Raw genomic sequence first — 1,126,872 nt, 5'->3', positions numbered from 1 at the left:
CTCTTGCTTGTGATATTACTCTGCCTTCTGAGCATTATTCCAATATTATGCCATCAACACAGTAAGCATCATCAGAGGTGGAGGATAAGGAGTAACAAATGTAGTTACTGTATTTCAAAAAGTCTGACCTAGAGCTACACAAGGTCAGTGAATGAGACTACCCTGTGATATCCTAAAACAGTTTTAAAGGAAATGCCCTGAACATTTCCAAGGTCACAGTCCTGTGGCAGACTTCCATGGAGTTCTCTGTGGGTACAGGTATTTGCACATGTATATATGCCCATGTGTATATTCCCAGTGTTACCTGAATGGAAACCTATACGTTATTAAATCATAGTCTTGAAAAATCCCAACCGCTTCAGTTATATTTATCTCTGGGATTTTTTTGTATAATTTGTTATGTTTTTCTTTTCTGTACACTTGTATTTTTTCTTTCAATTTTAAAAAATTCTGTAAAAAGCTGTATATTTACCATGATTTATTGGAAAAAAAGAAGGGCAGCGGTCATAGAATCATAGAATATCAGGGTTGGGAGGGACCTCAGGAGGTCATCTAGTCCAACCCCTGGCTCAAAGCAGGACCAATCCCCGATTTTTTCCCCAGATCTTGGGATTTTAAGAAATCTAGTTGCCATAGTGAAAAGTGAAAAACTCAGCAATATGTTTTTTTTAAAGGAACATTTTTTTCTACCCCCAAATAACCTTTTTTATATGCAAGACCTAGTTCCCCATTCATATGCCACTACCTGTTAGGCAAGTCTTCTTTCACATCTACCTGGAAGACATCTTTCGGTTAAGGAGATGCAGATGGCTTCAGAGCCTCACTATGTCATACTATAGTCATCTCAGAGTATCACTCCAGAATGGTATGAGGCACTCCACACAAACTCTACCAGCTGAACAAAATGGGTCTGATTCTCTGTTGCCTTGTACATTGTGTACTCATTTACACCTCTGCAACACGAGTGCAAGTCAGAACAGCAGCATTTCACAGCATTTCACTTTGTATAGTTGTAATTGAGTCCACAAGGTGAAAGTCAGTAGAGCGTGGGGCACAGTGCTTTTGCAGCACACCTAGGAAGTAAGAGGTCTGGGCGGAGAACAAGATGCATTACTGTAGTATTATCACAAGGCCACTGGGGTGGTTCCATTTTCTCTTATCTATGAACAGTACACTGCAGTTTCACAATCTCTTTAACAGAGTTCAAATTCTGCTAACAACTTCGAAACTGTTACTCACACTGTGTTACATATAAAATATTCATTACAAAACCAAACAAGAGACATAATTTTTCCACATCTATTACACACTTTAGCTCAGCTCTGTTTATCTGTCCTGTGCCACAAAAGCTTTAGTATCAGAAGCTCCTGAATCCTTCAGCTCAAGTCTTCCGTTACTGGTAGATTCATGCCTTCAGCATCCAGTGAACTCAACCAGTTAACTTACACTTTACCATTTCATATATTAGACAAGATAATCACATAGACAAAAGACAAGACAATCTTCTCCAGATGAGACAATAGATTCTATGATAGTCTTGCTGAAAAAGCTAGGATCTCGATGGTCAGCCCCAGGAGAAGCAAGAATGGGAAACAAGCTGACTCTGTTAGTAGCAACTCTTCTTGAAAGATGGGCACGTGTAGAACATAAGAACGGTCATACTGGGTCAGACCAAAGGTCCATCTAGCCCAGTATCCTGTCTTACAAAAGTTGCCAATGCCAGATGCCCCAGAGGGAATGAACAGAACAGGTAATCATCAAATGATCCATCCCCTGTCACCCATTCCCAGCTTCTGGCAAACGGAGGCTAGGAACACCATCCCTGCCCATCCTGGCTAATAACCATTGATGAACCTCCATGAACTTATCTAGTTTTTTTTTTTTTTTTAACCCTGTTATAGTCTTGGCCTTCACAACATCCTCTGGCAAAGAGTTCCACAGACTGACTGTGTGTTGTGTGAAAAAATACTTTCTTTTGGTTGTTTTAAACCTGCTGCCTATTAATTTCATATGGTGACCCCTAGTTCTTGTGTTATGAGAAGTAGTAAATAACACTTCCTTATATACTTTGTCCACACCAGTCATGATTTTATAGACCTCTATCATATCCCGCCCTGCCCCAGTTGTTTCTTTTCCAAGCTGAAAAGTCTCAGTCTTATTAATCTTTCCGCATGTGGAAGCCGTTCCATACCCCTAATCATTTTTGTTGCCCTTTTCTGAACCTTTTCCAATTCCAATATAGCTTTTTTGCAATGCGGTGACTACATCTGCACGCAGTATTCAAGATGTGGGCGTACCATGGATTGATATAGTGGCAATATGTAACACCAACAGACTACCATTTCTCAGCTATTACTTCAATATGGAATGGAGGCCCTACAGTATGCTAAAAAAATAGGAGGGTGAGGGCCTAAAAATTAGGGCTTAAAGTAGGGCCTAAAAATAGGAGGGCCTAGGGCTATAGCCTTATTGGCTTATGGGTTAATGCGGCCCTGGGCGTACCATGGATTTATATAGAGAATTATGGATTTATATGTAGAGAATGGGATAGGCCCATTGTCACAATATTAATGTTTTCGTTGCACAAACAGAACACAATTGACACTCCCATTCAAAGGGCAGGTCTGATAATCACACTGACACTCATAAGGCAAACCTAATTCAAACATGACTCCAGATGAAAGGCAGGTTGAATTCAGTGCTTAAAGACACTGCTAGACCGAGCCAAGGAAAACAATGCTGTTACAAATGTCAGATGACCAACTCAAGCAATGTTAACTCCAGACTTGGTGAAAAACCACCTAATTCTAATTTAACTGCAGAAAAGAAAGCTCAGCAATTCAAGTTTGACAAAATATATAATGTAGTCAGAACATAAAGAGCACTTCTCATCCATGGACATCAAAACAGTTTACAGACTGGGTAAACATGTGAGGCAGAATTAATTGTTTGTTTATCTGTGTATTTACATGGCCATCAGCATCATAGTATTTGATCATCTCACAGACATTAGTGAATTTATGTTTGCAGCACTCCAGTAGGGTAAGGAAATAATATCCCCACTATACAGATAGGGAACCAAGGTAGATTATATGAGTCTCCCAAGGTTGCACAGGAAATCTGTGGCTGAGTCAGAATTGAACCCAGGTCTTTTCAGTTTAACTACTCTTATTTGTAGATGGTCCGGATTTTGTTATGGGATTGAATAGGCTGGATCGACTTTCTGTATTTAAATTTGTGTATGTAACATTTAAAGTGACTTAGAGGTGCTGAGGACTATTGGATAAGCACATTTTTGGAATCTGAAATAAACAGATGGGGAAACCGAGGCTTAGAGAAGTTAAGTGGCCAAGATGAAGAGTGGTTGGTTCTATAGGCCAACACCTCGCTTCCGAGGCTCCCTCCAGCCCAAACATGTTTTCCCTGTATCTGGATAATCCTGTCATTAGCCTGTCTCCTTTTTTCTATTTACTGCAGAATTGAGAGTTGTAGGATGGGGCTAGTATAATTCTGGAATCTAGGTATTTTAGCCCCTTCCTGTTCTAAAATATGCAAGCTGCACTATAGCATCTTAGTAGTGGAGACATGTACAGACAAAAAGATGAAAAAATTAGTCTCATTTTGTTAGTAAAAAAAGCAAATCATGCAGTAAATGAGATCTGGTTCCCATGGCTGTATCCATGAATGTGCAATAGATTTTGATGTGGGAAATGCACTTTCTTTGAACTCTATCCCCCTTCTACTCTAGGTCTTTTTTTGTTTGTTTCTTTAATTCACATTGTTTTTAATGCATTAAAGGGACAACAGGGTAGCCTTCCTGTAGATAGTGTAATAGCTATACATTTCCATGGACAGTAACCTAGTGGGTAACTTGTTTTTCAGTTTCTGAGCTCTAATCCTGGTTGGTTTGTATTCTTCATATTTTTCATACCTTTTTAACCCTTTGAATGCCAGCATTTTCATAGAATGTATGGATATAAATGCCTCCATACACTGTAATTCAAAACATTATAAACCCAGTTTTAAAAAGAGCAGTTCAACCATCTAAAGATATTAAGTAAGAGAATTAGAGTTAATTTGGTACCCCCTCCGAAAGTTGATTTACCCACAGGAAGAATAGCATAGGAGCTGTGAATTTATGAAGAATAGCACAGAATGCTATGATGTAAAATCATCTGAGCTATGCTTGGTATCTTTTATTTATATCTCAGCTTGTAATATGGGGAATTGTGTCTTGTGTAATTTGACCATTTCACTGACTCTTTCCTCCTTCACCTCACTAAGTTAAAAGAATTTGACCATCCTTTAAAACAAAGACAAGGAGAAATATATGTGCATAACATATTTGTAGTTTATAAACTATAATAAATAATATTGCAGCTCAAATGCTAGCAAAACCTTCCAAACTGTGAGCTCTTTGGGCTTTCAGCGTCCATATTCTGTTTACAAGATTAGGCCTGATTTTAGATCCCACTGAAGTCAATGGAAAGACTTCCATTGATTTTTGTTAGCTTTTGAGTCAGATCCATTGCTGACACATACACAGTGATGGTTAAGGATATGTAAGTATGCCAGTTCTAAACCACGGTGCATGTTGTCTTCACACAAAGATTATTTTTATTTTAAAAATTGGAAGTGAAACTATAGCTCACCTTACCTGATCGCTCTCGTTACAGTGTGTCTGGTAACACCCATTGTTTCAGGTTCTCTGTGTATATAAAATCTCCCCACTGTATTTTCCACTGCGTGCATCCGATGAAGTGAGCTATAGCTCACGAAAGCTTATGCTCAAATAAATTTGTTAGTCTCTAAGGTGCCACAAGTCCTCCTTTTCTTTTTATAATCTCTTATGAGTATGAAGAGAGTGGAAAATACATATTTCCCTATTATAAAAGTATTCTTGCAATATTTTCTTTCAATCACTTTAATGTTTAAGCTACTGGAGACAGAGAGTTGAGTGTTGTTGACTGCTATGGTGAAAATTGGTTTTCATTTGACAGAATTGTGAGCCTTAGAAAAAGTCACTTCATGCAGGCACACTGCAGTGAGTGATTTGTTACTTCATTTTTAAAGCAAAGGTCTCTGCCTCCTTCAATACATGTTTTGTACGGTAAAAGCTGCACAGCTCTTATCATCCACCAAGCGGGCTTTCTCCTGCACCTCACTCCTTTGTGCAGGAGAGGGATGTGGTGATCAGTTATGTTTACATTGCTGTGCATACCCTGTTTGGGCATTCAGATAACCAGTTCTATTTTATGCAAAACATTATTGTACAAACAAGCAAAAAGAGCCATAATCATACAGTACTAAGATAACAGAAGCCTGGAAAAAACAGCTTGAGGTCTAAGTGAAACAAAAATGCCCCTGACGTAACAATGTCATCTAAGTGGTAGAAGGATATTCTAACCACATAATTTAGATGTTTCTCAGAAGAGAGGGTAGGATATACAATAGCCTCATGGTTCCATATTGCTGAGGCAGAGATGTGATAGAACCCAGACATGGCAAATGTAGCCAAAAAGGTTAGGACAAAGAAACAATATTTCTGAATTAAACATTTGTAAACAGCAACATTCTCCAGTACCAGTGACACTGTCACCAGCACCAGTATTATCTAACTTGCATCTTTAAGGAACAAAACACCAAGATCATGGATTCCTACCTTCTGTGTGATGGTCACTGCTCATGGGTTTAGTGCTGAATGCTAAGAGTATTGTGGGTACCAAACTTGACATTTCTTCTTCTATTGCACCTGTGGCTGGCATGTATCACACACTCATTGTCCTTTTTAACAGGAAACTTCTATCCATTGCCTCCCTTGATTTCTTCCATAAATACCAGTTTGGGACATGTTATCTATTAGCCTCCTCCATCCCTTTAGGACTAACCACCACACCTGGGCCCCCTTGTCATGTCATAGGAGTGTGCTGTAGTTTACATGCTGGATCTTGGGCCTTTGAGATGGGGGACCACAAATTTATTGGATCCAGCCATGCTGGCTCTTCAGCAAGATTGGGATGACTACCACTACATGGCCACTTACACAGAACTTTTCCATTATCTTCCCCAGCCCCTCCCATCTTTCTTTCTTATTTTGGCACTTTGCTTTCTGTCTTCCTCCCCTGACAGTTTAGCACCCTGATCCATAACCTCAACAACTTCAAGTTCCATGTTCACAGCTAGTCAAACCATTAGCCTCCAATCTCCTCATTCTTACCTCCCCAATGTGGAGGCATTGTAGCATTAGACAAAGACTCAGGAGATGTAGTTAGTACTTTCAGCTTGGCCAGTGGCCTGCTGTATGACCTTGGGCAAGTCATTTCACCTCTCTGTGCTTCAGTTTCCCCATCTGTAAAATGGTGGTAATGATGCTTATCTCCTATATAAATGCTGTATAAGAGCCAAGGATTATTTATATTTCACCTTCACCCCTAGGTTGTAAACTCTTTGGGTCAAAGACCATCTTTCTGTTGTGTGTTTACAATGCATAGCACAATGGAGAGGGGGCCTCTAAGTACTGTGACATCATGAATTATAACAAACACCCTGCATCAACTCATCCAGTCTACCATGTCTTTACAAAACATTGCACCTTCTCCTGGACTTGGCATGAATTAATCACATATCCTACTAACAGTAATCTTTCTGCTACAACCTAATCTAGTCTTTGATATTCAGAAATGTTTAATTTCCCCAGGGGAAAGTGTCATCTACCCCTGCTCTGAAAAAGGTTAGAAGACACAGTGGTGAAGACTCCAAAGCCTGGCCTAAAATAACATTGCCACCATTGCTAGCACTAGTGGAGTTGCACCAGTTCTAGGCTGATGATGAGAGAATTTTTGTATCTGAAGTTATTTATATTGGCTATATACCTGTATCACCTGGGGTAGCAGCAACAAGGTACTTTACATCCAGTCTAGCCAGCACATTGTGAATGGACTTTTCAAATTTGATTGCCCATTAAGGACACTTGTGGGCCATAGAAGAAACTCATTCTTCCCAGTTAAGTATTCTTATGGATGCCTTAGTAGGGATATGGCCAATGGTTGCCCCTGTGAATCAGCAAGCCATGTAGGGCATGTGACATGCTCACGTGACCCTAGACTCCATCTTGTGCCAGTAATTTTCCACAAACCGTGCTGTAAGCTTTCCTTGGGACAATAAAATTCCAAGCACATAGCAGAGGATATAAAAGACCCCTGAAACATCTCCATGTTGTCTCTTTCCTGCTCTGATTCTCTGGACTGTGGATTTACAACTAAAAGTAGCATATTGACTATGGCAGAGGTGCTCAAACTGTGAGTCAGGACCCCAAAGTCCTCGGGGCCAAAGCCCAAGCCCCACCACACGGGACTGAAGCTGAAGCCCAAGCCCAACCGCTCAGGGCTGAAGCCAAAGCCCAAGGGCTTCAGCCCTGGGTGGTGGGGCTCAGGTTACAGGCCCCCGTCTGGGGCCGAAGCCCTTGGGCTTCAGCTTTGCCCCCTCTCTTCCCCCCAGGATGGTGGGGCTCAGGCTTTGGCCCAGCCACCCAGAGCAGCTGGACTCAGGCTTCAGTCCCCCATCCTGGGGTTGTGTAATAATTTTTGTTGTCAGAAGGGGGTCATGGTACACCCCCTGATATGGTACAATTAAGTTTGAGAAACCCTGGACTATAGACTGAGGCACTTCCAGTATTTTGGAAGTTACCAGGGACTTTGCAAGCCAGCTACAAACCTGATACAAGAACATTGCCATTATTGTGCATAGATGATCTATTAACCATTTTAACTCTTTAATTTTCTTTATTTCCTCTTTTCTTTATTAATAAAATCTTTAGATTTTAGTTTCTAAAGGATTGGCAGCAGCGTGATTATTGGGGGAGATCTGAGTTATATATTGACCTGGCTATGTGCCTGATCTCTTGAGATCAGAAGAACTCTTTGTTTGATGAAATTGGTTTTCAATAACCACTCATCATAAAGTCTAGTGCCTAAGGAGACTGCATGTTTGACTTCTTGTTAACCAGTGTGGTGAGACAGACGTTTGCTTTTGTTATTGTCTTGGTATAATCTAATGATAAAATAACCACCAGTCTGGGGTGAGTCTGCCCTATTTCTCAGCAATTTGTCCTGAATCTGGTATTCTCAGCTGTGACCCACTGAGGCACAACGACAAATATATCTTTCCTTTTTATATAATCCTTTCCCATTTGTTGGATTCAAATTAATCTCCTGTTTCTTTAATCTGAGTGAAGTCCAAACTATTAGGATTTTTCAAACAGAAAATCATTTATCAAAATGATCTAATTACAGCAAAACCAACATGCATGCAGTATATCACATGACTAAAATGATAGCACAGCCCCCAAATGTGAAACTTAAGACAAATTAAAATAAAGAATAGAATCATAGAATATCAGGGTTGGAAGGGACCTCAGGAGGTCATCTAGTCCAACCCCCTGCTCAAAGCAGGACCAATCCCCAATTAAATCATCCCAGCCAGCGCTTTGTCAAGCCTGACCTTAAAAACTTCAAAGGAAGGAGTTGTTTCCTTTTTAAAAATGCATGCATGTGTTTAATGCCCTGGAAACTTAAGTTTACTATTTAGCCACAAAACATGTACAGTACTCAGGGATAGTGGTTGATTCTACACTCCATTGTGCCTCAGCCTAAGGATGAGACAGTGTGTCCTCTGAAATAAGGCATTGGGATGACGAAGATTGAGCATTCCAAAACAAAGCCAGAATCTTAAAGCATTGGTATAAACAAATTGATTTTTCATGGTAACCATCAAAACAGAACTAGATGATTTTCAAAGTGAAAAGACTAAAAGGATTGCTAATCAAAGATGACAACTTACAATGGTTTTCAGTCCTCATTAGGAGAACTTCTTTACTAGACAACTCAAATTTAATTAAAAGATACAGGGTTGGGTACTGCTCTTTTTTACACCAGAGTCCACTGAAGTCAGTGTTACTCTAGTGTCAATCTTATATAAGCGAGAGCAAACTCCAGTCTGTTATTCAGAGGGATTGCATTTAAAAAACAGTTGAAAGAGTTGTTCCAAGTAAAATTCTTTCTAAAAAGTTTTGTTTTTATGAAGATTCTTATAGTCTTCTTTTGTGTTATTGCATGAGTCTGATTCTTTGCAGCTCATCTGTTCTTAATAATTTCAACAGAAACTAAGTATGATGTCATTAGCATACGACTGGGATTAAGTGAAGAGTGAGCAGACGGTGTCCTTCATCAAAAAACCTAGGAGGAGAGAAATATAGAAAAATATGATATGGAAGTAGACCTGTTTCTAAACACAGCTGAATGTTTTTGCAAGATTTCTATGAGGTATAACCAATTCTTTGAGATGTTTCTTTCATAAAAAAAGGACTCTTGCATGCATAACGGTACTCTAAAACTAAACTGTTTCATTCTCATTATAGCGGTAAAAATGTCTGAGAAATTCTGATCGTTCTTTACTACTTAGGGACATATTATTCTTGACATGTACTATAATTTACAAATGTGTCTGTAGTAGTTAACATTAGGAAGAAAACGTTTCTCTAACTGCCACATAAATATCTTCTGATGAAAGTATAGAAATAAGTACTGCAATAAGACACCTGTTGCTTTTACATTTATTTATAGGCATTTCTACAATGGTTATCACAATATCATGCGACTATTATTATCATCTTCCTGGATCATTTGCAACAAAGAAAATGGTGATTGCACAGTGGAGCGGTACGCAAATAACCAGTGATTTAGAGAATATTCAAAAGAAAGGTTAACATACCAAATAATTATTCTTTTTTTAGTAGCATGTTCTTATTTGTTTTACCATAGAAAATAAAAAGGTTGGAATCATATAATCAAGGCACATCATATAACTAAAACATCCACAACAACATGCTTTTTAGCTGTCTTCACTAACCAATATTTTTGTAGATTTTTTTTAAAGCCATTCATGGTAGTGAGCGAGTTCTGCACAGACCCACATTTCTTTGGTTTCCATCCTAAATCTCTGCTGATTCAGCTATGAAACTTGTAATATTCCGTAGTAATGGTATATAAAAATTTGCTGTGCCAGCAAGATTTTTACTGCTTTTGGTTTATGTGCTTGAAGATTTCAGTTCTCTTTGGTATTCCAGGGCTATATTTACTCTATGAAACTATTCCTTCACAGACTCACACACACAAAGAAATGGAGTCCAAATTAAATTATTTCTAACCTTACAAAGCTCTGAGCTACTGTAACACTAACACATAATGAATGCCATCCAATCCTTCATCATCCATGTACTCACTAACATCTTCTTCTATATGCCTCACTGAAGTACATCTTTACATTCTCCTTGTCACTTTCCCTCAGTGACCTGTTGCTCTTCACTGTTACCTTTCCACCACTGCCACTGTTAACCTGGGACAGGGTATTTCTGCAGGGAGCTAAGGATTTAACCACAAACCCCCACACTACAGATCCGTCCCCCTCCTGTATCCGTCACTGGATGGTGAGTGACACTACTAAAAATACTAAGGAGGCAGGTATAGAGCATAAACAGAACAAGAATTTATTAAACAGGACCCCCAACAAGCATAATAAACAAGATATAACAATACAAAGCACTCGGGTGTCAACCCCACAGACTGGCTTGAAGCCAAGAACCCCAAATTAACACAGGTAGGTACAGAAATAAATCAAAGAGATCAATACATCACCATATCTGATGTTTTTATAGAACAAGGACCACACACAGGTTCAGGAGCACGACAGGACCACAGGGAACGCCAGGTACACAGGATCACACAGGAACTACGCAAGGGATCAGGAATGACAACACCACAGGATCAGGAACCACAGGTAAGCAGATCTTCTCTTCTTCTCTTGACTCGTAGTCTTGGCTAGGACACAATAGGCACTGGGCTGCCACTGGGGTGGACAGCGCTGTGTGCTGTGCATACAGTCCTTATGCAGAGTCTTATCTCTGGGCAGTTGACATAGATCACATCACACTGTTCCTGCTTGAGATTTCCCACTTCGGACAAAAAGAGGCACCAACTGGCGAACAAGAAGAGGTAACAATATGGAAGGTAAACTACAACTCAGGCAAACCAAAATGGTGGATTGGAAAATTGACCCTATACCACTTCCTGTTGGACTGCTAACGTCTGCAATTATGCCACTTACCCTGAGAGCAGGTAAATAACACCGTGTATGTCTGCATTGTAATTAGAGGTGTGACTGAAGCACCCGCAGACACGCCTGAGCTAGCTTTAAGCTTTAAGCTAGCTGGCTCAAAAAACAGCAGTGAAGCCATGGCAGCATAGGCTGCGCAAGGCTGTCTGGGACCGTGGGTATATACTCAAGTGGCTAGCCCATGTTTCCAGCCCGACTGCCCTGAATGGCGGTTTCATTGTTCCAAGTGAATGCTCCTGTTCTAGGAGGTCATGATTATGTGGGGTCAAGTGGTCTCTTGGGTAACTTGGGCCAGTCCCATGGAGGACTCTGAAGAGGGACAATCAATACCTTGAATTTGAGTTGGTATTAAATGGAGACCCTATGGAGATGTGCTCTCAGAGACTTGTGTTCCTCATGGGATGGACTGCTCTATAGTGAACAAATTGCAGCTATTTTTTTTTAAGCTCTGTGTCTTAGCACTTAACCATAGAGAATTACCTAAATGAAAAATGGAGGTCAAGAATGGTTGGACCACTGTGGCCAAATCTATCTGGGTGTCCAAAAACAGTGGTGAGTCCCGGTGAACACAGTTGTGGAGGAACCGAAAGATCGGCCCCAGTGCAGATTCGTGGCTCCCTTCTTCAAATATTAATGAGTGTATCACTTACACATCAAACGTGCATGAGAGTGGGGGTGGGGCTCACAGCTAAGATTCCAGATGCTCCAGCCAGATGTGAACAAGTGGAGAACACTCCCCCCAGCCAATGGGGGGAGGGATGCCAAGCTAAGCCATTCCCTCCAAAACACACAGCTCCCCCCATGACCCACAGGGGGCAGAGAGTATGGGGGACAGAGCTAAAGTGGGGAGATTGGGGGTCCTGGGGATGTAGTGAGGAAGGAGTTGGACATTCGGGGGGGGGGAACTGGGAAAGGAATTGGGGGCCAGAGGGGTGTGGGAGTGCAGTGGAGGGTCTGGGGGAAGGATATGGGGAAGAGGGGTCCAGGAGAGGGACAACAAGCCAATAGTTCCCCCCAAAATATGCATCCACCCACATGGCCAATGGGAGGGCAGAGGGTACAGAGATGGGGGGATTTGGGGACCTGGGGTAAAGTGGGGGTTTTGGGGAGGGAGTTGGGGGCAGAAGGGGCTGGGGCTGAAGTGGGGGAAGATCTGAGGGGCTTGGGTTCAGCATGGATGGTATGCCAGAGGGAGAGAGTTGCCCAGTTGTAGGGAGGTACATCAGGGGCCCATTCTGGGGGGAGTGGGTGGGGTACTGAGGTCAGCACTAGGGTTATGGAAGATGAGATGTTATGCACAGCTACAGGGTGTGGGGTGTTATAGGGCGGGTGCTTACTGTGACACCAACTGTGCTCTCCTGGCTCTTGTCTTGTGGGACTGGCTGGGTTTTTCAGCTCCGGGGTTACAGCGCCACTCAGGTTTGGCCTGGCCCAAATTTGTGTGAATGGCCTTGGAACCCGGTGCATGGGACTGCAGTGCCACACACTCAAGTTGGGCCTGGCTGGCCGCCCCGCTCAACATAATGGAGGAGCAGCTGAGCCAAACCTGAATGGCACTGTGACCTCGTGCACCAGGTCATGACACCCGGAGTGGGGAGCGGAGCCAAGCAGTGTCGCAAGCCTTTGATGCATTCCAATGACCCAATTTTGGGTCACAACCCTGAGGCTGCAAAACCGTGGTCTAAATTGCATGGGCTCCGTGCACCTGCACTGGCTGTTCTTTTGCCTGTGGCTGATCTGTTGTCTGTGGACTATCTTAATTTGAGGGCAGACTCCCTCAATGGAAGTGAATTCATAGAAGTGGCAAGTTCTTTAAATTGCTGCCCTCTCCCCTCCAGCTTACTTCACTCTTTCCAGAATACTTTTTCAGCCAGTAGCCCTTCATCTCATTTAGACATGTGGGTAATTGGAGATGGTGCTGTTTGCATCTGATGTGAAAGTGGTGTAGAGCAGGCGCATCTGGCTATTGCTGGCATTTTAGCTCATGCTGTTTCACACTCTGTCTAAGTGGATTCACATAGCTGAATGGCAGAATAGAGGGGAAGATAAAGCCTTGTGGGACTCCACCGAGGAGAACTCTGAAGGTGGCAGAGCAAGTGTTCATCACAACTCTGGATGTGGACTTAGAGGAATGACTGATGACATCTCAGCACAATCCCATTAACTCCCCCACATCTGAGGAAAACAGCAGGATTACATGGTTGCCAGTATCAAATCCATTGGAGAGGTGAATATGAACCTATGACCTTTGTCCATGGCCAAGAAGATCCATCAATGCCACCAGCACTAATTCTGTTCTATGCCCTGGCATAAAGCCTGATTGGAAGGCATCCAGGATATTGGCAGTGGCCAAAAGTTTTCAGAAGTATGAGCCAAAATTAAGGCTCCTAAGTGCATATTTAAGCATATTTTGGCCCTTAAGATATAGTAAAATTTTCTAACCTACAAATGCAATAGCTATGTATGTAGTCCAGAATTACTCAGCACGAAGGATCCAACTAACCTGTTTTCAAGTCACTGTCAAGTTCTTCAAAGTGCTTTCCTGTTTTTCCCTTGATCATTTCAGTCTTTCCAGGATTTTGGTTTCAGTCAACTGCTCTTCATCCAGTAGCTTGGAACTTGTGCTCCTAAGTCACTCTAGGTGCTTTTGAAAATTTTAACTAAAGGCACCTAACTATGGATTTAGGAGCTTAATTTTAGGTACCTATTTTTGAAAAATGTGACTATTTTTGGGTGGTATTGGAGGTGACCCTCAGCAAGGTTCCCAGTTAGCTAGATCACCCTTAAAAAGTGAAACTTGATTATCAGTCATGCACACTATTACCCACCAGCAACCACTTTTTGACTCTCCTCTGGCATTGTCAGAGTTTTCTTTTCACTAGATTAATACCACTTTACTCAATTCACTGGGAATTCCCTATTGGAAGATATCTTGCCAAATGTAGTATTATTTCAAGACAGTTTTACATGAGAACCAGTTATTCAGGTTCTTGATGCTAAGTCATTTTGGAATATGTAAGATGGCTATAGGATTTGTAGTTTGGAAAATTATATTATGTCTTAAAGATCAAATTCAGCAGTGTCAGAAAATGTTTTCTATTTTGTTTAGGTTCTTATACCACACCAATTGTTCTGGTATCTGAATGCCTTCCAATTATGCAATTAGCAATGTCACATGTGGTTCTTGCTTCTTTTCTTGCCCCAAGGGCAAAATTCCATGGGGTTTCTTTTGTTTATTTGTTTTTTTAAATGGCAGTTTAACTTACCAGTGGGGTATAAATTCAAAATGTTTCCCGTGTTTTATAAAAAGGTCATTGAAATGAGGAAGATTGCATCTAGCTCTAACGCTGTTTCAAATATATGAAAAAAAAACAAACCCCAACCTAAATCCAAAACCATATTTTTATGTTACAAAACAGCTTGTGGAAATTATACTTACTACAGTACATTCATAGCACTTAAAGTCATGAACAATCCCAAACATGTAACACCAGTGCAAAGCAGTCTCCCAAGCAGTGGAAGGTAGATACCAGGTGGAAAAGCTGGGGGTTGTTTACATGGCCCAGCAGTGCATGCTACAGGGGTGTGAATTCTAAAGCACACCAACATGCTGTGCACTAACAGGCCCAGGTAGACCCTGCTGGCATGCAGTAATAGTTCCCTCGTGTGCATTAACATGTATTACAGTTCCCTGTTAATGTGCACCAGGGCACTTTTAGTTAGTGCACAGCTCATTGTTGTGCATTAGAATTCACACCCCTGCAGTATGCATTGCTGTACAGTGTAGAAAAGCCCTTGATTATGCTACAGTGATTAAGTTTTTCTCAGGACACCAGGACAAGTGTGACAAAATCAACTGGGGAAAGAGTTAATTGGGCACAGCTTTGCATGTTCACATACCCAGTTTGTGTAATTGAGTGTTGTTGTGCGTGCACACTTTTTCACACCAGGCCATTACGGCCAGATTTTTAGCATTTGACCCCATTTATACAAGTGGAAAAGTAGGAAATGGAGAACAAAGCATGAGAGTCAGAGCACTGGTAATTAGCCATTTTTAAACAGTGTGCCTTGATTATCCATTGTCTTGACTACTGCAGCAGCAACCTTCTGATCTGTGGCCTACACCTCACAACTCTCTTCCCTCAGTCTAACAGAAGCTTCCTCTTACTGCTCTGAGCGCCTCATCTTCCTCCTGAAATCCTTTCACTGTTTTCTTTTGAAGGCCCAGTTCAAATGTCACATTTTCATTTTCAGGGCTCTACACAACCATACCCCTATTTACATCTCTGCTCCCATTTTCTCCTATACTCTCTGTTCAGGCAGGTATACGCCTACAACCCTGCACCAATGCTACCTATGCTGACAGGAGAAAGTCTCCCGCCAGAGTAAGTACTCCACCTCCTTGAGCGGCAGTAGCTATGTTGATAGGAGAAGCCCTCTGGACATAGCACCGTCTAGACCAAGGGTTAGGCTGTATAACTAGGTGGCTCAGGAATGTGGATTTTTCCATACCCTTGAGCAACATAGTTATACCAACATAAATTCTTAGTGTATTCCAAGCCTCCACCTTGAGATCTCTCACTCTTGGCTTCTCCCTTAGGAATGTGTCTCTAAATCTGAAACAGCCTCCCAATTCTTATGCTCAGCATCCTTCATTTGTGCCTTCACATTCCTCTTTAGAATCTACTTCCACAAAGCTTTCCAGCTTTGATCACCTCTCTATTTCTACATGCCCAGTTCATTGTGAATTATTACTTATCCAAATTATATTGGCTCTTATATTGATCCAGTTTAGACTATACACTATTCAGGGCACAGACATTGGGCCAGATCCCTTTACAATGGCTGAGAATCTGGCTCGTTGTTTTTTGCATAGTGGGAAAAAACCATACAGATATATGTTGATGTATAAACAGTCCTAACATGCAAATGCATGACATGCAATTACATGGCTAATGAACTGGGATTGTTTAGTCTGCGGAAGAGAAGAATGAGGGGGGATTTGATAACTGCTTTCAACTACCTGAAAGGGGGTTCCAAAGAGGATGGATCTAGACTGTTCTCAGTGGTAGCAGATGACAGAACGAGGAGTAATGGTCTCAAGTTGCAGTGGGGGAGGTTTAGGTTGGATATTAGGAAAAACCTTTTCACTAGGAGGGTGGTGAAGCACTGGAATGCGTTACCTAGGGAGGTGGTGGAATCTCCTTCCTTTGGTTAAGGTAATATCCATTTGGATACATAAGAATCATTTTCACAATGTTTTTGAATATGCACAATGAACAAATGCCACTTTTAGAAAGGTAGCTGTGACTAGAATAAATGTTGCACATGGCATTTTACGTAGAGATAAGGGATCGGCTGTTTTAAAAGTAATGTTTTAAAACTTTATGCGCAATTATTTTTTAAAGTTATAAAATGTAACTCAAAGATTGCTTCAATACCAGCAAATTACTGCTTTTGATGGAAATGCTCATCTTTTTTTAATTTTACATTTGTGTGTATTTACATAACTCAGTCCTGACATGCCCTCTGCTGGTTGTAGACAGAAGGCAACCAATTAAATAAAAGTCTTTATGTCTGGTCATGTGGATATGCTTGTATGAGCTATATAAACCAGCATGTTTTTTGCAGTTCAGTGCCCACAAATTTATTCAAGGCCATTAAAATTGTATCTGTGTCCAATACAGAATAGTTTAAAAGTGGAAGATGTAACTGGCACTAGTTAGATCAGTAAAGGAACTGCTTCAAAACAACAAATGGTCTTGTGTATCCATTATAACTGATCAGATACTAATTTTTAACTGACATCACCCCCTTTCACTGTCTTTTATAGATAGAGATAGATGTTATTTTGGCTAGTGGTATAGGAAGGAAAAAGTAACAAACCCCACTGAATTATGTTTTTAAAATCATTGAGTGTGGGTGAGGAAAGAATGGAAGTCACATAAAGTTCTCTAAGCTGCAGACCAAGGCAAAAGTGCCTTGAAATATATGACACAACACATCTTGTGGCAAAAGCCCAATGCATGTTAGAGCCAAGCAGTAGCTAGTAGAAAGAGTGAGGAACGTCTTGATTCTCCCACCCCCTCTCACAGACCAATTAAGTATCTTCCCTCAATCTGCTTAGAGTAATTATCTCAGGTAAAAGATAGATGGCTGAAAAGGTTGGCCCTATATCCAGACCTGGATTCAAAATTCTCCTGTTTGCGGTGCTCAGAACTAGTGATTTGCTGCCATATAAAGCAGAATAACTATATTGACATGTACTGCTCTTTTATAGGGATATATCTGTGGTAAATTGATTGGTCCAGAACCTCAGCTGTGCTGGAGAGCAATGTCTGGGGTGTGCATGCAAAGGTTGTTTCAAGAAGGGTAAAGATGGCTCTTTTTTTCTCCCCACTTCCTCATTAATGTCCTTTATTCTCCACAAAAACACTTCTTTGACCTCAGGTTCCCAGATATTTTTGACAAGCTGTGTCTGTATTTGTGTGCATTGCCAATTGCTGTCTGCAGCTCCACCCTTTATTTTGGGCATCATCTGTCACTGGGTTGGGGTGAAGAACTATGAGTTCTTATTCAGACACATACTTGACAGAAATATGGTATTCAAATTGTGACATGGTAGGATTATATCACAGCACAGCAAGATGTAACGCAGCACAGTGAGTAACTAGTACTAGCCTGGGATGGGAGAGGGCATGTGAAAGTGCATGGTGGCTGTGAGCATGATATGAGTATACTGTGTATATATGCTGGTGGCTCCTCTCTAATCTACTGACATGACTCTCAAACCATGGAGCAACAGCCTCACAGCAGGTCAGAAGAGCAGCTTCCATGAGGAAACAGGGAGCAAGCAGCAGATCTGCTGCTCCCCTCTGCGGATGACACCCTATGCCATTTTTACCCACTTGGAATCCTTTCCTTAAGCACAACTGGAGGAGAGCACTAGGGACAGTGTTATTTTAAACTTCCCCAAAAGATCCTTCAGTATTCATTAAGGAAAGTGCCCTACCAACACCTGAGAGCAAGGTTACCTGAATAATTTCACCAGAAATCCAACAGCATGAATCTGCTGATTTGGATTACTTGTGATTAGAAGACACTATAATTATCCTTTAAATGACTGTTGAACGAGATGTCTCCTAAAACATATTATCCTTCAAGCCGATTTCAGATCTATATCTGAATTAAATGAAAGCAGACAAAAATGCAGTCTCACTCTACGTGCATCAAGCTTGAATTTTAATAGCCAGTGCTACTTTTCAAACAAGTTAAATGGATACTGAATATATACTGAGAGATTGTTTAAAGTATTAAAAGCTAGAAATTAACTTAATTGTCCAGAAGATGTCACTGTTGCAGAGAGAAACAGGGCTGCAGGTGTATTTATCTGTCAATACAAGTAAATTATAGATTGTAGTCTGGAGGTTTCAGGGGTTTGGTCTATGCATAGACCAACTATAGAATTATGTCCATATTTTTAAACTTAGCTAAAGGTGACTTACCACTTCTTTGAAGTGATAGTACAGGCTTGCCAGTGCCACAGGTTTTAAAATGCTAACAACATTCAGAGTTTATATCATAATAGCTTCAAGAGCCAGATCCACAAAGAGGACTTGGCCTCGCTATTGCAATACCTATCTTTTAGGCGGTCTGCTACCTAGTCAAATCCACAGCCCTGAGTTAGGAGCCCTGGCTCCCTTTACAAGGCATGGGAAGAGTTAGGTGCCTAAGAATGAGATTCACAAAAGCCAGCAAGATGAGCGTGGAGCTGTCTAAGCTACCCAGTAGGAAATGCCAAGGACAGGGGTGGGCTTTAGTCCCTGGCCCTCAGAGGGAGTTCAGGCTTGTCTACCCTGCGAGTCCCCGTGTGAGAAGCCAGGATGTGACTCTGGAGCATACCAGTTTGCTGCACAGTAAATCACCACACAGACGTTTATTACTAGCTAACTTAATCAAATGTAGCAGAGCTTTCAATACTTGACCAGCTCCATCAATATATTCACTGTTATTTTAGGGAAATGGACTTCAGTGTTCATGCTGAAAAAGCCTTTGACACAAAAAATGCCCCCTCATTTCTTCTCTCAACTTCTTAGGACTTTCAGAGGTTACTTCCTATCCAACCCAAATCATCATCATTAGACCTAGTCTTCAGGCTCGATGTTGACATAGAAGACATTATAATCTAGACACTGTCTTGGACAGACCATCACCTCCTCTGGGTAGTGATCAGAACTCTCACCTCATCCAGATAATATGAGGAAGGATATAGGGTGATGGTTCAGGCTGAAAGGCTCATGGAGCCAAAATGTGCTCCAGAACAATAATAGCCCATTCAAAGAATGAGGAGTGGTGGGTTTGCCTAGTCCTTAGCATCACTCTCTAATCATGAGTATTAACACAATGGTCCCTGTAATGGAGTTCTGCTCACCTCACACAACCATTCCCTGGCTGTTTGTGTGCGTGTGCCTGCACTCTTCTTAGCTTGTGCTGCTTGCAGTGCCCGCTGTTGGTCGTTCTGGTCTTCTTGTACGAGGAGACTTTGGCAAACCAGTAAAGTGCCTGAAACCACTATGGCTTATTGCTAAAAACAGCCAAGTCAGCAGGCTGTAAATTAGCCAAGTCAGCAGGCTTAGCTTAACCAAGGCAGGAGGGGGTGCCGCAGAAAGGGCAGCTTGACCCCGCATCCTTCCTGATAAGAACTGTGTTGAAGTTGCTGATACACGCATCTTAGAAGAGCAGGATGTGCCCCAGGAATGTCTATTGGGGCCTCAAGGCTGCAAACTCTGGAAAAACCCACACCTGGTTAATCGATAATCAGAAGGAACCTCTCGTGTGAGCATTGAAACTGCTTACTTAACAAGTTTGCTTTAAGGGACATGTCATTCTATTACTAATGTATAAGTAAGGGGAAAAAGTTTGAGGTAGTGGGACTCTTCAGGACTGGACTCTCTCTCTCTGGATGCATCTTGTGTTTCCCAGCGGCAGACGGGCTGCCGCTGTGCCACTCGAGAGCCACACTCAGCTTTGGTAATTGTCAAGGGATGGGGGTGTTTTACTAACCACTTGCGGACGTGTGTCTAAGTGCTTGAGACTAAGTAAAGTTTAGCTTTAAGTGAAAGCATTCTTGTGTTGTCCTGTTTGTGCCAGCCATCTATCAGTCCAACGGCCGTGTCTCCCCTGATTTATTTCCTGACACCACCTCGCACAGAGTAAAAGTTACCAAGAGCTTTGGGTTGAAAGAACCCCGGGTAACATTCTCCGGTGGGTGTTCTGTGACTCAGCCTTCCAGTCGAGTCACACACAATCTGTGGGTGTACAAACAAACAGACCCCTTCCAGGGAATCCAACAGGGCCTTTCACAGTGCCCTCAACAATGTCCTTTGTCTGCAGCCCAGTCCCTGGGCTCAGTCCTCAATTAATCCAGTAGGGCCCATCACTAGACCCTCAGTTACTAATGTTCTACAGCCCCATCCTGGGATAGCTTTCAGTTGTCTCTCGACTCTGCCATGGGCCCATGCCCCGAGGGCTTCCTCCTTGGAGACTGTTCACCTTTGGCAGCCTGTCTCTGACCTCAGCTCTCCAGCTGAGTCACTTTTCTCATTGGTCCTCTTCTGGTGGTGTATCAGAGCCTACAAATGCTGACCCTCTTCGGGGTCTTCAGCCCCTTTCTCTGGGCCTGTTTAATTCCCCTCTCTGCAGTTAGGCCACTCTGCCTGTGGCTGGCAGGGAGGCCCAGGCCCAGGTCCACCCACTACTCCAGGCCCCAATTCAGGGACCCTGTGAATAGCAGCCACCAACTGCTTCTCTTTAAGTCTGCTGCTACCGTTCCCTGGGCCACTTCCCATATGGTCACTTCAGCTTTGCCCTTACCTCAGGGTTCTTCCAGCTTCCCTTCCAGAAGCCAGCCAGGAGTTCCTTCTTGCTGCCCTGGTCCCTGCCAGCAACTGCTCTTCCCTGGTATTGCAGCTCCTTTGGCCAGCCAGCCAGGAGCACCGTTTTTGCTCCTCTAGATCCAGGCAGCAACTGAACTTACTCAGGCCCTACAGCTCCTTTTAGCTGGGTCTGCAACAATCTGACTGGCTGCTCACTGCAGCCTTTCCCTGATTGGCTGCTTGCCCCTCAGCCTCTCTGTGCAGTCTGGAGTACTCACTTCTACTGCTCTTTCTGGGGTGGGGTATAGGAGGAGGCTTTGGGGCCTGGTATACCACCCCCCCAGTCCCTAAAAGACATTTTTCTTCTCATTGACCATACAGATACCTTTCTTCTCAGATGCCTTGCACCAGATGGAGGGATGGATTGAAATGTAAATGATAGTGGAGTCTGTGGTCTGGACACAATAATGAGACAATATAATTAAATAAGCATTTTATGTACCATTATGCCTTAGCTGCTGCTTTTTTTGGCCTGCAGACAGTGGAGAACTGAATGGAGAAAATTTCAAAGTGCGCTTCCTGTCTTGTATCTGTGCAACGCATAGTTGGCTGTGTGAGTACAAGTGGCTCTTGAGCAATCCTGAAAATGATGTTATGTGTGCTTATCTCCAAGGCCATATCTACAAACCAGCCATTTTGAACATGCCTGCCTTTAGCATGCACATGCTCTCTATGCCTCCCCTTACATAAATCCCATCAGCAGTTATCTGTGGGTGCATCCTCTGGACATATGAACATGCTTTATTGAAAATTTAGCCCCGGCTATGTTAAAGATAGCACATTCAGTATCTAGTGATTGTCAGTACAAGGAAAGAATGTTCATGTCAAATCACTGAACTAGGGTTTTTGGCGGCACACAATCCCAATAAGCATCAAAGATCCCACTGTGAAAATGTATCTAAAACCTTTTGATTCTGTTGCACTTTAGCCAACATGAGGTTGTTAAAGAAGGCTCTACATGTGTATTACACAGAGTCAGACACTAGACTTTTTCCCATTTGTTATCAAAATGCTGGCCTGCTGCCCATAATAAAGAATTCAGATTTACTGAACCAAGTAATGATGAGTTGTCCTTCTAGGAGAGGGTATAACATTGATTAGAGGGTTGTAAAAAGATTGCCATTGACTATAACTCCTCACGATGTGACTGTTTTGGCAACTGAGCAAAAACAACATTGTCTGCTTGTCATTGATCAAATTACTTCCTCATAATCTTATCCAGTGCAATCAGTATTTGGCAGAAGTATCTTGTGCTGTTGCTTTGTACTTCCTCAATGTATTAATCAAAATCTGAGCTCCTTTCTAGTATATCTGAGTAAGCAAAGCCTCCTTGAGAAACTCTGTCAGGAAAATGGGGTAATTTTATGTTAAAGATTTGGACCTGATCATCTACTTCAAGCCTCTGCAAATATGAGGATTGAACTGATGTTCGTCTTGTGCAAGTGAGAATCCTCCACAAGCAGAACCTTAACTTTTCCTCCCCGTAGAAGCCATCCAATGGGTTTTCCCATGGAGGAGGCAATCTTTTATTTACAGTCGATGCACTTAAATAGTTTATCCTGGTTTTAGAGGTTTCAGAGCTATTCCCTGTTCTTGGTGGGGAACAGGGTTATAAATGAAACAAACATTTCAAGTGCACTGACATTTTATCCATTTAAATAATATATACGTAATTAGTCTTGGAAGGGTTAGATTTTTATCAGTACATGTTGGTAATCATTAATTTCACTGTACACACGCAAACTGACAAAAATATTTCCCTCCATAATAATCAAAATTTATAGATAGACAAAGTAAGAAAAATTCCTCTTGAGAACTTATTAGAATTTGATTTAAGGATATTTACTTTGTATATTTTGACATGTGATGCTGACAGTTTGTGTTTTAATTGTTATAAATCTTTAACTGTTTGAATCTCAGCATCTACTGTTGTTAAATAATTACTGTCTGGACCCTGTATTGTCTGATCCCCTCCCCTAATTTTTTGCTACTGTGAAAATTTAAATTAATAAAAAATGCTTAAAAATAAACATTGATGTTATCTGCTACAATTATAAAAAATAAAAATTGAATTCTGCCAAGCGTATTATATATATATATTCCTCTACATCTGACATTTATCCCTGACTTGTGAACCCTACACCATTTCTTCTAAAAAGAATATATACGATGTGGATATTTTCTCAGGGAAACCCTAATTAAATAGGTCAAACACTCTAAGAAAAATATTTCAGTTAAAATTTCCTTTAGTGAATGACAGTGGCCACCATTAATATCTTTTCAGTTGTGTGATGTATCTAAATATTGTTACCTAGAATTCTCTAGGTATTTCCCATACTAAGTATTGGGGAAGTTAGCTAATATTCCAAATACTATTGTAATTTTGTCTACTGCAACAGCACAATTGATATATGTTAAAGGTGAGCGCTATGAAATAGACATACACCACTGACAGGGTAGTCTAGTCTAGTCTACCTGGGGTGGAGATACTTGTTTTCAAAATTTTTCACAAATGTTTTAGAAATAACTGTTACTTGCAAGTACAAAATTGCCTACTCTTCTACAAGTTTTGATACAGATCTTTAAAAAGATAAATGTTATCAAATCCAACAAGTTAAAGTAATAATATCAATGTCTTATTAAGCTATAATATGTTACCGCATATTGCTTTATTTCCATCATTGTGGAGATTAATTCCCCCTGACCAGCTGAACTCTGGGTGGCTGCTAAGCCTCTCTATGATTCTGAACAGCAAAACTCAGCTCCTCAAATCTTCTTTGCATGCTTTACATTGTCCTCAGGATTAAACCTTTGAGCCAGATCCTTAGCTAGCTTAAATTGGCATTGTGACAGATATGACAGTTTCCTGCAATATCCTTGAAAAATCTTGAATTAAGTTTAAGTAGCTTTACAATCCATTGTATTTAAAATGCCATGTTTGTGTTATTGTGGAATTGTATGTAACTTCTTTAGGGAGAAAATGTGACGAGTGTAAACTTTTTGAAGTGTTATGAGCTTCAAAGGTCTATCTGAAACAATATGCCAGACAAGAATGAACTTTTGGAACAAACAAAGCTAAGTGGGTTTCCTAGGAAATCTCTAGGGGCAGGTGAATGCAAATGTATCACCTCCAGTTATGCAAAAACTCAGTCTTTTGAACCTGGGGACCACTGTTTGCTGATTATCAGTTCCCAGAGTCTGAGGATCAAAGGCCCAAGCTGCATAAAGAAGAGAATGACTGTTTCATCATTGTTCTTGTGTTGAGCTTCGGCTCTAATGAACTTGTAACCACAGAGAAAGCCCCTTTATGGGGTTTGAATGATTGATCACTTATCAGAATCCTTTTTGGAGTGTGGGATGATCACTGGTAAACTTATTAGCATGCATGTAGGTTCTTTCATTGTTTTAATATGTTTTCTTTGTAATGCTTTCACTTTAAGAATAAATGTGCTTGCTTAGAAAGTGCTAGGTGATGACTTACAATGTTAGGCAATTACACTGTTTATAGCCCCTGAAGAGAAAGTAAAACACAGACACTGGCTTGTTTCAGCTGTGTGGCTTGCTGGAAATAATACTTTTTAGGCAGGGAACTCTGCAGCCTGGAAAAACCCTGGTCAGGAGGGAGACCCATGTGGGCCTCTGCCCAAGACAGGTGACTGCTGAGGAGCCGGGAGACTAGAGTGGGTGCACTTGCTGGGCCATGGAAGGGGAATACAGGTGCATTTGCACAGGTGCGCTGTGACAAGCAGAGCTCAACTGAAGTCAATGGAGGTATTCTAATTTACACTAGATGATGATCCGCCCCTTAATTCTTTGTGCCTGAGTTTACCAATTTGTAATACGGGAAAAATCATACTTACCTCCATCCTTGGTGCATTGTGAGATTTAATTAATTACTGTTAACAAACTCCTTTCAGATCCCCAAATGAAGGCTGCTACCAAACTGCAAAATAAGTTTAATTATTTATTGCATAATTATAAATGTGAAAATTCTTAAGGTAGTTCTTTGAAATGATGGTACTTAAAGAAATGGATGTTACTCCAGCACTGAAACTGCTCATCGTCTATAAAATTCCTTTCTGAAGTTTGGCAAGTTTTCAGCTGACATAGCTGTATTTTATAAACAAAATGCCGTTCCATTAAAGCTCCAGCTTCCAAGTCTTAGGCCCACCTCTGTGCTTACTAAAGTGTAATGTTGAGGGTTTGTTTACTTCAGTATGTTCTCTCACTTGCATTCTTAGCTCCCTTAACTCTACTGACAATATATCTGTCTTCTTTTTAAAAAAAGTTTCCCTGCAGTTTAATTTCTTTTCAGTTCCGCTTTCTTGCTCTTATTTTGCTATGTCATCTAGTTGGTTTAACTTCTGGTTTAATCAGGACACAGCCTCCTAAATTAGGACTGTCCTTATTAAAAAAAAGTGAAACTACAATAATTGCATATTTCAAGGGGAAAATTATCTCTAATAATCCAAGGAAGCTGTCTTTCAATTGCGGTTTGATTTGACAAAAGTTTGATGCATGATCATAATACAGTACTGTGAATCTGATTAGATAGGCTATATTGAGCTCTCATTAGATTTATATAATGAGAACAAAAAGACAATCCATATGTCCTTTATTTTTTAATTTATTGAGAACTTATTTATCTTGATTTTAGAATATTACAGGATGCATTCTCAGAATTTTCAACCTCCCCCTGGGGTTGGGAGGATTATTTTATTTAGTGATTTTGAAGCTTATAATTGTGGTATATATGCTAAGAATGACCTACTTCAATAGAACCTCCCAACGATCTTTGCTTTGCATGATTTATCATTATTTTAACTTTGATGCTGCTCTTAGCAAATTATGTCGAAAGTATATATATATTGGCCCAAATCAGGAGCACTGCCCTGATCCAGTATCTGCAGATATGAGGATTGAACTGTTGTTCATTTTGTATGAATGGGAATCCTCCATAAGGGGAGCCTCAACTTTTCCTCCCCTCTAGAAGCCACCCAGTGGGTTTTCCCATGGGTGGAGGCAATCTGACCCCTCTGATATTTACAGTAGATGCACTTAAATTGTTTATTCCAGTTTTAGAGTTTTCCAAGCTATTTCCTATTCTTAGTGGGGAACACTGCTACAAATTAACAAATGAATTAAAAAAACTTTTTAAGTTTGTCTGTCCGTTTCAGCAATTTTATGGTTTACATCAATATAGTAACAATGGGAATTTTGCCAGACCAGGCACCATACACCCCTGAAGTTGAACCTTGGATCTCAGCTTTATAGCCTGGACCATAAGGGCTAAACTTACCTGTACCTTTGACACCTGATTTCAGGGCACAAAGCTGAGGGCACTGTTGGGATGCTCCTTTCTACACCATTGCTTCCCTGCAGAATGAGCATCTTCCAGAAATTCATCCTAATTTGTCTCAGAGAGGTATTTTGCCAAAACTAGGTTTTGATTTTAAGTACGTTAGGGCTAGGAAGCCCCAGCCTGAACTTCAAAGCAATTCAAATTTGAATTTTCACATATCTCTTGATCACCCTGATTTCCTTCCAAAAATTGATGAAATTCTTGACATTAATGATTCTGGTAGTTAAGGCTGCAATATATTGTAAAATGTGCCAATTTTCTTCTACTCTTGTCCTTGAGGACCACGATTGATTTGCCATGCTGATTCAAGGAGTGCTGCATGGAACATGTTTATGTATTGTGAATTTTCAGCACCATCTCTGCCTGCAATAAACGGGACAGTGCTATCACTTCTTGGATTTGGAAATATTCTCTATCCTGCAGCGAATATGCACAAAGTCTCATTTCTAATGCTCCTGCTTTTCAACTGGCAAAGATTGCAATCAAAATGGAGACCAAAAGAAGGATATTGCTGTTGCCATCTTTTTTCTTGACATGTACAGTATTTATTAAAGCAAAGTTCAGGTCTCTAAGCTGAAATATTAGGGGAAGTTGATCAAAGCATTTTAATTAAAAAAGTACCACCCAAGGCTTGTGCTGTCATGCCATTTTTGTTTTTACAATATACATATAGCATTCCTCTGCTTTCATTGCAACTGAAGAAGTGAAGGATATCAGTTCTTTCTCTTTCCAGGGGAAATCTATAAGGACTGCCCATATAACGAATAATCTGCCACTACTGTCTCTACATCTTGGTCACTCATCATGCCAGAAGATGTGGCATGATTAACTCAGTGATTGTGTAACTCATAAAAGGTTGGTTTTGAATTTTCTCACGGGCATGATTATTGGCTGAAGGACTACGATATTCCTGAAATAACTTTGCTTGTTGAAAAGTCTGTGGAAAGTTCCTTTTCCTCTTTAGAGCAGATTTAAGCCTATTTGTAACATTAAGCATCCATTCTTCAAATCTGTTGTTACTTTTGTGAACTCACATTTTTCTTGAAGATGAAATAATGATCTCATGTATCACACTTCTGCATGGGAGTCATGAATTTTAAATAGCAACTTTGCTACAAAAGACTGTAATGTTGCTGCCTGTTGCTGCATCAGTTTTTCTATGGTTACATTCCTTCCATGGAAGTACCAAATCAACTGGCAGGTCTGTCTTGTCTCCAGTCTCTTTGGAAGAACATAGCAAGACCCAGGCTACCGTTGTTAGCCTTTTGATCTGCTATTATCGGTTGTCAGTGAGTGAGGGCTTTGAGGAGATTCTCTGTCATAGTCAACATGAACATGGACTTATCTCCTGAAGTCCTGTTCTTCTGAAAGAACGGGCAATTATTTTCAGCTTTCACATGTAGTACATCCATAGCTAGACGTACAGGGCACTAAAAATATTATTATTACTGAAGTAGCTTTCGTGTATGGAAGTTCTGAGATGAATTTGTTAATTTTTTAAATCAGCTTCTACTCCATTATCAGTAATTACTATGCGTTCTTCAAAGCTAATTTCTTTTTGTGAAATAGGCTCTTTATTTCACCATGGAAAAAAAGTTATGTACCTCGCCTCGGTTTTCAACAGCAAATTTACTAGGAAAGACTCTTTGTTATTGCAGCAGAAGCAGTCCTTCAGGCATGGATACATGCATTCCAGTGGAGGTATGAAATCAATATACAGTTCATTCTTTAGTGCCCAGCCTCTAATGCAAGGTCTGGAGATGTCTGTTCTTTGAATCTGCATCTTATACCATGTGTTGTATGATTTGTTCTGATACACACTCTTTTTCCCTGTCTTTTTCTTACTCTGGAAGAATCTTTCAAATTTGTCTTTTGAAGTTGAATTATCTGTTTTGATTGGCAGTGAATTTGTAGATATTCTCTGACACAGAGTCAACTGGTGCTTGTTCTCATTTCTGTAAGTCCTACTTTTCTTCAGAGACATTTATATTATCAAAACTTTTCTTGGTATATGTAATCTTTTTTTTTTTTTTGGAAAGTTGGTTCATGACTCCACCTGAATTATATCTTTAGGAATCTGCTCTTCATACTGTTTGCCTTGTTCTCTGATCATACCGCTGAAAGTTGAATCAAGTTGTTGGGTATTCGTGTAAATTGTACAGAATGTGTATGAATTTCAGATGTATTCTCATTCCCATTGTATTACTATTACTCTTGTAGTCTCTTTCTGTGGAGACACTCCCGAAGTCATTTTTTGTACTGGAGGGTGTATGCCTGCTTAATGCCATCAGGGTATTCCCCTATGTGTGCTGCTTCTTTAGGGATGGGGCCCCTTGTGTCTTTCTGTTGAAACTTCACATTTTCAGGAAGTTGATATTTTCTAGCTCAACTATTACAGCTCTTTTTGTTTGTGCTGTTTAATTTCTCATGGGTTGTTCTTCGCAGTGCTGTCACCATGTTGGTTACTTTTTTCATTCTCTGTGCCCCATATTGTTTACTTTATCACTGTACCACAGTGAAACTTCTGCCTTCCTGGTTGCTCTGGAGATGCTTTCTTATTCACTGCAGTTCCAGCTGTACGGCTGCATGTTGCTTCTTGATTTCCCCTTGCTGGCATTCCTGTTTTGCTGCCTTTTTGTTGTCTCTCTTCTCCCTCGGGGAGGGAATGAGGTACTCCTTGCTCCCTCAACTTCTCTCCATTCTTTCATCCTTATTTCCTTCATAGTTCCACTGTTAAGGGGAGGAGAGATTTGAGCCCCTTCCCTGCATCTCCACAGCTTCCTGCCTCACTCTCTGGAGCAGGGCAGTGAAGATTTTGTTCCCTCTCTCTCCAGCTTCAACCTGCATTGGCTAATGGCAGAAGTGTGATCATCCCCTCACATGTGCTATAGCTACTTTCTCACTCTGCTGCCTCTGGGAAAGAGAGTGATAATTCCCCCTAGCATTCTGTCTGCTCTCTTCCCAGCTCCCTGAAGCAGGGCAGTGATAATCCCCCCTTTTGTCTAGTCCCCCCCTTACTCTGTGGAGGAAGGGAGTTGTGTTCCCCTGCCTTCCCTAGTTCTTTCCAGTCCCCCTCACCACTTCCTCACAGTTTGGTGGTGAGCCGGCTCCCATCACACACCCTATGCTGCCTGGGGAAGGTAGGTAACCTTACATCTTCCGGCTGCCCCAATGCCCATATCCTTTGTCTGGAGGAAGAAAATAAAGATTCCCCCTGCTTCTCCTGGCCCTCTTCCCTATTTCAAAGGGAAAGGGTAGAGATCCTCTCCATGAACTCTTTCTCCCCACATTGTGGTTCCTCCTAGCTCCTCTCCCACTTCCATACTGTGTGAGGGAAGAGAGTGATACTTTCTCACCCCGTATCTCTCCCAATTTACAGAGGAAGGGGTAAAGTTCTCCACAATGAACCACAGACAAATTCTGTCTCCCACTCAGCTCCTCTCCCTTGGCAGAGCGCAGTGAAGATCACCCATGTGGTCTAGCTGCCCTGCTCTGTCCATAAACATTGAGGGAGTGAATGACACACACACACCTCCCAACACAATATTTCCAGATCACTCTTTCCCCTGTACTTATCTTCCCTCTTTCTAGCTTCCCTCCACACAACTTCCCACATTGGTGTTATGGAGTAAAGATCGCCAGTGTCTCAGAGCTGGGGAGTGAAGTTTCTTGCTCCTCTTCTTGGATCTAGTCCCCTCCACTGTGGTATGAGGAAGGAGAGGATCTTAGTGGCACTTTCTCTGAAGAACCAGCAGCAAGTAAAGCACTGTGGGAGTGTGACTCTGTACAGTTGAACTGGGATTAGAGAGATAATAGATTGTTAATGAGGATTGGGGAAAAGCAAATAAACTGACCATGTACCCTATTTTTTTACAAGGGAGATGACATCCCCCCCTCTTTCCTGGATCCCAGAGCCTTGAGATGTTAGATTTCCTGCGCCTCCTTCTCTCCTGTCTGTACTTCCACTGCTGTCAGATTTTTTTCCCCTTTCTTTCTTTTCTTCGGTTCCTATTGGTTGTGAACTCTCATGTGTTGTTTGATTGGCTGAATCCCTATCTCAAGCAGTGAATGAGCTGCTCCCTGTCTGGGGTAGCGACTCAGCCATTTCTGACTTCTTGGAAGTGGGTGACAACTCCCTCATTGGGAAGAACATAAAAAAAGAAGTGAACTGCACAAAACATAAACCAACCTTGTACAACACATCCTGAACCCCACTACGTGAGGGGACTGAGCTCAATGGTCTGTATATAACCCTTCTACCTTCACAGTTTTCATCACTTTCCCTCCTCGCCCCCCCTCCACTCCTCAGATCACTGTTTAATCATCGTTCTTTAGAACTCAGCCCCTTCATCCCCTTAAACATTTTTGCTCCCTGCCCTGAATTCCCTGTAATTTAACAATATTGACCCAATACTGAGGTGCCCAGGCCTGTCTGCAATACGTGAGGGACAGTGTTACAGAGCATCCCTGGTTTGTGACACTTAGTGGTCTAAAATCCCATTTACTTTATAGGTCACAATATTGTATTGCCAACCCATATCCAGATGATTCTCTTCTCTTACCCCTCGCTCTTTTTCAGCATTTCTGCTCTCCAGCTCTCTCCCTCCCAGGGACTATCTGTGTTTCAGGTTAGTTTCCCCAGATGTATTACCTTGCATTTTTTTTAAGGTTGAATCTCATTTTCTGCTCATATTTCCAACATCTCCAAGTTCTTTTGTATTATCTTTTCTTCCTCACTGGTGTTCATACCTCCCATTTTCCTATTTTCTGTGAATTTAACATACTATTCACCTCAATTTTCTCAGTTATTTATCAAGACGTTACAAAAAATCAGGCTTAGCACCAGTCCCGATGGCCCCACACTGGAATTTACCCCCAAGTCAATACATTGCCATATATCACTGCCCATTGTTTACGGTCCTTAGTCCTTGTCAGTGCTCATGTCCAAGCCTATTTGAATTAATTTTTCCAAATAAGATTTGGCGAGACACTGAGAACTTAAAGTAAAGAAATACTTTGAAGAAAAGTTTTACCATTATTCTCTTTACCTGTATATAGTTCACTTTCTAGCCATTCAAAAAGGACTTTTGAGGTTGCAGTGTAAATGGTAAGTTTTGCCAAAACTGGATCAGCAGACCATTGGGTCCATGTAATCAAGTATCCTCCATCTGGCAGTGATCAGTATTTGATACTTCAGAAGAAGATAATCCTTCCCACATACTGCAGCTTAAGAAATGCAAATTGCTGTACCGGATGAGAAAACAATCCTTACTGATCACTGAAAGTGATCAGTTTATGCCCTGAGATTTAACTCATAGCCTTCCCATCTGCAAATGGAGTTAGTTCAGGTGGTTACCCTGTTGGTAGTTCCTATGGACATGTGAACACAGGTCAATTGGGACCATTATCTCTTTACCTACTGGTCAGTTTCTAGACATCCTCCAAAGGGACCAGGCAGGAACAAACACTAAAAACTTTTGGCTTTTTGTATATATCCCTACCAATGAATGAGACATTGAACATTTGGATGTAACGCAGACAGCAGCAGCAGTCATGGACATTGGTGCTGTCTCTGAATAGTATTATTGGAGACACACAACACTGGGAGCAGTCCACTCATTTGGCCTACATCTCCCATCCAACCCAAGCCTCCATACATTGACATTAGTATAATATTTTGGAGGAAGCGCTGTGCTGAAATCCTTCCTGATATTTGTATGGGATGAGGCTGCAATATTCCCAAATTAGCCAATTGATGTTGGAATGCTCTTCAGAGGACTCAGTCCCTGAGAACTAGGCAGCAAGGCAGTTCATCAAAGGCTTGAGGTGAGGAGATAACGATGGCTGCTCTTCATTCACAGCCATCCAGCCTCCCCACCCACTCGATTAACTGCACAGCAAGGTAACTATGAGGGTTGATGGAAGCCATACACCGTGACTCATGCCATTCTTGCCAGTGTATTCATGGTGTCTGAAAGGTAGCTGTGCTATTTAAAATATAAACCAATATTTCTGAGCATGAAAAGCCACCTGACCTTAAACCAGTAACTCGAATCCTAAACTGTTCTCATTTTGATGCTAGGACAGGACAATCTGTTGAAGTAACCATCCTTTTTTCGGAAGGGTGGGAAGATATTGTGGTGTTGGCTGCACGACATTGATACGTCTCTGGCCCCAACACTTTGCCAGGAGACCTATAAAGTGACAATGTAAACGATCTATCTAGGAGCGCCGTCCCATTTTCTTTTTTTGGTTATGCAGCATTAGAGAGCAAAAGCACGGTACCAAGGCAAATACATTTTAATACTACTGAGATGGAGCACTCAGATTTTGTAAATGGTTGCAGTATTCTGCGCCCTATAGAATTGTTTAGATTTGTTGGCCTGTGGGGTACAAACATCCTGTTTCATTCCTAATTACCCCAGTTCTTCACTAGTCTGTGACTTGGCCCAACATTTCTCCTTATATGTGTGTTTTTATTTCTTAGTTTGATCTGACTTAGAGAACCTCCAGCCTGATTCTAATTAACACACCTCTATGCAATTGTTTTATGATGAAAACCTGTGCCTGATATTTGGAATCTGGATCCTAGTTTGATCAGCTAAGGATCTGAACAGTAGAGTTGACACAGCCAGGAGTGGAATTTGATTGCAGTTGTGGAAAAGATATGGAGCATTTTGGGCTTCACACCATACCACACGACACCAGGCTACAAGAGGATCATCAAGACGTTTTGGGGAATAACCGAGAGATCATGGTGTGCAAAGGGTCTTCACATTTCTACTCCATATCTCTGTATGTGTTCTTGGAGTTGGCTTGCCTCAGGGGTTACAATATCCCTCTTAATTCCTAAGTACTCTAGTTCTTCACCAGCCTGTGACTGGGCCCATCATTTCTCCTTATGTGTGTGTGTTTTATTTCTTAGTTCGAGCTGACTTGGGGCTGGAAACCTCCTGACTCATTCCTAATTAATCCAGTTTAAGCAATTATTTGATTAGGAAACTCAGTTTCTGAAATTTGGAATCTGAACTTTGGTTTGATCAAATAAGAATCCTAGCAAACACTCTCAAGAATGGAAGCTGTCAAGAAGGTGGCTCATGAGGAAGTGTTTGTTGCATGCAATACTGATAGCCACGTATCATGCAGAGAACAGAGAACATGACAGATTTAGGAATAGTGGCAAAATCATGGTGTATACAGTGCCAATAATCTGCACTGTATCTGTGTGTATTTTGTTTGACTCCATGGTAGGAATATCCTGATTAATTTCCATTCCCCTCAGTTCTACTCTGTCTGTGATTCAGCAACAAGATAACACCCTGCAGATTTGTTTTTATTATTTAATTTTTCCAGATGTGTGACCAGAATAATCCTACAACATTCTGAATTAACTGAATATTGTGGAATTATTTTCAGAGTAAACATGGATCCTGATGTTTGCATTTCAAGCTCATGTTGGATCAAGTAAAGATCCAAACACTAGTCTAAAAAGGAAGTTAAAACTATTGAATTTGGAAAAAGAAGTCTGAACCCTAGTTTGATTAGTTACACTTTGTATGATTAGCACATAGGTAAAACTTTCAAAAATGGACCCTATGAGGCAGGATGGTACAAGATGTTTTTCTGACTTCCTCTTTATGCAGTTTTGACACCAGACTATGAGTGCATCCCATTATTGTCTCTGTGTCTAATTGTTTTAAATGCAAGCTGAATGAACATCATACCTCATTTCTATTTAGCTCAATATTATGTAATAATTTGACAAGGAGAGGTAGTGCCTGAATTTTGAAATCTGATCCTTGGTTAGATCAGTTAAGGAAGCCATCGATTGTGTGAGTAGAGAAAGGACAAAATCAGGAATTGAATCTATCAGGATGGGAGAGACAGGCGGGGAGTTGTCTGCATACCACTCATATCCCTCCAGCCTTGCATCCTGACATACTTTGGGAATAAAGGATCTTTTATTTTGTATCTTTATGCTGCATGGTTTTTTTTATTAGATATTGTAAGAGGATGTCCTCACCTCCAGGGCTCCCTCTTGTGCCTAAACATGGTGCTGCAGGGGACTTCACCTTTAATACCACCTTCTGTGGCCACTTCCTTAGTCACAATGCCTAGTTGCAGCCAGTGCTTACTCCATCACTGGGTTTTCTGTGGCTCAGCCCTCTGGCCCAGTCATGGAACAATTTGGTTCCCTTCTGGGGTAACAAAAGTTCCAACTTAAAGTACTAATCAAATGCCCAGCCTAATAGTTTTTTGCCCCTTTCAGGGTCCACTGGAGTCCTCTGCTCCTTGGCATTTTCTCCTAGCCCCTACAGAGCTTTCCTACTCTAGCTGCTTCCCCAGGAGGATTCCCCTGCTGCTTCCTTTCACCGGGGGTTCCAGCAGTTTGCCTGTGAGGATCTCCCTGCTCCTGCTATGCCCTATCTCAGGGCTCCCCTCAACATGAGCCTACTGTGTTCCCTGTGGGTGTCTTTCTCCAGTTGCAGGTACTACCACAGGGCTCCCCACATCCATACCAATCTCCTTCTTGGGTGACTCAGCCTCAGGCTCTTCCCAGAGGGAAAGTCCTTGTTCTTCTATCCAGGGTTTTCTTTCTTCTCCTGCATTCCCAGCTCTATTTAAGTAGTGCTCTCCTCGCTTCACCACCACAGCTGGGGATCAGTCTTTCTAATTATGCTCCGTTATATCCAGCTGGGGTCACTAATTAGCCCTCATGTTGCCAGCTAACCAGTGAGACTGCGAGATAGCTTCTAAGTCATGGTCGAGGCTGAGCCCATTGTGGCTCAATGGGCCAGCCAGCCTGTGACAGTTATTGTTAAGTTGTACTCAGAGTTGGAAACATCCTGTTTTATTGCAAATTACCCCCTATGATTTACTAAGTAGTAGAGAAAACTTAATGCCTTGACATTTGGAATATATACCCTGGTCTAAATATTTATGAAATCCTAGAATTTTCTCTGAATAGAGGTAATATTTTAAAGCTTGATTTTATCAGAAGGGGTGGCATAAAAGTGGTCCTGCTTTCCTACTTAATCGCAAAAAGAAAAGGAGTACTTGTGGCACCTTAGAGGCTAACAATGAGCGGTAGCTCACGAAAGCTTATTCTCAAATAAATTTGTTAGTCTCTAAGGTGCCACAAGTACTCATTTTCTTTTTGCTGATACAGACTAACACAGCTGCTACTCTGAAACCTCCTTAACCAGTTTCTGTGCCAGACTATGAATTGGTCCAATTAGTATTTCAGTATGGGTTTATTTGTTTAAAATTTGAGCTGATTCAGTGATGGGAATATCCTCCCACTTTTCAAATTATCCAGTTTTTTTCAGTAATTTAGGAGGGGAGATAGCAACTGAAGTCTGAAATCTGATCCCTGGTTTGATCAGCTAAGGAACCTGTTAATTGTGTGAGTAAGCTCAAGGATAGACTCTGTCAGGAGGTGAGAGACAGGAAGCAGTGTTACCTGCACACCACTCATATACCTCCGGGCTCATACCTCATCATGAGATCTATACCCTAACAGTCTGGGACTAAAGGATCGATTACTTTGTATAAACAGGGCCTATTTTATACTCTCTGTATGTTTTATATATTAGTTATTTCAACACTGAGTGGATTCGGAGCTGGAAACATCTTTTGTTATTGTAAATTGCCCCTCTATTATTTACCAGTTGGAAGAGAAAATGTAATGCCAAGCATTTAGAATCTAAACTTTTAGATTATTCAATTATGGATCCTAGCATTACTTGCAGCATGGACATAACATTTTAAAGCAGGAGTCTATCAGAAGGGGTGGGATAAAAGGTGGTACTCCTTCCTGTTTAGTCACTTTCTTCAAAAGACTATAGACAGGCCCCATTATCTTCTCGGTATGGGTTTATTGGTTTTAAATTTGAAATTAGTTGGGGATAAATATATCCTATTCCTACCACTTTCTAAATTATCCAGGTTGACTCAGTAATTTTAGAAGGAGAAAGAACACTTGAATTTTGAAATTGGATCCCTGGTTTGATCAGCTACGGAAGCTTGTCAGTTGCGTGGGCAGGGAAGGGACAAGCTTAGGGATGAAATCTACAAGGGGGGGTGAGACAGGAGTCAGTGATCTCTGCACGCCACTCAAATACCTCCAGCCTCGTATCCCACCACAAGGTAGTTTGATAATAAAGGATCAATGATTTGGTATAAATGGTTCATATCTTTTTTACTTTGTGTATGTTGTTATCTTACTTATTTTTAAGTTAAGTGGACTCGGAGCTGGAAACATCCTATCTTATTGAAAAAGATCCTTCTCTTTGGTACTCGTTAGAGGAGAAAGCTCAATGCTCGAAAATTAGAATCTAAATCCTGTTTAAATCAGTTATGGATCCTAGCGTTATTCTCAGTATAGAGGTAAAATTTTAAAGCTGGTAACTTTCAGAATGGTTGTGTAAGATATGGAACTGTCTTCCTGCTTACCCATTTTCTACCCCAGACCTGAACGAGCTCCATTATCGTCTCTTTAAGGGGTTTATTTGTTTTCAGTTTGAGCTGAGTGGGGATGAGAATATCTTGCCTCTTTCAAAGTTTTGTTATCTTATTTATTTATTTTAGGAGAAGACGTAGCTTTTCAAATTTGAAATCTGATCCCTGGTTTTATGCATCATTTGTCATAACAGTTTTCTCAGCACAGAGGTAACAGATTCTAACTCTTAGGAGGGATGTTTTTTTCTTTCTATTTACCCATTGTCTTCAAAAACTGAGGTGTCTCCCCATTTTCTTTCATTCATATTTTTTCTTTGTTTCAGGATATTCAGGGATGGCAAATCATCTCTTGTTCCTAATTGCGTGAATGTTATGCAATAAATTTTAGTGGACACTTTTCCTGAAATGTGGAACCTGATAGCTACATTGATCAGCTATTGATCCTAGCAGTATGCTCTGCCTGGACATTACCTTTTCAAGACATTTTTTCTTTTCCTATTTACCCTCTATCTTCCAGAGACTATGACTGGGTCCCAACTATTGTTTTTCTTTGTATTTCTTCTTAGTTTCAGGACATTCAGAGATGGGAACATCCTGTCTCATTCCTAAGTAGCTGAATGATTATGCAGTAATTTTATTAGCAAACTCAGGACTTGTCTGCGGCTGTGCGAATAGCAGTGCACACCAAACTGCTGTGCTATAACTCCCCTGTGTTATGCTGCGGGTGTAGGATGACCAGATAGAAAGTGCAAAAAACTAGGACAGGGGATGAGGGGTAATAGGTGCCTATATAAGAAAAAGCCCAGAATATCGGGACTGTCCCTATAAAATCAGGACATCTGGTCACTCTATGTGGGTGTGAACTAAAAGTGCTGTCCTCTTCAAACAGGATTACATTAATGTGAAGTAGGAACTTTTTAGTTTGGACCTGCAGCATACACACTGGGGAGTTACACAGCAGCACTGAAGTGTATACTGGTATTTACACTCCAATTATCTGAGCTGTGAGGCATGGTAGACATGGCTTCAGTTGATGGAATTTCAAATCTGAATCTGGTGTGATCAGCTGTGGCTCTATCAGCAGTCTGCATTCCTGTATACCCAGTTTCTTTACTAAACTATGAATGGACCCCATTATCCTCTCTGCATGTGTGTAGTTGTGCAAAATTTGAGCTGAGTCAGGGAGGAGAATATTCTGCCTTATTCCAAATTACCCATGATTATTCAGTAATTTTAGCAGGAGAGATCACTCATTATTTTTGAAAACTGATCTGGGTTGTTCAACAAAGGAACCTGGCAATAGACTGAGTAGGGAGGTGACACCTGCAGGGATAGAAGCTGCCAGGAGGGGTCCTAGTGTAGGTAGTGTTGGCGGAAAGCCACCGATGCACCTTTTGCCACAAACCCAACTAGGGAATCTACACACCATGACAGTTTTTGGGATAACAAAATAATCATAATCCATAATTGGGCGCCAACAAGCTTATCTCTAAGCTTTTGTTCCTGTTTTTGTTTTTCAGGGAAGCTGACTTGGGTGTTGGAATGTCCTGATTCACTCCTGTTTTCCCCAATATTTTATCTCTCTGTAACTAGGTGCCAGCATTCTCCTGAGTGATTTTTTTGGTGTGTTTTTGTGTGTGCCTATTCAGTAGTTGGAATACTCCGTTTCATTTGTAGTTACCGCAATTGTTATTGGAAAAAGGAAATCTTCTAAAATTTGGACTCTGGGCCCTTGTTTTATGCTTGCAGTAGGCTCATCAGGGAGGTGACATTCTGAGCATGGAGGTAGTATTGGTTCCAGGACACTCATATATCTCCAGCCCTGCACCTAGGCATCTATAATAGCCCAGGAGAGAGTTCAGGGGAGATTTGGATTTCCCTCAGTGGTGCCACGTTTTTTGCTCAGAATACTCCAGTTTTTGAGCATTTGCTGTTCAGGAGGCCACAGTGTTTCAAATTGGGTCCTGAGTCCTAATTAAATCAAATATGCAAATCCCACTATCAGCACTGGAAAATTACATATACCAGGCACAACACTTAGTTACAACACTGGAAAATACTCCTCAAACCAGCAAGGAGGGAACATCAAAAATATTTGAATTTCAGGGATAGTGTACAAAAGCAGTGAAATCATTGAAATTCAGGCAGTCTAACTGCCCCAAAGATATCTAGGCCCCTAACCCCGCCAGCCTCCCACAATGTACTTCCTCACCAGCAGCCCTGTGGACCAATCCACTTTCAGTTCTTCCTGCTGCTGTTTATAGATGGGAGCCTAGTGGCTTGCTTAAGGATCAGAGAGTGAGTCTTTCTTTCTCTGTAGAATTTAGGAGAAAGGCATTAGGCCAGCTCTCACTCATCAAAGGGCATCTTCTCTTCTCTCTCAGTCTTGCTGGGAATGCTCCCTTTTATCTCTGCCCCAAGGGAAATTAGGGTCTTCTTCCCTCCCTCCCTCTGGCCCTGTCATAAATATAAAGGGAAGGGTAACCACCTTTCTGTATAGAGTGCTATAAAATCCCTCCTGGCCAGAGGCAAAGTCCTTTTTCCTGTAAAGGGTTAAGAAGCTCAGGTAACCTGGCTGGCACCTGACCCAAAATGACCAATGAGGGGACAAGATACTTTCAAATCTGGAGGGGGGGAAAGGCTTTTGTCTGTCTGTGTGATACCTTTGCCGGGAACAGATCAAGGATGCAAGCCCTCCAACTTCTGTAAAGTTGGAAAGTAATCTAGCTAGAAAATGCATTAGGTTTTCTTTGTTTTGGCTTGTGAAATTTGCTGCGGTGGAGGAAATGTGTATTCCTGTTTTTATGTCTTTTTGTAACTTAAGGTTTTGCCTAGAGGGATTCTCTATGTTTTGAATCTGACTGCCTCTAAGATTATCTTCCATTCTGATCTTACAGAGTTGTTTTCTTTTCTTTTTTTGTTCTCCTAATAAAGTTCTGTTTTTTAAGAATCTGACTGGGTTTTTTGGGTCTTAAAAATCCAAGGCTGGTCTGTGCTCATCTTGTTTATTCACAAGCCTCCCCAGGAAAGGGGGTGTAAGGGTTTGGGGGGATATTTTGGGGAAATCGGAACTCCAAGTGGTCTTTTCCCTGATTGTTTGTTAAATCACTTGGTGGTGGCAGCGTTTACTTAATCCAAGGGCAAAGACTTTGTGCCCTGGGGAAGTTTTAACTTAAGCTGGTAGAAATAAGCTTAGGGGGTCTTTCATGCGGGTCCCGACATCTGTACCCTAGAGTTCAGAGTGGGGAGGGAACCCTGAGAGGCCCCTTAGGCAGTAAGGGAGTCCAGGGCTTTCTTTGTGTTTTCTAATGTCACTCTTTCTCCACCGTCCTGGGAAAAGGGAGAGCGGGGGGACGGGGGTGCTTCTACATGGGTAATAATGGAGCTGCTTGGAACTCACTGCCTGAGTGACTCCTCAGACCTGGGTCTGTTCCTTGGTCACCTCCTCTGACCTGCAAAGAAATGAGGTGGTGAATAGCTCTGCTGGCTGTGCCTGACATGACGTGTGCAGACAAACCTCTCCGTCAGTGGTTGTACTGAGGTCGTACTGCATTCCTATTTACCATCTATCAGTGTGGCAATGCAGCGGGAAGGGTCCCACATCTATCAGTCTCATTTCACTTACCTGATAATTCCAGACACAAGAAGGACAGGAGATTCTTTTCCCTCCCAGCGATGCTCCCTCAGCATCTGAGGTGGTTCCTGAGGTGTCAGTGAGAGGCTTTGGAAAAGTTTGGACTGATTCCCTGGATTAGACTTATCTAGACTCTCTCCCTGCCTGAGCAGGAACCTGCTGTTTCTTTAGCACTGAGGGGACAGGAGATGGAAGGAAATAAAGCTACAAATACTGTTGTCACTGTGTGGGCTGTGCTCAACATTCTCCATCCCAGCACTATCCTGCAGGGAGAGAGAGAAGTAAATCAGTGTTGGGGAACGAATGTAAAGGTAGATACACTCTGCTCACATATGGATCTGCTCTGTATAAGACACTGTCTCGGACAACTGACACCCAAACATCCTTTGCCAATATGCATCACAAATACGCACCTATGTGCACCTGTCCCACTACTCAGTCAGGCCTAGACAGAGGATAAAGGTTAGATTTCAGCCCCGCAGAAGGAAAATAATCCAACACTAATGGATCCAGGGTGTAGATTTACCACCCTTTACAATTTATGGTCATATTTGTTTTGGAGGGTCTTGAATTTGGGGGCTTTGGGACCACCTCTTTTGTACCCCATGGGAGGTGTAGGAAGTGAGGTTGTGCTCCGGCCGGGGTCACCTTTTCTTTGGCTTTTAGCATTTCTTATAGCGCCCTACCATCCCCTTTGCCCCTCCCAACTGGTTGCTTGATCTTGTCTTTGGAGAGGAGTTGGGGCAGAACTGTCTTTCAATTGTACATTTGTAAATTAAACTCCCACCATATCCAGCAACACCTTAACTCTATTTCTTATCTTTTCTCATTGTACTAAAACCCCCATCTGGCTGTAGGCAGAAGCAACACACAGAGTCTTTGTTCCTCGTTCACATATGTCAGTAAGGATATAAGATGCAAACAATTGTATTTTAAAAACCGCAAAATTCAAATGGGCAAACAAACCCCCAAATTCTATCTCAGGCAAATAAACAGGCCTAAATACTATATTACCATCACTAACATATGGCTCCTCTGCAATATATATTTGTGGACTTTTATGGAAAAACCATCTTCATCTCTGCTGAGTCAAGGATGTGCAGGCTTAGCTCAGAATTTCTTAGCTTTTCTGGCCTTATGTTTCAAATGTATATTTATGGTACCTTTTTGGAGTGTAATGTATTTGTAATGGTAGTATAGTTTGTATGGATTTTTTACACAGACAAAACGGTCATTGAAGTTTGTTGAATGGTTGATTATCTCTTCTTGACTATACTACATGCATTATGCAAAGCCTACTGAAATTAATAAAACATTCCTACTTGAATTCCATGGAGTCTGGACTGGGTCCTTTATTATCTTTTGATTTTTGTATTGCCATCATGTTAATATCATACCATTTTCTTCAGATACTTGCATGTATATTACTGTACAGCATGATTTCATTCTCTCAGCGGCTTGCATTGTCATGGCAATGCTTGTGTGGCATGGTCTAAGCACAGAATTCAGTGCCAAGAAGCCCTAAGTTTTATAGCCCAGCTGATACTAAGGGCCAAATTCTCTTGAGAGCTAAGCATGCAATGGTTCCCATTTAGGCACCTAAATAAAAGGGTCAGATTTTTAAAATGGCTTGCTACTAGCAGCTCATTGTTTTCAGTGGATGCTGAGTGCTTCTGAAAGTCTCATCACTTCATTTAGGTGCCTAAATGAGAGCTGAGTATTTCTGAAAATCTGGCCCTAATTATGGGTGCTGAGCAAATTGGAAATCTGGCTCTAAATCCCTGTGTGGCCTTTGGAAAGCCATTTAACTGTCCACCTTCCTTTCCTCACTTTAAAGATTGTAGGTAAAAGTTCTTGCCTGCTACACCTAATGCCTGTGTTGATGGGATTAATTAATATTTGTAAAGTGCTTTGAGGATGAAAAGCTCTGTATACATTTTCTTTTGATATGGAAGTGTCAACTTCATGGACTTTAGTTAACACAGGCCTCTATTTCTCAAAGACATGCATGCCCCCAAATTCTGAAAGGACATACATTGTCCTTATTCACCTAAACAGTTGAATGAATTTTCCCAATTTTTTAAATTAAAAAGTAGACATTAATTCTGATGACTTATATATCAAATTTCAGCTACATAAAGTTTTAAATAGCTATGATATGATAAATCAGCGATTAGTAGAAGAAGAGCCAACTCATCCTTATCTCTAGCGAAACTGAGAATCATGCTATTACATGCTTTTTTATGAAGTTCTTCTTCCTCAGATAAGTATGAATTGGTTCAAGTTCGTTCGGTCTTAAAATAGACTTTGATATCCTCCCTTTAATGGAGTTCTCATCTGGTTCAAGTTGGCATTTTACAATGGGTATTTAGTCAGATTGATTTTTGCATAAATGATGCATCTTGGGTTGTTTTTCTGTGTTTGTTTTTTTTTGCTATTATCATCAACAAACTGTTTTTCATGGAAATATGAATGTGAAATGTTCCTCAAAACAAGATAACTCCAGGGAGCTCTTGAGACCATTCTGTACAAATATTTTACCACCTAAATCTTTTATTTTAAAATACAAATGAAGGATTCATTGATATCTGGTGGTAGAGACATCTGGCCATTAAAGCTCAAGAGGATGATTTGCCTCTCTCCATTTCAGCGGTATGCTTAAACTGTGTTCCGAATGGGATGCTTTTTAAAGAAATAAAAATTCTTTGTAACTACACAGTCTATTTAATTAATAAACTGTAGGTGTTCCAATATCATCAGGGCAAATTCAGGTGATTTGTAAGACAGTCGAAATTACACATTGATTTGGTAAACTGCTGTAACTGGGTAAGGATATGGGTTGGTAAAACACATCCAGGATCACATTTTGTCATAAGCAATTCTGGTGTAACTCCAATTATTTCAGTGCAATCACATGGATTTACACTGGTGTACATGATAGCAAATTTGGCCTCAAGGAATGAGAAGAGAGGGATATAGAATGAAAAGCAATTATAGGAATGTGAAAGAAGGAATAAGTAGGCTTCACCACAACTCTAATTTACCCTTTCATTTCCTAGGTATATAAATTGCATGAATGTAGATTGACAGATAATTCTTTCCACTTATTAGTGTAAATCAAGAGTAACAAACTGCATTTAAGTCCATGGAGTTACACTGGTTTAAGTGAGATCAGAATTAGGCCCCTATGGACTCATTTACATCCTAGAAGGAGCCTGATATATTCAGGTGCAGTTCATTTTCCAAATCCAGTCATTCCTTGGCCTTTCTGCTGCGAGTATTTATCAGATGCCAATTAGTTCTGAATGGAGACCACTAATTTCTTTTACACAGAGAATGAAACAGCCACCAGAAAGTAATAACATTTGGTCACTACCAGTTTGTCCTGGATTTAAACCTCCACTCTGCCAATGATGCCAGCCTTCATTGCCAACTTGTTAAATTTTCAAACTAGCATCTTTGTGCTTTCTCCCATGCTGCCCCTCACACAGGGGAAGAGCTCCCCATAAACACATTGTCCTGCTTTAGGTCCCTTCTTAAGCCTCTCCTATGCTATGATGCTTACAAAAAACTTGACAATGGTTAGGCAGCTGGGGGCTGAGACTGCTGCTTATCATGTTGGCCAGTATTGTCTCATTGTTTACTTCTGCTTTTCTGTCTATCTGTAACCATCTCTTGTTTTATACCTAGATTATAAACTCTTTGGGCATGGACAGTCCCTTTGTTCTGTGTTTGCACAGCACCTAGCAAAATGGGATCTTGGTCCATGACTGGGTCCCCTTGATGCTACTGCTAAACAAATCATAATAAACTAGTGACCTAAAGGTAAAGTTCCCATGTACGATCATCCATTCTTTGTGCCATTCCTCCACAGTGGGCTAGTTTCACAGAAACTTAGGCCTGGTGATGCTGAGCTCAACTTTTAGGCACCTGGAAAATCACTGGGATGCACAAAGTCAGTGTACTGAGTGCAGAACCGCCTAAGCCAGCCAATGAGAGATGCCAAGGAAAGGGCTAAGTCCTGCCCCTCCCAGGCAGTTAGGCACCAAAGTCCAAGCATCATGGAGGTGCCTATCTCTGCTTGGGATCCATAGCCAGGAGCCCTCTCCTGGAGTCAGGCACCCAAGGTGTTCAAAAACACAAGGGAGGAGGAGGAGCTCCCTCATAACTTTTAGCCCAGTGGTTCGGGTAATCACCCGGGATGTGGGAAACCCTCAGTTCAAGCCGTCCTCTGCTTGATGAGGAGAAGGGATTTGAAAAGGGGTCTGCCACCTCTCCAGTGAGTGCCTGAACTAGTGGACTATGGGATATTCTGGGCTCCCTCAAGCTCTCCTGTTGAAGCTGTTCCACTTTGGGTAAATAAATAAACAGCCGCTGGAGCAGGGGGACTGGATCCTGGGTCTCCCACATGAGTGCCCTACCCACCAGGCAATACAGTCATTCTCATTCTCCCTCTCTGGTCCAATCACCATTTAATTATTTATCCAAAGTGGAACAGCTTCAACAGGAGAGACTGAGGGAGACCCCCATTAGAATGGTAGCCCTTGAGTAAACTGCCTTTGTACAGGGAACTCATGGGGGTTTGGCAGACGGAATTCATCTTTCAACTCTCTGCCAAGGGGTAGAGCTGAAGCCCAGCCTTTCCAGAGTTGATATTGCACCTGCTGGGCTGGAAAAGTGGCTGCTGCTCCTCTAAATCCCTTCTGCGAGGGTTCCCAGCCACGGGATTCATGTCACTTCATGTCAGAGTGAATCCAATAGCTCCTCCCCAGATTCCCCAAATGCTCACCTCCGTCTGTTCAGAGCCAGCACATCCTGCACACACCCCCACATCGTACATAGGCTGTTGGAGAAGTTCAGAAGTGCAGGGGGCCTTGAGTGGGCCCTCTGCAACGTGAGATGTTCACTCTTAGTGTTATTTTCTGTGTGTCTGTGAAGAACAGAATGTGTAAAAATAATGCACAATGGATTACTAAAATCTGCACAGTAATTTTAGTGCAGTCTTTTTAAAGACTCGTAGATATAGCTGCTCAGATATACACTGCACTCAACAGCAGCTCTCCTACCATATTATTGCTTACCAGCTGTGAGGCCTGACCTATTTAACTGTCCCCCTACAGGTTACATTCACATTTGGAAACAAGAAAAGGATCCCCTTTGCACAAACCTACAGAGAAGCACAATTTTCCAAAACTTCAGCCTCTACAATAACAAAACTGGAGAGCACTATCGGCATCATTAGCATAGCCATTTTTTGCATATTCATGCAGCCAGATTAAAGCCACTTTTTTTGTTCTCTCTCTGTCTTTCTTGGATGTCTATGGGGACTCTTCAGTGTCAGTGATTAGAAGACTTAGTACACTATATCTATAGGGACACTATTAAAATGAGTAACACAGCAGTTCACGTTTTCAGCTCATATTTCAGTTCATGGTCACAGCTGCCTAGTGCCTGCAATAGTATCTTTTAAAACAGTGAAGAAAGAGTCTACTGGGAGATATGAAGAATTTGGTTGTATATATATGCTGTATTGTGCCATCAGCAAGCATAGCACTTACGTCTTTACAAAGAGGCAAGGTCCCTTCCCCAAGGAGTTTACAATCTAAGGACCAAGGTTTTCAAATATGGGTACCTAAAATTAGGTTCCTAAATCCATATTTACCAAAGCTCAGTATGCTCCCTGAAGCACTCTTGAGTCACTATGCATTTTATGGGTGTGATGTCTCCCTTCACTTCCATTTTGGGACTGAAGATGCTGCCCACAGTGTGAACCCCACTAGCTATTACTTGAGCCATAATTTAGCCTTTAATACTAGTACACACATATACCAGTGCATGCTTAATATTTTAGTATACAGATATACACTATATTCTTCTCTTCTTTTCCCTTGATTTCAGTGAACAGACACTTTCAGATTGTGCCCTGTGGATATATGGCGCTTGTCTAAACTGCAGTATCTTTATATCCTGATGAATATGCACCTGATGCCCACACATTTAAATGAAATTAAAATCACAAAGCAGCTGGATTAAAATTACAGTAGGTGATAAAATCAATTCAGCGGGGATGAATTAATAAAGGGTAAGTAATGGAATGTTTTGAGGGGATAACCTACAGAGTGCAAACATTGATAGTGCAATTGACATAATCTGCTCCAAATTCAAAACATTTTTGGACTGAACACTAGAAAGATGCACCTCTTCAGTGAAGAAGGCCTCTCTGACTTTGAACTTGCCTTCTGTAACATAAACTCAAAGCAGCATGTACATAGAAAATAAAATGAAATAAAAAACCCTACCCAAACCTGCCCTGCACACACAGCCTTCCCTGGGGAGAGGATAAGAGAAAGAACAAATTATTTATGACAGATGTTAGTCATGTTGCTTAAGGCAGTCCTGGAAGGCACTCAGATACTCTGGTGATAAGGGCAGTAAAAAAGCCTATATAGAATAGAATAGTCTTATTTGTTAATACATACTTTTATGATGTATTACTTTTAAAGAACTGATTTGGTGATCAAGATCGAATATGAAGTTAAAAGCTGAGGGGCAGGCAGGAGAAAAATAATGAATGTAGAAGTTGTGATGGGGGGGAGCTAATAGTTTTGACTTTGTATGTGACTTAGGGTATGTCTGCACTGCAGCTGGGAATGTGCTTCCCAGTGTGGGTAGAGAGACATGCACTACCACTATGAACAGCAGGGTAGCTGGGGGTAGCCCGGTTGGCAACTCAGGCTAAGCTGTCAGGTATTTTCCCGAGGGAGCTGGGCAGGTTTGTACTCTGATGGCTAGCTCGAGCTGCGGCCTGTGCTACCCCGTGACACACTGCTATTTGTAGCACTCTAGCTCGAGCAGACCTAGAGCATGTGTATCTCTCCATGCTGGGAGATACGCTCCCAGCTGCCGTGTAGAGGGAGACACCAATAATGCAGTGTTTCAGTTTGCAGGTATCATAGACCATGAAGTCAGAAAGGCCTTTGTTTGTTTATACAAACTGCTCTTGAGTTGTATCTTCAATCTGTGTATGGGTGGCAGATTTAGTATCAGGAAATATACAGTAGTGAGGGAACATGAATGTTAAGTGGGTAAATTTTGTAGAAAACGGAGCAGGATCTTCGGAAAATGATAGCACATTAGACCGAACCATAAAACATTCTTGACAATTTCTGGCATTAAAGGTCAGCATGTAACCAAGCGGTGGCATGACAGTCAATCTTTCTATGGAGATTTTAGGCTATTTTGATAAACACAGAACTGTGCACACTATGGAAAGGATGTAAACATAATTTAGAGCTACACTGTTCCTTGCCTTTGTGTAGCTATTCAGGAGGGGAAGATGAAAAGAGCCTACCCCCGCCAATATTCCCCTACAACTACTTTGAAGGAGGCAAAGGACAACTGCAGTGTCTATGCGCTTTTGGGTGAATGAGCTGCTTCCTGCTAGTACCCAAAGGGAGAGGTAGGGAGAAGACAGGGTTTTCTGTACCCTCTACATACCAGGGAGCTCCAGGAGGCATTGTCTCCCTGAAAATACATCTCTTGGAACTTTATCTGGGATTGGTATACTAAACTCTGCTTCCCTAGGGAGCTAATGCCCAATAGGCTCAAATTGTCCCTTAAACCATGTGACATGCTCCATAAGAAAAAAAACCCCTATTTTAAATTAGAAGATTAAAATTCCAGTTTCTGGTTGGAATCAGAAGTGCCTAAAACATAGTGAGAAAAGATCCCCATGATACTTCTGGTTGGGAATAGAACTGGATGTACCAGATAGCTCATTTGGATTCTAAAAAAATTAGAAATGTCATTGAGTTGCAAGAGTCACAAATCCAAAACCTTCCATGGTCACATTTTATCCCAAGGTTTCATTTATAAATAGTTTATAAAAGGTTAATAAATGTTTGATAATTGTTTTAATAAATGGTTATTCAATTATTATAGATTGTTATGGAGTCCATCAAGTCAATAGGATGCTTATAAGTATCTCTAACACTTTCTACTGATATGCTTATAACCTCTGTAACTCACACTGTTCATGCATATAACATGCTTATAACATCTATTAATTATTTAGTTACTCTTTGGAAGCCATTTTTAAATGGAGCTGTATTATAAAGTGTGACCCATTTCATAAATATTCCCCGTTTGCCACAAAACAGTCCTGATTATGATAGAATATACTTGTCATACATGGCAGTCATTCACAGAAAGAGAAACATGCCAGCTAAGTCATCCTTCTGATTATTAGATACTTACAGGAATAAATATATTGAGCCAAATTCATCTCTGGAGTAACAACATTAAAGCCAGTCTAGTTAAAGTAGGAATGACTGACACATTATGCTGGGAGAGATTTATTTATTCCATTAACTAATTAAAAAGCCATTAATGTACAATTGTACTACTATATTTTAACATATTAAAGGGCAAATGAAAAGGATTTTTTGTTTGTCTGTTTCTTCCCTTCTTTTTTTATTGCATATAAAAGTATTTTCCTCAAAAAATAAAGTTTTTCTCCCCTCTCTGCTTGTGTTTTCCCTGAAAAATATCAGGAAGATAGGGTCAAGTCCTCAGTAATGGTTACAAGTGTTGAAGAGATGGTGGTTTATATTACCTCTGCAGCTCCCCTGGATAGATGGCCCTGGTGCCAGCCATATGGAAGCTGTTACATACCCCTAATAATTTTTGTTGCACTTCTCTGTACCTTTTCCAATTCTAATATATCTTTTTTGAGATGAGGCAACCAGAACTACATGCAGTATTCAAGGTTTGGGCACACCATGGATTTATAGAGTGGCGTTATGATGTTTTCTGTCTTGTTATCTATCCCTTTCCCAATGTTTCGTAACGTTCTTTTAGCTTTTTTGACTGCCACTGCACATTGAGCTGATGTTTTCAGAGAATTATCCATGATGACTCCAAGATCTCTTTGCTGAGTGATAACAGCTAATTTGGACCCCATCATTTTGAATGTATAGCTGGAATTGTGTATTCCAATGTAATATTCATTACTTTGCATTTATCAACATTAAACTTCATCTGCCATTTTGTTGCCCTGCTACTTAGTTTTGTGAGATAACTTTATGACTCTTCGTAGTCAGCTTTGGACTTAACTATCCTGAGTAATTTAGTATCATCTGCAAACCTTTCCCACTCACTGTTTACCCTTTTTAAAAGACAATTTATGGATATGGTGAACTGGTCCCAGTACAGATTCTTGGGGAACACCACTGTTTAACTCTTTGCACTGTGAAAACTAAGCATTTATTTCTGCCCTTTGTTTCCTGTCTTTTTGCCAGTTACTGATCCATGAGAGGACCTTCTGTCTTATCCCAGGACTCCTTCTTTTGCTTAAGAGGCTTTGGTGAGGGACCTTGTCAAAAGCTTTCTGAAAGCCCAAGTACACTATATCCAGTGCATCACCCTTCTCCACGTTTGTTCATTCTCTCAAACAATTCTAATAGACTGGTGAGACATGATTTCCCTTTACAAAAGCCATGTTGATTCTTTCCAAACAAATCATGTGTCTGATAATTCTGTTCTTTATTATAGGTTCAATCAATTCGGCCGATACTAAAGTTAGACTTACTGGGCTGTAATTGCCAAGATCACCTCTGGAGCCCTTTTAAAAAATCAGAATTACATTAGCTATCCTCCAGTAATCTGGTACAGAGACTGATTTAAGCAATAGGTTACATACCATAGTTAGTAGTTCTGCAATTCCATATTTGAGTTCCTTCAGAACTCTTGGGTGAATATTATCTGGTGACTTATTACTGTTTAATGTTATCAGATTGTTCCAAAACAGCCTCTATAGACATCTCAATCTGGGAAAGTTCCTGAGATGTCACCTAAAAAGAATATGGGAACCTCCCTCACATCCTCTGCAATGAAGACTGATGCAAATAATTCATCTAGCCGTATCTTTGTTGAATAGCACCTCGATTATCCAGTGGTCTCACTGATTGTTTGGCAGGCTTCCTGCTTCTGATGTACTTAAAAAAATTGCTATTACTTTTTCTGTCATTTGCTAGTTGCTCTTCAAATTCTTTTTTAGCCCAGCTAATTATACTTTTACACTTGATTTGCCAGAGTTTATATTCCTCTCTCTTTTCCTCAGTATGATTTGACTTCCAATTTTAAAGGGATGTCTTTTTGCATCCAGCCACCTCTTTTAGTCTGTTGTTTAGCTATGGTGGCATTTTTTTTGTCCTCTCACAATTTTTTTTTATTTGAGGCACTCAGTTAATTTGTGCCTCTATTGTGGTGTTTTAATAAAGTTTCCATGCAGTTTGCAGGCATTTCATTCTTGTGACTGTTCCTTTAAATTTTTGTTTCACTAGCTTCCTCATTTTTGTGTACTTCCACTTTTTGAAGTTAAATGCTGCTGTGGTGGGCTTCTTTGGTATTTTCACTCTCCCGCCCAGGATGTTAAATTTAATTACTTTATGGTTGCTGTTAGTGAGGGGTTCAGCTATGTTCGCCACTTGGATCAGATCCTGTGTGCCACATAGAACTAAATCAAGAATTGCTTCTGCTCCAAGAATGATGTCTAGAAATTTTATCTCTGTCTCCCATCCTGAGATGACATGTACCCAGTCAATATTGGGACAGTTGACATCCCCCATTATTATTGAGTTTTCTATTTTTGTAGCCTCTCTAATCTCCCTGAGAATTTCACAATCACCATCTGGGCCGGTCGTCCTACTGCTAAACTCTTATTATTCAAGCATGGAATTTCTATCCATAGAATTTCTATGGTATAGTTGGATTAATTTAAGATTTTTGCTATATTTGACTCTATGCTTTCTTTCACATATACTGCTACTTCCCCACCAGCATGACCTACTCTGTTGTTCCTATATATTTTATACCCTGGTATTACTGTGTCTCATTGATTATCATCATTCCACTGAGTTTCTGTGATACCTATTATATCAATATTCTCATTTCATACCAGGCACTCAAGTTCACCCATTTTAGTATTTAGACTTAATATTAGTATTTAGACTGCTATAGATAATTTTTATAAACCATGGTTATAATTAATCTATTGGACTCTATAAGAATTTTGTAACTGTTGACCATTTCTTAATACAAACTTTTACAAATAAAGATTTTCTACTGGATGTTTGTCAGATGCTGTAGTTAAATAGGAGTTAACAAAAAATGAAAAGAGACAGTAACAAACCAGAATAGTTTTAAACAGTCTGTCTAAAAATACCTTCCACTTTCAGTAGCTCATGTTTTAGCCTTGAGTGTTGTCATAATTCTCCATTGCTTGAGAGCGTTCACCTGTAAAACCAGGGAAAACAAAACTTGATATTTCTAATGTCAATGACCTGCAGACAAAAAAATTAATTTAAATAAAAATGAAATATCTCAGCCACCTTCCTGGTCTTTTATATACTGTGGGGAAAAAACAAATTTCTATTTTTCCCCTTTCCTCCCATTTTTTAAGGGAAAGAGTGATTTGTTTAGCTGTCAAAGAAGCAAATGAAGCAGATAATGAGCTATGCAATGGAAAATACAAAATATCTTAGCAAATTCCAGTACACATCTATGAACTATTATGAATGGACTTGCAGATAACATCAGGCATGCCATTTAAATGGATCCAATATGTCATCATTCCATGTTGTAGTCACTGAATTGTACTGAATCTGTTGTCTGTTGATCACTCCAATTAAGCAGGTGCATTGCATTTCAAGATGCTTACTGTAGTGTGAGTTCTTATTCAATTTCTACAAGTTGCTATAGGAGGAGATAAACTTCATTGTCATGATTCTCCTTTCAGTAGCACTGATTCTAATTACAAAGGTATGAATCCATTAATTTCCTTGGGATCACTCCTTATTTATGCAGGAATAACTGAGTGCAGAGTCAGGCCCTGACTGTTCTCGAGCGGTATAGAACAGGAGTTCAACAAATACCTTTTTCTTTTGACTATCGGAACCTACAGAAATTCAAAGCTTTCTCCAGTATTTTCCATCTTACCTGTTCATGCCTCAGATTAGACATCCCCAGTGCTGAGACAGGAATAAAAGTGTCAACATTTTAAAAGTCTCAGTCTTATGAGATACATAGGTTTATATTTTCTGGTGCTAAAATGTTCAGCCTAGCCTTGTAATTTTATTGGCCTCTCCTTGAGGGCAAATAAATCAATAAGAGAGCACTTATAAAAGCACTTAAAAATAGGTAAGATCATAAAAAGTGGATAGCTAGTTTTAGCATTTTATTTATTTTGTGATAAATTTTTAATGGTTTCTGTTGATTTAAGTTATTTTGAAACATACCAATCTTGCTCAGCTTCTCCCTGTTTGTAATTTAGGCTTAGCTAGTTGATTGTAGGGCGCTGAAACAGAAAATATGAGCTAGTACTTTTAATTTTAAAGAAATATGACTCAAAATAAATCAAGCCTATAGAGATTGTTTAAAACAACAACAACAACTCTGGAAAAAAAATCCAATCACTATACTTTCAGTAATAAATGATATTTTATTTTTCTTGGGAAGTTGTTGAGTCTACAACAATTAGATGGGTTAATCACTTGTGGTATAGGAGCTTCTACTGACGTGAATAATTTGATTGTGTAGTGGCAGTACTGAAACACACACCATGAATACAGCATGTACATTTAGTGTTGACTTAGTTTGCTTACAATTATAATCCATTAGTAGTTTGTTCTCCTAATTATTCTGTGCATAATTGTAAATTCTCTAAATACTTGATAAAATAGCTAGCTGAACATTACTTCATGTCTTATGTATGCAAGGTCTGATGTATGCTGCACTGTGGATGATTTAGTTGGTTATGTTTAGAGAAGTGGAAAGGGATATTGTGATTAAGGATGTTAACAGTGAGTATAATTCATCTGCTTCCTATCTAAACAAAGGTATTTTAGGTGGGGCAGTTGCAATTTTAGGAACCATAAGTAATTTTAGGAACACCTGCTTCTGCTAGAGGCTTCTGTAAATTTATCTATTACATATCACTGCAGCAAAAGCTCCTACTGCTATGCTATGCTGTGCTTCCCTGCTTTCTTGGAATCACATCTGCAACAATGAGACCACCAACACTGTAGTTACTATGAGACACTTTATGGTGAGGAGAAGAAGCCGCAAAGCCTTTCTCGTATGGCAGGCAGGCAGGCAGGCCAACAGAAGAAAAAGTTACTGCCACCATAGATGGTCAGTTTGCTGGGAGAAACATGCTGTCCTGCTCTGCTTGGTCTATTTCTGAGTTTTTAAAGTCCAATGAGTAGCATAGGTTTATAATACATGGAGACGGGCTGGCCTACTGCCCAAATGCTGATACCTCTAAAGAGGTTGTTTTGTTTTGTTTTTTAAATAAAACCTGTTTGTTCTCCTGTGCCTGGAATTTACTGATCAATCTCTAGCATTTGAGGCAGAATGTTCACACAGATTTTCAGACTTACATTAACTAGAGAGAGGGGCACATTCCTCGTATTGGTTTTAAGAATGAGAGTAATTGAGGCAATACTAGAGGAACTCAGGAAGATCTCTGCTGGAGAAGCAAAAATCATCTTAAACAAGAAACTACAACTGATCATGCAGCAGTTTATCATATCGTTCAGCCCCCAAAACAGCTGGCCCAAGATGAATTTTTGCAGACTAATAGCCTGAATCACTTCTGACTCAGAAAGAGGCTTGCTCTGAGGCCTGGTATACACCAACGAGGTAAATCTATCTAAGTTAGGCTAGTTAAGTTATGTAAGTTATATACCTTAAGTCGACATAGTTGAGATTGACTTACAGCGGTGTCTGCACCATGCTATGTCAAGGGGAGACGCTCTCCCATTGAAGTAGCTTCCACCTCTCGGGGAGGTGGAGTACTGAAGTTGATGGTAGAGTGTTCTATCATCCACTTATCGCATGTTCACTAGATCCAATAAATCGATGCCTGCTGCATTGATCCCAGCTGCACTGATTTAGCCCATAGTGAAGACAAGCCCTGAGCTTCAGCTTGTTTAGGGTAGGGAAGATAAGTGTATTGGTCTAAACTATATTGGTCTGTGGAGATTTAGGGCTAGATCCTTAGCTGGTATAAATCTTCACAGTTTCATTGAAGTCAATGAAGTTACAGATGTGAGCAGGGTCTGAATGAATGCTCCCCTGGCAGCTAGCTGGGAGAGGGAGAGACTTTGGGTGTGTTTATGTAAATACAGTTTGCTCCTGCTCTGCTTAGATATTCCTTGCATAGAGCAGTGTCAAAGTAATCAATTTTGGCTGGTGTTGGATACAAATTACTTTAGTAGTGAATGCAGGGGTAGCAAAATGCTGTTACCAAAATGTTGTAATTATTGTAGGAATAGAGGAAAGCAGGACTGTACTTAACCTGTCCCAAATGAGGGGGGTCACCTTCAGCTGAAAGGACCTTGTTAAGCCAGGGTCTCAGATGCCAGAGCCCTATGAAAGTAAGAGGGGTGGGGACAAATATTCTATCCAGGAGGCATGTGGCCTTTCCCTAGGAGTCTCTAGACTGGTTTGACTTGTTCTTCCCCACTGTTCAAAGAATAGCACTAAACAGGCTTCATTTGTTTACAAACAGGAGCCTCTTTGTTATTTTAAATGCTCAATCAGAGCTAAAAATCAGTTGTGGTGGGACTGTGTTTCTGTCCAGGGATGAAAATGACAGAGCTGAAATCACTTGAGATGGCGCAGTGTTTCTGCCCAGCCTATCAAGAGCTGAAAATCACTAAGAGACTGATATGCAGAGGTCACAGCAGAAAAAGGTAGAAGGTGACTGACAGTCAGCTGCCAAATGAGTGGCTGGTGAAGTGGTGAGCAGAGCAAGCAGCCAGCAGGGTGGCTGGCGGAGAGGCACAGCGAGCAGCGGATGAGTGCCTGAGCAGCAGAACTGGTAAGGTGCCTCCTTACTTCCACCCAGGGTGGGAGGTGAACTCTGTAGATGCACCTTTGAACTCTGGGTCTGCACTGACCAAGGACAGCAACTGTGAGTGTGGTGCAGAGAAGGGACGGGCACGCTGAAGGGACTTTTGGGTTGCTGGACTTAAGAACCTGAGAGGAAAATGACACTGCCCAACTTACTTGGGGGTGGGTCTTTTGCTGACGGTTTGTTTTTATGAACCCTATTGTCAGTGGTTTCCCAAATTAACGCCAAATCACTTCCCTCCTTTTATTAAAAGTTTCTTTTCTACACCCAGATTCTGTGCTTGCAAGTGGGGAAGTATTACCTCTCAGAGGCACCCAGGGGTGGTGTGTAATTTTCCCAGGTTACTGGGTGGGAGCTTGAGCCAGTTCTGTGTTGTATCAATGGAAAGGAACCCCTAGATATTTAACCCGGCCCTGGTTGCTGCTGGCTTTGCCTGGCAGAAGGGTTACATACTGATTTACACCAGTTAAGCATCTGACCTTAATGTACTGAAACCTACCTATCTTAAGTTTCCTACCACAGCAAATGGCATAAATGAAAGTACTATGAGCTTATCTTCTTGCACATAATTTGTGTTTGGAAAGTTGTCCAAATTTCCCGCAAATCATTCTGATTAAAGTAAATAATCAAAGAGCCACAAAATGGCAGAAATAATTTCCCTTGATCTGGAGCCATATTCTATTCTATTTGTTGGGGATTGGTCCTGCTTTGAGCAGGGGGTTGGACTAGATGACCTCCTGAGGTCCCTTCCAACCCTGATATTCTATGATTCTATTATTAGAGTTTAGGGGATTCAGAAAACCCAGGGAATATTTAAAACCATTCTATTCAGTCTCATGGAGAAAATACTTGCTGTGCATAAATCCATAACAACTCAGTAACCAAAGTAGAGCTTGTTCATAGGGCTGCCCAGGATAAAGTCATACATTTCACAGACATGCGGCAACTACCCAAATATCACCTACTGTATTATTGTGAAGTTAAGATAAGATGATCCTTGCTTGCTGAAGCATGCAGGCAGATGTCACTGATATAATCACAGAGTTTCATTAAAGTTTCTCCCTTCAAACTCTCTCCCCATGCCACCTAGCAATCTGGCCAATTTCAGGATCAAAGCCAAAATTACCAAATCCCTTACAGAAAATAAAATATTATTTTATGCCTTTCCAACACTTATATGCAACATAATCCCCACTCACTGACCCTAAAGGTAAAGTTTAGTTTTCTAGGACTAATTGTATTGTATGCAGTGCTTTTTCCCCAGTATGTGAACCTGCAAGCTCATTTTCACATGTGGCTTGGAAATTCATCCAGCTTTAGTTCTGATAGTCAAAAGTTACGTTGTCAGTGAGTCTTGAGACCTTTAGATTCCCCAGATCCTGATTGCAAATATCTGTATCTAGTTGTCAAGGTTCCTCCCCCACTCTGAACTCTAGGGTACAGTTGTGGGGACCTGCATGAAAACCTCCTAAGCTTACTTTTACCAGCTTAGGTTAAACCTCCCCCAAGGTACAAATTAATTTTATCCTTTGTCCTTGGAATATCCACTGCCACCACCAAACTCTAACTGGGTTTACTGGGAAACACAGTTTGGACACATCTTTCCCCCCCAAATCTTCCCAACCCTTGCACCCCACTTCCTGGGAAAGGTTTGGTAAAAATCCTCACCAATTTGCATAGGTGACCACAGACCCAAACCCTTGGATCTGAGAACAATGAAAAAGCATTCCGTTTTCTTACAAAAAGACTTTTAATAGAAATAGAAGTAAGTAGAAGTAAAGGAATCACCCCTGTAAAATCAGGATGGTAGATACCTTACAGGGTAATTAGATTCAAAACACAGAGAATCCCTCTAGGCAAAGCCTTAAGTTACAAAAAAGACACACAGACAGAAATAGTCATTCTATTCAGCACAATTCTTTTCTCAGCCATTTAAAGAAATCATAATCTAACACATACCTAGCTAGATTACTTACTAAAAGTTCTAAGACACCATTCCTGGTCTATCCCCAGCAAAAGCAGCCCATAGACAGACACAGACCCTCTGTTTTTCTCTCCCTCCTCCCAGCTTTTGAAAGTATCTTGTCTCCTCATTGGTCATTTTGGTCAGGTGCCAGTGAGGTTACCTTTAGCTTCTTAACCCTTTACAGGTGAGAGGATTTTTCCTCTGGCCAGGAGGGATTTTAAAGGGGTTTACCCTTCCCTTTATATTTATGACACTAGTGTAATGATTCTGTTTGACACAAGGAGTTACAGTACACTGATAGAGAGGCTGGGCATGTCATTTAACTGGATTGTGTTCAGCCATTGTGAAAATGAACTTCAACTGCTTAGTATTCTAATATTGTGCAAGACTGTGGTCTTGTTTCTGCATTGCCTAGAATGATGTTAAAAGGGGCCTGGAGAAACTATGCATATGGTGGGGGCTGCAGGTCTGGACAGCTGGACAGTCTGTCCAGCCTGTTTACTGTTCCCTAGCCCTACACATCCCAGTCTTGTGTAATCACATACAGTGATGGGAATGATGTGAGCAGAAGAAATGCTTGGCCAGGGTTAGGTGACCCTGACCACTTGACATGGATACATAGGGCAAGAGGGGCAGGAAAAGCATTGCTTCTGCTCCATTGTATAAATAACCAATTAATTTGTGGCAGCACAGGGTATAGGAAGTAGCATTGCCAGCTGCTCAGTGAGTAACTTCTGTACCTCCTTCTGCACAGCTGACCTTGATTTCTGAAAATATCAGATTGAGGGTGATATTCATGAACCAGAAAGGGATTGTGAAACCCCAGATGTAACCTCAGAATGCATCAAGAAGACAGAATTCTAAGTACTGAGCATCATAACTCTGTCTACTATTCCATGTGACCTGGCACAAACACAACAGCCACACGAGACCTTCTGTCTCTCCTGGGCTTTAGCAAGATTCTCCTGGGTAAAGTCATGAACTCTGTAGGCTTTTCCCTAAAGCACAACTCATACTCCATTGATTTCCCCTTCAGGAGAGGCCTTACAATAAAAGATAAACACTAGAGCTGGTTGGAACATTAAAAAAAATGTTTTCCATTAAAAATGCTGTTTCATTGAAGGTGAAATGTTTCATGGAGATGTATTTATTTCTATGAAGTTTTTGATGGGAAGGTTTCTAAGACTCTGGTCACTTACACACACACACACACACACACACACACACACACACACACACACACACAGAAACCTGACCTTTTTGATCCAAAACTAAATGTTTTGACACAATTCCATGGTTCGAAAACAAAAGGTTTCGTTTTCAAAAAACTAATTTTGAAACCTCAAAAGTCTTTGCAGAACAGAACCAGCTGTGCCCTTTAAAGCTATTTAGACCATGTCTACACTAGCACTTATGTTGACAAAACTTTTGGCACTCAGAGGTGGGGAAAAAACAGCCCCACAAGCAACATAAGTTGTGCCAGCATAAGTGCTCATGTGCACAGTGCTATGTTGGTTGGAGATGATGTCCCAATGACATAGTTACTGCCGCTCGTTGAGCTGGTTTTATTAGGTTGATAGGAGAGCTATCTCCCATTGGCGTAATGTGGCTACACGATCGCTCAACTCTACTAGCTCCTTTTTCCTGAACCATTCATAACACTTTTTTTCTGTCTTTTCCTATTCTCTTCCCCAACAGGCTAAAGTCTCACTCTCTGATTTCAGTTTAAGCAGTTTATTTCCTTGCAAAAGCGTCCTTTAAAAAAACTTTACTATCTGCCCTGATTATCTGATTGCTGCCACCTGTATGTTACAGCTCGGCCCAATACCCTCTGTTTAGTCACCAGTCTGTTGAGAGTGAAGCCAATTGCAGGGTGCCTTTTAGTTCTAAGCCAGCTGGTTCTGGGCATTCTCAAGTCACTGTGCCTAGCTCTGGGTCTATAGGACACACTCTCATGCTCAGACCCCTTGCCTGACACAGTTTCCTTGGGACGTGGGATGCAGTCCAGCTGCTCTAGACCCTGAAACCACTACCTCAGACATCTGAGCCCTCCCAGTCACTCACCAGGCTCCCTCTGAGCCTTCCTGGGCGGTAGGCTCTCTGGTCTTGTTGTTTAACCTCTTTCAGGCCAATGCGGCAGGAAAGCAAGCAGCACAGGCTTAGCAAAGGAATTTCATAATCACAGTCAGTTTACTCTTAAAAGCACTTGAGAGTTACAGATCTTTGAAAAATAAGTAAAAGTTCTGGGATTCACTGTCCCCTAGTCAGATCTCTTAGAATATCAGCACTGGAAGGGACCTCAGGAGGTCATCTAGTCCAACCCCCTGCTCAAAGCAGGACCAATCCCCAATTTTTGCCCCCAATCCCTAAATGGCCCCCTCAAGGGTTGAGCTCACAACCCTGGGTTTAGCAGGCCAATGCTCAAACCACTGAGCTATCCCTCCCCCCTCTTCCTGTGAGCCTCAGGTTTGTCAGCATTTAAAGCAGAGTCCTTTCTCTCCTGCACATCCTGCTTCACTGTGGCCATAGATTGCCCCCTGCTAAGATTGGCACCCCACTTTAAACAGTCTCCATCTCCTTTTGCCATGTTCGGTACGGGGGGACCCCAGTCCCTTCCCAGTTTTTCTTGACCCACCTATGGGCCCTCTGTAGAAAACCCATTGTTCCAGGGTGGTGTGTCAGGTGTTGAGAGACAATCAAAGCTGATAATGGAGATTGGTGTCTTGGTGGCTTCTCTGTGATAGTTCTTCCACAAGGTGTCAAACCTTTTCTAGGCTGGGCATCTGTCCAGAATGCATTACAAAACCTGCCTTGGGCAAGTTTAGGCATGTCTTCAGCACAAAATACCAAATGGAGTTCACAATTTGATACAGACATATCCACCTCTATCACGATAAGATTTAAATGTCCTGACAGAGGATCTCAAGTAGTAATCTAGAAAGCTAGTTATTGTAGTTACTGTAACTGCTGAACAAAGTTAATTCAACAATCTTGATAAAGAAAGCTCTTATAATGATATTAATTTACAATGAAATAGATTTTGAAAGACTATACAAAATCTATCTCAAGTCTTTTATTTTTAAGTTAAATAATAGCATAGGAAGTGTAAGCAGGGTCTGCATGAGCTCTCCCCTGACATCTAGTGATGAGCTGTGGAAGAGGAGCTGATCTCATTTGCATAGGCTCATCCACCCTGCCTAGGTGCTCAGCATGATGGGATTGCTTGCCCAAATGATTACTTTTGGCTGGTGCTATATTCACAGTCTCCTTGTTGTTAGGTTGGGGTAATACAGAGTTGTTGTCCTTGCTGTGTGAATCAAGGGCAGCAGAACTGTGTTTGGCATACCCTGATTGAGGAATTCATCTTCAACTAAATGGCACTCGCTAGGCAGGGGACATGGGTTCTAAAGCCCTGTGAGTTGAGAAAGGGTGTGGGTCTTGTTCAAGAGTTGCAGAAAGCATTTGATTCTTCTTTTCTCCACTGTGTAATGAAAGAGCTAATTTGGTTTCAATTGAGAGTCTTGGGGTATGTCTACACTACGAAATTAGTTTGAATTTATAGAAGTCGTTTTTTTAGAAATTGTTTTTATATATTCAAGTATGTGTGTCCCCACAGAAAATGCTCTAAGTGCATTAAGTGCATTAACTCGGCAGAGTGCTTCCACAGTACCGAGGCAAGCGTCGACTTCTGGAGTGTTGCTCTGTGGGTAGCTATCCCACAGTTCCCGCAGTCTCCGCTGCCCATTGGAATTCTGGGTTGAGATCCCAATGCCTGATGGGGCTAAAACATTGTCGCGAGTGGTTCTGGGTACATATCATCAGGCCCCCGTTCCCTCCCTCCTTCTGTGAAAGCAGCAGCAGACAATCGTTTCGCACCTTTTTTCTTGAGTTACCTGTGCTGACGCCATACCACGGCAAGCATGGAGCCCGCTCAGGTAACCATCACCGTATGGTCTCCTGGGTGCTGGCAGACGTGGTACTGCATTGCTACACAGCAGCAGCAACCATAGAATCATAGAATCATAGAATATCAGGGTTGGAAGGGACCCCAGAAGGTCATCTAGTCCAACCCCCTGCTCGAAGCAGGACCAATTCCCAGTTAAATCATCCCAGCCAGGGCTTTGTCAAGCCTGACCTTAAAAACCTCTAAGGAAGGAGATTCTACCACCTCCCTAGGTAACGCATTCCAGTGTTTCACCACCCTCTTAGTGAAAAAGTTTTTCCTAATATCCAATCTAAACCTCCCCCATTGCAACTTGAGACCATTACTCCTCGTTCTGTCATCTGCTACCATTGAGAACAGTCTAGAGCCATCCTCTTTGGAACCCCCTTTCAGGTAGTTGAAAGCAGCTATCAAATCCCCCCTCATTCTTCTCTTCTGCAGACTAAACAATCCCAGCTCCCTCAGCCTCTCCTCATAAGTCATGTGCTCTAGACCCCTAATCATTTTTGTTGCCCTTCGCTGGACTCTCTCCAATTTATCCACATCCTTCTTGTAGTGTGGGGCCCAAAACTGGACACAGTACTCCAGATGAGGCCTCACCAGTGTCGAATAGAGGGGAACGATCACGTCCCTCGATCTGCTCGCTATGCCCCTACTTATACATCCCAAAATGCCATTGGCCTTCTTGGCAACAAGGGCACACTGTTGACTCATATCCAGCTTCTCGTCCACTGTCACCCCTAGGTCCTTTTCCGCAGAACTGCTGCCTAGCCATTCGGTCCCTAGTCTGTAGCGGTGCATTGGATTCTTCCATCCTAAGTGCAGGACCCTGCACTTATCCTTATTGAACCTCATCAGATTTCTTTTGGCCCAATCCTCCAACCCCTTGCCTTGTGGCAGCAGACAGTGCAGTAGGACTGGTAGCCGTCATTGTCATGTCCGAGGTGCTCCTGGCCACGTCGGCCAGGAGTGCCTGGGCAGACATGGGTGCAGGGACTACATTAGAAGTGACTTGACCAGGTCATTCTCTTTAGTCCTGCAGTCAGTCCTATTGAACCATCTTATGGTGAGCAGGCAGGCGATACGGATTGCTAGAAGTCCTACTGTACCATCTTCTGCCAGGTAGGCAAGAGATGAGGATGGCTAGCAGTCCTACTGCACCATCTTCTGCCGAGCAGCCATGAGATGTGGCTGGCTTGCAGTCCTTCTGCACTGTCTGCTGCCAGCCAAAGATGTAAAAGATAGATGGAGTGGATCAAAACAAGAAATAGACCAGATTTGTTTTGTACTCATTTGCTTCCCCCCCACCCCCATCTAGGGGACTCATTCCTCTAGGTCACACTGCAGTCACTCACAGAGAAGGTGCAGCGAGGTAAATCTAGCCATGTATCAATCAGAGGCCAGACCAACCTGCTTGTTCCAATAAGAACAATTACTTAGGTGCACCATTTCTTATTGGAACGCTCCGTGAAGTCCTGCCTGAAATACTCATTGATGTAAAGCCACCCCCTTTGTTGATTTTAATTCCCTGTAAGCCAACCCTGTAAGCCATGTCGTCAGTCGCCCCTCCCTCCGTCAGAGCAACGGCAGACAATCGTTCTGCGCCTTTTTTCTGTGCAGACGCCATACCAAGGCAAGCATGGAGGCCGCTCAGCTCACTTTGGCAATTAGGAGCACATTAAACACCACACGCATTATCCAGCAGTATATGCAGCACCAGAACCTGGCAAAGCGATACCGGGCGAGGAGGCGATGTCAGTGCGGTCACGTGAGTGATCAGGACATAGACACAGATTTCTCTGAAAGCATGGGCCCTGCCAATGCATGCATCATGGTGCTAATGGGGCAAGTTCATGCTGTGGAACGCCAATTCTGGGCTCGGGAAACAAGCACAGACTGGTGGGACCGCATAGTGTTGCAGGTCTGGGACGATTCCCAGTGGCTGCAAAACTTTCGCATGCGTAAGGGCACTTTCATGGAACTTTGTGACTTGCTTTCTCCTGCCCTGAAGCGCATGAATACCAAGATGAGAGCAGCCCTCACAGTTGAGAAGCGAGTGGCGATAGCCCTGTGGAAGCTTGCAACGCCAGACAGCTACCGGTCAGCTGGGAATCAATTTGGAGTGGGCAAATCTACTGTGGGGGCTGCTGTGATGCAAGTAGCCCACGCAATCAAAGATCTGCTGATATCAAGGGTAGTGACCCTGGGAAATGTGCAGGTCATAGTGGATGGCTTTGCTGCAATGGGATTCCCTAACTGTGGTGGGGCCATAGACGGAACCCATATCCCTATCTTGGCACTGGAGCACCAAGGCGGCGAGTACATAAACCACAAGGGGTACTTTTCAATAGTGCTGCAAGCTCTGGTGGATCACAAGGGACGTTTCACCAACATCAACGTGGGATGGCCGGGAAAGGTAAATGACGCTCACATCTTAAGGAACTCTGGTCTGTTTCAAAAGCTGCAGGAAGGGACTTTATTCCCAGACCAGAAAATAACTGTTGGGGATGTTGAAATGCCTATAGTTATCCTTGGGGACCCAGCCTACCCCTTAATGCCATGGCTCATGAAGCCATACACAGGCAGCCTGGACAGTAGTCAGGAGCTGTTCAACTATAGGCTGAGCAAGTGCAGAATGGTGGTAGAATGTGCATTTCAACTTTTAAAGGCGCGCTGGCGCAGTTTACTGACTCGCTTAGACCTCAGCGAAACCAATATTCCCACTGTTATTACTGCTTGCTGTGCGCTCCACAATATCTGTGAGAGTAAGGGGGAGACGTTTATGGCGGGGTGGGAGGTTGAGCCAAATCGCCTGGCTGCTGGTTACGCGCAGCCAGACACCAGGGCGGTTAGAAGAGCACAGGAGGGCGCAGTACGCATCAGAGAAGCTTTGAAAACCAGTTTCATGACTGGCCAGGCTACGGTGTGAAAGTTCTGTTTGTTTCTTCTTGATGAAACCCCCTGCCCCTTGGTTCACTCTACTTCCCTGTAAGCTAACCACCCTCCCCTCCTCCCTTCGATCACTGCTTGCAGAGGCAATAAAGTCATTGTTGCTTCACATTCATGCATTCTTTATTCATTCATCACACAAATAGAGGGATGACTACCAAGGTAGCCCAGGAGGGGTGGTGGAGGAGGGAAGGAAAATGCCACACAGCACTTTAAAAGTTTACAACTTTAAAATTTATTGAATGACAGCCTTCTGTTTTTTGGGCAATCCTCTGTGGTGGAGTGGCTGGTTGGCCGGAGGCCCCCTCACCGTGTTCTTGGGCGTCTGGGTGAGGAGGCTATGGAACTTGGGGAGGAGGGCGATTGGTTACACAGGGGCTGTAGTGGCAGTCTGTGCTCCAGCTGCCTTTGCTGCAGCTCAACCATACACTGGAGCATACTGGTTTGATCCTCCAGCAGCCTCAGCATTGAATCCTGCCTCCTCTCGTCGCGCTGCCGCCACATTTGAGCTTCAGCCCTGTCTTCAGCCCGCCACTTACTCTCTTGAGCCCACCACTTACTTTCTTCAGCCCGCCACCTCTCCTCCCGGTCATTTTGTGCTTTCCTGCACTCTGACATTATTTGCCTCCACGCATTCGTCTGTGCTCTGTCAGTGTGGGAGGACAGCATGAGCTCAGAGAACATTTAATCACGAGTGCGTTTTTTTTTCTCTCTAATCTTCACTAGCCTCTGGGAAGGAGAATATCCTGTGATCATTGAAACACATGCAGCTGGTGGAGAAAAAAAAAGGGACAGCGGTATTTAAAAAGACACATTTTATAAAACAGTGGCTACACTCTTTCAGGGTAAACCTTGCTGTTAACATTACATACATAGCACATGTGCTTTCATTACAAGGTCTCATTTTGCCTCCCCCCACAGCGTGGCTACCCCCTCAACCCTCCCCCCTCCCTGTGGCTAAGAGCGGGGAACATTTCTGTTCAGCCACAGGCAAACAGCCCAGCAGGAACGGGCACCTCTGAGTGTCCCCTGAAGAAAAGCACCTTATTTCAACCAGGTGACCATGAATGATATCTCACTCTCCTGAGGATAACACAGAGAGATAAAGAACGGATGTTGTTTGAATGCCAGCAAACATACACTGCAATGCTTTGTTGTACAATGATTCCTGAGTATGTGTTACTGGCCTGGAGTGGTAAAGTGTCCTACTATGTAGGACGCAATAAGGCTGCCCTCCCCAGAAACCTTTTGCAAAGGCTTTGGGAGTACATCCAGGAGAGCCACAAATGCCAGGGCAAATTAATCCTTTCACATGCTTGCTTTTAAACCATGTATAGTATTTTAAAAGGTACACTCACCGGAGATCCCTTCTCCACCTGCTGGGTCCAGGAGGCAGCCTTGGGTGGGTTCGGGGGGTACTGGCTCCAGGTCCAGGGTGAGAAACAGTTCCTGGCTGTCGGGAAAACCGGTTTCTCTGCTTGCTTGCTGTGAGCTATCTACAACCTCATCATCATCATCATCTTCTTCGTCCCCAAAACCTGCTTCCGTGTTGCCTCCATCTCCACTGAAGGAGTCAAACAACATGGCTGGGGTAGCGGTGGCTGAACCCCCTAAAATGGCATGCAGCTCATCATAGAAGCAGCATGTTTGGGGCTCTGACCCAGAGCGGCCGTTCGCCTCTCTGGTTTTCTGGTAGGCTTGCCTCAGCTCCTTAAGTTTCATGCGGCATTGCTTCGGGTCCCTGTTATGGCCTCTGTCCTTCATGCCCTGGGAGATTTTGACAAAGGTTTTGGCATTTCAAAAACTGGAACGGAGTTCTGATAGCACGGATTCCTCTCCCCATACAGCGACCAGATCCCGTACCTCCCGTTCGGTCCATGCTGGAGCTCTTTTGCGATTCTGGGACTCCATCATGGTCACCTCTGCTGATGAGCTCTGCATGGTCACCTGCAGCTTGCCACGCTGGCCAAACAGGAAATGAGATTCAAAAGTTTGTGGTTCTTTTCCTGTCTACCTGGCCAGTGCATCTGAGTTGAGAGTGCTGTCCAGAGCGGTCACAATGGAGCACTCTGGGATAGCTCCCGGAGGCCAATACCGTTGAATTATGTCCACAGTACCCCAAATTCGACCCGGCAAGGCCGATTTAAGCGCTAATCCACTTGTCAGCGGTGGAGTAAGGAAATCGATTTTAAGAGCCCTTTAAATCGAAAAAAAGGGCTTCGTTGTGTGGACGGGTGCAGGTTTACATCGATATAACACTGCTAAATTTGACCTAAAGTCCTAGTGTAGACCAGGGCTTATTGTACACTGCAGAACTGAAATAATTGATGAGGTCTAAGCATTAGATCTGCTTTGGGACAGTGTCTTTGATGTAAGAGGCTTCCCTACTAAGAGGCTTCCTTTCCCTCAGCTGAAATTGCTGAGAGTTTTGTTAAGTGGTGGGACCTGAAGACATCCTGGTAGATTGGTGATTGGCTGGCAGGGTGGCCAGTGGAGAGGATTGGAGTGGAGCACAGTGATCAGCCAGGAGGGTGACTGGTGGAGATGTGTGGTAATTGGCTGGCAGGGTGACCAGTGAAGAGGAGGGGCAAGCGAGTGCCTGGGCAGTGGTGTGAGTAAGATTCCTTCTTACCTTTCCACCCTACTCCATCCAGGGTGAGAGGTGAACTCTGAGCTCTGTCTGCACTAACCAAGGACAACCAAGGAGTGGGGTGTGGAGAAGGGACACAGGCACATTAAAGGGACTTTTGGTTGCTAGACTTAATTGGCAGCAAAAGGACACTGCTCGATGTATTCTGGGGTGGGGCTTTTGCTCATGGTTTTATGTTTATGAATCCTTTTTGTGGCATTTTCCCAAATTAATGCTGGGTTATGTCCCTCTTTTCATTAGAAGCTTCTTTTCTACACTCAGACTCTGCTTGTGAGAGGGAAAGTATTGCCTCTGAGAGGCGCCCAAGGGGTCGTATGTAATTGTCCCAGGTTACTGGGTGGGTCACTGGCTCGAGCCGGTTTTGTGTTGTATTGTTGAAGAGGAATCCCTAGATATTGAACCAGGCCCTTGTTGCTGCCAATTCCAACAGGCAGAAGGGTGACAGAAAAAAAATTAAGATGTGTACCCAGAGAAAAAAAAGATATTTCTAATACATTTGCCCATCTCAGCCTGATTACAGAACTGTCCTGAGTATGTTTTCAAAATCCTGCTACCAGTCAAGATTTTGGAAATGTACTTCTGTGTACCCTGCTGGCAAAAGAAAAAATCAGTACAATCTAATTTATTCAGTAGTCCAAGACCAAGAACATTTCACACGATACCTTTTTTTATGCTTACTTTGATACAGATAATTTTAGTACGATCCAGCTTTTCATAAATGAATCGATTTGGAAAGTATCTTCACCATAACAATCATTAGATACTTACATTATCTGCAAATCTTACCAAAACACTAAGGTCACTTAGTTAAAGCATGTTTAGCTAATGAGTTAAACTCTTGTAGTTTAATTCATCTCTCAGGCATATTAAAATGTATTAGTCACTGCAAACCCTTTGCACAGCAAGCCCAAAGCATAACATTAAAATTATGTGGAATCTTGATTTTGTTCTCCACTAATCGCTCAAGTTGATTATACATATGAGCCCGCTTTTTTATTGTAAGGGCAACTGTTTTCTGATCCAGAGTGAAAAGCTGAATTTTGGGGATCCAAATTTAATGGTGAACAAATGGTATTCTCAATCAGAAAGTCAATGTGTGCAAAATGTGAAATTTTATAATCCTTTTTCATTGTGCGTGGCTTGAAAAATTACTCACAAAAAGGCTGAATCTATTCAAAATGCTCATAAAAGTTTAAGAGTTAAAAAACACGTAAAAGTTTATCTTCAGTTGCTTGTCAATTTAAGCAATTTGTTTAGTTTACTTTTAATGATCTTTAATCTCGTTTGATGTCTGGAATACATATTAGAGAAATATAGTGTCTGTTACAACGGGTGATAGGAACACAGGTTTAGTAATGTGGCATGCCATATACACTGTTAATAGCTGTAGTAATACAAAGTCAATTTCCAAGGTCCTCAATCAGTTTTCTGTTTGGTTCTTACTCAGGAAAAACTCCCAGGGCCCAATCCAACACCCATTGAAGTTAATGGAAAGACTCCCATTGATTTCAATGCATTTTGGATTAGGCTCCCACTGAGTAAGGACCTGAGGACTTTTTCTGTTCTGATGACATTTCAGATTAAGGGGAAAAAAAGAACCAGAAAGAGCAAATAAAAATCTACATAAAAGAATGAGAGCGAGAGAGTAAATGCAGTGATTCCCCCTCTACCATTTTTCAACAGAGAATGACCACATCCCTCTGAGTTACATTGTGACAGGTTTGTATACCAACATTCCCTCTGTGGAGAAAGTGGTTGTGTTTTAATTATGTCCCCACTACTGAATAAAATTTACAGGTCTGTATTTTTCATAGAATCATAGAATCATAGAATATCAGGGTTGGAAGGGACCTCAGGAGGTCATCTAGTCCAACCCCCTGCTCAAAGCAGGACCAATCCCCAATTAAGTCATCCCAGCCAGGGCTTTGTCAAGCCTGACCTTAAAAACTTCTAAGGAAGGAGATTCTACCACCTCCCTAGGTAACGCATTCCAGTGTTTCACCACCCTCCTAGTGAAAAAGTTTTTCCTAATATCCAACCGAAACCTCCCCCACTGCAACTTGAGACCATTACTCCTTGTCCTGTCATCTTCTACCCCTGAGAATAGTCTAGAACCATCCTCTTTGGAACCACCTCTCAGGTAGTTGAAAGCAGCTATCAAATCCCCCCTCATTCTTCTCTTCTGCAGACTAAACAATCCCAGTTCCCTCAGCCTCTCCTCATAAGTCATGTGTTCCAGACCCCTAATCATTTTTGTTGCCCTTCGCTGGACTCTCTCCAATTTATCCACATCCTTCTTGTAGTGTGGAGCCCAAAACTGGACACAGTACTCCAGATGAGGCCTCACCAATGTCGAATAGAGGGGAACGATCACGTCCCTCGATATGCTGGCTATGCCCCTACTTATACATCCCAAAATGCCATTGGCCTTCTTGGCAACAAGGGCACACTGCTGACTCATATCCAGCTTCTCGTCCACTGTAACCCCTAGGTCCTTTTCCGCAGAACTGCTGCCTAGCCATTCGGTCCCTAGTCTGTAGCTGTGCATTGGGTTCTTCCGTCCTAAGTGCAGGACCCTGCATTTATCCTTATTGAACCTCATCTGGTTTCTTTTGGCCCAATCCTCCAATTTGTCTAGGTCCCTCTGTATCCTATCTCTGCCCTCCAACGTATGTACCACTCCTCCCAGTTTAGTATCATCCGCAAATTTGCTAAGAGTGCAATCCACACCATCCTCCAGATCATTTATGAAGATATTGAACAAAACCGGCCCCAGGACCGACCCCTGGGGCACTCCACTTGACACCGGCTGCCAACTAGACATGGAGCCATTGATCACTACCTGTTGAGCCCGACAATCTAGAAAACTTTCTACCCACCTTATAGTACATTCATCCAGCCCATACTTCTTTAACTTGCTGACAAGAATACTGTGGGAGACAAAGTCAAAAGCTTTGCTAAAGTCAAGAAACAATACATCCACTGCTTTCCCTTCATCCACAGAATCAGTAATCTCATCATAGAAGGCGATTAGATTAGTCAGGCATGACCTTCCCTTGGTGAATCCATGCTGACTGTTCCTGATCACTTTACTCTCGTGTAAGTGCTTCAGGATTGATTCCTTGAGGACCTGCTCCATGATTTTTCCGGGGACTGAGGTGAGGCTGACCGGCCTGTAGTTCCCAGGATCCTCCTTCTTCCCTTTTTTAAAGATTGGCACTACATTAGCCTTTTTCCAGTCATCTGGGACTTCCCCCGTTCGCCACGAGTTTTCAAAGATAATGGCCAATGGCTCTGCAACCACATCCGCCAATTCCTTTAGCACTCTCGGATGCAACTCGTCCGGCCCCATGGACTTGTGCACGTCCAGCTTTTCTAAATAGTCCCTAACCACCTCTTTCTCCACAGAGGGCTGGCCATCTACTCCCCATGTTGCGATGCCCAGCGCAGCAGTCTGGGAGCTGTCCTTGTTAGTGAAGACAGAGGCAAAAAAAGCATTGAGCACATTAGCTTTTTCCACATTCTCTGTCACTAGGTTGCCTCCCTCATTCAGTAAGGGGCCCACACTTTCCTTAACTTTCTTCTTGTTGCCAACATACCTGAAGAAACCCTTCTTGTTACTCTTGACAGCTCTTACTAGCTGCAGCTCCAGGTGCGATTTGGCCCTCCTGATTTCATTCCTACATGCCCGAGCAATATTTTTATACTCTTCCCTGGTCATATGTCCAACCTTCCACTTCTTGTAAGCTTCTTTTTTATGTTTAAGATCCGCTAGGATTTCACCATTAAGCCAAGCTGGTCGCCTGCCATATTTACTATTCTTTCGACTCATCGGGATGGTTTGTCCCTGTAACCTCAACAGGGATTCCTTGAAATACAGCCAGCTCTCCTGGACTCCTTTCCCCTTCATGTTAGTCCCCCAGGGGATCTTACCCATCTGCTCCCTGAGGGAGTCAAAGTCTGCTTTCCTGAAGTCCAGGGTCCGTATCCTGCTGCTTACCTTTCTTCCCTGTGTCAGGATCCTGAACTCGACCTTCTCATGGTCACTGCCTCCCAGATTCCCATCCACTTTTGCTTCCCCCACTAATTCTTCCCTGTTTGTGAGCAGGAGGTCAAGAAAAGCTCCCCCCCCTAGTTGGCTCGTCTAGCACTTGCACCAGGAAATTGTCCCCTACGCTTTCCAAAAACTTCCTGGATTGTCTATGCACCGCTGTATTGCTCTCCCAGCAAATATCAGGAAAATTAAAGTCACCCATGAGAACCAGGGCGTGCGATCTAGTAGCTTCTGCGAGTTGCCAGAAGAAAGCCTCATCCACCTCATCCCCCTGATCCGGTGGTCTATAGCAGACTCCCACCACTACATCACTCTTGTTGCACACACTTCTAAACTTCATCCAGAGACACTCAGGTTTTTCTGCAGTTTCGTACCGGAGCTCTGAGCAGTCATACTGCTCCCTTACATACAGTGCTACTCCCCCACCTTTTCTGCCCTGCCTGTCCTTCCTGAACAGTTTATAACCATCCATGACAGTACTCCAGTCATGTGAGTTATCCCACCAAGTCTCTGTTATTCCAATCACGTCATAATTCCCTGACATCACCAGGACCTCCAGTTCTCCCTGCTTGTTTCCAAGGCTTTGTGCATTCGTATATAAGCACTTGAGAGAACCTGCTGATCGCCCCTCATTCTCAGTATGAGGTAGGAGCCCTCCCCTCACAGACGTTCCTGCCTGTCCTTCCTCCCGGTATCCCGTTTTCCCACTTACCTCAGGGCTTTGGTCTCCTTCCCCCAGTGAACCTAGTTTAAAGCCCTCCTTACTAGGTTAGCCAGCCTGCTCGCAAAGATGCTCTTCCCTCTCTTCGTAAGATGGAGCCCGTCTCTGCCCAGCACTCCTCCTTCATGGAACACCATCCCATGGTCAAAGAATCCAAAGCCTTCTCTCCGACACCACCTGCGTAGCCATTCGTTGACTTCCACGATTCGACGGTCCCTGCCCTGGCCTTTACCTTCCACGGGGAGGATGGACGAGAACACCACTTGCGCCTCAAACTCCTTTATCCTTCTTCCCAGAGCCACGTAGTCCGCAGTGATCCGCTCAAGGTCATTCTTGGCAGTATCATTGGTGCCCACGTGGAGAAGCAGGAAGGGGTAGCTATCCGAGGGCTTGATGAGTCTCGGCAGTCTCTCCGTCACATCGCGAATTTTTCCTGGTTTGTGAGCAGCAGGTCAAGAAAAGCTCTCCCCCTAGTTGGCTCCTCCAGCACTTGCACCAGGAAATTGTCCCCTACATTTTCCAAAAACTTCCTGGATTGTCTGTGCACCGCTGTAGTTGCGAGTTGCCGGAAGAAAGCCTCATCCACCTCATCCCCCTGGTCCGGTGGTCTATAGCAGACTCCCACCACTACATCGCTCTTGTTGCTCACACTTCTAAACTTAATCCAGAGACGCTCAGGTTTTTCTGCAGTTTCGTACCGGAGCTCTGAGCAGTCATACTGCTCCCTTACATACAGTGCTACTCCCCAACCTTTTCTGCCCTGCCTCTCCTTCCTGAACAGTTTATAACCATCCATGACAGTACTCCAATCATGTGAGTTATCCCACCAAGTCTCTGTTATTTCAATCACATCATAATTCCTTGCCTTCACCAGGACCTCCAGTTCTCCCTGCTTGTTTCCAAGGCTTTGTGCATTTGTATATAGGCACTTGAGATAACCTGCTGATCGCCCCTCATTCTCAGTATGAGGTAGGAGCCCTCCCCTCACAGACGTTCCTGCCTGTGCTTCCTCCCGGTATCCTGCTTGCCCACTTACCTCAGGGCTTTGGTCTCCTTCCCCCGGTGAACCTAGTTTAAAGCCCTCTTCACTGGGTTAGCCAGCCTGCTTGCGAAGATGCTCTTCCCTCTCTTCGTTAAGTGGAGCCCATCTCTGCCTAGCACTCCTACTTCTTGGAACACCATCCCGTGGTCGAAGAATCCAAAGCCTTCTCTCCGACACCACCTGCGTAGCCATTCATTGACTTCCACAATTCGACGATCCCTACCCCGGCCTTTTCCTTCCACGGGGAGGATGGACGAGAACACCACTTGCGCCTCAAACTCCTTTATCCTTCTTCCCAGAGCCACGTAGTCCGCAGTGATCCGCTCAAGGTCATTCTTGGCAGTATCATTGGTGCCCACGTGGAGAAGCAGGAAGGGGTAGCGATCCGAGGGCTTGATGAGTCTCGGCAGTCTCTCCATCACATCGCAAATCTTAGCCCCGGCACGCAGCAGACTTCTCTGTTTTCCCAGTCAGGGCAGGAGATAGATGACTCAGTCCCCCTGAGGAGAGAGTCCCCGACCACCACCACCCGCCTCCTTCTCTTGGGAGTGGTGGTCATGGAACCCCCAACCTCAGGACATCGCATCTCATGCCTTCCAACCAGCGGAACATAGAATCATAGGACTAGAAGGGACATTAAGAGGTCTTCTAGTCCAGTCCTCTACACTCAAGGCTGGATTGAGTATTATTTAGACCACAGAATATCAGAATTGGAATGGACCTCAGGAGGTCATCTAATCCAACCCCCTGCTCAAAGCAGGGCCAATCCTCAATTTTTGCCACAGCTCCCTAACTAGCCCCCTCAAGGATTGAGCTCACAACCCTGGGTTTAGCAGGCCAATGCTCAAACTACTGAGCTATCCCTTCCCCAACCATCCCTGACAAGTGTTCGTCAAACCTGCTCTTAAAAATCTCCCATGACAGAGATTCCACAACCTCGCTAGGCAATTTATTCCAGTGCTTAACCACTCTGACAGTTAGGAAGTTTTTTCTAATGTCCAACCTAAGCTGCCATCATTGCAATTTAAGCCCATTGATTCTTGTTCTATCCTCAGAGTTTAACAAGAACAATTTTTCTCCCTTCTCCTTATAAGAACCTTTTATGTACTTGAAAATTATCATGTCCCCTCTCAGTCTTCTCTTTTCCAGACTAAACAAAGCCAATTTTTTCAATCTTCCTCATAAGTCATGTTTTCTAGACCTTTAATCATTTTTGTCACTCTTCTCTGGACTCTCTCCAATTTGTCCATATCTTTCCTGAAATGTGGCACTCAGAACCGGACACAATATTCCAGCTGAGGCCTAATCAGCATGAAGTAGAGTGGAAAAATTACTTCCTCTCTCTTGCTTACAACACTCCTGCTAATACATCCCGGAATGATATTTGCTCTTTTTGCAACAGTGTTACTGTTGACTCATATTTAGGTTGTGATCCACTATGACCCCCAGATCCCTTTCTGCAGTACTCCTTCCTAGGCAGTCATTTCCTATTTTGTATGTGTGCAACTAATTGTTCCTTCCTAAACGGAGTACTTTGCATTTGTCCTTATTGAATTTCATGCTATTTACTTCAGATCATTTCTCCAGTTTGTCCAGATCATTTTGAATTTTAATCCTACCCTCCAATGCACTTGCAACCCTTCCCAGCTTGGCATTGTCCGCAAACTTTATAAGTGTACTCTCTATGTGATTATCTAAATCATTGATGAAGGTATTGAACAGAACCAGACCAGAACTGATCCCTGCAGGACCCCACTCATTATGCCCTTCAAGCTTGACTGTGAACCACTGATAACTACTCTCTGGGAACAGTTTTCCAACCAATTATTCACCCACCTCATAGGTGCTCCATCTAGATTCTATTTCCCTAGTTTGTTTATGAGAAGGTCATGCCAAACAATAACAAAAGCCTTACTAAAGTCAAGATATACCACATTGACTGCTTCCCCCCATCCACAAGGCTTGTTACCCTGTGAAAGAAAGCTATTAGGTTGGTTTAACATGATTTGTTCTTTACAAATCCATGCTGACTGTTGCTTATCACCTTATTATCTTCTAACTGTTTGGAAATTGATTGCTTAATTATTTGTCCATTATATTTCCAGGTACTGAAGTTAAACGGATTGATCTGTAATTCCTTGGTTGTCTTTACTCTCCTTTTTATAGATTGGCACTATATTTGCCCCTTTCCAGTCTCTCCCATCTTCCATGACTTTTCGAAGGTAGTCGCTAATGGTTCCTCAGTCAGCTCCTTTAGTATTCTAGGATGTATTTCATCAGGCCCTGGTGACTTGAAGACATCTAACTTCTCTAAGGGCCTGTCTACACTGGCAATTAACAGCACTGCAACTGTCTCGCTCAGGGGTGTGAAAAAACACCCCATTGAGCACAGCAAGTTGCAGCTCTGTAAAGCGGCAGTGTAAACACTGCCCCAGCGCTGGGAGCTGCACCTCTCATTGAGGTGGTTTTTTTAGAGCACTGGGAGAGCTCTCTTCCAGCGCTGTGCCATGACCACACAAGCCATGTTAAAGCGCTCCTGTTTAGCGTTGCCAGTGTAGACTAGACCTAAGTAATTTTTAACTTGTTCTTTCCCTATTTTAGCCTCTGATCCAACCTCATTTCCAATGGCATTCATTAAGTTAAGATGCCTAAGTGTAAAATATTTATATAGGTATAAAACTAGCTTTACTCTCATTCTATCATATCTTATGTTTCCAACAGATTTTAACATTTATCACTTTGCTAAAGTCTCCCCTCCTTCCTTTGCTGTTACCTTTTCAACTCTGGGATACATGCTCAGTAAAATCAGGAGTAATATCCAATACAAATAAAACTGTAGCTGATAAAAAAAAAAAAACTCCAGCAAGGGATTGATGACAAATGGAAAAGAAAGTTAGCATTAATGCAAAAAATATAAAGTAAGAGAGCAATTAAATATAAATGATCATGTGATTGGCAGGTGGCAAAGTTGATCATTAGCTGTAAGAAGACGTGGTTTATGCACAGCCACTTGCATCATTGGGTCTTTTCAGTACCTCTGATTCCTTTGTCACCTATTCTGGCATGATTGACCTTTTTTTGGTGTTTCTTTTTACATCCTTGGAACATTTATTTCTGTGGCTGGTTCTCTAGCCTCCCTTGTTATCACTGAGGAGAAGGATTAATTTAATTTTTGTTCCTAGGTTTTATCACTTCTGTCACCTATTCTTTGATGCTTTAGTACTGACTCTTCTTTTGAGCACTTCTCATTTATTTAGAATGATGTTTTACTCTTAGTAATTGTTTGCATTTGTTGTGCAATTGTCATTACACCTAGTATTTTAACAGTTCTTATACTTCTGACAAACTGTCTTCATTTTTCACTGTAAGCCTTCCCATTCTCCTCTATGCCTGGTGCTTTGTATCTCTAGTGGACACTTTCTTTATCTTTGATTTTTCTTTCACACCTAGTCTTCATCCACGCTAATCTTTTTCTAATCCTTCTGTGCATTTCTTGCTAGGAAGAAGAATAAAATGACTCCTTAAGATGCCAAAATCCTTTCTGGAGGTAAGATGTACATTGTAGTTGACACTACAAGAGCAGGAATAAAACACACACAGATGATTATGGCTTCAATTGATGACTGAAAACTTGATTGATAATGAAGACATAACTGTTAACATTCCCACTGATGTCACCCAGCAGCAAGCCTATCCACTGTGGTAATGCACAATTCTCAGATGCCATAAAGGCTATCATCCATAGTGGGGAGACCTCTCGTAACCTCTTACCATTACCCAAGCTTTGGGATTTACCCTGAGAACAAAAATCTCATATTCTGCCCTTTCCTCCTGGGAAGAATTTGGGCGTTGAGGAGAGGAGGTCCCATTTGCGCTGGAGGTTGAAGCTCATTTGTAATCCTTACTACTGATCCCAACCTTCCTCACTCACAGATCTGTGGTTAGGACTGGAAAAGTGAAAAACCTCTGCTAATGCACTGCTATGGCTCCGGAGTCCTGCCAAGCAAAGCTGTGATAAAATTACTCACAGAGTAAAACATAACTAGCTTGTAGTTTGGCTGTGAAACCCCTGCAATTTTACTGCAATCTGACAAAATGCTATAGAAAGGTGTAAAAATCCATCTGCCCATATCAGTGCTCAGCAGGAGAAAATCCCTTCTTCCACAGAAGGGAGAGCCAGCGTAGTTTGAAAACCATTGGAGTTTTTGCTATTGCACACCTGAAGTCAGTGGAAGTTTTATTGCTGATGAGCAGGATCTGTCCCCCAGGAACATTGCAAAAATCTTAACATTATAGAGCCTGGGCATTCTCTCAGTAGCACCAAAGAAACCACAACCAACCACTGTGGGGGAATGATAATAATAGTCATAATTAATAAAATACAATAGTACTAAGAAGAAAAATGGTGACATTTTAGCTGGCGGTTGCTGGAATGGCACTCCTGATCCCAGTAATTATACCCTTTGGCCAAAATGGGAGAGGACGACTAATACAGCTGGTAGCCTTTCAGTTGGCAAGCCCCCTTAACTGGGTATGTGACTGAGGAGCAAGGGAGGCAGCGATCACCTTTAAGGGTCCTGAGGTGGCTCTTCGCCTGCTGATCCCATGCAAGTCCCATCCTGATGTGTCAGAGTGGGCATTTGTGTTTGTATTTGTATATGCTAGCGGGTTTTGTGGCAGTAAATTAAATCATGTGTCTCCACAGGTGATAGTGCACAAGATGTACATGCAAGTGATTCCACATGCAAAGTTGCATATACTATTTGGAGGCTGCATTCTGAAAACTGGGTCCTTCAGAGATGTTCTCCACTGCTGCTTGCCCATATTACAGATGGTCCCCCTTCTTACTGCTTCTTTCTTTTTTTTGTATTTATTAGTATGGCTTTAAGAAAGTTGAAAAAATTCTAAGATAATTCCCAAAATAAACAAAAAATACCCCCCTTTGGTCAAGTGTTCTATTATTATTAGGGATGCCAATTAATCGCAGTTAACTCGTGATTAACTCAAAAAAATTAATCACAAATAAAAAAATTAATCATGATTAATCACAGTTTTAACTGCACTGTTAAGCAATAGGATACCAGTTGAAATTTATTAAATATTTGTGCATGTTTTTCTACATTTTCAAATATATTGATTTCAATTACAACACAGAATACAAAGTGTACAGTGCTCACTTTATATTATTATTTTTTATTACAAATATTTTCACTCTAAAAATGATAAAGAAATTGTATTTTTTGTTCACCTCATGCAAGTACTGTAGTGCAATCTCTTTATCGTGAAAGTGCAACTTATAAATGTAGATTTTTTTGTTATATAACTGCACTAAAAAACAAAACAATGTAAAATTTTAGAGCCTACAAGTCCACTCAGTCCTACTTCTTGTTCAGCCAATCACTAAGACAAACAAGTTTGTTTACATTTACAGGAGATACTCCTGCCTGCTTTTTATTTACAATGTCACCTGAAAGTGAGAACAGGCATTTGCATGGCACTTTTGTAACCAGCATTGCAAGGTATTTATGTGCCAGATATACTAAACATTCGTGCCTCTTCATGTTTCGGCCACCATTCCAGAGGACGTGCTTCCATGCTGATGACGCTCATTAAAAAAATAATGTGTTAATAAAATTTGTGACTGAACTCCTTGGGGGAGAATTGTATGTCTCATGTACTGTTTTACCCACATTCTGCCATATATTTCATGTTATAGCAGTCTCAGATGATGACCCAGCACATGTTGTTCATTTTAAGAACACTTCCACTGCAGATTTGACAAAACTCAAAGAAGGTACCAATGTGAGATTTCTAAACATAGCTACAGCACTTGACTAAAGGGTTAAGAATCTGAAGTGCCTTCCAAAATCTGAGAAGGATGAGGTGTGGAGCATGCTTTCAGAAGTCTTAAAAGAGCAACACTCCGATGTGGAAACTACCAAACTTGAACCACCAAAAAAGAAAATCAACCTTCTGCTGGTGGCATCTGAGTCAGATGATGAAAATGAACATGCAACAGTCTGCACTGCTTTGGATCATTACTGAGCAGAACCCATGAGCAGCAGAGACACATGTCCTCTGGAATAGTGGTTGAAGCATGAAGGGACATATGAATCTTTAGGGCATTTGGCACATAAATATCTTGTGATACCGGCTACAACAGTGCCATGCAAACGCCTGTTCTTACTTTCAGGTGACACTGTGAACATAAAATGGCAGCATTATCTCCTGCAAATGTAAACAAACTTGTTTGTCTGAGCGATTGGCTGAACAAGAAGTAGGACTGGGTGGACTTGTAGGCTCAACAGTTTTACATTGTTTTATTTTTGAATGCATGTTTTTTTTCATAAGTCTACAATTGTAAATTCAATTTTTATGATAAAGAAATTGCACTACAGTAGTTGTAATGGGGGAATTAAAAATAGTCTTGTTTTTTACTGTGCAAATATTTGTAATAAAAATAAATATAAACTGAGCACTGTACAGTTTGTATTCTGTGTTGTAATTGAAATCAATATATTTGAAAATATAGAGAACATCCGAAAATATTTAAATGAATGGTATTCTCTTATTGTTTAACTGCACAATTAATTGTGTGATTAATCACAATTAATTTTTTATTGCATGATTAATTGCAATTAATTTTTTAAATTGCTTGACAGCCCTAATTATTATGTTTTTGTATCACAGTGGTGCCTAGAGGATCCACCTGTGATTAGAGCCCTATTGTTATAGGAACCGTACAAATGCATAGTAAGAAATTGTGCGTTCTTTGTGGCACGGAGCATCTATGTGGACAAGTGACAAAGGGCAGCAGGGAAAACAGAGACAAAGAGAAGGGAAGCTACTTGTGCAAGGTCAGCCAGAAATTCAGAACCCAGTCCAGTGCCATACCCACTGCACAACACTGCCTCTCTTGGGAGAAGATTTGAAGTATGATATGACACTATGTAGAGAAACAAGGAAATAGATTTATCCAGCTAGTTTGGTAGATCAAGAAAGGCAGAAACTTGGTTTAGGCACCAACATCAGATAGTTTCTGTTTTACCTTTAGTAGTTGTACTCTCATTATTTGTCTGGCTAGATAATGAAAGAAGTGTTAATGGTACCAATTAAGAAGGGAGAACGTGATTTATTGCTCTTTGTTGCTTTGCAGGTCAGTAAAGATGCAACAGGAAAATACACATCCAGCAATCTAAAGACAATTTAAACTGAAAGGGTGCTTTGCAATTTAAGCATGTAATTAAAGGCTTTTAAAGTTTAATTAAAAAGTTAAACCATTTATCTATTTCTGAAAAAAAAAGTGCTTTTGTGATAGGGTCAATTACAATAATACAAAGCATCGTAAGATAAGTATACTATTTTCTTGTCTGAAGTTAGCATTTTTTTCATGCATAACAGCACAACACATAAAAATGTATTCAGAGAGATAGAAGCAAATTCTATTAAACACAATGTGAAAAATGAGTTCTCAGTGTATATTTCTTCTTCTCTATCTTTTCCAAGAAGCTTCAAAAAAAAAAAAGTCTTTAACCACGTAGAACAGAGAGGAAAAACTAAGACAGTTTCCTAATATTCTTTAAATAGTCGTAATAGCAATATTTTGCAGTTATATAGTGGAAATAAATAATGAGACAAATATCTCCAAGAATATTAGGGAAATATCCTTATTAATTGCCCATTTTTGTGAGGTTGGACATTTTTGATTAAATTAATGAGTTGGATTTTAAACGCAGGACTAGCTCTTCTGCTCCTACCTCTCAAAATGCCCTTTTTGGGGGCGTAAATTTTCAAAAGTGCTCAGAGCACTCACAACAGGGGCCAGAATTTCAACAGAGCTCGGCTCTCAGCTAGGCGCCTAAATGAACTGGCCAGATTTTCAAAAGTGCAAAGAATCCAGTAGGCTTGTTTGAGAACAAGTGGAGCAGGCCAGTGCTGAGCACTTTTGTAAAACTGTCAACTTATTTAGATGCCTAAATGGGAGCTACAGTGTGCTGAGATCTTTTAAAAGTCTGGCCTTCTGTGTATCTGCAAGGGATTCTTCATTTGCATAAATACCCCTTCATTAGAGTATCTCACAAGTTTCAAGTCTCATCCTTCAGATCTGGTTTATGATTCTCAGCTGTACAAGGTTTTAATGACTCCTCTCTGTTCACTTTCTGCCTGTGATTACTATCAAAATTTATAGCCTTTTATCAGCTCCTTACAGTGAAATACCCCAGTGAAATACCCAAAGACTTCTGTTAAGATAAATATCCTCAAAGACCATTTATTTACTCTCTTTTCATTAATCTGACTTTCCATTGGCCTCTTCTTGACAAGACTTTGATCTTGTTGTAGGCTTGGCATCCTCCTTGACCATTTTCTTCCTTCCCTTTCCCGGATCTTCTTTGTCTGCAAATCAGTTTACTATCCTCTTTGCACCATTGCCCAAGTACAGTAAGGCCTATTGCTAGCTCTGAAACCGTAACCCACTTTTTATTATACCACAGCAGTTAATTTTTTTAGGTTCTGAGAAATGAAAAGCTGCAGTAGGGACAACAAAGGGATTTGTTGTGATTAGATGCTGTAGTGATAGGAGCTATAAAAAAACCTTAAAATAGATAAACAGATAGATTTGGGTTTCTGCACATGTGCAGAGAACTGAGTGCAGAGCTCCTGGCTACTCAGCATTGACCAAATATGCCAATGCCTTAGATCCAACTCTGCTCAAATCCTCATTCATGCCTCTATCTCTTCTGACCTTGACTACTGCAACTCTTCACTCTGTACCTTCCATCAGGATTCAGTGTCTACCAATGTCTTTTAAGTCCATGTTTTTTTGTGTCCAGCAGAGTTATAAATTTAAGCTCCCAGGCTTGTGTGTTTGAAAGTGTTGCACAGGTTTCCTTTAGGGACAAGGACTGAGAGGTCAGATATGGAGTGATCTCTTTGTGAAAATGTTTGCCCAGGGGATGGTAGGGTGTTTTTGTCGTTATCATTTTGCTGTGTGTGTTCATTTGAGAGCATAGCGAATGTCTGTTTTCAACCACATAGTTGTTGGGACATTTGGTGCACTGGATGAGGTACAGCACATCTTGTGATAGACATGTGTAGGACCCCTAGATCTAAAAAGGTGTGCTCTGGGAAGTATGGATCATGGTAGCAGTGGAGATACGTCTGCAGGTTTTGCATCTGTTTTTCTAGTCAGGACCAACATAGCTACAACAACACTGTAAACAATGGTGTTATTAAGGACAATATCAGAATGCATACCTACAAGGCAGGGGGCAAATTAAGGTTTCACAGGCAACCTTAATTCTGGCATTTTCTAACTTTTGAGTGCTTGAGTTGGCAACTTTTATAATGCATTTCTGAATCTCAAAGTAGAGAAATGTCAAATGAACTGCTTTAATAGTGGATAAGTCTACTTGTTAAAGAATTCTTGCTTTATATTTCAGAAAAATGACAATCCTGAATTATTAGTGACATAGAAGGGAAACAAATAATACAAACAATAGGTTTTATTACCGAAGACATAGAAATCTACCTATATAATTTAGATTATGAAATTTCATAGATAGGTCTTCAGAATATATATTGCATATGCTGTAAAAGTAGCTTTCTTATATCTGAGTATGTGTAAAAATATCAGAAAAGGTATTCTGTCTATGTGATATAAGAAGGGAACAGGATTAATATAACAGTTCAAGACTATACACATTTCACAGAATTTAGAAACATGAACAATATTAAGTGAATCACCTAAGTAATTTCATTTATTTTCAAATCAGGATTAAAATGCTGGTTTCAAATATTTTTCTTCACTATAAAGTGTGCTACTAAATGACTGGTGCTATGTTTTATTCTTTCCTATTCCTTGCTTCTTTGCCTTTTTCATGTAGCCTAATTATATTCATGGACCTTTGTCACATTATTCATCTAGAGGGCCCTGATTATGCATTACACATCAACATTCATCACTCACAAAGCCCAAGATAAGCACTGTACTCAAAGGTGAGACAATATGATAAAAAATCCTAAAACTCTAAAAACATGGATGAATTAAAATGAGGGTTTACATAGTGGATAATAATGTATTCAATACCAAGGCAGACTTTGGTTGTGTGCTGATGTGTAGTTCAAGAGTCATTTTACATAAATAGTGTTTATGGCAGAGGCGATAACAAAATGCATGTTATGGATTATTGATATGTAAGTACTTGATATGAATCTCTCCACTGGAATAGTTAATCACTGAGAGCCTTACTCAAGGGCTTTCATAAGGGCTAGCTAGAGCAAATGTATCTGGGCAATTGTTAAGGGAATTCTATGGATTAAGCACTCTCTTTTCTCTGTATGGTGATTCACAGGTAATCCAGCTCTGGTATAGATTAGTTAGAGTCAAACTCATACGAGGAGTTGCTTCATGTTGCTGAGCAGCTGAACTAAAGGGAGGGGTTAAGAGGAGGTAATGCTCAGATCCAACTCCACTAATCCGTGTTCTGTATTGAAAACAAAGAGGGAAGGCCTGGATGAACAAGAGGAGCTGGATGTTTAAATTCCTGTGTCTGGCGTCTAAATTCCAGTTTTGGGAGCACTGCAATCCACACAATGTCTGCTGAACTCTATCAGTGCCTAAATTCACTTGGCTATCTACTACTCCAGCTTACGCCCCAGAGCGATTCACAAAATGGTGGGAAATAGGCTTTCGGCCACCAAAGTCACATGTGGGATCTAATCTAGTACGAGGACTCAGAAGCTGCCTATGAATCAGGTCCATTTCAAAATACAGTTGGAGGAGGAGGGTGGTGCCAACCTTATAACTTTTAGCCATGGGCGGCGGGTATAATAGGTCAGTGGAGGCTAAGCCTCCCCTAACCCAAGCCATAGCTCCACCCACGCTCTTCCCTGAGGCCCTTCCCTCGCTCCCCCTCGCCCCCTAAGCCAGCGGGGGCTCAGCTCTAGTCAGCCCAACCATGTTCTCTCATGTGAAAAAAAGAGCTTTCTCCTCTCTCCGCTCGATAGGAACTCTCTCTGCCTTTCCCCTGCAAACAGGTAGGCAGGATCTGGTTACAAAAACTCCATCATAGAACCACTGTGTCCCCACTTTGCTACTGAGTACAGTTGGTCAGCCTCCCTGCAGAGGCTCTTTCTTCAGACACTTTCTGACCAGGGCTACACATCTTTTATTATAGCAGCAATGTAATGCAGTTGGCACACTTCACTTAGCTGAAACTCAGTGAATAAAATGCCTTGGCCTCTGCTGGGTACCAGAATTGTGGCTACTGCTCTGTGGCCTTAACTCTACAATCAATCATCTGAGGCAACTCAGACTAAAAACCTAGGGAATAAAACCTGGAACAAATCCTTTTTTCTATTGGGGGTGGGGAGGGAAGAAATTTTCAGAAGGGGCACTGCCCCCTCATACCTCTCATTAGCTACATGCCTGATTCCACTGTGGATCAATACTTAATAGTCATTGGGCCAGAGAGAGAGAGGCAGAGTGTGAGAATGACTTCGTAATCCGGTGGTTTGGGAGAGCCTGTGTCCAGTCCCCCCTGCTCCAACCATTCTTTCGTTATTTATCCACAGTGGAACAACTTCAACAGGAGAGATGGAGGGAGCACACTCTGAATTGCTCAAAAGATTCATAATGTTCTTTTTTTCACAGTGACTTATTGTGAGAACAAATGTGCATTAGCATGCTGTGTTTCTGATTGCACACTCTGCTCACCTTGCTAAATAACAACGTGTACCCTAGGGTAACAACAATAATACTATTCCAACGCTATCGCTGATTCTCCATGAGCACAATTAGCCACCTAGTGCACAGCTGAGCTATCAAATTACAGATCCACATGACTGTTACATAATAAGGTGTCTTATATACTGGTGCAGCCTTTGTTTGGGTTAACAAGGAGTATGCAGTCTTCTCAGCAATTAGGTCACACAATGATGAGAGGCCATATGAAGCGAACAGTAAGTGTAGGTGGTTAGATCAAGTGTTGGAACAATACAAAGGGAGAATATTAACCGTCTCACAAATCATGGAAATAATGGGGAAATTTGTGAGAAGATCCAGAAGTGTATTAAATCCACATTGTAGGGAATCAAGCTTCACAATGTAACTCTGAAAGGTATCTTTGGGGCTCCCTTTGTACCATACATAGGTACAACACCCTTCCCTTTTCATAGTCTCAGATTGCTCTCCTTTTTTTTCCTTACTGTTTTAAATGATTGAAAATACCTCTTTTCTCTGTCATCACCCATTACTCTATCATTTTTATTTCTATTGCAGTAGTGCCTAAAGACCCAAGCAAGCTTTAGAACCCCATTGTACTATGTTCTGTGCACACAGATAACCCAAAGACATTCCCTGCCTCGGCACTTGCGTGAAACCTTGTTAAAGTCAATGGGACTTTGCACGGATGCAAGGGGTCTGCTTTCATGGATGAATCGATGCCTGAAAGATGACAGTGGTTTTGGCAAAGGGCAGGATTATAGATGCAAACTGAGTGAAGGACTGTTATTGTTGTTATACTGTCATTTCTTCTCATCCTCTGCCACAGTGCACTCTCCTTTTCTCCACATGCAATTTATTTCTTCCTAACCTGTGGTATCTGACAAACTAACTTCTGCTGTGATACCTCCTCAAATGACTAAGGTGAAGGGCAGGTGGGACAGGCAGCTGAGGAGCTTTTGGGTAATATTCGGCCCAATATTGAACTGGATATTTTGTGTGTTGCTCTGTGCTCCTAGATTTTCGGCTCTTCAGGGGACAGGGACCGTGTAGACCACTGTGTTTGTACAGATCCTAGAATGAAGCCCTGTTTCTGATTGGTGGATTGGGACATACATATATCATAATTAAATCATCTTGAGTCTATTGATCTTTTCTAAAATTCCATTTTTCTTTTCACATTTTTCTAGAATAAACTCTGCCTCCTCCTTCCTTTTTTAACATTCTCATTGAATTTGATACTAATGAAAATAGGCTTTCGGCGGGTGTAGATAGCCATCTGTAGTGGTAGTCAAGATGAAAGTTTTGTTTATACTGTACTGCTCACTGTGGAATCTGTGTGCATGATGGCTAATACATTTGTCTATAGTATCTGTACTGTTGGTATCCACTCAGACCTCAATTCAGGAAAGCATCACTGTGCAGGAAAGCACTAAAGCCCGTACTTAACTTTAAGTGTAAATAGCTCAATCTATTTTATTTATCCTAGAGAACGTTAATATGTGACTTTATCACAGTCTTTAAATAACTATGTGTGCTGAAGATTTCTGATAGTACACAGCTCTGTAATCTAGCAGCCAAAGACATAACAAGATCCAGTGTTTGGAAGCTGAAGGTAGATAAATTCTGACTAGAAATAAAGTAGAAATTTTAACAGGTGGTAATTCATCACTGAAACATATTACCTAGTGATGTGATGGATTCTCTGTCACTTGAAGTCTTTAAATCAAGATTGGCTGTCTTTCTAAAATAGATACTCTCGGTCCAGAAGTAATGGACTTGAGGCAGGAATCATTTGGTGAAATTTTATGGCCTGTGTTATGCAGGAGGTCAGACTAGATGATCATAATGGTCCCGTCTGGCCTTAAAAATCTATGAATCTAAGTCCCATTGAAGACAATGGGATTCAGACATGTGTTGGAGGGTGTCATAACCATTAGGGTAGCCTAAAATTCCTCCTTACCCGTAAGGGGTTAAGAAGCTCAGATAACCTGGTTGGCACCTGACCAAGCGAACCAATGGGGACAAAAGATACTTTCGAATCTGGGGGCAGGGGGGTGGTTTGTTTTGGTTTCTTTGTTTCTGTGGTTGTTCTCTCTTGGGACTGAGAGAGGCCAGACAGAAATCCATCTTCTCCAAACCATCCTAATCTAAGTCTCCAATATTGCAACCAGTATAGGTAAGCCAGGCAAGGTGGATTAGTTTATCTTTTGTTTTATGTGAATTTTCCCTGTGTTAAGAGTGAGGTTTATTCCTGTTTTCTGTAACTTTAAGTTTTGCCCAGAGGGGAATTCTCTGTGTTTTGAATCTGAATACCCTGTAAAGTATTTTCCATCCTGATTTTACAGAGATGATTTTTACCTTTCTTTTTTTTAAATAAAATCCTTGTTTTAAGAACCTGACTGATTTTTCCCTTGTTCCAAGACTCAGGGGTTTGGGTCTTTGATCATTTTGCAACCAATTGGTTAGGATATTATTCTCAAGCCTCCCCAGGAAAGGGGGTGGGTCGGACTTAGGGGGAAACCAGCCACAGCTCACTTCATCAGATGCATTCAGTGGAAAATACAGTGGAGAGATTTATATACTTTTCTGTTCTCTGTGTATATAAATCTCCTCACTGTATTTTCCACTGAATGCATCCGATGAAGTGAGCTGTAGCTCACGAAAGCTTATGCTCAAATAAATTTGTTAGTCTTTAAGGTGCCACAAGTCCTCCTTTTCTTTTATTTAATTTAGAGGCATCAATTAGGGTGTAGTGTCTGGAGAAGGTATGTGTGGAGGACCATGTAGCAGCTCTACAGATTTCAGATATGGGGACATTTTAAAGTAGGGTCATAGATGTAGACTGTGACCTCATAGAATGAGCTGACACACCAGGAAGAGATGAAATGCTGGCAGCACCATAACAAGTAATAGTACATCTGGAGATCCATTCTGACGGTCTCTGGGTAGAAACACCAGATCCTTTAGATCTGTCTGCAAATGAAGCAAACAGTCTAGGAGATTTCCTAAATGATTTAGTCCTATCTAGGTAGAGAGCCAGTGCCCTCTGGACATCTAGAGTGTGGAAAGCAGTCTCCAAAATGAATGAAAGAAAGAAAATTAGTAGATAAATAGTCTGATTCAGAGGAAACTCATTCAATACTTCAGGAAGGATTCTGGGATGTGGCCATAAGGAAACCTTATCCTTGTAGCATACTGTAACAGGAAGGTCTGCCATTAAGGCCCCAATTTCACCCACTCTTTGGGCTGATGTAATAGCCACTAAAAGGCTGTCTTCATAAATAAGTTTAATAATGAGCAGGTTCTAAGAACCAATTTTCTAAGAAGCAGAGTAGGGGCTTTCATCTGTGGAAAAATGTTTCCCGGTCCTTTCATGAGCCTTAAAGTTGTAGGATGAGCAAACAGAAAGAACACCTCAGTTGTGGAATGAAAAGCGGTAAAACAGCTAAATGACCCTTGAGAGCACTAACTGACAACCCTGTTTTCTTTAAATACAACGAGGTTCTCCAGAACCAGCAGAAGAGGAGCAGATTCAGGAACAACTTTCTAGAGGTCACATCAATGATGAAATCTTTTCCATTTTGAAGGTAATTTTTTTTTTGGTAGACTCTTTTCTATTACCTGGTAATATCTGCTGTATCTCAGCAGAACAGGCTGACTCTAATCCAATTAACCGTTGCGGAACTATGTAATGAGGGAGCAAGTTCTCAGACTTGGAGGCAGCAGTCCACTGGTGTCCTGTGAGACGGGTTGAGGAATGATTGGAAGATTTATCACTGGACAGACACCTAGGTGAAGCAGGTGAGAAAACCATGTCTGCCTCAACCAGGTTGGGGCAATTAGGATAACTTTAACTTTGTCCTGTCTGACCTCATTAACAACCTTGAGAATAAGAAGCACCAGGGGAAATGCATAAACCAGATTCTTCATCCAAGGGAGGAGGAAGGTATCCCCCAACGAACTGGGGCCTAAGCCCCCCCTTGCACACAACAGGTGGCATTTTCTGTCGGAAGCTGTGACAAAGAGCTCCACTTCTGTGAACAAAATATGTCAGTAAGAACCTGAGAGTCCAACTTTTATTTGTATTCCTGGGGAAAACAGCTGCTGAGAGCATCAGCTGTGATTTTTGCCTGCCATGGAGATACTTTTCTGAAATTCTTATGTGATGCTTTATATACCAGTTCCATAACTTTATTGCTTTGGTGCAGGGAGAGGGGGATTTTGCTCTCCCCCCCCATTAGTTCATAGAATAGAATCATAGAATATCAGGGTTGGAAGGGACCTCAGGAGGTCATCTAGTCCAACCCCCTGCTCAAAGCAGGACCAATCCCCAACTAAATTATCCCAGCCAGGGCTTTGTCAAGCCTGACCTTAAAAATATCTAAGGAAGGAGATTCCACCACCTCCCTAGGTAACGCATTCCAGTGTTTCACCACCCTCCTAGTGAAAAAGTTTTTCCTAATATCCAACCTAGACCTCCCCCACTGCAACTTGAGACCATTACTCCTTGTTCTGTCATCAGCTACCACTGGGAACAGTCTAGATCCATCATTCTGATGGAAAACAGCCAGGCCACATTGTCTGTCATGACTCTTATAGACATGTCTTTGATGAAAGGCATAAAATGAAGGCAGGAGTTTCTGACTACCCTGAGCTTCACCAGGCTGATATGGAGGTGACCATCTACCCTGTTTCTGGGGTGACTATCTGCCCTGTACTGTACAATTTGTGCTGTGATTCTTTGACTTCCTCAAGAGGCATCTGTAGGCAGTTGGCCATCTGTTTGACAAGTTCTTAGAATTACTGAAAATTGTCAGAAGGAATTAGAGGCATCACCAGCTCATCAGGTGGTGAGGACGAGATGGTGGTCTGAGCGATAGCTTCTTTGTCTGCCCTAGCCTCCTGATCCTCAAATGTATCCTCCTGTTGAACACTGTGTCAGGGAAGAGAAGCTGCTGACTATCTGATGGGAGGGGGTCAGGGCCCTGGAGAACTGTTGGGGATAAGCTGCCCATTGGTCCCAATGTGGCCGTTGAGATCCATATGGTTGAAGAGGAGGCACCCCAGGTTCTTCCCACCAAACATGATATGCTCCCCTAAAGTAATCCCTGTCTCCTTCGGAAAGCCAGTTCCTGCATAGGTATGCAGGGGAACCCTGGGCAGATATTGAGGCGGCTGAAGGAAGGTCCACATCATCCTCCTCTTTTTCCTTTAATGGAGGAGCTCCCACCAAAAAGGGTGATGAGTCTGGCAGTAACAGAGATGTGTATGGGTTTAGAGCCTGAGTGGTTCTCAGTATTGAGGGACTTTAGGTACCAGCGAGCAATGGAGACTCTGGCTCAGCTGTCACAGTTAAGTCTTTGGGTACCTAATATGGTGCCTCATGGAGTTGTGGGGCCAAATAGAGGTGTGCTTGTCCCTGCTGGATAGTGCTGATGGTTTTGAGCTCTCCAGGGTAGCTAATTAAGTAGATAGGGGCTTGATCACACATTAAGGAGCCTGTTAGAGGAGATGTCAGAAGAGTAGTTATGCCTGATGGTACTGTTGTACAATGCTTACTCTTACCATCTCTTCCAGACAGCACCAGTACCTTCTTGGAGCCATGTTTGTTCTTAATGCTACAAGGTTTCTCTGCCCCATCAGTGCCAGAGAAATCTTTAGCCTCTGTGGTAACATGCTTCAAGGTAAAGGCTTCTGAGGTCATTGACCAGTTCAGAGAGCAGGGTCTTTTCAGGGTGGACTTTTTGAAAGGGGAGTTAGAGCTTGTCTTCTTTGGACATTTAGAAGAAGTCTCTGAAGCCTTCTCCTTTCTAGGAGAGTGCTGGGCCAAAGTCAAAGGTACACTAGAAACCCCCCTGTAGACTGATGTAAAAAGGGGTTCTTCTGACCTAGCTCCAAAGTGGGAGTGCTCCATCATTTACAGTCACAGTTTGATTTCTCAGTTCTTTCTTGCCTTGGGTTTGAGGCAGGGGTGAAAGTAACTTAAAGGACTTACTGGTACTCTGGAGTCCTGAGCAGGGGGTCGTGGCCTTGACCGGAAGAGGTGTGGCCTCAACTGGAAGAGGTGGGGCCTTTAAATACCTGGGCCTCTTAAATCAAGATTTAAAAGCCCCAGGGCTCTGGCTGTGGGTGGGAGCCTTGGGGCCTTTAAATCACCCCCGGAGCTACCAGCTGCAGAAGCGGCTGGGAACCCCGGGGCTCAGGGGCAATTTAAAAGGCCCCAGACTCCAGCTGCCATTACTACAGCAGAGATCCTGGCCATTTAAATCCCTGCTGGAGCCCTGCCGCCGCTACCCCGGGGCTCTGGCAGCTGGGCTTGGGGGGCGCTTTAAAGGGTCTGGGGCTCCCTGCAGCGGCTGGACCATACCGGCTTTCACCTCTGGTTTGAGAGCAAAACAGAAGTTACAGTGAATTCACTTAGGGTGTCTGTTACTGACTGGGATGGCCTCATGGCATGTGAGGTAATGTTTAAAACCCAGTGATCCAGGTACGATCCTCTCTGGAAAGAAGGGTTCTTAAGAGGGAGGAAATAATAAACAGTTCTCTAAATAAAAGTCAACTAACTAGTTTAAACTAAACGGAGCTAACTGAAGTTAGCAAATGCAAGGTAGCTGAGGCACACTCACTAAAGCCATGCTAAGCTCTGACTCAAGCTGAGGTGGTTGAGAAGGAACTGAAGGCAGTTCAGCCCCGCAGCCCTATATAGCCTCAGTGCAGGGGCCTGAAGTGGAGCACCCATAGGGTTATTACTCAAAGAAGAACAACCCTTCTTTGATGAAAAGGAAAGGTTTAATTTTACTCGCAGTACTGATGTGTGAAGGTTATTCACTTCTGTTTTTTACAGACAGAAGACAGAGGAGAGACAGGATAGAAAAGACAGAGGAATATACGGCTTTTGTTGATGTTCTTGGAATGCTGGACAGCTGGTCAGTTACAAATGGATGTTTTAGGCTGGCAGGTTGGCCATGACATCTGTTGCTTGGACCCAGGCTCACATTCCAGTCAGGGATGTCACCTCATTGGGTCTTTTCTCCTTAAACAGGGCAGGATTGTGGTCATCTCATCTCACTGGGCTGATGTAGTGCAGTTGATTTCAGAATTCAGTGAAAAGCCAAGAGTGTGAAAAATAGGAAGAAAGAAGAGGGTGGCAGAAAGTAACAAAGAGGGAAGGGAGGGAGACAGAACAGGATTTTATGTGCCTCTGTGGTGCTGGCAATTAGATGTTCCCATTGATGGGCTGAGGACTGGATGTCATAATGATAAGATGACTTTGAGGATTCACAGGTGAAAAACAAAGTGCCTTTAACAAGGACAATGATGGCCTTCCTCTCGGGAAAGAAATCCTTTAATCTCATGTGCTCCCTCTGTCTTGGCACTGGGGAAGATGAGATGAATTGAGATAAGCTGGGATGCGTTGAGCTGAGATGCTTTGGAATGATGATATGTTTTGTTTAAGTTTCTTTTTAAGACCCCCCAAAAAGGGAAAGGTGGATGACATAGTTCATCCCCTCGTTAGTTTACCCACCAATTAGGCCTAATATCTGCCACACCAATTTTGTTTCATTAATTTCCAGCCCCATACGTTCTTGTTTATTAAGTCCAACCTCAATGCAATGTTGAATCATATCAGTAGGCCTTTTTTGTTTAGACCAATTCAGTCTTTCTGTCTGGTTTTCTTGCACTTGTTCATAACATTCATTATTGCAAACAACTTGACCTATTTTCCATGGTTAATTCCAAGCAGGTTATTGTGGCATCTTATAAACTTTTACATACTTTTTACAGTTGAGCTTACAATTAAGGTAAATTTTTAGGCCCAATAATCACAAGAGTGGACTCACGTGCACCCAGTTGCAATGCCACTCACTCATGGTTGGAAGGGGGTGGTTATAGGGGCCATGTTTCAGCGGTTCAGGCTATTGGGGTGTGGAAAGGCTGAGAGAAGAAAAGGAGGATTAAGCAGGAGGGGAGCAAATCTATGCCTCCTCCATACTTAAATGGCACTCTGCGGGCCCTTGTCGAGATAACCTTATAGATCACATGTGGATGCTGACACCATTCTCACCAGCACTTCAGTGACTTTTCCCTTTATTGATTTTTATTAACTACACTATCGATTTTGTTTCTCAGAGGTGGGATGGTAGCTGTAGTTAAAAGTTCCATAACAATAGAATCAGACATCAGATACGTCAGGCTTTCAGTAAAGCTTATCTGTATGTTCATTCTTCTTTTTAAAATGTTGTACTTGCTCCTTTCAACAACTCACTGTGTGTTTTTGCCTTACTGTATTATGAACAATCTGACTTTTAAAAATCTATCAGGCAATTGTTGCTGCCTTTTAAGCTTTTTGTAATTCTCATTAAGGTAGGCCTCTGTATTGCATCGCAGCCGCTCTTGCATTTGCTTATGCATTGCAGTGCAGAATATGTCATCCTTATGCCACAATGCGCTGGCTCTACATTTGAATTCTCTGTAATTCTTTGCAACCATTACATGCAATCTGAAATTGAGGGTATCTTTTATTTTTGCATACCAATGATACTCATTGCAAACTCTAACAATTCACCATTCACTTTGTCCTTTTCATGCTTTATCAGCACATACAAGCTTATTGTTTCTATGTTATGTTTGTAATAGGGTGAGCATGCAAGGGAGATAAGAGTACAATGTATTGTTGATAGGATAAAGCTGAAAAGTGAGAGAGTGATAGATTAAGGACAATACAAGCTATCCCTGGAAAGTAGAGAGAGAGCCAAAAAAACCCCCCAACAATCCTGAAAAAAAGAGAAAAATGGGACTCAGAGAGGATCAAAATGAAATAGTGAATCTCTGAAGTTAGAAAGGGAAAAGATCCACCACTACTAGGTCAACCAGTCCACCGTCCTGTCAGTAAAAGGTTGCTTCCCTTCATGGATTTTCTAATGCCTTGTCTAGTCTAGTTTTAAACATATAGCACTTTTGTATAGTATGTTTTGATGTATTTAGGCTACGATAGTATCACGTGAGGCACTGAAGAGTATTTATAAGCATGTTAATATTTATATCCAAATGCTTAGAGGAGTGTTTTCCTTACCGAGGGAATTATCCAGCAGTAAATTCTTGTTCAAATGTTCTTACATTTATGCATGGGCAGCGGGTGAACCGCCGCTTTGGGGAGGCCACCGCACAGGGGGAGCTGCAGCGGGAGAACAGGGGGTGGAGCGTGGGTGGGGCCACGCCTAGCTGTTTGGGGAGGCACAGCCTCTCCCAGCCTATAATACCCACAGTCCAAACAAACCTAATTTGCTGTATCTGTGGAATCTTGCAATACACATCGGAGCTCAGAAAGGAGCACCTCCAGGAAGTTGCTGTGGAATACTGGTAAAGGTATACACAATACTGAAAGGAAGGATGACCAGTTATTAGAGCCCTATCTTAGGACTCAGGAGACCTGGGTTCTTTTCCTTGCTGAGCCACAGACTTCCTGTGTAACTGGGCAAATCCCTTTGTCTTTCAGTCCCTATCTGTAAAGTGGGACGAATAGTACCTCACATGAAGATAAATCCATTCACAGTTGTGAGGTGCTCAGATACTATGTCAATGGGAGCCATCTAAATATCATAGATGGGCTTTGATCCTGCCAAGAGATACATGAGCATGAACCTCATGTGCACTTCATGGTTGCAGAACTCTGTGCTATGGCATCTACTATCGTCAGCTGTAAACACATCATGTTGACATTTGTCTGAAAGAATTCAAACATTAAATTACTCCAGCTGGGAACCAAAGATGTCTGGCAGAGATTGCCTCATCTGAAAGAACACTGATGCTTTGTTGATTTTCCTGCGTTTCTGATCAGACATTGCTTTTATTTATAAGTCCACAAAATAAATACGTTTAAAAACATTTACAAAATAAAAAGAGAACCTTAAATAGCAGGAAAATTAATACTGCAGATCTTTGTTTTTTATCTGAGTATCATTTGTATTTTTCTTGTCTATGCAAGCTTTCACTAGGAGGGTGGTGAAACACTGGAATGCGTTACCTAGGGAGGTGGTGGAATCTCCTTCCTTAGAAATTTTTAAGGTCAGGCTTGACAAAGCCCTGGCTGGAATGCTTTAGTTGGGGATTGGTCCTGTTTTGAGCAGGGGGTTGGACTAGATGACCTCCTGAGGTCCCTTCCAACCCTGATATTCTATGATTCTATGAAAAGATCTAAACATTGTTCAGTGCGTATATAGTGTGTTGCTATTTGTTAATGATCCCTATAATTTACAACCCTACCAATGTTAGTATAATCACACGATGCTGAAGACCATAATTTTACAATGGTATTCCAAAATAATATTAAACCATCATACTAAAAGCTGATTTTAAGATACACGTACTTTCCAGAAGGGCAGATTTGCACAAAGATACATTTAATATATAAAACAAATGGTCAGAAATTTACCGCAAGCACAAGTTCTTTGGCAAAAGAGAAACAAATGGTCAGTAGTTTGATCTTCTAGAACAGGGGGTCTCAAAATGAATTTACCTTAGGGCTAGTGCCAGTCCTCAAATCCTCCCAGCAGGCCAATAATGTCACTGAACATGGTGTTCAGAAAAGAAAACGTTTCTATTGTATTTTTTATTTAGAATTTCTTAGAAATAATAAAACTGTCATACAACTTTATACAATTCTTCACCTGCCAGAGAGGTTTTAGTGTTTGCCATACAGCTGGAAATGCTTCAGGTCTGTCAGTTTGTTGGTGTTTGGCCTCAGTGACTGAGGAGTTGAAACCTTCAGGATTGCAGCAAGGTGGGCATCAGATAGTTGTGTTCAGTATTTTCGCTTGTTTATATTCATTGTGAAAAAAAGGGATGCTGCCTCCATGGCTGACTCTGCCCGGCAACTAATGATGCTGCCTTCATGGCTTACTCTGACGGGCAACTAATGATGCTGCCTCCATGGGTGACTCTGCCTGGCGATGAGTGATGGTATCTCTGTCCCTCTCCCCCAGCCAATGGGAGCTGCAGGGTGCGGCGCCTGCAGCAGATATTGCTGGCAGCGTGTCTGCCTGAGTCTCTCCTCCGCGGGACACAGTGGGGAGGTTCTTGGGCTGCAGATGGCCCGCGGGCCGGGACTTTGAGACCCCTGTTCTAGATGACTTACCATTTACCTTCCACTGTTCCACTTTCTTAGTGCTTATGCTGAACAAGCAATAAATGGCACTCAGTTTAACTTGTTACAATTAGTAACCAATTCCTAGATATTTTGGGGCTCCTTATGTGTCACTGTGCTCCACACCATGACCATTCTCTGAACTTCATCATGATAGGAAGGCTAGAATGCAGATTCTCTGTCTGAAGACCAAAAGAAGATTCATTGGTTGCATAGAGCATACCATTGAGAAATGTTGGATCAAATCCAGAAGTCGTTTACGCCAAGGGCATAACGTTAACTTGTATTCTATAATACATTGGGTGAAAGAGTCACTACAAACAGAGTTGATTCACTTAAAAATCATTCCAGCACCTGAAACTCAAGGATCGTTCCTGCACCTATGCAAAAGGAGGCATGTAAAAATATAATCATTCTTTAACTTTGCCATGAAGATCCCTGTTTGAAACAAAGTTTCTTCTCCAAGTTCCAGGAGTTTCCTTATTAACAGAGAGGGTGTAGGGGTAGAACTCTGCACTACTGAAAGCAGCTAGAGACACTGGGAAATTAGTATGTAATGGAGGACTGATAGTATGTTTCTTGATCATGCATTGAGGATGACTAAGAAGAGGAAAGGCTAGTCAAAGCACAACCTTATGAGCAATTCCTACCTTCAGCTCTTCTTTGTCCAACCAGGCTCAGTAGATTATGATGGATATGTAAACTCTTTCAGCATATTTGAAGATGTCAAAAAGGAATTGTGCTGGCAAAACACGAAAAATCTTCAAAAGAAACTCCTGATAATTCTGTAGTGAGCATGATTTGACATATAGGGAGGAACTGGTTGAGAATTTGAAAGTGGAAGGCAACTTGGGTGAAAGTGATCATGAAATGGTAGAGTTTATGATTCTAAGGAATGGTAGGAGGGAGAACAGCAAAATAAAGACAATGGATTTCAAGAAGGCAGACTTTAGCAAACTCAAGGAGTTGGTAGGTAAAATCTCACGGGAAGCAAGTCTAAGGGGAAAAACAATTGAAGACAGTTGGCAGTTTTTCAAAGAGACATTATTAAGGGCACAAGAGCAAACTATCCCACTGCGTAGGAAAGATAGGAAGTATGGTAAGAGACCATCCTGGCTTAACCAGGAGATCTTCAATGATCTAAAACTCAAAAAAGAGTTTTATACAAAAAGTGGAAACTTCGTCAAATTACAAAGGATGAATATAAACAAATAACACAAGTATGTAGGGGCAAAATTAGAAAGGCCAAGGCACAAAATGAGATCAAACTAGCTCGGGACATAAAGGATAACAAGAAAACATTCTACAAATACATTAGAAGCAAGAGGAAGACCAAGGACACAGTAGGCCCATCACTCAATGAGGGGGGGGGAATACAATAACAGAAAATGTGGAAATGGCGGAAGTGCTTAATGACTTCTTTGTTTCGGTTTTCACCAAGAAGGTTGGTGGTGATTGGATGTCTAACATAGTGAATGCCAGTGAAAATGAGGTAGGATCAGAGTCTAAAATAGGAAAAGAACAAGTCGAAAATTACTTAGACAACTTAGATGTCTTCAAATCACCAGGACCTGATGAAATGCATCCTAGAATACTCAAGGATCTGACTGAGGAAATATCTGAGCCATTAGTGATTATCTCTGAAAAGTCATGGAAGATGGGAGACATTCCAGAAGACTGAAAAAGGGCAAATATAATGCCCATATATAAAAAGAGAAATAAGGACAACCCCGGGAATTTACAGATCAGTCAGCTTAACTTCTGTACCTGGAAAGATAATGGAGCAAATTATTAAGAAATCAATTTGCAAACACCTAGAAGATAATGAGGTGATAAGTAACAGTCAGCATGGATTTGTCAAGAACAAATCGTGTCAAACCAACCTGATAGCTATCTTTGACAGGGTAACAAGCCTTGTGGATGAGGGGAAACGGTAGATGTGGTATATCTTGACTTTAGTAAGGCTTTTGATACTGTCTCGCATGACCTTCTAATAAACAAACTAGGGAAATACAACCTAGAGGGAGCTACTATAATGTGGGTGCATAACTGGTTGGGAAATCATTCCCAGAGAGTAGTTATCAGTGGTTCACAGTCATGCTGGAAGGGCATAACGAGTGGGGTCCCGCAGAGATCAGTTCTAGGTCCAGTTCTGTTCAATATCTTTATCAGTGATTTAGGTAATGGTATAGAGAGTACACTTATGTTTGTGGATGATACCAAGCTGGGAGGGGTTGCAAGTGCTTTGGAAGTTAGGATTAAAATTCAAAATGATCTGGACAAACTGGAGGAATGATCTGAAGTAAATAGGATGAAATTCAATACGTACAAATGCAAAGTACTCCAATTAGGAAGGAACAATCAGTTGCACACATACAAAATGGGAAATGACTGCCTAGGAAGGAATACTGCAGAAAGGGATCTGGGGGGTTATAGTGGATCACAACCTAAACACGAGTCAACAGTGTAACACTGATGCAAAAAAAGCAAACATCATTCTGAGATGTATTAGAAGGAGTATTGTAAGCAAGACACGAGAAGTAATTCTTCCGCTCTACTCTGCACTGATTAGGCCTCAACTGGAGTATTGTGTCCAGTTCTGGGTGCCACATTGCAGGAAAGATGTGGACAAAGGGGAGAAAGTCCAGAGAAAAGCAACAAAAATGATTAAAGGTCTAGAAAACATGACCTATGAGGGAAGATTGAAAACATTGCATTTGTTTAGTCTGGAGAAGAGAAGACTGAGAGGGGACATGGTAATAGTTTTCAAGTACGTAAAAGGTTGTTACAAAGAGGAGGGAGAAAAATTGTTCTTCTTAACCTCTGAGGATAGGACAAGAAGCAATGGGCTTAAATTGCAGGAAGGGCGGTTTAGGTTGGAATTCCTAACTGTCAGAGTGGTTAAGTACTGGAATAAAATTGCCTAGGGAGGTTGTGGAATCTCCATCATTGGGGATTTTTAAGAGCAGGTTGGATAAACACCTGTCAGGGATGGTCTAGATAATGCTTAGTCCTGCCTTGAATGCTGTGGACTGGACTAGATGTCTCTTGAGGTCCCTTCCAGTCCTATGATTGTATGGAATGGACTCAGGTTAAGTGGACTTTCTCATTGTATTGTATAGGGTTTCCTTAATTTGTTTGCATTGACATGTGTTCTTTGGCAGCGTGTGAGAAGCATTTGTTAAAATATGTAAAGCTGTGGTATTAGAGGAAATTAGTCACTCATATGTAATCATTACTATACAATTTTCAGATTAAGTGGCCTAAGCACTAGCAGCTCTCATTTACTTCAATTGTAGCCCCTCTAAAAATCAAACCAAAGGTCTCTTTATATAGGGATGTTAAGTGGCTTTCACTAGGAGGTTACAGTTAGGTCCTTGGTGTTCTGCTTTCCCCCAGTAGAGCACCAGGTGTTGACCTTTAATGGACTTCAACCTTGCCCTTTTTGATTTACTCACCAACCTCTTTTCAGGAGGAATCTAAATCTCATCTTCCTTTTCTTTAATTATAATGATTTTCTTATACATTTCAACCAAATGGTTACTGAGGTTTGAAATTTAGATATTCTTTTTGGAGGAAAAGACGTTATGTTTGAGAAGGGTTGCTTTCAGTTGCTTGCTATTCCCCATAGAAATGTTTTAAATAAAAGATTATATTGTTAATGTTGATGGTATTGTACAATGTTTTACTCAAGTACTTGGCAAGAGAAAGCAATCACACTATAAAACTTGCAATATCTTTAATATAAAATAGCATCTTGTGGTCTCAAATATTTTTGAATTTCATAATATGCCTTTGTTGTTTTATTTGGGCCAGCTGGAAGATACTTCACCTGCCACCTTAGGATGCTTGTAGGAATAAACTTAAATATAATTTTGTAAGAATAAACATAAAGATGGGGCAACATGATCTGCAGATAGGCACTAGAGTTGGCACCAGAATTCTATTCCCAGTTTTGCCAGTAACCTGCTGTATGACTTTGGAAAAGTCACTTCTCTCTGTGCCTCTGTTTCTCTCCCCACTTTTGTCTGTATAGAGTGTAAGTTCTTCAGGGCACTGTCTCTTACTATTTGTTTTTAACCACACCTAACCCAGCCTTCTTTGAGTCCTCTAGACGCTACCATAATGCAAATAATCATAATCTAATCAACATTTGCTAACAGTTACCACACAGTGTCTTATGAGCTACCGCAGATTGTTCTGTAATTAGAGTAGGAAGGACCAGTGGTATTTTACATGTAATTATATTGGACGGACCATTGGCTTTTTGATAGCAAACACAGTACTGTGTACAAAAGATACAGTTCAGAGCTTCGGGAGTTTCAAAATGATTGTTAAAACAAAGTTCAATGAGGCTTCAGACAACACTAGTATTGCATGAATTTGCGATAGAAGGCACTACATAGAAAGGGGTATGTATCCTACTACATTATTATGATTAATTATATTATAATTTTTTTTATTGCAGCAGCATTCAAAATGTTCTAGGGGATATAGAGAAACTCAGGAAGAGGCAGTTCCTTCCCTTAAAGAGTTTTCTCACCTGAGTGCCTAATGTTAGGCTCCTAAAAGCTCTCTACCGACAGATGCTATTGACTTCATGGGCTCTACAGGTAATAAGTGTTGAAAATAAAGCCATTTTTTAGATAGCTAAATATGGATTCAGGAACCCAACTTTAGGGATTGAAAATTTTGTTCCACATTCTTGTATTAGTGTGGCTGGGGTCTGGCCTAAAATACAGAATAAGAAATGTAAGCCTCTTCTGTTGTTACCCTAGGATCAGGTGCTAACAACCTGGATTAAGATCTTTAGTAATTACTGCCCAGTCACTGTGGCAAGCAAGCTAAATTATTCCTCCAGGATGGTATGAAGAGGACAGGAGCATCTTTTGGACCAGACAGAACAACAGGACAGACGGGAGATGTTTTAGAGGTAAACTGTAGGATGTAAGCTGTAAGAGGGAAGCTATGGTCCAAACCTTGAGTCTGTGCTAGGATGAGGGTCTCAGCCCTTACAAAATTCTACAAAGACACGAGAAATATATTAATAGTGGGGGAATGGCAAAGTACTTGTATACCTCCTGACAAAAGAGGAGATATTGCCTGGGTGGAGAATGGTAAGAAAGAGGGAGAAAAATTATGGAGCCATCCAAAAATACAAAGGGAACCCCAAATTAAATACTAACAAGCCTAATCCAAAGCCCATTGAAGTCAGTGGAAAGGCTGCCAGTGACTTTAAGAGGCTCAGGCCCTAAATGAGGTAATATGAATAAGGCCACGTATATCTGAATATATACCTTGTTTGTGTCGTTCTGACCTGTTGAGCATGTGCTTTCATTTTGACCAGTGCCTCACTTCTGTTACTGTCTCATCCTGTCCTATCTTGTTGATGTTAAATCTGATGAAGTGAGCTGTAGCTCACAAAAGCTTATGCTCAGATAAATTTGTTAGTCTCTAAGGTGCCACAAGTACTCCTTTTCTTTTTGCCCAGTGTGTCATCAATAGTTGGTTTCACATCATTTCTCCATCCTATACAATGCCTTTTTCCTTTTGGTATGCTGAGCCCTGCAAGACCAAATGTATGGCAAAAACCATTGTAATTATCTCTTTCGAATCAGTGAACTGGCAGGAGGTTGTTCAGATTGTCTTTTCATTTCTAGTTAGCTGTCCATCTTTACACACCAAAGATTTTGCATAGGTATCTTGAGAAATCAGTCAATATGCTGCATCATTGCTTCCTTAAATGTACCATACACTCTGTATTATCCCACAGGATAGATAGGGCACAAGCATTGTAATTCTGGACTTCAACTAATCTTGAGGGCTATAAATATCAAGCCAAGAATGAAACCATCTTTTAAGTTCACATTTTTTTTTGTTTTATGAAATATAAACACACACAAAGAATTAAAGTGCTCATGATACAACTTTATATGCATAATTTACATATTAGATTGACTACACAGCGACTTAACTTTGTTAAATTCAGATATTTATCTACTGGCCTCCAGATGTAAGGGTTGCATTCTGGTTAAAGAACAGAACTGGAAATCTGGATGCTATGTCTTGCTCTACTGTGGACAACCTGTGTGACCTAAGGTGAGTCGTTTTAGCTCAAATTTACAAACTTGGGTGCTAAATAAGAGGGCAGAGTTTGAAATGTACCAGACACCCATTGGTCCCAAATTTAATGGTTGCTCAGCACCGCTGAAATTCAGGCTGGTTATAAAGGTGCAAAAATATATATTTATGTAACTAACTCTGAAATTATTACCCTTAAATTCCCTGTGCCTTAGCTTTCCCATCTGGAAAATGGGAATAGCATCTAAACCACAAGTAATGTGTGAGGTTTATTTCATTAATCTTTCCGAAGTTCTTTGGACAAGATGAAGCAGAAATTCAAAGAACAGGAACCATCAGATGTGTGAAATATTATTATATGAATGTAATATACCTAGTTTTTCAACTGCAACTGACGTTTGATATATCGTTGCATATTATGGATAACTTAAATAGTTCTATACAAAGCAGTTAGCTTAGCACCTTTGTGTATCCTCTGTGATTAAAGGCTAGATTGTGACTTGGACTACACACCCTTGCAAGGAATAGGGGGCAATGACCTCCCCTTCCACAACATTGTACAAGCTACCCAGACCTGCTTACCCGCAGGGGGAGTGGCAATGCAATGGGCAGAGCCTGAGCTGTGCCCAAATCCACAATCTATCTCTAAATTATTGATAGTTTGGGTTTTGTAATTTTTAAGGCCTGATCAGCTTACTTTCACCTAAAACTTATAGAGAACAGTGAACAAAGAAGTGAGCCATTGTGCCTTGTTTCGTCTGACAGGGCCAGCCTAAACCTGAAAAAAATTGTGTGTGTGTGTCCTTATTTATTCTAGTAAGCATACCCCAGGCCTTCTAAACCAACCAGAACAAAAAAGATATTAAAATTCCCATTGAAACACAATAACTACTTCTCAGTCTGCGGCACTCGCCTTTAGGTTTAGGCCATAGCACACAGCACCTTTTCCTGTGTTACTAAGTGGTAAGTGGTACAGTTGGCTAAAAAGATGGTTCATGGCCACACAGTCACTAAAGAATTAGTAACAGGTAAATCTTGACCAGGCACCAACTTTTCTAGTTTCAGAGTAGCAGCCGGGTTAGTCTGCATCCGCAAAAAGAACAGGAGGACTTGTGGCACCTTAGAGACTAACACATTTATCTGAGTGTAAGCTTTCATGAGCTGCATCCGATGAAGTGAGCTGTAGCTCACAAAAGCTTATGCTCAAATAAATTTGTTCGTCTCTAAGGTGCCACAAGTCCCCCTTTTCTTTTTGCAACTTTTCTAGTGTTGCTCCTGGCTGAGTTCCTATAAGCATAGGATTATTTTGCTGTAAAGGTGGGCATTTAAAGGGTATTGTTCTAACCAGCCAATAGAGTCCTTCTTCCCAAAACTCTGTGGGATTATACATCTCCGTGCATGGTCCCATATGTTCAGGGTGTCACTATGTGGACCTGATCTGTGGGTCTCTCACCCATGTTTTGACTATCAAAGGAGGTTGCTAAAATAGCCATAGTCCTTGGCCCAATCAGGAGTTTTTGAAAAACTATGAGAAACCTTCCTGAATATCGCACAGTGAACTCCTAAAAACCCAGTTTTGCAAAGTGGTGGGTGTGGATGTACAAACATGGTTATGATGGCAGAAGAACTGTGTGGACACAAAACACAACATGTCACCTGTGAGTCATTAGGTTAACCGTACACTTAGTTTTTTACAAAGTCACAGTCTTAGTTACATCTTAGGATCTTATAGTGACCATGTCTCAGGCCACGGCTACACTACAACCTTTGGTCAATGTCCGTTACATCAGTGTACAGAAGCCAACATTTGTATACCACGGGGGTGTGTGCTTACTTGGCTGCTTATGTTGGTGCTGCACATACCCACCAGGAGTGCTTGTGTTGATCTAAAGTATGGTGCACCAGGGATAGGTATTCTAGGGTACCACATGCAGCCATCCGATGCAGTGCCTTTTGGGACATTTATGCAGTGTTTGTTGGACTGTAGTGACTTGCCCAGGGATGTCTGTGGTGGGCCAATAGACAGCACTCATATTCCTATTTTGGCCCTAGTCCACCTTGCCACAGGAAAGGGCTACTTTTCTATGATTATGCAAGTGTTGGTGAATCTCAGGGGATGATTCACTGACTTCAGTGTGGGCTTGTCAGGAGAGGTGCATAAGAACACAGGACTTTTCATAAACCTGCAAGCAGGGCCATGTTTTCCTGATGGGTGGGTTATCATTGGCAATATTGAAATGCCAGTAGTGATTCTGGGAGACCCAGCCTCCCCTTAATCCCCTGGCTCATGAAGCCGTACACTGGCCACCTCAACACCACCAAGGAAAGATTCAACTACTGGCTCAGCTGGTGCAGAATGACTGTTGATGTGCTTTTCGTAAATTAAAGGGAGGCTGGTGGTGTTTTCTCACTTCATTGGATTTTAGTGAGGAAAAATATCCTTATGGTTGTAGCTGACCCTTGTGTGTTGCACAATATCTGCGAGGCAAAGGGGGAAAAGTAGCCACAAGGATGGCAGAAGAACGGATGGCTGCTGATTTTGAATAGCCAGACAAAAGGTCCATTAAAAGAGCCCAGTGTGGAGCAATGAAGTTGAGGGAGGCTTTGAAAGAGCATGTTAATGGTCAGCCACCATAATGTTCTGTGCTGGCATGTTCTCTGGGCTTGGAGCTTTGCGTGCTGATAAGAACTGTGTCCTGCTTGCTGTTCATGTATAAATATGGGAGGGTGTTTTCTTGAAGCTAAGAATTCTGTGGTGCTTGGTGCAGTGACAAGTACTATTTGTTTTGACTACTACTATGCATTCTGCAATATTTCTTGTGAATAAATAAAGATCATTTAATTCTCCAAAAACTTTACTACATGAAGGAAAAAAACAGTACAGAATAAAACAATGTGGGAACCCCCTCCCACATATGCCATGTCATACAAATTTGTTACGTAACAGGGTGAAAGATTAAAGTTAGACAGGAAGTAAACATTTATGCCCATTTACGTAAACAAATGTAATCCATTGTGGCTACACATACAGCAGTCATGGTTTGCATAGGTGAAAGTGTGGTTCGCCTTGCTGCCCCATGGCATGGAATGGTAGGGGTAGTGATGTGCCCCATGATGCCACGTGGTATGTCGGGTGATGGAGGGAGCAGCAATCCTGGAATTCTCCAAGGGTGGAGAAACCAGGATTTTTGGACCTGTCAGTCAACCTGGGACTGCAGCATTTGGGTTTGCTGTGTAGAAGACCTATTATATCCTGATACATTTCCTGCTCCTTGTCCTGCTGGGAATTCCAGACCTTTTTCCTACCCTTTTTGTCTTTCTCCATGCTGTCATTCACATTGGCCTGCTAAGGGCTTTGTTCACAGTCTGATGCAGCACTGGCTTCCAGGATCTCACAGAGCATGTCCTCCCTACTCCTCTTCTTTTCTCCTCCTCCTCCTCAGTGTCAGACGTTTTGGGGGAATGGAGGGGGTATCCTGCAAGGTCAACACATTTGAAACTGCTAATAAAAAAGACAGATATGGCACAGTCACAAGGGAAAGGGAAAGCTAAGTTTCAAAACTCCCTTCCCTTATTCCCATAAATACTTTAAATGAGAAATGCTTACTGGGGTCTCGGCTTTGGAGTGTCTTGGCACAGCTCTGCTCGCTAGCCTCAAACATGATGAGTATGGTCCCCCAGCATTGTGGGTGGAGGGAAAGATTCACTGTGGCATGAAGCTATAAATTGTTGGCCCCTATTCCATGGTTATTAATATAGAACAATGCCACTGAGTATTGGCACTGTTTTCCATAGGTGACTGTGATTTTTGCTCATCTCAGTTAGGCTCACAAAGGCACAGAACACAACTACTACTGGTGTCCTGAAGCTGCCAGGAGTCCATATGCCATTAGCTTCTTTAATCGAATGGTGTCAGATGAAGTCATCATGGAGTGGTGTAGGGAAGTGGAGGAAGAAATAAGTCAGCCATCCATAGAAACCTTTGGAAGAGGATTGCAGAATATCTCCATGAAAGTTTCAATGAGATCTCACAGGACAATAAGAGGGACATCCCAATTCACATGAACAAAGTGCTCCTCGTGCCCCTACCACCACCTAACCCAACAGGGGAATGAAAGCCGATGCCAACTCTACCAGTGTTTCTACCATCTCTTTTCATATGAGTAAAACAATGAAAAGTTTATAACTTCGTCCTGTTAACTTAGGGATGGGCCGTGCTCCATCTTTAAATATTTAAATATAAATATTGTAAGGAAAAATGCATGAACACACTTATCCGAGTTCCCTTCCCCTTCATCAGGCTCATCTGTGCTCATCTGGTGGGACTGACTAATCTATGGTGGACTCTCAATCAGCCCTCCTCCTCATTGCTGTTCATGACAGGGGCTCTCTCAGGCTCCTCCGAGGTCTCTATGGCAGTTTGGTATGAGGGTGCTGGCATGGTATCTACCAAGTATGGCATGCAGTTTGTTGAAAAAGCAACAGCTCTGGTCAACTGTTGGCCTCCGTGGCCTTATAATATCCCTAGTGAAGTTCCTTCACATTCATGCTGCACTGCTGTTGATCCCTATTGTACCCCTTTGCTTGCATCTCCCGTGTATTCTACTCATAGATGTCCATGTTTCTATGACTGGCCCGAGGCTCTGCTTGTACAGCCTCCTCTTCTCAGACCCCAAGGAGACCCAGTACCTCCTCTCTACTCCAGGAAGGAGAGCATGTAGTACCTATCTGTGTGCATGGAACCAGTGTGGTTGGTTGGGCAGTTGCACACAAAGGTGAGCTGCTAGGTGTGCTTGCCAAGGTGAGTAATCAGGAACAGGTATTTCAAAAAGATGCAGGCATTTTAAAGAGGGATTAATGATCTGGAGGATGGTGTGGATTGCACCCTCAGCAAGTTTGCAGATGACACTAAACTGGGAGGAGTGGTAGATATGCTGGAGGGTAGGGATAGGATACAGAGGGATTTAGACAAATTAGAGGATTGGGCCAAAAGAAATCTGATGAGGTTCAACAAAGACAGGTGCAGAGTACTGCACTTAGGACGGAAGAATCCCATGCACTGCTACAGACTAGGGACCAAATGGCTAGGCAGCAGTTCTGCAGAAAAGGACCTAGGGGTTACAGTGGATGAGAAGCTGGATATGAGTCAACAGTGTGCCCTTGTTGCCAAGAAGGCTAGGGGCATTTTGGGCTGTATAAGTAGGGGCATTGCCAGCAGATCGAGGGATGTGATTGTTCCCCTCTATTGGACATTGGTGAGGCCTCATCTGGAGTATTGTGTCCAGTTTTGGGCCCCACACTACAAGAAGGATGTGGAAAAATTGGAAAGTGTCCAGCGGAGGGCAACAAAAATTATTCAGGGACTAGAACGCATGACTTATGAGGAGAGGCTGAGGGAATTGGGATTGTTTAGTCTGCAGAAGAGAAGAATCGGGGGGGGGGGGGGAGGATTTGATAGCTGCTTTCCACTACCTGAAAGGGGGTTCCAAAGAGGATGGCTCTAGACTGTTCTCAGTGGTAGCAGATGACAGAACAAGGAGTAATGGTCTCAAGTTGCAGTGGGAGAGGTTTAGGTTCGATATTATGAAAAACTTTTTCACTGGGAGGGTGGTGAAGCACTGGAATGCATTACCTAGGGAGGTGGTGGAATCTCCTTCCTTTGAGGTTTTTAAGGTCAGGCTTGACAAAACCCTGGCTGTGATGATTGAGTTGAGGATTGGTCCTGCTTTGAGCAGGGGGTTGGACTAGATGACCTCCTGAGGTCCCTTCCAACCCTGATATTCTATGATTCTATGTGTGGCTTCTGGTCTGACCCCAGGGCAGTGGAGTTTAAAATTGTGGCTGAAATGGTCAATGGCTCAGGGAATGGGGCATTGTGGGACAACTGTGAAGGACTGTTTGTGTTGACATAGGTCATGCAGTGTCTACACTTACATTGCGTTGGTTGATCATGGCTGTATGCTATTTGGGGAGGTGATTTTACTGCTTTGATGTAACCAGATGCTTACATTGGCTGGAGACAAATATGAGTGTAGATTCATGCACAAATACCTCAGTGCAAGGTGACTTACTAACTTTGTAGTATAGCTCAGGCCTTAACAAATGTTTGAACAGGCCTTCAGGTGTAGAGCTGAAACTTTTTACCAGAAATACCATGGGATAATCATGCTCAGTTTGGCTTTTCAGTTTAAAAAGTGCAGTAAACATGACATAAATGACCATAATATTTAGCTCCAAATTTATCTCGAGTGTAATTTGACTGGGTTTCTTGCAGAATGCCATTTTATGCATACCTAGTGGCATGACCCTGTCATACACTGACTCCAGTGAAGTTGTAGCAGGAATACATTTGGCACACCAGGTGTAATTTTCTATTTGGGATGGTCAGTACATTTCTATTTTGGCAGTTAAATGCAGAACGAGGTGCCCTAATTGAGGTACTCAAATTTGAAAATTAGACTTCCAATGAAACAATTATGCACACGGTAATGAAAAAAATCCTAATGTTATCTCTTGGATTTGGTGCTAGTTTTTCCATGTAATCATGGAATTGGGCTTACCCTGAACTTTAAAACCGTTGGTAATAATGAGCTGCTAAATCTTCTTCTTATATCCTGGAGATGAAACTGAGATAAATGTAGTAATTTTCCTCTGTTAATCCTCAGAGCTTCCAAAATCAAGCACAGACAAATTATCATTAACTGTCCCCCTCAATACATGTTGGATTCTCTAATTTTTCAGATCGTGACTGATTCATAATCATTTCAAGCATTAAAATGAAAAAAAAAAACCCTCCACCTAACCTCCTTTCTGAAAAAGTTATCTGTAGCAACAAACCCAGCAACAAATTACAGACTGGGAAGACATGGGCACACAGGCAGGGAGGAGACATCAAAGGGCTCTGTTCACTTTCTTTTGTGCCTACATTTGAAGTCAAACTCATGGAGAGGCATCTGATGTCATTCGTTATTAATCAGGGTAATTTGTTTAGAATGAGGAATTGTTAGTAGAAATGATTGACAATGGCTAGGCAGCTCAGCTCTGACAGGCTTTCTACAGAACTCTAGCTCGGCAGAGAAAACCTCTCAGTTATCAAAAATAATAGCAAGCTAAATCATGATATGTGGGTTTTTAAAAGGGAGAATGCACATTTGGATGACCCAAGCATTAACCTAATTGTGTATCTCCTCTCATGCATATTTTAACAAATCCAGGAAATTCTTTATGGGCTTAATCTTTCAAGGTGCTGAGCAACCCCTGAGGTCCTGCATGTATTGTATTCATGCACCGATAACTGGTGCACCATCCCTTTCAGAGAGCCACAGGAACTGAGTCTGATTGATAGGTTCTGGCTGTGTGTGAACAAGATCATCCTCAGCCCCTAATTCCCTATTCAGCAAGGGAATTGATCCTAACATCAGCAAAATTTGACACAAGAAAACACAGCATGGATGCAAAGCTACAAGATTTATACTTCATTATTCCTTCCACCTCTCTTCATTGACTCTACTAAAAAATGCACAGCCTACCAGCATGCCCCATTCTTTGTGAGCTACTGTATCACAGTATCAGGGAAGAGTCTTAGTGTGCCCTAGAACTTAAAGAAAAGAAAAAACAAATCCAGCTTTCCAGACCGGAATATCTCGCCTCATCATTTCATTATGCTCAGATGCAGTGGGAAGGACAGTGATAGTTTACTCTGGAATTTTGACTTTTAGGTATTACAAAATTAGATATTTGCATAATCCCTGCAACAATAGAGATATTTCTGAATGCAACATAAACGGTGTATGCGTGGGAAGGGTGGAACCAGCGACAGCCATGGTTTTACATTTTATATGTCAGGAGAGTCCTCCGTGCTTGTGTAACAGTCCTAGAAAATGTCAACGTTTGGAAAATTGTACTTTTTGTGTCAATAATTTGTATCTTTGGAAACACTGACTGGCTGCTGCTGTGACATCTTTCATGGAAACACTGCCTCTAGAAAGGATATACCAGCCTGGCACGATAGGGAACAGAAGGGGTGCACGTTATGCCCAAAGAGCCATGGAAGGACAGAGAGGAGGTGGTGCCTTGGTCCCACCTCATTGTATACTGCTTTGTGGAGTGTACTAAGTGCACTGGGAACCCTCTTACTCCACTCATGATGGAGCATGAGAAAGGAGTATGCTTCCCTGCATGGGTGCTGGAACAATTTGTATCGTGGGGGTGCTGAGAGCCACTGATCCAAACTGGAAACCCTGTATATGATAGAAACTACTTCAAGCCAGGGGCAGCACCCCTAGTTCCAGCAATTATGCTTCCCTGAGGTGCTGAAGCTTTGCAGCACTCTTTGTGCAGGCCAGTACTCAAATGCCACAAGTTGCCCCCAATCTTATTTCAAGTTACAGAGACTGATTTCTTTTTATTTCTTTTGTTTAAGCCATCAGAATACATTCACTCTGGTGTAAGCAGGCACAGCTCCCACTGAAGTCAATGGGAATTGATTACACAAGTACCCACTATAATTCCATTTTATTGCAGGAATAGTGAGCAGGTTCAGTCTATTTTGACTGCGCAACTCCCACCTGTGGTTATAACACATAAGATAAATGTACACATTTGGACAGTCATAGATGCCTGTAACCTGAGTTGTTCCAGTTTAGAATAAAGACACCAGAATGAAGTAAAGCTGCTCGGTCTAAAAAAAGGTTAAGTTTATAAGAGGACAATTTTAGGGTTAACTAAGACTTGTCATAAATCTAAACACAATCTTATCATTACATCGATACAGCAAACAGTATGTAAATAAAAAAATAATAGCATCAAACGTACAGATTTTTTCAGTACCAAAAGGTACACAGGCCACACATCCTTTTCATTTAAAACATGCACCACTAATTTGGCATTAATGTCACCACGCTGCCCTGAGCCAAACAAGCACTTGTTTGAATAGGCTGGGGTCCTTCTCCTTGAGGTTATCATCTTGCCGCAATTAATAAAAGCAGGCCTGTGAGCACCAGACTCAGGGCAGAGATCTTCACTTCCTCTCTGCTCTTGCTGTTTCCCTGTGGGTGTGGCTGAACTAACTCAAGAGTTTGGTGTCTTTTTTTCTTTACACTGGGCAGTGAAATTGCCCACGATTGGAGATCCCCTTATGACCACACTCCAAGTGTTTGTGAACTTTTCCCTTTGTTTACTTGCTAGTCCCAGACTAGCTGGAGTCAGTGGACATCTGTTCCATTCTTCTGGCAAAAAAACCTCAAACAAACAAACAAACAAACAAACAAACAAACAAACCCCAACAAAACAAAACCAACTACTACTGATTAAAAGGAACAGCAACAGAAGCATTGGTTACATTCTCCCCTATTGGGCCACTGTCATCTCCGACAGTCCTATAAAATGTTTACCTACCACAATAGGTCTGGCCACATCAGCTAATATTCTAAATGTTGTAATGCTAGTGAATCCACTAGTCGTGCCCATGTAGTTCATAAGCTTGGTGCATGAGAGGCTATGCATATAATCCTAAAATTTCACTGGCTTGTGCCTTTGTCTCTGTGACCTGCAAAGCAAATTCTTAGCTACAACTTCCTTAGTTGATGTCTCTGAGTTCTGTGTTACATTTGTTTCTGTATCTGCTTCTTTTACTTAAAATATCAGGCAATTCTTCACCAGGTGTATGTGGTAAAGTAGCATCTGGATTATACAAAGGGAGCTCTGATGATACATCTGGCAATCTAGCCCCTTGTTCATATGGTACAGTGTCATCAAAGTTCATTAATACTGTGCTTTTAGCATCTGGTTGCCATGTATCAACTGCATATGAACAAGTAAAATCTTCCGGTGTAAATTCTGAAGCTTCAGGATTCAATCCAAAAGTTGTTTCAGCTTCCTCTGATCCAAAAATATTATCTCATTGAGAGTTAAACCATCTCATTCCCAAAAAGTTACTTTAAGAACTGTTGTCACATTGAAGCTCATCTTTTTCTGTAGTTAAAAGAAAACCACATATCCTCAATAAATCATGATGTAGTATTCTTCCAGGTGCAATATTATCTTCTGGTTTCACAATATAAAGAGGACGGTCATTCTCCTGCAGTTGTTGGCCATAACATACATTTGTTGTTCCCATCTGTCCGCTAATTTGTGTTTCTCTTTATGTGAAAATTGCAAACTAGGACCTTTTCACCTTCAGATATGTGAAAGCCTAACTTTTGTGTTCCAGCTTCTCTTGTTGGCTTTCTGACTTTTCTTTTATTCTTTTCTTGCCAACTCAGAACATGCTTCAGTTTTCTCTTAAGATCTTTCATGTACTTTTGATGAGTTATTTCAGATTTGCCTTATCACTGAATTCCAAAACACATTGGTAATAATGGCTCTCTGCCAAACATTAAGAAATAGGGAGACTCTCCAGTTATGTCATTTCTGGTGCAATTGTAAGCGTGAACCAATGGTTTGACATACTTCCTTCACTGAGTTTTTTAATATCCTCCAGAGGCTCCAAAATAAGGCCTGTCTACTTCTAGGCATTTATGCCACTTTGTGGTCAGTAAGGGAATCTGGGCCTGACCACTAATCCAAGTTCCCTGGAAACTCTATACACAACAGCGATATACTGCTTACTCCAATCTATCTTAGCTATTTCCCTAGGATTCTTCTTACCAAGCCCCTTTTATCTCCAGCCCTATCTCCGGGCCAGCATCCTCAAATTCCTCTCTATCTCCAGGCCAGAGAGGAGCATCCTTCTTCACTCTTCTGGTCCCAGCTGGGAACTGACCTGCTAAGGCCCTGCAGCTCCTTTTAGCTGAGGCTACTGGGCTCTGATTGGTTGCTTCTATAATGCATCTCTAGACAGGCCTGAAGAACTCACCTTTGTTGTTCTTTTGTTGTTCTTTCCCTGTGACTTTGTTATAAATGTCAAAGGTTTATGAGTGTAGTGGCTGTCTGCAAGGAGAAAAATGAGGTGTGGAAAATGTGGAAGAGAAAACTCATATGAGACTTGTACGGAAGAAATGGAACTAAAATGCAGCATTTGTGAGGATAAGCACAATGCAGCAGAGAAAGGGTGCATGGTGGCCAAATGAGCTCAAGAGATACAGAAAATAAAACATCCTAGGCAGAAGCTACCAAAAGATATTCACCGTGAAAAGTGGAGAAAGAGGAAAACACCAGGGAGGGCAAAGAGCTACTGGTACAACAAAATGCAGTTCAGGGCAAGAAAGAGAATATAAGGAGAATAGAAGAAGAAGTACTCATTGTAGGGAAAGAGAAATTTGTAGCATTTATGATAGAAGTGATTAATTACACTTTACGGACAGGGAAGAAGACTGAAAGAATAAAAAAAAGCAAAATGTAGCAGAAGCGTATTTACATATAGCGATCTCTCAATAGACTGCATTCAGGCAAATTTAAATGAGGGTAATAAAGTAATTTAAACCTGGTTCTAACGATTTCTTGCTGAAACACACATAGTTTTTAACACATAGCCAGGCATGAAAGAAAACTGTTTCTGAAGTGCAAAACAAATCTGAAATGCGAGATGTGTACAAGAAACAGGGTTGATTAAAAAACAATATGTTTAGACTTCTAGGATATGGTGTAATCAAATGTGACTGAGACATAACAAGCGGGGGGGCAGGGGGGGAGTCCTGGGTATTTATAAAGGAAGGTCTTAATTATTTCAAAATAGCCATACAAAACTTAAATTTTGAGTACAACACTGCTGAGATTCCTCTACAGAATAATAACACCTTTATAGTAATGTGTAATGTTTACAGCCCATGCAAAAAACTAGGCAGTCTAGAACTGGAAGAGTTAGTTAAGGGTGTCAAAGACCCCTGCATTATTTGTGGAGTTCTTAATAGCCATAATGAATTGTGGGGAATCAGGAAAACTGATGATAATAGCGAATGCCTAAAACATTTCATTGACATGAACAATCTGGTAGCATTAAATATTGGAGAGCCCATTAGGGTTAATTTGGTGGATGGAACCTTTTCATGTTTAGATCTTGGAATTGCAACAAGCTATATAGCAAGTAAATGCAGCTGGGAAATTCACAAAGCAGATATAATGGGAAATTATCACTTCCCTATGCTAAGTATGTATCAAGGCCAAGGTAATGATGAAAACACTGAAGGAATTCCTACCTGGAATTAAAAGCTAATTGGGGACTTTAAAGTAAATGTGATACGTAGCAATTGTATAAGTGATAATTTAGAGGAATTTCACGATAATATAATGAAGGGAGTTGTAGCAGAAGCCAACCTAGCTAAATGTAAGGTATCAAATGTAGGCCTGGCTTGACATGAGTAACTAGATGTGGGTAAGGCTACATTTTTCAGAAAGCATGATTGTGGAGGTAAATAGATCAGTAGGCTAGAGATAAGATGTCCATGGTTGCTAAGGGGGAACACCTTGGTACTATTCACAATGGACAAAACAACAATTGACAAAATAAGCCTGGAATGTAAGATGTGGTAAAGAATAGGTCATGCATAGAGAGAGTATACTGTGCAGGAACTGGTTCCCACAAACTAACCAAGCCAATCCTGAAGCATGTAATGTAATGTAATGTAATGTAATAGTAATGCAATGTATTGTACATATATATAAAGGAAGAGGTTTACTATGTAACTTGCATTTGTGATGTACCCTACATCCACCCCCTGAATTTAAGTCTGATCATCTTAGCATAGCTTTGTTGTGTGGTGAATAAAGAGACCTGAATGATGAATTCTGGAGTTGAACTAAGATCTTGGGAAGCCAAGTGGAAAGAAGTCTCAGAGGGAATCTCAACATAGTGGTGTTGTGACTAAGATTCTGGTTCCATTTGTCTGCAGCAGGTAATGTAGTTTATTATATGTGTAGCTTTGCTGTCAAGGATTGCAACCCAGCTGTTTAGCAATGGCATTAGAAGGATTCAAATTTAAGTAGATTCCCAGGCACTAGAGGAGTGGGTTAAATCTAAAGACAGCCCCTAAGGAGAGCTGTTTTAGCGAGAGACTGGGACAGGGTGGAAAAGAAACTCCAATGAATAGTGCAAACAAACAACAAAGAGCTAAACAAACAAACAAACAAAAACCCTATGTTGTTACAGACTTACTATTGGAAACTGGAGCCTTAAATCAACAAGCCAAGAGTGGAAAGAAGGCTCAAGGGGAATCCCAACATAGAATTGCCACAAACTCAGATATCCAGTTCCCTGCTAGAATGAAGATTGTAAAACAGCAAAGAAAGAAATAAGGCATGCAAACATGAAAAAAGTACAATGACTAGCAGAGACTTAATGAACTATAAAAGATGTAAAGTGGTGGCACAAAGATTTAACAAAAAGAAATAGAGTTGGAGAAAGTATTGTGGGAAAATGAACAAAGATTCCAAGGTTGCAGAGATATATAAACAAAATTAAAATAATGACTGAGATGCAGAGTAAAAACAAATTTTACCTGGTCTTACAGTAAATGATAAATTTGAAAGTTCTAACTTAGGACAAGCGGACATTTTAGCAAAAGAGATCCAATAAGGTAGTAGTGATACCAGTCAACGTAAAGAGTTTCATGAACAAAAAAGAATGTTTGCTGAAGAAAATGTCGAGTTCCTTAATAACTGGGTAGGCAACAAAGATGATGAACTGAATAAAAATTTCATTATAAGGGAACTCAGAAAAGCTACTGACAAAAGTAAAAATGCAGCCTCCGGGTAAAGATAGCATTGTAATGTAATGATTAAGTACCTGCTGGAGGGGAGTTTAAGGGTTTTATTGAAATTCTATAATGGAATATGGGGGGAAAAAGAATAGTACCAGCAGAATGGAAGCAACCAGTGGTTATAGGAAACCCAGGCAAATTATGCACAGGACAAGAGATGTATTGACCTAATTCCCTCCCATTATATGTGGACAAAATTATGTAAAGAATGATAAATGAAAGATTAGTAGCATCCTTGGGAAAATGATATTATAAACTGTATACAAAGTAATTTTAGGAAAGGGTCATGCACAGTTGATCATATTGTAAGATTAGAAATGGAAATACAAAAAATCATGAGGAACAGAAAGTTTATGATAGCTGTCTTTTTGAACATTGAACGAGTTTATGACGTGCTACAAGAGGAAGGCTTGCAGTATAAACTAGCCACAACGATAATAAGAGGAAGAATGTTCGGGTGGATACGTTTCAGAGTAGCAGCTGTGTTAGTCTGTATTCGCAAAAAGAAAAGGAGTACTAGTGGCATCTTAGAGACTAACCAATTTATTTGAGCATGCCCGGGGGTCGCATAACTAGTGGATAACTGGTGGATATGAGACTTCTTAAGTGATAGAACCATAAAAGTCAGGGTGGGGAGAGCTTTGTTAAATATTTATAAACTTACTAATGGCATTCAACAGAGGAGTGTTACCAACCCTATCTTGTTTAACATTATGATTAATCATCTCCCAGAAGGTACATGGCAGTAATAGGTATTACCCTATTTGTGGATGTAGTGGGGTTTACACTGAGGCCAGCAGGCCTAGTAAGCAGGCCATGGCTCAATGGTCTCCAAAGGCCTGTGGGGTCTTGTCAGGCAATCTGGGGGCCTGGTGGCCAGGTTACAGTCTGTCCTTCTCCAGGTAACACCCCCACCCCAGTTCAAATAGGAGCATAGGGAAGGATAGGGGGACCCGGGCCCTTCCTCTCCACTGGTTCCCAGCCCAGACCCCCAGTGGGAAGCAGTGGAGGGTGTTTCTGTCTCCTCTAGCTGATACCCCAGACCAGCTTCCCCGGGCCACTTTCTCCCCATTGGTTCTCTCTTCCATTTCGGACATGGCCATTGGCCACAGCTCTTTGCTTCCCTCCTCACAATGGGTTGGTCTCAATGATCCAGATAGTCAGGAAGATTTTCCCAGTTCCTGTCACAGTGACAGGGAGAAGGAAAGAGAAAAAGAGGTCAGGCTCACAGCTGCCCAGTTGGGCCTTACTGACAGTTCAGGTCCTTCCCCTGTGGAATTCTCTATCCCAGAAGCTACTAAGTGGCTTCCTTCATGTAGACAGACTTTCCTTCACTCTCCCACACTTGATTACCAGAGTCCTCCATTTGGAGCATGCTCTGCGGCTGCTGAGGTGTGGGGTCTTCTTGGCCTAGTATTTCTCCATCACTCCTTTAATTTTAGTGAAGGGTCCATCAACCAAATCACACAGGACAACTGCGCTATATTGGCCAAACACAGAAGACTTAAGGGAGCTGTGGAAAGAACAAATGAGGCACTCAGGGGGATTTCAGACTGGGGAAATACTTGGGGATGTAAGTTCTCACATGCTAAAACAAAAGGAATGATCTTCACAAAAGGCAAGAGTGGGGAAGAATGGACCCTATATCTCTATGTGGAGAAAATTCAGGCAGTTCAAATTTTTACATTCTTAGGTGTTGTGTTTGATAACAAACTAACTTGGAAGGGTCATATAGATAATATCAAGACTAAATGTAAAGACAGGATACATTTGCTTAAACATTGCTGGGAGCAATTGTGTGCAGATAAGACCATACCGTTGATTATATTGATAACGCTGATAGGACCATTTACAGATAATGGATGCCAAGCCTTCAACAGAGCTTTTAAACCAACACTTAAAAAGTTAGAACCAATCCAAGCCCAAGCTCTGTGAATTTCACGTGGAGTGGGTATTATTACATGGTTGTGTATGATGCAGGTAGCTACCAGAGAAATGCTGATGAAATTGTTACATTTAACATTTTGGGCTAGGGTTAATGGAAATAGTGAAGATAAGAGTACTAACCAAATATACAAGGACTGTTGGGAATTAAGTAGACAAGATGTAACTGGGCACCCCAGACTTGGGTCATCAGGGTCAAAAGTTGGATAAAAGAATAAAGTGAAAGGGAAGAACTGGAAGAGATTAAAATCTTTAGACAGGGGAAATCAAATGATAGCTGGACAGATGTCTCTTCAGTTGTGGATTTGGAATGATATGACAAAGGGAAGAGCAGGACCGTGACCAATACAATTTATGAGTTTATACATGGCACATGGGGTCAGCATTGCCAAATCTATTCTGGTGGATCGAAAGATGACAACACGGGTAGACTGGGAATGGCCTTTTGTATCCCTGAATTTGGAATTAAGAGATCTATAAGACTATCCAATTTTGTGACCAGTATGACAGCCAAATCGTTAGGCATACTGTTGGCACTGACCTGGATAAGGGATGCGCGCCCAATTACAGCTGCTATTCTACCTGACTCTTTATCGGGTATAATGGTGATTAGAAAGGGAGCTTCAGAAAGCAGGAATGACTTTAATCAATGAACTATTGCTCTAAATGACAGACAGAGTACAAGTAGGTGCACATATAGTAATGGCATGGAGTCCAGTGCCTATTGGGTTACCTGGCAATGAAACGGCAGATAAAGCAGTGAAAAAAGCCTTAAAAATTAGGAGATTGATATAAAATATCTCTGAGTAAACAGGAATTCAAAAGTTTAGTTAAGAAAGAATTTACGAAGGAATAGCAAGAAATATGGACCAAGAGAAAAAAATATGTCCAAGACTTAAGGATAATGTCCTATTTCACAGCTTTGACAGATGAAGTGAAGTAACTGTAGCTAGAGTGCAAACAGGTCACTGTGACCTGAATGGTAATTTATATCTACCAAACAAGCACAAAGATGGTTTGTACAAAACATGCAAAGTTAAAGAAACAGCTGAGCCTCTGCTATGGCAATGCAGGGAGAATTTTGCAGAAAGACGGATTCTTTATGAGGAACTCAGATGCCTCAAGGTGAAAGAATATAGTCTGAATGGATTGGTGAGAGCACTGGGAAAGTGATGTAGCATTAAAAAGGCATTATTATGCTTTTTAAAGGATATAGGATGGGATGAGAGGATATAGATTTTGATTATGTGAAAACTGCAGTAGGTTGTGGTCATGGCCTCACATGCTGAATCTGCTGCAGCATAAAATGACAGAGAAAGAAAGAAAGAAAGAAAGAAAGAAAGAAAGAAAGAATCTGCAGGGGAAGGAGGCTGCTGTCACTCCCTGAGATGAGGGAGGTCATCAGGAACAAGGAGGAAGTCTGGGGGCAGAGTAAGGCCTGAGATCCTGCCGTGGAATAAAGAGTTTAGCAAGAGGTTAGGAGGGGGTGAAGAAGCCATGGGGAGTACAGTAGGCTCCCATGGTAAACCCAGAAACTTGCAAAGGAAATGAGAGAAGCTCGATAGGAAGTAGTCCAGGGAAACAGCAAGAGGGACAGGGACTGAGCAGACCTGGATTGCTCGTTTTAGGGTCTTTGGTCTGGAACCTGGTGTAGAAGGTGGGCCTGTGTTCCCATGCCAGCCACTGGTGTATTGGCATAGGGCCCCAAGTGGGTATTGAACACCACCTGCAGAAGGCATTTGGACAGTGGTCTTCATAACCCCGGAAAGGGTGGACTAAATAGTAATCTGACTGGAGGGCCAAGTTACCAGAGGACAGACTATTGCAGAATGAGCAGAGATCCAAAGGTGGCACCTGATGCCATGAGATCTACTTTCCCAGATCTAGCCATGATGAGTCACAGTAGCGGAGGGTGGGAACCCCATTGCAATTGGTGGAGAATGTAGACCGATGATCACATCTGATACAAGGGGAGGACGTGTGTCGTCCAGTTAAGAAAATGGATCTATAGAGTGTGGAAGCCTTCTTTGCTGAAGGAAGGTATGCATTGGCATAAGGAGGGGCAGATTTGGTTACCTGAATTCCCCTGTGAGTTTCAGGGATCAGGGAGGCAGCCAAAGCAGGCCCAGGCAGTCCTCCAGAAAATTTTGGAGAACCAGCAAAGGCAGAAGGAGGTGCAGGTGGACCTGCAGACGTGCCTGGTGATCTTGGAAGGGCAACAGCAGTACACCCCAGAGATTCTGTGAAGGCAAACCATCAGAGGTCATAGGAATCAGGGAAGGAAAAGGTGTTCAGAGGCTTGGAGACCAGAGGCACAGCCTAGGCCCTAGGGTACGTTTTGGCTGTGTCCAACAAGGGCACATAAGAAGGGTATTCCCCATATGAATTGTGAGGAGGAGGTTATCCCAGAAGAGGGATCTAGGTGGAAAAATACAGAAGCATGGCCTACCAACAAGGCAGGGACAAGGGTTTGTTTTGGATGCCAAGAAGCCAGTCATTTAAAAACGCTCTGCCAGCTCAGGAAATTGTGGGGTAGGAAAGGGGAAGGTGTGAAAACATTATGGGGGTATCCTATGGTAGGAGTACACAGAAGGCAGGCAAGGTGATGCAAGAAGTGGGGGTGATGACCATGAATATTGCAGGCATGCAACATGCACACCCAGTAGGGCATAGCAAGGAGTTAAAAGATAAAATGATTGGGACAGAGAAGAGCTGGACAGAAACAGCAACAGGCACAAAAATGAAACATTTCATGGTAGGAGCACAGACCAGGATGGAAAGAACACTGGGGGATTCTGTGGAGCAAGCATACAAGGCTTTAGGAGAAGCTAGTAGCCACATAGCTGGCCTTGTGAGCAGCTGCAGAGGACTAAAAATTCTGCAGGAGACATACTGGGGAGCTATGGGAGAAAAGGGCCAAATTCTCCACATGGGGGGTAACGTGGAGAATGAACGTGAAGACCAGCAGGTCCTGCTCCAGCAACTCCAAGGCAGAAAGTATCCATACTGCAATATCTATTAGTCACTTAAATCTGTTTCCCATGTCTTAAAGTTTCAATTCTTGCTCTGGATTTTTCATTTTCCCAGAGTGAGCTGGTGTCTTTTCTCTCTTCTTCACTATCTTTGCCTTTGCAGCTCTGGTTCACGTAGCATGCACTGCAGCTAATATGAATTATTTCTGAAACATAAGTGAGAGAACTGTTCTAATGTACTTGGAAATGCATGATCACAAAACACAATAATGAATGTGAATGTTAATGCTCATTACACTGATAGCAGCAGATCATGCACTCTTTTTATGGAACTAAATGTCAAAGAATATTATAGAAAAGGAGAAAATACAGCAGAGGGTAACCAGAAGGACACAGAATCTCAGATCTGTATTCTTGAAAGGGGAAAGATTATCTGAGAGCTGATTATAAGAATCTGTATGTGGCTAGAAATTGGATCCTCTGCTACTAACTATGACTAGGAGAATAATCTGGCAAGAGAACTAGGCATTCCCTATTTACCCATATGTACTTGCTTAAGTAACTAATGGAAACTGCAACTATCATGGGACAATTATTGCCCTTATTTACACCTCTTACATCCTATGCAAATCAGCATGCTTGTGGAAAGTTTACGTGAGTGAATTTGACTAAAAATTTACCTTGTTAGCTTCTCAAACTAAGGACCATGTCTTTGTATGTGTTTGTACATCACGTAGCACAATGGGGCCCCAATCCCAGTGGAGGCCTCTGAGTCCTATTGCAATGTAAATAGTAAATAATATTAATATCAGTCATGGTTGGAGAGGGATGGCTTTTAGGTTTGCTAGCAGAATACAGAGCATTTCATTTCAAAGACATACATTTCAACCTAATCCAGCCAAGTAGCCATCAGCATCTAATGGGCATTCACTTCCCTGTAGAACTAGAATTGGAGATCAAGCCCCTTTTTCTAATGGACAAGTGGCCACACCACAAAGAACACCAGTACGACTAGTATGAGGTGGGAGTCCTGTCAGCGAAAGAGAGAGAGCTTTATTGCAAGAGGGGGTCTTTGCAGGTCAGGGTGAATTCACATTGTGGAGAAGTTTCCATTGCTTGTACCTGATCTGGAAATGAGAATAAGACTTCAGTCTCCTGTGCTGTCAGTCAGATACTTTTCAATAGCAACTACATTAACCTTAAGAATATGAGCTAAACTCTCTGTGCATTTGTGTGCTTCCCCTTATGATAGTGATATAGATGGAAGGAGGCATTATAGGACACACACACATTCACAAAGGGGAAGGAAGGGAGGGCACTGTGATAATATTTTCACATTCTTAACATTTAAATGATATTTTTTTGGGGAAAAAATAGGGTTAAATCCTGCCGTCCTTATTCCAACAAAATGCACATTTACTTCCATGACAGCCTGGTCAGAGTAAGGAATAACGAATACGAGTGGATGAGCTAGCTGCTCATTTTCTCTGCTAAAATACTATTTTGTTCTATGTGGAAGAAGCTCAAGCCGCAAGGACACCTTGTTTGCATTGCAAGAGTTGTGTCCTTAAAAAGAGATGCGAGGCTTGGAGCAACAATCCTGGGTTCTGCTGGCTCTGCTACTGATCTCAATTTCCATTCAATCATGTGTAAAATGGGTATCATAATTAAGGCTAAGATTCTGTCATACATATTTTTGTTACAAATCAGGGACAGGTCATGGGCAATAATGAAAAATTCTCAGAAGCCCCGTGACCTGTCCCTGACTTTTACTAAAAATCTCCATGCTAAAATGAGGGGCCTGGGCAGCCGCGGGTGGGCTCGGAGCTCCAGGGTCCCCCTCCGCTGGCAGCTCCTAACTCCATGGGTTCCCCCAGCTGCCATGGAGGCTGGGAACTCCGGTGGTCCCTCTTGCCTGAGAGCTGTTGGGGTCCCTCCTGCTGCCCAGGGCGGCGGGGAGCTCTGGGGGGGGGTCTCCCCGTCACCTGCAGAGGCGGAGAACTGCAGAGATCCTCCCTGCCGAAGGTGGCAGCCAGGAGCTGTGGGGGTCCCCCGTACCACCCGTGGTGGCCAGGAGCTGTGGGAGGACCCTGCAGCTTCCAGCCAGGGCTGGCTGAAGTCACGGAGGTTTCTGGAAGTCACGGAATCTGTGATTTCCCTGACCTCCGTGGCTAAATCGCAGCCTTAATCATAATTATACCTATCTCAAGAGATGTTGTGAGATTAATTAATATTTCTAAAGTGCTTTGAGATCTTCACTGCAAGGCGTTATATATGTCCAAATTAATATTCTTTAAAATGGAAATTTATATAGAAAACAACACATCTTGTAGGCAGATTCACGTGTTAATGTCACTAGCACATACAGATGTTCTTCTGTCAAGGCAAATTCCATTAACATTATGACACGCATTGGGAAATATAAATTCATTGAGCTGTTTCATTAGCATGTTTGACACAATCCATTTTTTTCTTCGGACTCCTATAAAGAAAGCGTAGAGTGTCTTTGTAACTATTTTGTTTTCATCATCCTAGTTTGTGCACCTTTTGACTACTGCAGGGGACTTATCAATCTTGTGTGGCTGACAGAAGACGATTGTCTGCTTGGACAGTAGACCTAATTAATTTCTGATACTAAGGCCATTTACAGTATATAGAAAAATTAATCTCTAAAGTTGAACACAAATAGACCACAGGTTAATGCTGAGGACAAGAACAATATATTTTCCCAAGGCAGGGCTCAATGCAGTAAAACAGAGTTATAGTATATTGGCATTCTGCAATTCTCCCATTGGATTTTTACACTGGAGACTCAGCTTTGCATGCAGAGCTAGCTAGTTGAAGCTACCGCTGCTGTGTCCATGGAACAAGAGACATTATTGCAGGCCTATTATTTTGAGTAGAGTAATGGCATATGGCTAGGGTTTAGACAGGAACAAAGATATACTGTACAAGTGAAATCAAATACGACAATACAGAAATATCTCTTCATCATGTGTTGTGGTAGAACATTAGTCAATGAAATATAACTCATAGACTCCTATTTTGCCACAGTTCGAAAGCAACAATGTTATCCAAAAAGAAAACACTCCAATTGTTTTAGCATCTACCACATTTCCCCCTGTGGAACCTCCTTCAACGGCACCACTCAAATACTCAAGGTTATGTTCACGTTAAATTACTTTGTTGGATCAGGATCTATACCCAAGGATTTTTGGGTGATCTTTACAATATTACAGATACACAGAATAAAAATAATAAAGTAATAAGAGAGAGAGAGACTATAAGCCGAGCATAGAACTGGTAGCCAGAAGTCCTTTTTCTTTTAACCTCAGGGCTAGAAACTTCATCATTAGGGCTGATCAGAAAACAAGAATTCCTTGTCAAGAAAAATTTGAGAGTTCAGCATTTGTTTTCATTCTGACACAGAGTGAAACCAAGAGCTTTCAGATTTTTTTTGTTAAGAATCATGAGTCAGAGAGCCTGCCTGTCCCATCCTCCACAAGCAGCTAATAACCCAGTGGGTATGGCCCTGACCTAGGATATAGAAAACCCATGTTGAAGTCCCTGGTCTGAATTTTTTGTATTCACAACTGCTTTTCATTCAGAAATTTCCTTTACAAATTTAAAAACAAACAAAAAAATGCTTTGTACAACCCAAAACAAAAACTTTTCAATTTTTTTTAGAATTGACAGTGAACAGAAAAAATCTGTTATTTACCAAGATTGACTCATTGCTTAGAAGACAATGGCCCTGCTATTTCCCTCCCCTCCAGAGGGAGATCTAGGTGTAGCGAGGGAGCGAGCTTCTCTGTCCCTGAGACACAGCCCCTGCCTGTGCTCTTCATGGGAAGGTTCTGTTCCACACCATCCCCAACACGTCTGTGACAAGCAGCAGAATTTCTCATTGGGCTAGTAACCCATGTGCTGTCCCTCACTTTGCAGATGCTAATGAAAGATATCTTGCGTATAGGTAATGTCCTAATTAAGCACAGAAGGCAACAGTCACAAAACCTCTGAGTGCTGCGGAACAGTCAGTAAATCATAATTATAAAAGGAGAGGTGGTAGCTCTATTCAAAGAGAGAGAATCTGAGACTCTTTCTTTCATTAGCAATAGAACAGTAATTCCCAGTACGCTGAAACACTGCACGGTGCTTGGAGTTGTTTTTAATGCCACCATTTTATGAATAATGTAATTGCATTGTACAAAACAAGGTAAATCACCATAATGTCACACAGATTGCTTCAGGCAAATCTGGTTTACACATCCCTGATTTCAGAAAACATCTCCATTTTTGTTCATGGTCTTATATTTTTGTTAGAAAAAATAGATGTAAAGATTTTTCCCCCCCCAGTACTGATTTTGGGGATTTATTTGTTTGCTTCCTTCACTCAAATAATATTGCAGATTAATATAACGAAACCATGAGTAATTTTTGAAGATATATGCATAATGTTTCTTCCTAGGCCCCAGGCTCAGAGGCAAAATTCTTACGATTACTAACAGGGATTTATAAAAAGAAACATTCCGCAATATATCACTCCGATACCAGTTTAGCGACAGTGCTTCTGTGAACTAAACAGCATTTTCCCAAAGCTTGATGGATCATTTAGCAGAATGCAAGCACAGCACTCTAAAGGGTACTACAAATAGTCTTTTTTGTCATAGCTAAAACAGGCTGCTCTGAAAGACATTGACGCCCCATTCCTTCTGGTTCTCACTCCCGTGAAAGGTGGTGCAGAAGGATTATTAATTGCACGCCAGTAAAAAGAAAAAACTTTAGGAATAGGAAAACCACAGCTGTCTCTTGTTTTTGTAAGGAAAAGAAATGGAAACCCTCCCAAAAGAGAGCATGAGTTGTTTTCTATTCCTTTCTTTTTGCACCACAGCTCACATAAGTGAACTGTGCACTCCAAACCTGGCCCCTCCTTATACTTTGCTAGAGACAAGAGAAAGAAAGCAGGCTTTTTTTTTGCATAAATATATCGGGCCTGGTGCTGCCATTCTTACACATGCTGAGAGGTTCCTCCTCACATGTGCAGTCCCAGTAAAGTCTCTGCTCTTGGGAAAGGCTCAACTCAGAACACTTACAGACAGATTCTGAGACCCCTGTACATGCTGAGTAGCACCTTACTTCATGACTTGAATAAAGTGGCACCATGAGTGGAGTAAGTTACAGAACATGAGTAACGCCCTCAGAAGCTGGCCCCTAGCCAGGGCTGTCGGTCACAGGAAACCCAGGAAGCCCGGAGACTGACTTACTTTACCTGACTGTTCTTTTTGAGCAGAACAAAGCCTTCAATTAGGGCCAAATTGCAGCATTTAGCTACTGGCTCACGTTGGCTCTGGTCCGGAGCTGCCACTGACCTTGGGGAACTTGGGGAGGGGTTGTAGGCACACAGCACTTCCCTGAATGACTAGTGAGCAGAGGGGCTGCACAGGCCGTACCACACTTCAGGAGGGTGCAGCCTATGCTCCCTGGTGCTGGAGAGGGAAGATGAGTGGGAGTCTCCTCCTGTGAGAGCTCTTCCGTGAGCTGTACAAGGCTGGGAGAAGCTCTGGATGAGGCCCAGTTCCACAACCTTTACTCCTTCCTAGGACATATGCATCTGAAGTCAGTTAGCCACCAAGGCTCCCGCGAAGCCCGTCAGTGCTTCAGGAGGGGAACTCCCTTCTCCATTACATGCCATGTCTTTCCCAAAGGCCAAGTTGAATGTAGGTAATTTTGTGCCTTGGAATTTTGCTCAGGGGAGTCCCGCAGCACAAGAGCAGATTCTTCACTGCCCTGCTGAATGCTAGTTCCCCAGGGAAGAGGTTTAAAAGTGCAATGCATGGCTTGAAGACTTAAAAACAAAACCTATAGAATGAGGAAAGAGAACATAGTCTGAATTAACTCTTTAAGAGCTTCTCCCTGACTTGAGGATGCCTACTTCCCTGCCCCCTCCTGTAAGAACACACTGCTTTCAGCATAGTGATGGATGGTGGGATGTGAAGAGAGCCAGGCTAGAAGTCTAGAGTGTGAGAAAAACATAAGCTTTCCCCCTTCCCTGCAATATAGAGCGGGTAAGCTGGCAGTCTTTTTAAAGGTTGGCTTGCATGGTCGGCTGAGCCTTCTTCTGAACATATCTACCACAGCCCCAGCACCTGCAGATTCTCAAGGCTTGTCTAGTTTGCAATCATTCAGAGACTCTCTTAAAAACAAAACCAAACCCCAGTTACAATACAAAACAAAACAAAACATGCTACACTACTCTACAGCGAAGACCCAAAATTCCACAGCTTGTTGCAGTATGTAGTAACGTAACTACAGTGCTTTGGAACACTACCTGAAAATACTCTAGTATTGTTTTTATAATGTGAGGCAATGGATATTTCCAGTTAGATGAGAACCAGACGTCACTAACTTACTTGTGCTATCCCTTGTCTCATGGTTGTGCAAGTACACCCCCACCTTGCTCATTTATTTTGATCTAACTTTACTTTTCCGTGGGCTTATCTCTTGCAGAGCAGCATTCTTGATAACACTTGAAATAAATGAAGGCTGTTCCCTTGGCAACAGCCAGATGAATAATCTCAAAATGCTACTGGAATAAACAGTGTAACTAATGTTTGCTAAATGTCTTGGCTCTTTGAAATATTGTTTTTCATCAGTACACAAAATGCGCTGCTATTGAATGAAGGGTGGGTTTTAAAATGGTGTGTTATTATTTTGACTTGGAGGGTAATTTGTTTACATGGATTGGAATGTTCTTAGAGTTCGTAACTGAGCATTCTAAAAAAAAAATCTAAAAGTCAGTCTAATTTTTCTTCCCATTTAATTTCTGATTTATGTTTTGTTTTTAAACAGCTGCTAATGCCTCATTGAAAACTTTGAAAAACACTCACTTTAGAGGTAATTCAACTTTAGAGAGTATTCTGCTAATATAGCATATGTCAGCTTTATTTTTCCTCCTTCCTTTCCTATTAAATTGGATTTTTGTTACTTGAAGACCAGGTCCAAGAGAAAATATCAGCAGCCTTTTGAAACATGCATGATTTCTCCACATTTTATTTTCCATGCATTTATTATTTTGTGCATGTAACATTCCTTGAGAAGATAATTTAAACACACTGAAGTCAGCTTTTTGCCTTATCCTGCCTACTTACCCAGGCAAAACAGCTTTCATTTAATCATTTGCTGGGTAAAGACCACAGCACAGGAGTCATTCTGACTTGAAATATCATTAGAAGAGCTTATTATTGGCTATAAATATTCTTATCCCACTTCACCACTACAGTATCTGAGCACCATCCAATAGTGTGTTATGACATGTGACTAAAATCTGTCACATGTGGTCTAGTCTCTCTTTTATCCTCTCCCCCGGGGGAGAAGTGTGTGAGTAGTGTATGTTTTTGTTTTGGCAGGGTTTTTGTTTTGGGTTGTTTATATAAACATACACACCACTATGAGTTTATATTAGCAAAGGCATGTTGAAGATGTGCAATTAGAGCAGAAGGTGGAGAGGTTTGTGATGGTCACCACTGTCTGTGGGAGTTCATTCCATAGTTTGGGCTGGCCCCTGAGGAAGCTCCATCCCCTGCACAGATGAGCTTTACCCTTCTGATAGAAAGTTCCATTTGTACCTGGGAATGGGAGTTGGTGACCAGTCTTCAAGCTGGAGCTTTAGGTGATCTCTAAGATATCCTGGGCTCTAGCTGTTAAATGCCTTGAAGATAAGTGTGATGCTGCCAGACCAGGTGCCAGTGTAACGCCGACAGACCCCGGTTGTCAGTGGGCAGGATCGAACTGGGGACCTCTGGAGCTTAGTGCATGAGCCTCTAACAGCATGAGATAAAAGCTAACTGCCTATTAGCTAAGGCTGTTGAGCAGATCCATTTTATCTCTCTCTTTAAGTGGTCTCGGTGCCACTAGGTGGGACAAAACACCACACCCAGAAGGTTTGTGGGATACAACAGCTCATGCCAAGGCCCCTACTTAGGGCCTCAACTGAACACTGACAAGTACAGAGCTGGAAACCAGTCTGACTTACCTGTGTGTTAATATTGTTAAAATAGGTATTAGATTGATAAAAAAAAATATAAAAATGTGTTTAGACTTGATCAAATGCTTGTAAGTTGCTGTATGCATTCATCTCATTTATAATATCTGCATTCCATGTTATATCTGTGTTTGCTCTGTAACTGTAAAAGTGTTTGCTCTGAAACTAGGAGTCCGGTGGCACCTTAAAGAATAACAGATTTATTTGGGCATAAGCTTTTGTGGGTAAAAAAACACTTCTTCACATGCACCTGAAGAAGTGGTTTTTTACCCACGAAAGCTTATGCCCAAATAAATCTGTTAGTCTTTAAGGTGCCACCAGACTCCTTGTTGTTTTTGTGGATACAGACTAACACGGCTAACCCCTGATACTTTACTGCTCTGAAACTGTAAACCAACAGTCAGGAGAGCAGCATTACCAAGAAGAGAGCTGTAGCTCATGAAAACTTATGCTCAAATAAATTTGTTATTTGTTATGTTCAAATAAATTTGCACTCTAAGGTGCCCCAAGTACTCCTTTTCTTTTTGCGAATTCAGACTAACACGGCGGCTACTCTGAAACCTGTCATTATCAAGTGTGAAATACTAGTTTGCCACAGGAAATGTTATCTCCTGCCCAATAAAAGAAGGCCCAAAGGCACCAGCCAAACCATTGTGGAATATTAGAGGGCAAAAGACTTTGTTGATTGCTCCCCCACCTCTCCGCCCCAACCATGAATGGAAGACATGCATGAGAACTCATCCCATCAGCTTGAACTCTTGGGGGAATGAAGGAAAAATCCCCAACAGGAAGAAACTGTATCTTTATGCTGCGTGTGCTCTGAGGGGGCAAGAATACTAAACATAAACAAAAGATCCCAAGTGTTTGGCCTTGGTTAGCCCTAAAGGACATACAGAGTTGTTAGCCGATGGCCAAGGATGTTTGGTGAGGTGCCAGCTATGCCCGTTTTATACCATCCGTGACTTTAACCGCTAGGACGCACTGTCCCTTCGTGGCGGGCAGCCCGGGCTAGGCTGACGGATGCCTCAAGGTCCTAAACACCCGTGACTTTAACTGCTAGAGCTCAGAGCTCCTTCGCAGTGGGCAGTCAACACTGACTGACAGGTGCCCCAATGGCAGCACTAAGAGCCTCTCCACACCCGTGACTTTAACTGCTAGAGCTCAGAGCTCCTTCGCAGCGGGCAGTCAGGATTGACTGACAGGCGCCCCAAGAGTTTGCCCCGTGGAGGCGGCACAACTCAACGCTAGGCTCTTAGTACTCTCACCTAATGGCCAGGCTTTATAGCCAAAACGGCTGAGGTTCTTTAATTGTGTTGGCTGCTTTACAGTAAACCAGAGAAACAAGTCAGGCTTATGCACAAATGGTTACCAAAAATTATTAAACTAGATTCTAATCATGTGGTTACAAAATTGCTAGTGCCTACTTATTTAAATGTAGAGATGTTACACACACAAACAAGTTACAAAACTGAAGCCACAATCCCAAAGAAAGAAAACAAAGTATAGAGCTCTATTTCAAAATATGTGTACACTAAAGATAGGAGATCAGGTGTGGGTGCTTCTTACCCTCCTTGCATCTCTCGATTCCAGCGGTGCCAAGCCAGGATCGGTCACTCAATTCCGCAGAAAGACGAATAAGGGACAAGGCTTAGGGACCCTCTTAGCTGCAGAAGCCTTGGGAGGCTGTCACTTATCTGACCAGCAGATAGATAGTGAAAAGCACTCAAAAATCATGGTGCTGTAGGTCCCATACTTATACCTCTGTACTCCTTTATTCTCTTTCTCCTTTCTTATGCCAAATTGGGGCTGGTCTGTCTGGGCGACGCCAGCTCTCGCAAGAGTAGTTTACACTTGCAAGGGAGAGAAACAATAAGTTTCGACTACTGGACATTCCTTTTATTAGGGTAAATATTTTCCCACCTAGGATGTTGGGATGTGTGCATCACGCTATTTAGTAGGGGCTAAGAGCCATGTCTGTCACAGCTTCTCTGTCTGCTGTGAGCCTAATCGTTGTATATGTTCCCAGAGGCACATTGTAGCAGCACACCTGTGCTTCTAAAGGCTGTGCTGGAATTTATGTTAAGTGCCCTGTTGTTTTGGCTCCCGTGTGTTCCCAGCAATGCTGGTCTGAGAGGGGGGGCTGGCTGTCTGGCTACAAGAGTTTGCTTATTATAGAAGCTTCCACCACCTTTTGGAATCTAACACTGTAACTCTTTTGTGTGTGTGTGTGTTTACATAGCCCTCATTTCTTTTTCTTAGTTAATAAATCTTTAGATAGTGTGTAATAGGCTTGGCTACAAGCATTGTTTTTGGTGTGAGATCTAAGGTGCAGTTGACCCAGGGTAAGTGACTGGTCCTTTGGGACTGGGAGAAACCTGAATATTTAAACACACTAAAGTCAGATTTTTGCCTTATCCTGCCTACTTACTGAATATTGTTGTGATTTTGATGTGTTGTAAGGGACCATCTATCACAAAGGCAAGCTTATCTAGGTGGCAAAATAGACCAGTGTAACCAAGAGGACTGTCTATGCCTCTAAGGCCTGGTCTACACTTGGGGGGATGGGGGGGGTTCGATCTAAGTTATGCAACTTCAGCTACATGAATAACGTAGCTGAAGTTGATGTATTTGATCTACTTACTGCAGTGTCTTCACTGCGGTAAGGCAACAGCTGACGCTCCCCCATCGACTCTGCCTGCACCTCTTGCCCTGGTGGAGTACCAGAGTCAACGGGAGAGTGCTCGGTGGTCAATTTATTGTGCCTAGACTAGATGCGATAAATTGACCCCCGCTGGATCGATTGCTGCCCATCGATCCAGCGGGTAATGTAGACAAGCCCTAAGTTAAAGTGGTTATAGTGCTTGTGGAGTTCACACTTGATGCTTGATTGGTGAAATCTAAGTATAGAACTCAACCAATTTTGGGATTGTGCCCTGGTTTGCACAGTCAGTTCTGAGGTTGCTACTCAGGCTCTTGAGCCACTCCAGACAGCTTGACAATAAGAACTGAGCCAGGGCTTGGCACCACCTGTTGCGCGACGGACACTTGACAAAATTACCGTACTTAGTGATGGACACTGGGGTGCGGGGCGGGGTGGGGAAAAGTCATGCAGTCATTCAATTTTTTTAAAAATTATGACGGACCTCAAAATTTTTACCACAGACACATTGCTGACCCCTGAATTGAGCATTTAACTTGCTATTGTATGGGAAGCCAATGTAGAGAGCTGAGGACAGGTGTGATTTGCTAATAGTAGCCTGTGTTGTTGAGGAGACATGCTGCAGTGTTTGGTACTAACCGGCATTTCCTGAGGGCTGATGGTTTTATATCCAGACATATTGCTTTGTTGGAGACCAGATGGGAGATCACAAAGTTATGTATTGCTGAGAACAGGTCATAAACTTCCACAATGGGATGGAATCTCCTAGACAACTAGATATGGTGGAAATATTATTCTCAGACACTGCTATCTGAGAGCTTAGCTTCAGGAGCCTCCCTAAACCACAGACTGAATTGTAGGGGTTGAGCCTTCAGTCAAAAGAGGTTAATACCTTAATAGGCCCAACTCTCTTAGAGGAATTACATTTTTGTGTTAATCCAGCCAAAAGTCCTATTTTTAAAATCTTTATTATTGATATTAACACTTATTTTGATTGGAAGTTTTAGTTATTAAATGAAGAGTTTCACAACAATAAATACTTACTTGCACTAAGTTGCATATGCTGATGGAGGGTCTGAGTTATAAAACATGGATATAAACAAATATTTTTCTACAATGTCTAGATAAAGGCAATTTGTTTTATTCTGAAAAAGCTTTATCTTAATTAGACTGCACAACTCTCTCCCACTTAGGGTAATTTCCAGTTATGAAAATAAAAAACAAAACCATTCATTCTTCTGAATGCTAAAGCATTGAAAGCAGAATTATATTCCTTTCAGTAAAATACTGTTGATGAGTAACAAGAACTTGTTTTTCTGTGTCCATTGCAATCATCTGCATTAGTGATCATTAACTTCACCAGGAGTAAGAGTGCTGATTTATTTAATGAACCTACAGGCAACTTTTTTTTTTTTTTTTTTTTTACTAATTACATTGGGCAAATGAGACCTGTGAGCACTGGAATGGCTTGAAATGCATAAGCAAACCCTTCCAAAGGGTAAAATACTTAAATACTTGCTTCTTACTTTGTGTTCTGAATTAATGTTTGGGTTTTTGTTTTTTTTCCCTTTTGGTTCTAAGTACTCAGTCTAAAGCCTTTTTTGTCCACATTAAATAGTGAACTTTGACCCATCATGTGTTTCAGGATTCTAGGAAATAGCCATAAATAGTTAGAAAACATCTCTTAAGAAAACTAGAGCTTTTACAAGACTGATAGACTTTCAGGTCAGAAGGGACCATTTTGATCATCTAGTCTGACCTCCTGCACACTTCAGGCCACAGAACCTCACCCACTGACTCCTGTAATAGATGCCTAACTACTGGCTGAGTTACTGAAATCCTCAAATCATAGTTTAAAGACTTCAAGTTACAGAGACTCCACCATTTACATGAGTTTAAAGCTATAAGTGACCCGTGCCTAGGTTGCAGAGAAAGGTGAAAACACCTAGGGTCTCTGCCAAGGAGAAAATTCCTTCCCAAATCCCAACCCGAAATATGGTGATCAGTTAGACCCTAAGCATCTGGGCAAGACCCACCAGCCAGGCACCTGGGAAAGAATTCTCTGTAGCAACTCAGCGCCCTCCCCATCTAGTGTCCCATCATCTGCTGTTGGAGATATTTGCAGTTAGCAGTTGCAAATTAGATACATGCCATCATAGGCAGTCTCATCATACCATCCGCTCCATAAATTTATCAAGCTCAATCTTGAAGCCAGTTAGGTTTTTCTGCCCCAACTGCCCCCCTTGGGAGGCTGTTCCAGAACTCCTCTGATAGTTAGAAACCTTCTCCTAATTTCAAGCCTAAACTTGTTGATGGACAGTTTGTATCCATTTGTTCTTGTGTCCACATTGGCACTCATGTTAAATAATTTCTCTCCCTCCCTGGTATTTATCCCTCTGATGTATTTATAGAGAGCAATAATATCTCCCATCAGCCTTCAAGTGATAATATTATGGTAAATCTTTAGGGCTAGTTTCAAATGCTGAATCTACTGCAAGTTGTTCTGCAAAGCTCCTATTTGCCTTCACAAACTTGCATTTGTAAATTCTTTTATAGGGCCCCAGAGTGTCAGGAAGGAGATGAAGCCATGATTCTGGTTGCAGAAGGAGAACCTGCTGCAGTCCTCTAAGAGGTGGGGAACGCTTCTGCCGGTGCACTAGGGAGCTTCAGAAGACATTGTGCTTCTCAAAGCTCCACCTAGGTCAGTACAATGCTCCAGCACAGGCTTAATGGCACTTCAATCACCACTTGAAAGCATTAAATATTACTGGTGACATATATGTTACTATATTATTCTATTTTCAGAGATTATAGATTTTTTTAAGGCCAGAGGGGACTATTATTTTGGTGTATTGAAGACTGTATTGGAATTGCAAGCTTATCACTTTAAGGCTTCCCCTACTCTTGGAATTGGGGGTGTCATTCTCAGCTCAAGTAGACAGAGAGAGAGAAAGCAGGCTGCTCCCTAAAACAGAGATGCACAACTCAGCCCCCTTTGGCCTAGTCTGGCTGTCTGCAAACCAGACTGTGATCACATGCTTCCCTACAGAGCCACCTAGCCTGTGAGTAAGACCAGGCGTCTCAGCTCGTATTGACATAATCACGCTAGGTTGAGCTAAAAATAGTAGTGTAGTCATGGTAGCATGGTCAGCGGCAGTGTGTGCTAGCAGCCACAAGTATGTTCTCATAGGTTCAGGCGGGTTTGTACTCGCAGAGGCTAGCCTAGGCTGCCACTGCTGCTGACTATGCTATCACAGCTACACTACTATTCTTAGCATGCTACCTCGATGAGAACTACTGTGAGTATGTCTACACATGATCTCGGTAATGAAGACATGCCCCTAGCCTGTAGCGTAGACGTAGTATTAGGGTATGTCTACACTACAGCTGTCAGCATGCTGTCCAGCTTGAGTAGATAGATGAACACAAGCTGTGCTCGATCTACTGAGCTAAAACCAGCAGAAGAGGTAGGGAAAGCATGGGCAGAGGCTTGGGCTAGCTGCCCAAATACAAACCCACCCAGACACCCTGGGTACATACTCAGGTGGTTAGCCTGAGCTTCTGCCCTGGCTACACTGCTGATTTTAGTGCACTAACTCTGCCCAAGCTAGCCCATGCATGTCTACTCAAGCTGGAAAACACGCTCCCGGATGCAGTGTAGATGGAGCCTTAAGGGCTTGTTTTCTCTGTGAACTGCACTTGCTGTATAGCAATGAGCTTAATTCTCACCTAAAAAGATCTGTTGCAATAATGTAGCCTATACAGGGAGGGCTTTGTGGTGCATACAAATCAGCTCCATCAAGAAATTCAGAAGGGAAAAAGAAAATCATTGTAGACTCACGGCCCATTTTGATTTGAATGTGAGGTACATCTGCAACCCCATCTTCATGTAGGACCTCCAACTTTTCTGGGACAATGGAATTTACAAACTTCAGGTGAAAACACATGAGAACCAGAGATTAATCATTGCCATTTTGGGAGGATCCAGATATAGAATAGTTTTCCTGAGTAGCTCAGACTAAGCTTGATCTTCATTACCTGGAAGGCAAGCTGCAAGACCTTCCTTTCTGAGGAAGCTTTCTCACCACAACCGGAGAGAGAAACAACCATACAATATTCCTAAACACCTCCCTTACCCTCTCCTAAAAGCAAACAACAACGAAAACCCCATCCCAAATATTTATTTAACTACTGCAAGGCGTTGTATACCCAGGGAAAGGAGAATAGAAGAATCCATTAAATCCCCTTCACAATGGAGACCTAAATTACCTGGGAACCCCTTAAATATTACTGTGATGGGTACTATAGAAACTCCTATGATAGAAATAGTTTTAAGTAAAACTAACACTCAGAGCTGATAAGGGCTTGCTGTTGAAATTGTAGGCAAAACAATTTCTAGGTTGCTAATAATTTTGAAGTAGAAATATGAAAACCTTTTAAAATTCTCTCACACTTTAGAAAAGGTTTTGAGTAGAATTAGACCTATGAGTCTCCTAGGTATACTCATGTGTCCACCCAGGACTCTCTTTTCCCTTCAAAATTGATTGTTTTAATTAAGTTGGTGATTCCCATGACTCTCACTGACCCTCAAATGAAATTAACCCCTCTCACCTCGCAGTTGTTAGATGAATTTTAAGCACGGCAATTCATTTTTCCATTTCATGATATTGGGTATCTAGAACGCAATTTAATTTTAAAATGGGAACATTATGTAATCTGGTTTAATTTGAGCTTTTCAACAACTTAGGTCTGAAATATATTTTTAAGAACATTGGAAAAAGATGCACAGATGTAGCATTTGAAATATTACAAAGCAAAACCTGTTTGAAGATGTGTCATTCTTGTGCCACATTGAGTACAAAGTGTATTTCACTAACTCCTCCCCCCCGGCCCAAAACCAACTTATGGGAGAAACTAAATAAAAGAAACGTTTCAGTAAACATAAACCTGTGGAATTCACAGAAATCTTTTTAATTTTTTTTTTAAATTTCGCATCTTATTTGACAGCACATCTGAATTAAGTGGGATGACTAAACCAGCAAGTCAGAACTACAGTCAGGTCTCATTTGGAGGTATCTAAGATATAATGAGCAACCATTTCTGAGCTGAATATTAACATCCCAGAAATACCTGCTTGAATGGATAAATAAATGTATCTGGCACTTTTAATTTAAGAATGTCAAAGTGCATTACAAACAACTGCTTCCTGGGAGTGTGTTTGATCTACTTGAGAGAGAGAGACAGATGCTGTGATGTAGCAAATCTGAATGTTGTCACTGAGTTTCTGCACAATAGTCCATGACCCTGACAAATAGAAAGTTTTACAAAGTAAAATATGTGTATTTAACTAGATAGGATTACATAGATATTAATATAATCTATCTTGGTTAGAATGCAAAATTAAATATTAATTTGTGCCTCTTGTGCTGCATTGCTCTGTCACACAGTGTTCTGGAGAAGTACTTCTTGGCTACTTGCGAAAGGACTTAACTGATAGTCTCTCCATTTTAGGATTTACTGTAATGATTCTCTCTACTTGTCGGGCCGTTATTAATGTAGTATCTCAGTGCCTCACAACACTGAATGTGTTTATCATCACAAGAACCCTGCAAGGTAAGGAAGTATCAGCCCCATATGACAGACCAGGAACTGAGATGAAAGCGCTAGTGACTTGTCCAATGTTACACACAGAGTTTGTGGCAGAGTCAGGAGATGAATCCAGATCTCCTGAGTCCCAAACCATTGCCTTAACTGTGAGACCATCCTTCCTCGCCTCATACTCACAAACGACACTGTTTTCTCCACAAAACAAACATGCGAATAATCCGACCAGCTTAACTGAGGAGAAAAGTTACAGCTTAACTGTACAGCTTAACTGAGGAGAAAAGAAAACTGTTTGTCTCTCTGAAAATGAAATTCACCCTGATGTGAGGAGCCCTGTAAAATGTCCTCTGCTCCACTTAAACCCAAGGGTGGACTGTGTGGGGGCAGCTGCAGATGGGGGTAGAAGAAGAGGAGGTCTCTGCACCACTGTCATACCACAGAGTGAGTCGGGGGGGGAGATGTGAAGGTCAGCTTAGAAGATGGACCTAAGGAAAAGTCAGGGGGTTCCACATTCTTTTATTTGAAAAATCGCCTTTGCTCCAAATGGGCTGATTTTTACTTGGATCTGGACCTCGCCTTGCTAATTTGCAAACCTTTGTGACATTTTCTGTGAAATGGGCCTATTTTTCACGCTCATAACAAAATGCACATACACAAAAACACTTGAGTGATTTTCCCCCCATTTCTTTTTGAATATTTCACACAATTCCCATAACTGGAGTGCCCTTAGAATAGGTATACTTATAAATGGTGCTGACTATATTGCTTTATACATTTTGTCACACTCAGCAAGTTAATTAAAGGTTTACAGGGATTATACCATTGAAAACATGCTTTTGTGGAATAAATAGATTATGAAACTTAACTGCCAGGCATGCTGATTTGGCATTAAATAGCCTGGCCATTGTACTTACATAACACTCTAGAATTGTCCTATAAAAAGATCAATTTTTCTTTATGATAAGGTTCATCAAAGAATCAGCATGTCATACTTTATACTTCATGTACATATGGAAATCAGTTGGAAAAGGTCATTGTTTACCCTCAACACTATTTTCTTAGTTAGGTATCATAATTACATGCACTCAGCCATCTTGATCCAACAGCATTTTTCACATCTTAAACAAAAAATACCACAAACTACCCTTAAAAATAAGAGTTTTACAAGAGTTCAGGGGTAGAGGAAAAAACAATAATACCAATACCAATGATAGCTGATTGCATATATAGGCCCCACATCACAGAAAAGAAAGAGGACATATCAGTGTAAAATTATATATCCTGATTCTCCTCTTGCACTGCTCTTAAATCAGCGAAAATCTATTTAGTGGAATCCTGGCCTCACTGAAGTCAAAGGCAAAACTCCCATTGGCTACAACAGGATTCCACCTATAGAGCTGAATGGAGTTATGCTCAATTTGCGCTAGTGTAGTTGAGAGGAGAAGCAGACCCAAGGATAACAGTCATTGCTTAGATAACTACATACAATATTTTTAATCAAATGGTGGCATTTTACTAGTCTGGAGCCCATAAAAGACTGGCTCAGGGAAGGAGTACTGAGATCACTTTCTATTTGGCAGCCCTCTACAATACAAAATGGTATCTATGGAATGCAAAATGGACCATATTGTGTTATTCAGCTGAGCATGCAGAGAAGATAGTCATTAAGGCAGTGCTTTTAGCAAATTCACTATCCCTCAAAAGATTACTTTACAGGTCAATGATGCATCTGAAACCTTCCAAGATATCTTGCCCCCTTTTATAGAAGTTTATGCTTAGCCCTTACAACACAAGTTAGACCTTGGTATGTAGTGCTTGTGTTATTAATTCTCAATACCTGCCATTTCTTGTTCCATGAGAATCGAATTTCATGAAGCCAAGCTCATATTCTTTGGAATCCAGTTATACCTAGCACCAGGCAGATAAAGATAATTCCAGTTTGCAGAGGGTTTCAAAATTTGGTTTTGTTCTTATTAGGAATGAAAACTGAAAATGTTGAGTTTTCCATGAAAGGAAATGGAGCTGTGGATCCCGAGAAGTCTGCCTGGCAGGTTCCCTGGAGTTGTGGACCCGGAAGCCTGGGCTCCCCAGCAGTCAAGTGGGAGACAACGGGCAGGGGAAGGGGTGGCGGGGGAGACTGCCAAGGATATGTGCTGGTGAGCTGGCAGAAAACAGTTTTCAAAACCTGCCTGGCAGGAAGGATTCCTTCTACCTGTGTTCTGTCAGAATGTCGGTTAGACAAAATGTCTCCATGAAGCATTTTGATTTTATCAAGTTGACAAATTCTGACAGAACCACATTATGTGGGATTTTTTCTGACCAGCACTATATCACACTTGAGTTTGATAATTATGCATCTTCTGAGTACTTTCTAAATTTCCTCTACATTCATTTAGCACTTTGTTTCCAACCTCTTTGTAATGACTGAGGCCAAATATTTCAAACCTGGGTGCTTAAAGTTAGTTACCTATATCCATATTCTGGCACCTAACTAGAAATCATCTGATTTTCAAAGATGCTCAGCATCTGAAATGGGTGGGAATTGCAGGAGGTCAGCACCTTTGAAAATCATGCCATGGTGCCTCAACACTGGATTTTAGAAGCCTAATTGTAGCTACCTCAGTTTGAACATTTTGACCTAAGATTCTGCAGTTAGGTAGGAACTTGGCGACAATTCTGTTCATGATGCTGGAGGCAAACAGCTTGCTTTTTCAGAGCTGTTTATGTCTACAGAGAAAATGTTACACGCTCATAGGGAGCTGGTATTTCATTAATACAACGCCATTCACAAACGGTCACTTCTCTGAGTTGAAACGCACACTACAGCACAAATGCAGAATAGCATTTGAAACTGACAGCTGAGGAACTAAAAAGAATCATTCAACAGATAGTTTTCAAACCTAGAACTTTTAAGCTTTTTAGTTTCATTTCAGATTGTTTCAGAGGTGTTAATTATATCATATTACCTTTTCACATGTGACTGCTGATCTATTTAATTAATCTGCTATCCCTGTAGTTCACCTAATGAAAGAATATGGAGCTTCAAACTTCCAGACTAGAGCACACTGTCCCATAGGTTATTGGCTACCTCCACATTGGGTTAGTAACAGTTTTACTGATACTGGTTGGGCTAAATTATACCATTTGGTACAAGACTGGGAATACTTAAAATAAATTCAGTTCTTATGAGGTAAAAGAGATTATACATTTTATGTAAGAGAAAAGAAGAAAAGATTCAGTTTTTCAACAACTATGACCCATTTTCTTATGAATAGCAGTTTAAAGTGAATGGCAGTGATCAAAGCTGGAAAGATTTCTTCCTAGTTGAATAAGTTGGAAGTCCAATGCAAGGCACACTAGGGCTTGTACCAGTCCTTAAGGAACTGCTGCAGATCAAATAGCTTCCCAGGAGGCAAGTTATGTTAATTGCTTCTGCAATCACTTATTTTTCATTTTTACAGACATGTATTTTCCATTTACGCTAACGTGGCAGTTGATTGGATTTCGTTCATTAAATGGAAAGAGTCAAAACTAGTCTACAAACTGTTGTTCATGTTAATTGGAGAGTATGTTAGCACTTGGAATCTGAAAGCTAGGTTTTAAAATTATAACGTACATCAATCAGGCATTCTTTCTACATTAAGCCAAACTCATTCTACTTAGTGTTTTCAGCATTAAAGAAAAAGTAAAAGTGCTGCATTTTTACTTTCTCCATTCTCTGATGGCCTGGCAGTAGATGTGATGTTCTCATTAGTAAAAAGTTCAATAAGCAATACTTGGTTTTGGCTCTGTTTTGTGTTACCTTTGGCACGGTGGCATACTTCCGGGGTTTGTATTTAGCTGAAGTGAGCAGGTAGACACCAGGAAGCTTCTTAATATAACTTTGTGTTTATTTTTTCTACATTATTCAGTTTAATGTCAGATAACAAAGGTGGATTATTCATTAGTATGACTATATATGCACTGTGCAAGACCCAGAATGAGCACAGTCCCTGCCCTGAAGCATTTACAATCTAAGTAGTAGACGCAGGTGTTACCCAATATACTGGGAAGGCCAGATGAAGGCAGGAAAGAAGGATGGGATGGTGGAAAAGGTGCTGGACCTGGACTTATGAACTCTGGGTTCAGCTTCTGCCACAGCACTTTTGTGTTACCTTGGGCTTCTCAGTTATTCCCACTGTGTCTCAGTTGCCCATCTGTAAAATGAGAATAATACTTCCTGCTTAGGGGCTAAGCTTTTGGGGTAGGAAAAGTCTCTTACTAGGTGTAAGCAACAGGAAAACTTTTTTCATTCCAGTAGTGCCTAGATAGAGATACCCTAGCACTCTGGGGCCATGTGATGGAGCAGAGAAAGCTCACACCAGCAGAAAAGGGGTTAAAGAGAGCCTATGGATCCTGCTAGCCCTCTCCTACTATACCTGCAGCGAATACCAGACCTGGACGGGAAAGAAAAGGAGAGAACCTGGCTCAGTTCAGAGATGAATGGTGAAGAGACAGGTGGTAGCTCCGCTGATATATATGAAGGGAACTTCACCACAAGCTTGACAGCCAGGACAGTCTTTGCATCCCTGACTGAGAAATAGGGAAGCTGCTGAGGAGAAGGGGTAGCACTAGCAGTGAGTGGATTTTATAATTTGGAGTTAAGGATCCCCTGGGGGTAGGCCCCTTGAGCCTTACATCCACCTGCACCCAGAGGGACCTGAGGGCATGGCAAGATGCTGCAAAATGTCCACAAGGAGGTGCTACTCCGGGTGTGCCACTACAGATTGTTTGGACTATAAGAGCCATGCCCCAAACTGAAGGGACACAGGTAGGAAGCTCAGGTCAGAGACTTAGACTCTCTTCTGGGAGGACCTTGCTAGTGTTGCTTCACAGAGGGCCCTGGGCTTGGACCCAGTGGAGAGGGAGGGCCTGGGTCCCTCATCCTGCCCTTAGGAGAGGAAACCTAGATGCAAGTAGAGGCAAGAAGATTCCTGGCCTGAGATCTGGTGCCAGGGATCTCCACAACAAGGGGCTGGAAGTCAGATGCACTAACCACTAGGGCACCCGGCCTTTTGAGCACCCTATTACAGAGCTGGAAAGAAATTACTCAAGATAAGTCCAAAGCAGACTGTAAAGAGTTACAAAGGGACCTCACAAAACTGGGTCAGAGGGCTACAAAATAGCAGATGAAGTTCAATGTTGATAAATGCAAACTAATACACAGTGGAAAACATAATCCCAATTATGCATACAAAAGTTCTAAATTAGCTTTTAGCAGTCAAGAAAGAGATCTTGGAGTCATTGTGGATAGTTCTCTGACAATATCTACTCACTGTGCAATGACAATAAAAAAAACTAACAATATTAGGCACCATTAAGAAATAAAAAGAGAATGAAGCAGAGGTCACCCAATTAAATTAATTTCAGCAGCAGGTTTAAAACTAACATAAAGAAGTACTTCTTCCCACAACACAGTCATTGCCAGGGGATGTTGTAAAGGCCAAAAGTATAACTGGGTTCAAAAAAGAATTAGATAAGTTCATGAAGGATAGGTCCATCAATGGCTATTCGCCAAAATGGTCAGGGAGGCAACTCTATGTTCTGTGTGTCCCCAAACCTCTGACTGCCAGAAGCTGGGATAGAGCAACAGGGAGGATCACTTGATAAATTGCCCCATTCTTTTCCTTTCTTCTGAAGCATCTGGCACCAGCTGTTGCCAGAAGACGGCTACTGTGCTAGATATACCATAGGTCTGACCCAGTATGTCCATTCTTCTTATGGCCAACCAGCAGCAGCAGTTGATGTGTGATCTAGCGGCCCAACAGCAGCAACGACAGCAGCAGCTGGTATAGTAGATGGTCACAATACTATGGTCATCTGCCACAGAAGAGCCAGTGAGCCTCAACTCAGCAGTGTTCCCTGTCCATCAGGCTTACCAAAAAGGGACCCGATAAAAATCCTGAGGCCTTCCTCAAAACCTCCAAGCAAGTGACCACGGTAGCCCGGTGGCCCCTAGACCAATGGGCCATTTTGCTGGCTCTATACCTAACCAGGGTGGGGCAAATTGCTTATCACCCTGTTGTGGCCCAAGAGTATGCACAAGTCAAGGTGGCCATTCTCAATACCTTGAAAGAGACATTCTTGCAATGTCTCCGTGATGAGTGGTACTCTCTGGGAGCAAAGCCTTGCCTGGTTGCCCAGAAGCTGTGAAACTTGTGCTGGAGATGGCATAGACTGGAGATGAAAATGGGAACTCAGGTGGCTTAGCTGGTCCTACTCGAACAGTTCATCCAGATATTATCACCTGGGAGAAAAGACTGGGTGTTACATCACTGTCCCGAAACCATGATGGATTCCATTCATCTCATGGAAAATTATTTAGTTGCCAATATCCCCATGATGACGCCCTACTAGAGAACCACTGGGAATGAGGGCCCCACATCACTGAATGAGAAACCGAGTGCTGGAAGCCAATGTCTTGAGGTGCTTCAACCCACTTCCCCTATCTCCTAGACACAGGAGGGCCCAAGGATCGAGGGGCCCATAGATACCCCAGATCAAGAGTCTGGAGTTATTGACCTGCTGCTCAGTCCGAGAGACTGCCAACCCATAAGAGTTTAAGAAAGGAATATTGCCAGTTCCTGAACTAGGGGGATCCCATATGTTGGGGCATAGGCGCCGACTCCATGGGTGCTCCAGGGCTGGAACAGCCATGGAAAAACATTAGCGGGTGCTTAGCTCCCACCTGCAGCCAGCCAGCTCCCCTCCCCCCCACTCCTGCCCACTGGCAGCCCCCGCTGATCAACTGCTCCCTCTCCCTCCCAGCACCTCTTCACACCGCGGAACAGTGGTTCAGCGGTATGCAGGAGGCTCTGGAAGGGAGGGAGAGGAGCAGGGATGGGGCATGCTTGGGGGAAGGTGCAGAACAGGACAGGGAAGAGTCGGGGAAAAGGCAGGGTGGGGGCAGAGCAGAGGCAGGGCGGGGTCTTGGAGGAAGGTGTGGAGTGGCGGTGGGGCCAGGGTGGAGGGGGGGCAGGAAGAGATGGCGCAGTGGTGGGAGTTTGTGAGAAGAGGTTAAGTTGGGTTGGGGTCTGAGGCTGAGCGGGGGGGTTGAGCATCCGCGGGGAAAATTAGAAGCCAGCACCTGTGCATAGAGGACCTCTGAACACCTAGAGGAGGGCCCAGTCACAACAGCAAAGACCAAAAATGTTCATTTTGCATGTGACTTCCCTGGGCTCTGGTCCCAAGATTGCTCCTATATGGAGTGTAGCTTTGGGAAAATATGTACCCTGGGGTCCCAAGCCCAACAAGGAAGACCTGCAGAGCTGATCAGTCCCATAAAGGTGAATGGAGAAGTGGTGGGGCTCATGAATTCAAGGGGTGCTCAGACCATGGTGCAGAGCTTTGTGGTCTCAAACCTTGGTCAGCCCAGAGCACCATCCTGTTACAATGTGTGCATGGGGACATAAAATCTTAGCCCTGCATTCAAGCGACTTTAGCTGTGGGTGAGCATTCCACTGCCTGATGATCAGCCTGGACCCAACCCTTGCTGAGCCTGTTATTGTCGGCAAAGACTGGGACTATTTTGGGGAGTTATTAAAGGAGTTCTTGGGATAGTTTCTGGACACCACAGCCCCCTTACCTCCAGCCTCAGAATTAGACCCACAGGCTGTCGGGGTCGTCAAAGCTGGAGACGGTCAAAATTGGAAGCAACCTTACCCCAAAACAAAGGGTTGAGGCCCAGGAATCGACTGCTACGGCCTCTTTCCCAGAATTTGAGGGAAATGTGAAGCAAGAGCTCCAATCAATGCTAGAGCTGGGAGTAATTAAAGAGTTGTTTAACCACTGGAGGATCCCAATAGTACTTGTTCCTAAACCTAACGGGGCCATCTGTTTTTGCATAGTTTTAAGGAAAGTCAATGCCCTATCAAAATTTGATGCATATCTTGTACCCCATGTGATGAAGGACTCAGCCATCGAGGTGAGGCAGAGTACATTACACCCTGGATCTGACCAAGGGATATTGACAGATCCCCTCAAGAGATGATGCCCAGAGGTAGTAAGAGGTAGTGGGCACCACCCCCAAATATTTCCCACTATCCTTTCAGCTACCCCACCTGACTGAAGAAGTAGAACAGCAGCAGAGGTAGTAGAGGCCGTTTGTGCCCTTGCGATAGTGTGTGAGCTGTGACCGTGGAAGTGATCAGTGAAATACAAGCAGGTCGTTCCTTACCTCAGAGAGCAGGGAGACTGCTGCTGATGTGCGCAGCCTACAGGACACACGCTAGCAGAAGTGAGTTTCAAACCCATGCCCATCCTAAGTCCTTTCTTGCTTGGGAAATATTCCCAAAGGTTATGTGGCTGCAGTGAACAGTCACAGATACATATTCACTCACTCTCTGTCTCTCTATCCCCCTCACACTCTCCCTCCCTTCCTGTCCCCACCCCAGCAAGCAAAGGTAGCTGGGAGGGAGGCTGTTCCCAGCCAGGCCAAAGCCCCTAAGTGCCTGCCCAGGGGTAGGGCTGGGCAAGTCAATGTGCAGGGGGGTGCAGTGCATGCATTATTTTCTTTCCCAGGAGCTCTCTCCTGCAGGCTTGGGTTATGGGAAGTAACCCCATCCAACCCCACTCCTTCATGCTGCATGGACTTGGACAGAAAGAGGAAGTTAGCCTGGGAGGTCTGGCCTAGACTAGTCCAAAACAGTAGCCTGCCACAGAGGCCTGGCCTGGGCCTGCGCCTGTGAGGCCCTCCTGGTTCTGAATACAAGTAGCTAAAAAATATTTCTAAAAACATCAAACAAATGGTCTATGACAATACCAGAACCTTTCAGCAAACAAAATGCATCAAAGAAAAGCAAGTACGCCGAAATTCAACAAGATTTACCCACAACTTCAGAAATAGGCCAAATTTTGGAAAAATCAGTTGGAGCATGCTTTACCAGTATTACCTCCAAACGCTTAGATACCTCAGATATTGACAAAGACGCTTGTATGGTAGCACAATCAGAAGTGGCACATTCAGTGTCAGACTCTTCAACAGATGAAGGCGAGGTGGAAGGAAGTGACTGGGCAATATGAGATTGTGAATGGGAAATGAAGAGACCCCACCTGGCAATATGGTAAGCCCAGGGAGCAAGATTCCACCTGGACCAAGTGATATCGAGGCAATTTATCAAACTAACCACAGCTAAGGTCTTATCCACAAATGAAATACAAGAACTAGTGGAGAAGATTTGAAAGAGAGTGGTTTGGTTTATATCCAAGGGTCGAATATCGTGAAATAAGGAATGCAGCTAACAGCTTCCCATGTAGATGTTTTTCAACATCCCAGGCTGTAGAAATAGCAACTGGGAAAAAGCTACGGCAAAGGATGCAGGATTCTGACAGCATGAAAATGGTCAGGATCACAAGAGCTAGCGAATGGTATGGGCTCATTCAAAGACATTCAGCCAAAAGGTGATGGTCTTTCAGCTCAGTCACAAATTACTGATGTATATTTTGCTTTAGTGAAAGAGAACCACATGCGTATCGTAGTAGTGGCAGATGTCCTGCAACTCACTGCAGTTTGGGGGATTGCTCAAAGAGGAAGATACGGGAGTGTAAGCAGTGATGACAAGGGCAACTTCCCAGAGCTCTAATGTGTAAAGAAATAAAATTGAAAGTGGACCACACCATGCAAAAATAAACCCATTCATCAATACAGAATGAAATCACTCCCTGTCAAGGTTCCTTCCCCACTCTGAACGCTAGGGTACAGATGTGGGGACCCTCGTCAAGGTTCCTTCCCCACTCTGAACACTAGGGTACAGATGTGGGGACCTGCATGAAAAACCTCCTAAGCTTATCTTTACCAGCTTAGGTCAAAACTTCCCCAAGGTACAAAATATTCCACCCTTTGTCCTTGGATTGGCCGCTACCACCACCAAACAAATACTGGTTACTGGGGAAGAGCTGTTTGGACACGTCTTTCCCCCCAGAATACTTCCCAAAACATTGCACCCCACTTTCTGGACAAGGTTTGGTAAAAAGCCTGACCAATTTGCCTAGGTGACTACAGACCCAGACCCTTGGATCTTAAGAACAATCCTCCCAACACTTGCACCCCCCCTTTCCAGGGAAATGTTGGATAAAAAGCCTCACCAATTTGCATAGGTGACCACAGACCCAAACCCTTGGATCTAAGAACAATGAAAAAAGTATTCAGTTTTCTTACAAGAAGACTTTTAATAGAAATAGAAGTAAATAGAAATAAAGAAATCCCCCCTGTAAAATCAGGGTGGTAGATACCTTACAGGGTAATTAGATTCAAAACATAGAGAACCCCTCTAGGCAAAACCTTAAGTTACAAAAAAGATACACAGACAGAAATAGTTATTCTATTCAGCACAATTCTTTTCTCAGCCATTTAAAGAAATCATAATCTAACACGTACCTAGCTAGATTACTTACTAAAAGTTCTAAGACTCCATTCCTGGTCTATCCCCGGCAAAGACAGAATATAGACAGACACAGACCCTTTGTTTCTCTCCCTCCTCCCAGCTTTTGAAAGTATCTTGTCTCCTCATTGGTCATTTTGGTCAGGTGCCAGCGAGGTTACCTTTAGCTTCTTAACCCTTTACAGGTGAGAGAAATTTTCCTCTGGCCAGGAGGGAATTTAAAGGGGTTTACCCTTCCCTTTATATTTATGGCACTCCCATTATGTCAGAAATGCTACTTGAATGCATAAGCCGAGAAGTGAAAGAGTCTAATGTTTTCTCTATAATGGTTGTTGAAACTAAAGACAATAGCAAAGTTGAACACGTGTCAGTTGTGTTGAGATATTATTTCCATTTCTATCCTGCAGAGTCACTTAATGCAAAATCTTTCCTTCAGTATGTGAAGAACACATTGTCAAGGTGGGGTGTTAATATAACAAACTGCATTGCCCAGACTTAAGACGGTGCCAATGTTATGAGTGGAAATCCTAATGGTGTGCAAGCTCTCTTATGGGAAGCAGTACCTCAAGCATTGAACATTCACTGCTGCAATCACAGGCTCAATTTAGTTATTGTTGATGTATACAAAGGAAACATACATGCCCTGAATTTTTTCACTATCCTGGGGAAATTCTTTCTAGAACAGCTAATAGGCATAAAATTCATAGCCATGTAAAAGACAGTACAACCCAGAAATAAAGTCTTAGAATTGAAAAAGCTCTGTGGCACACTGACCACCATGCCAAGTTTCTGCTTATAATGCTCTGAAAAAGACAATTCCATCCATTCTTGTGATGTTTGGCATACTGTATCAAGATAGGTCAAGAGGTGACAGGGCAGTGGGTGCACGAGATCTTAGTCTGGCATTAGACTTTGACTTTATTGTCCTCCTTTGCATGTTCATAAAACTATGACTGCTTAAAGTTATATCTGACTTGCAAGCAGTCGAGTGTGAATTGTCTCAATTCATGCTTATCTATGGCCACCCTAATCAATGAATTTCTGAACATGAGAGGTTTGGAAGAGGTGTTTGATAAAACAGGGAGTGAAGTGCAGAGAAGGGCAACAAAAATGATGAGGGGTATGGAACAGCTTCCATATGAGGAGAGGTTAAAAAGACTGGGACTGTTCAGCTTTGAAAAGAGATGACTAAGGGGGCTTATGATAGAGGCCTATACAGTCATGACTGGTGTGGAGAAAGGGAATAGGGAAGTGTTATTTACCCCTTCACACAACACAAGAAGCGGGGGGAGGGGGTGTGTGTCACCTAATGAAATTAATACGCAGCATGTTCAAAACAAATGTAAGGAAGTACTTCACACAATGCACAGTCAACCTGGGGAAATCATTGTCCGGGGATGTTGCGAAGGCCAAAAGTATAACTGGGTTCAAAAAAGAATTAGATAAGTTCTAGGAGGATAGGTCCAACAGTGGCAATTAGCCAAGATGGTCATTAACACAATGCCATGCTCTGGGTGTCCCTACATTTCTAACTGCCAGAAGCAGGGACTGAATGACAGGGGATGGCTGACTCGACAAATTGCCCTGTTCTTTTAATTCCTTCTGAAACATCTGGCAGTGGCTGCTGCCAGAAAACAGGATACTGGGCTAGATGGACCACTGGTCTGACCCAATATTGTCATTCTTATGGTCTTACAAAAACCATTACCATAGCCTCAGAAAATGATTTGAAGGCTCCTGAAGTTCAGGGAATACACAATTGTGTATCAAAGTTGCCTACAAACTTCATGAATACATTTTGACTGACACCATGTCAAGCGACGAACAGCCCCTTTCAGATAAAGGAGACTCACCTTTTTGCCAGTGCTTGATCAAATAAATAGAGAACTTCAATGAAGATTTTTCTGAAAATAAATATGTTCTTGTTGGTGTCAATTTCTTTAACCCAAAGTCTGAGAACTGTCTTGAGTTTCTAAAATGAAAACCACTTGCAGAACACTGTGGAAGTGATCAGACAGTGTGAAGCCCAAGGTAGAATGCCTGGCAAAAATAACGGAATGTGATGAAGAAGAGCAGCAGCCCAAGCCTGACAGTTTGCTGCAGCTGCTAGGTTTTTTTTTTATAAATACAAACGTGCCTTCCAGGAACGGCATAAATGAAGTGTGATTGGTACGAGTATGCCGCCATCAAGTGCTGCACGTGAAAAAACTTTCTCATACCTGGATGAAAGATTACCTAAGGAACTGCATGACAAGTGACCAGTTAAGGGCCTTGGCTGTCATGGCTAGTCTGCCTTTGCCTGCACTGAGCCCTTCTGTTGCTCTGCTCCCTAGCCTCATTGTGTTGTTCCTCTGTGCCTACTAGGGTTCACCAAGACTCCCTTTTTAGTGTAATATGCAAATAATGTTCAGTTTGCTCCTTCTCCTAGATTATTAAAGAAGATAATAATTAAGACTGGACATACGCAATAATCCCTGTGATATCTCACTAAGGACCTGCCCACAACTCAGCATAAAGTCTACTGTCATTATGGTTTTTTGGCCGTTGTTTGTGGGCTCTCCACTATTTTTCTGTTTACAGGACACTGTTCATATCTTAGCCCATTTGAATTAACTTTGGTAGTAAGATTTTGAGAGACACAATAGTGGACTCAATACACTACTGCATTACAGCAGTTCTACCCCAATATAACGGCAGTGAAATCAAACAACATAACTCCATTGTGAAACTGGAGTAAAGCAGTGATTGCTCAAGACCAGTATTGCAGATAAGAGCATGCCATCACAAGCTGCAATATCTGTCTGTATTTTCTATCATTTTTCCAATATGCCCACTCACCATACTTGCTGTCTGCTTTGCTGCTGCACACCAGGCTTACCTCTTCATTGGATTGCCTATGTTGATTCATAGAGTTGAATCCTGGCCCTCCTAAAGAGAATGGTAAAACTCCCATTGATATCACTAGGTCCAGGATTTCAACCATAATCTTCTTCCTGAGAAACACCGGCAGTTTTTGCCTCGTCAACATATAGGGGAAGTTTATTACTTTTTCCAATGTACATTGTATCTAGCACTTATTCAGCATTCCTTGGGATGTCACTTAATCAATTCCCTGCCATTGCAGGGGCCTCAAGCATTGATGCACATCAGTCCCTTTGATTCTCTGACTGTGGTACATAAGAGTTAAGTGTCCTGAGAGTTGTAATTTTTTGCTCTAATTTCAATAGTTAAGTTTAGTGCACAAGTGCTGGGTGATGTTAGTGGCCTGTGATATACAGGAGTTCAGACTAGAGTCTCCGGTGGTCCCTTCTGGCCTGGAACGCTATGATTCTATGTCCAGCCCCTCCAAAACTTTTAAATTAACTTGTACTTTTCACCCACATCTTCAGGGTTTTTTTTAGCAAAAACAAATGTCATATAATCGGCAAACTTCAACTATTTACTTTTCATGTTAAAATAAAAAGAGGACTAAAATAAAACAGCATGATCTATGTTAGCTTCATCCAGGGCTCATTTGTGTCTCCCACACTTGAACTCTTATATTTCAAAACTAAAAGGAAAACAATGAATACAGCTGACAGCTTAGGTATTTTATAATGCAGTGGTTGCCAAACTTGTTCTGCCGCTTGTGCAGGGAAAGCTCCTGGCGGGTCCGGCCGGTTTGTTTACCTGCCACATCCGCAGGTTCGGCCGATCGCGGCTCCCAGTGGCCGCGGTTCACTGCTCCAGGCCAATGGGAGCTGCTGGAGGTGGCAGCCAGTACGTCCCTCGGCCCGTGCCGCTTCCAGCAGCTCCCATTGGCCTGGAGCAGTGAACCGTGGCCACTGGGAGCCGCGATCGGCCGAACCTGCGGATGCGGCAGGTAAACAAACCGGCCTGGCCCGCCAGGGGCTTTCTGCACAAACAGCAGAACAAGTTTGGGAACCACTGTTGTAATGTAATGGACACAGAAGAGTGAGCACTCATTTCACAGCTAAAGCACACGTGAAGATTTTCATTCTCAACATGGATAGATATAAAATGCTGTCACCATCCAAGATGGCTTTCCAAAATAAGGATGGATTTGGATGTGTGTGTTACACAAAAATAAGGGATTGATTTGGAGCAACATTTCTGTATCAATATCATGGTAGATTTTTAAAAGGAGACCAGAAAGTACTATTTCATCTGACCGTCTCGAAAAGTTCCCTTTGTAGCAGATAAGAAATGGTGTCATTATAAAATGGAAAAGCTTGCTTGGCCAACCACGAGGTCAACAGTAGAATGGCATTTGCTAAAGCTTTGACCCAGATATGCTTCAAAAACTTTCAATGTCTTTATATTGACATAAAAAGAAAAGGAGGACTTGTGGCACCTTAGCGACTAACACATTTATTAGAGCATAAGCTTTCGTGAGCTACTGCTCGCTTATTTGGATGCATACAGTGGAAAATATAGTGGGGAGATTTTATATACACAGATAACATGAAACAATGGTTGTTACCATACAGGCTGTAACAAGAGTGGTCAGGAAAGGTGAGCTATTACCAGCAGGAGAGCGGGGGGTGGCGGGGACCTTTTGTAGTGATAATCAAGGTGGGCCATTTCCAGCAGTTTACAAGGACAGGAGGGGAAATAAACAAGGGGAAATAGTTTTACTTTGCGTAATGACCCATCCACTCCCAGTCTTTATTCAAGCCTAAATTAATTGTATCCAGTTTGCAAATTAATTCCAATTCAGCAGTCTCTCGTTGGAGTCTGGTTTTGAAGTTTTTTTGTTGAAGTATTGCCACTTTTAGGTCTGTAATCGAGTGACCAAAGAGATTGAAGTGTTCTCCAACTGGTTTTTGAATGTTATAATTCTTGAAGTCTGATTTGTGTCCATTTATTCTTTTACGTAGAGACTGTCCAGTTTGGCCAATGTACATGGCAGAGGGGCATTGCTGGCACATGATGGCATATATCAGATTGGTGGATGTGCAGGTGCACGAGCCTCTGATAGTGTGATGTGATTAGGCCCTGTGATGGTGTCCCCAGAATAGATATGTGGACACAGTTGGCAACGGGCTTTGTTGCAAGGATAGGTTCCTGGGTTAGTGGTTCTGTTGTGTGGTATGTGGTTTCTGGTGAGCGTTTGCTTTAGGCTGGGGGGCTGTCTGTAAGCAAGGACTGGCCTGTCTCCCAAGATCTGTGATGGGTCATCCTTCAGGATAGGTTGTAGATCGTTGATGATGTGTTGGAGAGGTTTTAGTTGGGGGCTGAAGGTGATGGCTAGTAGTGCTACTCTTGAGAGGCAACAGATTTAATGTCCTATTATAAATTCTATATGAATGCTAAGCACCTGCATTCCTGATCATGTGTATATTGCTTGCTTTTGCAATTCATCTTGAGAAGTGGTCCTTTTAAAGTTTAAAAGACTCCTCTATATTTTTATGTCATTAGGATTTAGAATCAGAGAGTTTTGGGTCAAAACTTGACAAAGAAAAGCTTCTCTTCAACCAGACAAATAAATAGGTTAAAAAAAAAAAGATAATACAGTAAAGGTGACCTCCTATGGTGACAGAGGAGGGAGAACCTTGAAAAATGTATTGTTAGTGGGTTGCTCTGCTAAGGACCAATCATCAGAGAAAGAGCATAGGAAAGACGAGAAGCCACTCAGCTAATTAACTTAGCCAATCTGTTTAAGAAACTAAAACCGTCTGCTAAGCAGTTGCACTAAGAATGCTACAGTTACAAGCAAGTCGTTTTTCCAGAGAATGTTTTCCAGTTCAGGACTAGCCAGCATTTATTTCAGAGACTGTCTTTGGCTCAGTTAACATATTATAAAATACACACACACTAGGGGCTCAATCCTGATCCCACTGAAATCAATAGAAAAATCATCAGGACCTTCATATCCAAAGCAGCTTCATGTTAGCAGGCATAGAGAATAAGCTTGGGGAGGATGTACGTAATAGCTTGAAGCCAGTTATCCTGCTGTAATGCAACACTATTCCTTTTCTCTCATCTCTGACATTGTTTTGCTCCAAAACGTAGGAAGTAATTAAGAAGGAAACTGTCTTTCATTTTCAGAAGAGTTACGATGATGGCCATATAAAGGCGCGAGCGGATTACAGTTTGATACAAGTTTTGCTAGCTTATGGATTTTCAATGTCCGCTGTTACCCATATCAGCAAAACCAGGTCATTACAGCTTTCTGTGACATTCATAGCTAATTTAATGGCAGTCCTGATATAATATGTTATTTAAGCAATAGCCAGTTGGCAATTGAAATCTCAGTTCAAATGCTGGCTGTAACAATCTATTTTTATTTCCAGAACGGTTTTTTTGACTTATTATTATGCTGCAAAGTCATGTACCCTTATCAATATGTATTTCATAAAGAGGCTTGGAAGGATTAGATTTTTATTGGTAAATGTAGCTAAAATGTCAAGTTCACTATCCACACACAAACCAACAAATCATAATTGAAATTTACAGATTGGCAAAGTAATAAAAATGTTGCTTGATTTAAGGGTATTTGTTTTATTTATTTTAACAGTTACAAAGCTTTAACTTTTTGAATCTCAATATCTACTGTCATTAAAGGATGATTGTCTATACTACCCCAATTTCCTGCAACTGTGAAGACGTAAATCAATGCAAATTGAAAAAAAAGCTTAAAAATAGACAGCAATAGATGTTGAAATGATAAAAAATAAAAATCAAATTCTGTCAAGCCTATTCCTAAAGCAATGATTGAAGTTAATTAAAAAACAAACCTATATCAAATGATCAAAAGACAGAGGACATGCTATAATTGTACAGAAGTACTTGAGGTCTTTCATAATTACATTTTTTTTTCAATAAAAGACAAATGTTTTTTTTTTTAACTTTTTCTGCTTTTTTTCACATAGAATGTTTCAAGTGTAAGACAAAACAAGTAGGCTCTTCAATGTAACATGAAAAGATTGAGACACCTCTGTGCCTGTGTGCCGAAGGGGTATTTGTGACACCTCAAAGCCTGATGTACATGCCAAAGTTGTCCAGAAATGTTTCATGTTTCGGTATGCTTGGAATCCCGTTTGGTGGCTTCCTTATAACTTACCTCTTTTTCATGAGTTAAAAAAACAAAGGAGAGAAAAACTGTGTCTCAGGGAATCTAATTTCCAGTACAAATTCTTTTTGTAATGTTTGGTAGGTACAGCTCTTATTTTACTTGTTTTGATTTTTGATGTAGCTTTACATGTATTTTTTGGTATTTAAATACAAAGGTTACACCATCCCAGAAGAAATTAACATATGCTTGAAATGATAAAGGCTCCATATCAAAAAAATCTTTTGATTTTGCTGGTCAGATATTCCAGATGCACTACGGTTGATTCCTATTTTCTTCTCGAAAGACATGTGGAACAGGTGAGTGTGCTTGTTAGAATCCACACTATTACCGGCATTCTATCCTGAATAAACACTATTCCGAGGCTGATAGGACATAAGATAAAAGTCAATAAAAAGAGAATTATTTATTAAAAAGGTCTAATGTTACAAGAACAGTACACAGGACCTATTATTTTTACTGTGTCTTTCACATAGTATATACCATTATATATAGTTTATATACAGATTGTATACAATATAGCTAAAATTTTGAGATGGGCCGTGACAGTAACGTTGTTTTGGACTGCAAACAAAATTTCTTTGATTCATTTTTTAATTTTATTTTCAAAACAGCTCTTGCAGTGTTATACAAAAATACAGTCTTTTTAGTGACTGCCCTGTTACAAGCTCATTCAAGAAAAAAAAGAAAACTCTTTTCACAGCTAAAAATTAATGTATCATGATAAGGAACATTGCCTTCTGCAAAGTAACAAATATGTAATACATAGATACTTAAACATTTAAAACATGTTTATTAATATATTTAAGATGCAAAATACATATTCTGTTCCTGTTGACTATAAAACATATCCCCTTGTGTCCCTGCAGTACAATTACATGACCTGAAGGTGTGTTCCATATTTCCACCGCTATTTTGATGCTACTGATCCAGATATAAGTAGATGTACTTATATCCATTTATCCACACTAGACTTTGATACTTGTCATTAACCATATCCATTTAGTGTATTCAGAAATTTGTTTGACTAGAATGCCACCAATGGTGACGGTAACCTCTTTGATTATGAATACCCCTGATTGAACTGCACTGGTTCTGGTTCATTATTGATGCTGATTTTTCTTTAGAAACATAAGCCTGGTCATGCAAGCTCTCTTGCATAATGAAAATGCTTCTGTTTTGCAAACCATAGCAGGTATTTGCTTTGTTTCAACTTGCTCTATCAGCAATGGCAGAGAAGCCAATGTTCACTGCATGCAATCTATTCCATCCCCGCTTCTTTGACCACAAACTGTTATTTCAGAAGAAGTTGTTCAAGGAAGTCCTTTTCTTGTCTTTTATCTCAAAACTTTTGGTTCTCAGATACTTGTCCTATCGTTGCTCTCCTAGCAATATGGTGACTAAGAGTCTTTAAAACCTGGTTCTGGGGTGATCTGAATAGCATCTTTAAAATTCTCAGTGGGTATAAAGAAAATGATTCTAATGGCCTTTGAAAAAAATATTTTTGTAAAATGTTCAGAAAGATAAAAAATGAAAATCTATCTTTCATCCAGTTTTGTACAACTTTTGAGTATCTGCTCTGCTATGGTGCTTCCCTGGCTGTTATTTTAAAGGTGTAAGAAATGGCACATTTGGAATGTGCTGACAAGCAAGCAAAGTGATAGAATTTTTGTTAGAGAACCAGTGCCTGAATTAGATCTCTTTGAAAAGAGTTAGAGAATCAGCTATCCGAGTTATGCTACCAGGACTTTCCCAATAAAATGATTTGAGCACAACACACTTGATTACTGCAAACAAGGTAAAGGTCATCCTGGGCACAGTCCCTACAAACACGGTAGTAAAAAGTCCCCTTGCTGAGAACATCACACACACCACACTGTACAAATGCACACACACTCCATATACACTAGGGGTCATTTTGGCTTAGGTGCCAGCATGAGGAAAGGCCTTTAGATCTAGAATGGGAACTCCTCCTAACTGATTACAGAATGGAGAAAAGACTGATACAGCAGAATAATGGCTGGGATTAAAGCTGTTAGCACACAGTCCCTATAAAACCAATCTCTATCTGGTGAGCTCTAGAAGAAGGTCCAGTAGCCTTGCCAACTGGAAACCTTGCTTGATAATTCTTATTTATCCAAGTGTCATTTGGGACACAACATTCCTCGAAGCATATTCTAATTGAACTCTGCATGTTTGCATGACTACATTCCATGAAATATTACGGTCTCTCCATGATATGCATTCTTATATACTTCAGCTTTAGCTTAATTACCAAATATATAAAGTACAGTACCATACAAAAATGGACTAAAAAAATAAGTCTAAGACTGACAGGAAAAAAGCAGATTTGTCTCCTTGCATTCCTTTTATTTGCCCACTTAGCAACTACTGTATGTTATGATTAAATGCCCAATGGTGGTTTAACTGCTATATGCACTGTTAATGAATTTAGACTATTTATTTTTCTATTCAAAATAAACATTTACTTCCTCTGCAATTAAATTATACAATATTTGATGAAAAACAATAGCATTTATTTCCTTTTAAGTTTGTGTTCAGTCATTTCCAGTTTACCTTGCAATAAAATTAATGGCTTCTTCTCTGCTCTGTTCTCTTTCTCTGGGGGTGCTTTCAAAACATCAGATTGACAAATTTTGCTAATTCCATATGTATTCATACATTTTCCAGAAAATATTTCCTGTACTTATCCAGTGGGCATATAACTGAACTTTTTCTTCTCTCCTACTGCCTTGTCACTGTGAGCAGCCAGCCTTAGGGGAAGCAACAAAAGCACTAGCTTCAAAGTCCTTTTCAAACTTCACTCATTAAAAAAAAAATTCCAAACAAAACCAATGTACTGTACTAGACACCACTATTTAAACAACTAATGGTACACAACTGGGGATCACCAAATTTAAACATATTAAAAAAGTAAAGTACATTTGACAGAAATTACATTTGCTTACAAAAGTTTATTACATACAATCTGCATATTTTTGTTGGGCCAGTAAGTGTCCCCTCCCCAAAGAGAGGACATCTACAAAAACTGAAGAGAAAAACCTGATGAATCATTTATCTTTTTTCCAACACTCCTCTAAGTGCACCATGTGTATTTCTATGGGTCTTTAGGCATTTGCTTAGGGTTCCAGCTTCTTCATGAACATAAAGCTCCATCCATTGGTGTTATCAAGCTAAAGCAAACAAACAATGAAAAATAAAAGGTCTGCAGTCTTCACCATGAGGTGGAAGGGACCATCAGTGCCAAGAGCAATGTTACAGATGACGAAGACGTAGAGAGAGCATGTAAAGTGGATTGAGAGCTTGTAACTTTTCCACCTGAAATGAAAAACAAAAACAAACAGGGAACAAATGTAATAAACTGTTCTTTCCATATTTGTCAAGAACAAATCATGTCAAACCAACTTAATAGCTTTCTTTGACAGGGTAACAAGCCTTGTGTATGGGGTGGGGGGGGGAGTGGTAGATGTGGTATATCTTGACTTTAGTAAGGCTTTTGATACTGTCTCACATGACCTTCTCATAAACAAACTAGGGAAATAACCTAGATGGAGCTACTATAAGTTGGGTGCATAAGTGGTTGGAAAACCATTTCCAGAGAGTAGTTATCAGTGGTTTACAGTCAAGCTGGAAGGGCATAATGAGTGGGGTCCTGCAGGGATCAGTTCTAGGTCCAGTTCTGTTCAATATCTTCATCAATGATTTAGATAATGGCATAGAGAGTACACTTATAAAATTTGCAGACAGTACCAAGCTGGGAGGGGTTGCAAGTGCTTTGGAGGAGAGGATTAAGATTCAAAATTATCTGGACAAACTGGAGAAATGGTCAGAAGTAAATAGGATGAAATTCAATAAGGACAAATGCAAAGTACTCCTCTTAGGAAGGAACAATCTGTTGCGTACATACAAAATGGGAAATGACTGCCTAGGAAGGAGAACTGCAGAGAGGGATCTGGGGTTCTTAGCTAAATATGAGTCAATAGTGTAACACTGTTGCAAAGAAAGCAAACATCATTCTGGGATGTATTAGCAGGAGTGTTGTAAGCAAGACACGAGAAGTAATTCTTCTGTTCCTCTCCACGCTGATTAGGCTTCAGTTGGAGTACTGTGTCCAGTTCTGGGTGTCACATTTCAGAAAAGATGAGGACAAATTGGAGAAAGTCTAGAGAAGAGCAACAAAAATGATCAAAGCTCCAGAAAACATGACCTATGAGGGCAGACTGAAAAAATTGGGTTTGTTTGGAGAAGAGAAGACTGGGGTGGGGGACATAAAACATTGTTGCATGGAGGAGGGAAACAATTGTTCTCTTTAACCTCTGAGGACAGGATAAGAAGCTTAAATTGCTGCAAGGGTGGTTAAGGTTGGACATTAGAAAAAACTTCCTAACTGTCAGAGTAGTTAAGCACTGGAATAAATTGCCTATGGAGTATTTGGACTCTCCGTCATTGGAGATTTAGGTTAGACAAACACCTGTAAAGGGTGGTCTAGATAATACTTAGTCCTGCCTTGTGCAGGGGACTGAACTAAAAGACCTCTCAAGGTCCCTTCCAGTCTTACTATTCCATGATTCTATTATTCTATTTAGAAGCTGTCAACAAAATGAGTAAAAATGAGATACAGGACCTTTCCCTTCATATGTACTGAATTTAAGAGAATCTGTAGTTCTGTGGAGTTAGAATCCTGATGTATGGCACCACTCATTTCATAATGGCCAGAGGAGTATAAAGGAAAACAATACATTTCCAAGTTACCATTTCACCTGCGGTTACCAAACGTTCATCCATAATTGTTACTGGACTCCTACCATTTGAGTGCCTTTATGTGCATATTAGGAGGAAAAAAAATAAATTAGTTTCTTTTGTGAGTTGGTCACAGTAGCCATCAGTTTGGAGAAATGAATGTACTCTGATGACGCTATTTCTGTGTATGGGATTTTACTGAAGAATATTTCCATAAATATATTTATCATGAGAATGATAGTAATAATTACATTAAAGTTCTGGTATGTGCTTCTGTCTAAGAGAGGATGGACCCAGATCCTCAGGTTATTTCAGTTGATGGAATTTCATTGCAATTTATACTAGCTGAGGATCTGGCTATAATAATTGTTCACGGCTAGTTGCCTTTTAAACTAGGGACTGTTTGTTCCCAAGAAAATGTGACAATATTGGTGGAAAAGTGTTGGTATAAAGTGCTCAGTGATCTCATTCCTCACACTGTCACCAGTTTTCAATAGGAACACTGTAGGCGTGTTTCTGCTCTGAGTTTCACCAGTGTGAATCAGGAGGAATTCCACTGAAGCCATAGAGCTTTCATAAATGTGTGAGAACAACACAAAGTCCTATATTCTTGTGAGACTAATATAACCCACCAGTTTTATACTATTTTAAGATATGGTAAAATTACTTTATTCTATTTTTTTACTATGCATGAAAAATTGCAAGTGGTTTTACTAAGAGGCTGCAAATTTGTGAATGAGGAAGGGATCACAGTTTAAGTTAATATACATTTCTTTGCATATCAGAGTCCAAGCTCTTTGACTACAATACTAAATTGAAATAATGTCACAACATGACAAAAACTGGAGCTCACTGGTGAGCGTGCCAGGGTCTGCCAGCCATATTTGCTCAAAAAGCCAACTCCTATCATATATTTTCAGATATATTTTCATTCTGCTTTTTGTGATGAAGAGGCTGGAAGTCAGATTTCTCTTGCCAAGGAGCCCCTAACTTCTTCAAAATATCGACTAATACACAAACGTTGTCCATCTTGACGTGTTCTTAAATCTTTTCCTACTCCCTAACAGACAGCTGTTTTTTTTCTTCCTCAGATAAGTCTCTCTTTTCCTCATACCAACTGGAACTTTGCCTTTATCTTGCACCTGAGAAGCAGGGAGTCCTCAGGTGATGCCATTTTAGATTTAGTATTGGTAAGTATCGAGGACTGCACAGAAAAACTGGTTATAGAGAACAGTCTTGGATTGAGTGATCATGAGTTAATTCAGTTTAAACTAAATGGAAGGATAAACAAAAATAGGTCTGCAACTAGGGTTCTTGATTTTAAAATGGCAAACTTAAAACAATTAAGGGAATTAGGGAATTGACTGGACTGAAAAAACTCCAGGATATGAATGTGCAGGAGGTTTGGAATTACTTAAAGTCAAAGCTACAGAAATGATCTGAAGCCTGCATCCCAAGCAAGGGGAAAAAACTCACAAAGAAGAGTTGCAGACTAAACTGGATGACCCAGCATCTCAAACAGGTTATTAAGAGAAAGCTGACAGCCTACAATGAATGGAAGATGGGCGGGATCAGCAAGGAAAGCTACCTCTTGGAGGTCAGAAAGCGTAGGGATCAAGTAAGTACTGCCAAAAGCCAAGCAAAGCTGGACTTTGCAAAGGAAATTAAAACCAATAGTAAAAGTTTCTTAGCCTTTTAAATAAAAGGAAAATAAGGAAAGAAGAAGTGGGACCACTAAGCACTGAGGATGGGTGGAAATTAAAGATAATCCTATGTATGGCTTAATATCTAAATGTATACATTGCCTCAGTTTTAATAAGGGTAATCAGGAGCTTGGGGAAGTGGAATGGTGGTTAATGAGAAGAATATGATAGTAGAAATTACAACATCTAAGGTGGAAGCCAAACTCAAACAGCCTAATGGGATCAAATCAGAAGGCCTGATAATCTCCACCCAAGAATATTAAAGGAACTGGCACATGAAATTGCAAGCCCCATAGCAAGGATTTTTAATGAATCTGTAAACTCAAGGTTACACGCTATGACTGGAGAATTGTCAGTATTGTCATTGTTCGCTTATCCTCTTGCAATGGGGAGACGTGTGCAGTGGAGTGTTTTGGAAAATTTTCTGAATATATATTTATACATGTTGCTATATGTTTATGCTCAAGAAGGCAAGGTCAAAGAAATGGGACCTGCACTTGGAGAGGAAGGTGGTGTAGTTAGTCGTGGTCCTTAGTTCCTATAGGAGCACATTTCACAGCCATTTTATTAGTGCCACAGTCTTCATCCTGGAGCTTTTGGCAGTCTTTTACATATTCTGGACTCAGGCCATTGAGGTCTTTGAAGATAAGGACTGAAATCTTGAACTTGATTCAAAATTCTATAGGAAGCCACAGTAGAGAGCAAAGGACAGGCTTGATGTGTTTTCTGTAGCCGGTATTGCTGAGGAGATGTACTATAGCACTCAGCCCCAGCTGAAAGCTTTATGTCCAGAAATATCACATTGCTGTCATCCAGCCATGAGGTAATGAAGACTTCAATAACTGAGGCCATTTCATTGCCCTCTAGGGTAGGACGGAGTGTCCTAGCCCACCAGAGATGGTAGATGTTGCTCTGTGAGAGCTCAGTGTTAGTAAGGAATACAAGAGAACTCCTTAAATTGTGGACTGAATTGACCAGTTGTAGGTGGTACCATCAATCAAGGGAGTCAGCACTGTTGCTGCAAACTGTCCAAAATGCTTTCCTCTATCCACTATCATAACCCTTGTCTTGCTTGGGTTCAACTTCAATCAGCAGTTCTTCATCCATAAACTAATCTCATCCAAACACTGGGCCTTCTTGATGGTAGTGGTATGTGGTGTAGGACAGGAAGAGCTGTGTCTCATTTGCATACTGCTGGCATATGTAGTTGTCTGACCAATTAATCTTGTGTCTATATTTAGATGCTAAATAGGACCAGCGAGAGAACTGATCCTTTTGGGATTCCACAATTGAGGGGTCTATTTGTGAAGTTGCAGTTTTCCATCACTACTAGTTGGAGGCATCCCTCCAGTAATTATTCTAACCATTTTAGCATATTACTTTGGACCCCTGTCACCTCTGTCAGGTGAGACAGTAGTATTTCATGCCTGACAATGTCAACACTGCAGAGAGGTCCAGGAGGATGAGAATGGATGTCTGTCCTCTATCCATTGACAGACATTCATCAATGCCACTAAAGCTGTTTTCATCCCATGTCCTGGCCTGAATCCAGATTGTACCAGGTCCAGGACACTAGTTTCAATTAGATGAACCTGAAGCTGGCCTTTAGCTAGCTTATCTATGAGCTTGGTCAGGAACAGGAGGTTTGGTCCTGGGTAAAAGTTGGGTAGAACTGAAGCGTCCAGGGTGGGTTTCTTTGGTGTTGGTCGGATTATTGGGTGTCTGAAGGAGGAAGGGGAGACTCCATCCCTGAATGAGGCATTGATTATTTCAGTGAGACATTGCACCAGTTGCTCACAACTTTTTTACAAGCCAGGAAGGGCCTGGGTCAGATTCATAAGTCTTGGGTCGTGATTCCATTAGGGTGTGAAGAACGTTTTGATAAGTCAAAGTACTGAACTCGGTGAATGAAGGTGGGTGGGTGCAGGTGGAGTGGTCGGTGCAGATGGGGCAGATCCAGGTTATATGTGAAGCCTTCCTGAATGTGCATGAACTTTTCACTGAAGTGAGATGATAAGAACATAAGAACGGCCATACTGGGTCAGACCAAAGGTCTATCGAGCCCAGTATCCTGTCTTCCGACAGCGGCCAATGCCAGGTGTCCCCAGAGGGAATGAACAGAACAGGTAATCATCAAGTGATCCATCCCCTGTCACCCATTCCCAGCGTCTGGCAAACAGACGAGGGACGCCATCCTTGCCCATCCTGGCTAATATCCATTTATGGACCTATCCTCCATAAATTTTTCTAGTTCTTTTTTGAACCCTGTTACAGTCTTGGCCTTCATTGTATCCTCTGGCAAAGAGTTCCATAGGTTGACTGTGCACTGTGTGAAGAAATTCTTCCTTTTGTTTCTTTTAAGCCTGCTGCCTATTAATTTCATTTGGTGACCCCTAGTTTTTGTGTTATGAGGAGTAAATAACACTTTCTTATTTTTTCTCTACACCATTCATGATTTTATAGACCTCTATCATATTCTCCCTTAGTCATCTCTTTTCCAAGCTGAAAAATTCCTGTCTTATTAATCTCTATAGCTCTTCACAGTATTTGGTACTTGGTTCTGATACACTATCTCATACATACTATGTGACAGATTTATCTTCATGTGTAGGCTTCAATAGGGAAAATATATTTGTAGCCAATGTCCCCTTGTGAATACACTTAGTCAGGTCCAGCCTTAGGGAAAATGGTGCCCCAGGAGAACTTGTATTTTGGTGCCTTTGGCCCCCACAGGCACTCCGGTCCCCCATCGCCCCGACCCCTGCGGGCTCCCCCCAATCACCTGCTGCCTCTCCCCAGTGCTTAATTTGTACTGAAAGAGGTACAGGGGCTCAGCCTCAACACAAATTAAGCACTGGTTGGGTGGCTGGTGCTGGCTGGGCGCCCAGCTCTGAGTTTTGGGGTGTGTGTGTGTGAGTGTGTGTGTGTGTGTGTGTTGGGGGAATGTGTGCGTGTGTGAGAGAGAGAGCATGTGTTGGGGAGTGTGTGTATGTTAGGGAGAGAGTGTGTGTGTGTGTGTGTGAGAGAGAAAGAGCGTGTGTTGGGGGGGAGAGTGTGTGTGCCTGAGTGAGTGTGACAGTGCGCTGTCTCTCTAAGAAGACCATTCAGCGCCAACTCACAGGTGCCAGCACAGACATGCTCCCCCTGACTCCCACCCCAGCTCAGCGGAGACCAGGTAGGGGGAGAGGGACACCTCGACATCAGCGGGCCCCCCACTCCCCCTCCGGCACAGCAAACAGGAGGCTCAAGGTCCTGAGCTTGGCTAGGGATGGCTCCATGGGCTGGGGGCAGACGGGAGGCAGGATCAGCAGTGGCTGCAGATGGCAGTGGAGCAGGGCAGCGAGGGAGGAGGGGCGCCCCCGCTTCAGAGGAGTTACCTGGCTGGTCCAGCTGCCACCCCTGAAGCTTGGTCTGTCCCTCCTCTCCAGATGCTGCCCTGGCTGTTGGTAGGACACGTGGGTGGGCGGTACCAACATAGCGCCCCCTTGAGTACCGTGCCCTGGGTGGCGGCCCAGCCTGCCCAACCCTAAGGCTGGCTCTGCACTTACTTAACAAGTACACACCCATAATCCTGTTTGGTTTTCTTAGTTGTATGTTCAATTACACAGTAGCTCTGAAACGGAATCATTTAACCAATGACTTTATCTAATAACTATATTATCCATTGAAGTTAATATGTATTAATTAAGTGTAGTATGGTGTCATTTTAAGAATATGACAGGCCTGTATTCAAAATATAATCATGAACTTACCTGAAAAAGACGGTACCCTGATTTGGGAGCTGGCTGTCCCATCCCCTCCTTCACTGACTGCACAAACCTCTATGATATAGACACCAACATCAGGAAGAAGTACCACTGCAGAGGTTTTCTGTGTTTCAATTACTTGACTATTGCTGTGGCCTTCTTGCCTAAACAAGACCTATGGATGATACAGGAGCTTTAGAATCACTACAATAATCTTAGGTTAAATACTGGACTCTTTACTCAGGCAAAATTGCCATTGAAGGCAAAAAGTACTTTATGTGAGAAAGGACTAGAGGAAGGACTGGAGGATTTGATGCTTCATCTTTAAATAGAGAACTTGGTCTTTCTTTTTCCTGAAGTTTTTTTCAAAATACTGTCAAAGACAGAGCCCAATTCAAAGTCCATTGAAATCAATGGAAAGACTCCATTCACTTGGAATGGCTGGCTATTGAAATATGAAGATTCAGTATTTGTCCTCCAGTTTGGAGTAAACACACAGACACTAACTGAAGTGAAAGCGAACTTCAAAAATATTTTTAGAGTAAAGTTAGATTCAGATACGTATCAAAAAATTCACATGGATATCCAGATCTTCTGGGTATCCAGCTTCAAACTGAATGAAGATACTCTGAAGTAGAGCCTCATCAGGTGTAAACCAGCCGACTAGCTGAACCGAGGATTTGGCCCCCCTCTTGTAAAATTCAGTGCACCCTTGTCTTGGTTCAGTGAGCAATACAAGTGCATACGTAGCTGTTGTTGCAGCATTTCAGTATGTAGACTTCTATTCCCAGACAAAACTGGCAAGGTTAGAGAAAATGTAAAGAAGTTACCTGAACTTTTTTTGAACCTCAAACATTTTGATAAAGGTTAAGGTAGTTTCTACTTGATCCAAACCAATTTACACTTTCCTGATACGATATTTGCAGTGATACAGAGAATACCAGGCACTTTATTCTATAGGTATAATTATGTATGTATGCATGTATATATGTATGTTTCAAAATATAATTATAAAGAAGAATACACGCACATACACATATATATAAATTTTTGTTTTGCTTTAAAAGACTGTACTGGATTCCTATGATTTTCCCATTTTATATTATGTGTTACTTATGGCTCTTTTCAGTTTTCACTCTTTAAAACTTCAAAAACTTAAAATGCCAGATGTTACAGTCACAGATTGCTGAATACCACCAACATACTCATAACGGCTCTCAATATTTGTACTTCTGCTCTAATTTTAATGCTATTGAAGATGCTTTATCCTTCTGCATTTCTCTAAATCCTACTGCAAACACAATTAAATTTAAGTGTTATCATTTATTTCACTGCAGGCTTGTCTTATTAATAGCCACTTCTGGACCAGATGTGATGGAGTAATCACCTCAGAAGGTGCATACTCAGTTTATAATAAGCAGTTGACAATCACCATTTGGAAAATACAACATAGAGAAGTACTGGGACATTTAGTTCTTTTCAATGCTTTATATATATATATCTGGGTGGAACAAGTTTGCAGATGATCTGTACAATATAGAAAGCAAGCAAGAAAGAAAAGGGTAATTTGGAAGATGCGTGAGAGAGGGCCAAGACTGACCTTGTATCCCATTACATCAGATTCATTTGCTAGAGGTCTAACTGGCTCCCATCCCAGAGACACATGAGAGCCATCTTGCATCCACATAATATTGGTTGGTGCCTGGCTGGGAGCTGAGCAAAAAGAAGAATAAAATGACACCATGCACTTAAACATACTTCTGCTTTTTTAAATTTTGGTGAGCATTTTAATCTTTTATTACATTTATGGTTGGCTGCATTCACAGATTCCTTCTCTAGCTGGAGTCTAATAAGGTGGTTTTTGCTCCAGGAGTGTCATTTTAATAGCTACAGTATAGAGCTTATTAACCTGAATCCTTTTATCTCTCTTCTGTCAAAAATGCTTAGCCTTGTTTTCCAGGAAGATAACATTTGTCTATTCTGAATGCAAATTTTGTCATGTCACTTTAAAATTCAGATATAAGCATAGAAGCATAGCCATGAATCAAAACTATATACCAGCTCTGCTTATTATATACCCCAGCTAAAGAGAAATCCAGAGCTGGTAAGACTTTTTTCCACACACAGAGAAGAATCCAGGTCACTTACGGGATTTCTTGGTGGCTGCACGGACTGTGCTACTCGGTGGTCCATATCCTGCAGCATTGTACGCCCTCACTGTTAGGTGATATAATGTGTTTCCTTCTAATCCTGTCAAAATGATGGATGACTCATTTCCTTCAGTTTTGACTTTTTCTGCCGCTTCTTCCTGCTCCATATCTTTCCAGTAACCAACCTGCCAATGAGTGACCATTTGGAGGATTAATCTAGGCATTCGTGAAACTTCCTTTTTATTTGCTATTGCTTACTTTTTTGGAAGCCACTCCTGTCATCAAATTAACAGGTCCTTTTAAACACGTGGGAATTGTAACCTCAGCTCACACATGAGTGGTGCTTGTCACACCTCTCCAGATGTCTAGAGTCAGCATACCACATTATTACTCACAGCATCATTGAAATGCAATGCATTACATTTTGCCAGCATGAGATGTTGTGACTAGCTAGACACAACAGCAGAGAATAATTTCTGACAGAATAAGAACTTAAAAGAATTCAAGGAGAACTCACCTCTCATAGGTTTCAGAGTAACAGCCGTGTTAGCCTGTATTCGCAAAAAGAAAAGGAGTACTTGTGGCACCTTAGAGACTAACCAATTTAGTTGAGCATAAGCTTTCGTGAGCTACAGCATCTGATGAAGTGAGCTGTAGCTCATGAAAGCTTATGCTCAAATAAATTGGTTAGTCTCTAAGGTGCCACAAGTACTCCTTTTCTTTTCACCTCTCATAGATCATCAAAAACATTTACCATACAACCCAGGAAAGCTTTGACTGAATCATTTGAAGAAGTGGCACAATGGCCATGCATAATGCCCAGCCACAAGACCTGTGTCAATGTAATGAATAAGAGATGACAGAACACCTAAGAAAATCTTGTAGTGGGTTAATCTTATAGAAATAGCATTGCTGTGGGAGGGAAAGGAGAGAAGGAGATTAAGTTTTAGTTACTCAGATAGCAGCAGGTTTCTGTCAAATGTAATTTAGAAAGCATGCCTCTGCCACTCCTTTCCACACACAAAAGCTAAAGCTACCTTTGGTGGATCTAAGTCCATGCCTGTTGATAGCTGCACTGAGCTTGTCATATTCTCTAAAAGATTATACTATTCATAAACATTCTGAATATCGCCTTCTCTTCAGACTCAGGTATCTAATATTTATCAGACATCATAATAAAAAAGAAACTCTTTCTCCTATAGGTCTATCAATGGCATCCAACTCAGACAGCAGTGAGATTACATCATTCTCCAGGATTCAGGTGTCCCCTCAACAGAAGCTATTACTAAACAACCATTTGAATAGTTTATATTTAGCAGACCACTATTCATGCATCATACTGCTATCTCTGCATCATTCCTCTATCCATTGCATTTATTCCACCTTTTTACCTTTCCCTAAGGTTAGTTGTTTCAGAATAAGTTACTCATATTTCTCTAGACAAGATTTCCTCTGAGAAAAGGTCAGGGGATAATACTGTGCTCTTGGGAAAGTGTCCAAGATAATAGCGAACCAAAGAAATCCAGAGGTTCATAGGAAACATAAAATATAAAGTACAAGCCCACGGAGCAACCCTAGTTGTAGTGAGCAGTGGTTGGTATAATGGACCTGAGTCACCAGTGAACTACTCCAATTTTATCCTGGAGTAATACCACTGACAACCATTGGAGAAAGGCAATGGTTAATCAGGCCCAGTGTGCCATGAAAGAATCAATCAGTCATGAGACAGTTGTCCACTCCATGGGCCTGAATTTCCACAATGCTTTGCTCCTTGTGCAGTCATTTACATTATGTACTTAATCATATTACAATATCACATATTGATTGAGGCCACACTGTGTTAGGCACCCTACACTGTAGAGATGGTCCTCGCATTGAAGAATTTACTTTCTAAATAGGCAAGGACTGACAAAATATGGGAGGAGAAACAAGCTCAGTAAGGAAAAGTGAGTTGTCCAAGGTCACAGGTCCATGACAGAGCTGGGAGTAGAACCCAGTGGTGACATTCTGGCCTCACTGAAGTCCATGCCAAAGCTCCCATTGATTTCAGTAGGGCCAGGATTTCATACCAGGTCTCTGGAGTCCTGTTCTAGTGCTCTGTCCACTAGACCGTGCTGCTTCTCAAGTGACCATAAAGGTAAATTTACTCTGAAATTCTGATTTTGCAGCATTTTACACCCTCTTTACACACATGAAGACTGAAGGCTGTGGGGAATCAGGCCTGATGTTTGCATGGTGACTAACAGAAACAACTACATGTTATAGATTAGCTATTTTCTAGGGAGTTTCTACCACATTACACCTGAGTAGATACTATGGATGAGTGAATTTTGAAACCACAGGGACACAGTAGCAATCAACCCTTTTGAGGTTCATATTCTCTTAGGAACTGACTTTCTGCCAATGTCTATCAGGTGTTGTCAGTGGCATTCCTAAGCTAGGTTCATGTTCCTACATCAGGAAGAGCAAACACCATACAGGGGATAGACATGGGTGGCGTGTAATGGAGGCTGGAGGAGGCTAAGCCTCCCCAAACCTCTGCTAATGCTCCCCACCATGGCCTCAGGGCTGGGCCATGGCAAGGCTCAAAGATCCACCTGGGCGGTCAGGGCTCGGGCCGACGTGTCAGGGCTCAGGGCGGCTCGGGCAGGCTGTGGGGAGCTTGGGGCTCCTCTGGCCCTGGCAGGCGAGAGTGGGGTGGGGGACAGAGTGTGGGGGGCTCTGGTGGAAGAGGCAGGGCCTCGGGCAGAAGGGTGGGGCAGAGGCTAGCCTTCCTGAACTGGGGGGTTCACATGCTGCCCATGCCCATTTCCTCTGGACAACTAATTTCAAAAATGGCCTCCATACTACTTGACTTCTTCCAGGGCAGCAGACTGCCTGCAACTCTGCCTTTTTGCTGGCTTCTTTGAAGATAGTAGGCACATGGCCCTGCAGTTAAACACAAGCACAGAGTAGGAAGAGAACACACACCCTGCCAATTCTGCTGCACCACAAAGCACAGGAAGGAAACCTAAAGAAAAACGCAGATACTGCATAAAACCACACAGCAAAAGTCTGAACTGTGGCTACATAATTAAAGACTGCATTCTGGTTTCAAATGCAAAGTCCCTGAAACAAATTATTCCCTGTTTTAAAATCCCCTTATTATGTCTTCTGCGTGAGTTTACACTTGGATCTTAAAATATGGCTATGACTTTCTCTTTGTCTTTTCATACTCCCAGCCATCCATACCTTTTGTAATTGAGAAGAACAACTAGTTTTACCAAAAGGAAACTCAAATGGATTGCTGACAAAGGTCAGTGCTTGTGGAGCTTGTGTTGATCTGAACCCAGAAGATGTCACTGCAGACAATACAAAGTGTTGGATATAGTTGTAAATTGTGAGAGGAGTTGTTTTTATTAGTTACTTAAGCTACTTGAGTTCTTGTTGATGCTGACAATCCCACTTCCACTGATTACTTTTACAAACTTGTTTTTTTTTTCCTGCTAGGGTAGGTATGTATTTTCCTACAAAATTAACCATAGCCCCCAAAATTTTTGTAATGACTCCTTATCTTTTGAGTCAGCAGTATTATCAATGGCTTGTATTCACTGTGGATCAATCAGTAATTCCTGACTGGTCAGTTTTTTTCCTTGAAACGTTAACTCTTGCACTCTAAACGTACATTTTTTTTGTTATGTTTCAGTCCTCCTCCTTTTGCAATAGATAATTCTTTAGTTAATCTTATATCATCCTTCTCTAAAATTGTTACCTATACTAGTATATCATCTACATACACTTGTGTGGCATCTATATTTTTAAAAAGATTTTGTACTGCTCTATGAAAAACCTCTGGAGTTGAACATAATACAAAAGGTAATCTTTTAAAACAATAAGGTCCAAAAGGTGTGTTAAACGTACATAGCAATAGACTGTCTTGTTCCAATTATATTTGCCAAAATCCATCTGAAGCATCTAAAGAAGAAAAGTGATTTGCTCCTGACATGTATCCATATATTTCTTCCCTGGTCAGCATATTAAAATGTTCCCTTTTAACATAAGAGAGACAAGATAGGTGGGGTAATATCTTTTATTGGACCAACTTCTGTTGGTGAGAAAGACAAGCTTTCAAGCTCACACAGAGCTCTTCTTCAGGTCTGGAAAATGTAGTCAGACTGTCACAACTAAATACAAGAACAACAAGGAGTCCGGTGGCACCTTAAAGACTAACAGATTTATTTGGGCATAAGCTTTCGTGGGTAAAAAACCCACTTCTTCAGATGCATGGATTGAAAATTACGAATACAGGCATAAATATATATTGGCACACGAAGATAAGAGAGTAACCTTACACGTGGATAACCAATGTTGAAGGCCAATACAGTCAGGGTGGATGTTGTCCACTCCCAATAATTTATGAGGAGGTGTCAATACCAATAGAGGGAAAATTTCTTTTGTAGTGAGCCAGCCACTCCCAGTCCCTATTCAATCCCAAATTGATGGTGTTAAGTTTGCAAATGAATTGTAGCTCTCCAGTTTCTCTTTGAAGTCTGTTTTTGAAGTTTTTTTGTTGAAGAATGGCTACTTTTAAATCTGTTATTGAGTGTCCAGGGAGATTGAAGTGTTCTCCTACTGGCTTTTGTGTGTTACCATTCCAGATGTCTGATTTATGTCCATTTATCCTTTTACGTAGAGACTGTTTGGTTTGGCCAACAGACATGGCAGAGGGGCATTGCTGGCACATGATGGCATATATGGTAACATACAAAAGCCAGTAGGAGAACACATCAGTTTTGTATGTTCAATTTGGTATGTTACCGTTCCGGACGTCTGATGTCTCACAGACCTTGGGAGGCAGGCCAATCCTCACTTACAGACAGCCCCCCAACCCAAAGCAAATACTCACCAGCAACTACACACCACACCACAGAAACACTAACCCAGGAACAATCACTGTAACAAACCCCGTTGCTTTCTCTGTCCCCATATCTACTCTAGCGGCACCATCATAGGACCTAACCACATCAGCCACACCATCAGGGGCTCATTCACCTGCACATCTACTCATGTGATATATGCCATCATGTGCCAGCAATGCCCCTCTGCCATGTACGTTGGCCAAACCAGACAGTCTCTATGTAAAAGGATAAATGGACACAAATCAGACATCAGGAATGGTAACACACAAAAGCCAGTAGGAGAACACTTCAATCTCCCCGGACACTCAATAACAGATTTAAAAGTAGCCATTCTTCAACAAAAAAACTTCAAAAACAGACGTCAAAGAGACCCTGCAGAGCTACAATTAATTTGCAAACTTAACACCATCAATTTGGCCTTGAATAGGGACTGGGATTGGCTGGCTCACTGCAAAAGCAATTTTCCCTCTTTTGGTATTGACACCTCACATCCATCCTGACTGAATTGGCCTTCAACGTTGGTTCTCCATTAGTAAGATAACTCCCTTCTCTTCATGTGCCAATATATATTTATGCCTGTAACTGTAATTTTCACTTCATGCATCTGAAGAAGTGGGCTTTCTACCCACGAAAGCTTATGCCCAAATAAATCTGTTAGTGTTTAAGGTGCCACCGGGTTCCTTGTTGTTTTTGTGGATTCAGCCTAACACGCCTACCCCTCTGATACTTGAAACTAAATACAAGGTGGAAGAGATTGCTTAGCATAAGTAATTAAAACATACTTCAAGGGACCATTGAAGGTGATGTGGCCCATTAACACCCTTCCAGTCATAGGTGGGAAAGGCAGGGAGGAGAAAAAAGGCAGTTTAGGGTGGGAGAATTGTTAGTGGGTTATGGATTGTTTTAATAAGCCATAAATCCTGTGTCTCTATTTAGTCTGTGATTTTTTAGTTTCTAGCAAAGTTATGAATTTAAACTTTCAGATTCATCTTTTGAAGGTGTTGTGTAGATTTCCTGTTTGCTGTTTTGTTGCTAGGAATGGCATGCTCAGTATATGAGCTCTCCACGCTGATGAATGCTAAAGCTTCCTGGAGCTTTGAAAGGGGAGGGATGCATGCCTGCAAGGCAGCTGAGTCCATAACAGTAAGCAGAGCAGTCACGGAGGGCATTGTGGGATACTGGGGAAGGTCAGTTATGGTGACATAACGAACAGCAGGACCTACACTGACACTTTGTCGCTTTAACTTTGCCACAAAAAGCTCTATGCCGCTCGTCAAGGTGGTTTCATTTTGTCAGCAAAACAGTAGAGTTTTGCCACAAAAAGTAGCACTGTAGTGTGTCCATCTCCACGGTTTTGTTGGCAAAACCTGCCTTTTGCTGACAAAACTGTGTTATGTTGACAAGGCCTTAGATTTAGCGCTAAACATGTTTTGAAACCAAAAATAAGAAATACCTTGTCCCTCAACTACTACAAATCTGATGTCTTCTAAAGTTTGTTTAACAATGATCTGTAATTCAGAAATACCCATAACAGGATTTTTTTCATCGCTATAAAATTGTAAATTAATATGTATTTGTTCCCTTACTACAGGTTTTACTTTTAGACATTTTATAATTTTTTCTGAAATTAGCTTGTGAACCTGAATCTATTGCATAAGACATAGAATAGAATTTTTTTACTTTAGAATAGAATTTGTTGTTTTATCTGGAACTTTTATGTGGTCTCAGAGTGCCCTGCTCAAAGTGTATTTACTATGATTGGCTGGTGATGTGTTTGAATTAGGATTCCACATGGAACAAGAGGTTTTCCACAAAGGAATAGTGCAAGTTTTGAAGGTGAAAGGCAAAGGAATAAACATTGTTTCTGCTTGTGCCCTTTTAATACTCCGTTATGGTTGGTGACAGTAGTCTTTCAACATTTTTGTTGTGGCTGCTGTTTTTGAACAAAATAGACATTCTTTTCCTGTTTGTTTGTTTTTTAATTAAGAAATATCAATCAAATCTGGATTTCTCTGTGTTTTGCTGCTGGACTCCCTGTACTGGAGAACTAGAGTGACACCAAAATAGGCTGAAAACAGGGGGAGGAAACCTGAGCTGTCGCTTTCCCACTTTCCTCATTTGGGGATGTGGAATCTTTCACAGACAACGCTGTGCTCACAACTCTTGTTCTGGAGTTTGAGTTAAGCAAGTTTTAAAGGGACATCATCAACTTGAAAACTCACATTTCCATCTTAAAATGTCATACCTATTATGCTTACAAGTAACCCTTAAAGTTATGGTATTTGAAAGATTAAAAAAATACATTTGTTTCTATTGCTCACTTTGTGTATCGTCAGCGTTGCTGTTTTGCTGATAACACACAACCTTCCCAAGAGTCTGAAGGAGAGTGTTTACCATTAACAGCAGCAACAATGCAGATGAAACTGAAACTGAAGAGGTATCTGGGTCTTGAGGGAAAAGAGATGGGGTTGAGTTTAGTACTGCCCACTCCATGTGTTCAAAAAATTATGACTAAAAAACATCATACGCTCGGCTTGAAAATCATGAGTTTCTTAAAATGATACATTTTGTGTTCTATTTATTGACGTTGTTTTTGAATGCACTTTGGTCACATTTTCAAACTTTTCTCTGCAGCCACAAGAGCTACAAACTTTCTTGTTAAAACTGAAAGTTAGAATTTTCATGTAATTACACTATTTTAGGAGCTGGGTCTTCAAGAAAAACAGCCAATGTCACGAGAGTTGCCACCACTGTACAGTATGATTGGCGGTGGTGCTCTCATGCTCATCTCAAGCACACTTCTAAACATAAGTGGGGAGAAAGGAACACAGAATTTTACTAAAATTAGTCAATTTCAAAAATGTTAAAGGGGCCTGCTCCTTTAGCAAAGTTTTAAACAATCTGCCTAACACATCCCTGTGCTTCTTACTGAGCACAGATTGCAGTCCCATGCGCTTAGCTGTAAAAACTAGGGATGTCCCATCCTGATATTTCTTTAATGTGAAAAGCAAGCAGGAAAGCCTGCATGCTTTTAAAAATAAAAACGGTTAAAGTAACATTGGTCACAAACACAATCTCTCTCATGTATATGTACAGTGTTCATAAACCACAAAGCTATCTAGAAGCTGCATAAAAACTGCTTGGATCCCTGGGAAAAGACAGTTTGAAAAGTTAAAATGTATTCAGGAAACTGTGATAAGTTCTTGAGAGTTCATGAATACTTCCGCCTCTTGTATCTTCTTGAACGACTCTCATGACCATTGTTCAGAGACAGTAAAAGAGAACTAGGCGTTACTAACAAAAGGAAGATGAATCAGTCTTAGTTCTTCACCCCAATTGCAAAAAAAAAAAAGCAATTATTGACTGAAAAGCAAAAATAAACACTATTGAGTTCTCTTTGGCAGTAGAGTCTCAAATGGAGTTTGTTCAAACCAAAGTTATGTATAATGTGGGGCAAAACCCTATATTCCACCCATACCTTAAGTGAAATAAGGGAATATGGTAATTTCCCCCTAATTTAAAATGTTTGTGGTTGGTAGTTACAAAATACCCAGCAACCCCTTTTAGGACCAGCGGCCCTTCAGTTTTAGTAGCAAGCTGCAGAGAGTTTGCAAAGGGAATGGAAAAGGCAACAGGCAGACTTTTTTCAAGGGATTTAGGATCTGATCCAGCTCCCACTAAAATCTTGAAAAGAAACTGGATTAGGCCTTCATGCTGCAGCAAAAGTCTAGAACTTTGCAGCAGTTTGAATCCTTGTATGACTGCACTGAGTGTTACTCTAACTATCTGCAAAACCATTTCATTGTTCTTATTGCCTATTTTATTCATGGAGAAATTCACCCACCCCCAGCCCTCAAGTAAAATCCAGCTAATTGGCATTTATACTAGTGAAATACTAGTTCCTCTTTTTTATATTGTTTTTCCAACCTCTGATGGAAATACACATCACACACCTAGGCACGTCCCAAATTTCCCTAAAACATATTGTGCACTAAATATTGCATGATTATGATGAGACAGCCAGGTAGATACAATTTTTCTTTCAGATGGTGTAAAAAATTTGGTATACATGAGGTACATTTCAGGGCACAGAAGAACACCATTGGCCGATGCTGTTCTTTGACAGGACAAAGAGGAATGGAAAACTTGTCTTATGAAAGGAGACTCAAGGAGCTTGGCTTGTTTAGCCTAACTAAAAGAAGGTTGAGGGGAGATATGATTGCTCTCTATTAATATATCAGAGGGATAAATACCAGAGAGGGAGAGGAATTATTTAAACTCCGTACCAATGTGGACACAAGAACTAATGGATATAAACTGGCCACCAGGAAGTTTAGACTTGAAATTAGACAAAGGTTTCTAACCATCAGAGGAGTGAAGTTTTGGAATAGCCTTCCAAGGGAAGCAGTGGGGGCAAAAGATCTATCTGGCTTTACGATTAAACTCGATAAGTTTATGGAGGAGATGGTATGATGGGATAACATGGTTTTGGTAATTAAATATTCATGGTAAATAGGCCCAATGGCCTGTGATGGGATATTAGATGGGGTGGGATCTGAGTTACCCAGGAAAGAATTTTCTGTAGTATCTGGCTGGTGAATCTTGCCCATATGCTCAGAGTTTAGCTGATCACCATATTTGGGGTCGGGAAGGAATTTTCCTCCGGGGCAGATTGGAAGAGGCCCTAGAGGTTTTTCGCCTTCCTCTGTAGCATGAGGCACGGGTCACTTGCTGGAGGATTCTCTGCTCCTTGAAGTCTTTAAACCATGATTTGAGGACTTCAATAGCTCAGACATAGGTGAGAGGTTTTTTGCAGGAGTGGTGGGTGAAATTCTGTGGCCTGCGTTGTGCAGGAGGTCGGACTAGATGATCATAATGGTCCCTTCTGACCTAAATATCTATGAATCTATGAATAGTCATTATGTTCAATAACCCTATCTGAAAATGGTACTCCATATTCTTTGAATTTACTGTTTGGCAAAGTGACCTTTGAACTAGGTCTAATCTGAGCCTCAAGCTATTAACTCTTGGGGGAATTTCAATGACATTGACACAACAGCTCTGTGATCTCGTCTGCGATTTAAATCTCAGCCCTTAGCTGTTCAGAGATGAAAAGGGAGAAAAAAAATCAACACCAAAGCCCTTATTCCTGCCAACTGATTAGGTTTTCAATTTTTTCCCCATTAGTGATGGGTGGAAAGCAACTAATGCCTGAGGCCAAAAGGTAATTTTCTCTTTGTTATGGATTCTAAAAACAGGTATTAGCCACACACCCTATGGAAAGGAAAACAACCTCTGCACTAACTCTTCTTGTTGGGTCTGGCTACATATCTGTTTTTCACTTCTGCCGCAGGTTTTTCCTAAGTCCCCGCAAAAAAATTAAATCATTCTGTCTGGTAAACAGATGCTGTCAGGCAAACTTCGATGCACATTTGTTTATGTCTTCTATTATTTGAACTATTTTGTGGAAGCTTACAAACTGGCTTTATTCATCAACGCACTGTTGGCATATTTTTAGCAAGGTCAGAGGCTGCTAACAAATCTGCACTGAAGCCAGAAATAATGTGTGCTTTGGAAGATATAAATGAGCACAACAAGCTTGGCATAAAACTTGTGTGACAACTGTTAGTGCTGCCTTTCAGGGATGACAATGTGAAATTGGACAAGTTACTTTGCCTTTCATTGCTTCCCAATACAAAGTGCAAAGGGGGATGGAGTTGAAACTGGGTCATTGCTGATTTGTCCATCTCTAGTAACTATTCTGTCACTTTCGTTGACATGAGACCAAACATTCAAAAGGTAAAACATCTAGTTAATAATGCTGTTGCTAAACAGACAGGAAATGTGAAGACCAAAGAGGTTGTATTGACCACAGGCCGAATACAAATTGAGGCATGAGAATGTAGCATCTTGCTGTTATTTTGATGCTTTTGAGTCATTTTGCTCACGGTTCAATAGCATTTGAACACAAGGGCAGCATTTTACCTGTGGGCTGCAGTTATTCTTCATCAGCAATTACTTGTAACTAGAACATTTAGCAAACTCGCCTTTTACGAAGTAGCTGGATTTTCAGGCAGTTTTTGTTTGCTGTTCATGGATTAAGCCAGCACCATGTCATTTGACAGTGAACAATGTGTCATGGACAATAATACTTTAAAAATCTTTTGTGAATTAAATTAGTTCTTAGGGGATGTGAAGGGAAATAGACCATGGGAGAGGGCAGGCATTTTACAAGCTATTTTTGACCTTGTTGCCAATGATTCTCAATCCAAGACCCTTTCCCGTTGCACTTCTGGGACTTCCTAATAGAAATTGCCAGTCACATTGGGTGAGCTATGTGGGTTTTTTTACAAGCCTAAATGGAGATTAGAGTCAATGACCTATGCTAGTCCTCCAAACCATTAGCCCCTTGCCATTTAAATCTCTCCACTTCAAATGAGTCAATAATACTATCTTTGGATCTCATTCCCTCTTGCTTGGCCTTCTGGGGATGCGAGAGAGTAAGTCTTATTCTCCTACTTGACAGAATACGGGCTGCTCAGCTGAAAACTCCGCTGGAGGCTGGTGGGGTGAGGAAGAGATGGAGCTATTCACTGAAATGCCCCTTTGTCTGCAGGGAAGTTTTGAACAGGGGTTGGGTGTGGCATAGCGGTGGCAGAGCCTTCCTAAAAGTGTGTGTGTGGGGGGTGCGCCCCTCTGTGGCCCCTTCTACCCAAGGCCTCACCACCAACCAAGCCAAAAGCCAGAGCACTGCAGGCCGGAAGCCATGGACCCTCCACCTGCCCTGGGAGAGGGGCCCCAGGGTGGGGACATGGGCTGAGGGTTGCTCTGGACCCCTCCCTCACCCCGGGCAAGTGGAGGGTCCATGCTGCAGTGCCCCATGCTGTCTGAGCTCCCCGGCTGGGCTCCATCTGCTGGCCTGATTGCGGGGGGCAGGGCCTTCAAGGGGAAGAGGAGGGGAAGGGGCAGGCCTGTGACCAAAAATGGATGCCCCCCCGCTCCCCCCCAGATCTGGCACTGTTGGTGTGGGAGGAACATTGAATCCCCTAGCTGTTGACTCATAAAGAAGAGTAAGATGCACCCAGAAAAAGGAAACAGAAACTTACTCCCGTGCCCACCAGGGAAAGGAGGAGCAGGGAAAAAATTGTACTTCCATGATTTCTACACTCATGACTTGAAATCCAATGGGAATTAGGTGTCTAACTCCCTGAGGTTCATTTGAAAACCCCAGACTATCAGTTTAAACTTGATGCACAGCACAAGAAGACAGTAGTGATAAACACCAATGCTAATAATAATCACCAACCTCATTTCTGCAAGTGAGCTAACACAGGACTTGAAGGTAATATTTATTATTTAGACTGCACTCCAGATGTCCTAAGGACATTCCAACCACAGAGGAAGACAATCCCTGGTCTGAAGAAAGCCCAGTGAACTACCTACTTGAAACCATCTCAAACAAATTAACATGTTCACTGCTATATGAAGCAGCATTATATGACAGACCAACAAAAAAGGAAGATGATTTCAAAGCTATATTCTTCTAGAAAGAGTTGTCATCATGAGTGAAAACATTTTCATTTGGGAAATAAAAGTCTAATTATTTCATTCAAGACAGAATAAATGTGGAAAGGCTGAGATAAACCTCAACATGTTGAGAATCAATGAAATCAATGGGATAAGGGCAGGGAAAATAGTAGCCATAATTTATTTAGACATCACATTTTTTTTGAAAGGGTATTACACAAAGCCTCGTTTTTGAGGTTAAAGGGCAGGGTGTAGTGAGCAAGCTATTCAGAGGAAAAAGACTATCTTGGAGATTGAAGACAAAGATTACTAGTGAGTGGAAACACTTCAGAATGGAGAGAGGTACATTTGCAGTGCCACTACAATCTGTACTAGGTATAATTTTGTTCTCTTTATATAGCAGTTAGCTGTAATAAATGAAACACCATATGTTACCAACTTTTCCGGATAGTAGCAAGTCATGTGCATAGGGAAAGGGGCACGTTCAACACAAAGAAGGAGTGTGACTAAAATATAACAAGCCAGGACTGATGAGTGGTTTGCAGAATTCAGTGTGGAGAATTACATGTTAAATGAAACACAGGATAATAATAAAAAAAGATCTGGGTTGATAGATCAGGGTCATTGACTGGTATGACTACAATAGACAGATCCACAAACATATTTGGGAATGCAAATAAATAGAAAAGATACACTTACTGCAGTGAGGAGTAGAAGAGGACCACAGAAACACAAAAATGCAAAAGGGAGCAGAGGAACCAACATACCAGCCTTCTCCATTCTTACCCAGTAGCCACAACAAGGACATAACCACTGCATGGTTAGGATGAGGCTGGGTCAATGGGGACAGGGCTGCTTGCTTCCCTCCAAAACTGGTGGTGTTTCCAGCTGAAAATCCAGCTAAGGTTAAAGCTGCTGGTAACATCATTAACATCTGTTCTGCACTTTCACTCCTCCAGGGAGGAAAAAAAATATACTGGACAAGCATGATGAGGTTAGCTGATGGCATCATGATTCCTGAGTAAGCTGTGGTGCTGGTGGTGAGAATGGACAGAAGAATGGATAGGCCATCCCCTCGGTCTGGCTGAAACTTCCTTTTAGTGCACAACCCCAGGATCTCCGGGGTTTGGAGGATATAACCCCCTTTCACTCTCCGCCCAGGAAGAGCTCTCATAGGAAATCTCACTGGCTCCATTACCAGAGTTTACTCTCTTCTGTTTCTCTCTCTGACTTTTACTGCGTGAGATGGTACAATATGGCCTTAAGCTATTTGGCATGATCTTTAAAAGCAGTAATACAGGCAAAGCCAATATATTTGTGTATATTGGTTTGGACTATGACTAGTCCAAATATGATATTTCTTCATATTTAATTGGATACAATTAGAATCCTCTTTCATTATTGTCCTAAAACTGATTTCTCCGGTTTGGACTTTGTTTGGTTCAGGATGAAATGCAATATCTGGGCATCTGGATTATGACTTTCAGGAACTTCACTCCAGTGAATAACAGTATAAAAGAGGGACTGAGAAAGGTGGAAACAGACATGTTTTTAACTATGGGAATATGAGAACAAAGAACTCTCTAAAAATGTTTCCTCTGAATTGTGTACTTATTGCCTGGACCAACACCCACTGAAGTCAAAGGGGCTTAAGCATGCATGGTTAAGCATAAGCTTAAGTGGCAGCAATACAGCATGGCAGACCCTGATGCAGTTGTAGCTCACACACCTCCTGGATCGTGGTGCTCTGTCCCATCTAGTGGCACTGAGACCACTTAGAGATTGATGAGTCTGCTCTACAGCCTTACCGAAAGGGCATATGGCTTTTAGCTCATGCAGTAGAGGCTCATGCATTTAGCTCCAGAGGTCCCAAATTCGATCCTGCCCGCGATGACCAGGGTCTGTCGATGTTACACAGTAACGTGTTTTACTAAAGTGGAAACAACCTGGATGCAGATTGAGGCAATTAATGCAACTCCTGTAATCCAACTGTATTTCTAACTGAATCTCTGAACTGTGAGTATCAGATATGAAGATGTTTTAAAAAACCACATAACTCTGTACCAGCTCCATCTTGGTTTCACTCAAATTTAATAACTGGGAAAGATAAGGAGGTGTAAGTTGCATTGATATATATTTGCTTGATAATGGTTCTTTCTAGACTTTTGAGAGCTTCAGAAGTGATTATGATTTTCTTTAAATGAGTCTAAAATGAAAATAAATGCAGCTTAGAAATTGGGTTTAGGATGCTATTTACAACAAGAGCAATGCATACTAGGATACCATTATTTCCTTGGCCAAGCCCAGACACGCTACTGTTGATATTTATTAACTTTAAGTTAAACAAGTTTCAGTAGCCCATATATAGGGTTAAAAACAAAAATAAGCCTGAATCACAAGCTCAACTCTGTGCTCGTGTTCCAGTTGGGTGGATCTGAGTCCTGTGGCAATAACTGGGCCTACACATTTACTCTAAATGTAAGCTCAACTATAAAAAAATGAGTGAAAGTTCATAAATTGCCACAATGACCTGTTATACAAAATTGTTTAAGAAAAGATGTCAGACAGAGACAGAGATGGAATTAATGTAAACAAAAAGGGTTTAGCTGATACCACTCAAGGGCTTTGTTAAGATTATGACTTGCAAACAAGAGGAGTAGAAGACTGGAAATCAATGAACCAAAACTGGTGTGTTGGAAATTGGGTCTATTGGGGGACAAGATAACTAGAGGATGGACTGTTCTACCCAACACTCCCTTTTGAGATTCTTAAGAAGAAAAGACTTTGGGGGGAAATTAGCAGAAGAAACAGCTTTCTGCCAACAACCGCTGTAGTAAGCTTTATCATCACGGCTGCCACCGTGGCCATTTCCTGGGACCCCAGACCTTCTTTGTACTAGTCCTGATTGATGTCCTGACCAGACTGGGCCAGAGAGAGAGAGAGACCCAGATGACACTGCCACGGTTCTGGCTAAAACCCAAACACTCCCTGGGATGTGAGACTTTGCCTCACTCCCCTCCAGCTGTGTCTTTTTCCTTCTTCACCTTATTTCTTTCCTTTCCTCTCTCTCTCTCTCTCTCTCTTTGCCTTCGGTTTAATAAAAGTCTGACTTAGCCAGCCAATATTGCATATTTTGCCACACTGCTGTGAGAAGGAAACCAGACAGGCAACTAAATGCAATGCCCTAAACAGCCTGATGCTAGTACGTTTGACGGGTCTTGGAGTGGCTGATCAGCTGTGTGCTGGGCCTGTGTTTTTCCAGCAGTGAGGTTGCTGGTGAAAGTGATCACCGGAGACAGAAATAGCATTTTCTATCTTTGCTGTTCTTTTCTGTACCCTTTTGTGTGTGTTTGTCTTTTGCTTTGTCTTTTAGGAACCAGGATTGGACTTTAACATTAGCAGCAATGACAACAGCTCAGGTCCATCCCAACCAACTAACATATTATTTTTTCCCCAGAAAGCACAGTTGTTAATACCATCTTTGATACCATCTACAAGACTGTCAAACATGGGTTTTGTTTCCTTCTAAAAACTCTCCCGCTAAAGGTAAAGGGAGCAAGGAATGTTGTTAAAATGAAAGCCTTACTTAATACATTACTTTTCAAATTCTTTAATTGTTTTCCCTTCTTTTCTGTTTCTTTAATGAAAGGTTAAAAGGATTTTTAATGGTGCATTTTCCATGGCACTAAGCACGCTGAGGTCTCTATATATAAGAACATAAGAACGGCCATACTGGGTCAGACCAAAGGTCCATCTAGCCCAGTATCCTGTCTTCCAACAGTGGCCAATGCCAAGTGCCCCAGAGGGAATGAACAGAACAAGTAATCATCAAGTGATCCATCCCTGTCACCCATTCCCAGCTTCTGGCAAACAGAGGCTAGGGACACCATCCCTGTCCATCCTGGCTAACAGCCACTGATGGACCTATCTTCTATGAACTTATCTAGTTCTTTTTTGAACCCTGTTATAGTCTTGGCCTTCACAACATCCTCTGGCAAAGAGTTCCACAGGTGGACTGTGCATTGTGTGAAAAAATACTTCCTTTTGTTTGTTTTAAATCTGCTGCCTATTAATTTCATTTGGTGCCCCCCTAGTTCTTGTGTTATAACACTTCCTTATTTACTTTCTCCACACCAGTCATGATTTTATAGACGTCTATCATATCCCCCCTTAGTCGTCTCTTTTCCAAGCTGAAAAGTCCCAGTCTTATTAATCTCTCCTCATATGGCAGCCGTTCCATAACTTGAATACTTTTTGTTGTCCTTTTCTGAATCTTTTCCAGTTCCAATATATCTTTTTTGAGATGTGGCAACCACATCTGCACGCAGTATTCAAAACATTCTGTTCGCTTCTTTGACTGCTGCTGCACATTGCATGGATGTTTTCAGAGACCTATCCACAGTGACTCCAAGATCTCTTTCTTGCATGGTTACAGCTAATTTAGACCCCATCATTTAATATGTATACTTGCGATTATGTTTTCCAATGTGCATTACTTTGCATTTATCAACATTGAATTTCATCTGCTATTTTGTTGCCCATTCATCCAGTTTTGAGAGACCCTTTTGTAGCTCTTCACAGTCTGACTGGGACATAACTATCTTGAGTAGTTTTGTATCATCTGCAAATTTTGCCACCTCACTGTTTACCTCTTTTTCCAGATCATTTATGAATATGTTGAATAGGACTGGGCCCAGTACAGACCCTTGGGGGACACCACTATTTACCTCTCTCCATTCTGAAAATTGACCATTTATTTCTACCCTTTGTTTCCTATCTTTTAACCGGTTACCAATACATATAAGGACCTTCCCTCTTATCCCATTGCATATCAAATCCCAAACCTGGTTTAAAAGTGTTTAGTGTTGTACAGTGACTGGTTTATGTTATAACATCTTTGACTCTTTGAGTCCATACATTCCATCTAAATTAACACAACATTTCTCAGCTCCAAACCACTCCCTGTAGTTTTGGTTCCAAGCTCGATCTGAAAGAGCAGCCAGTTCCATTTCCAAATCCAGTCCTTTACCTCAACACCAGGGAAACAACGCATTGAAGTAGAGCAGGGATCGGCAACCTTTGGCACGTGGCCCGCCAGGGAAATCTGCTGGTGGGCAGGGACGGCTTGTTTACCTGCAGTGTCCGCAGGTTCAGCCGATCGCAGCTCCTACGGGCCTCAGTTCACCGCTCCAGGCTAATGGGGATTGTGGGAAGCGGCAAGGTCTGAGAGATGTGCTGGCCGCCACTTCCCGCAGCCCCCATTGGCCTGGAACGGCGAACCGTGGCCAGTGGGAACTGTGATTGGCCGAACCTGCAGATGCTGCAGGTAAACAAACCGTCCCGGCCTGCCAGCAGTTTTCTGTGACGGGCCATATGCCAAATATTGCCAATCCCTGAAGTAGAGCTTCTCTTCCTTGTGGTGACTGAACAGGTTTCTCTGCCTTATGGTACCTACCCCCGCAATTTTCTGTCCAGCAGATGTCCTCCAAGCCATCACCAACAGCAATACTCTCTAAGAAAGCACACTAAAAAAGACAGTGATTGCGTCTTCTATGTTTGCTCAAGGAGTGCCATGCACAGGGATGTCTCTCAGTAAATAACTATTTTGAACGGGTTGCTTAGACCTGAAAATTGTCCACACTTAAACTTCTGTAGTCAGGGAAGTCATCACACGAGCTGACTTGCAGTTCTTTCAACTCTTTGGGACCATCTAGGTATGTCTACACTGTAACACCCTTCCCCACCCACCCAAGCCAGCCAGTCTCAGAGCCTGGGTCAACTGACTCTGGCTTGTGCTACACAGTTAAAAATAGCAGTAGAGACATTCCCTCTTGGGCTGAAGGGTAGGCTCTGAGACCCTCCCCTCTTTCAGGGTACCAGAGCCAGGGCCCCAGCCTGAGCGGGAATGTCTATACTGCTATTTTTAGCCACTCGTGCAAGTAAAATCCATTTCTTATCGGTAGGGGGGTGGAGGCACGAGACATCCCCATCTGACCCTCCATGTGACTCCTCCCCACCCCACCCCCCAGCCCGGAGCCCCAGGTTCCCCCAGTCCCTCCCCATGATCTCCCCACCCCCTTCCCATGATACATCCCACACTACCTGGGGGCTGTGATGAGCTGCCAAAATCTTAACAACCGGTTCCCTATAAAAAGTTCTGATTTAAGGGATGTGCCCCAGTATGTATTTTTTGTACCAACAGGGGTTACCAGACATCCGTATTTTCCCGGGAGGAATTTTTAAAATTTAAAAATTCCTCCTGGACGGCGATTTAAGAACCAAAAAGCCTGACCTGTCTGGGAAAATACGGATGTATGTTAACCCTGCCTAAAGTTCTTTTTTAAAAAGATGGGCCTGAACTAGAAATGAGCTCCGTTTCTGCCCTGGGAATTGCAGGGCACCAGTGGACGTAGGGCCAGCTGCAGACAGGGGCGTGGGCAGGGCTAGCTGGAGGCAGGGGCTCCAGGGCTGGCTGCGGGCAGGGCAGGGGGTGCGGAGCTGGCTGGAGACAGGAGAGTGCGGGGTTGGCTGGAGGCAAGGGGGTGCAGGGCTGGCTGGAGGCAGGGCAGGGGGTGGCTGTGGGCAGGGCAGGGGGTGCAGTAGGGGCTGGTGCGGGCAGGGCAGGGGGTGCGGGGGTGGCTGGAGACGGGCTGGCTGCAGGCAGGTGGTGCGGCAGGGGCTGGCTGTGGGCAGGGGGTGTGGCAGGGGCTGGCTGCGGGCAGGGGGTGCGGGGGTGGCTGGAAACGGGCTGGGTGCGGGCAGGCAAGGGGTGGCTGTAGACAGGGCAGGGGGTGCGGCAGGGGCTGGCTGCGGGCAGGGTGGTGGGTACTCATGGGGAGAGCATCAGGACGCAGCCCAGGCCCAGCAGAGCAGCCGGGGACCCACCAGGCAGCAGCGAGAGCCCCCGGGCCAGGAGAGCAGCAACAACAGGGCTCGTGCCCAGGGCCAGGCGGCAGCCCACGTGGCTCCCGCAGCGCAGCGCCCCCAGCAGCCGGAGGAGGAATTACATCACTTCCCGGCCGGAGCCCATCAAAGCCTCAGCGCCCCCTGCAGGGAAGCGGGTTAACAACCGGTTCTAAAATCTGCTTCAAAATTTAACAACCGGTTCATGCGAACCGGTGAGAACCGGCTCCAGCTCACCACTGCCTGGGGGGGACTCTGTCCTCCTCCTCCTGCTGCACCAGAGACTTCAGAACCGCAGCAGGGAAAGGAGCAGAATGTGGGGCGGCTGGGAAGCCCCATGCCAGCAGCTCCTCCGGCCTGGGTCTACCGCTCCCAGCCCCACCTCCTTCCCTTCCACGCAGCTGCGTCCCCTCCGTCTGTCCCCAGAGGACAGGTCTGGGGCGGTACAGCCACCGGAGGAGCTGCTGCTGTTCTACTCAGGGCTCTCCCGCGAACCACAGCGGGGAAAGGAGCAGAACCCACAGCCCCACCCCCTGCCCTTCCACGCAGCTGCGTCTCCGTCCTCTGTCTGTGTACCACAGCAGCAGCCTGCTGGAGGACAGGTCTGGGGGGTGGGGCTCTACAACTCCCAGCCCCGCCCCCCAGACCTGTCCTCTGGCGGGGCTGCCGCTGTACAGATGGAGGAGACACAGCTCCATGGAAGGGCAGGGGGAGGGGCTGGGGGCAGTACAGCTGCACCAGAGGAGCTTCAGGTGTGGGGCCGCTGGCTGCTCCTGTGTCTTTCCAGTATGCCATACTGGCTATCAATATCTTGCTGTACAGTGTACCGGACTGTACCGCCGTACTTGCACTGCTGTTTTTAGCCCAACAGCTTGAGCCCCATGAGCCCAAGTCAGTTGACCTGGGCCCTTAGACTCGCTGCTACAGAGGGTTTTTTTTTTCAGTGTCGATGTACCCTTAGGGACCCTATAAGAGCTTGCAATGGACTGTTTAAAAGCATGAACAAGCAATAAAGGCTATGCCAGTACCCCAGCTGCGTTTTCTATAGCCCTTGTTCTCCTACAGATAGTCATATATTATGAGCATAATGTCTACTGAAGTTTCACCATTCCAAACTTTAGCAAAATGCAATATTAGCAACAATAACAATGCTTTTTATTATGTTATTCTGTATTCATACCTCAAATCCCTGTGGTCTTCCTAGATTTTCTTTAATATGTTTCCATGCAACCAGAATTTCTGATACAGACAAACCTGTAGCCTTGACATCAGTAGGAGCTGCACTGGGTTCTGTGTTAAGAAAAAATGAAATAATAAACCCCTACTGTAACAACTTGTATCTATCAAAAGCACTACAACTGAAAGTGTCATATACTTCCTTTATTGTACCTTATTACCCAGAATAAAGTATTGTGACTGTTGTGTGTATGAGAAACTGAACAAAATAAAAAGATTATCTCTATTATATTTCTTTATTTGTGTCATGTTCCATCAATATCTTATTACAGATTGACCCAGCAAGGTACACAATGAAGAACCCCTTTTCCATGGCTGATTTCTCTTCAGCAACCTTTAATTCTTATCTTCAAGATTATTTTTCCTCCTAAGCCTTCACCAACAGATCTGCAGGATGGCAGAAGTAAATAGGGCACTCTTTCTCTGTCCTTTTCTCTGTCTTTGCATCAGTTGAAAATGAAAGCTACATAGGGTGCCCAGATGACCTTGCTCTTGAGTTAAACCAGCGGCTGAAAAACACCCAGAGATGTAGTGAAATGTAAAGCAAATGCACTTTTTAGGAGAATGTTAGTACTTCAGGTTGCTGGCATATGTAAATACATTTTTAAACATGGGATACACACCTTCCTATGGAGAAGGAAAGGAACTTTTTTGATTTCTGATTCTAGCTAGCTTTACTTTTAACAGATTTTACATTGCATAAAATTGGGGTTAAGGAAAACCTTTAAAAACAACCCAAGTTGGTCAGCAATAAGAGAAAGTAAAATCAGGGATAAAAATAGGAAAATACACATTGAAAGCTGTAGGGAGAGCTACACAGACAATATATGCCAGGGATGGTCAAACTGCGGCTCGTGAGCCGCATGCGGCTCTTTTACAGTTAAAGTGTGGCTCTTGGAGCCCCCACACATCCACATTCTCCACCTACCAGACTGTTTGGGGGAGCTCAGGGCTTCTGCCCTGTGGCAGGGTGGTGGGGCTTCTCCCAGCAAGGAGAGGGATCTTGGGGTTTCAGCCCCAGGGGAGGCTCCTGCTGGAGCTTGGGGCTTCAGTGGGAGCAGGGCTGAAGTCCCGAGCCCTGGCAGGCGTGCCCTGTGAGGCTAAGCCCTGAGACCCCCTTGACCCTGCAGGGCAATAGCCCCTAGTCCCATCACCCTGCCACAGGGCTGAAGCACTGAGACCTGCAGGCGCGCCTCAGCTCTCGAACTTCTGAAGATTGTCCTATGCATCTTGGAGGGTCAGTATGTTTGGCCATCCGTGATATATGCCATAGATTTGTATGGTCATCTTGGTTTACAGAGTGTATTGTGATTGCAGAGGGTTTACAAAAAACCCCTATGTATCACTTAGGTTGGAACTTTACTAGATCTTAGAGCTTTAGCACCTGGGGCAATTTTCATTCCCTGTGAAATTAATAAAATCTTACTGCAACATGTTTAGATGAGAATATAGAACTCAATGAGAATGCTTTACCTTAGAGCACAAGCACACAGTAGCTAATCACCACCCTCCAGGGTCTGTTTGTTTGTTGAGAAAAAAGATGGATTCAGATTAATCTGGAATAACAAGGCCTGTAATTTGTTTCTTGGCCTAACATACCTCATTACATTTTGTAATGTGTCAGTCTGATCATTTGGAGGCCCTGGCATTTACATTATAAAGAGCTTTTTAAAAGATGCGTTTTAGGGCTTGTTTAACATGATTACAGAAAAAGAATGTCTTTTTGGCACAGCCTGTATTAAAATTATACATTTTGGTAATTGATCAAATTGCCATAGTAAGGAGTTTAATATAAATCTTTATATAATAACTGTTCCATCCTGCTTCCCCCCCACCCAATTTTGTATTACATTATGTGCTCTGGCACTGCTGACCTATATCTTCTCCCTGACATTTCTTTTGGGATTTTTCCTTTCCTTTTGCTCAGTTTTTTGTTTGGTTTGCTTTTTTGTTTTTTAAAAGCTGTGTCTAAAGAAAGTGAGAACTTCTGACTTTATTCAAAATCGTGCACATTAATAATAGGTTTCAGAGTAACAGCCGTGTTAGTCTGTATTCGCAAAAAGAAAAGGAGGACTTGTGGCACCTTAGAGACTAACCAATTTATTTGAGCATGAGCTTTCGTGAGCTACAGCTCACTTCATCGGAAAAATGAGAGTATCCAGTTTTGAGAGCTCATTCTTAATCTTAATCTTAATCCGATGAAGTGAGCTGTAGCTCACGAAAGCTCATGCTCAAATAAATTGGTTAGTCTCTAAGGTGCCACAAGTCCTCCTTTTCTTTTCACATTAATAATGGTGCATTATTGCTAAGTATAAAATATAGATTGCTCTTTTGATGTAGTAAATGAAAAGAAGTTATAATGTTTACAAGGCATAAGCGGTATGATCTTCTGGACTCTAAAAGTTTGCTATAAAGAAATATATTCTGCATGATATTTTTTGTTCAATAGGTGCACTCTGTTTTCTATTTTATGCACTACTAAGATTTGTGCTGCAAAAGCCATTTTATAGTTTTTATGTTATTGAAGCAATTGTGTTGTTAGGGAAGACTACAGTGTGAGAAATAATTTGTTATGTACACAAAATGTTGGGTGGCAGCTTTTAACACTTTCTAAAAATGGAGAAATCATTTCTCTTTCATAGCATTCACTAGAGAAGGTTTATGCATTGCTCACAATAGAAACAAAGGGCTTAATATACATACATAATTGTTTTCAGTATATGAAGTAGAAATATATATATGTATGAGGTAAATGCATTTCTCACATGTCAGGCAATTATTCACTTCAATTGAACTGATATTAGACTCCAGGAATGTAAATGTTCAGTAAAAGGACAGAAATGATATTTTTAGAAATAAGGTACATTATGACTGTCTGAAAGTTTATGGAGATGAAATGGCAATTTTTACTGATTCAGATGGGATGAGGACCATATAATTTGCTATAATATAAAATAATCCATGGCTCAGTACAATGTCATGATTTATATTGTATGTCTAGCATTGATGATAAGTTTGGTAGGTTCATTAGGTTTTTCCATAATTGCTAGCGATGTTATGATCATATTCTTTTATTAATATCTTCTTATTAATTATGTTACATTTACTGATATCTTCCTGGGGTCACACTGATGAAAAAAGGCCAGCATCCTTAACAATCCCTTTAACATTCCTTGATTAAATGTAACAAAAAATAGTAAGACCTTGAAAATCCCTGTGCAATATCCCAAAGACATTGCTTTTCATTTGCAAGACCAGAGTTAGAGTAACATTAGTATCCTACAACAGGTGATGACATTAACACCTAACCCAGACTGGGGAACTGCATTCACTGTATTGCGTTAGGTTTCAAAAAGGAAATCCTGAATTCTAATTTGTCAGGTAATTGAAACAGGAGCTGATTCTCAGGTTCCATAGCATTAGTAGGTGTTTATTTGCAACTGTAAACTGGCCACCATTCCACAGAGTGTTTCCCCACAAAGATTTCAACGTTAGCTAATTTTATGGAAACAGGTTCTAAAACAAAAATAAATGCAGGCCCAACTCAGGCAAGACCAATCTTTTAAACCCATTGTGGAACACAGCCTCAACCAAGTCTCCTTGTTTAGCCACTTCCACTACTAATCTCTGTTCCCTTTCCATATTACTGCCAGAGAGGAGTTTTTACAGAGGTTCCTGATGTAAAATCTGAGCTCTTTAGCCAGGAGCCCTTCCTCATTACCCCCAGTCCTTTCCACATATTTGAGCAAGAGACTTCATCCAACAGTGAATTTCCTTGGCCAAGATCATCCCCTTCTGTGACAGAGACCTCAGAGGAAGGAATCTCCAAGCGGATTCCCTGGAAAAGATCTCTCCCTCATCATCCTGTCAGGGAGAGAAAGGTGTAGTATTTGGTCACCTTGCAGAAAAGACCACTGTGGACATCCTCAAACCGCACACATCCAGGGATCTGTATTGATCCCCAGGACATCTGTAGAAGGTCAGCATCATCTGTGTAGAAGTCCTCTCCCTCTCTCTGCCCTTGCACTGCTGCCCATACCTCCCATGCAATGAAACTCCACTGGAGTTGTGCTACCAGGGCCATTCTTTAGATATGGGTCCCTCTGGAATCCTAAGGGAGATGTCATTTCTCTGCAGAAAAGAAAATATAGGGCAGGGATATACTATATATCTTTTTTTTCTTAATTGATTTCCACAGGGCCAGAGGTGGGACGATTTGCAGTCCCTTGGACCTGTCCCCCCAGCCAACCTAGTCTTCCCTCAAGTCTATTCAATCTCCACTCCCTTTCCCAGTGCAGACTCTCTACAGGATCCAGAATGGAGGGAGGCAGGTGGTGCCACAGAGATGGCTCATCCCCTCTTTTGGAGGAAGGTCGGAGATATATGCATGGAGGGTCCCCATTCATGAATAGGACTAGGAGCCAAGATCTAATCCCTTGTGCGTCAGTGATCAGATAGGCCCTTTGCAGTCTATCCAATACTGTTTGAGTCTATACACCTATCCTGGTACTAATCTGGCATCTGAAACAGTGATTATTTTTCCAGTTCATCTTTAAGCTTTGGTTCTGCCACTGCATAAAAATGTTTTGTGCTCTCAGAAGACTAGTTGAGTGTCCAAAGAATAGTTCAGAAAAAAGTATGCTCTCTGCAATTATAACCCTGTTATTTCCTTCTCCTGACTCCATCACAGAATATCAGTGTGCTGATAATTTACTGAATGTTATGCTGCAAAAGAAGCAACCTTTTGCTGCTGAAGATATTAATTAACTTGCAAATGTTTCTCTTGCACTGGTAGAATACAAAATGGACAGGCTGATTGATAAAAAAAATCAAGTTCTGATAGATTAAAAGTTTAGAGCAGCATTATCAGGTTCATTAATATAAATAATACATTTGTAATAAGTGACATAACAGCTGGAGTTTTCCAAATAATATGGCGGCTGTGCCTATAATATTGATTACACATATGACTTCCCAACGGTGCTAGCGGCATTAATCAAAGGAGTGTTTAGTAAACTCCTTAGTATAAGGATTATCATTTCCTTATTTAAAAATTCAGTGAAGACACCTGTAGTTGAACTTTTACAGGCTCTAATCCAGATAAATCAGCTTAAGATTGAACTGATCCTCAGAACTGCACCTCATGAATGTAAGGTTTTAATGTGAGCCATAGTGGCCATACTTAAAAGTATGTAATTTCATATTCTCTCTCTTAAATTAGAAGAAAAAGGCTTTGGCTTATTTTCTAATGAAGGCTGAGAATGAAAAACAAGGAGCGTTTGAGCTAACCAGAAAATCTTTCAGCCTTTGTTGTCTCAATATACATCTCACATAATATATTTTGCTGTCTTCTTTAAATGCTTTATTTTCAGTCCATAAACAGATCAAGTAGTAAAACTCTGAGAGCCCTGAAATGTGCCATCTGCCCACTTCTTCCCCCCAAAATAATTATGGAATTAGGTTCCCCGCCTAGCTGAATGAGTCAGTACAAAGTTATATGGAAAACTTCTTTGTACAGTCAGTTTTCATTCTATGTTATTTGCATTACACTAATGACTAGAAGCTCCACTCAGGGATTGATGTGCCACAGTGCTAGCTGGTCTATAAAAATATGGTACAAAAATCATCATTTCTAATAACTGCCCAGTGCAGTTCATGGCTTAGGAAGAGCTGGATTCCTCATTTCTTTGGAAGTTTAAAGCAGCATTCATTATATTACTGTGTGAAATTATAAAACTTTCTTTCTTTCTTTCTTTTTTCTTTTTGAAATAAGATAACTTATATGCTTGAGGGCTTGAGTGAGACTTAATTGGTACACATGGGCAAAGATTCCAAAAGTGCCTGAGTAATTTTCAAAAGTGACTTAAGTGCTTAAGGCCAGATTTACAGAAGTTTTATTTAGGTGCCTAAGATGCAGATAGGTGTCTAGTGGGATTTTCAAAAGCGGCTAAGTGAGATAGGTACCTAACTACCATTAACTTTGATTGAAAGGGGAGGGGCTGTTCTAGATTTGATTTGACACATAGGGAAGAACTGGTTGAGAATTTGAAAGTGGAAGGCAGCTTAGGTGAAAGTGATCATGAAATGGTAGAGTTCATGATTCTCAGGAATGGTAGTAGGGAAAACAGCACAATAAAGATAATGAATTTCAAGAAGGCAGACTTTAGCAAACTTAGCGAGTTGGTAGGTTAGATTCCATGGGAAGCAAGTCTAAGGGGAAAAAAACAGTTCAAGAGTATTGTTAGTTTTTCAAAAAGACATTATTAAGGGCACAAGAGCAAACTCTCCCAGTGTGTAGGAAAGATAGAAAGTATGGCAAGAGACCACCTCGTTGAACCAAACTCAAAAAAAGAGTCCTATAAAAAGTGGAAACTAGGTCAAATTACAAAGGATGCATCTAAACAAAAAACACAAGCATGTAGGGACAAATTTAGAAAGGTCAAGACACAAAACAAGATTAAACTAGCTAGAGACCCAAAGGGTAACAAGAAAACATCCTATAAATCCATTAGAAGCAAGAGGAAGTCAGGGTAGGCCCATTACTTAATGGGGGCGGGGGGAAAGAGGGGAAACAATAACAGAAAATGTGGAAATGGCAGAAGTGTTAAATGACTTTTTTGTTTCAGTTTTCACTGGAAAAGGTAGTAGCGATCCGACACCTAACAAAGTGAATGCCAGTGAAACTGAGGTAGGATCAGAGACTAAACTAAGGAAAAAACAAGTTAAAAATAATTTAGACAATTAAGATGTCTTCAGTTCACCAGGTCCTGATGAAATACATCCTAGATTACTCAAGGAGCTGATTGAAGAGGTATCTGAGCCATTAGCGATTATCTTTGAAAAGTCATGGAAGATGGGAGAGATTCCAGAGGACTGGAAAAGGGCAAATATAGTTCCCATCTATAAAAAGGGAAATAAGGACAACCCAGGGAATTATTGACCAGTCAGCTTAACTTCAGAACCTGGAAAGATAATGGAGCAATTAATTAAGCAATCAATTTGCAAACACCTAGTAGAAGATGAGGTGAGAAGTAACCATCAGCATGGATTTGTCAAGAACAAATCATGTCAAACCAATCTAATAACTTTTCTTTCACAGGGTAACAAGCCTTGTGGATAAGGGGGAAGTAGCATATGTGGTATATCTTGACTTTAGTAAAGCTTTTGATACTGTCTTGCATGACCTTCTCATAAATAAACTAGGGAAATACAACCTAGATGGAGCTACTATGAGGTGGGTGAATAATTGGTTGGAAAATTGTTCCCAGAGAGTAATTATGAGTGGTTCACAGTCAAGCTGGAAGGGCATATTGAGTGGGATCTCACAGGGATCAGTTCTGTGTCCAGTTCTGTTCAATATCTTCATCAATGATTAGATAATGGCACAGAGAGTACACTTATAAAGTTTGTGGTCGATACCAAGATGGGAGGGATTGCAAGTGCTTTGGAGGATAGGATTAAAATTCAAAATCATCTGGACAAACTGGAGAAATGGTCTGAAGAAAACAGGATGAAATTCAATGAGGACAATTGCAAAGTGCTCCACCTAGGAAGGAACAATCAGTATAAAATGGGAAATGACTGCCGAGGAAGGAGTACTGCAGAAAGGGATCTGGGGGTCACAGTGGATCACAAGCTAAATATGAATGAACAGTGTAACACTGTTGCAAAAAAAAGCAAACATAATTCTGGGATGTATTTGAAAGACAGTTGCAAGCAAGACATGAAAAGTAATTATTCTGCTTTAGTACACTCTGTGTCCAGTTCTGGGTGCCACATTTCAGGAAAGATGTGGACAAATTGGAAAAAGTCCAGAGAAGACATGACCTATGAGGGAAGATTGAAAAAAACTGGGTTTGTTTAGTCTGGAGAAGAGAAGATTAAGAGGGGACACATGGTAACAGTTTTCAAGTACATAGAAGTTTGTTACAAGGAGGAGGGAGAACAAACATTCTCCTTAACTTCTGAGGATAGGACAATGGGCTTAACTTGCAGCAAGGGCGGTTTCCTTCCCAGACCCCCCTTTAAGAGGAGCGACAAGCCTAATGTCCACAGCAGGTCCTAACCCAGCCTGCCATTCACCTCCCCTAGGGGAGGGAGGGTGGGTGCTGGCTTCCACGCTGCATGGAACAAAGAGACTTGCCCCACCCAGGTTTTGTACCTTTATGCCCTTCGGACCTCACATTCCTGGGCGGGGGGGAGGGTGAGTCATTGCTGCAAAGCTGACCACCGAGCATCTTTTTTTACAACAGTTTCTGACCTCCTTCCTTCCCCGCCCATAAAGCAGAGCTGTCCTTCCTGGGTAAGCCCCAGACAAACTCTGTCCCACCTTAGTTGTGGTGCAGTTATTGTCTGGGTACACCACAAGAAGAACAGGAGACACTCAGGGTGGTTAAGCACTAAAATAAATTGCCCAGGGAGGTTGTGGAATCTCCATCATTGGAGATTTTTAAGATTAGGTTAGACAAACATCTGTCAGGTATGGTCTAGATCAGTGGTTCCCAAACTTGTTCTGCCGCTTGTGCAGGGAAAGCCCCTGGTGGGCCGGGCCGGTTTGTTTACCTGCCGCGTCCGCAGGTTCAGCCGATCGCGGCTCCCAGTGGCCGCGGTTCACTGCTCCAGGCCAATGGGAGCTGCTGGAAGCAGCGGCCAGTACGTCTCTCGGCCCACGCTGCTTCCAGCAGCTCCCATTGGCCTGGAGCAGTGAACCGTGGCCAGTGGGAGCTGCAATCAGCCGAAACTGCTGACGCGGCAGGTAAACAAACCAGCCCGGCCCATCAGGGGCTTTCCCTGTACAAGCGGAGCTACAAGTTTGGGAACCACTGGTCTATATAATACTTAGTGCTGCCATAAGTGCAGAGGACTGGACTAGATGACCTCTTGAGGTCCCTTCCAGTCCTACAGTTCTATGATTCTATGAAAGTCAAAGAGAGTTAGGTGCCCAGTCTACTTAGTCACTTTTGAAAATCCCACTACAAACCTATATGAATCTTTAGGCACCTGAATACCTTTGTATGTCTGGCCCTTAGTCATTTAAGAGCCTAAAAGGATTTGACTGCTAAGTCACTTTTGATAATCTTACCATTGGGCTTTCTGCTGGCCCTTTACACAGGAGTGGATAGCACTGGTTACGAATAACAAGTATCCTTACTGAAGGCACTTTAGTTAGAATAAGGGCTTGCCAGATCAGCCCCCAAGATTGATATATATGGTACTATTGGTCTTTGTTCAGTACCTGCTTCCAAACAAAAATCCTGTTTCTTTGTTCCTTTTAATTTTGAGTACAGCGCCTTAGGATACATATAAGGTACCAACAGACACAGACACAGATTGAATTAGCAAGTTATAATGGGTAGGTATTTTTGAATGATTGAATTGTGTCAAAGAAAATGGAGTTCCCATAAGTGATTACTCTACTTTGGATAAAACAAATGAAAATTAATAATACATTAATAATTCTAGAGTTATCATTTGCAATTTTCATATTTTAAAGTAAACTTTAGAAATACTGACTTTTTTATATTACCAAGGATCCCATTTTCAGTTTTCTCTAAATAACTAACAGACAGACTTTAAATGTAACACTATTTATTAAACCTGAATTTTCAATACTTGCTATTCAAAATAGGGAAATAACAAGTGGCATTTATAAATTAATTTTTTTCATTGCAAAATATCTTCCTCTTGCCTCATAGAAGGCTCTGATTTTCTTTTTTTTAAAATTGCTTCTCTTATCAGTGAGTTGGATTGTTAAAAATAATAAAAACATCTGAATAAATGATATTACTTCACTGTCTGTTAAGTGACAATAAAGTCAAATGCAGATTGACAAAAATGTCCCAGTAGTACTGGGAAGTCAGATATCATTTTGATTTACTTTGGATTTTAAGATGTTCTCATTTTTATAGTGATGTGAATATTTTATAATGTTGATCCAAACAATTAAACACATGTAGATTACTGACACTTGCTTTAAAGGAATCAAAATTTCAATCTTCTTAGACTGTGGCATAAAGGTATCAGAAAAATACATTTAACTGAGAAAGACGGGTAGTAATAGGTAATCTAGCAGAAAAAATGTTACCCATTTGTTGTGAGATAATATGAAAATAAAATTCCAAGTTTTCTACTTAACATCAAGTGGTCCCACTGAAAAGCAACCGGCACTACTTGCAGAGTAAAGTACTACTCAACATGAGGAGGGTTTCTGAATCCAGCCTTTAATATTAGAGTGGGTCAAATAATTGCTTGTGAATAATATTTGCCTGCCTTTTCTTCTATATGTGAATCTTCACAATCTGATTTCTGTAAATATAGAGCCAGATCTTCTGCTTGTGTAAATCAGCAGAACTCCATGGAAACCAACTGAGCTACAACTAGCTGAGCCCATAGTCTTTATCCATAAATATTTGCTGAATAATCTCCAGAATAATTTTCGGGCTCTGGGTTGTTCATAAAGTATTCATTGTCTGTTATTCACAGTGAGTGTTTGACCACTAAAGATAGTTTGTGAACCCTGTTTTAGTAACAAACTTTTTACACAGGAAAATAACAAGTAGCAAAAAATAAAGAACAACCAAAAACACATGCTGTGCACTTTTTAGTCCCAGTTTCCCAAGAAAGAATCATTGATGTTGAGAATTTATGAAACCATCAGATGTTGTAAACATCTGTTTGACATAAATTGTAAATACTGAATTACATGGACCCCCAAAACAATAGTGGAGCAAAGCCAACCTTTTTATTAAATCTATTTTTTTCCATCAGCTGGCTGCCTCTATTTAATATGATAAACCTATTGTCTGACTATTATATATGAGGCAGTGTAGCCTAGTGAACAGAGCACTGAACTGGTACTCAGGAGACCTGGTTCTAGCCCCAGCTCTGCCACTGGCTGGCTGGGTGACCTTGAGCAAGCCATGTTCCCAACCTGTACCACAGTTTCTCTGCCTGCAAAATGGGAATAATGATACTTATTTGCTTTGTAAGGTGCTCCGAGATCGATGGATGAAAAACACGGTACTATTAATTATTATTCTTATTGCATATATAGAGTTTATGACACGCAGACCAGCTTTACAAGCTCTCAAACTAACCTCCCTCAGCTGAACAGATGACTGCAATGGGGCTGAAGGGTCCATCTCCTTTGTTATTATATACACCAACTTTCACCTCAAAGGGAGTCAGAGGAGGCACACTTTCATCCCTATAGATGAACTTTGAAGCATCTGAGGATGTCACCATTTTTTCTTTCCATCCTCGTGTTCCATTTGGTCTGAAAGCCACAATGTATCCAAATCCTTCCCCATTCTGAAACTCTTCTGATACTGGCTAAAAAAAGGAAAGTTCAGTTAATCAGCAGATATTTTAAACCTTATTACACTGGAAGCAATCACAATGGGCAAATATAAACTGGCTTCTTAACAGAGGTGATCATGTAAAGCAGCCGTAACAGAACTGTGCTCAGTACAGCTTACCTGGTAAGGGCAGTCTTTTCTATAGGTTTTGGTGAGGCAGACTGACATCAGTGGACCAAAGACAAATTACACCAGCTGAGATTCTACCCCGGTGTATCTAATAAGTGGCTGATTCTGCCACCCTTACTCACACTGATTAATCTGCCCTGAATCGGATGAGACTGCTCACAGAGGAAGGCATGATTCTAAGTGCCAGGATGAGTCCTTAGCAACAAATCCAACTCTCTGATTTTTAGTTATCCAATTTTTGAGTGTTACTATTAAGAATAGCTACCATTTCTGGTGGAATTCCCTATGGAGAGGTAGGGAATATAACTGGAAATGGCAGAAATCTTTTAAAAGAAAAGAAAATTTTAAGTGCACTCACTCTGCTGTGTATAATTAAAACATATGAAACACCTGGATGTTATTACTAATTTGGCTAATGACTTTACCTAATGTAAGAAGTTGTGATGCATATTGTGATGTGTTACAAACAGTAATAGCAGAAAGATACTTATAGGACATGGCGGAAACACAAGGTTAAATGAAAACAGGGGAAAGCACTGAAATCTTCTGCCTAACTGGAGAATGCATTCTCTCAGGCTGGTGAAAGTGGCTTCATTCTGGTTTGCATTATTTGTTATGGAAATAATGGTTTCAGTTTAGGGCAAATCAATACAGAATGCCAAACTGAATGCTGTGTGATGGTGGCTGGGAAGATAACCTGTTAGAGAGATCCTCAGGTAGTGTAAATCAGCATAGAATGAAACTAGGTCAATTTACATCAATTAAGACTCTGGCCCTCTGTAGGCTTTTCAGTGTTCTCTCCTACCTTCCTTCCAGAGGGAGGAGTTAATATAGATGTAGTCTCTTTCTCACATGCTGAGTTAGCACTGCATCTTGTGCAGAATTCATAGCACATCTATTGAGGCAGATCAACTTTAGCAGACTGAGTGAGAAGGAAAGCAAAAATGAATAAACTTTACTTGGGGGCAGAGTGGTAGATTCTCGAAGATGTCCTCTCATCACATGGAAATGTGAACCTCTTTGAGAACTTAGCACACGTTTAAGAAATGATATTTTGTGTTCATTGTTAGGATATAGATATGCAGGCCTGTCTGTAAAGGCCTATACTCTTAAGAATTTAGGTGTATTCTTATCACTTAGCTAGTTATAGAGGTATAAAAGAAAGAATCAAAATCACTGTCTGCCGGTGTAAGGTCCTTCTCTCACTGTGACAGTCTGAGGCCCTGTTCTTAGGCTAAGGCCTCTGGCTAAGCAGCAGAGGCAGCCATAAGCTGGGAAGCGACCGGTCACATCCTCACATTCCAAACTAGTCACATTGAAATAAGGTGCTATTGGACTGTTAGGAATACACTCCTGTCCTGATAGTGCCTATCACCTCCAGAGAAAGGGAAGTGCCTAGAAGATGTGAAAGGAAACTTAGTTTGATAGCATCCTGTCTGGCAAGAACTCACTTATCAATAGCTGGGATGTGAAATCCTCATTTCTGTGTTGTTCTATCATTGTAGTCCCCATTTCCCTATTGTTTGTCTGTATAATCTCTGTCTGGTTCTGTGATTGTTTCTGTCTGCTGTATAATTAATTTTGCTGGGTGTAAACTAATTAAGGTGGTGGGCTATAATTGGTTAAACAATCATGTTACAATATGTTAGGTTTGGTTAGTTAAATTTCAGTAAAATGATTGGTTAAGGTATAGCTAAGCAGAACTCAAGTCAATCAGGAAGTAAGGGGGGGGAATGGGAACAGGGAGTGGGGGTGGGGAAATTGGAATCATGTTTTGCTAAGGGGGGGAATAGGAACAGGGACACAGGTAAGGCTGGGAAGGGGGACACTAAGGAAGGAAACTGGAATCATGCTTGCTAGAAGTTCACCCCAATAAACATCGAATCGTTTCCACCTTTGGACTTCGGGTATTGTTGCTCTCTGTTCATGCAAGAAGGACTAGGGAAGTAAGTGGGTGAAGGAATAAGCCCCCTAACATTCATATCTTGATAAGATTTGCTGTAGGGAACCACAGGACAGTACTCCTTACTTTGCCCTCAGTAAGTCAATATGAAACAGGGCCTTTAATCAAAAAGAGTTCTTACCTCCCATGCTATTACTAATTCATGCCGTCTTCCACTTCTGCCACTTACATTAGCTGGTGCTGTCTTTGGAACTATGAACAAAAAAGCGAAAAAAAACAGAATGTCCAAGTTATTGACGTTTTCCCCATAGTAATAACCTACTCCAGAAGACAGTAAACTGTCAAATCAGGTCAAAAATAACAAAAGACAGAACACTGCAGTAAAGAGAACTTGCTTGAGTTTTCTGATTGTATTTTAGGGAATCCTGCAAAAAATTTAGTCAGTTCAAACTGAATACAAACTGCTGAGAAGAGAAGAAATATTCTAGGAAACAGAGTTACTTTAAAAAACAATAACAACAACTGTTCTCCCCGTTATCCCACATTTTAATTTGCTGTTGATTTTTAAGATTATTTTGCTGGAATTATCCTATTAATATTTGTATATGTTTGTGTGTGTGTTTTTAAAGCAACTAGAAAAGCAAATGCCAGGAACTCTGAAGTATTTTAGTGTTCAGGGAAGAGGTTGCACACAGGAATATTGAAATTTACATAAATTTTCATAAGTGACCAGTGAGTTGAGGTGTTTCAATTTCTGGGAGTCCAACCTGAGACACCTTCATGAGGCCTGATTTTCGTAAAGTGCCGAGCACTCATTATCATCTCAGGTTGGACACTCAACAAAAAAAGCACCCCAAATCACTAGTCTTTTTTGAAAATGTAGGCCATTAAGTTTTCTTGATTTGCTTTACGGATATGTATGAATTTATAGAACCAACACAGTAGCATATCTGAGAGGATATCAAAGCTACATAGAAAAAAACATTACAGCTATCATCAGTATGGGCTGGGTTACTGTATGCTTTCCCAATTTGGAAAATACTAGCTTTCCTTGGATTCATAGAATTTCTTTTCTCTCCTTTTCCATATCTACTGAAGCTCCTAAAATGACTTATGTGGCATGAATTTATGTACTGTGTGTGGTTTATGCCTACATTCTTTATCTAATTAAAAGCATTCTGGGATAGAAATCTTCTCTTTTCTTCCTCACACACTAGTACATACATCAACTACAGAAAGATATTGTGAGGCATTAACCGTTAAGATCCTATTGTATGCAGTTTAGCTTATTTATTGGGTAGCACTGTGCCTTTGAACTACAAAGGGAAAAACATTTAAATAAATGCACACAGTTCCCTCTATTTCCTGTGTTGATCATTAAGGGCTTAAGTTCAATAATAGTATGGTAGAGTTTAGATGTTGGAAGCTCACACAGATGTCAACATTGATTTGTATGGACTTTTGGAGTCTTTAGCAGGTTTCCACAGAAAAAAGAAGAGGGGGAAAAAAAGGGCTCAATTTTGACTTCATTTATCATTGATGTAACTCCACTGACTACATAGGAGTTATTTCTGATTTACATTGATGTAAATGAGATGACAACCAGGACATTTGTGTGTCTATTTACATATACATATATTTTTAAAATACAAGTTTTGCTGTGGTGTCTGCAGCTCTCACCTGAATGACCTGAGCAATTTCCAAGTATGAATTGCTTCTTTCCTGCTGAGGTATGTTCACCTAGGAAACACATATGTAGCTTTTCCCCCTTCATTTCCCCACTTGGTCATCCTCAGTGAGGCTCTATACAGTTATTCTCTGCCAGAAGCACTTGACCTACACGTGATCAGATGATTAAGTGATGCCTTGCAGCCATATTACAAAAGAGGAGTGGAGAAGGAGAGCATTAAGGAGATAAATTGCAGCTGCTTACTGTTTTCTTTAATTGACTTGGATTGTTTTGCTCATCTCTTTAGCAAACATCTGAAAACCTTCCTAGTATCCTCATGAGACTACTTGTGGTCTCCTTCATTTCTAGCAGTTGGCACTCAGACACTGTATTTTTAATATTTATGATATGTTACCTCCTTGGTGTCTATGGGCATAGGGTCATTTGACAATCACGAATGAAGAAAGCAAAATTCTCCTCTCTGATCCTTACTCTGTAACTTTATTATGTATCCAGTAATGTCTCCCACATGAAACATACACTTTTATTAATGAAAGTTCCATTGAAAAAATGAGTGCAGTTTATGCAATAAATATAAATGTACACTGAAGAAAATTTTGCTGACAAACTGTTAAATATCACAGTGTTTCGTAATATGATGCATGATTTGTAGTTGTAAGACTGCAATAAACATGATTTTGATAGTCAACTGGAAGTTAATTAACATGCAATAACCATCAAATCATCTCTACAACAGAGTGTGGTGTTAAGCAAACTTAGGATCCAATTTCAAATCTTCCTAAGAATTACATCGATGAGGTTTCTTTGGTAGTATGAAGAGTGTATGCCTTGTTGACTTTGATGCTATGTTACCAATTCAGAACACTGTGCTCTTTTGAAGCATCCAACTTGAGGGCCTTATTTGTAGTTCAACCAGAAAGGAGGACCAGTGTCTTCTTTCTAGAGGATTCTTGATAATAGTCTAACAGACTGAAGCCCTACTTAAATGAATAAATGTTAAAAGAATAAACCTGTCAAAAGAATGAATCTCCTTTGCACCAAACTGTAAAATATACAGTCATACAGTGAAACTCTCTCAAATGAATAACCATTAAAAGAGTAAATGTGCCAAAGGAATAAATTTCTTCTGCACTGCACCAAACCACAATATATACAGTCACAGGGGAACACTCTGAAATGAATAACCATTAAAGGAAGAAAACTATTAAAAGAAAACATTTTTTCCAGTCACCAAGGCTATATATTAGCAGTTTTCCACAGCAACATCACTTTTATATCACAGTATATAGTTTTATAACTGTATTTATTCACTCGTAAACTACATTTATTGTCATATAATTAGTATCTTCCTGGTCTTCAAGATATTAATGATAAGCAGTGATACACACAGAGATACTTTTGCATTAAATATTGATGTGGTGGTGTACTAACCTAGCCAGAAAGAATCAATTTCTTCCTGTAAATGACAGAGGAATAAGGGCAGGACCCCGGAGTTAAAACCTCTATATTTTAGTGTCCATTAGAGGTCAGCAACATGGTGTTATGCGTTATGAATAAATTGGGCCTCCATTAGTAGTGGTGTGCCCCTTAACTGTACTACTGTTCTACAGAGTCACCGGTTTAATGCTAAGAGGAAAGAGTGCAACCTACTGGAATATGAATACCACGTTTTGGGACATGCATAGGAAGATCCCATCCGAACATACCACCTGGAAAACTGACTCTTTTTCTGAAGGTGCATAATTTATCTCTGTTGGAGGCAGTGCTTGTGGTAACATTACTTTTTACACAGTTCTGAAAGTGCTGGGAATGTGGGGTGGGTTGGACTATGTGTGTCAGAGTAAGTTATGATAATCTTCCAAAAGGTATTGATGTCCACGCCTCAAGTTACGTGGGACAAAACACTGCAGTCCTTACACAGGCAAAACTCCCAATGACTTCACTATGAATTTGGCAAGAATAAAAACAGTGAGATTTGTCCCATGATGATTTGGCTAAAACTAACTGTAGGCCTGGCTGTAAAAGTGGTGATTTGTTTAAAATAAAATTAAACATGATAAAAACATACAAACACAAAAAAGCCTTTGCCTCTCACAGTAGCCTAAAAAGGAAAAAAAAAATCTAATGTTCTTGAAAAGCCAACACAGGAAATTTAGTCTCGAACAGCTTTGTGAAGGATCTGACAGTGCTCTTAAAATATGAGGGAAGAAAGGGCTACATCTACATGACAGGAAAAAGGAGATGCACAAAGCCTAATGAAGTATAAACAAGAGGCAAGTTGTCCAAGAATACATGAATAACTTGTCCACACAAGCTAATTGTACTTCTAGTAACATATTGGACTTACCTTTAGGAAAACACACACACAAACACACACATACATAGTATGAACTTTAATGAGGATTTTTATGTTGAATGGCTGTAGGATGTGGTGGAATTAGTATCAAAAGAGACCAATTATAATAATAAACATATCTTGAATGTTGCGCAGTAAAGTGATTAGAGTACATGCCTTCGCTGCACTGCCATAATGAGCTGAAATAGATGCTGACAACAACAGACTAATTCTAGCTTCCAGAAACTGGTTATTATACAGTAGGTTTTAGCAATTAAAATAATGTTAGCAGTGCACATCATTGGCCTAAGCCTGCTTCCAATAAAGCAAAAGGTAAAATTTCCATTGATGTCAATGGGAAGAGTGGTGCTGCACAGAAAATCTCACCTACATATTTAAAATTAAAGTCAGCTGAATGTTTATGGAGATAGCACAGTATTATTAAAGTCAACAGACTGTAACCTCTTTGTGGTTGGGGTCTATCTTCCTTCCTCTTTGTCAAACATTGGGCACCATGTTTTGGGGTGCATAATTGAAACGTCCTATGCCTCTTTCAGACATTTCATAGCTCCACTGATTTTTATGGCAGTTGTGGTAGCTCAGCTCTTCTGAAATGTAGGTCAATGTGTCTCCAGTTGAGCACCTAAAAACTGAAGCATCCCCAACACATTAGTGTGGTCACGTCTGCAAATGCCATCCTCACGAATAATGTGGCATTAAGTTAATAAATAATAATACAATCAGTGTATGTGTTTCCCTTTTATGTATTTAAGGAAATATTAAACAACCTTCTTTCAATTATTCAAGTTATGATGTTCAAGGAGAGTAATGACCAATACATGTTTTAATAGGGTACCATGAGCAATTTATGATTATTTGTATTACAGTAGCATCTAAATGCCATACCCAACATCAAAACCCACTGTATGGGGCACTGTACAAACACGGAGAAGTGATCCTTGCCCTGAAGACATTACAACCTAAATAGACAAAATAGAAATAAGTATTGTTATGGTCTTATTTTTCACATGGTGAACTGTTTACATGACCAAGATCACACAGAGAATTTCTGGCAGATCCAGGGACTGAACCCTGCCAGCTCACTGCTTTACTCACAAACCCATACTTCCTCTCCTTAGTTGCTATCTTCATGAAGATATTTTTTGCAAAAATATTATTTATATAAAGGTTGAAGCATCCCATCTAAAAAAAGAGAAGATTTTGACACTGCTTCATTCCTAAGGGAAGATAAATTATTAAACTTGTTTTTAGTCCTTATGAAAATGTTTGTTCAAGGAACTTCTACAGCTTCTGTTTGTTTGTTTCTTTTACAGTTTTTTTATATCTTTTAAGACTTGTACTTAAAAAAAAATCTTTTCTTGGTTTTTGATCTCAGTTAAGAAATAAGATTTGTCAACAGCTTGACAAAACTTCCTAATCCAAGGACCAAAGTAACAACAAACTCAGCAGTTTTTTTGTCCTTGTTTTCCTTACATATATTCTGCAGTACACATCTGGAAAGCTGACAAATGTTAAATAAAAAAATCTTTTTTAGCATGAAAGGTCAGCCCTCACATTGTCATTCTCCCAGGAAAACATTTCCTCCTCATCTGTACTGGAACAAGATGTGAAAATGTGTCAGCTTTTCTGAAGAAGTAATGCACCATATTAAACTGACTGGAAAACAATGGGGGGAGGGGAGGAAACAACAGCATACACTTAGTGTTAAGTTTTCTTTGGTGTGTAGGACATTTGAATTTTAGTACTAAATAAGCGTAATTGCCATTCACCTGTAATATCTGACGCATGACTGCACCATAGTGGCTGAGTCCCTCAAAAACTACAACAAAAGGAACTGGGAACTTAAGTGCTGTGATACAGATGTCAGGAAAATATCAAAAGACAATATCTTGAATTTTCCAGTTTGTTTGCTGGTAACACACAATACTGTACTTGGATTTAGCTCCTGCAATTTTACATACCAGTTAGTGGATTGTTTTAAAACATACCCATGCAATCAGTGGTTGCTATCTGTGATACCCTGCCACCCCAGTATTCACCACTGTCATGTAATTAGGATATGTTTTGTACAAAGTATGTCATGTGAGAGAGATATCATTCAAAAAGTCTTGGTCTGCTGGACATTAATATCTCATTGGATTGTATGTGCTACCATCATATGTGAAGTTAGGAAGTTTGTCGATGTATGTGTTACTGAAACATGTTGTGAGGTTGAAAACACCCACGAGCAGCCTTTCAGGTACAACAGTAAAAAGGCCAAACAATGTTAATGGCTGATTGAGGAAATGCACACAAGCACAAGGATAACCCCAGGAACTGTGAACAATAGAAACCTCTCAGAGATAGTACTACACAATTGAAAATGTCTGACACAGTTCACAGCAAAAGAGCTTTCCGGCAAGTGGGAAGATATAAGAGTGGGACAATGACATTATAAGGGGACCTCACTCTCCCCAAAACAACACACCTGGAAAAGCTGAGGGGCAAGGACTGAACTGTGGGAAGTGATGGTCCCAGCCTACAAGAATCTTTAACCTGTATATGAAAACCTGGGAAAGCCAAGGCGACTTGTGCTTTAAGAATCTGCCAGCCTGTTTATCACTCAGGGTGAGAATCTACTAATTTATATTCTATCTATCTAGTGTGTTAAGCTCAGTTTGTGGTTTTTGTTTATTTACTAAAGTAATCTGCTTTAATCTGTTTTGGTGCTTAAAATGTATTCTTTGTAGTTAATAAACTTGTTTTTGTTTTCTATAAACCAGTTTGTGCAATTCATAACTGGGGGGTGAAAAGCTGTGCATATCTTCCTCCACATTGACGGAGGGGGCGATTTTCATGATCTTAGGCTGTAGAGATTTCTGTGCAGAGGAAAACAATACAATTTTGGGTTTACACTCTGGTGCAGGGGAGGGGGGGTGCACTTGGGTGCTGGGCAATCCCTGAGCACACAGAGCTGATCTCAGTGTCAGTGTCCTTTTGCAGCTGGGTGTGGCCCTGACTGTGTGTGTGCTAGAGGAGGCTTGAGGGCTTGGCACAGCAGGACTGGGTGAAGGATCCCACGCTGGTGGAATGGGCGGGCTCAGTGGGACCCCAGTACATCGGGTGGCACCCAAGAGGGGCAACCCGTCCACTATCTTCTTTCTATTTTTGCTTTTGGGGCTCCTTCAGGAGCCACCTTGCCCTCAAAGGCCTTAGTTGTCCATTTAAACATTGTCAAATCTCAATACAGCAGTGGATTTGATTGTAGAATAAAATTAACAGTAATTAATAGAAATGCTGAAACCTTTTTTCTCCAGCTCAAACAAAACAAAACAAAACAACCCCCCCCCCCCCCAAACAACAAACCAGACCAAAGAAGCCAATTTTTCAGTGTGGCATATTGATTCTTTAGTGTAACGCAAGGAAGGCCTAACTCAGAAGAAAGTTGATTTATTTATATTTTTAATCCTATAGACAATTTTCTACAACTAAATGTCATCAGCCTATTAGCTCAGAAAATCAAGTTTGCATGCACAATTAGCAGGTTAAATTCTAAGTCTACTCAATTTCTCTCCTACCCACGTTTCACCATGAATAGATAATGTAATTGACGCTCTGCCCCCAGGCTCCAAATGCCCGGTTGCTTTCGTGGAATATCTGGCATGTTTAAATTGATGTTATTGGCTCTTTTCACCTTGTGGACCTATAAAATATGTATGAAGGCTAGAATTAACAGAGTTACTGGAACTGGCTGTGAGTTAGATGTGCCAGAAAATCACAGTATTATCCATTCCAGTGAAAGGAGCTATGAAGAGCAATCATGTTAACTAAATATGAACTAAGTAACAAGATTAGGGTTTAATTAGAAAATTAAGGCAAGTGAAAACCCTGTTTATTATTCTGTCGATTACCTGATACCATTCCAACTATTGCTGCCAGGGGTATTTAATTACTGTACTAGTATAAAGTCCTGTTACTGATGAGTGGAAGAAGGAATAAAAAATGGGGGGCAATGAGAGAAAGAGACTCTATTCTCAAGTCAAGCTTGCATAAGCTACTAAATTACACCTGTCAATTTCCATTTAATTATTTAAAAAATGGTAGATGAATTACATATTCACTGTTGTTGTGGATTATCTGCATGGGCATGATCATGTCTTGTGGGTGACAGCTCTGTGTTGGAGGTGAGGCAGAATCACATTGCTCAACAGAGATGTGTGTTATCCCAGAGCTCTCATAAGCCCAGAGGCCGCCTGCCTGCCATAAATGTGGAGTGCATCGAATGTCCTTACAGACTGGAGCCGTATCTGGAGCCATATCTCTTTGAGAAGAATTAAATTTCTTTCCACACACATTTTCTTGAAGGATTCATATCTTCCCCAGTAGAACACGAGACCTTCTGCAGTCACCAGTTGCTAAAGTGTCCTGCAGTAAAACTGGGCCCACGGAATCTGGCTGTAAAAAGATGCCCTTTGCATTGGAGAGAGAGGACCAGAAACTAAGGGGCAGAGCAATCTCACTAGTCCACAGCTAGCAGAGTGAATCTGTGGATTCCATTTTGAAGTTATGAGTTTTGGTGAACTGGTTCATTCACTTCAGCTCAAATAAATGGCTGATTTCTCCTCTCTTGGGAGCCAAGAAGCACCTGGAGAAAATCCTAGAAAATGCTATGCTTTTTGGGTGTCAGAATATCTGCAGGGAATGAGCTCTACAGGCCTAGGAAAGGTAGGGGCGTGTGTGTGTGTTGACTACTCGTCTGGGAAGTGAGGGAGCCTGAGAAACTCAAGATAATAGCTCTGGAGACTGGAAATAGACCAAGAATAGAAGAAAATAGCTTCCCAATGTGCTGAAAAAAATGTGAAGGCTGTGGAAAAAAAAGGGCGGAAAACACTAGGGCTCCCATGGAAAAATGCTAGGGCAAGAGGTACAGCAAAGATGTTTTCTTTTTGCCACGCCTCTTTGATGTTTCCTTCTCCGTTTGTTCCATGTTTCTTGATGACAAAAACCAAAACTCCACTCCAGAGGAGAGACAAAATGGCAGCCAGACACAGTCAGAGAGGTTGCCTCCTGTGTATTATTATAAGCTAGAAATCAAATGGGAGATGTGGACGAAGGAGCCCAAAAAGGTTACGAAAATACTTTATAGTGATTGGTCACAGTCTGTATGTCAGAACAGACCAGGAGAAGGAACACAGGTCCTGTACGGTCACAGTCCAAGCCACAGAACACTGTCCATCATTTCCTATACCAGAAACCATCCCAGCAATTTAACCAGGTGGCTGTTTGTATCGTGAACTGGCATTCCCATCATTCTGTCTCCTGTCACGATAAATAGGACCCTTGTATCTGAGGCTGAAGGACATTTAGAAGGCAGTACCAAACAGACTTTGGAGAGCTGCAGGGGCTATTTTTTTTTTCATTTAGATTTTCCCAGTTGTATTGACAGAACACTTCAATTTACTAAGCATTATTGAAAAGATGTGTGTTGACTAAAATCAATAAAAACATAATATGAAAATGTATAAAAATAGAAAATGGTGTGTTGAAAATAATAAGATGGAAAGTCCTCCTTGATTAAACAGAATGAATGTTAAAACAAAGTAGGGTGGAAGAAAATTAAAGAAAAATGAGTAATAATGAAGGAATTTAGAAGTTTTCTGTTCAAAATGTTAAAGTGCAGTTTTCAATTAAAGACTCATTGATTATACCCTGTGGCCTGCCACTTCCCGCAGTTGCCATTGGCCGGGAACAGTGAACCACGGCTTCTGGGAGCTGTGGGAGGCCATGCCTGAGGACGCTCAACAAAATGTTTTGCAGCCCACAATCAGATTACTCTGATGGGCTGCATGCGGCCTGCGGGCTGCAAGTTGCCCACCACTGGTTTACACAGTCTGTCTAAACAAACAAGAATCAAGTCTTCTTTATGCCTGCACATCATAACTCTGTAATCACATATCCATAACCTGAATCTTTCCTCACCCCGTATCTTCCTGGTATATGAGATAATTATGCTTGTCCTCCAAATCCATCATTTAAGCACCAGTCCTGCAACTGAATCTACTGGCATGGACCTCTGACTTCATGTAGAATCCAGTTTCAAGACTGTGGCTTTTGAGTGTAAGCTTTTCAAAAGCAGAGACCATATTTTTCTGTGAAGCACTGGAGATACCTGAGGCCCTATACAATTATGAATAATGTGTAAGTTTGCTACTACTGATATCTGTGTCAGTTTTTCATAAACGTAGTTCATTAAGACAGGTTTCAGAGTAGCGGTTGTGTTAGTCTGTATTCGCAAAAAGAAAAGGAGGACTTGTGGCACCTTAGAGATTAACAAATTATTTGAGCATAAGCTTTTGTGAGCTACAGCTCACTTCATTGGATGCATTTGTAGCTCACGAAAGCTTATGCTCAAATAATTTGTAGTTCATTAAGTTATCATTAAGAGTAAACATTTTAAAACTCTCTTTCTATATTTTAACAAATTGGAAAGCCATCCCTTGTTGCAATTAAAAATAATCTTCCTTTTTTTCTCTTTTTTTAAAAAAACCCCAACAAACAGACAAACAACTGGATAGCGTTTTCACTAATGAGAAGATTCTGAAACAGAGGCGGGGCAACTGATTTCTGGTTCATCATGCTGTCTTTAACACATATATTGAATGACAAATTCACCATTTACTTCAGCTTGTTCGAAAGCCATACATTGATTTATTGACATTTGTATGGGATTTAACATGCCATGCTCCAAAACACACACTTAAAACGAGAACAATTCTGTAGTTACAAAGGTTACAGGGAAAGAAAGAGAGCATCAAACTGGGGATGGGAAGATGTTAAAAAAATCATGTATAATGACCCTATTTTAGTTCATTAGTCACAAAGTTTTCATTTAATAGCAAATACAAATGTATTTTCCTGCAGGTTTGATCCTGGGCACTTCAGCATCTAAACACACATCTCTACCACTTGAGTTAAAAAAAACAATAGTAGACTGTCATCATTTATGTGTACCAGCCACTAGATAGGGGCATAACACATGTGTCATCCAGTCCCAATATTCTTCCTCTACTGATTGTTATGTATTATTGATTGAAATCTCACAGCTAAAACCACAACAATTGTCCAAAGAAAAAGAAAAGAATGGTGGAGATGGGGAGGACTTTTCATTGGGGTCATGGGGAAATGAATTAGAAAATGCAACTTTTGTTTGGCAAACAACTGAAAAGAAATGAAATAAAACAACCCCCACACATAACATGACTGCAAACTACAGCATTAAATTTTCAAAACCCAGATGGTGAGAAAAATACTCATTCATGGCCTAAAATACATCTGGTCCATTACAACACAGGATATGCATTCATAAATCTGAGAGAATATAAGCTTTTGGATGCAGCCTATCACCTGAGATAAGCTTCTCTTGGAATGTCTGCGTCCTCTCTGATTTGTATCACCTGCCTAACCAGAGAAGTAGTTAGAACATTTGGGTTCAACAGAATTAGTAATACCAGCCCTACATATGGTACAAAACCAGGGAAAGCATAAGGTTGATGGTAAAAGCTTTTCCAAACACTATTTTAAATGAGAGTAGGTCATGTATTTTTCATATTGTTTTTCTTTTCTTACTTCGGACTGTAATGGAGCCAAGTATGAAGCATATGGAGCTCCTGCTTAAAAACAAAAGGAGAGAGAGAGAGAGAGGTAGTGTGTGACTAACACAGAGTGAACAAGACACAGAAGTCTGATAAAATGTATCCTTTGGCAGGAAGGAATGAAAATCCATCGACCTGCATGCAGTTCTATGACCGTATAGTGAAACCTATTTTTAAAACAACAACAAAGCGGCTATTTAAAACAGAAAAAAAAAGTTCTTTATTATGACTACAGATAATATGTATATATAACAATCAGACTAACTGCATCTATCATGACTGTTTTAAGAATGACTGTATATGTGTGGTTTCTATTGCAAGAGTGGGTGGGTGAGGTTCTGCGGCCTGCAACGTGCAGGAGGTCAGACTAGATCAGTGGTGGGTAACCTGCAGCCCGCGGGCCACATGCGGCCCGTCAGGGTAACCTGCTGGTGGGCCACGAGACAGTTTGTTTACACTGATCATCGCAGGCATGGCCACCGGCAGCTCCCAGTGGCCACGGTTCATTGCTCCTGGCCAATGGGAGCTGCCGGTGGCCGTGTCTGCAGATGGTCAGTGTAGACAAACTGTCTTGCAGACCACCAGCGGATTACCCTGACAGGCAGCGTTTGGCCCACAGGCCGCAGGTTACCCACCAATGGACTAGATGATCACCATGGTCCCTTCTGACTTTAAAGTCTATGAGGCTATGAGTCCACAGACCAGGGAACTATGGCTCTGATGCACATAATTAACAAAGCTCAAAGGCTGACCCTTTTTATTCCAGAACTATGAATGCAGATAGACTATGGCATTACCACTTGCAATCCTTACAATCTCCCCTCATGAAAAGATATAAAACAGAATGAGACGTGACTAACCGATTCATCGAATTATTCATTTATACAAATGGTAAAACTGTAAGGCCAGCAGATGCTAGTTATAGAACAACAGACTTCTGAAGCTTACTGCACGATCCTCTCCTACATGAGCTAAAAGCCCCATAGCTCTTAGCCAAGGCTGTGGAAGACTCATCAATCTCTTCATGATCTAGGTGCCACTCAACGGAGACAGAGCACCACACCCAGCAGGCATGGGTTACAAAAGCATGGCTGGTTTCATTTAAGCTTGAACACATAACTACTCTATGTGATTAACAGCCTACTTACAAGTCACTTAATGGAAAACAAAACAACCAGACGTGATGTTAAATAGTGACAGGGAAAAGCCTCAAGTGTTCAGAAGTTGAGATCCACTTGGATGTTTACACCCAACCGCATCTCTGTCTCCCACCCTTTCCCCTAAACACGTATCCTCTCCTTGGATTTGTCCCTTCATCTAAATAGTTCAAAATAAGATTCCCTCATGTTCCCTTTCTGCTACATACAACTTGTTTCTCCATCCCCCTAGTCTTTCTATAAATTGTGCTTAAGCTCCCAAAGTTTTGGACATTTGCATTTCCAAGAGGTCTGAATAATGTACTGATTATGTGGACAGTGTTCTTTGCTAAAGAGAAGATTCTCAAAAGTGAGGCAGTAGCAACTGATTTCTGGTTCACCGTGCTGTCTTTAACAGGTGCACTAAATGACAAATTCACCATTTACTTCAATTTTGTCCAAAGCTCTTAATTGGTTTATTGACATTGCATGCCACAACCAGGAATGTTCTGGGTCTTCCCTGAAGGCACACACACAATTCACTGTGGTATACAAGGAAATATCCAGAATGCACTGGATTGGAATACAGCAGCAGTGGATCCAGCGGACACAGTAGAGGACTAGTAGGATTTCATTTGACTTTCAAAACAATGGAACTTGTGAAGGATTTATAATGAAGAAAAGGGGACAGAGAGGGACTAGGTGACAGAAAGTCCTCGGAGGAGGAAAGAATAATGGTCATGTATGAGTCTGCAGTAGAATGCAGTGTGATTCTGTTCATAAACCAGCAAAGTCTCCTGGGAGATCATGGATCAAGAAGGGTCTGGAGCTGCAGGTTAGAGGACAGTGAGCTGTAGAAAGCAGAGGACACAGTGTAATGGCCTAACACTTGAAGGTAAGAGAGGGCTGGGCATCTTATGTGAAGTTTTCCCAAACTAAAAAATAATTTTGTTTTGAATGAACAAGCTCTCCCATTGGGAAAAAATATCACACTAGATTAGTAGTGATTGCCAACAGTGATGTCTGCAAGAAGCTTTTGAAAGATAATAGTTTTAAAAAATTTCTGTATTCCTGATGGTTCCTACAGAATAAACTTGTGGCTTTCAAAGTTCTTACCTGCTTCGCTGGTTCTGATCACTCGAGATGGTGCACTTGGATCCCCAGTCCCGATTTTGTTGGTTGCTACAACTCTGAATTCATATTCCACCCATGGGTTCAGTTCTACTGCCACAGCAGATTCCATGTCACCACTTATGTTCTCTGGAACTGTAGAAAGCAAAGACAATGTGTAAATCATTAACTCACCTGAAACTCATGTGTAATAGGCCAGTGGTATGTGGAACTGAATTTTACAATATTAAAGATCACTGGAGGTAATGGAAATCAAACTCATCAGTGCGTGTGTGTGTGTATATGTTTATTTAATGCTTCTGAAAGATGGCTGATTAACTATTTGAAGACAGAAATCCTCTCTTTATTCACAGCTACAGCAGGGACAGCCACACTGCAGGCATGCTGTTAAGTGACATCCAAATGCAATTTTTAAATTTGGACCTTTTACTTTTTTATCTTCTTTTATAATCTTATTAATCTTTTATTTTCATCATCATCCTCTGCAACTTGTGTAGGTGGTTCCTAGTCTCTTGAGCCATGACTTTTGAACTCAGCCTACTCATATTATGTTAAAAATATTTCTCTCACCTGTTTTTACGGTCTGCCAGCCAAGTGAAAATGGGCTACGTGCTTGTAAGTTGTATGTGGAGATAGGGCTGTGGTTGTCTGCCCCAGGACTCCAGGAAAGCGTCGCCGTGGTTTCTGTAATTTCCTCAACTATCACTATTCCTGGGGGACCAGGAGGACCTAGAAATAAGGTGAAAGAATAAGAAGAACCGCACTGTCATGCCAAATCAGCAGCACTAACACAGGATACACATGTTTCCATAACGACATGATGCAGTTCAGTATTCATGAAATACGTAGTTAAGATGCATATCACTGAGGTGGTTGATTTCTATGATTTCTGATGACAAATTATGATTATTTCTATTTTTTTAAGGCTTCATGAGGGAGAAGCAATTAACATGTCAGAGTGACAGCTGTGGAATTAGAAACAGAAACAGGAATTTTAAAAAAATCACCAATTACTTTATTCTTTAATTTTTTAAAACCGAAGAAAAATAAAAGTAAAATAGCAACCTTTAAGAAGCATCTAAGGTTAAACTAAACAGCCATATGTTCTTTTCCTCCCTTATAATAACCTTGCACCATCTACTTGCAGTATTCCTTGCTCTGCTTCATCAGAACTCAGTTGGATCTATGTGGGCAAACCCTTAGGCACATTAGGGGTCCTATTTAAGTCAATACACAGACCCTATTGCCGGAGGAGGTCTCAGACTGTAAACTCTTCAAGGTAGCGATGATGCCTTAAAAGCCCACAACATGTCATGTGCTGTAAAAGTAATAAATGATAATTATATGAAATTAATAAATATAAAGCAAATTTTGGATATTTGTAGAGGCAAACACCACAGTTTGTTGATATGACAAATGAACCATGTTCAAAGTAAAACTAAGATCAATAGGTGTCTTGAAAACCACTAAATTTTGATAATCACCAAATCAAGAATTCAATATATATACTGTCTCACACATTCAAACATTCCCTGTATCATCTAATAGCTTGCTTGAATGTTTTTGTTTTTCATTTAAGTTAATATTCCAAAGGATATTGTTTGTTACAAGGTCCAGGAAAAAAAATCCCAAACAACAAAATTGCTTTTCATCTCTTGAGAAGTGAAAAATATTATTTTACTGTACTCAGCTGCAGACAATCATAATTAATTATTTTTATCTGCATATGTTATTTGATTAATTAAGATTGCTAACAGAGATGAGTCAGAACCAAAAACATAGATATGAACACCCCACATCTTCTCCAGTTGCTACAGACCTCAGTGTTACTGGACTCTGAGAACATATTAACTACCATAAAGGATCAGTATCCACTCTCCAGCAGTGGTTAGAAGCAAGAAGGGGCATGAACCCCACAGTAAGGTTAGGTTTATTATGCAGGTTCTGGGTGGTGTCGGTGGTCTGCAATATACAAGTCAGACTAGGTGATCTGGTGGTCCTTTTTGCCTTAAACTCTATTACGCTATGAGTACGCAAATGTGGAATAATCTGACCCCAAAATAAATCTTATCCTGGCCTCTTATAGTTAGAGATTGGCTTAAACCCTGAAGCACAAGATTTAAGATTCCTTCAGAAAATGTTCTCATAATTATGACACATCTGAATATTCTTGATATCCACATAAATATCTTTCTGAATCTCAAATTCTTGGTTTCAACAACTTTCTGTGGCAATACATCCCACAGTTTAATTACATGTTGTGTATAAAGGCATTTTCTTCTACTGGTTTTGAATTTCCCACCTTTTAATTTCATTGAATGTAAAAAGAAGTAACTTATGTTATAGCCAGTCTTGTGCCAAGATTTTCTATCAGTATGTATGTAATCATAAGCCTATATTGGCTTCTTTTGGCCCTTCAGATGGCAATAATGACCCATGCTTGAACTGATGCTAGCAACTCTGATCAAAGTTAATGGGAAAGTCAGGGAATACCTGGTACCAAGTGGATTTGGGGGTTAAATTGATGAACTCTAGGTTGTTTTGAATTTCAGTGCAAATAGTAATAAACTGCATAGTCTTCTCTTCCCTCTGAAATATTTCTCTCTGAAATAAGTTATATTACAAAATATTTGTGATAATGAAATACATGGAAACTGTATCATTTAAACGAAACTTTAGAAAACAAGCTATGGTAATCCCGTAGTATCACCTATTAAATTATCTAGGCATTTGACATTGTAAGGTATATAATTTTGCCTTGAATCCTAATGTGTAAAAATATATATGTAGATATTGCTCAGTATCTTATTGCAAAGGAAAAATAAACAAGTTAACTGGACACTTCAGAGAATTCAGAGCCAACACAATAGGTGACTGGAGTCCTTCAGTAGCACATGGAGAAACTCCAAGTTACACCCAGAATGATGAAAGCAAGAGCACAAGAGGAACGTTAAAAGGACTTTAAAAGGTCTGGAAAATGTTGTAGCTGTGAGTCTCGCCTCACCAGGTGTGGTATATTACAACCACAAACCAGCTAGTATCACTGGACTTTACAGTCCCTCTGATATTCCTTTCAACAAAATAATACTTGTATGAATTATGACAAAATAATTACAGTCAGGACTTTGCCATAGTTCAGTCCCACCACTTCACTGCGAAGCTGTAATTATATCCATTAAACATATAGGCAGACTAAGGCATAGTCACTCCACACCAGATACTCCACATCCTCGGATTCCCTCCCCTGCCCTTATACTCACTGCCAAGCCCAGTCTTTGGACTCAGTGCTTCATATAGCATTTTCCCTTTGAACATTTTGCTGCTCAAAAACTCATTCTCTCTCTAACCATAAACAGGGCTGGACTAAGGCAATTGTGGGGCCCTAGACACACCATAATACAAGGTCTCATGGGGCAGTGCTAGGGGTGGGCTCTGATCTCCTTCTAGGGAGACAAGATGGCAGCAAGAGTGTACCTAAGTACTTACCCCAGCAGCTGGGCATGTATCTGCTTAAGTGGGCAGGACCCACTGCACTCTTCTCCTGCTATACATGGAGTCCCCTGCTGGGTTGGTGTTGATCTTGGAGTTAACACCCATTGAGATGAATGGGGGTGAGTCCATCCCCTTCCCCAGCAATTGCTTTAATCTGTTTCAAGACTCAGGCAGACATCATTTTCGAGTTTACCTTGCAATCATACTGACTAGAAACTTTTTATTTTTAATAAACGCTCCAATTTTAATGTAATCACGTGACTCCGGAAGCTGGAGCTCAGGGCACAGTATTATAGTGCCTAATCTCTAATCTTAAGCAACATTACAGGTCCTTTGTATATCATTTTCTCTAAAGACTTCATATGTTTATGGAGAGAGTGAGTTTCCAACCACTGTATTATAATAATAATAATAACATGCTTTTCATTACATGAAATTGGTAGAAATTTAGTTATGTCAATGTCACATGTTAAATTCTCAATACATTTTGTTGCCCAAGTTCTCTTATGGTTTCAATACCTTCTAAATCATTCATAGTCATGACAATGGCTCCTTAAACTTTCTGGGGTGTGTAGTCTCACACTGTCTGCAGGAGGACTGTTAAAAAGCATTTCCATTTCCAACATCAGGCACTTTTGAAAGGACATTAATAAGGGACAAAAGTTTTGGTGATGACAAATGGATGACAGTTAGCCCAAGACCTGAGTGCCATGCAGATGTTACTCATTTTGTGGAAATGCCATTAAATTTTATACTCAGCTGTAACCATTTATAGTGTCAGCCAGATGGTTAAGTTAAAGATACTTTTCACCCAAGGGCTATATTATTGTTCAGGATTTCTGAAACTTTTAAAAAAATTTTAAAATAGTCAATTTAGGGGAAAAAAGCAAGTCATATGCTCCTCTCTAAACTCTGCCCAGAAAGTGACTAGATATAAATGCAATATAGTTGCAGCTTTGCAGGGAAGCCTGCTTGGTGTGGAACATCCACTTATGCAGTTAAAGAATCAATAGAAACCCAGCATAAAGGATATTGGTGGATTATCTTCTGGCAAAGCAACTCCTCAGTTTAGTTAAGGAACTTTTATTTTACGGCAAAAGAGATTGTATTTTGGAAAACCTGTTATGAGTTTTGTTCTGTTTTTTTTAACTTCAGGAATTGTTCTATCCATCATCTAGTGAGGTTCTTTAGAGTTCCTACTGCTGTCTGATGTTAATATGGGATTTCTTGAAATGTCATTACCAATTACAGCGTCTTAGTAATTCTGTTAAGCATTGCCCTTTCTGTTGAATCCCTAGACAAAACCTGCTTTTCTGCTACGTAGTGAAAGGAAGCAGCACATTAACTTCTCATAGCCTGTACTTTACTAAAGGCTGATCTCCATAATTCTTATCTCCTGCATGGGTAAATCGAGGCTACTCATAACTTCTACCACTATCTCATTTTATTGCTCTTATTGTTAATAAAATGTACTAAAATAGCACCATTCATTTACATGGCCCTTTTCCTGATGACCTTGCAGCAAAGGCTGGACAAAACAAATAGAAACAAGACACAGGGCAATGGTTCGGTAAGGGAAAAGTGTGGAGAACATGGTTGGAAATATTCTGAGGAAGAAGTGGGCTTCCAGGAGGGATTTGAAGGAACAGATCTTTAGGGGGTAACGAGTAAGGACAAGAAGCTGACTTAGAAGAGCGAGACTAGTAAAGGGAGACAGCATGAAAGAAGGTACCAGTAAGTAAAAAGTAACAGGAGCACCAACAGGACCAAGAAGAGGATGGAGGGTAATGAGAATAGAGATGTAGGTGAGATCAGAATCTGTAGAGTTTTGAAGGTGAGAATAAGGAGCTTGACAGGAGACAGATAGCTAATGATGGGATTCCAAAAGAGTGGTGATATGCTTCAGAGGATCCTGACAGGAAGAGGAATTTAGCTCCTGCATTTTGTTTAGACTAAGGGGAAAGGCAAAATCAGGAAGAGAAGAGCCAAGTGTATAGTAAATCCAGCTGAACAATGACCAAGTCTTGTTGCACAGTGGGGAATTTGGGAATTGGGCTGTTTCAAACCTGCCAAAGCCCCTGGTGGACCTGCAGTTTAAGCCTGGGAGGTAAAAAGGGTTGCTAGTGAGTTTACATGTGCTTCTGTCTCGTCAGCAGCAATTATTTCCAACTTTCTCTCCCCACACAGTGCTATTTCAAGATCAAGAGATGTTGAGCTAGTACGCATTGCCTAAGCTTTGGAACTGAAGACCCTCATTTATTAGGCAAAGGTGGTAACCTCCTCTGAGTTGAAGTTGCCACACAAAATGCTGTTTTATTATTTTGGTTTGGAAAATTGGTTTGGCCTGAAAATTTCCAGATTGATTCTGAAGACAAAGTAGAAATTTGGAGACAAAAAGCCACAAAACTATTGTTTACAATTAGCCTGCTTTGTAATTTTAATGTTTGTCTAGTTTTTCCCTCTCCCTCCAGCTCAGAAATGGCTTGTCACTACTCCTTCAAACCTTCCATAAAGTAAAAGCTCCTTATAAAGTCATGGATCAGCTATATTTGAAGAAAACCCATGGTAATAAAGCAAAGTTAATTATTTTTGCTGTATATATTTCTGGATCTTTCTCTTATTTTAGTCAATGGGAGGCTTTTTGTGTCACTGAGTTCAGTGTGCGCTGGATTGGGCACTATGGATGCAATTCACCTGAATGCTGAGGATTAGAACAAAGTCACTAACTTCCAAATTAAACCCTTAGAGCAGGTGATAATCAGTGCATATGCCTTGTTCTGCTCCTTTTGCATGGGTGAACTTCACCATAAATTTTTCAAGAAGCATGCCCTCTACTGTAAAGTGGCAGCTTAGACAAAACATAAGGATGTTTGTTTAGCTGATAGCTAACAAGGACCTTCCCTCCTTTACTGCATATGGAATAGGCTTGTGTTTTTAGAGCTAGATGTCCCAATTTTTTGTCTTGGTTGTACAAGTGTGAGCCATTTATTAAGGAGACACAGTAGTCTCTCTATGGTTAAAGTTGTAACCAGAGTCTCCTTCTAAAACAGATTTTGACTCATCTTGTAATTACCACATCATTTGCAAGATCCAAGACCTTAAAATCAAGGAAACGTATGATTAAGGACCTAATACATTTTAATGTGCCTATAGCATGCTCTAGACTTCTGAAACGCTATGCTGGGGGTGTGGCCTATAGGCAACATTTTTTAAAATAAAATTAACTGTTTCTTTTTTCATTTTCCACAACTTACTGGGAAGGAATCCTTTGTGCTAGATGCGGGGTTGTCTTGGCCCCCTTTTCCTGAAATGTAGATATGTGTTGGAAGCAGGTGGGTTTAAAGGAGTTGGAAACAAAGGCATGTGGACAAGTCTTCTGGTCTAGTAGAGGTACATGGTAGTCTCTTAACAGGCAAGATCAAGCACCCTGGGAGAAGTTATGTTTTTTGAGTTTGTGGCAAGGTGGATCGAAAATCCAATTACTTGGGCCTGTGGTTTGGGTTTATAGGTGTCTTAATAGCCTTTACTATAGTTTGAATGTGAACTTACTAAACTAAAATTTCTGTTACATTCAATAGCTGTGGGTAATGGCCTTTAAACCCAAACACTTGTCTGTAAGTTTTACTGGCAATATAGTCAAGTTGACTAACAGCTCTTACATTATATACTCTCTAGGTCAGCAAGGTTCAGAGACAACACATACAATATGACTTCTACACCAACATATGATGGAAGCGGATTTCTTGCTTATATTGGTACTTTAATGTGTACTTTAACTTTAACGTGTACTTCTAAAGCCACATTTTGTAGTCACAAAGACTTTCATCCTTTACTCTATTGTATTTCATCCTTTTACTCTATTGCAGAGGTGGGCAAACTACGGCCCACGGGCCACATCCGGCCCCTGAGCTCCTGGCTGGGGAGGCTAGTCCCTGGCTCCGCCCCTGCTGTTCCCCCTCCCCCGCAGCCTCAGCTCACTGCACCGCAGGCCCAGTGCTCTGGGCGGCGGGGCTGTGAGCTCCTGGGGCAGCGCAGCTGAAGAGCCAGGCCTGACCCGGTGCTCTGTGCTACGTGGTGCATGGCTGGCTGCAGCCGGGCGGTGTGGCTGCCCATCCTGGTGCAGCCGCGCCGCCAGCCACCGATGCTCCAGGCAGCGTGCTAAGGGGGCAGGGAGCAGGGGATGGGGGTTGGATAGAGGGCAGAGGAGTTTGGGGGATGGGGTGTGGATAGGGGTTGGGGCGGTCAGAGGGTGGGGAATGAGGGGAGTTGAATGGGGGTAGGGGTCCCTGAGGGGCAGTCAGGAAGGAGGGGGGGTTGATGGGGTGGCAGGAGGCAGTCAGGGGTGGGGGTTCCGGGGATGGTCAGGGGACAGGGAGTGGGGGGTGGTGGAGGGGGCAGGAGTCTGGGGGGGCCATCAGGGGTGAGAACCTGGGGGGGTCAGATAGGTGGCGGGGGCCTGGCCATGCCTGGCTGTTTGGGGAGGCACAGCCTCCGCTAACCGGCCCTCCATACAATTTCTGAAACCTGATGCGGCCTTCAGGCCAAAAAGTTTGCCTGCCCCTGCTCTATTGTATTTCTCTATACTCATTTTAAAGCTCTTTCAGCTTCCACATAGCCTTTTGATAATTTTACTTAGGGTAGGCATACAAGCTGTGTTGACCAGCTTTCTGTTTATGGCCATACAGAACATATTACTCACTGTGCTGAAAGCTGACTTTTTGTTTCTTACAAAGTATGGTTCCTGTCATGCCTGTATTACTAATAATTGTTTGGTCAAAAGTATTTGTAATGGATACATATATGCTAGCAAGTTTCCCATAGTGCGTACACAGTATATTTAAGTAACTCCAGGAGACTGTGGCCACAGATTTTTCTTTTCTGGGAAAGGCATGTGGTCCATTCACATCTGTAACAAGAACAACAAAAATTATAAACACTCTGCATTATTCAAAGAGATAACAAAAATTCAGCAACTGATTTAAAACTATTCCCCAAAACTCTTAGTATCAAAGGCTACCTAAATCTCTGAGTTGAAATCATCAATATACCACTGGAGATAACAAGACCAAATGAATGCAGTGAATTCTCAGAAACCATAGTGCTGGAGTGACCCATTCATTCATGATGGTTTTCTTTGAAGTTGCTCCTAAAACAAAAATCTGAATTTCCAGAAGCACTGAAGATGTTAATCACCTACTGTGTCCCTCTGGCTGCTCCACTGTAGGTGTATCCATGTCTCTGAGCCTCAGATTGGAGATTTTAGGCTTGCCTCAAAGCTACCTAGCGCTGCACGGGTGAACTGTCCTTAGTTCCTTCTCTACCACAGAGACCCTTATTAAAAGCTCCAAAGCAGAGGCAAAGAGGGTGGGTTATGGAGCACCCATAAGGACACACATCTCAAAGAACCACAGTTACTGCACAAGGTGAGTAACCTCTTCTTCTTCAAGCAGTGTCCCTATGGGCGCTCCACTGTAGGTGACTCTTCAGCAGGAGCCCTGATGGAGGGGTGGGGCTTCGGCGTTGAGTCTAGTACTGATGATAATACCGTGAATCCAAACATAGCATCTGATGCTGAGTTATAGGTGATAGCATAATGTTCCACAAAAGTATGATCAGCCGCCTAAGTTGCTGTTCTGCATATTTCTGTGATGGGAATGTTTTTGATGAAGGCTACAGAATTGGAAACAGATCTCCTGGAATTGAACTCCAGATGGAGGTTGAAGATTGTGGGTACAATAGTAATAGGTAATGCAGTTTGATATCCATCCAGAGCATCTTTGTTTCGAGAGCATCTTTCTTTCGAGACTGAGGATACGTTAGACCTCTCTGCAATTGAAAGCAATAGTTTAGAAGATTTTTCTGAAAATTTTTGTTTTATCCAAATAGAATGCCAAAGCTCTCCTGACATTGAGTGTAGGTAATATTGCTTTTCTCTGGTCATGATGTGGCCTTTGGAAGAAAGTAGGGAGGTGAATAAGTTGGTTTATGTGAAAGGCACAGGATACTTTCAGGAGGAATTTTGGGTGTGGTCTCTGTGAGACCTTATCCCTAAAAAAACATTGTGAAGGGTGGGTGAGCCATTAGAGCTACTATTTCTTAGCCGAAGCAGGACCTTTGATATGAGAGGAATCAGAGGAAAGGCGTAAAGGAGACCTGTATTGCAGTGAACGAGGAAGGCATCTGGAGCAGTACTGGGAGCATATTTTGTTTTGGTCATGGCAAATAAGTCTACTTTGGGGATTCCCCAATGCTGAAATACATTGTGGAGAACAACAAGCTCCACTTCACATTTGTGTTCCTGTTAGAATGTCCTGCTGAGGGTGTATGCTATGGTATTCTGCACACCCGGCAGGTAGACTGCTGACAAGATGCTGCTGCCATGCACCAGTTCCATAGTTTCACTGTCTCTGCACAAAGGGATGGTGATCTTACTCCTACCTGGTGGTTTATGTAGAATATACACGCTATGTTGTCTGACGTGACTTTTATATGTTTGCTCTTGATCAATGATAGGAAATGTGAACAATCATTCCAGATGGCTCTGAGCTCCAGTAGGTTGATATGTAGTGTTGATTCTAAGGGGGACCATTTGCCTTGAACCATGTGATTGTCTAGATGAGCTCCCCAGCACAGTAAGGATGTGTCTATTGTCAGTATCAATGTTGGAGGTGGTTGCATGAATGGGACCCCTGTGCAGATATCCTGCAGATCTTTCCGCCATTCAAGATGGTCTTTGACTGTCAGAGGTAGGTTGTTTTATCTGTCTCTGTTTGGCGTGTATACTGCTTTGAGTCATGCCTGAAGGTAATGCATGTGGAACCCTGCATGACTTAATTCAAAGGTGTCTGCTGTCAGGTTAGTGGAAGGCAATTTCTGGCCTGGGTCCTGGGGCTGATCTGAACAGTGTCAATTAAAATGATTAGGGTGTTGAACCTGTGTAGTGAGAGGACGGCTTTGGTTTTCACTGCATCTAAATAGGCTCCTATGAATTTTAGATGTTGCACTGGAGTTAGAGTAGATTTTTGAGTGTTCAATTGTAGTCTCAACTGCATTAATATATCTATAGTCTTTTGTGTGACTAATAGGACGTCACTGAAGATTTGTGCCTTGAGCTGGCAGTCATCTTGATATAGACATGTCATGATTCCTAATTTGCAAAGAGGAACCACTGCCACAGGTAGGATCATCAAGAACACTCTGGATGTGGATGATAGACTGAATGGAAGCACCCTGTATTGAAAATGGTCTTGACCCAAAGTGAATCTCAGGAAACTCCTCTGAGATGGTTGAATCGCAATATGAAAATAAGCATCTTGTAGTTTGAGGGCCAAGAATCAGTCTCCCTAGTTCAGAGATGGAATTATTGGAGCTAATGTAACCATTTTAAATATTCGTGCCTTTAAGTATTTGTTTAGTGACCTCAGATCCAGAATGGGTCTCCATCCTCCATTCTCCCTCTGTGTTGATTCTATAGCACCAAGTCATGGTTCCTCAATGGTTCAAAAGCATAGAGATGTTCCATTCAGAGAATGAGAAAGAGGTGCTATTACATAGCAGAATAATAATGATTTGTCACATGTTTGTGCAGAAGTGGAAAAGATTCCAAATCTGGTGTGTCTCAAAACACGTTACCCCCACATCCTCTAGCCTCCCACTAGTAACAGACTACAACCTAGATCTAAAACCAAGAATTATCTCTAAGTTCAGTAAATGTACATCTTGCAGCCATAAATGCCTTTCATCAGAAGATGAACAGCGACTCCGTATTCATTCATCCTACAACAAAAAGATTCCTCAAGGGCATGGGTAGGGCCCTACCAAATTCATGGCCACGAAAAACGCAACACGGGCCATGAAATCTAGTCTCCCCCGCAGTGAAATCTGGTCTTTTGTGTGCTTTTACCCTATACTATACAGATTTCATGGGGGAGACCAATGTTTCTCAAATTGGAGGTTGCAAGATTATTTTAGGGGGGGTCACAGTATTGCCACCCTTACTTCTGCACTGCCTTCAGAGCTGGGTGGCCAGAGAGCGGCAGATATTGGCTGAGGACCCAGTTCTGAAGGCAGTGTCCCGCCAGCAGCAGCGCAAAAGTAAGGGTGGCAATACCATACCGTGCCACCCTTACTTCTGCGGTGCTGCCTTCAGAGCTGGGTGGCCAGACAGTGGTGACTGCTGACCGAGGGCCCAGCTCTGCAGGCAGCAGCGCAGAAATAAGGATGACAATACCATACCATGACATCCTTACTTCTGGGCTGCTGCTGGCAGTTGCTCTGTCTTCAGATCTGGGCTCCAGATCATCTCTGCCAGCACAAGCGCAGAAGTAAGGGTAGCAGTACCACAACCCCCCACCCCCCACAATAACCTTGCGACCTTCCCACAGATCCTTTTTGGGTCAGGACCTCTACAAACACACGCCATAACATTTCAGATTTAAACAGCTGAAATCATGAAATTTGCCATTTTAAAAGTCCTATGACTGTGAAATTGACCAAAATAGACTGTGAATTTGGTAGGGCCCTAGGTATGGGACACCTTTTTCCACAAATCAGATGTTCTAATCCAACATGGAACCTTAACCTGGTGTCCAAGTGCCTTAGAAAGCCTTCTTTTGAACCCCTGGCCACATGCTTGCTTATGCATCTGTCTATGAAAATGGCGTTCTTAGTGGCCATCACCTTGGCTCAGAGAATCGGGGAAATAGGAGCTCTAATGGCACCCTTCACAACATTTTTTTAGGGATGAGGTCACACAGAGGCCACACCCAAAGTTCCTCCTGAAAGTGTCGTCTGCCTTCCATGTAAACCAACTTATTCACCTCCCTACCTTCTTCCCAAATCCACACCATGACCAGAGAGAAGCACTGAAATAATTGTTTTGTGTGACAAATTGATCAATAGAATGGGAAAGCAGGGTAAGAACAAGAATACTTTTATTTTTATTTTTTGACATGAGCAAAGGAAATTCCAGGTCACTAAAATCAGTATTTTATACAGTGCTACCTGTGAACAAAGGTGTCTTAGTAATATGTCATTTTAGTATCTTTACAAACTACTAGTGGCCTTTTTCTTTGTTATATGATTGTACAGTTTGTAATCTAAGTCATAATGCTACAGAGTATTGCTTCTAATGTACTATTTAAGCTCCATAGAGACTGAAAGATTATACCTGTCATGCTTTGACAGCAAACTTGTTGGAACAATATAGAAGATACCACCTGACATGTTTGGAGAAAGAGACAGCAGGTTAAATTGAAGCTGGAGCATTTATATAGAGCAATCTGAAAAGAGGTTTGATCATTTGCAGCAGATGTGCTATGTGATGGATGCATTACTGTGATGATGTCTGTAATACAGCACATAATTCAGTGGTATGTGATTGATTCCACTTATTAGCTTGGGTTTGACATACCATGATCCAAGTTTGCAAGACAAATATGTAGCTTTAATTTACAGATAGGGTTCCGGTGACAGAACATCTCTGGCAATGCAGGTTATGTGTTTCAAGTGGAGTTTGCTAATAACTCTTTGATTCCTTGTGTTGACAATAAAGAAATCATGACCCAAACTAACAACATCTAGAAGAAAACGAATAATTCAAAGAGACTGGTACCTTGCTGTATTTTCTCTGTGATTAAGAAAAGCTTTCATTAAATAGATCAATGTTAAAATGGAGATAATTCAGTGATGTTGATTCGAGCCTCTAGATTATGCTCGTGCACACACACATACATACACAAATACATACAAAGCCTTTTATTTTGTGAGCTTACTTTGCTAAACCTCCTGTGGTGAGCTTGGAACATTATTATTGTGTAATACCATAATAACTATTAAAACTGACCTAAAACTGTACATGGGATTTTAATTGTAATTTTACTTTCAATATTCCCATATTGGGTATAAATATTTATAGGAAAATCCTTTTTCTCTTATTTCTAAACGCTTAAAAGTGAAGTCTCAATCCCTGCAACGTTGTATCATAATATGCTCCGCATTGATAACTACTGTATACACTTTAATGCACTGATTCAGGAAAACTCCCTGAGTTGCCCTGAAGCTGCTACTGTAACCCTAGTCCCAATCAGCCGAAAGAAGAGGGGGAAAACAGAGTAATCCCCAATCCTGGGGCTGCAAGCGGAGATCACCCAGAAATGTGTTTCATCCTATGCAGGAAATGTTTCACCCTTGTGCAGCCCCAACAAATCATACCCCTGCTGTTTACAGTGGAACTGCATTGTTTCCTCTACAAAAAATGGGAACAGAAGAATGTACAGAAACTATTATTTGTAGAAGAAGAGGTCTAATTTGGGCCTTATTCTAACAAGGTCAAAGACAAACTTCAATTAATTAGGAACTGGATTGTGGCTTTGGAAGGTCTTTTTGGTAAAACTGAGTTATGTTTACTGCTGTGGCTGTTATAGTGTTCCAGAAACTTCCTCCCCCTCCTCAAAGCAAAATATTCTATTTACCTTTGCCAGATGTGGCTGGCAGGACCAATGCTGATCTGCAGTATTCAGACAACAAAAGTATTTGCTTTACAATGTCAGTTCTTTCCATGATAGAGCTAGCTGATGACTTAATGCTGGTTAGACTGAAGGTTGACGGAGGTAGCAGATCATGGAGATATTCACTGTAATAAGAAATGAATAAAGATTGTTTTGGAATTTCTATCACATAATGGAAACGTAAAAATACAACAAACCTTTGTGGAAGACAGTCTTTGAAAACAAATTAACTTACCAACCAGGCACTGTCTTGAGGGAACCTAACACATCGCTGGCTAGGAATCAGCAGAGACATCCGCAGAATGTAAACCTCCTGGTTGGTACGTGAGTATATAGTAACAACATTTGTGATCACATCATTAGTGTCAGAACATGACATGCATATTTATCCTGCATTAGAGCCTTCTGTTTTTGTAATCTCTTCTTTGTGAAAAATAAGTACAGAGACACGCAGTGGTGCCAATTATAGCTGGAAAACCAGCCAAGTTGAAAAAATTCTTCTTTTTCAATCCCTTGCTGGTTGAAAATCACAGGAAGCTGAAGATGTATACAAATAAAATAAAGATCGGTAACGGAGAGGGCATTAGGCAAGGGAAAACTGTTCCTGGATCAGTACCAAGAATGGGGTATGATACGCATTGATTGATAAAAACCAAAAATAGTGTCTGCTCCTTGACTGGATGACTGAAACTTTGCAAACAGGGACAAGCACTTCCTGGGCATATTTTTTTTCTCTGTGAATACCCTTGTTTACATGACAAACAGCTACTCTGAAAACACTGCTTTGGAGAAACACCTGTTTGCACCATTTTTTTCCAGAGAAGTATGAACATGGTGAAAGTCAGAAACAGAATGCATGTTCACAATTCTTGTTTTGCACTATTCAGTCAGATCTAGTAGGAGTAGAGGATATTTTTATTACTCTCCACACACATGTAATTCCACTGATTGATTTCTGCACCAGCACATTCGTGGTCTCTGTGGGCAAAATTTTGTCCTCAGATGAGTGCACAGAGCTTTGAAATATGACAGTGAGAGCCATGTGTATGTATCCAAGAGTAGAATTTGGCCTGATGACAGCAAGTTTACCACAGGCTTAAAGATTTATTAGAATTCACAATCAAGTTTTGCCAATATTTAGAACTAGCAATCAATAACTCAAGTCATGCATTTTGTAAACCTTTAAGAATTAAATCTAGGCACAAAATGGAATTTTGTATGTGGGAAGCAAAAGATTATAACTTGTATCTTTGTCACAGATGTTCAACAGAAAGGGTTCTCTTGTGATGCAAAGGGGCAGAGAACCCTCCAGGCCAATTTCTGAAGAGGGTATTTGATGCTTACACAAGTTAAGGAGCAGCATTACCTACATCCAAACAGTGTGGTGAGGAACTGTGCATAGTTCTTCATGTTACTCTGCCAAAGCACCTCTGGTTTTGTCTTCTTTCATTACAGTGGCTGAGCCCCATTTGAACACAGACACTTCAATTATGTCAAACAGTGCAGTAGTTTTCTGAGGACAAATATTCACTAGGATGAAACAACTAAACTGTTTTTCACTTGCAACTCATAATAGGATTTAAATGCTTTAAATTCTAAGCTGAAAGGTGAGTGCATTAATTCATAGGGCAAACACTCGCACTGTCAATAAAATGTTTATAGGTAATGACATCACCATTCTTTGACATATTTAAAAAAAAATAAAAATAAAAGAGAAAGGAGAATAAATAATAACAAGGGACAGAACAGAAAGGTATTTGGGAGAAAGAGAGGCTAAATAGACTATGGACTAAATAGAAAGTTGCCTTAGTATTACTTATATGATATTTAATCAGATTTCTAAAGTACCCGTCAAAGTCTTCAGCTTTGAGTGTCAAATGTTGAAACTATGTCGAGGGATAAGAGTCTTGCTTCTTGCCAGCCTTTTGGTGGAAAACTTTTAGCAACATTTTTGAAGAGTATGTGCGGGAAGATCAAATTATGGTTTTGTCACTAACAAAGACGTCAATAAAAAAAGTGTATTTCATGCTAAATAAAATCCACTGAACACCCAAAACGGTAGTACACTTTATTTGCAAAAGGCCCACAACCCTTTAAAAACCTGCACATATGGTAGGAAATTTTCAGAAGATTAGCTTCTTTATTTGCATCTGACAAATTGATGTGCATAAATTTGAGTACTTGCACCTTTCTTTACCTAATTATAGGTGCAAACCATGCAATTACAGGCAAAAGTATTTAGACTTGCCCTGCGCTGTTCATTCTGCAGGCACAAAAGAGCAAACCCAAGTTGTCTAACCATTTATTTTTTTAGCAAACTTCCTCCATTGTACAATGCAGTACATACTGAAGGCACTATATAAATAATGAAAAATAATGAAAGCCTTACTACTCATACTGTGTTCAAATGAATATGCTAGACAGAGATTGGTGCATATTATTCCATAGTGAACACAATATACAAAGGAACTATATGTTTTCTATACAATACAATGTTCTGAGACACGGCACGTGCCTGAGAGTGTGGTGGTACATGGCTGTCTCTGAAGAGTTACACCTGAGGTGTGATACCAACAGGGATTTGCAAAGACTTTGTGTTGTTCTTCTCCAACTGATAAGGGCAGGAGAATGTACAGTTGTCTCTCTATTCCTTCATTATAAAGAGTCAAAATAATTTCCTTTGACTTACAGTCAACACATCTGATTAGTAGTAGCATAATGTAGTCCCCTTGCAAATAATCAACCAGTTATATCCATGAATATCTAAAAGAGGAAGTGTAAAGCGATTTTGATTCAACTTACTCTGTGTGTGAAAAGTATTACCGAGGAGATGGAGGGTACAGTAAGTGAAGACAATCTCACATATTCACAGTCAAAATAGCAATGATATGTCAAAAAAGATCAGACAAGCCTTACAGTATAATACCTAAACTACAGACAATAGCTATCCCTGAGAAGTTATACTACCTAGGGAGTATATAGCAGTACTCTTTTGGCTTTCATTGACAAAACTGCACAGTGGTAGTGAATTTCCTAGACACATGACAAGCCTCCTCCACACCCCAAACTGGAAGTCTTCAGAGTAACCTTGCACCGCTGACCTCTTCTGCTGAATCAGTGTCCAGTGTTCTCAAGGACTCAACCAAGAGAAGCTTGCAATGACACTGCAACCTGGGACTATCAAGTTGCAAACCACTGAGTGCCATTGTAAACTGAGCGATGGAGAGAAAAACGCTGGGGAGGGGCACAGGGACTGAATTACAATCATTTTTAACAGTATAAAGGAAAACAAATATTTAGATTCTCTTAAATATTTTGGATTAATTTTTTGAAAAATGCTGAAGAAGAAACAACGAGTGACAACTACATGGAATCTGCTTTAAATATTTACCGCGAGGCCAAAAACAAAGAAAAAAATCACCCAGCATTTGGCAAAAGCAATGCTGACACTGTAGAATCTGCTCTGTGCTATTTGCATAAGTATTACAACTATCTAATAGGAAATTCACTTCTTGAACAAACTAACCAAATCACATAATTTAATGAAAGCAGAACTTTACATCAGTACAAAAACAGACACACAATGTAAACCAGTTGTAAAACTGATACAAACATAATTCTGATTGTATCCTCTTATTTGCCAGCCTCAGAGACAAGGATAATGGAACATAGTAAGTATGGCATATTTGAAACTGAATCATGTTTTAATTTCATGTCATAGTTTTAATTTCATCATAAAGTTAGGGACACATGAATCCAATTCCTTCTAATACCTCAAATAATGCTTTTATTACTCTCACATACAGACCTCCTATTCTGAGAAACATTTTCTATAGCAAACTACAGTAAATTCACATCTGTAAAATGAACCCCACTGGGGGAGAAATAATTAGCTTACCATAGGAGGTTATGGAGCAGGGGTCAGATCTGTGTAATTTAGAAGCAAGACTGTGGGATTCTAGGTACTAGTAGGTTGAGCAATTTTTGAAACTTTCAACTGGTGAAATGACATTCACGAAAGTTAGGTTAATAGAAGCCCTATAGTCCTTGAGTTCATGCAAACATTTAACAGCCCCTCCCATCAAATAAGTAAAGAACCTCGCACTCTGCCAGAAACACCATTTCTTCTCCACAGAGCATATTTTCTCCATGCAAATGATAGATAGAAAAAAAAATCAAGCCTGAACAAGTGGTGGAATAAGCTAAAAGGATTTTACTTTTTTAAAATCTTCTCTAGTCGTCTTATATTTTTTATTTGGGGTTTCCTACATGCTAATAAAATATCCCACAGTGTATTACATTTTAAAATTTAGCATACCATATAACAAGTGTGGCCAGCGTGACACCTGCTGCCTAAATGAGACGTAAGGAGTTCTACAGTGCAGCCTCCCATATCCTAATGCAAATGTGGGGGACACATGAGACTACAGGTGCCATCATGCATTGATCAAGATGGAACCTTGTATGGTGTTCTTGATGTACCTTCCAGCCCTCCATTTCTAAGACTGTATGATCTGAAGTCAGCAAGGAAGACATATTGCAAATGAAGTGACTAAGCTCTGCTTCACTTTGTGTTAATTGGAGGCCCCGCTGATCCTGCAAAGCCTTGAGCATTTTTTTCTTGAGTGGTGTTCAGAACTCTAAATTCTCACTTGTGTCAATGGGAACCAGGGGCATTCAGCACCTCTCATGTGGTGCTCAGCAGCTTGCAGGGTTGAACCCTAATTGCATCTGCCAGCTCCTAGCAAATTGCCAATGTGATCTCTGTAAGGCAAAGTTTCACTCATACATTCAAAAATATTAAGATTTTGGATTTCTTCCTAATAATTGCTCATACCTTTCACTATACTACAAACAGAGCAGTCCCCCAGGTTAGGAACTGAGCTAATATTTCCTAACCATTAAACCTGAGAGAATGGCTTCAATTTTAGATAACATTTATAGTAACAAATGAAAAAAAATCATTTACCTCACACAGAATTGAATTTTTTTAAAAAAAATTCAATATGCCTTTTAAGCTATTACATCTTTTAAGAACTGAGGGTCCATTTACCAATTGCCATTGTCAGTCACGCCTGTTTTGCAGACTGGTCTACCACACAGCTTTTTCAAAGACAAAAACGTTAAGCAAAAATGACATCAGTATTGTAAAATCTAAATATAATGTACAGCACTGATATGCTCAAACTCCATGCATTTAAATTCAGTTGTATGATCATTTATGTTGATCATGTCTTCAGACTTAACATAAAGAAAAGGAGTACTTGTGGCACCCTAGAGACTAACCAATTTATTTGAGCATAAGCTTTCGTGAGCTACAGCTCACTTCATCGGATGCATCCAGCCTTAGAGTTGCTCATGCCAAGCCACTGGCCAGGTGGCCTGGACATGAGGAGGGAGCAGGGCCTTGTCAGATGCTCATCTGATGCTCCTGGAAGTATGCATCCGATGAAGTGAGCTGTAGCTCACGAAAGCTTATCCTCAAATAAATTGGTTAGTCTCTAAGGTGCCACAAGTACTCCTTTTCTTTTTGCGAATACAGACTAACACGGCTGTTACTCTGAACCCTGAGACTTAATATACTCACCCCTAACAAGAAGTTCTGCCTCATCTGACACACTGTCTGCTGTGGTCTGTATCCTGCAGCCATATCTCCCAGCATGCATCAGAAGGATGTTCCTGATCATTAAATCTGCAGAGGATGCTTGCTGAAAGAGGGATGAAGTACAAGTTTAAAATGTTTCAGATCTGCCCCATTCAAGGTGGTTTATAGGCACTTTGCATATTGTGGCAAAGTCCCCTTTGCAGGTTTTGCAGTTTATATTAAAATAATTTTCAGAATACTAACTCCCTGTTTTAAGGAATGCAGGGAGAAGTGCTTTTAATAAAATTATCAACAGAGATTAAAGGGCAGTATTTTTTATTTGTAATATACTTAGCAAATAACTAAAGAAAAACCTTTGCATTGCTTAAGAAATAATTACCCACGCATGCTTGCATGCAGAGAGAAATGCTTTCCAAATGGACAATAAATAGCAAATTTATTAACTAAACCAAAACTCTCTGGCCTGAGCAATGGCATTAATTGCAGTTACTGGCTCTTTTGGAAGGAGACCAAGTTAGCTGGAAAAGTTAGTGATGATTAATATTTAGGTCAGTAGGGGAAAATTAAAAAAATCTTGAATAAGACAATGCAAGATGTTAGGATATAGATATTCAGGCCTGTCTGCAAAGGCCTGTACTTTAAGAATTTAGGTGTATTCTTATCACTTGGCTAGTTCTAGAGGTATAAAAGAAAGAATCAAAATCACTGTCTGCTGGTGTAAGGGCCTTCTCTTACTGTGACAGTCTGAGGCCCTGTTCTTAGGCTAAGGCCTTCGGCTAAGCAGCAGAGGCAGCCATAAGCTAGGAAGTGAACAGTCACATCCTCACATTCCAAACTAGTCACATTGAAATAAGGTGCTATTGGGCTGTTAGGCACTATCAGGACAGGATTGTATTCCTATCACCTCCAGAGAAAGGGAAGTGCCTAGAAAATGTAAAAGGAAACTTAGTTTGATAGCATCCTGTCTGGCAAGAACTCACTTATCAATAGCTGGGATGTGAAATCCTCACTTCTGTATTGTTTTGTCGTTATAGTTCCCATTTTGCTATTGTTTGTCTGTATAATCTCTGTCTGGTTCTGTGATTGATCCTGTCTGCTGTATAATTAATTTTGCTGGGTGTAAACTAATTAAGGTGGTGGGATATAATTGGTTACATAATCATGTTACAATATGTTAGGACTGGTTAGTTAAATTTCAGGAAAATGATTGGTTAAGGTATAGCTAAGCAGAACTCAAGTTTTACTATATAGTTTGCAGTCAATGAGGAAGTGAGTGGGCGTGGGTGGGAGGGGGTGGGCGTGTGGGTGGGGGAGATGGGAACAGGGAATGGGGGTAAGGAAATTGGAATCATGTTTTGCTAAAGGGGGAAATGGGAACAGGGAATGGGAGTAAGGAAATTGGAATCATGTTTGGCTAAGGGCAGGAATGGGAACAGGGACACAGGTGTAAGGCTCTGTGGTGTCAGAGCTGGGAAGGGGGACACTAAGGAAGGAAACTGGAATCATGCTTGCTGGAAGTTCACCCCAATAAACATCGAATTGTTTGCACCTTTGGACTTCGGGTATTGTTGCTCTCTGTTCATGCGAGAAGGACCAGGGAAGTAAGTGGGTGAAGGAATAAGCCCCCTGACACAAGAGATTCCCTGTCTCCCACCCCGCCCCTCTAGAATTTGTATGTACTTCCAGCTGAAATGTGCACTCCTCTGATGTCTGTAAATAAAGAACATGGAGTAATGGGAGTCCCAGCTTTTGCTCATTAGGGCTGAGGTCAACAGTGATCAGTGTGCTCACTGACTGTGACTGGAAAAGGGCAAGAAGATGCCGGTACAACTGCCCTTTGAAGTGTGACTAGCTGTGTCTGAGAATTGCAGTGTTATTTAATAAATTCAGGTGATTGTTCTAGGCTTCTGGATGCACCAGACCACAGCCACACCCAAAGTCTGAAGTAGATAGGAGTTGTTCCATTAGCTTCAGTAGGCTTTAGAGATCAGACCTCTACACGTCAATGACTTAACACGGTTTCTTTGCTTCTCGGCTTGGGGAAGGGATATTCTCTTTGGGGGAAAGTCACCCATATCAGGAGGCCAGCATACCATTTAAATCCCATTTTTTGTGTGTGCTTAAAGTATGTGCATATGTGACTAGCACCTGTTTACAAGAGTTCTTTTGCTGAATTTATTTTAGATTATGACAGCAAAACTTCCAAACTCTGTCCCAACTAGGTTTCCATTTCATAATCAGCAGAGAATTTGTACAACACAAGTATAGAAACATACTATTCTAATGGTGATAGTGTAACCCCAAATTTCCCCTTATTAATAATAAGAATGATCTTATATTTTATAATGCCTTTCATCTAAAGAGGGCTTTGCAAACTCTACTGCTTGTACAAACTATATAGTAAGATAACAAATGAAATTTGCCCCCATGCTAGGAGCCAGCACAATGCCTATATACCTCTGAAACCCAACACTGAAGGCTTAGTTAGGACCTTAGTGGTGCAGAGACCTCAAGCTGGTCCTCTTTTAAGAGATGCTGAGTGCTCTAAATTACTACTGTTGCCAATGGGAGGTGGGAATGAAGTCTATTTTGAATGTGCAGAGGAATGTTAATAAAGAGGCCCTGTGTTAAGTATAGGGATGAATTTCATCCTTAAGCCTTGGCTACACACAGCTTTTATACTAATTTAATGATTTCATTTAGGGATGTGATTTTCTGTGGAAATAGTTTAATTGGCACCACCCCTAGTGTGGATGCAGTATAGTTTGTACTAGTATATACCAGTACAGTTAACACAATGCAATTTTTACGTGTTGACAACCCTTATGTAGTACTGTAATGCAACCACTTCTGGGTGGCAATTGATTAAAAAGGCAATATGCTGCAACACAACAAAATAAGCAAGGCAGTTAAGTGTCCCATATCCAATTTGAACTACGGGGCAAATTAATTAGAGCTGTGCAGGAACCAGACTTTCTGCTTCACAGGAAATTCATGATTTTGAATTTTGATTTCACTCCTAATCTGCACCTAACATCATATTTGAAATTTTCCATAAAACAACATTTTTGAAGAAAAAATTGGGGGTAAATTAAAACATTTCACTTTGATAAAATCTCAATTTTTCATGTTGATACTGACTTTTAAAAATGTTATATTATAAATTATAATCTAAAATGAAGTCAATTTGAAACAAAAAAATTGAAACATTTTGTTCTGATAAGGACCTTTTCAAAACTCTTTGTTTCAACTTTTTCTTCAAAGTTAAATTTTGTCAAAACTGATGTGCCCATGAAAAGTTTCAATTTTCACGAATCAGCATTTTCCAATGGAAAACTGTTCTACTATAATAGGTTTTATACTCCTGGAATCATAGTCAATTCTCAGCATCTAATCCCTGATTAAAAAACAATAGGGTTTCTAAGCTATCTCCCACAAAAGGTCTAATTTGTGAGGCGTTCCTCTGTGATGGGAATATAAATTAGATACAGATCTGGTGCAAAGCATCATGAACAGTGCAAAATGTGCATACAGTGCTTCCTCAACATAATTTCAAGAAAGGAATAGACTGCATTATCACTGGAAAGTGACCATATAATAAGGACAAAGCAGATATGAACAGAAATTGCAAGAGATGGTTGTGATTTGGTGTGTCAGAGACGACAGATAGGCATTGGTTAGTATCTGATTTTCCAGGAATAGGTAGGCAGCTGATTCCTTTTCCAGTCTGCTGCCAATTTCCCAACCACGGCTTGAGTGAACATACTTGGCAATGCAGCCATCATATAAAACCCCTCAGAGGTTTGTTTTAAAATGTCATCTCTGTCACCCAATGGTAGCTTACACACATGCTAGGTGACACCTTGTATATATTTTTGGCTAGACCTCAGTGTTTGTTGTGCTGTGTATATATTTTTTTTCCTCTTTAGCACGTTAGCAACTCATGGTTAACAGAATACACTGTTTTACCAATAGGGTAAACTAACCCTAAGACCATGGATAAAAATTTAGGCATTTCTACCTTCTGGTCCCATGTTCAATTCAAGCTGGTTCTCCCTATTTAGATTCTTGTACAGACTCCCATCTCTGTGGTATCCAAGCACTTACCAAGAGCTTAGCTACGATGGTGATGGTATCTGTCCTTCAGTTCTGCAACACCTAAGCATGGATGTACCCATTAATCAACGTTTATAATATTTAATTGTTCTATTCTTCATGATCCATGATTCAAAGATGATCACAAGGCATGGCTAGAAAGAAAATCCCCCCTCTATAATACTGTTATTTGTATTATGGTAGCTCCTAGGAATCCCAAAAAAGGATCAGTACTATGTGCTGTACAGACAAATAACAAAGATGTCAATCCCCTTCCCCAGAGAGTTAACAACCTACATGTCAGAAAGGCCACAACCGGTGGATGAAACAGAAAAACTGGGTGAGGGTAAGTTGGAGGATGAGATAAAGATACATCAGATATAACAATGAGCCTCTTCTCTAACCAATTCCAAATAAGAATGATTTGCACGCCCCAAAACCAGAGGTAGGTTTTCAAATTTAGGGATTAAAATTTAGGTAAGAATTTAAAATAGGAAAAGGCAATTTTGTCAGGGTTTTTCCCCCTGCATGGGGCCAGAAAGTGAAGATGTTACTTGTTGGAGAAGTGGGCAGGTGGGTGACAGAGGATGCCATTAGTACCAGAGATAATGCAGGAGTGAATGGTACAATAAACTAGTAGATCTGATAGTAGAAAGTTATGGTATTTTATGGTATTTTTCCTTCTGAAGTATCTGACACTGCTGGAGAAAGGATACTGGAATGCATAGACCAATCATCTGACCAGGTACAATTCAGAAATTCTACATTCTAAATTCTATTCTGGAATTCTAGAAACTCTCTCACATCACTCAAATCCTTTCTAGGACATTTGAGCATTTTGCAATAGGAGAACATAAAAGAGATGCACACTATTTCATTTCTGTGAGGAGTTGTCTTGGGAATAAAAAGTTTTTAACTTTTCTAGCACAACAGTGCTTATTATCCATGAAACATGGATTATTCAAGAAGATTAATGTTTTTGATATAAACTTTAGGTATTTAAAGGATAAGACCAACATCAGTCCACATTTCAGTCTCTCTTTTGAGGATAATCTATATTTAATGCAGGCTTTCTTGTGAAGGGGGAAAAAAGCATTATAGATAGTCTGGTTTAATTTCTAAGGAGCTGTCTCAAAATCTTTGCTATCACTAACTACTACAGGGTTCATGACTATATGAATCCTAATACTCTCATCAGGAAAATAATGTGTATTTAATCTGCATGCTTAAATAACTAGGCAAATTGGCAGCAATTGGAAGAATCATTGCTATAAATGAGAGAGAGCAGTGCAATAAAACGGATCCCTGTGAAACATTTAAGTTTATTACAGAATAACAGTATGTGCAACAACCAGCATTACTTGGAATGTGTGAGGGGAAAAAATTAAACTTGCTTGCTTTTAATATAAATTGATGTGTGTTTAGAAATTAGTGGCCTGATCATGGGAGGTGTTGAGTAGCTGCAAATCCTACTGTAGCCCATGGGAGTTGCGGGAGCAGACTATCTTGGAGAATTGGGCCACCTCACTTTCTAACGATATGGAAGGCACTCTGGAGACATTTTCCTCCTATGCAAGTCAGGAATTATATGATGAGGCATCCTAGAACAGTACATCTGTAAAGCTTATCTGGCCCCTTGGGTTTAAAATTCTGGATGACAGCACATGTGGGTTCTGTGGGATTTGAGGCTGAGTAAGTCCTGTTTTTATACAAAGTTCAGGGTTTTGAAACCTTGGAAAATAATCAAGAACTAAAGTTTTCATAAAGCAAGAAAAATACTGTTGGTGAAGATGAAGATCACAATTAACTGGTCCATGAGGACTGCTTTGTGCTGCTCCAGTTGCTCTTAGTTGGGTACTAAAAATTCCCCCAGTGTGGGCAAGGAGTTGTAGGTAGTATAGAGCTGACACCAGAGCTCCTATATTGTCCTACTTCTGGCTGCTGGTATAGGGGCTCCTTTACACCTGGTTGCTCTCTGGGGGCTATTGTCAATTGGCATACATATGCGTGCCTGTCAAGTTGCCTTAATTTACACCAAGGACTAGCCTGGTGCCCAAACTTCCCCATGATAGTGGGAAGGGAGGGTTGGTGGAAGAAGGAGATTAAAAACTGGCATGAAAGTCACCTTTGCACACACTCAGTTTCTTTTTGGATTTGTGATGAACATTCCTGGAGAACTGGAGTCAAAGAGATTAAGCATAGGATTTTCAAAAGCACTTAGTGTTGGCCTAACTACTTCCACTGAAGTGTATGGCAAAACTCCAATAGACTTCAATGGGAGCAGAGTTAGACCAAAGCATTTTGTTTTTGAAAATCCAACCTGGGAAGTGTGGCTCAGTCCTAGTAGAATATTAATGGATTTGTTCACTGTAAATGGTAACTGAAATACATTGCATTTGTATGGAGATTATCATATCCAGTATTGAAGACAACTCTTATGGAAGAGGCATATCTGGCCTGAAGCAAGCCTAGGTTAAAGGTCTGCCTTGGTGGTTTGGATGTGTTTTAAAGCCCTCACAGATATCATTCAAAATCCTTTACTTACAGATAAGGGACAAACACAGGACAAAAAGGAAAAATGGCTTATCTAAAATATTGTGGCTGGTTAGTTGAACCGTATCTAAATCTTGATCAGACTCACTTTCTCTTACTTCCTAACAACTTTTAACATGTCTCAGGAGCTTCTCCAGCACACATGACTGACCATAAGCAAGACCGGGAGCTCACAAGATTAGACCAAACCCACAACCTCAGAAAAGAGATTGCGGAGTGAAGATTCCACACTGGGAATGTCGTGGGTAGGGGTTCTTTCTGGATGACTTGGAAGAGGGATGAGTCTGTTGAAGGTGACAGAGAGAAAGTTGAGGATAGTGAGGATGATAGTTATGCAAACTGAACCATAAAAGACTTGGGTTTAGTTTCCAGAAAGGACTGAGGTTCAGACTGGTGTGCATATTTTACAAAGTGGTTTGATTTACCCTTTATAAAAGCTAAGTACAGTCTTATTGTAGCTTATGTTTAGGTTTGAAAAGTGAGATTACATTCAGATTTAGAAATCGTTTAAAAGACAGTGATCTCTTAATAGGAGTGCAACAAAAATTCTCATACAGTAGCTATTAAAAGTAACCAAAGCCAGAATCCCTGTCTTCTACTTTTTGACTTCTGTTGCTAAAATAAATCTAACATTTCAGTAAGTTCAGAGACATAGTTTCCCTTTGGGTAGGATAAAAGAAAGTTGGTTACAATGAAGCAAGAAGTGTCAAAAGGGTTCAAAACTCGCCCAGCATGATATGGAGTTGCCTGAGGTACCTGTCAATATGTGCTCCTAATATTCTTAAAAGCTCAAATGAGTGCTGTCATGAAATTGCCATGTTTTTTGTGTGTTCTCTTCTAAACAAAAGCAGATTCTGGTTCAGTTAATCCATGGGAAGGCTGCATGCTATGATGTAGCTCTTCACGCACGGTGTCAGTGGACACTTGCCAAGAAGTGCACCATTATAACAACAAAGTTTTTTTTTTTTTTTTACAAAGATATCTGCATTGGTTTGAGTTCTGAACGTCACCTAGCCACATGGTGCATTTGGTATCTGAAAGGTTTACACCAGCTCATAATACAAGGAAAGCTCCATAGAGCATTGAACATGTCTTCTTCTGTGCTATAGCTGGGATCCCAGAGGAGCCTAAGAAAGATAGGTGCCCAGCTCCTAATGAATTTTAAGGGCAGTTGGGTGCCTAACCTCCTTTGCAAACCCCAGCCCATATGGTCCTCATTAAACAACCCATAATTAATAGTATGGCCAGTGTTGCCATTTGTCAGGAATAATGGTACTTTTTTTTAGGGCAACCAACTGGTCTGTGTTGTTTACATTATGCGCCAAAGTATCTCATTTATTAGTGTACAGGTGGCCCCAGTATCCACAAGAGCCATATCAATGCACTGCTTTATCTGTTCCAGTACTGCAATTTATCTTGGGTCACAGGTGTGCTCACAATGCTTTTAATTAGCTTTATCTATAGGTTGCTGCTTGGGGTAATTTTTCACATACTGTGGTGCTATCTATTAATAACATTAGCTGCTGCCTTAGACGTAGTGACCTAATTTCATAGGAGAATCAAAGCTCAGGTCGTCTACATCTTCTGAATGTGTAAATTATTCTGTTCTCTTTAGAGTCTTCTACCACTCCAACCACCATGCTATCAGAGTGACTTATGAAGTTAATTTAAGTTACTTCTGATGGGAATAAATTATGTGACTTTTTGTTTTCTATTTCATAAATGATAATAGGTTGTGAGTTGCTTTGAAGGAACGTAACTTTTACATGTGGATCTTAAAGTATCAAGGTCTGTACTCATTCTTTCCAGGAGAGTGAGTTTCACCATCCTGAGCAGTTGCTAGGAAACCTCCCTAGGAATCTGTCTCTCCTTTACCTCTAGACTGAGAAGATTCATTAATTCTCCCACCTTTACAGGCTTTCCCCAATTACAGAGTATAGTCTATTTGCAACAGAAATAGAGCCGAGAGTTTAATCACATTGTCCTTTTCTAATCTTTACGCCGCAGGTTGTCCAAACCCTACAGTTTGTTTCATCCACTTCTGCCAGGGAGCAAACAGTCAGTATGGTGTTATGCAATTCACTGTATAAATTTCAACGGAGAGGTATATCAGGAAATATACACAAAAATGGGAACCTTGTACAATGCCTTTCATTTTTAAAAACGTTTGCCATTCAGCTCCTTTCACTCTCCATGCTGACTGTAATAATCCCCTTCCAGCGCAACACACTCTAACCACATCCCACCTTTAGTTGTGTGACTATAACTACCCTCTCTTGGAAAATAACCTATCAGGCAGGATAGTTCAATATGCTAAACGGACATAAAACAATGATGTGACAGCTACCCGGTCTTAGTCTTTGGGTTAGGAGACCTGAGCTTTTGGAAGTGCTGCCCACTACCTATTCCAAATAATCATTATAGAATTCAGTACCTCACAAACATTCTCTTTTAGGTCAATGTTACAGCACAAAAAGCAGATCATCTTGATTTCTAGTGTTAGAAATAGATGGCAATTAGCAAGCATCAAGAATCTGCAAATTCACAATGGGGGAGCAGTGAAGTGCTGATCCAGGACTTGCATGTTGGAGGTTGTCATAAAAGGTGTTCATCTGCAGCTGTAGTGCCAGTCAGTCTCTAGCTACTGTAGCTTCTGTTGATGTGAATGTTCTTTGTGTTCATGATCAGTTAAATCAATCTTACCATCTCCATGTGGGCCAATTTCCCATAAGCAGAGAGGCCATCAGTTTCCACTCCACAACAGTCGGATGGAGTGCATAACACGACTGCTCAATGCTCTTTTTATCATTTTCATTTGGCAAAAAGTGTATACCTTTGGCTTTCAGAAGCAAGCAGAGCTCTCACCTTGAGGCTGGATTACTACAGTGCAGGTTACTCTTGCCAAACCTGTGGAGATTGCAGCTAGCACAGAGCACAGTGTTCTGCTTATTAAACTGGGTGTCATACAAAGAGCACATTATGCTTGTTCTCTGTGATCTGCACAAGCTACTGGCCATTTTCTGGGTGAAGATTAAGTGTGATTTTTGAATGATTGGGGTCCCACGCATTTGGAAAAACTGCCTGTCTTCCCTTATGTTCCACAAGTGACTCCACAAATTGGATCCCACTGAAATCAACGGCAATGTTGCCCTGGGACAAGGATTTGGCCCTAAGCATGAAACAAATCTTGTTTATTAATGTCATTTTGTTCAAATTAAGCTCAAATTCAAAACACACAAAATGTTTTTCCAGATATTCCTGCACTCAGGTTAGCTGAATCTATGGTTCATATTGTATTGGAGTTAGCACAATAACCTTCATTAGTGAGAGCTAGTCAGATTACATTGATGAAATATCACAAATGTGTCTTGCTGGCTAGTGCACATTTGATTAGCAAACTAGTTTATAGTGAAGTTTTTTTTAAAGCAAACTAATGATTTTATACAGTAACCTCATGGCAATGGCACCTCTGTACAGTCAACAGTGATTGATAAATAATAAATAAAAAAATAAATAAATAATTGCATGATAAATTCTCTTAAATTGTTCTGACAACTATACATAGCCTATGATGGGCCTCTTGACTTCAAGCCGACTCCTGTTCATAAATACATTCAGAACAATTTAAATGCTGTTCAATTTTTAGTTTTGTACACCTCAAGCATTTGCTGTTTTTACGTTCTGATGTTTGCAGACTTCAAATGTTTTAGTTAATTAAAAATAAAACAATTACTTGTTTCACATTATGTAGTCATGCTCTGCATTATGTAGAAATCTTTCCCATAATCCAAAGATCTCAGGAAACAGTATTCTTCCCATTCCCCCTTTTACATATAAAGACAATTTAGAAGAAAGAAGGTTTGGTTACTATTATTGTTTATTAAGTATATTACAGTAGCACCCAGAAGGATTCAGGACCACATTGTGTTAGGTGGTGTGCAAACACACAGTGGGAGATAATCCCTGTCTGAAAAATTTTATAATCTAATATAAGAATTGATGCTCATGGGTCTTTCTCCAGAGGCCTTCTACAGTATGGGAATATGAGAAGAGGAAGCGGTTGTTTGGGGTAATCCAGGGCTGGGAGCTGACAGAGTGGACCACATGTTAGAAGTTGTTGCAAAGGAGTCTGGGACATTGTGCTGAGAGGAAAGAATGGGTCCTTATCTACAGTAAATGTTCTCCAAGATGTGTTGTGCATATAGACATTCCACTTGAGGTAATTCTGTAATAGTTCTTTTACTGATGGTGGAACTTCAGATTGTCTGAACAGAAACTGCAACACAGACTTTCTGAAGCTGACATCGTCGCAAGATGCTTGAGTGATGGCATAATGTCTGGAAAAGGTATGTACAGATGCACATGTTGCCACTTCACAAATGTCCATTATAGGACCATAAATCAGAAAGGTTGACAAAGTGGACTGGGACCCAGTGGAGTGAGCCATTACTCTCAGTGGAGGAGAGACATCTGCCAAGCTTGATACTGTCAGAGATCCAGTGTAATATACGTTGAGTTGACACTGGTTGGCCTTTGACTCTCTTGGCATAGACTACAAAAAGCCTATTAGAGGTTCTGCACACCTTAGTGTGGTAAACGTAGAATGCCAAAGCTCTGCAAACATCTAAAGTATGAAGTGTTTCCTCAACTTAAGAAGAATGAGACTTGGTTAAGTACTGGGTCAAAGACTGATTAGGCCTTTCAAATATCTGGATCACCAGAGGGTGAGAGAAAAACAAGAATCTGTCTATTGGTGGGTAAACTGCTGAAATGCATGCCAGGTGAGCCCTCACAGAGATGACTGAATGGCCTAATGACTTCAGCTGTAACAAGTAATCCGATATATGGGTGATGTCCAGGCAATGTGGTGATAGGTGCTGTCACTGTGCCCAGACAGAAAATCTCTTCCACTTTGCTGCATACGTGGTTCTAGTGAAATCCTTTCTGCTGTTTATCAGGATAGGCTGGACATCTCTGCAGCACAGTTTTCACTAGCATTTAGTCAGAAATTATCCACACAGAGAGACTGAAGAAGGGGTGCATAGAGTGACCTTGGTTCTGAGGCAGGAGATCCTCTATTGCTAGGGATCTGTACTCAATTACAAAGAGTAAGCAATCCAGGTCACAACTGTATTTCCAGCAGAGATCTCAAGAGTCCTATAAGAGATAGTCCAGTCCTGTTCGACGCTGGCAGGTATCATCGTTTGCAGTAGGCCCTTCTCACAAGACATCAGTGACCATATATGGTGACATATGATGATCTACGAGCAGCAAAACACTTAAGCAGGTAGAATTTTGCACACACCTAAGTTGAATGGGCTGCAGGATGATAAAGAACTAAAAACTGGGGTTGAGAGGAGGAATGAGAAGTGTGGTAGTGCTTCTGTGTACACACTTCCCACACCGACATGGGGGCTCTCCCATCTGCACAGGTAATCCACCTCCTGGAGAGGCAATAGGTAGAATTTTTCCATTGACCTTCTCTTATCTACATGGGGACTTAGGTTGGCTTAACAATGCCAATCGGGGGTGTGGATTTTTCACACCCCTGACCAATGTAGTTAAACTGACCTGGTTTTCTAGTGTGGACCAGGCCTTAGGCACAAAGCTCATATAGCAGTAACTGTCCAAATACTGTGCAAAGCATGCCTTCTTCTACAAGACTTTTGACAGGTATTACTGTTATCTAAAGTGACCCCCTTTAATTAGTGCAGCATTTTATGTCAGATGAAGAGTAAAGTTGTTCTTGTAGAACAGCTTGATATTTTAATGGATTCTGCTTCATATAAATCTTTGTTCAGCCTGTTTACAGTGTTTATGAATTACAAATTTAAAATTAATTAAATGAAAGACACACAAAAGAGTGAAGTTGGGGAGAAACTTGAAAACGCAGGGGATTGGTGGTCGGCTATGTGGTCGATCTCGATCTCTCTTCTAGGTCACCAGATCAAATATACCCCATGTCACTAGTGACAAAGTAGTTACCATCCAGTCAATGCCTGGTACATTGCATTAAATGCATTAATAAGTCTCTTTTCAAGTGTCCACATTAATAAAAACTACCCTCACAGCTAGTACTTATTGGTTCCCTTATTAGTAGTCTCAGCAAAGGTCAAGGACTGAGTAGGCATAGAGACAAAATTATTCTTTTATGCCTAGGTTTATTCTTCAAGGTCAGGGATGAGGGACACCAACAGGGCAATGCTGCTCCTTACTTGTAATGGTCTATGGCTAAACACAAGAATTCATTCTGCAGGGTTGTCATAAACACTATATTAATTTAAAAATATATATTTGAAAAGAACGCAGATGGATGAAAATACACACGTGCAAAACCAGGAATCCTCAGCTAGAAAATCAAATTTTACTCATTAACAAAGGGTCTAAACTCTGGAGTACTCATTGATACAAATAAACATTAATGTCAATAAAAAAAAATTCCAAGAAAACCCTAAATAAAATGTTTTGCAAGATTTCAGGGTTTGGTCCAAATGGAATTGAAGAAATAATAGAAATAAATCACTCTTGAAAATTCAGATTCCCATGCAACATTGCCTCTCTGAATTACAGAGATTGCTCCACACAGAGTACTTTGGTGGGCAAACAGGATGTTTCTAATGCCAAAGGATGCTGTCTATATCTATTTACATACTTGTCTAAACCTATCTGGTATGTGACAGAGTTACACACACTTTTTTTTGCCCAGCTGTTCCTTTTAAATCAATGGGAGGAAAAATGAATTCTGTAGTAGTTACCTTCAATGTTAGTTTCCTCTCCCTTTCTTACTATTCCCTGCATGCTCATCATCTTTCAACCTAACATTTTCACACTTCACTTCTTGCCAGTGATACATGTGAAGCATCTAAACTGATGTACGTACCGAATGTTTGCTAGTTCAGTAAGTAACAGACTAAGCACCTTCAGAGTATTGTTCTTTGGTCCCCAGTTTGAGAAATAATGCAATGTTATTTATAGATGCCCATAATTAAAGACATAATACACAGTCAAATAAGGCAACAAGTCTTGTTAAGATGTGCTTTGTGTTTTTGATTGTAATCACTGGAGTATGGGTAATTTTCACAGGTGGGAATTTAGCATCAGTGTTAATAAACTCTTCTGTTTGTGGAATTACTTAGGTGGTAGTTTTGTGGAACGACATAAAGGACCAGGACGGTCATTATACTTAACACTAAAGCCACTCAAATAGCAAGACTGAGCAGCACAATCATAATGTTATGAGTCTGGCAGGGAAACAATCTTTACCCTACAGTGCTTATGAATTCTGGAACAACAAAAATTATACAGGATTATACTGTATCAAAGGTCCCTAATTTAAAGGGATGTTACTCATTTTAGTCCAATGTTCCCTATATTCCACACAAAACTGGCATCTCCTCACTTCTATCATTGAAAATTACTTTGCTCAGAAATAGAGAATTGTGAAGCTAAAGTTAGTGTCACTGAAGGAACACGTATGCAAGTTACAGCACTTTTCTATTTATTATTACTCATCCTTGAGTGATTTGGAATGTTGGGCATGCCCAGATAAAGGTGTACCTGTTGAGGACTCCCATAGTAAGAATGCACTTCACTGAGGGTTTTTATTTTAAAAAAGCACCAGAGAAGCTAAATGCAATATATAAATAAATATTGGTAATATAGTAATATAGTAATATGAACCCAGACAAATTAGATTACAACGTTTGAGTTTTCTACTGCAAACTTAACTCTACTACATTCCATGTATATTAGAAATATTAACTTTTTAAATTTCCTGATTTTTGTGCTTCCTTTAGCTATGTTAACATTGCATGAATGTTTGATTTACATTTAATTAACAAGAACATAAGGTGAATTATTGGGCATTCTAATGCCAACCTCATTCATATAAAGAGGTTTGTTTCCATTCAGAAAGTTCAAGCCTCTTTACATGGCACAGGTTCAGATTAGTTCACCAGGCTGTTTGACTTTATCTAAATGTTACATAGTTACGGTAACAAAGCGTAATATTTCAAAATGGTGAGAACAGTTTTTGTCACATGATTTCCATTGACTGTAATGAGAGCCACAGAGCTAAAACCTCACACAATGTTTTGAAAATGAAAATGTATTGCTTGGTATTCACAGATTAAAATATGTTCTGTGTGAGTAAAGAGCACATTTGGGGGGATGTGTTCATGGCTATGTAACTTACATCATCTGTGAAAACAACAGCAACATGAGTAATAACCATAATTGAAGTTTTGGCTACTAACAAATTCTTGTTTTCCTTACTCATGCTAATAGATCCATGAAAGTTGATGGAATCATTTGTATGAGTAAGATGAGAATTTGGCTCAAAGTACCTTCTGTTTTCTTACTAGGATCACTAGATGCCTCACTAATATCAGTGGGACTCAGAGCTTTACAGCTATTTTCTTTTTGATTAAAGCTGCTTGAATTAATTTAAATGAAGTGCATTTAGTAGTTCAATTCGATAACATTTCATTTTACCTTCAGTGAATTTTTTTCATCTTTCAATCATGTCATATGTGGGAAAGGCTAAGTTATAAACAGATTGAACTGTTAGAACTTTACGGAAGATAAAATATGTTCACTTACTGCCCTGATGCTTTCAAAATGTCCGCCTTCCTTCTCAAAATCAATTGGCTGCCCATTCAAAGTCCAGTAGAAAGTCACATCTAGTGTGTTGTCATGAATCGCTTTGCAACTGAGGACAATGCTTTCTCCAACGGTTAACTCAGTCCTCTTGGGAGTCAGGTCTATCCTTGTTGGTTCTTGAAAACAGAAGAATTAGTAATAATTAAATGCAGGTCTTGTGATATTCCAACATCAATATAGCATTTGCTTGAGTTCTGTTTAATTTAAAAGTCTTGTCTGCCTGCTGGGCTGAAGGTTTTTTGTTTCTGAGTACACAGGGTCAAGTACACTGTGGTATGTGGGCCCACAGTGGGGAGGGAGCAAAGACCGGGGAGAGACAGCAATAATCTCCTCATCTTCATGAGGGCACAATCTCATCTAGTCACCACAAGGAATCCTGGGAAGGGAGACCCACTATCACACTAGCTGGTGCATTGTCCTCAAGAAATGGTGTTTCCAACTTTCATAATTTCATCATGAGCCAAAGAATATTTTTAAAGCATCAGCTCCTGGAATCTTGTGATTATACAACAATCTCAACTTTCATTTAAAAAAAGAGTATATTTCTAGCTCTCGTAGTTGCAGGGAAAAGTTTGAAAACCTGAACCCTAAAGACGCAAACATCAGAAAACAAACAAAAGAACCCAATATCATGATTTGGGGGGGTTTATTCATGATTTGCATATGCTTGTTATTGACAATAATACTGGGAATGCAGTCCTCTGCGAATGCACTACAAGAGCTAGTCAGTATGAAGGGGACAGCAGTATGTATTAGCTAGGGGCATATACTATTTTCTTTTAGAGAACAGCAACCTGGGACCGATAATAAAACCCTGCCTTGGCCCTGCTTTGAGCCATCATCCCCAGCAACTTTAGGACTTGATCCATCAAGGTGCAGAGCACTATGGTCCTAAAAGTCACTGTAAATACACACATACCTGAACATGTGCTTAAAAACTTTTCTGGATTGGGCACAGAGTACTCAGCAACTTGTAGGATTGAGCCTCTCCTATTGGGTAAATTGAATCACCAGCACCATTCTGCTCCCTCACACCCAAGTGTAAGCTTAGTGCAGTTAAGGATCTAGTTCTTTGTAATGGTCAAGTTTGAACTACTTCCCCTGGATAGCCAGAGGTTCTGTTTCTTCAGTTCTAGAGTTATGTGTCAAAAACATATTGCTGCTTGCCAGTGGAATGTATCCCTCATGTATCTTTTGAAAATGCTCTCTGAACTGTCAATTATTCATTGCTGATTTATAACTCAGAGTGAAGTGCTGTGTAAATTTAAGATGACTGATCTCTTATCAATAAATTAGACATCACTTGTCTAAATAGCAACCCAGTGGCTGGGAAACTAGTTGTAACTGAGTAGTTAGAAAACAGGTAATGATCTGCTGGGTTTCTAATCTAGCCATTTCTTTTTAGGATTTCTATGGCTAAAAATAGGACTTTATTGCTATACTTTATTCACTGTGTGCATGTAGAAAGGATAATTATTTTTGGCAGCTAGCATGTCTAACAGCCAAAGGTATATACCTCCTAATTTTTCTCTCTTTTCTTTTACACACAGAATTAATTTAATAATCTGGAAAGATTTAGTTTATGTACTAGTTTTTCTGACACATAGGTTATCATAAAACATTATGGGCATGTATTCAACAGAGGGGAAGCAATTGTTGGCACAATCTTTGGTAAACTCTCTGGGGGCAAGTACTGTCTTTTTGTTCTGTGTCTGTGCAGCACCGGCCCTAGCACAATGGGGTCTTGGTCCATAACCAGGGCTCCTGGAGCTATTACTGTACAAATAATCAATAATCTATACAAATAATAATATAATTAATAACTAATCGGTGTGGTTTTCCATACCTTTAACAAATACTGAGGCTACAGTTTCTGCTGAACCAAACACATTTTCTCCTTGGCATAAGTACCTTCCTTCATCAGATTTGGAAGCATTCAGGATTTGTAGGCTCCCATCTGGAAGAACAGTTATCCTGAAAATTATAAAAAATGTTTGTATCCTGTAATAGCATGTACCAGCTATCTCAAACATAGGCAGATTTCATGGTGTTATCTTTTAGGGTTAACAAACAGGATTAAGAACGGCTGCCACTGTGTGCAAGGATGATCATTGAATCCTCCTCCTCAGGAAAGGATGCAATAAACCCATTTTATTCCCTCTGCCTCCTTAACCCAAAATAGGCTCTGGGAGGAATCAGTGGATTAGTTCTCCTTTGACACTTAATGATGGTGAATTTTAATTGTATTTTTGTAAAAATATGATCCTTGATACTTTATCTTTAAAACTTGGCTACTACATTATTGTTGAGTGATATTTCAATATTAAGCACAAGCTATTCCACCTGAAACTAACAGTGACCTTAAAAAACAAATCTAAGAATTATGAAGGGTAAAAAAGTAGAGGATGACAGGGAAAGAACATAAAATTAATTGTATGTGGCCAAAATATGATTTATAGCACTTGCTATACACAATGGAGGACAGGGATGGAAATGAGTTCTGGTGACTTCTGTTTACCCTTTTTTCCCCGGAGTATTGTGTGGGCCTGATTCTCCAAACTCTGTGAGTTACTTCATTGAAGTCACTGGATCTCATGAGAAATGTGCAAAATCACACCCTCTGTGTTGGGTGGTTGAAATTTTAGCCTGGTCTAAACTGTGCTAGAAAGAGAAATTTGGATTTGAAAAGATGGAAAATAAAACACTTTTGTCACTTTTAATATTCCAAAATTTAAAATTACGTCCTCCTTCTGTGATCTCTTATTCAAGTTTTATTATCTTTTTTATTTTTTAAGTAAAACTTATTGAGTGAGATTCACCCATGTGACGCGAGGCCAGTGCAAGACCTACGTATCACTTAATTCCTATTATGAGGACATTAGTGGGAATTAATTGGCGTATCAGTCTTGCACTGATCCTATGCATAGGGGAAAATTTCACCCATTGTAGATTGTTATTATATAAACCTTTTGTGCTCCTCTCTGCCTACATGCAAGGAGAGTCTGCACTCATGCAGTCTAGCCATAGGTGGCACGAGAGAGGGAAATGCATCTCCTGGGGACACTCCTTCCTATTTCCCAGTCCTACAAAAGTCTAAGTGCATTTTCAGGTGCTCTGTGGGATTCTGCCCATTTGAAGGGGCAAAAGTGAGATGATGTTCTTTACCAGATTGTTCCTCCGCCACAAACAGCAGAGTACATTACTGCAGAGAAAGCCTACAGTAACTTACATTGTTTTGTCCTTCATGCTGTAGACATTCAAGGAGCAATTATAAGTAGGGGGACAGCAGCCACCCCAAGTCCCATGAGGTTCATTAGCATCTACAGAATCTAAACCTGATTTTTAAAAAATGAGTCCTTATGGTTGTGACAAAAACCTTTCAAATACCAACTAAGTGCAAAGTGATGCTGTGCTGAATCTGCGGCAGACAGAAAGGCTGAAACAATAACTGCAGGAGAGGTGTGAATCCCTCTTGTCCATTCATCTCAAAAGGATACAAACTCTGAAGACTGTCTCTTGGAGACAGTATCATTAACATCATATTTGATAGGAAGGGGGTGAGATGAGGAGAAACCTGTATCTTCAAATCCCAGGAGGCATAAGAACCAGGAATCAGTGGGAGCTGCAGAGTGTCAAAGAGACAAAGGGCTTCTGAAACGAACACATTGTCCATTTGCTCTCCTCTTGGCCTTAACTGCTTAGCTGAGCAGAGCCACCCCAAGGAAAAGACTATCAAGAATTCAAGGAGCTATGGCCCTATCCTGATGGACAGGTTTCACCCTGCCTCCAGTGCAGCCAATAAAGGGAGAAAACCCCATCTGAGGAAAGGCAAGCCTGGATAGAAAGCTGAATTGTAATTTGGAGCAATTTACTTAAAGCATACGTCTCAGTAACGTGTACTCACTAAATTATCAAGACACCTGTACAGTGTTCCACCTGCGGGGAAATGTGCTGCATGACCTTGATCATGAAAAATACTGCCCCCTGGTATTATATATAAGCCACAAGATTTATTGGGGAGGAAAAGCAGAGTCTCATTTTAATGCAAAATGTACTACCATTTATTTCAAAGATAAAATTGGTCACCACTCTCAGCAATGCAATATAGCAGCATAATAGTTTCCAGAAGAAAGAAGGGGCAATGAAAGGTCAGGCCAGTGCACACGGTGACACTATGGTGACAAATATTTTCTGTCTTTCTTTAGGCAAATAAATCACCGTATAGAAGACATAGGGTTTGTTGAAATATGGCATAGTGAGAATAACAAAAAACATGATCACATTAGACAACTATCCTTTAACCTATCTGAATTTTCTTAAAAGGTAATCTAACAAGTGAATACACCTGAAACTTTGTTATACAATGTTTTAAAATTTAAAATTACCTTCAAAGTAATAATCTAATTTAGGAACGGACAGTGATTTAAGACGCATTCTTTCTTCTTTGCAGTGAGCTGCCCATTATACTTTCCTTTTCAGGATGCTCTGTAATCAACGCAGTTAAACTAGTGTATCTAATATTACAAGACTTTGCAAAATGGTGATGTTTTTCAACAGTATAGTGTCAGCTCCAGGTATATGAAAAGCCACTTCTGCAATGTTTACAAATTATAAAAGTTTATACAAGCCAAGTTTTAAAATAAAACAGTTTTTTGGGCAGGGAGAGCTAGATTTTAAGGGAGATTACTTAATGAATCTTATGCACAGTTCCAGCTACATTTCTAGCCATCTCACAGCTCTTGTGATATAAAAGGAAAAGAATGACTTGAGTAATCAAAGGGCTTTCAAGCAGGTCTGCTGGTAAATCAGCTGGCAAGGAACTGGACAGTAAAATAAATGACAGGGTTAATAATCATAATTTTCTTTTTGGAGCTTAGGCAAGATAGCAGAATGATAGCTCTATTAGAGACTGAAATAATGTGTTTGTCCACAGACCTGGATAGGCAGTGGTAGTGCAACATAGGTAGCTTTAGTCCAGACTACTCCACCCTGACCTGCTAGTGTCAACCCTAGAGAGACCACCTCCAGGGTATGTCAATACTTGAATTTTTAGATGCCATTAACATGTATTCATTAACATGTGTTATCTGAGAACGAAATTCCAGTGTATACACTACACCAAAATCTGTCCCAGGATGCAGACGCTTCTTGATCGTCCTTTTAACGCTAAGCTGCAGGGTTCATAAATTCATATTCATAGATTCCAAGGCCAAAACGGACCATTTTTGTAGTCATCTGGTCTGACCTCCTGCATAACACAGGCTATAAAACTTTCCTAAAATCATTCCTAAATGTAACTAGAACAAATGTCTGTGTCAACTCTGCACTATGCCCTACAATTGTGTTATTTAGCACAACAAAAAAGCAGTGTAGCCACAGGCTAGGAGTTCAGTTTCAATGATCTCCCAAAGGCTTGGTTCTTCTACTAAAACTGCCAATGATGGTGACAAGTCAGTGCTGGTGGCTTTTGAGACTTGTACACATGTCCAGTAGGAAATGGAATAACCACCAAACTCATTTAACACTGAACTCCCATGAAATGGCAACAAATTTTAATTACTGAGCTGGATCGCAGACTCATAGAAATGTCGAGCTGGAAGGAACCTTGGGAGTTCATCTAGTCCAGCCCCCTGCACTGAGAGTAACTCTGACTGACCGCTATGCCTACCTACATGCCTCCAGCTTTCACCCATATCACACCACACGATCCACTGTCTACAGCCAAGCTCTACGATACAACTGCATTTGCTTCAACCCCTCAGACAGAGACAAACACCTACATGATCTCTATCAAGTGTTCTTACAACTACAATACCCACCTGCTGAAGTGAAGAAACAGATTGACAGAACCTAACTAGTAAAGTGCTCATTCACCAATATCTGGAAACCATCTACTGACCATGTTTTTTTCTTGCAGTGTCCAAAAAGATCTCAGATATATTTCAAGCTTTGCTGAGCCAGGTGGAAATTAAGGTAAAATCCTGGTCTCATTGAAATCCATCAGTGTTTTTACATTGACTTCAGTGGCTTAGGATTTCACCATTAGGGTATGTCTACAATACAGCTGCAGCTACATAGCTAAGGCAATGCAGTGAAGACACTTTCCACATCAACGGAAAGGGTTTTTCCGTAGATGTAGTTTGTCCACCTGTCCAAGAGATGGTAGCTAGGTTGATGGAAAAATTCTTTCGTCAACCTAGCTGTATCTACACCTAGGGTTAGGTCAATCTAACTACGGCATTCAGATTGCGGATTTTTTCGTAAACCCTGAGCAATGTGTAGTCTATAGCAGGTCATAGTCTTCATAGCAATGTGTGATATTATTACCTCCTGCTCTTTCCTGTGGAGACTGTTATTAAAGGACTTGACTCACAGAAATGGAAAGCTGTCATTTTGATACTGGTGTATAACTGACAGTGGACTTTTACCAAGGAGGAAGACACATGTTTTTTGGTTGTACAGTTTGTTGATTCAGAAACTCATTTAAAACACAGGGGCAAATCCTGAGAGGTGCTGAGCACTCGTAGCTCCTACCTAATGTCGTCAATAGGAGTTGCAGGGGCTCAATACCTTCCAGGATTGGGCCCTGGGTTTAGAGGAGACACAGGTAGACCTTTAACTGGATTATATTAGGGAAAGGTAAAGCTACAAAACCTACATTTAGATGAGCATTTTTATCTTGCCATTCTAGGTAGTTATTATTGAATAAGAAAAATCAGGCAAAAATGTGTATTGGTAGGAGGTTTAAGGATGGAGGGTTGCATCTTCATATCCTTTATTTGTTTTGGTGTGTTATTTTATATGTTAGGTAGGACTTAATTTTTATATTCCCTAGAAGAGTAATCAGAGCAATTAGGGAAGCATGAATGTGAAATTTAGTTAAGGAAGAGCCTAAAGAAAAACTTTGCACACAGTGCAAACACACAGTGACTGGGTAAGAGAAAAAAGAAGTGACTAAAGTGGTTACATTTCCTTTCTCCTGTTTTTCTCATTCAGCTCTTAACCAGCGTATAACATTGGTTTGTGTGTATGTTAAAAATGGGAACTTTTTAGATGCATACTTTGTTGAGAAGCTGTATTGACTAATTTAGCCCATGGCCTTTCCCTTTGTTCTGATCTGAGCAATCTGTCATTTCACATTAGCCTGGATATGGAACCTGTCACTACTCTTTAATGTTGATTTCAAGGAATCAGGACAAGTATTTGTAAATAGTTGAAACCTTTGCTTCTCCTTGAATGTGCATAAGCTCTCTCTCTCTTGCTCATTTGTAAAAGACGTACAAGCATCTATATCTAATAGGAACTGAGAATCATAGATTCCTAGATCAGAAGGGTCCATTGTGACCTCCTGTATAACACAGGCCATAGACCTTCCCCAGAATAATTCCTAGAGCAGATCTTTTAGAAAAACATTAAAAAGTGTCATTTATGGAGAATTCACAACCCTTGGTAAATTGTCCCAAAGCTTTCCACACTCTCACTGCTAAAAATTTACCCCATATTTCCAGGCTCAATTTGTCTAGCTTCAACTTCCAGCCATTACATTGCGTTATACCTTTCTCTGCTAGATTGAAGAGCCCATTATTCAATATTTGTTCCCCAGATAGGTATGTGGGGCTGTCAAGTCAAGTCACCCCAACACCTTTTCTCTGTTAAGATAAATAGACTGAGATCCTTGACACTATCACTGTAAGGCACAGTTTATAATCCTTTAAGCATTTTCATAGCTATTCTCTGAACCCTCCCCAATTTATAAATATCCTTCTTAAACTGTGGACACGAGTAATCAAGTGGTCACACCAGTGTCAAATACAGAGGTAAAATAACCTCTCTGCTGTTACTCGAGATTCCCCTGTTTATGCATCCAAAGATCAACAAGCCCCTTTGACCATAGCATCGCACTGGGAGATCATGTTCAGCTGATTATCCATCACAACCCCTAAATCTTTTTCAGAGTCACTGCTTTCCAGGACAAAGCCCTGCATCATGTGAGTATGGCCTACAATGAATTATTGCTATAGGGAAACCTCTTCAGTAACCACCTTTGATGGAGTGCTGTCATTTAAATATTGTTAATCTAATTTGACACCTGACTGTGGCTAAGTCCCTGAGCACAACATGGAATTACTAGGATTTTACTAGGATTTTATTCAGACAATTTTCTCAAACATTTATGAAGACTACTGCAATCTTGCGTGTGGCATCCCAGATCACTGGAATACTAAAAGTAATATTCTAAGGCTCAGAGTGAATGTACTCTAAAGCACTATCAGCCATACTGAATACATACAAACTGAATCAGGGCAAAATTTCCAAAGGTGCTACAACTTGGATTTTCTTTTTTGTCCCTGCAGCTTGCTGCACACTAACATCTGTGCATTAAAAACAAGAAAGAAAAGAACAGATTTTGCTGGTACAAATGGGGTTCACCTCTGTAAATGTAATTTAGAATAGTTGACACTAAAAATTCAACACTTCCCAACAGATACCACACTTAGCTCCTATTCTAATTATAGAGAGAAAATTATGGGACCAATCTATAAAAAGGGGAATAAGGACAATGCAGAGAATTACAGGGCAGTCAATTTAACTTTAGTACTCAGAAAGATAATGGAGAAAATAATTTAAAAATCTACCTGCAAATGCCTAGAAGATAACAAGGTGATAAGTAACAGTCAGCATGGATTTGTCAAGAACAAATCATGTCAAACCAACCTAATAGCTTTCTTTGACAGCATAACAAGCCTTGTGGATTGGGGGAAGTGGTAGATGTGTTATAGCTTAACTTTAGTAAAGCTTTTGATACTGTCTCGCATGACCTTCTTATAAACAAACTAGGGAAATACAACCTAGATGGAGCTACTATAAGGTGGATGCATAACTGGTTGGAAAACTGTTCCCAGAGAGGACTTAGGCTATCCCTCAATGTGAGGATGATGTCTGTCAAAGGGATTGATTGGTGGGTTTTTAAGTGGCTGAGGGGCCCAATTCATGCCCTGCAGGTGTAATTTTGGAGGAGACATAATTGTTGGCTGGATTGTTGTGCCCTTTCTTTCCTCCTTTGCCGCTTCTCTGTCTCATGAGTATGTCTGTTCTCCTCAAAGGGAGCTGTGGCTTGGTGTTTGGTGTGGCATCACTGTGTTCTGTTCTGCACCAAGTCCTTCCATTTTATTGGATTGATGCCTCCCTTTTTATGGTGTACTTTTAGTATGTCTTTGAAGTGCTTCCACTGCCCTCTGCAAGCCCCTCTTCCCTGACTTAACTTGTGAGATGAGTACTTGCTTCGGAAGGTGAGTGTCAGGCATGCATACACAATGGCCAGCCCAGCGGAGTTGGTGTTTCATGGCCTGCACCTTTTTTTACTGCTGATGTTGGCTGCAGAAAGAATGCTGATATTAGTGAGTCGGTCTTCCCAGCTTATCCTGAGACTCCTCCTGAGGCAGTGCCATTGGAACCATTCCAGCCGCTTGAGATGTCGTCTGTAAGTTACCCATGTCTCACACCCATAGAGAAGGGTGGGAATGACAACTGCCTTGTAAGTCAAGATCTTGGTGCCTGTTTGCAGATCCCTATCATTGAAGACTCATTTGAGTAGTCTTCCAAAGGATGTGCTGGCACACCAGATCCTGTATTCAATTATGAGTCAATACTGGTCGTTTGGGAGATGTGGCTGCCAACATATGGAAAATGGTCCCTCTACTTATGGTGATTTGTGGAGTATGAAGAAGAGTTTGTGCAAGTGAGGGCTGGTAGAGCACCTTGGTTTTCCCGATGTTGAGAGAGAGACCCAGGCTGCGATAGGCATCTGCAAAAAGACTTAGGGTACTTTGCAGGTAGGCCTCTGTGTGTGCGAGAATGATGTAGTCATGTGCATACTGAAGGTCAGTGATGCCAGTTCTCGTGATCTTAGATTTTGTTTGGAGATGTCAGAGATTGAGGAGTTCGACATCCATACTAGAGTAGTTATTAATGGTTCACAGTCAAGCTGGAAGGGCATATCAAGTGGGGATCAGTTCTGGGTCCGTACAATAGTGTAACACTGTTGCAAAAAAAGCAAACATCATTCTAGGATTTATTGGCAGGAGTGTTGTACACAAAATACAAGAAGCAATTATTCCATTCTACTGCACACTGATTTGGCCTGAACTGGAGTCTTGTGTCCAGTTCTGGGCACCACATTTCAGGAAAGATGTGAACAAATTGGAGAAATGCCAGAGAAGAGCAACAAAAATTATTAAAAAGGATTAAAGGTCTAGAAAACATGACCTATGAGGGAAGATTGAAAAAATTGGGTTTATTTAGTCTGGAGAAGAGAAGACTGAGGAGGGACATGATAACAGTTTCAAAGACATAAAAGTTTGTTAAATGGAGGAGGGAGAAAAATTGTTCTTGTTAACCTCTGAGGATAAGACAAGAAGCAATGGTCTTAAATTGCAACGAGGGAGGTTTAGGGTGGACGTTAGGAAAAAATTCCTAACTGTCATGGTAGTTAAACACTGGAATAAATTGCATAGGGAGGTTGTGGAATCTCCATCATTGGAGATTTTTAAGAGCAGGTTAGACAAATACCTGTCAGAGATTGTCTAAATCAGTGGTTCTCAAACTAGGGCCTCCGCTTGTTCAGGGAGAGCCGCTGGTGGGCTGGACCGGTTTGTTCACTTGCCGCATCTGCAGGTTCGGCCAATCGCGGCTCCCACTGCCGCGGTTCACCGCCCCAGGCCAATGGGGGCTGTGGGAAGGATGTGCTGGCCGCCCTTCCTGCAGCCCCCATTGGCCTGGAGCAGTGAACCATGGCCAGTGGGAGCCACAATCGGCCGAACCTGCGGATGGGGCAGGTAAACAAACCGCCCTGGACTGCCAGGGGCTTTCCCTGAACAAGTGGCAGCCCTAGTTTGAGAACCACTGGTCTAGATAATACTTAGTCCTACACTGAGTGCAGGGGACTAGACGAGAAGACCTCTTGAGGTCCCTTCCATTCCTACAATTCTATGAAAACTGTGCTTTCTCCAGTCCCATTATTAGCAAACTTTTGGAAAATGTTGACATTTTATGGTAAACATTGCGAAAAAGGGTGTTTGTTTTTTTGGGTTTTTTTTTTTTTTTTTTGTAAATAAAACTTTTTACATGTAGGTAAGATTTACAGGTTTTAGCAGTATTTCCCATTAAGGCCTCAGTTCAGTATGTGTCTAACTTTAAAAACATGAGCAATCCCATTAAAGTCAATAGCACTCTTCACATGGTTAATGATAGGCACATGCTTAAGTACATTGCTGAATCATGATCTGTTGGAACAGATGCTCAAACCAGTAATACCTTACCTCCCAGTAAACAGGTATAATGGACCTTTTAAACTGTGCACATTACCATTTCTATACATATATGACATGTGAGAAACATCAGAGACTACACCTTGAAAATTTGGCTCTGCTTGCCTATCTAGAATTGAACACTCCCAAATACCCTGTCACAGAATGAACTGGGTCTTGTGCAAAACCTGATGAGAATTCCTTAGAAGTAATGTCTACTTTGATTGTTTCCAAGTTCTTTTTAGGATTGGTGATCTGAAGAAGGGGGAAGGCAGAATAAGGATTTTCCAGTATATTGTGCAATCCACTGCAAGATCATTTTTTTGTTTTATAAAGTCCTTTGTTTTCAAGATAATCCAGCTGTAAAGATGCTGAAATAGGATATTAAAGTGATAGGAGTCTTAGATGTATCTATCAGAGATAGTAGTTACATAGTATTCTGATTCCTATGGCTGTTAAAGTCTATAACAAACCACTGCCTTCTTATTTTGGGTGCATTGCTTTAATGAAAGGAATATTTTGCTACCTAGAGACAGATCTATAGATTTTTTGTTTTTACAAACAGATCCTTTCCAGCACTGTAAATCTCTTTATGTTTCTGAATGACCATAATGAAACATTAGCTAAAATTAGACATTTTTCTCAGCAGCTTAGAAATATGGTCCTTGTAGGAAACTAATTTTTTTTAAAAGTTATTTTGAGATATTTTCAAGTTTTGGCTACTAATTAGAAGATTAACATAAATGCTCAAAAATACCCTGGGGATGACAGGGGTTAAAAAAAATGGAAATGCTTCCTGGGCATAATTACCAAAGATTAATGAGTGGTAGGCCATGTACACAAAGGGGCAGATTCTCAGTTGATGTAAATTGGCATTGTTCCATTGAGTTCAATGGAGCTATGCTGATTTACATAAGTTGAGGATCTGGCCCAAGGTATCTAACCTATCTGAAGGACAAACATTGTTTGAAGTCCTAACATTAACCTTGAGCAATACAAAGTGAAGAGCAGAATTATTTCCATATTATCTTGAAGCATAAACAGTTTTAATTTCAGTGAAATGAGATTCTTGTAAATTTAAGTATGTTAATTAAATGTTTACGTGGAAAGTTTTCATATGCTTCAGACAGCAATCAAGTAGCTAAGGCATTATTGATGTAAGTATTGTCATAATGTCCAATCAGATGGAAACCTGCATGGTTTCATGTCCCATGGCAACGGTTTCAAGTCCCATGTTAGAATATTAATTATGGATAATACCTTACTCTACAGAGCAGTCAAATCACCTCTTCTCCTGCACCCCACTTTGAAAATTGTATTACTATTTCTTGATACTTGGCATGTGTGGAAAGCATTTTTGCGTATTATGGTAGAGATGTTGCTCTTGCTTTTGTGTGACTGATGAGTGGGAAGATAAGACAAACTGATCACTCCTGCATTGGACACAAGGACAGCAACACTACAAAACCAGTCTTGAAGGTAATAAGTAGAGCTGTCAATTAATCACAGTTAACTCACGCGATTAACTAAAAAAAATTAATCATGATTAAAAATGAGTGGTAGGCCATGTACACAAAGAATTAATCACGATTAATTGCAGTTTTAATCGCATTGTTAAACAATAGCATACCAATTGAAATATATTAAATATTTTGGATGTTTTTCTACATTTTCAAATATTTGATTTCAATTTACAACACAGAATACAAAGTCTATAGTGCTCACTTTATATTATTTTTATTACAAATATTTGGACAGTAAAAATGATAAACAAAAGAAATAATATTTTTCAATTCACCTCATACAAGTACTGTAGAGCAATCTCTTTATCATGAAAGTACAACTTACAAATCTAGATTTTTTGTGACATAACTGCACTCAAAAACAAAACGTAAAACTTCAGAGCCTACAAGTCCACTCAGTCCTACTAATTGTTCAGCCAATCACTAAGACAAACAAGTTTGTTTACATTTACGGGAGATAATGCTGCATTATTATTCTTATTTACGTCACCTGAAAATGAGAACAGGTGTTCGAATGGCACCATGGCATTGCTAGGTATTTACATGCCAGGTATGCTACGCATTCGTATGTCGCTTCGTGCTTTGGCCACCATTCCAGAGGACATGATTCTATGCCTATGATGCACGTTAAAAAAATAATGCATTAACTGAATTTGTGACTGAACTCCTTGGGGGAGAATTGTATGTCTCCTGCTCTGTTTTACCTGCATTCTGCCATATATTTCATGTTATAGCAATCTCGGATGATGACCCAGCACATGTTGTTCGTTTTAAGAACACTTTCCCTGCAGATCTGACAAAATGCAAAGAAAGTACCAATGTGAGATTTCTAAAAGTAGCTACAGCACTCGACCCAAGGTTTAAGAATCTGAAGTGCCTTCCAAAATCTGAGAGGACAAGATGTAGAGCAGGGGTGGGCAAACTTTTTGGCCCGAGGGCCACATCTGGCAATAGAAATTGTATGGCGGGCCATGAATGCTCACAAAATTGGGGTTGGGGTGTGGGCGGGGGTGAGGGCTCTGGTTGGGGATGTGGGCTCCAGGGTGGGGCCAGAAATGAGGAGTTCAGGGTGCAGGAGGGGGCTCTGGGCTGGGGCGGGGGAGTAGGGTGCTGCGGGGGTTGAGGGCTCTGGCTGGGGGTATGGGCTCTGGGATGGGGCTGGTGATGAGGAGTTTGGGGTGTAGGAGGGTGCTTCAGGCTGAGACTGAGGGATTCAGAAGGTGGGAGGGGGATCAGGGCTCGGGCAGGGGGTTGGCATGCGGGAAGGAGTGCAGGCTCCAGATGGGGATGTGGGCTCTGAGGTGGGGCTGGGGATGAAGGGTTTGGGGTGCAGGAAGGTGCACCAGGCTGGGACTGAGGGGTTCGGAGGGTGGAAGGGGGATCACGGCTGAGGCAGGGGGTTGGGGCATGAGGAGAGGCTCAGGGGGACAGGGTCTAGGCGGCGCTTACTTCAAGCAGCTGCCAGAAGCAGCGGCCATGTCCCCGCTCCGGCTCCTATGCAAAGCCGCGGCCAGGCGGCTCTGCGCGTTGCCCTGTCCACAGGTGCCGCCTCTGCTCCCACTGGCTGCAGTTCCTGGCCAATGGGAGCTGCGGAGGCAGCATGCAGAGTGGAGCTCCCTGGCTGCCCCTACATGTAGGAGCCAGTGAGGGGCCATGTCGCTGCTTCTGGAAGCAGCGTGGAGTGGCCCCTGACCCTGCTCCCCAGCTGGAGTGCCAGAACGGGGCAAGCCCCAGATCCCACTCCCCAGCGGGAGCTTGAGGTCCGGCTTAAAATGGCTGATGGGCCACATCCAGCCCACGGGCCATAGTTTGCCCACACCTGTGTACAGCATGTTTTCAGAAGTCTTAAAAGAGCAACAGTCTGATGTGGAAACTACAGAACCCGAACCACCAAAAAAGAAAATCAACCTTCTTTGTGGCATCTGACTCAGATGATGAAAATGAACATGGGTCAGTCCTCTCTGCTTTTCGAGCAGATCCCGTCATCAGCGTGGACACATGTCCTCTGGAATGGTGGGCAAAGCATGAAGGGACATATGAATCTTTAGCGCATCTGGCATGTAAATATCTTGTGACGTTGGCTAGAAAAGTGCCATGCAAATGCCTGTTCTCACTTTCAGGTGACATTGTAAAGAAGAAGCGAGCAGCATTATCTCCTGCAAATGTAAACAAACTTGTTTCTCTGAGCCATTGGCTGATCAAGAAGTAGGACTGAGTGGACTTGTAGGCTCTAAAGTTTTACATTGTTTTATTTTTGAAAGCAGTTATCTTTTGTACATAATTCTACATTTGTAAATTCAATTTTCATGATAAAGAGATAGCACTACAGTACTTGTATTAGTGAACTGAAAAATACTATTTCTTTTGTTTCTTTTTTACAGTGCAAATATTTGTAATAAAAATAAATATAAAGTAAGCACTGTACACTTTGTATTCTGTGTTCTAACTGAAATCAATATATTTGAAAAAGTAGAACACATCCAAAAATATTTAAATAAATTGTATTCTATTATTTTTTAACACAGCGATTAATCGCACAATTAATCATGATTAATTTTTTTAATCGCTTGACAGCTCTAGTACTAAGCAAATGCTATTTTTTCAAGATCCATCTTTACATATCTAATCATTTTCAGTTTTTTAACATTTCTCTCTCTCTCTCTATCCCAACTTGTATGCACAGTGTGGTGTGTGATACACCCCTTGTGTAAAGACTGGATTACTCTCTCTGATCAATTTCTAGGATTATTTAAAAAATAAGAAGGCACTATGCTGTCAACTCATCTTATCACCAAAGAGGTGTGTGTGGGGAGGGGGAGGTGGTTTGAACATAATGGTAACACTTCACTCAGCTCTTTCTCTGCAGAATTCTTGCATTCACATTTGTATTAGACTTTGACCCTGTAAACTATCTTTCTTTCAAATGAGGCACAGGACAGAGGTCCTAATTCCTTGTGATAATTTCAGATTCTATAGCACTTTTCACAAGATTAACCTGTGGTGTTTTAGTCAGATTCTACTGTTTGTATTTACAATCTGCCTTTGCAATTTGAACTTTACCACTTCATTTCCTCTCGTAATCCTGTTGCATAGTGCTGTTATGTACTTTTTGATAGCTGCGTTTTAGTGCTAACAGATTTTTCATAGTATATACTGTTAAACTGATATAATCTCATCTTGATGCATGACTTACTGTATATGGTCTGAGATAAGTACATACAAGTTTACAATGAGTTACCTTATAAAGAAATGAAGTATATACATAGTATCTAAATCAGATTCATAAAAATGGGGTGGATGCTTGTGGAGATCAAATGGATCCCCTTGCCAAGACCCTCTAAAATAGCCTGAGTGCAACTTTCAAGCAAGTCCACTGTACTTCTGCACAGGAAATAAAGAAGCCCCTCTAAAACAAAAATCTACATGAGGGAAAAACTATTCATTTGGATCAATTCAACATTATAGTTCAAATGAATGGTTGGGAGGAGGTTCAGAAAGGGAGGTTACTAGCAGCCAACTTGGGTGGCCCAGCTCTGATAATGCTGCAGATATTACTCTTAGAAAAGAGATGGAATTATCCAGACCTGGTACAAGCCCTTGGCATGCAGTTAGAAGCGTCAGTTTGAACTGGCCAGGGCACAGCTAAGAGCTGGAAGGAGAGGGAAAGAAGAAATCCCACATGAACCGGCAGAGGACCTGTGGACACTTGTGTTCCTGGGTTTCCAGATACCTCTGAGGCCTTCCAGAATAGCTTGGCCATGGACCAATTTACAGATGCTCAGATGGACTTGCAGATCAAGATCAGTGAAAGGAGACCAAAGAAACTCTGAGAGATTATGGAAATTGCCACAGAACTTGAATCTTTTCTTACTGCTGAATCTTAAAAGTGGGTATTGGCAAGTGGAAGTGGATCCAAGAGACAAGGAAAAACCTGCTTTCACTGCAGGACACAGCTTGTGGCAATTTAAAGTAACAGCTTTTGACTTGCACAATGCACCAGCCACATTTACGAGGCTAATGGAGAGAGTATTACTTGGCATGCCCCTCTCGGCCTGTTTGTTCTACCTAGATGACATCAAGGTACATGCTGAAACATTTGAGCAGGAATTAAAACATTAACAAATGGTCTGTGACAAGCTGATGGTGGCCACTTTGAAACTGAACACAAAGAAATGTGCGTTGCTCTAAAAAGAGGTCACCTACTTTGGGCACACAATTAGTAAGGAGGGAATCGGGCTCTGCTTCTATTAGAAAAAGAGTCATTTTGTGGGTTTGCTAATATTGGCTGAGAAAGTGAAACCATTTCTTTGACCAGCAGAGTGTGATGTAGAATTTTCAGAGTTTAAAAACAAAGTTCTGGCGACTGCTTCTGTCTTTTCATTCATAGATGCACAGATTCCAAAGACAGGAGAGACCACTGTGATCATCTAGTCTGACCTCCTGTACAACACAGGCCAGAGAACTTCCCCAAAATAATTCCCAGAGCATATATTTTCAAAAAACATTCGATCTTGAGTTAAAAATTGTCAATGATAGAGAATGATGATAGAGAATGATAGAGACACCATGATCCTTGATAAGTTGTTCCAATTGCTAATTAGTCCCAAACTTAAAAAATTCTGCCTTATTTTCAGTCTCAGTTTGTGTAGCTTCAACTTCCAGCCATTTGATCATTATACCTTATTCTGCTAGGCTGAAGAGCCCTTATTAAATATTTTTCATTGTGTAGGTACTTATAGACTGTAATCAAATCACTCCTTAACCTTCTCTTTGTGAAGCAAAATAGATTGAGCTCCTTGAGTCTGTCAATACAAGGCACACTTTCTAATCCTTTAATCATTCTTGCAGATTTTCTCCAAACCCTCTACAATTTATCAACATCTTGTCAGTGACCGTGGGTCTCATACAGTGGTCTACAGGATTCATAGTAAGCTCCACTCTGCCACCCAGTGACTGGTTAACAGTTGTGAGGGCAGAAACTGAACCCTGAGAGAGGATTCCAGTACTGGACCCTGATTGGCAGAATGCTGAGGGCCCTGATTCATTCACAGCTTCTACATAAACCCAGCACAGGAACAGGAAGTTGTCCATGCAAATGGGATCCATCCTGCTCCCCTGGCTTGACTTCCTGGTATCCCAACCCAGCTTGTCTCTTGGCATCCAACTCGTAGTTCCGATGACTGGTTTGTCTCCTGCCTCTGACCCCTTGGTATCCCGATCTGGCCCAATTCTGGCTACCGATTTGTGGTTCTGCTCTCAAGTTTGTCTCCTGCTTCTGATTTCCCGGTATCCTGACCTGGCTGACTCTTGACTCCTGTCTCCTGAGTGTGGACCCCAGCTCTGACTACTTAGGCCACAGGAGTGGGCTCAGTGCCAGCGGAATGCATCTGCCTAACCCTTTGGTAGCACCGGACACACTTGGGTAGGCCGCCCGCCTGCAGACCTGGGTAATCCAGCTGACCTTGGAGAACCAGCTATTGCAGTAGGATGAGTTGGACACAGTTGTGTGCTGAAAATGCCACACTCCAGACATGGTTCGTGCAGCCCTGTTCCCCAATACTACTGCCGGAATGATTTTATGGCAATCTCCAGTGCTGCCTCCTGTTCATGATGCATCCTCAGACCTATATGACTGATCATGCAAAGGTGAGCCTGGTCTTCAGCCTGCTGTCCTAGGAAGCATTAGACTGGTTCTCCTCCTTCTTGGAGTGTGACAACCCAGTACTTTCAAGCTGGGAGGTCTTCCTACAAGCCATGTCGGTACTATACAAGGGACTGAACCAAACTCATATGGAGAAGGCTGCCCTAAGGAAGCTCTGACAAGGGCAGGGCACTATAGCCTCCTATGCCACACAATTCTGCCACCTCACGGCCGATACAAACTGGAACGAGGCAGCAGAGATGTACCAGTTCCGGTGGTACCTTCAAGAAGAGATTGAAGATGAATTAGCCCGGGTAGAGAAGCCTGCAAGTCTGGATGCCCTTATGGATCCCACCATCCATACAGACAATCAGTTACAGAAACGAAGGGAGGAAAAAAACAGGGGACTTGCGACACTCCAACCCAGGTACTGTGACCTTTTCACCTGCTCACCTGTTCCTCCTGCTCAGCCAGTGCAGGTGGATATGGGCTGTTGATGACTCACCCCCATAGAAAATGAATGACAATGCCAGCACCATCTCTGCTTCTATTGTGGTGCATCAGGTCACTCCATCTCTGTCTGCACCAGGCAAATTCCAGGGAGTCAGGGAAGAGAGCGCCCCCACACTTAGGTCCTGACTGGAAAACACCTGGAAACCTGCTTGAGGGTTCCCCACTTGCAAGTGCCAGTCCAGTTGCACATACCAGGGACACGCCTACAAAATTTCATCCTACCTGCCTTCATCAACTCAGGTTCAGCTGACTGCTTCATAGATGCAGTGGCTGCCCAGATCCTGCAGATTCCCCTGCAATGCAAGGCTACTCCTGACCTGGTAGAGAGTACTGACAGTTCCTCTTTGTCCTCTGGTCCAGTAACAGAGGAAACATCTCCCTTGGAGGCCATGATTCAGGGGCACCAAGAAGTGTTACAATTTGGTGTGATTCATTCTCCACAGTTTCCTCTGACCCAGAGTATCTCCAGGCTAGCCCTCCACACCCACTCATTTGGTGGTAAGCATGGGAAATCTGTTTTCCATCAAAGTTTTGTTGTATATAGTAGTTTACCTAGATCCAAGCTGTCCAAGATTGGCTGACTCCCCACACAATATGTGACCTGCAACACTTCCTGGGTTTTGCCAACTTCTATTGATGATTTATCCTGAATTTTTCAAAACAAATCAAGCCCCTCACCACACTCCTCCAGAAAAAACGCCCAGTTCCATTGGTTTCCTGAGTCCAAGCATGCATTCAACCAATTGAAACTTGACTTTTACTACAGCACCTAGGAAGCTTACCTGTGCAGAGCTAAACTATGAAATATTTGACAAGGAATGCCCGGCGATAAAAAATGCGTTTTCACAATGGTGTCACCTTTTAATTAACATGACTGTAAACATAAGCCTCACCTAAGACAAAAGGTATGTGTGAACCCACCCAAGAGCTTTTGGGATGATGTTTTGGGTAGGTGTGTGTGGCAGTGTGAGAGACCACACCGATATTGAGATCACAGACAAGAAAAGAGAGACAGGCAGAGGAAAAAGAAGCAAGAAAACCCAAGCAGGATGCAGGCACCTGTAAACACAGACTGACCCTGGAAAAAAGCTAGAGAGAGAGAGATTTTGGGTCTGGTGTTGATTTAAGGAGTTGGGGAGGGGAGAGGCTAATAGGCTAAGAAACTGCTGCCTTTTGTTCTTGGTTCCTTCTGCATTCAGTGACATGGGACTTTGCACATTCCTTGTAAATAAACAAGATTGCATCAAATAAATTCTACTCCCAGCTGAAACACCCACAGTCCTGAATTTTGACTAGCCACTCAGGTCAAACAGAGGCAACAAAACAATCTTGTAGGACACTGCAGTACAGAGGACTGCTGGGCTTCTAACCATCTGGCTTTTGCAGTGGAATAGCCTTTTTCTCCCCTTCCGCCTGTAGTAATTATTTTCTGTTTACCCAATATACGAAAACAGCTCAGAGCCCTTATCTCATTGCTGCCACTGCCTGCAATGGTTTCAAAGGCAGCAGAATGAATGTATTGTATCACATTGTACCAGCTGAAAGGAAAGTGCTTTTACAAAGGTGGTCTGACACCTCTCCTTTTCAAGAAGAAACACTGAAGAAGCAAAATAAGTACACTGATTCTACCTGATCTGTATAGTCAGATGTGTGTGCCTTTGAAATGCTTTTCCAGGCTGTCCAGTGGTTACAGCAGGAGACAGGCAGTCAGTACTTCTGCATTCTCTTCACCAATCTGCCAGTGCATGGAAAATTATATTTCTAGAGGACCAAAGACAACAGAAGATCACTCCCAACATTTGGAAGATTCACTGTTCTTTGTGTCTGTCATTCTCCTGGTAATGATAAAAATGACCTATAAATGTTCAGCTCGGGCTGATGTAGTAATAAAATAATAATACTTGGCACTTACTTGCAGATCTCAGAGCCTGCAGATCTCAAAGCTCTTTACAAATAGTAAGAGGTGACTGATTTGTTGTGTGACATCAGAACAGTCAATTAATGTCAGAGAGCCAAGAAAAGAACCCAGAATTGCCAACTCCCAGTCTCCTGCCCTAACCACTAAGCATGCTTCCTCCCCACTGCTTCATAGTTAGATAGAAGCTGTCAAGTCCTTTTCATTTCATCTGCTCACTATGGTTCACAGCTACACTTGGAAGGGTTAGCTTTTTATTGGTGAATATCGGTAAATGTTGACTTCACCATACATACAAACTGACAAAAATATTTCCATCAATAATAACAGACATGTACAGAATAGGCAAAGTAAAACAATAAATTAGAACTCCTTACAGTTTGATTTAATGATATTTACTTTGCATATTTTGACATGTGATATTGACATTTTGCATTTTAATGGTTATAAAGCCTTAACTTTTTGAATCTCAACATCTAGACAAATAATTATTGGCTGACCCCCATTATTGCATGAGCCCTCCCCTCCCCCCCATAGCCTTCTATAACTGTGAAAACTTGAAGCAATACAAACTAAGAACAAATGAAAAAATTGCTTAGAAATAAACATTGATATTATCTGTCAGAATTATAATAAAAAAGCATTTTGCCAAACCTTTTCACAACCACTTCAAATAAAGTAAGAATGGAGCCAAATCTAAAACCCTTTTGAAGGTTCATATATGTTGATTGATTAAAATAAAATAATAAATAACCAAACATACACCTCTTTATTAACTATCAAGATATTTCTGCTTGAACAGAAGCAGAAGTAGAGATTTAAGGTATTCTTGTAGTATTTCAGATACAAATACAATGAGGGGGTCCTGGAAAACTCATGAGCAAGCCAATTCTTGTGAGATTTCCAGATGAATTTCTCAATCAAAGAGGCTGTGCTGAGCATTTGTACTGTTGGGAACCACTGACTCTTTTGAGCTTCCACTGATCATTAGTCACCATTAGCCCATTCTTTCAGTATAGCACTTTCCGAAATTTAGTTCTAAACACCTGTAGCATGAGATCAACACTAGTATTTTTTTTCTGTTATATTTGACCATAGTCCACAGTTCGAATGTGGGCTTTTTCTTTTTTTTCTGTTGTTCACTTCTGTTTCTGGACTCAGTGCTCCTAAAAGATGCTCGACTAACAAACCTTAAAACAGTTACATTCACTATTTAGGTTGACACAAAAGCAGCTGCCCCACAGACTGAGTGCCAATTACGAAAGTGGATTTTATGATGGGGATGTTTGCTCGGTCCACTGGAAACCATCTTGAAGCCACCAAACTCATTACCCATAATCATTAAACAGCCATCGGATGGCGACAATTTTCATTCATTGCTCACTGGGTCTGGAAGCGAAACTGGTTAGTTAGAATGGAAAACTTCATATTCCATTGCCATTTCTTGGGTCAACCAGGCCTGCTTTTAAACATATCCACTCTCTGACCAGATTATTGTTCACAAAAGGCAGCATTGTGACTGTGCAATTATAGATTAACTCAAAAAGATATGCCCTCCAAAACCTACGAGCCATTGAAACTGCTAAAAATGTTATAATTATTGATCAAACTGAAGTGGAACCACAGGGGAAAAAAACACTTTCTTTGGGTGGAAAGACTCTTTCTATTTCAGGAATTATCAGTATTAGTAGCACTTACACAGACCTTTTACATTTTCAAAAGGGACAGATATGTGAATAGCACTTGTGTGGGAGACCAGGGATGCAGGGCCATGCCAACAGCCACTGGCTTGCAGAGGTCTGCAATAGCAGTCCCTCTACTCTGGGGAGTGTTGGGACTGCTTGCTTCCATTTCCCTTGCTGCAAGATGCTGGAAAAGGGGTAGGGGAGAGGCAGGAAGGAGGCAATATTATTGCTCTATCCCATTCCATGCTGCTCGGCAGCATAGGGCTGGAGCAGCGTGTGGAAAAAAGTCCTGCATTAATGGATGGAGCAGGCCACACACAGGGAAGCCCCAGGAGAGATTTGCTCCCTTGAATATTTCCAACATACCTCTGAATAACATACTAACCCACAGAGACCTTCCTACCAAGACAAAAAGAAGGATTCTGGGTGGACTCCTCCTGAAGGTCGAAACAACAGACTGGACTTCTACATAGAGTGCTTCCACCAACGTGCACGGGGTAAAATTGTGGAAAAGCAGCATCACTTGCCCCATAACCTCAGCCATGCAGAACACAATGCCATCCACAGCCTCAGAAACAACTCTGACATCATAATCAAAAAGGCTGAAAAAGGAGGTGCTGTCGTTGTCATGAATAGATCAGAATATGAACAAGAGGCTGCTAGGCAGCTCTCCAACACCACTTTCTACAAGCCATTACCCTCTGATCCCACTGAGGGTTACCAAAAGAAACTACAGCATTTTCTCAAGAAACTCCCTGAAAAAGCACAAGAACAAATCTGCATAGACACACCCCTGAAACCCCGACCTGGGGTATTCTATCTGCTACCCAAGATCCATAAACCTGGAAATCCTGGACACCGCATCATCTCAGGCATTGGCACCCTGACAGCAGGATTGTCTGGCTATGTAGACTCCCTCCTCAGGCCCTACACCACCAGCACTACCAGCTATCTTCGAGACACCACTGACTTCCTGAGGAAACTACAATCCATCGGTGATCTTCCTGAAAACACCATCCTGGCCACCATTGATGTAGAAGCCCTCTACACCAACATTCCACACAAAGATGGACTACAAGCCATCAAGAACAGTATTCCCGTTAATGTCACGGCTAACCTGGTGGCTGAACTTTGTGACTGTGTCCTCACCCATAACTATTTCACATTTGGGGACAATGTATACCTTCAAATCAGCGGCACTGCTATGGGTACCCGCATGGCCCCATAGTATGCCAACATTTTTATGGCTGACTTAGAACAACGCTTCCTCAGCTTTCGTCCCCTAACGCCCCTACTCTACTTGCGCTACATTGATGACATCTTCATCATCTGGACCCATGGAAAAGAAGCCCTTGAGGAATTCCACAATGATTTCAACAATTTCCATCCCACCATCAACCTCAGCCTGGACCAGTCCACACAAGAGATCCACTTCCTGGACACTATGGTGCTAATAAGCGATGGTCACATAAACACCACCCTATACCGGAAACCTACTGACCGCTATTCCTCCCTACATGCCTCCAGCTTTCATCCAGACCACACCACATGATCCATTGTCTACAGCCAAGCTCTGCGATACAACCGCAATTGCTCCAACCCCTCCGATAGAGACAAACACCTACAAGATCTCTATCAAGCGTTCTTACAACTACAATACCCACCTGCTGAAGTGAAGAAACAGATTGACAGAGCCAGAAGAGTACCCAGAAGTCACCTACTACAGGACAGGCCTAAAAAAGAAAATAACAGAACGCCACTAGCCATCACCTTCAGCCCCCAACTAAAACCTCTCCAACGCATCATCAAGGATCTACAACCTATCCTGAAGGACGACCCATCACTCTCACAGATCTTGGGAGACAGGCCAGTCCTTGCTTACAGACAGCCCCCCAACCTGAAGCAAATACTCACCAGCAACCACACACCACACAACAGAACCACTAACCCAAGAACCTATCCTTGCAACAAAGCCCATTGCCAACTGTGTCCACATATCTATTCAAGGGACACCATCATAGGGCCTAATCACATCAGCCACACTATCAGAGGCTCATCACCTGCACATCTGCCAATATGATATATGCCATCATGTGCCAGCAATGCCCCTCTGCCACGTACATTGGTCAAACTGGACAGTCTCTACGTAAAAGAATAAATGGACACAAATCAGACGTCAAGAATTATAACATTCAAAAACCAGTTGGAGAACACTTCAATCTCTCTGGTCACTTGATTACAGACCTAAAAGTGGCAATACTTCAACAAAAAAACTTAAAAAACAGACTCCAATGAGAAACCGCTGAATTGGAATTAATTTGCAAACTGGATACAATTAACTTAGGGTGGAATAAAGACTGGGAGTGGATGGGTCATTACACAAAGTAAAACTATTTCCCCATCTTTATTCCTCCCCCCGCCCACCCCGCTGTTCCTCAGACGTTCTTGTCAGCTGCTGGAAATTGCCCACCTTGATTATCACTACAAAAGGTTCCCCCCTCACCCCCGCTCTCCTCCTGGTAATAGCTCACCTTACCTGATCTCTCTCATTACAGTGTGTATGGTAAACACCCATTGTCTCATGTTCTCTGTGTATATAAATCTCCCCATTGTATTTTCCATTGAATGCATCCGATGAAGTGAGCTGTAGCTCACGAAAGCTTATGCTCAAATAAATTTGTTAGTCTCTAAGATGCCACAAGTACTCCTTTTCCCTTGAGGTGGTGTCACGAACTTGCCCAGTGTTTTAGAAATATTAACTGACCTCTGTGTCACTCACATCCGATATAAATTCTGACCATGACAGGCAGCATGCTTAAAAGTTGACAGTTCCTGTGAACACCTTGTATTTCATTGACAAACATAAATCAGCAACCTTCTAGCTGCAAGTAGCTACAAACCAAAAATTTGTGTAGGAGGTGGCAACACGGACAAGAAATATACACAGTATTTTTAGATTGTACACAAAAATCAACTCAGGAAAAATCAGATTTGAAAGACAGCTCTCCTGTAATTCTGTCTTGCTTCAAGTCTTTGCCGATTCTGTCTCCCTCCATTTTTCCTCTGATAGTCCATCTGCTGCTTGATGATCAGATTGAGAGTGTCTTCCTTTGTTTAAAATGTTATGAGGGATTATTTAAAAAGTGGAATTAAGTTGCAGAATCAGTGGCTTTCTTATGTTCTCTAAACTGACCCATTTAACCTATTCTAGGCAGTCATGTGAAAAGTCAGCTAAGTAGAGAAGCTGCTTTATGGTGCTTGCTACTACAGAAATGTGTCTCGACTGTAGAAGCAGAAATGGAATTATGCCAATAATATACTGGTCTCTTATTATACCCCTGGTACCAGGCTGCAGCTTAGTGGAGGTCATTTAACAGGCTGGAAGAGAATTGAATTATTTGGTACTATGCCTGGAAAACTGGGTAAAATAAGATCTATCATTTTCTAGGATGGCAAGGTGAAATGTGGCCTTGCAATGAGGAAAAGGCAGTTACAGAGACAGATGTTCTACTAATATTAAGGGTGAAAAGGGCATTAGCTCCTACTGGCAAACAATCTACTGGTGAAAAGTGTGAGACCCTTAAAAGCTTCAGTTTACTTTGCAGTGCCCTGCACTTTAGTTCTAACTCCAAGGCTTCTGACTGTGAGCTGTAATAACAGTTAAATAGGAAGTGTCTCTCTTTACCGTTTGACATATCTATAGCTACATCACTGTGCATGAAAGAGCAGAGGTAGAATTACACTGGTGACACAGGTATACTGTACTGAGTTACTGCAAAATACAGCATGGTATTTCAAAATAATGATGTGATAGGATTTAAAATATGTGTAAGGGCCGTTGAATTTTTAAAACGTGCAATGACACAGGATTTGACACTCTGGGTCAGCACAGTGGTCCATCAAGTTTGGTATCCTACCTCTGGCATTGACCAATCTATGACTCTTTAGAGACAAGTGAAAACCCTTACAATGTACCTCACCTCTTGTGCAATTCTGAACATGGGGGACAAAATTCCTTCCTGACTCCTGTAGCCATCAGCTTATGTTACCTGTGTTGTTGTTGTTTTAGAGATATGGGGAAGGAGACAGAGCTATAGGGCACGAGAAATAATAACAGTACTGTGAGAATGACTTCCCTTCTCCTATCAGTCTTTGCTTCTCCTCCTCCCCTTGGCAACACTGAGGTTTCTTGCCTGTTCTCATCCTTTACCCCTAATTCAGTGACTCCCCACCCTCTCATGCTTTCTGACCCCTTGGGTCTCATCCTCTTCCATAACCTTTCTCATCAACCTTTTCCCCCTCAGTTTACTTCCCTGCACAGTACAAACATGCCATGGTCTCTCCCATACTTGACTTCACCTTCCTCTAGAACTATTGCCCCACCTCTCTTCTCCACTTCACCTCTAAACTTACTGAGTGCACTGTCTATAACCATTGTCTGGAGTTCGTCTCCTCCGGTTCAAGCTTGCACCCTTTCCAATTCAATTTCTGTTCTTTCCAGGTCACCAAAACTGCTCTAATAAACTCTTCCTGGACAGATGTCAGGGCCTCTACTCCATCCTCATCACTTATGACCCCTTTGCTGTTTTGATACCATCAATCATACAATCTTTCTTGTCTTTCCTAGGCTTACATGACTCTCTAATTTATCAATTCTTTGACATCTCTGGTTAGTCCATCAGTGTGTTCTTTGGTAGATCCTCCTCCTCCTCTTTCCTCCCACTTTCTTCAGGGATCTCACAAGGTTCCTTTATTGGCCCTCTCTTCTTCTCTCTCTACAGCCTATTTCAAGGTCATCTTACTCACTCACCCTGGAGCAACTACTACCACCAATACAATATAAACACCAATTACTCACAAATCCTTATATGTCTCCCACTGTCCAATCTCACATCTTGGCGTGCCACTGACATTTTATGTATGTCTCACCATCAACCCAGATTGACCCAACTGGACACCATGGCTTACCTCCCTGCTTTCTCTGTCTCTGTTTATAAGACCATCATTCTCCCAGTTACTCAGGCCTGTAACCTGAGTCTTTGTTCTCTCTCTAGCCTTGCACTTCCAGGCTGTGTCCAAATAGTGTTGCTTCTTCCTCATAATACTTCTAAGATACAGTTGTTTCTCTCTGTTGACATCATTAAGTTTAAAATCTAGGCCCTCATCATCTCTGTCTTGATTGTTCCAACCTTCTCCTCTCTGCACATTGTCCTTCTAGTTCGTTAAAAAATGCAGCTGTTAAGATCAACTTCCCAGCCCATTGCTCTGACCATATCAGCCCTCTCTTTGATTCACTCCACTGGCTTCTCCTTTTTCACCACAGCAAATTCAAGGATCTCATCCACTCCTTACAGGCCCTTCAGCACCCTGCCCCTTTGTACATATCCACTCTTCTATCTTGTTTCTTTGCTCCCCCACTCCCTCTGCTCCACCAGTGGTGTCGCCCTTGACTGCTTGATTGTCCAGTTTCCCTACAAACACCTTTGTGTTTTCGTCCAGGCTCCTCCTCAGTTATTGATTGTCTTCCCTAAATTGGTCCATAAGGCCACTGCCTGATAGCCCTTAAAGTTTCTCCTCAAGACTCACTTCTTCTATCCATGTAACTGTGTGCTTCTATCACTCTTACCCTTGTATTCTGATTATTTTTGTAGGTTGAACTGGTAGCACTGTCTATTATTAAGGTTCCCTGACACTTCCCATAAGACCTTATTTTCAGTTGCTTATAAATTTAGCAAATTTTAACCATTTAGGCTAAAATTTTCCATGCTGTGTTTGCCTCTGGCTTTTTTATTTAATCCAAAACAGTTAATCAGTTTCCTGGAATGTGGCTAGAGGGGAAAAAAATCATGTTTTTCTTCTTTTAAAAAAAGTTCTTGAGCCCTTTTCTCTGACATATTTTCTAGTGCCTTCATGCTTTGCAGCAGGTGCTTGAAGTTTGACAGGAGCATGGCCTTTCATACCTTTTGCTGTCCCCATGAAAATCTGTCCTAATTTGCACAAGTTATAAACCTCTGAAAAAAATCTCATTTCACACACGTTCATTAGGGACTTGCTAGAGCTTAACAGCTAAAATCTCCAAAAATTCCATCCTCATAGCTCCTAGGGCTGGCCAGACTGTGCATGAGCCATCCCAACAGCGCAACTGAACACGCTCCATTCCGTCACAGCTGATATGTGTGACTCTACTGTACATGTGCCATCCTCCTAAAGCAAGAGCATGCTCCATCTTTTCCATATAATGGCTGCTGCAGGTCAGGGTGGGCTGGTCATTGGAATGGAGAAGAGGGAACCTAACTTTCCTGTGTTCTCAGTGACCACCCTGCCAGCACCTAGGCAGTGGGGAGGCAGAAGCCATTTGATTTGAATGCAAAGGGGACAAGAGCTGGATGGGGCGGGGGGGGGGGGGGAGGGGAGGGAAAGGAAAGGAACAGATTGGGACAGGGAATTTGGTGAACTGGGACTGCTGCAGGGGATGTGGGGTGGAGGCAGAAACTGTGAGAGGGAGCTGGGGGAGAGGGGAGACTGGGACTGGTTGGACAGGAAGGCTGTGACTGGGAGTCAGAGGGTGGAGAGGGGAGGTTGGACTAGTTATAGTCTCAGAACACAAAATTCTGGTTCAGATTTTGAACTCATCATAATTTGAGAATGTTTGAATACAGGATATGGGTTTGGTCCCTTACAAAGATGGGGGACATTTTTATGATTCTGTTTCACCTTTAAAATCCTGAAGATCCAGATACAGAGTGTCTTGTTTGAGCTCAGCTACCATTTAACACTTGCAATTGTTCAATCACTCAGGTTTTTTCTTTTATCTGTTTGCGTGTCTGTTTTTGGTTTTGAACTTGGCAAGTCCCCATTCCAAATCCTTTTATCCCCATTTTCTTTTAACATTAAACCAATCCCACTGTGAGAATACCTAAACAATTCAGGCCATATTTGTTAGCACACAAAGTAATGATGTAGTCCACTTGTGAGTATTTGTGTTAAAAGTTTTGCTGTTTTTATTTCAATTTAAAAGCTCACAGGGCTACCAAGGCAATCTCTAAGTACCAAAGTACAGCAACATAGCACACTTTATCAGAAATATATTTGATCATCCATCTTTTGTGATATATTCATTATGAAGAACTTTTCATCTACAATCTGGGCTCCTCCTTCCCTTGAATTGCATACACAATCAATCTTTAAACTAGACCAAGGTTCATCTGTCCAATAAATTTAAAATATCGAGAGAAATACAAATTAATAGCAAGCAGCTTCCTGAACCTTACAAGATCTACAGTATTGGCCTCGTGCTGGCTTTCTGACTGTGAAGGGGGAAAACAAAAACAAAACTGAGGAGCAACTTATATTGACATCCTGTATTTTTACTTTGAGAGATCAGGAAACTTTCATAAGGTAAAAATGTATACTACATTCCAACATTATTGACATTAGCCATGATCATTAGAGGTTCAGCTTTTGAGCTTGGTTATTTTAAGTTATTTCTTTTTACTTTCATAAAGAATTCCTATCCTCAAAACTTCAAGGGCTTTAACAACATTCATATTCAGTACATCATGGAACAAGTAGCCTCATGCTCTCTAAAACCCCAACCCCATGACACACTTCAGATGTATGCACAGAGACCATGTAATGAGCATGAGAACATAAATGTAATAGAATAAAGCTCCCCCCAGTGCCTGAGGAGAGATGGTGGAATCATCTTTGTAGCTCATTCTGGACTTTTTGGGGCCAAGATGTGAAGCAACTTCCTCAGTCAAGGTCCTTTATAGAGAACGCCAGACCGGTACCCCCTTCTCTTTTAAACTGAGTTTACAGTTAAGGATCAATATTGAAGAGTTGTAAAGCTATCTGAACTATCCACAACATCTTGAACCTGAAAAACTGAACAGGAAGTCTCATTGGAACAGAGTTTCCTTGTGAGATTTCCAACACCTTTGCAGTATGTTGGCATATCCTAGCCTGAAGTTGGTAGTTCAAAGTCAAACAACAAGAGCAACAAAAGAATTACTAAACATTTGGAACCTCAAAAAGATTTAAATTCAGTAAGGTTTGTGTTGTAGGGGAAAGCTGAAGCTGACTCTTGTTTCATCCAAACCAGTTTGCCTTTCCCTAATTATAGAGTTACTGTTGAAAATGGGGCAATTCCCCGCAACATCCTTTAACAACCTTATTGAATTAAGTTTAAATATCTTTGGAGTTTATTGTATTAAACTCAAAGATTATGTATTGTTGTGGGCTGGAACTGTATATAACTTCTGTAGGGGGGAGATGGGATGTGAACCCTTGGAAGCGTTATGAACTTTAAAGGACTATATTAAGCAATGGGCCACACAAGAATGGACTTTTGGGGCACGTGATTTTCCTGGGGATCACTAGGGTCAGGAGAATGCAACTCCAGATGTGCAAAAACCCAGTCTTTTTAAGCTATGCTCTGAGGCGGGGACCACTGATTATTTGTTCCTGGAATTTGATGATCAAAGGCCCAAGCTGCAAAAAGGAAAGTCTGAACAATTCAGGGATGTTCCTGTTCTGAGCTAAGGCTGTTATAAACTTGTAACTATAGAAAAACCCATTTGTGGGGTCTGAAGGACTGAGTTCTTACAGAGCCTTTGTTGGTGTTAAGAACATAAGAACGGTCATAAAGGGTCAGAAACAATGGTTCACCTAGCCCAGTATCCTGTCTTCCAACACTGGCCAGTGCCAGATGCTTCAGAGGGAGTGAACAGAACAAGGCAATTTATTGAGAGATCCAGCTTCTAGCACTCAGAGGTTTAGGGACACCCAGAGCATAAGTTTGAGGGGGTGATCTCTGGTAAACTTAATAGCATGGGTGTAGGTTCTTTTATTGTTTTTAGTATATTTTCTCTGTAATATTTTCACCTTAAGAATAAATGTGCTTGCTTATAAAGAGCTCTGAGGTAACTTATAACTGCTGGTAATTACACTGTTCATAAACCTTCAAAGAGAAAGCAAAGAACAGATGTTCAAAGAACAGACAAAGCCCTGGCTGGGATGATTTAATTGGGGATTGGTCCTGCTTTGAGCAGGGGGTTGGACTAGATGACCTCCTGAGGTCCCTTCCAACCCTGATATTCTATGATTCTATGTTGGCCTGTTTAGTCAATCTGGTTTAGGGATATCACAGCATAGGCCAAGAACTGTGCAGCCTAGAAAAAACTCAGGTCAGGAGAGACATGGGTATTTGCCTATGAGAGGTGATGGCTGAAGAGCTGGAAACCTAGAGTGGACGCCCTTGTTATACCACGGAGGAGAAATGCAAGTGCAGTTGCCCTGAACTGTGACAGTGACCACTTTCATATGTGTTATTGACAAACAAATTTATCACCACCGTGAGGGCCATTGCAAACAATAAATTCCTAAGTAATTAAATAATTTGCCACTCTCAAATTTTTACACCAGTTTCTGATCTTTATGTTGGAAAATTAAGCATAGGATTTCTTTTCACTGGATTGAATAAATGCTAAATTAATAAAATGAAAATCCCAACAAAAAATTAAAATGGGGATAAATGCACTTTTAATAGCTCTTGTTTAAAAGGTGGATGGAAGGCTATTAACATTTTACCATGAGAATGTAATTTTGTATAGTCCAAATTTGTCTCCTCAGTGGTGGAGATTATGGAAGGTCTGCAAGCCTCCTAAACTTTACACCTGCAAAAGCTGCTTCCTATTCGTATTCCTGCTGTCCCTGTTTCCTAATCCAAAGGAAAATGTCCTGATACCACCAGGATTTCACCAGTTAAGAGAAATAACACTGCCTTTCCTGGGCTCCTGGTAGGTTTCTGCAAGCCCTTAGCAGAGTTTGTTTCAGGGAATGAAACACAATGAGAACAGGGAGAATAGAGGCTAGTAGACAATATTCAGTGTAAACAATATATCAATGTAAACTTAAATATTCGGAACATATTAATAGATCCCCCCCCATCAAACCATCCATCTACAGCCCCACACCATGTACTTGGGGTGGAGAGCTAGATGGCTCTGTCAAAAATCTGTCCTTGGCAGAGAGTCCCCTTTAAGAGCTATGAGCAGAGTACAAGTGTGCAGGTCCAATAGCCTCCACCCCCATAGGTGCTGTGGGGTGTGTCAGTCCAGTGGGGCCAATGCTCAACCCTCCAGCCTAAGCCTTCTGCCTGTTTCTTCCCCCCAACCCCATAGTTCCAGGTGAAGCAAACAAAACAGTCCCCAGTCAGCAAACATGGCTAAATAAAAGCATCAAGAAAAAGAAAGAAAACCAGTAGGCAGCTTCAGTCAGGATACTGGCTTCTCTTAGTTCAGAGGGCCTTGGAAGTATCACAGTCCACCCCAGAGTTCACTGGGCCTCCAGTACGTGTCTCAATCCCTTTCCCCTCTTAAGCCCAGAGGATCCATGTCCTCCTTCTGCACAGGCTACGTTGGCTGTCAGACCTCTCTCTGGGAGTTAGGGTGCACAACAGCCAGTTCCTTTCCCAGGGTTGCCCGAGCAGAGTTCCCTTATTTTAACTCCTCCTTTGGTCCTGGTATGATTTGCAGATGTGGAGGGGCACGGTCACTCCAGCCTAAACCAGCTCTTTAACTCCTTCCAGGCTGGTGTGTAGTTTATATGCCCCCTCAGAGGTATGATACTAAATGGGATCACACATATTGGTATGAATGACAATGTCTTGTCTTTTATATGGGCTCTTCAGTCATTTCTCTCTCTTAAAAAAAGGACTCTCTCTTCCATTGTTTTCAGTAAATTTATCACTATCCTCAAGCAAGCTATGGGCAGGTAACGTACATACAGTTTAGAAATTTTGCTTACTACTTGGGGCACTAGAGTATAACACGAAACACACATAAGCACGCACACATAATCATGACACTTATATGTAATTTTGAAGCCTAGCCACAGATGATTGTAATATTGAGCATAAACTAGGGCTGTCAAGTGATTAAACAAATTAATCATGATTAATCACGCGATTAATCGTGCTGTTAAACAATAATAAAATGCCATTTATTTAAATATTTTTGGATGTTTTCTACATTTTCAAATATAATGATTTGAGTGACAACACAGAATACAAAGTGTACAGTGCTCACTTTATATTTATTTTTGATTACGAATATTTGCACTGTAAAAAACAGTATTTTTCACTCTTTATCATGAAAGTTGAACTTACAAATGTAGAATTAGGTACAAAAAATAACTGCTTTCAAAAATAAAACAATATAAAACTTTAGAGCCCACAAGTCCACTCAGTCCTACTTCTTGTTCAGCCAATTGCTCAAACAAACTAGTTTGTTTACATTTGCAGGAGATAATGCTGCCTGCTTCTTGTTTACAATGTCACCTGCTTCTTGTTTATAATGTCATTACAATGTTTCTTCTCTCAGATGTATCAGGGTTTACCTGAGTGTCCGAGGGGAATGATAACAAACAAATTATTAACATGAATGCTGATTCACATATCTGGTGTCTTTTACTTGTGATTCAAAATAAACTCAGGAAAAAAACTATATCTGTGGAGGATAAGGAGGGAGGGACAAAAGATAGTTGGACATTATCATTGTGTTTATGAGAAGCATTTATTCTAGGGCTGTCAATTAATCACAGTTAACTCACGCAATTAACTCAAAAAATTAATCACAATTTTAAAATTAATTGCAATTAATCACAGTTTTTAATCACACTGTTCAACAATAGAATACCAATTGAAATTTATCAAATATTTTTGGATATTTTTCTACATTTTTGAATATATTGATTTCAATTGCAACACAGAATACAAAGTGTACAGTGCTCACTTTGTATTTTTTAATTACAAATATTTGTACTGTAAATATGAAAAGAAATAGTATTTTTCAATTCATCTCATGCAAGTATTGTAGTGCAATCTCTTTATCGTGAAAGTGCAACTTATAAATGTAGATTTTTTTTGTGACGTAACTGCACTCAAAAACAAAACGATGTAAACTTTCGAGCCTACAACTCCACTCAGTCCTACTTCTTGTTCAGCCAATAGCTCAGACAAACGCATTTGTTTACATTTGCAGTGGGTGCAAAAGCATACTTGATAGCACTGTGGGTCCTCCCTGAAACTGCAAAAACTTGAGGCATAGTTTCCTTGGACCTCAAAAGCGAGCACAGGGTGACTATGATACCGACTGTGGATAATCCATGATTTTTAGGAAAAAATCAGCAACAGGGTTTCAGCCCATGTGGTTGATCTATTTTAGTTTATGTCAGGTTTCACTTTTGAAGCTACTTGCAGAGGGAAAGGGCTAGGAACCTTTTTTCTTCTTCCTAAAACATGAAAGCTGATATTCTCCTTTACATTTCTAATTCACGCAACCTAACTGCAAAGATGATGTGCTGCATCTTACTGGATAGAAACCTGACCATAGTGATCCATGCGTTCCTGACCTAGAGGTCTTGATTACTGCAGTGCATTATTACTAGGAATGAATTCACATGCCCTGAAAATAGTTCCCAATAGCACATCATTGCAGTCCTCCATGCGCTTCACTATCTCCCCACAGACTACAGAATCCAGTTCAAAATTCTAAGTTTGGTTATTCAAAGCCCTCCATGTGATAGTTACCTTAGACATCAACTCTCCCTCTTTAACCATGACCTCCCATGACAGCTTCATTCAACTGGGACAATTCAACTCCTATCCAGTATGGAGAGAAATGTGAATGGTGAAGAAAGAACTTTCACAGCAGCTGGACCTGGATTATGAACTCAGTCCTGTAAAAATAAAGACTGACCACACCACTTCGCAACTAAATGTGAAATTTATCTCATTGATTTAGCTTTCCCTCAATTAATTCTTCACATACAAATCTAGACACACATCATATCCATATAGCACTCACATAAACATAAACCAAAAACCTCACTATAAACTAATCACATTCTTTCTTCTATTTTTTTAAATATTTGTGAGTTGCTCAGATTCTATTGAGATGGGGGCATATAAACAGATACAGACATTCCCAAACTTGGGCATATATTTCATTTCTAACAAACATTTGAAGCATTGTGATTCTGAACCACTTAGCTAGTTCATACTCAGAGTAAAATAGGTGAAAACAAAGATATGGCATCCGAATGCTAGTGGGGTTGTAAGTCTAAATACAGCTGAATAAGAGATATGCCACTGAAAAACAGATCGAAAAATGCCACCAAAGAAAACTGGTAGTAAAGTGGATTTCCACTTATGCAAAATAGAAAAAACATCCTTATTCATTATTTTTAGTAGAAAAGATATGCTATTGAAATGCAAAGTATTCATAATACTAGTGTATTCAAAGTATTCTCAAAACTCATGTGTAGGTGGTCTGACCAGATCCAGTTTAGTAACTGAAGAAAGCACTCTTATAAAGTTGAGTCAGTTGCAGAAAAATCTATAAGCACAGAACAAAGTTTTGGTATCAGTATAGATAATGGTGACAAATAATGTCATATCCTGGAATCAAATAAATCACAAACAGTAATGAACAAAGAACTAAACCTTACAGAACACTAGCCAATATAGCTGACAGAGTTAGATATAATTAAAACAAGCCAAAACAAAACATCATAAATCCAGAGGGCCAAAGATGATAAAATGCCACTGGCACCAGAAAGCACAGAAATGTCAGAAAATGATACAATGGTAAACAGTTCAAGAGTAGGTTTTCACACACAAATGATTAGCAACTGAGAATAGATCTTTCTTCTATAGTGTCAAAATCTAGATACACATTTTAAGTACTGCTGTGATCTGAAGCAAAGAACATCTTTAAAAACATTCAATGATGACAACTTCTACTGACTTTCATTAAAAAATCCTCAACATATGACTTGGGTTGTAATGGGATTAGTTAGAATTTAAATGCAAAATTCATATAAAAACTTATAGCAAAGTCCAATTTTAAACCTTAAAAATCTTAAAATGCAAAAGTTGAAGATCACATTGTAACTTTAACTCTCCCAAATTAAATGTATAAAGTCCTGCCCACATTGAAGTCAATTGAAAATTTGCCATTGACTTCAGTGGGGCCAGGATTTCACCCACAAGATCCAATATTGCCCTTAGATACATCCATTTGAAGTCCAACTCAAGACAAATTGAGCTGTGTATAACTAAATTAAGGAAGAATTGTGCATGCTACAGATTAAGGTTACAACTAGCAGCATAATTAAAGGTGCAAATTTACTATGAGACTCTTCATTTTCACTTTTCCTTTTTCTCTTCAGAGTTTAAAGTTACAAAACTTTATATTTTGTTAACTTAGGTTTTTGTATTTAATTTCTCTATCATTTTAAGGAATAATACAATAAAACTAAAAACCAAAATCCAAATGCTAATCTCTCTTCTGATTTCAGTGTGCATGCCACGGTTGCATAGTTGAAAATTTAAACAACTTTGAAAGTCAACAACGAAAAATTAATGGAAAACCTCACCTACAAAATGAACACCAATATAATTGGCTCAGTTCACACCCACTCATGCCAGGGAGAGGAAAGCGCCTTTGCTTCTCGGGAAGGATTCAGTTTTCACACTGCTACCATCATGAATTCTACTGTGGGAGGGAAACTTTAATTGACAGCCAGAGATCCATAGGCAGGTCCATTGGTGCTGGCTGGGGAACATTCTGAATCAGCATATTCCCTTGCCTGGCTACACATTTGCCTCAGCCAGCATTTTTGGACCTGTATCATCTGGCTCTAAGTCCCTAATTGGAACAAGTGCATTCCAGGGCTTTGGACCCCACAGACAGACACATTTTCTGCCAAAAGGGTCCCTGAATTACAGCCTCAGAAGTTGGCTCAAGCTCTATGTATTTATATTATTTCACAGTCTGCTTAAATTATACATTAGGCCAGAGTTTTGCCTGAGTTACACTTATGCAATCTTATTGCATACAACAGGTGTGACTCAGGGCAGAATCTGATACCTTAACTAAAAATCTATGGGGAATATCATACTGAACATGGGTGTAAATTGCACTTGAGACTAGGTCCTAGATACCCAACTACGGTCAAGGTACATTAAGTACAGCTGAAGTAGGGGAGAAGGAAAAGTGATTTTATACCACCTTTGTGGCCTCCCAATTATAAATAATACATAAATCTTGGTTGGGCCCTGGCATAGATAATGGTAGTTTCAGGGTGCACAAAGTTGAGTTCAGCTACCTGTGGCCCCAAAAGGCCATTCTGGCAACTGGGGATTATTGGAACATAGTGATGCTCTGGCTAGGTCCCAACCACAGCCTTTATACTGGCGGCTAGGAGATGAGCAGTATAGAAACAGCTATGTTGATCCTTCTCCATTCAGAGGAATCTTCTGCTGGTGAGACCCATATGGTTTATGGCCTCCTTTTTCTATTGGCAAACCAGCACAGCAAGACAGATAATCTGACTTTAGGCCTCAGTGAACCCTAGCTACTAGGAAAGTTTCAGTTTGTAAAATTTAGTTAGTTTTGAGTTGCGTGCAAAAAAAAAAATTTTTTTTTGATAGCTAAAAGTTTTTTAATCACAAAAAATACCCCTCACCATTTGGCTAGCTTTAAATATGGACTATATTAACCCATGCGAAGAATTTTGCAGAAATTTTCTTGTGAAATGGTCCAGGGTTCATAACAGAGGTACCTATATAACTAATTACTTTTGCTACCAGTGAAATGTAACATTGCTCAGTGCACTTATGTAAAGCACTTTACAAATGAAAAACTGAGTCCTCTTCTAAAAGCAAAGGTCTTCTAATAATCATGTTCTGGTCCCTACTGGGCAAGTGACTACATCACAAAAACCCACCATTGGGTGGGTTATAATTGGCACTAATGGTACCTTGTTGATAGTACAAGCAGAAATATTACACACAGGGGGCCAAATTCTCAGCTGGTGGCAGAGCCCAATCCCTTGTGTTAAGAACATAGGGATTGCCACACTGCAGCAGACCCATGGTCTGTGTAATGTACTATCCTGTCTCTGATAGTGACTTTCAACTGATGATTCAGAAGAAAGCATAAAAACCATCCATGTAGGCAGCTGTTGGATAACCTGTCCTCCAGCGCAGTCTCCTTCTAACCCATAATACCTAGATGTTAGCTTAAGCCCTGAAGATCTAACTCTTCTAAAACTTTATTTTAAAACAATATTTACTATTGTAATTCTTCTTAGCCATATAGATTGAGAATTCCACCACCAATAAATTCACTTTTATATATATTTCAAACTATCAAATGAAAGAAAAAGAAAGCAATTCAATTTTGACAACAAATCGAAGAGAAGCCCATTAGCTGGGTGGACATGCTTAATAGGATCCTTAATTCTAGCTTGTTGGCAGGTCACTGCACATCCATTGTTGGCAAGAGATTTTACACACCCAAAATCTAAATCCTTATATTAAGCAGCCAACTGGACAGTCTATGAGAAGAATAATACGAGTCATATTTAGTATTTATTGCATCTATGAGTAGCTAATTATTTAGTTCCCTCAATTGGCACTTTGCCCAACACATTCTGTGCCAAAGCCAGTTATGTTATTGCCTGACAACTGTTTAACTGGGCTACAGGTAGTTCTGGCTCTGTGTGGAGAGTGGGATCAGGAGGAGGGCATTATTGTGAGGAAGGTCTTGAAAGGAAGGAAGATCCACAGATCTTGAATCCGAGTCTGTGGACCCTCAGGCAACCTTTGCATTACAGCTGCCATCTGTCAGCTTGCTAGTAAGCAGTGGCTGCGTGGCTAGCAGAACTCTAGCCACCCCAGAAACATTGCCCACAGGAGTCATGATTGGAGGAGTGCCCAGCTCCACAGATTGGTCCAGCTGTGCTATGTAAGCCAGAAAGAGACATAAGAAGTTGTTTGGGCAACTGGATGAACTCCTGGCTGGCTACTACATTGGCCCCTGCCTTCATGCCTGACTTCTGAGCCCTACTTCCCTTCCTTGCTCCTTGTTCCTGTTTTCCTGACCTGTTCTTGGTCCCTGCCTCATTCCTAATCCCTGCCCCTGATCTTTGACTCTGCTTCTGGCTCTCATTCTTGGCTTGGCTGTCACTAATTCTGGCTCTGACTCTTGCCTCAAGTTACTGACTGCAGATAGACACCTCCCGCTCCAACCACTATATCTGATTGCCCAAGCATCGGGCAGGCAATCAGTTATTGACAATTATTGATTAAAGGTCTTTCATGTTTGGATTTTTTTTCTCATTGACCACTTTTCTGTAAAGGTTAAACAAGACTGTGAAGGATTAGAAGTGTCCCTACAATTATCCCACATAGTGCTGTGATTTTGTTAGATTTTGCAAGCTAAGCAGGCTGTGATCAGGTCAGTATTTGAATGGCAGCTTTTCAAGAAATACCTTGCTGCATTAGGAAATGGTTTGGTGCTTCATTTTACAATACTGTTACTATACCCCAGAATGGTAGAAAGGGGCACTGTGCTTCTAGAATTTCCATCATTCTTATTGGATATATAACCATGGTTGCAACCATTAGATATATTACTGCACTTTTTCCTAAGCAGGAATATTGCAGTGATGTGGGCCATATAAGGACACAGATTGAGTGATGTTAACCCTGGCCAAGTTCCAATTTACATTTAACACTCATTAAATTCTCCCTGTAGTTTCAACCAAATAGAACATTCTTCACTATCACTCCTAAACTGATGTGCAGTGCTTCTGAGTGCAATTTAGTTGTTGTATTCCATGTCATAACAATGGTTGATGAAATGATACCTGCTGTAAACTCAGGATTATACAGTTTTTATACAAATTCTAAACTTCAGTCTTATCTGATCTGCAGCTGTGGTGAGTGAAGAATCAGGCCAGGCTCTTGCTATTGAGATACAGAGTTCTTAATAATCTATCCACGAGTTACCTGTGCAGCTGTCTCTACTATTATGTACAGTACAGTATACTTCTTACAACAGTGTTGACATTGGCTGTCTTCCTTGCATTCCAGAGGTTTTGTTGGACTCTATTAAAGGCAAGTGATTCTTTGCTGAAGAATCCAGTACAAGAAACTTCCTTCTTAAGTGTGCCCTTAAGTAATTTGTGGCTCTTTTCAAGGCTCACTTTAAGACCCTTCTGTTTTGCCCACTTCATCTTTGGCCATTTTGCTCTTATTTTTTCATCATCTCTTCTATTTCCAGGTACCTTTTCTTCTATTATCATTTTGGAGATTTTTTGCTTCACTCTAGGCCACTGGGTCATGGGTCATAGTAGTTATTATTGATGCTTGCAATATTTCAGAGATTCCAGAGACACAGGCTAAGGGAATCTACAAAATATATACATGTTCTTTGAATTGTATCATTTATTGTTCATGTTTAGCCCACCAAAAGCAATAACCATTTTCCTTTTTAATCTCTATGATCTGCATTTGTATTAACTCATTTAGCACAAATGAGTGAAGAATGTAGTAATTAACTATCTTGATTAATCGGAACGTGTACATTATCAACTAGCGATTTATTCTGTTTCAGTAGTGGCAAATGACTGTGATTGACATTTAAAAATACAGTACTGAACACTTTCATTAAATTTGTGATTTTTCACAGGCATTCACTCTATTCATATGTATTCCACCTAAGAGGCTTAGATTTATTATTTATGAATCTGCTTCCTCCTTCTACATAAAATATTAAGAGTAGTTATATATAGTACTGTAGGGAAGGGTTGATTTGCATCCAAGGTGTATACAATAGTAAAATTCAGTGGCATACGCCACTTATTGCTTAAGGGTTGAAAGTATGCTTTACAGACATCTTAACAAGAACTTTGAAAAAATATATTTAGTTTTTTTCTATCTACTAAATTATTAAATTACTAAAACAGATTAACAGCTTAAAAGTAACATCTTTCAAGGTTTCTCTGTTGTTTTTTCTTTCTGTTATAAGTGACCTGGTGCGGGTGGGCTGCTGTTTGTCAGGCTTCAGAAGCACAATGATTACATGATGAACAAAGTCAGGCGAATGACAGAAGCTGGAGTTAGACCTTCAGAAAGGGGTACATGCTTCATTTAGTAAGGATATTAGACACTGACAGGGCTGAGATCGCTGCAGTGGAATTTATCTTTCATTTGAGGTACACAATTTAGGGGGTCTGGAAATATGTCATTGTACTCCAGCTCCTCAACCTTTGATGAAGGAAATTACTTATAAAAATCCTGCAACATTTGACTAATGCCAAAACTTTCCCCAAGAATATCAAATGTAGAAGGAAGAGATGATTATAAAGCCCTGGTTTCAGTCAAACACATCATGGTGTAAAATAACATTCCCTACAAAAAGGAATCTCTGTTTTTTTAATAATCCATGCTCTAAGTCTAGCAGCCGTATTGCTGTTTCAATGAGAAAAACACACCTGCCTTTAGAGGACTGGATCTCTGTCCAGACCTCTAAAGGCTTGGTAAGGGGGTTAACATAAGTATATTTAAACAGAACTGAATTATGGAACAGTGTCATTTCTGATCCAGGATGTCCCAGGAAAAGATACTTATATGGTTAAAGCAAAAATTCTAGATTATATTTACTACACCACCACTGTGTGACCTAGTCTCATTATATCTGTCTGCAAAATGGGTATAATGCCTACTTGCAAAAGGGTGCTGTGTGACTTAATTAATAATTAATGTTTGGAGAGGATGCAAGTCACTATTACTCAGGCAAAAACATTTTGAAGACAACGGTAGTTCTTTACTTCTAAAAAGAACTCACAGAAGAAGAGATATATGGGGGGTTGTGTCTCAGTCTGTCCTCCTATTGTGAGTCTGCAATTCTGTTGGTACAACTGATATCATGCACATTTTTAGCTACTTGAGTGTGCCTGGAAGTCAAGTAGATATTCATTCAACTAATCTTATTTGCACTGACTACTCAATGTTAATACTCTTTAGGTGAAATCCTGGCCCCATCAAAGTCAATAGATGTTTTGCGATTGATTTCAATGGGGCCAAGATGTAACCCTTTGTATCAATTGTACAGCTTGCTGATGGGTACGTACATTTTTTTCCAGGAACATTTCAAAAATATAAATGAAATTCCTTCACACTGTATTAAAGGGAGACAAAGAAACAAGATTAACCATGCGGGAGGGGAGAAACCCACCTCCCGCCCCCTAGCCTGGCATGGACACTGTTGAGTGAAGGAAATTATTGGGACTATTTATGTTTCACAACAAATTATCTCTAATCATACATTTCAAAACACACAGCAACACCCGCCGCTACCTAGAGCCCCCTAAACTGTGGTCAGATAATTTTGAAAACCATAAAATATGATATTAATGTGATTAATGCATCAATTTTTAAAACAAAACATAAAAAGCTATATTACTTAAAATACATGGTAATTACAAAACTTCATTAACTCCAAACAGCTGAAGACATTAGATAAAACTCCAAGTGCTGCCTGCTCTCAAATCAAGCCCGTTATTCAATGTTTTGTAACCAGTAATTTATTGTTGACTCACAGAATAGGTCATAACATCTGCAGATCAGTTGGTTTTAATCTACACTGCATCCCTTGCTTCTGTCCCTCTGAATTGAAATTAATAGGTGATGTCAATAGCTGATGGATGCTACATTTCAAAGAGACAGGAAAATCTAAACTGTGTATCCTTCCTATGAAAACTGATAATATCAGAAGAGAACCAATCTTCCTCCCATACTCCTTTACTATAATGAAAACTGGCTGGATAGAATTTGTTGTGTTTTAGTGCCTGAACGGACAGTTTTCTCTGCTCCCTCTGATTGTTATTGGAGGTCCATCACTTGGTTATACAGTTGATATATTTAACCAGGATCCTATTCTATCCCTCTTTGGCAGGGCCTAAGAAGAGAGGAGTGACATATGAATGTGCTACGGAATTGGAAAAAAAACATGCTTCAAAAATTTGTGTGTCGGGGGCGGGGCGAAAGAAGTTGGAGCAGGCTTGAAGAGAATATAAGAAAATGGTAAACCACCTTTGATCTGTGACAAATTCAATCTCAGATTTCAGGAAACTGCTATTACTGTGACAGGTATCAGAGTGGTAGCCGTGTTAGTCTGTATTAGCAAAAACAACAAAGAGTCTTTGTTAGTCTCTAAGGTGCTACAAGGACTCCTCGTTGTTTTTGCTATTACTGTACGGCAGAAGAATATTTGGTTGCCTTCCTTCTTCTGGACAGGACAACTGAATCAACCAATGCTGTGGACCTAGGTCTAATGGACATAAGAACAAGCTGGTGAAGGAAGCTAGAGGGGCTGGGATTTGCCAATCTGGGATGAAGTTTGAAGTCAGAATTTGAACTGCATTGCTGCTGTGAAATATTGATGTCTTCTATGAAGTGGATGCCCAAAGCTTCAGTCTCTCGTTTTTTTTAAAATGCCACTGAATATGATATAAAGATATTATAAGAGTCTTCTGGGCTTTTGTGGCTAGATTTCCAAAGGAGCCTAAGGGAGTTAGGTGCCCAACTCCCACTGAATTTCACATGCTTAAGTGTTGTCCCTAAATTGCTTAATTTTTACATATGACATGTTTTGGATCACATTACTTTCCTGATGATCTGTTCTAACTTTTAAACCTGTTTTTGTTAAAGGGACATCACCTAAACTATTCAGCTTGTTGCTTGACACAGAACCATGCATAACCACTGGGAATGATTAATGGGTATGATGAAAGGAGAAGTCACCTCTTTTATATTTCCATGAATGCAGAAGATCACTGGGGTCTATCTTTCCCCATTACAGATTTATAACACTGAACACATCACTCTATAATAGAACCTGTCCTGATGCAGCAGAAATTATAATCCTTTTTATCTGATAGTTACTATCAATTGAATGGCTATTTTGATATATTACAAATGAGAGTGCCACAGGATTTGTTAGATGTTTTGAATTATAACAACAAACGGACCTGGTCTCAACCGATAAAACCTCTCATTTTGTTCTACTTCTCTTTGTCTGGTTTACTTTGAATTAAATCAGAATCAGTGTACAGTTTTTAATTTAAATTCCATAACACGAGAGATTTTACTATACACTAACTTTTAACTTACATCAGCATGTTTTATTTCCATGCATAAACACCACAGTACAATTTGCAGATGGTTCTCATTCGGTTTGGTTCATAGTTAGGTTTATCATTTCAACTGATAAAGCTAATAAGGGACCTAACTTCACTGCAACTGTCAAAAAGTGTGGCAAAATCCCACATCAGAATTAATATAGAGGAAGAATTATTTATATTTTACAGTAAAAATATGTTCATGGGGTCAAATACAGCCCTGCTGAAGTCAACTGAGTTGCACCTGTTTACTTCAGGGCAAAATTTGGCTCTTTATGTCTGAGATTATACACTAAAACATTTTCAGTTTCTCTGAATGGGAGAAAAATTTACTATTTTGGTTTACTAATAAGGAACCTCAGATATCAGAAGCTAGTAGGTAATATAGACCACTGTGAGCCTGTTACAGAGTGTGTTTTCCTATCTTCCCAGTTAAAGTCACTAGAATAATTGTTTCTCTTTAGAAGCATGATTGCCTATTTAATGAATGCTTCCAGAAGAGAAAGTGGCTCTTCCGTTACATATGGTATGTCTTTCTATGCCTTTTGAGTCCAATCAGCCAAAACTCTAATCACATCATCATATAAACTATTTTATTTTAAAGTTAATCTAGATCAGTGCAACATTAGGCAATTACCACAGTACATACTCTTCTGCAGAGATAAGAGCTGTTTTAAGAGCTTCAGCTGAGAAACAAGCCCTTGAATATCTGTGCTTACACTGGGTTTTATGGATGCTTGGACTCCTATCCAGCTATTAGAGGATGACTGCTCACAAGTTAAAAACCTTCCCTTGATTAAAGGTTCCAAGCAGTGCTAGGTTCAAGCCATCTGTTCTGCAAGGAGTCCCAGAATTGTGCCACCCAGGAAAAACTGGGAGAGGTGCCTTCTCATACTTGATTACATTTGATGGAGTTTGTGGTGAGAAAAAAAAAAGGAATACTTGAACAATGGAAGAAAGGAAGGGACAGGGTTCATAGACCTCTCCGGCATCTCTCAGTACAAACTGTACTGCAGCAGCAGATGCATGGGAAAACCCTTATGATTACTAGGTTTTTTTCAGAATGTTTGTAACAGGAAGAAACTGCCTTTAGGCGGTCGACACACAAGAAATCCAACGCCAGTCAATGGCATCAGAAGAGATAATGAACCAAAGAAAATGATTCAACCAGAACTCAAGATTCAAATTGTTCATTTCCCCCAAGAAGTGTGCTGAAGAGGCACATAGTAATACTCTGGATAGGGTATGCAGTACCCTTTTATGTGGAAGTCAAAAGACAAACAAGAAACTTTGTTTGTGTTATTTCTGCCTAGGAGACACGGGTAAAGATAAAAACAGGTTAGACAAATCATCAACTTTCTAGCCATAATTATCTTGTAATTTGAGGTATTGGCAAAACAAATTGCTGTCAGCATCAGAACCTGAGATGGTAGCAAAACATAAGAAAAAGTGCTGCAGGGATGTTGTCATTCACAGCCCCTAATTCTTCCTTCATGAACTGACACCACTGTCATAATAATTCATAGTGATCCAGTATCCTCAGGCTACAGAAGCAGATTACTTCTATTTTTAGAAGATAAATGAGTGGACACAGACACTAGGTTAATAAATTATCCTACTCTACATTTATTTACAATGTTTACAGTTCCTGTGATAGCTTTGAACAGAGATAGGTATTAGACAGAAACAATCTCAGAGTGTTTACTCACAAATTGCAGCCAAGCTCACACGTTCTATCCCACACAATTAATACATAATGAAGTCTCAGAATTTGTTTTCTCCACAGAAAATTTTGACTTTTTAATGGAAAAAAGAAAACTTAAAACATTTCAGATTTTTGTAACTAAAAATTTGTGGCCAATTTTTTTCAGGTGTACAGAAGAAAGGAGACACTTTCCTTGGAAATTTTTGCTCAGTTGGAAATCCAATTTTCTGTCAAAATAAAGTTTCGACAGAAAATTTTTGACCAGCCTTAGGAATAATACTGCTTTATCTTTAACCAAGTAAATATTCACCTGCTCCTTAAATACCGCTAATGATTCCATGGAACTCTGACTTCTTGCTTTGCACTACTCACAGGGACATTGGCAAAATCGTGAGGTTAAAAGCACAATAGTAACCTTTAGGTTGATACACCATCCCAATTTAATGGGTTTAATTCAATTAATAGTGACATTTTAATGCCATCACTTCCCTTGGTGACGTGCTATTGAAAGACAAAGCACTGCAAAGCAGGTTCCAATTTATCTATCTTCCAAGTGCAGTGCTATCATTGTCTGATCTTCAAAACCTCCATGAAGTAGGAAAGTATTACTATTATCCTGATTATGAATCATAGAATCATAGAATATCAGGGTTGGAAGGGACCTCAGGAGGTCATCTAGTCCAACCCCCTGCTCATCAGTGACTCAAAAAAGTTAAGTCACCTCTCCAAGTTACTAATAAGTCATTATCAGAGCCAGCACTAGGTCTTAGTAGCTTCTTGCAGTCCTGTGCTTATTTTGCTATACAACACTTAGCATTAACAATTTGGAAGCATTTTAATGAAAATCTCAAAAACCAAAGAGATTCAGTCCGGTTCAGATAAACACCCAGAAGTTTGGATGAATATCTAATTAACTGAAACTTTGGAATTCTATACATTGGTCTGGAAGCAATCAGAAAAGACTTGAGAGAGACTGGTGGCTCAAGATGCAAAAAGTAGAGGGGGTTAGATGTGGAAAGCGACATGCATATGTGTTGATTCCACATATCTCCTGTGCTGGAGCTCCGACCACAGCTTTAAGCTGGCTTCCTGAGTCAAAATCCCTGAGAGAGGCCAGAAGTGCATATATCTGCTCCTCTCCCTTGGGGGATTCTTCAGAGGGTTCAGTGGTCCCTGCGAGGAAAAGGAGTTTTATGAACATACAAAGTACAAGTCAGCTTTCCACTATCAATGTACATACACATTTCATTAAGACACCTGTGTTCCACCTTATTAAGCAGAGATGTTCCCTATGATCAGAAGAAAATGAGCTGTGCAGCCAAGCTGAGGGACTTGGATTGCTTGAAATAAAGTCAAGTAGTTGCTTTGAATCCTCCATGTGTTGTTTATCTACCTACACAGAAAGCAGCCAGTCACTTGATGGTATCTGCCAAAAGACCATGGCACATCATTTTCAAAGGAGCAAGAAATAAATTACTTTTATTTGGTACAGATAATGGGGGAAAAAAACAAACAAAGCAGCTTTTGCTCCAGAGACTAAATAGAGAAGACACTCTTTGTGATCATTATGTAAGGTTTATTGTGGCTGTTTCAGACTGTAGTTTAATCTTTAAATCCACATTGATGAGAATTTCCTTCATTCTACATTTTTAATTATTTTTAAATTTGTTCTCTGGGATTGTTTCATAAAGGTATTAGACCAAATTCTGTTATCTGTTGCCACATTAGCCATTGAAGTCAGTGTCATTTGACTGGAATCAAACCTTTGCTATGCTGACCAAAGGTCACACAATTGGTGTAATAAGGATCAATTGCTTAGAAACACTTTTAAAAACTCTTATTACATTGTTGTAATCATTGGAAAAAAAATGAAGCAAATGAAGTTATCTGAATCTTAGGGAACCCAGAAAAGAACTAGAGGAAATGGTTGCAGTGCCACCAAAAATTGTTAATTATAACTAGAATTACTTGTTAAAATTAAAAATAGTAACTAGGAAGAGCTATTTTTTTCATTAACTTCTGATAAAAATATATGACTATTTCTTTGACAACTTGCCTCAATGGCTAAGGGAAAACGGGGTTTGAAAATAACCCGAATAGTAAGAAGAGAAATATTATTGACCCTTAAATATATGGACCAAAATTCTACTTTCAGTTACATGAGTACAGCTCCTAATGGACTTAAACGAAAGTTGTACCCATGTAACTGACAGGAGAATTTTATTGATTAGCTATACTGGACTTTTGGTATTAATGGGAGAAAGAAAGAACGGGGAAGAAAAGCTGTGAATTCCATTCTACGGTATGTTTGGCATCCATATCAAAAAGAAAGAGTTGGACATGATCTAGGTACTGCAATAGCTGGATTGATGTCAGGTAACTTATATCAGTGCCAGCTCAATTACAGGTTGCAGGTGTCCTAAATTAATTAAAATAAGTTGCTATAAATCAGGCATTTTATGCCTGTGAAGAGAAGAGGAAAACAGAAAAAGAAAGGATAAAATTTAATGGGGCACTTTATTTATAATGAAAACATGTTTCAACATATAAATGAAAGCATTGAGGAATAAATGTTATAGGCAACTTCCATCTGGATTATATACATAAAGAACAATTAGTTTGACAAAGTTGTCATTCAAAGAACTAGCTTGAAGATCTCTTCAGAAATTGCACAAAAATGTACTTCCACTAAATAGAGGGATTTACAAAGGTCAACATTGTTGCATTTCAAGTTTCTACCTGTGAGATTAAGTTGTAGAGTTAAAAACAAAAACAAAAACTATTCATGCTAAATTGCACACACAAAAGGTCCAGTGTACGTTCACAAGTACTAAGCCATCAGAGTCTGAACAGAGTGCAGGTGCTGCCCTTGACGTGGGGTCTCTAGGCATACTCTTGGGGCACAGATCTCTCTAGTATCCCCTCCATAGGGGAGTGGAAATCCTATGATCAAACTGCCTTGCCCCGGGACCACTGCTGACCTCCCAGACTGCTCTGTAATTTAACACACACTCTCCCAGAACTCCAGCCATGGGGGCACTCTGGGTTTACAATTTACCTTTTCAGGGCCATGTGACAGTGAAAAGAAGGTAGGAGAAACTGGTTCTCCTAATCTCCAGCTAACCCATTGTCCCAAGGTGCTTTCCACCTGAACAGGCAGCCATTGAGTTTGCAGTCACAGGGCCAGAGAAAGAGTGAGAATAACTCTACAGCACATTGGTTAGGGTACAAACATCTGCCTCTCAGGGCCCAGTGCCTACTCCAGCGAATATATAAGTAAGTATTTCATATAAAGTGGAACAGCTTTAGCAGGGGAGATTGAGAGAGAACCACCCCAGAACATCCTGTAATCACTGGGCTATGGCTCTTACATGGGAAATCTGGGTTCAAGTCCCTACTCTAAATGATGCAGAGTAGGGATCTGAACCTAGGATCTCCCAGGTGAGTGCTCTAACCCCTGGACTATTGGGCATAAGGGGTATGTAGCCCCTGCTCCTTGTTTTTTTGGAGAAAGAACTGATCTGGCTTAAAGAAAAGGAGTACTTGTGGCACCTTAGAGACTAACAAATTTATTTGAGCTGTAGCTCACGAAAGCTTATGCTCAAATAAATTGGTTAGTCTCTAAGGTGCCACAAGTACTCCTTTTCTTTTTGCAAATACAGACTAACACGGCTGCTACTCTGAAACCTGATCTGCTTAGTTTCTTAACACCAGATGAGGGTTCATGACTGTGAATCCCAAGCAAAGGGAGGCACTTCCTGTTAGGTGTCTTACTTCCTTTGAAGGGCAGGGGGCTTATGTCCTGTTCCTCTCCTCAGCATTTTGTACTGGCTAGCTTAGATGGGTCCTCACTCAGCATACCGACTTTTGTGAATCCCATTCGTAGGCACCTAATTCTCCCCCTGCACTATATAGGGAGCTTGGGATTCCACTGGGCAGCAAGGCTGAGTTTACATCACCTCTGTGGTTCTAGCTCTTCAGTACAGATATGATGGGGACCAAACAGGTAGACAGACAAAGAGTTGTCTTGGAAGCGCCAAAAAAATCAAAAGATTGAATTCGAATGGTTGGCATGTTTTCCAGTTTTTGAGCAATTTCATTTTTGATTCTTTACAGTGTTTAAATAAACAGGAAAAAGGAACATATTGTGTCTTGGATTTAGGACAAAATAATTAATCTTGTTGTCCTGGGAGACCTGGCTGAATACTGTGCAACAGAGTATTTTATCAATAGAAACATCAGACATGTTTATTCCCCCACTGCAACCACTAAAAACATGACATTAGGCTAAGTGAGGTTTTGTTGTTAATACAGCAGAAGGATGCTAGAGGAATGTTTATCAGAAAGATCACTTAATCAAAGATAATTGAGATAATGTGAAGGAGAAACAGAATGAAAGAATTGAGTGGAGGGAGGGGGCAAGGAAATCTATATTGTACAAAGGTGCAGAAGGAAGACAGAATGATAGAATGGGGCTGAAAGAGTCAAAGAGGGCATTGAGACTGTGGACCACAAAAACCTTTACTCCCATAACTGCTTCAGGGGGACACTATGTAGAGACTTGTTCTGCCTCTGGATTGCATAGACTAGTCTGATGATATGTACCTATTAACTTCTATATGGTTATCTCCATATGATATGTTACATTTCCAGTCCCTTCAATACTTTAGCTTCCCTGTGCCTACATAATACTAAAGATATCCTATGAAGCTGATCAGATACAGACAACAGATTCAGAGAAAGGGAAACATTTGAAGAGAAGAGTATGACTGTGGCAGAGAGTTGTCCCATTATTAAATCAATTATGCTTCCTTGCATTCAGCCCCCAAATTCCTGTACTCCTATACTATGCTTGGTAAAACTGGAGGAGTTTCTGGCAGTAGCAGCATACAGCCACTTATGAAAAATATGATCCAAAATATTCATGTTTTAGTCATAATTCAAGTTTTACAGTTAAAAACAAAAACAAACAAAAACTATTCATGCTAAATTGCACACACAAACAGTCCAATTCACGTGCACAAGTACTAAGCCATCAGAATCTGAAGAGTTGAAACAAGCTCCTGGCCTGAGTTTCAGGTGTGTATATTGGAAACCAGGTGAGTTTTGTTTGCCGTTAGGTTTCATTAAGAAGGTACAACACAGTTCTTAGAATAGAGCACCATCTGCATCAGAGTCAAGCTCTGCTTTATCCCACTTACATCAATAGAGCCCCACATGTTGTGAGTTTCTGGGGGCATAATTTGCCACCAAATCTCCCTCTATACCAAATTAAAATTGGCTGTTGTTTTTACAGGCAACACCAGCGTGTTCATGCGCATGCACACACACAAAACATCGTTATAAACAGTGGCCAGAGATTTGTAATAAAATATTGCAGACTAAACAGACATTGTTCCCATATATCACCATTAGCATGGTAAATGTCTCCCATGACCCTTTGCCAGTCTATAAATCATAGACTGTGAAGATGTACCAGGGCAATCAGATTAGTCAGTGGACATTTAATTACGTGCAGAGCCTTTCAAATTGCTATTTATAAACAAGCCCAAGTCATTTTTCTCCTACTGTAGAAAATTACAGTTCAGATTATGGTTTACAAAATAGATTAAGATATATTCTTTTATGGATTCTATAGTTAACAAATTAGATTGTCTTGTACTTTTTCTTGTAGAAATGCACTTTATAGTATTTCACCAAAAAGCACAAATCAAATACTGCACTGTCATAATGCACTCTCATCATGGACTGTGTTTAGCTTTTAGAGGGAATCTGACAAGAGCTTGAGAATGTGAAAATATTCTACTATTTCTAGTATTTTCACAAGTCATTTTAAATAGCCTTCTCCCTAATAATACTTCAGTCTTTTAATTTGTGTCATGCTTTCATTTCGTGCCAAGCAATATTTCCTGAGACAAATTGACAATCTTGCCTTTTTACATAATACTAATTATATAGTAAACCACTGAATTCCTAGAATTTAAATAATTAAATATATTTCTAATATGTAGAATGAAACCTGCTTACATGAGCATCACAAATTGCAAAATCTACATCCCAGATTGAAAGCTGAATACAATGTTTTGTTAGTTGTCTGTACAGTCCCTAGCACAATGGGACACTAAAACTCTGTTTGTGGTCCTTAGATGTTGCTATACTATAATTAAAAATCAGAATAATATATGTGGTTGGTGTTTGTTCTTTGTCTCTGAATTCATCTAGCAAGTGTTTTTATTATGGAAACACATAGCAGAGCTTTATTTATTCCTTTCTTTTCCCGTTCATTTTTCTGTCTGATCATTATTTTCAATTTTCAATTGAGGAGAATTTTCAGATTTAGGGTACAACCAGGGCCCATTTCAAGTGGGCACAGAAAACCAATTCAAGTTATTGTCTTCCTTATTCTAATAGAATGTCACTGAATGGTCTTGATGACCATTCAAAGATTTGACAAAAAACTGGCTACTTAAAAATATGGTCTTTTGATGCTACCTGTATTCGACTGTTCCATCTTCTGTGATTTTAATCCTATCATTTTGGATACAATGAACTATAAAAACTTCCTTTGTAAACAGATTTGGGATAGAAATCTGGTATCTGGATCTTCAATTTTAAATGCTGGAAGAGAAAGGAGAAACCCAGAATAATGTTTCATCAGCCACATTTCAGCTCTTCTTTCTGTTGTTGGCTCAGCCTATGATTTTTGTATTGTGGATCAGTCGTGTTGCCTAAGCAATGGAAAGGTTCCATAGCTGCTCTGAATTGTTTTTCAGCCTTGTCCTTCTGTGATTGCAGTTCTTTGCTGTTAATTAGATCAAGCCAGGTTTCCACTGAGAATGCGACAACAGTGTCATCAGCCTGTAATTTGTCAAGACTCCCTGAAATTTCTTTTAATTGCTTTGGTAAGTTTAGTGCCTTTCCATACTGTCCCCTGTGTAAAATGCATGCGATTGATCAAAGTCCTCCTCCTGATAAGTGCAAATATCAACTTACAGTAGTAGAATGTAAATATAGAAACACAATCTTCCTGAGAGTTCCACTGAAAGTCATTAAGAATCTGGGGCATCAATCCTCCTTTTCCAATCATCCAGCCATGAGGATGATGGTGGTTGTGGAAGAATTTTTGAACGTCCACTATGTGCTTTAGGACTGAGTTAGGTATTTCTTCATTCTCAACAAAGTTTAAATATTGTCTGAATAACCATAAATTTGACATTTAGGAAGAGAAGTTCACTCATCCTTTTCATTTTATTTTCATTCTATTAGCAAATGGAATTGTTTTTCAGACACAGAATCAAGAGTATTAGGTAAGAAGGCATTTTCTGTGTAATAATGCTGTGGTCATTATAAAGTCATATCCTGTGTTTGACCAACCAACTTGAATTGATGTCAATGTTCTTTAATTTTCCTCTATTTTTCATTTGCAATGTGTATTCTGGACCTATGAATTTAAACCTGTCTGACAACACATATCACAGTGAGGTGCTTCCATTGCTTCTTTAGATTGCTCATTTTGTGCTATACTGAAGGCAATTTTAGCATTAAAGAAGGTTACAACTTTCTTATCAAGTCAAAGTGTTTGCCTACAGCTGCATTTCAGATGTAGTTACTTATTTATAGTTTTTGCATGTTCAAGACAAAACAGACACTGCTACCATCTGAGCTGCTGGGAGGCCCTGAACAGGGAGCAGTGACATTATTAGTTATGTTTTGATGATAGTGTAGCCCTGAAATTATCTCATTCTCAAGAATACCTAACTCATCAATGTTCACCTCTTTCACTTCAATAGACAAAGTCTCACTCATCATCAAATTTGCTGTCGAACCATCCAAAAACTAATTTTCAGCACTTTTTGGAATGAGCTGAATCTTTTTCATTTTACTACTCAAAATCTCAGCGTTAACATTTTACTTCAGAAAAATTGCCTGATTTCATCACTTTTCTTCATTCAACTACCTATTTCTTACTAGTTCCTTCAGCTTCAGCAATATTTGCATGATACAAATTCAGACACAGATATTTAGGAATCACTGAAGGTTTGGAAGCAGTTTAGCTTAGTGGACTGCACACGGGACTGGGACTCTGGAGTAGAGCTGGCTGGAAAATTTTCATTTTTTTAAAATGGAAAATGTATTGTTTGTTGAAATCTAAACTTTTGAAAATGTATCAAATTTGATGAGCATTCCCATGGAAAATATATTTCAAAACTATATATATATGGAAACTTTTCATTTTGGGAAGTTCTGAAATTTCATTTTGGAATGCTGAAATTTTGTTTTGGAATTTCATATTTTTTTCAGAATTCTGATTTAAAAAAATATTTTATGGGCTATTATGCATAACATGCACTACTAATGTTGACATGTCATTATGACATAATACACTAGTTGAAATATTCTATTTTATTTTATTTTTAAAATCATGAAAGGCAGCAGCTCCTTAGTACTGATCGATACACTTTATCAGCTTTTCTAAGTCAAAGTGTCTCCTCAGGGGTCAAAGTGTTTCATTTACCATTTTGTTCCAAAACCTCCTCTATTGACATCTCAGTCTGGGACAATTCCCTTAGATCTGTTGCCTAAAAAAAGAATGCCTCAAGTGTGGGAATCTCCTTTACATCCTCTGCAGTGGAGACTGATGCAAAGAATTCATTTAGCTGCTCCACAATGGCCTTGTTTTCCTTGAGTGCTCCTTTAGCACCTCAAGCGTCTAGTGTCCCCACTTATTGCTTGGCAGGCTTTCTGCTTCTGATGTACTTAACAAAATGTTGCTGTTAGTTTTTGTGTCTTTTGCTCATTGCTCTTCCAATTTTTTTTGGCCTGCCTAATTATATTTTTATTCTTAGAATCATAGAATCATAGAAGATTAGGGTTGGAAGAGACCTCAGGAGGCTGTCTAGTCCAACCCCCTGCTCAAAGCAGAACCAACCCCAACTAAATCATCCCAGCCAGGGCTTTGTCAAGCCAGGTCTTAAAAACCTCTAAGGATTGTGATTCCACCACGTTTAACCCATTCCAGTGCTTCACCACCCTACTAGTGAAATAGTTTTTCCTAATATCCAAGCTAGACCTCCTCCACTGCAACTTGAGACCATTGCTCCTTGTTCTGTCATTTGCCACCACTAAGAACAGCCTAGCTCCATTCTCTTTGGAACCACCCTTCAGGTAGCTTGAAGGCTGCTGTCAAATCCCCCCTCGCTCTTCTCTTCTGCAGACTAAATAACCCCAGTTCCTTCAGCCTCTCCTCATAAGTCATGTGCCCCAGCCCCTGATCATTTTCCTTGCCCTCCGCTGGACTCTCTCCAATTTGTCCACAGCCTTTCTGTAATGTGGGACCCAAAACTGGATGGAATACTCCAGATGTGGCCTCACCAATGCCCAATAGAGGGGAATAATCACTTCTCTCTATCCGCTGGCAATGCTTCTACTTATACAGTCCAAAATGCCGTTAGCCTTCTTGGCAACAAGGGCACACTGTTGACTCATATCTAGCTTCTCATCCACTGTAACCCCTAGGTCCTTTTCTGCAGAACTGCTACCTAGCCACTTGGTCCCAAGTCTGTAGCAGTGTATGGGATTCTTCCTTCCTAAGTGCAGGACTCTGCACTTGTCCTTGTTGAACCTCATCAGATTTCTTTTGGCCCAATCCTTCAACCTGCCTAGGTCACGCTGGACCCCATCCCCACCCTCCAGCATATCTACCTCTCCCCCCAGCTTAGTGTTATCCACAAATTTGCTGAGGGTGCAATCCATCCCATCATCCAGATAATTAATGAAGATGTTGAACAAAACTGGAACCAGGACTGACCCCTGGGACACTCCGCTTGATACCGGGTGCCAAACAGATATTGAGCCATTGATCACTACCCGTTGAGCCCAACGATCTAGCCAGCTTTCTATCCACCTTATAGTCAATCCATCCAATCCATACTTATTTAACTTGCTGGCAAGAATACTGTGGGAGACCGTATCAAAAGCTTTGCTAAAGTCATGGTATGTCACATCCACCCACTTTCCCCGTATCCACAGAGCCAGTTATCTCATCATAGAAGGCAATCAGGTTGGTCAGGCATGACTTGCACTTGGTGAATTCATGTTGACTGTTCCTGATCACCTTCCTTTCCTCCAACTGTTTCAAAATGGATTCCTTGAGGACCTGCTCCATGATTTTTCCAGGGACTGAGGTGAAGCTGTAGTTCCCTAGATTCTCATTCTTCCCTTTTTTAAAGACGGGCACTATATTTGCCTTTTTCCAATCGTCCGGGACCTCCCCCAATCGCCACAAGTTTTCAAAGATAATGGCCCATGGCTCTGTAAATGACTCGCCAGAATTAATGTTCCTTTATATTTTCCTCAGTAGGATCTGGCTTCCAATTTTTACAGCTCTCTTACATATTAAGGAAAACTATAACAAGAATCTCATTGCTTCCATTTTAAATTTTTACAGTTAAGCTTTCATTCATAGACTGAGATTTGTATCTATTTCTTATATCATTTTTTTCAAATACATCTTACACTTATGTGATAGAGAAGTCAACAATCAAAACTAACCTTTTTTTTCTACCATCCCCAACCTCTCCAGAAAATAGCCCCAGGGTTTTTCTCTAACTCTGCTAATAACCATGGCTGAAAGAAAGGTCACAATTGCTTGGCTAAGGATACATAACAAGCTTTCCTTTATACTGCTGCTATCTGAGCCTACAGAATCAGCAGACGGTCAAAGATGACCTCTTAGTTGTGAATCTGGGTCATTAGAGATGGGCATAACTACTCAACCATGAGACCTAATATCTCTGCCATCTCTCCAATTGTTTTATCCAGTCAATCAGCATAACCTGTTTTTCGTGTTGAGCTGCAGCCAGTTCTTCCTTATTCAGGCCCTCATCTTGGCCAGACACTGGCTCAGATGGTACACAGGACTGAGACAGCTGAGCACCTGTTTTGTCCGCAAGGGCACCACTTGATCTGGGGCAAGGCAAGCAGTTGCTTCTCCCCTGACCTTGGTTTGCCCCTTCTTCACTTTTCATAGGTCTGTATGCACCATTATGTCTTCCATTTATTGTTCCTGTCACACCCCTCAACTTTAAAATCACATATAATGTTCTATATGCGGACACAATTTTTGTCCCCTCCCCCGATGTTCAATTTTTTTCCCCCCGAAATGATTCCCCTGGTTGTCTGCGTCCCATGAAATGGAGACAGAGTTGGGTGTCATTAGAATATTGATTAAACTGCTTGAATCCTCCCCTATTATCCTTGAATTCACATTGAACAGGATGAATAATAAAATAAAATCTATCAGTATCTCACCTAAGAGAGCCCATGCATAATCATTCAACAATATATTTGGCTTTTCTCAGCTGATGGAATTTCACTAGGAAAAAGGGTGCATACTTAATATGTTAACTCGTGTGCCATATTTTTTTGGGTGAAATCCTAGCTCCACTGAAATCAATGGCAAAAATCCCATAGATTTTAATGGTGCCAGGATTTCACTACTCATGTACACAAGGCAATTGTAGATTTAATACAGATCAGCTGGCTGAAGTAAATCCTAGGCTCCCCATTAGATGCTTAGATCCTGCTCATCTAAGACAGTTTAAAACTACAACTGCCTTTTCTACACTTGGACTTAACATGTTAAAAACAAGTCTTTAATGAAGACAAGGTGAAAGAGAAATGAACAGACTCACTCAGGCGTGACTCTGCTTATTTTTGACAAGATTTGCAGCTGTCAAACCATGTTCTGGTCACCTGACAGGATCAGCCTCGACCCTTGGTTCCTGATCCAAAGCCCATTGAAGTTAATGGACAAATCCCCACTGACTTCAATGGTCTTTGGATCAAGGTCCTTGGGTTTTTATCCAATGCAAGAAAGAGATCTTCAAACAATGAGACAAGTACAGTCTCCATTTTATATCTAGGTCTAAAAAGAGTATGATCAAGTTTGATATTAATAGCAAAAAGGAACAAGTGTTCAAGCTTGCAGTAGCCACACACTTACCAAGGATGTTCAGAGTGACCCTAGCTAGGCTAACAGAGAGAAGACCTCACATGTGTGACTCTGTAGAAATATCTGTGTTCCTGCCGCTAATCCCAGCCTGAAAACCAGATCCAGAGTGCATTCAGCCATACGTGTTGCATTAACAAACTCCTGGGATTGCCCCATGGAAAAGATGTTTTTATTCTAATTCTGGTCCAACCAGAAGCAGGAAGCACTAGCAATCTCAGGACAAAGCCTGAAAGTTGATCTTGCAGGAAAGAAGGGAGGAATCTCAAATTTTCTGGGACTTACGTGCATTCTGGAGTATCATCTCCAGCTTCCCTTGTGAATTGTGGAAGATGAGCAGGACTCATTGGAGTAATTGCTTAGTACTGCTATGTCATAGTGGCAGAGTGGGCTATATGTAGCTGTTCCATGAAGACACCCAGTACTTGTAGAGAAAAGGGGGAGTGTGTTATGCAGTCACCCAGTGAAAAGGATTCAGATGGCATGATGATGGGCTCAGTATAAACACCTAAACACACACAGAAGACAGCATGATGTTAGAAAAGGGCAGTAGAACTTCCTATTTGGAAACAAGCTGAAGGAGACCTATCAGCACGGCAAAACAAGCCACTAGGCCATTCCTACAAAATGAGCAAACAGCAGGTAAGAAAAAAGCTGTACCTTTTGGGCAGAGGGGGTGAAGGATCACAGGGCATGATTGGACAGAAGCCCTTAGATAGTAAATTTGTCAGGACAGGCTATTTGCCTTCTCTTTGTGTGTAAAACTCAGAGTACATTGACAGTACTATATAACGGTTAAACAGTGATTTTGGACTTTGTGGATCCGTGGGAGTTTTTTACATTTTATTTAATTTTTTTCCTAATGTTCTCACATCTTCACCCCCAAAAGGAAATGTGTTACATTAAAAAGTAAGCCAGGGTTCGGGGTTAAGCTGTCCAAACAGTAGAAATAAAAGTTTAAAAATTCAGGGTATTCTGAGATTTTCCTCAATAATTAGACACAAAAGGACGGTGTGTCAGCTTTATTATCTGTTCTATGTATAGTAAATTTCACTCTGTAACTCTCTACACTGTGGGATTCTGGCAGAAGTGTCTGAATTGGTTCATTTTAATATTATGTTTATGCAATGAAAATTCTTTCATTAAGTATATTGAGAAAATTACTTCCGACGGAACAGGCAACCCCATGCTAAGCAGGAAATTATTTTTAATAAATAAGAATTCATCTACTGTAGTAGTTCCCAGGATTTCTTTTTATAGGTGCTTGTACGAGGCACCAGGGGCTCTCCTCACTTTACAATCTGGATTATACCTTCCAGTATACACATTTATCTGAATGTCAGATGAAGGTACAGTTTGAGCCATGATGCAGAAGCCAGACGTCAAACAGAAATTAAATCTCAAAGGAGAAAGGATGTGTGTTTAAGTTCAGCAATCCGAGGCTCATGAGTCTTTTAAGATGGCATTTGATTTTAGGAGCTGCTGTGCACTGATGGAATATCAGAGAGAATGTGCAAGACTCTGGCGTGGGTATGCAATGGACAAGAAAGGGCTATTGAATGGGCTTCATCCTTTCCAAGTGAGAAAGGGCATAGTATATAAAAAAAACCCCAAACCCAACAATAATACCTGTGATTTGCATATTATCATGAATGAGTGTTGAATATTTGATTCAGGATGAAACAAATAATCTCTTGATATATTGTTGCAAGGGCTGATCCTCTGTGTTTTTAAAGGAGCTTCTGCAGAGTACACTTTGCTTCAGATAAATTAGGAATTTCAAGGCCCCAGGAACATTTTTCCTCTGAAAGGGAAGTTGTTTAGAGACAAAACATGTGGTGCTGTAAATGGGAACTTGTTATTAAAAATGAGATTTCATAGTGAAAAGAAGAGCAGATCCACTATCATTTTATTGAGGCAAGGTAAACACAGGGGGGGGTTTTCTCCCTTCTGTTTTCCACAAGAAAAATGTAATAAGTATTCAAATTCCCATTATAAGGTTGTCAGAGCAAAATTAGTACATGATGCGCTCTGAGACACGGATTGTTCAGAACTTACCGACGCGTGAAATCAGAATTAGGCAAAATGCTAGAATTGGGAGGTAGACTGAGGGAGACTCATTTGCAGTTACTGAGGTGTCAATAACGATGTCAGTATTGTTTATCCAAGTTTTCCCCTGAATTTACTTAAGGTCTTAAGTAAATTAAAAGTGCATTCATGCTAAACATTTTTTTTACATCTTCATTTTAAAGGGTTATTTACTTATAGTATAAGATATTTCACTTTCCAAATTACAGCCTATAATAAAAGATAATACACTGCATGTGTGTGTTAAATAGCATACCATTTTCAAGATAATGGTTAGAAGCGTACAAATATATGATTATGGTGCATAATTTCACCTTAGTTTGACAACATGAACTGCCATTAAGTGAAACAGTATACAACTGCTTTTCGTAAAGAAGATTAGAATTTCCTGTAATATGGTCTAAAAAAGACTTTGTTACTGTTTTTGAGGAGAAATGTGTTAATTAGTATTGAGATTGTGGTAATACCTACAACATGGCTGGCACTGTGTAAACACAAAGACAAAGTCCCTATTCCTTTTCCAGTATTATGGAGGTGAAATATTTTTTTTTCCCACAGAAAAAATGCATGTTTAGGGTCTATTTCCGCAAATGAAGAAGAAACATGAGCTCAAGGGAAGCAATCAGAGAACAGCCACAGCAATCAAGAACAACACTACACTGTGACAGAGATAGTACAGAATGAAAGAGCGGGTAGAAAAAATAATGGAAACCACAGTGAAATAATTGATTCTGCTCTTGTTGATGAAGGAAGCTCACTAGCAGGTTCCTCACAAAGAAAAAAAACACATTCTTTTGGGCTGACAGTTAAGAAGACCTGGCCTTTTTACCTTTGGTGAAGGAAATCATCAAATGTTCACAGCTTGGAATTGCAGGAGGTCAGGGAAGAAAACTGAGCTCGGGGATAGGGTGATTGTGAAGATCGAAGGCTAATTAATGAAGGAGTCTTTAAAATTGTGTGTGTGTGTGTTCTGTGTTGCGAGAGGATTTCCTGGAGAAAAGCGAGGAGAAAGAGAGCAATTTGCAGTTGCTGTTGAGTCCAGGGAGAGAAGCAAGAGACATTCTTGCCTGGGGGTAGGGGAATGAGGAGCTGGCAACATCTGAGAAGGAATCTGAGGGTAGCGATTATTTATAGGGCCAGTTGAAATTTTTCTATCAAAAATGTTTTTGATGGAAAATTGAGTTTTTGACTAACCTAAAATTTTGTGGGAAGTGTCTGTTTTCCATGGAAAATGTTGACTTTTTAGCGCAAAAACATTTTCATTTGGGGCCAGATACTTTTGTTTTTTTGACAAAAATTCATATTCTTCTTGGAAAGAAACCCATGTTACAATTAGCTCTAGTTATTGTAGAAAACATAAAATCATCACTGAAAAGGCTGCAGATGACACAAACATTAGGGGGAGTGGTAAATAATTAAAAGAACAGGTCACTGATACAGGGCTATCTGGATCTTTTGGCAAGCTGGGCGCAAGCAAACAACATGCATTTTAATATGGCTAACTTTAACTGTATACATCTGGAAACAAAGAACATAGGTCATATTATACAATGGGGGACTCTATCCTGGGAAACTGATCATGTGCTCACAGTGCGACTTTGTGGCCAAATGGACTAATACAATCCTTGGATACATAAATGGGAATCTCAAGTAGGAGTGGAAGGGTTATTTGTATTTGGCACTGGTGCGACTGCTGCTGGAATAGTGTGTTCAGTTCTGATGTCCACAATTCAAGAAGGATGTTGATAAACTGGAGCAGGTTCAGAGAAGAGCCATGAGAATGATTAAAGGATTAGAAAGCATGCCTTATAGTGATAGAGTCAAGAAGCTCAATTTATTTAGCTTAACAAAGAGAAGGTTATGGGGTGACTTGATTACCATTGATAAGTACTTACATGATAAACAAATCTTTAATAATGGCTTCTTCAATCTATCAGAGAAAGATATAACAGATTCCAATGGCTAAAAGTTGAAGCCAGTCAAATTCAGACTGGAAATAAGGTGTACATTTTTAACAGTGAGAGAAATTAACCATTGGAACAATTTACCAAAGTGGTGGAGTCTCCATCACTGACAATATTAAAATAAAGCTTGGATTTTCTTTTCTAAAAAGTATGCTCTAAGAATTATTTTGGGGAAGTTCTATGGCCAGTGTTATACAGCAGGTCAGACTAGAGGATCACACTGGTCCCTTCCTTCTTGAAATCTATGCATTTATAAATTTGCTGGTGGACTCTTAGGAGGAAGAACCCACACCAGAGGCACCTCACACAGGATTGTGTAGCGACTACAAATGTTAAGCGGTGAAGAATATCTCCAGAAGGGGACAGAAAGAGGGTCTGAGAAAACCACAAAAGAATTAGAAAAATGTCTGTTGGAACAAACGGGGAGAAAGAAGGGGGTGAAGGGTGATATAAAGAGAACTCTAAAGAGAGATTCCCTTGAAGAATTAGTATTGTTCCTGCAGAGAAATCAGTATGGGGTGGCTAAGAATACTCTGAAAAAGGTGACAGCCGCTTCAAAAATAGGAAAAAGGAGAGCATGGAGAGCCTTTGTCTTGGATTATTCAGAGAGCTCTGTAAAAATCAAAGGGATTTCAGATGCTACAGCACATACCTAATAGTCTTTGAAAGTGCATTTTGTTGTTATTATGTTGTCTGACTTACATCACCTTGTTTGACACCATATCATCACTTTCCAACAATATTAGACAATGTGATGAAACTATTTTATGCATGGTGTTCTTAAATCAGCATACATGAAAATAACATACTTTTCTCAGAGAGCTTCCTGAATTTTTAATTGGAATTTGTAAATTTTTAAACCTTTAGGGATGTTAAAACAACTGTTAGCACAGTGAATATAATGGCACCATAGTATATTTCAATTCACCCATTTCACATCTTTAGGTTGATTAGCTTCAGCTCAGATGTACCAAAGAGATAAGAGTCTCTCATGTAATGAGCATTCTATAAAGAGCTTATTGACCTTTATATACACGGACAATGGGCTGAAGGACAGCTAATAAAAGGCAATCTATCATGTTGGGTAAGGTCTCGAGTGAGCAACAGCAGGTATTAATGCTGGGGCTAGTTTTACTTAACATCTTTATTAATAATCTGGGAGAAAACAGCACATTAGTGTCTAATAATACATTGTGAGGACTTACAAACACTGGGCAAGAAATAATAAAAAAGAATGTAGAGAGTGGCATCTGGGAGGGCAGAGTGGAAAATATAGACAAATACTCATTGAATATCTTTGCAAATACTGTGCTGACAGCTGACTCAATTGTTTCTTTTTTAAAAAATAAATCAATAAGTGAGTTCTCTCCTTTTACTGCTGGTATATTAAAAAAAAGCCTCATTCAGTTTTAAACTTGACTACAATGGAAGGCAGTTGCATACACTCAAAAAAATTAGGATTCCTTTCGCTCTAACATTTATATAATTGGCTCTCATTTGTTTTATGAGCAGTAGCAAAAGAGCTCTCTAATGACAAATACTGAAAGGAACATGCAAAATACAGGGGTCTTAGATAACAGGGTAAAATCCTGGCCCATTGAAGTTAATGGGAGTTTTGCCTGTGACTTCATTGGAGCAAGCATCTCACCCACAGTGTGTACAATTTGCATAGACATTTATACTGACCAGAGCAGGGTATGAGACTGATGTGATCATGATAGTGCCTGACACCAGCAATACAACTGATAATCAATAGATATGTGAAACTGATGATGTATGAAGTGTTTCCAAATGTATAAAATAAACTAAAAGGTAAAAAAAAAATTCTTAGCCTCTCCCAGCTTCAATAATCTTAGGTTCTGCTTATAACAAAAGTAGGTACAAAGTCTTCAGGTAGATATGTGATGTTTAAATTGACTGCATCCCTTTAAAAGTTAAGTGCATTTATGCTTGTGAAAACTTTGGGATGGACATCCAGAGAGACTGATATTCTCAGTCCACAATACAAAGAGATAGTTTTAAGTGCAAGGCTCACTAATGTCCCTCCATACTGACTGTCTAGGGGTGAGAGGGATGTGCAGTCTCCATTCCCATCCAATACTTAGAAGACCAGGCAGCTGAGAATGTCAATAGGGTATCAAATTAATGGAAAATATAATTGTGATTTCTGCAATGTTAAACTTGTCCACTAGAAATTGGACCAAGACCTCAAAACTCATTTTGCGAAATTCAGTATTCAGAGGGTCGAGCTGGATAGGCAAGAGAATGACTGAGTGTATAGCAGCAGAGCGTGCCAATTAATAACATCTTTAGTCCAAATCTTAACCCAAAGGTTCAGTGACTCTGAATCTAGAAATAGCCTCACATCTACAATAAAGGTCAGTAATTCCTGGTGCAGTAGGTGTTGCTGTCCTGAAAGGGACATGCCAGCCATGTTACATTTACTTCAAATCAGAAAGAATTGCCTCAGGAAAGTGCTTCCCTGGTGCAGAATTAATTTTGCTGGCTCATGTGTTAAACTCCCATTGTGTGCATGCCTTTGTGTCATAGTCTCCAATTTGACACTGGACACTGACTGCTAAAGCACGAAGAGATGGCAAGAAAAGTTTGACATATATCTTAACCTATGTACCATGCCATAAACAGATGGATAGTCCTGAAACCTATACACTCTTCCAGAGATCAACAGGACTCCCCTCCCCTAATCTTAGTTTGTTTCTTGACTATCCTTCCTTTCTCTGGGACTCTTTTTTTTTCTTTTCCTAATTATCTTCTTTGCTTCTTAATTAAGAAATGAAACTTATAGCCTACAAACTAAATACTTTTTTGCATCGCTGAAACACCTCACTCTGTGTGTGAGTGTACTATTATTATTATTTTCATAAATGTTGTGCCAATAGGCCGAAAATGAGACCAAGGTCTTCTTGTGCTAGGCACCATGCAAACAGACAGCAAGACACATTCCCTACCCTAAACAGCTTATACTCTAAATAGATAAGAGAAGTTGGGCAGAGAAACAGAAGCAAAGAGAGGTGAGTCACTTGCCCAAAGTCACACAACAGGTCAGTGTCAGAGCTGAAAACAGAGTTCAGAACTGTTGGGTCTTGGTCCAGTGCTTTATCTATTAGATTGCTAAGCCTCTGTATCCTGGACTTAAACTAATTGTAAGCAGGGGAATAGTCCTGCTACTGTGGGGAACTTTCCTGGCTTCTGCACTACCCCGGTGAAGTGGGCTAGCGAAAGGATTTGAGTCCTCGCTCCCACTTCTTTTACCCAGTAGCCTCCCTGCCCTTGAGGACTCCCCTTCCACTCTCCTGTCTGGCAGAGTCCTCCTAACCCCAACAAGTCTGGGCCTAGGATTCCTGGGGGCTCGACCGCCAACCCTGCTGTGGTCACCTAGGACAGGGGCTAGAGTGTCCCCACTCCGGGGTACTCTCTCTGCACTGGGCACTTCTCTGACCCACTGACCATTACATACAAGTTAAAGCAAATGCAAGTTATTTAATCAACAATTAATTTTTAAAAGAATAAGGAAAAATGGGAAAGGTTAAAGGAAACACATCACCCCGCTCTGTGGCAGGGAACATCACAAACAGTGTCTCTGGAATGTCAGGGCAGTTCACAGTCTGTTCCTTGTAAGTCCCAGGCCTCCTTCTCAGGCCCTGGCTGTGCTGCAGGGATGCTGTGGGTTGGACACTTGCTCTGGTGGTGGCCACACGCTCTCAGGCTCTAAGTGGTAGGACCCTTCTTCCCAGTGTGGCTCCCGCCCTGTCGGGGTTACGATCCAAGCCTGGCCTGCAAAGCCTCTTGGCTGAGGCGTCTCCCTGTGCTGGGCCCGCTGCCCAGGGTCCCCCTCGCTCTCCCCAGCTGCTCACCACACCCGGCTCCAGACTGCTCCAGCCCCAGCTCCACCACTCTGTCTCTGCACTGCTGCTGCTCTGCCTCCAGCTCCCTGGGCTGCTTCTTTGGCCCCTCTGGCTCTGGTTGCTGCAGCTCTGCTCCCAGGACAGGTCTGCTCTGCAGGCTGCTTCTGTGACTCTGCTCCCAGCACTGACCTGCTTTCTGGGCTCCTTTTCTGGCCCCTCTGGCTCTGGTTGCTGCAGCTCTGCTCCCAGGACAGGTCTGCTCTCTCTGGGCTGTGCCTCTGGCTTTGGGGCTGCAGCTCTGCTCCCAGGACAGGGTCTGCTCTCTCTGGGCTGCTTTTCTGGTCCCTCTGGATCTGGCACAGCTCTGCTCCCCAGCTCAGCTTGGGCCCCTACTTTCTCCTTAACTCGGCCATGCTCTGTCTGACCCAGGCAATTCCAGCTCAAATGGAGGACGGGACCTCCCTGGCCTCCTGACTCCCTGATTAGCCTGCCCACCCTGTCATTCAGGCTGACCTGGAGCATTGGCCTCTCCCCATTGTTCCTGGGGGCTGTCAGTCTCAGGGTCCTAATTCCCCATCGATCCTTCCCCCTTTTTAGTACTGGGAATTAAAACACCCCCACTGAATGTTAATAAGGGAGCAACGGTCCCCTTACATAATGACTCTACTCTGGCACTGTTTATGAATGAAGAACTTTACAGTGCTCTGGCATTGTTTCTGAAGAAGTAGCAAGTGTCAGAGGATATGAAGAGCTAACTGAGTAAAGCTAGTCCCATCAATACCAGAGAGATCCTGTCTAGAAGTAAGTCCAAGAGGAGGAGAGAGATATGAGGAATAAAGGAACTTAACTGCCAGCCACATAAAGATGGAGATCAGTTAATTGTTCTTGCCTCCTTTTCTTTATCTCTTTAAAACATTATTTTATGTCTGTCTGGCAATATATATTCTGGAACTAACTGTTGCAATCGTGGTAAATGGCTTGAATGAAGGGGTGGCTTCAATGTAGGGGTATTATACTACATACACCGTAGCCAGGTTGCACATTTTTACTGTTTTCATTCTTCCTAGTGAAGTAAGAGAATTCAGGTTTCAGAGTAGCAGTTAGTCTGTACTCGCAAAAACAAAAGGAGTACTTGTGCCACCTTAGAGACTAACAAATTTATTTGAGCATAAGCTTTTGTGAGCTACAGCTCACTTCACTTCACTTCACGCTGAATGCATCTGATGAAGTGAGCTGTAGCTCAGGAAAGCTTATGCTCAAATAGATTTGTTAGTCTCTAAGGTGCCACAAGTACTCCTTTCCTTTTTAAGAGAATTCAGATTTTCACATCAGAATAAGAGTTCTTTAAGAGTACAGACAAAAACATCACATGATCTACATTTTTAACCAGTTTTATTTGACCAATTAACACAACAGTGTTGCTGTTGAACAAAGATCCTTTTTTGCTAGGAGATGATCTTGCTATTTGTTTTTATCATATAGTCAAGGTTATCATTGTGTCCCTTCTCTAATTTATAACTGGATCTCTAATTCCCATTATGAGCAATCCACAGCTAAATTAGACCATGATTTATGCAAAAAAACTAAAAGAAGTGATTGCATAACTCTCCAAGGTAGATAAGAATTTCTGTCATGAAATGCCTCTTTCTAAATGTCCTCAGAATCTTCTCTCTTCACTACTTCATGATCATTAAAGTGCCATTTGGGGATTGGGGGCGGGGGCGGGGGGAATCAGTTGATAGCATGTACTTAGATGCTTAAATTTCCAAGAATTTAAGATGTAGTTTCTATTAAGGACAAATTAAGCTGAAAGTCATAGTCTAGGGGGCCTTAAGCAAAGAAAAGCCTTTAAGCAACTAATGACTTGCTCAAGTTCTGCCTATGTGGTGCACATACAGGAACTTGGGTAACCATTTATTGTAACTGAAGTAAATGAACCACAGTTAGAATAAATATTTATCAACTGTTAGCTCAACTGGTAATTAACTTGAGATGAGAATGCTGAAAGTGGAGGTGTACATAGCACAACAGAGCAAGTACCTTGAGATAATTTGCGGCTTAGAATTATTGAGCTTCTCAGCTTTATCTTCTCTAGGGAGCTGTAGGATTGTTTTTGTTTGTTATCCAATAATTAAGAAAAAAAGTGGAGGCAGGAAATAAAACAGGAATCATCTACCCAGTGGAAAAGTTAGGCCATGCACTGACCAGAAGAAGTCTTAAGAGGTTGCTGTAGGACATTCCTTGAAGTCATCAACTCAACACAGGGATAAATTGAATAATTTTTTTTTAGAAAGAATAAAGAAATGAATATATTGCCTGCATGCACATCCATAAACATACATTTTGGGGCACACTTTATTTATTTCAGAATCAAAGCACATTTTCCTGAAGATAGGGTGCATATGCTCTGAATAACCTTGCAGCTGTGAAGCCAACTAGCCTGACAAAAGATCTGGAATTACTAGCCTTGTTGACTGTATGAGGACTAAAAAGGCCTGCTGCTAGTAGAAAACCTGAACAAAAGATGAACTCAACATGACCAGGTTCAGATGTATTTCTGGTGGGAGCAAATTCCAAAGGCAAAGGTCCACAACTAAAAAATCCTTGCCCCCAGTCCTTGTGAGGTACACCCCGGGACAAAGAGTTATGGGCCATGTGGGAAGGAAGGCCTCTAAGAATCTGGCATGTTGTTCATTTAAGTCTTTGTAGATAATAACCAGCCCCTTGAATAACAGCACAGAAGACAGATGGCAGCCAGTGGACAGTACAGAGTACACCTGCAATGTGCCCTTTCCAGTCCTGCTTTCTCAAAAGGCAGGTAGCTTCATGTTGTCCTAGCTGAAGCTTCTGAGTGGCCTTCTTTTGTGGAGATAATTGAAGACCTGGGACACAATTTTCAAAAAGGCCTGAGTTACTTAGGAGCCTAAGTCTCATTTTCAAAAGCAACTTAGGCAATTAGGAACATCTAGTACCATTCAGTGACATTTGAGACTTAAGTGCTTTAGGCCCAGGTTCTTAAAGGTATTTAGGCATTGCTCCACTCAGTGTAGCAAGGCTTAAGTGAGTTAGGAGCCTCAGTCTCATTTTAAAAAGTCACTTAGGAGCCTACGTGTCATGGAAAGCCCTTAGGCACTTTTGAAAATTTTACCAACATGCAAGGATTTTTTTAAAAAAAAAGAGAGAGCTTAAATCCATATCCAAAGAATGATGTTCAGAAATGCTCAGCAACCACCCAATAGAAGCAACATGCTCTCACAAGACACCTATGATATCATCTGATCATGCTTCCACTGAAGTTGATGGCAAACAACTCCCATTCATATCAGAGGGCAGGATTGGGTCCATAACCTGTATTAAAATCAGTGGAAGCAGGATTGGATCCCCAGACTATCTACAACAAAACTCGCTGCTAACTTTACTTATTTACAGCCTATTTTCTTCCCGTATATTTGGTACATGCTTTTTCAAGGAACAATAAGTGATGTACGTGGAAAATGTGAATGGGTTGTAACAAGCAGTTGTGAGCTAGAGGGAATTTAGCAAACACTAGACAAAAGTCAACATGTGACGTCGAAGCTAATGGCTTAATGGCTTTTAACTCCAAAATAGTTTGGTGAAATTTCCACAGACTTTGCAGAAACATATTCCTTTGCCTTCGCAGTAAATATGGCAATTTTCAGCCTAAGCCAGTATTCCATCCTAAAGTTATAGGAGACTAAAATAGCTTTGTAATGGAAGTTGGTGGGAACCTTAACTACAGAGAGACTACTGTTTTACTACAATATAAAACTACGTTAATATATGTAACCCCCCTTTCTTCCCTGGGTTACTCGGGAGCAGGCAACACTCACCTGTGTGCCTGGGCGCCTGATGTTGTTGACATTAAAGGAGATCTGAGTATCCCAGTGGCGACGCTGGATCAGTGGGAATCCTCTATCCACCCCTCTGCTGCAGTCCCTTTACTCCTAAAGGAAGTTTAAATTGGCGGTGCCTCCACCTGGCTCGCCCCTGTACACGCTCAATGGCATGCCTTGGGAACCTCCAGGAATAAACCCCTTCAAATAGTAATAATAATAATAATAACCTGTGGCATGGGTCTAACTCAAATACCAATTATAAAATAATATATATCCAATATACTTTAATTAGAGCTAACACTCCTTTACTTAACCATTTAAGAAACAGGGTATAACAGACTAAGATTACATGTCAATCCTCATTTAGATCCACAGGGGCAGTTGAATAAAATCAATTAACAAATATAATATACAGTAATAAATGACACTTATGTATCTGGCATTTACAGTGCCACCGTTTACCCCACCCCAGAGTGTACACTGCTCTGGATTTCAGAGTCCTAGGCACTTGCTTGCGTGGGCATGCTGGGAGATCTGCAGCTGGAGCCAGTGCTCTGTTGGTTCTGTGCATCAGTCCAGCCAAGGCAACAAGAGGCGCAACCCTGCTGATGACTGGAGCTGGCTCCACCGAAGGTCAGCAGCTCTGGGTCCTGGTTCGGTGGGAAGATCACTCTGCCTCTCCTCAGACTCAGTCTCTCTGCTCTGCCCCTTCCCTTGCAAGTACTTTCCCAAACCAGAGTGGGGGTTACTCCCAGTTCTTTCACTGCAGGCCCAGCTCAGTCAGCTCTAGGCACAGCAATAGTCTCTGCCCCAGCTCCAATGAAGCCACCAACAGCCTCTGAAGCTCCCAGCTTGATCAAAACCCCTGCAGGCTCTCAGCAGTAGCTTCTGGCTTCCTAGCAGCAGCTGCTGCTATGGACAGAGCTCCACAGCAGCAATCTCACTCCTTTCCCCAAAATGGAGTTTACCGCCTGCTCTTCCTGCAGGGGGAAGTCTCTCCCCCTTTCCCCAAGGCATCAATGGAGTTGTAGTCTCTAAGGCTCGATTGCAGCACACAGGCTTTTCCCCGGAACCCTCCCAATAAAGTTCAGAGGCCCCTCTGATAAAGGGAGCCTACGTATGTTTTCAAATGTGACATAAAATGACCAAAATATGTCTGTTTGTTTTGGGGTAAAACTTTACCTACTGACTCATATCCTTCTTGCCGAGGTTTAGCCCCCTGCCCCCCTTTTTAAACTTGAGCTATAAATCCTTTTAAAATAGAAACTCAAAATTGAAACATTCATAGGTCCCTAAATATAGCAGTGAAGAGCAATGCTGTAATAAGAACCTGTCAAACTTGGAAATGAATTACACTGAGAGACCAAAGGAGTATAAAAGCCTGCCCATTTCTGACTGTTTCAGTTATTCTATTTTTAGATTTAAGTGCTCTGTGTTCTTTAACTAATTGAACAACAAAGAAAGGCTGACTAAAATCGGGATGTACAAGATCTCTGGTTCAATGGTTTTAATATCAATCTGAGTTTATGACAAAAGTAGTTGAAAAGTATGCTAAAATAATCTCATCCTTATATCTCACTACAACATTGTAGCAATCCTGCCGTTATATAGTAACCAATTTCACCATACAAGATATATTACACACGTACATACACATACCCACACAAACTACAGTATCTGAATTCTTCTCAAATATTAATCAGTTTATTTTATTAACGTCCCAATGAAATGAGGGTGCAGTATTATCCCTACTTTACAAATGGGAAATTGAGGCACAGAAAGATTAAGGTAAAAATTATCCACTGGTTTTGGGTGCCTACATTGAAAAGCTTAGGACCTGTATAGTGGTATAAGTCTTTATATTTTCAAAGTACAGCTCCCATTTCGTTCAGGTCTAGCTGTGAGCACTCAGAAAATGAGGAACACATGAGTGACCAGCTCTTCACAGTTTGGGTTAAATGACTTGTCTAGAATCACATAAGAGACAGAGGTGGAATCCATTTCTCTAGTGCAGCATTCAACTGCCTTAAAGATAACTGAACTCTTTTGGCTCATTTAAATGTATATATTTAGCCTGAGGAAGACACCCAATATGGACACTTTCAACTCAAACAGTTAAAGTTTGGTAAAGTTATTATAAGCAATTGGAAACAGGTTCTTACAATGGAAAGTGTTGGACAACTTTAATGATAGGCAATACAACCAGTCTTGCCTATAAGAAACTTGGAAACTTGTATTCCAGCAGCAACTTTGTCACTCTCCACTAACTGGTGGAAAGATTTTGAACTGGTAACTGGTAACAGCAGTTTACAGATCTCAATAACTAAACAGCTTTAGGCAAGACAAGAATGGAAGACCTCCAGTGAATATTTCAATGATGCAGGAAGTACAGATGTTGATTCAATATGAAATCCTTTTCATTATGGGTCAAAGGCTCCTCTGTCGGTATTGGGAGTACAGCTGGAGGTGCCATCATTCAGATGAAATGTAAAACAAAGATCCCAGTCATCTGCAGTTATTAATGGTGTCATGGCACTCAGTGTAGGGATAGGTGTTAACTTTTGTGTTCTGGCCAAATTCCATCTAAGGTAATTCAGTTCTAACTATCCAGAATTCCCCCCACAGCTTTAACTGAATAAGGTATTCTTCACTTCCCGTCTAAAACTGTTTTGTATGGCGCTGGCAGGAAGGTAAACAATTGTGTTCCATGTGAAAAGTGGCTGCATTTCAGTGGTGGGTGAAGTGATTGCTAGATATCTATCTACCTCAAAGGAATGTTTAATTAATAAGTATGTGCAGATCCTTAGATATTTACACTGGGCAGAAATCAGCATTGGATCTGGGGCAGGTGAATATAGCCAGTAAAACAGTGACCTCAGATACCAGGGGTTAGAGGAAACATGCAAGGGTTGTGGTGCTGACAGTGATTTATGTGACTCTTGGGTTTCTTTCACAAGTCCACTGGACCTTCATTCTAAGGGCAATGGTTTGATGGTGACAAATAGAAATGGAGTGATTCCTCAAAACTATCAGAAAAATAAAATAGCCCAAGAGCAAATCTAGCTATACAAAGGACATTGGTGAAGTCTCCATTATAGCTTAGACTCAAAAGAAAAGGAAACTCAGACAAAAATAAAACAAAACAAATTTCACCTGTAAAAACACTGTCTTTCTCAAGTTAGCTGTTTGTTGGACAAAAATTTCCCGTCCCCTACACTTAGTCTTCTGTAAATAAAGGGAGCTGAATGGGAAGTAATAATAGAGTCTTAATAGCATTTTTTGCACTGCTAGAGTGCTTTTGGATGATTTTATTTTAACTATAATTACTGGCCATCTAATGAAAATAATGAGCTAGAGTGAAAATCCAGTATGAATTTAAAATGAGAAGAATACTTTGGATGCAAAAGAGAGAGAGAACAAAAACGGATGAACAAAGTCTTATGAAGCTTTTAACACCTACGACTCCCCAAACATATCAGTTTAAACATCAGCTACAGTCACTGCCGCAAGAATAAATCTAGAGGAGAAAGGTAGGTGACCTTAAAAAAGTGATGAAAGAGAGATTATGGTACACAGAGAAATGGCTTACTAAAATTTCTGAAGTAGTAAATCATTATAAAATTTCATCGGTTTACAAAAGCCTGCACAAAAGGTATTTTAAAGCATTTATAAATAACATTTGCACAGAGTCTGATCTCTGACTTCAATGGAGTTACTCGAGTATTATATAAGTGTAACTGACAGCAAATTCCAGTCAATTATATTGAATTTTTCAAGGTTTATTGTGTGCTTGAAAAGTTTGATCAAAACGTCTGTTTTTCTGCTTCTTTAGCTTTACAAACTAGAACTAAGCTAGTTTTCACTAGAAATGGGCTCCAAACTGGATCGTCAAATCTGAACAGTCATTCCACTCCCCTGAATTTCAGCAGGGTCTAGACCAGAATCTGATGCTAGAGTTTGAGTGTGGGTTTGATTACAAATGAGAAGGGCCTTGTTTTCTACATCTGGCTGAGGTCTGAAATCCCATGAGGATAGCTGATCTTGCATGACTTCTGGACTTGGTGGCCAAAACCTTGCAAGAAGAGGTCATGAGAGACCAAAACTTCTATTTCAGAACTTCAGTCCCAGCCTTGATTTGTCTCAAATGCAAACACAAAACTTCTATTTTAAGCCTCCTCTGGATCAAAACACTACGTCCTTGGTCCAGAGTCCATTCCTTTTTCTAGAATGTTTTACAAAGTTATGATGAACTTAAAAAGCCAAATGCAGATTAATAGCAGGAGCACAAAGAACTATGGACAGTATATAGTGTCAATCCTATCATTTTCTATCATACAAAGCAAAGGAGTCAAATAGAATGTGATGAGTAAGGGCTTTTAACACTATTTTAAACTATTCTCAGACAATTAATGGAAACATTTATGGTGGATACTCCTGTTAGTGCTTACATGACACCGATTACCATAGCATTTAAGCACCTCCCAAATATTTAAAACTAGAAACAACAATAGCATTAACTTTTGTGTTCTGGCCAAATTCCATCCTAGGTAATTACATTCTAACTATCCAAAATACTTTCATTAATTAATTTTTATTTTGAATGGGTTAAGACTTTATTGAGGAAAACCCAAATCAGCTCAAGGTCTCTACCCTGATATTCAAAGCTCTTCTAGGTGAAATCAAAGGAATTATTCATCTTAGTATCTACCCACCAGGGGAAGTAAGGGATTCACAAGCTGGGTCTCAGGTAGTCATTTTATATAAAGAAGTTAACTGAAAGAATACTTGACCATATTCACCAAAACAAGAGTATTTTTCCTTCCTCTCTCTCTCTCTTTTAAAATGTGTAGTAGGTAACTTGTATAAGTCCCCCAAAAGAGTCCTCCAAAGCATGGGAAAAACAGGCTCCTTCCCCACAAAATTAACATCTTCCCCAACACATCAGTCCTTCATTTGATGGCCTTACTCGTCTCCTCTTCCAATAGACTCTATTAGTATTGTTATAGGAATTCTGTACAGAGGGTCAGAAATGAGATCCTCTGTAACTGATTTTGCCCCTAGGTATAAACAGTAGAGATAGGTGCACTCTGACTAACATAAGAACTATTCTGTACGTTTGAGTGAAAGCTAAATAGAACACAAACCAAACCTTTCTAAGACTTGAAAAGTTCAGTCAGCTCTTTTTATCTTGAATGCCTCTTCATGTCCCCTGCTACTCATGGTCAAAACTAAGAAGAATAAATAAGATGAAAAAGGCTATTTTCACCATGATATTTCTAATCCAGCGAGAACCAGCATGCATCAGAAATCTAACATGAAATCCTGTTCTCATGAGATTTTTAGACCAGAGTTAGGCTATGTATGAAAAAGCATCAGATAAGTGTTCATACTAACCCTCAAAGCCTTCTTCAGTTCACCCATCACTAATAGACAGATACCAAGTATGCCAACAGGTACACATTTTATTTTCCTGAAACTATCCTTACTTATAGTTGTTGTTTTTGTTTTTATTATTTTTAGTACACTTCATCTCGCTTATTGTTAACATACTTCTTGATTTCTTGTAACTGAATCCACTATATTTATGATAGCATTGGCCCAATTCAAAACATTGGCATGCTGTTGCACCAGTGTAAATCAGAAATAACTCTATTAAAACAACAGAGGGCAGAATTTGGCTCTATTTGTTTAATATCAAATATACTATCAAAGTCATGACTATATTGCAGGGACACAGGGATCAGATCCGCCAGTGTGTGTAGGAATGTCAAATAATTTACTATATACCTCTGGATACATCCTACAGAACTACAGTCTACATCTTGGTTTTCTGTTATCATTAAAAAAATAATGAAACTCAGTTTAATCAAAGGCATTCTGTTAGCTCTGGACTGTATCCTGTCACCAGCAGACATCAGCTGGCCGGACACAAAGAAGTGTTAGATCAAAATGGCCTGAACAAACACAGAAGCTTAATAAAAGTAAATAGTCAGCTTTTACAAATCCAGGCAAAACGAAAGTCTCTTTCGTTTTGATCACTACAGAAGTTCAACAAAGAATGGCAGACAGATCTCATTATTAGTAGTGCTTGATATGGTTAATATCAGCCTTATAACTTACCTTTATCTACACACCCGCATTATCAAAATATACCATTCCAAAACCACATCTATATACTAATGGGTAAAATAGTTGATGTCATACATTGCCTTATCTTTCCAAAAGGAGCCAAAATCATATGAAATATTGTCCTTTTTCTTTTTCAGAACAAAAACAACATGAAACTAAATTGCCATTTGCAAAGATCACAAACAAGATAACATTCGCCTTCCACCGCTTACCGAAAGAGATGCACTGTACGGCTTTGATCAGTATCATATAAATGCAAAAAGACCTCGCTTTTATACTTCACAGTAATGCCAGACAAGTCAGTTTAAGTGGTCCATTCATATAACATTACAAGAAAGAAGATACCATTATTGTGTATTATTAAAGTCCATGTCAAGGCTGGCAAAACTGCTCTAATGTATAGTAGTGTTTTCTTGAGTAATGCAAGTGCAGTTGGCATCTGACCTGCAGCTGCTTTAACTGTGTTTAAAGTACAGAGCTGGACAGAATTTATTTAATCAAACAGAGCCTGTTAAACAGATGTGCCATTAAGTACCAAAATGATTTATTATAGACTTTAATCTTGTTGTTTAACTGTATTGTTGTTCTGTGCAATGTTTTTCAAAGCACTCTTGAACAGGACTCCATTGACAACAAGCTGTCAAGCTTAGCTTGGGTCCCTTGTAAAACTATCTTTAACAAACGTGGTGTTCTCATGTCATCACCACAGCAATCACAGCCTACAAACATTTCATCTACTGAACCACAAGATGTGTAGCACCTTCATATCATAAATGCAGCATTGCTGAAATGAAGAACAAGGAATAAACAAAAAAGGAAACCATTTTTTGCCTTTTCTGCATCATTGTTTAAACCAGCAGAGCTTTGATCCCAAAGTTAATAACAATGTCCATCCACTACAGGGAAGATAATTTCACTACTGTCAAACTAATCAGCTTGTCTAGTAACTACTATACATGCACTCTCGTACATACATAGCATATGTGTGCCTCTTGTCACTTGCTGTACTTTCCATATGAAACCACATTAACTGCATTAATACTTAGTTTACTGAAGAGACTTCTGACCTCTTATTCCCTCTTACTGCTTTGTCTCCTTTCTTCCAAGTGATGGTTGGTTTTGGAGAGGCTTGTGGTTTGCACTCAATGACAACTTCTTGGCCCCTGGTAATAATTAAAGTTTTCTTCATCTGATTTAGTGCAAAAGTGGGAGCTGAGGCTGTTAAAAAGAAATATGTTAGTTCTATAGAGAACAATCAGCACCTTCCATTTCAACGAATTCTAACAGATGGTTCATCATCCATTTTCACTTTTTTGTTAGGAATCTATTATAATACAGATCATATGGCATGTATACAAAAAAATGCCATTAAACCAGCATCCAATTCCAATGGCAAGACTAGAATTTAATCAACCTATCAATTAATAAGAAGTCGTTCATATCAACATATTAAAATTAGATTATTTGTGAAATCTAGCAGCTTTAGAGAAAGTCTGGAGAAATCAACAATAAAATTAAATACCTTTATTACAGTAATTAGCTCAAAATATTAGTATATTTTAAATTCCACAAATCCACCCAAAGCTGTTAGTTGTTACAAAGAGTTTGTTGATGGGCTTTTTAGTTGTTTTGCCTTTTTTCTTCCTGAAAGCCAGCTGTGGAAAATTGAAAATATATTTCTAGTTTTCTGGAAGGATTTCAAGATGTTTACAATTTTGGCTGCAATTTTTTTTCCAAATTCAGAGATATTTTAAAAACTAATAGCCCAATTGAGTGACCTTTTTATATGTTGAGTAGTACCTTACTCCTTGAACAGTCCCATTGATTTAAATGGGTCTATCTGAAGCATAAGGTACTAAACAATGCAAGTAAGGGTATTGCAGTGTGACTCTAACTTATGGTAATTTTACAATGTGAAGGTTCAGCATCCCTTTGTAATTCCATGGGTCTGTGTACCTGTTAAGCTAGCCTTGCAAAAAATTCACTCAGCAGCAAAAGTGACAGCTCATCCCTCATCCCTCCCCGGGGCCCTCCCCCCACACTAATTTCTCAACAATGCCTGAATTTCAAAACCTAATTTTGGATAATTTTAATGATAACATTATTAAAAATGGACAATTTAATTTGTTCTGTTTGCTTCATAACAAAAACCAGGAATGCAACTACTAGGTTAATGCATTATTATGGCAGCACAAAAAGTCATGATGTGAAAAGTTTAAGGTTACTACAGCAGGATTATACTGGCCATGTTGCATTCACTGTATAACGACAAACACAGAGATATGTTAGAGTGCATGTTAAACAATGAAACTACACTCCGAGAGTACCATAGCAAGGGAACTTTGCAATGAACAGGGTTCATTACATTTTCACAGGTTAGAGGGGGTGAAAATGTATGTGTGTGTCAGGGGATTTGGTTGTGCATTTGAACACACAGTTAGAATTTCCCCACTGCACATTGTCCCACATACAGAATTTGGTGTTAGGTTAGAAGAAATCACTAAGCATAACTGAAGGAGGAGTTTCAAAAAGATACCAATCTGGTAGCAAAAGTACTTGTCAACCCCTAGGCAACCAAGGACACACTCACACATGAATAAAAGAAAGAGGAAAAGAGGAACCCAGCCAAATTAATTATACAGTTTTTATCCAATTCTGCTAAGGTTGGAGATGTAGGATCTCTTTATCATGACAGACCATGGAGCCATGTAATTATCAAAAAGAAAGAGGAGAGCAATCCTATTCTGTTCAGACATTACTCACCTAAAATCTTCAGCTCAGCACTGGCATAAATGGTTCCATATTTATTTTCTGCTAAGCATTGGTACATTCCAGCATCTGAGAGATTCACACTGTGGATCATCAGTACACCATTAACCATCTCAACCCTGCTCTGTAATGGAATGAAAAAAATAATTCTACAAAAGCAAACAAATGAAGTGGATTTGCTGGGTTCTTAGTTTTAGGCAAGGGAGCAATAAAGTAAAATAAAATAATAAAATAAATCAATGTGGTTAAAATATAATTTAGCAATTTACTAGAGTGAATTTTTTTGGATTACTTCCTTTTGTCCTCCAGAGAATGAGAAACATAAAATATTTTGGGGTCTGAAAAGACCAAAAAATGAATTTCCCTCTGGGTTATTTTATTTGACTGTAAATGCAACATCCCTGAGCACTGTTTTTTTCCCCATGATCCACTACATCAACTTGCTTTTTAAAAATGGTTCAGCAAAGAGTACTCTGCCAACCTTCAGCAAGGAGTTACCTTCCTCGCTAAGGAACCAGGGTTCAGATGTAGTTTAGGTCACAAGGGAAATGTGTTTGGTGGTCTCAAAGGAGTCCATAGTGAATGTTTGTTTACATACCAAACCCACCATATAATCGAACACATTACTAGGCCAAACCTGCAATACTTCGTTATGCACATGAGTAGTCTGATTCGCAGGAATGGCACTATTTTCATACAAGACTACTCATGTGAATAAGGGTAGCAGGATCAAGTTGCCTTTGTATTAATTGCAGCATCTCATCTGAAAAGGCCTATTAATAGAAAATAATTGCTGAAGGTCAGAAGCAAGGTGCACTGACAGCTGTGTAGGGAAATTTGCACTGCATGTGGCTATATGATGAATAATTTGAGCTGTGCAATACGTTCTTCAGTTTCATTACTTAAGACTATTAGGTGTGAGTTAAAATATATTAATAAAATTGCATTTGAAAATGTATATGGGATTAATCAATACCCTTCTCTTTTTTGAGGTCTGAGTTTCAAGTTGAAATGGAATTTGCAAAGTCTGTATTGGCTGTTTGGAAAATCTCAAGACCACAAAAGCACAGAGATTAAAAGTGCTCCAAAGTCTGGACTGATTTTCCACCCACCTCCAGAAAGGCAGATATGGAAAAGCTAAGGCATATAAACTTGTTTTCAGTGCCTCAGGACGTCAAAAATAAACTGCCTTATATGTTTGCTCTCTCATTGTTTTCATAATTGGTCGATTTTCACAGATAGATGAAGTGTTCACTGAAAAGAAAGGCATAGCAGATCTTTTATATTTATAAATCCATTCTATGAATTCATTAACATATGGAGACATTTTCTTCCAGAATTGAACAATTTTGTTTTAACCTAGCAATGCATGAAGAGTCTACAAACGCTTTTTTTTTTAACTCCTCTTAGCATTTGGAGGCGATAAAGAATAGAAATATGCTGCATAAAAATAAAACAACGTGAGATGAGGTGATGACTCAGTTGAAAGAAAGAAAAAAATCCAGACCATGCCAATGTTGGTCATTTGCATAGAGAAACACTCTAACATAGATCTTATTTTAAAACTTGTCAGATCAGTGCAGTAAGGACCTGGAATTCCCTGATGGAACAGGCCAATGATATTGGCATGAGAGGTGGGGGCTTTGCTTTTCACAGAAGAGTTATTAAACCATCAGATTTTTACAGGTGCAAAAATCAGACATGGCTATTGAGAAAAAGCCATACTTTGTATTAGTGCATTAATGATGAGGAACATGAGAGCTATAATAAGAATATACCATGTCATATCTAACATACATGTAGCTGGTGATGTTTAAGGGAGTCTGTGTTTATGGACTCTACACTGGTGTAACTTACACATCAAGGAGCAGGTCCACTTTTTTGCTCAGCCATACAAGGGCCATTTACAATATGACCCTATACACAAACACTCAGAAAGATATAATAAACAACTCAACCATAAACATCATAATCAAAAGCAGAAACAAACAAAAATTGCCCAATCTTGCTCAGAAGGATATCACTAGTTTACTGATAGTAAGGGCGAGAATATTTCAGAGTCATGGATTCTGAATAAAAAAGGCCCTGCCTGCTATCCTGTTTGGATTACAGGTAGCGAGTGAAAATTTCCAGCTCACCTGATTTCACATACTTTGACATAATTCAAGAGGCAGACCCACAGGAAAACTGGCGCTACATTATCCAAGGCTTTAAATATGAATAGAAAAAGAAAAATCTCCTTTCTGAAGCATTTCCTCTTCAGCACTATTTTCCCAGCTCACTTTCGCTGAATTAAAGAGGAAACTACAATTTACTGGTGGCTTATTGAGCACTATACCTGTACCCAAAGAGGGACTCCATTCTTCAGCCAATGATAGGTGGGTCGTGGCTTTCCAGTGGCTTTGCATTCCCATCGGAGCTGCTCTCCACTGTCTAACTGAGTATTGTTAAGCTTCTCCACCCAATGTGGGTAGGCTATAAAAGAGAGAAAGCATAATAAATGCAAACACAAGAGGCTGACATGACTTCAGTTGATGTTTTAAAGACCTAATCAATTAAAAATACAGATTGTAAACCAATGTGCAGTCCATCTTAGTATCAGTGACTATATTAAATCACATGCAGATTAAACTCATTTAAAAAAGACACACTGAGGGTCAAAGAAGAAAAGTGACAGAACCAAATAAATTTTGAGTAAAGGATTCTACAGGACTATGAGCTGAGTATCACTCTATCTGGTACTAGAGAGACTTTATGTTTTAATAACATATAACAGACTAATATAGTACAACATAGTTAATGCAGCAGTTATTAATATTACACGCATTTATTTTTGATGACCATCATCATAGTATCTGGGAACATTGCAGGTCTTAAGTTCAGACTTAAGATCTCCGTAGGGAGTCTGAACACCATCGTCTCCCTGCTGCTTGTTGCTCTGTCAGTCCACCAGGAAACTAGGATTTAATCAACTGTGGAGGCCTGTTGGTGAGGTGTTTCATCCAGTTCTTTCCAGAAGTGGTCTCCCTTGTGCTCAATATGCAGGGAGTGAATGTCAGAGGTGTGGGCTGGCTACTCAGTGTCCACACTTGGGACATAACATTCTAGCGCACCCCATGAACATAAATCACATGGTGAGTCAGAGACAGGAAGGCAGACCCTTAAGGTAGCATTGGACTAGATCACTGAGGGGCATATATATATTAACAAGCCTACTGATTTTCACCCAGCAGTCAGCTGGCAACGAGTGGAATGAATGAAGCACGGGACTAATCCTGTAAATCAGATACCCATAGATAGAACCCTTCCCTGTAAAGAGCCACAGTGGGACTGCATGAGGGTGTAAGTGTCTGCCTATGCAGGTCAGGGTCCAGGTTTAATGTTAAACCAAGGCAAAGTTCAGTGGCAAGGAAAAAATCCAGATCAAATTAATCTATGAATCTAAAACATTTAAGAATAAAACACTTAAATCCTTTCTGCAAGGAACTGCAGAGACTAAGCAGGCAATGTCATTGACTTCAAGGAATACAGAATAATATTTCTGGCTGGGCTGGATAATAATCCAGAGTTAGCACAGCAAAGGATCTATTCTGGACACCGGGGAATCAATAAACCACTTAAATAAGCAGAACCTATGGTGGACTGAATTTAAAAATAAATCTAACAATCTGTCTAGTGTCTGACAGGTCACCAATCAAGAAGCTGAGAAAATGTGAGCTGGCATGATAGGTAACTAGGTGAGTGTTGAAAGCCTAACTACTGCATTGTGCATTCGCTGCATGGAATGTAAATCAAGTCTACTGCAGTGTTGTAGTTGTGTTGGTGCCAGGATATGAGGGAGACAAGTTAGGTGAGGCAATATCTTTTGTTGGACCAACTTCTGCTGGAGAAAAGGAACAAGCTTTTGAGCATCACAAAGCTCTTCTGCAGGTCTGGAGAAGGTAACCAGAGTGTCCAAGATGGGACAGATTGTTAAGCATAAAGGGTTCACCCATACAGTAGGACATGTTAAAATGAAGTGGACAGTTAAGGGTTAGCAGGCAGTACAGTGTGTGGCAAATTGTTGTAAGGAGCCATAAAACCAATGTCTCTGTTACATGCTTGGTTTTTAGAGTCCAGCAGAGTTATGAATTTAAGTTCCCAGGCTCATCTTTTGAAGATGTGCAGGTTTCCTTTGAGGATGAGGACTGATAGCTCAGATATAGAGTGATCATTGTGTGAAAAGTGTTCCCCCAAAGATGATAAGGTATTTTGTGTTTTATCATTTCTCTGTGTGAGTTCATTTGAGAGCATAATGATTGTCTGGTTTAGCCACATAATTGTTGTTGGGGCATTTGATGTGCTACATGAGGTACACCACACATTGTGATAGACGTGTAGGACCCCGGGATCTTGAAAGGTGTTTTGGGGAGGTGTTGATCATCGTAGTTGTGGAGATATGTTTGCAGGTTTTGCATCTGTTGTTCTGGCAGGGTCTACTGCTGCTTTGAGTTGGTGTGTCCTGGTTTGTGGGCAGGATATATCTGATAATGAGCTTGGCGAGGCTGTGGGGTTGTTAGAAGGCCAGCAAAGGGGTGTTCAGAAAAGATTTCTTTCAGGATGTGGCCCCCATTAAGTACGGGATCTAATCGTTTGTTGCCATTCAAAACAAAAACAAAAAAGTCGAACCAAGTACAACAACTCCACAATGAACAGAACACCACTTCTGGGAGAAACCACGAAACCAGAACCCACCACATGGATACTACATGATACTCCAACACCATCAACCTGTCAAGACTATCCCTAACTAGACCTGAAGTATATGTACTCTCCAAGGGACTGAATTTCTGCCCCACCTCAGAACCTTAGTACCCTACTAACATGTGGAAAATTAGAATTTTTCTGTTGACTCCACCTCAAGGAATTCTTTCACAACAAAGAGGAAATTACCCATAACTACGACATCTCCACTATGATGAGGTTTACCTGGCCTTTTGAGGCCCCCTAATGTAGGCCCTGCAGTTCTACTTCATTCTGCCCCAGGAAGGAGCAGCAGAGGTGGGTCCTCCAGGCCTGCCTAGATGGTCATTGTGGAAGCTGCCAATCAGAGACCAGTAGGCTCAGATAAAAGAAGCTGCAGGGCCTGAGCAGGTCAGTTCCTGGCTGGGACCAGAGGAGAAAGGAAGGATGCTCTTTTCAGGCAAGAGGAACTCGATGGGCTGATTTACTGGCCCTGGGAACATGAGGACCTGGCAACTGTAACAATAAGGTAATAGGTGAAAGGAAAGGGGTTATGTGGGAAAAAGCATAGGGAATAGGAGCAGCAAACTGGAGGCAGGGGTATGTAGCTGCTGTGTATAGAGTCCCTGAATTGGGACCCAGAATAGCGGGTGGGCCTGGGTCCCCCTAACAGCCGATGCTGGAGTGGTATAAGCCCCAGAAAGGCTAGTTTAATAACCCAAGAAAAGGAGCTAGATTTAAAGGGCTCAGAGACAAGGCTGAAGACCCTGGTGAGGGCTGACTGACAGTTCCATCTGGTCCTTTTACTAAACGCCGAAGAAAAAGGCTAGACTCAAACAGCCTAGAGATGGGGCTGAAGACCCTGGTGAGGGCAGATTGTAGGACTTTAGCTACACTGAAAAGGGTTAATCCATTTTTGACTGTGTGACTTGGCTGGAGGACTGAGCCACTGAAGGCTGCCTAATGAGGTTGGCAACACACAGGGGGCACCAGGAGCAGAAAAAGATTGCAGCACCACACCCAACCAACAGGAGGCACTCACAAGAGGTGAGTGTAGCCCGTCACACCCATCAACAGTCATAAGAAAAAAAGAATCATCTCACTGGATGCTGCCCAGTGGGAAAAACCACACACTGTATCATTACACTGATTACTTCAGGAAAAAAAATCGACTGTGAATTCCTCAACAAACATTACATCCACAATAATCTCTCCACCACCATAGGGATAACTATGCAGTCCCTGAAATCCAGCCACCAAATAGTGATCAAACCAGCAGACAAAGGGGCACCATTGTAGTCCTTAATCTTGATGACTATGTCAATGAGGCAGACAACTCTCCATCACCATTTACTATAAAGAACTCAAACTCAAATGATTGCACACCAAAATTCACACAAGCATTTAAAAATACCACCAAATCCTTCCGCAAAGATCGCTAAGGAAAACTACATTCTCACCCCCCCTTGAATTCATCCCAGAAACCTTCTGTATGCTTCCCAAGATACACTCAGCAAACAAAGGGTCAGTTTCCTCCAAGACACACTGATTTCCTCCAGAAACTCTGTAACATTAACAACCTCCTTCAGAATAACATCCTTGCCACTCTTGATGTCACCTTCCTTTTCACCAGTGTCCCTCACCATGATAGCATTGCTGCCTGCTTCAAATGCCTACAAAATAATGAACAATGCTCAGAAATCCACCCCAAATGCATTGCCAAACTCATCCATTTCATCTTCACCCACAACAACCTTACTTTAAATAACAAACACTTTGTCCAAATGATGGGAACAGCCATGGGTATGAGGACGGCTTCCCAATATGCCAACCTCTTCATGGGCCTCCTCAAAGAAGAATTTCTGGAAAAATACACAACAAAACCCATGATATACCTGGGATACACTGATGATATTTCCATCCTCTGGTAAGATGACCTAAATTCCCTCTACCACAACTTCAACAGCCACCCCCCATCTATTAAACTCTCTCTAGCACATTCCCGCACCAGCATCAACTTACTGGACTCCATGATCAGCTTCAAAAATGGAACCCTACAAATAACTATATACAAGAAACCCATGGACCATGACACTTACCTCCACAGATCCAGCAACCACCCCGGACACGCCAAGAAAACCAGCCAGACACACAAGTACCACAGAATTTGCTCAGAAGAGAAAGTCTGGGACACACACCTAAACACATTTAAAACCATCTTCACCAAGAAAGGACACTCCACCAGAGAAGTAGATCACATCATGGAATGGGCCACCCAAATACCCCAGGAGAACTTGCTTCAATTACAAAAACAACAACAAAAATCCCACTGACCGGACAACCATAGTTATCACCTACCACCCTGTTGCTGGCACCCAGTGCCGAAAGGCAAAACAACAGCAGGGGTTCGTTACTTGGTGTGCTTCACTCAATAATCACAACGGGGTGGAGAAGCAGAAAAGTTTATTTGCAGCTGCAAACAAGGTACAGGGAAAATAAAATCTCAAATCCTGCACCCCAGAGCAGGTCATTACACACACTTTTATATTTTTTAATGCTACTGCACTACACATTAGCCAATTAAAATTTTGCACAAATACTCTGCCTTCCTTATATGGGTTACAACAATGTTTATTTCCTGCAACCTCTAACAAGCATTCCTAGCAACTTAAACAACCAGCACATTTTGTCTGGCCTTGTAGTTGTTTCTCTCCTATTATTTTTAACTTGGTGTCAGCAAACCTTACACTATAAGGCATTATCTGCGGCTGCAACATTGTTTTAAGAGCAAAAGAGCTTACTCAAACCAGCCAGGCCTGAATTCTATTAAGGGGGGTTGAGAAGAAGCCCTTAGGCCTTCAGCAGGGAGACTTCCTCGACCCTTATGGCCTTCCATCCCCTCAACTTTCTGTAGTATCTGGCTGACGAATCTTGCCCATATGCTCAGGGTTTAGCTGATCGCCATATTTGGGGTCGGGAAGGAATTTTCCTCCAGGGCAGATTGGAAGAGGCCCTGGAGGTTTTTCGCCTTCCTCTGTAGCATGGGTCACTTGCTGGAGGATTCTCTGCTCCTTGACGTCTTTAAACTACGATTTGAGGACTTCAATAGCACAGATATAGGTGTGAGGTTTTTTGCAGGAGTGGTGGGTGAAATTCTGTGGCCTGAGTTGTGCAGGAGGTCAGACTAGATGATCATAATGGTCCCTTCTGACCTAAATATCTATGAAACTTAACTAGTGGCCATACCCTGGGGTCTCCAACAACCCCACACTAGAAACCATGCAAGGTACAATCAGAAAATTACAACTCATATTTGATGAGGATCACATCCTGAAACAAATCTTTTCTGAACCCCTCTTCTGATTTTCAAACAACCCCAAAATCTCTTCAAGCATCAGAAGTAAACTCCCCACAGACCAGGATACAGCAACTGAAAGTGGCCACAGACCCTGCCAGAACAAGAGATGCAAAACCCGCAGACATATGTCCACTGCAACAATGATCAATACTTCAACACTGCCCCTTTCAAGATCCATGAGTCCCACACATGCCTATCACAACACATGGTATACCTCATCCAGTGCACTAAATGCCCCAATAACAATGTGTGTGAAACCAGACAATCACTATGCTCTTGAATGAACTCACACAGAAAAATGAGAAATGACAAAAACACACCGTATCTCCTGTGGAGGAACATTTTCACAGAGCAATCACTCTATATCTGAGCTATCCGCCCTCATCCTCAAAGGAAGCCAGCACAACACCTTCAAACTATGAGCCAGAGAGCCTAAATTTATAATTTTGCTGAACACTAAAAACCATGGAATTAAAGAGAGCCTTGTTTTATGGCTCATTACAACATTGTCACACATGTTACTGGCTGCTAACCTTTAATTGCCCACTTCATTTAAAGTGGTCTCCTACAGCACAGAATCATAGACATTAGGATTGAGAAGGGATCTTGATATGTCATCTTGTCCAGTCTCCTGCACGGAGGCAGGGCTAAGTATTATGTAGACCATGTCCTTAAAAACCTCTAATAACAGAGATTCCACAACTTCCCAAGGAAATCTGTTGCAGTGCTTAACTACTCTTACAGTCAGGAAGCTTTTCCTAATGTTTAACCTAAATCTCCCATGCTGCCATTTAAGTCCATTACTACTTCTCCTGTCCTCAGTGGTTAAGAAGAACCATTTATCACACCTCTTTATAACAACTTTATACATCCTTGAAGACTTATGTCCCCCTTCAGTCTTCTCTTCTTCAGACTAAACAAACCCATTTTTTCAATCTTTGCTCATAGGTCATGTTTTCTAGACCTTCAGTAATTTTTGTTGCATTCATGCATTCATCCGGACTTTCTCCAGTTTGTCCACATCTTTCCTGAAATGTGGCACCAGGAACTGGTCACAATACTCCAGTTGAGGCCTTATCAGTGCTGAATAATGTAGAATAATTCCTTCTTGTGTCTTGCTTAGAACATTCCTGCTAATATGTCCCAGAATTATGTTCTTTTTTTTTTTTTTTTTGCAAGAATATTACTTTATTGACTCATTGATATCCACCATAAACCCCGGATCCCCTTCTGCAGTCATTTTATATTTGTGCGATTGATTTATTCCTTCCTAAGTGGAGTACTTTGCATTTGACCTTCCTGAATTTCATATTATTTATTTCAGACCATTTCTCCCTTCTTCCATTTCACAAATCCTTTCCCACTCTTTCATGGTGTGTGGGTCTATATAGAAGCAAAATAATGAAAGAAGGATGATAAAAAGAGGTAGGGAAGAATGAAGGGCAGGAGAAAGGGGGAGAAAATGAGAGGGGGAAGAGAAAAGAAAAGAAGGGAAGAGGAGAAAAGCTATAATGCATTCCTCCTGTGCTTCTACATCAACTCACTCAATCTAAGAAAGCAAGTAGTAATGACTAATTTAATTATCCTTTTGCAATGCATATTGAAAATTCCACAGATCCTAAGTAAGTCAGAATTTGTGAAGTTCCCTAACTAGTTTGCTAAGGGGAATGATCTATTTTCCCTGTACAAATACGCATTTTTTTACTCTCTACTGTTAATCAATTTGAGCCTCAATAGAAGTCACTGCAAATTACAGGATGACCAGATGATTTGGGGAAAATCACAGCTCTCAAAATGGAGTGCAGGCAAGTACATTTGGTCTGCTGAGGATATCTTTGGTTTTATCAAAATGTATTTTTAAATCGTCTTGTCACTCTCAGGACTGAATTTCAGCCAAGCACTGAGATCATTTCCAAAATATCAGCTGCATCACACAATCATACTACAGCTGGATGTTGGCATTAGGTAAAACAGGAATTAAATGAATTTGTGATTGCATCAGACTAGCCAAGCAGACCTGGTGTTCTGGGCACTCCCAAAATATCCCTTGGTGAACCAGATCAAATGCAACTGCAAACTGAGTAAGATTAAAACTGACAGCAAGCTAGTATCTATCTAAGGACATATGTAAATCACTGTGACCCTCAGTATGACAGTGTTAGTGCTGCAACCTGGTCTGAAGCTGTAAAAGAAACTCTCTTGTAAGAAATGATGGCTTACATATGAGCCCGTGACCCTAAGACAACCATCTCCTATTCCAGAAACATGAGTGCCTGAGACATGACAATGTGTTCTACTATAAATCATTCGATTTAAGTGTATTTTAAAATAAGAAGTATAGTACCAAACTCTGTTCAAAGTGATGCTAGAAAATCCCACCATAACCATGTTGTCTGCAGTACAGTTGGATCTGTGTTGGTCCCAGGAGAGTTCTCCATAGCTCGAAAGCTTGTTCCTTCCATCAGCAGAAGTTGGTCCAATAAAAGATATTACCACACCTACCTTGTCTCTACCATAACAATAGCAGCAGCAAAGCGAACTGTGATTGCCATATAGTAAAACTTGACTGAACTGTACTCTGCTCAACCAGAAACCCACAAACCAGCCCTGAAAATGGATTTCTGATTTTGTAGAATCCATGAGCCTCTGCTGCTGTCTCTAGAACGGGACAGTGGGAGTGATATCATGTGTTCCATGGCCAGTGGGGGCACACTTCACTTCCTGCAACCTTAACTGATTTGTGGGTATGTTTAAGTACTTATGGGTAGGTGCTTATAATTTGTCTTTAATCATGAGTGCTATTTTCCACCCCAGGTACTTACTTGCTAGAGTGCAGACCTTAGCCTGGGTCTCCTTTCCCTTAGTGAGGGTAAGTGAATTTCTGCTCTGCATTTGGTCTCTTAAATCACATTTTCTCACATATTTGATAGGCTGTAAAATACAATAATCTGCAGCAGGTCTCCCCTTCTTAAAATTAGAGAGCTTGTTCTACTGTAACTCCACAGGCTGCAAATTAACACAACCTGTAAAGTGTCCACAAAAGACTGTGGTTGAAAAATGGCCTTTTGGCAATCACAGAAACATAAAGGGACTAGAGAGAACTCATGATGGTGTGGGGTTTGGGATAGCAGCATTATTTAGGTAAGAAATGGTCTCTGTAGACTGATTCCTGACCTTCAGGAGCAGCATTATGGGCACCAAAGACTATTTGCTTCCTACTAAGAAACAGAATCTGCATCCGTGCTAATGAGAGAGGTAGTGCTGATTAGTGGGTAGAGCACTGGATTGGGACTCTGGAGATCTGGGTTGTAGTCATAGCTCTGCCACTGACCTGTCAGGTGACCTTAGACAAGTCACTACACCCTGCTGTGCCTGTTTCCTTATCTGTAAAATGAAAGCTCATGATACCTTCTTTGTAGAATGCTTTGAGATCTACTGATGAAAAGTGCTATATAACAGCTAGTATTATTATTGGAGGAGAACCAGGGAGACACCTTGTAGCTCAGCTAAAATGTACTGGAACACGAGTGCTTTTACAAAATATTGTGGAGAAAGAGAAATGATATTGCTAAAAAACAAGGGCTGTCACTCTTTAACAGATACCATTGACAATACATGGAGAAGTTTTGTATTCTTGTCTGTGGAAGAGATCAGAGTGGTTCCTAGCCCTGGAGTCTTGTTTTCAGTGGAAACCTCAGAAGGTTAGGGCAGAAATCGCATTATGAATGACATGCCCAGTCAGACTTGTGCAAGCCACTATATTTGAGAGAGAAATGGGGCACGCCCTTCCCAGCACCCCTTTGCATATAAAACCCACAAAACTGCCCTTGGCCCTGGCTGGAGGAGGTATGAATGAGAAAAGAGGGGAAGCCTCATCCAATGAGATTGTGACATTCATTATAGGCCTGAGGTGCGATCAGAAAAAAACATCAACAAGCTAGAGGGGACAGGGATGATTACAAAACTGGAAGATTTGAATTACAAGGAAAATGAACTGCATCCATCCTAACAGTGTATACATATTTGAAAGATGTAAGTACCAATGACAGAAGAATTATTTGTTGTGATTATCCTATTCAGTGGAGAATAATCAAATGGAATTAAGAAAGGGAAAATTAAGGCTGAATATCAGGAAATACTTTTTTTTTTTAGAGTGATCCATTAGGCTGAGGAACAGTCTCCAAATGAAGTATCAGAACCCTGTTGTTTGGGACATTTGAAATGAGTCTAGAACACCGGAGAAGGTACTGAATGGAACAATGTTGCATTAGCAGAAAGATTTGCTAGATGACCTTATGAGGTAGGACTCTTTCACCTCTGATGTCTGACTATATGATTCAAGGTATGGTGAAAGTGAAAACCCATATAATTGAAAGATATAAAAGTAAGTGTGTGTTAACAAAACACTGTATTTATTAATAAAATACTGTGAAACAAGGCATCTGACTGGTAAACACTCACACTGTGCTGGTATCTGATATTCTCACACAGGTAAAAATGTGCCATTCCTGAAATAATATTTTAAAGTCAGCTTTCCACAACATTTTTTTTCTCTCTCAGCTGTGTAATTTCTCCAACAAATTACATCAGCTTTGAAAAGGGAAGATCCCTAGCTTTGCAATGAGACATGCACCACTTCCTTCTAGCCCCAAAAGGTCATCTACATTATGAGATATAAAGGGCTTGTCTACACTTGAAACCTTACAGCGGCACAGATGCAGCAGTGCAGCTGTGTCTCTGTACCCCTTCAGTGTAGACACTACCTATGTCAATAGCCATGTTTTTTTTTATGTATAAGGTCATAAGTTTTTAATGTTTTGGCCTAAATTTTCAAAAGTGACAAGTGAGTTTTGGTTCTTCGGTTTTTGGGTGCCCACCTAGACACACCTTAAAAGGGGTGATTTTGAGATGGCAGATGTTCAGAACTTTTTGAAAATCAGACTGTTTGAATGTGCCAAGAACTGAAGCACTGAAGATGACTTTTGAGAACGTAAGCAGCTCTCTCCTTCTGATCCTTGTAAAGTGAGTCTCAAAGTAATTTGGATTAATAGACAGAGGAATACAAGAAATAACTGCAATATAACCATTAAACAAATCTTTCCATCGCATTTCTAAAAAAGATTTTCTATTACATATATCATATACAGAAGTCATGAGAGAGTGGTGTAGTATGTAGTTTTTATTGCCAGCATGATTTTGAGAGGTCCAGAAACAGGAGAATATTTTGCAAACATTTTTTTTTAAATTACTGGTTTTAAGAAGTTTCAACCTGCTGTAAAACTGGGAAAAAATCTGGGGGAAGAAACCCCCTATTTCTGTTGAATTTTTGAGGAAAAATGTTGTAAACAATTTCAGCCAGCTCTGCTTGCAACTCAATATTTAATGAGTCGTTTACTAACAAATATAGGTTGTGATAATTTCAAATTGATTTTATATAAAGAAAGAACCCATTCTTTTTTAATTGGCTGCAGCTTTATTTCATGTGTATCTGCAGCCCTAAGTATGGACAAATTACTGCAAAATGTTGCATAGTACTTTCTGGATACACACTTACTGTACACTTGTAGCTGTCCTCTGAAGACATTCCTTCCACGCGAGTTTTCAGCTTTACATTCGTACATCCCTGCATCCTCTAGCTGCACATTAGGTATTTCAAGAACAGCTTGGGACTTTCTCAGACGGGCTTTACTTGGATTATGATCATTAACTTTCCTCCACGAGATTGTTGGAACAGGGCTGAAATATTTAGTAGAATTACCGTTAACACTTTTCTACTATTAAGAATATAGATTCTGTTATCTGGTAATTTAAGTACTTAATAGTCTAAGTGGCAATAAAGTGTAATCACAATTAAGGCCCAATGTACTGCTTGATATACTTCACATTCCATAGGGAATGTCTAATAAGTGGTGCTGCTGTATAGGAGACATCCCTATCTTCTACAAAGGAGGTTAAATTTTAATTCAGATTAAGTAAATCGTTCCAAATGCTCTCTGCAGGGATTAATCTGCTCTCCAAGTTTTACTATTGTTACCTTGAGCACCTTCGTTTAATGGTTAAAGGAAATAACATCTCTTACGCCTGGGCGAACTTTATAAGTGCAGCCACTCTACCAGCTTCCTGTGATATTATTTTCGAGAATGATATTAACAACACAGTAGGCTGGAAAGTATTTGGGGTATGCCTGTCTATAAATGCAGATGGGATGTTATAATACTACCACATATCAAATAAAATATAAATGTCTCAATCATTTTATGGGCCTCCTATATAAGGTGACCATATTTTTTTAAAAAAAACTATGATATATTTGTAGAAATATTTTTAAGGGTTAAAATAGTCACTTTTAAGAAAAGAAGTGTACTGGTGTCATTATTTCTAGCTTCAGACTCAGTGACAGACATATTTCTTGAAATGCAGGTTTTTTCCCCAGTAGTTTAGTGTTCTGAATAAGTGTGTCATGAAACACTGAACAAGTGTCTTTTAACCTTTATGCTGAGCAAAAGAACAGATTTGAGAATGTCATACTCATTCAACTTTTCTCATCACTCCAAACACTCAGCACTCATTCCTTTGCACTATTTTTCCAATACTTTCAATACATTCTACTTGGTATAGTAATACAACATATCTTGTAGCTATAACAACAACTCCAAACATTTTCAAAGCCAAAGTATTTCAGGTCTTCTGACAGAAGTTCCTAGGAGACATCATATGAAGAAATGGGATTGTGCCACATAGTCTCTTTAGTCATATGATATCTACTGTGTATTTACTAGAGGAAGACCTCAAATCAAAAGCTGGATATAAACACCACTGAAATTTGGGAGAGTTTGCATTTGGACCAAAATTCATAGATTAGGCCCAACTCTACAATCATTCACACTTCTGACCTCTCTTATAAAATCTAATCTGCAGGGTTTGCACTAATCTTACAAGAAAAATGAACAGGTGCCTAGAACAGAAAAACATCAGCAGCAAAAATTATACTTTTGTGCCTCATTTTTTGGTTTCTTAACTTCTGTTATTTACCTTGGGGCTAGTTATATAGAGAGATACTAAGCCCTCAGAATTCCAGATCAATTCTTGGAGCTGCAGGTGCTTAGCAAATGAAAAAAACCAGGCCCTAGACATCTCAAGCTTGGCAGCCAAAAATTATGGTGTTATGAATGAATGAATACATGTTAATACATACATTCATAATAATTATGATAATAGAGTTCCCAGGTTTCTCTTGTTCTTCATATACATAACCCTCTTCTTATTGACCTTAGCCCTGTCACTTAGCCATGGATTTTTCCCTGATGTCTTTAGCTTCCCTTTTCAGTCTTCTATACTTTATAACATCAAATGTATATTGATTGCTATCTGTTTCCACTTTTTCCATTGATATATTGCTTTTTTACCTCTAAGTGCTGCCTTCACTTTGCCACTGTACCAGCATGGGCTTTCAGTCAAAGCTGTGCTCCTTGATTTGTGGAATTGTGGTTTTTTGGCCATCTAATAAATTCTTCTTAAAGATCTCCCATTCATTCATTCATTCAGGATCACTGGTCACAAGGCAACTACGAACTTACATGACAGTGATTAATTCATATTCATCCTTCATCATGGGGTTCAAAACAGAGTTATATCATGTTGACTGAACAACTGCTGTGTGAGCAAGACTGCATGGAGAAACATGGAAATATTTCACTATGCATAAGGTTGCAAAAAATTTTGAGCCAGCACTGTTATCTGGGCTGCAATCCTGATTTAAATGAAATCAATGGCAAAAGACCCCTTTATTTCAGTGTTTCAGGATAGAGTCCCATTGACTAGTAGAATTTTTCCTAGCATATCTTTCAGAGAAACACTGGAGAAGTCTTGAAGTACTAAAGTTAACTTGTACAGTAGTACAGAAGTCACTACGCAAGTCAATGTATCAAAAACATTGTATAAATTGCATCAGACTTATTTATTTTATTTTATTTTAAAATTTACTTTAATTGCACGTTGTAGCAAGGTAGAGCTTATAGGATGGAAAATACTAAAAGAACTTTTTGCCATGGCCTAGATCATTAAGAAACATATTTTTAATAATCATGGTTTTTCTCATGATGAGGAGGGAATAAGTGGAATTTTTCAAGGAGATAAAAATACTTTGGCTGCAAAGATCTAATGATTTCAAAGGAAAGTGCTCCCACACTGCAAATCACTATTTATAGACAAGTTGGAGCTCCGTTTAATGAAGCTTTTTTTTTCCTTGCATAAGTCACAAGCGAGGTATGAATTTTACATCTGAAGTGAAAAATACAGCCACATGGGTTTATCCTTGGTGACATTTATTAAAAAAAAAAAGAAAGGATAGAAAAAGAAACACTGTATACCTCAGTGAGGATATCAAAGAATAAAGTTTACATCTTTGCTCTAGAAACCTCAACTTCTAGCATAAAAATGTTATGTGATGCATACATCTTCCATTTAAAAATATTTAGAGCTTTTAAAAAAGATTTTGATGATTCATGTTGGAGTTAGTTACAATTTACATAATTAGTACAAATCTATAGGAATGTTTACCTTTGCTTATATTTTATTAATATATATATATATTTCAAACACAGACCTTTACCTTTAACTTTATGCACTGAGTACAAATAGGAGGGCTTGCACATCTCACCCCTGATACAAAGCTACATCTCTGGACACCTCAAGTGAAATTTTAGCCCTCTAAAAGACAACGTCAAAACTTCTATCGATTTCAACAGGGCCAGGATTCAGGTCTAGCCTTAGGGGTGGGTCACCTGGGCCACCACTTAGGGCACTGTGGTCATGGGCCACTGTGCGGCAGCATAGAGATACACACTGCTAGTAGGCAGAGGAGCTCCACAAACTCACAGAGGCAATACAAGGTGGGAGGTGTATGCCCAGATTTCTCCCTGCTTCTTTCTGGCAGAGGAATGTGGGTGGGGGGCAAGCAGTGACACACAGATACTGCTTGCTCCCTCCAATGTTTCTGCCTCCCTACGGGTTGTGTGGAGGGGAGTGAGGAACAAAGCCAGGACTCCCTGCATCCAGGTCACTTTCCCCACCTGGGCTGTGCTGTGAGGTGAGCATCAGGAGCTGCTGCTCTCCTGCCCTCTCCTTACGCAGCCCAGGTGGGGAAAATGACCTGGACACAGGGATCTCTGGCGTTGCTCCTTGCTCTTCCCTCCCAGCCACCTGGGGGTGGGGGAAGAGGAGCAGCATTTGAGGAGGGAGCGAGCAGCAATACCAGCCACTCTGTGCATCCAGGTCAGTTTCTACATATGGATGCAGGATGGGAATGCAGTGTTAGGGGTGCATGAGGGGGGTGCAGGGATTGGGGCTAAAAGGGCACAGTGCAGGGGTTAGGGGAGAAGGAGACACAGGAGGGGTATGCAGTGTTAGGGGTACATGAGGGGGGTACGGGGGTTAAGGGAGAAATGGGCTTAGAAGGGGAGTGCGGAAAAGGGACACAGGAGGGTTTAGGGGAGAAAGAGTTATTAATTATTATTATGTATTTTACAAATAATTTCAGACATGTGCATCAGTTTAGATTCCTGAAATCATGCTCAATGTTATCAGTGACTACTATCTCTCAGCTTCCCTGCAGTAGCACAAGATGGGTGCATCTCCCACTCTGTCTGCCTGGGTTCTCTCCTTCCCTTACTTTATTCTTGAGAGCATGCAGAAATCTATCAGCAGGAGCCAGAGATTTGATCCTGAAACCTTTACTCTGCAAGGAGTCCTTACCCGTATATTTAATCCCACTGAACTCATGAAGGTTGCAGGATCCGTTCCTGGCACCTCCGTCAATACAAATTAAGCACTGGGGGGGGGGGAGGCAGTGGGTTCTGGGGGCTGGCAGCCCAGGTGTGATGGGGGGCAGGGAGCCCGTGGGGGCTGTGGGCAATGGGGGGGCACCATGCTTGGAGGAAATGGGGGGCACAACACCCCTGGGGTTCAGGGGCACCAAAACACAAGTTCGCCCAGGGCACCATTTTCCCTAAGACTGTCCCTGTCAGGATTACACTTCTTACCCAGTTCAGCTGAAATAAACATTCTGTGTAAAGCTCTGTTTGTGACTATGGGTACATCTAGACTTTGAGTTGGGGGTGTCATTCCTAGCTCAAGCAGACATACCTGTGCTAGCTTTGATCAAGGTAGCACACTAAAAATAGTCCAACTGTGACAATGTGAGTAGAGGGAAGGGACAGTCACTCCACGTACAAGCCCTTCCAAGATGCTAGGTGTGTATTCAGCCCCTCCTGCTTCTGGTGCTATCATTGATATTCTCAGCACAGTCCCTCCACCAGAGCTAGTGCAGGTATATCTCATGAAGGTGGGAATCGCAAAGCCACCTCAAAGGGCAGACATACCCTCTGAGAGATCAGAATTAATTCTACGTGAATGTCTGCACAGTATGCATATTAAGATGAATGTGAAGAAAATAGGAGCTGGATTTCATCTCAAACAGACTCTAAGAGTGGTGTTTTCAAAAGTGCTCAGCGCTGACCTAACTCTTCTTCCTTTGAAGTCAGTGGAGCTTTTACCATTGACTTGACTGGAAAAGTTCTAAACACTTTTTGAAATCCCACCATAAACACCTCTAGTGTCATGAGCACCCAACTCCTCATGAAAAAGAACTTGCTAGGATCCATCAAGAATATACTTATTGCAGTGAGAGGTAGGATGGGAATCAAGAAAATTTATCTCATATCTTCCTGCTTCCTAAACAAACTTTTTCATGGGTCTAACTTCTCAATATTCTACAACATCATAGCTAGGAAATGCATAGTTCCCATTTTCTGTTCATTTTTTGTAATTTTCATTATCCTTTGTATAAAACATTATTTACCTTTTTCTGTAGTTTCAATCATTTTTGTGTGGTTTTCCTCCAACTCTCATAGTAATTTTACAAATAAATCACGGGATTTAATATTGCCTTCAAATGCTCAGGTGCACTGCATGGCTGCGCATTTGAGATTACAAAGGCCCCCTTTCTCCTTATGCCCTCTAGCCTTCCAACTGTGCAAAATGTCTACTAATTATTACAGGATAATTTTGTACGATTAAAATGTCAAGGAGTATCACAAAATTCTTCCGATCATATGCTTTCTAGAAATATGCATTTGTCAGCCACATAATTATACATTTGCAATGTCCACATAACTCTATTCTGGTCAGATATATTATAGAGCATTAGCAGAGAGTTTCATTCAGATATACAAGACTAAACAATACATTGTCATTTCTTTTGGTTAACAGAGGCTATTCAGTGGTCATGAAGGGTAGAGGTTGCTAGAACTGAAAACTTAACCCATAGAACAGGTACAAAAGTCAGAAATTGTGTAAGCTTCCCCTCAATACCAACCTTGACCTAGGGAAAACATCTATATCAGTCATCAACAAATACACAAGACATCTGTCTTTTATGTTTGGGACAATTTATGGTTCGATTTTCAGAGGTGCTGAGCATATGCAATGCTAACTGACTTTAACAAGAGTGGTGAGTGCTCTGAACTTCTGAAACTGAGGTCTTTAAAGACTCACGCTCTTCCTAAACACAGTGTTCATTTTGATTAAGACATAACAAAACAAGAAAGCAGAAGCAGCCAAGAACGGCAGTGGGTTTAGTTTTAAAAGTAGCGAGCAAAATGGAAGCACAACTTTCCTCCTCCTCATTTAAAAATAGGTTATTGTCCATTTCTTTTAGTGAGAGTTAATATAATTTTAAAAGGCAGATTTCTCAGCAGCGTCACTCCAGCATTAAGGAAGGGAGTTTGAGCGAGGTGTGTCCAGTGTTGATTTTTTGCATTAGCCATACTGCAGAATTCTTTATTATTTCGTCTTCTAACCAGAATAATGTTGATGCCATTCTTCTTCTTCTTCTTTTTTTCTTTTTTTTTTTTTTTTGGTACTACAGAGATGCTGCAGATTTTAAAGCGGAGCAGAAACAGGCTCAGCACTATCTTACATCACAAGAACCTCCACAATCATCAATCAGCATGCCAGTGCCGCTCCTGGCAACTAGTTATACCTCTCTGTGGGAGCTTTGTGGCTCAACTGGTTAAAAGAAAGAATTTTTAAAAAATAGTTTGTCTACACATTATATTTGCTCATAAAGTCAAACTGTTTGTAGTCTCTCTGTACCATTCCCGCTGATTACACTGTTCACTGGATAAAGGCAGTCAGATATGTCAAGCTTAGTTATTAAATACTAATTTCCAACAACAAAAATGTCACCAACCAGTGACTGCATCCAATCATCTTTGGCCAAGATAACCTGCAGGCCTTTTGGATAAGGAACAGCTAGTGATGCCCATTGTGGTGGTGGGGAAAGCAGGAAGTTAAAATAAAAAGTCAACAACTCTAAATTAGAGAGCATAGATTTTTTGGAAGTAGGAAACTTGCCAATGAGTACAAATGAGGCAGATTGGTCCATGCCCAATGAGTCTAGGGAGTGCCCATAGAGGAAGGTTTCTTCAACACCACCCCTTAATGGCAGAAACAGAGAGTGAGCAGCAGGAACTGCTAACAGGGATGGGAGAATTTTGATAAAATGTTTTTGACTAGGCCTTGTATAAATGTATGCTCAGAGATATTCTACAGTAGCAACAACCCAATTGCTTACCCTGAGGAGCTGTCATTGGTAACATGCCAGATTCTGCAATTACTAAGACTTCCTGAGCTCCCCTCCTTTTCTGACAACAGTGGAAAACTCTGTTTGTGTGGTTCTGGCTGGAGGACTGGGAATGCAAACGGCAGGAGTGAGGTTTCTGCTTCAAATTTAAGGCCACCCCAGATCCATTAATGGCTGGCTGGCAAAAATCTGCTAGATAATCCCCTCTATCTTTGTACCTGGGGCAAAGCAGAGTAAGCTATTGTAGATAGGTTGCAGTAACTTGCATGGATTCTCTCTTGCACTGAGGATTGCAAAGGCAATTGTGGTCCCTGCTCGGGGAGGATTGCTGTGGGACTGGCAGCACTGCTCCTTCATGAGCTTTGATGCCCAACTGGGAAAAGGTGCTGCAGGTTTTGAGGGGGATGAACCCTCTGGGAGGGCAAATTTCACCTCCTTGAAAGAATGAGGAAGACACTCACAGGTGAAGGTCATGAAATGAAGCTGAGAGTGTGCAACCAGTGTACAGGAGAATGGGGCCTTACGCATTTACATGGAATTTACCAAATAATCTCAACTGAGCTGTTGCAGAAACAAATCGTCATTGATTGCAATATGTGCAACACAGTTATTCTAAAAAAAAAAAAAAAAAAAAAGAAGAAGTATAAGAGCATGTCTCCTTATCCCTAAGTTGAGAGGCAAGGTGGGAAATATCTCTCATTGGACCAACTTCTGTGGTGAGAGCGACAAGCTTTCAAGCTGCACAGAGCTCTTCTTCAGAATCAATCCAAAAGGAAAAAAAAATAGGAACAAACACAAGAGCTGCACGTTCCCTTCCATTAGCATTTTGTGATTAAGATACCTATCCGATATTGTCTGAAAATGATTTCAAAGTGGATGAAAGCCTTAGAGTATGTCTACAAAGCATTCTGGACCAAGCCTCCCAGCCTGGGTTGACAGACTTGGGGTAGCGGGGAGTGCACTAGTGCTCTAAAAGGAGCTGCACAGACAGAGTCTGAAGTTGTGGCTCAGGGTCTAAAGGCCTCTTCCCCCCAGACTTCAGAGCTTGAGCTCCAGTCCAAGCTGTAACTTCAAAGCACAGCTATTTTTAGAGCGCTAGTGGGAGCCCCACTAACCTGAGTCAGTTGACCTGGGATGGGAGGCTGACTCCCACTCAGTCCAAAATGCTGTTACACACCCAGAGAGGTTTATTTGTCTGACAAACATGCGCCATATATCTGCCAAGGATAATACAAGGGCAAAATCCTGGAATTGCTATTTCTCATGTAAGGAACATGAGATGGGAACTGCTAGTTTATGTTTGAAAAGATTCTTTCTTCTCCTCAGCATCTAGTCTCTTCAGGAATAGTCATTGTAGCTGTACAACTGATAAATCCAGTTCTAAGAAACTTCCGAAATCCTGGTGGGATTAGGCTGTATCAGTGAATTTGAGGCATGACTTCCACTTCCTAAATGCAAATCCAGTGCAATTAAGTATGAAATCTTTATGTTAATGCCAGAAGAAGCGCTCAGAACACTGAGTAATAAAGACGATGTCTACACTAAGGGGACTCTACCATGGCGCCATAGCTATGCCAACATGACACCATACTGTAGACACAGGCTACATCAATAGAAGGCGTTTTTCTGTCGGTGTAGGAATACTAGGTCAACGGAAGCATTCTTATGATGGGCCAGCTGCATCTATACTGGGTGTTAGATGTTAGCTACTACACTCGGGGATGTGGATTTTTCACACCCCTGAGTGACTGGGTCAAACTAAGTGTAGACCAGGCCACAGAGGAGCAGGACCAAGACTCTGGAGAACTTAATTTTATTCCTGAGTCTGCCACTGGATTGCTGTGTGACTTTGGGAAAGTCACTTCACCACCCTATGTCTCAGCTTGCCTGTCTTTAAAATGGGGATAATTATATCTACCTCCTTTGTAAAGCTTTGAAATACACCATATAACACCATTTAACAGGGGAGGCAAAAGTAAAAACCACGGACTGCTACAATGCTGTAGACTAAGGTCCCAACACACAGTGCTCCACCTTGATGCAATCGGGTTTCCTCTCAGGCTGAGCACTGCATGCTGGGATCGCTCGTCTCACCATGCTGCAGCTATGTAATGAAGGGGATAGTGGCAGCCATTTGTTCTATTTAATTTAAATTAGGGACACTGGCAAGTCACAAATTGGGGCTACCATTCTTCATGCAGTGATAACTGATTTTGCAGTAGATATTAAAAGTCCCAAACAAACTGTCTTTGCCTTTCCATTGTGGATAAAGCCTCTCCATTTAGAATTTCCCCTTGCCCCCATTCTTTTTAAAACAACATCAGCAGAAACTTGATGTGTGGCTGGTGCAGTGATCTATCTTAACTCTTCCAATTTGTTTTCCCCAACGAGTTTCTGGTGCAGTGATTTGGACTGTCTGAACTACAAGTGCAGGAAAGCCTGAGGAAGTGAGAGCGATTAGTGTGCACTCCATGTCTTGTGCACAGAAACAGGTTAATCAAGATGTCATACAGCAGAGTACCTCCGCGTGGCACTTGTTATCCTTATTATGGGAGCAGGCAGGATTTGTTCAGTGTTCACTGAAAAGACTAGGATGATCTGAGTCCTTTCAAGAAGCAAATGTCAGAGGAGAAACTGATGCTGCTGGATGATTTTAGCCGTTCCTCCTCATCAGACAGCCTTTCTGAACTAAACCTCTGAGATTAAGTGGCACCAAGCTACAGATGCCTCTTGTCACATCTCAAGGAAGTGGCCAGAAAAGAGACCAATGAGGCTGGAGTTTGTTCCATACCTATCACTCTTAGCTTTAGAAATGTGAGGGTTGTCGCATATCACAGATGCTAGCATCAGTATGTAACAAAGTACTGTTGATCTGGATCCAGAGCTCTGCTCAGCACAGCCGAGGAAACAGGTGGGGGCAGAAGGGGCTCTGAGCCTCCTTTGTTCTTCTCTCATCCCTGTGCACGTTTTCCTGTCAGGGGCCAATCTAGCCCACTGCATAATTTAGTGCAGCCTCAGGGCTGCTTTAAATTATGCCCACTGTAGTGGCCTGTGATCACACCTCTCCCTCCCACAGCACATGCCTGACACAGGGGAGGCTGGGTATCATACTGCCATACTGTGGAAGCTTTAGGCAACCCAAGGATTCAGCCTCGGCAGGGGAACCCTCAAGCTGCCTAGTTTATGACCCCTTTGAGCCACTGGAGGAGTGCAAAGGAGTTGGAGCTAAGGCATGGATCTGGCCCATTGTCCTGACAGCTACTGGCTGGAAATGCTGAGTGTTTCCTTCACACCCAGAACAAAAAGATGGTCCCCAACCCCAAATGGTTTATAATCTAAGTATAAGACAAGAGACAAAATATGAATATAGACAGATGGGGGAGTACACGGCATAGGTGCTGACTCCACTGAAAAAAATCAGCAGGTGCTGAGCACCCACCGGCAACCTGCTACCCCCTATCCTCGCGGCGCCTCCCGCCCGCCGGTGGCCCTGCCCATCATCTCCTCTGTCTCCCTCCCAGCGCCTCCCACCTGCCGCAATCAGCTATTTCATGGCATGCAGGAGGCTCTGGGAGGAATGGGGAGGAGTGGGGACGGGGCATGCTCAGGGGAGGGGGCGGAACTGGGCAGGAAGAGGCAGGGAAGAGATGGGGTAGGGGCGGGAAGAGGTGGGGCGGGGGTGGGGACTTGGGAGAAGGGGGAGGGTGGGGGCAGGACCTGGGGCAGAGTGGGCCTGGAGAAGACTGACCACATGGGCCAATTGGAGGTGGGAGTCAACATTTCAGTTGTGAATGGGAGATGATAGGTAGGTAGTACATGGCCTTGCAAGTGAAGACAACTTACTTATGTCTGATACAACAGAGAATGGGAAGCTAGTGGAGAAATGCAAAGAGAGGAGTGACATGGTCAAAGTAACAGGCCAGGAAAATGAGCTTTGCAGCTGCATTCTGAATGGATCTGAGTGGGGCAAGATTGTATTTATCAAAGCCAGAGAAAATTATGTTGCAGTAATCAAGATGGAAGATGAAAAGAGCCTGGCCAAAAGTTTTAGCTGCGTGGAGAGATAGGAAAGGCTGAAAGAATCTACAAGATTTAGACATAGCCTGGATGTGAGGGTCTACACAGTGCTCCAAGTCTAAGATGACACCCAACTTATAGGCAAGATGAGTGACAGCCAAGATGCTGGGGTTATCCACAGTGATCCAGAAAGGAAGTGGAAAGGGGGTGGGCTTGGAGGGAAAGATTAAAAGCTCTGGCTCAGCCAAGTTGAGCTGGACATCCATGAGGAGATATCAGCGATACAGGCCGAGTTTTAGTATGGACAGAAGAAGAAAGATCTGCAGCAGAGAGGTAGATCTGTGAGTCATCAGCATAGAGATGGTAGTTGAGTTTGTGTCTACATATGAGACTACCCAGAAATGAGGTGCGGTGGGGGAAGAGAAGGGAATGAAAGACAGAACCCTGTGGACCCCTGTCACGGGGTTCATTCTCCACTAGTGGGTGCCTGCCACTCTGGGATTAACTCCTTCCAGGTCTGAAACCCCTTCTGCTGCTGATTTCACACCCTCCTGCCACTCTCTCTCTCAATCTCTGCGACTCCAGGTGTTCCTTCTCTGTGACTTGGTCTTCCAGCCAGGTCACTATACCCTCCTGGGGTATCAAAATCTCTTCTCACTAGCAGTCTCTGGCATTCTTCCCATTCATTGCCCCTATGGTGCCACTTCTGCAGTGGTTAGTAGGGGAACCCGGGCCTGCCCTCTACTCTAGGTTCCAGCTCAGGGACATTCTAGTCAGAAGCCAAGGTAAGTTCCCTCCTTGACCTTACTGTCTTTACCTGAACCATTTCCTTACCTTTAGCTCTCCCCGCCTGTCTGAGTTTGCCATCCTCACAACTCCCTCCTCCCCGGGAGTAATTGTAGGCTATTTGCCTCTGTAGCCTCAAACATACCTCCCTTTTTCCAGGGACTGACTGCAGAACCCCTTTGTGCTATGAGCTTCCTGGCTTTACAGGAGCCCCACCTATTCCCGTACAGGCAAGTTTACCCTAACTAGGGCTTTCCTCACAGCCTTAATTCTCCCATTTTATAGCCTAAAAGATTAATTGGCCCATCTGGCCTCCATTAACCCCTCTGGGGAGAGTGTTGGGTGAACACCCCATCACAAACCCTCAGGGAAAGCTGGAGCAGGGATGAACTCCCTGAATATCTCACATTTTCCTCCTTTCTGGAAGCTGATCCCACTCTCGCGCCAATTACATTGTTTGCCAAATGCAGATTTTGAATTAGATGAGTGGCCCATCTCATAGCTGGGCTTGAGGTATAATGTGGCTACCCCGGTATCTCCCAATCCCTCCTTGCTCCTTTTGATCTGTGCCCTTCAAATCTCCAGACAGATCCCCAGCTCCTCTCAATACCTTCTATTCCAATCCTGTCATCCATCACCTCTCTCTCTCTCTCGCTCTCTGACCCTAAATCCCAATCCAGCTCCTCATCCCCGTCTAACCGCCACACATCTCCATCCTGTAGTTCCTGACAAATGAAATTATTCCTGGGGAGACTACATGGTCTGAACCTCACCATCTCCTGGTTACTTCACCCTCTCCTCCCTTTTTAGTGGTTGTGCCCCTCCTCACTTCTTACCAAAGGTGGCAGAGGAAAATAGCTCCCTGATCTTCCAGGGGGGACTGGTTGACTCCAGAGATGAAGAGGATGTAAGAAAGAGGGAGCTGCTTTATGGAGAGGTGACCACCACATGTGCCCCCATATCCCTCAGCTAGGACTGATGGGTAGCTGTATTGCCTACTCCCACGGCAGAAGAAGGGAATGCAGAGTCCTTCAAAGCACCCAGCTTTGAAAGCACCCCACACTCCGTGACAGATGGGTGGGAGCACTTCCTATTGTAGTTGGTTGGAGGGTTTCTCGACTTTCTGCTACTCCTCTTCCCACTGCCCCCCTACGTACACTCTGCAGCTTTTACCCCAGACATGCACACATTACCTTGCTCAACATGCAAGAAGCAGAGAAAGTGAAACTGATCTCAGTCATGAACTGTAAGGGACATGGTTGGGATATGGAATTCTCTTTTCTAATTACTGTCTAGGTTTACAATCAGAAGTTGTTTTGCTAATCAGAATCAAACCAAAGAATTCTGTTTTTCAAAATACTATGAACATTTTGGATCATTCTGTGGACTATTAATTGCTAAAATCCATTCTCTTGTGTGAGTTAAAAATTATTTTATTTTTATTTTATCTCATTTAGAAAACATGATTTAAAAATGGACTGTGCAGTTGAAATCTTTCAGGCCAAATTACAGATGGAATGAATTTTTATGACTGAACTATAAATCTCAAACATAGAATTTATGACGGAATTACTAAAGCAACATTAACTGCATAGGTATGAATGATACTGCTATCATAATAGCCTCATCATAACTCAATACTAAAAGGTAGTCAATATCTCTATTCTGACTGTTAACTAAGAATATTTCACACAAAAGATACAGAGCCCTGACACCACTTGTATCAATAAAATGTCCTATACCAAAGACTATATCCTTTACAAAGAATATTGAAATACTGCATAGCTGTTACTGACGTGCAGACGTAGCTCTAATGTAATACAATCACCCACCAGTATAGAGAAACAAATATACTGGATGTAAAATAATTTAGCTGTCAGCACTATTCGCTTTGGTTCCTATTGACTGAATTCTCTATCTGCTGATCTGTATGGTATGAAACCAATTGCAGTGAAAAAAGGATGCATAAAACTTTTCCCCATCAAAGCAATTCTTTGTCACCATTCCCAGCTTTGGGACCACTGTGACACAGGCACGCCTTGATGGGTATATTTGCCCCTGCGTCTGACCATCTTCTCAATATTTTACCAAAGGGGGTAAATTGTGTGTGATCTCTGCCAAAAGCTAAGAACTAGTTGATTGTTGTGTTTATTGTGAGATGTTGGTATGAGAAACAATTTTAGAGTTATGTAACATGTAGGATATTGTGTTCCAAAACTGTTGTAAGTAAAACTTTCACGCAGGGTCGGGGAGTCTCAGACCTGTGTCAATCAACACTGAGAACAATGGGCAGCCATGGAGCCAGACCAAGCCAGTGTTTACTGTCTGGACCAGATGCAAGTTTAAGAATATCCAAAGACAAAAGAACCCCAAGGAAAGTCCTGAATAGGGAACCCCCTGGGCTAAGAGACATTAGTCTGTAACTATATAAGAGAAGAAGAAAAGGCATAAGACATTATCCATTATGGAGGAGATACTCTACCAATGGAAATGTCTCATGACAGGTGGAACCCAGTTTTCTGGTCTGGACAAATTCAGTAAGGACTGACCATTGGGTAAGGAATACCTTCTTAGACGGGAAAGTAACTTGTTAATAATTAGAGCCTACAGGTTGTGTTCTGTGTTTTTCTTTTACCTGTAACCTTTTGTCTCCAAATCCTTTTACTTGCTTTTATTTGAATCTTTATCTCAAGCTCTGTTAAATAAACTTCAATTTGGTTTTCCTATAGACACATTTATACTCAATAGAGTGTTGAATGGAGGTGAAACCAGTGAAGTGGAGTGCCCTGTCTCCATGGAAGCAGTGGATTGGGGAATGCTGAGGGTGTCCAGAAATAAGGGACTGGGGACTCAAACATAACAAAGTGGGGTGTGTAAATTGCTAGATTGCATTGGGAATGAGTGCTGCTTGTGAAGCCTGGAGCAGAGTGCTTGTGTTGCCAGCAGCTGGTAGTTAGGGAGGATTTCCACTGGTGGGCATAGATAAGGCTCTCTCCTGCTGTGAGCAGGTGGTACGGATTCACTCCTCAGTTAACTCAGAAAAGTGTCAAAGTGGTGTAAGCAGCAGGATGTGCACCCAGTTTATGAGCTAACCAAAATTCATGCTCAAGGCACTTACAAAGTATACTGATACATATAACCTAAAGATTTAAAAGTAATAGGGTTGGAAACAGGAAAGAAAATGTTACATTTTTTTATTTACTGTTTGTTTATTTCAGGAGAAGGAAATAGAACAAAAGACAGTGCAAAATGGACTAACAAAAGAAACATATTCCAAACTGACTAAGCTACAATTTGAGCAGCTGTGCACTGGTTGTGCATTAGCAGCTGCAGGGAAAAATGTCAAGGAAATGGTGTTTATGCTCATGGAACCAGATAAATTACATGTAGAGCAGCCAGATCCCTTAGGAAGGAATGGTGCTGTAGGGAGTGCAGGCATGACTGCAACGTGCCCAGTGAGAGGGTTCCAGTCTGGCACAGTCCTCAGTGAGGCAGTCATTCAGCTGGTGTGGGCCAGACTGGAGATGATGAAATTGGAAAAAGAACGAGAAGAATGCCTACAAGAGAGAGCAGGCAGCAGGTGCAGAGAAACAGGCAGCAAAAGGAGCTGCAGATCGGAGACTGTTGGATTTGGATGACTGAAAGCATGGAGAGAGGGAGCGCAAGCTCAAAATGCCAGACTTACAAAATAAAAACCCGCCTCCTGCAAGTAATCCTCCCCAGGGATCAACCAGCTGTGATAAACAACGCCCATGCTACAGGGAAGGGGATTGCATCAAGGGTTACTTGTGCATCTTTGAGAGCATATGCAAATGACCATCTTGCTTCCCAAACTGTCTGGAAAAGCTTTGCATATCTCTAATTATATGGATTGGGGGAGGCTATGAATCATAACAATTAAAAAAACCCACCTGTGTTGTAAAGGTTTCAAATCACCGCAGAGCCATATCACCTAACATTTAGAATTTAGATTGGAGTCTGTGGCTCATAGATGGTGAGAAGGTACTTCACTTTTCAGCATATCAAGCAGGCAGGAGAAGAGGGATAGTGGTGATCTTTGGAACTGGAAACAGAGCAGTCAATTCACTTTGCTCCCCTGCAGAAAGAACTACGAGTGAAGGCAGATAGCACTGCCACTTGTACTTCTTTGACATGCTTCTCCCTAAGGGGGACAGGGTCCATGCTCGTGGTAGGGGTCTACTACAGATCCCTTAACCAAGAAGAGGTGGATGAGGCTTTTTTAAAACAAGTAAAATCATCCAAAGAACAGGACTTGGTGGTGATGGGGGACTTCAACTACTCAGACATCTGTTGGGAAAATAACACAGCAGGGCACAGACTATGCAGCAAGTGCATGAAATGTATTGGAGACAATTTTTATTTCAAAAAGTGGAGAAAGCTACTCAGGGAGAGGCTGTTCTAGATTTGATTTTGACAGATAGGAAGGAATTGGTTGATACTTTGAAAGTAGAAGGCAGCTTGGGTGGACGTGATAGAAATGGTAGAGTTCATGATTCTAAGGAATGGTAGGAGGGAGAACAGCAAAATAAAGACAATGGATTTCAAGAAGGCAGACTTTAGCAAACTCAGTGAACTGGTAGGTAAGATCCCGTGGGAAGCAAGTCTAAGGGGAAAAACAATTGAAGACAGTTGGCAGTTTTTCAAAGAGACATTATTAAGGGCAAAAGAGCAAACTATCCCACTGCGCAGGAAAGAGAGGAATTATGGCAAGAGACCACACTGGCTTAACCAGGAGATCTTCAATGATCTAAAAATAAAAAAGGAGTCCTACAAAAAGTGGAAACTAGGTCAAATTACAAAGGAGGAATATAACCAAATAACACAAATATGTAAGGGCAAAATTAGAAATGAGATCAAACTAGCTAGAGACAGGTAACAAGAAAATATTCTTCAATGGGGGGGGGGAACAATAACAGAAAATGTGGAAATGGCAGAGGCGCTTAACAACTTCTTTGTTTCTGTTTTCACCAAGAACGCTGGTGGTGATTGGAATCTAACATAGTGAATGTCAGTGAAAATGAGGTAGGATCAGAGGCTAAAATAGGCAAAGAACAAGTTAAAAATTACTAAGACAAGTTAGATGTCTTCAAGTCACCAGGGCCTGATGAAATGCATCCTAGAATACTCAAGGAGCTGACTGGGGAGATATCTGACCCATTAGTGATTATCTTTGAAAAGTCATGGAAGACGGGAAAGTTCCAGAAGCCTGGAAAAGGGCAAATAAAGGGCCACTCTATAAAAAGGGAAATAAGGACAACCGAGGGAATCACAGACCAGTCAGTTTAACTTCTGTACCTGGAAAGATAATGAGGCAAATAATCAAGCCATCAATTTGCAAACATCTAGAAGATAATAAGGTGATAAGTAACAGTTAGCATGGATATGTCAAGAACAAATCATATCAAACCAATCTGATAGCTTTTTTTGACAGGGTAACAAGCCTTGTGGATAGGGGGGAAGCAGTATACTTTAGTAAAGCTTTTGATACTGTCTCACATGACCTTCTCATAAACAAACTACGGAAATGCAGCCAATGTGGAGCTACTATAAGGTGGGTGCATAACTGGATGGAAAACCATTCCCAGAGAGTAGTTATCAGTGGTTCACAGTCATGCTGGAAGGGTATAATGAGTGGGGTCCCGCAGGGATCAGTTCTGGGTCCAGTTCTGTTCCATATCATAGAATCATAGAACTGGAAGGGACCTCGAGAGGTCATCTAGTCTAGTCCCCTGCACTCTTCATCAGTGATTTAGATAATGGCATAGAGAGTACACTTATAAAGTTTGCAAATGATACCAAGCTGGGAGGGGTTGCAAGTGCTTTGGAGGATAGGATTAAAATTCTAAATGATCTGGACAAACTGGAGAAATGGTCTGAAGTAAACAGGATGAAATTCAATATGGACAAATGCAAAGTACTCCACTTAGGAAGGAACAAGCAGTTGCACATGTACAAAATGGGAAATGACTGCCTCGGAAGGAGTACTGCAGAAAGGGATCTGGGGGGCTATAGTGGATCACAACCTAAACACGAGTCAACAGTGTAACACTGATGCAAACAAAGCAAACATCATTCTGGGACGTATTAGCAGGAGTGTTATAAGCAAGACACTGGAAGTAATTCTTCCGGTCTACTCTGCGCTGATTAGGCTTCAACTGGAGTATTGTGTCCAGTTCTGGGCACCACATTTCAGGAAAGATGTGGACAAACTGGAGACAGTCCAGAGAAGAGCAACAAAAATGATTAAAGGTCTAGAAAACATGACCCATGAGGGAAGATTGAAAAAAATTGGGTTTGTTTAGTCTGTAAAAGAGAAAACCGAGAGGGGACATCCTAACAGTTTTCAAGTACATAAAAGGTTGTTACAAGGAGGAGGGAAAAAAACTGTTCTCCTTAACCTCTGAGGATAGGACAAGAAGTAGTGGGCTTAAACTGTGGCAAGGGGGGTTCAAGTTGGATATTAGGAAAAACTTCCTGTCAGGGTGGTTAAGCATTGGAATAAATTGCCTAGGGAGGTTGTGGAATCTCCATCATTGGAGATTTTTAAGAGTAGGTTAGACAAACACCTAGATGGTCTAGATGATACTTAGTCTTGCCATGAGTGCAGGGGACTGGACTAGATGACCTCTCGAGGTCCCTTCCAATCCTGTGATTCTATGATTCTATGTAGAAGGGTGTAACTTACTTCTCTGTATATATCAGCTTGGGTAAACCTAGTTCTCTGTCAATATTTGTGCCATCAACCTTGATCTCCTCAAGGCACTTTCTAAAAACTCACTTCTTCTATCTACTGCTTTCAAGCCCTATGTTAAAATCATAGCACTGAACTCACATTTACAAAATAGATATACTACAACGACGGAAAATGCCAAACTTGGGGATGCTCTCTGTGACAGCCACTGGAAGCCCTCTTCATGTAATCTTCATCCAGATCATGTGTCTAGGGCTAGGATATAAAAGCCAGCACATCTGGTTGTTACCCTCCTACTATGTGATATCCAATAAAATCTTTGATAAAAATGGAATAAAATAAAGCCCACCCGAGTCCTTCAATTTGAAAAAGTACGAGGGCAAAGAACTAGAGGAGCTTGTTAATTTGAAATATTCCTGTAAGCCAATGCTACTGAAGAAAAAATGTAGAAGATGAAATCCTACTATAAGTGGCAGGACCAGAGTAATTCTGTGAAGACTGTGAACTGAAAGACAGAGCCATTCAAAAATGTCACGAATTCTGAGATCCATACACAAATCTGTCATTTGAGAAAGGTACATTTTCTTTACAACAAACCAAGTACAAAATAAAACCATTGACCATTGTGTTGCAGATCTACATAATAAAATTAATTCATGTCAATTTAAATAGTCAACAGATGGACTAGTTAGAGAGAGGGAGGGACAGATCGGATTATTGTACTATAAGTGATAACTGGGTAAAAGCAAGGTTAGTGCCAGAAATTGACTTGACTTTGATCACAACAATAGATATTTATATTTATGCGGGGTAGTGAAAACTGTGCTTCCTAAAAGGAAGTGTAAACTTAGTTCTGGTTGAAAAACAATAACTCTGTTTTACAGAAATTTCAAAGTGTTCCTTTTTCAAAGCTTGAATTGGACCCATTTTTTAATTAATGTTTGTGTTTTAAGCAAATGAAAATGTTCAATAACAATTTTGAACATGATTTTAATTAACATATTGTGACCTTGCACTCCATATGTTTTATGGAAATATGCTTATGAGTGTGAATATGATGTAACTGGAATATGCTTTATGCAAAAGGTCTCTTGTAAGGTATCATAACAAAGGTTATAACCTACTGAATATATTCCACCTATTCGTATACATGCATCATTCTTGCATCTGAAGCTAAAAATATGAAGTATAACTCTGAGGTCCTATTGTAATTATGCAGAGTGTGGGCCATTAATGGTGGTTTACAATCTTTATGGCTCCTGTTGACTAGGACAATTGGTTGTAAATGGTTTATTTACCTGCAAGCCTTTCTGTGTATGTGTGGGCCAACCCAGGAAGAATGGAGACTAGGGGTCTTACAGTGACATGTGACCATGTCACCTGATAATGAAATCCATATTAAATCTAGTACTTTTCCATTTAGAAGAGAGACAAAACATTCCCGCCTCGTGCCAAAGCTATAAAAGGGGGTGGAGCAGGACAAAGGGGAAAAACCGTGCTTTCCACCTGAGATGTCTGCTGAATCAAACAAAGACTGTACCGGGGAAAGAACTGGGCCCAGACTAGGAAGGGATATAGTCTGTAAAAGAAGCTTATTGGAACATGTTTGAGGGTGAGATATTACCTGTAATCAGTTTCTTAACGTATTAGGCTTAGACTTGCGTGTTTTGTTTTATTTTGCTTTTTGACTTACTTTGTTCTGTCTGTTATTACTTGAAACCATTTAAATCCTACTTTTTATACTTAATAAAATCATTTTTGTTTATTAATAAACCCAGAGTAAGTGATTAATACCTGGGGGAACAAACAGCTGTGCATATTTCTCTATCAGTGTTATAGAGGGCAGACAGTTTATGAATTTACCCTGTATAAGCATTATACAGAGTAAAATGGATTTATTTGGGGTTTGGATCCCACTGGGAACTGGATGTCTGGGTGGAGACAAATAACATGCTGAGATGTTTTCCGTTAAGTCGGCAACTTTGGGGGCATGGACCAGATCCTGGGTCTGGGTTGCAGCAGGCTAGCATGTCTGGCTCAACAAGGCATGGTTCTGGAGTCCCAAGCTGGTAGGGAAAATGGGCTCAGAGGTAATTTCAGCACGTCGTGTGACAGTCCCAAGGAAGTCTCTGTGACCGAACCCGTCACACATATCAATTATAAAAATATAGCAAAAATGTTACGGTAACTAGTGAATAAAATTGAAAATTTGGCAGATGTTGAAAAATTTGTGTGTGAAAAGTTCTGGATTGTTTTCTCTTTTAAGGCCATAGTTAGTCAGAAAAAAAAAAACCTTTTCAAGCAGATAATTTTGATCAGCTATTGTGTAAAGAGCAGTGAAAGAACTGAAGTGAAGAATTAAAATGACATAACTATAGAAACATCAGGGACCAGATGTATTTTCATTAAATGTGGAGGTAATCACAACACAAAGGTGTCCTATAAAGGAGATGTGATGTCATGCATGCAATAAATGCAACTTGTTTCACAAAAGGGAATCATTCTCAGCAGAAGTTGAAAAAACACACTAAAGCAAAATACATTCATTAACATGCAGCAGGTAGATGAAAACCTTTTTTCCTGACTATTGTATCTACCTGTCATCTGTCATCTTAGATAGATTTTTAGCTCTTTAGGACAGGGACTGCCTTTGTTCTGTGTGTACAGTGCCTAGCACAGGGGTCAGCAACCTTTCAAAGAAGAACAGGGTTTTTTTGGTTTTTGTCTTTGACCAAAATATTTCGAGAGCCGCATCACACACAAAGCTACTTGTAAAGCTAGAATTTATCAATAATTGAACATATTAAAGTTATTACTACTCACCAACACTTGTAATGCAACTTCTGCCACTTGAATTTGAATATAAACAGGAGGGGGCTCTGGGCTGGGCCAGGGGATTGGGGTACAGGAGGGGGTTGGGGGTCTGGTAGGGAGTTTAGATGCAGGAGGGGGTTCTGACCTGGGGCAGGGGGTTGGGGTGCGGGGGGTGCAGGCTCTGGCCGGGAGGCGCTTACAACAGCCTGCCTGCCTGCCCTGGCCCCACGCCAGTCCCAGAAGAGGCTGGCTGCTGGCACATCTCTGCATGCCCCTGGCAGGGAGGAGGCAGCTCCACGCGCTGCCCCAGCCCCCAGCACCATCCTCACAGCTCCCATTAGCCGGGAACCAGCCAATGGGAGCTGCGGGGGCGCTGCTTGCAGGTGCGGGCAGCGCAGGGAGACCCGCTGCCCTCCTCCCCCAAAGGGCACACAGAGACGTACCAGCAGCCAGCCGCTTCCGGGAGCGACGTGGGGCCAGAGCACTGCTGAGCTGCTGGCCGGGAGCCGCCTGTGGTAAGCACCTCCCGGGCAAGGCCTGCACCTTGCACCCCCTCAAAAAACAGCTGCCCACAAGGGGGCAGCCAAAGAGCTGCATGCAGCTCCGGAGCTGCAGGTTGCTAATCTCTGGCCTAGCACAATGATGTCCTGGTCCGTGATTAGAGCTTCTAGGCACAACACAATAGAAATGATTAATAATAACAGGAAACGTTGAGTCATTTCTCTCTTGTACTCATATAGGATAATTCCTCACTATAGGAAAGGCCACCAGTAACTGGCATTGATACTCATGTCCCAGGTCCCCACTGCAGTTTTCCCTATTGACTGCTTGGTCCAGGGACTAAATCCTTTCCTGAGACCTTCTGACAATCAAGCAATTAAGTAATTTGATTTTAGTTTGATTGACAAATGCAACACCACTCCATTTTTTTTTTTTAAATTCCAACAGCCCTTAGTGACTGGCAGTTCCAAATAAACACTATTAATAAATCATTACTCTGTAACTAAAGACCAGGCTTTCAGGAATACTTGCCAATTGCCTACCGCAGGAAATCTCTCAGGAATATTTGTCATTCTCACAGTTACAATGCAACAGAAGAGCAACTATTTGAGACAGCTAAGCTAAAGCATGAGGAAAAACAGGAGCACACTGGTTTAGGGACTGGTAGTAACCAGTGTTTCTGTATTTGCACTAAGAATGCAAAAAAGCAGAAGAAAATTACTTACAGCCTCAGTTCCCTAATGAGCATTCAATGGAGTGCAACAAGAAAAGATTTGTGAAAACTACCAGGAATAAGAAATGGGAGAAATGACAAGGAATAAACAATGTGATGCCTTTTTACCTCCCTCCTCTGCCTACAGGTGTCAGATGAGGCCCGAAATGTCATTCATGTAATAATACCGTATCTGGTCGAAAGCAGTCTCAGCACAACTGATCTGATTGTGTGCTAATGGCTGGGAAAGCACGATAAGGAATGTGCACAATAAAAAGATCTGCCCCTTACAGTACTGTATTAGCAGATGGGGGTGATTTATTAGATAATCTTAAACTGCTTGATGGTGCAGGGTTTTTGTTGTTGTTACAAGTTAACCCCAAATGTCAACTTGGACATTAATTAAAGCATCTGCTGTCAGCCTTATTTCTGGTTACCTGAACACCCACTGACTTGTTTGAGAGAGGTTATTAAATCTTGGGATTCAGGATGAAAGGTATTCAGAGAAGCTTTTCTTCTTTGTCAATGTCTATTGTCAGAGACTACACTTTGTATGCATCCTCTTTGTTGAGAAGATGACAATCAACTCAGAGATAGTCAGCAACTACATTTTGGTTCCAGCAACAATTTTTCAAAAAATACATAATGGTTATTGTTTCTAAGGTAGCCAAGAGACTACAGGAGTCTGGTTGCCAACTATCAACACCGCAGAAAAGTAGTTAGTACCGCAGATGCAAGAATACCTGGAGCCACCAGGTCTCTGGAGAGCAGCATACTTCCTCATCTGTCTCAATGTTTCAGGATATCTCACTAGAGCTGTTGCATCCCCCACTCCCCTACCTGATCACCCTCTTGCTTGAGGCCCATCGCGTAAAACATATAGCAAATTACTTACCCTGCATACTTCATCCCAAAGTATTTGCTCTCCAAACCATTGTTTTCACCTATATGGAGGCTAAACTTATCAACACCTTCAACATCCATTGAATACAATTGATTTCAATGTTAGTGGAGGCTGCACAGCACCAACAGAATTAGGCCCATGTTGAACACAGATCCCAGCTGAAAGACACTCCATGAGATATCTTTCCTACTCTAGGATTAAGCAAAACAAAACAGAAAAATAATTTTCCAGCTTGGTAAGATAGCTCAAACCAGCTGATACCAATTCCGATGTAAATGCTTAGTTTGTCAAGGTGTGTACAATGCTCTAAAAAGACAATCTATCCAAAGTGTGAAGTATTGTGATGAGTAACTATGCACAAATTTGACAAAGTTACTGAAAAGAAAACAAAATGCAACACCTTGCTCTGAAATATGGGTATGACTGGAGATATTTCTAAACTGCAATAGAAGTGGAGCTGCTCTGTAATAATTCATGAATACTAGATGTTATCAGGATATTTACTGTATGAATATGTTGGTTTAGAAATAGGGGGGTTGTCAGGGAAAAACAAGGAGAAGGAGTACAGCGTCTCAAGATAAACCACCGCTTGATAAATACTTTAGAGTTATTAAGAGACAATGCTGGACATGAAAACACCCTGGAACACAAGATGAAAAGGACTCTGGCAGTTAAAAAGGGACTCTCTCAAGTGAGAGGGAGGCAGTTGTTGACAGAGACACACACTGGGGGCCTGAAGGAAATTAGGCCTGCCTAAGTGATCATCAGGGGATGGTACGCCTTAGGTAAGACATGAGTGTAGACAGTTCGTTGTTTTAAAACCCTTTTTTGCTAAATGTTTTGTTTTTACCATGGTAAATAAAATAATACTTTTGTTTTAGGAAGACTGTCTGGTCACTATGCATACCACTGATCACAGACTGCCAAAGGTAAGAACCACAGATGCTGAATCCAAGTGGATTTGCTGGGTAAGTAGGGTTGATGCACAGGGTACTGTAGTCCAGGGTCTAGTCCAAGAGTGGGAGAACTGAGGAATTCCAGCCCAGGAGGGGGAAAAGCACAAGGCCTGACACCTGAGGGGATGCACTTAGAGAGATCACAAAGGGGACAGAGGTGCAGCTAATACTGCAATCCAGACAAATATATTGCCCAAATTCTTCCCAGATCAACATGTATATATGCTGTGGTTTGGCTTGGATAACCCTATTATATATTCAAAATCTGAAAGATGTTGGTTTCCTTCAAAACTGTTAGTATAATTTCAATACCTCACTTCAGCAAATATGGCCACTTAGGATTTTATGATTGCTATGCGGTACAAGATGGCTGCTCAGAACTTTATAGAATCAGATGGGATAATAATTGTACAGTAGAATTGGAAGTATGCAATCAGGTAGCAGCAGAGACAAAAAATAAAAAAAGCAAATGCCGTATAGTACTGTGTTAAATGTAAACTACTAAAAAAAAAGGGAAAGTTAAAAGTAAAAAGATTTGACAAGGTAAGGAAACTGTTTCTGTGCTTTTTTTTCATTTAAATTAAGGTGGCTAAAAAGCAGCTGTTTTTTTCTGCATAGTAAAGTTTCAAAGACGTATTAAGTCAATATTCAGTTGTAAACTTTTGAAAGAACAACCGTAACATTTTGTTCAGAGTTACGAACATTTCAGAGCTGCAAAAAACCTCCATTCCCAAGATGTTCATAACTCTGAGGTTCTACTGTATTCCAAAAGCTAAGGCCCTACCAGTTGAGCTAAGGAGAATCTTGGTTTAGCTGTAGGAGTGTACAGTGTAGTATATTTAGCAATCCTTTCATTATTGCTAAATCCTGGCCAGGATTAAAGGACACCCTATGTGGTTAAATGATTTATGAATTAGAAAGGAGAGCTGGCATTCAGCAGCCTGAATAAAGAATTATCTAGACATTCATTACAACTGAGAATTGTCTCTTCTGTGATGCTACATGGAGCAAAAAGGCTGTAACACACAGATAAGCAGTTCTGATTCGATTCAGTAGAAGCCAGTGGTGTACACATGCATGAACGTAAGTGTGCACACACACACACACACACACACAGTGAGTTTATCACAGTGCGTAATTATCAAACATTTTGCCATATCTATCCATCTCTAGCTGCTTATGTCACTATCCAGAGAGAGAGAGAGAAAGAGAAGATGCTTTCTCCGAGTCATACAGTGCTTTTCTGCTCTGCCTGATCATATACTATCCCAGCCTCACTTTACTTCTGGCAAAAACTGCATTCCCCTTAATAACATTATGAACCTCATCCTGTATCATCAAAAAAGTATCCTGAGGTAATCTTATTCTTGATGAAAGGAGCTATAAAACTGCAAAGTCTTATTATGTTTAAAAACTAAATACCCTCATTTCCTCATTAACCAGTCTACTCACCTGCATACAAAATTCTAGCCAAGGTGAGATATGAAACCCAGAACTTTGGCAGTGCTAGTGGGTCGGTTATAACTAAGATGACTGACGTCACCATGAATTAGCGGTTTTACAGGGAAGTAGACGATACTATTAGTTTAGAGGATGCAAAAGTAATCCTGGGCTCATATATTTTTGGAACATTATTTTATTGTTTCTATTTAGAATCTATGTCCCAGGTTGGAACAGGTAACTACACAATAATCTTGTTTTCTTTTCAATTAAGAGATTTTGCAGGGGAAAATCAACACAAAACAAAAAAACAACAAACATACACCACTGGAATTATATATCCTGATTTGTGCTAGCAAGCAGTGAAAAAGTAGCAGAGGAAAAATGTGTGGTAAATAGAATATAGATGACAATTTTTTTCTTTTCATTTAAAAAAAAACTACTTTATATGTCGAACCAGCACATTTTAAACTTATATATATTATTGTCTGTAGGAATGGCTAGTTAGGGAATTCATAACTGGTTACTTAGTCAATTCCCACTTAGCTGTCTTATAAAAACTTGGTATATGCACCAAGGAGTTTCTGTGAAAATGAAACCCTGCAAAATAACTGAACCAAAAATTAGATGTGTCACATTTTAATAAACAATTGTGTCTAATTATGGAAGAATATGTACTTACTTGCCCAGCGCAAAGCACTCCATCTTAACGGTAGTTCCCTTAGCAGCTGTAACTGTGTAAGGAAAATGGACCTCAATTTTCGGCTCATATTCCCCCATCACACCTGGGAAATAAAAAATGGTCTTTAAAAATAAAATGAATGTCACTGCTTCTTTCCAAACCTAGAGACTTTATTGTGAAAACTACTGTGGCGTGATTGTTAATAGCTATACAGTGATAAAGCCTGTGGTGGGGGGAAATAACTTACATTAGTTTGACTTGCTCTGCTCAAATCCTATTCATCCCCTTTTCGATGGTATCTTCAGTGCTCTTAAAACAGCAGCACTTTTAAAAGAAAAGATTTATTTCCTCAAATATGGGTTCAAATTATATTTCAAAAGATTGCCATGCACAATCAATTCTGGAGGGTTGGGAAATTTCGTGTACAAGAGCTTTGTCCATTTAATGATGCAGGGTGGTTAGAATGGATAAATCAACCAAAAACTTAGCAAATATCCTCTTAGCCAGACAATATAAGATGTCCTTTTATATCAAGGACATCCTGACATTTGTAAGAAAGCAGTCAAATGATGTGAAAGCATGTGTCTTTCCCATCGAAAATAATGTACAAACTCACAAAGCCCTCCTAAAATTTCAGATGCATGGCTATCATTATTTATTTAAGTGCTGACAATGTGCTCAGTGTTGTTAAAGATGTACAGTAAAGACATTCTGGGCCTCTTAATAAACTAGATATTGGAATTGATGGAATTACTCCAGGTGTAACTGACAGCAGAATTTGACTTGCAAGAGGAATTGAGAGAAGTTAAGGAATGGGAAATGAGAGCAGTAAATGGAGAAAGATTATGTAAAGTGAGGTGAGGAGTTTTAATGTGATATGACTCAAAGACTGAGGTTGTGACAGAGTGGCTGGTGAGGAGTATGACTTTAACAGTCATGGTTTGGTTAGATTGCAGATGTGGGTTGGGGAGGGAGATAGCTGAGAAATGGGGAGGCCAAAGGGGAAAGTTACACTAACCACGTTAGAATTGCTCAAGGCATGGACAAGGTTCTTGATCGTGGGGAAATTGAGGAAAAAGGGAATTTAGGTGGTTATCAAAGATGCAGCAGTAATAGGACTAAGGGGCTGGTCCAAAGCCCATGGAAAAATTCCCACTGAATTCAAGAGTGGGTAATAGGAGCCAGGCGGAGGCAAAACAAGGAAACAAAAGAGGGATATTGAGGGAGAGAAAGAATGGGAGATACGGAGAGAAGAGAAAGGAGAAGAGCATGGAAGACAGAGAGAGTGAACCTTGAAGAGGGGAGAGAGAGAGAGGGAGAGAAGTAGAATGGCAAGAGGTGGTTGGAACAAACAACCAATTTGCAGAGAGAAAATAATGCCTAGAGTTTGAATGGTAAAAGCCCTTTACTGATGTCACTGTGATGTTACTGATGTCACAGGGTGTAGGGCAAGGGGCTCCAGCTGGGTCATGTTCTGTTGCTGCAATTGACTATTGTCCCTGCAGCTCCCAGTGGCTGGCTCTATTTCTGGCAGGTCCTGCTTTGTGTCTCCTCTATCCATGTGGTATGGAGTTAGGGAGAGGTGCTGAGGCCTGATGTCCCTGCAGAGTACATGTGATTTTACTAACTGTTTTAGGAAATATGCATTTAAATTCATTTTGGGAGCCTAGTGTTAATTAGAATACTTGAAGACTTCTGATATGTGAATAATCGCAAGGAAAGTATATCTTCTATCTAACTGAAAGAAAGACATACATTAGTGGCATCAAATGTTCTTGCATACACCACACCCAGACAACTTAATTCCATAATGTTGCTTTATGAATAGCACTGGATTGCTTTTCACTAAAATATATTTACACACAACCACACCACCCATATGCTGTACTCCTTTCAAAATTCACAAGCTAAATAGGGCTGAACAGGGAAGTGTTATTTACCCCTTCGCATAACACAAGAACCAGGGGGTCACCCAATGAAATTAATAAACAGAAGGTTTCGAACAAACATAAGGAAGTACTTCTTCACATAACACAGAGTCAACCTGCAGAATTCATTACCAGAGGATGTTCTGAAGGCCAGATCTATAACTGGGTTCAAAAGAGATTTAAATAAATTCACGGCTATTAGCCTAGATGGTTGGGGATGCATCCCCATGATCCAGGTGTCCCTAAACATCTGACTGCCAGAAGCTGGGGATGGAAAAAGGGATGGATCACTTGATAAATGCCCTGTTCTGTTCATTCCCTCTGAAGCATCTGGCACTGGCCACCATCAGAAGATAGGATACTGGGATAGATGGACCGTTGGTCTGACCCAGTATGGCCATTCTTATGTCCTGATATTCTTATGAGTTAGCTCAGTGCTTGAATGGGAAACTGCAAATAAATATTTAGGTACTGCAGGAAGTGATGTTGATACATTCTTGTCTCTAAATAAGTACTGAATCAATGTCATGTTCTCTGTGTATATATATATCTTCCTACTGTATTTTCCATTGCATGCATCTGATGAATTGGGTTTTAGCCCACGAAAGCTTATGCTCAAATAAATGTGTTAGTCTCTAAGGTGCCACAAGTACTCCTTTTCTTTTTGCGGATACAGACTAACATGGCTGCTACTCTGAAACCTGTCCCAGCACAGTTTTATAGGCACTATGCTGTTGTAGAGAGACTGTCTCTTGTATCAGTGCAAAACCAAGGTCTTGACCCCTTGCAATAATAAAAGATTTGGTGGTATTTTTGCAAAAGTATGAACATTAATCCCAGTGTGCTGGCCAAATTCCAAGAGGGGCAATTAAATGCCAACTAACTAAAATGTTCCTGAATTTGTGATTCTTCACTTTCTGTCCTAAGCTGATTTGTGGTTGTATGCTATTAAACAATTGCCTTGTTTCACTTCTGAAGTGGCTGCACTTTCAAAATGAATGAAATAATCATTGTCTCTCAGTTTGTACAGTGCTTAGAAATCCTTTGGTTTGGAAGATACAACTGGTCAAATTCTGAGGCCCAAATTCAGCCTTCACTCAAACAAACACCCATTAATTGCAACTGCCCTGTGTAAACGCAAGTATCAGATATTTTGTGTTGACACATTCAGGTCATGTCCTAAGGAGATGCTGATCTGTCAATATTTTGTACCATGTCATCTTAATGTCAGTTATTGTAATAAAAACAATGGGTCATCCTGATTGCAGGCACTCAAAGGGAGATGCAAGCAGAAGTATTATGCTATCCTTTGTCACTCCACCAGGTTAACACTGTTTGTGAGAGGAGATTGGTAAAAGTAAGGAAAATCTACTATTTCAAAAGGATATTTTTCATTTTTATTATATATGATCTTGGAATTCAGGGAGATTTATCTGAGCATCAAGAGCAAATTTATCAAGGCTTTGTTTTCCTGTGTTACAGTATAATTGCTCTGTGTGACTGCTGTACCTCCCTCCAGCTTGTTTTTCTTTCCTATTTCTGTTCTGGTCACTATGATTCAGCAACAGCAATCTAGACAGGATTTGCATTTTCATCTGCAGTTTCATTTCATTTGTATCATAAATGTAGGAAGGTGATAAAATAAACTTGAAAGTTTACATATATAGACTGCATATATAATGTGTAAGTCAATCATTTTCAAACTTATAAGCATGCCTCTTTTTTGGATACTTGTTTAAGTGTTTCCTAAGTCAACTAGACAGCTCTAGTTATCAAACCAGAAATGTAAATCTATACTCTATGTGTGGCTTTGGTATTGCAGAGATCAAAAATTTAATAGCACATACAGGAAAAACTGAAATTCTGAAATGAATAACAGGGAAACTGCAGAGAACACAGGACCCAAATATTATGGTTCAGGAGTAAGATGCACCTATGATTCCTTCTGTCTCTTCATGAGCATTCTTTCCAAGTAACAGGACTCTGTCTGCACTTTTCCCAGAGTTGCACTCCATGGTTCATGCCACATTAGACTGGATCACTAGGCTACAACACCTCATGTCACCAATCATATTTCCCTCAGCTGGCCCAACTGGATTTAGGTCCAATCATACTCTCTGGGAGCTTGTGACCAATATGAAATGCAGTTGCTCAACACAGCTTATTCAAAAATAGATACGACACATTTATAGAAATGTAACATGCAGAGAGATACAGGTTAAAGCAATCAAAACTTAAACTCATTCTAAACTTAGCTTTCCCTTTTCCTTCTAGTTTGAGCAGGGCTTTGCTTATTCCAGCCCCCTCTTTTTAGGACTGAGGATCAACATTCATTTCTCCTGACATCTTCTGTGTCTCACAGAGTTTCTCCGTTGAGAGCACGGTGACAAATTGGGGGTTGTGTCACCACCTGCTCTGCTACCTTGGGTGCCTCTGTGCTGTGCAGCTTTGGTTCAGAGCCTGATGCCATCAGCCTTCTTATAGCACAATAGCCACACCCTGGCATTCACTAGCCTGGTTACTCCTGGCAGGTTAGCACCAGCACCTTCCCAGTCTTGAGTTTTCTGAAAACCAGTCCTTCTGACTGTCGCACTCACAGAGCCTTACTAAGTTCACTGCTCCTTTAAAGAGACAGTACACACCAACAACCTGTTCATTTAGCTGAGGACTCACACATCCCTTTAATAGACAGCACTGATATGGTCTGTAGCAAAACCAAAAATAAGTTTATTAACAAAGAACATAGGATTAAGTGACTTCTAGTAAGAGCAGAAGAGAGATGAAACGTTACAAACAAAGCACACTTTCTGGTGACACACAGCAGCGCTTTCCCTGCAGCTGCCTCCCGGCGCACTCCATCTGCGATTGCAGCCACGCCCTGCGACAGACAGAGCTAGCGATCCAGAGAGGGAGAAACTGCAGGAAGGAACCTTTGGAACAGCCAAACCTGGAGAAGACTAGGCAGAGGTTTATTTTGTTGTTATTTAGGGAAAAATCTGAACTATACACACCCGTCATGGTCCAAACGTTCCCTCTTCCTGAGTTTCCCTAAAATAATAACAACCATAAAACTCTCTCCCTCTCTCTTTCTCTCTCTCTCTCTCACACACACACACTCCATGAGCTGCAAGGTGTGGGGGGTGCCACCTGCTTACATATGTCTGATACAGTTGTTCACTTCCAAATTCCTTTAATTTCCTGTGGTTTTGCCTATTTCACATTCTCATTAAAAGCAGAAAAGCAAATGGCTCCTGGAAGCACGTGGGCACTGACAGTAGAGAGATACCATCCTGGAAATGACCCACCTTGATTATCATGCGCATTATAAAGAGAGGTTTCAAAGAGGGATGGGCTGTTACCAGCAGGAGAGTGAGTTTGTATGTGTGTCTGTTGGGGGGGGGGAAGGGTGAGAAAACCTGGATTTGTGCTGGAAATGGCCCTCCTTGATGATCACTTTAGATAAGCTGTTACGAGCAGGACAGTGGGGTGGGAGGAAGTTTTGTTTCATGGTCTCTGTGTGTATATAATGTCTTCTGCAGTTTCCACAATATGCTATGCATCCGATGAAGTGAGCTGTAGCTCACGAAAGCTCATGCTCAAATAAACTGGTTAGTCTCTAAGGTGCCACAAGTACTCCTTTTCTTTTTTCATTATGGTCTGTTACACTTAGGGCCTTTTAAAAATAAACAGATTATGACCTAATGGATCACGCGTTCGTTCTCATTCGTGGCAGGGATGCTGGCGCACTGTTTGTTACACATGATCACATCGATGGTCGAGGACGTAAGGCGGACTAAAATCATCGTTGTCTTTTCATGACAAATGAATACTTAGAGACTTCTCAGCCAATCTGCGTTTTTAAATGTCCCTAAATACTTACTTGCATGGGGGAACCCTATATAGAGAAACTTATAATGGCAGTGCTGACACAGTGTAAATCATATCGGTAGAAATGAGGCTGACTGTGTTGGGGATATTCATATCTGAGCTTTACACCCAAAACATTTTCATCTCACACTGAAAAGGAAATTTTCAGTGCATTGGGTGGGATTTAACTACTATTGATGTTAATGTAAACTGCAGAGCCAATTCCCCATGCACCTCACTGAAAATTCACTGCTGTTCTGCAGTATTTTTTGAAAATAGAATTTTCACTTAGAACCTCCTTGCCCTCTTCCTTAGTAATAAATGTTTCCTTTGACGGCCCTTGGAAAGTGCATGTGAAATGTCTATTCTGAGGTGCATTAAAGTCCGCAAGTTGTTTAGTAGAATACTCAGGGCAAATACTGTATCATTGTCGCCTGACTGGACGGTGGCTTCTGAACTAATATCAGTAGGATTTTTGTAATGCAAATTCCAGAGAAAAATAATCTTGCTGAAAACTTCACAGTGGAGAAAAAAATGCTCTTTGGTTTATAACTTAGTATTTAAATATTTATAAAAAGCAGTGTGGAAATACAAGTTGTTTAACCACTGTGAGCCAAATGTGAAAGATGTTGAAAATGTGAAAGATGCATGTTAGTTTTGCTCAAAATAGGTATTAGTCTTAGAATGTATTTACTGTTTAGACTCTATGAAATGCTTGTTAATTGCTGCCTGCATTAATCTCACATGTAATGCCAGTATTCCATGCTATAAGAAAACATGTAAGTTTTGCTTTATAACTTTGAAAATGCTTGCTCTGAACTTGTGAATCCAGGCCTAGGACTCGTCCCCCTACCTATCCAGAGGGACTGTCAAGGTTCCTCCCCCACTCTGAACTCTAGGGTACAGATGTGGGGACCTGCATGAAAACCTCCTAAACTTACTTTTACCAGCTTAGGTTAAAACTTCCCCAAGGTACAAATTAATTTTATTCTTTGTCCTTGGAATATCCACTGCCACCACCAAACGCTAACTGGGTTTACTGGGAAACGTAGTTTGGACACGTCTTTCCCCCCAAAATCCTCCCAACCCTTGCACCCCACCTCCTGGGAAAGGTTTGGTAAAAATCCTCACCAATTTGCATAGGTGACCACAGACCCAAACCCTTGGATCTGAGAACAATGAAAAAGCATTCAGTTTTCTTACAAGAAGACTTTTAATAGAAATAGAAGTAAATGGAAGTAAAGGAATCACCTCTGTAAAATCAGGATGGTAGATACCTTACAGGGTAATTAGATTCAAAACATAGAGAATCCCTCTAGGCAAAACCTTAAGTTACAAAAAAGACACACAGACAGAAATAGTCATTCTATTCAGCACAGTTCTTTTCTCAGCCATTTAAAGAAATCATAATCTAACACATACCTAGCTAGATTACTTACTAAAAGTTCTAAGACTCCATTCCTTTTCTATCCCCGGCAAAAGCAGCGTACCGACAGACAAAGACCCTTTGTTTCTCTCCCTCCTCCCAGCTTCTGAAAGTATCTTGTCTCGTCATTGGTCATTTTGGTCAGGTGCCAGCGAGGTTACCTTTAGCTTCTTAACCCTTTACAGGTGAGAGGATTTTTCCTCTGGCCAGGAGGGATTTTAAAGGGGTTTACCCTTCCCTTTACATTTTTGACAGGGACTATCAAAATCAGAGGGGCCATCAAGGAACATCACAATACACAGGGTTTGTTCATGGCCCTATCACACCTTGGGAATGCTACATGTAAGGAAGCTTGCCCTGTGTGGACTTGGAAACTGAATTAAGGAAATACAGGAAAGTCGCAGGAAATTTTTCCATTTATTCATGTTTGGACTCTGACTGTGCTAGAGACACCAAACTAAAGCCAGAGATCTCCAGGGGCTGCCTCCTGGGTCCTCCCTGAAAGATACTTTGAACTGACAGATCACTACAACTCTGTCACTCTTAGGATTTAGATGGTAACTCATTTGTGTGTATAGGTTTGCTTGCTTTAACCTATTGTCTTTGGTGTAAGACCTAGGGTACTGATTGACTTGGGGTAAGTGACTCTCTTCTGGGACTGGAAGCAACCTGAATGTGGTGTGATTTTTGGTGTAAGTGACCATTTATCACTAAATCCAGTTTTTTCTGGCATGTGACTCCATGGTAAGACTGTTATTTTGATCCAGGAGTTCATATTTGTTACTAGCGTGGTGAAATCTAATTATAGAGCTCACCATGAGGTTGGGGTGCCTGCCCTGTTTTTGACCTTCTGTCCTAAGTAGGCACTTATGGTTGTGAGCCACTTCAGAAAGCGGGATAGCTCAGTCCTGAGAGGAATGAGATGATGACAGTGGGTTGCGGTAAGAAAGTCAAGGAGTTGATGAATGTATCACAGCTCCTCTAATTAAGGGAGTGTGTCCAAAATTTGTGTAGAAAGTCCACAATTTGGGGTTCTGGTTCAATTTCCAGCAACTTCTGGATAATCAAACAGTGGCAGTGGCCAATGTTGATTTCTCTCACCCCTACATCAGATCAAGAGCTTTTTGATCTAAAATCCTAGGCCCCAGTCAACAAAATTGTTTAAGCATATGTGTATCTTTAATAACCTGAGCTGTCCCACTGAAGTCAATACCTCTCCCGGCAAGGGCTCACTGGTACAAATTCAGTCCTATACATGATGGTCTGAATTTTTAAAGCAATCTGGATTGCTTGGTAAACTAGGCACAAGCAAATAGAATGAATTGTGATAGGCTAAATGTAAATGTATACATCTAGGAAAAAAGAATGTGGGTCATACTTACAAGATGGGAGACTCTATCCTGGGAAGCTACGAATCTGAAAACGATTAGGGGACATGATGGATAGTTAGCTGAACATAAGCTCACACTGCAATGCTGAGGCTAAAAGGGCTAATGTAAATCTTGGATGCATAAACAGGAGAATCTTGAATAGGAGTATAGAGGTTATTTTACTTTTGTATTTGGCAATGGTGCCACTGTTGCTGCAATACTAGTGTCCACAGTTCAAGGAGGATATAGATAAGGCTATGATTTTGTTACAGAGGTGACAGAAGTTATGAAATCCGTGACTTCCAAAGAACTCTGTGACTTCAGCCCTGGCAGCTGGGAGCTGCAAGGTCCCGCCGCCTCCTGCAGTGGTAGGGAGCTGTGAGGTACCCCCGCCACCTGAGGCAGAGAACCCCCAAGCTCTGAGTTGCCTCAGGCAGTGGGGGTTCTGTGCAGCTTCCAGCTGTCATGGGCAGAGGGGTATTCTGCAGGTCCCTGCCACCATGGGCAGCAGGGGGATCCCCACAGCTTCTCAACCGCGGTGGTGGCAGGGGGATCCCCGTAGCTCCCTGGCCACAGTGGGAGGGCAGGGGGATCCCTCAGCTCTCCACCACGATGGTGGCGGGGGACCCCTGTGTGACGCTATATCCCATATTCTTCATGGAAATATGGTTATGATATGAATATGGCATGAGTAAGATATACTTTATGCAAGATGGCTCATGTAAGATATCATTGGAAAGGTTACGATTTACTGAATGAGATTATCCAATTTTTATGCGTGTATTATTTCTGTATCTGAAACTAGGAATATTAACCATGTATCTATATTTCAAATGATGCTACTTTGGGTAACACCCACAACAAGCCCTTCAGGTACAAATAGTCAGACAGGGCTGTTGGCCCATCAGCAGAGACAACAAGACTGTGAAGATACTAATCTCTCTCCTTCCTGAGAGGTGTCCTCATAGCTCTGACACTACCAGGTCAGGTGGTCCTGTCATCTGATACAAAATACCACCTTGGACACTACTGGTACTTTTCCACTGTAGGGGCATGGGGATCAAACAAAGGATTCTTGCCTTAGGTAAATCATTTTTAAGAGCTGGGGATGGGGTTGATAGGGACTCTCCTCCATTGCCTACTCAAGAAGAAGAACTGCTGAAAGAACCTGAAGGGACAAAGGAATTAACCTGAAGGGAAAGTCGAGGGTGAGTCCAGACTGAGACTTGGATCCAGTTTGTAAGAAGAAATAACCGGAACTCTGAGCTACAGAAACTCTGCATCCTGCCTAATTCAACATGTAGGGTGAGAAATTACATTTTGTAACCTGTTTATTTAGTGAATCAAGCTTAGTTTGCATGTTTTGTTTTATTTGCTTAGTAATCTGCTTTGTTCTGTTTGCTACCTCTTATAATCACTTAAAATCTGCCTTTTATAGTTAATAAATGTGTTTTGCTTATTATTGAACCCACTTTATGCAATTTATAACTGGGAGAGGGGGGAAGAAGTTGTGCATATCTCTCTTCACATTGAGGGAGAGGGTGAATTTTGATGAGTTTGCACTGTGCGGATTTTTCTATACAGTGCAAGACAATATACCTTTGGGTCTTCACTTCAAGGGAGTTGGGCACCTGAATTCTGGAGCAAATCCCTTAAACTGAGTTTTCCCAGAGCTGATCTCAGTGTCTGCGTCTTATCTTCAGCTGGGTGTGGCTCTGCCTGTGTGTGTACTAGAGGAGGCTTAAGTGCCTGGCTCAGCAAGAGAGTTAAAGGGGGCCCAGGCTGGCGGAACAGGGAGGCTCAGCAGTATCTCAGTACATCAGGTGGCACCTTGAAGGGGGGCAACCCGTCACAACCCACAGCTCCCCGACTCTGCGTGAGAGGGGCAGGGGAAACCTCTCAGCCCCTGGCCACTGCAGGGGTGGGGGCAGGGGGAACCTGCATCTCCCCACTGCGACAGTGGCAGGGGGATTCCCACAGCTCCCAGCTGCCTGGGAGGAGGCAGGGGGAGCCTGCAGCTCCGAGCCACGGGTGGAGGGGGCTCCTGGAGTTCTGATCTCCCATGGGTAGTGGGAGGCCCCAGGGTTCCCAGCCACCCTGCAGCTGCCCAGCCCCTTCCTATTTTATCATGGATATTTTTAGTAAAAGTCAGGGACAGGTCATGGGCTTCTGTGAATTTTTCTTTATTGCTCATGACTTGACCGTGACCTTTACTAAAAATATTCATGACAAAATGTTAGCCTTAGATATAGATAATTTAAGAAGGTTAAAAAAAGAACCTGAGAATGATTAAAGAATAGGAGAACATGCCTTATAGTGATAGAATCAAGGAGCTCAATCTATTTATCTGAAAAAGAAGGTTAAGGGGTGACTTGATCACAGCCCATAAGTACCTACTTGATGAACAAATATATAATGGCGGGCTCTTCAATTTAGCAGACAAAGATATAACAATATCCAGTGGCTGGAAGTTAAAGCTACACAAAGGCAGACTGGAAATAAAGGCAAATAATCACTGGAGCAATTTATCAAGAGTCATGGTCTCCCCCGTGAAATCTGGTCTTTTGTGTGCTTTTACCCTATACTATACAGATTTCAAGGGGGAGACCAGCATTTCTCAAATTGCAGGTCCTCACCCAAAAGGGAATTGCAGGGGGGTCACAAGGGTATTTTAGGGAAGTCTCGGTATTGCCACCCTTACTTCTGCACTGCCTTCAGACCTCGGTGGCCAGAGAGAGGTGGCTCTTGGCCAGGCGCCCAGCTCTGAAGGCAGCGCCCTACCAGCCGCAGAGCAGAAGTAAGGGTGGCAATACCAATATCATGGTATGGCTCTAATCATCATGATTCTTTCTAGCCTTAAAATCTATGAACTTACTCAAACTGAAGTTTATTATTTCATCTAGACCTCCACAGACAGGAGAAGCTGATTTATGTAGGGTTCTCAGCTGCCTCAGTGAGGAGACATTTAAAATGTTTAGATAGATACAGTCCTTCTACAGTAAATAATGTAGAGTTTGTACTTTAAAACTGACCTCCAGCTCCAATGTCCCTGAAACTTACACTTAACTATTTGATGCATTAAAAAAAAAAATGTTCCCCTGTTCATGTACCAAAAATGTTGAAATAGCTGCAATACACAGAGTGCAATTTTTCACTAAGTCCTAATTGATTAGGATAGAAACTAGGATTGCTCTAACATTCACTGTTATCTAATTAAACTGGAAAGAGCTTTCTAAATAGGAAGTACTTTTCTGTTGGAATGCCTCATATCGCTGTTAAAGTAGAAATACACAGTCATTTCCTTAATAATAAAGATCAAGCTAACACAAGCTTTCCCCCCTCTCCATTAGCAAGAGCTATTGAAATGCCTATTATTTCACAGCCCAAAGCAACAAAGTGTCCCTGTTATAAAACCTGCAGTAGTTCTAACCCTAAGCAAAATTCCTGCTGTTCACAATCACATTATTTCATTATGCTGACAAAATCATGGAACTGACAAAACATTCTTAGTTGGACATCATGTCACACTGCAAAGAAAGCTGTCACATAGGTATGTATAGAAAGGTCTACGATTCTGAACAGACCTGGAAGGTAAAACACAGTTTTATAAATACAGTCAAACTAGTGAATTTGAAATCATCTGCTTTATAATCATCATAATAATACTTCACATTGCTCAGTTCCTTTAAATATGCATTAATTAAACCTCCCAGCAACTCCATAAGAAGAACATATTATTATTAAATTCTTATTTTACACACATATAGAAGACCGAGAAATTAAAGCCCAATATAAGGCCATTTTTATTTAGGAAGTTAGCTGCCTAACTTTAGGTACCCACATTTAGAAAATTTGGCTTAAGGGCAAGCCAATGGGAAAGGGCTCAAACGTATAGATATTTTGCACAAGAAGAATCTGAAGGACCATCTGCAGACTCCAGAATAGGCATTATCTATTTTTTTTCTTTATACTTTTAAAGTATAAGAAATATAGAGATTGAAATTGGAGTTTTGAATCCTGATCCACCAAAGTCCTTCAGTATGCATTTAATTTTAGGTATGTGACTTATCCCAATGATTTCTGTGGGACTACTAACATGCTTGAATTTAAGCATATGTTTCTGAGCTTTGTTGGATGAAGGCTTTGGAAAGGTAAGGGAGAAAATCTGGATGGATGGAGGAGATAAATAACCAGGAACCAAGGGATATGTGCACAGAATGGTCCCTTTCAGTGTTTTTTCATGATGATGTTATAACTTCTGCTGACAAAGAAGACATCATACTCAGAATGGGCAATCATATATTTATTAGTATTACCTTTATCTCTGTAAAAAAAAAAAAAAGCTTTCCAGCAGCATGAACAAATCTGCTTGATAGTTTTTAATAATGTATCTTTATCTTCTAGTTTTGCTTCTTGCTTTCTGTGCAATATGATTTTGGCTATTTAAATGATGTTAGTAAATACTAGAATCATTCTCTTTAATATACCATATTTAAGTGTGAATTCCTGTCACATGCATGTTACTCAGGAGAGAAATAATCTATTCCTGATTAGCTGATTTGATAAAGATGGCAGAGCACCACAGTATCCAGAGAAAAAGAAACACCGTGTCTCATTGAAAGAAAAGCTGGGACGATCATACCCTCAAGATGCAAACTGCAATGCTTAAAGCTTCAGGCTTTATTAGACACAGCATTATGCCTCAAATACAATCCCATATCCAAACATTCCTGAACTTTGAAATAAATCAGATTTGAGCCAAACCATACTAAAGGCCCTTTTCAAAAATATTTATAAATCTTTATTCCCAATCTCCTGATATGACCAATAAAATATACACTCCTTTGACATGTAAGAATGTTAAATCAAAGCACAAACCAAGGGATTCAACTTCAACAATACTCAGTACAGCACAGTATGAGGAAGTCTGTTTATGTACAATTACAAGATACTGATAGATGGATTTTATTAATAAAGACTGTGGTGGTGCATTTTAAAAGGGAAATAGAAGTGATTTTCCTAATGGAGACAGTTAATATATGATTTTTAAAAGCAGGTTGTTACATAATTTTCAAGATAAATGTTTGAAGATGGAGCCACATTACTGAACGCAGAAAAATACAGAAAAGCAATACGAATTTCACATTTTACTCCATATTACAGATGGAGAAATTGAGGTTGAAAGGGTAAAGGGAAATCATTATCTAAAAGATGACCGACACCAAAAATAATGTACCAACTAGTTACATATAACCTAATGAATATCGCTAAATTAGATTTTTTTTAGTGTGTTTACTTTGTGTTTTTGACAATACTTCATGTGGAGTCACTTAACTGTTTCCCTTGTAAAGGGAAAAAATATTTAAATCCACACCAGAAAAAAAATGACATAGGTGCAGGTGTAGACTCTGAAACAGTTTAAACTCAGTTTTGCATATGAGCTAGATTTCAAGTTGAGTGGTTCTCAGCAAACCAATGGTCAACGAGCGGTCAATAGGTCAAGGAAAGCTCCCAAAAGTAGCAGAATTTCAGGGTTTTCTTAATTGAATGAAAAATGGTCAATGTCAACTCCACTGCTACTGGAATAGTGCCCACTTCTGGGGTTCACAGGTGAAGAAGGATGAGGGTCCAGAGAAGAGCAACAAGAATTATTAAAGGACAGGGGCAGCACCAGCCTCTTTCCAGGGCTGGGACTGAGGTGGGCTAGAAAATTGCAGGGCAGGGAGAGGGAGGCTGTGCTATCCAGCCAGCAGCCGCCACTCTCTGGCTGCCCAGCTCTGAAGGCAGCACCACTACCAGCAGCAGTGGAGAAAGAAGGGTGGCCATGCCATACCATGCCACTGTTACTTCTGCATAATGTTTGACCTTTGCGCTGGGAAGGGTGGCTTGGAGGAGGGGTGGCTAAGGCAACTATTGGGGTGGCTATAGCCCCTGTAAGTCCCCACAATGCTGCCCCTGTTAAGGGACTGGAATACATGACTTACAGTGAGAGACTTAAGGAGCTCGGCCCGTTTATCTTAACAAACAGAAGGTTAAGGGGTATCTTGATCACAGTTTATAAATACCGACACAAGGAACAAATATTTGATAAGAGAGAGCTCTCCAATCTAGCAGAAAAAGGTATATAACAAGATACAATGACTGAAAGTTGAGTTAGACAAATTCAGACTAGAAATAAGGAGCAAATTCTGAACAGTGTGGGTAATTAATCACTGGAACAATTTACCAAGGGTTGTGATGGCTTCTCCACCACTGGCAATTTTTAAATCAAGACTGGATGTTTTTCTAACAGATATGCTCTAGTTGGTTCAGGAATTGATTCAGGAAAGTCCTATTATTGTATAATATAGGACATCAGACTAGATGATCATAATGGACTTTTCTGGATTTATAATCTATGAATTTATGAACTTAAAGCAAATCTTTTATAAACTCTCAATATAGTTCCTTTCTGAAACCCAGAACCTGCTGTCCAACTTTTCCAAAACCTTCTCCCCTGTGTTCCCTGCCAGACCTTCCACTTGACTTGGGTTATGCAAAAATGACCTTTTCCGCACTCTGCCTCACCCTCTCTGACTATGCAGGTTCCTTCTTACAGGAAGCACTTGGTCACATGACTCAGCCAGCCAGGACCAGTGCCCTGTTACAGTCCCCTGAAGGTGACTTGGCCAAGGCCATAGAAGGAGGGAGTCATTGTGAGCGCCAGGATCAGGAAAACATGAACTCATGTTTTTTTGTCATGTGCTTTGATCAATAGACTCATAGACTTTAAGGCCAGAAAGGACCATAATGATCATCTAGTCTGAAAACGCAGGCCACAGAACTACTCAGCTACCCACTCCTGTTACTACCCTCTCCTATACCTCTGGTTGAGTTACTGAAGTTCTCAAATCTTGATTTAAAGACTTAAGTTACAGAAAATCCACCATTTACTCTAGTTCATAACAGCAAGTGATCTGTGCCTGCAGAAGGAGAAAAAAAACCTTCCACAGTCTCTGCCAAATTGATTTGTAAGAAGTTCCTTCCAGATCCCAAATGTAACAATCAGAGAGACCCTGAGCATGTGGGCAAGACCCACCAGCCGGACACCTGGGAAATAATTCTCTGTAGTAACTCAGAGCCCTTTCCATCTCATGTCCCATCACCCGCCATTGGAGATATTTGTTAATATCAGCCATGGATGGGCCACATTACATTGTAGGCAAACTTATCATATCATCCCCTCCATCAACTTATCAAGCTCAGTCTTAAAACAAGTTAGGTATTTTTGCCTCCACTATTCCCCTTGGAAGACTGTCCCAGAACTTCACACCTCTGATGGCTAAAAACCTAATTTCTAATTTCAAGGTCTAATTTCAAGCCTAAATTTATTGATAGCTAGTTAATATCCCTTTGTTCTTGTGCCAGCATTGGCGCTTAACTCATCTCCCTCCACATGTTTATCACTCTGAAGTATTTATAGAGCGCCATCATATCTCTCCTTACTCTTCATTTGCATGACTTTGCACTTTGCACTATTAAATTTCATCCCATTTCTGTTCAGTTTTGAAAGTCATCCAAAACTTCTTGTCTGATATTCTGGTGCTTCTGCTTACTGGAAATACCTCCCGCCTTTTGTAATCTGCAAATTTTATTAGCAAACTCTCATTTTTTGTGCCAAGATCATTAACGAAAAACATTAAGTAAAATTGGTCCCGAGACTGATCCTTGAAGAACTCCACTTGTAACCTCCATCCAGCCTCACAGTTCACCTTTCAGCATGACCCATTGTAGTCTCGCCTTTGACCAGTTCCTTTTGATTCTCGTTATTAATCCCCATCTTCTCCAATTTAACTAATAATTTCCCATTTGGAACTGTATCAAATGCCTTACTGAAATCCAGGTAGATTAGATGTCCTGCATTTCATTTGTCTAGAAAATTAGTTATCTTTTCAAAGAAAGAGATCAGGTTTATCTGCCTCAATTTACCTTTGCAACCAGGGTGAGCAACCTGCAGTCCGTGGGCCGCAGGCTGCCTACCACTGCTTTACAAGGTCCAACTCTGCTTGGCTTTTGGCAGTTCTCAGTTTTTCCATACACTTTCTGATTTAAAAGAGATGGATTTCTTTTTCCTATAGAGCCCATTTTTAATAAAGAAAAATGGAGATTATAGATGAGGATGCTATTTTGCTGAAGAATAAAGAATTATTGAAATGTTTAATTAAACATGCAGAGGTAATAATACAGGAGGGAAAATATGCCCTGCATGGCAGAAACTACAATACAGTGATTTATGCCTGTTTAACCTGACTGTCCCTGGAGTAAGTGATGTTTAATGGGTTGTTCCAGGCCAGCTAGCCACCTACATCTACTGTGAATGTCAGTGTACCACCAGAGGTCCTAGTAGCTTGGGGCTGACTTGAGCAGATCATATCTCAGCATAAAGCATAGACCGTTATCTGGAGTCCCACTGACTTCAATGGAAGTTTACACAGGCCTGAGGGTCTGCATCAGCAATATATGAGACATAAATGGAGTCTTATTTTTTTTATAGGTTTCAGAGTAGCAGCCGTGTTAGTCTGTATTCACAAAAAGAAAAGGAGTACTTGTGGCACCTTAGAGACTAACACATTTATTTGAGCATAAGCTTTCGTGAGCTACAGCTCACTTCATTCATTCATTCAATGAATGCATCCGATGAAATGAGCTGTAGCTCACAAAAGCTTATGCTCAAATAAATTTGTTAGTCTCAAAGGTGCCACAAGTACTCCTTTTCTTTTTATTTTTTTTATATTGATGATGCTGTAATATAACACACGACTTATGCAGCCTAACAAAGCTGTATTGTGTGAGATGCTGAACACAAGTACCAATGTTATAAGCATCCTCAACTCCCACTACAATCCAGAAGCACTCAGCACTTTTTAGAATTTGGACCTGAATTAGCACCAGACAGTAAATATGTCCACCTATATATATATACACATTACATTGTGCAATTAAACACAAAGAAAACACATTCTGTGAGCTTTTGTTATTTTGGGAAGGGAGAGGAGAGGGAGAGTCATGAAATATTGAGGTCAAGTGTTTACTAGACAAATCTTTTGACAGATAATTAGCAGACTGAATAATAGACATACTACCCATGGCAGTAGCATGTGTTTGTAAAATCGATATTTCAGTGTAGCTCCAATTCCATTACTTTATGTGGAGTAATTCTCTATACATTACCCCATCCTCACCTTTTTTCACTGTTCCTTTTCCCTGATGAGTTGGAAAACCATTTTCATTTGCCCCAAAACTTTACTTTACCGAACAGGTGCTAAGCATAGGTATTCTGGAGACTTGCAAACCATAGAACCCAGTGTTATATCTCAATAACCACAGAAACCATACATTCCCTCTCCTAAAAGTAGAATTGAACATTTTCAATGCTTTGATGTACACAGGACCAAATCCTGTTTCTAATGATCACATGAGTATTCCCATTGAAGTCAATGGGATCAAGGCAGATAGTGTTTGGCTCAAAGCACAGTGATGATATGGGAAATTTATTGACAGCTGAACTCTGCTTTCAATTAAACCAGTGCAAATCTGGACTAAATACACTGACACCAATGGGGTTAGTCTTGATTTATGTAGATGTAATGGAGCAGAATGTGGCCCTTGTGTTTGAAATTGTACAGCATTTTCTGGAAACTTCAAATGCAGCAAAGGAACTAAGCAGCAGCTGCAATAATACTGAGATAAAATGAGAAGCAACTTATGTCTCTTCTTTACAGTAATAATTAAAACAAAAAGGAAAAAACAAAGTGAAAACATGAACTTGAAATAACTGCATTATGCTATCACCTATCAAAGGTTTTATACTCCCTAGGTTTCTATTTTCTAGTTTTGAGGATATTTTCTGATGTTTTTACCATTCAAGATACTTTACTACTCCCAATCAGTCTCTGAATCTGCAAAGATACACTTAACAATCCCTTTTTACTATTTGTAAACACATTTTAAATAACTCTTCAAAGTTTCTAAAGCATTATAAAGGCAGTTAATGAAATGATGCATGATCCTTTCCCTGCTAAAACTTTTTTATCTCCTCAGATAGAATTTTAAAGTGTTTTTATAAGCCAGCTTGAAGTGAAATTGAATTGTATGGAATGACTGATTGTCAAAGACATCTGAACAAATGAGGTGTTCATTTTATTCAGAACCCATTCAAGGATTTCTTGATATTTTTATTTAATTTGCTTCATATCAAGGGGCAAAGTTTCCCTTTGAGACACATCACTAAAGAAATAAAAGATTAATAAAAGCCAAGTAAGTTCCTACATTCTTGCAGAGTTTGACATAAAGCCTTAATATTATTCTGCTTCCTCCTCATAGATAAATACACAGGAACATTACGATGGGAGTGTTCTTGTCATAAGCTGCCCAGTCCCTTTAGCACTGCCTATAAATTGAAAACCCAGAACAATTAGTGTAGGAAACTATACCAGGAAAGAAAGAAAAAAAAAAAAAAAAAAAAGGATACCTAAAACAAATCCAGCCTACATAACTCTTCCCAATAAGTTCCTGATAAATGTGCTGACTACGGAAGTGGACTAACTCTGGTTTATCACAGAACTAAATAATTGGCTGGCTTGCCAAGCATCAGACCTCAGAAAGCTGTGCACTTTTTGGGCCTCAGTAAACACTCGACAAGGCAAAAATGAAGCATTTCCTTATGGGAACCCATATAAGCCATATTCAGAGCCACAGTGCCACAATTAGCTACATAAAGATAAGGAAATGTTTAGATACCTGGGCATTTGTTTTATTGCTATCTTTAATTTCTTTGCTTGTTACATTTATTCTTCAGCCCTATCCTTCTCCACAAAACTAAATAATTAGTTTTCTTTAATGAGCAATGTTTTGCAGGGGCAACATGGTTCTGTATTATTGAGTGACAATGTAACAATGTTACTTTACTTCAAGTTCTGTCACCATCATTCCCTTAAAGTAATATTTTTAATAGGTCAAAGAGAATATAATTTAAAGCCATTTAGGCCTAAAAGAAAATGAACTATTGTACGAATGGATAGCTTTAATGATAATCTTTGGGATAATTCATGGGGAAAAAGTCTTGCAAAAGGTCAGAGTTCTGTGACACTATTTATATGGCTGCATTGTATGGAAACCTGACAACAAAGGAAAGTATAACATTCCTCAGATATGGAGATGTGGTAGCCCACTCACAAACATTACCTGAAAAACCCTGCAAGATATGTTTGCAGAAATTGCAGAGTGTGCTGGAAACATCTGTTACAATTAGAACTGGCTGGGAAACTGTTTTCCCATCCTGCGAAAATTACCAAGATTTCCAAAATTTTCCTGTGTGGCGGCATCAGGATGAACCTGAGTCCCTTCAAAGTTTTTTTGTGAACACATTTTAAATAACACACAGAAAGAAACAACAGAATAGTCAATGTCCCTGCTTTGTCTCATTCACAGGGACTTGAATTTCAGTTTCCCATGTAGCAGGTAAGCATGCTAACCACCATAGGTGCTGACTCTGTGGGTGCTCCACGGCTGGAGCATCCACCTGCAGCCAAGGTCCCCTCCCCACCACCCCGCCTCACCTCACCTCCTCCTATGAGCGCGCCGCATCCCTGCTCCTCTGCCTCCCTCCCAGTGCTTGCCACTGCAAAACAGCTGTTTCATGGCATAACAAGCTCTGGGAGGGAGGAGGGGGAACACAGCGCACTCAGGGGCAGAGATGGGGAAGAGGCAGGGCCAGGGCAGGGATTTGGGGAGGGAGTCCAATAGGGGCAGGGAGGGGGCAGAGTTGGGGCCGGGACTTTGGGGAAGAGGTTAGAATGGGGGCGGGGCAGGGATGGCAGGGGGAGGGCAGGGGTGGAGTTGGGGCAGGGCCAAGGGGTCAAGCACCCCCCGGCACCAGCAGAAGTTGGCGCCTATGCTAACCACTGGGCTACTAGCTATTTTAACATAAGGGGGTCTCTCTCAAGCTCTCTTTTTGGAGTTGTTCCATTTTATATGGTGTGACGAAGTTCCTCCTCTACCCTGGTGGGTCTTGCGCTTATTGGCGGATTTGCTCACCTTGAAGCTTTCTCGGCAGTCCTCAGCTTGGCCGTTTTTCTGACCACAATCCAGGTCAACTCCTCCTGTGTCTGACCAGGAGTTGGGAGGATTTGGGGGGAACCCGGGCCCGCCCTCTACTCCGGGTTCTAGCCCAGGGCCCTGTGGAATGCAGCTGTCTACAGTGCCCCCGGAACAGCTGGGTGACAGCTACAACTCCCTGGGCTACTTCCCCATGGCCTCCTCCCAACACCTTCTTTATTCTCACCATAGGACCTTCCTCCTGGTGTCTGATAATGCTTGTACTCCTCAGTCCTCCAACAATCCGCGTTCTCACTCTCAGCTCCTAGCATCTCTTGCTCTCAGCTCCTCACACGTGCACCACAAACTGAAGTGAGCTCCTTTTTAAATCTAGGTGCCCTGATTAGCTTGCCTTAATTGATTCTAGCAGCTTCTTGATTGGCTGCAGGTGTTCTAATCAGCCTGTCTGTCTTAATGGTCTCCAGAAGGTTCCTGATTGTTCTGGAAACTTCCCTGCTACCTTACCCAGGGAAAAGGGACCTACTTAACCTGGGGCTAATATATCTGCCTTCTATTACTCTCCTGTAGCCATCCGGCCCGACCCTGTCACAATGGCTAATTAAATATTCATTGGAGCAGGGACACAAACCTGGGTCTCCCATATGAGTGACCTAACCGCTTGGACTACAGAATCAGTCTCCCTCTCTTTGATGCTCCCTCTCTCTCATTCCTGTGAAAAAGTTGCTGATGTAAATGACTGCCCTGGACCTTTAAGCGGGGTGAAGGTGGTGTTTGGCTGGCTGAAGGGAACAGTGCTGAATGGTTGCGGGGGGATGGGGGAGGAGATGAAAACTACTGCAAAAAGGGGTCAGCATGGTCGCTGACTCATCCCCTGGGAATGCAGGGTTAAAAGGGCCAGCTCTGCATCTGAAGCCTCCCTTTTTACACAAACCAAGGCTGGGTGTTTGCATCCCGGTGGCCTAGGGTGGATTCCCATCATCCCATCATGGTTTACATGCTCAGGGATCTCGTGCAAATCCTTATGTCAGAGTGGACAGGAAGCAGCCTTGCTCGGGGCAGTATTCTTGATAGCAATTTTTGGTGCTTTCAGGGTCAGTGAGCTAGCACCTGGGGCTGGAAGGGACTCTATGGGAAGGGCTTTGGAACGGCGTGATATACAATGGCATGAGCATTCAGTGATATTACACTTGCGAAGGTCAAAGACGAATCAAGTAGGCCGGGGTGAACCTGTTATCCTCTGAGAGGATGGTGAGCTGGGGGTCTGCCCCGTTCAGACTTTGAAGGCTTACAGAGTGATACAGCCAAAGATGGAAGGCCCCCTTTTTTATGCACAGTGACAGCATATCAATTTGTTACAGCGTTGAAATGGGGGCTGATGAGGTTGGGGGTGGCCAGTCACGAATTTGGTCCCACTCACTCAGAATCGGGGCAGCGTTAATTTATTGTAATCTCATTACAGATGTTGGACGACTGGCCATGCAGATAGTGGTGTGGATCTGCACATACAGTGTTGTCTTTTGGGCGCGTAGGCACTCGTCCAGGTAGCCTGAGGGTTTGCAGCTGGGATTTGGTGGTGAAGCAGTTCTCGGTTGGCATGCAAGGAGGGGCATGCTATGGGATCAACTAATATCACTGCTGTATGCTGTGTGGGCCTGTCAGCAGGCACCAGATATAACTGTGGTGCTTTTTGGGGAAAACAATTTGGAAACACTAAAAGGGGTGGAACTAATGCTCAGAGCACAGAGGGACTCGGGGCTGATCCTTGAACTTTTTCCAGGAGTTAACATTGTTTGGGCAGACATGCTTCAGCAGAGACATGGTGGATAAGGCAAGGAGGTTCGTGAGCAGGGAGATGGCCAAATTCCATGGGACCATAGGGGCAGTAAGTTCACATCCTGGCATAATATAGGGGCAGCAGAGTTGTTTCGTAAGGATGGGGTTCACCTGTCTGACTTAGTTGCTGTCATGTTTTTTAACTGCTATAAAAGATAGCATTAGAAGATGTCTGGGAACCCGACTGGGTGTGGGGAGGAGGCAGCCAAGCTAATTGCTGGCTAATTGCTGGAGGCAGCCAAGCTAATTGTGGCGGATGTCCCGTGCAGGTACTCCATAGGAAAGGTATACAGTGACTGGATAAATGGCTTGGGAAAGGACTTAAAAAGTGATGTTCATTAAAGGAAAAATGGGGCGCAGTTGGGGACTCCTATGATTGGTACAGCAGGGAGCCAACCCCCCATTCTTATAGCCCACGTTAACCCTCATAGGAGGTGGGGGTTGGATGGTAAGGTCCCAGCAATGGATTTGCTGGAGGGACCAGGAGAGAAAAAGAGGGGGAGCTGGTAAAAGTCCCCTGGGTAATTATGGAATAAACATCGGGTTACCTGCACTGTACACTGTTATCTGCCAGGTCACCCCAGACATCTGATAATAAAGTTGCGGCCTGATTAAACCCATGACAAATGTCTCCTGTCCTTCTTTTGGCATAGCCAGACAAAAAGTTTTGTCAGAAAATTCCTAACCAGCTCTAAGTACAATAAATGGACTCTGCACTGAGACATCTGCACAACCAGGCAAGAATTTCTGTCAATTTTTTAGCTCAGTCATTGTTGCAAACAAGTTTCTTCACAAAATCTAAATAGATGCAAAACAAGACATGGTGCCTAGTAGTGATGCATGTGTGTGTCAAACGGCACTGGAGAATTTGTTTAGGAGAAGTTCTGTTCAGAGAAGCCCTCCCTCCTCCCCCACCCCAATACTGCTCCAAGGTTCAGAAGCTCAGGTAATAAAAGCTTTGTGACAGCCAGCCATGAAATTCAAAGTTGCTTGAGGCTGGTATATATTACATACTTGACATTTAAGAAAATTCATGCATTTTTTCCTTCATGAATTTTGGGTTTTTGCTTGATTATTCCCTTTATCCAGGTTTCCCTACTCCACTTTTTAGGTTGTACTATATATCCCCTAACCGTGCACCCAATACTGTAACACTGCTGATGATTCACATGTTTAATTTTGGTATATCTTGCATACAAATGAAACACAGATAGGCAGGGGTAGAGGTATGTGTGAGTGAATGAGTGAGAGAGAGAGAGAAATTCCATTGTGAATTTTTTTAAAAAATGGTGCAATAAAATCCTATGTTTTCATGACAAGTGCTTCCTTTTTAATCTATTGAAATTTAGCTCTCTTTTTTCATTTACAAAGGTTTAATACTTAAAAGATCGGACCTTCTGGGTTAACGATTTGAAGTTCACCTAAATAAGTATTGGTAACAGGCCATGCAACAAAGTATGTAACTTTTTGTTATGTATGATATTTGCTGTGTAACCATGAAAAGTTTCAACTGAGTTATAATGAGAAGATCAACTTTATTCCATTCTAAATTTTATTTTTTTGTTAGTTACTATATTAAATCAAGTCATCTTTCTGAAAGCCCATTCTTTGTAATGGTCTTACAGTACAGAGATGTTTTTAGTGTAAGACATAGTGAGCCCCCACTATGCATAGTATTTAATGACTTGCTTCAAAATGCTTATTTGTGGTTGTACATGTAGGGATGAATCAAAGTGTGGCTAGCTGCTCAAATGTATTCCTGAAGAATTAGAAAGCAGACTGAAATGTAGGATACTTTAGAAGGAAGACAATACTGACAGTTAAAGATATGTTATTTCTGCTTCATTTAAAATAAAAAAACACTAGGTAAAATTGCATTTTGACTATTTTAAAATAATAAAATAAAACCATAATATAATAAATGTTGAATATTTAACTCCAAAACAGTTAAAAACATATTATAGATTTTAGGTCAACCTCTAAAATATATACAAGTCTTTCAAGAATACAAAAGAGCCATCATTTACATAAGAATGTGACTTACTTTCACAGTTTCTTTATCTTCTATTTTATTTAGAGAGATATTGCCATACAAGGCATAATACTGAAACCTGACTTCTCCAAATTTACAGATATATGGGTAAAATTTTCAGAAGTGCCTAAGTGACTTCAGAAATCAAGTCCCATTTTCTAAAATGACTTAGGCATTTAGGACCAGAATGATGCCCAACGATGCAGATAGGCAACTTCTGGGAATTTCAAAAGTGACGAAGGCTTTGTCTACACTAGCACTTTTATCGGCAAAACTTTTGTCGGTTGGGGTGTGAAAAAAAACACACACCAGACAACAAGTTTCACAGCCAAAAACGCTGGTGTGGACAGCACTATGTTGGCAGGAGACACTCTCCTGCCGACATAGATACCACCACTCATTGGGGGTGGTTTAATTATTCCAGTGGAAAAGCTCTCTCCCACCAGCACAGAGTGGCTACACAGGAGACTTTACAGTGACACAGCTGCAGCTATACAGCTGTGCCGCTGTAAGGTTTATAGTGTAGACATAGCCTATGTGTCTAACTCCCATTAAAATAAATGGAAGTTAGATGACTAGGTGCTTTTGAAAATCCCGCAAAGCACTTGTCTTAATCTTTAAGTGCCTAAATACCATTTAAAAACTGGTCCTTAAATATCCTAAGTCCTACTGACTTTCAATGAGACTTAGACTCCTAAGTCATTTAACTACTTTTTAAAATTTTACTGATAGACAATTATTTTCAAGAAACACATCTAAATAAGTGACCCCATTGGGAGATGATGGATGCTAAGCACCCCTGAAAATTAGGTACTTACTTAGCTGCCTAAATACGGATAATGGTGCCCAAATTTAGGCACCCAGGCTTGAATATAAGGGCCACCACATTTTTTGTTTACTGAAGTAAATGCATGCTTATATATTGAACACAAATCATCTGTGTTTTATTCTGTGATTCTGTATAGCCCAGGATATTTTCGTTTTCACATTTTTTGCTCCGATGGAGTGGGAATGTCTTACTTACCATCATTCCGCAGGGTAAGTGGTGTTGGAGGACTCAGAACTCTGGCATTTGTCACTGTGTTTTTTACTAGGCAGATATAGCTGCCAACATCAGATGTTTGCACCTTGGAGATGTAGAGATTTCCGGTCTCCTGGGAGATGAAGCGTCGGCTATCTTCTGCCACGAAAGATGGGAATTCGTTAAATACCCAACTGTAGATAATCTCTGAAAAAAACACAAAAATAAAGCATTGTTTATGGAAAAATACAGTGAGTGTTAGGAATGAACAAACTCAGAATGTTTGTTTTGAATAATTCCACAAAGTCTGGAACTGAAGCTTTTTCAAACCTCAAATCTGGAACTCTTAAGACCTTTTTCGCTAAGATTTTTGCTGAATTCTAGTTTAGGAAATTACATCAAAGATGGCAAAGAGTTTGACTGGACTCCCCCATGAGATGTCTTCAGTTCACAGAGAGAAAAATCATTAAATTCCTCAAAAGAATCCACAAAAATTCAGAAAAAAATATCACATTGGTCCCAGTCTGCACCCTATCAGTCAAGCTAGAACTAATACAAGAATATTCATTCATTCATTCATTCATTCATTCTTTCAAATTTGTAGTAAACAAAAGAGCTCACAGGGCTGGCTGAAATTTTCCCATGGAAACTGTTCGTTGACTAAACTAATTAATTTTGAATTTAAAAAAGCAAACAAAATTGGAAATATTTTGACTGAAAACCAAAATATTTCAGTTTGCATATGCTGCTGCAGTGCCTCCTGGGAGATGTAATTGGGTCACCCAATTCTCCTATTCTCCTCCGTAGTTTGGGCTCACTGACTGGAGCGCATCTCCCATGGTACACTATGGCCAGGGACTCCCTGTGATGCACTGCTCCCCTTCTCCAAGAGAAGTGACCATTGTGCATCTTGGGAGAGGTAGTCTGTCCAGGGACCCCAGCCTATAGAGAATGGGAACATGAGGAACACAAACTATACACCTATGAGGCATTGCAGCAGCATTTCCAAATCAAAATGTTTCTTTGGTAATTTTTGTTCTTGTTTTAATTTTCATAGAAAAAACAACATTTTCTGTACTCATTTTCCAACTAGCTCTACATCAAATTCTCTAGAAGCCTGGCCCATATTATAAAAAATACATTAATAGATAAGCATAATAATACAATAGTCTCTCTGCACTGTATTTACTATTGTAAGGGGTGAATGTATCGTGAAATGGGGATCAAATCCTCTAAAACTTCAGGCTACCCCTGGAGAGACTTCCCCTTCCCCTAAAACCTTTCTCACATTTCTTTTCTCCTCTCTTTAGATTGACCTTTCCATTTCTCCCACACCTGAGTAATGTTCAACAAGGACAAGTGCAGAGTCCTGCACTTAGGACGGAAGAATCCCATGCACCGCTACAGACTAGGGACCGAATGGCTCGGCAGCAGTTCTACAGAAAAGGACCTAGGGGTTACAGTGGACGAGAAGCTGGATATGAGTCAACAGCGTGCCCTTGTTGCCAAGAAGGCCAATGGCATTTTGGGATGTATAGGTAGGGGCATTGCCAGCAGATCGAGGGACGTGATCGTTCCTCTCTATTCGACATTGGTGAGGCCTCATCAGGAGTACTGTGTCCAGTTTTGGACCCCACACTACAAGAAGGATGTGGAAAAAATGGAAAGAGTCCAGCGGAGAGCAACAAAAATGATTAGGGGACTGGAACACATGACTTATGAGGAGAGGCTGAGGGAACTGGGATTGTTTAGTCTGTGGAAGAGAAGAATGAGGGGGGATTTGATAGCTGCTTTCAACTACCTGAAAGGGGGTTCAAAACAGGATGGATCTAGACTGTTCTCAGTGGTAGCTGATGACAGAACAAGGAGTAATGGTCTCAAGTTGCAGTGGGGGAGGCTTAGGTTGGATATTTTTCACTAGGAGGGTGGTGAAACACTGGAATGCATTATCTAGGGAGGTGGTGGAATCTCCTTCCTTAGATATTTTTAAGGTCAGGATTGACAAAGCCCTGGCTGGGATGATTTAGTTGGGCATTGGTCCTGCTTTGAGCAGGGGGTTGGACTAGATGACCTCCTGAGGTCCCTTCCAACCCTGATATTCTATGATTCTATGATTCTATGAATGTTCTCATGACCCCAATGTCATGAACCCTTGAGTCCTAATGTACATTATGGTACACCACTATCTTGCAAGATTAGTGTCCAAAAGTTGGTCCAGACCACCCCAGCTGCCCTCAGATGTGACCTGCAATTCCACTTGGTCTCCTGCCCCTGTTTTACTGAGGAATCTGGGAACCCTTCCAACCATGAGGCTCAAATCCCAAGGGGACAAGAATCCTGCCTTAATCTGTCCCTATATAATTTGGTTCCTGGCAAACCTGGCAGCTCAGAGGTCTCTCAAAATGATAAAGAAAAAGTGTTAATCAAATTTTAAGGGTGGGCTTCTTAATCTTATCTTCTTATTCATCCCAAGAAAATGTGTGATTTTCTCTTTAGACACCAAACAATCAATTGTAGGGGAAAAATACATCAAGTGCTACAGAGAGAATTTTTTAAGGATGCCAACCATCCAGGATTGTCCTGGAGTCTCCAGGAATCAAAGATTAATCTTTAATTAAAGATTATATCATGATGAAATCTCCAGGAATACATCTAACCAAAAAATTGGCAGCCCTAGAATGTTTATAGATATATATTGTAGTGATTCAGGGAATTGTCTATGTACAATTTACAAATTCTGGTGGATACTGGGGACTTTTTATATGTATTTGTGCCAGACTGCAAACTTTTAAAATGTAAAGCCTGTTTGTGTTCTTGTCTTTTGCCACCATATTGAGCTAAAACTCAGTGCTAGCAAAGTGCTAACTGTGCTAACAAAAGAGTACAATTAAACTTTGACGATCATCCATTTAAACATAGCACATTTGGACAAAGAGATATCTGCTGTGCTGGGCAAACCTGTTTTCCAAGTCTGAACTCCAGGGGGTGGAGGTGGGGGAGAAGCAACAGGCCATCATTGGTTGGGGCAATCTGATCATTTTATCAGGGAGTCACATGACAAGGGGGAACTCAGTGGGACTCACAAAGGAGGCTTGGGCAGGAGAGAGGAACAGAAGGACATGGTATGGTAGCAAAGGGGTCTTTTTTAACAGCAGGACCAGCCTCCCTGTAGAGGGGGGAGAGAGAGAGAGAGAGAGAAGCTCCTTGTATATTAGCTTCCACTATCACCTGCCCCTGAAGAGGGGAACTGTAAATCCAGAGCACTCACAAGGTTGGAGCTCTGGGAGAGGGTTAAACTACAAGAGAGTTTGTGGCTCAGCACTGGTCCAGAGGTTTATGGGAGTTGGGATGCAAGGTCCCATTTATGCAAAGAAGTAACAGACAGAGAGCCTGTGCTACGAAGCGTGCTAGGCAGGCCAAGGAAAGAGATAGTGTTGCAGCCTACTCAGACTAAAGGAAGTTTAAAATCACACAGGCCCAGTGTGTGAGGCCAAAACACAGCAGCCGGGTGAGTGTCCACCTGGGGGAGCTTTTACAGAGCCGTCACACACACACACACACACACACACACAAAGGCGTCCTGCATAAGTAAAACTCTCACTGAAGTCGATGGGATTCTCACTCATTAAGTCTCCTCCACATTTGCTTTTGGATTCTGCCAGTTCTGACTTAGAAGACATAAATTCTTCTCTATTTTTATCCATGATATTTCTTTCCTCTCTTCCATTATATCATCCTCTCGTCCCACTTCTTTGATTATTCTTCCCTGCTGAACTTGACACACCAATATCACTTCTAGGGCATTTTCTTGCTGCTGTCTTCCTCATGACAGTCTTGTCAGGATTGACTCTAAATACAGAAATGTCAAGGCTATCTCAATAATATAAAGTCACTGCCTCTGCTCCAAGATATAAACTGCTTCACTGTACAGCGAGTTCCAGGCTTTCAGCCACAAATTGCCTGAGCTACAGTTTTCAGACATAGCAGAAGTATGAAGTCAGTAATCAACATGTATCAGGCTAGTCCTATCATAGGTCTTTTCCACTGTGCTAAAAATGTCTCATTGCCCATGAATGTATTAAGGAGGAGGTTGGAGAATACGTGGGTCAAAAGCTTTAGAAGAACCACCCTAAATTTTCAAAAGGTCTACATTTTCCTTGAGCCTTTCCTTCTAAAGATAAGTGATAAAGTAGTATAGCTATGAATCCCATACACTGTTCTGCTGTGCCAAAAGTGTGAGATGTATTACTGTATCAGCTAAATTTATACCATTGCCAGGTATGCACTACTGAATTCAGCTATGTGGAGAAATCCCAGTTATTAGGTAGGATGGATCCCTACCCTAGAGGAAAGGGAGTCATGGTCTCCCTGGAAATGGAAAAGCAGGGTGGCCAGTCAATCAACCAAATACATGCAGGCCATTTGGGAATAGAACTTGAAGAAGGGGAATGCAGCCATACAGTAAGATGGAAATTGTGATATTGAGGTGAAGGACAAAATGTGAATTGTTGGAGCCTCTCATCACTTAACAGACAAAGGACTGGGAGGGGACGAGTGTGGATAGTATTACTTTGCAAACCTCGACCTGGAGGCACACATTGCAGATCCTTTTTTTTTAAAAAAAACTCCACTTGCCCATGGCTGGCTATGCCTATGATGTCAAACATTTGGCAATATACCAAAACTTATGATACCAACAGGATATGAAATGCAACCAGAGCATGCCAAAAGTGCTATACTTTATTTTCTTGATATATACATAGTACATTAAAAATGTTAAAGTAATTTAGGTTGCAAAGTCAAAGTCATGCACATGAAAGGTTGGGATCCCTGGACAGACGACCTCTCCCAAGAGGGAAACAGTGCATCACAGTATCGTCTGCCTAATGGCCTAATTAGTCTCTTAGTGCTCCTCAACCCATCAATTAGGCATAGTTCTTCTTAATGGGGTCTGCTCTGGATAATTAGAGTTGCAGTGACCAGAGTGCTGCCTGTATAATCTTAATTTTGTCTCCTTGTATGTCTAACGTGCACTAGTAAGATAGAGGTCCTGGAGAAAAAATAACAAGTGATCATGTAATTAAATATGGTATCAGCATACATATGCACCAGGGGGTCCGAATTAAATTTGCACAGGTAGCCATAGCTCTGGATTTCCTAACTTCTGATTGTTTGACTTTGCAACCATAACACTCCTTTATCCTTGGTTTTTTGGATATAATTTCCGAGATTTTTTTAAAAGGAAAAGTAAAAACAGATTTTGTTGCATGCAGTTGTAACAAGCCCACCATCGTGAATCATCAGTGGGGTGCGGCTCCTGAGCCTTTAACACTCCAGCCCAGAATTCCACCACTTGAAATGCAAGACTAAACATATAAGATAACAGCAAGAGTCGATTGTTATCCAGAGGGGGAAAATGGGCTGAACACATTGGTTTTTCACTTAAAACCCTTATTCATCTCTAATTGTAGTTCTAAGGGGCTATATAGGACTCTGAGGTACCCTGTATTCAGAGAGAGCTGTCAGAATGTTCAGAAATTCCTGCCTCTTGCAATATGTCTCAGGGAAAATACTAATAAACCCAAAATATTTCTCTCTGAAAATTTCATTGCCACATGTTACTATGATGCCTTTTTCTGATTCCAGTGATTCATGGCAATATAAAAAGCCATAAACTGTATGATGAAACATTCAATTTCAAGGAAAATGCACAGGTTTTAATTGAAAACACCTGTTACCAGTTCAAATGGAAAGCAATCAGTCTCAGTTAACTGTTATGGGTTAAAGGCAATTCATACCAACTGTAAAGGAGCCACCACTATGGCTCGACGTCTACCCACATAGAACAGAATCTACTTAATCAGCACCCTGACAGCACACCCACTTAATTATTAATTTATTAATTAGAGTGCTTGCCAAGGAACAGATGCAAGACAATCCATTTCAGTGACTCTAAGCAAATGGAACGTTTAGACTTACCGGACATGCCTGGCATTCTGTCTGTAAGGACTTTTTGAGTATGTTACTTGTAAAATTATGTTTGTTAGCAAAAAAAAATGAGTGATGTGTAAGCTGATAAGAGAAAAGAATGAAATAATTTCCTTTGAACCTTCATCTAAATCTGAAACCAGTTAGGCTAGAGCACTTCTGACACTTCTGCATTCCAGCTAGGAAACAGAAGCACCAACCTACACAGTGTTATGTTTGCGTGTTTCCTTCTCACACAGGTGTATTCCCACTAACCTCAGTGTAGTTACTCCTGATTTACACCAATGTAAGGGAAACTCTGGGACCACCATTTCAAATACTCAAGGTGTTTGGCTAAGGTTTATAGAAGCATTTGAACTTTCAGGTGCTTATCCAAATTGAGTTAAATTTTTAAGCTGTCATGGATACATTTCCCCTGTAAAGCTCTTTGTGCACTCTATGAAGCTCCTCTGCTTTATTATGGCTGGTAAATGAGGCAAACAACTTCTTAGTATAGTTTCAAATGTTCTGATGGTTTGGTGCATACAACTTAATGACATTAGATGAAATGGACTAAACTCTGGAAAACTGAATTTCCACAGTAGGCTTTGGCAAAACATTCAACATACACATATGTGCTTCTGTACAGGAAAACTCTGTAGTACACTCAGGATCTGGGGAACTGAGACTGAGTCCTGGGCAACAGCAGCTAAGTCCTCTAGTCACTCCAACTCTAATTAATTACTCTAGAACAGACCTAGTTAAGAAGAACTGTACCTAATTGATGGGCTGAGGAGAACTAAGAGGATAATTAAGCCATTAGGCAGATGATACAAAAAGCACAGAAAGGACATGGGAAATGGAGGAAGTAAAAAGACAGAAGCTGAGTGCTCCCTAGAACTGTAGGGGTGAAGCTACAGAGTGTATAGGGGTGGTGGAAACCAACACTGTAAATAAACTGCACTTGGTGTTTTACCAGCAAAAAAAGGGTCTCTGAGCTCTCTGTGGACCTGAGCAGAAGCAAGAGCAGGTGGGTCCTGCCACACGAACCAATGGTTTTAAGCTGACAGAACTAGATGGTCTTGCAGAAATGATTTTACAAAAAGTTCTCAGGAGGATTACTGCAATTATGGAGAAAGGGGTATACCTTGACATTGATCCATTATACAAATCTCTCCGATTTCTAACTGTGCAGTCATGGTAGGATGGCTGGAAGATAAAGCAATGGCCTTCAAATCCTGAGCCCTGGCTTGATCCCAGTTTGCAAGCCCACAGAAAGTAAAATTTAGGATTCTTCTTTAACCTCGTGGATACTGCTGAAAGTTTCTTGTAAGTCCAGGTAGAATATACCTGTTTTCCTGAATGTACTAGTATAGCCTATCACTGCAGTGATTTCAATGAAATGTTAAAAGATGACAGTAGCCAACTAAGAGAGTGTGGGAGAGAATCAGCAGCTACCGCATCCCATTTACAAAACGTTATAGGTTACTTTGTAGGTGCAACTTTTTATTTAAAACATAGGCCCACTAAAATGCTCTTAAAATAATAACCAGGAAAAGATTTATGTTTTACCCAGTCCCACAATCTTTATCCCTAGATCTAATTCTTCTGTATGGATACCTCACCCAGAATATTTTCACATAGGGAATCCCACTATAACAAGGAAAGAAAGAAGGCAAAAATCAGCTAAGATAATAGGAGGCTTGGAAGTACGAGAAAAGTTTAAAGGAACTTTAGTTACACTATTTTGAGAGAAAAGAAAGGGATTCCAATAGCTCTATAAAATTACCGGAGAGGGAACAATACACGGACTGGGAAGACCTTTTTGAGCCTGACCAAGAATATATTATAAGTAATAATGACCTTTCACTAAGGAAGGTCAAGTTTACATTAGATATCTTAATAAGCAATTTGGCAATGGAACAGCTTGCCAAGAGAGACTGAAACACCATCCAATGGAAATTGTCAAGAAAAGATGGATAACATAATCAGTGGAACAGTATAGGGGATAGCCTACGCTAATAATATTACGTATCTATTATGTAGTTCTTTGTGTCAGTAAAACTCAAAGTACTTTATAAAGGAGATATCATCCCCATTGTACACATGGATAAACTGAGGCATAGAAACATGTAATAACCAGCAGGTCAAAGCCAAGAACAGACACTCAGTCCTAAGCCACTGGGTGATCCATAGGCCTGAATGCCTCCCCTTAGATGGAGGGGTTGGACTGTGTGACATATGGCATCCCTTTGGACCTAACTTTTTTATTAACACTGCCAGCTGACACTCTCTCTCTCTCAGTTAATATCTTTTGTATGCCACTGGGAACGATACATGAGGACATACCTCAGCAACATGGTGGTCTTCTAAGCTACTGTATGATGCTCCTCACAAAGCCTGTGTCTGCATTAAGAAAACTGGGACCTGTACTTCACCACCAGTGTGATTGCTCCCATGGTAGCAATGGTGAAAGCTGTAGGGTAGGCAAAATGACCTCAGCCTTTATTTATTTATTTATTTATTTAAAAAATATCCTGTCAGCCAACACTGCTCTGCAGCTCCACTAGTTGGAACAACACCAAAAGCTGTAAGGTAAACAGGCCTCAGGCATTTTTAACACATGAGGTCTAACCTAAATTAGAACAGGGTTAGATGACATGCTGGTAAAAATGCGTGAAACCTGCCTATTCTGCAGCTTTCACTTTTGTTGGCTTTAAATTCCAGGTCCATATTTTCTTACAATAAAAAAGGCCAAAAGTAATTTGCACCAGTTTTTATTTCTAACTTTCATGATATATCTGAGCACTAGAGTTGTTACAGTGAATCCGTCTCTAAATTAGGACAAGCTTGTGGTCTGCTATTAAAAGAAAGAAAGAAAGAAAGAAAGAAAGAAAGAAAGAAAGAAAGAAAGAAAGAAAGAAAGAAAGAAAGAAAGAAAGAAAGAAAGAAAGAAAGAAAGAAAGGAGAAAACAATGAGAACATCATTTTCTATTGTTTATCTTTTAGTATCAGACTGAATTTCAAGCACATACGTGCATGTGCCCAAACTTGGGATCAAAATATTTACCAGCTTTGAATAGGTTCAGAATCTAAACCTCACTGCTGGCTAAAAGTGAAATAAGCCAAACTACAATTCTGCATCTAAATACACCATCCCCTAAATTCAGGAGCATCCTAACTTCATGACTGGATGCAACTTCTGCATCTCAAGCCATATTTGTTTTACAAACACAACACTAAGGCTGGGTAAATGGTATTCACATACTTTACTTTATTTATGGTTTCAGAAGGGAAGAGCAAGAAGTTTAGTTGAAAACAGAGGCAAGCTCTGAATGTTGCAATATGTAGGAGTGTAAATATACTAAGCTTATTTTTTTTATTTTAATAGCCATCTATTTTATTTTTAATATGACGCCTATGTCAAACACGCAAAGATGATAGAGAGCACTGCCTTGAAATTACAGTCTACAACCAACACAAAACAAACATTTATGTGGATACAATTCATCAACACACACACAGGAGTAAACAAAATAAAAAAGACAGAAAAATTATGAATTATAACGGCAGCTCTAAATTGCCACTCTCCAGGGATACAAGGCTGAAGCAGTTGTCTGCCAGGAAGCCCTGTTATTTACAAAGTTTTTGGTGTTAATATGATTAAGTCACCATGGTGACAGTAGAGCTGGCATTTCTTTTTATGAATGGCCAGCCTTGTTTACAGAAGTCTCTCCCAGGAGCTCTGTATCTGTTTTCAGAAGGTCATTTGGAAAAGCTTTCAAAATGCCCCATTTATTTCCATGTTTTATCACGTTATTTAATGCACCATGTGAGTGAAAATCTGGGTCACTTAGTGATGAAGTAGTGAAAAGAGCAGATCTATCTTCTGCAAGAAATTTATTAGGTGAAATTTTGTTTACAATCATATCTTTAAATGATTTTAGTAGATCCATTTTCTCTCTGCTTCACAACAGTAATTCCTGACCCTGCTTGACATCTTTCCCATAATGGATAATGCCTGAGACATAACAAATCAGCATATTTGGTGCTGTAACATCATGATTAGATGTATCATCTTTCTGAGGAAGCAATTTTGATTCTGTAACAATGTAAAAAACATGATGTTGTCAAGGTGGGTCAGAAATAGATAAAATCAATTGAGCTACCCACTCCTACGATTGGAAACACCTGAATATTCCCAGGTTTGCCTGATGGCTTTTCTCATGGGAAATTCTATTTTTACCATAGAAATAATTCAAATTTGGGATATCCTTTGCTTTAATCCTTTAATTACATCAGGCATATGATGTGGTAAATATCATATATATGTGTAATAACTACTGAAAGTCACTTGCACCTGGATCCTTAGCATGTAGTAAATATGATGTTTAAATGATCACTTTTCCATTCTGTAAAGGTAAAACATTCACATGTAACCCTAAATATATTTCCCCTAGAACTATTATTTTACTGTGATTGGGCTTTTATAACCAATGACAAAAAAATCCAATATCCTCTTAGGTTTCAGAGTAACAGCCGTGTTAGTCTGTATTTGCAAAAAGAAAAGGAGTACTTGTGGCACCTTAGAGACTAAGGTTAGTCTCTTTTTAGTCTCCACAAGTACTCCTTTTCTTTTTGCGAATATCCTCTTAGTTGTGTCATCACATCTTGATGCACTGGCATATGAGGACATAACTCCTCAAACATCCAGATGAGTGAATATCTTTTTCTTCTTCAGAACATATGGATTTTCACTGATTACCACAATTCCACAAGATTTCAAACTGATGAACAAAGGGGACTGACCCCTGATAATGGCCAATTTGGGAGCTTTATCAATTCTGCAGCAGTTGTTTGTTTTTAGACATTCTGCATGGAGAGTGGCCTTTACTATTTATAGCTACAGACAATGTAATGAGGCACTTCAGATGTTAACACTCCCTTAACATTCAACATTGAACAGTATCTAAGCAAAACAAACAAGCATAAAAGCAAGTAAGCATTCAAATCCTTATTTTACCCAAAGCCTAGTTTTAAACTCTAGCATCAAACTTTCTATTCAACCATGCCATGCACCAATCACAGACCAAAAATGCAATAAGCTACAATCTTTAGCTATTGAGCACACTTCACATCCATGGACTGGAAGGACTCCTATCAGCTAAGATGAATGATAACAGTGGGCTTTTCCCCTGTCCTCCCACAGCAATCCAATTAATAATTTTTGGTGCATTTCTCTGTGCTACTATGGCTTATTACCAATCCTCATTAATCCTCCATGCAAATCTTTAATGAAGGCAATTTATTTGTTGCATCATGATGCACCCACACAGAACCAACAGATATTGTCTATTTATCAACTAGAAATGAAATTGCTTCCTTTCTGCTCTGGAGGTTCTGTATCTATTGCTCACCTGCCTGAACAGAATTCCACCAAACATGTATTTGTCTTTGTTCAGGTTTAATTACTGTGATAAATCTTCAAACGTTTGCTTTCCTGTAACCATTCACACAGATATTAAGGTTTAGCAGATCACCTATGAAAGTTTTTCTCTCACCAGTTTCTATCCATTTATGAAAGCTGGTGAACCACATTTTTCTATTTGGCATACGAAAACAAGTAGCTAATTAAGAACACGAATCTTGGAAACACTTGATCCCATGTGTATGGTTGCTTCTACTAGGACTAGATAGAAAATAAGATTTCTGTTTCACAAAAAACACCCTGAGTTTTCAACATTTGTTTTCATTCTGCATTGGAAGGAAAAATAGACCTTACCAAAAACTGGGGGGAGGGAGGAGGAATGGTTTGCTGTTCCAGGCCAATGGGGGCTGCTGGAAGCGGCGTGGGCCAAGGGATTTCCCTGGCCAAAGGTTGCCGATCCCTGGGTTAGGGTATTTGTGGGGGATATGGGAAACTCAGGTTCAAGTCTCTGTTCTGCCTGCATCACAGCAGAGACTTAAATCTGTATCTCCCACATCCCAGCTAAGTATCCTAACTGTCTTGCTGTTATGGGGTGGTCCATCCTAGCCCTGGTGAAATGTTCATCAAAACTGATATGTTTCTGCAAAAAAGTTTTGGTTTTGGCTATTCAGCATTTTTGTGGAAAGATTCCTGACCAGCTCTACTTGTTTCCCATTCAAACATACTGACTTCAAAGGGACTACATATCATGTGTAGGTATATGCATGAGCGTGTTGGTTGAGGTGGGTGCTTGATTACTAAGGCAATATGTATGGCTATGATTTTCATTTTTTTAAACTAAAAAAGTCATACTCCTGGTAATCCTTTTCTTTGGATCAAGATATGTTTAGATATGTCAAGAGATCTATAACATCATGTCATTCAGAAATGTATAAATATTTCATCAAATTTAGACTACCACCATTTTCTATTTAGGGTTGTCTTTATATGCTTTGAAGCTATTAATGGCAGTTATTTAATATCTTTTACATGGGAAAAATATTGTGTACCATGAACTTTTCTTCTTTTTATACTAAAAAATTATCACTGTTCTTATATTTTTCCTGGAAAAATTTTTTTTTACTATGATAAGACCACCAACCTTACCAATTACTATCTTCTTCATCATAATAACCACCTATCTCTCAGGGTCACCAAAGAATTTATTTAATGTTTGTAAAGTCCTCTGAAAAATATACATTACAGCATGAGTGCAAAGTATAATTATTATTACCTGGCTTGAATGTTTCAGCAGCCTGGCAAAACCTTCAGTATCAGATAACATATTTTTCTCTTATCCTCTGCCTTTTCCCTTTCACTCATCACTTTTTTGTCCCTCAGCCTCTGCTCCTATACTTAACATTTCTGTCGTTTCAATTTCCCCATTTTCCTAGTCTCTCCGTTCCCCTTCCCCCTCTGTTTCTTTGTAGTTTAGTCTCCTGCAGCGATGATCACAGTGAAAAGTCATACTCCACGGTCTTACATGTTGTATACCCAGCACAATGTTGTATAATATGGGAAAATAACATTTCACCCACCACAAAGGTGCCAGCAGATTGATATATTTCAATGGTGTAATGCCCAAAAGAGTGAGAAGCCTGAACATGAACTAAAAAGACAATGAAAACAGAGGCACAGAAGACAGCCATGACAGGTTGAATTCCAGCACAGAAGACGCTGAATCATGCCTGAGCAATATCCAAATGCAAAAAACAACATCACGTAACCCTAGTACACTAACAATAATACCTAGGTCTTCTACAGCATTTTTCATCTTTAGATCTCAAAGTGAGATCAGTATCAAATGGGGAAATTGAGATACACAGAAGGAAGTGCTTTGCTGAGGATCACACTGCAAGCTAGTGACTGAACATGGAGCTTGTGAGTCCCACACCATTGCCTAATCCACTAGGCTATATTGCCCCCTGTAAGTGCCCTAGAATGTGTTTCCATTTCCCTTGTATCTATAACCACCAAAAGTATACGGCCTCGTGGAGTTGTATGGATGTACAACGAGGATGATGGGATGTTGTGAGTAGTCTCCCTTGCCCACATTTATATTCCCATTATAAATCTGATCCCTGAATCCTGAAGCAAAATTAGGACTATAAACCACTGTGCACAGCGGTAATGCTTATAACCAGGAAAATCCACAGCTGTTCAGGATGGAAATGGCCTATTAGATCATAGAATCATAGAATATCAGGGCTGGAAGGGACCTCAGGAGATCATCTAGTCCAACCCCCTGCTCAAAGCAGGACCAATCCCCAATTAAATCATCCCAGCCAGGGCTTTGTCAATCCTGACCTTAAAAATATCTAAGGAAGGAGATTCTACCACCTCCCTAGGTAACACATTCCAGTGCTTCACCACCCTCCTAATGAAAAAGTTTTTCCTAACATCCAATCTAAACCTCCCCCACTGCAACTTGAGACCATTACTCCTCGTTCTGTCACCTGCTACCACTGAGAACCGTCTAGATCCATCCTATTTGGAACCCCCTTTCAGGTAGTTGAAAGCAGCTATCATATCCCCTCTCATTCTTCTATTCTGCACACTAAACAATCCCAGTTCCCTCATCCTCTCCTCATAAGTCATGTGTTTCAGTCCCCTAATCATTTTTGTTGTTCTCCGCTGGATGCTTTCCAATTTTTCCACATCCTTCTTGTAGTGTGGGGTCCAAAACTGGACACAGTACTCCTGATGAGGCATCACCAATGTTGAATAGAGGGGAACGATCACATCCCTCGATCTGCTGGCAATGTCCCTACTTATGCAGCCCAAGATGCCATTAGCCTTCTTGGCAACAAGGGCACACTGTTGACTCATATCCAGCTTCTCGTTCACTGTAACCCACTTGTCCAATTCCTGCATGGTGTTTTTTTCTAGTTTTTAATATCTCAAACAATGAGGCTTTCACCACTTCCCTTTGAAGAATCATATGTGAACATACGCACTGGACAATAACATAAAAATAAATTTTAGGGCTCCAAAAGACAGCCTTTGAGTTTCCAAAAAAAATGACAGTACCTCTTTATCACAATTACTAAAGACATTTTAAAGACCCAGTGTGGTGGGAAGGAAGATGCATATCAAAAGTCAGTAATCTGCCTCACAATGCCAATATTGCTGTTCAGCCATATGTAATCAAAAACATCACCAACAGTATTTGACAGTGCAAAACCAGCCCTCATCTGGTTTTACATATACGTAATATATACAGCTCAGTCCCTGTTATCAATGTACATTATGCTGAGCTACTGGAAACCCCGTGAAATGCTTCCATCCATCTTTCACTTGTCACATAACAGTTATTTGGAGATAATACATAGACTTCAGTTGTCTTACTTCCCGCCTAGGGCACTGTCTCATGATTCTGATCTGTCCACTCAACCCTTTAGTAATAGCAGTCACAGTGACACCTGATGTGTCACACTGTATATATATCATACAGGAAAAAGAGATGCTTTGCCAACTCTCCTTATTTTTTTATTTTTATTTTTTGGTTCTAAAAGAAACATTGATATTAATGTAACACTAACCACAAGCCATTCTGCTCCCTCCTGGATTGAGCACTTGTGTGGCCTTGAGAGCATTGATTCAGATTTTCAAGGCCAAACTCATTTTAGAGATGAAGGATGGGCTCGTGGTGAAGTCACTATACTGGTTCAACTCTTGGCACTGCTGGAGACTTCCCGTGTGACTGTGGGGCAGTTTCTTAATCTCTATGTGCCACTGTAAAACAGGAATAATAGTTTTTCTTCCTAACACTTGCCTGCATTGGGACTGTAAACAGTCCAGGGCAGAAACTATGACATATTATGTGTGTGTGTGGCACAATAGACTTGGGTTCAATTCCCTCTGTCAGAGATGTACAGTGTGACCTTGAGCAACTCACTTTGGCCAAGATTTTCAAAAGTGATCAGTGATTTTTCAGATGGTGGGCACTTGACACTTTCTAAAAATCAGGTAGCTTAATGGAGTCTCAAATTGGGAACCACAAATCTTAGGCACCTAAAATTAGAGCTGCTCAGAATTTTTTTTTTACCAAGATATATTTTTAATAAAATTTCAATTTGGGGGGGAAAAAAACCCCTAATAAACAGTGTTTTTTTAAACGTCAAAACATCCCATTATTGTCAGAATAAAAATGTACAATTTTGGTCTCAAAATGATTTTTCAAAATGAAATTCACTATTTTATATTAAAATATTTCAAAGGGTAAAAAAGTCAAAATTGGAAAAGTTTTGATCAACCCCAAATTAATTGTTTTGGGGATTTTGTTTTATGAGAAATTTTGAAATTGTTTGTTATTGTTCAGTTTCAGAATGAAAAAAATGAAATTGCAGAATTTTCCACAAAACAGAAAATCTGACTCTCATCTCACCTAATATTATTTGTCAATTTTGAAAATGTTGGCCTTAGTCTCTGTGCCTTAGTGTGCCATCTGCAAAATGGGGTTATAGTACTTCTATATAGTACTTCTATATTATAGTATATAATATCTCATGGATATTGGGAGGTTTACGGTTACTGGGGCCTTATAAGCACCTAAAATAGACAAACAATCTCAGCTGGAATCTTTAAGTGTTACAGTATCATAAATAATATTAATATATTTTTCAAATTTCCCCATGTGTGTTCAAATTAGGATAGTCCTGTGCATCTTGATGTATACACACATGCACAAACCCCGGTTTGCTTACGCACTTGGATAGAGAGTGTTTGCTAGACCAGGGGTTCTTAAACTTTTTCTTTCTGAGCCCCCCACCCCCCAACACGCTATAAAAACTCCACAGCCCATTTGTGCCACAACAACTGATTTTCTGCATATAAAAGCCAGGGCTGGTGTTAGGGGGTATCAAGCAAGGCAATTGCCTGGGGTCACATGCCACAAGGGCCCCTGTGAAGTTAAGCTACTTCAAGCTTCGGCTTCAGCCTCAGGTGGCGGGGCTCAGGGGCCCGAGCTTCAGCCCCATGTCGTGGGGCTTTGTCTTTCTGCACTGGGCCCCAGTGAGTCTAATGCTGGCCCTGCTTGGCGGCGCCCCTGAAACCTGCTCGCAGCCCCTGGTTGAGAACCACAGTGCTAGTCGAGCATGCCTGCCTTTGAAAATCTGGGCCATTGTTCTGTATATGGAAGTGAATAGCCACTTTACCAGGACATGCTTTGAATTTGCAAAAGTACCCATAACAACTAAGTAAATTTTTTCATTCAAACTTACTTGTGGTAAAAAAATGAAGATTTAGTGACACCAAAAGATTTTGTGAGTTTGAGCTGATTTTGCCAAATTGTTCATTTTAGGAGACATAAAACAAAACAAAACAAAATTCTAAAAACCTAACATTTCAATGTTTTGGCTTGAAATATTTTTTTTTTACCAAAATATCCTTTAATTTGTAAAAAAAAATAATCCAAAACATTTTAAAGTGGTGGAAATGAAAATGAAACATTTTGTCAAAATAAAATGTTTTGTTTGACCTATAACAATTGTTTAAACTTTTCAAAATTGCCAACAAACTGAAAAATCCATTATTTGCCTAGATCTACCCAAGAGTCAAATAGTATATATTGCTGACATATTGCTATATATTCTCAACCTTTTGGTTGTGACCTATGATCCTTGAAATGCACTCAAGGATAGACACCCCTTCCTGGTATCCCTCATGCCATGTTATATTCACAGCTGCTGCTTACATTCTTGTTCTTCCTCTCTATTCTCCCTCTCAAACCTTTTCTGTGTCTCTTCTCCTTCTTTCTCAACTTACTCTCCTTTCCTTTTTAGTTTTTTATATTTTTGTCCACTATTCCTCTCCTTGTCTTCTAGTCACCAGAAGACAGTGGATGAAAATCTCGGTCCCATTGAAGTCAGTAAGAATTTTGCCAGTGACTTCAGTGGGGCCAGAATTTCACTCAATATGTTCCCTCAGGGTGGGAAAGTGGGAACAGTTCACTGTTTCTGTATTCCTGGGCCACACAGTCTCTTGTGACTGATCTGAGTGCAGTGGAAGTAGAGGAGAGTTGGCTAACTGGTCCTGCAAACATGAATTTGTCCTGTAGTTATCTGCATTTTGGGGCTGCAGCAGGACTAGACTTTTATTGCTAGTTCACCACCTCGTTCCTTTCACATTACTCCATTCTCCTATCCCATTTCTTCACAGTCTAAGCTCTAATTATAATTGCAAAAGAAAAATAATCCCATTAAAATGATATTTTAATACATCTGATAAACAAATGAAATTTCCTTTGCTGTAAGATAACAGCAGCACCTCAACAGAAATTTTATGAGCTTGCTAATGAACTTTTCTAACATTATTTTAACTAAGTTGGAACATAGCATGAAAGCAGAGAAGATAACAACGGGCAAGAAAATTATCTGCAGCATGAATATTATTAATTGTTGCATTGTCAAAAATAACCTACGCTGGCATGGTGACCAAAAGGAGGTGGGTAACGCCCACCGCTCTTTGTTATTGCCACGGAAAACATCTTTTATTGTCAGTAGTGCAGGTCTGGCCATAATCCTTTGGACTTGAATCTGAATATTAAAAGACATAGCTATCCAGCTTCACCCCAGCCATGCTGAGTTACATCTCTATCACATATTCAATCTCTCTCTCTTTGTTAAATCCCAGCAATCATCTTTAAATCATTTATTGTTAAATCCTCACAATCTCCGTCCTATCAGACTTGTCTCAGTTACTATTGTATTGTACAAGGCAGCCCTGGCTGAACTAATGAAAGGCTGGCATTTAAGGAATGTAAGTAGATTTTTTTAAAAAATAAAAACATACCCAAGCCCCACAACCCTCTGTACTGATCTGAAAAGGCCACACCATCTCTGTCTAGAGATCTATGGCCCACCCAGCACTGTGACTTTTATCCTTACAACATCCCTGGGAGGTATGGGATTATTAACCTCATTATACAGGGATCTTGTCCAAGAAGTCCATAGCTGAGCTGGGAATTGAACCCAGTCTCCTGACTGCCTTCAAAAAGTGCCTGAGCGGAATCCTATCCACTGGGTCAAGCTTCCTACCACCACCACATCTCTCCTTAATACCCACCTATGCCACAACGCCTACAGAAAGGAATCAGTTCATCACTGTGAGGTTGAGGTTGGTTGTCGAGTATATTACATTTCTGAAGAACCCTATTGGTGTCATTCCTATTAAATCCTATAAGACTATTCCACAAGGGTAGAGAAATATGCAGGGAAAGAACTAGTCTCTGAAGTATTAAAAATAAATCATTTATCACCTCCTCTCCCCCTCCCCCTCTTATCTTACACTTCCTCTTGTTCCAGCTATCTTATCGGCATTATATTTGTGGCTTCCTCTCCTTAGCTATATTGATTTACTCTCTCTCTCCTACTTTTCCATAGTGTGCACTGGAGAGGCTGCCGAGGATTAATTATTTTTTTCCCCATAGCGTGGACCATTAAACTGAAAAATCTTTAACTGGCATGTTTTTGAGATTATATTGTCCCACCTGTCACTTTAGCACAGCAACAGACCTAAATGGTAACAGACATCTAGAAATAAGAATATGGAGGTTGGGTCAATTTGTTCCTTTTGTAACAATTCTTACATCACTTAACTATTATGTAGTGTGTATATTCCCACTCTTGAATTAAGGTTGGAAATATTTTAAAACATCAAATAGCTTGTAACATGAAAAGTTTCACAACACTATTGACTAGTTACCAACTTAAACTAGCAACTTTACTCTTATAGTACTTGTTACAGGAATAAATGTGATGGAATAAATACAGATTTCAATTTAAATCTGGCAGGATCATTTTGTCTAGTTTAATTACTGGGTTGAAGAGTTTCTGCTAGTTATATCTAATTTACAAAACACCATGATCCTAGGACATTTTAGTAACAGGTTAGTAATTTGTCCCTAGGGAAAAAGAGTTTTCCCATTACAGAAACTTTCCATTATTACTGTCCCATTTGTCAAAATCCAGACAAGTAGACATGTATGGTAGATGCCTGAAAGGCAATAATGCATGAGTTTGGGAGCAAAATTTTTCAGTGCATTTTTAAATTAATTAATTTGTCTTGCTTTCTCCCTCTTTCCCTTAGTCTTTTCACTTATAATTTGATTCCCTGGAACTGGCAGCTGGTGTAATACTTGCTGACATTAGTGAGAGTCTGACACAGTAGCATGTCCCTAAAGCAGAACCCTGTCAATGCTGCCCATGCACCCAGCATCATGTGCCACTTAATTGGGCAAGGTCAGCCAGTTTTCCCGCTCTAGGTTCCATGCTTCCTGAGGGGGAAAATAGTTCCAATGAATGATCCACCAGATCTAAGTCCACTAAACTTTTGGTGCTTGTTACAACTTTTATGTTTCTTGATGGAGTGGTGATGGTGATGAAACAACAATGAACAGTGCTAACTCCTGGAGAAGTTGTGAGGAACACAGCAAAATACAAGTTCCTTGAGAGACTTTACTGAAAGTGGATCAATTGTATATTTGTTTTCATTAATTAAACTTCTTTGTTCTCTTAGTTTATAATGTTTATTTTAAACGTTCAAAATTATCTGTGAAGAAAGTGTAAGTGAACAATAATCATTTATTTATATTTATCTCATTCAAATATCGCTTAAGAGTCTGGGCATATTCTTATAATTAAAACATAATTAAAATCTAGTAAGCAAACACTGCCAACAAATTGGGAGTATCTAGACCAGTCCCCTGAATAATCATAATTTGCCACAGTTGTATCCTATAGAAAATTCTAGAATCGCTAATAATTTAAATTTGACAACCACAAACACACACATTGCCTTCACAAGACTGAGGAGGAGAAAACAAAGAAATGCCCAAGGGAAATCGACAGCAAAATTACTGATCATGAATTAAGCAATGAAAGGGACACAACAGAAGGAAAGATGATGCAACTAATCCTGTTAGTTGATTCCACAGTGAGGAACCTGAGCTGAAACATCAATCTGGTGCCCAGATAAAGAACACAAATTGGCATGGTGCCTCCAGGGTGCCAAAATAAATGATGCCACAATAAGGATTCTGGATGCTTCCACTAACGGAGGCCCACATGGGAACAAGCAAACATCACTAGTGAGCGAAGGTTCAATGTGATCAACAGTCACCTCAGGACCTGTTTAAAGAATTGAAGATGAGGGTGTCAGAGGTTATTTCAGAGATGCTTCTACTCAGTGCTGCAAGTGGAATCCATTTCTTACCTTTGGGGTGGGGGGGGCACATGACCTCCTCACGTTACCCTCCACATGACTCCTCCCCACCCCGCCCCCAGCCTGGGGTCCCCATGCTTTCCCCATCCCTTCCCCATGATCCACCTTCCTTTCCTGGGGAGGGAAGGCTTCGTCCTCCTCCCACTGCACCGGAGACTTTGGAACCGCAGTGGGGAAAGGAGCAGAACATGGGGCCACCGGGAGGCCCCACCCCCGCAGCTCCTCCAGCGCGGCTGCTGTATCGCCCCCAGTCCCACCCCCAGCCCTGTCCTCCGGTGGGGCTTCAGTACAGACAGAGGAGACAGAGGGCTGGGGGTGGTACAGCTGCGCCGGAGGAGCTGCCGGCATGGGGCCACCCAGTGGCCCCATGTTCTGCTCCTCCTGTATCTTTCTGGTACGTCGTACCAGCTATAAATATCTTGCTGGGATGGCATACCGGACCGGACTGCCCTACTTGCACCGCTGCTTCTACTAAGAAATGTGAGTGAGGAGAAAAGGTTGATACTGGAGACCAACTAAGGAGGTTATGGGGAGAATTTTGATTTAGGCTAGTTTGTTTTCTGTTTTAATATTAGCATAACAACTAGAAAAAGAAGTTAACAGTTTAGAGCCAAAGCCTGTCCTGGCTGGAGCTAAAAGGACTCTGACAGTTGCACCTTCTGCAGGAGTCCTGGCAGCTAGAGAAAGATTACATAGGGATGCCTGATGGATGTGCAGTGGTATATTTTCTACTGCTGCAAGGAGGAGCTATACACATCACTAGTGCATGCTGCTGGCTGAAGTGCTCCACCTAGCCCATTCAGATGCAATGCATGGGCCAGGGGTTTTGTGTGTGCTAGAGAGAGATCCTATGGTCAGGTCAGAATTGAAAACATGCTACCGCTATGACCATAAGCGGTATAACCTGTACTGGTCAACGCCAAGTGCTGGGCAGCGGTTAATTAACCCAGAAACCTCAGAAAGTGCCAATGGCTTTGGGCTGATGAGAGCCTGAGGAGGACAGTGGAACCCTTGAGGGAGGAAATGCCATCAAAAGGTGGATGAGCAAATTCACTCAGTGTTTTTGCCCACAACATCCACACAGGGCAGATTGGGCCCTTCAGCTGTGGCTGATAACCAATCTAGGAGTGAAGCCTCATTGTTTGCATGGGAGAGGAAAGACTCATGACTTTGTCTATGTGCTGCTGTTCTCTCCTAGATGCAAGATCTAGTCTATAAGGTCTGCACAGTACAATTAATCGTCCAGTATTAAAGCAATATAAAAGCAGGAAGGAACTGGAACAAAATTACAATCTCATACAGTAGGATCACATACCTAATCATAATACAATCAATATTCGGCAAGCAAACACAGAAATAGTATTGGTCTGGAGTGGTGAAGTCCAGAGCTAGTTAGCTTAAAGGTAAAGTTAGAGACTTGGACTCAGGAGACCCAAGTTCAATTCCTTACTCAGCTGTGGACTTCCTGTGTGACCTTGAGCGAGTTAATTAGCCTCTCTGTGCCTCAGTTCCCCATCTGTAAACTGCAGATAATAATACTTTGCTACCTCGAAAGGGATATTGTAAAGATAAAAAGATTACGAAGGAGTCAAATACTATCATAATGGGGACTACGTAAGTACCAAAGATTGTGTTTCAGCCCTGCAGAGAGACAGGCCTGTGCCAAGAAGCTCATAACTGGGTATGAACATCCCCAAAGTACAGCACAGCTGGATTTAATGTCCCAGCTCTGGCCAATCTTCACTCAGTAGTTTCAATTTTAAGGCAAACTTTATTTTCAAAACAATTTTGCGGAGTCTGAGCTGTTCTAAGAAGCTGTTTTCTGTGAATTTTCAAAGTTCTCAATACAGAGCAGATGAGTGCAATTTTCTTTTAATGTTATTTGAAGTGACTTTTTGTAGTTTATATGAGGTAGGGGCAAGGGTAGCCATTTAGTACATATTAGAACTCAAGCTAAAACTCCCAGCCCTTAAGATAAAAAGGTTCTCATTTCCTTTTAGTGACTTGCCAGGTTAGCAAAACACTCTATGCAGATATCGAAAAGATGCATGAAAAATACTATGACTGGCATTAATCACCTACTGTGAAACATTTCCCTTAGAAGCTACTGCCTTTGTAATACTGAAAGAAAAGCATAAAAAGATGCAGTTTATGGCACTGTTTCCAAATAGGGAAAAACCAGATTTGTCCTTTAGAAAAGATATAAAAGTAACAATTTAACATCTTTCAGAGTAGCAGCTGTGTTAGTCTGTATCCGCAAAAAGAAAAGGAGTACTTGTGGCACCTTAGAGACTAACAAATTTATTTGAGCATAAGCTTTCGTGAGCTACAGCTCACTTCATCGGATGCATTCAGTGGAAAATACCGTGTGGAGATTTATATACCTAAAGAACATGAAACAATGGGTGTTACAATGCACACTGTAATGAGAGTGATCAGGTAAGGTGAGCTATTACCAGCAGGAGAGCAGGGGGGAAAAAGCCTTTTGTAGTGATAATTAAGGTGGGCCATTTTCAGCAGTTGACAAGAACATCTGAGGAACGGGTGGTGGGGGGGAGGAATAAACATGGGGAAATAGTTTTACTTTGTGTAATGACCCATCCACTCTCAGTCTTTATTCAAGCCTAAATTAATTGTATCCAGTTTGAAAATTAATTCCAATTCAGCAGTCTCTCGTTGGAGTCTGTTTTTTAAGTTTTTTTGTTGAAGAATTGCCACTTTTAGGTCTGTAATCGAGTGACCAAAGAGATTGAAGTGTTCTCCGACTGGTTTTTGAATGTTATAATTCTTGACGTCTGATTTGTGTCCATTTATTCTTTTACGTAGAGACTGTCCAGTTTGACCAGTGTACATGATGGCTAGTGGCGATCACCTTCAGCCACCAACTAAAACCTCTCCAACACATCTTCAGAGATCTACAACCTATCCTGAAAGACGACCCATCACTCTCACAGATCTTGGGAGACAGGCCAGTCCTTGCTTACAGACAGCCCCCCAGCCTGAAGCAAATACTCACCAGCAACCACACACCACACAACAGAACCACTAACCCAGAAACCTATCCTTGCAACAAAGCCCATTGCCAACTGTGTCCTCATATCTATTCAAGGGATACCATCATAGGGCCTAATCACATCAGCCACACTATCAGAGGCTCATTCACCTGCACATCTACCAATGTGATATATGCTATCATGTGCCAGCAATGCCCCTCTGCCATGAACACTGGTCAAACTGGACAGTCTCTACGTAAAAGAATAAATGGACACAAATCAGACATCAAGAATTATAACATTCAAAAACCAGTCGGAGAACACTTCAATCTCTCTGGTCACTTGATTACAGACCTAAAAGTGGCAATTCTTCAACAAAAAAACTTCAAAACCAGACTCCAAGGAGAGACGGCTGAATTGGAATTAATTTGCAAACTGAATACAATTAACTTAGGGTGGAATAAAGACTGGGAGTGGATGTGTCATTACACAAAGTAAAACTATTTCCCCATGTTTATCCCTCCCCCCCGCCCCCCACTGTTCCTCACACATTCTTGTCAACTGCTGGAAATGGCTCACCTTGATTATCACTACAAAAGGTTCCCCCCCCACCCCCCTCTCTCCTGCTAGTAATAGCTCACCTTACCTGATCACTCTCCTTACAGTGTGTATGGTAACACCCATTGTTTCATGTTCTCTATGTATATAAATCTCCCGGCAATTTAACATCTGTATAGCTGTTATGTGGAAAGACTGTAAAAGCAGCATCCTTTGCAGACGGCAATATCCCTTTGAGGCAGGAAGAAGCATGCATCTGCTTTTCATGTTCACAGAATGTAGTACATAAAGACTGCTCTAATTTTAACAATGAGAATACACATTGTCTATTAACAGGTTTCAGAGTAACAGCCGTGTTAGTCTGTATTCGTAAAAAGAAAAAAGAAAAGGAGTACTTGTGGCACCTTAGAGACTAACCAGTTTATTTGAGCATGAGCTTTCGTGAGCTACAGCTCACTTCATCGGATGCACAGCATATTGTGGAAACTGCAGAAGACATTATATACACACAGAGACCATGAAACAAAACTTCCTCCCACCCCACTGTCCTGCTCGTAACAGCTTATCTAAAGTGATCATCAAGGAGGGCCATTTCCAGCACAAATCCAGGTTTTCTCACCACCACCACCACCCCCCACACACACACCCCCCTCCAAAAACCCCACACACAAACTCACTCTCCTGCTGGCAATAGCTCATCTTACAATGTGCACAGCAATAATCCAAGTTTAACCAGAACGTCTTGGAGGGGGGGGGGGTTTGTAGGAAAAAAACAAGGGGAGATAGGCTACCTTGCATAATGACTTAGCCACTCCCAGTCTCTATTCAAGCCCAAATTAATAGTATCCAATTTGCAAATGAATTCCAATTCAGCAGTTTCTCGCTGGAGTCTGGATTTGAAGTTTTTTTGCTTTAAGATAGCGACCCTCATGTCTGTGATTGCGTGACCAGAGAGATTGAAGTGTTCTCCGACTGGTTTATGAATGTTATAATTCTTAACATCTGATTTGTGTCCATTTATTCTTTTACGTAGAGACTGTCCATGTACATTGTACATTGGACATGTACATTGTACATTGTCCATGTACATTGGTCAAACTGGACAGTCTCTACGTAAAAGAATAAATGGACACAAATCAGATGTTAAGAATTATAACATTCATAAACCAGTCGGAGAACACTTCAATCTCTCTGGTCACGCAATCACAGACATGAGGGTCGCTATCTTAAAGCAAAAAAACTTCAAATCCAGACTCCAGCGAGAAACTGCTGAATTGGAATTCATTTGCAAATTGGATACTATTAATTTGGGCTTGAATAGAGACTGGGAGTGGCTAAGTCATTATGCAAGGTAGCCTATCTCCCCTTGTTTTTTTCCTACAAACCCCCCCCCCCCCCAAGACGTTCTGGTTAAACTTGGATTATTGCTGTGCACATTGTAAGATGAGCTATTGCCAGCAGGAGAGTGAGTTTGTGTGTGGGGTTTTTGGAGGGGGGTGTGTGTGTGGGGGGGGGTGGTGGTGGTGAGAAAACCTGGATTTGTGCTGGAAATGGCCCTCCTTGATGATCACTTTAGATAAGCTGTTACGAGCAGGACAGTGGGGTGGGAGGAAGTTTTGTTTCATGGTCTCTGTGTGTATATAATGTCTTCTGCAGTTTCCACAATATGCTATGCATCCGATGAAGTGAGCTGTAGCTCACGAAAGCTCATGCTCAAATAAACTGGTTAGTCTCTAAGGTGCCACAAGTACTCCTTTTCTAATGTCTATTAAGTAGATATTAAAAGCTTTGAATAAAAGCATTAAAAGGGCCAACTGAAAGCATTAATTCTGCAGGGGAAAAATGTAAATAAGGATAAAATCTTCCATTCATTTTTAATCTCACTATAGTGAGCCTTGTAATTAAGACAATTAAATGACTGAATAAAGACCCATATTTACATGCTTCAGAAAGTCACAATAAAGAATCATGCTATTGTCCATAGAAAAAATTCAGCAAAGGCCTCTTAAAATAGACTCACTGAACAAAGGCTGTCATTTCAGGAGACTGAAACTGATGAGCATCTATCAGCGAGAGTTAACATAAGAGGGCACATGGAGGGAGAGGAACTAGTTTATCTAGGCAGGATGGCCACACCAGGTGAGAGAGCAATTACATATTTTGAGTTAATTGTCAAAGCTGCTGGAGAGGGATAAACTGAAATGGTGTAGGGAGTCCTCTGAAGACGTAGAAAGTATTATCCTGGGAATGATGGCCTAAAAAGAGTCCATCAGCATAGTTTTGTCTTCAGAAGGAATGTATGTATCCAAAATCAGTTTCCTGATATCTTTTTTCATTTCAATATGTGGGGAAGGTACCCCGACAGAAAAAAACTCTTTCCCATCCCGATAGCCTGAGAAAGGTTCATTTCATTTTGCCATTCAGTGATCTCCTGTGAAAGCAACCCTGAAAAATGGACTTGTTAATGCAAGTCAAAACTCAGCGTCATTCTCCGGCCCTCTGACTTTGCTCAACATCCCACACAGGTTTATGGTGCTGCAGTTGGTAACTTTATTTTAGAGGGGTATTTTGTGCTCATTTCATATGGAAATTATTTGGAACAAGAAACTGTACAACTAATCACATGATTTATTTAAAAACACATTTCATTTTCTTCATTTTTGTTTCTTTGGGGTTTTTTCATCATCATCATCCCTGGATAACACATCAAAGCAAAAATATATTAATAACCAGAATAACCTATATGAATATGAAAAAGACTCTGTGATTACATTGCAAAGCCCTCTGGAAAGAAATGTGTAGTATTTTTATCAATTGTTCAGCAGTCTTGTTTGGAGATTGGCAAGCAGTTGATAAAAAGTATTACCCACCGACTGGTGCCTTGCACAATAGCTCAGACTTGTCTGAAGGAACTAGTAACCTGTGTGTTATTTAATCACACTTACTTTTTCTCATATGTGAAAACAAATTACATTCATAAACCAGTATTTCTTTCATCCCTGTTCTTCACAGAGTCATTTGTGCCCTGCCACTACAATACCGTCACTGGCTTTAAAGGACCCAAGTGCAATCCTTATTCATGCTGGTGAGCAGTTACTCAAGCGAGCAGTCCCACTAACTTAAGGATGGAGAAGTAGGACCTTTTTGTTGGAGGCATTGCTTAAGAGGATGTGGGGAGTGATTAGATTTGACATTCCACCTCAGACCTTTGTCTCCTACCCTGAGCCGGGATCAGCTGCTAGTCCCAGCTGGGCTGGAGGCAGGAGAGGATGGAACTTTCCCTTCTCCTTCAAGGAGTGGCTGGGGCTGTGTCAGGCCCACCCCCAGAAGCCTCCCCCAGCTGCAGGAAGCTCAGCATTCTGCCCTGCTTCCTGTCCCCATCGCTCCGCAGTTGAGGGGGGTGGGGTCACTGTTTGGGGAGCTGCTCCCCATCCACCCAACCCCCGTGCATCTGGACCTCCCATACCCAGACACCCTGGCTAAGCCTCACTCTGTACATTCAGAACCCCCCTTGCCCTTCATATTCGAACCCCACCGCACTGAACCTCAACCCCGGCATCTGGAGCCCCCCTGCACCTAGACCCCCTGCCTCCGGACTTCCACACCTGCAGCCATACCACCCCCCCCCACTGAGCTCCCTGCACTCAAACACCCACCCTGATAAGTTCCACCCTCCTGCACCGCCCTGAGCCTGCACATCCAGATGCCCATGCCACTGACACTGACACTAAACTAGCTGCATCCAGACCCCCACCAAGCCCCACTCCCCCAGCACCTAGATCCCCCTGCAGAGACCCCCAAACCCAGACCCCTCCGCTGAGCCCCAACCACTTTCATCTAGTAGCCCCTGCAGAGTCCCATTACCCCTGCACTTGGAAAGTCCCCCCACGAGACTCTGTGCATCCAGATCCCTCACACCTAGACCCCCCATTGAGCTGCCTGCACCCAGATTGTCCCACACAGAATCCTCTCACCCCACACCTGGATCCCCCCACACTGAGTCCTTCCACACTTGGATCCTGCCTGGTTGAGACTGCCTGCCCCACACCTGGTGCACCTGGTGCAGAGGCGCAGGCCCCAGGGTGTTTCTGGGGCAGGCCCAGGACTTGTGCTGTGTCAGGGTCAGATGCAGCCTTACCACTGAGTTTGTGTCCTGAGGGTGGAGGGAGGAGTGGCTGCAGGGTGATTTCCCATCTTCATACAGCCAGTGGCCGGTCCTCCCCACTGCCATGCTGGAGCCTCTGCATTTATTGATAAATACAACTTGCAGAATTTTAAAATATTGTGCACAGAATTTTTATCTTTTTGGTGCAGAATGCCCTCAGGAGTAACTCTTAACACCTGTGCCATTCTTTTACCCTTCAGAAGATTTGGACAGGCATAGCTGGAGGCATAATTATTGGGAAAACATATGAAGGGCATGTGTTTGGGTAGCATGTAGGAAGATGAGGTGTTTTGGGAAATGATAGATGGTAAAGAGTGGGGTGGCTTATGAATGCAGCAATGACCAATTCCCTCTGTCCTCTCAATCTCTGCCGGTATTGTGAAGCCAGACCCAGTACCTGTCTATGTGCTGGAATTGCCCCACTCCTTCTCCTCACTGAATTCTCACATGTAGTAGTGATGCCACAGTACTGTGCAATCAAATTGAATGAAAAGGAGCTAATTGCTTAGATACTATGGCGTCCTAGATTAGAAGAGACCATTAAAAGATAAGAGCAACTGAAGAATGGGCCCAGAAAAGAGCAGTGAGCTTTTCGAGAGGTGTAGGACAGATAGTTGGAAATCAGCCCAGTGCTATGGAAACCAACCCCACCTGCAGCCCCTCCAACGAAAGAAAAAAACACCACCAAAACAAAACAAAAACCTCTAAACAAACTCAAACCCTGTTCTATCAAATTAAACAAGATTGTGCTCCCTTTGGTTTAACCTCTCCTCAGAAAGCTCTTCTTTCTACAGAGTATAACTTCTCTCTAGGACCACTATATGAACAAAGAAGCAAATCTCCTCTAATCATGGAACTCAAGCCCAAGTAGGAAAAAGAACTATTCTACAGTACCTATGGACAAGAAAGTTATTGAATTATCTAAAGTTTCTCCAGGAATTACCCCTGAATATACAGTGTGCAAATGTCAGACTTTCTATAAAAATTATTTACCCATCCGCACACCCTCTGCAGGAGAATGAGTTTGAGAAGGAAAAACATAACCACATTGGCATTTTTCTAAGCTTTTGTTTGGAAAGTGTCAGATGGATCCGTTTCTTGGGATTTATGATTATTTCTGACTTCTAGCAATGATGCTGTTGTGCTGGAAACAAAGCTATGCAGCAAGGGAATGCAACCAAAATCATGGCTGTACTAGTCAAAACAAAAGTCAATTTGTATTCAACAACTGTATCTCAGCACTGACATTTGGAAGAAATTTTTGAAGGCTTCTAAACCCTAAAAGAAATCACCTTCTGTGACCCAAAGGCAGCATATTACTCACTGGTGTTATGAAGACTATTGCTGTTACAGTCAACAGGAATAGTGGGAATAGGACAATCTTATCCCAGAAACCCTGCCTACTCAATGGCATTTACAGTATATGATCTTTAATTACTCCTTTGGTACTCCAAGAACTGTCAGCAGAACTGTGCATATTTCACCTTTCAAGTTTTAGTCAAACATGTTCGAAAATAATGAGCAGACACTAAAACAGAGCAGTATCAATACCAAATGAAGCCTACTGTACCTGGTGAATGAAGTGGAGGAGAGCACATCAGAACAACCCCTTGACCTTCACGTACTGAGACTGCGCTTCTTGTCCGGCCACTAAAATTTCCCAGATCTGTCAACATAACACAACATTTTAGTTGCATGGAGAGGGAAGTTATTTAATTTTGCTACTAATGTGATTTACACTTTATTTCTTTTTACAATGCTGACAGTGCCTTATTTTCATTTCTTAATCTACGACAGGAGGGTCTTTAAAAATAAATCTATTTCTACTGCCAAGATTTTTACATTACTTTAACACTGTTTATTGCTCCTCACCGTGCATGGATATGGTGTAAGTGGAAAAGTATTAGGCAGTGTACCATTTATAACAGACATTTAATAGCTCTTTTATTTCTTTTTACCATTTCCTCTTTATTGATTTCCTTCACTGATAAAAGACTTTCATGCATAGAAAAAGAGAAATAAAGGTGAAGAGGCTGCCTTGTGTCTAATCTGCAGCCTATAGAGGGTTGTTAATGTGTCATCCAAATAATATTGTGTACAATACATTGTTATAAGTGGGGAGGAGAATCCGCTTCCATCTGCTATATAGCAGGTTTATTTTTAATACTCTTTCCCATATAGTTTCTCCAGTATCCAAGACATAATCCAGTTTTGGGTAACTACATTTTGCCTTCCTAAATTTCTCCCAGCAACTGAAATTGAATTAGGTATATTTCACGTCCCCCACTAAACTTTTGAGTGAAGCTGCAGTGCCTGACGATGAAGAGAGCTGATTGAAACTCACTATTTCTGATTCATGGAAAATGTCAACATTTTAAATATTTTTCTGTTACAAATCGGAATGAAAGCAAGATTTTTCAAAATATTTTGCAAAACAAGCATCCTGTAAATTTTTGTCATTTTGGAAAAGTTTTGTTTCATAACATTTTGAAATTTTGCTTAGATTTTTTTTCATTTTATATTATTTTTTAATATTAATAGCACATAAGCAATAATGGATAGTATGCACACTTCTTGTGAGGTCATCATATAACAGAGTTGAAATAGTCTATTAGTTTTATTTTATCATTCATATTATAAAGGGCAGCTGCTAGTACTGATGAGTGCAGTTGTCAGTCAGGGTTAATAATGATGGAAACATGTTATCTTCTTTTCTAGATCAATGTGTCTCCTATTTGTATCAAACTGTTTCATTACAAAACAAACATAAATAATGACAATAATATGAAAATTAAAAAAAAACACCAAAAAATCATAACATAAAATTTAAAACACAATTTTGAAATTTGAAACAACTTTGAAATTTTCCAAAACAATTTCGTTTCCAAAATGAAAGATATGTCATTCTGAAATATTTCCCTTCCATCGGAAATGTTGTTGAAATATAATTTCTTTAAAAAGTTTGGTTTTGTTGAAACAACTTTTTCTGATGAAAACCTGTTCTGATGAAAATATTATGACCAGCTCTAGTTATGAATAGCTTATATTTATATGCTGCCTTTCATCCAGAAGATCTGACTCCTCCTTGAATTACAGGGGCCTTTAGAGCTGGATCTAGAGTCAAACTTCATGGTTATGCCCTCACTTGAATATTTACAGGAAAGGAACTAGGGCAGATTTGTTGTCTTGGGGTCATATTTGAACCATTAGTCATCGTGGAGTCTCAAGTGACAAACATCCTATGTGCACCGTTATTTGCCTGTGGTTGATCTGGAGGCTATGAACATTCCTCTCTGATGTTGATCATGGCTAGATTACTGCAATATATTTAGGATACGCTCAACGAGGACTCAGAAGCTTCCACTGCTGCAGAATGAAGTTCCTGAACATAGGAGTACAATGAGCCAGAAGAAGTATTTGTCATATGGGGCTCAATGATCTATTGAAGCACCTATTCACTTATGGGTATAGATCAAGGTATTGGCTATTATCTCCAGAGAATTTAACTGTCTGGGATCCAGTTATCTGAGTGATGATTTCTCAAAGTATGACCTAACAAGGGAGGTGGATTTCAGAGAGTTCTCCATCAGGTGCTCCATAGACTCCTAGACTTAAAGGGACTGTGATGATCATCTAGTGTCAGTGGTAATCAATTATTTTTGTTAAGATCCAAATTTCTTGGTCAAGGTATAGTCAAGGTCCAGATTCCAGAGAAAATAATACAAAAATAATAACAATAATGACAATAATAAGGAAATAAAAAGATTTTGTGGTCCATTCAAAAGCATCTGGCAGTCCGGATTTGGCCCGTAGTCCACCTGTTGACTACCCCTGACTCTAGTCTGACCTCCTGCACATTGCAGGCCACAGAACTTCACCCATCCACTGCTGCAATAGGCCCATAACCTCTGACTGAGTTACTGAAGTCCTCAAATCTTGATTTAAAGACTTCAAGTTATGGAAAATCCACCATTTACTCTAGTTCACATCACCAAGTGACCCACGCCCCAGGCTGCGGAGAAAGGGGCTTTGCCAATCTGACTTGGGGGAATTCCTTCTTTACCCCAAATACGGTAATCAGTGAGACCCTAATCATGTGGGCAAGACCCACCAGCCAGACACCTGGGAAAGAATTCTCTGTAGTAACTCAGAACCCTCTCCATCTGGTGTCCCATCACTTGCCATTGAGGATAGGTACTAATAGTAGTTGTGGATGGGCCTATCCCATACATTTATCAGTCTTCAAAGAATTATGTTTTTTGTTCCCATTATTCCCCTTGGGAGGCTGTTCCAGAACTTCACTCCTCTGATGGTAGGAAACATTCATCTCATTTCAAACCTAAACTCATTGATGGCTAATTTAAATCTATTTGTTCTTGTGCCAACATTGGTCCTTAACTTAAATAACCCCTCTCCTTCCCTGATGTATACCCCACTGATGTATTTTTAAAGATCAACTGTAACTCCACTCAACCTTTGTCTTGTTAGGCTAAGCAAGCCAAGCTCCTTAAGTCTGCTCCCATAAGGTAGGTTCTCCATTCCTCTGATCATCCTAGTAGCCCTTCTCTGCACCTGTTCCAGCTTGAATTTCTTTCTTAAACTAGGGAGACCAGAACTGCAAACTGTATTCCAGATGAGGTCTCACCAGAGGTCTCACCAGTACAATGGTAATAACACTTCCCTGTCTCTATTGAAAATACCTCACCTAATGCATTTTAGTATTGTTTTAGCCTTTCCATGGCTGCATCACATTGGCAGCCCATAGTCATCCTGTGGTTGACCAATACACCCAGTTCTTTCTCCTCTGTCACTTCCATCTGGCATGTCCCCAGAATATAGCAAAAATTCTTGTTATTAGTCTCTAAGTGCATGACTTTGCACTATTAAATTTCATCCCATTTCTATTACTCCAGTTTTAAAGGTTGTCCAAATCTTCTTGTACGATATTCCAGTTTTCCTCTGTATTGGCAATGCCTCCCAGTTTGGGTCTTCTGCAAATTTTATTAGCACACTCCCACTTTCTGTGCCAAGGTAATTACTGAAAACATTAAATAAGATTGGTCCCAAGACCGATCCTGGAGAAACTCCATTTATAACCTCACCTTTCAATATGACATGTTGCAGTTTCCCCTTAAACCAGTTCTTTACCCACCTTTTGATTCTCATATTAATCTCCATCTTCCAATTTAACTAATAATTTGCCCTATGGAACTGTATCAAATGCTTTACTGAAATCCAGTTAGATCAGATCTACTTCATTTCTCTCTCACAGAAAGAGATCAGGTTGGTCTGCCTTGTTCTATCTTTTGTAAAATTATATTGTATTTTATACCAAATATCATTTATTTCTAGGTCCTTAACTGCTCTATCTTTCAAAATTTGTTCTAAGACCTTGTATACAATTGCGGTCAAACTAACAGTTTCCCAGACCGCTTCTTTTTCCTTTCTTAAATATAGGTACTATATTTGCAATTCTCCAGCCACAGGGTACAAACACCGAGTTTACAGATTCATTTAAAACCTTTGTTGTTGGGCTTGTAATTTCATGTGCCAATTAGTTTAATATTTACTTCAAAAAACATATTTGTTTATCCATTTGATTTATACTGATTTATATAAGCGACATTTATCCAGAAAGGTTCTGGAACACTTTATGTAGACACTTATCACTGAAATGCATCCACTTCCGGAGTGAGAAGCAACATGTCTCCTCATGTTGTGATCTCATCCTATATAAGGAGCTAAGCAGGGTCAGGCCCGATCAATAGGATGGAAAACCTCCAAGAAAAAATAAGCTGGGTGCCACAGAATGGTGCTGACTTCAAGATGAGATGTAAAAAGTCCTGATCCCTCAGTATTTGAGGCTTCAGATCCATCTCCGTTTCCTAGATAAAATGAGCAACACGCAAACCCTGACTGCTCATTATAATCATTGTTCTTGGCCTCCTTCCAATGAGAACCTGATGAAACTACTGTCAATGAAAAGATCAGTGAGCTCCTGAAATTGTGTAGTTTGACTTGTTCTGAGATTAGAGATTCAAATGATATGCCTTTGCAAACCTCACTGAATTTAAAATTTGGATAGATCTGGAATTGATTTGTTGTGGTTTCAACATATTTTGAGAAGGAGAACATGTTCTGAATCCAGAGGTGCTAAGCACAATGAGAGATACCCATACCATTTCTCTATGTTCAGGAACAGAAGTAATCAGAAACAAGAATGCCTTCCTATGATTTTGGAAAAGAAAATTATGCTAATGATTCCTGCTGACATCATTACAGGGATGATTTAACAAAGACTACCTGACATCCTTTTTGTATGTCTGCTTTTCTGCATCTCTTTGATTCTACACATGCTACAAAAGTAACACCACTTTTTTCATAACTCTCTCATCTTTGTAGGAAAATCAGATAATTGAAAGAAAATAAGTTATATCAGCCTCATACTCTGGATTCTGAGTCGTGTAAGGGCTGATCCCTGATAGTTAGTTCTAGAGTTCTGGCCAAGATGGCAGTGTTTTGTGTTTACAATCCTTGTTCTTTCAGTTTTGATTTTGCAAATTGTATCTTTTGGAATACCAATCTTCAGCGTATTGAGTAGGACTGGTTGAAAATTTTCTGTCAAGACGTTTTTTCACTGGAAAATTAGGTTTTCAATACATTGAAATATTTTGCAAAAAGTGTCTATCTTCTGCAGAAATATTCCTCTTTTCGTTGAAAAACTGATAAGTAAAATACTTCAGTAGAAAACTGAAATATTTTGATTCTGAAATGCCATGGCATTGCCTCACAGGAATTTGAGTTTAGGTGCCTCTTGATACCAGCCTTTCCACTAAGGGCCAGCCAGTTTTCATTTCCCATGATGCACCTAAATTATATCTCCCATAAGGAAATGTGGCAGTATTTCAGAATTGAAATATTTTGGTTTGAAGCTGAAATATTTTGGTGATTGCTTTTTTGCCAAAAACGTTTTCCACAGAAATAAAAAGTTTTCCATAGAAATAAAACCCCTTTTCCAACTAGCTCTAGTAATAAGTGTTTTTTGGATAAAAGGTTTGAGGTTTGTCTTTTTTCTGTAATGGGAAGATTCCCACCCTCCACACAAAAAGAAAGAACTCAATAGTCAGGTTACAATTTTGCAAAAAAAGAAACTAGGTGGATAGAAAGCTGGCTAGATTGTTGGGCTCAACGGGTAGTGAACAATGTCTCCATGTCTAGCTGGCAGCCAGTATCAAGCGGAGTGCCCCAAGGGTCGGTCCTGGGGCCGGTTTTGTTCAATATCTTCATTAATGATCTGGAGGATGGCATGGATTGCACCCTCAGGAAGTTTGCAGATGACACTAAACTGGGAGGAGAGGTAGAATCATAGAATCATAGAATATCAGGGTTGGAAGGGACCCCAGAAGGTCATCTAGTCCAACCCCCTGCTCGAAGCAGGACCAATTCCCAGTTAAATCATCCCAGCCAGGGCTTTGTCAAGCCTGACCTTAAAAACCTCTAAGGAAGGAGATTCTACCACCTCCCTAGGTAACGCATTCCAGTGTTTCACCACCCTCTTAGTGAAAAAGTTTTTCCTAATATCCAATCTAAACCTCCCCCATTGCAACTTGAGACCATTACTCCTCGTTCTGTCATCTGCTACCATTGAGAAGAGTCTAGAGCCATCCTCTTTGGAACCCCCTTTCAGGTAGTTGAAAACAGCTATCAAATCCCCCCTCATTCTTCTCTTCTGCAGACTAAACAATCCCAGCTCCCTCAGCCTCTCCTCATAAGTCATGTGCTCTAGACCCCTAATCATTTTTGTTGCCCTTCGCTGGACTCTCTCCAATTTAGCCACATCCTTCTTGTAGTGTGGGGCCCAAAACTGGACACAGTACTCCAGATGAGGCCTCACCAGTGTCGAATAGAGGGGAACGATCACGTCCCTCAATCTGCTCGCTATGCCCCTACTTATACATCCCAAAATGCCATTGGCCTTCTTGGCAACAAGGGCACACTGTTGACTCATATCCAGCTTCTCATCCACTGTCACCCCTAGGTCCTTTTCCGCAGAACTGCTGCCTAGCCATTCGGTCCCTACTCTGTAGCGGTGCATTGGATTCTTCCATCCTAAGTGCAGGACGCTGCACTTATCCTTATTGAACCTCATCAGATTTCTTTTGGCCCAATCCTCCAATTTGTCTAGGTCCTTCTGTATCCTATCCCTCCCCTCCAGCGTATCTACCACTCCTCCCAGTTTAGTATCATCCGCAAATTTGCTGAGAGTGCAATCCACACCATCCTCCAGGTAGATACGCTGGAGGGTAGGGATAGGATACAGAGGGACCTAGACAAATTAGAGGATTGGGCCAAAAGAAATCTGATGAGGTTCAACAAGGACAAGTGCAGAGTCCTGCACTTAGGATGGAAGAATCCTGTGCACTGCTACAGACTAGGGACCGAATGGCTAGGCAGCAGTTCTGCAGAAAAGAACCTGGGGTTACAGTGGACGAGAAGCTGGATATGAGTCAACAGTGTGCCCTTGTTGCCAAGAAGGCCAATGGCATTTTGGGATGTATAAGTAGGGGCATTGCCAGCAGATCAAGGGACGTGATCATTCCCCTCTATTCAACATTGGTGAGGCCTCATCTGGAGTACTGTGTCCAGTTTTGGGCCCCACACTACAAGAAGGATGTGAAAAAATTGGAAAAAGTCTGGCGGAGGACAACAAAAATGATCAGGGGACTGGAACACATGACTTATGAGGAGAGGCTGAGGGAACTGGGATTGTTTAGTCTGCAGAAGAGAAGAATGAGTGGGGATATGATAGCTGCTTTCAACTACCTGAAAGGGGGTTCCAAAGAGGATGGATCTAGACTGTCCTCAGTGATACCAGATGACAGAACAAGGAGTAAAAGTCTCAAGTTGCAGTGCGGGAGGTTTAGGTTGGATATTAGGTAAAACTTTTACACCAGGAGGGTGGTGAAGCACTGGAATGGGTTACCTAGGGAGGTGGTGGAATCTCCTTCCTTGGAAGTTTTTAAGGTCAGGCTTGACAAAGCCCCGGCTGGGATGGTTTAGTTGGGGTTGGACTAGATGACCTCTGAGGTCCCTTCCAACCCTGATATTCTATGATTCTATGAATGGGTTTTTAGGACCCAAGTTCCCTTTTAGTCAAACCAACGAAGTTCAAGGGGTAGGGAGGGTAATATAAGGTTCCAGTTTCAGTCCACTTGATTACTCACTAGTTAAATCTTTTGAGTAACAAGTAATGCAATTGCACTTATGTTACCAGAGGGGTTGTTGTTAGTCAGTTTATGGTACAGGAATATAGTGTTAGAGTGCAGGTTTGGCTATAAAGTAAATACTACAAATGCTTTAAAAAAAACCTAGAAATAACAGGGAGCTGCAGAATGATGTAAGAAATCCCCCCTTGTTATAATAATAACTTTGAGGTAGATGAGATGAATGAAAGGGAATGTTAATACCCTTTTGTTAAATATTAACCATATAAATCTTGGCTATAAATTTACATTTAAACAAAAGAAGATCAGCTACTAACAAACCACTTATTTGCTATTCTATTTTTCAAGAAAAACAGAAGACTGAATGGAGTGTTAGTATTAGGAGCATAGGAACCACAACACTTTTTCATTAGTCATCAAGTCTAGTATTTTGCCTGCAATGGCAATCAATAACTGCGGTATCAGAATAAATCAGACACCCTCTAAAGAATGCACCTAGCCAAAGTGTGCGATGAGATACATGGCTCACGGATAAGAAAATATATTTCTGTGCTCTATTGGTGTTCAGTTTATGCCCTGAGAGATTAGATTTGTTTACCCTTATCTGAGCATTAGTGCCAAGATAACACCTACTCTACATTTTCAAAGCAGGGCCTGAGGTTTTAGCTGCATGACTTCGAGCAACTTTAATGTGAGTCATGACCCCTACACTTCCAAAATCTATGGATAATAAATGGAATGCTTCATTTAAAAAAATAAAATAAGCACAGTCTTCTTTATAGCAAATGAATTATGCATAGATGACCCTCATGCATGGATAAAGGTTGAATGAAGCAGGTTCTCTTATATGTGAAATTATTCTATAGACTAGAGGGATGCCCAACTGTAGTCACTGAAGATTTTATGACAAGTTTCAGAGTAGCAGCCGTGTTAGTCTGTATTCGCAAAAAGAAAAGGAGTACTTGTGTACCTTAGTCTCTAAGGTGCCACAAGTACTCGTTTTTTGTTGTTGAAGATTTTATGTTATTGTAAAACAGGAGATAGCTTAATGAGGAGTTCAATGAACAGAGAACCATCTCCTTATGAAAATCTCTCTCCTTTGGCCATATTTCTCCAAGATCAGTAGTTCCGGTGGAAATACTTCCATTAAGCAGAGTTTGTGAACAGAAAATCAAAGCAACAACAACAACAAAAAGAATTTATGTGCCATTCTGGTGCTTAATATATTTTGCATTTTACATGTGTATATCCCCTTTCTAAGGAGAGTATACTGTATAAGAAAATTAACTGTGCATCATTTAAAGCACTTGCATTTTACAGAGTGATGTCATGAATGCATAGTAAATTGCTCCAGAACTTGGCTCATTAACTGTAAGCAAATCAGGTACCATTAAAGGAGAGACCACAGGAGTCTCAATCTGTATATTAATTTTGGTAAACAAATTTAGTGCTTAGTAAAGATGCCAGATAGACAGCAGTGGAGACTGAATTTCTCTGTCAGCCATAAGAACACATACATCAAATGCCTCAGCAGTTTTACCTTTTACATACTGCCCTGCTAATGTACCTTAAGTCTAACCTGACATTATTGCCTCTGCATGTGCAGGGATCATTCAGTCTCCATGCTCATTACTTCTTTGTCCTGTCTGCTGCTGAGATAAGTGAGGGGGACAAAAGGAGAGGTAGGATTTTGTAGTGTTGACAATTGTCCATCAAGAACTGGAATAAGATCAACAACTAAGTTCAAATAGGCTTCTAAAGTGATGTCAGATAGACATTTCTTTTGATTTGGGCTGGATTTGAACTGGTGACTTGGGCTGGGTAGGAAACAGTTTTCCCATCTCACAAAATATTTTTGAGATTTCAAGTTATTTTCCATTCCATGTCAGGATGAAACTGAAAACTGTTAACATTTTTTGTGAAAAAAGAGAGAGAGAGCACACTCCCACCTCAGAATAGTCAATAGGCCAGTGCTTAGGCCACTCCCCTAAGAAGCAGAAGACCCAAGGACAAATCTCTGCTCTGTCTGATTCAGACCAAGGAATTGAACCTAGGTTTCCCACATCCCAGGTTAGTGCTCTGAACACTGGAATATAAAGTCAGTCTTTTATGGTCCAAAAATTCTATTCTGGACCCAAGAAACCGTTCCCAATTAAAGTTTAGTCAAAACAAATACATTCCTATAAAAAGTTTCAGTTTCAACAAATTAGTATTTTCCAGCAAAACCAATTAGTTGAAAATTCCCAATCAACTCTACCAGTGACCTGGAGGCGGAAAGCTTCATGATCATTACCAAGTGCCTGACCCATCATTATTTTAGCAGAAATGAACCCACAGCAAACCACTGATCCATGGGGCCAGCAACCCACAGGGATCATAGATGTTACTTCCTCCTCTACTCTCAAAATATACTGTATATAATACTACCCCTGCTTCTAGACGAGGGTGATGATTACACTGCCCATGGATGGGTCCAGTTCTGCCAGGCCTTATTGTTCTGTGCTGCCTCTCAGTTTTGCACTCCTGTATTAAGCAAACAGTGTAATGTGTGCTGCCTGAAGCCAAGTGAATGACAGAAGTGTGGTGCCATCATATATGACTCTGAGGGATAAATATTCCCCAATTATATTAATAGTAATAGCTATTTCATAGAAATGAATACATTACATGACTCCTGAGGTACAGACACTTCTATACTAATCTAATGAAAAGGAGTTTGTGTGTATATTTGCGATGGAGTTCAAAGGAGACATTTAAAATGAAATGGGTTAAAGATGAAGATACAAACTGAAGTAATGTTTAAGGCATGTATAATGCAGAGAGCATTCTTTGTAATGAGCTAAAAAATAGCCCTGATACAAAACTGAATTATTCTGACAGACCAAGGACAAACACCTTCGTTTTAATATGATTACAGAAAAGCCAGACATCTCATCTTCATATTAAGCAGACAGGTGAAAACGAATGGACCTTGAGTTTGGGATTTTACTTTTTTTACACAGATTTAGACAGAAGATTTATACAGAAATAATTCTTTTTTAAAAAAAAAAAAAGATATTTGTCATAATTCTATTATAACCTGCTAAGTCAATTATATGCCTTGATTTTACACTCTGAACAACAGAAAATACAAACATGTGGTTAATAAACCGTAATAACTGTTTCTGCAATAAAAAGTTACATATTGAAATTAATGATGTATGACTTTATAGTGCATTTTGAAGTTACAAAGAAATTTCCAAAGCTTTAATTTAAATTGTGTGTTATATTAAGTTGTGATACTTTTGCAATCTCAAAACACTGAAATAAATGAATATTTAGCTTGTATTGAGATCCACATACAATTCTACAAACTTTTCTCTTAAATGTTTTGTAAAAAGTGAATGGTAAAGTATAAAAGTATTCAATTAAAATATTCAGTGCTTGTAATCTCCTCCTATTGGTAATTAATAAAATAATTGGTAGTCTTCCGCAACATTTTTCTCATGACTCATTATTAATCTGTCTCCAAAAGGACCAAGAATTCATATGGGAATTCATATGGCTCTAGAAATCTAGTGCATACTGGTAGCCCAGCTATAAAGTATTTTTTTTTAATTGCACTTGGCTTTAGTCTACAGCCAAGATACCTCAATTCTTTCCACAGCTCTGAATAGTAGGAGGAAAGTTATCTTCCTTAATTTCTATTTAAAAATTTAGCAAAACTTAAGGAAAGAGGCCAAACTAAATTAACATTGACCAATATTATACATGGAGATGTCAAAATACCTGAATGTGAAATTCCTATTGACTTAAATGGGAGTTCTACATTCAGAAGACGAAGTATTACCTTCCAAATTAATAAAGAAATTATTTACAAAACCAAACCCAAATGACAATAATAATATTGAATATTACAGAAAGTTTGAATATTAGTTGTTCAACCTACCATGTTAATTGCTGTATTTGCTGTTTTATTTGTTAATGGTTATGTTTAATTCAGTTTGATCACTTTTCTGTGTCTATGTGCATATGTCGTTTCATCAATCCTGACTCAAAACTACTGCAACACATAATTTCTCAGTTGTCTTTCCAGTGTCTGTAGTACAATAACTTGTACACATGACAATGCAGTGTACCAAATTCTGACTTCAGTTGTGCCAGATAAACTCAATTGAAATCTAGCTGTCTAGGGTCTTATAAGTCAATGGTATTGCTATGGTTTAGGATGATGTAAAGAAACTGAGAATTTATCCTGATGTTTAAAAAATGCTTGCATAAATCTAAAAACGTATCTCATAAAGATCATATTTTAATTTTTTTCATCCAAGGGTGGGGAAAATACCAACAAGGTTAAACTTTGTTGCCCAGTTTTAATATTTTCTATACCATTCTTTATCTAAAATGTTAATTATATGCTATTTTGGACTGACAGTAAAGGTTTTTGCTACAAAACTATGGTTTTCTACTAGGGTACAAGTAGTGTACTCTTTACAGAATGAGGCTCCCAGCTAGGTAAGAATTTATTATCATCATCCTCCCCATAGTAACAGTTTGTAGAGTTCCGAAATGCTTTTGTGTGAAACTGGGACTTAAGTGGTTTATAGCCTTGTGCTGGTTCTCTTTACAGAACACAGAAATATATTATAAATCTTTGAATTGTTCATGAACAGACTGAAATTTTCCTAAATTGTATTCAAAATTACTGACTGAATAACTTCTGTGAGTAAGTGTTGAGCTTTTAATCCTTTGCAAGAATTCATTATGAAATATATTATAAATCTTTGAATTGTTCATGAACAGACTGAAATTTTCCTAAATTGTATTCAAAATTACTGACTGAATAACTTCTGTGAGTAAGTGTTGAGCTTTTAATCCTTTGCAAGAATTCATTATGAATATTTCAGTTTCAAAATTCAAGCTCAGTTCATTGCTGTGTTCCTTGATTGGAATAGCACAATTCATTGAATCAGGTTTCAGGTACACATTTCCATTTATGAATTCAAAATTAATTTTCCTAAAATATGACTTCAGGTTCACCATTTTAACCAGTATTCTTTCCCATGAATTCACTTGATAGAATATTTGCAGAAGCTGAAGACAAAGGGGGCATTAACATAGTCAAAGCAAACGTGTTTAAAAATCTGAATGGATAGTCTGAAATTTTTTGCACTATTTCCCCAGCTCTACTTTCAACCCTTTTTTTTATTTTAAAATACAAAACAGAACAAAATTACACAAATAAAAAAAAAGATTTTCACTGTTGGATGCTTGTAGTTTATCTCTAAATCCAGATTAGGCACATTAAATAAGTGGTCAAACTTTCAATAATAAAAATATACACATGTAGAGCTCACATTAAGTAATGTATATTTTTAAACACCTGGCTGTGCATTACACCAAATTTTATAGTCAACATTGTCCCTTTTATTATGAAATACACACATACTCATTTTTGTTTTTTCTAAAATACTCCTCTATGCCAGAATCTTCTCTTAAACTATACAAATCCTGCATACATAATACTTGACTACACACTATTTAAAGTTCTACATTTTGTTTATCTTTCCTTTGTATTTAGAAGCCGTGTAGATAATTTTCCTTGTTCCCATTTTCTCCAGTGTATTTTCCTGGCTGTTACAAAGAAGTTTCATTTTAAAATATTCAAGACTATACTGCTGACACCATTCCAACGGCAGTAATACTCTTTAGACACATGTGACTTCTATTTTCTTAAGCTAGAGATTAAAGGAAACAATGCCAGTTGTACTGTCCCTTGATGCATTGATTCAAGCAGCAGTGTTTCATATAGGAGGATGTCAGACATATAATATGGAATCCGTAATGGCCAAACCCTTCTTAATTTTTAATTTGAAAATAATGAATGGGTGACGTGAGCTGAAATGTGACAATGTAATGAATACTGAGATGTGTCAATTTTATGAACACTGTGTGTGACCAGGTCAGTGAGGGGAAGATATTGTATATTGTGGGGTTATTAGAATTTCCTGTGTGACTGTACTGATCTAATTTATAGCTCTAATTTTCCAATGACATTTGGTAAAGCACTGTTGGCCTATCTTTGATTCCACTGAGGTCAACAGTAAAATATCCATTGACTTAAATGGGAGCAGAGTTAGTCACTGCTGAATGGTTTTGAATTGTGTCTATATTTCTGGGTATCTTTTACAAATATCACAGGAGCACAATTCAGTTGAAGTGCGTTTTTCGGAAATCATCATTGTGTGAATCACTGATAAATATTTATGGTTTGTGGTGGGGGGATGGGGGAGACATATTAAGTCCCGATCTTTACTCCAGGTATGTTCCTTCAAAGTACTGACACTCCCCTATACACACATACACTCTAGGACTCTTCCTCTCTCTGTTTTGGGTTCCCTCCAGCTAGGCAGCCACAAAGATGGGAGAGTGAGCATAATCCCCCCAAACCTGTTATCATGTTGTCTGGAGTGGCTCTCTCCTCAACCTGGCCATTCATCTTTGGTGGACTCTCTCCTGTGCCTTCTTGTTGGAACTGACTGCTGTTTGGGTTGCCTCAGTCTCCCTGATCCACAGTTCCACCATCATTCCCTGGTGCTCATTCTTCTTGGGCTGTCAGGTACTGGAAATGGGTCATTTCCCATGCAGAGGTCACTGTGCCATCTGGGGCAGCAGAGTGATTGGACACCTGGTCAAAATTTATGAGCAAAGATCACAGCTCCTGATCTGGGCTTTTTTTTTTTTTTTTTTTTTTAATGGGAGAGTCCCCTCTCCTTACTTAACTTTTCAAGGCCTTTTGTTTCAAGACCATCATATGACTGTGGTTCACTAACTGTGACTAATCTTTATCTTTTAAAACTTTGAATATCAGGTTTAAGCTTTTAACAATGCCGAGCTATGATCTATAAATCCAACTGACCTGTGGCATGTTAATCCTTCCATGACGATGCCAAATGTCATGCTGTCTGGAGTGGGTCAAAAGCATGAGTGCCAGCCTCAGGGCAGACGGTTAAGAAGCAGGGCACAAACCCCAATCTGGTTCTCAGTTCCATACATAGATTTCACTGACCAAGTAACAATTACTAGCTACTCAGGCACTATAACACTTTTAACATGAAGCCACAGAGAGTCCCCTTGGGGATTCTGATCTATCTTGCCACCCAGGCAAGATAGACTTTCTGATAGATGGTTGCTTTAAACCAAAGATCACAAAAATATTTAGGTTACTTCAAGTCCCAAAGGACCAGTCACTTACCCCAGGTCAATTAAAACAATGAGGAGTCCAGTGGCACCTTAAAGACTAACAGATTTGTTTGAGCATAAGCTTTCGTGGGTAAAAAAGCCCACTTCTTCAGATGCAGAGTGAATATTACAGATACAAGCATAAATATTTATTGGCACGTGAAGAGAAGGGAGTTACCTTACAAGTGGAGAACCAATGTTGAAGGCCAATTCAGTTAGGGTGGATGTAGTCCACTCCCAATAATTTATGAGGAGGTGTCAATACCAATAGAGGGAAATTTTCTTTTGTAGTGAGGGAGGGGGAATAAACAAGGGGAAATAGTTTTACTTTGTGTAATGACCCATCCACTCCCAGTCTTTATTCAAGCCTAAATTAATTGTATCCAGTTTGCAAATTAATTCCAATTCAGCAGTCTCTCATTGGAGTCTGTTTTTGAAGTTTTTTTGCTGAAGAATTTGTGTCCATTTATTCTTTTACATAGAGACTGTACATTTTGGCCAATGTACATGGCAGAGGGGCATTGCTGGCACATGATGGCATATATCACATTGGTAGATGCATGTACATTAGCCATGTACATTAGCCAAACTGGACAGTCTCTACGTAAAAGAATAAATGGACACAAATCAGATGTCAAGAATCATAACATTCCAAAACCAGTCGGAGAACACTTCAATCTCTTTGGTCACTCGATTACAGACCTAAAAGTGGCAATTCTTCAATAAAAAAACTTCAAAAACAGACTCAAAAGAGAGACTGGTGAATTGGAATTAATTAATTAATTAATTAAAATATTTATTCTTTGGTATCTCACAATGGCTCACTTGGATACAATGGCCTTCTTGTTGAGCAGGACCTAACATCTTTTGTAGGAAGCCAGCATTTGCATTAGAGAAGGCTACTTTCCTCCTTGGTGAGTTACACTGTTCAAAGTTATACAAAGCAGACATTTGCTCTTGCTTTATAAAACGGGGTAAGACTAATGCATGCAGCATCCTACAAGCTATTCATAAGATCTAAACACCAAACACATTTTTACAACTCTAATATTTATCTTAACAATACTAACATACAGTTAAGGCAAACTAAATTTCAGACATGTGCCTGTTAGTGTTCGGTGAGGCGAGGGGCCTTGGCATGAGCTGGCACCTGCTCTGCCAGCATCACACCTATATGCTACCCCTTACGGGTCATGATTCCCAATCTGTGCTTGTGGTAATCGATGGTTTCAAGATTACAAAGTACTAAGACACAGCTAAAGAATAAGTCTGGAAGAACTTGATTTTATGTGGAAAGTTCAATGGGTGAGTAAAGCCTGGGGATTAGATTACAGTCATCAGTGGACATGTAAAGGTGTAGCTGCACCAGTGGTAACCTCTTATATACAGTCAAAGATGCTAGAAAATACACTTTGCACTGGTGTAGTTTATCTTGCTTGAAACAGGAGTGAGCCACACTAGTGTACATCACAGTTTAGCCTGTCTACACTAGGGGCTTGCTCTGGTGCAGTCACATCAGTGTTTGGCCACCAACGGCTGTAAAAATCAATGGAAGGAAGCCTAAAGAGCTGAGTTTTGAATCAGAGCAAGCATGATGGCAGCCCAGAGGAACAGAAAATGGTTTGTCACGTCATTAAATTAATGTCTACATTGTCTGTTTCAAAAAATAAGTAGGTAATGATATTTGGTAGGTACTGTAAGAAACATTTAAGTCTCCTGAACATCTCATACCTCTTCCATATTTTAATGCTACTCTAAGGCCCCCACAGTACTGCTATTTCTCTTTAGCTTACTGTCAGACAATTGGATTGTGTTTACAACAGACTAAATTGTGTGCTGTGCTGTTGTTGTTTTTTAGATGACATTTTGTAATGAGATTTAGGGTGAGCAGAGTATTTGCTGAGCTAGTTAGAAGTTCCTTATCAAAACACATTTAGAGATAAGACATTGAATTAAGATAAAGAGTAAAGGTGGTACTAGCCAGACCAGGAGAGATAGAGTCAAGTGTGTACAGAACAGTCTTCAGACAGATCTTTTCTCTAGAAGCATATATCAGATAGCAATCCCTCACTAAAGCCTGACATTCTAAACTCCTTTGTCACTGGTCACAAATCTTTTTTATTGTCACTGAATAATTAGTAGAAATAAAGGTAAGCCAGAGATACATCCATGTTCTCTCCCAGAAGCAAATTAGAAGCTCTGCAGTAAGGATTACGTCTTTTAAACAAATTAATAATTATTCGTGGCCATGAGATGGCAAGGCATGGAAAAACAGGACCAATCTAAGCACCTTACTAACAAGAAACTAATGGGCCAAATTATGCCTGTGTGGATTTATAATGGACTTCAATGAGAGCCACACATGCATATCTATCTGAGGGTAGAATTGGCATTTGCTTGTTACTATGAATACACTAACACAAAAGGCTTTAATTTTCAAAATCACTATTGATTTTGGTTGTCTACAGTTTTGCTTAGATAATATTGACTCCTGTCCTCTGAAAATCAGGTCCATTTCAGGTGTCTCCTTGCTTGCATACTGTATTCAGTTCTGGTGACCACACCTTAAAAAGGATGCTGACAAAACGAAAGGGTTCAGAGAAAAGCTACAAGACTGAGTCTTTGGAAAATCTGCCTCACAGTGAGAAAATTAAAAAAGCCTCTAAACATTCTAAGAAATTAGCTGAGTTTTTGTATCACATGTTTTACACCTGAGCACAGCTCTTACCAAACAACGGCCCTCATCCAGCAAACGCTTACATGCATGTTTAATTTTACTCATGTGAGTAGTGCTACTAAACTCACTGGGTCTACTCACATGAGCAGAATCAGACATGTGCATGAGTGTCTGCAGGATTGGGGCCTAAGAGGTTTGCTTGTTTTACGCGTATTCCTCTTAGAAGTTTGGGTCACAACAGAGTTAACAGTAAACCAACGGAGATGCTCTAAAAGGAAAGAGGAAATTAAGTTTGAAAGAATCTCACTGAACATGTAGGAAAGAATAGGAGAGCCTGAAACAAGCTGAAAAAATTAGGATTTTTCTTTAATGAGTTTATATTTGAAACCACCAATTTTGAGATTTACAGGTATATGGCCTTTTTCATTAGCTTCCATACAATAATACTAAAGTGTTACCACCTTTACAATGAATTTCAAAGAGAAAACTACTCCTGGGGGAATTCTGCACCAAAAAATTAAGAATTCTGCCCCCCAAAAATTAAAAATTGTGCGCACAATATTTTAAAATTCTGCAAATTGTACTTGTCAAAATAACACTATATAAACATGCCAGTTTCAATTATGTTGGTAATTTATTTAAAAATACCTGTCAGCAAGTATGTCTGTAACAATACAGACACACACAAAATTCCTCCAGGACGAGAGAGTTAAAGAAACCCCTATGACAACCCAGTTCCTGTTTCTCTGCCCCCCAGCCCCCCAAGCCCATCTCATCTGGGAGGGCCAGACACTCACATCCCCTACCCTCCAGAGGCCAGCTGCAGGCCCCTCTCCTGACTCAGACACTCACAAACTATACCCCCAGATTTCAGCTGCAGGGCTCCCCCGCCCAGCCAGACACTCATGCCCCCTAACCCCAGAGCCCAGGGATCCAGAGGGAGAAACAGTCTGATGCTGGGTCCCGGGTTTGCCCAGAGTTTCCTGCGCACCACTGCCTCCTTCCTTCAGGGCTCACTGGGAACTGCAGCTGCTGGGAACCCTCCAGTTCCCTCCCCCTCTTCCTGGCCTTGTCTTCTATTTGTGAGCTGGGCTCTGCCGGGTCCAGCAGCCCCTAATAGCAGCCAGCATGTTTGCATCCCATTTCTGTGTAGGGAAAAGGAAATTCTGCGCACACAACATTAATTTCTGCAAAGTTCTGCATTGTGCAGTGGCACAGAATTCTCCCAGGAATAGAAAACCAATGAGAAAATGAATGACATTTAAGGAGGTAGATGCTACATACTGTAGCATTCATGTACATTTCTATCCATATAACTGAATGAAAACCCTGTTGTCTCAGGCATTATACCTCAATTTACATGTGTCACAAAATAAAGAGATGAAGTGGGAGGTTTGCCCTGGGTACCCGAAAATTATTGAGAAAAACAACTACAGAAATAATGCACATTCATTTTATTCAAGTCAATTACCATTAAATATTATGTATTTCCAGTTAAAAGTACAAGCACTATTTGCAAGTTTAAAAGTTAATTGCAATTAAGGTGCTTCCAGCGAAAACAAATTGCATTCTGGGGCATACAGACTAACTGGCTCAGATTAAGTCAGTAGTTTGGGTCTCTGCAGCTTTAGCTATAATTTAATAACACCAGTTAATCATCTGTAAAATGAGTGCTCTTTGTACACAACTTGGAGGACCATTTACTTTTGTTTATTTATTTTATTTATTATTTTGAGGGACCAAAGATGGAAATGCTATCAACAGATTAATTACAGATGAAAAAGCCTTAAAAGAAGACCTGTGACAGAGAATTTCAGGAAATGCTTTTGTTTTAGGAGCTCATGTTAAAAGAGACAAAGAGAGAGCTTTCCTGAAACAACATTTTTATGTCATTATGCAAATAGGGTTCCATTTATATTATTATTTGTACTGCAATAGTACGATAGCCTCAGTCATGGATAAGGGCCCTGTTGTGCAAGGCACTGTACAAACCTATAACAAAAATATGGTGTCTTCATTCAAGAGCTTACAATCTAATATGCCAATTCCTATTTTCCAGTCTCTTCAAAAATACTGTTCTGCACTGAACAAGAAAAATAATGGAAAAGTTTTGAAAAGCCTTGATGAGAAATCAGAGTGAAAACTAGCTTGTGTGTAATGACATGTTGCAGGATAGAGAATTACTAAAGACTAAATCTGGAGAAAAAAATAAAGAGAATGCATTAATTGATGAATAACACAATGTAAAGTTCAAATTCAAAATTAGGGAAAAATGTAAAGTAACTCCCCTGTAGCCAATACAAGCCACTCCAGATTTACACCTGCCCAGCTGAGATAAGAATCTGGCCCAGTGTTACATTTCTTGCATTTATACCTTTAAATCTATTTCTAGGATTCCAACCCAGAAATGCCATAAACCAAGTAAAGCATGGTAGGAAACTCCATACAATTAGATAGATGCATTCCAATAGTTAGTGTTACAACAACAGATAGTATTTTTATGTCAGGACCTCTTCTTGAGTCTGACTTTATGCTTAACCGGTGTGACACGGTCGGGCCAGATGGCTACAGGATAGTAACAGAAGGCAGATATATTAGCCCCAGGTTACGTTGGGCCCTTTTCCCTGGGTAAGGTAACAGGGAAGTTTCCAGAACAATCAGGAACCTTCTGGAGACCATTAAGACAGACAGGGTGATTAGATCACCTGCAGCCAATCAAAAAGCTGCTAGAATCAATTAAGGCAGGCTAATCAGAGCACCTGGGTTTAAAAAGGAGCTCACTTCAGTTTGTGGTCCGCGTGTGAGAAGCTGGGAGCAAGAGGCGTTAGGAGCTGAGAGTGAGAACGTGGACTGTTGGAGGACTGAGGAGTACGAGTATTATCAGACACCAGGAGGAAGGTCCTATGGTGAGGATAAAGAAGGTGTTGGGAGGAGGCCATGGGGAAGCAGCCCAGGGAATTTTAGCTGTTGCACAGCTGTTCCAGGAGGCACTGTAGACAGCTACATTCCACAGGGCCCTGGGCTAGAACCTGGAGTAGAGGGCGGGCCCGGGTTCCCCCCAAACCTCTCAACTCCTGGTCAGACACAGGAGGCGTTGACCTGGACTTTGGGTTCATGAAAACGGCCAAACTGAGGGCTGCCGTGAAGCTCCAAGGTGAGCACATCTGCCAATAAGTGCAAGACCCAGCAAGGTAGAGAAGGAACTTTGTCACACCGGCTTGAAAAAAATTTGCAAAACTTAAACATACAGGAGTGGGAAGGAAATGGGGAACATTGTCCCGGTTTGATTTCATCAGACCTTGAAGCGTGATTCTACTCTGGCCTGACTGCATGAATTGCCTCTTAATAATTTCTATATCAAATGTGCTGAGTTCACTTGTAATGCTTTCCTGGCCAGGCTTTTCATACAGCTTGGGATTTGGGAGTCAAGATGAATGCTTTCCTTCTCATGCACCATTTCAACAATAAGAATTCTACAAGTCAAATTAGACCCTCTGTGCACCTGTGCAACACGTTTGTCTGCAAATTATTTGCTCAGTGATTCCTGTGCAATCTTACAGGCTTCAGTCGGGTGGCACAGACATAAGTGAGTGGAAGGTAGTAAATGATTGTGTTGATAATGTGCAAAGAGGAACAACATTCAATACCAATCTCTCTCAACTGTATTAGCTCCACATTACTATAACAGGTTAATACAAAACACTACGGAAAAGCTGTCCCTTCCTCTTTTTTTATTCAGCCCTCTTCACGCACATCAATACAATGTTGCAATAATTAACCTTTCTAAAGCATGGTCTGTATGCAAGATTAAGGGACTGATTATGCCAACATTTTTCATGTTGAATAGCACTTTATATGTGACCAAGGTTGGCTGAAATGGGTCTTTAATCTCCTATTCAAAACATGTCAAAAATCAGTTTTAATTCATTGAAATCAATGGGACTAATTGGGTTCTAAGGTTCCATTCACTGTGAGCATCAGCAGACCTTAAGCAATATGGAATGTCGATGCAACAATTAATGACACTTCTGTAACAGTCTTGGGAACTTTATTTCATAGATTGCACAGTTACAAATAAATAGACCAAAACTATATAACATGGATACCAAACCTGGGGACTTAAATGTAAATGGTCTGATTTTGAAAAGTGCTAAGCACCTAGAGTTCAAAGGGAGCTGCTGGATGCTCAGCACTTCTGACAAAGTAGCCTGTGCATATTCGGTGCCCACGTGTGGATTTACGTAATTACTTTTAGGCACCCAGTTTAGAAAATGTTGATCATCTAAATACATTTTCTTACTGTCAGACGTAAGTTCTCTTCCATATGACTTTGTGGTGCAGGGGTAGATCTCAATCTCATTTTACACCAGAGGCAAAATCCAAGGTTTCCAAAAACAAAAAACTAGGAAAGGAAGGCAGGGTAAATATCTGTATTTCAGTAGCATTCATTGAGAGCCAGACCCAGTCATCCTTACCCATGATGAGCAGTAACTTACAACACTAAGCAGACCTAGTGGGACTGCTCATGGACTAAGTTATGGTTCAACAAGAGTAAGGGTGACAGGATTTGGCCCTTTGTTTTCTGTCATTCTTGTGATTACTGGCAATACAAAGAGACTATTGCTATCTGGTAACAGTAGTTCCCACTAGGCAAAAACTCTCAGAACCGGTAATATTCCAGACATTTTCTTCACCGCATGACAACCTTTCACCTGAGAATTCAGAGTCCCATATTTTAGTGGCTTAAGATCTGTAATCAAACTGAACCAAGGGCAGTAGTTCATGTATACAAATCATAAGCTGAGACTATTCCAGAATCCTTTCAAGCACTGGGATCTCATCTGTATTTCATTTCACTCTTCTGACCCAATTAAAGTATTGTTTCGATATTAGGTAAGGTTATATTATATTTTTTAACACCTGATATTTCATTAACTGGGATAAAATCTTTGACTCATTTTCCACCCCCCTGCTTTTTAGACAAGGAACCAGTTTCATTCCCTATACCTCCCCCTTCTTGAAATAGTACAGTAATCTGATATGAGAGGCTCAGCAGAACACAAAAAGTCAAAGTAGTTGAGCAAAGACAGAGTTATTTGAGGACCAGAGGGACAAAGGGAAAACTTTAGAGTTAAAACCAAAGCCAGCTGTAACTACACAGGGAGAGGGACAAAAGCATAATAATGGGATGCAAAGTAAAATCTCAGGGTAGCTGAAGAGGCATTAGCATTTGAAAGATGAGTGATTGCAGTGCACATTCATGATGGATAACATAGTGACATTTCATTGGCACAACTGGAACATTAAACAGTTCTGTCGAAAGGTTGTTTTTCAAAATGGGAACTGTTCATAAATCAGCTCCTAATAAAATATACTGGGTTAAATTAATTCCTGCAGTAAATGGGGAAGCGCTGATGAAAACAACATTGCATCCATTTATGTCACCAGTGATTTTGGTCCATTGTTTTCTAATTAACTGGCCACTTTTGTTTGTGGTCCTGTAGTGCTCAGTGAAAGTCTAGAGTTACTCACTCTAGAGTTTAAGTGCCACACTTATAATTGTAATGGAATCTTTAACAGGATTTTCAAACCTTCCCTGCAGCATTCTGCAGGCAAAGACAATGATTTGTCAGTCTTGTTGGATCTTACAGGCGCTCCTCTCCTCTGGAGGTGGTACAGAGACTTGTGGTGCAATGTGCCTAGGAGAAGGGGAGGCATGGCTCCTAACTGCATCAATATTGAAGAGTGTGCAAGGTGTGGTCCGCTCTGCAGCAGACCAGGTCCACTACCTGACCTGGTGTAGAGAGTGGGGCATTGCCCTGCTCCCTCTTCAGACAACTGGAGGATTAATACAGAACCCCACCTAACCTTGTGTAACAATTGCAAATAGGTGACTGCTCGGATTGTGACTGAGTTCACAGTGCCAAGGGAGACACTCCTTTCAGCCCCCCTTGAGTACAAGTGCAGGGGCAAAGCATAATTTAGCCACGTACATATGGGTCCAGATCCTGGGGTGCAGCTAAACTGCACAGAACACACTGGGGTTATATGTAAAGGTGAATTAAAAGTCACCTTTGCACTGTCCTGATTCTTCTGCAGCTCTGTGCAGGCTGGTTTCATACATTCATAGATTATAAATCCAGAAGGGACCACTCTGATATTCTAGTCTGACCTCCTGTATAACAGAGGCCACAAGACTTCACTGAATTAATGTGTGTCCTATTAATTTTGTATTGTTTCATTTTTTTAATTAAAATGTTTTGTGGTACCAAATCAAATATCTTCCAAACGTTTATTGCATCATCACTGTACTTTCATCAAGCACATTTATAATCTCTTCAAAAAAAAGATATGTTCATTTCCACCATAAACCCATATTGGCTGACAATTATACTACCCTCCTTTAATTCTTTATTAATTGAGCCCCTCATCAGCTGTTCCCTTATCTTGCTGATTGACTGATTGATGTCAGGCGGACAGGCCTATAGTTACCTGGGTCTCCCAGTTAACTCTTTTTAAGTACTGGCACAACATTACTTTTCTTCCAGTCTTCTGGAAGCTATCCACTGTTTCAGGAGTCATTGAAAATCAACATTAATGATTCAGCAAGGTCATCAGGCAGCTCTTTTAAAACTCTTGGATGCAAGTTATTCAGACCTGCTGCTTTAAAAATGTTTGACTTTAGTAGCTGCTCTTTAACATTCTCCCGAGTTACTACTGCAATGAAAAGTGTTTCATTATCATATATAACTATATCGACTGTTTTTTCCTCAAATACAGAACAGAAATATTTATTGAATACTTCTGCTTTTCCTGCATTATTATTGAAATTTCTACCATTTCAATCTATTAATGGACCAAATACTAGGTAGTTCCCATGCACCATACTAAGCTGCTCTCATGCTGGGCTGCAACAGTCACAGGTGGCTGAAGAATGCAGAGATACATTGGTACAATGCAGGGACAATCCAGCTACAACAGCCCAATCCCCTGGCCACACCTTCTTTTCTCTTCTATACCAGCAACAGGAAAAATAAGTGGAAGGAGAGTCCCTATGTAGGCTCTATGTTACTAGAAAATTACCCTTTAAATTAATAAAGCCAGGTAGAATAGGCCAACCATGCAACACAAAGACACCATACCACATCACATGGAAGATTTCCAAGCTATACCAACAAACAGAGCTGGCTGGGCTTTGGATGAGTGCACATGTATGTCCACTGAAAGAATGACAGAGCTGCTGATTCAGTGTGAAGTCCCTGAAAGCCCTTATACTAGCTGACTGAGCCAGAATTCCCACTGAAGTCTGACACTAAAATGCCACAATCGTCCCTAAAAATGCAGCAAACCCAGGTCGGTAGCCATTGCTTCCCTCCTGTGTCCTAGACATCTATAAAACAAAGGGCTGTCTATCATTTTCCAGAGCACGTCTAATAACACATTTTAAAAAATAAAGCTTATATTTCCTGAGGGTACTTTGTGCTTTCCATCCATTATCTGTATATTCAACAGGATACAGTGAACTTGAAGAGACTGAACTCATTCAGACACTTCATCACACCAACTCACTGAAGTTTGCAAAGGCAGAAAAAATCTTCCATGATTATTTCACTGTTCATGTGCTTTCAGTTTTATTGTATTTTTTAAAAAGTCAATTGCTGGAACTTCTAAACCACAGGATTGGAGAGAAAGCTACTGATAAGTTTGTTTAACCTTCTGGGTGCTTGTCACTTGCTTTGCATAAAACAAGCCTACACTTTTTTACCAGTATATCCCTTTATTTATTTATTTTTAAATAAGCCTTGGTCTACACTGGTGGGGGCGGGGGGAAGAACGATCTAAGTTATGCAACTTCAGCTATGTGAATAATGTAGCTGAAGTCGACATACTTAGATCGACTTACCGTGGTGTCTTCACCACGGTGAGTCAACTGCTGCCGCTCCCCTGTCAACTCTGCCTGTGCCTCTCATGGCACTGGAGTACAGGAGTCGATGGGAGAGCACTCGGGAGTCGATTTATCGCGTCTAGACTGGACACGATAAATCTATCCCCGCTGAATCGATTGCTGCCTGCCGATCCGATGGGTAGTGAAAACATACCCTAAGAGTTGTCTGTTATAGAATCATAGAAGATTAGGGTTGGAAGAGACCTCAGGAGGTCATCTACTCCAACCCCCTGCTCAAAGCAGGACCAACCCCAACTAAATCATCCCAACCAGGGATTTGTCAATCTGAGCCTTAAAAACCTCTAAGGATGGAAATTCCACCAGATCCCTAGGTAATCTAGGTAAAATAACTCTGTTATTTTATTTGATGGAGTTATGCAAAATTATGCCATTCTGTGCAGCCAAAAATGCAGAAACTGCATGGGGAGATAGCTTAGCATGCAGTAAAAAGGGGTCAAAAGGAGGAGGCAGGATTGCTACGCTGGATACAGTCTTAATGTGTGTGGCCTGGTATTATGCATTCTACTTATATCCTTGGAAGACACTGAGCACCATGCATGTAGCTGTAACCAAACTTTAGCAAGGTCAAATGGAGCCAATAGAGATTTCCAGTAGTCTAACGTTACGTACAGAGAAAGATCTGTGTACAAGAGAGACAGAAATATCTTGAAATAAAATTTACTTAATTAAATTAACCTTCTAAATCTGTAAATGAATAATTCAGATTAATCCCTTGGGTAAGTGCCCTGGAGTTACACCTGGGATGAAAGCAACCTTTTAGTTTAATATCCAGGTGTAAACCTGTAAGTTATCCTACATATCCTTTTGCAACCTTAAAATATACACTACGTGGCAAATGTATCAGAATCCGTTTTATTGAAAAGCAGTAGTAGATTAACAAATACTGATAAAGTCATTTAAAAGTTTGAAAAAAGGTAATAAAATCAAAAGCTTCAAACTAATTTAAACTGGCAGGGAGAACTGAAAATCTTAAGTAGAAATGTTCAACCCAATATTATTATGCTTATACGCCTAGGGCAAGTGAAGCTAAAACCAAAGTGTATTTTAAAGGAGAACAAAAAACGAAGCACCAAGAAAAAATAAATCTGTCCATGATCTCTTAACTGAATCCCTATTCTAATCCACTCTCCCAGAAGTAAAGATACTGAAATGTGAAATGTTTTACTGATTGATCAGCAGAGACAATACACAGCTGGCACACAAATGTTTAATTTTGGATTTGTTACATCACCAGTTTTAGGGGCTATCGATCTCCCAAAGAGGGGATCAAACTACAGGAGGCGGACAGAGAGATGGTCACATCACTTACATTAATGCTATTATATGTAATGCACATTAACTAGCTCAAGGAGACTCAGTCTCACTCCCTCTATCAACACTTGATTAATTATCAGATTCTCTACGCTCATGGAGACTCTGAGGAGAACATTATTTTGGCTGTAGTACACTGTGTCAGATGGTTTCCCTTGCTGCTGTTTAAAACTTCATTTGCTCTTCTTCCTCTTCCACACCCCTTCAACTCCTTTTGGCTACTCTAATCAATCAATACAGATTGTTTAATTCACTGAAGGACCATCTCTGGAACATTTTACTTCCAAGGAGTGATGTTATACTCTTCGTTGGTCAGAGTTTGTATTACTCTGCAAACATTCCTTAGACAGTGGCTTAGACTGTAACATATTTGGGACAGGAAAAGTCTTTCTGTTCTATGTTTGCACAGTGCCTCGCACAATCAGGTCGTGGACCATGACTTGGGCTTCTAGGCACTACCACAATGCATAATAAATAATATTCCTAGAAGTATTACTTTCCCATGGCTGTACCTTCAAAGAAGACCAACTCAATACACCTGGACAATATACGAGCCCCAGGTGGCAAACTACCCAGCCAATCCATGCACTTTTGAACTCTGTGTCTGTATGTTAGTGAAGTTTGCATGGGGATCTTACATCACTGCTAACCAAGACTCAATAAGGGTTATAAATTGTAACAGGCATTGGTAGATTAAGAAAATGCAAACAAAGGCAACATAGAGGAAATCAATTAAACCAAATGAACATCTCGTGTCAAATGGCATTACAGCCTATTAGACACTGTGGAGGTACAGCCAACATCAATTATGCTCACGTAACACATCTCTCTCTTCCCCTAAAACATACTACTCATGACTGACATTACCATATTAATACATTTATAATATTAGCAAAGTGGTTCCTTCTGATTAGAAGGTGAATGTGAAAAATAAAACATACGAATATATTGCAAAGTTTTACTGAACATGCTGTACTCTAATGCTAAGTTTCCATTTTCCTGCTGAAACAAGGTTGAGCCTAGTATCAGAAGTCTATTAGTAGGGAGAAGAGAAGAGAAGGGGCACAGCAGAAGCAACAGCTACTATAGCAACAGCAGCGGGGAAAGTAATTTTAGCCCCATCTCCAAGCGTCAGAGGCAGGATGTCACCATAAGCAACGCAACTAACTTGCAACTGGAACACATCCTTGCCAGCAGATGTCACAGCTGCATAAATACCAGACTACAATGCTAAGTACTTTCCTTTATTCTTCTCATCAAAACACTCATTGCATGTGCTTTTCTATGGTTAAAATTGGCCATTAAGCACCTTTTCATCTGCTTTAGGAGAATAGAATTTTAAATCATATTTCTTGATGCATAATACACAGTATTGTATACTGATCAATAAAAACAAAAGTACTGAATGAAGCTGATTAATGCCAATGGGGACAAAACAGTGCTATCTTATTATCACAAAATGAATTAGCACATTAGCAACCCAGCACTGGAGACCTATGTTCAAATACTAGCTCAAGTTGCAAGTGAAAATGAGTTTGTTTGTCCATAGAGGTAAAAAGAAAAGGAGTACTTGTGGCACCTTAGAGACTAACCGATTTATTTGAGCATGAGCTTTCGTGAGCTACAGCTCACTTCATCGGATGCATACTGTGGAAATTGCAGAAGACATTATATACACAGAGACCATGAAACAATACCTCCTCCCACCCCACTCTCCTGCTGGTAATAGCTTATCTAAAGTGATCATCAAGTTGGGCCATTTCCAGCACAAATCCAGGTTTTCTCACCCTCCGCCCCCCACAGACAAACTCACTCTCTTGCTGGTAATAGCCCATCCAAAGTGACCACTCTCTTCACAATGTGTATGATAATCAAGGTGGGCCATTTCCTGCAGAAATCCAGGTTCTCTCACCCCCTCACCCCCCTCCAAAAACCACACACACAAACTCACTCTCCTGCTGGTAATAGCCTATCCAAAGTGACCACTCTCCTTACAACCTGCATGAAAATCAAGGTGGGCCATTTCCAGCACAAATACAGGTTTTCTCACTCCCCCACCCCGATACACACACAAACTCACTCTCCTGCTGGTAATAGCTCATCCAAAGTGACCACTCTCCCTACAATGTGCATGATAATCAAGGTGGGCCATTTCCGGCACAAATCCAGGTTTTCTCACCCCCCCACCCCCAAACACACACCCACAAACTCACTCTCCTGCTGGCAATAGCTCATCCAAACTGACCACTCTCCCCACAATGTGCATGACAATCAAGGTGGGCCACTTCCAGCATAAATCCAAGTTTAACCAGAACGTCTGAGGGGGAGGAAAAAACAAGGGGAAATAGGCTACTTTGCATAATGACTTAGCCACTCCCAGTCTCTATTTAAGCCTAAATTAATAGTATCCAATTTGCAAATGAATTCCAATTCAGCAGTTTCTCGCTGGACTCTGGATTTGAAGTTTTTTTGTTGTAAGATAGCGACCTTCATGTCTCTGATTGCGTGACCAGAGAGATTGAAGTGTTCTCCGACTAGTTTATGAATGTTATAATTCTTGACATCTGATTTGTGTCCATTTATTCTTTTACGTAGAGACTGTCCAGTTTGACCAATGTACATGGCAGAGGGGCATTGCTGGCACATGATGGCATATATCACATTGGTGGATGTGCAGGTGAACGAACCTCTGATAGTGTGGCTGATGTTATTAGGCCCTGTGATGGTGTCCCCTGAATAGATATGTGGGCACAGTTGGCAACGGGCTTTGTTGCAAGGATAGGTTCCTGGGTTAGTGGTTCTGTTGTGTGGTATGTGGTTGTTGGTGAGTATTCGCTTCAGGTTGGGGGGTTGTCTGTAGGCAAGGACTGGCCTGTCTCCCAAGATTTGTGAGAGTGTTGGGTCATCCTTCAGGATAGGTTGTAGATCCTTAATAATGCGTTGGAGGGGTTTTAGTTGGGGGCTGAAGGTGACGGCTAGTGGCGTTCTATTATTTTCTTTGTTAGGCCTGTCCTGTAGTAGGGGAATTCTGGGAACTCTTCTGGCTCTATCAATCTGTTTCTTCACTTCCGCAGGTGGGTATTGTAGTTGTAAGAATGCTTGATAGAGATCTTGTAGGTGTTTGTCTCTGTCTGAGGGGTTGGAGCAAATGCGGTTGTATCGCAGAGCTTGGCTGTAGACCATGGATCGTGTGGTGTGGTCAGGGTGAAAGCTGGAGGCATGTAGGTAGGAATAGCGGTCAGTAGGTTTCCGGTATAGGGTGGTGTTTATGTGACCATTGTTTATTAGCACTGTAGTGTCCAGGAAGTGGATCTCATGTGTGGACTGGACCAGGCTGAGGTTGATGGTGGGATGGAAATTGTTGAAATCATGGTGGAATTCCTCAAGGGCTTCTTTTCCATGGGTCCAGATGATGAAGATGTCATCAATATAGCGCAAGTAGAGTAGGGGCATTAGGGGACGAGAGCTGAGGAAGCGTTGTTCTAAATCAGCCATAAAAATGTTGGCATACTGTGGGGCCATGCGGGTACCCATAGCAGTGCCGCTGATCTGAAGGTATACATTGTCCCCAAATGTAAAATAGTTATGGGTAAGGACAAAGTCACAAAGTTCAGCCACCAGGTTAGCCGTGACATTATCGGGGATAGTGTTCTTGACGGCTTGTAGTCCATCTTTGTGTGGAATGTTGGTGTAGAGGGCTTCTACATCCATTGTGGCCAGGATGGTGTTATCAGGAAGATCACCGATGGATTGTAGTTTCCTCAGGAAGTCAGTGGTATCTCGAAGGTAGCTGGGAGTGCTGGTAGCGTAGGGCCTGAGGAGGGAGTCTACATAGCCAGACAATCCTGCTGTCAGGGTGCCAATGCCTGAGATGATGGGGCGCCCAGGATTTCCAGGTTTATGGATCTTGGGTAGTAGATAGAATATCCCAGGTCGGGGTTCCAGGGGTGTGTCTGTGCGGATTTGATCTTGTGCTTTTTCAGGAAGTTTCTTGAGCAAATGCTGTAGTTGCTTTTGGTAACTCTCAGTGGGATCATAGGGTAATGGCTTGTAGAAAGTGGTGTTGGAGAGCTGCCAAGCAGCCTCTTGTTCATATTCCGACCTATTCATGATGACAACAGCACCTCCTTTGTCAGCCTTTTTGATTATGATGTCAGAGTTGTTTCTGAGGCTGTGGATGGCATTGTGTTCCGTACGGCTGAGGTTATGGGGCAAGTGATGCTGCTTTTCCACAATTTCAGCCCGTGCACGTCGGCGGAAGCACTCTATGTAGAAGTCCAGTCTGCTGTTTCGACCTTCAGGAGGAGCCCACCTAGAGGAGATATGGATTTTGGCTGACAGATAAAGGGAGTCTTGTGCCATATTATTAAGCCTAATGACAGCCAGTAACAGCCAAAACAAGTTCTCTTTTTAGGCAATGAAGTCTAGAAATCCTCACCCTGTTGGATCTCAGACAGCAAATAGCCAACCTAGACAAAGAAGAAAAAGAGCTGCTCCTGAAAACTGAGTAACATTAATGTTAATGTTTTTCTCATGACCCTCTTCAATTTTTCTGTCCAGGCTCTCGATTCCCTGCTAGGAGCACAGTAGCCAACCAGACTCCAGGTGCGGATCTCCCCGCCAGTGGCAAGAAGCCCTGGGCAGCTTCCCCCAGCTCCTGGCTAGAAGTGGGGAGGCGAGAAGGCCAAGGGGGCAGCTGAGCTCCCAGAAAGGAGCTGCGTAGAGCTGAGAGCCCTGGCGTTCAGTGCCCCACATTGCCCCTCTTGAGTCGGTGGAAGCGCTCCTGGTGAAAAAAATGCACCATCGACAGAAGGAGAGTAGTGTGGACATCAGCCACTGCAGTAATTAGGAGTTTTCCTCATACTTATCACAGGAATAAAACCCACTATGTCCTGGAGTCTTTTAAAGTTCATTGCCATGAAACAATTTCTGATAACATAGTATCAATCCTCCTAAGACTCCCATCTAGCCAGGTTTGGCAGAAATGAAACACACATCTCCCTTCTCAGACACAGGTTCTGGAGAAATAGGAGATGCAACAAAATTGAAAATAGAAAATCGCTTTGTTCTGTGTTTGTACAGCAGCTAGCACAGTTGTGTCCTGGTCCATGACTGGGGATCCTGGGCACTACCACAGTACATAATAAATAATATTCCTAGAAGTACCTACTTTCCAGGTGGGTCTGGCAACAGTCAGGGAGCCTTGGAGGCAGATTTATGTGGGAGGGATTGGGCAGCTGGAGAGCAAACTGATCCCTGGAAAGTACAGAGGAGCAGCAAGATGAAGCCCCTGAGACCTCTTCTGGGTTTTCAATAGGATTTGATTGGGTGAGCTCTTGCTTGAACAGTTCACTCAAGCACTTCAGGGACTAGAAGAGGAAAATGGAATTCTGAAAAATCTCACAACTCCTGTGGGTCATACTCCTCATCCCTCATATATTCCATGTTCTCCTCCTGAAATGTCTTTTCTCCCACAAGTGAGCTTCTCTCACTGTGGTTGTGCAGCTGCTGGCTGGCTTACTTGCTGCATCATGAGACCTTTCTTACATAGTCCAATGTCCAAAGCAAAGAGAGCCTGCGGTCTGAGTGCAGTGCTAAGCAGAGTGCTGCTGCCCTACGTGCAACCACGGGGGATTTTACCTCAGAATTTCCCTTTTCTGGCTAGGATTGCACACTACATGATGTCTTTAAGGTGGTGGCCACAAGCAGTTGCAAGTTTCCATACCTGTTGCTGACTCCTTGAAAGGAAAGAATCAAATTGGGGAAGGAGTCAGCATCTGTAGAGGGCACACTCCTTCAATCTGATTGCTCACCATTCCTGTCAGTGTAATCAAGAAGGGAAGGAGAAAACAAGTGTCTCAACACACTATAGTGGGCCAGTCACCAACAATGTTTAAAGTCATGTTTTCCAGTATTTGGTGTAACCTTAGGAACACTTGCTACTAGGAACAGTGGTGACTACCATCAGTTGTAGCAGTCAGACTATTCACAATAGCAAGCTCTTTGCACAGCAATAAGTGACTGTGGGCTCTACCTCTGTGTACATATCCTGTGATGCTGAAAAGAAAGACCGTAAATTACTGACATTGGGCTATCTAATCAGCTTTTAGCACAGCTGACAAAATGGTGGTACATCATTGCCGAAAAAATCTATTATGACATGATAGGGAGCCTGCAACATTTATGTTCTCATTTCCAAGATTTAGAGAGAACAGAAGCAAAATTAGACATGTGATGTGATTTCTTTTTCGCAGAGGTCAACTGTCAGCAGTTAGACACCTTTGCAGGGAGACCAAGCGAGAGATGGTGCACAGAGTCAGGAAAAAAGGAACTGCTCCCTGCAATCCAAAAATAGTGGGGAATAAATCCAGCCAAACAGTGAATCTTTATGAAAATATAGGCAAATATAATGGAACTTCATATTCTGTCTGACTAGGTGAACATCTCTCACGATGGATATGATAACACTAAATAGCAATTAAGGATGAAAAGATAATTATTGTAGAGTGTGTTGAGTGATTACCTAGTGTTACATTATTGTTCTGAGTGCTGTTACTGCTAGTTAATATTTAGGTGAGATGCAGTATATGCTGACACTGCTTACGGAATAAATAGTAAAAAATATATTTTGGAAGAAGGGTTTTTTGTGATTTTTTTTAGCACTATCCCTGCGGCCCACTGCTTCCTGCAGCTCCCATTGGCCAGGAATGGCGAACCATGGCCACTGGGAGCTGCGGGGGGCCATGCCTATGGACGGTCAACATCAGCAAATATCTGGTGGCCCGCAATCAGATTACCCTGATGGGCTGCATGCGGCCTGCGGGCCGCAGGTTGCCCACCACTGGAGTAGGGAATGATTTAAGCAGAGGCTGTGTAAACTGAATGTTGGGACAGCATTAATTTCATACTCCTTTGAAACATGCCTTAGCTTTGCAATTGGTAATGTGCTAATGTAGAGGTCGATTTGAGATAGCCATCCAAACCTTTGTATGATTATCTGATCTGAACCCCAAATCCCAAACTTCTGATAGGGAGTAGATTGCCCTGCGACTCTGGGAAATACCAATGTTTTATTCTAAATCAGAGTAATTACAGAACAAACCATTTTTCTTACTTTAAGAAGGTATTTCTCTGATGAACCAGGTGAGGATTTTGCTTATAACAAAGTCTCCATGTCTGGCAATAATGCCAGCATTTATTATCTGCTCGTCCAGTTAGTCTCAAAGACATCTGCATTTTCTCCCATGCTGTCCACAAAGACTCTATATTGTGTACCTTGAAATCTCTCCTTACAATTCACTTCTGTTGTGATGCCTTCAAAATATTTCACAATGCCTAGGCAGCTGTAACTGCTGCTTACTACCATAATCATACCCTTCTAACTGTGCACCCCACATCTGACTTTGCATCACCTTTTTCTGTTGTTATATACTCCAATTGTATAATCTCTGGAGTACAGATCATGTTTTCATAATACGTGTACAGTGTCTCGCAGAATGGGGCTCTGATTCCCAACTGGGACCTCTAAGTGTTACTCATAAACAACATAAAATAATAATGTCTCACACACAGAAGCATAAGCAAGCAGTGACATCAGATAATTTTGAAGCACCAGCACAGATAGTGTTCATACTTCTGTTAGGGTCCCCACAAATGAACACCATATCACTTATATAGAAATCTTATACAAAAAAGGTGTTATGGCTCACAGTCAGCACAGCTGATGCTGTGACTGACAGCTAGGAAGTATCCTGGAAAGAATCATACAGTCATTTTGTATAGCAAAACGGAAAACCCAACTGGATACATAGAAAAATATTCTATTGTGAGTTCCTGAAGATGGGAAATAGTGCCAAATACGGTAACATTCATAAAATCTCTTGAAGTTTCTGTCCATATGCTGTTCTAGAAAAGCCTACCGGGTGGCACAGATCTCTCTAGAGAGATAGGATTTTCCAAAGCAGTCAGTCATTACTTAAAATACATTAGGAGCAATGAAAAGATAAAGGAAAGTGTAGGTCCACTTCTTAGGTGGGAAGGTGAGCTAATAACTGATGACATCAAAAAGGCTATCATGTTTAAAGTCTATTTTGCTTCAGTCTTCACTGAAAATATTAATGGTGAGCCATTACTCAACACAATTAATATTAACAACAAGGAGGAAGGAATGCAAGCCAACACAGGGAAAGTACAGGTTAAAGAATATTTAGATAGTTAGATGTATTCAAGTCAGCAAATCCTGATGAACTTCATCCTAGGGCACTTAAGGAATTAGCTAAAGCCATCTCAGAACCACTAGCCATTATCCTTGAGAACACATGGAGGAGACATGAGGTCTCAGAGCACTGGAGAAGGACACAAAGTCTTGTGTTTAAAAAAGGGAACAAAGAGTACCTGGAGAATTGTAGACCAGTCAACCTAACTTTGACACCTGGAAAGATATTGGAAAAACATATTAAATAATCAATTTGTAAGCACCTAGTAAATAAGTTATAAGGAATAGCCAGCATGAGTTTGTCAAGAAAAAATCATGATAAACAAACCTAAGTTTCTTCTTTGACAGGGTTACTGGCTTACTGGATAAGGAGGAAGCAGTAGACATGATATAACATGATTTTAGTAAGGCTTTTGACACAGTCTCACACGGCATTCTCAAGCAAACTAGGAAAATGAGGTCTCAGGGAAATTACTGTAAGGTGGACACACAACTGACTGAAAGACCATACTCAAAGAGTAGTTATCAATGGTTCGCTATCAAACTGCAGGGCATATCTAGCGGGGTTTCACAGGGGTCAGCACTGGGTCCAGTACTATCCAATATTTTCATTAATGGCATGAATAATGGAATGGAGAGTATGCTTATAAAATCTGCTGATGACACCAAGCTGGGAGGTGTTGTAAGCACCTTGAGAAATTGGAGCACTGGTCTGAATTCAATATGATAAAATTCACTAAAGATATTTCACAAAGTATTTCACTTAGGAAAGAAATTAGAATCTACAAAATGGGGAATAACTGTTTAGGTCAGAGGTCCCCAAACTGTGGGGCACACCTCCCGGAGGAGACATGGAGGAACATTGGGAGGGTGTGGCAGGGCCCGAGTCAGCACCCACAGGATGTGGGGGAGGGAGCCAGCCCTAATCTGCTCCTAGCTTTGCTCTGGCCCCACACCAGCTGCAGCCCAGCTCCCAGTTCTGTCCCTGGTCCTGCCCCCAACTATGGCTCTGGCCGTGCTCCCAGTCCCAGACCCACCCCCAGCTGCATCCCCAGCTTTGCCCACTTACACCTGGCCATGCCCCCCTGGGAACCAGGGCCCCGCTCTCAGCCCTGGCTCTTGGGGGGTGGGCGCAGACAGGGTCAGAGGGGGCATGACCCTGGAAAGTTTGGGGACCACTGATCTTGGTGGTAATACTGCTGAAAAAGGTCTATGGGTTATAGTAGATCACAAACTGAATATGAGTCAACAATGTGATGCAGTTGCAAAAAAAGAATAACAACATTCTTGAGTGTATTACAGAAGTATTGTACGTAAGACACAGGAGGTAATTGGTTCCTCGGCACTCAGCTAGAGTAATGTGTCCAGTTCTGAGTGACACACTAGAAAGATGTGCACAAATTGGAGAGAGTCCAAAGGAGAACAACAACAATGATAAAAAATTTAGAAAACCTGACCTATGAGAAAAGATTAAAAAAATTGGACGTGTTAAGTCTTGAGAAATGAAGAATGAGGGGAACCTGATAGTCTTCAAATATGCTAAGGGCTGTTATAAAGATGGTTGTTCTCCATATCCACTGAAGGTAGAACAAAAATTAATGGGTTTAATCTGCAGCAAGGGAGATTTAGGTTAGATATGAGGAATTTTTTTTCTAACTTTCTAGGGCAGTTAAGCACTGGAGCAGGCTTCAGAGGGACGTTGTGAAGAACAGGTTGGATGGTGTTGGTCCTGCTTCAGTGCAGGGGGCTGGACTTGAATTCATGATGTCCCTTGCAGCCTAACAGTTCTATGATTCTATGATATAATCCACTTTAGAAGAAGTAGTCAGAACTTTGTCTTCTTAGTTCTTAGCTTGTAGTCAGCTAAGGTAGCCAGGAAGGTGAAACAAGAATCAGTCTCTTACATTCAGTTAGTAACTAGACTACAGGATGCATGGGACTACCATAGTCCTTTTACTGTTCTCCTCCATAATTATATGAAGCACGTCTGAGTGTGGAGGAGGGGTTAACTTGAAGAGTCTAGTGATATTCTGTCATGAGACAAAAAAATTTAACAGCAAAACACCTCCAGGAGGCTGTTCTCTTCAGAGGAGTTAGGTTCAGTTGCATGAAGTAATTGGGGATGTATGAAGACAAGCTAAGAGGTACAAATGAGCAGCAGAGAAGTCCTGGACAGAGTTGTCTGAACTATATGGACTGTGGATGAATTTCTGAGTCACTGGAAGAGCAATTCATGATATTTAGAGAGACAACCAAAATAACATCAGAGAGTAGAAATAACTTTAGACATGATTTGTGGAGCTAAGGAGACATTGACAATGGACTTTTTCCTATTAAGTGCTGGTTATTTCTTAGGCTTGACAGTAACACAAGGAGGGTTCTCTAGTTATACTCTATAATGACCTAAGCTATCACAGCCCTGGTTTACACTACAGAATTACTTGGATATAGCTATGTTGCTCAGGGGTGTGAATAATCCACATCCCTGAGTGATGTAGTTATACCGACCTAAGCACTGGAGTAGACAGCACTATGTCAGCGGGAGAGCTTCTCCTGCCAACATAGCTACTACCTCTCGTGGAGACAGAGTTATTAAGTTGATGGGAGGGCTCTCTCTCTTCATCTTAGAGTGTCTGCACCAGCTGGATCAGTGCAATAGCACTGATGCACGTTTCTAGTGTAGACCTACCCAGAGAAGGTAAGTCCAGAAGGAAAGCAGAATATGTCTCCAAGTATTGTAGCTTTGGGTCCGAAGGCTCCATTGTGAGATGTTCAGCTGTGCAGCTCGGTTCCTCTTTGGCTGCTGCTGAGAAAAGGCTGGGAGTGCTTGATAGTTTAATGCTCTTGCACAGAAGGTTTGAGACTTCTTAAGGAGAAACAAAGTCAGGCCACAGTGTGTGGCTTTACCACCCCAAAGGTGCATTTCTTTGTTTTCGGCTTAGTTCCCCATGATCCCTCAGCCATTTTCTACATCTCAGATGTGGGAAGACTGACTAAACTGAGGAAATCAAGCTAAGGGAAATTCCAGAAGCCAAATAAAGAGCTAAGCACAAGTTTTCCTCACTCTGTGCAACTTAGAGCATAACTGGGGAAGCCAGTAGATGCCTTGGGACAACCTGTACTGGTGCTCTAAAATACCCTGTCATCAGTGGTTTGTGCCTGTTCAAAAATGTTGTGGGCAATTACCTATCTACTTGGAGACTTGTACATTCAAAAACAACCCTATGGCAGCAGGTTTAGTGCCAGTCTGACATTCCCGAGGCAGATTTAACTTCTGCAATGTCCTTATCATTATATGTGGCTACTATTTCTTTACTGAAAATAAAAAGCAGTGTAATCACATGCTAATTCTGAGAGCACAGCATTTCTTTCAGATCTTCTATTCTCTTTTGCTTTAATGTGCACTTTTGAGATCAAAATGACGACGGTGACATTCAGAAGAGTTTCAATAAAAAAATAAAATATGTAAAATCAAAGTGTTCTGTGCTTTACCAAGTAAACTATGTGAAGAAACTGCATAAACAGTAAACAGCAGTTTTATAAATCAAACCTTAAGTGCTTTAAAGCATTCCCATTTCAAGCAGTATTTTAAAGAGTTGTAGCAAAAACCTCATTTTTTCAACCAGTATAATTCAAACACTGAAATATGTAGACATTTTATTATAGCCTTTTTTCATAACACCTATGCTTAATGTATCAAAGACATATCTCTTTTTGGCAATATGTGCTATCAGAGAGGTGCAAACAATGAATGCAACATTATTCACTGTAGATAATTTACTTCTATGCAATATCTATAAAACACAAAATATACTACTCTTGTAATGACCTCATCCTGAATTTCAGTTGTCAGATAATATAAATCAAGGCTTCCTAAATCTCACCCAAGTCTGCATTCACGAGTTGCTTCGAGCTTGAGATAAGTATCTAGTTTATGTAAACTGAAGTAAATTGTATTGTATTATGGAAGTGTGGTTTTTAGAGAGAAGCCCCAGAATGCAGGTCCTAGAGAAATCATGGCCCAGATCAAGATGAAGCAAACTGAAACCTGCAACCTCCTCTAGGATGCACTATATCATTAAGGATGAAGACTGTTACAGGTCATATTAGGGAACACTGTGTGTAGCATTTGGTTAGTCTATTTAAAAAATTTACAGCCAATTACCTAATATTTGTAATCAAGAATAACTTGAGAGAGCTTACATTCAATTAAGACATTCTTAGTTGTGAATCCGTATTCCTACTAAGTAGTTCTTAATGGCCTATTCGAGTTTATGTATTAGAGTTTGGCTGGGACAGCCCCTTTTTCTTCAGTTTTTTGCAGGTCTGTCTTGTCTGCATGAACAAGCATGTACTGAAGATGAACAGTTTATCAAGACCTGGTGTGAATTTGCAGCTAGCTCACGAGTGATAATTCCCCAAAATGATGACACAAGCTGCCAAAGAAAACTGCAGAATTCTAGCACTAAAGTTTGCAGATATTTCATCCAAGTATTAAAGTACAACTATTGTGATGAATGTTAGCAGTAGAAGTGCTGATATAGTCTGTAATCGAAAACTGTTACAAAACTAAAGCTTGACTTTTGCTATACTACAGCATTGACCTAGTTTATTTGCATTTTCATAGTAACCGGGGACTTCCCATTAGTCTTTGTTTAAAAGACATGAATCATAATTATGATCTGGAAATAGTGTCTGCTAAAGTGGGTGAAGCACTTTAGAACCATTAATAGTGAGGGTATTGAGCTATAGGATATACATCATTTGCAGATATTTCTCTTTCTAAATCATAAACCATCTTATTTTTTAACATTAATGGTCGATTCATTTACCAGAGCTTTGACTGCTTTTCATTAATAGAGAAGAGAATGAACAAGGGTATTTGTACAGTGTACTGGAAACACAATCACATTTAAGTATAATGGATAATGTATGCTGCTTATTAAAAAAAAAAAAAAAGGATAGAACACGACAGTCCTGACTAAAGTGAAGCAGAATGCTATTCACTGTCTTCATTACAATGCATTGTCACAGAATGGTGAGGCTCTAAATTAATAATCATCAAGCCTGAAGATGAGAATTCTTGTAAGTGATCTTGGAAGCTCAGCTGGTTAAAAATAGAAACCATTACATATTTTACTGATCTGAAAATGAAACATTTTCTGTCTGAAGCCAAAAGATTGCAATTTACACAGATTAGATGGGGTTGTGAACAATTTATTGGATGTACACAACAATGGATGTGAGGCTCAGTCACTATTTTACACTAGAAATGCTCAGAAAAAAATATATAAAATCAACTGCCTCGTGGCACAGATCTTGTATTTAAGCGCAATATACAAAACAGAGGTACATTCAAATAACCCCTTTGAAGAGCTCTCTCACTCTGTGAGTGCTATATAATGATATCATATATAATGTCTTGCAAAATGGGAGCTAGCTCCTATCAGGTGCTTATAATAAGCAGCTTCAGTTGTTCCTTGTTGCTGTTTTCGTAGTCTTTCCTGTAATATACTCCAGAAAATCCCTTGTATTGAATTTAGATCAGGTGACTGTGGTGAGGACAGCACTAAACAGCTGCTTTTTAAAATCCCCCCCCCCCTTCAAGATTTACATTCATTTTTGTACTGTGGGTCAATGTGATTGAAAAATTAAACTCTGTTTTGAACTTGCTCCCTGATGGATAATTTTCTATGCTAATACCACTTCATAAATTGCCCTGTCTATTATGCAATCAATGAAAAACAGCCTACCAATCACTTTGAAAGGTAGAAAATACCTTAGTATAGGCCTGACACACACTGAAGACAATGGAAGTCTTTACACTGACTTCAGTAGAGTTTGGATCACATCCTATGTGTTCAATCACTGAAAGTTAATCAGACTTTCTATGGCTTTTACTTTTCACTATCTACAAAAGAAGGAACAAGGCTCTAGTCTTTTATAATGTCTCCTTCTCTCTTCTGTATTTAAATCTTTCCCACCTAGCACCACATCTTCATTTGTGTTTCATAAACCAATGTTCAAAAATGTATCATGTTCTTTCCCATTGTCAGATACAGATTTAAAATGACATCAAATTGATGTAAGAGGGTGCATGTCTGTGGTCCAAATTCAGCTGGAAGGTGGGAGTTTAAATGATGAAGTACAGTGTAACATGAACGAACACGTCAATTATGACAAAACAAATATATTTTACAGGCTGGAGGAAGATGTTGGAGGAAAAGAAACTCATTGAAGGGTCCTAAATAACCCTATTTATAAGTGCTGAGTACCCAAATGTCCAGCTGAAGTGAATGGGAGTTATGGATGTTCGTAACACCTGAGTATCAGCCCCCAGTGACTGCATGGATTACTGCAGGCTGATAGGGATGGACATCTGCTGGTCTCCTTAGGGTAGCAGAGCCCCTACAGCTGCCCCAGTCTGATGTTTCACTGTAGCGTCTACAATTCATTTAAAAACTCAAAATTGCTGGGTTATTTTCCCCCCAAAAAGCAAGCTGTTTAGAAAACAAGATGTTTCTAAGACCCTGAGATCAACACTCAGCTCCTTCTTCAGCCCATAGTAACAAAATACACTCTAATTTTCACTCTATTTCCATGTACTCTCAAAAATGTTCATTAGAGCCTATGTTCATCTCCTTAAATAAAACATATTTAAACTGCTGTTCACCTCTTTTTATATATTTATTACTGTTTGCACATAACTTTTCAGTGTTAGTCTATGAAGATTTCTGGAAGAAATAAGACAGGTTCCTTATCACATGATTTCTTTATAATTCCATTTAAACCATTCAATAACTAACAAAGTTGTCCTTTAAGACTTTGAGGTGGTATGGCTTTCAGCAAAGAGAGGTTCAGATTATTACAAAGGTAGTTCAATCTCTCTTCTAAAGCTGGTCATTTTTTTTTTTGATGGAAGAGTTTTCCATCGAAAACACAGTTTTGTTGAAATCAGAATGTTTTGCGGGATTGCATCGATTTTATGGGGAAAAAGTCAAAACAAATAATTTCAACTTCTTCATTTTGATAATTTATATATATATAATTATTAATATATTAATATTTTAATATAAGTTAAAATGAAATTATTCAAAACAATACAGTTGAAACATGTTTTTACCTTATCAAAACCACATGTTTACATTATCAAAATGAAACAAACGGATGGTCCTGAATCAAAATTTTTCAATATTGTGGCTTTTCATTCTGCTTCATAATGAAAAATGAATTTGAAATGTCAGAATTTCCCATGAAATGGAAATTCCAGTTTCTGACCAGTTCTACTTCTTATTCATCTAAGGCTCAATCCTGCAAAGATCTGAGCATTCTGCCCCCATCTAATAGCACTATTGATTTCAAAGGGAGTTTAAGTGCTCTACAGCAATGTTACTCAAAGTGGTGGTCCGCAGACCAGAGCCGGTCATCGAGCCATCGACTGCCGATCTGCACGCACATAGGAAAAAAAAATTGCCGGTCCCTCACATCAGATAGCTTGAGAAGCACTGCTCTCAGGATCTACCATTTAGCCACTGGCATCTATGATGAGGTGGGTAACAAGGATGCTGGTTATGGTGGTAGGTTTTGTGCTGTGAATTCCTGTCCACTGGGAACTGGACTTAGACTGTTATCCTTTTCACGCCGGGTGTTGAACACTTTTAAATGGAAATCATTTTTAGTTACTACTAGTCTGATCTGAATTTGAAATATTCAGTATTTCTTTAAATCCTTTCAGCATTCTGTTCCAATTTGCTGGGTTTTGTTTGTATTTAATGAAACACAAATATCCTTGTGATTTAGTTATTTTAATAAGATGTTAAAATCTCTTAATATCATAAAATTAGAAGGGCTGCCATCCCTCAATGTCATGCTAGTACAATATATTTATTCCAGACCTTATATATTAAGCAACAAAAGAACAGAAGTTATTAAAATTCATTTAACAAGATTTGCTGCTCAGCTGAGCAATTATCATTAGTTTTGAATTCTGCATTTTTCCATTCTAGACAGATAACAACAGCCACCTTCCATTTAGACAGAAATGCAGGGGCTGTATTAAGAGGACAGAACAATGTAGGACAAGAAGTGAAGAATATGGTATCACAATGAAATTACAAGTGTAATTTAGGTTGGTTGATTGTACAGAGGTCAGCTCTAAAAATTTAACCTTACCAGCAATTACCACACAATATTATCTGGGCTATCACTGTGAATTTACATTCTAAGTATAGAAAGATAAATAATGAGGTAGCTCAGCTACCATAGTACAGTAAGTGTTCACAAATGATTATGACTTAAATGGCAACCACTAATTTTCCAAGCTGACATTTGTCCAGGATACTGATACTAGCACCCCAGCCATCACAGAATGTCATGGAAAGCTGGGGCACTGGTTCAATACTAATTCGGTGGGAAGGGTGACAATTACTGAATTACCAGTATCACTTCTTGCAGAATGTAGTGTAGAAGTTTCTCATTTAAGCCTCTCTTTCTTATGAGGGATAACTGACTTGGAGCATAAGGTACTTAGTCTGCCCAGGCATGGAGTAAATTTTATTCTGAAATATATATTTTTTGTTGATGGGTCTTTGTGTTTGTCAAATAATTAATCCATATTAGATACAGCATGTCATCAATTTGTGCATTACAGCGTTGTGTTCTAATTAAGGTTGCCTGGGTAGGGGGTAGGTGGGTTCCACATTTACATTTTAATGTATTTCCATGCTTGATTACGCTGGAACCTAATTAAAGTTTCTGAAACATTTTTTAGCTAAGACACTTTCCAAAAGGTCCCACAGGGAAGTTCTGCCTCTTCTAAACCACCTATGCTGTATGAATCTGACTTCTGGGAAGTGGTAGACATGCTATATCTTGACTTTAGTAAGGCTTTTGATACTATCTCACATGACCTTCTCATAAACAAACAAGGGAAATACAACTCATATGAAGCAACTATAAGGTGGATGCATAACTGGTTGGAAAACTGACCCTAGAGAGTAGTTATCAGTGGTTCACAGTCAAGCTGGAAGGGCATATCAATTGGAGTCCCACAGGGATCAGTTCTGGATCCGATTCTGTTCAATATCTTCATCGTGATTTAAATAATGGCATAGAGAGTACTCTTATAAAGTATGCAGACGATACCAAGCTGGGAGGGGTTGGAAGTGCTTTAGAGAGTAGAATTCAAATTCAAAATGATCTGGAAAACTGAAGAAATAGTCTGCAGTAATGATTAAAGGTCTAGAAAACATGACCCATGAGGGAAGATTGAAAAAATTGTGTTTTTTTAGTCTGGAGAAGAGAAGACTGAGAGGGAACATGATAACAGTTTTCGAGTACATAAAAGGTTGTTACAAGGAGGAGGGAAAAAAATCCTTCTCCTTAATCTTTGAGGATAGGACAAGAAGCAATGGGGCATAAATTGCAGCAAGGGCAGTTTAGGTTGGACATAAGGAAAACCTTCCTAACCATCAGGGTGGTTTAAGCACTGGAGTGAATTGCCCAGGGAGGTTGTGGAATCTCCATCATTGGAGATTTTTAAGAGCAGGTTAGACAAACATCTGTCAGGGATGGTTTAGATAATACTTAGTCCTGCCATGAGTGCAGGAGACTGGACTAGATGGCCTCTTGAGGTCTTTTCCAGTCCTACAATTCTATGCTTCTATAACAGGGTGATCATCGGAAAATGATACTTTACATGGTGAGCACAAATCCTATGAAATGTAAACAAGATTACGATGTTCATCACACCTATTTTATGTGAGGTGTGAATATTGTTATAAGAAGATTTATGGTAATTTAACCCTCCTTTCCCCTTACCTCTCTCCTAGACCCTCCCTGCCCCACTTCCGCACACAAAATCTTCAGTATCTGAATTATTTTCTCTAGATGGCACCAGGGATATCTAACAGTGAGCAGCTTGAGCAGATAGTTGCTTATGAAGTGGAAAAGTGACTTTGTCCCCCCTCTCCCAGACAGATGCAACTAAAAATCTACAGATATTTTCACTTTCAACAATACTTCTCTGATTTGCTGTTTCAAAAACATATCCTTCTATAATACTGAGAAAACAAATTATTATTGACCATTATTTACAATGGAATCTGCCTAGTGTTAGGTTCCTCTAGGGCCCCTATCATCAGTGCCAAATCTCATTAGTTTCCACTAATATCAGGGAGACCTGCTGAGCATATCTTAATTTTGTGAATTAATAGTTAAATAAGAAGCATAGGAAGAAAAAATCACAGAACATACCTTTGTTAATTTATTTTGGCAAATGTAATTTAGCTTTAATTGTTTACAGTATGCTACTGTACATTAGTAAATGTTCTGTGGCATACTTTGCAAAAACTAGTGAAATCTTAGTAATTCATGACATAACTGCTATTAAATACTTGGTAAAGATCAGATCCACTGCCCACCCCTCCAGTACTCAGGAGGTACGGCATCAGAATATGGAGATGGGAATTTTTGTTGGGAGTTTATTGTTGTTTGAAGGACAAAGGGATAAGTTTATTATTTGTTTCTGTGATTTATGCCAAATATTACTTTTGATCTTTTAATATTTTTACAAATTAAAAAAGTTACCATTTGGGTCAATAACTATAGCATAAGTACACCCTCGTTATCATTTTATGGCATAAATGATATCCTGGGGGGGAGGGATAGCTCAGTGGTTTGAGCATTGGCCTGCTAAACCCAGGCTTGTAAGTTCAATCCTTGAGGGGGCCATTTAGGGATCTGGGGCAAAAATTGGGGATTGGTCCTGCTTTGAGCAGGGGGTTAGACTAGATGACCTCCTGATGTCCCTTCCAACCCTGATATTCTATGATTCTATGATAATTTGATGAAGAGGCTTCCAAGTGGATGTATTTAATGCCAAAAGAATGCCATGTTATTTTGAAATATCGTTCCTTTTGAATCAGCAGTTAGTCTTACCTAGATCTTTGTGAACAGACCTCAGAAAGCCCATTAATGTCGTGATGTGGCACAATCTTACCACTGAGCATAGTACCAACTAGCCTTCTACTGGCTTTATACAAGTGAGTGTGTACAGGATCAGACCTAAAGAAAGAGGACATTTCAAAGAGAGGTGTGATAGTAGCTCTCATTGTGAAATGACACTTGGCTAAAGAGCAAGCAACTGGGTCTGGCGAGAACAGAACATGAACCAGCAGCAAAAGTGTTACTCCAGTGGGATGGTATCTTGTTAACTGGGGTCAAATTAGAACTGCTTGGGAAGGTTTTAGAGTAGGCTGAGGAACTGGAAGCTGCAACGTGCACATGAATGCACTTCTATGTGAGAGAATTTGAGAACTTGTCCTAATCATCACCACCCCCAATGGGTTTAGACCTGAGTCTCCTGTAAACCAACTCACCATCCGCATCACTCACCACGAAAGCTGTGCTCCATAGGAGCACTTCACCTGGAGTTGCTCAGAGTCAGGCACTCAAGCACTGGGGCCACCATGCTGTTAGGAGGAGAATTCTGACTGAGTAATTCTTTGCCAGAAGAAATCAAACAGAACCAGAATGTGATCATGTTCAGATCAAATGCAAGACGCGTGTTTGGATTATAGCCTTCTCTCATTAACAGCATCTCTCCCAGAAGGAAGACGAGGACTAAAAAGAGAGTAAGAAAATAATAAAGAGGGACCAAAAGATTAAATAAGAAGAAATAGTTAAAACTAATGTTTGGTATCACATAAAGGCATTTCCTCTAAACAATATGGGAATGATTTTCAAAGGCAGGTAGACACCAAACTCCATTAAGACTCAGTGGATCTTTACACTGAACTCCTCTTAGAGCCTTTGAAAATATCCTCCATTAGTGCTACCTAAAATGTTGTCATCTGTACTTAAATGCCACGGTTCTAGGTGCAATAGAAACATCATAGGTTACATTCGAAAAAATAGTTACAAAAGATTATGGGCAGATTAGGTAGCATTCCTGCCAGTCTCACACTAAAAACACGAGATGCAAAAGTGAGAAGCAAGTGGATATGACTGCTGAAATTAAGATTCAAATTGTGTCTGCCCATCAAACTGTGTCTGCCCTAAATAACTGCTAGCTGCTTGTGTCTGCGCTAAATAGCTGCTTGCTATTAGTGCCTTTACAGAACAGAAAGTATAAATTGTACTGTTAAAAATATGTTGTCTTCCGTACTTTCCACAGTATGCATCCGATGAAGTGAGCTGTAGCTCACGAAAGCTTATGCTCAAATAAATTGGTTAGTCTCTAAGGTGCCACAAGTCCTCCTTTTCCTGTTGTCAGAAGATTGAGCAGTGCTAAAGCAAAGTTGCTGACAATAGTTTGTTGGGATCAAAAAACATGTAGCAACAAATGAACTTGGTAGGACTGATATACCACATTTCTGTCTGAACTTTTTCAGTATCTGCTGCACAAAGATCAATAAGGTTGAAGTTATCCCTATGTACAGTGTAACTTCAATGAAGTAATAAATGAGCCATTAGGCTCACTAAATTGCATCCAAAAACCACACCAAAGTATTTGGCTAGTAACCTAAACCATCAGAATCTGATATCTACCTTAACTATTTTAACTCTGTATTTATGCTCATAATTCACAGACCCTATCTTAATTCTGCTGTATTTTCTGAAGCCTATATTGTCCCTTGTCCTGATACAGATGTGCAGGAGAGTGAGGATGGGCACCCATCCTTGCGGAGTTGCTTTGCAGCTCCTTGGGTACTGGGTCTCAGCTGTACCTGAAATGCTCCCACCAGGAGCAAATAGGACAGGATTAGGTAAAGCCATGGCTCTGTTAAGCCATTACCATAAAACAGTCAGCTGGACACACCAGGGGAAATGTATCACACACCAGAAAAGGATGTTGCAAATTAATCTGCTTTCTCTCCTGGGGAAAGAAAGGAACACTGGAATTCTGCCTTAGGGATGTCTCTGAAGCACAATGCATCCTGGTATTTTGCCTGGAGCACTATGCCCCTGTGTGTCACTGGTCAGCGAGGGCTGTGCCTAACAACACAATCTAGCCCTTAGCTTAAATATTATTATTTTAGATGTCTGCTCCAAAGATATACAATTGAAATAAACAAAAATACAGACTCAGGAATGGTTAGGAATGGACTAAGTCTAAAAGCAAAATTAATGAGGAGATATGTTTAACACACATTTTCATGTGCTCCTTTTAAAAAAATACTATCCATCTTTCACATAGTAGTAATCCTATTAAAAACCCTTACGAACTGCATAATTACTCGAGTATGGAATTACACCTTCAAAGCCCAAATGGATCTACAGATGGTGTGCGCGCGTGTACACACACACACACACACACTCTCTCCCCCTCTCTCTCTCTCTCTCTTTCCCAACACAATGAAGGGTCTACCTTTGGAGAGGCTCTGTTTGTTGGGCCTGACTGCTTGGTGCTAGAAGGCAGGAGAATGAAGTTAATAAGAAGGAAAGCCACCATTGCTAATGTAGGACATTTGTCCTTCCAAGTTATACATTTATTTTCCTTACAAAGAAAAGAAATGGTCAAAAAATGAGGGGCGGAGAGGGGGTATGGCAAGAAACCCATAATGGACTGGTTGGGACAGTCTCTGCTGGTTACCATGATAAAAAGGGGAAATATTTTCAAATACAGGCACTAAAGTTGTGCCCACAGAATTTGCACACTTACAAGCAAAGAAAAAAAGCCTCAGTTCTACAAACTGCTGAGCATTCTCACCCCAACCCAACAAAGCACCTAAGCACATGCTTAACATTAATGTTGATCATCCCATCAAATTCAGGGGGATTAGTCATGTTTTTTTTAATTAAGTGCTTTTCTGGATCTGAATCAGAATGCTCAGTATTTTGCAGGATCAAGCCAAAATTGCACAAATAGAATATATTTGCACATAGAAACAAGTAATTAACTGTGCAACTACCTGCTTGTGCCCCGTGGACTTGTTTCACTGGTGCATCCTAAGCATGTATCTTTTAAAATATAGACTAAAAGTGGAAAAAATATTTGTGTGTTCCATGTTGTAAATTTCTATTATATCTCTAGTTCTTATTAACTGTAACTAACATGTCTAATGCTGCTGTAGATGTAGGTTTCAGAGAAAAACTCAGGGTGTATTACAGGATCATCAGGGAAGTTTCTCAAAAGTAAAGTTTGACCAATTGCTTTCTGGCTTCTTTCCTCACTTCAGCTTATGCTCATGTAGCTAAATCTTATTATAATTAATATATTATAATAATACTGTGCAGGTTGGTGTTGTTTAGAAGGGAACATCTGGATTGTAGTGCGACTAATCATTTTATTATGTTGTTAATCTTGGAATTAACTCAACATAGCAGGGTTTTTTTTCATATCTAGGTGGATGTAATGAAATCAACTGTTTAAAAATAATTTCTGTTAAGAAATAATAGGATAAATCCAATCAGATGTCCAAAGCTTTGTGTTTCCATGGCAAAAAAGAAAATGACAGGTTTCAGAGTAGCAGCCATGTTAGTCTGTATTCGCAAAAAGAAAAGGAGGACTTGTGGCACCTAAGAGACTAAAAAATTTATTTGAGCATAAGCTTTCGTGAGCTACAGCTGAAGTGAGCTACAGCTGAAGTGAGCTGTAGCTCACGAAAGCTTATGCTCGAATAAATTTGTTAGTCTCTAAGGTGCCGCAAGTCCTCCTTTTCTTTTTGCGAAAAAAGAAAATGTGGCTCATTAAACTCAGTTCTTAGGAGACGGTGAACTCTCTGATGAACCGTCACAAGTATACTATGATGGAATATGCAGTAAGCAGGCTGCCTACCAATAAATTATTGATTTATTTATATGTGTCACTGTTGACTTCTTATTCTGAATATCAGCAGACAGCACTGTTAGCTCATCAGTTGAAAAAGGAAGTACGAATCATTGCTAATCAATATTTTTCTGTAGTCTAAATGAGAAAATAGGGGTTTTTTTTAGAAGAGAAATACAAAAAAGGCAGTGACAATCAGCAGAGTAAAGTTGCAATTAAGAGTTGACTTAAGAATTTCTAAGACGGCCTCCCCCCGCCCTTTTTGGGGAGGGGGACGAAGTTTTAAATGCTCAGATAAGATAGGCCTGCAAAAAACTGAATAATTTATGAAGAAGAAAAAAGGATATTTTGTTTTATGGCCTTACAGTGAAGATAAATTCTATGCAGTGGCAGATTAGCCACTGGGCAGATGGGGCCCATGCCCAGGGGCCCAGGCTAACTGGGGGGCCCCCGAAAAAAATCCGCCGGGCCCAACCCCACTCTGTGCAGCAGCACTGGGTGGGGGAAGCCTCCCCCAGCATCCTGGGACCCCACTCTGTGGCAGCAGCTGCAGGATGGGGGAAGCACCCCCACTCCCCAGCAGCCCCTGACCCTAGCAGAAACTGTGGGATGGGCAAACACCCCTCCCAGCAGTCTCTGACCCAACCCCATCCCCAGTGGAAGCCACGGGGCAGCAGGGTAAGCCCCCCAACCCCCAGGGCCCACCACCCATCCCTGGCAGAAGCTGTAGGATGGGGAAAGACCCCTCCCAGTGGTCCCCAACCTGACCCCATCCCCAGTAGAAGCCTCCAGGTAAAAAGCCCCCTCCCCTGCCCGTGCCCACCACCCATCCCTGGCAGAAGCTGTGGGGTGGCAGTAGAACTCCCCGTGCCTGATCCATTCTCCGGCAGAAGCTCCAGGTGAGCAGGGCGGAAGTGCCCCGACCCTGGTCCTCCGCAGAAGTGCAGGGGGTGTCAGGGGATGCCCCAGCACCTGGACTCCCACTGTGGCCCTGGAACTGGAGGAGCTCTCGCTACCTGCAATGGCCTCAGGGCTGGGGGAGCTCTCACTTCCCGCTGCATCCCTGGGGCCATGGCGTGGGGACAGAGCTTCTCCAATCCTGGGGTCACAGTGGGGTAGGGTGAGGCAAAAAGGAGAAAAAGGGGTTGTGGGGCTGCAGTGGGGTGATGGAATGGGGGGGACCCTGGGTGGAACAGGGGAAGGCCCCGAGGAAGGGACAGAAAGGGGTGGGACTGTGGGCGAGGTCGCAGGTGGAAGGGGCAGAATGGGGGCAGGGCCACAGGCAGAAGTAGGGTGACCAGATGTGCCAATTTTATAGGGACAGTCCCGATTTTGGGGGCTTTTTCTTATATAGGTACTTATTACCCCCCACCTCCTGTCCCAATTTTTTACACTTGCTATCTGGTCATCCTAGGCGGAAGGGGTGGGGAGGGACCCCCCACTTGCTTTGGCCCAGGACCCCCAGAAATCTTAATCTGCCTCTGATTTTATGGGTGGCAAAGTCAGCAAAAGTATATCTTTTGTTATAAGCAAAGCTACAGTACCCCATTCCAAAGCGTGGGCAAGGACAAGTGGTTGCTTTGCATTAAGAGTGGCTAGAATTCACTCATTTGGAAACACCCTTTGCATTTTGTCAGTTTCACAACCAGTTCTAGTGACATCAAAGGTAACTTACATTTGAATTGATGTAGCAATAACAAGAGCAGACAGGCAAACAAAGCTCTGTGTTCAGAATTATTGTTAACCTTTTATTTGTAAATCCTCAATTAGGTTATGCATTTGCATCCACATAAGCCAGTAGAAGTCAAGGGAATCAGATTAGTATTGTAAATTCTGCTCTACTGGAATAGATTTATACTACATAAAGTTATATCATAAAACTTTTACAGACTATTATTAAGTAAGTTCCTTCTCCCAAAGGGATTTTATAGAAAAAAAAATACTTCGTTACAACTACTAGCTGGTCATCAAGGTTTAGGTTTGTGCTCACAACATCTGCCACAGTAGCAGACTGCCAGGGTTTTCTGAAAGCAGAGGCCTTGTGTCCTCCTTTGGCACACAAGATGTTTCTCCACACTGAAAAACACAGGTTCAAATCATAACCTGTTCCACTCATGGAAATTTGGACTAACTCCATTGAATTAAGAAATTGTAAAGCTGTGCCAGGCCGAGGATGATTTTTGCATTGAGCTAGCCACATTCAGTCCAGCTAATTTCATTAATTTTAACTGTGCAACACATACTTCTCAAGTACTCCAACTTTGAAGATACCAACTAAGTTTTTCAGAGTCCAATTTTTGGTTTCGGAGAGGACTGTGGTTTAACTATGCATGCACAGGGAGGTGACATCATGATGCTTGTAATGTTGCATTGGTGTTGAACCGCATAACAATGACCGCAGCAACTTTGTGCATAACTTGGTTGTCCATAATTGGAGGCTATTGTAACATATCAACCCTTCAGTTTTGTTAGCTTTCTCGATGTTTTTCATGCGTATGCTACAGCATGTGCTTTTTTCTGCACTGCTGCTTGAAGGACCCCTTCAAGTGTCTATGCTGCTTTTATGGAGCTATGCACCATTGTTCTACTGAATTGAAAGAGCAAGTCTAGTTAGCTACAAGCTGCAAAAAGTTAATTAATTGCCAAAATGATGCAGACCGTGCACCTCAAGCAATTACATGACCTTATTTCTGTAAATCTCCCTGTAAGGTGTGATTGATTTCTAGGTTTCTAGAACACATGGTTTGGGGGAAAACAAGAGGAAGTGAATGCCACTATGCAAACTCCAGAGCTCATTGGCTCAAACGTCTTGGTATGTCATGGTGGTTTTAGACCAGCTTTCAGATCATTATGGTCAAATTGCTGGGCTTTGACTCATTAACTACAGGCTAGGTCCTATCTTGCCAAAATTCTTTTTGAATACTTTGCTGCCAGTCTTATCAAACATAACTATGAAAAGTGATCCCATCTCTAATGAATCCTCTTTCCATAGAAACCTACCTCAGCTAGACTGAGTTTGTAAACTGCAAACTGATCTTCGGCTACAACTGTATGTTTAGACAAGATCTTAGAAAACTAAGTTTCAGTTCAACAACGTGAACATTCACACACAGCAATGGCCTGCATCATGGCTTCCAGTTTTAGGCACAGCCATAGTATTGAGAGTGTCTTTGTTAGAATCTTGAATAATACACTTGTATCAAAAGATAAGATAAGTTTACGGAGGTGGTAAAATCTTTGAGTCGCGATGATCAGGCACTGGTAACCTAGGTAACTGGTAACTGGGCTGAAGCTGGTTGGGAGTGATAGGACTATATTGAAATTGTTCTGGATCCTTCCCCTTAAAGGCCCAGTTGATCATTCTGAACTGTGGCCATATGTGGTATTTCCAAGGGTTTGTTTTGGCACTGGTGCTCTCTAGGATATTTATACTGCCACAGGGGAGATATTTTTTTTTAAAAGATGTACAGCCTGGCTCAGTATTATTAAACTGCTCTGAAGATGATAGCCTGCTGTAAATCAAGTTATCTTTAAATAACTGGGATCTTTTTTGCTTGATGGACTATAATACCAACAGTCAAAATTGGATCCAATTAAATCATAACTTTCCTAAAGATTATATTAATCCAGTCTTTCGATATTGACCCTTCATTACCAGTACAGTGCTTTGGAATCCCTTGTGAACGAATGACACTATTGTACATAAAACCAAATTGCATTATATCCCAATGATGTAACCCACAAGTTAATGCATTTAAATGCAAGGGAAATGGGCATTACATATAGCACTGAGATACAGATATTTTACTCAGGATATCTACATATGTAAAGCCCATGAAATTGTTTCACGAAGGCTCTGATTATGCTGTAGAGGATTTTTTTAAGGCATTAGGGATTAACTATCTGCAACATTTTGTTTTAAATACTAAAGACATTCTTTATACTGCAGTGTAAAGAGCACAAAAAAGCATCTATGACGCACATTACAAGTTATAACCCCTGGAATTCAGGTTTCCTAATGGCAACTGCTGATTATCGTTAGCTATAGTGGAACTACATTACTGGGCACTAACATTACTACTACTATATATTGCAATTCCCCCAACAGCCCATGATGAAATTATTCTAACTTTTAAACTACTGCTGCAAGGAAGACTATATTCAGATCTAAATCAACTGAATACCCTGGAAAGCAGTGTGTTCTGATTTAGATATGAACTATCAATTTAGCAAGGTTGGCATATAAAGATGTTTTGAAGCTGGAAACAGCATGGAAAGACTTTATTCTTGATTCATTTTCTTTTTGATTTACTGACACAAATTTCTAACTGACACACAGAATCTAAACTTTTGATAGATTGCTATGAGCTTTCAGATTCTAAACTCAGCAGGATGTGTGAGAAGTTGGAGATGTCACATTATCAATTCAAAGCTCTTATCAGCATAATACAGCATAGTGACACCATTTTATATAGTGAATTGCTACATATTATTAAAAAAATCACTGCATTATGGGAGAATAGTTGTCAGCCTGGACTATATTAGAAACGTGAAAGAAGTATTAAGAATTAGAAATGTGACAGAAGTATTAATCCTGCCTTGAGTTCAGGGACTGGACTAGATGATCTGTTGAAGTCCCTTCCAGTCCTACACTTCTATGATTCTATTCCAGACACATACTTCAAAGAGTGAAGAACTCTGTGTGAATTAAGATATATTTAAGACTAATAGCCATTATTTATTGAGTGCAACAGTGTGCTTGGTACTGTACACAGGGAAGTTATAGGTCCTGCCCTCAAAGATACTACAGTCCAAGTAAACAAATAGAAACAAGTAGACACACACACATAATTATAAACTAGGAGAGATTGTTGTCTTTGTTCTGGGTGGGAGGGAGGATGGTTTGCTATTTTTCTTATGAACAAAACCAACATGTCACTGTTGAGGGGATTAAGGTTGATGGGCCTCATGGAAGTGGTATGCTTATATAAAGAGAAGGCAGAAGCATGGTCACCAAGACAGGAAACAAGTTCTAGTTGTAGGGGATGGCCTATAAGGAAACACAAGCAAAAACGGGAAACTGATGTAGAGGGAGTGGTTAGATCTGAAGGAGCATAGAGCAGGAGAGAGGATAAGAGATTAGACCGCACATCATAACTGGAACTGCTGTTTGCTTCAGAGTTGCTCCCAAACTATTAAAAGATTAACATTTTACATTGGTGCAAGTGGAAATTCTGTTCCTTTCTTCTCTCTCCTCTTCTGCTGCCCCTCCTGCCCCCACCAGCACACTTCAGTTTGGTTACTTTACATTCTTTTTGTTTCCTTCACCACTCTGCATCTTCTTTTATGGTGCTCTATTTGCTACCAACATCCTCCTTCCCTCCTATGAGATTTGCAGCCTTGCCCCCCTTCACCTCTGGCCTCGTCAGCCAGCATTCTACTATTAACCTACCCTGTAGCAAGCTCTACTGCCACTCCAGAGCTAACCGTTTAAAACAATGGGTAGAAAACGCCTACAAGTAGCCATACGCTAACAACTTCCAAGTCTGCAAGTGCAAATGTGAATGCTGATCAAAAATTTCAAATACAAAACCCTCCTCATATGTTCCAAGTGGAGATGGTGAATAATTCTGTCAGAATTAGTCAAAAGAGAACAAATTTTACTTTACTGTAGCCTTACAAAGTTATATTGGATCCTGAGTATGTTGCAACCGTCAGACACTAAAATTCCACACTGCCTTCTGTAACTCTGGCCGCATCCCCTGAGTAGCTTCTCTTGTTGCAGTTAGGGCCAGCTGACCTACATTTTAGTCATTTTTGTGAAGGAGACTCAAAACACCATGTTTCAATGCCCTGAAACAACCCACATTTACCAGTCGTAATGTTCCATAGCCAAGAAATCATTTTACAATAGGTTTGTTATATACAAGGTGAGACCCAGCAGGATTTTCTCAGTGCTGAACTCAGGACTGAGTTCTAGAAATGCCTGATGAGATCACTGTAACATTTTAAGTGTAAGTACACTGTTCTGTAATATGGAGAATATATTTTGTACCTTTGTAGTCTTATACATTTCAGTATAGAATTTTAACAGTGGCACAGTTGGTGGAAATCTGCCTGTAAAATATATATTTCCCTACCCTCGCACAGAGACACAGTTCCACCACTTTATTAAGGAAATTAGTAATAACAACTGCAGCCATGCAATTTAACTAATTTAACACCTCATGTTTCAGGGCCAGTAGGAGCTGGGAAATTGGGATCTACTGGATCTGGGGAAAAATTTTAGACAAAGAGTTTATTCACTGAAAAACAGAGTTTTGGTGGAACTGAAACAATTCATAAATTTGACATGAATTCACTTAATGGTTTTGGCTAACAATCCCCCCCTCCCATATTTTTGGGACTTAGAAGCCATTCACTCAACAGCTGAAGGGGGAGAAGCCAGTGCTCATGCTATGGCTGCCTCTCTTATATCTTTAGCTCAGTGGTTAAGGCACCATCTTGGGATGTGGAGACCTAGGCTTAATACCCCCCTCTGCCTAAGGAGAAGGGATTTGAACTCAGGGCTTCTACATTGTAGGAAAGTAGCCCAATCACTGGGTTATAGGATATTCTGGGACAGCTCTCTCTCATTCTCTCCTGTTGAAGCTATTCCACTTTGTTTAATTAGTCAGTGGAGTAAGCACTTGAACTTGGGTCTCCCACCTCCTAGGTGAGTGCCCTAATCACCAGCCTATAGAGTCATTCTCATGCTCTTTCCCTGGCCCAATGACAATCCAGTGTCATTATGAGTGACTGTGAATGACAATGAATTGTCATTCTCATTCTCACTTTCTTTTCCTGGTCCAATGAATATAGACTGGAGATTAGGGCATCAAACTGGGGGGAGGAGAACTCAGGTTCTGTTCTAATGCTTATTTAATTATTCATATGAAGTGGCACAGCTGCAGCCACAGGGACTGAGACAGCCTACACCAGAATATCATATAACCATGCGGTTAGATGCAAGTTAAAATTTCTTCTTCCCGTTAGGCAGAGGGGAGAATTGCACCCAGGACTCTCATACCCTAGGTAAGTGCAGTAACCGTTGGGCTAAACATTGTAAAGGAGCTGCTGCTGCTTGCCATTGCTGCTTCTTGTTTCATGCATCTATTTTTGAAAATGCCTGAAACTGATTTTTTAGATATACGGAAATTTTTCACAATTTTCAGACTTGGTTTGGATTGAACTGATTTTTTTTATTTTTTATTTTCCAGAAGTGCCAGCAAATAAAAATACCAGTTATTTGCCCAGCTCTTACTCTTACTACATCCCGCTCTCTTACTAAATCCTTACATAATATGACTTGATGTGTCTCAGAATGGATGTTTGCCTTCCTGAGAAGCAACAAGGATAAGCCACTGCTGGAGGGAGGATACCTGAATCTGTGAAAAAATGTGCATTTTCTCAATGGCAACTAGTGGCTCATGAGAAAGCCCAATTTTTAAACAAGAATATTTTCTTAACAATCTACAGAATATTACTCTGAGTCACGAAATGGATTTCTCTCTTTATATCTTTTATAGATATAAATACGCACACATGCGATGGCAAAGATCTATCTATCCATCTATGCATAGATATTTGTCACTATATATAGATATAGATATATATAAATTGCAGACAACACATTATTTTAGATGCTGGACCATTTAATTTTCCATTTTTACATTCACTAGTGATTTTTTCATTTATTTCATGATCATTCATTTAATTCCAATTTTCTGACATTAACATAATTCATTTTGTCTCAGTCTCTTATAGCTGACTCTGTGTGTGTGTGTGTGTGTGTGTGTGTGTACACAAAGCTATAGTGATGGATAAAATGAATTTCGGTAATGTACACACAAAGCTCTGTATGATAAAATGAATTATGTGGTTATCAGAAAATTAGCATTACATGAAAAATATCACTGGAAAATGTAGAAACTGAAAATTAAATTTTACAGCAATTGTGTTTTTTACAAGAGTTCTCTGGCTAGTCTCAGTCTCTTAAAAGTTACACAAGTAACAGCTCTCTCTCATAAACAAGGTAGTTTATTTCTAACTCTCCCATTTTGCATGGAATAATAAAAGTCTGTACATGATAATGCTATTTATATAGGGCATTTAAAAATTACGATACAGAAGCTTATTAAGTAGTGTTAATTGTTGATTAATAGTTGAATCTCTGTTAAAATACTGTTACTCACATGCAAACTGAAGGGTGGCCTCTCTGCTCAAAATACTTCCAAACACATTGGTGGTTAAACATTGATATTGCCCAGAATCCTTTGCTTCATTGGGATTGTTGATGATAAAACTTCCTTCTATCAAACTGTAGCGGTAATCACTTTCAATATCAATTTCAGTTCCATTTCGTAGCCATCTTGGGAGAAAATGGGAGAAACTAGTTCAGCAATTGTCTGGAAAAGGATACTTCTGAAACCATGTAAAAGATGTAAATGAGTCAAGATGATTATTACAGGCAGTGCTCATACCAATGTCTTTATTAAAGTCGCCAGATACTTCCCATGATAAGATCCTGTTTTCAATTGTTTGTAGCTTCGCCAAAGAGTTTAAGCTGATTGTTTTGTTTTGTTTTTTGAAACTTTCAGCTAAAACAGTTTAGACATTTCTGAGAACCAGGGTAGGGGAACATACATTGTTTTGAAAATATGAAAAAATACAGAAAGCCTTTGACAAGGTCCTTCCCCAAAGGCTCTTAAGCAAAGTAAGGTGTCATGGGATAAAAGGGAAGGCCCTCTCATGGATTGGTAACCAGAACTGTGTGCAATATTCAAGGTATTATCTATCCCTTTCCTAATGGTTCCTAATATTCTGTTAACTATTTTACAGTGTCGCTGCACACAGAGCAGATGTTTTCAGAGAACTCTCCACAATGACTCCAAGGTCTCTTTCTTGAGTGGTAACAGCTAATTTTGACAAAGCCCTGGCTGGGACGATTTAGTCGGGGATTGGTCCTGCTCTGAGCAGGGGGTTGGACTAGATGACCTCCTGAGGTCCCTTCCAACCCTGATAGTCTATGATTCTATGGAACTGAAAGCAGGGAGTCTGTCTCCCCTGTGCTTTGAATGACCCACCCTGGTGAGCCCAGGAGCCATAGACGAAGAAGCTGCTTGATTCAAATGCAGAGGGCACAAGAGCTGAACTTGTGGGAGAGGCAACAAGGGAAATTGACTGGGATGAGGAATCTGGGTTGTGGTGTGGGAGGGAGACTGAAATTGTTTAGGAGAGGAGACTAGGATTCAGGGACTAAGACTAGTACTTTGAGGAGCTAGTAGGTAGACAGGAGAGTTTGAGAGGGGGAGAAGGAGATCCCCCTGCTGAACGAACAAGGTGCGAGTACTAACTTTGGGGTCAGTGAGTTTGTTTGGCTGTTTGTGTTTTTCTTTCTCTTTCAGATTATTTCAGTTATTTTCAGTTATTTCAGTTACTGGATCAGTTGGGATTGTGTGTCTGCAGACTGTTTGAGCCTTTGTTCCCTGGATCATCCTTGACTATCTTTGATCAGCCTCAATCAGCCTTGAGAATCACTGCTCCCTGTGTGATTAACCTAGGAGAGAAGGCCTTAAAAGACAGAGGCTAAACGACCAAGGGGAGCTAGCGAACAGGGGAGTTTGTGAGGGAGTTGTAATATAATTGCTATGGTTAGGAAGTGCCCCATCGCCAGTGCCAATGCTCCTCCTACCTCCTCCACCTGCACCTGTATTCAGACAGACAACCTAACCATGGATGCCTCTACTCAGATCCTCATGTGGACTTGCAGAGACTGTGGCCTGCATTTCCCATTCACAGAAAGCCAGGCTGGGGCGACCATCCAGTGTGAAAGGTGCCTGCTGGTGGAGTCTTTTAGGAAGCAAGGGGGCGTGGGGCTATAACTCCTGCCAGTTGCCTATTCCACTTGCCTCCTTAGAGTCCCCACTGGTCCCAGAGCCAAGGAACAGGGAAATTATGTTTGGGCCGCTGAGCCTTTCCATTACTTTGTTCTCCATCCTCATGCTGCTGTTCAGAAGGAGAGCACCATTCATTCTGGCCAAACATTCTGAAAGCTGCAAAAAATTCTCAATGGACTCACTGTACCTGTAAATAGGAGCAGGATTTCCTCGTGCTTGGCAATTCAGAGACACTTTCTTCTCTTCAGAATCAGTAGGAAAAATCACATCATCCGGCTCTTGTACAAACACCGGCCCGTAATCAACACTTTCTGCAGAAACACAAGGGGCCCGAGTTTCAGAACTCTTAGTAAATGTTACCTTATCAGAGCTCTTATATACTCAGGTTATAATATCACACTGCATTGTATATGTTTTTTTCCCACAGACTGACCATCAAATGCCTCCAGATGCTGTGGGTTTAAAAACTAAAATATGGTAAGGAAACGCCACAGCAGTAAATTCAGAGACAACGGTACTTGAATATTGTTTCCTTAGAGATCTTCTACATTTGTTTGTAAGGATAATAAATAATTTAAAGCATGGGGAAAGGTCATGTAACATTGCCCTTCTGCTGAGCAGCAGCAAATGTTGGGACTTTATAGGTCAGCTTCCCATTGGATAAGAAATCAGTGACATGGAGTCTGGGTATTTTCTTAGTGTCACTTGTTCTATTTACACTCTATATACCTATATACAGTTACATATACACATCTATATTCAGTTCCCAGGAAGCAATTCTTCCCCAAGAGTTGACTTTAGTTAGAGATTAATTCAGAGAGCAAACTGGCTGCTTTCAACAGCTCCCCCCAAAGAGATTGTAGCATAGGCGCCAACTTGGTGGGTGCTCTGGGGCTGGAGCACCCATGGAAAAAAATAGTGGGTGCTCAACACCCACTGGTGGGCCCTGCTGATCAGCTCCACCCCTTCCCCTCCAATGCCTCCCACCCACTGCTGATCAGCTGTTCAGAGTGGGGCAGGAGGTGCTGTGGGGGGGGAAGATGGAGGAGCAGGAGCAGGAAGAGGCAGGGTGATGGCAGGGCATGCTCGGGGGAGGGGCAGAATGGGGCAAGAAGAGGTGGGCTGGGGCGGAGCGGGAGTTGAAAGTGGCAGGGTGGGAAGAGGGGGAGCAGAGTGGGGTCTGGGGGATGGGGTGGACTGGGGGCAGGGCCTGGGGCATAGCAGGGGTCGAGCACCCCCAAGGAAATCAGAAAGTTGTTGCCTGTGGATTGTAGCACAAAATAAATACCACCACGTCCTTTATTTCAGGGCTGTAAAGTACTCTCACACTAAGGAAAAGAACTTGTAAAATTATTTGTAACAGCACCAGCTGGTGAGTCCTGCCACACTTGTGTGTATATTGAAATCTAAAATGTACATTTCCTCCCATGTCACCTGTGAATTTGGTCTATTAGTATATAAGCATTAGTATGACTGAACTGAGAGAGAATGGTATGCATTGAATCTATGGGCCAAATCTAGATGTGGTGTGTAGAAGGAGTGTAAATGTCAAATTAGTATAATGTGTCTGATCATGTAAGACTCAGCAAGTGTAATACAGGGTAGTAGAAGTAAAATACAGTGTAATTTATACCAACTTAGATTCCCTCCCAATTTTCTTAGACTCACCTCTGAATTTGGGACAGTGCCTGTAATTTAATTTGCAATTACTGGTCTAAGGATCTGGGGGCAAACATACACATTTTCCCTTTACACACAATGAAACACAGAGGAGCAGGGGTTCATCTATCACGGTTTTACAGTTTACAGTTCACATAATAAAACTTCTCCCAGGTTTGTCCAAAATCACCTGAGGAGCTTGGGGAGAGCATTTGGCATTTGGCTGTTTAAGTCAGCCTAATATATTTGTAGAAACACATGTTGGAAGTTGGCTTCTTATCACCCTCCTATCAGGGCAGGCTGCCAAACTAAAAATAAGCTACCCCAGGACTAGCTTTGTACGTGCACCTGAGAAAACACCTCACTTGGGCATTTCTGCTTGCTGTTGACATAAAAAAAAAGGCCTAATTTGGTCACTTTTTGGAACCCACCCCTTTCTGGCCACAGGATCCCCTTTTGGCGAACTGCACTAAGTGAATTAAGGCACACAGAGCCTCACAGTTTGGGCTGGTCCATAATCCTAATGAACACTGTTTAAGTGATTCAGCTCACAATAGAAGCTGGTTTTAAAACAGGTGAACACTTGTACAAAAAAGCTGAAAATATTTTTTTTCTGGTTTTCAGTAATGGACATTTGTCAGATCATCTGACGTAGGTAAACAAGTGAACGTAAACCATACAAATTTGCCTTCACTATTATAGAGCTCTCAGCATTTTAGAGCAAAGATTACACAGAACTATATATATATGGAATAGAGGAGTCTGGTGACAAATGTACAAGAGAGACCAGACAGAGCAGAAAAAGAAAGAAGAACAGTGACTTACATCCTTTACAGGATCAAGAAATAAAATACCACTGTGCTCGTTACCAACCCCTTACTTAACACTGATGTATGATGGCAAGTTTTAAAAACAAATATCTAAATTTAAGAAGAGTGACAGATCCATGCATAGTTCAATAAAGCACTTATACTTCACTAGTAGTGACCTAATGTAACACTGAGTCTATAACATTAACATTTGCCAACTGTTATCACGAACACCTCCTGTCCTACATATAGGGAAAAGAGTGGGTAATCTGAGGTAATATTGAGACAAGTGTTGACAAATTATGATTTGATGGGGAAACAACCTTCTAATTCTATTCTAATGGTACTACCCTTTTAAAATTCCATATGGTAATTGCTGTGGCACTGCCCTTTATTGTAAATCCACTAATAATTTAGGACTACTTTAATGGATGCGGGGTTACACAACCTGGGCATCATGACTTTCTATATTTCTAAATGGGAGGGTTATGCAGATAGACCAGGGGTGGGCAAACTACGGCCTGCGGGCCGGATCTGGCCCATCAGGGCTTTGGATCTGGCCCAAGGGATTGCCCTCTGTGGTGCTGCAGGCCTCGCGCTGCTCTCAGAAGCGGGCGGCACCATGTCCCTGGGGCCCCGGGGTGGGGGGGGCAGAGGGCTCCGTGGGTTGCCCTTGCCTCCAGGCACCGCCCCCCACAGCTCCCATTGGCCGGGAATGGGGAACTGCGGCCAATGGGAGCTTCGGGGGAGGTACCTGGAGGTGTGGCAAGGGCAGTGCACGGAGCCCTGTGTCCCATCTCCCCCCCGGGGCCGCGCAGGGACGTGATGCTGGTCACTTTCCGGAGCAGCGCGGCGTGGGGCCTGGGCAGGCAGCTTGCCCTGGTCCCGGTGCGCGCCGCTGCCACCCCAGAGCCGCTTTAGGTAAGCGGCGCCAGGCTGCAGCCTGAACCCCTCCTGCACCCTAACTCCCTGCCCTAAGCCCCCAGCCGCACCCCTCCTGGACCCCAACCCCCTGCCCTGAGTCCCCTGCTGCACCCCTCCTGTACCCTAACTCCCTGCCCTGAGCCCCCTGTTGCACCCCCGCACCCTTCCTGCACCCCAAACCCCTGCCCTGAGCTGCCTCCCGCAGTCCGCACCCCTCCTGCTCCCCTGCCCTGAGCCCCTTCCTGCACTCTGCACCCCTCCTGCATCCCAACCCCCTTCCCTGAGCCCCCTCATACACCCCGCACCCCTCCTGTGCCCCCATCTCTTGCCCTGAGCCCCTTTCCTGCACACTGCAACCCCTCCCACACCCCACACTCCTTTCCGCACCCGAACCCCCTGCCCCGGCCCTGCATACAATTTCCCCACCCAGATGTGGCCCTCGGCCCAAAAAGTTTGCCCACCCCTGAGATAGACAGTAGAAGAATTCTGGTAGTAGGGGTCCTAATATACCAAAAGGGATCTTAAGGTATGAAAAAAGGATGAGGATCACAGGAATCGTTCACTGGTTGACCGTTTTGTCAGACAAATGTTGATGTCATATAGTTGATTCTCTCTAGAAATTGCACTCTATTAAGATCTGTGTGTCTTTTTGTTTATTCAGTTCTTTCCATATTAGCAAAAGGCCAAACAAAAGCTTCAGTAGAACCTCAGGGTTATGAACTGACTAGTCATCCACAGACCTCATCTGGAACTGTAAGTACGCGATCAGGCAACAGCAGAGACAAAAAAAACAAAAAAGGCAAATACAGTACAATACTGTGCTAAACGTAAGCTACTAAAAAAAAATTAAGAAAAATCACAGCATTTTTCTTCAAAAATTTGTGAAGTTTCAAAGCTGCACTAAGTCAACGTTCAGTTGTAAACTTTTGAAAGAACCACCAGAATGTTTTGTTCAGAGTAACGAACATTTCAGAGTTATGAACAACCTCCATTCCCAAGGTGTTCCTAACTCTGAGGTTCTAATGTAGTTACCCTTTCAATCTTTTTTTAATAAAGATGTGTTTACATATGTTGAAATTAATCAAAAGCTTATTGCTAGTTTAATGTAGAAAATCTAAAAAATAAAAGATATAACTTCAGATACTTGTATTTCTACGAACACAAGATTAAAACTAGCTCAGCAATGTGTGAAGCAAACAAGCCAGAGTAGGTGCAATTGACAATCCCCAATTTCCATTTCTTTCAGGTTTTTTCCCCTCTGTGCTTACAGTAGCATAGTATCTTAATGCCATTGTCTATGTCAACCCACTGCTGCAAAACAATTTAAGGGTCTGGTTGATCCTGCAAATAGTTACTTCAGCTTGTTTGTTTTAAAGTCATATATAGACACATGGCTTCAATGCAATTTATGTACAGGAGTTTTTCAGATCAGGCCATGATTCTATATTTCTTCAATAAACAATAAGCTATTGTTGTGTCATTTATATTATACAAGTTATTTAATATCCTGTACTAACGGCCTAAGTCAGCACCAGCTTTTTCTCACAATCAAAAGATTCACTAGGTAATCCGTCCTTTAAGCAAGCTAAAAATGCTAATAAAAGTGACCTTCAGTTGTTTCTTGCAATTCAGCTGCATGCCAAGATACACTACTAGAATAAGAAATTGATGAGACTGGAGTTTAGCAAAAAGGAAGGGTGGTTTATAAAAATCAAGCCATGGTTTCAACTCAAGGTGCTATCTTATCCAAATCTTCAGACTTGGTGGTGTGGTGGGCTGAGTGTTCAAGTGTATTTGCAGTACCTTGGGATAGTGGGAAGAAAAGAAAAAATTGTAGCATTTACTATGGAGTATTTTGTTACCGATACTACATCCGTTAGCTAAATCAATGCCCAAAACAGCCTGATGCCAGGATGAGTTTGCCAGGTCTGAGTGGCTAATAAGATGGTGTGATGTGCCTGTGTTTTTCCAGCAGTGAGGGGGAAAGTGAAAGTCAGCATCAGAGACAGAAAATGCAGCTTCTATGTTTCCTCTCCCCCTTTTGTGTGTGTTTGCCTTGTTTTCCTAAGAAACAGGATCGGACTTTAACAGCAACAGCAATAACTACAGCTCCAGCTCATTTCAACTAATGTATTCTCTTTTCCCCGCAAAAAAACAGTTATCGTCTTTGATACCATCTAAGAGATGCTGTTACTGTTTTCCCTTCTTTTTTGGATATTAATGAAAGGATTTTTCATGATGTGTTAGCCATGGTACTAAGCAGGCTCAGGTCTCTGTTTACAAACACCTGAATCTTGTTTAAACTGTTTAACATTGAATAGTGACTGGGTTATGTTAGCACCTGTGCCCCATGTGGTCCATCTAAATTAATACAACAGGACCTGCTGTAGCTCCCACCCGTGGGAAAGGACAGGGTGAAGAACCCCATGAGAAGCAGAGGCTGAGGGAAGCTGAACTGAGGGGTACTGAACTGCTAGGGGTGGGGCAGAATTCATTGCTGGGAAAGGGATGGGCAGATGTGGGGCTGAAAGCTCCTGCAGCTGGGCCCAAAATCAACTTTCCCAATAAAATTAGGAGAGCAGGCAACACTAATTGTCTCACACAAACACTGGGGAAGGGCAGGGGGAATTCAAAAATCAGAAGAAACAAAACACGCACAATATCTTCTAATATTGAAATCTTGGTTTGGGAGGGGGTGGTAATCTCTGGATTTTTGGTAGTCCATCTTATAATTTGTGATCTGTTAAGGGTGGCAGTACTGATACAATGAGATTTGCTAGCACACAATCCTGCACCTACACACCGTCCCAATGAAGTCAAACAGAGTGAGGGTACAGAGTGAGGGCGCAATAGGCGCCGACTCCGTGGGTGCTTCAGCCCTGGGGCACCCACGGAAAAAAATTAGCGAGTGCTTAGCACCCACAGGCAATCTTCCTATCAGCTCCCCCCTCCCTCCCAGCGCTTCCCATCTTCCAGGTGCCCCGTCAGTCAACTCCTCCTCCTCTCTCTCAACCCCACCCGCTCGCTGTAATCAGCTGTTTCATGACATGCAGGAGGCACGAGGAGGAGCGGGGATGGGATGTGCTCAGGGGAGGGGTTGGCACTGGGTGGGAAGAGACAGGGCAGGGGTTTTTGTCCTTCATGAGTGGAAATGACATCGACTTATGTTCCGTGAGTAAGGCTGTGGCGAAAGAGAACGACATGTGAGCGGCAGTCCTTTCTGAAGGAAGTGCGTAAGTATCTCAGTGCTGAGAAAGGGATTACAATCTGTGCCTGCTCAGTCTGCCACTATTTACGTCTCAGCCTCTGTGCCTCAAAATCCATCGGCGGTTGATCTCAGTAGGTAACCCCATTGTTGACTATTGCTTTCCAGCATGGTCTTGATTGGTGCTACCGCATGGTTAGTGACACAGACCTACATGGAGCACGTAGTGACAGTGATCAACGTAGTGATTCTATCATCAGTGGCCACCAGCCAGCAATGAAAATGAAGCTGAGTTAATATGTCCTCCTGCTGGTATATAGCCTATCCACTGGCAAGACCCTTGCAGTACCTCCTGAGTGGTACCAACGGGTAACTGGGTCCTTACATGCCCAGGCAAATTCTTCAAGGGATCTTGGAGCAGGATGGGGCCCCAGAGGCATACTGAACAGGCCTACCAGTGTGTGGTACACACCCTGCCACTCACTGACCCATGCTCCCAGCTATTGGTTCGATAGTGAAGAGCTCAACAGTTTCTATGGTGGACAAAAGTCTGGCACACTACAATGGCGTAGCAAGCAGATGTAGACATGGCAGTCGTCTACTACAATGGCATAGCAAGCAGATGTAGACGAAGCAGTTGTCTACTACCACAGGGGGCACACGGATTGATTCCACATCAATGGCCACAGACTACACCCTAACCGCTGCCAGCTGTCTTTGAATGGATGCTACTGGAGCACAGGTGACCAGCTAAGAGAGTGTGAATGGTGCAACGGAAGCCATCACCACTGGGAACAATACATGCATATATTCTGATGAAGGAGGAAAGTTTTACAGTGATACATTGACTAATGTTCACAGCATTCCTAGTGATCCTCTGGAAAACAGACATTTATAAAAAACAGATGTTTAAAAAAATTGCCCAATAATAAACAGCAAATAAGTGACAGCTGCAACGATAGGACAAGGAATTCTGGCTGTCAGGCCCTGGCCTAAGCCTTTAGACCATTCTGCATTTTTGGGAAGACGGCATCTTCCTGTAAAACAATAACCTCTGAGTGATGAAAAGGAAAGATGTGAACAAATTGGAGAAAGTCCAGAGGAAAGCAACAAATGATTAAAGGTCTAGAAAACATGACTGTGAGAGAAGATTGAAAAAACAGGGTTTGTTTAGTCTGAAGAAGAGAAGACTGAGAGGGACCTGATAACAGTTCAAGTATATAAAACGTTGTACTTCTGAGGATAGGACAGGAAACAATGGGCTTACATTGCAGCAAGGGAGGTTTAGGTTGGACACTAGGAAAAACTTCTTAACTGTCACAGTAGTTAAGCAATGGAACAAATTGCCTAGAGAGGTTGTGGAATGCCAGTCATTGGAGGTTTTTAAGAACAGGTTAGACAAACACCTGTAAGAAATAGTCTAGTTATTACATAGTTCTGCCTTGAGTACAGGGGCTGGATTAGATGACCTCTCAAGATCCTCTCCAGTCCTACACTTCTATAATTCTATAGCTTGATCACATAATTAAATCAGTGTCTTAGTCCCGCAAGGAAGCAAAGTTACAAGGTTAGATTTGAATCTGGGTGTCTGCCAAGTGACAACAGAAGAGCCTGATCATGCAAATACTTATGCACATCAGTAGCTTTGAACACGTGAGTAGCACCATAGAAGTAAATGGGGTTATTCACATAGTTTAAGCGTGTTTCAGAGCCCTAAGCATTTCAAAGAGATATGGCAAATAAGCAGGTGAAAATAAGATGACTAGGAAAAGTTTAACAACAATACTTTTATTCTAAGGGGAATTACTTACCGGTACATTTACTACTTGCTTTAGAAAAAACTTAAGTGGGAACAGAGGATTTGCTGTACCAAATTATATAATTATTTTGGAACCCTGGCTATGGCGAAAAACTGCTGTTCCAGGGAAAAGATGAAATGTCCTCTGAAATCGCACCTGATTATGCAATGTTGCAAAGGGTGTGTATGATGAGCAGTAGAAGGGGTATATGTTTCACAATCCATGCAGAGGATCAGTTTATACCATGTAGCATAATATTTGATTACACCTATTATACACCTATTATTTGAACACCCATAATTACAAATGTTCTTAAAGGAGAAATTATCTAGCTTCTTTTTTTTTGGGGGGGGGGGGGAGGAGGGAGGAGGGGGAGGTGAAAGCTGGCCACCATGAGGACTCAGCAGTGGTGTGCCATTATATGTTTAGTCAAGCATGCAACTGTACGCTTGCATGGAAAACTGAATCCTCCATGCAGTGTGACCTCACATGTATGGTGCATGCACAGTCACACTGTACACAAGACACCATTTTGTTTGTTCATTTACAGGCTGTCTGTAAATGTCTCGTGGGCACTGTCTTGTGGGCACAGCTGGTCTGGGGGGCATGCAGTGCATGATTTGCATACAATGACAGCACACTACTGGCACTCAGTCAGCTCAAAATTGATATGTTGTGAACAAAATTAATCAAGGAACCAAAAGACATGGAGAAGAAACTCCTGAATTGCTTATACAGCAAGGGTGGAACCTGAGTAGCAAATGGGGGAAACTGCAATTGCTCGCTTACAAGCATAAATTCAATCTAGTTGGTGTTACTGAAACCTGCTGGTATGATTCACACTAGTGGAATGTTAATTCATGGTTATAACCTATTAAGGAAAGACAGAGTGGACACGGGGGGGGGGGGGAGTGGCACGCTGTCAAAAGTAGCATTACCTGTTTCACTGACAACTCGGAAGAAAGTGATCTTGCATGTTAATGGATCAATATCGTAACAGATAAAACACAAAATGAGGTATTAGTTGATGTCTGTTACAGACCACCAAAACATAATAGGGGACAGGATGGTCACGTCCTTATGCACCTATTTAATAATGTGTAGGGGAAAAAGCTGCATCATCATCATGTGGGATTTCAATTTGAGTTACATGCTGGAAGTCTCATGCTGCCAGTATTAAAACATCCTTGCAATTTCTAAAATATTATAGATGGCAATTTCCTTACTCAGAAAGTGTTACAGCCAACATAGGGGAATTCTTTATTAGTACGGTAAAGATAAACTGATCACAGAATTAAAAATTAATGGTATCTTAGGTACAAGTGATCATTACTTGATCACTTTCATAATGTGTAAACAGAATAAAGTCCAGACCAGTAATAAGTGCTTTAATAGGGCCAATATCACAAAACTGAAAACAATTATAAGCCAAACCAGCTGGGAGGAAGAATTTAATCAGAAAAATGTGAGTGAAAACTGAAATCATTTAAGAACATCTCACTAGATGACGAAACCCCATAATCCCACAACTGAGGAAGAAGGCTGTGCTAGTTAAATAAAATAAAACGTGGTTTACAGGGGAAGTGAAGGCAGATACACTATATGACAAATGGAAGAAAGGAGAAGTTGATAGTAATGAACTGAAATCAGAAGTTAGGAATTGTAGAAAATTGATAAAGGAATCAAAAGGAAAGAATGATAAATCTATGGCCAGCAGAATTAAAGACAATAAGGAGTTTTTAAAAATTATATTAGGAATAATAATGGTGAAAAAAACAGAAGTGTTCAAGAAAAAAAATCTGTTCTGTATTTGTGCAGAAAAAAGAGATTATAGATATGGTGATGATGAACTCTTTACATTCCACTAGTATCTCTGGAGGATGTTAAACAGAAGCTACTAAACTGAAACATTTTAGAATTATCACATCCGGATAACTTAAGATAAGAGCATTAAAAAGAGCTGGCTGAGGAGCTTTCTGGACCATTAATGTGGATTTTTAATAACCCAGTGTTTTCCCCAAGCATTGAAATTAGGGTGGGCGGGATGTTCAAAAATGTGTGTGTGTGAGTACCGATGAGGGGTGAGACTGTTAGGGTGAAGGTGAGCTGTAAAGCATGATAGTAAAAACTGAAAAATGTTTTCCAACCATTTTATTAGATTTAACTCATGTTTTTAAATCATCACACAAATTAAAGTGGGCTATTCAAGCCTACTATGAAACACTATCTACATCCTTCTTGGTTTCTTGTTATATTTTTGCACAAACTCTGTTACTGAACTTCTCGAATGCAGTGCATTCATTTTTGGTGGCTTCTCATGTGTCTGGTACTTCCAGTCCTTCATGATATGCTCGTCATCATGCAGAAGGCGACTTCTTTCAGAACACAAAATTCTATTCAATGAGGAAAAAGAATGCTCAACTGCAGATGTTGTGACTGGGACTAGAAAGAGATGAATTCCTACTTCTTTTATCCCAGGAAACATAGTACAAAAATTGGGTCGAACCACTAATGATAATAAAGAAGTTGACGACAAATATTCATTTATTTTATGATATTCCGCTCTGTGTTCAAATTCTCTGTTCTGATCACATGGCAGCCCCATTGCAGGTAGTGCCTCACTCCACTCAACTGTCAGTGTTTTATAAAACAGACATCTGTAAAAGCTACACAGAGGTTGATAGAATCCAGAAGTTGCTGTTGTCAAGATATAAGAGTCAAGTCTGTGTACTTTACCTTTTCTTCTGATTTAACAAACACTTCTTGTCCTTTTCATTTAGGGAGTCAATTTAATTAGTCAACTTCTGAACTGAAGACTTTGCTTCTTCCAGTACATTTTCAATGGATCTCTCTCTGATTGATCCAAGCTTTGTCCATTGCTGGACAAAGATCTACTACTGTTTTAGCAGATGCCTGGATGGCATTGTTCAATGACCCAAGTGGTTTCAACAGTAGACTTAGAAGAGAGAATGGCGATTGCCTTCTCTGAATGTAATAGCAAAAGTAGTCCACCAGCCTCACTAATTAGATCCAACCCATCTTTGTAGATACTTTCCAAAGCCAATAATAATGGTTGCAGTAATTTTAAGACAACAGCCAAGGATCACTCATGAGAAAGCCAGTGGGTTTTCTCAGGTTGGACTAATTTGAACTTCAGTCCTAGTGTAACTTCTATATTTTCCAAGATGTTCAGTCCTTTTGAACTCTTGCTGAAAAAAGAGCATAGTGAAGACATTAAATTTATAGCTTTTTAAATGCCTTTTGAAGATTCTGCAGCTTGTACTAGTGCTAGTTGGAGTAGATGGCCTCTGCAGTGTGCATAGGAGAGTTTAGAGTTACACTTTTCTCCGAGCAAAGCTTGTACTCCACTATGTCTTCTGGAGAAGTTTGCAGCTCTATCAAATGCACAAGCAGCCATCTCCTTGGTGTTCAGTTTACAAGCATTTAACTCTAAGACGTGCGTGGTCAGAGATGCAGCCGATGTGAAACTTTTTGCCAGGGGATGTTGTGAAGGCCAAAGCTATAACTGGGTTCAAAAAAGAACTAGATAAGTTCATGGCGGATAGGTCCATCAATGACTATTAGCCAGGATGGGCAGGGATGCAACATCATGCTCTGAAACCCTCTGCTTGCCAGAAGCTGGGAATGGATGGATCACTGAATAATTGCCCTGTTCTGTTAATTCCCTTTGAAGCACCTGACATTAGCCACTGTCAGAAGACAGGATACTGGGCTCGATGGACCATTGGTCTGACCCAATATGGCTATTCTTATGTTCTCACGTAAAAAAATAATTATAATAAAAATGTTTAGTACAGAAACTCCCTAAGATAGCAACCTCTTGAGATACCAAGAACGTGAGATAATGACCTTGGCAAATAATGTGTTTTTAAAATCGTGGCCTACTAGGAAATGTACATTTATATAAGTTTCTCTGTCATAAATCTAGCATTCTGGAGCAAAGTCACTAAAACGTAGTCCAACAAACAAATGTTCCTGTCATAAATATAAAGGGAAGGGTAAACCCCTTTAAAATCCCTCCTGGCCAGAGGAAATCTCCTCTCACCTGTAAAGTGTTAAGAAGCTAAAGGTAACCTCGCTGGCACCTGACCAAAATGACCAATGAGGAGACAAGATACTTTCAAAAGCTGGGAGGAGGGAGAGAAACAAAGGGCATGTGGGTCTGTCTATATTCTGTCTTTGCTGGGGATAGACCAGGAATGAAGCCTTAGAACTTTTAGTAAGTAATCTAGCTAGGTACGTGTTAGATTATGATTTCTTTAAATGGCTGAGAAAAGAATTGTGCTGAATAGAATAACTATTTCTGTCTGTGTATCTTTTTTGTAACTTAAGGTTTTTGCCTAGAGGGGTTCTCTATGTTTTGAATCTAATTACCCTGTAAGGTATCTACCATCCTGACTTTACAGGGGGGATTTTTTTTTTTTATTTCTATTTACTTCTATTTCTATTAAAAGTCTTTTTGTAAGAAAACTGAATGCTTTTTCATTGTTCTCAGATCCAAGGGTTTGGGTCTGTGGTCACCTATGCAAATTGGTGAGGCTTTTTATCCAACATTTCCCTGGAAAGGGGGGGTGCATGCGTTGGGAGGATTGTTCATTGTTCTTAAGATCCAAGGGTCTGGGTCTGTAGTCACCTAGGCAAATTGGTGAGGCTTTTTACCAAACCTTGTCCAGGAAGTGGGGTGCAAGGTTTTGGGAAGTATTTTGGGGGGAAAGACTTGTCCAAACAGCTCTTCCCCAGTAACCAGTATTTGTTTGGTGGTGGTAGCGGCCAATCCAAGGACAAAAGGGTGGAATATTTTGTACCTTGGGGAAGTTTTGACCTAAGCTGGTAAAGATAAGCTTAGGAGGTTTTTCATGCAGGTCCCCACATCTGTACCCTAGAGTTCAGAGTGGGGGAGGAACCTTGACAGTTCCTTTAACATGCCCCTCCCTACTCCCTCTACTGCACCCCACTCATAGTTGTTGTCCTTGGTCAGTGAAGACCCAGAGTTCAGTGGTGCTTTCACATGAGTTCATCTCCCACCCTGGGGGGCTGCAGAGGAGAAGGCACCTTGCTTGTTCCTCCAGTTGCTTGCCACTCACTCCGGCTGCTGTTGTTTGTCGTGCCACCATTCACTACATCACTCCATTGCTGATGGCCCTACGCCGTCACCTTCTGCTGCCACCTGCCACTGTGACCTCTGCGAGTCGGTCTCTTGAGGTTCCACCCAACTCTGATTTCACCTCTCAGTGGGGAACCTCACAGCAAGAGCAGGCTGGGCTGTCTTTTTCACAGAAATGCTGTCCTGCAGCAGGTCAAAGCACTTAGACCCGATTATTAGTGATTTCAGCTTTAGTGGTCACTTAACAAAACAAAAGACTCTATGGGGCCTAATAAGCTTATTTTTAAATAGGGGAGAGGTGCAAGTCAAATTGCACCTGTGACTCTTAGGCACAGCCCACACCACCAAGAAAAACTCCTATTTCGTCATCCACCCCTCTTTCCACTGGGATCTGCCAACCAAACCCCTTGCTTAGCGAGTGCAGTTCAGTTGAAGGTGACCTTTGCTTAATTTGTAATGAAAGAGGTACTGGGTGCAAGCAAGTTTTTTACTTTCATAATTGATGTGGCAAGCCCAGAGGTCCCGGGGCTATGAACTGCCAAGCCTAGAGGTGTGGGGGCTCAACCCTGGAAAAAATTAAGCATTGAGGGTGAACCTCTCAATCAGGACAGGCTAAGTATTGTTCTGCTGCTCTTTAACTCATACAATAAAGATAACATTTCATGACCCCCACCTTCAATGCTAAAGTGATTTGTAACCCAACACCAGCCAAAATTGATCACTTGGGCAACATTATTCTGTCTGCTGGATACCTAGGGAGAGTAGGTGAGTTCATGTAAATACAGTCTGGTCCTGAAGCCTTCCCCTGTCCCTGGCTCATCACTAGCTGTCAGGGGAGACCTCATTCAGACCTTGATTACAAATCATAATTTGAAATTATAAGGTTGGCCAACATTGCTGAAACGAATGTGCCAACATTGTCAGAAAAACAGCTCTGTGAAGAAGCTAGTCTTTGTTTGTACTTTTGAAACCTATTATACTTTTTCAGGTGCAAGTATTTTATCATACACTATATATGCTTTTAAAGGGTGTATTAATGTTTCAATTTCAATTCAAATTTCTAACCAATGACTAAATTGCCAACACTGCATGTAACTAGTTGTCCACTGCAGGGGTGTTGGGGAAATTCAGGGGGGGTGTATGGAAATACCTGCTTGGTGCGCTAGGAGAGTTCCAGAAACCTGGAAGAAAGCTAATGTTATGCCAATTTTTTAAAAGGGTAAATGGAATGTCCTGGGTAGTTATATGCCTGTCAACCTGACATCGATCTTGGGCAAGATAATAACATCCTCCAGAGATACCATACGATGAATCTATATCATCTGTTTCCCCCCCAAATACAGAGCAGAACTATTTCTTGAACATTTCTGCTTTTTCACCATCATTGTTGATAATTCTACCATTTCCATCTAATAATGGACCAACAACAAGACTTGACTTATAAAGAATTAAAGGAGGTTAATGTAATTGCAAAGCAACATGGATTTATGGAAAAATCCTGTCAAACTAACTTGCTATCTTTTTTGATGAAATTACAAGTTTGGTTGATAAATAGTACCATTGCAATATACTTCGATTTCTGTAAGGCATTTGACTTGATACCACATGACTTTCTGATTAAAAATTAGAATGACACAAAGTTAACATAGCACACATTAAATGGACTCAAAATGGTGAACTGATACGTCTCAAAATGTAACTATAAATGGGGAATTGTCATCGAGCAGGTGTGTTTCCAGGGGGTCCCAGCGGGATTGGTTCTTGGCCCTGTGCTATTTAATAGTATCAATGACCTGGAAGAAAACAAAATCACTGATAAAGTTTGCACAAATGGTAAACAACAGAGAGGAAAGGTCATTGATTCAGAGTGATCTAGATCACTTGGTAAACTGAACAGAAGCAAACAATGTGTTTTAACACAGCTAATTGTAAATGTATACCTCTAGGAACAAAGCATGTAGGCCATACCTATAGTATGTGGGACTATCCTGGGAAACAGTGACTCTGATAAAGATTTGGGGGTCGTAGCGGATACTCAGCTGAACATGAGCTCCCGCTGTGAAGCTGTATGTCAAAGGAGTTAATGCAACTGTAGGATGCATAAACAGTGGAACCTCAAGTAGGGGGCAGAGAGGTTATTTTACCTCTATATTTGGCACTGGTATGGCTCCTGCTAGGATATTTTGTCCAATTTCGGTGCCCACAATTCATGAAGTATGTTGATAAATTAGAGAGGGTTCAAAGAAGAGTCACAAGAATGAGTAAAGGATTAGAAAACATGCCTTATAGTGATAAGACTCAAATAGCTTGATCTATTTAGCTTAATGAAGAAAAGATTAATTGATTATAATCTGTACATACCTACATGGGGAACAATGGGTTCTTCAGTCTAGCAGAGAAAGGTGGAACAGGATCAAATGGCTGGAAGTTGAAGCTTGACAAATACAGACTTAAACATTTACACTTGTTTTCCCCAGTGAGAATAATTAACCACTGGATCAATTTGTCAAGGGTCATGGTGGATTCTCCATCAATGATGATTTTTAAATCAAGATTGGATTAATTGTTTTGGGGGCGTTCCATGGGATGGGTTATCCAGGAAGTCAGACTAGATGATGACAAAGGTCCTTTCCAGCCTTAGAATCTATGAATCATAGTACTTGACAATCTGAGGCATTGAATCCCACAAACTGATTGTACACTAAATTGTATTTCCTTTTTCTGTTCTAATATGTGAGCAAGAACATCAAATGAGAAGAGATAAAAAAGTATGAAGTGTCACAACAAGGATGTTGATACACAATAAATCAAAGCCTTTATTTAAGCAAGATACATCCATTGAGAAATAGGTGTAGGCAGGCGTGTGCCATCACTTACTGTTTTAATTTCCCACAGGCAACATTTTTTGTTCATCAGGCCTTTTATTCACACCCTGCCGATCTCTATATCTAACTTACCTGCTGTGGTAGTGATCACATTTTATATAATGACATGTCTGCCTTGAAGAGTGTATGGGTACATATTGCAGGTGAGGCTAACGAATCAGCCAGTTTGTGCACACATTTAAAATTGTAAGTTCTCATTTTCAGCAGCAATCTGGCCAATTACCACAATTAATAGAATTATTTGAATCGGCATTGTGCAGGAAATAGTGGATTGGGAATATTTCTTAAAGTATTTTTCTTAAATTTAAAATATATTATGTGACTTCAACAAGCAACTTTTGGGTACAAAATTTTAAAAAGAACCCAAACTATACACTTATATGCACTGACAGATGAGCTAATTTTTAACTACTCTGATAGCAAAGGACTCTCCAATGCATTTTTATGCTCACCAGATTCTGAACCATATTGGCTCATTGATAGTAAGTGTATCTTTGTTTTGTATATGATGGTGGACAGTTTATTTTAAAGAAGGGAGGAAGGTACAGTGTGTGACAGCCAGAACCTCAACTGAGTTAGAAAGTGTCTTATCCTACAATATATATATTATTAAAAATAAATTGGCCTGATGCGATTGTTATGTTTAATGATCAGAAATGTGAATGTAGCACAAGTAACCAGAGTATCACAATGCAATGTATGAAAAATGCTCATTTAATCCTTGGCTTTTTTATCTGCAACAGACAACACTCACCCCTGGGAACTGGGCTAAGAACACTAATACTCTACACATACTGAACACAAAGCCTGTACAACAATTGTAACATTCTATTGGGCTGATTTTCCAATTTCTGTCACAAACTATTGTAAAAGAATAATATCATTTACAGTAGTAGCCTTTCTTTTCCTTACCAACCCTGACGCTTGGAACACCCTTTTGCACTGTAGTCCACCAACGACTGCCCCCTCTTTAGTTATATATTTTCTTGAAAAGGCAAATACTTAGTATTTTAAATCTATAACCTCCATATTTTTCATATTATACACACAAAAAACACAAGCCCTGAAAATCAAGCCCTAAAAAGTTAAGAAATACTAAATTATAAATAATCTGTTCAGCTGCAATTCTGCCCCCTTGCGGGTATGCATTATGATATAGTCTTTAATTACATGACCAGTTACAATTATGTGTGCCTCTTTCATTGTACAAGATAGACTGCGCTCAGGGAATGATGCAGATGTTTGATATTTTTATACTCATCATTCAATTAGTAGTCACAGCCTTATTTACAGTACAGAATGCAATGAATAAAGGATTACACATTTCCTTATGGTCTTTTCTAAGGAGCTCATTACCAAGGTATCTGAGTGTCACACAAATAATTAATTTTTTTATCCCCATTTTACAGATGGGTAAGCTAAGAAAAAGTCTTTTCTGAGGCCAGATAATGAGGATGTGGTAAAGCCAAGGTCAGAATTCCAGACCTGCATGACTGCCATCCATGAACTCATTTCTGTGCCTTAACCTCCAGAGATTCTGAATATACACAAGTCCCATTAGCTTCAGTTACAGTGGAAAGAACTCACCATTCCTATAAATGGGGCCCTAGGCATCTCAAGCTAGGCACCTTGAAAATGAGGAGTGCACAATTAGGGACCAATTGCTAAATTTTATCTTAAGTGTCTTGCTCATCATCACATAGGAACTCTGGAGCAGAGGCAGGGATAGAACAGAGTTCTCCTTTGTGGTATTCACTTGCCTTAACCTTTCTCTTTATGCAGTTCCCTGCTTTGTTCTTTAAAGGCCTTTCAACTTCTACATAAAATGAGGCCCGGGTCCTACAAAGAGTCCTCTTCACTACAGAGCCCTGATTTATCACCAGAGCATCTTGCAGCCTGTGCTCTGAATGACATGGGGCTCATGTGGAAAAATAATGTGATCATGTAATTAAAAAACATCAGAATGCATATGTGCAAGAGGACATAATCAAGGCTGCACAGGCAACCTGAATTCTGGCATTTCTCATGTCAAATGCTTGACTTTGCAAATGAAATGTTCCATCAATTTGAGGAGTTTACATATAGTTTTCCATTTTTTGTAGAAAGGAAAAAAGTAGTCATAAATTCTACTATGTGCAATTGTAAGAACATTCATCATGCATCATTGATTGGGTTTTAACCCTGAATCTTCAGTGCTGAAGCACAGCTTGTATTACAGGACTAACTGTTAGCTAGCATCAGGAGACGGCGGTTATCTTGGGGTTGCAGGTGAGGGGGAGAGGATGGGCTATTGGGGCCATGTGCTTGGTCTACGGGGTTGATTCAAGGCAACCATCCCCTCTCTCCCTCACTCATACAAGGTGTGGTGTCCTCATGGCGGGGAGGGAGACTGATGTTCTGTGTTAGGAGGGCTATGGAAGAGAGCCGATCCTGTCTCGCTCTTTTTCCCCTCCAGGAGAGGTTGCCTGCTCCCAATGCACCACTGCTGCTGTTTTGATGGTAGCGTGGGCCTTAACATTCATGTTCAGTTATTATTCTGGCATGCTGCCAAAACATTCGTGACTAGCACGTGGGAGAAGGAAAATAGCAATTTTCAAACATAGTAACTGCCAAATCTGAACAGAATTTCATGGGACAAAGAAAATTCTCTTTTCTGACCCCAATGCTTTCTCCCTGACAAATTTTTCAGAGTCCCCTAGCAAACAATGGAGATGTTAGAGCTCCTGAAAGAAGGCTCACAAGATATTTTTTTAACAGTGCATAATGTTAGGCAACCTAAATAGAGAGATCAGTACCAGTTTCCCTGTAATAAATCCACCCACCCAAACAAACAAACAGAACCACAAGTAATTGACAGGTCACAGAACCATCAAAATGTCCATGTCTACACTGAAGAGTCACATGATCACTCTCGGAAATTAACTGCCTCAGAAAAAAATAGGTAATTTAACAGGGTGTATGCCTACCAAGCACCTGCTTGTGGGCAGGGGTGACTCTGATGTGCTCTGTATCAGTCCCCTCTTCTTAGGGTTCATTAATGAGTTCTACACACATGGGTCACTGCTGTAGATGTGACTTGGCCAGAAACAAGCTTAAACCATTCAAGGATAAAAAAAAAGTTAAACTAAGAAGTCCAAATAAGCAATAAAGTTTGACTCTTTGTGAGCTTTTCTTCAGCTCTCCATCTGGGACCCCTTTGAGTCCTTCCCTCTGCTTCGGTACTATGCACTCGACTCCTGAGCTAGTTTCCCTGAAGCACTGTTCTCCTGCACCCTCCCTGGTGTAGAGGGTTGTGTCCCCTGGCTTGTTCCACCAGAGTACCCAATCTCTTCACCCCTGACTCAGGGCCTTTCACAGAAGCTTGCTCAGTAACTGTGGTCAACCCCCAGACTGAAGTCTCTCAGATCTTTTAGAAGGGCCTGGTGTCTTTAGGTATCAACGAATCCCCTTACCCCCACTCCCAGTCGGGGAAGCAGCTAATTAATTGTGACACAGATGGGGCTGTGACCATCTCCCCCTTCAGGGATTTTGTGACAGGCAAGTTGCTGGAATATTGCACATATTAACACACAGACGTTTTATACTCAGATTGGGGGCAGGATCTGGTTTTAAGAAGAGAGAGAATCACTTTGGTTCATGTGAATCAGGTTTTACTTGTTGCTCAATATGTTCAATTCAATACTTATTCTTTCACTCTTCGGTTTTAATCTACACTGGCTTTTTCTTGAGGTGGCTCTTCAGGGTCTTTCAATTAACCTTTATTACTGTGGAAACAGGCAGTTTCATCTGTTAATCACTTTTTGGAGATCTCATGATGAGTGTTCAGTGTACTGAGACAACGACTTTAAAAATAATTCAGTCATATTAAAAATCAGTTTGTTTGTTTTTTTAAATTACCTTTTTGATCTAAAGATTAGGAGAGCCCTCAAACCACCTTTTTCAAATTAATAAAGGACTGTGACATGAAAACTTTTGCTTTACAAGTTTACACTAGTAGTAGCAGCACCAGCTTTGACTCAACACCTGAGAACGAAGCAGTAGCATCCATTTTGATAACGCCATTCTGCCAAGTCATAACATCCTCTCAAAAACCCAAAAAGGAAATACCACCGAAGTGCTGCAGAGCAAAATATCAAATTATTCCAAATTCAAAACAGCATTATTTGATTTATGTAAAGTTAATGTTCACTGTGTTAACACAAGGGACTGTAATTCCAATATATTATATATATAAAATAGAAAAAGCTGATCTACTTAGGAAGAGTACTTGGCTGATTTTAGTTAACTTAAGATTCAGAAGACTTCAGTTATCTTTAGTTAACGGAGTCACTGGAGGTCTTCCGCATGTTCTGTGAGGGTAGACACTTACAACAATATTGATTTCCATTGATTTCAGTGTAGCTAAGATGCTGGTGCATCAGTGCAGGATCAGGGGCCTAATGTTAATAGAGGTTGCAAAATTCTTCCCTCAAATTTTCATGTGTGTCTCCATAAAATAGAACCATTTATTTAGCAAATTCACACAAGCAAACTAAGTTACTGGACTGCTGGTATTGTACCATTCTCCCAACAGCAGATGCACGCACACACTACATTCTCTTACTAGCCTCTTTCAGCATTGCCACATTCTGAAGGCTAATGATACTCCCTGAACAAGTTCTCCCAATCCTGCCATCTGATATAGACACATCTGCCGTAAGTTTTGGGAGAGGAAGATACCCAGTGCCCACACAACATCAGCCAACATTCTCCATGCAGACATTTATAACAGGAAGCTGACTGGCAACAAGATATTCTACAGGTATTTCAACTAACTCAGACTTGTAAATGCTGAATCGAGCACTCAGTAGCTATATCTAAACTGCAGTTAAAAACCTGCAACTGGCCTGTGCCAGCTGAGTCAGGCTCACAGGGTACAAGCTAAGGGGCTGTTTAATTAGGGTTGCCAACTTGGTAATATTTAAAAACTGGACACTCCAGCAGAAGTGCCAGAACCTCCCCTGCTCTGCCTTCCCCCCCGAGGCCCCACCCTTGCCCCTCCTATTCCCCCCAAGGCTCCACATCTGTCCCACCTCTTCCCCCAAGCCCCTGCCCTGCCTCTCCCCTGAGGCCCCACTGCCGTCCACTCCTCTTTTCCCCTCCTCCCTGTTGCTTGCTGCTTCTCCCCTCTCACTCAGGTCAGGACGGACTCACCTGTGAAGTCAGGGCTGGGAGCTGCAGCCAACCATTAAAGTAGGAGGCGGCCCTGGATAAATAGGGTCTGGAGTGGGTGATGACCTGGTGCCTTCTTCCCGTCCCCCACTCGCAGAAAGCAGACTTTAGGTTTCCAGTCGAAAACCGAGCACCTGGGCCACCCTATGTTTAATTGTGGTGCAGCCTGAGCTCTGGGACTCTCCCAACTCACAGGGTCCTAGAGCCTGGGCTCCAGCCCGAGCCTGAATGCCTACACTGCAATTAAACAGCCCCTTAGCCTGAATCAGCTGGCATATGCAAGATGCAGGTTTTTAATTGCAGCGTAGACATACCCAGTGACATTTTCTATGTAAACTTCTTTTAATCACATTATGTTTTGATAAGTAGCTTGATTTTAGCAAGTACTGAACTCTATTAAATGCATGTTTTGAGTAAGAAATTTAATAAGACTAAATTAAGTGGTGATGAAAAACATAATTCTTTTAACTACATCTTGGTAACAAGGAACCAGGATGGCAGTGAATGCTAATGTAATTAAATGTTTCATTCCATTTCCCTCTGCCTTTCCAATTTACCAAAAATTCTAAAAAAGTTGGTTTGGGGTTCTTCTGAAACCCCCCTTTTTTTTTGAACTGCCAGCAAAACAAAAAAACAATTATTTGTACAGCTCTAATCATGACTTTGTCTATCCATTTACATGAACAACTAAAATGCAGGCCATATGTAACGCTGACAGGCCCTGATCGCCAGCAGGCAGGATCAAACTGGGGACCTCTGGAGCTTAGTGCATGAGCTTCTACCACATGAGCTAAAAGCCAACTGGCTGTTAGCTAAGGCTGTAGAGCAAACTCATTTAACTCTCTCTAAGTGGTATCAGTGCCACTAGATGGGACAGAACACCACACCGAGGAGGTGTGTGGGTTGCCTACTTCCCCGAGCTAAGGAAGCAAGTCCGAGCTTCAGAGACTTCCCAGCCCCCACTTGTAATGTCGACAGACCCCGGTCGTCGGTGGGCAGGATCAGATACTGGGACTTCTGGAGCTTAGTGCATGAGCCTCTACAGCACAAGCTAAAAGCCAACTGGCTGTTAGCTAAGTCTGTAAAGGAGACTCATTTTATCTCTAAGTAGTCTCGGTGCCACTCGATGGGACAGAACTCTATACCCAGGAGGTGTGTGGGTTACACATGCACTCTCCAAAGTCCAACCCAAGTAGCCCTCATGTGGGGTCAGGGCTGGGGAGAGCAGGAGAACGCTTTCTACCTTCTACTCCACAGCAGACTGCATTAAACCTAGGCACAAACTAGTCGACAAAAATCACTGTTTTCCAGAGGCATGGATATATAAATATCACCAAACTGATTGTGGGCATTTAATCCTAATAAAATGCCTCTTTACCAGACTTTCAGCCCCAGACGCATAGGAGTCATCAGGGTCACTCACAGGGAAATTCCTTTATAGTTCCAGCTTATGTTATTAATAAAATCTGCCTTCTTTCCTCTTCCAACAACCAATTGCTGCCTTCTACCTCCAATTTGCAGACACACATTCTATGAAAGGCCAACATACTACTGCTAAAGTCAGCCAACTTTGGTTCATCATTCCACTACTTTGATTCTTCCAGATTCTTGCCTGTACGTAGGTTTGCAGGGGAGGAGTCAGCAAGGTCAGGAACAGAGACAGTACCTGAGTTTTGTAAATATACTGAACATTACACAACACATGCAAGTGCAGAAAACAAAATCCAGTTCTAACATGGCCCAAATTCAATTGCTTTCAGGATTCAGTTTATCTGTATTCCTACATAGGGCTAACATAGCCCCCAGTTCAGAAAAGCACATGCTTAAGTCATCCTTCTTCATGAATACTCTTAAGCATAACGTGCCATAATTAAGGACACGCTAAAGTACCTTTCTGAAAAGGCTACAGTAATCATCCTGGTATTACTATTTGTCTATACTGTTAGTGATTTTTCCTTCCATCATCTCCTTGGTTCACTACATTTAAATAATCTTGCCTTTCTTTTTTGTTGAGATAGGGATTACTTGGCAGAAAGAATATTGTAATTCGTAAATTCTATTAACGCTCTCTTAAGGCTCACCCTAAAGAAAACAAGATGATAAAGAGAAAACAAATGTTATTTGAATGATAGGAAATATTTATTATAACTGAGAATTTCTTCATCTAAAAAAGTGACACCAGATTGTATTTTGTGTGTCAGGATTATAGACTATATTAGATTTGAAGAAAAAATAGTTAATCCACATAACTATCATTTGGGAGTAGATATGAAAAATACCCGAGCAATTGGGAAAAAACAAAAGGTGGATTGAAATTTCATTGCAGTGCCTTTGTATGTATAGACATTAGTTGAGTAGATCAAATTGGATTGTAGTGCAATTTTATTTCACTTCTAGTTTCCCATTCTTACATTGCAAAGGCTGCAATAAAATAAAATAAAATCCCTTTAGGGACCGGTAGGAGAGAATGTTTAAACTGCTGACTTTAAGGTTAATTTAAGGATTCTAAAAAGAAGGGAGCTCATTTTTACCATGTGATATTTACTGAAATCCAATGTTACCAATGTGAGATACTGAAGCATCCTGATAAAAATATATCTGTTTTGAAAAATGTCAAAGCCACATATATATACACTGTCTATTCAAAGATTCAAAGGGGAGAACTGTACTTACCATCATGTTTGAAGGCCTCTGAGAAGTGATAGAGGTTTGTTGGTGAGTGATAGTGTTGTGCTGTTCCTCTCCAGCCTGGTGAAGATATGCTTCCTAATGAAGGGCTGCTTAATCGTGGCCTGTTCTTTGAATTAAAGAGTGCTGAAGATGAACTGGCAGATTTAATTCTTAGGATAGCAGCATATGAAGTTGGGAGGCCTGGAACAGCTGCTGAATATTCTGTAAAAGAAGTAGTGAGTTCTGAGTAGGAGATAAAATAGACAAGAGGAGCAGGAGAAAAGGAGATGCTCATTTTGCCTAAATAATATTTTAGCCAGGAAGTGCAAAAGTGAGAAAAAAGAAAAAGAGAGGAAATTAATAAAGTCTTTAAATAAATCAATACACAGAGTTTTGACCCCTAAAAGGGAGAAGTTTCTGCCTCCATGAAGTCCACCAAAGATCTTGCTTTTCCTATCAATTTTAGATGGAAGGCATTTAGATACTATGGTGATGGGTGGTAGTATAAAACCACAAGATAGCTGGAAAGAGAAGTCTACCTCTAGTGATATCAGACTTCATAAATCTGTGGTGAAACTATTAATTAGCTCACTGTGATGCCCTTCTCATTGCCTTCCTCACCAAGCCCCTATAGTCTCTCCTTGTTTATCCTCTTTCCTTAAGGCTCACTTTTTAGAAGTAGCCCAAAAATACTGACCTAGGTGAAACACCTTCCTGACTCCCAACATTACTAGAGAGGTGATGTGAGTTAATTCAGGAGAGCACAAGTAGACACTCACAACGAGGTCACTTACCCTTTTGTCTCTCCCAATGCCTTTTATCTTTTTTGTCTCTGTATTTTACATTGCAAGCTCCACAACTCAGAAACGGTCCTTAATTTTGTGTCTTATACCATGCCAAACGTTAGAAATAAACCATATTCTTTAAAATAAAGCTGAGATGAAAGTTATATTTTAAACAACCTATTCTGCAGCAACTCAGCAGGGAGAACTCCCATTTAAATCAGTAGGAGTTCTCCACATGCACCGGGGCGAGAGAATCAACATGCTATGTTATGCAGAAGCTCCCAGACTGTTGTAAAATACATTCATTTATGCTAATGTGTAGCCTGGATCTCAAAGGAGCAGCTGTAAAGAAAAGGATTCCTTTGTGGGGTCAGGGGAGAGTATGGCAGAAAAAAAGGTCACTATTGTGTTTCTCTAGTGCTGGTAAAATAGATCATTTGTTTCACACCTTGCGTCAAAATCCTTCAGAAGATGAAAAATTCAAATCTCAGATTGCCCCCTACTGAAAGGGTCACATGACAAGCCTTTCAGTTAAGATGTAGTAACTGAAAACTTCTCCAAACTTTGTGTCATCTTCCACTCTGCAGAGCTTTTTGAACCCTTGGAAAGATCCCTTACATTTAAGTAATTGCTATGGTTGCATTGTACTTTGTTTTAAAATGATAAAAATGTGCATTTTGTTTTGTATTGTTTACACAGGATATGACAGTGAACTCGGAGATGCTTACAGTGTTTGAAGACAGGGACTATGCCTTATCAGTACAATACTTAGTGCCCATGAGGAGACGTTAAAAGATCCCTGCTATGTTGCTGTTACTTTAGAGGAAAATGCCTGACAAGCAGATCACGTTTATCTGAAAATAGCCATCTCCTCCTACTCAAACTGCTTAAGAGACTTAAAAGAGTCTTAGAGTCTTTTAAAATTGAGAACTAAACACAAGTTTTGGCATGTACACGTGTAAGGTAATATAGAAAAGCATACATAAGAAGAATTCTGCCTTGAGGTGATTTCTCATTTTGGTCTGAGAAGCCATCTATTTCATAATGGAATGCATCATCTTGTTTTATAACAATATCTTGCCTGACCCATAAAGGGGTGGGGGCCGGGGGGGGGGGGAGGGAATATAACTATTCCATGATTCATTAAACCTGAAATGAAGAATGGGAATACTGCTTATAGGACTTCTTGCAATGCTATCACTGGAATACTAAAAGAAATACAATGTGGTTTTCTTTACAATAAAATATATTTCATTGTCTCTTGATATATTCCTGAACATATTCTAACAAGATCTACGCTGTCCCAAAAGGCGTAGATGTTAGATTGCTCCATATTTCTACCTGGAACCAGAGGCTCAGCAAAGACTGTCCTTGAAATATATCTCTTGGGCCTGGTCTACACTACGAGTTTATGTTGGATTTAAATCCGAATTAACCCTGCACCCGTCCACGCAACGAAGCCATTTTTTCCAACATAAAGGGCTCTTAAAACCGATTTCTGTACTCCTCCCCAACGAGGGGATTAGCGCTGAAATCGACATTGCCGTTTTGAATTAGGGTTAGTGTGGACGCAATTCAAAAGGTATTGGCCTCCTGGAGCTATCCCACAGTGCACCATTGTGACCGCTCTGGACAGCACTCTGTACTCGGATGCACTGGCCAGGTGTACAGGAAAAGGCCTGGGAACTTTTGAATCTCATTTTCTGTTTGGCCAGGGGAGCTCATCAGCACAGGTGACCATGCAGAGCTCATCAGCACAGGTAACCATGCAGTCCCAGAATTGAAAAAGAGCTCCAGCATGGACCGAACGGGAGGTACTGGATCTGATCGCTGTATGGGGAGAGGAATCTGTGCTATCAGAACTACGTTCCAAAAGACGAGATGCCAAAACATTTCAAAAAATCTCAGAGGCCATGAGGGACAGAGGCTACAGCAGGGACGCAACACAGTGCCACATGAAATTTAAGGAGCTCAGACAAGCACACCAGAAAACCAAAGAATCAAACAGACGCTCCGGGACAGAGCCCCAGACGTGCTGCTTCTACGCTGAGCTGCATGCAATTCTAGGGGGGGGCTTCCACCACTACCCCACCCCTCTCCGTGGACTCCTATGATGGGGTACTCTCCGCCATGCCTGATGATTTTGCAGATGAGGAGGAGGACGACGAGCTTGGGGAGAGCACACCGCACACTGTTCTCCCTGACAGCCAGGATCTTTTTATCACCCTGACTGAAATACCCTCCCAACCCAACCAAGCTGGAGAAGTGACCTCTGGTGAGTGTACCTTTTTAAATATAATACATGTTATAAAAGTGTTTAATAATTAAGTAGCCCTGAGGACTTGGGATGCATTCATGGCCAGTACTGCTACTGGAAAAGTCTATTAACGTGTCTGGGGATGGAGCAGAAATCCTCCAGGAGGAAGCTCTCCTGGAGGTACTCTAAAAGCCTTTGCAGAAGGTTTCTGGGGAGAGCAGCCTTATTCCGTCCTCCATGGTAGGACACTTTACTATGCCATGCTAGTAGCAAGTAATCTGGTATCATTGCATGACAAAGCCTGGCAGCGTATGGTCCCATTGTTTGCTTGCATCGAAGCAACATCCGTTCTTTATCTCTGTGTTATCCTCAGGAGAGTGATATCGTTCACGGTAACCTGGTTGAAATAGGGGAATTTAATTAAGGGGGCATTCAAAGGTGCCCGTTCCTACTGGGCTGTTTGCCTGTGGCTGAGAAGAAATCCTCCCTGCAGTTGGGGAGGGTAGCGGGGGCATTGGCGCTGAGCTGTTCGCGTTTGGCTAGTAGTGATCTTCCCTGATACCAGCCAGGTGGTGGGGGAAGGGGTAAAGCAATCATCCCAGAGATGGGGGAGGGGGTTAGTTTGGTTTCTGCTGCTGCACGTTAACAGGAAAACCGCAGCACTAAATGGCCAACTCAACGGGCTTTGCTTGGTATGGGAAAGGAGGGCGCTGCTGTTATGAAGTTTGCAGAAGCCGAAAGACTATGGCTTACCATGGCCACCTGAAAGCCAAATTCTGTTGCCTGGCTCTGCGTGTGTGATCTCTAACTCAATATAAGATGCAAAATGCGACCTTGTACCAAAATCACATGTGCTATGTAATGTGAATTGTTGTTCACAGTGAAAGAGTATAGCCATTGTTCTGCAAAATGTACCTTTTAAAATACTTCACTCCCTTTTTTTCCCTCAGGCAGCTGCAAATGTTTCAAGTCTCCCTCCTCCATCCCAAAGGCTATCTCCGATAAGGCAGCGAAAAAATGCACGCGCGATGACATGTTCTCTGAGCTCATGCAGTCGTCCGGCACTGACAGAGGTGTGTGGAGGGACACAATAGCAGAGTACAGGACAGTGGCCGAAGAATATGAGTAGAGGTGGCGGCAGGAAGATCAGAAGAGGCATGAGGTAATGCTGGGGCTACTGTGGGATCAAACGGACGTGCTCCGGTGTCTGGTGGAGGTTCATGAATGGCAGCAGGATCACAGACTGCCGCTGCAGCCCCTGTTTAACCGCCCTCCCTCCTCCCAAGTTCCATAGCCTCCTCACCCAGAGGTCCAAGAACGTGGGGGTGGGGGGAGGCTCCGGGCACCCAACCACTCCACCCCAGTGGACAGCCCAAGCAACAGAAGGCTGTCATTCAACAAGTTTTAAAGTGGCCTTTTCCTTCCAGCCTACCCTCCTCCCACACCCCAGCGGGGCTACCTTGTGAGTTATCTCCCTATTTTTATAATCAATTGATAAAGAATACATGTTTTCTAAACAATAGCGACTTTATTTCCTTTGCAAGCAAGCTGTGATCGAAGGGGGGAAGGCGGGTGGCTTACAGGGAATTTAGAGGCAACCAAGGGAGCGGGTTTTCATCAAGGAGAAACAAACAGAAGTGTCACACAGTACCCTGGCCAGTCATGAAACTGGTTTTCAAAGCTTCTCTGATGCACAGCGCTTCCTGCTGTGCTCTTCTAACCGCCCTGGTGTCTGGCTGCGTGTATTCAGTGGCCAGGTGATTTGCATCAACCACCCACCCTGCCGTAAACGTCTCCCCCTTACTCTCAGAGATTGTGGAGCACACAGCAAGCAGCAATAACAATGGGAATATTGGTTTTGCTGAGGTCTGAGCGAGTCAGTAAACTGCGCCAGCGACCCTTTAAACGTCCAAATGCACACTCTACCACCATTCTGCACTTGCTCAGCCTATAGTTGAACAGCTTCTTACTACTGTCCAAGGTGCCTGTGTACAGCTTCATGAGCCAGGGCATTAAGGGGTAGGCTGGGTCCCCAAGGATAACTATTGGCATTTCAACATCCCCAAAAGTTATTTTCTGGTCTGGGAAGTAAATCCCTTCCTGCAGCCATTTAAACAGACCAGAGTTCCTGAAGATGCGAGCGTCATGAACCTTTACCGGCCATCCCACGTTGATGTTGGTGAAACGTCCCTTGTGATCCACCAGTGCTTGCAGCACCATTGAAAGTACCCCTTGCAGTTTATGTACTGGCTGCCCTGGTGGTCCGGTCCCAAGATAGGGATATGGGTTCCGTCTATCGCCCCATCACAGTTAGGGAATCCCATTGCAGCAAAGCCATCTAGTATGACCTGCACATTTCCCAGAGTTACTACCTTTGATAGCAGCAGCTCAATGATTCTGTTGACTACTTGCATCACAGCAACCCCCACAGTAGATTTGCCGACTCCAAATTGATTACCAACTGACCAGTAGCTGTCTGGCGTTGCAAGCTTCCACAGGGCTATTGCCACTCGCTTGTGAACTGTGAGGGCTGCTCTCATCTTGCTATTCTTGCACTTCAGGGCAGGGGAAAGCAAGTCAAAGTTCCAAGAAAGTGCCCTTATGCATGCGAAAGTTTCGGAGCCACTGGGAATTATCCCAGACCTGCAACACTATGCAGTCCCACCAGTCTGTGCTTGTTTCCCGGGCCCAGAATTGGCGTTCCACAGCATGAGCCTGCCCCATTAACATCATGATCTCCAAATTGCGGGGGAATGCGGTTTTAGAGAAAAGCGTGCTCATGTCCTCATCACCGTGCTTCTGTTGCCTCCTCGCCTGGTTTTTCAGGTGCTGGTTCTGCATAAACTGCAAGATAATGTGCGAGGTGTTTACAATGGTTATAACTGCTGCAGTGAGTCTGCTCCTGCTCGGGCAATCCAGGGAAAAAGGGCACGAAACGATTGTTTGCCGTTGCTCTGACGGAGGGAGGGGTGACCGACAACATGGCTTACAGGGTTGGTTTACGGGGAATTAAAATCAACAAAGGGGGTGGCTTTGCGAGAAACAGAACGGCCCCCTCAAGGATAGAACTCAAAACCTCAAGGATAGAACTCAAAACTGGGTTTAGCAGGCCGTTGATTTCATGGAGGGAGGGAGGAGAAAATGAATACAAAACAAATCTGGTCTATTTCTTGTTTTGATTCACTTCATCTATCTTTATACATCTTGCTGGCAGCAAACTGTGCAGTATGACCGCTAGCCATCGTCATCTCCTGAGTGCTCGACAGAAGACGGTGCAGTAGGACTGCCAGCAGGACTGAACAGCCAAGAGATGAAACTTAAAAGGGTAATGACCTGGCTGAGTCACTCCTATGTTTGTCCAGGCGCCCCTGACCTCATCGAGGTCAGTTAAAAGAGCACCCTGGACTATGTCAACGATAGCTACCAGTCATACTGCACTTTCTGCTGCCAAAAGGCAATAAGCTGCTGCTGTGTAGCAATGCAGTACCGCATCTGCCAGTACCCAGGAGACATACGGTGACAGTTAGCTAAGCGGGCTTCATGCTTGCCGTGGTACGGCGTTTGCATGGTTAACACAGGAAAAAAGGCACAAAACGATTGTCTGTTGTTGCTTTCATGGAGGGAGGGAGGGAAGGGGGACCTGATGATATGTACCCAGAACCATCCACGACAATGCTTTAGCCCCATCAGCCATTGGAATTTCTACTCAGAATTCAAATGGGCAGTGGAGACTGTGGGAACTGTGGGATAGCTACCCACAGTGCAACGCTCCAGAAGTCAATGGCTGCCTCGGTACTGTGGACGCACGCCGCCGACTACACGCACTTAGAGCATTTGTGTGGGGGGACACACAATCGACTGTATAAAAACGCTTTCTACAAAATCGACTTCTATAAATTTGACCTAATTTCGTAGTGTAAACAAGGCCTTGGTATAGCCTAAAATCATTAACCCTTTGGAAACTAAAACTAACAGCATCAGTAGTTCCCATAATTGTGAACCAGTGTAAGCCGCTCCATAATTAAGGTTTAAAGCAGTTGCTCATTTTCAAAAATCTCCCTGAAATTTCACATCATAGCTCTTCTCACGGTTGAATTTTCCTAGGAAATTTGAGGAGAATAAAGCTTTAAAGTTACATGACAAAATCCTGCCCCATCAAAATCACTCAGTGAGGCACAGATTCTACTTTTTTCGCTTATCACTTCCCCTAAAATAGATTGGCCTAAAAATAATTGTGTTGTTGGCCTGCCTTTCATTTATATAGCAATTTCATTTATATATTTTTGGTGGGGTAAACTAGTAAAATGGGTTGTGGGGAACATTTCAAAAATGATATTTATAGCATAAAGCATTTGAGATGGGATGTGCATATTCTACATTAATAGAGGAAAGGAAGGGGTTCACTAAGGGTTAATTGGAACATGAATACAAAGAGGAGGACATTCTCTCTCTCCCCAACCCCCACTTCTTCTCCCAGCCCGAGAAGGAAACAGGATGTGGAATCTAGACTCAGGCTAGGAATGAAGGAGCTGAAAAACTGACCAGCTTGTTTACACAGGTCTAAACTACTTCCAGAGGACTCTAAGTTAAGATGACACCGAGGGCCAGTTTCTGCAGCCCTTTCAATAGGGATTGCAGAAACATGCTTGACTTAAAAGTACATTTAAGTTCATTTTTAAATCAAAGAAAAGGATATAATCATAATAAATATTATTTGGCAAGAAACAAATTGCTTGTGGGTACAGATAAACAATAAAGCTTGAGGTTGACTACCCTTTTCCCACAGTCCAAATATCATATGGCCCAGGACTACGTTATTATGTCTTGTTCTAATGCTCTGTATGTAAAGGTCGACCTAGGCAAAGCGGCTGTTAAAACAGAGACCAGAGGTGTGCATTTAGTTAGAGCTCCGTTCTTCTCCCTCCCACCCATTTTGCCTTTTCTCTAAATTAAAATGACTTAATCACATGTGATCAAACGAAATCACAGCAGTTCTCACTTTTCAAGTAAAGAAGCTTTCTTTCCTTGTAAAACAAAACCCTAATAAACCTCACCTGATCTCCTGGACTATTTTAAAGGCTGAAAGGTTTTGACCAATCTACAATGAGATCAACAGTTGCCAGAGACACTAAATAGGAGAATCCCAAACCTTTGTAATCAGCTTCTGTTAAAGAAAAATGTGGGTCTACCAGAGGTTCAGACACCTTAGTACAACCTATACACCTTAATGAGCCTTCCAAAACAAATTAGATATTTGATTGCAATCAGAGCTAGCTTATGTCTGTTCAGACCATCACTGAAATTAGAAATTGAAGACTAAAAACCTCTTAGGCCATGTACTCCATTCTCTTTGTCAATAGAGGATTGTTCCCTACAGCATATTTGAGTACTTTATTTCATTCTAGTTTGAAAAGACTCAAATGATGAGACTTTCACCACTTTCCTTGGGAGACTATTGAACAGTATATCAAATCTCTTCACTAGAAAGTTTTACCTGATGTTCATTGTAAGTTTTCCTTTGTTCACTTTCATCTTAATACTCTTAGTTATGCAGTTAGTCTCCCTTCTCGTTTCCCATGTTAATTTTCCAAATTAACTTCACTGTTACATACTAAGGTCAAAAAGTTAAAACTTTGGTACCTAATGGTTGGTAGCTAAATTAATAAGTGGCCTGATTTTTGAGGTAATAAGCACCCACAGTTCCCATTAACTTCAACTGTGATTGTGGGTGTTTAGCTCCTTTGACGTCAGGACTAAGACCAAAATTTTCAATGTGGCCACTACATTGAGTATCTCAATTTCTGGATGTCAAGCATGACTCATCCTGACAGTCTGATTTTCAGAAATATGGATACCCCGGGGCTCTGGCAGAGCTTTAAAGGGCCTGGGGCTCCGCTGTGGTAGCAGCTGCCAGAGCTCTGAGCCCTTTAAATCCCCACCTGAGCCCTGCTGCCCGAGCTCTGGAGTAGCGGTGGCCGGGCTCCATCAGGGATTTAAAGGGCCCCGGGGCTCCAGCCGCCGCTACCGCTCCAGCCCTTTAAATGCCCGACGGAGCCCCACCGCTGCTACCCCAGGGCTTTGGAAGCAGGGCTCTGGCGGGGTTTTAAAGGGCCAGTGCAGTAGGGGTGGCTGGAGCTCCGGGGCTCTTTAAATCGCTGCCAGAGGCCCCCCCCAACTCCTACCCCAGGGCTCGGGCAGCAGGGCTCAGGCAGGGATTTAAAGGGCTTGGGGCTCCAGCCGCCGCTACCGCCCCGGCCCTTTAAATCCCCACTGAAGCCCCGCCACCTCTACCCCAGGGCTTCAGCAGCAGGGCTCAGGCGGGGATTTAAAAGGCCCCGGGGCAGTAGCAGCAGCTGGAGCTCCAGGGCCCTTTAAATCCCAGCCTGAGCCCTGCTGCCCGAGCCCTGGGGTAGCGGCGGCGGGGCTCTGGCGGGGATTTAAAGGGCCCCAGAGCTCCAGCCGCCACTACCCCCACCCCCACCCCCCGGGCCCTTTAAATCCCGCCCAGAGCCCTGCTGCCCGAGCCCCGGGGCAGCAGCGGCGGCTGGAGCTCCGGGGCCCTTTAAATCCGTGGCAGAGCCCCGCTGCCACTACCCCAGGGCTCGGGCAGCAGGGCTCAGGCGGGGATTTAAAGGGCCCTGGGGGGTGGGTAGCAGCGGCTGGAGCTCCGTGGCCCTTTAAATTCCCGCCACAGCCCCACCGCTGCTACCCCAGGGCTCAGGCAGCAGGGCTCAGGCCTGGATTTAAAGGGCCGGTGGGGGGGTGGGTAGCGGCTGCTGGAGCTCTGGGGCCCTTTAAATCCCCGCCGCCGCTACCTTAGGACTCGGCCACAGGGCTCAGGCAGGGATTTAAAGGGCCCAGGGCAGTAGCAGCGGCTGGAGCTCTGGGGCCCTTTAAATCCCTGCCACAGCCTCGCCGCCGCTACCCCAGGGCTTTGAATTGCCCTCTCTGAAAGCTGGTCCTGGTACGGTGCACCGGCTCTTACCGGTATGCGGTACCGGGGCGTACCGGCTTACTTTCACCTCTGACTCCAGCTGAAGTCAGAGAGAGATGCAGGTGCGCTGCACAACTGAAAATCAGTCCTCATGTTGGGCACACAAAATAAATGGCCAGTTTTTAAGTTTTGGACCCCAGTGACTTTTCCCCAGCATCATGGAACATGGGGTAGAACTTGGAACAGAACACAGGTTTCCAACTCCTACTCTTGCTCTTTAAACACTAGGCCAGATAATAAAGTGTCCTGTTTTACTACCTAAGAAAGTAAGTAAAAAAGGACATAACTGCTTTAAAACAATTAATGAGTTAGCCATGTTATATTTTAATCAACTGCTTAAGTGTTACCAAAAATATCATAGTTAGGGCAAACCTAAAAATGAGACAGAACCAAGTCTTCAGATCTGTAGAACCCCAAACTCTGCAGATATTTGGATCTGAACCAAGACTAGCTGACACAGGCACGTCTCCAAGAAAAACAGATCTTTCCTGCTATCCTGTGTACTATATACATATCCCACTGAAGTGCTATTGAAAAGAATACTGTCATGATGCAAGGTAGTAATCTGCACCAGGAAATTGAATTCAACAAGCCTGAAGTGCAAGTTTTGACAATTTCTTTTGTTATTGAAATTGTATTTTCAGATGGATTGCTAAAACAGATTTGCTCTGTGTTGCCTCCAAGCCAGAATTATTTAGCAATTTTTAGTCTGAGAAAAGAACATTTTACAAATCTTAGAGATCTTATTATGTACTTGAATGAGAAACAATAGTAACTCCAGAGTTAAAAACAAACAAACAAAACCAGCTCAAATGGCACAAATCAAAAGAGCTGTGGCAAGGAAGGAGTAAAAGGCTTTGTGTATATTAATGTACAGACAAGAGCCATGCTACACCATGGTGACGAGATCCTCCACTAATTCCAGCATAAAGCAATCTGGTTTCTGACCTTTTGAGGTGTATTTGCTAAGAGTGTCCTCTGTTTGACAGGGATTACTGTTAGCGCTAGTGTGCAATTTTACTTTAACTGCAGCTGTTTTATCATGCTTGTGAGGCTGCTGTGTCTCAGTAAAGCAGCTCTTGTAAAGCATATTTAGAAATGGTTAATAAATTATACGTAAGAAAACATTTCTTATTTTGTTTACTGAAAGCCTGTACTCTGTGCTCATCATTGCCGACAGAGCAGAAATCAGCCTTACCTGAAAGCAAAACCCATTTCCAAACCCATGCACTTCCCTCCAGGGATTTAGACTGCTAAATTGTCTATTTGCGGTAGCTTAATTAGAACACACTTTTCACTGGTGCTTTTAAACAAATTTATTTCTCTAATTTGGTGTGGATTAGATTGCTGTACAATGAGAGCTGATTTTCTTCTTTTCAGTACTTAAGTACATGATTTGCATTGTGATATTTTAGATGTTGCCCTCCAAACCAGTTTCCAGCTCTGCCACGAACTTTTGTGACCTCTGCCAAGCCACTTAGGATACAAATTTCAAGTGCCTATGAGACTTAAGAACCCAAATACCATTTTCGAAAATGATGTAAGCACCTAAATCCTATTGAATTTCAATAAGACTGTCACATATGACTTCTGAAAATAGAACTTAGGCTTTTGAAAATTGTATTCAGTATATTTACTGTCAGTTCACTATCCACAAAATGGGAGTAATCTCTTTTCTCCTATATGTTTTGTCAATTTATACTGTGAACAACTTGGAGCAGGGATTGTCTCCTAATATGGGTCTTGGTAGGATATCAAGGCTACTGTAATACAACTAATACAACTTCAAAAGTCCTGAAATGACTCAGCTTGGTTATTTTTCTGAATTCATTTACATTTTGTCTTATGGAAATTCATTGCATATACAGCATATTTTTATTTTTAATGCAGAATTTTGTTCATGATTGGTTTATGAAGGCTGGTATGCCCACTATGATAAGTATCTTTACATTTTTTAAAAATATATTTTGCTTAAAATATGTAATTGTAATAAAATATGTATTCAAAATTTTATTTTATTTCAGATTCCTGTCTATAATTTACAAAATCTTTGGTAAGTGCAACTAATCACCATCATCATCATCAGAGGCATATGCACAATGTGCCCCGCCTCTGAATGGTGTCATCATCAGCCAGGTGGAGAGTCAGTAGCCAGCCATCAAAATAAAGTCAGTAGGCACTCGACAATGACATGCGACATCTGAAGTTGACCGCAGCTGCATCGTGGGTCATTAAAAAAAACATTTAAAGAGACTGGCCTCACAGTTGCCCTGTCCTGTCCAAAACCAGTTCAGAGATGACCAAAGGTGCCTTGGCAGATCAAAACCTGGTGGACAGATGGTTGGGTCAGTGATGAGAGAGTGATTAACGACTGTCATCACTGACCACTCATTATGCCAAGCATATTCCACCATCATGTCCTGTGGTGCCATAAATGACCATAAAGAGTGTCTAAAAGACAGGAGAGCTGGTGGGTGGTGGAAGAGGTCTGCATACAATGGCAGGTTGTTATTCTCATGGATCTTAGCCAGCAGAGTGAGAGAGGCCTTTTCACTGTGAACATGGGGTGGTGTTGTTGTTATGTATTGGTAGCCATGGCAACGGAGTTGCCCATAAAGTACCAGTAACAATACACATAGCTTTGATATGCTCTACATCAACCAGCCTTATGTGCTATTAGCGATACCAGATTGGAGCACAATATTTTGCTGTTGAATAGCAGAGGGCAAGGACTGATGATCTAAGCATCTGGGCGCTTGCTCCTCAGGTTGCGCTGGCCAATCTGCTGAGCTAGTTGTTCTGACTGTGGAGTTTGGCTGCCATTTTCCTCGAGTGGTTGCTCTACGTTAATGACCTATCTGATGTCACACTGAGGTAAACCAGGTTTGGATCATGCTGCAGACATCAGCCATTGAGGAAAACATTTAACTCATGTTTGCATTATGCAGATGGAATACATTAGAAACGGTCTTAGAACAGCTTGGCTGCCGGTGCCATTGACTATGACAATCTACCATGAGCTTAATATCTTCATTCAAGACCTTGTCAGTTTCTGAGAAGGGCTGAGCTTGGTACCTGCAGCAGATGTCATTGGCATAGATAACATGTGTGAGAATGTAGATGCAAGTCTTTGGTGTACACTTTGAACAGTATAGGTGAAATAACTGATCCTTGAGGAAGGCCGTTGATCTGACTCTTCCAAGAGCTACAGCAGTTGTACATGTGTACTCTAAGCCACCTGTTTTGCAGAAAGAGCTGTACTACTTTGACCACCAAATGTAGGGCAACCAGAGAGACTCATTATTTATTAGCATATGACTTGCAATTTCTCCATAATACAGTTAAAGAATATATCAACTCCTCAGCAATAAAAAATGGAGAATTGGGGCAGCAGGGGGACATGCCAGGTACTTACTAGCAGCAAGAGAGAAAGTTGTATCCTAACCCAACTGCTAATTCCAAAATGACCATTACAGGGCTGTAGTACTTGGTTCTACTGAATTTAAAGGACCAGCCCAAGAAAGGCATACTGGGAAAAAATTCCTGAACGAGGACAACACTGCACTAGGGAAAGTTAATACAAGTCAGAAGATGTCGGTGTCAATCAGTATAAAATAATGCAATTACAGATAATGAAAACATGAAGTGTGGCAGGAAAATGGGTTAATATATAGTTTAAAGTCCACACAATCACAAACTGCTAGAACTTGGGGGGTGTAATATATCTGCCACCTCAGTCATTTCCCATCAAAATTTCTGGATATGTGTACTCACAAAGTCTACACACACACACACACACACGTTAGACAGAAAAATACATTAAAAGAAACATTTAGGTTGCAAAGTCAAGTGCTTAAAAGTTAAGAAATGCCAGAATTAAGGTTACCTGTGCCACTTTACATCTGTCCCCTTGTATATTTGCATTATGATACTCTCTTAAATTACATGACCAGACTGTTTTTTCCACAAGAGCCTTGCCTCTTTCAGTGCACAGGATGGACAGCACTCATTGAATAAACAGAGAGTCAATTTTCAGAGTAGCAGCGGTGTTAGTCTGTATTCACAAAAAGAAAAAGAGTACTTGTGGCACCTTAGAGACTAACAAATTTATTTGAGCATAAGCTTTTGTGAGCTACAGCTCACTTCATCGGATGCATTCAGTAGAAAATACAGTGGGGAGATTTATATACATAGAGAACATGAAACAATGGGTGTTACCATACACACTGTAATGAGAGTGATCACTTAAGGTGAGCTATTACCAGCAGGAGAGCGGGGCGGGGGGGAAGAAAACCTTTTGTAGTGATAATCAAGGTGGGCCATTTTTTGACAAGAACGTCTGAGGAACAGTGGAGGGTGGGAGGGGGTAATAAACAAGGGGAAATAGTTTTACTTTGTGTAATGACCCATCCACTGCTAGTCTCTATTCAAGCCTAAGTTAATTGTATCCAGTTTGCAAATTAATTCCAATTCAGCAGTCTCTCATTGGAGTCTGTTTTTGAAGTTTTTTTGTTGAAGAATTGCAACTTTTAGATCTGTAATCAAGTGACCAAAGAGACTGAAGTGTTCTCCAACTGGTTTTTGAATGTTATAATTCTTGATGTCTGATTTGTGTCCATTTATTCTTTTACGTAGAGACTGTCCAGTTTGACCAGTGTACATGGCAGAGGGCATTGCTGGCACATGATGGCATATATCACATTGGTAGATGTGCAGGTGAATGAGCCTCTGATAGTGTGGCTGATGTTATTAGGCCCTATGATGGTATCCCCTGAATAGATATGTGGACACAGTTGGCAACGGGCTTTGTTGCAAGGATAGGTTTCTGGATTAGTGGTTCTGTTGTGTGATATGTGGTTGCTGGTGAGTATTTGCTTCAGGTTGGGGGTGCTGTCTATAAGGAAGGACTGTCCTGTCTCCCAAGATCTGTGAGAGTGATGGGTCGTCCTTCAGGATACGTTGTAGATCCTTGATGTGTTGGAGAGGTTTTAGTTGGGGGCTGAAGGTGATGGCTAGTGGTGTTCTGTTATTTTCTTTGTTGGGCCTGTCCTGTAGTAGGTGACTTCTGGGTACTCTTCTGGCTCTCTCAATCTGTTTCTTCACTTCAGCAGGTGGGTATTGTAGTTGTAAGAATGCTTGATAGAGATCTTGTCGGTGTTTGTCTCTGTCTGAGGGGTTGGAGCAAATGCGGTTGTATCGTAGAGCTTGGCTGTAGACGATGGATCGTGTGGTGTGGTCTGGGTGAAAGCTGGAGGCATGTAGGGAGGAATAGCGGTCAGTAGGTTTCCAGTATAGGGTGGTGTTTATGTGACCATCGCTTATTAGCACCATAGTGTCCAGGAAGTGGATCTCTTGTGTGGACTGGTCCAGGCTGAGGTTGATGGTGGGATGGAAATTGTTGAAATCATGGTGGAATTCCTCAAGGGCTTCTTTTCCATGGGTCCAGATGATGAAGATGTCATCAATGTAGCACAAGGAGAGTAGGGGCATTAGGGGACGAGAGCTGAGGAAACGTTGTTCTAAGTCAGCCATAACAATGTTGGCACACTGTGGGGCCATGCAGGTACCCATAGCAGTGCCGCTGATTTGAAGGTATAGATTGTCCCCAAACATGAAATAGTTATGGGTGAGGACAAAGTCACAAAGTTCAGCCACCAGGTTTGCCGTGACATTATCGGGGATACTTTTCCTGATGGCTTGTAGTCAATGTTTGTGTGGAATGTTGGTGTAGAGGGCTTCTACATCCATAGTGGCCAGGAAGGTGTTTTCAGGAAGATCACCGATGGATTGTAGTTTCCTCAGGAATTCAGTGGTGTCTCGAAGATAGCTGGGAGTGCTGGTAGCGTTGGGCCTGAGGAGAGAGTCCACATAGACAGACAATCCTGCTGTCAGGGTGCCAATGCCTGAGATGATGGGGCGTCCAGGATTTCCAGGTTTATGGATCTTGGGTAGCAGATGGAATACCCCAGGTCGGAGTTCCAGGGGTGTGTCTGTGCGGATTTGTTCTTGTGCTTTTTCAGGGAGTTTCTTGAGCAAATGCTGTAGTTTCTTTTGGTAACCCTCAGTGGGATCAGAGGGTAATGGCTTGTAGAAAGTGGTGTTGGAGAGCTGCCGAGCAGCCTCTTGTTCATATTCCGACCTATTCATGATGACGACAGCACCTCCTTTGTCAGCCTTTTTGATTATGATGTCAGAGTTGTTTCTGAGGTTGTGGATGGCATTGTGTTCTGCATGGCTGAGGTTATGGGGCAAGTGATGCTGCTTTTCCACAATTTCTGCCCGTGCACGTCGGCGGAAGCACTCTATGTAGAAGTCCAGTCTGTTGTTTCGACCTTCAGGAGGAGTCCACCCAGAATCCTTCTTTTTGTAGTCTTGGTAGAAAGGTCTCTGTGGGTTAGTATGTTGTTCAGAGGTGTTTTGTAAATATTCCTTGAGTCGGAGACGTTGAAAATAGGATTCTAGGTCACCACAGAACTGTATCATATTCGTGGCAGTGGAGGGGCAGAAGGAGAGGTCCCGAGATAGGACATATTCTTCTGCTGGGCTAAGAGTACAGTTGGATAGATTAACAATATTGCTGGGTGGGTTAAATGAGTCAATGTTTTCTTTCATCCTCATTGTTCAACGTGTGGCTCCATGGCTTATTTACTACACCTTATTTAATCCCTGCCCTGAATACAGAATTATTAATATTCCCATGGGCTTTCCTATGGTGTTCATCATAGTATCCCACTGCTTCACAAAATATTTATTTTCACAACACCCTCTGTGAGGGATTACCCCATTTAACAGATGAGGAAGTGAGGCACAGAGAAATTAAGGTCCACAGATTTTGGGTACCCACTTTGAGATACCTAGCGCCTGATTTTTCAGAGCAGTGAGTATTTTATAGCACTTTATATATTCAAAGCACAATTCCCTCTAATTTCACTTGCAGCTGGGTGCTCGGCACTTCTGCCAGTCGGACCCAGGTGTCTCAAGTCAGAAACCAAGAAAATAAGGAACACACATATATTGGCCACCTGTGAAAAGTTTCATTTAAGTAACGTACTCAGCATCACATAGGAACTCTGTAGTAGAGACAGGGATAGAATCCAGCTCTATCTGGATTCAACTGCCTTAACCATGAGATTTTCCTTTCTATTCCTGAAATTGTGTGTTGAGTAAGGCAATTTTGGTTCTCACTGCAGGACTTATCATTCCTATATCTGCCCATTCCAAGCTCAGAAATTAATTCTGGCCCCCAATGCCCCATATAGATGGGCAATACTCTAGCAAGTCTTTACTGAGCATGTGTTAACTGCAGTTTTTCAAAGGCTTATAACTTGGCCAAATGTATGTGGCTTTTCATAGGAACAGCAAAAGGCACATGCCTGACCAAAAAAGCCATGCTCTTAACAAAATGATAATTCAGTGATGCCCATCCCTTGCTTCCAGCGCATGCTGCTGGCCACCCAGTCACTGGTCAGATTTAGATGTAACTAGCCAAAATGACAGCACAGGCAATACAGACAAAGAAACTTTATTTTATTGGTTTGAAATCTCAGTTTCAATAAAAAATTCGATAACCAAGAACTAATTTGATTTTCTATTTCATTTAAAGAGGCAAGCAACCACCTTACTGTTATTTGGAAGGAGTAAGAATGTGTAGATTTTAAAGAGATCATCCTTTTTTAGTCTGTTGTTCAAACACTGAATTACATGTGTTTCACGGGGGGGGGGGGGAGATTTGAAGGCAAGGGAAAAGAAAAAAAAACCCTTCTTCTCCAAGATGACAAATAACATGCCTGAACAAGCTCCAGAGATATAATGTAGATGCACTAAATGCAGAACCAAGATGATAATTTTGTTAAATTTATGATTCAGGGATTGGATAGGAAGCAAGAACATATCTGAATATAGTTTCATTAGTGATATTCAATAAACTGTCAAAAATACTCTCCAATCTGTAACAGAATTTCAGTTTTTAGTCAAAACAGTAGAATATGTCAACCCAGAGTTTGCTACACTATTATGACTCATGTAGTAGCTACAATTTTAAATTTAATGACAATAAACTCTTTAAGGAAATGATTTTGACTTTGTAGGTGGCATTTTTTGTTTTTGTTTTTTTAAGTGTCAGTAGGGCAATGACTAAGACTCGATGACATTTATCAGATACCTAATTAAAATATAATGTATCTTTTAATACTTGCAAATGTGACCTTCATTTGTATATTCCTGCTAGTTAGCATGTTTAGTAAAATGTCAATAAGAACTCTAACCCATTTTTTTTATTGTAACTTTTAATTACATTGTTCCAGTAGAAGAGTTCACTCTTCTGTTGCTCAGGCTTATAAAAACATGTAACTTCACTCTGCAAATGATGGATATTGGCACTGTAGTCTGTGAGCTTTATAGAAAGCAATTTCTTTTCCACCTAGTTCAGTGTGTATTCATGGCTTTCTTCTGCATATAAATTTTTAGACTACTTGATAACATATAAGTTTCTCTGATTATTCCCTAAATATCTGAGATTATTAAGAGACTCAATTGATGTTGTGATCACTATGAGCAGCAATATGAGCTGATTATGTCCATCAGAGAGTTAGATTATACTTCAGTTAAACCCAAACTCCACTTATTACATTTCATCTACAGACTGAAATTAAAAACAAACAAACAAACTATAGCAGTGGGGGGTAGGGGGGGGGGGAAGAGAAGAAGCCTGCAGTCTCTTTTAAGTTTGTAAGGTACATTGATCAACATTCCTAACATTTATATATTGATTTATTTCTAACAAATCTAATTTTAAGAGTACCATTCTAGGGCCTTATACATATTTGATAAAAATAAATATTATAGTAAAACCAGCAGCAACGCCACTACCAGAAGTAATCAACCACAATAAATCGAGCCAAAACCAAACCATTCCCTCTAAATTATCACACTTCTGTTGTACTGACTACCCACACAAAAGGTCTGGGTAAATAGATAGACCATCACTGTACACTGCAAGGACTACACATTTTGGCTTGTGACGGGGTGTATCATCTCCACATGGCAGGGGCAGTAACAAGTTAATGAATAGGGTAATAATTCGCTCCCAGCTGTGTCTAAAAGGCGGGTTAGCCACAGCTGGGATAAAAAAATGCAAGAGGATAGAGGTTGAGAGATACTGTGGAGGAGTGTTGCAGTACTGGGCAGAGAGAAACAGCCTAAAGAGCCCAATTTGCTGGAAGAAGTATTTGGGGAAGGTTGCCATACAGCAGATGCCTGCAAAGGCCATAGGTAAGATGTAGCACGGGGAGGCAGCTGCACACATAAGCCCACAGTCTTTGACTACCTCTCACAGGGCCCCTAGACTGGGTGGGACTCAGAGGAGAGTGGGGCTTGGGTCTCGCTATCATCCCTGATGTTGAAATGGAGAGAAAGACTGAGGATTCATGGTGGTGGTCCTAATTAAGGCCTTTGGACTTTATTTTGGCTCCTGTTTTGATTTACTTTTGTTCCTACTGCGATGAAGGAAGAGGGAGGTATTGGGACTGACGACTGAGGACCCATCAGAGGGCCGTCAGGATCTCAGGGTATAACCCACTTAATACCCTGAAAATGTAGAGCCTCTGAACTGGAACAAAAAGTGAAACTGAGGCAAGCCTACTGGTATCATCTACTTGGTCAGTCAGGTGTGCACTGAAGCCCAACTATAGAGCTTTTTTCTAAAACTGCAGCAGGGAATGAATTCCCAAGTTGAAAGGTCCTCACAAATAATGCCCTGCCAGATGTTGCACCTCATCAACTTCTCTAATCACGAATGTGATAATATGGGGTGGGGAGTCAGTCAACCTTTCAAGGAGAGCTGGTTGGAATTTCTTTCCTCCTTGAGGGAAAACAGACTTTGTCAAAAAATAGAAAACTCAAAACCTCAAAGTTTTGGCTGAAAATTCAGTTGTCCTATAAATATTTTTTTTTTTTAAAGAATGCAGCCACTTTATTTTCCATCAGAAAAAATGTTGATGAACCTTTTCAGCCAACTCTACTTTCAAGTAGGCATGTCCCATGTAAAGAATGGCTTTATAATTCAAAACCAACACCTTAACTTTCAATAGCTGTTAGAGACGTGAGGAAATATGATGAGTGGGCAAGAACAGGGCCAACAAAACTCTATATAAGAATATAAAAACAGCCATACTGGGTGAGACCAAAAGTCCATCTAGCCCCATATCTGGTCTTCCAACAGTGGCCAATATCAGGTGCCCCAGAGGAAATGAATAGAACAGGTAATCATCAAGTGATCCATCCCCTGTTGCCCATTCCCAGCTTCTGGCAAACAGATGATAGGGACACCGTCCCTGCGCATCCTGGCTAATAGCCATTGATGGACCTTTCCTCCATGAACTTATCTAGTTATTTTTTTAATCCTGTTATAGTCTTGGCCTTCACAACATCCTCTGACAAAGAGTTCCACAGATTGACTGTGTGTTAGGGGGGAAAATATTTCCTTTTGTTTGTTTTAAACCTGCTGCCTATTAATTTCATTTGGTGACCCATAGTTCCTGTGTTATGAGAAGGAGTAAATAACACTTCCTTATTTACTTTCTCCACAGCAGTCATGATTTTATAGACCGCTATCATAACCCCCCTTAGTCATCTCTTTTCCAAGTTGAAAAGTCCCAGTCTTATTAATCGCTCCTCATATAGAAGCCATTCCATACCCCTATGTTGGGGACACTGGGGCATGGCCACTAGGTAACTCGAGGGGATGGAAGACCACGAGTGTAGATGAAGCCCCCTCGCACTAGGCCCAGGTGTCCTGCCCCCCCCCCCCGCCTGGAGGCACTCGCAGCAGCTCTGCGTACTAGGCCCAAGTGTCCTTGGCCCCCCCGCCTGGAGGCACTCACAGCAGTTATGCTGAGGATCTGCAAGTCAGATTGCCTGAAACTAAGCAAGGCCAAACAGGGCAGATATGGAAGAACAATGCTGAATAAAGCAGCTTTATGTATGGTTTAACAAATGATACAGAGAACAAGGGAACTAGCTGGAAACTGGATTGGCTGGCTATATGGATACTTGGGGCAGCTTGCTATCGGATAAGTATGCTGGGAAAAAGGATGTATAAAAGCCTGTGTAATTTGCTGCTCTGTTTGCAGGATTTGAGATTCTATTCTCCATGTACCCTTTTGCAGCTACAAATAAACTTTTCTGCTTCTCCATCCCGTTGTGATTATTGGGTGTAGCACAACGGGTAGCGAACCAACCTCAGCTGTTTAGCCTCTTGGCACTGGGTGCCGGCAACACCTACTAATTTTTGTTGCCCTTTTCTGAACCTGTTCCAATTCCAATATATCTTTTTTGAGATGGGGCAACCACATCTGCACACAGTATTCAAGATGTGGGCATACTATGGATTTATATAGAGGCAATATGATATTTTCTGTGTTATTATCTATCCCTTTTTTAATGATTCCCAACATTCTGTTTGCTTTTTTGACTGCCGCTGCACTTTGAGTGGATGTTTTCAGAGAACTATCCACAGTGACTTCAAGGTCTCTTTCTTGAGTGGTAACAGCTAATTTAGACCCCATCATTTTATATGTATAATTTGGATTATATTTTCCCATGTGCATTACTTTGCATTTATTAATATTGAATTTCACCTACCATTTTGTTGCACAGCCACCCAGTTTTGTGAGATCCTTTTGTAGCTCTTCGCAGTCTGCTTTGGACTTAACTATCTTGAGTAGTTTTGTACCATCATCTGCAGATTTTGTCACCTCACTGTTTACCCCTTTTCCCAGATCATTTATGAATATGTTGAATAGGACTGGTCCCAGTGCAGACTCCTGGGGGACACCACTATTTACCTCTCTCCATTCTGAAAACTAACCATGTATTCCTATCCTTTGGTAACTGGTTAAAAGATAGAAAACAATCCATGGGAGAACCTTCCCTCTTATCACATGACAGCGTACTTTGCTTAGGAGCCTTTGGTGAAGGACCTACTAGTTAGTACTCAGAGATTGCAACTAGTTAAGCTACTTTTTTCTGTCTGTGTAGGATACATTGATTATATTCAGTTGGGGAAAAAAAGATGGAAACTTTGAAAAAGCCAGAATTATCCAGAACAGTCAGGATTATTAAAAGTATTATGGGGATGCATGCATATAACACTTCTGTGTAAATAACCTTTCTGAAAAGTTTATCATGGCAAAGCTTAACTCCAGATAATATCAGCAAAGGTTAAGGTGTTATATTCAATATTTGAGACATCATTTGTTTTGGTTTAGTATTTTTGATGCATGTGTGTGGTCTTAATGTTTAAAACAAAAAACAAAAAAAACCTGTATGTGCCAGATTCTTCATTGCTCTGAGTCTCCTTTATGCCAGCTAAGACAGGCATAAATCTTCCCTGGGAAATACCATGGACATAAATCCCTATGCCAACATGTAGAGACAGCCAAGCTACCTCTGTGCTGCTTGTGCAGCCGTCCCAGGGGCTGAAAGATGGAAGGGAGGCTGGCTGGGACATGCCTAAACCAAAGTGAAGATTAATCCTACCCTGAGAGAGTGATGAAGTTGAGGATAAACTTCTGAACAAAAAATAAAACTATGAACTATCACCAGGACCAGATGACATTCACTCAAGTGTTCTAAAGAAACTCAAATATAAAACTGCAGAACTACTAACTGTTGTATGTAATTTATCATTTAAATCAGCTTCTGTACTAGATGACTAGAGGATAGCTAATGTGACGCCAATTTTTTTTAAAAGGCTCCAGGGGCAATCCTGGCAATCACAGTCCAGTAAATCTAACTTCAGTACCAGGCAGATTGATTGAAACTATGGCAAAGAACAAAATTATCAGACACATAGATGAAAACGACTTGTTGGGGAAGAGTCAACATGGTTTTTGTAAAGCGAAATCATGCCTCACCAATCTAAGTTGTTTGAGGGGGTCAACAAGCCTTTGACAAGGTCCCTCATCAAAGGCTCTTAAGCAAAGTAAGCCATTATGGGAGAAGAGGGAAGGTCCTCATTGATCAATAACTGGTTAAAAGACAGGAAACAAAGGGTAGGAATAAATAGTTTTCACAGTGGAGAGAGGTAATTGGCAGGGTCTCCCAGGGACTGTACTTGGACTGGTGTTGCTCAAATTCATAAGTGATCTGGGAAATGGGGTAAATAAATAGTGAGGTGACAAAATTTGCAGACGATACAAAATTACTCAAGCTAGTTAAGTCCAAAACTGACTGTGAAGAGTTACAAAGGGACCTCACGAAACTGGGTGACTGGGCAACAAAATGGCAGATGAAATTCAATGTGGATAAATGCAATGTAATCTACACTGGAAAACATAATCCCAATCAAACATACAGAATGATGGGATCTAAATTAGCACTCAAGAGATCTTGGAATCCCTGGGGATAATTCTCTGAGCACATCTTCTCAGTGTTCAGCAGCAGTAAACAGAAAAAACTAACAATGTTAGGAACCATTAGGAAAGGGATAGATACGATAGAACATCTCATGCCACTGTATAAATCTATGCGATACCCACACCTTCAGTGCTGCATGCAGTTCTGGCCATGCCATCTACAAAAAATATTAGAACTGGAACAGGTACAGAGAAGAGCAACAAAATTTATTAACGGTACAGAACAGCTTCCATATGAGGAGACATTAAAAAGACTGGGACTTTTCAGTTTAGAAAGAGATGATTAAGAGGGGATACGTTAGCAAAAATCATGAATGGCGTGAAGGAAATGAATAGGGAAGTGTTAATTACTCCTTCATATAACACAAGCACCAGGAAACACCCAATGAAAGTAATAAGCAGCAGGTTTAAAAACAAACAAAAGGAAGAACTTCACACAACTCATTGCCAGGGAATGTTGTAAGCCCAGAACTATAAGTGGATTCAAAAAAGAATTAGATACAGTTAATGGAGGTTAGGTCCATCAATGGATATTAGCTAAGATGGTCAAGGATTCAACCCCATGCTCTGAGTGGCGCTAGCTCTGTTTGTCAGAAGCTTGGAGTGGACACTAGGGGATGGATCACTCAATGATTGCCTGTTCTGTTAATTTCCTCTGAAGCACCTGGCATTGGCCACTGTCAGAAGACAGGATACTGAGCTAGAGGGACCACTGGTCTGACCCAGTATGGCCATTCTTATGGTCATTGTCAGTGAGACATTGAGCAACATATCGAGGAACTCAAGTGTGAATATTTGTTTTTGATGCTGAACCGTTTTATTCTCTGTGTCAGAGGGGTGCATACTGCTCCCCACATGTCTTTTGGTGCTGAATCTGGTTTCATTATTGGTATTCTCTCTAAATATTGGAGAATTTTATTATACTGCAGGGAAATGTTTTCAGAAATAGCCAGATTAATCTCCACAGCCATCTCCATCTCCAAATTCACAGTGTATTTTCTGGCACTGCTAGCATGGACACCAGTTAGTGGTAGCTGTGTTAGAACGAGTCAGAATCCCCCCTCCCCACCCTTCTCTAGAAGTGGTCTCTCTAAGTGAAGGTGTAGGGTAACAAGAGTGGGGAAGCTTGCATTACTACTGGCCTTGTATTTTTTATGCAGGAAATTAGATCACAATTTTTCAACCTGGCACCTCTCTTGGCTACTAAATTAAGTGAATTTATAAGGAAAAATAAAATTAAACAGAGTAAGATAGAATTTTGTAGACTGAAGAAAGAAATATATTCAACAAATCAAAAAGCGATGAAAATTGTTGGGTAAGCATTTAGAAGTCTCTGCTATGGATGTGTTTTATTGCTACCTAAGATTCTACATTATAAAATATACAAAGCACAGCACCTGTACATATTATGAAGTTATATTTTTGTCTCAGTCTTCTAGTGACACATAAAATCCAATCATACTGGGTTCTTGCGGTTTATGTTATTACTACAAAGCTTTTAAGGACAGTCTGGTTGAAAACAAATTGCCATCTAATTCCTGAACAGATTTTCACTCAGATTATGAATAGTTATGCATTTCAAGACACAAGTACTTTCACATTCTCTCAGGTTAAAAATAAAGATAGAGACTATGATTCAGAACATACAAGATATATTCCTACCATCACTTTTTAAAGATGAATTGACTTTGACTTCCATGGGAAGGTCTGCTAACGTAATGGGTTGAATCATGTGGCCCCATTTTTTAACTTTGGTATTGCATAATATATGGCCTGAGGGAAAATAAGCAGTAGCATAGCGTTAGCATCTTGAATTGGAGCATGTGTTATAGTATGTACCGGATATCACTGTTATGCTGTATATCCAACAGTAGTCAACTGGTGAAATGAACAGAACTGTCATGTATAAAACTTCACCTTTTGCTTGTCAGAGATTGCTGAGGAAAGATGAAAATTACACTGGAAAGAGATATTATTCCTAACATCTCACAAAACTGCTGCACACTGAGCCTGAATTTAGTCAGTTTACCGTGACACTTTTCTTTGAGTATCTTGAAACTGTACTCAAATTTGACACAACATATTGGGGTCCCCTCTCCATGAAACATCCTTATATATAAATCCATGGTATGTCCACACCGTGAATACTGTGTGCAGTTCTGGTCACCCTATTTCAAAAAACATATTGAACTGGAAAAGGTAAAGGTAACAAAAGTGATTAAGGATATGGAACAGCTTCCATATAAGGTTTCAGAGTAACAGCCGTGTTAGTCTGCCTTCGCAAAAAGAAAAGGAGTACTTGTGGCACCTTAGAGACTAACTAATTTATTTGAGCATAAGCTTTCGTGAGCTACAGCTCACTTCATCGGACGCATAAATTGGTTAGTCTCTAAGGTGCCACAAGTACTCCTTTTCTTCTTCCATATAAGGGTAGATTTAAAAGATTGGGACTATTCAGCTTGGAAAAGAGGCGCCTAAAGAGGGATATAATACAGGTCTTTGAAATCATGAAAAATGTGGAGAAAGTGAATAAGGAAGTGTTTTTACTCCTTCACATAACACAAGAAACAGGGGTCACCAAATGAAATTAATTAGCAGCAGATTTAAAACAAACAAAAGAAAGCACTTCTTCAGACAACACTCAGTGGAGCTCATTGCCAGGGGATGTTGCGAAGGCCAAAACTTTAACTGGGTTCAAAAATAATTAGATGGAAGATAAGTTCATCAATGGCAATTAATCAAGATGGTCATGGATGCAACCCAATGCCCTGGGTGTCCCTAGCCTCTGACTCCCAGAAGCTGTGAGTGAATGACAGGGGATGGATCACTCAATAATTGCCCTGTTTTGTTCATTCCCTCTGAAGCACCTGGCATTGGCCACTGTCAGAAGACAGGATACTGGGTTAGATGGACCACTGGTCTGACCCAGTATGGCTATTCTTATGTTCTTATCTCCAGTTTTCACAACCAGCATTTACATTATGTGATGCAAGGGTTGCAACAGTGAGAAAACTTGATAGCATTCCTTTACTCTCTGGCATTTAATGAAAACATGTGACATAAGCCCCTGTAAAATGGCTAGCCTGAGAATTTGCCTTCCATGTTACAGATATGCACAATTTATTTATCAGCAATCTTTATTCATGAGTGTAGTCAGGAGCTGAACATTGAGAGGTGTTCAACTCTACAAGAAGAATTATGGAAAGAGGTTTCACGCACACCTTTCACTCCTGTTGATATGCTGACTTAATTCCCATCGTTAGTCAAGGAGAGTTTTTCACTTTCCCTAGTGTAGTTGCTGAACCATGTTCCTCCCCCTTCCCCTTCTTTTCTTTTAGTATTTGTGCCCCTGGGGAAGGTGGCATTAAGCTGATTGGTGCTTTTTTGCCTCATGTAAAATGGTAAGGGCCTAAGTGTATTTAATACATCATATAAAGATTACTAATATGTGATATATAAGCTAGTGCATAACCAATACAATGAATACAATGGGTGGACTAGTTTTTAGGGTGGCCTATGAATAACTCTTTTAAGCAGGAGCACAAAACAAAGTCATATGGCTAATCAGGATTTGGCTTGCTAAATATTCCGTTGTTCACCTCTTGAAATGTGCCTGATATTTGGGTATAGAACAAGGACAAGTTACAATGACAGACAATGATGACACGGGCAAGTATACTCAGAATAAACAAGGAATGTCCCAAAGTCCTTGTCAAAAATTAAGATAGATCGTTTTGTTATTGTTAATAAGTAGATAAACAAGTTATAATTTAGGGCGTAATACAGTCTTATGTTTGGTCATGGAATGTTATTCATTAGTATGTAACTAATCAGAGTATGTTGATCGAAAGTAGGGTGTCATCTTGGGTATAAAAGTGTACTGCAACGTACGTTTTTGCCTTTGTGTACAGACTAGTCTGTATGTACTCAGCCAGAGCACTGGCCAGTCATCCTCAACTGATCACTGGGGTGTGGCACTTTGTACCCTTGCTGAAATAAACCCATTCCTTGGATCTGAATTCTGGAGTTAGCAGTGTTTTTGTCTGCTACAGCAAACGGTGGTGGTCTGCTTTGGTAGGTTCATATGGTGACCTGTGGTCCTGAAAACACTTTTACATTAGGTTAGATATTAAGTTGGCCTCACATCCACAAGTGGAGCTAGGAATGGAAATCTGGAAGGGACGTGGGGTGGAATACAGATCAGAGTGGCGAAACCAAAGTTTTAGGTTCATTTGATTTAAACACTTTTTGCTGTAGGTATAGCTGTATTCATACATTTAATTTAGGGAAGATGTGGGAAGCTGCTTGGTAAATTGCAGTAAGAAAGGGGCACATTTTTTCCATACACTTTGGTGTCCCTCTCTCCTTACCTTCCCCTCTGTCCAAAACAAACATTTTATACATGCCACGTGCCCACAATTATGTCCTCTCAGTACTAACCAGTTTAGACTTCTCAAATAACACTGGATCAGGTGTTTCAGCATACCCTGTGATCTCCAGTAACTGGAGATAGGAGAGCAATTTAATAGGTATACAGCAGGATGGACCCAATGACAGAGCAGCATGAAGAGTTCTCTCAAACACAATCTATAGGGGCTTTTTTTAGAGTGTATCAGATATCAAGTTCTCTAAAGAACAAGACAATGCTTGTCAGCTAGCCAGTAATGCAGCAAAGCATGCAACATTACTGATATAACATCCATTGCTCGGCCCACACAGCCTGCTTCCAATTGAAACCATAACTCATTTTCCCTATATCTACTGAACATCAGGGTGAGCTGTCAATTGTGAACACAGAGGGAAAGCCCAGCAGCAAAGGTCAACTATTTCAACAACAAATCAATGAAAATAATTAGAGTAACAGAAATCACTATTTCCACCTTTTCTTCCCACAAAAAATATATCTGTCAGTGCTGGATGTCCAGTTATCTGGTAACGTTAGCACAGCTTATATTTATATAAACTAATGATTTACATGTGATTTGCAAAGGTCTAACTAATACACTAATTATGTAGTGTGCAAATGTCCACAAGCCAATTTTTAAAAACAGCAGTTTACATAAGACATGTAATTTATTGATTTACTTGTGCATGGCATGTGCAGACCTGCCTAACCTTTATCCTGTGCTGTCCCTCACACATGGGAGGAGGTCTTCCTAAACATCTGTAAATCCACCTCATTCTCCTTCTTCACATCCTTCCTTACAACTCTTATTTGCTGCAATGTCTACACAAAACTTGACACCTGTTAGGCAGATGGTGTGCTGAGAACACTGCCTATCATGCTGACTAGTATTGTCTAAATGTTTCCTTGTCCTGCCATATCTGTCTGATTCCACCTGTTATCTCCTGCCTAAGACTGTATGCTATTTGGAGAAGAGACTGTTTCTTTGTTTTGTGTTTGTACAGTATCTAGCACAATGGGGTCCCAGTCCATGACAGGCTCTCAAGCATTATAAATTATTAATTATGAAATTTAGTATAATGCATGTCACTAAAGACATGGGGTTAGATTTTGATTTACATTCCTGTAAAACCAGTGTAAGTCCACTGATTTCAAATGAGCAACTTCCAATTTACACTGTCATAAATGTAAGTAAAATTTATCCCATGATCTTTACCATTAAAACATAGGTGTTCTAAAAGAGGAAATAATAAACTGCTCAGATTAAAGAGAGACAGAATAATATTTCAGGTTTATTTCAGAGAACATGTTTTCAACATATCTATCTATTATTTAAATAGGTTCTTGCTTATTTAGGACAATATCTAACATTTTTCCAATCATACTCACTCCATGTGAGCTGTAACTTTTGGAAATTGAATTAATTTTAAGAGACCTGTAAAAGCTGCCTGAAAATTATCCCATTTTTAATTTTTTTATTTATCAAAGCCCAACTGAAAAATGAAAGGTAAGGGAAGAGTCTACTGAGGAGAGATCATACATGCAAAAGTGAACACACTAAAGCTTAACAAGTTTATAAAACTTGCAAGTTACATATTCATTTGGAGCAGTGGTAACTGCACATTCCACACTTATGTTGTTTAATGAATTCTGCCTTGGAAAAGTTTCAGAGTAACAGCCGTGTTAGTCTGTATTCGCAAAAAGAAAAGGAGTACTTGTGGCACCTTAGAGACTAACCAATTTATTTGAGCATAAGCTTTCGTGAGCTACAGCTCACTTCATCGGATGCATACTGTGGAAAGTGTAGAAGATCTTTTTATACACACAAAGCATGAAAAAATGGGTGTTTACCACTACAAAAGGTTTTCTCTCCCCCCACCCCACTCTCCTGCTGGTAATAGCTTATCTAAAAACTTCCTCGTGGCTGGACTTTACTAAAACTAGAAAAGCCATTTACAACACACACTTTGCTTCTCTACAAAAGAAAAAGGACACTAAACTTTCTAAACTACTACATGCCACAAGGGGCCACAGCAATGGTTCCCTCAACCCACCCAGCAATATTGTTAACCTATCCAACTATACTCTTAGCCCAGCAGAAGCAGCTGTCCTATCTCGGGGCCTCTCCTTCTGCCCCTCCACCCCCACGAACATGATACAGTTCTGTGGTGATCTAGAATCCTATTTTCAACGTCTCCGACTCAAGGAATATTTACAAAACACCTCTGAACAACATACTAACCCACAGAGACCTCCCTACCAACACTACAAAAAGAAGGATTCTAGGTGGACTCCTCCTGAAGGTCGAGAGAGCAGACTGGACTTCTACATAGAGTGCTTCCGCCAACGTGCACGGGCTGAAATTGTGGAAAAGCAGCATCACTTGCCCCACAACCTCAGCCATGAAGAACACAATGCCATCCACAGCCTCAGAAACAACTCTGACATCATAATCAAAAAGGCTGACAAAGGAGGTGCTGTTGTCATCATGAATAGGTCGGAATATGAACAAGAGGCTGCTCGGCAGCTCTCCAACACCACTTTCTACAAGCCATTACCCTCTGATCCCACTGAGAGTTACCAAAAGAAACTACAGCATTTGCTCAAGAAACTCCCTGAAAAAGCACAAGATCAAATCCGCATAGACACACCCCTGGAACCCCGACCTGGGATATTCTATCTATTACCCAAGATCCATAAACCTGGAAATCCTGGGTGCCCCATCATCTCAGGCATTGGCACCCTGACAGCAGGATTGTCTGGCTATGTAGACTCCCTCCTCAGGCCCTATGCTACCAGCACTCCCAGCTACCTTCGAGACACCACTGAATTCCTGAGGAAACTACAATCCATCGGTGATCTTCCTGATAACACCATCCTGGCCACTATGGATGTAGAAGCCCTCTACAGCAACATTCCACACAAAGATGGACTACAAGCCGTCAAGAACACTATCCCCGATAATGTCATGGCTAACCTGGTGGCTGAACTTTGTGACTTTGTCCTCACCCATAACTATTTCATGTTTGGGGACAATCTATACCTTCAAATCAGCGGCACTGCTATGGGTACCTGCATGGCCCCACAGTGTGCCAACATTGTTATGGCTGACTTAAAACAACGTTTCCTCAGCTCTCGTCCCCTAACGCCCCTACTCTGCTTGTGCTACATTGATGACATCTTCATCATCTGGACCCATGGAAAAGAAGCCCTTGAGGAATTCCACCATGATTTCAGCAATTTCCATCCCACCATCAACCTCAGCCTGGTCCAGTCCACACAAGAGATCCACTTCCTGGACACCACAGTGCTAATAAACGATGGTCACATAAACACCACCCTATACCGGAAACCTACTGACCGCTATTCCTACCTACATGCCTCCAGCTTTCATCCAGACCACGCCACATGATCCATGGTCTATAGCCAAGCTCTGCGATACAACCGCATTTGCTCCAACCCCTCAGACAGAGACAAACACCTACAAGATCTCTGTCAAGCATTCTTACAACTACAATACCCACCTGCGGAAGTGAAGAAACAGATTGACAGAGCCAGAAGAGTACCCAGAAGTCACCTACTACAGGACAGGCCCAACAAAGAAAATAACAGAACGCCACTAGCCATCACCTTCAGCCCCCAACTAAAACCCCTCCAACGCATTATTAAGTATCTACAAGCTATCCTGAAGGATGACCCAACACTCTCACAAATCTTGGGAGACAGGCCAGTCCTTGCCTACAGACAGCCCCCCAACCTGAAGCAAATATTCACCAGCAACCACATACCACACAACAGAACCACTAACCCAGGAACCTATCCTTGCAACAAAGCCCGTTGCCACCTGTGCCCACATATCTATCCAGGGGACACCATCACAGGGCCTAATAACATCAGCCACACTATCAGAGGCTCGTTCACCTGCACATCCACCAATGTGATATATGCCATCATGTGCCAGCAATGCCCCTCTGCCATGTACATTGGTCAAACTGGACAGTCTCTACGTAAAAGAATAAATGGACACAAATCAGATGTCAAGAATTATAACATTCATAAACCAGTTGGAGAACACTTCAATCTCTCTGGTCACGTGATTACAGACATGAAAGTTGCGATATTACAACAAAAAAAACTTCAAAACCAGACTCCAGCGAGAGACTGTTGAATTGGAATTCATTTGCAAATTGGATACAACTAACTTAGGCTTGAATAGAGACTGGGAGTGGCTAAGTTATTATGCAAGGTAACCTATTTCCCCTTGTTTTTTCCTACCCCCCCCCCAGACGTTCTTGTTAAACCCTGGATTTGTGCTGGAAATGGCCCACCTTGATTATCATACACATTGTAAGGAGTGTGATCACTTTAGATAAGCTATTACCAACAGGAGAGTGGGTTTGTGTGGGGGGTGGGAGGGCGGGGGGCCGGGGGGGGGAGAAAGCCTGGATTTGTGCTGGAAATGGCCCAACTTGATTATCATACACATTGTAAGGAGAGTGATCACTTTATATAAGCTATTACCAGCAGGAGAGTGGGGTGGGGGGAGAGAAAACCTTTTGTAGTGGTAAACACCCATTTTTTCATGCTTTGTGTGTATAAAAAGATCTTCTACACTTTCCACAGCATGCATCCAATGAAGTGAGCTGTAGCTCACGAAAGCTTATGCTCAAATAAATTTGTTAGTCTCTAAGGTGCCACAAGTACTCCTTTTCTTTTTGCCTTGGAAAAGTTTATTTATTTTCCTTATAAGGGATTGTTCTACATTTTACATTAAAGGAGATAATGTTGCCTTAAACTGGATTGAGTGTGGAAGCAAGAAATTTTAATTAAAGTGTTTAATTAAAATCATGGATTTTCCAGACACTCAATGAGTTTTAGGTGCATTTTCTCTCTCAGAATAGAGAAGTTTACCTTGACACAGCAGTGTTCTGAATATACCTTTAACAACTGTATTTCAAGGCAGTTGTGTGCATGCCCCCACTGTGACTCTCAATAAAGCTTTTATAAAAAACATAAAGTCAGTTGACATTATCTAAAAATGATGACATTTTTATCCTAGTGATAGGACTTTTGATATATTCTGCCATGTGTGTAGAAGGCAGACACAGATTCACCACCTTCAGAATGTCTACAACCAGGTTCTTAATGTTTATTTCCCAGTCAGTGAATGTATTCCCTTCTAGACCCTGGCATAAGAACATAATGGCCATACTGGGTCAGACCAATGGTCCACCTAGCCAAGTATCCTGTCTTCTGACAGTGGCCAGTTCCAGATGCTTCAAAAGGAATGAAAACAGGGCAATTACCAAGTGATCCATTCCCTGCCGTCCAGTCCCAGCATCTGGTATCATTCTCCGTGGCTTGCTTTAGTCTTTGCTAAATACTTTACAGCTTGGGTCTGTACCTCCGAGACATTTGTGTGGCTTAGCCTTCTCTTAGGAATCCCACTAATTAAATCACCAGATGTACAGTCAGTACCATATGAGTGGTCGTAAACAGCATTCACAAACACTTAATTAAACTAACTCTTCCGCACTGGGGTGAGATCACACTACGTGCGTAAGACCAACGCAGCCTTTTTAAGGATTTAAGTGGGTCACAGATTTTTGGGCTGGCCCTCTGCTCAGGGGGAATTCCACCCTTACATTTTAAGGAGAATTCTTTGAAGAAATTTGTTTTCAACAAAAATAAAAAAATAAATCTCTGGATTTCACAGTGCTAGAAAAGATGCACTGTGAACTTTAATTTCAGAAGACTAGTTTAAGGCTCACGTTATTCTGAAACAATTTCCTTCTGTAAAGAGCTCTATGCTGGTAGAGCTATAAAAATAAAGTAAAAGTGGCTGGACACTGAAGAAAGAAAGAGACAGAGGAATCCTCCTCATGAGGCCACTGGAATAGCCATTTCAACCATTACTTCACACCTTTTCAGGAGAGATACCAGAGGATCCATGCAGTGATGGACAAAACTTGCCTCTCGTGAGTGTCTCCTGTTGGCTGGGTATGACACTACAATCTTTTCCTGCCCCTGGCACCCCCTATAGGCTGTTGACCTCACTAGGTGGGTCATCAGTGGCTCAGTCCTCCACCCAAATCACACAATCAAGTGGACAAACCCTTTCCAGGGTAAGAAAGAGTTCAACATACTGTCGGCCCTCACAGGGTCTTCAGCCCCATCTCTGGGCCCTTTAACACTCAGGCTTCTCAACAAGCTATGTCCCCTTCTCAGGGCACAAGCCACTTTCCAGTGGGGGGACCCAGGCCTGCCCACTACTCTGGGTCCCAAGCCAAAGATCCTATGCACAGCAGCCACATACAACTGCCTCCAATTCATGGCTGCTATTCCCTAGGCATTTTGCTACATAGCCCCGTTCCTCTGACCCCCTTACCTTAGGGCTACAGTTGTCAGGACCTCTCATTCCCAGAGCCAGTAAATTAGCCCACTGAGTGCCTCTGACCACAGCAGAGCAACCCTCTGGTTCCAGAATTGAGCTACTCAGGCCCTGTAACTCCTTTTATCTGAGCCATCCGGGCTTGGATTGGCTGCTTCTATGCAGCCTTTCTAGGCAGGCTTGGAGGACCCACCTCCACTGCGCCTTCTGGGGGCAGAGTATAGCAGGACAGCTGGGCACCTAGAGGGGCCAGGTATACCTGTCACGCAGATTTACACCATAATGCACAGGAGAACAACACATTATTTTCCTTAATAATAAATAACTTGTTTCATTAAATTTCCAGCATATTCTCTGGCCTCTTCAGGTAGCTCCTGTTTCCTCTCTTTCACCACTTATGTTAGAGTGGCTTCTAACTAAAGACAGCTAGTATGGCTCCTCCACCTTATTTCCAACTATGTTTCCAAAGCTCTTTTTTGCAGTGAAAAGCCTGGACACCTGTAGAATCAGCTGGAAACATGGAGAAAAGCCAGTCTGATATGACAGAGTACTCTGTACCTCTGGCAGACTGTAGTTTAGGAGCATCTGGTTTAGCACACACCTACAGCCACCTATGGTGGAATATTCTTTGGTTACTCTTGGACAAAGGTGATCCAAAAATAGCTTTAACTGTCATGCAAATAATTACAAAAATAATAATTACAAAAATGATACAGACTTGGTATGTCGTTGTCAATACTCAACAAACTTTTTTCCTAGCCAGCTAAGTAATGAGTTCTCATTAAAGGAACTGGCTAATAATTTGCTACATTTCAGAGTTTTTTAAAAACAAAGGTATTTTGAGTTGTTTCCCTGCCCCCCCAAAAATCTTAAAATTTAAGGATTTTTAGTTTCATACTCACTGTTTTCTTTTCATGAATTCTGGTCAAAAATCAAATGATCAAAACCCAGCTAATTCAAAATTTTGGCAAACTTGTCAAAAACAGGATTTCAAAAGAAGCCTGTAAAGCTTCAACTTGACAGGACTGTTATTTTTATCTCTAATGTTGCAAAAACAGTAAAGGTCTAGCAGAAAATTATCATCTTTGTCATAAATATAAAAAGATTGATATGACAACTGTAATATTATAGTAAGATGTGTGCCTGTTTATGCACAGAGGAAATAACTTTGTGGGCTTGAGTAGTTACTATGTATGAAAGAAAGTGGAAGATTGACCACAGACTGAGCAGCACAATAGTGTTTTTATATGTTCTGTAAAACTTTCTAAAGTATCCAAGAACCTTAGAACCCTAAGTCCCAATTTAAAAAGTTATTTCAGAATTTAATTCCAATGAGACATAGAATCTTAACTTCCTAAATAACTTTTTTAAAATGCGACTTAGGCTCCTAAGACACTTTTATACTTTAGAAAACGTTCCTAATTTTACTTTTTCCAGTAACATTCACAAAATTGTGGAACCAGTTTCTCATTGACTTCAGTGGAGCTATGCTAACTTGCACCAGCTGATTATTACTATTATTTAACATATATATTGTAGTAGTACCTACGGGCCAACCAGTTTGGCTACATTGCGCTAGGCACTGTATAAACATGTTGAAAATGAGCACAATAGCTTACTACCTATAAGACAAAACATACTATGTGGATGATACAAAAAATAAGGCAGGGGTGGGAGATTTGGCCCACTGGTGATTTGATTGATTTTTCATATATAAATGCTTTCTGCCACATCAAAGGACACCCTCCCCTACTTTCCCTCTCTTCTCCCCCAGTACAAACTTACTGTGCAGGAGCTTTAAAATTCTACCCTGAAAGACATTTGGAATTTTAAATCTCCAGGACTTTATAAAAGCTATCAATATCATTCATGTAGTTCTTTAACTTATATCTTAGTGTATCCTCAGTAAAGTGCCCAACAAACTGAAATATGTGCGTTCAGATCTGGTTCCATCCAGCAGATGGCAGTGTGAGTGACAATCAATTGAAGCCCTAAGGAACAGATTCTGAGTATGTAACCTGGTCTCTTCGTAATGTCATGAAAAAAGAGAGGAACTATTAGGAATTAACAAAAAGATGCCAGTTGTAAATAGGATTATTGTCAAAGTAGAGCCAAAACATGTTTCCTTTTTTAAAAACTAACAATAAATAAAAATAAAAATCTACAGTGGAAATTATACTAGCAGCACGTTTTATAAATTTGTATGCATAAATTCAATACATGTATAAATACATGAGAACCTTCGATGTGGGGGGGAAATATTAGCTGCAAGCATTGATACTAACAGATGTAATGGGATTACAGTTGCAACTGATGCTGAAACACCAAGACATATAAAACTCGGTCTCTGAACACACACCAAGTGAATAAGCAATAAAAATTTAAAATGCAGCTGAGAAAAATGCTCAATATCATTTCAGAAGTTACCACAAATGACTTTTTTTAAAGCAATCAGAAGTATTAATTGCATTTCAAAACCAGCACTAATTTGACATGTATGTAGAGGAATACAGGTGGACCAGTAATAAGAAAAAAGAATATCCTTTCAGGAATTGTTCTGTCTTTATTGCTGATTTCTTTTAAGAAACTTAGTTATTTTGTGGATATAAAATCCAAACAGAATCTATTAAGTAAAGATGAGTTTGAAATCAATCAAGACGGTCACTAAAATGTAAATCCCTGTCCTTCAGAATCGATAGAAGTTTTTCTTATTATAAGGTAATAAGGTGCTGTCATGTAAACCCTAAGTAAATAGAATGAAATGAAAGAATACATTATATAGTGTATCTAGAATTTTACTATAAACACCAGTATGTCCGGTTTGAAGCTAGAGGCTGTAATTTTCATTTAAAAAAGAACTTTCTAAAAAGTTTGGGAAAGCCTCGCGTGAAGAGACTCAGTAATAAACCCTGTTTCAAGGGAATTTGTATTCCACAAGTTTTATTGTCTCTTCCATGGCTTTGCATTGCTAAATGACAATGTATACCATACATAATATTTTCTTTGAGTAATAAGGTTGAGAGATCTATTACATTGGGGAACTTCAGCCTACTTGAGGATTGAGGGTGAAATGAGAGTCCTCTCAGTCACTGACAGCAGGTGAATACCCCCACTTCCTGAGGTTCTGTCCAGTTGAAATAAATTCCAGAGCCAGGAATAATTCAAAACTACTTTCCTAAATCACAGATTAAGTATACTTTGAGGAAAAAGCTCAACAATTTTGCCTATGGCCAAATATGGTAAATTCCACCTAACAAACAACCCAAATCCTTGGATGTTAATTTCCATCTTTATTTTGGAGGATCCATTTGCCTCCAGGGTGAGCTGGAACTGTGGGACTTATTACTCAAAAGGAAGTTTTCAAGTAAGCATGGATACATTTTTCTTTTAATCTTTGCTAAAGTCCAAAAATAATTACCATGGGATTTTCATAGCATTGTGCCTAAACGGTAAGAAGCAGAATCATTCTTCAAATGTGGGCATCTAAAATCAGACACATTAAATATTAAATCTCCTCCAGATTCCCTTGGGCATGAAGATATGAAGAGGACTTCTGCCAAGAGAAAGGAAATGGCATTGTCTGAGACTGGATGACAAATATCCAAAATTTGGTGAATTTATGTATTGATGGGCTTGTGGACCTCTAGCAGATCTAAATACAGGGTGACTAGTCTGCCCTCAATTTGTCAGTACTCCTGTAACCCTTCTGCTCATCAAAGTTGGCAGCAACAAGGGCCGAGTTCAGTATCTAGAGGTTCCGTTTGAATAACACAATGCAAAACTGGCTCAAGCCCCCACCCAGTGACCTGGGATAATCACATACCACCCCGCTGGGCACCTCTAAGAGGCAATACTTCCCCTCTTGCAAGCACAGAGTCTGGGTGTAGCAAAAGTCTTTTAATAGAGGAGGGAAATAATGCAGCATTCTGTTGGGGAAACACCACAAACAGGATTCATACCACCAACCCTGAGCAAAAGACCCACCCCCAAGTAAGTCTGGCAGTGTCCTTTTCCCCTCAGGGTCTTAAGTCCAGCAACCCATTATTCACAGCCCCCCCCACCACCACACACACAGTTTCTGTCCTTGGTCAGTGCAGCCCCCGCAGAGTTCAGAAGTTCATCTGCAGAGTTTACCTCCCAGCCTGGGTTGAAGTGCAGGGATGTATGGGGGGGCATCTTACATGCTCCGCTCGGGTCGACGGCCAAGTGCCATGCCTCTCCATGGGGTTCTGCTGCAGTCTTCACCACCAGGCATGCCTCTCTGTCAGCTGCCCTGCTATCCACTCCTCTCCGCTCTCCACCAGCTACCCACTCTGCTCTCCACGCTAGCTGTCCTGCTGTCTGCTCACCAACTTTCCCCCCTACTTAACACAGTTCTCAGCAACTTCAGCTCTTTAGTGATTTCAGTTCTCAGTCATTTTTAGCTGGTAGTAGGGGGAGCCTCACTGCTGGTGCACCACTAGCCCAAAGTAGGTCTAATGCTTAGACCTAGGTGTCAGTGATTTCAGCTCTGCAGCATGTAACAAGACTCCTAATGGAGCCAAAATTAGCTCTGTTATTACACCATGGAGAGAGGAGGGGTCAAAGTAGTGTTTGGGGCCCACACTACCAGTTACACATACCTGTCCCCAAACTTCTCTCAATTCCCTGGGCTTTGGAACCCATATCCCTTGCCTAGAGAGTGCTACTTAGTTGCGGGCGAGTCCCTCCATCATAAAATGCCAAGTACAGTTTTACTGTCCTTGATTCACATAACCAGGATAACAACGCTTTATTACTCCTGACCCAATAACAGAGAAACTGGGGATCCCAGAGCAGCCAAAGTGACCATTTGGGCAGGCAGTCCCTCATGCTTGGCAGGGTGGGTGTGCCCATGCAAATGAGAGTGCCCATGCAAACGAGATCAGCCCCTGAAGTCCTTTTCCACAGCTCACCACCAGATGTCAGGGTAGAGTTCATTCTGACTCTGCTTACACTCCTAAGGATTGGACTTGGATGCATGACCAAAGGAGGAATTTTTCATGATTTTACTTGAAGAATGACAGATGTGCAGTGGAAAAGGTGAGAAGACATATAGCAGGCAGAGCTATGCAGAAGACCAAAGTTCCATTTTTGTGAAGTATTTTGAGATTTCAAAATTTGGCTTTGTTCCAAATCAGAACAAACCCCAAAACTATGAAATGTTCCATGAACAAAATTCAAAAGATTTTTTCATGTTAATCAAAACATTTCATTTAAAAAAATCAAAAATATTTCATTTTTATTTTCACTTTTTTATTTTATGTTACATTATCATGTAATATAATCCAAATTTTTTTTAAAAAAATTCAAAACAGTCAGTTCAAACTATAGTTGAAATCTTTCATTCAAAAAATGTAAAAACAGAATACTGGCATTGTTGGAACTTTTCTGCCTGATTTTCCTCAGAAACAAAATTCCAGAGAATTTTCTGCAATCTGATTTTTGCAGAGTTTCAGTTTTGGAGGAACTGCATATTCTGGTGGAACAAGGTTCCATCAAAATGTCTCTGATCAGCTCAAACAGCAGGAACTTTACTTCACTTTGGGACAGGTCATTCACCACCTCGCATCCTGGGTCCTGACACAGCGAGACCACAGAGCTTGTCCAGATGCAAAGGTCAATCAGCAGCCCACCAAACTGACTTACAATGATTAAGATACTTCTGGGTGTAGAAGCCAAGTAATCTTATTTGATCAAAACTACAGATAGACCCCAAATTAGTGCCAGGCTTTCTCAGTCTGCGAGCAAAAGGAGCAAACTCCTGAAAGGACTGTGTGATACTGCATAGTGATATTATTATGATATGATGCATTTTGTACAAGATAAGTCATGTGAGGTGTCATTGGAAAAGTTAGGATTTGCTGAATATGATTATCCTATTTGTGTGCATGTATCATTTTTGTACCTGAAGATAAAAATACTGACTATGCCCACTAGACAAGATGCTCTCAATCTAGATAGGTGATTGGGAATGGCCTGTTCAGGGTAATGAGCCATTAGGGAAAACAATAGGCCTTAGGACAGGGGCAGTCAAACTTTTTGGCCTGTTTTCAGGGCCTAATCGGGTTTCTGAAATTGTATGGAGGGCTGGTTAGGGGAAACAGCCAGGCATGGCCAGGCCCCCTCTCCCTATCCGAGCCCTCCGGCTTCTCGCCCCCTGACAGCCCCCCCGGACTCCTGCCCCATCCAACTCCCCATTCCCTGATGGCTCCCCAGGGACCCCTGCCACATCCACCCCCCGCTTTCTGTCCCCTGACCACCCCCGGACCTCCCCACCCCAACTGCTCCCCGCCACCCTATCCAACTCCCCCCTCTCCTTCCTGACTGCCCCCCCCGGACCCCTGACCCATCCAACCACCCTTTTCCCTGCCCTCTGACTTCCCCAACCCCTATCCACACCCCCACCCCAACCACCACCCAAACTCCCCTGCCCTCTATCCAACCCCCCTGCTCCCTGCCTCCTTACCACGCTGCCTGGAGCACCGGTGGCTCGTGGTGCGACTGCACCAGGACAGGCAGCCGCACCGCGCAGCACAGGGCACCGGGTCAGGCCAGGCTCTGCAGCTGCGCTGCCCCAGGAACTCACTGCTCCGCCACCCAGAGCATTGCACCGGCAGAGCAGTGAGCTGAGGCTGCGGTGGGAAGGGGAATAGCAGGGGAGGGGCCGGTGGCTAGCCTCCCGTGCCAGGAGCTCAGGGTCCTTGCAGGATGGTCCCGTGGGCCAGATGTGGCCCGTGGGCTATAGTTTGCCCACCTCTGCCTGAGGAGAAGCCTATCTCCTACCTGGTGAGCCTTCCTGAGAACACTCCAGCCAGCCTGTAAGTAATGATTGCTATGATTCTACAAGGACATGGGACCAGGCCACATGATTCTGGACTCCATCTTGGGATGTCAGTATTTTTCCACAAACTGGTCTGGGAACCAAGTTTTGAAACAAAGAGTTCCCGCCATATGCTAAAGCTGTATAAAGCAGGGAGTGACATCATCAGTGGTTCTTCAGTCCCCACACAAGGAGACAACTGGAGACACATGAGGAACAAAGATTGAACTGGGGGAAGTGCTGGATTTCTAGCCTGTGTATGAAAGACCTGGGGATTCCAACCTGTAAAGCAAGTGCAGCTTGTCCCATAAGAATCTGCAGACCACCTGTCTCATCAGCCAGGGTGAGAATTTGCTAGTTCATATCCCATCTTTCTAGTATCTTAGACTTAGTTTGTGTTTTGTTTATTTACTAGATAATCTGCTTTGATCTGTTTGCTATCACTTATGGTCACTTAAAATCTGTCTGTTGTAGTTAAAACACTTATTTTATGTTTTAATCCAAACCAGTGAGCTTTAACTGGAGTGTTTGGGGAAAATCTCTGCTTGGTTACCACAAGTGTGCATTGTTCTCTTCACATTGAGGGAGAGTGGGACAGGGTATTAAACTTATATACTGGCCAGATTTGACCAGGGCAGGATGGTACTGCTCTGGGGTCGTAGGCTGGGAAGCTGGTAGTTAGAGAGCCTGCGTGTAACTGCAGCTGGCTGTGTCCCTACCTGTTTGAATGCTGGTGAAAGTGCAGGCTGGAGGGCTTTTCAGCTTGTCACAGCAGCATAGTGTGAGAGGGAGTTCAGGCTGATGGGTCAGAAGGCTCAGTGGTACCCCAGTTCCAGGTGGCACTCTGTGGGGAACGGGTCACAGACTGGTTGGGAGATCTGCAGACAGCTCTGAGGTAGTAGAGGGGAACTAATGAACCTGCTTTTAGCCACTATTTGCAAACAGTTTCTCCTGTTGTACTGCAGGCCTATGTCAACTTGGCACATGACCTACATCCCCTTCCATGGCATCTGGCAAGAATCAGGGTTGTAAGTTGACTTTTCTGATGATTCTGAATAGCGTCTCCTTTCTACAAAGTTTGTCATATCACTAAGAAATCTGGGATCTGACTTCTGTGAGCATCTGATCCAAAGGATCAAATCGACATATACTTGCATGAAACAGAATTATTTTTCTTTCCAGGAAGACGTCCTTAGGCTAAGCAATTTTTATTTATTTTTTCCATCTCAAAGTACTTCATGGTCATTTAATAAGTGAACATGACAAAACACTGTAAGGTAGGCATTATTCACATTTTACAGTTGAGGAAACTGAGGCACAGAAAAGTTAAGGCTGAAGTGAGGCAGTCTTACTGAATGTTAGTTCACTTGGAGAGCATAACAGACCAAATTCTTCTCTGGGTAAGTCCATTGACTTCAGTAAAGTTATTACAAGGATAGATTTTTCCCTGTATTCTTATACTTTGAAATCTGCTGCTTAACATTTTGGTTTTGACCTCCAAAGATCTAAATCTCCTGGATCCTTCTGAAACTGCTTCTGACGCTGAAGGAGTCACGAGGATCATCTGAGCAAATATCATCTGGGTTGTAAATGCGGGGCAGGGAAAGGCAGAAGGGCACTTCTGCCGAGGGACATGACTCTGTAATCTGCTTGATCCTGGATTTGGTGACCTTCAAGACAATGCTGCAAGAGCCAGCAGGGCTACAGGTGGAAAAGAATTTTGATTAAAGGAGGTTATAGGTTATATATTGGAAAGACGCTTGCTTCGGGGCTTGACCAGAAAGAACCCATTATTATTATTTGTACTGTGATAGCACCTAAGACCCCCATCATGGACAAGGACCCCACAGTGCTAGGTGCTGTGCTACAAACACAGATCAGAAAGATAGCCCTTGCTCCAAGGAGCTACCAATCTAAGCATAAGGCAAGAGACAATAGATGGATACAGACAAGGCAGCATGGAGCTAATGAAACAGTATAAGCCGACATGGAAAAAACTTCAAAAAGTACTCAGAATACTAGATGAAACAAACCTATGATCACTTTAATAGGATAAGGATGAGGCTATGATTATGTTCATCATTTTGTACAGTATCAGTGCTCTTGGCTCATCTTAAGTGTGGGACTCTATATATCTTAGTACCACATTTCCCCTTATTGCCAGCAGCCCCCACTTCAATCTCTCTAAGTCACTCTAGTTTTATTCTGTCTTCCTATGTGCTAACTCACTATTGTTCATGTCATTGTCAGATTTCATCACAGTCAAACCTATAGGACCCAAACGAAAGGCATGAAGCAGTTCTGAAGGGTGCTGAGAGGGGATGTATGTATTGCTTAATTTAGCTGGTCAAAAAAGCCTCTGATAACACCTAAGAATGTCCTGGAATGAACAGCACTATTAGGAAGAGTGAAGACTTATAATTACATCACATAGTAACAGATGCTCCTTTCGAGAAAACCTTGAAATGTACTGTGAAACAGAAAGGCATATATGTCTATTTCTGTGTAGGAGAAAAAAAATTACTATGTTTAGTGATACCCAAGAGTGATATCAGCTGAATGGATTACAAAGAGATTTACAGGAATTAACTTAGGGCTATAGCTACATCGGTGATGGATGCTCAAGAAGTATTTCAGACAGATTAGATATGATTAGAGCCAGGATGGCTACCATGGACTCTCCAACAAAATGGTGATTTTTTAAAAAGAATCTCTGGCTAACTAACTTAGACTTCAGGTAACAACACAGGCCCTGATTTGCAAACCCCCCTGTGCAGGTGGAACACTGTGCTGAGGAAAGTATGACAGTCCTTTATTAAAATTCATCCACTCATGACATCTCCACCAGTATTTCATCTTCTGCAGAAGAAAAGAAGGGGAGCACCTCCGAAACTGAAAGCTAGTCACCTAGCCGTGGCCGACTCTACTCTAGAACTGGAGTTTTAAAATTGTTCCTGTCACGCTGGAAGGGAGCATATTATTATTCAGTGGGACACACCCCTGCAAGACAGGAAATCCTTTGCACAATGTGTGGCACTTTAAGACTACAGTACTTCTTTCACTGCTTCAAGTGCAATTCCAAATTCTCCCATCGCTACAACCTGGTGTTTCATGTGCATCTGGTACTGATAATATCATACGCCCTCAAAAGCAGGAAGAAGGAGAGGGAAAAGGAATGGGGGAGAAATGCAAATACTTGTTTTGTCCCTTCACCTAGGAAGATTGTAGAATTCCAAGCTATACAGAAACCTACACTATAGGGGGAAACGACAGGCATGGAAGCAGCACTGTCCTCTCTCTCTTTTCTCTACCCCCTTATATTTTTGTCAGCGGAGATACAGAAGAGAATCATGTACAAAGGGGAGCAGGAAACATGAAAACATTAAATGGAAGAAGAACCAACCTCCCAAAAAGATGTTGTCAGTTCCAGTGAAAATGAAAGCTAAACTTTGTCTGGTGTTGTTCCATAGTTTTACTGCCATTCACAGGAACAAAGGCAGGAGGATAAACAACCGCCAGCAGCATGTTGCTGGAGCCAGTATAGGGCAATAAAGTAAAGAAGACAAAGACACAACCAGCATGAACACAAACTCCACATACTGGTAATACACCACAGCATGGCTCTGGGCTTAGAATGAGCAATGTTGTTTTCCCTGTTGCAGCATGTTGAGATGAATGTAGCCAATTAACAACTGCCAGAACAGCCCTGAGTTTCAATGTAAACCTAAGAAATCTTATGATTGGCTCTTTGTGGAACTAAAAACTCCCATTAGGTTATTGATCAGCACTCGCAGCAAAACAAAAATCAACAGCTTGTGCTGCCTGATGCTTGTACCACAAACCACTCTGGCCACCTCATGATTTAGACTAAAAAAAAAAAAGCTTTAACTCCCATTGTCAGCATTATAAAGTATTATTTGACCTTTAAACAATTAGCTTGTGCTGGAAGAGTCTGTAAAATTCTAAATACATAGAGTACATTCAAAGGTCCTGCAACAGAAAGGCTGGTGAACAAATAATTCTGTTTTTTTTTTAAAGAAGACAACTCCAATTCTATAAAAAGAAAAGGAGGACTTGTGGCACCTTAGAGACTAACCAATTTATTTGAGCATAAGCTTTCGTGAGCTACAGCTCACTTCATCGGATGCCAATGAAGTGAGCTGTAGCTCACGAAAGCTTATGCTCAAATAAATTGGTTAGTCTCTAAGGTGCCACAAGTACTCCTTTTCTTTTTGCGAATACAGACTAACACGGCTGCTACTCTGAAACCTGTCCAATTCTGTAGTAATCTTAGCAGGAAGGAAAGGCCTTCTGCCTTTCTTTGCTTTGGTTGTGCCACAATTTTCTATACCTTTCCTAAGCAGTTACTCCCGGGAGGTTTTGTTATTTGGATCAGGTTAGTAAAATTCACACATTAGAATGTATTCTCTCGTGTAAGTTTAGCTTGTGCATTCCCTCGTGCAAGTGAGTATGGCAATTGAGTTGACTGAACACACACATCACCATCTGACTTAAAAATTGCTCAATTTCAAGGAAAAATCCAAAACCACACATACTTACTGAAATGAATGTAGTGCTCTTGAAAGTTGCTGAAGTGACAGCTCTGGTCACTGAAACCCACTATGTATGCCAACAACGATGCACAATGGTCAATGCCAGTGCAAGCTTCCCCACATTGCCCTGACACTGTGCCTGAGCCCTGTTCTGCAAAAAGCTCCTTATAAGTCTGAGGGATCAAATCAGCCACCACGCACATTAGTCCTTGGCTTCTTGGCCATGACTGCCAACAGAATTGCCAATGAATGCTAGTTGTGGTGGTGGGTTTGGGATATGGCCCTTTGTCCACTGGAAACCACACTGAGAACAAACAAAACTGTATCGTTCCCTTTGTGCTCAGAGGTCAGCAAAGGGCCTGAATGAACTGCAGGTAGACCCTGGGAAGCTGTCCTATTACTATCCTCAGGGAAATTGTACCAGGGCCCTGAGCTCAGGGGCCCTGCAAAACATCTGTAACATCTGTGTAAATGGGGCGAAATGGGAATGGGTGGGGACGCAGGAAACATAATATACCAGGGCCCCAAATTTCTCTCAATAAGTCTGATTATTGAAAGCAGCCTGGAGGCACCATACATAATGACCATGAATTGCTTTGAAGTCTACTGATCCATGAATTCCATGAGTCCTAAGGGAATTGGCAAGGGGAACATGAATAGCACATAAAGTTTATGACAAAATTACATTGAAACTTCTAACCCTAGTCACCATTTTACATTGGTATTGTTTTCAAGGCTATTTTTGCATGGGAAAGGACAAGCGACATTTTTTTAAAATAAAATTTGAGATTATCTTTCACATTTATACTATAGACCCTCAGTTCTGTATGTAGTAATCTCAGTTTGTTGGTGCTGCATTCATTTTTGTGTTTCACAGTTCAGTACTGAGGTTCTTGGAGGCTAACAGCTCAGAAAATCAGAAAACATTGTTTTCCATTTCCTTTCCTTGCTGCTCCTCTTCCAAGCCATGTTTTGAATGTTATTAAGTGCATGTTAGGAAACTTATTATTACGATTAAAGGTACAAGTTTGAATAAGAAACTAAAAGCATTTTGAAAAAAAATAAGCCCCCAAGATCAGTCTAACTTGGTAGGAATTATATATGTTGTGTATAAAAAAACTATATTAATGTGAAAAATGTTCCTGGGGAAGAAACTTGGGGCTCCATCTACAAAAGATTAATCCGCCCTGTTGCAAATTACTCAGGGCATCATCACTCCCTCCTGAGGAGAAACCCAATAGCCCCCATCACAGTAGTATCTGAGCACCTCCGAATCTCTAATGTATTTGTTTATTCTTACAACAAGCCTGTGAGGAAAGGAAGTACTGTTATCCCTATTTTAGGGATGGAGAACAAAGGGTATGTCTACTTTGCAATTAAACGTCTCTGGCTGGCCCATACTAGCTGACTCAGGCTCACAAGGCTCGGGCTAAGGGGCTGTTTAATTGTGGTGTAGACTTTCATGGGTTTTTAACTGCAGTGCAGACACACCCTAAGTGATTTGCCCAAGAAAGTCTGTGGTAGAGGAGGGAGTTGATCTCAGGTCTCCTGTGTCCGGGCCAGTTCCATAACAACAAGACCAGACACCTTTCAAGCTGGCTGCATGTGCCCTCTCAACCTATTATGGGGAGCAAATCAGGACCCAGCTAAATGCCCAGTAGGTCTTGGGGATGCAGCAAACTTTCTGCATGGAGGATTTACTCCCTGTTCCCAGGCCAGAGTTGGGTCACCTGCCGTTCCTCTGCATAGTGCTGCTCTATTGACAGGATTCCTACACCTGTCAGAATCCTTCAAGCTGGATGTGTATGTTGAAAGATAATATAGATATGGGTCCATAACTGTATTGTCTTTTGTGAGGTAAACCTTGCAGGACCTGTGAGGTAATAATCCCTGCCTCTGTCCTAATCACTCCTGTCCCCAGATCTCCCCCGTCCCACACACATTCCTGATCTGCAGCGTAAGCTCTGCTGAGTTGAAACTGAGGGTGTGGATCACTGTCACATAGGCTGCTAGGCTCCTGTTCCACAAAAAAGGGATCGATCCATGTGCAGAAACACCCCTCTGTGTATGGATAAGGCCCCGTACTGTTCTGGTCAGGAACTCTCACCCACAATGATTTGCATGTGACTCTTCAGCCATGAAAAGAAAAAATAACCTAAAACCACAAGTCCTTTGAAGCAATCCTAGAAAGATAGCAGAGACAGATGAGAGGGAAAGAGTAATTGCATTCAAAAGAGTTTCACAAGGGGTCCTTAAATTTTGGTTAGCAATATCAGAATTTTGAGCTGAAAATATTTGAAAGCCATTGCTTGATGCTACAGTCTGGACAATCTAACTAGCAATGGAAACTATTATGTGGGTGAGTTAAAACTTGTGGAACATGGATAAATACAGCTTAGTCTCATATGGAAAACACGAGTGGCTAATTATAATACTAATCTCTGAATTTTCATTATATATACATTTATGGGATAATACCAACATAAAATAATGTTACAACAGGGATAATAGCATTACTTCCCAAAATACACACATTTTGTTTTTTGGTCCACTCTGTTGTTCTTCCCAAATGTGTAGACGAGTTTTTTTTTTTAAATCAATAGCTCGCCTACTGCATACTTCCCAATGACCAATTACAGCCACCTTTAGGGGATAGCTCAGTGGTTTGAGCATTGGCACGCTAAACCTAGAGTTGTGAATTCAACCCTTGAGGGGGCCATTTAGGGATCTGGGGAAAAAATTGGGGATTGGTCCTGCTTTGAGCAGGGGGTTAGACTAGATGACCTCCAAAAGTCCCTTCCAGCCCTGATATTCTATGATTCACCTGATTATGCAGTGTCCATGGAGCACTGATGTCCCTTTTATAGTTGCACTTGTTTTTAATTCCTTAGTCTGCCTTTGGCTCACCCAAAAAGCTTTCTTTAAAATAATTTTATGTGCTTATGTATTTTAACACACACATTTTTACAATGGTTGGAAAAAATAAAAAATGATGTTTTTCATAGGTTACAAAGTCAGAATCATGGGCACCTTATGGCTCACTCATCACTGTGGTCCGCAAGGAACCAAATGGCAAAGTAGTTATTATTGCCCATTATAAGCATCATCACTGGGGAGAAACTATGTAGAAAAAGACTTTTTGAAAGATATATTATATAGCCAGTCCTGTTTAACCTTTACAATTATACAAGACAGCATGTCACATACAAAAAATAATAAAAACTACTATTCCTTGATGGGGAAACATACTGTTTGAGGTTCTAACATGTCTTTAAATCTTCCATTTGTTTAATAAAATATTTGATGTTACCCTATCATCCAGAAGTTGTTAAATACATATTTTTGTTTTTCTAAAAAATGTGTACACGACAGAACATTTTAGATGCCAGGCTAACAAACAACAATCCCATTGGGTGAGTGGGATGTACACTAAGGCCAGATTCTGCAACCCATTTATTCATGTTGTAATTTGTTTGATGCATTTGTTAGATGCATCTGAACCGCACCTGGCATAACTGTGCATAACTGTGTGTATGTATATGCCCACGCATGAGCGCAAAAACCCTGTTAAAAACACCGTGCCACCCTATGCGCTGTCGCTCCCTTGTATCTGGCCACTGGCCACAGGGAGGTTTTAGCCACAAAGGTTCTTTTGCCATTTTGCCATACCCACATAGGCCTCAGGGAATGGGGGATGGCAATAGAGCCATGATAGTACCTCTATGCCAGCCAAAGATCCCCATATGCTGGGACCTAAGACTACTGGGACCTAAGCTGGCTTTAGAATAGTTTTCTGCTGCTTGAGTGGCACAAAGAGGCCCTAACAGGGAAGGATCTGGCCCCAAGGGAACACTTGGTACTAAGACTTGATCCTACAAGGTAATGAGAACTCTGGCAACGATCCAGTTAAAAATGAAAACGTGCTTAACTTTAAGGGACTACCTGCATGCTTAAAGTTAAGCACAGGCTTAAGTGCTTTGCTAGATCCGGGCCAGAGTGCTCAGCACCTTGTAGGCTCAAGCCCTAAGGTACTACGCTGTGTGAGTAAAGGTGGAGAATCTGGTAGACATCTATTGAAAAGGACTCATAGTTACAATAGACAAGTTAGTATATCATGCACCAGATAGTTTTGCAGTTATGTATATTTATATCATTCCATTGCATATATTAACTCTTAAACTATTACCTCATTAGCTTTTGTACTCTTTTTAATAACCACTGTCACTTTTACTTCTGTTCAGTACTTCTTCCGCTGGAAAGCATTTTCTTTCTGAATTTACCATAGGTCAAATTCTCTGTTATTGTAAAGGAGGAACACTTCACTGAATTCAATAGAGCTCTCTCCATTTACACCAGCAGAGAATTGACCCTATTGGCTTTTGTGGCATGGCATTATTTAATGTATTAAACTTGTTTTAATTTTAACAACATTGCAATTAGTAATTTGCACTAAAAAAAACAACTATAACCCATGCTCAGCTGGAATCCATTGCCTGACCCAGATCATACATTTCCAGTCTGCCAATATAAACACTTAATGAGGAAAATTCTATTGAAATGTCAAGTAAAGGCTATAGAGATTATTTCCCCCTTCCCAACCACACACACAAGATCAATCATGACAAATCAATCAAACTGCTTGGAAAGATTGATCTCTAATTACAAGAACTGGATAGTAAGGAAAATAAAAGAAGAGTGAGAAGAAAATGAGTCTACCTTTGATCATCCTGCATTTCAATTTTAAACACATTCTTTGAATAATATGGTGACAAGTATGTTGGAAATCCCTGGATATGGAAGGCAAATCTCAATAGCTTTAGCTAGATCTAGATAAATCAATCAAGTAGGTTTGGATAGATAAATCTACTATAAATTAGGAAGATTCAAGTATGATAATGTGTCTTTACCATTTAATTCCCTTCCGATTGTGGAATACTTTGCATTGCAGATTCATTCTCTATTGCCACAGGAGCAGAGCTGTCTTTGCAACTGGACTAGCAAGCTGTGGAGCATTGAGGTCCTATCTGTTAAATGAGTCCCTGCTGGAAGTTGTTTCTGGCTGATCTCATGCTTGCCATTTTAAAGCTAATGAACAAGGTTAAAGTTACAAGCAAAATTTTCAAAGGGCAGCTTGGCACCCAACTCCTATTTTTGCCTTGGGAGATTTCCATTATGAAAATGTTGACCCTGCAGATTAGTACATGTACACTTCATAGATTTCAAGGCCACCTATACAACACAGGCCAAAGAACCAATCATTTATACATCAAGGCCATAACTTCTATTTGAGTTAATGTATCTTTAAAAATATCCACAATCAAAAACATCAGCGATGGAGAATCCACCACATCCCTAGGTAAGTTCTCAAATTGTTAAGTATTTTGTAAACCATGAATAAGTCACCTCCTAACCTTCTGTTCACTTTAGAACAAAGACCTTGTTCTTTCTTCTTCTAAATTGATAATACCACACAGTGCTGTTTTTGTTTTTCTAAATGTGACATTTCCTTTGATAATACAACCCACACAAAAGACCATTTTTTTGCTGTTCAAGTTTCAAAATAATGTTTTTACAAGGAAAAAGAAAAAAAAACATATTGCAAAAAGTACTGAAGGCTGGTTTAAAACTACAATCACATATATGGGCTGGAATTGAGGACACCACTTTGTTGGCAATCCTGTAAACCAGCATTCAAAATCCACAGCTTTAAAATAAAATAAAATAAAATAAAATAAAATAAAATAGAAGTATAGTCCTATAATAAAACTCGTATCCACCACAAAACCTTTTTTCATACTGATCCAATCACTGTGGGCTCTTCACTAATTGAAAGAAGAAAAGGAGTACTTGTGGCACCTTAGAGACTAACCAATTAATTTGAGCATAAGCTTTCGTGAGCTACAGCTCACTTCATCCGATGTGAATGCTTATGCTCCGTGAATTAAAGAGTATTATAATACTTTCGTAGTGGTAAAGTAGTTGCAAAAAATCATTCTTATGTACATACACAGCATCAGTAGAGATGTGTTTGTACTGGGGGCAAGAATCTCAAGGAATAACTAATATTTGGTTTTTAGGTTCAATATTGAAGAAAGCTATATTATTTGTGTTTTGTATACCTACAGAATGTGTTGTGGGCACAGAGAATACAGTCAGAAGCCAGGGAATGACATGCCCTGGTGGAATGCTGGAAGGCATACCAGAATGAGAAAAAACACAGTTTCTTCTTTTCCCCTACCCCTCCCCACTCTTTCTTCTGCGAGTGTCATACTTGAAAAATGTAACGGACTCATTGTCCTAGATACTGGAATCCACTAATGAGAGAAAGTATCTGGCAAGCTTCCCCACCAATGCTCTCAATGCTCTCACAGAACTCCAGGGGTGGGTGAAGAAAGTGAGGAAAAACTCCTTTTGACATTGTCAAGGGAAGGGAAAATGTACACACTTTTTAAAGAGGGAGCGCATCATCTGTGTCTAGATTGTATTTGAAGCACTATAATATATTAGAAATTTCCTCTCAATCCATCCTTTTGATAGGTATTTGTGGAAAACATCCTAAAAATACATTAGAAGCATTAGAACAAGTAGAGGGTAGTCCCATTACTCAATGAGGGGAGAAAGACAATAAAAGAAAATGTGGAAATGGCAGAAGTGCTAAATTACCTTTTTGTTTCAGTTTTCACCAAAAAAAGGTTAGTAGCGATCAGACATCTAACATAGTGAATGCCAGTGATAATGAGGTAGGATCTGAGGCTAAAATAGGGAAAGAACAAGTTAAAAATGACTTTGATAGAATTTAGATGTCGTCAAACACATGCATCCTAGAATACTGATTGAGCTGACTGAGGAGATATCTGAGCCATTGTAATTATCTTCAAAAACTCATGGAAGACGGACGAGATGGGAATAAGGACAACCTGCGGAATTACAGACCAGTCATCTTAAATTCAGTATCTGGAAATATAATGGAGCAAATAATCAAGCCATCAATTTGCAAACACCTAGATGATAATAAGGTGATAAGTAACAGCCAACATGGATTTGTCAAGAACAAATCATGTCAAACAAACCTAATAGCATTCTTTGACAGTGTAGCAAGCCTTGTGGATGGGAGCAAGTGGTAGTTGTGGTATATCTCGACTGTCGTAAGGCCTTTGATACTGTCTCACATGACCTTCTCATAAACAAACTAGAGACATATAGCCTAGATGGAGCTACTATAAGGTGGGTCCATAGCTGGTTGAAAAACTGTTCCCACAGAGTAATCATTAGTGGTTCACCGTCAAGCTGGAAGGGTATATCAAGTGGGGTCCCACAGGGATTGGTTCTGGATCCAGTTCTGTTCAATATCTTCATCAACGATTTAGATTAGCAGGAGTAAGCAAGTTGTAAGCAAGACATGAGAAGTAATTCTTCCACTCCATGCTGAAAAGGCGTTAGCTGGAGTATTGTGTTCAGTTCTGGGTGCCAAATTTCAGGAAAGATATGAACAAATTGGAGAAAGTTCAGAGGAGAGTGACAAAAATGATGAAAGGTCTAGAAATCTATGAGGAAAGATTGAAAAAGTTGTGTTCGTTTTGTCTGGAGAAGAGAAGACTGATGGGCGAAGGGGGGGACATTGTAACAGTTTTCAAGTACATACAAGGTTGTTACAAGGAGGAGGGAGAAAAACTGTTCTTGTTAACCTCTAAATATAAGACAAGAAGCAATGTGTTTAAATTGCTGCAAGGGAGCTTTAGGTTGGACATTAGGAAAAACTTCCTAACTGTCAGGGTAGCTAAGCATTGGGATAAATTGCCTAGGGAGGTTGTCGAATTTCCATCATTGGAGGTTTTTAAGAACAGGTTAGACAAACACCTGCCAGGAATGGTCCAGATAATACTTAGTCCTGCCTTGAGTGCAGGGGACTGGACTAGATGACCTCTCGCGGTCCCTTCCAGTCCTATGATTCTATGATTCTATGTTGTAAATACAAACTACATAACAGTTTTTTTATTACTTGGAAACATTTCCTTGAAAGATGTGTGGATTACTTGGAGTCATCTCTCTCTCTCTCTCTCTCCCTCAAACACACACACACACACACACACACACACACACACAAAGTGATTTATTTACAACTAATGGGAAGGGAATATTGTTCCCATCCCCTTGCAGCCTACCTGTCACTGAAGCCTGAGGCTCTCTCTAGTCAACATGTATTAGTGTGTTTTTAGTTGCATTACTGTTGTTTATTAAAAACATTCCAGTTCGCCTTATGCTAGTGAATCTTGCTGTAAGGAGTAGAGGAATAATCCTCTCAGGGGTTCACTTATTTCTTAGGCCTGGGACTCCCCCAATTCTCGCACTTCTCTTGCATTAGTGTTGCTGTATTGCATTAAGTCTGGCCCCCTTATTGCCATAATGTGGGAAAATATAAGTCTTCTTCAGGTTGCCAAGGTTTTAAAGATATATCTGTGGAAAGTGCTCCTTGAAACACTTCATTTTGGCCTGCTTTTCATTATTAGGTTTACAATAAATATGAACAGGAAAATAATACGGGGGAAGTAGATTCAGCAGCAGTGGTGGAGGAAGTGGTAGGGAATGGGCATATCTAAAAGAGGGTAGCAGAGTGGGGCATACACCAGGGCCTTGTCTAGGTCAAGTTCTACCCAGCAAACAAGGGCACAGATCCTCAGCAGGTGTAAATTGGCACAGTTTCTGTTAAGTCAGTGGAGCCACACTGATTAATGAGAGAGTCTAGCCAAATTTTTCATGTGGCTTGCCTCAAAAGCTGGGAAGTATCCCACAAGAGGTAAGAAGTAAGAATGGACAGAGAACTAGCCAATCTCAGAACAAAAAGGAAGCCTCATTTCTTCAGCTTAATTTTCCTTCAATTAATGTTTCATACACATACACACAAACAACCCCACACACATAGAGACAAACAAGCCAGTACAAACTAATCATTTTCTTTTTCCTATATGCAAGGAAGGAAGAGAGTCAGGCTGCTATTGTTATTTCTCCGATACTACAGTGATGAGTAGCCAGAAGTACCAAGAAAGAACTTGCCTGTTATAAGAGCACCTTACCTAAAAGTGATTCGTATTTAGTTTTGAACACTGAAAGTCATAAATTGCCCTCAGTCTGCACATCCTGCTCTTTTTGAGGTCACTGGGCTGTATAGCATATGACTCTTACATTGATTTATTATTATCATGTCAACTAAACAAGAACCAAGTGCAGTGAAGCAGGCTGATTGTTATTTTATCTGAACCAATTCTCCCATCCGTATTGAGAAATAGATTCCTATATCATAACTATCCCTTCAGGGGCAGAAGGACAAGGAAAGAGAACACCAGCTGTATGCTGCGTGCCAGCTGATGCCACTGATCTCTCTAGCCAGTCCTGGTTTCATTTATTTATTGTATACTGCTGTTCAGGCTTTCTCGTCTCTTATTTAAAATGTCTTTTTTTTAATGCAGCACCTTTCATCTCAGCAGATCCCAAAATGCATCTTACAAACTATATAGAAAGAAATCATTTTTCCCATCACTGCAGGGCAGCCACCTCAGAGGTAGCCTGTGGCAACTGTTTAACAGCACACCACAGGACTAACATTAAAGGTAAGTCGGGAAGTGAAACCAGATGTACCAGTTTATTCTGCCTAAAAGCAGCCTCCATTCTGTACACATAACACAGAGACTGCCTGTCTTCCAGAGAACTCTGTCCTTCCTCAAATGAAGTGGCTACATAGTAAATTCAGGAAAAGGCTGAGCTGGCAATCAAAAAAAAAAAAGACACTTTCCTGCAAAAATATCCAGCACTAACTAGTTTGGAACCATTGGGATAAGCCAAAAGGGTTAGATGAAGAATTCCTACTGATTTTCAATGGGAGTTGGATATCTGACTGTCTTAGTCTTAGGCAGCACTAACAAGTTGGTGGTTGCATACAAATCATGGTTGCCTGCTAAACTGCATGCTTGCAACATGGATGTATAAACCACTCCTCAGTGAACATAAGAATTGTGTTTATTTTCCTAGGCTAATTTTGATACTTTATTAAGGCAAAATCTCCAAAGTGTCATTTACCTCAGGGAAGGTTAAGTGTTTTTCTTCTATTACTCCTGTAGATTTGTATCCTGCTGCTGTGGGACTGGTTGAATAAGAATTTGCAAAACTATGCCCACTACGCTTGAGATAGCACATATGTTTGTGAATTCTCCACAGACCATTATTTGGTACAATAAGTTTACATCATTTTCCAACAGCCACCGCGAGAAAAGTTGTCTAAGGATTTATGAAATCTAGCAATGATTAGCACAAACTTTAATGTATTAACCTCTACCACTATAGATAGGGGAAACAAGTTTGTCTTATGGTCACTAATGAAATCAGCATGTGGGGTTCATACAAATCTGTACTCTGATCACAAATCTGCAGCACTCTGGACAGGAGAAACATAACCAGAGCAATACAGATCATTGGCCACAGGAAAAGAGCTGCCAAAAGAGTATCTGTCTGCATCCTGCTAGGCTCCAGACAGTGCTATCAATCTGTCATTTTTTATAAGCATTAAAAGCATCCTCACCATTTAAAAGTATAATTATATTACTTTTGCCGTCTTTGAGTTTCTAAAATTTTAGGTTCATATTGTCATAGCCTTTAAAATCCTTTTAATATTAGAAAGTGACTAAGATCAGCATAATTAAAAATCTTACAATGAGATGTGGTTTACAATTAGGAAACTCTCAGAAGCGCCTAAAAAAAAAAAAAGAAGGACTGGTGAGGTCTAAACATTTTGTAGCTAGAATTGAGGAAATAATTTAAAACAAATAACGTATCTGACAAATATAGCCGGGGGAGTGGGGTGGAAGCTTGCAAAATATCCACAACCTGATTTTGATTTCCTTGAATTTGTTTTTTCACATGTTTTGGATTCTATGGGTTTAATTAAGAAAAGTGTGTTGTTACTGGTTGATACCAGATATATCAAATTCTAGCTGTAGTATTTATCTGACCAATCCATACTAAGTCAAACATAATAGTTTCTCTTGCCTGATTGGATAGCATGGAAACACTTCCAGCAGATATGCCCAGACTCTTGTGTAAAAGTAAAATTCAGTTTTCCAGATCTACTCATGCTTATTACTTTGAAATTCACTATTGGGAAAACGCTGTCATCAAGAATACCTGATCACTTGAATATTCATAGGAAGCAAGCACAAAAGGGAGTGGGCGTGGTGGAAACTAATCACAAAATTGAGCAAACATTCACCAAGAACTTTTTGTATTGCTGGTATTTTTCTACCTCTTTGTGTATGTATTCTTTATAGAGCTGTGCAAATAATGATTTTTTTCAGTTGGTGGCTGGAAAACTAAAACATTTTGTTTTCAACTGAGTTTTGAGGGGAAGGGTGTTCCCATAATTTTTAATAACAATGAAGTAAAATTTCAAATGAAAATTCAAACACTTTGAATCAAAAATCAAAATATTTTGTTTGGAAAATGTCAAAAAAGTTTCATTTGTTGGGGATTTTTTAAAATTGAAACAATTTAATGATTTTGACACAAATTTACAAAACATTCCAGTCTACCTGTTTAATAATAAGTCACTGGTTAAACTGAAAATGCCAAGGTTTCTTTTCACAAACTGATTATGCTATTTGCAAAATTACAGCAGAAAGTGTGGATGGGAGAAAAATGGCAGCCTTATCACTTCCTGTTCATGCTCTTTGCAGTTCACTTTACCATCACACATAATTGATTCAATATAGTAAGTGGCTCAGGAAGGGTTTTGAGGTCCCCACTGCACATATCACTGATGGCTGCATCATTGCTGTAATTTATTTTATGGAGCAGAAAACCAAGACTTGCTGATGAATTTGCTGAATTTGTGGTGTGACGCACCAGAAATGGATTGTTTTTAGTCTGTAAATTTTGTCATCTAAGCCTCCTCACTGTAAGTCGGAGGCCCGCAGAAAACAACTAGTTTCACAGCAAACAACCCTCCTCAAGATATCTGCCAGCAAATGGGCACTGAAGAATCAGTCAATTGTCCTTATATGGAGCAACCACAAGTTTTAAGAGGCAGAAAGGGTGGCTGTGATGTTGCTTATAAATTTACTCAAGCTATGGCATCAATGTGGCATTAACCGGAACAGGAGGTGTGACCCACTAAGTGAACCATACTGGAGAAGAGCATTACCAGCTAGAAAATTGCCCACGTCTACCAGTGTATATTGAAAATCTCCTTCAGAATTTTTGGTGACAAATACAGGCACAAAGTCTCCACAACCCATAGTACATAAGAGGTGATGGGAGGTGGTAGTCGTAGATGCTTTACACATAGTCGTCTAGGTACCAACACACTGACATCAACCAAATAATTTGAAAATCAACAGCAAATGCCCTGCACAGATAAATTGGGAACTGATATACTCTTCTGAAGGTCATCTGCATAGAGCTGGCATTGACATCCATGCACCTGCCTATAGGTTATCAAAACAAGACAGAAAAGGGGCCAAGGAGAGAGCCCAAGGGATCCTCTCATGCTGTCATAGGCTTGATATATTTTTATCACATACTGTTTATATAATTTTATACAGGAGTCAACAGCACAGTATTGTTTTCAGGTAAGGTGAGCAATTTGGAAAAAAAGCTTTAACCTTTCAGACTGATTTTATAGAATTACTTAAATACGAAACCTGAACATAACATTTGTCTTACATTGTTGCTCTCCTTGTGTTGTGCAAGTGATCTTTTATTGTGTAAAATTATGCTGGAAAACATGACATGCTTTGGATATGAATTACAAAAGCTAACCTCCCTAACCACACCTACTAGGACCAGCATCATCAGTCTATCGAAAGGGGATCCCTCTGGCCCTACTGACCTTTAGACATGTTATTACTTTGCAGGACAAATAATGAGAATATCTCTAAGGGCTAGCCATTGTTGCAGAGGTAGAATAAAAGGGGTTAATCATGGGATGGGCTATGCTCTTGTATATTGTAGAAGGCAATGGAAGGCTAATGCTTCAGTATGGTAGAAACTTTATGAAAGTTGGGAAGAAAAATGCAGGAGAATGTCTGTTGTGTTATCATGCTGATCTGGACTAAAGACAGTATGGATTGTGCTGCTGGGATAGAGTAGGGACAGCACCTTCTCCCATCAATCCCTAAGAGTAGTGGGAAGTGTCCCTTATGTGGGAATGCAGATGAAGGGAGAAAGACGTTTAGCACCACAAGAATGCCTGGGAGGACAGGGAAGGAAGACATCAAAGGTGTGGGTGGGGCACACCTGTACAAATAGGGGAAAACAGCCTGGGAGCATTCTCTTATCTCCCTGGCCTCCTGAATCTGGGAGTGGGAAGGGCCACCTGGAGATTTGGATTGAAGTTTGACTGTGAAAAGAGTGGCAGATCTGACCCTCTTTTTTCCTGGTTAGAGAGGGTTAGAATCTGTGTTAAGGTTTTAGTCCCCACCTTCACTATGTAGAGCAGGGCTCTGTATGTGTGTTTATGTTACATACTGTGCATTCTGTAAGAAATGATGGCTCCAATTAGAGTAAATCTCTCCTTCTCCCTCTTTCTTATCTCTATGCAGCAGTTAAAATTAGAAATGAAGGGTTGGGTGGTGACAGAGAGAATGAGATTTTCATGACTATTCAGTGCAATCAGTTCAAAGAAGTTTAGGATGATACCCCAGGATCTTATATAAATGATGAGCTAAGATTTCACTTTTGCTTAAATATTATGCATTGAATTTGTCACATGTCAAAAACAAAAAAGGGGCTTTTGAAGTTACCATTTGAGTCATTATCCCTATATTTGTATTGAAAAGTTTGAGCAGTTCTTGTATTATGTATTATGCAAACTATGCACCCTGGGGCTGTGTGGATGCATTTAGAAAATGGCTGTTGTTTCCTATTATTTTACTGTGACTGGAACTTGCAGATCCTCTGACTTTGTTCTGAGCATTGTTCATGCAACTTCAGCAGTGTTTAAAAAGTTCACTGCACACTGTGTATTTGTGACGTTCATAAAATTTAAGGAAATATAATCTCTCAAAGTCTGGAACTATTTATTAAATCTGTAAATAAAATGAGCGTGTTGTGTATTCAAGACTGTGATTTAGTGGTGAATAGCCCGGAGTAATTTCTAGGGGAATGTAGCCAGACATTGCTGAGTATTTTCCCCTTCCAAATGCATATTGCACACCATCTCTTTTGTGAATTCTCAAGGTCTCTAGGTTTTCAGTATTAATCACAGACGCTTAATAACAAACGTAACAGCAGCATTAAATCTGAGCTCAAAGTGTATGAGACCCAATTTTATGTCACTTCAACGATTCTTCTAAACTGCCACCAATTGTACAACAAAAACACTAGGGTTTTATTCATTATTATTATTATTATTGTATTTTATTTTTATTTGGGGGAAAGTAAATGCTAAAAACTCCACATTTGGTCACAATTTGTTCTGGTTGTTTTTGAAACTCATATTGCTTTTCAATCCTCTAAGGAACTTGCTGGCTTTTAAAAATAGATTGTCTGTGGCCAGAACAGAGCATTTTATACTGCTTGCTAATGTCATCCTAATTAACTGAAATGTTATTTCATCTTACAATTATAATTAAAAATTTACTCAGTTGCCAATTACCAGTACTTGTGGGTATTCATCACCTACTATCTTACAGTACCTGTATCTTATATTGGTAAAAAAATAATAATCTTAGATGTTTAAAATATAAATGCACTGGTATTAAATGAATGCATAGATAAAGTGCTGATTGTGTGAAATTACGTGTTATGGCTGGCCCTGATTCTCATTATCCAATTTTTTTAGTAATGGGTATTTTGATGTCTAATTCAAGCAAGTATGACTATTAACCTAGCATTACTCTTTTTGCCATAACTTTATGTGATCCAGTGTCTAAATGCTAAGATGCTTAATGCTGAACTGGTTACTTAATAACGAAGCAAGGTTTAACTCCACATACACTACTTTTGTGAATCAGTGTGCTACTTTCTACTGAAATTGTGCTTTTTGGTCAAAGCTTCCAAACCACTTTACAAAAGCGAGTAAGCCTTATTATCCTCATGTTAGAGATAAGGTAAGTTGAGCACAGAGATGTTAAGTGGCTTTCCCAAGGTTGCATAGGAAATCAGTGGCCAAACTGGGACTAAAACTCAAGTCTTAATCCAACAGTTCATAGAGTAGGTATGGAAGAATCCATCTGAATGTAAAAACAGGCCTACATTTTCATTCAAAACTTGATTCATAATCATCTGAGATGATAAACATTTTGATGAACTTTTGCTTCTTTGGCTTCTATTTTTCACTTACTGTTTTGGGCTAGAAAACTAATCTCTCAATATTGGTAACCCTGATGGGAAATGAGCAGAAATAGCACAAGAAACTGTTTTCTTATCACCAAAGAGGATCCAAGAAGATTCAGATCAGTACTATACATTTAGGTACTATTTTTCACAGCTTTTTCAGGTTTAATCATTGCTGTGTCAAATACTTTGTATGTGGCTTGCCATCAATAGCCTTTCAAAGTGTTCATGATGTTAATATTACTATCTGTATGACCAGGAACATGTGTAAAATACTTTAAAAGCACTCCACTGTCACCACTGTAATGTTGAAATAGCATATGGTTTAGAGAACTGATCATCAGGCTTGGCGCCAGGAACTCCAAATTCTAATTCTCCCATTGACTTGCTGTGCAAATCTATCTGAAAATCAATTAACCTCCCCATGCCTCACTTTCTTTTTTGGGACACTCTTCACCTGCCTTACAGGGATGTTATGGACATTCATTACTTAATGTTTGGCTCCTTTGATATGAGGTTAAGGCATACTTTTATTGTCAGTGTGGAAGGCCTATTTTATTGGACACCGTTAGAGCAGAGCTGGGCAAATTTTTTCAGCTTACTACTAAATTCACTATTAAAAAAAATCAGTTTCATATGAATAAAGAGTGAGGAAAACTAGTTTTGGCATGTTCTAAGTGAACTGTTTTGACTTTTCATTTCAAAACATTTGTAATGTCATTTCAAACAATGTTTCATTTTCAAATGTGACTAGTTTTTGTAGAGTTATTTGGTGGATAACATCATTCAGACTTAGACCAAACTGTCTGTCTATGAGAGGACAAATAGGAAAACTAATGCTAGCATCAAGGTATGAGGAATAATTTAGATCCCTGCACCGTTACCACCAGATGATTGCAGAGATGTGCTCTACAGGATGAGAGGCCTGGAGAGCATTTGGAAACTAGAGGTAGTACAGAATATGGCCGTATGCCTGCGTAGTATTGCTTCTCTCAGGCAGCACATTATCCTCAAGAAGCCTCCAACTTTAGATTATAAATAGATCAATATTAACCTATCATGACGGGACATTGAGCAGGTGGCAACTGCCATAGACAGGCATAGACCATGCAAGAGGATGTTTGAAAGATGTGGAGACTCATATAGCAGAGCCGCCACCATGTTCTGGGCCCTTTAGCAGCCTCTGGTGAGATGTTGGGAGATCAAGTTTACTGCAAAGCTGCTGACCTATAGAACTACAGGGAAACCAATTCTAACATATGTCAGTGAAATGTGGGTGCTGAGGAAAGCTGAAGACTAGCGGATTGACATTATTGATTCTTAACATATTCATCAGCTGCTTCACATTAAGTAGCAGGAGAAGATCAGGAATGACGGTATTTGCAGCTGAACCAATCAACCACCTCCATCGGCACTGGTTCAATTTCAGCAGTTTTCTTGGTATGGACATACTAAGATGGAAGACCAATGACTCACGACCAACAAATCACATTTACCAAGGAATGCTGCTACATGGTCAGCAATCACATGGTCGCCAAAAGCTTTGGTGGTGTGAAAACATTGCCAATTTTTGACATAAACTAAATATCTAACCAGACCATCTTAAAGGCATAGCCAAAGATTGATCTTGGTGGTGCTTGATCTGCAAGCCAGCTATGTCCCTTTGGGATTTGCCATGATGATGATGATGATGAGGAGGAGTTTTCAACTGATTTCAAGGTAGAATACACAGTGTTTATTTACCATGGAAAGGCTTACATAGTTTGCATAGGATGCTGGCAACATGAGAGACAGATTCTCTTTTGGTGGGACCAAAGCACAAAGATTGTCTGAACTGCTCAACCTAACAGCCTCATGGTGGCAGAGTGTTTAAATTGAGGGCCCTTAATTTGAACTCACTTCTCTTGATCCAACAGAACCTAAATCTTGTGACCTTCAGGGAACACTATATTTATTCTGCTTTTATGAAACTGGTAGGGTGAGGTTTTATGTGGGCTAAAGAAAGATGCATAGGTCGACTGAATGGATGAAGAAGAGTTTTCTTTTTTAAAGCTGGTTATTTTGTAAAATTTGCCATTGTTTTTCTATTGACGTATAATTTTCAAAAATCAAAATAAAATAAAAATAAGTATCCAGAAAATTTAAGCGTAAAGCACTAAATATTGCTAATGCCACATCAAGACACATTGGCATGCCCATCAGAAATCAGATACTTTTACTTATACTGATTAGCAGCAGAGAATAATTATTTTAATTCCAGGTCACATAAAAGTACACCAATGAGAGAAACAGTGAAATACCGTAATGTTACTCACCTCTCACTGATCTCCAATGACTTCAGTGAGAGCTATGAAACATCAAATATTGCCCTTAACATGGAAAAAAACGTAGATATAGAGTTTGAATATCCCCAGTTCATGAATACAGTAAACTGTACATCTCCCATGGCTTTAAAATCACTTTGTAGCGATGGTGTATCATATATATAACCAAAAAGAATTAGTGCCTAGTCCTGCAACGTGAATGTGAAGAATCTGCTGCTAAGCAAGTTTTGGGCATTTTGTAATCATGGAGTGCACTTCAAAGAGATATTTGAACTAAAGTTTTGAACTGAATTTTTAACACTATATGCAGTATGGAAAATAACTGACCTCTTCTTCATTCATTGTTAAAGGTGCATCGGACTAATTTTAATGATAAAGAAATTCTTGCTAGAGATGGTAACTTGAAGTTCAAATTGTATCTTGTCAATTTTAAGAGAGTTCAGTTTTTCAGTTGCCTATTCATCAGACACAAAATCCCTTTAGTCCTGTCTGTCAGCGTACACCATATTAGAGGAAATTATGCTCTGCTGGTTTTTGACGTTTCCATAGAATAAAACATTAAGCTATTAATATAAACTAATTGATATTGACCTAATACATGATATCACAATTTTTTAAACAAGTTAAAAATAGTACTGTGAGAATTTGTAAAAATCTTCCCCGTGCATTAGCTTGTTCTTTTCTTTTTTCTTTTTTTAAAAAAAGGAACACTCAGCCTTGAGTGTAAAGAGAATTTTACCAGAGTCAATGGAACAACAAGAAAAATATATACCAGGTCATTCTGATGATTTTTGGAAATCCAAGAAAAATATCTAAATAAAAAAAAAATCTTCATGATCCTTTGGTGCTCAAAGAAGTCTATAAAGTATAGTATTTTCAAAATTTTGATGTTTTGTGACAACACACAGCACATCTTATTTGTTATTCTTCAGTAGCAAATATATAAGCTGCACACCCCCATAGTGCTCAGTTAAAAACAATCTGTCATGTATTCAATGGCCAAAACAAATTGCAGATGGATCTCAATATCGCCTGATCTCACAGTTCTTCAGAAGTCAACAGGCCAGACTGACTTTTAAAATACTGTATATTCAGCAGTAGAGCAGAAGTACAAATGAATGCATCATTAAAACATGCAGCATTTGCAGATTGCCTTTTTAAAAGAACAGAATTGCCATTTAAAAAAACTAAATTAAATTAACTAATAAATTTAACCATGGAACATAGCACTTATTCTGCAATGAGATCCATATGGGTAGATCCAAGTGCCAAGAGGAAACCTCACTAAATCATGGGCATGCACAAAGAGGCTGCTAATGCCTACTGGCATCCTTTCTAGAGTGGTTTATTGATATACATATGCATCCTGGAGGTGAATGCCAGGCTGCGAGATGGGGTGGCCAGGAGAGCTTCGGCTTCCTTGACCACGGATGCTGTTCCAGGAAGAAGGACTGCTAAGCAGAGATGGGGTCCACCTATTGAGGAAGGGCAGGAGCATATTTGAATACAAACTGGATAACCTAGTGAGGAGGGCTTTAAACTAGATTTGAAGTGGGCAGGTGACCAAAGCCCGCAGGTAATTCAAAGACATGGAGACCTGGGAGAAGGGTTGGAATTTGGGGGGAGCATGGGCTGTTAAGGCAGGGATAAGGGAGAGACAAGACAGAACTGGGCTGGGAAATCAAACCAGTATCTTAGATATCTGTATACTAATGTGAGAAGTATGGGGAATAAGCAGGAAGAACTCGAAATGCTAGCAAATAAACACAACTATGACATAGTTGGCATCACAGATTTGGTGGAATAATACACATGACTGAAATATTGGTATAGAAGGATACAGCTTGCTCAGGAAGAACAGGCAGGGAAAAAAGGGAGGAGGTGTTGCCTTATATTTTAAAAATGCATACACTTGGACAGAGGTTGAGATGGAAATAGGAGACAGACTTATTGAAAGTCTCTGGGTAAGGATAAAAGGAGTAAAAAACAAGGGTGATGTCATGGTAGGGGTCTACTACAAACCACCTAACCAGGAAGAAGAGGTGGATAAGTCTTTTTTGAAAACAACTAAGAATATTATCCAAAGCACAGGACTTGGTGTAGACGGGGGACCTTCAACGACTCAGACAAATCTGCTGGGAAAATAACACAGCAGGGCACAGACTATCCAACAAGTTCTTGGAATGTATTGGAGGCAACTTTTTTACTTCAGAAGGTGGAGAAAGCTACTAGGGGAGAGGCTGTTCTACGCTTTACTTTGAAAAACAGGGAGGAACTGGTTGAGAATTTGTAAGTGGAAGGCAGCTTGGGTGAAAGTGATCATGAAATGGTAGAATTCATGATTCTAAGAAATGGTGGGAGGGAGACAATGGATTTCAAGAAGGCAAACTTTAGCCAACTCAGGGATTTGGTAAGTAAGATCCCATGGGAAGCAAGTCAAAGGGGAAAAACAAAACAATTGAATACATTTGGCAGTTTTTCCAAGATATATTATTATTAAGCGCACAAGAGCAAACTATCACACTGAGTAGAAAAGACAGGAATTATGGCAAGAGACCACTCTGGCTTAACCAGGAGATCTTCAAGGATCCAAAAATCAAAAGAGTCCTACAAAAAGTGGAAACTGGGTCAAATTACAAAAGATGAATATAAACAAATAACAAAAGTATGTAGGGACAAAATTAGAAAGTCCAAATCACAAAACTTGCTAGAGACAGAAAGGGTAACAAGAAAACATTCTGCAAATACATTAGAATCAAGAGGAACACCAAGGACAGGGTAAGTCTGTTACTCAATAAGGGGGGAAAAACAATAACAGAAAATGTGGAAATGGCAGAGGTGCTTCCTGACTTCTTTGTTTCAGTTTTCACCAAGAAGTTTGGTGGTGATTGGACATCTAACATAGTGAATGCCAGTGAAAAAGAGGTAAGATCAGAAGCTAAAATAGGGAAAGAAAAGCTAAAAATTACTTAGACAAGTTGGATATCTTCAAGTCACTAGGGCCTGATGAAGTGCATCCTAGAACACTCAAGGAGCTGACTGAGGAGATATCTGAGCCATTAGTGATTGTCTTTGAAAAATCATGGAAGACAAGAGAGATTCCAGAAGACTGGGAAAAGGCAAATATAGTGCCAATTTATAAAAAGGGAAATAAGGACAACCTGGGGAATTACAGACCAGTCAGCTTAACTTCTGTACCTGGAAAGATAATGGAGCAAATAATTAAGCAATCAATTTGCAAACATCTAGAAGATAATAACGTCATGGTAATGGTAATAGTAATAGTCAGCATGGATTTGTCAAGAAAAAATCATTTCAATCTAACCTGACAGCTTTCTTTGACAGGGTAACTAGCCTTGTGGATGGGGGGGAAGTGGTAGACATGGCATATCTTGACTTTAGTAAAGCTTTTGATATTGTCTCTCATGACCTTCTCAGAAACAAACTAGAGAAATAGAACTTAGATGGAGCACCTATGAGATGGGTGAATAACTGGTTGGAAAACCATCCCCAGAAAGTAGTTACCAGTGGTTCACAGATATGCTGGAAGGGCATAATGAGTGGGTCCCATAGTGATCAGTTCTGGGTTTTGGTTCCGTTCAATATCTTCATCAATGATTTAGATAATGGCATAGAGAGTACACTTATAAAGTTTGAGGACAATACCAAGCTGGGAAGGGTTGCAAGTGCTTTGGAGGATATTTATAATTCAAAATGATCTGGACAAACTGGAGAAATGGTCTGAAGAAAATAGGATGAAATTCAATAAGGACAAATGCAAAGTACTCCACTTAGGAAGGAACAATCAGTTGTACATATAAAAAAATGGAAATGACTGCCTAGGAAGGAGTACTGTGGAAAGAGATCTGGCAGTCATCGTGGATCACAAGTTAAATATGAGTCAACAGTGTAACACTGTTGCAAAAAAAGCGAATATCATTCTGGGGTGTATTAGCAGGAGTGTTGTAAGGAAGACATGAGAAGTAATTCTTCCGCTCTGCTCCATGCTGATTAGGCTCAACTGGAGTATTGTGTCCAGTTCTGGGCACCACATTTCAGGTAAGATGTGGACAAATTGGAGAGAAGAGCAACAAACATTATTAAAGGTCTAGAAAACATGACCTATGAGAGAAGATTCAAAAAATTGGGTTTGTTTAGTCTGGAAAAGAGAAGACTGAGTGGGGACATTATAACAGTTTTCAAGTACATAAAACGTTGTTAGAGGGAGGAGGGAGAACTTCTTCTTCTTAACCTCTGAGGATAGGACAAGAATCAATGGGCTTAAATTGCAGCAAGGAAGGTTTAGGTTGGACATTAGGAAAAACTTCCTAAGTGTCAGGGTGGTTAAGCACTGGAATAAATTGCCTAGGGAAGTTGTGGAATCTCCATCATTGGAGATTTTTAACAGTAGGTTAGACAAACACCCGTCACGGATGGTCTAGATAATACCTAGTCCTGCCATGAGTGCAGGGGACTAAACTAGATGACCTCTTGAGGTCCGTTCCAGTTTAATGATTCTATATTTGTCTGAAATGTTTTATGCAACTGTGGCACTGAATAAATAAATAATAATATAAACAAAACTTAAAGAACTTAGAGAACACTATTTTGGATGGAACTAATGCAATGGAGGACAAAAAGAAAACCTCATTTGGTTCACTGAATAGGAGCAAAAGGAGACTTAGAAAGCTGAGGTACAGCAAACGGGGAAGGAAGGATGAGGCAGTGATGACAGTTTTCAGTTGAATTTCAGTGAGCACTAAGATATTTATTCCTAAGCATAGCATTGTTTTAACTGTACATTAGAACCTTGAATATATGAACACAGCGTTACGGACTGACTGGTCAACTGGACACCAAGTGGAACCGGAAGTAAGCAATCAGGCAGCAGTGGAGACAAAAAAACCCCAAACCCAACAAATACTGTACTGTACTGTGCATCTTAAAGGAGCCCCACCACCGCCCCCTACTTGCCATGCGGAGGGAGGAGGTGAAGATGCTGAGGTTCACAGGCACAGCTGTGAGCTCCTGCTCTGAGCAATCTTCCCTAAGAAGTATCCCCTCATGTTTTGTGCAGAGTTACGAATATTTCAGAGTTATGAACAACCTCCATTTCCGAGGTGTCCGTAACTCTGAGGTTCTATTGTAGTTACTTATTTTTCCTGCAGATGCTGTCCAAAGTTCTTAAGTCCCCTTTGCCCCTATGCATACATAGAGACACACACCCCCTCACAAAACTGTGTACTGAAATGTATCCATGTGACTTTGTCCACACACACTCTCCTCTGTGCTCCATTAACGTACATCCGCCATAAAATAAAGCAAAGACTAACACAGAAGTTTAATGGTGTCATCGGCATGGTATGAGGTTAAAACTTTAGGTAAGATCACTTTAGGTAAGAACAACCCACTCGTTGAATTGTTGAGGAATCTAATTTCTCTATCATAATTGTTACAAAATCTGTTTTAATTATGACCATCTTATTAGGCCTATTCTGTATTGTATGCTGACTTTTCATGCCTTGTTCTAAATTAGCATGAAATAATGTCAGATACTTTTATCTCTCCAATGGCTATTTTTTGGCTTTGAATTATATTGATCATTTTAATTATTAGAGGTATGACATAGCCTCTTCTTTGAAACGGCGATTACACTATCATAAATGAGAGGGGAATCAGACACTAGGATTCTAATAATCCGTGAGTAAATTATGAGGCCATCTATTGTGAAGGCAGAAATGATGCAAGAGTAACTGGAATATGAAAACTGATCATGACATTTAACTCTCTAGCCCTTTGCTATGTCACTCCTCCTTTGAGCTAGATAACTGCAGTGTCCTTGTGTTTCATTCTCAAGGATAAGACAGAATTCTATTAAGATATATTAATATATCTCACCAAGACTTTTCTTCTTCAAACAAAATGGATGTGTATTCTTTGTTCTACTCGGCTACAACCTCTGCTTCCTAACCCACTCCCACTGAAGTCAGTAGCCAAATTTCAATAGACTTAAGAGGAATAGGCTCAAGCTTCAAATTGTTGACACAACAGTGACTTATAATAGTAGCCGTCTGGATTCCTTTCCTTTCAAGCAGGCATATTTTTTCAAGTAAATACTTAAAGCTGTAAGTAAGAGACAGCAGACTTTCATTAATGGTGGCCACATTGGTTTTACTAATGTTGTGAGAAAGGACAGCAGAACAACATAGAAGAGCAGGTGGAGAGGAAGGAAGAGCACAGGTGCATAATTTGTCATCTCAGCTTTTATCTGAAAAACATAACAGTGGATACTTTAGTTCCAGGAGAACAACTGGCACAGCAGATCAACAACAGATGCAGGTACATGGTTTGTGGGCTCAGCTTTTAAACTAATGACAGTGGCTACTAGGTTGACAAGGGAAGGAGAACAGATGGGGGGGGGTCTTATAGAAAAAAATTGCTTTAGACTGCTATTTCGTGGTTATGTGTCTGTGTGTCTGTGGGGGCGGTGTTGAGGACACACTACTTAAGTGCCAGTATTGTATTCTTGTATGGTATTTTTTCCCCAGCTCCTCTTCCCTAATTGTTATGCCTTCATCACTTTATGTATATTTAAGAAAAATACATACATGGTACTTGTTTACAAAGAGAATATATGACAGAAGCTACTAGTGATCTGTTTGCATTCTATTCCTTCCTTAGCACGCCATCTACCCCTAAATGGAATGTAGGTCCTGATTTTGCAATGTACTGAGATCTATCAATTCCACTAAAGTCAATGGGAGTGGAAGGTGCTCTATGCCTGTCAGAATCAGGATATACATTAATGTAAACATTTTGGTGCCATATGAATTCAATGCAACTTTGTTTGAGAAATGGACAGATAAAGACTTCTTCCAATTCCATCTTTGCCAAATCTGCTAAATATGCACATGCAACTCCTACTGACCTGACTGGGAACTCCGCTCACATGTGAAGGCAGAACTTGTACTAAGAGGAAAGGAAAACTGAATTTGGGAAGCAGATCTCCCCATAAGCTCACACTGAGGTGTTCTGTAATGCCAAAAGAGGATGCTGACAGGATCCTCGGTGTCTTATGTGGCATTGATTTTTTCCTCTTTGTATTAATGTGTACAATTGACATGCCAGTGGACATGCTTAGACATGATCTAAATTGTTGCATAAATCCATTGGCTTCAGCAGATTCATACAAATGCAACTGTGGTCAGAGTGTGACCAGGTGTGTGGTTAAGTTAAAAACCCATGACATGTAATAGGGTTTAAAATTCAGCTGAGCGGACCCCACCTTTCCTACTTCAAACCCTATTTCTGTTGAAGAGATGGTTGAACACATTAATATTGCATTATCTATATAAACATGGACCTATACAATAAAGCCCTGGGATCAGGCCCAAGTCAAGTCATTCTGTGCTTAGGAGAATCTACATGTTCATTGTATTTATGAAAAGTAGCCTGTTAAAAACATCATTTGCCTTTTGTTTGGGAAAAGTTATTTTTTCTTCCATTATGATGATAATTCAGATCTAATCATAGGTTTTGTCCTTTCATAGTATATCTAGAGCTATTTACTCCATAATATATTCCATAAACGAAGAGAGGAAGTTTTCTCTAACGTAGTTTAGTTTCTCCTACCCTCAAGGTGTGAGAGCATTATTTGTATTGGTCTGTGTCTGCATTGTTTCTGTCCTTCATGGGAATCAATAGTTTAAGGCCACAATTCCACACCAATTTATTCCCTATGTAATCTCACTGAAACTGATGAGATTAAGGGAGTGTATTTCAGGACTGAATTTGGTCCAGTTTTTATTCCAAGTTTCTGGCTTCAAATGTATTGTACTGTGGCTTCCTTGTTGCAAAACTAAGATGATGTTTAGTTATCAACTTCAGAATACCTATAGAACCTGAAAATCCTTTCTCCCCTATTGCTGACTAAAGTTAGATCATCTTTATTTTGAAAATCCGAGGTGACAATGTCAGTTGAAAACTGGTTAAAAAGACACAAAGAAAATATTTTGGGTAAAGACTTGCTGCAGTTCAAGAGGCAGCCTTTGAACTTTAAAGACTAACAGATTTATTTGGTCATAAGCTTTTGTGGGCTAGAACCCACTTCATCAGATGCATGGAGTGAAAATTACAGATGCAGGCAGTGTGTCAGTATAATAGTGACTGCATCTGTACTTTTCACTCCATGCATCCAATGAAGTGAGTTCTAGCCCACGAAAGTTTATGCCCAAATAAATCTGTTAGTCTTTAAGGTGCCACCGGATTCCTTGTTGTTTTTGTGGATACAGACTAACACGGCTATCCCCTGATACTTGACAGCCTTTGAACTAATGCTTTTGCTGGATTTCTCTCCAAAGATTTTCCCTAAACACTAATATTCACTTGTCAGACATTAATCTCTTTGCCTGACAATAAAACAGTATGATTTGAAATTCTGATTGTTTTGCAAATTGCTTGGTTTGGTTTGGCTAAGCTGTCTTACGTGTAATTTGATGCAAATGAACTCCAACAATAAATTGACGCAAGTGCTCAAAGTCTGCATATCTTGCATGCAAATTAAAGCTGTTAGTGTATTGTACTGAAAAAACCTTCAATTATTTAAAAAGTATAAAACTCTTTTCCCCATGCCTGCCTCCTAAAGTGCTTAACACTGATGTGCTCTGGGACAAGAGTGATGTCAAAAGACAGAGGAGTGGTCCCAGGGGCAGACGGTGAACAACACAGCACCCAATCACTTTTGAAGAAAATAAAAACACACTTCTCCTTTATGTGGACCTCTGCCCTGCTATCAGGGATGTTTAGACTGTAGATAGGACTGTCAGAAGTCAGACCAGCAGTTTAGATGTCGATGTAAACAGCATGGCTTCTGCCTAAGCAGATCGATCACAACCGATGCTCAGGTTCTCTGCTAGGATCTGGATTTTCACTGAATCCTAAATTCGTGGAGAACTACTTGGGTTCGCTGGCCACATGCATGAAGACCACATTGTTAGATTAGGCAACTGGTATGCTGACACCTTTGCCTACCAGACTGGCCAGTGCTTTCTTGTGTCCCCCCATTTTGTCTGTCTGTATCCACCTGTTATTTCTTGTTTTATACTTAGATTGTAAGCTCTTTGGAGCAGGGACTGTCTTTTTTTTCCTGTGTCTGTACAGCACCTAGCACAATAGGTTCCTGATCCATGACTGGGGTTCCTAGCACTACGATAATATATATAATAACCACCGGGTAAATAATGTTCAATGAATACACAGAGCAGCTTTTTTATTTTCATCCCAGAAGAGCAATGAAACACTCAAAACTGCATTTCTCTAGGAAATTAATGTACTTCTTAGGTAAAACACTCGGTCTTTGACCTCAGGACTTAAAATGTACTTCTTATCCTCCCTCACTTCTCCCTGGAGGGTGTTCAGATCACCCAGACATGTATTGCCTGACCTGCCTTACTGAATTAATTTTGCCTCTTTCAGTCTTGGCAGTTGAAATTTTAGCAGCAGTTTATGACTGAACATTGTGCATACTTGATACAAAGAACTGCAAAGCAGCTGCAGTGATAAGTCCCAATAACTCCCTAAAAGCAAAAGAGATACTTAGTTATATAAGAATTGCAGATTAAGTGGTGTTTTTATAATAAAGTACAATACAGCCAAGTATTACTATCTAAAAAGAGAAGCACCACTTGGTATCCCTTATCTTGCTGTGTGCACATTTCACCATCCTTGAATAAAAATTGCAAGCTGTACCAGCATACTGGGCACAGACAGTTTCATCAACTCTTGATTGTATTGATTAGCAAGGTACCAGGGCTTGGCAGGGAGACTATTTTTAGTTCCAATCTTTTGTACTTTCCCTGTAAAATGCAGTTTTGATTAGTACAGCTGGGCAGGAAATGGTTTTCCCTCCTGCAAAAATGCTCCTGTGTCATATCCAACTGAGACTTTTTGGAGTTTTCTGATGAAAAACCAGAGAGAGCGTGCACATGTGCACCCACCCCAGACTAGCCGATAGCTTGGTGGTTAGGGCACTCACTTGGGATATGGGAGAGCCCCTCCCTAATCTGTATGGAAACAAAAAAGACAATATCTCATTCTTAACCATGTCATTTTAGATATGTTAAAATCAGTTCATTTTAGCATAATTTTAACCATTTGACTGCCAGCAGAATGACTGAGAAACTTGAATGGAAATCAGTAATCTTCACAGCAAAATCTGTTTTGCCTCCATCTATCTTTCCTGTGTCAATCTGCAAATGGGGATTTTGAAGAAAAATTGTAGCTAATAAAATTCTGGGCCAATTCTGACCACACTGGATGGAGTTACTTCAGATTTACAAAGTTTTAACATAGAGAAGAAATTGCCCAGAATGCTTAAAAGGATGAACAAAATTAACACAGTTTTTCTTCCCTTAAACTTTGTTTTTCCCAACAGGTTTGAAAGGAGAGAGAGAAGATCAATAATGTAAGATAACATAGCCACATTTCCGTATCAATCCCTTTCCACCTCATGGTTTACTAGAGTCTGTTTCTATTGTGTTGTGCACCGTATAGCTTTTCAGGTATATCAGAGTAAAGTAAAAGACCAAAGAAAAATTCACCTGTCCATACAAAAGAAATCTAAACTAGTTTTGAATGCACATCATGCTTTTTCATCTTTGACAGCAGCAGTATTTCAGAAGATACTAGATATAAGGTATTTATGGCAGGTGCATTACTACTTAGAAACTAATCTCACACACATGGCTGTTAACGTGAAATATGGATTTTAATAATCCCAGCTCTGTGAGATATGTAAGCCTGCCTGGTGGGGATGTGATTAGCCACAGTCTGCAAGATTAATTGAGATATACAGCACAAGATTACAGTTAGTGAACTCCAAACCAGTCTGATTATACCAGAGACTGCATAGTTAATGCTGTATCTTTATGGATATAACAACAGATAAATCATACACTTCATCATGACAGAGAAGAACCCCCCCTATCCTTAAGTCACTGAGCAGGTCATTGAAATAAAAAATCCAGGTATTCCACAGGCAGGGGAGAATAACATGTAGCAAAAATGATGGGAAAAACACATTAGCAATAGGATTGAAAAATTCCGCTATCAATATTTTGATTTAAAATTGGTTGGGAGATTTATTTTGTGTTTAAACACTTCTTAAAGTATCAGCTCAGGAAAATATTCTTTTTAAAGTGGCTCACTCTATTTTACACTTGATTTAGAACTGAATTAAGATCAGAACTACATTGGATGCAACCTTGAAGAACTGGGTATCTTCAAGGTGAAGGGGTCAAGGTGAGTGGCAGGACAGATTGAAATCAAAGGGTGCTTTTGAAAATTCCACTAGGTGCCTAGTTGCATCTTTAGGCACCTAAATAGCTTTCAAAATCTGGTCCTCTGTGTCTCAGTTGCTCATCGGTACAATGGGGATAATGGCACTTGCCCTGCCTCCCAGGGACGTTGTACGGCACTCAAATACTACAGTAACAGGAGTCATACAAATACCTAAAATTGACAGATAATGTTTTGAGGGAATGTCCAGCATCAGAGACGGTGATGATCTAGTGATGCTCAAAAGCCCCCTGAAAAAACACTAATAAAAATGCATGCACATAGGAAGGTTTGTTTGTATATGCAAGCACATACATTTTCAAAGTGGGGCATAAGCTCTGAGGTTCAGCAGAAGTGACTTTCACCAGAGTCATCCAACTAAATACTTATGAAAATACAGTAGACATTGCTCATTCACCCCAATGACTGGGAAACCTGTTGCGGATTACCGAATCTTTTGAATTGGTGAGGAAGTAAACATGCACAATAAAAGATGCCGGGATAATGCATCATGAAATGTACTTCATTCGTGTATGTTGACAACGGTGGTTTATCTGAAATTATTCATGAGAATACTTCACACTTTGCTAGTAAATGCACTACCGTGTATGTAAAAGTATAGAAGTTGTGGTAATATGAATGTCAGCAGATGACTTTGCTATTAAAACCCTTGTGAATAAGAGGAAAAGGGAAACACTGTTTTTATGTGGGGATTATAAAGTGTGTGGATCTGTGCTGCAACAATGGCCACTGTAGTCACTGACCCCCATCATCCTGGTCCATGTCATCGGACTGTAGCCAGGAAATAGAGCACTTCTGTGTCATCCCTTTATTATGTGGGGTTTAGCAAATTTCTACTGTATAGGAATAAGTAACAAGCTCTTGGACATAGGTTTCCCTGCCCCTCTACCTTTTTTCCTTCTTCCAGTTATGTCCCTTCACAAACTCCCTGCCTGGTGTAGTTACTCTAGCTCTGCTTAATAGCTGTTATGGCCTCCACTCAGCAGGGTGGGGGCAGGCAGTGAGCATTACATAAGCAGCATCTGCAGGTAGAAGTGGAGACATGATGGATTTGAAGGATCAGTGGCGGTCTGATCTTGAGTAGCCACTCCTATTGTCTCATTTGCTTTACCAATCATCTATCTGCCTTTCTGTCATAAATATAAAGGGGAGGGTAAACACCTTTAAAATCCCTCCTGGCCAGAGGAAAAACCCTTTCACCTGTAAAGGGTTAAGAAGCTAGGATAACCTTGCTGGCACCTGACCAAAATGACCAATGAGGAGACAAGATACTTTCAAAGCTGGAGGGTGGGAGAAACAAAGGATTCTCTCTGTCTGTGTGATGTGTTTGCCGGGAACAGAAAAGGAATGGAGTCTTAGAACTTAGAAAGTAATCTAGCTAGATATGCGTTAGATTCTGTTTTGTTTAAATGGCTGATAAAATAGCTGTGCTGAATGGAATGTATATTCCTGTTTTTGTGTCTTTTTGTAACTTAAGGTTTTGCCTAGAGGGATTCTCTATGTTTTGAATCTGATTACCCTGTAAGGTATTTACCATCCTGATTTTACAGAGGTGATTCTTTTACTTTTTTTCTTCAATTAAAGTTCTTCTTTTAAGAACCTGATTGCTTTTTCATTGTTCTTAAGATCCAAGGGTTTGGGTCTGTGTTCACCTATGCAAATTAGTGAGGATTTTTATCAAGACTTCCCCAGGAAAGGGGGTGTAGGGTTTGGGGAGGATTTTGGGGGGAAAGACGTTTCCAAGTGGGCTCTTTCCCGGTTATATATCTGTTAGACGCTTGGTGGTGGCAGAGATAAAGTCCAAGGGCAAAAGGTAAAATAGTTTGTACCTTGGGGAAGTTTTAACCTAAGCTGGTAAAAATAAGTTTAGGGGATTTTCATGCACGTCCCCACATCTGTACCCTAGAGTTCAGAGTGGGGAAGGAACCTTGACACTTTCACAGGAAAAAAATAGAAACTCCACAATGTGCAGGGCCAATTGCTCAGTTATGTATGGGTGGAGGAAGTGCAGAAGTGTAAAGATCTTCCTGACCTGTAGACTAAAATATTTAGTTTCTATTTAAATGGCCACATTCCATACAGTACTCCATTAAATCCACTAGGGACTTCATTATTGCTATCAATTTTATGTGGAAGGTGTTCAGATATTATGGTGATAGGCAGCAGTATAAATCTTTACAAATAAAATTTCTCATCATATTCGATAGAGGTTTTTTTAAGGAAATGAGAAAAAAATGTACAGGTAATAGAAGTGGGCTAGCAGAAATTAATATCTACCATCAGAATGAAAAATATCCTCAACTGCATTGTATAAAGTCTCATTACAACAACAGGTATCACCATAGATTTCTTTGATGGCAAAGTAGACTGTATACATACATCTATTCTGAAGGGCTCTCATTAGGGTTGAATATCAATCCTTGTGTTCTCACTGTCTCAGAAATACTGGGAAAAATTGAATTTCAATTTGCATCTTACTCTCATCAGAAGAAAGTAAAATGGAATGTATTAACCCTTCAATTAAATCATATGTACTCTCAGCCCTCAGCACATCTGACGTCCACATTCTGTATGAAAGGTTAAGTTTGCTTTTGTCCTTTAAACACAAAGGCCAAAGGATGGGATTTCAAAAAACCCCAAGTGACTTTATACAAGTTCCACTGTAAGTCAGTTAGGCATTTTGGAAATTCCACCCAAAATCTTCAGACTTGGGTGATTTCACTTAGGCTACTAGAGGCCAGATTTTCCTAAGAGCTCTGCACCAAGCAGCTCCCATTTAGTCCTGTGATTAGTGCCTCTGGAAAATCAGGTTACTTTTATTTAGGTGCTCAAACTTTAAGCCACTACATTGGAAAGTTTTGGCCAAGATGGCTAAGAAGGGTGAAAGCCGTAATGTCACTAATACCATAAACCTTTGATTAATGGAAGATCTCTTGTAGCTCATAAGGAATTAGTATATTGAAATCAAGCAATAATAATTTGTATTAAATGCTAAATGTGTTGGCTTTTATCATTAAAAGGGATTAATCAAACATCTGACCAACAGTAAAGCAGATTTAGGCTTGCAAGATTAAATGCCTCAACCTGCAAGTCATCGGCAAGTAGAGCTTGCATTGGGTTCAGTGGGAAACCTATTTGTGCTGAGTTTGGAGAATCAGATCCTCACTTCATAATAGTCAATACCCTATGTACTGTGCCCAGTGATTCTTTAATTAGTTAGCCACTGTACAGCAGCTTCAACACTGGGCCAGAGAGAGGGAGCAAGCATGATAATGACTCCATAGCCTGGTGGTTAGAGCACTGGATGCTGGTGGGAGACTCAGGATCCAGTCCCCCTACTGCAATGATTATTTATCCATAGTGGAACAACTTCAAAAGGAGAGCCCAAGGGGGCTGAACATCAGATGGTCCTGTAGCTCAGACAGTCATCTGAGAGGTGGCAGATCCCTGTTCAAATTTCTGCTCCCCCTCAGGTGCAGGGGGGGACTTGAACCGAGGTCTTTCACATTCCAGGTGAGTACCCTAACCGCTGGGCTAAAAGCTATAAGGGAGTCTTTCTGATGCCCCACTGAGCATTTTGTGTAAGCTCGCTTGTAGGGACTCAATCCATTAGGTGAGGTCTGAGCATTTTGGGCCGAATGGGTGACTTAGGCAGAGGAAAGCCTATCTTCTCCAGGTTTGTTTATCACTCTTGGGTTTAGATATCTGGACACCTGGGGCTACATTGCGGGTAAGGAGGGCAGAGCTCCCTGTGAATGAGGGAGTTAGAGGGATAGGAGAGGGAGGTATTGAGACTTGGCAGTGGCAGGGAGGAGCCATCTCCAGCCTGGGAAAGAGGGTCCTAAGAGTTGCTACCTGCTCCTGGACCTGTTTCATCCACTCTGGGTCCCACTCTTGCTTTCCCCTATCTTGGGTGTGCCCAAGTTTACACAGGGGCAGATGCCCCACAATATATTACCTTCTGCCACCTGGGTCTACCACTCCTAGCTGCAATGCACATGCTCAGAGGCAGAAACATAGCATCTAGATTATCAGGGTTGGAAGGGACCTCAGGAGGTCATCTAGTCCAACCCCCTGCTCAAAGCAGGACCAATCCCCAACTAAATCATCCCAGCTGGGGCTTTGTCAAGCCTGATCTTAAAAACTTCAAAGGAAGGAGATTCCACCACCTCCCTCGGTAACGCATTCCAGAGCTTCACCCTCCTAGTGAAAAAGTTTTTCCTAATATCCAACCTAAATCTCCACCAATGCAACTTGAGACCTTTACTTCTTGTTCTGTCATCTGCTACCACTGAGAACAGTCTAGATCCATCCTCTTTGGAACCCCCTTTCAGGTGGTTGAAAGCAGCTATCAAATCCCCCCTCATTCTTCTCTTGTGGATACTAAATAATCTTTTTCTTCCACAAAAAAACATCAAAAACAGACACCAATGAGAGACTGCTGAATTGGAATTAATTTGCAAACTGAACACAATTAACTTTGGCTTGAATAAAGACTGGGAGTGGATGGGCCATTACACAAAGTAAAACTATTTCCCCATGTTTATTTGACACCCCCCCCCACTACTGTTCCTCACACGTTCTTGTCAACTGCTGGAAATGGCCCACCTTGATTATCACTACAAAAGGTAATAGCTCACCTTACCTGATCACTCTGGTTACAGTGTGTATAGTAACACCCATTGTTTCATGTTCTCTGTGTATATAAAATCTCCCCACTGTATTTTCTACTGCATGCATCCAAGGAAGTGAGCTGTAGCTCATGAAAGCTTATGCTCAAATGCATTTGTTAGTCTCTAAGGTGCCACAAGTACTCCTTTTCTTTAACTTGCTGGCAGGTGCCCAGGATCTTTTACTGCAAGCAATTTAAGTGCAGAGTGAGTTTTGGTGCCTACAGGATTCAGGGGCAGCTGAGTGGGTGTTTTGTGAATCCCAATGGGGCCTGATTCAGGGATTTATGTGCCTAAAGTGGCAGTTAGGCACCTAAATTCTTTGGTGAATCTTGCCCTAAGTGTGTTATTGTTACAAGTTGTCAATGTGAAGACTTTGCTTTGTTTTATATTATAAAATGAGAATTATAAATTTCCCTGTCCAGAGGCAAATATTTAGAAACAACGCACAGAAAATGTGTATTGCTTCTTGTACTGCCTTAGTTAATGATATACTAATTATATATGAACATCAGATGTAATTTGAGAATATACAGACAATAATCAAACTACAGAAAAATCTAAATGGGGAGGATCTGAATGTATTAAAGTCTTATTGCTATTTTGTCTGGAGTAATCAGCCAACAACCAGAAATACTCGCAGTTCTGTTCTTTTGTTTGTTGAACAAGATGCTAAATTATGGCTTACAGTTTGAACAGGTGGCATCAACACTGTAATACCTGCATGTTTGCCTGAAGAGGTATGTAAAGCACACCATAATAGTTAATTAGCCTTATTTAACTGAGTGTATTGTAACATCACCATAAAGAGATATCTATATAGTTGCAGTATAGAAACACTGGATTTACCATATGGGTTCAGACTACTCATCTCTCTAGTGTGGTATCTTGCTTCCAACAGTGGCCAAAAATTGATGTTTCAGAAGATGGTAAGTAAAAAACCCTTTATGAGGCACCTAGGTAATTTTGCAATGCTCATCCTGGGCATCATTATTTCCAAACCCATCCCAACATATGATACACAATATGCTAATTACAGGTTTCAGAGTAGCAGCCGTGTTAGTCGGTATCCGCAAAAAGAAAAGGAGTACTCACGAAAGCTTATGCTCAAATAAATTTGTTAGTCTCTAAGGTGCCACAAGTACTCCTTTTCTTTTTAATAAGCTAATTGTAATTCATAACTGCTTTCCCAGTTTATCAGTGGGGCAAAGATTTTTTCAGGAGGGGCTACAGAAGAGCAGACTGCAAGGAGCAGGTTGATAGTTCTTTGGTAGCCTGATATGGTATAATAAATAATAATTCATAGATTCAAAGGCCAGAAGGGACCATTATGATCATCCAGGCTGACCTCCTGTTTGACACAGGCCATAGAACTCCCCCAAAATAATTCCTAGAGCAGCTCTTTTAGGAAAAAAAAATTGATCTTTATTTAGAAATGGTCAGTCATAAAGAATCCACCATGACCCTTGGTAAATTGTTCCAATGGTTAATTACTACTACTAATAATAATCATAATGGAATGTTAACCAGCTTGTTCTTTCAGACAACTCCAAGGGAAATGAAAAAAATAAAGCAAACTTTTCCAGCCAATAAATATATCCTCAAACAAATATTTTGCTTTTAGGTCAATAACCTCATTCTCATGAGGGCAAGAAATATGGAGAGACAAAATGATTAATAAAAAGAAGAAATCATTGATCTCCAGGAAAAACTCTCCTTAAAACACACTTTTCCATAAAATTTTTCAACAATAAACCGATGAAATAACTTAATGTAAGATTTTGGGAGCAGGGATCATTGCACCATGTGTGCCATGTACCACATTTTGCCCACTGAGAGCACTTGATAAAAAATAAAACACATTGTCTATTTCTGCAACCAAATTTGAAATAAAATCTGAACTGTTTGGGTATTCTTTTTCTACTCTTATTTCTAGCTATGACTGAAAACAAACGTGTGCAGAAGTATGTTGAAAAAGCATTTTATCATGAGATTTCCAATTCAATTTTGCAGATTCAAGCAGTTTACATTCTGTGGTGAAACTTGCCAATTTTACCTTAGATAAATGGACCTTAGCTTCTGCACTGTTTCCTTATAACTCCCTATACTTATTATAAGAAATACCTTAAATACTGAAAATTCTGTGGTGAAGCGATTTATTTATAAAGTGTTGATGAGTTTTTAAGGTCAATTATTTTTGGTCAGATACACTCAAATTTATGGATGCTTTTTGAACCACACCTTAACTCCAGAGCTCTTGAGGTTACTCATCACTTGTAAGAAAGTAGAAACATTATAATCATGTTTCTATTGGCATATTTTAAAAAAAATGCAGTGATGATAAGAAAATACTTTTATCACATTAGAAGGTGACTGGACAGAAATGATAAATGTTTGGCCCAAAGAAGGACCATTGAAGTGAAAGACCAATAGGGCTCTTTTTTTGTGGTTGAAAACACAAGACGTTTTCACTGACTGATAGAATCCCATAATTAAAAACATCATGCTTTCGCTGGAGAAGACTGTCACCTGCCTGCTTCAGTGAGTGGGAAACTTCATGGAGTCGGGAGTGATTGGGATAGCTTCAGTTGAATGGGGAAGTAAATCACAACCAAAGGGGAGGGAGAAGGGGGGGATGCAGAGGTAGCCCCTTCCCTTCAGAATGTCTAGCCACTCATTGGCTACTCAGGGGAGGAAGAGAGCTGGTTGGTTCCCTACCCTCTTCTTGTATTAACTTAAACCGTAATCCGGGCCAGGTGAAGTTTCTTTTTGCTCCATTCCAGAAGCAACAGGATTTGGGTTGGATTCTTTTCAGGTTCCCAGATCCATGCTGCCATGACAAAGAGGAATCAGGGTGGGCTCTGAAGCTAGGAGAAGTATCACCTAGAGAGTAGGTAAAAGCTTTGGGACCCCCACTTACTCTGTGTGTGGGATGCATCCCAGCTGAGGAATCTCTTTCCTGCCATGGGGGTCATGTCCCTGTTCCCCAACCTGGCAGCACCTGGAACAGAAGTCCTGTTGTTGGGGGGTTACATGTAGCTTCCCCTCTCTTCCTGCTCTCAAGGAAAGGATGCTTGGACCTCTCTGGCTCCCTGGGTCTTGCTACTGGGACCAGGTATGGTGACATGCCCCGCCCCCTGCATGCAAGGGAGTAAGATGAGAGATACATGGGTTGCCTACTGCTGCTGAAAGTGTGGCAGGTGCCTGCTCCTGGAGCCATCCAGCTGGCACCTGGCAAAATGCTGGGTCCGTTACCCTCCTCAGTTCATTTCCAAGAGTGCTGGGGACCATGTGGTGGAGGAGCCATTCCTCCTTCCCTGCATTCAGCGGTGAGAGAGGAAAGAGGGTGGACAGCACACAGTTGCTAGAGTCAGGCATTCTGGGATTTGGGGCAGAGGGCAGCTGTGTCTGCTGGCTCTGCTGCAGCCCCTCCCTTTGCAGCTACAGCTGGGGTCAGTGCTTCTGGTGGAAGGAGGGGTGTAGGAGTGGCTGGGGTTCATAGAGGGGCTCTTCCTGATCCTGCTCTGGAGGAGTCTGGTCTGGCCTTTCTGGATGCATTAAGAATTGTTGCTTCTGCGGTCGGTGAGTATTCCGTTACATAGCGTGACCCTAAGAACCCCTCAGTGCCAACTGGCAAAGGTTTCACTGTTCTGCAACACTAAGTCCTGACAGGCCTGACAAACTCACTACACCCAACACATTGCTTTCATAATATTAATCCAGCTGGGGTCAAATTGGGTCTCTAATAAAAGAGTATATCATAGTGATCCTAATAATCATTGTGAGATTATTGTGGATGATATTTAAGGAATGTATATATACTCGAAAATATGTTTTAAAGTCAGTATCAAAGCACAGTTGACCAGTAGGTTTTGACCAAACAAAGTATATATCACCACTTGTCTATCTCAGTTCACATGTAATATACACACTGTAAGCCTGTTTGCATAGGGAGCCAACATGAGGATGTGAGGTGAGTATGGAGTCAGCACACCAAGGGATAAACTCCAGGCAGTCATCTTGACTCTGGGGACAAAACAGTGAATTTTGGAGGATATATGGAGAAGGCAAAAGGACACCTTTTTATCCTTCACTGAGGAAGCAAAAAGGATAGCACTTTTTGCATTCATAAAAGAAGGATCCCAGCTGTGTTGGTTGGAAACACTGGGAGATTGCTTTAGGTGAGAAACGCTACTGTAGATAGTATCAGAGAGGTAGCCATGTTAGTCTGTATCCTCGTTGGTTTCTCTACTGTAGATTAGGATTTGTCTTATTAAATTGAAATTTAGGCTCTAGGAAGAGTGTTATACCTTTTGTTTTATATGTAAACATTTCTGTTTCCATTATTATCCTTACTAGCTGTCTCTGAAATATTAGGCTTTGGTAATAAACTTATGATTGTTTTCACTGTAAATATATCTCAGTGCTGCGATGTATCAGAGCTGATCCTCAACTGAATCAAACAAGATGGTGCATGCACTGTTCCTTTGGGGACAACTTCCCTGGGATCTTCTGTCAGTGTCCAGTGACAAAGGCAAAACACTTCAAGGAGTGCTCGGAGGACTCAGGGGTCAGTGTGTGCTTATCACTAGCCTGCACAGAAAGAGCAAATCTGTAGAAGCCTGCAAGGCAGTACTTCTGTTGCCATAGGCTGTTGGTTTCAGGGAGATGAACTACAGAAGGCACAGACAAGACTGTTTCACTCTAAGGGCAGGTAGCGGTGAGATGCCTCACTACCCAGGTTCCCTGGGGACTGTCACAGCTTGCTGGGGAATCATGGGCTAAGGGTTGCTGCCCTGTGGGACACAAAAGAGTCTCAGTTTCCATAGGACTTTGCAGTGGATGAGCAAAGAACACTTGCAGGAAGAGGGCAGCTGGAGGAGAGACCCGTCATCCTGGATTACAGAGTAGAATAGGACAGGGAGATCTCAGTGGATTGGAACCATGACCTCAGCTGGGTCTGTTCATCTTGTGGCTGGTGGGAAAATCCATATCATGGTCAATGTCTGGATTTGCAGGCACTCTATAGTGCATTGGGCTCATAAGAAGGTGGCCAGGTTGGCAGTTGGATGACAGCTGGACTTCAAAGCTGAAGCTGTATGCGTTCAGTAGTTTGGCCAGAGAGGGATGCTGTGGGATCAGCTCACGCCTCTTCTGCACTTATTGATGAACATTGCACACGCATCTAAGGTCCTGGTTATTCACTTTGGGGAGAATGAGCTCGGGGTCTGCACGGAAGTCAAGTTGAGGGACAGAATTCAGAGGGGTGTTGGGTTGATTAAGCAACTGTGGTGGGACGTTAGGATGGTTTGGTCAGAAATGGGTTTGGCAGAGGACCCTGGATACAGTCCGTGAGGCCTGGAGGCTTGGAAGAAAGTGAACCATGAGATTACCAGGATATTCCCTTCTTTTACTGCACATTGCTCTACAGATTTACCAAGTGCTAAATAAATGGGGGTTTAGATACAAGTCCTCCAAAAACATAAAGGGATCCAGTGACAGGAAAGATGTTTCTCTCTGTGTGTGTGTATGTGTGTGTGTGTGCGTGTATTAGACAAACATACACATTACATACATTTCTTTTGAGGGAAAACATATCTGGATTAGGGAAGCCAGCAGATTTTATATAAGGAAGCCATTTCAAGCATGAAAGTTTGAAGAAACAATATTTCAGTTGTGGAATGGTTTAAGATATCATTAGTACGGTCTCCCACATGCACTTTATAATACAGTGATTGTAATTGCACAGTGGCTACACTGAAATTACAGTGGAATTACACTATGGTTATTCTTTCTAATACCTGTAATTACTACTAATTCATAGAACTGAATAGTTAATTACATTACCAAGGGGAACTATAGTGTGAGTATAATATAAGGGACCTGGGTTCTCAAAATGAATATATAAAGCAGTAAATTAAAGAGATAAAAGATATTCAGTTTAATAATAAGAAAAGAGAGGGATAGAGAGAGACTGCAGCGCCACCATGACTATTCTTTATAAATTTCATTTTGTTTTATTGCTAAGGAGTGTTTTATTGAGTCTTCATTTTGCCTGGAATAGGTCTCTATGTCTGCCATTTGCCTGCCCTATTACGTATGCTTAAAAAAATATTGCTGAAGGGAACTCCAACTACGTTCTCTTTGATTAAGCAGAGGCAGAGAAACTCGGCCATTTGGTCAAAATCTCATTGATTGTGCTGAGAATATTTGGAGTTGGGAGTTTACTGAGCATAGCAGTGAAAACTGGCTGTTAAGAAAAAAGATACTGTGGAAGGAAACATCTCAGCTCAATTTGAATGAAAAAACTAAAACTAAAACAAAGAAAAAACCTCACAACCCCAAAAGGTCATAGACAATAAAACAATGATTATGGAATTGAATTATTAATAATAGAAAGATTTTAAAAATAGAATTTTGCCCTGTTTATACTTCTGTAGTATGTGAACATTCATACACATACACACACACACACACACACACACGTCTTTGAATTTTATCAAATAGTATTCCAAAACCAAAAACACCCTGTCATAAATATAAAGGGAAGGGTAAACACCTTTCAAATCCCTCCTGGCCAGAGGAAAAACCCTTTCACCTGTAAAGGGTTAAGAAGCTAGGATAACCTCGCTGGCACCTGACCAAAATGACCAATGAGGAGACAAGATACTTTCAAAAGCTGTGGGGAGGGAAAAACAAAGGGTCTGTCTGTGTGATGCTTTTGCTGGGGACAGAACAGGAATGGAGTCTTAGAACTTAGTAAGTAATCTAGCTAGAGATGCGTTAGATTCTGATTTCTTTGAATGGCTGAGAAAATAAGCTGTGCTGAATGGAATGGATATTCCTGTTTTTGTGTCTTTTTGTAACTTAAGGTTTTGCCTAGAGGTGTTCTCTATGTTTTGAATCTAATTACCCTGTAAGGTATTTACCATCCTGATTTTACAGAGGTGATTCTTTTTACTTTTTCTTCTATGAAAATTCTTCTTTTAAGAAACTGAATGTTTTTTCATTGTTCTTAAGATCCAAGGGTTTGGGTCTGTGGTCACCGATGCAAATTGGTGAGGATTTTTACCAAACCTTCCCCAGGAAAGGGGGTGTAAGATTTGGGAGGATTTTGGGGGGGAAGACGTTTCCAAACGGACTCGTTCCCAGTAACCGTTGTTAGACGTTTGGTGGTGGCAGCGAAAGTCCAAGGGCAAAAAGTAAAATAGTTTGTACCTTGGGGAAGTTTTAACCTAAGCTGGTAAAAGTAAACTTAGGGGGTTTTCATGCAGGTCCCCACATCTGTACCCTAGAGTTCAGAGTGGGGAAGGAATCTTGAAACACCCAAAGAGAAGGAAACTGATGGATTTATTCTTAGAGCTTTTTCAAGTCTCCTAAAAAGATACCAGAATTGCATACCTCTTTACCAATGTACCATGCTGGAAAGGTTTCCTGGCTGCCGCTCTTCGGCCTTTCTAAAGCAGCTTTCTAAGGAACTCATGCCTAGATTAAAAAACAATGAGGAGTCCTTGTGGCACCTTAGAGACTAACACATTTATTTGGACATAAGCTTTCGTGGGCTAAAACCCACTTCATCAGATGCATGGAATGAAAAATACAGTAAGCAGTATATATGTATACAGCACATGAAAAGATGGGAGTTGCCTTACCGAGTAGGGGGTCAGTGCTAACGAGGCCAATTCAATTAAGGTGGAAGTGGCCTATTTTCAACAGTTGACAAGAAGGTCAACAGAGGGAAATTTACTTTTTGTAGTGACCCATCCACTCCTAGTCTTTATTCAGGCCTAATCTGATGGTGTCCAGTTTGCAAATTAATTCCAGTTCTGCAGTTTCTCGTTGAAGTCTGTTTTACAAATGCCTAGATTACTTGCTAAACTATTGCATTTCTGTTCTGTGAATAATGGTTTCTAGCAAAAGCTACTTAAGGAATTGTAACCTAAATCAGTCTGACTCCAATAGCTTCTTTGTAATAATGAAATTTCTTCTTTACTTGAGAATACATAAAATGGACATGGGAGCTTAAATGGTAACATTTTAGCAGAACCTTTTAGACTCAGGGTGTATCTACATACAAAAGTTGTGCCACTTTAATTATATCAGTACAATTAAAGCATTATAACCCTCACTAGAATGGACAGTTACACCAGTAGAAAAGTACTTATAACAGTATAGCTTATTCCCATACAGGAAAGGGAGGAAGCTATAAAGAATAGTATGAAGCATCTTTATACTGGTATAACTGTATCCCACATTAAGTTGCACTAGTATAACTATTTTGGTCATTTAAAAATCACATACCTAACTGAAATAGGTAACCTTTATAAAATCTGCACAGATCAGCCTGAGTATTATACATATTAAACAGATTTCTATTTAAAAACAGAGGATCCTTCTATCATATTTGTTGAGACAAGCAAAACTGGAAGTCAAAGATATTTGAAAGATGGTGAATGAAATCTGTTCTCAGCTACGTGAGTGGAACTCTCATTGACATAAACCTAACAGCAAAATTTGGCCTCTTGTATGCTTGATTCTCCATATTCCTAATCCGCTTTCTTGATACTGTTTTTTTTTTTTAAAGTTAATGGTCTGCACCTGAACAAAGAGGTAAATATTTGGCAGGCAATAGAGTACAAAGGGACCTCCCAGTTTTTGCATACTAGCTAGTGTATTTAGCCAGGAAATAAAAGTGTAGTTTGCTCCAACATAAGGAAAATTGAAAATGAACACAAATAATACATTTAGGAGCAATTTCAATAGTAATTATTCAGGCACCAGTCCCATGGAATTAAAGTGATGCTTCACCTGTGTCAGCAACCAGAAAACTTGAAGTTCTATTCATTTGCTTGTTGAAAAAGGCAGGCTGGGTGGTTTTAAGCTGTTTTCAATCTCTCAAAACATGGGGACAACAAAGGGGAAAGGAAAGTCCAGAGTATGATGGCATAAGTTAGAGGAAGAAGAAGGCTGCTTTAACTTATACCAAACTTCTCAGAGTCATTAGTGGTCATTCTTCTGGGAAAAAGCCAGAGCTCCAAGTACTGTGAACTTTCTGGATCAGGCCAGTAGAAAGAAAAACACTTGAATGAAAAGCAAGTAGCTATAGAAAATTATGACACTGCAGGTGTTTAATTAGAAACATGCTTGACTCCTGAGGATTCAATGAATTTATAATAGTAGCTTCAGGTGGTTCTTGTAAAATAAAACAATAAGGTAGGAATCGAAGTGCAGTCTTACAAAGAAGTCGAGTGAAAATTTAGAGGTTAATAAACTGCAACTGCCGACTACAAAGAACTACAGCCATTCAATATGGTTTGAGATGAGGAAAAAAAGACTAACAGGGTAATAAGGATGTTCTGCACACACTTAAGACAGAGGACATCTAGGAATAAAATAGATTACTTAAATGTAGCTCTGTGCACTTAAAGACCAGACTGTGACACAAATCCACAAAAGGCAGGGAAGTCAAAGTGGCCATGGACAGCACTTGATCTCCAGCTCATGCAAGTTTTGTGTTATATCTAAATAAAACTTGAAAGGGAAGGAAATTATTATGAAGGTCACCCTCAGGATACATCTTAATGTCTGGCTGGTTATTGATGTGATTCATCATTTTAGTGTAATCAAAACACCACTTGGTTACTTAAAAAATCTTTTGTGAAAGGTTATAGGATCATTAACCAAATGCTCTTATGGCTGTATGGGCAGTTAGGTGTTCAGGTGGATAGAATGTAACAACCCCTTCAGAGCCATTACAATTCTTTATGGAAATCCATTTATTTATTTGTCACCAAGGACACAGGTGTTGAAAGGATAGAGAGTTGGAGGGTCTTACTCCAGCACCTGCTCATTTAAATGTCTCAGGAGTGCTGCAGGCCTGCCACTCTCAGGTCTTCTGCAACCTTCAAATAAATCAGCTGGGACTCTTAGCCAAGTGACCTGTCTGGAGAGAGGAATGTACTGTGGACCAGAGACACTGTAATTGCCACAATGGGGTAATTGCATTCTACTGTACATTGCTATTCTGAATGTGACGATTAATTACTTTAAGGAGAGCCCAAAGGAGGGGCACAGAGATTTTGCACATACTGAGCTCATAGGATTATCAGGGGCATGCTTTGAAGGGAAATAGGAGAGCACGTTTACATTTTAAAACCACACTTCAGCTTGGCCCCCTGGAAGACTGACCAGATCCTGCTGTACCAGAGAGGGAGAGGGAGCCATCTGGCTGCCCCTGAAAAAGAGATGCTTTCCTGGAGTTCTGTAAATAATGAACCTCTTGGGGCTAGATTAGAACTATTTTAAATCTTCACTTTGGACTCAGCTAAAGGGATGGGTCAAAGCCAGGTCTAATTCTCTCTAAATATGTTCCCAGATCCCCATATAGCAGTAAATCAGTACTGCCTCTGAGAGTAACATACTAAACTAACTAACTAACTCATATTTATTATATTATTATTTAGGTTTAGGTTGCAGTTTATAGCACAGTTCCATTTATAAATACTGCATGAATATTTAATAAATGGCTTATAGATATTTTAATAAACTGACAGAATTTGTAAAATCCAACCGGTCAATGGATTGCTTATTATTAGGGCAGATCAAAATACGCTGTCGATTTATTTATTTATTTATTTATTCATTTTTACTAAAAACAATTTTTCACTAAAAGTATCTGCTTTCTGTGGAAATTTTTAACTTTTTGTAAAAAATAACACAAAACAAAAACCCCACATTACCAGCACCCAATAACTGAAAAGGTTTCAGTTTCAGCTGAAAAACAAATATTTTGGCCAGCACCCAAATATATTTTATTTGGAAATGATACTGCAGTGACACATGGGAGTGGTAGTTCAGGTAAATTTTTGATGCCTAGATGACATCCATCACATAAAGTACTCTTTCTTTCTGCCCAGTTCCTTGCAAAATAGTAGATCATTTTGATGTTCATGAGGATTAAAGTGGATGTGTACATATGCATATGTATATATTTTATTATGTGAGTTTGCCAAATTAAGGCTCAATCCTACATGGTGGACCAGATAAGTGGAGAGGGTCTGTCCACATGGAGATCACTGGAGGATGAGGGCCTAAAATGAAAAATATCTTTATACAAATACAGACTTCACCACTAACCTGAGTACAATAAAATTTAAAATGTATTGGATCATAACTGGCAACGCCAGCCGATTAATTCACATATTGCTGTACAGCAATAAAAAGTGTCTAACTCAACCAATAATGATTCTTCTTTGTGTTTTAACAAACAAACAAGAGAAGAAATGCATAACAGAAATCCTGAAAACATGGAATATATCTGTGACACTATTGACATGAACTGTGACCATATCGATCATTGTTGTAACCAGGGTCCTATGGGTGCAGCAGGTATTGTACAGAGGAGGTCAAGTGAGGTGTCTATGGAAAGGTTGTCATTTTCTGATCATGATTATGTGTGTGTGTATCATTTTTGTATTTTAAGTTATGAATATTGGTTATGTACTTGTATCTCTATGTGTCTGATTCTAAGTAGCCTCACTGAAGCATTTGGTCAGATTCTTGAGAAAGGACTTAGCTAACAATGGACTTTGGGAGATGCCAATCCACATCTGAGTTTTCCTGGGAATGTTCAAACTAACATGTAAACAATGGTGTCAGCATGCAAAAAGCTGAATCATTCATGGACATATGACTTGCCCAGGTGGCTACAAACTCCATCTTGTTGCTGTGGTTTTGCACAGGAGAACAAAGGGGTTTCTGTCCACAAAAGAGAGAATATAAAAGGCCCAGGAAGCCTCTCCATTTTGTCCTCAGCTGGCTCAAGAGATGGCCTCTCCACCCCCAAGAGATGCCTAAAAGAAACTGGAACAAAGGACAGTAACTAAGGGGGTGTGCGTGACTGCTGGACCCAGACTAGGAAGGAGTCTAGTCTGTGAAAAAAGCTTATTGGGACATTTCTAAGGGAGAGATTTATCTGTATTGTTTCTTACTGTATTAAGCTTAGACTTGCGTGGTTTTGTTTTATTTTGCTTGGTAACTTACTTTGTTCTGTCTGTTATTACCTGGAACCACTTACATCCTACTTTTTATATTTAATAAAATCACTTTTGCTTATTATTGAACCCAGAGTAAGTAATTAATTCCTGGGGGAGCAAACAGCCATGCGTATCTCTCTAGCAGTGTTATAGAGGGTGGACAATTTATGAGTTTACACTGTATAAGCTTTATACAGAGTAAAACAGATTTATTTGGGGTTTGGATCACATTGGGAACTGGGTATCTGGGTGCTGGAGACAGGAATACCTGTTAAGTGGTGTTCAGTTAAAGCCTGCAGCTGTGTGGGGGACGTGGTTCAGACCTGGGTCTGTGTTTGCAGCAGGCTGGCATGTCTGGCTCAACAAGGCAGGGTTCTGAAATCCCAAGCTGGCAGGGAAAACGGGCTCAGAGGTAGTCTCAGCACATCAGGTGACAGTCCCAAGGGGGTGTCTGTGACCCAACCCATCACAATAGCATGAAACAAATGTGAAATTTAAAGGAGTGTTTGAGCTTCTAAGAAAGTGCTCAAAGATGCCATATAAGCATATTTTAAAAACACAGTGCGATTGTTACATGTTGGTGAGGAGCATAAAGCAGTATAATTAACATACAACAAGATCTCATGGACATAAAATTTTATATACTGAAGGGCTTCCATAATTTTCATTGCTTTTCCTGAGGTAATAAATTCATCTTTTTGTGATGATTTATAATTAAGACTTTTAGTCTGCTGAACAATATCTCTGAGCTGCTTGTACATGAGGTCACCCCCATAATGTGTTTTAACAAAATTTTTTGAAACAAGCATATTTACAAAGGGGAAGTAAAGACAGCTACACAAAATTTTAAAAAATAATATACAACAAATGAAAGAAAGACAAAGTTAATAGTTATGAACATAAATCAGAAGCTAGTTGAAGATTGAAGAAAATTAATTGAAGAAAATTAATAAGGGAAGCAAAGGAACACAGGGAGAAATCTGTGGCCAGTACAGTTAGGGACAAAAAAAGAGTTTTTAAAGTGTAACAGGAACAAATAGAGTCTTAACAATATTATTGATCTATTACTAGAAGAAAATGGTAGAATTATCAATAATAACGCAGAAAAAGCAGAAGTGTTCAAAATATTTCTATTCTGTATTTGAGGAAAAACAGGAGATATAGTCATATCTAGGGTTGTCAATTGATCACAGTTAACTCACGCGATTAACTCAAAAAAATTAATCCCGATTAAAAAATTAATCACAATTAATTGTAGTTTTAATTGCACTGTTAAACAGAATACCAATTGAAATTTATTAAATATTTTGGATGTTTTGTCTACATTTTCATATATATTGTATTCTGTGTTGTAATTGAAATCAAATATTTGCACTGTAAAAATGATAAACAAAAGAAACAGTATTTTTCAATTGACCTTATACAAGTACTGTAGTGCAAACTCTTTGTCGTGAAAGTGCAACTTACAAATGTAGATATTTTTTGTTACATAACCGCACTCAAAAACAAAACAATGTAAAACTTCAGAGCCTACAAGTCCACTCAGTCCTACTTCTTGTTCAGCCTATCACTAAGACAAACAAGTTTGTTTACATTTACAGGAGATAATGCTGCCCTCTTCTTATTTACAATGTCACCAGAAAGTGAGAACAGGCATTTGAATGGCACTTTTGGAGACGGCATTGCAAGGTATTTATGTTTCAGATATGCTAAACATTCATATGCCCCTTCATGCTTCAGCCACCATTCTGTAGCCAGACACGCCCCGCCCCCCAATTTTCTCTTTGTAATGCATTCTGAATAGTTTCCTGTTATGCTGTTACAAAACCACAAACAGCAGTGGAATTCCCAACGGTGTTAGATGCTTGCTTAAAGCTGTATTGCTCTATATTACAAATTGTATTCATGCTTATGAACATGTACTCAATCAATGTAAGGAATGAGTGAGATAGTGAGTGACAGCCAATGTCAAAGCAAAGAAGCAAATACCGCCTTTTATGGAACCATGACATTGTGTTGGGGAAGGTCTAAATGTTGAGATGGGCGGCCAGGTGGGGTTACCAACAAGGAAATGTAACAGCATGCTACAGTTGTGAGCGGACCAGAAGCAGTAGAGCCCTCCTGCAGATCCAAAGGGACTTTGGGGACCCTCGTGGTCTGTATCTGAGCAGCTGAAGCCTGGCCAGCCCAAGCCACCCGCAAAATCAAAACCAACACCAGCACCTGCAGACTGCCAGCATGAATGAGTTGTGTGTGTGAGTATAATTGCGCAAATAAGGGAAGCAATAAATCAACGCCAGTGCTACTCTAGTTCACCCTTTGTTTGTGGTTATTTCTTTGCTGGTTTGAAGAACAGGCAACACGTTCCAGAGGACATGCTTCCATGCTGATGATGCTTGTTAAAAAAAACAAAAAACTTTTAATTAAATTTGTGGCTGAACTCTTTGGGGGAGAATTGTATGTCCCCTGCTCTGTCTTACCTGAGATTTTGACATATGTTTCATGTTATGCAGTCTCGGATGATGTACCCAGCACATGTTCTTCATTTTAAGAACACTTTCACTGCAGATTTCACAAAATGAAAAGAAGGTACCAATGTGAGATTTCTAAAGATAGCTACAGCACTCGACCCAAGGTTTAAGAATCTGAAGTGCCTTCCAAAATCTGAGTGCGATGAGGTGTGGAGCATGCTTTCAGAAATCTTAAAAGAGCAACACTCTGATGCAGAAACTACAGAACCCAAACCACCAAAAAAGATAATCAACCTTCTGCTTGCGGCATCTGACTTGGATAATGAAAATGAACATGCATTGGTCTACACTGCTTTGGATTGTTATCGAGCAGAACCAGTCATCAGCATGGACTCATGTCCCCTGGAATGGTGCTTGAAGCATGAAGGGACATATGAATCTTTAGCTCATCTGGCACAAATATTTTGTGCCGACAGCTACAACAGTGGTATGAGAACGCCTGTTCTCACTTTCAGGTGACATTATAAACAAGAAGCGGGCTGCATTATCTCCTGCAAATGTAAACAAACTTGTTTGTCTGAGTGATTGGCTAAACAAGAAGTAGGACTGAGTAGACTTGTAGGCTCTAAACTTTTACACTGTTTTATTTTTGAATCAGTTTTTTGGCCAATCGCAGTTATCACTGGCTGTGGTTCGCCGTTCCAGGCCAATGGGGGCTGCAGAAAGTGGCGTGGGCTGAGGGACATGCTGGCCGCCCTTCCCCCATTGGCCAGTGGGAGCCACGATCGGCTGAACCTGCGGACGCAGCAGGTAAACAAACCGGCCCGACACGCCAGCAGCTTTCCCTGAACAAGCGGCGCCCTTAGTTTGAGAACGACTGCTGTAGACTGTATTCTGTGTTGTCATTGAAATTAATGTATTTGAAAATGTAGAAAACATCCAAAAATACTTAAATAAATGGTATTCTATTATTGTTTAGCAGTGTGATTAATCGTGTGATTATTAGTGATTAATTTTTTTAATCGCTTGACAGCCTTAGTCATATCATCGAACAGTTTTTTCAATTTAACTCTTTTAACTAATATCTCAAGGGAGGATGTTAAATATCAGCAACTAAAATTAGATATTTTTAAAATCAGCAAGACCAGATAACTTGCCTCCAGGAGTTTAAAAGAACTGGATGAGGAGCTCATTGAACCATGAATGTTGACTTTCATTAAGACTTGGAAAACTGTGAAAGCTCCAGAAGACTGAAAGAAACCCAATATGGTGCCAGTATTTTAAAAGTCTAAATGGATTACCTGAATAATTATAGATCTGTCAGTCTGACATTGATCCTAGGCAAGATAATGGAGTAGCTTATAAAGGACTCAATTACTAAAAAAGAATTAAATGAGGATAATATAATGAATGGCATGCAATATGGGTTTATGGAAAAAATATTCTGTCAAACTAACTTGCTTTTTTGGATGAGTACAAGCTTGGTGGATAAAAGCAATAACTTCATTTTTACCCCTCCCCTAATTTTTGTGTCATATGCAAACTTTATCAGCGATGATTATTTTTCCTTTCAGGTCATTAATAAAGATGTGTAGGGCCAAAAAATGTTCCCTGTGAGACCCCTGAAACAAACCTATTCAATGAGGATTCCCCATTTACAATGACATTTTGAGACCTATATCTAAGCCAGCTTTTAATCCATTTAATGTGTGCCATGTTACTTTTATATCTGTCTAGATTTTAAATCAAAATATCATGTGGTACTGGACCAAATACCTTTATCCACCAAACTTGTAATCATCCAAAAAAGCAAGTTAGTTTGACAGAATATTTTTTCCATAAACCCATATTGCATGCCATTCATTATATTGTCCTCCTTTAATGTAGAATGATCTGGATCACTTGGTAAACTGGGTGGAAGCAATCAATATGCATTTTAATATGGCTGAATGTAAATGTATGTATCTGAGAACAAAGAATGTAGGCCATACTTGTAAGATAGGGGACTCGATCCTGGGAAGCAGTGGCTCTGAAATAATCTGGAGGTCATGGTGGATAATCAGCTGAACATAAGGTCCCAGTGCAACACTGTGGCCAAAAGGGCTAATACAGTCCTTAGAGGCATAAACAGGGGAGGAGTAGCAAGCCTATTCTATCTCTACATTTGGCACTGGTACAACTGCTGATGGAGTACTGTGTACAGTTCAAAAACAACGTAGATAAACCAGAGAGGGTTCAGAGAAGAGCCACAAGAATGATTAAAGGATTAGATAACATGTTTTACAATTATATAGATTCAGGGAGCTCAATCTATTTATCTTAACAAAGATAAGGTTAAGGAACTACTTCATTATGGTCTATAAGTACCTACATGGGGAATAAATATTTAATAATGGGCTCTTCATTCTACCAGAGAAAGGTATAACACAGTCCCAATGGCTGGAAGTTGAAGCTAAGCAAATTCAGACTGAAAATAAGTCTGTGAGGATAATTTTAACTGTGAGGATAATTAACCATTGAAAGAACTTAACAAGGGTTGTGATGGATTCTCCATCACTGACCATTTTTTAATCAAGATTGTTTGTTTTCTTTCTAAAAGCTATTCTCCAGGAATTATTTTGGGGAAGTCCTATTGCCTTGTTATACAGGACATCAGACTAGATTATCACAATGGTCTCTTCTGGCCTTGAAATCTATGACTCTATTAATCAAATTCCACAGCTTGAGTATAGCTACAGAATGTAGCTGCATCGAGACCATTTCTCTTCTACCTGTGAACAGCTTCTGAATTCTCACCTTCTGTCTCCTACTGTTATCTACCATCTTCAAGCTTTTTGTCTTAATTATTTCTCTTCCAAATGTATGTCCCTTGATCTCTCTGTCCTGATCAGTGGGAATCTTCTTTAACACACACATAGTATATCAGCCTCTGGACACACTACCAAATGTGCCTCGTCCCTTTGGATTTAGAATAACTGGCTGCTCTTGAATCTGAAATTTGGGAGAGCTCTTGGGCATGTCTCTGGACATGGTTCATCATTATGACTTTTATATATTCAAAATGAAAAGCTTCCAAAAACTGTGGGGAAGGAACAGTTCCTTCATTTTTCAAATAAATGTTCTTAGTGAAAATGTATTTTTAATAATGCTGCTTTTTAAAAAAAATAAATAAATAACTGATAGGTGTGAACATAGGCTTCTTAATAACCTGCAGGGGCTGGTTGGGCAGGTAAGATTTATTTGTAGAACATTAATGAATGGGCTATTTATCCTAATAATTTCTGCATATAATTTGCTGAATAATCAAAAACTCACAATCCTATTAACTAACTCTAGAATATGTCACTGGGAAAACTGATGTAGAATGCTCCTTCAATATTAAACGTAAAACAGCACCTAAAAGATCACGTATTAGTCTAATGACATGTGATTTGTGAGCGTAAGCACCATTGCTAATGAACTATTTATAGCAGCTGAAGTTGAGAACCTTCTCCACAAAAGTGTGGTCCTCCCTTACACTTGTTTTGAGAAAATACAATTAAGCCTAAATCTTGTAATACCTCCAGGACATTACAATGCCATGCCTAAGAATGTATGGCTCTTTATCTATATTTAAAGTTTCAAGGAAGCAATACAGGAAAAATAGATAACAGTATGACACAGTGGATAAGAAGATTATCTAATGCAATTACTTATCTGGGAACAGCTTTGAAAAGTAGAGGATGCAACCAGAAGTGTGCTTACTACCAAATGAAATACACTGCTTTAATGATCAGTGAGAAGCAGGAACCAACTAGGGGCAGAGCTCTTCTTGACCCACTGCTCACAAACTGGGAAGAATTAGTAGGGGAAGCAAAAGTGGATGGGAACCTGGGAGGCAGTGACCATCAGATGGCTGAGTTCAGGATCCTGACACAAGGAAGAAAGGAGAGCAGCAGAGTATGGACCCTGGACTTCAGAAAAGCAGACTTTGACTCCCTCGGGGAACTGATGGGCAGGATCCCTTGGGAGAATAACATGAAGGGGAAAGGAGTCCAGGAGATCTGGCTGTATTTTAAAGAATCCTTATTGAGGTTGCAAGAACAGACCATCCTGATGTGTAGAAAGAATAGTAAATATGGCAGGCGACCAGCTTGGCTTAACAGTGAAATCCTTTCTGATCTTAAACACAAAAAAGAAGCTTACAAGAAGTGGAAGATTGGACAAATGACCAGGAAGGAGCATAAAAATATTGCTCAGGCATGCAGGAGTGAAATCAGGAAGGCCAAATCACACCTGAAGTTGCAGCTAGCAAGGGATGTTAAGAGTAACAAGAAGGGTTTCTTCAGGTATGTTAGCAACAAGAAGAAGGTCAAAGAAAGTGTGGACCCCTTACTGAATGAGGGAGGCAACCTAGTGACAGAGGATGTGGAAAAAGCTAATGTACTCAATGCTTCCTTTTTTTTTTTTTTTGCCTCTGTCTTCATGGACAAGATCAGCTCCCAGACTACTGCACTGGGCAGCACAGTATGGGGAGGAGGTGACCAGCCCTCTGTGGAGAAAGAAGTGGTTCGGGACTATTTAGAAAAGCTGGACGAGCACAAGTCCATGGGGCCGGACGCACTGCATCCAGGGGTGCTAAAGGAGTTGGCGGATATGATTGCAGAGCCATTGGCCATTATCTTTGAAAACTCATGGTGATCGGTGGAGTCCAGGATGACTGGAAAAAGGCTAAAGTAGTGCCCATCTTTAAAAAAGGGAAGAAGGAGTATCCAGGGAACTACAGGCCAGTCAGCCTCACCTCAGTTCCTGGAAAAATCATGGAGCAGGTCCTCAAGGAATCAATTCTGAAGGACTTAGAGGAGAGGAAAGTGATCAGGAACAGTCAGCATGGATTCACCAAGGGAAGGTCATGCCTGCCTAATCTAATTGCCTTCTATGATGAGATAACTGGCTCTGTGGATGAGGGGAAAGCAGTGCATGTGTTATTCCTGAACATTAGCAAAGCTTTTGATACAGTCTCCCACAGTATTCTTGCCAGCAAGTTAAAGAAGTATGGGCTGGATGAATGGACTATAAGGTGGATAGAAAGCTGGCTAGATCATTGGGCTGAATGGGTAGTGATCAATGGCTCCATGTCTAGTTGGCAGCCGATATCAAGGGTCAGTCCTGGGGCTGGTTTTGTTCAATATCTTCATTAACAGTCTGGAGGATGGCATGGATTGCACCCTCAGCAAGTTTGCAGATGACACTAAAATGGGAGGCGTGCTAGATACGCTGGAGGGTAGGGATAGGATACGGAGGGACCTAGACAAATTAGAGGATTGGGCCAAAAGAAATCTGATGAGGTTCAACAAGGACAAGTGCAGAATCCGGCACTTAGGACGGAAGAACCCATGCAGTACTACAGAATAGGGACTGAGGGGCTAGGCAGCAGAAAAGGACCTAGGGGTTATAGTGGATGAGAAGCTGGATATGAGTCAACTGTGTGCCCTTGTTGACAAGAAGGGTAACGGCATTTTTGGCTGTATAAGTAGGAGCATTGCCAGGAGATCTAGGGACTTGATCATTCCCTTCTATTCGACATTGGTGAGCCTCATCTGGAGTACTGTGTCCAGTTTTGGGCCCCACACTAAAAGAAGGATGTGGAAAAATTGGAAAGAGACCAGAGGAGGGCAACAAAAATGATAAGGGAGCTGGAGCACATGACTTATGAGGAGAGGCTGAGGGAACTGGGATTGTTAAGTCTGCGGAAGAGAAGAATGAGGGGGGACTTAAGAGCTGCTTTCAACTACCTGAAAGGGGGTTCCAAAGAGGATGGATCTAGACCAGGGGCAGGCAAACTTTTTGGTCTGAGGGCCGCATCGGGTTTCGGAAATTGTATGGCGGGCCGGTTAGGGGAGCGGGTTGTAGCTCGGCCCCCACCTGCTATCCGCCCCCCCATCGGGACTCCTGCTCCATCCAATCCCCCCTGTTCCCTGACGGACCCCTGGGTCCCTGCCCCATCTACACGCCCCCACTCCCTGTCCCCTGACCGACCCCAGACCCCCACCCCTAACTGCCCCCCTGCCACCCCATCCAACCCCTCCTCTCATTCCTGACTGCCCCCCCAGGACCCCTGCCCCATCCAACCACCCCTTCTCCCTATCCCCTGACTGCCCCCGGAATCCCTGTCTCCGACTGTCCCCTGTCACACCATCCAACCCCCCTCCTTCCTGATTCCCTCCCCCGGGATCCCTACCCTCATTCAACCCCCTGTTCCCACCCTGATCCTTATCCACAGCCCCGCCATCTGGCCACCACCCCGAACTCCCCTGCCCTCTATCCAATCCCCCCGCTCTGTGCCCCCTTACCGCGCTGCCTGGAGCACCGGTGGCTGATGGCGCTGGAGCGGGGCCATGCTGCCACCACCACAATGCAGCACAGAGCACCGGGTCAAGCCGGGCTCTGCAGCTTGACTGTCCCAGCAGCTCACAGCCCCGCCACCCAGAGCATTGCACTGGCGGCAGAGCGAGCTGAGGCTGCAGGACAGGGGGGACAGCAGGGAAGGGACCAGCGGTTAGCCTCCTGGGGCAGGAGCTCAGGGGCCGGGCAGGAGGGTCCCGCGGGCCGGATGTGACCCACGGGCCATAGTTTGCCCACCTCTGATCTAGACTGTTCTCAATGGTACCAGATGACAGAACGAGGAGAAATGGTCTCAAGTTGCAGTGGGGGAGGTTTAGGTTGGATATTAGGAAACACTATTTCACTAGGAGGGTGGTGAAACACTGGAATGAGTTACCTAGGGAAATGATGGAATCTCCTTCCTTAGAGGTTTTTAAGGCCCAGGTTGACAAAGCCCTGGCTGGGATGATTTAGTTGGGGATTGGTCCTGCTTTGAGCAGGGGGTTGGACTAGATGACCTCCTGAGGTCCCTTCCAACCCTGATATTCTATGATTCCTTCAATTCTCATATCCACCTTTCATATGCTGCACGCTGAAATGGGTTAGTGGGGAGCACAGATCAATATTCATGTACCGGTCCCGGGCTGGGGAAGCTAATGATCCAACCAGCGGACCAAATTCAGTGATGAATCCTGGTCATGTGCCACCTGAGGCTCGTTGCGCATATGTTAAGAAGATGGGTTAGTCAGCGTGAAAAGCGTTGTTTCGTAGTGTTCTTTACTGCAAATATCTTCAGCTACACTATTAACCCTATGAGTACAATAGAAGTAATCCTATTGATAGCAAACTCACAAAAGTGTGTAATAAATGTAGTCTAGGGCACTACTAGCAGGGTAGATGCACCAAGCAAACTTATGGAAGATTATTTCATGACGCATATAGGGCAAAATTATTAGAAAACAATACTCCGCTAATATACTACACATATGGCTGACAGAAGGGAGAGGAAACTAGGAATAATGATACCATCTCTGTAGTATGTCCCAGCATATCTTCCATGACTATCTAGTTCAGAGCGGGATTTAGGTAGACTCAGAGACAGAGACAGTGCAAGGCGTAAGCAGACTAAGCAATTGCTTAGGACCCTGAGCAGCTCAATGGGCCACCTTATTAATTATTAGTATCTGTTGTGTGTGGGGGAAGAGAGGGGCAAAAAAATTCCTGCTTAGAGCTCTGAATGGGCTAGCACCGGCGCTGCTGAGAGAGTACAATAGGCAGCACAGCCTGGCTTGAGTTAGTATGGGTAGTTAAGCACCCGGAAGGAATAACTGGGAATACCTTACAATTGCCTATGTCTGGCAGCTTGAACAAATAATCTATTTTATATTCATTACAGCTGTGCTGTCTCTTCCCTACTTTGTTGGATAATGCAGTCTATAAAATTGCACCATATTTTGGAGGGTATTGTTTAAGGCCCCAATTCAGAAGCTTAAGTGCTTTGCTGAGTCAGGATCTATAAGAGCAAATGTGTGCCCATTCCTTGTACATCTGTTAAGATAAAGAATTGATAGAGAGATGCCTAAGTGGACACCAGTGATATTCTTATGTATAGGTAGACTTTCAGAATCTCTCCCATACTTGAAATACAATGCCAAATAAGCCTGGAGTTTAACAATTGTAATGCTTGAATTCCTGGAAATCAGCTTAAGAAGCTGTAACATGCAATTGAGTAATTCATGTAAATCCTATATGTAAAACCCTCATCAGTAGAGTGACAAACAAATCAAGTTGCTTTGATCTGCTTTTGACTATTAATAGTACTAAACCAGCTGTAAGATCCTGATTATGATTCTGACAGACATCAGAATACAGCAAAAAATTTAGATACCCAACCAAGACATCTCACTTCATGGAGAGAAATATACGGCAAGTATTACATATTACATTACTGGAACATTTATAGCTTAGCAAATTGTATTAATTAAAGAATATAAAATACTGTTACGAGCTGGGTAAAACCTTGTTATGAATTGAGTTAAAACCTTGTTAAAACTGATGTGTGAATGCACCCTTCACTTAAGATAGTTGTAAGAAACATGAAAGGAGCCACACCTAAAACAAAGCCTAATAAAGTCTGCCCAGAAACTACCACTCTGTTGATGGGGGTAGTGGGGGTTCCACTGGATATTTGTGACCAGGGGCTCTGTCTGTGTATGTGTGTGTGTGTGGGGGGGGGTGGACACAGAAACTGAGATAGACTCAAGGAAGCAAAGCAGCAGACTGTGAACATGGTGTATGACCCTGGAAAAAGCTAGAGAGCATTTTTTTTTTTTTTGGTCTGGTGCTGGCTAACAAGGCTTGGGGTTATGAGCAAAAACACCTGCTCCTTTTGTTGTGGTTCCTCCTGCACTCATAGAAGAAGGACTTTGTACATTCCCTGTAAACAAATGAGATTCCATCAAAGAAAATACTAGACTCCATCAATCTCTACTTCCAAATGGAACATCTCCAGGGCACCAGAACTCTGATTAGTAGGTTGAGGCAGCACGAGAAAACAAGGATAATTAAATACTGGTTTAAACAATTCATCCAAACTAAAACTGCTGCTAAAAGCTGTTCTTCAATTACATCCAAGGCCCTTTTCCAGGTTGGTATACTAGCCCACTAAGGATTTAGTTAAGACCAGAGAGTGGAATGGTCAAGTCTTTCAGAAAAGGAATAAGACGGAATATCACGAGTCAAATGAAACCATATCTGATCACCTCTTTGAGAGAAGACCCAAAAGCTTAAAGCCCAAGGCTGTTCTAGCTGCCCCGATGAGATGACTTGCCAGCGTACAGTTTGTTGTCCGTCTATACTGAAAGAAGTACAGGAGACACGTTGTATGGTTTTAATCAGGGTGCAACTTTATTATTAGATGTCTGGAACTACCCTGCAGATAAAAGCTTACAGTGCAGGTAACTCCATGTTCATTCAGTATCTACCTGGGGGCGGGGGGTGGAGGGGAGTTCCGCAATCTCCCTTTAGGGTTGCCAGCCCTCCTGGAGTTTCCAGGAATTAAAGATTAAACTTTAATTAAAGAATATGTCTTGTGATGAAACCTCCAGGAATACGTCCAACCAGCACTGGCAACCTTAACCCCCCTTTTTTTTCCATCCAAGTCCCCCAGCCAACCCATTGCTGGAACCTTACCATCCTCCCCCTCAACTGAGGTTTAAGATGGGCTAAAAGGAACTGGGGTTCGTTCCCTGATGTACCAATCACAGGAGTTCTGACCCCCGACCCCATTCCACTCCTTTAACAAACACCCCCCTTTACCAAGCCATTTATCTGTGTCACCATATCCCTTCCATATGGAGTACCAGCACTGGACATCCGCCCAGCAATTACATAATGTGTTGCGGCAGCATTACCTAACTCCCTTCCCTACTCACTATAACAAGGCCCACCCTGAACCCACTGTGGGGAAGGCAAAAAACCCCACTCCACCTAGGCCAATCTGATGGTGAGGGGAAAATTCCTTCCTAGCCCCCCTAGGAAGGAGCGGCTAGCACAATACCCACAGCAGGTGCTGACCAAACCTGGTATTTTGCCACCTCAAGGGGCGGCAGAGTGGATGCTTCTCCACCCGGTCTGGGAAAAAAGGGGCTTCTCCTCCTCCTTGCCCATTTTCAACAACACACCCTTTCCGGTCCCTAGGGATGTGTCACCACACTGACTCACTCCCCCTTTTACAGCAGTGTCTGAGCCTCTCTTCCCTCCACCCAGAAAGTGCTATTTCCTCTCCCACAGCAAGCCTGACAACGTCCTCCTCCTCCCCCCACTTTAAGGTGTGGTGTGGTCAGCCTGAACAAAACTTTTTCAAACTTTCCAATGCTTCTTCTGATTCAGTGTGGAGGATAAGAATAGATTCAGGACAGTTCTTACTACATTCAAACTACTTCGCTGCTCTTTAAGGTTCCTTTTCCAAAGCACACATCACTGACCTAATTCTGCTTCCATTGAAGTCAATATGAATCGTACAGCCAACTTCAATGGGAGCAAAGTTAAGCCAAGCAGAGCACTTTTAAAACTATCATCCATACTGTAGATGTTCAAAGATCTCACAGATTCTTTGCTCACCAATTGGCTAAAGTATTTAAAGGCTGATTTATCTGAAATAAGCCCAGTCACTTGACAGATTAAAATAACTAGTTATGTCAAAATATTCTAAAAAGGTCTACAGATAACTCTTCTTTCGAAACCACTGATGCAGGACTGAAATACATGAACCTCCCTGGAAATTCTCATACAGGTGACAGAGAAGAAACAGTCTGCCAACTATCTAACAGATGTTTCATTCATACTAACTTCCTGTGGAATAAATCATGACTGACAGTACAGCCATGTCACTGTCAGGAGTCCTGCAGCTATTTAGATTATTTTGTTTGATTATGATTAGAGCAGGTGAGGAATATTTTGAAGAAATCTTTTTTCATAAGAAAATGCAGGCTCATTGAAATTGAATGTTTTGTGTAGAAAAGGGTCAGTTTTGATTAAATTTGTTGGGAAAGTGTTTCTAAGATCTAGGATGGATTTCCCTGGCCAACCCACAGAGAGAAGCAGCAATAGCCATCCCAGAAAAGCCTATAGCCCAGTGTTTAGAGCACTCACCCATATCTCCCACATCGAGATGGTTGTCCTGAACATTGGGCTATAGAATCTATCCTTCTCTGTCCCAATGAATATTTAAGTGTTTATACAAAGTGGAACAGATACAAGAAGAGAGCGAAAGAGAAACTGACTCTATAGCCAGTGGTTAGACACCCACTCCTGCCTTAAAAGGCTTAAAACCTCCTGGGGAGAGGGCTGTGGCAGGGAAGGAAAAGTGCGGCTGATTGGGAGAAGCAGCCTCAGCTGGGGGCCACGCCCCAATCAGGCCATAGCTGGCTTAATCAGGGCCCAGCTGGCCCTTATAAGAGGGCAGTGGACCAGGAGCACACAGAGTCTCTTCTAGTTGTTGAGAGAGATGGGCTTGGCTAGTATGCCAGGGTACCTGAGGTGAAGTAGGGCTGGGGAAGGCCAGAGGAGCTGGGAGGCTCCAGACTGGAAAAGCCCCAGGCTGCAGGCCTGGCTGATGACCTAAGAGAGGGTACTGGGGTTGCAACAGGGCAGCCCAAGGGTAGGCAGAGACAGCAGATCCAAACCCCCCTTGCCTATGATGACTGGCTCATACAGACTGCAGTTAGCCCTAGTGGAAGGGGGCTAGATGGTGACTGGCAGTAGCCAGTAGGTTGAGGCAAGATGGGGATGGGATGGGGGTTCCCAGATCTGTGGGGTATTGCCTGGAGGGGCAGCACCCCAGGAAAAAGGGCACCAGGGTCCAGGAGGGACATGGGGGCCAGTGATGGTGAGACACTGGCAGAGGGTGCTCTGGAGCTGGTAAAGAGAGTTAACTCCCAGACTGCCAGCAGGAGGTGCTGCAGGGTGAGTCTGTACCCCGTTACAGACACGCATCTAGGAAGTGGAAAACAGGTTCAAGTGCCTGACAAAAATCAGGCAGATCACAGATTTGAATCTTAGTCTCCAATATTCCACCTGAGTACTCAAACCACTGGGCTATTGTTGTTCTGTGGTGCATAGCTTTCTTGTTCATTTTTTTATGAACAACTACAACGAGTCTCAGTTTCATCCTGACGTGGACCAGGAACTCTCTACAAATTGCGCCAGAAAAAATGGTGGTACAGGAAAACTGTTTCCTGCTGAGTTCTAGTTGTGAAATTATATAGCTAGTATTTTATTAGCACAGGTTTAATTGCCTTTTTGTATAAGGGACAGACTTCAGTATGTGCTTAAATGCTTTCTTGATTCAGGAATTTCTAGCCTTCTCAAGAGAATTGTGGGCTAGTGGGTACTAGGAGCCCTGACTCCTAGCTGAACTCTTTTGGCCTTGTTGTGCGTGTATTCTCAAAGTCACAGAGCAAGACACAAGGATATATGGTATCATCAATTTTTTGAGCAGAAGTCCCCATGGAAATCAATGAAGAAATACTGACTAACAATTGATAGGAGTACAGCGTAGCTGAGGGCAGTTACTGTATTGGAAGTTACCTCTGGACTCATAATTTTTCACCAAACACTATGCATCCACAACAGCAAACTGCAGAGTACGTACAGCAGAGCTCATGTAATTTAGACATGCATATTCCATGATACAATCTGTCAGGTTTTTGCCATAGCGCCTAGGGTGGATTGGTAAGTGTCTCATGTGTGCTGCAAATAGTCAGTGTATTCTGGAAGGACCAATACCAAATGTTTTAGTACTTTTGATTTTCCAACTTCTGTAGCTCTTGTTACAAAGAATTGCTAAATTTAGGACCCTAGTTCTAACCTTCCTTTTATATTAGGGGATTTCAAGAGACAGACCAGAGACTGTACTGTAGCTGTTGGGTTACATATTTTCTAGGCACTGTGACAGGAACTCTGTTGCATAGATTATTATTTATTATTTGTATTGCTGTAGGGCCTAGGAGCTCTAGTTATGGGCCATTCTGCCAGGCACCATACAAACACATAAAAAGATGGTTACTCTACCTGGCTAAATAGTTAAAACAACAAACAACTGAAAGGGAAAAATTATTTAATAGTGTTCTGAAATATTGTTTGACCCTCTGAAACAGGATGTATTGGTGTGAATAAAAGAAGTTCATATATTTGCAAACGGTTCCAATGGTTGAAATGGGTTTTATATTGTAAAATGTTTTATTTTGAACTTGGAAATCAATGTGGATATTGTTTTAAAATTTGTTATGTTGCTGTAACTTCACTGTAATTCTGCCAGCCAAAGCACAGAGAAAGTGAGGATGGCCTTGTGAGTCAGGTGCTGGATTAGGATTGAAGAAATCTGAGTTATTCCTGACTGATTACTTCCAGTTGTGTCACAGATTTTCTGTATGATTTTCATAGATTCGAAGGCCTAAAGGGATCATTGTGGTCATCTAAGCTAACATCCTGTAAAACAGAGGCCATAGAACTCAGTGGCGGATTAGCCACTGGGCCAACTGGGGGGCTCTGGAAGAATGGGTGCCCCAACCTGCTCTGCCCCCTGGTGCTTCTGCCGGGGAGGAGGGAACAGGACTGCAGGCGGAAGGGGTGGGGAGGGTCTCCACCTGGTCTGGCCCAGAGCAACGCACAAAACCGTAATCCACCTCTGATAAAACTTCCCCAAACTAATTGCTAGAGCATATCTTTTTTTAGAAAAAACATCCATCCTGGGCAAATTGTTTCAATTGTTAATTATTCTTACTGTTAAAAAATTACCACTTATTTCCCATCTCATTTTGTCGAGCTTCAACTTCCAGCATTAGATCGTATTATAACTTTCTCTGCTATATCGAAGAACACATTACTAAATATTTGTTCACGATTATTGTAATCAAATCACACTTTAACCCTCTCTTTCTTAAGCTAAATAGATTGTGCTCTTTGAGTCTATCACTATACAGCATCTTCTCAAATCTTTAACTCCAAGTGATTTGCCCAAAATGATTAGATGATTAGAAAAGTGTCTAAGTGTCTTAAGAGCCTATGTCCCATTTTTTAAAGTGGGTTAGGCACTTAGGAGCTTGACTCTCACTATAAGTAAACGGGACTTATGCTCCTAAGTACCTAAATCATTTTTGAAAATGGGAGTTAGGTGCGTTTGAAAATTTCACCTTTAATCCCTCTGTGCCTCTGACACCATCTATAAAGTGTGGGTAAGACCATTCTTTTCTCTCATCTCTCCTCTGTCTTGTCCACTGAAATTGCAAGAAATTTGGAGGAAGGAGCATTTCTCTTCCTATGTTTTAGTGCAGTGCCATGATCTGGGATGGTGCCTGTAAGTGTCATGTAATGTAAAATAATGATAATGTATATGAATGTCAGTACAGAAATTGGAGCTCTGTCTAAGAAGGCCACTTGATGGTGGAGTCCTTGCAGATGAATCAGGGCAATCTCCTGTTGCAGAAGCTCCTGCCTGTGAGAAGCAGGAAGAAAGCAGAGAAAGCTTCTCCTAGAAACAGTTTAAAATTGTCAGCACTCAGGTACATAAACTTATCTTTCAAGTAAACAAAAGTCTCTTCTTCTTTAGAATTGTAAACTCTGCCAGCTTTAACTTTCCATACTTTCCTGTTCAGCTAGACTCTGTAGATATGTTGGCACCAGAGAATCAAAATACTGGTCTCCTCTAAACTTCAGTGTCCTATGGTGTTGGTGGACAGAAAAAGTAGCCATGTCAACTACAAGATCAGCTACCACCTAACCTCTGACCAGAATTCACTATGCCTGTACTGAATATATATTTGTTGTATAACTTTAACACTAGGGCAGGGCTAGTTTTAGGGGATTGATCTGAGGAGCAGTGGGTGAAATTATCTTTAGTCCCCACAGAAGGTGAGAGTCCTGATGAACCCTTTCTTGTTTAAATGTATATGAGTAAATCCCCATTTCATCAACACCCTTGTCAACTACTCCCAGCCCCTAGGGAGCAGACTAGCAACTGCATATCATTTCTCTCCTCTGAGAGAGAAGCAGTTTTCCAAAATAGGAGAGAGACTTAGGGTACATGGAGGAAGGAATGAGTTGAGACAATGAAGGAGGAAGAAGGAGAGATTGAAATAAAATGGCGGTCTACAATCAAGTCTCACACCTGGGCCCAAAGTAATCTAACACCAGCCCTAAGATTTTAATTGAGCCCTACAGCATGCAGCCATATCTGTACTATCACCTAGAGGGCATGCAAATCACCCGCAGATGCAAAGAAGGAGCTGACTTTACAAAGTCTCTCTTTCTGAGATTAATTTATTTTCAGCCACCAACTGAATTTTGTGTGTGTGTGTACATGAGCAAGGGATTCCTTTGAATTTTCCTCCTATCAGTATCCAACCTTTCCTCTTAAAGTCACTCTAAGAGGTCAATATCTAATTTAGGATCAACCTTTGCTCTGAATAATACCTGACTTCTGTGAAAATACTCCTATGATTAAAGTATAATTAATGTAAGAACGTGTAAAAATATGGCCCATACAACAGCAATCACTGAAAAATGCACAGCCCGGTCCTAGTTAGCTTTTTTTTGGCACTTCTGCTTCCTACAATTTACCCTATAAGGTTCCATAGGGAAGGATATTGCACTGTAATAGAAATTGCCTCAAACTGTAGATTCTTCTAGACCTACAGGAATGGGCTTTGAACTTTTCAGTGATTACCACAATAATATAAACGCCTATCAACATGGATGAGCCTACTCTTGCTATAGCTAGAATTTTGGCTTATGCCTTTCCCCTTCCTGAGATATTGAATGCTGAGTCTGACAATGCACCCAATCTTGATATACCTCTGACCTCTTGAATATAGTTCATCTGAATCAGAGCTTCATGTACTGTAGCTGCTGCCCTGGCAGAACACAGCAAATATTTCTATAGCAACTATTTCTAAGGATTTGGAATTCACTTGTTCTAATTGGTCTACAGAAGGCCAATGGATCATAGCTAATACACAGTGAAGTGACTATTTTCACATTTAATGTACAAAGTAGGGCAAAAGGTGGCATAAAATATGTGGAAACAGACTGCACAATGACATTTTGATGTATGCATGCATGGAGCAATTTAAACTGTTCCAGAATTGTAGTCTCCGCAGCATGGCCCTGCACCACTGGCATTTGGGGATAAGATATAATTTGATTTCTATTTTTGGCTCTGGTTCTATCTTGCTGTGTGACCTCTGGCAAGTCACCTAAACTCTCTGTGCCTCATCTGTAAAAAATGAGTAAACCACTATTTACTTTCCACTCAGAGGTTGTGAGGCTTAGTTACTGCATTTTATAAAGCCCTTTGAAACTCTCAAATAGAAGGTGCAGTCCAAGGACAAAGAACTATCATCATCTACCTCTATAGGAAATAAGTTCCTCCCATAGTTGTGAGGGACAATTTTTGCAAATTTTGCAGTCCCTATTGCAGCCAAAATCACCAAAAGTCACAGCACATGGTGTAAGTACTATTCTTACTCTAGCGCCTTTGGCATAATCAGATATGGCATTGGGACCCACGTAACCTGTGACTTTGCCTCCTGCTTCCCTTCAATTTGAAGTTTACAATAGTTTACACTCAGCTTTCTTCCTTTTCCATTGTGGTAAGTTTCCAGTGCATCTCCTTCCAAAGATATCCTTGAAAGTTACTAGGATTGAAAGTTTATCACTGATTTGTTCCCTAAGTATTATGGGTTATTCGTGGTCATCCATCTTCTACTCTCTACAGTTGCCCAGAACTGGCATTTGGAGTCCATGGAAACGATGGTCATATGTCCCTATATTTATTTGGAAGGACTCAAGACAGTATATTGTCAGCACATCATACAATTGTTTTGCCTGTAGAAGATAGTGCTGCTTAGACTGCTACTGATGGCACAATTTGCCTCCCCGCAAATCACCTGACTCCTTCTTTGAGTAGCCAGTTTTACCTCTGGCCATCAGAAGCTATGGGAAGCAGTCAACAATATCAGTGGTAGACTAGTTTGTGGACTAACTATAAGACTGGGAGATTGCATTCTGTTCCTGGCTTTGTCGCTGACTACCCATGTGCCTTGGTCAAGACACTTGAGGTAACATTTTCAGAAATGCCTAAGGGCCAGATGGGAGTTAGCAGCCTAGGAGCTTTTGAACGTCCAACTAGGCACCTATCTCCATCCTTAGGGCCTAAATACCTTTAGAAACCTGTCCCTAAGCAACTGAGGAGCATAAACTTCATTTTAAAAAATGACTTAGGCAATGGGACTTAGGCTCTTAAGTAACTTTTGAAAATGGGACTTGGGTACTTTTGAAAATTTTACCTGTTGGCTTGAATTTTCAAATTGGGCACCTCATGTTAGATATCTAAATCCATATTTATTCACATAAATAATGGACTTCAAGCCAAGTCATATAAGTAAATTAAATCCAGAAAACTATTTGTTCTGAATTATCAAAACCTTTTTTTTTTTTTTTTTACATTTTTACCAAGCAAAAGACAGAAAACATTTTTTTCTGTAGGATTACAGTTCTTTATTTGAATGGGACAGTCTTCATACAGACACATATATTCCAACAGTCACTCCAGTGGGAATGAAAAGACTGTGCAGATTTTGTATTGATAAATGGTCATTTGTAAAAGGGATGAAAACAGTCATTCTAATCACTCACTGGAAAACCAAAATGCAACATTTGCAATCCATTCATTCCTCCAGTGTTGCTGGATAATTTCCAGCAAATAAGACAGAATGAATCATATCTTCAGGTTATATACAAATCTTCTCGTCCTCCAATATATGCGTTCTGATAAATGAGGTTCTTAGGCTATTTAAGTCTAAAACATCAGCAAAGTTTGCCTAACTGGCATTAGTGAGAGATTTTTAAACAACAAACTATGTGAAGATAAGCTTCTGAAAGGAAGTAATACAGTGCAATCTTGCCAGGTCTACGGAAGGAGAAACAATAACTTACAGATGTCAGTTGCACTAAAACCTCAGTGCAGTATTGCCATTTATCATCATTAGACAAAAGCTAACATTTACATAAGAACATAAGACATAGAACTGGAAAGGTCATCAAGTCCAGTTCCCTGCTACCTCAGGCAACCTCATCATAGAGTCCCATTCATAAACGTATCAAGCTCCATCTTAAAACTAGTTAAGTTGTTTGTCCCACTCCTCCTATTGGAAGGCCATTCCAGAAAAAAACACTCATCTGATAGTTAGAAACCTTCTAATTTGCAGCCTAAATTTATTCAGGGATAGCTTATACCTAGTATCAGGGGGTAGTCGCGTTAGTCTGTATTCACAAAAACTACAAGGAGTCCGGTGGCACCTTAAAGACTAACAGATTTATTTGGGCATAAGCTTTCGTGGGTAAAACTTTTGTCATCTCCGACTCAAGGAATATTTCCAACACACCACTGAACAGCGCACTGACCCACAGGAACCCTCTTACTAACACTACAAGAACAATTCTGCATGGACTCCTTCTGATGGTTGAAATGACAGACTGGACTTCTAGATAGAGGGCTTACACAGATGTGCACAGGCTGAAATTGTGAACAAACCACATCACTTGCCCCAGATCCTCAGCTGTACAGAATGCAACCCCATCCACAGCCTCAGAAACAACTCTGACATTATAATCAAAGGAGGTGCTGTCGTTATAATGAACAGGTCGGATTATGAACAGGAGGCTGCCAGGCAACTCTCCAACACCACATTCTATCCTCAGAGGCCACTATCCTCTGATCCCACTGAGGAGTACCAAAAGAAACTACACCAGCTGCTCAAGAAACTCCCTGCTATAGCACAGGAACAAATCTACACGGACACAACCCCCTGAACCCCAACCAGGGGTATTCTATCTGCTACCCAAGATCCATAAACCTGGAAACCCTGGACACCCCATCATCTCAGGCATTGGCACTCTTACAGCAGGATTATCTGGCTATTTGGACTCTCACCTCAGACCCTATGCTACCAGCACTCCAAGCTATCTTTGAGACACCACTGACTTCCTGAGGAAACTTCAATGCATTGGTGATCTTCCTGAAAACACCATCCTGGCCACCATGGATATAGCAGCTCTTTACACCAATATTCCGCATGAGGATGGACTACAAGCTGTCAAGAACAGTATCCCAGATGAGGCCATGGCACACCTGGTGGCTGAGCTTTATGACTTTGTCCTCACCCAAAACCATTTCAGATTTGGGGACAACTTATACCTTAAAGTCAGCGGCACTGCTACGGGTACCCACATGGCCCCACAGTATGCCAACATTTTTATGGCTGACTTAGAACAGTGCTCCCTCAGTTCTCGTCCCCCAGCATCCCTCCTCTACTTGTGCTACATCTTCATCAAATGGACCCACGGGAAGAATTCCACCTGGATTTTAACACTATCAACCTCAGCCTGGACCAGAGTCCACACAAGAGATCCACTTCGTGGACACTACAGTGCAAATAAATGATGGTCACATAAACACCACCCTATACCAGAAACCTACTGACCGCTATACTTACCTACATGCCTCCAGCTTCCATTCAGGACACATCACAGGATCCATTGTCTACAACCAAGCTCTAAGATACAACTGAATTTGCTCCAATCTCTCAGACAGAGACAAACACCTACAAGATCTTTATCAAGCATTCTTAAAACTATAACACCCACCTGGGGAAGTGAGGAAACAGACTGACAGAGTGAGATGGGTACCCAGAAGTCACCTACTACAGGACAGGCCCAACAAGGGAAATAACAGAACACCACTGGCCATCACTTACAGCCCCCAGCTAAAACCTCTCCAGCACATCATCAACGATCTACAACCTATCCTGGAAAATGATCCCTCACTCTCACAGACCTTGGGAGGCCAGCCAGTCCTCGCTTACAGACAGCCCCCAAACCGGAAGCAAATACTCACCAGCAACTACACACGACACCACAGAAATACTAACCCAGGAACCAATCCCTGAAACAAACCTCATTGCCAACTCTGTCTCCCTATCTACTCTAACAACACCATCAGAGGACCCAACCACATCAGCCACACCATCAGGGACTCATTCATCTGCACGTCTACTAATGTGATACATGCCATCATGTGCCAGCAATGCCCCTCTGCCATGTACATTGGCCAAACCGGACACTCTCTATGTAAAAGAATAAATGGATACAAATCAGACATCAGGAATGGTAAAATGCAAAAGCCAGTAGAACACTTCAATTTTCCTTGATATTCTAACAGATTTAAAAGTAGCCATACTTGAACAAAAAAAAACTTCAGAAACAGACTTCAAAGAGAAACTGCAGAACTAAAATTCATTTGCCAATTTAACACCATTAATTTGGGCTTGAATAGGGACTGGGAGTGGCTGGCTCACTACAAAAGCAACTTTCCCTCTCCTGGAATTGACACCTCGTCATCAATTATTGGGAGTGGACAACATCCATCCTAATTGAATTGGCCCTGTCAGCATTGGTTCTCCACTTGTGAGGTAACTCCCTTCTCTCCATGTGTCAGTATAATAATGCCTGCATCTGTAATTTTAACTCCATACATCTGAAGTGGGGTTTTTTACCCACAAAAGCTTATGCCCAATAAATCTGTTAGTCTTTAAGGTGCCACTGGACTCCTTGTAGTTTATACCTAATTGTTCTATTGTCTTTTATCTTAAATAGCTCTTTTCCCTTTATGGTGTTTAACAGCCCCCACCTGACCCCTGCTTTATTTATAGAGAGCAATCATATCCCCTCAGCCTTTGTTTTGGTAGGCTAAACAAGCCAAGCTCTTAGTCTTCTCTCGTAAGATAAGCGTCTCCATTCCCAGATCATCCTAGTAGCCCTTCTCCGTACCTGTCCAGTTTTAATTAATCTTTCTTGAACATGGGTGATCAGAAGTGTACACAGTATTCCAGATAGGGTCTTACATGTGCCTTCCTTGTAAATGGAATTAATACTTCCTTTCTGTACTGGAAATACCTCACCTGTTACGTTGCCTTTTCATTGCTGCATCACACCGATGGCTCAGTCATCCTGCAGTCAACGAATATACCCACATCTTTCTCATCCTCTGTTTCCAATTGATGAAACCCAAGTTTACAGCACAATTTTTTATATATTCATAAGTGTCTGACCTTGCACTTTGTGTTATTAAATCTCATCCCATTACTATTACTCCAGTCCTCAAGGTCATCCAATTCTCCTTGTGTTATACTCCAAGCCTTCTCTGTACTGATGATACCTCCCAACTTTGTCATCAGCAAATTTCATTAGCACAATCTGACTTTTTGTACCAAGATCATTCAAGAAAATATTAAATAAGATCAGCTCCAAGACTGATCTTTGAGCAACTCAACTAGTAACTTCCGTCCAGCCAGATAGCTCTCTCTTCCGCACAATCCATTGTTGTATACCCGTTAGCCAATTCATTATCCAATTTACCTCATCACCTTTACATTTGTTTCTATCTTTCCTGAAGAGCACATACCCTTAAATACCTGTGTTCCAGTCATGATTACTATCCCTTTAATATCTGGTTTCACATCCTGTACCAGTAATTCTAGTTCATCCATTTTATTGGTTAGGCTCCTTGCATTAGTTTACAAACATCTCTTGTTTCATTCTGACCTCAACCAATTTCCTAGCAGGATTAGCTATAGTCCTTTTGCTAATTGCAGCATCTACCTCCTTTCTGTTCCCATCAATCTTAGTACTTTCTTCCTTCTTGCTGTCCATACTCCTATCTTTTGGAGTTCCTTTATCCCTTACTGTATCCTCATCTACCTGGATTTTCCTCTTCTTGCATATTAAAACCAGTTATGGAGATTACATAATTTTCTCCTAACTCTATTCCCTAATTTCCTAGTGTAAAACTCCTTTTATAAATCACGCCTACGTCAATCACCCCAGATACACAAGTGGAGTCCATCAGTCAAGAGATGTCCTGTTTCTCTGAATGCTTCAGAATGGTTGAATATCCCAAAACCTTCCTCATAGCACCAATCCTTGAACCATCTATGGATCTTCATTATCTTGTCAGGCCTTCACCCTCCATCTCTAGAGAGTAGAAGTATTCCACTGAAGATCACCTGAGACTCAACTTCTTTAAGCATCTTCTCCAGCGTGGTGTAGACATCCTTGATCAGTTCCAGTGGGAATCTGGAAATGTCACTTACCCTGACATGAAGCACAACCAGTGGGTTTTCCCCCACTGCCATCAGGATCCTTTTCAGCCTGGGGTCCACATTTCATATCCTTGATCCAGGCAGACAGCACACACATTTATTCTTTGGATTTGCTCTGGTGACAAGCCTGTAGATTCTTCTTTTTAAGGAGTCCCTGGTCATACCGATCTGCCTCTTCCTGGTGTTGCTGTGAAGCTCAGGTTCCCTCCCATCTGTTCTTTCTTCTGCCTGCAGATAATTCTGTCTTCTGTTCTGTCTTACAGTCCATCGTATATCATCCTCACCCTTTCCAAGGCTCGAGCCCCGGCCGTCTCATTGTCTCTTCCTCTCTTCTGGAGAATTTTTTATCATTGCCAATGTTAGCACCATTTGCAGGCCTAATGAAGACAGCCTACTGGCTTCTGACTAGTTTTCATCACAGTATTATCTAGCTGGGAGAAGTCTAATTGACACATTGCTGAAAACACTGTTGTAAGCCAGTTGGCTGTTTACACTAGGGCTCCCGGTGATGTTATCTTCACGAGGTTACAACAATGGAGAATATTTTTCAAAAACTTCCTTGACCTAGTGTGACGATATTGACATGAACTGTGATCGTATAGATCATTATTGCAGCCACTGTTATATATTTGCAGCAAATATTGTACAAAGGTTGTTGAGTGAGTTGTGTATGAAAAGATTATGATTTGCTGGTTATGATTATGCTATCTGTACGTGTGTATCATTTTTATATTTGAAGTTATGAATATTGGCTATGTAATTGTATCTCAATGTGTTTGATTCTAAGTAGCATTAGTGAAGCATTTGGTCAGCTTCTTTAGAAAGGAATCTTCAGATTAAGTGCCCAGTCAAGAAACACTTAACTGACAATGGACCTTTGGAGACTCCAATCCACATGTGAAGCCTCCCTGGGGACATTCTAGGTAGCATGTGAGCAATGGCTGCTCTCCCTTTAAAAAACTGAGTCATACATGGACATGTGACTTGCCCATGTGACTCCAAACTCCATCTTGCTGCTGTGATTTCCACAGTAAGAACAAAGGGGTGTCCTTCCACATGGCAGAGGATATAAAAGGCTCTAGAAACCCCTCCGTTTTGTCTTCAATCCTGCTTCTTACCTGTGGAGGAACTTTGCTACAAACTGAAGCTCTGAACAAAGGACTGAATGACCCATCCAAGCTGTGGATTACTACAGAGACTTGATCTGAACCTGCAGTTTATTTCATCACTGCTACAAGCCTGAACCAAGAACTTTGCCATTACTGTATGTAATTGATTCCATGTAACCAATTCTAGCTCTCATATATATTTTTCTTTTTATGAATAAACCTTTAGATTTTAGATTCTAAAGGATTGGCAACAGAGTGATTTGTGGGTAAGATCTGACTGGTATATTGACCTGGGTCTGGGGCTTGGTCCTTTGGGATCGGGAGAACCTTTTTTCTTTTACTGGGGTATTGGTTTTCATAACCATTCATCCCCATAAGGAGCAGTGCTGGTGGTGATACAAGAGAACTGGAGTATCTGAGGGAATTGCTTGTGTGAGTTCAGGTTAGCCAATGGGGTAAAACCAAAGTCTTTTCTGTTTGGCTGTTTTCGTGTGCCTTAGTAATAAAGGATACCCAGCTTTGGGCTGTGACTGCCCTGCTCTAAGCAATTTGTCCTGTATTGATACTCTCAGTAGTGTCCTTGCAGAGGCCACTTCCTTACACCTTGCTCTTAAAATACATTCAGACACTGGTTCAACTGTACCTGATGCTGACACCCATTGCGAGCAAGGGATGCTTATGCTCTCTGAGCCACCTATTTGTTTTGTGGAAGTGAGTCCCCTGGAAGGTAGGAGAATAAATGTTATTGCACTTTGGAACTGAGCTCTTTCAGCTCTGAGATCCCTAAATAGTAATTGTACAAAGACATGAGCTGCCCACACTGAAATAAACAAAACAAAGCAAATGCTTTTAGCTGCAAATGACTCCAGCTCATGGCAATGTATTGCCCAGATCAAAAATCAATATTGAAAAATGGACTCAGCAAAAACAAATTAACGGCACTAGTGACTTGGACTTGTTCTGCAAACTTTTGTTCTGCTGGGTTTCTTAACCCTTCAGATACTCTAACAGCCAAACTGAAGGTGAGATATATATTTAAGAGCTTAACTTGTTAGTAATAAATTGCCTTCAGGTCAAATTGTGTTTTTGACAGAGACATTTTTTGGTGAAAAAACTGAATATTCATGGATGAGGTAGAGTATAATTGCCAGTTATAGGCATCTCTTAAAACACCTGCCAAGTGGAATTATACTTGGCCACTCAAGACATGGCTTGCCATTCACTACTGGCAATATAAATGAGATTTAAAAGACTGATTGTGTCTGTTTACTCTTTACCCTCTCCCTTTCTTTGTTTTCATGAAGTACTTTAGACACTAATGCTCTGCAGTTTACTGAATCAAGTTTGCAGTCCAAACAGATTTAGGAAAGTGATCAAACCAATGCATCATAATGTAATTTTGTCAGATTGACAGATTCAAATTGGCTGCTGAATTAGACTGCCAGAAAACGAGTGTTCATAGCTCTTCACAATGTTAACATGCTGCCGTCTGTCCTGTTAACATTTACTCAATTAAACATAAAAACAGACTTTCATGTTCTCTTTACCATTACAGGTTGAAAGGCTTCTGATTGAAATCTCAGGGAGTTGCTGGCCTGATCTATGTTCCTTCCAAACTCTTACATATATATCATCCCCCCCAGAAATCCAGGCAGCAATTTCTCCTCATGATAACTGCAAGCCTAACCAGTCCCTACACACGCACGCACGCACACACACACACAGACACAGACACACACTCACTCACTCACTTGCGTGCAAGCACACATGCCCCAAAACGGAGAATTTTCTCTAAGGCTAATCTTTTCCTACATTTGCATGAAACCTAAAGTATGATTAGAGTATGAATTCAAAGTAAATAAAAAAACCGCACACTTTCCCAGCATTTTGACACTATGATGGCACAGTTAATGCTATGTGATATTTACTAGTTATACAAATACCAAATTCCCTAATGTATTCAATTTCCAGTCATCCTCTCCGTAATGGAATCACAAGTCACATTCCTGTTATTGCTTCCAGGGACCATAGGAAAAGTGTCAGAAGGAGTTCTAGGCACCATTCACATCCCATTTAAGTTTTTAGAAACTCAGCTGGGAAGAAAAGCCACATTGGAGGACCCAGCTCCCTGATTCTAGGGACTCTTCTGGGCCAGTCCCTTCGTTGATTAGAGCAGCCTCAGGACTGTTTTAATAAATGCTGCCTGGCTGTAGTCTCCCCAACGTCCCCAGCTGTGTCATCCATGTTCCCTTCCAACTCCTTATGATGGGTGCAGCAGTAAGGGCGACACTGGAGCTGGTCAGGGTGATTCTGTGGCTCAGGCAGGGAAAAGCAGGGTTGAGGACAAGGTCCTGAGTATAGAGTTTGATTTTTTGGCCTCCCATTCCCTCCGTCTCTCCCTCCTTCTCCTCCATTTCCCTCGTCATCTACGTTTCAGCCCTCAGGTGCCAGGATCACAGCTGAAGGTGAGAGGGTAGCTAGTTCTCCATGTCCATTCAGTCATTGTTCTGTTATTTGAGATTGTCTAAAGGGGCATGAGTTATGATGATGGTTTTACTTCTTGTAATAGTTCAGTAGAAATTGAACTAGGGCTCACCAACTCATTTTACAGAGGCCATCAGAAGATAACAAGTTTATTCACAATTAACCTGGGCTGGTTGAAGCAGTGACCTGAAGGTAAAAGGCTCCATTATCAATTACGAACATCCTACGCCATCTAGAATAGCTTCCTTAAAGCAAAAGTAAAAACAATATGGGAAGATCTTCATAGACTTCTCTCTCTCTCTCTCTTCCCTACCATGGAATGATTTATGGACTGTGTGTTAATATTCTATTAGCTCTGGGATTCACAGCACAGATAAATGCCTCCCTCTTTCTACATTTTCCTAGCACTAATTCATTTTCTAAAAATGGAATAAATTAAGAAGAGTTAAATATAATTTTTAATTGAACTTGTTCCATTTTACCCTGCTGTTTGCCCTTTTGTTCATTGTCCAATGGGATTTCTGTTCTGTTGTTGTTTTGTTTTGTTTTGTTTTGTAACAGGACTGTTTTGGGGACTCCACTTGAGATATTTCTTCTGTAGCTTTTGTTCTTTCAAAGCCGAGATACATGATTGACTGTAGTAAAGAGAAAGCTTGCAACCCCTCAGCACCAGCTTGAGAGTAACAAAACTGACATGCATACAAACTTACACATATAATTTATTTATCAGCAATGAGTTTGTCATCTTCACTGGGGACTCTTTCATATGTAGGACTTCTTTATCTCATTCTGTTTTCACAGCTACACTGTATGAATTTGAACATGCAGGATGATGGAAATTAAAAAGCTGTCACTTTGTGGAGTCTCTAGCCTGTTGTGTGGGAGACATGCATATTTTTATTGTACTAGTTACTACTAATTCTTCCAATTATTGGCTGACAATATTGATTCCTCCATCAACATGGCACAAACTGGAATGGACAAAACACTGGAAAATCTCTCTCTAATTATTGGTTTCAGAGTAGCAACCGTGTTAATCTGTACCTGCAAAAGAACAGGAGTACTTGTGGAACCTTATAGACTAACAAATTTATTAGAGCATAAGCTTTCGTGAGCTACAGCCCACTTCATCGGATGCATAGAATGGAACATATAGTAAGAAGATATATATATATATGCCTACAGACAGCCCCCCAACCTGAAGCAAATATTCACCAGCAACCACACACCACACAACAGAACCACTAACCCAGGAACCTATCCTTGCAATAAAGCCCGTTGCCAACTGTGTCCACATATCTATTCAGGGGACACCATCATAGGGCCTAATCACATCAGCCACACTATCAGAGGCTCGTTTACCTGCACATCTACCAATGTGATATATGCCATCATGTGCCAGCAATGCCCCTCTGCCATGTACACTGGTCAAACTGGACAGTCTCTACTGGGTAAAAGAATATATGGACACAAATCAGATGTCAAGAATTATAACATTCATAAACCAGTCGGAGAACACTGCAATCTCTCTGGTCACTCAATTACAGACCTAAAGGTTGCAATATTACAACAAAAAGACTTCAAAAACAGACTCCAACGAGAGACTGCTGAATTGGAATTAATTTGCAAACTGGATACAATTAACTTAGGCTTGAATAGAGACTGGGAGTGGATGTGTCATTACACAAAGTAAAACTATTTCCCCATGTTTATTTCCCCCCCCCCCACCCCCCACTGTTCCTCAGACGTTCCTGTTAACTGCTGGAAATGGCCCACCTTGATTATCACTACAAAAGGTTTTCTTCCTCCTCCCTGCCCCCGCTCTCCTGCTGGTAATAGCTCATCTTAAGTGATCACTCTCCTTACAGTGTGTATGATAACACCCATTGTTTCATGTTCTGTGTGTATATAAATCTCCTCACTGTATTTTCCACTGAATGCATCCGATGAAGTGAGCTGTAGATCACGAAAGCTTATGCTCAAATAAATTGGTTAGTCTCTAAGGTGCCACTAGTACTCCTTTTCTTTTTGCGAAAACTTTTGTAGTGATAATCAAGATGGCCCATTTAGACAATTGACAAGAATGTGTGAGGAGGATACTTAACATAGGGAAATAGACTCAGTATGTGTAATGACCCAGCCACTCCCAGTTTCTATTCAAACCCAAGTTAATCGTATTTAGTTTGCATATTAATTCAAGCTCAGCAGTTTCTCCTTGGAGTCTGTTCTGGAAGCTTTTCTGTTGCAAAATTGCCACCCTTATATCTTTTACTAAGTAGTCAGAGAGGTTGAAGTGTTCTCCTACCGGTTTTTGAATGTTATGATTCCTGATGGCAGATTTGTGTCCATTTATTCTTTTGCGTAGAGATTGCCTGGTTTGGCCAATGTACATGGAAGAGGGGCATTGCTGGCACATGATGGCATATATCACATTTGTAGATGTGCAGGTGAACGAGCCCCTGATGGCATGGCTAATGTGATTAGGTCCTATGAGGATGTCACTTGAATAAATATGTGGACAGAGTTGGCATTGGGCTTTGTCACAAGGATAGGTTCCTGGGTTAGTGTTTTTGTTGTGTGGTTGCTGGAGAGTATTTGCTTCAGTTTAGGGGGCTGTCTGTAAGTGAGGACTGGTCTGTCTCCCAAGATCTGTGAGAGTGAGGGATCATTTTTCAGGATAGGTTGTAAATCTTTGATGATGCGCTGGAGAGGTTTTAATTGGGGGCTGAAGGTAACGGCTAGTGGCGTTCTGTTATTTTCTTTGTTGGTCTTGTCCTATAGTAGGTGACTTCTGGGTACTCTTCTGGCTCTGTCAATCTGTTTTTTCACGTCAGCTGGTGGGTATTGTAGTTTTAAGAATACTTGATAGAGATCTTGTAGGTGTTTGTCTCTGTCTGAGGGATTGGAGAAAATGCGGTTGTATCTTAGAGCTTGGCTGTAGACAATGGATCATGTGGGGTGTCCTGGATGGAAGCTGGAGGCATGTAGGTAAGTATAGCAGTCAGTAGGTTTCCAGTATAGGGTGGTGTTTGTGTGACCATTGCCTATTAGCCCCGTAGTGTCCAGGAAATGGACCGCTTGTGTGGACTGGTCTAGGCTGAGGTTGATGGTGGGATGGAAATTGTTGAAATTGTGGTGGAATTCCTCAAGGGCTTCTTTTCCATGGGTCCAGTTGATAAAGACGTCATCAAGGTAGCACAAGATTTAAGGGTGGCAATTTTGGAGATACATATCCCTAGCAACACAGAATTACTATGTAACAGTCCCTTTTGAGACTGTTGTTCAGAACTCAGATTCTGAAAGTTTTCTTTCCACCTGATATTTGGCCTAAATTTTATCCTTCTTAACTTCATCCTACTACTCCCAGATATACTCCTATCACAATCACGGCTGGTGCTTACATTCTTCAAAAATCTGTAGGTTATATCTTGGGTTTGTCTTATCAATGCATCTTTAGCTTTTTTCATTTTTAACTCATAAGTCAGTCCTCCCCTAGTCATTTTTGTTGCTCATTTCCAAACTCTCTCCAATTTGCTAACATTTTTATGGTAATCTGATGTCCTGAATTGAATAGAATATGAATGTAACTGCAGCAAAGCAGTATAGAGAGACTTATTTCTCAGCTCTCTGACAAGACAGCGCTGTATGTACAGTCCCAAAACTACATTGGCCTTTTTTGCTACCATATAACATTCCAAATATATGTCTAATTTGCTATCCACTGTTAGCTCTAACCTTTTCCCTCCCAATGAGCCTGTGTGTTGGATCATTTCCATCAGATATATGATTCTTCTAGAAACTGACTATGACTGCAGTAGGCTTTGACTTAATAAATTATCTGAATCTACTTTTATTTACAAATCATAGAGCTGCCAAACAAGCTGTGACCAGAAATAAGTTACAACAGCAAAACACTACACCTAAGTCACTATTAAAAATGGGACTCAGATTCCTAAGTCACTTAGGGTGTTTTTAGTAATTTTACCTAAAGTTTTGAACACCAATGGCTCCTAGGGCAGATCTGGGGATTCATCCTTCCATTATGGCCAGCTGCTTTCTAGGCATATCTCAGTTTGTCAAGATCCCTCTCAGAGGTCAAAAAAGCTATGCTGAACCCCAATCTGAATACATTTGGACTCCCCACTGTATTACACTTAAATGCATGCTTCCAGAGCTATAACAGTTGTTTAAATGCCCCTGACACACCAGGACCAAATTATCTACTGCTGCTTGGGAATATTCCGTAGGCTCCTAAAAGCTTTGATAGCATCAGTTTTAGTGTCAAATGACCTTACCTCTCCAAACCGATAATCTCTAATTGTATGTCCATACTATAGCTGGGAGGTGTGATTCCCAGCACAGGTAGACGGACTCATGCTAGCTCAGCTTGAGCTAGTGCACCAAAAATAGCAGTGTAGATGTTGTGGCATGGACAGTGGCTCAGGCAAGCCACCTGAGCTTGGAGCCAAGCCATGGTCTATGCAGCAATGTCCACACTGCTATTCTTAGTGTAGTAGCTTGAAAAGAGCTAACAAAAGTCTATCTGGGCTGGGACTCGCAGCTCTCCGATGCAGTGTAGACACGTTTCTGCCATTTTAGCTGAACATGTTTGCAATAGTTCTGGTAATAGTTTCAGTCACATTTAAAAAATGTACCCCCACCTCAAATACAAGTGTTTTCAAAACAATAAAATGCACAATGGTACTGGAAAACACCTGCATATTTGGAATACAATGGGCTTTATTAGACTTTCTGGAGCAGCACAATTTGCTGTCCACACTTTGGCTGAATGGAGGGACAAAAGGAATGAATATACATGAAGTTCTCAGCAATGGAGAAGATCAATCTAGGAGTAAGTGGAGCTGAGAGAGGCCTTTGCATTGCCATTTGAATCGATAAGATCTAGGCAGTCTGCAGAAACTGGGCTGCTGGGATGGAACATTAGAATATGTAATCAGGGTTGAGACGAGTGAAAGAAGACAGCAAAGGGTGTAGAGACAGCAAAATAATAGCAGTATCAAGTAAATCAGGAGTACTAAGCAGAGCAAAAAGTTTAAAGAAAAGAAAACACTGAAAGTTTCAGCTAAACTCCTTGATATTTAAAGGGTATATATCTGCAGGGTACTCTGCATCACAATGATTCTTGATATTTGCAGTGAAAGGCCACAGTAATAATGAGATGGGTAAGAATTAAAATACCCATTATATGAAGGTACACACCTGGGAAATTAGGTGTCTGAACCAGCTCACACAAAAGACTCAGTGAAGCGTATTGCTAGCCTATATGTAGGCATCTCTATAGCAGCTGAAAGGTGGAGGCATGTAATAATAGTTCTATAGTCTTAATTAGACCAAGGTACATATACACAAACCCATTTTAAAAGTGCTTTATTGCATATATAGATTCTACAGATAGCAGTATTGCCAAGCTCAAGAGGTCACAAATCATGAGTCGGACCACCAAACTCATGAGACTTTTTATATGGTGAAGGTTGTTTTGGGTCTGCCTTTTGATTTTTGAACATCCCACCCACTCTGTGTGTGTGTGTTTGTGTGTGTGTGTCAGAGACAGTTAGTGTTGCACACTTTCTCAAGTTTATTGGGCAAGATGCTTTTGGTCATTGCCACAGGATTTTGGCCACATTTACCTGTCCCCTGTCCAGCAATTGATTCTGGCCCCCAGTTCTCTGACCAGGCTCCCCAGTCCTATCATTTCAGTTCTCCAGCTGTCCCCTCCTCAGTTCAGCCCCTCCTCCAATCTCACCTCTGCCCCTCCTGGGTTCTTCACTCCCCTCTCCTAGGCCTGAGGGGACTGCAGTGAGGTCCTCTCTCCCTCTTCCAGGCTGGGGAAGAGCAGCTCCAGGGGCTCTTCATCCCCTCTGCCCCTTCCCAGGCCGGGAGATGCAGGGGCAGGAGCAGGAGCAGAGGCAATATCTTGTTCATATAGCTCACAGGAGGGGAGGAGGAGAGAAGCAACAAAGCTGTACTGGGCTTGTTGTTCTCACAAGAGGGGAGCAGGGAGCTGACAAGTGGAGGGGGGAGACTTTTCTGGCTTCTGGGAGTTCTGGAGCGTCTCACATTATCACAAGATGAGCTCCAACACCCTCTGAAATCCTGTCACTCACCCAAAAAAAAAAACATCATGAGAGTTGGCAATACTGTGGCAGCTTTGAAGATATTTTTCTGTCACATTTTTCTGTTTATATTCACTGTCAGGACTGAGATCAGTAAAGTTCCTGTGGCACTTTTCATAAAAGTATGAATGTTGTCTGTAGTGTCCTGGGAAAGTTATGACTTGGATATTTTACTTTCTGCCTAAATTCCCTGGGCAGTTTCAGCTGGATCCAGTATTATGTTTCTCTCCTGTGGTGTTGAGAAGTGGTTGCATGTGTTCCTTTCTGACAGGACCACAGATAATGACCATAAGTAGCTGTGACTTTGTTTGTGACAGTTTTCACATGTGGAGTCCCACAGGCCTCTGTCCTACAAGCCCTACTATTCATGTGCCAAACCTCTGGGGGAGCCACGAGATGCTGTGTATTGAAGTACAGTTCGATTGGCCTTATTGCCTTTCCTGGACATTGAAACAGTAGCAGCGAACAGAACTGCCATCCCCTATCTTTACACTTTCTCTACAGGTGCCCCCAGTCTAGAACTGAGTGACATTTTTCATCCAAAACTTTTTTGGGGCAAAAATTGCAGATTTTGTAGCACTGAAATGTGTCATGAATTCATGAGACAAGGTGGGTGAGATATCTTTTTATTGGACCAACTTCTAATATCCTAGGACCAACATGGCTACAACTACACTGCATGTCGTGAATTCATGCCAATTTCGATATTGTTTTGGTCAGAAAAAAAAATCTGAGAAATCAAAATGTTTTGTTTTGATGTTTATAAAATTAAATGGTTTTGGTTTTTGGTTCAAAACAACTTTTACTTTCAAAAATTCCTTTAATTTTATTTTTAAAAAAATGAAAAATGGTTTAAAATGGTCAAAATAGAATTGAAACATTTCAGTTGTGAAAACAAAATGTTTCATTTGACCTGAAACAACATTTTTTTAAAATACATTTTGATTCACTTGTGGTTCCTTATCTATTTTTAAGGTTTTTGTGTGCTTATTTAAAAAATAAAATTAATGGGCCAAATTTTAGCTATTTCAGAGAAGCAGTCTCTCTCCCACGTCCATCCTTGCTACTGCAGTTGAAGTTGGAGGTCTTCAGAGTGAAATTTCATTGGTGTTGGGAGCAAGACATTCTCCCAACAGAACACTCTTGTCTGTGTAATTCACTTTGTTTGGAGGCCAGGAAAGTCTAAATAGCCCTCTTTAGTATAGGATTCAGGAGTTCTCTCTTTGCACAAGCTATTCCATAGCAACCAAATCCACGAGCCACTCAGGGTGTGTCTTCATTGCAATACAAGCCCAAAGTTAGTGGAACTTGACTTTTCAGACCTTGGTTTGATAACCTAAGGTTTGATCATCTACATTCATTTATAACCCCAGGTTAGGAATTGTTGACTCTGGGTCCCAACCTGGGGCTTCTGCACCTCCACTGTATTATGCAGGCCCAAGTCCAACCATCCATATCCGAGACTTCCTAGTGCCCTCCCAAAATGTGGCCACTCTAGATCTTTTTCAGGGTGTGGGGGAAGCGGGGGGGAGGGAGAGGGGGAGGTTACTAACCTTTCTGTAACTATTGTTCTTTGAGATGTGTTGCTTGTGTCCATTCAACTTTAGGTGTGCATGGCCCATGTGCACTGTTGCTGAAGATTTTTCCCTCAGTGGTATCCGTTGGGCTGGCTCTAGCGCCCTCTGGTACCGTGCAACTTATGCTCTGGTATAAGTGGTGCTGCCGGCCCCACACCCTCTCAGTTCCTTTTGCTGGTCAACTCCAACAGAGGGTAGGAGGGTTGATCATGGAATGGACATAAGCAACACATCTCAAAGAACAACAGTTATAGAATATTTCATAATAGGGCTGTCAAACAATTTAAAAAATTAATTGTGATTAATTGTGAGATAAAAAAATCACAGTTAATTGTGAGATAAAAAATGGTGATTAATCACAGTTTAATTCGCTCTGTTAAACAATATTAGATTACCATTTATTTAAATATTTTGGGAGGTTTTCTATATTTTCAAATATAGGCTTGGGGCTGGGGGTTCTGGGCTTCAGTGTTGCTTGGATATTTAGGCCCTCTCGGACTATTAGGCTCTGGTCTTCAGCATCTCTCATAGTGCAGGGCTTCAGCTCCCTCAGGGCACGGGGCTCCTGCCCAGCTTGAGGCATAGGGCTCCAGCCCCCCACACTGCCCACAGAGCTCTGGGCTGGGACTTGAGCTGCCCCACCACCTCCGCAACTCCTGGCTGGGGCTTTAGCCCCTCCCCCACACCCCAGCCACTCTGCAGCTCTGGGCTGGAGGTTCAGCAACCACTGCCTCCTGAGCTCCAGGTTGGGGCTTCAGTCCTCCCACCACCAATGCAGCTCTGGGCTGGGGCTTCATCCCTCCCACCGCCATGGGAGCTCTGGGCTGATGCTTCCCTCCCTGGCCACAGATATGGGATTAATGCATTTTTTAAAATAATGCATTAATTTGGTTTTCCATTAATCACAGCTGTTAACTGCAATTAATTGACAGCCCTAGTTAGTAACCATTTTTCTTCTCCAAATGCTTGCTCATGTCCATTCCACATTAGGTGACTCACAAGCAGCACCCAAGAAGGTGAGCTCGGAGTTCATGGACATGTAGATTGCAACACAGCTCTCCCGAACCTGTCATTGTCTCGAGCCCATTGGGTGATAGCGCGGTGGGATGAGAAGGTATGCACTGGTGACCAAGCTGCGGCCATGCAGATGTCTTGGATTGGAACTTGTGTGAGGAATGCTGCTGAAGAGGCCTAAGCTCTCATGGAATGAGCAGTTATGATGGCTGGAGGTGGTGCATTCACTGCTCGCAGCATGTCCAAATACAGGAGGTTATCCAGGATAAGATTCTCCGGGCTGACACTGGTAAGACCTTTCATTATTTCTGCTACTGCCACAAAGAGTTGTGTTGAACTGCAAAAGAGCTTAGTCCTCTCGACGTAGAAGGCAAGGGCACTCGAACATCCAATGAGTGAAGCCACCGCTCTTCTGAATTTTTGTGACGCTTTAGGAAGAAGACTGGCAGGAAAATGGCCTGATTGCTATGGAACTGCAAAACCACCTTTGGCAGGAAGGCCAGTTAGGGGTGCAGTTGGGTCTTTTCCTGAACACCGTGTACGGCGGCTCTGACATAAGAGCCTTTCAGAGACCCTTCTGGCAGAGGTGATTGCTACCAGGCTAAAGTCCCACAGGGGACCGGCTCATGAACCTGAGGAAAAAGTCTCTCAAGGCCTTTAAGAAAGCAGATTGTCATTTCATGAGAGAACACTGACCCATCGTTCACCGGTGGCTGGAAGGCTGAAGTTGTTGCTAAATTTGATGGACCTGAGGGCCAGACCTTGCTGCTTAAGATGGAGCAAGTAGTTCAGGACAGACTGATGGGAAGACTGCATCAGAGAGAGAGGTCTCATTGGGATGCCCATATCCAGAGACACCTCCATTTGGTGAGGTAGGTAGCCCTACTGGACAGCTTCCTACTACCCAACAAGATCTGTCAAACTTGTTCTGAACAGACCTGCTCCTTTGGGTTCAGCCATATAATATCCAGGCATTAGGTAAAGAGAGCCAAGGTTCAGGTGAAGTGACAGGCTGTGGCCTTGACAGAACAGGTCCAGTCAGAGCAGGAGAAGAAGTGGGGTTTCTACTGATAGATTCAGCAGTGTGCTGAACCAGTGTTGGCTTGGCCACCACCGGGCTATAAGAATAACTCTCGCCCTGTACCATTTGATTTTCAAGAGGACCTTGTGAACCAAAGAAACCAGAAGAATACGTAGAATAAAAGTTCTGTCCAAGGAAGCAGGAAGGCATCTGTGCGGGAGCCTGGGCTGTGCCCTCTCATTAATCAAAACCGATGGCATCTCCTGTCCACGTGGTTGTAAAGAGGACCACCTGAGGAGACCCCTGCCTTTGGAAGATAAACCTGGTGGCCTCTCGGTGAAAGGGCCACCCGTGGGGAGTGCAGAAGAATCTGCAGAGGTGATCTGCCAACTGATAATTGCCTTCCTGAAGCAAGAGGAGATGTTCCAGCAACTGTCACGGGTGGTAAGAAGGAACTGAGAGGGTGCACAACCAGCGGCACCCCTTATACTGGCAGGCACACAAGCACACGGAATCAGAGGGCGCTAGAGCTGGCCTGACGGATACCATCGAGGGAAAAATCTCCAGCAACAGTGCATGTGGCGCACACACCTAACATGGAATGGACATGAGCAAGCACTCGAAAAAGAACCTGACTGTCCACCAAACTTGACTATCCCGATGAGAAAGAGCCCATGGGATTGTGGGACACTTTTGGCAGACTTCAAGTACAAGTCCAATGGGACTGTGTCTAAACTGCAAAGCAATAGGGCTTGAACATGCCACCTCCCTGGGGTCCTGGGACCCTGGAATAGCATGATTTGTGTATAGGCAGAAGGGGAGCTAGATTTGGGCCTGAGTTCGAACCCTGGGCTTACGTTGCAGTGTAAACATACCTTCAGTCACGTTGGCTAAATCAGCTTAGGAAGCAGGCTAAAACTGGATATTGGGTAGAGTTTTGCTCCTTTCATGACAAAATGGATATTTCCTAATTTCTGTGTAGGATGCCTCACTGTTACAATGATAGACTCATTAGGCAGATATTGTATTGTACCATTATGTTGAACAGCTGCTAATTTGCAATGGTGGATGAAGTAATCCTCATTGGTAACTTTTATATTCATATTTAAATTTGCAAATACATTTGGGATCTTTCATGATGAAAAACCCTATATAAAATGTACATTTCATATTAATGTAATTTAGATAGCATAAACATTGTTGCACTACCTGCAAGGTGATAAGTAAACTAGAATAAGACAAATGGGAAATTTACCATTGAATATCATAGCAAAATCTACTTATGCATTGATACACTATGAGAAATATTTTGTATTGTATTTTTTATCCCAAAGAAAGAGATAGAGAGGGAGACAGTATGTATATACAGATATATCCACACTTACAATGAGTAGAGCACCACTGAAATTTAGCCACACTGGAGTGGAGACAGCCAGCTGGCCCAATGTTAAATATTTTACACCAATGATCATCAGAAAGGATTACAGATATATTTAAAAACTTTAATGATACATATCACCTTTTTCTAATTGACTTGTCATCTTGCAGGAATGGAAGAAAATTATTTTAAAAAATAAATAAATGTCAGCAGAGATTTGAACAGAGAAGTGTTCTTACATAAAGACATGCAACTTCATATTTTGTGGCTGTCATCTAGAGACACCGTAGTGAAGAGTGCTTTAAAAATGCCTAAGTGGAGAAAGAGATACTGAAGCCACACAATAATAAAGAGGAGAGGGGATTTTGGCACACACCTACTCTTACAAAAAGAGCCATAAGACCTCACAGGAACCAGGTTTCTTAGATCTCATCTAAATGACACACAGAGTAAGCTATACATAACTCCATTTTTCTACCCATAGCTAAATGATTGTGGTAGGATTTACATCTTTGCATCCCTTTTGGGAATATAGCACACTGCATGGCAGCAAGGCTACAATACACCATTTTGTTTTTTTAATGGTTTGTAATACTCTTTCTGCAAGTCTTCTCTCATTTTGATATGAAACACTTCTAAGTTAAATAGGATGTGGAGATATATAATAGTAGGGAAAAGACCCCAGCTGCATGTTTCACTCAATACAAACATATCCCCCCAAATTTTCTAACTCACAGTCAATATTTTTCTCTGCGTGGGAGAAAAGAGTGAGAAAAGACAATTTATTCTGGACTTCTCTGCTAGTTATTTTTGTGCCTCATCTAGACAAGAATGATGGGCATTAGGAATAGAAACTCCTAAGTTACTTGGGCTTTATTAAAAAATATTACCTTATATAAAACCCTAAGGGCTATGGGCTGCAAATGGATCCATTCAGAGTCATTCATGCTCCCAAACTAAGTGCAATATCAGTGAGGCTCTGCCTTGGTACAAGAGTATGCCTGGTCAGATAGATACATTAGAAGAATCTAGCTCAGCGGTTCTCAAACTGTGGGTCGTGACCCCTCAGGGGGTTGCGTGGTTATTATATGGGGGGGGGTTGCAAGTTGTCAGCCTCCATATCAAACCCCACTTCGCCTCCAGCATTTAGAATAGTATTAAATATTTAAAAAAGTGTTTTTAATTTATAAGAGGGGCTGCACTCAGAGGCTTGCTGTATGAAAGGGGTCACCAGTACAAAAGTTTGAGAACCACTGATCTAGCCCTAAAACAGACAGATTAACTCGCAGACACAAAGCTTTTGGAGATGCTGAAAAATTGCTGAATTATGGTAGTTCATCTCATCTGTTGCCTACAGTGTTTAGAAAAAGGCAATTCTACTATTAAAATGTGAAGAGGTTTGTTGTTACTAACAACAAACAAGACCAAAAATAGATCTTTTAAGAATGTAAAAAATGAAGGCAGCAGAATTTAATAGGTTCTCTGATGCATTTGAAAGCCCATTTAGAGTGTTTTTCTATGTACGTGAATGAGAAGGAATAAAGCTAATTGATCTCCAAAACAGCAAATTGCTTTTTAGCAAATGGCCCACAAGGGCACAATAAAAAACAACGTTAGAGGATCTTTGACGTGGTAAATAATTAAGAGACTGGTCAACAGCATGATATAAACTCCCTACTGTCTGTTCTACAAATTACTAGGCCCCAAGAGTACTCCCACATATATGGAAATGTGAAAGAATACAGGACTTGAATGAGGTAAAGTGCCAGTTCGACACAGTAGTATTAAGCATTAAATATTAAAAACAGCAACTCTAAAATGACGGTAACTTAACACCATGAGCTAATTTATGCCTTTTATCACTGGGGTCTATGTACCATAAGAGTGTGAAATGACACTGCCAACAACAAAATACCAACTAAAAAGGAGATGAAAAAACCTAAGCAAATGCACATAAAGGGCATTTACACGTTAATAACCTCCATATTGTCAAATTAAGACATAAAAGAAAAAATTACATACCATAATTGAGAAGTGGATACCATAAGCAATTATCCAACCAATATCAGATGCTTTTGCTTCATCAGTTACACTTGTAAAGATAGCAGACCTATATTGAAATTAATATATTTTCACTAAGTTCTAATAAATGCCTGCATAAGAAATGGATGAAACAGAACTTCAAGCAAAACATAATAATTAGGATAGTGGACTTCCCAAATGTTCACAGAAACCATCTTTTCTAATATAACTACTTTGTTTTCCAAAACCTCTCCAAAATCCAACCCTTTCCAAAGACTCATTTGTACCATGATGCCTATAAATCTGTCAACTAAATGGATGATTATTGTTTGGTTGTAAAAATTTAAAGAATTTGAGCCTAGTTCTCCACTATTTGCACCTTGTATAAGCATGTATATCTGAACAAACTGAGTGTAAATGCTACCATTCTAATTTGGGAGCATTTTGCACATACTTTGCATAGGTTTAAATGGTTATACAAAGTGCAGAGCAGAAGAGAATTTAACCCAAAACATTCTAATTTAGATTTTTATTAAAAAAAAACACTTGAATTGAAGTTTCTTGTAGTTCATCCGACCAAGCAATACAGATGCCTAATTTGAACCGTAAATTGAACTTTTTTTAGCTCCTTTCATGAAAGAGTATCACAGCACATTACAAACATTTATGAATGAAAGCTACCTATATTCCCATGAGATAAGTATCAATAGCCTCATTTACAGAAACATAATTGAGGCAAAAAGGAATTAAGGATTAGATTAGTGTGTAACTCATGAAGCAAGACACTATTCCAAAATGAATAAAGAATCTGCCCATAAGTGACTTGCTCAAGGTAACACAGAGTCAATAACACCAATGTAACTAGAATACAGATCTCCTGATTCACAGTCCAGTACTTCAGCCAGCAGCCATAGGCATATGTCGGCAGTGACTGTCATTAAAACTAAAAAAAAAAAATATAAGGTTATTAATACACATGCTTCAGGCATAAACTGTTCATACTAGGATAGGTCAAGAAGGAATGTCCTCCAATGATAAACTATTACACAATTGACTAGGCGCATGATATATTTTCACCCTGCAATATTCAACACTTATACATTCCTGTGTATAAATCTTTTCTCCCATCCTGTCAAAATACAATGTTCCACTACTGATACAATAAGCAAATGTCAGCCTTCTGAAACTTACCTTTAGAATGGCTTCATTTTCTTTTATTTTCATTCATTTTTATAAAGTCAAGATGTACCACACCTATCACTTCCCTCCTAAATACAAGACTTGTAACCCTGTCAAAGAGAGCTATTAGATTGTTTGGCATGATTTGTTCTCAAGGAATTCATGCTCACTGTTACTTATCACCTTTTTAGCTTCTAGGTGTTTGCAAATTGATTGCTTAATTATTTGCTCCATTATCTTTCTGGGTATTGAAGTTAAACTGACTGATCTGTAATTCCCCAGATTGTCATTATTCCCCTATTTATAGATTGGCACTATATTTGCCCTTTTCCCGGCCTGTGGAATCTCTCCTATCTTCCATGAGTTTTTGAAGATAATCACTAATGGCTCAGATATCTCCTCAGTCAGCTCCTTGAGTATTCTAGAATGTATTTCATGAGGCCTGTCACTTGAAGACATCGAACTTCCATCTAAGTAATTTTTAACATGTTCTTTCCCTATTTTAGCCTCATATAGTACATCAGTTTCCCTGGGTTCACTATGTTAGATGTCCAATTGCTACTAACCTATTTAGCACTTCTGCCGTTTCCACATTTTGAGTTATTGTTTTTCCCCTCTCATTGCGTAACGGGTCTACTCAGTCCCTGGTCTTCCTCTTGCTTCTAATGTATTTGTAGAATGTGTTGTTGTTACCCTTTATGTCTCTAGCTAGTTTAATAAAGATAGTTTATTTGTATTGTGGTAGCACCTAGGAACCCCAGTCATGGACCAAGACCCCACAGCGCTAGGAGCTGTACAAACACAGAACACAACAGATGGTCCCTGTCCAAAACAACTTGCTATAGGAAAAATATATAGTTAAGATTTCAGTGGGATTTTCATTGTTGTGGCCTCTTTTCATATGCTTGTAACTTTGTAAAAATATCTCCTTTGGAGAAAAAAATTCCCATGCTTGGTCTCAGGAAAGAGGTTTTATTTTATTTTTTTTTCCTTAGAGAGTCAGATTTTCTACAGCCATTTCTGATTTTAAGGAGTGAGAATAAATTATAATTTTCAGTGTTTTAAAATCTGTTTTTCTCACCAATAACTAAAAAATTAATTGGGCAAACTACAAAACTGCAAAAATTTCATGTAAAATTCCCTACAGAGCAGCAGGTTCATTACTAGGTCTGTTAAAGGACATTTTTTTAAAATAAAATTGTTTGAAAATATGGAAGGAGGGGGAATCACTTCTGAGAATGCACAGTAGTATTTCAGGATATTTTAGCAGCTTTACTCCCTCTGTGGCTTCACCCAGCATAAAGTCCCTGCAAAGTCCAAAAAGCCTGAAGGCTGCTACTGGAACAAGCTGCAGAAAGGAAATTATAAATGCTTCAATGAAAATATGTATAACTCCATCCTCCAAACATGACCAATTAGGTCCCCATTCTGTAAACATACAAGTGATTAAGTTTAAGTCAGTGGAATGCTTATGTGCTTACATATGGGAGCCTAAATTTCCATCTTCTTCTACAGTGGCTAGGTAAAATTTTTCACAGACACCTCAGTAATTTAGGAGTCTAATTCACTTTAACTTTCCATGGGATTTAGGCACCAAAGGCCCACTGAAATCCAATGGGGTTGGCTTTTTGAAAATTATACTGTCTTTAATTTCTGTGGTTTTTTTTTTTCCTCAGATGTGCTGCCTTTTAACTCAGTCCAGCAGGAGAATATCTCCAGCCAAACGACAGGTTCCCAGACTTACATTAACTTGCCCATATTGCCCATGTATAATTTTGATTATTCACCAAAATAACAGAACCTATGCCAATATGGCCTAATGACATGATATCGTTACTATACCCCATCTCCACCTCACCCGATGCCTCCTTCACTCTCTTTTGATTGTCACCCTCTACCATTGCACACAAGACACATCCTTGCACAACTATCGGCACCACAAAACAAGATACAAATACAATTATATACTCGTGTGTCCGCGCGTGCACAAACAAACACACACACACACACACGTATATCAAGGGGAAAAAAGCCAGTTGCACCCAGCCTGAAGCAGTACAAGGTAGGCAAGAACTGAAAAGCATTCCACAGCTCTGCAACTGCACCTCAGCGCTGACCTATAGCACTGCTAATGTTTCTCAGCTGCTGCCAAAACAATCTGCATTATGCTCATCTGTATGGCCATTTTGGTTTGTGAACAAGTATTCCTTAGAGACCAATTTGACAGCAAGAGCGTCATGAGCCATTTGTAACTAAGCCATATTTTAACACTGGTCACACAAAGGGGGAAAGACTATTACACTCAACAGCCCCACCATTATTAGGGTAACTGAAATGAGCATAATCTGTGCTCAGGCTTAATTTCTTTATGTGATGACCGTGTGCTTGGCACTGTATAGAGCATGCCCCTGTTCAGAGGTCTATGAAATCATAATAGTCAGACAATACAGCGTTCACGTATACTGGTTGAATCACCGGAAAATAGACTTATCACAAAGGCAATACAAAGTTTCATGGGCAGAGGCAGAATATGTTGGCCTTTAGTGGTTGTAGGGTATGGGTTTTTTTAAGTTCTGAACATAAATATTGTATCCATTCAGCAGACTGAAGGTGATGGGCTTCACAGAAGTATTGAGTATGTGATTTGAAAGAGGAGGCAGAACTATCAGAACAGGAAGACAGTTCAAGGCACAGGGAGAAAGATGAGGATAGACAAGTAAATGAGGAGATGTAAGCTTTGGTGGCCACAAGGCAAGAGGCCTGGAGGAAATAAGGAGGGAGCTTTCTTGTTCCTGTAGACCGTAGCTGTAATGAGAAGTCCCTGATTCAAAGGCAATGTTTTCAGAGATGGCAAAGTGACGTAGGCATTTGGGAGCTTAAATCCCATTCACTTTAAAGGAAACATATGCTGGTACGTACCTATGTCCCTTTGCAAATGTCACTTAAGGTTCTAAATCACCTAGGCACCTTTGAAACTTTACTCAATCTCTCCTCTCACTTTGACTATCAAGAACTTTAGAAAACAAAACCAAACAATCTGTCCCACCGGGAATAGTAATTGCTGGCTAGATTACCTGACATTTTTTGAATAGTTGGTAGCATTACATATGGTAACAGCATCTGGATGCAAATAACTAAATCACAGAAAAATCAATAGAGACTGCACGTTATGATCCAGATTTTCAAACACTTGTCTCCTTTTTTGTGCTTGTAGTCTTCCAGGCACACACAAGGCCTCATATATGAGCATGTATTTGATTTCACCCACAAATTATGTTCAGCTAATTAGTGGTCCAAGTGACTGGTTTGCTTCAAAATTGTGGCAGGGACAAAAGGAAACCTGGTTAAGAACAGGCTAAAATTTGATCTAGTATATTTTTCTCTCTTTCTCTCTCTGTTTCTCTCTCACACCTACACAAACACACACCTCTCTTTGTAAATATTTGTTTGGTCACAAATCTAAAAAAACTGTCAGAATTTTACGGTCTGTTAAGATATCAATATGTAAATGAGCTTCTCCCTGTCAGTATGCTGAAACGTTTAAGATTCAGGAATCATGACTAATATGAATGTAAGTGCTTACGATGGTGTTTTATGATGGAACCAAGCAGCTTTCTATCAGAGAGAGTGTCATAACAAGAATGGAGCATAAAGCACATTCACTCTAAACTGTTACCTTAGTATGCAGTGCTGCTGTGGGTCTGTTCAAGCTCAAAACCTTTTCTCTATCACCAAGAGAAGTTGGTCCAGTAACAGATATTACCTCACCCACCTTGTCTCAGCATTACCTCGGTAGTTATTCATTTGGGACCTTGAGAAATTATTATTGATACCACCATGTGCATTAGTCTCAGTTCAGCTTTTACATTTCATAGCATATGATCTGACCACGGTCTAGAATAGTTTTCCTTTATTGCAAAAGTATCATCAGTATGAGTTTTTAAAAATGCACGATAGGAAAGGTGGACTGAATTCCAAATACAAAAGCTTATTACTAGCATTCCCAGTGATTTGCATTTCTTCTACAGCAACAGATTATCATGTCAGTATGTCGTGGCACAGCATCACAATGTCACAATATTGATTCCTTCACATCCTGGTGATGTGTGATCATGGCACTGCACAGCGACACAAAGAGTAACATCACAACAAATCTTCAAGATGGGATTATGCACCATAGTGCAAAGATGTGTCACTCAATAATTTTGGGACACTAAATATGCTGCAAACACAGTTTGCAGAATGACACACAGACACATTAAGGTAATAATTCCAGTACCCTACCTTGTAAATGTCTCCAAAATTGTTTCCATACATATGTTCTTCTGTGTGTGTACATGGCGATAAACATTTTTATATGATGCAACTGTAACCCATGTGACTAATAGGGAGATATCTCTTTAAGAGACCCATTGCGGGGAGGGCAGGAGTAAATTGTGTCTAGGTCATTGTTTCTAGGCAGATTTAGCACTCCACATCCAGAAATTTATAGATTTGGGTGTGGTAGTTTTGGGTGTGCTCCAATAGGTTCCCTCCCTGTTGCTGGGGTCAGATTCCGTGAGGGCAAACAATCAGGGCAGCTGCTTTACAGAAGGCCATGTGCCCTGTGTGAGCTGGAAGACGCTGAGCCCAGGAGCAGAAAGCGGGCTGTTGTCCCTAACTCTGAAGCATTTTGAAGCAGGTTAGTGATATTGTTAATCCTCTAGCAGGGAAGCATGGGCAATGCTAGTTACAGCAAGGGGAAATTGGGAGGGAAAAATTACTTCTATTTTAACTGTATGCTTTGAATGTTGTTTTGATTTTAGCCAAACTGTTCTAGTTAAATTGTCTCAACTTGTCTGATTCACCAACTTTTCTTTAAATGTAGTAATGGGGAAAGAGTAATTTATATTTCGCTATTCTCAGTTTTGTATTTTCTTGTAACAGGGTTTTCTTTAACTCTATACACTTAGCTGGGTGATTGGTTAATCGGTTAGCTGACTGGCTAGCAGTGATTTCAGCAGAGGAAGAGTCTGCATGGATTCCAGCTGAAGTTTCCTACAAGCAAATGGAGGGAAGATGTTGTTTTAGACTTACCAGACTGTATAGATTTGGTGATCAAAGACTCTAACGGAGACATAGGTAAACAAAACTACCTGAAAGGGGGTTCCAAAGAGGATGGATCTAGACTGTTCTCAGTGGTAGCAGGTGACAGAACAAGGAGTAATGGTCTCAAGTTGCAGTGGGGGAGGTTTAGGTTGGATATTAGGAAAAACTTTTTCACTAGGAGGGTGGTGAAACACTGGAATGCGTTACCGAGGGAGGTGGTGGAATCTCCTTCCTTAGATATTTTTAAGGTCAGGCTTGACAAAGCCCTGGCTGGGATGATTTAGTTGGGGATTGGTCCTGCTTTGAGCAGGGGGTTGGACTAGATGACCTCCTGAGGTCCCTTCCAACCCTGATATTCTATGATTCTATGAAAACCTAAGCTTTTGGGAACTCAGTTTCTTCTCTCTATATTTCTGTGGGGACTGTACTGTTCAGATTTTGTTTTCTTTATTTATGTTTATGTATAACTGTGAAGGTAAAGTGTATGGATTATAAAATAGCCATGTCATGCTGTAAAAATTAGATTATTTGTTCCTTTATCATAACATTTTATAAAGTTATTTAATTAAATTCATTTCTTTAGTTCCTTTTAGGATTTGAATGTGGGGAGGTTGACCCTGTGCAATCCTTGTTGAAAATCCTTAGAGACTGAGCTCTGGGTCTCCAGCTACTTTTCTATGGGAATTGGGGTTTTTAGGCATTGGAGAAGGGCAATGAAGTGAACGCTAGCCCACCCAAAAGGTTATACAACCACACGCAAAATAGAGGAAAAATATAGCAACAAAAACCAGCAACAGCAAAACAAAAACATCAAAGCACCACAGTTAAAAATGTTTAATATCATAAAGGATAAAGACATCTGCATCTGGAAATGCACTGATTTTAATTATCAAATGGGCGGCAGAAATCGCTTCGCTAAATTTTAAACACACCTTAACGAATTTAGTTCTTTTTTGCATATGCAGAACTTAATCTATCCCACAAATATAAAAGCAAAACAAAAAAGCTGTATGTATTTATTTATTTAAAATACATTTTGGCCTTCTCTTAAGGAGCAGCCTAAGAAAGTCTTAGTGTCTGCATACATTGATTTTTTTCTTTTCTCTGAACTTTATTGAACAAGGAAATTAACCGCTGATGCTGTTGGTTCCATTGGGGATGTAAGGAACATACTGCTGGTGATATTTCTCCTGTTGTATTTAGTGCCAATGATTCTCCAAATAATTTTTTCAACCACAACAGGAAACTGTTGCAAACCTGCGTTCAAGCACTATGCATAAAAATACTTCTAAATTCACAAAAGGCTCCATTCTGCTTTCCCAAGTGAGGCACCAAAAGGTCCAAAGGAAGACAAGGGGGAAAAATTGCAGCATACATTACAAAGTGCAGCACTACAAAGTCTTCTGTAGCCTTACCTAGGTTTTAGTATTCTGCTTTACTTTCTGGACAAGGTGTTTTACAAGTATTGAAGCAGACAAATCAAATGGGCAGATGATTGAAGTGGCTAATGCAGTGGTGCTAGAAAGCATGTTGTGTCTAGCCATGAGATGGTAAAAACAAACATAAAAAAGGAGGAAGAGAGAAAGTAAGGGAAAGAGAGACACAGCAAGAAGGTAATACTCCCACCCTTTCCCATGAGTAAAGTTCCATTAACCAAAGGAGAGAAGAATTATTTCACTTTGTTTGGCAGGACTAAATGACCTGTTCCCTACTGAAGTTAATGCCCAAACTCCAACTGATTTCAATGGAACAGGAGCCGGGCCTGAGAGAGTGATCAATATCCACAGAAGCAGAAAGGAGAAAAAGGTTACTATAAAAGAGTAAAACACAGAGCTTGATTCACCCACCCTGGCACAGTGGGCACAAACTGCATCCTAAATCAGCAGATTGAATTCTCCCTGAGAAACAGCGCAATCGTGGGAAAGTGGCAGGCTCAGACATTGTTAGAGGAGGGCATCTTTATTTTGTACTTGGAGTCCACAGGAATGGCACTGGTGGATGTCTTTTGGATAACACACTGAATCACTGCAGCCCTGGCTACCTTAATACAGTCCTACTTTTGGAGCTATACTGGTTGATTGTTGGCTGGCTCCTGATCAGTACTTAAATTTTTGCCAGTGCTTGCCAAGGCTGAGACCGGGGACCTCTAGGTGTGGCAGTTCATCGCTACAACAGCTCTGGGCTTGCCACTCACTTATGAAAGTAAAAAAATTCTTCATCCCTGGCACCTATTTCACTACAATTTAAGTACTGTTCCTGATAAAGAGGGGTTGTGAGAGCTTTGTGCCATTGTCACACAATATGAGTGGACTTTCTACTACTGAGGATATGTGGTTAGGATTCTACCAGTGGTGACCTCAGAATGGCTCATCCCATTACCTCATCAGGCATCAGACACTTGATCTGAAGCACTTTGTTCTTTTAACTCTGGCCCAATAAACAGCTTCTGCTTAGTCTGTCACATGACAGGTAGCAATGGTGCTCACCTTGAGACTTCACACTTAAAGGGGTGAGGCAAGAAGAAACAGGAAAATCAACTATGTAAATGTGAAAAGAAGACAAGAAGGGTAAGAGCAGGGAGGTAAGGTGAAATAGCAATTGGAAGCTATACTTCTACATATGAGCATAAGGGCTCTTTTTACCTGAATATCCCCAATAGCTGTGAAGTAACAGCAGGAGCAGCAGTAGTGTAAATTATAATATATTAGCAGCTGAATTCATTTGCTGAAGTATCACAAAATACTGAATTGCATGTCATGATCCATTATAAGATTTCAACAGCCCTAGATACAACAGTAGCTATGGTACAAAGTAATTGGCAGTAATGTTATTGCCTTATCTCCTGAAAACACTGAAAACAAGTGCTGTCACCACTATTGTACAAAACACTGTACTTAGTTACATTATGTATGAGAATGGCAGCAGGTGGAGAAAACAGGAAGGAATGTGTTTAAACATAGCATATTCACTCTTTCTGTAGATATTAAACGGTAAGTAAATATCATTATCGAAGTTCAGTATCTCCTGTATTTGAGAACCAATTCTATTCTAAATTACTTCAGGTGGGAACAATTTTTCCTTAAATCAAATCACATCACGTTTTCTTTCTACATTTTACCTGTCTAATTTTTATCAATGGGAGTAAAGAGAATGGAAATGGCATATAAAGATGACCCTAAAAAGGAAGGTGGGACAAAGAAATAATACAGAGGAACCTACAAAGATTCCAAATATGACCAGTTAATGAATTGCAGGTTGGAAAAATGCAAACAATTAACGAGGGGAAAATATTCAGAAATACCGCTATTCCAGTGGCAGGAGAAACCTGGAAAATAGTAATCTCTACTTTTGTAATGTGCCCATCACACTAAGAACCTGGGTGTTTCATAATAGTTAAAAAATATGTGTTTTGTCCAAATAAACCATAGTCTGTACCTCTTGTTTATGCTGCGTTCTTAAAGTGGGATAAAGCTGAAAGAGACCTAGGAGATGAATTGTGAACAGAAAATTAAGCATTTGTTTGCAATAAACGGTAATTACACTGGTGAAATAGACCAGTGCAAGGTGGGGCTTTGTACAAAGAAAAACCCGCCATATACTGGAACAGGGATATAATAGGCCTGTATCTATACAGATCTGCTGTGACTGCACATGAAATATTGCATTATTCTGGACAGGGTGTTACCTGAAAGCAAAATGAAGGGAATCCAGAGTTAGTGAACAAAAAATAATTTTTGAATTGGGATTTATTTACGAGAATAAAGAAAGGTTAAATTTAATGACAAGATGAGAAAGGTGAAATATATGTAATTCATTAAAATACTTTGAAGGTGTAAATGCTAAGAAGTGAGAGGATTTTTTTTTAACTGGAGTATAAGGAGATACAAACAGGAGTAATAGGGAAGATTGGGAATATTAAGATAGTTAATATTAAGATAGTTAAGATATTAATATTAATATTAAGATAGGGAAAATTGAAGTTGAATATCAATTGACCGCAAGATGCTTTAGGCTGTGGAAAGTGGTGGACATCCCATCATTTGGAACTTGTAAAATTGGATGGGAAAAGTATAAGAGAAAGTGGGTGTGGGAACTGGATGGGAAGGATGGTCTAGTGGTTGAAAGACTGGACTGGAACTTTGGGGACCTGGCCGTGCCCTAAACTTACTGTTTGATCTTGACCAAGACAGTCAATTTCTCTGTGACTCAGTGCCCAAACTGTAACATGGAGGTACTAGCAGGAATGGGGTGAAGATAATTTCATTAATGTTTGTGAAGTAACTAGAAGATTTACAAGGTCATTCTTCATCTCTACTGTTTATGACACTATGACCATAACTTCCTTTCTCCTACTTTGTTCCATGCACTAGTATGGTATGCCAAATATTTTCAAACGTCTCTGATTCCATCATTATAATCAGCCAAGGCTTTTCTTTCTAATGCCTCGATCTTAAAAAGTCACAACTTCCACTGAAGTCTATGGGAGTTGTGAGAGGAACATGTGCTCCACACCTATCAGGATTTTGCTAAAAGGAATAAGCAGTGGAACAATAGTGCACTACTACACAATGGCTACTTTGAACATTTGAAGATAGTTAGAAAGTAGAGTTAATTGCAATAATGGGGCAGCGCAGACACACCAAATATTATATGTTAGAGTGAGAAACACTGAAGTCTTGCAACCCCAACAATGGAAACATATCAGTAGCTCTACTCTTTGGTCAATCTGTTAATTAAATCCTACCATTTAATATATTGTTTAAGAGTGACAAAACAGAGGGAACCTAGATATTGGAATCTACTGCAGATAATATGATCATTTAAAGAAAACCAGACAATTCTTGTGTTTGGTGGAGTGTGTATTTCTTTTTGGTTACAAACTTCTTTACAAAATCAAAGGATGGCCAGAAGATCAGAAAATGCATTTTAGCTTTTTAGAAGTGACAGTTGAGTGTCACCTGTGGGTTAAACTGGAGGTTTAAAGTTAGTTTTTAAGTATAGAGATAAGATTAGTAAGATTTAAGTATAAGGTAGTAATGCAAGAAGCCTACAAGCTCAGGCCTGTAAGATATTTGCTTAATCAGTTAGCATAAGGAAGTTATACCTATAAGCCTTAGCATAAGTAAACTGACTAATAGTGATCCTAAGTCACAAGATGACATAAGATATAATTTTGCAATATATAAGTCTGCTCAAAACTTGCATAAAATTCAGATAACCATAGGAAATCTGTTGATGCCAGTTTGGGAATTTTGGGATAGTAACATCAGCAGCCATTTAACCACAAAATTGCCAAGGTTACCAATTGACATATGTGATAATAAGTTTGAAATAATTAATGTGCTAACCTATGGGAAAAGGACACCACAACATTATTAGGGTGAGGAAGTTAGTTAAGGCCAAACACTCTTATGATTATTCATGGCAGCCATTGGATACTATGACAGGCCTAACCATGGCTTAAACCATTGAGACTTAGATCGTTTGGCATGTCAGGAATAGGGTAGGACTGTTGTGCATCACCACTTGCTCCATCCCTTGGTATCCACAAGAATTGTCTGAGTATGTGTATGACATGACGCTGAACATAACGTTAATATTGCATTACTGTTACATTCTTATTCATTCTACATAAAGGAGTTTAATTTCCAAAGTTCTTAAACTGAAGGATGACATAGAAAGCAAAAATCAAATACGTCAGACAACGAATTTTTTAGCAGAAATCAGATATATAACCTTTCCACTGTCCTCCTGTCCTTTTAATAAATAATGAATGTTATAATTTAGGTTACTATTATTTTCCTATAGCTAAATTAGAATAAAAATCCAACAGACTTTGGAGTAATTTCTGAATAGGACTTTTGACTGAAGGAGTGACTGATTTTAGTCATCTGTGCAGCTACAATGCTGCAAGGTATCTATGAAGCATCATTTGGAAGACAATTCTCTGCAGATAAGATAATTAGAATTTTGAAGTTGTTTGACTAATTCAGAATAAAGTGTCCTAAATCTTTCTTTAGTGTTTTGAAACATCTACATTTGCACATGATCTATTTAGACCATTACATTTGTATCCATTATGAATTCAGGAAGCTCCAAAGGACTTTAACTCTCCAGTAATACTGTATGACTTTAATTTCATTAAAGTAAATTGATTGCAAGCTAGTTTACATTTACAACTGCAGGGTGTTGTAAATTTTATTTTAACTGATTGGAATGTATGATCCAAAAAAATTAAGGGAAAAAACCTCCTGCTGTTGTTAACATACATTTAACTTGCAGAATCTAACTTGCCAGTGAAAGATTTATGTAAATAAGACAGATTTTAAAAGGTTCAAGAAAAAAGCAATAGTAATGAGATCTGTGCAATGACTCTGGGTGAAAAATACCCACAATAAGAGTGATTGCATAGAAATTTGTACCACTTTAGAAGCAATACATTTGCCAAGATGAACAAGATAGAATGGATTCAATTTAGTGCACTATCCTGGTTTTGCTTTTGTGGAACCTGGTTCATGTTTTAGGGGATCAGGGAGCTATATAGCTTAGATGGTCTCCAGCTCAGAAAAAGGGGGGGAAAGTTCTTGGGACAGGCTTGAAAGAGTGGTCAGAAGGTCTTTAAACTAATAACAAATGGGGAGGGTAAAAAGAAAGAAGATATGAAAATTCAACACATAATCAAGCTGTTGATAATAAAATTAATCAAGGACTCAAAGGACATAAAGAAGAGAAATTCTTTAATTGCACCAATGCTAGGAGCCTGGGTAACAAAAAAGAGAAATTGGAATTGCTCATTTATGAGCATAAATTCAATCTAGTTGGTATTACAGAAACATAATGGGGTGATTCCCATGACTGGAATGTTAAAATCTGGAAGCGTTGGTTGAGCAAAAGGGGAGGGGAAGTATCACTCTATGTCAAAAATGGCATTACCTGTTTCCGAATCACTGATAACTCCAGAGAAAATGATCTCAAATGCTTATAGGTCAATGTCCTAACTGACAAAGCACAAGATGTGGTATTAACTAGTGTCTAATTACTGAGCACCAAATCACACTCAGGAACAGAATGACTACCTCCTTATGCACCAATCTACAATATGTTGGAAAAGAAGCTGTGAGATCATGGGGGGGGGGCTTCAATTTGAGTGGCCTGGTGGAGGTCTCATGCTGCCAATTCTAAAACATGCTTGGAATTTCTAAATATTATAGATGACAATCTCCTAACCTGAAAAGTGTTTCTGCCAACAGAGGGGAATTCTATATTATACCTTATTTTGACAGATAAAGAGGAACTAATAACAGAACTAAAAATTAATGGTAAGTTGGTACACATAATCACCACGATCACATTTATAATGTGGAAACAGAACAAAGTCTGACTTCAAAAAGACCAATTTTACAAAGCTGAAAGCAATTAAGAGCCTGTGATGGGGTGTACAAACCCCACACTGAGCAACAAGGGCTTAAGGGCTCATTTTAGGCTCAGCCAGCCCAGCCCTGCCACATTGCAGCAAATGTTCCATCTGCCGGAGGAATTAAAAGGCAGCAAATTAGCTCAGTTGGTGAGCAGCACTGAAGGTGAGCAGAGCAGAGTGAATGAAACCTAAAGGTTCTGATGCAGCTGCCCAAAGAGGCCCTCCGTGAGGAAAGGGAGAACCCTCCACAGAGACAAGCGGAGAGGGAAGTATCCTGTGGTCCTGGACAGTGGAGACTCCCTCTTGCTTCCTTGTGATTTGGATTTTCCCACCAGATAAAGGCGTTGAACTGAGGTGACCCCAGGCGGGTAGACGAGAGGAAGAGGCCCAGGGAGGACAGCCTTAAGTAGTCTTGGTTGCCAGGTTATTGGTAGCCCAAAGGACCCTGGGTCGGAGCCCAGTGGAGTGGGAAGATGTGGGCTCCCCTCTCCACAACCTCCTTGGCAGTCTGGGGTTGTGACCATGACCACTAGGCCACATTCCCAACCAGACCCTGAGTGGAGACCGTTACAGAGCCAAATCAGCTGATGGGAAGCATTTAATCAGAAAAATGTGAACAACTGAGAATTTAAGAGTACTTTACTAGTTACCACAAAAGCCACCATCATACAATTAAGGAATAAGGCCATACTAGTTACAAGCAAACAAACAAACCAAGAAAACAAACAAACAAAACCCACAAGCAAGCGCGTCTTCAAGGGGAAGTCAGGGTAGCTATAAAAAATAAAATAAAATAATTTATAACAAATTGAATATATGGGAAGTTGGTAGCAATAAATATCAATCAGAAGCTAGGAACTGTAGAAAATTGATAAGGGAATCAAATGGACACAAGGAGAAATCTATAACCAGGAGAGTTAAGGACAATAACAGGGAGATGTTTAAGAACCTTAGGAACAAAATGAATCCTAACAATGGTATTGGTTCAATATTAGATGGAAATGATAGAATTATCAATAATAATTCAGAAGAAGCACAAGTGTCCATAAATATTTGTATTCTGTATTTGGGGAGAAAAAAATAGATGTAGTCTAGTCATATAACATTTTCCATACCACTAGCAGTTCAGGCAGATGTTAAACAGCAGTTTCTAAAGCTAGCCATTTTTAAATCATCATGTCTGGATAATTTACATCAAAGAGTATTAAGATAGGTGGCTGAGGAGCTCACTTGACAATGTGAATTTTCAATAATTTTTGAAACACTGGAGAAGTTTCAGAAGACTGGAAATATGCTAATGTGCCAATAGTTAAAAATGGTAAAATGAATGTCAGTCTGACATCAATACCAGGCAAGATAATGGACTGGGTGATAAAGGACTTCGTAAGAAAAGAATTAAAGGAGGGTAACATAATTAACACCAATCAACATGGGTCTATGGAAAATAGATCATTTCAAACTAACTTGACATATTCTTTTTTTTTTTAAGTTACAAGTTTGGTTGATAAAGATAATAATGTTGATATAATATACTTAGACTTCTGAAAGGCATTTGACTTGATACTGCATGATGTTTTGACTAAAAAAGCAGTAGGATATGAAATTAACACTGCATACATTAAAATTGGTTAATAGCTGGCTAACTGATAGATCTTAAAATATGATTGTGACTGGGGAATCATTGAACGGGTGTGTTCCTGGTATGGTCCCGCAGGGACTGGATCTTGGTCCTGCTCTATTTTACATTTTCATCAATGATCTGAAAGAAAACAAAGTCATCACTGATAAAATTTGAAGATGACACAAAAATTGGGAGAGTGATAAATAATTAAGAGGACAAGTCACTGCTACAGAGCCATTGAAATGTTTGGTAAACTAAACACAAGCAAACAATATATGTTTATAGTTCAATGTAAATGAATACAACTAGTAACAAAGAATGTAGGCCACATTTACAGGATAGGGCATTCTATTCTGGGAAGCAGTGACTCTGAAAAAGATCTGGGGGGTCATGGTGGATAATCAGTTGCACATGAGCTCCCAAGAAGGATGTTGATAAATTGGAGAGGGTTCAAAGAATAGCCATGAGAATGATTAAAGGATTAGAAAATGCCTCACAGTGAGAGAATCAGGAGCTGAATATATTTAGTTCAGTGGTTCCCAGACTTGTTCCAGCGCTTGTGCAGGGAAAGTCCCTGGCGGGCCAGGCCGGTTTCTTTACCTGCCGCGTTTGCAGGTTCGGCCAATCGCGGCTCCCAGTGGCTGCGGTTCGCTGCTCCAGGCCAATGGGAGCTGCTGGAAGCGACACGGACCGAAGGACGTACTGGCTGCCGCTGATTTTTTACCAAAAATATTCGGTGTATGAACGAGAATATACAGTAATTCCAAAACAAACTGCCATTGTGGTGATGAGCTGAGATCAGAGACTCAAAGTGCATTCCTCACTCATCATTACCAAAGGAAAAGCCCAAGTGAGTAGAGAGACTGTCAACTTGTCTTCTGTGAGAAAAAGATATAAATATGGATTCAAAGAAAGATCCTTTATCTCTGGACAGTTTGAATTATAACAAGGCAGAATAACTGAACAAGAGTTATTCTGGGTACTCCTGAAACACTTTTGGGATACTGGCAGTTTATTACATCACTGCCGCCATTTGCAATTACAAACTGTGATAAACCTGTACATATATTTTACCTATTTCAACCGCTCAATAACTCTGAACAATAGCAAAGCTTTGTGAGGCACCCAGGGCTACTGGGCAGGTGGTAAGATAACCTCTCTCTGGTTTGGACTGCACCCTAGAATGTGAAATAAGTAAAGTTCGAGCTTAAGTGTTCTTCTGACTCAGGCCCAAATGTAATAGCCAACTAAACCAAACTAAACCAATAGTTTAACATCACGGTCTATAGTACTCCCCTTGTTTCAGAGTAACAGCCGTGTTAGTCTGTATTCGTAAAAAGAAAAAAGAAAAGGAGTACTTGTGGCACCTTAGAGACTAACCAGTTTATTTGAGCATGAGCTTTCGTGAGCTACAGCTCACTTCATCGGATGCACAGCATATCGTGGAAACTGCAGAAGACATTATATACACACAGAGACCATGAAACAAAACTTCCTCCCACCCCACTGTCCTGCTGCTAACAGCTACTCCCCTTGTATCCTTCACTCTCAAAGCTGACACCATTCTGGACCAATAAAACATACAATGCATACCCAACTGAGGCATTAAAGGAGCATTGTGATGTCAATCTAAGTTTCCCAAAACTAAGTTTTCCTTTTTACATCAATAGCTGGTCCTGCATGGGCATGCTAAAGGAGCTACTCTATTCTACTGTGTATTCAGGTAAGAGGCAGCCACAATGTATCTGGCTCCACTTGGGAGAGCAAGAAACATTGTGTTAGCCTGGCCAAAAGGGGCTGGAGGTGAATGCAGTTTAATCCATACCAACAAGTGCAGCAAGTTACAGGATAAACTGGGTGAAAATCTTTGGTCTCTGTTATGCAGGAGGTCAGACTAGATGATCATAAAGGGCCCTTGCTGCCTTAAAGTCGATGAAACTATGAAGAGATGCTGCACAGTGAGTTCCACAAGGAGCCAGAATGGACCATTGTGATCATCTAGTCTGACCTCCTTTCACATCGCAGCCATAGAATCTCACCCATCCACTTCTGTAATAGATCCATAACCTCTGGCTGAGTTACTGAAGTCCACAAATCATGATTTAAAAGCCTTCGAAGTACAAAAAGTTACATCTACTCTGTTTTTAACCTGAAAGTGATCAGCACATAATACCTCAATTCATCTCTTATATTTTTTTAAAAATCACAGTTTGTATGCGGGGAAGAAGAAAGAGAAGAGCAGGCTGCATGGCAATTTCCAGAGCTAAGTCTGCCAGTGCAAGGCAGGATGGTTCACCAGAAATGGTTTTATCTCCAAGCCAAACATATTACATATGCATGATGAAAAGAACTATTTAAAATACAAAAACTTGTTTATAGACCAAACTGGTAGTCTAACGGCCTGGGATTTCTTTATAAACTCAGAAATTACAAAGCAAAGCAATACTGGAAGTGAAACACACAACTGATTAACATGTGTATGCACATAAATCAATAAAGCCCATTAAAAACATCCCCTATTTGCATTTTGGCCTGTTTGACACCATTAGGCTGCAGCTACTAATCTATTAATTCCATCGATATCTAAAACTCTGAGATTAGAAATAAGAGGAACTAATTGAGAACTAATTAACAGAGTTCTTTGCCTCCTGGCATAATAATAGATTGTTAATCTAAAATTTGACTTACAATCTCACTATATGATTATACTAAGAACACAGTTCGTTTATCTTGGCTACTCTTTGGCCAAGAGTATTAATCATCCTCAAGTGCGTAATTCTTTGAATTCATGCTGAGAGCTGAGATCCAAATTTAGCTTTCTATGCACTTGCAATTAAGTATATGTTTGGGGAAAACTGCCAAGTTACCAGTATTGACATCAGCTGTGGTCATTTTTCACCTGAAATGTGAACAAAAAACAGTCTTGCATATAGAAAGTAGATTTTATTTATTTATTTATTTTAGAAGTTTGTGAAACCAGAGGCTCTATAAATTTCAGAAAATACACATGCCCTTAACTGCTGTGCAGGTAAGCTGATCTCTTCAGGAGAAAGGATGGCTTGTTGTGTAGAAAACCCCTCCCTGTATAAAGTAGTATTCACACCAAGGAGTCACAGAATTGCTTGGGAAGAGGTGTGCTCATGTTAAAGAACTCATCACCTCTCTCACCAAAACACCTAGGGTATGTCTACACTACGGAATAAGGTCGAATTTATAGAAGTCGGTTTTTTAGAAATCGGTTTTATATATTCGAGTGTGTGTGTCCCCACAGAAGTGCATTAAGTGCATTAACTCGGCGGAGTGCTTCCACAGTACCGAGGCTAGAGTCGACTTCCGGAGCGTTGCACTGTGGTAGCTATCCCACAGTTCCCGCAGTCTCCGCTGCCCATTGGAATTCTGGGTTGAGATCCCAATGCCTGATGGGGCTGAAACATTGTCGCGGGTGGTTCTGGGTACATATCGTCAGTCCCCCCCTTCCCTCCCTCCCTCCGTGAAAGCAAGGGCAGACAATTGTTTCGCGCCTTTTTTCCTGAGTTACCTGTGCGGACGCCATACCACCGCAAGCATGGAGCCCGCTCAGGTAACCGTCACCGTATGTCTCCTGGGTGCTGGCAGACGCGGTACGGCATTGCTACACAGTAGCAGCAACCCATTGCCTTCTGGCAACAGACGGTACAGTACGACTGGTAGCCGTCCTCGTCATGTCCGAGGTGTTCCTGGTCGCCTGTGTGAGGTCGATCAGGAGCGCCTGGGCAGACATGGGCGCAGGGACTAAATTTTTAGTGACTTGACCAGGTCATTTTTTTTAGTCCGGCAGTCAGTCCTATTGAACCGTCTTATGGTGAGCAGGCAGGCAATATGGATTGCTAGCAGTCCTATTGCACCGTCTTCTGCCGAGCAGCCATGAGATGTGGATGGCATGCAGTCCTTCTGCACCGTCTGCTGCCAGCCAAAGATGTAAAAGATAGATGGAGTGGATCAAAACAAGAAATAGACCAGATTTGTTTTGTAGTCATTTGCCTTCTCCCCTGTCTAGGGGACTCATTCCTCTAGGTCACACTGCAGTCACGCACAGAGAAGGTGCTGCGAGGTAGATCTAGCCATGTATCAATCAGAGGCCAGGCTAACCTCCTTGTTCCAATAAGAACAATAACTTAGGTGCACCATTTCTTATTGGAACCCTCCGTGAAGTCCTGCCTGAACTACTCCTTGATGTAAAGCCACCCCCTTTGTGGATTTTAGCCTCCTGAAGCCAACCCTGTAAGCCGTGTCGTCAGTCGCCCCTCCCTCCGTCAGAGCAACGGCAGACAATCATTCCGCGCCCTTTTTCTGTGCGGACGCCATACCAAGGCAAGCATGGAGTCCGCTCAGCTCACTTTGGCAATTAGGAGCACATTAAACACCACACGCATTATCCAGCAGTATATGCAGCACCAGAACCTGGCAAAGCGCTACCGGGCGAGGAGGCGACGTCAGCGCGGTCACGTGAGTGATCAGGACATGGACACAGATTTCTCTGAAAGCATGGGCCCTGCCAATGCATGCATAATGGTGCTAATGGGGCAGGTTCATGCTGTGGAACGCCGATTCTGGGCTCGGGAAACAAGTACAGACTGGTGGGACCGCATAGTGTTGCAGGTCTGGGACGATTCCCAGTGGCTGCGAAACTTTCGTATGCGTAAGGGCACTTTCATGGAACTTTGTGACTTGCTTTCCCCTGCCCTGAAGCGCATGAATACCAAGATGAGAGCAGCCCTCACAGTTGAGAAGCAAGTGGCGATAGCCCTGTGGAAGCTTGCAACGCCAGACAGCTACCGGTCAGTTGGGAATCAATTTGGAGTGGGCAAATCTACTGTGGGGGCTGCTGTGATGCAAGTAGCCCACGCAATCAAAGATCTGCTGATATCCAGGGTAGTGACCCTGGGAAATGTGCAGGTCATAGTGGATGGCTTTGCTGCAATGGGATTCCCTAACTGTGGTGGGGCCATAGACGGAACCCATATCCCTATCTTGGCACCGGAGCACCAAGCCGGCGAGTACGTAAACCGCAAGGGGTACTTTTCAATAGTGCTGCAAGCTCTGGTGGATCACAAGGGACGTTTCACCAACATCAACGTGGGATGGCCGGGAAAGGTACATGACGCTCGCATCTTCAGGAACTCTGGTCTGTTTCAAAAGCTTCAAGAAGGGACTTTATTCCCAGACCAGAAAATAACTGTTGGGGATGTTGAAATGCCTATATGTATCCTTGGGGACCCAGCCTACCCCTTAATGCCATGGCTCATGAAGCCATACACAGGCAGCCTGGACAGCGGTCAGGAGCTGTTCAACTACAGGCTGAGCAAGTGCAGAATGGTGGTAGAATGTGCATTTGGACGTTTAAAGGCGCGCTGGCGCAGTTTACTGACTCGCTTAGACCTCAGCGAAACCAATATTCCCACTGTTATTACTGCTTGCTGTGTGCTCCACAATATCTGTGAGAGTAAGGGGGAGACGTTTATGGCGGGGTGGGAGGTTGAGGCAAATCGCCTGGCTGCTGGTTACGCGCAGCCAGACACCAGGGCGGTTAGAAGAGCACAGGAGGGTGCGGTACGCATCAGAGAGGCTTTGAAAACCAGTTTCATGACTGGCCAGGCTACGGTGTGAAAGTTCTGTTTGTTTCTCCTTGATGAAACCCCCCGCCCCTTGGTTCACTCTACTTCCTTGTAAGCTAACCACCCTCCCCTCCTCCCTTTGATCACCTCTTGCAGAGGCAATAAAGTCATTGTTGCTTCACATTCATGCATTCTTTATTCATTCATCACACAAATAGGGGGATGACTACCAAGGTAGCCCAGGAGGGGTGGTGGAGGAGGGAAGGAAAATGCCACACAGCACTTTAAAAGTTTACAACTTTAAAATTTATTGAATGACAGCCTTCTTTTTTTTGGGCAATCCTCTGTGGTGGAGTGGCTGGTTGGCCGGTGGCCACCCCACCGCGTTCTTGGGCGTCTGGGTGTGGAGGCTATGGAACTTGGGGAGGAGGGCGGTTGGTTACACAGGGGCTGTAGTGGCAGTCTGTGCTCCAGCTGCCTTTGCTGCAGCTCAACCATACACTGGAGCATACTGGTTTGGTCCTCCAGCAGCCTCAGCATTGAATCCTGCCTCCTCTCATCACGCTGCCGCCACATTCGAGCTTCAGCCCTCTCTTCAGCCCTCCACTTACTCTCTTCAGCCCGCCACTTACTCTCTTCAGCCCGCCACCTCTCCTCCTGGTCATTTTGTGCTTTCCTGCAGTCTGACATTATTTGCCTCCACGCATTCGTCTGTGCTCTGTCAGTGTGGGAGGACAGCATGAGCTCGGAGAACATTTCATCTCGAGTGCGTTTTTTTTTCTTTCTAATCTTCACTAGCCTCTGGGAAGGAGAAGATCCTGTGATCATTGAAACACATGCAGCTGGTGGAGAAAAGAAAAGGGACAGCGGTATTTAAAAAGACACATTTTATAAAACACTGGCTACACTCTTTCAGGGTAAACCTTGCTGTTAACATTACATACATAGCACATGTGCTGTTGTTACAAGGTCGCATTTTTCCTCCCCCCACCGCGTGGCTACCCCCTCAACCCTCCCCCCTCCCTGTGGCTAACAGCGGGGAACATTTCTGTTCAGCCGCAGGCAAACAGCCCAGCAGGAATGGGCTCCTCTGAGTGTCCCCTGAAGAAAAGCACCCTATTTCAACCAGGTGACCATGGATTTTATCTCACTCTTCTGAGGATAACACACGAACGGATGTTGCTTGAACACCAGCAAACATACACTGCAATGCTTTGTTGTACAATGATTCCCGAGTAAGTTTTACTGGCCTGGAGTGGTAAAGTGTCCTACCATGAAGGACGCAATAAGTCTGCCCTCCCCAGAAACCTTTTGCAAAGGCTTTGGGAGTATATCCAGGAGAGCCGCGAATGCCAGGGCAAAGTAATCCTTTCACATGCTTGCTTTTAAACCATGTATAGTATTTTAAAAGGTACACTCACCGGAGGTCCCTTCTCTGCCTGCTGGGTCCAGGAGGCAGCCTTGGGTGGGTTCAGGGGGTACTGGCTCCAGGTCCAGGGTGAGAAACAGTTCCTGGCTGTCGGGAAAACCGGTTTCTCCGCTTGCTTGCTGTGAGCTATCTACAACCTCGTCATCATCATCATCTTCTTCGTCCCCAAAACCTGCTTCCGTATTGCCTCCATCTCCATTGAAGGAGTCAAACAACACGGCTGGGGTAGTGGTGGCTGAACCCCCTAAAATGGCATGCAGCTCATCATAGAAGCGGCATGTTTGGGGCTCTGACCCGGAGCGGCCGTTCGCCTCTCTGGTTTTCTGGTAGGCTTGCCTCAGCTCCTTCAGTTTCACGCGGCACTGCTTCGGGTCCCTGTTATGGCCTCTGTCCTTCATGCCTTGGGAGATCTTGACAAAGGTTTTGGCATTTCGAAAACTGGAACGGAGTTCTGATAGCACGGATTCCTCTCCCCATACAGCGATCAGATCCCGTACCTCCCGTTCGGTCCATGCTGGAGCTCTTTTGCGATTCTGAGACTCCATCATGGTCACCTCTGCTGATGAGCTCTGCATGGTCACCTGCAGCTTGCCACGCTGGCCAAACAGGAAATGAGATTCAAAAGTTCGCGGTTCTTTTCCTGTCTACCTGGCCAGTGCATCTGAGTTGAGAGTGCTGTCCAGAGCGGTCAAAATGGAGCACTCTGGGATAGCTCCCGGAGGCCAATACCGTCGAATTGTGTCCACAGTACCCCAAATTCGACCCGGCAAGGCCGATTTAAGCGCTAATCCACTTGTCAGGGGTGGAGTAAGGAAATCGATTTTAAGAGCCCTTTAAGTCGAAATAAAGGGCTTCATCGTGTGGACGGGTGCAGGTTTACATCGATTTAATGCTGCTAAATTCGACCTAAAGTCCTAGTGTAGACCAGGGCCTAGACTTGTCCTTCTTTCTCTACTTGGCCATACAACCTACATGAGTCACTTTAAATTAAAGATGAACTCCAGAGTGCTGCCTCAAGGGTCCAAGCTGCTCACAGGGCATTTGAAAAACAAAAATACACAAATCTCCTGGGTGGTACCAATCTCAAGCACGGACTCCATGGAGAATGAAAGTGTATCCTGTCCACTCCTCTCTTCCATCGCTTTAGGGCATTGTTTTAGGATTAAAATGCGGATCTCCCTTATTCACCTCCCTTCCCATTTCCCACCAGATGATCACTATTTGGTCTGTGTGAGGAAAATGAGGGTGAATCTTTGTACGGATGAGCTCTTTGCTCTGTGTCTGAGCTCCATCAGAGAGAACTGTCAGCCAGGAAAACTGTCTTCAGGCCACACAGCCCCTTTAAAATTCTTTCCTTGACTGACTGTCAGTCAAGCCAAGGAAAAATCCGTTCAACATACAGGCTCTCATGTGATGCAATGAGCATACCCAGCACATTCTTTGATAATTTCCATGAGCCTGATGGAGAGCTTGAGGTGTGGTGGGGTGACAATTTGGGGAATCTGTCTGTATGACTTATGAATTCTCGTTGATATTCTGAAGTTGTTACTATGAGAATTGCTGTACAATGGAAGTCTTTTTTTGTAGAAATGTGCTGACAGAGCTTGTAGCACTTGTAGTCACCAGAATAGGGATAATGGAGAGTAGTTAACCTTAACAACTATAATCTAACCACACAATGGGTACATTAAGGAGAATGTCTGAAGCTGGAAGCCCCAATTTTCCCAACTTCTCAAGGTGGGGGGGGTCTCTTTTTGGAGAACAGAAAATCACCAGGACAAAGAGACGAAAGTACTGATGCTAACCTTGGAAAAAAAAACAGTTGTTATGTGGATAATAGCATGGCTCAGAGACCCACACAGAAAATTTTGGGCAGGAGAGGGGAAGAGACTGCTATGTGTTTGAAGCTGACCAATGGAAGTGGAGAGAGAGAGAGAGAGAGACTCCATGAGTGAGAAGACAAGTCATGTGGTGCAGAAGAAAAACCATGGATAGACCCAGAGGACTCTAATCCAGCCCAATGAACATTCTAGAGTGGTGAGGAAATGGAGCCAGAGAAATGCATTTGGGGCTTATTATTTTTGTATAGATAGGTGTATTTCTTTTGCAATTAAAGAAAAAACAAGGTCTTAGCTCTCAGGAGCAGTGCTAGATGAAGGATCTGAAACACGAAAGTGTGTCTAGACACCCCTAACCGGGGGCAATGTCTGGATTGGGTTCAGATTATGGGGGCTTCAAGCACACATGAATCAGTGAAGGGGGTCCCCTCACAGCAGTTTAGTGAGTGGCCAAGAGAGGTCACTCAGCTAGAGCTGTGACAGGTGGGGATACACATTAGAAACAAGGAACGGCTTCTTGGCTCCAGAGGTGAAATTGGGCTGATACTTACTATTGCCTAGATATACACAAAATGCGTTATAAGAAGAGTATTACTACAGACTTGACAAAACAACTTTGATGAATTCTACTGCAGATACATTAAAAATTGTTTGTGCAAAATCTCCATTAACAGCATGCTGGGAAGACTAAAACTGGCTTTTTTATTTTACAATTTCGCATTTCTTAAGCATCAGTCAAAAACCACAAGCACTGTGATTAAGACTCTACCTTTACTAAGACTTATCTCTCTTGAGACAGTCTGATAAATTACTTACAGCTTTATGTATTTCACACAGATGAATAATATCACTATTTGATGTCTCTAAATACTAGTGGGAATGAGTGACTTTTTGCAATATGCTGTAGTCATGATTGGCTATGTTTCCAAATGAAATATAGCACTGTGCTCTTTCTACACAGCCATTATTAGGCACCAGTGTGCATACACTTACATGTGTGTGAGAGATATTGGAGTTCATTTTGTGATTCAGAGGTATAGGTATAATCATTATATTTTAACAGGGACATAAGTCAGCAAAATTTACATTTTCTGTATATTAAATGCAGAATAGTACATGCTTTTGACCCAGCTGGAAGACAAGCTGGGACTAGGATTGGTCAGCAAATAATTCTGTTTCACAAGAAGTTTTGAAAGGTTGTGGTTTTTGTTCTGAGGCAGAACTAACCCCAGACCTTTCATGTGTAGCTGTGTGTGTGTGTGCGCGCGCATGCGTGTGTGCGCGCGCACGCATATGCATAAACAAAAAGCAAAACACACACTAGAATAGCTAATATTTAGGACACTCTCTTGGGATGTGGGAGACGTAGGTTTGAATTCCAGTTCTAAACATGGCAGAGAAGAGACATGAACTTCCCAAATAACTACCCTAACCACTAGGCTATCGAGCCAGAACCTTTCTCTACTTCACTCAGTATTCCATTATTTATACAGAGTGGAACACCTCAAACAGGAGAAACAGAGAGCTCTACATCAGGCTCTGCCTTATGCACAGCTGCAATGTGAGTCTCCATCCTAGGTAACTGCCCTAACCATGAGTCTAATGGCTAGTCTAGGGAGGGTCTCTCTCCCCCCATGAAATTCTGTCTTAGTCCTCAGAAACCTTCCGATGAAGTTTTCATCAAAACTGATTTGTTAATGTGAAACATTTCAGTTTTGACAAAATGGCATTTTTCAACATTCCCCCCACCCCCCAACTACCTCTAGCTGGGGCTAATTTAGAGCTACTCATTCACTGACATTAGAAATGTCAAAGTAATGGTAATTCAGAAGTGTCCAGGAATCAATCTAATGAGCACAGTTGGTGAAAAAATAAATGTTAAAGGTGAAGAAAATTGAGTTGTAATGAAATATTAATGATTTTATTTTGAAGTAGCTAAAAAAATAGAATTTTTTCCCATTATAATTTTAAGTCTTTTAAATTTAAGTCTTCAGCTAAAGTGTATTCATTCATCTAATAATCGCTGATGCATTCTTTTGCCCTTTCTGAAAATTCCTGATTATTAGAACAATTTTAAAACTTCAGTAGCAAATACCTGAGCAGCTTTTTGAGAGGAAACCTATAACAAAATGACAAAATCCTATTTCTGTGGTGTGTAGAAATGCAACTGAATAAGACATTATTTTTAACACATTATCCATAACAAGCCAATTGTTATCCAGCCAAATGTGTACTGAGTTTCCTTAGTTAATTTATAATCAAGGCCTTCTGCTCTTTGTTTTTATGTCAGTAACAATAAAATATTGCAATATTTTTTCTAAACCTGAACAGTGATATTAGTGATTTGAACAGAGCTAGAATATGTGACAACATGTAATTATTATGGCTAGATATATGTGATGTAATGCACTATTAACCACCACCACTGCCTGAGAGTTCTGGAGCAGTGATGGATTCAAGATGACCCCACGAACCTAAACACAATTTGGGGGGTAAAGACAGGTTCCAGCCTAAACAAATGATGCACATATTAGTTCAGATATTTTGGTACTCCCCAAATACACATAGTGCAAGTTAGGAGAGGTGTGCAAAAGCTGGTTTAGAGCTTTCCCTTACACTGCTCTGTGCACTTTTACCTCCTGCATTCAGGCCTGATCCAATTCCCAGTAAAGTCAACAGAAGCCCTGCTCTGAATTAGTGGAACTAGACTAGCGGTTAGAGCAGCCTGAAAGGAGAATGAAAGAAAAAAACATGGATATTAGTGAAGTAGAAGTTTGAATGTGTCAGTTAAATAGGGAGTTAATATAGCCAAAAGGATATAACGCGTGAAAAAAGGAGCTGACTACTAAAGAAAACACAGCCCCCTTTTTTCTGGGTCAAATTGCCTCTATCTGACCAAAGTTAGTACTAGAGAAACCTGTGAAATGAAAAGAAGAGACCAAGCTTTCTTACAAGAGCACTGGGGCCAACTAAAGAGGCAGGTAACATATGTTTCAAGACTGACAATAAAATAGTTATTGTACATTCAAACACCCCATTCCACAGTAGCGAACTGTTGGACAAAACTAAACCAAACAGTAGAGTCCTCCCACCCCCGCTTCCACTGGAGCTGAAGTTACTTATTATGCTATGTGAATTGTTGCATGTGTGGCAACTTTCACCATAAAATTTGGATTCTTCCATCCTGCCCAGAAAATATAGCTAGATAGACAGACAGACAAAAGGACCACACTTCAGTCAATAAACTTCAGGAGAAGCAGTATGAGTTTGGAGTGTGGTTTCTCATGGAATTTTTCAGCACATCACCTTTATGTTGGGTAATGTCACATGCAGGTAAGTGTGATGGTTTCATAAACAATAAGCCTTGTATAATGCTTAAATGTGCTCATCAATAACACACAGAAAGGTAGCCAGAACAATGAAAGGATGTTTCGGGCAACACAGGAAATCACAATATTTTATCCCTTAGACCACGGGGTGGCCAACCTGAGCCTGAGAAGGAGCCAGAATTTACCAATGCACATTGCCAAAGAGCCACAGTAATACGTCAGCAGCCCCCAATCCGCTACAGCCCTCCAGCCCTGAGCGCCTCCCACCCACCAGCAGCTTTGCCAATCAGCTGGAATAACTCCAGTGTAGCTAACAAATTATTCAAAGTATTTTCTGCAAATTCTTGTTCTGAATCACATATGGAAATGATTTGTTTAGAACTAGAATTTGCAGAAAATACTTTGTATAATTTGCTAGCCCTACTGGCATTATTCCAGCTTTATACTGGTGTAACTGTGTGTGGGATTTGACCAAATGTGATTATTTGCAATTGTATGGACTAATCTGAAAAATCAAGCCCACCTCATAGTCATTTAATGCATAACTTCTATACAGTCTACTGTTCCTGGTCCTATAAATACAGAAAACAAGAATAATATGTATATTTCTCCTGCATTAAGCTTAATGTGGATAAACTTCCTTTTGGACTGATCATGCAGAACACTTACTTATGGGCATAGTCTTTTGAGATTCATAATGACAGGATAGATCCAAATTTTCTTATTGAATCTGTAACTGAAATTATGCTATGATCAATCACAGAGCTAAAGATAGCTCTTGTTCCATCTGCTTCAGTATAATCACAGACTGGGCTGATTAAATTCTTCATAGTTTTTTTTTTTTTTTGCTTTTGTTGTTTTTGTTTGGAGGGGTACATTTGATTTTTTTTATTTTGTCAGATTCATCTAACTTCATTTTTCCATTCCTTAACCGTTTGTAATATAGTAACATGGAATAATAATGTCCATATAGGAGGCACTTTATTTTCACCAAGGTATTACATGCAAGAATTACCTCTATGCAACTATCTGATATTGTTTTTGATTTATGCATCAAAATATGAAAAATAAGTAAAAAAGCAAGACATAGTTTTGAAAATTTTACCCTACTTTAGTTTCCATGAGGCTTAGGCAGATTTTCAATGATATTTAGTCACTCAAAGATGCAGATAGGCTCCTAGTGGGATTTTCAAAAGGACCTAGGTGCCTAACTCCCACTGATTTCAACTTAAGTCCCATTTTTCAAAAGTGATCGAGGAGCGTTGGCTCTAGATCACTTTTGAAAATTTTACCCATGATACCTCCAATACCATCTGCATTATATATACATATTGACACACACAAATGGAAAGTAGAGGTTGTGGTTCCAGCAGAGCACACACTTTTAAAATGATCTCTTTTATTCAAGATGCACTTTAGATATGTGTAGTCATTGGAGTTGTGGTTGACTAAGGTAACCAAGGCAAAGTACTGATGCGAAGCTATGACACCATGTTGGATTTATGAACAATTGTACTGTGAAGACCAAACAAACCAAAGAGGTGATGTTTCCATCCAGGACTTGTCCCTAGATTTACAAGTGACAGTCATATTCCTCACAGATAATAACTTGGAAGAAAATTAGCCACCAGGGAGAAGACGGTTACTTCCTAATTCCATTGCTTTGTCACATTTCCATTCTCTCTCTCTCTCTCTCTTTTTTTTTTTTTATATTTTCCCTCTAAGCCCTCCCTGCCACAAGATCAATTTTTATCATTTTCACCCATCCTTCAGTGGAGTCCCTAGTAATGAATTGAATCCTTCATCAGGGCTGTTATGTGCTGTAGTCCTGTATATTTAGTCCTCAGAAGTCTGCCTAATCTGTGATCCATTGTTCTTTTCTAAAATGTTTTAATCACTTCTAGTTAAGCTTGCATGATCCCCTGACCTGTGATTGCAAACCTGTGATTGCATACTTATCTTGCATCTGACTCATCTAAATCACATGCTTAGCCAGAATATCTGTGTCTGAGTGTCTTTTGAACATGAATAAAGCACTATGTTTCACAGGATTGTACTGAGTTTAAATGCTACCACTTACAGTGAGGTACTGAGCTAAAATGATACCATTAGCAACTGTGTCATGAGCCACAGCAAACCACCTGCAACTTTGTACAGTGCTAAATTGATGCTACCCATAGTTCTGTAGCTAAAACACTCCTTTTCCACAGTTGCTCACCATGTTAAGAGCTCACACTGATGGTGTAGGCCACAGGATTATCAACACACTCATCCCACAGTGGATAGTCAGGTGCACATGGAATGTTTAATTCCTCATTTGACTGAATTCCACACTCCTCTTTCTAACTGCGTTGAGATAAAGGAATATGACAGTGGCCCCATAGTTAATATGATAGCGAGTGCATAGGGCTGTGAGTAAATACAATGAAATAGGCTAAAACTCCTTTCTGAGTGGAGGCTCTCTATGAAATAGAGTCAGCCACGCCAAACAGAAGAGCTAAGACTAAATGTTCTCCAGCTTTGTCAGGAGTTTTCACACTACTGCACTTAATGGGAAAAGAGCTACCCATCAAAACACTCTACAGAGAAAAATAGCTACCAGTCATGGTGTTGTACAGAGTTAAATAAGCTCTGACTCCAACAGTTTTAAGCACTGAACAATATAAGCACATTTCATACTTTCAGACTGAGCAGATATTTACTTTTCAAATTTTATTTTCATTCAATTTTGAATCCAGTTTAGTTACACTATGCACAGGAAATTGCTTTCACGAAACTGCTAGCAACAGTTATAACGATGACCGCTGTGAAGTTGATATGTACTTTTAAAAATATTTTGAATAGTTGTAGCTAGTTGTGTGTATAGCTAAAACACATAATGTATTTACTGATTAGCTGCTGAGAAGATACACACTGGGCATTCAAAATACTATAAATCTGATCTCTTCACATTACCCAGTACATATTCAACATGAATAAATGTTCAGCATTATTGTGTGACATGGAGATTCATGCAAATGTAATCAAAGCATAATCAGATCATGTTTTCTTTTATTGGCTGGGCCCAGGAAGTATAACAGCCTGAAGGCTACAAATCTCTTACTTAGCTCAAATGCCTGTGTTTTTAGTGCCGAAGGCCCAAGATTCAACCCTTAGTGACAATCATAGTGTCTGCATGCTTCTGGGCATGACTTGTGGTGCAAATATGGAACCGTCTTGTTCCATGCTGCAGAAAAACTCAATGAGTCTAGTAAATACCTAGAAGTTCACCTCCTAAGGTGTCCTTCACATATTACCACTAGACAATGTGAGAAACTAGAAGGAATTAGTCTAGAACAGGGGTGGGCAAACTACGGCCCATGGGCCGAATCTGGCCCACGAGCCATTTTAAGCCACCCTGCAAGCTGCACCATGTGGCTTGGCCCTGCTCCCGTGGTCCAGCCAGGGCGCTGGGTCGGGGCTGCACCACGTGGCTCGGCCCAGCTCCGGCAGGGGGCTGGGTCGGTGGCGGGACCATGTGGCTCGGCCCCGCTCCGGTGCTTCAGATGGGGCGCTGGGTCGGGGGCCACACCACATGGCTCCCAGAAGCTGTGGCATGGCCCTGCTCCGGTTTCTACGTGCTCCAATAGGAGCTGCAGGGGCAGTGCCTTAGGATGGGGCAGCATGCAGAGCCTCCTGGCCTCGCCTCTGCAAAGGAGCCAGAGAAGGGACATGCCACTGCTTCCAGGAGTCACTTGAGGTAAGCACCGCTCGGATCCTGCACCCCCTGAGTCTCTCCCCATGCCCCAAACCCCTACCCCGATCCCAGCCCAGAGCACCTTCCTGCACCCTAAAATCTCACATCCCCAGCCCCACTCCAGAGCCAACACCCACTTCTGCACCCCAACCCCAATTTTGGGTGCATTCATGGCACGCCATACAATTTCTATTCCCTCGGGCCACAAAGTTTGCCCACCCCTTGTCTAGAAACTTGAAGGATCCGGGTGACTTTTTTTCCTACTGCTAACAGCATGTTTCCTTTCACACTGCTGAGTGGAAATCACCAGCAAGAAATAAAAATTAACAGGCTCTTCTATACACATACTTGAAACAGGTTACCAGACTGCAGCATTTGTTTCAGTTTCTCCAGGGGAATATTACCATAAATTGGGGGAAGGAAAGTACTACCTTTCTATGCCTCCTGGTCCATTGCAATCCAAAAAACCTGAATTGACTTTCAGCAAGGTTTGAACTCAGCACCTTCAAGGTTAAAAGCATGAACCTCTGACAGTTTGAATTAAAAGGGTATCTAAGAGGTCATGTGGACCATCTAATAGAGGAGGACAGACTCACATTCTCATAGCATGGATTATAGCTGCTGCATCAATGGAGCGGGTCTGTCTTTTTCTGCACCTGGTGCACACGTAGGGAAGGCTATGCCAACATTTAAGAAGCACTTTTCTTTAAAATAAGCTGTCAGGGTTCTTCCCCACTCTGAACTCTAGGGTACATATGTGGGGACCTGCATGAAAACCCCCCTAAGCTTATTTTTAACAGCTTAGGTTAAAATTTCCCGAAGGTACAAACTATTTTACCTTTTGCCCTTGGACTTTATTGCTGCCACCACCAAGCATCTAACAAATATATAACAGGGAAAGAGCCCGCTTGGAAATGTCTTTCCCCCCAAAATCCTCCCCAAACCCTACACCCCTTTTCCTGGGGAAGGCTTGATAAAAATCCTCACCAATTTGCATAGGTGAACACAGACCCAAACCCTTGGATCTTAAGAACAATGAAAAAGCAATCAGGTTCTTAAAAGAAGAATTTTAATTGAAGAAAAAAAGTAAAAGAATCACCTCTGTAAAATCAGAATGGTAAATACCTTACAGGGTAATCAGATTCAAAACATAGAGAATCCCTCTAGGCAAAACCTTAAGTTACAAAAAGACACAAAAACAGGAATATGCATTCTATTCAGCACAGCTTATTTTATCAGCCATTTAAACAAAACAGAATCTAACGCATATCTAGCTAGATTACTTACTAAGTTCTAAGACTCCATTCCTTTTCTGTTCCCGGCAAAAGCATCACACAGACAGAGAGAGAACCGTTGTTTCTCCCCCGATCCAGCTTTGAAAGTATCTTGTCTCCTCATTGGTCATTTTGGTCAGGTGCCAGCGAGGTTATCCTAGCTTCTTAACCCTTTACAAGTGAAAGGGTTTTTTCTCTGGCCAGGAGGGATTTTAAAGGTGTTTACCGTTCCCTTTATATTTATGACATAAGCAGTTGAATTTCCTTAATTTGCATTGACTATTAACCATCCCATGTCCACTGCCAATCTCCCAATCTGCCAATGGGATGCATTGTGTTCTGCCTTATGCAGCATCTATTCCCTATATTTGTATCATATGAGTGGGAAGAGTGAAGGGGTTACGTCACCTATCAAGTTCCAAATGTCATTGCTTTTAGTGCTTCGTATCAGGCAGGAGGGAACAGACCCATCTACAAGTACAACTTTGGGAAAAGAAAGCCATAATCACTTCACATAATTAATTACTTCTCCCCAGCAACAACTGTGACAATTACTCATTCCATAAAACTTTAATCACATTATGGTGACTTGTTGCAATAACTGCTTACTTCCCAACACTGTGAATGACAACACTACAATATATTTATATATTTCAAAGAGGAAGTCTTCTGTCAGAGTGTCATCTTTTCTCCTCCACTGGAGTACTTAGGAAAATGAGATATGCAGTACCTGAGGAAGAGACTAAAGATGTACTGTTGACAGCACGCAACCAGGCTGTAAGGAACAGACTTTATGAGGTAAAAAAATGATTTCTGAGGGCTGCCTAGAGCTGTATTGAGCTGAAATGCTACCTCCCACTGTGCTGTTCAGCTTCACTTCATCTAAATGAATGCTAGCTTTTTCCATTGCTGTTAAGAGAAGTTTGTCAGCCACTTTAACTGGCTGTGCTAACGTAATCTACTGAAAGAAATACTAGGAAGCTATTCTACACTACTGTGGGTTGTACCCAATGCCTTTCTGTAGATTCTTTTAAACCTTTAAAATTAATTTGGGATAAAAATGTAATGCACTGTAATGTATGAAAAGAAACAGATTGGCTGGCCTGCTCTGTGTGAGCACTGGGTAGGGTTGCCAAGTGTCCAGTTTTAGTTCCCGGCCAATGGGAACTGCGGGGGCAGCACCTGCATGCGCAAAGGCAGCACGTGGAGCCTCCCTGGCCGCCCATGCACCTAGGGGCCACAGGGACCTGGCAGCCACTTCCTGGGAGCTGCAGTAAGCAGCGCCAGGACCCCGCATCCCAAACCCCGCCCCACACCCCAACCCTCTGCCCCAGCCCGGAGTCCCCTCCCACACCCAAACTCCCTCCTGGAGCCCACACCCCACACCCACCTGCACCCCAACCCTCTTCCCCCTGCACCCCAACCCTCTCCCACACCCAAACTCCCTCCCGGAGCCCACACCAGGCACACACCCTCACCCCCACCCCCGCATCCCAGTCCCCTGCCCCAGCCTGGTGAAAGTGAGAGAGGTTGGGGGAGAGTAAGCGACAGAGGGAGGGGGGATGGAGCATTCAGGGGGAAAAGCCTTGGAGAAGGGTCAGGACAGTATTGGGGCCCCAGGAAGAGGTGGGGCAGAGGGCAGTGCTGGGGTGTCGGTTTTGTGCCGTTAGAAAGTTGGCAACCCTAGCACTGGGAGAACATGCTTCCACACCAAATTACACCTCAGTCCTGATCTGAAGGCATTGCATGTTTAAAGGTAAAGGAGCAGGCCAGTCTCCTTGTCCCACTCAGTGTTTGGCCTCTATGCTGATGATGCCTATGGAGGTTGTTCTCATTGTATGCAGTATGGACCAGGATGTAGGCACTCTGACCAAGTAGTCAGAGTAGGAGTCAGGTATAGTGGGCAGAGCAGGTGTCTAGGTTGGGAAGAAAGCCAAGGGTCAGCACCAGAGTCAACTGCCAGTTACCAGAGGCAGGGGCGAAGCCAGAGTCAGAACCAGGAATCAAAGCTAAGGGTCAGAGCTGAGGTCAGACGCCAAATGCCAGAGCCCAGGGTCAAGCCAGAGTAAGGGTCAGAAGTCGGAGGCCAGGGTTGGAGTCAGGAATGGACACTTCGGATTGGAGGTGAGGTGTAAGGGCAGAAGGAGAGGCAAAGATCAAGCACAGAGCAGAAGCATGGTAGGAGCAGGAGCAAAGGCGTGGGTTAGGCAGGAGCCAGAAATACAACAGGAACCAGAAACAGGGTTGGGTACAGAAGGTGGGCACAATCAGAGTCCAATGTCGCCACAAGAGGAAACCACTTTGCTGCTAAGACAAACTTCCTGTTCGTCCTCCTGGTTTAAACAGGACCGTTGGAGCAATCAGTGGAGCACCAATCAAAGCTCCCGGGGGCGGTGCTTTGCCTGGAGCTATAGCCCTAGTAGCTTCTCAGCCCACTCCATTTCAGTAGCCACTGGGTGAAAGCCAGGATGTGGCAACTGACTGGGGACCCCTAGGCCTGGGTTCAAGATGTGGAACATCAGATTATGATGCTCATCACCCAGACTAAACTGAGAGCAAGAAACAGGCTTCATATGTTAACAGCAAGCAGTTATTGATAGCTAGGAGGTTCTATATCTCTTAGGCAATGCACCAAGCCATCCAGTTCCCCAGCCAGTATATCTTTAACTGTAGCATTTAGAGGGATACTGAACTACTTTAGATTAGAAGAAAAAACTGGCAATATTTTAATCTGAAGAGAAAATATCCTCCTGTTTCCAAGTATTTAGATTTTCAAAGATTACTACTCTGCTTAGACATTTAAAAGGGGAAGACACACCACTTCTGTTAATGTATGATACTTTTAAAAAAAATCGGTGTCTAAAAAGGTTGCACTACAGTCTAATATATTAACCCTCTTGTCTATCACCGTCAAAATGCCTTTAATGCAAATCTAAAGGTAGGCATAGGGTTTGTTTGTGAGCCATAACGGTCTTTAGCTGCGGAGAAGAGGCTGTTTTAATTGACTAAAAATTTAAGACTAGAAAAATAAACAAATCTGAAATCTGTAAGATTAGGAAATTTCAAGACAGATTAAGAGGTAGCAAATTGTCTCTGTTTACACACTAGAATAGAAATGCCAGCAAATATCCATTTACCAAACCTTGTGCATGTGTAACCCCCACTGATGTCTGTGGGAGTTTCTGTGCAATAAAGAAAGGATCTGTCCTTCAATTAAGACTCGTTTAATTATAATGATGGAAGGTAGGAGGAATTTTCTCATTCCTAAAAATAAAAATGGAGATTTATATTGCACTCCAGGTTAAGTCTGGACCTCTGACAGTGCAGTGTCTACAGTTTTACTGTAAGAATAAATAGGGATGTAGTAGGGCCATGATCCTACTACACCCACTTTGAAGTCATTGGATTTACACCACTATAAAAAACAGCCTAAGGCAGAGTAGAGTCAAGACCTTAATACAAGCAAGTACATTGTTTAAGTATATCTTCTATAGTTATTTTTGGTTATATAAATTAGCATTAGGTTTATGATTACTATTACTACAAAAACAAACACAGTATTCACTAAATCGTATCACTTTAAAAGCAATGGGAAATAATGTAAAAACACTGTACTACATTACCTGGCCCATAAACAATTTGTGGCACAGGAGATGAATCTTGCAAATGATAAGGGGACAAGGAGGATGAAGAGGGACATTCAATATTTGTCAGAAGTGGTGGAATTGACAATAGCAGCCCGTGTGTGTGTGTGTGTGTGTGTGTGTGTGTGTGTGTGTGTGTGTGTGTGACAAAACTAATTGGGGGAAGGAGGAGGTGTGTTTTGTCATCCCTGCCCCAATCTGGCCCTTGTCATGATGGCTGCTCACCTTTCGCTTATATGCTTGGTAAGAGGGGTTTTTTATGATGCCTACAGGTACTAAAAGGAGAAAATAAAAGAACATGGGCTTTGAACATATAGGACTTTTTAAATTACTTGTAAATACATGTGATGTAATTGTAAAGACATTTAAGGCCAATTTATAAAAAGTTTTTAGGGTTTTTTTTTTTAAATAAAACTCCCGCTAGACTCCTGACAAAAAGGTGAATGAAATGTAATGAATCTCTGACTGCACACTATTCACCTTTTGTTATGACCTTGATGCTACAAGGTGCTGAGTGCTTTGGAAGCATGTGACTGATTTTAGTGAAACTACTAATGATTAAAGTTAAGCCCTTGCTTGGCTGACCCCATGCTGGAGGGCCCAGCACCTTGTAGGATTAAGCCCTGTATACCACTATATAAAAAGAAAACTACATATTACTGTGAAACAATAAACATTACCTGTAAGAAGAAAACAATCTGACCCAGCAAACTAATGGTTTAGAATAATTTTCCAATTCACCTGCTATAATTTTAAATATATTGAGAATACACTTTCCGCCCACATTCCCCTAGGATTTTGAACTCTATCATCCTCTGATGAATTAATGTTAAAACTCACCAGGTATCTGACAACTGTAGACAACTTCTGCCTTCCCCCCCTCCTTTCAGATAGGGATAATATAATGTGCAAAAATACAACAAATAAAATTCAGGAGAGAAGTACAATTTTTTTTCCTGACCAACTGCATATTGAACCCAGAAAAATGAACATGTGTCTGATTGTCTGTATTGGGCTCAGGCAATGTGACAGACTTCTCCTGCATTAGTGCGGGCAGATGTCTGGACATTTACTCTGCCTCAGGACAGCTTGCAGAGGGGTTAAAGCATGTTTTGTCTTCTCTGCAGTAGAAGCAGCAGCAGTACCAACAAGTTTAACGTTGTCTGGCACCAGTTCTTATGTATACTTCTTTCTGGTTACATTTTCCACCTGACCTTCCATATACCAGTTGCCAAAGAAGATGAAGTTCCCTCCTATTTGCCATATTGTCAACAGGGAAGAAAGGTAGTAATTGGACAAGCTTATCAATGACAGACATTCTCTTTTCAACAGTACATCATCCACTTGGCAGAGGAACAAACTCAGTGCTTAATTTGTGCCAGGGCTTGCCAGTGCTGAGCCCCGGCACATCTAGGCTTGGCAGTTCATAGCTCCAGCACCTCTGGGCTTGCTGCATCAATAACAAAAGTAAAAAATTGCTTGAGCCCCAGCACTAAATTCCTTGAGCCCTGGCACCTCTTTCATTACAAATTAAGCACTGAACAAACTTAAACAAACTGTCAGCTGTGGCATAGAATGGACTTGACCAAATAGGTGATGGGAAGAAAAATAGCCCAGGCCTATCAAGTGTCATCTTTTATATGATTTGGCTAATGCATTTATGAACCTTTAGGCTATGAACTTTAATGCTGGCAGTTGCTGAAATTCTGAAAGTAACATATTGAGCAGGCTTGGGAAATATTTGGAGACCAATAGTAATGCTCCCAATTAGCTATGCTAGAAGCCTCCAGCTAGCCAGATGGAGAGTGAGGGCTATTTTAAGAAAAGAGAACACATCAGCTAAATAGCAGCTGTAGATCAAAAATTTAGGCAGAACATTGAAACTTTCCTTAGTACTATATGTGCTTACTACTTAGAGGCACTTTTGTAAGTGCTCCTCAGTGTTGTATAGTAGCTGAAAAACTGTTCAGAAAAGTCCAGTAGTTTCTGATTTGGAGCTTGCTACTGAGGGATACAGCATAGATGCCACACTCATGAGCCCTTTATATGAGTTAAAAGCTGTGACTGGCATTTTGGAGTTATCACTTTACTGAATGGGCATTGCCCCGAGTTATCCACTTCTTTAGCCTTGCAAGTCTCCAGCCACAATGTTGTCCTATCATTAAATATGAAATGCTTCACATTGGGTCTCTCCAGAGCCCAATTCACATGCAGCCAGGCAATATCACGATCTGGACACACTGGAGAAATGGTCTGAAGTCAACAGGATGAAATTCAATCAGGACAATAAGCACTCCACTTAGGAAGGAACAATCTGTTGTACACATACAAAATGGGAAATGACTGCCTAGGAAGGAGCACTGTGGAAAGAGATCTGGGGTCATAGTTGATCACAGCTAAATATGAGGTAACAGTGTAACTCTGTTGCAAAAAAAGTGAACGTCATTCTGGGATATATTAACAGGCGTGTTGTAAGCAAGACACCAGAAGTAATTCTTCCGCTCTACCCAGCGCTGATTAAGCCTCAGATGGAGTATTGTGTCCAGTTCTGGGTGCCACATTTTAGGAAAGATGTGGACAAATTGGAGAAACTCCAGAGAAAAGCAACAAAAATGATTAAAGGTCTAGAAAATATGACCTGGGAAAGAAGATTGAAAAATTTGGGTTTGTTTAGTCTGGAGAAGAGAAGCCTGAGGGGGGGACATGATAACAGCTTCAAGTACATAAAAAGGTTGTCACAAGGAGGAGTGAGATAAATTGTTCTCATTAACCTCTGAGGATAGGACGAGCAGCAATGGGCTTAAATTGCAGCAAGGGAGGTTTAGGTTGGCCATTAGAAAAAGTTTCCTAACGGTCAGGGTAATTAAGCACTGGAATAAACTGGCTAGAGTGGTTGTGGAATCTCCCTCATTAGAGATTTTTAAGAGCAGGTTAGACAAACACCTGTCAGTGATGATCTAGATAATACTTAATCCTACCATGGGTGCAGGGGACTGGACTAGAAGACCTCTCAAGGTCCCTTCCAGTCCTAAATTCTATGCCCTAACTAGGACGAAGGACCAAAAAAAGGACATGAGGGATATATGGTAGATCAAGAAAGAGAAACCCATGTAAATAGCTTTCATTGTGTTATCCTGTCATTAGCATTTCTTTACACTTTGAAGCATGTTGACACAAGTTGTAAGAATTATAGAAAAGAATGACAGGGTATCGTAGTCTCAAACAGGGTTCTTTCAATGGTGTCTTGTATATGCAAATAAAAGCCTACTGATTCTATTAACCCAGTGCTGATTAGGTATAATTTGATGTGGTTTTTGTTTTGTTTTTACAAACATTTCTCAGTTTAGTTAAACACTAGGAGATGTGCACATTTAATGTATTCCAAGGTTAGGTAGCAATAATTTAAAGTAATGTTCATTATATTCAATTTCAACTTGTCTGAACTACCAAGGCAACTGACTGTTAACAAGTCCAATTAAAAAGAAAAAAAGATGCCTTGCTTAGTTACCTGCCGTATAAGCCAAAAATAAGTTAATATCCCTGTGTGGATGCGTACACACACGCACACACACACACAGCAGATTATTAAAAGAATGGAGGTACATCGTAAAGCAATCCCATAATTCCCCTTCTCATCCCCCTACAATGCACATGCCCCAAAGATGCTTCAAGATACTGCTGTAGGGAAAACTGTTGGAGTTTGTAGAGTATGATGCGATAGGAGGTCCCACAAACTAGTCAGAGAATCAACTGTTAATTGTAAGACATTTTACCTTGTTCTAGGCTTTGCCATTAATAAAAAAAGATAAACAAACCTTCATACCTGTTTGGTCATGCCAGTTATACAATGCCTGCATACACACAAGTGCTCTTTATGATTAGAATTTCAGCTAAAAAAACTTAACCAAGACCATACAGAACAAAATTTCCGAATCATTTGCTGTAGGTTTAAATGGGCCCTTCTAAACCTGCTTTGAGCTCTAATCTAGTTTATCAATTATCAAAGCCTCTTTGAGCTCAAAGCCAGGAACAGGCTAGTCCAGTCCTTGCTGGTCCTTTATCTTATAGTTCACAATATCTCTATATTGCAGTTGCTCACAAAAAGACGGTTTTACGGTTTCCCCATATCCTCGGCCCAGATGGAATGCAGGCCACAAGTGAAACTAGCCTCCTAATCTTTCCTCACCTCCAATTTAGCTTGAAAAAATAATCTGAAGCAATCAAAGAAATCACAACACAGTAATAACTCTCAGCACCTGCAGCCACTTCATCTCCTTTTGATGCTAGAAAGGAATCCCTAATGCCCAGCCACTGTCTCAAGGTAAATCAGGCTGATCCACAAGCCGCATGGCTCATCTATATCTCCTCAGTAAATCCAACTGGGGATCGTTGATAGCGCCCACTATGTCTTAGTGTCATGCCATTATAACATACACTGTACATGAGTGACTGGCTACATTGGCATGTCAACTTCACCACATACGTAAAGGCTCACGTAGCACATATTGTACATCTTGCCAAATATAATGGTTTTATAGAACATAAAGCGTAGGATGCAGTGTGAATTTTATTAAGATTGTAAAACACTTTCCATAATTTATAAGGAAGATTCAATGCCCCCCCCATCAAATTCTGCAAAGAAGATGCATTCTGTCTGAAACGTTATGCATGTGGTCTCTTGCCAGAGAAAAACCTTTTATTCTTGCAAAGTTTTAAGTGGCTCAGAGCAACAGTTTATGCCCGATAACTTTGTTTTAGAAGAACTGATATCACTTTTGGAAATGTAACTATTTTTTGCCATTGCAGATTTCAAAATTAGCTTTGATCTGGGAATTCTATATGTATTAACATTCACTCATACCCAGCAAGAACTAGTGCATATTGAACTATGCTGGTGAATAACTCATAAGTCACTTGTTACAAAAAACAGGAGTTTTGGGTGCTTTGTAAAATCTCATATGATTGTAGCTTACATTAGGATTCTTTTTTTCTTTTTTCAGAGTAGCAGCCGTGTTAGTCTGTATCCGCAAAAAGAAAAGGAGTACTTGTGGCACCTTAGAGACTCAAATAAATGCTCTAATAAATTTGTTAGTCTCTAAGGTGCCACAAGTACTCCTTTTATTAGGATTCTTGCATATCTAACAAGTCACACAGGCTTGCATTGCCTTATTTATTTTTAAATTTCATTATCTTCTGCTCTTGCTTTTCCACCTGCTAACAACTTTCCCCATTGCCCAGAAACATATTTAGTGCATTTATGCACACACAAGACACACAGTCTCTGTATTCATATTAGGATGCCTCCCCTCAATAGCCGATGCAATAACCCAACTTTTTTGCCTGAAGGAATACTATCATGACCTGATAACATAATGGTTAATTACTGAATCTGAATATGGCTGGAAATAACAGGAATTGAATGTCCTTTATCTTAGTGCATCAGCATCCACATCTATTGCCTTACCTTTGAAAAATGTGCAGTTGAGAATATTGAAAATAAAATTCTAAAGCACCTAACTTAGTGGACCATGTTGAACAAAATCAACAGTAGAAAGTATTTGCAGCAGCAAACATACTTCAGTGACTGCAATGACATAACAGCAGCTGTAGTTGCAGAATTATGTGCTCAAATGTCAAAAGGAACACAGACTGTGCATTATTAGAATTACAACTTACTTTGACAATCTGATCCTATCAGGTTCGAATCCAATTTTATCACCTCAGGTTAACTTAAGATCTTATGGTATTAAGTTTTCAGATGAGATGTAATTTAAGTAGCACCTGAAGATGCTGCAGTTATGGTGACAATTATCTAATGCATTTGAGAGAAACAGACGTGTTGCTCTAAATTATTTATAACAATATATGAAAAATGGTTTTGAAGTAAAAATGATTTATTTACTGACTCCTAACCTGCCACATAATATGGAATAATCCTTAAACAACCAAAAATAATAATAGACTGGGATTTAGTTAACAAATCAGAGATGGAAGAACAGGAGTGTTTTGAATACCTGGCAGGAATAAATACTGAATAAAAACAAGAGAGAGAAAAGGTATTTCGATTAAATATAATGTCTGGCTGATTGGCAAGTGCTTTCAGGGTGTTATTCTTTAGCCAAATTAATATTCAGTATAAATTGGAGTATTTCAAACTCCGTTCAAGATTTTTTGAATCAATGTTTGACATTTATCATTGCTTATATTTTAAATGTTTTTTAATCTCCTTAGTTTCATATGTATCTGAACAGGGAATCGGTGAGGCAAACTGTTAAGACTACTTCCTTATTTGTGTTCAAATTAGCTTCAGAGCACTTATAATGGAATGGTATAATCTGTGACAGTGGTCAGTATTAAAAAGTTGGAAATGACTGTGGTATCTAATGCCCCAGTCTTGCAGCTGACTGTGTCCAGTTCACCCCATTATCTATGGGCTCATCAACTATGTGAGTACAGGGATTCCTTCCACATGGAGTCTGCTGCAGGATCAGGGACACAGATTCCACTGTGCAATAATGTGCCAAATATTGGCTTTTTAATTATACAAGGACAACTTGTATAAAGAAGCATTTCTCACATAAAGGATCCAGCCCATAATATTTAGATTGTTTCAGCTTTGGTTATTGTAAATGAAGGCTGATCAATAATAATACTTTGTAAAAAAACCCAATTTCTGGAAACTGGGAAGTTGAAAGAAGATAAACCTAGGGACAGATGAAAGATCAATTCTGGATAGCATAATATCAAATTACAGGACTCCTCACATGGAAAGATTAAACGATGATCGAATATAAAGCCACACAATTTGTTTACTTTAAAAGATAATACAAAGTTAAAGCCAAGGGGGAAAAGCTCAAAGGAATACTGTTGCAGGCAAAAACAGAATCATTAGTGTATATCAATATAACACACATAGTTTTAGAAAGAAAAATCAACTCCATCATTTGTTTCCAGACACAGAACATGGTAAGAGTTTGAGAATTTCACAGCCCAGAATCACCAAATAATGCTGCAGTTATCAGCCCTTTCAAAGCAGTTTGATAGATCATTTTTTTCCCCAAGCAGATTTTTCTCACTGAAGCTGTAAAAATTAGGATATTCTTTTGTGAATGGGCAAGTGACGAACTCTTCCATTCTTCCTTACAGATTAAAAGTAACCCTGAGAAACATTAAGATAAATGGCAAGTGGGCAATACTTGTTCAACTTTGTATTAAGTGATTATAATCTTAATATATAGTTTATAACATTAATTGTTTTTGGTTAAATGCTAATTGACATGGTTTGTTCATTTTTCTTTGCAGTAATTTTGCTTTTATACTTCCATTTTCTACTTGTCAGGAATTCTTAAACCAGTAACACAAGGTTTTGGTTTACTTACCTGAAAGACATCCAGTGAGTGACAGAAACAGAATCAGTCTCCACGATGACCACATCATTGGTCACAAAGGTCTTGAGTCCCCGTTTGTGTGATTGTTAGCAGCTTTGACGTTTCTTCATTAAAGCTCAGTCTAAGGAGATAAAGACAGTCTCTGTTAGGAGAAGTAAAAACCTCTGGCAAAAATATGATAGGCTATTCAAAAGAAACCCTAGATCCTAGTGCAATCCCAAGAGCTCTTTACGTAAAGTGGGAGGTGACATTTTGAAAGGGAGGTATTTTGAGAGAGTCTCTAAGAAAAATGTAGTGTAGCACAGTATCTACCTATGTTAAGAGCTAAATTGTGAATGCCACTGTGTAGCTGCACTGGAGATTAAGGAGCCCTAGTTCTTCACCCCAAAGGCAGAGGTGTGTCACGGCCCTGAATTCCTGTTTCTCCTGGAGCCCAGAGTTATAAGTGCACACTTCATATTTCATCAGCGGGTGTAACGAATGCAGCTGAATATTTTTCCCCAGTGTCCTTGAAGCAATCTCTTGGTATTTTCTAGAGGTGGGTAAAATAGTTGCAAAGAACAACTAGTTCACCAAATTCAACCACTTCCACTGCTTACAAATTGTGCCAAAATAGGTTGCAATCCCCACTAATTTTTCACTGTTTGAAATCTTGTGGTGGATGTTTAATACAAGCGCGGTTTATAGAAAATAAACTCTTCTTTTTATTTACCTTATCCTCCCAAGCTGACACCCATCCCATTTTTTTGTCTTTCGCACCCATCTGTTCAGACTTGTCTCATACCTAGTTTGGCAGATCTCTGGGGAAGAAACTCTTCCTGCTTAGAGCCCTGATCTCTGATTATGGTTCCTAGATACTACTGTCACATTTACAACAATGTGAACGGATTGCAACCTACAGATTGTTCACTGCATTGCTTCAGGTAGTCAGCATCCACAATTCAAATGTCCAGTTGGTTTGAGTAGGGCCACATTGGTATATATCTGTTCCATGATTGGATGACCTTTCCCTGGCTATTCTGCCATAATTGCTTATAGTTGGACTATGACAGGCCCTTATGCAAGTGAACTCAATGAACCTTCCACTCTTGAAGTGCACAGGCCCCCATCAGCACCTGCCACAAGAGCAGTCCCAGAATGCAGCATTCTATACTGTGCTCTGGGCCATTTAGGGAGGGAATGTGAATCACTCCCCTAACTCCCTCAGACTCAATGTGGTTCGCTTACAACCCTTAATTCGAACCATTAGCTAAGTGGCACAGTTTAGCACATCAGCATTTCCTGTGTGGTGACCGCACTCATTCATTAGAATAATCACAGAAAGTGGATGCTGAAGGGGTGCAACACATTCAAAGCAAAATCATTTAAATGCTTCAAAGAGTGTACAAGAATCTTTCTGCCACATCATCCCCTTTAAAATGCACTCTTAACATCTCCACTTGTGAGCTACATTGCCAATCTCCCCTCTTCTATACATGCACAGCCACACACACTGCATGAGCAAGGAAAGGCTGCATTTATTTATATACTGGAAAAGTTATTCTTGAAACGCTCTAAAGGTGTAATTTGTCAGCTCTCATTTATATAGCAGGCCAGGTGCAGCACTCAACACAAATAAAGATTCCCAATTTGGGATTGTTCTTCCTTTCAAGTAGCTTACACTAGGCATACTTAATATGAGGTCTACATGTTAATATATGCTTCTCTGAAATAGAACATAACTGCAGCTCATCTTAACTTCCACAGGGAACCCTCCTCAATTAATTATTAATGCCAGCTGCCTTTGTTTTTCACTTCTGTGATAATCTGTGTTTCAGTCAGTATGTTCCCTGGGTAGGGTGAGTTATCTCTTTCAGCACCCTCTGCTGGCCAGACCGATGGGAAATAAATATTTTCATTAATATTTAACTTTTTTTTTCCTCATCGCCATTTCTGTTAAAACTCATAGAATACATCATTCCTTTTTTATTTTGTTCTGCAATGCTATCCCCATTTTTATAAGGCACAAAGCAAAAATTGTAAGTAAAATTCTGGTGATTTTCATGCAAGAACAGGGAAAGTGTTTCCAGGACTAAAGGGACGTGTGAGACTATTTCAAAAAATATTTCTGAAATGATAGTGATATTACTAACAAAGGAAGCAGTTGAGCTCTAAATCGTGCTATGAACAATATTACTTCCTGGTTTGTTGTTAGCTCAAAAATTCCTCAAAAACCAGAGGCACATTTTCATTTGGGAAAACTAAAAAAATAAGTTTTGGTTCAGTAGAGGAGTAGCTAGATAAAATTCTATGGCCTATGTTATACAGTTGGTGAGACCACTAGATGATTTAATGGTCCCTTCTTGGCTAGAAGTCTATGAAACTATGAAAATAAATAACTGCTGTTAAAAATGGAAAACAAATGTTTTGAAAAATGTATCCCTGTTTCTCAAAGAATTTTAAAATTGGATTTTTCTAAAAAAACCTCTGTAGCTGCTCAAAAAACATGATGAATTTTTCATGAACATTTCATTGAAGTTCAATGGAGCTATGACAGTTTGTACCAGCTGCAGATCTGCTGCAAAGACTTTTTCCAGCTCCAAATTGAAAATACTTCGCTGTGACCTACTTACCCAAACCCTACCAAAACAAAAACAAAAATTCAATTCTAGTGAACAAACTTAATAAAGTAAAAACAGGTTGTGACACCCGTGGAGTGGCTCAATAATCATTTGTGAATTCTGTATGTTGACCTGGTTATTGGGATACTTACTGTAGGCAACAGAGGGTTCCCGGGTCGGGGGGGGGGGGGGGAAAGACCAAGAAAGACGGGAAACAATGTCTCACAATAAGCCATTCCTCAGTAAACACTTAGGGGTGTTAAGAGTCAATGCCTGAACTTTTAGATTTGAAGATTCTACCCTTTTGACAAGCAGACCAGCCCAGAAACTGACAAGGGCAAAGGAATTCTACCTGGATTAGAAGATATTCTCACTCTCTCTGAAGAGAGGAGGAAATTGCTTGGGGAAACCAGACTGAGACAGTGCACTCACTGGGGTGTCTGAAGAAGTTAAGCCCGCCTAGATTGTCATCGGGGATGGTAAGATAAGCGTGCAGGTAGACTGTTTTACATATTTTTCTCTAAATGTTTTGTTCCTACTATTAAAATAAAGAACACTTTGGTTTTAAGAAGGCACTCTGATCACTGTACATCACTGGTTGCAGACTCCTGAAGGGAAGAACCGCAGGTGCTGCATCCAGTCAGACCTGGGGACAATTGATCCACAGCATACTGTAGGCTAGAGCCTGGTCTAAGAGAGGGAGAGATGAGGAATTCTACTCTATGGTGTTTATTGTAAACATTTAGAGCCACTCTTCAGGGTGGTCACAAAGGGCCATAGAGCAAGGAGGTAAGGGTCTGTGTAAACAGCATATAAAGACGGTCTGCAGTTCCCCACAACCTTGGTGGGCTGGGTCTCTAATAATCTCTACGCACTCCAGGGGAGAAAAGGCACAATGCCTTGTACCTGAGGTGGGTGCACTCAGAAGTTATGTTCACACTACAAGCTAGATGTGCGATTCCCCTTCTCGTGTACGCTAGCATGACCAGATAGCAAGAGTGAAAAGTGAAAAATTGGGACACTTTTTTGGGAGGGTAGGAGGTGGGGCTATAGTTGACTGTCTAAGACAAAACCCTTAATATCAGGATGTCTGGTCATCCTAGTGTACAGATACTCACACTAGCTATCGTCAAGCTAGCACAAGTATAAATATTAGTGTAGCTATAGCAGCATGGACAGCTGCAGAAGCGTGGCTTAGCTTTGCTGAGTATGTACCCACCAGTTTCAGGTGCGCTTGTATTCGGCACAACTGAGCTGCTACTACCCAGCCTACCGTGGCTACACTACAATTTATACTTTTGCTGGCTCAATGAGAGCTAGCGCAAGTGTGAGTACATGAGCAATCACACCCCCAGCTCTTAGAGTAAACATAGCCAGGGAGATCAGGAGGAGGGAAGAGATGCAGCTAGCCTTGCAACTGGGACACAGTTCAAAATTAATTTTGACTTATATACATGGGTTAAGCTTTTCAAAAGTTATTGTTTTGGGGTGTCTCAGTTGTGAGATACCCACATGGAGACATCTTAAAAAGACCTGGTTTTAGAAAGTGCTAAACATCCGCCCTCTGAAAATTAAGTCTTTCAAGCTGGGCACCCCAAAAACCAAAGCCACAATCATTACTTTTGAAAACCCATATCTTGGGTATGATCTATTTTTATAAAAACTGTTGATTTGAGAAAGCTAATTTAACTTGGGCAGTATAACAGCTTAGACATCTGACTGCACTACTGTCTAAAGTAGAGTGGGAGAATTTTCCAGGCCATTAATCCCAGAGTCACTCAGACTTTCTGAAACATGAAAGATGTAGACACCAGAGACATGGTGTCCAATATATATATATGGTATTTATTTGTCATTTCATATTTTGTTAGGTGGAATAAAAACAATCCTACATTAGAACGTGATTTTATAACACCAATATTATGAACCACCAGTTATACAAACCATTTTTCCTGACAAGGGGGGAAAAAAATCATATAAAGTGATGTCTGTAAAGACCAGGTCACTAAACCTTCGCATTCCAATGCTTTTCATCTGCTGGAAATCACCTTGCATTGGTTAGATAGGCAAGACGAAAGCAATGCATTGTATATACTGTAATTTTGAGATGTGATTTTATGAACTTTTTTATTTTATGAACACGTTGGTCCCCAGTTAGTTCATAAAATAGAGGTTCTACTGTATTTCTTATTCCCCCGCCTTGTGTTTCTTTGTTTGTAAGTTTTGTGAAAGTTGGAGTTAATTTTTCATCTCTAAACCTGGATCAATGTTCTTCCTAGAAATACAAGCATTACATTACTATAGTCTCACATTTCCCCTTTAACTTCTTTAACCTTTCCTTAACAGCTCTCTTGGCACTTTAAAATGTTTTCTCAGACCCTGACAATGTTCAATGCTTGTCCTGCCTGCCCAGCTGCTGTTTCAGCCTTTTTATACTTTCCCTGGCTCTTCCAGATACTTTCTAAATATGGATTATGCTGGGCATTTGGACAAAGGAGCACATGCCAGAATAATGGAGATACAGAATCTTTAGGGATTACTTTGCAGTATTCTGCATGTTGCCACTTTATACTTCCTAGTGTAACTGGACAATGGAGGACAAGAAAAGAGGGCTTATCATTGTTCCAGTACTGCACCGAGCTTGATAGCAGTGCTTTCCAAGAACAAAGATAGAAAACTAGATGATAATAAAGACATATGGGAATATTGGGCTAGATTCTAGATTCTCACTTCCTGTCAAAAGAGTTGCTCCAGGGGTGAAATACTGATTCCATTAAAGTCAAATGGGATCTATACCAATACAGCTGAGATCAAAATCCGGCCCAAGGAAAATAAGTGTTTAAAGCTTCAACAAAAGACAAATAAAATTAAGCCTATAAAGAAGAAGATCTTTATTTTTTTGTCTTAACAAATTAGATGGCCGAAAAATGTACAGCTTTCAGGGTATGAATGGTTAATGGATATTCCCATCTCAAGGGCATGTCATAAGATGCGTATTCCTAAAACTAAATGTGTGTGTGGGGGGGGGGTGAGGGGGGAGAGATAGAAGCATTTATACAAGCAATAATAAGCCACACTGGTTTGAAAACTACACAACCTTCTTTCCAGGACATTTTTGTTAATCCCTAACATGCATGCTCCCATCAGAGACTTCAGAGTCCTGCCCTTTGTTGAGAACACCCTATTTACATATTTTAATTTTCCCATAAGAAACTTGATATGGAATTACACACTGGGTGGCAAGAATATAGTTTCTTTAAGAACAGCCCTGCCAGGCAAATGCTGCTTAAAATTATTTTAAATATCACTTTAGTCAAATCCCTCTTTTTTTCCCAATGCATGTAGATTTGCATATAAATTTGAACCCTGAGACATGACATTTGGTATGTTTGGGAAATGCTCATCAGCTTGACTGGTAAAGCAATGCACAGGAAGCCATGAGGGCATCCCAAGGATATTAAATACTATAGATTTCTTTTGCATAATGTGATTTGAATAAGCTCTGCAGTCCTTTTGTTACTTATTAAAAGGAAAGATGGCGTCTTTATTATTATATATATATTTATTTTGATCTCTTACAGTGGATATGCAGATTCATGAACAGTTTGTTAGATAAGAACAAGATGAATTTTGCCTGCTGGCAATTTTTAGAAACTAGTCATCTAAAATTTAAATGGAGCAAATAATTTGCCACTAGTAATTTAACCAGCAAATTTAGGGGTTTTTTTTCTGTTCATATACCATCCAAAAGCAGTTTGCAATTTTCTTGTGCGTGGGGGGGGAGGGGCTTGCATAATATCCAAATAATTATTTAGCAATTTGTTTTAATTCCATGGATTGATTGTGGACAGCTCATTCAAGGTTTTCAGCACCCAATAGGTGCTTTTGAAGCTAGTAGCTATGGGTCAGATAAAAACTGCGTATTATCGATTCTGTGTCTGAACTGGATGGGTGCCTAAATACTTCAAGTTTCAATACCCATGCAGTATTGCCAAGCCAAGTTCTCAAAAATCCTGAGTTATATTCCATAAAATACTGATTTTACTGATAAATCTGGAGTGCATGATATTTGCTTTCTGGGTTTTGAGCTTTTAGGGGTCAAATTTTCCAGCTTCTCTTCTACCCATGAAGACTAGATTTTTTTTAAAAGATATTTTACTAAACCAGTTATGATGGTGCAATCCTTAGTACGGACACTGCTATAAAGGTGCCTTATTGTGGCATAGTTGCTCTCTCTTCCTGAATGGGAATATGCTCTACCGGTACAAGCACCTTTGTACCTATATATCTAAGGCAGTTGCACCACTGACTATAATAGTTGTTCTGTGTGTATATAAATCTCCTCACTGTATTTCCCACAGTATGCATCCGATGAAGTGAGCTGTAGCTCACGAAAGCTCATGCTCAAATAAATTGGCTAGTCTCTAAGGTGCCACAAGTACTCCTTTTCTTTTTATAATAGTATAGTTAAAACAGTACAACGTGTGTGACTTTAGATAAGCCCTTACACAATATCGACATTGTGCAGACAAAAAGAGGTGTGTGTAGCCTGTCCCTTAGTGAACCAAGAATTAACGGCTCTACACTCTTATCTTGTGCCAGTAACATTAGTGACAGGGGACATACAAGTCACTGCTACTTTAGGCAACAATAAATTCCGCTTTATATAGAATTATATGCACAAAGCAAAAGAGTCATGTTCAGAAAGACAGCGGGACGCCATGCTGCTGTGCTGAAGGGACTTGGGGAAGAGCATGGAAACAGAAATATGCAGGAAATGAACCTATTGTTCCCACATATCTGCATTCAGTGGGAACAAGCAGAAGGCAGTCCATCCCGCAGCAAGCAAGACACTACATATATATTGTCAGGTAAGATTTCCCCTTTCGTGTGAGACGTCCAGGACATTGGTTTAAAGTACAACTTGTCTGTGTGCTGCTAATAATACTCTAACTAATGTGGCAAAAATATGACTGTATTGAAATAAATATCCAAGATTGGACTCTGACAAAAGGCTCATTGCAGGTAGCCTCTGACAAAGGTTAGATAGGACAACGCAGTCCTTTAGGCACCTGAATGAAACACGCTGCTCCTGTGCAATTCTGACGTGCACCAGGGATGGAAAACTGAGAATCAGGCAGCCCAACCTGTTTTCCATGTCCCTCCTGTCTTCACTGCATCTGAGACAATCAAGCCCGGCAACTTCAAAACAAAGGAGTGCTGGAGGCACGTCCTGTGGAACAGCCAAACATGTTCTTCCACAAGGATTGTAATGCATATGAGATGGGCTTAAGATACACCGCAATTCTGGCTGGAGATTTTAAACACAGGCCTGTCTCTTGCCAGATCTGTGATGAGACAAATGTGTAAATTTACTGCTTTGTCTATCTATGTACAAGGTAATAACTGGAACTATCTGTCATGTAAATGTAAGTGAGCTATACTGAGTCCATGTCCCTTTTCCTCTCTTCCAAAGATAAATTAATTCAGTACAGTCCAAATTCTTCTTGCTGTCTCGCATGACAATATTGTTTACGAGATGGTTTCATTGCAATAAAAATTAAAATCATACCGTTAACATTTGTACAATGAAATGCATCAGCAGAATTTGTTACAGGACAAAAAAAAAAAAGTGAAATCATACTAAGCAAATGTAAACAGCAAGGTATCTTGTAGGATTGACTATTGCCCCACAGGGAAAGCATTTGCTTTCAATATATAACAATATTTCAACCTATTGCAAAGAAAATTTAATAAAGTACAGGTTTTACCAGATTTATTGCTCAATTTTGTATGAGCCCTTAATTTATTGCTAACATATTATTGAATGTTTCTTCTTCAGTGGAGCCATTTGTCAGCTTCAATGAGAGAGCAACCAGGAACTTAACTTCTAAAATGTTAATTTAAAAATTATTTCATATACAGCTGTAATGCAGCTTTCACTGATATTGTTCATATTCTAATGACACTTGAACACTCTTTCACAAAGGAAACAGACCACCCAAAATTACCATTGAAAAGCAGGACAAAGATGTTTCCTGAATACCAATAATGAGTACAATTTTCCAAAACACCTGATGAATTTAGAAAAGTCTTTCTTTTGAAAATTTTACCTGTTACTGCAAATTAACAAAAACCTGTTTCAATATTTAGTCTTTGCCCATATTTGAGTATTAAAAAGTCAAAAACCCTATGAATGTGAGAATTGAAGTACCTTCCTTTCCAGGAAATACAAAAGTAAATTGTGTGGTTCAAAACTACTTGGAACCATCTCCTAAGAAAAGCGTAGAATTGACTACTATTTTTGCTAATTTGCTCTTGCCACCTCTTGGTGAAAAGGTAAAATTGACTATAATTCTTCCAAAGTAAATTGAGAACAGAGCGTATCAGAAAAGTTCAGATAAAACATTGTTTTGTTGGAATTCACCTATTTGCCAAAATCAAAATGTTTTGTGGAGACTGTTTGATTTTAGTGAAGTTCAGACCAAACCCAGACATGCTGTGATCAGAAACCTTAAAACATTTCAAGGTAAGACATTAATAAATAAACTTTCATGGTAGACTTTCACCGAAGCTATTAATTCAACAAAATGTGTACATTTTTAAAGTATTGCTATGGCCCGATCCTGCAAACACTTATGCAAAGGAGTAAGTTTATGCATAATGAGGACAGTTATTCGGATTACTCAGCATGAGTGAAGTTACTCACCTGAGTAGGTGGCTATCGAACCGTGCCTTATGAAAATCAAAGCAGCGTAGAAAGTTATTTGGATTTGATTATTATTTATATTAGTATAGTGCCTGGGAGCCTTAATCCTGGACCACCCCATTGTGCTAGGCACTTTACTAAAATGGAACAAAAACCAGTCCCTGCCCCAAAGTAGCTTACAATCTAAGTAAAACAAAAATTAGGAACAGATTTTCAGGAGTTCAGCTCCCATTTTGGCACCACTCAGAATGAAAAGAGGTGCTGGGGGCAGAGCATTTTTAAAAATCTCGCCACTGAATTTTGGGTACCTAAATGAAAGCTGAGCCCTTTTTAAAATTTGAAGCCAGCTGCATATGCTAAACACTTTTTGTAAATCTGTTGTTTAAGGGTTAACATAGTTTTAATCCAAAGGTATTGACATTATCTCTCTAGGTGTATACATGACTTCCCCCTCACTATTGTAGCTGACAGCTGCGCAAGCATTTATGAAATCATCTTCCAACACTCCTTTGAAGTAGGTCATTATTATCATGTTTACAGATGGGAAACCGAAGCACAGAGATTCGGCAACTTGTCCAAACTCACATAGAAAGTCTGTAATAGACCAATTGAACATTGGTCATTTGAGTCCCAGCCCAGTGCCCTAGCAACAAGAAAATCTTTCCTCTCATGCCTAACTCTCTTGATGGGATTTTATTATGCAGGCAATTTCAGAAAGCAGCTACTTCCTAGCCTGGTCACCTGAGGGACCCCAAGAAGTACCCGAGATCTTATGGATAAGTGTCATCAGCAATTGATGCAATACCTACAGGCTGCCTCTCTCACTTGAATATTTGTATTGGACTCAATCTGTTTAGAATTAAAAACCTCAGAGAAAAATAAATTCATGCAGCTGCTCTGGGATACCAGAAAGGACTCGTGAGGGCTAAACAGCTGTTTTGTGACCCTTTTATTTATTATTTTAAAGCTCTATTTAGTAATCATGAATTATGCCAGACTACTCACACTGGGAGATTTAATCTTCTATTCATAGTGCAGGTACATCAGGGCAGTGATAGGGCTAGCTTACCACACTGTTGTGCCAATGTTTCTCAGCCATATTCTGTTGGGCCCATGTCCTGTGGGGATAGTTCGACCTGGCCTCTGTACTGAGGCAGCCAGCTAGTGCAAATAGGGATGCTGACTTTGATTAATATTTTTTCATAGACTCCCTCTGCCACCTGCATCTGGAATTGTCTATACGAGTGAAAAATCAGTATAGCCTAAGCCTTCCACTTAATATAACTGCCAGACTAATATGATTATGCATTTTAATTACACAAGCCAGCATCACTTGGCATTCCATGAGGATATTAAAAAAATCTTCAGACTGCATATATCTAGCACATCATACTGAGCACTAATGGGCACACCTGTCTCTGTGGACCTGTACATTTGTTTATGTACAAAAATAATCCCTGCCAGACAAATCAACTCTTGGGATAACAGGATATACATATTAGCGATCAGTGTGCTCAGTGCTGTATATGAAGAGAGATCAAGACAGTTCCTGTTCTGAAGAGATTACAATCTAAGGCCACAAATCCCATAACTGGATCTATGCAGCCAGCCCCCTGCATACATGTGGAACTCCACTGACTTCACTAGAGCTCTAAAGGGGTGCAGGGGTTTGCTCAAATGGATCTGATTACAGTACAGAGGCCTAAAAGACAGACACATGGAATAACCAATTACTGTATTTCAATTGTATCTCAATTACTTTTGTGGGGCTTGCATGAAGAAGTGAGTCTTTCATGAGGATTTCAATAAGGAGAGGATGTAGGCCAGGTGCTATAGGTTTGGGAAGGCATTTTATGCACAGTGGATTGCATTAAAAGTAGAGAAGACAGACATGGTTAAAGAACTGATTCATGTATGAACAGGCTGTGTATACATAACCCTTTGGTGGGTGTGTTACAATTCCCCCTCTGTGCCAAACCACAGAGGATAAGAGTGCTACAGTCCTAGCTAGAGAGCTTTAGCTGAAGTTATAGCAGCTTACTCTTTTAGTTCTGGAGGTCACTAATTCGATCCCCAGTGTGTCAGCCAATATGGTTGCTGTCACATCTACACAATACTAGATTACTACTGAAAGGTCAAGTTTGGATATGTCACAGCAAACAATTATTTTATATGTACAGTGTAGTAAAATTAAATGCAAGCGTTGGTCTATTTTAATGAAATGTTTGCTAGGAACAAAGATGTAAGGATCTATATTAGCAACATGGACTTATATAATTTTCAAATGTCTCTTTTGCAATTGCTCTTTCATATTGTTATTTTACCAAATACGAAACAAAGCAGCCATCAAATTTGTTCATTATGTATGCTTGATATTTTAGAGCTTCACCCCACCTTAGGTATTTTTTAAAAAAAATATTGATATAATATGACTCCCCACCCTAATATAATTGAATGCACTGGGATTCTGCAGGAGCATAAGGGTCCACCTGCACTGATGCTGGGGACTACGTTTGCAAATGGGGGGGGGGGGGAGGTTCTATAAGTAAACATGAACCATTGGAATCGCTTAATGCATATGGCTGCATTCTCTATCACTTGAAAATTTTAAATCAAGATCTGTGGGTAAATGGGAGTCTCTTTGAATATCAATGGGACTTAAGCACTTTTGAAAATTTTACCCTGCACATCTTACTAAAATACACACTTTAGTTTTACCACAAGTTATTGGGCTCAGTGAAGGAATTACTGTGTAAAATTCCACCAAGGAAAACAAACTAGATCATCATAATAGTTTCTTCTAGCCTTAAAACACAATCCATGAATTATGAAGAAAATCTTCATTTTCAGTACAGTCTTATCTCAAAAAAGGATACAATTTGTTTACATTTACAGTAGAGTAAAGCATAAATTCTCTTTGGAGATGGATGGCTCCACCATTAAAGCTATATGTTGGCATGTGGAGTTTAAAAATGCATCATAAAGATAAACTTATATTTCAGAAGAAGATACTTAAAATAGTCAATTGTTGTTCTAAAACAGTTATGGAGGTTTAAATGTTAGTAATATTGCCCTTAGCTATCTTCCACTTGAATTATTGCAAAACATTTTAAACTGCCATGCTGAAGGATATTAATGATGCAACAAATTGACTGGTGTTACAAGGATTTATCTGTTATTTTTATGAGCATATTTAATTGCACATGTTTCTTACATTAATAATTACAACCAGCACTAAAAATGATGTCTAGATGTTTAAGGATGCATTTTTATATTTAGAAATATCTCACAATTACTACTTATAATGCAGATAGTTCACTAAGATATAATGCTAGGATATTAAAGTGGATTAGAAGTCCCATTATTAAAACAAGAGCTTGTCTGCATAGAAAGGGGAAAAAATAAATAAAGTACTCTAAATGGAATAAGCACCTCTTCAATTCCCTTTCACAAATCTAATTTTATTATAAGCTAAATGTCATAGACATAAAGACATAACTGCTGGCGTGACCCCTTCGGGAAGGTTTGTATCTGTTATCACACTATTTAGTACTACTTTTACAAAGATTTTAAACAAAGCCAGGGAATTTCACTTAGGGCTCAAATCACAAGCAAAGATTTTTAAAAAAGGATCCGAGGATGCTTTGTTTATTTTTCAAAGAATAAGGTGTGCCACATGCCAAATAATGATTGGTTTGACTAGGTGAGCTCAGTTTTGGGCACACACCAATTACAGAGTTGTGCTGTGAGGTTACCCCTCTAAGGGCAGTCACACACTTCATGTTTTCAGTGGCAAATTGAATTTGACATTTAATTTGAAACCTAAGATACCATAATGTAAAACCTTCTGCAATATTAGTGATAAAGCAGCAGGTCAGACATCTGTTTTTTAATAGGGATTTCCATGTTACCAGTACCTCCATTAGTTTCCATGGGTATTTTACCCTGATTATAAATGGAAAATTACAGTAAAAGTTTAAGATCACAGTAGTGCAGGTTTGGATCATGTATGAGGTTTCTTTATGTATACAAGAAATCTGCTTTTTTGAAGCTCAATTGTTTTCTTTATCAGGAGACCCATTTGTTTCCCAGCAAGTAGTTCAAGGCTCAAGCAAAGTAACTTGTCAGAGGCTTAAGATTTACAGAACTGGTTATGAAGGACTGAGAAAAAGAAAAGGAAGAAAGGAAGAACAGATGCCAACTTTTTAATTTTTGTGAGAAGGGAGTAATTTTAATTGCAGGGGAAAGAGCATTACGGGCTGTGGCACTGGAAACTTGTTTCTTACACAAAGATTTCTGAATGAGTTGCCATCTTTTTCTTCCTTTTACTGTATTTAATTGACCAAGGTATTGGTTTGGGCATATTTTCCCCAAATTAGGGGGAAAGAATGGTGTGTTTACTACATAGAATGTGTAAAATTGGGATAGAAAATTAAGACTACCATATCCAGCTACAAGTACAGGGGCTATTTTGGTATAAGGAATGTAATCCCCCAATTTGATATTTGGCCAAGCTATTCTGGTTAACATCCCTGTTCTTCCCAGTCTTTAGGTAAACATTTCAGCCAAAAGAAAGGGGGATAGATCCTCAACTTGTGTAAACTGTCATAGCTCAACTGAAGTCAGGATCTGACCCAGAAACTCCAACACTACAGTGTTCTAGGGTAACCAGATGTCTTGTTTTTAAAGGGACAGTCCCATTTTTGGGGACTTTTTCTTATATAGGTGCCTATTACCCCCCACCCCGTCCTGTTTTTTTTCACAGTTGCTATCTGGTAACCCTACAGTGTTCTCTGTGCATTAGGCAGTTAAAAGTTGCCACATTTCCTGTCAATACTCCATGTAGTTGCTATAACTCTGTCTCTCAGAAAGGAAACTAGAAGGAATGCTTTTGAGGTAGTCTTGTAAGATGCTAGAATAACGGACAGTGATTTGTTTACCTTGTTGTAACCTCAAAAAGAGTTATTCTAAAACAAGCCTCCTCTTTCACTGAACAGACTGAGCCCTCCAAAGTGAAACTGGGGCACTGATTCAGAGGCAAAAATGTCATCTATTCAATTAAGTGCACTGCTTTCCACACAGGACTTTAATAGGATTGCCAGGGGTCCAGTTTTTAGCCTGAAAGTCTGGTCAAAATGGGGACCTGACAGTGTCCAGTCCGATCTACTGACTGGACACCCAAAGTCAGTTACTGTGGGCAAGGGAGGCAGGGAGGTGTCGGGTCATCATCTGCACCTGCCTCTATTTAGCCATGGTTGCCTCCTATCCGACTTGGGCATCTGCAGCTCCCAGCCCCAGCTCTGCAGGCAACTCCCGACCTGGGGGTGCAGCATAGTGGGGGGAAGAGGGGAAGAGCAGTGAATGATGGGGGGAAAGGGGAAGAGGAGTGAAGAGGGCAGGGCCTTGGAGAAAGAAGAGGGGCAGGACCTCAGGGAAAAGGAGGGGCAGAGGTGGGGTCTCGGGGGAGATATTACAAAGTTGGCAACCCTAGACCTTAGATAATCCTTGGATCATCATCAAAGTACTGATAACACCCAATCCCGCTTAGCTTGTGAGTGCCAATGAAATGATAGTTCAGAGTGCATGGGGTGCAAGTTACATTAAATGGATGAGGATACTTTAAAAAAAAAACAGATTTCCCTGTATTATACAATTTCACCCTCAAGAACCAAAAGTTGAAAGAACAGTATTTAGAGCAAAGAACACATAGCTGTAAGTCTGACACAGAATTTTCGTTTCCACTTTATTAAGATGGTTTTCACTTCAGCAAGATTCATATCATCTACATAATGCAAACCACAGGCAAAAGTTCAGTAAAATGGGATAGAACATAATGGCAGTGTACACACCTTCCACTGCTACTTGGTTGAAATATTTTCTAATGCTTTAGGTCCAAGTCAGCTAGTTAAAGATAAGGCTGGGGCTGCCAAGGGGTGTATGCAGCACAGTTGCAGGAATGACAGGTGGTGAATTCTGCTAATTAATCCAGGTGAGGTATATCAGGAGAAGCAGACTTTGGATTCAGCCACTTGACTGGCAGGGAGTGGATCAAACCATTACCCTCACTTAAAGTGGCTTTTAGGGAGATGCTGTGTTGAGTTTTCATGCCTTCTATCAAAGATTGCCCTTTTCTCTTCGGAGAAATAGCAGTCATTCGGCACAGTGCCAGCTACCAGCTCTGATTGGGGCCTCATTTGCAGTTGTAGGGGGTTGGGTGAGGGGTATCAGGGAGGAAACCTATCCCCCTCTCTCTTTGACAAATCAGTTGAATCAAAACTATTTTACAATCCAAGCTCTAACCTCTGGTGATGATCCAGGACAGCAGGACAGCTATCAGACAAAGTGGCCTTTTACAATACCTAATGAAATGCTGTTTCAGATGCTGTTTCAGAATGCTGTTTCCCTTGATTAGACAGCCTCATGCAGAATGGCAGGAGCAGTGGGGAGGCCAAGGTGGCACAAGACTTCATAGTTCTTGGCAAAATAAGACCCAGCAACCCATCCTGTGGTGGTTTTTTCATTAGGACATACAACATTATTCTCTCTACATCATCAAAAGTTTTCCCTTATAGCCTTGTATAAGAGTTTTCCATTAAGGCCTTGCATTATCTATCCATCCATCCCTGTTCATATAGTGATGCCCATCGAGTATGTATTGGAGCACTTTGCCAGAGGGGTTAAAAACCAGAACTATGATTTCTCTTTTTCCCTGATAGCGTGAGACAGGCTGGATTTTAATAGATTATTATGAAATATAGGAGAGTTACTTAGTAGGTATAAGCAAAGTCCTGGAAGAAAGCTTGAATAAGGAGACATTATTTCCTGTGCTTTGATCCCAGTTTATAAATATAAAGTAGTACACTACTTATAATCGTTCTGTGCCTAGTTATGGGAGTTAGAATTTTTTAAAACAATTAATATGCAAACCTATAATTTTAATGGATTTTTACAAACTAAAACAAGGACAAAAGGATACTAGAAAAGCTATAATTGCTAATTCTTCGTGGTTTAATTACATAGCTAAAACGAGGTTCTGTGTCAGCCTGGCCTATTTCTAATACAACAAATTAAGGGAGATGGCTTATAATTGCAGGTTTTTTAGTTCAGCACTGAGACTGTATAGTATATAATCATCCAGCTGGGAGAAATCACAGACGTCAAACATACAAGAGAATTCAAACTAAATGGGTTGAAACCTTTTTTTTTTTTTAAATCACCATTTACTATTAAAACAACCCAGCAAAATACATATTATATTTTAACCACCTTACTTACGTGATTTAGAGCCTGGGCCCTTGGTTTGTGCACATCTACATTTTTAGCTTTTCAAGATTTCAGTGAAAGTTAGCTGATAGAGTGGAATCTGAACTTCCCCTTACTCTTCCAGAGTCTGGTCCGGGGTCTGACAAATACACTTCCTGAGAAGTGTTTTCTAAGAAAAGACTCTTTCATGAGGTGGACAATATAAATCAAGAAACCAGACAAACCCATGCTTATACCATATTTATTTCACAGCTCATTACTACTGCGAAGAAGGATACAAAGATAATTATTTAATGCAAACATCCCAGCTGAAAGGTAAAATGATGTGGTCTCTCTGGAAAAAGTCATTTACACAAAGTGCTCTGAAATGTAAAGGATTTGAAGAATAGAAAAATATTTTTTTCTCTAATTTCTTTCAGTTTCAATATCTTACTTGCAACAATAGTAGGTTACAAAAAATCAGACAAGTTTGATTTTTAAGGTGAAAATATTCTTTTAACTGGGTTGAAAGAAATTACAGTGTGAATTATACGCTGATTTAGAGGTCCAAAGTAATTACATATTAGTTAAAAGGCACCCTAAATGTGCATGGTGAGTTGCAAGTGAGAGATCATGGTATTCTGCCCTGGAGACCTTATATTGTAACAGCATGAGCAGATAAAAGAGATTACAAGATAACTTGGTATAAATCCCAAACTGAGATATTTGAAGTGGTGTATTTTATTCTTTTCCCTTTACGGGTACAGGAATTAACTACGATAGAGTAAAGTAGAGTAAACAATTACACCTGACACTTGTGAATGATAAAAGATGGTGTTACATTTTTCTAGCCAGTACTTACTTCGTGTCTATCTATTGTGAGTCCAGATCTATTTGAAATTAAAACTAGACATTAATTTGAAGCAATGTCTCACACACCAGTGCACACTGCTTTACCACAATGTGACTCCACACCCCAGTTGTCCTTGTGGCTGAATAGACCCCATCAAAGGCCTGTCATAGTCCTCTCCCATTGCTATGATACTTCTAAACCCCAGGCACCCAAAAGGCAACTCACAAAAATCAACAAAGCTCAAGCGGCCTCACCCAACTTGTTATGTAAACTTTTCAGATATTTGTCCTCTCTTATAGGCAACAGGTCTCTAGCATTTTTCCCTTCCTCTAAAATGCCAAGCATCATGAAGAGAACAATGAAAAAAAAAAGAACAGTGGTCACAGACCCTCCTTTGAATCCTATTGTTCAAGTCTCTCTAGGTTTACTTGGATGATCAAAAAAACCCAAGATACAAAAGCTGATTGCCCCATTTGCTGCTTCCATTTTAGCCAAGATTGCTAGGCTATTTCCTATTAAAGAACAGCAACTCAAGATCAGCACTGTCAGTGGTGCTGTCAAGATGACAATAACAATTTTAGCTCGAACAACATTAGTAGTGTCAGTAGTGCCTAAGTTGTTTTTGACTCTGCCACTCAAGCAAATACGGAGAGAGCTGAAATACTGCTCTTGTTACACAGAGAACAGCAACTGCCTTGATAGTGCACTACCAAACATAAATGGAAACATATTGTGATGGATATGCAACGTGTCCCATTCTAATGGTGCTGCAGAAATATTACAGGGGAAATGAGAGCCAATGAAAGTATTTTATGGTAGAGACTTATTTATAACGATGATTGCTGTCAAGACTCCCTCCTCTACTCACTTCTCTTTTCAATTCTCATTTTGGAATTTACATATAAACTTCCACACCAATTGATTCAACAAACACCCAAATGGCTCTAACATGCCAATTACCCAGGTTTAGTGACCACGCCATTATAGATGCAAACAATTGTGTACACCTTACATTACTGAAAAATAGTTATGACCTTAACTCTAGCTTTAATGTTTTCAAGTTTATAACAAATATTTGAAAACACTTGAATTGCTGATACAGTCTCAAATCACAAGTAAACTAGAGCTCAGCAAAAGATGGAAATTCTGTTATGCATATGATTTCAAATTTGACTTTGTTCTGAATCTGAACTGAACTCAAAAATTTCAAAAAGAAGACTCAAACAAAAAAAATTCAGGTTGGTCAAAATATTTTGTAATGAAAAACTGAAATCTTTTGAATTTATTTTAACTTTTTCATTTTATATTATATCATACAGCATAAAACATTCAAAGCAAAAAAAAATCATTTCAAAATGAAAAGTCAAAATAATTTGTTCAAAATAGGTCAAAATGGGACTTTTGACACTGTACTTTGCCCCCATTTTCTCTCTGGAATCAGATCTCAGGTAAATCAACATAATTTTGCAGTGTTTAAATTTGAGAGAACTGCATTCTCGGATTGAAAATGAGTCACTCAGATTTCTACATAGAAGCTGCATTGGTAACTACATCTATTTATTTACTGTAGTCAGCTTGTTTTTAAAGGTTTAAAACCTGTAAGATTTTTTTTAAGGAGCTATTTAACCTAGAACTCAAGTCAACAAAACAAAAATCACACATAGGACTTTTATACTGAAAGAAAGCAGAAGAAATGGATTAAAACAGTATCTTTCTTTAAAGCAATATATTCTACATGCCTGTTGCAGGAAAAGAACTAGTACACTATCAACAATCAATACAAAAAGGAGACTACTCTTCTTCAAGTCCAAAAATATACATTTTCCTCTATATGACCTGACCCATGTATTTTACTCTGCTAATTTGTAGAGCACATTCTCTCACATGTACTGCATGCTGAAAATATTGGAAAGGTTAAGATGAGCATGAAGATAAATGCTGTACGTGAGTTTTTACACAATCCTGCATCATTGAGCTGGCACATGAAGTTACTGGATAAATGATAGGTAATTCAGGAAAGCTTAGGAGGTAAGGAACAAAATACCAAGCGAAAAGATAATAGGAAGCAATTTGTCACCATAAAAGAAGCAATTTAAACACACACTTGACTTTGAATGTCAGGTACCAAAGACACACCTGGACATTTTAGGCTGCTGGGTGATCATAAGTTTTAACCTTACAACAAATGAACCCCACCAGTTGCCCTTTAGATGTTTTGTTTTGTTTTTAAGCTGAATAATTCCAAACAAATTAAAGGATGTTATTTCTCAGTCTTCTCCTCCAGGAGTAATTTTGATTATAACAGACAGCTCATGAACATGTTTATCGCCCATTTATACCTTCTGGATACCCTTCCTGGCAGTTGCAAACCTCACTAAGATTTACATCAGTGTTATTCTTCTTCATGATGTTTATTATAAGTTAGAAATATTTCTGTGAATTAAATTAATATTGCTGGACTTTGCTCTTTGTATTTTAATATTACAAGATGTCACCCAAGAAAGATCTACTCTACACACACAAGCTTCGTTAAAGGTTTTTAAGTGAGTTTGTGGAAGTTCCAACTTGAGCCCAATTTAAAAACTCTGAACCCAGGCCTTGTCTACACACAGAAGTTGCACTGGTTGAACTAAAATCAGTCCTTAACCCCATTTAGTTGAACTGGTGCAAACCCTGTGTACAGACTCTTTTTGGTCAAAAAATGGTTATATTGGTTTAGCTTGGAAACTTACAGCCACAAGCTAATACAATATAATCCAACTTTAAACCCACTGAAGAGCATCCACACAGGGTCTTGCAACAGTTCTATTAAACTGGTTTTAAAAAAATCATATCTTTAATTAAACCAGTAACTCTGGGTGTAGAGCGGGGCTAAAAGAGTAGTAAAATTGTAGAGCTGGCTTGCAGGGTTGGGGAGATCTCCTTCTCTTGGTAAGTAGCAAGAACTTAAGAGAGTATAAAGGTCCATGTGGCAGCTCAGGTCGGAGCCTCTACTCCTAGTAATACCATTCTCCCCATAGCTGTAATCGGCTCCTGTTTCCTAGTGCCATGAGGGACTATAATCTTGTGGCACCACCTGTTTCTTAATGCCTTGGGGCAGTGAGATTTTGAAGCACTTTGTTTGCTAGCGTCTGAATTAACCCCTTCCATCACCCTCAGAGATGTTAATCTATAAATCCAATCACAGAGTCACATTCATCTTTCAAAAAGTATGTTTAATAAGGAAACAGTACTTGCAGCTGAAAAGAAAGAGAACTAAAAATACAGCAATTATAATGAACTCAAAATGTTATCAGATTTTTTTTCCTAGTTGATAAAAGCAAGTCTGATAGTTAGATCCAGATCTTGAAACCCACGTTCCTCTCACACTGGTTTCTTATACCTTAGATAGCTATCTCATTTCTGAGAAGTAAATTCATTAAAAACTACAAAAGGACAGACTCACACTAATATATGAGAGGAAACCGAAGGATGCTTGAACAAAGCCCCTTCAAGTTCTTCTTTTACAACATTTTACATATTGGGCTGAGTACTAGAAGACAGGACAAAAGCTGTTACAAACAAGGGGGTTCCAAGTGAGTTCTGGAACTTTAAGTCTCAAACTAATATGCAAAAAGAAATTATGTCAAAACACCCGCCGAAACCAGCATGGCTTATGGAGACTGAGACAACATTCTCTTTGAATTGTCTGCCTATCTTCATTTTGTTTCACAGTTTTAATGTTACAAGAACATTCTTTAATGTTGATCTTCAATGTTTGATTCCCTTATCACAAAAAAAGATAAACCGTCTATTAAAGGTTAAATAAAACATTTAGCAGAGGCAGCAGAATGATTTATGCTTTCCATCCAAATCCTCTCCCATGTGGAAAGCCTACATAAAATGGGCTTCATGTATGTGGGTCCTATGAGGGGAGTAAGGATATGAAATGTTCTCCACCAGGATAAGCATCAGCGGTAGAGCCACACTGTGAACTACGACTGAAACTCATAGGCTGCAATAGCTTCTACAGCTGCTGTTCATCCCGCATTAGCGGCACACATTGGGATGTGTGGCTACTCCTCTTTCATATCTTCTTATTACAGAGGGCTGAGCCCTTACCAAAAAGTGCTTTTCAATGGGCAAGGGTTGTGGACGTTTTCTGAGAATTGTCCACGTTTTGCGATCAACTCAGTGCAGCCAAATTGCATAGATTTTTTCTCCTTCCGTTCATGCATCTGCAAAAGAAGGGCAGGATTTGGGCCTCAGGTATTTAAACAAAGCCTATGAGTAGACCAACACTCTACATGTGTGTGTGTGTGTGCGCGCACCCCTCTCCCCCTGCCACCACCACCACCATTTTATAATATAAGCAAGCCTTCTGGAAAGTATATTTAATCATGCTCCCATTCTGATCCATTCTGGATCCTTCAGTCAGACCTGTACAAGGGGACCATCAGTTCCTACTGACTTAAATGGGAACTGAAGGTTCTCAGCACCATGGAGGAATAATTAGCACCTTGGAGGAGCATTCAGCAGCACTTTCCAAGATTAAGCTCTAAATGAACACCTCGAATACACCTTCACTGATCAAAATATACTTCTTCCTGCCTTTAGTAACTCAAAAATAGCTCAGTGAATTTTCTTCATCCACTACCAACACGCGCTTTTCTGTAATGAGAACAAGCTTGAGAAATTACAGTCCAAATGGCAACTTATGGGGAAGTTATAAACCAAGGAAAATCAAGGCTTGGAATTAAAATACTGCTTAGCAGCCTTGAAAAGACAGCAGTGGGGAAAATTGGAGTGGATTGTATCTTTAATGTCTAGTAGGAGCTAGGTGAAGTGTGGAAATTTACGTGAGGCAGATTCAGAGTCTTGTGCATTCTATTTGATCCCAGAGTGAGTGTATCCATCTGTAAGAATTTAATTTCCTGCTGAAACCTCGTGATCAGATAAGAGCATAAACTGGTGATGGCAAAATACCACCAACAAATAAAATAAAATCTGCTGCTGCTAGAACAGATCAGTTGCTATTAACTTACACTAGAGTCGTGAAAATATTTCCTGAAATATTGACATGAGCAGAGGACTTTCAAATGAAAATTTAGAAAATTGTACACCCAAACAATCCAATCTTTCAACTACCTATTACCACAAATAAGAGAAGAAAAATGGCGCGGGAAACCCTCAAAAGTAATACATTCCGATTACCTTTTTTGGACCAAATGTTTGAGAATTCAGTCACTTTGTATCAGACGCCATATTGAGATTTTGTTTTTGTTTTTTTTCTGGCAGAATTTATAGGGATGAGCTGGCTGGTTAGGGAGAGAATTCTAACATGCTGGTAAAATGTCTCAAAAGGGTGCAAAAATATGTATAAAAATGTGCACAAGTTTAACCTCTGTAATACTTGTAAACTGAATATTGCATTGAGAACACATCAGGCCACATTCTGAGCTAAGTAACATCCATGTTAACTCACTGCAGTCAATGGAACTGTGCAGGTGTAAGTCAGGATAGAATATGGCTCAATGTTTCTGAGAGAAGCGAGTTATATTATCAATGGAGGATGAACTATATATGATTTGGAGGGCTGTACCAGGATTTATACAAAAGCTTGGGGGGAAAAAAGATATGTATGCTTTATTGAAAGTGACTACCTCAGGATGTGGAGCTGCTTTTCTAACACTGCATATTTTTAATAATTACAAATCAATGTTTTAAAAAATAAAAGACGTGATCCTGCTCAACCATACCTCTAGATTGTCTATCCTGTCATTATAGTACTGAAATAAAGAAGATAAAAAAGACTTATCCTAAGGCAACATTGAAAGCAATAGGTACAAAGACAATTTTTCTCGCAAAGTTATTTTTCAGTAAATAAACTATCAGGTAACATGCAGCACATTTCTAGGTGATTCTTGCACGTGTAAATCATGATGCTGGACAGTAGTGTAGCATCCCCCTCCGCCATTGGACATGTAGTGCCCGGGGTATCTTATTGGGACTGTGTGCAACAGATTTATAAACAACATTTAGGAGAACTTAACTGTCTGCTTTCACTGGGCATTGACATGGGTATGACATGACTGATAGCTAACAAGAAAATGCCACTTATGTTCAAAGTTCTAAAGCTACTGGTAAGTGAGACTAAATGGATGGGGTACAGTTATTTACATGGAAAGAATGCAATCAAAGGATCCTGGCAATGTCACACAATTGACATTGATTCAGCTACAGTGGTTAACATAGTCACCAAAAGCATCAGGAAGAAATACTTCCTATGTAACACAGTGGCGCTCATGTATTGCTTTTCACAGAAGAAGGAGATTCACAGCTATTAAAGTTTCAAAATATTACAAAACAAGATATTTATCAATGCACCAGCTATATTAGAGTTATTGAAACTATTAAGATGGTTACTGTAGAAGCTCAGGGATTTTATTCATGTTCTGTCAATCCACATTTTATTATACTTTACTGAATATTTTATATTCACCACAAAGTACCTACATGACTAACATTTAAGAATCAGTGATTGCGTTGTCTGTATTGTTAAGATGTCATCTGCCAATGTGGTAAAAATGTTTTTTGTCTACAAAATGTCACCATCTTATTTATTCTATCTCTAAATATTTTAATACAAAAAGCTTGAATAATGTGCTTTCCTGAATTCAATAGCAGAAGAGATTATGAACTGGAGCTTTTGACAGACAGCAAGACACATGTTTGATAGAAATCAAACTTTCATCTATTTGTTCATACTTTTTTCTTGTCTATTCCCTCTAAATGAACCCAACAGTGGCATATGTATGCATTTCAAGGGCCATGATTCTCATTATCACTGCTAGCTTGGACAAGGAAGTCCCAAAGGGGAGTTGACACATGCTATTTTGCTGATGGGGAAACAATGAGTATTAAGGGAGGAAAAAATGTCTGTTATATTACTGAAATGCTGTGCATGCTGTTTGCCAAGCTCAATAGTCAGTAGCAAATGCTGAAGTCTATCGGCTGTCATCAAAGACGTTTCAAGCAGTAAACTGGAATATGTTATCTGTAGTCTGGGGTTTAGAATGTTAAAGTCTACCCTCAGCTTTTTCTGGAGTTCAACTGGATGTCATTTTTAACTTCCCTCCTAGAAAGCTATTCTCTAGTGTTACTGATGGTAGTACAGAATGGCTGCTGTGTTACGGAAACAGCTTTTTCTGAAGTCATGCGTAGAGCAATTTCTGTACACACTATGCTATAGGGCATCTTGATAATTGGGAAAGTGATGGCTTACAGAGAATCAAATACCACCAAAGTTAATTCATCTTTCCAAGGTAGATAAATTGTGTTCATGGCAGATCAATATATGCAGATCATTCAGCTGAGATCTTAAAATGACAAGATCCTATCTGTTCTGCATGGACCTTAAAGATTTCCTGGCACTTCTTGTAAGGTGTAGGGGTTGGAGGTGGGAAGGAGCTACTATCTTGGGCAACAATTCTCTGTTTTTGCAGGTTTCAGAGTAACAGCCGTGTTAGTCTGTATTCGCAAAAAGAAAAGGAGTACTTGTGGCACCTTAGAGACTAACCAATTTATTTGAGCATGAGTACTCCTTTTCTTTCTGTTTTTGCAGTATGTCAATTCTCCAGTTTGCTGATGCCTTCTACTCCAGGAGATAGCTGCATTTCAGTGACGTTGTGTATAAGGAATTTGTTCAGCTTTGTGATCCAACGTGATCAAGCATGCTCTCTACAGTGTAAAATGTAATAATAATAATGCTATACTATTCTTATCTATTTAAAATGTGAAGACTATTTCTTCCGCCTCTGCACATTAGTATTTCCTTCTCACTAAGTTTAGACTTAGGAAAGTCCCTAAGAGTGATCTGCACAGTATGTTGTGTTGGCACTCTGAAATGAAGTGTAGCTCAGCTTTACCAGCAACAAATGGGGATTACACAAATATTGGAAAAGATCACTGGAAGCTTAAATTGTTTTCTAGAGTTCCTCTGAAACGAAATTGAATAAACAGCTTTATAATTATTCTTTTACAGATGGGTGGAGCTAGATGAATACTAGCAACAAGGGAAAGTCAATTTGGTTTATCATTACTTTTGACTTTGTCCAGTAGGTAGTCTCTGGGTGCCACTGTAATCTACCTAATTCGTCTCAGTTTAATGCAAAGCTAGTAACCTTGACTAACAGTCAAATTGGTTCTCTGCTTCCTTCCGTCACTACTTCCTAATTATAGAAGCTGACATACTTTGAAAACAAGACATGCACATTTTGGCTTGTCAGACACAGTGTTCAAATGCTCTGTGTTCTATCTAGTTATTTGTAAAGAGGAAAGGGCCAACTGGTAAAAAAAAAATATCTATAGTATTTGCCCATTTTTAGAACCAAACCTTTTCAAAGTCTGGAAGTATTCAGTTAATTTAGTCACTTTCAGTTTCACACCTCTCAGCATTTCAAGGTTCCAGACAGGAGAGGAGCTCTAAGTGCCAAATTTATAGCTCCTCAAAAGTTTTTGTACATGTTATTCCCTACCTGACTTTATGCAGAAAGTTCAGCCAAAGAAAACTCGAAAGCTACAGAAGTCAGAAATGGAAAGGACTTAACTGTCATGCAGTCCATTTTCTGCCAAAACAGGATTGCTCTCTGCCATCTTATTTTCAGTGTTTTGTCTAGTCTGATTTAAAAGTTCCAAGCAATGGGGCTTCCATCACTTGTGATGAAAAAAGATCATTCACTGTGAGGAATTATTTTATGGTTGATCCTAAATATACTTTTTCAATTCACTGTACTACTCCTAATTATACTGTTACATATTAAATTTAATAATTATGTTGCTGTGATGTTTAAAACCCAAAGTTATTTGTCAAATGGGTGTTTGTCACAACCTCTTCTTAGCGAAAGGTTAGATAACCTATCCATATTACAACCTATCCTATCCTTCAATCCCCGTAATCATTTTTGTTATGTTTTTATGCTCCCTCCGATTTATCTGCATCTTTCTGGTAATGAGGTCCCCAGAAATTAATGTAGCACTCTACGTGTGATCGCACCAGAGTGGCAGAGAGAAACTATGACCTCCAGTGATGTGATACATCTGCTTATGAAATTCAGCCCAAAATTGCACTGGCTTTCTTGTAACCATGTCAATTTGTACACTTAGATCTTTGCTGTCCACTATCATCCTTCTTGATGGAATAGTCTAGCTCAGATGGGGGGTCAAACATACAGCCACAAAGCAAGAACTGGCCTGCAGGACCCACTTCTCCAGCCCACAGCTCTTCCTGTAATGTACAAAGTCATTAGCTCTCACTTGCCTGCCTGCTTCAGCCCAAAGGGGCTGGGAAAGAGTCAAAGTCAGAATCAGAGTAAGATGAATTGAGGAAGCTCATGTTTAATTAGACACAGACACCCTCTTTCTTCACTGAGAGAAGAGATATGTTAGGGGGTAAAAGTGGCAGTTTTACAGAGAAAAGCCCTAGAAATAGCCAGCCAGGTGGAAGTTTAGGCTAGGATTATGAAACAATGAAAAGTGATGAAAGCTTTTCTTTCCACAACGTATTCTACATCAATAAAATCAAGATCAGGATGAGATGACGATACAGACATCCAATCCTAATCACTGAGTTTTACTGTCAACTACACACTTGATTCACTGTTGGAACTTGGAAAGTTCAGTGATGCAAAGTCAGCTTCAATCTTTATTGTGCACCCATCAAACTATTAGTGGAGAGCACAGAACAGTCCCGTCCCGCCCCAGAGTTTAAAGTCTCTGCTGCTGGTGTTAAAAAGTGAGTTCTACTAGGCTCAGTCATGAAGGGACTTGAAGATGCTGTGAGGAAAACTGTCTCTCTCACTATGACACCTGGACAAGCAATTGGATAGTCTCTTACATGGCTGTCACTGACTACAGGCTTTGTCTTCAGCATCTATGGAAAGCATTGGCAACAATGCCAAAAATGAAACTGGTACTGTTCTTTATGAAAGGCTACAGCATGACTCATATCTATCTGCCACACATGAGAATGTCTTTTTTCCCAGAACTGAAAACAGCATCACTGATGCTGGTCCAAACACTTAAGAAGGGTAGTTTTATATCTGTGGTATGTTTTACACATTGTATCTATCTTTCAGGTTATGGAATTTTGGAAAGGATGGAATATATAGAATTTGGTTTCCAATGGACATAAAAAGTGTGCGGTCCTTTCAGTCAGTCTCCCCAAGTCTGTGAAAGCCCTGAAAATCTTCATTGAACAGTGCTTTCTAATCACTTCTACCTACCCATAATAATGCCTAGCCATTTCACTGACTCATCTCTTTATTCCCTACAAAGTCTAGTAAGAACCGCTACTGTGTAAAGTTTCAGAGTAGCAGCCGTGTTAGTCTGTATTCGCAAAAAGAAAAGGAGTACTTGTGGCACCGTAGAGACTAACCAATTTATTTGAGCATAAGCTTTCGTGAGCTACAGCTCACTTCATCAGATGCATCCGATGAAGTGAGCTGTAGCTCACGAAAGCTTATGCTCAAATAAATTGGTTAGTCTCTACGGTGCCACAAGTACTCCTTTTCTTCTTACTGTGTAAAGATGACACAGTAAAAATACCTTTAGTTGTCCCAACCCCTTTTTAATCTGTTTAAGAGATTCTGACATAGTATCGTGGTAAAAGTGATGCCTGCATCTAGACTAGGTCCAACTATTCATTACAAACAACATTAGGTAGGACCTTTTTTGTGTGTGTGCGGGGGCGGTGTGTGAATCATTCAGACAGTCTTGAGTTCTGTAAATGTATTCATTATACATAAGTATTCAGATAGTTTCGCAGAATCATTTTAAGTCTATTGACTGTTTGTTCACTTTTTATATTCATTATTCATGTTGGGAGGGATTTTCAAAATTGCCTAAGGAATCAGGTGCTCAGTTCCCACAGAACATCAATGAGTTAGGTGCCGAACTCTACCAAGTCTCTTTGAAAATGTCACCTGCTGCGCAATTGGTCACTTAATATACATGGTACTGATTCTGCTCTCTGCTTGGACTAAAGTATTTAAAACAGCAGAACAAAAAATGAGCTTCATTACTTTAGGCAGAATAAATCACTTGTGTTAAATCTGAGGATTTTAGGATTTGCCATGGATACCAGGTAGTCCAATACTTGTGACTCCATGTATCATAGTGAATTGAACTTTTTGTATTCATTTGCAAAAAAAAAATCCACTTTTTTCTTTAACACTGTGAAATCAATTCTACCTGTGCCAATATTCACTGGTCTGCAAAAGATTATTGAATGTGTTTGTCTGCAATGCCAAGCTACACAGTCTGTGTGGGAGCTGCAGCACTTCCTAGGAAACTTCAATCTGAATAGCGGACTATCAGTTTTTATCAGTCTCTTCCAAGAGTTTCCCTTCTAGCTAATAAGTAACTTAATGATATTAGACCCCATTAACTTGAAACCAACAAGAGTTTCTTTACCTTTTAAACTCAAGATCTGAAGGATGTGAGCATATTTTAGAGCGATTTCATCTTCCAGTTAAGCTAAAAGGTGTACAGTTCAAAGGATTTACCAATGTGACTAAATGTTTTATGCCAGTGGTTCTCAACCAGGGATATGTGTGCCCCTGGGGGTACTCAGAGGTCTTCCAGGGGGTACATCAACTTGTCTAGATATTTACCTAGTTTTACAACCAACTACATAAAATGCACTAACAAAGTCAGTACAAACTAAAATTTGTACTAACCTGTGAGCTTTGACTGGAGTGCTTGGGGAAAATCTCTGCTTGGTTACCACAAGTGTGCCTTGTTCTCTTCACATTGAGGGAGAGGTGGACCGGGTATTAAACCCATATACTGGCCAGATTTGACCAGGGCAGGATGGTACTGCTCTGGGGTTGTAGGCTGGGAAGCTGGTGGTTAGAAAGCCTGCATGTAACTGCAGCTGGGTATGTCCCTACCTGTGTGAATGGTGGTGAAAGTGCAGTCTGGAGGGCTTTGCAGCTTGTTACAGCAGTATGGTGTGGGAGGGAGCCCAGGCTGGTGGGTCAGAGGCTCAATGATACCCCAGTTCCAGGTGGCATCCCGGCGGGAACCAGTCACAAAATTAGCTCAAAATAAGTATTAAAATATGTATCTAGCTTAGTAACTTTTTTGAAATTCAATAATTAGTGCACTTTATGGTACCTCTTTCTTCTTGTTTCTATTTGCATTGCTCTTTAATTTGCACTCTTTCTTGCTATTGATCTGAACTGGAACTTACTTAAACAAAAGTGAAGTTAGACTTGACAGCACCTGGAATCACCGTGACTGAGTCCCACAGCTTTCCTGTCTATTGGTTATCTCAATGCCTCCAATTCAATCTCTGGCCTTATAACTTAAATAAATAGAACTGCAGCACTATAGATCTTTGTGTACTAACAATAATGTATGCCATAAAATAAACAGAGCATCTCCCTGTAATTTCACAGGGATGTCATGTAGGAGAACTCTGCCTTATTCACTTTTTTCACACCATTTCTTGGGTTGTCTTTCAGGCCTCATACTGAGAATAAGAGTTCTCATAAGAACATAAGAACAAGAATGGTCACACTGGGTAAGACCAAAGGTCCATCTAGCCCAGTATCCTGTCTTCCAACTGTTGCCCATTACCAGCTTCTCACAAACAGAAGCTAAGAAAACCATCCCTGCCCATCCTGGCTAATAGCCATTGATGGACATATCTTCCATGAATTTATATAGTTCTTTTTTTAAACTCTGTTATAGTCTTCGCCTTCACAAAATCCTCTGGCAAAGAATCCCACAGATTGACTGTGTGTTGTATGAAGAAATACTTCCTTTTGTTTATTTTAAACCTGCTGCCTATTCATTTAATTTAGTGACCCATAGTTCTTGTGTTATGATTTTATAGGCCTCTATCATATCCCCCTGAGTCATCTCTTTCCAAGCTGAAAAGTCCCAATCTTATTAATCTCTCCTCATATGGAAGCCATTCCATGCCCCTAATCATTTTTGTTGCCCTATTCTGAACCTTTTCCAATTCCAATATATCTTTTTTGAGATGGGGTGACCACATCTGCATGCAGTATTCAAGATGTGGGCGTACCATGAATTTATATAGAGGAAAAATGATATTTTCCATCTTATTATCTATCCCTTTCTGAATCATTTCCAACATTCTGTTCACTTTTTTGACTGCCACTGCACATTGAAAGGATGTTTTCAGAGAACTAACCACAATGACTCCAAGATCTGTTTCTTGAGTTGTAACAGCCAATTTAGACCCCATCATTGTATATGTACACTTGGGATTATGTTTTCCAACATGCATTACTTTGCATTTATCAACACTGAATTTCATCTGCCATTTTGTTGCCCAATCACCCAGTTTTGTGAGATCCCTTTGTAGCTCTTCACAGTCTACTTTGGATTTAACTATCTTGAGTAGTTTTGTATCATCTGCAAATTTTGCCACCTCACTGTTTACCCCTATTTCCAGATCATTTATGAATAAGTTGAATAGGACTTGTCCCAGTACAGATCCCTGGGGGACACCACTATTTACCTCTCTCCATTCTGAAAACTGGTAATTTATTCCTATCCTTTGTTTCCTATCTTGTAACCAGTTACCGATCCTTGAGAGGACCTTCCTTCTTATCCCATGACAGCTTACTTTGCTTAAGAGACTTTGTTGAGGGACTTTGACAAAGGCTTTCTGAAAATCTAAGTACACTATCTCTACTGGATGCCACATGCTTTTTGACCCCCTCAAAAAATTCTAGTAGATTGGTGAGGCATGGTTTCCGTTTGCAAAAACCATGTTGACTCTTCCCCAACAAATTATGTTCATCTATGTGTCTGAGAATTCTGTTCTTTACTATAATTTCAACCAGTTTGCCCAGTACTGAAGGCAGGCTTACTTGCCTGCAATTGCCAGGATCATCTCTGGAGCCCATTTTAAAAAATTAGCATCACATTAGCTATCCTCCGGTCATTTGGTACAGAAACTGATTTAAATGATAGATTACAAACCACAGTTAGTAGTTCTGCAATTTCATATTTGAGTTCCTTCAGAACTCTTGGGTGAATACCTTCTGGTTCTGGTGACTTATTACTGTTTAGTTCATCAGTTTGTTCCAAACCTCCTCTGTTGATACCTCAATCTGAGACAGTTTCTCAGATTTGTCACCTAAAAAGAATGGCTCAGGTTTGGGAATCTCCCTCACATCCCCAGCCATGAAGCCCAAGGCAAAGATTTCCTTTAGTTTCTCTGCAATGGTCTTATCGACCTTGAATGTTCCTTTAGCATCTTGATCGTTCAGTGGCCCACTGATTGTGTAGCCGGCTCCCTGTTTCTGATGTACTTAAAAAAAAATTTGCTATTACTTTTTGAGTCTTTGGTTAGCTGTTCTTCAAATTCTTTTTTGGCCTTCCTATTTATATTTTTATACTTCACTTGCCAGAGTTTATGCTCCTATCTATTTTCCTCATTAGGATTTGACTTCCACTTTTTAAAGGATGCCCTTTTTGCCTCTCACTGCTTCTTTTACTTTGTTGTTTAGCCAAGGTGGCACTTATTTGGTTCTTTTAATGTATTTTTTTTATGTTGGGGTATACATTTAAGTTGGGCCTCTATTATGGGGTCTTTAAAAAGTTTCCATGCAGCTTGTAGGGATTTCACTTTTGTCACTGTATGTTTTAATTTCTGTTTCACTAACTTCCTCATTTTTGTGTAGTCCTCCTTTCTGAAATTAAATGCTACCATGTTGAGCTGCTGTGGTGTTTTCCCCATAGAGCGATGTTATATTTAATTATATTATAGAATCACAGAATATTAGGGTTGGAAGAGACCTCAGGAGGTCATCTAGTCCAATCCCCTGCTCAAAGCAGGACCAACACCAACTAAATCATCCAGACAGGGCTTTGTGAAGCTGAGCCTTAAAAACCTCTAAAGATGGAGATTCCACCACCACCCTAGGTAACCCATTCCAGTGCTTCACCACCTTCCTAGTGAAATAGTATTTCCTAATATCCAACCTAAACCTCCCCCACTGGAACTTGATCTTTGTGTGTAAAGATGAAAATGTAAATGTCAACACCATTGCTTCTTGTTCTGTCATCTGCCACCACCGAGAACAGCCTAGCTCCATTCTCTTTGGAACCCCCCTTCAGGTAGTTGAAGGCTACTATCAAATCCCCCCTCACTCTTCTCTTCTGCAGACTAAATATCCCCAGTTCCCTCAGCCTCTCCTTGCAAGTCATGTGCCCCAGCCCTCTAATCATTTTTGTTACCCTTCGCTGGACTCTCTCCAATTTGTCCACATCCCTTCTGTAGCAGGGAGACCAAAACTGGACACAATACTCCAAGTGTGGCTTCTCCAGTGCTGAATATGGTCACTATTATCAAGCGGTCCAGCTATATGCACCTCTTGGACCAGATCTTGTGCTCCATTTAGGACTAAATCCAGAATTGCCTCTCCTCTTGTGGGTTCCCAGACTAGCTGCTCCAAGAAGCACTAATTTAAGGTGTCAAGAAACTTTATCTCTGCATCCTGTCCTGAGGTGACATGTACCCAGTCAATATGCGATTAGTTGAAAGCCCCCTTATTATTGAGTTTTTTATTTTTATATAAGAGTTTCTCCTCTTCCGCTCTAATTTTTTTTCTTATTTTGGTTTCATTTATGTTATGCATAGCTTCCTCCCCCTTTTCTTTCTTTAAATTATTTTAAATGGTGGCACATGGACTCACTGCTCATTGAGTACTGAGTCAAATTATAGAGAATAGCTCAAAAAATAAAAAATAAATAAAAAATAGAAAAGATTAACTTCTAAAGAGCCCCATCAAATTTCTATGAAAGCCTAAATACTAAGAGTATTACATATTAAGTGACTAGTGATTTGAGGTTCCTCAGTTATTGGTTGCCCAGCTGGAGACATCTAAAAGGAGCTTGATTTTCTGAGGGCAGGCGCTGAACACTCTCTGAAAATCAGGTCCCTTTAGTATGTCTCAAATTGGGCTCCCTAAAAATTGAGACACTCAAAATCACTTGTCACTTAGGAAAATCTTGTCTTATGACTTTTCAATAAAGGAGAGCTTGTCCATCCTTTTGCTGGAAAAACAGATCATTCTGATGAGAATCTAGTTGTCAGGGGTGATAATTTGGAAAAGCAAATACAACACAGGGAGCTATTGTGCTATGATTAGAAAAGCTGCCTGCCTAAGGAGAGCAACTCAAACTTATGCAAATTGTGTAGTGTATTGAAAGCTGTTTAAAACTGCAAACTGTCACTTTAAATTTCAGAAGTTTTTCATGGTTCTACTTGCAGGTCTGGGGTTCTGAAGGGAAATGTATAATCTGGGCCTAGCCTAGCAGCAGTCAGTTCAACAGACAGCCTAGAATGAAGTGGGGTAAGTTGTGCCTCTTGGTATAGTTTGCTTTGTCTCTATTTGTGGGTTCTTGTGTGTGTTACCAGTCTAAATTTTAAGAGATAAAGTAGTGTTACATTGCAACCTTCCAGTAAGAATATTTATGTTTTTATAAAACATCTGTGTGTACGCCATCAACATAACACAGAAACCGAATTCTTGGATCAACCAATAAATCAAAGCTCTAATACGAACACAATGTAGTTTTATAGTGGTGATAGGAAAATAGGAATTGCCCTGCTGGATCAGACCTGAGGCCCATCTAGTCCAGTAACCTGTCTCCAACAGTGGCTAGCACCAGATGCTTCCAAGGAATGTGTAAAAACTTTGTAATAGACAAATGTGAGAAAATCGTTCCCCACATTAGCACCCTTTCTGACCACTCTAATATCTAGAGACAAGGTTAAATCTTGAACCATGGTTTAACATCCAGTCCACATTTGTTAGCATTACAACTTACAAGTCTAAATATTCTGGTTATTCATAGAAATGTCTATTTCCTTATTAAGCTCGCTAAGTTTTTGGCCTCAATAATTTTCTGTGGCAATCAGTTCTACAGTCTAATTAAGCACCGCATGAAAAAGTATTTCCTTTTTATCAGTTTTGAATTTACCACTGTCATAAATATAAAGGGAAGGGTAAACACCTTTAAATCCCTCCTGGCCAGAGGAAAAACCCTTTCACCTGTAAAGGGTTAAGAAGCTAAGACAACCTCGCTGGCACCTGACCAAAATGACCAATGAGGAGACAAGATATTTTCAAAGCTGGAGGGGGGTGGGAAACAAAGGGTTCTCTCTGTCTGTGTGTTGTTTTTGCCGGGACCAGAGCAGGAATGCAGATCAGAACTCCTGTAAAAAGTCAGTAAGCAATCTAGTTAGATATGCGTTAGATTCTGTTTTGTTTAAATGGCTGATAAAATAAGTTGTGCTGAATGGAATGTATATTCCTGTTTTTGTGTCTTTTTGTAACTTAAGGTTTTGCCTAGAGGGATTCTTTATGTTTTGAATCTGATTACCCTGTAAGGTATTTACCATCCTGATTTTACAGAGGTGATTCTTTTACTTTTTCTTCAATCAAAATTCTTCTTTTAAGAACCTGATTGCTTTTTCATTGTTCTTAAGATCCAAGGGTTTGGGTCTGTGTTCACCTATGCAAATTGGTGAGGATTTTTATCAAGCCTTCCCCAGGAAAGGGGGTGTAGGGTTTGGGAGGATTTTGGGGTGAAAGTCGTTTCCAAGTGGGCTCTTTCCCTGTTATATTTGTTAGACGCTTGGTGGTGGCAGCAATAAAGTCCAGGGACAAAAGGTAAAATAGTTTGTACCTCGGGGAAGTTTTAACCTAAGCTGGTAAAAATAAGCTTAGGGGGGTTTTCATGCAGGTCCCCACATCTGCACCCTAGAGTTCAGAGTGGGGAAGGAACCTTGACAACCACCTTTTAATTTCACTGAATGTCCCCTTTGGCTTTGTGTTATGAATCAGGGAGAACAAAAACGCCTGATTTACCCATTGTCCAATGAATGGAAACTGATGTCACACAACAAATATAGTTCACTGGGGATAAGAGAGAAAAAAACAGAGAGGTCTTGGTGTGGCTCCCTCGAAGTCATGCTTCATATACACATTATCATCATTACAAAGTTGGCTCAAATCCTCAACAATGACTGAGTTCAAGTATCTCACAAACTCCTCAATCTTGAGGCTTCCCAAGGAACTTTTCAGGCCCTGGCACAAATCAGAACCACCGCAAGAGTCCTCTAATTTGTGCTCAGCTGCATAAATGCCCAGAGAGCTGTACTATCAGCCAGGGATTACCAGAGCACAGTAGTAGTCTGGCCACCTCCCCTTTTTACCAGCCATGTTCCCCAGCATTCCTCCTAAACTGAGGAGGAGGGGGCACCATACATTAGCTATGGCAATCGTATGCCAACTACGGATTTCTCTAGGCCAAGGGAATCCCCCAAAAGCTGGTTAAGTTGGCAGAGGTAACACATCAGGTGCAATAATCTGGCCCAATACATGCTAAATGGGTATTGTACTCAATTTTCTGCCCCTCTTTTGACCTAAACACACACCAGCAACCTCTAAGAGAGCATGGGCAGTTTGCTAAATGAAATGCATTTTTAATCAGTTGCCTAAGATGCATGTACATGATCCAGTGCCAAGAGATTTTTCCCTTCCCTCTTCTGATGATGAGCTTTCTCAGGAAACAGTAGCTGTTGGCACAGCTGGGTTTTGAGCAAATATTTGAGCCCTAATTCAAGGCACCAATAGATGCTTACTCAAGTGTATGCTTCTGACTGATCACAATCACTTGAGCGGATTTATTTTATTGAAAAAAATATTTGGGTATTTCAAAGTGTGTTTTCCCCTCTCCCAATTAATGGTTATGTTATACATGGACTAAGAACCGTATTGAGTATTTGAATAAAGAAAAATATCTATCACTAAGCAGTGACATGTAATTGGATTTTGAGATGATAAGCATTGTTCTGACTGAAATTCAAATTTACTGTAGACAGGAAATGCTGCCAAGGACCTCCACCATTAATAATACAGTTTAAAACTTCTGACAAAAAGACTACAGCACTAAATACCTTATTTAGACTAAAGACATTATTTCCAATGAAATTATCTTTTCCCAAAGTAACTGCAAACTTTAACTTTTTAATTATTAACCACAATGTGCCTAAGGGTAATGAGTCCCACTTCCGGTGATATTTATTAATGATTACATTCCATCATGCCCTACCACTTGACATGCTGGTAATCAATTTTTCCACTGGTAATAAAGCTGCTTACATAAAGCCATGTGGCTTTCTGGATGGAGAATATGCTATCATGAAGGGAACCTACGAATGACTGGGAGGATGTATTTCATGATTTCTCAGCTGCAGAATCCCCCTTCTGCTGTTCAACTGTACTCCAGAATCTAACTTTCATTTTAAAATAGTTTGTTTCTATTACCTCCTGGATGTGAAGGGAAACATAAAAACACAGTGTGAATGCAAACCAAAGCATTATCTTCCTGACTCAACAGTAATTCTGCAAGTTGACAACTGCCTCTTTCAGCTGAATGGATCATTGCCTTTGAAGCCTAAAGATGAAAATGTAAATGTCATTGTGACTCTAAGAGCACCCCAATGCCTGCATGACAAGGTGAGTTACTGGAATGTAACAGTAAAACTCACCTGGCCTGACTAGTTTAATACACCTCACACCTGTTGTAATGTTTTGTGATATATCATTTGAAAACTAACAACATTTTGGGCATTAGTATCACTGTGAAATTTATGTAAAATGTGAAGTTTTGGATACTCTCCGATATTATATTTTGGAGACTCAACAGACTAAGGAGGCAAAACAGATTTTTCCATGCAAAGAAGGCTGATGTGTGCTCTGTCTCTTTGGAAGCAGAAAACTTGATACCTTCTGTGAGGGGCCAGTGAGAGGGACTAGATTTTGCAGGGGAGGTAGTTTGGGGACACTTGGGACAGGAAGGGCTGTTGGTGTCACCTTGAAAGGAGTAACTAAGCTGATGGGAGCCAGGGCGAGGCCATGATGCTGTGAGCAGGCTGCTGGTGTCAGGGCTCTGAGTCAAAGCTGCCTAGCACAGAAGCACCCACGGTTACAGGCCAGATGGTGACACACACACACCCTTACTGGTCTGGGTGAACCTCAAAGCATCACAGTCAACATTCTTAATTATTTTCACTACATCCAAAGTGCACTAAGACTGAACATTCAGGGACTACATAAGACAAAATGAATATAGGACAAAAATGAGCAGCGCAGAACTGATAGTATTATTAATTTTCATAGTTAGCTCAAAAATCCCTCCAGTTTTTCATGTAAATTAACCTGCTGCAAAATCTCTAAAGTATGGCACTGGAGTGCTACAGAAACCAGGTGATCTCACTGTAGAATTTAAATTTATCATTCCAGAGAACAGACAAGGCCACCGACCACTCAGCTTTTAATCCTAGAATCACAGAACATGAAGGAAAAATGAATGAACAGTCACAGTCCTCAATTTGCAAATATTCCATAGCCTCTAACTTATCAGGACAAAAGATTCAAACTATTATGAATAATGACAAAAAATGGGGGAAAACTGTGCTCAAAACCATTTTGACAGAACATACTAGAGTCAAATGCATCCATATGGACCAGTCAATCATATTGAAAGTGGTGAATGACAGGGAACCAAGTTTGAGCTTCAAAATGACTTGCAAACATGGTTTATTTAGTAATGTGGACAATTCCTAAAGAGTACAGTGAAGACTCTCTTCCCCTCTCCCCCCACCCCTTTACTTATAGGGCACTAATAGGAATTATTACACTAAATAACTTTGGTTTACTTAGTGTGAGACCATGTGACTTGAATCAATAAAGTGGAATCTGATGAAAGAGATGCAATTGATCTACTCTAGTGTGCAATGAATAGTACTTATTTTTAAACACAGAACAACTGACAAAATAAAATCCACTGGAAATGTTTAATCTTCAAATATCACATCTTCTGACAAGCAGTCTTAAAAGTGGTAGAGAACTATAGAAACTGATCAAACTTGAAGAAAATGAGTTGCCTGTTTCTATTAACCTCTGGAGCAGAGTAACTGAAGAAAGAAATAATGTCCAGGTGTTCATGAAGGATTAGCTGATCTTTTCTTGTGCTAATTTCCCCTGAAATTTAAAAAAGCCAGATGAGTTCTAAGCCTACAGGACCTCAATATATAAAACTGTCACTATCATCTTCCCACATCCTGATTATGAAGTACATATAATCTTTCTACTGCTGTATAATCCACTGATTTAGCATGCAAGAGTTGAATTGTCTAGAACAGAAATTGTTTCTCCTGCTCCTGAAGTACACAAAGAGTGTGTGTGTGTATGTGCATGTGTGTGTGTGTGTGTGTGTGTGTGTGTGTGTTAGCAAAAGGCTATTTTTAAAAACATGAATCACTGGCACTTTTTGGCATAGCATTTCAGGCTAACAGAGTAATTATTTTACCACAAATTCAGAATTCTGTGATAGAAATAAGCATCTGGAGATTGCTCAACAGATGGTTTGGTTCTAACCTCTCACAAGAAAGTGATAATGAGTTTGAGCTCACTTTTATCAAGCAGAGTGTTAGCTTGCAAACCAACGTTGTTAATATAAGTGTTATAGTACTGATAAAGAGTATAGGTGTCAATGCTTTAAAATAACAATGTAAGGTGTCCAACTTGAAGAGTGTTATGGTACAGTTGTTGGGTGTCTGAGAAAATAGGTTTTGTTTAGCTGTCACTCTGTAAATTACATTTGATTCCCACTCGAAATTATCCTGTGTGCTTAAAGTGGCAATTAGCTAAATTTATCTTTGGTGAGCTCTTTTTATTTCTCTTCTATAATTCAATGTAAAACAATATGAGCCAAAAGAGTTACACTGGCCTAATATCTCTTTGCATTCCACATTACTTACTCACTGTTCAATTACTTCATTATTTTATGAAAGTATTAAATGTTTTTCCATGAATTTACACTTTCTGGACTACTGAAGCCTGATTTTCTGACAGAAATTAAGCCTGATCTTTCTTACATTAATCTGCACACAAGCTTCAAGTGCACACTATTTCATGCACAGGCTCAAGTGGGAGTTTTGCATATGAATAGACACTTGGGTAGACATTCACATGTGATAAAACTTTTTGCATGAGGATGCAGTTGTAGTCTGAACACACAGTAGATATGCAGATGTGCACATTCGCAAAGACAAGTACAAGCACTCTGGAAATCAGGCCCCAAAGTGTGCAATTAAAGCAAGCTCGGACATAGCTGAAAATAAATTAAGATTTGTTTTGCCACATCTTTTCATTATGTATCACTCCTTCTCTCTCTACCTTTGTGATGTTGGTTGTTTTCGCCTGGAAGTAGGGTTGCCGACTTTGGTTGGATGTATTCCTGGAGGTTTCATACCATGACATTGTTTTTAATTAAAGATTCATATTTAATTCCTGGAGACTTCAGGACAATCCTAAAGGATTGGCAACCCTACCTGGAAGGTCAAAAGATGCTATTAACAGATGCTACTGAAATCTTTCAAGGATTTAGAATGATGAATTCCATGACAACATGGTCAGATTCCTACAAACAAGTTATCAGTCCTGCATACATTTGCAAACAATTACCCACCTGAAAGCCTTGCATCTGCCTAACTTATTCATCAGGAGGGTAATGATGCATCTTGCTCTCTCCTTAGCTTTTTTCTCTTTATATCTATCTTCTAGGTCAGCTTATTGAAAGCTTCACTCTTGGATCTATCTTCCGTGAGGATAACACCTCAATCAATTGTATGGTATCTCGATAAATTATGATAGTTTTCCATTGGTCTTGACTCAATCTGCTCCTGGCTATAGTGCTAACATATTGCCACTGACTGCTTCAAAATGAGAAGTAGTCCTCCAGGGGCCAAAAAATTGTGTTCTTTGAATTGAGTCAGTATAGAAGCATCTTCTCCTCTTGGAGAAAAATATTTTCCCCTTTATGTTTATATTTCATTTCCTTAACCAAGTGTACTTATTTTTCCTCTTCAAAAGGCAAGAAAAAGTCTCTGGCACATCTGAACCCACTTTTTCTTCTTCCACCTCTCCCTTCTTGGTAAGTCCACCTACTGCTACACCCTTCACCATATGTCTGCTGAAATTCATATTTATTTCCTCCCTCCACTTCTGCAATTATTGCATTTTTTAAAATTTCCTCTAAACTTCTGGGGATGACAAAATAATACACTCCGATGATCATTTCACTCCAGGATCATATCGCCTGAGCCTGAAGGATATGAGGCAAAAGCAAAGGAAATAAATATATATATCATCGCTAAATAATAACTATAGAGGCCATAGTAAATTAAAAAAAATATTTTAAAGGTGCAGATAAAAGACATTATTATAAGTTCATACAATAACCTTTACTGTATTTTTATTATTATTGTTGTTTTTTTCCAGTGTAACAGATTTAGTACAACAGGTCACACTCATTAAAACATAATTCCAGAATATCATCCAGCCACCTCACTTTTATTGCCACTGTTAACAATTAGATCTTTCTGTGTTTAGGTAGGAGACAGTAACTCCATCTATCTCCTTATGTTTATATTCATGCGCATGCTTGAGATAAACCAATTTAGGGAAGATTTCAGTAAAATAGGTTTCAACATCATAGGCCAGGGAAGGCTAAGCCTCCGCAAACAGCCAGAAATGGCCTCACCCACGCTCCACCCTGAAGCCCCATTCCCGCGTCCTTTTTTTCCCCTGTGGCCCTGCCCACACTGCTCCTCTTCCTGTCCTCATTCAGCCTCTCCCCCAAAGCCAGCTGGGACTGGGGGGGCCAACTGGAGGCCTGGGACTCAGGCAGCTGGTGGGACAATCCTTGGACCAGCCAGCGGGTGGCCCAGGACTCGGGGAAGGCTAAGGGCGGGTCGGTGGGCTGGGACTTGGGTAGGCCAGAGGGCCGGGAGTTGGGGCAGCTGGGGTGGGACTCCTCCGGCCATGGTGGAGACCTTGGGGCTCCAGAGAGGGAAGAGGGCAGAAGGGGCGGGGCCTCACGCAGAAGGGCAGGGCTGGGGGCTAGCCTCCCCAAACATGTGTGGGCTCATGTGCCACCCATGTGTTTTAAAGTCATCTTTAAGAGCCCTGAACCAAATCATTCTTTTAGGAAGGCTGGTTGCCCTGAAGCACATTTAAGAAAATGGGTCCTGGCAACAAAGGAGTTCTCCCAACTACCTACCTATATTGCATACTTTCCAGCTAGGGGTAGTAATCACTATAGCTTTTCCTACCTTTGTCTCACTTTTCTCTGATTGTTCAGACAAAATAAAACTCCCTACGGATAAAATTCTCTGCTGGGTTTGCCAATAATAATCCAACCACTTCTGTAATTTTTATCTAAAATCCTTTCACTGTCTGACAAAACCAAAGTGCATGATCTAGATTCCCTTCTCTGTTACAGTTTCTCAAGAAATTCTCCACTGAAAACAATTGCATTTCATAAAATCTTGTAGTGTGCTCTACAGTAAATTCTGTATTTTATATTGTATTGTTATTAAATTACAGATCACACCAATGTTATTTGTAGTTAAATATTTCTAACCAGTCATTTAGCTCCAATTTAACCTCATACAGTCTCTCTCTTTGAGAAGTAAAGCTATCTATACTGGGTCTGTTCAAAGAACATAAACATCTGTGAGAGGGACAAGGTGGGTGAGGTAATATCTTTTATTGGACCAACTTCTGTTGGTGAAAGAGACAAGCTTTTGAGCCACACAGAGCTCTTCTTCAGGCCTGGGAAGAGTGTCACTGCTAAATACAAGATGGAACATATTGTTTAGCATAAGTAGTTAACCAGGGGCCATTCAAGGTTAAGTGGCCTGTTATTAATACCCCTCCTCCAGTCACAGGGAGGAAAGAAAGGAGGGCAGAGGAAAGAGCTGAGGGTGGGTTGTTAGTAGGTTACAGATCATTGTAATAAACCATAAATCCATAAACCATAAATCCATTCCTGGCCAATGGGAGCTGCAGGGATGGGGACAGGGGTAGTGTGCAGAGCCACCCTCCCCCGACTCCCCCTCCCCCCACGCCTGGCCAGGGGCCGCAGAGACGCGCCAGCAGCTGGCCGCTTCCAGGAGTGGCATGGGGCCACGGCATGCAGGCAGCCTGCCTGAACCCTGCTGCGCTGGGGCCCCACTGAGCCCAGGGCCCTGGGCTGCAGCCCCTAAAGCCTCTGCATTAATCAGCCCCTCCTAGTGTAGACAAAGCCTAAAATGGGAATTAGGACAATCCCTGTATGTGTTTGCACAGAACCTAGAAAATTGTGGGTGCTACTGCAATAATAAAAAGTGACAAGATAATAATTACAGCAATCTAAAGTTACTTACAGAAGCTACACCTGTTGATACATATCGTATGCTAAAACTTCTGAAGTGAAAATTAATAGAATGGAAAATCATTGGGATAGGATTTGACTCCATGCCAAATGTATATTTATTTATAAAATTTCAACTCTCTCCAAAAAGGGAAAAGAAAAAGTATTCTACTTTGTTAGATTAGATTGAGTACTGAGGATTGCTATGAAAAATAGACAGAAAGTTTTAAAAGCTCAACAAATACTACTAACTTAGAGGTCCCAGTTTTGCCTGAAGTCTGTGGGAATGTCTACCTTTGCTCTCCTAAATAGTGGCATTGCTTCTAGCTATGGTAACATTCATTTTGAAGCCAGAAAAACAATCAAACTTTCAGTAATAACATCCACTTGGGCAAAAGTGTGAATCGTCAGTGAAAAACATCAAAATGACATCTGCGTACAACAACCTCTCTCATTAACCTTCTCACCAAAAATCAAGGGGGTTTGTCCTTGCTGCAATTATAAAGCAGCTAGAACAAATGTTAAGAAATAATAGGTTTGCCTCCAAGGTAAAGATGCATCATTGGATAAAAGACAGCAGGGGATTAGCCATTTTCTTTCAAAGGATGATGGAAGTTTCAGATGCTATCGGGGGAAATCTCATGAAAAATATACACAACAGCAAACCAAGAAAATAACCAGCCAGTTATAACAACCAAATGCAGTACTAACATGACCACCCTATCAAATGTCAGTCCGTATCACCCCTTCTTTCTCACAAAGCTTTTCAGGATACCCTGATGGTCAACAGACTGGCTGGTTTTGGCCCAGAGTAGTAATTTCTAAATTTAGTGGCCTTGCTGAAGAACATCTTCCCAGCAGCTCTCTCTCATTTATATTGAGGAGGTGCTAGCTTGAGAGCCTCCATTAAGTGCAATTGTGACAGTACAGCACGGGGTAGTCCATCAAAAAGGCCCATCCCAAGCCATTTCAGGCTGAAAACCATTATTCTAAACTCCGGCAGCAAGCTCACAGCAGTCAATGCAGACTCTGGAGAACTGGTGGCATATGCTCCCAGCAAGATAGATTGCTTAATAAGCAAAATATCTCATCCTGAACCAGCTTCAATTTCTGTGTTGATTTAAGACATAGCACTACGTAGAACACATTGCAGTCATCTCATTTTGAAGTGATAAAGGCAGGTGAAATCCATTGTTGAATGCACTGCTAACTTAAAAGAACAATTTGAATTACTCATAAACAACGGTCATATCTAAATTAACAGTGGAGGAAGGAGACCTGCACATCATTATCTGGAACTCAAAAAAACTTCTGCTCAGTATGCAACAAATGACAAAATAAAAAGTATCCATTTATTTCTTCTGAAGGGTATGGGAGGATATTGTTGCAATTCCATTTCCATTTTTTTCCCTTTCTATCTTCCAAGTTAACTGGATTTGAAAAAATTCTCAGTTCAATGGTTAAAGGATAATATAAGATTTATCCTTCTAAAATTGGCAAGAAATAATAAAAAGTAAAATAAGAAGGTCCACAGATCTCAAGGAACTAGCAGCTGCATCATATATGCATTCTGTCACCCTATGGGGATAATAATTATTATTACAATAATGCTAGATAATGATATTTGGAATTTCTGTTCCTTCAGTAAATTATCTTTACTTTTCTTTGGTTATACTATGGTTCGTTGTGTAGAACACATCAAGTATCTCAGCTATGACAGCTTTAAGCTTTCTGACTACTGTCATTCTAATGATCTGTCAAGTCATCCGTTCTGCCCACAGCCATGATTTATTAAGCATTACTGATGGTGATAATATTTTATGACATGTGTTTTGCTAATTTGGGCTCAATTTCCATGCTGCAATTCTGCCAGCATGAACCTTATGTTACTGGAAGGCTCCAAGGATTTTATGATTTTAAATCAATTTTTAAAATCAGATCAAGAAATCTGCATTTCATTAACAACAAAGCTCTTTCTCATATGCATACTTAAAAACAAAAATACTGTAATACTGCCCCTACTTAATGTATCTGTGACACTATGCCCCACTTCACACTATACACCCTATGCACAAAATATGCCTTGGGAGGTATCATTTGAAAACTAATAACTCACCAATAATTAATATTCTTGCACGATTTATGTAAACAATGGCTATTAAGAGTTATGAATGTATGCTGCAATTAGAAACAAAAGTGTGTGTAAATGAGTTATATTGGGAGAGCTGTTAAACAGGTCTATCCTAAGCAAAGGAATGTGTGTTTACCTCAATTTACATAGAAGCAGTAATCAGTCCACTCAAGCTACCAAGGGTGGAAGAAAACATCACACTAACAAGTTGTAGAGAAAAAAGTATGGTGTCTACCTCCAGCAGGAAAGAGAAGCTTGGTCTGGGTTTTACTTTTCAATAGAATCCATTTCAAAAGTGTATTCATCTATAAAGACAGGGGGGCTGAACCGCAAGTGATAAGCAACTGAATCAACTGATTGTTTACAATATTATTGAATTATAAGAGTGTACAGAGCATGGTCTTTTCTGAAAGCTAATGACACACAGGAGACTAATGTCGTTGTGAAATGTATGTATTCACACGACCAGGAGAATTATGAATACTCATTGATGATACATTTTCAAGTGTGTGGCAGAAAAGGAAGGAACAGTTCCTGCCCAAACAGGAGTGGGGAGCAACTCCTCTATATATTAAGCAGGACTGGATTTAGGGGCAAGTGACCCAGGTGACCACCTGGGGTGCTGGGCTTAGGGGGCACATGGCTTGGAGTGCTGGTTCTGTTTGCAACAAAAGGGAAAATAGAATGTTTGAAGTAACATGTTTCATGTATTCTGTATGTGGATTGATTTTCACTAACCTCCTAGAATGTTTTGGACTTTTGTAGAATCTCCTGGAACCTTCCAACTTTTTGAGAACTACATTTTCCTTGAACCTCCTAGAATGTTGTCAGACATGCCCTCATGGCTATGTAGGGGGCAGGGCATCACCAGTCAGCCAGTGAGATATAAGAATGAACTGAAGTGAGAGCCCAGATGTGATATTTTGAACCTTGTTTTATTGTGTAATTGTGAAAATGTACTTGTGTTTTAAGACTTGAAGACTAATAAAGGACATATTTAATGAGATGCCAGAGATATCTATTGAACCCATATCTAAACAACAATATAAAAAAATACTGTTACTTCTTTTGCCATGCTTAACACGTAATGTTTGATGACTTTCTAAGACTGCAGAAGATAGACTTTTGCTCTCCCTAATACTGTCTGTTTTCCCCCACAGAATATTAAAGATGCCCCCGAGGAGCCTTCAGGAGCTCAAGAAGCAAATAGGAAGCAAAAACCTCAATTGCAATCTAGTTTGCAGCAAAGGGCAAATTTGATGGGAAACAAATGCAAAGGGGGAGGGTGCTGAAGATGCTACTCGCTTGGGATGCCGTTTGGTCTAGGGCCAGTCCTGAAATTAAGTAGGGTAGAATCAAAACAATGGAAGCCCCATTGTGGCAGGGATGGGAAGCCCACAGGAAGGGAAGAACAGCATGAGGTCAACTCCCTGGTGGACAGAGCTAGCTGAGTACAGAGGCGAGCTCCCTGCCCCCTGAAGCAATATCATTGAACTTTGGGAGATACAAGTGTAAGCAGGTTCTGAATAAGCTCTCCCCTGCTCTCCCCTGAACTACTGATGTGCTGAGGGAAAGGACTTCAGGAGTAGACCGTATTTCCATGGACGCATCTACTCTGCCTAGGTGGCTCAGCAGATGGAGTGTCTTTGCCAAACAACATCAGTTTGGCTGGTTTGGGGTTACAAATCATTTTGACTGCAGGGGGTAATGAAATGATGTAATTCTTACTGTATGAGTAATGGGCAGCAGAACTGTACTCAACACGCCCTGATTGAGAGGGGTCACTCTAATCTGAACCTCATTTTCTAAGCAGGCAGAAAGGAAGCCAAAGCCCCATGAAAATGAGAGGGAAATAGGGACAAAAGTTCCTACCTGGTGGTGTGGACTCTGCCTAAAGAATCCTAGACATCATTTGAACCTCTCCTCTCCAGTGTTTAAAGACAGAGCTGATTAAACTCAATTGAGAGTCCTTGTTTCTGTTCATTGATTACTAGAGTTGACATCAATGATGAGCAGCTCTAGGGGCTAAGCTTTTTTCCAGATGTGGGGAGAGTGTAGTGAAAGACACTGCACTAGCAGTAAGGTTCTCCAATAGCAGCTGAAAGCACTAAAAGCTGGGCTAAGTGAAGGAGCCACAGAACGTGGCATCACAGAAGTAGTGAGCAACACAGAAAAACAGCAGCGGCTGTGAGTCAGTTGCAGAGATGGCAGCAGCAAGAGATGCGTTGCTTGATGCCTCCCCCGCACCTTCCCAGAGGTGGGAGGTGAACCCACCAGAAGACATCTCTGAACTCTCTGTCTTCACTAACCAAGGACAGCCAACAGTGAGTGGAGTGAAGCAGAGGAACACAGGAGTGGTGTTCTAAAAGAATGTTCATCGAGTGGACTTTCACACCACAAGGTGGGAAACAGAGACGGAGAACGCTGCCTACCATGCTGTTGCGGGGGAGAGAAAAGAGAGGTGTTTGCTTATGGTCACATGCTTGTGAATCGTTGTTGTGGCTTTTCCCAAATTAATGCCGGGTCCGCTTTTCCCTTTTAATAAAAATGTTCTTTTATTACACACACTCAGTGGGCATAAGAGGGGAAGTGTTGCCTCTTAGAGGCAAACAGAGTGAGTGTTAGATTTCCCAGATTAAAGGGTGGTGACTCAAGCTGGTTCTCTTTGTATTGCTAAAAGCAACCCCTAGATATGGGACATTAGAACTGGCAGCACCAAGGGCACTTGGCAGAAGGGTTACATAAATAAGGACAGAGCCATTTTAGGCATCTATCAGTAGGCAGACACAAAGGAACAGGGCTTTTGCAAGCTGAGAAAGGGGATAGGTGTTTCAAGTCTCTGGAACTCAATCTAGGTGAGAAACCTGGCTGAGCAAAGATCGTTCACCTAAGAAGACAAAGGATGCCAGCATCTTGTACTTTTGTGGAATGTCCTGACTGAGGAAAAATCAGACATGGCTGGGAAGAAAAATGACTAGTGAGAGAAACCATCTTGTAGAAAACCTGTATCTTTCTAGATTACATTTTAGAGACTTTTAAATGACTGTTTTCCAGTGATTCTCAAATGTTTGTATTGTGACTCCTTTCAAATAGAAAGCCTCTGAGTGAGACCCTCCTTATAAATTAAAAACACATTTTTTATGTATTTAACACCATTATAAATGCTGGATGCAAAACAGGGTTTGGGGTGGAGGCTGACAGCTCGTGACACCCTATGTAATAACCTTGCAACCCCCTAAGGGGTCCCGACCCCCAGTTTGAGAACCCCTGCTGTTTTCACTTTTATTTGCTTGTCATCCTTTCTACCTTTATTCTTTTTACTACATCATTACTACATCCTACTGTTAATAAATTTGTTTTATTTTACTATACACCAACTCAGCTGTGATGGGCTTTTGTGTATTCAGAGGAACAAATTAACTATATTCTTTCTCTGAACAGTCCAGGAGAGGGCTGGACACTTTGGGGCATATGGGTTTGGGGAAATTTGAGGCTCAGAACATGCTGGGCTCATCTTGCTGGTTGTAACCAAGGTTGGTGGGGTCAGAGATGCTGAACCAGGATTGTCTAGCACAGACACCCATGGTCTGACCTGCATGCTGGTAGGCTGGTTGTGAGCAGCCCAGGCTGGGAAATACAACAGAAAAGCATTGGGAGGCATCCAAGGTTACAGGGAAGGCAGTGACATAACCCTTCACTGGTCTGGAATTGCATCCCAGAGCACTACACTATGCAACCACAGTGGATAAACTAACTATAATTTCAGGGAATGTTATAGCACAAATCAGCCATCAGAACTAGAAATATAACTCTGATCTCTTGCCTCTCTCTCAGTCCCTGTTGTTCAAGTAAACGCTAGACAATGCTCCCTTCAGTGTGCCTCAGATTGATGTAGATAATATTTTATAAGCACTACCACCATTTTTAAAATGCAGAAGTACCTCTAAAGGCATAGCTGAAATAAAGTATTGCTAAAGCATGCTGTTATACTTTTAAATCACCTTTGAAGAGATTGTGTTAAATATCTAATGTACCTTCTTTTTCTACATTTGTAAGGTTTTATAAATGTGAACTTTTCTTTTTCTTATTAAAAATCTTTATCCTGCTACTCTAAAATAATTAATCCCTCTAATAGTTTACCCAAGACCACATCTACAGTGCAAAGGACAGGTCTAATGGCCCTTTTTTGTTCATGGGTCACCAATGGGATTTGACACTGGGATTGTCAGCAATAAACATAAGGGTCTCATTTATGTGAGCTAAAGGAGCTTCATTAACTCCAGTGGTAAGCTCTGATCCTTTGATTTGTAGATATGGACACAGCACACACTGTGCCAAGGTATTACATTTGCCCAGGTTGTGGTCATAGTATTATACAGAGCCAGTAGGAACATTTTCAACAAAATCTCATTTAAATCAAAATAAGATGTTTTGTCAAAGTTGACACATTTCACAAAGATGTCTCTGTTTTGATGAAGACTTCATCAAATAGTTTCCATGAGAGACAGACAGATTTGTCTGTCTCTCTCTCACACACATCAACTCAATAGCCTGGTGGTTAAAGCACTGTCTTTGGATGCAGAAGACCCAGGATCTAGCTCTACTCTGTCTCATTTGGAGTAATATGGGATGTCACACTGCTCTGAATCAGGCACAGTAGGAACTTGAACATGGTCTCTCCTAATTCAAAGCAAGAGCATGAACATCTCCCATCACATAATTCCATTTTCATGACAAAATTTAAAAGGCTTTGTTTTCATTCCAACATGGAACAAAAACAAATGTTGAGACCTTAGAGCAGTGGTTCCCAAACTTGTTCCGCTGCTGGAAGCAGCGCGGGCCGAGAAACGTACTGGCCGCTGCTTCCAGCAACTCCCATTGGCCTGGGGCAGCGAACTGCTGCCACTGGGAGCCGCGATTGGCTGAACCTGTGGACGCGGCAGGTAAACAAACCGGCCCGGCCCGCCAGCGGCTTTCCCTGCACAAGCGGGGCAACAAGTCTGGGAACCACTGCCTTAGAAGTTGCCGTGAAATAGCATTATTGTCCTCCAGTCACCTCTAGTATTTTGTAGAATGTTCTGTTTAAAACTGGACCACCATACAAATCTATTCCAGCTTTGTTCCTGTTTCTTGGGTTCATCTAATCTCAAACAGGCTCCTAAATACAATGTACTTTGCCCACTACATGACCTATTCTTTAATTGGGATGACTGAGATTAGTAGATATGACTCTGAGTAATGAAAAGAAAAATTACTCTGCCACGGTTTAGCTTCTCTAACACATATATAGGCTGCAAAGTCATGAGAATCCTAAATTACTTACAAGTCAAATGATCTCATTTCAGATACAAAATTTTGAGTTTTATAAGTCAGCATTCAATAATCAGGAAGAAAACCTGAACTAATATGTTCATGCTTTCAAATCTCAGCACCCTGAGAGACATTAACGTCGCCCTCCCCCCCCCCCCCCCCCATGTTTGTGAGGGTGCATGCCGGTGAAAAATTTGAAAAGACAATAATGATACTATGAAATATTTTGCTTGAAATAAGTACAAATGACATAGGCTAGAGTATTCTCTACTGTTCCACCTCCAGCATGTAGCCAGTATAACGTAAATAGAAAAGGAGAAACTGCCAAATTAGTACTTTCCAAATTGTGGTGAAAAGATAAGGCTCTATCAGTGACATGTATCACCAGTTCAAATTAACTGTGGAATCCAATAAAATAAATGTGCCACAGATTTGGGGGAAGTACAACATGATTTCATGCTATTGCTTTTTCTTTGTCCTGCTGTGATTTTTACTTCTTATGAAAGTGAACAGCTAAAAATAAATAAGATGGTTTAGATAGGCAAAGTGGCCTTACAGAGGGCTGAGAATCAGGCCAACATACATTTCCAAAATATTTTCAAACAAATATAAGAGATTTTTCTAGGAGCATGTACTCTATTATCCACTCCTACAATCTGACTATCCTATGGCTCTGTGAGGTGCAGGGGTCAACATTCGTAAATCATATACAATAGAACCTCAGAGTTACAAACTGACCGGTCAACCACACACCTCATTTGGAACTGGAAGTACACAATCAGGCAGCAGAGATCAAAAACAAAAAAAAAGCAAATACAGTAAGTACAGTCTTGTGTTAAATGTAAACTGCTAAAAAATAAAAGGAAAGTTTAAAAAAAGATTTGACAAGGTAAGGAAACTGTTTATGTCCTTGTTTTATTTAAATTAAGATGGTTAAAAGCAGCATTTTTCTTCTGCATAATAAAGTTTCAAAGCTGTATTAAGTCAATGTTCAGTTGTAAACGTTTGAAAGAGCAACCGTAACGTTTTGTTCAGAGTTACAAGCATTTCAGAGTTAAACAACCTCTATGCTGGAGGTGTTGGTAACTCTGAGGTTCTATTGTAGGGGGATCCGGGCTATACAACAAAGATGTTTGTAAGTATGCTATCTGTATACACACATGCAAAGTTTTTTCAACAATTGCTAATATTACTGGTGCCTTTTACCACCATTTCTTGAGAAGTAAGGAAAATTAACGTGGAAACTAGCATTAATGTGGCATTGAGCCTATGAAAGAAAATACTCAAAATCAGGACATTCCATAAGTTAAAGTTTCTCTCTTATCATTAACTTGGTTATATTACACATTGGTAGTATTTTCCATTCCTTTTTTCCTTCTCCTTTCTTGCGAGAATCCCACAAAATGGGGTCTGCTTTACGAGTCCTCTCCCTCCAAAGAGCTCTTTTCAATGCCATATCCTCTATCACACCCCATGCTAATATGTCTTCCATTATGATATGCCACCACCACTTCTCAGGTTGGCTTTTCTGTCTTTTTCCTTCAGTCTTGATCTGTTGGTCTCTTCATAGTTGTCAGGACTCAGCTTTAACATGACCAAGCCGTCTGAACCTGCACTCCTTCATTTTTTCATTTCTGAATATGACCTTGAGTAGGTCTCTAACATACACTGTCCTCATGTGCTCTTTCTTGCTTACACAACTCACACAACTCAACATGCTCATTTCTGTGGAACTCATCATTTACTTATGTTTCTTCTGTTTTGCCAACACTCAGCACCACATATGAATACTGCAAAAAGAAAAGGAGTACTAGTGGCACCTTAGAGACTAACCAATTTATTTGAGCATAAGCTTTCATGAGCTACAGCTCACTTGAAAGCTTATGCTCAAATAAATTGGTTAGTCTCTAAGGTGCCACTAGTACTCCTTTTCTTTTTGTGAATACAGACTAACACGGCTGCTACTCTGAAACATTTGAATACTGGACCACCATTTTATACTTTCCCTTTTAATGTCACTGGAATCTTCCTGTCACACACTACACCACTTATTGCTCTCCATTTGAGCCAGACATTTATTATCCTATCTCTAATTTCATCCTCCATTTCCCCGGATTCTGGAATCCAGACACTTGAAACTTTGTGTTTCATCTAGTTTCAAGGACAATTCTTCAGAGTTCACATTACTGAAATTATGTACCATATACTCTGATTTTCCTCTGGGCTTATTTTGAGCCCATGTCTCTCTAACACACCTCTGCATTTATCAAGATCCTCTTCTAGACTATCTTTTCTCCTCTCTACACAGAATGATATCATCTGCAAATAACATGCACTAAGCTGCCTCCTTCTGTTTGTTTCTTGGGAGAGTATCCTGGATAAGGATAAATAAGAAATGGCTCAATGCTGATGTCCTGATGCACTTCCACCTTTACTGATAGTTTGATCCATTTCATCACTAGAAGTTCTGCCTAATGACATTGCACCTACATACATGCTTGAACAAGCTGCACATAAAGTTCTGGTGCCATTTTGTGCCGTGTACACTGCCAGATGCTAATTTTTTCCACTAGCTGTCTCAATGTAAAAACAGCATCCATTCCATCTTTCCTTGTTAAATGAAAATTATAATGCATCAGTCTTCCATGAATGTACACAATGAAACATGTACAAATGTACTATTATCCAAATTAACATAACATTAGAAACTATGGGTGAAATACTGGTTTTATTGACATAAGGGAAGTTCTACCATTGATTTCAGTGGAGCCAGATTTGACTCCTTAACTTTTTGAGTTTCCTTTCATTTGAGTGTTGGATCTCTCAGCCTTAACAGTGTTGTATTAATACTAGGGATTTTTGCATTCAGTATGAAAAGAAATATTTTCATGACAAAGCTTCAAAGAAAATGTGAGGGTTTTTAAAAAACATTCACAGCTGTTTCAAAAACCCAAACACATCAACATTGTTTTAGTGCATGAGATTAAAATAAAAGTGACTACAGTCAGAATGTTATACTGACCAATCTCATTCCACTGTAAACTATACCTAAAACAAGCAAATCAGCAGGTAATCTAAAGAGTTATAAACATCACCAGTAAATTTCTAATATATGATTTTATCGAAACAATGCAGCAACATAGAGGATAATAATCTTTATTCAGTACAGCACTCCTGGAAGAACAGCCTACAAAAATAGACTAGGATTAATACAGACAATCATGTGTTATATAAAGAAGTGACCAAGATGAAATATTAACTCAGGAGCAGAGGTGATCAGCCATAAATAGATTTAGTAAGTAAAACAAATTACAAATTAAATTATTTCAGACTATTAGCCACATTGTAATGTAATCTGTTTAAAAATGAGTTATGTTTTTCAGGTGTTTCATTATTAACCAATGGGGGAGGGAAATCTGCTTGGGGTAGCTGCATTGGGTGATAACCATCTTAAAACACTAAAGACGGAAGCCTCTGGAATCTCAGAGTTTTTTTGTCTTGTTTTCAATGCCAATTTCTATGTCTCTGAAGCAAATAATGATTTCTTTCAAGTTCTTTTTATAAATGGTGCACATGTGCTGATGCAGCATGTCCGTTTCAATGGATCCCATTAAAATCCCTATTTGCTGAAGGGTAAATAATAGAAATTAAACAAATGCTGATAAAGCCTTAGAACATAAGTGAGTGGGTCAAATTAAATGGAGAGCCAATATTTGCTGTGGAGATTCATGCTTTAAGTTAGTTTTTGTAGTGTGGCGGCTTCAGGTTGAGTATCCTCCCCAAGGTAACAACCCCACTGGGGCCTTGAGGCCACTGTTTGAATATCACTAGCATCTGAAGAGGATCAGAAGTCTTCCTGACATCAAGACAATTTGCAATAATCCAAGTACCCCTTACAATCTCTCTGGCGTCAGTTTCTCCTCATGCTCATGGGCAGCACAACTCCATCACAGTCACAGACCCAGCTGTCTTCAGAACTTCTCATAAAAGGGAAAGTTCCTAAGCACAAACCGGGGGGTGGGCATTGTCCTGACTTTCTATCAGATTTCCTGGAGCTTAGCATGGGGAAGATCAGTGTCCCAGGCACATGGGGATTGCTGTCACAAAGGAGGCTGATCCCTTAATTTAGTTAATGTCAGGACCCATGAGATCAGTACAGAGGTTCCCTTTTGGGGCTGTTACGTGTTGTGGAATGGTTGGGCTCACAGTAATCTTGTATTTCAGAATCGTTAAAAATAAAACTAATAATAGACATGCCCTGTTCTAATAATAGACATGCCCCGTTCTAATAATAGACATGTCCTGTTATTTTAGAACTACAAAGTAGGACTGGTCAGAAAACAAGAATTCTGTTTAGGAAAAAATTGGAGGTTCTGACTTTTTTTTACATCAGAACAAAACACTCTTGCTGGGGGTGGGGGATAGGGGGAAATGAGAAAGGAAAACACCCCCACCCCCACCCCAGAATAGCCAATAGCCCCATGGTTAGGAGTGCTACTAAAGCTGTAGTGTAAAAACCTCAGGTTCAAGTCCCTGCTCTGCCTAAGTCAGAGCAAGAACTTGAACCTGGGCCTTCCGAATCCCAAGTGTTGCCTGTTTGGATTTAATAGTCATTTAATAAATCTTCTCTCATGCTTGATCTTATTTGGAATCAATAAACCTATGATATCTGTAACTAATTTATCACTACTAGGATCTTTTTAAACACAATTAGTTCTTAATGCTTAGCTATTAATCCATATATTAATGTTTTGCTGATACATTGATTATAGAACATACCTGCTATACCACATGTTCCTTGTGTTTTGCCAGTTGCTAAGTTTATTAATTATGGAGCATTTAAGAGCATCCCCTACCAATTACACCATTCTATCCATTTTAACATACATCTGTAACAGGCATCTTTTTATACTGTGTGTGTTTACAGAAAAAAAGACAAAGAAAACGAGCCATTGACCATGGGTGTTTTTTCATGGTATCTGGTTTACATAACTGACAAGGTAAATACATCTGTTCAACCATCCACTCTTTTGTCAATTACAAAATATACCTATAACCAAGTCATTATGGACAGAAATGATTTCAGAATAATTCCTGATAAGCTAAATGCTTCTTTCAATAGATTACTGTTTCATTAATCACAGAAACACCTGCCCTACATGAGTTACAAGTGTTTCCTTTCTGGATATCTGGACATTTCCCTAAGAGTTTAGAGTTAAAAAAAGACACACATAATGCACTATTTCATAGCACAGTAAGGTCCAGCTAAAATTCAGTTTATTAATAACATACTAAGGTCAGCTTCACTTCAGAGTAAAAATTGAGTGGAAAATTAAATATAGGTCTACTAGGACAAAGCCATTCATCTATCCGAAAGAAAATGCTCTTTAACAGAGTTTAGCCAGCATCTTTGACTAACACAGGAAAGATTCTGGGATGCTTCATGAGAATTTAACATAAAAAAGAAATAATGAAAGATTAATATATACTAACACAAGTGAGTGCCCTAACACCAGGCTGTGTGGGTTTCTCTCTCTCTCTATTTCTATTATATACTATATATATATTTCCCCTTTCCCCTCGAGAAAATTCCATCCTGGACCTAAGACACTATCCCAAGTGAGCTGTAGCTCACGAAAGCTTATGCTCAAATAAATTGGTTAATCTCTAAGGTGCTACAAGTCCTCCTTTTCTTTTTGCGAATACAGACTAACACGGCTGCTCCTCTGAAACCTATCCCAATATAAGATTTCTTGAAACAGATGTTTCTGTAAAAAGGTTTGTTTTCAACAAATTGGCATTTTCCAATGGAGAAGCGTTGTCAAAAATTTGCAACGAATATAAAGTATAGCTGTCAATCCTCACACTTTTAACCACAATTCTATGGAATGAGAGTTTAAATGGTAGGTAGTTATTGCAACTAGCCACAGAACTGCTTTGTTCAGTCTTAAGTAACAGACTCAGAGGCAGCACAAAAAGTTGTGGGCTCCAAAGGAATGTGCTGCACTTTCTAGAAAATAATCTGTCATAATATTAAATTAAACCCGTCATTCGAAGTGTCTTGAATCCCATGCTTAGAAACATGACAGAAAGGTTTCAAGTTAGAACTGGAGATTGATTCAGATACCTTCGTGCATAAGGGAGCAATTTGTTCTCATAATAATTCTCTTTTCTCTTTGGGGTGAACATAAAATGTGCCTGCAATATTTAAAATATGATTCTCTTTTGAATATGTAAGATTCATTTATATTAGGTACCGCAATTCAAAGGTTATCAGGTTAGCCATATATATCCTTTCTGAATTAAATTTAGCTCACTGTTATTATATGAAACCTTCTTAACAGGCCTTCCCTGTGTGTGTGTGTGTGCGCGCGCGCGTGCCTCCTAATATTTCCTGAAAGGATAGTTCCAATTTATTTTCCATCATTTTAAAATTAATTCTATCCCCTTCTATTTAGGAAGCATGAAAGAAACTAGAAACCATTTTTTTTTCTTTATTGAGTTTCACTGTTTAAACTACACTGTTAGGATTCCATCCGAAGAAATGAATCAAGAGTAAATAAGTTGCTCAGCACAATAAGGATGATATTCATTCCTGTAAGAGAGCTCCCACAGAGGTTAAGCACCACATATGTCCTCCAGGCAGAACTTAATGGCCATCTGAACAGAAATGAGTTGCACCACGAGCCTGTTTGCACAGGAAGTGTCTGAGAAGACAAGTTTCCTCCACTGTAGTAATCTCATAGCTACTTGATAGCTGAATAATTTATTTATTTATTTATTAACCAGAAGTTTATTGTTGTTAGTTTGCTCATAATATTTAATACTAGATATTTGCAAGACTAGATGTGTGTTTAGTTGTGATTGGTCGTATGGTATGGTTTCTTTTCCTTGACTGGATAATCAATGAGGATGAGAGCTTAAAGAAGCTAGAGGTTTTGACTACTGTCCATGACAGTCTGGAGAAAGAGGAAAATTTTCTTCATCACTAAGTGTGGGCCCTTTAACTTTAAGCTGTAGGAGCTCATGCTTTTAGCTCTGGAGATTCCCAGTTCAATCCCCAGTGTGTCAGCCAAGGAGGAGGCAGTCATGCCTCCATAAATAGAACAGCTCTAGTGCTTCCTTTCCCATTCATGTGACGTGGTAGTGATTGGTCTGAAGGCCCATTCTTTGAACAACTCTCCTTCTTGGTGTTCAAGTTCCTCAGTGCAACCTTCTGAGCCAGCAACTAAACTTCAGAGAGCCAAAGCTTCAAAAAATATTTACAAAATTAAAGTGTTGTTGTATCAACCAGGCAAGGTACTAACAAGCTTCAACAGGACTTTATTTTCAAAGTGGAAACCTCTTTACCAAGCTACTGCTGCACCCTCTGTAGCTTTCTCCCAGCCTCTCAATTTCTCCCCACTCCTTCCTGTTTCCTGTCCTTTCAGACTCCCAACAGCCAGTGCTCCCAATTCTAATCATTACAAGCAACATCTAAACACCACAAGTGTTGTCCTGAAAAATCTTTAAGAGCTCATATAACCAGTGTTGTGATCATGTGATGAGCCAGAAGAATTAGATACATTAATATCTCTATTGGTATTCACTTGCTATAAATATTGTTCATTATGAGAATAATATGATTCCCTGTCAGAAACCAGATCTGCAATGTTTTGTATTCTTTAGATTTACTCAGCTCAAGGAATTGGTTGGCTCAGCAGCCTGGCAGTATATCTTTTAATTTGTAATGAGCAGATTAGCACAGAAAGCACACTTGTGCCTTTAAAAAAAAGCAGGGATTGAGAGGATAATTGATATACCTCCTTTCTCTCCCTGAGTCATTCTTTGACAAAAGCAAGCAGACAGGAATGCAGAGAACGCTGCAGCTCCCAGGGTCTGTGAGTAACAATAAGCGCCAGTTTAGCATAAATTGCTGGTAAATATTACTTTACAAGTAATGAGACTAGAATGGTGCAGGATGTTGTAATGCCTGAAACAAAGAAAAAAGGAATAAAAGATTTTAGCATAAAATCACCTGTGCCACAAAAAAACAAGATTGCAACCATTCCGTCTGGGAGCGTACGTTGCTACTTTTATCACATCAAGATTAAACTGTTGTACAGAGCTGTACATGAGGTGACAATTTAAAACAATTTTGAGGCTGAAGCTAGTGAAAGATACAGCAGCTTTGCGGGAGCAAAGTACCAATGCTATAGGATCTACGCTGACTGCATATTGGTCTCTAAGTGCTTCTCTTCCAGGAATATATTTGCCACAGCTTTAGTCAACAGAAGTGCTTGAGATGGATTATTCTCTGCACAAAAGAGGGAGGATGTGAGCAGGGCATTCTCTGAGGGCCATGGGATTCTGAAACTTGCTCCCAACACCGTGATTCAAAATAATCTCAATTTGTTGACCTTTCAGGCAGGCTACAAAAGCCATTGACGTAGACACAAGAATCGAAATGAGGACAAATACATGCATGGAATTAAGTAGCAGGCTGCAACTTTTATTAAACTTTAACAAAGAGGAAGGGCACTACCCACCCATCACCCACACTTTCCTATACTGTGAACTTAATTGATTGCAGTGTGGGGGTTTCCATATTACCTGTAACTTTGAGTAAACTCTGCTCAGTCAACTGCCCTGGACTCAGCTCTCTCTGGATGATCTTCATTATGATATTGTAAATTTAATTAATTGTTAGGGTGCTGTAAGGGGAAAACCTCAATATTTATGAAAACATGAACATCAATAAAAATATTATATTTTATTCTTATATTAGGTCATTACAAACTTACCTAAACCTTTATCCAATTTAAGAGATACAGTTATTGTTCTACTCATGATGCTCAGGGAATAAAATACATGCTTATGTTTTTGATTGCTTATTTTGTTTAACAAGATGTTCAGCCTAACTAAAGAAATTCCAGGACTTTCTGCTCTATATCCCCTAGGGACAAGTTTCAAGAGTCAAAGGAGATAACACCCTTGGCCAAAAAACCCCATACCTACCCAAGTGTGTTTATCTGGACTCTTGTGACCCTAAGCACTCCTGTATTCACACCCCACACACAACTGCAATATTTGTACAAATATTCCTTAGACAGTATCATTGAAAAACTAGTCACATACTGGTTATTAATATTATTGTAAAATGCATGTGTTCACCTTATATGTGAAGTTATGAGTTCCCTCTAAACTGGGACACAGGAATTCCTAAATTTTAATCCCAATCCTACCACCAATTCCCTCTCCCCTACCCTCAGGTAAGTCATCAACATTTCTGGTGCATTTGCCGCATGTGTACATTAATATTAAAAATTATTTGTATTGTGGTAAGGTCTAGAGGCTCCAATCCTAGACCAGGACCCCATTCTGATGGGCACTGTACAAACACAAAAACAAGTCTTTGCCCCAAAGAGTGTACAATCTAGGTAAAACGGGGCTAGTTACCTACCTCACTATTGTTGTGGGGATTATTTAATTTGTAGATAACCAAGCCAACACTTCTTCTCCCCTGCCTCAAAGGACTGGACAATCTAGTGGTAGGAGGCTTTGCTGATGAGTTCCCAAATCAGTCCAGTAAAGTGAGCCCTTACGAAGGTGCTTTTTCATGTGACCAGCAATGAACTCATTTATAGGATATCGGCAAATGCTGGATGTAGGTCTTAAACCCTATAAATAGTGCAGAAAGACCTCTAGTCCCACAGAGACTCAATAGGTTTTCAGGGCACACAAACTGAACTCTCCTCTATTAAAGAAACTGTCAAACATATGCAAGGTCATTGCTGGTAAGATTTGATTTTTCAGTGACCTCTGATGTCATTAATCGTGAGGTGATGTTGACTTAACTGTGGACACTCACTCCAGGGTAGTGGAGATCACTCCTTTTAGAAGGACCTAGATGAGATCTCTTTACTGAACAATCTGAGTGACAGAGTTTTAAAGGGCTCTGCTTGTCACCTCTACATTCAGTGTTTATGTGAGGCTGCTGGGGATATATTGGGACAATGGGAACAATCCCACCAACATACCAATTCTCATGTTTGAGTCTCCTTTTCATCAGAGCCACACATAGCTATCTCCTTGCTCTCCAAATGTCTGGTGGTGGTTGAGATGTAAAATAAAGATAGCTGGTATAAATTCCAGAAAGAAAAAGTGGAGATGACGCTGATTGACCGAGAGAACTATTTAAGCTTTTGGCAAAGTGTAACTGCTCACTCAGTCTTGGGTGTTTCTCAGCTTCTTGTCAAAGGGTTTTACAAATAGAGGGTCTAACTAGATTAATCACTGCTTCTGGATTTTCAGACTGCATCATGGCCCGAAGCACCTCTCTTCCCTACAAGGATGGAAATCTCATCAAAGACATCCTTGTCATTATTGTCTCTGGACTAGACTACAGCACTGCTCTCTCCCCAAGGCTCATTCTGAAAGCACTCAATAGCCTTTGTCCCACTTCCAAGTGAGGTAGACAGTTGAGCATTTCACACCTTCCAGTCCATTTCTGGATGAAGTTTGAAGTTCTAGTTACTATCTATAAAGCCCCAAATAGTTAGTCCAAAGTTACTCCAGGCGCTGCTTCTTTCCCTCTGCTCTGCTATGTGGTCCTGAGGAATGACCTCCTGAGGTCCATTCCAACCCTGATATTCTAATGCTTCAGCTACCTGTGGGATCCAGTGGCAGCACCTTTTCAGTGGTGGGGCGGGGCCTCATGTCTCAACAGAACGTGAATCTGATCACTTTCCAAGGCACTGCAAAATGTCTCTATGAGCAATCTGTAGACAACAGGCTCTTCGGCCTTTAATCTACACCATCTCATTTTTCTCAGTTTCTGCCTTCAGAAGTTGTGGCATTATGAGGATATATCTGCTAATTACGGGTCCAAACAAGGCTGTTTCTATTGACTAAAGGGGGTTGGGTTGCAAAAACAGATACTGTTATTTACTTACAATTAAAAAAATCATTCAAAATGTACCTAGAAAATGCTCTGATACCTGCTTTATAAATACGTATGATAAAGAATTCCCTTAAGCTTCTCTCTCATTGATTGTTCTACTCTTCAGCACTTCTATATTCTCTCTCTCTCTCTCTCTCTGTGCCTCTCTTTTTTTAAATCACCATCTCCTTTGAGTGGAAAGGACGAAAACAGTCTCAATAAAAAGTTTAAAAATTAACCCATATATAAGAAGTTAGAAGATATCACAATCAATTATTCTATGTGGATAATAGTGCCACAATTGTGCTATATTTCAAATATGAATGAGAAGTAGTGATTTAAAAACAAACACACTGTCCATATTTTGGACAGTGACTTACTTACGCAGAACTTCGTCCCTTTTGTTCTCCTGTATTTCATATTCTTATTATGTTTCAGTCAGTTGACCCACAAAACCCACATGGTCTGGGGACTTCAGTTTGAATTTGACACAGATTAAATGTTTATAAATTCATAATTCTTAGCCCTGTCAAAATATGAAGTCACATCCTTTTGTATTTTGTTCAGATTTCTATTTTTAGCTGTCAGCTGTGGCTAAATTTCTGCCAAAATGATATCAGCGTGTACTCAAGGCTTCCCATAATAAGAGATGGCCAGTTTACATTTAACAAAATAAAATATCAGTATAGCACAATTCTTCTTGCTAGAGTTCTCAACAATAGAACACTTCCTATCTGAAGCTGGGCAGAGCACAAGAGAAGAGTCCAACATTTCTTCCCACTCTTTGACTATCACATAATTTGCCTCAGTGAGCATAGGATTAAGGGTAAAGCTGTAACCGTATTTTAGTCTTGCACCTTTTTCTGAAAAAATTCGAACAATACTGTTTTCACTTACTCACTTTCATTTCTGCTAGCAAAGCTGTACTTGCATTCTGCTAAGGGAGGGCCATTTATGCACACCTCATTTCAAGCCGAATTTATTAATGATTAACTTTGAAAATGTAGACATGCTAGTAGTATTTATAATTAAACACTAGTATTATTGGCAATAATGCCAAGATCCTTACTTAGATTTTACTCAGAAAAAGATATATTAGCTATGATTACAGCAGTGCTTTACTAGCCACAAGGCCCCTTTATGCTGGGCACTGAACAAAAACACAAGCCCCTGCCCCAAAGAGTTTACAGTCTAATTTAAAGTAGAAAAATGTAACAGCAAGTAGGAGAGCAGGACAGGGAGGACAGACAAGAGGAACAAGATCATATAACTATCAAAGACAGAGTAAAAATTGAGGGCTACATTTTGAGGTACCATTTTGCATTTGACGTAATATGGCATGTGCATATTTTCTACAAGTGGAACACATAGTAGCATGCACATTGCCATACAAGAGCCAAACAGTGGTCCATCTAGTCCCGTGGTCAGCACAGATGCTTAAGAGGAAGTTTCAAGAAACCACTGCAATGGTCATAAGAACTACAATACAGGTCAGGCCAATGGTCCATCTAGCCCAGTATCCACTCTCTGACAGTGGCCAGTACCAGAGCTTCAGGGGTGTTTAAAAAACAGGGCGATTTTGGAGAGATTTGTCCAATCTTCCCCTCACAGCTTCTGGCAGTCAGAGGTTTAGAGTAACTCCAAGCAAGGAGTTACATCCTTGATCATCTTGGCTAACAGTGATTGATGGACCTACCCTCCTTATTCAGTCGCTATGCTCTCTAACTCTTGTTGTGGGCTCTCTCTGCTTGAGAAGGCCAATTAATCTGCACAACAGGGAAGTTTCTTCCTAACCCCAGCCAGTTAGTGTTTGATTGTAGGATTAGCCACTAAAATTATGTACTAGTTTCATGCCAACAGGATTTTCAGCACAGCAATGCATTTGTATTGGTTCTATTTTCACTGAGCATTGAGTGATTTTCTATTAACTACCCCTTGTGAAAATGAAGCTGACATACTGTAGCCTGCTTAATGCTGCAGACTCAAACCACGTGTTTTAGATCTTCCCTTTCATCACAAAGAAACCGATATATCCCAATGACAGATTTTCTAAGAAAAAGATATAATAAAAAAGGTTTTGTAGTACATTCATGTCAATTAAGAAAGAAATATTAATGTATCAAACTCACATACCTCCTATAAAAATCAACTCTTTAAATTGTTCAAAGTGTTCTTTGCTTCAGTGCTTTTTGGCACCTGTTGCGTGGGAATACACTTTTTATAACAAGAATAACAAAAATAAACAGAGGTGTTGCACAAAATTTCTTTCATGCCTCTCCTAACAGTGAGCAGATTCCTATAAATGACATTTCATAAAGAAAAATCGCTCAAAATGGGAAACCGTCTTCTCCCAGCATCACTGTGCCGGTTCAAGAACAATATATTTGTTACATGAAACTTCATAGCATGTCTCCAAACAGGCTGATGAAATTTCAGCGTGCAGTGTCTTATCAAAGCAACATGAAACCAGACTCCTTACACCGTAGGGAACTGGTGCATAAAATAAAAAACCTCTGAACTTGCACTGAGCCGGGTAAAGTAGATTTACTGTGCCAGCCTGAGCATGGATTACTAGAGGCGGTCCTATAGGTTTGAAACATCCAGAGACTTACTTTCTAAAGAATGAAGAGTGGCTGCTCTCCACTGGGATTAGCATGGGGAAATTAGTTTATATATATATATGCCATTATGTGCCAGCAATGCCCCTCTGCCATGTACATTGGAGAAACTAGACAGTTTTTATGCAAAAGAATAAATGAATACAAATCAGACATCAAGAATTATAACATTCAAAAACAGTCGGAGAACACTTCAACCTCCCTGGACACTCAATAACAGACTTAAAAGTGGCAATTCTTCAACAACAAAAAACTTCAAAAACAGACTCCAGGGAGAAACTGCAGAACTGGAATTAATTTGCAAACTGGACACCATCAAATTAGGCCTGAAAGAAAACTGGGAGTGGATGGGCCACTACAAGAACTAAAAAAAAAAAAATTTCCTTCAGCTCCCTTTCTGCAGTACTCCTTCCTAGGCAATCATTTCCCATTTTGTATGTGTTCAGTTGATTGCTCCATCCTAAGTGGAGTACTTCACATTTGTCCTTATTGAATTTCATCCTATTTACTTCAGACCATTTCTGTAGTTTGTCCAGACCATTTTGAATGTTAATCCTTTCCTTCAAAGCACTTGCAACCCCTCCCAGTTTAGCATCATCCACAAACTTTATAATTGCCATTATTTAAATCATTTATGAAGATATTGAACAGAACCGGACCCAGGACCAATCTCTACAGGACTCCATTCAATATGCTCTTCCAATATGACTGTGAACTTGAATTTGACTGAGAGATATGAATATTAATCCCTGAACAGTGATCTCAGTACAAAGATTGCTTTATCAGCCATGGGCTATTTTAACGGGATAAGGATTTCCACTGCATACCTCTTCAAGCTCAGGAGGATCCTGTATTTTAACCACCGCTTTTTAAAAGTCTGTTAAATTAGCAATAGCAAAATATGCACGTTAGCCTCCTGTGAACTTCACTCATTGTCAAAAGCAAAATCTTCTTTACAACACACACACGTACAATGATGAAAATGTTAGCAATCAACTACTACCCTGTGTAATTATGCATTTATTTTTGACGTTGTTAGAATGACAGGAGAGCTTATCAGGGACAAAAAGTAATTAATCCTGAACTACAATACAGGCAGATCATCAACAGGTGAAAGGAAATATTCACAAATAGCCTCCAATAATATTATATAATAAAATGATCCGGAGACGCACTTTAGAGGAAAATAAAGAGAAAAAAAAACTCATAAAAGCTGTGAAATTCATTTGATGAACATGAACAATAGGCAACAAAAATATCCAAACTGACAGTGATTTTCACAAAGGGAAACTAACGTCAAAGGCTGCAATTAGAAACTTCATTGTTCAAATAACAAAATATGTCAGTGACACAAAAACCTTTCTTGTTCTCCTGGGAAAGACAAGTAAACAGCCACAAGCTTTAACATATTTAACAGCACATTATTTTTATGTAATGATTTCATTTGAAATATCATTGTGAACACTGAGCATTAAAATAGAGGCAAGTTCTCTTTATTAATTCTGCTTTTTCAAATTTCTCTTCATGCTTTTTCCCCCTTGTTTTTTTACTCTACCAGTGATTTCTGCCTCTCACTGATTTGATTGGTCTGATGACCTCAATCAAAAGGCAATTACCCAGTGAGGGTGGAAGGTAATTATTCCCATCAAGGAGAGATTGAGCGCACCTGAATAGACAGCTGTAGTTCTTACAGGGATTACATTATTACTATAGAAAGTGCCTCTCTTCATTTGTGCTGCATTGTCAAATTTATGATAAAATGTTGCTTTGTTTGTAGGACAACTATTTTTCCCAGCCACATAAATCTTCCTCCTCCTGCTCCCTTACCAAAAAATCCCTCCAAAGAGGGTACAATTGACAACAGTAAATTGTTTGTTGTTTTGGTCTTTCCATTTGGCATTTGTTGGCATGCAACCATCTGAAGAGCAGTGGCTATGACATAAAAAGCAGGGAAGAGGAAACAAACTTCAGAGATAATGAAATATAATTCACAGAAGTAGAACTAAAATAATGGATATTGCAATTTGTGTGCCTGACTGCTAAGCTTGTCAAGATCAAGAAATGAAAGCATGACACAAAAAGAGTAAAACAACAACAAATGTAAAAGGAAGCTTGATAAGATTAATTTCTTTTATTATAGACAATATGGTCAATAACTATAGTTCCATGTATCCTGTATTCTGATGTAAAACAGACCATGGACCTGCATGCAATGAAGGAGAATGATAAACACTGAGCTCATTCACTGTACTGCAAAACAAGTACACTTATGACAAACAAATACTTTAGAAACTGAGAGCTGGAATTTCATTGGTTCCTTCCAGAATCTTAGACGATGTACCATATGGTTCTGCTGACTTTCTGCTCTTTAATCGACCAGTTCTCTCCCATCACCTCCTTTTTTGACACCCAAATCTCTGACAAATAACTCAGTCTTATAACCTGAAAAGTGTAGATCTGGGGTAGGTATCTTCTGAAAATCCTTTGCAATGAAGTCCAATGTAAAAAAATAATTTAGCTTCTCTGCAGTGTCTGTAACCTAATCAGTAACTCCCTCTACTCCCTGTAGTTCACTGAATTTTTTCTTACATATTTGAGTGGGAAAGGGTGAGCTACTTACTCTTTTAATTCCCTCTTAGCATTTCCAATTTCCATTTCCAATTTACCTTCCATAATTCTCTTGCCTCCTTTCTATTGGTTTTACTACAGCAGGAATCCCAACTTCTGAAGGATAGTCATTTGGCTCAAACAGCGTTTTCACATTTTATTTCTAGCATTCCTACCTTCCTTCTTTAGGAATACATATACCTTGTATGACTCTTATGATATTCTTATGTAGACTCCATGCTGAAACTCCATGCACGCCCATCCACCTGCGCACATGCGAGAGCTCACACAGAAAATTAATAAGATTTCAGAGTGGCAGCCATGTTAGTCTGTATTCGCAAAAAGAAAAGGAGTACTTGTGGCACCTTAGCGACTAACAAATTGATCTGAGCATAAGCTTTCATGAGCTACTGCTCACTTCATTGGAGCGCGATGAAGTGAGCTGTAGCTCATGAAAGCTTATGCTCAAATCAATTTGTTAATCTCTAAGGTGCCACAAGTACTCCTTTTCTTTTTAGAAAATTAATATTATGTTTTATTTCGTACAATGCCTATTCTGACTAGCTTTATTCCTTTTAAAGCCAACCTTCTCCAGCTTCATGTCTCCATGCTATTTTGGTACCTTTCCTTTCCTGAGGATGTTGATGTTAATTATAACATGGTCATTATAACGGAATGGCTCAATATACATCCTACTTAAACCAACCTATGTGTTATTTTGGACAAAGTTGAGAAGAGTAACTCCTTGCGTGGTCTACAACTAGCAAGTCCAAGAAGCTAGTATTTAAAGTGTAGAGAAATTGCTCCTCTTCCACTGTGACATTTGGCCAGTTTATATACAGGTAGTCACTCATTAACACCATTGATTTAGATTTAGTTGCCTTTTTATCGCTCTGAACATTATGCATCAGATGTCTTAAATTCAAAGATTTAACAGAACTATGATCTCCTCTTTTACAATCTATTCTACAAGAATACTGCTCTATCATTTTCAAACTTCTTGCCAAAAAAGCTCTGAATACAAACTGAGCTAATAAGTACAAATCTCTAGTACCAGCCTTCTCACCTGGAGGGCATCACATTTTCTTTTTTCAGCAACTAATACCATAACGGCAAAAGGCAACACATATTCAACATTTCCATAATCAAGCTTCACTTCCCTGCATCTATGCTTATTGTTAACCTTATATATAATACCTGGCTATTTTAGTTTCATTTCTTTTCTCCATCACCACTCTAAACTGCTGCAGCATTCTACAATAGATTTAGGATATTACACTGTTAAAATGCATGTTTGAATACAAAACACAAACCTCCTTTTCATTGAAAATAAAACCAATGGGGTTATGAACATCTTAAGTTAATTACTCCTATATTTTCCTTTTTAATTTCTGGGATTTTTTAACACACATTTGACAGAAACACTTTAATGTTCTTTTTTGTACTGGACAGGCTCTTGTATGTATGAGTACTCCATACTTTTAAGTATCTTTATGCCCATAACAAACATTATGACCAAAACTATCCCTAGATAAGTTGCTAGAGCACCCTTTAGCGGTTATATTTTGATATAGCTGTGAATTTCTGACTCAGTTATGTTGTTCATCTCTTCTGTTTTTAGAAATATTTATTTTAAAAAAAAAACCTCTGTAGCCTGCCTATTGAGGATTTGCTCTTTGCTTGGCTTTTTTCAGGAAACACTGGTGCAGACTGGCTTACGATCAGGGGAGTGGATAGAAATTGCTGCTGCTGCAAATTTTATGTTCTCCCTTTGAGAAATAGTGCTGTAAGAATTTAACAATTGGAAGCAAACAGACAAGTCTTGCCCTGGGATTCTACTGCATCCTGCACTGCACTAATTCACAAAGCTGAATATTCAATTTGCTTGTACAGTTAACTAATCCAGGTTTCTTGGGTAATATGTACAACTAAATTAGTCCTGGTCAACCTGCACTGATTATGGTTACAGATGAATCCCTTCTGAAGCCACTCCTGAGTTTGTGAATAAATCCACAGAAGCATGCCCCCTTGCAGAGACTAGCTTAAGAGTGGATCTGAATAAGATGCCTTACAGGAAAGAGTACATTACCTACTTACACCGCACTGATTATTTATATAGCAAAAACAATTGATAAGAAAATTCTATAGAACTTTGTCATATATAGCATTAAATTATCATGTAACCAATCACACTGTGTGCCGCACAAAAGATTTAATTGTATCTTTAAAGGGTCACATAATGATATATATAATTTTAACAGAAATGCCAACAGTGTAGAATTCTTTTTAGGTCATATTGGCATAGCAGAAACATACAAAGGCTCAGAAATCATTCACATTTGTAACATGTTAATAAAAAAAAAGTGCCCAAAGGATTAAATTATGCTATCAAATGACAAAACTCAAATTACACTTTTGAGATGGATGGTTTCATTTTCTAATCACTACCAGCTAACCAGCACTAAATAAAGAAAGTGTTGCCCAGAAAAGAAAAGAAAAAAGTATAAGTTAGCTCTGTAGAATTTGTAGCTCTTAATAAGACGAAAGAAATGTGGATTTCTACTGTGATTCCGATTACCATGCTTGTTCTTTTGGGACTCTCTAATATTAGACTGTTAACGCACAGGGCACTGTGCTGCACATTCATTGGTTTTCTAATAATAAACAGTGAAGAATGACTATAAATGAGGAAATGGGTGAGAGATGGATATAATGAACGCACAGAGGGGGGATATTTTAAAGGCAGTGTGTGCACAAAGTCTATGGTACGCACAAGACCAATTATGCAAGTAATGCATACATCACTCATGCACTGTTTTGCAAATCAGCAAGCTTCTTAAAGTTCCTTCTAATGAGAACTTTGCTGATTGTCACCCAGGGAGGAGATTTCAGTGGTGGGTTTTTAAAACCTATTTTATAGCTTTTTTCCCCCTGCACAGGAAGCTGAAGTATTTCTATAATAAATTATATAGAGCAAGTACAAAACAGCAACAACAGTATAAGCCTTGGCATTTTTTTTTTTGGCAACATATCCTACCCTTTGTGGAGGGACCAGTTCCAGTGAGTGAGGAGTTTCCATGCCCATTCCAGTTTGTCCATCTGGGCTGGGAGGCTTGCTCCCAGCTGCAGGGTAGACATACCCTTAGCCTCACTCCTGAAACAGGTTTCAGAGTAGCAGCCGTGTTAGTATGTATCCGCAAAAAGAAAAGGAGGACTTGTGGCACCCGAGACTAACAAATTTATTTGAGCATAAGCTTCTGTGAGCTACATCTCACTTCATCGGATGCATTCAGTGGAAAATGAATGCATCCGATGAAGAGAGCTGTAGCTCACGAAAGCTTATGCTCAAATAAATTTGTTAGTCTCTAAGGTGCCACAAGTTCTTCACCACCACGACACAAGTGGAAATATCTGCGATGGAGGATGCTAGCCGATTACAGTGGCACCACAAGAGGATGGAAAACCAGCTGCTCGACAGAGGAGATTGGCTGCTCACCACCTTCGGCGGTAGACAGTGCACCACCTTCCACCCAGGTCCCGCATCCATCGAGGTCAAGAACCAGTATTCTGTACTGGCAACAGAAGGTGAGGAAGGAAGAGCCACCTGCCTCTAAGTCTGGGAAGCTCATAGTCACCACACCCAAGAGGAGAAGGCATAGGGTGCAATGGGTCAGAAACTCCTTTCTGAGGGTGAGGGAGGTATCCACCTGCCAACCTGACATGATATCCAAAGAGCTGTGCTCCCTGCCTGGAGTGCACTTCTGAGACATTATGGAAAGGTTGCTGAGGCTCATATTTGCCTGTGACCACAACCCCATGCTGCTCATCCAAGTGGGCACTCATAATGCCACCAAGTCTGACCCTGAGCAGATCAGCATGGGAGCCAGGGTGAAGCAGTCAGGGGGTGCAGGTTGTCTTCTTGTTCATTGTCCTGGTTCAGAGTAAGGGCCCAGGAAGGGACTCTGACATCCTGGGGACGAACGCATCGCTGTATAGATGGTGCCAATGGGAGGCCCCAGCTTTCTCGACAATGGGATGCTGTTCTGAGAAGAGCACAGTATTGCAACAGATGAACATGGTATTGTATCACTTCCTGGGGGGGGAATGACTCAGCAAAATCCCATAGAAATACATTGTAGCCCATAGGGATACATGGGACTTCCTGTCACATGTAGGTACATGTGACTGGGTGGAGCCAAATTAGCATATGTTAATCTCTGAAAGTTGATTGTCTGAGCCTGGGTGACCAACCAGTATATAAGGGCAACAGCCAACAGGCTAAACCCTTTAATGTGCTTGGGGACCTGGAAGAGAGAAGAAGCTGCAAGACACCTGAGAAGAAGGAGACACCTAAGAAGCAGAGGTGGCAGCATTAACGGAACCCTGGAAAGAAAGATCTGCCTAAAAAGGAGCTGCTTGAACAGCGGCATAGCAGCAACAGCTGAAGGATTCTAGGGTTGCCCCAAGCAACAACTGTTTCTGCTACCCAGCCGGAAGGGGGGCACAGCAGGAGCCAAATGGGCTTTTGCCTCTCCTCCCTAAGGACAGTGCTTTACCTCAGGAGGGACCAGCAGCAGCTTTCACCTAACAAACAGCCAGCGCTCTTCAGCAACAACCATGGCTTCCAGCTTCAACAGACCACCCTCTTTTAGCTTTGACAGAGCAGAAGGACCTTTTCTGATGAATCAGAGGGATTGTGGTACCTGTGTAAGTCTGATTTTCTTTCTATTTACTATCAAGGAATGCTTGGGTTTTGCTTGTAAATAAAGTTGGATGCCTGTGGTCTGAGTGAGATCTTCCCCTACCCATTCAATAACTGCCTGATCACCACCTATTAGATGTTAGTGTAAATAGTTAAGTATTACATTTTAAATGTCATAGATTATATTGATGTATTTAATGTATGGTTAATGATAAACGTGAAATGATTATTGTTATACGTTATAGAGTAATAAGTATATGGTTATATTGTTCTGTGTCTTTTATTTGCCACCACTGCTTCATTCTTGTAACTATAACCCTTCTTATATCTATCTCTTTTCTTTTATTGTAACCACACACTTCTAAATAAATATTTCTGTTTTTGAAGTATTACTGCTTGTGTGCCTAGTCTCAATCAGAGGGCTGTATCCGTGTCCTTTCAAGAATCGGCAAGACTAGCTTGCTCTGGGAAGCCCTCTATATTTCAGAGACTAGCACCCTGGTAATATCCTGGAAATTCCACTTTAGATAAATGAAAGGTTAGGGTTTTAAATTAAAAGCAGTGTTTTTAGGATAAGATCCAAATCTTCCGGTAATACCACGTGACATTCCCATAAGCAAACTAGGAAAATATGGATTAGATTAATTTACTATAAAGTGCATGCACAACTGGTTGAAATACCGTACTCAAAGAGTAGTTGTAAAAGGTTCACTGTCAAACTGGGAAAGCATATCTAGTGGAGTCCCACAGGGGTCAGTCCTGGGTCCACTACTATTTCATATTTTCATTAATGACTTGAATAATGGAGTAGAAAGCATGCTTATAAAAACTGCAGTGATACCAAGCTGGGAGGCATTGCAGGCCCTTTTGGAGGATAGGATTAGAATTTCAAATGAACTTGAGAAATTTGTGAACTGGTCTTAATTAAAAATGAAATTCAATAAAGATAAGTGCAAAGTACTTCACTTAGGAAGGAAAAAATCAAATACACAACTACAAAATGGGGAAATAGTGGCTGCGGGTAGTAATGCTGAAAAAGGTCTGTGGGTTATAGAGGATCACAAATTGAATATGAGGCAGCAATGTGAGGCAGCTGTAAAAAAGTGAATATAATTCTGGGATGTATTGATAGGAGTGTTGCTTGTAAGATAATTGTCCTGCTCTAGTTGGCACTGGTGAGGCTTCAGCTAGAGTACTGTATCCAGTTCTGGACACCACATTTTAGGAAAGATGTGGACAAACTGGAGAGAGTTCAGAGGAGAGCAACAAAAATGGCAGATATGTTAGAAAACCTGACCTATGAGAAAAGGTTAAAAAATTGGGCATGTTTAGTCTTGAGAAAAAGAAAACCAATGGGAACTTGATAAGCTTCAAATATGTTCAGGGTTGTTAAAAAAGAGTATCGTGATGACCTGTTCCCCATGTCCACTGAAGTTAGGACAAGAAGTAATGTGCTTAATCTGCAGCAAGGAAGATTTAGGTTAGATATTAGGAAAAACTTAACTCTTAGGGTAGTTAAGCTCTCGAATAGGCTTCAAAGGGAGGCTGTGGAATCCCCATCACTGGAGGTTTTTTCTTAAGTTGAACACAAACCTGTCAGGGATGGTCTAGGTTTTCTTGGCCCTGCCTCAGTGCAGAGGGCTGATCTTGATGATTTCTCAAGGTCTCTTCCAGCCCTACATTTCTTTGATTCTGGTCTATGATTTCACTATCTATTGACTGTACTTCCTGTACTTAAATCTTTGTCCAGAGTGCTTTTTATCAATGAAGTATTTTTTTCAAGTTACTATTTTAATCTATACTGTAGCTTTACTTGGCTTGGAAATTGACAGTTTTCATAAACTGACTGTAAGATGTTCTTATTATATATTCTGTAATATTATGGTTGAAGTTGGGGGCCCATGAAATAAGTACAATTACAGCAATCTGAGTATGCCCCTTTTAATATTTGTAACTAACATTTATTTCTAGAAGTAGTAAAAGAACTAGGAATAAGCACTAGCATACAATAATAAAAATATTACCAAGGTTTCTACAGCACCAAGATCTGTAAAAATCATACCTCAATAATTAGCAGAAATAGAACAATTTCTATTCTTGTAATGTCTTAAATGTGCTATTTACTTTTCACTTGAATGCACTCATTCAAAATGTCTTGCAGAGCACAAAGGCTTCAAAAATGATTGAATAATATTTAACAGAAAAGTGAATGTCTTAATACTTCAACCTTTACTTCTAATCATTTTTAATTGTACATGAATATACCTGTAAACTGTCAAAATACAATTGTGCGAGAACAAACCAACACTTCAACCACTGCCAACAAGAAAAAATCATCAAGGCCTGATTTTTAGGAAGCCGAAGCTTATGCTTTTTTCCCCAGGGAAATGCCCCAATTGCACATTAATGGGGTCAATGCATGAATAGAGTAGGCACAAATGCATGTGGTTATTATACTAGTCCTCAGTTTTCTGAGAAAAGCAATATTTTTCCAAAGTACATTTCTCAAGTACCCACAAACAAATATACAAGAAGCTTGCAAATGGTATTAGAGACTTACGCCAAAGGGGTATGGTCGTGCTAATATATTCCTACGCATTGTGTGCGACATCAGCAGGTAATAGGCAGCACACGGTCCCACATGTAAACTGAACTGGCTCAACATCTTGACAAGGGTTAGGCCAATGGTGCACTCTTGCCACTGGCTTTCATGCTGTCCAATATTGTCTCATTGTTTCTTTGCAATTCCTGTTTATCTGTCTATATCCTTCTGTTGGCTCTTGTCTTATACTTTGAATGTAAGCTCTTTGAGGTAGGGACCAGCTTTTTGTTCCGTGTTTGTACAGCACCTTAATACAATGAGGTCCTGGACTATGACTTGGGCTCCTAAGCACTGTGCTAATACAAAAACAACCACCACCACCAGCACCACCACTACCCATCCTACCTTCTGGTAGGAACTTGGTACTGAGAGCAGAGTCAGCCAGCTGATCCTAGACAGCTGAGACTCATAAATCAACAGAGATCCCTTGACTGTACTGTGTGTCACAGGGCCTCAGTTTGGACATTGTACCAATGGAAGCTGCCAACAGTGTGGCATAGCCTAGGGCTTGGCAGGTCACAATGCTGGAGTGTGGCTGTGTTGCTTTCTGTAGACAGCTTGGGAAGCCCCACCTTTCTCTGGAGGCACATGATTCATTGATTAATGCTGATCACAATGTAGGCAGGAGCATCTGGAACCTTTAGGAGCAGAGCTATGCAGTGACTATAGCATAAGGTCATGATATCTAGCCCTGATATACTTCAGAAAGTAAGAACAAATGTCAAATCTTTATGACAAAGAAAGCAGATTGCATCACCCACTTTGTCAGTCTCTCCATCTTGAACTCCCTTATGGAGAAGGCAGAGAGACAGGTTACATAAAGCCACGGTACACAGAAATCAGATTAATAATTGCATACATTTTGATAGTTATGCAATTTGAAATGCAATTTCTTTAGTATTGTTCATCAACTCATCTGGACAGAAATTGTTATTCAGAGACTTTAGATGCACTGCCAACCATCTGCTTGTCTGTCTGAATTTTTTTTCTTCCCACAAATAAACTACCCTGTAGTAATATAAGTAATAAAGACTGAATGCAGAATTGTGAATGGATCATCCCCTCCCCAAATGGGTGTTTACTTGAATTGGTAGATTAGTTAAATCTTTTAGCAAACACCAAGGAACAAGGAATGTTATAACTATTAACAACAAATGATTCAGGAAATGGAAATCACACATACACTTATTGTATTCAGAATGATTGAAATAATTTGCAAGCACAACACTGATGAGGAAATAACTGTATCCATGATACCATGGGGAAAATACACCAAAGGATGCTGTCACATGAATGCAGTTATGATGTAACATAGCTCATACATGACTCACTACTAAAAACAGCAGTATCCAACAGACTACATTAAAACATACTTAGACAGAATATAAAAACCAACATACAGCAAGACTCGGTGTTCATTTCTTTCTGGGTACAAACTTCCATGGGAATATTTTCACCTGCCTATGCTGCATTGGTGTAATATCCTTCAGCCATTCAATGTTCGCTGTGCCAGTCCCCCCTGCCCCCAACTCAGTTTGAGAAGGACAGCCATAATCCACACGCATCCCAGTTAAGTGGTCTCCAGCTCCAGTGTATGCTATCGTAAATAAAAACGTTTATAGGAATAATAGAGAAAAGTCTGAAAATCATAGGTAATTATTAGGTAAGAAAATACAATACAAACCTGGGCAAAAAGAGGACAGCCTCAAAATTTATTTACAGGAGCTGGATCATCATTGAAAAATGATGATCATCTTACTTATCAGAAAGTAAAGTCTTTGCACCATTAGCAGGCCATCTCAATTCAACCCCTCCCAAAACCTCAGCTCTTCTGAGACCCCAAAAGTGAATAGTAAAAGTTCACTGTCTTATGTCTTCATCATCACCACAAAGTGAACAAGCCACAGAATAATCAACATGGGCACATGCCTACAGCTAACAGTTGATCTTACTACTGTAACCTTTTCCCCTTTGCCATTCATGCCTCCCTAGTGTTTGTCTAATTTACTGGGTCACTTTAAAATTTCACTTTGTAAGTTCTTTGGAGCAGGGGATATATTTTTCTACCCATACTGTGAAGTGATTAATGCATGTTTGGGTACTATGAAGTAAATAATCAACAAATCAATAAAACATAATGTCATTTTTTATCCAGGCAGGACTATGCACTAGGTATTAGGGAAAGTATGCTAAATGTCTGGGGTTTCCTATTCCAGGGATAGCGGAAAGGGTGGTGTGACGGGGCAAGGCCAGATGGTTATAGAAAAGTAGTGGGAGACAGATATATTAGCTCCAGGCTAAACAAATCCCTGGTACCAGGATAAGTGAAATGGCAGCTGCTCCAGGTCAATTAAGACACCTGGGGCCAATTAAGAACTTTCCAGATGGCAGGGAGAATGCTAGGTTGATTGGGACACCTGAAGCCAATCAGGGGCTGGCTGAAACTAGTTAAAAGCCTCCCAGTTAGTCAGGTGGGTGTGCATGTCAGGAGCTGTGGGAGGAAGTTGTGCTGTTGGAGAGACTGAGTAGTACACACCATATCAGGCACAAGGAAGGAGACCCTGAGGTAAAGGTGAAGTGGAGCTTGAGGAAGTGAGGGCTGCTGTGGGGGAAGTAGCCCAGGGAATTGTACATGTCTCTAAAAGATCAGCTACCATAGCTGATACTATTAGGGTCCCTGGGCTGGAGCCCGGAGTAGAGGGTGAGCCTGGGCTCCCCCCCCCCCTTTACCCCCTGATTAATCATGGAGACTGGGAGACAACAGAGACTGTGCAAGGAAGGATAACTTCTCCTCACCTCCCTCGCTGGCTTTTGATGAAAATGTCTCAGTAGACTGTGACCCTTGTCTCTAGAGAGAGAAGGATTATGTGGAGAGTCACAGTGAGCCTCTGAGGCTAGAGAAATCCGCCAGAAAACGCGGGACCCAAAGATATGTGTTTTGTAATGCACTGTAAAGTGGTCAGATTCAGGGTTAGATAAGTTCCAGAAAGAGGAAAAATCCAAAATACAGTGTCCCTGGCTGGGATATAGCAGGACAAAGAAAAGTCTGACTTTTCAACACAACATAATATTCCAGCTTTCCAGAATTCTATGTATTGATCAACAACACAGAATGTCTCAACTAGAATCAAAACTCAGATTGCCTGACTTCCAGTTCTATGTCTTAGCTAGAAAACAATCCTCCTGGCTCTTGCTTAGATTGGACCTAAGCCATTCTGAGCAACAGGTGAAGCTTGCAGAGTGTGGACATAATTGATTTTTGTAGGCACATACCCTTGAGTAGTCATGCTTCAGCATTCTTCAATAGCTGGAGTCTCTGAATGCTTTTAAAGGACAGTTCTGAAGATAGCACATTTAAGTAATATAGCTCAAAGACCCAGACCACTATGTGCAGGTTTCTGTCCATAAAAAGTGTTATCACATCTTTGTATTTTAAATGAAAATAGCTATATAAATGTGATGACTAAAATATTTCACTATGTAACATCACCAGACTCTGCTTTGACATTATTGAATATTACCAGAGACGTTAGCGTAAAAGAGAATTTTTAAAAGGTTTTATATATTGTTAGAATGTGCTAAATTTTGTGCAGCAAATAAAGGAGTGTAGATATAGATGTACAATCAATAAGAAAAATTGAGAGGAGAAAAGAGACAGAAACCTAGAAGCTGCTGTAAAAAGGCTTATGTAATCCTGAAATGGAAACCTATTCAGCAAGTGTTAGAACTGATGGGATAACACTTTTGAAATTACTTTGGAAAAGATTTGTTCATGATTCTAGATGACAAACAGACAGGAGTCTGATCACGAGTACATGCCATGTCTGTTATTTATACAGTCCTGGGCAAATTTCATGATAGAATATAATTGTTATTTACAGTTTTCGGTGCTTCTCTCATACAATTCCACCATGCTTTTTTTCTTTTGGTTTTCAGATATTAAAAACATATTAAAGAAGATGTACATTGAAGCAGTATCTAGATTGACAAACTAATCAAAGTGAGGAAATTAGAGATAGTCTTATAATTTTGAAATTAAAAAATAATTTTGTAATTCAAAAAAAAACTCCAGGATTTTTTTAATTTCTTGAAATTTTTTCCTCTTTTTCTAATCTCTAAAGCAAAGACAAACAATTTCTTAATTCCAGTTTGAGGTCCAGGCTCAATCCCATGTCATTGGATTTGCAACCTGCCCTCATGTATCAATGTAATAACATACACCAGAGTGATGACACTCCAAATTATTCTCTGCCCTGGCAATACCAGTTCCCTTTATGCCATGGGAGTTTCCCACAAGTTGCAGCTGTGTAAAGTAGAGATGACCAAAGGAGACAATGAGAGCATGCTAGAGCTGTTCAAAAATTTCAGCCAGTAACTTTTTTGTTGAGGAAGTATTAATATTAATAGCATTCAAATATTATATCTGGTTTTGATATTGTTATTTAGAGAGAGACATAGTAACTTTTCCAGTGAAAACAGGTGATACACTTCTATATACAAGAGTCTGAAGGAAAAATAATCATAGGATAGGATGTCCCTATTAATTAACCCCTCCTACTTCTTTTTTAATTCTGCTCACTCGAAAAACTCCACACTAGCTGGTGTTCAGTCAGACTGAATAGACTAAGTATCTTCCTCTCTTGAGGAAAATGTTTTAGTATCAACCTATACCCATTGTCGGTGACAAAGAAAATAACCATGTACAACCAAAGAGACTGAAGACATAAAACTTCCCTTGCACAACTAATTAAAGTCTCATTAAAAAAGAAAATAGGTTATGAGGATTTGCTTCAGAACTTGCTCAATTAATTTTAATTTTTAATCATTCTATACTCTTGCTAATTAAGTATTATGATAGGAACCTATTGGTTATTTGCCTAGTGCTGTGATCACCCTCCTGTGTAGTGAGTTTTCACTAAGGGCCCTAACTCTGCAATATTTAATCACACAGAGTAGAACCATACTGTGTGCGAATGTGTGTTGTTCAATTGGGCCCTAAGCTGGCAATTAATGTAGGTCTCTGAAGGTGTTGACAGTGGCTCACTGGATTTTCTTGCCTAACTACATTTTATGACAAATATAACATATCTGTTAAATATGGAAAAGAAAAAAGTGCATGTATTTTTAATACCCCTATTTCTTCAAAATGTGGATTGTACAATAAGGACAGAAAATTGTGAAATAGTGTGATTGAATCTCTTGCTTTTTATAACACCCATCTGTCTGTCAACAGCAGTGGTGGGCAACCTGCAGCCCATGGGCTGCACGTGGCCCATCAGAGTAATCTGCTGGTGGGCCGTGAGACAGTGTTTACATTGACCGTCCACAGGCACGGCTGCCCACAGCTCCCAGTCGCTGCAGTTCCCCGTTCCCGGCCAATGGGAGCTGCGGTTGGCCATGCCTGCAGAGGGTCAATGTAAACACTGTCTCACGGCCCGCCAGCAGATTACTCTGACGGGCCACGTGCGGCCCACAGGCTGCAGGTTGCCCACCACTGTTCTAGAGTGAGAAAAGTGGCTAAGATCATGCTTCTGGATGACCTGTGACAGGAAAAAAATAAAAGAAAAGAAACTCAATCATCAGTGGCAGAAATCACAGTCTGATATAGACAGGTTCAAACATGAAAAATTTCTGCACTGCTATCAAGAAGACAAAGACACCCTACTTCTCCTCTATCACATAGGAAGAAAACCCATGCCACACAGAAATCTCCCAAATTGTAAATTACTAATGCTAGACTGTCTCCAATCATTCACAGAGCCAAGCATCTCTCACTGAAATATTACTTTAGTTCACAGAAATACCACCTGTATCTAGAATGCCTTGTTGGTCACAAAAAGCAGCAAGCCAAGAGCAGGGGCAGAAGTACAACACATTTCTTCCAAGAATTCAGTCTGTTGACTCCAGTGGTAATCATGGAAAAAACATCACTTTGAGCCCTACCTGGACAGTGAGAAAGAGTAGAGAACACCCTACTAACCAAGACTGTCATCTCTTTTTAAAAAGATGAATTTACTACTCAGCCTAAGGCATGTAAAAGTCCAACCAGCACTAAAGATACCATCACTCATTGCTAATGACCTCACTAATTACTGCCCACTGCCTAATTTCCATTTTCTGAACAAGCTGAGAGGCTACTTAAAAAAAAAAAAAACAGTTCCCACAAATAGCTCTCTGCCTGTATCCTGGATCCCTGTCAGTCAGGTGTCAGGCATATAGAGATAGCACTTGTTGCATGAGCTCCTTCTGTCTACAGAAAAAGGAAATAACATGCACATTCATCCTACCAGAGCTCCCTGGGGAAACTGATATTACTGATCACCAAATACTCCTGTCCTGCTTTCAGAAGTCTTCCATGGAATGGAAACACTCAAATAGCTCAAGTCCTTCCTCTCAGACCAAACCTAGAGGGCAACTATCCCTCCACCTCCACAGCCCTCTCACAGGAAGAGTCCCATAGACTCTTGTCCATATTATTCAACGTCTATATAAAGCCATTGGGAGAACTAGTGATACAAGGGGAACTGAAACACTTGCAGGAAGGAAGTAACATTCAGCTTTATATCTCTGACAGACAAATGCAAACAATATTGCCTTCCAGCTTTCCCAGTGCTTAGCCAAAAGAAACACAGGGATGTAGAACAGTTGGCTAAAGCTGAACTGCAGGAAAGCTGGTAAGAACAGAGAAGAGTTTTGAAGACCTTGCCTCCTCTCCTACTTCCCCCACTTTGAGGACAATCTGCCTTTATAATTGTTAAATTGGTCCACAGACTTGGAGTCTTTTTGCACTTCTCAGTGCTACTAGATGATTAAATAGACATAACAAAGATGACCACTTCCATCTGTGACTGGGCAGAAGGTTGCTCCCCCTCCGATCAGAAACAAACCTGACCATGGTGATCCACACATTTATTACCTGCAGGTTTGATTATTGCAACTCATACCAAGCAGCATACTTTGAATTAGCTCCAACATATACAAAAATCAGAAGCTTGTCCGCTTTGCAACATTCGCCACTGTGAACACATAACTCCTATACTTCACTTTCTTCACTGACTCTCCAACGAGTACAGAGTCGAATTCAACGCCCAGTGTTCAAAAGCCCTCCACCTACCTGCGGGATAATCTCTCCCTCCATGAGCATGATCTTTAAGAGCAGCCACATTCCACTGGCACTATGAAACTGTAAATCAGTATGGAAGACTCATGACTGCAGGAGACAAATCTTAAAGGGAGCCGGATCTAGATTGTGGAACTCACTACCAGAAAAAATAAGAAAGATCACTAACCTCACCACCAGATCTGGGTGGGAAATGGGTTTCCCATCCTGTAAGAATTTTCAAGGTTTTGAAAAAAAAATCTACCCCCATATCAGATCAAAAAGTCAAAATCATGAACATTTTCACAAACCAATCATTTGAAAAATAAGTGGGATCAACGCAACTGCAACATTTTATTTCAATAATTTAAAAATAATTAATACCTTTTTATTTTGTTAATCTTTTAAATATAAATTAAAATGTCAAAAAATCATTTCAAACTAAAAACACATTTAGTTTAAAAAATGTGAAAGTGAGACATTTCATCAATTTTGATTTTTTTTTCAAAAACAATTTTGAATAGGGAAATTTGTCAAAACTCACCCTTTTCCTTGACTAGTTTTTTTTAGTCATACAATTATCCAACAGTTCTATTCACCACATTCTCAACTATTTGAAAAATTAATCTCTTCAAAATGTATTTCCTTCTGTCCAGTCTGCTGGTAGACAAAAAGCACTCCAATAATCAAGAATTTAGTTACAGGTAGGAACCTGCTGAGAAGAAAGAGAGGTATGGACTTTTGTCTGTTATTTTAATCATTGGGAGGTGTTCAAATGTTATAGGGTCTTATAAGAACCTGTACAGTTAAATACTGTAAATATTAAAACCTCCTGCACAACCATGTAAGGTCCAGGCAAAAATCTAGCCCTACATATTAGTAACCAGGACTAATTTATGTGCCTAAATATAGATTTATATGTCCATCTTTAGGCAACCAGGTTAGAAAAAGGTAACCTTTCTCTACCAATAGAATGCTTGTTGCAGTCAAAACATGAAAGGAAATGAAATATAAACTCAGCAAAAATACTTACCCATCAATAGTAGTTTTTCATATATACTCAAGAAAGAAAAAAAATGAAAGTTAAGGTTGCTGCTGGCCATGTTTCTTACTACAGAGACATTTCACTAAAGTGATCACAAAGGATGGGCAAACAAATTCAAGTAAAATGACAAACCAAATAAAGAAGTTCCATCCATTCCAGATGTGAAGCCTAAACCTATCTTTTGAGGATTCAAATTCACATTTTTTTTTCTTGTTTGAAGATCACAGTAGTGGAAGCGTTGACATACCATAAAAGTCACTGTAACAATCTGTTCATATGGAATATCCAGCTGAAAGTTGAAGAGGCAACTCTGATGAGATATGGTTCCCCAGAGATTCTAAAGATTCACGATGTTTGGCTGAGCTTTGAAAGCTTAATGAAATGGAACTCTGAAGCTGAAGATAACCCACCTTCCCGAGATTTCTGCAATACTCAATACAGACACAGATACAAGGTGAGTTTAGTATCCTGTATACACAGAATTTTTTGGCTGTTATGGTGTTACAGCCAAAACTTAACGTTGTTTTAACTTTTTTGTGTGTATCATGCAGTATTTATCTGCTAATGGATGTATTTCATATGCTAAATATATGTCAGTTTCTCATAAATAACAGAATTGCTGCCTGCCTTTTATCATATCCTTCACATTTTCTTCCATATTTAGCTCTGGGAGTTTTTCCTCTTGTTCAATTATCGAACCAGAAGTCTTCCCAGAGCTCTTGCTTTTGAAATAAAAAATATCATCCGATTGGATCTGACAGTTCTACGGTTAAACAGCACTGTAATAACCACTCTTGAAATTAAACTCTAGTTTAATTTCAAAAGTAATCAAACTTTCAGATTAGATTAAAGAATGGCACCATTCTTGTTAATATGATTTTATTAATTAAGAAATCATTAAGGAGTTACTAAATGAAACGGTGCATCACAACTTGCAGAAGTCATTTCAGTTTCTAATCATAATCTGTTCAAACTGCTCAGGGGCAAATCTAGTTTGTGATTTACATTTCCATGCATTTAAAAACCTTCATGCTGTCTGAAACATTCCATGTTTCCTTTACTTGGGTCTGTTCCAAAAATTAGTTTGACAACTTTTAGAAGTGGCTTATTTCTGGTGATTTCTTAGGCCAAACTGTACATCTACCCAAGTAGTGAAGCATAAATATTACAAGAGTGATTGATTCCTCTTAAATGGTTTGGAATGCACACATGCTTTTTAAACTAGTCAAAGAAATCTGTGGTTTAATAGGACAAGAAACTCAATGAGTTGTTTTACCTGCTTAACAGTAAAGGTTAAAGAGTTTCCAGGGTGGATCCACCCTGTGTATGATCAGTGCGTCCGTGGCTGTCTATCAGCACTAGAGTTGGTAAAAAACAACAACCACCCTGTATAATTTAAACAAAAAATGTAATTAAAAATGAAAATTTATAAAGAGAATTTCTCTTTCTTTAAAAGCCATTTTTCAATGAAAAAAAAATGTTGATGAAAAAAATTCAACCAGCTCTCATTAGCATATCTTCCACATTAGCGGCAAGTTAGTCCGACATCCTCTCTGCCAGTAACATAGAAATTTTCTGTAGACATTTAGCTGTTTAAAATCCTCAACGTTAAACCCATAGTATCTTTTCCTATATCTTTGAATACATACATAGAATATGTTGATGATAGAAGGTTCTTGGGTTGGCTGATGAATACATAGTAGGCTTCTTCATCATTTTGTCACTATACCTGAAAATACCATCTTCTACGTGTTTGTCTACATGGGGACAGCAAGGAAAAATTATTCAAATCAACTGAAGATGTGATTTTGAACTGGATTAGTTTAACTTCATTAAATCCCTGTTTGAACACTTTCATTCAGAATAAAAGTGGCCTTAATTTGGAATCATTCGCTTTGGAAGTAAACAAAACTAAACCAAATTAAGGACACTTTCATTCTGAATGTGGGTGTTCAAACAAGGATGCAATTGAACTAATTAGTTGAACTAATCCATTTTAAAAATCACATCTTTTGTTAATTTGGATTACCTTTCCTGGATGTCCCCACATAGATAAGCCCTTCATTATTCTGGAAGATCAGTGTCAAAACAGATAAACAAAGAATCCCAGAATGACATTGTTACCCAAAATATATCAGTTTGAGAGTCCTGAGCTGAAACTAGTTGAAACTAGCAGCTAGTTCAAGACAACCCAACCATTAATCTGTATTTCGTTCCCACTGTATTTGAGAGACGTCAGACCAGTCAAGATTCAGGAGGCATGAAGGGCTTTTCAGAAGTCAGACCAGTCAAGATTCAAGAGGCATGAAAAAGGTTTGGTGGTTTGTGATGAAGGACAGTTTGTTCCCTAAGCAGTGTAGGGCTTTTTAAAGCAGGGTGTTTAAAGAAGAAACAAACTCTCTTCACTCAGACTTTTTTTAAAAAAATGTGTGTTTCTATGAATATCAAAGTGTTTAAAGTCTTTTTAAGACCAAGCAGAATCTATTTATTTTTATTTTTAAGGGCAGAGCAGTACAAAATGTGTCTGTGTCTGCCCAGGCTAGAATCACAGGGAGGACTGAAGACTACTTAGGATTAAGACTGGGCAGTGAGTACATTTTACTTAAGAAAATATCATGCTGAAGGCATAAAACTGAAACCACATTTTTATTAATAAATCTTGTCAGTGTCTACTCCAAATCCCAGCTGCAGGTTTGAAGCTATTTCTACTTCAGCTTGTCAATTGTGATTTCTTCTAGTTTATTAATCCTACCTGTGTTAGAAAAGCACATCATCACCTCTCACTTCTGCAACCATTACTGCTTCTTGGGCCAGTGTCACTAAGCTACTGTCTGAAACAAAAGACTAATCTGGCATGAGGATGCTACTAGTTTGTGACCAACCAAACAAAACAAAAAGTACATTTCAGCAACATCAAGGGAAATTGCTCTTTCCTCCTCTTTTTTCTACTTAAACAAATGGCTTGGGTATTGAGTAAGTCTTTCACCTCTAGGTCACTGGTTCAAATCTGACCTTGTTGGTAGAGAAGTAATTACACCTGAGCACGTTTGGTGGTTTATATGAAACTGACTGAGAGAGTCTATATCCTAGATTATCAACATCCTAAAACTTATCCTGCTGATTGGCATTAACTGGAACACTTGTTGGCTGGTAGAAATCAGAGGACTGAATGGACATAGAAATTAATTCTGATCCCAGAATAATAAGTACTTTGGGAATATATATATATATATATAAAATAAAAAAGTATTTGTAATGGAGAAAGTATTTGTGATAGAGAAGTATTTGTGTAAGAGACAAATGAGGAATCACTTTCTCAGTTCAACTGTGATGAGAATCCAGTATTTGTCACTGGCTAGGGGCCAGATTTACAAAGATATTTAAGGTTTCAGAGTAGCAGCCATGTTAGTGTGTATCTGCAAAAAGAACAGGAGTACTTGTGGCACCTTAGAGACTAACAAATTTATTAGAGCATAAGCTTTCATGGGCTACAGCCCACTTCACCAGTTGCATAGAATGGAACATATAGTAACAATATATATATATATACACACACATACAGAGAACATGAAAAGTTGGAAGTAGCCATACCAGCTATAAGAGGCTAATTAATTAAGATGAGCTATTATCAGCAAGAGAAAAACTTTTGTAGTGATAATCAAGATGGCCCATTTAGACAGTTGACAAGAAGGTGTGAGGAGGATACTTAACATAGGGAAATAGACTCAATATGTGTAATGACCCAGCCACTCCCAGGCTCTATTCAAACCAAGTTAATGGTATCTAGTTTGCATATTAATTGAAGCTCAGCAGTTTCTCGTTGGAGTCTGTTTTTGAAGCTTTTCTGCTGCAAAATTGCCACCTTTAAGTCTGTTACTTAAGTGACCAGAGGGGTTGAAGTGTTCTCCTTCGGTTTTTGAATTATGATTCCTGATGGCAGATTTGTGTCCATTTATTCTTTTGTGTAGAGACTGTCCGGTTTGGCCAATGTACATAGCAGAGGGGCATTGCTGGTACATGATGGCATATATCACATTGGTAGATGTGCAGGTGAACGAGCCCCTGATGGCGTGGCTAATGTGATTAGGTCCTATGAGGGTGTCACTTGAATAAATATGTGGACAGAGTTGGCATCGGGCTTTGTTGCAAGGATAGGTTCCTGGGTTAATGTTTTTGTTGTGTGGTTGCTGGTGAGTATTTGCTTCAGGTTGGGGGGCTGTCTATAAGCGAGGACTAGTCTGTCTCCCAAGATCTGAGAGAGAGAGGGATCATTTTTCAGGAAAAGTTGTAGATCTTTGATGTGCTGGAGAGGTTTTAGTAGGGGGCTGAAGGTGACAGCTAGTGGAGTTCTGTTACTTTGTTTGTTAGGCCTGTCCTCTAATAGGTGACTTCTGGGCACTCTTCTGGCTCTGTCAATCTGTTTTTTTCACTTCAGCAGGTGGGTATTGTAGTTTTAAGAATGCTTGATAGAGATCTTGTAGGTGCTTGTCTCTGTCTGAGGGTTTGGAGCAAATACGGTTGTATCTTAGAGCTTGGCTGTAGACAATGGATCGTGTGGTGTGGTCTGGATGGAAGCTAGAGGCATGTAGATAAGTATAGCGGTCAGTAGGTTTCCGGTATAGGGTGGTGTTTATGTGACCATTGCTTATTAGCACAGTAGTGTCCAGAAAATGGACCACTTGTGTGGATTGATCTAGGCTGAGGTTGATGGTGGGATGGAAATTGTTGAAATCATGGTGAAATTCCTCAAGGGCTTCTTTTCCATGGGTCCAGATGATGAAGATGTCATCAATGTAGTGCAAATAGAGTAGGGGTGTTAGGGGATGAGAGATAAGGAAGCGTTGTTCTAAGTTAGCCATAAAAATGTTGGCATACTGTGGGGCCACGCAGGTACCCACATCAGTGCTGCTGACTTGAAGGTATATATTGCCCCCAAATGTGAAACAGTTGTGGGTGAGGACAAAGTCACAAAGGTCAGCCACCAGGTTTGCCGTGACATTATCGGGGATACTGTTCCTGATAGCTTGCAGTCCATCTTTGTGTGGAATGTTGGTGTAGAGGGCTTCTACATTCATAGTGGCCAGGATGGTGTTTTCTGGAAGATCACCGATGGATTGTAGTTTCCTCAGGAAGTCAGTGGTGTTTCGAAGATAACTGGGAGTGCTGGTAGCGTAGGAGAGAGTCCACATAGCCAGACAATCCTTCTGTTAGTATTTAATTTTAATTTTAGATATTTAAGCACCTAAAGATGCAGATATGCCCCACTAGGATTTATAAAAATGCCTATGCAAATGGGAGTTAAGATGCCTAATCTGTTCAGTTCCAAGATATCAAAGAGAAAAGTTAGGTTCTTTTATTGGACCAACTTCTGTTGATGTGAGACAAGCTTTTGAGCCACAGAAATCTTCAGGTCTGAGAAAGGTACGTTGAGCGTCACAAAAAAATGGAAGCTGGAATGGATTGTTTAGCATAAGTAGTTAGTACATATTCTAATGGCTCATTCAAGGTAGAGTGGTCCATTAACACCTCTTCAGTCATAGGACAAAAGAGGGGATTAATGGGACAGAGATTGTTGTGGTAAATTATAAAACCAGTATCTTTGTTCACGCCATGGTTTTTAGTATCTATCAGAGTTATGAATTTAAGTTCCCAGGCTGGTCTTTTGAAAGTGCTGTGCAGATTTCCTTTGAGGGCGAGGACTGATGGATCAGATACACAGTGATTGCTTTGTGGAAGGTGTTCGCCGAGAGGTAATAGGGTGTTTTTGTCATTTATCATTTTCTTGTGTGAGTTCATCTGAGAGTGATTGAGAGCGTAGTGATTGAGAGCATAGTGATTGTCACCCACACAGTTATTGGGGTATCTAGTGCACTGCATGACGTACAACACATGCTGTGATAGGCATGTGTAGGATCCATGGATTGTGAAAGGTGTGTTGTGGGGGGATGTAGCAGTGGAGATATGTCTGCAGGTTTTGCCTCTGTTGTTATGGAAGGGTCTAGTGCCACTTTGAGTGGATGGGTCTGTGGGATCTTTGTTTGAAGGCCAGAAGAGAGGGGGTTACTAGTGTGGGAACATTCCAGAAAGTGTAATGAATGGGTGGTGGTTGTTGAAGTTGTGGTGGAAATCTATGTGGTAGTTTAATCCATCTGTCCAGAGGATCCAAATACCATTAATGTATCTCAGATATATCACTGGTTTCATGGTGCATTTGTCCAGAAATTCTTCTTCAAGGTGGCCCACAAAATGGTTAAATGGTTGGCATGGAGCCATCCTACTACCCATGGCTGTTCCTATGGTTTGGGCAAACTGTTTTTTGTTGAATGTAAAATTGTTATGGGTGAGGAAGAAATGGATGAGTTTGGCAATGTGTTTGGGCAGATAGCTGAGAGTTGTCCATTGTCTTGTAAATGTTTGAGACAGGCAGCTACATATTATCTTTTCCACCTAAATTCCCTAGAAGCAACATAGACTGGAAGGAGGATGAATGATGCAATAAGTATCCCAGACCCATGGGACACCACCTGCAGGATTTGAAGGGGATGAAAAACGAACTGGAGGCATGAAGGTTTCTGTCTGAGCATGGAAGTTGTGTCAATCATGAGAATACTGTACGGTGGGTTTGCATTCTCATTTTGGTTTTCTCCATTATGGAGAATACTGCCAAATTAATCCTACTTTCAGCTGCAAAACAGACCACAGTATTAAAAAAAAAAAGAAAAAGAAAAAAGGAAAATAAAAGGTGCTTTGCAAAAAGTTCTGTAGAAATGTTCCATTTAGTTTGTTTGGTAGCAGGTATTGTTTACAGAGCAAATCCTTATGTTTTACAACTTAAACTAGTTTTGCTAAGATTGTTGAAAACGTGAATACCACAAGGTGCATTGTTTGCAGGAGTTCTGAAAGCATTAGAAAAGCGGGCTCATGATGCTATTTTGCGTTAAAGCACTTCTTCGTGCCACACAAATATAGTGCCTGTACTGAAATGGAAATTTTAATAAATCTAACACTTTACAGCTTTTATAGCATAAAAAAAACCTTTCTGAGGGGAGGCAGGATAATTTCCTCTTGATGGAATAGTGCTATCATTGTTCAGCCACAGCAAATGAAAGAATGACTACAGAATCAGCAACATGCTGGTAATGTTTTAGATTGATGCATTTTATCACCCACAGAATAAAGCTTAGGCCTTCCCTGTCTTTTTAATACAATTTCTTGCAAGATGAATGTCTACATTTTCACTTTCATACATAAAGAATTAACAGAGAATTTCAAGTCTGGGTGCATCAAGCTTGTCAGGTTAGTACCTAGCAACATAGTTGTGTACAGGCCTGCTGCATCTCTGGTAGCTTTCTTGCCTTGCCACTGTTTGATATGCATCATTATCGTCAGGCAATCCTGCATGTGTAAAAAGCCTGAGTCACACAGCTCCTGCCTTGTTAAAACAAGTGTTTCTGTATTCTCAGCATTAAATATGACAGCAGGTACAGAAAATTACAACAATATTGGGAGAGAATCAGTTACACTAGTGTAATTGGTGCGATACATTGCACGCACATTACTATTAAGGGCTCCAAGAGATTAAGCTTTCCGTTTGTCATTCTAGTGTGGGTAGTCTTTATTATGACATTGCCAGCAGCGGTCTGGCTTGTCAATAGTAGCACCCACACTTGGCAGGTCTTCTTTCAGAGAGTCACTGTTACCTCTCCAAATTAGACATGAGCAAATTTGACGAGAGCTTGTATGATATGAACAGTATGGAAATTGCACATCATAAACTAACATTTCGCAGATTAGACCGGAAACATGGCATACCCTAATTTAAATGACATTTTACATTTTATTTTGTCATGCAATCCAGATTTATCAACATGTACACTGTGCACTTATGCACTCCGCTGAGCCTGCTTAAAGCCACTGCAAACTTTGAAATTATCTAATTAAGTTGTAATACTGAGGACCATAATTGTTGCAAGTGTGATATTTTTTCCAGAAACTTCCATTATATATTTAGAAATCAATAGACAATATATTTCAGTAATCATAGCCCATGCTAAATTTTAAGCAATGGTTGGACAACAAAGCCTAAATACTTTGTACAATAACATGCAGTAGCACAGTTGATGGAAAATGATAAATTTCATCCACACAGTTGTGTGCAAAATTGTCACACTTCAGATACTATCTTCATAGGAAATAATATAAATCAGTTACAAGTTTGTAAACAAAACCATACAAGAGTCACAACTCCATAGATCACAAATAACTATACAAGAGGAGATAAATATTATCATCCCCATCTTCCATAATGGGAACCTCATTCTCCACTGATTTTTGCTTTGTGAAGTCATTTACATCTGTATAAAGTGGATGTAAATTGCTACCACTCTGATTTCTATTCCAATCTGGTTTTATACTACGCCCATCACCATGGTATTTGAGCACCTAGTGAAGAGTAGAGTATTACACAATTTGGCAATACAGAGACGTGGTTGGGGTAAGTATGGCACAAGTTGTTAAACTGATTTCACTTGAGCTGGCTGAAAATTTTCAAAATTCTATTTTTTCCCCAATACAAAAAAGTTTCCTGAATTCCTAATTTTTTTTCTACATTTTTACTCTTGACCAAGGTCACACAGTAACTGACCATTAAATATAGAACCCTATCTTATGCTGGACTAAGGGTATCAAAAGAATTGTACCTTCAAATGCAGCAGGCCTAACATAATGCAAATATCACAAGAGAAGGCACGTAGAAGTCCATTAGATTTCCCCACATGAATAACAGTGTGATGGGGTAAGAGGGTATTGTTGTGGAGAGGATATGCAGAGTCTGTTGGGGGTAGGGGAATTTGTTTCAGACTCCATAATGTTTCAGCTACACATTTACAACAACAAATGGATTCTAGTTACGGTTAATATCAGAAAGTCTGTCTAACTGTGCTGGCTACGGCCTCTGCCTGAGTTTATTACGGAACTATATTCTTCATCAATTAACAGCATTACTCCTGGGACCACGTACATTGTACAGGTCATAAGAAGTAGTGAATCCTTTGTTCCCCACCAGGATTCCACAGAAGAGAATCAACAGAGAGGGTGGATGGCCTGATGATGAATGGACCAGCTTATCTACTTTTACTCTTCTGTGTGGATATTTTTAAAATCAACTTTCTCATCAAAACTCGACCTGTGCTGCCAGTCTTTGCTTCTGCTGCTGCTGAGTGACGAGGCACTCCAAAGTCCTGCATGTCTATTCTAAATCCATCATACCCACTCCGTAGCTTTCTAGCTTAATGCAAAGATAGGAAAATATGCTGATACTCAGTTGCTGCTCAGGTTGCCAAGCATAAAAAACAGGTGCAGGTTCTGAGAAATTCACATATTACATTCCATTTGTTTTTAAAATGATCGTTGACAAGGTCTGGCTCAGAAAGCAGAAATATACATATTGTGTTGAAATGCATTTGGTTTTAATTTTTGAGTTATATTTAGCAACAACGATTCAAAGACATGGATATAAAAATAAAAATAATCTGAAAATCACTAAATCTATAGTCAATAATATACAACAGTTGCTTCAAACAATAGTTTTTAAACTATCTTGGAATTTAGGTTTTTATCAAATTTTGTTAGACAGAAAATTAAAGTACTTCAGGAACATCCTTAAAAAGTATATCTAAGTCAGTTAATTTTTTACCTGCTACTGTGACAAGTAAAACCTAAGGGTGCTGTAACTCAATGAACAGAGAATTCCATACCACCCACTTTACTTTTACAGTTTAGTCAGTTTTCTCTGTTCATGGGTTGCATAGCTTTCACTGAGCTTTGTCCCAAATCCACAGGCTGCATAGATACAATTATATAAGTCATACACATAGGAATCTGGGTCAAGAACCTTTGTCCTTCAGCTTGAAAAAATACAGGCCTCTATGCTTTGAGCTGAGGGGAAACTCCTGTAGTTTTATGGGTATCCATTCATTTTTTTCACTATGGGACAATCCCTAGAGGGCAGCATTCACGTATTCACAGAAGAAGTACATGACAGCTACCAGTGCTATATGGAACTGGGCCACCTTGGTCAACCAACCAAGAGCACTGTGCTACTAACCTTCACTAAAGTACATTAGATTTTTGCCCACACAGAAAATATAACTGCTATTAATTATTTTACTGTTTTTAAGGTATGGGAAGGAACTTCCACTGCCTTAAGGATGTTTGCTTTAGAAAAAAAATAATTCAAGAGAAGGGAGACTGCCCCAAAAGTTGATTGATTGAAAAAAAATTGGGGAGACAATTATATCTACAGAGAGAAAGACAGCGCGAGAGAGAGTGAGTGAGTATGGGAATATTGCTTTTTTATATTCTTGTGAGGTTGACAGTTTTGACGTGCATACTAAAGGCATTAACATCAAGCACTTTAGTATTAATTTTAGTCTACATAGTTAAGTAATTTTTACTGCAAACCAATTATAAATCTGAAAGGTTTTTTATTATATACATTTTTGCCTGTACAGGAAAGAATTCAGCAAATACTACTGGTATTAGCTCAGTCTTCTTTTAATTTTGCAGCTCACCTTTAAGATGGTATGTTACTGAACAGCCAATCCAATTGTTGATGGCGCCAAATGGCAATATAGCTTTCCCTTCAAAATTTGTGGATACCATGAAAAAGGGGTTCCATTCATTTAGTTTTGTTTAACAATGTCTGCCAAAAAACACTGAAGTCCTTGGTTTATCCATAGACCGTGCACAACACAGAATGTAGCAAAGCAAGCTTCCCCCATACTGTCTTGTTAATGTGTCCAAACCTCTCTCATATGATTATGTCCATCCAAACCCTCAGCCTTTTCAGCCAAGAAAGGTAGTTAATGCCAATTTTGGTGGTAGTTTTGTGATGGATGTCATAACAACTGACATCCATCACAGGAAATTAGCCTGAACGCCAAGTCAGATCATAAAATCCACCAGACATCCATTTTGTGACAACATTCAGTCACTCTGACCTAGGCAGATTTAGAAATTATATGTATAGCTCAACGGCTCCATATTCCAGTACTTAAGACCAACCACTTAGTTTTCCAAAATACACGAAATATCATTACAAGACAACATTTACCTTGTTGAGATGGCCCTCAATTTTCCAAACTATTAAAGGCCTTCTCTAATGATGTAACGGTGACTGTGTAATTATGAGGCTTTAAATAGCTTGTATTTTCTAAAGAGATCAAAAGAAAAACAGCATAAGAGTGCTTTGTTTCACATTATGTCTCTGCAATATAACTGCCTTTCTTTTCTCTTCCTATCATGTGGACTATAAGGCTTGTCCTTCAATAACTCATTTACACGCTTGTTGAACAAGTTCTAATAACCCTCAGCTGAAGCACCAACCACAACATCAATGAAATTTGATCTCAGTTGAGGAAATTAATCAAAGTACAATATCAACCAATGACAATTTCTTAAAATGTCACATCCTTATCTTGCCATAGCAATCCTTTCAAAATAAGGTGATACGCAGTGAATAAATGAAACCCAGTAATCCACAGGCCGTATTTTAAGGTGAGAGTCATACAAAACCTTCTAAACATATTCAGATTTATGTAGGAACTGGGCATAGTTCTACTGCAAGCATATTAGGTGTAAATCACCACGGTGATGGGGAATCCTTTTTGTGATCATCCAAAAAATTCTGTAATTATAGGTGGAAGATGTAGAACCACGCGTTATTAATGTTGCCTGACATGTCCTAATGCAAAACCCTTTTTTCCCCCAGTTACTTACTACTATTACCCAAATGTTACCAATTTGGGTTGAAACTGTCTATATTTAGTATCTGCCTCAGGCTGTTTTTCTTTTTTTTGTAGAATAAAGTTAGGGGAAAATACATTGTTTTGCTCATGTTAAAAAGATTCTTGCAACTGTTTTATTGAGAAGTTTAATATCTCCATGGTTTGCAGCAGGGTCTTTAAATTTGACAGCCGGAATGGTGGGGGAGAGGGACAATTGTCCTGAGCCAGGGACATCCTTTGCATGCTCCTATAAAAACCTGGCAAAATTTGGCCAGCTGTAAGCCTCTCAAAATGTATTCACACCGGGGCTGCAGACGTTAGAGTTTGGCTGCTAAATTCTCTGAAGATTTGATGGAATTGGATGCACTGTGCATGCTCCAACTGCCACAGCTCCTACCTGCCAACCACACTGCATGTGCACTGACCACACAGAGTGACTTGAGCATGCACCATCCCAGGGCTACATGGGTTGAGCAGGAGTTTCCTCCCAGATGCCAGGGCCACTGTGGTGCCAGGCCCAGGAACTGAAAGCAGGAAGACAGTCTGTTCTTTGCTCTCAGTGCTTCTCATGATGCAGTACAGGCAGTGGGGAGGGGAAGGAGGAACAGCCTCACTGAAATCCTGAAGAATGAGGAACATGAGCAGGAAATAGGGACAGGAACAAGGGGTAGGGGAAAACAGGAACAGAGGGATAATGGAACGTTGCCTTTTCCTGTGTGTCTATCAAATAGTGAAACCCACGAGCAAAGTGTGTGTCTCCATCTTCCTCTAGTGGCTGATCCAGGTAGAAGATAACCACCTTCTGCTGCTACCAGTTATTTCATTAGTTTAAGTATATCTAAAGAGCCCAACCCTGATGAGCTATCTGTGTGTGTGTGGAGGGGGAATCTTGGGCTTTTGTCCATTTTTATGTTTTTAAATAACAGGAAATTAGAGCTAAATAAAAACAAACTATGTTAAAAGAAGGCTGCTAACTCAAAAGTTAAGAAATGCCTGATTATTTACAACCTTAATTCAGCCCCCTTGTGTGATTGCATTTAATTGCGTGAACACTTTCTATTTCCAACCCACCCACCCTCCAGGACTCCTGCCTCATTTAGTTCACAAGACAGATTACAGTTCACAAATGCAAACAAATGTTCAGAACTTATATTTTGAATGAACCAGGATCCACTTTGCAGAACCTCCGAGCACTCAACTGCAATTGGCTCAATGGAGGCTGTGCTGTGAATACACAAAGTGCTATGAGAATGCTAAATACTCTGAAAAAAATCTGGACCTAGATGACTCAGAATGGACACCCAAAATTATCAGACACTTGACAGTTTTGTCTTTCATGTCTGTGCCTCAGTTCCCTTTATGTAAAATGGGGATAATGCCACAACTTCACCTCAGAGGGGTGTGGTGAAGATCAAATAATTAATATTTGTAAAGAACTAAGATATTATGATGAGAGCTCCGTAGAAGAGCCCATGAGGACATTCATAATTGTATTCAGTGCAGTGTTTGGAGGGTGTGGAGTAAATAATGTGACCAGACATAGAATGAAGAGAATAAAAAGAAATATTGAATAATTATCCATTCAGTGTGCTCCATCTAGCCTATACACAGAATGAAGCAGTAATCTGGGGAGGGGGTAGGTGGGGGGGGGAAATATGTGATCATGTAAGACTATTACAAATCATATGCACAAGTGGGCTTAATTTTAGAGTACTTAACTTTTCTACCGTAACATTCTTCTAACTTAGTTTGTGGGCAATATGCCATAGAGTGTCCAAGACCTTCACCTGATTTGGAAGTCATTACATGAGCTGTGTTAATATCAAATATACCTATTGCAATGTTTTGAAGAAAGAGCTAAAATGCACAGGTTGTGAGTCAAGCCCGTGGAGATAGTGACTACATTTAACTCTCACTGAAGTCAATGGCAGCATTAGGATGTTTGGCACCTAACAGAAGATGCACAGTATTTCACAGAAAAGGGCTGTTAGCAAGCAACAACCAATGATCCCAGACACTCATTACCCCAGAAACTGTAGAAAGCAGTTCAGAATAGGGATGCAAACTACATATCTTGAGATTCACAGTAATCAGTTAAAGCTGAAATGTTTTTATCTCCCAGGAGATCCTCTCCTATTGTAAAGTGACCAATAATACAGCAGAAGCAGCATCTTTTCAAATTTTGCTAGAAACATAAGAAGAGATGGAAAGTACCAAGGTCCATCAGTGCCTTCAAGAGCAAGAAATTTATTTTGTAAGATCCTCCCCCTTTATTCTTAGAAGTGACTCGGAAGGATCATTATTAGCCATAGTACAAGGAGTCAATCTACACTATAAAACTAGAGCCCTAAATAGCTCAAACCATGAAGCAGAGAAAGAATAAAGGATTCTTATGGTTTAGAGGCTCCCTTACCTTTTTTGAAAACGTTGATCAATAAATAGGTTAAGACACACAGTTGGCTACACCAGTATCTCAGATTGGCCAAGTGACCGTGTGACTGGTATGACAGCGCTGCCTTTGGTCAGATGGAACACTGCACTGAGTTTGCTCTATCTGGTGGAGCGGTCAGTCAGCCCCTCTTGCCTGCGTCTCTATGGTAGCCCCATTCAGGGCTATGAAGAGTGTTAGTTTCAAGTCCTGCTGGATGTATGGGTTTTCCTTTATATACTTGGCAGAGTCTACTGGTTTGGGTACTCAGGGGGTCTGGAAACAGCTTTGTTTTTTAAGTCTCTGAGGGGACAGTAGGCCTCCCCACTCCACTGGCTTCTAGCTCATGGTCTTTAAACCAGGCAGGTGGAATCAGGCCTCAACAATTCCTCCTGCTGTGCTCTGAGCTCCTCCCTACCTCCCTGGGTTTCTGCAGGCTTCTCCAGCCCGTAGATCTGGTCTTCCCCTCTATGGGTGCTGTCTCTGGGCAGCTTCTCACCAGCTTGCTGGCAGGAGTTTCCTTCTCCAGAATACTTGCTCCTCTGCCAGCTGCCCTGCCCCTCTCCCAGCTACTGGGAGGCTGCCAGTCAGCATTGGCTGGCAGTTCCAGTATTAACCATTGGTTGCCAGGTCAGCATGGGATATACAGACCCTAGGACAGGCTGTCACAGAATACCAAACATGAGATCTGAATGACACAGTCACTGTGGATACACACTGCATTCACAAAAAGATTTTGACGGGCCTCTATCTTCTTGCTTTTGGGACTAAATCTTGCAGTCCTAGTTCAGGCAAAACCTCTCACTGATGTCTAAATCAATGTACTTAACTCTACTCTCAGCAATGAGTAGTAGCTTAAATGCTGTGTACCAGAGATAAGAATATTAAAATAGACAAATTATATTTATAAAATTGCATGACACTAGAGTTTTTATTATCATTACATTTAATTATAAGTCTCCTGCAAATCCTTCTCTTTTGTTTATGTCTCTGTTAGACCTAGTTCTTTGGGGAACAGTGGAACATTTCCATTCAAATGTTTTCCATTCAAATACATGATGCTATATAAATACATAATGATAATAAATTCCACCTTATACTGAAAAAAAACAAACAAGAATTCCAGAGGGTAAAGACTGAAACTTAATCTTTCTGTGAGCCCCATTTACATAGAAGCATTACAGGGGAATCTGTGATCTAGGCAACTTTACATCAAAAGGACCTATGTCCTAGAGTACTGATGCAGCAAAATCCCAGTAACTTCAGGGAGAAGTGTTGCATTTGTCAGGATTGTGAGACCAAGCCCCAGTATCTAAATGGTGACGTTCTCTAATTAGTATCAATTTCAGCCTTGTCCTTAACATTACATTAACATTTTTTTAAAATAGAAAGGGAGGCAAAAGTTTTGATGATGAATCAAATGCTTTCGCGTAATAGACCATAACTACCTATCTAACCAATTTTTACATCAAAGTAATAAACTACTAATGAATCATGTGTATAAGTAGAACATTGAAAAGACAACTGTATCAATGTAGATGACAATCACTTATGCTGTTTACACAGTCTCTCTCGTATATGCAAATCCCATCAACAAGAAAGAAGCTATAAAAACATGAGGGTTAGATTGTGCCTATTAGACACAACTTTAAGTAGAAGATGGTACAGAGCAGCTCTATCCCAGGAAGAGCTTGGGGATTAGGGCTCGGGGGCAGGGGGTGTGGCATCATACTTCAAGATTATGTAGCATGCATATGCAATGATTTAATCCATTGGCTGGTAACAAGGGGGAGGTGGAACCATGACTCAACTCCTTCCTTCTTTCCCCATTTTGAGACTATTTGTGCCTCCTGGAGGTGTACAGAAAGAGCAGTCTATGTAACTTCCTTTGTCTTTTGCATGGGATGTGCACAGTAGAGACAGAGGCAATCTGGCCCTGAGAGTAATTTTTTTTGTTAAATTCATCCAAAGTACTCTGCACTGGCAGCATGTAAGAGGAGACTGAAATATGTTTCAGAGTGTGATGGAAGGTACTTGGATGTGGTTTTGAGAAATGGGTTAGAATTTCAGTGGATTACTGTTTTGCTATTGCCATCATAGGTTTCAGCAATTTTGTTTATCAATCACTGACATGCAATCTCCTCCAAATGTAGTAGTTCAGAATTGTATACCCATTTTGCAAGAATATTTCCATTGTATTTTCATATTCACACAGGTTTTCCCAGGCAGGATTCTGCCCTTTAGCTGAGTAAACTGCTTTCCCTTTTAATAGCATCCCCATTATTTTTAATATATGGGAGGGCTCTCAGACACCATGATGAACGGCACAGAATGAGTTTTTAGACATACAAAATGTTTTTATACATAATTTGTACTAAAAAGAAGGGAATTGTTTATATATAGGAAGCACAATTACCTTATCCTGGAAGACACATCTGGTCTGATTCTGATTTTGTTTACACTGTTTTTATATTGATATAACTCCATTAAATTCCAAGGAGTTGCTCCTAAGTTACACCAATATAAACAAGATTGGAATGAGGCTCACATTCCAGCAAAAGAAGACCAGGCACTGAAGTCGGAAGATGAGTGAGGGTAAGATTCCAGAAAGTACAGTTTGATCCTGCTCCATTCATCAAGTCAATGTCAAAATCCTCATTTGCAACAATGGGAGTTGCATCAGTCCTTACATGACAGCATTTGAAGGCACTCGAGAGATTTGACCAAGAGGGACCAACATCTCTTCCTGATTCAGTTGGCCCGGAGATGGTATTTTCTTATAAATACTTGTACTGTTAACTGGATATGAATGGTTGCAGCAAATACATAAGAACAAATATCCATTCCTAAGGGGAAATCATGGCTTTGTGTGTTCTTTCTCTTCTGTGGTTCTTGAAACACTTACGTTTGAGAGTTTTTATACCAAAGCCCAGCTGCATCCAGAGTTCCTCACTGGGTAAGGCAGAGCCAAAAGATAGCTGAATTTATTTTTCACAAACATGATATATTATCCAGGGTTTGTTTTTTAATCTACTGTCTGTACATTGCATGCAGTCCTACACGTTTTTAGTAAGACCAAAAACTAATAAGCTTGAAAGCTGAAAATGAAACCTGAAACCAACATGATAGCTAATTTCCATTCAATGTACTTATTGCCAAGCATGGAACCTACTTGTTTTCTTTCATCCTTGGCATTCAAATAATTCACTTATTAAGCACTCAATCCTGGAAATACACTGATGTTAATGAGATCTTAGGCATTCAGCATCATATAGGTCCAGGTTCTTTGTGTTACTGTTTTACCCATGTGCCATAATCCCAGATTGTGCAATTTGGCTTCTCGAGGCCACACCGAATGGAAACACATACACTGCTGTTCTGATCATTAATTTACTTTGATGTTAAGTAGTCTTCTTCCACCATCCTGATAACTGAAAGTATCCAAGTGCTGTCAGGGCCATTATTTATTTCATGGACTGGATGATGCTGAAGTGTCCAACATATGGAGGTTATATAAAGTGAAGGCCTTCAGCATTAGTAAAACAATCAATCTAAAATTCTGAAATAAATGGCTACTTGACTAGCAACATGTGGGCATTTTTAACAGTCTTTTGTAAATACTGAAAAAACAGAACTATCTTACAATACAACTCACATTTACAGATTCCAACATGTTTTATTGCGTAAAGGAATGAAAGATAGGATCATGGCAGATTCATGGATTTCATGTTTCCGTTGACCCAGCCACCAGAGGAAGACAGACAGTATCCCAGAATACATCTGCACCAAGTCTCCTGGGGGGATGAGGTGGGTTAGCACAGGGCTTGGAGTGTTATCCAGCCAGGCTGTAGTGCTGCAGTCTATATTGGGTACTTCATCACTAATGAGGGTTTGTCATGTTTCTTAGTGGAAGATCTTGTGCTGATCAACATCAGCTTCATTTCATGAGGCTTTGTGCTGTCTCCTTCCAGCCTGACTTAGATAGTAGTGCTGTACAGGGTTAAGTGTTAAATGTCTGAAATCTGGTTTCTTTTTTCTGCTTTTCTGTTTCCTTTGAGCTGTTCCACCCTTCTGTCCCAGCCAATCAGCTAAGGAGCCCTCCTCCTCAAATCCACAAGGAAGTTTGGCACCCATGAGGGGAAAGGAAAAGTGGTGGGGCAACCTTCAAAAGGGGCAGAGATTTTTTCTTTCCCCTTTAGGCCTAGACAGACACTTCCCCATCTCTGAGGCTGTGTGAGGGGAGGCAGTGTGTGTCAGCTATTAATGTCCTGGTTATTTTTCATATTTTTTTTAAAAAAAGATTAATTACTCTTTTTTAACTGAACTTTTCATCTGAATAGCCCTTCCTAAACTGGGCACATTGTTGGCATAATTTTGAAATAGGTAAGAGATTACAAGGTTTAGGTTACCTTTATAACATTTATTACTCATTCATAAAGACTAGGATCTTTCACTTTTTTTTTTCCTCTGACACACATTTCAAGTTTGTTTCTGTTTCCGTCTAGCTTTCTCCCATTGGAAATCTAATAACCATTGTTTCATCATTTTAACTCTTCTTCAGTTGAGGTAGAACTTAGCTCAAAACATTCTCTCGGCTTTCACACAAGGGCATAGACTCTCCTGCCTAAGCCTCTCAAATACACTCTTCTTCCATTTAGCATGTTGACTCTAACCCGTTTGAGAAATTTGTACAATTTGTGCAAAGGAATCTATACAAACTCAGGGCTAAATTCTGCCACCTTTATGCTGAGTCCCACCTTACTCTGCAAGTAGTCCCATTGTAACCATAAAAATAAGTTCCTAAACATGAGAAAGGGGACAAAACTGGACATTGAAATTGCATTGTGGCAAAAGTGTGAAGGCAATGGAAGATCTGCCTCAAAGTATTTTATAAAAGGGAATGGAAAGCATGGTAAGAAGTATTAAAAATTCTGACTTGAAGATAAGGGGCTAGATGCTCAGCTGGTTTAAGCATGGCACAGCTCTATTTACTTCAATGGAGCTATATTGGAAGTACACTAGCTAATGATCTGGCTCAAAAACTTTTGTTTCACTAAATATTTGTGCAAAACACACTAAACTCTACTTCATAAAAGTATACCATAGTGCAATATTTTTATAATGTGATAGCCCTCATATCAAGTTTAAAACAACATTGTTGCAGTAATTTTTCTAACTACCAATTTTAACATAATCAATATAAATCCATTTACGTGGCTAACTAGTAATTTTTCAAAGTCTGCATGACATTGGATACCATTTCTACTGAATGACAAGGCAGGTCTACTGATCTTTAAAAGATCAAGAAAAACATAATTCAGGTGATTTGTCTTCTTACAGTGCTTATAATTCAGATGATTAAACTCTTTACACGTATTTTCAAACTAGATGACTAAATTCTAGCAAGTATTTTTAAGACATTCAATGCCTTAAGAGCATTTTTAATACCCTGGATTTTCTTTGTATATTTTTTCATATAGAGATATTTTAAGGTTTCCCATGAATGCTATCTGTCAATATCAGAATATGATCGCTTTCAAATCTTTGTTATCTGCAAATGCAGAAGTTCTGCTATTTTGTCACTAAGCAACATTCACCAGTAATTTCTCATCCCCGTTCTTCCCTCCCCCCCAATTATTATGCAAATTGTGTTCAGGACAAGAAAAGAATATATAGAAAATTGTTCCTGTGGTGAGATATTTTGACATATAAAATCTTTCCTCATCAAAGCTGAAAAGCACCTTGCCACTCATTTCTAATTACAACCTCATTTCTGTCACTACAGAAAGATGCCACCTCCCTGTAGTGATATCATACAATGACATTTACAAAACTTGTCTTGGACTTGGTCTGCTTTTGGTGTTTGCCAAGATCAGTCAGTGTCAGCACTGATAGACATTGATAAAGGTGATTTATAATTACGAGCATTAATCTCCTTTAAAGTCAAGGAAAGGGCATTACTTCTTTTCAAATTAATATATTTGCTGAATCATCTTCAATAACATTGGAAAAACTTTATATCATTTTCCTATTTTGAAATGCTGACATTAAATTGCAATGACAACAAAGATTTCACACTCCAAGAATCAATTTGAAAAGATGTAAACTTATAAAAGATTCAAATGAAGCATTCAGTGTTCTGCTATTAGTGTTAACATCCATACTCAAACTACTGGGGGCCGGGGAAGCTGAACGGAAGTGAGAACTATGTGTGAATGCAAAGCCTCTGAGGAATCATAATCCTGACCACCAAACACCAGAAGTGTTTATCAGGAAATGTAATTCATAAAGTACACGCAATCATATTCACATAAACTAGGGAAAGGGGATAAATATAGCCCTTCATTAGTTGTACTTGACGTAGTGGCTGTTTTTCATTTCTGAATACAATTTTAAAAAAGGGGTGGGGGCTTCTAATTGTCTGAATATAAGTTTATTTCACATTGTCATTGGAATTGTTAATAGCAGTCATGAAATCCATAGCAGAAAATATCCACTAAGACTGGAGCACTTGACATAACTGTCTGACAGACTTTGCAAGGGATATTTTTAAGAGAGAAACTTAGTTATGCCTTAGCCTGTCAAGGTCTGCATTTAAGTCAGCAATAATGTGGTATGAGGATAGAGTAATAGAGCTGATCGAAAATATTCCACTGAAACTTAATAAACAACAAAAAAATATAATTTAGCAATTTGCCGAAGTCCAACTGTTTTGCTAGAATGGTTCTATTTCAATGAACTTCTGATGGATGGAAGGATTCCAATTGAAATCTGCCTGGTTTATTGCCATCTTGCCTGACCAGCTCCTAGGCAGCTTGCTGGGCTAGAAGCCTCGCAGCTCAGGAGATGGTGCTCCCAGGCTCCCTTAATCCTGCTTGGTGGGCTCTTGAAGACCTAGGACTTCTATACAGCCCACCAGATTGGCTACTATGGCAGGGAGTGATCCTGGTAGTCCTGGCAGCAGACTAAAATGAGCTAATTCTTGTCAGTTTCACAGCTGCCCCCTGCCAAATGGCAACTGTGAAACTGACCAGATTCTTGTTAATTTGACAACATTAGTCTGGATCAGTTTCACCACTGCTATTCAGAGGTGGAGGTCAAGTTCATTTCAGTCAGCAGCTGCTAGAGCTTCCAGAATTCCCAGCTTTGTTGCAACCTTCCAGCCAGGCAGATGGGGAGTATGCAGTTTCCAAAACAAAGTACTGTGGGATTTCAGTTATGCAATTTTTTTTTCTTCAATTTTTTGCCTGTGTCCTTATTGGGATGGGAAACAATTTTGAAACCTTGAATTTTTTTCTGGGACAGGAAAACTGTTTCCCACACAACCCTATACTGTAAGCTATGTATACACTAGAAGCTAGGGGATGTGATTCCCCTGCTTGTGTACATAGTGGAGGCTGATGAGTATGTATCAGCATGACCAAGCCTTGCCTCCGCTGTTGGTACTCAGGCTATCACAATTACTCTGCTATTTATACTTGCGCTAGCTTAATGACAGCTAGTGCAAGTGTAAATACACGTCTTATGTCCAGTTCTGCGTGCCACGTTTCAGGAAAGATGTGGACAAATTGGAGACAGTTCAGAGAAGAGCAGCAAAAATTATTAAAGATCTAGAAAACATGACCTATGACAGAAGATTGAAAAAACTGGGTTTATTTAGTCTGGAGAAGAGAAGACTAGACTGAGGGGAGAGAACAGTTTTCAAGTACATAAAAGGTTGTTACAAGGAGGTGGGATTAAAATTGTTCTCCTTAACATCTGAGGATAGGACAAGAAGCAATGGACTTACATTGAAGCAAGGGCAGTTTAGGCTGAAAATTAGGAAAAATTCCCTAACTGTCAGGGTGGTTAAGCACCGGAATACATTGCTTAGGAAGGTAGTGGAATCTCCATCATTGTAGCAGGTTTGACAAACATCTGTCAGGGATGATCTAGATAATACTTAGTCCCACCATGAGTGCAGGGGACTGGACTAGAAGACCTCTTGAGGTCTCTTCCAGTCCGACAAGTCTATGATTAGATATATCTATTTTTAATACTTGCAATTAAGAGCCATTGGTATGATGTGCACAAAGGATAGAACAGACCTGCTAGCAGGCAGGGTAGTCTTTGTATAGATAGATCGATAGATATGGACTTTCCATCTTTTTCAAAAAAGCATATATGTGGTACTACAGTGTTACCTTCATGTGACATTAATGTAGGTCAATATGGTTTGCATATGTAAACATTTTCTTTTAAATTGCATTACCTTATTATTAGATGGATGTTTAAGGAGCTATCCTCGGATGATTGTAAAGAATAGGTGAGAATCAATGGGATGTAGCTCTTCATACAAGGCTGACCCATTGCTATTTTTTAAAAACCAGCATTCTGACAAAAGCACAAGAATATTCAGAGACCCAGTTTTAAAGAGTCATATCACAATGGAAACAAAAGTTTTGACAAATAACATGTACATGTAAATGTTTAGCTTCCATGATCCTGGAATCTGAAGTGAAAAGTAAAGAATATTACAGGCTCTCTTTTGCCACAAATGAACAATAGTGTATTTTTCTTTCTTTTTTTTTTTTTTTTGTAATAATTGTCTGAGACAATCTGGCTATGTGGGTATTCTCATATGCAATGCATTTAAGTCACACTCAAGAGAGAGTCTACAAGTTAGGCACCTAATGAATATCTTTATTTAAAGAGAGATTAACTAAGCAATTAAAAAGTTGTGAAAACAAGACAAACTGGCAACCAGTTTCTGTTCATAAATTGAATCTTTTTCTATAATAGGCAAAATTCCAAACCCTCCTGGACTTTGGGAAACTCTCCATTTAGATTTTGAACCCCTTGATCTGGAAGGGTTTGGAGGGGTGATGGTGGTTCTTCCTATTACAGACACGCAAAGGTGGAATCCAGAAATCAAATGTGGGGTATTTGTTTGGGCCCATCTCTAATTAGAATGCTGTGATAGTTTAATCAGTTTCTTCAGAATTTAGATTTTCATTTAAAAAATAGTTTGCTACCCATTATCATTGTGGCATCATTCAGGTGCTAAGAGAGCAAAGAACAGAGAAGAGGATAGTAAGTCTCACCTGAGCTGGGGTCAGACTCTGCCATTGCCTCAATTTCCCCATTCCTGGATGCACCAATTCTCCTGTTTCTTAGTGATTTAGCCCTTTGGCCAAATCAACGTCCATTCCCCCTTCTGGAGATAACAAAGTCCAACAAAAACAAAGCAGATGTCCAGCAACTTCATGCCAAGTCTTCCCCTGTTTGGCCAGGATGTGCAGTGACAGGGAGACACAGTTTCTATTCTCGGGGGCTATCACTTCTCTTCTAGCCCATTGCTAGGCTCAGCAACCCATCATGCCCCTCCTGGGGTCAGCAGTCCATTTACACTTTTGGTACATGGCAATAGAAGAGGACTTCCTCCCACCCTCACTGGAAGTCTCACTCTGGACCCTTAAAGCAAGAGCATGTGCCAACTCCCTGCAACCCTCATTCACATATCCCATCCAGGCTACTTTTTGAGAGAAAACCTTCTTAGTGGGCTTTCCCTTCACCCTCTCCCCTGGTTGTTGTCACGCAGACAGAGCGCAGAAGACCAGAAGTCCGAAGTGCAGGCAATGCGATGTTTATTGGGGTTCATTCCAAGCAAACATATCCATAGCTCTACACAATAGCAGAGTCTGTTTCCCAGTGTTCCGTTCCCAGCTCTGATGCTGCAGAGCCTTTACCGCATGTCCCCCTTCCCAGCTGTGATGCTGCAGAGCCTTGCCTGTGTCCCTATTCCCTATTCCCGCTTCCTCCTTAGCAGGCCCAAATATACCTGAAATGCATGCCTACAGTCCTACCTCTTTGGTACCCCCTTGGAGCGGTAAGGAGTGAGGTTGTGCTACGGTCGGGGACAGGCATTTCTTTGGTCTTTTAATGTTTTATACCTTCTCCCCAATCCCTCTTTACCTCTCCCAACTGTTTGCTTGACCTTGCCTTGAGGTAGGGGTTGAGACAATCTTAAAGTGTCCTCATATTCTACCATCCCACCATGCCCTGCAACACTTTAACTGCTCTATCTCTTCTCTCTTCCCATTATACTAACAAACCCATCTGGCCAGGCAGAAGCAACACACACAGTGTCTTTTGTTCTTTGTTCACACATATGGGGGGGAGGGATAGCTCAGTGCTTTGAGCATTGGCCTGCTAAACCCAGGGTTGTGAGTTCAATCCTTGAGGGGGCCATTTAGGGATCTGTGGCAAAAATTGGGGATTGGTCCTGCTTTGAGCAGGGGGTTGGACTAGATGACCTCCTGAGGTCCCTTCCAACCCTGATAGTCTATGATTCTATGATATTAGTATAAGATATAAGAGTATCAAAAGGTCAAACCCCAAATTCTATCTCAGGCTAGCAAACAGACCTACCTACTAACATACCTGTTCTCAGGGCCTTCTAATTCAGTCTTAAGAGGAATGTGGGCTGCTTCTGCACATCACTACAGATTGCCAGGCCTTTCTCTCTGGCTGGCATAGAGACCTCTTCCCCTGGTCCCTTTTAATTTTGAACACCCTGCAGGTCTCTCACCAAATTAACTGACAAAACAGGCTTCCTTTTATAGGGAGCACTGTCCCTGGACTTCCTGCACATGATACTTGTTCACCTGACCCAAACACCAACAGGACTGAGCCTTAAAGTGCCTGCCAATCCTGGGACAGAGATAGACATCAGGGAAGGGGGCATGGAAAGTAGCGTTCCACCTCTGTTCTTTAATTTCAGTCCAAAAAAAATGTAGTACTGTATATACAATTTAAACAAAGTATAAATTGTATGTATTAAAGCATGTAACATGGTATGTAATACATGTATGGGAAGAGCCTTAGAAATTATATGCACCCATCAGAAACATCTGCAAAATGTACAAATTCCACATCTAGTGGACCAATTCCACTTTTGTCTCAATCATATGATGGGTAAGACACATGCATGTAAGTGACAGTATTAGATATTTATCAGAAAGCAGCAGAGTGATTAATAGGCTAAACTGGGTATGGTATGAGATCACCTGATACCAGTACAAGTCATTCCTCCATTTTGGTGACATTAATGTCACAGATGATTAATTAAGTCAGGAATCAAGGCGCTCCCCTTCAAATGGGTGTCTGTGGTATGGTAGTGTGCCCTTGTACAACACTCACATCTAGGATGTGCAAGTCAGAGCACAGATAGTGGGGTACAAACAAAGTAACGTGTGAGTCCTCCTTTCTTTTGAAATTAGCACCAATGCACTCATTCATGCTACTGAGCTAGATTCCAGTGCTATGACACTGCCCAGTTGGTTCCTTCACTGGAAAAGTACACACAGTATGCAAATAGTGTGCCTAGCTGTGCAGAATCCCATGGAAATATCTTTTTCTCAGCAATAGTATTACATGTAGCAAAACATGTATGTTATCAAGAAATGCTTTTTTGTTGCCTCTAACATAAAAATTGAAATGTAACAAAATAAGTGATGTTTATGCACTGTAAAGAATCATAAGTATCATTTTAGGCTGGGATTTTCAAAGGAGCCTAACGAGGTTTGGTGCCTAACTCCTATGGCAGTTTGGTGTCTAACTCCCTTAGACACCTTTGAAAATTCCAGGCTATGACGTCGGAAAAACAGAACAAATTTAAACTCAATAAGTTTAAGCCAGATGTTTGAAAAGACTAGAAACAATGGAGTAAAAGATACATTCTAAAACTGGTGATCTTGATAAACGACAGTGACAGAAATCAGACACACATCACCAGGAAGCAACGCGATTCACATTATTGATAGTGACCTTTGGTAAGGGGATAGGATTTCTAGACTCGGGCAAAATGTTTATAACTTTTCTGGTTTCAGGTTTCATCGTAAACTCTTCACTCAGGTCAAGTCCTATGAATAGGTTTATGAAGTTTTCATCAACATTTCTGCAAACCTTGGCCAATTTAGATCTTGGCATTAAAACAATGTAAAATGTGTGGCTTTAGCACAAAATCAAGTGACAGTGGACAACTTTAGTGTAATTTTGATTTCAGATGGCAAGATTCTTTTGAAGCTGAAACTAAAAATAAAACTAAGGATAGGAAGAGTATGAAGAGACCCCCACATTGACTTGAAACTAAGAGAATATTTGCATGAGTCTTCTGGAGAGTTGCTGCTACCAAGATTCACACAACTAGTGATTTCTGCATTAGAATTCTGCATTATATATACTAAAAATAGAGATGGGGGGGAAATATTCAGCAAAACTATTTTTCTCCAAAAAAAATGGAGATCTTGGGTTGACCAAAACATTTTATGAATTCACAGAATCATTGTAGTTAAAAAAAAAATCCAAAAGATCGAAATGTTTTATATGCACATTTTCAAAATGAAACACTGATTTTTTAAAAAAAAAATCAGAATGACTTTGCATTTCAAAATTTACTTCTATTTCACTACAATAAAATTAAAAAAAAATTAAAAGCTTCTAAGCAAAACATTTTGTTTGACCAAAAATAATTCCCCCGCGCACACTTTTCAAAATGGTAACTGAACTGGAAGACCCCCCCTGAGTTGTTCACACAGCTCTACCTTAACAAACAAACAAACATACACAACCCAGATGAGACTGTAGGCATTATATGCTTTATGCAAATACCCTGAAGTTACCACTAGAGTTGAAATGTGGTTTTATTATCCCACAACACTGATTCTGGTATAAATGTTAACACAACATACTTGTTTTTCTGAGCTTTGCAAATAAACAATTCAATTAAAAGACCGTTAATTTTAAAAGTAAAGGCAATTATCTCCTTCATTAAAATCTTTAGCCTAAAGTGTGTTGCTGTACTGATGCTAGCCAATATTTCTCCACTTAGAGTTCTATTATCTATTAAACTGTCGGCATTAATTCATTTTTAAAGTTCTACATTAAACCACATTAAGCACATGTACATATTTTAAAACACAAGAATGCACTTTTTAGAAAATAAGCAATATCACTTTAAATAGATTCCCCCAAGGAAAATGCATTTCCATCAAGATGTCCACTGACGAACACCTACAAATGTCGATCACTTATATAGATACCCATAGCGATCGATGTTGGGAGCAAATTCCACAGCTGAGGACCTTTTAGCAGACCTCCTCCACCCCTTCAAACAAGGAAATGAAGGGATTTTTTTCCTGAAGTAGCCTGAAGATTTAAACCACTATAATGTTAGATAACAGCCCACATCAAGGCCTCCAGTTTGGTGGTTTAAAGGGGATAAAGAAGTGTTTTAATAAGGCATCTGAGCAGTCCCTTCGTGCACTCTTAGAACACGTGTTATTGTAAATATTGAAGCAACAAGAGCCTTTGTTTAATGTTTGAATAAAAATAAGATAATTGGTACATATCAAGAAGAGCTGATAGTAAAAGGCAGCCTACCACCCTGTTCTTGCCACCTTCAGATTGCCTTCCAAAATGGAATTTCCTTTTTTAACTCATGAAAAAATTAATGGCTGGCTCATGCCATTTCATAAAGGGACACTGAAAATTTGCCCAATGTGAAATTTCAAAGAAAATTTCAAAACATGGAATTTATCCATACACAAAGTTGGGTGACACAAGCCCCTTCCTCCCCCGCCCAAAAGAAAAAATTCTTTGCTTAGCTCTGTTGCTAGTACCTAGGAACTTTTAAAGAGAATGTCAAAAGGAAGCAAATTAAGTAGTTTGCAATGCAAACTTTTTTTTTAATTGATTGCTAATTTTAAACCTCACTTCCTACCAATATATTCTAGGTGAAGTTGAACAGATGCAGGATCAATTCTGATTTTCTTTATACTGGTTCTACAACAATGATCTACATCATAGATATCAATGATGTTACTCATTTTATTCTGACATAAGTGAGATTGGAATCCAGACTACAGCATGTGATGATCTGCTGGGGTTCAGAGAACTATGAGCCCCCATGTTGCCTCTTTCAGCCTCAGCAAGTGAGAGTTTTACTGCTGCTAAGCCATGAGTCAGCTCCCTAGACTCAGGCCAAACCTTGCCTAGCAAGTAACAATCAATGAACTCCAGATCCCGAGTTCATCAGAGACATCTTTCTCTGCAGTGCTCAGCCGCTCTTACTGTAGCGCCCACAAAACCTTGTCAAGTTAGCTGCATCTTTATGGAGACAAAAAGAAAAGGAGTACTTGTGGCACCTTAGAGACTAACAAATTTATTTGAGCATAAGCTTTCGTGAGCTACAGCTCACTTCATTGGATTCATTCAGTGGAAAAAGGAGACAGTACACAGCAACTTATTAACTTCATGGGGGCTGACAAACCCTCCACTTCAATCAAAGCATTGAGTTGATTTGTAAAAGTAAAACACATTTATTAACAAAAGAACATAGGTTTAAGTGATACTAACTACAAGGAATAGCTTAATGTTAGCTTGATAGTTTGTTTACCTTATATATATATATATATATATATATATATATATGCCTTCATTGTCTCTCCCTGATGCTTGTCTGACCAGCCTGGTCAATATACATTCCTCTCTTTATGGCAGACTGGGCTTATACAGTGCATGCCAAACACAATTTAAGATAATTCTAGCACATATCCATAACTCTTTGTACACACCCTATACATGCACCACACAATGAATTTCAGGACTGGTGTGTTACCATTTAGTACAGGGATCAGCAATCTTTGGCACGTGGCCCACCAGGGTAAGCCCCCTAGCAGGCCAGGCCGGTTTGTTTACCTGCTACATCCGCAGGTTTGGCCGATCACAGCTCCCACTGGCCTCAGTTCGCTGCTCCAGGCCAACGGGGGCTGCAGGAAGCGGCGTGGGCCGAGGGATGTGCTGGCCACCACTTCCTGCAGCTCCTATTGGCCTGGAGTGGTGAACCGCGGCCAGTGGGATCTGCGATCACATGACAGCTTTTAGGTACAGATTATGACAGTGTTAGGTGTAATGAGTATGTTAGGCCTGATCAGGGTTGCTGACATACAGTAATGAACCACCATTGGACCTCTGTGTCACACAATGATATAAAATTAAATGCACTGTCAGTTGTTTGAGTGCAGATCCAGGCAGGTGCAAAACAGCCTTTAAAGCTCAATTTAAAATTAAGAACCTAATAATATGATTTGTCAAAGGCTGCCAAATTAAAAAGGCTTTTACTGAAATTGTCACTCTATTAACAGGAACAAATTTGGACATTGTTATTTGCTCTCAGCTTTTGCTAGCATTAAACCAATGTAATTTTTGTGGTAGAATTCAAAACATATTTACATTAGTTGAATCTTAGTTATGTTTTATTAGTTTTTAAAAGGCAACTTTAGACCTAACATGGTTAATATTAGCCATGTATAACCCTCCTAAAGCTAAATGACGTTTTCTAAATGGTGCCCTCTTTCCGTGGCTACTGGGAAGGTTTTTACAACAAAATGAGTGATTTCCAAACACGTTTCCAAAAGCTAAAAGCTGTGCAGATGAGCATGAACAAGTATTTTGTTTCAACGTTGATGAAGTAGCCAGCAGAGCTTCATCTGAATGGCATTTTAAATCTATTTTAGAATCCCCCTTAAAGAACTCTTACGGAGAGCTATTCGCAGGGCTATTTTAATCTGTATCTGCTTATACAGATTGCCAAGCTAAAAATCTATGTCATCACATAGAAAAAACAAAAGCCCACTTTCAAGACCTGAGCATTTAAGTTCAAGACATTGGTAGTTAGGTTTGCAACATGACTTCTTTTCTTGTTGTTGGCCCAAATCTTGAAGTTCTTACTCAGTCTTCAAAGTAAGCTCTAACTAATGAGGTCAGGGTAATGAGGGTTTCGTCCTTTGTTCCTTCCAATAAGCGTCTAACCAAATCCCATTCCACTCTTGAGATATAGCTAACCATTTAAAAATGTATTACTCTCATGTCTCAATATTCAAAAAATATTCTTTCACAAGTACCTAAGCAAAGTGGTGAAAAATACAGATGTCATTCTAGAGTAAATACATTTGATCAGAACAGACACTTAAGGAGTGGTTTGTTTCACAACAGATGGTATTATTCAACCATTCCATTCAGATCATGGTAACCATTCCACATTTAGTTCAAAATTCTACCCTAATACCCTAACTACAATTGACATTCAAATTACACAGAAGGTGTGTTTATTCAGAGTTCAGGTTCCTACATCAAACTTAACTTGGCCAACCTGAGACAAAGGTATATGGTAACAGCTTCACTAATATGTGTGGGTTCCACTGCCCTTTCCTTGATGGAATCACAATTGCTCAGCTTGTCATTAGACCTATGATACGAACAACTAAAGAAGATTTTCTTTAGCTCAGGCGATAGGGGCATGTGGAGTTGGAGCAAGAGCATGTCTTGGCTGAAGTGTTGATACCAAAGTAACAACTGGCCAAAGGTAAGGATGTGTCATTTCCTCAGGAACAAGGGCATAAAAGGACAACCCTACTCCTGGGAGAGTCAGTAGGGGTCAGGCAGTCACATGAGAAGGGCTTCTTGGGAGCGAGCTGCTTCTGCATTGTGTGCATGTGTATTTCAAACAAAGTATTTCTTGCAAGATTCAAGTTACCAGATTCCATCATGCAATCACTCCATATGCAACACTTGTGTAGACATTAACAAATGGAGTTTGATGCATTTCACACCTGCAGATTAGGCCCATACACCAAGTAACACAAAATGCAGCATATGCACAATATGCCTGAAGTTATAGTGGACGTGGAAGCATAAACTCTGACTCTTTTTAAAAATCTTTGTTAAGTGAAAAGTTCAGACTTATTATTGCATTAATTATGACTTTTGCATTAAACAAATCTAACAACAGAGCAATCATATGGGCAGGGCTAGAGTTGTATGTACTCTAATGCATGCATACATCTGTAACATTATACTGTGAACTTGAAAAATACATGTGATGTGATATGTAACAGAAAAACCTTAATTGTACATTGGCAGATATATGTATATGAGATCAGCCAAATAAACACTACTGTATGTGAAATTATTAATCTAATTATTGAAATAAATGCAGCTACAATTATTCCAATGTCCCCAGTTCCAAATATATGTGTAACTGAGTATACATTTATCTGGAAGACTGAGCCTTCTGGATGATTATTTTGCTATGGAAAATTAACATATTACTCAAAGTACACAATTTTTATTGCTCAGCCAAATTATTTTCAAATTTAGCAAAGTCCATGTTACTAGTTTTAACTACAAGTATGCCAAGTGTCATGTTTTAATACAAAGGCATCCCATAGTTATTCACACAGACAACTTTAAAAAATGACCAAACTGAATTTTACCAAAACTTTCTACATTGAAGAAAAGACTTTGCCACTTTGTGCTTGAGAACGAGCTTAGAAGTGTGCATCCCACAGGATAAGTTTCATGAAAAGGTTAAGCAGCTGGATACATATGTTTATAATGAAAGCTTTCTTCAATCCTAATTATATCATTATTACCCTAATTCTATAATTACACACTAGTCTCCTATTTATGAATAGTGATCAATATGTATAATCATGCTAATAGTGAATATATTACTAAATTATATATGCATATATTGCATCTTCATATCAACAGGATAATCACATATGATCATTTTCCTTTCTATAAAAATGTGAATAAATAAATATAAATGGTAAAAGATGAGTGGTTTTAGCCTTTCCATTTTTAACCTACACCATTTCCAATTATGAATTTACCTGCTAAATCAAAGTTAGAGATAGTAATTCTAGTTTATTATTTCTCTAAATCTGGTTTGACCATATTGCACAATTCCTTATTGGGTTTCTTTGATCATCAATGATGACCTTTAGCCACGATTAGCACTGCAGTCACCTATATTGCTGATCTTACTATTTAAGTGCCAATATATAGAGAATTCCTGCCCTATGGTGCTTATCAGCTGTGACTTCTGTCCTCTCTAGGCAAGATATTCTCAATGTTTTTTTTTTCACAGTTATTTTCCAGGTATATTATTATTTTCCTGCTCTATTTCTATGGAGCTAAATGGAATTTTTCTCTGTGTCTTGGAATCAGTGTGTCCCTTTCTCATCTCCTAAGGAGTCAAAAGATCACCACAAATGTTATGTCCTTTCTTTTTTTTTTCCATTTCATATTTGTCAGAGACAATGATAACTTTTCACTTTCGTCAAAATTTCATGCCAAGAAACCCGCACATTCTTGAGCTGTCTGAGACATGCTAGGGTTAATGTTTCACCTTTGATGGCAAAAATGAATGAGGATCTCTGCTGTTGCTCCACTAGTGCTTTCATCTTCAGATACCTTTTGTTCTGCTTCAAGATATTCAACAGCACTCTGCCAAATCTCCTTTCTTAGAGGTTTTTCTCGTCAGGTCCACTCTGAATGGGTTGAGAGATCAGTTGACTTGCACAATTGTCCATCTTCTTTTACTTTATCTTCATATCCTTTTTACATCATGTCATTTGTTTGCTTAATCATATTGCTGTCTCTCTTATTAAATGTTCTGCCAGCTTTCTCTTCTGAGGACGAATCTTTATACTCATTTGTCAACATATATCACTTTTCAGATCTGGTCCTTGTGAGGGTTCCTCCCCACGCACCCATACATTTGGGCTCTTTAGACTATAATACTCTTATACTCATAAAACCATAATTTATCTTGGCAATCTTCCTGACATTCAACAATAGTCTACCTCCAACCTTACTAATATCTTCATATTGTACTTCAAATAGCACAGATTTGTAAATTGGAATAAAGTCCAAATTAGATTTAGCCTATCTACAGTGGGCAAAATTCACTACTGATGTCAATGGAGGTTTTGTCTGAGAGAGGAATGAAGGATCCAAAATTTCCTGTTAGAAACTGTCTGGTCTTTAAAATCTGCTAGTTGGAAGATTCTATAGCTCATCTCCTGTCTCATGGCCTGATCCAAAACACTTTGTTATCTATAAGAGCCTTTCCATTGACTACAATGGTTTTTGAATAGAGCCTTTAGTCATTCATCCCATAGTCTATTTTTAAAGCCTTTTTATACCAGGATGCTTACTGAAGTGGTCTAATATCATTTCTCTTTGCTGCATATGCCTTCAGAAATGCTGTGAAGTTATTTGCACAGATTAAGAGGAAAGTAATTGGCTCTGAGACTATAAGTGATGAAAAATTAACTAAACCTACTGGTTCTGGAGTTTTATCTTCCAACTATCAGCTTATCTTCTCCTGAAATTAGCAAATCTCCTACAATTGATGAACGAATAATCTCCCATCTCTTTCACAATCTATGAGTCCTATGACAGAATTTGTTTGAAAATTTGTGGTAAAAAAATGATTGTGCTCATCAACTGGTTTCTATGGAAAGCTATATTTTGAAATCTGGAGAGGCACATCCCATGTACCTGAACTTCTCAAGTCAAATATCTGAAAATAGTGTTTAACCAAGCAATACTTTGCTAATTCATCTCTTTATTTTATCCATGTGCATGTTGTACAGTAATATGTTAAAACATCCTTTCAGCGTTAGAAGCTTACCTAGTAGCCAAAGGGACTGTTGAGATTTGTGCTTTTGCAAATAAAATGCTTAACAAGGGGGCTGTGAAATGGAGCTCAGAGTCAGCTTATTGAGGCTGATGAAGCCTATCTGATCTTTGCTAAAAGCTTTAGAGGTGATATCAGTAAAGAGGACCTGCAAGAAGATTTGCCTGAAGAGGTATCAGTATGCCCACCACATGTATTTCTTTAGTAACTGCCTCACAGAGGAATGTTATCTTGAAAGTGAAGCAGATAAGGAGGGTTGATTTTACAACAGATAAGAATACATTTATTTTCTGATACTGTAAAAACTACAAAATCCTGCTATCGAAGCTGCATGTCATTAAAAAAAAGTAAATTGAGCTTTTTTTCCTTTTCTACCTCCACCACAGTTTAAGGATTCAAACTTGTGTAAGAACTTACTCAATTCACATATACTTCAGAGTCTATTTTTTCAGTGGTGAAGGACTTTCTCTGATGCCCTGAATGTGCAAAAAGGTGCTGCAAATCCCCCAGGAATACAATACTTTGTTTTTCTATTCATGTGACACGAGGAACCCTTGACATTGTAAACATTCGTAGGAATCAGGGATAGGCCCACAGCAAGACACCGCATATGAACCCACTTGAATCCGGAGTGAATGGTGAGGCATATTCAAAATCCAGATCTGGAAACTGAAGTTTCCAGCACGGGCCACTAGTTGAGATTAGCATTATGGCATTTCAGTCATGTATGAGAATGGGTTGATGTCTTTCTCTGGGAGGGATTTACATAACTTGTTTTTTTTTAATCATTTTTATCCTTGCCCTGTGCTTCCCATAACGTTATTGTTCATATATATATATTATATATATTTCGCTGCAATTAATATGGAAAATATTATATTGCATTCCTTTCTTTCGCTCACTGAGTGCTTTCAAAAAGCACCCTGGGGAACCATATTTGAACATCTCTCGCAAAGATGGGGATGGGGTCTCTCTCAAGAGTCCTGCCCAGCCCTGACTCCCAGTGTCCAGAAATATTCCTTCTGCTGCAGCACAGTACCCATCTCAAAACCTCCCTCTTCCAAAATGCTAGAGCAGGCTCAATCCACAGGATGTCACACATCTCAGGGACTCTGCAGTGTCCTGAGGGCTAATTTTGTTCAGAAATAGTTTTGATTTGTTACACATTATTCATTCAGTTTCTTACTTTCTGAAAATGTCTAAATCAGAAACCATGTGCTCTGCTACTGTTTACTTTCATTTTGTCCTCTATGTTTTGTCACTTAGCCAAGAAATCAATTCTCTCCCTATCCCTAGTAATATTCATGTAGACAGACCCAGCACCATGGCTGGAATGGAGACAAACTTATTTTTCTTCAATCCAGATGTTGATGTTTTAATAGATGGACATAGTTTTGTGATAACAGAGTGATAACTAATTTACTTGTTTTTAAAATGACTACAGACTCTGAATTCCATTTCACATTTGGGAATGAATACATCATTTTGTGTTAACGTCTGAACAGGGATGATTTTTAAATGAATGCTGAATTACAATATGTGCAATGCAACAGGATTTGACATATGTTTTATTTTTAGTGCTCTAATAATACCAACCTTAGATATTCCGGTAGCACATCAGGAAAAAAGATCCCCTTGTTATTTTAAATCAATATTATATTGAACAAGTTTTAGAAAGAACAAATAGAAACAAGTGTTCAAGATATCTATGGGTACAATTCTGTGCTGCTACAACAAACTGTTGCCTGGTTTTGTTTAACATAATCTATTTACGGTTGCCTCTACAATGCACTAGTATTTTCCAAACAGAAAGCAAAATGCAGTCTGTGCTCTAAGGATCCCATACATTTATAAATAAATCATAACAACTCATCAAGAAAAAAGAAGAGTATTCACACTATGTATTAATCAGACTGGAAGCAAAAGCACTGATTACCAGGGCAAAGGACTATACAATTCAAAGTGCCTGTTGTGATGATTTGAGGGTTTTGTCTGTACCACTTTTGAACTAAGTATCAGAGGGGTAGCCGTGTTAGTCTGTATCCACAAAAACAGTGAGGAGTACGATGCCACCCTAAAGACCAACAGATTTATTTGGGCATAAGCTTTTGTGGGTAAAAACCCCCACTTCTTCAGATGCAAACATCTTGCATAAGCTTTCATCTGAAGAAGTGGGTTTTTTACCCACAAAAGCTTATGCCCAAATAAATCTCTTAGTTTTTAAGGTGCCACTGGACTCCTCATTGCACTTCTGAACTGTGGATGATTTTATGGAATTGTATTATAAAATTACTGTGATATGGGGAATCCATGACTTAGCACAGTTATGTCATGTCTCTGTTCAGCCAGGACAATGGTGAATGATCAGTACTCGATAACGGTCTATTCAAAGTAAAACACCTTGGAACAATGGGTTTGCTCCAGCTGGGAGAAGACACTTCCTTCTCTTGTTGAAGGAAGAAGGGGTTTGGAAGCAATGGAAAGTTACCAGGAGGCAGAACAAAAGAAGCAGGTGACAGCTGCAAGAGTCTATTATGGGACTCACAGGGCAGAACTGGGAGAGAGTGTCATTTTTGCACCAGATTAAGATGACAGAGGCTGCTGCAGGAGAAGAGTAGGCAATGGGGCAGAGGACCCTGCCTGACAGAACACAGATGATCCCTCAATGACCCCCCAGAAGGATGAGCTAGTGAGGGGCATTGCATTTAGAATAGCTTATTGTTTTCTATGAACTCTCTTTTGCTTTACATGATTAAGGATAAAAGAGCATAAAGATGTTAAACTGGAAAAAGTGCACATATGTTGACTACTTTATAACTGCTGAGTGTGCCTGAGAGAGCTAAAATGTAAACAGAAGCTTCATGTCTTCGAAATGGAGTTTGGAGAAAGAGGTGTGTTTAAGTACTGGGGAGTCTGAAGGGTCAACACTGCACCCAGAAGGGGTAGGCCACTAGAGTGTGGGTTTCACAGCTGGTGGAGGGTGACAGATAGAAGGTCTGTACCCTGAGAGCATGCTACATACCCCAACACTGGGTCAGTGGCTGGAATCTGTTCATGATCCAGAAGTTTAGCACACCCCAGGGGATATAGAACACAGAGGCTTGGATTCCCCTCACAGCAGTCTTAGTGGGTAGCTGCAAGGGAGCATTCATGAGGATCTGTGACATGTATTCCCAACTGATTAGATCCAATAACAGGAGAAATAGACAAGAAAAACATTAAGGGGCATAAGGGAGGAGAAGGAAAAGAATACTGTGGCTCTGATTGACAGGTTTTTTTAAGTCTGCTTTTTGCCAGCATCCCTGTGCAAAGCAAGACAAGCCAAGAGGTTCCAGCTCCCCAGGCAATTCCCCAGCATGAAGGAATCTGAGGATTATCTAGACCTTCTATGAGAGCTCCGATGCTCTTGACTACCTTGCTCCCAGCACTCAGGGCATGGGACATTCCAAAGAGAAAGGGGGTGTGACTAGTTGCCACAGCATCATCCAATTTCCAGCTGCTGGAATGGCCCCTGCAGTCTGCTCAGTTTTATGCTGGTGACTTGGACAGTTCTTTGCCACCGTATGATCAGGAGAACATAAAGATGGCTTTAAATGCCACGTTTGCCCTCTCTCTTGCCCTCTGCTGTGTTCAGCTCAACCTGAATAGAGAATCTGGCCCTTTATATTACAGGAAACTGCAGGTGCTCCAAGTATCCCTGAAACAAAGCTGGAGAAGTGACATACTGGTTCAATTTAATTCTATAGTCCTGATCCAGTTGCCTTGATAGAATACATTGCTTCAGGATACCCTCAGGCATGATAAAAATAGAACTTGGAAAGTATGTCTGAGGACTAATCTCTGCATTCAGTTACACTAATGTAACAGTTTGGAATTACTCTTGATATACACCAGTGTAAGAGAGCAGACTTTGGCTGTATGTCAGAAGAGAATTGCCATATTCAGTGACACTCTTGAATCCTATCCATCTATGTATAAAGAATTCTTATTTTGCCACTTGGTAGAATACATTGCTTCAGGATAGTTAGGGTTATTTAATTTTCCCAAATTTTGGCAATAAGCTGTTGGGTTTCCAGTTATGAGCACAAATACATTTTGGATTATTGGAGATGTTTACTACTACTTTATTGATTTATGCAGTATGAAGTCCATACTTACATAAAATTGACATAATAAAAGATGAAAACCATTGAAGGGGCCAATGTTGTGTGACTCTGATAATCATTAACATTAACTAACAGGTTTATTGACTTGTAAAATGACTTGAATCAGGTGGTAATGGCAAATTTGATAGCATGTTGCATGAGAAATGCCATTTTGTAATTCAGTCTGCAACTTGTTTATTTGGTGTTGAATATTAGATTTTAGTATTAACAACGTACACATGAATTTACAATACAAACTTCATTACTCAAGTGACAAAATAATTCATCCTGTTGCCAAAGCCACTTCTCCAATCTACAATCCAGAAAAAATATCTTCTTTAAATTAATAAAATAATTTATTTAGACCCTAATCCTCCCAACATATACATACTTATCTTAATGCAAGGAAATAATCCCAATTACATTACACACACAAATGTTTGCAGGACTGGGGCCTTAAGTGTGGATGCAAGTCTTCAAAAATCTGGACTAGAAAAAAAACCGCACAAGAAAAGGGTTTGTTTCATGTTTGAATTGAATAACAATTAGAGATTGTCAAATAGTGGGCTCAAATAGAATTATTTAATCAAAGATTATTAACCAGAGATTAATACAGCAAGAATAGATCCATCACCACTCTTAGTATAAGGTAAAGAGCTGGCCTTTATGGATATGGCTACACTGCAATTAGACACCTGTGGCTGGCGTGGACCAGCTGTCACAGGCTAGTGGGACTCAGGCTAAGGGGTTGTTTACTTGCAGTGTAGATGTTCAGGTTTGGGTTGCAGCCCAAACTCTGGAACCCTTGTAGGGTCCTAGAGCCAGGACTCCAGCCCAAGCCCAAACACCTATGCCACAATTAAACAGCCACTTAGTTCGAGCTCCACTAGCCTGAGACAGCTGGCGTAGGCCAGCTGCGGGTGTCTAATCGCAGCGTAGAGACACCTTGTGTCTCTCTCCTTTATAACTGGTGGGATTCTGGCAGTCTGGACTGCCAAGCCTTGTATAGGGTGCTAGACAAAGAAACTTTTTGGAAGGAAAAGTACTTTCCCATGATTAATTTACCATGTGTACTGTTCTCCGAATTAATGATGGAATTTCTTCTATGTCCTCAGTTTACCTGATTGATGAGCAAAAGGGAATCTCTAAACCAGTCATTATTAACAGTTGTGACAAACAACAGTTCTTAATGAATTAAAAACAGTTTTCAATGGGTCATTATTTCGTCCATTGCAGAATCCATCTTCCACAACAAGTATCCCTCATCAATTGCCCAGTATCCCTTTTCAATCACTTAGTTTTGTTTATAACATACTTCTGTAGACACTTTTTGTTAATTTAAAGGGTCTTTTTCTCTGGAGACTTGGATTCCAACAGACCTGGAGATGCTGAGGATAATTAGATACAGTCCAACACTCAGTTACATGAAATTCCTGAATACAAATCACACATGGGTTAAAAACCTACACTTTAGGCCTTAGAACACAGACACACTCTTGCTAACATTGTGAAGATTCCGGGAGAAGAGTTAATATGCCAATTCATTTAATATAGAAGGAAAAGAAGACTAAAAAGGTTAATATTTACAAACATGATAGATTTCCTGTTTTTCTCCTTCTAGGCAGGCGAGAAACACCATGGCAACAGCTCCTCTCTTATGGGATTTTGGCACTTATACTTCTGGTTCAGCCATTACCATGAATGTGCAGCAGACCACGAGATATAAAACAAAAAGTTATACAAATTTTAAAATATGAAATATTTTTAGTCCAGGTCCTGTTCACAATTTGGCTACAGGTTGTGCCAATTCTTAAGTATTAGTGGTTTTCTGTAGCAGCCATTCTCTGGGGATGGGCTTTTCAAAAGTGCTCAGTGTTGGTCCAACTCTGCTCCCCCGGAAATCAGTGGGACTATCTAAGGGTTCTCTGTTGATCTTCTCCTTAATCCAAAATTTACCCATTAGACAACAAAATAATCTCATAGTTTTGATACCTTTTAAGCCTACTAGTTGTCACAGTCAAGCAAAAAAAAAAAATCAATCAAAGGCCACATTTAAATAAAAAAACCTCAACATTTTAAATCTTGTCTATTCAATTTAGATATTTACTGTGTATGGTTAATTGGAATCACACATTGAAAAAGACAGTCATCTCAACAGACACAGCCCTCGGAAACTCCTAATCCTTATATCATGCAAAACAAAACAAGATGAAAGGTCTGTTTCATTCCCCCCCCCCCATCCCCTTTCCCCAACACATACAGGTAAGAAGGCATGGGCTAAAATTTTCAGTGCACTGCACTAGGATTTAGCCATGCAACTCCAATTCACATTAATAAAAGCTCTGCTAATCTTGTGGCAGCACACTAAACTCATACCTCCAAAGCATTTATAGAGCAAGAGGCTCTTATAAACACACTTTCATTTTCAAATAAGTTTGCTACAGAGCAAAGCGAAGGTAACAGTAGTGCTTGTTATTGCCTTCCCAAAGCTCATCATTGCGGTGATGTTCAAATTTCCACCTCCCTGTCATTGTAGTGTATGTTTCTCTGTCCTCTGTTTTCAAACTTTGATTTCTCACTGCTTTTCTTATTACCTAAAGCTGGCTAAATTGTTTGTTCACCTTTAAGTTAGAGATGGAGCAAAACCAGAACTTCAAATTCAAACATCTTTCAATTTGGGAGTGAGACTGAAAGTCGGATCCAGGTTCCTGAATCGAAACCTACCCTTTGGATTGTAGTTCCATATGAGTCATATCAATATCTGAAAGAAACCTTGTTTGTCATTTGAGTACAGATGCAACCAAAATATTTTAAGTACCACTGATCTTATTTTCACTATCTGAGATGGTAAAAATCTCCCCAAATGAGCAGATTTCAATAGATGTCCAATATTTGGAGTTAAAGTGGAGAGCTATTAAATGACAATTTTTAACCTAACCCTAAATCAGGATCCAAACACCACTCCCTTTGCCCATTTCCAACAGAAATAAGTAAAATGGCAAATTTTTAAAGCTGCAAAGATGTTTCTTCTAAAAAAAGGCTCCTCATGGATTCTCATAACTGGATTTTGTAACTGATCTCCACAGAAAAAACACAGGAAAAGAGTTATGTTATAGGCCTGATCTACACTTAAAATTTAGGTTTACATAGCTACTGCACTCAGGGCTGTGAAAAATCCACACCCATGAGTTTGATGACCCAACCTGTGGTATAGATTCAGTTAGGTCAATAGAAGAATGTTTCCATCATCTAGTCAGTGTCACTGAGGCCTGATCTACACTAGTGGGGGGAGGGAATCAATCTAATTTATGCAACTTCAGCTATGTGAATAACATAGCTGAAGTTGACGTACTTACATCCACTTACTTCTCTGTGGTAAGTCGATGGCTGATGCTCACCCGTCAACTCCGCCTGTGCCTCTCACCCTGGTGGAGTACCGGTGTCGATGAGAGAGTGCTCGGCAGTCAATTTATCGCGTCTAGACTAGACGCGATAAATCGACCCCGCTTGATTGATCACTGCCCGTCGATCCAGCCGGTAATGTAGACAAGTCCTCAGTGAGGTGAGGTTCCTGCCGCGATAGAAAGTCCCTGTAGGTGTCTGTACTCTGGGGTTATGCTGGAATAGCTATGGTGCCATACCTATGCTGTTATAAAAGCCATAGTGTAGACATGACCAAAGTGTGAAAGTCACACATCTTTAATACCATGGATGTACGTTTCAGTAATGAAAAGCTTGTTGGCTAAGGGAACAAACGACCTAAAGGAAAGTTGGAAAGTTTCAGTAGGTATCTGTTTTAGATCACCAGTTCAGAGAACAGTGATCTGAAAAATTCCTAGACCAATTCTCTGAGTATATGAAACCACAATGCAGAGTACATTGGGGGGACTTTTAACAACCCAGTCATCTTTATATTTACTAATATAGCCAGACAGGCATCATCAGCTATCTTCCTACCTATATAAAAATGAAATGTCTAATCTAGGAAGAGGAGAAGAGAATCAATAAAGAGGAGAAGCAGAGAAAAATTGTAGAATCTATTTTTACTAACAGAGAGTAGTTGAATAAGAGGCAAACTTAGAACCAAAGCTGACAAACTAGTCAAATTAAACATAGGTGCTTGCACCCTGTCTTCTTTCTTCAATATTCCTTCTCAAAACATTTCTTCTTCTTTAAAAAAAAAGGGGGGGGGGCAACAATAAGACATATGTGGGATATCACCATTTAACACACACGACTATGGTCCCATTCCACTACGTTCATGGACCCATGACTTCAATGGGAGCAAGACTAGGGCCACACAGTGATGGGAAAAATCTAAACAGCAGTAATGATGGAAGAAAACTGAAAGCAAGAGTGGACAACAATATTGACAAGAATTTTCAATGCAAAATGGCAGCAAAAAAAAAAAGTCAAAACATAGGTCAACAAATTTGGGCTGTATATGCAGAGGCATGTGGTAGAAGAGTCAGAGTAGCAGGTAATAATCCTTTGTTTATGGCTCTGGTGCTACCACACCTGCACTAATGTGTTCACTTTCAGGAAGTCAATTACTGAGAACGTTAGGACATAAAATCATAGAAATATAGGGCTGGAAGGGACCTTGAAGGTCATCTAGCCCAACCCCTTGTGGTGAGGCAGAACCAGTTGTACATATGCCTCCCTGACAGCTATTTGTCTAACCTGTTCTTAAACATCTTAAATTGCAGGGATGTCACAACCTCCCTTGCAATATTATCACAGTGCTAAACTATCCTTATAGTTAGAAAGTTTTTCCTAATATCTGACCTAAGTATCCCTTGCTGCAGTTTAAGACAATTACTACTTGTTCTACCTTCAGTGGATGTGTAGAACAGTTTATCACCATCCTCTTTATAATAGCCCTTGCCATATTTGAAAACAATAATCTGACATTCTGAGAATGTCATGTGGAGCTGTGTTAAAAGCCTTATTAAAATCAACATATACCATGTCTACTACTTCCCCCACTAGATCAGTAACCCTGTCAAAGAAAGAAATCAGTTTGGTTTGGCATGATCTGTTTTTGACAAATCCGTGTTGGTTATTACTTATCACCCTGCTTATGCTGATTGGTCTATAATTCCCTTGTTCCCCCTTTAAAGATAAGTACTATGTTTGCCCTTCTCCAGTACTTTGGGGCCTCACCAATCCTCCATGAGGTTTTGAAGATAAATTTCTAATGGTTCCAAGATTGATTCTGCTAGTTTTTAAGTACCTCAGAATACATTTTATCAGGCCCTGCCAACTTGAATATATCTAATTTATCTAAATATTCTTTAACTTCTTCTTTCACCAGGCAGGCTTCTGTTCTTTCCCCTTTTACCACAACAGGCTCTCTCTCAAGATATTTTTGACATTACCTGCTTCGGGCAGAAATGCCCCCATACCCCCAAACAACCTCTTGTGATCTGGCATTTCGCTCTGGTTGGAACTAAGAAACACCAGAGTACATAATCTTAAACGGGAGTGGAGAACAGGGATACTTAAGCTTATTTTAAATAAGGTTTTGTTCCAATTAACAGTCTGGTTCCAATTAACGGCAAAATTAACGGTTGTCTCTTATTCGCGAGTACTGGTTCTTATCCTTTGGAACAATGGGCCAGACCTTCAGAGATGACAGAGGAGTACAACACATAAGTCAGATGTGTGTGTGTGTAGGTGCGCACACACAAAAAAGTGGCATGAAATTCACCTTTGCACTCTCCCAGCCCCACATTATCCTAAATGCAGTCCCAAGCCCCAGTCAAAAATTACATTGTCAGCAAACAGCTCCAAGTTGCCAAAATCATAGGTGGTGATTGGCAACGATTAGGGGCAACCAAGCCTTACCCACTTTTCTCCAGCTGTTTCTCTTTTATGGGAGATGGGTTAATACAGATATCTTCACGCTGGTTCTATACTGTAGGAAGATTCCCACTTAGATTTGGGTTAAACCTCTCCCTCCCCAAGGGCAAAATAAGCTGGTTTATGGCCAGGATCGTTGAGCACAGTGGGACAAAGCTGCTGCAACATAACATGTCTAATGGATAAATTATTAGAAATGGATATTCACTGCTAGTTCTTGAAATGCTCACATAAAACTATGACAGGCTATTTCATTTGTGTGTAATACTTTACTGGGTTTGCTTATAGCAGTTACAGAAGACAATTTTTTTTTAAACTCATAGCTATGAGTGGATAGAACTTCTGGCACCTACCCAGACAGGTCACCATGAGCTGGATAATGTGACAATCTGTTATCATTAGCTCTGTTGGAAAGGTTCTGAAGACACTAGAGAGAATTAAATGACGCGGAAAACTCAGTCTATGGAAAAGTCTATTGTACTCATCTCCGTTATTTCCATCTCTACGCATCACTGGGATGGTGGAACAGCATGATTGGTAGTGGTGAAAAATACAAAAGGTCATTTTTCAGTTTTCCCTTTAGCCAGAACAAACCATTGGAAGTTTGCTAATCTTCCCCACATAATATGTCTTGTTCTCTGAAGATTCTTCCATGCACTAAATATGTTAATCTTTGAAAAATCATCACGTTTGGAAGAAAGTTAAGAGCTCTCTATTTAAATAGCTAGCAAACGGTGTTTCTATTTCTGTCCTTCAGTGTTATGACTACCAGTATTTCTAGCTGTCTAAAATAGCAATGTACAGTGAAATACATTATATATCTAAGTTTAGAAACTGGTTTTTGCTAAATATTGTGATTATTTTCTTTTGAATTTTTAAAGCAAGGGAAGTTTGAAAACAAGAGTATTCTCCTATTGAACCTAACTACTGTCCCCTGCAGTTTGAAGCAGCTAATATAGATGGAGGCTGTTAAAAAGGACTGACATACAGTATTCTCAAAGATACCTTGATGGCCACTGAAGTCTTTTTTTTTTTTTTTTTAAACACAGGTAATAATTTTGTGGTTCTGTCTGGGCAATTAGTTTGACATGAAGGGACAGTCTCTGATTTGCCCCAGCTACTGTCTGTGAATAGCACCAATGTACATAGTAGTTCCAGCTTTAAGAGGAGTCCCCAGCATGGGGAGGATCCTCATGCAGAGTAAAACCACAGCAGCAGCTCCTAAGTTAAGCATCCTGAGTCCCCAGTATACATAGCAGGGGAAAGGAGGCAAGGCAAGAGCATCCTTATGCCTCAGTGATGCCTGGCTGAAGGGAATGACTTTTGGAGGCCACAGGCAGGCAGTATAAAGTAGAGGAGCCCTGAGTCTGCTATACTTCACATTGATTAATGGGGTCAATGCAGAGCAAATTAGGATCAGGGAGTCAAAAAGGTGGTTGAAAGCCTTCATTACAGACCCACTCCTGACCTGTTCCAAGCACAGCTCAGGATCTAGCCTGAAAACCTGCCAAGATGTAGTCTTCCCACACATCAGTGGAAGCAATGTGATTTTTTGCCTCAATAATCCCTTTCTTTAAGTGGTAAATCGGAAAATTATGTTTCATCCTCAGTAGAACTAAGAGACATAGCCAAACCTTGCTCCATCACATGTGACCAAAAAGTGAAGTCAATGTGGTGCATAGGGTGTCAAGATAGAATCTGGCCTCTATTGTCTGATATTATTATTACATAAGAAAGGAGGCATAGTAGTGCAAACCCAAAATACTGTACCTAGAGCTGGTCAACCCAAACCACGGAATCCAAACACACACCTAATTCTGAAGCTGGTCTGATCCAGATACTCATTCATGTAGTTTGTACCTTTATAATGGGCAGAAATCCTAGATCCAAACACTCTCAAACTTTAAAGGAAGTTTAGCTACAGACCTTATCTCTAAATGCATGGACACTGAATTTAAAATACTGAACAATATTATTGGTGAGCAGCAGTTGTTTTCCATTTCATTTTTTGCATTGGTATCAAACTCCTTTTACCAGGTATGGTATATTGCACTTTGCATTAATATTTAAGAGAGGGAGAGAGCTTTTCACTTTGTAGATCATGGGAATCCTGCCATGGGTGTGAATCTATAAAAACATACTGATGCTGGCAACTCTTCAACAATATAAATTCATTTTGAGAGGGCTAAGCTAGTGATGGCTGCACCAGCTGCCATCAAAGTGTCTGCTTCCCAGGATCTCAGGCTGGCACTCCTTTTAATATATACACTATTCTTCAATAAATCCCCTCCTGATATCGAGGCTAGTGTGCAGAATGCAGCTTCAAGTTAAACTGTCAATCTTTCAGCTGAAAGCTTTTAGTGGTTGCAACAACAGATCAGGCACAAGAAAATGAATGAAATTGTATTGTATTTAAAGTGACACTGAATCTACTCTTGGTGGGTTCATCAGTTCTAATTCAGTTATGTCTGTTTGGAGTGCACCGTCTGTCTCATTTATTTCAATAGCTTTCCATTCTTCCAATGTAATTCTCAATTAGTTGGGTAGGCAGGTAAAACATCTGACATTACAACAGTGAACTATGCACTTCCAAATCTGTTTGCACAGGCATGTGTTACACTTTAACAAGCTCCTTATCCCCAACCTGGAACTATGGTTTATTAATAGGTCAGCATAAAGGTTCTTCTCAAAAATTAATTAGAGGCATTTTGAACTACATGAACATAATTCATTCTGCTGGTGAATGATTAAGTACACCAGTTAACAGGTAACCATAGACATTTACTCTTTCATTCCATTTCCATCTGCTGATGCTTCCTCAATAAATGTAAATTGGATATCCATCATCCATCTGGATAATGAGCATCAGATCCCAACATCTCTTATCTACAGCTGTTGTACTGCATTGCTTTGCATTGCATTAGGCTGTCAGCAAGCACCATGCATTTGCCCTGTTCATTAATGCAGTATATTGTATTTACTTGAACATGTATGAAAAATCACCTGAACTTAATTTCAGTATGCAAGAGGTTCGCTCCTGCATATATTAAACACACATATAAATACACAAATATACACACACAAGTATATAATATATGAAAATAAACACACAATACCAGTGGGCTTAGGTGAAATTTCAGAAATGATATGGGCCTGAACCAAAGTGTTTTACCTGAACATTTCCCTGTGGGCAAGTTATGATCTCAATCCGAACTTTGCAGCTGATTCCCATCATCTCAATAATAGAATGAATGAAAAGCCCAGGTCCAACCACATTCAGACTCTTGGGAAGTTGAGAAGCCAATATGAACTTGGTGTCTCAGGGCTGTCTCTAATAGTCTTCAGTAACTGTATTTACTAATCAGTTGCTATTTAACATGTAATTGCAGTCTTATTAAATTTGACCAAATAGCTGTTTAATGAACAGTTAGATGTGTGTTACAACAATTAAAAATATAATCAATACATTTCCAATAAGTAAGTGGTATTAATTTCTATATACCAATTGACTATTCTTACCATATTCACCAAAGTTCCCAATGAAGTGGATGAGAATTTTTTTTAATGCATATTTCCTGGGCAGGCACGATCAACTTGTTCAGTCTAAAATTACCTCATTTGACTTAATTGTTCTATATATTGCTCCCTCTTACCATTGGATTTCTGATGGCAATAGTCTCAGCGACTGGCTTCAGTTTGGCAAGTACATAAATGCTTGAGTTTAGCACACTAACACATTTGAAATAAACTTGGTTTAAACATCCACTATACCTGAATTCAGCTATCAGCTGTATGGACAGAGCCCTCAAAGGGAAATAATCTTAGCAGATAGTCCTTGTATGAGTGAAAATTGATGAAGACAAGGTGTTGAGTTGAGTCAAAAATAAGTCCTTTCAGGTAATCTGTTGAACAGAAAAAAAGTATATGATGTTATATTTGGAGCTATCATTTAATCTCTCTTTTCATATGGAGACTGTCAGCTTTGTTATTTGACTTTCCACTATGACATTATTCCTGATATGTTGTGAGAGACAGCTGCTATAGCTACCTATGTGAACTAAGACATCTCCTCCTTTCTTGTTTCACAATGGGTACATTATCACGCTAATGTGACCGTGCTTTGGTTTATACCAGCAAAAGAGCAATGCTGTTTCTTTAAATTAGAAACAAAGGAGGAGTCTTCTTCCTCTTCGTTTCTTCCTCTTTTTAATATAATAGGGCTGGGAATAGGATTGGGGGAAAATGTGTGTGTGTACTAAATAACCTACTATGATAACATAGCCTCTAGCTATTGGATCCGACTACCTGTAACAGGAGAAGTAATCAGTTAATATTAATTCTACTCTGGGGGTCAGTAAGATCCAGGTGGCATCTCACCTCCCCATTGCCACAGCCTTGGGGAGTGGGGGGGGAATACAGAGAAGAGCTAGCAGAAACAGAAGCAGCCAAAGCAAGGAATTTTTTTTTTTACTTTTGGACATTCCAATGAAAACTGTAGGATGTTCTGACTCTCTGTGCTGACGGGCCATGTGCTCTAATCCTCCACCTTCCTGAGTCGCTTCACCTCAGCTTCACTCTACAGCTGCCTCTCCTTACACTCTTCTCCCTGGACTCTGATTTTCCTTTCCATTTAGCTGCCGCCCACCTAACTAACCACCCCCCCCCCAAAAAAAAATACCCCAAAACAAAACATGGAACTAACACAACATTTGCCACCATTACATTGCTTACTCTGCCTGTGTGTTAGATTCCTGCCCCTATGCTAGGTCTGTCTTGTCTATTTAGACAATACACTCTATCACTACCTGGTACAATGCAGCCCCATGTTTAGCTGGCCCAAAGGCCCTGTCAAAATACACGTTAAATAATAATAATACTCAGATATTATTGTTGGATATTTAGGTGTATTTTTTGAGAGCTATATTCCTCTGTTCTTTTCCTAAAGTAGCTTTGGCCTTTTTTTTTGGTGACCCCTTGTAGGTAATACATAAGTACAACGGCTGCTGACTAAACACCTGGTTTAGACTATCCTCCTCTAACCACATACCCTTGTGACTTCATGTAAGCTGCCTGGCCCAGGAAGAATCAATGCCACAAAGAGTGTCAGGCCCTTAGCTCAGGGCACAAGAAACTTAAGCACAATACCATAACAAAGGAGTTTCTCTGCCTCACTTAGGCTAGAGTTCCCAAAAGCTTTCCCTTCACCTCTCTCACCCCTTGCCCTGTCCCAGGGAGTCCCACAAGAGGCTTTCCATTCCTTGCAGTATTCATACTCCAGGCCATCTATCTGGGAGTCTTCTAGTAACTAGGATCATTCCTCTGTTTAAGGACCTGCTACAGAAGGCTATTTACTCCCCATAATTCCCTAGCTCAGCTGAGCACTTGCTGGCCTTTATAAGGACCAGCTGCTCTTCAGGCTATCATCTGACCCTTACCCCCAGAGCTTTAGCTGGGAGGCACTTGGAATTGAGCCCTTCTCTTAAAGGAGGCACTTTGTTGTGGGGAGAAAGATATGCTATTATCAGCACAGACACACAAATCCCTTTTTGGGATAGAGTCAGATTACTTATCTGCCTTGAAAAGCAAAAATCTGCTTAGTGTCATTTTTTATCTTGTCTTCTTACCCTATTATATACCTACACACACACACACACACTTCAATCTTGCTTCATTTTTAGTAACTGCCTTAGGAAGAGATGGAACAAATATTTTTGTTTATTAATAGGCCACAAACTTCTTTTCAGAAATAAACTTTTGTCGAAAAATTAAAACAAAAACAAGCAAGCATAAAAGAGTAACCCTCAGCTCTGACCTGAATGTCACCATTACTGGACACATTAATGGAAGAAACCCACAGTTTGTAAAAAAATGTCAGCTGATAGAAATATCTGCTGACCACTCATGTCTGCAGAAGGTGTGCTATACAGTAGGTCTCGGTAATTAGAATTAAAATGGGTGTTTACCACTACAAAAGGTTTTCTCTCCCCCAGAGTGGGGTGGGGGGAGAGAAAACCTTTTATAGTGGTAAACACCCATTTTTTCATGCTTTGTGTGTATAAAAAGATCTTCTATACTTTCCACAGTATGCATCCGATGAAGTGAGCTGTAGCTCACGAAAGCTTATGCTCAAATAAATTGATTAGTCTCTAAGGTGCCACAAGTACTCCTTTTCTTGTTGAGTGAACAGGGAACTGAGAGGGGAAGGAGGTGGAGGAGCAGAGATCCGCAGACAGGCTATATAGCAAGAGTCTTGCTCTGCACTGCTGGGCAGTCTCTCATGGCAGCATGTAAGCCTAGTATCCATGTTGAATTGTCTCACCACTTCCAGCTTTACTCTGTGACTGACTCTCCGGGGAGGGTGGGGGGAAGGTGTCACAGAGTGCTAAGTGACAGTTAATGCAGCCTCAAGTCTCTTTATCATAGCCTGTGATTTATCTCTGGTACAGGCTGGGAGGTAGTATACTTCTTAGTGCAGTTTCTACCCTCCCACACAAACACTCCTGCCCCTGATGTTTTTTCTTCACTACCTTGTGAGCACATGCCTATTTGAGAAAGTGGGAAAGGCAGCTTCAAGGAGAATGGAGGAAACTCACTTAACTGCTTTACCCCTTCATAGGAACCCACTACCATTTTCTCTGTGGATTTACTCCTCTCCACATCATGCATCAGCAGGGAAGATATAGGTTGTGGGGAGACAACCCCACAGTATCTACATGCTTTTGAACTTGAGTTTCCCCCAATGGAGAGTGCTCTAGCCACTGGGCTGTGGAACTTGCCTCTTGAATCTGTTCCACTGTGTGTAAATAACCAAATAGTCATTGGGCCAAAGAGTGAAACTGTGGGAGATCCAAGTTCATGTCCATGTGTTAATGATTCATTATTTATACTCAGCAGAGCTGCTTCAACAGGAGAGATTGGGACAGAGTCCCCACTGTATACCCCACAGCCCAGTGGCTAGGGCAGCACTACTTGCAGTGTAGTGGGAGTTCAAATCCCTTCTCCACATTAGGTGAGGGGAGCAACTGAACCTCAATGTCCCACATCCCAGCTGAATGTACTAATTAGAGGGCTAAAGCTTAACAGGGAGGATCCTCCTCTTGCCATTTTGTGAATCCGGCCCTTGAAAATGCCCAGCAACAAAATGTTTCAGGTCAAATGAAATGTTTTGTTAGGTCCCAAAATAGAGTTTTTCAATTCAACAACATTTTTCAGAATTTACAAATCAAATTTAGTTTTTGGTTTTTTAGCACTGCCAGTGAATTGAAAAAAATCAATTATTTGCATAGGTCTAGTTACACTTGCTTAAAATATTTTATCTTCCTATTTACTGATATCAAAAGACTAGGAAAAATCCTTTGAGGGAAGTCTGGGACTGTGAGTGGAGTTCATGGCAAACATAAACATGCTTCTGAATTCAATGTCTACTGAAATGTTTTCATAATCAAACCTAGTAAAATAATCAGTAGGCGGGGTGGGGGGTGCTATTCTGATTAAAAAACAAACAAACTTGTGCCCCTTTGAATAAGGGTGTTTTGATAGCAAAGGGCCCAAGCCACCAAGTTTGGATCTGGATTCACAGTTCCCCAAAGTTTAGATTCCTGGGTGTGGTTCAGAGCCACTTCTATTCTCAAGACAACCATCTTAACATATAAAGATAGACATCTACTGACATTAAGTATATTAAACTCTAATCAAGATTCTGAATGTGCTAGGTTCTTCATCATGCTGGGACATAAATTTTGTATCAAGGCTCCCTGAATGTTGTGTCACACGAGTGCTGTATTCACGAGCAGACTGTTAATTTTGTGGTAGCCCAAGTGGAAAACGAGTTATAGCGAGCAGTTATCACTGAATTAGATATTAATATGAACAACACAATCAGTACTAGAATCGTTAATTCAATAAACTCCGATGGTTTTTGCATTTTTTCTCTCTCCATAGATCACAGAGATGTGCAGCAAACTGGAAATTTCACAAGTCAGGTGCTGTAGTCTGGTTGCCAAATTTACGGTCAGTGTGCTCCAGAAGCGATAGTTCTTTCTAGCTTCTAGGATAGGGCAAAGGATTCCGATGCCCCACCCCTCCAACCACACTGCCTAATGGTTGGTAACTTGCCCCTCATCTCCTTCAGCGTGGTTTGACAGGAAGAGGTGAAGGCCTCCTTTAATTTATTATTTCCTTTCACCATGTGCTCCAAATATAATATTTATTAATTAATTATTATTATTATTATTATTATTTATTGGCTGCTCTACACCACTTTTCATCAGTACATGTCAAAGCACTTTACAAAGGAGGTCAGTACCATTATCCCCATTTGTACGCATGGGAAAACTGAGTCACAGAGAGATGAAGTGAGTTGCCCAAGGTCACCCAGAAGGCCAATAGCACAGATTAATGGAGGTGAAGTTTTTAATGAGCCTCTCCCTCAACCTGCATGATCCAGCGACCTGTGCAAGAGTTTGGTAGAGCAAAGGGACAGATTTTGGCAGGGCAAAATTCTGCATTGGGAGCTAATTCCCAGAGTTAACTCTGCAGCTGCAGACACATGATTCTAATTTGAATATATTAAGAATAAATTCTAAATAATGACATTAAATTTAATAAATAAGCCTCAAGGCTTGAATCTTAATCACGTGATGTGGAGATGCTTACAGGTGGCGTGGTTTTGGGCTACTGTTATCTGCTTCTCTGGGGTCAGCACAGTAGCCTCTGGGTAACAAGCAATATAACACTGTATGCATGGTTTGGGATTTCAATCCCCTAAATCACAAGCTAACAAACACAACCTTGTTACTACAGCTAGTCCACGGTTTTCTGTGCATCCTGTATCTTGTCAGAATCATATCTCCCCTAAGCCCACTGTCAGGGAACCAATCTTCCTCTCCAACACAAAACAGAAGGGAGGGGGGGGAATCATGAGAGAGAAAGTTGGCTAGAGCTGCTATTACAGACTTGACTCCCACTGGATCTTAAAACGCTGTGACAGGGACGTGCTGCTGCACCTTTCTACTGAGAGAGCTGCCACTCCCGCCACCGCTGCTGCTGCTGCTGTCAGTAAAATAACACCTCCTGAAAACCAGTGTTGTGTCATTGCTGGTTGCCAAAAGCTAATAATCATCTTGTGACAAACTCCTCTGAGCTAGGCTCCTGTAAAAGCTGTTTCCTTGGATTCAGCTTCATTGAGGCAAGTACTTGTTTTCAAGTCACATTAATGGAATGTGGTGGTTTTGTTTTGTTTTTTTAAGCCACATGAGTTTCACAGATGTGTGTCACTTTGCAGTGGGAAAGTTAGGGACATGACTAACACAGGTTTTTGGATTCATCGGGTACCAGATAACATGGGTCTGTATCCAACAGAAGCTGAATATGCATCCTCTTTGCCAGGAGGCCTGGAGAATAGCCACAATCTAACGAACTGAGGCTAAATGTTAGTTCAGCTGTGTTGGCTCTGCTCAATTTTACTTACTTCAGTGTTTCCAGAGTGCACAGCTCAATAACAATGTAGTAAATTTCTACTGCGCATTGCATTTGAAATGCTCAAGATGCTTTACAAATATCAATGAATTAAGCCTGTCAGGGAGGTAAATGTTATTTCCATTTTACACATGGGAACGCAAAGGAACGGTGATACTGGCCAACACTGGAGTGCTTCAGGTTTTGGGTGTCCAATATGAAACATTTAATACTAGCCTGATTTTCAATTCTCCCCATGAACTTGAACTGCCATCCTGTATGTTCTGTACCTCTGAAAACAAAACTCTGCAGTAGGAGACAAAATTGAGACACCTCAAGTTAGACCACTCCTTTGAAAATGTGAGTCTAAATGATTTCCCAAAGCCAGGCAGTGATTAACTATGAGAAACAGTAGCAGAACTCAGGTCTCCTCTTTCCTTCCCCTGTGCTAGACCAGGCTGATTCTGAGGCTTGGTATATGCTTGGAGGTTATAGTGGCATCACTACACCACACAGGGGCATGAACAAACCACAACCAACATAACCCCCACTATGCCAACATAACCCCCACCATGGACGCAGCGATGTCAATAGAAGAGTGCTTCCACTGAGGTCCCCGACATTGTTCAGGGAGGTGATGTTCCAACATTGACAGAAAAACTCCTTCTATCAGTGCAGGCTGTATCAACAGTACAGGGCTGTGCCTTAGAAGGCACAATTCCACCAGTTAAAGAAGAGGGATCTGTTCAAACTGCCTGCAAAACACAAGGTCCATTTCCCATCCTTCATACAATTGCTTAATAAGCAACTACAAGAAAAGAGATGTAGAAATAAGAACCTCTGCATTTGATAATCAGAATCGAGGATACTGGAGTGCAGGATCGCAATCACTGCAAAGTGATAAATGTTGTGTTTATAAATGGTGTCCATTGTGCTTCTGTTATTCTGCTCAAAGCAATCTCCCATCAAGCAGCTGGAATGGAACATTAAGCAGTGAACTGACACCTAGATGCCATGGTGATGAGCATATTAACGACAGATGGATTAAATCAGATAGCAGGTAGGCACAGTATCCACGGCATTTAAGGATGATCAGTACAGTACAGTCCTTTCTCTTAGTGAGAGAAGGACTGCCATGGAAGATGTGTGCTTAAGATGATTTAAGTGCACCAAAATCCTTTGCGGAATATAGTAGTTTCCCTAAAGTTGTGTTATAATTGTGATAGAGCAAAATCCCACTATGGATAACATCCAAGGAGCAAAGCTATCCAAGGATTAATACAAAATACATTCTATTAAAAACCTTCCCAGTAACTACTTATGCAGGTGCATGCACACACATTGCCAAAGGGAAATACTGAGAGAATCCATCTCTCATTTGCATACTGTAGTTTTAATTTCGTTTGAGCTTGTTCTACAGTAAGTAGAGACCTGGCCAGTCTTACCTTAAGATAATATATTTTTTGTCTGGCCTGAGTTTTCTCTGTGACCAGGACAAGACAGAAGTACTTTCTAGTGCATTGCATTCTGGACCATGTTTGAGGGATTGGGAGTATTGCTATTTACATCTTCACATAGCACCATCTAGCTTCCCACCAAGGACTGTAGAACTGCCAGTGATTAGACTGAATGCATCCAATGAAGTGAGCTGTAGCTCACGAAAGCTTATGCTCAAATAAATTGGTTAGTCTCTAAGGTGCCACAAGTACTCCTTTTCTTTTTGAGAATACAGACTAACACGGCTGCTACTCTGAAACCAATGATTAGTAAGTTTCTGGTTTGTGTTTTGGTTTAAGATGTAAAGTAGAAAATGGTTATACTTAAAACGAAAGAAAAATACATAAGAAAGAGAGAAGGAAGGCAAGAAACAGAGTGGAAAGATGGAGGTGGCTGATTGGACAAATCAAATGGATTGGAACCAAGGTACCAGAAAGTTGGTCTCTAGTCTTGAAGAGAGCAGTTCAGGTTAGAACTTCATGCTGGTTAGATGTCTGCTCAGGCAAGGCTTTTTTAGGGGCTATCTAAGATGTCAATCTGGGCCTTATCATGGAAAGACTATGTTACTTGAATTTTATCACTGGAACTTAAGTCAAATTAAACCCACTTTTTTAGGTTACATGAAAACTTTCTATTTTTTCATACTTACAAGTGACTCTCAGTTTCTTTGTTCTCTTTCTCTCCTCAGTGCTTTCCTAAAATTACAACCTCATCTCCCATGATACAATTCTAGCATGGCAATAGTCAATACTGTTGCTCCTCTGCTGAGCAGTAGCAGATGTCTGGGGCTGTGCAAGTTGGCTTCCCAGCGGAGGAGAAATCAGTGATGTACAGTCTGGGTATATTCTAAGTGTAACTTTCTTTATTTACATATACACCACTCCTGGAACAGAGGCAGTTACCAACAATGTGCATGTAATCCTTTCAAGAATCTCAGACCAACACCAATGTCTGGTTCCCTGGATAGAAACTCTGCTTCAAGAATTGACTCTCGTCAAAAATGAAGGCGGAGGGCGTTTCCTGCTGATTGCAGCTCCTTCTACACAGAACATTGCATAATAAACAAGGTCATACCATATGTCTTCCCAAGATTAAATATTTGCTCTCACACTTAGGGCTGGTTTACACTACCATGGTAAGTCGACCTAAACTACATTACTTCAGTTATGTGAATAACGTAACTGAAGTCGATGTAGCTTAGGTCGACTTACCATGGTGTTTACACCATCCTGTATCGACGGGATACACTGTCCCACTGACTTACCTTACTCTTCTCGGGGAGCTAGAGTACCAGAGTCAAAGGCTTCTATCATCATATTGGTGCATGTTCATAAGAATAACAAATAATTAGCACTAAATCTTTCCCCAAACTTCAAAAACATCAGGGTCTTTTATGCCCTAAGAAAAAGCAAGATTAAACAGATACATCTTGTACCATGTCCTGCAAGTCACCAAACTCTGACCCCAAGAATTCATACATTCCAGAGCAAAGGGCCCTCCACCAAAAACACTCTGCTGCCCTCTCCCAGGAATTCAACCCTGAGGACGGTATGAGCATTACAAACAAGCACAACTGTTGCAATGGGATGTAGGCAGTTTCTGGAAATAGCCAGTTCCCAGTCCATTCAGGTTAACAATTGTCATTGTTCACAAACAAACAAACAAACAAGATATACCGTCTGTGCTGTATCCTAACACTGCTTTAGATTTTGGTATTCAGTGTAAGGTACACTAAAATCTAAATAATAGTCTGCCTGGAAACTTAAAAATCATCTTATTTATTTATTTATTTTTTTAGATAGGATACTACTTATGATAAGCTGACGTTTCCCATAAATGAGGATTATCTCTTGAGTATCTGGGATGCTAACATGGAGCAGATTTCAGAGTAGCAGCCGTGTTAATCTGTATTCGCAAAAAGAAAAGGAGGACTTGTGGCACCTTAGAGACTAACAAATTTATTTGAGCATAAGCTTTCGTGAGCTACAGCTCACTTCAGTGGATGCATTCAGTGGAAAATACAGTGGAGAGATTTATATACATAGAGAACATGAAACAATGGGTGTTACCATACACACTGTAAGGAGAGTGATCACTTCAGATGAGCTATTACCAGCAGGAGAGCTGGGGAAAAAAAAACCTTTTGTAGTGTTAATCAAGGTGGGCCATTTCCAGCAGTTGACAAGAACATCTGAGGAACAGTGGGGGGTGGGGGGGGAGAAATAAACATGGGGAAATAGTTTTACTTTGTGTAATGACCCATCCACTCCCAGTCTTTATTCAAGCCTAAGTTAATTGTATCCAGTTTGCAAATTAATTCCAATTCAGCACTCTCTCCTTGCAGTCTGTTTTTGAAGATTTTTGTTGAATAATTGCCAATTTTAGGTCTGTAATTGAGTGACCAAAGAGAATGAAGTGTTCTCTGACTGGTTTTTGAATGTTATAATTCTTGACATCTGATTTGTGCCCATTTATTCTTTTATGTAGAGACTGTCCAGTTTGACCAATGTACATGGCAGAGGGACATTGCTGGCACATGATGGCATATATCACATTGGTAGATGTGCAGGTGAATGAGCCTCTGATAGTGTGGCTGATGTGATTAGGCCCTATGATGGTGTCCCCTGAATAGATATGGGGACACAGTTGGCAACAGGCTTTGTTGCAAGGATAGGTTCCTGGGTTAGTGGTTCTGTTGTGTGGTGTGTGGTTGCTGGTGAGTATTTGCTTCAGATTGGGGGCTGTCAGTAAGCAAGGACTGGGCTGTCTCCCAAGATCTGTGAGAGTGATGGGTCATCCTTCAGGATAGGTTGTAGATCCTTGATGATGCGTTGGAGAGGTTTTAGTTGGGGGTTGAAGGTGATGGCTAGTGGTGTTCTGTTATTTTCTTTGTTGGGCCTGTCCTGTAGTAGGTGACTTCTGGGTACTCTTCTGGCTCTGTCAATCTGTTTCTTCACTTCAGCAGGTGGGTACTGTAGTTGTAAGAATGCTTGATAGAGATCTTGTAGATGTTTGTCTCTGTCTGAGGGGTTGGAGCAAATGCGGTTGTATCGTAGAGCTTGGCTGTAGACAATGGATTGTGTGGTGTGGTCTGGATGAACGCTGGAGGCATGTAGGTAGGCATAGCGGTCAGTAGGTTTCCGGTATAGGGTGGTGTTTATGTGACCATCGCTTATTAGCACCATAGTGTCCATGAAGTGGATCTCTTGTGAGGACTGGTCCAGGCTGAGGTTGATGGTGGGATGGAAATTGTTGAAATCATGGAGCAGTATATCATGTTTAACAATTAACATCAATATTTATAACACTTTTATGTACAGCAAGTTGCATCACATTAAGAAACAGCAAAAAAAGCCACACAAGATTCATTATGAGAGATGAACAGCAGCAGCAGGTTGTCTGCTTAACATTCAGTTTGCAGCCCTTTTGAAAGGAAATGCTGCTTTAACTAGCTTCCTGCTTTTAAATCAAAAGGCTCATGGTTCTTAAAATTTCAACCTGTTACTTGAGCCAGGCCAGTAAAACGTACTTGTGGATTTTGGAAGCGGGGAGAGAAAAGGGGGTATATGGGGCAGGGGAGACAATAAGTTTATGTGATTCTTTCATTATTTTTCTATTTACTCTAACTGGTATTTCAAGTATTTGAGGATTGGGTTTTGAGTCCTTTCAAGACCTAAAAGTTTAGCTACACCAGCTACCAACAAAAATATTGTAGAATGTGAAGTGTATTAGTTGCAAGAAGCTGGATTTAAAGTAGCTTCAGCAAACTGGGTGCCTACAGTTAATATACAAATTTGCAAAACACTTATGAACCTCAAGGTGGACGACTGAGACACATCTGACTCCTTGTCAAATTTTCTATGAGTTCAGCCAGCTTGAGATCAAACACATCTTCTTTATATGTATCTTTATCTGATGGTGATTTATTTTAAAATGCTTCACCTATACATACACACTATTACAAATATATTGCACATGGTGAGTACATTTCAATTTTTCTATGCATACAAACAATGACTTTATCACTCCACTTATAAATGCACAAATCAAAAGCTGACAAGTGGAAAAGATATGTATAAAAATATGAAAGGAACTTGGCTTTATGATGAACACATATATGACTGTATTTTGCATTGTTAGAATGTGCATGTAACTAGAACTCCACCAGAAGCTGATATCCCCCTACTTGAAAACGTGAAACAGCATCGACCAGAAAAAAAGCTAACTAGCATTATCCAACAACTCCTGCAGAGAACCCTCCTACAAACCCTGAGATAAATATGAATATCCTTGGAGAGTTCCTGAGAACCCTTACCTACCCGAACAGGTCCTTAGTCCTGTGAGAAGTCCTGTTGACTTCAAGAGTTTTAGGAACATGACTGAAGGTTAGTCAAGATCATCATACAGTGATAGCAGCCGTATATAGTATGTAGATGTAGACAGCTAGGATAAGATACATTAGACTGCATTTCTAACCAACCACAAGGACTATACTTGATGCAATCTCATTACTACAGCAACACACGAGTAAACCACTATCTAACTCCGGAAGTAATTAAATCACCTCAGAGAAGAATGATTGAACAAGTCCATATTCATATTGAGATAACATTTTGCCCTGCTTTCCTCTATTTCAGAAGACATGGAGTCATTCTTTCTGTCTGTCTATTTATTGTATTTTAATGTTAAGAAAGATGAGGATAGATAGATAGATAGATATTTGTAAATAATCTCTGATATAGAAAAATTAAATATTTGTGAAGTCAAATGAATTTCAAGTCAAATAACTTTCTAAAACAGAGAGAAATGGATTTTGATTTTTTAAATACATTCTAAATTTCCTGCTTAGATAATTCTATCTATCTGAGTACAAATCTTCCATTGGAATAGCATTACAGCCATGCAAGTTCTGCCCCTGGAAGGAATTTCAGACAGACCAGTACTATTATATGAATGAAAACAGGAGCAGTTGAAAATTGCATGTTATAAAGCTACAACATTTCCTTTGACCTTTTAATTAATATAGAATTGCTTTTTCATTACCTCCGGTGCTTATGTAAATAAAAGGAATTGGAGCTAGAGTTCAGTGCTAAGTACCTCTTCAGAGACCTAACTTAAAAGGTGTCAGATTTAACTTATACTTCTCGTTTTGACCAAGCCAGTTGTGACTTGAAGGAGTACCATGAGACGGGCTTGTTGCGATGTTACACCTATTTATCTTCTCTCCTTTCACTTTGCCAACAATTACATCAAATCCTCTGAATTTACAACTCATCCCACTTCTTAGACTATAGGATAAAGAAAGCAGTAGAGCAGATTCAAGTTCTTTCTCGCTTAAATATCAGTAAATCTGAGATATATAGCAAATATCTGACATCTAGGTTCAGGCTGCATTAATTATTACTGATTATGTATGTCTCACAGTAGTAATCCAGGATTTTTTGTACAAGCAACAATTGTTTTAATTTATTTTTAATGGAAACCAAATTGTTAATACAGTGCTATGGCTGTGACTTTTAACTTTGCTATGAATTGTAATGTTTGCATTTCTTGATTTTATGCTTGAATATGCACATTGAATATTATTTTTTTTTAGTTTGTTTTTAAAATTACTAAGTTTTTTTTGGTTTTTAAAAAAATTAAATAATGGCAAAAGTTTCATACATTTCAATGGGAAGAGGATTGGCCCGTAAAGGGATAAATATAGTATTCTGTTTTGCAACTGGAAAGTGTTGCCAATTCTCACCAATTTATCACAAGTCTTATCATATTTATTGAAGAGACAAGGCGGGTGAGGTAAAATCTTTTATTGGACCAACTTCTGTTGGTGAGAGAGACAAGCTTTCAACCTGAGCTCTGTATAGCTCAAAAGCCTGCCTCTCTCACCAACAGAAGTTGGTCCAATAAAAGATATTACCTCACCCACCTTGTCTCTCTAATATCCTGGGACCCACATGACTCCTACAACAATGGAAGATATTTATAGAAGTCTTTTAAAACTCTAGATCTTTGATCTTAAAAACTCAGCTTTCATTTTTTTAAAAGAGTAAGTTTCTAGTCCTCCAGTTGCAGAGAAAAGGCTGAAAATGTAAACCAAATGTACCCCAAAGGCCCATACAAGTCAAATAAAAATAACTCAGTTTTTTTTAAAATTGCATTAATTCTAAGCCAATCTCTTGATTTCTGGGGGACTGACTTATGATTTTGGAATACTTACCTGATCTTGGAATACTGACAGTAATACATCACAGCAAATAAAGTTTCAGAACCAAGACAGGAACTCGAGTTCCCCACCCTACTTGTCATTTCTCATTCAGTATTGAAAAGTCGACTCCTGCCTCTGATTGGCCCATGATACCAGTCTCTATTGCCCACTTGTTAAATCTTCAAGCAAGCACCTTCATGTTTTCTCCCATGTTGCCCCTCATGCTTGGAAGGAGCTTCCCATGAACATCTGCAAAGCTATTTGTTCTCCTTAAAACCCCTCTTTAAAACTCTTTGCTTTGCTGTGATCACTACAAAAACCTGCCAACGGTGTACTGAGGCCATTGCCTATCATATTGACCAATATTATCTCATTGTTTCCTTGTAATCATCCACCTATTGGTCTGTTGTATCTTGTATTATAATCAGATTGTAAGCTGTTTAGGGCTGGGACAATCTTTTTGTTGTGTTTGTTCAGAACCTAGCACAATGGGGTTTTGGTCCTTGACTAGGACTCGGAGGTGCTACGTTAATACAAAATAGAAATAATAAAATATTTCTTCCACAATCAAAACCTAATCCCTTTTGGCCACAGTACATCACTGCCATATCACTGAACTCCTCTGTTGCACCATTAAACCAGCTGAAAAGTTTGGCTAATAATGTTTGTATCTAGCCTTTTCAGCTGTCAGTCTCAAACCATTTTACAAAAGTGAGTTACTGGAAGGCATTACTAGCCCCATTTTATGGTTATCCCAAACAAAGGGATTTGATTATGGTACTTGTTTGAGATCCAAAGCCTCATTGATAAAACATTGGGTATGTATCATTTTAGATCAGGGTTTTGCTCATAGCCCTGCCACATACTTCCTATGTAAAAGTTACTCAGACTCTGTTCTTCTCCGATCCCAGGGGAAAAACAGACCTGTGTACATTCCTTAGGTCAAAGAAGAAACTTGGGATGTTGGGGGGCGGGGGTTTACAGGAGTTCCTGGAGTTTCTTTTCATTTTGGGGCCAGTTTGGAACATGGCAATTAAACTATTTTCTGTCACCCTCCTTTTGATCTGTTGGCTTCAATGGCAGAGAATGGCATGTATTTTCTAATCATGACAATTTCTTAAACTTTTCATTATTCCCACCCTTTCATTCAGTAGCGTTTATGTCTACCTACTTTTCAAATGTTGTGGTGTGATGCCATTACCTCTCTAAAGGAATACAAGAAACATTAGAACCTGCAAACATTTAAAAAGAGAGACTTTTTAAAGTATTTTTAATCTGAAAAAGTACTTGGCTCAATTTAATCACAGTTTTCATGGTTTCAGCATAGCAGCCGTGTTAGTCTATATTCGCAAAAAGAAAAGGAGGACTTGTGGCACCTTAGAGACTAACAAATTTATTTGAGCATAAGCTTTCGTGAGCTTCAGCTCACTTCATCGGATGCATTCATAGTGTGTTCTAGCTGCCAATGAGACATAGCCCTAAACATTTTATAGAATATTTACAAGAAGGATTTTTTTTTCATTAGTGATGCATTAAAATCCAACATAGAATGGAACCATGGTTACTATGGAGTTACTATATAAATCTACCACCTCTACATAGAAAGCCAAACAAACACACTTGTGGAATTCCAACTGGAGCTCTGTTCTGATAGCTACAAAAATAGCTCTCTCTACCATGTGAGTTAAATGAAGAACTCTGTTAACTATTAGCTAGAGGAGGCCCCTTATTTTTATTTTTTTTATTTTTCTAAGCAGCTGCCAGACAATAGAGGGCAACATACTCCCACGCACACTGCTCTCACTGAAAGAAAGGATTTATCAGATGAACAAGTGAAGAAACTCCCACAAAGATTATTAATAATTCTATTTAAGAAATTGATATTCATGATAGAAGGATCACTAGATCACCCACTATAAAAACTGCTAATAACTTTGCTGAATCCCATTTTTTTCTTCAAATTTACCAGGGACATAAATTTTCAAAGAGGTTTACCTATGTGGAAAATGTGAACAATTAGTAACAAATCATCTTGAGCCTAGAGGAAGACACAGGAACATTAAGATACGCTCAACAATTCAAATCTAGGTGAAACCTTAATGATCTGTAACTCATAAGATTTGGTTAATTTTCTTCACCCTTTGCAAAAGCTTTGCCTTTGACAGTAAATCTGGCAATTTTTAGGCCAAATGAATTTCCGAAGCCAAAGTGAAAGGGCTGCTATTGTGGAGTTTTAGAACGTAAGCTAGTGAAACCTTAACTATAGAGCAGCTACTGCCTCTCCATAACCATAAAAAAGCATTTAAACTACTACTTCTATTCTTTGTATATGATATATTGTATATAAAGCAATCTTCCCCTTCCCATCTTTTGAAAAGCCCTGAACCAGAACTGATTGCCAGATAACATAAGTGCACTATTTCCTTATTTGTACTATTCAAGCTGATGTGGAGTCAGCTAATGAAGTTGACTCTTAAAGCATTTTAATGCCCCTTAACGTCTGTAAAAATAGACTAAAACTCCTTGGAATTTGTGCATTCAAATAAAATCTCTGCTAAAGAAAAGCCTGTGGATAGTCTTATAGACTGAGTGATGAGGTTATAATACAGTGTTATGAAATTGGGACTTCTCTCCAAGAAACACACTCTAAAAGACAATTTCCCTCTACCCAAAAACAAAATAAATTGCTGAAACAAAGAAAAATGGCATTTCAGTGCAACTCCCAAGAATTCTAAGTCAAGAACAGTTGTGAAAATTGAAATGCAGGCACTGAGTTCAAGAAAAACAAGAATCCTTTGGGGGCAGGGACTATGTTGTAGGGCTTGTCTACATGGCACTATAGTTCAGACTAAAGGGGTGTGAATTGCAATGCTCAACAAAGTGCCGCACTGTAACTGGATGTTGCTAGCACCAACTAAAAGGTACCTAGTTCGTGTTGCCAACAGGACTATGTTAATGCAAACAAGGTACCGTTCAGTTTGTGCTAGTGTTGTACCAATAAATTAAAAACCAGCAGGGTCTTATTAAAGGGAAAAAGGCAAAATACCACATTTATTGTGAATACAGAAAGAATCATAGTAAGCAGTTAGTTATAGTTATAACATTCCATTAAATCTCATATTTATTCACACATTCATTCATACACACACACACACACACACACACACACACACACAGAGGTTCTGCAAGATTGTTATCATAGTTACCAGCCTTAGAGTTGCTCATGCCAAGCCACTAGCCAGGTGGCCTGGACATGAGGAGGGAGCAGGGCCTTGTCAGATGCTCATCTGATGCTCCTGGAAGTTGGTTTGCAGAATCAGACCCCGTTCTCACTTTCTAGAGTCTATTTTTATAGGAATTTATTCCTAGGCCAGTCTGTGGGAATTGCTTCATCATGCTGTTGCTGAATCAATCAGCAGATAGCACATTCCTGACGGCTCCATGCTGCTAGATGTTATCTTGTTCTTTGGCTCTCCCATTCTTGAGGCTGTTGGGTGGATTCCAGTCTGCCCTCCGGGGGTCCTCTGGTTATTTCCACTTGACGCCTTCTTCAGCCGATGGATTCTGGATTCTTAGGCTGGCACCTCCCTGATCATTCAGTTATTATCCACACCAAGCATCCATCCACAAACATCCTCTATCTCTATTTTAATCAAATTGTTAATACAACAAAAGGGCAGGGAGTCTCTGGGTGCTGTTTCTGTTGTTACAGAGTATTGCTTTGAGTCTCTCTCTGTGTGAATTGCTTTGAGAACAGACTCTGTCTTAGAATGTACTAACGCAATTAGCAGCTTGCAAGTTTCACACATAGAGGGAGAGAAACAGTACCAAAAACCAAGAGACCTCTTAATTAGTAATATTCTGGAATTTAAACTATGGGGAATCAAACTCATTTGTGATTTTAATACAGAACTTCTTTAATATGATCCAACAACCTAGTTCGTGTTGCCAACAGGACTGTGTTAATGCAAACAAGGTACCGTTCAGTTTGTGCTAGCAGAAGCCATACTGGGGAGTTACATTGCAGCACTCTGTTGTGCATTGCAATTCACACCCCCTTAGTCTGTACAACAAGGCCATGTAGACAAGCACTTCAGTTCTTGGCTCTGACACAGGTCCCCTGGGTGACCTTGGACAAATCACATGGGGCCAGATAATTAAATGTTCATCATCACACACAAATGGAGTCAGATTTTAAGAAGAGCTCAGTAGCGCTTATGGCCACTTTTCCAGAGCGCAACACCCATTCTGCCCTTTTTTGAAAATCTGGTGATTTATTTTAGTGCTTAAATGGAAGCTGGGCAGTTTTGAAAGTCTAGCCATTAATTCCTCTGTGCCTTAGTGTCCTAGTTGTAACTCCTTTCCCCTGCCCTTTTTGTGTCTTGTTCATTTAGTTTATTATCTCCCGGAGGCATGAGTTCTCCCTTATTAAGTATTTATAGCACCTGATACAAGGGGGCACCAACCCATAATTTAATACCAAAATATACACAACAATATGGGATTCATTAGTAAAATAACATAGCATTAATGGCTGTATTTGAAATTTAAAACAAACAGCTTGAAAACAGAGATTCTGCCAGGAAAACAATACACCTGTTCAAAAATCACACTAGGTATATTTAAAATTTAGATTACACCTTAAAGTACCTTTATCCTCAATATCAATCAAGCTTCCTATGTGCTGGTAGTTGCCATCTTCTAATACACACATCAGTATAAATATATCAGGATTTTGGGATAAGTACATTAGGATCCGTATACATACCCAGGGGACCTCAGGAGCACTGCTATAGCCTGCCTCCCAGTCACATATATGTGCTTGAATCCAGAATGGACTGTGGGTTGCTCCAGAACTCAATCACAAGCTCCATTGCATATTAGATCTTACATAAGGTAACAGAGAACTAGCAACCATTATCTGGAACATCAGAAATCATAGTAGGACGAACGATACAGTTGTCTGAAACTCACATAGATTACTCTGGAGCATTAAGACAGAATGAGATTTGCAGTGACTAAATTGCTGCTTTTTCAGTGAGAGGGTAAAATTAATGTAATTTAATCTTAAAACAAACAGTTCATATAATTAAGTCCATGAATCAGATTACTTCCTTAAACTCTTAAATCCTGGGGACACTGAAGGCCGGCAATGCCCATGCTCTATGGAAAGTTATTCAGTCTGATTTGGATTTCAACAAAGTCTATTTACACAGAATATATATTCACAATACGTATATCTTCAGCACATCTGCACCTTTTAATTTGCTTGCATGTCTCTGAAAAGCTCTCTCTTGCCAGTCTTGTAAAATATGACAGCCTGACATTTTCTTTAATTACAAATCCTGATGTGTTTAATAGCACAAAATTGGCCTCCAACTTGACAACTCTCTCTTTTAAAATCAATGGTTAGACTCTAGGGCACCAGGTTGGTCACCAAGATCAATATTAGAAAAAATATAGCTTGTCAAGACCTCTTGGCCTTTTATTGATTCAAATAGGGAACTGCTAGCGGATTGAATAATGATATTACAGCTCTGGCCCAACAAACAGAGTTCTATTTTATTGATTTCAGTATAGGCAGACAAAGAACACAAGTATAGTACAGTTACCCTAGAGACGATAGCTAAAGCTGGTTGAGAGTGTCCAAGGGAAAAGAAAAAGACCATGAAATTTTATTCATGTTTGGAAGATTTTATAAGATGCTCAGCATGAAAACTGCCAAATGAAGAATTGCACTTCCATTTCTTCCAAAAAAACAATTTATACCTCATTTGCTAACCAGTGCAGAGAGAACGTGTGTGTTTGCGGTTTTCTTTCCCACCCCTGAAACACCGTGAGTGTTTATTTGTTAAACACACGGCTGCTTTAAAGGATTTCCTCTTTCCTGTGAAACCCAATCTATGCTGGGAAACCCTCCCTCCTCCTCAGGCTGAGGTGCTAGGAATATCTGTGGGAAGGGAAGTTCCTGGCAGCACAGCTTCAGTGAAGCCATACTTACAGGGAACTGGTGGAAGCAGGGCCTCCACACTAATGACTCTCTTAGGGTATTAGAGAGACAAGGTGCATGAGGTAATATCTTTTATTGGACCAAAGTCTGTTGGTAAGAGAGACAAGCTTTTGAGCCACACAGAGCTCTTCTTCAGGTGTATGGCTCAAAAGCTTGTCTCTTTCACCAACAGAAGTTGGTCCATTAAAAGATATTACTTCACCAACCTTCTCTCTCTAATATCCTGAGATTGACATGGCTACAACTACACTCTCTTAGGGCATGTCTACCCTGCAATTAAAAACCTGTAGCTGGCCTGTACTAGTTGATTTGAACTCAGGCTGCAGGATTCGGGGGTCAGTCCGGGGTCAGACTGCAGCCCGAGCTCTGGGACCCTCGCACCTTGCAGGGTCCTAAAGCCCAGGTTCCAGCCTGAGTCTGTAAGTCTACACTACAATCAAACAGCTCCACTGCCTGAGCTCCACAAGCCAGGGTAGCTGGCACAGGCCAGCCATGGAGGTCTAACTGCAGTGTAGACATACCCCTAGACGTAGTATACGCTCTGCTTCTTCCACAAGCCCCACTTTTGTAATTGAAACTCTCTCCATCCTGGCCTCTTCTGTGGGTTTTTTTTTGTGATGGGACAGCCATCTGGCCCTGAGCATTATTTTTATGCAGAGATATATAACAGGTTTTGCAGTTCAAGACATTGTCCAAAGTTTTTGAATGATCACAGAATTAGGGGATAAACCAACTGTACTGTAGGCATAAGGTATAAAATGAACTTAGCAAACACTCGTACAAAGCTTCCTCATAGAACTGGAAATGTCAAGTACTGTCCAGACACTGTAGGCTTAAGCAAATAAAGCTGTGTCATTTCATTCCATCCCTGGGAAATTTCAACTACAACCTTTAGCTATTTGTAAATAACTAAAGGGTTTATGGACCCTGGGAAAGTTTGAGTTTTTCAATTCATTTAGGACTTGAAAATAAAAGTTTTCCCTTAGGAGACATTATTGTACTTTAAACAGATCATATGCCCATTATACAAATTAAAAAGGAATTGGCTAATGCCAGGTAACAGTGCCTCATTTAAAAAAATATTAACTTTGTTCCCCGAGGGAAAAAAAAATATACTCAAGCATCACTCCTTTTCCCTGAACATAAGAATGGCCATACTGGGTCAGACCAAAAGTCCATCCAGCCCAGGATCCTGTCTACCGACAGTGGACAATGTCAGGTGCCCCAGAGGGAGTGAACCTAACAGGTAATGATCAAGTGATCTCTCTCCTGCCATCCATCTCCACCCTCTGACAAACAGAGGCTAGGGACACCATTCCTTACCCATCCTGGCTAATAGCCATTAATGGACTTAACCTCCATGAATTTATCCAGTTCTCTTTTAAACCCTGTTATAGTCCTAGCCTTCACAGCCTCCTCAGGCAAGGAGTTCCACAGGTTGACTGTGCGCTGAGTGAAGAAGAACTTCCTTTTATTTCTTTTAAACCTGCTCCCTATTAATTTCATTTGTTGGCCCATAGTTCTTATATTATGGGAACAAGTAAATAACTTTTCCTTATTCACTTTCTCCACACCACTCATGATTTTATATACCTCTATCATATCCCCCCTTAGTCTCCTCTTTTCCAAACTGAAAAGTCCTAGCCTCTTTAATCTCTCCTCATATGGGACCCGTTCCAAACCCCTAATCATTTTAGTTGCCCTTTTCTGAACCTTTTCTAACACTAGTATATCTTTTTTGAGATGAGGAGACCACTAAGAATATGATATTCTCCATCTTATTCTCTATCCCTTTTTTAATGATTCCTAACATCCTGTTTGCTTTTTTGACTGCTGCGGCACACTGCGTGGACGTCTTCAGAGAACTATACTTCAAGATCTTTCTCCTAATTAGTTGTAGCTAAATTAGCCCCCATCATATTGTATGTATAGCTGGGGTTATTTTTTCCAATGTGCATTACTTTACATTTATCCACATTAAATTTCATTTGCCATTTTGTTGCCCAGTCACTTAGTTTTGTGAGATCTTTTTGAAGTTCTTCACAGTCTGCTTTGGTCTTAACTATCTTGAGCACTTTAGCATCATCTGCAAACTTTGCCACTCACTGTTTACCCCTTTCTCCAGATCATTTATGAATAAGTTGAATAGGATTAGTCCTAGGACTGACCATTGGGGAACACCACTAGTTACCCCTCTACATTCTGAAAATTTACCATTTATTCCTACCCTTTGTTCCCTGTTTTTAACCAGTTCTCAATCCATGAAAGGATCTTCCCTCTTATCCCATGACAACTTAATTTACATAAGAGCCTTTGGTGAGGGACCTTGTCAACGTCTTTATAGAAATCTAAGTACACTATGTCCACTAGATCCCCCTAACCCACGTGTTTGTTGACTCCCTCAAAGAATTCTAATAGATTAGTAAGACATGATCTCCCTTTACAGAAACCATGCTGACCTTTGCGCAACAATTTATGTTCGTCTATGTGTCTGACAATTTTATTCTTTACTATTGTTTCAACTAATTTGCCTGGTACTGACATTAGACTTACCAGTCTGTAATTGCTAGGATCACCTCTAGAGCCCTTCTTAAATATTGGTGTTACATTAGCTATCTTCCCGTCATTGGATACAACAGCTGATTTAAAGGACAGGTTACAAACCATAATTAATAGTTCCGCAAATTCATATTTGAGTTCTTTCAGAACTCTTGGGTGAATGCCATCTGGTCCCGGTGAGTTGTTACTGTTAAGTTTCTCAATTAATTCTAAAACCTCCTCGGGTGACACTTCAATCTGTGACAATTCCTCAGATTTGTCACCTACAAAAGACGGCTTAGGTTTGGGAATCTCCCTAACATTCTCAGCCATGAAGACTGAAGCAAAGAATTCATTTAGTTTCTCTGCAATGACTTTATTGTCTTTAAATGCTCCTTTTGTATCTCAATCGTCCAGGGGTCCCACTGGTTGTTTAGCAGGCTTCCTGCTTCTGATGTACTTAAAAAACATTTTGTTATTACCTTTTGAGTTTTTGGCTAGCTGTTCTTCAAACTCCTTTTTGGCTTTTCTTATTACATTTTTACATTTAATTTGGCAGTGTTTATGCTCCTTTCTATTTACCTCACTAGGATTTGACTTCCGCTTTTTAAAAGATGCCTTTTTATTTCTCGCTGCTTCTTTTACATGGTTGTTTTCAGCCACAGTGGCTCTTTTTTAGTTCTGTTAATGTGTTTTTTAATTTGGGGTATACAATTAAGTTGAGCCTCTATTATGGTGACTTTGAAAAGTGTCCATGCAGCTTGCAGGGATTTCACTCTAGTCACTGTATCTTTTAATTTCTGTTTAACTAACTTCCTCATTTTGCATAGTTCCCCTTTCTGAAATTAAATGCCACAGTGTTGGGCTGTTGAGGTGTTCTTTCCACCACAAGAATGTTAAATGTTATTATATTATGGTCATTATTTCCAAGTGGAAATAGTCCTGTTATAGTTACCTCTTGGACCAGATCCTGCGCTCCACTCAGGACTAGATTGAGAGTTGCCTCTCCCCTTGTGGGTTCCTGTACCAGCTGCTCCAAGAAGCAGTCATTTAAAGTATTGAAAAATTTTGTCTCTGCATTTCATCCTGAGGTGACATGTACCCAGTCAATATAGGGATAATTTAAATCCCCTATTATTATTGAGTTTTTTATTTTGATAGCCTCTCTAATCTCCCTTAGCATTTCATCGTCACTATCACTGTCCTGGTCAGGTAGTCGATAATAGATCCCTACTGTTATATTCTCATTAGAGCATGTAATTACTATCCATAGAGATTCTATGGAACGTGTGGATTCATTTAAGATTTTTATTTCATTTGATTCTACATTTTCTTTCACATATAGCGCCACTCCTGCCACCCCCCCCCCCCCCCCCGAAATGACCTGTTCTGTCCTTCAGATATATTTTGTACCCTGGAATGATTGTGTCTCATTGATTGTCCTCAACCACCAGGTTTCTGTGTTGCCTATTATATCAGTATCCTCCTTTAACATGAGGCAGTCTAGTTCACCCATCTTATTATTTAGACTTCTAGCATTTGTGTACAAGCACTTTAAAAACTTGTCACTGTTTATTTGTCTGCCCTCTTCTGATGTGTCAGATTCTTGATGTGAATGTTTCTTGTCTGATCTGGCCCATACTTTATCCTCTTCCATCCTCTCCTCCTGACTAAAACCTAGAGCATCTCTATCAATAGACTCTCCTCTAAAAGAAGTCTCTGTCCGATCCACGTGTGCCTCTGCAGCAATCGGCTTCCCCCATCTCTTAGTTTAAAAACTGCTGTGCAACTTTTTTAATGTTTAGTGCCAGCAGTCTGGGTCCATTTTGGTTTAGGTGGAGCCCATTCCTCCTGGTCTTGTTGCCCTAAATCTTTTCCTTCTTCCCTTCAGTACTGAGATGAATGGCACTTTAAGAGACTGGATGTCACAGTTCTGGGCAGTTGGACCTGTATTCCCCCTCTGTGGTCCACCAAGGGCACCCATTTTAGGAGTCTGTCTCCCAGCCGTCACCTCTCTTGGGTGGAGACCCTATCTCACTCCCTCCTGTCTGGGGATTTTAAGGCTACACTGTTCACTGCCTTCCATTGTGATAGCTCCAACAGTCCAGACTGCCTGAAAGGCCAGCACTTGTGCTGTGCTTTCTTTTTGAGGGCTCTGACCAGTATATTGTTCACAGTTATAAGCTGCCACACAGCTCCTTCTAAGCAAGCACTTTTATTCTCAAGGTAAAATCATTACAGAGAAAACATTAAACATTTAAAAATCTAGCATGCTTACCAGAGGTCACAACTGACTCCAGCCTAGTGCTCTGGTAGGTTTTAGTGCCGCAAAACCCACTGCCAGGTTTTCCCCTGCTTATAATTTCATCTGTTTTAGATCCAGAACCAGAACAGAGAGTGGGCAGATTAGCCATTTCTTTATATACCTCAGGCCTTTCATCTTGGCCTTCTGTAACAAATGATCAGCAGACAATAACCCTCTCTTCAGGGCATAGCTTCAAAAGTTTGGGTTTTTGCAATACCAGAGTTTGGGAATTTGCATTAATCTCTCCTTAGGGATTCCCCAGGAAATCCACTTAACACTTATGATCTCAAAAGTCCATACTTGTGTGGCACATTTTCAGTACAGTCTTTTGAACTCCCAGGTCTTACATCTGTCACATCTGCCCTCTAGAGAGGGTACATACAATCCCAGCCCAGAATAATACATAAACTTAATACCTTAAGGTCTTTCAAGGATGTTGCAGGAATTGCCATATGTGTCACACTGGATGTAGTTTGTTAATATTTTAAGTTGCTAAGCATGGGCAATGCTGTAATTTAGCAGTTATCATTGAGACTAGAAATATAAATTTGACTATGAAATACTGAAAAATTGTTGTATTTAGGGAGGAAATGTTGTAACATAGGAAAAAATTCTGTGGCAACAGGGATATGGAAAGGAGAGGAGAACAAGGCCCAGAAATTCCCTTGTCTTTTCCAAGAGACAAAATCCTTCAGGTTCAGTAATTGATTCTATTCAGTAGAGCTTGCTTTTTTTAAATAAATTCCCACCGATTCCTTACCATTAACATTGAAGGACTAAGGGGTATAAATCCAACTAATTAAATCTCCTCCCCTCCATTATTTCTTTAAGCAAACAGAAAACCATTATGGGAGATGGCTTTCTTTTCTCTCTTCTCTCCTCATGACAAGCAGAACAGAGAAAACAGCATAGGGTGGGGTGAGAAGGGAAGGAGAAAGCCTGGTAGCATCCAGCTTCTTCACTGCAACATTGTCAACTGCAGTCAGTGGAGTGAGGTGCTGGTGGGCTTCTCCAACCTCTAAGCAAGCTCCTCCCGCCCCTGGAATTACAGAGCCGGACTGAGATTGGAGAATTCCCACAGGCTGCCTTTACAGTCCTTTTAGGGGGAAGAATTAAGATAGCCCCAGAACCTGAGTGCAGAAATAGCCTCCGTGTAGAACTTGACCCCCTCCTCTAGAGTACCCTGTATTTAATGGCCCATGGAACTGCATTACTCTGATTGTCCTGAATGCCAATTTACTATGATGCTGATGAGATATGGTAATATGTACTTGAAGTACAGATACACATTGTGTCATCTTTCCTGTACTCAGCTGTATTGTTGGTGGCTGTTTTGACATTTTATTTCTTCAATAAAACCAACACATTTACGAGAACTCAGAGCTTCCAAGACTCACTCCATCATGAAGAGCAATTTGTATTTCTTTACTTCGTAAGCCAACTTTATGATACCTGATTTAACACAGCTTGTGCTTGTCTAATCAACTGCTTTGCTTAATGAAGTAGCAAATAACAAAATGATTTTCCTTCTACCTTTAAACAAACACAGGATGTCATGTTCCCAGCTCCTAAATCTAGCAATTACAGCTCCTAGATGGACACAATAGTGTAGGATCAATTAGCACATCTCTTGGTCCCTTCCCATCTCTTTTTTAGAGCTGGCTGTATTCCTCAGGGCTTCATCTATCTCACTCTCCACGCTGTGGCCTCCATCACAATTTAAAAATGCATTATTTGTAGTGTGAAAGACTCCTAGAGGCCCCGGTCAGTGATTAAGAAACGTGAACACTTGATGAAAGGCTGCTAACTCATACATTTTCCTTTATTCAAAATGGCCACCATCTCCTATTACTCTCATTGAGGCAGAAGCCAGAAAGATGCCTGCCATTTCCTTACAGCCTGTCTATATGGACGTTAGGTTGCCCTTCACAAAGTTGGCTTCCATGGTTTTCAGTGAGATTGAAGTCATCCCTAGAGGCAAAATGGCTGCCACTCTAAAGTTCGGGGGAAGGGGCTGGACAGGACACAGGGACTGTGAGGAGGAGCAGAGACACTGTGAAAGGTGGATGGGGAGAAAGAATGGGAACAGGAGGCAGATTTAGGTGTTGCAGGGGAATAGGGTGCAGGGTGATATGGGGGACCAGGTGGAAGGCAAAGGACAGTGATGGGAGTGAGAACTGGAAGGGACAGAATGGGAGCTTCCCCAGCTGGGGGTGAGCAGTGGGTAAGGGACACCAGTGTTGCCAACTCTCACAAACTGATCCTAAGTCATGGGATTTTGGCATCTGCTGGAAGATATGTTGTGATGATGAGAGAAGCTCCTCCAAGCCCATGATTTTCAGGGCTGGGCAGAGCTCTGTGTGAGAACCTGGGGGCTAAGGACACAAACTTGCCCTGCCACTGAGTCCTGCCTTCAGGTATGTACCTTAACAGCAGGAGGCAGAGAATTGTTGCTGCTGCATCAAGACAGTAGTAGAAAATGGATGGCAGTTCCCCTATCATAGGGGTGAGGAGAAGAAATGTGGAGTCTCCACCTCAGCAGCCGGGGAGAGTCGTGCATGTCTGTGGACATTAAAGGTTGACTTTTCAACCTGTAATTTTCATACTCATTGAAAGTGGAAAAGAGGGGAGTTAAAAAAGATTAAAAATCATGGTTTCTTGGGCTAATCTCTTGATTTTGAGGGGTTCTGAGTCATGATTTTTGATCTCTCGAGGTTGGTAACACTATGCTAGGCACTGTACAATCAAATACAAGGCAGACAGTCCCTGCGCCAGAAATCTCAGTCTGGGATTTTGACAAGACAATGGATAAAATGCTTCTAAGACCCAGTTCCCTTCTCCTCTCTGCTTTTAGGCCCTATGGACAAGGCACTAGACACCCTCTTCTGTTCCTGGCTCAACAATGCTCCAAAATTCACCTCTCTCTTCTTAATTCTCACTGCCCCCCCCCCAACGCTGCACTTTTCTAAGAGGCTCTCGTGTGCCTTTTGCTTCATTTCTCAGATTTATCTCACTTTCTCTCGCTCTCTCTTCTATGAGTTGTCTCTGTTCTTTGTTCCCAGACAACTTGCCTGTTCCTCAGGACCAATTATTTCTTTTTTGACCCAGGGGTCTGCATCTAATTCCACTTTACATTATTTTCTTCTCCAGCACTCTTCTATATAAATTTACCTTAATCTCATCCTTAAAATGTTCCAGATTTCCTTTCCCTCTAATGCTACTCACCTACGGGTGACAGAAGACAGCAAATTAGTCATGGAATTGCAATGAGATGTTTCAGAAATGAAGATTTCAACTCAGTATCAGAGAAATATAGACAAGAGGGAGGGAGTTCTGGAACGAGCAACAAAAGTGATTAAGGATTTAAGGGACAGACTCGGGAAGAAAACTTTTTGAAAATGTTTTAAGTCCAATTCACTGGAGTAAGGCTGTTGACTTTATTACTCTGGACCTACACCGATGTAAATGAGCAGAGAATGAGGCCTTCTAAATGATAACTATGGGGTTAGGGACATGATAATCATCTAAAAATACTCAAAAGGCATACATACTCAAGGGATAATTATGTTATTTTGTGTTATACAAGATAGTATAAAATGGTAGTAATAGGATGAAATTAAGAAAAGTAAAATATAGGTTAAATATTATGGAACAAATCTTTGCAACTATGAACTCTATTAGCTTATGGAATAATCAGTCTCCCGTGGGAAGTGAAGGAAGATCTGTCCCTTGAGATATTTAAAACTTTACTAGTCATAGCTCTACAATATAAAGAAATTTTCCTACAGTGACAGGTGAACCAAGTGCATGGCCTACTAGTAAAATATCCAGCAGTTTGGTCTAGCAAAACAAGCATGCAACTTCGACTTTGTCTACGCTAGGAAAATGGGGTAGTTAACACATGTTAACAGGTTCTTGAACTTCCACTTAGCATCTCTTGTAGACAAAGGCAGTGGTTTTAAAAACATTTTAGCCAGTCAAGATCAACCTTAGAACTCCACAAGCAGCTAACACATCTTTAAACACTTGTCTTTGTCTACATTAGGTGCTAATTGGGGTTTAAAGGAGTTAATTAACACATATTAGCTAATCTAGTTGCTTAACACACCTCATTTTCCTAGTCTAGAAAAGGGGTCAGATTCTCCACTGACTTACACCACATATTATTTACACCTGTACAGAGGACCACCAGTCTGATTTGATAGTGCATTACAACCAGTTCTCAAGATTTTGCACTAGGAGTGCAGTGCTGAATCAGTCTCCTGAATTCTAATGCTACTGACATGTGCAGCTTTTCCCCAGGGTTCACTTCCATCAACTAACACATGTCAAAATACAACTTGCCCTGTCTATACTACAGTTTTAAAGCATGTCTGTTAAAACATTTTAGGTAACAAATTTTTAAAACACACCGTTTACTCTAGGCCTCTATTTATTTCAGTTTCCTCATATCAAAAATAGAGACCACCTATGCCAGAGGGGTGCGGTAAATGTTTAGATAAATTGCTTAGCTTTTCTATAGTGTTTTAAATCTTCAAGTGCTGTACAAATATTAAGCATTTATTATTACTTAGCTAATAGGTCTATGCAGCTCTAATGTCTATAATGTTACACTCACTCTACTGCCGCACTAGTGTCTGCTGATACTTATTTCCATTTCCTTTCCATGTCCAGCATCATTTTACCTGTCACCTGGTATCTGAGTGGCTCCTTCTTACCACCATTCCCTTACAAAGCCTTAGAGGGGGAAAAAACATTGAGTATATCTTGAAACACAAAGAATGGATTCAATAGGAGATCTTTAATGAATGATGATCATGGTGGTCTGCCATTACTTAAAATCTGTTCCTCACATTCCAATTGACAAACTGGGGGTCAAAATTAGGGTTGCGTGAAATTCAAAAGGTTTATTTTAGGGTATTTCAAATACAAAATATTGGGTGTTAAATTCTGGATTTTACACCTCCTCAAATTGTGCTGTGTGAAATGTCAACAAAAAGTATAATTCTTCTCATAATATCACAGAAGCTATGAATTCTTCTCATAATATCACAGAAGATATGACCTTCCATAGCTTTCAGTAGAAATGCATATTCCCCTTGAAAATTGATGTTTTGTATTTTGTCATCAATATTTTGTCCCCCTCTAGTTTAAAGGAAGAATGCTCCATAATACTAGGGTAGAGATGATGTTTAAAGGATAGTAATTGCCTTAACATTAACAATAGCATTTATGCTGTTTGCACAATCACAGCCCAATTCAGAACATATGTATTGCCATTTATTTCCATTCTCTCTTCTCACCTGCCTTTTTCTTGATATGAATAAATCATTAGAACAGATGGGAGAAGATTATCAATAAAAGGTGTTGTTAGCCTCAGTGTAAATCCACTATACTCAGTCAAAATGCATTGCTTAGCCACCTGCTCATATTTTACGCTCAAAACACTTTCCTGCCTTAGGAAAGCATTTTGTTAGACTTGCTAAGTACATTATTTTAAAAATTAGCCAAAGAGAAGAGTTTGGAGCCTGTTTACTTGTTCTTGGACAAACATATTTTCAGTTCAATCGTTAATTAATTACCACTTTAATGCTCCAGTGACATTGTTCTTTTGTCTGCAGAGATATAGACTACACATATATGCACATAATAAAATAAACAACAGTATATTATATTATTTTACATCTTGTGCTGGGGGAACAGGGTACAACTTACTCTTTGAGGCAGTCTATTCTTGCAAATAGAGTAGTATTAAAATGTGGTAAAGCTATTTATCAAATATCTTACAATCACAGGATTGCTTATCAACTACAGATGGTATGGGCTTGTACTTTTATGATAGTTTAAAATCCTTTCAGATCAACAACATGCAAAACTGTACCAGAATATTTCCAGCAATCCTTTACTCATGCAAGTAGTCCCATTAGTGTAATAAAACTATTTATATTAGTAAGGATTATGCAAGCTTGGACCCCACATTTTCTCAGTATAAGTTATATATCCCCCTGCAATGACACACAAAAGATTTTCAATATGCACCCTGAAGTACTTAAGCGTTTAAAGGGAAAATATCAATGTGAAAGACATTTTTTTTAAAAAAATGTCTTTACTTGTATTACTACTGTTGTTAGATTTATTTTTCATCCTTTGTGCTGTTTGCTTACATTGAGCATTTATCTCAGACTGGACTATTAGACAAGGCTGGTCAGTTGCATTTTGGTTGGCAATCCATTTTATCTTTCTGTCTAGGTTCTTTTAGGCCATAAGAACATAAGAAGGGTCATACTTGGTCAGACAAAAGGTCCATGTAGCCCAGTATCCTTTCTTCTGACAGTGGCCAGTGCCACCACCATAATAATAACTGAGCATCCCACAAACGTTTTTGAGTTTGTTTTCACAACACTGCTGTGAAATAGGGATGTATCACTGTCCCCATTTTATGGTGCATGCACACTTGCACAATAATTCAGTGTTTGGGGTTTCAATGTTGTTAACAAATATTTAAGTAAAAATCTTGTGGTGGAAACACAAATTATTTCTAAATTCATGCCTTCTTTTGGCTAAAAGAAAAGAAGTGGTTTTCTTTCCCCCAATATATATTTTGCAAATATTTAATTCATGAACTCCGAAACCAAACTTTGACCAACATTTATGCTATTAAAATATTTTTTTAAAAAATAATAAAATATCATTCTGGAAAATTAAAAATGTTTTAATGGAACTTTATAAAACCCTTCAAATTCAATTTAGTAATGATCAAAGTGAGAGATTTGACAGACTTGGAGCCTCAAATGACAAAAATCCTAAGTAGCATGTTTCATTACTCATAAAGCAAAGTATAATATATCCATTGGCCCCACTGTCAGGGGGTCCACTATCTGAAATTACATAGATGTATATGTTGAGCCAAAACCATACAATGAAGAAGTCAATTATCTCACAGTAGACCAAACAACAATGGGGACTATTTGTGACCAGAACATACCATAAAAGTAAAGAGCTCTATTAATAGGTTAAATGGCTAGTTGTTTTAGTTATTACAGTAATAGACATACCTCCACTGTGATGTAATGCAGAGTAAATCCCAACTGAGCATTTCAAAAGGCTTCTTTGCAGATTCATAGATTTTAAGACAAGATTGGACCATTAGATCATCTTATCTGACCACCTGCATAACTCCGGTCACATATTTTGATCCAGTTATTCCTGGCTTGACCCCAATAATTTGTGTTTCACTAAAGCATATCTTCCAGAAAGGCATCCACTGTCAAGCGAAAGACTTCAAGAGATGAACAATCCACTGTCCACCACCTCCCTTGCTAGTTTGTTCCAATGACGAATCAGCCTTACTGTTAACCATTTGTTCCCTATTTCTAATTTGAATTTATATCACTTCAATTTCCAGCCATTGGTTCTTATTATGCCTTCCTGCACCAAGTTAAACAGCCCTTTAGTACCCAGTATTTTCTCCCCGTGAAGGTTCTATTCTAAGAGGAGCTGAGAAATTTGCTTGGTTAAGTTGCACCAAGAGTTTTCTAATACACTGTAAATATGCTTTAATGATAATATAATCTTCCACAAAATGCTTATGAGTATCAAACAATTACTTACAGCTACTGAATCAACTAATTACCCATAATCATTTCGCTCATTTGTTTATATATTAGTGGTAGTGTTTTCAGCAGGAATATAAAAAGAAAAGAGATTTAGTCTGTTTGTTTATTTTAACCATTCAGGTATTCATCTCTGCAGTGCAATACCGGTCAGGGAGAGTGCACACATTAAAATGAAAAAGTGAGAGAGAGACAAAAAGAATTTGTAGAGTTTGCGATCACCTTTAACACAATATTTTAATGTTCAAAAGGTGTGGATGAACTGAAACTGGTCTAGTAAATAGGCATCCATACCACAAATTCTTGTATTTGGCACCATTTGGGGCAGCATTAGCAGGGGAACCATAGGACAATTTATGTGCTTAAAGTTAGGTGTTGCTTAAGTGTTTTGCTGGATCAGGGCGTTAAAGCCAGGAACATGTTTTGAGTTAAATGTGTGACATAACTAATTTTATTTCAAATGCCTGGTTTCACACAGAAAAGGACCAAACCATATTTATATTGAAAAGGGATACAATCAACTTGAAAAACATCACACACCTATCTGGGAAAACAAAGTTACCGCCTATTGTTTTCAAGTCACACCTAACATTTCTATAGCTGAATTAAGTTAATAAAAAATTGTCTATTTAAAAAAACGCTTCTTTTGGTCATTTGACAGCACTTTATGTATTGTCTGCGACTACCTGATTTATATTTCATTTTCTGTCTTGTACACTAGCATGGAGACATCATTGTCAGACACTGCTCCAAGGAGGGGAGAGCTTATATACATGCCCCCCTTCATGCCCTACAGAAAAGTGTTTCTACTATAACACTGTAGCAGCGATGTGTCTCTTTTAAGATTTTGGGGTCAAGAGAATGTCCCCTTTTTCTGATGACCCCTGAATGGTGCTGGAGAGCCATAGAAGGTGTGGACAGCTGGGGAACCTGCTCCCCTTTTTTATTCCTCATACCTCTACATGCACCAGGGAATCAATGGGAGCATAGGAGTGGCTGGGAGTCCCCTCACTTTCTAGCTCCTACATGGAGCTCAGGAGTAGAGCTGGATGGGAAATGGTCTTCCTGTCCCAAATTAGGGTGACAAGTCAAAAATCCTGTAAACTTTTTTGTGAACTAATAATCTGGAAAAAAAATGGTTTGGGTCCATCAAAACATCTCATTTTTTATAATTTCAAAATGTCTCATTTCATTTTCAGCCTTTTACATTTTACCATAATTAGCTTAAATATCAAAACTAAATGTTGTTTTGAACTGAAGAACTGAATTTCTTGGTTTGAAAATGTCCAAACAGGGCAGTTGAACAATTTAAATATATATATATTTTTTTTCAAACAAGAAATTCATCAAAACCAACCCTCTCCAGCAAATAGTTTCAGTTTTGACAAATCAGCATTTTCCAAAGAAAAAAAAATGTTTAATCAAAAAATTCCTGAGCGGCCCTGCTCAGGAATGAATAAAACCTGGGACCAGGAAGGCCTGTTTGCCTCTCTCACAGAATCTGTCTGGGACTAGTGGACTATATGAATTTATGAGCCAAGAGAGCCCTTCCCTCCGCCCCCTCCCCCGCCCCCAAAACAAAACAAAACAAAACAAAACAAAACAAAAAAAACACCAACAAACCTATGCAGGTCAGAGATGGGCAGAACCAACAGGACAGGCAGTTTCTTCACTCTCTGGGCTTTCTCTTTAGGTAGCAGAGAGGAAGTTAGAAGTTGGAAGGCCTATGGTGCTACTGCAGAGTCCAGCAGCAGGTAGGAGAGCACAGAGGTGGGGGAAGTAGCCCGATCTAAGCACACCTGGTGGTGTTTCCACTGGGTTTGCCAATCCCTCTTGCTGAAAAGATGAGCCATCAAGTCCAGAGCAGAAAAAAATCTTTATTTAACCTTGTCATAAATATAAAGGGAAGGGTAACCACCTTTGTGTATACAGTGCTATAAAATCCCTCTTGGCCAGAGGCAACATCCTGTTACCTGTAAAGGATTAAGAAGCTCAGCTAACCTGGCTGGCACCTGACCCAAAGGACCAATAAGGGGACAAGATACTTTCAAATCCTGGGGGGAGGAGGGTAAGGCTTTTGTTTGTGCTCTTTGTTTGTGTGGTTGATCTCTCTTGGGACTGAGAGAGGCCAGACAGAAATCCATCTTCTCCAACCCATCCTAATCCAAGTCTCCAATATTGCAACCAGTATAGATAAGCCAGACAAGGCGGATTAGTTTATCTTTTGTTTTATGTGAATTTTCCCTGTGTTAAGAGGGAGGTTTATTCCTGTTTTCTGTAACTTTAAGGTTTTGCCCAGAGGGGGATCCTCTGTGTTTTGAATCTGAATATCCTGTGAAGTATTTTCCATCCTGATTTCACAGAGATGATTTTTATCTTTATTTTTTTTTAATAAAATCCTTCTTTTAAGAACCTGACTGATTTTTCCATTGTTCCAAGATCCAGGAGTTTGGGTCTTTGATGATATTGTAACCAATTGGTTAGGATATTATTCTCAAGCCTCCCCAGGAAAGGGGGTGTGTAGGGCTTGGGGGGATATTTTGGGGGAAGACGTCTCCAAGTGGTCTCTTTCCCTGTTCTTTGTTTAAAACGCTTGGTGGTGGCAGCATACTGTTCAAGGACAAGGCAAAGTTTGTACCTTGGGGAAGTTTTTAACCTAAGCTGGTAAGAAAAAGCTTAGGGGGTCTTTCATGTGGATCCCCACAGCTGTACCCTAGAGTTCAGAGTGGGAAAGGAACTCTGACAAACCTCTTCTACAAATGGAATGCTTACAAACACTTTAGTGTGTGCTGTCCAAAGGGTGTTCCTCTATCAGATACCTGAATCATTAGGAGTTCATGTTAAAAAAATAAATGCTAAATTAATAGCGTTCCATTAAGTGTGTTGAATTATGGAAGGCTGAGACTACATTTTCTCTGTTGCACTGTTCAAAGTTTTCCAAGCAGGCTTGTGAGCTCTGACTGTAGCTAATTATATGCCAGTAGCTTTAAGTCTACATTTGATGTGAATGCATGGAATTACCTGCTATAATGTGTGCTCTCATGTGTATCTGGATGCTGAGATGTGCCAAGAGCACTGATTTGTGGTTATTATGTACACTGATTTATGATCATCAGTTTCTAATAAGCAGAGGTCACATCTCTTTCTATCTTCCTTAAAAAGCATTTGCCTACCCTACTTAGGGAAAGTTTTATTCAAAGAGTTGCCTGAGTGATATAATAAGATCCAAAAAGCTATAGGTATCTGCCTTAGTGGATGTTTCAGCGAATTGCTTTCCTGATATAGCTCAGTTAGGATTTATCAGCTTTGATGAAGAGGTAGATTTTGAAATGAGCACAAGAGAGTTCACGGGTGGTTTTGTTTATTAGTAATTGCTTTGAAAATCTAATTTGGAATATATTTACAGGTTTTATCTCTGAATTGTAGACTACTCCAGTGTACCACAATGCCCCAAAGACGTGTGCCTGGGAATGAACGTGCTTATGACTGTTCATGAAATAAAGTTACCCAACAAGTCAAATGAGGTCTACTAAGTTAACATATAACTTCAGGAGACATGCCAGTGAAACACTGGATGTTGGTAAAAGAGGCTGGGTGGAGGAAGGATCAGATTTGAATTTGATTTTGCAAAGCCATACTCAGGTTTTTTTTAAACCAAACCCAAGGGTACATCAGATTCAGGTTTCATGTTATCTGAACCATTAAGATTCAAATGGGAGAAGGGGAAATGGAAGAGATCTGCACGGATGAGGGAAACAATGATTCTACTTACGATACAGGGTCAGCAGACTGTCTCAGTCTGAAATACCGGCGTGGTCTTCATGATCTAAAATCAGCAAAGTCACATGCTAGGTGGAGAACAACTGGATTTTTATGACTTTAGGCTGTCCCTATCACTCCAAACCTCAAAGTTTAAAGGAACGAGGGGATACTGTGATGACATGAATGATTTGATTTCTGAGTTGGCCAGGTAGTGCCACAACCTATAATTTCGAATGGAAATTATGGCTTGCAGCTACAGTGGAAATATTAACTATGACTGAATCTTTCAGTAACAGGCAGTATTCCCATTAAGGATAGTGTGCCCTGTGTCCTTCAGGCAGAGATTGGCATTGCTGCAATATGGAGGCATAATCATCACTAAGAAATGTTTCTTTGCCATCTCGGTGCAGCCCAGATACTCTATATGTATACTGGATAACCACACCATGCACAGAAAACAGTATTTATAATTTATGAAGAGCTAATGAAGAATAATCTAAGTGGAAAGGCAGCAGCATAGAGATCAATGATTAGGAGTCAGGAAGTCCTGAGTTCTAACTTTGTCCCTTCCGTGATCTGTGTGTCCTTGAGAAAGTTATTTCCGCCTCCTCAGCTATAAAATGAGGCTAATACTTCCTCACTGAGGGATTGTGAAGATTAATCTTTGCATAGTGCCTTGAACATATAAAGTACTATGCAAGAGTGAAGTATTATCATTATCTAATCCAAACACATCTGTAATTTAAAGTGGCCATAGAATATTTATCTTTATTTTGCTGCTTCACTGTAGCAAACGATAAACCAGGTTTATCTGTGAGCAGCACATGCCCTGTGGTGAATTCAAAGATCAAAACAGATCATTGCCAGTAATGCTAAGCCCATGCCCTTCCTCCTCCCCCCAAAATACTATCTGGAATGTCTCAAGTTGCATTCTACAAGGGAGATTTCTTCAGTTATACCAGTATAATTATACCACCATAGTTATACCGCTATTTACATCCCAACGTGGACTTTCTGGAATAAGAGTGGCATTTTTTAGCTTAGTTTAAACTGCTTCCAAAGCAATATAAACTAAACAAGAAAAAAAGGCACTCTTATATTGGAATAAATATCCACATGGGGAGTTACACTGGTATAACTATAGCACTTTAAATTCATACCCTCCCTTATATCAGTTGAACTTCTCCATGTAGACAAGCGTTTAGTGTGACTTGATTTTTTTGGATAATTTCTTCAAGTATTGTAAAATCCTATGTGGTTATTTTTAGCAATACTGGGATTTTTTCACTTTTTAGAATTTAAATTTATTTACTACTTGTTAAATAATCGCACTGTGCTCTGTGCCATACAAGACAGTTCTAAACTTGTTCCTGATCATTTGAGGGCTGTTTCAGGGGTCAGTTCTTGAAGATTAGAGTTTATGTTTAGTCTACCCTACAACCGTTTAGTCTACCCTACAACTGTAAATACTAACTGGAGTAGTTCACTTTATGGAAAGCATATGGTAATGTAAATCTCTTCCCATTGCAATAGGCCATTTCACTGTCTTTATGAAGCACTTCTGTTTCACTCAACAAGTTGCCTATAACATTATTTTTGTGTTGAGGAAAGATGGCTTCCACTATCTGTCCATCTTTGTCACAGGCACACCCTCAATGTATACCAGAAACAATATATCCCAAGCCTTTTGTAGTTAGGGGACTTTGAATTAAACTCAAAGGCCTACCTTTAAATAAAATAAGATAAAACAATGTTATATGGCAGGGTAAAGAGTTATTGATTATAAAATTTAGATGACTAAGGATGCTTTCATTACACTTTGGTAAAGATTTTTTTTAACCTGACTCTGCACACATTGAAATTGATCATCTTATTTAAAGAGCTTGAGGGCTTGAATTCAAGCAGGATCCCACGAGCAAAAATGTTGCTGATCTTCACAAATATGTATTGACTATTAGGAGTTATATTATTCTACTGTCTAGATAATGTGGAAGCTCAAGGTTGGCATAGAGAATTATTCATAACCTAGTAATGCTCCCTGGAATTGTATTTCATATTTAAAAATCAGGCAGTTTGGTGTGCAGCCAATCTAGCAGCCATATTTCCTCATGCTTATAGATGAGAAGGTACAAGTTCATGACAGGGCTGGACTGAGAGACCTCAAGCTGGCTGTGGCTGTGACTCTCAGAAGTGATTTTTATTTTGGAGGAAGAAGTGGCTGTTAAACTGGTCCTTGGGTCAGAGAAAGGGTATTTGGCAAAAGCAACTGATGAAGCAATTGCAATCTCACCCTTTTTTCCTTAAATTTGCTTGTCTTCTGCTTTGAAATCTTTGGGATTCAGGTGTTGTTCATCACTCACATCACTGCAACACACACACACCTTACAATAATACAATGATTTGTTCTTAAATGGTTCGGAAACACACCACAGTGACAGTGGACACTCAATAAAATGCACAAAATCTCTTTGTGATGCTGTGTATAGCAAAGATGGCCATTTTATATCACTGTTGTTACCATTGTTACACTTTGTGTAAGATTTATGGAAATTGTCTATCATGTAAGGTGTCAATGGAAAAGTTACAATGTAGCATGTATGATTATCCATGTATCATCTCTGAATCTGAAGTTTTTTCAATTGGCGATGTATTTGTGTCTGTGTTGTATTTCTGGGTGACGCCAATTAGATGAATTTACCTTGAGGCTAGACAGCTGTGTGTTGATGGCTCATTAAGGACGCTTCACTCTAACAATGGACCATAGAAGAAACTCATCCCACCCAGTAGGTCTTCCTGTGGATGCCTCAGGCACTAAGGAACCAAGGGTCACTCCCCTGTGAGTCAGCAAGCCATGTAAGGACATGTGATGTGCTCATGTGACCCTGAACTCCCTCTTGGGCCAGTAAGTTTCCACAAACAGGGGCTGTGGACTTTATTTGGGACAGTAAAATTCCATGCAGATGGCAGAGGATATAAAAAGGCAACTGTGACATCTCCATTTTGTTTTCATTTCCTGCTTCTTTTCTCTGGACTGGATTTCTAACAAGGAAGCCTTGAACAAAGACTGATGACCCCCAATCTGTTTGGATAATTCCAGAGAGCCTGTTGCAAGCTAGCCATTTATTTCATCGCTGCTATGATCCTGACCTATGAACACTGAAAATCAATTGCATGTATATGATCTATTAACCATTTATAACTCTCTTCTTCTTTTCTTTTATCATTAAACCTTTAGCATTTAGTTACTAAAGGATTGGCATCAGCATGAATATTGGGTAAGATCTGAGTTATATACTGACCGGGCTAAGTGGCTGATCCCTTGGGATTGGAAGGACACTAATTATGGTTAAACTGGTTTTCAGTAACCACTCATAAAGTCCAAGTTCCTGGATGGTGAGCCAAGGGCTGCAATGCATAAGGAGACTGTGATTTTGGCTTCTTGTTAACCAGTGTGGTGATACAGAAGCTCATTTATGTTGCTGGTTTGGTAAACTCTAATGATAGAATAACCACCAGTTTGGAGTGTGTCTGACCTATTTCTTAGCAGATTGTCCTGAATTTGGTATTCTCAGCTGTAACCACCTGAGACACGGTGATACCCTTCCAAACGTACAGTTCATGCAGCTACATGTCTGAGTGTCAAGGTTCCTGTCAAGATGACAACATTCCTACATGGAACAAAAGTAGTTGCAATTTATATACATTGCAACTATTTTTGTATATATAAAGCCTATCGTTTCTGTAATGGATTAATACGGATTTGGCCCCTATCATCTATTACATCATCAAAAAGGGAGTTGGGGAAAACGGAAACGAAATCAGTTTGCCAGTAAGTTTTGAATTCTCATTTCTATATGTAAACCATCGGAGAGTAATTATGAGCTTTCCCCTTCTAAGGCCAGCTACCTTTCCAGCGCCGTCACCAGATTGTGATGCTAGCGATACACGCAATCTGTTGCCACGGAAGTAACTGACATCACAAATGTAAGATAAGCACTTCCTTGAAGGTGGCAATAAAAAGGCTCTATTACCATATGCCTTTGAAATGGATCAAAGTGACACGGATAAATGAAAGACAGAAAGGACAGAAACAACCTTTTCAATTAGTGTAGTATAGGTACAATTCCCTTTCCCCCGCCCCAGCATGAAGGTTCTACTTTAAGATAAAGTATTTTAGAATGACCTTCAAAAGGTCTGCTTGATTGTTTGGTTTTTGGTTGGTTGGTTGGTTGGTTGGTTGGGTTTTTGGCATCTGCACAGTGCACCGCTTTTTCCTTTTTTATATTTTTTCCAAAGATTTCTGTTAGGTTGTTTGCTCAAATCACGGATTATAGATCACATTATATATCTTTTTATCATTGCTTTCTTTATACTTCTTTTTCTTTGGGTGGTAGCAATTTTCTATTTAACTCTATTTTCTAACTAACAAACTTTTTTCCAGCATATACCTTATGGACAAAAAGACACAGTGATCACAGATCTTCATTTTATGCTCAGTGTTCTATTTCCATTAGAGCTTTTATTTTTCAAAGTTTGCTTATATTTCCTCTTGATTCCATCTAGATTGTATCTGATCTGATCTTCAATCCAAGTTGTTGTCAATTTACTCCTTAACTAGCCATTCTTATCTATGATAACCTCTCCTCTCTCTATTTCACCTACTTTTCTACATGACTAGGAAGACGAATGTTGCATCTTCGATTTCTAATTCTCTCATTCTCATCTGAAGTTTCACTATTCTCTCATAAACACATTTTTCTGTACAGACACTATTTCCCACACAGTTTTTAACCAAGGTTTTCATTAATAAAATAAAAGTTACAGTAACTCCACACATTATCCAATGGTATTATTCAAGAGATGCAAGTATAAAAATTAGTTTCTGGGGTTTCCCCACAGCAGAAAATTACCTTACAAAAAAAGAGCCACACTGCTTATAGATAAAATTGGATAGACTGTTATGCTTCCAAGACCTCAGTAGAATATCTGAAATATTTGGAAAAAGAAAAGGAGTACTTGTGGCACCTTAGAGACTAACAAATTTCTTTGAGCATAAGCTTTCTTGAGCTACAGCTCACTTCATCGGATGTAGGTCATGAAAGCTTATGCTCAAATAAATTTGTTAGTCTCTAAGTTGCCACAAGTACTCCTTTTCTTTTTGCAGATACAGACTAAAATGACTGCTACTCTGAAACCTGAAATATTTGGATTTGTCATATTGATCTAGGGACTGCCTGTGAAAAACCTTTTTCATTAGTTTGTTTTTTGTTTTTCTTAAGAGGGAGAATACACATTTTTTCTGCTTATTTTTTAAAAAAGTTTTCACACACAGCTAAGTCAAACTGCTGACCTTTAAAATTTCTGACTTCACTTGGAAAACACTGAGTTCTGAAAGATTATAAAGTTACCAAAATACTGTATATTAATAAAATCATGGGTTTCACACATGCAACTAAAGAGTTGTACAATGAAAAAACCGCAAATGAGAAAGTACCTATATTCATGTAATCTCACTTTATAGATATGAATGAGAATTTAAAATTACATAGGTTTATATGGGTTTTAATCTCAAATAATCCCATAGAATGATGTGGTTAAAGCTTATATAAAACCAATGGATGCAATTCTGCAGAGCACTTAAGCGCATGAATAGTCCTATTGAAATCGATGGACTATTCATGTATTTAAATTAAGCATGTGCTTACACATTGCTGGATAAAAGTTTATATAGGCAGTTGGGGAAAACACAATTATGAAACTCCACAGTGCTTCACACAGAGTTCTCTCTCTCTCTCTCTCTTTTTCAGGTCTTAAAAACATAAAGGAAATTACGTTGAAAAAAAGTGCCATTATATGGCAATGTCAAAGTTTCAGGTTTAAACTCATGAATATCAGAAAATAGAGAATGTCAAAGTTCTCACAGTAATGGTAACACTTATGTCATAGTTTTGATTACTAGTTAAGATGTTAAACATATAACATATAAAATATATAACATATGTAATGTTATACGTTTAAACACCTTACCTTGAAATCAAAACTACTACATACATATATTGGGGGAAAACAGCATGTGATCGTGCAATTAAAGACTTTGTCACAATGTGTATGAACAAAGGGACAGAATATAGTATTACATACACATGATAAAATAAAAGCATATTAAAGTTGCAAAATAAGCACACACAAAATTTAGGAAGTAGCAGAATTAATTCTTAACCTTAATTTTCCCCCCTTCCTCAGTCACATTGCTACAAAGTCTTTAATTACATGATCATGATCAGATGCTGTCTTTTCCCTAATAAGATCGCTGCCTCATTCATTGACCAAAATGGATGGCGTTCAGTGAATGAAACAGCTGTTCAATATTTCTTTTTGTCCATATCATTCAGTGTATAGGCTCATTCTTTATTTGCCATACTACATCAAACCACTGCACTGAATCTAAAATTATTAATTTCTCCACTGTTGCTCTGGAAGTTGTACAAATCAAGCAAAACTTCTCCACTCTTGAAGAAACCACGTTCTCCTGCTTATATAAATATCACAGAAATACAAAAATCACACCTGATTTTTCAGGTTTTAAAAGCCCAGTTTTGTCACTGATCCAAAGGTGCTCAGAAACCACAGTAATGAATGTAGTATAAGAACCTGAATACAATAGAAGTAATATGAGCATACAAAAACAGGGTCAATTGAGAAAGTATTTATTCTTTATCTAACTGTTGTCCTTAGAGGCTCCAGTGACGTTGGAGCCCCGTTGTGCTAGGTTCTGTACAGACATGTAGTAAAAGTCTGCCCCTGCCCCAATGACTAATTTGATCATCTCTACTTACGAACTGTATCAAATTCCTTGAGCATAAATCTCCACTAAACAACTTCCTCTTTTAGTTTCTAATGGACAATTCCTCCCAATTCTCATTCTGAAAATGTTTTCAGTTAAAATCTATTCAGTAGTTCACTAAATTATTTGCTTTTGCCTCATCTCTTTTGTAAATATGGTGTGTGTGTGTCTGTGTGCATGCACAGGGGGTGGTTTTCATGCATTTTCCAAGACTTGTAACATTAGAACTTTTCATACATAAAGAGAATATTCTCACAGGAAATTGATTTGGTAAACTGATCTAAAATGGCAAGTTGTAATTTGTCATTCATTTGCTCCAAAAGATTATTTACTTCTTTTTTACTTTTAATACTTATTAATTCTGATTTGAGCCTTTAAATTGCCTACCTTGCTACTGCTGGGTTTTGTTACTGGACCATACTGTTGCACTTTAGTTATGGTTGGGTGTTGTTTGTGATGTATTTTTAAATTAAGTCAAAGGTGCCATATGTCAAACATATGGATTTTTTGTGCATGTTTATAATCCCAAATAAATAACTACAGGCCATACCCTTAGGTGGTGTGAATTGACATAGCTCCATTAAAATCAACAGTATGCTGATTTACACCAGCTGAAGATCTGGCCCAAAGATTTTACAATTTGTTTTAAACAGATGCTAAACTTAACAAAGTGCTATTTAATTGATTAGTTGAAGCACAGTTATCTGAGGATGCAACTTTATTGAAGCTGATGCACTGTAGCATATTGCATTGCATAGTTTCATTGGCACAGGTGGGTCATTGACTAGAATTCCATGGGAAACCCTCATAACCAGCCAAGCAGCCTGGAATCATTATTAAATAAGACCTTTCCATTTAAAAGAATACTAAGTTTAACAAGATATCAAGTACCAAACATCATGGAAATTCCAAATCCTGCTCTCAGTTACAAGTGTAATCACACCGTTCTAACCAGTGGAGTCACATAAGTATAATCCCAGACTTTAAACAGAAGAAATTGGCCTCACTAGATGTACTTATAAGTGAATATTTTACATGTGGACCATCTGTAATGATGGGTACAGTACCCTTTATACAGTATATTCAGAGTTACTCTATTAGGACAGTATTGAGGTGAAACTTTTGTCTTTCGGTGGGAAGGACATTATAAAAAAGCTAATAATTCAGCTGCTTAATGTCAGTAAGCTTTTGAAAAAACACTACTATACATCTGAGGAGGACACGCAGGAGAAACTAAAGTCATCAAAAGGACATTTTTTTTTAGAAAAATCATTACTACAGCTGGAATACAGAATGTAGCTGGAGTGGAAAGGGAATGACCTCAGAATTGTGCAGTCTCAAAAAACAAGACAGGGCAATCAACTATTAGTTAGAATATTTGGAATTTGGCAAAGGTTTATGTACAGTTACAAGGCATCTTTTAGATACATCTTTAGATTTGAAATATACAATATTTTCACCCTTTGACTACAGGAACAATTTATAGAACCATATAATTACTACATACCTTTATAACAAGGAGCCTGACCTGGTGAATTATGGGGAAGACTAGAAACCAGGAAATGGCAAATTTTAATCCCAGTTCTGTCATAAATGTGCACAGTGATGCTGGGCCAACTTCTTAATCTCTTTCCCTCAGTTTTTTACTTCTCTATGAAACAGGGAAACAACCGCTTACATACCTCAGAGATGTTCTCAAGATTAGTTTATTGTACAATGCTCTGAAAATATGAAGTCAACATACAGTTGCTAAGAATCATCACCAAAGTGTTTCATTCAGTCCTGCACTTCATCCTCTCACCAATATCTCCTCAAAGCTCTGTCATAATCATCTTAAATTTTACATAGCCATAACCAAACCTGAGTGCCTGACCTTTCTTCCAAAACCATCTCCATTCTCTCTGTCAACTTGATAATACCCTTATCCTTCCTACCACTCAAACCTATAATGGGTATCATCTTTAACTCCTTCCTGTTCCTTTCCTTGCCTATTCAGGATGTGTTCAATTTTTGCTGCATCTTCCTACATAACATTCTAAAAACTTATCATTTCTTTTTCTCTCTAAATCTACAACTCTCGTCCAGGCCTCATCCTCTCAAATCTGACCATTGCGCTGCCTTCCCGTCTGGTTTCCATGATGCCCTCATTGCTCCACTACTTCAGTCTACAAAATGTGCCAGCTAAGATCATCTTAATTGTCTGTTGTCCCATTCTCTCTTTGAATCTGACCACAGGTTTCCTGGTCTGCCATCACATTAAATTCATGCCTTTTCTCACCACTTTTCAGACCCTTTACAATTCTGATCCCCCTACTCCCATCCTTCAGTCCATGATTTCAAATGTTCCTGGATTCTTTGCTGATACTAAGCTCATACATATCCGCTTCAGTGAGTAACACTTTCTACCATCTCCAGTTCTCTAAGACACTGCATCTGAACCTGGCAGAGTTGGCTTCAGTTATACTCATTTCGACTACAGCAATGCAATATACCTGGACATAAAGCCACCAACTTTCAGGAAACTCCAGGTAACATTGACTACTTCAGTGCATCTCCTCAACAACACAGGCTACTATGAGCACATCTGACCTGTCCTCCACTCTCTACACTGCCTTCACACAGATCACTGAGTGAAGTTCAAGGTCCTTATCTTCAAGACACTCCATGCCCTGAGCTCATGGTATCTAAGAGATTGTCTGAAGCCTCAGTATGAACACTATGGTCAACAGCTCAACTTCTCTGGCACAATGGAAATTTCTTCCATAAAGGTAAAGCTTGTCTAGGGCTGGTCTGAAACTGTTGAATAAACTCCCCTAGGAGCTAAGGACCATCACAAATCTCACCACTTTCTGCTCCAAATGCAAGGCTCACTTCTTCACACACACACAGAAACATGTACCTTCAAAAAAACCAAACAAGCCAAAATCCTGCCAAAACAAAAACATTATGCTGCACACACAATTCTCATCCTCAGGACATGGTGAGAGAGAGAATAAACCACATGTGACAGATATTGGTCACATTGATTATTGCAGTATAGGAAGGAACTCAGATACTTCAGTGATGAGGGCAGTATAATAACCTATAGAGAACATGTATGTGATGGGGTGGGCTAGCCCCAGAGCCCTCCTGATGGAGGCCTCAGGGTCCTGCCACACCCATCCCAGGAAAGGAGCAGTGGAGGTAAGTCCTCCAAGTGGCCTAGAGAGACTGCGCAGGAAAGCAGCCAATCAGGTGGTGGCTGCAAAGGGCTATCAAATCAGAGGATTGCAGACTAGTATAAAAGGAGCTTCAATGCAGACCAGCATCAGTTCCTTGCTAGAGCCAGAGTAGTACAGATGGTTCCCTTGCTGGACAAAGGGAACTGCAGCACCTTGGACAGCTCAGTCCTGGCAGGGGCCAGGGGAGTGAGGAAGAGCTTCTGGAGGACTGCTAGCGTGAACATAAAAGAGCCCTGAGGGAGAAGTCTGGGGCCATGGGGAAGTGGGGCAGGGAACTGAAAGCAGTTTAGTTGAAGAGTCATGGCACCATGTGGCTGCTATTCTTAGGGTCCCGGGCGGGGATCTGGAATGGTAGGTCCCCACCCATAGGCCACTGGGCAAAGTGGCCTACAATTGGACAGCAATAAACCCCCAGAAAGAGATCTGAACTACTTAGTGGCCCAGCTGGAGAACTGGGGCCAGAAGGGCCCAAAGAGGGCAAAAGCATTGCCTCAAGGGAGGAAGTCCGGGGGTATGGCTCACAACCGGGGCTGGGACTGTTTAAAGACTGCAGGTACATTTGACCAGAAGAGGGTGCTCGTGAGAGATGGGTGCCACACTGTTACAGAACAGAATAAAATTTACCAACTCCTATGTCTTATTAGGTGTCCCCAAGCCTCTTTACTCTTTTATCAATTACACTATCTTCCCAGGAATGCTTAGTTGCCTTATCAGATCAAACTTGCTCAATGTACTGAATCAAAGGCCTGACAAAAACCTATAAAAAGTGCAGCACCTGGCTTATTAAGTTGAGCCTTCTTATCAAAACAGCGCCTTAAGGTAAAGATCAGATCAACAGTGGAAGAACCAGGTCTAAAACTGCACTAAGCATCCTGGCCTTTGCCACGAAGTGCAGCATTGATTCAAGAAATTAACCCAGAAGCAAAGAATTTTCCTGGAACCAATAATAGCCTATTACCTCTATCGTTGCTACATTTGGCCATATTGCCCTCTTTGAACAGAGGCAGAATAACACCATTCTTTCAGTCACCAGAGATGATGATAGTGTGCCAGATGGTTAAGAAGAGCTTAAGTAGCCATGGCACAACAATACCCTCACCTGTCTTCAGCAACTTAGGAGTGATGTTACAAATCCTTGGTGCCTTCCCAGATTTCACCTTATGGACTGCAACATGGATTTCTTTTTAGATGAAGGAAGGTGGCTCTAGCAGAACTTCCTTCTCCACTGCAAACAGAAGAGGGGCCGCAGGCAGCAGAGAATTAAAGAATACCTTTAAATGACATTGCTCTTGATGCAACTAATCTTGCAGACACTGGCTTGTGGTGCCATCCTGATTCTTTACTGGACAAGCTTCCCCCACAAACACCAGAAAGTTGCATACAGGCTTTGGAGGTCCTGCCTGGCAGTGCCCTGTTCTAAATTGGCTGCCTGAGTCAATCATCAGGATTGCTTATCTTTCTTACACAATCACTTGACAACATTTTGAAGTTGAACCCATTTTGCCTTTGCTTTTGCCCTCAACAAACATGTCTCAAATTGTAGTCTCTCTTTGTTCTTAGCTCCAACTTCAGGGAATGTCTTCTCACTGATCCATAGGTGACTTTAGAAGGGTTGAGGCCCCAGCACTGAACTGGCAGTGGTCAGCACTGATGACTTGTAACACTGCTGCTCTTCATCAGACAGTGGAAGTAGTATTTCAGTCTCTAATGCTTCCATGGACTTAAGCAGTTCAGAACGGAAAGCCATCTGAGAGCCTAGTTCTGATAAGAGCTTTTGGCTGAACTAATTTCAGTCAATTAACTACTTATTGTTGAAGTCAAAGGCACACTTTTGTCAGCAGAAGTGTTGTTGATAGAAGAGCTGTATAATAGAACAGAAGCTGTGTTCGAGTCAGTGGCAGATACATGGTATGGTTTCCTATTTCCATGGAAGTCCAGCAATGCCGGGTTATGTTACCATCATTGTACAATACTGTCATTGACTGGTTGATGGATATGCTTGAGGTAGCTGTTGGTGGCATTGAGCTGGACACCATTCTGCTTCGAGATCCTGAATACGCCGATGACATTGTCTCTTTGGCTCAGTTTTTACTTCAGCCTGTGTTCGTCGTTATACCCCTCTGTAACGGGGTCTATCAGGAATTCTCTGCACACTGCTGGAGGCATTGGTACTCTGACACTCCTTGCTCAAGGAAAACCCAGTCAGACTGGGCTACCAAAAAGACTTAGTCCTCCAGAGACCTAGAAAGGTCAAGAGGAAATACTGACCAATGGGGAGCCAGCAGACCAGTTAAAAAGGCTTGCCTACTTCTTCTCAAGGGAGAACTAGGTGAGATTGGAACAGAGGAGGAGCTCAGTGCTAGCTCAGACCCCCACAGACAGGCCAGGGCCTTGCCTTCAAGTGCATCAACTAAGCACTTGCATTACAAGATATTTTTATTTATTTAAAGGTGCAGATGAATTCTGAGGTTTTTACATTTATTTAACTGTTTAGATACTGATAACAAGCTTACAGCACAGGCCACCTTGCTTCAAGCAGGCAGCCAAATCTTCTGGACTGACAGGGAAGTGCTTGCAGTACCAAATGTGGCCCTGAAGGAGGTGCTACAGAGCAGCCCTACCTGCCACAAATGCTCACCACTTTAGTTAGTATCTGATCACCTTCTAGTAGTATGTTAATCAATGTGATTGTACATCACTCATATGTTATTTATTCTCTTCCTCCCCTCCCTTCCCCCCACTCCCCGAGGGAGAGGTATGTGCAGTACAGTGTTTCCAGGATAGTTATATATATATATATGTGTGTGTGTGTGTGTGTGTGTGTGTGTGGATATGGATGCAAAAAACAGAATCAAAGCCTGGAAAATGACTGGATGATGATATAAAGGTGAAAGACAACATGATCCTAAAAGTGTTGATGAAATCAAGTAGGAATTTAATACATATGTTCAGTCATAACTCTAGTGCATTCACTGAACATTCATTTACATGTACCAAGCAAAACAAATATAGGCTAGCAAGTGCAAAAGAATCATTAACAACTATGGATAATACAAGATTAAAAACAGAAAAGGGAAATAAAGCAATTACAAGAAAGGGCTTCTTGCAAAGGTTGGTTATGTCTCTGGGTTCCGAGGGCAATGCTAACTCAGTAACAAAATGTGTATATACAGTTTCTTTGACTGAAGGAACAGCTCTCCCCATGGGATATTCTGCACAGCATTGCTCCTGTCCTCAATACATACATCAATAAAGAGAAATAGATAAACTATAACAGTGATATCCAGAACACTCAGCCTTCTAGCTGGCTCTAAGCTACTCTAAAAGTCTGCTCTAAAATACTGATCAACTCTCACCTGCAGAGGACACCAATCCCAGGTTCTCCTCAGCGTGTAGGAGAGTTGTTAGAACACAGGTCATTTGAGGAGAAAGGTATGTACTATACTCATCCATACAACATACTGGGGAAAGATACATACTATAATGACATTAGCAATGCACAGACAATGCTTAAAATGTCTACCAAATAATGCAAAGATAATCTTCTCCCATGGTAAATCCTCTCTGTGAGATCTCTTCATATTGGGATATGACTATTGACCCACTGCAGAAAAAACTATGGGAACTGCCCACAAATCTGGGCAAACCACACTCAGGACCTGCACCTCCCCTTGAATTCTGAGCCCTGTTGGGCTTGGTTCCCGTCTCCATGGCAATGTGGCTCCATGGGAGCTGAACTACCAGGAACCCTTCTTGGCCACAGAGGCTCTATGGAACCAGGAAGGACTGGGGGGCAGAGGATAAAGGAAGGGAAGATCCAGGGGATCCTCAGAAAAAGTTATAAAGGCCTAGCATGTATTTTCTTGGCAAGAATTTCTGCAAGGCCTGAGATGGAACAATATGCAGCCTCTCCAGCCTGTTTTGGCCTCCTTCCTTGGTCCACCCAATCTCCACTCCCTCTCCCTGCATAGACTCCTAGCCTATGTATCATGGGTTCCTGAGAGGGAGGGAGAGGTTACCATGGAGACAGGTCGCCTCTTCTTTCCCCTGCCCAGATGTAAAGATACATATACACTGAGGTGTCTCTCCATATGCAGAACTAAAGGGGACGATCTATGCCAATAATATCCAGGCCACTCTTTCCCAAAACAAGCAATGTGGTATCAATATTCTGCTGCCTCTGCAAACTGTAAGCATGTCTGACTGCAAGAGACCAATTTATTTTCAAATCTCAGTTGTGAGGGAATAAAATGAGTTGCTTCCTCGTGTAGCCTGTAACATTCCTGAGCAGATTATGCTTTTTATTCTTCCCACCTAATGGAAAAAGTCTGTGTGTGATTTAAAGGGCTTCTAAACTGGTTTATCCATCAGGCAGGCTTTAAAACAAATAAACAAAAGTAATCTCAAACTGCTGAACCCAATCAGCAAGACTTGGTGATAGTCCGTTAACTTCACACCTGAAGTAATTACAGAGGGCAAAAAAGAACTTATTTTGATTTCATTTCATTTTTAAGGTGAGGAAACATCTCCTACCTTTGACTGATCAAAGCATAAAGTGCTGCATAACAAGCACTCTCTATTTTGGTGCAATAAAATATTTTGGCCCATGCATTAAAGTAAAGAATGTCTGGAAGTGCATTTCATTATTTTGTGAAAAAATCGCTACAAAATACATTTGGTCTGAAATTAGATATTCTAAATGCATCATCAAGATTGCAATTAACAAGATGCGGAATACAGCAAAGCTGGAGACTGTCTTTACTCACATACAAAAGAATGCCTCGTATCCATTAAGAACATGATTCTCTTTTGATATTTTACCATCTTAAAAAAAAAAAAAACAACAACCCCACAAACCATTGAATCTATGTCATTCCTCTGAGGTAGTTATAAGGGATTTATGACCTTAGCAGGTGAGCATGCTCTATTGAAGGGCAGCTGTGTATAACAAGAAAATAGTTTGCCAAGGAAATAACCAGAAATTACTATAAATTGGGGAAAAAAGAAAACAAAAAACATGGGTGTGGGTTTTATTACATTGAACCTGAAGAGAATAAAACTGAAATGCACAAAATCACTTCTGAGAATGTTGTTACTATTGCAAGATGGTTGGTTTGTCTTTTGATTTTTGAACTCCTTTTGCCCATCGTGTATGAGAGAGAGAGAGAGAGAGAGAATTAGTGTTGAGTATTCTCCCAAATTTATTGTGTGATGATGGTGACTTGGATGGTGACTCTGGAGGGCTAAGCCACAGAGGAGAGGCTCTGCAGCTCCTGACCAGTGAGAGAAGGGATGCAGAGCAAGTGACTGAGGCAACAGCAGAAAATCTTGGCCTGTTGCAGCAGCCCTCACCTCCACAACTGCCCATCCCCTGCCCAGCAATTAATTCTGCCCCCAGCCTCCAAATCAATCCTGTCCCCAGACCCCCCCCCATGAGTTCAGTCCCCCTCCCAGCCTTTCCTCTGGTTCTCCTGGCATTCTTCACCCACCTCCCCCAGGCCTGGGGGGCTGCAATGGGGTCCCCTCTCCCCCTTTCAGCCTGGGGACAGCAGCGCCAGGGGCTCTTCACCCTCCGTTAACCCTTCCCAGACTGCAAGGAGGGTGGAGAAGGGAGTGGAGTCACCCTCAGCTACTGAGAGGTTTCTGCTCCCTCCTCCACTCATGTGGCAATGGCTTAGAGTTGCTGAAGGGAGAAGGTTTCTCAGAAGACAGGCAAGTGGGTGAGGCAGCCAATCACTGGGGGTGGGGTTCCCCATGAACGGGTTCAATTTGCCAAGGATGGAGCCTCTCATGTCATTACCAGACTGGTTCCAGCCCCTGCTAAATTTCTATCAGTCAAAAACAATAATAATAATGAGAGCTGACAATAATTTGCATGGGTGGGCACCCAGTGTGATCCTCAGCTCCAGTGGGGAAGGAGGGTGAGTAGTTTGTGAGCTCTCTAGTGGTGCTCACTGTTCTCAGTGGTGTAGATGCTTCCTGAAACCATGTAAAACAGCAGTATGTATGTAGCTAGGCCAGCTGTGTTGGTGTATATTTAGTAAACAAAGTTATGTGGAATCCCACTGTACCCATATGTCTTCTCCGAATGGTTTTTGCTGTGTAAAAAGCAAAAGACAAACTGAGTGGGGAGAATCATAGAATCATAGAATATCAGGGTTGGAAGGGACCTCAGGAGGTCATCTAGTCCAACCCCCTGCTCAAAGCAGGACCAATCCCCAACTAAATCATCCCAGCCAGGGCTTTGTCAAGCCTGACCTTAAAAATATCTAAGGAAGCAGATTCCACCACCACCCTAGGTAACGCATTCCAGTGTTTCACCACCCTCCTAGTGAAAAAGTTTTTCCTAATATCCAACCTAAGCCTCCCCCACTGCAACTTGAGACCATTACTCCTTGTTCTGTCATCAGCTACCACTGAGAACAGTCTAGATCCATCCTCTTTAGAACCCCCTTTCAGGTAGTTGAAAGCAGCTATCAAATCCCCCCTCATTCTTCTCTTCTGAAGACTAAACAATCCCAGTTCCCTCAGCCTCTCCTCATAAGTCATGTGTTCCAGTCCCCTAATCATTTTTGTTGCCCTCCGCTGGACTCTTTCCAATTTTTCCACATCCTTCTTGTAGTGTGGGGCCCAAAACTGGACACAGTACTCCAGATGAGGCCTCACCAATGTCGAATAGAGGGGAACCATCACATCCCTCGATCTGCTGGCAATGCCCCTACCTATACATCCCAAAATGCCATTGGCCTTCTTGGCAACAAGGGCACACTGTTGACTCATATCCAGCTTCTCGTCCACTGTAACCCCTAGGTCCTTTTCTGCAGAACTGCTGCCGAGCCATTCGGTCCCTAGTCTGTAGCGGTGCATGGGATTCTTCCGTCCTAAGTGCAGGACTCTGCACTTGTCCTTGTTGAACCTTGTGAGATTTCTTTTGGCCCAATCCTCTAATTTGTCTAATCTGAGAGCATCGGAGCAGAGCAAGGAAGTCTATCTGTTCTTGCATAACCCACTGCTGCTGTACCAGCTCTGACTGCGGCTCCAAGGGAGCTGGGATTTCTAAGCTCCATGCCGCTTTGAGCCCTGGTGTTGGAGGTCTATATGCCCCTAGGGGAGTTGGGTACCTTATAACTGATTCTCCTCCTCCTGAAGGCCTGAGGAGATGTTGGCTATGGTGGGGGACTTTTGGGAGGTGGATGCCCCTTGATTCAATGGAATGAGAGGCAGGAAGGGCTGGGCAGACTGTACTGGGTATTGGGGCTGTGATGGGTGTTCACCCCACACCAGCACAGATGGGGTTAAAGAGGAAAGAGAGGCCAATTAGCCTTAGACTGCATCTGCTGGGGTGTTAAGAGGCAATCAGACTGAGAATGAAGCTCACAGCTCACATGGTCAGGAACAGGAGAGGCTTCCATAAAGCTTTGGAGCTGAGGACGGAAGAGGGCTGCAGGAAGGAAGCCTGCAGTCACGTTCCCTGATACAAGGGGGAGAGTAGGAGCCTCTAATAGGAGTATAGAAAGCAGTCCAGGGAAGGAGCAGTAAGGCTGAGAAAATTGACATGAACTGATGGTTTGAGGGTCACTGGATTGGTACCCAGTGTGGAGAGCAGTCCTGGGTTCCCCTACCATCCACTGTGGGAGTGGTCCAGTCAGCACAGTGGAGATGGAGACTGCCTGACACTTTGAGGAAAGAGTCTCTGATAATACCCTGGATGGGGAGGATGATAGTTACTTGGCTCTGGTTACTTGGCCTCTCCTTCATGGCTTAGCCGGAGGTCTAAGCCATGAAGGAGAAGCACTGAAGTTCTCGACAAGTCAGGGCGGGGCCACAGGGCAAGTGACTAAGGCAACGGGCTGAGCAACTGCAGCACGGTGCACGAACAGCGGTGAGCTAATTCTTCAGATGAGCCATAAGGAGACACCGGCAATTAGTGTATTTCTGACCCTGTCAGAGGCCCCCATTATGCTGGGTGCTGTAAAAACACAGAATAAAAGATGGTCTCTGCCTGAAGGTCTTTCCATCCAAAGACACAAACAGATAAAGTTTGTGGGGGGTTTCAAAGAGCAAACTAGCCTCAGAAAAGTTGGCAACAGTGGGTGCCCAGTGCGCATGCTGCACACTCTAAAGGGCAATTTATAACTGTAACCCTTCTGCCCATCAGAGTTGGTGCAACAAGGGCCGGGTTCAGTATCTAGGGGATCCATTCCAATAACACAATGCAAAACCGGCTCGAGCCCCCACCCAATGACCTGGGACAAATATACACCACCCCTGCTGGGTGCCTCCAAGAGGCAATACTTCCCCTCTCGCAAGCACCTAGTCTGAGTGTAGCAAAAGCCTTTTAATAACAGAGAGAAACAATGTGGCATTATGTTGGGGAAACACCACTAACAGGATTCATAACACAACCCATGAGCAAAACCCATCCCAAGCAAATTGGGCCTTTCCAAGGGTTCTTTCCCTTTGGTTCTTGAGTCCAGCAACCCAAAAGTCACCCAAAAGTCCAACAACCCCAAAGTCTCTGTCCCTGGTCAGTGCAGCCCCAGAGTTTGAAAGTTTATCTGCAGAGTTTTACCTCCCAACCTGGGTGGAAATGGGTGGGGGGGTGTTAAGGGGCACCTTACTTGATCCGAAGCAGATTGTCCCACCTCTCCGTGGGGCTCTGCTCTGCTCTACCAGCTGTCCCACGAATCACTGTGCTCTGCCAGCCCCCTGTGAGCTGCTCCAGCCATCCCGCAAACTGCTCCGCTCCACCAGCTGCTCCACTCCGCCAGCCATCCTATGAACTGCTCCGCAATATATCTTCAGCCCCCCCCCCACTACTTAACACAACACTCGGTGATTTCAGCTCTCACTACTTTTATCTCTTTCATGATTTCAGCTTGTAGTAGGGGAGCCTCAGTGCTGGTGCACCATTAGCCCAAAGTGAATTCAGCTCAGCAGCCTGTAACTAGACTCCTAATAGAATCAAAATTAGCTCTGCTATTCCACAGTGGAGAGAGTGCAATTAGCATGCAGGGGCCCATACCACCAGGTATTAATACCTTTCCCCAGCCTCTCTCAATTCACTGGGTTTTGGAACCCATGACCCTTCCTTAGCGAGTGCTCCTTAGTTGATGATGTGTCCCTCCATCATAACAAAAGGCCAAGTACAGTTCCACTGTCCTTGATTCACATAATCAGGATAATAACAATTTATTCTTCCTGCCCCAATAACAGAGAAACTGGGGATCCCACAGCAGCCAAAGTGACCATTTGGGTAGCTATGGGCTCATGCTAGGCAGGGTGGGTGTGCCTATGCAAATGAGATCAGCCCCTGAAGTTCTTTTCCACAACTTGCCAGAACTCACCACCAGATGTCAGGGTGGAGCTCATCCTAACTCTGCTTACATAACTTTAGGAATTATAGAATATAAAGAGTTATTTTTAGTTTGGAAGATGCCATTTTAAAAACATCTGTCCTCATTTCTAATTAACAGGTCAACCCTTGCATGGTATTTATTGACATGAACAGGTCAGGGAAGATCTCATTTAAACTCTCTGGCATTGTGGAAACAAAACAAAAACTCAAGAATGGCATTTTAGACACTGAATTAGCGGAGGAGGTTTGGAACAATTTATTTTTTATGTGTTGGAAAAGTGACACACTAGCAGCAAAAGGTCAGATTTTCTCTTCTCTTTCTGATCTAACTTCATTTTTGCGTGCAACGAGACAGAGACACAAGCAACAGGCAGAAGAATGAATCAATAGTTTTCATGGTCTAGAGAAAATGGTTCTGGTAAAATAAAGCCGTCTCCTGCTACGGGGGATGGGAGCTGGGGGAGGTATCTGCTAGGATATAGATATTCAGGCCTGTCGATAAAGGCCTGTACTCGAAGAATTTAGGTGTATTCTTATCACTTGGCTAGTTAGAGGTATAAAAGAAATAATCAAAATCACTGTCTGCCAGTGTAAGGTCCTTCTCTTACTGTGACAGTCTGAGGCCCTGTTCTTAGATTAAGGCCTTTGGCTAAGCAACAGAGGCAGCCATAAACTGGGAAGTGAAGGGTCACATCCTCGCATTCCAAACTAGTCACACTGAAATAAGGTGCTATTGGGCTGTTAGGAATACAATCCTGTCCTGATATTGCCTGTTACCTCCAGAGAAAGGGAAGTGCCTAGAAAATGTAAAAGGAAATTTAGTTTGATAGCATCCTGTCTGGCAAGAACTCACTTATCAATAGCTGGGATGTGAAATCCTCACATTTGTATTGTTTTGTCGTTATAGTTCCCACTTTGCTATTGTTTGTCTGTATAATCTCTGTCTGGTTCTGTGATTGTTCCTGTCTGCTGTATAATTAATTTTGCTGGGTGTAAACTAGTTAAGGTGGTGGGATATAATTGGTTACATAATCATGTTACAATATGTTAGGATTGGTTAGTTAAATTTCAGGAAAATGATTGGTTAAGGTATAGCTAAGCAGAACTCAAGTTTTACTATATAGTCTGCAGTCAATCAGGAAGTGAGGGGGTGGGTGTGTGGGTGGGGGAGATGGGAACAGGGAATGTGGGTAAGGAAATTGAAATCATGTTTTGCTAAAGGGGGAGATGGGAACAGGGAATGTGGGTAAGGAAATTGGAATCATGTTTTGCTAAAGGGGGAGATGGGAACAGGGACTGTGGGTAAGGAAATTGGAATCATGTTTTGCTAAAGGGGGAAATGGGAACAGGAAATGGGGGTAAGGAAATTGGAATCATGTTTGGCTAAGGGCAGGAATGGGAACAAAGACACAGGTGTAAGGCTCTGTGGTGTCAGAGCTGGGAAGGAGGACACTAAGGAAGGAAACTGGAATCATGCTTGCTGGAAGTTCACCCCAATAAACATCGAATTGTTGGCACCTTTGGACTTCGGGTAGTGTTGCTCTCTGTTCATGCGAGAAGGATCAGGGAAGGAAGCGGGTGAAGGAATAAGCCCCCTAACAGTATTGAAGAAAACCAAGGACACCACACCACAGGTTTCAACATTCTGTTTGAGTGACATGCTGCATTGCACAGATTTGTGGGCAGAAAACAATCTGTTTGATGCTCCACAGATTTAATACCTTTTTCCTACTGAATTGTATCTGTTACTATCAGCCACAGTACATGGAGAACTAAAAGATCAAGGTGACACATTTTAACAATGGCATTAAAAATCTAGTGACAGACAAATCTCAGAAGGGTTGCAGTTTGGATTCAGTTCAGGGATACACCCCAGACGTTTGGCTGTCTCTCCAAACTTCTTGATTCAGCAAACATAGGCTTCAATTCTCAAGAGAACAGCCTTTGTTAGATTTAAGCTTCCGGGCTCATGTATTTCCATATGTTGTCTTTTGGTCCCATGCAGAGATATAAAGCTGAGAGGGAAGGTAGCCATGCGGTTGAGGCACCAGTCTTGCACTCTAGAGACTTGCATTAATTCCCACCTGTGGTACATTTTGTTTCCTTATAGCCCCATGTATCGAAATGGTAAAACACATCTTCCCTTCTATATATTACCATGTCTTTGGGCAGTAGCTATCACAAAAGGGCCTGCATCTTGGTTGGGTCCTCTAGCTTGCTACTGAGATAGAATAGCCAAGCAAGCAAAATGGAGGAGTCAGGGCTTGATTCTCCTCTCATGCTGTTATAAATCAGGAGTATCTCAAATGAACTCAGTCAGGTTTTGCTGGTGTACACTGGAGAATCAGATCCTAATTTTCCAAAAAGACCCACACCAAATATCTTTCAGCTTCCAGAAATGGTCAAGTCACATTTTAGGCTAAGGATAAAACTTGGGTCTTATTTCATCCAAACTGGACTTCCATTTCCTAGCTGACTTTTTCTTTAAACTTTCTAAATTCTCACAGATTTAATTTGGTGTCATGTGGTACTCCTGCCAGTGAAGAAGAGATGTGGCTGGTGTTATTTATATGGAGTATGGGTCAAATATAAACGAGAGTGTGAGAATGTTACATTTCTGTCATTCAATTCAACAACAAGACTTGTGAGCCAGTATTTCTCGCAACAAATCCCCTCACACTGAGACTACAAAATGAATAACATGGGAATTGGCTGGTGGTGTCTTGTCCGGAAATGAACATGATTTCCAATAAATGTACTTTACCCTTTGTTTCCCTTATACATTCATGCTGTCCAGATGAAATGATAACACAGATGGTCACTGCATTTTGTCCTCTTCAGAAACAGATTAACAAGAATACTTGTAAAATCTAATCCCTAATCCGCCCCCATAACAGAAACTCTTCACTGGTAGTTGAATAAGGTCATTAGGCAATTAAATAAAATCTATAGAACCATTTTGTGTTTCATGTCTGTACAATCAATTAAACTCCTGCAGTTAGACATTAACTGTCTCAACTTTTTTATTAAAATTTAATGTTTATTTTAGTAAAAAATCAGTTATAAAAACCACCTATTAATTCAGGGTGAAAATGCTTTGCGTTTAGAATTTCTAAAAAATAATATATAATTTTGATGAAGGCTTTTGAAAGAACCACACAAGCACACTTCACAGCATGAAACTTAATTAGGGTCAAATCCTGGTCATGCTTTCATCAATGACAAAACTCCAAAGAGAGCTCACTGTAAGAATGGATTGCAGAAATCAGGCCTCTCATAATGTATCATCATCCTTCTTTTCTGGAAAGGGGAAATTAAAGTTTGTCACAAAGATCAGTTTTTCCATACAAATTTAATTGGAGAACTATGTATTTTTAATAAAACTGCTTCAGTTCATCAAATAGAAGTGATTTTCAACATTAAAAAAATCTTTGTTACAACTTTAATATATACCCAGTGAGCTTTTTAACAATGTTGGGGGTTGCTCTGTTTTGCATGCTAAATTTACATGTGTTGCTCCATAAGATAATTAAATATGAATTTTTCATGACCCTAGTTCAGTTCCATGTTATGTTACAGTCTTTTCTATATGTTGGTATGAAAACTTAAGCTGAGTTAACATGATTCACATGCAGGATGCTTTTTCTCCTGACAGGAAAAAATAACTTTTTGTGCCCAGATCCACTCATATCATACATATACTTCATCTTACAATTCTGTGTAAACAGAGTAATATCCAAACTAGTAATATATATGCTTGGTGCTTTAAAAAGGCCAATATCATAAAGCTGAAAGCAATTATGAGCCAAATCAGCCGGGAAAATGAATTTAAACAGAAAAGTATGAATGACACTTGGGAACAGTTTAAAGGCCACAATTGAGAAAGAATTTACAGAGATTAAAAATAAGCAAACAACCCTTCCCCCCATCTTAGAGGAAAAGTGAAAGCTGATATATTAAGAATGAAGGAAAAAAGAAGGGAAAGTTGATATCAGTTAATGCATATTGGAAGCTAGTAATTATAGAAATTGATAATGTAAGCAAAAGACCAAAAGGCGAAATCTCTGGCTACCAGAGTTAAGGAGAAAAAGGAAATTTTTAGGTGTATTAGGAATAAAACATCCTAACAAACAGGGCCAGCTCTATCATTTTTGCCACCCCAAGCAGTGAAAAAACCTGTCACCGCCACAGACGGCAGGAGAGAGAGAAGCTGCTGCCGAATTGCCGCCGCAGCCGGCGGAACGGAGAAGCTGCTGCCGAATTGCCGCGGCGGCAGAAACTCTGTCTCCCCTTTCTGACTGCTGTCCCAAGCACCTGCTTGGAACACTGGTGCCTGGAGCCGGCCCTGCTAACAAAGGTATTGTTCCATTACTAGACGGATCTGGTAGAGTTGTCACTAATAATGCAGAAAACACAGAAGTATTCAATAAATATTTCTGTCATATATTTGGGCAAAAAGCCAGATGATGTAGTTACATCATATAATGATTACAAAATATTTTCTATTCCAATTAAAGAGGATGCTAAACGGAAACTATTAAAGTTAGACATTTTAAACCACAATGTCTGGACAGCTTCCACCCAAGAATTATAATAGAGCTGGCCAAGGAGCTCTCTGCACCATTAACATTGATTTCCAATGAGTATTGGAACACTGGTGAAGTTCCAGAAGACTCAAAGAAAGCTAATGTTGTGCCACTATTTTAAAAGGGTAAATGGGATGACAGGAATGCATAGGCCTGTCTGTATGTTATCAGTCCCAGACACAACAATAGAAGGGCTGGTCTGGGAGTAGATTAATAAAGAATTAAAGGAGGGTAATATAATTAGTGTCGTTCAAAATGGATTTGTAGAATATTGAACTTGTCAGACTAACCTGATATCTTTTTATAATGAGATAACATGTCTGGTTGATCAAGGTAATGGTGTTAATGTAATATACTTAGACTTCTGTAAGGCATTTTGTTTTCATACCACATGACATTTTAATTAAGAAACTAGAATGATACAAAATCAACATGGCACATATTCAATGGATTAAAAACCAGTTAACTGGCAGGTCCCAACATGTAACTGTAAACAGGGAATCATCACTGGAATAAATTGCCTCGGGAGGCTGTGGAGCAGGTTAGACAAACATCTGTCAGGGATGGTCTAGATAATACTTAGTCCTGCCATGAGTGCAGGGGACTGGTCTAGGTGACCTCTTGAGGTCTCTGATAATCAAGGGGGTGTGTTTCTAGTGGTGTACTGGAAGAACTCGTTCTTTACCCTATACTATTTAATATTTTTATTGATAATAAAGAAAACACAAAAATCATTACTGATAGTTTTCAGATGACATAAAGATTAGGAAGTGATAAATAACAAGAAGGACAGGTCACTGATACAGGTCACTCGGTAAGCTGGACACAAGAAAATATGGGTAACAGAAAATTGATAATAGAGGCCTCTGTAATCCAGCAGACCAAAGTATAACAAGATCCAACAGCTGGAAATTGATTCTCGAAAAAATGAGACTAGAAATAAGGCACATTTTTTTAAAGTGAGGGTAATTAGCCATTGGAACAGTTTACCAATGTTATGATGGATTCTCCACAGGAAATTTTTAAATCAAGATTGGATATTATTTGAAAAATTCAGCCACAGCTATTAGATTTGAAGCAGGAATTAATTCAGCAAAGTCCTAAATCCTGTGTTATGCAGGACCTCAGACTAGATAATTACAATGGCCCCTTCTGTCAGCAGCCCAATTTTCATTTATTGGCTTTGAGCATACAACGAAATAAGACAAGCCAAAAAGAGTAAAGTCTCCATAGCAGCTGGATCACGCAGCCAGTGTCCTATGTCTTCACAACCCATTTTAATAACTGACTGTCAGATCCAAGGTGAGTTTGTGGAATTAAATTGGGTTCTTTATCATCATGCACTTCTGCAGTAACAAAAATTCTGTAGACCAGATTAGGCTCTCCGTTACACCTCTACAACCCCACTGTCCTGAGATTATGCTATCATTGCAATCTAAGTATTTTAAATAGACTGGCACAGGTATAATTTGACCTTTTAATATTCCAAACAGGCTTCCTCATGTAAGAAGTAAAGACAATTCACAATTTCTATATTCCTGATGGTGATGCAGGATCTGTAAAGAATGTTTCTTGACTGTCAAAGTGAAGGCTGAGTTTGAGAAGCTGGTAATTTTTAGTAGCACGATGAGCAAATTTGATATGAAAATCAGTGAGAAATAATGATTACAGAACTTGACAATGCAGTTGTTCTACAAAATCAACTTCAAGTGTAGAGCTGCATTTTCAAAGGGCAAAAACATCCAGACTTAATCTGTTTGCATTGTTATTGCAAAAGAATAATTGCTGATAAACTGCACTTATTTTCAATTTTTTCAAAATAAAATAGTTTTTCCTAGGCTTTAGTCTTTTATGCCAAATTTAAGCCTGGAGCAAACATTTATTGCTGAGCTATATAAAACACATTAAACTCCGGGTTTACAAGAGAATGTATTTTCACAACCCTAAAAAACAGCATACTCAGAAAACTAACTCTGAACAAAATAAAAATTGTGGGGGTTCCATTCTAGATATATGATCCAATCCTCTGAGCTGCCAAGCACCTTTAATTTCCATCCATTCAAAAATAGGATTCAGCCATATGTTGGTCTTAATGGCTTCTATATCAAAGAGGCTTCATTTACAGGAGTTTGTTAATTTTTTTCCTAGCTTCCTGCTCTGCAAACATCAACTATTCTAGTCTGCTTTGGTTTTCATATTGTGCTGATAGTTATAGTTAACTGAGCTGGGCTCCCAAAGTCAAGTTGTGCTTTCTGCCTCCTTCACTGTTACCTTTATGAGATAATATTATATATATATATATATATATATATATATATATATATGGACATACCCTCTATTTTCTATGTATTGCACCTTTATATTTCTAAGGGCATGGCTAAACTTGCCGATGTAGAGCGCTCTAAGTTAAACCAGCCTTCACAGAGCGCAGTAGGGAAAGCGCCGCAATTTGTCCACACTGACAGCTACAAGCGCACTGGCGGGGCCACATTAGCAGCTCTTGCAGCGGCCACAGAGAGCACTGCATTGTGGTAGCTATCCCAGCATGCAAGTGGCTGCAATGTGCTTTTCAAAGGGGGGGGTGGAGTGGGGTGGAGTGTGACAGGGAGTGTGTTGTGTGTATGTGGGGGGAGAGAGAGTGGGTTTTGGGGCGCTGAGAGCATGTCAGCGAGCGGTCTTGTAAGTTCAGACAGCAGCAGACCCCCATCACCCGCCACCTCTCTCTCTCACACACAGCATTGCACAGTAATGGTTGCTTTGTCTCGGAGCAGATAAGCAGCCGGCTCTCAGAAACAGAGCTTTCAAAGGGCATATCCGCATTCCTGCAATGATTCCAAAACAATGAGAAGAGTGGCCACTTGACTTAAGGGGATTATGGGACGTTTCCAGAGGCTGATCAGAGGGCAGTAATGCAACACCTCGTTCACACTGATGCCCAGGAGTTTCAGCCAAGGTGCAACAAGCATTAATCTTCTCGCCTAGGTGGAGTACCAGGAGCGCTCTAGCCGTGGAGTCAGAGCGCTCTACGTGCCTTGCCAGTGTGGACGGGTAGTGAGCTAGGGCACCCAGGGCTGCTTAAATGAGCTCTAACTCGCAAGAGTAGCCAAGCCCTTAGAATTCTCCTCTTAGCAGATCAGCAGCCATTTTATTCTCAGACTTGTTGCAATGACAGAGGAGACACTCTCACTGATAGATACTTTACTTTTTTTCCTTCTTGTCTTTTCTCTAATTATACAATGTAAGTTGTTTTAGGCAAAGTACACCTTTTGTGTTACTGCATGGAAACACGACCACCACCAATACGTGTTCTGCAGTCAGAATATAGGGCCAGATGCTCAGCTAGAGTAAACTGGTGTAACTGTAAGCAAGTCATCGGATCTACACTGATTCATCAAAAATCTCAGTCATAACTGTCAAAGTGCAAGATAGAAGAGTTCAGCTCATTTCTCTTGTCTAGATTGATTCTTTTCACCTATAAAGCGTGCAGACACAGAGGAATCAGGTAATTTGAGTTAAAAGGTGTCATTTTTACTTAGCAGTTTTTCTGACTACAACACCATTTTCAGCACACACACAATGCTATGCAATTTTGATAGCAACATTCTTAGTAGAAAACTAATATAAGCAACCTCAGTGGATTAAAGTAGTGGAGGACTAGAGTAATGCATATGCTGCAGTCTGCTCTACAGCACAATGGGTGAATTTGGCTGTGCACATTAGATCAAATCTTAGCTACAAAAAACATTCACATTTCTGATTTGAACAGAGCAGACAAAGAATTCTACTTGGAGAATTTCCCCTTGGGGAAAAATACAGTTAGAGATTAAGAAATTCAGTAGCAGTGCTCTACTGAGCAGATGCTAGGTGATAGCAAGAATTAAGGAACTTCATGGTAGGAAGGCCTGCAGTAGTGTTACCTGCAGCCACCATAATCACATGTCACTGTGAAACAGGAGATTAGACATACAGCAGAAACGTATGCATGGGGCAGTCAGGAGAGAGAGAAAGACAGCTGGTTAAGGTACACGTCTTGAGAGGGGAAATAGAAAAGGCATTCAGAATTCAAGCAGTAAGAACATGCTGACAACACATTGCAATTTTTGAAAAATATTCTTTTTAAAGTGGATGTAGGTTTGGACCACTGGATCCAAGCTTCCATGTTTTACATAAGAGGGATTCAGAATCTGTACCAACAGCTAATTACACAGTTCTGAAATAGGATGCAACAAAGATGTCCTATCACCCCAGAGGACAGGAGCCAAATCTCAGTTTTGAGGTCTGACCCATTCTAATTTAAAGACAGTTTGGCTGGTATTGGCATTCGTTTTAACAATGTATCTATTCCTGCTTCTACTTATACATCACTGAGGGTCAAAATCCTGTTTGTTTTACAACCTATGAGTAGTCATGGAGAAATCAAGGGTATAATCATGTAAAAGATTTAGGTCCAAATGAGTTATAGGGCCAAATTTTGCATCAATGGGCTTCCACCAATATAACTGAGAGAAGAATTTGGCCCAGAAGATACATCACACGTGACTGTCCAGGAAATGATACCATCACAAAGAGAAACTAAGGCATAAAGAGCAGGAACAGGAGAACTTTTAAAATGAAGTTATAGTTTTCAGAAAAGAGGAGCCTATAATCAAATAGGTTCTCTCTACCCAAACTGACTGAACAGAATGTTTTTAGACCTTTTCCATGAGGTGTCAGCAGGTCTAATTTTAAAAGGGCAGATCAGACTATAATTATACAGCTAAGTTTTGGGGAGGGGAGTTGCCTTTTACCATAAGAAGGTTAATACATCTTTAAAAAGGTAAGCAAAGAAAGAACATGCTGTAACCTTTTATCTTGTCTTTAATTTGACACTAACAAAAACTGAGGAAACGCAGCCTGCTGCCTCCTCCCATATCACCAGACTTTGCTCTGTGTGTGTGTGTGTTAAGCCCCCAGAAAGTGGTATTAGCAGCAGCCACATACAGATAGGTAGAAAGATGCTCCCAGGAGAAAAGAACCAGAGACAGACGCATACCATTCCCTTCACACGGCATAAGAAATTAACTCTCAGGAGAGCAGTGCTTTGAAAAGAAAAAAAAAAAGGAAGTGGGTACTATATGGTTTAAAATTAAACTTTACTGACAACATTGTCAAAGGCCCTCCAAGTATGATTATAATGATACGGCTTGAATGTGGCTTAGGGAGGCAAAATCCTGTGTGTGGAGGGCACAGAGTCACACTGCAGCAATGGGAGCCCTGATAGAATTGTGCCCCATGTGTCCCCAGTGCTGGAGAACTGCTCCAGCTGCACAGCTGTTCAGAAGACAGCTGTGCTCCCCTCTGTGGATGGCTAGCTGTAAAAAAAAAAAAAAAAAGGGGGGCGGGGAGCTAACCCCTCCCCCATGTTGGGCTGGACTGCCTCTTCAATTATGCCAACTTCTACTGCTTGGAGCTAGAAGAGCACACACACAAAAGCCAGCACATCACACTATGAACAAAGGAGGGGTTAAGTCGATGCAATGCTGTAGTTACATTTCTATAATCTTCTGGAGTAAACTGAAAACCAGGAAGAGTGAATAATACCATCATGGTTCTTTACTTCAGCATTTTCTTCTAAGATTCCAAATTGGATTATGAGGTCAATGCCAATCAGACAAATGGGATGAGGTAACTACTTAAAGAGATCAAATAATTCATTACAGTGGCTCAGTATGATTCAATTTTAAAAGGCTGGGACTTTAATTCTTGCAATCCTTAAATCCTGAAATGGATGGTGAGATGCTAGTACTTTTTTAAAAAAGAGACATAGTACACCGGGAATACTGTGTGCAGTTCTGGTCTCCCATGTTTAAGAAGGATGAATTCAGACTGGAACAGGTACAGAGAAGGGCTATTAGTATGATCCGAGGAATGGAAAACTTGTCTTATGAAAGGAGACCCAAGGAGCTTGGCTTGTTTAGCCTAACTAAAAGAAGGCTGAGGGGAGATATGATTGCTCTCTATAAATATATCAGAGGGATAAATACCGGAGAGGGAGAGGAATTATTTAATCTCAGTACCAATGTGGACACAAGAACAAATGGATACAAACTGGTCATTGGGAAGTTTAGACTTGAAATTAGATGAAGGTTTCTAACCATCAGAGGAGTGAAGTTTTGGAATAGCCTTCCAAGGGAAGCAGTGAGGGCAAAAGATCTATCTGGCTTTAAAATTAAACTTGATAAGTTTATAGAGGAGATGGTATGATGGGATAACATGATTTTGGTAATTAATTGATCTTTAAATATTCATGGTAAATAGACCTAATGGCCTGTGATGGGATGTTAGATGGGGTGGGATCTGAGTTACCCAGGAAAGAATTTTCTGTAGTATCTGGCTGGTGAATCTTGCCCATATGCTCAGACTGATCGCCATATTTGGGGTCGGGAAGGAATTTTCCTCCAGGGCAGATTGGAAGAGGCCCTGGAGGTTTTTCGCCTTCCTCTGTAGCATGGGGCACGGGTCACTTGCTGGAGGATTCTCTGCTCCTTGAAGTCTTCAAACCACAATTTGAGGACTTCAATAGCTCAGACATAGGTGAGAGGTTTTTTGCAGGAGTGGGTGGGTGAGATTCTGTGGCCTGCGTTGTGCAGGAGGTCGGACTAGATGATCATAATGGTCCCTTCTGACCTTAGTATCTATGAATCTACATATTCTATGTCCAAAAGATTTATCCTGTGCTCTCATTCACAACTTAAATGTACAAATGAATGATTTAAAATACCATCCTTTAAATGAAAGCCCATGTCTTCTCATATAACTTCCAACATTATCATCTTACATAAAACCTATTATTATGCCATTATGCAGTAGCAATCAGCTAGGTGACTAGGGGTTAGTTTTATCCTTTAGAAGTTTTTCGTACACCCTCCAAAAAAAAAATCAGAATAATGAGAGCATGAATTTCGATCTCCAGCATAATGGACACGTCTAAAAATTAAGTTAAGAACAGCGAAGGTATGACCAGCTCCAAGATCAGCTTCTGGGTCCCATTCAAAACAGAGATAATTAGCAGATGCTGAGAAAATAATGTTCTAGAACAGTGAAACTGAAAAACACTCCAGTCCTTTGAAAATAAGTGGACCAGATTCTCTGGTGGCCTAACTCCATTGATGTCAGTGGAGTTAGACTAGCAGAAAGTTTGTTCCCAAATCTTAATTACAAGATGCAGAGAGTTACTCATAATTTCCAAGACTTAGTGAATTCAACTGCATTTTAATTTTTCAAGTGCCTTTGTCATCCCTTTGTCTGCATTAATCACTTGTGCTATTATTTATAATGTTATTACAGGAGTGTACAGAGGTACAATCAAGGGCTGTACGAACAAGTAGTAAAAAGGCAGCCCTGGCCTGGAAGAGATTATATTCTCAGGCCTCAATCCTGCAAACAGTTATGCACACAGGGTTTAGCTTTAAGCAGCTGAGTAGTCCCTTTGAAGAGGGTGATCTGCTTGCATGCTGAAAGTTAAGCACATGCATGAGTGCTTGTAGGCCTGGGGACTTAGATAATGAAAAGATTTGCCAGACAAACAAACTGATTGAAATGGAGGGAAGGGAGAACAAGATAACAGTAAGATGAGCATGTTTTCTTGCATAGGTTAACAGAGAGTATACAACTATCTTTTAGAAAGTGGATATCTTTCTAAAAGATATGCTAGCGTTCATACAAAAGTGATGGGGTGGAAACAGAAGTTACCTGGTTAGGTTGTACGGCCGACCAGTGTTATGCAATGGATGATTATCATAATGGTCACTTCTGGCCTTAAAAATCTATGAATCAATAATCTGTCAGTGAACCCTGATTTCTATCAGGTAATACTCCAATAACACATTGTCAGGGTGCATTTCCAGTGCTTTGTGCTGCTTAGTAGAGCTAGCCAGAAAACAATAATTGCATTTCAGGAAAAATTTCACTCAAAATTTGTTTTCTTGCCGATGAGGAACAAAAATGAGACCTTTCTAAAACATAACAAAAAACCAAAGCAAGACCCTTCAGTAGTTGAAAAGGCAGGGCTCTCAACAAGGGATGTGGGAGACCTGGGTAAAAGTCCCTGGTATGCCTGATTCAGAAAAGGACTCGAACCACACTCACCTGTATCCCCAGTGAGTGCCCTACCCACTGAGCTATAGAATCAATTTTTCAATCAATATTTAATTATTTTTATAACAGTGGAATGGATCAAACAGGAGAGACACAGAGAGAGACTGATTCTACATCTTGGTGGGTGAGGACTGATACAGGAGCCTGGGTCTCCCACATCCCCTCTGCGTGCCCTGACCTCTGGGCTATTGGCTCTTGAGGGGGAAGCACGCACTCGATTTCTCACTCTCAAAATGCCACCTTGGGCTTGAGAAACCTTCCCAATGAAATATGAAAAGTTAGATTTTGATAAATTGGCATTTTCTGAGGAAAAACATTTAGTCAAAACATTCCTGACCCGCTCTGGTGCTCAGTGTCGTCAGCTGCCATTGACTTCTTCTATGAGAGTTGTTAGCGCACAGTACCTCACAGGCTCAGAGGCTTGAATGCACAAGCTTACTTGAGAGAGCTCTTTGCACAGAGACATAATAAGGGCTTTTCACATGAGTGTCTGGCGTTTGACAGCTGGACACTACAGCACTTTAATGTAGTAAGATATGATGTTGAAACAAGACAGATACCAATGCAAATGGACACTAATTCATTTGCTAACGATCCACATCAGCCATAAGACTGGCTGCCAGTGGTTTCCTGTCCTTTCATCAAAAGAGAGACGGAGCCTATTTAAATGTTTTAATTGTTGGGAGAGAAATGGATTTGCTTTTATCCAATCAATATTACTTTGACCAAGAATCAATTAAACTGACAAGGCTTCTACTATTGAAGTAAGTAGGAGTTTAATTAAATTCCATTCTATACTCTATGTAGGGTATAGAAAGAGAAGGGGCATGTAAGGGCCAACCTGTTTAGTGTGTGGATTGGTAACTTGGTTAGGAACAAGTCATAAATGAAAACAATGATGCATTAACATTTTACTTTAAATCATACAGTACTTCAAAAGAAAACCACAGCTATATACACTGATGTATTCTAGTACGGTACATTTTTGTTTTTAAAATTCATACACAATGGATAGCTCTGCATGGCCTTTATTAGCACAAGAATACAAAGTATAAAGGGGCTTCCTTCTTCCATTTCCTTAGAAATCATCATTAGCACTAAACAGACACTCTTTGCCCATTTTCTCTATAAGATCACTGTACATGAAATGAACTATTCTAAGATAACTAACAATGGGCTTTTTAATTGGTGAAACTTTCCCCCTCACCCACCAGCAGCACAGCTCAATACTCCCTCTCAGGTGAAGAGGCCATTAAACCATTTGCAAGTGACATTTTCAGAAAGGAATTTTCTCTCTCTTTTTTTTAACCCCTGAAGTCTGAAGCAAGGGCAGGGGATGAGGGTGAGGTTGTGTTGAGTATTAGCTCAAATCCTAACACATTTCTGAAAAAATATTACATGAAATCAAGCAACAATTTGCTGGCAACATTAGAAAAGAAAAACTCTTCAAGCAAGACATCTAGAATGTAAGATCTTTCTGCAAGCTGCAACACCTCTGATCATTTAGCCCAAAGCTTCCATCACTCCAGACTCCTGACATGATGACTGTTTCAGTTTTATTTTCCTCAGGCTGCTTTGCTCACCGAAGCAAGTAATTAGAGAACCAAATAATAGGGCCACAGTTCCACATTAACTTTCAATATTATCTTCCTATTGCCAGTGGCTAAAACAATGATAACAATGGTAAATCTATATTCTTCCTTGCTAAACATCTATTAAAATAAATGATTCAGTAAAAATCATCTTCAGCTTTCTTGTTCAGAAATTTGCCCCTTTTATACAATTCATATACAGTTCTAAGTGACTTACAAGTCCCCCTGGCTTTACATCTTTTCTTCTAATTGCTCAGTGGTTCATTTCACCCACAGCTTTTTGTCTCTAACTTACTTAGTGCTGGCATGATGCCAGTGCTTTCATTGGATGTTAAGAGTTGATGAAGGGTCCCCAAATATTGCTTGTTTATTTTTACTTTGTTAGGTTATTATATCTATATCTATCCTGATGTTTTTGATATTCTATTTTATATTTTTTTTAAGTATAAAACCTGCATGTGTTTATCTCCCTCATGATTTTATCAAAAATCTAATTGATTGTAGTTGGTTGAATTTCCTTCTATGGAACGGTTTTCCCATCAGAAGATGCTGTTTCATCAAAATCATAATATTTTCTGGTAATGCGTCAATTGACAGGGAAAAAGTCCAAATGAATTGTTACAAGGTTTCTTCCAGCAACTCACAGAAGTTACTAGATCGCAGGCCCTGGTTCTCATGGGAGACTTCAATCACCCTGATATCTGCTGGGAGAGCAATACAGTGGTGCACAGACAACCCAGGAAGTTTTTGGAAAGTGTAGGGGACAATTTCTTGGTGCAAGTGCTGGAGGAACCAACTAGGGGCAGAGCTCTTCTTGACCTGCTGCTCACAAACCGGGAAGAATTAGTAGGGGAAGCAAAAGTGGATGGGAACCTGGGAGGCTGTGACCATGAGATGGTTGAGTTCAGGATCTGGACACAGGGAAGAAAGGAAGAGCAGCAGAATATGGACCATGGACTTCAGAAAAGCAGACTTTGACTCCCTCAGGGAACTGATGGGCAGGATCCCCTGGGAGAATAGCATGAGGGGGAAAGGAGTCCAGGAGACCTGGCTGTATTTTAAAGAATCCTTATTGAGGTTACAGGGACAAACCATCCCGATGTGTAGAAAGAATAGTAAATATGGCAGGCAACCAGCTTGGCTTAACAGTGAAATCCTTGCTGATCTTGAACACAAAAAAGAAGCTAACAAGAAGTGGAAGATTGGACAAATGACCAGGGAAGAGTATAAAAATGTTGCTCGGGGATGCAGGAATGAAATCAGGAAGGCCAAATCACACCTGGAGTTGCAGCTAGCAAGAGATGTTAAGAGTAACAAGAAGGGTTTCTTCAGGTATGTTAGCAACAAGAAGAAAGTTAAGGAAAGTGTGGGCCCCTTACTGAATGAGGGAGGCAACCTAGTGACAGAGGATGTAGAAAAAGCTAATGTACTGAATGCTTTTTTTGCCTCTGTCTTCACGAACAAGGTCAGCTCCCAGACTACTGCACTAGGCAGCACAGCATGGGGAGGAGGTGACCAGCCCTCTGTGGAGAAAGAAGTGGTTCGGGACTATTTAGAAAAGCTGGATGAGCACAAGTCCATGGGGCTGGATGCGCTGCATCTGAGAGTGGAAAAGGAGTTGGCGGATGTGATTGCAGAGCCATTGGCCATTATCTTTGAAAACTCATGGTGATTGGGGGAAGTCCCGGACGACTGGAAAAACGCTAATGTAGTGCCCATCTTTAAAAAAGGGAAGAAGGAGGATCCTGGGAACTACAGGCCAGTCAGCCTCACCTCAGTTCCTGGAAAAATCATGGAGCAGGTCCTCAAGGAATCAATTCTGAAGCACTTAGAGGAGAGGAAAGGGATCAGGGACAGTCAGCATGGATTCACCAAGGGCAAGTCATGCCTGACTAATCTAATTGCCTTCTATGACGAGATAACTGGCTCTGTGGAAGAGGGGAAAGCGGTGGACATGTTGTTCCTTGACTTTAGCAAAGCTTTTGACACGGTCTCCCACAGTATTCTTGCCAGCAAGTTAAAGAAGTATGGGCTGGATGAATGGAGTATAAGGTGGATAGAAAGCTGGCTAGGTTGTCGGGCTCAACGGGTAGTGATCAATGGCTCCATGTTTAGTTGGCAGCCGGTATCAAGTGGAGTGCTCCAAGGGTCGGGCCTCTGGCTGGTTTTGTTCAATATCTTCATAAATGATCTGGAGGATGGTGTGGATTGCACCCTCAGCAAGTTTGCAGATGACACTAAACTGGGAGGAGAGGTAGATACACTGGAGGGTAGTGATAGGATACAGAGGGACCTAGACAAATTAGAGGACTGGGCCAAAAGAAATCTCACAAGGTTCAACAAGGACAAGTGAAGAGACCTGCACTTAGGAAGGAAGAATCCCATGCACTGCTACAGACTAGGGACCGAATGGCTCGGCAGCAGTTCTGCAGAAAAGGACCTAGGGGTTACAGTGGACAAGAAGCTGGATATGAGTCAACAGTGTGCCCTTGTTGCCAAGAAGGCTAACGGCATTTTGGGCTGTATAAGTAGGGGCATTGCCAGCAGATCGAGGGACGTGATGGTTCCCGTCTATTCGACATTGGTGAGGCCTCATCTGGAGTACTGTGTCCAGTTTTGGGCCCCACGCTGCAAGAAGGATGTGGAAAAATTGGAAAGAGTCCAGCAGAGGGCAACAAAAATGATTAGGGGACTGGAACACATGACTTATGAGGAGATTCTGAGGGAACTGGGATTGTTTAGTCTGCGGAAGAGAAGAATGAGGGGGGATTTGATAGCTGCTTTCAACTACCTGAAAGGGGGTTCTAAAGAGGATGGATCTAGACTGTTCTCAGTGGTAGCTGATGACAGAACAAGGAGTAATGGTCTCAAGTTGCAGTGGGGAAGGTTTAGGTTGGATATTAGGAAAAACTTTTTCACTAGGAGGGTGGTGAAACACTGGAATGCGTTACCTAGGGAGGTGGTGGAATCTCCTTCCTTAGATATTTTTAAGGTCAGGCTTGACAAAGCCCTGGCTGGGATGATTTAGTTGGGGATTGGTCCTGCCTTGAGCAAGGGGTTGGACTAGATGACCTCCTGAGGTCCCTTCCAACCCTGATATTCTATGATTCTATGATTTTCAGGTAAAATATTTTGTTTCAATTATCATTTTGATTAATTTCATCTTGAAATTTATATTATATCAAATATTGATGTTAATGTTATATTTCTATATTTTATTATATTTGCTCTTTTAACTATATTAGTGTTTTGACATCAAAATATTTTGACATAATCAAAACAAACTAATGTTTCCATGCCAATTTTTGGAGAGAAATTTTTAAATTTAAAGTTTTCATTATGATCTAGAATCAAAACAAATTTTGAAATGTTAGAATTTTCCATGGGAGAGAAATCTATTTTCCAGCCAGCTCTAATTGATTACAAATGCATCAGTTACAAATACTGGATCTAATTCTGCAAGCACTTACATACAAAACTACTTCTTTACGCAAGTGAGAATTGTCCTATTGTCCAGGGTTCAAAAAAGAACTAGATAAATTCACGGAGGATACTTCCATCAATGGCTATTAGCCAGTTGGGCAGGGATACAAAACCATGCTCTGAAGTGTCCCTAACTTCTGTTTGCCAGAAGCTGGGAATGGGCAACAGGGAATGGAACACTTGATTATTATCTGTTCTGTTCTGCTTCATTCCCTCTGAAGCACCTGGCATTGGCCACTGAAGAAACACAGGATACTGAGCTAGATGGACCATTAGTCTGATTTAGTATTACCATTCTTATATTCTCATATTGGATCTAATATTCCAGGTAATGCCTTCAATCCTGGACAAACCTACATGTATAAATGTTGTGTTAAATTCTCACTTTCAAAATGAAGGACTCTCAAAAGTATCTGTTTAGAAGCTAGAAAGATAAAGTTTGTGCACAAAGGTTAGGCTTCATTCTCATCTCACATGCACCAGTGTACATCAGGAGTAATCCCAATTGTGCAAAATTGAGTTAGACCAGTATGAAACCAGTGTAAGTGGATGCTGAATCAGGCTCCTGGAGTTTAGGGAATTCTCCATCCCATTACATGCTCTTACCAAAATTATTATTCTGATTATTAAAATACAGTTTAAATGTAATTCAGTGTCTAGCTGATTACTAGCACAGACATACAAGATGGAGTGAAAAGTGTCGGAAGGCAATACATACCAGCACCAGTTCCTGGATTCATTATGCATTTGGGGCATAAAAGTCTGGAACTTTTACCAAGGCAATGACAATCAAATAATATTTAGCTATCAGTGATTTTAATATAAAAATCTCAGTGTGATTTTCAAATATTAAAATTCTCAATATCACCCAATAGCCGGTCACCCATGGAGCAACGGTAGGATGTATGTTGTCTAAACTCTTCTAACAGGCAAAAAGAATCAGAGCTGATACTTAGCCATGGTGTATCTAGGGAGCAATAAATCCACAAAGCATTAAGAACCTCTGTGTGGAGTCCCACTAAGCTATTCACTCTCTTACTGCTGAATTACACATTTTGCCAAAGTTGTCAAAATGCCGTGTGTCTCTAGGCACATGTGCATTTAGGGTAGGTCTACACAGCAATTAGACACTTGCAGCTGGCCCATGCCAGCTGACTCAGGCTCACAGGGCTCAGGCCAAGGGGCTGTTTAATTGCAGCGTAGACGTTCGGGCTCTGGCTGCAGCCCGAGCTCTGGGGCCCTCCCCCTCCAGCTTGAGTCCAAACATCTGTACCACAGTTTACCACCACCTTAGGTCGATCCTTGCCAGCCAACTGCAAGTGTCTAATTAGGTGTCACAGGCCAACTGCAAGTGTCTAATTGCAGTGTAGACGTGCCCTAAGAGGCAGTTTGTTCTTTTTTCCTCTGACTGCAGTAGCGTAGTCCAACAGTCTGCCCAGAGCTCTGCTCTTCTGTGTGCTAAGCTATTCACTAAGCTATGCACTCTCTTACTGCTGAATTACACATTTTGCCAAAGTTGTCAAAATGCCGTGTGTCTCTAGGCACATGTGCATTTAGGGTAGGTCTACACAGCAATTAGACACTTGCAGCTGGCCCATGCCAGCTGACTCAGGCTCACAGGGCTCAGGCCAAGGGGCTGTTTAATTGCAGCGTAGACGTTCGGGCTCTGGCTGCAGCCCGAGCTCTGGGGCCCTCCCCCTCCAGCTTGAGTCCAAACATCTGTACCACAGTTTACCACCACCTTAGGTCGATCCTTGCCAGCCAACTGCAAGTGTCTAATTAGGTGTCACAGGCCAACTGCAAGTGTCTAATTGCAGTGTAGACGTGCCCTAAGAGGCAGTTTGTTCTTTTTTCCTCTGACTGCAGTAGCGTAGTCCAACAGTCTGCCCAGAGCTCTGCTCTTCTGTGTGCTGTTCCTTCCAGAAAAAGTGAAAAAAGGCAGTTGGCAAAGTCATCTACATCTACTATAGTTCGCTCTTAAAACACCCACAGGCACTGGCATCAGACAATTATAGCAGGGTCACTTTTTTTTTTCTCCACTGTGCCTATTTAATAACAGTGATTCTGCAAACATCTTTACAGGAAGAGAGCGCTGTTTGGCTAGTAACTACTCTGTGGTGCTGCATTTAAATAACATGTTAAAATGCTCGGGAGCAGTCACACTTGATTTTAGTGTGGGGGAAAAAGCCTCAGATTTCTTGCTTGTATTTGACAGCTATTTCCATAACAATGACTAAAGTTTAAATATGTTAAGTCAACAATATAATATAGAGATAGCCAGAGAGGTGGCAAATGCTCAATAACTTTGTGGCATGGTCGATATCGTTAGCGTTAAATGATCACTGAGCCAGGACACCAATCTCCTGCTGCACGAGTGAGATCCTGATACATTGGGGAGTAACAGGAGCTGGATTAACTAGCATGGGAGTCTGGGACTAGCAGCCAATTACTACATGAAAATACAAGGCTTTGCATAAATTATCAGTACATAGTATTCTCCTGCCCGATTCATCTCTTTCGAGACCACGGTACACCTTGAACGGTCTTATCTAATGCAAACTTTTTTTAAAATGTACAAAACCAGCAGCTGAGAACCTTCTTGTCTAATGAGGCTATTCGTACTGCTTTGTGCATCTGCTAGAGTCATTGCAACGTGACTTCCTTCTGACAATAAAGTTACTACCTGACCCTGGAAGAGGGGAGGTGGGAGCGGGAGCCTGAGCCCCACTGCCATGGTTGGGGGTGGAGCTTGGGCTTCAGCTTCAGCCCCGGGGTCCAGCAAGTCTAATGCTGGTCCTGGTGAGCGACCCACTTTGGAGTCCCGACCCACAGTTTGAGAACCACTGATACAGACTGAAAGGGGTGTCCTGTGTCTGAAAAAAAAGGGGTGTCCTATGTCCTGTGTTCAGACCTAAAATTTTAGTAACACTTGGGTTCTAATTCACAGTATTGCCAATCATTTGCTGTGTGATTTCGTGTTTTTACCTCTCAGCTGAGAAATATATGAAGCATCCATTTTGATATTTACATGTTTCACCGGCGTGGTGTAAAGGTTCAGAGATATTTTTTGGGGGGGGTTCTTTTAGAGGTTTGATATTCTTGGTTAAAAAGCACCATGTAAGTGCATAGTCAGTATTATACCTCAAGAAAATTAAAATGGCCATACTGGATCAGACCAATGGTCCATCTAGCCCAGTATCATCTCTTCTGACAGTGGCTAGTGCCAGAGGCTTCAGAGGGACTGAACAGAACAGTCCGGTTGCAGCTAATTGCAGTCAGAGGCCTCGGGACACCTAGAGCATGAGGTTGAATCCCTCATCATTTTGGCTAATAGCCATTGATGGACCTATCCTCCAACAACTTATCTAATTCTCTTTTGAAACCAGTTATACTTTTGAGTGGTAACAGCTCATTTAGATCCCATTGTTTTGTATGTACAGTTGGTATTATGTTTTCCAATGTGCAATACTTTGAATTAATCAACATTGAATTTCATCTGCCATTTTGTGCCCAGTCATTCAGTTTTGTGAGATCCCTTGTAACACTTCACAGTCAGCTTTGGACTTCTCTTGAGTAATTTTATATCATCTGCAAGTTTTGCCACTTTACCCCTTTTTCCAGATCATTTATGAATACGTGGAACAGCACTGGTTCGAATACAAATCCTTGGTTGATCCCAATATTTTTACCTCTTTCCATTCTGAAAACTAACCATTTATTCCTATCCTTTAGTTTCTATCTATCAATCAGTTACTGATCCATGAGAGGTCTTTCTCTCTTATCTCAAGATTGCTTACTTTGTTTTGATTTGCTTTCTTTTTGCAGGGTAGACAGTTCCCCCCAACGTAAATAGGGTCTGAATAACAGGTTTAGACCATCCTCATTCTTCCCAGGTCTCCATTAGTAGAAAACTCAAAAATGCAATACTCTCCCCTGCTGCTGGTTCTGCTTCATGTGTATGTCCTCCAGCAGATTTTCCCAGAATGCACAGGTACAAACTCAGGCAGTGGAAGTGCAGTGAATGTGGATGCACAAACACAATTGAGACATGGCTGCTTTGTGAAAACAGGTGCTGTGTTGCAGAACTCGCCGTCTTTTCTGTAACCAGTTTAGATGAGTGTGTCACAAACTGGTTACAAAAACAGGCTTCTACTAGTAGTGTAACCAGGGCCAAAATGTGAAATTGTCAAGTTAATGTTCAGAAAACATGTGTTTTGACTTTGACAGGGGGCTTTCAGATTTGTCAGCCAAGAACTAAATCTGTAACCTTTTGATTGAAAGAAATTCAGCCACCAATGCCCGGGGTATCATGATTACTGTATTTATAACATTAATTTTTGCTCAATTGAACGGTATAATTATTTTACTTCAGCTTGTAACTCCTGCAAAGGTTCCACCTATGCCCTTCTTTACCCATTTGATTATATATGTTTCAAAGACAATCCGTTCCATGAAGCAAACACACTTGATTGAACAGTAGAGAATACTACTCGAGGGCAGCTGCAATATCCAACAGTTACATGTACGATATACTCTGTGTTCCAGTGAAATACCTACTGAAAATGTGTACAGCATTGTGCAGAGATAATCAAGGACAGAAAAGAGCTACAGCCATTCATATGAGGCAATTTTATCCTGAGGCGTACTTCACAAAATAGCTTTAAAATAATATATATAAAAGGAGTCAGAACTCATGGAGGAATTAGGCAGCTATATACTGAGGTACATAAGCTATTCTATACAATAGATGGCATTAGTTACTTCCAATCTGACTACATATCTTCCCTCCCCACAACCTGCTGCAGAAATATAATGTCCATTATAAGCAGAATGCAACACACGTTTCAGTTTAAGCCACTAACAGAATTCCTGCTTATTCCAAGTTTCGTTGTGGTTAGAGGGCCCTCTGGTATGCTATAACTAAGTAATAAAACAGAGTATTTTGGAGAATAATTGTATATCTGGGCTGTTTTGTGAGGCATAAGACAAACGGTGGAGTGACTGCAACTACCTGAGTTGTATAGTAAATTAATCCCTTAGAAATGTTTTGCTCGGAGTCTATTATTGCTGTTTTTAAATGGAAACTTAAAGAAAAGAAATGAAGTGGTCTTATCCACACATTTAGTAGGAGTATTGACACTACGCAAGATGTGATTGCCAGACAAAGAATTATTTCTGTGCAGAGTGCAAAAGCTATTTTATAAAGAAAAGTAGCATTTAACAAAGCAACATAAGAATATCTGTTCTGGGTTAGGCTCATGCAGCATCCTGTCTGTATCAGTGTCCAGAACCACAAACAGGGGAAGAGGAAAGAAATTCCTAAATGGACAGTAATAGAATAATCAGACCAGAGAGGAAGTTTCTTCTTAACCTCCATCACATAGGGATTAGTTTATACCCTGAAGCTAGGGTTTATATCCCATCAAAACAATTACTTTTATCTTACCTAATGTACCTGCAGATTTCTCATTAGCCATATAGATGTTTAATGCTTTCTTGACGCTAAATAAGTTCTTGGCCCAAACAGGATTTTGAGCAGCGATTTCTGTATTATGAGAAAAAGTAAACAGGGCTACCAATGCACCTTTTACAGATTATTCTGCATACCATGCCTTTATTTAGCTGGGGATTGGTCCTGCTTTGAGCAGGGGGTTAGACTAGATGAGATCCTGAGGTCCCTTCCAACCCTAATATTCTATGATTCTATGAATCAGAGACAAAAAAAAAAAAGCTGCTCTTGAAAATAATCACTTAGGTCCTGGTTGTATTTGAGGTCTAGGGTTCTCCAATACAGTGGTGGCAACGTCAATTTCCCTTGAAAAGAACAAACATCCCTGGGGTAGATGCCACATTTACATCTGGTGCCCCTGAACTCCAGTAATCCTTAGTTGAATGTTCCCCAAGAAAACCTGGATAATTACATAGTACATAGTACAGCATTGTTCTGGGGTTTTTTGTTTGTTATCCTTATTTTTTTCCTACGATTCATGAGTCTGTTGAGAATAAGCATATTTTTAAAGCTGATTAGGAGATTTAGACGCACAACCTTCATTAATTTCAATTAAAGTTGTGCGTCTAAATCCTTCATCCGCTTTGAAAATCTCAGCCAAGGCATTTGGAGGATCTATACAAAACAGATAATAAAATTCTACCATGACACCTGCAATTAGCTATAAATACATGGCATAGGTTACCTAGATTGTCTATATAAGTATCTTCTGTTCTTTTTCTATGGCTATCCCTCAATGCAAGGATGATGTCTGCCACGGGGGTTCATTGGTGTGTTTTTAAGTGGCTGAAGAGCCCAATTCATGACCAGTCTTCCCACCATCCTTCATGCAGGTCTTCACTCCAAGGCCTCCCCCTCTTGCAGCATTCCCCTTTTCCAAGCCTCCTAGCCTGGGACTCCTAAGCCCTGGGACTCCTCCAGCAACAACCCTTTTTCTTCCAAGCTTGGCTTCCCCTGACCCACCCACATCTTCCTCTTATTCTAGGGGCCACTGCCTGAACCTTCCCCTTCTCAACAGGTCTCCAGCTTCAGTCAGTTCTCACCAACTGCTTTCTCCAAAACTCCTCACCAGCATCTCAGATACTGTTCACCTTTCAAACTCAGCTCTCTCAGAAGGTACTCCTTCCAGGTCTTTCTTGCTGCTTCCCTCTTCTCTGGGTCTCATACAGCTCTCACTTTTCCTTTCCTGACTCTCTCTGATTCTGACTTGCCAGATCTCTGATTCACGTGGATCTCTTTCCCTCTAAGACCCAGGTGCCCTCTCTTAAGCTTAACTGGGGAGGTGGTGGGGGGAGTCAACTGACCAATCACAGGGGCACTCGCCTTTTTCCTCAACTCTAGAACATTGATTAATATTAATATATCTATAGCTACAACCAAATCACTGATAACTAATGCTACAGCACTGCTCTGTGTGCATCCATGGATATACGCATGTATGCATACATACAGAGCTGTACTGCAGGACTAGTTAACAGATTTGTCCCACAAATCTGCAGACAACCAATAATTTAAAATGCATCCTCTACATATGTATGTCTTTAAATTTACACATGCACTGAGAACATAATATAATATAGTACTGCTTATATTATAAGTTCAAGTAGAGTGAAACCATTTTGAATTATCTCTAATGATATGTAAGAATAGATGATTTTAAAAGATATCACCTTGAAATTTAGTCAGTTTCAAGCAATGAATGAAAAATGCCAATGACTTACCTGAGTCCCCAAACCAATTGTTATGATTTTATAACTGTCAATTCAGATTGTACATGATACAGCGCTCACCTCTGCGCATAGTTTATTCACATGCACCAGTACAATAATTTCCTCAGACATTGTAGTAAAACCTGTGACGGGTTCGGTAACAGAGACCTCCTTGGGACTGTCACCTGATAAGCTGAGACTACCTCAGCCTGTTTTCTTTGCCAGCTTGGGACTTCAGAATTCTGTCTTGTTGAGCCAGACACGCTAGCCGGCTGCAACACAGACCCAGGGTCTGAACCAAGCCTCCAAAGCTGCAGATTTAGCTGAAAACAGCTCAGCAAGTACTCCTGTCTCCAGCACCCGGACACCCAGTTCCCAATGGGATCCAAACCCCAAATAAATCAGTTTTTACTCTGTATAAAGTTTATACAGGACAGACTCATAAATTGTCCGCCCTGAATAACACTGATAGAGAGATATGCACAGCTGTTTGCTCCCCCAGGTATTAATCACTTACTCTGGGTTAATTAATAAACAAAAATGAGTTTATTAAGTATACAAAGTAGGATTTAAGTTGTTCCAAGAAAAACCAGCAGAACGAAGTAAGTTACTAAGCAAAATAAAGCAAAACATGCAAGTCTAAGCCTAATACATTAAGAAACTGAATACAAGTAAATCTCACCCTTAGAGATGTTCCAATAAGATTATTACACAGACTAGACTCCTTCCTAGTCTGGGCCCAATCCTTTCCCCCGGTACAGTCCTTGTCAGTTCTAGCAGGCATCTTAGGTGGAAACTAGGGGTTTTCTCATGACTGGAAGCCCCCTTTGTTCTGTTCCACCCCCTTTTAAAGCTTTGGCACAAGGCGGGAATCCTTTGTCTCTCTCTGGGTTCCCACCCCTCCTTCTAAATGGAAAAGCACCAGGTTAAAGATGGATTCCAGTATCATGTGACATGTTCACATGTCCTGTGAGACTTCATTGCTCATTGGCTGGCACCCAGGTATACAGAAAGGATTACAAGTAAACAGAACCATTTACAAAACAGTTGTCCTAGCTAATGGGAGCCATCAAGATTCCAAGCCACCATTAATGGCCCACACTTTGCATAATTACAATAGGACTTCAGAGTTATACTTCATATTTCTAGTTTTAGATACAAGAATGATACATACATACAAATAAGATGAACACACTCAGTAGATTATAAACTTTGTAATGATACCTTACAAGAGATATTTTGCATAAAGAATATTCCAGTTACATTATACTCACACTCATAAACATATTTCCATAAACATATGGAGTGCAACATCACAAAACCATTTTCCAATTTCACAATAAACAGAAACATATAAGTAGATAGACATATGTCATTTTGATTAGATATAGCTATACCTCTTACTTATTTATTTCTAAAAAAAAGATGCAGACACATGACAGATGAAACCAACCACAGAAGAAAAACAATGGAACTGACAATCCATAGAAGTGCTGTCAAAGGCAGAAAGTAAGACTGAAACGGAGACTTTTCTCCCTTCTAATCTCTTCCAATGCTATTAATCTTAGGCGTTGCTTGTAACAGCAGTAGGTAAAAAAACAAACAAACAACCTGACACAGGAGTGATTTTTAGGTTAACAGTGTCCCTTTAAAGTCAACTCAGTATAGACTAGCATCACAGCATGCTGTAGCTGTACCTTCTTTTTCTATGAAGCTGTTTTTTCACTGTCATCACAGACTTCACATGAAATGCTGAACTGATATTTGCCATGAAAAACATGTAGCTTGGACTTTCTACTAGTTTTTTTCTGTTTACACATGCATTTTTTACATCTGGCCTGGACATAGGGTTAATATGACTGCAGACTAACCTAACCGTGATCCCCTTACACATGCAAATAGTCCCACTGGCTTCAAAGGGGCTACTGGTGTGAGTAAGAGACTCTTACTTAGGCCCTTAGTTTGAAGCCATATTAATCATATCTAAACAGAACATACAAATAAGATGCAGGCGGGGTCTTTGTGGAAGGGGGGCAATGGTTATACTCCTTTTCCTCTGCCCCGGAAGAAAACGCCTCTACTTGAACATTGCTGTTGAGATCTCACTGGAAGCAAGAGGAGTATGTGGGGTTAGACTGGCAGAACAATGCTGCAGACATTAAATACAACAACTCATCTCCTTTTTACATCGGAACTAAAGGCTAGATCCATAGGTACTATGAATGGGTGTACTTCCATTAACTTCAGTTGAGTTATGCAAGTTTGCACCAGCTAAGGATCTGGCCCTAAAACTCCATAGTGCTACAGGAGTTGGTGAGTGACCTGCAGAACCTTTCTTCTTCATGTCTGGTCAGTGCTCCATGGTATTTACCCTCTGAGTTATCTGTGAATCCCTGGCTTTTTAAAAAAGATAGATCCTCTTCCTTCTACAAGACCGCCATACCCATTTCAAATGGAGGACAATATAATAGACGATAGTTGCTTTTAACTAAGTGTTCCACTCCACTGATTTTCTGCCAAAGGAGATATTTAGGCCACCTTCTCACTAGCTTTCCTTTCCCCCATCCCTCTCTATGGTCCTACTTTTCATGCTGCCTGTCCCTTGCCATTTGTGCATCTAAATAATGTATTTGCTCGTTCATCTTTATTTTGCTTACAGTTGCCGTGATGTGCTACTGGAGTCCTTCCAATCACACAAGTTAAGGACAAAAAATCAGCCCTCTTTTTGAATTTCCTTGCCTCTGTCCATCTGTGGCACAGAGTTATTTATGTGTACTCCTTTGAATGTTTTAGTTACTGCCAGAGCTATTATTATTTCCTTCCCTTTCAGTTGATGCACATATTCAGCTAAAAATCAATTGTGCACCACATCCACCAACATACCCCCAGACTTATTTCCTCCACTTAATATTTTCCAGTCTGTGCTTGGATAGTTAAAATGTTCCATTAATACCACTCAGGTCTTTTTACTTTTTTTTTTTTTTAAATGCTCCATCATTTCACAGTCCATTTGTCATTTGTGGCAAGATGACCTACTGCATACCATTGATCAGCTAGTTTACCCTCTGAAACGCCATCCTCAATCTATAGTATCTCTTCACTCTTAATTTCAGTGACGGCTTTTGGCAGTTGTCTCAAGTACAGCTAGAAGAGCCTCTCACTTGGAAAGTGATTTGGTCTATTCAAAAAGTTTAGAGCATCAGAAAAAAATATGGGGGTTATCAAATTGTGGCTCCTTATGCTCAATGTCCATGTCTAAATGTGCATTTGAGGCCAAAACCTGCTAGAGATAGGACCCTAGCAAAATCTTGTATCCAAACACCCTTAAACTTTGTTGAGAGCAAGACACTTCTGTTCCAAACCCAGATCTGGGGATGGCCTTACCATGAGGTGAACTGAGGTGGCCGCCTCAGGTGCCAGACTGTGGGGGGTGGGGGGAGGGGTGCCACTAGGACCAAGAGTGTAGAAAATTGTGTCTGCTGCTGGTGCATATATTCTCTCTGCTCTAGATGCACAGAGATGGTGGAATGCTGTGCTGGAGAAAGGAGGGCACAAGAGACATAACAGGCAGGCAGGAGAAAAGGTGAGAGGGAATAACAGAAAGCAGTAGCAGCAGCTTCAGGAATAGAGAAGGGGAAGAGCCTCTTATGTACCCCTCTAGCACCCCCAGGAGCCTGGACTGATTAACACCAGCTTCTCAGGGAGCTTCCTGTTTCCTGCTGCTTCCCTGAACCCACTTGAGGAGAACAGGCAGTCAACTGAAGTAGTAGGAGCCAGTTAGGCCCTCAAGACGCTGATATCTTCCCTCACTGAGCCTGCTTATTTGTCCCCTTCAGTTGAGTGTTGAGAGCCACTATAGCTGGCACAGAACAGCAGCCATGAGTGAAAGAAGAAAACGGCCCTCTGGGGCAACATTCAGAAAAAGAAAGCAAGAAAAGGAAGCTTTTCTATCTAAGCAGGAAGGAGCTCTCCTGAGATACATGGAAACAAATGTTCACGGTGAGCCTTCTGGCCTCAGTGAGGATGTGAGTGGTGAGGAGATGCCTGATCTTCCAGTTAGTCAGAGTGCAGGTGACCTGGCAGCTACTGCAGCATCCATATCTCCTTCTCAAATGGATGTAACCATGCATGTTCCTGAAGAAAAGTGTAGATCAGAGAAGAGTGTGGTGGAGGTGCAAGAAACAGCTGCTGCTGAGTTTAGTTCCTTAAGTCTAGATGATCCAGGACTGTGGACCCACTTGAGCAGTACCTTGAGGGACTTGCTGTGGCCCATGTAGTACAAGGAAGTGAAAAACTTCATGTTCCCCACAGACAATGAAAATAGAAGTTTCCATCCAACACATTACTGGCATGAAATCCCCAATGGTGACAAAGTGGAGAGGCCATGGCTTATGTACTCAAAAACCCAGAATGCTGTTTTTGTTGCAAATGCTTCCAGTCTACTGTTCCAGCCACACTGGGTTCTACAGGAACAAAGGACTGGAAAAATCTGGCTAGAAATCTGGCATGCCATGAGAAGGCAGCAAATTACCAGAGAGCATTCCATCGGTGGAAAGAGCTTGAGATGAGACTAAAGTTAAAGGCCATGACAGATGATCAGCATCAAGAAAAGATTGCATCAGAGTCTCTTTACTGGCAAAATGTTCTGAAAGGGCTCATTGCCACTGTGAGAATGCTTGCTACCCAAAACCTAGAGCTATGTGGCACTTCAGATCAGCTGTATGTGCCAAACAATGGAAACTTCCTTAAAATTGTGGAGCTGATGGCTGAGTTTGATGCATACTCCAGGAGCATCTAAGAAGAGTCACCACCCTAGAAATGTACACACCACTACCTTGGAAAAACAATTCAAAATGAGATCACACAGTTACTGGCAACAACAGTCAAACAGTAGATTGTGGCAGATCTGAAGTCAGCAATATATTACTCTGTTATTCTGGACTGCACACCTGACATCAGCCATATGGAACAAATGACTTTAATGGTGCATTTTATAACAACAACAAAACCTAGTGAAAATGTCCCTGCAATGGTGACTGTCAAAGCATTTTCTAGAATGTATTGACATTGATGATACTACAGGAGCTGGTATGACAAATGTGCTTCTTAGAAAGCTGGAAGATACGGGAATTGCGATAGCTGACATGAGAGGTCAGGGCTATGATAATGGTGCCAACATGAGAGGAAAGAACAGAGGAGTGCAGACACGGATGCGAGAGTTAAACCCTTGAGCTTTTTTTGTCCCATGCAGTTCTCACTCATTGAACTTGGTGGTGAGTGATGCAGCATCAACTTCTAGTGAGGCTGCTGAATTTTTTTAATGTAATTCAAACCATCTATGTGTTTTTCTCTGCATCAACTCATCGGTGGCAAATTTTGAAGCAACATCTGGGAACATGCTCTCTGACACTGAAACCACTGAGTGCCACATGATCGGAAAGTTGAGTGGAGACGATAAAGCCTATCAAACACCAAATTGGGAAGATAGATGATGCCATCGTTGCCATAATGGAGGATAATGCTATGACAGGCACTGTTCGTGGGAGAACAGTGGCAGAGAGAAATGGAATCACCAGAAACATACATAACTTCACATTTCTGTGTGGCTTAGTGTTGTGGCATGCCATTCTGTTTGAAATAAATGTTGTAAGCAAGAGACTCCAAGGTGTTGACCTTGATAAATCTGGAGCAATGGAACAACTGGACAAAGCAAAGTCATACCTACAGTCTTACCAGTCAGATGAGTGATTTCAAAACGTTCTGAAGAGTGCACAGAAGTTGGCAGAGGAACTTCACACTGAAGCTATTTTCCCACCCATTCAAGAATACAAGAGTCACTGAAGAAGAAGACATTTTGATTACGAGGCATGGGATAATCCCATAAGAGCTCCCAAAGTTGAATTCTTTAACCAGGTGCTAGATTGTGCAATACAGTCAGTTGAAGAACGTTTCATGCAGCTCGAGGAACACAGCAGTATATTTGGGATGTTGTATGATATTCCAAAACTCCTCACTATGCTGAAGAAGACCTACACCAGCAATGCAGGGCACTAGAGACAGTGTTGGCACATGAAGACATGTGCGATATTGATGCGAGTGATTTAGGTGATGTACTGAAAGCCCTTTCAAGATACATTTCAGCAAGATCAACTCCAAAGGCTCTTCTGGAATACATGCGCACAAATAAGATGACCACCCTCTTTCCAAATGCTTTTGTTGCTCTGCACATACTTCTAACACTTCCTGTAACAGTTGCCAGCGGAGAACGCAGCCTTTCCAAGCTGAAGTTAATAAAAACACATCTAAACTCCACAATGACACAGGAGAGGCTGGTCGGCCTTGCAACCATCTCAATAGAGCATGAGCTGGCCCAAACTGTGGACCTTCAAGAAGCAGTTCAAATCTTTGCAGCCAAGAAGGCACAGAAAGCACCACTTTGATTATTCAAACATGTAAAAATGCCAGTGTTTACTATGCAGACAAGAAAAGTTACATTTGCTGTTCAGGCGTTCAAAAGTTAAGTGTTACTTAAAATTTTTGAACAAGGCATTTTAAGTTGTTAATTCTCCTTTATTGGGGTAGGTAGCAGAGCAGTACCATGAGAGGAGTAGAACAGGAAAAAGGCAGAATTGAGGCCTTTCCAAGTTTTGGCCCAAGCGAGGGGGCAAGGGGGCGTCATTTGAGGACAAAAACAGACAATCTGATTATCATTATTTGTATTTCAGCAGCACATAAAGACCCAGACTGAGATTGGTTCGCTTTTGTACTATGCACTATGCAAACACATAGTGAGAGACGGCTCCTGCCCCAAAGAGCTTGCATTCTAAATAGAAAAGACAGACAAAAAAGTGGGAGAGAAAATGTAAGGGGTGTGTATGTGTGTTTGTGTAAAACACAGATCTCCTGACTCCCAGTCCTGTGCCCTATCCGCTAGTGCATGCTGCCGACCCAATCACTGATATGAGACTGAAGGCTGAAAAGATAAATGAAAAAGGGATATAAAAAGGACATTTCTAATGATGCTAAAATAGGAAGATTAAAATAACAATATGCAATCTTAAAAATAAGAGTAAAATGCAGTGATGGCAATGCATGATATGGAACTTCCACATGACATTTCCTGATCTAGAGCAAGAACTGGTGATCGATCTCATCACCATTAGACATTGTTTTTCTTTGAAAGTAATCACTGCTGGTCCTGGTGGAACATGGTGTTGTATTAGGGGCTGTGCCTTTAAAGAGTGGGCTTCCCAAATAGAGAATCAGGGCACTGGATAGTTCTCATGATGCACAGCCAGATGGAACCAGGCAGTGGATAAAGCAAAGCTCTTGCAAGCACCTTAACCACTGAGGGGTGTGTCCATAAAGGGACTTAGAAATGCCACATTGAGTGTCTTATTGCCTAACTTTTAGGCACTTAGAAAATCACAGTAGTAACACTGCAATCCACAAATATTGAGCTAAATTCATAGAATATCAGGGTTGGAAGGGACCTCAGGAGGTCATCTAGTCCAACCCCCTGCTCAAAGCAGGACCAATCCCCAAATAAATCATCCCAGCCAGGGCTTTGTCAAGCCTAACCTTAAAAACCTCTAAGGAAGGAGATTCCACCACTTCCCTAGGTAACGCATTCCAGTTCTTCATCACCCTCCTAGTGAAAAAGTTTTTCCTAATATCCAAACTAAACCTCCCCCACTGCAACTTGAGACCATTACTCCTTGTTCTGTCATCTGCTACCACTGAAAACAGTATAGATCCATCCTCTTTGGAACCCCCTTTCAGGTTGAAAGCAGCTATCAAATCCCCCTCATTCTTCTCTTCCGCAGACTAAACAATCCCAATTCCCTCAGCCTCTCTTCATAAGTCATTGTTCCAGTCCCCTAATCATTTTTGTTGCCCTCCGCTGGACACTTTCCAATTTTTCCACATCCTTCTTGTAGTGCGGGGCCCAAAATTGGACACAGTACTCCAGATGAGGCCTCACCAATGTCGAATAGACGGGAACCATCACGTCCCTCGATCTGCTGGCAATGCCCCTACTTATACAGCCCAAAATGCCGTTAGCCTTCTTAGCAACAAGGGCACACTGTTGACTCATATCAAACTTCTCATCCACTGTAACCCCTAGGTCCTTTTCTGCAGAACTGCTGCCTAGCCATTCGGTCCCTAGTCTGTAGCAGTGCATGGGATTCTTCCGTCCTAAGTGCAGGACTCTGCACCTGTCTTTGTTGAACCTCATCAGATTTATTTTGGCCTAATCCTCTAATTTGTCTAGGTCCCTCTGTATCCTATCCCTACCCTCCAGCATATCTAGCACTCCTCCCAGTTTAGTGTCATCATTGCTGAGGGTGCAATCCACACCATCCTCCAGATCATTTATGAAGATATTGAACAAAACCGGCCCCAGGACTGACCCTTGGGGCACTCCACTTGATACCAGCTGCCAACTAGACATGGAGCCATTGATCACTACCCGTTGAGCCCGACGATCTAGCCAGCTTTCTATCCACCTTATAGTCCATTCATCCAGCCCATACTTCTTTAACTTGCTGGCAAGAATACTGTGGGAGACCATATCAAAAGCTTTGCTAAAGTCAAGGAATAACACGTCCACTGCTTTCCCCTCACCACAGAGCCAGTTATCTTTTCATAGAAGGCAATTAGATTAGTCAGGCATGACTTGCCCTTGGTGAATCCATGCTGACTGTTCCTGATCACTTTCCTCTCCTCCTAAGTGCTTCAGAATTGATTCCTTGAGGACCTGTTCCATGATTTTTCCAGGGATTGAGGTGAGGCTGACTGGCCTGTAGTTCCCTGGATCCTCCTTCTTCCCTTTTTAAAAGATGGGTACTACATTTTTTAAAGATGGGCACAAATTCCTAGGCTCGCTGTACAATTCATAGGCAGAGACAGGCATCCCATAATGAGATCCACAAAAGCCAGCATGGTAGGCGGCTCCTTGCCTAAGCTAGTCAATGGGAGATGCCCAGAAGAGGTGTCCTAAGCCCCTCCCCTCTCATAGAGATAGGTGCCTAAGTCTGTGTTGCAGGGAGATATCTACCTTTGCTTAGTGATCCATGAATGAGAACCACTGTCCTGGAGTCAAGCAGCTTAGAAGCCAAAGCTGTTTCTTACAGGAATGAGTTAGGTGTCTGCCTTGCTACACACAATAACAACCAGTGGAGATGCTGCTGCTGCCCTTATAATTTTTAGTCCAATGGTCAGAGGACTCACCTGGGTTGTGGGAGACCTGGATTCAGTTCCCCCCTCTCCACCTACAGGGGTGAAAGGATTTGAACAGGGGTCTCCCACCACTCCATAGGATGCTCTAACCCCTGAGCTATGAGATATTCTCATGAAGGACTCCTTTAACTTCTCTTGTTGAAGCTATTCCACAGTTGATAAAATAATCACAGTGATTGGACCAGGAAGTGCTTTGACCACTGGGCTAACCTGCCAGATTTTGAATGGGACTCATTCTGGTAGGTGGCTTCTAAGATAGGGTGCCAGGTGCCCAGTTTTCAACCGGAAAGTCCGGTTGAAAAGGGGACATGACAGTGCCCGGTCAGTGGATCTGATTAGACACCCAAAGTCCAGTTACTGCAGGCAGGGGAGGCTCCAAGTCATCAGCCATGTCAGCCCCTACTTAGCCAGGGCCGACTCCTACCTGCATCAGGCGATTACAGCTCCCAGCCCCGGCTCCACAGACACGTCTCTTCCAACGCAGGCAGAGGTGGGGGAGAAAAGAGAAGAGCAGCGAGCAACGTGGGCAGGGGGAAAGAGAAGCAAATGGAGGTGGAGCCTCAGAAGGAAGGGGCAGGAGAGGGTCCTCAGGGGAAGAGGCGGGGAAGGAGACGTTCCAGCACTCCTGCTGGAGTGTCCGGTTTTTAAATATTACAAAGTTGGCAACCCTATACTGAACGCGCCTCCTGGATCGGACTCCTCACACAAGATAGGTGTTTGTCCCCTATCTTTCCCTGGTTCCTGAATCACTGTGAAGCTTAGGTGTGCATCTGGACCGCAAAGTGAGGCAGCAGTACACGCAGACAGAAACTTAGGTGGCAAGGGAGCTTTGACCCTGCAAATGCAGGCACCGAGTGAGTTTAGTTGTCTAGAGGGTTCAGCGGGAGTTTTGTAGGTTGCAGAACCTAAAACTGGGACTTAAGTGCCTAAACCTGAAATTGAGGTGCCTAAGTCTGCAGTTTAGATATCTAAGTATCTTTGTGACCAGGGCCTGGGTGATTACTAAATGCCACACATTCTGTGACACACAGGGAGCTCCATTATCTTGGATAACAAATAGTAGTAGCGTGGCCTCATCACTCCTGTTGTCTGAAGTGAATCTGCAGTGAGTAGGCAGCTAGGGTGCAGCGGCAATGGGCTTAACTACTCACCTATACTGCACAGAAGCAACTATGATCGGCAAAAGAGACAGGGCCTATAAAACATTTTTGTTGTGTGCTCACAAGATTTAAGCCAGCTATTAACTAGACTCTGCTAAATCCTGTCTTTCAGAAACTAACACATTCTTCTTCATAAGCAGGTTCTCTATTCTCTTTTATTTTCCTACTTACTCTTTCATGTGAATACCCCAGTTATAGTCATCAAAGTAGATTTCATTTAAGCCCACAATTTTACATTTTTCTGTATCTGTGAATGCCTCCAGTTTATTTATATAGTTTTTGCTGAACATCTTGCTTTTATATATAGACACTTTATGAATCTTGAAATGGAACTTACTTGCCTTTAAACTGTTACTCATAAATCCCAAATTTAGCTGTGTTATATAGCTCATCTCCATTCCAAGTACATACTCTTTCTCTTTCCTCCCTGACACAATACTTTATATCTTTATACGCCTATCCTCCTTTTTGGTACCGATACTATGTTCACCTGAACAAAGTTTTCCCCAAAAACTTAGTAAAAATTTCTCTTTAAATCTCTTCTTACTCGTTTTCAAAAACCCCAACACACTCCTTACTGATTCAAACATGATTCTCCATCTACCCTAAAATGATCTCCAGTGCTCTTCTCTTTCACTGCATCTCTCAAGGCGAGCTGTTGAGTTTCTAATCTTTCTTACTGTATCTGGTCTCAATTTAAACACCAGTATTACACACATAACAGTAATAACTTCCCTAGAGGACCTTTTCTTAATATCCCTTCCTTCCTTATGACCTGAAGGAGTTCTCACCCACTTGCCCTAATAGTTAATACAAAAGCAAGACAGCACTTGATGAATTAGATAGCAACACAATTACATATGATAAAAGAAAATTTTCTTTTCCTCATTTCATTTGTTTGCCTTTCATATGAATAGATATAGGCAACATTATAATCAAATCCAGGTTTCTTAAGTAAGACACGTATCTCGCTCATGTCAAAGTCTGTATGTGAAAATTTCCCTTCCCCTTTATGTGAATCTAACATTTACAAATTATTATTGAAGCCACAGATACAGAGATCTGATTCTGTAAACTGTCAGAGGGCCAATTTTCCACTGCTTTTCACGGATAGTTCCTCAAGTGTTTGTATTTTCCTTGGCACAGTCCTGATGCTGATTGCACAGAACTGTCTGAGCTATTATAAGCACTAGGAGGCATTTTTCTGGTCTATTAAATAAAGATATGCACCATGTTTCCACTAATATGTCTTGTAGGACCTGAGCTCAGCCACTGCCCAAAACTAAGGCCTGGTCTACACTACACAGTTAGGTCAATGTAAGCTGCCTTACATTGACTTAATAATGAATGTGTCTACACTACCAGGTCCCTTCCACCGACATAACTCACCTGCTATGTAGACTTAATTACTCTACCTCCGCGAGAGGCGTAGCACTTAATTCGATGTTGTTATGTCAGTGAAGAAGCAGTGTAGACAGTGCATTGCTTACGTCAACTTAAGTGACCTCCAGGAAGTGTCCCACAATGCTCTGCTGTGAGCGCTCTGGTAAATGTTTTCAACTCTGCTGCACAGCAGCCAGGAACACAGGAAACAGCCCCTCTCCTGTTAAAATACCAGGGACTTTTGAATTTCCATTTCCTGTTTTTTTGGCATGGAGAGCTCTCCTGCACATCTGATCATGGCAGCTCCACCCTCCAAATGCTCTCCAGCCTGGAGTAGACAGGAGGTGGTGGATTTTCTTGGTCTGAGGGGAGAAGAGGCTGTGCAAGCACAGTTCCAATCCAGCCGTGGAAACGTAGACATCTATGAGCAGATTACATGGGGCATGAGGGAGAAAGGGCTACACCAGGGACACGCAGCAGTGGGACTGCGGCAGACCACAGACATGCTGCTTCTACAAGGAGCTGCATGCGATTCTCAGCGGTGATCTGACCATGACCCACAAGGGCAACATGGAAACCTCTGAGGAGTTGGAGTTCCAGGCTAGTGCAGGCAACACGGAGAAGCAGGTCTTGGACAAGGAAGAGGAGGAGGAGAATGGGATTGGGGGATCCATTCTCCCAGAGAGCCAGGAGCTGTTTGTAACCCTGGAGCACTCCAGCCAGTTGCAGAACAGCATCGTGGCTGAGCGTGATGCTGGGGAAGGAATTAGCCGTATCTGGTGACTATGCAATTTCAAGTAATATTTTGGAGTCACATGCTTATATTCTATTTTTTATTAAAATTAACAAGGTGAGGCATAGTCACTATCTGATTTCCAGTGGCTGCAGCAGCTAGGCAGAGAATGACCCACAAAAAAAATGCCCTGTTTATGTACACAGGGATGGCCCAGGAATTCTCCATAGAAATCTCCAGGAAACTTCCACTGCAGTACTCTGCAATCCACTGCAGAAGATTTCTGGGGAGGGCTGCCTTATTTCTTCCACCATGGCAGCACACTTTCCCATGCCACTCCAGTATTAATTCAGCTGGAATCATTGCAGTACACAGCATAGCAGCATAAAGACTTGGTCTGTACCTGGACACTTGCAGCATCTGTTCTCTTGCCACCTCTGTTACCCTCAAAAGAGTTATACCAGCTAGGGTCACCTAGGGAAGATGATGGTAATTTTCAATTCAACAGCTCAGACTGCAAACAATAGTGCCTGTGCAAATAATAATGCCTGTACTCCCCATTGTTGTGATTGTATGCCTCTTCACCCATGGTTTCCAAAACATGGCAATAGTTTGGGTGGCAGAGATCAACTCTGCACTAGACATTGGGTCTGTACTGACAATGGTTGTGTTTTGTGCTTTCCATGGCTTACAGCTGAAAGTGCAGCCTTCACATTTTCCTCCATACCAGCAGAGACGCTCTCCCAGATAAGACAAAGGTGAAAGAGAATGCCTGATGACATATTATGGGTTCCAGCTGAAATATAGATCAGCAGAGGGAGGGAGAAAATTGCATCAAGGGACGCAGAAGCCATATTCCCAGTTGCCCTGTGAGAATGTTTTGGTCCCATGAGACATTATAAGCCCTTCCTCAAACCCTCTTGTGATGGGTTCCCCTTGGAATTGGGCCCTCTGACCCACCAGCCTGGGCTTCCTCTCACATTGTGCTGCTGTGACAAGCTGCATAGCCCTTCAACCTGCACTTTCACCAGCATTCATACAGATAGGGACACACACAGCTGCAGTTATATGCAGGCTCTCTAACTACCAGCTTCCCAGCCTAGGACCCCAGAGCAGTCCTGTCCTGCCCTGGTCAAATCTGGCCAGTATATGGGTTTAGTACCCAGTCTGCTCCTCCCTCGGCGTGAAGAGAACAAGGTACACTTGTGGTAACTAAGCAGAGATTTTCCCCAAGCACTCCAGTCAAAGCTCACTGGATTAAAACCTAAAATAAGTTTATTAACTACAAAAGATAGATTTTAAGTGATTATAAGTGACAGTAAACAGATCAAAGCAGATTTCCTGGTAAATAAACAAAACACTAAGTCTAACATATGGAGAGAGGCCCTTCTGTTAGGCTTGCATTATGCAGAGTTATCAGGGATATAACATATCTCTTATAACATAACTCTTGAAAGAAAGAGTACAGAACAACTGTGTGTTGCATTAATCCCCAGCTATGGTTTGTATCCCAAGGAGGCACTAATAAATGGTGTAACTTAGAGCAGCTCTTAGCTTGTTCTAACATACAGAAGGGGACCAGTATTGCGCATAACATCCCAAGCATTAGCACAAAGGTGAGTGTTATACTCTTACCACTCAACCAGCACTCCATGCAATTCTCACTTAACCTGGGATCTGGCACAGATTTTACACTGAAATAATCAAGCACATACTCTGGATTTATCCCTAAATTCATCCATCAATTTAACTGACAGCAGGAACAGGCCTTCAGTTTATCAATTTATGACTTGTTGATGGAAAACAGTATCTTTTCTCTAAAATACCTTTAAAATGTACATATTTATTAAAAGAATGGTTGGCAACTGAACAAACATGCTAATTATCATGGTCAGACCAAACATTTCTCCTTTGGGCATAAAATACAGATTTAGTAAACAAAATTGTAGATTCTCAAATCAAAATGTTATCTGTTCTTTGGAATTTCACCCTGCTTCCTTTGTTGACATTTGATTCAATGAACAACGTAATTATAAGTATTGATCTATTAACAGAATCCTAACGGTGCTGAGGTGAGTACAGTTTGTTACACACATTTCAGCAGGAGCGACTAGATCCTAGATTCACAGAAATACTTAGGCATCTAAGGGCATGTTTACTCTGCTCCGCAATTCGGACTATGGCATTATAAATAGCAGTGAGCGCCAAAGTGCCATGCTGTAACTCCCCCAGGGATACTGCAGGCGCAAACTGAAAGATTCCTAGTTCACATTAACGTAGTTCTCTTCACACAGACTAATACAAGCTCAGAACCTTTTAATTCATGACTGCAGCATCTTAGGAGTTACAGCGCAGCAGTTTGGTGCTTGATACTATCCACACCCCTGTAGTTCAAGCAGTGGAGCAGTATAGACATGCCCTGTGTTCGAGGTTAGGCACCACTCTGATTCACAAACCCCCGCCGAACCCTATAGGTGTCTAAACTCACTTGGCAGCTAAGCTTTTGTAATAAGAGTTCCATAGGCACCTATGTTTCAGCCTCTGGGCATGTGCACTGCTGTCTCGCACTAGTGATCCAGATGCCTATCTCCCTCCTAAGCCCCAGAGCTATTCACAAGCTAGGCGAAGATTAGGCATTCTGCCACCTAAATCACATGCAGGACCCCGCCCAATAGGCCTGCTCAGAGGGCACCAACTGGATCGGGCCTGCCAACTGCACTTGGGGCAGTCTCTCTAGAGGGCCCAGCTTTCTCCTAACTCTGTTCCTCTCAATTTAGCCCAATCCATCAACTTAACCTAAAATGAGTCAATCAGTCCTTAAATTCCAGGGCTTGCAGACTTCCCTTGTCTCCCTGTCAGTTTCTTAACAGCAGCCTGGCATCGGACTGTTGTCCTGCCACTATTCTAGACCTTCCTCCAGCACCATCTCTCTCTGTTCTCCTTCCTTTATAGCTGGGCTTGTTTCCCTTATTGCTCCCAAATGCAGGTGCATATCTCCACGATGGCAGTTCTGGCAGCTGTGCTGGGCTGTGGCTACCCTGGTTGCCTGTAAGCAGGAAAGATGATCCTCTCCTTCTGCTTATCTCAGCATGGGGTTTGTAAACTCCATTACAGGGATCTTCAGGAGAGATCACACAAAATAACCGGGAGGAAGGGACAGAGGACCTCCCTCATAACTTTTATCACAGTGGCAAAGATCCTCATCTGGGATGTGGGAGATCCTTGGTTCAACTACCCGAGGATTCTTGCAAAAGAGGCACAGACACCTAATTCCAAAGAGGGTTCCCAGCTGTGAGTCACTAGCAACAATTAGTGTCTCCCCACAGCCTGCATTTAGGTGCCTATATCCATGTGAAGGGTGGGGCTTAGTACACACCCTTCTGGTCAGCATCTCTCATTGGCTACCTTAGCGCGCTGGCTTTTGCGAATTGCATTCTAAAGGGCCTATCTCTCTCCATGCCTTGTATAGGGAGCCTAGGTACCTAACTCAGGCTTTGTGAATTTCAGTGATTTTCTAGGTGACTAAAAGTTAGGCACTGTGATGCTCAGTGTTACAAAACCTAGCTCCTTTTGTGTATCTAGGCCTGTGTGCCTCAGCATGGAGAGCTCACCTTACTTTTAGCACTTTTGCACATTATAAATTCTCTATCACTAGCACCTTTCAGATTCTTACAGTTAGCTGCGATAAAAAACAAAACGTAACTGGTAAATCCAAGGAGTATGGGAAGTATGATTCTGAAGCAGACTGGTTTTAACACAGCTAAATGAACTTCATTACTTGCTTACCTATTTGAAAAACTTGTCAGCTTAGATCATTGTCTCATCTTGGTTAAATTGGAGCTCATACCAAAGCTTCAACTATGGCAATAAACACAAAAGCAACAAAAGTAGTTCAGACTTCCACACAGGAACAATTCCAAAGGGTCATAACCACATATAGAGATGGATGAATATTACAATTATCCCTCAGGGGTCAGAGAAATTTACTCAAGACCTTGTAGACAAAAATAATTACACTTACCAAAGTTCACTTAGCAGAATTAACTCTCTTATCACAACAGAACAAATTGTCTTTTATTTTTTTACCTTGATCATTACAGCTAGCACAAAAAAGGAAATTAGATTTTAGTGTAGGGAGCAGCACCATGGCTTTTAGAAATATGAATTTGCCAGAAGATTGGACCATACCAACTCAACCCACTGAAGAGAACTCAGATCTAACACCTCAGGGAGCAGATCTGAGAACTTCAAGGTTTGTGATAGTAGGGACTTTGTGGAAGAGGAAAAAAAAACCTGAAAAGCAAAAGGAAGGCCTTTTTCACAGTGTGATGCTTCAACTGAACAACTGTACAAAAGAAACTAACTTAATGTCAATAAGAAATTTAGATACAATAATTAGCTCTTGTTCTATAACTGTTTAGTGGGAAAAAAATCCCCTAGCTGAAATCCCCTTTAATAATATGTAGTTTTTGGAGTTTATCACTACAAAATCAAAGTCCCAAACACATGTCATTTTTAAAAGCACCCAGGACACTTTTCATAATAGCACATGGCATTTTTCATAATAGTATGTGTGTGACCTTTGTCCACTGTACCCAAACTTCAATTTGGTTATTAAATTCTGTCTATCTAAAATTCACTCTGCAGGTTTAGTCAATTAACTTTTTTTTAATGTCTCAAAACTGCAGGGCAGTGCTTTTAAACAATGTTTATATCCTATTCTAGAAGTGACTGGGAAAACTAGTTCCTCTATATAGTTTGTTTATTGGTTTCTAAAATAATCCAGGATCCTTGTGGAGGAAAGGTACTATATAAAAAGTGCTTCTATAATCACATTATCAAATTTCTTTTGTTTTTCAGCCACCCCTTGTAATAAAATCTCTTCTCACACTCAAATTGAAAACTGAAATACAGGTATTAAAAACAATAAAAGGTGCCTTTTCCATGTTTTTTCTAGGTCAATGGAATGAATTCTTAGACCATACCAATGGTTTGAAAAGAAACATTCTAAATTACTAGGTTAAAAAGCTAATTGTGTCCTTATGTTGTCAGAGAATTGCTATGGTATACATTAAAACTGTTAATCCTGGGGGGGTTGTTTGTTTTTAAATATGTGTTGCTCTCATAACTGCATGTTACTGCTTATATTCTAAAGTGATGTAAGGGCTTACTGTATGTAACTGTTACTCCAGTGTATGTATGAACTTTATCCCTTAGGGCAAGCAGCAAAACAAACTTTAATCTCATGTGGCCTTCCTTCAGAGTAAACTTTGAATTGAATTAAAAAAAAACAAAACACCACAGTGAGCAAAACAGAGAAGTTTGCAAGTAGAGCTCTACTGTTAAATTCCCCAGACTGCCTTTACGAACTATCTAGTTTATATCAATTTATGGCAGTTGTGCACACATCATGTAATAGACATTTCTCTCGCTCTCGCTCTCTCTTTAAAAAATAAAGCTCCATTTGTTTCATGAGCAAAGTGATTGTTACGGGACACTTACAATTAATAATACTGTGATAAAGCATTAGGGCCATGCTAATTATTTTTATTTATCAATTGTATAATGCCAAGCTGCAAAGTGCCTTCCCTACTCAAGACACTTTCACCCCCTTAAAATACACATTGGGCCAGATTCCTCCCTAATGTAAACCCAAGGAAATCAAAGGAATTAAACCAGGGATTAAATTGACCCGTTGTGATTTGGTTTTCTTTTGTAGTTTAAATGTTCACGGATGTTTTTGAGCATAGGCCCCATGCGTGTTATGTTTGTGTTGTGATAAAAAGCAGATCATTAACATGGTAAGAAATTATCTACCCAAGACAACACAAGTATTGTCAGTTTTTTCATTTCCTGTTGTGAAATTTGAAGAATTGTAGTTCAGTGCACCACAGAAATATCAAAAGGCTCCAGGCAAAGCATTTTCTAAGCGCACAGGTGATCCTGTCATGCAGGGTTCTGATCTGGTTTAAGCATAGACTTGGGAACCCAGAATCAAAATGTACATTGTAGACAAAACACTCTTCTCCACATGCAGCCCAAGTAATTGGGCTGTGCAATGGAGAGACCACTGGGGTGGGGAAGGGGAAAAAAGAATCCTTCCTCCAGGCGACAGAGCAACAACAAAGCAACTCTGTGGACCAAATTCAAAGATAAATCTATGGGAGCTTAAGCTGGTGTAATTTCAACCTTCTTCTGTGTAAAATTTCATCATCACGACCAAAAGACTAATGGTGACCATCCTATATCCTTTACTGATTTAAATTATCTACTAACGTAAATGACCAGCTAAAAGTATGTCATAAGGGTAGAGAAGGACCTGATCCAAAATCCAGGATCCAAAGATCTTTGAGTTCTGGGGAAGTTCAGATCTGTACCTGAACTTCACATTTGGCCTCATTTTTATATCAGGGAAACCAAAACCCCGGCGCCAGAATTCTCAAGCTTTGAGAAAGCCTCAGATCCCTTCCAAATCATGTGCCTCCTTTGCCTACAAGAAATCAGCATACATACAAGCTAAGACTTCCAAAAGCACTCAGCACCCATTTAAATTCTGTTCCCATTCAAGTCAGTGGTACAACAGTTGCTTATTTGAGTGGGCACAGAATAAGGCTAATGGTGAATGTTTTTTCTAAATCCCATCCATGATGACGAAGCTGAGGAGCTCTTAGGAAAAGTCCATATATACTCATCAAATTACAAATCTTAAATAGACAGTAGTGTTATATATTGCTATAATATCTAAATGTGGATCCCAAATTGATAATAAGTCAACAATGTGATGCAGTTGCAAAAAAGGCTAATATCATTCTGGGGTGTATTAACAAGAGTGTTGTATGTAAGACAGGGGAGGTAACTCTACTAGGCCTTGGGGAGGCCTCAGCTGGAGTACAATGTCCAGTTCTGGGTGCCACATTTTGGGAAAGATGAGGACAAACGCGAGATAGTCCAGAGGAGAGCAACAAAAACGCTAAAGGGTTTAGAAAACCTGACTTAGAAGGGTAGGTTAAAAATGTGTATATTTAGACTTGTGGGGCGGCGGGGGAGGCTGAAGGGACCTGATAACAGTCTTCAAATATGGTCAGGGCCGTTATAAAGAGCATAGTAATTAATTGTTTTTTGTGTGAAGCTAAGGCAAGAATGGGCTTAATCAGAAGCAAGGGAGATTTAGGTTAGATATTAGGAAAAGCTTCCCAACTAAAAGGGTATTTAAGATCTGGAATAGGTTTCCAAGGGAGGTTGTGGAATCCCCATCACTGGAGGTTTTTAAGAACAGGTTGGACAAACACCCATCAGGGATGGTCTATGTTTACTTGGTCCTGCCTCAGTGCAGGGGGCTGGACTTGATGACTTCTCATGGTCCCTTCCAGCCCTACATTTCTATGACTCTATGACTATATTTTGAGGTGTAATTTCCAGCTTGGGGAGACAGAGCTGCACAAGCTCTGATAGAGCTAGAGTGCTACAAATAGAAGTATAGTCATGGCAGCGTGAGTGGCAGGAAGGGCTAGCCACTCAAGCCCATACCTGATGTCTCAGACAGGATCGTATGTGGGGTGGCTAGCCCATCCTGCCACGATGGCTACACTTCTATTGTTTGCATGCAAGTTCAATCAGAGTAAGTGCTGGTATGTCCACCCGTGCTAGAAATTACCCCAGCTCAAACTGTGGCCTCTTGTATCTACCGTCAGAACTGCAGCATCAATCCTGAACTGCCAGGGACTTCTCACAAGGGGCCAATTTTAAGGCCATTAGAATCTCAACCCTAATAAAAATACTGTGAGCACTGGAAACCCTGGCGGGAGGGGGGAGATGAACATTGCCCCTCCTTCGGCATGTAACTGGGTTATCTTTCCTGTGGAGCATCTAAGGGCGGCTGAAAGGAAAAGTCCCAAAGGGTACAGCTTCAACTAAGCCACACTGCTGGAGCGTGGCAGGCATGGTGCCAAGGCCGAGAATGAGCATGGAGACAATGGAACCTCTCTGTGGAGGGTCCTGGTATCACATGGATGCCCCAGGACCCTGACATTTTGGAGGTGGTCCCAGTGACAGATGAGACAATTTCCTGCAGTATCCTTGGGAGACCTCACTGAATTAAGTTTAAGTATGTTTTGGGTCCATTGTATTAAACAAATGGTTTATGTATTATTGTGGGCTAGGATTGTATGTAACCTCTCTCTAGGGGGGAAATGGGATGTGAACCCCCTGAAACATTATGAACTTCAAAGAACTGTAGTGAACAATGGGCCAGACAAGAATGGACACTTGGGAAAAACAGTGTCAAGTGGTTTGCCTGGGAAAGCTCTTGGGAGAGGTGAATGTAAATTCCCCACTTCTGATTATGCAAAAACCCAGCCCTTTGAAGCTACACCTTGAGGAGGGGACCATTGCTCACTGATTTCCAGTTTCCAGAATCTGAAGATCAAATGCCCAAGCTCTAGAAAGGAAAGACCAACAGTTAAGGCTGTAATGAACTTGTAACCACCGAAAAAAACCCTTTTGTGGTGTTTGTAAGGACTGACTCTTACTACCAGAGCTGTCAGAGTTGGCGGGAAGGGGGGTGGGGGTGATCTTTGGTAAGCATATTAGCATATGTGTAGGTTCTTTTATTGCTTTTAATATATTTTCTCTGTAACAATTTAACCTTAAGAATCCATGTGCTTGCTTACAAAGGATAGTGTTGTAACTTACAACTTCTGGCAATTACAGCCGTTCATAGTATTCAAAGAGAAAGCAAAGTACAGGCGCTGGGCAGTTTAGGCAGTCTGGCTTGCTGGGAGTATCACACTGTATGCAGAAAACTGTGCTACCTGAAAAAACCCAGTCCAGAGGGAGAGAGATGTGGGTCTCTGCCCAAGAAAGGTGATTGCTGGAGAGCTGGGAGTCTACAGGAGGTGCCCTCAAAGAACAATGGAGGGGGAATACAGATGCAGTTTCCCTGAATTGTGACAGGCTCAATATTCTTTTTCATGGGGAATGGAAGAGGCAAAACTCATTCCCCATGCCTGGCCCGCAGTTGAATGGCATGTGTGGGGATTCTCCATGACAGGATCCTTGCAGACAGTTTGTCCTGGTGAGCCCCTTACCCCTGGGTTTTACTGTAGAAGGGGATGATTGGGTGCTGGTGTCTTATAACTGAGAGCAGAATTTGGTCCTCAAAAGATAAAATTGGACAGCTTCATTAAAACTTGTCACCACAACCTAATACGTAAAAATTACTTTCCATTTAGCTACATTCTAGAGCATCAAACTTCTAATTAATTCATAATAGTCAAGTAATGGCCATCAACAAAGCAAATATTATGTATTGTAAAAGGTCCCATAATGATCCCTTGCTAAGTGCAATATCTTCTTAGCTAGACAGTGCTGTGGTAAGATAATTGGTTTTCTGATTTTTCAACTGCAGTAACAGAGTCCAAGCCATGCTCTCATCAGCGCATCCTATTTTACCCATAAAAGTTTAAATACACAGAAGAGGGCTCCTACAATCAGAACCTGCGAACAAACTCTGGTGGCTTAGTCGAAAGCCCAGGAAACACTAACAATGAGAAAGAAACTCCTGTTGTTGATGAAAGAGCAGTACATTCGAAACAAGTAAAAGTATGCACATCCTCTGAATGCAACCTGGTTAGATTTTCCTAGAATAACACTAATAAAAAAGCCAGCAAATTTGAGACCAGATCATCAAAGGCTGTGTTTGAAAATAACGTAACTAGTCACAATTTTAGATGGTGCTTATTTATCTCCAGTTTATTCACATTTTTCAGAAAGATGAGACTGGTTCGTCTAATAATATTTTCTTTTAACTATCTGAAAAAATAACTATTAAACCATGGATTAGACCTTGTAGGGACTTAATTGTTATTGTTTTGCTTCAGGTAACATTAAGCATCTCACTCGGCCTACATAATTTTTGTCCCGCCTACCACTAAAACAGCTATTAGAGTGATCTTGTCAATGCCTTATATTGTATTTCAGCAAAGATCCATCCCCTTTGTATGGCTCCAATCCAATTATTTTATTTTGATTATTATTATGTCTAAGAGCCAAGATAATGCCATTGCTCACACATAAATGAAAACAATTTTAGTTCTAAGACAATAGATCATAAACTGAATAGCTACAAAAATCATAATTACATATATTTAGAGCTCAAGGAACTCAGAGCCAAGTTAAATCAAATGCAGCTTGGAATAAGTGCAATTCAATTGAAGTCTCCGGGACAAAAGCAGCTGTGACCTAAATCATTATATAAAATATATACAGGTAAGCTGGGCATAAATGTGTGTGAGCAGCAGCACAGTGTAACATGCACCAGCTTTGCTTTCAACGTGGCAAATTCACGGGCATGTTCTGGATACTTAGCCCCACTCTGGTGGCTCAAAGCAGCTAGAAACCTGGCTTGAGCAGGATTCATCAGCTGAAACATACCCCAGTGAATCTGACCCCACTGAATGTAAACCTCATGCAAATTACAGTATTTTGCCACTTGATCTTTATTATGGCAAACTTAACGTGTAAATAACTAGCATAACCATTTGTCCCCGGCAGAGCACTGCTGTAATAATAGGGACCTAACAGGCATAATTAGTGGATCATATAATGAGAGGGGATGGGTACTCTATCTATAACTCCCTTTAGGAGTCCTAAAAAAGTCTCTGGTGGAGGCTGGCTGGGAGACAGGAGGACTGAAAGGAGTGAAATTCACCATCATGGCTGCCTCCCTGCCATGTAGTGGGGATGCCAGGATCCACCATTACACTACTGGGCCTTCGTCATCCTGATCCTCAGAGATGTCCTGACCAGACCAGGCCAGAGAGAGGAACCCAGATGACATCACCACCTCCATCATCTCTAGCTAAACCCTGAACAGCACCTGAGACATGAGACTTTGGTTCCTGCTGTCACCTCCCGATTCATATATCATTTTCCTTCCCCACCTTATTTCTTCTCTGTCCTATCTTTTTTTTTTTTTTTGCCTCTTTTTAATGAGAGTTTGGCTTAGCCAGCCAAGATGACATATTTTGAAACATCACTGTGAGCCTGTGACCAGATAGGCAGCTAAAAGCTTTTCCCTAAACAGCCCAATGGCTGGTATAAGTTTGCCAGGTACTGGAGTAGCTGATAAAACCATGTGTCATGATTGTGTTTCTTCAGCAGTGAGGTGGCAAGAGTCAGCAACAGAAACAGAAGCTGCATTTTCTATCTCACCTGCAGGCCCCAAAATTGAGTGGTACTACTTCTAGCTGAAATAAAAATAATGTTTTTGTTATGTATATAACAGAATATGTTTATCCCTTGAAAAATAAGATAAGCTTTTACGAAAAGAAGAACATTAAAATGTATTTATGGAGATTGCTCCTACACTACACCGGTGTAGCTGAGAAGGAAATCTGCTTTAAGTGGGATCAGAATGAGGCCCTGTGAGTCCTAATTGGGGCTAGGGGAAGAACGGGCTGGGGGAGGCAATGGTGAAAGTCATAAACTCTGCAGATCACTTATTCCTTTTTTCTTTAGGGACACAGCAGAAGCATAGTAGCCACTGATGACAGTGCAGTGACATTTATTTGTTGTAGATATGCTGACACTGTGGTATATAACCTCCCCCCTCCTCTGCTAGGGGTAATGATAAACTTCTATTGCATTCCTGACAAGATGCTTCAAGAGAACCACCTTTCGATATTTCTTGACTGCCTCTAAATGTTTAGATTTTTACTCCTGTGATCTGAGTAACAATTACTTAACTACTCTGTGAAAAAGAGGCCCCTTCTCTTGGTGGCCTCACACTCCCTGCTGACATTTCAGTTTTATCTTTCAGAGCCATGAATTATTGATTCAAGTATGCTAGCCCTCTTCAAACTACAGAATTACTCACCATTGTACTGATGCAAATAGCTAATAAATAAGCAGAATATAAAAGGATTTTATGCAGCTTTAAAACAATATCATAAAATCTTAGTGTATCCTATGCTGCTGCTAGTGCTATTCAGGTAGTAAATTTCAGCTTGTTACTTTCTGTCTTTATATTCTGGGCAGCAATCTCCAAACTAGCTTCAGCTTCATATTGCATGGAAATTACACATACATTAGTTCAGCGGAGAAACTAGCTATTCTTCCAACAGTCTCGTTCAGCTCCTCTCCTTTATCAAACCTGACTATCATGCTCAAGAGAAAAAAGTTCCCCTCATATTCTCTCCAGTTGCTATAGGTGTAAATCAGGGTCTAATTTTTTTTCTCAGTTACTCTGCTGTATATCAGGAAAAACTCTATGGCAGTCAATAAATTGCACCAGTGTACGGCCAGTGCAAGTGAGATGACAATCAGGCCTCCTAGTTTCAAAGCTAGCATTTGTTTATGAAACACTTGACACACAGTACACAAAGTGATCAAAATTCCAAAGTGCAAGCCCGGACACTAGCCTTTAAAGTCATGTGGAGAACACTGTAAAAACTGAAAGCAGCAAAAAGTACATTTTGGATATTGCACAAGTGTGGTACCATATTCTGCTATCATAACTCCAAAATACAGATAACCTGACAAATTATCCCTGTAGAGGATCCTATTACTGTAGCGAATCTGCAATAGTTACTCAACAGAGGTTTTGATGAGCCTGTTCTCATTTCTTTCTTGTTCGTTTGTTTGTTATTGGATGTGAAAATCTCAGAGGTTTTCCGACTATAGGAACTGTTATAAGCTGACTGCTGAGATGGTTTTACAGTGCAATACAAAAAAAAAGGCAACTTTGGAAATAAAACACAGTGTTTGGATGTTTATTACTGTCCATCTTCACACAGAACAGCACAGCAATACAGCAATTAAGTTTCTTACTTATCGTTATTTTGATGGCACTGATTATTCCAGAGCACACACCGTGGGCCTTCCTTGATAAACAAAAAGCATAGGCAATAATATTAGCTCAGTTGGGTTAGCTGAACATGACTAAAAATACTCCTTCGTAGGCCAACCTATGTTAACTGGCTGTGTTGAGGCCTAAGTGTTAGTCTTGGTTACAATACAGTCAGCTAACATGGTTTCAAACAGGTTAGCTAGAGCTGGTAATAAATATTCTATTAAAATTTTGTTTTTTCATGGAACTGTGTCAAACTTATTCAGTTTTTTTGTAGAAAAAAACAAGACAAAGTGCTCCTTGAATACTGAAAAATTTCAACAGAAACAAAACTTTTAATTTTTCAGGCTTTCATGCAAAAATTGAAAGTCCCAAAAACCATGCTTGCCAAAAACCAAATAATTTGATTTTTCACAAGAAAAAAATAATAATTTACCAGAAAGATCTAGTCTTAGCCTGTATCTTAAGAGGGATTCTTTTTCAACAGTGTTAAACTAACTTGATTGAAAAAATAATAATAACCCAACAAGACACCTTTTTGCCCCTTCTGTTTCATCCTGAGGTGTGAGATTAAGAAATTGATTAGCAAGTAAAAAGAATTTACGAGCCTTCAGGAGTGCAATTGCTTCAATCGTTATTTGGAACAGAACATATTTCAGGTCTTCAAAAGCCTAACATCCATATAAAATTATCCCTTATCTCCAAGTTGATGATGTGAAGCTTAGTTTCCTGCAAAGATTAACCTCCTCAACAGGTTAGCTGTGCTCGCTGCCCAAATCCACATTGATGCATCCATAGTCACACAATTTGGATAAACTGAAGTTGAAAATTCCTGCCTGTCATAAATATAAAGGAAAGGGTAACCACCTTTCTGTATACAGTGCTATAAAATCCCTCCGGGCCAGAGGCAAAATCCTTTCACTTGCAAAGGGTTAAGAAGCTAAGGTAACCCCGCTGGCACCTGACCTAAAATGGCCAATGAAGGGACAAGATTCTTTCAAATCTGGAGGGCGGGGGAGGGTTTGGGCTGTCTGTACGATGCTTTTGCTGAGAGCAGATCAGGAATACAAGCCTTACAACTCCTGTAAAGTTAGTAAGTAATCTAGCTAGAAAATGTGTTAGATTTTCTTTTGTTTGATGGCTGGTAAAATAAGCTGGAGGGAAGGAGGGATGTGCTGGAGGGAAGGTGTATTCCTGCTTTTGTGTTTTTTGTAACTTAAGGTTTTGCCTAGAGGGATTCTCTATGTTTTGAATCTGATTACCCTGTAAAGTATTTGCCATCCTGATTTTACAGAGGTGATTCTTTTACTTTTTTTTTAATTAAAATTCTTCTTTTAAGAACCTGATTGATTTTTCATTGTTCTTAAGATCAAAGGGTTTGGGTCTGTGTTCACCTGTACCAATTGGTGAGGATTATTATCAAGCCTTCCCCAGGAAACGGGGTGTAGGGCTTGGGGGGGGATATTTTGGAGGAAGTCATCTCCAAGTCGTCTCTTTCCCTGTTCTTTGTTTAACATGCTTGGTGGTGGCAGCATACGGTTCAAGGACAAGGCAAAGTTTGTACCTTGGGGAAGTTTTTAACCTAAGCTGGTAAAAATAAGCTTAGGGGGTCTTTCATGCAGGTCCCCACATCTGTACCTTAGAATTCAGAGTGGGGAAGGAACCTTGACACTGCCTATCTGATATTCTTTTGATTGAGCTTCTTGTGGAGTGGCATCATAGAGTTGCAACTCAAGTCAGCACGCCTTGGTATCACGGATATGAGAAACTTTGAATGGTCCGTAGAGAGACTCAGAATAGCAATATTGCTGGCCATGACACTTGGTATTCTGGGCATGGCCACTATCCACTGAGCCAATCTTATCTGCTCTGCCAAGTTTATGTTGTCTTGGTCTACATTGCAAACCCTCCTGCACATTTAGACTGTGAGAAGGTTCACATTTGTTTGGCACTCTGCCAGCTGCACAGCAGTCTGTATACATACAGAACTAAATGCCTAATTACAGACGGGAAAAAAGTACATTAAAAGAACATTATGGTTGAAAAGTTAAGCATTAAACGTTTGGGAAATACCAGAATTAAGGTTGTCCACGCAAACTTAATTTGGACTCCTCATACATATGTATTATGAAAAGTCTTTAATTACATGATTGTATGCCATTTTTCCACATGAAATCCCTAACTCTAGCATTTGTAAACTTTTGAATACTTGACTTTGCATCTTTAATGTTCTTTCAATGTATTTGAATGTAATTAGTATAATACCATGGCACATTTGTCTCAGTATTGAGTATCACTCTGTTCTCACCCAATATCTTTTTTAGTATGTTGTTCTTCAGTGATTGTTTTGTGTCTTGCACCAATGTGATTGCAAACGTGTTTCAAGTGCTACCCTATTGTGGGATTTTTAGCAGATTCTCTTTTTAGGTGGCAATTTTATTTCGTCACATGTTTCTAAACACTGTAAGAGGACAATATTAAAATTGGTATTACTTAGCACTTAGAAGCCTCTACTGAGATCAGGCCCAAATTCTGCTAGGCATGCACAAACACAAGAGACAGTCCTGAACCCAAAAGAGTTCACAATATAAATATCATAGAAAATACACAAAAGGGGAAACAGACACACAAAAGGCAAAGTGACTTGCCCCAACATCATACAGCAGTGTAGGGAAAGAGCCAGGACTAGAACCCACATCTCCTCAAGTCCCACTAACTTTTACAACATTTTAAAATCAAAAGATGTGCAATAAAATGCTTCCATAGTCACTAATAAGCAAATTGAATATATTCATATGCCAAAAGAGAAGTATCTGTTAAGTCCTTGAGATGGAGAAAACATAGTGACTACACTGAGAAATATGATTTTTAACAATAAAATTGGAAAATATTTTTGCTGCTAAAAGCAGTCATCTGAATTTTTTTTAAAATAGTGGGGTTAGCATGATATAAATTAATTTTACTGCCATCCCATGGTGGGCTTATCACACTTTGTGTTTTACTGCAGTATTGGGTCCAAAGTATTCATAACAACTATGAAATTTATCCATATTACCACTTTAGAAATACTTCAGAATTTCTCCATGGTGAGGCATTCAAAAGAACATTAAAATCCATCAACTCCTAGAGTATGCACTCAGAGTCAGCAAGCATAAGCCTTGAATAGCACTGAAATCTGCTCTGGGCAAAAAAGAATATATAAACCCCAGTTTGCCTGGCCTTTTACCTAGAGGGAAAACTGCTAGATAATAGAGGACACAAAATACACTGAAGCATGAGAGCTCAAATGATTAAAAAGCCTTACCCAGAAATATAAACAACTGCCCATCCTGGTCTGTCTAAACATATTCAAGGATTGTTGAGTGAAAATGTTGTGTTCTCTTGCATATGATTAAAGTAGTGAGCAAAAGGGTAATTACCAAACTTTTGGGGTAAGAATCCCCCGTGTCTATTGGATCCACAGTTAGGCCTTCCTACCTGTGTCCTCTTATGTCATCCCCCAGTCTGCCCTCTCTGACCTGATTGTCTTCAATTCCCTCTCCAGCTTTTCCTTTGTCTCTTTTCTGTTCCTGTGTGTGTGCGCGAACATTTCACTTCCACCTTTTATCTTTTTTTCCCTACAAATGTTCTCCCTTTCCCTTCTCTACCACTGTACAACCCCAGTCTCAGCCTTGCTCAAGTTTACCTTTCTATTTTTCTTTTCCAGATTTCTCTCTTTCACCTTTCTCAGCCAATCCCATTTCCTCAGATCCCTCTCTCCACTTGTTCACTCAACAATCTTCCTGACCTTTATTTTTCTCTCTGTAGTTCTCTTCCTTTTTTTACCTATCCATTAGGACCCACATCACCTTTCTCTACCTCAGTCCATTTTCGTGTCTCTCTGCAACTCCCCCTTCTTTCTTGTGATCAGAAGAAAATCATATTGGTTTAACCAAAGGTGTTAATTTGAACTGATTTAGTTCAACTGGTGCAAACTCCTGTGTGGACACTCGTGTCTCAGTTTAAGAGTGGCTTTTATCATTAAATTGACAAGCAGGAACTAGTTTAAGCTAAACCAAAATAAACTGCTCTTAAACCAAAAGAATACACAGGTATTTGAACTGGTTTAACACAGTCAATTTAAAAACCAAGTTAAGTTAAACTGGTGCAACTTTCTTGTACAGACAAAGGTTAGTCCTTCCCCCCCCCCCCGCTTTTTTTTTTAATCTCCATGTCCTTGCTGTGGCAAATGCCTCCTCTTTATGGATTTTCCATTGGCCTATGAAAGGGTCTACACATCGGCTCGGTACAACAGATCCAAAAATAAATCTGGATGTGCTATGGAATCCCTGTGTATATGATATGGAATGGTAGATTTTTTCTAAAAAGAAATTGAACAGTAAAGAAGAACTATGTCCCTATAAGAACGAGGAGTACTTGTGGCACCTTAGAGACTAACACATCTATTTGAGCATAAGCTTTCGTGGGCTAAAACCCACTTCATCAGATGCATGCAGTGGAAAACACAGTAGGAAGATAGATAGATAGATAGATAGATAGATATACACACACACTGTTTAGGTTCCATTGTCTGGTATTAATCCTGTTCCTGGGATACAAAACATACTTCTAAATATATAGTAGTCACTGATTTGCCCTGCTTCTAACTTCTTAGAGGGCTTGAACCTGCATGGGGAAGGTCACTCTGGCCATCTGACCTGGCAAAGAACGTAAGCAGCCAGGGCTGGATTTAGGGGCAGGCGACTGAGGTGACTACCTGGAGTGCCGGACTTGGGGGGTGCAGGGCTCAGGGTACTATTTCTGTTATTAGCAACAAAAAGGGAAATAGAATGTTTGAAGTAAAATGTTTCAGATATTCCATATGTGGATTCATTTTCCACTAACCTTGTAGAATGTTCCAGACCTTTGTAGAATCTTGTCAGGGTTCTCTCCCCACTCTGAACTCTAGGGTACAGACGTGGGGACCCTAATGAAAACCCCCTAAGCTTATTTCTACCAGCTTAGGTTAAAAACTCCCCAAAGCACAAATTCTCCCTTGAACCTTGGATTAGGTAATGCTGCCGCCACCAAGTGATTTAGACAAACTCAGGGAAAGGACCAGGTTCCTACTCCTCCCTAATATCCCCCCCACCCCTTTCTTGGGGAGGCTTGAGAATAAACAAGATGAGCACAGACCAACCATGGGGTTTTTTAGGACGCTAAAAAAAAAACCCAATCAGATTCTAAAAGAAACAGAACTTTATTAGAAAGAAAAAAGGTAAAAGAAGCACCTCTGTAAAATTAGAATGGAAGATAATCTTACAGGGCAATCAGATTAAAAAACACAGAGGATTTCCCTCTGGGCCAAACTTTAAAGTTACAAAAAGAAAACCAGGAATACACCTTCCTCTCAGCACAGAGAAAATCACAAGCCAAAACAAAAATAAGCTAACACATTCCCTTGCTAGTACTTACTGATTCTAATGGAGTTGGATTGCTTGCTTCCTTGATCTGTGTCCAGCAAGCACACAGAACAGACAGACCAAAACCTTCCCCCCCTCCCCCGATTTGAAAGTATCTTGTCTCCTTATTGGTCCTTTTGGTCAGGTGCCAGCCAGGTTACCTGAGCTTTTACAAGCAAAAGGATTTTGTGCCTCTGGTCAGGAGGGATTTTATAGTACTGTATACAGGAAGGTTGTTATCTTTCCCTTTTTATTTATGACAAATCTCATGGAACCTTTCAGACTTTCTGAGAACCACATTTTCCTCAGACCTCCTAGAATGTTGCCAGCCATGCCCTCGTGGGTATATAAGGGACAGGGCATCACCAATCAGTGAGATATAAAAGCAAACTAAAGCGAAGTGAGAACCCAGTTGTGATATTGTGAACCTTGATTTATTGTGTAATTGTGAAAGTGTAGTTGTGTTTTAAGACTTGAAGAGTGTAAATAATGACTAATAAAGGACATATTTAATGAGACACCAGAGATATCTATTGAACCCCTATCTAAACAACAATATAAAAGAAATACTGTTACTTCTTTTGCCATGCTTAATATGTAATGTTTGATGACTTTCTAAGACTATGGAACAAAGACTTTAGCTCTCCCTAATACTGTCTATTTTCCCCTGTAGAAAATAAAAGATGCTCCCAAAGAAGCCTTCAGGAGCTCAGTATAGCAAGCAAAAAGCTCAATTGCAATCTAGTTTGCAGCAAGGGGCAAATTTGATGGGAAAATATCTGAAACTGAACAACATAGACTGGGCTTTAGGCAGTAGTGATCATCCCTGTGCAGAAGAAATTGAGTAATGAAGCATAAATGATGGAAGTCCTCTTACATTTCAGTTATTCTTAAAATTTAAAAGTTTCTATGAGCTTAGAGGAAACGATATTTTTATTTGCTTATATATGGCATGACTAAATGCAGATTTACAGATCCTAGCATGCAAATTTATCATCTTATCTGACAGGGATAAATTATGCATGCAAATCCTGCTTCAAAGTCCTGAAATGGGCTACAAATTCAATAAAAAATAAGGTATTCAAAAGTTTAACAACTTGAGGGTGGTGGTGGTGGTAGGGGTGGGGGTGAGGGTCAAAGACAGTCCTTGGTGCCTGCGGCGCCATTTGTTCTAGGGCCGGCCATGTGAGCACCAACTCAGCTTTCAACACGTACATAGTCCCATTAACTTGCTCCTTTTGAACATATTTTACATGCACTAACAGCTAATGAATATCTTCCTGGTCACTGCATGTACAGGTACTTTGACTATGCAGTCAGATTATGTCCTTATTTTGGCGCAAGACTTTCTGAAAATATAAGACTTTATTGTGCATACGCTTTCCATGAAAAAAACAGTGTTCATCTTAGTACTACTAAAATACAATACACTGAAAAATGAGAAAAAAATCACAGTTACAGTATGTTATTCACATTACTGAATTATGCATAGATTTCCTACCTGAATTTTGAATGAATGCAGCCTTAACTTTGTTCCGTGTTTGGTGGGGAGTGGGTTCCATAATTGGACTTATCTTTCTTCTAAAGTTCAAAAGTGTTACAAGAATACAGGCTAAAAATAAACACATCTTCCTCTTTGAGCATACAGGAAATTCAGGACAAAATATTTCCCTCAAATGGTTAAACAGAATGTTCAGAACAAATCAAGAGATGGAATAGGTTAAAATAATGTCACGAGAACCAAAGAGCATAATGAGTTTAAAAGACAGTTAGACTTTTTAATGACGAGACAGCGGTGATCGAAAGACGCCAAACCAAATCAGGGAAGTGAGATTACATTGGAGTGGACGTTGGCAGCCTTGGCCGAGTAGGCATCAATTCAACATGATCTCATAACTATTGAGATTAACTGTGAATGAATGAATGAGGTTACTTTTCCTCCCCTACTGAAATCTGATTCTGTTTTATATGGATAATATGCTGAAAAATAACTTCGACCAATGACATATATAAGTAGTCATGGTGTGCATTTTTTCTTGGTCTTTTCCAGGAGAGGTAGAATCAGATCCTCAAACAGGAGTCTAAATTCTGTGCACAGGCACAAAGAGGTAATTTAGCAGGTGTAGCCTGCTCCCTATTCCAGGTAAAGGGAATATTTGCTCATGCCAGTAATGTTACCTACTGTCAACATTTAAAAGAAAACGTCAACTGTGCCCACCAAACACATGCAAACTATGCAGCTGAGGGCACAAAATAGGTTTATGATTGCCTATTTTGTGCACATAGCTACCATTAGGAACATTTGTTTTAGCCTGTATTCTTGAACACCTTTTAACAAGAATGCTGGAACAATTTGTATAGTGGGGGTGCTGAGAACCATTGAACCAAACTGTAAACCCTTCAAGCCAGCATCCCTAGCACCCTGAGTTCCAGCATCTACACCTTTTGAAATTTAGAAGAAACTGTAATCTATTTATTGTACCCACTCTCCAATTGCACATACAATGTGTATTCATAATATAGTCACTTATTTTTCAAAACTTGATCCTTATAGCATACTTGATCTTCTCCTCTTTAGAGAGAGCTAGCCACAGCAGAAGCTCACACTGAATATTCTGGTGGGTTTGGTATATGAGCTGCCCTAGTATATTTACATCTGATGAGGACATAACAGTTTCTAAGAAATTTCCAAGCAATGCTAGGTATGATCTTGGCACATATTAGTCCCATCAAATACTTCTTCATATATAAACTTATCAAGTAAAGTTCAGCCCTGGTGTAATTCCATTGATGTGAAAAGGCTTATACCCAGTGATGAGCTGCCAAAATCTTAACAACTGGTTCCCTCCTCATCCCACGAGGGGGTTCTGGCCCACCCCCGCCCCCCGGGGACTCCTGCCCCATCCAACCCCCCCCCCCCCCCGCGTTCCTTGATGCCTCCTCCCCAGACCCCTACCCCATCCACCCCCCTCCCTTGTCCCCTGACTGCCCCCAGAACTGGGCAGGAGGGTCTCGTGGGCCACCGTAGTCGGTGCCCACCCCGCCCCTAAGACCAGAGGGACCTGCCGGGGGGCGAGATGGGGGCAAGGTGGGGAGTCCTGGCGATGCTTACATGGAGCCGGGGAGCATAGCTAGGGAGGGAGCAGGGGGAGCAGCTGCTCCCCCGACTGATCATATCAAAAGTGGTGCCTTAGGCACCGACTCTGTGGGTGCTCCGGGGCTGGAGCACCCACGGGGAAAATTTGGTGGGTGCAGAGCACCCACCAGCAGCTCCTCCCCGCCCCGCGCCCGGCCCCAGCTCACCTCCGCTCCGCCTCCTCCCCTGAACACGCTGCCCTGCTCTGCTTCTCCCCCCCCCCCCAACCCGGCTTCCTGCGAATCAGCTGTTCGCACGGGAAGCCAGGGAGGACTGAGAAGCAAGTGGCGGCTTCGTGCTCAGGCCCAAGGAGGCGGAGGTGAGCTGGGGTGGGGAGCGGTTCCCCCAGGTTACCTGCTGCAGCGCGGGCGGCCCTCCTCGTGCCCCCCTGCCCCAGCTGACCTCCGCTCCTCTTCCGCCTCCCTGGGCCTGAGCGCGAAGCCACCGCCTGCTTTTCAGCCCTCCCAGGCTTCCGGTGCGAACAGCTGCTTCGCGTGAAGTGGGGGACAGGGGGTAGAGAAGCAGAGCAGGGCGGCATGTCCGGGGAGAGGGTGGAGGGGGAGGTGAGGTGAGGGGCCAGGAGCGGGGCAGGGAGCTTCCGGTGGGTGCTCTTCACCCATCAAATTTTCCCCGTGGGTGCTCCAGCCCTGGAGCACCCACTGAGTCAGCGCCAAAGGTGCCACTTTTGGCCGGTGGTTAAATTTAGAAGCCCTTTTCGAACGAGTTGTCCCTCGCGGGACAACCGGTTCGAAAAGGGCTTCTAAATTTAACAACCGGTTCTAGTGAACCAGTGTGAACCGGCTCCAGCTCACCACTGCTTATACCTAGGGCTAAATTCAGCACCTCGTTCCACAGTTACAAGAGAAAAGAGGGCTGATCTGAGTTTAGTATCATTTTTGCAACTGAATTATTCTTATGAAAAAGGATTCTCTTCAGAAGCATTGTATGTAATCACAGCTTTGGTGCAGGGAAATAGCTCATCTGCAAAATTTTAATTCTGTTTCAGGCAGCATTCTTTTCAGCAATAATGATGGAGAATATAAGAAGCTGTGGATTATTTTGTCCCGCTCAGAATAATTTGGCCTGAACATAAATAACAGTGAAACACAACTGGGGCGTTTGGTATATGAGCTGCCCAAGTCTATTTACATCTGATGAGGACATAACAGTTTCTAAGAAATTTCCAAGCAATTCTAGGTATGATCTTGGCACATATTAGTCCCATCAAATACTCCTGGGTGAGGAGAGGAGAGAGGAGATACTAGAGGGAGGGAATTCTGAGTATCAATCAGCATATTTTGTTCATGCTGCACTGAAAGTGTGTTTTTCACTGGCAACCTGTTTGTAAAAGCTATTGTGGAAAGTTTGTTTTATAATAATTACTACAATAATAATTATCACATTCTGCTGAGGGTTAATCCTTTGGGTATTAATTTATTTTTCTCACATGCAGGCACAATGTCCATATTCATCTCACTGCACTTAGCATATTACTAAAGATTAAGGTCTGCCAGTAAAATAACAAAAAACAAAAACAAACCCACAGCTATACTTCAAATAAGTACAGCAGAGATGATGTAAATATAAATCCAGCATTTTATCAGACTGTTTTGGTACATCACCCTGCAAGATTCACCTTAAACTACTCTCTAGTAATGAAGAAAGTGAATAATTTGAATCATCTTATGCATGCAGGCTCTCCGGCTATGCAGACTATTTACACATGCCATGTATTCTCTATATTTTGCTTGGCATCATCAAAGTTCAGTTTTGCACCAAAGTAGCCTCTGATACTCTGCTGAAATTTGCAATAAAAAGTCCTGTTAATATATTAACTCTTTCTACAGCATATTACATTTCAAAAAAGCAATCTAGTTAATTAACAAAAACAATTTCTCAGATTTAATTAAAATCATTCTACAGCATTAAAATATCATCGTTATTAGTAAAAATAACAAAGACTTGTCCACACTAGCTGAAACCAAAACAAACTCATTTTTATCTATGAATTGAGCAACACAGAACATAGCACTGTTTTAAATGCGTTTTTCAAATGAAAGCAAGGATTTACACAGCCATATGTTACACTGCTTTTTTACAAAGAGTTAACACGTGAACTGGGATCAAGGTTATGTTCTTTCACTTGAACTCTCTGAAACCCCTGCTTAGAACACCATGCAGCGTTGTGTGGAAAGCTCAAAGCTATTATGTTTACAATTTATATTATAAACTTAATTTCACATAGACTAACTTAAATCTCTTTCTTGAATACAGTAATCTTTTAAGAATTCCCAAGTTAATACAAGGGTTCATTGACATACAAACAATGCTGACATAGAAAGGCAAACAAACAGGCACCATAGAAGAGACAGAGCTTTTACATCATAATCAGTTACCTATGTTACTGTGATCACTTGGAATCCAATCAAGCATAAGATAAAACTGGCACAGCTTCTCCTTAGCAGATAACAGTTGCTGTTAGTAATCCAGAGTGATAGGAATATCTGCCTAGTTGAAGTAGAATTCAGTGTCTATGTTACTATCTGTACATTACTGGTTAGTTCAGACTTTGGCGAGTTAATCCTGTGGGTATTAATTTACTTGCTGTGGCTGTACAATACAGTTTCTAGTGCTTTACCCCTTGGAGGGATGCCATTGTAATTATTCTATATGGTGCAGCCAACAAGTCCTTCCTGTGTATCTTTTCCTGTATATAGGATGTGCCCAAGTGATATAGTCAACATCAAGCTTTATTCAAAGAAGAGCCTATTACTCTGTATTAGAACTGGGCAGAAGATGGAAGCTCTGTTTTACAAAGGATTTCAAAATTTGGAAATTTGGTTTCATTCTGGATCAGAACAAAAACCCAAAATTTTGAAAATCTCCATGAAAGAAAATTCTGATTTTTGTTTTTGTTTGGGTGGTTAGAAATGTTTCATTCTAACAAAACTGAAACATTTTATTTCAATTTTGACTATTGCTTGTTTTATATTATATTATAATCTGAGGGCACGGAAAAACTCTCATATGAAGAGAGATTATAAAGATTGGGACTGTACCAAGATATGCATAGTGTCTATACCAGAAAATTAAAAACACTTCTAAATATATAAGTGCTAACTATTATTATGATAGCATTTGTTAAATTAAGCATGAGTGCTTGCTACTGGTACTATCACCTGCTATGCCTTTCAGAATGTTACATTAATATTGGTAAGCATAAGATCCCTAGTGCAATTCTGCAACATGAATGTGAAGTTTCAGATTGTGCTGAAAAACCTGTGCTGCTGTTTTTGTAGGCTGCAAATTGCCTCCAAAAAAGCAGACTGCAAATTGCCTGCAAAAAAGCTTCCAAACTGATTCACTGAGGACAAGCTTTGGATAATACCATCCATTCTTTTGTACATATGATGCATCCGACCCTTTCCTACCTTGAACATAACAGACTGAGGCTGCTGCCCAGGTAGATGCAGGCAGCATCTCGTGATCCTGGGGGATCATTCTGTTTTTAGTGGTTACTGAAACCCTGTGCAGAAACAAATGAACAAGTGTGAGCCAGTATTTTTTTGTTGTTGTTAAGTTCCAGAATACTGGGCCCCAGAAATTGAGCTTCTCCTGGTTTTCCTGAGATTTTAAAATTTGCAGATACATCCTGAAGTTGTTACTGTCCAGTATCTATCTAGCATTGATCTTGGATTTATTTTATTTTTTTGTGCTGTTGTGGATTTCATGAGTACCCCTTCAGAGATGCAGGGTCTTTTCATGTTCTCTTGTTTTCTCGAGTCTGCCTATGTTTTGATTTCTCTATGTTTGGGTGAATGGCAAGGCCTCCTGGCTCCTCCTCATTGCGTCCCTTTTTAATAATTCACACTCACACCAAAATCCTCCAAGAGAGATGGATGTTGCTTCCTGAATTTCATATCAAAGGAGATCCAAGTATTGGCTTGAGAAGTTCCTAAAGAGCAACACAAGCCTCTTCCTATGCCACCAGGGGTTGAGAGAATTCCCTATCAGCATCCACTGATCTCCGGAGCAAAAGGGAATGTCTCAACCAGAATTCTGATCTCTTGCATTACAGAACAATACACTGCTGCCAGGCCAGCCATGAGATCTCTCTTGCAGGATTTTTGAGGTGGAGTTTTAGTAATCAGAAAAACATTTTCATGCCTGAGTGATATCACTTTGGTGTATTTGCCCTTCAAGTGTTCTGGGGGAAAAAAAAGCAGCAGCAAGCCCTCAATGCCTTCAAGCTATGATTGGAATCAGAATTTATAACGTTTAGGGCATGATACACTTTAAATTAAATGTGAGGCATGATTTACCAGCAAAATACAAAAGTATGTGATGATTATACTTAAGAATGCCCATCAGATGAGTTAAATATAGTACCATATGGCACACCGTTATCTACCTATCTTGAAAGTCAGAGAACTGTTGGATCAATATTTTTCAGACTGTCAGTCATAAAATAAGGAAATACAATTGTTTAGATAAAACAAGCTAAGACTTCTTCCAATGTACTGGTATAATATGCTGCAAACTGAAGCAGCCTTCATGTTCTGAAGAAAACAAGTCCACAGTCAAATACCAATATGCCAGATGTGATGTATGCCACTCTGTGTATGCCACGGCTGATCTGTTTGCAGAACATGCCACAGGCCATTTTGCTTTTACTAAAGGGGATTGGGTAGGGGGATACAACCCAGAAAGAAAGTGCATTCATTACTGTAGTGGAAAAAGTTTTCTTCTTTCTATTCACTGTTCACTTTTTTAATATCCTCTCTTTCTATTAACAAACTGCTGCTGCAACAGACATTGATAAGACTTCCAACAATGATCTTGCCAGAGAGAGAACTAATTTTTTGGCTAATGAAAAATGATGGAGGGGAAAGATTATTATTATGTTACTATTTTTCCCTTTAGAGTAAGGTTATTTTGGTAGATGTTAGTGATTGGGAAACATCAAGATTCCAGAGTTTGAAGGCTCCTAGTTCAGATAAGCAATCTAAATATAGACAGTATTATTAATTATTATTATTATTAATTATATAAGATATAAACATTGCCATAATTGAGGAGCTGTAGCTGAGTGGTTAAGGTGCTCAACTACAATCCTGACAGTAGTGGGTTTGAGTCTCACACTGAAAGGCCACCTCCAGTTCACCCAGGTGCAAAATGAGAAGCTGATCCATTGGAGTAAGGCAGCTGGACTTCATGCTGGCTGCATCGGGAAACTGACGTCACTTAGCTGCATCAGCCCGAAGAGCCATTGACTTTGGCTCACCATACTGGATCAGATCTGTCCAAAATCCTGTCTCTGACAGTGGCCAGAACCAGGTGTTTAGAGAAATGTGCAAAAAAATCACACAGTAGAGAGATGTGGGATAATCTGACCTCCACATTGGTCTGATCTTGACCTACAATAGTTAGATATTGGTTTAAATCTTGAAGCACAAGATTTAACATCTCTTCTTAAAATTGTTATAATTAATTATATCAATTCTGGATATTTTTAATACCCAGATTAGTATTCATTTCTTTTTTTCAGACCTGTGACTATTTAGGCCTCAATGACATCCTGTGACAATGAGTTCCACAGTCCAATTTCCTTTTATCAGTTTTGAATTTGCCACCTTTTAATTTCACTCAGCGTTGCCCTCTTGTTCTTGTGTTATGAAACAGGGAGAATGTGACAGCGGGTGATCTATCTTCTCTATACCATTAATTATTTGTATGGACTTTTATCATGTTCATTCTCATGTCTCCTACTTAAAGCAAGCGGTGCCAGTCCTTTCATCTCTTTTCATATAAAAATTCTTCCTTGCCTTTGATCATTCTCATCACCCTTCTCTCAACGTCCTCTAATCTTTTTGAGATGAGGTGACCGGTACTTAAAAGTATTCTAGAAGAGGCCACACCATTCATTTATATGATGATATTATAATATTTTCTGTATTATTCTCCATCCCATTCCATATGCTTTCTAACATCTTCTTAGCTTTTTTGACTGCAGCTACACACTGAGCAGAGGTCTGAATTGAGCTGTCTCCATTGATGCCCACATTTAGGTGTGGTACAATTTATTTTCCCTCCAATATGCAATTGTACCTAGCTTGCTACCCTCCAGTTTTCTGGTATAATTGCTGTTTATAATAAAACATGGTGTGTTTTTTCTACCAGCTCAGCCACTTCATACTTGTGTTCCTTCAGAAGTGTAGGCCAGGAGACTTGTTGCTTTTCAAATAATCAGTTTGTTCCAACAGTTCTTTTTAACTGCTTGCTTGTTTATGGTTGGACCTATAGTGTGCTAGGCATATTCCAAACATTCAAGAATGGCACTGTCCTTACTCTGAAGGGTTTGAAAGTCAAACAGAAAGCCAAACTGTCAAAGGAAATAACTGTAACTTGAGTTTTTTTGCGGGGGAGGGAGAAGGGGAAGACAGCAATAAGATATAATATTGCCATCAACAGCCATTCTTCTATGTGGAGAAGGCAGTGGGGTTAGAAGAGCACCTCTGGGTGGGCGTTTCATATCTAGGGGGTTGCATGTAGGATGACCAGATAGCAAGTGTAAAAAATCAGGACAGGAGGTGTGTGTGTGTGTTGGGAGGGAGTTAATAGGTGCCTATATAAGAAAAAGCCCCTCAAATCAGGACTGTCCCTATAAAATTGGGACATCTGGTCACCCTAGTTGCATGGAAGAAATCATGGAGACAGTTGTGGGAGAATTTGATAAATTCTGGGTGACACTGATTTCACTGGAAGAGCGGAGTGGATAGAGTTGACACAAGAACAGAGAGAGTTGACAAGTACTGACAGGCACAGTTATGTAGGGCCTAGAAGGCACGGGTAAAGGGCTTGAGTATGGTGTAGTAGAGGAAGAGTGCATGGGACAGTGGGGCATACTACTGTCAACCCTTTGACATGTTGCAAGATGCCATCTGTTGCTACTCCTTGTTTTGTGTCCTATAGCCATTTTCTAATCTATGACAGAACTTTACCTACCTCTTACTCCATGATTCCTCAGATTCCTCAAGAGTCTTTTGTCAGTGACTTTTGTCAAAAGCTTTTTGAAAATCTAACCTTATATCAATACCTTCAACTATTTCTGACACACAACAGGTTTAGTAGATTGAAGCAGCAATAGTCACCTTAACCAGAGCCATCCCTTGGGTAGGTTGAATGGGGGCAACCACTCTGGGCCCTGCGCTCTGGGGGGCCGCACCTTCAACATCACAGTGTCAGATGCAGTGAGGACAGTAGCGGTCTGCCTGGAGCAGAGCAGGCAGAGGCAGCCAGCGAGCAGGAGGTAGCGTGGTGTATCTTGCCCCGCCTCCCTCCCAGAAGCTCATACCATTTGGCATAGCTGGGGTCGGGGCTCGGCAGGAGCGGGTCAGGGGTTTCTGGCTACTGCACAGACATCTGGGCTCCCCCATGGCACCTGAACACAGATCGCGCAGCCCCCGTCTCCTCCCTGGGCTCTTGGGCAGAGCTGGCAGGAGGGTGCCGTGCACGCAGTTCCCCCGCCCCGTGCGCCCACCCCGGCCCCGCCATTATTTGAATGGCGAGGCTGGGGATTGTGGGGGTCCTAGCCCAGGCTGGGCAGGAGGTGGCACCGGCACCCAGCGGACGGGCAACCCGACTACCAGTGGGTGCGCCTTGTTCCAAGTAAGCCTCCTTGGTCCACGCCCCACAGAGCAGCAGGAGCTCCATCACCCCCACCAACACACCCTCTGCCCTATCCCTCCCACCAGCGCCCCCAGGGGAGACCCAGCATGCCCCCTTCCCCATGGGGGACCCATACAGGCTGATTTTTCCCGGGCCCCCAGCCCTTAGGGACAGCCCTGCCCTTAACAGAAGCCATGTTGATTGGGACCAACTTGCTTTTTAGTTATTTTGTATGGTTGAGAGTAGGGCATCCTACTCCTTTCAGTACTTTTGAAAATCCCAGCCTAAACCAACATACTTGGTACTGAATTAAGGCTCATGGCTTCTAGCTGCCTTCTTATAGCTAGGTACAACATCTATTGCCCTCTTGGCTTCCATGATAGTGGATAAGGAATAATTTTCCACACTGGGAGGCAGTATATATTTTTCCAATGTGAACAAAGTAACCTTATCTTGAGCTGAACAATTTTTTAACTAAGTTTTATTTGGTTTTAATGCTTGGAAGAAATGAATGTAAAATTACTGATTTCAGAATAGGAGTAAATTCTATTTGGTACAATGTGTTAATAACATTATATTCATTCTATAGAGGTCTACACTTTGTAATACACAGGTTAATCATTATTGATCTCTTTCATGTTCATTGCACTGATAGTACTTGTGATGATCTCATTTGATATCAATGGAAATATATTATTCTACAGCGATGTAGATTTTTTTTATATGTGGAGTTTAGTATTAAACATAATAAAACAATAGGTGCTGCATATCATTTTAATGAGCAGTTGTGTACCCTGACTAAATTTGTCCACTTTTAAGAAAGTGCGGAAAGTGAACTTCTGTTCCAGACTCAGTGTTTAATTTATTTATTAATGCAATCCCTACATTTTGGGGGGATACTAAAATCCTCTTAAGTATCCAGTTGGCTACACCTGTAGACTGGAATGACAAGATACTAACCAAGAGTAAACTCATTCAAATTCAAGAGCTAGTTCAACCTTAACTAAAACCCCAAAATTTTTTGAAGGGTCACAATAGCTTGGTTAACTTCCTCTCAAATTAAGAAAAACAGTTTATTTGTAGACTTTCAACTGGGAGGGAAGGGGCTCTAACTCAGAGGCATAAATCTTTAAAATACATAGCTCAAGGGAAGTTTGTGAAAGAAAGTAGATGCATTTGTAATTACTGTTGAACTCTTATACCTGCCTTCGGGGAGGATCCACTAAGCCTGGAAACTCAACTGATTACAGGGACAACAAAAAGGAAAACAAGGGCAGGTGTGAAGGTCAAAGGGTCAGAAAGAGAGAACCTAAAGGGGACACCGAGCAGAGAACCCCAGATAGTGCCCACTGCTCCTTGAAGGTGTCAAGGGAGCCAGCAGACGCCACCCAGAGGAACTCCGTCCGGATGCATGAACGGCGGGAGGACCGGAAATAGGCCCCACAGTTGCAAAGAACCCCTCAGCCAACATCCTCTTCCTGGTGTTGTAGATGGCCACATCGCCAGGAGGAGGTTGATGAGGAGGTCCCACGACTTTGTGGGGTCACGGATAGAGTGTGCATAAATGAGAAGATGGGGAGAGAAGGGCAGCCAAAAATGTAATAAAAGATCTAGGAGGAGCTGGAATAGGGACAGGCATCAGGGACAGTGGTAAACCATGCCAACTACATGCCCATGCTCATGGCTCTGAGAAGGAGCCAATAACCAATATCCCCAGTGGGTCATGGGACTAAGGTGGAATACATGCTGGCCCACCAGGGTTCCCCTCCCTCAATGGGTGACATTAGGTCCCGCCATTTGGCTCTTCCCCCACTCTTCCAATGTGCTGACCAGCACAGATGAACTGATGCAGGAGAGTAAGCATACTGCTCTAGGCAAAGGGCTGGAACATCTTAATTTCCCAGTGGAAAAAGGAGGAATCAGGGAGCCAATTGTTACTCTGAGCCATGATTCGGTCTCTGCTATCCTTCCATATGATGGAGCCTCCCATTGTAGTCAACATATGAGAGTCAGTTTGTTTCAGTGCATCTCCTTGTGCAAATATAAACCAATGCAGGATCTGCAGATGCATCTGCATCTCGGGCAGACATGACCGCATGTTGCCACAGCCTACTTTCCTCACTCATTCTTCTCTTTGGCTTTTTCTGTTCTGCTATTCTCGATGGCTTTAGCCACAGTCCAACAGGTCTGCCACCATCCTGAACTATCATCAGTAGCAACTTCCCCTGTATTCAGGTTGACTTGGCCAACCTTTAGATGAGCTGTGAGTGTGTCATTATATTGTTTTCACTGGCATCCCAGTGTAAGTGCTCCTGTTTTCAACTGACAGGTTTCAGAGTAGCAGCCATGTTCGTCTGTATTAGCAAAAAGAAAAGGAGTACTTGTGGCACCTTAGAGACTAACAAATTTATTTGAGCATAAGCTTTCATGAGCTACAGCTCACTTCATCGGATGCATTCAGTGAAAAATACAGTGGGGAGATTTGCATACATAGAGAACATGAAACAATGGGTGTTAGCATACACACTGTAATGATCACTTCAGGTGAGCTATTACCAGCAGGAGAGTGGGGGTGGCGGGGTGGGAAAAACCTTTTGTAGTGATAATCAAGGTGGGCTATTTCCAGCAGTTGACAAGACCATCTGAGAAACGGTGGGGGGTGGGGAATAAACATGGGAAAATAGTTTTACTTTGTGTAATGACCCATCCACTCCCAGTCTCTATTCAAGCCTACATTAATTGTATCCAGTCTGCAAATTAATTCCAATTCAGCAGTCTCTTGTTGGAGTCTGTTTTTGAAGTTTTTTTGTTGAAGAATTGCAACTTTTAGGTCTGTAATTGAGTGACCAAAGAGATTGAAGTGTTCTCCGACTGGTTTTTGAATGTTATAATTCTTGACATCTGATTTGTGTCCATTTATTCTTTTACGTAGAGACTGTCCCGTTTGACCAGTGTACATGGCAGAGGGGCATTGCTGGCACATGATGGCATATATCACATTGGTAGATGTGCAGGTGAACGAGCCTCTGATAGTGTGGCTGATGTGATTAGGCCCTATGATGGTGTCCCCTGAATAGATGTGTGGACACAGTTGGCAACGGGATTTGTTGCAAGGATAGGTTCCTGGGTTAGTGGTTTTGTTGTGTGGTGTGTGGTTGCTGGTGAGTATTTGCTTCAGGTTAGGGGACTGTCTGTAAGCAAGGACTGGCCTGTTTCCCAAGATCTGTGAGAGTGATGGGTCGTCCTTCAGGATAGGTTGTAGATCCTCGATGATGCGTTGGAGAGGTTTTAGTTGGGGGCTGAAGGTGATGGCTAGTGGCGTTCTGTTATTTTCTTTGTTGGGCCTGTCCTGTAGTAGGTGACTTCTGGGTACTCTTCTGGCTCTGTCAATCTGTTTCTTCACTTCAGCAGGTGAGTACTGTAGTTGTAAGAATGCTTGATAGAGATCTTGTCGGTGTTTGTCTCTGTCTGAGGGGTTGGAGCAAATGCGGTTGTATCGTAGAGCTTGGCTGTAGACAATGGATCGTGTGGTGTGGTCTGGATGAAAGCTGGAGGCATGTAGGTAGGCATAGCGGTCCGTAGGTTTCCGGTATAGGGTGGTGTTTATGTGACCATCGCTTATTAGCACCATAGTGTCCAGGAAGTGGATCTCTTGTGTGGACTGGTCCAGGCTGAGGTTGATGGTGGGATGGAAATTGTTGAAATCATGGTGGAATTCCTCAAGGGCTTCTTTTCCATGGGTCCAGATGATGAAGATGTCATCAATGTAGCGCAAGTGGAGTAGGGGCATTAGGGGACAAGAGCTGAGGAAGCGTTGTTCTAAGTCAGCCATAAAAATGTTGGCATACTGTGGGGCCATGCGGGTACCCGTAGCAGTGCCGCTGATTTGAAGGTATACCTTGTCCCCAAATGTGAAATAGTTATGGGTGAGGACAAAGTCACAAAGTTCAGCCACCAGGGGCAGAACCCATTTTTTTGTGAAGCACTTCAGTTTTCTTGAGACTGATAGAGAGTCCAAATCACTTTGCTGATCCAGAAAACCAGTCAGTTAGATGCTGCACGTCTTCGACTGTACGTGCACAGTCATCAACAAAGAGGAATTCCCTAATGAAAAAGATGATCGCTTAAGTATGAGCACCAAGATGTTGGAGACTGAAGATGTTGACATCTGTGCAGAACTGAATGTAAATACCCTGGCTGCAGTCTCTGAAAGACTCTAGCAGCATAGCATGAAATAGAATAGTAAATAGTGTAGGCGTGAGCACACAACCCTGTTTAAGACCATTTTGTGACAAAGCAAGGCTCTGACGAAGCACCATTTTCCAGCACTCTCGTCAGCATGACATCAGGGAATGAACGCATGATGGGGATGAATCTGTGCATGCACCTGCCTTTTTGTGCAAGATCCACCAGAGACCCTGGTGACTAACAGTATCAAAGGCCTTTGTTACGTCTACAAACACCATATAGAAGTCATGGTTTGTTCCCGGTATTTTATTTATTTATTTATTTTTGTATTTGGCAAGCGGCAGAAATCATACCCTCTGTCCTGGATCCTATGCAAAAGCAATACTGACTTGTGTATAGTAATGATTACTACCTACCACAATGGGACCCTGGCCTGGCTGATGGCTTAAATGCTACTGCAATATAAATGACACTGACAATAATGATCAATTATTCTATCAGAGACTTCTAGACATATTAAGAAAAGGAGTACTTGTAGCACCTTAGAGACTAACCAATTTATTTGAGCATAAGCTTTCGTGAGCTACAGCTCACTTCATCGGATGCATTCAGTGGAAAATACAGTACTCCTTTTCTTTTTGCGAATACAGACTAACACGGCTGCTACTCTGAAACCTAAACATATTAGTAATTCAGTAACAACTCTTGCAAATGTGTCAAGCTTTTTTGTGCCTATACTTTTTCCTCAGAAAGAAATAGGAGAGTTATACATTTTAGACCCAGTTCTCCATGATATTACACCAGTTATATTGCAGTGTAACTCCATTGAAAAGGATGAAGTCTGCTGAAAAAAGTGGAGTAACAGAGTGGAGGAATCCGGGTCCATTGTGCTACTTCAATGACAATACAATGTTCAGAACAATACAGAAGTGGTTAGTGATGGAAACTCAAGTAGTTTTGGTTTAAAATTGTCCTTTGTCAATAGTAACTAAAGTGTTTACCACAGGAAGGCTGTTCAGCAGCCAGAGTGAAATTATTTCGAGATCATAATCTGGTTCCTAATGTTTACATCACAACAACTATTAACAGCTAAATGAATATTCCTCACTATCTCAGCCAATACACTCAGAACTGAATGGATGTAGAGATTAAATTACCTACTCATGTTTTGATGTGTCCCCTCAACTTTATGGTTTAATCAGATTTGTTGTTAATACCTGTGGGGAAGCTTGCACTTCCCATACATTTCTGTAGCCTATGTTCTAAATGAATTGAGAACTTCATTCTCTAGTATTGCCAATGTTGCAATGAGAAACATTTTGGTAGGCATAGTCCATTACAGAAAATTCCCTTCTCTGATATTTGATGTGCATTCTATTAGGCTGGGGAGGTGGGGACAGCTTTTAACTCTAAAAGCTTAAAAGAGGTCAAAAGGAGCAGGCTGGCAGTGGCAAAAGTTGAAAACTTGCTTAAGAACAGAAAGGAAAGAGGTCTCTCTTGAATTCTCAGCTATACCAATGCCCTGCAGAAGTGAATTTGAGTGGTTATGTTGCCCTGTTTTTGAGACTTTCTCCCCCTCCGCGACATGATTTTTCCTGACATCATTGCAATGCAATACACATTAATGTACTGTAGTTGTGCTTTTTTCTCCCTAACAAAAAAAAATAATAATAGACAACTGAAGAGTGATGTCCTACAAAGACATTTCAGTTCTGTAACAGCAAAATCTCTAAAAGCCTTAAAGAACAGTTCTTAAAAATTGTAATTCTAACAAAGGGTATCTTTTGGTTCCATCTTATTGTCCCTCAATGATTCATCTACCAAATATACCAACTAAAATATTCCACCTCCCCCCCCCCAAAAATCCTCAGTCTGGGCTTTATGTCAAACTTGGGTTTCATGCCAGTTTAGGCTCTCATTAATACAATTGCAATTTCATGGTCTTGAAATCATGCTGTCATTGAAACCTCCTCAGCCCCAAGTCCAGTCTTCTGATTGCAATTAGGAATTGCCATAATGGATCAGACCCAAGCACCTTCTAGTCCATCATCCTGGCTTCTACAGTGCCCAGTCATAGATGTGTCAGAAGAAGGTGTAAGAACCCCACATTAGACAGATGTGGGATAATCTGACCCCCCACATTAACTCTCATCCTGAGCTGTAATAGTTAGAATTCGGCTTAAACCCTAAGCATGAGGTTTAATATTCCTTCCAAAAAGTTTATAATTATTTTTGATAAATCTTGTTATTCTTGTTATCCATGTAAATGTCCATCTCCTCTTTCAATCTTGCTAAAACCTTGGCCTCAATCAGTTTCTGTGAGTCAGGTCCATAGAAAAAGTATTGCCTTTTATCAATTTTGAATTTGCCAACTCTTAATTTCATTGGGTGTCCCCTTGTTCTTGTGTTATAAGGCAGGGAAAAAAAGAAATTTCCAATATACCTTTTCTATACTATTCATTATTTCATGTACTTTAATCATGTCCCATCTTTTTATCATCTTTCTAAGTCACAAAATCTCAGTCTTTTCAATAACTTTTCATGCGTGAGTTTTCCCCATGCTCTTGATCATTCTTATCATCCTTCTCTGAACCCTTCTCAATCTGCAATATCTTATTTGAAGTCTCTTTTTTCTGAAATTTAGTGTCATAGAATCATAGAATATCAGGGTTGGAAGGGACCTCAGGAGATCATCTAGTCCAACCCCCTGCTCAAAGCAGGACCAATCCCCAATTAAATCATCCCAGCCAGGGCTTTGTCAAGCCTGACCTTAAAAACTTCTAAGGAAGGAGATTCTACCACCTCCCTAGGTAACGCATTCCAGTGTTTCACCACCCTCCTAGTGAAAAAGTTTTTCCTAATATCCAACCTAAACCTCCCCCACTGCAACTTGAGACCATTACTCCTTGTCCTGTCATCTTCTACCCCTGAGAATAGTCTAGAACCATCCTCTTTGGAACCACCTCTCAGGTAGTTGAAAGCAGCTATCAAATCCCCCCTCATTCTTCTCTTCTGCAGACTAAACAATCCCAGTTCCCTCAGCCTCTCCTCATAAGTCATGTGCTCTAGACCCCTAATCATTTTTGTTGCCCTTCGCTGGACTCTCTCCAATTTATCCACATCCTTCTTGTAGTGAGGGGCCCAAAACTGGACACAGTACTCCAGATGAGGCCTCACCAATGTCGAATAGAGGGGAACGATCACGTCCCTCGATCTGCTCGCTATGCCCCTACTTATACATCCCAAAATGCCATTGGCCTTCTTGGCAACAAGGGCACACTGCTGACTCATATCCAGCTTCTCGTCCACTGTAACCCCTAGGTCCTTTTCCGCAGAACTGCTGCCTAGCCATTCGGTCCCTAGTCTGTAGCTGTGCATTGGGTTCTTCCGTCCTAAGTGCAGGACCCTGCACTTATCCTTATTGAACCTCATCAGGTTTCTTTTGGCCCAATCCTCCAATTTGTCTAGGTCCCTCTGATTCCTATCTCTGCCCTCCAACGTATCTACCACTCCTCCCAGTTTAGTATCATCCGCAAATTTGCTGAGAGTGCAATCCACACCATCCTCCAGATCATTTATGAAGATATTGAACAAAACCGGCCCCAGGCCCGACCCCTGGGGCACTCCACTTGACACCGGCTGCCAACTAGACATGGAGCCATTGATCACTACCCGTTGAGCCCAACAATCTAGCCAACTTTCTACCCACCTTATAGTACATTCATCCAGCCCATACTTCTTTAACTTGCTGACAAGAATACTGTGGGAGACCGTGTCAAAAGCTTCGCTAAAGTCAAGAAACAATACATCCACTGCTTTCCCTTCATCCACAGAGTCAGTAATCTCATCATAGAAGGCGATTAGATTAGTCAGGCATGACCTTCCCTTGGTGAATCCATGCTGACTGTTCCTGATCACTTTACTCTCGTGTAAGTGCTTCAGGATTGATTCCTTGAGGACCTGCTCCATGATTTTTCCGGGGACTGAGGTGAGGCTGACTGGCCTGTAGTTCCCAGGATCCTCCTTCTTCCCTTTTTTAAAGATTGGGACTACATTAGCCTTTTTCCAGTCATCTGGGACTTCCCCCGTTCGCCACGAGTTTTCAAAGATAATGGCCAAAAAGTCACAGTGTCACTTTTTGGTAGCTTGTCTCTCCCCAGCATGTTGAACCTAATTAGATTGTAGTCACTATTATTTAGTGCCTCGGTTACTGTTACCTGTTGCATTAACTCTCGTGAGACATATATGTGTATACATAATATGAAGCCTTTCCCCCACCTGGCAAAGACAACCAATATAAGTGCAATAATTGTGGTAACCAGACTGAAGCAACTTCATTAAGCCAGAAATAATTTTATTTCATTATGTAGGAATATATCAAATTATAAAGTTGAACTTGCTAGGAGCAAAAAACTCAACTAAAAAAAGATGAACACTGTAGTTTTAACCAAAGCAATTCCTGAGTTCCTCTGCCTGGCAGCACCAGTCTTAACAACACAGAGCAACTGCAACCAGCATTCCTCCACAGATATAAAACTTGCAGGCTCATGAATTGCCTGTGACTTACTGTAAGCCATGCCACCATAGTACCTTCCATTAGCAATATCTCAGCAGGGACATCCTACACACACACGGTGATAAATAGGCGACTTTATAATCCCATTAAACTTCATCATTTTTATATTACAACCAATGGCACCTAGAGGCCCCATCAGAATTGAGGCCCCATTGTGTATGGTGCTGTATAAACCCATAGTAAAAGAAAGTCCCTGCCCCAATGAGTTTACAAGTGAAAGCACCAATCTGCAAACATTTACACATGGGTGTAATTTTCATTGTGATTAAAAGTATGTATGTGCTTAAGTGCTTGCAGGATCAGGTTCTAGTTTAAGACAAGAACCAAGAAGTAAGCGTAACAGACAAATAGTAGAAATGGGGAAAAGAGGATGTGGGTAAAGTGGTAGGAAAATGTGGTCATATAAATTACCTATCAGCATGATTAGCAGCTTCTGAGATTATTTTCTGATGATATAAATCAATGAGAAATATTATGGAGATCAGTAATCCCTACTGACATCCTGCATAGTACTTCTTATGCTAAGCCACGGTTTCGATGTCAGGGCAAAAGTCATTTGAGAAACACAAAACTAGAGCATGTCTCCAGTTTTTCTATCTGATATCATAATGTGCTACAGGGTGGGCTCAAGGTGAGCTATTAGAGTAGCTTAGCCATGAATATATAGCTGCAAGCCAGAATCCCTAAAAGAAACATGGAGATCTAACTTTATGCTCTAGGGCGGGATTTCTACAGCTTTGGTCTAACTCTGCTTCCATTGAAGTCAACGGTAAACTACTGTTAACTTCAATGATGGCAGAGTTAGGCCAGTCATGAGACCTTTGAAAAGTGGCTCACTGTTTCTAAAAAAAAAAAAAAAAAAGTTTAGGAAACTTTACAAGAACAGACACTGATTTTTTGGGGGGGAGGGGTGTTTCAGTGCACTAATTTAGCTAAATATAATTTACAATCATTTACATTACAGAAGAAACAAAAAAATGTCAGTAGCCTATTGAGGTAGTGTGACCGACAAATGGCAGAGACAGTAAATTAGGATAATTAACCTGATGGGCTGCACCTGGAGAAGAGTCAGCAATGGAAGGACTGGCTGAAGATGGAGCCCAGCTGGGGAGGAACACAATGAGCTCATACAAAGTCAGGAAGTTGGCAGCAGAAAGAGGTTGCAGGGGACATAGGCTACAGTTACTCCCTAGTTGTAGGGGGATGCATCTGAGGCTCCAGAGTTTAGTCATCTGCAGCTACTCCCAAGGAGGAGGCAGTTTGAGCTGGCGCACCCAGAGAGGAGGGAACCAGAAGTTGTACAAAGGAGTCCAGGGCAAGAGCAACAGAGCCTGAGAAAAAGCAGGCGACTGTTATCAGGTATAAGGTGCCTGGACTGGAATCTGGAGTAGTGAGTGGGCCTGGCTTCTCCCACCAGCCACTGGGGAAGTGGCACAGGCCAGGCAGTGGAGCGCAGACTGCTTAAGCTGGTTGTCCAGTGGGACTTTGGTACCCCAGAAGTGGAGGACTATCGTGACCTAGAGGGAGGGCCAAGCCACAAAGACACAGCATCCTGAGTCGCAGAAAGTGAGAGACAGAGAGCGATGGCAAAGTGTGCAGCATGCAGCGGAAAGGGCAATTGGACTGGAGTGTAGCTAATTCCCAGACATGGCCAGGAGGAGGGGCCACCTAATGGTAAATAGAGAACTCAGTGACAGGTGGTCATTTGGGTTGGTGTTCGCTTTTTGTGTGCGGTTGATTGAAAAAAAACACACATGTGTTTATAACGTGTGCAACTTAATATTTCCTTTAACTAAACTGTACTGAGGGAGAAATAAAAAGCCAATAAGTGAAAACGCTACCATTGCCTATCTACAGATTTCATAGCAGCTAGGGAATTTTCCTTCCAGAGTATGAACCTTTTGAATATGAAGTGTAAAGAATAATGCTGAGACTGAGATTGATTTTACATGTAACTTGCTCAATACAAGACACCAGTACCATATGCATTAATGCTATAAAATATTCAGAACAGATGTTTTGTAAAAATTATGTCCCACAAAGCTGAATGTGTATTTCACATATATAATTGCAATTCAATAACCTCATTCTAATAGAAGTTCAGTTCAGTGAACAAAAAACCCCCAGCACCTAACTGACCCAGAGAAGAATCAATTCTTCTTACATATTCAGTGATTAACTTTGCTTTATTAACCTACAGAATGGGAGAATGGATTTGAAGAGAAAAAACATTCAAAACATATGGCTTCCTAGTTTACTGTGAAAATATCCTAAATGTCCAGTTAAGTCATGTGAATATTAATTGTATTTAACCATAATGCATCTTTCTAATTGTGTTCTAATTACAAATACTCCTTTCCTATTATTATTATTATTATTATTCACAAACAGACAAAATCAAGCTACAATTCCAACTCATTTTAGTAACACAGAATGAGAAAGTTCAAAATCTGAAGTTTTCTAATTATGTATTTTTTTCATGCTCATGTAACTGTATGTTAAAAATATATTTTTCCTAGTCCTTATTACAGGGCAAAACTTTTTCAGTGAATAGTAAATTCTCTCTCTCTCTCTCTCAAAAAAAATGCTTTTTGAGGCAGTGTACCTTTTCACAAATTTGGGCGCAATTTGGTGAATAGTTTTGGACAAAAAACCTGAAAACAAAATTTTCTGAATGAAATGTGGATTCAAAACAAAATGTTGAAAGGAAATGTTATTGTGGATCATTTGGATCATTAGAAGAGTTGAAATGTTTTGCTTGACCCAAACAATTTTTTCCCAGTTTTTTTTTCTTTCACTGAGAAAAACAAAAGCAGGTTTGGGTTTGAAGCAAACTAATTTTGGGGGGGGGTTGGAGGGGGAGACAGGGGGGTTCAAAATCAAAGATTTGCTCTGCTCTGGTCCTTATTAATATTGAGCCTATTGCCATGATTTCTGAATAGTGAGGAAAGCTTCAGACCCAAACAGTGAGAATTATTTTCATTTATGGGAAGAGGAAAGAATGTTCATTATTGTTAATACTGTAGCACCTAGGAGCCCTTGTCGTGGATCAGGACCCCATTGTGTTAGGCACTGTACAAACACAGAACAACAAAACGGTCCTGGAAAACATCAGCACTAAGGCCTGTGCACTTACAGAAGGGAGAATCCAGTCATGTTTTCTGTGTCTACAGAGGGTCTCCATGCCAAACAGAAAAGGTGGTTCTATTGTGTAAAGGTAGAGGGGGGGCTGTATGTGGGGAGCTGTGAAGAGTACACAGCCTTGCACAGGAGTACACAGAAGATGGAGTAGAGGGGTGCATGATTTGGCTAAGAGATCTGCCCTTGCACAAATCCTTTCTGTTGGGAGCCTACCAAGTATGCAGCTTTGGCTTTTTTTTAACTATAAGGGGCTTGGGAGGGAGAGTTCCCTTAAATCTCTCCAGTACCTAGCTCAGCTGCCGGGGTCTGGATTTTAGACAAGGTGAAGGGAGCAGACAGAACTTCAAATATCACCCCGCTGGACTCCATCTTTTGTAGAATTGACCCTTTCATTTTCCAAAGGCCTTAAAGACCATCACATCCAGACTCTTTGCTTTATAGGTCTATGTAGGTTAGGTGCAACTCAGGTCTGGGATCACTCCTCTGGGAACTTCTAGGACCACTCTCCATCTTACAGGATCAGATTCTGCAATTTTGATTCCGCCCAACCTTAGCGGGAACAGAATCCAATGCATAAGGATTACAAAGTGAGCATCAAACACACACCTTTCCTCCTTAAACAAAAAGGCTTAGAGACCTTCTATTAACTCCCCAGACAATTCAAAGTCCCTACACAAACAAACCACCACCTTCTTAAAGACTTTGTTTTGGATTGCTTTAAATGCTCACTAAAGGAGCCTCTTTGGTTTGCACCTAGGAGGAGATGTAACAACAAACTCATTGATGGGACACTTTACCACCCCCTTTTATTAAACTTACATTTTAAAGTATCTGAATATAATGAGTTTCATCAAAACCGTGTTGAAAAGTGAAACATCTAAAAACATGCCAGCTCAACAATAAGAAAAAATGAAACAGATACTTGTCAGCTGAAAGAAAGATGCAGCTACTTGCAAAATGGCTACATTAGGACTGTAGCTGTTTGGCTCAGCCAAATATCAAAGACCAGCATCAGAACATTATGGTGGGGAGAAAAAAGTCCCTATAAGAGAACAATCCTGAACTTGGCTAATAGGCGCCAAGAAATTGCCCTAGAAGGAACTACAAGAGATGGTTGTCATCATCATATCACATATGTAATATCTATTCACCAGAAAGGATATTATTCTTTGTTTAGTATCAATAATGCACCTAGTGTTATACAAGACACAAAGACAGGTGTAAATGACAGATAGCACTGGGAAATCAAGAGTAGGAAATAATATTTATGTTTTAAAAATGATTATTAATTTAGTAAAGTCATAACATTTCTTTCTCATTACGTAGGAAGATTTGCCCTTCTATACGATGACCTACAGGTATGCTACTATGCTTAAACATATGTTCCTTAGAGACTTTCTGCTACCTTTGATGGGTGGCAGAGCAAAATGCTTTAGGACAGAATGACCTTCTAATGAGATAGACAAAGGAATCGAGCACTCTTACACTATATTTTTAGATTGCGACATATCCTCCCAAATTTCAGATAGTTGGGAGTTTTTTTCAACTACATTGTCAACTGCCAGCCTTTTGGATATACTGATGAGTATATTTTGTGAATTTGGGCAGGTCTACACTTAATATGCTGGGGCACTTCAGTGAAGACGATACTACACTGAGGGAGAGCTTCTCCTATCAGCCTAGTTAATCTACCACTGCAAGAAGTTGTAGCTATGTCAGCAACACAGCGCTGTCTACACCATGAGTTAGGTCAGGAAACTGTCGTTTGGGGATGTGGATATATTCAGTGTGGGCCTGGCCTTTTTTTTTGTCCCACATTCCTTACAATTAAGGGACAGATTATACATGTAATAAAGACAGGTGACTAAAATGTACTGAAATGAATTAACATCTGAGATGGAAGGAAATATCATTTGAAGAGTGGTCATGAGCCTTTACTAGTTTAATGGTCAAGTGTTTGACCCATAAATGAGAAGTTTAGGCAATTATGACCATGTTTTCACACACAATTACAAGGTCACAGCACCTAAAAGCTGAAACACAGATTTATAGCTGCAGGATAATGGACACACTTTTAAGTTGTCAAGTAGCTCATTTTTGCAAACATATTGGCTGTATCCATATTGGGGAAATTTACTAAATCATTTCTAAAATGGTTCAGCTGAACTGTATTAAAATGGGCACATTCAAGGCTGTGATGGGCAGAACTGATTTTATCACTATTAAACGTGGAAAGCAAACTTAATTAAAACAAAATAGTTCAATTCTTTCTTAATCACTGGAACCTTGTCTATGCTACAGCTCCCACTGAACCACTGGGGTATTTTTCAGCAATTTCGCCAGCGTAGATCAAGGCTCTTGCCGTCAACTGACAGGTGATTTTCATTGATAGTTGTACCAATTTACCAGGCTGTGACTGAATACCAGCTTAACCACAGGGTCACTAAAAAAGGCCTTGATGTGGTGTGAGTGGACAAAAACAACACAGAGTTCTGGATAAGTCAGATACAAACACACGGGCTGTATTTTTAATTAGGGTTGGATATTGAAACACTCTGAATTGTAAATTGTAGCTGGCTTTGGATAACTAATCTGTCCAAATATATACAATGTATTTTTAGAATATATTTATTAAAGAACAAAATACACAGAAAAACTTTTCAAATAGGTTTATTTTATATATGTGTGTTAATGAGTATAGTCTAGAATATAACAGGAAAGTGCAAAGTCAAGAAAAATGAATCTATCAATGTTAGGGTCATACAGGGAGCAGCCAAAAATACTTGAGGTCATATTTCATAATTAATTTAGAAATTGGTAAATAAAGTCCTGGTCAATTATCATAATATTTATATATTTATGAAAGAACAAAATACACAGACAAACTTCCCAAATAGGTTTATAATCTCTGTGTGTGTGTGTGTGTGTGTTTGTATATACAAACACACACACACACACACACACACACACACACACACAGATTATAAACCTATTTGGGAAGTTTGTCTGTGTATTTGTTCTTTCATAAATATGTCATATAAATATTATGATAATGGACCACGGCTTTATTTACCAATTTCTAAATTAATTATAAAATGTACCAATATAACCTCAAGTATTCTTGGCTGCTCCCTGTATGACCCAAACATTGGTAGATTCATTTTTCTTGACTTTGCATTTTCCTGTTATATTCTAGACTATACTTATTAACATGCATTGATATGCCCATGCTTTCAGAAATTGTAGCCTATGATTGATGTAGACTATTGAACATTTTTGAATTACGAATGTATCCGCTGCCCCAGGACACTGGTTAACAAGTTATTTCAGGAGCTGATTCCAGTGTGGCACAACATTTGAATGAATAAAATATTATGCTCTAGAAATATTGAAGCTTGAACATGAATTCATGCACCTTAAATGTATGTAGTTGATTAAAAGGTAACCCGGAAGGTTATCAAACAGATTACACTATCTCAAGGAAGATTTTTCCACTTTCTTGCATGCCAGTCCCTGGAAAAAGTTCATGTGTTTTTAGAACTTAGGTTTTGCTTGTTTGTGTGCTTGTATTTTGTTTTTTTCTTCTCTGTTTTGAGTTACTGTTAACATAAAAAACTGCTAGATGAACTGCAAAGCCAAAATGAAAACTGAATTGAGTATAGATGTCTGTGCTCAATGACCACACTAACCAATCTGTGGGAGACATTTAGCACAGAAATATTTTTGAATAATCTCTTACACAGGGAATGGATCACTTGATGATTACCTGTTCTGTTCATTCCCTCTGGGGCACCTGGCATTGGCCACTGTCGGAAGACAGGATACGGGGCTAGATGGACCTTTTGTCTGACCCAATGTGGCCACTCTTATATTCTTATGTTCTTCTTATATTTTCTCCACTGTGAAATTATCTTGGTGCTTCCTGGTTAACTGAACATATCTTGTAATATGCTACGCTGATACCACAGACAAGGTTTTCATTGGCTTTCCATGAGAAAGATGGAATTTGAGTGTGTTTTGGGTTATCTTCAGTAAATTGAATTAAACACAAGCCTAAATCAATTAGTTTTGATTTATTTCTGTGTTGTATAGCCCCAAAGCCTGGTTAATGGGGACATGCTGCACAAAAATCTAAGGTTAACTCAATTTTTGTTTGCTTTGCACTTCCTCTTTAAGTTTCAGGAGGTCTGGTTAACTGGAAACATGTCTGAATTCTGCTGACGAGTATCCCACTGTCTGTGAGACAGACCAGCATTGCCACTTCCCAGTGTACATGAAACCTGCCTCCGATAAACCTGCTTCTTTGCACAATTAGCACCTCCTGCCCCCACACCATTCCCTGCTCTCCCCATCACACATTCCTGAACTCCCTCATCTACTGCTGAATCCCTAAATACACAAACCATTCTTCCCCCTCCATTTCTGGCCAATCATCACTCCCTGCAGCATCACTCTTGGTTTTGGTTGCTCACCAGTGCAATAGGGGGGAATTGGGAAGAGGACTGGGAATTTTCATTTCCCGCACTCTGTAGAAAGAGGGGATTGCTGGGAGCTGCAGTTGCTGGGGGATTATCAACACTCCGCCATGGGTGGTCACAGTGTGCAGCACAGGGGAGTCTGTACTCTTTCTCCCAAAGGGCCATGGGAGGCAGAGACACTGACTGGTAGCTGCTGCCACTTTGATGGGGGTATTGTCACTCATCATCCCAGGGCTATCAGGATAGTTTCATTCCCTCTGGAATAGGAAGAGGAACAGGGAAGGATATTAAGAGGCTGATGTTGTCACTCATTGCTAGCTATGGCCTCTGGCCCAGGCACTTCTTCATGACTGATTCTTGCTCTCTCTCTTAAGTGACTTCTCTATGTCCCTTCCAACCCATCATATCTATGATTCTATGTCTAATGTGCAGCATGTTGCAAAAGCCTATATCTTTAACATAGAGGTATACTATGGTTGCCAACTGTCTAATCACACAAACCCAAACACCCTTGCCCTGTCCATGCCCCACCCCTTCCCTGAGGAACCGCCCTACCCGTCCCTTCTCTAAGGCCTGTCCTGCTCACTCCATCCTCCCTCCCTCCGTCGCTCACTCTCTCTCACTCACTTTCACCGGAGTGGGGCAGGTGGTTGGGGTGCAGGCTCTGGGCTGGGGCCAAGGGGTTCAGAGTGTAGGAGGAGGCTCCAGGCTGAGCCTGGTGCAGGCGGTTGGGGTGCTGGAGGGGATGAAGGGTGCAAGCTCTGGAAGGGAGTTTGGGTGCAGGAGGAGGTGATGGGTACAGGCTCTAGAAGGGATTTTGGGTGCAGGAAGGGGCTCAGGACTGGGGCAGAGGGTTGCAGTGAAGGAGGGGGTGAGAGGTGTGGGCTCTGGGAGGGAGTTTGGGTGCAGGAGGAGGCTCCAGGCTGGGGTAGGGGGTTGGGGTGCAGAAGAGGATGAGAGGTGTGGTCTCTGGGAGGAAGCTGGGGTGCAGGAGGGGGCTCTGGGCTAAGTAGGGGCTTGTGTTGTGGGTTCTGGAAGGGAGTTTAGATGCAGGAGGGGGCTCCAGGCTGGCGTAGGGGGCTGGGGTGTGGGAGGGGGTCTGGGGCATGGGCTCTGGCTGGGCGGCACTTACCTCGGGCCGCTTCTGGTCAGCAGTGCAGTGGGCCTAAGGCAGGTTCCCTGCCTGCCCTGGCCCTGCACCGCTACCAGAAGCGTCTGGCACGTCCCTATGGTTCCGGGTGAGGGGGGTCAGGAGGAGGACCATGCGTTGCCCACACTTGCAAGTGCTGCTCCCGCAGCTCCCATTGGCCGTAGCTGTAGGCCAATGGGAGCTGCAGAGTCAGCACTTGAGGGGATGGGGGCAATGCGCGGAGACCCCCTGTCCCCTCTAGGGGCCACAGGGATGAGCTGGCTGCTTCCAGGAGCAGCGCGAGGCCAGGGCAGGCAGGGAGCCTGCCTTAGCTCCGCTGCACTGCTGGACTTTTAGCACCTAAAATCTCCCAGTTTGGCTTCAGTAGCTTCCGGGAGATATGACCTGATTCCGGGAGACTCCCGGCGAAACTGGGAGGGTTCGCAACCCTAAAGTATGCCCAGTTCCAGATTATAGGTCTGAATATGCTGTTCCTCCTCAGTTCTACTGGAAAATAAACATTTTTATGCCTTCACGCCTGATCAGTGGAACTTACTTTTTCTTTGGCATCTCACATTTCATCTGATTCAAAGAACAACATATCAATTAAAAATAAGAACCACATTTGAGAAATGTGTTCTTACTACATCTTTCTGGAACAATCTTAAGGCATAGAAAGTTTGATATGATACACAGACATGCATAAATTTTGATTAATTAAGTTCAAAGCAATGCTGAATGTTGAGGAAATGGCTCATCTTCTCTGGGGACACAGACTCATTGGTGGATAGAGCTGGGCAATATTTTACGGTGGAAACATTTTTGCTGACAGATGCAGATTCAGGTTGACCACATTTTTGTGTGTGTGTGCAAATTTGCATCAAATTTGCTTAATGTTTTGGTCAAAACAAAACTAAAAAGTAACAAAAAATTGTTCTGACATTTCTGAAACAAGACATGTTGGGTTTTTTTATTCCAAAATGCCCTTTTTGTTTTGAATTGTAGTTCAATTATTTTAAAGTTAATTGAACTTTAATCAAACTAAATAAAACATTTCTTTTCAGGTTGAACAAAATATTTGTTTTGTTCATGCAGCAAACCAAAACCTTAGTTATTTGCACAGTTCTGTTGGTGGGATATTGGGCCAAAAAACCCCTAGCCTCTCCACCTTGGTTGTTTGTCCAGATGCAGACCTGCTGGAGAGTAAAGTTTAATTTTCTTTGCGTTACTGAACAGGAGCACAGAAAGCCAGGCTGAATGCGCAAACACTGTTTGTTCTGGTTGTTTAATCTCACCCAACTAGCGATGCTATATTTAGAAAAAAGAAAAGGAGTATTTGTGGCACCCTAGAGACTAACCAAAGTCTAAGCAAAGGTGCCACAAGTACTCCTTTTCTTTTTGCGAATACAGACTAACACGGCTGTTACTCTGAAACCTATATTTAGAAACTATTTCTATTCAGTTCTGATATTTTATCCAGGAGTAACAGAATGCAATGATTATTTCTCCTAGTAATATTGAGTGATATAGTGGCAAGTGCCATGATGCAGACACTTGGCTATGTTTTCTTTGATAATGTCTCTGTTGTGAGTTATAAAACATTGGCCCAACTTGTTTCATGCATTGCTCTGACCTGCTTTGAGAAGGTGTCATAAATATAAAGGGAAGGGTAAACCCCTTTAAAATCCCTCCTGGCCAGAGGAAAACTCCTCTCACCTGTAAAGGGTTAAGAAGCTAAAGGTAACCTCGCTGGCACCTGACCAAAATGACCAATGAGGAGACAAGATACTTTCAAAAGCTGGGAGGAGGGAGAGAAACAAAGGGTCTGTGTGTCTGTCTATATGCTGCCTTTGCCGGGGACAGAACAGGAATGGAGTCTTAGAACTTTTAGTAAGTAATCTAGCTAGGTATGCATTAGATTATGATTTCTTTAAATGGCTGAGAAAAGAATTGTGCTGAATAGAATAACTATTTCTGTCTGTGTATCTTTTTTGTAACTTAAGGTTTTGCCTAGAGGGGTTCTCTATGTTTTGAATCTAATTACCCTGTAAGGTATCTACCATCCTGATTTTACAGAGGTGATTTCTTTACTTCTATTTACTTCTATTTCTATTAAAAGTCTTCTTGTAAGAAAACTGAATGCTTTTTCATTGTTCTCAGATCCAAGGGTTTGGGTCTGTAGTCACCTAGGCAAATTGGTGAGGCTTTTTACCAAACCTTGTCCAGGAAGTGGGGTGCAAGGTTTTGGGAAGTATTTTGGGGGGAAAGACGTTTCCAAACAGCTCTTCCCCAGTAACCAGTATTTGTTTGGTGGTGGTAGCGGCCAATCCAAGGACAAAGGGTGGAATATTTTGTACCTTGGGGAAGTTTTGACCTAAGCTGGTAAAGATAAGCTTAGGAGGTTTTTCATGCAGGTCCCCACATCTGTACCCTAGAGTTCAGAGTGGGGGAGGAACCTTGACAGAAGGCTAGCAGTATAAGTAAATCTTCTTTTCACTGATGGGATTGGTTTGTTTTGTCTGTACTAGATTTTATAATATTGCCAACCCAAGAGCTTAAAAATCATGAGTCAGGCACTCAAAAACCATGAGACTGCTTTAAAAATCACGATATTTTTTTTTAAAGGAATAATGTTCAGGGTGATTTTCTATTGTGGTGTCGTAGCCTTTAAGGATCAAGTTTTCTGGCTTCTCTCTGAAGTCTTGAGAGCAAGACATTTACTAAAAATAAATAAATTAAATAAATAAATAAAAAGCTGAGTATCTTACCAAACACATGAATATATGAACTAGTGGCCTCAAACTGAGAGACTTGGCAGTTTGAACAAATGGGTATAAACAGACCTTTAATAAATTTAGGCTGGAAATTAGCTTTCTAACCATCCTAGGATCTATTGTTCTGGAACATCCTTCCAGTAGGAGTGGGGGGCAAACAACCTAACGACTTTTAAGATAGAACTTGATGAGTTTATGAAAGGGCTTATGTGATGGGATTGCCTGCAATAGCTGGGGACTAGACACTATGCCCAGGTGCTCCTTTCCAGGGTATCCTATATAACATTGTAACTACTTGTGTGATATATATGCCATGAAAATAAATACGTAATAGATGACAATTTCACTGAGAGATTTTTGCCTGAATGGAGGCTAAGCTTTATGTACAACTTAAACTCTTTAGGTGAAATCCTGGCCCAGTTGAAGTCAACAGCAATTTGTCAGTGGTGCCAGGATTTCAACCTTGGACTTGGCATGAGAGAACTGTGGCTAAAAGAACTACACACAGGACTAGGAATATGGATTGGGCCTGCTCTTTGATCTTGGGCATGTCCATTAACTTCTGCTTCCCTATCTGTGCAATGGTGGGAAAACATAATGATCCAAAAAAGAAAGAAATCATCCGTCCTTATGAAAATTTTGCCATTTTAAGTAAAATGAGTGAGAAATAAAGAGTACAGTGGAAGATTTCCAGAAAAACACTTATGGAGAAGTTGGACCTAACAGTGTTCAAGTGAGGCAGATAAATGTGAAGAAAACAAGTTTACTGTATAATATTTTAGAAGCACAGTAAATGAAAAGTGAAGGATATTGTAGTGGGTCTTTCACTTCTAGAGACCTAGTTTCAGCATAGGATTAGCTCTCAAGTGAAACAGAAGTATTTAATGGTCTATCCGTCTAGTCCCTTGTTGGCATCATTTGTCTACATTACAAAATCATGCTACTCTTTGCATAATTAAGCACAAGTGGAAGCCTCTGATCAGCAGAGGCACAAGGCTGAAGTACAGAAGCAATAATATTGTGGTTCAGTTGATATGAAAAAAACGATACTGGGAAACTTCCACAGCAGCTTCCCACATTATCCCACGCTCTAGTTAATGCTGTGAACTCCCTTAAAATCAGCTACTAAAGTGAAATTTCACCAAATTAACTAAAAACAGTTGTATAAACCAACAGCAAAGCAAATGAAAAGATGTTTTATAAACGCTATTGAAAATGTCTTCCTGTGCATTTTGTATAAATCATGGGTAATACTCTACTTGGTAGAGAGTGTTTTTTTCCTACTGTGCCTATTCAATCAAATTCATATTTATATATAAAGTATTTAATTTCTAAGGAAAACCAAATATCCGTGCCAAATGGTAGATACAGATGGAAATTAATGAGTCAACTCTCCTTGATATGTATGTCTTACAGAAAAAAAATCCCCCCCAAAATGGAATCATCTTGGCCCCACCGAACTCAGTGCGAGTTTTGCCATTAACTTCAATGAAGCCAGGATCTCACCCAGGGATTACAGCTAGTTTTCCATTGGGCAAGCATTACTTTAATTTTGTTTTTCATCTAAAGCCTCTTTTGAAGGCTTCCTATTAACTTCAAGGAGCTTTTGAGGAGCCCCAAAGATGTGCTACCATGGCATTCTTTTGCTCCACAAAATTACTACAGTTCAGATTACATTATCCAAATGCCACTGAGTGAGAGGCATACAAAATAAAATTTGGATAATCAAAATTTCAGATAATTGAGGGAAGGTAACCTTGTTATTAGGTTAAACATGTTTGAACTGTATTTTTAATTTAAATAGTATTGTAAGAGTGTAGACGGCAGCACTATTCAATAGGAAAAGTTTTTTTTCCAAACAAGAGCAGTGGTTGAATATTATTTACCATTATTTGTCAAAAAAAGATTTTTTTATCTATGGTCAACATACAGGTGGTCAAATACTGTTCTTTTAATAATTTACTTAGATGCTGTGCTCATAAATACATTGAAAATTAAACAAGTAGTCATTTTAATCTCCATAATTTCTGATAATGCATATGGAGGAATCAACCTTCAGAATTTGGAATCCCATAATATGACATCGGTAAAAGCAAATAAAATTACAGTTAAAACAAATGACCATGCAAAGAATGAATGCACTGATTGTAGGAATAAAGTAATCAGGGTTCTACATCCAATTTGCCGTGAAAATGGGAATAAAATCACTTTATCAGTAAATGATATTACATTCCAGGAGTTAGGGTGCTAGCCTAGGACTTGGCAGAGTTCAATTTCCTGCTCCACTAGGCTTCCTGTGTGATACTGGACAAGTCACTTAATCTTCAGACCTCCGTTTCCCATCTGTAAAATGTGGATAACAATACTTCATTTGTTTTAAATACACTAAAGATTATGATGTTCTCATATAGTTTGTTGACAGGGGCTAAATATGTACCTAATACAGAACCTGTAATGTATGACACCCTGGACAATATGGACCTCTGTAAAGAAGAAGCTGCAGAATTCCAAGATCTTTTGTAAAAGATATGCTATAGTTCAAACAGGAAATGATTCAGGAAAGGTCCTGTGGCCTGTGTTATACAGGAAGTCCGACTATATGATCACAATGTCCCTTCTGGCCTTTCCCATGGATCTATGAAGATGCAGACTGGTAGGAAACATGTGTCCAGAAATAATGAAATTTCCCTGTCTGAAATATGGTGAAGAAGAGTCAGTGGGAAATATCCACAAGGAAATTGTTTCATGAATAAACTGCCTAGGATAACCCAGTAAGCAAATGGATTTGATGTTTGCATAATCATCATTGAAGAAACTCCTTTCACTTCTCTCCCTCCCTCCCGTACTCTTTTTTTTTTTTCCCCCAACAAGTGCGTGATTCTTTAGCTCTTTTGCAATGGAATTTATCTTCTGATTTATGATAATAAAAACCAAAACTTTTGATGGATTATTCAAAATCCTGGAATAACTCATTGCAACATTTCTTTTTACTTTTTTCCCACTCAATAATCTATCATTACTGACTGTAATTGTAGCTGAGGAACTGAATTTCAGTCATTAGCTTCCATTGTACAATCAGTGAACACTTTTGATTCCATTAAGGTGCATTTGAATATTTAACAACGAATACTGGTAGACAAACACAAAACGAACCTTTTAATAACAGGGACTGAATGACAGTATTATCACCACGAACAATAAATCTCCAAAGACTGGCCTTAAAAATTCAGTGGAGAGAGGTAATTATTCATTGCCAAACAATTTCGTTTTCTACGGGGTCTCTAAAACTTTATGTATAGTTTGAACTGTACTATTATACTCTCTTGATTGTGTCAATGTCATTATTGCTACTGTACTCTTAAATTCATTGCAAACACAAAAGCACTCTAGCAAAGATTTAACCATCTCGAGAGTGTGTTTGGACACTTCCATTTCACTAACTCCAGCCTACCTGAGTATATGATCCTATCTTAGTGAATCAGTTTTCACCTTTCACTCAAAAAGGACGATGTGGGGACTAAAACAGGAAGTGAGAGTTGTGTGAATGATGAAAAGGTGCTTTGGTTTTGTGTTTCTCTGTGACAGACAGTGTGCGTGTGTGTGTGCACGCGGGTGAATGGATGCGTGGAACGAGAGAGAGAGCTTGAACAGTAATGTCCTGCTCAGCTATCCACTCTTTTCTGAGGCGGGAGTGATTCCAAAAGCTTAACCATTTATACCCAGGAACAGTGGGTCTCCAAATGGAGAAGTGCCACAGGTATAATTGCCACAGTGACTCTCTAAGACAAGATAATTACCCCTGGTAAGCTTCTTTGTTGCCACTAATAAAGAAATACACATGTGGCAATTATCCCTTCATATGTCCCATTCTAATTCAATTCTAGACACTTGACTACATTTGAGACTCCATAGATTACACCAGAGGGGAAAAAAAGGTTGACGATATCATAATGATTCTGTCCTGTAAACAAGATTATGATTTAATCAGGCCAGTATTATTGTTTCATTTCAGTATAAGCACACTTAGAGGTTCTGAGTGCCAGAAATCTCATAAAGCCAGACAAATTTGCTAGGCTTCATACTAGCGTTCTGCCTATGATGCAGTTGCAGCTTGTCTTTGTCTAGATATTGTAATTCTAAATAGAGAAAAATAATCAATGTACAGATCTCCTGTGATCCAAGCACTGACACTAGAGCATGTGCTTTGGGACATATAATAAGTGGGGTGCTGCTTATTAAAGCTACAATAATATTAGCTTCATTCTGAATAGAATATCTAGAAAAATATCTACACATTTGCACTTGCTTTAGATTACTGTTTATTCATTGGACAATGCTGCTGTCCTGACGTAGTTACTTATCTGCATTCATCCATCCAGGCTACCAATTGCTACCTAATACATTCTTAATCAGATTCTTAAAATTTGTCATGGCTCTGTGATGGTGGTCTACACTGAACTAGGGTAAGGAACAGAGCAACACTGGGCTAGGGCGGCCCTGCCCTGCAACAACAGCAGCGTATGCTCCTGGTGGAGTAATAGTTTAAAAGGTCATTTGTAGCCCGGGAAAGGGGAACTAGAAGAAATTATAGGTGCATCAGAACTCAAGGCAGATGCTGGGAGTGACTATGGCTTTGCTGTGGCTGCTTTCACTCCCCTCTTTGGGGAGCTGAAGGCCCAAAAAGAGATGGCTTTGAACAGGATACTAACAGACCAAGTGGAATCTTCTAGGCTAGTAACCATGTCCCAGAAGGGGAGCTCTAGTCTGGTAAGAAATGACCAAGGGAAAAGTGTTACTTAGGGTGGATCAATAACTGGTCTGGACACTTTGACAAAGCTTAGGGCCCTGCATTGGGACTTGGTGGAGCGGATGGGCTCAGGTCCCACTTTTGCCCCCTGTTCCTCTGCAGTGGCAAAACCCAATGGGGAGCAATAAGAGCATTCAGAGAGATTGAGGCCTACCACCCACAACTTGTCTGGGGCCCCCTCTGAGATGACTAGGCTGGCAGAAACTGTAAGATCACCGCCTAACCACTGAGCCAGCTGTAGCGTAGCCAGGTGAAAGCAGTTCCCTACGTTCCTGCTGTGTTCTGCAAATGAGCTAACAATACCTCATGATAGACTGTGTTAGAAGCAGCATAGTCAGTTCAACATGGATATTTTTGCACTGTCCATGGTTGAGGAAAATCTATCAGTGAGATGAGCATGTCACGTATGTGTCATAACTAGATACAAATGCTGACTACAGAGGCAGGATATTGGTGTAAGTTAGATGGGCTGTATTTGCTACCACTTCCCAGGCAGGATAGATTGGAGATGGGATAGTAGCATGTCTGAGCATCAGCTCCCATTAGCAGAGTGCTATTTTGACACTCACATTAGAAAAGACGGTTTATTTATAATATGATTTGTGTTTGTATATTTTCAATTTTAAAGGCAAACTAAGGGATATGTCTGCATTTCGGATTTCTTGTCCAATTATTTTACTATCTTATTAATGTTAACATTTCTTTTTTTATTAAAGATGATGTGAAAAGGGCTTCCAACAAAGAATTGTTTTTAAGTCCCAAAATCCAAGTTATCTATTTATAATACAGCAGAAAGGGTTTATTAATTTAGCAAGGATGCTGACAGCTATTTGGCTCTCTTAGCAAAACACTCAGCATACCAACTAAACTGCGAGGATACAATGGTTCCACTTTTGCACGAAGATGAACAAAATTTATTGCCTCGACAAGTCACTGACTCTGTCATATCCTGAGGCAGGTGCTTGTTTTGGTCCAGTATTTTAACTCTCTGAAAAAATCTATGGGCTAAAGATGCATCTAAGACTGTGAAATAGTACCTTTTAACAACTTTTAAAACCGTTTTGATAATATTTCAAATTAAAGAAATAAAATTGTCATATCCATCTCATATAAATGTGTTTTTCCCAATAGTAGATATTAAAATGCTTTACAAGGAAGGTAACAAGTGAACGTATTTAAGTCATCTGAGCTAGGCCAAAAGTTGCTTCCAGCAAACATGGGGCCAGGTTATCAACTGGTGCAAATCAGTTTAGCTCCACTTACTTTAGTGGAGCCACACCAATTTACATAAACTAAGAATCTGATCCATAATCTGCTTCAGTCTAAAATGTGAAGTTCCTTTAAGCGTCGAAGTGGGGGAAAGTAACTGCGTATTTCTCCACAGCTCTTAACTAAACAGCAAATTCAAAGCAAGCTAACGAAAATGTTGTTGACTTGAATTGGACACTTTTCACACACTTCATTATATAGTATCATCCTCATAGCTGGAAAGGCAACAGCATTAATAAAAAATTACAGCTAACATGCTCATAGCCACTTGATCAGTGCAATCAGCTGCTGAACAAGGTTGCTGCTGATAGAATTTAAAAGCAACTATAAACTGTTCATGAGCAGGGCTCAAAGATATTGGAAAAACTAATTTTAAAATATTTTTCAGGATATAAGTGGACGTTGTCATTTTTACTTTGTCTGATGATAATATCACAACTTAAGGGCCATAGAAATTCTAGCAACATAAAGTGTGATTTGAAAGGTATTTACACCTTCAAAATGCAAACACAGCTACTGTCATAAGCCTGCAGCTCAGTCTGGGTTGGATGGTGTAATAGAAATAAATGTGCAACTCACAGCACTAGCTAATAAATCACTGGTAAAAATGAAGACCGAGTGTTGTTCTGCTATGCTCCTGTGAAATAATGCTGACACCTGGTTCATCTGAGGGTCACAACTTTCTGGGTCTAGCAAGCCATGCATGTGGAGTATGACGTCTGCTGGAAAATGCATCTCTCTCTCTCTACTTTTTCGTGTACAGCTGTGGTCCATTTTTTATGTGGAACCTTGGGGGTGCAAAAGGGAGGAAAACGCACGATCAGACGATGTAAATTGCTGCCAGTTCTGGGAAGGAATCAGATTCCAGTGGACTCCAATGGCTTTGACTCTGCTCTCCTGTTTTTTGCTTGTGATGGCTACCAGTTAATCTTACGCTGTAACCTAAGTAATTTATCATGTTATGTTACGTTCATGTGAATGTTAAGAAGTAAAAATCTAAAATACATTGCATTACATCCTTTGGGACAAATTTAGATATGGTGTAAATGGGTACACATCCAATGAAGTTACATTCCTGTTTGTAAAAAGAAAAGGAGGACTTGTGGCACCTTAGAGACTAACAAATGTCTTTGAGCATAAGCTTTTGTGAGCTACAGCTCACTTCATTGGATGCATTCAATGGAAAATACAGTGGGGAGATTTATAGACACAGAACACGTGTGTGATAATGAGGTTGGGATTTCCAAACCAAGTAGAAGATACACCACTCCCATTAATTTCAGTGGGGGCTGTGGTACAAAGTCCTTAGTCAGCTTTGAAGATCATAACCTATGTCTGCATCTCTGGCAACTAGGTGCCATTATGCTTTTTGTATATTACAGCTGTAAGATAAAGGTGGGTTTAAGTGAAGTACAGCACAAAGCACACCACTTAGAGGGAATTTTTACCTAATCTCTGCTGTGGAGAAGAGTAATTTGAGTCTATGAGCCTTGGAATATTTTGCTGGGTTTTTAAGCCATGGATTAAATCACATAACATAAATCCCAGGCACCTGTTGGATGTCTGCAGTCTTTCATGTTTATTAATGAAGTTGCTGCTCTTTGCCTTTGGTTATATTTGTCTTGTCTTATATTTATTGTTTGATGTCCACAGCAGCAGCAAAGAATAATCCCATTAACCCAAAATCCACTGTCCCTGTTTTTTTTCTCACTTTAGGCTTTTCAGGAAGCATGGACTGGTCTTTGTTTATTTTGTATGACTTTATGGATTTTTTCATCTTTTTAATGTAATATTGTGGGGAAGGAATGCAGTTTATTCTGAAGATTTTGTATTCCAGGAAGGTCAAACATCTTTTGGGAGTGAGTTCCGGATTCATGAGCTAGTCACTGAGAGAGCACTGTGTCTTGCACACATTTTGTGAAACAGATCAGGGAAAAAAAGTGTTGGGAATTGGGGGAGCCCAAGCTGTTCCACATAGTTGCATGTGAATTGGCAGTTTGGTCTACTCCATGAACTGCTAATTAGCAAACAATTAAAACAACAAGTTACACAGTAGTGACAGTAATTTCACAGTTATGGGAATTACCCATGATCTAGGAAGATTGAATGAGAAGTTTTCTGTTAACTGTTTTATACTCTGTGGAGAAACTGTTCTTATTATCACAGTGTTCCAATAAATTGTCCATGATCTTCCACTGACTGGTTTTTACTTACATAGAACTCTAAAAGTACACATCACTTTACAAAACAGACAGAAGGATTAGATCCCAAAGAGCTTACAGTTCAAACTGGAAATAATTGAGATTTGCTGTTCAGAAAAAAGGTAAGGAAACTTTATCTGAGAGGCTTGTGAAAGAAGAGGAACATAAGCAGGTATCTGAAAGAGGGAAATGTGGATATTTTCCCCATACAAAGTGGGAATATATTCCAAACATATAGTGCAGTATGAGAGAAAGTGTGGAGCTGAGCATCTGCTATGAAATGAACTTTACAGGAGTACATCAACTTCCACAATAACAATGCTGACCCATACAATGACTTTTACATCTACGCTTGAGTCAAGCCCATGTTTGGCACTAATCTGCTCCAGATCAGTAGGTTACTTAGTTTTGCTCCTAGTACTGGGTATATTTATATATCTAACATCTGATTCTGAGCAGTGATTACCAGCTGACACTCATGGGAGATGTAGTTTGGCTGGGAAGCCAAGTCCATAGAGGAGAATGAGGACCTAAGGTAGCTCAACTACAACTCCTCTGAGCCCACCATGGTGAGAGGTCTGAATCAAAATCTGAGATTTTGGTGTTGAGGCATTTGCTTTTTCAATAAAACAGAATTTTTCAGAGAAAGCACAAACTTTACAACAGTATTTTAGTCAAAAATCCAATTTTCTATTTTAAAAAATATCCCAAGAAATATTTAACCAGCCTTTTAGGAACCATGATAAAGAAGGTTGGAACAATGGTAACTAAGGTTGAAGAATCTGATCTCTCCTTAAATAGCCTATTTATTTTTATCAATTAAATATTTTGGAAATTGTTAAAGTCAGTCAATATTTTTCACTTATACCTCTTTTATTAAGATGCAGTTTCTCTCTGGAAAGTGGCTAAGTAAAATAAGTACCTTCTTACGCAACTTATGTTTCCCATACATTAGGTCATATGTGATTTTAGTGCTTTCTTTTCATTTCTCTTAGCTGTATTGGCTCTGCAGTGCTTTTTAGATTAAACACACAACTCCTTTTACTCCCTTGATATGTAAACCAATATGATAAAAATCTGTATTAATCCAGCCAAAAATCATGTATTTGATATGGAACATATTTATCTATATAAGTTAAGCAGTAGCTTCACTTTCTGGGACAGCATTACCATTTTTCAGTACCTGTCTAGATAAAAAAGATGGCTTATTTTGAGAATATTAGTTGAATAATTGAAACTTAGTCTTACTGAGTACTTACTCTGATAGGATATCATGTAATTTGATCAATTGAGTAATATTTAATTTTAAAGACAAATAACCTCAAATACATAAGCTTATTAGCTATATAAAAGTCATAAACAAAGTCCACTTAAGAGATATAATTAAGCAAACAGTCCTCCATGTAGCTCTTCAATCTCCTGGAACAGGCTCTAGAAAAGATACTGCCAAGCATACTTTCCTTGTTTGCTCACATACAATATCAGGGACAGATTCAGCAAACTAGTTAAGAATCTGTCTAATTAAGCACACGAGGTAAGTAGCCCCCATCAAGTCCCCTTCAGTCCCCATTCAAGTCATGTGCTTAAATTTAGGCACATGCTTAAATACCTGAATTGGGGACTAAGTAGGATAACCAATATAAGACATAATGGCTGTGGCCCTGACTCATACTTAACATCAACAAGGGCTTAAGTCCCCCACTCCAGCTCCTATGCAGAGGGACAGCCGGGGATTGCGCATGCTGCCCCTGCAGCTCCCATTGGATGGCAACCATGGCCAATGGGAGCTGCAGGGGCAGCGCCTGAGGACAGGGCAGCACACAGAGCCTCCTGGTCATGCCTCCGGGACATGCCGCTGCTTCCAGGAGCTGCTTGAGGTAAGCGCCGCCAGAAGCCTGCACCCCTGTCCCCTCCCACGCCCCTGCCCCAGCCCTGATCCTTGTCCCACCCTCTGAACCCCTCAGTCCCAGCACAGAGCATCCTCCTGCATCCTAGAGCCCACATCCCCAGCTGGAGCCCTCATGCCCCCACCGCACCCCAACCCCCTGCCCCAGCCCAGAGCCCCCTCCCGCACCCTAAACGCCTCATTTCTGGACCCACCCCAGAGCCCAAACCCCCAGCCAAAGCCCTCACCCCCTCCTGCACTCCAACCCCCAATTTTGTGAGCATTCATGGCCCGCCATACAATTTCCATACCCAGATGTGGCCCTCGGGCCAAAAAGTTTGCCCACCCCTGATCTAGTCCATAATCCCGTCTCATTCAGTGGCCAGAACCAGAAGCTTCTGAGGAAGTTGCAAGAAATGCCTCCGTTGGCAGAAGTGGGGTAATCTGATTCCCAAGAAGGTCTCATCTTTATTTCATAGCAGTTAGAGATTGAGTTAAACTTGAAACTAGAGCTTCTAAAACTTTTGTTGGCATTCACTGCTACACCCAACATGCATATTTTCAAGCACATTCACAAGTGTTTTATTGAGAAAACAAAAACAAACAACCCCCCCACTAGCCACCCAAGACACTCCCCTGCATGAATTTCCCCCTCGGGGGAGAGGATAAGAGAACAAATAACACAATACACCAGTAGACATATTGCTTAATGCACCACTGGAAGATGCTCAGATACAATTGTGTTAAGAGCGGTATAAAAATCTCTATAAAATAGAATATAGATGGGTTTAAGCACATGCTCAAATAAAGCATGTGTTTAAATACTTTGCTACACTAACTCTACAGAGTAATATAAATACACAAATGAGCATTGAAGAGTACAATGTGGGGGGTGACATTACACCGGATGTAATGTCACAAACCCTCCTTTTCTTGCTAGTATTAACAGCAATTAGATAGCACAGTTTAGCGCACCTACTTCATATAGGGGGATTAAAGTGAAGGAGCAAAATAAAAGGGAGGAGAACCATGTTCTGAGTTGGTGCAAATCAGGATGGCTCCAGAGATTTCAATGCTACAGGAATAATCTTGGGGAGTTCTCTGGCCTGTGTTATACAGTAAGTCAGACTAGGTGATCACAATGGTCCCTTCTGGTCTTGTAATCTATGGATTCTAGGAATAAAGTCAATGAGACACAAGCATGTGCTTACAGGCTTTTACTAACAAGGATAGGATTGTTCCTGCACCTAAATGTTTTGCTGAATCGGGGCCAGATTAACATAGTCTATGACAGAGTTATAGCTAATTCACAATATTGGGTAATATTAGGTATACTGTTGCCCTGTGGACAAAAATTGTGACATCTCTTGAAAATATTTAGTTTCACCCCAAAAGGTCTAAATCTGAACCTGAGATTTGGTTCAGCTTTACTACTTACCCCCTCACCTAGTGCAAAGGCAGATTTCAGCAGCCTGCAGATCTATCCTTCTATCTATCTGTGCCAACAAAAGACTTGGAGGTTTGTCCCTTTCAGTTTATCTGAGTAAAAGACCTCAGTTTGCCCCAGCCTGCATACATTCTGTTTCATTAACACAGTATGTTAATATTTCTTCATAAATTGCAAGGAATTTGAGCTACTAATTTTCAACTACAAAAGTATTCGTAAAAAGAAAAAAGAAAAGGAGTACTTGTGGCACCTTAGAGACTAACCAGTGTATTTGAGCATGAGCTTTCGTGAGCTACAGCTCACTTCATCGGATGCATAGCATATCGTGGAAACTGCAGAAGACATTATATACACACAGAGACCATGAAACAAAACTTCCTCCCACCCCACTGTCCTGCTGCTAACAGCTTATCTAAAGTGATCATCAAGTGATCATCAAGGAAGGCCATTTCCAGCACAAATCAAGGTTTTCTCACTCTTCCCCCCCCCACACACACACACAGACACACATACAAACTCACTCTCCTGCTGGTAATAGCCCATCCCTCTTTGAAACCTCTCTTTATAATGCGCATGATAATCAAGGTGGGTCATTTCCAGCACTAATCCAGGTTTTCCCACCACCCCTCCCCCCCCCACACACACACACCCCCTCCAAAAACCACACACACAAACTCACTCTCCTGCTGGCAATAGCTCATCTTACAATGTGCACAGCAATAATCCAAGTTTAACCAGAACGTCTTGGGGGGGGGGGGGGTTTGTAGGAAAAAAACAAGGGGAGATAGGCTACCTTGCATAATGACTTAGCCACTCCCAGTCTCTATTCAAGCCCAAATTAATAGTATCCAATTTGCAAATGAATTCCAATTCAGCAGTTTCTCGCTGGAGTCTGGATTTGAAGTTTTTTTGCTGTAAGATAGCGACCCTCATGTCTGTGATTGCGTGACCAGAGAGATTGAAGTGTTCTCCGACTGGTTTATGAATGTTATAATTCTTAACATCTGATTTGTGTCCATTTATTCTTTTACGTAGAGACTGTCCAGTTTGACCAATGTACATGGCAGAGGGGCATTGCTGGCACATGATGGCATATATCACATTGGTGGATGTGCAGGTGAACGAGCCTCTGATAGTGTGGCTGATGTTGTTAGGCCCTGTGATGGTGTTCTCTGAATAGATATGTGGGCACAGTTGGCAACGGGCTTTGTTGCAAGGATAGGTTCCTGGGTTAGTGGTTCTGTTGTGTGGTATGTGGTTGTTGGTGAGTATTCGCTTCAGGTTGGGGGGCTGTCTGTAGGCAAGGACTGGCCTTTCTCCCAAGATTTGTGAGAGTGTTGGGTCATCCTTCAGGATAGGTTGTAGATCCTTAATAATGCGTTGGAGGGGTTTTAGTTGGGGGCTGAAGGTGACGGCTAGTGGCGTTCTGTTATTTTCTTTGTTAGGCCTGTCCTGTAGTAGGTGACTTCTGGGAACTCTTCTGGCTCTATCAATCTGTTTCTTCACTTCCGCAGGTGGGTATTGTAGTTGTAAGAATGCTTGATAGAGATCTTGTAGGTGTTTGTCTCTGTCTGAGGGGTTGGAGCAAATGCGGTTGTATCGCAGAGCTTGGCTGTAGACGATGGATCGTGTGGTGTGGTCAGGGTGAAAGCTGGAGGCATGTAGGTAGGAATAGCGGTCAGTAGGTTTCCGGTATAGGGTGGTGTTGATGTGACCATCGTTTATTAGCACTGTAGTGTCCAGGAAGTGGATCTCATGTGTGGACTGGACCAGGCTGAGGTTGATGGTGGGATGGAAATTGTTGAAATCATGGTGGAATTCCTCAAGGGCTTCTTTTCCATGGGTCCAGATGATGAAGATGTCATCAATATAGCGCAAGTAAAGTAGGGGCGTTAGGGGACGAGAGCTGAGGAAGCGTTGTTCTAAATCAGCCATAAAAATGTTGGCATACTGTGGGGCCATGCGGGTACCCATAGCAGTGCCGCTGATCTGAAGGTATACATTGTCCCCAAATGTAAAATAGTTATGGGTAAGGACAAAGTCACAAAGTTCAGCCACCAGGTTAGCCGTGACATTATCGGGGATAGTGTTCTTGATGGCTTGTAGTCCATCTTTGTGTGGAATGTTGGTGTAGAGGGCTTCTACATCCATAGTGGCCAGGATGGTGTTATCAGGAAGATCACCAATGGATTGTAGTTTCCTCAGGAAGTCAGTGGTGTCTCGAAGGCAGCTGGGAGTGCTGGTGGCGTAGGGCCTGAGGAGTGAGTCTACATAGCCGGACAATCCTGCTGTCAGGGTGCCAATGCCTGAGATGATGGGGCGTCCAGGATTTCCAGGTTTATGGATCTTGGGTAGTAGATAGAATATCCCAGGTCGGGGTTCCAGGGGTGTGTCTGTGCGGATTTGATCTTGCGCTTTTTCAGGAAGTTTCTTGAGCAAATGCTGTAGATGCTTTTGGTAACTCTCAGTGGGATCAGAGGGTAATGGCTTGTAGAAAGTGGTGTTGGAGAGCTGCCGAGCAGCCTCTTGTTCATATTCCGACCTATTCATGATGACAACAGCACCTCCTTTGTCAGCCTTTTTGATTATGATGTCAGAGTTGTTTCTGAGGCTGTGGATGGCATTGTGTTCTGCACGGCTGAGGTTATGGGGCAAGTGATGCTGCTTTTCCACAATTTCAGCCCGTGCACGTCGGCGGAAGCACTCTATGTAGAAGTCCCTTGAATAGAGACTGGGAGTGGCTAAGTCATTATGCAAGGTAGCCTATCTCCCCTTGTTTTTTTCCTACAAACCCCCCCCCCCCAAGACGTTCTGGTTAAACTTGGATTATTGCTGTGCACATTGTAAGATGAGCTATTGCCAGCAGGAGAGTGAGTTTGTGTGTGTGGTTTTTGGAGGGGGTGTGTGTGGGGGGGGGGGGGAGGGGTGGTGGGAAAACCTGGATTAGTGCTGGAAATGACCCACCTTGATTATCATGCGCATTATAAAGAGAGGTTTCAAAGAGGGATGGGCTATTACCAGCAGGAGAGTGAGTTTGTATGTGTGTCTGTGTGTGTGTGTGGGGGGGGGAAGAGTGAGAAAACCTTGATTTGTGCTGGAAATGGCCTTCCTTGATGATCACTTGATGATCACTTTAGATAAGCTGTTAGCAGCAGGACAGTGGGGTGGGAGGAAGTTTTGTTTCATGGTCTCTGTGTGTATATAATGTCTTCTGCAGTTTCCACGATATGCTATGCATCCGATGAAGTGAGCTGTAGCTCACGAAAGCTCATGCTCAAATAAACTGGTTAGTCTCTAAGGTGCCACAAGTACTCCTTTTCTTTTTTCTTTTTACGAATACAGACTAACACGGCTGTTACTACAAAAGTATTGCGAAAGATAAATCGCAGGGCTAAAGGGTGGCCTAATTCCTAAGCAATGGTGGTAGAACACCTTGCCTAAAACATGGCTTGAACTGATTTTGAACTGAACTGTCACATTTGTTTCAACTTGAAAGATTTGGTTAGATCAAGGAAAAACAAAAGGTAAAAAAAATAAACCAACACATGCTGACAAAGAGCCTAGAAGTGTGATATGGCTCAGCAGACAGGGAATGGTGGTGTGTTTTCTAAAGATCAAATCAACAAGGTATTGACTAGGTTGTTCATTTTGTTGCTGTTTTTTTTTTTATTACAAGTTTCCTATAATCCTTTCCCCCAACCACCCACATATGTCCTTCAAGTTATAAATGAGGATCCATTTGCATGAGAGCAGGCTACAATATACTAAACATTTCTAGTATTGAGAACGCTGTTAGGTAATCTGGCTGCAGGCATTAATAAACTCAAAAGAACCTGAGCTACTAAAATGAGCTGAAAACTAAAATGCAGAATAATCTACACTAGTGTAGAAGTTAGTGTAGGACTTTTAATGGCCATCCAGTTGTCAGAGAAGAAAAGAGGAAAGGAATATATTGTTTTTTGCTGAGAGGTCTATAAAGTTTTGCAGTTCCAGTTTATATTTCTAAACAGAAAATTACCACTTGGGGAGAATGACTATGACAAGGCTATTAAAAATAAAAAATACCGAGACAAGTAAATGTACCCTAAAGGGTTTCACCATACAACACAATAGCAGACGTCTCACTTGACAGTCTTCCTTTCATCAGTGAGATTCTTTCATCTTAAAAATTGAGAGCACAATCCAGTTATCTTATATATAACAAGGAAATAAGCAAACACTACAAATGTCCAAAATCCTAAATCTGAAAATATGCCAAGTCTTGTTGTATGCAGCCCTGACATATGGAGGTGTTACCTGTATGTAACATTTCAAAACTCACATCAGAAAATGAAATGTGTTTATATATGAGGGACCTTCATGTTTGGAATCCCTCTTGATGCAATCTTTTCAGTGATGTGTAGGAATGGCAAAAAAGCCAGACTGATGCTTATCTTAAACTGTCAGGCATTTTTCAAACTTGAAAGGTCATGGTTTGATTTTCATGAGGAACTCTGGCTATACAACTATAACATAAAGAGTGGAGCTGGGCGATGTGTAGTGATATAATACTGATGTTCAGATATTCTAGTGGTATCTAACTTTACCCAGTTGCAGGAAAGACGTTCTGAACCATGCAGAACTCTCTTTGGACAAATGAGGAAGCCATGTTTGCAGCACTGAGATGGCAGAGAACATACTCCGACAAAAATATCCTACCTAGCAGGGACTGTTAGGAAGATGAATCCAAATAACCAGTTTTGGGCTATCAATCAATCATTTAACTAAAGCTTTCATGAGGCAATGTAAATAAGTACTCCAATAAAGTCTGGATACATTACATTTTTGGGGTTCTGTTCATCCAGTAAATTTGTAGGGAAAAAAAAAACAAGCAAATTTCCACTGTGATTTGTTCTTTATAAGCCTTCTGTTTATAGGTCATAGTTCCATTATTCTATAAGTGTGAGTGGATTTTTTTTCTCTTGATACTTAGTACATTATTGTACTGGGGGGGCAAAAGAGGCGACAGTTGGCGTTTATCTCTTAGTTACAGGAGAACAGGACAATAATCACGAGGTTTGGTTTTTCCTTTTTTTTATTTTGTTTGACTTTTATGGTCCCCTGGTATCAAAAATGTATCTGTTTCAACTTCTAACTAAACAAAGAAGTAGTTGCTTGCTTGCCTCCAGGATTGCCTGATAGGCTAGTGATTGCTGGGAATTTGGAACAGTAGCTGTAGTGGCATCCTCAAGCTCTTTCAATTGTGCAGTCACCTTTTCCGGTTTACCCTCAAGCAACTCTCTCGTCAGCGGACTTCTTCCATCGCACTAATTCTATCTTCCAGTTCATTATCCCAACTCTGACATTCTGTTGTGTGAAAAAAAGTTTGTTGCCAGTGAGATCTTCATCTTTATTTCCAAAATATCAAGCATATTCTAATGATTGCTCAAGAAAGGGCTGCAATGCCAGGAAAACATGCGGTGGAAGTGTTGTTATACACAATATTAAAGTTGTTCCATAGGTTCTGTGTTCCCCTGTCTGAAGCTTTGTTTTGTTCCTGAATTCAACGTGTCCACAGAGGCATTAAAAACACAATGCTGGCACCTGCTGAAAAATTAAGTTCTCCTCTATTTATGTCAAAATAAAATTTAATAAATTCTTACTCCTGTCCAGATTTTTGCGAAATACCCTAGTGAATATGTTTCTTTATATTTTTCTTGAAAAATGAATGAAGACAAAAATGATGCAATAAGCAAGCCATTTAAATTACTACACCTATTATTATTACTGACTTCAGGACAAGGGAATGCAAACATACAATAATAAGCATAATACCCAGCTCTCATAAAGCACTTTTCACCCGTAAATTTCAAAGCACTGGAACCGCTGGCTATGCTTATTAAACAAAATCTTCTCATAGAAAAAAATCACATTGGCAAGCAAACATAATAACATGGATATCTAGGTTTATTTACATATAAAATGATGATGCTTAAGAACCCATCCTTGTCTCTACCTCCACTTCTTGACCTAATTATGAAAGTTGGATACCTGTCTAGATATAAAATTATACTAATTAAGTGAATAAATACCAGATCCTCTTATGTAGCATTTTTCTCTGTAGAGATCAAGTACACTTTCCAGAACTGGGTGTGTTCATTATCAAATTTTACAGATGGGAAAAATGAAGCGCAGAGTGAAGTGAACTGTTCAAGGTAATAGAGCTAGTCAATGGCAAACCTGGGATCAGAACCCAGGTTGTTTGTTTCCTATATCAGTGCCCTAATCTCTGGATGATGGGAAAAGGCCCATAGAGATCTCAAGACATTTTTACTGACACTGGCATTTACCCACCTAAAGCATGTAACTAAGAACGGGTGAAGCAGTTTATAAGCCAAACCTAAACCTCAGCCCAAACCTTGAAATGAACTGATTAACAAATGCATAATGGGAATTTCAACCAAAACTGAAAAACTGCTCATGGGTTGCAGTAAAAACAAAGAAATGGAGTAAGAGGCCTCCAGACTTGCTGTGAGATGGAGAGAATGAATTAGGGGATTAGATTACTGAAAGACAAACTTGGAGACAGGAGACTGGATTGGTTGGTTTGGGGAAAGGAAGGAAAGAATATGGAATAAGATGAAGTGGGATGGAAAACAATGAAATCAAGCAGTCCAATGAATTCTTGAGTTCTGTAGTAGGAGGACCCAAACCAAACCTTCTGAAACTTCTCCAATTGCATCCACTTCAGGAGGTTTTATTGGAACTGTACCCAGAGGACGTGAGGTGAGGTACTTTATTTTACTCACTTTTATATACTTGATTCTAACCATATCCTACTTTGAAAAGAGAGAAAGACTGATTAATAAAAACCAGTGCATGCAATATTTATTGCCTGTCTATATAATTTGCTATGGGTCAAAATGTTGCTGGTCCTAGCACTAATACGCAGAGGAGAGAAGGCACAAAAAGCTCCCACCAAATGCCACAGTCACCATGCCACAAAGTCCTCCATTCTCCTGTGGGTACAATCCACCAGAAAGAGAGAGAAAATCAGAAATGAGAGAGGACTGTAGCAAGCCCCCTTCCCCCTTCTCCCCATCCCCACCCGCCACTCCACATGGGCTTACATAACGGCAGAGGGGCGGTATTTCACAATGATGGTGCAGTGAGCACACTCCCCTGAGTGCTGAGCTCTTGAGTTACAAGCCCTCCTGGTCCCTCTGGGCAGGACACCTCCACACTGTTCCCAGTGGATAGTTATTAAGTGCACCAGTCTGGTTCTAAGTCGGTCTGTTCTCGCATCATGTGTCTGTGTACTACTGCCATCTATTGGAGAGAAGGTTGGACCTAGCAAATTCCACGTGATCATGCTGACCTCTAGTGTCTATATACTAATGTCCTCTAGTGGCTACAGCCCACAGATTATATAAGCCCTATGGCTTTAGTCACTATTAAAATGTTGATACTCATTATTGATTGCAACTGTCACTACCGTGGTATTTTCCTATACTTGGTATAGGAGGGTACCCTGAATTGCTTGTGAGTGGTAAATACAGAGATTGCCACTTATGGAAGCAATTAATGTTACGCTTGTCTTCACGAGACTCCTCCTCTGTATCAAGTATGAAGCAATCCTGCTAAATACCAACATTTTGACAGGGAGCATCACTGTGCCTTTACACATGTATGAAAATGTTACAGGTTACTGCATCACTATTCATATAGAAATGTGTGGGTAAAACATTTATAGACTGTAGTTCTAATGCTCTAAGTAAAAAAAAAATCTACATGGTGGATAAGGGAATGATTAGGACAGTGCGCTATTCCCCTGTGAGGCTTCCATATGCTATGTAAAAGGCACACTCCTGGTACAATGCCAAATACATACATACATACATAAATAGCCCTATACTATCTCTATTAATTAGATTTCCATGCTTCAAATCTCTCTGACACTATTATTACTTCCTGACATTTTCCATCGTTATGTAATGAGACCACTTCACTGATAATGAAAATGTGATGAAAAACAGCACAAGAAACCAATTCATTATTTTTTTTTCTTGAGTTTAACATCGATTCAAGGTAAATGTGGATTTAGTTCTGACTCTTTTCATATCATCAGTGTAATGTTTTAATAGTTTCATAACTTCTTATGGTTTATCATACCAAAGGAGGAAAAAAATGCATTAATGGATGCATTTATATCATTCCACTTCCAAGAAGTCCTGCAATATAGATAATGAAGGAAAAAGCAGTATCTTTTTTAAAGCAGGTGTGTACTGGACCTTTCTCTAATGGCAACTTGAAAGTGCACTGCCGGGGGAAAAAGTTTCTGAACTCTATTTCCTCTGATAAATATATTGGTGAAGGAAGAACCTCAAAAGATCAAAGTTCAGGTAAGAATGCCACAATTTAGAGACTTAGACTCAAATTTGAATCTTTCTTTTACAAAATAAGACTAAAAATCTAAGCAGATCTCCTAGGTTCTTGAATACTCCCAGGTTCTGACTTGTCTGGGAAGACCATCAGAACAGTATTTCCTATTTTACTTTGGCCCTGCAGCTTTTGTTCCTATTTGGAAGTGCGAGGTCCAAGGAAATACAATATATATTTTTTAAGTTACCACAACTATATGAAACTCAAAATAAAAGTTTGGTTTTGATTTGGTTCATGAAGACTAGGGTTGGTCCTTATCTGAACTAAATCTGTTTACTCATCCCCAGTGTTTATATTTGCACTTTATTGTCTATATGAATGGAAACATATACAGTCACATACATGATCAGAAAGTCTTTATGTGCACGGACAGAAGAGAAGTAAATCTATAATGTTAAGATATATTAGGTCTGAACATTTGTAAAATGCGTAGAAATTCCCTTTAAAGATTATATTTTCTTATATTTTACTCCTTATAATGTATTGTGCTTCAGTTCCCCATCTCCAACAGAAGGATGATAATACCCTCCTGTATCACAGGGGTTTGAGAGGAGACATACATTAATCAATGTGTAGAATGAACTCAAATACGGAGGGGTAAGTCCCATAGAAGAAGCTATCCATAACATAAGGAGTCTGAAAGGATCTCTAACAGTTTCCTCACGCTTTGAGGAATCCAGACATGTATTGGATCACCCCTGCTGGGTGGTGAGGCCTATCACAGGTCACACATTTGTGTGGCAATCGTTCATCTGCCTGCAATATTGCACTCTGTGCAATCTCTCCCACCAAGAAAACTGGGCTGCAGGAATATAAAATGTGTTGTCTGCATTTCCTTCTACAGGGACACCACTGGCTGCAGCGGCCGTTTCCTCTTTGTCACCCTTTGCAGGCTCAGCTTCCGCAGCTGAGTGCGTAGCGGGGAGCCGTCAGGAGGAAATCACCAAAGGACAGCAGGGGGCAATGATCTTGCCCTGAAAGCTAAGGACCCCAAACGTGAGTGTGGAGAAAAGAAATTGTCCAGAAAGGTTGTGCAATTTGCCCAGGTCTACACAGAGGAGTGTAAAGCGGGAGACAAAAATTCAAATTTTAACTGCCAAAGACTTCCTGTGTGACCCTAGACAAGTCACTTAATTTCTCTGTGCATCAGGTCCCCATCTGTAAAATGGGGAGAATAATAATTCTTTTTTCCCCATTCTTTCTCTCTTGTGTATTTAGACTATAAGCTCTTAATAGTAAGGACTGTTTGTATTATGTGTGTTTATAGCGCCTAGCACACTGAGTTCTGATCTTGACTGAGACTTCTTGGTGCTCTGTAAAACAAGTAGAAAATAGTATCATGCTCTACCCAAGAATCCTGCTGGACTGCCCCATGGTTTAGCTGACTGGGTATCAAAGTTTTAAAAGAATTCAAAACAGGAGGTTTTTTTCCTATGTGAACATGCCAGTTTAATTATACTCTAAAATATAGAAATGATTGGAAAAAAATGTGACTTATGTTACGGTATAAGTCACTGCTTGATCATCTCCACCTTGTGGGGGGAAATCATAGACTATCAGGGTAGGAAGGGACCTCAGGAGGTCATCTAGTCCAACCCCCTGCTCAAAGCTGAAAAATCAGATCATGTATATTATGTCAGTACTACACTTGGAGTTTTGTTTACATTCACAATAATGGTTGGGAAGAGATGCCTATAACATTATTGGTATGCACTCCTTGCATAAATTATATTGTGTAATGATTTCTACTAAAAATTAACATATAAATACTTTAACAGAGACTCTCCACTGTATATATAGTATAATGTCTCATCACGATTTTATTCAGGAATGAAAAGCAACTATTGCTGCTATTAAACTTAACAGCAGAAAATCCTTGATGGCTTTTTCCAGAGTTTATAAAGTAAATGATAGTTTTTAGTATAGAAATGTTTCCACATGGGGATTCCTAATGGAATAAAAGATACAATAATGGGTTTCAAAACAAAGACAAACACATCCCTCCATGGGGGTGAGGGAGTGTTAGTGATATTCAGTGGTATAGCGGCCAACTCCAGTTTACTTTTAGATATTTTTAAACAAACTTATGCCAGGCTATTTTTCACACATCCTGTGTTAAGATGTAGATTCATGTTTTAACCATTCATCTCTGAAGATAAGTGTATGGGTTTGGGTATTATAATATTATTGCCTTAGACAGAGAGGCAACACGGACTAATGGATGGAGTCAGAAGAAATGCATTGACTCTACCATTGACACACAGGGTGACCTGAGGAAGTCACTTCACTTCTCTGTATTTCTAATTCTCCTCCGAGACTTTTTCTGACATGTCTAATTAAACTGTAAATTCTCCAGGGCAGTGAATGTCTTTTACTGTGTGTTGGTACAGCACCTAGCATATTGGGATCACAATCTCCATTGGGCATTAAGGTGTTACTTTAATACTACTAAATATGTAGAAAAAAATGTTAAACGCTATGAGCATGAATTGGCCGAGTCAGTCTGTGACTAAGCCTATTACAAGTAAATGGACGCCCACAACTGTGCTTCCTAACACATTGTGTCATTCAAATGTAAACCCCAATTTCTCTGTACAGAGCAGGTGTTCTCTTGTTGCTTTACTACTCAACATTATTGGCAAAAAAAAAACCTGAATCATGAAGCTAAGATGACAGGCTGATTTCTACAAGATCCAAGAAAATGACTCCCACATTGTTGCAAGATCTCTCCTCTGCTGTGTCCCCCATTTGTCATGCCTTTTTAACTTTTGTCTTGATAAACATATTGGCCTTGTGATCTAAATTGCAGCCCGTTCCTGGATCTACATAACAAGGACTCAGAGATCAACAGTCAGACAATTACTGTGTAGCTAGCTAGCTGTCTGAGGCATTATTGGTCCTGAAATGGTTTAGCAGCTTAACAACTGGGATTCAATCTGTTTTACTTCACTTACTGTCTTTATTTATCCTTTAATGTGCAGTCACAACCAAACCCTGAAGATGAATAATTTTCATTAAGTGCAGATGATATGATCATGTATTTAATTCTGTAATCATATTAATATAGCCAATATTGAATATTTTCCAATTAGTAATACTCAATAATCTCAATACAGGAGTCACAGTTGTCTCCTAATTTTCAGCAAAGATTTAAGTGCTCTTATGCAGCTTCATATTATTAATGTCTCACTGCTTTTAAAATATATATTTAAACAGGTTTATTAGTATGTAGACTTATTATAAAATTACATAAACTAAATGCATCAAAATAAATGATCAAAGTACTGCACACTTTATGATGCAGAATCCTTCCTTGTTTGTTTTTTTCAGTTATTTTTGCATACTAGTAGTTCACAAATTCTGTAAGTCACCCTTGGTGCCCCCAGTCATTTGGATTGTTTATTTATATAGCAGCATACCAGAATCTGGCCTGTAACCCGGTGGCAGCCAGGATCCAAAAGCCATTGAGGGTGAAATTCCAGGCAACTGCTCCCTTCCAGTTTCTTTATTCTGGTCTTTTCTTTATTCACTTACAAATGCTTCAAAACAAAATAACCCAAAAGAGTCTTTACTTTACTCCCCCCACACACACACACACACGCACACACAGACCCAGGAACCTCCTGGCCGAACGCAGAGGGATGGAGAGTTTTACAGGGATCTCCTGGTCAGATATAGGAAGTAATTTACTAAAGAGTGGCATGTGAGGTCTCTACCAAGAGCCAGTAGCCCACTGGTCATCATAATCACTGTGAAATGTATGTATGGATAATATTTAAGGAGTTGTATCTGTTCCTTTCAAGCAGGAGGTAGCAGACACTTATCTCTGTGTGGTCATGTGTGTATGTATGTCTCACAGTGGATAGCTGTCTACATACTAAGCCAAATGTTAATCAAGAGACTGAAATCTCCAAGAGGAAATTTATAGGAAGAAATAAACAACAGGAGGAGATGGTGTTTACAAGAAAAGTCAGTGGATTTTGGGGGTATATCTGTGGATGCAGAGGTACACCCTGGATCCTTCATGGAGGAGGCAAGCTAACAGCATGTCTGTCTTATGAACAGAGGGTCATGGCCAAGCCTGGCTGTAAAATGCTGTTTGGACTTTGGCTGAGTATTGCTCTATATGATGTGGCAGTATCTAGTTAAGTAAGTCTAGGTTCTAGAAGGTGGATTATGATTTTATTTTACCTATAACTATTTGTTTCCACTACTCCTACGTCTATCACTTGAATCTCTCTGTTTTGTTAAATAAACTTTTACCTGTTTTCACTATAAACATAACAAAGTGCTGCATGTTAAGTGGAGACGTGATCTGAGGTGGAAGTGGTAAACTGGTATGTACTACTTCTTTGGAAGCAGAGAATCTCTGAATACTGCAAGTGTCCAGTTGGACAGCAGCTGGAAACTCCAGGGAGAGATGCTTGGAGGGTTTAGGGGTTGGAGTATGCCTACTGCTAACCTGTAAAGAAAGAGCACGGTCTTGCGTAGACGTAAAGGGAAGTGCTTATGTTCCCTCTGGCCAGTGAAGGCAGGGAGCTGACCTCTGGAAGGCACAGACAAGGCTTCCTCATGCTAAGAATAAGTGTAGCAAGGAGCCTCACAACACTGGCCCCGGAAAGGAAAGGAAAGGAAAGGAAAGGAAAGGAAGAATTTTTTTTCTCTCTCTCACTCCCTCTCTTGGTCTTACTCCTTGTCTCCAGGACTTCATAATTGACTCCAGCTTTCCCCCAGATAGTTCCTGCAAATGACTCCCTCTCAGAACTCTTAACTGACAGAGACACCTCAGTCATGTCCTTCCCTGGTCCTGGTTCTCTCATGTCTGTCCGGTCTAAGAGGCAGGAAGCCTTATATGGTTGTCATAGGGCACAAAACTAGCAGGAGCATTATAACCTGTAACTACAGCTCCCAGTTCTAAAGGGCTGTAAAAGGTGCCCCATGACCCTCTTATACTTTTTCTTAAGAAAAAAATTGCAAGTCCCTGTTACAGGAAAACTAACATGTATGGGTAAATAAATAATCAGTCTTTTTTTCGTCCCAATAGCTAAAACATATTTCCATGACCTGGTCATCTCCTACCTTAATTACTTCAACCTGCTCCTCTCTGGGCTTCCACAATCACCCTCGCCCCTCAGTCTGACCAGTATCACAGCTACCTGCACTCAGATTTCTTCCTTGCTGACTGGACCGCATCATTCTCCTCTTTAGATCCTTCCAGTGGCTTCCCATTTCCCACAGTATCAAATCTGATCATGCCATGCTAGCCTTCCCAACGCTCCACAGATCTGCCTTTTATACTCTTGCCAACTCTCATGGCTTTTGTTGATTTTTCTCTTAAAGTTCCAGCTGCTGGAGCCATGAGATTATGGACTTGATCCTGTAAAGTGCTGAGCATTCCCACTGAAGCTAGTGGGTGTAGAAGGTGCTCAGTACTTGGCAGGACCAAGCACCTGGAGAGGACCTGTGAATATGTCAATCTTCAAGTCAACAACAAAGAAAGAAACTGAACTGGTACATCTATTGGATAAAACTCAAACTTACAAGAAGGTTCTCTACTGCTACCGTACTGACGTGTAAAACCATAAACACACTTGCCTAATATTTCAATACAAATTTCTGAATAAGTTAATTCCAAAAACAAACTCCCGAGAATATGTTGGCATATGTAAATCAAAGTTCAATCCTACCCCTTTTCTTTACTGCTTCTGCACTGAGCAGAGCTCTGGAATGAAGTGGCAAAAAGGGAGAGTCTCTGTGTATGCTTTAGATGCTGCATCCAAGCTGTTGCATCATTATTAACACACGGAGGCAATGCTTTAGGCTCCTTCCTGCGACACTCACGCTTTATAATCAGTCTTTGAAGGCACAGTACCATTGTGTTCCTCTTTGTTTTAGCTTTTCGTGTTTGTGCATTTACCAAAAGAGGAAAGTTGACTTTTTACAGTCACCTTGGGCAGGGGGGAGAGAAGGGGATTTGAAAGTAAACATTTCATCTCATTAAATACATATTTTTTTACATAATAAATATGGGCTCTCCAATTAAGTACTGAAGAGGAAATATTATCTTGATTTGGGCATTTTCTTTCTTAAAAGTTTTCATTGACAGTAACATCTTGTCTAGATGGTGCAGCAATATGCACTACAGAGGTGTGATTTCTCAAGCATACAAATGTGCTGTGTATTAACTAGTCCATATAGGCTGGTACACACCAGAGTTTCCATAGTGTGCTTTAATATAGTACTACAGCACTATGTTAAAGTGCACTAGAGAACCTTTAGCACACAACTGCATGATCTACATAGACAAATAAATGGGCAACACCCTAGTGTGCACTGGAAGTCACGCTCCCATCATGTGTAGTGACACACCATATGGACAAGTCCTTAATGTTTGCTGAACCTAGACTGTTCTGGTTCAGCAAAGATATATAGTCTTTTTATAATGGATAATGAAAACAAATCTACCTGCTAGAAGATTTAAGCTGTATCTAGTATGCTTACATATACAGAAAGTGACAAATGTTGAACAAGGGCATCTTAATTTAAAATGACAGGTTTCAGAGTAACAGCCGTGTTAGTCTGTATCCACAAAAAGAAAAGGAGGACTTGTGGCACCTTTGAGACTAACACATTTATTTGAGCATAAGCTTTCGTGGGCCACAGCTCACTTTCATCGCAATGCATCCGATGAAGTGAGCTGTAGCTCACGAAAGCTTATGCTCAAATAAATTTGTTAGTCTCTAAGGTGCCACAAGTCCTCCTTTTTTAATTTAAAATATACACTAAAGTCCTTCCAAAAAATCCTTGAACTCTTACTACATTCATTTTTGTTTAATGTTATTGGTGTGTCATTAGCACTAAGTAACGTGGTAGGCCAGCAGAGCTGTAGGAAAGAGATCTTTATTATGTATGTTGGGAAGCCAGAGTAACAAGCAGAAGCTCTACAGTTTCATGTGCAAGAAGCCTGTGCCCAGCTCATATTCCCAAGTCCATGACATCACAGAAAACTAAGTCCCTTGTGATACCTGATCCTCTTTCTCCAATCTACTCATCATACTATATATAGTACTTTGGAGTTTTCAGCCAATCAGATATCTAAGCATTCCCATCCTAAAACGTCATCATAATTGCTGGAAAATGGACAGTGCCATTTCAGAAGATGTTCTCTTATATAGAAGATAGTGTGTTCAATTTGAACCTTAGAAGTACTTGAAATCAGCCTTGGTTAGAGTATGGCACGCGTCCACATCAAACAAAGGTGTGCTCTTTGGTCCATAAATCTTCTGTGATATAGCACATAGAAAACATATAACAGTGTTCATAAGTTTGTAGGACCAATAAAATGAATGATGCACATGAGTTCCAGTTTACACAGCTCTTAAAAATCCGTCAACCTTTTATGAAATATTTTTGCTCTGTAACAATATCAGCACATTTGATCAATCTAAAGCTGGACCCTGGCCTGTGGAGCCATGTCACTCAGGAGAAAAACTTTGCACCTGACTCACTGAGCCTATCCCATGTCACAAGAGGTTCATTCTTGCTCATTTTCACTTTATTTTGCAGAGAGACGCTTTATGTTAGTTGGACCCTCTGATCCAACTGGATGATCAGATTTTTTTTCTTTTCATCCCATTTTCCTCAGACTATGGTAGACAGTTGCCTAATAATTTATTACCTTCAGTAAGCCTTCTAATTAGTGGGAGCTGTTTCATTATTATTTCAGATTTACTTCACACCATTATATCTCTGTTTTAGAGAAGGAAAAACCACTTGAGATAAGAATCCCTTGTTTCATCAGAAGTGAGAATTAGTCCCATTCAGTGATGGAAATGGCAAAACAAACAAACAAACAGAACTACATTCTGGATCACTTTTTTTTCCTCTCCTGGTTTCTGAGTCTTTAATGTGCACTCAAGTTCACATTTTCAGACTTGTCTGTGCAAAAATAACAACAAGAAACATACTTTTCATTTTAAAAAAAACCTGAGAATTTTCTATCATCACTTGACTCCAGGAGGTAGGGCTTTAAGAAAAACATCAAATATCATGAGACTCATGATAAAAGTTGTGAGAGTTGGCAACACTTAGAACACAACCTCACTTAGAACAGTGAGGTTGCCATAGGCAAATCATTATATTAATTAAGGCATAGGCAAGTAAATTAGCTATAAGGAGAAAGATGTCAAGAAGAAAAATAAATCCAGGATTTCATCAGTTGGATACTGTAAGAGAAGGCAAGTGAGGAGTGAAATATAAAAACAAGTCTTCAGGCCTTAGGAACAAGGAGACTGGAGATACTGTCAACCATAATGGAAAACAAATGTAGTGGGGAGGGCTTGGGAGAAAAAGACCAATAGCTCAGGTGACATTTAAAGTGTGATCAGAGAGATAGGAGGAGAGCAAGGGTAGGGTGGGGCATGAAAGCCAGGAGAAGATAGGACACTGAATAAAGAATAATCTACAGTGTCAAGAGCTGCAGAAAGTTCAGGGAGGATGAGGTAGAGGCTTTTAAATTTGGCCAGGAATGGGTCACTGGAGACTCTTGTGTGAATGGTTTCAGTGGAGTGTGGGGATGCTGGGGGCGGGGGGGCAGAAGGTGCACTGGAAAGAATCTAGTAACAAGTTGGCAGTGTGGAAGACAAGCCATTAAAGAAGTGTGGTGCTAAATGGGAAAAAGGGAAGGAGCCAGTTCAAATGGGATATGTTTAGGAAAAAGGGAATAAGGGTAGCATCAAGGGATGTTAGTAGCTGAGAGGTGGTGGGGTGAAGAGCATAGATGGAGGGATTGGAAGTCCTTTATTTTTATACCTATAATACCCTATCCCACAGCATCCTTCTACACATTTGACCTATGCCTTTAATGTCTGTTAGCATACTGCAGGCATACTGCCTAAATTCTGTCAATATAATAGGCAAAGCTACGTGTTTGCCCTATGAATTTGTCTTATGGCAATATAGAGTGCATTGTAGCTTTTGTGGATCTAAGACATCAACTTATTTTTCTGTATGGTTAATATACGTTGTCCTGGTTCGTCCCCCCCATTCCTTTTGTTCTCTATTTTTGTTTCCTTAGACAGAGGAGCACTTCTGAATAACATAAAAGCCTGTAACAGATTCTTCCTGACAACTGCATTAGTACTAAATGGCCTGAAATCAGGATGCCTAATGGAACTGACAAACTCATCACTAGTCTTTATGTCAAAGAGGTCAGCGAATGATTTTGCCACACTCAGTACAAACCCATAAAAATAACCCTCCTTTGCAGGAAAAAAAAATGTCATAGCATCCTTAAGAACAAATCCTCTGTTCTTTATTACACAAAGCATTTACAGTGGGCATGCTTCTATGAATTAGCTATTGATGCTGTCTACTTGTATTTGCAAGGCTGCCAATGAGAAAATAAGAGTGAGGAAAGCGTCATTCCCACCCAAGGTTGATATCAAAATATCACTGACGAGTGAAGTATCTTTCCTTACTTTAAAAAGACGTTATCTCAGACCATGGCCTATATACACTAAAATCAGCCCTTTTCCTAGCTCAGTGAGAGTTTGTCTAATAAAAAGGTTGGGAGAAGAAAACCAAACAGAAAACTCTATTACCCGCTTTCCCAGCCTGCCTCGTAAATTGAGCATGTTATCAGGTACAAGCCACAAAAAGGCAGTAAGGGTTCTATCCTTACCAGTAGCTTCATGTGAGGTGCAGCATGTCTCATTCTAACAATTAAGGTACATATGTGGCCCCTTCATCATTGTATCTAAGCGCCTGACAATCTTTAATGCATTTATTCTCACAAAACCCTTGTGACATAAGGAAGAACTATAATATCCCATTTACAGGCGGGGAAATAGGCAGAGAGCTACTAAGGGCCTAAAGATTCAGAGAAACACCTAGTGGGATTTTCAAAAGCAGCTTGGTGCCTAACTCAAAATTGATTTCAGACCTATGTGCTTATCTACACAGAGAGGTAGTTCCTAGTAAGCCAGGGTGTGACTCTACTGTGTGTGAGCTTGCCACGCACTTTGACATATTCCCATTTCAGAGAGAAGCACATCAACCACACCAAGGAACTTTTAGTACACATGAGCAGCATCCATGTGGCCAGTTAATGTGCTGTAGAGTGGCTTGCCAAGCACTAGCTCTCCAGGTTGACAAGCTCTGATTGTCTTGCCAATAGAAACACAGTGGCAAGTGTCCTAACCTCTCTTGATTTCAGTGAGAGTAGAGGTGTGGCCAACACCTCTCAAGAGATGCTCAGCACCATACAGGATCTTGTCTTATCTTATTAGCTGCTCAACCCTTAAATTATCTTTTTTTTCCTGTTCTCAGCTCTTCTCACAACAGTGGAGAAACCTGCATACCCCAAACATTTTGTCACTCCTGGGTGGAAGCAAGTATAAGTTTCCCAGTGAGCAAAGTGCTTCATCAGATCATTGGGCTCCAACAGTGCCCAGCTCTCTCAAAAATCAAGCAGCAACCCCAAGCTGTCCAAACTGCGAAACACTCAGGGGAGGAAAGGAGGTCCAGAGGCGCGGCCAATGATGTGCATTTCAAATTACCATTTCACCTCCCTTTTTCAAGTTCACAACAAAAGCCAACCAAACTAAACCCTCGTGTGCTTCAGCTGGAAACCACCCTTCAAAGACATGACAAAAAAACTAAAAAGTACAATACATAAGGAGAAACAGTTTAAAAGCATAAAATCACTTTGTGGTTCAACAGCACCACAGGCATGTTAATTAACTAAATAAATAACATGAATTTCTAGAGGCCCCCTTTCATTTCTTTTTCATTGCTTCAATAAAACTTGTTCTTTGGTAACAAAGAAAAATCCTCAAGAACAATAGCAAAACACTGCCTTCTTCAATATTTCAGCAGAAGGATGTGTGCTTTAGTTCACCTGGCCAAGAAAGAAAGAAAGAGAGAGAGAGAGAGAGATGCTTCAGGTGGTGTGTCAAGGTTCCTTCCCCACTCTGAACTCTAGGGTACAGAGGTGGGGACCTGCATGAAAGACCCCCTAAGCTTATTCTTACCAGCTTAGGTTAAAAACTTCCCCAAGGTACAAACTTTGCCTTGTCCTTGAACAGCATGCTGCCACCTCCAAGCGTTTTAAACAAAGAACAGGGAAAGAGATGACTTGGAGATGTCTTCCCCAAAATATCCCCCCAAGCCCTACACCCCATTTCCTGGGGAAGGCTTGATAATAATCCTCAACAATTGGTACAGGTGAACACAGACCCAAACCCTTGGATCTTAAGAACAATGAAAAATCAATCAGGTTCTTAAAAGAAGAATTTTAATTAAAGAAAAATTAATTCTTTAATTAAAGAAATCACCTCTGTAAAATCAGGATGGTAAATACCTTACAGGGTAATCAGATTCAAAACATAGAGAATCCCTCTAGGCAAAACCTTAAGTTACAAAAAGACACAAAAGCAGGAATACACCTTCCCTCCAGCACAGCTTATTTTACCAGCCATCAAACAAAAGAAAATCTAACACATTTTCTAGCTAGATTACTTACTAACTTTACAGGAGTTGTAAGGCTTGCATTCCTGATCTGTTCCCAGCAAAAGCATCATACACACAGCCCAAACCCTTTGTTCCCCTCCCTCCAGATTTGAAAGAATCTTGTCCCCTCATTAGCCAGTTTGGGTCAGATGCCAGCGGGGTTACCTTAGCTTCTTAACCCTTTACAGGTGAAAGGATTTTGCCTCTGGCCAGGAGGGATTTTATAGCACTGTATACAGAAAGGTGGTTACCCTTTCCTTTATATTTATGACATGGTGATCCTGCGTTCTTCTGATGCAGGGTACATTAAGCATTCCTTAGGTGACTAGACTTTCCGACTCCTTTGACAATGTTAATAGACCAGTACGATGACTAGAAGACACAATAAAGGGCTATTCTAGAAGTCTCTAATGACCATAATGAGCAGCCATAATCATTGTATTCATGGTACAATGCCATTTTAAATATGTTTTGTACTTCTTAAAGTTCAAAATAAATTTGTAAATGTGACATTTTGCTGCTCATTTTTCTAACTGCAGTCGTAGTAAAGTAATCGTACATCTGCAAAAGGACACACCAGCTTATGTCCAAGCACTGGCTGCTTGACACTGCTGTCATCTTTCTGTCATTAACGTTTTTATTCAGCATAACAAAGCTTGGTGAACAGACATTAGTGGTCTTTGAAGAAACGGCTGAAAGACATGCTTGATTACAAAAAGGGCTCCCACCAGGCAGTATGTGTTTACAGAACTGAAAGACTGCACTTTATCTGCACTGAGGAAAATCCATACCAAAATCATCACATTGTGGCACTCATGGATGTCACTGCAACATCAGCTGGCAAATGCCATCATCTTTCTGTAGCTATTATATCTGTTGCATGTTCAAGGCAGGAAAATGAGGTTGTATACTTTTTGTGGGAACAGGTGCTAACATGACCACGTACCAGGGGTGAAAGTAACTTAAAGGACTTACCAGTATGCAGGGTGGCCAGGATCCTGGGCAAGGTGGTGGTGGGGGGTGGTCTGGGCCCCCAGAAGGGGCGGGCCCTAAGGTGGAAGGGGCAGGGCTGGGGCCAGACTGCCCTTCAGCACTGCCCAGCCTGCACTGTCCATGACTCTGGCAGCGATTTAAAGCTCCAGCCACTGCTGGTAGCTCTGGGCCCTTCTAAATTGCCAGACCCTGGGGCAGCTGTCCCTTTTGACCCCCCCAGTCAGCAGCCCTGCTATTTTCTTACCAGTACGCCGTACCGGCCCATGTCAGCCCACTTTCACCTCTTCCATGTACACACATACAGACACACAATCATGTCCAATACTCTTGTATCATTAGAGATCCAGCACTCTGCATCATGCTCTGCGGCAGCTCAGAGACTCTCTGATTCTATCAGCACTTCTGTAGTTCCCAGGTTACTGCTGTATGGTGACCTTAAAAAGACACATGGTTACCATGATTAAGTGTCATAAATGGACAAAGGTTTTGATGGTTAATTACCAGTAGTCACCAACAGTATCAACATCTGGATGAGAACAATGTCATGACAATTGCACCACAGTTTACTGAATAAACCATGAAATGCATGTAAATCTGATCTGAACTGAGTGATTCCCCAGAGGAAACTTGAATCTACTGGGTTGGTGACGTATATGGTTGAAAGGGTACAGAGCATGTATGTTGGATAAAGTGAAAAAGCTAGACATTTACAACACCATGAGTGATGACTATCTAAAAACAGAGAGACAGAAGAAGGCCAAAATGTAACACTGCCATTTTGGTGTGATCACCTGTCACTCAAAATTCTGACTGCAGAGACTGCTACAAAGGAGGAAATTAGAAAAACACAAATGAGAGAGAATGAGAGCATGCATTAACAGTGGTGTCGGCTAAGGCTAAAGTTATTGTAATCAGAGGGGGAGCTGGCAGCAACCCCTATATTTAAATAGCCTAAAAATCTCCATTATGAACAGTTTCTTGCAACCTTTTTTTGAGAAGCTGTAAGATCTCCTATAGTTGCAGTTGGCCATTGAAATTTGGAAGAGGGAAAGTGTGATACAGACGCCCATTTGTGGTTCATTACTCTGTGTCAACAACTCTTGTCCAGACTGACATACTCATTACACCTCACACGCTGGTGTCATGATATTTATTTAAAAGGTGACATGCAATATATCATTTGAAATCTAATAACACACAGGTCATTAATGTCACTGTGAAATGCCTGTAACAAGTTGGAAGGTGAAATTATGGATACTCTCTGATATTATGTCCTGGAGACAAACAGACAAAGATGACAAAATAGATTTCTTCTACATAAAGTGGAAAGAAAATAGGATGGAAGATTCCCTGTCCTGGAGAGAGGGCTCTGTCCTGTTGCCTCCAGGTCAGCCAGTTGCTAACCCTCCTGCATCTTTGTAAGGGGAGAGGTCTGTCCCTGACCATCCCCGTATTCACATCCTACACACTATTGTAATAATCTTTGTACAAAATATGCCTCGTGAGGTATCATTTGAAAATGGTAACTCACTGATCTCTAATATTCTTGCATGATATACGTACATGATGTGTATTAAGAGTTATGGAATTATAAATAGTAAGTTTAAACCAGGCAAGTCCGGGAGATTTGCTAACCAGCTCTGCTCTAAACAAAGAAATGTATTGTCTAGTCAGCAGGCAGAGACAATGAAAATCTGTTTTAAATATCAGGTAAACAAAGCTATCAAGCAAACAAGTTGAGGAGGAAACAGCATGGTGTTTACACACCCAGTAGGCCCATATGCTCAGGGTTTAGCTGATCCCCGTATTTGGGGTTGGGAAGGAATTTTCCTCCAGGGCAGATTGGAAGAGGCTCTGTTTTTTTTTTTTTTTTTTTGCCTTCCTCTGTAGCATGGGGCATGGGTCACTTGCTGGAGGATTCTCTGCACCTTGAAGTCTTTAGACCATGATTTGAGGACTTCAATAGCTCAGACATAGGTGAGAGGTTTATTGCAGGAGTGGGTGGGGAGGTCAGACTAGATGATCATAATGGTCCCTTCTGACCTTAATATCTATGAGTCTAGGTTTTTACTTTTCACAGAATCCATTGGAAAGGTTTACTGGTTTACAAAGATGGGGGAGGGGCGGAAGTTCAAGTGATAAGTATTGGATCAACTGATTGTGTACAACATTAACGTATTGTAAGAGTGTACAGAATGAGGTCTTTTCTGAAAGCTAATGACCCACTGGCAATTAATATCATTTTTGTATTAGCACCGTACAAGGAAATATGGATACTGAATTATATTATGCTTTAAAGTCTGTGGCCAAACAGGGAGAACAGAGCTCTTGCAAGTTGAGAAAGATGTTCAACCAAAGGGAACTGCATGTAGGTGAGAAACCATCTTGAAAAAAGGCTGTACCTTGCTAGACTAAGTTTTAGACTTTTAGATGTGTGTTTTCACTTTTATTTGCTTGTAACCTTTTCTAACTTTATTCCTTTTACTTTACCTATCATTTAACCTATGTCCTGGTGTAAATAAATTTGTTTTATTTGTTTTACAAAAAACAATTCAGTGCTGTGTTTAAATGGAAGGGTGTAATTACCCCAGTTAAGTTACAAGCTGTGATGTGCTTTTGTGTCTTTAGAAGAACAAACAAGACTTATTCTTTCTCTGAACCATGCAGGAGAGGGCTAAACATTGCAGAGCACAGGGTTTGGGGGAAAATTGGGAAGGGGCATGTGCTGGGGTCACATTGCGGATTGTAACCAAGGCTGGTGGAAACCAGAGTGAGGCTGTAGACAGGCTACTGTGGTCAGAATTGCTGAACCATGGCTGTCCCCATAGCACATGGACATCCTGAGTGGAGATAGGTATCTCCTTCCAACTGCTTGCAAACACACAAGGAGACAGACTTTAGGTTGCACAGGCAGCTTAATTTCTAGCATTTTTCAATGTTCAAGCATTTGACTTTGCAACCTAAATAATACTCTTTTAACAAAGATATTTGATATGTAATCATATATAGAACAGTGATATTTATATATTGACATATTTAAAGATAGATCTGTGAGCTGTACCTAAGGCTGAAATAACGTTGTTCTGTGTGACTCCAGCCGGGTGACAAAGGACCAGAATTAAAAAGGGAATTAGCATTGCCTGAGGAATGCCAAGCACTGACTCCATGAGCAATTCATGGCCATGAAGCCACACTTATTTATTTTCCCTTTAGCATTGGGCTAAGCTGATTTAACTAAGCAGGCAAGTACCCAGCCAATTTATATCTCCCCCTTAAAGAAAACAAATGCAATGAAACCTCTCCATTAATGGAGATGGAGAGAAGACGGGCCTTTCTGGATGAAAAGTACTCAGAGCTTTATCCTGATTTCAATTTATAGTGCAAAATAAGTGTAAGTTATTCCTGATTAACATTAGTGTAAGAAAGATAAATATTAGCCTCCTGATTTTACAGTGAAGACAGACAGACATGTATCAAGACTTTTAATTCTAGTATTTGGCAGCTAGATACCAGAGAGACTGATGCACTTGTGATACAGACGGACAGATCCTGAAAGACTTTAAGGCCCAGATTTTATACAGGTTTGTATTCTCACTGAAGTTAATTGCTTTCTTGAGAATTTTGCATCTCTTAGCCTTATGGGACTGAGCCAAGAGTCAGTGAAGCACATACGTATGTCCCACCCTATTCAGCAAAGCACACCCATCAATTTCAATGGGACTTAAGTGCATGCTTAAAGTTGTGTATGTGCTTAAGGGCTTTGCTGAATCAGGCCATCTTAGTTTCAGAAAACAGCAATTTAGAAATGGAGGGAGAGGATTATGCAGCTAGGTGACAAATTAATGCAGTACCACACAATTTAAATCTAGGTTTTGATTATTGCTTTGGAAAAAAATCACTGGGCTTGCATAATGTATCGAGGAACAACAAATCTGAAATATTGCTGTCTCAACTGCGTTTGCTATAAAATCCAGGCTCTATTAGAGCAGGGGGGAAGTGTTGCAAAACCGAATATTAAAAGAAACTCTCCATGAACTACAAAAACAACAAATAAAAAGATCAATAAAACAGTTTTGTTTTTATTTAAATATTTTCATATTTAGAACCCAACACTGGAGTGAGAGCTAGGCAAACTGTTCCGAGTGAATATTTCATTCCATGCATGTAGCCCCTTTATTCTGTTCATAAGTTGCCCACAAACAGATTTTGACTTTCGACAATTAGTCTGGTGTTCCTGACTGTTCAGTGAGAATTTAATCTAAACAAATTTCAGCCTATGGGTTGTTTGTGGGATATACACTTTGTATTTTCAGCTACTGACTACCTGTTTTTTGGGACGGGTAATTGCTCCCATGGTATTGTGTCTTCTCCTTCATTAAGTAACTGAGATGTATTAACAAGTAATGGAAGAGATTTCAAGTTGGCTATGTGAATGATTTCAGCATGAATGTCCACATATGACTATGTATTTGAATGAGAATCTGTGAGGCTTTCACTTTATGTAAGCATTCTTGCAAATAAAAAAAACAATCACTTATATTAATATTCACCAAAAACTCATTAAATAAAAAGCTGCAAACATCCATAGATGTGAATTAGTTAATTTCATTCAAATAAATGTTTGTGGATATTTTTAAAGCTCTTGTATAGCTCTAACTGCAGCACTGAGGATGTATACTGAGAAACAGTGTAAAAATAGCTAGAAATCAGTTTTAAACAAAACAAAACTAACTAATCTTCCTTAGGGGCAGGGACATTTGGAAAGTGCCTAGCAAATTGTGGTGGTATAATATGTAACTATATAACAAACAAATAGACAGTAATTGTCCAAGATGAATGGAATGCAAGAAGTCAACAAAACCAAAAATGGTAAAAAGTAAGTTGGATTTAAAAATTCCTTCCATTTTAATTATCTAATGTCTTATTAGTAACATTGGTTAGGACTTCTTTTCTAATTTATTATTTTAAACCCAAATGTATGAGTAGTCATATGCTAAGCATAATATATGGGGTTTATTTCTAAACTCAGTTAGGTGGGTATAAAATTGCAATAAATCCAGTGAATTCAATAAAGTTGTATCAGATTTATGGCATATTATTGAGGGCATGGTCCCTTTAAGCTTGCATGCAATTATTACATACAGTACTTAAACAAAATTAACAGATTTTCAAAGGCTTTATCCATTCTACCTTTGCAAATAAACTTAAATGCAAAGTTATGTCACTGCAAGCAGAAGACATTTGTACAAGGATCCCATAATCAAGTTAATTCTTAGCAAACATCAGCACGTATAAACCAGTTGACATTTTTTTGGTCACAGGAAAACAATTTAGCTTGTGAAAGCATTGCATAAGCAATGCAAACAGATCTTCAAAATGTTCAAGATGTAGACTATATATCTTGTAAATCTGTACCTAGCCCAGTGGGATAGTAGCATTCACTGCAATAAATCTGGACAATTACTGGTATAAAAAAATTAACAAGTAGGAATAATTCCTTGAACAAAAACACTCAGCATTATTTTTGTTAATGTTGTTCTAATTACTTATGGCTGAGACCACGGTCATCATCTAGCTTGTGTTTAAATAAAGGAGAGTAAGATCAAGCAAATATTTGTTATATAAAAGCATTGACCCCCCCTATTGCCAAATATGGGAGAGTGGTAAAGTAAATGGGATCATTCTCTACAACCTTATGAATCATGTCAGTGACTGGAGATAAGAGTTGTCTGAAAAATGGTATTTGTTTTCCACAATCCCAGCAGTTTAACAATGGAATTGGAAGGATTTAAATCTGGGGAAGTTTCCAGGGCTCTGGAGGTGTGGGTTAGACCTAAAGGAGGGCCATCTGGTCTCCCCAGGGAAGTGATACAGGGAGACAGGGACCAGGTGGAAAAGAAATTCTAGTAAATAGTATTAGACAAGAAATGCACAAAAAAGAAACAACCCCCCATGTTATTAAATTACCGTATAGATGCATCTCCTAAAGAGTAATTCAGTAACATAAGGGTAACAGAGGGAGGACCTTTGGATCACTACGTAAAAGAATGCTTGACAGAGCACAGCAGAGGTCTGTTGAATGTCACTGAAACTTTAAAAAATAAGGCTCTTGGGTGATCATCAAGAGAATAATAATTGTAGCTAAAGAATGAGTGCAAAAAAGCACCAAGATAGACTCAGAACCATGGGAAGAAATGGGCTTTGGGAAATAAGTAAGTCATTTAAAGGAAGAGAGTGAGGTGTTAAAGGGAGCATTTATGCGATGTTAAAAACTTTAGAATGCTGAAAGGATTAACCAGGCTAGTGTCGTAAAAGTATTGGACATAACATTAAATAAGAAGGGAAAAAGAATGCTTGGTTTGATAATAAAACATGGTTATAGCAATCTTGTCCAGTGGAACCCTGGTAGTCAAACAAATTATGCAAGGGGAGGTCAGGTGGTGAAAACTATCACTATGCTTTCATCCCCAGAAATCTTTACAGCCATTGTGAAGGAAAACCGGCCCTTTCCCTGTAAATAATCAATTGTAAATGACTGCTGTAGGCAGAGAGACAATCTCATTGGAATCATTTGACTATGGACAATTTAGTCTAAATCACTAAAAGGAAAAAAGGGGCTTCCATCTGAACTTCACAATCCTTACTTGTACATCTGGAGGCAGACATCTGGGTACAGTAGCGTACAAAATAATTAGAGCAATGCAAGGGGTGTTGGGCAAAATATTTAAAAGAAATGCAAATACATTTGTATAATTATGCAAGGTTTTAAGGACTTAAAGAAACACTCTTGGCTTGTAAAACCCTATTTTGTACATCTAAAATGAATTCACTTTTAAAAGATTTAAATAAAAATCCATTGAATCTTTCATTCAAAGGTGCAAAAACCTGACAGACACATTTTGAGCAGCTACCAATATTTCCTGGTAGTCTGCCAATTTTTCTTTTTCCTCGAACACAGATAGCTGGCATTACCAGGCTTTGTTACCTGAATGGTGTGATGAAGTTCAACACCTTTTGAAATAAAGACTAGAGAACATGGCTGTGGCTGTGGCAGGGATAGCCAGAACAGGATAGTAGGACCAGGATAGTAGGAAGAGACTCTGGATCCTTTTGTAGTAATGAACCCCCAGCTGAAAGAACTGCAGGACTAGAATGAAAAATTAAAAGGACACCTCTGGAGTAACAGCAATGGAAGGGGAAGGTCACAAGAATATCAATGTTAGGAACATCGATCCTTAAGGTGGCTTTGAGTGGTTAGACCAGGGATCGGCAACTTTTGGCATCCCTTGCCCCGCGCCGCTTACCGCAGCCCCCATTGGCTTGGAGCGGCAAACTGCGGCCAGTGGGAGCTGCAATCGGCTGAATCTGCGGACACGGCAGGTAAACAAACCGGCCTGGCCCCCCAGGGGCTTACCCTGGTGAGCTGCATGCCAAAGGTTGCCAATCCCTGGGTTAGATAATCATTTTGATATGGGGTACATGGAAGCTCTTGAAGCAAAAAACAACTACACTTCATGTGAAAATTAATAGGGCTAACATGATTTTATGGCAAATAAAGGGTAAGAGTTACATTATGGAAGGAAGGTGCATTCCCTTGGAACATTTATATCATAAAAGGGGTAAAATAAATGTAAAGACATGTTATTCAATTAAAATCCTATAGAGGCTCCAGAGCATAGCCATGATAGGTTGTGTTTTCTTTTTCAGATGACTGTGTGGTTTGGAAGAAGAAACCAATCCAGCCCCAAGATCAGTGAATACTGAAAATAGAGTTTAACTGTTAACATGATTATTCAAAAGTTGTGTTTCACTGCAGTGTAAAGTACATGTTGTTAAAACCTACATGGTGGTGTTTTATAAATGGAAAAAGAATCACTGTATTGATACTAACCATGTATATAAAAGATGGAAATGCCCTTCATTGGAAACAAATCCAACCAATGACTTAGGGTTAAATCTCTTAAGGAAATATTGTTTAATAATGTTTAGTTTATTAATGTGCCAAGTGTTATTGAATTTCACAGACCAGCATTTACTGGGTTTTGGTCAAAAATAGTTTACCAATATTGAAAAGGACTTTATGGACAAAAAGTAAACTTTGAAAATGCATAAACCAGCCAAGAAGGGGCAGCAACAAACTGCAAGGAGCTTGCCACCTGAGCTGAGCTGTTTGGGGCTAGTATGTCACTCTGAAACCCAGCTGGCACAGATGCTGTGGCAACGTGAATAAGCATTCAACAGAAGCTCGCAGCAGAGGTACTGCAGGCAGTGCATCAGTGGTGGGCAACCTACGGCCCATCAGGCTAATCTGCTGATGGGCCACCAGACAGTGTGTTTAAATTTGCACGGCCGCCCGCAGCTCCCAGTGGCCACGATTCGCCGTTCCTGCCAAATGGGAGCTGCGGGAATCGGCGTAGACTGGCAGGGACATGTTAGTTGCCGCTTCCTAACACTCCCATTGGCCAGGAATGGCAAACCACAGCCTCTGGGAGCTGCGGGCGGCCGTGCAAATGTAAACACACTGTCTGGCGGCTTGCCAGAGGATTACCCTGATTACCCTTGCACCCTGTGGGCCGCAGGTTGCCCACCACTGCATTACATGAACAAGCATCTCTGCCAGAAGTAGCATCTAGGGTATTGTATTCTGAAAATCAACAAAGAAAGAATTTACTGGTAAAGAGTTTTAAACTATTTTATATGCATGATGTTGTAAATGTTTTCCAGTGTAGAAGATAAAGTTAATTTCCTATTATCAAGCTGCTGGAGTAGCTCCTGAGCATGAGTGCCAACTCAAGGCAGACTGTCAAGAAACAGGGCACAAGCCCCAAGTTGGTTGTGAGTTTTATACTTAGATTTCACCAACCAAGTACCAAGTTTGAACTTCTCAAGCACTGTAACATCATAACCATGGAGTCACAGACAGTCCCCTTGAGTACTCTGGTCTCTCCTGCAACCCAGGCAAAATTGCTTTTGTGATACATGGTCCCTTATACCAAAAATCACAGTAATATTCAGTCCCAAAGGACCAGTCACTTACCAGTCCCAAAGGATCAGTCACTTACCCCAGGTCAATTGCACCTTGGACCTTATATCAAAGATAATGTTTGTAACCAATCCTGTAATAAACTAACTTAGAAATAAGAATTACAAAGTTAAAGCAGGTAAACCTACACACAAAAATGAGTAACAGTGTTAGGTTCCAAAAGGTAATAGAAGCTGCAGAGATATGCAACCTTTCTATGGCCTTCAGAGCAGTGGTTCTCAAAGCTGGTCCGCCACTTGTTCAGGGAAATCCCCTGGCAGGCCGGACCGGTTTGTTTACCTGCTGCGTCCGCAGGTTCGGCCAATCGTGGCTCCCACTGGCCACAGTTCGCTGCTCCAGGCCAATGGGGGCTGCGGGAAGGGCGGCCAGCACATCCCTTGGCCTGCGCTGCTTCCCGCAGCCCCCATTGGCCTGGAGTGGCGAACCACGGCTAGTGGGAGCCGCAATCGGCTGAACCTGCAGACACGTCAGGTAAAAAAAAACAGTCCGGCCCGCCAGGGGCTTTCCCTGAAAAAGCGGCGGACCGGCTTTGAGAACCACCCCTTTAGAGCTAAGCCAGCTAAGCATTCTAGGGGGAGGGCATTCTGCACCAAAAAATAAAAAATCCTGCAAACAATATTTTAAAATTCTGCAAAATGCTGCATAATCATGCCAGTTTCAATTATTTTGGTAATTTATTTCAAATACCTGTCAGCAAGTATATATGTAACAATACAGACACACACAAAAATTCCCCCAGGAGTAGAGATTTAAAGAAACCCATCGGACAATCCAGTTCCTGTTTCTCTGCCCCCTTCTCTTCTGAGTCCAATGGCCCCTAGCAGCGGCTAGCAGCACTGCAGCCCATTTCTGTGGGGGAAAGGAAATTCTGTGCACACAACGTTAATTTCTGCAAAATTCTGCATTGCACAGTGACACAGAATTCCCCCAAGGATAGCTTATGCTTAGAAATATTAGCCTCTCCAAATTCCAAGCAGCACAGTGATACGGTTGCTTCTGGTCAGGGATATGTATTCCCTTCCCCCAGAATTCAAACTGAAAGGACAAGTGTTTGCACTTGACTTCTCTTTATGGGTGGTGATGGAAAGGGAGGTTGCAATCAGCAAAGTCTTTGTCCTTTGATGTTTCATAACGGCTCAGTTGGTTTCAATAGGCCTTTCTGTGCACAGGACCAGCACTTCACACTAATTAATGCTTCTTTCCTGTGTGGTGAGTTACACAGTTACAGAAATTTACAATGAAAATATTCAGTATAAGTAAGATACAGATGTTATAAGTGAGATTACTACATGCAGCATCCTGCAAGCATTTCATCAAATCTAAACACTAAAAACATTGTTAAAAACTTCACTCGGAAGTCATTTCTCATTTTGTATGTGTGTGCAGCTGACTGTTCCTTTCTAAGTAGAGTACTTTGCATTTGTCCTTATTGAATTTCATCCTATAAGCACTCACAAACCCTCTCAGCTTGGTATCATCCACAAAGTTTATAAGTGTACTCTGTATGCCATTATTTAAATCATTGATGAAGGCATTGAACAGACCCAGACCTGATCCCTGTGGGACCCCACTTGATATGTCCTTCCACTTAACTGATTTCCAACCAGTTATAAACTCACCTCATAGTAGCTCCACTTAGGTTGTATTTCCCTAGTTTGTTTATGAGGCGGCCATGCAAGACAGTATCAAAAGCCTTACTAAAGTCAAGATATAACACATCTACTGCTTTCCCTCCCCCACATCCACAAGGCTTGTTACTCTGTCAAAGAAAGCTATCAGGTTGGTTTGACATGATTTGTTATTGACAAATCCATGCTGACCATTACTTATCAACTTCTTATCTTCTAGGTGTCTGCAAATTGATTGCTTAATTATTTGCACCATTATCTTTCCAGATACTGAAGTTAAGTTGACCGGTCTGTAATTCCCCGGGTTATCTTTATTTTCCTTTTTATAGGTGGGCACTATATTTGCCCTTTTCCAGTCCTCTGGAATCTCTCCCGTTGTCCATGACTTTTAGAAGATAATCACTAGTGGCTCAGATATCTCCTCAGTCAGCTCTTTGAGTATTCTAGGATGTACTTCATGAGGCCCTGATGACTTGAAGACATCTAACTTGTCTAAGTAATTTTTAACTTACTCTTTCCCTATTTTAGCCCCTGATCCGACCTCATTTTCCCTTGCATTCATTCAATTAGATGTGCAATTGCTACTAAACTTCTTGGTGAAAACTGAAACAAAAAAGTCATTAGCACTTCTGACATTTCCACATTTTCTGTTATTGTTATTGATAATTTATCTCTGATCTATTTGCATGCTGCCAGTTGGCATTCCATACACAAGACAGAGGTCCCCAAAGCCATTTTGGGCAGCCCTCAGAGACTTATGGAGAACTAAGCAGATACAAGGTCTCCGCTATAATTTTTGACTTATAAGCTTTGACTCACCTGTTATGCATATTACCTGCTTTAACATCTCAATAACTCTAATTTATTTTTCTTAGGTATTCAATCTTTTATTTAGTTTACTCAGGAAATTGGCTATCAGCATTGGTTTTTGGTGTGTGATCCGAAGTATCCATTGACTTGGGGTGATGGACCAATGCTTTGGGGTTGGAAGACCCTAATGTGAAGTGATATTGGTTTTAATAATCTTTCATTGTAAAGTCCAATTTGTCTTTGTGGTAAAGACTCATAATGTTTTCCAAAATCCCCCCCCCCAAAAAAAAACACTCCCCCTCCAGTAGATTGAGGGGATAACCTATACTGATATAACACAAATATAAAAATGAAGGATTGCTGTATGGTAAGACCTAAAGCTTTGATAGCTACATATTGTAATTATGGATAGTGAATGAGTATAGATAAGGTAACACTTAGGCCAAGGCCTTGTCTGGAATGAGTGTGTGTTTACCAGTTCTTCTTTGATATAAATTGATGATTTGCTTAAAGTGATATGATTGCTGGTAAGATAAGTAATGGGTTGTGCTAGAAGATGCAAGTGAGAGGTACACAAATATGTAATAATAAATAAAATCCCTTTTTTTCTGGGAAGACCTAGGAACAGGGTGACAAAGAACATCATGACACAAAATCAGGATAAAAATGGGTAACTTGGGTAACTGAAGCATGTGCATGCATAATGTCCAGGGTACATTAAAATCAAAAGGGTTGATGTGCTAAAAGAAGATTGGATAAAGATTAAGCAATCTGTAATGTAGAAATGTCTAATATATATAAGTGAACAAGGCCCAAACTGGAGAAAAACTGGACCAGAAACTGAAGGAACAGGACTGAAGGACCAGACCAGGATATCAAAGGAGGCAAGGAAGGACTTCCCCAGAATGTGGTAAGTTAGGTCCCTATCAGTTCCATCTTGTTTGTTGTTATTGTCTGGCATAAATTTATGTACAGACACTATAAATGTCAACGATTCTGTCTGAATTTGTATAATAATGGTGACTCAGTTTCCCACATTCATCCCCAAACAAGACCAAACTGGCAGTCCTTCTGAAAAAGAAAAGGGTGGAGAAGCAACAGCTTAATGCCCTGGAAGACTCTACGGAGTGGGGAATCCAGTCCAAGCAAGTAGGAGGAAAAAAAGTCTAGCCACATCTACTTACAAATTCCATGGAGCTTGAGGGTTGCCAAATGTGTGAACTGCATCACTCCAGTGCATGATGTTCATGCAGTGTTCCACTGGAAGCCTATACACTCCCTGCTTTTGGGTGGACTCAGTATTATAGGCGAACCTTTCACACAGCCCAAATGTTTTTCCTCAAAGTAAAGAAAAATATATTACCTGGGATATATGGATGGGAGAACTGGCCCAAGACTTTGTCCAAACCTGGAACTGAACGCAATCTTTTCTGAGTCGTCATAAAACAGACATACCAAAATAGAAAGGGTGAAACCCTGGCCCCACTGAAGTCAGTGGGGCCAGGGTTTCACATCATGATAGCAGCTATTCTCCCTGTATGTCCACCTTGGTGGAGCAGGAGGAAGGGGGGGGTCAAGGGAAACAGGAGGCATTTTGGACAAAACCTGCCCTTACAAGATTAACAGCCATTTTTCTGACCAAACAAATACATTCAAGCAAACATCAAGCCAAACTTAGAGCCGCTTTATACCCACCCCTTCTCGAACAGCCCTACTTACTTCATGGGGGAAAGAGGGCTAAATGAACGCAGTGAGTAACCCGTCAGCGTGACCATTTTAGTTTATTCCAAATTTTGATCTAATCCTTTTGACATTATCCCTTACTATATGGCAATATCTATGCAACAAGCTAGATGATTGATTGACTTTGCGTCCCATTTAAACCTTAAAAGCATTTACTAGTTGGAATGCTAAACAAATTATACAATCAATGTTTGAAACAAGGCACTGTACCATTAGCATAAAACATGAGATTAAGGCAATTGTCAATTAAGCAATAAAATAGCTTGTGGGAAAAAAATACAGATTAGAAGGGGGAAAAAGACCCAATTTCATTTCCAAAACAACACAGCAAGCTATCAATGACAGTACACTCAGCCAATGCAACTCCAAATTTAGAAGCATTACAGCATTGTTACAAACTCAAATTGTTTGGCATTACTCTTAGAATATGATGCTGTTTCTTTCATTTTCTATGTGCTGCCTTTCCAAATTAACTCATCTCTCCGTATTGAATTCAAACCTGTACCCAAGATCTAGGAATATTGTGATTGCTATTTTGTCATAATGGATGACCAGTATTCAAGCAGCAAGGATTAGCTTTCAGTGAGTAGTAAGGAAAAAAGCCTGAATATTTGTTTAGATTTTGAAGTGGATTTTGACTGGGTTTGTGACCCTTTTGATTTTGCTTTCCATAAGCATTCAAACACTCAATTTAAATGCACACATGTTAGTGGAAAGCAAATTTTAAACTCTAAGACTCAAAATAGTTGCTGAAAGAAAATTTCTCATTGTATATTTGATTGCATAACTCACAGTTTGTGCTGTGTTTATTAGCTACCGCCATAGCATTGATTTTGTTCTCAGACTGGTTGATGTTTGTAGCTGATTAATCTATTTATGATTTATGTAACTAGTTTATCTAAGGCCCTGAAGTTGCAGTTACATGCGTGTTTAGATTTAAGCTCATGCACGGTCTTATTGAAAGAAATGAGACTACTCACATACTTACACAGAATCAGGCTGTAAATTATAGTGTCCGATGATTTATATCTTATTTACATGATCAAAAGAGCAGAAATTGTCATCTACAAATATTTGCAATAAATTGTTAGCAAATAATCTTCAAACTGAGAATAATTCACTAGAGATTTTTTCGTAAAGATTACTAAATATGACAACTTTGAGATCTGTTTGCAGATTTGTGCCCAGTAAAAAAGGATGAAATTAATCAAATTGTTTGTTCAGAACTAGTTGTTCAGATCTAATCACAATACATAAAGAAAACTTATAAATATTGTCAGATAGCAAAAAATTTAAATTGTTCAATGCCGTGGAAAGTTACTATGAAGCTAAGAGCATAAGACTTCTGATATGAGCCTTTAATTGAAAAGAAAAAGCCTTAATCACAGCAGAAAGACTTTAAAAATTTAACACACATTCATAGTCAAATTGCAGCTTTCAGAGTACATGATGGCTTATGAATGAAAAAGAATTCAAAATTGAGCTCCATCTTTTCTCTTGACTTGAGAAACTTTTATGGAGAAAAAGATTATTACTGAAATAGAAATAATTTTTAGAGCTATCTATAAATTATATGAACTGATATGAATTGCAGCATCATTTTTCATTTCAAATCCTGCAGGTGGATTAATGATACACGAGCTCTGTCATCGCCAGTGTTTCTTGAATCATTCCGCTAACGAAATAAATAAAGACAGAACAATTCAATCAAAATGGCTATATGTATGACACAATTTAGACGCTTTTTGCAGCAATTCTGATTGGCATGCCAGGGAATATTATACAAAGGAGGGGTGCACCGAATTCATAATTTGTCAACTTTTAGGGCACATATAGCATATTTTAGGGGGGAAAATACACATAAATCCATACGAGTATTGTATGGCCAAGATTTCAAAGGCTGACTAGCAATTGTGGGTGCTTCAACTTTTGAAGCATTCAACTTAAAGCACCTTAAAGGGATCTGATTTTTAAAGGGCAGATGCTCAGCATTTTCTGAAAATCAGGCCCTTTTAAGGTGTCTTAACTTAGGCAGCCAAATTCAGTCACTTCTGAAAATGCTGACCACACACTGAATTTATATTGATACCGGGACTAGGTGGCAACGCAGTCAGTTAATGAAACTATTTCTTTCCTCTGAAGGCCTTGTTCCCTCTCTGAAACTACAAGGGTAACAAAGCAATCTTGCCACAAGCACAGAAAAACAGCTAATGCTTTATGAGGCGCAGCAAACAGGTGAGGATAAAATAAGTACAGCGCCAAGTCTGAATCCAAACCCTAGGCCAGGGGTGGCCAACCTGTGGCTCCGAGCCACCTGCGGCTCTTCAGAAGTTAATATGCGGCTCCATGTATAGGAACCAACTCCAGAGCTGGAGCTACAGGCGCCAACTTTCCAATGTCACTGCTCAACCCCTGGCTCTGCCCCCACTCCTTTCCACCCTCTCCCCTGAGCCAGCTATGCCCTGGCTCCTCCCCCTCCCCTGCCGAGCCTCCTGCACGCCTCGAAACAGCTGATCCAGAGGTGCAGGGAGGAAGGGAGAGGCACTGATCAGCGAGGCTGCTGGTGGGCGGGAGGCACTGGGAGCAGTGCGGGGAGCTAATGGTGGGCTGCTGACATATTACTGTGGCTCTTTGGCAATGTACATTGGTAAATTCTGGCTCCTTCTCAGGCTCAGGTTGGCTACCCCTGCCCTAGGTCATTCTGATTTCCTGCAGAAAGTAGTTACACCACCACTTTTGAATCTACCTCTGAAGCTCCAGCACTCAGCATTAGAATCAGGGTACATGCATACCTATGATCTGATTAGCATAATGGCAAACTTCTTGTCCTTCAACATTAGAGCCGTTTGAAAGGGCAAATTTACCAGTCAGCCAGTGACACCTGGAACTGGTGTCTGGGTAGTTTAATCAGAAAGCTAGAAAACAGCCAGTCACGTTGTAGATCAGTGGTGCCCAAACTTTTCCTGTCATGCCCCCCCGTTACCAGTAATGAAATCTGTCTGCACCCCCCTCTATTACTGCTTGCTCTGCAAAGGAGCTTGGGCTGCAGGCAGAGCTGGGGTCAGAACTGGGGATGGAGGAGGAGCTGGCCTGGGGACAGAGAGGGAATGAGGGCAAAGCTGGACTGGGGGCAGAGCAGGGGGTGGAGCAGAGCTGCAGCTGGGGCTGGAGCTGGGCTGGAGGTGGAACGGAACTGTGGCTGGGGACGGAGCTGGACTTGGGGCAGAGCAGGGCTCGGTGGCAGCCCTTCCTCATCCCCCGTGGGAGCTGGACCTGGCCCCTCTGTGCACCCTCCAAACGTTCTTCCGGTCCCCACTGTTTGGGGAGCACTGTTGTAGATGCTTAAGCAAAAATATCAGTGGGCCAGGTTCTGCATGGGTGCACAGCTGGGAGAAGTGCACAAGCAGCTTTACTTCATTTGAGCAGGCTCCCTAATAGGAAGGCTAAATTGCAGTCCCAATGCTCAGGGGAGTACAGGAAATATTACCTCCTTATTGCACAAGGGTTGTCCCTTGCCCTACAGTGGAGGAGGCAGATTCATGACCCCAGCTTCCCACACACCAGCCTGAATGGCAGGATTGCATCAGAGGGAGTAAACTATACTCCCATGAAGTAACGTAGCAGTGAGTGTGCTGAGATGCTTCCCAGTGTTACTGTTATTCCGTGAGTGGTGAGACTCTGCTTTAGCTCTTAGTAGATTTCTTAAAGGCATAGCACAAAACATCATCATCATAATTAAACAAACAACCTTATGATGGAGAAAGAAATGTCTACCATTTGCCTACCATCCCGTAAAGTAGGAACTTCAGATATTACAGTGCTAAATGCCAAAGAAATGCCTATAAATAAAAGAATAGTCTCATTTCACCCACTTTATTGTGTCCATAGAAAGTGACTGAAACTTTATTGTGCAATTCTGCTTCACACTAACTATACTAATACACTGCACACTACATTTTGTTGTGTATAAGGGGCTGATTCTGCCATCCTTACTGTGAAAGTAATTCGAGTGGGCCTACTCATGGATTCAGGTGCTATCTACTCAGTAAGAGTGGCAGAATCTGGGTAATTTCATTTGTTCCACCATCAGTTTATGGAATGAAACCTGAATAATATCTTGCTTTCAAACGGTATCTCGCTATATTTTTAACAAAACCTGAATAACTGCTTAGGCACAAGGATCAATACGTTTTCTATCCTGCTTGATAAACTATATCATTAAAAACAGTCCATCAAGTAGACAGCCCAATATAATGGGTGTACTTTCAAGTTATATTTTCTAGGCAATTTCACTGCCTTTCTTCAGATTTGGATATCTGATATTGATTGGAGTGCATTTAAAGTAAATAAAGGAATGCAACGTGTGTACTACACCACAATATATACTTTATTCTACATCTGATCCAAAACATTTCATATGGAATGAAAAGAATCCAAAAGGCAGATAAAACCTCTTCTTTAAGAGTTTAGCTATATAAAGATGTGTTATCTATAGCACTGTGTTTACATGCCGGTTTCTGATTATACGTTGATTATTTGTGCTTATTCAGTTCTAAAGCAATTTCCCAATAAACAAACCTATGGGATGAACAGAAAAGACATAGCCATTTAGTAAAAGAAAAAAGAGAGTGCATGCGAGCAAGAACTGGCGCTAACTTGGATCACCGAGTTCATTACTCATGGAATATATACATTTATGAACCCTCAGAGAAGGCAGGGACTTATGGCTAGTTCCAATGTGACCATGGCTAAATCTGTTTTTCAAATACTGCTATTTTCTAACATTTAGCTTTTGAGGGCTGAACTGTTCTATATCCACTAAGCTACAACAATTTTAAACACCTGCAGGGATTTACAAGTGTTAAAGTAGCTACCAGAGAACTTACTTTTCCCCCCGATTGAAATAAAACCAATGTTGTTGTTTTTTTAACCTACAAAGTAAGCAATTTAATATAATGGCTACAGAATTCAAACATAGCTTTTAGCCTTTCCCCACTGAACACTATATGCATCCAATGCTTCATGAAAGTGATGCTTAATGTATTTTATAGTGCATACAGTATCTAGAAGTTGAGACAACAAAAATAAGACCAATATTTTCTACTCTGAATGCCTAAATTTGGACTGTTATATCCACTATATTTGCTACGTAAATGTAAGTAAGTGGCCTGATTTTCAGGCATGCTGAGCACCCACAAACCCAATGAAGTTAATGGGAGCTTCAGTACCTTAGACTTAGGTGCCTCATTGTGAATTTAGGAGCCGAACTTCAGATACTCAAGTTCAAATATGTTGCATTTAGTCAGTTTCATGTTTCTTCTGAATAATCAGTTAGTAAGCTTCCCCACTAGTTTATTTGGGTTTTCTACACCTTGAAAGGGGCAGAAAACAATGTTTAAAATAGGAAAATACAATTGTAATATCACAAACCATATTAGGGGGACACAGGAGCAGGTAGAATAGTAGACCCTCCTTTTAACTTTTTTTTTCTATATTCACTATATTTCGAGTTGACCGTGTTCTTTTAGGTATTTTGCATGTAGTGATCCACTGACAATGGAAGAGCAAAAGGCTAAATTTAGCCCTCAGTTTCACCATGTAAATTGTAAATGTGGCTTAATGTCTCTGAAATCGACACAAATTGTGGGAGCTCAGGGCCCTGGAAAATCAGGACACATTTTGAGGTGCTTAAGTATCTCACATCAGACAATCACATATGATGGTAGGTGGGAAGGTTAATTATTCAACTATGGCACCTATCCCCCACTAACAAATCTTCTTTGAGCAGGATAATGAGGCAATCTTCAAATCTTTTGATCAGGGCGACCTGGCTTGACAGAGCTGCATTTTCACCATATTTTGAAAACCACGGTGACTCTCCTAGAGATTATGATATATCCCTTACAGATTCCAGAGGAACGAAAAAAAATACATATTAGATCAAGGCAAATTCTGATTAATTGCTGGTATTATTCCGTTGAAGTCATTGGAGTTATAACAGTAGAAAATTTGCACTAGCACTGTCTCAATACTCTAATTGTGGCATAATGGCCCCCCCACTGACTTACTCACTGAGCGATACTGTAAGGTTAAACACAGCAACTGAGATATTGAAATAGTGGCTTGAAATACTTTTTTTTAATTTTTTTTTGTTGATTTCATAACCCCAAGCTCTATATTTTGCTATATATTAAATGTTCTGAACACAAGACCTCTTAGCCTAGGCTAATTTTCTGATCATGGGTGCATTTTTATCGGTTCATTACCCAGCACAACATAATTCACGTCAGGAAGGGTCAAAAATGAATGGTGTAACTGTGGTATGGGAAGAAAAAGAGAATTTCTTCAACAGAAATTACCCATAGCTGCCTTGGAAATCAATTAGGCTACGTCTACACTGCCCGCCGGATCGGTGGGTAGTGATCGATCTATTGGGGATTGATTTATCACGTCTAGTGTAGATGCGATAAATCGATCCCCGATCCTTCTGCTGTCAACTCCAGAACTCCACCAGGGTGAGAGGCGGAAGCGGAGTCGACGGAGGAGCGGCGGCCGTCGATCCCGCGCCGCGAGGATGTGAAGTAAGTGATTCTAAGTCGATTTAAGATACATTGACTTCAGGTACGCTATTCTCGTAGCTGAAGTTGCGTATCTTAGATCGATCCCCCACCCCAGTAGTGTAGATCAGGCCTTAGAGAGGCAAGGTGGGTGAGGTAATGTCTTTTGTTGGACCAACTTCTACTGGTGAGAGAGACAAGCTACACAGGGCTCTTCTTCCTGTCTGGGAAATGTAGAGTGTCACAACTAAATACCAGGTGGAACAGATTGTTTAGCATAAGTACTTAATACACATTCTAAGAGACCATTCAAGATGAAGTGGCACATTAACATCTCAACAGTCATAGAACAAAAAAGGGGGGTTAGTGGGTTACAGAATGTTGTAATAAGCCATAAATCCAGTGACTTTGTTAAGACCATTATTTTTAGTGTCTAGCAAAGCTACACTCTCAGGCTTATCTTTTGAAGGTGTTATGCAGGTTTCCAATGAGGATGAGGACTGAGAGGTCAAATATGAAGTGATTATTTTGGGAAGTATTTGCCCATGGGTTCTTTGTTTGTTTTATAATTTGTCTCTGTGAGTTCATCTGAGAGCATAGTAATTGTCTGGTTTCACCCACATAGTTGTTATTGGGGCACTTAATGCACTGGATGAGGTACACCATGTATTGTGATAGGCATGTGCAGGACCAATGGATCTTGAAAGTAAGTTCTGATCACTGTAGCTGTGGAGATATGTCTGTACATTTTGCAGGGTGTGGTGCCGCTTTGAATTGGTGGGTCTTGGTCTATGGGGAGCTTGCTTCTGATGAGTAGAAGACAAAGCTTCTAGCAAGATCACCAATAAAGCCTGGGCGCAACTCCCTCCTGCAGAGCCAAATTACAAATAGTTCTCTTGAATGATTCAATTTACCATACCCAACACTGCCTTTTAATTGTGTGAAGTGTAAAGTACCATGAAGCAGTGGTCACTGAACATTATATAAATGCACTTCTTCCAGCTGTGGTGCCTAGTCTTTCATAACATAAAGAGTTCAAACTTTCACATTATTAGTGGAGTTTTAGACCATATGTTGTCAAACTCTAATGTTGCCTGTCTTCACTTTCTGTGTCAATCTCATTATCACTTGAAACAAACATAGTCTCTTGCCTTCTGCAAAGAGAAGATGAGAAGACTACAGCTTTCCATCAAGGCCTGGTTTGTTCTTAATTAGACTCTGCAGCATTGCCAAATGGTTTCTTATACGCAACCCTCTTTTTTCCTGTTGCCTCAGTCTTCCAACTTTTACTCTGTTTCCTAAAGTTTCCTTATCATCAGTTTGAAGCATACAACAAAGTTCTTATAGTCAAAAGGAGAATCCTCACCAGAAGGAAGATTTTGTTTTTTAAAAAAAATCAGCTGTGCCACTATACAGTGTTTGAATTTCTTGCTACAAGTTCTCACTGTAAGACAGTCACAATTTCACGAACAGCTTAGCAGTGCACTGAGTGCACCCTTAGCAGTGCAGCTCTCTTTGTAGGTTGAAAGTATTTGCAGGAAGGCTTAGGAAGTGGAGATGGAGAAAACCCCCCACCCCTCCCAAACCAGTTGCCCTGCCTCTACTTTCCCCTCTCCCCTCCCCTCCTCCATTAGGTTTTTGTTTGCATTCTACAAGCATACTTGTTTTTGTTCACTGCTTTCTCTTCTCCGTTCTTATTTTGTTTTCTTTCTTGTTTTATTCATCTCAATATGTTAAGCCTAAACCACTTCACAAGCAAGGTCAGTTCCATCTGAACAGGTCACAGACCTGCATAACTTTGCTAAGTGTTTTCCCCTGTAGGAAATATAAGCAGCTTTCAAAGTTGCTGATGTTCATGCACTAAACAGCTGAACAATTCTTGCTGATAAACTCTGTTTTTTTCTTAACGTGCTTGTCTAGAATAGAGGCCTTAGGTCATGCTAATTCAAACCCTGACATCCTGAAAATTGTAAGTTACCATTAATCAGGCGAAACTGGGAATTCAGGATATTGTGACAAATGAATTAGTTGGGTAGAATCTCCTCAAGACTCACTGAGCAATTATACTATTTTTATTTTCAGGAAGAAACATCCCTCAGCTGTAAATTTTATACAGAACTTACAAATTTTGAAAAAAGTGATTATTGCAAAAATACTGTGTAATGCAGGCATATTTTAATAAAAAAAATCTAGACCAGATGATTTAGCATATGGGCTCAATGTATCTTTGAGTCTTGTTCCCATAGCAGTTTAATCAGAAAACATACAGTATTAGCTTCAAGACTCCCAGTTTGTATTATAACTTTCCTTGCTCTGAAGCTCAAACAGGTTCTGAAGTAAAATCAAATTCAAAATTATATGAAATCATTGAAAGGTCTGTTTTACGGTACATTCAAATGAAAGCTTCAAGGGGATGTTCCAAAACTACAAGAGATGAAGCACACTCTTGGAAAAGTATGTGTTTGTTTTCAGATATTTCAAAAGTGCCAAAGGAACTTAAGATCTTATGTCCTGTTGACTTTCAATGATAGTTTGAAGGTCCAAACTGTTAAAGGTATTTAGGCATTGCTCGTCTCAGTATTGCAAAGCCTAACTGACTTAGGAGCCTAAGTCTCATTTTCAAAAGTCTAAGGGTATGTCTACAGTGCAAGTGAAGGTGTGACTTTAGCGGATATGGGCATATCCATGGGTAACAATCAGGGATTTCCTCTTCACCCACCCTGAATTTCCCACCCCCCATCCCCAGTTTTGTGAATTAGTTACATGCAGTGTTACCAATTTAACGATTGTTTGAAAATTTGAATTGAAATTGAAACATTAATACACACTTTAAAAGCATATAATATGCATGATAAAATACATGTATCTGAAAAAATATAATAGATTTGAAAAGTATGAATATAGACTAGCTTCCTTATACAGCTGTTGTTTTTTATGACAATGTCAGTGCATTCATTTCGGTGATGTTGGCCAACCTAATAATTTCAAAATTATGATTTGTAAGCAAAGTCTAAATGAGCTCTCCCTGATAGCTAGTGATGAGCTGGGGGCTGGAGGGGGGAAGGCTTCAGGACCAGATTGTATTTACATTCACACCTAATCTACCTAGGTATCCAGCAAACAGAGCTGTGTTGCCCAAGTGATAGATTTTGTCTGGGGTTGGGTTACAAATCACTTGAATGCAGGGGGGGGGGAAATGAAATGTTGTTATTCTTATTGTATGAGTAAAGGGCAGTAGAACTGTACTTAGCCTGTGCTGATTGAGGGCATCAAGAGAGAGGGTGGGGACAGGTGTTTTGCTTGATGGTCTGCCTGAGTCACAAGTACTATTTGACCTGCCCGTCTCCACTGTTTAAAGACAGAGCTGATTAGGCTCCATAGATAGTTTTTTGTTTTGGTAAGTGACCACTACAGCTGAAATCACTGTTAATCAGGTCTAAGTGCTTAGACCCGCTGTGGGACAGTGTTTCTGTGGATGAGATGGCCCAGTCTGCACTAGCAGTGAGGTTCGCCTACTGAGAGCTCAGCTGAAATCACTGAGAGCTGGGTGGAACCTCAAGAGACCAACTCGCAGAGGTCACAGTGGCAGGTGGCAGCAGGTGACAGCGCAGGGCCATTGGCAACAGAGAGATGGAGTGAACGGTGGCACAACAAACAACAGTGGCCAGAGCGAACATGAGCAGCTGGAGGAATGAGCAAGGTGCCTTCTTGCCCTGCACCTGGGAGATGAACTCATGTGAAAGCACCTCTGAACTCTGAGTCTCCACTGACTAAGGACAACACCAGTGAGCGTTAATGAGGCTGTTAAGAATGCTGGAGACACAACATAGTTCATGCGAACAAACATGGCTGTGCCATCATACTTTCTATTTAAGCAAGAGATACCACACACTACAAACTGGAGGCCAATGTTAAGTTTATCATCACTTGTTCATCCTGAAGTTGAACACTGGTTCCGAATAAGACCACCATATGCTCACTATCTTTCTGCAAGAAACTCAACTGACTGGCTAGATGCATGTGGTACAACAGCGAAAGACTCAACAGTTGAAAAAGTGAAGAACTCTGTCACCACATTAAAAAAATTTGCATATATGGATGATGAATGCACCGATGCAAATGGGCATCAAGTATTATGTCATTGTATACGTTATCGTGATGTCAGTAGTAGGCCAGTAGATAAATTTCTAGATGTTCAAGTTATAGAAGACACATCGGCTGCATCTGTGACAACCCACATCTTAGAAGAGAGTTAAATGCTTGTCAATTTGACCCCAAACAGAGGCTGCTTGTGCATTTGATGGAGCTGAAAACTTCTCTGGAAGACATGGTGGCGTACAAGCTTTGCTCAGAGAAAAGTGTAACCCTAATTTCTCCTATACACACTGCAGAGGCCAGCTACTCCAACTAGTGCTAGTACGAGCTGCAGACTCTTCAAAAGACATTCAAAAATCTATAAATGTAATGTCTTTGTGGTATTCTTCTTTCACCAAGAGTCCGAAAAGACTGAATATCTTGGAAAATATAGAAGTGTAGTGAGGTGGTTGCCCCACTTCATGAGAAAAAGGGCTGGAACAGGCCAGAGAGGCTGCTCAGAGCAGCAGCCAATCAGCAAAGGCCTGTGGAGTACATGGACAGAGCAGTCCTGGGCAGGCTCAGGGGAGCAGAAGAGAGCTCCGGCCCAGTTACTTGCAAGGCTGCGGCTCCTGCTAAAAAAAGGGTTGAGAAGGTGCACAGGGCCAAAAAGGGGAAGTAGCCCAGGGAAGATAGGCGGACAAGAGGGGAAAGAAGGAGGGCAGAGAGAGGCTGCCGTTAGAAGGTCCTTGGGTCGGGACCCAGAGTAGCGGGTGGGCCTGGGTTCTCCCCTTCCCCCCTTACACTGCACCTGGCCACAGAGAAGTGGGGCTGAGACAGACTGCAACCTGCTCCTGAAGTGAGGGACTGGACTTTGGGGTTGTGGTTGGCCACTGAGGCAGGTGCAAGCTGAAGGACTGCTGTTAACCACGCTCCTGGAAGGGGGTGAGACTGGAGTAGTGGGCACTGCTGGAGGGCAGTGTCCTGAAGAGTACACTGCCAAGCGGGGAGCCACGCAGGTCCCAAACCAGCAGAGCAGATGACGGGTGAGACACCACGCGCTGAGGGTGCTCCGCAGCTGATAAGAGATAATTCCCAGAGCAACCAGCGGGAGGTGCCACGGTTGTGAGTCCTGACCCCATCACAAGAAGGTACACTGGGACTGAAGTTCAAATTAGTCCAACCTGGGAAAACCCTCTGGCTTTCTCATGAGCGATCCTTGGCTGTTGTCTTAAAATTACTCCAGCCATTATTACTGGCTTTGAAAAGTATCTACCAAGATGGGATGGATCTAAGTAGTGAGGCTGGTGGATTATTTTTGCTACTACATTCAGAGAAGACTATTGCCATTCTCTCTCTTGTAAGCCTACTGTTGAAACCACTTGGGTCATTAAACAATGCCATCCAGGCATCTGCTACAACAGTAGTAGATCTTTGTCCAGCAATAGAAGCTACATTTGGATCAATCAGAGAGCTATCCATTGAAAAAGTACTGGAAGAAGAAAAGACTCCCGTCCAGAAGTTGACTCATGAAGATATTTATATTGAATCCGTAAGTGAAGAGGACAAGAAGTGTTTGTTAAGACAACTGAAAAAATACACAGACTTGATTCTTAAAAATAAACTACAGCAACTTCCAGATTCTACTCTATGTAGCTTTTACAGATCCCTATCCTATAAAACACCGACAGTTGAGTGGAGTGAGGCACTACCAGCAATGGGGTTGCCATGTGCTCAGGACAAAATAGAGAATTTGAACACAGAGTGGAATATAATACGACGAATGAATGAAGATTTGATTTCAACTTCTTTTTTATCATCACTCATGCCTCGAACAGATCTTTGTGCTATGTTTCCTGGGATGAAAGAAGTAGGAATTCATCTCTTGCTACTCCCACTCACAACAGCTACGGTTGAGCGTTCTTTTTCATCATTGAATAGAATTTTGTGTTCTGAAAGAAGTCACCTTCTTCCTGATCATGTGAACGAACTAATGAGTATATCAATTGAAGGAACGGAAGTACCAGACACACGAGAAGCCACCGAAGATGAACGCATTGCATTCAAGAAGTTAATTAACAGAGTTGTGCAAAATTATAAACAAGAAACCAAGAAGGATGTAGATGTAGTGCTTCATAGAAGGCTTGAGTAGCCAACTTTAATTTGTGTGATGGTTTTAAAACATGAGATAAATCTAATAAAATAGTCATGAAACATTATTCAGTTTTTACTATGGTGCCATATAGCCCACCTTCACCTTCATGGTCTCACCCCTCATTGGCCCTAACCCCGCCCCTGTAAATTCGAAACACCCCCCCGCCATTTCAATTCCTGGGGAAAACACTGGTAACAATAGTAGTGTAGACATAGTGGAATGGCAAAGAAACCAGCCTACTTACCCCGGTTCCCTGGAGCCCATGCTGCCACATCTACACTGCTATTGTTATGCATATTAACTAGATTAAAGCAAGAATACAGATATGCCTACTTGCTGTAAAATCTCACTCTCACTTGCTGTGTAGACATAGCCCAAGTCTCAGTGAAAGACACTGGGACTTAGACTCCTAAGTCAGTTAGGCTCTTTTGAAAATTTTACCCATAAGTTCTTTAACAGATATTTATGTGTGGGCCTATCACAATCATAAAAAGGTAAGTAGGGTAGGTTTATATATTTACATTTGTCATAGGAACTTATATGGCACCCAACATCATAGTATTTGAGCACCACACAATCTTTCACATATTTCTTCTCACAAAACCCCTGTGATGTAAGGAAGTGTTGTTAAAGTAAATTTCCCCATAAATACAGATGGGGAGTGGAGGCACAGAGAGGCTAATTGACATAGACCTCCTAAATCCCAGACAAGCATGCTATGCACTGGATCATTGTCTAATACAGATTTAATCAAGTCCAGACCTTGTCTACTATTTGTTATTAGTCCATGTTTTGTTCAGAATCAAGCATTGTGCTAATCACACATGTGCCTTAGGCCTAGTTTGCAGATTGCATAATTCATTGCCACAGGAAGTCCTGAAGTGTATCTGAATTTTTTAAAGGCTCACTATCATCACTTATAGTTCCACAACAAGATAGAGTCAGGGGAATCAAATCTCGTCATTCATATGGCATTCCTAATTCAGGAATCAAGAAGGCATTTTTCTTATTCCAACAGCATTGCATGATGGAGGTAATTTGCCTCCCTGTAAGTATCAAGTATTGTCCACTGTTATCTTTATAATCTAATCAGCCAATGTGTTTATTTGGCTTCTATAGTCCCCGAGTGCCTCAGCTGAGCTTTGTCTTCTTTCTTCCTCTCCCATTCTGTCTTCCTTCCCAGACTTTTGGATAAATTGTTCTATCAGTTTTCAGAGTAGCAGCCGTGTTAGTCTCTAAGGTGCCACAAGTACTCCTTTTCTATCAGTTTTGTTTGAGTATATGAGTGAGCAGCTGTGTTGGGTGTTGGTCTGTGTGTGTGAAGAAGTTACTGATGGAAAGTTACATCGAAGACATGAGTTTTCCATTTAGTTCTGAAAGTGATGCGATTAGTGATAATTTTCCTCTCTTGTGGGAATGAGTTTGTAGTCTAAGTCCAGCTATTTTAAAAATTCTGACTCCTGAACTTATGAAACTCCCCATATTGACCAAGAATTGCGAGAAGTCATGGTCCTAGAGGGGCAGCATCAATCTCCCAGCTAGTTCGGACTAATTCCATGAAAGTCCAAATATCAGGCCAGAGACCTTTCACTTGTATCCCATAGGGAACAAGCGAAGACAGCAGACCAGGAGAACGATAAGTTCCTTGTGATCTTTGTTACTAAGTAGAAGGGCTGCTGTTGATAGAGACAGGATTCCAGTCTTATGGGAAATCTTATGGGACCTGGATACATTCAGATTTTAAGGAGATGTTCCTATAGAAATCAAAAGAATATTCTGCCTAAAAATCATTGGCACTATGTTTCTATATCAAGAGATTCTTCCTTGCAAGCTGTGCCCTATGTGGATAATGATTTGTCATAGAAATGTGGTATTGATCTCTTGCAAGCACTCAGTGGTCACTGAACATCACAGAAATAACATTTTATTAATACAAATATGGAGCAGTTCCTAGCTAATTCACACAAAAACCAGTCAGATCATTTGAAGTCTAGACATTTTGTAAATTAAAGGGGAACAAACAACATTTAAAAAAAATCAAGGATCTTACATCACAAAATGTACTTTGTTCACTTGTTTTGATATGTGAAGTTTATTTTAATTGGCTGCAAGTATATTTCACATAGTAGTTTAGTAATTAATGTACTGTTGCACATTTTGTAAAAATAAGAAATCAAATGAGACCTCAACTTGCCTCAACTTCTGATAGTGTCTTCTTCTGACACCAGTTGCCACTCTGACCAGTACTAGGTGTCTGGGACCTTGCAGGTTCGCTTCCCAATGAAGGAGAAATCAGTGATGCAGAGTATTGCTATATTCGTAGCAACCTGTATGGAACTTGAAAAGAGCCCAGGTTGCCAGAGGGAAGAGTTTGGAGGAGAAACCAGGAAGTTAGTCTGTGTGCACATGGCTTGAATGCCAGCTCAAACACCTCTGGAAGTAATTCTCTTAACAAAGGTCCAGTTTAGTTTGAGAAAACTTGGGGTCTTTTCATGTTATTACCCAGTGTACAAAAGATATTCTAAATGTATTGAAGTCCTGGAACAGGAGCAGTCACAAACAGTATGTAGGTAATCTCCTCTTCCAGAAATCTCAGCCCATACACCAATGCCTGGTTTCTCAGCATCTACTCTGTCCCAAGAATTGCCTCTACATAAAGAAGATAAAGCTGAGAATAATCTCTCTGTTATCTCAGCTACCTCAGCCTCTCTCAATAGGACCACAGTGTAACAAAACTAACAATACTGCATTTCTTCAAAGACTAAAACTTGCTCATATGCTAAGAAAAAGAGCTTGCAAGGCTATGTGAAATAATACCGTCTGGTAACCCCTGCCACAACAGAATCCTTTCATAAATTCTTTGTGTAGGAAAAATATATTTTGAAATGCTGCACCTTGCTGGCATCTGAAATAACCCACATTTTATTTCTGATGGGAAATTGTTTTTGACATATAAACATATTTATTTGGGTTCCAATTATACATGGCACAGATACCTGCTGTAATAAAAGTGTGACTCACAGGAGTTCTGGTAAGGGACATGCATCTTCATTTCCTGGTCTCAGTCACCTGATGAATGTCAGGGTTACGAAGTTAATAACAGTCATCTGTCATAGGCCAGTATCCACTGACTCCAGTAGTTTCTGTTATCTCCTCAGCTGAGGGCAATGAGTGCCTTTCAGGTTCAGGCCCAGTTTTTGTATTTCTGGAAGACGGAGCAATTGTGTGACCAACCCACATAAATAGGTGGGTTAGCTCACCAGCCCAGAAAGGATCCATGCTACACCAGTCTATGTTAGGCCCTTGCCTGACAATGAGACCTTTCTCATGAAAAACCAGAGAGAGAGAGAGTCTGATGTCAGGGCACTCACCAGGGGTGTAGGACACCAGGGCTCAAGTCCCTGCTCTGAATCAGGCAGAGCAGGGTTTTGGACTTGAGTCTCCCACAGCCCAGGTGAATGCCCTAACCACTAGGAGATACACATGAAGTTTTGTCAAAACAAGTATCATCTTATCCCTGCTCAGCACATGTCTACAGTATCAGGCCCTGCTGGCTATGTTGGCATTTCCCCAACTAACTTGAGAATCCAACTTGGGGGCTTTAGCTTGATTTAGGATTCTTGACCAGCATGTTAGCTCTGGGATGGTATCCAACGGGAACTTAGGCACCTACATGGGTAGGCAGCAGCTGAGAGGTAGTTTTGTGAGTGGTGCCTAAAGGTGCCTAACTACTTTGGTGGATCTGGCCCTCCGTGCTCTTCAGGCTATCAATTGACCCTTAGCCCCACAGCTGATCTGTCATAGGTAGGGTTGGATCCATCTTCCCTTAAAGGACCAGAGGCCCTGTGAAAACTCATTTCCTCTCACAGTAACAGCTCAACTGATTTGCTTAATTCAAGATCACTCTGTGTGACAAACACCTCTCTGCTAAAGTGGCATTCCTCCTCTCACCCACAGCTCAGCCACCAATCAGCAAACAGTTATGAATGTCAGTGTCCTTTTTAAAAATGTAATCTGAATGATTAGTGAATATTCAGGTTGTCAGTTTTAAGGCACAGGTTCAATGTCGGAATAGCAGATAGAAAGGGAGTTACATACTTTACCTTCAGCTACATTTCCAAGAAGAGATTCCTAGAATGATGCATTTGTTCTGCAAACAAGTGTGTTCATGCACGTGCTCATGCTATTAATCTCACAGACTGGCAGATTAGTATCCATAATATTAAAAAGTAAAACCAGGTACAATCATTTTCAGGCATTTACAAAGCTGAGTACAGGTGCTTTGAGGGCTATGAGCTGCACAGCTGGCATTTTACCATCTGTAAGATCTGTTAATAAAACCCAAATTCCTGGCTTATGGTGAATAAGCACTGCATGCGAATAAACTGGGTGAGCCAATGGCTGAAAACCAATCACATGGCAGAGGCAGCCCTAGTTACGACATTCTGACCTGGGAGACTAAGATGGAGAGTTATGCCTAATTAAAGATACAACAGTCAAACAACAACATCTGTTGGGAAACAAAGCAACTGAAACAGTATTTATTAATACATAGAGTTATAAGAAGTAATTCGTTTGAGACAGGTTGTGTGTGTTTGTCATGTAATTCTCGGGCCTTTGTCTTGTTGGTAGCTACATTCTTATGGGATGCTATTTAAAGTAACGGCACTTACATCACTCCTCAGTGCATCAGCTCCAGCTACTCTTGCATCAACATCAGAGCAGGGAAAAGTTGTAATTTCCACCTATGTGTCCGACTCTTGTACTAATGTTAAATCTTCCTACACTGGGAGTTGCTTCTACTAGAATAACTGAAAAAGCAAGTGGATGTATTGTTGATGCAGCTGTAACATACCATGCTCAACCAAGAGATTGATGGGTGGAGCCCCATATGCTTAGAAGCCCTGGGTTTGGTATTAGCACACTCAGGGCCTGATTGTCCATTATCTTGTCAGTTTCACTCCACTTTATTTTCCTTGAGCCGGTCTCTCCCACCCAGTGTAATAATCAACCCTAAAGATTTACACCAACATACTCAATATCAGGACCAGGTCCTTAGCAAGACTAACCTACCATATCCTCCTATGGTACACCACACAGATCTTCACCATAGTTTTCCTTCTGTCAGGTTCACACAGCAATGTGCGTGTGACAGTGTTCAGGGTGCAATCCAGACCAATGGGGGGTTGTGTCATCACTTGCCCTGCAACCCTGGCTGCCTCACCATGTTTTGCTGCTCTAGCTCCCAACCTGGGCTGCTCACAACCAGCCTACCAGCATGCAGGTTACACCCTGAGTGCCTGCAGGCTAGACAGCCCAGATTCAGCAGCTCTGACCCCATCAGCTTGTCTACAGCCCAGCAGCCCCACGTTGGCTTCCACCAGCCTTGGTTACACCTGGTTTTAGAAAAAATCAGGACCATGAGGCGTTTTGATGCTCATCTTGCTAGTTGTGGCCCTGAATTTGCCCCAAACCAGGTGTTCTGTAATGCCCAGCCCTCTGCTGCACAGTTCAGAGAAATGATGAAGTCCATTTGTTCCCCTAAAGACACAAAAGCACAACACACAACACAACTTATTAAATTAGCTGGGGTAAATATACCATCCCCTTTCAACACAGCACTAGTTGATTTCTCGTGAAAACAAAACAAATGTTTCAACAATAGGACATAGATTAAGTGATGCCAAGTAAAAGGATTAAAGTTAGAAAGGGTCATAAGTAAAACAAAAGTGAAACATGCCTCTAAAAGTCTGAAATTAATCTAGCAAGGTACAGTCTTTGCTTAACAGGTTTTGTACCTATATTCAGTTCTCAGAGACTTCAGCCCACCTTTGGTTGAAGGACTCAGCTTTCTAAGCTTGAAGGAGCTCTGTTCCCTTGTGTTTGTCTAGTGATGGAGGCCAAACATGGCTTCTGCCTTTGCTTAGGTCTTCTAAAGTTCAATGACTTTGTTTCAAGAGACAGGATGACCTCAGGCTGTTCTTCCCTGCCTGTGGGCTTCCCATCTCCCTATATGCAAAGGAGTCTTCCACTGTTTTGATTGCACCATGCTTATTTTACATAAGAAACAGGCAAATAGCTGCCTCCTCTACTGTCTGGGAGGGAACCTGTTTCTCTTTCTTTAGCCACAGACTTTAAAACAAAATATAATTAAATATCCATATTTCCATGCATTGTGTTAATATAGACATTTCACTATATTAATCAGCAGCATGTAATTAACTTCCAGAAAAGACCTCACTCTGTACACTCCTGTAATACAGTAATATTGCACACGATCAGTTGATTCAGTTGCTTCTCATTTGAAGTTCAGCCCCCATCTTTGTAAACCAGTAAACCTTTTAAATGGATTCTTCTGATGGTAACTCCTCAAAGTTAAGTTTATTCAAACTGTGAGGAAGGCGACGTAGAGTCTGGTGGTGAAGGAAGCTCCATGCTCCCCCCCTCCCCCAAATTTATTAGCTTAATAGCTTTGTTTATCTAATATATAAAAATGGACCTTCATGTCTTTGCCGGAAGACTGGGCTGCTCAGAGCATTAAATACCCATTCCTTCGTCTGAGGCAGACCTGATTACCAACTACCCCGACATGCCTGGTTTAAATACACTTCAGTCATAGTCCCAGCATGTATCCATAACTTTTAATACCCACTACATACATACATCACACAGGAAAATTCATGATCAGTGAGCTATTAGTTCTCAAAGGTATCTCACAAGGCATATTTTTTAATACACAGTCCTGCCTTGAGTGCAGGGGACTGGACTAGAAGACCTCTTGAGGTCCCTTACAGTCCTACAATTCTCTGATTCTATTCTATGATTCTACTAGATTACTATAATGGAGTGTAGGGTTGGACAACAGGGGTGCTTAGTGTCACAATGTGCAAGATTGTAGTAAATTAACAGAAAAACAAAACACTTCAAGCAATATTTCTCCCTCTGCAGTTTAACCACTATCACATACATCCAAACTGCTAAAATTCAAAATGAACTGTCTTTCCCTTCCTGTTTTTTTTTTTGTTTGTTTGTTTGTTTTTGTGGCTAGCAATGTCATTGTGGCTATGTTGGTTCCAGGATATTAGAGAGACAAAGTGGGTTGATCCAATAAAAACTATTACAACTTCTGTCGGTGAGAGAGACAAGCTTTCAAACCATACTGTGTGGCTCGAAAGCTTCTCTCTCACCAACAGAAGCTGGCCCATTAAAAGATATTACCTCACCCACCTTGTCTCTCTTTTTGCGGCAAGACATTAAAGCACACTGCAAAGTATATTTGATAATGGTGAGTTATTACAATGCATTACATCTGACCCACAGCATTAAGGGAATTCCAATATCTTAATTAACTCTTCATCTATGGTTACATAACTAGCCAGAATCAGGATGAGTGCATATATTTTGTTGCAGGAAGGCTAGTTAAAGAAGTGAGCAGACCATGGAACAAATCAAATCATGGACTAGCTTAAATAAAAAAGTTGGCCACAAGTGAAAAATTAGTGCTCAGGACACCATACTCACGTCATCTTACAATATTCTCATGTAATCTTAATTGTGTGTTAATAAAACATAATTCTGTTATAAATTGGTATGGATGTTGGGTGCACTTTTTCGTAGTTGTAGCTCATGCCTTCATACAAACTCCCAGACAGACATTATTTTTGCGCTCTCATGTCATTCCTATTAAAACAAGGTTCTGCTGTTTCCGTCCTGCATGCTGGCCAAGATGCTAGTCACATCCATGTTCAATATTCTTTGCACAATAAATGAAAGAGAAGAGTCTCAGGATGGTACAAATACAAAAAGGGAGGAAATTTAGAGCTACCACTTATTAACTAAGAATACACAAACAGCTAGACAGCTTGTAAGATGACTTTTTGCTCTGCAGCAATTTTATTCTTGGTAGTGGTTTGGTGTTTTTTTTGTTTGTTTCCCCCCCTACACAAAATCACAAAGACTTGTTCTCTCACTAATAATTCTCTGGTATAGCATTGCTAAAGAATATTATTCTTTTCAATGTTATTTCATTGCATTTTCCACAGGTTTCCCCCACCCCCCTTTTCCATTGTGAGAAATCAAATGTATCTGCAGATAAAAGGTCTGGTTGTTTTTTTAATGGTATCAACTTTATAAGTACCTTACTGTATCTGCATCACAGACCCTGGAGGATATCTAGATATTGGTGAGGTAACTATCTCAGGAAAGGAGTACTTGTGGCACCTTAAAGACTTACAAATGTATTTGAGCATAAGCTTTCGTGAGCTACAGCTCACTTCATCGGATGCACAGAGTGGAAAATACAGGGGGGAGATTTTATATACACAGAGAACATGAAACAATGGGTGTAACCATACACACTGTAACAAGAGTGATCAGGTAAGGTGAGCTATTACCAGCAGGAGAGAAAAAAAACCTTTTGTAGTGATAATCAAGGTGGGCCATTTCCAGCAGTTGATAAGAACGGGTGAGGAACAGTGGCGGGGGGGGAGGGAAATAAACATGGGGAAATAGTTTTACTTTGTGTAATGACCCATCCACTCCCAGTCTTTATTCAAGCCTAAGTTAATGGTGTCCAGTTGGCAAATTAATTCCAATTCAGCAGTCTCTCATTGGAGTCTGTTTTTGAAGTTTTTTTGTTGAAGAATTGCCACTTTTAGGTCTGTAATCAAGTGACCAGAGAGACTGAAGTGTTCTCCAACTGGTTTTTGAATGTTATAATTCTTGACGTCTGACTTGTGTCCATTTATTCTTTTGTGTAGAGACTGTCTGGTTTGGCCAATGTACATGGCAGAGGGGCATTACTGGCACAACGGCATATATCACATTGGTAGATGTGCAGGTGAACGAGCCTCTGATTGTGTGGCTGATGTGATTAGGCCCTATAATGGTGTCCCCTGAATAGATATGTGGACACAGTTGGCAACGGGCTTTGTTGCAAGGATAGGTTCCTGGGTTAGTGGTTTTGTTGTGTGGTGTGTGGTTGCTGGTGAGTATTTGCTTCAGATTGGGGGGCTGTCTACAAGGAAGGACTGGCCTGTCTCCCAAGATCTGTGAGAGTGATGGATCGTCCTTCAGGATAGGTTGTAGATCCTTGATGATGCACTGGAGAGGTTTTAGTTGGGGGTTGAAGGTGACGGCTAGTGGCGTTCTGTTATTTTCTTTGTTGGGCCTGTTCTCCCCCCGCAAATACCAAAAAAATTCAGCAAAATTGAAATTTTCCCATGGAAATGTTTGATTTTGCCTACCCTGCATTTTCCATCAGAAAAGTAATTCCCATGGAAAATTCCAAACCAGCTCTACTGGTGACACGACACCTACTTTGCACTAATTTTGCACAGATATAAATTAGACAAAGGCCAAGGAAGTAGAGAATAATACCCTAGTAATCTGTAAATATATAATACCTTTAGTGTTACGATTAAGAACATACCATTTCATAAAATACCCAGAGAGCAGCCACACTTCCACCCCAAGCTATTATGTTATAAAACTATCCTTTTCTGGATGCAATCCTGTCTAGACCATGCTACTTATGGCTTGTATTCATTGCATGGATCATCTGTGGACATTAGTAAAGTATGGCATTTTGCAGCCCATCTGTTCAAATGAAGCGATCTGTAATATTGCTCCGTTTGGTCTAAAACTGCTTTATCATTGGAGTTGCAGGTACTAAACAGAACTCCGAAATAATGATGTTCAGTTTCTACTTTTAGATCACAGTGAGATAACGCCTGTCTAGACAGATGGATATCTGGACTGTTAAACCAAGGACAAACTGAGAGGTAAGTGAACCAGGCTGTGTAGCATTCCTTCATTATTGTGTCTTGTCTGATCCCTTAATCCTGAAGACACTGTAATGCTGAATGCTCACTCTCTTCTTGGAGGGAAATGGGGCTGAAATACAGCTGAGTTAACCCTGAGCAAATGGATTGTTTGGAGCATGTTTAGAAAAAATGGAGGAAATGTGAGACAGAAAGGAAAGAAGCCCTTTCCTTGAACTGTGGACTAGACTACTGTAATGGGGTGACAAGTCTCTCGCAAGCGCCCCCTGGATGAGTGTGTGTGTGCAGTTTTCTCAATTTCCTCTTCTCATGGTGTCCTGTCAGCTGCTAGTCTTGGCAGGAGGGTCTTTGGTGACTCAGCTTCCGGCCAAGTCACACACAGTACATGTACAGAACAAACAAAATAAACCCTTATGGGGTATACTGTCCAACTGGGCCTATCTCAAAGCCCTCAATAATGTCCTGTAGCCCAAGATCCCTATACAATGTATGGGGAGAATTAGGTACCTAAGAGTGGGATCCACAAAAGCCAGCAAGCAGAATGGGGAGACGCTTAAGCTAGCTAGTGGGAAATGCTAAGAAAGCGTTAACAGGAGAGATTGAGAGAGACCCACCCCAGAATATCCCATACCTCAGTGGTTAGAGCACCCACCTCAGGTGAGGTGGGAGACATGGATTCAAGAACAAAAAACATAAAAATGGCCATACTGGTTCAGACCAGTGGTCCATCTAGTCCAACATTGTGTCTGCCAACAGTGGCCAGTACCAGATGCTTCAGAGGGAATGAAGAGAACTGGGCAATTATCAAGTGATCCATTCACTGTCGTCCAGTCCCAGCTTTTGGCAGCCAGAGGTTTAGGGAAACCCAGAGCATGGGGTTGAGTCCTTGACCGTCTTAGCTAACAGGCATTGATAGACCTATCATCCATGAACTTATCTAATTCTCTTTTGAAACCAGTTATACTTTTGGCCTTCACAACATGCCCTGGCAACGAGTTTCCCAGCTTGATTGTGCATTGTGTGAAGTAGTACTTCCTTATGTTTGTTTTTAAACCTGCTGCCTATTAATTTCATTGGGTGTCCCCTGGTTCTTGTCTTATGTGAAGGGATAAATAACACTTCCCTATTCACTTTCTCCACACCATTTATGATTTTATAGACCTCTCTCATATCCCTCCTGCCCACCCCAGTCATCTCTTTTCCACACTGAACAGTCCCACTCTTTTTGATCTCTCTTCATATGAAAGCTATTCCATACCCCTAACCATTTCTGTTGCCCTTCTCTGTACCTTTTTCCAATTCTAATGTATCTTTGTTGAGATGGGGTGACTACAACCGAACAGTATGCAAGGTGTGGTCATACTATGGGTTGATATAGTGGCATTATGACATTTTCTGTCTGTATCATCTATCCCTTTCCTAATGGTTCCTAACATTGGAACCATTTTGTTCAAATCCTGGTCCAAATCAAGCAGAGAGAGGGGATTTAAACCTGGGTTTCCCATAGCCTGTCAGCTGCTACTCTTGCTCTAACCACCTGGATACAGGTTATAAGGGGTAGAGGGGGGTACCATCACCTCCTCCAGGACCTGGGTTTTGTGCTGAACTTGATCCATTGGGTGTCCTCTGAGAACACCCAGTGGATCATGCCCTATAGACCAGACAGACAGGGGGGTGCCTAATCTGAGGATTCTGTCAGGGTTAGGCATGAGCTAGGTCCCTGGGTATCAAGACTAAGGCAGTTGTGCACATGCGCAGTTGCAGGTTTTTATGGGTGATTTTAATTGGTGGAAACTTAGGCACTGAGGGATTTTCAGCATCTGCAGGGTTAGCTGGCAGCTGAGCAGTGGGTCTGAGGATCTAGATTTTGATGTGGGCACCTAAAGTGGAAGTTAGGTGCCTAAATCCCTTTGTGGGGGTCCCCGTGTGCTGTTAATTGTCTTGCATGGTTATTTTTAAACTTGATGCTCCTGAAACTTTAAAAGTTAGCATTCTCTGTCACCACTGCACAGGCAGAGAAATTCTGGTAGCGTTGCATCATGCTCTCAGGCCTAGATGGTGTCTTTAAAGGTGAAGCTTAGAGTAAGGGATAGTGGGGATCCACACTCATCCAAGGGATGCTCACATTGAATAGATTGCCTTCCAGAGCTACCCAGTGTGCCAGGGAAATGTACTCACTGCTCTGCTCCTTTTGGGGCCTTATGTGATCTGTGCTCACAAAGCTATCCTGGGAGAGTTTGTGCAACTTGGGACACAATTTCTCCTGGTGAGGGTCAGTGCATCTGCACAGGGCTTTGTGCAAATTAACTACAGGGCCAGGAAGTGTAACTTGGACCCCTCCCTGCATGCTCTTCCCACTCTGCAGACTAGTGTATAGTCAGACAAACAATAAGGCCATGGCCTTACCTTCTTCCCACCCCTTTAGGTCACTGTATGCCACAGAGGAGTAGGGAGGGAACAATCCCTGTTCTCACTCCAGTGCAGAAACACCAGTTCTGTCTGGCCTTTAGGCAGGCTGCAAAAGAGATGGATAAGGCCCCTTGAACCCTTTTTCTCCCCCTCCCCAGCGTGCTCTAGTCTAGACAGGATCTGGCCCTTAATTTGGCTGAATGTGCATTGGTAGGCGCTGAATCCCAGCAAGGCAAAATATATTGGTGGAGTGTAAGAGTAAAATATAATACTGATATATATTAAAAAACCCCTCTCTCTGATGACTGCTGCTTTTAATAATCAGCCTTACTGTATATCCTTGTCTCTTACACATTATGTACGTTAATCAGGCAGGAGGCAAGATCAACAGAATGTAATTACAAAGTTCAAATAGGCAGTTGTACACAGAAAAGGGATCAGAGAACCTGCATCTTATCAACTATGACATTTGGACTGAGGTAATTCAAGTTAAGGACCTTTATACATCTCTTCCCTAAAGTTAAAAATGTGCTTCTCCTTTCCAATTTGTTCCTTTCCATCCTTCCTCATCCCCCTCCTCCTTCCTCATGGTCAATATCCCTGTTAGTGCTGTGCTTTCAACAATGATTTCACTCTAAATAATGTACATTTAAATTTGGTCTCATTGCAATATTAATCCTCATAATTCAATTTTACTTTTCAAAGAGTTACTGTTTTTTTCCCCATCACTCACTTCAGCAAGAATACAAAATGCTCCTCCCTGGCCTATGGAGAATGCAGAACTATCTCCAGAGATGGTTTCTTGAGACCTGTCCATGCACCACAACAGCTTAATGGACTAAGAGATTGGAGAAACTTCCTCAGGAACTACCCCTTTTGGAACTCAGGGAGTGGTTTAGCACAGACCCCACCGCTGCATAACATAGGAGCAGAGACTTTGCAGCAGCTTATGTACAAAGACCTGCTTTTTGGTCCAGAGAGACCCAGCCTGTTTGAAAGAGGATGGAAGCCACAGCAGCCAGCCCTGGGGAAAGCAGTTCAGAGAGATCAGAGTCTGATTCTCCATTTCCCTGTGCTTGTGTACCCATTTACACCAGTGCAAAGTGGGTCAGAATGGTAGCATTTCATCCCTGCATTGGTCTCACTTTACACTGGTATAAATAACTGTACAAGGGGCAGGGCAATAGAGAATCAGGATTTCAGCATCTCAGGCTGCCTGCCTAACAAGAGAAGAGAATGATGCCTCTCAATTTGAGAGAGAAGGAATGAGGTGCAATGCAGGCTTTGGAAGGAGAGTTGCGTGACCAGCTGCAGAGAGAGCAGACCTACATGGACAGAGGAGAGAGACAGATACCTGGAAATGTATCCACTGGCTGAATTAAAGAAGAGTGGAAGAATGGCGATCTACTGGCCTCAGGGGAGGAGACGGACAAGGACTGGCAACTGCTGGTACTCCTGCCAATCAGGGCAAGCATGGGAAAAGTGGCCAGGAGTGAGAGAGGGACAGGTCTGCCAGTCACGAGTATGACGAGGGTGAACCAGCCTCCAGAGCACTGACCAGCTCCACGTAGCCTTGAGGGGAGGGGTGGAAAAACTGGATTAAACAATCCTGACTGTGTGGCTTCACAAGGAGGAGAGGAGAAGCATAGATTGTGAAAGACAGACTGACCATGGAAGTTCTCAGCTCATGTATACAGAGGTTGGATGTTTCGTCTGACAGTGTTACAGGTTGAACGCTTATTGGATTCTCCTGCCTAAAAACCTCTAGCCACATGTAAGGTGGGGTGAATGAATTTTTGACATTTACACTACTCTGGCTGTATAATGGGGCCTTTACCTGGGCATAAGATACATTATTTAACATAAAAGAAACTCATGCCCAACCATTGCAAAACTAGGTAAGACCATCTCTTGATCCCAGGGAGGAGTGCATGATGGAGAAGGAGATAATCTTTTGAAAGGGTTTAAGATATGTTGTCTGCAGTGTCCTTGCTGTGACTGAGCAGCGTGTAACTGAGCAGGGAAATGCCCCCGCCTTCACTCTATACTCCTTGCCAAAGGACCTTTCTGCTAGCTGAGGACCAGCTGATGTGCAAATGCACTCTGACCATTCACTTTTCCCCAGGAGTGCCTGGAACACTGTCCCCTACACTGGAGGTTTCAATGGGGTCACACAGAGCTAGCCCTATCCCATCTTGGGAATCCCTCCCAAGTGGAGAAATCCTTAGATGCCAAGTTAGAGCAACACTAAGGTCCTTTGTACTGCTGGAGCAGCAGAAAGAAGCTGAATCAGAAGACTGGGTACTGGTCTCTTTTTTTATATCCCTCTAACGAGAATGCTCAGTATCACGCTGTAAGATCAGACAGTAATGAGACGGTATCACAATCCTCTCAAATATTTTAAATGACTTTACCAATGGTACAGTATTGAAGTCAAACAGATTTTTGAGGCATTTGAAGTTGTTAACCCACTGGGATCAGGGGACATAACATAACGTGATAGCAGTTTATATGAGTCCTGGGAATTGGTATTCCTTATAAAAAGGTCAAAGATTGATCCCACACAGTCAGTTTTGCTGTGCAAGAAAAAAACCTGTTATACAATTTTGACCTGAAACTATCTCTAGGAATATTTTTCAGGATTAATGGAGCCTTGAAAGTAACAGTTTGGCAATTAAAAAAAAATCAAATTTGCCAAATATTCCTTCATGTTTATTCTGGGTGTTAATTTACAGTAAGTGAATTCTCTAGAAAGAGAGGTTTATTTAAAATTTTTAGCATGAGTACCTTTGCAGTATTAGACAGATGTTTTGTTTGTTTGTTTTTTTTGCTGAGAAGCCTGCTTCCTAGTAAGAACAAAAAATGACAGTAGGGCCTATGGCTCATTTTAGTTATGGCAACAGTCATTATTTACATAAGTATTGACCTCAGTAGGCCAGCTCTTCAGTTTGTGCCATCAGCAGAGCTCCATTGACTTCAAAGGATTTACCCTGCTTTGCACCAGCTGAGGATCTGGTTCAATGAGCTATACATCGCCAAATAGAGATTGCAGTAGGCTTTATTTCTAGCTAGTGTTAGATGGCAGTGTTTCCATATTTGCAGTCCAGGACTTCCTGGTCCTCTGGGACTTTGAAGGAGATGATTTAGCTTTGTCAGAAAGAATTAGTGCAAGCCCAGTGGCTCACCTATGACTCCCTGAATAAGAAATTGACTGGTTTCCGTCGAAAAGGAAAGGATGCTGAAGACAAAAACACATGCAAGCAAAGGTGACAGAGTGAGGGAAAAAAGATGCAGTTCAGTATTTTTATTATTATTTATTTGTATTAAAATAGTACCTGGGAGCCCCAGTAAGGGACGAAGACCCCATCATTCTAGGTGCTGTACAAACAGAAGAAAAAAAAGAGAGACTCTGACCCCCAAAGACCTTATACTGTAAAGGTTGTTCATGTAAAGTACTGTTCCAATTTTGATATCAGCTATAGTTAAAGAGGAAGCACATGCTAGTTATTTGCCAGTTACATTTTTCCTTTCTTTTTCCTGAAAGTGCTGGCAGAGCTTTGTATAAGGGCTTGATCTTAGGAAAGTGCAGTGTCAAAAGAAAAGGATGCTCAAGAAGAGAGAAGGAGACTGGGGGCTTGAATGAAGACCAGCTGTCTGTGACTTAATTCAGTAAAGATCAAGATAATGTCGGTGTGTAGGTGGAATAAGCTGGCAAGTCTTACAACAGCATCCTGATGGAGGGAATGCATCATCTGTAACACAGATACACAACTGAGGTGTGCCATGAGATTCGTGAAGAGTTGTCAGTTAGTTAATTAGTGGGTGCCGTACCCTATTTTCAGTGCACAACATCAGTAATCAGTTCTTGTCCAAACTCATCCTCTCTGGTGCGGTCTGCCTTTATTCTGTTGTCTCCAAGACTAAACTTAAGCAACTAAGCCTGCCTATTCACACACTGGACAAACACAATCGTATATATTCAGTAAATGCGAAGAGAACTCTTGTTACTGCTGTGGCATAAATTTTTAGCTTTCTGTACCCCGAATGGAGAAACTGTAGAATAGAATTATCCTCCCATATGATTAACAGAATATAGTTGGGGCAAGATTATACCATGTTTGGGAAAGAGGAAAAGACCTACAATATCCTAAAGGAGGATGAGGATGTTAGAGGCCAGATTTGCTGCTTGGATTACAATACTGTAACAGGCTTTCACCCAGTGTAGCACTGGCACTTTCCTCAATTTCCCATTCTTAGACTGCCCAGTAAGTGCACACAGACTCTTGTGAATCAAACAAACAACACTCCTTGGAGTATGAGTTATTCATAGAATATTATGGTTGGAAGAGATCTCAGGAGGTCATCTCGTCCAACCCCCCTGCTCAAAGCCAGGACCAAGAACCACTAAATCATTATTAAATGGTGTGAATTTTAATCAAAGTCATATATATGGTCTGTTTAAAAATAAGCATCATAGTTAAAATATAAAACGTACCTGTGTATGCATGTGTGTGTGTGTATGAATATATATATCCAGTTCCTAGATGCAACCATGACTACCTTGGAAATGCAAATAAGCTAATAATTAATAAAATTGTTGTTTTGATCAGGCAGACTAAAATCAAACCCAGCAGCTGCAGAAATTAAAAGTGGTCATTCTTATGTTTGCTGATATATGTATACTCATCTTTAGGCTTTAAGATTTTGCATGGAGTATATAACTGATCATTTGCTGGTGCGATGTGGGGACGAGGCCCTGGCAATCCCACAAGCCAAAGCACATGCAGCGGTCACTCTGCTAACGCCCAGAAGAGCGGCTGGGATGGGGGCTTAGGACGCCTGGGTTCTCATCCTGACACCGACTGTGGGCGAGTTGTTGAACTGCTCCGTGCCCCAGCTGGAGAACCAGTCAGCCCCCGAGAAGCTTGGGCAGCAGCAGTGACGAGCACGGAGACTCCGGCCGGCCCTGGTGGCGAAAGGCCGGTTGTCATGGGACACGAGGAGCACGTGACGAGCACCCTGGACTCTCTGTGTTCCCTGGTGGGCTGGGATCTAGGGGGGGCGTGGAGTCGAACAAGACCCCTTTCTTTTGATGATTTGTTGTAATTCAAGATGAAATGCATGTTTCCATATTTGGAAACACTTGTGGGCTTGGAGTCATACTCACATTTCATCAAAGACCTTGTGGGAAAGATGTCTGATATTATGAGATCTATGAGCAAAATTGTTTCAAGGAAGAGATTGTTGCTCAAAAAATTTGTTATTTGAAGCACTTCATAGTTGTGGGAAACACCAAAAAAAAAAGAAAAGAAAAGAAAAATTCCGTATTATTGCCATTAGTTGAGGGTTACACTTAGGAGATACGACAGGTTTTATTCGGTTTCAGAGTAGCAGCCGTGTTAGCCTGTATCTGTAAAAAGAAAAAGGAGTACTTGTGGCACCTTAGAGACTAACAAATTTATTTGAGTATAAGCTTTTGTGTAGCTCACGAAAGCTTATGCTCAAATAAATTTGTTAGTCTCTAAGGTGCCACAAGTACTCCTTTTCTTTTCAGGTTTTACTCGGTAAGCCATATTTCCTGGGGTCAGCCAGTCACCTCTGCAAATGCATCTAATGTATATCTAAAACACCAGTAGGAGCCTTCTCTTTTTTCCCTCCTCTGCCCTGAAGTTTAAATTATAGAAATATAGCATGTGTATCTTTCACAGAACTCTATCACCTCAATCCTGCAGATGCATCCAGTGTCCACTGGGCAGAGCTGATGGGGAGAGACATTATGGCTTCCAAATTTGGAACTGGCTGGGGGCTTCTCCAGCTCCCAATGTACTTTAATGCTTCCCTGGAGCTACACTAAACTACACTCCTTTACACCAAAAGAATTATCTGCTGGGGAATCCAGGCTCTTTCTGGCCCTTCTGAACACAATGCACCAGATATAGCCAGATCCAGGGAGAGTCCCTGGACTGTGCTACCAAGAGTGGGAGACACAGCAGGACACCAGAGCCATGTGGACCCATAGGGTTTGGAGTTCAACTCAGACCCTGTTCCATGGGAGGAACCCTGCTCTCCAGTAGTCTGATTAGGAACAGGGCCAGCCTTATGGGTGGGCGTCACAGGTGACTACCCAAGGTGCTGTGGTCAAGGAAGGGTGCCATGTTCAAGAGGCTGCAGAAGGTCCATGCCCACCCAGGAAGCGGGGAGAGGGGTAAAAGGGACTGTGGGGCAGGAGATAGGCACTCACATGTGTCCCCTCTCCACCCTCCCATCAGCACCACTGCTGCTCCACCTGCTGCTATTCTGCCTGCTGAGTGGCTGCTGGCTGCTTGGAGAGCAATACTTAAAGGACACAAAAGAAAGTTTACCCAACGGGCCATTTTCCCTAAGGCCAGTCCTGATTAGGGAGAAACTTTAAGGTGATCCTCATTGAGTTTTCAGCCCCTCCTGTGGGTGTCACCATAAAACGGGCTATTGTGGTTCCGTATACCTTAGCCCTCTCCCCACCATGACAGATTCTGCCTCACATAAAATAGTGCAGACTTTGGTATCATCCCCAGCACAGTTTCTCTGATGCGTCTCTCACATCAGTGTAAATCAGGAGTAATACACTAATGTCTACGGTGCTGACAAGTGTAAAACTGGTTCTAAGTAAATGAGAGGAGAATGAGGATCAAAATCTGCTGTTTACCTGATCTCTCCAATGTGAGTTTCATCCTACCTATCAACATGGGTTTTTTTTAATAAACATTTGTTTCTCATCACGATTGAGCAGTGGAATATACATTAACCAAAAAAGCTCAGTTTTGTAGTAACTAGAGTCAGACACTGGAATTTCTGTCCTATGGGAAATTCCAGCGTAAAAAAAAAAAAAAAAAAAAACCACAGAAGCAGCCAAATTTTTGAATTTTCCTATGAAACAAAAATTCTAAAAAAAATTCAGTTCAGTATTATCAACTCATTTCAATGAGGAATAAAAGTTGTATTTAGACTTTACTGTTTCAACTTTTATATTAAAAGCAAATTTTAATGCAACACTCAAATTAACATAAAATGATTCAAAATGATACACTGAAATATTTTTACCTTATCAAAACATCTTTCAATATTATCAAAAGAAGAAAGTGGGAATGAATCATTTTGATTTTTTTTCCATTGACAATTTCATCCAAATGTTTTGATTTCTACAAAACTAGATTTGTGAACAGAAAACTATTCCACCGGGAAAATTCTGACCCGCTCTAGTAGTAACATTTTGCAGTTCCTCGCGCTTTCTGCAACTTTTTTACTAGTGGAAGTAGTGGAACATATGGCCCATAATTTTCCATGGAAACAGATGAAGCCTTATATACTACCAAGTCCTGGCCCCAGGAACCAGCCTATTTGTACTATAACTAATGTATTTGCTTGGTAATGAACAGGCTTTTATTCATAGTTTCACTAATTCCAATCGCTTTTATCTGAAACCAATTATTTTTCAAAACCAGTGCATTTTAATTTAAACCAAGATATTTTTTGATCACATTCTTCCCCCCCCCCCGCCAAATCTGATACATTCAACCAAACTACCAGGTACTTTTCAAACGAACAAATGAATTTCCACTAAACCACTGAAAGTTAATTTAAACTAATGCATTTTCTTTTAACCACTCATGTCAATTAAAAACAATTTGAATTTTGATACATCTTAGAATAGAGCTATATTAAAGTCTGAGTCTAACAATACATGCTTAAAATCAGCGCATTTTTAATTAAAATCAATATTTATTAGCTGCAATGGACACAATTTTCTTGAAAGTGTGTGACATACACTACTAGTGGGCCAGATGCTCAGCTGGTGTAAATCAGCACCACTCTATGGCCTTCATTGGAACTATTCTGATTTACACCAATGATGATCAGACACAGGACAAATCCAGAACAGGAATAGTTCCCATTATTATTATTACTATGCACATGTGATATTGTGAGGCTAATTCTTTTCTCTTAATCCAATTTTATACCACTGTAACTCTACTGACACAACTTAATTACACTTGATTTATAACAGTGTGAGAGCAGAATTTCATCCCCTGATACATCTTGCCTACAAATACAAAGTGATGGTGACATTTTCATGTAAGGCATGAAATAAGAAGCATTAAACCAATCAGTACAGAGTATCCAGTGTTTTGCTTCTTGTGTGGTCATTTATACCTGTGCAAAGCAAGTCAAACTGAGTGTAGAACACAAGGCCCAAGGCACTGGAGAACTAAACTCTGAGTCTTTCTCTGAACTGACTCTCATATAACAGAATAGGCAGCGCAGTGGATACAAGACGAATGAGGAAGCGGTTCAATAAACAGAGTTCTGACAAGGTGAGCAATACAGTAGTATTGTGTAATTAAAAAGAAAAAAAATCCTGTATTGGATGCCATTGGTAACCCATCCCTGGGAGGGCTGCTGAAAGCAGGGATCAAATCTGGTACCTCTGGATCTCAAAGCGTGTGCTGCTTCTACCTGAAGTAAAAGTTCCCACTATATTAGCCAGGGTTGTGGCAGGCTCATTAACCTCAACGTGTGGCCTAGTTACCAAGAGGGAGAGGACAGAGCATCACATTGAGTGGGTGTGGATGACACAAACATTAGTTTTAAACATGCCAAAATTATTGATAGTACTGTCAGGAAGAAAGCACAGCAAAAGTGCCTGCGTTTACTGTCCACAGGATTTCAATTAAGACCAAGAATCAGTGATGTTAATATACACTTGATTAATTTTCTCCACTCAGATTGTCTATTTGGTACATGCTATAACAGTGGTTCTCAAACCAGAGCCACCGCTTGTTCCGGGAAAGCCCCTGCCGGGCCGGGCCAGTTTGTTTACCTGCCGCGTCCGCAGGTTCGGCTAATCGTGGCTCCCACTGGCCACAGTTCGCCGCTCCAAGCCAATGGGGGCTGCAGGAAGGGCGGCCAGCATATCCCTCGGCCCACGCTGCTTCCCACAGCCCCCATTGGCCTGGAGCAGCAAACCGTGGCCAGTGGGAGCCACGATTGGCCTAACCTGCGGATGCGGCAGGTAAATAAACCAGTACGGCCCGCCAGGGGCTTTCCCTGAACAAGCGGCGGCCCTAGTTTGAGAACCACTGAGCTATAATATCTGACCACACATTGAGAATTGATAGTTTAGTACGTTTGCTGTTAAACATTGCAGTCACCCACACAAACAGCTTTCCACATCTCTTCCCACCTATGTTTCTCTGAAGGAAATATGTATTTGTCAAATATATTACAGGCACTAATTGTTGGTGGAAAATTACAGCTTAAGGGGCATATAAGAAGGGCCTACACTTTCTCCCATTGAAGCCAGTCTGAGCTTTGCCACTGACTTCATGGGAGCAAATTGGGCCCTAAAGGCAGTGTATAAAACAGTAGCCCTAGAAGTAAGTAATCCTGTAGTTCTGAATAAGGCCTTCAATTTCCCTTATTGTATCTGTGACAGCTGTATATGATCTTCAGGTGAAGGAAAGCTTCTTGATCCTCAAAAACGAGACGTCTGGTGGCACCTTAAAGACTAACAGATTTATTTGGGCATAAGCTTTTGTGGGTAAAAACCACACTTCTTCAGTTGTTTTTGTGGATACAGACTAACACGGCTACCCTTCTGCTCCTTGATCCTGAAATTCTCCATCCCTCTCGCTAAATTGGGGTCAAAACAATGTAAGAAATGGGACATGTACAGGTCACAACTGATTTCTTATCAAGACAGTAACTATCAACCTCTTTCTGGCCAACTCTTGGGACCTTTAATCTATTCTCACCTCTTGGTCTCTATGCTGCTTTTGATACTTGTGATTATACTTTTCTGCTCTTACTCGGCTTTCATGGTATTAATCGACTTCTACAGTACTTCCCAGACCACTTCTTCAGGATCATCGGTGGTAGGCCCTCACCCATTCACTTTTTATGCTGGGGTTCCAGAGGTCTCTATCCTTGGCTGCCTTCTGTTCTCCCCTCACACCCAGTCCCAGTTCATCAATTTATAAAGTGCAGCTACTATCTTCTATACTGTCCCACATCTCCCGCATCCCTCTGGATATCTCCTCCTGCTCCTTAATGTGAGCCATTACTAGGGCCCAATTTTCCATTTTACTACACCCTGTAGTCATTTTTACCAGTACCATTCCATTTGGTAGCATTATACACCTACTTTGCACTATTATAATTGGCTACACAAGATGCAGGGCAATGGAGAATCAGGCCCCTGATTCTTCCATCAACTTCTTCTCCACACCCCTGCTTTCTCCATTAAGAATATCACCATCCTTTCTGTTGCCCAGCCCCACAACCTAAAGTTGTCCTTCACTCCTCCCTTTATTTCAACCAATAGATATAGGCTATATCCAAATCTAACCACTACTTCCTTTATGATATTTGAAAGACCAACACTTATCTTTGTCTAAATGGTGACATCTTTAATCAAGACTCACATCATCTCCCATTTTGATTACTGTAGCCTCCTTCCCCCTTCCAGTCCACAGAAAACAAAGGAGCTAAGTTAGTTTTCCCTGCCTGGCTTTCTGACCATTTCCCCATTCCATCAGTTACTGCCCACTCTGACTCCTTCCCTGGTTGCCCTTCTCTCCACCTCTACAATTTCACGCTTAAAAACCAAGAGCACGCTCTGGGCTCAAAGTAATTAAATTAATGCAACTCCTTCAAATACCCATTATATGAGAAAAAACAGAAGAGGTACTCAAGGGTGATGGAAGCCTTCTCTCAGAAGAACAAGCAATACCGGTGTAAAAGTATTAAATGTGTTATATATTTGCTTAGATATACTTATGTACATTAATCTGATAGAGATTTTCTGGCTTGAGTGAAAGATTTTAGTGCTGTTTTGTTTCTGTTGCTTTTTTCATACTTACATATTAAGCTGATTTTATGAACCCCCTCACCAAATGGTACTTTTCCTGTAGGTTTCCAGTTTGTCCCATTTTCCTGTCTGACCATTATAAATATGATCAACAATATTTTAATGTCTGCCTACACAGTTAAGATAAAAAGAAAAGGAGTACTTGTGGCACCTTAGAGACTAACAAATTTATTTGAGCATAAGCTTTCGTGAGCGACAGCTCACTTCATCGGATGCATGCAGTGGAAAACACGGCGTGGGGGGGGGAGATTTTATATACACAGAGAACATGAAACAATGGGTGTTACCATACACACTGTAACAAGAGTGATCAGGTAAGGTGAGCTATTACCAGCAGGAGAGAAAAAAAAACTTTTGTAGTGATAATCAAGGTGGGCCATTTCCAGCAGTTGACAAGAACGTGTGAGGAACAGTAGCAGGGGGAAATAAACATGGGGAAATAGTTTTACTTTGTGTAATGACCCATCCACTCCCAGTCTCTATTCAAGCCTAAGTTAATGGTGTCCAGTTGGCAAATTAATTCCAATTCAGCAGTCTCTCGTTGGAATCTATTTTTGACGTTTTTTTGTTGAAGAATTGCCACTTTTAGGTCTTAATCGAGTGACCAGAGAGATTGAAGTGTTCTCCAACTGGTTTTTGAATGTTATAATTCTTGACGTCTGATTTGTGTCCATTTATTCTTTTGCGTAGAGACTGTCTGGTTTGGCCAATGTACATGGCAGAGGGGCATTGCTGGCACATGATGGCATATATCACATTGGTAGATGTGCAGGTGAATGAGCCTCTGATATAGTGTGGCTGATGTGATTAGGCCCTATGATGGTGTCCCCTGAATAAATATGTGGGCACAGTTGGCAACGGGCTTTGTTGCAAGGATAGGTTCCTGGGTTAGTGGTTTTGTTGTGTGGTGTGTGGTTGCTGGTGAGTATTTGCTTCAGGTTGGGGGTGCTGTCTATAAGGAAGGACTGGCCTGTCTCCCAAGATCTGTGAGAGTGATGGATCGTCCCTGAGGATAGGTTGTAGATCCTTGATGATGCGCTAGAGAGGTTTGAGTTGGGGGCTGAAGGTGACAGCTAGTGGCGTTCTGTTATTTTCTTTGTTGGGCCTGTCCTGTAGTAGGTGACTTCTGGGTACTCTTCTGGCTCTGTCAATCTGTTTCTTCACTTCAGCAGGTGGCTATTGTAGTTGTAAGAATGCTTGATAGAGATCTTGTCGGTGTCTGTCTCTGTCTGAGGGGTTGGAGCAAATGCGGTTGTATTGTAGAGCTTGACTGTAGACAATGGATCGTGTGGTGTGGTCTGGATGAAAGCTGGAGGCATGTAGGTAAGTATAGCATGTAGGTTTCCAGTACAGGGTGGTGTTTATGTGACCATCACTTATTAGCACTGTACTGTCCAGGAAGTGGATCTCTTGGGTGGAATGGTCCAGGCTGAGGTTAATGGTGGGATAGAAATTGTTGAAATCATGATGGAATTCCTCAAGGGCTTCTTTTCATGGGTCCAGATGATGAAGATGTCATCAATGTAGCGCAAGTAGATTAGGGGCATTAGGGGACGAGAGCCGAGAAGCGTTGTTCTAAGTCAGCCATAAGAACGTTGGCATACTGTGGGGCCATGCGGGTACCCATAGCAGTGCCGCTGATTTGCAGGTATACATTGTCCCCAAATGTGAAATAGTTATGGGTGAGGACAAAGTTAAGATAGTGGACTTCAAAATGAGTGCCTATCCCTTGATTCTGCAAACATCTGAGCATGTGAATAACTTTACTCACTTGAATAGTCCCATGTACTAACCAGTGCTATTTATGGCAGTGAAGTTATTTTGTAGATTTCAAGGTCGAAGGGACTGATATGATCATCTAGTCTGACCACCTGCATAACGCAGGGCAAAGAACCTTTCCCGATAATTTCTGCATCAAGCCCAGAACTCCTGTTTGAGTGAGAGCATCTCTTTCAGAACATTACACAGGGACTTAGGGTATGCATGCACATACAGAGGCTCCAATTCCCGGTCAATAGACTCGGGCTCATGCGGCTCACTCTACTGTGCTAAACATAGCTGTGTAGGCAGTGCTTTTAAGTTGTTGCTCGGGCTAGAGCCTGAGCTCTGAAGCCCCTTCCCGGCCCTGTGCTTCAGAGCCCAAGCCACAACTTCTGTTTTTACTGCAGTAGCATGAATTCTGCAAGCCCGAGTCTGTCAATCCAGGCTCAAAGGCTTGCTGCCGCAGGCTGTGTAGACATAACCTCGAAGACTTTAAACGACAGAGAATTTACTCATCCTTTAGGTAAGTTGTTCCAACAGTTAACTACCTTCACTGTTAAAAAAAAAAAAAAAAAGTACCTTATTCTAATTTGAATTTGTCTGGCTTTAACTTCCAGCCGTTGCTTGTCATTATGCCTTTCTTCGAAACTGGTCCTAATTCTCCTCTGACTTACACCAGATGGATGCCTATTTTACTCCACAGACTTGTGAGAGCAATATTAGGCCAACTACGTTGGGGATGATATTGAAGTCTATACCACTTTACATGAGGCAGAATCTGTAACGGGGCATCAAATATATATATTATTTAAAAAACTGCACCGTGTTTCTAGTTCCAACTATCGGATCTCATTATGCTTTTTACTATTAGAGTCAAGAACCGCCACTATGACACAGTCACATTGCACTCATCATCACTCACATATGTGGAAAAAGCGAACAGAGAATGCAGCCCATTCTCCATTGTGTTGCATTTGTATAGTCATTTATATCATGCCAGGTAGTTGCAAATCCTTGCACTGGTGAAAACTACAAAATAGTAAAAGCATAATTTCATCAACTTCACCTGAGGATTGAAGCCAATAGACCTATGCTGATTTACACCAGCTGAATTGCTGGCCCTACAATCATTTTCACACGTGAAATATTGCAGCATTTGAGTGCAGATTTTCTAAAGCTGAAAGAGAGTGCACTGGCTCATCGCGCTACCTAATCCTCAGTTTTTCTCTTTATTCACAGCCTTGCACAAAACCACAGTTAATCTGCAGGAAAATGGAGATGGAACTAATTTAACATCAAATATTTCTTAGTTTAAATAATCTGAAAATGGAGATTAAACCTTTCTGCAGCTCGAGTTCTTTCATAATGCTTAGTTACTGTTAAAACCCATATTAATGAAAGAAAAGACTGGTTTACTTTCAAAAATAACTGCATTTGCTGTTCTGTATCAAGAAAGATATTCCATTAAATAAAATACAATTTGAGGAAAGTCTCAATTTGGCAGAGTTCGGGGTATCGTCATCAGTCATAAGAGACATACTAGTGGCTCTGACGCATTTTAGCAAAATTAAGAATTCTAATCCATTACAACATAGGTAAAAGCACTCTTAGTACAATGTTGATTCACAGATTTGTAGGCCAGAAGGGACTCCTATGATGGTCGTGTGTGACCTGCATAACCCAGGCCATAAAATTTCCCTATATTAATTCCTTCCTGAACTATAGCACACCTTTTAGAAAAACATCCAATCTTTATTTTAAAATTGCCAATGATGGAAAATCCACCATGACCTTTGATAAGTTGTTCAAATGGTTAATTACCCACATTGTTAAAATTTGCACCTCATTTCCAGTCTGAATTTTTCTAGTTTCCGCTTCCAGACATTTGATCTCGTTATACCTTTGTACGCTACTTGGCTGTTTACAACCCCTGCCGAAGGGTGTAGTCCTAACATTTGAAGCAACAAACATGTCATTAAAAAAATACAGTTCTCCCTATCTAAAATACTGTTCCTGAGAACTACAGACATTTATCTCTGGTAGGTAAAAAGGTAGAGGACACTTAAAATGGTGCCACTGTAAAAGTGTATCATGGCAACATCCTGGTTATAAAAAATATCAATGCCCCTGCATTTTACAATCATGTAGCCTCAACATTCCTCCATCATGCAAGTAGACTCTATCTTTATTACAGGGATCGATGTTATTAATGTAATTAAGTCTGCAGGGCAAGACATTTTCTTTAGCACAGGTCAAAATTTTAGAACCCCAATACTGTGGGACAGTTTCCTCAGCTGAGCTGTGTAGCTCTAGTGAAATCAACTGAGTTTCAACAGTTTATACTGGATGATGATCTAGCCTGGTATCTGCAGCCATTAAATAGACTAGAAAAGACCAACTTCAGGAATTCCATTATTTCAAACCAGAATTAACAAATACAAAACTTTTTTGATAGAAAGTGTCTTTTCTTGGGGGGGGGGGGGGGGAATGAGATAGATATTGAGAAAATAAGGACAAAATATAGCACAATAGCATTAGCTCTGGCTACTATTAAAACTAGGGAACGGATCACAAGCATAGGAGCTTCCCTCTTTATTTTTAATTCCATTCATGAAAGGCTATAACCAAAGTTGCGTGACAAAGGTTAAAGCTGACATAATCCACGACACTGACAATTTTACATGGTGAAGGGAACCGTGTTCACTGAAAGATGAGAGAAAAATAAGAAACGTAAAATCATCTGACAATTTTGTAACTTGAAACATTTTTACTAAAGGCCAGGCATTGAAAAATCTTTCCGTGAGACAGGCAAGTATTTGCATCTGGTTAAAAAGCAACTCTTTTCCTTTCTTTTCTAGTAGAAATCCCTGATGAAACGAGGGAAAGTATAATAACCATTAGTATGGTTGTCTATCATAAGTGATACAGGATATTCTGTTAAACCCTTGTTTTTAATATTACACCTGCAAATTATATCACCCCTTTTCAATTTTTCTACATGTAGTGCATCGAAAGGTTGAGACAAGAAGCTATTACTTTCAAACTCAAGTGATATCAAACTGTTCAACCTCTTCTAAGCACTATTTATGCTTTGAGGTTGGCATTCCTTTAACCAGCTGGAAGCATGACTGGCCAACCTACTGTAACAGATATCCAAGCTCAGCTTTTTTCTGGAATTTTGAGTCCCAAATCAATGTTCAAATACTTTCTTTGTAAATGCTATATGGCAAAATGCATGTGCTGTTATTTTCTGAACCCAACACACATTGAAATCATACTGGCCATATTCACATGCTCTTCTGACAAAGTGCCAGAGGAAACCATCAGACATGGCAGCCATACAAGTAAGCAAACAGAATTACAGGGGGAAAACAACAGGGTCTTCTTTTTTTTTTTTAACTCTTTATTTAATTCTCCTTAATTCCAAGTACTCAGGGCCAAATTTTCAAAGGCTTATGCTGATGTGATAGCTGCAGAACCCATATTTGCATATGCAAATTAGGTAACTGCACATAAGCATGGGTTTTGTATGTGAAATTGCCACATTTGTGTATGCAAATGTATATCTTGCTGTCATAACTCAGGCACCCAGCCCTGCAACCTTCGTAAAGCTCCAGTTACTACCGTGGAAGTTTTTCTTGAATAAGGACTGCACGATCAGGCCATCTGTCTGGAAACGTTGCTCCATCGTGGAGCTGCACAAATTCAACGGAAGAGAACAGGGTTATTCATAAGCTTTAAAGTTCCAGCAAAGTGCTTCAGCGTGTGCTGATCGGCCTGATTTTGCGAGGTACTGAATGTTTCCCTGAAGTAAATGTTCAGCATCTTGCAGGACTGTGCCCTAAAAATTGTAACTAATATCTTCAGAGAAGGATAATTTTGCTCAGTTCAATGGAAATGTATCCTCTTATATCAGCAGCCATTATTAAACAGGTGGTGCATATAAAGTTCAAATTGAGAAAATTCACTCAAAGGTGGGGTGGGGGGAAGCGGTCACTTAGCTGAAAATTGTCAGGCCTGTGTAGGGATTTCATTACAGAATGTGTGTCACAGTAAATGCGTAGATGGAATCTGAGAAATCCCCTTTATTGCAGCTCTCTCTGTGGTTTACTTTTATTGGGATCTCTCCAGTTGAACTAATGTGCACCTTGTTTCATAGTTAATTCCAAAGCGTTCCACTTAATAAGAAGCACTAAAAGGATTGGAAACATTGCAAAAAGGGAAGGGGAGGGAAAGAATTTATTTCCTTGAAAGTCCAGCCTTTCCTTTCCTTTTTATTAAGGCAAAAAATGGAGACATGCAATAATAATAGCAAAAAATGCAGCAGAAAACCACTAAATTCATTGTATTAATGAATTATAAAGCTATGCAGAAGCTTGCATTTTTCACGTGTAATCTGCTGAGTTTGAAATATCTGGTTGAAATGAGATAGTATCTATTGAGAGACCTCCCACCCTCCAATTAGCATAGTAGTTTTCAACCTATGGTCTGTGGATTCCCATGTCTAAGATTTCCAAAGGGGTCCACACCTCCATTTGAAATGTTTTAGGGGTCTGCAAATGAAAAAAGGTTGAAAACCACTGAATTAACACCACCACCTTTGAGAACTGCAGGCTAACCCCTCCTCTGATGGAGGAAGTTGTGAAGAGGGAGAGGCAAACTCAGTGAGGTTCTTCCCTGTGTTGTTCAATGCTATTGTGCTGGGTGCCATGAGAACCAAAGGCATAGATCTCTGCACCTGCTCTGGGTTCCTGTAGGTCCTGCAACTCTTATTTCCTGAAACCTCAGCTCTACTGGATTGCCAAGGCCTTATGTGGCTGTGATGGACCAAGGAGTCTCCTTAAAGGAGAATTCTCTGCTGTGGATTAGAAAAGGATATACAGTTTCTGTCATGAAAAACTCACTTTTTTGAATATTCCAGACCCCCTAAAAAGGATCTGGTTTCAGTTCCAGATAATTATTAATATATTGAAACAGGTTCACATATCCCTATTCCGCTCCAATACAATGGCGACCAACAGAGAAGAGACAAAAATCCAGCAGGCATTACCAGCGCTAAAATGGAGAGACTAAAGGGGTAGCCTTCACATGCCCTACACGGTCCAGTTATATTCAGTGTGACAAATTGCCAGCACTACTTTGATGGGTCTCACGCTTTCTCTTCTTGGGGAGGATTCAGGGTACCATTTCTCATATTAACTGACCCACTAGTGTCCTAGAGGAGGGGAGTGGAGAGGGAGGGACCCGGGCCTGCCCTCTACTCCGGGTCCCAGCGCAGAGGCCCTAGGGATAGCAGTAAACCGCTTGAACTAGCAGTTCCTTCCCCTGGACTACTTCCCGCTCCTGCTCTTCAGCTCGTGGGGCTTCCTGCCCTCCCTCTGCACAAACCAGGTGTCTCTTTATCTAGGGTCTTGGTCTTCTTAGCCCACTGCAGCACTTCTCCAAACTCTCCTCTGCTTCCCTCCAAACTGCTCTCTGCTCCAACACAGTCTACTCTGCTTCAACTCCTTCCCTTGTCTGATTGAAGCAGGGGGGGTTTATCAGGTGACTGGCTTCAGGTGCTCTAATTGGCTTCAGATGCTTTAATTAATTTATAGCAAACTTTCTTCCCTCTATAGGGAACAAGGCTCCCTTCTAACACTCTCCTGCTGCCCTCTGGCCATGCTGTATCACATCAGGGAAGAAATAATTGTCAACTCTTCAGTGAGGCTATTCTCTAGCATAGAGACAGTGTGAGCTGGTGGATAGGGCACTGGACTGAAGCGTTAAAAGATCTGTATTCTCTTCCCACCTCTGCCAGTGACCTGCTATGTGACCTAAAGCAAATCACTTAATCTCTCTCTCTTGCACTTCCCACACTTTGCTTGTCTAGTTACATAGTCAGCTCTTCAGGGCAGTGGCTCTTCCCATATGCGTTTGTATAGAATCTAGCAGAATAGCACTGTACTACAAATAATAACAATAACAAATATGAAACTGTGATGGTTACAAGGGTATTCAGCACCCTTTGTTTCCCCACTCTTTTCCGACGACAAACTTAGGGTGAACTCAAGCTAACAAAATCATGGAACAAGGTTTCAGAGTTATAGTCTGTCAAATAAATAGACGGAAAGGAAAATATTTAGAGACACGGTTCTGGCTGAATTTCATTTATTGACATGCAAAACATCTTGGCACCAAATGTGTCAGCATTGCTATCTACATTCCAGTGCAATTCTCCTGTTTACAGAAGCCTGATAGGGCCTGGTCCAACTCCCACTGAAAGCAATGACAAGGCTCCCACCGAGTTCAATGGGATTTGGATCCTGTTCAAATTACATTATGTTATGTAACTTTTTATTTTAAATCCAACACTGTGAGAGATTTGTTAGAGTTTGTGCTTTATAAAAATGCACACAATGGCAAAGGCTCCATCCTCCCCTCTTTTAAAAATATTATTTTCCCCCTTATGCTTGTCACAGAAGACTGTCAACTTAATACAATCCAAACTCTTGATTTCATAGGATAAAAACTACTCACTCTCATTGTCAGGTCTTACAGGCAACACTGTAACTATTTAAGCAGAACTCAATACTTGCCTGCAACATCTGTTAAATAAATAAATAAATAAAATGGGTCACTTCTTGAGAGGAGAGAGAAAAACCTACTGCAAAACATACAAAAATAAAAATCTAGAATGGTAAAAATACACCTTCGAGGATAAAAGATTTTCTGTGGTTCTGAAGTGCACAGCTTGTTGCAGTCTCTCTGTGTATGCAGAGTTGTTTTTACTGTTTTTATTAATGAGTGTCTGGCCACATATTCTTGTCACTTATCAACTAACTGTAATTAGAAGATTACAGTTAAATACAACCTTGTTGATACCATTGAGGACAAGAAAGTTCCGCAGTCATTCATTTTATGGATCTTATCTATTGAGAGGTTATACCTTGTCATTTGATGGTAATGCACAGAGGTATTGGTAACATATTCTGGTGGAGCCCAGGAACAGTTGCTGTAAGGTAACAGACCCTAGGAGGCTGCCAGGATTGAGGTAAATGTATTAATTAATTAGGGAAAAGTGAACTAAATAAAGACAACATCACACATTAAAAAGAATTTGCCAATGCTGTCAGTTTTGTTAAACATCTTAAACAACGTTGGTTGAAAAATTCTCAGCGGAATAGTTTTGCATCTTTCTCTAAATCAACACATTTCATGGGAATGTGTAGAGTCTGATGAAATTTTCAATGTGAAAAAGTTGAAAGGAATCATGTAGACTCTTTTTGTTTTGATAACATTTAAGTTTTATTTTGCTAAGATAAACATCTCATTTCCATTTTTTCATTCCAATTTAATTTTGGAATGAATGTATTATATTTTAATATATTATGACATGAAAATGAAAAAAAAACACCTTGCTGAAATGAAATGCTTCAATATTATCAAAATGAAGCCATTCAATCGTTCAGCATCAAATTTTGGGGGAATTTTCACTTGGGGGATGTTTCAAATTTTTGGCTTTTCATTCAATTCAGAATGAAAACAAGTTTTGAAATGTCAGGATTTACCACAGCATGGTAATTCTGCTCTCTGTCAAACTCTAATCTCAGAGATGAAGGACTCAGGAACCTCTCCTATCAGGCTGGCTGCTGTGAATTTTCATGTCACTAATGGATTCAAGGGTGTCTGATAAAGTGATAATTTCTTAATATAATATATTGCACAGTAACAATTTGGACTGAGTTTGTATGTACACTATGCACAAATTTATAGTGGGCCAGGACATTAGTGCATTACCGAGGAGGACACAAAGAAGACACCTTCCCCAAGGGCTTGCAAAACTGGACACAGAACTGCTCCAAGCAAACGTCTCCTGAGACATTAGCTACCCCACTCACAACAGAAGACTTGTCTAGACTAGAAAATTAAACTGCAAGGAGGTGGCTCACTGGCTAGCACCATTATAAGTTAGCAATTGTCCACCTGCAGTTACCATGCGGTTTCTGGGAAATTTCAGAAAGATCTTCTGGGAGCTCAAGGAAATTATGGAAGAAATTCCAAAGTTCTCTAGAAATTCCCCAAGTCTTGAAGTGAATGATCCATTCTTGCTCAGCAAAAAAAGAAAAGAAAAGATTTCTGCTGGAGCGTTTGAAAAGCAGCATACAGTCATTTGAGGCAGCTGCAAAGATGTAGGGGAAGATGTTGCATCACAGAAACAGATGATGGTGGCCACTGTGAAAACAACACACAGCTGATCAGATAGCTTTAGTGGATAAATGGCTTCCAGGCAACTTGACCCTGTGCAGCGGAGTGCAGAAGGTAGAACAGATAGTCCACCTGAGTACTGCAGCAGTAGCTGCTGCACTATGGGAGTATTATTAACACATGTGGGACTATTACACCATTGACCTAGCGGTACACTCGCTCTGGACTTTTGGAGCACAATCTACTGAGGATACATAACACTTCAGTGGTCAGTATTCCTACCTATTGGACTGCAACATCAGCCCTCAGTGTCAAGATTGAAAAGAAATTGGACACCATTGAGATGAAGCATCTCTGAATGACAGAAAACATCAAATGGTACGAATTCAAGTGGAACAATGAGATCTGTTTTCTAACTAATCCAGTCCTGCTCTCTCAAAACAGTCACCAATGCTCTCTAAGGTGGTATGCATATCTGCTTCAAAGGCCTACCAACTTCTCTGTACAAATATTCTTTGACTTTTACCCAATGAAAGCAGGATGGAAAAGACCCCCTTGATAACCTATAACACGATGGCTGGACGGCAAAAACAGACACCCGTCTCTCACAGGCATTATCCTGTAACATGCCAGATTTGGATCAGGATAAGGGATACAGAGGGGCATAATACATTCAGTGTCCTCTACACTGTCCAACCCACAGCCTGAGAAATAATCAACTAACCAACCAAGCCCTGTGGTTAGCCTCTCTTGAAGCAAGTGTAATCAAAATGATGGTTGTAACAACCATCCATCCCTTAGAGCAGTTATGTGGGTGGCCATGTGGTATGTTACAGACATGCTAGGGGGACTATGAGAGGGTTACCAGGCCAAATTCCTCTAGTCTACACATGGCACAGGAATGGTTTGGGAAGAAGGTGGACTTATGTTCATGCCCTCTCTCCCACTGCACACGCACAAAGCATGTCAAGTTGCCAGATGCATGGGTATATTGTGGCACATTCCTCTTCACTGGGGGCAGCTCCAGGAGGGATTGCTTGAGGCCCAATCCCTCCCTCTCAGTACTGTGCAGCTCAGCATATAGTCTTTTACGTAGGCCAGAGTCTAATAGGGTTACAATATTGTCAGTTACTTTTAAAAACCCTTTTCCTGTGAAGCTCCGGACCTACAGATGTCATGGAACGTGTGTGGTCCTGCTACATGGGAAGGAGCAGCATATGGAGAATCAGAACAGGAATTTTGCAGTCTCCTTGTGCCCCTGAACCCAATTATGCAGCGCTTGCAGTATGATGAGTGGGATTGGAGAAAAGAGTTAGATTTCAGGAGGGACCTAGTTTAGTGTGACACCAAGGACTCATGAAAGCAACCAGGGTCAGGCTTCTACCAGAGAAACGCTGGCTGCTCAGCATGTAACACTGGCCTCTCTACATGCTCAATAAAGATCTCTTTCCTACAACTCTGCCTGCTTGTCACATCACTCATTGCTAATGAAACAATGCCTCTGTGAGCAGAACAACAATGTGGAGCTTGGTGGGAAGGAGCGAGGACAGGTCTCTAAAGAGCCATAAGCCATTGACTCTAGGGTTGCCAGCCATCCAGGATTGTCCTGGACTCTCCAGGAATTAAAATATTAATCTTTAAAGATTAATGTCATGGGATAAATCCTCCAGGAATACATCCATCCAAAATTGGCAACCCTAACTGACTCTTCACAGAATTATCAAGATTTACCACAATCTTAGGAATGCAGGAGCAGCCAGGATGTGGGTCCATTGCTGCTCCACCGCCTGCAGGGGAAATTACCTTAAGAAGTTGTGATTGACACAGGAAGAGGAATTAGGTCTATATGTATATAAAATATTAAGAAACTTGTTTGGGTTGAATGAAAGCTGTTAACAGTATTCTTTTTCCGAAGGGACCAAAGTAGATCTTAAACTCTTGCTTCTAATCTTAATTCAATATGCAGAATAAGTAAAAATTAATATTTTTATCTTTTACATTTCAGATGCTTACTCAGCACATATTTCCTTTTCCATTAAAACTAATAGGCTTTAAAAAGATGCTGATCAAGTTACTGAAGTCTGAATCCTAGGAGATTTTTTTAGTATTAAATATAGGATTTCTCCAGTCTTCAAAGAATTTGCATTAATGTGCTTGTTTTAAAATGTAAATATACACTTATACTAGAAACATATTTCTCCAAGATTTCTACATCAAGATACAAAAAATTACAGGTTCAGGTATATGATTTGCATCAGAACTTTTATTTTTGTAATTTGAAAACAAATCAGACTTTTTCAGTTGTGAAAAACAAGAAATGATTTCCAAGAATGTTTAAGGGAAACTTAAAAACAAACCTTTTCAGTTTATTGATGTGTTAGTGGAGATGCTGTTCAGGTAATGAATTATGCATATATCTGAACTGTCAGAAACTAACTCTAAATATCCTCCTATACTTGAGTGGATATCTACTCAAAGCAGATATTGTTTTGTGTCCTCACATTTCAGAATGTTACACTGCTCATGAATCATATTTCTGTATGGTAAATTGCTTATCATACGTTGTGTTGTGTAGCAGAATATGAATGGCTTTTTCATCCTGAAAAAGTTTGAATAAAAAAAACCAAAAGTAACGTTTGTGTAATCTTAATATGTAAAGAGATGTTTTAGCTCAACCAGAAGTTAAGGACTTGACGCAGAAATTACTGGATGAAATTCAATGCCTTGTATTATGCATGAGGTCAGACTAGATCATAAGGGTCCATTACAACCTTAAAATCTAAGTGTGAGTATAGTAGAATACAAAATCTGTGTTTCCTAATATGTGCATTTATATTATTACTGCTGGTCAGGAATTTATTGATGAAACATTTTTTAGAAACCAAAATTGTTTGCAGGAAAGGGTCAGTTTTGACAAATTTCCTATTCCAAAACAGGAAAAAAACATTTTAAAATTGTTGAAACATCATATTTCAACATTTTCCAAATGAAAAGGTTTAGGCTTTCAATTTGAAAAGACTGTTTCAAAATGTAAGTTAATTTAAGGTAAACAAGTGTAAAAAAATAGAAAGGGTCAAAATCAAAACATTCTGAAATTATCAAAACAAAAAACTTCAATCAACTCAATCCCCCCAAAAGTCAGATTTTGGTTTGCAAACATTTTCAAAATTTTAAATTTCCGTCCTGATTTAAGACAGGACAATTTTTTGAAAACTTAAAAATGGTTAAGGGTTAGGAAACACATTTCCTAAACAGCTAACTCTTATTAATTTTATGAACCAACAGCATACATGGCACTTTACAGTAGGATGTGACTAACATGTAGCAAAACCCCTCTCCCCGTTTGTGGGAATGAGCTGGTATAGCAGAATAGAATGAAAAACAGCATAAACAGACTGGCAATTGTTCTATAGAAATACAGTGCATGCCAGGAGAAGTGAGTTTTACAATTCTTTGAAGGAGACGTAAGGAAGTGGTGCTTGGGATATTTTTATGTGGAGACTGTTTCAAGTTCATAGGGCAGCATGAAGTAATAATACTGAAACACACAGAGATGAGTGCTTCACCCAAGGTCAACAATGAATCAGTGATAGCACTGGGATTAAAAAGCAGGAGTCTCTGGCTATAAGCCCACTGATTATCTCCCTGTCCCTCCCATGCCCTGGTAGAGAGGAAATGCTCAGGGCACAGTTATCAGTTATTTTCTAAACTGGCAATTCCTAATCAAACTCATTTATTTTTAAGAAATTAAATGTGCCAGGACCTGTCATGTTAGTCATTGCTTGGTGCTGGCTCTCCATAGGCACCTTATGATGACACACTTTCCCCCCCACCTAAAAAAGATATTTTTCTTTAATCCAATTTAGCATCATTAGAGACTAAGAACCAGATGCTCAGTTGATGTAAATGGCATAGCTCCATTTACATCAATGGAGCTATGCCAATTTACACCAGTTTAAGGCCTTTTCCTGTGATGTCTTATCCCTTTAAACGTTTGAGCACCCCACCGCCTCAGTGCAAAGCCGCGCTTTCCTGTTAGAAACACAGCTGTCTGCTTGCTTTATTTCTCTACCTGCAAAACTGAATGTATCAGCTCCCTCTGTGACCATTGCCTTCTCTTCTAGGTCCAAATATAACATTGGTGACAGAGGATTTCTATCCCACAAGTGTCCAGTGCTGCCTCTGCCAGAAGAAGAGCAAATAATACTATTTAAAAAAAAAAAAAAAGAGGAAAAGTTCACCTTGAGAAGGACTGTATCTTGGCATGCCAGATCATTTGCAGAAAAAGTGTTAGAAGAAAGGACATAACCATGACCAGTCACTCAGTTCAACAATCAGCAACCTACAGTAACCATCCATCTGAGAAGATGCCTATGAAGACTGAACCTAAGAAAGGATAAAAGTTGGGAATTCATACAATGAAAAAAAACAAGAGCCCCAGTGACAGTAACCAAGACTTAGCATGTTATCAGAAGATGGTGTCCCTAAAAGCTTGATCAAAAGAGTCCCTAAAAGAATGGAACTTGATACCACAGCTGGCATCTCATTGTTTTCTGCATCTATCTGTCACCAGACTTTATCACGAGTTCCTTTGGAAGAAATATCCAAAAAAACCTTCAAAACCAGACTCCAAAGAGAGACTGCTGAATTGGAATTAATTTCCAAACTGGACACAATTAACTTAGGCTTGAATAAAGACTGGGAGTGGATGGGTCATTACACAAAGTAAAACTATTTCCCCATGTTTATCCTCCCCCCCCCCACTGTTCCTCAGACGTTCTTGTCAACTGCTGGCAATGGCCCACCTTGATTATCACTACAAAAGGTTCCCTCCCCCTCCCCCCCCCCCCCGCTGGTATTAGCTCACCTTACCTGATCACTCTCATTACAGTGTGTATGGTAACACCCATTGTTTCATGTTCTCTGTGTATATAAAATCTCCCCACTGTATTTTCTACTGCATGCATCCAATGAAGTGAGCTGCAGCTCACAAAAGCTTATCCTCAAATAAATTTGTGAGTCTCTAAGGTGCCACAAGTACTCCTTTTCTTTTTGCACATACAGACTAACACGGCTGCTACTCTGAAACCTGTCATCCATGGCTTTGAAAACTTATACTGGAGAAACGTTAGTCTCAAAAGCGATACTCCAGGTGAAAGTTCAACTGGATGGACAACTAGTTGGTTTGCACTTGTATGTGATTGAAGGAAAGTATCCACCATCAATTGGCTTGATATTGGTTTGAGAAGCTCAAGATGAACTGGAAAGCACCTTGAAATCTTCAAGAAATACTGGACAGACACTCCAAAGTTTTTGAAAAAAGTCCTTGGAGCGTTGAGCAATGTGTCAGTGAATCTTGCTATTAAATCTGACAGGCAGTCAAAATATTACAAGCCCTGTTGTGCCTTATGCTCTGAAGCCTCTGGTGGGAGCTGATTTGGACCATTTAGTGAATATTGGAATTTGTCACTGGTTCCACAGTGTGAGTGGGCTACACCCATCATAACCCAGTGATCAAGAAGGATGTCTCAGTCTGAATTTGTGGAGATTTCAAAGTAATGCTGAATCTAGTGCTATGTGCAGACCAGGATCCACTACCTCATATGGAAGATTGGTTTGGTATGGTTAGTGGAAAGCAGCATTTCAGTAAATTGGTTTTGCCTAGTGTATACCTACAAATGGAGACTGATCTGGCGTCTCACAAATATATCACAATCAACATGCAAAAAGGCCTATTTTGCTACAACAGGTTGCCTTTTTGTATCACATCGACACCTGCCCTGTTCCAGGAAACCATGGATGAGATCCTTAAGGGACTGAATGGACTTCAATGCTATTTGGATGACATCCTTGTACAGGAAAGGATCAAGAGAATCATCATTAAAATTTGGATGCTGTTTTGTAACATTTGGAAGACCATGGACTGAAAGTATGTTGAGACAAATGTGAGTTTTTCAAACCTTTAATTGGTGCCAGGGGCTCAAGGAAATCACCAGAGAAAAACAAAGCAGTTCTTGCAGCATCATTGCCAGAGAAAGTGTCACAATTACATTCATTCTTATGACTGAATAACTACTACAGTAAATTTCTGCCTAATTTGGCAACAGAATTAGCACCTTTACATAAACCCTTACAAACAAATAAAAAATGGAAATGGACTAAACAGCGTGAGTGTGCATTTAAGAAAGCAAAGAAACTGTTGACATCAGCTAAATTTATTACAGACTGTGATGTCTCACTACCATTACAATTGGCTTGTCATGCTTCACTATATGGAGTGGGTGCATTTCTGCTCCCCCCATCTTTCCTAATGGAATGAAGAAATCAACTTCCTTTGCTCCACAAATACTCACTATTCCCAAGAAGAACTATATACAAACAGAGCGAGAAATTCTCAACATTATCTTCAGACTTCAGAAGTTCCATACCTATCTGCATGGTAGATGTGTTACCTTGCTGACAGATCATAGCTTGTTATTTTCAGTTTTTGGACTGAAACATGGATTTCTGTCATTAGCTGCTGCTTGTATGTAATGATGGGCATTCATACTTTCAACTCATTCCTATACCATTCAAGTCCGTAACGAGACTCAGCAAGGCAGTGCTGATGGGATGTTATGTTTGCCAGGCCCAAATGTCCATCAACCAAAAGAAACTTTGGACAAAGGTGTTTTATCTCAATTTGATGGATATCTTTAGCACAGATATCAACAAAGAAATTACTAAACGTGATGCTTTCTCTTGTGAAGGGAGTGGTACTTCATGGTACAATGCTGGATCAAAAGAATCCCGTTTACCCAATTTGTGTCATGTCGACATAAATTATCTGTGAATTATGGTTGCATCTTATGAGTGAATGTGAGCAATCAATCAAAAAAATCACTTCAATCTCAGGTTTTGGAAGCTCTTCACAAAGGTCATTTTGTCATTGTACAGAAAAAGGCCATAGCCTGGAGTCACGTATGATGACAGAGGATCAAAGACATTGAGAGGAAGCTGAAGTACTGTACTACTTGTTAGCAAATTCATCATGATCCTTGCCCAGTTTGACTACATGCTTGGTTGTGGCCTCGGGCTTCTTGGACAGGTATTCACATGGACTTTGATGGACCATTTAGAAGGTTATATGGTTTTGGTTGCAGTTGACACCAATCTGAAATGGCCAGAAGTTTTCAGAATGACTTCTACTACAGCTACTAAGACCACTGCACAGCTCTGAGGTTGTTTAGCCAATATACACCAACATCTTTCATTACGACAGCATAGCTGCCTGCCTCAAATATTTACAAGAATATGCATAACCCTCAGATATACCACCAAACACACTGCCAAACTCACCCATTTCATCCTCTCCCATAATAATTTCACATTCAACAACAAATACTTTGTTCAAACCTATGGGTACTAAGATGGCTCTCCACTATGCCAGTCTCTTCATAAGCCATCTTGAAGAAGAATTTCTGGACAAATGCACCACAAAACCAATGATATACCTGAGATACATCAATGACATTTGCATCCTCTGGACAGACAACAAACTCCTTCATAGATTTCCACCACAACTTCAACAACCACCACCTGACCATGAAACTCTCTCTGGAGCACTCCCATACTACCATCAACTTCCTGGACAGCATAAACTGCTTCAACAATAGAACCCTACAGATAACTAAATACAAGAAACCCCCAGATCACTACACCTACCTTCTTAGGTCCAGTAACCACCCCAAACACACCAAGAAATTTGTCATCTACAGACAGGCACTCAGATACCACATAATATGATCCAAGGACAAAGTACATCTTAGCACATTCAAAACAAAGACAATCTACCAGAGAAGTAGATTACATCACAGAATGGGCCACCCAAATAACTGAAGAGAACCTGCTTCAGTATAGAAATAAAATCCCAATGACTGCATGCTGGAACTCATATTCTATATCATCAAACAGCTACAACGATACTTGATGGGGACCCCATCCTGAAAGAAATCTTTTCTGAACCCCCTCTTCTGGTCTTCAAACAACCCCCGCCAAACCTCTCCAAACTCATCACCAGAAAGAAGCTCCCCACAGACCAGGACACTCATAGACTTTAAGGGCAGAAGGGACCATTGTGATCATCTAGTCTGACCTCCGGTACACTGAAGGCCACAGAACGTCACCCACCCACTCCTGAAATAGACCCCTAACTTCTGGCTGAGTTACTGAAGTCCTAAAATCATGGTTTAAAGACTTCAAGTTACAGAGAATTCATCACTTACACTAGGTTAAGCCTGCAAGTGACCCATGTCCCATGCTGCAGAGGAAGGCAAAACCCCAGCAGGGCCTCTGCCAATCTGATCTGGGAGATGTAACTCAGAGCCTTCCCCATCTAGTGTTCCATCTCTAGCCATTAGGGATTTTTGCTACTGGCAGTTGCTGATGGGCTACATGCCACTGTAGGCAGTCCCATCATACTATCCCCTCCATAAACTTATCAAGTTCAGTCTTGAAGTCAGTTAGGTTTTTTGCCCCCACTGCTCTCCTTGGAAAGCTGTTCCAGAATGTCACTCCTCTGATGGTTAGAAACCTTCACTTAATTTGAGCTTAAACTTCTTGATGGCCAGTTTATATTGTGTCCATATTGGTGCTTAACTTAATTGACTCCTCTCCCTCCCTGGTATTTATCTCTCTGATGTATTTATAAAGAACATACATATCTCCCTTCATCCTTCTTTTGGTTAGGCTAAACAAGCCAAGCTCTTTGAGTCTCCTCTCATAAGTATGTATTCCATTCCTTGGATCATCCTAGTAGTCCTCCTCTGCACCTGTTCCAGTTTGAATGCATGTTTCTTAAAAATGGCAGACCAGAACTGCACACAGCATTCCAGATGAGGTCTCACCAGTACCTTTTATAATGATATGAACACTAGCTTTTTTTTTTTTTTTTTACGGCCGCATCACATTAATGGCTCATAGTCATCCTGTGGTTGACCAATACACCCAGGTCTTTCTCCTCCTCCATTGCTTCCTACTGATAAATCTCCAGCTTATAGCAAAAATTCTGGTTAGTCCCTAAGTACACTTTGCACTATTAATTTCATCTCATTTCTATTACTCCAATTACAAGGTCATCTAGACCTTCTTGTATGATATTCTAGTCCTCCTCTGTATTGGATCATCCGCAATTTGTGTCATCTGCAAATTTTATTAGCACACACTCACTTTCTTTTGCCAAGGTCAGTAATAAAAATTTTAAATAAGACTGGTTCCAAAACTGATCCCTGAGGAATTCCACTAGTAACTTCCCTCCAGCCTGACAGTTCACCTTTCAGAATTACCCATTGTAGTCTCCCTTTAACCAGTTCCTTACCACCTTTCAATTTTCATATTAATCCCCATCTTCTCCAATTTAACTAAGAATTTCCCATCAAATGCCTTACTGAAATCAAGGTAGATTAGAATTATTGTATTTGCTTTGTCTACAAATATCAGTTATCTCAAAGAAGATCAGGTTGGTCTGGCATCATTTACCTTTTGTACAACCATGTTGTATTTTATCCCAATTACCATTCACCTTAATTGCTCTTTCTTTCAAAATTTGTTCCAAGACCTTGCAGACAATTGAGGTCAAACTAACAGGCCTATAATTTTCTGGATAATGTTTTTCCCTTTCTTAAAAAAAATAGGGACTATATTAGCAATTCTCCAGTCACAGGGTACAACCTCTGAGTTTACAGATTAATTAAAAATCCTTGCTTTTGTGTTTGTAATTTCATGTGCCAGCTCCTTTAATATTCTTGGATGGATATTATCCCCCTCCCCCCCCCCCCGATTTGGTCCCATTGAACTGTTTGAGTATACCTTCTACCTCAGAAGGTGAACGCACCCTCAGCCTTGGGGGTTAACACAGCAACTCATTTTTAAAAAATGTCAGAACAGGCTATTTTAACAATTTTTTAAAAATTGTTTTCTTACAAAATGACATTCTGCCAACGTCAGCCCAATTTAATGACTTATTTAGATTTCAACAGAATTAGATAGTCTAATGGAATCTGGGTTCTGTCAGAATTTCTCCAACCGACTGGAAAAAGCAGCACTTTGAATTTCACCCAGAAGTCATTTGGTAGCCCTTACAGTGTGCGGATCCTTACAGCAACTTGCTCTCACTAGTATGCCTTTCTCAAAAGGCTGGCAGCTTCATTCTGTACTCTAAATTTCTGAATGACAAATAACTTTAGGGGAACTAAAATCTATCCGTGGGAAATTCACAAACAGAAAAGGAGATGAAGTTTACTCAATATGTTAGTTATTGTGAATTAGTTGCTAACCTCTAGTTAATAAGTAATTTTCATTCTTCCTATTGTCTCAGTTTATAAGTTAAAGCTAGCAAGTCTGGCATGGACCTGAAGATCCAAGAATAAGAAAGCGATGCCATTCAGTCCTGAAGCCTTAAAAAACCCACCTGTCCTGCTGAATTTTATTGAATTACACAAGTCCCTGGAAAAAAAAAATCACACCCTTTTCACAGGTGGAATTGTTAGGGATCCAAGACTGTATCACCTGGTTATTCAACTACAAACCTAATGTTGCCTGTACAAACAAGCATATATCTAATAAAATAATAGCAAAGTGAGAAATATTAGTAACGGGGATAGATATACATACAAATATGCAAAGTAAGATAATGAGATAAAACCATTTAATCCATCACCCCTTGTTGTTTTCTTATACAACAACAATTAATTGCTTCTTAAATAATCATAGTGTTTTGGTATTCAACAGTACCTGCTTATAGTCATGCATCTATAACTATCCTAATATCGTGTAGTAAATGTGATCTTTATATTGTCACACCTTCCCCCAGTGCTATAATTTCTGAAAAGGGAGACAGTGTTACAAATAATATTGTGGTTTCATTCTATCAACCACTAATATAGTCTCTAACACAACTATAAATGGTCTCCTCAAAGCCCTTTTTACCCATTATAGATTAAGGATCTTCAAATAACCTGCCTTTATAGCTTCTTATTTCAATTTACCTGCCATTCTTTTTGCCCTCTGGAACACTTAATTATATTGTCTTTGCAATGTGTTGACCAGCTGAACAGTCAAATTGCACTCTTAGATTGTCTTGGTGCTAAACAATACTCTTAACAAACATTTCCTTCCAAGAACTGTAACACCGTCTGTCAGACCTTATAATTTATCACTGAGTGGATGGATTTACCTAAAGATCTACACAACCTGCATTTAAAAAAAAGTCTTCTTTATAGTAAGAAATAAAAGTAAGTCATGAAAAGTATTAAAGGAAGCATATTTTAGAAGTATAAAGTAAAAGAATAGATCACAGAATAGTATATTGGTACAATAGCCGGGCTTTGATTTCCAGCATTGTGAGTTTATGCAGGAGGACAGACTTACTCCTCACAAAACTGTTGCAGCATTGGTTGATAACATTCTGGAGCAAGTCATCACATTACATCACAGCATTGTCACATGGCATCAAATGGTGCCCTTTGGCAAGAAAGGTACTATATGTAGACAAAATATTACTGAAATCATTATTCTTGCAGGTACTATTACAAAGTCTAGTAACACCAAAAGATATGAAAGAGTCCTTTCAGGATAATACATTTTGGACCTATGTCATGTCATCCCACACAGTAATCTGATTTTCACTTATCATGGGTTATTCACTTTAGCAATGAATATGGCTGTAGCATAGGAGGTTCACAGGCATTAAGCTTGCCTTGTGTCTTTTTTCCTTCATTTGAATTTTCCAGACTTTGCATGTTTTTTTGTGTCCTAGTACATGAGTCTGTACTGCATATTCGTCATTTTTAAAATGTACAAAATAAAATAGCGCCTGATCATTCCTCAGCTGATGTAAATTTATATATGTCCATTGAGTTCAATAAAAACTGAGCTTTTATTCAATATACTTCAGTGGAAATCAGGAGAAGTGGGAAACTTTGAATTCATTTATATGGAAGGTATGATTCAGATTCCCTTCTCTCCTTACATGGCTGCACTCTGGGTTTGAAGGGATTAATTTCTTTCTTGAAACAAGACAAGCCGTTCAGTGACTGAGGTAAGTCATCTACCCTGAATGAACTATCAGGAGCTAAAATCACTGGGTGGAGATATAATATAAATCCCTAGAAAAGTAAAAATATCTAGAGAAGTACCATCCCCAGGGGAAAATTGAATGTTTTGAGTTTTACTGGTTTAAGATGCCCCTCAAACAAAGAACTGAGAACTGTAAACTGATCACCCTGGTACTAGGGTGAACAGACAGCAAGTGTGAAAAGTCAGGACAGGGGGTGGAGGGTAATAGGAGCCTACATAAGAAAAAGCCCCAAATATCGGGACTGTCCCTATAAAATTGGGACATCTGGTTACATTACCTGGTACAGAGGAGGGGTCACTCTCACTTCGACCAAGAATTGATCTGACACCATGACCAAGAGGGACAGACCCTGTTGAAAGGGCTTGAAGTAATTTGAGACCTACGAACTATGTACTATCTGCATAAGTATTGCCTGGCAAGCATGCATGTAAGCTGTCTATTGTGTTAGATACATATTCTCTGTAATGCTTTTGTTCTAAAATGAATAAATAAAATAAATAAATAAATAAATGTTCTTTATGAAGGCTGGCTGGTCACTGGCTAACTCTGTCATTGCCCCTGAGAGAACAGGATGGCTGGTGAAAAACTAAACTCAGATTTTCTACGGTCATCACAGTGAGTTGCATGAGGAATTGCTGCCTGAATCCCAAGTCTGGAGAGAAAGGAATGCAGGTTGCTGGCCTAGAAAGATGATGGCTAGAGCTTTAGACCTGATCAGGGCACCCTCAGGGAGGCCAAGAAGGGGTCAGAGATGCAGTTACCTTAGGATCTGACCTATAGAATCAAAAACATATACACTGAAAGATAATGAAGCAGAGTCCTTCAACCAATTACTTTAAATGCTTTCTAAGGCAGTCTAATATAATCACCACTGAGTCTCCCCAACAGAATGGAGAAATGTAAGAGCAAAGCTGATCACATATGTAGTTAGCACAATTTTACACTAGGATCATTCAGAATGTTTGATCACTGTTGTGAATCTCACAGAGAATTCATATTACCTGCTCCAATAACCAAGCAACGGGTAGACATGATTGAAAAAGAGGATTTCTTTAAGATGGGGGTGAGGAGAGGAGCGAAACCTGTGAATATGAGGCATTTAAGAGCAGTATGAATTCAAAAGCTTAGATGTCAAAAATAAATAAATACATAAAAAATATTAGGGTGGAATTAATAAAGGAACAGAAAGAACAAAATATGAGTACATCATGGTCTGAGGTCTTGACAGAAGGTCAAAAGCAGGAGGCAGCAAGCTTTTAAACACTTTCAGTCACTTTAATGAACAGAATGGGCATGAAGTGGCAGAACCTGAATCCAACATATATAAGCCTAAAGAGTAAACTGAAGTGGACTGGAAAGAACATGGGGAAGAAACTGTAAAAAATTAAAACACTGAGAATTAAAATCATAAAGAGATTAATTAAAACAAAGTAAACCTCAATAATCTGTTAGTTCCCAGATGTGTTTCTTTTTTAAGACCCTTTTGTGAAATAAATCAATATATTAACAAAAAAAAAAAAACCTTCTGAAGTTCACATGTGAAATGCTCGTAGACTGCAAGAGACACTAAAGTTGGTGTAGAACACATTTTCTTTTGGATGGGTGTTCATGGATGGGATGGCTACTCAAGGAAAAAGTATTACATTAACCAGGAAGTGACTGTAAATGGTCCTGCTAGATGTAATAGTTCTGGTAGACTATACGGTCTGCAGACACACATGGTGGTTCGTGTACTCTGTTGCTGGGTCACTCAGTGAAATTCAGATGATGTTTCATATTGTGCCCGTCTTTGCTTGTTGTTGTCTGGTATTTCTCAGGAGTCTAGCTTCCACACTCTGGGCCTGATTTTCCACTGCCTTGCACTATAGAGACAAGGTAGGTGGCTCCTATTCCCGACTTTGGCTCTGTCCCTTAAGTCTGGCATCTGGCCTCAGACTTCAACTCTGGGCTCCTATTCCTGACTCCTTCTGTAACCACTAAACCTGACACCATCTCTAACCATAAGGCATAGGGTTGCCATGTGTCCAGTTTTCGACTGGAACGCCTGGTCGAAAAGGGACTCTGGCGACTCTGATCGGCACTGCTGACCGGGCCATTAAAAGTATGGTTGACGGCGCAGTGGGGCTAAGGCAGGATCCGTGCCTGCCATGGCTCCACGCGGATCCCGGAAGCAGCAGCGTGTCCCCCCTCTGGCCCATAGGCATAGGGGCAGCCAAAGGGATCCACGCACTGTCCTCACCCGAAGCACCAGCTCCACAGTGCCCATTCACCAGGAAACACTTCCAACAGGAGCTGCAGAGGTGGCACCTGTGGACAGGGCAGCACGCAGAGCCGCCTGGCCACTCCTCCGCATAGGAGCCAGAGGGGAGACATGCTGCTGCTTCCAGGAGCTGCTTGAGGTAAGTGCCGCCCGGAGCCTGCACGCCTGACACCCCCCACCCCAACCCCCTTCCCCAGCCCAGAGCCGCCTCCCTCATTTCGGGCTCCACCCTGGAGCCCGCACCCCCAGCCTGAGCCCTCACCCTCTCCAGCACCGCAACCCCCTGAGCTATTAGAAAGCTCCCTGAGCTAAACTGTTAGAAAAGATTTTAAGGACTATACATTTTTTTAAAAATGTGCATTAGCTGTTTGTTTCCTAAGAAATTGTCTGGTGCTCCGTCTTTGACTATGACAGGGAACTGGTATTAACAGCTACATTCAAGGTTTTACATACAATAGCCCGGTGAAAAAGAGTGAGTGAGTGAGGGTTGGGAGAATGTGTGACAGAGGGAGGGGGGGTGGAGTAAGCGGGGGGCGGGAAGGAGACGGAGCGGGGCTTTGGAGGAGGGGCAGGGCAAGGGTGTTCGGTTTTATGTGAGTAGAAAACTGACAATCCTATGAGGCATGAGCACCCACATCTCAGTCACTGACACGGTCTACTCTGCTATTTATACCTCTGCTAGGTGGGAGTGTAATATCTGTACTCTATATTCTGCCACAACTGTAGATCTACCCTAAAAAATAGAAGCAGCATGAGCAGTGAGACTGACCAGCTGCTCAGATATGTACCTAGGGTTTCAGAGAGGATTTTACTCAGGTGGCTAGCCCCTCCTGCTGCTCAAGCCACCACGGCTATTCTTCTATTTCTGACATGCTAACTCAATCAGAGCTAGCATGGGTACATCTACCCAAGCTGGAAATTACACCTCTGCTCCAATGTAGACATACCCCTCAGAATGGTAGCGTTCATACACACCTTGCACTCACTTGGCAGAGTTGTAGTTGACTAGACAAGGAGCAAATAATTATCTGATCAGTCTTTTGAGCACTAGACCTGTTACAAGAAGCAAAGCTTCTGAAAAGAAAGCATTCTAGATATGGCAATGAATCTGAATAGACTAAGTTACATTCCAGACTCGAGTCTGAAAAAATCAGACAAAAATCAGTATATAGGCCAGCCCTGCACTGGAGTCTAATGAGAAAAACAAACAAATCTGAAACAGTATAGCTCACATGCTCTATACTATAGCATTTGACTTTGTTTGGTGCAGAGAAAAGGGGAGGAAACATGGAGTTCAGAAGGAATGCTCTGTGTCAAGAGTGCAGGCCAGGGAAACGCAGCAAGAAGGGCTCAGACAAAGCGTGTGGCAGTTACTAGATGTTCAGTAGCTGTTTTTGTAGCTGCATAGGAAGGTTTAATTGTGGGCAAGGAGCACACAAATTCACCATTTGAGAACTGAGCCAATCAGAGATGGAAGGGGACAAAGATTATCAATATAGAAGTTAAAGACAGCCTTGTATACTCAGCAACTGATCCATGTCGGACCAAGAGATGTGTCTGCTGTGAGGGCTGGATCCTAACACCTGTGTCATTTTGGATTAGGGTGACCAGATGACAAGAACAAAATATCGGGACACATTGTGGGGGGGGCAGCCACAGGCTCACCCCCACCAGGGCTGGCTCTAGGTTTTTTGCTGACCCAAGAGAAAAAAAAAAAAAAAAGAAAGCTGGAGTGCCGCCCAAGTCACCCTACTTTGGATTTTGGCTACAGATGTCTATTTCACCAGCAACTGAGAGGAACAGCCAAGGGCTAGCTATGGAGATCCCTCAGACAGTTTGTTGACAGTGTTCTAAAGCATTTGAAAGAACTGAGGAGGTATCAGTACTCGAGTTCTGAAAAGTCCAGGTGATACATACTACAGACACACTAAAAAGACTAAGATTTTATCTCAGGAGAGGAATAGAGGGAAGTGTGTTTGTAGGTGTGTGCTAAAATACAACAGTTTAAATATATTGAAATGTTGCATTTAAATATATGTAATAAGAACAAAAAGTGGATATATGTATGTCAAGGTTCCTTCCCCACTCTGAACTCTGGGGTACAGATGTGGGGACCCGCATGAAAGACCCCCTAAGCTTATTTCTACCAGCTTAGGTTAAAACTTTCCCAAGACACAAAATTCACTGTATCTGGGATTCAGTATGCTGCCATCACCAAGTGATTTAACAAAGAATCAGGAAAAGGACCACTTGGAGTTCCTATTCCCCCAACATATTCCCCCAAGCCTTACACCCCCTTTCCTGGGGAGGCTTGAGAATAATATCCTAACCAATTGGTTACAAAGTGATCACAGACCCAAACCTGTGAGTCTTAGGATCATAGTGAAATCAGTCAGGTTCCTAAAAGAAACAGAACTTTATTAGAAAGAAAAAAAAAGGTAAAAGAAGCACCTCTGTGAAATTAGAATGGAAGATTATGTTTTAATCTGACAGCCTGTGAGATTGAGAATCCCTCTAGGCAAAAACTTAAATTACAAAAAGACACAAAAACAGGAATACACATTCCCTCCAGCACAGTGAATTTCACAAGCCAAAAAACAAAAGAAAATCTAACGCATTTTCTAGCTAAATTACTTACTAACTTATAGGAGTTAAATTGCTTGCTTTCTTGATCTGTCCCCAGCAGAAGCATCACCCAGACAGACAGACAGAGCCTCCCCCCACCCCCAGATTTGAAAGTAGCTTGTCCCCTTATTGGTCAGGTGCAAGCTAGATTACTTGAGCTTTTTAACCCTTTACAGGTAAGAGGATTTTGCTTCTGGCCAGGAGGGATTTTATAGCACTGTATATAGAAAGGTGGTTACCCTTCCCTTTATATTTATGACAATGTATAAGGAACATCAATAGATTTACTGTCTAATAGCTTTTGTTTAAACGTTATTCATACTATTTCAAATACTGTTAGAAAAGATTTTAAGGACTATACATTTTTTTTAAAATGTGCATTAGCTGTTTGTTTCCTAAGAAATTGTCTGGTGCTCTGTCTTTGACTATGACAGGGAACTGTTATTAACAGCTACATTCAAGGTTTTACATACAATAGCTCTGAGGTTTAACTGTGTGAAATGCTTTCAGAAAAGTCCTGGAAAAGCAGAACTCTGACATGTGCTTCAGCAAACAGTTAAGTTGAGATGCAGGAAGAAGGGGAGTGTGATAGAGTTATGTCTTAGCATCCCTACATTACAACAGTGTGTAATTTGGCCCTGATTAGGAGTTTTGAGTAGACGGGGACCAAAAAAAGCATGCATGAAAGTGAATTTAAAAAAAGATGAACTACTTATATAGGAAATCTGCAGGATAAACAAACCAGGCTCATGGAAAGCAACATATGAGAGTTCAGTGATGTGTGGAAGAGCCCAAGTATTTTAAAGGCAACATAGAATCTACCCAAAACAATCACACAACTGCTATCAATTCAGAGGCAACCTTAAATACTGCACCTTTAAGAAGGGTTCTATAGTATACCAGCTAACTTTTAAAACTGAGCACTCAAATATGAACTGGAAAGTATAATTTATATAAGGAGTTGGAAAACTGGATAAGTCCCGGTGGGCACGATGTAGAATGTCCAACTGGATACCCTGCCTAAAGGATGGGTTTGAATTACCACACAGAAGAGAAAGCCCCACTTTTTTCCATTACAGTTCTTTTACTTGAAAATACAAGGTGCAATTGCAAACCATTTCCACCACACATAAAATAAATATTCTATGAGGATCCTTATTGTACTGAAATGCGGAAGGAATGTAAACAAACACTGAAATGACCAGGTGAATACTGAAAAACTTAAGAAACTTAACTTAAGAAAGGGAGGCAATATCAATGAGATGGCAATCTAGCTGCATCTATCTGAAGCATGAAACAAGAAAATATTGAAATGGAAAGTGTTTTAAAGTCAGTGGGCCTTTAAATCCCAATATCGAAGCTGAAAGTTGAGAATCTGAGGGTAGCAGACACTCCAGTTCTGAAATTGATACTGAAAGGCAACAACCTAGAGGCAACATTCATGCACGCCCTCATGATCAGTCTGAAACAATAGAGCCTGAGGACACAAAACATACAGACCATGACAATAAGTTTGAAAGCAGAGAGCTTCAGGGCAAGAATCATACCCTAACAATGAGTTGGTATAACTGATTGTAAGGGGACAGTTGCCCCCTTACTAACATTCAGTGGGGGTGTTTTGGTTGGCTAGCTCCCAGTACTAAAAAGGGGGAAGGGTCAATGGGGAATCAGGACCCTGAGACTGACAGGCCCCAGGAACAATGGGGGAGATCTTCAATGCTCCAGGTCAGCCTGAATGACAGGGTGGGCAGGCTAATCAGGGAGTCAGGAGGCCAGGGAAGTCCTGTCCTCTGTTTGAGCTGGAATTGCCTGGGTCAGATAGAGTATGGCCGAGCTAAGGAGAAAGTAGGGGCCCAACCTGAGCTGGGGAGCAGAGCTGTGCCAGATCCGGAGGGGCCAGAAAAGCAGCTCAGAGAGAGCAGACCCTGTCCTGGGAGCAGAGCTGCAGCCCCAAAGCCAGAGGCACAGCCCAGAGAGAGAAGACTTGCCCTGGGAGCAGATCTGCAGCAACCAGAGCCAGAGGGGCCAGAAAAGCCGCCCAGGAAGCAGGTCAGTGCTGGGAGCAGAGTCACAGAAGCAGCCTGCAGAGCAGACCTGTCTCGGGAGCAGAGCTGCAGCAACCAGAGCCAGAGGGGCCAAAGAAGCAGCCCAGGGAGCTGGAGGCAGAGCAGCAGCAGTGCAGAGACAGAGTGGTGGGGCTGGGGCTGGAGCAGTCTGGAGCTGGGTGCGGTGACCAGCTGGGGAGACCGAGGGGGACCCTGGGCAGCGGGCCCAGCACAGGGAGACGCCTCAGCCAAGAGGCTTTGCAGGCCAGGCTTGGATCGTAACCCCGACAGGGCAGGGGCAACACTGGGAAGAAGAGTCCTACCACTTAGAGCCTGAGAGCGTGTGGCCACCACCAGAGCAAGTGTCCAACCCACAGCATCCCTGCAGCACAGCCAGGGCCTGAGAAGGAGGCCTGGGACTTAAAAGGAACAGACTGTGAACTGCCCGGACATTCCAGAGACACTGTTTGTGATGTTCCCTGCCACAGAGCGGGTTGATGTGTTTCCTTTAACCTTTCCCATTTTTCCTTATTCTTTTAAAAATTAATTGTTGATTAACTAACTTGTATTTGCTTTAACTTGTATGTAATGGTCAGTGGGTCAGAGAAGTGCCCAGTGCAGAGAGAATACCCCAGAGTGGGGACTCCCTAGCCCCTGTCCTAGGTAACCACAGCAGGGTTGGGGGTCGAGCCCCCCAGGAATCCTGGGCCCAGCCCTGTTGGGGTTACGAGGACTCTGCCAGACAGGAGAGTGGAAGGGGAGCCCTCAAGGGCAGGGAGGCCACTGGGTAAAGGAAGTGGGAGCGAGGACTCAGATCCTTTCGCTAGCCCACTTCACCGGGGTAGTGCAGAAGCCAGGAAAGTTCCCCACAAGAGCGGGACTATTCCCCCGCTTACATGATCTTAAGGGCAGCATGTTCTAAGCCCCTGAAACTGAAAAGGTAAGGAGATAACAGAGACTCTTGTGAATATTATAGACCTTGATATCTTGATATAGAGCCTGATTGGTAGGAGATAGAATGTAGCACACATTCATACTCTGAATTTAAATGAGCACAGGATAGAAATGGATCTGAAATTGAAATGGAGTGGGGGGGGAAAGAACAGAAAAGACAACACAACCAGAGTTACTGCCAAAACTAATACCAAGAATAATTCAACAGCCTCCATTGTGTGCATCTATCCCAGGGGTGGGCAAACCTTTTGGCCCTCGGGCCACATCGGGGAATAGAAATTGTATGGCATGCTATGAATGCTCACAAAATTGGGGTTGGGTGGCGGGAGGGGGTATGGGCTTTGGAGCAGGGGGTGGGATGAGGAGCTTGGGATGTAGGAGGGTGCTCTGGGCTGGGATTGAGGGGTTCAGAGGGTGGAAGGGGGATCAAGGCTGGGGCACAGGTGCGGGAAAGGGTGCAGGTTACAGCTGGGGGTGCAAGAGGGTGCTCTGGGCTGGGATTGAGGGGTTTGGAGAGTGGGAGGGGGATCAGGGCTGGGGCAGGGGGTTGGGGCATGGGGAGAGGCTCAGGGGGTGCAGGCCCCAAGTGGCGCTTACCTCAAGCGGCTCCCAGAAGCAGTGGCATGTCCCTTCTCCATCTCCTACCAGAGGTGTGGCCAGGTGGCTCTGCACACTGCCCTATCTGCAGGCACCCCTCTGCAACTCGGATTGGAGTGCATAGGAGCTGGAGCGGGGCCAGGTTGTGGCTTCCGGGACCTGTGTGGTGTGGCCCCCAGAGCGCCGGAGCGGTGCCGAGCCACATGGGCCAGCTTAAAACAGCTTGCAGGCCGGATCAGGCCCACGGGCCATAGTTTGCCCACCCTTGAGCTAACCTATGATATTACATTAATACCATTGACTGCCATGGGACCTTACAAAATGTAAGTTACAATTAATCAAAAACTCCATTAGTGCATTCCAACTGTGCAATAACTTTACAAAAGCCCCTTTTCTGCATTGAAATAAAGCGCTTAAACATTTTCAAATCAAAAAAGTTCTCACAACTTTTTGTTCTGGATCCTGATTAGAGACAAAATCAAATGTCAACAAGAATTTTCCACAGGACAGGTATACTGTTTTTCGATCAGCTCTACTTTTTAATAATTGTGAAGTGCAGTTCAAAACAAAAACATAGCCACTGCTGTGTTTCCTCATGGTGTTATTTTCCCCCATACACAGAGACTCAGGTGTATTTTTCAGCCTTAGATTTCACATTAGAGAAAACAAAAATCAAAGAAAGAGCTAATACCATTGAGAAAGAGAGAGTACAGTGATTAACATGCTGCATATAAACTGAAACACAAAATGGCAGCTGCCTCACATATGCCCCTTCACCAGTCAGGGAGAATCATTTACCTTTCAGATAAAGAACACAAAATAATAGAATGACATCTCTTTTTAGCTGCATAACTACTTTCACCACATCTATGATCTTATCAGGTCTCACAAGCCAATCAAGATTCAATCAAACTTCCTTTCCTGCTGGTTTCATTTCAGTTCCTGAAACCTGTACACTATTAAAATGTTCTGTCCAGTGTTTCAGAGACCCAGTATAGCTGGTTGCATTGGTTGTGCTGGATTTTGTGTGTACAATATTATGAAAAAATACAATAGCACATTTATGCTTAATGCATACTGAGTGTATTTTTTTTCATGAGAGGGCTTTTAGACCTTTATCTTTCAATCTTATTATCTTCATAAAGTATTTTAGATTTGAATTTAAAATTAAATGGTTTATAGAATCCACATTCCTCCCATGTCCACGGTTTCTACTTTCCTCCTTAATGAGGTAGCAGTTGATGAATCTAACTGGGAACATTTGGCTGTTTGGCAGCAGTTCTCCATACTCAAGAATTATGGAAGTAATCACATGCTGAAAAAATATATCCCTACTACAGCTGGTGTTATGGTCCTCAGACTTCCAATTTACAGGTTTTAAATTAATGACTGTTTATTCTGCTATATAATAAAAAGAGTAGTTATCATAGGAGCTAATCCATTGCTTAGTATAGTACCCTTGCTGTCTCCGAGATTCACAATAGATTCCGCTTATGGGACACAAAATAAGCAATACAATAAACAGGCTTTTCCCCTCATTCCACGGCAAAACCTGTAGATTATCTTAACCATTTATTGAAAAGACAAATAACTCCTAAGAATTTGTTATCCTTTAAAAGAAGATTTTTATACTTCCCATGCTCAACCTGTGTAAAATAAGGAATGTGGAAGAAAATAAGGGAGTAAGCAGATTTAGGCATCTAGAGGACAACTGGCATTTGATACAGTGTGGATTTCATTCACTAGTCATTTCAGGCATGCTATTTGATCAGCAATTGCTTTAGTGCCAATTGAATGGCAAATCAGTTTGAGTGGTGTAGAATGCTACCAAGCATAGCACTTAATAAGTAATCTGTTTCTCTCCACCGGTCCTCAGCATAATCCTGGATCCAAACATTTCCAAGTTTGTGGGAAGTTTGGAAATGGATCTGACCTCTGGTCTTTGGACCCATGTCTAATGCTAGAAGCAAGGTATCCAACTCAATCCAGTGGTAGTCTGAGCCAATATCTGTTCCTACACACAGATGTTCACACTGTCCCAAGAAAAAAAGAACAGCACAACTCAGTTTTCTAAATAAAGGTTGGCTAGTTGAAAGAGAGACAATAATACCTATTTGTGATCGAATAATGCTAGCCAAACTAAGATGACATGAGAGAGTGACCTGCATATGGAACGTATACACAGATCATTTCTTAAACAAGAAAATTCTAAGAAAAAGTGACTGAACACTAGGAAGGGGTGGGCAAAATCCTCTTACTTGGCTTTGATGTCCCACTTTTTTACTCTATTTTAAGTCCTAGTTACAACAACTATTGGCACTATATAAATACCAGAGACAGACATGATATCTCCTGGCTGGAGCCTGGGACCTCCCCCTGTGGTGGTGGATGAAATTTTTTTAAGGTGCCCTCCCACTGACTGCCAATACCTATTTTAGTCTAACAGAAAGGTGAAGGAATAGGAAATCCATTTCCTCTGTGAGTCTGTAGTTGTGATTTAGGAAAGGGAAGGAAATTGGGAGGGTGGAGGATTGAGCACTATTCTCCTTTTGATCTATTTTATGATTGTCCAAAATGTCTGTTTCCACAGTATCAGAGTGCTGAGGTGGACCCTATGGAGGAGGGCTTCATTGAGAGAGGGAACATGAGTTGTAGAGCTACCAGTGATGGATAAAATCCCGTGGGAGGTGGGGAGTTTTCCTTATTGGAGCAAAGAGGGTTCAGGGGGTTGATTTCATATTATATTTTTCCATTGGCCTGTCTTTTCTAATTGATCCTCCAAATTACAAATCTTATAGTGTTTGATTTCAAGTCAATTTCTAGAACCCACAACATTTGAGTTTACTGGGTTGATTGGGCAAAATTAATTCGCCTGTGTAGATTACCTCACACACACACACACACACACACACACACACACCTTCCTAAAACATCCTGTACTGCTGAATTTCCATAAGTTTGTATCCATTAAAAATTAAGCAATATCGTGGTAAATGTTGGTATGCACTATATAATAGTCATCTTCTAGCAAGATAAATGCAAGCTAGAGGTTATCATCTGCTTTGCTTTCTCTAACTGTTTATCGGCAGACAGTATACTTGCATTATAAAGTGAACAATCTGAAAAGGAGATAGTATTCTGAGTTAATAAACTGTCAGTGATTAAGAAGTCCCTGGTGCATTCTGGAAACATTCAAAACAGCCGATTGTTGTAGAATAAAGAAAAAGACGTTTTTTTGAGTATGACTAACTATATGCCCTCTTTTTTTGCAAAAGAAATTGATCCCAGAATTTTAGTTGTATCACTTTATAGATAAAAACAGAATTAGACTGACTTGTTGGACATAAGATACATTAAGCTAAAGTAATTTTTACGATGAAGACCAACAGTTAATATCTTGTTTTTCAGTCCAAAGCTTAGGAAGGCAAGAAACCCAAATGGTGTCAGGTTGGTTCTTCTATCTTTTCTTTTAGGTCTTTGGAAGAATAAAAGAAGCCATGGAACTAACTCGCAATGGATGTCACCATCTTGGATTTTGCATCAAGATGATATTGCTGTGAATCAGGTCCATGGACAAACTTCTCCAGGACAGATCTCTTGCCATAGTGTCTCCTCTATTAGTGTAAGGCTTGATCCAAAGATCAGCCCCTGAAGCTTGATCAAGAAATGCATTCTGCCCACCTGAATTCATTTGCCTTCAACAGAAGTCATGCATGGTGAACGCATCTCAGAATCAGGCCCCCTTTGTTTGAGTCACCTTCAATTTAATCTGTAAACCAATATCAAGTTTGATTTACTAGGGCTGTGAGGCTGAGGGTGTGCACTGACTGTAAAATGCTCTGGGCAAAGTGAAAGTAAAGAAGAGTGTTATTCTAAAAATGTCTTCACTAAAGATGCATGATTTTATTATGCCTCTGAATTACAGATATGCCAGCTCATTCCTGTCTCATTCATGAGCCTGTCATGGTAAGCAGAAAATATAGTTAGTTATTCAAAACAAATGGTTACACAGAAAATAATTTATTCTTGCACACACCTTTTTAAAAACTAAATATGAAATAGGATTGTGCTTTTGCACGATATATGTGGTTGTATAGTTTATAACAAGTAAATTGGAAATGGAGGGCTGTCATTTGAAAAAATATTGATGCCTGTTTTTTCTTTTAACTTTTTGTACTTAAATTTAAGTAATAATTTATCTGGTGTTAGCAGTGAAACTTAAAGAAAACAACCCTAAAAAAAAAGTACTGAAATGAATGTTGTTATTGCTACATTTGTTCAGAGGTAAATAGAGTTAAATAAATATGTAATCCACAGACATCTCAAAGACGCATCAAATTTCAGTTTGGAGGATTTACAGTTTTGAAAAATTAACTTTAAAATATTAAATGCAAAATCAAATATGTTTGTAGCTATAGCTCTGTACCTAAACCATTGCTTCAACAAACAAACAAATAGAAAAAGACATCTCATGTTCTTTTTAATAGACTTTTTTCATCAGATAGTAGATTCAGCCCTGTGGATATATTTCAGAAAGTCAAAGCAGGAGTCCCTATAATAACAGCACCAAATAAAAATAGCGTGCAACATATCTGCAAACTTTATAACAGAAACCCTATCAAGAATATTCTAGTAATACCAGACCTTTTTTCTCAAACACAATCTCGCTCCTTTAGAGAAAATAGATCTGTACCTAAGCCACTGCATCAACAAATAAACTCGCACACTACGTGAATTTAGGAATAGAAAGTAGGGCTTGTCCCAAGCATTGACACAGCAACATGCACTAACTTTCAGAATTAACAGCCTGAATTAAAGTCCTTTGAAGACATTGAGAGTCTATCCATTGAGTTCAGTGGGCTTTGGATCAAGCCCTCAACACCCATTTGCATACATCTCAGCATGCTTTTGGCTGCACCTGTGTCTGTTTTCTTTCTTGGATGCAGAGAGTCTGGTTTCATCACAGGGCCCATAGATGGAAAACAGGAACGTAACTGTACTCTCTTGGGTAGTCAAAACACTTTATAAGGTGGATAAATATCATTATATCCATTTTACACATCATGAAACTGAGTTTAAAGGCCCATGGCTGCCCTGGGTTAGCTGACTCAGGTTCACAGGGCTCAGGCTGTGGGGTTGTAAAATTGCTGTGCAGACATTCAGGCTTAGGCTGGAGCCCAAACTCTGGGAAACCAAATCCAAGCCTGGCGAGCCCAAGACAGCTGACCTGGGCCAGCCATGGCCATGTCGCGGGTCTTTTATTCCAGTGTAGATGCACTTATATTGGTTAGGTGACTTGTCCAACTTCACACAAGTGCATGATAGACGCCAGATCTCCCTAGTTTGAATGCCATACTTCTTTCTACAGTGCCACAGAGCATCCCTGGTATCTTTCAGCCTCCAAATGAACTCCACAAAATTCTTCATCCAGGAACGTATCAAGTAGCCTCAGAATCACATAGATTACAGTTTATTTTCATACTCTGACCTTCAAGCAAAAATATCACCTTGGGCCCTATTTAGCATTTCTTGCTCAGGCAAAACTCACACCGAAGCCAGAATAATTAGGCAGTAAAATTGTGCCGAGGGCTTAAGTGGAACAGACTTTGTGCAAGCTCTCTGCGCAGGGGTGAATTTCACCCTTAGCAAGTCACCTGATAGTTAAAACAAATGAGACAGACTTTCTGAAGGTGAGAGTCAATGAGAAATGATTCAGCAGTTCAGCTAGTGGGTCTCATCCAGCTTGTATAGATGAAGCAGATGTGTAAGAAGAGGAGAACTGGGATGGGCTGTACCACTCAACAGGTTATTATGTTAGATACAAAATCATTGTGATGTATCAACATTGCTTCCCACGGCAACTCATTTACTTTGGATGGGTTAATCAGTGCTTTTAAAAACCTGTCAGGTGCTCAGTGCCAAGTTTTAACTATTATCTTTTTTTCATATCCCACTCTATCTATAGTTACAGTGATAAAATGAAGATGTAAGGACACATGCCGAGACACAGTATCCTAATATAAAACGCTGTCATGCTGTAGGTTAGATTAAACACTGCAATAAAGGCGCCTGTAATAAATTAAGTTGGAATATATTCTTTTCTACAGGCCATTTTTCTGGCTCTCACTGAAGTCAATGGGTGCTGCAGGTGGCTCAGGATTTTTGGTGACTCAATTTGTATGTTGAAACCTAAGGATAGGCTCTAATCAAGTTTGATTGAATTGCTCAATACTCTCATTGCTTTTGGTAAAGGGATCCTTCAACATATTCAATTTAAATCCCCCTCTGCGAATGTGTGTGGTTTTACCTTAATGTCACTGTACGACTTATAACAGATTGATGTTATGACCTTCAAGCTCTAGTGCACATCACAATAGTTACATAGGACCTGATGCCGTGTCTCTTGGAAATACTGGCAAGAAGGGGCCTTGCAAGAGGAGAATTCTGTGACTCTTCTCTATAGTCTCGTTAACATCTTTTGATTTGGGGAGTTTGGGTTTTTACCCTCTTCCTGCGGCAGAGGTAGCAATGAATCTTTAGAGATCTCCCAGTGATACAAGGCTGTATGCAAAGAGGTCTTATGACACTCCACTCTCTCCCTCCCCCCCACTCACCCAGTTCCCTGTTTACTCAGCTGGTGGCTGTTGTTGGGATTTTCCCAGCATTAAGAACGCTCAGCAAAAAATTTAATAGCACTTCAGCTTCCACTTGTGGCTACCCTGCCCTAGCCCATCCCCCTCCTTTCCTCTCCATAACCCACATGCAGATCCCTTAACATCACCCCCACTAGAAGCTGGTAAGATAGAGCTATGGATAACTTTTCACCCCTTCCAAAAAAAAAAAAAAAAAGGCAAGTTCAGTCAGCTCAGAACAAAGATATAAGGAGAACAATTGGCCTTTGGACAGAAAAAACAGACTGCAGTCACCTAATCTATAAAGTGTCATTACATCAGGTCTTTGATATGGTCATGTATTATTATTTTCTGGTGTTACTCCCATCAGGCAAAACTCCCACTGTCCAAAGGCAGAAGTCCTTACTTACAGCCAGAGACCTTTTACTGTGAATCAATGGTAATTTGAAGGTGCTGAGCACCTTAAAGAAGTGGTGCATTGCATAACAAGATCAGGTACTCAGTTATACTCACTCACATCTCAGGAAATGCTTCCATTGACTTAAATGGAAGTTTTTCCTTCATCAAAGTGTAGGGGCTAGAGCTGTGCGAATAAATGATTTTTTGGTTTGCTGGCTGAATCAAGAAAAAAATCCCCCAAAACCTCTTTTGAGTCAGCCAAAAGTGATTTTAAAAATATTTTTTCAGTGAACCAAAAAAGGCAAACAAAAATTGTTTTAGTCAAACATTTTGTTTCATTTTTTGACTCAATTTTTTAAAATGAAATTGAAGAAAATTTTGAAACAAAAATTAATTTCCAACAAAAAAAATCAAAACATTGTTTTGAAAATGTCAAAAACGGAACATTAAGACTTCCTCTCCCCACCCCCCGAACCAAAACAATTATGTGAATTTGACAGAAATTTATGAAACATTTTGGTTTAGCTGAATCTTCACTTTTCATCAAAAAAAGTTTCATCTGAAATATTTTGCCTGCCTCTAGACAGCAGGGTTGCATTATGGCATTTGAACATTAAATGAAAAACCTAAAATACTTCACCTTTTGCTGAAATAATTCTGGTGTATTTTGAAGTGATCTAAGATTTTTATGGCTTCACAGATGCTAGAAATGGCTTTGCAGAATTACAGTCACAGCATCAATGCTAAAACCTTTTAAACCTCCACATATCTAATTGTTTGGGTACAATTGATTTGCAGATCATGCCAATGTTTAATTAGTACTAAAACACCTGCTTCATAATACTCAGATCTTGATGTTACAGAAATTAATTAAAAATATTAAATTCATAATACTCAGCCATTCTCTGTAATGGAACATTTAGTGTTAACGCAAAGATATTGAATGACACTTTTGGTGAATGGAGCCAGAATGTCCGGTCGTTAGAGGATACCAGCAACATTTTAGATAGTAAACAGCTGTCAAAGTAATTCATCAATATAAATAAAAAATCTGCTTAATAGGATCTAAAAAAATTTTTAAAGCATTATAATTTTATAATTTGGAACAAACATATTTTCACTCACGTTGGGGTTCTCCTGAGACCTCTTCCACTTGGTTCTCTGAAAAACTCAGTTCAACTCTAGTCTCGTCACTCAGATTCCTTTATTTGGCATACAGCAAAGCTATGCTGAATTGATCAGACACAAGCGTAGGGGGTGGGAATGGGCAGGGCCGGCCTTAGGGAAAATGGCACCCTGGGAGAACTTGTATTTTGGCACCCCTTCTTTGAGTTTATGTATATAGTAGTATTAGCAAAAATTTTGGAAATAAAGCTGTAATCTCAAAAGTTTTTATAATTTAGTAAAAAAAAAAAAAAAAAGAGGAAATGACCCAGCTAGAAAGGTAAAAGACTTGAGTTTCAAATCTTCCAAGGGGTTATTAGAAATTACTTTCTAAAAACTACGTGGAACACTTTAGCAGTGTCCATTTGATACGGGAGAACATACGTTGGTTTTTGCAAGTTTTCCATATTAAAGGAAAACAAGACAAAAATATGGTTGAAGACTTGAATGAATAGCTGTACATCTAACTAGTCTTATTTATCCACATCTTCAGCCATATTGTTTGTTTTAAAATACATACTAGGTAATCAGTAAACAAACACAGTAATGAAGTACACTGATTTAAGTTCCCTCCTCCAAACTGATCAGTGTACCTCTGCACATGTGTGGTGCTCCCCATCCACCTGTATTAACTTGTATCGTTAGGGCATTATAACTATACTTGAATTAGCACCCATTGTGCCATGGGCACGGAGAAGAGTATTGTTTAATTGGTGGAACACATGACTGGGAATTTTTGGTTACATTTCTGGCTCTGTCACTCACTCGCTAAGTGAACATGGGAAAATAATTTAGTCTTTCTATACTTTGATGTCCCCATCTGCTAAATGGGAATAAATAATAAATCCCTATCTCACAGATTAATAAAGACTGAATTAGGACAGGATTAATTAATTATTGTGTTTTGATATCTTATGGTGCTACAGAAGTGCCTCAGATCCAGAACTGGCCAGAAATTTTTCAACAAACGTTGTCAGAACATGCTGATAGTTTGAAGCCAAAACTTTTCACAGATTCTTACCAGTTTCAAAACTTTCATCAGCAAGGGTTTCTCAGGTCCTGGATGGAATTTCAGGTCAAGAACAGAGACCCAGTTCGTCAATAGGCTGATGGCTAGATCACTGATTTAGACAAGAGGCTTGAGTAATCTAACCACTGGACTACTATCTATTTTTGGGGTGGGTGTCTCCCTCCCTACACCCCACTCGGTTTCTTGCAAGAAATTTCAAAACGTCTTGTTTGGTCCCAACAGGAAACATTCTGAAATCTTAAGAAAAGCAGACCTGGCCAGCATTTGAACACAGCCCCTGCCATTCAAGCAGGCAGAAAACCCTATTTTCCTGGAGATCACATACTCAGGGAGGAAACACACCAGAGCCGGTTATTTCTGAAGCGGGAGAAGGCACAGCGCTCTTTCAAGAAATGCTCATCTATAGGAGTAGGACACCTGCACTGGTGATTCACAGGAGAGCCCAACCCCTCTCCAGCAGCCTCCTGCCCACTGTCATGGGCATAAGCAACTGAGTCAAACTGACCCCCTTCTGCACAGGGGGAGGAAAGGGGCAATTACTCAGAACTCCCCTCTCCAGGCAGCTACTCCAGGAAGTGGGACTGAGGCCACTAGTCTCCCTTAGTTGTCAGTGTGCCTGGGGGAGGGGGCACCCACTGGAAAGGCAGGGCAGGGTCAGCGGGTCACTCACCTGGTGCCAGCTGTGGGGTTCTTCCTCCACAGCGTGAACCCTCTCGGCAGAAGCACCTGCAGCTCCCTCAGCTTCTGCCGCAGCTGCACTTGCTGTTGCAGCTCATGGTGCCTGGCGCTCAGCCTGCAGCTCAAGGTGGGCTCCATGCTGTCATACAGGGGCTGCATCTTGCTAGAGCCCATGGCCCTCCCACAGCCATCTGGGCACTCCTGGCTCCCCATGTACACCCTGTTCACCGCCTCTGCAGGCCAGAGCAAGTGCGATGCACCCTCCTTTAGGCGTTCCCCTGCCCACCAGCGGCAAGCACCTCTATACTGCGCATGGCTCCCCCTTGACAAAGACTCCCTGGGCAATCGCCGACTAGTAAGGCCTGCCCTGGGAATAGGGCATGCCATACATTCAAAGTTATACAGCAAGCCTCTTATTTTAGATACATCCACTCATTACACAGCATTTACTGTACATTGCATCACAGATTTTGGAATTGGCTTGGTTGCTTTGTAGGAACCAATCCCTGTACAGCATGCTTTCTCCATGTACAACTTCATGCTTTTCCTCATCTTACGTTCCAGGCTTATTTTATCCATTGTTATCGCATCCATTGTAAATCGTCCCCTGGGTATTCCCCCTTATCTTAGCTAGCACAGACATTCTGTTTCCAGCCTGTGGATCCATTTACTTCCCTAATCCGGTCTCCCAAGAAATGAGGGCTCACCCATGTCCAATAAGTCATGTCAAACTAGGACTACATTCCACTGCTTTTGTTTTTCTTTTAGCATTTATTTTATTGGCATTATATTCCTGTCTTTCTGTGCTTTTTTAAGTTTACTTCCCAGCAACACATTTTCAAGACCACAGTTGTAATTATTTAAACCACCATTAATAGTGGGCTTAAAGTACAAACCAGGGAGTGCAAGCTTACCTCCTCTGGTACAGTATAGCCCACCAGGGTGTAATTCTACATTATGAGCTTGCTTTGCCTTTGAAGCAGACTTCTGTAATTTTAACTTTGCCTTTATTACATTATAAAAACTGGGTACAAAATATATATTTTTCATTTATTACCACAGGAAATTTAGGTGTGGAACAGAACATAGGGCAATTAAAATAGTATTCCCTGGGTCCATACCAGAATTGATCCTTCTCAGCCACCGTACAATACTTATCATCAGCATAGGCAGCTTTCACTGTACAATGCCCCACCATCTCAACTGCACTATGCAATTTGGAGGCTGTTCCCCCAGAGTGAATGCACATGCTCGCAACTCTTGCCTGTAGGACATCACACCTGCACATGTTAGTGTCCCCCAGGTACAAACAGCAGTACAAGACTGGGGCTTTCCAGACTTTTCATTATCTTGCAACAGCATCTGTGGAGGGAAAACATATCTCTTCCATGCTGTCCTGGTTGCTGTGGTTTCACATTTAACTTCATGGTATTGGACCCCTGTTATTTTTTTACCTTGCACCAACTCTTTTGTGCCAAATTTTAAACTTTTCTTGCTTCATATTCCTTAAGGCTGCTTTTACTCGGTACAGCAGTCTCTGTACAGACTACATATGATATTATTACAACATACTGACTTATTGCCATATTTTTAAAAGCAATTACAATATTATGTATACTATATATGGTTAAAGCTTTATTAAGGAGTCCTTGCTTTTCCTTATTCAATGGAGGCAATACTTTTGCTGCTGTCTTCTGTTTGGAATGCTTGATCATGTTCCCACAGCATCTCTGTGTCAGTTTGGTTTAAGAGTGACACACCAATTTTAAACAGTTCAGTTTTTCCGCCAAAGCTATTAAGTCTTTTTCTGGTGCAGTCTTCCTCCACTCCCCTCCCCCGCAACTTGGCAGTTTTAGGCATTCTTAAGTATACATTTTTATTCAGAAGTCCTTATATATCAGCGCTGTTGCCAGGTACTGCAAGCTGTTTGCTTCTTTCACTGCTTCTTCCTTCCCCCTCCATGTTCTCATATTTAATGCTCTACAAAATGAGTACATTAAACATGTCTGTCTGGATTAATTTTTGTATGACTGCTGAAAAAACGGTTCATATAATTCTCTGTGGGTTACCCTATGACTTATACTGACATTAATTTTATGATATTATACACTTGATTTACTTCTTAAAGCTATTACATGGCTCTGCATTTTTCACTAACCCTATTTCCTTTCACAGCCATGTTTTCACCCAGCTTTTCTTTCCTGTTATGTGTAGGAACTTAATATAAAAGCTGGATGGAAAATTTTTGATTAAATGTGTTTTCCTCCAAACATGCCAATTTATCTAACCTAACCTGAGAGATTTTCCAGAAAGGATCCATTTCAATGAATTTCTCAACTTAAAAAAAATATATATTGAAAGAAGTTTCAAAATTGTCATAACCCAAAAAAATTGTAAATGGTCAAATGGAAACATTTCAGTCTTATCAAAACAAAACATTGCAATTAACCTGATCTTTTTTCTTTTAATTCATAATATTTTAAAATTATTTTTGTCCCAATTTTTTTTTTTTTTTAAATCTCAAAAATTTTCACTGGATGGGTATTCCCCCGCCCCAGTGCTATTAACTATCTTGTTACCTACTCGAGTTTGCAGAATTGTCTAGAGGTATGTAACAGAAATTCAGAAACTGCTATACCTCATTAAAGGGGGCCAAATATTCCCCTGGAACATTGCTTAACAGCTCATTAGCCCAACTGTTTGGGTGGGGCACACACCATCTCTCTGCCCCTCCCCACTTTTTTTTGGGGGGGGGGGAGGGGAGCAGATACTATCCCGAACTCAGGGAAGTGCAATAATTCTTCCTGACCTTGACCCAGACCATGGAAATGGGATAGATTTTTTTATTCCCTTCCCTCCCCACTACTTTGCGCCCACATAAAGGCTAGATCAGGGGTGACCAACCTGTGGTTCCGGAACCACATGTGGCTCTTCAGAAGTTAATATGCAGCTCCTTGTATAGGCACCAACTCCGGGGCTGGAGCTCCAGGCCCCAACTTTCCAGTGTGCAGGGGGGGTACTCACTTCTCAATCCCTGGCTCTGCCACAGGCCCTGCACCCACTCCACTGCTTCCCAGCCCCTCCCCTGAGCCTGCCGTGTCCTCCCTCCTTCTCCCCCTCCCCGCTCCCCCGAGCCTCCTGCATGCCACGAAGCAGCTGATCCGGAGGTGCAGGGAGGGATGGGGAAGTGCTGATCAGCGGGGCTGCCGGTGCGCAGGAGGTGCTGGGAGCGGGGGAGCTGATGGGTGGCTCCTGACGTATTACTGTCTCTCTTTGGCAATGTACATTGGTAAATTCTGGCTCCTTCTCAGGGTCAGGTTGTGCCACTCTGAGACTTTACTTCTGGTGTTTCCTCATGTGAATATTTCTCCCACTGAAATTTATTTGGCTCTTCTCTTGTATGTATCAGCCTGACCTACTTCTTTCTGTTTAAGAAACTTTTAATAACGTCATCATTTGTAGTCAAGTAGTTTTGATACCAAACTTTATCAGTCTTGTTTTTCCATTAACAAGTACTGTACAACTCTCCTGTAATGATTGGTCTTCAGCTTTCCTCCTGTTTAAATATATCCTACCTGATCTTGTCTACTATGATTTCTAATTACTCTAATATTGTTAAATGACCTAACATATATGATGCCAATGTATTCCTAATGCAATTTGTGTTGGTATTGTAATTCTGAGCAAGTTGTCCACTGTGTAATGGGAATTGTACGGTCATTGGAACATAAAGCCTTGGCTTTAATTTTCCAGTTATGCTTGGGGTAGATAATCACAGCTTACCACCATATGTAGAAGGACAGGTAAAGAACCATAGAATCATAGAATATCAGGGTTGGAAGGGACCTCAGGAGGTCATCTAGTCCAACCTCCTGCTCAAAGCAGGACCAATCCCCAATTAAATCATCCCAACCAGGGCTTTGTCAAGCCTGACCTTAAAAACTTCTAAGGAAGGAGATTCTACCACCTCCCTAGGTAACGCATTCCAGTGTTTCACCACCCTCCTAGTGAAAAAGTTTTTCCTAATATCCAACCTAAACCTCCCCCACTGCAACTTGAGACCATTACTCCTTGTCCTGTCATCTTCTACCACTGAGAATAGTCTAGAACCATCCTCTTTGGAACCACCTCTCAGGTAGTTGAAAGCAGCTATCAAATCCCCCCTCATTCTTCTCTTCCGCAGACTAAAACAATCCCAGTTCCCTCAGCCTCTCCTCATAAGTCATGTGTTCCAGACCCCTAATCATTTTTGTTGCCCTTCGCTGGACTCTCTCCAATTTATCCACATCCTTCTTGTAGTGTGGGGCCCAAAACTGGACACAGTACTCCAGATGAGGCCTCACCAATGTCGAATAGAGGGGAACGATCATGTCCCTCGATTGCTGGCTATGCCCCTACTTATACATTCCAAAATGCCATTGGCCTTCTTGGCAACAAGGGCACACTGTTGACTCATATCCAGCTTCTCGTCCACTGTCACCCCTAGGTCCTTTTCCGCAGAACTGCTGCCTAGCCATTCGGTCCCTAGTCTGTAACGGTGCATTGGATTCTTCTGTCCTAAGTGCAGGACCCTGCACTTATCCTTGTTGAACCTCATCAGATTTCTTTTGGCCCAATCCTCCAATTTGTCTAGGTCCCTCTGTATCCTATCCCTGCCCTCCAGCGTATCTACCACTCCTCCTAGTTTAGTATCATCCACAAATTTGCTGAGAGTGCAATCCACACCATCCTCCAGATCATTTATGAAGATATTGAACAAAACTGGCCCCAGAACCGACCCCTGGGGCACTCCACTTGATACCGGCTGCCAACTAGACATGGAGCCATTGATCACTACCCATTGAGCCCGACAATCTAGCCAACTTTCTACCCACCTTATAGTGCATTCATCCAGCCCATACTTCTTTAACTTGCTGACAAGTTAAAGGACTCTAATGATCAACAATATGTTCTATTTCTTTAGACAATACACCTCCAATCTTGGGTATATTTTTCTTAAATGTATTTAATATATCTGAAAGGTGCCAGATTAAAATCCTAGAAAAATAAAGTGCCCATTTCAAAATTTCTGAGTAAAAAAAAAAAATGAAAAATGAGTCCAATCATTGAACTTTGGGGTTTTTTTGGGGCAGGGGAGCGGGGGTTGATAAGCAATTTGGTAACATTTTCAATAAAAAGCTCAAATCAAAATATTGCAAAAAGTTTCAAAAAAATCCCCCCAAAAATGAAAGTCATTTTTGGGGGGTGTCTTTGGATGGTTGTTTGGATATTTTTTTGTTTATTTCTGCAATTTTTTTTTAAGAAGGCCATTTCTTGATAGAGAAAATATGTTCAAAACCGCTGAAGTCCTCCTGTCTATGTAGCATGGGCACAAATATAAACACTTCCTCTTTCTACCCAACCCCTTCCAATCTGTGTGTCTGTAAGGGCGCAGACAGAAGGATGAAAAGAACAGAGAGGGCTAAATTGCTGCCGTGGCTTTGTCTCTTCTCTCCTGTATAATGGACACTCCCCTCAGTCCACCCACCCTAAATCAAGAAAATTTCATGTGTTCTGTAGATAGTTTTAGAAGTGTAAACTTATGATTTAATAGCAAGCAGGATGATTTTTGAGAAACTAGCTCTTCTATGTCTTCAGACCTCAGTGCTGAAAGTGGCATGGGGATGCACACGGAAGAACAAAGAGACCTATTGTGTTATTTCTTTCCACATGTGAGCTGGGTCTTCTCTCAATCTGACTGCAGTCATTATCTCCTAAATTTCCTAATACACTTTTAATTTTCACCTACATTTTCGGTAAGAGTTGCAGACACCAAATTAGTAGCAGAAGCACAATGGTCTATTATTTGTGTTGATTTCTCAAGTGACCATTATGGGAGGATGGAGAATGCACTAACTAAACTAGCAACCACATATTTCTGAGTGTAAGGCCAACATCTGGCAGCCTGCTGCTGATCTGGGCTTGTATAGCTTTTCATATTCCCAAAAGCTTTTCAGATATTAAGAGTTGATGTTTTGACACATTGTTTTCTTCCTGCAGCTGGGTCCAGAGCTGCTGACATTTGTGAAATGGACAAAGTGCCCGCAGTTTTCACAGGCTGCAAATACGTTTTCATTACCACCGTAATGCAGCAAGTCTCTTATTATGATGTACACATCGTTTTTAGCTATTCAAAGCCAGTGGCTAATGCACAATGATTCAGAGGAAGATAACAAAATTCCAAATTGCACATCAACCAGTCTTCGTTGCTGTCTAGGTGGAAGTAAAGAGGCATGTAGGTGTAAATTCCTTCCTGACCCCTGTAATAGTCAGCTGATCCTGTGAAGCCGGAAATCCAATTATCTTTATTAGCATGCATATCTAAAAGTGTTATTATATTGGTTATAAAATTATCCTGCCCTTCTTAAAATCAAGTCTGTGAACTCCTATGTGACTGCACTCCTGTGGCTGACTTCATGCTGTGGTAGGAAGTGTTCCCTTTAATTTGTGTTTACTTTGCCTGAATTATGCAAGCCTTGTTTCAGTGAAAGAGCTGGAGTTGAGGGAAAGGGGCTGATTTTGATTGTAAAGTGTTGCTGAATTCTATCTCAGGCAAACTTCTGCCATTTCTGTGAGAGAGCCCCAGTCTTCAGGTCTAGCATATCAACATTTCTCAAGTCAAAGCTGGAAATCACCCATTTTCCACATCTGTCCCAGACTGAAGTGACACCTCTTTGATAGAACAGCTTCTGCCATAAAACAGCAAGCTGTTAGGATATAGATATTCAGGCCTGTCTGCAAAGGCCTCTATTTTAAGAATTTAGGTGTATTCTTATCACTTGGCTAGTTATAGAGGTATAAAAGAAAGAATCAAAATCACTGTCTGCCGGTGTAAGGGCCTTCTCTTACTGTGACAGTCTGAGGCCCTGTGCTTAGGCTAAGGCCTTTGGCTAAGCAGCAGAGGCAGCCATAAGCTGGGAAGCGACCGGTCACATCCTCGCATTCCAAAGTAGTCACACTGAAAGAAGGTGCTATTGGGCTGTTAGGAATACACTCCTGTCCTGATAATGCCTATCACCTCCAGAGAAAGGGAAGTGCCTAGAAGATGTAAAAGGAAACTTAGTTTGATAGCATCCTATCTGGCAAGAACTCACTTATCAATAGCTGGGTTGTGAAATCCTCACTTCTGTATTGTTTTGTCGTTATAGTTCCCACTTTGCTATTGTTTGTCTGTATAATCTCTGTCTGGTTCTGTGATTGTTCCTGTCTGCTGTATAATTAATTTTGCTGGGTGTAAACTAGTTAAGGTGGTGGGATATAATTGGTTACATAATCATGTTACAATATGTTAGGATTGGTTAGTTAAATTTCAGGAAAATGATTGGTTAAGGTATAGCTAAGCCGAACTCAAGTTGTACTATATAGTCTGCAGTCAATCAGGAAGTGAGTGGGCGTGGGTGGGGGAGATGGGAACAGGGAATGGGGGTAAGGAAATTGGAATCATGTTTTGCTAAAGGGGGAAATGGGAACAGGGAATGGGAGTGGGGAAATTGGAATCATGTTTGGCTAAGGGCAGGAATGGGAACAGGGACACAGGTGTAAGGCTCTGTGGTGTCAGAGCTGGGAAGGAGGACACTAAGGAAGGAAACTGGAATCATGCTTGCTGGAAGTTCACCCCAATAAACATCGAATTGTTTGCACCTTTGGACTTTGGGTATTGTTGCTCTCTGTTCATGTGAGAAGGACCAGGGAAGTAAGTGAGTGAAGGAATAAGCCCCCTAACACAAGCGTGTGACCAAATGGCAACACAATTGTTTACACAAAAATGAATAATAAAATAAAGTTGCTTTGTGTTATTGCAAAAACATGATTCATTTCCTGTTCTTATCCTAAGCTATTAGTGCCAAGAGTACATCATGATACCTTTAAAAATCTTGAACGTATACAGATTCATCATCTGGGTAAGCTAGGTGAGCTAGGGTTAGCAACCATCAGCATTACTTACTCTGCTGGGGAATCCATATTTCAAAACGTCTTCTCCTAGGGTTAAATTCAAGCATACCAGAGTGGCTGTGGAAGAAAGGTCTCCAATATAGAAGAACTGCAGCTGTTTTTCCAATGGTTAGGGAAAGGCTGGTGCACAGGAAGTGAAAACTGAGGTTTTGCATAGCCTGTCAGAGGAAGGTAAAGGCCGGACATTGTTTGCACAGTTTGCCCATGGTCACGAACGCCCACAATAGAGTTTGTTCAAGAGACGATACAGCTTCAATCATGCTGCAATGAAGCGATCTCAGTGGGACTGCAGAGGAGCCTCATACCCCAATGGGGGGGGGGGGGGATTCTTTTCCCCAAAAAACGTCCTGGAACTATGTAAGAGCTTGTTTCCAGGAGCCATTCACCCTTTCAGATGGCGGTCAATTTGATCACTCAGTTTAAACTATAGAAGATTGCATTTTGCAGTAGATCATGCTATCAAAATGTGAGTTTACTCTGGAAAAGAACTGTGAACAAATGGCACTGAAGTGTTCCATCTTCATTGTTTCTCAGTAGCTTCCATATCAAATGTAGACTGTTTACATGTTTTTGGTGGTGTTTTTAACATGGCAAACCCTGCAAACTCAACGTGAAATATCAGAGTCAAGCTGTGCTCTTTCCATCCAAGTATGATCACAAGTAGTAAAGAGTTTGGCAGGTCAAATGCTGCCTCTCGTTATACCCATGCAACTACACTGCCTCCATGTGGGCTGCAAACATGTCATGAATTCAGTGAGGGGGCAGAGGTCACTCTGTGTGTGGAACCTTCTCTCTTGGAGGACCAAAAAGGTAAAAGTCAGCAGAGAAAATAGTCTATTTTCAGAGAAAAAGAATAAATTTTATAACTTGTAAAATATAGTTGATACCTGACAGCTAAACTAGGTATCTGCTGACATAAAAAAACCACATTTAAATAAAGGGAAAAAATGAGTATCTTAACAAAGCTATATAATTGTTTTAAACCCGTGAAATTTACTAAAGCTCCAAAAAACCAGTTACACCATCTTCCAAGACTGCTTTTAAAAAAGATTAGCAAGTGTGATGGGGAAAAGACTCTTCCCTATGGACCCATCTCAAGAAAGCAAGCCCTCTATACGATACCAAGTAAGCACATGCTTAACTTTAATCAATGATACTTAAGCACATGTGAAAGTTAAGTGGGTGCATAAGTGCTGTTCAGAACAGAGATAGACTTAAGCATATGCTTATGTGTTTTCTGGAATCGGGATCATAATCACTTTCCCTTCATCAAATTCAACAGAGGCGTTTGTATTTTATTTTCACGATATCACTGCGTGTGCTGCAAAACTGATTGACAATTGTATATATAATCTCTTCAAGACTTCTTTTTTTAAAAAAAGCACACAAAAAATGATGAAAAATACCATTGTTTGAGATTTAAACAGAAAGCCACTAGCCATCACCTTCAGCCCCCAACTCAAACGTCTCCAACGCATCATCAAGAATCTACAACCTATCCTGAAGGACGACCCATCACTCTCACAGATCTTGGGAGACAGGCCAGTCCTTGCTTACAGACAGCCCCCCAACCTGAAGCAAATACTCACCAGCAACCACACACCACACAACAGAACCGCTAACCCAGGAACCTATCCTTGCAACAAAGCCCGTTGCCAACTGTGTCCACATATCTATTCAGGGGACACCATCATAGGGCCTAATCACATCAGCGACACTATCAGAGGCTCGTTCACCTGCACATCTACCAATGTGATATATGCCATCATGTGCCAGCAATGTCCCTCTGCCATGTACATTGGTCAAACTGGACAGTCTCTACGTAAAAGAATAAATGGACACAAATCAGACATCAAGAATTATAACATTCAAAAACCAGTCGGAAAACACTTCAATCTCTTTGGTCACTCGATTACAGACCTAAAAGTGGCAATTATCCAACAAAAAAACTTCAAAAACAGACTCCAACGAGAGACTGCTGAATTGGAATTAATTTGCAAACTGGATACAATTAACTTAGGCTTGAATAGAGACTGGGAGTGGATGGGTCATTACACAAAGTAAAACTATTTCCCCCTGTTTATCCCTCCACCCTCTCCCCACTGTTCCTCAGAGGTTCTTGTCGACTGCTGGAAATGGCCCACCTTGATTATCACTACAAAAGGTCCCCCTCACCAGCTCTCCTGCTGGTAATAGCTCACCTTAAGTGATCACTCTGGTTACAGTGTGTATGGTAACACTCATTGTTTCATGTTCTCTATGTATATAAATCACCCCACTGTATTTTCCACAGAATGCATCCAATGAAGTGAGCTGTAGCTCATGAAAGCTTATGTTCAAATAAATTGGTTAGTCTCTAAGGTGCCACAAGTACTCCTTTTCTTTTTGCGAATACAGACTAACATGGCTGCTACTCTGAAACCAGTGCTTGAAATATTTACCTACAGTAGATGCCAAGATGTATATTTATTTAATCACTTAGTCACAGGGCTACATTTAACCGCTTTCTATCAGCTCCCTCTCCTGTCTGCTTTTTTCCATCTGTTCTTTTCTACTCCCTCCTACATTTTCAAATACTCTTCACTTTCTTCCTTTCACGTGTTCCCTTTCCATTTTTATCTACTGCAGCCATTCCAGGTATGAAGCAGTTAAATGAATGTACTACTGCTAATCACCTCAGTTTTATTATCCAGAGATTGTAGATGCAACCCTGCACTAGTAGAATTGATTGGTCACTCAGATCAAAGCATATAAATATTTAAAGTGGCACCATATCATTCCAAAAGTGAAGCCTAAAGTGTTTGTTTACTCTGTACTAATTATTGTAGTTAAAGGAGACAGGCTCAGAGCTACATTATTAATAAAATATTTAAAAATGAACTAAAGTCAGGAAATGCTAGTTGTCTGGTGGTAAGAGTGCCAAAGGATAGGATACTTTTTTAAAAACCCCAGGATAAGAGAAAAATCTTCCCCCTCCCCACTCACCAAACTGAGTCAATACGCGGTAGAACAAATTGTGTTAGTGGTTATTTCCACAGAGTTCAAATAGAGATATAACAGTCGTGGCATTTCAGATGTAGGGCATCAACTGTTTTTAGAAGGAATAGCTAATTTTACTAGTTTACATTCTTTAAGGTCACAAGGGAGCATCGGGCAAAGGGGCGGGGAGGGAACAACCTCCAAGAGGCATTGTCCCCAAATTAAAATGTGGTATAATATATTCATTTGAAATCTATCTTGAAGGAAAATACTTAGCTTTAACAAGGGGTTGCACAGTTGCAATATACAATGGTCCTATTGCACTGAACATAATCAGAAGCAGCGAGTATCCACAATGGCTGATCATTTGAAAACTTCCTGTCAAAGCTGGAGAGAGACTTAAGGGAATGTAAGTGTGCTAGAGCTACATACTACTTTTGTTACAAGTCCTCTCAGCACTCAAAATTCTCCGGGGTCAGAGGTTTCAATGTGTACTTAAAACTATGCTCTGTTTTCTCAAAAGCTTCCTATGCCCTTTGAGTGAACCAGTGGCAGTGCCAATTTAGGGATTCGCAAAAAGAAAAGGAGTACTTGTGGCACCTTAGAGACTAACCAATTTATTTGAGCATAAGCTTTCGTGAGCTACAGCTCACTTCATCGGATGCAACAATTTAGGGATTAGGGCTGAACCTACATGGGTTATATGTAAGGGACTTGATCCAAAGCTTATTGAAGTCAATGGGAGTCTTACTACTTATTTCAGTGACCACTTTGGGTCAGTCCCAAATCAAGATGAGAGTCAGTAGCTTTGACTCAGTGATGCTTGATCTTAGGGGTGAAACTCAGAATGTGAACCTATGTGGATCGAAGGAGGGACTGAGACAAAAGTAAGCACAACTCCCTGGGAAATGGAACTTCTGAGTGTTGCAGAATTCTAAAGTGTACCACAATGCTGTATTGGCCCATAGGACGCCAGAGCCTAATTATAAAGCTTTATGAAAAGTTTTCTATGTCAGCAGAACCAGCAAGGAGGAGGGGGGATATCCACATTTTTGCACCTTAACAAAAAAAAAATAAAATACTTAGGCAGAAAGTCATCATTGCTGCAGATAGACACTTACAGAACAAAAAATGGGTAAATTTGTGCAGCTCTGCTTGTTGCTAGCAGAGTCAGAGTTCATTTGGTAGCAGGTTTAAAATCCAATTTGGAATTCCTCAGCCAGTGCCCCTGGTGAAGTGTGTTTCTTAGCAGGGTTTGAGTTTACAGTGTGAGGTAAATTCCAGGCTGGGGGGCCTCAACAAAGAAAGTGGGCCCAACTCCACTGACTTCATTGGAGCTGCATCTGCTTATGCCGGCATTGGATTTGACTCTGGATGTTTTAAACTCCTCTGGAATAAAACCTAGCCACAGGAGTCTGATCACAGTTATAAAAAGATATTGCATGACAAAATGGTGTCTTCTGAGGAATCAAAAAGGAAAATGGGGGCGAGAGGGGGCCCGGGATGGACAACAACTGCGTGGGTTTCCTAATTTAATGGGCCAACCCTAGAAAGGGATGCTGGGGAAAGAAGTTCCCTCTGAGTGGTTAACTACACTGGGGAGAGTTAAATAGGCATTAAGAAGTCCTCAGGGAAGATGCTCGTAGGGAAAATGCTGAATTTTGCTATACTGGTGGTAGACACAAGGTTGCCTACTGGTTAGTGTTTGGTATGTGTCCCTTTCTGTGCCCAATCCACACAAGCGGTGAATCAATTATAATATCCCTCTGTAGAGCCTGGCTCTTTAGCTGAAGCCATAAGAGACTTATGTTTTCAGCTCTTGCAGACTCTAGCTGAATCCCAAGTGTTGGCCAAGATGGTGGTTTTACAGCTGGTCAGGAAACAATTTTCTCATCAAGCAAGAATTTGAGATTTCAAATTTTTTCCCATCTCAAATCAGAACAAAAAAGGTCAAAATCTCACATTTTCATCCAAAGAAAACTTTGGATTGAGTGAATCAAAACATTCCATTTTGATTTTGACCTTTTTTATGTTTCCTCTCTTTTTTTTTTAACACTATAAATTAACATTTTAAAAGAAAAAGGTCAATTTGAACTAAAAGCAGAACTTTTAATTTCAAAAATGTCAAAATGGGGGCTTTGACAGTTACAATCTCCCCCCACCCCAAAAAAATTCCAAATGGGAAATGTACTGAAATTGACTCTCTCCTACAAAGTTTTGAGAAAAAGGCATTTTCCTATTAAAAGTCAAAACCAACATCCCACGTAGAGAGCGACCTGTATAGCCTGCAGCACAACAGAATCAAATACTTGTGCCACATTTTTTGCTATTACTATCAAATTTCCTTAATTCTCATCCACCCTACATAAGTATGGTACATAAGTGAAAATACTCAATGAGTGATTATTTTCAAGGATTGCTTTTTCCCCTCCAACACACCCCGTGTTCTCTACTCGTCGACCCCTGCAGTTTTGTCCAGATGGCCCAGCTCAGAACCTTGTAGAAAAGGGAGGGGGTGTGCATAGCCAGTTTCAACAGCTGATTTCCCTGTGCCTCAGCCCCTTTACAATTCTCCAGGTGGCCCACCTCATCCTACATTTTAAACAGTACAGAAAAAATATCACCAGATGACCAGTTATTGCAAGTATCATCATATTAGGCCACCTTGAAGAAAAAGCTAGCTTATTAAATGCAACGTGAACTTTACATTAAAATGCCTTTCTTCAGGATCGTCTGGTTTGATAATCATTGGCATATCACACAATTTGTTGTTTTTGTTTAATATATCTGTAGCCATAAGGACACTGGATTTACTGCAGCTACAAAGAATATATTTATTTGATGCATGTGTGTGCTGTAGAGGTGTTGATGGGTTATCTATCCTTCTTTATCTCTGTGCATGATTTTTCACCTCTCTTTTGTGTGATATTAACAATAAAATCTAAATTACAACACAGGCACATACAACACACAAATTAAGAACAATAGATTAATGTGAGCTGATACAACCCACAGGATAGACAAACAGACAAAATGCAAATAAAACTTAAAAAATTATATGAGCAAAAATATATATATATATAGTATTAAAGGCAAAAACATCTAAACAATCAAAATTAATTACACGAAATTCTGTACAAATTAAAACAAGTCAAAACAAGAGATGTGTTATGTGCCGGATTCTGCAGTTCTTAATCGGCCAAAGTTTCTATCAATTTCAGTGGCACTCTGAATGGGTGATTTGCCTGAATAAAGATAATAGAATTTGATCTTGTATCTATAAGTAAGGTTACTTATAGAAATCTTCCTATTACAGCTGCAAAACACACTGAATATCCAAACACCTAACTACAAGGAAACAGAATAATTTTACTGTCCAGTAAGTGTACTGGATCATGGACGTCTGTTGAAGTCAGTAGAAGTTTTGCCATTCACTTCATGGGCATATGATCATTACCAGTGATGACGGATTTCAGACTAGCAGCCGTGTTAGTCTGTATTCGCAAAAAGAAAAGGAGTACTTGTGGCACCTTAGAGACTAACCAATTTATTTGAGCATAAGCTTTCGTGAGCTACAACTCACTTCATCGGATGCATTCAGTGGAAAATACAGTGGAGAGCTCACGAAAGCTTATGCTCAAATAAATTTGTAAGTCTCTAAGGTGCCACAAGTCCTCCTTTTCTTATTACCAGTAATGTAATCCCTTTTTGTTTTTTAAGTCCAAAATTGGAAATAAGCTGCATTGCATATTGCTACATACAGTTTTTCCACGGACAAAATATTCCAGATCTTATTATACCACCTACAGGTAAATACCAAGTAATTACAAGGAAATATCTGGGGTCCACTAAGCCACTTAGTTATGCTTAAGTGGGCTTCTAATACTAGAAGTGCATTTGTTACTATTTTCAGGAGGTTTCTCATAATGTGCCTCTTGCCAATTTCTAATCCAGTTCCCAACAAAGCTGCACATATAAAGTCATCCACTCTCTTTCCCTTAATCATAGACAGCTCACAAAAAAACTGTTACATAATTGTTAAATTAATAAACTGTGCATCTGACCACACTTTCTCTTACACTGATTTGATACATCAATTTACATTTTATACAGAATGTTGAAAAGTAGATTAGAGATTTATAAGCAATGTATATGGCATCAGAAAATAGCCTACTGAGATGGATGCATTCTCATTGCCTGTGTAGATTACCTCCTGATCCTCCTTTAGAGATAGTGCTTCTACATAAGAAAATACACTTTTTTTGTTTCCACCAAAATTGGATAAAATCCAGAAGCAAACTTGCACCCACATTCCCACACATGAATTATATTTTCTATTTCATTGAATGCCCTAACACCTGAAGTTTTAGTAACTGACGAAGAAGGAATCTTAGAAGCATCTTACAGACAGACAGTGAATGCTACAAAGAGAACCCTTTTTAAACACGTAACACTTTGTTGTAAGCGACTCTTTAGACTCCAAACTTGTTGGTGCTCTTATGTGCAAAACTCCTATTGACTTCAATGGGAAATCCATGTACCCATGCAATTGGGCCTTAAAGTATAACATACGCACAAGGTTTTCTATATATTTTTGCTTAATCTGTATTTAAAGAGTACTTCTCCTAGGCAAATAGTTTTATTTGTTCCATGGGAGATTGCTTGTTTTGTAATGATGTTTCAGAAAGTATACAGAATTATCAAAATTCCGCTAAATGATCCTATTTTGTTCCCTTCACATTTCTTTCCTATTGTTGCTGATTAACAAGTATTGTGTGTAAACATCCTTCTTCCTGAATCATCCTCTGATGTCTCAATACACTGTTTGTGACATCCCAATTGCCTCCTGGGGGTTGCATTGTGAAGTCACAAACAGTGAACTGTGGACATCAATGAGTGACTCAGATAGGAGGTGACTGATAATGAGGCAAGTAATCTTATTCTCAGTAACCAAATCAGTTATGATTCAAAATGAAATACAAGGGGAAAAAGTATACTGATATTTTAACTATGCAACATATTTTCTGAAGTCTCTGTTTGTATGACAATGGTCCTTTTGGTATACCATCCTCATTAATCATCTGATCTCTTCTTTGTGTCTGATTATACCTCTTTCAGACATTAGGTCCCCTTCAGCATGAAGCTTTCAACATTACTTTACAGTGCAGAATGCTAGGGAATGAGGAAGTATGTCATGTCCAAACTGTCTTCATTCCATACAACCTGCCTCAGAAAAATCCTCCATATCTTTTGGCCCAGAACAATCTCAAACCAAGATCTAATGACACAGTGCAGCCAAGAGGCTATGAGCACCATCATTGCCAGGAGGCATTGGAGATGGATTGGCCATGTGCCTTGGATGGAAACGGATTCCATCACCAGAGTAGCAATAAGATGGACACCTGAAGCGAAAATGAGGCCGCCCGAAAACAACATGGCGAAGACCTGTGGAAGCTGAGCTGAAAAACCTGGGGCACAGCTGGGGAACCATTGAAGGCTTGTGAGAAACAGACAGGAGTGGAGGAGCTTCATCGCCACCCTAAACGCCAGAGGCGTAGTGGGAACATGATGATGATGATGATGAGCATAAAGCTATTTCATGTGAGAGAAGAAGAAAGGCCCAGTTTTTAGGGCACTAAGTTAGGACTTGGAGACCAAGGTTCAATTCCCTACTTCTCCACAAACTTCCTGCATGACCTTGGGCATGTTACTTAGTCAGTCTGTACTGTAGTTCCGCATCTGTAAAATGGCAATAATAGCACTGACCTACCTCACAGAATAAATAAGATTAAATGATAAATATATGAAAGATGGTGAGAAGCTCAGATACAACAGTGATGGGGACCACCTAAGTACCTTACAGAGTATAGCCGATAGATATTTACTAAGTGAGGTATTAGTATAAGTTAAGGCAATAATGCAATGAGCCAAGAGCTACATCTCTCCCTCCCAAAGTACACTGGATGGGATACAACTTTTATAATGTGTTACGCTGACACCATTATGCCTAATGCATATTCAGTAGGGGTTTGTCCCCTTTTCCTTAGAAGAAATACAACTATCTACTTCTAGCATTCTTGTGGTCAGACATCTTCTGATGTCCTTAACTAAAAATATCCCAAGCTGGTATAAAGTAGCATGTAGTGATTACCTACCAGCAGTTTAGTCATTACAGCACTCTAACCTGTGTTATCTTATGATAAGAACATAAGAATGGCCATGCTGGATAAGACTAATGGTCCATCTAGTCCAGTATCCTGTCTTCTGACAATGGCCAATGCCAGGTGCTTCAGAGGGATCGAACAGAACAGGAAATCATCAAGTGATCCATCCCCTGTCACTCATTCCCAGCTTCTAGCAACCAGAGGTTGCATCCCTGAGCATCTTGGCTAATAGCTATTGATGGACCTATCCTTCATGAATTTATCTAATTCTTTTGAATCCTGTTATAGTTTTGGCCTTCACAACATAACCTGGAAACGAGTTCCACAGATTGACTGTATGTTGTGTGAAGAAGTACTTCCTTTTGTTTGTTTTAAACCTGCTGCCTATTAATTTCATAGGGCGATTGCTGCTTCTTGTGTTATGTGAAGGAGTAAATAGCACTTCCTTATTCACTTGCTCCACACTATATATGATTTTATACTTCTTTATCCTATATCCCCTTAGCCATCTCTTTTCTAAGCTGAATAGTCCCTATCTTTTTAATCTCTCCTCAGACAGAAGCGGCTCCATACCCTTAATCATTTTGGTTGCCCTTCTCTGTACCTTTTCCAATTCTAATATCTTTTTTGAGATGGAGTGACCAGAAATGCACGCAGTATTCAAGATGTGGCATATCATGGATTTATACAGTGGCAATATGATATTTTCTGTCTTTTTATAATCCCTTTGCACATTCTATGAGGAATTTTTGACTGCTGCTGCTGCTGCTGCACATTGAGCAGATGTTTTCAAAGAATTATCACAATGACTCCAAGATCTCTTCTTTGAGTGGCAAATTTTGATCCCATCATTTTGAAAGTATAGTTGGGATTATGTTTTCCAATGTGCATTACTTTGCATTTATCAACATTGAACTGCCATTTTGTTACCCAGTCACCCAGTTTTGCGAGATCCCTTTGTAGCTCTTCGCAGTCTGCCTGGGACTTAACTATCTTGAGAAATTTGATATTGTCTGAAAATATTGCCACCTCACTGTTGCCTCTTTTTCCAGATCATTTATGAATATGTTGAATAGGACTGGGCCCAGAACAGACACCTGCAGGACACCTCTTTTTACATCTCTCCATTCTGAAAAGTGACCATTTATTCCTACTCTTTGTTTCCAGTCTTCTAACCAGTTACTGATCTATATCAGGACCTTCCTTCTTAGCCCATGGCTGCTTGGTTTGCTAAAGAGCCTTTGGTGAGGGACCTTGTCAAAGGCTTTCTGAAAATCTAAGTACATTATACATCCACTCGATCATCCTTGTCCACGTGTCTTTTGACCACCTCAAAGAATTCTAGTAGATTGGTGAGGCATGATTTCCCTTTACAAAAACCATGTTGATTCCTCCCCAACAAATTGTGTTCATCTGTGTGTCTGATAATTCTGTTCTTTACTATAGTTTCAACTAGTTTACTTGTTACAGAAATTAGGCTTATTGGGCTGTAATTGCCAGGATTGCCTCTGGAGACATTTTAAAAAATTGGTACCACATTAGCTATCCTCTGGTCATTGGTACAGAAGCTGATTTAAATGATCGGTTGCACACCACAGTTAGTAGTTCTGCAATTTCTTATTTAAGTTCCTTCAGAACTCTTGGGTGAATACTGTCTGGTCACGGTGACTTATGACTGTTTAATTTATCCCTTTGTTCCAAAACCTTTTCTATTGACACCCCAGTCTGAGACAGTGGCTCAGATGTCACCTACAAAGAATGGTAAAGGTTTCAGAATCTCCCTCACATCCTCTGCAGAGAAGACTGATGTAAAGAATTCATTTAGCTTATCCGCAATGGCCTTATCTTCCTTGTGTGCTCCTTGAGCATCTTGATTGTCCAGTGACCCCACTGATTGTTTGGCAGCCTTCCGGCTTCTGATGCTTTTTTCAAAAAAACAAAAAGTCTGTTAGTTTTTGGCTAGTTGCTCTTCAAACTATTTTTTGGCCTGCCTTATTATTCTTTTACACTTGAGTTGCCAGAGTTTATGCTCCTTTCTATTTTCTTTAGCAGGATTTAACTTCCAATTTTTAAAGGATGCCATTTTGCCTCTAAATGCTTCTTTTACTTTTGATGTTTAGCCATGGTGGCACTTTTTTGGTCCTCTATGTTTTTTTTAATTTGGGGTACACATTTAATTTGAGCCTCTATTATGGTGTTTTTAAAAAGTTGCCATGCAACTTGCAGGCATTTTCCTTTGGGGACTGTATCTTTTAATTTCCATTTAACTAGCCTTCTCATGTTTGTGTTGTTCCCCTTTCTGAAGTTAAATGCTACTGTGGTGGACTTCTTCGGTGTTTTACTTCCACCAGGTTGTTGAATTTATTTGTATTATGGTTGCTACTATGAAGCAGTTCAGCTATATTCACCTCTTGGACCAGATCCTGTGCTCTACTTAGAACTAAATCAAGAATTGCCTTTCACCTTGTGTGTTCCAGGATTAGCTGCTCCATGAAGCAGCCATTTATGGTGTCAAGATACTTTATCTCCTCCATTATTATTGAGTTTTCTATTTTTATCGCCTCTCTAATCTCCCAGAACATTTCATAATCACTGTCAGCATCCTGGTCAGGTAGTCGGTAGTATATTCCTACTGCTCTATTCTTATTATTCAAGCATGGCATTTCTATCCATAGAGATTCTGTGGTACAGTTTCATTCATTTAAGAGTTTTACTCTATTGACTCTATGCTTGCTTTCATTTATAGTGCCACTCTCCTACCAGCATTAACTACTCTGCCATTCTCATACATTTTGTATTAACATGTCCTATTGATTATCATTGTTCCACCAAGTTTCTGTGATGCCTATTATATCAATATCCTCATTTAATACCAGGCACTCAAGTTCACCCATCTTAGTATTTAGACTTCTAGCATTTGTGTACAAGCACTTATACAATTTGTCACTTTTTAGCTGTCTGCCATTATGTGATGTAATTGAATGGGACATTTCATTTGACCATTTCTCTTCAGTTCCTACCTGCACTTTATCAACTTCCATCCTCTCCTCCCTACAAGGGTATAGAGAATCCCCATTAATAGATTATACCCTAAGGGATGTCTCATTCTGAACCACGTGCTCCTCTGCAACAGTCAGCTTTCCCCCACCCCTAGTTTTGAATCCTTCCTGTATAGGCTCCTACTTTCCCAAAAGGTTCCCCAGTTCCTAATGAACTTAAACCCCTCCTCCTTGTACCTTCATCTCATCCATGCATTGAGATCCTGCAGTTCTGCCTGTCTAACTCGCCCTGCGTGTGGAACTGGAAGCATTTCAGAGAATGCTACCATGAAGGTCCTAGACTTCAATCTCTTACTTAGAAGCCTAAATTTGTCCTCCATGACCTCTCTCCTTCCTTTCCCTATGTCACCGGTACCTACATGTACCACTACCACCGGCTACTCTCCGACACTGCACAAAAGCATGTCTCGAGAGACACACAACCTTTGCAGCCGATAGGCAATTCACTATGCGGTTCTCCCAGTCATCACAAACCCAGCTATCTATATTTCCAACAATAAAATCCTCCATTACTATTACCTTTCTCCTACTAATCACTAGTATTCCCTGCCCTGGAGAGGTATCCTCAGTGAGAGAAGATACCATGATATCATCTGGAAGGAGGGTCCCAACTTTGGGATTGTTTCTCTTCCTCTACTGTAATTTTCTCCTTCCCCAAGACTTTCTTCCTCCTCAATAGCACAGCAGCTGTCAGATTGGGCGCGGGACTGTGTCCCAGAAAGTCTCATCTATGTACCTCTCTGTCTCCCTTAGTTCCTGCAGTTCAGCCACTCTGATCTCCAAAGCCCGTACTCCGTCTCGGAGGGCCATGAGCTCCTTTCACTGAATGCACATCACCAGGGCACAAGGCAGGATTGTACATACTGCATTCAGTGCAATAAACTGGACTGTCCCCACTCTGCTGCTGGAATTCTGCCTACATTCTCTTTACTCCATCTTTTTTGTTGTGTTGGATTTGGTTTTGTTTGTTTATTTTTGAGGGGGTGTTTATTAACATTCTCTGAACTTATGGCAATCAGGTGTAGCTCTCACATTCCTGCTCTAAACTCCATCGCTAAACTCCCCTGTTAGCTGCTCCTGTTTGCTAGCTCTAGGGTTATTCTTGGTTAGCTACTCATGCTAACGCTTTGGGGCCTCATACTTTAATTAGTTTAGCTAAACTATTGTCTTACAGAACTTGAGGCTTGTATACTTATTGCATTTTTGCCTTTACTTACATCTATGCCTCACCTAGCAAATACCTATAGGCTACAAGCCCCCAAGAGATGGGATGATTGTTAAAAGGGTCTTATTAAGTCACCATAGGGAGGTTTCAGGGATTTGGTAGTCTGTGACTGAATGAGGCCTAATGATGGTGTAAGGGCAGGATCGCCGGAATCTGTGTAGAAGTTGGGGGCCACAGGTGCCAAAACCATGGCCCTGCCCTCTGCTCCTCCTCTTACCCCTGAGGTCCTGCCCCCTGGCTATGCCAGAAACCAGAGCCAAGTCATGGTAAGAGTTTTCCAGTGAGCCCAGGCTGCTATGAGCCTTCACCTGCCATGGGCAGGGGGGCTGGAGTGCCCAAGAGCAGTACCCTGTCTGCCCCCCATGGAAAAGGAGGGGGCTAAGGCCCACCTAGCCCCACCACCACCACAGGGAAGAGGCTGGTGCCATTGGCAGGGGCTGCGCTTTGTGGCAGGGGAGCTGATCACCTCCCCCACCAGAAAGTGAAGCCCCTGCCACACCTTCCTGAGGCTACTACACCCATGTTAAAAAGTGGGGAGCAAGGGGGACACCCTTCCCCAGTTCTCACATCCCTGCATAGAGGTGTTCTGGTTCCTGATACTCCTCTATAGAAACTGCAAGCCTCATGAACACAATGATTTTTTTTTCTCTTCTGGTACTGTCCAAGTATGTGGTGGTGGTGGTGGTGGAAGAGTGTTTGTAAAAACTACTCTAGGTTGACATTAGGCCTCCCCATGAGACTTTTCAGGGACTACTTAAAATCCCTTCTGCAACCTTCTGATTTTACAATACATACTACACAACACAATTAAAATAATGTCAAATGCAATATTTTAAACAACAATGCATCCTTTTAACCCGCTTTCCATCCAGGGAGGTATAACTAATATGTTATTACTTCCACACATTAACCTGGCGAGGGATTGTTCTGCCTCATCAATTTTGTTATCAGTTTTATCAAGTTTTCTTTTCATTAGCTGTTTTAGTTTTAAATCAAGTGGGGTATACATACATGAAATGTTGGTACGCTTCATATGGTTAGATGTTGATACTCTGGATCAGCGATAACTGTTTTATTTTCAGAAACAGGAACAGGGGAAATTGCCACAGGGCCAATTGACGTATATACCTTTGTGATCTCACACTCCAGCTGACCATAAAAATGTCTCTTGCAGGTAGTTATCACACAATATTGACCATCTCCACCATAGGTCACCCTCTTTAAAACAGCCTTTCGCTTAGTTAACCTGATAGGGCATAACAAATGGTTTTGTTGGTACCCCTTTCTTCTAGCCAAAAGGTGTGTCCACTTCAAACACATATCTTCAAATGTACTGATGCCCTTGTTCTGAGCAACAGGCCATTTGCAATTTTTTTTATGTTTGGGTATCTTGAAGATGTATTATCAGAGGAGGTACATTGATGTATTCCTTGTAAACATTGCCTTCCAGGTCACCTACTGAGTGGACAGCTGCCAATTGGCTAGAAACATCCTCACTTGGATTGAACACAGACTGCAAATGACACACACAAGGATTTTGTCACAATACAATTTTTAGTTGAATAATAAATTCATGAGTAGGGCTCAGTGTCACATACCCCATATTTCTAATTACTCCTAGTGGCGATTTCTGACAAGAATTTAAACAAGTGTCTTTTCCTGGTCCATGTTTTTGAAAATAGTTCCACTTATCCTTGATTAAACGTGGGACATTTCCCAATTCTAAAAGTTACACAGTGTTAGTGATAGTGTTCAACTCATTTACGTTATGCAGAACAAGAGAATTGCACTATTTTGTACTCATTGCTAATAAGCACTAATCTTATCCACAAGGAGCAATGAGAAGAAAGAATCCACCTTAGTGCATTTACAGTAATTAAATTCACCCAATATGTCAACTTGACAAATTTAGCACAACAGGAACGTGCATAAATTAAACCTGATTGATTAAGACTCCTGGTATAGGTGTAGCTGCCTCCCGCTGGAATTATTAAATGGAGTAAAGACCTTTTCCCAGCTTATCAAAGGTGACATGGTTATATGCACTAGCTTATAGCGAAGGGTTACACTTTTGCCCATTATGCCTTTTACAATTTAATAGGGCTTGCTAGAGGCTGGTTTCCTTGATCAAAGGACAACAGATAGAAAGTCTGACCTGCTTCACCAGGTACAGAAAAAGAGAAAATCCTACACAGGCATTTTGCAAGCAGCAGAGTGTACACACACAGCAAAGGGATGTTATGACACCAGAATAGCCATGAGTCTTATTCCCAGTTCCATGAGCTGAGGTTTAGGTAAGCAATAATACGCAGAAGTGCATATATTACACTGCAATGGGACATTCTGAACATATTGTGAGCCATGAGGGTGGGGGGAAAAAATCAAGTGCTTATCTCACCTCAGAAGTTGAAATGTCTAAAACCCACCATCAGAATTATTTTTGATGGATCACAAGGAAAATTTTCCTTTCGATAGAGTCATACACAAAAAAGCCGCTCTGACATTCACATATTTATTTTTTATAAGATTTGTTCTATGTGAGATTTCATAAAGCTGGACAACACACTGTGTAAAATAAAATCTAAGAAAATATGATCTCAAGGTACTTTTCAACTGTTAATTATTGGGCCGTGGCTTTGTGATATCAGTGTTAACTCAGCCAAACACAGTGGATTTTAGTAACTGTACATGTCATAATACAAACACCAAAAACCAAACCTCAAGATTTATCAGAGTTGCATACTTTCAACACTACTTTATAGTGCAGAATGCTGGGGAATGAGAACGTATGACATGTCCAAACTGTCTTCATTCCATACAACTGGCCTCAGAAAAATCCTCCATATCTTTTGGCCCAGAACAATCTCAAACCAAGACCTATTCACACAGTGCAGGCAAGAGGAGACGCTGGAGATGGATTGTCCATGTGCTTCGGATGGAAACTGATTCCGTCACCAGAGTAGCAATAAGATGGACACCTGAAAGCAAGTGAAAATGAGGCTGCTCAAAAACAACATGGCGAAGAGCTGTGGAAGTTGAGCTGAAAAACCTGGGCCACCACTGGGGAACCGTTGAAAGACTTGCCAGAAACCAACAGGAGTGGAGGAGCTTTGTCGCTGCCCTAAATGCCAGAGGTGTAATGGGAACATGATAGCGGGGGAGGGGAACTTTAAGAAATATGTTCATGGTTATGATGCACAGCTACGGGATATAGCTCTTCTCTCTCAGATATAAGGTCTCTAGGAGACCAGGAATAATGGGGGAAAATGATAAGATGTTCCAAGTTCCAAATAGAATTCAGAGGAAATTGTGAAAACTCCTCCATGCAGCAATCAGAACTCCATTCTACATACCGTACTGTATGTTAACCCCCTAGAGCCCTATATCCTAACATCTAATGTTCAGTGCTTCTTTATCCATAAAAAACCCCAACATTATTAGGTACTTATAAGAAAATTTTCCAGAGATTTGTACAGTTTTGTGGATCTGAATAAGCAAAGCACCTTTGTTCTTATATCTCTTTTTCCACAAAAGAAAAATCTAATCTTGGGTGAGAATTGTTTTTGTGAAATCTGTGCATTTTCTCCTTTCATAAAACAGGTTTTTTGTTTTACCATAACAAGAAAAATTGCTCTCTGAATCCTTACGAAAATGTCACTTTTTGCATGCGAGTGCTAGAAGCAGAAATTGATAGTTCTGCTCAGCTCCAATAGATACAAGTAAAGTGAGCAGGCTAAAATACAGTGCATTTGTTGCTATAACAAAACAGGATAAGAACAAAACCAACACACTTTTCAATTAATCAAAATTAACAATCAATTTTGCCAGTGGTGCAAATATCTTCTTTGAGTTCTACTCTTGAAAAGATTTAGAGTTAGGGGCCAGATTTTTAATCTGATGCCACCATTTTTCTGGATGCAAACGGCAGATGTAAATAATTTTGGGGTACAATTTTGCATCCACAGTTTAGGGCACATAGATAACCTAATTTACAGGTACAATCAGTGACTCAGACATCAAAGTGACTTAAACTGCAGGTAGAAAATTGCACCTGGAATTATTTCCACCTGCCAATTTGCACCTGCAGAATTAGAGGCCCCGTTTACTGTAGCTTTTGAATTTGACCCAAAAAGTCAACTATGGACACATACAATTCCAGATGGTGGCAAAAGATTTACTGCTTTCTATGGAATAAAAAGGTGTGTGTGCAGAATTTCAAAAAGACTGGAAGATTAATCTAGCTGAGCATCCAAAAGTTCTAATGCTTGTCTGAAATACAATCAAATATCTGTGTTCTAGATAGACCAGAATTCCCACGAAAATAGAATCATTCACGAAATTTTCAGTACTTTCTAGTTCCAGGCAGTTCAGAAATATCCCCTTTCATTGTATTGCAAGAATTTCTTTTGTTTTATCCACAAACAAAAGTGGAGAGAAAGCAAAAAATAAAAGGCTAAGTAGATAGACCTTACATCAGAGTAATGCAAACATGATAAACCTGGATGACTGCTGGTTCAATACGGCTGAAGAATGTTATAATAAGAGGTGAGAAATGCATAGACATTTGGCTAATTTTCATCCCATTTTGTTCCTTAAAATTCTGGGTGTATGCTGCAAACAACCACTAGCCAGATGATATAGCTGTGAGATGAGTGGTTAAGTTCTGCAGCGATTTAGTGGGGATAATGGCTGCATTGCAAAAGTCAAAGTGTAAGTTGACTTTTACAGCTCCAGGTGGTAGTTAGCCCCTCGGTCAAGAAAGCATCTTGGGATGTTAACATCATTACTAATTATTCTCCATCCTCAATCATACATTTTCAAGGAAGATTACTGAGAAAATAGGGCTGTAGAAAATACAACATCCCCAGGATTCCACAGATTTGCTGGATTCCTATCCATCTGGTTTCTGAGCTGAGCAGGAATTATGATTGTGTGTGAGAGACATTTGATGATCTCCTCCTAGTGATGGGTCAGGGTAAGGGGCTCAGTTCATGCTGATTCTATCAGATCAGATACCAGTGACTGCAGTGTTTTGTCAGGGACGGTCCTAGCCATGCATCCATGGTTTTGACACAACACATCACTGTAGAATCTCTTCCTAGGTAAATTAAATCTGCAGGGCCAGGTCCCCAGTGCACTTCATAAAGTCCATAAAGTCAATGAAAAGAAACTGGTTTTGACTGGACCCTTACGGATGGGACGCTAATCAGAAAGGGGAACATGGATAGGAGCAGGCTGATGCTGTGTTTACACCAATTATCGGGGGTGTATGTCCATCTGCCAAAACGTGTCACCATTTAGGCTCCCCGGATCCGTAGTAACACTCAGTGTTTCAGCTAGCAGCAATAGCTTGTGATGCCTTTTATAATTTCTCACTGGCCGGGGGTGGTGGCTACTTCTCTTGCACTTGAACTTAATGACAGTCCTCTTTTACATGTCTAGGTGACTGCAATGCACTTTGATTAGGGCTACTATCGATATCCTCACAGAAACTTCAGCAGGAAGCATAGTCGAGCTAGATGTGCTAACAACATGTGCCTTTCCACACATACTTCTGGGTGCTATCTGGATGGAGAGGAGGCATCGCTACCATGAATGCAGTTGTCACGGGCTGATTCTCATCCTGAACTCCATCACAGAAATTATGATTGGCTAGAACATTCATAACACCAGTTCCAAGGCTTTTTACAGCCACCAGCATGGTGTTCTCAAAAAAAAGACCCCTGCCTTTGGAATTTATTTTTCATGGTAGTCTGCCAAACTGGGTTTGACAGGATTTAGGAAGGCTCATTAAATTGGTTGATTGACTTAGTTTAGAGTCTGCGTCCTCTAGGTTTTATTTTGTTTGGTTTGTTACATTTTGGTGGTTAATTTGAAATGGTGATTTTCTTAAAAATTAGTTTGTGTCTGTAAAAAATGAGGGCAATAAAGCCTGAGAGGTAAAAATTGAGAAGATGAATTTGTTCATGTTTGTAAAGAGCTACTCAAGCATATGCCCAGATTTTCAGAGGAGCTCTGTTCCCACTTTGGCACCTAAACAAGTGGCCAGATTTTCAAAAGTGCTCAGCATCTGCATTTGTGGCCAGATTTTCAGAACTGCTCAGCTCCCATTTTTCTCTGAAAATCTGGCCACAAATGAGCTATAAAAAGAGCTATATAAATACCAAATACAGCAATGGCTGATAAAAAGGCAACATTTGCTGACAGATACTACAGTTTTCCTATTCTAATTATAGTGAAAATCTGTGGGGGAACTTTTGGCAGATGCTACAGTTTTAACTATGATCACTATATTATCATCGTCATTAACATTTTCTTCACTGTTTGCAGGTGACATTCACAGAAGTTGTGTTTTTAGTTTTTATGCCACTTTCTGCTGACATATGTAATTTGTGTATGTTTCCCTCCCTCCCCAAATTATTATTATTTTTGTAATGGTTGCAATGAAACAAAACTGAGAAATAAATTTTGTTTTTTTCGTGTTCTTGTTGATCATTTCTTATTGTCTCCTATACTAAGAAATAGAAACAAAGAGGTAAAACAGAACAGATGAGGCTGATGGCTTAAGGGTGGCTGTAATTTCACAGAAGACTGTCATTAAGTCAGAAGCGATCCTCTATACTGGATCCTGAAAATGGGAAGAACATCAGTAAACATTTCTGAGAAATGCTATATGTTTCCAGTTTCCAGCGATGGGAGAGGAGATGAGTTAGCACTTTTTCTAGATTGAAGTTTAGAAAGGTGATCCTGAGACAGACATAAGGGAGTGACCATAATGATGAAGACTAATGAATATGAATGCATGAACTGGGCCTCATTTCTGCTTCATGATCTATGCAGGCACACTACTGCCAAACAACTACATTGGGGCATCACACAGGCTCAGCCCATTTGTATCACAGCACAGGATTGAGTTTTCCCTAAAGATGGTCAAGAACATCAGCTACAGCATGGGTGATAATTCACAGCACAATCAGGGTTTTACTAATACTCTACTCCTTTATTTTACATCCAGTCAGTACTCTGAAAGCTTTGATTCCTGACTTGTAGAAAATACAAAGAGAAATCATCCTAAAATCCCTCTAGGAAGCCAGGTGTGAACAGAGTTCACTTTTTTGATTAGTGTTCCTACATTTTTTGGATAATTCCATAAATCACCCAAGACACTCGTTATAAATACAATCACGTTTATTTCCACTTAAGAACACACTTCGCTGCTGCTAGCAACCCCTCTCAAGGCATAGAACTGTTATTTTAAGATCTTTTTATAGGCTTTGAATTTTTTTCAAAACGTAAAACAAAATCAAAAAGTCTATCTTATGGAGCTCTAAAAAAAATAGTTTTTTTTTTTCTTTTTAAAACGTGTGCCGACCTCGAATGTAGAGTTATTGATCACAAATGTTCAGAAAATAAAAATCTGTAGGGACGCCACCATTTCCAACTGGACTCTTTTCCTGTTGTAAAGTGCTGAGAAGAAGTTGATAGTACACATTGGAGCAGCTCCTAAGAAAGCATCAGAGAAGCGATGTGCAGAAGAAAAACACCAAGTCTGAAACTCTCATCAGCATAGCACTAGCAGTCAAGTGTCCTACTGGACATTCGTTCTCAGGAATTAGGACCTCAGGATGGCCAGCCTGGCAGTTTTCAATGTACTGTTTTATTTTGTGTTGTGAACTCTAAGAAATGGCTGAAATGATCTAAGCTGTTCTGAAACTGACAGAAAGTGTAACATGGAAGCTGTTTGTAGGAGCATATGGAGGAGCAGAACAACAGTGGGAAATTATGCAGTGCATTCCGATGACTAAAAATCTATGTTTCAGGCTGGATACAGAAAGACAATATCCAGAAGAACCATTTTAGCAAAGTCACCAAAACAATCATCTCAGTCGCCTCAATGCAGGCTCACAGGGAGTATTACTAATACATACTTTGTTACCCTGCCTTGCATTAACCACTTATAATAACTGCTTTAATGACTAACCTAGCCAGATAACTTTCTATTTCTTGATTCTGTTCAACTGGACTAGACTCCCACCTCGTTTTTCCATATTGCTAGCATATTTGCCCCTGTCTGATGGATCATCTTTCACATATGGAAAAAGAAAAGTGGACTTTATATTGTCACATACAGTACCATGCTTTTCCCCTCCATCTTCACTCAAGAGCTCTTTACCCTTTATTGAAAGCCCCCCCTCCAAGTACATTTGAACCTGTTCCAATACTATTAAAATTTACTTTGCAGATCAATATTTCCTGGAGTACAAAACTAGACATTTTCTGAAACCCACATAATCATACCCACTGATTCCCCAATAGACTACCATGTCAGCAACTTGTTCAGAGAACTCAAGCAAATGTGCAACTCATGACCTTCCTTTAGCGAATCTATGCGGACAGTCTTCTACCAAGTTGTACATTTCTTAAAGTTACCTAGCCCTATTCTTTTCTCTCAGTGAGGCTTCTCTCATCTTTCTAGCAGCTGATTATCTTATTGTTCCTATTATCTTAAATACTGGGCTTACTTTCTTAGCAACATTCTAGCAAATTTCCTAGCAAGTTCTGGGATATCATTTGGCCAGCCTGGTTCTCCACATTTCTAATATCATTCTTACTGCATCTGCTCTTATTTATCAAGCCACATTAGCATTTCCCTCCAGGAAATTTTACCCGGGCAACAAAAGGTGACCTTCAAGTTCTTTATAATAAGCAACAAGATCAAACTGTTCATTCTGATTCTCCTGCTCATCTGTAGCTATCTTCCCACCTGTATCTTAGCTCTGTTGAGTCTTTGCAAGGGCATTTGCTCTGTAAGGAATGAAAGAACTGAATGTTGTTGATTACTGGATTTTCTCTGATTTTACTTGAAGAGCTTTAGGTTTCTTTAAAAATTGTTTCCATTCCTTATTCTTTCTTCCTGATTTCCCCCCCCTCCCATTTCATATACTGTAGACTTCTAATATCTTGTCTTCTTCACTACCACTTCTTAATTCATCTACTTTGTTAAACCTAAACTGGCACACACAGCCTTTGTACATGAAATCATTTTTTTCCTCAGAGTACCCCCTGATCGTTGTCAGTCCTCTGTCCTTTACACTGGGTACTTCATTCAACATTAGTAAACAAGTTCCTTTCTAGATGCAGAATAGACACTGAAAGTTTGTTCACTTGTTTTCAGATGAATGCCAAATGGAGGGGGAAAAAAAAACTAGTAAAAATAAAAAAGTGTATGAGGTATTTACAAATTCCTAGAGACATTTTGGTAATACTGTAAAATAGCCTAATTATTGCTAATTCCTTTGGTATTCACTGTAATAATAATAATAATCATGATGAACTCATTTAGCATTAATATGGATAGTCATAAGTACTTCTGGGTGAGTTCTACTCTAATTCAGCAATAATTAATTGCATGCATCATCATTAATTTTAAAATGTCACCCAATTTTTTAATTGTACGGAGTTCACCTCAGCTTTTGGGACTCAGTGAACAGAGAATTTGTTTGTAGAGATGCTCCCTCAAGGTCTGCTACAAAGTCTACTGAAGTCAATGAGGAGACTCCAGTGAATTTAAAAGGGCTTGAGATCAGGTCCCTAGTTAGTTGATTAAAAATATTAAAATAAATATGGAAGATGGTAATTTTAAAAAAGAAAAAGTAAACATACATAACTAGGAACGTTATGGCAAATTTCTGAAAGTTTGCCAAGACTAGACAACTTTGCTTTTATGCGGCCACATTAAATGATGTCAGAATAGGTTTTTAGGCATTTTCTGTGATCAGAAGGAGTAAAAGTGAAACTCTGAATAAATATAACAGGCCTAATGGATGCTGATTCTTTTGGAGATAAAAATCTTAGAAACACAATACTCTACTGCATGTTACAGGAATCATTCTCAGTTCATTTTCAAGCCTGCTCATAAACGTTCCACAACATTCTCTCTTGATAAAGGCAGTGGATAAGAGGAAGAATCAGTGCATCTTTATGTAATTCCCTTTGCTTTGTTTAAGCTGACAATTGTTGGAACAGGTTTCAGGCACAGCACCTGCCTAATTCAGAGTATTGTTTATCTCCAAGCCAAGCATCACTCTGAACTTCCCCACCACTCAACTTGCTGCAGATTTTCAGTGGGACAATAAACTGTCAGATCAACACATTGGGTTATCCTCGGTTTCATCCTCAACTATAAAACCTCCCAAACGGCAGAAATTTGCACATGTAGGCTGCTTCCAGAATATTTCCTGGCTCTATGCATCTGACCTTCTCCCTTCAACAACTAATCCTCAGCCATAGTTTGCCGTGCAGCTGCCTGACGGGGAGGCATGCTGCAGATCATGCCTATGCCTGCTCCAACTTTTTGTTAGGAACGGATTCTGATCCTGTTAATCCTCTTCGCCCAAAGAGACGCCCCACCTCCAAGCGTCGCAACCCGGCAACATTCGCGCCACGACGGGATGGTTCCCACCTGCCTGCGGAGGGGCACCGAGGGCTCGGGCAACAAATAACTTGAGCACACTCAGAAGTCGACGCAGGGGGACTCAAGGGCTGGCTAGAGCGACGGGATTGGCCACTTACCGCTGCGGGGGGGGGAGAACCTCTCTCTGCCCCCGGCTCTCAGTCTCCCATCCTCCAGGCAGCCCGGTAGCAGCCGCCCCTCCCGGCGCTCAGCCCGCGGGGCGCAAGCCAACCGCGGAGTTCTCGTCCAGCAGTCCGGAGGGAGCCCTCCGGATCGCCCTGCCTCCTCGGCGCTCAGGGCTGGGGACGCGGTACAGGTACGGGCATCCTCGGCAAGCCTTTTGCCGCCCTCCCTCCCCAGCCCAGCACTTTGCTGCTGGGGCTCCGGCCGGCTCTGCTCGCCCCTGCTCTCGGGGTGGTTATATTGGGAGAGCGGGGAAGCACCTCCTCTGGCTGGTGTTTTGCTGTGCAGCAATTTCTCCTCCAATGTGTTCGCTCTTCCCCCTCGCTCTCCGCCTCTGAGTGGCTGGGTCCTCCCGGCGAGCTGAGTGTAGGAGAGCGTGTGTGTGTCTCTCTCTCTCTCTCTCTCACCCCCCCACGCCTCCTCACTGCCTCTTGCTGAAGAGGGTCATTTAGCATGTCCCTGGGCGTAAGGCACCCTTTGCCCGGGGAAGGGGTTTTAAAAATATATATTGCACTCTGCAGGGATGGGCTTGGCTTCCTCTCTCCTGAGCGCGCAGCGCTTCCTCCTCCTCCCCTTTGCCTCTGAATTTGAATTGTCATGTAATAGGTTTATTTTGCGGGCGGCTGGCTTCTGCAAAGTGTTGGCTGGCCCCGCATCTTGTTGCTCCTTCTCTTCCCTGGCAGCCGCAGAACTAACCAGAGCTCCGAACAAACTGATCAGCTGGGGGTGGTTTTTAATCAGAACACTCCCCCCCATTATTATTATTTTTAATTGGTTGTGTTTTCACAGTGATGGCTCCAGTCTCTCTCCTGGTTCCCTGAGCCCCTGGCATGCAAAGTGCAGGGTCCAAGTCCAGTCGAGAAGGTGATTCTCGCAACAGTCCTCCTCCCCTAGCCAAAGAGAGAGCAGGTTTAGCCTTAAGACACCAGACTCTTCCTGAATTTCTATATCACCGTGGCTGTAATTGGAAAAATAACACAGGCAGTAAATTTATCGGCTGGCAGCTTTAGTGCCATTGTTCTGGCAGTCCTCCCTATCCCTTCCCTCTCTCTGATTCATTTTCTAATTCCCTTGATTCATCTGATTTTAATTGAATACTAGTTAAATAAATTATGGTCCCTCTCTTACCCCATATATTTCTCCATGTGGGTCTCTGTTGTGTCTGTGTTTAACGGCAATGTGCTCCGCTTTAATGCTTTACATTAGTATGTGAAACTGCAGGACTCTCACTCAAGTCCAACTCTCCACCCCCTTTATAAGACACAGGTGACTCAAATCAGTCTACCTCCAGCAGCACGGCACTGTATTCTTCTGGCTCCTTTATGCCGTGCTTGGTGGGCTGACTGGCTCCTAACTGGCACACACAGTCACATGCAGCATAGCTGATAGCTCGATGCCTTCCAACGCCGGGACTGGGGTGCTTTATCTTGCAGCCTTTCTGTTAATTAAAATGAGCCTTTCCTACCTTCCTCTGCTTCTTCTCACTCATCCATATATGTAGTGCACACTCCCACTCTGTGCTTTTAATGGCTAGCCTTAGGAAGTAGGCTGATTTTAATCTTTTTTTTTTTTCTCCTGTGGAAGACACAACGTTCTTCTTTAACATTTAATGCTTCCTTGCCCTTCTATACTTTTTATTTCTTTTTCGCCTCTTGCTAGTAATTAGGGTTTTTTTTCCCCCCTTCCTTATGTATTAACTGAATGATGGTTGTCTAACTCTGAGCTTTTCCTCTGCTTCAGTGACTCCACTTCAGTGAGGAATAGTCTCTCAAGCTGGGGGCTGGTGTACAAAAAAAAAAAAAAAAAAAAAATTCTACACAACTTTTTATTTATTTTGGGACCTAGGTATTTTCTGTGCAATCGGTAAAGGCACCGTCTGTATTTGTTTTAGATTTGCATAGTAGTTGTCTTAAATCAGAGCTGGTAACATGGTTTTCTTATGGATTTAATAATTTATATTGACCGGGATATCAAGATGAGACATCACTGGTGAGTGGCACATATTTTTATACACTTTTGTCGTCTTGTATATTGCATGAAACTTTGGCAAAGGATCTGCAACTCAACATCGCTGTTGAATTAATTCTGTAGAGAAATATCAATGAAGATTTTCTTAGCTAAACTCCCATACTTTGACATTTTAAAAATCTTAAATGTGCTCATTCTTCCATAGCTATATTAACTATCCTTGTGGAAAAAAAAGTATGAATGAACCTATAATTTAGAGACCTTTTTCTCTGAATTTACTCTCTTACAAACCCAGTATAACATTGTCTCTCATAACTGGGCTGGTTAGCTAGAACTATTTCTATGGACAAGTGATCTTGCAATTTGACAAATCAAAACTTCTTTTCATTGACTCAATTCACAGAACATTATCACCTGGTCATTATTTCCAGTGTTACTAGGTTACAAGCCAGCATTTAATCAGGAGCCAGAAATAGTGACTGCATTAATTCTGATCTTATGAATAATGCATGAGACGCCATTCCTCGATATTTTCAGTGTCAATGTTAAAACCAGAAATATTTTTACTAATTTTTAACATTGTAGTTATTTACAACAGTGTAGAATTATTTATAAAGATTTGACTTTTAGTGTGTTTTTTTTTTAAAAAACCACACTGACATGTATTTAAAAATATACTAAGACTTTTTCAAAAACTGATAATGGAGGGGTTTCCTTACCTGTATCCACCCTTGTGAAGTTTACAGATCAGATCTTTCAGCAGGTGCTTTAAACTACATGTGCTATAATGACTAGAGTGCATTATTTTTGCTTTTAAAGCCCCTTTTTTTACATCGTTTTCCTTCTTGGAATACATAATTCTCCGTTTGTTTTAAACATCTATTTTACTCCCATCTTTTTACACTTATGCTAAAATATACACTAGCAGTATTTCAAGAGCCTTATTTATGGGGACACATTTATACTTCCTTTAGTGGTATAAACAAAATAGATACTCTTCTGGGAATACCAGTTTCTTCTTTGCAGAGTGAAGGAGCACACTTCTTGTAAGACATTCTGTTAAGAAGTTCACATGTTTGTCTGCACTTTCCCAAGGTCAGAACCCTTCTAAGGTTTGTTTATCCTCAACATTTTTACAGTTTTATGTCACACAAATTCAATGCTAAAATTTTTTGTAGTGAATTGGGTCAGTGTCTAGATAGTATTTTATTATTACAGACCTAACTTCAAATTAGCTGTCAATTTGCTTATCTGATCTAGTTGTTTATCCGTCTTTGTGTAAGTGTCTTAATCTCTTTTTATCTGTGTCCCCAGTGGGCAAGCAGACAGATGCAGCACATCTGCAGAGTCTTATTTGTCTTGCAGAGCTTTCTCTTTCATTCCTTCCCTCCTCCTCTTTTTCAGCTGAACCAAATACGTTCCTGTTCCTCTAATCCAGCCCAACAGAGGACTGGCGTTAGAAATAGCACTATCCCTGGGATTTGTTGCTACCATTTTATGGTAGAATTAGTGTCTTCTTATTATGGTGCTATTCTTCTTTAACTGTTTCCAGAGAGGAACTAAACAAAGAGAGTGAACTTAAAAAAGACCACCCCACACATGGTCGACAACAAAACTTTCATCAACAAATCTACATATGCAGTCATATACAATGCTCACCATTACGAACTAACCAGTTTTCCCCTCTATTTAGAGCAGGTGGTCTTTGTAGAAATTGCTTTGCAGTGTTCGGCAAATGTCAACTTTTTAACGACTTGGACTATATTTATTCCAAACATAGGAGATAACTAAACTATCTTAGGTACCAGTGTGTGGTAAATGGTAACATTTAAATGGCAACCATGTGCACTGACTTCTCTAGGATGTCTGTGTAGGCTTTTCCAGTTCCCCCAATCTATATAACTGTAAACTTTATCAGATAATTTTACAGGGGGAATAAAACGAGGCCAACCTCAGCTTGGAAACAGATAGTTCTTCAAGCTCTCTGCAAATGGCAGAAGATTCAGAAGAGGCATCTTAGCTGTAGCTGCTAGTTACTGAACTGGAGATTGTATATTAAAATAAATAGACTCCCAGCCAGGCTTTAGAAACAGATGCACTTCCCCTCCATTGAGCACTGAAATACACGTATCTAAGCTGCCTCAACCAAGTGAGGGAAAGTTGAGTAAATTCTGTCAGTCAGTTGGGTGCAGGTGCCCATTGCTACCTGGCTTAGGAACAGAGAGGGCTAGACACTCTAAAACTATGCAAAGACCAACTGCAGAAGTGGCCTGCAGTGTGTAGACCAACACTGAGAATTAGGTAGGTACAGGCTGGCAATGTCGCACCATTCAGCTGTGAACAGGAGTGGACAGTGTGACTTTGACAATGCAAAAATCAGCACTGCTTGGACAGCACACTGAGAATAACAAATGCTAATTATTTCCTTACCCTCAAACCAAACCCCATTCCCCCTGCCTGCCCGCTAAGTGTCAGGCCAGCCCCCCTGTGGAACCACACAAAGCCAGTCAATGGGTTCCTACAAACAGGCCCCAAGACTGACACCAGAGGTGGGACAAGATGTGCATCAAAGGGGTCTCCTTTGGCTTTGCCACAAGCCCTGTGAATGGGCAGCATGTAACCATGTTGCCTCAGGAGCAGACTGGAAATCTGGTTGTAACTTGGAGAGTCTTGCTGAACCTCCTGTCTTCTCCCTGCTCTGGGAGATGTACCCAGCACCAGCCCTGTACCTTGTGCAGCATATGTCTCATGGTGTGCCAGTTCAGCTGTGCTGACTGGCATGCTGTGGAGTGTGAAGCCATAGCATCACCCCTTCCTTTGAGCCGACTCTCCACCTATATGCATGAGAGAGTCGATACAGTAGCCCTGCGGATACTGCTGTCCCCTCGGCAAGTACGGAAGAGTAGGAAGAAGCCAGAGCCCAGGACTTTCAAACATGGGTGCCTCAATTGAGGTATTTCAATACAGGCCAGGGGTCATGGTTTTCAAAGGTGTTGAGCATCTGCCAATTTGGTTGATTTCAGCAGGTGTGTAGCTCTTCTGAAAAACAGACCACCTATATTTAAGTGTTAAATATAGATTTAGGGTTTGAAAATGTTGGTCAGAGTACCAACACTCTGGACTGGGACATTAAAATCTATGTTGCAAAATATTGGGAGATGTAATTATGCCATCCAAAGATAAGTGATGTTGCAGCAAAGTCAAGAATTTTCCTGTGTCCTGTTAATGTAACAGCAAATGAGGCATATCAGGGAAGAATTCCCTTGGCCCTCACTGTGCAGTACGGCTGCTTTTCCTGCTGGAATTCAACACAAACTTGTTAACATTTAAGGCTTGTTCTGGGAAGCATCCTTGTAAAAAATGCTCTTAAGAGTGTAATACCACTGGTGAGTATACTAATTCTGAATCAAGGTTTTTATTAGCACTGAAATAATGAACCTTGAGCCCTACCATGTGATCTCCTCCGATGTAGCTTCTTGAAGGGGAAAAAAAAGCAGCATTTTGTTAACAAGACAAGCAAATTATGCCATCACTCCTGACTGTACGTCATGACCTCTAGTTTCAGAAGACTAAAGATATTGGAGGACTTGTGGCACCTTAGAGACTAACAAATTTATTTGAGCATAAGCTGTAGCTCACAAAAGCTGATGCTCAAATAAATTTGTTAGTCTCTAAGGTGCCACAAGTACTCCTTTTCTTTTTGTGGATACAGACTAACCCGGCTGCTACTCTGAAACCTAAAGATATTGGCCCACACAAGGAACACAGCGGAGACTGATTGCAACCCCTAATCCATGCAAGGTGTCAAACTCGAAACAATCAGGCTTTCCATCACAACCGCAAAAAAGGGGAGGATTTTGGAGTATGGCTGGATAAACAAGCTAATAAACTGAAGATAAAAGGCTTTAGAGTCTAGGAGGGACATGGGTGATGCCACTAGAAAGCGAACACTTGTTAGTGTGTATAAGTGAATTGGTGAAAGCTTTCTCCCCCCCCCCCCTTTTTTTTTTAATGCAATTTTGGAACAGAAGGAGAATTCTCTAACAATTGACCTCCATGATCTTAATAAAATCCTGATTTTTTTTTCCTTTGGGGTCTTTGGGGAGGGTGGGTAGGGGAATCACAATTCTGCTCTATTGAGCCCCTCGGCAATCTCTTTTTTTACTGTGACAGACATCAGAATTCAATTCAAAGTGCCTGAACTGAATTGGATGTAGTGCCAGCAATTAAAATAAGAAATCAACATTTCAGGGCTTACCTACCAGCCTGTAGGGATTACATTCAGCATTTGATTTTTCCCTTTGACATTTCACCCTTTCCGTCCTATATTACTAGGAATGGTGAACTTGCAACTGCTTAAATGGCAACAACGAACTGGAATGAAGAATCCTCTTCAGAGCAGGCAAGTTGCATGGGCAGTCAGGCTGCTTAATTCATTAGAGTTACCATGCTGAGCAAAATGAAACCAATCCATTTGATAAAGCAAACCAGATTCTAGGTATTTAAAGAGGTCATTGATCTAATATAATACTAAATATTATTGACAGAGGGTTGACAATAGCAAGTACAAATGAAGGAACCCTATTAACAGTATTTTACTACATAACAAAACAATTTATCTAGTAGTTGATGTAAAGCTCTTTTACTTTAAGAAAAATAAATATTAAAAGCCTAAAGGTAAAACATGTACTTAAACTAAGGTCAGAACGTTTAATTAAAATATTTATTTAATTATTTTAGGGTTACCCAAAGAACATTAATTCTTTCACTTACTCCACAGCTGGTCTACCAAAGCTGACATAAAACTTGTCTAAAATTAAAATGGAATATATACTGAATTCATTCACTTAACAGCTGCACCAGTAACCGATACCAATGAACATAACCTACTTTGTTAGTATCTTGATAACATCTGCAACAATCAAAACTATTGGGATTTAAAGCAAAAGATGTCTGACTCTAGTGCTGTGATCACAGCTACCACAATATGCTTACACATGCTACTAAAGTGAATTGATCTATTTCAAGGGAACTCCAGGGGTTGCCTGCTGCAAGATAATTTATTAACACCAATGAATCTGCCACAAAGTCAGGAACGGAAATGCTTACTATAATCATGACTAAAAATTCTGATCATTCAACTTCCTAGTTGGGGTGTGTGTGTGTGTGGGGGGGAGCATATTCATGGTTTTTAAAGATGTTAACTATTTGATGAGGGCACTTCATCTAGGAGTACCAAACTTTCTAATCCCCACCGAGGTTTTCCCCTCCTCTATGCCAGGGTAAATATCTGTAGACCTGAGCCAGCATCTTCATCCCTTCCCACTGTGAGCTTTGTGCGGCAGAACATGTGAGGTTATTCGTTGTGGAACCCCTGGATATGAACCCATGCATGTGTTTTTTAGAATGAGTCAGAAGAGTCCAAAACGAAAAGAATCCTTTTGTCTCCATTCTCAAGTTTCCCACAATACAAAATGGCAGAAATGTCCCAGGTACTTCTCTCCTGAGATTGTACGATCAAACAGGAATCTTAGCCCTGATTCACACTCATGTCCAGGTCCTGTAGGTCAGCCAAAATTTAATCTAGATCCGAACGTTGCCTCCTTAGCCCATTTTGAATTGATGTTTTTAGTGGTTTGAGTAAATCACAGCAGTCAACGTTTTCCCCCCTTAGTGGCACAACATAATTATTTTAATATTAGAGGGGTCCAAAACAGAAAACAAACATGTATATGATCACGTAACTAGAGACTGTATCATAGTGCACAGGGCAGCCAAACTGAGATTGCACAGACAACCTTAAATCTGGCATTTCTGGTGTTTTGAGTGCTTGGTTTTGTAGCTTCTTTTGACATGGTTTTGTGTGTAATTTCCGAGGATTGAAAAACAGCAAACTTAATGGAATATGGCTTTTTGTCTTATTTTGTTTCCTTATGTGGCATCATACTCCTATGGTTGGGACCTTTAGGTCTATAGTACAAATGTCTGCCACTTGAGCTAATGGAGTAACAGAGTAGAGTAGGTATCAGTGACTTGGACATGGGCAGACATGCCTAGTGGTCAGAGCAGGAGTCAATAGCCTGGAATCAGAGCCCAGGCTCAGAAACAGAGCCAGGTTACCTGGAGTGAGGCAAGGCAGGAGTAGAGCTGGAAACAAGAGCCACAGCCATGGGCAAATACTTTGAGAAGTTACTGAACTGCTGCTGCTGAGTTAAAAGCGAGTCTGCTGACCCTTCCAACCAATCTGGGGGTGTAGCAATCGGGCATTCTACTACAGGCCAGCTGCACTCATTAGGGAGCTCTGCAAGCCCTGATTCCCTACAGTAGGTTGTCATTCTCCATGCGGACCAATACCAGATGCTTTTTGCCGGGGGGTTTCACAGATATTTGCTGACAGCAAAGGAATTGTGAGACTGAGGAACCTTGGATTCCATTTCAAGTTCTGGAAGAGAGTGTACTCTAATGGTTATAGACCTTTTGACCCTGTTCCTACGAATTTGACCCCCTTCTGCCTTCTTCCCTCCAACCTGTCCTTGTTCCAGTCCAAGTCCTGTCTCTTTTCCCAACTCCTGCCAGCTACTTGTCCTAGTCCCAGTCTTTGTCCAGTGTCATAAATATAAAGGGAAGGGTAAACACCTTTAAATCCCTCCTGGCCAGAGGAAAACCCTTTCACCTGTAAAGGGTTAAGAAGCTAAGACAACCTCGCTGGCACCTGACCAAAATGACCACTGAAGAGACAAGATACTTTCAAAGCTGGAGGGGGGGGAACAAAGGGTTCTCTCTGTCTGTGTGTGTTTTTTTTTGCCGGGACCAGAGCAGGAATGCAGGTCAGAACTCCTGTAAAAAGTCAGTGAGCAATCTAGTTAGATATGCGTTAGATTCTGTTTTGTTTAAATGGCTGATAAAATAAGCTGTGCTGAATGGAATGTATATTCCTGTTTTTGTGTCTTTTTGTAACTTAAGATTTAGTCTAGAGGGATTCTCTATGTTTTGAATCTGATTACCCTGTAAGGTATTTACCATCCTGATTTTACAGAGGTGATTCTTTTACTTTTTATTTAATTAAAATTCTTCTTTTAAGAAACTGATTGCTTTTTTCATTGTTCTTAAGATCCAAGGGTTTGGGTCTGTGTTCACCTATGCAAATTGGTGAGGATTTTTATCAAGCCTTCCCCAGGAAAGGGGGTGTAGGGCTTGGGGGGATTTTAGGGGGAAAGATGTTTACAAGTGGGCTCTTTCCCTGTTATATTTGTTAGACGCTTGGTGGTGGCAGCAAAAAAGTCCAGGGACAAAAGGTAAAATAATTTGTACCTTGAGGAAGTTTTAACTTTAACTGGTAAAAATAAGCTTAGGGGGGTTTTCATGCAGGTCCCCACATCTGTACCCTAGAGTTCAGAGTGGGGAAGGAACCTTGACATCCTGTCACTCAGTCTCCATGCCACAGCTCCCCATTTGCATCTTACTCTCCCACCGTGGGCTTTTCATCTCCATTCTTTGCCACCCTCAGCTCTACCACTGATCCCAGTCTCCCTCCTCACCTCCCAATTCTGAGTCCTCAATTGTCCCTGTTTCTCCTTTTCCCAATCCCCTGTCTCTTTGCCTAACCAATCCCTGTCTCCTCTCCCTAGCTCCCAGTTTCCTCCCCCCAGCCCTAGGCTCCTTTTCCCAGACTGCTTCTTCCCCTACCCCCTGTCTCTCCACTGGTTCCTTAGACACCTTCGAGGAACAGTGGGTGCTGTCCAAGATTCTCTGCTTGGAGTTCTCCTCTGACTTCCTGCTTATGATCCTGTGACCCCCACTCACTTTTTTTTTTTCATTTATTGACCCCTGAATTTACTTGAGCCCTGGATTCAGGAACTCCTCTCCTTAGGCTGGGGGAGGGGCCTCAACCACCTCTTCCCTCTGAAGTTCCTCCTCCCCACTACAATGACACAAAGCACATCCCCCGACACACAGGCCACCCGTGGCCAAATTTCAAGCGTTTGCTCCAAAGCATGGAGGCCCTAGAGCTTCTCAACAAAACAGTTGAACGATTTTTTTAACATGACATGGGAAAAGCATATGGCTCCCTAATCTTGTTCTCAGAAAAGCTGAAACTTCCCAAAACAAACTCAGTCTGATGTAGACACCCACATAGAAAATTTCAGTCCAAACAGCTGAAGTTTGGAAAAGATATAAGTAATTTACAGCAGGGTCTTATAATGGGAAGTGTCTGGCAACTGAATTATAGGTGGCATCCCGAGCTCTACCTATAATGGAATCCTAGCATTTTCAATAATCTAAGCTGCAATTAGTAACAAAAGTATGGATTTTTAAAAACAATTTTAACCAGAGTCCTTTCAAATGGATATTGTAAAGGCTATTAGGTCTAAAAACTGGCTTATCTTGAAAATTGTCCTCTACTAGAGTTTATTGAAGGAGCGCAACCATAATATTTTTTTTGAATAGTTCCATTTGATACTGAGCTGCTTGTAGATGACTGTGCAAAAGGATCTTATTTCATCTGTGCTGGCATGAAGAGCAGAATCTTTCCTTTTGAATGCTGATCTTGTTATAATCTGTTTTGCTCATTTTAAGATTAGACTAGTGTAGTACCTTCCATGTATAGCACTTCATGGAGCATATGTCTACACTGCAGTTAAACACGCCTGGCTGGTCCATGTCAGCTGACTTGGGCTCACAGGATTCAGGCTATGGGGCTGTAAAACTGAGATGTGGATGTTCGGGGTCAGCTGGAGCCTGAGCTCGGGGACCCTGCAAGGGAAGAGGGTCCCACAGTCCAAGCTCCATCCTGAGCCTGAATGTCTACACTGTAATTTTATAGCCCTGCAGTCAGAGCCCCATGAGCCTGAGTCAGCTGACACAGGCCAGCCATGGGTGTTTAACTGCAGTGTAGACATATGCTCCATGAAGTGCTATACTCAGACATACCCTGAGTCCATTTGGAAGCAGAAGCTAGTGAAGGTTTTGGCTCACTTATTAAGTGATGAGTCACACAGAGAGCATATAAGACACCAGGTGTTCCATGGCTTGCATTAGTGGCTAGTGAATTCTGGAGTGGAGTTTAAGGTGTTGGGGTTGACATATACAGCTCTTAATGGTCAAAGATCTAGCTGCTAGAGAAACTCCTACTCCATTCTTATTTATCATTTGTGTTGCAGTAGCACCAAGGAGCTCCTATTTATGTCCAGTTCATCAAAGCACGTAAGTACTTTCCTGAATCTGGGACAATGCACAATGTTGCTGTGGTTAACAAAGATTGCTCAAATTGGCAAAGCATTTTCCATGGGGCCCATGTTAGAACTTGCTCCTCCTCTTCATCTAGAATCTGGATTTGTTACTCTTCCAGGCACATTGAATAACCCATCTTTTATTAGATGGATTTAGGAAAGAGGCAGATCAATGGGATTGGGATATGGTGGGTTTGTTGATAAATTATTGTGGTTGAAGGGTTATCTTTACCGAGGGGAACATTTTAATTGACATTTATATGAGCAATCCAATAACTGTGTTGTAGACTTTCAATTTGTGTTATGAGGCATTGTTTGTTTAAATTAGTGAAATGCACCCTAACCATAGGGAGAGCACTAGAAAAAAAGATCTAAACATAACATGGGCTGGTATTGCTGTACAATGTCTGTACCAGAACAGGGTTAAGCTTTGGATGATTAAATGTTTCCAATTTTAGTGAATTCAATGGATGAGAAAAGTAAGACATTTTTTGGCAGATGTACACTATAACCAAGCATTGTTTAATGAAATTTAGCAGGTGATCAGTACCTATAAGATTATTTTCAGATGTATGAATAAAAGAATTTAAAAGCAGCAGAGATATGTAAGTATTAAAGTTGCCTACTCTGTATGCATAGTGAAAATGTTTTGTGCTTCCTGCAAAGCTTTTATTTTCTTAGGGAAAGCCTGCATCCTAATTTGAATAATAAACTCAGAAATAGCTTTTTCAAAGCATTCTGGTCTATTGTCTCCATCAAGCATTCAAAACACTGATAGGTTAATTCTGCTTCTATTAGATACCTAATGTATGTTACAAACTGCCTAATTATGTTTTTTTACTGTACTTGATAGATTTGAACATTAACTTTGTCATTATTGTATGAAAAATGAATGTAAAAATGCCAGCTTGCTGCTCCATACTTTTTTCCCCGTCAGTTACTTTCATATCAAGTGTGCAAGTCCAAAGGAAATGATAACTGCCACCATTGCATGGTCAATCTGATACATAGATACCAAGTTTTATCCTTTCTACAGGACACATCTTCTCCACCATCACCATTTCCATCAAGAACCCTGTTTTAATGTGTGTGTGTGTGTGTGGGGGGTTTCTTATGTATCTAATAACATGAATAAATCATAACATGCATGAAGGGTCATAGCTCCTGTGGCATGTCCACTATCAACAATAAAGGACAGACCAATATGTGAATGTAGAGAAGACATCCAAACCATGGAACATCTAGTGAACTAATGGCCTCTAAGACCCTGGAGTACAACCTGATTCATTCCATGTCACCAGAAGCCATATAGTGGATGACAAATTTGGACATCAACCTTTAATGTTGCTTTCCAAGATGCCATACAAAAGAAGAAGGATGGATTGGTGAGTGTGGCAGTATGATGCATATGATGGCTAATGTATTTGCCATGTGCATCCCAGGGGTTATATAATGCACATCAATATTATAATGTGGCTTCAGTTGGAAACAAACTTCTGGTGGAACATAAGGAATTAGTCACACCTAACATCTTAATTTCTTTTTTTTAATTACAGTGCTGAATCTAGTTTGATTATACTGTGAAATCTTTAATAATAAATGTTGTCTAAATATACATATTATCACTAATGGTTAGAGCTGTGACATTTATTTTGAATATTCAAACTCGAAGTATGCAAAATACCTAAAACTTTTTATTTAAAATATTGTCTCGCAGAGAGAAGCATTTTTAACATTCTGTGAAATCCTACAGGAATTCATGGAAGCTAGCATTACAATATACACTACACAGCTATGGTTGATACAGGTATGTGGGGCTTGACATGAATGTCACTGGAGTCAATGGAAGACCCTATTAACTTCAGTGGGCTATGAATCAGGGCCCTAATTACCTACAAATTAGCTGGTAGACTCTAGAAGTACCGCAAAACATTTATGTTCGGTATGTGGGGAAAGGGCTCTTTACTTCATTCTGTAATGACCTCCATTTTGAAGTAATCACTGAGAAAGGTGTATAGCTCTCCTGCCAGAGAATAAGTCACCACACCATGGAACTTGGAAGATAGCAGGAAGTAAGAAGAACTGAAGGATTCCAGGAGAACCTTCTTCTAAAGAGTCTATGCTTTGTCTCCTGCACGTCCTACAGTTTCCTGCAGACGGATCTGGAGAACTAAACTGAAAGCTCTGTATGATGTTGCACTCCATATGTTTTATGGAAATATGCTTATAAGTGTGAATATGATGTAACTGAAATATGCTTTATGCAAAAGGTCTCTTGTAAGGTATCATAACAGGTTATAAACTAGTGAATATATTCCTCCTATTTGTTTGCATGTATCATTCTTGTATCTGAAACTAGAAATGTGAAGTATAACTGAGGTCCTATTGTCAGTGTGCAAAGTGTGGGCCATTAATGGTGGTTTAGAATCTTGATGGCTCCCATTGACTAGGACAATTGGTTGTAAATGGTTTATTTACCTGCAAACCTTCCTGTGTACATGTAGGCCAACCCAGGAAGAATGGAGACTAGGGGTCTTACAGGGATATGCAACCATGTCACATGATATTGGAATCCATCTAAATCCTGGTACTTTTCCATTGATGAGGCAGGGGTGGGGACAAGCACAGACAAAAGATTCCCTCCTTGTGCCAAAACTATAAAAGGGGGTGGAGCAGGACCAAAGAGGCTGCCAGTCATGAGAAAACCCCTGCTTATCACCTGAGATGTCTGCTGGAACTAATAAGGACTGTACCTGGGAAAGGATTGGGCACAGACTAGGAAGGAGTCTAGTCTGTGAAAGAAGCTTATTGGCACATCTTTGAGGGTGATATATTACCTATAATCAGTTTCTTAATGTATTAGGTTTAGTCTTGCGTGTTTTGTTTTATTTTGCTTTGTGACTTACTTTGTTCTGTCTGTTATTTAAATTCTACCTTTTATACTTAATAAAATCACTTGTTTATTAATAAACCCAGAGTAAGTGATTAATACCTGGGGGAAGCAAACAGCTGCACATATCTCTATATCAGTGGTATAGAGGGTGGACAATTTATGAATTTACTGTGTATAAGCTTTATACAGAGTCAAATGGATTTATTTGTGGTTTGGATCCCAATGGGAACTGGGTGCTGGAGACAAGTAATCTGCTGAACTGTTTTCAGTTAAGTTGGCACCTTTGGGGGCGTGGACCAGATTCTGGGTCTGTGGTGCAGCAGGCTAGCATATCTGGCTAAACAAGACAGGGTTCTGGAGTCCCAAACTGGCAGGGAATAGAGGCTCTGAGGTAATTTCAGCACATTATGTGACAGTCCCAAGGGGATCTCTGAGACAGAACCCATCACACTCTGTACTTTTCAAGTCTAAAACATAAAATCCAGATTAGCTAGAGAGAGGTAGGACAGTCTTGTGATTAAGACACTGGGCTGAGCCTGGTCAGTCTCTGGCCTGGCCACAGACCACGTGTGTGACCTTAGAGAAGTAATTTAATCTCTTTGTTTATTCAGTTCCCCAACTGTAAAAGAAGGAAAATATACTTTCTTTCTCCCACACTTTCAGTTTCATCCATTTATTCTCTACACTCTTGGAGGTAGGGACTATCTCCTATTTTGTGTTTGTACAGTGTGCAGGACAATGAGGGCCTGATTTAATTGGGGTCTCTAGATGCTAGCGTAGTACAAATACCAGGTTTTCTACCTTTCTTTGGGAGAGCAATGAATTCCCTGTAATGACATATTTGGGAAACGTCTATTAATCGATATTAGAAATAGTGGTTTAACTTCAGCGTTGGAAAGAAATATGTAATTAATATACTTGTAAAACAAACTGATCAGAATATACATTTGTTTTGAATTAAATTTCCACACATGAATGTTAATTAAATTTGCCACCGTTGATAGTAAGATTAACATGTGTACAGTTAACAGAAGCAGAACTAGGGGCAATTAGCAGAATTAGGTGTTTTTTCTACCGAGAAACTATATCCCAAATAGTAACTGTTTATACCCATAGAGTCACTGCAAATATTACTAAGAGCATAATTACACCAATGTAATGCTTCTTTATAGGCACGAAATAGACTTTATGATTGGGGACCAGATTGGCATTGTGCTGTGCTTATGAAAATGGTCCATGGTTTTCTATACACTTGGGCATCTTGGTGGTTCTGTAATTGATGATTATATTTTTACATGACAGGAAGAAAATAAATTTCTGCTGATGCCATGTCACAGCTCCTCAGACATTTTCTAAAGCACTTTCTGTAATATTAGATTACATTTTGTGTTTTCGTGTATGTACGTGTAACCATCCTGATGAATACTCAACTTTATTTCTAAGAATCTTTAATTTGGGGGTCAGTGACATTTTAGGGGAAAACTCAGTCCACTGTCCCTAGTACCTTGAGTATCTAGAATGGGCACTAAAGATCCTGAAGGGAGAGATACCCTGAGGCTGCAATGGCTGGCATAGGCTTCACAGCCCTCCAGCACTCCTTTGTAGTGAGGAAAGATTGAAAGGGTCTATGCAGCTATGGAATCTCCTAACTTGTCCTTGCTTTGTCCACACTCATCCCTGTACAATGCCATGCAGGGAGCCCCTACGAGGCTGGATGTGTGCATCCCCCCCCCACACACACACACTTTTTTTGTGCAAAGGAAAGCATTGCCCCATAGTGTTTTACCAGAATTAATTCTCATGGCACCTCTGTGAGGCAGGTACAATGAGCAGGTTTACAGATGAAAATATTGAGACAACGATTAAAAGACTTGCTTCAGGGACAGTATTCAGTGTCAGAGGATGGCTTACAACTCAGCAGCCCTGACTGACAGTCCTTACTCAGGCCACACATCTAGAAGACTTAGTAAAATTTAGCCATTAATTTTTACTAACTGGGATGGAGTTGTACTATTGAGTGATTTCCCCCCTCTCCATTTAGGGGGCTAAGGGTAGGAGGGGCATATTCTACAAGCCCCTGTGAGCCACCAAGGACCACTTAGTTTCCTCCCATTCTCGCTGCCTTAAGGCCTTGAACCTTACCCTCGCTCACAGCAGGAGAAAGTTGATTCTGTTCAAAGACCATTAATGCCATTTCACAAATCTGTTAGATGAGATTAAAGGATAGCGACTCCAGGCACATGCTTCTGCCCAGGGGCTGAGTGCACTGACTCTACAATGCTCCTCCCGTCGGCAGCATGAAGCGAGCGATGAAGCTGAGGTCCCCAACTAGAATCTTCAATGCCATTTCAGTGATGATCTTAGGGCTGGATTATGAAAATAATAGCACCAGTCATCTGAGGACTTCCCATTTCTACAGATATCTTGACCCATCCCACAAATCTTTACTCACAGAAGTAGTCCTCAATCATTAAATAAAAATAAACATATTAATTCTCAGCACTCCTGTGAGGTAAGGAGGAAGGTTCATTATGCCCACCATTCAGACAGGTAACTGAGGCATAAGGATGGTAAGTGAAGTGCTCAAAGTGACAGAGCCAATTCCTTGTTCTAACTATTCACAAGGTGCCACTCAACATGAGTCAATATGGAAGAAGTGGGTCTTTGATTGTATCCACTGCCAACTGGATATAATGCAGTTAGCACCATACTATGCTTTGAAAAGTACTGCCTGGTTCTGTAGAGTGGAAACCTTCTGCGTATGGCTTTCACTGCTGTGGAGGCTGGACATATTTTGCCAATAGCTTCCTCTCCTCTCCTCCTCTGTGAGCCATATTAGAACTGAACATGATCTAGTTCTTAATATGACTAGTGTTATAGAACAGTACCACCTGCATTATACCCTTTGTGAAGTAAACAGCAATCAAATCAAGGCCCTGTTACAGAGACTCTTACTCATGTTAAATTGTGCCTAATATGAACAGTCCTATTGAAATAGCTTGAGCAATTGCGGTGGTCATTTCTAACCATATATTAACTCATGTTACAATATTACACACATACAGTGTTTCATAAAGTCATAAGACATTAAATATCTCCTCTTTTATCTTAT

General features: G+C 40.7%; 2 protein-coding genes and 1 long non-coding RNA gene across 4 annotated transcripts; 1 reads left to right on the top strand and 2 right to left on the bottom strand.

Annotated features, from left to right (window-relative positions):
• Window positions 1-154,610: 154,610 nt before the first annotated feature.
• CNTN5 (contactin 5) lies at window positions 154,611-1,110,316 on the bottom strand. 2 transcript variants are annotated; one of them, XM_074957075.1, is made up of 25 exons: window positions 1,109,606-1,110,316; window positions 813,577-813,707; window positions 684,307-684,436; window positions 508,144-508,362; window positions 484,041-484,164; window positions 482,150-482,325; window positions 424,102-424,197; window positions 394,163-394,366; window positions 368,587-368,689; window positions 341,974-342,155; window positions 330,684-330,814; window positions 328,334-328,463; window positions 326,638-326,788; window positions 251,177-251,304; window positions 249,271-249,446; window positions 234,004-234,124; window positions 214,987-215,145; window positions 214,402-214,551; window positions 200,654-200,724; window positions 198,180-198,414; window positions 187,028-187,137; window positions 166,518-166,704; window positions 165,970-166,082; window positions 164,376-164,544; window positions 154,611-157,498 (listed from the first exon to the last, which is right to left on the bottom strand). In XM_074957075.1, exons 3-25 carry the CDS (start codon window positions 684,362-684,364, stop codon window positions 157,395-157,397), a joined length of 3,297 nt encoding a protein of 1,098 aa, XP_074813176.1. In that variant the 5' UTR covers window positions 684,365-684,436; window positions 813,577-813,707; window positions 1,109,606-1,110,316; the 3' UTR covers window positions 154,611-157,394. The 2 variants fall into 2 exon arrangements, with proteins under 2 accessions (XP_074813176.1, XP_074813170.1); XM_074957069.1 differs by having other exon boundaries at window positions 154,612-157,498; window positions 330,678-330,814; window positions 1,109,606-1,110,313.
• LOC141987782 (uncharacterized) lies at window positions 661,978-663,785 on the bottom strand. Its single transcript, XM_074953534.1, has 2 exons — window positions 663,099-663,785; window positions 661,978-662,519 (listed from the first exon to the last, which is right to left on the bottom strand). Exons 1-2 carry the CDS (start codon window positions 663,679-663,681, stop codon window positions 661,978-661,980), a joined length of 1,125 nt encoding a protein of 374 aa, XP_074809635.1. The 5' UTR covers window positions 663,682-663,785.
• A 671-nt stretch (window positions 1,110,317-1,110,987) lies between the features above and the next one.
• LOC141981578 (uncharacterized) lies at window positions 1,110,988-1,121,460 on the top strand. The gene is made up of 3 exons (XR_012637838.1): window positions 1,110,988-1,111,658; window positions 1,115,973-1,116,039; window positions 1,120,799-1,121,460. It is a non-coding gene; the product is annotated as an uncharacterized LOC141981578 (long non-coding RNA).
• Window positions 1,121,461-1,126,872: the final 5,412 nt, after the last annotated feature.

The sequence above is a fragment of the Natator depressus genome, chromosome 1 (genome assembly GCF_965152275.1).
Source record: "Natator depressus isolate rNatDep1 chromosome 1, rNatDep2.hap1, whole genome shotgun sequence".
NCBI classification, from domain to species: domain Eukaryota; kingdom Metazoa; phylum Chordata; order Testudines; family Cheloniidae; genus Natator; species Natator depressus.
This window is presented reverse-complemented; position numbering and strand designations above follow the sequence as displayed.

Bases quoted from the DNA above. Each gene is read 5' to 3' on its own strand.
- LOC141987782 (XM_074953534.1), bottom strand. From the start codon at position 663,681: ATGCAGAGCTCATCAGCAGAGGTGACCATGATGGAGTCTCAGAATCGC. The intron at 662,520-663,098 runs GTGAGTGTACCT...TTTCTCCACCAG, and splicing joins AGGCAGAGAAGGGACCTCCG to CTGCATGTGTTTCAATGATC.
- CNTN5 (XM_074957069.1), bottom strand. From the start codon at position 684,364: ATGATGTGGTCATCGTGGAGACTGATTCTGTTTCTGTCACTCACTGGA. The intron at 508,363-684,306 runs GTAAGTAAACCA...CTTCTTTTACAG, and splicing joins ACTCACTGGATGTCTTTCAG to AATATTCAGCAGCTGTTCCA. The intron at 187,138-198,179 runs GTTAGTTTGAGA...TTCTTAACACAG, and splicing joins CATCTGTTCAGCTGAGGGAG to AACCCAGTGCAGCTCCTACT.